Source organism: Anser anser (genome assembly GCF_964211835.1).
Source record: "Anser anser genome assembly, chromosome: 7".
Taxonomy (NCBI): Eukaryota; Metazoa; Chordata; class Aves; order Anseriformes; family Anatidae; genus Anser; species Anser anser.
The window spans coordinates 20,664,944-21,555,019 of NC_139727.1; the positions used below are offsets into that span (position 1 = coordinate 20,664,944).

The 890,076-nt window shown below is 47.1% G+C and overlaps 20 protein-coding genes and 5 long non-coding RNA genes across 81 annotated transcripts in view; 14 read left to right on the plus strand and 11 right to left on the minus strand.

Moving 5' to 3' along the window:
• Positions 1–907: 907 nt before the first annotated feature.
• PDLIM1 (PDZ and LIM domain 1) lies at positions 908–41,050 on the plus strand. Of its 2 annotated transcripts, XM_083844955.1 has the most exons (8): positions 912–1,108; positions 11,002–11,153; positions 19,873–19,957; positions 30,160–30,221; positions 31,654–31,956; positions 35,648–35,802; positions 38,834–38,951; positions 40,513–41,050. In XM_083844955.1, the coding sequence occupies exons 1-8, from the start codon at positions 1,013–1,015 to the stop codon at positions 40,697–40,699; spliced, it is 1,158 nt and encodes a 385-aa protein (XP_083701081.1). In that variant the 5' UTR covers positions 912–1,012; the 3' UTR covers positions 40,700–41,050. The 2 variants fall into 2 exon arrangements, with proteins under 2 accessions (XP_083701082.1, XP_083701081.1); XM_083844956.1 differs by lacking the exons at positions 30,160–30,221; positions 31,654–31,956 and adding an exon at positions 29,772–29,962 and having other exon boundaries at positions 908–1,108.
• A 4,428-nt stretch (positions 41,051–45,478) lies between these two features.
• On the minus strand, positions 45,479–69,385 carry HELLS (helicase, lymphoid specific). Its single transcript, XM_083844934.1, has 22 exons — positions 69,230–69,385; positions 69,026–69,138; positions 66,239–66,361; positions 64,916–64,975; positions 63,862–63,898; positions 63,705–63,769; positions 63,198–63,239; positions 62,212–62,436; positions 60,627–60,809; positions 60,207–60,350; positions 59,361–59,557; positions 58,553–58,649; positions 57,469–57,630; positions 56,828–56,970; positions 55,622–55,760; positions 54,320–54,403; positions 54,121–54,240; positions 51,465–51,581; positions 50,680–50,839; positions 47,519–47,615; positions 47,234–47,310; positions 45,479–46,012 (listed from the first exon to the last, which is right to left on the minus strand). Exons 1-22 carry the CDS (start codon positions 69,258–69,260, stop codon positions 45,918–45,920), a joined length of 2,511 nt encoding a protein of 836 aa, XP_083701060.1. The 5' UTR covers positions 69,261–69,385; the 3' UTR covers positions 45,479–45,917.
• A 3,958-nt stretch (positions 69,386–73,343) lies between these two features.
• LOC310902831 (uncharacterized protein) lies at positions 73,344–115,727 on the minus strand. 2 transcript variants are annotated; one of them, XM_083844960.1, is made up of 10 exons: positions 114,389–115,727; positions 113,707–113,794; positions 109,226–109,542; positions 106,581–106,810; positions 105,889–106,041; positions 102,358–102,480; positions 91,130–91,351; positions 83,985–84,108; positions 82,396–82,614; positions 73,344–75,076 (listed from the first exon to the last, which is right to left on the minus strand). In XM_083844960.1, exons 7-10 carry the CDS (start codon positions 91,134–91,136, stop codon positions 75,058–75,060), a joined length of 369 nt encoding a protein of 122 aa, XP_083701086.1. In that variant the 5' UTR covers positions 91,137–91,351; positions 102,358–102,480; positions 105,889–106,041; positions 106,581–106,810; positions 109,226–109,542; positions 113,707–113,794; positions 114,389–115,727; the 3' UTR covers positions 73,344–75,057. The 2 variants fall into 2 exon arrangements, 1 of the variants encoding a protein (XP_083701086.1); XR_014587028.1 differs by lacking the exons at positions 102,358–102,480; positions 105,889–106,041; positions 106,581–106,810; ... (1 more) ...; positions 113,707–113,794; positions 114,389–115,727 and adding an exon at positions 81,100–81,425 and having other exon boundaries at positions 91,130–98,997.
• Positions 88,236–120,389, plus strand: LOC310902827 (uncharacterized protein). 5 transcript variants are annotated; one of them, XM_083844949.1, is made up of 9 exons: positions 88,245–89,060; positions 99,004–99,857; positions 106,311–106,472; positions 109,278–109,464; positions 110,433–110,587; positions 111,817–111,843; positions 113,486–113,604; positions 117,773–117,902; positions 118,367–120,389. In XM_083844949.1, the coding sequence occupies exons 1-8, from the start codon at positions 89,012–89,014 to the stop codon at positions 117,867–117,869; spliced, it is 1,650 nt and encodes a 549-aa protein (XP_083701075.1). In that variant the 5' UTR covers positions 88,245–89,011; the 3' UTR covers positions 117,870–117,902; positions 118,367–120,389. The 5 variants fall into 5 exon arrangements, with proteins under 5 accessions (XP_083701079.1, XP_083701075.1, XP_083701076.1 ...); XM_083844950.1 differs by having other exon boundaries at positions 117,773–117,892; XM_083844951.1 differs by lacking the exon at positions 88,245–89,060 and adding an exon at positions 89,072–89,225.
• Positions 120,390–121,858: 1,469 nt separating this feature from the next.
• On the minus strand, positions 121,859–126,432 carry ZP4 (zona pellucida glycoprotein 4). Its single transcript, XM_083844948.1, has 12 exons — positions 126,201–126,432; positions 125,734–125,855; positions 125,553–125,655; positions 125,070–125,225; positions 124,516–124,703; positions 124,252–124,349; positions 123,796–123,926; positions 123,412–123,601; positions 123,191–123,338; positions 122,523–122,601; positions 122,100–122,216; positions 121,859–122,010 (listed from the first exon to the last, which is right to left on the minus strand). The coding sequence occupies exons 1-12, from the start codon at positions 126,397–126,399 to the stop codon at positions 121,880–121,882; spliced, it is 1,662 nt and encodes a 553-aa protein (XP_083701074.1). The 5' UTR covers positions 126,400–126,432; the 3' UTR covers positions 121,859–121,879.
• Positions 126,433–131,473: 5,041 nt separating this feature from the next.
• On the plus strand, positions 131,474–137,745 carry LOC310902828 (cytochrome P450 2C16-like). The gene is made up of 9 exons (XM_083844954.1): positions 131,474–131,697; positions 132,008–132,170; positions 132,657–132,806; positions 133,258–133,418; positions 133,663–133,839; positions 134,367–134,508; positions 134,943–135,130; positions 136,335–136,476; positions 137,118–137,745. Exons 1-9 carry the CDS (start codon positions 131,518–131,520, stop codon positions 137,297–137,299), a joined length of 1,485 nt encoding a protein of 494 aa, XP_083701080.1. The 5' UTR covers positions 131,474–131,517; the 3' UTR covers positions 137,300–137,745.
• An 830-nt stretch (positions 137,746–138,575) lies between these two features.
• Positions 138,576–231,816, minus strand: TLL2 (tolloid like 2). Of its 18 annotated transcripts, XM_083844923.1 has the most exons (28): positions 231,569–231,816; positions 202,810–202,920; positions 185,762–185,836; positions 183,081–183,251; positions 181,302–181,419; positions 180,769–180,947; positions 180,373–180,478; positions 175,031–175,155; positions 169,460–169,575; positions 167,854–167,956; positions 164,313–164,429; positions 160,085–160,230; positions 158,936–159,131; positions 156,594–156,719; positions 154,923–155,083; positions 154,001–154,181; positions 152,460–152,585; positions 151,739–151,866; positions 151,439–151,652; positions 150,416–150,666; positions 149,110–149,240; positions 144,585–144,700; positions 141,786–141,821; positions 140,944–141,078; positions 140,781–140,831; positions 140,408–140,524; positions 139,476–139,541; positions 138,576–139,057 (listed from the first exon to the last, which is right to left on the minus strand). In XM_083844923.1, the coding sequence occupies exons 1-25, from the start codon at positions 231,717–231,719 to the stop codon at positions 140,824–140,826; spliced, it is 3,327 nt and encodes a 1,108-aa protein (XP_083701049.1). In that variant the 5' UTR covers positions 231,720–231,816; the 3' UTR covers positions 138,576–139,057; positions 139,476–139,541; positions 140,408–140,524; positions 140,781–140,823. The 18 variants fall into 18 exon arrangements, with proteins under 18 accessions (XP_083701049.1, XP_083701037.1, XP_083701038.1 ...); XM_083844911.1 differs by having other exon boundaries at positions 140,781–141,078; XM_083844912.1 differs by lacking the exon at positions 140,944–141,078 and having other exon boundaries at positions 231,569–231,815.
• A 10,042-nt stretch (positions 231,817–241,858) lies between these two features.
• On the minus strand, positions 241,859–286,070 carry LOC310902822 (transmembrane 9 superfamily member 3-like). Its single transcript, XM_083844935.1, is given in 16 exon segments — positions 241,859–243,202; positions 247,205–247,281; positions 247,391–247,474; positions 247,900–248,046; positions 248,136–248,204; positions 249,672–249,811; positions 257,505–257,635; positions 259,554–259,648; positions 262,244–262,410; positions 262,931–263,062; positions 264,987–265,064; positions 267,345–267,505; positions 270,772–270,894; positions 277,370–277,565; positions 285,839–286,013; positions 286,015–286,070. Coding segments are annotated over 16 exon segments (1,884 nt in total). The 5' UTR covers positions 286,056–286,070; the 3' UTR covers positions 241,859–243,134.
• A 63-nt stretch (positions 286,071–286,133) lies between these two features.
• On the plus strand, positions 286,134–289,730 carry LOC310902833. Of its 2 annotated transcripts, none has more exons than XR_014587030.1 (2): positions 286,134–286,258; positions 286,957–289,730. It is a non-coding gene; the product is annotated as an uncharacterized lncRNA (long non-coding RNA). The 2 variants fall into 2 exon arrangements; XR_014587031.1 differs by having other exon boundaries at positions 286,208–286,446.
• On the minus strand, positions 289,296–340,449 carry PIK3AP1 (phosphoinositide-3-kinase adaptor protein 1). Of its 4 annotated transcripts, none has more exons than XM_083844930.1 (18): positions 340,266–340,449; positions 336,478–336,798; positions 330,557–330,973; positions 315,300–315,448; positions 312,170–312,314; positions 310,559–310,701; positions 309,283–309,415; positions 308,363–308,559; positions 306,035–306,224; positions 299,172–299,267; positions 297,557–297,736; positions 296,662–296,724; positions 295,502–295,707; positions 293,853–293,925; positions 293,376–293,531; positions 291,653–291,723; positions 291,011–291,126; positions 289,296–289,916 (listed from the first exon to the last, which is right to left on the minus strand). In XM_083844930.1, exons 1-18 carry the CDS (start codon positions 340,306–340,308, stop codon positions 289,862–289,864), a joined length of 2,754 nt encoding a protein of 917 aa, XP_083701056.1. In that variant the 5' UTR covers positions 340,309–340,449; the 3' UTR covers positions 289,296–289,861. The 4 variants fall into 4 exon arrangements, with proteins under 4 accessions (XP_083701056.1, XP_083701057.1, XP_083701059.1 ...); XM_083844931.1 differs by lacking the exon at positions 340,266–340,449 and adding an exon at positions 337,114–337,144; XM_083844933.1 differs by lacking the exon at positions 336,478–336,798 and having other exon boundaries at positions 340,266–340,441.
• A 349-nt stretch (positions 340,450–340,798) lies between these two features.
• NOLC1 (nucleolar and coiled-body phosphoprotein 1) lies at positions 340,799–351,482 on the plus strand. 2 transcript variants are annotated; one of them, XM_083844936.1, is made up of 14 exons: positions 340,799–341,019; positions 341,127–341,182; positions 341,303–341,424; positions 342,045–342,160; positions 342,765–342,951; positions 343,487–343,596; positions 344,000–344,153; positions 345,033–345,173; positions 345,580–345,669; positions 346,911–347,054; positions 347,262–347,819; positions 348,474–348,586; positions 348,980–349,060; positions 349,339–351,482. In XM_083844936.1, the coding sequence occupies exons 1-14, from the start codon at positions 340,909–340,911 to the stop codon at positions 349,495–349,497; spliced, it is 2,142 nt and encodes a 713-aa protein (XP_083701062.1). In that variant the 5' UTR covers positions 340,799–340,908; the 3' UTR covers positions 349,498–351,482. The 2 variants fall into 2 exon arrangements, with proteins under 2 accessions (XP_083701062.1, XP_083701063.1); XM_083844937.1 differs by lacking the exon at positions 348,474–348,586.
• LOC310902835 lies at positions 350,828–352,650 on the minus strand. The gene is made up of 2 exons (XR_014587033.1): positions 352,436–352,650; positions 350,828–351,857 (listed from the first exon to the last, which is right to left on the minus strand). It is a non-coding gene; the product is annotated as an uncharacterized lncRNA (long non-coding RNA).
• A 41-nt stretch (positions 352,651–352,691) lies between these two features.
• LOC310902825 (2-hydroxyacylsphingosine 1-beta-galactosyltransferase-like) lies at positions 352,692–363,765 on the plus strand. Of its 5 annotated transcripts, none has more exons than XM_083844945.1 (6): positions 352,692–352,825; positions 357,439–358,283; positions 360,870–361,009; positions 361,172–361,248; positions 361,639–361,858; positions 362,821–363,765. In XM_083844945.1, the coding sequence occupies exons 2-6, from the start codon at positions 357,441–357,443 to the stop codon at positions 363,134–363,136; spliced, it is 1,596 nt and encodes a 531-aa protein (XP_083701071.1). In that variant the 5' UTR covers positions 352,692–352,825; positions 357,439–357,440; the 3' UTR covers positions 363,137–363,765. The 5 variants fall into 5 exon arrangements, with proteins under 5 accessions (XP_083701071.1, XP_083701072.1, XP_083701070.1 ...); XM_083844946.1 differs by lacking the exon at positions 352,692–352,825 and adding an exon at positions 352,832–352,994; XM_083844944.1 differs by lacking the exon at positions 352,692–352,825 and adding an exon at positions 353,457–353,502.
• A 3,766-nt stretch (positions 363,766–367,531) lies between these two features.
• On the plus strand, positions 367,532–378,224 carry ELOVL3 (ELOVL fatty acid elongase 3). Of its 3 annotated transcripts, none has more exons than XM_083844959.1 (4): positions 367,532–367,673; positions 375,157–375,288; positions 376,298–376,449; positions 377,077–378,224. In XM_083844959.1, the coding sequence occupies exons 2-4, from the start codon at positions 375,191–375,193 to the stop codon at positions 377,496–377,498; spliced, it is 672 nt and encodes a 223-aa protein (XP_083701085.1). In that variant the 5' UTR covers positions 367,532–367,673; positions 375,157–375,190; the 3' UTR covers positions 377,499–378,224. The 3 variants fall into 3 exon arrangements, with proteins under 3 accessions (XP_083701085.1, XP_083701084.1, XP_083701083.1); XM_083844958.1 differs by lacking the exon at positions 367,532–367,673 and adding an exon at positions 372,226–372,422; XM_083844957.1 differs by lacking the exon at positions 367,532–367,673 and adding an exon at positions 374,601–374,905.
• Positions 378,225–379,793: 1,569 nt separating this feature from the next.
• On the plus strand, positions 379,794–397,732 carry LOC310902847. The gene is made up of 2 exons (XR_014587036.1): positions 379,794–381,898; positions 388,376–397,732. It is a non-coding gene; the product is annotated as an uncharacterized lncRNA (long non-coding RNA).
• PITX3 (paired like homeodomain 3) lies at positions 382,826–402,800 on the minus strand. The gene is made up of 4 exons (XM_083844991.1): positions 402,532–402,800; positions 389,962–390,102; positions 385,570–385,775; positions 382,826–384,341 (listed from the first exon to the last, which is right to left on the minus strand). Exons 2-4 carry the CDS (start codon positions 390,068–390,070, stop codon positions 383,778–383,780), a joined length of 879 nt encoding a protein of 292 aa, XP_083701117.1. The 5' UTR covers positions 390,071–390,102; positions 402,532–402,800; the 3' UTR covers positions 382,826–383,777.
• A 4,863-nt stretch (positions 402,801–407,663) lies between these two features.
• Positions 407,664–510,173, plus strand: GBF1 (golgi brefeldin A resistant guanine nucleotide exchange factor 1). 4 transcript variants are annotated; one of them, XM_083844965.1, is made up of 41 exons: positions 407,664–407,899; positions 412,436–412,541; positions 413,825–413,891; positions 467,641–467,772; positions 472,616–472,734; positions 473,358–473,466; positions 473,829–473,889; positions 475,113–475,167; positions 476,285–476,383; positions 481,092–481,227; positions 483,577–483,806; positions 484,404–484,572; positions 484,755–484,966; positions 485,627–485,725; positions 486,143–486,337; positions 486,758–486,944; positions 487,975–488,115; positions 488,656–488,744; positions 491,383–491,585; positions 492,043–492,166; positions 492,448–492,573; positions 493,171–493,253; positions 494,857–495,093; positions 496,045–496,138; positions 497,778–497,954; positions 498,458–498,522; positions 498,644–498,767; positions 499,377–499,448; positions 500,851–500,945; positions 501,400–501,553; positions 501,776–501,998; positions 503,601–503,764; positions 504,064–504,310; positions 504,712–504,911; positions 505,367–505,517; positions 505,872–506,002; positions 506,739–506,840; positions 507,386–507,499; positions 507,714–507,891; positions 508,085–508,222; positions 508,517–510,173. In XM_083844965.1, the coding sequence occupies exons 1-41, from the start codon at positions 407,892–407,894 to the stop codon at positions 508,801–508,803; spliced, it is 5,703 nt and encodes a 1,900-aa protein (XP_083701091.1). In that variant the 5' UTR covers positions 407,664–407,891; the 3' UTR covers positions 508,804–510,173. The 4 variants fall into 4 exon arrangements, with proteins under 4 accessions (XP_083701091.1, XP_083701088.1, XP_083701089.1 ...); XM_083844962.1 differs by lacking the exon at positions 476,285–476,383 and having other exon boundaries at positions 407,665–407,899; XM_083844963.1 differs by lacking the exon at positions 476,285–476,383 and having other exon boundaries at positions 407,665–407,899; positions 504,712–504,899.
• Positions 510,174–513,679: 3,506 nt separating this feature from the next.
• TMEM150A (transmembrane protein 150A) lies at positions 513,680–518,351 on the plus strand. The gene is made up of 7 exons (XM_083844978.1): positions 513,680–513,921; positions 514,274–514,321; positions 516,240–516,311; positions 516,514–516,581; positions 516,759–516,886; positions 517,222–517,399; positions 517,704–518,351. The coding sequence occupies exons 1-7, from the start codon at positions 513,842–513,844 to the stop codon at positions 517,943–517,945; spliced, it is 816 nt and encodes a 271-aa protein (XP_083701104.1). The 5' UTR covers positions 513,680–513,841; the 3' UTR covers positions 517,946–518,351.
• A 335-nt stretch (positions 518,352–518,686) lies between these two features.
• On the plus strand, positions 518,687–528,781 carry NFKB2 (nuclear factor kappa B subunit 2). 7 transcript variants are annotated; one of them, XM_083844973.1, is made up of 24 exons: positions 518,687–518,772; positions 521,225–521,417; positions 522,055–522,099; positions 522,334–522,412; positions 522,816–522,856; positions 522,943–523,041; positions 523,186–523,337; positions 524,160–524,266; positions 524,390–524,548; positions 524,829–524,933; positions 525,091–525,176; positions 525,300–525,438; positions 525,521–525,640; positions 525,712–525,894; positions 526,005–526,146; positions 526,310–526,424; positions 526,614–526,821; positions 526,908–527,077; positions 527,195–527,297; positions 527,383–527,615; positions 527,854–527,923; positions 528,016–528,188; positions 528,267–528,378; positions 528,460–528,781. In XM_083844973.1, exons 2-24 carry the CDS (start codon positions 521,373–521,375, stop codon positions 528,585–528,587), a joined length of 2,814 nt encoding a protein of 937 aa, XP_083701099.1. In that variant the 5' UTR covers positions 518,687–518,772; positions 521,225–521,372; the 3' UTR covers positions 528,588–528,781. The 7 variants fall into 7 exon arrangements, with proteins under 7 accessions (XP_083701099.1, XP_083701100.1, XP_083701101.1 ...); XM_083844974.1 differs by having other exon boundaries at positions 522,819–522,856; XM_083844975.1 differs by lacking the exon at positions 522,055–522,099.
• Positions 528,782–528,966: 185 nt separating this feature from the next.
• Positions 528,967–565,982, minus strand: PSD (pleckstrin and Sec7 domain containing). Of its 5 annotated transcripts, none has more exons than XM_083844968.1 (17): positions 563,690–563,856; positions 560,233–561,043; positions 560,055–560,157; positions 559,491–559,890; positions 554,905–555,348; positions 546,747–546,947; positions 546,180–546,260; positions 545,554–545,666; positions 544,709–544,767; positions 544,070–544,159; positions 534,551–534,594; positions 533,370–533,548; positions 532,595–532,665; positions 532,150–532,307; positions 531,743–531,887; positions 531,142–531,285; positions 528,967–530,801 (listed from the first exon to the last, which is right to left on the minus strand). In XM_083844968.1, exons 2-17 carry the CDS (start codon positions 560,974–560,976, stop codon positions 530,562–530,564), a joined length of 3,216 nt encoding a protein of 1,071 aa, XP_083701094.1. In that variant the 5' UTR covers positions 560,977–561,043; positions 563,690–563,856; the 3' UTR covers positions 528,967–530,561. The 5 variants fall into 5 exon arrangements, with proteins under 5 accessions (XP_083701094.1, XP_083701093.1, XP_083701092.1 ...); XM_083844967.1 differs by having other exon boundaries at positions 546,753–546,947; positions 559,491–559,947; XM_083844966.1 differs by having other exon boundaries at positions 559,491–559,947.
• Positions 565,983–568,239: 2,257 nt separating this feature from the next.
• FBXL15 (F-box and leucine rich repeat protein 15) lies at positions 568,240–572,936 on the plus strand. Its single transcript, XM_083844987.1, has 3 exons — positions 568,240–568,544; positions 569,183–569,685; positions 570,047–572,936. Exons 1-3 carry the CDS (start codon positions 568,365–568,367, stop codon positions 570,234–570,236), a joined length of 873 nt encoding a protein of 290 aa, XP_083701113.1. The 5' UTR covers positions 568,240–568,364; the 3' UTR covers positions 570,237–572,936.
• CUEDC2 (CUE domain containing 2) lies at positions 571,209–583,844 on the minus strand. Of its 3 annotated transcripts, XM_083844990.1 has the most exons (11): positions 583,702–583,844; positions 583,014–583,138; positions 578,040–578,133; positions 577,094–577,237; positions 576,707–576,768; positions 575,378–575,511; positions 574,175–574,345; positions 573,926–574,003; positions 573,767–573,828; positions 572,143–572,203; positions 571,209–571,734 (listed from the first exon to the last, which is right to left on the minus strand). In XM_083844990.1, exons 3-11 carry the CDS (start codon positions 578,111–578,113, stop codon positions 571,588–571,590), a joined length of 933 nt encoding a protein of 310 aa, XP_083701116.1. In that variant the 5' UTR covers positions 578,114–578,133; positions 583,014–583,138; positions 583,702–583,844; the 3' UTR covers positions 571,209–571,587. The 3 variants fall into 3 exon arrangements, with proteins under 3 accessions (XP_083701116.1, XP_083701114.1, XP_083701115.1); XM_083844988.1 differs by lacking the exon at positions 573,926–574,003 and having other exon boundaries at positions 583,702–583,840; XM_083844989.1 differs by lacking the exons at positions 573,926–574,003; positions 583,702–583,844 and adding an exon at positions 583,290–583,542.
• Positions 583,845–584,010: 166 nt separating this feature from the next.
• On the plus strand, positions 584,011–683,612 carry LOC310902848. 2 transcript variants are annotated; one of them, XR_014587037.1, is made up of 5 exons: positions 584,011–584,325; positions 587,449–587,546; positions 587,930–587,983; positions 673,906–674,065; positions 682,313–683,612. It is a non-coding gene; the product is annotated as an uncharacterized lncRNA (long non-coding RNA). The 2 variants fall into 2 exon arrangements; XR_014587038.1 differs by lacking the exons at positions 673,906–674,065; positions 682,313–683,612 and adding an exon at positions 597,247–598,733.
• Positions 683,613–685,290: 1,678 nt separating this feature from the next.
• On the minus strand, positions 685,291–781,676 carry PAX2 (paired box 2). Of its 7 annotated transcripts, XM_083844981.1 has the most exons (12): positions 781,408–781,676; positions 781,036–781,183; positions 765,605–765,773; positions 764,368–764,565; positions 737,511–737,596; positions 735,348–735,467; positions 713,617–713,792; positions 711,683–711,809; positions 699,706–699,915; positions 695,944–696,045; positions 690,297–690,383; positions 685,291–688,918 (listed from the first exon to the last, which is right to left on the minus strand). In XM_083844981.1, the coding sequence occupies exons 2-12, from the start codon at positions 781,058–781,060 to the stop codon at positions 688,797–688,799; spliced, it is 1,422 nt and encodes a 473-aa protein (XP_083701107.1). In that variant the 5' UTR covers positions 781,061–781,183; positions 781,408–781,676; the 3' UTR covers positions 685,291–688,796. The 7 variants fall into 7 exon arrangements, with proteins under 7 accessions (XP_083701107.1, XP_083701109.1, XP_083701106.1 ...); XM_083844983.1 differs by having other exon boundaries at positions 685,291–688,937; positions 781,036–781,676; XM_083844980.1 differs by lacking the exons at positions 781,036–781,183; positions 781,408–781,676 and adding an exon at positions 769,529–770,347 and having other exon boundaries at positions 765,605–765,770.
• A 19,679-nt stretch (positions 781,677–801,355) lies between these two features.
• Positions 801,356–890,076, plus strand: part of LOC310902846 — a 100,912-nt gene continuing 12,191 nt past the window's right edge. The window contains exons 1-6 of the long non-coding RNA XR_014587035.1: positions 801,356–801,695; positions 808,491–808,598; positions 857,170–857,346; positions 878,866–878,946; positions 883,700–883,794; positions 889,101–889,178. This is a non-coding gene — a long non-coding RNA (uncharacterized lncRNA). The remainder of the gene's footprint in view (positions 801,696–808,490; positions 808,599–857,169; positions 857,347–878,865; positions 878,947–883,699; positions 883,795–889,100; positions 889,179–890,076) is intronic.

The window sequence follows — 890,076 nt, forward strand, 5'->3', positions numbered from 1 at the left end:
TTGTACCTGAGCAGTCCTGTCAGACCCTGCTCCTCGGTGTCAGCAGCACTGCAGGCAGGGGCTTGGGGCAGCAAGCCTTGGGCAGCAGGCCCACTCGGCTGGCTACTCTTCTGTGCCTGAGCCTTACCCCCTGCACTCATAGTAGCTCCAGCTAGATCAGCCCATTAATTATGCGTACAGCTCATAGGAAATCTTTTTAATTTAATTCAAGTGCTGGAGGTTGTGGCTTCACTGCTGAATGAACTGAGTCATTAAATGAACGATGAATTGAATCACTCACACTGTGCTGGATCCCTGCTGGAGGTGGTGCACGTACATACATTTGTACGTGATGTTGCACGTGATGTGGTGGGCGGCAGTAAGCTGAGGGCAATAACTGACGTGTGAGGGGGGGAATGCTCGTGATCACTCTCTCCTGGATATTAATCCTAGCAAGTGCCTCAGCCTCACTTACTGACCTGTATGAAGAATTCCTCCTTTTGTTGGTGATGCCACCCGTAAGGGTACCGGGAAAAAAATAAAAGCAACATTCTGCCTGAAGCAGAGACTAATCAGAGCTAAACGAGTGAAAATGCAATCCTCTTGCTAGGCTCCACTCGCACTCACCAGCTCCTAGAGGCTTGTCCCTCCGTTTGGGAAACCACGAAACTCATGCCCCCCGCCACCATTAGGTTTCAGAGTTAACACCGCAGCTCCCCGAGGAGGAACAAGCCCCGTTTGCCCCAGAGGTGCCGCACCGGGGCACTCTTGCCTGCGGCTGGGTCGTGCCGCGGGGTTTAGCTCCGGCACCAGCAGCTCCGCACCGCGGCAGCCCCAGGGGCTCCGGCAGCGGCCGTCGCTCCGCCTCCGGGGCCGGCCACGGCTCAGCCCTTCTCCTCCTGCCCGGGGCCGCGGGGCCGGGAGCCCGGGGCGGGCCGGGGCGGGCCGGGGGCGGGCCGTGCCGAGCCGTGCCGAGCCGATCCGGGCCGTGCCGTGCCGTGCCGGTGGTGCCGGGCTGTGCGGCGAGGTGCACATGGGGACGCTCCGCATCGTGCTGCAGGGCCCCGGGCCCTGGGGTTTCCGCCTGGTGGGCGGCCGGGACTTCGAGCAGCCCCTCACCATCTCTCGGGTAGGGCTCGGCGGGGCCGGGGCGGGCGGGCGGGGGGCAGGGGCTGCCCGGGACCCCTGGCAGCTGGCACGGCTCGGCTCGGCACGGCACGGAGCGGCAGCGGGTCCGGGGGAGACGAGCCGGGGCTGACAGGTGGCTGCCGGTGCCGAGATGGGGATCGTCACACAGCCATGTGTGTATGGGGGTCTTTTCCTTTTCTCCCGCATTCTTCTATATATATATTTTTGGACGTTTTGGGAGAAACCCACGGCAGCCGGTGCCCGTGCCGGTGAGCTGCCCCGCTGCGGGACCGGCTGCTTTGACTTGCCTTGTATAGCTACAGGAGGATCCTTTGTTTACAGGAGCCGCATTAACCTCTGTAAGTGCCTCTCCCTGCTTCTGTTGCAAGTCCTTCTTACCCCCACTTAAGGAAAAATTAGGAAACGACGGTTAAAGTTTCACATCCAAACGGTTTTAGAGGTGTAACTTAACTTGCCCATCTGCTCCAGCCAGCAAAACTTCAGGGCTCCTTGTGGCTGCCCCGCTCCCACCTGCACCCCAATGTCACCGCCTGCGGGTGCTCGTGTCCTGTGGTGCTCCTGGCAAAGAGCTGGGCCCTGCCCCAAGCTGCTTGCCACACACCCATGAAAAGTGGGGCCGAGTGTGCCCGTCTTTTCTTGTGAGGGGACAACGCACCCCAAGCCCCCCATCACTTCACATGGGGTGTGCTGCTCAGCATCCCGTCGGGGCTGCCCACAGGTTTCCCTCCAATGTCATGGAAATGTCAAGTACATCCCACTTCCCATGGCCCTTCCTTACCTGGGGCCTTTGGGATTTGAAGGCAGTGCAGAACTGGGACCAGGCCACTGCAGTCTGTGAATCCGTCTGAGGGAAATGGGGTGTTAAAACTTGTGATTTTTCTAAATGCCTCCTTCCTTGGGGTCTCCTGCTGCTGGTCCTGCTGCCGGGCTGCGGGATGGCAGAGCTGGCGAGCGCTGTAAGACCCACAGCAGGGGGGCCGTTATTAGTTTTCCCTCTGTTCTCCTTCAATTGCAGTCATAACGCCACATTCTTGTAAAGCATTTGTTTTGGACATGAAAGTAGCTTTAGCGTAGGGGAAGTGATATTTAGTACATTGTTATGGTAATTGCTGCCATTTCCTTCCAGTGAGAGACTCTCAGGCAGCACTATGTCTGAAGTCCCACCTCACTGCTCCTACCTCTTCTCCATGGCTGTCTTTGCCAGCGCTCATGGTCGCATACCAAGGGATGTAGATCAGCAAAGCGGCAAAAATAACTGCCTCGTGAGAAATTGGTTGTGACCCTGGAGACTGAAATGTAATAAAATAGCCTTTCTGGTTTTGGTGACGAAAACGCTGACAATTGGCAGCTCCTCTGACATTGTTAATTCACCCTCCAAGCCTTCAAACCATTAATCTTTCCTGTGGTTCACTCTGAAGGCTGCCGGGTTTCTCCCCTTGGCTTAGTGACAAAGCTCTCAGCGAGCTCCCCTCTTCACCACATAAAAAAGGGTGGTGACGGCCTCGGTCCCACCAAGGTGCGAGGTGGGGGGGCAAGCCGAGGTGAACAGGAGGGAGGGGAGCGTGATGAGAGCATCGCCCCGGAGCAGAGAGGGTGCGGCCATCCCTCCCCAGCAGTGCTATGTTTGCTCTGTGCTGCAGCATGTAAGTGGTGGGGGCTGTGGCGCAGGCATGCCCAGAGGGACATGTCCATCCAGCCGCGGGCTTGAGCTGGGTGTCTCACACCTCTCTTTGAAGCAAGGTGCCTACATTCAGCCTGTGTTGCCTGTCAGGCGCTCAGATTTGGCCTCTGAAGACCCTCAGGGTGAGCTGTTCAGCTGGTCTTGGTATTTATGGCCCTCACCACCATTGGACCTCAGCGCCTTACCGCTGGCTTTTATCTTTGCAACCTGTGACTGCCACAAGTGGGGCTTATCTGGGTCCTGCTGGTGGGAGGCAGCACTGTTTGAGATGTAAATGTGAATTGTTGGAGCCTGGAGCCTCAACCTCAGGGCCAAGTGGGGTGAAGAGCAGCAGTACCATGAGCTTGGGAGCCGACAGAGCAGCCAGGCCGAGCTCCCAGCTGGCAGTGGCTGTACGGCACCTATGTCCTGTTGTGTTTTACAAGAGTGGCAGATAAAAGATTTTGGTATTTCCAGAGCTGCTCTTGTCTTTAATTGCTTCCCTACCTCCCTTTCCACTTGAACTGCGTGTTTGGCACTGCCTCAGGCTCAAATACTTCAGGAGCATCTTCTGGTGCAAATACTCCTGGTTCCTAGGTCACGTTGGACCAGTCTGCCCAGTGAGAGCCAAGCGTGGGGATTTCCCAAGCGCTCCATGTATGACTTTCTTGTGGATCTCCCATTTCTTTCAGAGGGATGCTTCACAGGTGTTCCTGGCTTACGTTTCTTTTAAAAAACTGTAGGGTTATGGTGGACATTTTATTTCAGTCTTTGCTCAGAACAAGCATTGTGTTGGTCAGTGTAATGAACCCGAGACCAAAGCCTGCAGGATTCCCTTGCGGGAGTAGGAAAGACCATTGTCTTTATCACCCTTCGGGTGATACCGGCAGTGAGCCCACGGGGCAGAGCTTTTCCCAGGTCCTGCCTGTGCTGTGGACTGACGTGTTACAGGATGGTGGTGATGGTGGGGCTGCCCTGTGCACGGGGTAGTTCCCAGTTAAATTCCTGTGAGACCAGAGGGGCTGGCGGAGGAAGCAAGCAGCTGCATAGGGAGACAGCTGATAAAGCTGCACAGATAACAGACCCCATCCCCCTCTGTCCTTCAGGTAATACGAGCTCTTTCCTGTTAGTTTGCATTTCATGTTGATAAATACTGGATTTCTGTTTGCACTTAAATATACACATGGAACTGTCCCATAAGCCCTGCTTTTGAGCTGAATTTATGTTTTGTGCTAGTGGTGTGTTGATCTTTTATGGCTGACGCAAAATACAGGTAAAAGGGAGTTTTGATTTACACTTTATCAGGCCAAGAATCCCCAGCCCCACTGAGGAGTGATGTCTGCCGTAATCTGTGGCGCTGGCCAAAGACAGAGCACCTCAGTATCCCCATTTTGGTATGAAACTGAGCATTTTCCCATTGAAAGAGTAGTTTAAAGACAACCCAGTTCTGCAGATATATTAAAGACCTGAATGCCCAATATTATGCCTGTTGCTGATTTCAACCACAGTGACAGGAATTCATCCATGTTTGGTCTGATATTTCATCTACTCATGGTGTTTGAACAGCTCTGGATTTATAGCATGTATAGAATTGGAAGATAATCAGATGTTGGTTCCTTACACCCAGAGACGTGACTCAGTGCTAAAACCAGGCCCAATGGCCTGAAGTCAGACGCCGAAATAAGTGCCCAGGGTGCGAAGCCGTCGGGTTTGGTTTGGCACTGTCACACACACACAAGAGGAGCGGCGCCAGCCCAAAACCTGCGTGAGGGGGCGTGACGGCTTACCTCATGGTATTGTGTGTGTGTGTGTGTGACAGGCAGTGACTCGCGAGATACCCGGGGCTTCTAGGCTGCCAGGCAGGAGGAGGCATGGCTGGCTGGGTGCGGTTTTCAGGGGTGTGGGAAGGGATGTGAAGCAGAACCACAGCAAAATGCGGACTGGCATGGTACTTGGGGGTGATCTGCCCAGCGCATGCCTGAGAATTTGCTGTGCATGCCAGGGGAGAGCTGTCCCCCTGTGCCCTTCTCAGGCCGCATCATGTCTGACAGACCTGCCCCGGGCGGAGGTGGCCCTGGTGGCTTTGGCGCGGGTACTGCAGATGCAGCTTTCGGTCACCCCCCTGCTCACCACTCACCTGGCAACCTGGGCAGGAGCAGCCATGCCATGCTCGGCCCCACGGCACTGCCTGCGCAGCTCACAGTGCTGGGAACACCCCTGTCTCCTGTGCAGCATCCAGCGCTCTCAAGGGCAGCCAGGCGCCAAGTCACTACCTGCCAAACCGAGCACCAAAACTTCCCTGCTCACCTCCCTGCAGCTGCTGGGAGCTGATGGCTGCCAGCTCCCCCAGCCGTTTCCATTTTCATTCACACTTAGCATGGAAATGGATATCTGTCTGTTCCCAACCTGTTCTCCTTCCCCACGGGACTGCTGAGTGCCCCACACCATGGCAGGGATGCTCGCCCCCTTGGGCCCTGGGGCACCCCTGGGCAGGGATTGTAAAATGCTTTGGGTTTTAAGGGTGCTACGTCAAAATAACTCTAGCAAATGGATTTTTATTTTATTTTCAGTATAAACAGGGAAGGATTTTTTTTTTTTCAGTGTAAACACGGAAATTGAGAGAGGCCTAAACTGCATAAACAATTGATGCAGTTCTGGACCATGACACAGTATCTTAGATGGTTGCTGATTATACCACATGTTGTTTTATTTAGAGGATGAAATAAACCATCAGGAAAGGCTCAACTGATGAGCAGCTTTCTGTAATGTTTTGAGCCCTTGTAAGAAAACTTTATACTTCTGTGGGTTTTTTTTTTGTTTTTTTTTTTTTTCAATGTGGAGCACATTACAAAATGAGCTGTGGGAATACACAGCCTCCAGCATTACTCCTGTGCAATGCAGTGAGTCTGACCCACGTTTTGCATTGCCTTCCTGAGGTCAGCCCTCTCCATGCCGTGTCTGATGCCTTCCCTTTTCTGTGTTAAGAATCCCCTGGGTGAGCCCTGGGCTGGGCAGTGTCTGACCGCAGCAGTGCACGGGGTGATGGCAGCCTGGAAGGAGAATCTCCTGGAGCTGCTTTAAGGAACCAGCCCATGCCCCCCCTCCCCTAAAGAGCAGGGGTGGGGAACGTGCTTGCCTGCATTTTCTCATAGCCTCTGATCTCTGCTGACCCAGCTGCATGCTTTTGCTGAGAGAAGCTGTGGCTGCTTAGCATAATGCTCCGGTGCTGAGTACATTATTCATGGTAAAACAGCGATGTGCGCGGGTGGGGAGGATTAAACAATGTCAGGGATGTCTCGTCACTGGTGGCCTTATAAGTATGTTGCCGCACGTCTGTTTTGTCCAGCAGGGACGCAGCTGGATTTTCCTCTCCAGCACAGATAGGTGCTGTTAATCCAGAGCTCTTCCCTCGCTGTTGTTCTTAATTTTCTTGTTTTCTTATCTCTTCATCGCTTCTTGAGATGTGTGTCTAGGTGTGGAGTGATGGGTGGTGCCGGAGGCTGTGGGGTCTGTGAGAAACTGCAGAGGTTTGATGGAGTAAGCAAGCAGCATGTCTGAATGGATAGGGAGAAGGGCAGAAAGGGCACTGAATTTCAGACCTGTCCATATGTCTTGACTCACTCTGAGCTGCTTTATGCAGCATTTTGTTCATACTTCCCACCCTTCCTCTCTCTCATTTGCTGTGGGCAACAGCTTTCCCATATTAATCCCACTGCTGCCTCTCGGATCCTCACCTGCAGAAGCAAAGGAGATGCCGTGTATCTCTGCAAAGGGCTTACAAAGCTCACTAGAGAGCATGTATAGAATTAATTGCAGCAAATGTAAAGTGCGGTTGTATTTGGCTAGTTCTGGGACAGACAGAGGTTTTATAAAGAGGGCCTTGGAGCTGGGTAAGCAGCCAAATACGTCTCATTCCCTCTGCTAAATCAAAGCATTTTCTCTCCTAGTGTAAATGCTCTTTCCCAAAGACACTAGCTGAGGGATTAACATGTCCTAGCCCAGACCTTTGTTGGCTGCCTTGCCTCCAGTGCGAGGGAGTGACAGCAGGAAAACCACCTGGGAGCCTGAAACCTGGACTTTGCAAAGTCCCCATAGTGTTGGCAAGGTGGAGCCCAAAGCATGTGCACTGGGAAGGCAGAGTGGGACCAGGTGGTGCCCACGGACACAGAACGTCACTTTATAGTATGACAAAATAAGGTAGGTTTTTCTCCCAGCCATACCAACCCTAAATCTCAGGGACCACTTTAAAAAGAGGGGTCCAAGCATACATTCATTACTTCAGCGTAAATGTCATAATCAAGCCCATGGATAATGGGGCTTCTTCTGTACTCTGGCAAATGAGTCTGAGCTGGTTCTTAGTTTTACGGAGCTGGTATCAGGGGCCTGGTTGGATGGTAGAGTTGTAAGTGACTGGATTATTGCGGTGGTAGCCCAGGTTATGTGGGACAGGAAGATCTGGCCTGTCAGATCTCCAGCCGCACACCCTCCCCTCCTCCAGAGGTGGCTCTGTGGAGGTTGGAGTTTCTCCTGGCCCAGTTGCTGGAGGACTGCCCCTGCAAGCTGGGCCTGTTCCCACGTCACAACTGGCATTTCTTGTGGCAACTGCTTGACATCAGACAGCTTTGCTTGCATGGATGGACCCAGGCCCGATACCTACCCCAGCCAGACAGCATCATTGATGTTTCTATGGGCAATACCTAAAAAACAGTTGAGCTCTGGGGCCTATTTCAGGTACAATATCAAGCAGTACTGCCAACGTGTCTCAGCATTGTCTGCTCAACAGTGAAATGACCTAATGGCAAAGTCTTACACAATTGCACTGGAGCAAGCACCGGGAGGTAGGGCATGGCTTGTTTCCAAAGGAAGCCTCAGGACATGATGTTACAGGATGTGCAGAGCTTTATTCATCTGACCATAGTGTCCTGAGGGCCTGTGGTGCCGCACGTCCCTTCTGCCAGAGGCTGCCGGACCCAGTGCGGAAGCCAGCTGGGAGCGGTTTTTAAGGAGGCAGGAGGCTCAGCCTTTGCACAAGACTTAACTTGTGCAAAATCATGCTTGCAGGTTTTGCTCCTCGCAGCATCTTTCAGCCCTCCTCGCCCCCCCACGCAGAGGTGTAGCTGCATCCTGTCGTGTGCGAGATGGCTGTGCCACCATCCCCTCCGTTCCCCCAGGCCACTGCTCTGGTGTCCCTCGAGAAGGGAGAAGGGGGAGAGGCTGGTGCAGAGCTTTAGGTGGTCTGAAAGGTGCAAAGCAGGTTTGGGCAGTGCAACATCGATGGGATGCTTGGGAGCCTGTAAGCTGTTTGTTTTTGGAGTCCTTGTCGGGTTGTGCAAGCTGGCCAGTAGCTGCCAGTGCTCTGAGCACCCTGCCTGCAGCCATGCTGCCACGGACCGGGGAGGGACACCACACAAATAAAGGCAGAAAAAGGTCCTTGTTTAATAACAGAAGTGCTTTCTGCTATCTTGACTCTAACTGGCAGGTGAGCAACTCTCAAAAGCAGCACGGAGATGAGCCCAGACCATGCTGCAAGGGGGGAGGGAGCATTATTAGTAGTTATTAATCATGCTAAAAGGCTGGGGGATGGGTTCCCTGCAGTGCTGGGCTCTTGTGCAGGCACGTTTGCTATGAGCAGTCCTGGCAGAGAGCATGAGCTGGATGTTGCAGGGAAATGGTTTGTGGAAGGTTACATTTCAGGGCAAGTTATTTCAAGAACTGAAGGAGCTGGGTGTTTAAGCAAGTTTCCTTTTGGCAAGTTTGCTTATCTTCTTCATTACTGTGCATCCTTGTGGCTTCCCCTTAGGGGAGAGGTTTGCAGGGTGCCTAATGAGTGTAATCGCCAGCTCTTATCAGATGGAGAAGAGCACTCAAATTTCAAATTCCTCTGAAGTGGACACAGAAGAGGAACCGCAAGCCCAGGCAAAGCACTGAGATGTTTCTGCGGGTGCCGCTCTCTCATCCTGGTGGTTTTTGGGGTTTCTCCAGGAGGCTTCAGTATCAGTGTCCGGCTCAGCTGCTCCTTGTGGTACAGGATCGTTTCTAGCAGCCTGCCAAATGTTGCATAGGCTGTCAGTCTTTAAATACAAGCTATACAGCTGAGCCTCCAGCAGCGTGCCAGTGGTGGTGTTAATCCAACGTTATTCTTGACCACTTAGCAGTCTTGTCTGATTGAAAATGAAACACGGTAATTGTGTGCTGAGCTCAGCGCTCTTCACGGGGTTGAGTAATGTGCCCCTCTCCTGTCTTGGGCAGTGGAGGAAATAAAGGCACTGAGAAGGGACTAGGTAAAGGCCCAGCGACCAGGGCAGGACCGACAATGTGTCTCCTGCAAGCTCCTTCCGCTGTAATGGTGTCTTCAGGGATCTGTCTCACGGCTTCTCAAGCAGCAGCTCCCAAATCCCGTGGGACTGGCAGCCACAGATTTTCTATATCCACCTGGTGCCTTGTCTGGGCTTTTCATTAGCACTTCCTCTGTTCACAGTCTGCTTACAGCATTAAAATTAGTGAGCAGGTAGACATGCACTGTTGTGTTGACCCCTCGGAAAGTCCTCGGGTTAATGTTGAGCACCTTAGCCAAGTTGGGCATCTGTGATATGCATCTGTGTCCTTCCCTTTTCCATAAATTAATGACTTAGCAGAGAGGTGAAAAAAATAAAAGCATCTTGTCATCTTCCTTCTGGTTAGGGAAAATATCCCACTGCAGCTGTGAGGGGATGTGCTGAATAGCCTCGTTTTTTGGCCCAGGGAAAGATGCGATTGCAGCTAATGTGTGACACCTCTAGGAAGAGAACATTTCCCTAGGGGGAATGGTTTGCCATCCTGTCCCACATTAGGAGCACTCTAAATCTTCTGAACAGTGTTTATTTATGCCTGACAGTCCTGCTGGGTTTGCTCAGCTGCTTTCCAGCATGCTAAAACCTAGCATGAATGTGTAGAACGAATACCAGTTGCAACGGACTCATAAATGAGGTGTGTCCCAGCTGCAAGGCATGTTTTAGTTGGAGAAGGGTGGAAGCAGTCCACCCTTCTCATTTCCTCTGCCTGTCAAATAATTGATGAAAGCCCACATTAATCATGATGCTCCTCCCACAAAATCATTAACACTGCACAAAATCTTACATAGCAATTGCAAAGCCACCAGCAAATGTGACATTCTTCACCTTCAACCCTGGCAATAATTTTGCCCCAAAGAGGTCTTGGTTGTTAAGAGGACACCTCTTTAGTAGAAATAGAGAAAAGTGAATGAGCTGTTCAGTTGACTAGCTTGAAAATGCCAAGTTTTAGCTGGGATCTTTTTTTCACAAGCAGTACCATACCTGTGGCATTGCTGCATCATGTCTTCTGTCTGGGATCTCAGCGGATTACCCTGAGCTCCTTCCCATCCCTCATTTCTCAGGCAGAGCACAGCAGCTCTTTAGCAGTGCCGTAGTATCTCTGGGAAGCAAAGCATGCATGAAGAGGAAAGGGAGGTGTAATATGGCAGAACGTATCAAGGTGAGGTCAGACTGGGAGGCTGGGGATCATGCTGCCAATTTTTCAGATAGTACTGTCATATTGTGTTTTAAAGATGGGGTTTGTGATGCCTTTCTGCCTCCCCATCTGCTTGTTAGATCAAACACTGCTTTGGAATTGGTCACACTGTAGTCAGTGAGTCTGCTCCACCTGTCCCTGGGCTGAACCAGCTTATTAAAGATGCAATCCAAAATCTTGTGCCCAAACCTTTTTCCCAAGGAAGGAAGCAAATGAGATTGTGATGCAGATGAAGGTGTTTGTGATTAGCATTGACTCAAATTCTCTCTCTCTTTTCTGGCATCTCTTTTCTTAGAGGCTTGGGCTACCTTGCTTTTCTCAGCACCCACTGCTCTGGAGAGCACTTCTCTGTCCAGCAAAGAACAGAGTTGCTTCCTCTGTTGTTACTCTCTATTACAAAGCCAGTTGCCTCAAATGAAAATACAATGTTTGTCATTTACCTGTCTCCTCCCCGTTAAATCCATCTGTGGGTGCCAAAACAGAATCCCAATCCTAACTTCAATAGAGTTAGTTATCTAAGAGACCTGTAGCCATATATATTTCTGCTGAGATTTGATTTCATTAGTTTTCACCTCCTCGTTTCCAGGTACCATCAAGAGAAGCCCTGAGTGCTGCAGCTGCTTTTCAGATGTCTCTTGGAAAGCGGCTCCCTGGACAGTCCATTCACTCATTTTGTCTTCTTGTAGGTGACTCCAGGTAGCAAAGCTGCAACAGCCAACTTGTGTATAGGCGACCAGATCATAGCCATTGATGGAGTGAACACAGATAACATGACGCACCTCGAGGCGCAGAACAAAATCAAGGGCTGCGCAGACGAGCTAACCCTGACAGTCAGCAGGTAGGTCACCTGGCGAGACTGGGGACGGGGACGAGGAGGGAGGTGGAGTGGACAGTAGCTGTGTTTTGGTTTGACCTCTCTGGCTGGTTTGTTTAATTTGACCTCTTAGTGCTTTGTCTGGCCAGGCACTGAATTGCAAGAGGGAACTGCATTTCAGCCTTTAATCCTAGTGCTGCTTGCATTTGCTGCACTTTGACCTTATGAAAATAATTTTCCCTGTGAGAAATTGGCTGATAATTTGTGGCAGAGTCTGTCAGACTGTTCTGTGGCTCCTGACGGCAAGAAATCCAAGATAGGTCTCACAAAAACCTCACTCATAGCAGAGGAGGTGTGACCAGAGATGACCTTTCTTCCTATTGCATGAATTTAGCAGATAAAATACATGGCTGTGTGCTGTTCAAACTATTCATTATCTAGGTTTTGCCACTCACAGATTCAGAAATATTGTGCATTTTTGGAGTCTCTTGATCAAGCTTCTTAAAAGTGCTGGAGCCTGGCTTTTCCGGGGTGCAGGGGATTTACCTGATTTGGAGCCACAGATACCAGCTTCAAGGCAGGGAAAGCACAAAAGCATGCCCTAAGTGACGCAGTAGCTCAGTTGTTTGCGGCTCTCCTGTGATAAAGGGAACTCTTTCTGTAGCTTGCACAAGGGCAGCAGTTCAGCAGGCATTTCCCAGTTCAGGAAGAAGTGATGGGCCGTGGCCAAAACAAGCCTGACAATTCATTGATGGAGTTCACAGAGGGAAGACCCGAGCAGAGGGAAGGCAGCGTAAATGAGTGGTGAGCATTACAGCAGCGTGTTAGCCCCAGCATTTCTCAAGACCACCCCTAACTTGGCAGTCTGTAGTCTTCCTGTGAGGGAGTGCTTCTTGTCTGCCCCCAAATATCCGGCTTCTTGATCTTAGCAAGCCAGTGCTGCGTGGTTCTGGCTAGGAGAGAGGAGAGGAGAGGAGGCCAGGCCTCTTTCAGCCTGTGGGCAAGCTCACTCTTACAGGTCATGAGTCTGGAAAATGTGTTTGCAAATGTTCATTATCAAGTCGTTAGCTTTATAGACACTCAATGCACATTTTATCATCCTTGGATGTGGAAGCTGCCCAGAGGGAGATTTCTGTGCAGCTGTGTAAAGCCATGCAGGAGCTTTGAGTTAAAACTCAAACCGTCTTTAAGTGTGGAAGCACGAGGAGTGTGGTGGACCCTGTTGCTGTACTGACCGACAGGTACCACTAACAAAATGGCCAAGGACAGTAAAAACTGCAAGGATGTGAAAAAAGCAGTGATCTAACTACTCATCCACCCCAAGGTTTGATTTACTGCCCATTGTTCTCTATGAAATCTATTTTATATAGCTCCAGGGAACTTTAAGTCTTTGGTCCTCCTCCTTCTTTGGGATTAAACTTCTGCTTAGGGAATTGCTTACTTGTTTGGAGATTTGATAGCTGCTAGAGATGTGTTTCTATCAGCAATATGATACTGCATTATGTTTTCTCAGAGGAGAAAGCTCTGCTTTAACACCAAAAGGCAGCCATGTGCATCATGCTGTCTTTCCTGGTTGCTGTCTGTTGAGGATATTTTATTCCAAGCTCTGAGCTGTCTCCTTCTGGGCCTCTGTAACTGCATCTCTTTGTCCCTGTGGCTTTGTAGGTAGTTGCCTATGAAAACAAAAGGATATCACTTGTGCTTCAACACTGCCAGCTCCTGGGTCAGGTCTCCATGCTCCGCAGTCACAGCTTGTTAGCTGGCCCTTGTGCAAAGCAGCCGTGCAGGCCAGGGCTCCAGGTCTGACGGCAGCAGCTCCATGGGCTGGGCGTCACTGCAGCTGGTGCTGCCGATGTGCCCAGCTGTGCCGGGTTTCTGGAGAGAGAAATTTTCCAGTCCTTCTTGTTACTCATCATCATAAAGATGTCATGTGAAAGCATAAACCTGTATTGATTTTTAATTTGATATCTGATTAATTTTAAATGATTTCTCTGAGAGCCAAGTGTGCAAAATGCTGTCAGATCTGCATTTGGGGTGGCAGCAGAGACGGGCCAAGAGGAATTTTACAGACATGGATTGGAGCTTACATCAGGAATTTTATTTCCACAAAGGGACACCACCGTTGTGACAGTGAGGACATACCTTATGAATGCTGAAAATGCACATCTTCAAGAGGAGACGGGATGAATTCATGCAAATAAAATGCGTAAAGTCTAGTATACACCACAGTAGTATCTCTGCTGCAGAAAGCCCCAAAGCTGCAAAGAGCTGAAGGCTGGGAGTGTTTTGGGGAAGTACGGTGCTATGCTTGTCTTGTTCTTGTCCCTCTTCCCCAGGCCTAAACAAACCTTATGTGTGCTCAGCATCTATGCAACCCTCTTCTCTTTTAATGGTAGCTGTGTGGTTAAAATGTCCTTATCTTTGGCTGCACTAATGATTATTTAAGAGAAATGTAAATGTAGAGAACCAAAAGGGCTTAAACACTTCTGGTAAAGGAAATGCTGTTTGCACTGTGTACTTGATTGCAAATATCAACAGCATTCCAATGTTTCCTGTTTCGGTATTTTCCTTAACGATGGTAGCAGTCCAAAAATATTTCAGATCAGATTGTAGGCAGGAAATCTAGTCTAACACATGTCACTGTTAAAAATGGATTGAATTTCTAGCAGAAGAAAACATGCCTGGTCTGCTTATTTCACCCAAAGGGGCAAATTTATCGGTGAAAAATCTGTTTATTTCCTGGGATTTAAAACCAGCCACAAATTGTTTTCTCTGAGTGTGCCTCTCTAAGTGGCACTGCCAGGTGCTTTGCTGCCTGACGTGAACAGAACTGGAAAGGTCTGCTTTCTGCCTCGGAAGCAGTTGTTTTACAATGTTGGCACACACACCAAATTCCTGATGGACTTTGCATCTCCAGCAGATCGCTGCTCTCTTCTCAGCCTGTTTGTTTGTTCATTTTGCTTTTTGTTTCAGGCTAGAGAGCCCTCTTAGAGTCATAGTTCACAAAAAATGAAGGCAAAATTTCCATTATTGTCTTCATCAGTGTACGGGCAAGCTCTGCAGCGTGGTTTTCTTTGGTACACATAGAAAGACCAACCTACAGCAGACTGCACTTCAGTTAATTCAGAAGTACCTAGTTGCTAAAGCAAGAAATTTCACAGGCAGAGTTGTGAGCCTCTTGGATTTGTAGGATAAATGAAGTTTTGGATCTTGAGTCTTTGGAAAGACCTCTTCTTTTTTTCAGTGAAGGTCTGCCCCCCTCCCAAGTGCACCATTGATTTTCCTTTGACGGAGGTAAGCAGTGACATGTCCAGCAGTCTGGGGAATGCTGTCAGCTTGCTTTGGAAACTTAGTGCATTTTGGGAAATAAACTCACTTTGATGGGAGAGTACTCAAGACAGGAAGGCTTGAGAAACAAAACTCGCCTGATATCCAAAAGGTCCAGGCATCGCCGATGTCACTGGTAATGCTCACAAGGAATTTGGCACACAGCTCTGTGTGGCTGTAGCTACAGATGGACAAGAGCAGACAAATGCTCTTTCCAGTTGCAGTACAGGTGAAAGTTCTCTCTAAAAGAAATGGCTTTTTGCCCACGGCTGTAGTCACCAAGTGAACAAAAAAGAAATATTCCTACAGCGAGCCTGCCCCTCCTTTGTGTCTGGAGGCAGGTTGGGGTGGTAACAGGAGAGGAATATTTGTGAAAAAGGATTGCAAACGTAATCTCTTTTTCTGCTCCTACTGTCCTTTTCTTCAAATATCAAGCTGCTCTTTTGCACCACTGCTGCCAGCATATGATATATTAATACACCTTTTTTTTGTTTGCAAAACAGTCTGTTACTCTGCTAAGAGTGATGCCAAGGAATGAAGCTATGCATTTTTTCTTTGAAAACTGCTCAGATCAGTGAAGTCAGATGTCCTACCAGCAGATGTTAAGTGCATTGTCAAAAAGGATCATGTGTAGATGCTTATGGAGAAGGAGGAAGGGCAGGGGAGAGAGAGAAAATGCCATCTGGGTTTTACTCGGTAGGCTCAGCTGCACCCTCGCTGCGGGAAGCTCCCCATCCTCACTCTGCTTGTCCCCGGTGTTTGGCTGTGGCTGCACAAAGCCACAATAGGCTCGAGGTTGCATTCTGGGAAGTCTGCAGAGTTTGTTGACTCATTTAGGCTTGCTTTTTGCTTCCCTGCCAGCAAGAGTTTTCCAGCTCTGTCATCTTGCTAATAATGCTCATGGCCCTGGGAAGGGCCGGTGCTGTGCAGCAGCTATATAAGGCCATGCACACCGGCCGCCCTCCCCGGCAGCTCGCCCTGCTGCTCCCCAGCCCTCGCAGGTGCCCGCCAGCAGCTTTTACCAGTGATGGGAGCATTCAAAGTCATTTTGGCAAGTCAAGCCTGGCTTTTGATGTGTTGTTACAGCCTCTTTGGGAAGGCAGAAGCCGTCAACACTGCAGCTGGCTAGTGGAGGAACTGTGAGCAGCCAGGTGTGCCTTGTCCTCCGCCACACTGCAGTGAAAGGGCTCGTGGTGCTCCTCTGGTGCTGCTGATGAAGCCAGAGTTGCCCTTTTGCTTTTAGTGGCTGTATGAAATGGAAGAAATTAATTAGGGGCCTCTAGTCTCAAGGAAGTTGTGACTAGCATTGCAGTTCGAGAAGGTTTTGCTTGCCAAAGTGAATTTGTCCATTAATGGATGGCTTGCTAAAAGAGTCTGCTGGTGTTTAAATCCAAGGGCATGTACTTTACAGCTGTCGTAGCTAACAGGCTGAGTAAACAGGTACCTTCCCGGTAGCCTGAAAGCTCTTGTAGTTAGTCACTAAAGCTGTTAAAATGCCTGTCTAAAACCCTGGGGGCTGTTGAAAGAGGAATTGCCTAAGCCTTTTTTCATTTTTCAGCCGTCAAACCTTCTGCTATGCAAGAAACTTTTCATTATTTAGGGGTTTAGTTGCTACTTGGGTAAATTAGTTGTGCCCATCCCCGTGTTTGAAACGGGAATGTAAATGTGCCTCTGCCCTACAGAAGTTACTTACGCAGTTCCTGGCTACAGAATTAGACCCTCATTTTCCAGCAATGAAATTTCCCTTGAAGCTATAGCCCAGCCCTGCACGCAAACCCCATTGATAGCAAAATCTAGCCTCTTGTGATGTTTATATTATACCATGTTCGAGCCAAGCTTCTTGAAAAATGTTGTGTTTCACAAATACCTCTCCACATTCTTGCCTTGACTTGCATGCAGTTTCCTTCCTCTCCTTCCTACCAGTACCTTCCCATCCAAGCTAACCTCAGACAAATTTTCTAATCTTGGGTCTTGTTTTCTGCCTGGATGGAACAGCAAACGCATGGCTCACTCCCTGGCCCTGCCTTGGTTGCTCTCTCTCCTGTGGTGAGGAAACAGCATAGAAGTGTAAACTGCAAACACGATGAAATTTGTATATTTGCATGCCTTCTATTAATTTGTCTGGCAGTTGTTCCTGGGCTTGTTTGACTGTCATGTTTTTGTCTTCTCTTTCTGCAATGTTTGAGTGTCGCTCTCTGTCAGAGTCCCCTTTGCTGGAATATAGAGGAGAAACCATGTTATAAAACAAATTTGGATTTGAGCTAGCCACTCCAACACCTGTTCACTGCTTCATATAAACGATATGAGCACATGCAGATATGACAGAGACACGATGTCTAACCAATCCACCCAACTCAAGCCTTGTACCTGTACTTCCCAGCCTTACAGAAGCGAAGTTCTGGGCCAGCAGTGGGACGTAGGTGAGCTTTAGGGTGCTTTTTCTCTTTTTCCTGCCATGCTTCAGTACAAGTGCAGACACTGATCGTGGGAGCAGAGGCAGGAGACCTTTGCCAAGAGCTGGGATCACAGCTCCACGGGTGGTGTGGTGGGACAGGACACGCACCGTGCTGGCCCCTCCAGGCAGTGCATCCACAGCAAAGCTGCCTCCTCTTTGCTGGGGCCATAAATGGGTGTTGTGAGAGCAAGTGAGGGGCTCTGTGACAGCTGTTGTAAAGACAAAGGGAAGCTTTGTCCTCCTTGCCTTAGAGGGACAACCGCATGGGCTATTTAACCTTTCTGCTTGGATAACTTTTAAGCTGAATTGAAAGTAAAGCCTGGAGTGACCTTGCTGCTTCCATTTATATCCAGTGACAGATTGGAATGGCAGCAGGCTGGGAATCAAACTGGGGTTTTTTGCCTTGCTATTAAAAAAGGGAGAAAAATCTGGTCAGAAACCCAAATTTGGTTGTGGTAACTAGCCCAAGGTGCCTCCCAAAAGGTGGAGACCAACACGCTGTGCCACCTCCAATGCTCCGAGCCAGGGCAGTGGGATGAAAGCAAGCACCCAGGGTCCTGAGGGGAGGTTTCTGCTCTGTGCTTGTACACTGGCCTGCTCCGAGCTTAAATCTGCAGTCTGAAAAAGGCCTTTCGGTGCTTCTGAAATTTGGTAACACTAAGCTGCTGCAAAAGAAAGTACTGCGTGGAAAATACTTAGGTCAGGGCTAGTGAGAACTGGCACCAGGGATGCCTCATGCTAGAAATCAGCTGAAGTGTTTAATGCTTTCTGAACTGCTTTTTCATCTCCAGCCAGCGTCCACTTGCTTGCAGCCTGGCTGGCAGGGTGTTTGATTTCCATGTGCTTTGCTGTGCCCCCTGTATTTCCAGAAGAGGTGAAAACTCAGTCACATGTGATCTCCAAGGATTTCCACAGAGTAAGGCTTTGCTCTGGTCAATGGGCTGCTTCCCTCTGTGCAAATACAGTCTTCAAGTGCAAAAGCCAACCATCCGAGAGGTGTCTGTGACTTTGTTACGCTTGATAGCTGTGATCTTGGTAAAGCTGCTGGTTCCTCTGGCCCCTTAAAGCACCGGTGGTCAGAAGCAAGGTGGGAATGATTGTTTTATACTCACCTTGGGTATGTTGTGCATCCAGCAACAGCAGCTGTTGGGACAAGATAATGATCAGATTGTCATAGAGTTGACCCCATGCAGCTCTTACATCCATAGTTGTCAGCCCGTGTGTGCTCCAGAGCATCAGATGCCAGGATTTGGGTGAGGTAGGCTGTGGGCTATTGGCACTGCAGCTGTGCCAACAGGATGCAATAGCCCAGAGCCAAAGGTTTGCTCTGCCTGACTCATGGTGTGTAAAGGATGCTATCAGGTGTGACCTGTGTCTGTAAATTTTGCTGAGAAAGGAGGTACAGCAGGTACAGTACAGCAGGTTTCCATCAGGGTTTCTTCTGGGTAAAGTCCAGAGTGCAATAGCCGCTGTAGCAGGTAAATAAATGTCCTATAAAAATTCTCCTCTTCCTTGAGTAAGAGTGTTGGCTCCCATCTCCTCCCACTGAGCTACCCTCTGGATGTTAAGCATTAAAATACTATTTATGCAGCAAGTGTCTGGAGTATACACATGTACCACAGTTAGGCTTTTTTGCTTGTTTTTATTTTAAAATGTACTGACATTGGAGGGCTTTTAGAGAAATGGGGTAGACGAGATTGAATTTATTGTGGGAAGCTCTACGCCCTGTTTCTCTACCCCTGTCAGTTTTATAAGCCTTTTCTGTTTAAAGTATCTTTCCAGTTGTCCAGTTAATTCTCAGTGGAAACATTCCTGTTTTGCTAACTAAGAACTTAAACTGTAGCTGGCCCTGGCCCCACAGATACCTGGGAAGAACATCTATCTGCAGTTGCAGAGTCACAAAGTTGCAGGATCTCCTGTCAAAACAGGACATGGCTTTCAAAATTCATCCTAAGAGTTTATCAGCTATCTAGTTGCTGCATTGTGCAATGTGTAACATCCAACAATGGGTTTCATTCAGCAATTCTACAGCAACTTGTTCCCTACTATTAAAAAGTTTGCAAAAGTGGCGCTATTTGGTCCCTCCTTGATGCTAGCTGCTCTCTGTATGTCCGAGAAACTTAGGTAGCATGTGTTTCCCATAAAATATCTCAAGCAAATCTAAGCCTAATTCTTAATTCTCCCTCACTGCTTGCTTGTCTGCTGTTCTTTGGGGCATAGCAAAACTCCAGAATGATGATGGTAGAAGTGATTGGTTTTGGTCACAGATCTTGATTTGTGTTTCAGGCCGCTGTGAGTAATTGGGTCAGACCGCAGAGCAGCAAAGGTTAGGCAGACTTTCCCTTGGACACATTATGTCGTCTCAGTTCTTAGTCCCATCGCAGACTTTGACCCATTTTTTCATAACTCCCGAACGTTTCTGTTTGCTCTGCATGGATACCACTGTATAAATAAGGAAATTCTGGAGACCCGAACCAAGAAATATTTCCGGCAGCTCAACTTCAAGAACAAAATGTTCTCTGTATATTCAATACAGACAAGAATCGTTCCGTTTCCCTGCTACCCATAAAAGCTGAAACACACAGTAATTTGAATTGTCCCACTTAGTTAAAGGATATGCATCCCAGGGGTATTTCCAGCTTCTGCTGTTGGGTGACTCCCAGCTCTACTGCCTGGGCTGGAGCCCATGCTTGTTGTGTCGCCAGTGGAGTCCCAAAGGACGAGCCAGGGCAGTCTCTGCTGAGATCCTGTATTGATCCAAGGACCTCTTACAGCATTACTCAGTCATCCAAATTATGTACCTGGAATGAGGCTCTAGTATGGATTCCCTCCAGTATGGATAGCGCTGTATGCAAAAGTCTGGGGGAGATGTTTTTAGCTAATGAACTTCAAATCCTTTAATAACAATAATGTTGCTCTGTGATGGAAGTAGGTTAACTATTGAAAATTCATGTGTTGCAGAACGGAATCAAAAGTCTGGTCACCGCTTGTGAACGAAGAGGGGAAGACGCATCCTTATAAGATGAATCTGGCCTCCCAGCCCCAGGTAAGTAACAGTATCTGCATGTTCCTGTTCCCACTTACTCCTGGCTGGCTTTGGAGCAGTTTCTGGCCTGATCCTCCAAGGAGTCAAGCATGTGTCACTCCACTGGTCACACTGGGGATAGCGTGTGCCCCATACCTCCTTTGGAAACCTGCAGAGACAGACAGACAGACATGGTCAGAGCTAGTCAGATACCTCGCCGCAGGTAAGCTGCTTGGGCCGGAGGTGGTGTCTCCTGCCATGTGCATGCTCACACCTGTCCCAGGGCACACTGACGGCACTGTGGAGGTGTGGCTCAATAAATCATCACTACCGTTGCGAAGCCTGTTGATTTTCATAGATAAGAAAGGTCTCGAGAGGAGAGTAAAGTGATTTGCAATGTTTTCTGGTTTTGCTTCTCTTTTTTTTCCTCTTACTAGTAGACTCTTATCAGCAGTCTAGCCCTGGAAAAAGCAGAAGAGAAATATATCAGCCTTTTATATTTTTATCTGTGTGGCAGATCTTGCAACTCCTTTCTAGGAGATTGGTTCTGTAAACTGTTGGTAGCCTTGCTTCATCGGTCTGCTGCCTCTGTCAAGTAAACGTAGTAATAACAGAGATCTGTGCAAGGGCATTGCCTGGGCTAGGCTCAGAAGATTACACTGCAGAAATCTACAGCTGTGCTAAAATCAAAGGCATTGCTCTGGATTTCACTGGGGTAGTGACTTGGATTCTGGCCCTAGAACATTTCCCCTGTGAGTCTTTCTAGCAAAATGAGTAAAGAGAAAAATAGTTTGACTCTGCAATTAATTAAGTGCTAATATGTCTGTTTGGGATGGAAAGGACCCGAACCTAAAGTAGCATGTGTGCAGCAATGCCCGGCCCAGACCTTGGCTTGGGATCGATCCATGCTCCTTTTCACGCCAAGCTGCTGTGTGTTGCTTGGCTTGAGAGCGTGGTGCTGCATTCTGCAGGTATTTCATGACTTAGCCAAGCCACAGTGCGAGACTGAGCTGTTTGGACTTAGGTTGGGCTGGGGCCATGCAGTGACACCTGCCTATCACACTGTTGAGCTGGGATCTGCTCTGTGTCTTCTGCTCTGAAGATGCTCTGCTGCAAACCTCAAGACTGTGGGGCCAACTCTTGCCAAAAGTGTGGCAGAGGCTCCCCTGCAAGGCTGCAGAGGGCTGTTGTTTAAACAGCATGTTCTGGGAAAGGTGGATAACCCACAGCCTTTGAAAATAACCTCATCTAGTGCTCTCATAAAAGGCAAAGATAACTCGGTGCCTTGCTGGCAGTTCATCTTGGAACACAACAGAGTTTGTCTTGGTGCTTTGTAAAACCCAGTGTTGGCTGGTGAATCTGACCATACAACTGCTTTATGGCATGATTTCACTGCTCACTAAATCTCCCTGAAGCACTCTATTTTGAATAGAACCAGCAGTGAGTTTCTTCAGAGCTCAGTGTTGAAAGGCTCCAAACTCCAACACACAGAGAAAATTCATGCTTCTGAAGTGCAACTCAAGCAACACTACAGGGCAAAGGAAGAGGTGGTCCTGCCGCAGTGTCTGTGCCTGTTGTCAGCTGGAGCAGAAACTTCACCGTGACCTGTAGAAATCAAAGTGAGAGCCTTCAATGGCTTTGAGTATGTATATGCACTGCAGCCCTGCTTCTCCTGGGTGATCCTTGTATTGATGTTGGCAGAAATCAGGAGGAACTAGATGTAGAAATCACCTGATGCCTGGGTCTGAACAAAGATAAGGGTTGTAGCCCAAAACCTAAATCTATGCAACCAACCTGATAAGCCCTGTGTTCATTTCAATGTGCTCAGCAGAGCTGAGTAAGAAAAAGCCCTGTAAAAGCATCCTCTCCTACAGCCTTGTGCAGGTCGTGACTGCAGCACGGGGCTGGATGGGATCCTGCATACTGGGGGAGGCAGTGGAAGTCCCTGCTTAAACCCCCCCAGCCTGGGGGAAGCTTCCTAGCAGGAGAGGATTCAGCAGGAGACCTCACCCTGGTGACAAGACCTTAACCCGGGCATTAACCAGAATTTAGCTCAATGTTCACCCTTTCTCCCACCCTGGAATTAAACATGGGGCACTACTCATGCCAGGAGGAACTTAACTTGGCTCACGAAGCTGAGTTATCTGCAGCAAGGCACCTGCTGCTGCAGCCCCCCTGCCACCAGCCACCACACCACCACCCCTTTTCCCCCAGTCCAGCCTAGGTCACTGGACAGATATCCGCCACTGGTCAAACATTACGCATAGGCTATTTTAATCCCCTGACATCACCTCTTAGTTTAAATCATTTGCTCTGGCATTTTTAGCCCTAATCAATAGTTCTTCTTTAGTCAGATGTCCTCAGGGGCACTTCAGAGTGCTGTTTGCATACGAGTCAGCCCTTGACTGTCTGGGGGAGCCTGCTGCAACTCTGGAAGAAACAAGGGTGTAAGGAACTAATCTTAACTCGTCTTTGACTTACAAGTCATGCTGTGCTTCCTAAAGTCCGAGTAAAGGGCATCACAAAGATCAGACTGTGCAGGATTCATCAATAGCCCTGGCTGCAGAGTGCATTCCCGCTAAACCTTAGCCTTAGCCCTACCCCTGCCTCTGGCTCTGGCTGCTATGTATGTACCCTGATGCTGCCAGCGTGCAAGAGTGGCACAGCTGGGTCTGTGATACTCACCCTTAACTGTCTTCAGCGGAGAATTTGGAGAGAAACTGACTGTGGCAAGATTCCTGTTACACATCTTGTATCTAAGCAGTGACCCCTGTTTTAATCTGGCACTAGGAGCCACCTGTTGCCAGAAAATTAGGCTCTGAGCCTTCGTTATGGCTGATACTAGGAGAGCTTTATTTCCTGGTGTAAAAGCAACAGTCAAGCTCCCACAGAACTCTTGCCTTTCTTCTTCCCTTTATTTTGAAAACAAAGCCAATTAAGTCATTTGTGGTGGCCTATGTGAGTGGTTCTTGTTGGTGTGTGGAGCATGGGGCTTTCCTTCACGTGGCCGTGGGCTGGAGCAGAGGAATATAGCAGTGTGAGCCGTATGGCTCCAAACCACAAGCTGCCATTTACCCTTCCTGCTCCACAGTGCCCGAACATCCTAGTCCGCTGTGCCAAGGGAAAGTGGCATGAACACCATCAAGTGTTAAGGTGTGCTTTTTTTTTTTTTTAAATGTACACCCATTTCCTTTTTCAGTAGCTGACTGCAGCGGGGAAGGTTTAGTGGCGAGGGCTGTCTGTTCGCAGCATGATGTCAGCGCAGCGTGCTGACTTCTGCCAGATCCGTGGTGAGCCCTTGGCCGCGTTTCTCTGGGGCTGCATCTTTGCAGTGTGCCCAGAGCCCTCAGCCAGGCTTGCTGCAAAGCAGCAGCAGCGTGCAGAAGGTGCTGTGCCTATATACCAGTGTGGCAAACTGGTAGGAATTTCCCCACAAAGGTGCCGATCTCATTTCCCGATAGAACTGGTAGAAGTTGTGAGTGGAGCTGACTCTTCGAAGGCAGTGCTGTCTGAGCTGTTTAGGTTTTTTTCTGGCTGCCTCGCCAGTGAAAACAACCCATGTGCTTTCCTTGGCAGCTGCCTTATACAGAACACTTATTAATTCACTTACCAAAGAAAATAAGACATACTGAGTCCAAGTAGTTCATTTATGGCCTGATCCAGGGTCCTCTGAAGATGTTTCTCGTAGTTTTCGTGCACATGCAGGAACACCATCGTATATGTAAATAGAGTTACTGCAGACTCAAAAAAAAAAAAAAAAGGCAAAAAAACTTTAAAGCCTTTGCTGAAGAGATTGGGCTGCAATTATTCAAATAAGTTCCCCCCTTTCTTAAAATGAGGTTCTGTTTGATGTTGCTCCCAAAATTCACCATCTGAACTGAAACTTCTCACAGCACATGTCCACCTTCTTTTCCTGTTCCCGTTTTATTTGGGCAGTTAAATAACTTAAGTGTTTGCAAATGATCTTACAAAAGAAATTATTTTTTTTGTCACGAACTCTATGACTAAATAGACATTAAGATCTCTGCTTCCACACTTTTTACTATTTGAAACAGGCTTTTTGTTTACTCCTGTAGTCCTATTAGAGGCTGATACTTGGTGAAATACTGCGTCTGTCTGTGGAAGTATTTTCCCTTACTTGGAATGCAACTTCAAGATACTTTTAAGTGTCTTTGGAAAAAAAAAAAAAAGACATTCCACAACCTCCCATGCATTCCCCAAAGTCCTGAATCCTAAGACTGACTTCATTGTCTGTGCTGATCTTTGCAAATGAAAGAGCTACAGCCTTATTATTGTTTCATTACCATTATCTTTATCCTTCTAAATTAATTCAAACCGAGGCAAGAGTGATGACAAAATCACATTTCATCGAAAGGTGCAGCAGCCTGTCAGCAGTGATGGCTCAGGGGCTGAACAAGCTTTGTTTTGGATGTGGCTATGGCAACATCAGGGGAAGGAAATGACGGAGACTTCTTCGTATATTTACTCAATTATTTCACTTGCACTTCTCACCCACATCATGAGGGCGATCACTCAGTGTCATTTTCCCATCAAGAGCTTTTCCTCACCATGGTGGGAAAGATTAAAATAATGTCTGCTTGTCCTTTCTGCTTAACTTTTTTTTGATAAAAGTCGTTGAAGTGAGGGAGAGCAACTTATTCTGGTGACCAAAGTGATTTCAGTTCTTGTGGCACTGACCAGAGATGAGGATAACTTGGAACTGCCACACTCTGGTAATCTGGCCTGGGCATTAAGCTCCAGAGCCACGGGCTGCTGTGCGTGGCTGTGTTGCCCATTGGTAAAACGAACCATAAAACTTGTTATTCCTCAGGCTGTGCCAGATTCGGGCTCTCTAGGAGAAGATTTGTCTTTTTCCTGTGTTTGTATGACACTGAGGTCAATGGTGCTGAGGTCTCTGTTTGCTCTGGGTGAGCTCATGTAGGAAGTGAGCCGAGAGAAACCAGTTTTGAGGGTGGTCAACACCAGGACTGTTTCCAAAAAAGCTGAAAGCTCTCAGTTTGACACCACCTCTTTTTAACCACAAAAGATACAGGCTTTTAAACTCAAGAATGCTCTTAAAAAAAAAAAAAAAGAGAGAGAGAGAAAAAGAGAGAGAGAGAGAGAGAGAAATAACATCCAGACATGTAGCCAGGGGAGTTCTGGAGGTGAATCAGGGTACTTGTGGGATGGCAGGAACAGACAGCTGCTTCTGTCCTCCCGAGGCTTCTTGAGAGAGTGCCTGCCCCGTCCCAGTCCCCGTCCCCATCCCCGTCCTTGCCAAGTGATGTCATTGTTTCCGCCTTGTGTGTTTTATCTCCTTGGATACTGAGAAGGCTGGGGCTATAGAAACTGGGTGTGTGGCTGGCCTGGCCTTTGATAAGGCCTTGCATGCGTGGGCAATGTATGAAGCAATAGGTATATAAAGTAACAAAGTATGGTGACCCGCTGTTTTCGGTTAAAAGGCGTTACCGCATGGATCTGGAATGCTTTGGGGACTCGGAGGGAGAGGATGTGGGAAGCCAGCTTTGTTGTTTTACCCCCCTACAATAACAGAGCCCCAGACCCTTCCTAATTTCTAATCAGATTTCAAAGCATTGCAGAAGATTTTTTCCATAGCTGAAAAAAACCCAAACAATAACAGAGGGAGAGGTGAAAATGAAGGCATTTCTCCTTGCAGCTGCAGCTGGTGGGATGCAGCATCAGCTGGAGCTTGCCGTGAAGATGTCCTCTGCAGAGGTGTTGCTGCATTTGGCTGATGCGCTCCCTGGGCACGAGGCTGTCTTCATTCCCAGCGCAGCCTCGCGAGGGCAAGGACGGGGCTGGGCACTCTGGCTGCCGGTCTCTGCTCTCCCTCCCCACCCAGAGCATGACTGCAGCACTCTCCTTTGCTGAGGTTTGGTCAGGGGCCCATTTTCTTCGAGCTGAGTAAACAGTTGGACTGAGAAACGTTTAATCGTGTTTCCTCTTGGCGTGGCTCTCGAGGAGCACGCGCTGGCATCGTTTGCCCTGAACCTCCATTTCTGCAGCCCGGTGAGGCCGCAGGCTTGGCGCTGGTTTGGGGCCTACAAGGCTGCTGCTGGTGAACTTGCAGGGTGCTGTTTTTTTTAATTTGTAGCATAAAATAAGAGCGAGTCCCTTGTGCTAACCTGACTCCATGACCTGGAGCTTCAGGCAGTGCCTCAAGTGGCCTTCAGTTGTGATTCAGCATCTGAAATGAGTGGCAGGGGAAGCAGCCGGCCACCAGGGCAGGCACAGTCGAGGGGATTTCACAGGCTCGGGCATCCCCGAGCGTGGCCTGGCGCGAGCAGGAGGAAGGGGCCATTGTTCTCCCAGATAATTCCCCGTGACGCCGGCGCGGTAGGAAATGCTGAGCCGCTTCCTGCCCCGGCACACGGACGTTTTCCCCGTCCCCGCAGCTGGCACCGAAGTGGCTGGTGGCTCCCTGCCCGGAAAAGGCTGCCCCAAAAACCCATCCGGCAGGAGATCTGTGGATGTGAACTGGAACTGGGGTCCTACAAACCTCGTTATGTGGCTTCTTTTCTCCTTGAAAGGCCACATCATTTTGAAAAGGAAGCAAAATGAGACCACTCTGAATTCAGAAGCGTGCTGGCAGAGATGTCTGTGCAGTTGCTGGTATGTTTTACCCTAGTCTCTGCCACCCTCCAGCCACCATGAAGACACAGTTCAGGAAAGTATTGGCCACACTCCTCTGTGCTATGGAGAAAGAAAGAGCGGGTCAAGCCCGGCATTTCCATGTGTCTGACTGCTGGCTCTCCCTCCACGAGCAGAGCATTGCTTGCTGTGTTCTTGCAGGCCATGCTCCCACTGGGGATGCTGCACATGATGCCTCTTGCCCCCTCTTGGGTTGGTCCTGGAAGATACGCAGCTGCAGAGATGCTGCAGACCCCAAGAATTTCAACTGCCTAAATCTGGCACTGCCCCCACGCAAGTACACACGGCATCCTGGTGGTTTTGTGTTAATGTTTTTTGCTTGCCTGCTGGTGGTCAGGTGCTTGGGAGTGCCACATTTCTGATTTTTTTTTCCAGTGTTAAATCAGAGATTCTCACATAAACAAATGATCTCAGGAGCTGGGGCTTTCACAAAACTAATGCCCAACACAGGGCCTGGTTGGCAAGTCTGGCAAATCACTATGTAAATATATTTGACAGTGAGAAGAAGTTATCTTTTCATCTTGGTTTTGGTACATGAAAGCACTTGTTCTTTGCAAATTCCTTCCACAGCTCAAGCAGAAAAAGCAGCACGGCATGACAGGAAGCGCTGGAGAATTTGGATTATCCAAACACCCTTTATAATGTTATTGCTCTTGCAATATTGTCTGTAGACTCTCAGGTTACAGACCTACATTCTTCCTGAGATGGGATTTTTCTAACCTAAGCTTCAGACACCACCTTCAGCACAGCTATCTCTATCTAAGCTATTTTAAACTCCCTTATATTCTCCTGTGGACCTTAGCCACATGAGTGCTGCTACAGATGTCCTGACACTTCTGGAAGCTTCTTTTATGGACTTGGATGCCATTATACAATGGTGGGCCACAAGTGGGCCAAAATCCCCATTGTGGCTTCTGTGCCCAAGCACAACTTGCAGTTCTTGGAGTCAAGGCACTAACGTGATTTCGGTCTCTTTTCTCCGTCTGGCTGCCTATTCTCTCAATATTTGTAGGATCTTAACCATCCTTGAGGCCTATGTCACTCTGTCACAGTGATATGGGCTTGGCTGACAGATTCAGAAGTCCTTGGTGGGGTGGAAACATGCCTGCATGCATACAAAGCATGTAATCGAGATGCCTTACTTCCTTAGGAAACCAGATCTTTAAAAAAAAAAATACCCTAAATTACTTCCCTTTCTGTAATTCTTGGTTAGTAGTTAAATGTTTCCATAATACAGATTGTGACATGATTTAAACTTTGAGCCGATGTGACCTAAAAGTATAACCCCTTTGTCCTAAAACTCCTGCCTCTGTCTTTCATTAAACCAACTGCTCATACGCACAGCATATCCCCTCTCTGGCTTGCAGCCTCTGAATAGAGTTCTAACATGTGCACTTAATGCTGATAAAAGATCACTGATACTTTTCCCCATGGTGTGATTTACATGCTGAAGTAATGATTATTTTTTGCTAATACCCACAGTTTCTGCCATGGGAAAGACTATTTTTATGAGCCCTGTTATGTGCTTTGAATGAGATTGTAACAAAGAGAGATTAGCTAATTACTCCAGGGTCTTTCTTCCTTTGGTGTGTGGGAAAATTTCGTGGCTGACTTCCATTTGTGTTGGCCAGAAAGTCGTGGGAGAGCAGTCCTGCCACCCCACACCTGAACTTCTCAAGCTGCCCCACTGATTTCAAACGACTTGTGACTCATGAGCGAGTTTGGACCTACGCTCCTCTTCTGTAAAGGGTCCTGTGCTGTGCCTGATGTGTGCCATGGAGCAAGATGACTCCCAGCTGTAAGTTTGGGAAGGCTAGCCAGCTGCATAAGGAAATCTGGGGGCATATAAGTGATTTAAAGGAAAATTTGTAGGGGAATTTAGTCATACTTGTTTCTAATGAGTGTTTATTCTGTAACTATAGCTCTATCAAACAAGTGCCGTGAGACATTCAAAGGGCAGTGAAGGCTCACTTCATAGCTGTCGAAGTCAGCGTGTGTATGGAGTGGGAGGGAAACCGGTTGTGGTAATTAGGGCTGGGAGCTGGGAGCCCAGCGTGCTGAGAAGGGCCCTGTTTCATCCTGTGCCATTGGGCGTTAGCCCTGTAACGAAGCCATTCCCAGCCTCTGGCTGGAACATTTCAAAATGCACGTTTTGGTGCCATCTTTTTGCCCTGGCTATTTCAGCTTCCTCTGTGAACTTTCTTCCTCCTCTCTTGTGGCCCAATTGTGCTCACCTTGCTTTGGTCAAGGAGGAACAAGCCCCTTCTGTCGTTAGCTCTGCCCCAGGGCTGCAATTCCCAGACTGCTGAACTGGAGCTGGGGTTACAAAATTCCCCCTTTTTGTTAGCGCAGCCTGCAATTTGGAAGACTGTCATGTCACGTCTAATTTAACTTGGATTTGGCCACTAAAGTATCCACTAATGCCTTTGGAAGCCTCTGGTTTGCTGTAAACCCAGAACATCTGGGTGATTTCTGGTACTAAAGAAGTCTCTGGTCTTGTCAAGGCGTTTAGCTGTCTCTGCCTCTGGACAATGCTTTGTTTAACAAGGATCATCTTCCCACCTTTACTGTGGCAATTTCTTGTCCAGAGAGACCAAAGTTGTTCATGAAAGACAGCTGTGAACCCCCGTCTTCACTGAAGGAGCAGACATACTCCAGAGCATTTGTAGTCATGACAAAACCCTTCTTTTCGGGGTGCCCTTATCTCTTGCCAGTCTTTCAGCTGCCACTGAAGAGTGCTGCTCTTTCTGGCCCTCATCTCCACTTTCCCATAGAATTCCTGCTTTCAGGGATTTCAAAGAATGCTTACAATCTGTAGTCTCATGTGAGAAGGTGGGGCCTGTGGCTTGCAGAGCTCCCAGGCATGTGGCAGCTGGAGCTAATTGCTCTGGCCATATTTCTGAGCTCTTGCATTCCCGGTACATCACCTCCAAAACCTTCTAAGTGCCAGCCCGAGGAGGGGTGTGTTGGCCAACGGGGATGGGAACGGGGGTCCTGCTGATGTCTGGAGGACCCTTGCCAGCTTTGGCGGTCAGGTCTGGGGTGGCGTGCTCCTCAGGTGACACCACGTGCCAGCGTGACCCTTGCAGCAGCCGCTCGCCCGCCACGTCCCACCCGCACGCCTGAGCACCTCTGATTTGTGCCTTTGCTCCTTTGCATGCAGGAAATAAGGCACATAGGAAGCGCACACAACCGGAGCGCGGTCCCCTTCACTGCTGCCACGGCTTCTGCCCCCAAAGTGATCACTGCTCAGTACAACAGCCCGGCGGGCCTCTACTCCTCAGAAAACATCCAGACCTTCAACAGTGCCGTGGAGTCAAAGACATCACTCGGGGCCCCCGAGCCTAGCAAGCCGTAAGTATTGCCCTCGCCTCTCCCTCCCTGCCCGGCCTGGGGGAGGCTCGCTGGCAGGGTCCCGGTTTAACCCAAAAAGCTCTCTTTCAGGACAGGGGAAGGAGCAGACGTGGCACCCAGGGGCAGGGCTCAGAGGAGTGGGGAGCATTTCATGCGGTGCAGGAATGAAATTAACGCTCTTGTGTTTCTTTGTTTAGCAGAGACCGACGCAGTTTCCGCGTGCGTTCAGCATGACATACCAGCCCTCTGGTCTGAACAGGTGCCTGACAGCTTGTTACGAGCGCTTTGTACAGTCGACGTCTTGTTTTGGCTGCGCGGGCAGTGCTGGGCAGGAAGGGTACGGTTAGCGCAGGAAGCACATCCGTCCGTCCCAGCTCCCGGCTGGCCTGGCGTTCACAGACAGGCTTGGATCTTTCTATTTTTGTTATCAAACTCAGTTTGTCACATGAGTTTTAAAAAGTAGCTGAAGCTTTTATACCTGTGTGAGTGATTTTATGTATGGGACTGAAAATTGTCCCAACCCTAAAATGTTTGTGATTGCACCTGAGCTTTGCCAAGACCAGGGCTTTTTCCCAGAAGTCCAAGGTTCCTGTTTTTTTTTCTTTAATAGAAGCTATAAACCAGGAGCCAGGAGCTTTCTGAAATCTTTCTGGCTGTGCTGCTGAACTGCCCCAAGTCTCTGTATAACAGTACCTAGCTGCCTGGAAGACTTTGGCTACTTCTAAAACAAAAGCTGCAAGATCCATGCTTTTGGAGATATTTGGAGATATTTGACTAAATTTCTGATTTGTGACTAAGGAGACAAAAGTAACTTGAGACACTGCTTTTGCAGAGTACAAAGACCTGAGAGTGTGGTTTAATACAAGCATGGAAACTTTTCCTGGCTGAAACCAGCTTCTTACCCAGCTAGCAGTATGGGCTCTTCTGGGCAGAGAAATGGTGCTGCAGCTGGTGGACAGGTTATTCACTCCTCATTTGCTTCTGGTAGACCTCAGTGGCCTCATTCAAGATCTGAGTCAAGGCAGAGCAGGGACAAGGGAAATCTGGCTTTGTGTTAACCTGCTGGGACCACTTGGCAGTCAAATTCCACCTCTAGTCTAGCCTAGAGTCCCCTCCAGTTGAGAGCACTCCCTGGAAGCCAAGGCTATTTGACAATTAATTTGTCAATGAGGCTAATAAGTTAAATTGTAGCGTTTGGGCTCAGAGCAGATGGGGAGGGCAGGACGAAGCCATACCACTGAGCATGGCCGTTTTGGTATTGGACTTGATATTGCTGTTCAGTGGGATGCCCAGGCCAGCTTTGGGTAGGGCGGCAGTGAAGGTGTCATGCCTAGATAGTAGGACCATGGATTCGTGCTCACCCCTGCTGCCATGTCTTCATTGCTTTTGTAAGTGGAGTGGCTGCATTTCGCTTTGTGTGTGGACACACCTGGAGTGTGAGACTGGTGTCCCAGCATCAGCTAGAAGCTTTTGATGTAAAGTGGTGTATTCAGTGGTGTGTCCCTCTGGCACAAGCAACAGATGGTGTTCTGTTTATGTCACTTGGTGTATTCGGTTTAGCTCTTCATTAACTTCTTCCTTCTTTCCCTTTCTTCCTCCTCTGCATCTTTTGCTCAATTCCACCACGTAAAAACCAAACACCCCAAACACAACTCATACTGTCCATCCCATGTGGGCACCCATGCCTGCAGCCGCCCATCGCCGACGAGCGCACAGCAGGCTCCCTTCGCCTCCGTCTATAACCCTCTGCAGTCGCCCGGCATGGAGCCGCAGCGCAGGCACAGCCCCTCCAGCGTCCCCAGCCAGGTCCGCGTGGGGCCAGAGCAGCTGAAGCATGCGGCCCAGGTCTGCCCCAAAAGCCCCGTGGAGGTGGAGGTGCCGGGACTGAAGGTGCTGCACGTGCAGTTCAATTCTCCCCTGCAGCTCTATTCGCAGAGCAACATCCTGGATTCCCTGCAGGGGCAGATCTCCTCCGTCAGCCCCGATTTCCCCAGGTAACCTGCCTGCTGCCTCTGCAGCCAGTGCGGCGCATCCGCTCGTCCACACCTTGGTGTCCACGAGTACCTCGTTGCTGTCTGTGGCTCACAGCATTGGTGGTCACAAGAAACCAGTGGTTACATTTTGCCTTCCCAAGGGCAGTGCATGACTCCACGGGAGCTTTCTCTGCATTGTGTCTGTGTCCAGCGCCGTGACGAGCACCAAAACATCATTTCAGCCTGCCCACGTGTCTGTTACTCCATGCAGCAGGGAGCTCGGTGGTTTTCCTGGAGGGGTTGCTTGCAGCAGACAGATTTGGGGGTGCAGGGCGTCTTATCTTGAAACCTGGTCGTTCTCCTGGACCAAAAGGGCTGCTTCACATGTCTGTGCACAGTGAGCTGTGGCTTTCATTTTGCTGGCTGTGCCACAGGTGTGCACTGGGCTATGAGGAGTGTTTCATTTCTGGGTGATACAGGTCTCCACAGGTCTCCCTCTTTGGCTGATAATGCTCATGACTTTAGCACAGCCCAGTAGGGACCAGGTGTGTGGAGGACCCGGGCTGTGTTGCCATCCCTCCCCTGCTCACTTGCCTGCACAAGTGGCTGCTCTTGGGGCTCTTTTTGCCCATGGGAGGATGCCTGATGTGTGCTGAGGGCTGCAGGACCTGGGGAGAGCCTCAGCACCACAAGGCCTTGGTGCTCTTTGGTGGTTGCTCTTTGTGGCGGTTTGGGACCGTGCCTCTAAGTGACAGCCCACGGGGTTTTACAGCGAGGACTTCGGTATCAAGACATGAAGCACAAGGCACACTCAGCCATCTTGCAGGAGGGCTCCAGCCAAGGCTGAACTGTTCAGAGGAGGTGAACCTTCAGCAGTTCCCCAGCTACATTACCAAGTGTCTTGCTGCTGTGTGGCCAGGGAGCTGCTTGTCTTTGTCCCATGCATTAGACTTATAGCTCCTTGGCTGCTCCCAGTCCCCTCCTGGCCCCTGGGCACCCACAGCCAGGCTTTGCCGTATGACAGCAGCCAAGTGATAATGGGGGGGCTGTGGTTTTGCTCCCACATTGTTTCTCAGTCTAGTTATTTGCAGCAAGTCGCTGCTCAGGCCTGTGGTCAGTGCTGAGCTCTCCAGGAGCTGGCACGCTGCTGGCTGTCTTTGCTGCGCCAGAGAGCTGATGTCCACTGACAAAGGAGCCCCAGGCATCAGCATTTGTTTTGTGGCACAAGCAAGTACGAAACCTTCCTGAAGCCTGGCTTTAAGACCCTTGTAAACTTTACAAAATGTGCTAACATAAAATAGCAAATTCACATTAGTAATGAATATGCTCTGCTTTCCTGAAGATGCTGTGCAAGGCTGTCTTTGTGGCTTTTATTGTTCCTGCCAATTTTCAAAGCTCAGTAATCCAGCATTATTCCATCAGTGCTGCAAGTTGCCTGTGGTAGAAGCAGTGAAATCCAGCAACAGTTGCTGGAGTTTGAAGTCCAGTAAAGGTAGCTGAAGCTGTCCCCTGCAAAAATGCTGTGTCAGGGTACTGCTGTGCTTGAGCAAGGACGCCAGCTTGTGGTGTTTGCTGCAGGTGAAGTGCCTGGGTGACAGCAGGTACCATGCGTCTGCTGACATAGGGATACTTGTTATCCTGCATGCTCTACATACATTTGTCTGTGCCCATTCAAAAGGTGTATGTGCTTTGTTTAGATTTTCTTTAAGTAGTGTAGCCCTCTGCCCTGACAAGTGGAGGTGTTTCTAGGGTTTGAGTTTTTTTAATGTAGTTTTTCTGAATCCTTTATATGCAAATGTATCTATCTGGGAGAGCTGATCTGTATGTTTTGCACACTACCACAATGCATGGTTGAAATGCGACGGCTCTGTTTGACTCTTGTGCGCGTTAAGATGATTTAGCCTTTGCTTTTCGAATGCATGGTTATGAAACGTTCTCGGTATGCACGCTGTAAGGACAGGCTTCTTGTCCAATGTTTCTGTAGGTATACAGAGTAGAAGCAGTATATCAGTTTATGTAAGAGGAATGTAATACGGAGCATGTATTCATTTGGGATAACTTGGGCCATTTTCTGTGTAATTGAAATATTATTTTATATCGGGTGAGACGCTTCAGTAAACGAGATTCAGGCTTCAAGGGTTCATCTGCTTGCAAGTCTAATGTACTTCCTGCTCCAGTGAGAATTACTGAAGATGGAAACATTTTATGAACTAATTGTTTTTGGAAATAGCATTTTATAGCATGTGCAATGATTATACCTCTGATGCTTGGAGAGTTCATTCTGCAGAGTACCTCCCAGATGACTCAATTGCACACTGGCATGGAAATCTGCAGTCGCCTCCTCATGAAAAAGATTTCCCTCTGCAATTCAGTCTGAACTTCAGGATGTTTATGTACATGTCAGGCAATCACAGGGTGCAGGAATAGTGAAACCCAATAGCACATTTACTTTTATATGGCTGTGTTATGTAATTGAGCCATCAGAGAAGACTTGTCAGTTTTTACCTCGTTTTTCCAGAGACTTTTTATTCCATCCGCAGAACATTTGGATGGGAGGAACCTCCCATGCCACGTAGTCCAACCCCTACCCCAGCATTTCATCAGTTTAAGCCACTGATTTAAACTAGTAGACAGTAGATATTTGTCCAGACTTTTGTTAAATTCTTCAGTGCAGAGCTTGCTCACCTGTCCACAGCAATCCATGGCATTTTGGTGTCTTGTCTGCTGGAAAGCTTTTCCCAAGGGATACTCTGAATATCCTCCTGCAGCTCAATCCCATGGTTTGTCCTGTACCTACTGGACATGGAGAACATCCAAGCTATTGCCTCTGGCATCTTTATTATTTTTTTTTAACTCTAAAGACCCTGCCAGTGGCACAGTGACCACTGTGTCAGCTCCAGTGTGGAGCTACTGCTGTGCAGTAGCACTGCAAGCTCTAGGCTGAGAATGCAAGTTGCTTGTGACATGAGTGGCGGCCACAGTGCCTCAGGAAGCAGCTGAAATTTGGGCTTAGTTTTAGCAGGCAGAAATCTCTCCTTGCTCTTGACATGTTCATTAATCCTAGTTAAGTGCTGTAAATGGGCTGTGACTCTGGGTTTCCACCTAAAAAACGGAAATAATAATGCCCACTTGAAAACCAAAGAGAATTCTTCCCAATCAGAGGATCCTTTTAGCTGCATCCTACAGCTGTTACTGTGTGAAGGTGGCCTTCAGGACCAATTCATAGTATACTTGCAAAGATTTTTTTTTTTTGATGGAATAAAGAGTACTGAATTTGAAAGTCACAGCAGCTTAAGTTAGCAGTCTGAGGTAGTTTATGCATGTGGGGACCATGCAGTAATTACACAGCTACCACGTGGGATTACCGTCTCAGCACATTCGTTCTTTATTTTCCTGATTCCTGGACAGGAAGGTTTAGTTTCTGGAACACACAGCAGTTGTGAAGCAGGGGTAACACATAGGGGCTGGCCAGGGTCAGTGGGTGAGGACCTACTGACAGTGGGGCGTACGGGTGGTCCTGCGCCTCAATCCCACCAGGGCTGCAGCTGTCATGTGAGAGCACGTCCAGCACCTCTGTGTCTCATGGCGTCCTGTTCTGCCTTCATTTTGCACGTTCATTTCTCAGTCATATGATGCATCGTGATGGTTTTGCTGGAGGAAGTGCCTTTAGTTTTTAGCCATTTAACAAGAATGTGCTCTGTTCCATCCTCAGCTTAGATCAGCACAACCAGCCCCCGGGCAGCATTGTCATAGACAGAGAATCTGAGGTTTACAAGATGCTCCAAGAGAACCAAGAGTCGCATGAGCCACCCAGGCAATCAGCTTCCTTCCTGGTGCTGCAAGAGATTTTGGAGTCAGAAGAGAAAGGTAAGCCCTTGCTGCACACCTAACCTGGGTGTGCTCTTCCCTTTTGCCATTTCTTCGGCTGTTTATGGTGTCTCAGAGTAACACCTGAAAATTCGTTCTCCTTTCTTAGCTGTTGCTTCTTCAAGGTAACATGTGTAGATGGTTTCCAAAAAAAAAACCTACAGACTCTTTCACTAACTTTACTCTTAAATTTCTTTTCCTTGGTTATTTTCAGCATCTGTGGTCCTATTATTGTTGCTCATTCATTGACCAAGTGCTACAGAAATAAACACGTGCAATGTTTAGTTCTCAAGAAGGAATTCTAAAAGTTGCAAAAACCCTTCTACACTTTCTAAAGTTTTGCCCCTCTAGGATAATATTCACTGATTAAGGACCATCTTAGATTCAAGACTTCGAAAGGTACCATGAGATAGAGCTCTTTAGTGAGTCCTAAAGCTTCTGGTCTCCATCCCTCTACACAAGAAAAAGAGATCCACTTCTGCAGCTGAATGTAAAAATTTGGAAACTGAGTTACAGCAATCAGTTCACAGCTTTGAACCTCTGAAACCTCACGCTACTTGGCACTCTTGATCTGACATCTGGACTAGTATAGTTCAAGGCTATAGACTTATAGATAAAAACTCTGATTAACTTAGGTGGGAGCCAAATCATACTCCCTTCTCCCCTTAAATAGAATAAAATAAACAAATAATTAGGAAAAGAATTCGAAGAATGACTTTTTTCCCCCCTTAGACCAGTTGAGACTTTGTCTGTTGTGTTATTAGCTTGGCAGAGGAACATTCAATTTCATCCAACAAAAGCCTGGTGCCGAGATACTCACCAGAAGGGGAAACAGCTCAGCCAAGTGCTCTTAGGTCTGAGTGATCTGAAAGGGAACAGCAAAATGAAGGAAGTAAGGAAATTATAGGAAGAAAGAAACCAGGATTTTGGAGTCTTTAATCTGATGTTAAAATACCTACCTGAAAGCATCTTTTAAATTGTGAGTGTTTGCAGCTCGCCCCTCAGGGTTCAGCTCCTGCAAGGAAGGGACTGGAGGAGCCAGGACTTCTCACGCCTCCGAGGTCCTCCCCCGTGCTTAGTAGTGCTGAAGAAGATAAGAAGCAAAAGCCTCTCTATTTTATCAGTCTTTGAAGATTTACAGCATTACTGGGATTCTCTGGCACGAGGTTTGCCTGCCTGATCAGAGGCTGGGATAGGCTTGGGCATTGCTCCATAGTGAGCTGTAATCACCCATGGGTTACACAGCCCGAGAGGAGACAGTGCCCCAGCTACACCGCTCGCCCCGACTCAAACACCACTGCTGCTGACTGATAACATCCATGGTGATAGCACCCTTGTGGGATCCTTCTCCAAGCCTGTCTTCAGGCAATGGCTTGCGTGCAGCAGCAGGGAGCTGTCATCTCCCCGGCTGGGGCTGGTCCCCGGGGTGTGGGCTGCGCTGAGCCACACCAGCTGGGAGGACCTGGGGTCTGTGTGTGGGCCCTGGTGCGTGGAGGCACGGCGGCTGCTCGCTGTTTAGACTTGAGCCTGCACGCTGAAGCTTAGGGTGTTTGGCAGGGTGGAACAGGTTATGTTTCCTGTGGGTATTTTATTAAGCTGATTCCCCTAGAGAGATTTAAAAATGTGCTGTCAGTGTTATTGGTGTGAACAAAGTGCTGTTCGAAGCAGAGGGAACAAGCAGGGGTGATAGGGTAGACCCTGAAAATGTGGCTGCTGCTGCTCCCTTCCCAGCAAGGGTCACCTGCAGTGACAGTGAAGGGGGCTTGGTGCTTGCTGGCATGGTTGAAGGGTCCATGGACTCCTGTCCCCATTAGGGCATTGCACTTCTGGAGCAGCATCTCAGCACTGAGCTCCTTCAAGTCCCTGGGCTAAATGCTGAGGCTGTAAGCTCAGCCTGGAGTGTGCTGTGTGGGTCTGCATGAGGCAATGCAGGGGTACTTGGGCTTGATGACAGGAATGTGGGGTGGGTAGTGCCCCAAATTGTCCCCTCAGTTCATCTGTCGGAGGCCCTGCCCTGGGCTGCATCATGTCCCAGACCTTGCTGGTCACCAGGGTGAGCTTCTGCGGGGTTCTTCTTCCCTTTCCACCACTAACAACTGGTGCAGTTTGATGTTGGCTTGGTGCTACTCTGAAGGGTTTTGTCAGCCTTCCTCTGTGAGGTGGCACATGCCTGCCCAACAGCCTCCTCTGTTCCTGGTGAAACGTCGTGGGAGCCTCTGCAGCCCTCCTTCCCTTCCTGCCTGGTATTGAACCTCTTGCAAAAGTCATATAGATAAGGCTAGTTGTACCGATCGTGTCATTTTGTAAGAGGCTGCTTTTACACTGCAGATGTTTGAAGGCTTGCCTCCTATCCTGCATCTAGGATCCACTGCCTGTAGGCATCCAGGTCAGCAGATGTCTCTTGTGAAGGTCCAGCAGAACATCCCTGCCTCAGAGAGGTTGCACTAGGGAGGTGTCATCCCTGGAGCATGCCACACACCCTGTGTCCCTGCAACAACAAGGGGTTTGTTAAACAAATCCTCCAGGAGTTGTGGGGGAGTCAGTTCCATCCTACAGCAGACAGCAGAGTGGAAAAAGGCTTTGACAGGCCTCCTTGTCTGCCAGAACACCCACCTCCACTTTCTGAACCCAAATCTGGCCATCAGCTTGACCCTGAGTGGGTGCTCAGGACATGGCAGGCAGACTCTGGTGCTGCTGAGGCTGGAGCTGAGGCTTTGCTTTGCTTTGTGTCTCTGTGCATGCAAGATACATTAGCTGATGTCCAAAGGGCTTTGAAGATGAGATGGGGCAGAAGCTCATCTTACTGCCCACAACCTCAGGCCCTCGGTTTTCCGGGGCCAGGCTCAGCTGTGTCCCTTCTCGCCTTCCTTCTCACACACCCTAAATCCCTTGCCTCCTTCCCATGCATGAATCCCTGCCTCAGAGCTGGTGTTGAAGGACCTCACCCCTCCTTAGCAGAGCATCTGCTTAGGAGGAGAGCCTACAGCCACGCATCTCACATGCTCTGAAGCACTCTCCTTCCACCCCCCAGGAGACCCCACCAAACCATCTGGATTTAGGAGCGTCAAGGCCCCCACCACAAAGGTGGCCTCATCGATTGGGAATGCCCAGAAGCTGCCCATGTGCGACAAGTGTGGATCTGGCATTGTGTAAGTAAGCCTGTCCCTGTCCCAGGCACCCCGTGTGTCTGCGCACACCTCAGCTCTCACCTCCAGCGCACCCCCAGGAGCCGGCCCAGGCACGTTGGTTCTCACCAGCTTTGGTAGCGCTCACCCTGCAAACCCCTGCAGCAAGGCAGAGTTGGGTTTCCCTCTACAGATCCGTATCGAAGCAAGTCCCTGTGAGACAACCCCCAGTGCAGTTGTGGCTGCAGTGTTTTGCTTCCTACCTGAAACCTGTTTATAGCACCCAGAAACAAACTGACCTTTCCCTTCAGGGACAGTATTTAATGTTTTTCATGTCTTGGTGTTCCCAGCAATGCAGCAGTGCTGTGCCCTGGCAGTCAGAGGCAGTGTGGACTGGGAGAGCTGCCTTCTGCTCCCTGCTCTGCTGCAGGACGGCACATCTCTGCTGTGCCGAGGCAAAATTAATTTTTGTTGTCCTTGTAAGGGTACGTCTGACCTGTAGCACAGCAAGGACGATACAGAGCTGCTGTACCGGGTGACAGCACAAGGGAACCAGCCCATGTCTTTTATTCACCCTCAACCACAAGTTCTTCTTCACTCATTCTCTCCTTCAGTTCCCTGCAACCCCTTTAGCTTAACAGCGGGCTCCAGCGGCCAAGTGCTGGGAGCCCCCTGCACCACCATGGAATAACTCAGATTTCTCCAGTGTGATCAGACCGTCACACTGCTTCCTGAGACCCAGGACCCTGTAACTGCGTGGTCCTGGCATGCCTCCATCGCCAAGGACTGGCAGAGTCATTACAGAGGCAATCTATAGGCTGTAAATGTGAATCTGACACAAACGCTGCAATTACTCTGTCAGCTAGGGAGATCGGGAGGGAAAGTACAGGACAGGCCTATGAATAGCTGTAAAAACTAATGAATTACGGAAAATATAGGTGGCTGCTGGAACGAAATCATACTCCTGGCAACTTGTGCTGCTGCTGGTGGTAGTTAACAAGTTGCTATGTAGTTTCCCTCATCAAGTGTTGGGTCAAGCTGTGAAGGTTTCCAGTCAGACTGGCCCATGCTGAGTGGGACCGCTGCTCCCGAGTGGCAGCGTCTGAGGCCGGGGCCAGGATCTGGTCACCCTGTGCTCCTGCTCCAGGCATCACAGTCGCTAGCAGAGCGTCCCCCCTCTGTTGGTGCTGGCAATTGTTTCTGGGTTTGTTCTGGAAACAAGTTGTTGTCGACCCACATGGATTCTGTTCCACACACAATGGCCAAGCTGCTCCCCTCATTTCATCCCAGGCCTCTGAAGGCCGGTGGGCTGCCTTCTGAATCACCACAGTGATTCATGCTGCTACAGGTGGTAGGACTGGCCTGTGGAATTCAGGGAGGCCCTTGCTAGGACATGATTTCAAGAGCAGGGCTCCCCTGCTGGGTATAAGTGCTCTGTCAGCACCTGCCCGAGCAGAGGGAGGGCGTGCGCTTAGGGAAGATGGTCTCCTGTAGGCCTTGGAGGGGGTCGGGCCTGTGCGAGGTGGCTAGGGTGGGGACGGCATTGGTGTGCGCCCAGTGCTGAGGGTGCTGGTTCCTTCCCCAGAGGCGTGTTTGTGAAGATCCGGGACAAGCAGCGTCACCCCGAGTGCTACGTGTGCAGCGACTGTGGCACCAACCTCAAGCAGAAAGGACACTTCTTCGTGGAAGACCAAATCTACTGCGAGAAGCATGCGCGGGAGCGGGTGGTCCCCCCGGAGGGATACGAGGTGGTCACTGTCTTCCCAAAGTAACTGCGCTGCTGCGGGGCCGGCGTGGATGGTTTCTCCTCTGCTGCTCTTCCTTGGAAAGTGTCGCCCTTGCCCTCTTGCCGAATCTTGTTTGCAATAAGGAATGCTAGGCATGGCTTTGAATTTCCTTGCCACATTAATCCTCCCGTCTGTTCACGCGAGGTGTCACTAATCATTCAACATTCTTTTCATCTTCTCTTTCACATTTTTTTTTAATACACAGATTATTTTTTTTTTTCCTCCTCCTTTGTGCTGCCAATTGCACAGGAAAATCGGAGGCCAAAGTCAGATCACAGCCCCACCATGTCCCAGTTATTTGCCTTCTGTTTGCATTCAATAAACGGGGTGACTCCACCAGGCGGCTGTCTCCACTTTCTCCTGGACTGGGCTTCCTGGGTGCCTGATGGAGGTGCCCAGCACGTGGCTGTGCCTGCTCTGGGGAGCAGCGGGAGGGAATTGCTGAATTGGGGCACAATGGCCTCATGTGTCGCCCAGCTGCTGCCAGACCCCCAGACATTCAGGATGCTGCCTTTCCAAAAATTAGTAAACAAACCACCACAACATCACAAGCCTCTTCATAGGTAAGGCTGACCTGCCACTAAGACTCTGCTTCCAACTGTCCAGATCAACTGTGCAGCTTTTTTGGCGGGCTGGGGATGGGAATAATTCACAAACCCAACTAAATTTAGCTCCTTTCCTCAGGCTCCTTCTATGGGCAGTGGTGAGCGAGCAATGATGGAATAGCTCAGCCGGCATCCACAGCTGGCTCATCCCTGGGGATAGGCTAGCTCGTCTGTGCTGCTGGTGCGTACACATGCATACACACACAGCTCCTGATACTAACACAGGTAGCTTTATTTTCAGGGTGAGGGTGTGATTTATTTATTTATTTATTTATGGTCTGCCTGGGTGGCATCTCCCCTCAGTGCTGTTACAGAGTTAATACCCTCCCCTCCACTGCACGTTTTTCCCAGGGAAATGATGTCTCTCTGCTGCTGTGCTGGCCAGTGCAGGCAGGCAGGGCAGGAGCCTGGTCAGTCACAGCATCACCTTCCTGAGTGCCATCTGCCAGGCTTGAGCAGGACACAGTCCACATATTCACTACAAAGTACTGCTCACAGATATAGGAATGTCCCGGGTATTCAGTTCAGGTCCCACAGGCACATTAAACTGAAGGTTATGGCACCTTCATGCTCAGGCCCAGCCCTGGCAAGTAACTGTGGCTTCCCCAGCCGGGCGAACTCCTCGTTGCCCACTTTCTCAGCAGGCTGCTGGCCACACACCACGTGTGGCTGCATGCTTGCCTCATGGGGCGAAAATGCTGGCCACGGGCTCCCTCTGTTGTACTGCACACTGACACCAGCACTCTGCCTGTGCCTTGCAGGCTGTGCAAAGTTCCTAAATCTTTCCACACTGTATAACGCCCATCAGCAAAAAGCGGCTGGCTCCAGGTAACCTCGCAAGCTGGCTCTTGCACCAGCGGGTGAGGATGGAAGAGCCTGAACCATGCCCGGTGTTTCCCCAGCCCCAGCCCCTCGCTGTAAACAGACAACAAGCACTGCTTTGTCCCAGGCCGCATGCTTTATCGCCCGGCCGAGCTCCTGTGGCGAAGGCTGGCAGTGCTGCTGGGAAAACACTGATTGTGCGGGGCCTGACGCACGAGCCGGGAACTACAAAAGGTTTGTGGGCCAGCTCTGGAAGTGGAGGTTTCTAATGCAGATACCAGTGTTGATCCAATTTATTACTATGGGAACAGGCTGGCCAAGGCAATCCACACTCATTGCTCAGGGAGGACTTTGCTCACTCTGCTGTAGCTCATTGGAAAAAGGAATGCGTTCATTTTTTATGATGCAGCCCAAAATATTTGGCAACTGCAGCATTCACTGTAGTCTGACTTTCCAAATTCCTCTTGAGTTTAGCAGTTGGCATCTGGAGTTTGTCAACAATAAAAAAATAGGCAAAGTGGGGTCAAGCCTGCAACACTGAGCCGCCTACTCAAAAAGTATAAAAATAAAGCAAGAAATATGTAAAAGATTCCTATTTGAAGTGTTGGGCAGTTTGAAACTGAGCTAGCATCCTCCCAGAGAGGGACTGGTTCCCGTGGGTGTGCAGCCCAGCCAGTCTGTCATTTTAACAGACTACTTGGGTTTTTGGTTGTGGCCTCTCCCTGCCGCTGCCACATCGCCCTTTCTCCTCACGCCCTGCTGCTCCCTGCTGGCTTGCAGGGCCCTCCTGGGCACAGCACCTTGAGCTGGAAACCTGCAGGTAGAAAAGGGCTGCAAAAGTCCTAAGAGCATAATCAAGGCCAACAGCATAATGAAGACAGACCTCTAATTGTCGTTCCCCCCCAAGTCAACGTGCAAGCTGGAGCAGCATGGCCAGTTGCTCCAGCTTGCACTTTTAAATTTCATTTGCTAATGGCATTCTGATAAGCACAGAGATTCTCCTCATGGTGAGGGCTTGGCAGCTCAAGCAATATGTTTGCTAGGCAGGTAAGTAAAAATACCTAAGTGGTGGTATTTGCTAATGCATTCAACTGCTGGTGAAATGCCATTAGGGAGAATCTAATGCACGAGATAAATTCACCACATGCATTTTCTTATATTATCACCTGGAAAAAACCACCAGCAGTTTCTCTCTCTGCCTGGCCTCCAGATAAGAATATGAGCGGCTCATCAGCTAAAAATAAAAAAAAATCTGTATGTAGACACACAGTAGCAACAGGCAAGCGGAGATGCCAGCTTTCCAGCCCCTGCATTTGGTCTCAAACAACACAGACATCTCCCACACACTCCCAACAGTAGGAACAATAGTTGAATATATTTGAGTGCAGCATGTGACAAGGAGCACTGCTTCCAAGTCACCAGGACACGCCTATGCTTCAAGAATTTGTCTTTATCAGCTATTTTTAGAGTATTTTTTCCCTCCAATGGCCAATCAAGAGGACATTACTTCATCCAAAACATTTTAAAGGTGTTAGCCTCAGTCATCCCCTCCACTGTCCAAGCACCCTTACGTTACCATTACCACATTTACTCGCATATCTTCTCCACCTCTGGAAAAGAAGGCTGCTTTCTGAAACACCAGAAAAAGTGTGGCCCTGACTGTGCTTATAGACATTAAGGGCATAAATGGTTGACTGCTTTGAGCAGCTGGGGGGTACCTTCACAGTTCAGGTGAGTAGCAAGCGTGAAAACTGTTCTTGACTGCTGGCATAAGAAAGGCAAGGTCATGCCAAGAAGATACTGCGTTTGCTTTCATCAACTACATTCTCAGTACTTTGGGAGCCAAAAGAAAGGGAGAATTGGGCTCTTCTACAGTGGCAAGTGCAAAACTTGGCATTGGTTTCACCTCCTGGAAGTGGGCTAAAAAAGCAGCCACACTTCTGCAGAGCAAGTCTCTAAATAACACATCATGCTCTAAATCACTAAACAGTGTCCACATTTCACTAATGCTACCCTTAGTATTAATACTAGTTTATGCATCTTTAGGAAGGAAGCAATTATTACTAAATCCTAGCTGTGCTAGTGTATGGGTTAGAAATACTTGTTCATTTTTGTTTCCTATCATACAGTCCTGCCGTGACAGTCACATAGCTGTGCTGGTTGAGCACAGTAAATTAGTCTTCTAAAATTAGGTAAGCCTGCATGGAAGCAGTTATGTCAGTTTTAATAAAAACTGTTGCAATGATTCCATTTAGATACTATTGTAGGCCTATCATTTAATCTCAATTACTGTGGTAGGTCTTCGGTAGCATAAAACAAGGGATGAGACTAGGATGGCAGTTCAGCAAATATACGTAACACATGGAGACAACACAAGTTGGACTTTGTGTTAGTCAGGATAAGTAACTGAACGAAAACTTGAAAACTTCTGTCTTCGGTAACTGGACACAAGACATGGCTTTCAACAGGGAAAGGTCAAAGCCAGCATACCCGTTAACAGAGTTATTTGTTTATCCTTACTTCTGTAAGGCACCATGTATTTTGTACAAGTATAAAATAATTCTAAATCAGCTAACATATTACTGCCAATGGAGAACAAGTATTTCCTACTTGTGAGGTGGCACTCACCTGGTGTTTATATGGAAGGTCTCATCTACAAATGATCATAAAGTGACAAGAAACTAGTTTCCAACAGTTTGATAAATTAAGTAGTTTATTCTGAAACATTACCCATGCCTTAGTATAACTAGTCTAACTGCAATTGTGACAGCTCCAGCTGCAATGCCATAACTGCCATCTCTCATTAAGCCTAAAAGACATTTCACAAAGCATAATAGAGTTTAAAAGCTGATGCCCACGTCAAAAACCATTGCTTGCAGCTGTCTGTTAGAGGATACATATGCAATTAAAGTTATATACTTCACCTGCTTTATTATCTACTTCCCCTCCTGTCACTCCTGGAATAAAACCATGCTTCCTGCTGATTTGGAATTTGAATTCTTGTTTTTTCTTCCCCAGTGTTGTCTCAGACTGACCCTTGCCCAGAGGTAGTCCTTGGTCTTCCACATATCCACACATTCTCCTCTTTCCAGTACTCAGCTCCCTCTAAATGCTTTAGAGGCCAGTCAATAGATTATTGCTGTCTGCAGCAGGAAAGGTTACAGTTTTGTTCGGGTACTCTTAGCTCCCTCATTTTGGAGGTTTATTGTAGTTGGGCATTTGTTTTATTTTGATGTGTGAAATGGGCTAAAGGGTTGCATAAGTAGAGAAAGAGTGAATAATAGATTTTTAAATAAGCAAAGCCTATGTGCTGTCTGTGTCAAAAAACCTACAACACTTCGGACAAACCAGACATTTATTTATTTATCAAAATAATTTGCAGAAGTTAAAAAAACAAAACAGAAGCTGTTACAAAGGCATATGCTCTTTCCCTTCCAAATAAGATCATAACACCGTATTAAAAAAAAAAAAGTGTTTTAGGACTTCCACAGGAAGATTTTACACAAGTTTGCCAGTTTTTACCACTGATCACAAAAGCTAGCTGAAAATATGAAACATGCTCATTTTCTTAATCCTTTATCAGAGGCTAACAAAGCTACAAACATGAAACTATAATAAACATCACACTTTAGGACATGTCAAAATTCACTGAAAGAACTGAGGGATCTGAAAAAGGCCATAAAGAGTCAGCATAAAGGATCAGTATGTATAATGACATCTCTGAAAGAGCTGATGTCAGTCATATTTGTCATGTAAGACAACAGGCCATTTGCACATTAAAAGACACATTCTGCGTTGGAATCCGATGATTCCTCCAGAACCTTGAAGACACCCGTTTTTTTCTTCTTAATTGCTTCAGTTTTCATTTGATCTAGAATTAAAAAAAAAATAGGTGAATTGTCTGCAACCTTTCTTTTCAAGTACAGCAATGCAGAGTGAAAAGTCGTATGTACTCTTATTTCATCTGAATTTGGAAATCAAGTTGATAAAGATCAGTTTGCTCCTTCATAACCACTCAGCAACTAACAGTTCGTGCTTGAAAATATTTTACAGTTGTGTATGAAATTCTGCTTATGGTAGATAAGAAAAAAGAAGCAACCACTATAAAATATGATGCCTGCTAATAACACAACAAAAATAAATGACACCTTTTCCAACCTGAAAGGACAAATCTGATTATTTCATAGCCTGAATTTGTAAAGATAAAGACGGATCATATTGTGTCAGCGCAGCAAGAATCATTTCTATATCAACAGTAAATTGAAATAAGCAGTTTTTTTTTTTTAAAAAAAAACATTCTTTAGATAAACCAGGAGAAATTTCAAAGTGTAGTAACTGTTCTCTTCTCCTCAGGCAGTTATTTCACTCAAAATTCACATATCATATGTATTTAAGACTAGCTATGAATTATTTATAAATTCTATGACGACTGTTTTTTCTTCTGTATCTATGTTTTGAGTCTCATCTCTCCTAAAATGCTTTATTTCCTTCAGCATCTTATATGTAATGTTTAGAGAAACTAAAAGTTCCTCTAAACAATTTCTCAGAAGAATTAAGGTTTTTATAATATCTTTGCCTGGTCAATTTACAAAAGCAGACAACCGAAATTTTTTTTTCCCCCCCCCAAAAAATTTGATCCACTGAGAAGGCATGGTAACCCTCAAAGTTTAGGTTTCTCTCCTTGAAGTTTTACTAGGCTATATTTTGAATTATGAAAGTATCAAAATGGGTTTTCAAATAGGTTTGCTGAAATAAGGTTTTTTTTTTTTTCTCCTGAGAATGACTTCTACTTTGACCAACTACAGCAACTTGCAGTGAAAATTTCTTTGCAAAACATCTGCTTTTCCTTTACCGTGTGTAAGCCTGGGGCACACTATGCATGAATGAGGTTTCCTGGAATACTTCTGTCAAAGTCATCCTCTTCAGCAGATCCTATTGGAAACATCAGCTTTGGGGCTAAAGTGTCTCTCTTCACATGTAAAACAGTTGCGGGGAAGTGAAACTATGACTGTTTTCTACATATAAAGAATCTTAAAAAAAAAAAATGTATTTCTGTCCAACACAAGAGATGGATGAGAATTCTGACACTTACCAATAAGATCGCTTCTATCCAAGAGTAACTCAAGGTCTTTATCACTGATTACTTTTTCTTTAGATCCTTTAACCTCTCTGTTGAAAAAGAAACACACTCTCAATACAGATAAAAGCATGTAAGAGTTAATAAAGCACAGAAGTCAGTCTTCCGTATAGCAGAATCCCTAGGACATTCTTTTCACTCTGAAGATCCGCTTTGTAAAACACGAGAACTATTGACAGCTGCTTGCAAGCTGCAAGTTACAGACTTAATGGTCAACAAAAAAAGTAAAATTCTACATACCTCTCATAGTCTCTGGATTTCAGTAATTCTAGTAATTCCTGAGGGTCCAGACAGCTCTTTGATTGTGCTAGGCCAGATTTGCCACCTTTAAACTGATCTGTAGAAAGGAGAAATTTTAAGTAGAGACGGAAACAAATTCCATAAACTGTTACATCAATACTAGGCACAGATGGAACAAATCTACTTTTGCATATCGAGGCTAATGCTGTCTTTCATTGTTTCAGCCCTGAACTAAACACACCTTAAGCTAACAGGCTAACTGGTCAAAAAATCAGAGGTGCACGAGAAGTTTACATGCAAGCCTTTCACCTTCTAGCTATAGTATGCAGAAGAACCGATTGAAACACCAATTCACCATGCACACACGCACACACAGAGCAGAAAAGCCATTAGTTCTACTTACAGTAAAAAGATTGCAAATAAAGTTAGATGGTAGGTGCTGAAGTTTGTTCGCTTTGTAATGTAAGCTGGTTGAAACAAAGTAAGCAGCATTAACCACAAGACAGGAAATATATGAAGGATAACGTTGTTCCACTGTAGAAACTCCCTCAATTTAATAAGTTTACAGAAATGACAAAATATATCTTATAGCATAATCTCTTCAAGAAACCAACCTAACAGTTATCTACACACAAATCACGATGTCAGCACCAACATCCAAAAAGTTATACAAGATTATTTATTACCTTGCTAAATCTAAGCATGGATGAAGCCAAGCTCGGTCTGTGCACTGCTAGGCCTACTGTCCCATGCTAAGCTTCCCCAGTTTTTATTAACACATGTAGCCATTTCATAGCAAGTCTTCCTCATACCCTTTCAGCAGCCTCACTGTTGTTGTTTCCTGTATCTCAGTCTCAGAACACCTCCCCACATATTTCCCCATCTTCCTCCAAGGACTAGCTGTTTCTCAGCAAACTGCAAATCAAATGAAAGTTCCAGAGGGGTTAGGGCTATAAGATTTCTCTCCTGCTGTGACACACAGGACGCAGGTCACATCCCACATTCTTAGCGATGCAATTTCTCCCTTTACTCATTTGGATAAGTTTTCAGAGTTTCACAAACTATATGGCATTGAATTAGTGCTGTACAGATCTTGGGCTGTAGTAGTAACAGAGAGAAAGCTACAGGAAATGCACGTTAAGATAAAAAAGAGTTCATGTGCATCACTTCATCTCAGTCTGACATCTACTAAGTTATCTAAAATTGTACTGGTTCTCATGCAGTTTCCTAGGCATCTTTCTATAATAAAGCAGAAACAAAGACAGAAGGCACGACACGATACTGAGCTCAGTAAGAACACCGCTTTGCACTATATTTCAATCCTTAAGGTTTGGTACTTGTACTGTACACACCCTACATAGTTGACACCACAGAAAGGCCTGACTTAGACATATAAGCTTTATGACATTCCTTCCTCATTCGTTTCTCAAAATTTCTGATACTTTCTAAATATTCAGAATTATAGGATACATTACATCACCTTTACAACTACAGAATGAGCCTCAAGGACTCCTGCAGGGAACATTCCTACAGGCAGGCTTCACCAAAAGTTAGCAAGATAAACATTCAACTTGCTGCAAAACCAAAGACACGACCCTTGCCGCTCAGTTTCCTTCCTGTACACTGCCTCATCCTAGTTCCCACTGCTACTTTAGCATATGGCAGTCATCTAAATATTTGAGTCCATCCTGCCTTGTGGGCTGATGTCATTAGCTCCTCTAGAGCAAAGTCGGATGGCAGTTCTAACAGTCACATGAAGACAGCAGTTACAAAAAGGCTAGGTCAAAGGAAGTGTTGAACCATTAGCCAACATCATCCAAAGAATCCACAGCAATCCACAGCTTGACACAGGCATGACAAATGGCACACTGCAGTAGACAGTTACAGGTGTGGCCTTTCTGCCCGCCTTCTGCCCTCCCAAAAACATGGTGTTTTTTTTTCTCCTTTATATACTACAAGACGTTTTTAAATTCTACAAGTTTAATACACAGCTAATTATTGTCAGAGGTTGCAAGAATTTTTTTTCCTTCCCCAGCTGAGCTTACTGTTTGGAAAATACTATAGCAAGCTAGCATCCAAATACAACACACACAGAGTAAGGTACAGAAGCAGAGCAGGATTCCTACAGCACCTAAACAAAACAAATTTACTCCAAAAGAGAAGCTTTATCCCAACCATTTTTTAAAGACCCTTGAGTATGTATGACCAGCTAGATGATCTAGAACACAACAAGCATCACCATTGTTCTGCAAACACACACGCACAAAAAAAAAGGACTATTGTGCCATTCAGCACTGGTTAATTGCCCCAGAAGAGAACTTATTCTACTGTGGTTATAACAGACTATTCTTAAATTTAAAAAGACAAATGCAGAAAGGATTCTGAAATTTTCTACAGTGATTTTACAGGTCTAAGACTTGCAGTCGCAACCACATTCAGCAGGAACTCCCAGAAACCAGCTTTCTATAGTACCTGCTTACTTTACCAATTTTAATGGAACGCTCCCTATTCAAGCAGCTGCCAGTACAGCTAGAAAACCTATCGGTAAACTTTATATCATTAAACACAGCTCTAAATATCATTAGGTAAGCCTACTGCTTCAAATGAAGAATTGTTATAAGCTAAACTGCAAGCAATATCGCAATTTTTGTCTGCTTTTCCATTTATATTCTGGTTCATTTAATTTGGTTATAAGAAAAAAAGACAGTCAACTCAGACTTGTTACTTACTCCCAGCCTTGACATTTTCCATCCTAGAAGTCTAAAACATTTGGGTTGAACAAACTATCATCTTGCTGACAAGCTGCTAACAAGCCCCAAAGCTGTACTCCCTCATTGCCCGTTTTTACTTTTATTTATTCCAGGCAGGCTCACCATCCCATCACTTTTTTTTTTTTCCTAAATTACCTACCAGTAAAGAAGTATTCATAACACGGTACGGCCTGAAATGATACAAGTGCTTTCCTTTAATTTGCTGTAGAAGTTATCTGTAATACGTCTAAGAATGCATTTTGAGGAGCAGTGTTATATAGCCATTTTTGGAAGGATGAAGCTATTTGTGTTTAAGAAAAAATACTTAAGAGTTTCAAAACAGAGTAGAGGTCTCCAAGATTTAAAGAAGCAACACATGCATAAAGGAAGGCATAAGAGAAGGATACTAACTTTTGTGGATAATCAGCTTCTCCAACTTCCTCTTGGCAGCAGCTCTCTCCACAATCTTCTGATCGATTGTATTTGCTGTCACAAGACGATAGACAACCACTGGTTTTGTCTGGCCAATTCTATGACACCTGTCTTGGGCCTGCAAGTCTGACTGGGGGTTCTGAGGGGATAAGAAAACCAAGTTAGCTGCACTGTTAACTTTTCTCTTTTTAAATGCTACCACAGGCAGCATTTTCAGTCAGTGAGCTGAGTCACAGCTGAAGCAAACAGCAGGGCAGCTATTGTATAATAAAACTGTACATCTCTTCGCTCTTAAAACATGCCCGTGCCAAGCTCTGCTGTTGTAGCTGCACAGCCAGAGCAACCCAGCTAGCTTGACTGCTTCTCCATTATATGCTGCAGTTTCCAACAGATAAACATTTTTTGTATCAAAAATTTAGCCGAGGTTGTTGCTACGTTCAAATTACAAATAATAAATTGGAAAAAAGGAAACACATCTAAAATAGTAACAGAAACAAAAAAGCTCCTACTTTTGGTATAACCCAGGGGACAAACATGCTGGTTTTGCAAACCAGCTCTAACATTGTTTGAGAAGCTATTTTCAAATCAGGCTGTATATTTAACATATAACATGGTAGCATACACGGCTTATATTGTCATTATGTAACACGTCATTAAATAACAGAAGTGGCCCATACCATAATGGCTTACTAAACAATGATTGAAAGCAGCAGTAAAGAAAGCATTTTACAACACATCACTGGGTAAACAGTCTGTCAACATACCCAGTCACTATCGTATATGATAACTGTATCTGCCGCAGTTAGGTTAATGCCCAAGCCTCCAGCTCTCGTGCTCACTAAGAACAGGAAGACTTCAGGGTCATTATTAAACTGATGCATCTGGAAGAGAATAAGACTATTACAAAACAGCAGGTTGATCAAACAAAACATATCCAACGTTTTATTTTTAAAAAGACCTATGTTTGGAATTTTAAAATATAAACAGGTAGAATATAACATACGCTGCCAGAGGTAAACTGAAGTTTTAAGAGACATTATGTGCATCTGGGACAGGGCAAGAACAAGAAGTGAAACAACTGTATTTTCTTATCTGCCAATTTTAGTGAGTGTTAGTCAATGAGCTGTCCAACACAGAGTGGAGATAACTACAGTGACATAATCCCAGTCACATTTACCCCCCACGTAATCTACCATTCAGTGATACTTTTTTTCCCAAGTTGAGCATAGTCCAAGTTGGCAGAGCCTAAAAACATATCTACTTTCTGACACATGGAGCAATCTAAAATTCTGATGTCATCTTGACTGTAACTTCCAGCCTCCTTGTATACCTCCTCTTCTTATTTCAAAACTAAGAATAACTTTCTCAACTCCTACTCAGCATCTAACCTACTTTCATGGCAAGATCCTTCCAAGCGTCAGCACAGCTCCTACCAGATCTACGAGCAGTTAAATCTGTTCTCTTGTTCTGCACCTACACCACTCTGCGGTAGGCACTGAAGCCAAGAACAGAGAGGAAAAGAAGCAAATTGGACCAGCGCCTTTAAAACTTGCTGCACTTATCCCTTGTTCCCATGGTTTTCTTGAGCCACTCGTTGCTGTTTATGCAGCTGAAACACAGTGGGAACCTAATGCCAAAACATTTTAACTGTATGCTAAAAAACATAACAGACAAAAAAAAGTCATGCTTAACATGGATACTTCAACGAAGTGAAAAAAATATAGAAGTCACCGGAGACAAAAGATGGATGTAACTACATGTCTTCTCATAAGAGGAAGTACCATATGCAATTCTTAACCCAAGAATGAAACAGGACATCTCGACTTCAAAAGACAGACACATTAGCAGGCAAGTGCTGGTTACATTTTCTATGTCAGACGTGTGCTCGGATGCACGCACTATTTTGAACTTCTCTTGTACCTCTTGGGCCTGCATTGGGCCTATCTGCACTCAGGTTTCCTTTTACACCAAGATTCACTCTAGCTTTCAAATTACTTTGTAGAATATAGAAGCTGACCTCCAAGTGACTCTTCCTCCAAAGCATGCTTTGCTGGATACATATTACTAAATGAAGTAATGTTCCAACTCACCTCTTGTTACCCTGAGACACTGTTCATTCTCAACTGAGCTATGCATACCCTGCTGGGAGTTTTTCACTGGAACAAGGTTCTCCTTGCTCAAGCATGTAAACACCTGATTTCTTCAGATTTTTACAGCTGTACACTTCTACATTGATTTTTTTAGTATTCTTTTAACTCCCCTACAACAATCAAACTTCCAGAAGCAAGGCACAGAGTGCCTAGTTTCAACCACATCATAGGATGAAAACTTGTGAGGAGGTGAGAAGCAGCAATATGGAGTAAAAGCTTGCCTGTCAGATCACAAAACAGTATGGAACAGTATGGAATTCATACCCTCCAAAAGCCATTCCATTGGCCATTCCATTCACATTCCATTTGCTGACAATTTGCAACCACATAACAACTGCGTAATCAACTCCCAAAAACACCTAGAAACCAGCAGCACAAAATTTTACCTGCTTAATACAAGTCACATTGCTAGTTAGCCTTTGGCTTTTAGGATCATTTTTAACAATAGCAACTTAAATGTTGAGGGGTGTGGCTTTCCTCAGCCACATTGTGGCAGAGAAAAAACAGTGCAAACAAAAGCAGTTTCTGAGCTAGATGATCAGCAAGTCACTGTTTTTCCTTATCTGCGTAAATACTGGTACATACTTGCGAGATCATATTGCAACTGCAGCACATCGCCTAGACACATTCGGTGTACTTCTTCCATACCGTGTATGTATTGCTTTTTTACATCCCTGCAAATCCTCAAAGCTTTTCCAAAACCACTCTACATGGCTGCTCTTCATGACAAATACATGCCTCAATAGTAAGGCATTCTGTGATCTTTTCGTTATAAGCATGCAAGAACAAAGGATTACACTGTAATGAATCCATGTTTACTTTCAGGCTGAAGTTACAAGTGTATAACTAGGTACACAACACCACTTCCTGGAAATCTATTCTTATCTACTCTAACACCTATTTGGTGTTAGACTTGCAGCACACTCCCACAGACACTGGTATAACATCCTGGATGCTAGGAAACAATAGGGCTGGGGTAACACTGGGATTAGCACCTGTCGCAATCTGCATAAATTGCATACTTCACATCTGGGCAACAAGAATATGTGAGCATTCATCATTCTAGGCATACCAAGATGTTGCTTAGTAACATATTTCACTACTTCAGTGTTTCTCAACTGCAGTTTTTAAAGCAGCAGCAAGAACATCAGGTTTCAACATAGATGTCTGTTGCCTATTGAAGACTAAATGCTGTGCAAAGTCTCATCCCAATGTCACATTAACAGGCACAATTTGGTAACAGGCTCAAAGGACATGAACATGTACTTACATTTTCTTCTCTGTCTGAGTAAGACATAGACCCATCCAATCGACTAAATTTGAAGTCTCTCAAATAGCAGTAATCCATCAAGATGTCAAGCATCATAGTCATTTGTGAGAACAACAAGACCTAAAAAAACAGGAAGATTCCTTAGTACCATTTTTGATCATCAAGAGACAACTGTGCCAAAAAGAAAAATTGGGTTTACCTTATGTCCTCTCTTTTTCAATTCTGGAAGCATCCGGTCCAAGAGAAGGAACTTGCCTGAATTCTTTACTAAATCTTCATCAACCTTAGAAGGAGGGGAAAAAGGGGAGAAGCAGTTGCATATTAGAAGGAAGGATGCCGATGGTTTTCATCATTCAGAAGCACCAACAAATGCTTACTGAAATAAACTTGTACCATCCTTTTAACTAAAAGCCATAACATTGAAATCAACAAATTGCAAAGTAAGCTGAATCAGTTAAATCACGATGAAATTAAAACAAACCCCACTGTTTTTTTACATGCCCAAATATATATATATTTTTAAATGAATTAACTTTCATCCCATTTCTGGAAGGAATAAAAGTCATGAAGGTTTCTCTCTTCACATGGAAAAGCAGTTTCTTTCCCGGCTTCTATCAGTGGTAATTAATGCACAAGGCTTCCATCTGCTGGAGACAAGGAAGCACTAGCTGAACAAGCTACAGGTACTAGCTCCTGCAAGTGTGAAACAACCTGTTTTCTACACACTAGCATGGTGTTACCTTCTTTTATGCACTGACCTTGCATTGATAAACTTTGACAGTTTTCTCCACAGTGCAGCCAAATCTGTTAACCACACACCAAGCAGGAAACATGATTACAAGAGGCCACAAACTGCATTTAGAGTGTACAAACAAAGCAACTTCAAGTTGATGGAGATTTCCTTCAACTCAAAGTACTTTCTACTTTCCTATATTACCAATTGCCTTGTCTAGATTAAACTGCCAACTGGCCTTTATGAGGTACTTCCATTGGACTTTCTCCCTTTCAAGGCATAGATCAGATTCTGTAATCCTCTGAGTAGATGATCCTGTTGTACTTGTCTGCCCTGGAACACCTCTCCTAAAAACTGCCATCATACCTTCTGCAGTGTTTACAGTCTACGTCATGAACAGTTCACAAACATCAGCGTTTTTAGTTTGGAAAATAAACCTTTTTGAGGACAGCTTAAGGCAGATCCTAAAACAGCTTGGCTAAGCAGAAGCCAGCTATTGTTTCAGTTCAATAACTTGCTTCCAGCAGATGAGTGCCTTCATAATGGAGAACACTACAGTATCACTACTGCAGAGGCTAAAGGGACACAGAGGCTTGAACTGGTTGTTGCAACTGCTGCTTCAAATAATGATTCAGTCACACGCTGGAATTCAGTAGGGAGGCATATGTAAATACATTGTAAAGGTCATTCCTAACTGCTGTCAGCTCATGATCTATTGCTTCTAAATGCCTAGAATAATTCTTCTTCTAATCCTTTTAATATACATACCTTGAATTGTTGTGTAGCAGGGTCCAATGGGTATTCGATAAGATAGGGATGATTACAGCATTTCCTCAGTAACATCATAACATTCTGTAGTTTAAGGTTCACCTCCGAATCCATGGGCATGCTCACTTCTACCACCGGCCTTGAAAGACATGCCGTCTTATTAGTAAAGAAAGCATCACCTTGTGTTACAGAAAAAAATAACACCCCCCCCCAATAATAAATAAAATAAAAAGCAACAGATTCACATGCTGTGTCAAACTTCCTTTAAACCCCTCACAGTTAATAAAGCTATTACCAGACAAGACTTCCTTTAGTGTCACACTTGGCACTGAAGGCACTAGAGTTTGCCACTATTGGTTTAAAACACAAAAGGATGGTAAAGTCGTAATCAGAAGCGTAAAAGTGGAACAGAAAAGGGAAGTCTGAAACTTTGTCATATCTCCCACTGAACAATATATGAACTACTCCAAAATCAGCTCTTGGCCTATCCCAGTTCAGCCACATACACATTGCAGGATTCTACTACAGCTATTTTGCTCTTCCAAACCTAAGAGCTATATCCAGCATAAGGGAACCAAGCATGTCATAAAACTAACACAGGCAAATATTTAATACCCGTTCTTTCAGAGTACACTGGACTAAAATAAAATCTAGCAAAACAAATACAGTTCAGTCCTGTAACTTAAGCCCAATCCTGGCTTTTCTTTTGCCCAAAGGAGTTCCAACCAATTTAGAGCCACCAATGGATCTTGTCAAACTCAAGATTACTTAGCACCCTCAGTCTTGGTCCTCCATTCTGATCATAATCACCAACCAGTAAGTGACCTGTAAGTGTCACAAACACAGCAGTAACCATGCTGGCTATTTGGGTTCCAGCTCTCAGTTTAAACCTATATATTTTATAAAATTTAGCAAGGAAACTAATTATCCCTTTTCTCCAGTCCTGAGCCCAAACTTTGCTTCAAGTACTCCTGAGGAACTCTGTAAAAATCTGAGAGTTAACTGTAATTAACACACAAATATTATCCCATGTCCTATCATTGAGCCAATGAAAGACAGAAACATAACTGAACAACGTAGACGAAAGTTTTACCTGAACAAAGCATGCAAAATTTAGCAATAAAAACCACACAAGCAAAGCTCTGAAGGAATATTAAGAGGACAATACTCAGTATAACAAAAAAGATAATCTTTTAAAGCAGGTACCTCTCTTTTTCCACTTCCTCTTGCATCCTGCTGATCAATTTTTCCAAGTCATCAGGTGAACCATTATGTTCTTCACAATAATCAACCAGTTTTCGACTACGGCGTTTTGGTCGGCCTGTTGGACTCAACTCAATTACTTCTTCCTGTGGGAAACAGCATTGTCATCAACAGCAGACAGCTCCAAATTCAGAGGCCTGTGCTGACCCAAGAATTCTCAATCCTGAAGAGAGGTCTCAGCAATACGCTCTATCCAATACTTAGTTTCTGCAGCTGCAAATTTTGCTAAGCAGAAAGAGTGGCCCAAACTCTAAAGGCCTTTAACTGTAGATCTTGAAAGCTTCTGCTCAATTTTTAAAAGCTGCATTAGTACCTTACTGATTTTACAGCAGAAACTGTCAGTTCAATGAAAACTGTCTTTTTCCACTAAGCTACAAGCAACCAAAAGCATACTAACACTCACATATTATCAGTTCTATGACCACAGAGGCCAGTCACATCAACAGTCACTGAAGTGACGAAAGGGTCAGACTCAAAATGTAAGCAAACGTTTTGGTCACACTAGTAATGAAGCAATGTCAGCGTGGTTTTGCTTATAAATGTGCTTGCTATTAATGGTTTATAACACCCATATCAGTAGATACCTCATTATTTCCAAGCAGTTTCCTAATGGTACGATTTACAATGGCAGTATAGAATGTTTCTTGCTTCTTTGCCAGGGGCGCATATACCACAACTTCTCGTTTGGGAGGAACCTCAAGAGCAACGTCAGATTTCAGTCTTCTCAGTAAGAAGGGTGTCAGAATCTGAAACGTTGAGCAGTTGTGTTATAATTACTCAAAGCTCTCAACAAGGCTAGTTAAAAGAAAAAGACACACAAAAAGTTTACTGATAAAACATTATTATTACAATTTAAACTAAGGGATTTAATCTGCAGAGCTCCATACTTCATTTTTAAACAGAGATGCCTACTCCAAAACTTTTACACACATACTGATCACATGTGTTAAAAGAAAAACAAAACCCCACATCTATGGACATCTTAAAAACTGTCTTTAATAAGGGTTGCAGACCTTTCAAATAATTTTCTTAATTGAAAGTAATCTTATTACAAATTAGCTCATTTTGCTTGTTATATTTCTTCAACTTATTCCAGGATAGCCATAAGCCTTTAAAAGCAATATATAAGTTGTCATCAACAATTATATCTAAAAAATATAAATTGTATCTCACACCATCAGCTTACAATGGGAAGATGTGTTTTGAAAGCAGTTACTTTCCCCTCCACCGCCCCTTAAAAAACATTTTGAATGTTAGTTTTGTTTTGCCTTTGAAGACAGGCAAATTATAAAACTAGTTTGTTAAAAGGTTTTCTGTTCAACACCTCAGAGCGGCATAAATTCTCTCAAAGTTATATTTCCACAAGCTCAATATACAAATCAAATCTTTTGGCAGACTGAAGTAAGCAACAGCAATTAAGTTTAACTGAACTCAATTCAGTTCCAAGAACAAAAAAGAGTCTTTATCAAAGAAGTACATTGTTCCTTTCAGCACTTATAAACACCTTAAATATTGGAGGAAAAAAGTAGATACCTAAGTGTAGAAGTGCCACAATAAAAGCCTTGGGGGTCAGAAGTCAGCCCCACAAACAAGATTTTGGTACACTTTGTAATAATGGTCAATGTCAGAAATAAACCATGAAAAAATAACAAAAAAATAAGTGAAAACCTGATGTAGCATATGCAAGATGTTCTGCTCCCTTTCTTTAGCAATGATGTCTTCGGCAGTTTCTGTAATGCTGGTAATGTCAAACCATGATTCAAAACTATAAAAAACAAAACAAAAGAAGGAATAGCTTACTTCATAGCTATGATTCTTCTTCCTTATATAACTATGCTATTTTTCCTCTCATCCTGTGATTTAAGAAAACAAAGCACTGGTATCTATCACATAGAGAGGGTAAACAGGAGACACTTCTGAAATACACCTGTCAATTCAGATGCTTGAGATTTTAAAAGCCATCAATAAAAATACCTGTATAAGTTGTAATATTTACTATGATCAATTATATTCAATATAGTCTGTAGCTTTTTCCAAATTTAGACTAAATTCAAGACTGGTTTTGGCAACATTCCTGATCTCCCCATACTGCTTCATAAAAGCATCAGTCTCCCGTGGGTCCCATGCTTGACAGCCTCACACAACTGTCTGTAACACCTTACAAAATCTCAAGCAACTCCAGACACTTATGATCAGACAACCATCTCCCGTCTCACCCCAGCGCCTATGTCTTAGTTCAGAATTGAGTTTCCACTATCCACTGAGCTGATAATTACATCCTTCCTTTCTGAAACTATTAGCGTGAAGACAATACACATTTCAAAGTCTTTACAACCAGATAATTATACCAAATTACAGCCATATCATAAAAGAACTCTTTAAACACTGACAGAAGTTTAATTATTAAAGAGCAAGAATAATGCCCAAACAGAACAAAGGGGAATCTTTTTTTTTTTTAAACCAGACTGCAACCCACCTTTTCAAATCATCAAACACATCTGGCAACAGGAAGTTAAGCAACGACCAAAGTTCTGCCAAGTTGTTTTGCAGGGGGGTACCAGTCAACAGCAGTTTATTGTCTGCATTAAAACGTTTCAATTCTCTGATAAGACGGCAGTTCATATTTTTAATCCTGTGACCTTCATCTACTATCAGGTATTTCCAAAAGCAATTCTACAAACAAGAAACGGTATTTCAGTAAATCTTAGATTACTCCATCAAAACGTGCCCAATGAGCAGCAGTAGTAAGACTGCCTGATCCTGACCGTTAGAAAGATTCTATTTGCTCTTGTTTCTCACTTTGTCAGACTGGAACAGCAGAGTCCAAACAGTTAATGCTTCACAGTGACTGCATTTAGTTCTGATGATTACAGTGAAAACTTCTACAAGAAGCTCTTTTCACTGAAGCAACCACTCTAATATTAACTATGTTACTTATATAAAAAGGACAACTTTTCTCCACATCTCTCTCCTCTACCTATGGAGATAATGGGCAAAAAGCTGTAATTATGTAGATTACAGCTGTAAGTGTTGTAAAAAAGTGAAGCAAGCAATTAATTAAGATAGTATTCTATTTGAAGAATTTCTCAAGCACAAAAAGATAATCCAGAGCCATTTCTACCAAGGATATATATCACAGCAGAACTGAATACCGACATAGCTGCTGCAGTATGACACTCATTGAACAAGCAGCATGCTGGGTTTTGTGTGTTTTTTGATTTTTTTTCTTTTTTTTATTTTATAAAAAAATGCTTTTTAAAAGCATTGCCATTAGTGATGAGACATTCCACCTGTCACAGGATTTTCAGGAGAACGTAGATACCTGCAGGGCATTTCTGTCTCGCATTGCGATTTCAAAGGAAGTAATGACCACAGGATAGATTTGCAGTGATCCTTGTCGCCCATGAATTTTTCGAACCAGTTTACGACGTTCCTGCTGAGCTCCATGATACAGCATTATTGGAATCTGAAAGAAATAAGACTTAGAAGTCAGTTGAATTAAGCTCACTTAAAGCTGTAAATCTCACAGGTAGTAAAGATAATTATTAGCTTGGTTACAAGAAGACTGTAAATACATAGTAAGACATAGCATAGTGTGTAGTAACAACAAAGAACTACAGTTAACCTGATGTTCTATATAGAGAATGTTTCGATGCAAATAATTAAAACTAAGAATTGAGGTAGGAATTTTTAGAAAATAGTTCTTTTAGACCCAAGGAAGAAAAACCTTTGTTTCTCTTACCTCTGGAGTAAATCTTTTGAATTCAGACATCCAATTTGGAAGAGTAGACAAAGGTCCACATACTAAGAAAGGACCAGGGACTCCTCGCTCCACCATCAGCGCTATTGTTGCGATGCACTGGATTGTCTTCCCCAACCCCATTTCATCAGCTAAAATGCCATTGATACCATTTTCCCAAAGCATCTGCACACACAAAGAAAAATACATAAGCATAGAATAACTATCACACCTTAGGAACAAACATCCATAGGAATGTATCATCTGTAGAAACTCTCTACTAGTCACATTCTATATTAGAGATGAATAAGATTTCTCCATGATGAAAATAAAACACCAGCATCTTGTAAGCCCCGGACTGTCACATGTAGGGTAATGTGCTTTGAGCAAATTAAGTGCCTGACTAGGAGGAGGAAAAAAAAGAGAACAGTATCAAAGGAAAGGATGTGAACTACTGTTATATCAAAAAACGCTTCAACAGCAAGTATACCTCACAATACTCTGACTTTTACTCATCCTGATTCCAAATTATTCCCGTAGCTTCCATTTCCAAAAGACCGAGTTACTGTGTTTCAGTTTTATCTTTTCAAGTAGCTTTTATAGCCACTGCTACTTCGGCATAGGAAAAAGGTGCAATACCTGACCAACACTGCCTGCTGTTCTGGCAAAAATTATTCGTGCAGACACTGCCTATTTCAACAAGTGACAGAGCAACTTCTCACAACAGAACAGAAAGGAAGTACCCTTTGACTATTCTATCTACTGTTCTTAAAGGTTATGAGTGATGGTCCAACAATGGAAGCTGTTTATTCCCCCAGAACAGGCCAACCTTCCTTAGGCACTTCCCAGAGACAGAACAGAATGAGTGAGTTTAGTGGCACTCACTTGTGAGATGAGTTGAAGCCTGTTAAAACAGGATATACAGGCTTGTGGGAGCAAGAAAAAAAAAAAAAGGGAAATAGGAGATCAGCAGCAGAAGAAAAGTTAGTTCTGCCTGAACTAACAGGGAAAGAACAGGGAAAAAATATAAAAGAAATGCCCACGTACATAAGTTTCATTGGCTTTTGAAATCAAATGTTAAAGACAAAACAATTTAAAGACATTATGCTAATACCACTAGTTAAGAGTCCATAATGCAGAGAATTGAAAGCTTATTCGTGTTAGATGTTTAAAGACTCAACTTGCAGGCTTATGGGGCTAGGCATTCAAGTCCTTGAAAGAGGAAAAACAGAAAGACTGTCCCTCAAATTCAGTATGCATAGACCTACTGCTTTCACAAAGCACTTATGAGGAGAGACTGAAAGGAGTTGAACATGAAAACAGATGGAGAAAGGAGAGATGAAGAACACCAACCAAGAAGCTTACAGAAGCCTTTACAAACCCAAATATCCTCCCCACCCTGTAACTTTCTATCTGCAGATGGGCAACTTTTTTCATGATACAAGAATCTGGTGTTACAAAATCATGAAGTCCTTTCCTTCTTCACTTTGCCTTCACCAACTATAACCACAGATTTCTAGTGTCTCTTCCTCTTTGTTTCCATCTCCAATCAGCAACACATTCAATTTTGTAACCAATTGCTCCTTACCCTTAGCCACTCCATGCCTTCCACCTGGTACCACCTCATTACACCTCCAGTAAAAATCTTTGGCTGTTGAAAAGGCACTGGCTGTCCATTATATTTCCGTACTGGATCAAGGAATTGCTTGGCACTGTGTCGTACAGCTTGACACAATCTATCCTTGATGACACTATTTGAGTCTCCATTTTTCTGCAGGTCTTCTGGACACAAGTTATCAGAAGAGCTTTCATCCTATAGAGGGAAGTTCAAGGAACATGTGACAAGTGGCATGCTTTAACAAAACCCAGCTAAGACATGCTTATGCCAGGTGCTGAAACTTCTGGTAAATTTCTGCCAGTCTGTTATTATGTGGCAGGGGCTGGCTTGTTTTGCTACAAAGACTTCGAGTAACTGTCAATGAAAGAGTGAAATTTATTTTTAGGATTAGTATCACCACAAAAGCAGAGGTAACCATGCAAAATTTCAATACCTTACTGGCATCCTTTATTCCTTTGGAATTGAAGAACAATTAGGCCATTCTACCCATGAAAGCAGGAAACCTAAAACCTTGCCGAAAGGCTGACATTTAATGCAGTGATTTCTTTTCTGTAAGTGGATTCTAGATAATACTACAAAGTAGTACATAGTACTGCACTTGTAGTTCCTAAGCCACAGTAGAAGCAAGAAAAGACCACAACTATTAATCTCCAAATTTAAATGCTTTAAAATGGCTGCATCTTAAGGTCTTATATACTAGCACAAACATTTCTTTACTAAATTATTTCCTTCATTTTTGAAAACTACAGTAAAAATCAGAAGTTTTCACCCGTTATACAATAAAAGGCGTTTAAGTGCATTTACTTGCAGCATGTTTTAAAGCTTTTAACTCAGAACTACAATACATAGCTAAGAGATATTTATTTACAATAAAAGTTTAAAGACATGCTAGAAAGTATAAAATGTCCTCCCTCCCTTTGGGCTTAACACATACCCAATAACATGTGAAAACATACCTGATTTTCCACTTTACTTTTTTTTGCCACTGATAAGATTTCCTGGAAAAAAAAAAAAGAAAAAAAATACTCTTATGTGCTTTTCAACTCTAAAGGCTACTCCAATTTGTATTTCAAGAAATCTTTTAATTGAAGAGCCTTTACATGCTTGAAGCAAATTTCCATACAACATCATCCATCATACGTGACTGTAACAAGGTAACACATCAGCAAATGCATTTCAGTCACAAAAGATAATTGAACACATCTTCACAGCTTGCCTCCCCAAAAAATTTAAGAAAACCATTTGGATTCTACAGGTCCGACAACACTGCTTGTTATATAGAATTTTGCTGGGAAGAAGTCATACCTTATAGGTAGACTACTGTTGGCTGTCAGTCAATAATTTCTGACGATAATGTATAAGAATGCATTGCTCCAAAATACAGATGTCACACAGTGATAGTCTCACCAGTTAAAATTTGAGCCACAAAAACCCAAACAAGTCCATTTATAAATACAGCCTACCTCTTTAGACATAATTTCTGAGATGTTGTATGTTCCGTCTTCTCTCCCTCTCTTCTTTTTTGCAGCTATAAAATAACATTTGAGTTTATGCAACACATCAAATGTTAAAGAAACTGAAAACACCAGTACTGACTAAAGGCAGAACCTAATACGTTACCTGATTTCTCATCTTTGCCATCAGCTGGACTTTGACCCTAGAAAATAAATATAGGAAGAGGTTCATCATCTTATGCATGTCTAACTATCGTGGCACAGATGAGAGAAATATGCAATCCAACTTAAAGCATTGTCTTTGAAATCTTTTTGAAAGACTTAGTATTATGTAGTTTATAAAAAATATAGCAAAAGTAGTTACTGTTTATCTTTTTCAACCTTGCTTTAGTACACCAGCACTTAGCCTACTGAATAAGATAAGCAATCATTGCTAAAAAAAAAAAACAGAACTAAAAGTCAACCCCCACAAGACAAATCCAAACCACGTCCTTGAATAAAAATTACAGAATCATAATGGTTTGGGTTAGAAGGGACCTTAAAGATCATCTAATTCCAACCCCCCTGCCATGGGAAGGGACACCTCCCACTAGACGAGGTTGCTGAATGCCACATCCAACCCAGCCTTAAAAAGTTCCAGGGATGGGGCATCCACAGCTTCTATGGGGAACTTGTGCCAGTGACTCACCACCATCGTAGAAAGGAATTTCTCCCTTATATCTAATCTAAACCCACACTCTTTTTAGTTTAAAGCCATTACTCCTTGTCAGGGAGTGTAGTGATCAGACAAGGAGTCCTTCACCAGCTGTCTTGTAGGCCCCCTTTAGGTACTGGAAGATCACTCCGTATCTCCCTGGAGCTTTCCCTTCTTCAGGCTCAACCACCACAATTGTCTCAGCCTGTCTTCATAGGAGAGGTGCTCCAGCCCTCTGATCACCTGTATGGGACTCCTCTGGACATGCTCTAATGTAATAGGTCCTTATTATATTGGGGACCCAACTAGTCAGAAAAGTCTCCTTAGTAAGGCTGTCATGCTACGTGATTTTTAAGTAGATTTAAAGTCTTACTATGGTTAAAAATACTGTACAATAGATCTTTCTGCAAGTCAAATCCTGGGTAAGTCTAACTTTAGCTACCTTGACCAGATGATCAGAATTGACATGGCAATTTGACAGACTTATAGCAAAGAGAAGTTGCATAAAACCTCTAGTTAATCTTACCTTTGCAGATTTTAACATCATCTCTCTCTTTTTTTCTAACTTCTCTTTCCTTCTCTGTTCCTAAAAAACAAACAAAAAGACATTTATTGTATTTAAATGAAACTCACAAAACTATCCATTATAAAAATAACAAATGCAGTTTACATTGGTAATGTAGAGTGCCATGTACTCTACAAACTTGAGTGTTTTAGCAGTTTCAGTAAAAGCCTCTATTCTGACATTGTTAAAAATCATAAAACAAAACTTGGGCATGTAAGTGCAACTGCTTTGAATTGCTTGTCAGTGACTACTTTAAACATTGTCAAATACAGTAATTTAAGAAGACTCCAACAAAAATATACCCAACTGCAAACTCCTGAAGAGATCACATTTACTACAGCAAGTTTTCCACGTGTGTTAGCTCCCCTTTAACTTCTACGAGTTACCACTTGTGTCCATTGTCAAACAGAATGCAATGTAAGTAGCCTACAATGCCTTTAAGGAAGAAATGCTTTCATATCTTTAAAAATCTAAGATTTTTTGTTCCATTTACTATTTTTACTTGCTGAAAGCAAAAGGACCCTGGGGAAAAAAAAAGATACGGAACCTTTATAATTATCAGATGGAGCAATAAGACTTAATATTGAAATAGTCATTCTATCAATAAAGTAATCATGAATTTGAGCTGACAATAGACACTAGAGAAGTACTTTAGAAAGGACGTTTCTGCAGCCTGTCAAGTATCACTTATCTGAGCACATGATTATCCTGACTCTTTTCTTGAGATTCTTCCTCTCTCAAGCTCAAATTCTCACAAGTTTGTACATACAAGGACAATTACAAAAGTAAAGACACAGCCAGATGTGAACCCGTAGATTTAAAAAGCAGAAAACAAATTCATTTCATGGAAGCTCTTGTTTGGGAAAAGCATGGTCTGAGATTACTGTAATTTAGAAGTTTGTCCTACATTTAGCATCCTGAAGACAAGCCTCACCCTCAGCCTTCAGCAATCAACAAAACCAGGCTGCACAACTTCTACACGTCAGTTCTTTGCATCCTTCTATCCTCCTTCCAGGTTTTCCAGCTTCCTTAAATTTCGTCTTCCTATCTCTCAGGCCAATAGAAAAATTGTAAAGACATCACCGCTACCTTTATACTGTGATCATAATTCATGCTCTTTCCAGACTGATTTATCTATAAATTTATAGGACAAACTTTGAATATTACGTAAAGCACCACCTCATTCCTGGGCGGTACCTTCCATAGATATTCAGCAGAACTGAAGCAAAAAAACAGATGACAGTTCATCTTAAGAATCCCCACCACAGAGAAGAATACACTTACCTCCAGTTGCTGCTGTTCCATTTTGGTTAGCAAGAACTTCGAATAAATGTTGCTTTTTTCAAGCAAATGCTGAAGCCTCTTATACCGCATTTCACTTGATTCCCTGTCCCAAGAAGTGCGAGCCTGGCCAACACAAAAAAAGGTCAAGTATTTAAAGATATAATTTAATTCAAATTTAATGCCTTACACACACGAAAGGGCTCTTTTAGAGGATAATCACAATTGCTTCACACCTGCACAAGCATTTCTCTTTGAGTCATTAAATATTTATGATTCATGGGTGTATTCACCCATATGTATCTCTCTATGAAGCGCTCGCTGCAAAATCAGCATAACTGAGGGATGGATTCACTTGCACACATAAACAGCTCTGCAGCATACCTGCTTCCAGTGCAACAGCACAAGGTATTCAAGGGCTTAAAGATACCTAAACTCTGATTTGTAGATTTAGAGTTAAAAGGAAGTCTAAGCTTATTCATAGCCTGCAAAATCTGGGAGAAAAAAAAAATCACATTTCAAAATTCAGCAGTTTCCTAAGTATTAACTGGGACACTTCCATATAACATTTCTACAAAGGTAGTTTTTCATTAGCAAGATATTCAGATGGCTACAAAGTCATTAGTGCCTAATTTACAGTGGCCAAGTGAATTCCCAGTGTGAAAACAGCAACTTCTCCTTGCTTTGCTTACAAAATCCAAGTGCTTGAGTTGCCACTATTTTTTAAAAAAATGTTACCCATTGAATTAGTCAACACAGTGTAATTCACCAAGACTTCTCCAAAAAGTAAAAAAGCATACACCCTGCAGCAGTCAGGTAAAATTGCCTGTTAGATGGAGACTTCAAGCAAGTGAAAAGGTATAAATTAGCATCTCCAAGAGAAACTCAGGAAAGGCAAGATGCAGAGCTTTACAAGATGCTTATCTATGCCATTGCCTTCAGAAGGAACACTGGGGGAAGGGCACACCAAGACAGAAAAGAAAGAATTTTCTGGAACTAAACAGATTAATAGGTAGGGAAAAGATGTTAGCTGACTGAGAGGAGAAACTACAAAAAAGCAGGGTTTCTTCCTCCGAGAAATCATACCTTTGTTTTCCACAAATGGTATGCCAAGTCATTCTTACTAAGTAGCTATCACTCTATGCATTTGTGAGCAGAAGATCTATCTCCAGGTGTTTCTTGGGGGCTACGTGGCCTTCTTGCAAATTCTCCATAAAGTTTTTGTTTGCTACTGCTCTCCTCATTTCAGGTTTTTTCCTTCAGACAGAACGTACCTGAGTCCAGGAAAACCAACCCTTGATGGCAAAGCCAAGAAACAATATAAGTGAAGCTGAAGTACTTCATTCATTGAGTTGGTATTGCTCAATTTGTGTTGGAGTGGAACCCAGCTTCTTTCCATTAATTACTTCATCTGAAGGACTTCATCCTTTGACTGAACCTCCAAGCCTCAACAAGGTGGTTTTCATACCTGTTATATTGACTATGGAAAAAATCTGCCACTCATTTTTTCATCATTCTACATTCTCATATATTTGCATTGTGGTATTTTGCTCTTAGACCACAAAAAGAATAAGTGACTCATTTGTTGAACTGCTCAAGTCACCTGGCAAGGGGATTGCAGAAGTGAAGCACAAAAAAACATAACAGGATCTTCAAGAAGATCAACTGTCCCCAAGATGTCAGTAAGCCTGAGTTCAGTGACATGAGTAATCTCCCTTGGTCTGACAGACCCCTGAGCACAGGGTGAAAGCATGGTAGAAGCACACAGGAGAGGGGAATAACTCTTGTTAGAGGTAAGCTCTGCAGATCCTTAAGAAATTGAAAGAATAATGAGGGGGAAAAAAATCAACCACCTCCACCACAACAACATAAAAAGGAAACGAACAGTAGTATCACATTACAGCTGTGACACCTAAGTGGCTGGTTGTGAAAGAAAGTAAGTTTTATGTCCTTTTCTCAATACTTCCTGCGCAATGAGACATATTTACTCTACACGAATTTCCTCCAAATGATTGCCATCAAATTTTTAGTTCAAGGAATACATGAAGAAAAGTTCACCTAGGCTCTATCATGAGTTACTGCCTGTAAGAAAGAAGACTATGAGACTTCTAGGAGAATGAAGTAATAAATAAAGAATAAAGTAATACTTTTCGACCACAGAATCATAATGTTGCAGCTTAAAAACGTACCTTTTAAATGAAAATCTTTTCTCAGTAAAGACAGAAAGAGGGGATAAAATTAGTTCCAGGCCTTAGAAACTGTATTTCTCATATCCCTAAAGTAATGTTTCAACTTTCAGCTACCATTCTTCTGTGGACTGTTCAATACAAAGACAGATGGTTAAGCAAAAGAAATAATGAGAATACTCTGAAAGATGGAGGGAAAAAAAATAAAGATTTCTCAAGTGTTTTGAGTAACAGCGTTAGTTTCTTAGCGAAAAATCCCAGGAGAGCACTTAAGATGCATGTTCTTCCACACTTATGTTTTCTTACGCCTGAAATAGAGCACCTTTTATTTCTGGCACGCTGATACCTTGATAATTTGTATCAGCAGCGCTGAAGCACCCTGTTTTCAGGTTGGCTCTCCAAAACAGACTCTTAATACCAACAGTCACAAACGCTCAGAGCAGGACAAAAACGAAACACAGCCATGATCATGTCATGCGTGCTAGGAAGGCATCATCTCCAGGAGGCTGTTCCAAAAACAGGCAGGCAGGCACACGGCCGGACAGCAGGCACCAGCCCCGAGGGGTTCCGGGGGGCTCCGGGGAGCCCCCCCCCAGCCGCTCACCTTCTCCAGCATCTGCCGCTCCTTTTCCAGCCCCGCCGCCTCCAGCTGCTCCTCCTCCGCCAGCATGGCCGGCGTGATCACCGCCTGCTCGCCCATCTCGGCTCCCGGCGGCTCTGCAACGACGGCACGGTTACCCCGGGGCCCTGCCCGAGCCGTCCCCGCCCTCCCGCCCGCCCCGGGTCCCGTCCCCGTCCCGGCGCTCACCGCCGCTGCCGCCCGCGCTCCGTGCCGGCATGGCGCCCCCTGCACCGGCTCCGCCGCGCGCCGCCCGCCTCGCGAGAACAAAAACCGCGCGCTGAGCGGGCCGCGCGAGACGCGGCCGAGATCTCGCGAGGCGACCCCGGCCCGCCTCCGGGCGGGCCCCCAGGGAAGCCATCTTGGGGGGGGGTGGCGGGCGTCGCCTCATGACGTTGTGAGGGCTTGTAGAAGCACGTCGCATTCATTGCATGTTGGCCCTGGGCGTTTCGGTGGGTTCCTGTCCCTGTGGACACGTGTATTTCATAGAATCATTAGGGTTGGAAAGCCCTCCAAGATCACCTGGTCCAGCCATCACGCTACCACCAATGGCACCCACTACACCATGTCCCCAAGCACCACCTTTCCTTGAACACCCCCAGGGAAGGTGACTCCACCATTTCCTTGAACGCTTCTCGTCTGTGCCACGAGAGGGCAGGGGAACGCTTAAAACCGAGCGAGAGCTGCACCACCACCACCACCACTGATGGAAAACCTTTCCCGCTGTGTAGATTGCATTCAAGTAAATATTTCGGGTGTTGAGAAAACAAACACTTCAGCTTGACCCGAAAAACACCAGCTGTCAAAATAACTCTGGGCTTATCACCTCCGATCCATTAAAAAAAAAAAAAAAAATTTACTGTGCTAGCAATTTCTCGCACCTGACTGTCCAAGGGGTCACTAGTTTAAACTCCACGCGCATGGGGAGCAGAGCTCCCGGCTCTAAAAGAGACCTGGGAAGGGAGAAAAGGGGCAGAAAGAAGCAGCAGCAGAACAAACAACTCCAGTAACAACTGAGGTGGATGGCATTCTTCTCATTCCCAAGCCTTCGAGGCTGATTCTGGATGTTGTAATGTGGTTTATGGAAAAGTGATTCTGTTTTGCAAGACATAGTTTGGAGGCTAGCACAAGATGGTTCTGCATTGATGTGAGGAAATGTTAACAGGGAAGAATGTTATTAACCCCTAATAAAGTATTTTATTGGCATTGTGACAATTGAATGCAGCCTTTTTCAAGATTCTAGTTCACTTTCCACTATTCTCAAGACATCACAATAAATAAACAAAACTTTTATTTTTTAAAGTATCTTCCATTCAGTGAGACTTTAAAATACTTACTAAACTATATCATTAGAGTAGAATAATCACCTAGACAACCGCAGAAATGCAGCCAAGCTGGAACATTGTGGTGGCTTAAGTGACTCCCAGCACCAGTTCCAGGCAGGAAGCAGGGATGAAGGTGCCACTAGAGCTTCTGGAGCACTTGGGAAAATGAAATTGTGAAGATTTTGGCTGGGATGTAAATGTTAACACCTCTGCTTCTTCAAACAAACAAAAAAAAATAATAATAAGATCTGCACAATTTAATTTACATACCTTAGCAAAAGAAAATAAGTCTCTCAATAAAATATGTAACAATACAAATGTTCCATCTCACTCCTGTATGCATACGTTACTTTGTAATATCACTAAAACTATGATATATCATAAAACTATGTAATATCATTAAAACATTAAAAATTGTAAGAGAGAGCTGCCTTACATCAGATTATCACTTTAATCACTTTAATTAAATTATCGCTTTAATTAATCACTTTAACACAGACAATTTTGTTTCATCTGTTTCCTGCTCTGCCTGACACTGTGCCTGTAAGCTTTTTGGGGCAAGGGAATGTGCTGGTAGGTAGTGGGACTGTGGCTCAAGTTGGCCCCCTCCTCTTGCACTGCTCAACATCACGATTGCCATCCCTTTCACAGGGAGAGACATTCAGATATCTTATACCCACAAAACTTGATGCAGTGAAAGACTCCTTGTAAAGCGTGCCTTTCAAAAACTATCTTAGGCAAATGCTGTGAGATGTTAAATGGGCAGAGCTGGTAGGCCCTTCCAGAAGTGCATCAGGATCCATAAAATGGTGTCTCTGCATGGCATAGATCTCCATTCACCATAAAGCCCAGGCAAAGGGCTTGTAACGTGTAACCTCTATCCCGAAGAAATGTCTTTTATCTCAGTAGTCCTTGACTTGTTACTGAGGTGTAGAAAGTTGCAGGTCCATCACCTTTTGTTTTGGAAGATGAACGTCCCTTGTAACACACCTGGACATTGATACAGTATAAGGCAAAGCACAGAGAAAGATGAACCTAGAGGCACAGAGGGGGCTGGGGGAAATTACAGTGCAAGAGAGGAGATAAGAGTTAGAAAACTTCAGATTGTAAACAAAGACGGTTCTGTTCTCTGGTTAGCCAAGTGGCTGCCGCTAAGACACAGTAACCCTGGACTGTCACCTTTGAAATTTACTTGTCGCTCTGGTATGCAACACAAGAATGCGTGCTGTTTCATCATGCTCCGTGCCTACACAGGTTTCCTTATAAGTTTATTCCTAACTGTAAAAGCAGTGCCTTGCACTAATTGCCCTGACTGCTGAAGGACCGAAGAGGAAGCTGAGACTTTGAAATAAGCTGTTTTTCTCTAGATGAGAAAAGTGAGAAATATAGATTCAGGATATTTGTTCTACTCATTCACAATATATGTACAAAGCTTTCCTACTCCTGAACACATAAGAAAGTCTCCAAAGCAATGCGGAACCTGTATACTGGCAGATAGCAGTGGCATTCCTTAGGTTTGCTCACTGATCTTCAAATTTAAATTCCTTTCCTTTCCTTTCCATTCTTTTCCCTTTCCCAGGAATCAATGCTGCTAACATGCAGCAGCTCTTCCTGATAGTAGCAACCCATACCTGCTACAGCTAGAAGAAATACTGTAGTAGCAGCCTCTTCTCCATCCACAAGCACAATTTTCAGGTGGTCAAAAATATCAAAGGTCACTAAGATTAGTGGATTAGCAAGTTTAACTAAATTTCCTTTGCCTTAGAGTTAAACATTCAGCTGGGAGACGTGTCGGAGAAAAGCACTGAAGTGACCTGCGGGCTGACGTTAACCAGCCTGCTATATATATAGTAACGCTAGATGGCTGCACAGCCCCCGAGAAGGGGCTCTTGCCTTCAAGTTCAATTATGTAGCTTGTGGGCCCGAAACATACAAGGTGAGATGTGTTGACCAGTGAGGCAGGAGCGTGTTTGTGTGCCAACCCCTCTGTAGTAGTAGTAAACTAGTTCTCCTCTGAGCTGGCAGCCAGGGCTGCAGGGTACTGGGAATGGTGTTTGCTGATGGCTGGACTGAAACTCCTCACCAAATGACAAAAATACCGTGCTGCAGTGAAGCAGCCTTCCTTCAGATTTGCTCCATCTCCACCAGCAGGAGCTGAACCATAGGTAAAGTAGTATCTGAGATACCCATTTCCAACCCGGCCTTTCAAGTACCCTGTAATCCTCATAGCTGCAGAGAAAAGGGTGGGTGTGCAGAGAGTGGCAGAAACCTCCATGGGCAGCCAGCTTTAATCAGGTGTATTTGTTTGTTTACAAAGACATCTAAATAACACCACCCACCATTCTGCACATCGACATCCCAAGACTTTTCTGCATACATCTCTCAGTTTTCTAGCTCCTGCTGCAGCATGCAGCCCAGGCAAACCAGAGCAGGATTAAGGTTGTCAGGGATAAGAATTGATAGTGTAATTCAGCAGGTAAGCAGTTCTCTTGGAGGGCAGGACCCTCCCTCAAAAAACCTGCTGCAAAATTGGGAAAAAAAAAAATCACCACATTCATCTGACCATTACAGTCAGCTCTTAGCCTGGTGCTTGAATACGGACCTTTTATTTGTGCATTGCTTAAAAGATTGCTTGTGTTTGTTCACTATGATTAAATCTGGGTGTTACAGCACTTTCACTTTTAACTGAGAATATGACATCTGTTAAGAAATGACAGTTTTATCCAGCTCATCACCTGGTCCAAATCTTTCAAGTGTAAGCTCTGCCAGCAATGCATTTCCCGACTTCAGGTAACTGTAACAAAATCCTCTCCTAGTTTCTCTGCCCATAAGTGCCTACCTCTGCAATGATTTGTGGCTGTGCTTTCAGACAGGCACCAACTTCGTACACGATGGTAGGAGAAGCAAAACACATCCCGATAACCTTCTGCTCCAAAACTCCAGGCTGTTCTTACTTGATGCAAACACATACTAAGATCAGAGCTTATAGCTTTATTTCCAGTCATCCCAGGAGTGCGAGGTGGCTCCAAACCCCAGAAAGCATCTGATTTAGTTGGTCCCTAAACCACTTCATTGCTTTTGGCTGCCAGAAATGAAAACCTTACAGCTGAGGCAGAGGGGGAGAGCACAGCCTATGATCTGTGGGGAGTTTGCAGGCTGTTTCTTAGGGATCTAGAAAAATGATCACAGGGTGCAACTTTGCAATTGCTGCGCTGCAACCCATAGAGGTACAGGTCCAGAGAGCCCTCTCCTGCATTCAAACACGCCAGCCCCCTGCTTTTCCTCATGGTCTGAGTCAACTCTGGCCAGGAAAGATTACATTTTTGAGCTGTCACATGAGACAATGACCTCTAAGTCATGGTAAAGAAAAACTCTTGTGAAATGTTTGCTGGCGGGGAAAGGGGGAATACAAACATCGGTAGACCAAATGTACCAAACATGCAAGTTGAGAGCTTGGTACAGGCTGAGAGCACAGAGAGAGGAGGCATGCACGTGCAGGCATACACTAGCATGGACAGCATGCGAGTGTATTCGAAGCACCATCCATCTGTGGGCAGCACACCAGTTCCTTCTGTTGTGGCTTTTGATCACCGATTCAGTCCCATTGCATGACAGCTGGTTTGCCTGAGATGATCAGTCTTGTTCTTTTGTAACTCCTTCAGAAGTGGGCTAGCATACAAGCTTTATCAGCAAGAAAATGTTCTCTACCCATTCATTTGTCATAACAAACACCAGGAAATGCTGCATTATTAGCAAGACCATGGTTTAACCCTGCAGTAAAGAGGACCAGAATCCCATTTACATCACCCCATGAACCACACCACAGCCATGGTGGAAAGAGACTTTTCAGTGCCATTGAGAACCTTTTTCTAGGGCACAGACAACACCTTTACCAAGCTCAGACTGTCTTCAGGGGAATCTACATTATACATGCTTTGCCTGCAACTGTACTTATAAATGTAATTTACTTAAGCTTTGTACCATAGACAGGGCACAAAATTCACTTGGTTCACAGCATGCAGACAGCAAATGGAAGTTACTCTCTCATTTGAAATCCCATTCCTTCAGATTCCTCCCTACCCAGTTTTTCAATGAGTCAGAAGGGGCTTACACCTGGCAAGACAACATTGACCTCCCGCAGCAGGCAGCGAAGTACCCAGAGCCACTCTCCAGCCCGTTAAGTCCACCAAGTGCCAGAGATGAGGGATCAGGGAACCAAAAATGTCTCCCTGCAACCTGGGTGGGGTGGAGAGCTCAGCCCGTAATGTATGCTTTTAGCATATCGTCAGAGAAGTGAAACTCCCTTCCCTCACGCTCACTGCAGCACAAAGGCATTTTGAATCCTACAAAAGGCATGCCAGAAAGCGAATTTCTTGCCAGCAATAAAGAAAATGTGGAATGTAATGTAGCTGGTCTGTTGGGCTCAAAGGGGGAGATGATTAATCATCAGTGAGGGAGTATGACTGTAGAGGGCAAGTCAGCGTCTCTGGGTATTTTGTTTTTCCTCCCCTCATCTCTTTCTCCTTTTAAAATGAATTTTAAGGTATTGTTTACAGTGGAGTCCTCTCTGCATGCTTTGGCATCTTGTCTGAAGTCAGCAAGTCCCATCATCTCTGCCAGCATTCAGAAAACACCAGTCGACAAGATAGAGCCTTCCTTGAAGACAAACATGGGAACTTCTTTCAGAAGATTTTATGCTGTGGTCTTCATCCTGAAAAGACAGAAATGCTAACAAAGACAGTGGTTTTCATTGGAAAGAAGGTAGTTTTCATAAGTAGCTTTGATAAAAAGTGTATGTACAGCTGCCTCTCTTGTACAAACCCCCTCTTTAACCTCCGTGCTCGCTACATAAGCAAAGCTCCCACAAGGGCCTATAGACGCATCTAACTACTATGGACCTCACAGAATAGAGTGATGCTAGGTAAGAGATGATGCACTACAGACCAAATGAGCTCACCCTCTGAGGGGCAAGTCTGTAGCATCCTAGGGTGCTATGCAATGTAACACCGGTCCTTGGGGGCTAGCACTGACCTTTATCTTTTCCTGAAGTACCAAATATTGGCACTAGGACCTAAGCAGGAATCACCAGAAGCTGTGAAGTTGGAGACACTACTGTGCAAGTCATACAAGCGCAGATCATCAGTCGTTACAGTACTCTGCTAATGTGGAAACAACGCAGGATCAATACATCTGGCTTGCAGCAAAAAGCCTAAGAAATCTGAGCATTGTGGACTTACATAAATAGGTGCCAGACAGGAGGGCTTAGGACATATTGTACAGACTATTTGTAAAGACACGTTTCTGGTGTTCTGAGTCCATAAATAATGTTTGCTAAAAGGTATTAGGTGCCTTCCCCAAGGGCTGCCAGAAAAAAGAAAGAAGCAGACCAGAAGGAGCTTAGGCACATTCCAGTTTGGGGAGGAGAAAGAGGCTGCAAAGACATCTCTAGCAGACTTATTACGGTACCTTTATGATATGTTTGTCTTTTCTTACCCAGAGGGCAGGGGTGGGGGAAATACGATTCCTCACTCTGACTACGGTGGGGTTTGAATGCCGTATGGGTACAGACAGCACTCTCTTCTGTTTGAGCCACTCCTGCAAAGGTGTCTTGAGCTGGACTGACAGCAGCCAGAGGGGGTTCTGGCAGCTGCTCATATCCCAGGGAAGTGACAGGTATGTGAACCCGTCACATCAAACCCCAGAGAAAAGCAGGAGGAGCAAGGAGAGTGTTTGGATCTACGCAAACAAATCTTTTCTCACTCCAGCCCTATTTACAAAGTTGATCCAGGGTAAAGCATCACCCCTTCAACCCAAACAAAGAAGCATGATGCAGAGAGTACCACATATCTGACGATGTCCCCGCTGTGATCCTGCATGGGCCTCGAAGCGCTCACAGTGAAAGAAATGGATCATGACAATAAAGGAGAATTATCTTTGCCTTATCATCATATGCTCAGAAACTCCCATGAAAACTCTGCAGACTCCCAGTGCTGCTTCCCCAAACGCCTGTGCCTCAGGCCCAGGCTCGGTTACCCCTTTAATCCTGTGCAGGAGATCCAAGATCAAAGTTGGTGGGACTTGGTTTTGTTGCAGCTGTTCCCAGCACCGTGCCTGGAATTTGGACAGCCGCTGGTTTGCATTCCTCAGCCATGGGGTAGCCAGATCTGACACTTCAGTGTTAACCCCCGGGTTTGGCACGGATTATGGACTGGAGTCTGCCTCCTGAAAACTCCCCTGCTCGGTGGAAGACGGCCTTCACTGCAGTACCTTGGGCAGCTACATGGTTAAATGCAGTTTGGCCCATGGGCAGCAACATCTGAGTGCCAAAGGAAGCGATCCCTACACAATCAGGGATCTTGTGGGATGGAAGGTGATCTATAACTGTCTGTTATGTTATCCCCGGGAGAGGGGGAAGAGAACTGAAAACATCAAACATTTACTGGAAAAAACAAGACCAGCCCTGTATTTAATCAAAACATTTTGTTTTGTTCCATTTGTAATCATTTCCATCCAATGAGCAAATATTTTAGTAACGAAAATGACAGTTTTCTTCCACAGGCAAACAAAATAAGAATTCGTGTCAGCTCGCCTACAATGCCACAGCGAAGGTGACATTTTTAATGCTGTGTTGAAATTTTCTTTACTTGTATTCCAGTAATACTAAAGGCATCAATTTAGGTTTAACAATCCATTGTGTTCAGTGCTGGAGGCTCTTGTTCGGGTGGTGGTGGGAAAACCAACCATTTGTGGGAAAGAAGCTGAAGTGACACTTCGTCTTCCCCTGAAGTCCGTGAGAACATGACTGAATATGCCCACAGGACTCTGAGCGAGGTAGCGCTTGCTAGCAGACGAATACCAACCTGAGAGCCCAGGGGAGTTATTTCTATTGCCAGTTATGCTGGTACCCTGCATTCTTTATTGGAAACATTACTTACTGCTGGTAAAAGGGAAACAGGAAAAAAAATCCCTATTCCTGTACAGGACTGGATCTTATACTCAAAGGACAATCACAAAATAGAGGCAATGAATTGCAGGTAGCTCTGTTTTAGTTTATGGAGACTTCATGGCAGCCAAAGGCTCTCCATATGTTTTCTTTAATTATCATGAGTCCCTAAAGTGTTAGGAACAGTTAATGCAGATTTCCTACACCTGACTCCCCTCCCCTTCCTGTGCATCATGTACCTGAACTCTGTATTCCCCCTGAAAACAAACAAACAAATAAATAAATAAAAATGGAAATAACCATAGAGACTTTCTCTGCAAAACACGTTGAGATCTACTGGTGAAAAAAGGCTCCCTGTTTTCATATACTGGGATATTCCTCCTCTCTCCACCCCCACCCCCCCAGCTGTCTCAGGCAGTGATCAGCAATCACAGTTGCATTTCCCTGGCCAGAAGAGCCCAAACAATTTCTCTCTGCTACTGGTTGACTTCAGTGTCCACGTGAAAAGGGAGATGTAATTCATGGGCATCTCTTCTTGCTTTGACGCGGTTCTTTACCCAAGCCCACCACGCGGGTTTCTGCACCGTCTTGGTGTAAGCCCTGCTTCCCGGTGCTGTCTCTGCACCTCACCCATCCACCCAAACACGATTTTTGTGCCCTCGAGCAACTCTGTGAAGGAGTCAGCATCTGCCAACTGTGGTTTAATACTAATTAATGCAGGCTCCTCGCCATATTCTGCTTCAGCTCACAACAACAGCACACTGATCACACACATCTTTTTCACTGGCACATCTTATTACCCCGAGATCGAAATACCTCACTGAAATCCAGCTGCAGCACAGAGTTCAGCTGCTTTTCCCGGAGTGGTGTGGCAGTGTTGGCACCTCCTGCAAAAGCAGGAGTTTCTGCGGAAGACAGCAAGACATTGCTAGTATGCATGGTGATGGGAAAGCAGCAGCTGGTTTGGGGAAAAGGAGGAGGGCTTTGAAGAGCCATAGGCTCTTCAGACCACCTGGGAACGCTGCCTGGGGAGCAACCCTGAAAAGCTCAGGAGGCCTGTTTGCTGGCTGGTTGGATGGAGCAAGAACAGGGGTGCAATGCCTTCCCTTGCCGGCACCCAGATGGCAAGGGAGGGGAGGTTACTCCTTTTTTTGTGAGGGGAAACCGGGGTGGCCGCAGCCCACTTGGCAGACCAGATCTTCACCCAAATACCAGGATGAAATCACAACTTTTGTCTGAGACATTCAGACCTGCTGGTACCAAACATCCCATTACTCATCAAGAGCTCCACCTTGTCCTCCCTTTGGGTACTGCTGACATTGTGAAATCTTTCCTCACCACAGCTCTTTCCACACAGTATTTTCTGTGCCAGCAACAAAGTCTGGTCTGGGAGGCCAGGAAATCTACAGCGCACCCTCCTTCTAATACTTTCAGCTAAATGTATGATGGCCTGCAAGAAACCGAGAATTAAAACTGATCAGTTGGCTGCAAAAATTTAGGATCTATGCCAAAGAATCCTCTGTAAGCTCTAGGTGAAGCAGAGTCGGGTGCTAACTACAATCTCTAGCCTGCCTAGCTTTGTCTGTTGTATGTTTTACTGACTTACTCCACTCACAGCTTTAAAGTTTGCCTCTGTTTCTCCTAGAGCTTTCTCAAAGTGTTTCTGAGCTACTAAATTCCAGTTTGATTTAAATCTCTGTAAAAGTCCAGTTGTTCGGATACAGGGCTTTGGTTATTTTCATGTTTCAAAACCACCTGGTCGTGAGCTCACATGCGTGGGGATAAGATGATGCAGACTCACTTGTACATTTGCATCATGACGGATTTTCTCTAATAGTATTTTTTTTACAATTCTAAAGGTTGTGAGACATTGCAAGCATGAATTTACATGTCCATAAAGGTTAAGGCCAGGAGGTATATCAGTCAACAGAGTACACCGACCACCAAGAGAGGATAGCAGATGAAGACAGAGGCCAGGGAGGTTCAGAGTTAAGGAATATTTCTATTCCAAGTGGACAAACACGTAATGCTACCTGCGAGGCTTGTTGATAAGGATGTGCAGACGCTTGGGTTAGTGCTGGAGCCAGAAACGTTACACCAGATCTGACAGGGCTGTGGCTCCAGCAGCGCGGCAGTGCTCAGCACAGCTCAGCCCGCTCCCCTGCTGCAAGGCAACCACTCGCCATGCCCCGAGCTTTCCTGTGCCGGGGAATTACACTGCTCCACCTGCGTGACTCAGGCACGATCATTTTAGGAGGTATCAGCCCTCCCCTTAAAACACCCACCACCAACAGAAGCACAATGACAGCATCTCTAACTCATTACTGCAGATACTAACTGTTAAAGCAGCCAGTGAGAGCAAGATAAAAAGCAAGTGGCTCTGAAGACCTTTTCAAAGAGCAAGAGCTCTCTCTTAAAAAAAAAAAAAAAAGTCTCTAAGGTACAATCACACAAACCTGTGCTGCCTGCACAGAAACTTCCACAACTTATGCATCTCCACCAGCTTTCATCTTTGCTTGGGCCAAGCCATCCACAAACACAAGGACAGCAGCAGCAGAGGCTTGTTATTTCTGAAGGCGCTGGTGCCCAGGGCAAGTGGCTGCTGGCAGCACACTGCCCTCCGTGCCGGCTGTTGGGGATGGCTGGAGGGACACTGGCCAGGTATCCACTGCTGAAATGGGACACCCCTCCATAGAGCGGTTCCCTGGTATCTCAGCTGAGGGACCCAAACCTCCCTCACCCCCTCTTCTCCCTGGGTTGCTCCTTCCCCTTCCCTCCACGAGTCCTCCCCTGGCCTTATCACATTCCCTCCATTCCTCTCATCGCCCTCCTCTCCACTTGCCTCTGAGGTCCCTCTGGCCCTGCCATGGGGCTTCCAGGTCCCCTGCTCGGACCTCTTGCGTTGGGTTCGTGACTGCCGCAGTGACAGGGTGGGGAAACCCAACCCTCCCACAGCTCTGAAGACCACATACACTCTCTATCCACCTTTACTGTGCAAAGCACCACATAAACCCCCTGATTCTTGATGCTATCTCTTTGCCATAACTCAGTTTCCATAAACTCTCCTCCATTTATCCCTCACTGAAGCACGCTTATCTTATCTTGCAAGCCCGACTTGACACCAGGCAGTTTGGTGTTTATATGAAAAAAGGGTTCGGCTTTCACAACAGTTCAGCAGCCACAAGCAGAGCTAGATCTTCAGAACAGCTTAGCCTGCATTTTTGGGCACTAAAAGTTGCAGCCAGCTTTTCCCAGAGGGCTCGCTGTAATGGCGTGCTTTGAAAACACAGCTTTAAACATCCCCAAAACAGTTAGATGTGGGGCCTTTGTTGTAAAATCAGACTCCAGCCAGGTGCCTCCCTGCAGCCAAGCATAACTGATGTCTGCTCTGCAGCCCTTGCAACCCTTCCCTTGTTCCGCTGCCTTCTGAGCTTATATGAACATGGGCTACCAGGGCAAATACAAGCCTGGCCCCCACCTACTTCTGATTTTGACAGACGGGAACTTGACTGATGCAGTTTACAAACTTGGGACAATATTTTGTTGTGTCTTTGCCTGTTCCTTCGTATTAAAAGTAACTCAGGAGCAAGCAAATTGTGCTGTGGGACTGCAAATCACTGACATTCAAAGCTGGGTCGCCTGGAGGTCAGTATTCACTCTTGCTCTCTCTCTCTCTCTCTCTTTTTTTTTTTTTTTCTGTTAAGAGCACTGCCAGCAACTCTTTGAAAGGCACCAAAGAAAGCAGGCTGTCCTTGTACAAATACAGAAATACATATGCCCATTATTTTTACCTGGCATGGAAGGCTGCATGTCTTTCCTCGTCAGTTCAGTTCTCTGGGCTTTAAGTGAAGGATTGTTGCACAGTGACTGTTTTGTTGTACAACAGTTTGGTGACATCAGTCCTCCACACTATAAGTTGCAGAGAGCTGTGGGGTCATGAAGTGATGTATCACAAACCTTCTGTTATTTCAGGATACGGAAATCTCTCTCAGGCACTGCATACGGACTACGGATTCATCATGAGCCAACCTGGAAACTTCAGTCTGAATGGCAGTCTTAAATTAGAAGCACAGGGAAGTGTGCAGAGGAATAGCAGACTGTCTCCATTCACCCCACACTAAACAGGAATACAAAGAGAAGCAGAGATTTATAGATAAAAGCACAGGTACCACTGTTAAGATAGAAGTTACAGAAGTCCTGGTCCCAAACCCCTGGAAGTCCTCGGTAGTATTTAATCTCCTTTAGAGGACGTAGCTCAGGTCTGGACAGAGAAGGTATCACCAGCATTCCCCATCTGGACCTAGAAGAGCTCTGCTCTGGGGTTAGTGTGAAGAGGGAAAAAATGTCTCTTTATGATGAACTTTCTGCTGTTACTCTGGACAGCAGCAGTCACTCATTGCTCATAGAAACACCCAGTTCAGTACAGACTCACAGCTTTAATGCCCAGGCACCTTTAGAAAGGAGACTCATTTCACCTCCTTTTCATGGGCAGAAAGATGAAAAGCAGAATAATGGACCACCGTGCTCAGGAGGCAGGTGCTCAATGCTTGTGCTAAATTTGAGCTCCAGTGCCCTTTCCACTGCGTGAAAGAGGTGCTAGATGTGGGGCCATGAAACAGCACACACCTGCTGCTTGCACGCAGTCATGTACACAGACCATGGTGTAAGGTCCAGAGTCACGTTACCGACTTGATTTCACAAACAGTGGAGCCAGAGATATCCTCCGGGATGTCCAGAGGAAATACACACCCAAGAACTGGATATCAGGGCTGTACACAAATGAAAGAGCACTGATTTGGCTTCAGCAAGAGAGTTTTTAAATAACAGGTTTGCAGAAACAGATGCTATTTGTAAAGTATGTCCTGGGGTTATCCAGACAAGTCTCTGGCTACTGAATACCATCCTCCCCTCAAGGACAGTTTTTTCAACCTTTTTCAGTCTGGGAAGCCCTGTAAATTTTTCTGGTGGACATGAGGTCTCGTGAAGCATATTTAAACCCACTCACAATCTGCCTGATTTCCACAGTTACTTCTGAATACCAGAGTCACCAAGTCCATGGGAGCTGGCGACCACTGCTCCTGGCTTACCTTTCATTATCTTTTTTAGTGGAAGAGTCCATGGAGCAGCTCGGTGTGCTCATGGACAAGGATCTCCATTGCTTCCCTGAGCAGTGCCGATCACCTCGCTCCTGACCCAGGTTCATGTACTGCATGCAGATCGGCAGCCCTTGGTTCTCGGTTTTCTTCTGGAGGAGCACAACAATGTATGCCCCCTCCAAGTGGGAAACAGTCAATTCTGTAATCGAGCTGTGAAAGCATAGTTATGAGCACAATTAAGGTGAAATATAGCTCTATTGAAGTCAGTGGGAGTTTTATTATTAACCAAAATTTCACCTCTGTGTTTCGGGTGGATAACTATCCTGTTCGAGGAAAGAGGTGATTATTTAATCAAAACAACATTTATAATGCAATGCCTCTGTCATATTCAAGCCTTCAGGACATGTTTACTTTAATCAGTTCTAATTAAATCGCTACACAAGAAAAATATTTAGTTCTCCTAATGTGTGTACATATATTCAGGGGAAAGCAGACCTCATGAATTGCTGTTTGTACTGCTTTAAACTCAGGTGATGTGCTTAGCAAGTCACACACCTAACACTTCTCTTGCACTCCACTGAAACAGATTGCTTTAAAATGAGAGTGAGTGTTTCCAAATTAAAGCAATTGCAGCATTTACAACAATGCAGCATTTACAATGAGGCAAAGGATTGCCAAACTCTCAGCCCTGTTAATTGCAAGGTTTAAGCAGCACTTTCACAGTCGACAGGATTTTCAAGGGATAAAAAGCAAGCAAACAACAACCAGGCTGAGAGATGCTTGGGATACTAGCACTCGCCAGTGCCGGCCATGCTGTTGGCAAACACCACAGAGAGGGGAAAGGAGGTCAAAAGCACCCCTTCTGAGCCCTGGGAGCCCCTCCCTGTCAGTTCTTCCTTGATTTCATGGTGGGAAACTCCCTGACCCTGCCCTAATGCTCTCTGATCTCCTCTGTCAAGGTCCCCTGGGTTCCCATCTAGCTTTACCAGTCTCCTCTCGACAAAGCTGAGCACGAAGCTCTGCAGCAGGTGCAGAGTGCTCGGCTAGGGCTTTGCAAAGACGAAGGCTGCCCGTTGCCACGCACCCAGCCCCACCAAGCTATGTTGGCATGCCCCAACCCTTGCCTCACCCTCACCCCCTGTGTATTTTGGGGCAAACCTGAATGTGAGATCAGGCATGATGCCACACGCTCCGGTGGGATGGTCTCAGTAACACGGCCCACAGGAGCAGGAGCAAAGCTGGGCCCAGCTTTGGGACACGCTGACAGTCCCTGTGACACACAGCTGTGGCAGTTTTCCTCCTAGGAAAACCCCGGGGGTAGGCACCCCTCTTGCCAAGGGGTGCTGCCAGGTGCTTGGCATGAGCAGGCTCTGGTCCCCCATGGAGTAGGGCAATGGCTCACAGCCCACTCAGGACACGCAGGTCCCAGCAGAAAAACAAGGTGCTTTTCCCTCCAACCTGCCCTTCTCTCCCTCCCAAGGGGCTGCCCCTACTCCTCAGGCACCCCTGCTGTTCTTCCCCTCTGTAGCCAGCTCCCCAGCGTCACCCTCCTCTCCCAGCACCCACATACTCAAACATACCTGCTCCAGGATCCCAGCTTTGGAGCCTTCTCCGCTCGTGGTGGACACAGCAGTGAGCAGCAGGGGCAAACAGGGCTAATCTGGGTGGCAGCTTTCTTCCTCCTCTGTGGTTCAGTAGCAGTGCCTGTGCGAGGGGCAGAGAAAGTGCAGAGGGGCTTTGCTTGTACAGGCAGGCTTTGCTCCTTCTGAGTTTTGCTGCATTTATCAGATTCCTCGATCAGAGAACAAATATTGCAGTGTATCTAGACTGAGCAGGTCCCAGGACTCACAGGGGTTAACGCGTTGCTGCTGAGGGAGCTGAGGGCCACTTGCTATCCCAGCAGGCTATTTTTTGCAGCGTAAGGACATTGCAGTAAAACAACTTCCTCTTTTCTGACCCCAAACCTTCACCTGGGCAGGCTGTACACGTGCAGGCCACTACCAAGTTAGCTGGAGAACCGTTTCACAGGAAACTGGGGTCTTTTGGAAACTTCTCCCTACAGGAACACAAATATCATGCGTTTCCTCCTCGAACACCCCCTCTCTTTTTGATCTTTCGGCCATGCCCTCAACCCAGCTCTTGTGTGAGGGGCTGCTGGCTGAGGCAGTGTGGGCTGCAACAATCCGTGCAGGGCAAAGATAGGCAAAACCCAAGGCAAAGAGCAGCCCCTGATGGTCTCCTGGTGGGACAGGCCCAAGCCAACCCTGAAGGCTGCTGCACAAACCATCCCCTCCCTGCTCTTCCTCTGCTGGTGGGGAGCCCCCAGCAGCATGACATTACGTCCCCCCTTCTCTCCCACTTGTCACGCAGATCCAGTCCCAAAACTTTGCTTGCACCAGGATGAAGGACAATGCATTCCAGCTGGGGAGCTGATAGCATTGCACAGGGTCCTTCTGTGCCACGCTGCAGGTGCACAAACCCAACCAGGAGGCAGTCGAGCAACCTGTCCAGATCTGGCCTTTAAATAAGGGTCAGGGAACAGGATGGAAAATAAGGTCTGATATATGCATATGATGAAAGGTTGACAATTATTTCATTGTGTGCTTCAGTGTGAAAACCACAGCAACAACGATACTGGAATGTGTTTTTCTTTACCATGAATAACTCGCACCAGGTGGAGGGGTCCCTTGCATGCACGAAAATTTCTGTGATTTGGGGGCTGTGTACCTTGAAGAAGATGGGTCCTGAAACTACCTACAAAAATCCTGTTCTGCCAGACAAGCTGCAGCAGCGGGAGATGAAGTTATTTGCACAGGGGACTTGCCTAAAGCAAAACAGCAAAGGAACACCTGTCCCACCCATGTAAAGCTGCACACACTCAGGGCTCTGCCCTGCCACTGCTTAATTTGGCTTTTGGGGAGTTTTTCAAAGAAAAGATCACATTTGACAGTCATCCACCTTTGCAACTGCAGAGTCTCTCAGCAGATGCTGTAAGTCACTTACTGTGGAAGATCTGGGGGGGATTTCAACCCCTGTAGCACAAGTTGGTTTCAAAAGTCACCCCTAAATACAGATGTCTTGCTTTCCATGTGCCTAACTTGGGAATCACACGACAAAGATCACACTACAGGCAGACTTTGCCCAGCATTTTACAGTCTGAACAGCCTGAGGAGCTCAGCAAAGGGTGAGCAGCCCTGGGAAGCTCATGCCCGGCTTTTCTGCTGTAGGGAAGTGCCCTCTGCTCTCAAGTTGCTTCCTACCAGCCCCAAGTCTCACAAAGTGGACAAGAGAGATAGGATGCAGCTGTACGCCCGGGGGATCCAGAGACACAACAGCTTTCCACACTAGGGGACTTCTCTGGGTGGAGAGTTTTCTTATGGGTAAGGAAACCGATGCGTCCATCAGAAACCAAGCTGATGCTGACTAAGAGGTTTTTCCTCTTCCTCTTACATCCTCTGCAGCTCGAGAGGGAATTTCCTGCCCAGTTGCAATTTGGAGAACCCATCCCACACACTCAGCACATGGATGGACAGGAAGGAGCCGTGGCACAGGGTCCAGGCCTGTGCTGGCAGCTCACAGCATCCCCTCGAGGCGCCTGGCAGCAGCTGGGCAGCCTGCTTGCCTCCCCGGCTGGTTCCATTTTAATGCTAATATGCAAATAACCTGTGCTGAAAAAAAAAAAAAAAAACCAACCTTAAAACACACATCTTATTAAAAAAAAAAAAAAAGTCATGCTACTAAAATTTGTCAAGTGCCGACAAAAATAACCATGCACAACAGCTAACAATAGCTTTATGGGGCCCGCTAGACTCTGAACACCGTCACAGGTTGTGTCAACAAAGGGCACTTCCAGTGTTAATTGTCAGTTGCATACACGCACACACACCCTCTCGTAAGAGCACCTAGAGCGTTAAAATCTTGCACTCATTTCCAACCATTTTCACTCCAAGTTTTGCCCTAGCCCAGGGCTGGAGTGCTTGGCCTGTGTGCACTCCAGAGGATGTTCTATTCCTGTTCAAAACCTGACTGTCACCGGATTCTTTCATTTATTACATTTCTGTTGGCCCCAAGCATTTGCCGAACACAAGAAGGTAAACTGAGCTTAGAAACGGCCAGCTTGAGACTTTCTCTTTAGCAGCCTGATTTTCTGAAAGCATCGAACTTGTTGCTCACTGCATGTTAGAAACATTTCTCTGACAAATAAGACCCCAGAACTGCAGCACCCAAATCACAAGACACGTCTGAAAATGCTGGTTGTAATCCTCAGTAACTCTCAGGTTTGGTCTGAGCTGAAAGCAACTTAAAGCAATGTCTCCTGGAGAACAGCTGGGTAGGAGAAGCCTTGCAAAGATGAAAAAGTGCTCCATATACCTATTAAAAAGGGAAAGTCCCGTGCAATAATTATTTTATGCATTTAGTCCTTCCCAGAGCACTTTGAATTGCAACTGCATAAAGACATCAGCACAGTAGGGTTTTTTGCTTTTTTCTTTTTCATCTCCAAACTACTTAAAAAAAAAAAAAAAAGATTCTGGGTAGTATGGAAGTATGTTCAGCAGTGTATAGAACAGTGGAGGTCTATGGCAGGAAGAAAACAGTGTGCAAACTGAGTCAGGGAAGGTATATGATATGCCCTCAGAGGTGAGAAGGCAATGCTTTGTCCCCCACATCCCTCTGGCTGCTACTGAGTTCAGCCTAAGGCACCTGTAAATCCTCCTTCCACTCTAATAATTCAATGCTCTGACACCACCCCTTCATCCTGGAAAATGTTATGCGAGTGGGTGCCCAACACCTACCACCATCTGAAAGCTGGCACCATTTGCAACATGAGGCCAAATAATGGGAAACTCATTCTAAATACTGTAAAGCAGCAGGCACTTTATCAGCTATTGTAGCTATTAAGGCTATCTTAAGCTGGAGTTCAGATCCATCTGCCTCCTCCAAAGCAATAACTTGTACTTGTTTGTTCCTATAAAACAGTCTCTAACCGAAGAATACCTCATGGTAAGATGAAGAGGAGGCCACCACAAACAGTCCCAGCTCCATCTCTCCTGAAAGCCACCAGGGCCACAGCCTCCCCAACTGTTTCACCCAAACACTCCACATCTGCATGTAGCGGGGGGGTTCAGAGAGGAAAACCCCTGCACCAGGCATGTTATACATGGACCTCCTTCCCCAAGTGACCTTATGGCCTCTCCTTCTCACCAGCCCTGGATGTGACCCTCTTTTGCTTTACCAGAAAACCAGGAGCAGGTGCTGGATGCTCACTGAGAGCCTTGAGTGCCGTAAGGACAGGATAAAGGTGTTAGGTGCAGGCTGTAAGCACACCATGCCACCGCAGCAGGAGAGCAAGGGGCAGCACAACGGATCTCCCAGCCTGGGGAGGAGGCATGCTCTTCTGCTGGGTGATGGGATTTGGGAGCCATAAAATAATAATACAATACAATACAATCAGCAAGCCTCACTACAACAAAAAGTTCATTCACTTCAGCTGGTATCTGGCCATTTGTTTCAGAGGCACAGCTTGAGGAGTGCTTTGGGAGTAGAGAGGGGTGGCTGGACTGGATCTCCCCTGACAGCTCCCCTCCCGCGGCCTTCCTCATGGCACTTGTAGCAGGGTTGGTTCACTTTAGGGCTGTTCCCAGACCAATCCAGCCCTAGGTAGCACCGCCGTCTCTGCTGTCTGCATGGGGGCCGCTGATCCTGTCCACTGAACTGGGCTGGTTTAACCGGCGGAGCAGCACGTTTCCTCCTGACAGTGCTGGAGTCAGCACAAGTCTGGATGGGAGAAGTAATGCAGGGATGGGCACTCTTAGCAGACAGACCCCATATAGGTTATGGGGCTGTTGCTTGTAGGGAGCTTGTAGTGCTCAAATCTAGCTCAGAAGTAATTTCTTGTGTGTGCTAACAGAGCATGAGCAAGGCTGGCTCCTGGCACAGCACTATGGTGCATGTAGCCGTGCCCAGGGTGAAACAGAGCCCTTCGTGTTTAAAGCTCACTGCACTGGCGTGGCACCATGAACTTGCCCATGGAAGCTCGTGTTTGGGGCCGTCCTGCCACGTCCCTCACCCCTCTTTCCCATAGCCTGCAGCCCTAGGTACAATCAAGGCAGAGTTTTGCATTACGAATGCACAAAATTTGGAATTTAAATGGGAGAAGAGAGAAATGGGAGAGGGGGAGAAGAGGAGCCCACTCCACTCTCGCTCCTCCCCACCCAAAGCATTCCAGCCTTTCCTTTCCTGCCACTTGAGAGGGGGGTTGTTTATTGACATTATGCAAGTGCTGAAATATTCTCCCTTTTGCTTCTCTCCCGTCTTTTCTTCCTCCTCCCCCCTCCCTCCTCTGGGGGTTGCAAAGGTAGTTCAAACCCCTCCAGTCATCTCGGCTTATCAGCCGAGGGAGACGCATTCCTCAGGGCTGCTCCCTTTATAAGCCGCTGCTGGCCGCCCGCCCGCCGCTCCGCAGCCCTCGCCGGGAACCCAGCTCCGCTCCCGGCCATGCCCTAGCCCGGACCCCCGACCCCTGGCCCCGGGGGGGGGACGCTCTGCACCCCGGCGACGATGCCGCCAGCCCCGGCCCCGGCCCCGGCCCGGCGCTGAGGCCGGCGGCATGTTCAGCTGGCACCGGAGCTTCGCGCTGGCAGCGCCCTGGAGGCGAGGTGAGCCCGGCCGCCCCCCGCGGCACACCCCCGGCCCCGCTCCTCCCCCCCGGCCGGGGCCGCCCGGGCGGTGCCCGGCCCGCTGCGGGCAGCACGGCCCTGCCCGCCCCGCCGCCGGCCCGATGCTGCGCTCGCTGCTCTCCGGCTGCCTCTGTCCCCACGCAGGTAAGGCGGCCCCGGCGGCTGCTGCGCCCCCCTACCCCCGGGACAAGCCCCGCTGCCCCCGGCCCCGCAGGGAAGGAGCGCGCCGCGGGAAGGACTTGGCTCTCCCTTTGGGAGAGGCTGCTTTGGCATCTGGGAGTGCGGAGGGGCTCCCGAGAGGCAGGGGCGTCCCGGCTCCGAGCGGGTGAGGGAGGGCAAACTGCTTCGGGAGAGGGGAAGGAAGACGGGGTCAGCACCCGCAGGGGCTGCGCGCACCCCATCTCCTCGGGCATCGCAGGTCTGCCCTCAGCGCTGCACGCCTGCCGCCGCTCCGGGCATCAGCTGGAGCATCCCCATCCGACAGGGACTGCCACCAGGCTGAGCCGTTTTATTCGCTCCCTCCTCTCCCATGGAATTGTGGTGACCCAGGCAGAAAAGGCAGCTTTGGTCCCACAGTGAATGAGTTGTAACTTTGTAAGCTGATGTGATCTCAGCCTGCCTTTTTCAGGCACGATGCGTCAAAGAACATTTTATCTCTTAGCCAGTTCTGTAGGCTTTGAGACCGCAAGCCTGGGTAGCAGAATCCCCTTGGCATTCCTGCGTGCCCATCAGCTTGACTTGTACCAGCTGGAAGCAGAGCCTGTGGTTTGTCCCCACTGACATGGCTGCACTGCATTGGTTTGCTTGGCATGGAGGTGGCTGCAGTTTGCCAGGGTCTCAGCAGATTTTGCTGCGCAACAGCAGGACAGTAAAGATGTTGCAAGGCACCGTGTTGGAGTGATTTTGCTGCCTGGCGTCCTGACTTCCCATCTGCAGGCTGAGCTGGGACTGCTGCAGGGCAGGGAGCTCCTGCAGAGCCACCACAGCTGCTGTACCAGTGGGCATCCCCCTGGCATGAAGGACTGGCTTGAACAGAAAGCTGCTCTAGAGCAGTGCTGCTCTGAAACCGCTCCAACATTGCCACAAGATGCAGAGAGTGTTTGAAGAGATGCCTTTTACAGAATGGTGGAAACTGCTCTTTTTTTTCCCCCTAGGTGTTATTTGGCCATGAACTTGTTTCTCAGTGGTATAGCACAAACCTCCCAGGAGGGCTGGGAGCGGAAAGGAAGCTTGTTCTTCCACATGGAAGTGTCCCTCATCACCCAGACAGCCCTATTGTCCTGGGGATGGTGGAGGACTTGGTGAGGGGAACAGACTAATCACACAGGGCACAGAGGAATCAAAAGAGAGATTCAGCTAGAATCTAAGAAAGAAACAGGGAGGGCACTTCCTAATCACCTCATCTGGAAAGGGACATCAAATATTATTTGCATCTCAGTTTGGGCCCCATCTCTATACGGAAAGAGCCAAGAATTTGCTGTTTCTTGCAAGTTTTGTGGCAGGAACTTTAAAGTTGCAGATAGAAATGCAGCTTAGGAGACAGAATACAAACCAAACAATGTTTTTAGAGCGGCAGCTCAGTGCCAGAGGTATAGGCTGGATCTGGCTCTCATTGTTGCAAAAGCTGCTGGAGCGGAGGGTATCAGGCTGTCAGGACCTCTCCTAACAGCAAGTTTGGTCTAACACAGCTGCAGGGTGCTGCATCGCCTGCCTCTCCTTGTCATCTGGCCCCAGTGAGAGCAACAAAATCAGGAATCCTCACTACTGTCATTGCCACCATAAGATTTGGGACATCCTCTTTGGTACAGTTATACCTGCCTACTGCTACCTTGTTTGAGCTGAAGAAGCTCTCCAGGGTTTTAGCTAGGGACAGCAATGACTGCTCATGAAGAATGGGTTAATAGCTCCAGCGACCTTTCTGACACCATTCGTGAGTTCCTTTGACTTCAGCAGAAGCATTGGGGTCTTAATGACTTTAGTCTGTAGGGCTATTGAACAATTGTTTATCCAAGCTTATTATAGGCAATAAAACCTGAATTACTACATACCTGTCATCCCTGGGGGGCAAGTTCCATCCCTGCAGAGGGCCTCCTGTCTCCCAGCACGTTCCTGGCCAAATACACCTTTATGATATGAGGTGGCTTGAAAAATCAGACAGGCAAGGAAAGGTCTTCTAAATTAAGCAGTTTTGCCAAGGCGTTTTCATTTTCTACTCAGATGTGTTATCAAGCTGCATACTAGATAACTAGTTACGTTGCTGTTATACTTGCCTGTTTGTGAAATACAGAGGTAGAAATTACTACAGTAATAGTATACAATTTGTATAGTTATAGTTTAATAATTATAATTGTATACTATTAATATGTTAAATATACTAATAATTTTAATGCATTAAATATATTAACAATATAAATATCCTAACAACAAGCATATACTATTACTACTACAACACTATTATAATAGTATACAAATTGTATACTATTACTACTATGTGTTACTATACTGTAAAGATAGTGTCCTGTTTCCATCACATTCCCACATGAAGGGACGCAGGACATACCAGCAGTTGTCACAGCTCTGATGAGGTAAAGGTTAGTTTCTGCAGTGTCCCCAGTCAAGGAGGCCAGAGCATTTAAGCAAGACTATTTCTGATATTTCATCCTAGAGACAGCTATCTGAATATGAAGAAGTTCACCAGGAAGGCCTTGTACCTACGAGACTTCCCAGTGTGTTTAGCCCTGTGCAGTAGGTTGGGGATCTTTCCTCCGTGCTAGCCTCCAGTACCTGCAATTAGCCTAGTATCTACTCATAGCAGATCCAGGGGCAAAATAAAAAAATAAAATTAAAACCTGTTTTGAACCTCCCTCGTGAAGGAGGGCACAGGAGTGTCCGTGGAGAACAATTCTCAGGTCTTTAGCAAGAGCTGTGATCCTCCCTGATGGAGCCTCCCCAAAAAGCCCCATAGGTGCCTGCTGGAGCTGAGCCACCCCCTCCCCAGGAGCAGTTACGAGGCAGCGCAGGGAGGATTTAGGCATGGATCCTGTGCACTGGAATTCCCCTTGGCCCGATTTCCCTTCTGGGCTGTGTATTGAGAGAAACGAATTGCAAGGGAAATGCAGTAACGAGTGGGTGATGCTCTTTAGCTGGTGCTATGCACAAGGTCAGGTGTCAGCCTAAAAATGGTGGCTGCCAGCCTGCACAAGTACCTGATAAACCAGGTGGCCTGTGGGGACCTGCTGGGCCTCAGGACTCTGCCAGAGGTCACTAATTTATCAGACCTGTTGCCCTGTTTCAAAAACTTAACAGGTCACTTGGAATCAATAGGAGCAAGCAGTAAAAATGTCAAGTGGCCTCACTACTTGGAAAACGATTTCCTCTTTAGTTCCCCCAACTATATCCATCAGTAAACAATCCATCTCCAGCTCATTGCTCCTCAAATGCCTGAAAACAGCTATCATTATCTCCTCTTCCAAAACATAACATATTAAAGCAATGAATGCCTCTTCAGAGTCCTTGAACCCTGTTATCTTTCTCACAGCATTTATTTTATATGGAATTATCATTACCTGCTGCAGCTCTAGGGTTATCTATAATGTTTCTGGTCATATTATATTACCAAACTGTCATCCAGAGGAACTTCACACACTTTAATAATTGTGAGACTGGAGAGCACCTCAGAACCAAACTATCCAAGATCTTTCTGTTCAAGGAAGGACTGTCCAAGATCTCAGCTTGGTCTTAACCTTTCCTTTACATCTGACATTTCTAACAAATCAAACCGTATTTATATTCCCCCAAAAAAATCAGAGGCATTTTGGTTCCCCAGCTGAATATAAATACAAATTCTGAGGACCAGGTCTATCACACAAATATTCAGCTACCACATGGGAATACATTCCTCTGCAAATATGTGTTTGTCAGTCACCCCCCCCCCCAAAAAAAAAAAAAAAAAGGCTTTCAAGCCTTCACAGATTTCCACCCCTGCAGATGGAGGCTGTAACTGGTGAGCTGAGGCAACAACACCTTCCCATAAGCTCCCCTAGAACTTACAAGGCTCCAGATCATCCTAATTGCTTAGGAAAAGCCCTTGCTCAGATAGGGCAGCCCAAGACACAGTGCTGTGCTCGTAGACTAGCTTTGCTTGAAAGACTTGGTAATGCAGAAACTTTGTGCCCAGTAGCATCCCCGGCATCACCAAGACTAGGATCTGGTCTTCAACAGACATCAGGAGGTGGGGAAATCCTCACCCCATGGGAGTTGATGGAAAAACTTCATAGAGCTAGATTTCCTTCTCAGAAGGTCAATCAGGGAGTGGCTGCTGCTTGTTTTTCCCAGCAGCCTAGGAGCGATCCAACTTTTCTAAGTACAGGACTCCCATCCATGCAACAACACAGGACTGTGTGAGAGAAGCCATTGCCCAGCTGCAGAAGTAGCAGCTCCCGTGCACCCTGCGTCAGGGCCAGCTGGTGGGCCAGCGCTAAGAAGGAGGTGACAACCCAGCCCCACCTCCCGGCACATATGGTGGAAGAGTCAGCAGCAAAAAATGCCTATTGTTTCAGAAAGGAAGTGACCCTTTTCTCTTAAATGCTGGGAAATTGAAACCTCATCACTGGTGAGGAAAAAAAAAAATCCCCTCTTTGCAGCAAAAGGGAAATGCCACCTGAGCTGTGCTGCCAGCAGTGTTAGAGAACATAGCAGGCAACAGAGCTAGAGGGAGGCTGTAAAGGAAGGAAAATGAGGGAATGCAAGGACGGAGTGGGAGAGGCAGCCTTTCATTTCCAGGTCATGAGCGTGACTCCACTTGCTAGTCAGTGCTGCCTTGTAATTCTTCACAAGCTGGTACAGAGCGATTCTCTCTTAGCGTGTTACCTGGAGACCCCAGCACTATCACTGAGCCTGCCCTGCATGGGACAGGACTGAACCCTTGGCACAGCTGGAGACAGATGGGTTACTACACAGGCTGTGTAGGCCCTCTGTGCAGTGCCAAAAAAAAAAAAAAGCCCTTTATGGGGTTTTGGAGGTGTGTCTTACTCCTGTGCTCAGAGGTGAGCAGACTGGTGGGTCTGACTTTGGTCTTCCTTTGCAGGGCAGCTGTGCACAATTCCTGCTGCCCCAACAACTCAAGCCATTCGTGATGCTCTTTGTTCCTGCGGCACACTACAGCTGGGGAGTACCAGCCTTCCAGGCTTGGATCTAGAGAGAGTTGTGTGTCTTGTGGTAGGCAGGAGCAGAAGAGGCTCCCTGAGCTACGCAGGACTGCTCACCTCACTCCTCTGCCTGGGACTGCCAGCCTCAATAACCCTGCCAGCACAGCCTGCTGTAGAGGGGTTTGTTCTGTACGTGAACCTTGCAGTAGCTCTAGGGACAAGCAGAGGGCTTTGATGGCTCCAGTGCTGCCATCGCTTGTAACACAAGTGCAAGAGAGAGAGAGAAACAAAGCATGGCTCCATCTGTGTCAGTACACAAGTCAGGGTGAACATTTTGAGAAGACAGATGGACACAGATCAGAAGGGAGGAAAGCAGCACCATATGGTTTGCAGCGTGGTATGATCAGAAGCATTTGCACAATGCCAGCTCCTCCAGAAGCTTTGTACTGCCACTAGCAACAGTCACCCCACTAACACCCTGGCCTCTTCCATCACCAGTCCTTCCACTAGCCCAATAATGCTACGATATGACACTTGAGTCAGTACATCAGAGGCAAAGGCAAAAAAGAAAAGACTAGACTTTGACTTCAAATATTTTGGAGTATGGGGATTTAAACACAGGCTGTTGTTTACTAGAAGGTTTGGAGCTTTCGCAGGAGTTGGGTCTGGGCAGGACTGGGAATGCCTAGGAGTTTTGTCTAGACAGTTGTCTGTGTGTTTTTCTTACACGTAGCTTACTTGGGATAAAGAAATTTCTTGAAAGCATTTTCATGCTTAGAAACCCATCCTCCTTCCTCAGGTCAGAGATCTCTGTATTAATGTACTAGGCTGTGCCCTGGCAGCTGCTGGTTATTGTGAAACAGGAAAAATGCACTTGGACTTAAACCTCCAAGGAAAGGAAAGCGCTGGGACTTAAACCCCCAAGGAAAGGAAAGCGGATGTGAGAGTAATCACCTCTGAAGGATTTAAGCCTCTCTGCCAGGCTTTGCTAACTGCCAACAGAGAAGTATCCTAGAAAGCAGTTTGGAAGTGAAGCAAAGCAAAGTTCTAGAGATTTAGCTGGGATACATCAGTTCCCTTCACTCCCGACCAGTTACCTCCAGATATTAGCTGCTGCACTGTTACTGCCTCCCTGTTAGGGGGAAGCAGCCTTATCCTCCAGCTCTGCAAGTGCAGGAAGCCCAGCAACTTGCCCAAGGTTATACATCATCAATCACTGTCATTTATAGATGTATTACAACCCAGAGAATCCTGTTTATCTCTAGGGCAATTAAAGAGCCATATAACCCCACGAGAGGGCTACTAAGCAAGTAGCACAAGTTAACCCAAGACAACACTTGGTCTGGGCATGCATTGCCAGAGATGCTGCAGGAAACTGTATTGATTCCTAAACATGCACACACAGCTCCATCCCCCCCAGCACTGCCTCACCAGCATCCCAGCCAGCTGTCTGAATGCTGGATCTTATAGTACCTTACCCCCACCCCAGCAGGGGTGTGGAAAACCAGCCCAACGAAGAGAAGCAAAACAAAACTAAACGTCTTGGCTGGTTTCCCAGGGAGCAGCAGTGTCAAACCTGGCTGGCCTCCAGCACAAGTAAATACATCTTACCAGCTTTAATGCCACCCTTCAGCTCTCTGAAGTGCTTCACACCTTCTTTCAGAAGCCGCTGTACAGCCCTGTAATGCTACCCCCACAGCATGCTCCATCTAGCGCCAAGCAGGAGGCCACCTGCCCAGCTTTGCTCTGGCCCCTTGGGTGTTGTTGGACAAAACACTTGCAGACTAAAATCTCACCTCACAGTAACTATCACAACGTTGTTAGGACCCCACCTAAAGAGCTAATTTATAGCAGCTGATGGTCAGGCCAACTTTTTTTTTTGTAAGCTGCACAGGTGAACTTTAATTGCACCATTCTAGGGTTTGTTGGCACCACGTTTCAAAGAGCTGAGCATTGTTGTTTGCATTGTTGTTTGCCTCTTTCAAGATCTGTAGCAGAAACAGTCTGCATCATGGAAGGCCCATGGTTTAGAGGCCATAACCCAGTTAATGAAGAGGAATAAGAGACTATTACTTATGTGAGGTGAAGCAAGAACTCCAGTTTCAGGTTGCTGCCTTTATCACAGTTGATATCTCTGCAGTAGCATGGATGACCTTGCTGATCATGGGAAAGTATCATTGAATGAATGAGGATCAGGTGCCTGAACGTGTTGCAAAATCCTGCTGTCTTTTGCATCCATTCTAAACTTGTGATGGAAGATGATAACATTTTGCATCATCACAAGGGGCTGGGAGGATAAATCAGAAATAAATCAAGCACTGTGGTTACAGGGCCTGTCAGTGACAAGATCAACGGTTTGCAGCCTACAACAGATAAACAATAAATTGTTTTGAAACCATTTGATATTGCTTGTGGTCACGGGATGGGGACAACTTTCTCAGCTCTGGAGCTGGTGGAATTGAGGGGACCTTCTCATGAGGGTCAGGGGGTTAATCTCTTTTTTATTTTTTTCTATCTCCACCAAACTTTGCAGTTCACATTGCAGCTTCAGTATTCATAAGAGATATGAATTAAAGCATCTGACATCTCCTTCTGTAAGCAGCAAGACCTCATGTTATTACACTGCTTCCTGATTTCAGACAAAGAAATATTTGTGTAGGCCAGGGTAAAACCGGTTAAGCAAGAAAAAAAGGGGCAGGTTGAAAGACAGTGAGAGAATCTCCAATCAAACGAGAGCATGGGATGATTAATAAGTGAAGGCAATCAGATCCTGTGGGAATAGACTACCACTGCGTTCAGTCATTCCTGGTAGGAATGACAGCTGCATGATTTGCTCTTAAAAAGAAAATGCTGCACAACTGTTTTCCTTCTGACTCTTGGTGGTTTTGTTGTGCCATCAGGGGTGGTGATGCCATCCAAAGATCCTGCTAGCCTTTTATTTTTCAAGCAGGTACAGCGTTTTGCCTCCAGCTGCCAAGAGGAGCTGGCAGCTGAGCTGTGAGATGCTTTTCACTCCCGATCAGTAACGACTCAGCTCCACCACCTCCCTCCAGGACCTTGCACCAAGGCCCCTCTTACTGTCAGTGTTTTGCTGTGCATGAATCTGTGAAGCAGGCTCCCTCTTCCTTGTCCTCAGTTCAAGGTCCACCATGCTCACCCCAAGAGGAAGTGCCCTGTTTCACAGACAGCTCCCGATGATGCTTTCCTGTAGCTTTTCCATGGGCAATGTCTTTCTCTTGTCACCCATCCCAGCAATGCACTGGTGTTGCATTGCTGACAGTCCGGCACTGACTCAAATGTGGCTCTTTGCAGTGGAGAAATGCCTGTGAATGCTGTCAAAGGAGGTGCGTGTAGGTCTGTACTGGATAAACAAGATCTTTTATAAGGGGCTAAAAGCACTACACGCTCATAGAAAGCCCCAAAGAATTCCCATCAGATAGGATTCTTTATCACTCTCAGCCTTTTTGAAAATCCAGTGTGAAATATTAAATCTGTGCCTGCCGATGAGCAGTGAAGGGCATGTTTCAGTGGTGTTCCAAGAAATTCTTAAGATCAAATAGAAGGCATATTTAAGTAAAGTAGAAAATGACTCATATAATAGCGAGCTTGGACTTGATGAGTAAAATTCTCTCGTCTGCTGACATTGCGGAAAGCAAGCTGGAGGAGGGAAGGCTGAATGGGTTGTTTCAGAAACAGGATTTTTTCTGGGTTCCTGTGAAGGAGGGCTGCACAGAGCAGAGCTCCCTTCCAGCTGGGCTCCAGACTTCTCTACCTGCGCAGGGACAGTTACGCTGCCAGGAGTGAGTTTCTGAAGCAGCTGCAGGTTTGATGCTAGGCAAAAAGGAAGGAAAGTAGGAGAGGGGATTGAAAGGAAATGAAGTAGGAAGTAAGATATCCTGAAGTGTGTGTGCATTGTAGCCCTCCGAGGTACCCTGGGTCAGATGGTAATAAGGGCTCAGAATTCTGCTCTGTGAAATGCTAGATCCAGAAAAACAGTGAGGAAACCTGGGCCAGATATTCAGCTCATGTAGGTCAGCCTTTCATCCAGAAGCTGTTCAACACTTCATCCACATCACTGCATGAAATATCTGTGATGTGGAAATGCGTCATCTTTGCCCACGTGCAAAAACTCATGAACAAAGCTGCTCCCATACCCTTTCTCTTTACAAGGAAGGTAAGAGTTCATTTAAAGAAATGACTTCATAGATAAAGCCATGCAGGGACTGAAAAAGATCTACAATGCCTCATTTACTTTTCCTATCAGTACTTGCTTTTCATCACCTGTATGTGTGCAGAGCACTACTGACCAAACAGTTTGCAAATTACTTGTTGCAGCCCGAAATTCACTCAAATCTCCAGAAATACACATTTAGTTTTGCACTTTTTTTTTCCTGCTTCTGCTTCAGAATACAATTAATCAGAAGAAGTAGTTTAGCCTTAAATTAATATCTTATCTTGTGCTTCTTTGTGTCTGCATGCAGGTAATGACTAAAATTCATGTGACTCCCTATACTGTTTCCTACCTACCTACTAAATCAGCACTCTGCATTTATGGCCCCCCTGAAGGACACAGTGTCTGTGAAACAAAACACTTCTGTTACAGCAAAGTCTACAAGAAAGTCTCATATAGCTTAAGAAAAACAAACCAGGGCTGCCCCCTTCTACTGCATTACTATATAGACAGCTTTCCATCTCACATCCCTCAGGCAACGCAGTATAGATTAGACTGAGCTTTGCAGCCCCTTGTGACTTTCTACTTGTTTTCCTTTATGCAGGTAAGAAGAGCCCACCTGCTGAGGACAAAGTAGTGCTAACACACATGAAGATACTGAGCAACGAAGGAATTCAGAACCCAGCACTAACACCAGAGGCTCCCACTGATGCAGCCTGCACCGAAGAGCCCCATCTCCCCGGTGCCAGCCTCCCCCAGGACTGCCAGGGAAGCCCCAATGTTGCGGCCCCGCCAGCAGACCCAGACTGTGCAGATGCCCCGGCAGGCACAGACTATGTAGCCACACTGCCTGACCTCAGCACCTTCGAGTCCAAGTGCCAATTTCACAGATTATCCAAATTTGAATCTGAGGACTCAGGGGTGGAATTGCCAAGCGGGGCTAATTCTCCATCAACGCCAACAGGTTCAGAGAAGAGCTTTGTGCTTCACAACAGAGACTCATTTTGCGACTCGGGCGTGCTTAGCACCTCTTCTTCTCCAGAAATTGACCATCTGATAATGAGAACATGTAAAGAACGTGCCAGAAAAGTCAGCCACCAAGGTCCAGAGAGTGAAAAGCAAGCAGAGTACTACAGCCAGGAGTCTGATGCTGTGCAGGTTCCTACAGCTCCCCTTGACAACTTCAGTGTCTCTCAGGAAGGAGAAGATCCTGATGAACATTTTGACCAGAGCGAAAGGCAATCTCTGGAAAAGGAACCTGCACCAGAGATGGACCTACCCAGGGAAAGCACTCTTCCCACCCCAGATCCTGTAGAAGAGCCAAAGACAATTGCTGACAATTACCCAGAGACCTTTGGCAGCATGCAAGACCTTCAGATCCCTGGGCATCCGCTGAAGAAGTACCCCACAAGTGACAGTCTGGATGAATACATGGATGAATGCTGTAGGCTGAGTGAGGTAAGGAAGGCACCTAAACTGCATCTTGTAGCTAGGCCTGTCCAAATACCTCAGTCAAGGTTCTGTTGTCTGCCTCAGGTCAGGACACGTCTGAGTTAGAAAATCTCCCCTGAAACTGTTGTGAGCAGCAAATCATGGCAGTTGATGTTTAAGGTTTCTTTTCATAGCAGTGAAATTCTGAAGTGATTCCCGTGTAGTCTGTAGGTAAGGATGACTAACAGTTTGTGAGGTTCCAGTGTTTCAGAAAGCTTTAGATTAAAGCACGTGCTTGCGTTTGTGCATACAGTGAAAACTGTAAGGTAAGCCACACCACCTCTGATACATGGGGTGGGAGCAGAACACGGTTTCAAGGTCAGGTTATTCCTGTTCCTGGGAAAAGCTGAATGGTCGCTGGGGCTCTGAAGTTTGGAAATAACTCGTCTAAAGGGTAGTTCATTTCTGTCCAGGCCTGAAGCTGGCTCAAGAGCCAGCTCTTGAATATTGAGTCGACAGGGAATTAATGTATAAATTCAAATCTTTGCTGGGGTAGAGCTGGAGCTCACGCTTTACTTTGCTAGAACAGCTGTGATGGAAACTCCTGTGTTCAGAGACTGACCTAACTGCAAAGACGTAATATCTTCAGCAGCTTGTCCTACTCCAAACTTGCTCTTTCCCCATTAACCGGGTACACTGTGCAACACACAGGAGAATAAAATGCCCTCTGTGCCCCCTCTCCCACACTGAATGCTGGCAAGCACTCAGACCAGAGCCGTACCCGGAGCCCCACACGGACGCGCTGACAGATCGCAGGCCTGCTGCTGCAGGGGCTTCCAGAAGCCGATGACAGAAAGATCTCATTGGGGGGTTAATGCCTGTCTGAGAGCCAGACCAAAGTCCCCATGGGCAGAGGGAAAGGAGAGGGCAGGCTAGGTACAGAGGGACACACCAAACAGTGCATAATGGCGATTTTTCAGACAGATACAGCACGCTGCTTTTCTCTCTGCTGCTCATTTTCCTTCTGCATCAGAGCAGCAGGGCCTGCCACTCGCGTTTTCTTTTTCACTTTGAGAGGGAAGAAAGAAGCCGGAAAGATGTGATGTATTGAAGTCTTGGGTCCTATGTTTAAGCATCCTAGCTGCCTCCTATTTTAGAAGGCTTTAGGTACTTGGATGCCTTAAAAAAATCCATTCTGCCAACATTTCCCGTGTTTTGAGGAACTGTGGTTTCTGACGGCTCAACCTGAAAGATGACATGGGGAGCAGTTACCAGAAAGTGCCACCCCAAGACCCCCGAGAGGCAGGATGTGCCAGAGGCACTGCGGAGGGAGCCGCTCCTTGTCTCAGATCAGGCCTGGGGATGCAGCCTGCAGGATCAGAATTTGGGGCTGCGTTACCATGGCATGCCCAGCCATTGCTTCCCATCCAGGGTAACAGTGATGGACTGGAAGGCAGAGAGAGCCAAGTGAGAGGTGCTGCTGTGCACATAATGAATGCATTTCACCACAATCTCTCTGCCCAGGCCCTGAACCATCAGGCAATGGCCGTCCCCTCCAGCAGGCTAAACCCTCCCAAGCAGTGAGGAAGGTCAGAGATGGCTCTGTAGGCCAGGCCTGTCTCCATTAACATTGCATGTCTGGGTGGCACAAGCATGCACAGTCATACTGAGCACCCTCCTCTTCCCCAGAGCTCTCACTTTTGGGAGGGAGGTGGGGGGAGAGACTTTGCATGGTTCCCAGACAGCAACCTGGCCTTCTGACAGAGGGTTCAGAAAGAACCGGAGCAGGAGACTTTGAACACAAGGAGACTTTTTATGAAGTTACCCAAATTCTCTGTTGCTCTCTGGAGGGTTTGCAACTAACTTGATCTCATCCGACAGCTCTGGCTGTCCATGAAATTCCTTTAAATCCCTTGCGAAATAGAGCCTCAGTTTCCCAAAGCAGAGCATTTAAATAAACAATAGAATAAATTAGAAAGAGGCTGAAGAGGAAATGAAGACTTGGTGGCTTATCTCCCCTCCTTTTTAATATCCTCACTGGCTGAGCGCTAAAGCTCTGTGCCCCAGAGCACTTTTCTGTGTTTGTTTTCCAAGCTGTATAAATACAGCTGTGACCTGGACACCAGGGAAGCTTGCCCCTCTTCACAGAGCCCCTCCAAGCTGCTGTACCTCAGGAGAAGCACTCTGCTAACTGCTAGGATGACAGACAATGAATGCCCAGGCTGGCTAGGGCAACAGCTGCCCAGGACTGCTGCTGTGGTTTGTGCCTCAGAGCACAGGGACAGCAACAACAGAGCTTTGTGCCCTCTCTAAACCTGCGCAAGGTTGTCCTGTCCTTGCTGTCATGCAATTGTTCTGTCCATCCTGCAACAGAGGCAGGGCAGGGTGAGACCCAGATGGCCATCTGTCTATACAGCTTATGGATGCATCTTGGTTTGCTCCAGCTGAGGCTCTGCTCCAGGCTGACACCGTGTTTTTCACATGTTCCTATCACCTGTCAATGCAATGACAACGGCACTGAGCTTACCGGCATGCTGCCACCCAGCAAGGAGGCAGTGCTGGATGAGGATAGCCCCTGACATCCTCCAGCCTCCCTTGCTGCTGAGGCTGCTTCTGAGAGAAGGGGACAGAAAATGCTGAAAAGGAGAGGCTGGAAAAGACCAAACATTTTGGTGGTTTAGATTCGTTTGGTGAATGGCTTTGGCTTAAAATATACATCACACCATTTCAGTCTGGCACTTCTTAAACAAATCTTTCTGATCTTTTATTTTGAACTGTCATTATTTTGAAATGTGTCTACATTTAAAAAGATGAAAGAGAGTGGAAGCTGTTAAACAACAAATGAAAGAGCTTTGAAGCCTAAATAAAAGCATTTCCTTTTAAGCCAAATGAAATGTTTTGGGTCAGTTTGAAGACGCATAGCTTTTGATGCTTTTGCTTTGCAAACACTTCCTCGCGCTTCATGAAGTTTACATTTAAAGTCAGCCCAGACCCCTAGAAGAAGAGACAGGGTGAGAGCACTGTCGTCATTAAATGAAAAAAAAAAAAAAAAAAAAGCTATTAATCACATAGCATTAATTATCCTTGTCCAAAGAAGTCAAAATACTTCTCTGGAGAGCGGCATGGTTCAGGGGAAGGATACAGCAAGCTGTGACGCTCTGCCCTGTGCGTGCCATACGGAGGAAACCAGAAGCTATCAGCCAGCATGACCACTCCTGGACATTAGGGTGGAGCAGTTAGAAATATACAGCACGATCCCTCTCTTTCCTGTTATTCACAAGCCTCGTGGTGCTGTCAGCTCCCACTGACAAATGTTTCCCGCTCAGCCTATGGCGTCACCGATCAGTCACCCCGAGCCCACGATGTGCAATGTGATTACATTCCTCGGCTGTTGGTACATTCACTGCACTGCATCCTTGCTGGCCATGCCAACGTGGCGGGGGAGAACAGGCAGGGATTTCTGGGAGTATGAAGCACTGAGGGAAAGCAACAAACACCACAGGAAATGCAGAAACCTAAATCACTGCAAGGAACGCTGGCGAGCTCTCATCTGAATGAAGAGCTTTGCCTCCAAGCTAGTTCCACCACCAGCTCCAGCTCTTGCTGCCAGGTCCAGCACAGAGCTGTTTTCCATCGAGCCCAACTGAAGAAAAGCATCAAAGCAACAGATCAGGACTGAGATCTGGCAGGACAAAGTGCTAAGTAGATGATCAGTACCAAAGATTTTTATTATATCTCAGTTGGGCTTGGGACTGGTAAACATCTGTCTTTCCTGCAGCTCCCACTGAACTTCATACCTCTGTAGTGCTCACATACAGCAGCAAGACAGAGCGATGCTCGTGACTTCAGAAGAAAAGTGTGATTTTACACCAGTCAAAATATTGGCTTTAGATAAGAGCTAAAGTTGCCAGTGCACATGTTGACTCTGTATTTTTAGGTTTCCTAAGACATATGTGGACTAGCAGAGCTGTGAGGATTTACTGCTGAGCAGGGCTCTATGTGCTAAAAACCTGTCCCCAGAACTTAGTCAGGTGAGCACTCACAAGGGCAGAGATCTCTTTTCAGTTCCTTTAACTCCATAGGGTGAAATCCTTAGTGGGAGCAGCTCAGCACAGTATGGCTGAGGGCCTTAGCATCCTCTTCTTCCAGCTGAGGTCTGGTTCCCTCTGATGTAACCGAAAGCAAAAGCTGATTATACATTACGTTGTTGCTTTCCTATTGCAGCTTTAACCATCGGATTTTTAACTTGTGCCTACCTCATCCTCTGCATCTTCACCTTCAAAAAAGTAGGTGAGATGTTTTTCTTTCCTGATAGGTTTCATGTACCCCAACATGGGTACGTGGCTTTTGTTCCAATACTGCTTGGCAATCTCCATATGGAGAATGGGAAAAATGTCAGCCCCATTAGGTGAATGTTTTGGGAGGACAGAGACAGAAAGGGACTCCTCCTGGAAAATGTTTGCAGTTTTCCTGTGGTAGCTCCCCCTCAACTTCAAGCGTAAAACTCTGATAGTTGCTGAGAGGAAAATATTCAGACCAGTAAGTGACAGAGCAGGTTCTGTGCTGCACGTGGTATGACCAGAAGATAGGGAGGGATGCGTAGGTGTTTCCTACAAAAGGGTCCAGGAAGGGTCCCTGGAGAGGGCTTCTCTGAGCAACCATTTTGGGGGCAACCTGCCAAATGACACAAATTTTCTGTGTTGAATGCCTGCCATGTCTGAGCAATCCCGATGCTAATGGGCACTGTGGCAGGGCAAGCAAGGTGAAGCATCCCTTTAAAAGCTTTTACCCTTGCATGCTGACCACAGAGATGGCTGGCCCTACAGGGATCGTCAAGCACTGCAGGCTCTGCCTGGTTGGCCTTCTGCTCATTTGCACTTGTTGGGATCACTACAACAAAAAGCAAATTAATTCCCTTTTCAATAGCCCAGACTGCCTGTCCTGAGCATCCTTTGAAGGAGGACTGTGAAACAGGGTCCTGTGGCATATGGGGTCCAACTTCCAGTCTGTTTTAGGTCTCCCACTGGGGTAAATCTCCTTTCCTCAAGGCCTGAAGCAACTACTCTACACCTTTTCTCTCTCTCTCTCCCGTTTTTTTTTTTTCCCTGCATTTATTCTTAGGAGTTGGAAGTTCTCTAACTTTTGCTAAAAGCCAGATTTCTAAGTGGCTGCCCAAAACATACCTTTGCTTTCAAGAGCCTTCAACCCTACGCACAGAGCACTGGGAATCGGGGCTACCTTCTGTTCACCTCCCCCTGCCCTACGTGCCCTGCAATACAGACATGCAGGACATCAGTCACTGCAGCAGCAGCCTAGCAGAAAGGGAACAGTTAAATGTGCAGAAAGAGGGTACAGTGTCAGAAAGCCTACATTTTCAAGGGGAATGAGGAACTTCTGACTAAGCATTTTGGGGCAGCTTAGAAAAGCCAAGTTTTCAGAAGCTGACACGTACTTTCCAAAAATCCTGCTCCTGAAGCTGTGCACCCCAGAACCACTGGCTGCTTTCAGATACTTGGGTTACAGCACGTTGGAGTCCAGCTCTTCCCAGGGGGCACCAGCTGGGCTCTGTTCCCCCTGCAAGCCCTAGGACGGAGCCTTTCCTGCAGTATTGGTACACCAAGGGCTCAGTTCTGTGGCTGTGACCTCTGTCCTGCCGCCGCTCCTACAGGCGCTGCCCGAGGAGCACTGAAGTCATGAATGTGAGGGGCTGACCGGCTCGGAGTCACTGTAGCTTTTCATATGATTTCATGTGACCTCTGTCCCAGCTTCAGACACAAAAGCATCTGGACATAATAACGCCTATTTATAAACAACATTGTATCATCATTTGTTTAAAGAGAAGTAAATCCTAATGTTGATTATTTTTGAACGCACCATGAGCTTTCTGACATAATGAAAAGACAGGAAGAGTCCCAAGGCTGGCATTTCCCCAAAAATGTAGATTGTTGTGGGAAAGGAGACAGAGTAGGCTTCCTGCTTTTGTAGAGGGAACTTATTTTTTGAAGTAAGATAAACTTAGAGTACTGCTTTTGTAAAGACTGAGGTTTATTTTACTTACCAATATCACACGCACGCCAGCAAGCAGCGCCAAGGTGGAAGCGAGATGCTGTCTGTATTTGCTAGCAGCAAATAGCTGTCCATATTTGCCCTGGCTGTGCACGGGCCCATCCATACATACCATGCAGTAGGGTTTCACCTGTTTGTAGGGGTGCTGTCACCAGGAAAAAATAAAAATTAACCTGTGAGGCTCTCACAAGGTTTCCCTCAGCGTCAGCCTGTGATCAGTCCCTCTGATGGAGCTTCTTGCAGGCTAATTCAGAGAAGAGCTGTGAGCCAGCAATGTACAGCTTGGTACAGTCACAAACAAAGCTCCTTGCAGGTGGAAGCCTGAGAGTCTTTACCCCAGCCCACACAACCACGAGGAGCTGGTAAGGATTGCCCTGTCTCTGCACCCTAGCCCAAGCTGCGTTGTCATTGCAGGTGAACCAAGGGAACAGCAAAGCCCTGGGATCAGGCCTGGGATACCTGGAACACATCTGCCAACTGATAGAGAAGATTGGGCAGCTGCAGGAGCACAACCTGCGGCTCCAGAAACAGGTCTGCAGCTTGCAGAAAGAGCAGAAGATGAGCCAGCTAAAAGAGGTAAGCAGACACCAGAGAATCGTTCATTAAATGATATACTCAAGGCCCACATGCAAAGTTTCATGTCCATCTAAGAGATGATGCTAATTTATTTGACCCCACACCCACCTAGGCTGGGTGTTCTGGTCTTTAGGGAACCTTTGCCCACCATGGTGGGCTCAGCTTCCCTTAGGTTGGCCTTCTTGTTCATTTTTGCTCTCAGATGTCCTAGTTGCCATTTGCTTGCTTCTGGTGAGTTAAAGAGAGTCCCTTCACCTCAGGTGACGGCCAGCTCAGTTGGCAGCTTTTGCTTCTCTGCAGTTGAAAACTTCCCAAGAAGGCACCTCCTTCTGTCAGTGCTATCAAAACAAAACATTTCCATCGACCTCCCTAGCAATTGTGTTTTGAATTAAAAGCTCTTTCTTTTCCTTCTGATTTCAAGCTGTCAAAACCCCAGAATTTTCCACAAAATGGACACAATAAGAAAGAGAAGTGGTAGTACCACTACCCAACCCTGATGCTCCCTTTCCCTTCCTGCTCTTCTGAGCTACTAAATGAAACTCTCTGACATGAAACATCTCCGTGTTCCCATTTGTCTTTTTTTTTTTTTAATCTTTTTTGAGACAGCCAGAGCTAGCTGTGGAATTCGACTTAAATTTTCAAATCATTTTGTCTTCCTCCTAAACAGCATTTTTTTTTAGTCCCTGCACACTCTGTTCAACTCTGACCCACCTTTTCTTTGGCCACCACACCAGGTTTCCAGCTTTTTGCCACTCCCCACTTTTTCTCTTTGTATTTATTGTATCCCCAATGGAACAGAAGGGGTTTGTCACACTCGGCTCTCTCTTCCCCACCATGCTGTGGTGACTCTTTCATTCTGCTGACAGCATCATTCCTCCCCTAGTGCTGCTCTCCCACCTGCTGGGGCTGGATCTGCAGTAGGTTTCCTACTCCTTCTCAGAGCCAAAGCCAAGTCATGAGTCAGGTTGCAGAACAGCGTAGCCTGTCATTTCCATGTACCCATCTCTGATTCTCAGAGGAATGCAGCCTCCTACACAGAGCCTGTTTAGCACATTTCCTGAAGCTCTACAACTGAGTCATTGCTCAAAGTAACTCTTCCAAGCTGAAAATTCAGGGTCAAATCCTCATCTGGTGTAAAGGCCTCCTCCTCCCAGCTCCCACTGAAATGAAAGGCACTGTTCTTTCATGTAAATATTTTAAACAGGTCTTTTCAGTATTTTCCAAGGTCTCTCACCACAGCCTTCTCAACTGCCTATGTCCCATAATGTTCAGCAGGGAATTGGACCCCTAACTTTAACACTCAGCATTTTCTCTACAAAACGGTGCCCTCTCTCAGGTATCCTTGTGGTGCCTGTGACTCCTATATCCAAGTAGCTCTTAACCATTTTCTTCTTCAGTCCCATAGCACCTCTGTGTAGAAGAGGACCACTGCTACCCCCATTTGCCATGGGACATGGTGGTTGCTGTCCACATCACAGTCTGGGAGGCATCCTCAGGGTACTTTCCAAACCACATTCACTCTCCATGCAGAGTGAGAGCATGGAAAGGTTTCCATGCCCAGGAAAGACACAAATCCCAGCACAGAAATGGGTTAGTGGGGTATTAAGAGCTGGTTCTGGGGATAGTATGCTCCCAATGATGTTCCTCAGAGCTGTACAGACAACTTGACAGAAAGCGATGATATTTCCAGAAGCACTCAGACAATGCAGGTTCCTAAAGTTGACAGAGCTATACTGATTTATTCTATAAAGCACCAGGCATTTTATAACACAGAAAGCTGATGGCAGTCCATAACTCACAGGACTAGCCTTCGTCAGGTAGGATGACTGAAAACTTCAAACATTTGAGAAACCTTTTGTCATAACTCTCCTAAGCATGTCTTGCCCAGAGAAGTAGTTAATATTTTGCAAAATTCTGTGCAGAACACAGCTTTTACCAAAGGAACCATGGATTTAAAAAAAAAATTAATAGTGTTGATCCTGGGATGCACAGGGAACACAATTACTCCACGTCCTTTGCTTTAAAAGGAAGTCCTCAATGCCCTAGGCCAAAAGCAAGATATTTCATCAGATTTTCAAAGCACCCGCCAAAGGCATAGTTACTGCAAAGTGCCATGCTGCTGTGGCAACTTACCCAAATGACATATTACATTAAAACTGTCAATCACTTGTGGGTCTAAACTGGTGTTGGCTTGTCCGAGTTCCAACACAAACAGTTTGATTCTCTTTCCACTTTGACTGTATAAAGCTGTCCTTGCTTCCTGCCCTCCTAAACTCTTGTACAACATGATCGTGCAAGGCTGAAAATCTCCCCTTTCTACCACATCAGCTACAGAAGTATACAAGCTAAAGTACCACATACAGTGAATGTTTGATAACACATAAGCGAACTATGGCCTCCCTTCAATAAAAATACAAGATACTGTTGTCTGTGCATGTTCCAAATCAAATAACATTATCATAAAATGTGAGTCACTGTTATAATGGATCTGTTTGTTTACACAATTGCCTCAGCTGAGCAGCTATGTGTTTAGAAACTTGTCTTCAGCTCTTTCTGGGAAACAAACCCAAAAGATGCCGAGTACCAGGCAATTCAAGTTAAACACCAACGAACCCATGAAAACTCTGCATTACCACCTCCAGGCTGCTCAGTTTTTCAGGGAGTTAAATCGTTTGTCTGTGTCTTGGGACAAGGCTGAGCATCCCAGGGCTGGAATGCTTGCAATTCACCTGAGCCATTGCATTGCCCGTTACCTCGAGCTGCTGCAGCCTGAGAGTCTGCATGCTTTCTTCTTGTCTGGTGTAGGAGTACCTCATGCAGCATTGCTCCTGCGGAGCTGCCAGTGTGTTCCTCAACTCGTACCAAGACGTGAAGACATTTTTCGCAGGGAGGAGCAGACCTCATAGCCTCTTGGTTCAGACGGGAAACCCTTCTGATCTTTCCATCATCCCAGAAATAGGAGCCAACACCGAAAAGCTGAGCGGCTGCAGCGGTGAGTTCGACTGCCTCTAACCTGCCCTCCTGCTTGTCACCAGCTGGTGAGATAAGCTGACCAGCAGCTTCCTTTTCCCTAGGACAGACAGATGGGAATAGAGCAAAATGTCAGCTTCCCAGCTAAGGCTTAGTTCCACTAAGAGATGCTTTTTAAAATACTTTGTCTACATCTAGGATTGCTCCTTCACATGTGTGAAGCAGGACTTCTTGCCCACTGTAGCTGTGGCTACAGAGATCGGGACACACACATTATCAAATGTCTCTCTTTTGGAAACTTGGCATACCTGCATGAGTCCATTAGTGCAAGTCCTCCACATGGCTTTAAAATCCTCCCAGCTAAGGCATGATTTTATCCAAGGTGGAAAGCTTTACACCTGCTATTAGTCTCCTACCCTCTCAAGCAGGTGCAGAACACGTTCCTGGAGGATGACTTATTCTATAGACCAAGTGGAAATAAGCCCCAGCTGCAAGGCGTGGATCCAGAGACCAACTTTTCCAGAAAGCTGAGAAAGACTAGGCTAAGACTACTGACAATAAAATCAGCTGAAAAGTCTGGATCCAACATTAGATGTGAATCAGATGTGATTAATTCATTTCAAACCCTGGACTTAAGCCTGCCTTCATACCTGGTGAAACACCACATCAACACCTCCTAGCAGGACTGAGTCACTGTAAATGGCCTCTGGGATCTCTAGTGCTGAGGCTCAGAAACTTTTCCCTGACAGTTTCAGAGCAGGCCCAGAAGGAAAATAAGACCTTGAGGAAGCCATTAGAAAGTTTGCCCTGGCCAGACACTTGCTTGAATCATTTTCCTTCTTTGCACTAAAGCGTGTCATGAAAACACAAAAGGTTTCATCCCATCAGGAAGTCCTAAGGGGTCTCATCCAGTTTTGCCAGCACTGTCCAGAGGCCGTCCTAGCGGGACACTGCTGAGAAACGTGAGCAAGTCCTTATGTTTCATTGCAGGAAGTGAGAGACATGCGGAATCAGGAAACAGCCAGCCAATGTCGGGGCTCAGGAAGCTGTCAAACAATAGGAACAACAAGGAGAATGAGTTCACAGAAACTGGTAGCATGGCAGAGGGGCAGGCTTTTCCGTCAAAGGATCCTGCAGCAAGAAAGGTGAGTGATAAGCTTGGAGCCAGGCTCTGAGTGGGGTTGGCGGGGGAAGCAGGGAGAAGTTCTGCTCATACAAGTGCAGAGCAGGGTACCAGGAGAACAAGCCAACATCGCCTGCTCCTGACCAGAGCTGGGGTTGCGTGGGCCAGGGTGCTCTGTATGTATCTGATCCCAGGCTTAAATGATGATGATGGATATGCTGATGGGGCAAGAAAGGCACAGAACAGGTACATGGCGCAGGGGAAAGGAGCACTGCAGGCAGCAATATGGGCTTTAGCCCTCACTAACTCCAGGTAGTTTGATGCATGAAGGCAGTTGTAAGAGCCTTCACTACTGCTGCTAACAAAGATAAACCAAGCACACATTCATTACCATATATAAAATTCTGTGTGTGAGTCCATAGCTGGCAACACTTACTGCCAGACTGGCTGCATATCAGTGTAATTAACAGCAGTCCCCAAAGCTTGTTTCAGGGAAACCCTATCGCTGAATTCCAAGGAAGCCAGGACGAATGTTTTTCCTCTCCCTCTCTTTCCCATTGTTTGTGGCTGCTTCAGCACTTTGCTGTTCCAGTGGGGATCAGAAGTGCTGAAATGCCAGGGCAGAGGCCCTAATCAGAGTATTCCCAGCTCTACAGGAAAAAGGAAGGAGTGGGTCTCTCACGGGAAAGACTTTCTCATGAAGTTTCAACCCAAAGTTGCAAATGGGTTGTGAACATTTGGATGAATTTCAGGAACCCAGTCAAAGATGAATCTTGAAAGGTGCTCAGTGCTTGTGTCCAGCAAAGCTCTGGGTTTGAGCATTATTTCAGGAATCACAGTCCCATGATGGCTTCACAGGACTGCAGAAACAAGATCCACACTCCTTAAGCTGAATCTTAGCACTGTCTTGTTACGCCACACCTTGGTATTGTTGCTCCTGCATTTTGTACTCTAAGCACGAAGTGCCCCCTTTCATTCTACAGCTGCAGTACTGTGTGGGGATCCTTCCACACCAGTTGAGGTGCTATATACACGAACTGACAGTCTAAATACAAAAGAGAGACAAAAGGAAAAGGAAAGAAGAGATTATCATGCACATGTGAGGGACAGAACCACAAAGAGATACAGGACTTGAACAAGGCCATGGGTGAAGCCTAGGGCAGAGCTGAGAACAGAGCCCAGCCTATTCCCAGCACTGTGAGGTGGTCTCACTGCCATGTTATTTACCAATTTATTTCCCTTTGTTTTTAGGGTCTGGACACCAGCAAGAACTGCTCGGTATGTATTGCCTTTCTGGAATGAATTTCACTTGTATCTGCTTTGTCATGGGCCAAGCCTCTGAAGCACACAACATTTCACAAAAACAAAAGAGCTTCACTGACCCCCAAAGTTTACTATCAAAGTAACAGACCGCATGTGTACTTATTATGACTTACTGCACTCGGTCTGTTGTTCTCACACTCCCACTGTAGGCACCAGCCAGCTAGCCTTCAGGAACAGGCAACTGCTCAGGCTTCCTGTGATGTTAGCAGTGCTGGCTCATCTGGGACACCAGCACAGCAAGTGAACCGCTGAAGCCTTCAAAGCTCACATTAATCCTAGTAATAAACACAAAGATTTGATATTTCCATGAGTAAACAGTCCCACTTACTGGCAATTAACTCAATAGCACAAAAAACAGTGGTGCAGTTTTCAGCTGAGCCCCTGACCTCATCTGAAGCTTTGAACTGAAAACTTAGCAGAGCCTCAAGAATTACTGCAACAGCTGCCAAGCTGTGCTCCTGAGGTGGCCACAACTCATGGAGCAATGGCTCTGCTGATGGCACAGTAGGAAGGCACCTTGAGACAGGGCAAGACAATGCCCCAAACGTGACAATGGCACTGAGAACTTCACTGAAATGGGCACTGACATCATTTCTGCTCATCGCGTTAGCCCTAGGACATGATCTTTTTCACTCTTTTCCCAGGGTTTCCAGCCATTATTTTAGGAAATTTAAAACAATATAGAAAAAAGAAATTGAAAAATTTTAATAGATGATTCCTTCAGAGTTCATGAGTCTAAACGAGTTCAGTCCTAAGAGAGCAAACATTAGGGAGAGCCTCATGAGAATCCCTGACCTCCTGATAATCACTATTAGCATTTCAAATGTAAGCGCCCTATAGCTGTGGCTTGCAGACGTGACACAGAAACAAAGGCTTGATCTCTTCTAATTCATGGTCCACAAAAAGTTGACACCTTGAAAAGGGCTGATACCAAGGCACCTGGCCTAACAGAAAGAAGAAGAGAGTCAAGCTGCTTTTTTTGTGTTGTTTGCTATGTAAAGCTACTGCCCCCCCACCTCCACCTCCTGGGGTGCATATAAGTAGGTAGAAAACCAAACAACTTTTCTTTTCCTTTAGTACAGTATAACAATAAGGTAAAATGTGCCTTTAGGCAGCTACTCAACACTCTCCAGTGAAGTGCTCTCACTCTCTGCAACGTGAAGTCAGAAGGAACAGCAGGGCCCGAGACACAGAAATGATACGGGACAAATACAAGAAGGACGTTACTACTGATGGTTGACCCATCCTGTTCCACTTGGCCCCGTGCAGGTACAGGCTGGCTACCAGGCACCGCTGCAGGGTGTTAAAATCTCCTTTGTGAGACCTGACCCCAGATAACCTAGGCTGAACTAAAAACAAGGTTCTTTCCATCTCTCCAGAGTAAAGTAGCTCAAAGCAAGGCACCATATGCACTGGTGAGCTGCAAAACTGTGGGGGAGTCCCAGCCCTGCACCAGCTCTGTCAGGACTGAAGCTCTTGCTAGGGACATATTCTGAGTGGGAAGCCCTTCCCATCACCCTGGAGTACCCGAAGTATTGTAAGGTGGCCAGCAACCAGCCTCTGGTCCTTCAAGTTACGGTTTCTTTTTCCTCCCTAGGGTGAGAGCCATGCCTGGGGGAGAATGAGAGATCTCATGAGGAAGACACGGCTGAGAAACCAGAGTAAGCTGGGGCTGTCCTCCGCCGCTCTGAAGAGGTCATGCCCACAGTTGTACAGGTAAGGCATGGCTGCAGGAGGATTTCACTTGGTGTTGGGAGGAGCTAGTGAGAGATTTACCTCTGGTTGCTGCATTTTTCAGAGCAGAAGACCCCTCCTTACCTTCTCTCTGTCACATATGGGGGTCCTGGCCAGCACATTTTCTTCCTTAGTGCCCAGGTGCTCTAAGATCCCACCCGGATGATGTTACCTGTGTGAGAACAATGGAGACATTAGGGTACCCAAAATAAGGTGCTCATCCCCATTCACCACCAGCCAGAGCCATTCCATTGCCTAACTACTGTTTCCGTAAGGAGATCCGTGCTGGTCCCTCAGGGAATTTTGTCTGCCGGGCTGGTCATATCCTGGCACCTGAGCTGTACAGCACCGTGTCTGTCAACGATGACAACAGCACCGCCAGCCACCCATTGCACAGATACTCCGTGTGCTCGCCAAGTCCTCCCAGCTGGCCTGCTGGATTTGTGGTGTTTGTGTACATAGCGGGTAACAGGAAGAGCTTGGGTATCTTATTCACCAAAGCAGGAGCATTACATAGAGAACTGGGCACCTCCCTGTGTTTTTTCAGCTGAGGTTTCAGTAACCTTGAGGGGAACAGCTCGGATGTGCTTAAGCCCTCCTCGGGTTTTAGAGGGGGCGATCATGGGGAAACGGCAGTTGTTTAAGCACTCAGGAATGTCCCATTGTTCCCCCTTGGATAGCCTGTTCCTACCTTACAAGACTCATAAGGGAATTGGGAATCTTGTAATTACAGCTGGGGGGAAAAAAAAAAAAAAGAAAAAAACACCTCTGCAGTTCATGGAGTGATTTTTCCAGCTGGGAAAAGCTTAGTTGGGGCCCAAACACACGTAACAGGCAAGCTTCCTCCCATTGTTTGGGAATCTGAAAGAAACACAAAGCAGAAAGAGATCAAACAGTTCCATCTAAAATAGATGGTGAACCAGCTGGGGAAAACATTCAAACTCTTGTGAACCTTCCCTCTCAATATGAAAAACTGAGACTTTATTTGGGCTTCAGAAAAGTCCTGTCACTGTAACCTCCTGCGTGGCCTTTTCTCTGGATGGCTGAGGATGCTGCCAGGGCTCCCTGCCTGACAATTACAGGCTAGATAAATCAATGCTCTCACATAGAAAGGCCACCCCAGTAGCTCCTAAATCTCTTTTGTCATTTTTTGCATGCATATTGAACGACTAGAACTGTCATGGGAAGGCTGGAGAATGAGACACCAAAGAGAAATTTCTTTACCTGGTGGGAACTGACCTTCAAGACCCAAAGACCTTGCACATTGAATTTTCCAGACTGCTTCCTTTAGCTGATAAATGGCTTTCTCTGACACATCTGCATACGCTCCTTGCCCATGCCCCTTAAATCCCTCTATTCCCTCTTCTCCTAGCTCTGTTCTGTATTTGCTCTTGCCCTTCTGATCTGGTGGGAGGTGTCCCTGCCCACGGCAGGGAGTTGGAATTAGGTGAGCTTTAAGGCCCCTTCCAACCCAAACCATTCTGTGATTCTAGCCCACGTCCTGCAGTAGCAATGCATTGACATTGGGCTTTTCGCTGGTGCCTGGAAGAGCTGGGCACCTTGCTCCAATAGCGTTTTGGGTACCTAGCTACACCAACTCATTTAAAATAAAAGGTTAAGCCTTTGTGGATCAGTGACAGCCCTGCAGATGCTGCTGGATAGAAAGCCAGGCGCTTCCTACAGTAGTACCTGTCTACAGCTCTTGGCAAAGCAAGCACTGAAGCTCTGATAATCTCAGCATTTAAAGCCACTGTCTTTGTTATAATTTATGAAACATGTTTGTCCTGGCTCGTGGTCCTGTTTGTACATGCAGGCATACAGAATTGGCTGGCTTTTGCTTACCCAGGCTTCCTCAGGCTCAGAGACATCACATGAGGTCTCGAACTGGAGCAGGCTGGAGCCCGGTGTCCTGTATTAGCATATAGTTCTGAAGGAAGCAGAGATTTGTTGCTTTTGACGCTCAGTCCCACTTGAGTTATTCAGGCAATTAGAGAAAGTCTCTTTGTTTTTGTTTTTGTAACTAGGTCAAAGCAAATCCCCTTTCATGCTCCCACTCTGTTTATGATGAATGATCTGCTCCAGGGTGGTGGTTTTTTTTTTCTTTTAAAAACATCCACAAAAGAATTCTCATAGTAGAGAGAGAAGTTGGTTCTTCCAGAGGGAGAGACGGGGGCCTGCCAAGGTAAACACACTGGCACAAGGCTCAGTGGTTTCTCATACATTGTTCCAAACATGCTCAGGTTTTCATTTCATTTTCTTTTTCCTGCTAGCATTTTTACTACCTCAAAGCAAAGTCTGTTTTGTACAGAGGGCCAGAACAAGCTGATGAATTTCTTGATTGTGGTGTTATGAACTTAACAGCACACAGACCTGGATCTGACACACAGCAGATAAGTAGATTTCTTCCTCAAGTCATTGCAGAATGACCCCTCCACAAAGAGCAAGGAGCTTACTTCCAGCTCAAATGATGCCCAAGAAAATAACTTTTCACCTTCCACTGTGACTGGCTTTCGTGACAGAAGACTGTTCTCAAAGGGTAGTTGAGCATCAGAAGGTCAAATATTCACCCTCATTAAACAATTGCACAGTCTGATGCTGTTTTTGAACAGAACAGAGAGAATCCAGCCTAGTCTGTGAAAGCTGGGCTGCAGGTTATGCTGGAGCCCACCTTGACGAATTTATCGCTCATTTACTGGCAGTCCATCTAACATCATTAAATACGTATGGAATTGTCTCTGGCTAGATCGCTGTTGCTACCAGTCCTCAGAAATCCGGGGTCAAGCTGAAGCACATAAACACCTTTAAGTCATTTTTCCTTATTTTTCCCAGCTCCCTTTGAGGACAGAGGAGACTTTCAGTCCCCTGCTGCTCATTCTGACTGCAGCTGGGAAGCAGCCTGGCCCAGCAGTTGCTCTCATCCCGGCCATCTCAATAAAAGCAACGGAGCTCAGGAGCTTTACTGACTCTATCCCACAGTCCCTTGCTAGGGTAGGGTCTAATCTGGGAAGCTTTGGACAATCCCAGCCTGGCATTCCTGTTCAGACACATCCACCTATTTATCTATGGGAGTTGCAGCTCTAAGGTAGCTGCGTGGGTAAGGTAGCTGCGTGGGCTTGAGCTCTTTCGCAGTAAGGATGTTAGTTTCACCCTGACAGCCACGGAAAGCTTAGAGCTCTGTGACAACTATTTGATGGTTAGGGCAAAGTGAGTGAGGAAGAGCAGCACAATTCCAACATGACAAAACCCTGTTCACAACTACCCAGCATGAAGGCTGAAAAAACCCTTAGAGCTTGCAGATGCAGGTTTGAACACTGCTTTTCAGAGGGAAGGTTACTACCAAGGGGGATCTCAGCGTTCAGAGACAGCCAAAGGATTAAAGAAAAGCATCAAGGTATAACTTTGGCCATTTCACTGCAAAAGACTTGAGAAGTCAATGAAACAAAAATACTACAACATTTAGATTAGAAAGAAAATAAATTAGTAGCTAGGAAATAAAAGTCTGCACTACATCAGTCATAGCTTTGACTTGAACAATTTTTCAAATTGAAGATAGCTATTAGTTATTTGTTATCTATCCATAGTTTTGAATAGATTTGAAATAGTGCATTTAAAAAAAAAGCTCACAGCTCCTCTTTCTTAAACAGCAGTTATTTTTATACAGGTTAAAGAAAATCTTTTCCAATAGGTTTCTCTTTCCTAAGCCCTGGAGGCCTAAACTCAAACCAAACAGGATGTCTTGCACTTGGAAGCAATAAATAATGAACAAAAGAATTAAGATGGGGACAGTACGCAGCAGCTAGCTTAGTCCTGTTCTTTAAAATTCTTTATTTCCTATTTATTCCTTCAGGCCAGAATTTTTATTTATCCCTGTGACATTCGCCCACCAGTCTCTTCCCTGACCTCTAGCTAGGCAGAAAACACAGTTCCGTTTGTTTTTGTTGTTGTTGTTTGTTTTGTGTTTTTTTCCCCCTCCTTCTGGATGCTGCCACAAGTACTTGGACAGCATCTGTTTTGCAATTTCTGACTGGTGAGGGGGAAGCTGCTCTGGGTGCTGCTTGGATGTTGGGTACATATGTATGGCCTATTAACACTAAAAGCACCACCGTGTGTTCTGACTGTCAACTTTAATTGTATTTTTCTATTTGTTAAGGCCAGATATTACAACTTCAGAGCTGAGGAAAACTGAGAGGAACTCCATGATTGTTCTGGGGCAGAACACGAAGAATGAAAACATATGGCCTTTCTGATAACCTGAATCAAATGGAACAAGGTAAAAATAGGTAAAGCAGCAGCTCTTACTTTTTTTTAATTCTTTTCTTTTTTGCCTCCACACAGCACAGAAATAATGCAATTCTGTTTCTTCATCCAAACATCCTCCAACATGCAAAGACAGGAACAGGACAGATTCTTGAAGTTCAAGTTGACTGGCCCATATACCTTTGTATTAACAGAAGACATCTCACCTTCCCCCCTCCCCTTTTTTAACACAGTCAATTTAAGGCAACCATAGTCATTTAGTCTGTATCACAGAGGTGCTTTGCATTGCACTAAAGAAGTGCATCAGGAAATTCAGTTATCTGCATTCAGTCAGAAGAGCCCCAAATAATAAGCCAACCACATGTCTGTTTTGATAATGAGTAGTTTCCCAAGACTCATCCTCATCTTCCATCTCAACTCAGCCCACTGGGTAAATGCAGAGAACACCTTTCTAATCTCTCACGTTCACAATGTGTTTCTATTTCAGGAAGGAGAAGTGAGAGCAGCAATGGACACAAAATTGAAAAGCCCAGGATTGCTTTGTGCACCATGCATCCTCCAGCTGTTGACAGAGCAACTCTGATTTGAGCGCTGAAAGGGAAAGAAGGAAGGGGGAGGTGAAGAAAGGTCCGAGGACAGACACGTGCTCAGCTACATATGGCTTCACTCCTGAAACTGAAGTATACACACAGAATCAAGCTGCAGACAAAAACTGCAGCCCACATCTTGGCAATATAACCAGCAGAGACTTTTAAATGAGATTTGGTAACTGTTCCTCCTATCTGGGTTCAGAACAGAACTACCCAAAACGCTGAAGCTTTTAAGTTGTCATTCCTTTGTGGGGACTATCTCCAGCTGAAATAAACTTAAGCCTCACAGGAAACAGCAGCATCCCGAGGGGTGTCAGGGGCTCCTTGCTGGGTGCTGCTGGGATGGGCAACTACATTCCTATGGGGGTTTGACTTGCTGTCTGCTTGTCCCCAGCAGAGCTCCTTCCTTCAGAGCAGCATCCTGCCAGCTCTGCAGTTTTACTCCAATCCAACAGGAAAAAAAAAGTGTAAGTTTTTTTTCAGGTCCATTCCCAAATCCACCACCAACTTCTACTTCCATGGGGCTGCACCTTCTGTAGATTCCCCTTGACTTCAGTGGCAGCCTATGCAGAAGTCAATATAGTGAGGGGCTCTGCAGGAACAGGCCTTTTGAGATATGGGAAGGCACACCAAGGGCAGCACCTCACCCACCAGGCAGCCCAGATCCCTGTCAGGCTGAGATACTCATCTTCTGAAAAAGCAGAGCTGCAAGGATGAGTAATTCAAATATATACATCCTTTATAATCTGTGTCTTTTTCCCCAGGGCTGTTCTTTTGGGTCTGCTAACTTCTGTGTAACACTGTGGCCCTGCTTGGTGGCTGCGTTATTGCTGTGTGTCCACTGATCTCAGACTCAGGGGACAGACAGCACCTGCTTCTGAAGGTCCCACAGGTGCAGTGATCTCTGCTCACCAGCTCTTACTGGTAGTAGCACAAGATTTCATGCACATGGAGTAAAGATTTAAGCAAATAAACCAACTTTGCCTCTTATTATAGGAATATTCTACTGCCCTAAAATTACAATGTAATTGCAAGTCAGACAATTGCTGTTTAAAATCCCTTAAAATCCATTCTTGCCTGTGAACGGAGATTTGAGACACTGGCAGGAATGGATCAGTTTCACCAAGCTCAGTCTTTCAGTAGCAGGTGCTTCCCTTTGCTCACCCAAATCAACTGGAGCCTTTGAAGTCCTCAAAGCCAAAGCAGGATCTCCCCTGAGATGCAGAGTACCCCAGCCCTAGAAGGCTGGCTGGTCTGATCCCAGTTGTAGTAGCAGGCAGTAACACAAGGCAAAGAGCTGCTGTTCACTGGAAAAACAGGTCACCCTTGCTCAGCACAGCTGCAGTTCACAGGTGAAGTTCAGTGAAGTTCACTGTGATCATTGTTACTTATCTCAAAAACAAATATATGAACAGGTCCATGCTGACTCAAAGTTAGCACCCTAAAAAAGGTGCTGCATTTAATATTTCAGTTGTCATTAGTTGTAGCTGCTGTTGTGAGACTTGGTTATTCACTGTATATCTTGCTAGCTTTATCCAAAGCTAGAAAGATTTATAACTTGATTATTCTGTGAATAGTCTGTATAACTCCATAAACACAGGGGGCTAAAAATCCTGCCTTAACTTACACCCTCCTTTATCCCTCCAGCTTTACAGAGGCCATGAGGAATGTGAATCAGTGCAGAACTGGACTTAAAATTTTTTTAAGACAGTCGTGGACTGGTATTTCCCCATTCCCCCACCCCATTCATTTTTTTAAATAAGATGAACTAGCACTCTTATTACAGCATTATAAGAAATATATTCATGTATTTTCAGAAATATTTATAACATGTAACATACTGTATAGTTCACCACTCCAAGATATGCTTGTATTACAATGTAAGAAGTTTAATAATAAAAAGCACCACTTACAAAATAACCAGTTTCAGATGTTTTATTGGTGAACACCAATAAATAAAAGCATAAATAAAAGCATGATCTTAGCCTCACCACAGCCTAGATGATGGAGGGAATTTGGCAGCACTGACCCTATGCTCCGTACCACATGGTTGTACAGCTAAACTGAAGGTGTTCTGGGTCACTGTAGACATTGTTTTAGACTTCTTCAGGTGAAGGAAAGATGTTCTGTTCAGGAGGGTGACACAGCCTGTGACTGAGACACAGGCTGAGAAGCAGCAGCCCTGAGGCCAGCCACTGCATGTTGTTATCTCCATTCACAGTATAAGCTAGAGAAGGTGCTGACAAGAAATCACAGGCGCTTAAAGAAAGCAAGTCAAGGAGAATAAGTGAGAGCCAGCAAAGGACAGGAAGGACCTGGAGAGGAAAAGAAGAAACAAAGCCCGAACTCCCCACCGCTCTGGGTCAGTTCAGCAACCCATGGAGGGCAGCAGAGAGGCAGGGGCTGCCCTCTCCTCACCCCACCACCCTGCACCCTATAACCTTTCTGCACAGATACTGCATGCCTTACTAAGGCATGGGAAGACTCCAGTAGGAGCCCAGAACATGCTTGTAGATATCAGCTAGCACACGCAATTAAGAGCGGTGCAAGAGGACCCTGCCTGGTGTACTGAAGAGGTGTGGCAAGCACTACTCCTTTAATTGCCCAGTTAATTAACATTACAGACTGCTAAAGACTGGTCATGAGGCACATTATGAGTTTATGCACTGCTTTGCCAGATAAAGCTCCACCTGTACCAAAGCCATTTAACTGCAAGAGGCACTCCCTAAAGGAAGAAGGTATTGGACCTATCCCCAGCTGATGATTTCTCCAGCCTGTGATATCACCTACTCACTCCTACAAAACAACTTGGAGAATATCATCTGCTCTTGTCCTGACTAGTTTAAAAGAAAACAAGACTAAGAGCATTTACTATCCTGTCCTCAAGATGTCAGGAGAGAGCAGTTCTGCAAAAAAATAATGACTTCTTTAACTTAAGAATGATGGCCTTCCTTATAGCCATGTAGCTGCTCTACATGCACCCCCCCCCCCCAGAAAGCAGAGCACATGCAAAATCTAATTTGCATTAATTTCATAGCAGTCATGCTCAGTCTTTGAGAGGAACCAAGATAAGTACTTTGGTAAGTACTTTTAAAGGCTAGCTTAGCCACTGACAAACACAGACCCCACCCAGCATCACTCCTGGTTCAGCCTGCAGCTTCCCAGGGCATGACAGGGGCTCCTTCTTGACAAGAAGCGAGTTAACACTAATCCCAGAGCAGAACAGCCAGAAAGTGAGATGCATTTAGATAAAGAGCATTTGGAAAGCTTACTCTCACAGCCATAAGAATCATTTTTGTCTTGCAAAAAAAAAAAGCTATGGCCAGGTCTTACCCCTGTTCCATTCCTCATGCTCCAGACCAGGCAGAAGGAGTCCCACAGACACAGACTGAGTGTGTTTGGAAGCCACTTTATTGCAGTGCATTGACTTCATGTGTTATAGGCACCTTCCTCCACCTCAGCACAGCAGCCACTAACACCACCACAGTTGCCACAGCAGCAAAGCCAAGAGCCCAGGGGGCTGCAGCAAGCACCGCTGCTCCTGTAGGGGAAACAAAGCCCTTGTTAAGAGAGAAAACAGCCTCAAGAGAAAACAGCCTCTTACCCAGCCTGGCTGGGCTGCACACTTACTGAGGCTATCCACAGCAGCTTCTTGTCTCAGCTTGTTCTGGAGGAAAATAACAGGGCCTCTGCTAGAGACATGGGAGGCACCATCCTGAAAGTTGTGCTCAGCACTCCTTTTACCCCCTGTGGAATAGCAAGAAAGTTTTAGGTGACAAGATGTCTAAGCCCTGAAGGTCAGCACACTTTGTCCAGCTCGCCTTCTCACCACATGGCCAAGCCTGCCACGAGTCAGAACAGAGTTAGGAGACTGAAGACCCCCTACCTTTTTGGCATGAGGGCTAGAGCCTTTTCTCAGTGGAAAGGCACAGGAAGGGCTTGTCAAGCTGTACCATGGATCCAGCCCATAGCACGTGTGCCCTACCCACCAGCTGGGAGCCCAGACCCCTGCTGCCCCTCTGGATGGGGATGCACCAAGGCTAGGACACTTACTGGCTCCAGCAGGGCAAGTGGTGGTGCAGGACTCCTGCACAGACCGGTGGCACACTGAGGCACTGCAGTGCAGGTACACCTAGAAAGGGGACATGGCCTTGAGTCACCCAGTATCTGTGGACAGATATCTCAGTGTGGTAAATTGATCTGACCAGCAGCTAAGCACCCACATACCACTCGCTCACCCAGCAGGACAGGGAGAGAAGTAGAAGAGCAGAACCAAGAAAGCTTGTGGCTTAAGAGGAAAAAGTTTAATAAGTGAAGGAAGTGGGAGCAGAGAAAACAAAACTAAATGACAGGTGATACAAAGGCAATTCCTCACACACCCCTTCCCACAGCAGGAGGGAAGTCCAGCCAGTGTCTGAGCAGTAGTGTAATTAGAAAAACCCCTCCAGTTTTCATTCCTGAGTACATTGCCATGTAGTATTGAATATCCCTTTGGCTGATTTGGGTCAGCTGCATGAGCTCACCTCCCTGCTTCTAGGCTACTCCATACCTGCTCAATTGGATTTGGTGAACATCACCTAAGTACTACGGATTGAATGACATACAATCCAGATACCTCCCGGGTACCAAAAGGACAAGAAGAGTCTCAGACATGAAGGGGTTTTTATTGTTCACATATTACTTGCTCAGGAAGAAGCTAGGCAACCAATACACTATCTTACCAGCCCAGAGAGCATCTCTTGGGAAGTGGAGTCCACAAAGGTGAATGTGTAGAGGGTGAAACGCTGGTAGTGAGATGGGAACTGTAGTCCTGAGGCAATACTCAGAGGCACCAGCTGTGTTTGATAGTTGTCCCCTGCATAAGGGCACCTAAGAAAGGGGCCAGAAATTTAAGAGTGCATATCATTCCTCTGATGCCCAAAGCTATTTACAATCCACTTACCCATCCACCAAGACAGGCCACTGCATCTGTTGGTGGGGATTGATACTTGGAGTGGCCCAGCAGTGGTGCAGGACCAGAACCAGGTCAGGGTCTGTTCTCTGAAGGATTCTAACTTCAACATAAATGGGGTCTCTCAGAGCCTTCACAAGAGGATAGTCACTGTCCATGTAGTAGGAACTATAGCTTTTATCTGGGAGAGAAGAAACAAGAGTCATTTTAGAGCAGGAATAATCAGACAGAGCATCCTTCATAGTTATATCATTAAGTCCCCAGTGGGGCAGGGGAAGAGCTGTATCATGATTCACCCATTAAGAATCCCTTATTACCCAATGAAGACCAGAGTCCCACCCCAAGAAGCTAGAGCAAGTACTGTGGACATCATACCTGAAGCAACACGCAGCTCCAAGGACAGAGGACCTGGCTGGGACACGGCAGGGAGTGGTGGCAGCGTGAAGACCTGAACGCTCAGGGGGATGAAGCTCCCAGTGACTGAGTAACTACAGCGGACATGTAGCCTGGTGGGACAGGAACACCCCAAGTCAAGCAAGTTAACTCTGACACTGCCTACCTGCCTTTCTCCAAGGCTGCAACCTAATTATCTACTTAAGTTAATTACATCCCCAGTCTCCCCTCCAACACTTCCTTTTATCTACTAAAAGTTCTCTGGAGTTCAGACTGGAATCTGTAGTGTCACTGATCAGCACCAGCTTTACTACCTCTAATCAGGGACACGCCAGTCCCTACCCTACTCCAGTGTCCCTGTTGTGAGCTCAGAACTTGTGACAAGCAAGAACTGCAGGAAGACTGCACATAGCAGCAGTCCCAGCTCCAGAGCATTACCTGAAAGTGCTGTCCCTAGTGACAGAACCAAGGCTCCCAGTCTTCACATCCCTGGATGCCACCAACTCATTCTCATACACAACGTGGTCTCCAGTGACCTGCAATGACAGACCAGACACTGTGGCTGCAGTAAAGCCAGGCTGGAGAACAGTGTTTGGCCTCCAGAAGCCTGTAGGGTGCCCACTAAATAGCCCAAGCCACATCAAGTTTCTCCAGGTCTATCTGGAGTTTGCAGTCCTGCCTGGTGACAGCTGCAGCTCTTACCTGAAAAGTAGTGCCACAGGCAGAAAGTGGGAACTGGTACACAACAAAGGCACTGTTTTTCACTACAGGGGTGCAGCCAGCACTTGGCCCACTGGCCAGATGCACAGAGTCCAGGATAACAGGTGGCAGGGTGACATCCCGAGAGACAGCAATGGAAAACTGTCCATCTGGTGTGCAGTGAGCTGTCACTGGAGGAAAACAGTTTTCAGTTGACGAAGAAGCAGCCTTGAACATTACAGCAGAGACAAGAGCAGCAAGTACTGCAGGTTCTCCTGCCTGTAATCCCCAGAGCACACACTGAGCACAACAAGGTGCAAGCGCAGCCAGCTCTATACGCTCGTGTCCAACAGTTAACACTGACCCTGGCCCTAAACCCAGCTCTGTTGCAATAATTGAAGTGACTGGACACTTCCATGAGGCACTGTCCTTAACAGCCAAAAACACAACCCTAAGCCACCTGTGGGCCTGGTATGCACCAACCCTGCTCTGCCAGGGAAGGGAGGCTTCCCAGCCGGCAGCTCCTCCCGGAGGGGAGGACAGTGGCCTACACTTACCTGTGTTACCATAGTAGCAAGTCTTCACCCTGTCCCTGGGGTTGTAGCAACAGCCCCGTGCTTCACAGTCTCCCCTGCTGACAGGGGAGGAGGCACAGGGCAGCCGGTCCTGGCTACGGATGGCAGAGCAGACACTGCTGCTTGGGGCATCCAGGGCTGGAAGAAGTAGCACAAGTTTTCAGCAAGAGCACAGGAACAGGACAGGGAAGAAAAAAAACAGAGGACACTGGTGTAAGTTGTCCTGGTGACTCTGCATATAAGTCAAGGGAAGTTTCATGGACTCAGGTGAGAGTCAAACACATGGCCCAGAGCTGGTGTGGAAGCCTGCTGAGGCAAAAGTCCCCAGCAAGCTGGGCTCCTGCATCCACATCCTTCCCCAGGGAATCTCCTGGGCAGCAATGAATTCCCCTTCCCAGCCCCAGGCTGACTAGGAGCAGCCACAAGGCACAGGCAGGGTTTCCTAAGGAGTTGTCAGAGCCTTACCAGGAAGGTCCACAGGGCACCTGAGCAGCTTCTCTTCCAGAAGAACCCTTTGCCCAGCTGCATCTGTGCCTTCGAGCCCCACAATCATGAGGTAATTGCCATCCTGGGGGAGAACCACACCAGTCAGGGCAGCCAGAACAGCAGTAACCGCAGCCCCAGCAGGGTTCCTGGGTTCACTCACCCATTCGAAGACATAGCAGCTGGTGTAGGAGACTGACACTTTCTTAGAGCCATCTGGAGCCACCGAAACCCAGAGCCCACAGCCAGAGTCGTTGTGCAGGGCATGTGCCTTCCCCTCAGTGTCTAGGGGAAAAGGAGACAACAGTGGGGGCTTCAGCATGCCACACCAAAGACAGGGGCATGCTGTAACCCCAACTTTCTGTAGGAGAGAGGGTTCCAGCCTGCATTAGGGTCCAGCAGAAGAACATGAGGGAACCCAGCAGCCAGGGCCACCTAGACCCTCGCACATAGCTCCACCTCAATCCATGACTTCTGGGTCTTATAATCAGCTCCTAACTCACACACAAAGCACTGAAGCTGTTAGCACTTCACATTAAAGCCAGCCCTTTTCTTCTCATTCCAGCCATACCTCTGCACTGTGTAAAGATAGCAGCAGCTAGAAGGCCCCTTGACATCACTCTCACTTACCCCAAGCAGTCAGCACAAAGGAAACATTCCCTTCCCAGCCCGGGGATAAGGTGAGCTGCAAGCTATCTTGACCACAAGCCAGCATGCTAGGGTCAGCAAAAAAGCTGCCCTGAACCCCCACAACCAAAGTAAAGGGACCAAGCAACCCCCAAAAGAGTAGAGCTCCAGACACAGGCCTAGCCTGCCCTACAACATCCATCCTGCTCTCCTGCTGAGGACCATAAAGTACCTGCTCCTAGTCTGGCCTTTTAAGTTGTGGAGCCAGCTGGGACCACCAATTCCTGGCATGTCCAGGTGGACCCAGCCCAGTAGTTTAACACCTTCTATTGCTCTCACCTGGCTCTGAATTTGTCACAGTCTGTTTGCATCCCTTCCAGCAAACCATGGCATAGGAGCTGAGCTTATGTCAAGAGATGTTTTTGTGTTCATATCACAGAGCTGAGAGTGGCTCATCCGTGCATTTACTCTGGAGCCTCAGAAGGGCCTTCAGACTCCTTTTCTCACCCCGAGTTCTTCCCATCACTGGAAGAATCCAGGAGATGTGCCCATCCAGAACATGTGCCTTCTTTTCCCCATGTACGTACTGCTGCTTTGATTACTTACTACACCACATAAGTGCAAAAAGCTGAGTGTCAATGCTCTTTTTCTCTTTTAAAGGTGCCACTGCTTCAAATGCTAGACACAGGGTGCTGACATGTAAGCACAGAACAGCACTCCATATGAAACCTCTGGAAAACTAGGAAGCTCAGGGAGCTTTGCACAAGGAAAAAGAGGTGATTGCCCCTGAACACTCCCAGCACTGGACTGCAGCCCTGTTTGCAGTGCAGCTTGTGTGGGAAATAGCTGCAGGACTGTTCCAGGGCAGGCTGTTGGGTGACAGGACCATACACTCTGTGGGACATTCACCCTCAGAAGCTGACTGGTTTCCTTTGGGAAGCCTAAGATGGGCCAGAAACACAGATAAGGGTGAACCACCATGATCCCAGGAAATGTTTTGCCTGCTAGTACCCACTGCCTGCCCATAACTGCAATGCATCTCACACCCTCACGCATACAGTTGTCCCCTTGCAATATGTCAGCCCTACTGCGCTCAGACTAAAAGTACTGCTCCACAAAGCACAAGACCTTCTCAGCAGCTTTGTACAGCTGGGATTGAGGGAATGGATCCTGACAGGCTGCCTGCTTTTGAGCAGTGCTCATGAACCCCTTGTGCTCTTCCCAGCACCTCCTAGGCACTGGGCAGCCATGGTGGAGAGGCACTGGGGAAAACATTTGGACTTTGGCAGGGAGGGAAGCTTCATCCTCACCTAGCACCCTTTTCCACAAAAGGCTGGTCCAGATGATCTTTCAAAGTCCCTTCTAATGCGGACTGTTCTATAAGCCTGTGATCTCTGTAGAAAATGATGTCATACGGAGAGGTATGCCAAGAAACCTTGCCCAAGTCTCACAGCCACTGTGAACACCTGAATGCTCTACTTGACTGGATTACTTGCTGATAATTAGGATAAAGAAACCAAATAAATAAAGTACTTTGGAGTTAGAGAGACAATTTTCATTAAATTTTAACTCGCCAATAGTTTGTTTATGTCGATAGGAAAAATATTTACAGGTACTTGAAGAACAACTCTATTTGAAAAAACACCTGGAGTGCTGTAAACTCACCACAGCAATACCTGTGCGGAGAACAGTTCCAGTTAAGTTCCCTTCCCCAATTTCTACGCACACATACACACACTTGACAGCCATGTTGGATGATAAACGTTGGACTAGGTGATCTTAGAGGCTTTTTCCAACTTGAATGATTCTACAACGTGGAGATGGGAGGCAAGTGAAACAAGTGAAATCTGAGGAAGTGAAATATTGTTTGGAAGAAGTTGTTATAGGAAGTGGAAAGCAGTCTGGCTGAGAGGAAACATACATATCTCTCTTCCTCCCAAACTGCTTCCTGGTCTATTTGCTAGTTATCACACCTTACAACAATGACCCAGCTCTAACTATACATTTAGCTACCCCCAAGACTGCCACAAACCGCACGTACACAGGGTGAAGGTAGGTGAGGCACACATCTCTGCAGGCTACTCAGACCCCAGCAAACTAAAATCTTTCTGGGATATCTGTTGGCAAATCACCTCCTCCTAACATTTTTTTTTTCATCAAAGCAGTGAAAAGGGCTGAGAGAATACTACCACGGTGTTCACCACATGTGGCTCTATCAAAGCGAGCCTTTGGACCTTTGGGACTCTGGTGCCAGCTGAAGGAGGGGTGCACAGCACTGCCATATCCCCTCAGCTTGAGATGCCAAACCCCAGAGATGATCTCCTCACCTTCACACTAAATAAAAGACTGTCCACCCAACCTCTTTGAAGATGAGAGCCAAGGCTACAGCCTGCAGCATTGTGCAGAACAGCTGTGCACAGGTGTGTACCACAGTTGACACACTGCCCCGAGAAGCCAAAAGGCATCTGCAGACAGCAGGGATATCCACACGGAGCATTCTGTGGAAGAGGGGTGCTGGCTGCACAGTGGGCAGGGGTGGCACTGGCAGTGCCACCTTCTGAACCAAGGTCCAAGAAGAAAAGGAGCAAACAGCAAGCCTGCAAGAGATTCTGCACAGTGATGACATTTTATTCAAGCTTGAGCTTTATTTTAGAAAGAAGAGGCAAAGCTACGACACTGTTAGCCTTTTATTTGAAAAATCCCAAACACCTGCCTCCAAAGGATTTAAGACAAAGTTCCTGGAGAAGATGGAGAGAGGGGCTTTGAGCTTGGCTTTCCTGGACTTTCACATGGATGGAGAGGAACAACCAGCCCTGCATACTCATGGCTTCTGCAAATAGAAGCAAGCACCCAGAAAATAGTGTCACTTGGACACTATTGCAACATGAAAAGGCCCATGGCCTCCCTCGGGGAAAGGTCGGCGTGACTAGTCTTCTGAGTTTTCCTGCCTTGTAAATCCTCAGTGTGTTTGCCAGGGGGGGCAGGGGGAGTAGTGATATTTGGAATACACTGATTTCATCCTGATAAAAAAAAGAGAGAGAGAGAGAGAGAGAAACCTTGAAAGTATTCCTATTGGGGAATATTTTGCCTAAAGTATATAAACTGTGAGGCAGAGCTGAGAAGTGAACCCTTCCCCCCAGGAACAAGAACTTTACAGAAAAGGTGACGGAGTCATGAACTAGCAGTAGCGAGGCCACATGCAGGAGCGCGAACTCCCGTGAACTCCACTGTCACTGGCTAGACGTCCTTAGGCACACATAAACTTCCATGAACTGCCCTGGCAAGGCATGAGCTGATGCAGCAGATGAGATCAGAAGATCAATAACTAGCTTGAACTTGTTGGCAATAATCAGATACCGATCTATAAGAAGTGAAATGAGTTTAAAAAAGAAAAACAAGTAAAGATAAAAAATATAAAAATATTTGATAAAGATAAGAAAATTATTGCACCTATGTTAGAGAGCAAGGATGACTTAAAAACTCATAGGTAAGCTATTGAAATTTTTGCAAGGGGTGGAGACCTTCACTAGCATCTCTGAGTGAAGGCAAAACTCACATGAATGTGCTGCTGCACCGCAAACCCAGCACACTCCGACCAAGCATCCAGTTCACCCAGGCCCTCAGCTAATTCCCACCAAGTCACACATCCCCTAACCTTGCTGGAGGAGATCTGTCAGCTTGCAAGAGTCACAGATTTTCTGGGCAGCCTGTACCACTATCCAACCACCTTCATCATGAGGAATTTCTTCCTTATATCTACTCTAAATCTTTTAGTTTAAAACCATTACCCCTTGTACTATCGCTGCACACCCTGGTAAAGAGTTTCTCTCCATCTTGCTTGTGAACCCCCTTTAAGTACTGGAAGGTCACTGTAAGGCGTCCCTGGAACCTTCTCTACTCTAGGCTAAGTAACCCCAAATCTTCTAGGAGAGGTGCTCCAGCCCTCTGATCATCCCCGTGGCCCTCCTCTGGTCCCACTCCAACAGGTCCATGTCTCCCTTGCGCTGGAGCCCACAGGGCTAGACACAGTACTCCATGTGGGGTCTCACGAGTGCAGAACAGAGAGGGAGAATCGCCTCCCTTGACCTATTGGCCACATTTCCTGAGACAGCCCAGGAGATGACTGGATTTCTGTGCTGCAAGTGCACATTGCCAGCTCATGTCAAGATTTGCATACACTGGTACCTCCAACTTATTCTCCAAAGGGCTGCTCTCAACCTGTTCACCACCTACTCTGCTCTGGTGTTTGGAAATGCCCTGGCCCAGGCGCAGGACCTGGCACTTGGTCGTGTTGAACTTCCCAAGATTCACATGGTCCCACCTCTCAAAGTCAGTGTCCCTCTGGATGGCATCCCTTCCCTCTAGAGTGTCCACTGCACCACTCAGCTGGCATCACCCGCAGACTTGCCGAGGGTGCACCCATCAGACATTAACAAAATAAGGACTTGTTCTGTTGATGCCACGTTCCAGAAGTAGGTTGGGTGCACTAACCTATACACAATCTCTCACAAGTTCAGATCTTTCTCAGCTTGGGAACCCATTCCCTAGAAGCCCTCTCAAATTCTTGATTTCTCTCTTCTCTACCTCCTCATCTTCCTCTTTCTCTCCTTTACAAAAGCTTGAAGAGGTCAGAGTCCCAAGGTCTCTCTTCTAGCAGGCCCTTTGTTGTCTATCACTATGCCCGGAGACCTTTCTGCCTGTGCTAGGTGGGTATTTTATACTTTCCTCTCTTGTGAGGCCATACGCCCCCTAGGGAGAGAAACTCAGGCAGTTGCTTTGCTCACAAGACAACACACCGGTGTGTCCAGCATGCTGCCTGCAGTGCGACCTCCCCAGCTAGCACCAGGAAGCCTTCAGGAACAAGCAGGGATGGCTGTCCCCACTGAGAACTAACGCAAACAATGCTGAAGGATGGGAAACCCACATGGCACCGAGGTACGCGGAAGGTGCTCTCACAACAGCAAATTTCAGGGAGCACCTCAAGTGGAACACCCAGCCCATACTATTATCTCCGTAACAATGAAGTTTAAGTGAAACAAATCAAGTCTTATGAGCACATTTTTAACTTAATCTCTGTTGGCCTCTGCAGTTGCTTGAGACAAGGTGTGTCGTTAATGACCAATTAACTTTGGAGAAGTTCAGTCCTGGTTTCGCAACACGGCAGTCTCAAATGATTGACTAGTAACATTGGATAACTCAGCCACGTGATCGAAAACGTGATGTTGATCTAACAGAGCAGAGCACTTCAGTATATAAGCTCAGGCTTGGGCAGTCCAACTCAATTACTCCTGAGCCTCACAAACTCTCCTCCACCTGGAAAATGGAGCTCCTGGGGGCAGCGTCTGCTGTCCTGCTGGTTTGTGTTATTTGCCTGCTCAACTTCGCCAGATGGAAAATCCGGTCTGGAAAGGGGAAGATGCCTCCAGGACCAGCTCCTCTTCCCATCCTAGGGAATCTGCTGCAGGTGCAACCAAAGGACTTAGCCAAAACCCTTGAGAAGGTACGGACTCCCTTTTTCCCCTCGGTTTCTTCTCTGGGTGAGAAGTGTGTGTGTTCTGTGCATGGGGAAAACGTCTGGCTATAGCCTGATGACTGCCAACCCCAGAGGAGCAGAAAAGCCATGGGGATCTCAGCTGTCTCCCCCCCACTGCTCTCACCCTTGTTTAGGATCTGATGGCTGACATTTGCCATGAGAGGACCAGATCTTAACCCTGCTGGTCTGCGAGGCTGCACTACCTGCAGAAGAATGGTGTGGTCACTTTTCAACTCCTCCTCTCTACATGGCCGTGTTCTCTCTTGCATTTTGACAGCTCAGCGAAGAGTATGGGCCAGTTTTCACAGTGCACCTGGGCTCTGATCCAGTGGTGGTGCTGTGTGGACATGACGTGGTAAAAGAAGCTTTGATTGATCGTGGGGATGAGTTTGCTGCCAGAGGAAGGATGCCAGTGGGAGACCGGGGTAACAAAGGATTAGGTATGTTCACTGACTGAGCTCCTCCTGAGGCTAAGGGTAGGGCTGAGGACAAGTATGGCAGGGGGTGCATGGGGCACACCATGCACGAGGGCAGACTGAGTGATGTGGGGGGGGTCCCACCTGGAGAACGGCAGGCAGGGCAGCCTGCAACTGCTGGCTTCCACCACCCAAAGAGGATTTCTGAGAAATGGGGCTTGACTTATCTCACTGATGCACAGTGGAAAGGCAAGCAGCAACAGCTCCAGGCTGCAGCACAGGAAATTCTGTGTGGATGTGAGGGATGAATTGTTCGCAAGGAGGTTGGGGATGTGCTGGAGAAGGCAGCTGGACTACGGGACCTCCAGAGGTTGTCTCCAGACCACAGTGCTCTATGATGCTATGTCAGTGCTATCTACAGGGCTAGGATTCACTGTCATCATGAGTCTCCATTCATCTTACATCCAGCGCACCAAAGTCAGGTCTTCGTTCTTTCTTCTTCCTCTGCAGGCATTATTTTCAGCAACAATGAGGGGTGGCTACATGTCCGTCGGTTTGCTCTCACCACTCTGCGCAACTTCGGGATGGGGAAGAGGAGCATTGAAGAGAGGATCCAGGAGGAAGCTGAGCACTTGCTTGAAGAGCTCAGAAAAACAAAGCGTATAGTCTATTTTTAATATAGCTTATATTTGGAAAAAAAAAAAAAGAAAAAAAAAAGAAAAAAAAAAGACTGCATTTAGGGAGCCCACATTCTTAAGCATAAATTGTGGAGTCTCCATCCTTAGAGGTATTCAGAAGTTGTCTGGACATGGTCCTGGCCAAGTGGTTCTAGCAGGGGGTTGGACAACCATCAACAAATGGTTTGTCAACCATTTTGTGATTCTGTGAATAGATGTTCCCATGCATTTGGTCCTTGCAGTAGCTGTCCCTCGTTACAAAGTCATTAACAATTCCATGATCATGTACTGTACTTTTTGAAGAACCCGTGTCAAAAGGGACTGTGATTTTCCACTAACCACCAGAGGTCAGGTTAGCCATGGTAGCTGTAGGTTTTGCCTTTTTTATTTATTTTTTTATTTTTTAATGGCTTGTAACTTTTCTGAACTCACAGAAATGCCCTTCGACCCAACATTTATGCTGAGCTGCACTGTCTCCAATGTCATATGCTCTGTCATCTTTGGGAAACGATATGACTATAAAGACAAGAAGTTCCTGTCCCTGATAAACAACATGAACAACATCTTTGAGATGATCAGCTCCCTCTGGGGACAGGTACCTTCAGCGACCATTTCACAGTGGTAACATTCTCCCAGGGGAGCAGGAGGCTTCCCTCCCAATGAAGTCTCACTTCAGCCTTCAAACTAGGACCCATCAATGTTCTGCTGCTCAAGAGCAAGAAACACCCTTGCAAATGCAGCTGGTTTTGCCAGCCAAGTGCAGCTTCTCCCTAGTCCTAACCACTCTTTTTCTCCACCTCTGAGATTCCTACTAAGACCTCCTGTTTCTTTCCTTCCAGCTATACCAGATGTTCCCAGAGATCCTGGATTACTTGCCTGGCCCACACAACAATGTGTTCAAAGAAATTGATGCTGTAAAAGCTTTTGTAGCAGAGGAAGTGAAGACGCACGAAGCCTACCTGGATCCCAGCTCTCCTCAGGATTTCATTGACTGCTTTCTCAGCAAAATGCAGGAGGTAAGGAGAGAGCATACAGCCTCAGCTCATCCCCAAACACCCCCTCCTTCTCCTGACTAATAGAGATATTGGGATAGCCCCTTGTCAGTGCTGAAGCCAGGCAACTAGTCTGTGCAAGTGGAAAGACACTGACAATACCCCTGATGTTGCCTGTGCTAGAGCGTATAGCTGGTGGTCTGCACACTCTGCAGTCACTACCCTCAGCTGCTTGGACACCAAGACCTACACCTGCTTGCACCAAAACACAGGGGTATTTGCAGGCTGGTCTTGCAGTTCTTGCACTGGAAAGCGGTTGGCCCAGCAAGGGCAAGCAGACAGTTATATACCTAAGATAGAGTGTACAGCTTCAAAGAAGGCTGCTCTGGAGTCTTGCTTACTGCACAAAGATAGCATTGAAATGTCCCACATGGCTGCCACACCGTATCAGAAAAATGCAACAGCTCTGGGTGGAAAGTAGGGCCCAGGATGACACAAGAAAGGGCCCTTTTCTCAGTTCAACTGGAGAAATAACCCAGCCTTTTCTCTAGGAAAAAGACCAACCCAATTCCAGCTTCCACTTGAAGAACCTGATAACCACAGCCTTTGACTTGTTCATTGGTGGAACTGAGACAACTAGCACCACCTTAAGATATGGGTTTCTGCTTCTTCTCAAATACCCAGAGATACAAGGTACCAGTCTATGATCTCTTCTCCTCTAGCCATTCCCCTGGGCTGGACACAGATCTAATGCTACTGCCTTTTCAACTTTTCTTCTCTCATATTCTATATAAATGGGCAAAGTCCTTGTATGCTCATACCCCTGGGGGGCCATTACACATCCCTCAGCTTCACTGGCCATCAACAGCAAATGCACCCCCTCCCCAGCCAGGGACTCGACTGTGTCCACATCTTTCTCTCTTGGTACTCCTATTTAGCCCAGTTAGCTATAAGGGCATTCTTTGCACAGGCTGCAGTGGAGCTGCTTTCCAGACAACACCAAAATCAATATAAATGCTCCCATCATTTGCTAGCAAATCCATGAGGTTTGTGGACAGCTTAGGACAACCTGTTTGGGTGGGTTTGGCTTTATTCACCCATCTTATGGTTTGTGCTTCTCTTGACAGAGAAAGTTCAAGAAGAGATTGACCGGGTCGTAGGACGATCACGAAGACCTTGTGTGGCTGACCGGACCCAAATGCCCTACACAGATGCAGTGGCCCATGAAATCCAGCGCTTCATCACCCTCATCCCCTTGAGCGTCCCCCATGCTGTAACCAAAGACGTCTACTTCAGAGGGTATTTCATTCCCAAGGTTAGTGGGCAAGCTCCCTCAAGTTCAGCAACAAGGTGGCAGCATGCTTGTTCTTAGGCTGTCGGCTACAAGCCAGAAGCTAGAAATGCTGTGACCTGACCATGTCATCACCTGGGCCTTCATAAAGGTTTTTTCCTCAGATCCCCAGGCCGCTGTAGCATGTCTGCAATTCCTTGTTGCTGCCCCCTGGGCTGAGACCAGAACACTAGGTCTGCCCAACAACTCTGCTCACTTGCTCTGCAGGTTGACCTATCAGTAGAAACACGCTGAGCTCACAAAAAAAAAACAGAGCAGAGTCTCCTCACAAAGGCAGCAAAGCTGTGGAACTGCTCACTGCCATCCCGGGGAGCCTGGACATCTCCTTGGAGGCAAAGTCAGTCTGTGGTTATTGAGACCAAAGAGACCCTGAGGCAAAACGTGATGGAAACTGTATTTACATTCAGATGAATGAGTAAAACCTGTTTGCCCTGTTCTTACACACTTATTGAGGCAATCATTGTTGGCCACTGCCAGAGGCAGGCTGATAGGTTAGGGCAGCCCATGGCCTGGCCTGGCCTGGCCTGGCCTGTACCACTGCAGTGATGCTCATGTTATTTCCTACCTTCTGAGGGACCATGAACACTGGGGAAACAGCAGCATGTGGGCTGTTGGCATTATGATTTTCATCTGTCAGTGTAAAATCAAAAGGCAGGGCCCAGGGAACTGTTCAGCTTCTAGCAGAGTGCTCTTTTGTCATCACTTCTGGATTATTTATCCTGTTACCCAGTCAGTGGCTGCTCAGAAAGTGAGAAGAAGGAGGATGGTGCCAGGAGAAAATTGTCAGAAGAGAAGAGAGCTACAATCTTGTGTGCTTTTGCTTTTCAGGGCTCACAGAAACAAAGGAACATTGTACATCTACAAGTTCATTATAGTGAAACGCCAAGAAAGAAGAATTAGGTGGGGTGTCCCCAAACAACCAGAGAAAGGAGAGGATAAATGGGCTGAAACAGAAAGGGAACACAAGAGGGGCAGCCAGAACAACTGTCTATGCTGTGACATCTAGCAGGGCCTTCCTAAATCTGCCTCTCCAAAGGGAGAGTCCCCAAATGGCAGCTGAAGGCTCTGAGAGGATTGCACTAGTCAGCTCGGCCTTAACTTGGCAGACAGTTGGAGTAAGTGACCTAACTCGCCTCCCTTCACTTCTGCTCTTCTTGTCTTACTGCAGGGCACCACAATCTTCCCCGTCCTCAGTTCTGTGCTGTATAACAGCAAGGAGTTCCCAAACCCAAATGAGTTTAATCCTGGACATTTCTTGAACGAGAACGGCACCTTTAGGAAGAGTGAGCTCTTCATGCCCTTCTCAGCAGGTAACGCACGGGCTTCCTCTCCCAGGAGCTGCTGTCCTTCCCTGGGGGAACCACCCTTCTTTTCCGCAAAACACCCGCTCCCCGCGTGGTCCTGCCAGTACTTCCCTGGGGCTCGCTGCTCTCTGTGTACCTCCTCCCTGCTGCTCCCTTCCCCACCCACATCAGCCCTCTCTTCTGGGGCCTCGTGGCTTTTCGGAACTCCCACTGGGAGCTGCTGATGTAATGCCATGAACGGGTGCCACTCGCTTCCCAAAGCACCTGTCACTTTCATACACAACCACTGAAGCCATTCTTAACCTACCTGTCTTTCTGTGGCAGCTCCACTTTTTCTGGGCACCTTTAAGTAGGCTACACACAACCACTCACCTACCAACAGCCCCGACCTTCCACTTTCTCACTCACTCTGTGTCACCTCACTCTCTCGTCCTCTCCACGTGATGCCTCCTCCACACTCAAGGCTTCTCCTGTTCTTCTTTCACACACCCAGCCAAGCTCCCAGTCAGTCACGTCCCTGCTGCTATTTACTAGCTTTATTTACTAGCTGTACCTAGTAAATAAAGCTGCATAGCACGTAGGCCTAGCACAAACTCCAACCCACACAACAGCACCTGCTCAGCACTATTTGTTGTGTTTACTTCCAGGGAAGCGAATATGCCCTGGAGAGGGCCTGGCACGCATGGAGATATTCTTGCTCCTGACCACAGTCTTGCAGAACTTCACTTTGAAGGCTGTCCTCAGGCCTGAGGAGCTCAGCATAACCCCTACACTGAGTGGAACAGGAAATGTTCCTCCCTCCTACCAGCTCTGTGTTATTCCCCGCTGATGGGCACGAAACCTCTCTGCGGTGTTCCCTAGCCTGTCTAGTCCTCTATATCTCTCTCCCCTACTAAATCTAATGACAGGAGCGTTGGCTCACCTACCCAACACCTCCATGAAGACAGCTCCCAAAGTCCCAGGCTCTTCAAACACGGATGCATACACAGAGCAGATGATTTCAAAGCCTCCTAGAATTGCTCTGCCATGTCACAGGGAATTTGTGTGTGTGTGTGTGTGTGTGTGACTCTGCAGCCCCTTGCACTGACACTGTGTGTGTGTGCTCACTGAGCACAGAAGTCTCACTGAACAGCCACGTTTCTGACAAACGTGGCTCCTGTGGCTGCCCATGACCTGCTTCTCCTGCAGCACATCCCACTAAGGGCAGCATGCTCTGGTGCTGCACAGTATGGTATGTGTACATTAACAGCCCAATAAAGAAAAATCTATTTATGAGGCCTTGAGCTGCTGCTTTCTTTGGGCTGGGGCAGTCCCCACAGCCAATGCTCCACTGCAGAGCAGGTCACAGCGCTTGCGGCCACAGCGCTGCCAGAAGAGCTGTCCTTCCCAGGGCGAGGGCCCTGCCTGCTTCACCACCGGATTCCTGCTGCTGCCTGCAAGGAACCCTGCCAGCCCTGCAGCCTGCAGCCGGCTGAAGGACGGTGACAGCATACCTCCTGGAGGACAGCACTCCTCCATTCACAGGCTGAAGCTCTGGCTACTTTCAATGCTGTGCCCCTTTGGTGGGACCTCTGCCTCCTCCTGGGTGCCCTTCTCATTCCTAGGGTACTCCATGGCCCAGCCTTTCCACAGGCTGGGAGCATCTTCCCTATGGCTCCTCTTTCTTCCCAAAGCATTTGCCAACACAACCCTGCCTGTCACTGCGGCCACCCAGCATCCTCACATGAATCAAGATGGGGCTGCAGAGGAGATCATTTCTCTGGATGGTGTCTCTTACTGAAATCATTGGAGAATAAACATTCCCACTTCACCTCCCAGCTGAAATACCTTTTGTAGGGGCACAGAGAAAATAGTATGAGTGAGACACCACTGTGGGTAAGGATTAGCTGAGAACTAAGGGAAATTGTCATCCCTGGGGCTAAAGTCAGCAGCTGGAACTTCACTCCCTCCAGTTTTCTTGGGCTTATCACTTCACCTCATTTACAGTCTAGTCTCCTTCTGCAAAATGAAAACAAGGGTGCATTCATGTTTTCCCAGGCAGTTGTGAGGAGCTCAAGAACCTGTACGATAGGGATTCCAGCAAACACTCTAGTTGTTCACTCTACTATCATTACAAGGATTTAGATGTTCTTTATTAAAATAAATTAAATTCAGGAGGACAGCAAAACCACCTCTCCCCACAGCACTTTGTTACTCCCCAAATGAGGGGAATCTCATTTTGCTTCCAGATCTCAGAGGCATAATTCCAAACAGGTTCTTTCCCCATGCAGTCTCTTTGTCCTGTTCTCTAGAATTTCCTGTATGCATAAAGAGAAAACTGTTGTTCATGAAATGCAGCTGTGTAGCCCCTAGTGTCCAGGAAAAGGATTGTGTCTGTTATTTCTGGTTCCAGCCACTCTTTGGTGCTTTTCTCTCAGTGAAAGGGAGGATGATTTTCATAAATGTATTCCATCCCAGGTGGCTCTCTTCTAGGCTTGTTCATCCTTGGAGGCTTTGCCTGTGCTTGGATGTCTCGTCTGAAGTGTTTTTCTTGATCTTCGTTTACGTAGACATTTTTTGTCTCCTCCATTATGGTCAGATAAAAGTCCTAGAAGCAAAATATTATTTCTGTGATGGCTGTAACAAAGTACTCAGGCTACAGAGAATACAGTGCATGAGAATTCCTGCCTTTCTTTGGAAATGTTTGGCAGTATTTTGAAGAAAATGTATTTGCTCACATTTCAGGTTCATTCCTCCCTCCATTTTTGCCCATGCAGGATGCAGCTGTAATACCTGTGTACTCTAAAACAATGGCAATCTATTGCTGGACCCTCATCTGAGATTGCATCAGATAGACGTACAGCTAGAAACAGCAGTAGTGTAGGAGCCACAGGCAAGCATGGGGAGAGAGCTTTCCATGAGGTCTCTATTATTAGTCTAGGGCTACCCTTAAAGTCAGTCCTTTGTTTAGTAACTCACTCGGAAGCCTGTGTGCTACAGTAAGAATCAGTTAACAGATGACTTACGTCTGGAGGTCTGGGAGGGGATCGTTCATATTCATGTTCTTCCTGTATCTCAGGACACCCACTTGTCTGAAGAGATGAACAGAAAGAGTGACAAACACCACCTATCTACAATTCACCAGCAGTGCAAGAAGTACAGAACAGGGAAAAAATGTTCTGTTATCAAACTGCTCAGAACTCTTGGGGCATAAATAACCACATGGAATAATATCTAACATAATCTAAGCTGGACATCAAAATGATTTTTCATCTGGGACAATCACGCAGGCCACTTGATGCCAGCCCATGGGAATTACCTTGTAGATGTGAACCCTTGATGCCCAAGAATCGCCTTCACTACAACATCCTAAATCCACCTGCTCCCCTTTAATACAGGGGAAAACACTCACTTGCACGGCTGCCACAATGCTTCCTGACTTTCCTCTTCTGTGGACACATGAATGCTTTTTCACCCCAGAGGAACAAGGCAAGGTACTACACAACCCCCTCACTCTACCCCGCCAATGGGGAGGTAGGCATTTAAACCCACCCCATGGGCTGGAACAGAGGAAAAAGTTGACCAAACTACATAGTATGAAACAATTCGGCAGTGTTTTGGGAACTAAATAACACTATTTTGTAGTCAGAGGATTCCTAAATGAATGATTTCCTGTAGCAAATAACAAGAGAAATTCACTGAAGAACAATGATGATAGATTTTTTGTTTACTTCCTGCTAGTTAACAGACCACTTGGTGGTGCCTCTCCTGTATTTTCACCTAAATTTCTCTTTTATCTTTATGATCCTGTAACTCCTAAGCAGAGCAGTGACAGTTTGAGTGCCTAGGGGTGTGGTCTTGAACATCCTAAGAGCTGCAGAAGGTACTGAATCAGAACTCTGATGTAGAGCACTAGGCTAGGAAGTGGCAAGGCATCCAGGAGATGGAAGGTATTTACCTGCTTCCAGCTGAAGTTTGACCACTGGAGAACACAGACCACTGCCAAGATGATTGCAAGGACCAAGGCCAGGAAGCTGGGTATCCCTGCGGCTACTCCAATCACCCAGGGCTGGTACTAACTCACAAAGAAAGAGAGTCAGGTCAAATCCATGCAGTGTGATCCTTTAATTCTGTGCTCAGTAGCAGAGTGTGGGGCTAGCATGCAACAAGGATAGCCAATGTGAGAGACAAAACTGCAGCCCTGGGCCACAATGGTGGCATCTAGCTCAGCTGCACTGCACGTGGGAACGGACAAAAGAAGCAAAGATTTGATTTTAGAGGGAAAATGCTCCATGTAAACAAACACATTAAATAATGAAGCAAACTCTTACCCCATAACAATCTGCTTGGACAGTTGTGTTTCCTGTTGCTGTTTCAGAAGTCTAGAAATAAGATGGTTAAAGAACATTGCAAAAACATATTTCATACAAAGCAAACATGGATATAGGCTAAGCAAGCAGTTGCAAGACTTAACAACAGCACATGGTAGGTTACACATGGAGAACTCAGCTGCACCCTGAGGTTGTGGCCTGTGCTTGCCAGTCATAAGCAAGAACCCGGACTTTGGCCCTTCCAACAATAGCTCTGACTGGAAGGAATACATGTTCTTCCTCAGAAAGGGGATTAAGGCTGGAAAAAAAGCGTACACAGGAAATAAGCACAAATATATACCAGAGAAAGCTGGATTCAGAAGAGAAAGCAGCAAAAAGGGGAGCAGGAAGCCCCAAGAAATGATGTGATTTTGCAACAGGCTGCTCTCTGTCCTTGCCACATCATCTGCCTGCTTGGCCTTCCCTTGAGCATCAATCAGTGGAGGGTGCTGCACACCCTGCCTGGGCTCACAGAAGCAATGCGTGTAGTGCAGGACCCTGAAAACTGGGCATACCCCGAAACAAAACCCTCTGGATTTTTCTAGCCATTGAAAAATGTCCCACCCAGCTCCAAAGGCACCTGAGGCCCCACAACAAGAAAGCCTATCACGTAGTGATGGTGGCAAGTGCATCGCTTGTTATTCTCTTGCCCAGACTGACCCACCACCTACAGCTGACAGCTCACGCAGTAAAATGCTGCAAACTCACTGCACGCTGGATTTGTTCATTTCTAAATAAATGAGAAAACAAGCACAAATACAGGAATCTGGGTTCTGTAAGCATCTCACCTGTCCTTATTGCTACAATATAATGTCAGCAGCGTTAGGACAGTATGTCAGAGAAGATCCCGAGCAGCCGCCAACCCATAAGAGTACCTCCTTCTCTTCCAGAACTGTATCCCCCAGCTCCTATATATACCACCATGCTGAGTAGGAAGTAGATCTTCATCCTATGCAGCGTACTTACTGTTGTGCCGTAAAAGGGTTTGGAAAATGTTGTTGTCTGCAGAGAAATGAAAAAAAAAGAAAAAAAAGAAAAGAGAAAACCAGAATTGAGTATCAGGTGTCCTGACCATCTGTGGGAGTGGGCAGGGATATTTCTGAAGTGACTGGAGGTGCTGGCATGAGAATATACCAACGTGACCTGAATATTAAGGTATGATAGTTATTCCAGAGAAAACAAAGAGCATGTCATACTATTTAAGAAAGCAATACAAAGAAACTTGAACCAGTTTGCTTAAATTGTTTACACCATGCAGAGTCTCTGAGTAGTCAGGGATTATCACGCAATGAGCTCACCCTGGCAGCTAGCTCCCCAGTGAGGGAGGACAAGGCTGTTTGTCCCCACAGTGGCTGGGGAGCTACAGGAAAGTGGCAACTTGTAAGACAGCAAGCACCTCCACCTGCAGCCTTTGAGCCCCAGACCAACTGCACATTCCTGCTCTTGTTGATTCAACAGACAGCTGAAAAAAAGACTTTAACTCCTTCCTGACTAAATTGTTTCCACAGACAGAAGAATAGCTGTTTACTCTGGTGCTGTTTTGCTGCCTGGGGCAGTTGGGATACAAACACTACCATTCTAGGAGGAATACAGAAAGAGGCTTGGAGAAAATCAAAAGCTGCTCTCAATCTCTCTTGCTGGTGTAACTATACCATTGGAAGCAGTATAGAGTCCATTATATGGTGAGCTCTGTGGGCAGCTGAGGCCGCCTGTAGGGACTGGTGCTACTGACAGTGCCGGGAAGGGAAGCTTAGCTTTGGAGGCAGGCAATGAGGACAAGCAGTGCAGAAGCTTTTCCCCCCTCTCCTTTAATCCAGGGGCATCCACAGGAAGCAGCTCTGTTAAGACACTTAGGTTCAGTGTTATTACTGAACCTTGCTCAGCACCAGAAACATGTAGGAATTAAATAAAATGGAGCGAAAGAGCAAAAGCTGCTGAGATCTCCCTTGGAACTGATGTGGAAGGTGACAGAGAAGACTGAAAGGGAGCTTCACTTTGCATCCACCAAAAGCCAGTAGGGAGGGAGCTGGCAGAAAGCTGCCCTTTTTCTGTCTGCAGGAAGTTCTGCTGCCATGCACTGAGTAGGGCATGGTTATTTCAGATCAGGGAGGTCAAAGCACACTGAGAGAGATGTGACTCTTCAGTTTCAGCCCAGTCTAAGTCCTGTGGTCTGGGAGCTGGACACACCACTGGGCGTGAAGGATCATAAAGCTCATTGAAAGGTCCAGAATTTATCCTCCCACTACAGACTACAGCTGGAGACATGTTCGGAACCGTGGCCTTTACAGGCAGGCCGTGGACACTGAATTGGAAGTATAACCTTTCAATGGCTTAGCTTAGGGACTGCAGATGTTGGGAAATGCATCCGAGCAGACACAGTTAACAACCAGTCACCAAGTGAAAAGGATTGATTTCTTCCTAACTCCCCAGAGGCACAGGTATTGCTGCACCCAGGCTGCCAGCCGGGAATGAAATACAGCAGAGATGTTCTCACCTGAATTTTCTGTTGTGCATTCTTTGAACTTCCTCACTGAAACATACCTTTCTGAACGGCTGACCTGTTAATGTTTGAGCTTGGATATTTATCTCTCTCTCTCTGCTCTGAAGCTGTAAATTTATTTTATTTCCTTCTTCTCGGTTAAAGACGTAATGGACTTCATGATTATTTCCAGGACTGTGCATATGCAGGTTAAATGAAAGCCTGAAGAGAAGGAGCCACATAAAATGTGTTGTTTAACTCTGTTCACCTCTCTGTGCTCAAGGTATTTGTGAAACTATATCTGTGTGTACAACTGATTTTTGACAAAATTAAGTTGCCAGATAGCAACAGGTCTATTTGTTACTTGCAATAACCTGATTGGTAGCCCTTGATTTGAGTAGAAATGCTTTTCCTAGTTTATTTAATCATAGTTTCAGACCAGGGGTAAAGACTTAGTTCCTTAACAGTAGAGAACAAAAAGTATAAAGTAAGCCCTTATTTAAAGGACAAGCCTGGTTCTGCACTGGAGCAAGACACAGAACTAGCCTGTTTCTCTCAAGTGTACAGTAGCTTAAAGCAATTGTCTCAAGTCATTTGCAAAAATTGAAAAATATGGAAATTTGTATGCTAGCCACATTGTGAGAGCCAAGGATTTTTACATGTAAATTACTATTGACTTCCAATGTATTCACTTCTAGCCATCCCAGCTGAAAATCCTGATCAGCCTGCTCTGAAATTTCAAAACTTAAAGTGAGCATAATTCAACATAGTGGTTGCAGACTGCAGTGCTCCTACTTTTGTTCACATGTTGCCTGGATTACTCTAGCGTGATGTTTAGAGGGCTCTGAGCATCAGTGACCTGATGTGAGTTGGGTAGATTTCCCTGCAGCACTAACTACAGTAGCTACTGTCTGCCGAGGGCACATCCTGAGCAAGAGAAAGCTTTATAACTGCAGTTTAGCTTAAAAAAGAAAACAATGCAACCATGCTTCCACTTTGCTCCAACTGCCCTACAACCAGGTGATACCTCCAGGACAGAAAAGCTGGGATAGACACTAAAACCCAGTCAGGTGTCAGAAAGCATTGGTTGCACAACAGGAAAATGCAGAGATAGCAGAAAGGTCAGCTTGACTGACTTGGTTGGGACAGAGAACAGGAGGGCTGAATGCTCCCAGGGAGCGCTTCATCAAACACCTGAGTGCTCCCATGGCCTCACCTCTCTTGCCCTCTGACCTCTCCCCTGAGTTCATCCACCAACCAAGAGAGACAGCACGGCTCCCACTCACCATTTCGCTCTCCTCCCCGAGAAATCCCTGCACGCGGTAACAGCTGACCATCCGACTCCAGGTTAGCACTCCTTTTAAGATAAGTTTCTCTTCCTGTTAAAAAACAAACTGCAGACCTGTAAAGAGGAAGAGACAATGGCATTTCTGTCAGGGTGAGTCAAGTAACCTGGTTGGATCCCAGCACACCTGGTAAAGCAGCTCCTCTGCCAGGGGCAGAGTCTGGCCAGCACAGGGAAAGCTGAGCTTCAGGGCACTGAGGACTCCACCTCTTTTTTATCTGCCTCATGGCAAGCAAAATTGCTCCTGGCTCAGATGATGTGTTTAATATGTACCAGAGCCCAGCCTGAGGGGAATCCTACTTTTATTTTCTAAGGCTAACACCTTGTCTGACAGAGCACGTTTACTGGGAATGCCAGGACAAAGTGGAGGATTTCTGACAGCTTGTTTCATGCCTGATGCTGAGACCAACGGGCCTGTCTGCTGTAGACATCCTCCTCTGTCTCGACTGTGGTGTACCACTGAATTCATGTTTTTAAAGGATGAAGAATCTCCTGGCAGACAACAGATATTCCCTTCAGCATCTCACACATGGTGACTGGACGGTCCTTGGGCACTTTCTGGAAAATTAAGTCCTGTCTCTCGAAATGAGGCTTGGCCATTTCCCATGGCACTGGTGGCCGGCAATCAAAGTGGAAAGAGAAATTAAAGGAAAATACTATTTGGACCACAGGGAATATATATACGCCCGTGAAAGATCTCTACACGTACAACAGATAGATCATGCACACAGTGAGAACATATCTTGCTGCAACTGCAGATATCAGTGTTTCTGTGACATCGGTTCATATTCCATCTGCTATTTTACCTCCTATTTCCCCCTGGCTTCCCTTGGTCTGCATCGTTTCCAATGTTTCAACATCACTTTAGTCCATAACTCTCTATGTGTCTGGAGGCTTCCTAGCCCTCATTTTGGAAATCATGTCTGGAAATCAAGTGATTTGACTGTCAGCATCCAGTCTCATTCCAGAGTCATACTGTGCAACAACACTCTGGTGCAGGAGGCTGCACAGGGATGCTTGTTCCTTACTGCATTTCTGTTGCTGCTCTGCCTTTGGGAGCATCTGGGAGGAAATTCAGTCACTATGAAGTTTTGAGTGGCCGTGACGCACACCACAGGAAGCATACTGGGTGGTGGGACATGCATGAACTGGGCATGTGTTGGGGGAATAACACACACATGATCCTTAAGGAAGCATGATACGCATCAAGCAGAGGACAAAAAGAGGAAAAAAAGCATTTTAGGTGCTGCTTGGCTACTGAACATTTTGCTGCTACAGTAGGAGTGCAGACTACAAGGCTGCAGTAAGGAACATCTGCCTTGTGTTCACCCTGCTGTCCTTTACACAGGAGTTTCATGTCCCAGAGACTTTGGGACCTGCTGCTGAAGGCTCTACCCTGTACAGCACTATATGAGCTTTCTCTTTTGAAGTCTACTTATGGAATAATTTCCAGATCCATGTTTATAACTGTAGATCTACATCCCAGATCACTAAAGGATCAGCACAGAACACAAGACAATGATGTAGCTTTTGGCTGACCAAGTGTCACTGCCTAAGTGTCCTTCTGATTCCAAAAACCAAGACAAAGCTAAGGCTCAGGTGAAAGTTACTTTCTGCAGACAGTAAATCCCACCCGCTATTAGCAGCAGACACAAACAACAGTCAGCAGAAACAGAAATGTATTAAGAAATTTCCTCCCCTTGACGAAGTGGTAAATGCATGCATACAACATAACATGCAACTGAATCCAGTCTTTAATGAATGCAGAGACTCATTCTGCACATGTACATTTTGATTGCCCTCCACACCCTCCCTCTCCTTCCCCTCTAAAAAAAAATATTTTAGTTAGTGAAACGTAAAATCACACAAAGACCAGAATATGTATATACACCTTTAGAGGATCTCACATTTTTTTTTCTTAAGAAACTTTCACACATTTAGGATTATTGACTGTTAAGCCCAGTCAGTACAGCAGAAATATTCCACGCAGATCATTGGTTGAAACGTACAGTACAACAGTTGTGAGTATACTGTCACAAGAGACACCTGCTTGAATGGTAACAAGTGCAGTAGATCCATCGAACCATATTGCAAGCATCTGCAATGAACCAGAGCACTGAATACAGTCTGAGAAAGATAAAAAAAAATATTGGAACAGAGAACACAGATGTTAAAGTACAGAGGAAGCTCTTACAGTAACTTCTCTCCAGAGTCATTACTCCCATTAGAGAGCCAGGAAATCTGAACTGCTGCTTGCCACTTGAAACTTTCCTTCTGCTTCACAGGGACTGGCGTCAGGCATTTATTTCCAGACCTGAGTCACTGCACTTTTGCTTGAATGGGGGCAAGGAAGAGACCCCAGCTAGCAGACCTCACTTTCCCAGACCTGTATGGACAAACAGCTTGAGACAAAAGGCCTTGCCTGTAAAAAGGCCACAAAAACGGAAAACAGAAACAAAATAGAGCTAGAAAAACAAACAGAAATAACATGGTTTTATGCAGCCTGCAGTAAAGCTATAGTCAATTGTTCAGTATTGTTCACATGACAATTAAGGCTTTGACTACTGGTCTTCTACATGCACATTTTATATACATATAATTGTGTGTGTGTATAAATTATTTTATTTTTCTTGTTCTAAGCAAGAAAATATTTTCATGCATTTGCTTCCCATAGTATTCACAATACTTGGACCATATTCTGTTCAAGGACTTCTGGAGAGGGCTGGGTCAATTTTATTATCCATCTGGAAATGGCCTCATCTCCAGAAATATCATTTGTGCCTGACAGTGGCGCTGGCCCCCCACTTCACAGTCATACACCCAAGCAGAAGGTGTCACCCCAGAGCCTGACAGTACATTGGTTATGTAAACATAGTAATCCTTGGATTATAAATACTTTCATTAAAGCTAACATACCTCAGCTTTTAGCTCATAATTGCCCATGAGTGCCTTAATGAAATATTCAGAATAAAATCTTTTTTTTTCCTCCCATAACAGTTCAATTACGGTGCTTCCCCACAAAGCGCATTTTTCCCTACTTTTTCCCAAAGAAGTGCCAAGCTATCTGTTAATTATGCAAGTCCATGGTGCAGTAACTTCCACGTATATAATTAACTGCAACACAGAGCACATCTCAGACTTATAGCTCAAAGTGCTTAATTCATCATCCCGCACGCATGCCCGGGCTATAGGACTGCTGTGAAACTAATAGACCGGGTCATGGGCTAGCAAAGAATGGAGAAGCAGCAGAAATCAGCAGAGCTCTTCCATTCCTCATCCTGTGCCTGCAGCATGCACATATTTGACAGGTTCCCAGAGTTCACCAGAACTGACCTGCAGCACGGCCTGTGTTCCTCTGCCTCAGGAACAACCAGTGACGCTACGCTAAGATATTCTGTCCAATTCTGACGCAGCGTGTCCTTCTGTGAGATGCTCTGGCTACCTGATGTCGCAGAGCACCCCTAGGTAGCTGTGGGGAGCTCTGGGGAGAGCAGCTCAGACAGCTATGAAAAGGAAGGGCTCACAAAAAAGGGGTACTAAGGAACAACAGGAGCGTGGAATGGAAGCAGCATAAAGAAGACTGAGAAAGCAAACACGGGTGGAGTGAGGAGAGACTTCTTATTTAAGATAAGGCCTGGACTGCTGCCACAGCCCTCTGACCTGTCTTGCCTGGCAGTGTAACGGGAGCAGGCTGCCAGCATTCCAGTTTCTAAGCTTTGCCAACATCACATGCCCTGCCTCCTACCGAAGCACTTCCCTGTCAGCCGCAGCCTTTCCTTTGGTCACTGCACTGAAGTACTTCCATTCAACACATACTGTGACAATTACTGCAGATCAGGCACCGGGCACTTCTTGTTTATTGTGGTCTAAGTAGCTAGCAGCCCTAAAGAGACCCTCCCTGTACCCTTTCCTACCTCTCAAGCCACGATAACCAAGACAATAAATAGATGGGATAGAAGGAGCCATGGAATTTGGAGTCCTGGCCATCTGGTTGTTCACTTATTGCACAGAGTATTTTGTAGGGGAGAGGGGGCGATCCCCAAGGTCCTTTGAGAAAATCCTACCGGGTGGCTGTCCACACCATCTGCTCCAGAAAATGCATTCAGACAGCTCATGTACAGGATGCTTAGGAAATGTCACCTAGAGTCAGGATATTCAAGAGACCAAGACTTCTCTCAACTCAAGCTCAGTCTTCACTCAACCCCACGGGAAGCTGTGCAAAACACAATGATTATGCCCTGACAGGTATGGTTAGAAGACAATTTTTGGTCCTGGGTATGTTAACATGAGAGGGTCAAGCTAATGATTTCAGAGGCAAACCTTTGTGACTGGATTTAGTTTTAGTTACAGAAAATGCTGTACACTGCTTTAGGCCAGGTGCACAGAAGCTTAAAAAAAAGACAAAGATCACAGTTAAATGTCTCAGTCTTCAGATGGGGAATGTCTGTAAGCAGCAGTCAAATTACTTTCTCATATGCAGTGCATCCTGAAATTTGGTACTTATGTATCGGGCGTGAAAGCCTTTCTTGTTAATGGTGTCATCTGTGTGAAACCGAATCATGATGGAATCCCCTGCAGAGTAGATTTCTTCCAGAGGCTGCAGAAAAGGAAAAAAGAAAAGAGAAAAAAAAAGAACACAGATTGGTCAAGTTTGCACGCTAAATAACTGTCTGCATTACGATGCCAGATTTCAAGCTCACAGTGAAGACAGACTGGACAGGAAACACAAATACTGAGTGCTCAGTACCTCCTGTCCTGCCCTGCTTTCCTGAGCATATTCCCTTGCTCTTTGCACGCTTGCCTTTTACCATTTGAAGACTGATGCCAGTCCCTTGACATTTTTGGTCCAGTCTTCTGAGTATGCTCTAATTTGTCCTAATGTTTTCAGGAAATGACACAATGCAAAGTGGACCCTGTTGGCAGCTGAGGCCCTTCCAGGGTCGATTAGCAGCAAAATAACTTAGCCATATATCTTACCAGCAAAACTGGTGATTTCCCTCGCTGCTGTGACCTGCTATAAGCTCCCTGTGCTTCTCTGCAGTACTGATACTTTCCCCACCACTCTGTTTGACAGTATGCAGGTAGGTGATTACTGCCCCACTGTCCTGAACTTCTTTGCACCAATCTGCTATGCCTTTGTTTGTTTTCCAGACCATTTCCCAGGTTTGCATAGACTATTGTGACACACGGGCTGCCTGATCATTTCTCTTTAAATTCAATAAGCACATTCTCTGTTTCATTGCTGAAGTCCTGGAGAAACCAAACATGGAACCTCTGGTTTTAAATACCACACACTGTCACTCAAAATAACGGAGTCACTTCTGTTAAAGCGGGACACAGATAACAATTTGGGAGACAGCACACCATCCTGTAGTCAAACAGCTCCACCTTTCACTCTCTCCAGAGCACGACTGCAATGTAACTTGCTTTCAGGCAGGAAGTAACTGAGGATTAAACCAGCCTTTGGAAGTGGTTTCTTACATTCACACAATGCTTTTGGTGCAAGGCTAGGGCACAGCAGTGCAGCAGTCCCATGCTGATTGCACGGCCCTGGGTTAACAAGGGAAAGCCAGTTGGAAAGGATTTCAGACCAACTCTGTATATCAGATAAAATGACTGTAATCTTTAGCAAGAGGGGAAGAAGCAAAACACAGACATACAAGGCATTCTCATCATCAATTTGTGACTGCTGACCCTCTCCGAAAGAGGATATGAATTCCCTTCTTTCCCACCTCCAGCCACCACTGTGAATTCCCCATCACTATGGCTTACCCCTGAACCACAGAAGCGTCCCAGGCGGGGTGCAGTGCTGTCGTAACCATCATAGATCTCCATGTAGTCGTACCCACAGTCAGCTTCTTCCTCGATCTCAAATGTCTGGAATATCAGCTCCACCCCATAACCATCTTCAGCTACAATCACCCAGTCACAGTTGGCTTGACCTGGATAGTTGTTGTCCCCAAACTGAGCATGGGAATACAGCTCCTTAGTTTGTACTTCAGCCTTTAAGAGCCCACCACACACTGAAGGAAGAAAGGGCACAAAACAGTCTCCTCAAAGGCCCTACCTCACAACAAAGACTTGCCATCCCACTTTTGGGCCATCTGTGGGAAAAGAAAACCTCCAGCATATGTACAACAGGGAAGGTAACTAACCACTGCACCTAACTAAGACAAAACAGTGAATTCTTCAGTTATCCATGAATCCAATGACACACACAGTGTAGAGAAGCCTGATCCTTTTGGTTTCTCTGCCGCCAATGAGGAAGATGCCTTCTCTCACATGCACTGCTGCCCAGTCTACTTCGTTCATTTAGTGGCAAAGGTTGCAGAAAAGTGAATCTTGATACAACACGCCCACCTCTGGGCTGCCACAAATAGAAGATTAAGCTTTCTGTGTCTGTTCACAGCACATCTCTGCTTCCATCATAGCCAATCTAGTATAAGTTCATTCTGTGTGTGGGTCAATATACCTGAGAGGCATCTCTTGCTAAGCTAAGCTGTGTCACCTCATTTTCTGAGGATTGATGAGGAACAGATGTGGCAGCTGCTCAACCATCTTCAATTTAAACAAGTGAAGATGAGTAGGAACACCTGATGTCAGTAGAACTCTCAGCTAGTATCTATGGTATGATGTCAACAATGGTCTGAGAGCTGGTTAGCACAATTTACAACCAAATAAAACTCAGGCTAAGCTCCTTTTGCAGAAAAGTGTGTCTGATCTTGCCCGGTAAACAAAACAGTGAGATCTGATGACATCTCATCACACTGGGATATTGGCAGGGAATCAGCTTACCTGTGCTGTGTTTTGCCTGGAAACCTTTTCTTTGCACAGAAGCATCAGAGTAAAACCTAAGGAACATCTTGTTAGTAGAAGCTACCACAGGGTCTGGTTTCTTGCTGCCACAGAAGCGACCAAGGATAGGTGACTTGCTGTTGGGCCCATCATACATTTCCAAGTGGTCATAGGCGCATTCTTGGTGCTGTTCGATCTCAAACTCATTGAAGGTCTACAGTAAGAATAAGGAAAATGGAAAAGACACTTACAAATCTGAGAATGTTTCTCCCCTTGCACTCCCATTCACTGATCACTCACTACTTTCACTCGGTGGCCAGATGTTGCAGAGATATTCCAGGTGCACTCCTTCCGGCTTGGGTACTTGTCAGGCCAGTTTGGACTGCTCATCATTCCCTCTGCACTGCTCAGCTTATGCTCACAACCAGCTTGAGAAGGAGAGAGATCATAAGACAGAGGCATCAAGGTAGGTCTCATACAGGCACTGCATTACTGAAACATCCTACATGTTCCTTTCTGTCCACCAAGACCCTAAGCATGGCAGAACTAGGGAAGGCTTCAGTCACTGGAAAAAGTCTTTCAGAATTACTGCATAATTCTGGTGGGTTTGTCCCCAGAAAGGCCTGTATGTTTGGCATCCCCTGCTGCAGCCAGACTAGCTGGCTGAGATAACTGATCAGCTGGTGAAAGAGACCATCTTATTCCCCTGAGCCCCATTAACCTCACCTGTACCCTCACTCCCAAATGTATTCTCCTGCTCCTCCGTCTCATCTACCCTGCTCCCAGTGACAAGGTCTCCAACCCTGCCACTGTGTTGACTGAGAAATGGATCCTGCTGAAAACAAGCCCTGACTTTCCTTTCCCTAACTAGTTTTTCAGCTAGAAGGGGCTTTTTCAGTGCCCCAGACTGGTACGGCACTTGGCTGCACAAACTAGCTTCCAATATAGGGCAGGAAGCATTCTGGTTCAGATAGTGTTTGTGGTAGCTCACCTTTCCTGAATGCAGAGAGCAGGGACTTACCTTCTTTACAATCGTGGCCATTTTCATGCAGCATAAAGCCATTTCTGCACTGGCATACATAGCTTCCAAAAGTGTTGATACATTCATGCTGGCAACCACCATTGTCTTTGGAGCATTCATCCTTGTCTGGGCAAGATCAAACCAACAAATACAGAGTTACCAGCGAGAAACAGATGACCACTGTCACCAGTTGTGAATCCCATATCCAGACTGGTGAATACAAACACAAACCTCCAACCTCTGTTGATGGATTTGTCCAGTCATCTTATTAGCCCAGACACAGTTTTCTTCAACCATTTTTCATTCCATAAGATGTACCACAAAAATGTTTTATTATATAATGCAGGTTTTGAATGATTAAAAATTCCTTATCTAAAAGAAACCTATAGCAATGCCTCTTTCTTTTAGAATAGGGACCAGGAAAATAATCATGCAAACTCACTAGCGTATGCAAAAATCTGCTGGTCAATCTCTATATTTTCAAGTTTCTAAATGCTCTGATGAGCCTCCATCTTTAAGCTGCTCTGTTCAAGAGCACAAGCAGATAGAGAAGAGGATCTAAGGTACGAGCTGCTATCTGAAGCTGAAATACGCCCCAGATGTTCATTGCTGTATATTCAGTTCTATGCTGAGGCCACAGAGAGACTGTTTCTCACCCTGACGGGACAGCAGCCCATGCATAGTTCAGAGAAAAGGGAAAATAAAGATACTTCTGTCCCACCTTTCTCATAAACAAATCCAAGGGGGTTGGCTCTGAAAAAATCAGAGTTACAGTAAAGGCGATGAAAGGATCCAGAAAGCATAGTGAAAGACACTTGTTTTTAGTGCCCTCCCACTATAGAGTTCCCTTGACAAGCTGATTCCCTGGATCCTGGACCTCATTAACCTCATCTGACTCCTCATTAACAAACACATTTCTAGATAAAACACACTCCACTTCACCTTTCCTTCTTCTTGTTAGATTTAATAAGCAAAGCCCCTTGCCCTGATTCTACTGTGCCACTGTCTTAGCTCAAGCTCATTTTACTTGATCATCCTCCTCAAAAATATTAACACTCTTCAGCCTCTGCTGAAAAGACAGCATGGAACTGAACGTCAATTTTCATACAATGCACAGTTAACCATGAGAGCTCCCTGCCAACAAGGTGCATCACTGAAACCAAGAGGTATGGAGGAGTCAGAACTTCCACTAGTATGCACAGCACCGATGGAAAGGATTGCTGCATAGAAGGTGTCTAGAAATTTTCTAACTCCCCTAGTTTCAGAGAAAAAGAGCTATTCTTAATGACACCAGGGGCAGAGAGAATTTCTAGGATCAGGTTCCCCATTCTTTCCACTGTGGAGGGACAAGAGGCATTGATGAAATTCATGCACCTTGCTGACATCACATTGTGAAATTGGACCATACACTGCACGGAGAAACCAAGATGAAGGATGACACAGCACAACGCAACTATACTTTTTAGATGCAACTATGTCAGGAGGTTTAAGATAATTTACGAAAAAATGAGAGGTTCAGTCAGAGGAGACAAGACACATACCAGAGAAGAAGTGGACTTTGAATCCTTTCTTGGATACTGTGTTGTCTGATTTGAATTCCAGTCTCACGTTGTTGCTATGTGATGTGATTACTTCGGGCTTCTCTGAGCCACAGAATCTGCCATGCAGCTTGGAGTCAGAAGCCAACCCACTACGAACCTCGACATAGTCATATTTACACACCTGCCAAGACAGAAGGCAGTCGACTCAGAATAGAGCATTTCAGAGAGGGGACAGAGGCTTGACTGACAGGGAAAGAAAATAGCCATATACTCATACACACTCCTAATTTCCCCAAAATCTCTTTTGTCAGTGTTCTTACCCCATTCCCTTGTTGCCCCAGTCTTACAGCTGGGGTCTGTTTATTAGAATAGTAGGGTTTCCATTTAATTTAGCTAAAATAATTAATCCCACCTTATTCAAGAGCCTAGTGGCATTGAATGAACTTCAGCAGCCTCCTGAATTAAAGAAGAACCATTTACAGTGGAGGAAATGAAACCTGAAAGTTTTGTTCTGAATCCATTCTTTCCTTGGCAGGGCAGAGAACAGATTCTATGGTTATTTTCTTTACCCTTGAGGAACGCTACTTCTTTGTTCATTTCCAATTATTTTCCTACAAAGGCAGCCTAAGGAAGGGTGGGATGGGACACCTATTAAGGATGGAGAACACCTACGATTTTGCAAAACTGGCTGAGAAAAGAAGCCCATCTATAACAGAACAACTTTAATTCTCCACTCCCTAGAGAAAGAAGATTCAGACTTCAAGGAGAACAATCACTGTTACTGGCTTATTATAGCAAGGGTCGGGAAACAACCAGAAGCTCCACCAGCAAGTCAGACTCCTCTTGCTTGTACCCAAAGGATTTACCCAGTTCCAAGTTAGCCAATAGTCACAGTTCTGAGATGCAGGGATTGGTTACGTACGTCATTCCCTTCCAGATCAAACACTTCAAACTGCAGAGAGATCCGGTATTGAGCTGGAGCTACCACCTGCCAGACGCAGTTTTTGTTAGTAGGATATTCCTTGGGCCATCCAGGGCTAGTAATGGTCCCGTTGAGCTTGGTGATGAAGCCCCCACAGGCAGCTGGAGAGGCAATAAATGAACACAAGGTTTGCTTAGTTCTATTCAGACACAGAGTGGGCCATACTGTTAGCTGGGAAATGAGTCAGACCCTGACTGGTGGCACATTTCAAATCCCAGCCTGCAGAACAGGTTGAAAAACGTTAGGAGTTGCAGAGAAGGCAGAAACATTACCTGCTACAAACCACCAGTGAAACACACACAGCCAGGCAGCGGCCCTATGAGTCACCTAAAACTGTGTAAGATTGAACTAAATTTTACTCTACAGCCTTGGGCTTACTATGGATCAGTTGATTTAACATGCACAATACAGTTGTAATGGTCAGCTTGGTAAATTCACCCACACTCAGTCTGACAAACCTTATTAAGTTTAACAGTAAGGATTAATTAGAGGGCAATGGAATCTCCTCGGGAAGACACTCCTGTCAAGACACACCAAGAAGCCTGTTGGTGGCTTATTTCAAGTAGGCTGCATTTTCACCAGGGAAAATTGAAGGTAAAATCAGAGACTTAGCTTTACTCTCTCATTTCCTTTAAAAATTCAGGACATCTCAGTTTCACCCTCTTGAGAGAGGGAATGGTTTTTACCTTTAAGAAATTGACCTCGGTTTGCTCTTTTAATGCAAAATTCTACTTGCAACAAAGCATTTTTTCCATGCTGTTTCTTTGGAGTAATGAGATATGGCTAGATCTTCAAAATCCACAAGGTTAAAACCTTCTGTGCCTTGTTCCTGGCATAATTTTGCATTAAGAGAACTAACACAAGGGAGCAGCTTCAATGCAAAAAAGTGCAGCAATTGTTTTATGGACTTGATAGAGCAAAGAGTAATATAAAATCAAGTGTTGTAGAACCTAACAAAACAAAAATTGCACAAAGCATTTGGATTTTCACCAAAACTTTCCAGCTCATTTGCTTATTACTCTTAGCACCTCACTAGTTTTAGCAGAGGTAGAACAACCACTTCATCTGGGGGACAGTGAGGTTGCATTTACATTCCCCTCCATCAGAGTCAGCAATGCTAGGCTATCTGCCCACACAGACCATCTGTGTTCTGCACGAGAGCAGGTAGCAGTGACAGAAAGGGGAGTCCCACCGTCCTTTCCACAGATCTGCACGTGCTGCTGTCCACTCCGTAACAAAGACATGCTCTGTGCTGAGGAGGCAGGATAATATTAGGCATCCAGCCTAAGGAAGCCAAACCAGGAGCTTTAGCTGTCAGCTTCCAATGTTCCCCCTATCCTATATGGTATATCATGGGAGATCTGCTCTGACCAAGAAGGACAACAGTTTTTAGAGGGATTTAGCAGTAGACAATCACTCTATTTTCAGTTTTTCACCCTAAACTTGATGTTAACAAAATAATTTTGGGGGGAGTTGATTGGGGGGGGGGGGAGATAAACAGAACCAGAGAAGATGAAGGGAAAAGGAGAATCATCTCCAAGCTTGTTCAATTCCTTTGTTAGCTGTAGTACCCACCCTACGGAGAGATGCCTCTATCTCTACATCACCCACCTTCACAGCTCTTTTTATCAGCTGTCAACTCATAGCCAGGCTCGCAGGTGCATTTGTAGCTGCCCAGTGTGTTCTCACAGTGCTGCTCACACCCGCCGTTATCCGGCAGAGAACATTCATCCATCTCTGTCAGGAGGAAACCAGAACAAGTCATACTTTTCCCTCACATTCCTCAGGTAACACTTTTGGACAGAAGGATAGTACACAGAGATTTCATTTTCTGGTTTCTGTTTGTGGATTCACTATGAAGAAAGTAGAGCATTCCTTTGTTGCTCCACGCTTGGACACAGTATAATAGCTTCTAATCTGGCTGTTAAATTACGCGCTTGAGAGGAAAGAGAGGTGTTCTCTCCTACAATCATAAAAACAAACAAACAAAAAAACTGTAAATAGTCTTCACAATGGGAGGGACATGAATTCTCACGTCCTGGCCGTGGGCAGCTACATTTCACTAAGTATTGTCTTTCCACTAATATTTGCCATCAGGTAGAAAGGCACAACGTGAGCATAAGTCAAACACATCACAACTAATACTTTAACCATGTACAGAATATGTATGCTTCAGTCATATAAACAACTTGTTACCAAAATGAAGATAAGTAATGAAGCACAACCTTAGAGCTTTCCCTTGAGATATACATGAAGGGTTGGACAAGAAGTAATTGCTCTTCATATCTTCTTGACGTTCTCTCTTGGACATGATCAATGACTTACCCTCTCTGAGCTGCTTGCAGGTTTATTTTCTCTGAGAAGTTAGAAGTTACCACTGCAACTTGTCACAAGGCATAAATTTCAAATCAATTTTTGTTTTGTTTTAAGCTGAGTTATTTTCTTTCAGTGTTGTATGACATATGATTTATGCTCTATTTCTTTCATAGTATGTTAGGGCAAAGCTGACCCATTGGCTCAATCAGGTATGGGTGGTAGTCTGCTGAGTGCCTGCAGAGACATGCAATTTGTTCGTTTATTTTGTTCAAGAACTGGCTGGTACTCACTCAACATCCCTCTGGATATGGAGGTAGTCTGCAGACTTCAGATCCCAGCTTGGAATTCCACACAGACTATGGGTATGTCTGCCCAGCTTTTGCAAACCATCATCAGCTCTGCCCACAGTGCAAGTTGGCTAGAAAAGGTGTAACTGTGGCTACTGTGGTGCTTGGCCCAAGCAAAGACACTTATGTTCCTCAGCTGGACTGACAAACAGGGACTCAGCAACACCCTTAACATCCACAAGCTGCATTGTTCTTGTTCACACATGCAAGTTTGAGCGGACTTTGCAAATTCTAGTCTGCCAGCAAAAATTGCACAGACAATACCCATGTCTGCAACTGTGCTAACAATTCACTCTAAGCAGTTTTATACCCCTGCCACAATCACCCTGCACTACCAGCTCCTGAAAGAACCCAACATGTCTTGAGGAAGAAATACTATCTGTATCTCTATGGAACCTGAGAAATTTAAACAAGTAAATCCAGGCGCTCTGAGAATTGTCCAGGGGCTGGAATGAAACATCACAGTATTTGTCAGTGATCTTGTAAGCACCCTTAATATAAAGGCACAAGTTGAATTAGAAATAAATAAAGGACTTATGCAATCCAAATATTGGCATTGCAGCTATTAGGTACTACCTCACAGCAACCGCATCAGGTATTTTCCCAAGTAGTTATATATTTGGTTTCTGCCTCTGTCAAGCCACCAGGGTGCTGGTAAAGAACCATGGCTTGGATCCAGCTCTTAAGAAAAATCTTTGTCTTCATTCGCATCTTCCTGAAAAGGATCTCAGATTAGGAACGTGTTTGTTTCCAAAAGCATTCTAATTTTTTCCCTGGGATTCTACTTATATTTCAATTTACCTTCTCTCCAGAAGATACTTTTGGAATAGAACTAAAGCAGAGGGTTATTTTTAACACTCTTTATACAGTACTAATGCCTTCTTTGAAAATATCAGTATCCACTGGCACAGAAAAATGGGGGTCACATTCAATCTAGTGGAGTAGCGTGTGATAATTTTCTGAAAGACTATGTAACAAGTGAAAATAAGATCACAGGCTAATACCTGTGTTACTCCACACAAGGTGCTAGTGCCTGCGCTGGTGATGACCCATGAAAGAAAGGCTGCCCTTTTTCGAGCGTGATCATCAGTAAGGTGATGTTCATGCCTCATCATCAAACCTTTCTATAATCTCAAAGCAATTTGTGTATAGACTTGATTTTGGCAGTTGTACAGGTAAGTCGAAAAGCTTTGAACTAAAAGCAGATAAAATGCTAACTTCATTTTGGCAGTAGATTAGGGGATGAGTGGTCCCCAAGTTCAACCTTGAGAGGTACCAGAGATCACATACCTTTGAAGAAATTTGCTGCAAAGCCTGCTTTATTGATGGTTGCATCAGATGTAAACTTCATCCATACTTTATTTGAGCTGGACTTGATATCTCCTGGCTTCTCGTAGCCACAGAATCGACCGATCAATGGGCTGTATTCAGTGAGGCCATCTCGGATCTCCAGGTAGTCATAGGAACATGTGTCATGCCATTCAATCTGCAAATAGAAAAGGGTGGGCCTGTAGCTCACTAGCATGAGAGCTGAGTCAGGATCGCTACCCAGTTAGACACTGGCCAGAGATCAGCTTTGAAAGCAGCATCCCAAACTGGTCTCAACTAGCTGCATGTCTCATGGCTGCTGTTACTACTGCAGCTGAAATCACATTCAAATACGAATACATCTCAGGTCAACAACTATTTCATGGCTACCCTCCAGTGAAACTCAGTCCTTGACTTTTTCCATGACAAGCTACTTTTCCATGAGAAGCTGTAAGTAATAGAGAAGAGCAACTACAAACAAATGTGCTCAAGGAATGGCCTTGGGGTTATAGTCAGGGAGTAGCGGTGTCAGCTCTTTCTCGGACAATCACAGTAAGTGTGCACAAGCCACAGCAACCAATTAGCTAGATGGGATTTATGGACAAACCCAGGTCCTGTCCACTCCCGACTGTGACTAACACATTAGTAGTCAGAAATAGATCATCGAGCACCTAACTAAGAGTGTAAGACATCCTATAATAGCAGAAAACCTTTTTGAGCTTTTCAAGGACTGTCTGCCATCTGGAAGTGTGATGTTTCTTTGGACAGTCACAAACACCCTGAAATCTGCCAAGTCCCTGTAACGCCAATGGGAGGTTTTTTGCTTGGAATGTGAACATTCAGTTTCATTTGACCAGAGTAAAGTATTAAGGACTCCTGAATCCCTTACTTAACATAATCAGCAATTTTGTGCCCATTCTTATTCTTCCTATCTGGACTAACAGTTTTTGAAAACTCATCATATTTTAAACTTGGCTTCAAAATTTCTGAGCAAACTTCTGGTGAGGATAAATAATGTTCTGAACTTTTTTTTTTTAAAGTATTATTATTTACATTACTTCCCTTTTAATTTTAAAGGATCTAGAGAGCTTAAACAATAAGTATTCAAGAGCTTACAATGGCATTTCTCACCTCAAAGGCTTGGAACATGATTCCTATGTGAAAGCCCTCAGGAACTGTGATCTTCCAGATGCACTCTTTGGAAGGTCTGTAGTCATCTGGGTAATTAGGAGATTGGATCTGGCCAGCATCTTTGTGAATTTCTCCACCACAAATAGCTTCATAAGAAACAAGCAGCAAAAACATGACATTGCAGGGGTAAAGCCTGCTCCATAGCTAGCATTCTTCCTCATTCAAATCTGTATCGGTAACACTTCTTGCACAAAGGCAACACAAATGTCATGGCAGGTTTTAAAAATCTAACATTAAGTCTTTAATAGCATCTCCTGTCTTGCTGTACCAACCTCTCTAGAAGGTGAACTCACTGAGACAAAGAATTTTATGGATTTGTGTGTTTCACACTCTAGGTCAACTCCATAACTGCTTAACACCTGCAATCAGCAATAAGGACCAGGAAAAGATGGAAGGGAAAAAAAAAAAAAAAGAACAGCTGCAAATCTAATCCAACCACAAGATGGCAGTATTAACAAGCGTGAGTTGAGCTGTTCACCAGGAGACCTTCAGGCTGACTACTGCGCATGAAAAATTTAAGTTTGTGCTAGATGAAAAAATGAATAAATTTAAAGACCAAGAACAGATAACTTAATACAAAATCTGGTTTCATACAAAAATAGCAGAGACCTCAAAGACAACAGCAATTCAGCATAGTGGCAAGCAGGAGAGGTGCCTGAAAACTGAACGAAAGCATCACCCCAGTCTTCAAAAAGGGCGAGAAAGAGGACCCAGGGAACTACAGGCCAGTCAGCCTCTCCTCAGTCCCTGGAGAGGTGATGGAAAAACTCATCCTAGAGGAATCACTAAGCATGTGGAAGACAAGAAGGTGATCAGGAATAGTCAGCACAGGTTCACCAGAGGGAAATCATGCTTAACCAACCTAGTTGCCTTCTGTGATAGGACAACTGGCTGGACAGATGACAGAAGAGTGGATATTGTCTGCCTGGACTTCAGCAAGGCTTTTGGCACTGTCTCCCATGACATCCTCATAGGCAAGCTCAGTCAGTGTGGGCTGGATGAGTGGATGGTGAGTTGGACTGAGAACTGGCTGAATGGCAGGTCTCAGAGGGATGTCATGAGTGGCACAGTCTAGTTAGAGACCTATAGCTAGTGGTGTCCACCAGGGGTCAATACTGGGTCTGGTATTGTTTAACTGAGTAATAAATTAAATCAGTGACTTGGATGAAGGAATAGAGTGCCTCCTCAGCAGGTTTGCTGAATATACAAAACAGGAAGAAGTAGCTGATACTCCAGAGTGCTGTGCTGCTGTTCGGAAGGATCTCAACAGGCTGGAGAGATGGGCAGACAGGAACCTCTTGAAATTTAACAAAGGCAAGTGCAAGGTCCTGCATCTGGAGGGAGTTAGCTGTGCAGATATGAGCCTCCTTATGTCCTAAAAATTGCTCATAGCAGGTAACATTGTCTTGGTTTTGTCTTGTGAGTTGCTGATATTTAACTGTAATCTATTTAAAAGAAGTGCTTCACTAGTGCAGTGCTAACTTCTTAGAGAATCAGAGCTCAGGCACAACCAAATAGTTGCACCTGAAATTCAGCTGCAGAGCACAATTTAGATCGCAGTCCAAGTTCACATATTCAGAGCTACAAGTGGTGCTAGAACCTCTGAGGCACCCTTTAGTGAACTGGTTCCCCACCTAACAGAAAGAGGACTATGAGAGCAAAAAAACGACAATGTCTTTTACTTTTTCATTTTTAACAGCCATAAAATTGTCAGCCTGCAAACAGTAGTTTCTCTATCCATGGCAGTAGTTCACACTAATATTCAGTTGAGTGGTTAACTGTACTAGAAGAGTTTTACTGCTAAATGGAAAAAACATCTGTTGACAGAGTCTGAGAAGGCAATAACAATGATAAATTTGAGGCTGCCAGCAGTGCTATAGGACAAAACCACCAGCATCTTCTCCATTTTGAATATAACAAAAGAAAAGGAACAATATGACTGAAAAAATGAGGACACTTTCACTAAACTGACTTCCTGTCTTTTACTATACAATAATTCTACCATTACACAGCTATGTGCTTCTACCTCCTTTCTCCCTTCTACTTAAAACCTTAGAGACAAGAACTGGAGGAATCTAATCCAAAAATCAGTCCTCACCCACAGAGCTCCCAGCAAAGTTTGAATGCACAGAAGTTTAGATGCATTCCTAGAAAAGGACAGAGAAGCAGTGGTAAGACCCACCTTGACTTTTCAATATGTGAGGGAGAAGAGTTCGAAAGAAAAAGAGTAACTAAAAGCAATGCAGAAAACTTTATGACAAAAATTAACAGAAAATTAAAGACTTCAGAGCAGTCTCTCTTGGAAATAAAAATTACCCTTATTGCCTAGACGCAGAAGTCACAAAGCATCAGAGCAAACTACCTGACAATGAAGGAAAGAAACAAGCTATTACCTATCTGCTGTTGAATCAGAGGGAAATTGGGATTACGGAAGATTTTTGGAAACTCTCCCACTTCTGCACATAAAATATCCAGAGAGATGCAGACAATCTCATTACCTGCTCCTCTAATAGGATGAGGCTGAGTTAAGAAAAGAAATAAGAAGTGGGCCATCACTGCTACAAACCGGCTTCCACCAGTCATAACCTGTACTTGCTCTCAGAATCAGCAATAGATTTCCCACCTTTCCAAAGGGAAGTTGCTTACAGGAAAGGATTACGTAGAAAGCTGAAACCCCGAAGAAGCAGGAAAATATGAACAGTCAGAGGGACGCAAAGTCTGACCCACTAGATACACATACCACTTTCATTTGCTCTCCTCAGAAATTAAGTGAAGCAATTATTGCTCATCTTTAATGAACCTATAGGGGTCACTTATTCATCAACATGATATAAGGATATACGGACAGTTATCCAAAGAAAATAAAGTTTTGCAAACTGACTTTGGGTTGTAGCAAATATATATATATAAAAGAATACTTCAATATCATTTATCAATATAAACCATGATGCCATATGAACACACATCATGAAGAACAGAGAAGATGCTTCCCAAGAACATTCCTTACGTTTCTTTTTTCTTTCAAAGTTAGAGCAGATACAGTGGGTTATCCTCCAGTGCTAAGAACTAAGCTGACTGGCCCACAAAAGCAATAAACCTAAATAAAACAGTCTATTAGAGACCCACTAGTTTGATCACTTCTAATTCAAGCAAAGTACCATAAAAGGGGTGTTACAAACCACGTGGTCCAGGCAATAGCTGCTTCTCAGGAGAAACATAAAAATCAGGCAAGCTACCTCTGCCTCTGGACAACGATTCCTGCAGAAACCAGACATTTCTCCTATGTAAAGGATGTGCCAACCCCACACTGTTGTGAAATCCTCATATGCTTTATTTGCACCTCCCCAACAGTCCTGCATTTTCTTTGCTTTCCTCTGTTATTATCATTATTCATGAATATTCTGGACACTCAGCACTGAGTTTCCAATGTCATGCTTGTTCCTGCAGCTGCAGAAAGATGATGTATCGTTGGTACCATTCCACTCAAACTCACTACTGCTGAGGACACTGGTACTTCTAAGAAAATGCCTGATGCTCAGAGAACAATGAAGGCTTTTAATACAACTTAGCATTGTTATTGTCAAAAATAAGCATACATGGAAAGGGGATGTTACTAATGACTTTGCTTCTCCTCTGAAGCTGTCTCAGCATCCCAGTGCCATGCAAACTTTGAAAGTACCTGATCTGCAGAAAATCCACCATGCTAATTTCTAATCTTCTTTAAGTAAATAGAAGGGAGAAACCAAAGAACAGCCTTTGCATTTGAGTTAAGCAAAAAAACACCAACAAAATAAGCTGCATTAAGTGATGTAAAGTATATGACCTAAACCAGAACTTTGTTAAATTACTAAAAGCAACCCTTGCTACACATAGTAAGCCTGCTTGCAGAGGCAGGTTAGGGCAAACAGCACCCTGGGCTATGAATGGAAGCCACTGCCCTGTGCTGCTATCCTATCCTATTCTCCAGAAGAAATGTGATGATCTAGTTGGAAGATCCATACCTTGGTCTGCTGAAACAGCTCACAAATTCTGCCAATTCCCATAAAAGCAAGAGCGGGTGCTGTGTCTAACTACATGGTGAAGCTGAACTCCTACTGACCCCATAAATCCTTGCATCCTGTTCTGACTGCTCCATGCAACGTGACACACTTCTAGCTAAAGGCTGTACCTTCATAGACCACAAAGAAGCCTTTGCCCAGGATGTTACTGCTGCTCCGGAACTCGATCCACAGCCTGCTGTCCGTGGAGATTACTGGTTCAGGGATCTTGTCGCCACAAAATCTACCTAGAAGGCAGGAAAGAGATGATCAAGATCTCCTGGCTGACTGGCAGCACACCTACTGGTGGCAGGCACCTGTGGTTCTAGGAAGCAAAGACAATCTGTGGTTAAAGGAGCAGTGGTTGTGTAAAACACCCTTTCACTCCCACCACGCCTACTTTTGGAAGACTCTCTCTTTTTTCCCCATTAATTCTAATCCTCTTCAATTATTAAATACAGATTTCCTTCAGCTGGCAGGAGAATCCCGTAATCATAGACGCAGCTTTTGTTACCCTGGTAAGTTCAAAGGGGTTCTTGTTTTAATTACATGATTGGGCAAATGAACTGACAAAGGTGGAGAACCATTCCCTGTCCTGGAGATAGGACATTGGGAATGTCCTTTCCACCTGTTAAATGTTGGAAACTCCTTCAGTTATTTGCACCCAAGACCAAATTGTCCAAGTCAATCTGAGGGCAGGATGTGGCTAAGATGATTATGCGGAATCCCTAAAGAACCATCTAACACAGCTTATCCTGTTACTGGTGCTAAAAGTCCCTTATCTCATCCTCTGGTCTTATTCCTCTAGTAAACCTACCTCTTTGGGGTTAAACCTTCATAGTCATTCAATCTCTTTCCCATTCAGTATCTTTGTGACCAAGAACCTTTTTAGTCCATCATGCACTCTGCCATGAGCTCTCTGGTATGCATCAGCACTGGTATATACCTGAAACCCTCAGCAATGGACAATCCTAAAACAGACCAGCTGCAGAAGGCACCTGCCAGAACAGCCCAAACCACCTCAACAACCCTCACTCAGTTCTGGTGTTCCTCTGCCTGTCCCACCCAGAAGCTCCTCATGGAAACAGAGCAAACACTAAGTATGCACAAAGAGCACATGCTGCAAACACAGTTCTTCACTTCAGCTGACACCAGCAGGGCTATGTGCTGAAGGCCTTGGCACCTTGTCCGACTGAATTCCCTGTAGGAGTTTGACAGGGGCAGAGAGCAGTTACTTGGGTTAAAATTCAGTCAGGACAGTAGTGATAAGGATCCTGATCCTGGCCTTGTGAAACCAGACAATCTTTCTTCTTTGAAAACCCTCCATTGGGTGGAAACCTGGTTTATGCTTTAGTGGCAAGACAACACCTTAGTTCCCACTAGCAGGCTGTATTAGTGGTTCCCTACACTGGATAAAGAGACGGATTGTTCTAGTTCTATTGACTGACAGGCAGAGAAGACTGCGACATTCCTGCGTATGCAGGGAGAGTGGTTGGCATGAATCTTGTGCATTAGAAACCGAGAGACCCCCTGTGTAGTTGTCTGCACACAATCAGCTGTTGCCACTTTTGTCTCTGCCCACCTCATCATCACCATTTGGCAGCCTCGGGAAGCTGATAACCTTCAGGGATGCAAGAGTTCTGCCCCCGTGACAGGCCAGTCAGGGCAAACGAGAACGCACAGAAAGGGAGTTGCGAACTTTGCTTCTCTCCAACAGCAGTTTCACCGCCAACTTTTTCCCCTTGTGGAGTCCCTCACTCAAACATTAGTCCACACCTGAGCTATACTCAGCTGTTCTGTTCTGAGCCTCTGCGCCCCAAAGCTGCCCAGCGCTGCTGGGGAAGCGTGACACAGGCCTACAGCATAACAACACCATCTCCCATCTTCACTCCCCAAAAGGATACTAACAAACAGCATCAGTGCTGCAAAGCTCCTTCCTCTAGGGTCACTGAGCAACTGCCTCCTGGATTTATACTTGCAGTTTAACAAGGGTGTCAAGGAGAGGAAACGCAGATGAAGAACTAGAATGAGCAAGCTCCTCAGAGCATGATAAAGGGCCCATTCATAAAAAGTTATATACCATTTAAAGGCTGGGTTTTCACACACTTCCCTGGGAAAATATGCAGCGCACATGTACTTTTTTTTCTCTGCAAGAAGTCCATGCTTTCACAATTCACACTAATCCCCCTCCCCGCCCCCTGCTGAATTGCCGTCTGTCTGCCTCTTCCGAGCTAATTTCATGGGCTCAGCTCCTTGCGGGAGCTGTGGCCACTCAAGCAGTGTCTCATTCCAGATGGAAACACTCACGAGTACACCTGCATGAAGGTGACAGGGAGGTGGCTTGGCTTCTGAAATACCTTCAAATTACTTGGCAGAAAAAAAATAAATAATGGGGACCTAAGTTAAAGCCACAGGAGCAATGTTACCTGATGTATGTGCAGCAGAAAACAATAGCTGCTACCAACCCCAAAACAGACAGGAAGCAATAAAAACAGCTGCCAACTCCGTGCTGAAACACAGACCCATGGAAACCTCTAGAGAGCAGTCCAGCTCCAACCTAAGAACTTCATTCTGTATTACAGCTGGAATTTCCCATGGGGCTAAGGTGAGCATGGCACCTAAATTTCCATCACCCCACTGACCTCACACTAGCACAGATATGTGCTGCAGCACTGGGTACAGCACCTCTAACGCAGCTGGTGATGCTACACAAGCTGATTGCTTCTTTCCTTTTGGGTGGAAATAACTGTTTGCATGTAAGGACACAGAAGTGAGAAGGTCAGGATAGAGCCAGTGGCAAAGCTGGGAAAAGTAAGAGGGAACTTTGACTGCCCACTCAGGGTGGGAGAAAACTTGCAATTATGATAGCAGGAGGCAGAGGAATGAATAGGGAGGACACTGAGGAGGACCTGCACTTTCTTGAGAACTTTGGGAGCAGAGGTAGAAGAGAGCCCTTGCACAGTTTGATATCCTAGGCACGGTGAGTAATCCTCGGGCCCAGAGGCAATTTCGCTGCTAAAAGTACAGAGGCTCAAAGTACAAACGGCCGTGAATGGAACAGGCTGCCCAGAAAAACTGTGGATGCCCCATCCCCAGAAGTGTTCAAAGCCAGGCTGGATGGGCCTTTGAGCAACCTGGTCTAGTGGGAGGTGTCACTGCCCATGGCAGGGGGATTGGATTTAGGTGGTCTTTAAGGTCCCTTCCAATTCAAACTATTCTGTGATTCCATGATTTGTATTCTTAAGGAGAAAATTGCAGGAGCTTGGGCCAGGAGCTATATGACTGCTTCGTTCTTATCATCTCATGGTTCTACTCAGATCTTACCAAAAAAAAATAATTGTAAAGCTCCAGAGACCACATTTCTAATCCCAGCCATACCCTTCACTCACTTCCCTCTCTGCCTCACTTCTCGAGCTAGAAAAGGAATAAAGTCTTTGCTACCAAAAGACTTGGAGCATTGATCATTTGGTGTGAATACAGCACACTGACATCTCTGGACGGAGACATTAATACATGGCCAGTGCACTGCCTGGACACAGGCTCCTTCCAGGTAAACCAGCTCCTTCCAGGCTGGTTTATGGTGTTTTGTTTGTTTGCTCTGTTGTTTTTTTCCCCCACAATAAGCTTCAAGTAGAACACACAAAATGCAATTAATACGAAACAGCTACTCACCCAGTAACGGAGCCTTCCTCCAGTAGCCATCACGCACCTCCACATAATCATACCAGCAAAGGCGACTTTTAAATAAATCCATTGATGTGAAATTCAACATAATCTGAAAGAACAGATTTGTCTTTGGAATATGAACTACTTTAAAATGAATACCCTATAGATTACATACTTCATCTTTGCTACAGCGTGTGAGTATGCAGGAAAAGATAGTTGGACAACTGGTTGGAGTTTTAAACCAGCTTTCCTTGAAAAAAGAAGGCTTCTCAACGAATTTTAATTATACTATACAGTACATTACAGAAGACAGCATTTTACCATCCATTCTATAGTTCACACAGTCACTGCTCCCCAGTTACTAAAATGCTACTAAAAAGACTTTTTTTCTCTAAATTAAAAATGAAATCCTTGGTTTTGATTAATGTGAATATTATGGAGACACACATTTCCCCAAAATACATATGTTTGGGGTTTATTCCCTCATATAAATGTTTCCACTAATAAACAGCTGATTTTGCTGACAAGCTTCCACATTCTGACACTTATATTAACATAATCACTGTGATGCAATTATGTTCAGTGGCTTTACAGAACAGAGTTCAGCAAGAAAATGTTGTCCCGTTTGTCTCCTTCCTCTGTAACAAGGATTACTGGCCTTGCTCTGGGCCTAAGGAAGTCACTGGATGGGATGTATTTGTGGCATTTTTGTCTTTGCACAATTTGACCCTCATATTAATTTATATATATTGTCTGCCACAGAAATTGTTTCAAAACCTGGCCTGCTCTTGGTACCTTTTCCTCCCTGCAAAGCTCTCCCTGAAGCCAATGACGAAGACTCACAACAAGTAAGCTCTGCTATCCTTTGTTCATTCGAGTCTCAGTCCTAAGCATGTCTTAAGGGTGGTCCTCAGCAAAGCTGCTCTGCCACAAAGCTCCCAAGCCAGGCCATGAATTATTGCAGCCTGGTACGACATGAAAGGCTGAGGGGCTGGCATTAGTGGATTAAAGAAAGGTTTCATTTTCACAGGAAGATCAATATCACAAAAGGAACTGTAAAGTGGACAGAGCAGCTAACCAATGTAGAGCAGGCCTCAGCATTTCAAGGCTGGGAGCAGGGGTCCCCTGACAGGGGCGCTATGCCCGTATGACAGGGGCAGACCCCTGCTGTCACTCATAACTCCTCAGCTCCCTGCAGGGCCCCATCTCGCTGATCCATTTTATGTAACTCATCTGACCAGCATTTGGTTTGAAAGGTGACTTTCTCAGCTCTCAATTCAATCGGATATACCAGGTGGCATGCTGAGTAGCTGAGGAAACTGTCCAGGCAGGGTCTAGCTGTGATTTGAGAGAAAGGATCAGAGATCAACTCACAGCCCAGACCTGCAAGGGGGCTCTATTCCAGAATTACCTCTTCTAAGGACCACATATTCCTGGTCCCATCTCTGGGAGGACAACAGCAGTGCTCAGGAGCCTTTCCAGGCTTCATCCCTGCATATCAGGCATGCAGAAATGTGCAGCACAATCTTTTGGTAGCTACTAACAATGTCATCACAGGCAGAAACACACGTGCAGAAGTGCAGAGTACACGTTGTCCTTGCGTGGCACCTACCTTCTCCCCCGGGGTCACCGAGATTCTCCAGACACAGTGGGAATAGGAGGGGTAGCCATTTGGAAAGCCAGGGGCTGAGAAATTCCCTGTTGTATCCTGCAACGTCTCTCCACAAGCTGCAAGAGATGGGAAAAATAACAAAACAGCAAAAGGAGTGACTCTCTGAAGGATATTGGGGTCTAACGCAATGTTTGCAGATGGCTGCTATGTACAGGTTGGTGGCTTGTAGTCTAAGGATTTTCATTCATGGTATTGGCACAAGGTCAGCTACCACCTGAGACCTCACCAAAGGATATGATGTGAAATTTGTCAGGGTTCCTGGGGTAGAAGATAATCAGTAAAAGGACACAGGAGAAACAGCTTTTAAAAAGGCATACTTCTTCTTTCATCTTTACACACAACAGCACTTTCAAGGTTTCAGCCCCACTGAGGAATATCTCATCCACTGATAGAACAAAAAATAATAGCCCACTCCACCTTGCAACCCCAAGATTGCTGCCAGTGAATCTGTTTTCCCTTATTACCTGCTTCTCTGTGAAGTTCACCCTAGTTTACCACTGTTAAGTGTCTTTTAGGTTAAAACATTGTAAAAAAAAGCATGACAAACCCCAGTGACTCCAGACTTCGGCTGTCCAGCATCTACCCTGATGTCACACAGCACAGGATAAAATACGAACACCACAGCTCACTCTGCTCCCCACCTTCCTGTTTTTGTGTCCTGCTGCAGCTGATGAAATGTGGATCCCAGAGTGACTTTCGGGAAGCAAACAGTTTGCATATGTTCCTTTTGGGAACTGCAGCTTCCAATGTGTGGGAAAGCAACAACTATTGTAGTTCCTGTTCTCTGCGCCTGGAGAACTTCACTGGAGCAAGGAATGACCGTGTATATGCCCAGAGCAGCTGACTGCCTAGGTTGCAGAATCACACGTACCAAAGTTCCTATCCCCTTCCTTGAGAATATTCACTAGGCACATGCAAACACCCATTCCAAGGAGCGGGGACCTTAGCTTGCCTACTTTCAGGTTGTTCTTTTAATGTCATAACCCACTGATGTTATAAAGCTCCCCTTGAGCTGCAGCTTGGTTTCCTCAGCGATGGTAAGGAAGTTTCCAAAAATCCCGTGTTAAGAAGCAGTGCTTTAAAAGATCTGACAAGACCGAACATCTGGCTCCCTTTCTCATGGAAATGTCAGGGGATGTTCCTCGGCCTCATGCTATCACACACTTGCTAATTTTTCAGCCATGATCACTATTAGATGGGCGGGTCGGAAGCTGGAGGTGAAAAGAGACCCATCCCATTCAAAAAGTTTAATATCTTCAAAAAGGAGAGAGGGAGTCACGCAGGCCAGAATTTCTTAATTTCCCTGAAGTACTTTGACCCACATTTTGACATGTCAGACTAGATGAACAAAGGGCAGGGACACAAAAGGTTTTTTTTTGTTCAACCAAGCAGCTCCTAGGGTTGCTCTGGAAGGTAAGTCACTACTAGGAACAAGTTGCACATATTTCAAGGCACAGGTCAGTACAGGCTTTGGCAAAGTGATTTCTGTCAGGAAAGCCAAAGGTATTTAAAACTACTAGAAAGAAGCACCACTGAGGAAAACAGGCAGGAAAATACACGCATCTGCCCTATAGTAAGAAGCAAATAAATGAGAGTTCAAAACCTACACCATGCTCCCTCCTCAAGTTTGAGCCCTGAGAACTTCCCTTACCATTATGCAACTACAAAGGAGCATTGCACAGGAAGTTTTAGTTTCAAAGTACCCTGCAGAAATAGCTTATCTCTCCTCAGACTCTCCCAGCATGGTAATGTCATCTCTAATCTTCAGGTGGGCAGAGGTGGGCTGGTGGTAAAAGGTGATGGCCTGCATGCACTGGAGAAGAAATCTGGACAATTATTTTCAGAACAAGCACACTTGTTTCCTTTCCACCTCTTGAAAAGATGCAGCGCCTTGCTGTCTGTGGCATAATCTGTTAGGATATATTTCCAGCTTCCAGGATGCTCCTGGGACTCTTAAGCAGGAAAAACATGATGGCCCAACAGATAAACATCTCAATACTTGGTCTGGAGTGGCCACCAGCTTAGGATTGTTTTAAGAATGCCAACATCTGACAAGGTGTCTTAGTAAACAGGGGATTCCAAGTCCACAACTGACCAAGGTATACACATGCTCATTTTCTCTGCTCAAAAATCTATCTAAACAAAGCTATCCCCATGAAATTATAAAGAAACTAGGAACACACACTATATTATCATAATGATGCAGGATAAAGAAGACTGCTATGCTCAGCTGAGCCACAGTGAAGATTTCTGACAGCCCAGACCTAGTTCTCCTAAGTGTAATTACACAGTAACTGGAAAAAATATGTAATTATGGAGCAGGTACTAACACATCTACTACCAAACGCTATTCTGCTAGAGTCATGACCTAGCTAACTATCTACATGTTGCAGAGGAGGCTCTCCAGACATGCTGGGAGAGGCTGGCCCTTCAGTGCAGAGGAGGGTGATTGCCTGCATGTGCTGGGGGAAGCAGGATACTAACAAGCAACACATATGTAGGTGTGGAGCACAGTCTCTTGCAGAGGACACCAATAAGCATTACAAATGTACTCTGCTTAGTATCAAAGAAGTCAAGAGGTCCAATAAGATTAGTGCTTGGTGCTTCTAGGATCCAAGAAACTGAGCCAAGGTGGTTTTTGCATGTGGTTAAGAGGCTATTGCACACCCAAGCTGCTAGAAAGGAACAGAGGTGAAAACCAAAGCAGAGGAAGTGAATACTTCAAAACTCATTTGTAAATGAAGTAGTTGAGAAGCAGGCACTTACTGTTCACCAGTACATCTTTTTGAAAATTCACAGGGAATTGGATGGGATAACAATGCAGGACCATTCTCAATGTAACGTATAACCATTATATAGATAGCAGAGCCATACAGGCCTGTTTCCTTTAGCACTGGACAAGACAGCAGGACAGGCTGAACAGTGACTATATTCATCAAAGCCTCTACTATGCAGCCATATCAAAACCGGCGTTTACTGCAGTAGAATTCATCTTGCCTTCCAGAAATTCCTTCAGCAAATTTCATCTGGTTCCACCTGGCTTGGCACTAACTTTAACCCAGCAGGTGTAAGCTTCAGGGAATTAAAAGCAATTTAAAACAGCAAAGTTTTAGATGGAAAAGTTAAGACAGCCCAAAATGTAGCAGCCAAAAGTCTAATGAGTTGGAAAGCCATGTCTCTTATAATAGACAACAGTCGTTCTGGCTCATACCAGTGCACGCTTGTAACTCTCCTTCCATCATTCTAGATTTTTTTGGCAGTGGGGATTCAGACAGATACTCTCTTACTAAACAGGAAACCACCTGTCGTTCAACTCCTGGATCACGTGGTTGTGTTTCACCTAGAAGTCCTCAGCTTGACTACTGAACAAAGTTGTGCTTAACCAAAAATCTCAGTCAGATCCTGCTTGAACATACAACCAAGCCCCTTGGTTTTCAACTCCTGAGCTTTGCATTTTGCAGAAGAACATTTTCCAAGCTACAGATTCAAATTGCAGCTGCAGATGTCTGTTTCATTAAAAATACTGCACCCCTTCCCTTCAAATGCAACCTGTGTATAAATTTTGATGTGAAACAAAACAAACAAAACAATAGATATTTGAAGTAAGTTGGTTTAGGAAGCTTAAAGCTCTGATCATTCTGCTGCCAGGTATTTTCTGAACAGAAATAACTCCTCTGCTAAGTTTTGTGGAAAAAACAAGTTTTTACTTTGCAAGTAGAAAACTTGAGACTCAGAAGGGTCCTCTGTTTTAAAAAAGTTGCTTTGCAGCTTTTAGTTTGACTTTAACCTCAGGCCAAAAGCAGATTTTCAGTTTGCCTCAAGAAATCTGAACCTGTAGTCAATGCTTCCAGCTAAGAGACTGAAAACTCTAACTTGATTAAGTCTGACTCAATCAAAAACATGGTGCAAGGCACCCCTATTTATTTAGTTAGTTAGTTAGTTAGTTAGTTAGTTAGTTAGTTAGTTAGTTATTGAGTATTCTAACAACCCAATCCCTGAAGTAAATTGAGGTAATTTTCCTAGAACTTCATCTTCTTCAGCCAAAAGGGGATTTACTTGAAAAAAATATGAATTGTAAAAAGAAAAAAAAAATTGTTAATTAAGATTAGCACACCTAGGAAAGTTACATCCCTCACTATAAACTAAGCAGTGATCCCCAAACATCATGGACCCTGAAGTACTGCTGATCCTCAGAATTTATTCTAGACCCTTATGAACCCATATTCTCTGACCTATACCTAGATACAGAGAAGAGGATTTGCACACCAACTACAGACCATTTTCTGTGGCTTTTCAGCACAGATCAGCGCTAGCCATCACTTAAGATGTGACTCTGTATACCAGTAAAACTACTCTCTCCTTCCCACTTTCTCCCCTCTCCTTGTGATATGCTTATCCTAGGCAGATTAACCTTTTGTTCTGTTTAGCACACACTGATCTGGGGAAAGTTTATGATCAGCTGAAGCCATTCTAAATCAGATCAATATGCTGGCCAGACTCACCCACTCCAATAAACTTCCCAACCATGTTTGCAAAGTCCCTTTTTCCCTCCCTGCATTATTACAAATGTTAGAGTCATTCTGCAAAACTAGGGCAACTCTCTCATTATCTAGTGTCTTCTCATGGATGTTTTGCTACCAGCAGATACTCGGAGCTAGTTAAATTTTCTCCCTCCAAGCATAACACTTTCCATGCTACCTCTGTTCTCAGTTGCTGCAGCCCATGACACAGGTGCCAGACAGAGTGCCATCTTTCCTTGAAGCATCTCTTTACATCCTGAAATTCTACTTGTTCTTAAGTCTGCCAGGATTCTTCTCTGAAATCTGTTTTTCTGTATTAATCTATTCATCTAAAACTGTTGCATAAACTTCTACTAACATCTCCAATTTAAAAGGATTTTTATTCTGTTGGATAAATTTAGTCTCCAAATCATAGCTGTGACACCAATGCTCTTTTTGCCAATCTTTGCAGACTTCAGATAAAGCAGGACTCAGACTATCTGTCTTTAGTAGTCACATACATTTAGATAGGTTCTCTACCAAAGCTCTTCCCAGTCTATCACATCTTCTGCAGCAGAAAGAAGGATGCAACCCTCCCCTCAGCAGTCCAAAGCACCAGCATCCAGTACCTGGCTGTTTCAAAAATCTCTGAGCTGTCTTCCATGTTATTCCCAAAACCTTAGTGCAACACACACCATAACCACTTAGGATTTCACTAAAGCTCTCCCGTGGGACAACACCTATATAAAAAATCAACAGAAGTTCGACAGCAGGTATGCAGAGACTCCAACCTACCAGATACCAAAGCCCTAAAACAGAAATACTGGCAAAGTACTAATAGGAGACACATGTTAGACAAGTTCAGTTCTCCCACAGCTTCAGCTTGAAGCATTTGATGGCCTACATTTCCTGAGTCCTTTCATCAAAGAGATTGTTAACGTGCTCTTGAACTCCCATGCTTTTCAACTTCGTCTACGATAAAGCAGGAGCTCTTCCCACAAGCCATATTTACCTGGGCACTTGTACAACTTCCTCGCCTGAGCAATGTCTCCCTGACTCAGGCGAATACGCTGACCAATAGTTGGCCGGACCCCATTATCATCACGACGGGGAAGGATGGTGTCGAGGAAAACCCCTCTAAAGGGAAGAACAGAGAGACAAAGAGTAGTGAAGTAAGAAAAGTGACATGATGCACAGAAAACCATCCTGGCAGGCCTCCCACTCCATTTCCTTGAGCAAGTATCCCATGCTAACAAGAAAGAGTAATACATATTTTAACAACTGCATGTCTTGAGGTGGCCATCTCCCTATAGCAGATAGCTTCCAAACGTACAGGCAAGTCTGCCAAGCCAGTAAATTCTTTTGATATATCAGAATTGCCACTGTTTGGTGTTTCAGCATAGACACATCCGTTGCCATAAATCAGAAAAGGCAATGAAATGTTCTTGCAGAAGGTTCACGGCACATCTGGCTTAGCAGGAGCACAGATTGGACACTTATGAGCAGAGGGAAGGGCTGTTTGTTCGGTAGCAGATGGGGTTGGACCAGCAGTGGCTGTGGTTGCCACAGACAAGAAACAGATCAAGTGCTCTACCTTTGTTCTGCATGAGTTTCCAGGCTAATAACTCCATTTGTCTCTGCCTTTTTTCCCTTGCTACTATTTCTTCCACATTGTACTTCATACTTGGGAGCTCTCTACTGCACTTCTGATCTCAGTCCAGCAAAGGATTTAAGCTCAAGCCTCACTTCCATCCAAATGCAAAGTCAGTGCATACATACAAGAGCCTGCACACAAGAGAGCATTAGGACTGCACAGCTAATGTGGGAGGGAGGAATCAGAAAATGGAATGCCAGGTTGGTAAAAATTGAAGCTCTAGTAGTCAGGTTGTCCAATTCACAGGAGCCATTTCACCGCATCCCTGAATGTCTGACAGGCCTGACAGTGCCAATGCTAACAGTGAGTTTGAAGCTTCGGCATCAGCTCCGTGACGCAGACTTCTCTTTCTAAAGGAACGGATACTAGTTCATAGAGTCAAATGGAAAAGTCAGGGCAGAAGCAGTAATTTTAGTGCTGCAAGTCCTGATAAAAGAATCTTCAGGTATGGGTTAAGCTTATTCATTGGGCTGCTCAGCTGAGTAAGGACCTCAAGAAGAAATTTCAGATAGTTTTTGCTTTGGCTTAGTTTTAAATAAATACCGCAAGCAGAGCATGCAGATCACAGCTGTCCAAAGCCGTAGTTAGCATTCCTGAACAGAAAATATCATTCGATTAAACATATTTTGTGGGAAAAAATCTTTTGTAAATATTCAATTTGACAGAAGAAATAGAGGGGAAGGAATTTAATCTGCTTAAGAAACTAGAATCAACTCTTGCAAGGAAGAGTGGTGGTTTTTTTTGTTTTGTTTTGTTTTTCCCCAGTGGTAGGAAAATTCCTGATCAGCAATAAAATCAGTGCTTACAAGCTCTGAAGTAAGCCCATCAAATGTTGATTGACAAATTCAGGCTGGCGTTCTACATGCCAGCTGCATGCTTCAGTCTGAATTTATTTATGCATCAAAAATACTCCAATTCCAGAAACAACATGAACACAGAGACAGATCAGTTTGCTCATGGTAGTTTTGCAAGCCTTCTCAGGAGTTCATAAAAGAACTTGGCAATTGGCAGGGACATAGTTCTGTGGCAGTGAAATGCTTTCTGCTGGTTCCCAGGCTCAACCAGTGAAGACTAACAAAGTTTAACAGAGTAACCACCACTTGTGCATGTAAACCTTTGATTCTTTTGGCCATTCCAGCCCACACAACTGCATACACATAGCCTCCAGCCTCCTCCACATAGCATACATCTAGGGTATTGCTCACACAAAGCAAACAACATACAACTTCAAATTACCTTGTGATCCCTTATTACTTGCCAAACACACTTTCTTCCAGACGGATGTACCCTAGGCTGGGGCAGGAAGATTTAAGGTTTCACTTTTTTCCACCAACTGAATTTTGTACTCCCCTCACAAGCATTGCTGAACGTGGCTCCAAACAAGGAGGCAATATTCCTATCATTTCACACTCAAAGAAACTGAGAACAAGAGGGAGCCTTTCTGGCCTAAACCTCATAGGTTCCAGCAGTTCCGTGCTGCCCAACCAACCCCCATTTGGTTAGCAATACTGATGATGTTAAGATGCATGTTTGGTGAGTGTCTCTAAGAGCACTAATACTTTGCTTCACAAATTAATAAACACCAAGCAGATACCATTAAACAGGGCAGTTCAGGCAGTATAACACCAGAACCATTCTTAAATAAGATACCTAACCTCTTCTTCCAGACTGAGGAAGAGAACCAGAATACCATATGCCCCTTTCTCCTGATGTGCAGGCATAGGCAGAGTATGCACTAGTTGCCCAATGCATTGATTAAGTCAAGCACAACCCACCACCACTATCAGCTGAGAATGACAGAGTTTGAGTAGAGATGCTCTCAAGAGTCATTAGGATTCACATAGCACCACAAATGTGTTATGCAAATATCATGATGAAGTTATCAACTAATCTTGAGAAATGCTGATCATTCACTCTCCCATCTGAGGGCAATAGAGACAGGTGTTTTAAACACCACTCGAGGAAGCAGATATTTAACGCAGGTTAAGCACCCAACTTCAGACAGCTACATTTTGTCCCTACTCTGTAGTTACAACCCCATCTGCAGAAGAGAGACAGCATAACCCTACTTCACACAGTAAAAACTGTTGAGGATATAAGTGTGATGTGCACATATCTTACATAGGATTAGGATGGCGTGTTGCAAATACATGAAGAAGATGCCCCTTGCCTTGCAAACAGTGTTACCTGCACCCTGACTCCAACAGAAGCTTCGCAGAAAAGCAGAGCCATGTGCTGTAACTCCAGGACGTGCCACCAGGCCTACTAACAAGAGGCTTACTGAACTAAGGTAATCCACTGTTTGCTTAGGAGTCTGAAGGTTTAAACTTTCTTATTGTTAAACTGCTATTTGTAGAGATCTTGAAAGCAATTATAGAAATTGTTTTATGAGGCAGCAAAATTCAACATAATTTGCTTCCATGTTTGTAAAGAATGCACCAGGAAATAAAAGCTGGGGCCATATTAAGCCACAAGCAACTTTCTGACATAGAACAGACATTGCCAGGGTAAAAACTTGTTACTGCTGTCTTTACAGCCTCTTATGCCATACTCCTATTCTTGCCAGCCACAGATGCAAGTGAGAAGTACGTTTCTCTGAATTGAAAACTAGAAGCAATTCCTGCAGCATTTTTCAAAAGCACCAATGGAAGCCATTTCCACTGCTAGGGTTCATCGTGTCTCAGAGAAACTGTACATTTCTGTCCTAGGCACAAAGTTTAGAATAAAAATGGCCTAGGAATTGCAGCAGTATTTGAACGTGTTAAACACCACATGATTTGTTATCACCAGGAGTTATAAGCAACGAAGTTGTGCTGACTGCTGTGTAAGAGCTGCTTCAAGACAATGAGTCGCAGGTAAAGCTTTAGAGACTCTTGTGCCAGATTATTCGTAATCTTTCATATTCTCCTCATTCACATGTTGTTCTCCATTGGTATGGTGCTCATACTATCTTTTTTCTACATGGACTTTCTATAGTCTGCTGATGTATTAACCTGCTACGGTCCTTCCTTTTGTAAGGTTATGCAGGGCCTCTCATATATAGCTACTAGTCATAATGAACCTTGCTAGAATTTAGTATCTTCATGGGCTCTATGCCTTTGTTAGTTGCAGTTGTCTAATACCTGCAAAATTCAGTAAGGTGGGAAGGGGACATGCACACACTCACAAATCTGTATCCGTGCTCATTGGTCAAAGCAAGCGTCATTCCCCCAGGTCAGCAGATCTCAAGACAGGCTTTGGTAAAGTAAAAGCCTGTTCCCAGCACTGCCTATTTACCCTGAAAGCACAATCAGCCCACAGATCCACTTAGTGCTCAGTTCAATTACTGCACAAAGATTGGTACTGGGGTGAGGGTGGGTCACAGAGACAAAAGACTTAAAGAAAACAGACTTAAAAATCCTATTAAGCACCAATTTAAATTTAGAAGGACTCTTGCCATTTTTATCCCTTTTTGGCCCAGCAGTGTTCTGAAGGACCCTGGTTTTCAAGAGAGACAGACTCAAAGGTATCCACAATATAAATGGCAGTAATAACTTAATCCTGCTTTTGTGCAAGACAATTCCAACCATTTAGAGTCCAGCGAATGCTGGAAGGAGCTAGCAGATGCCTCAAGGGAAGAAAAATTGTTTGCTTTGGGTATCTGATCCAAAGAAACCTCTAAAGGCTGCAAAGCACCCTTGCTCAGCCACCATCTCCTCCTGCCAGAACAAGCAACACTTTAGCAAGTTTGATAATTTTCCCCTGCTTGATACAAAGTTTCAGAAACAAAAGCACAAAACAATAGACTCAGTACTCCCATACAGCTGGCAAATAAAATAAAAAAGCCCCAAAGACATATTTAATTTCAGCAATAAAAAAGCTCTTGAGAGTGTGAATATTTGGGCTCTACCTCTCATCCCCTTTACTTGGGGTATATCGTGAAGGAAAGCTCCTATTGTATTTATGGAAAAACCTTCAAAATGTAGCAAAATGGAGCTGGTCATCCAGTAGCTCTCATTCCAAATCCAGGACATTAATAAGTATACTAATTTCACCTCACCACACCTTCCTAGTAGAGCTCTCTGCTCAGAAAATGGGCTGCATCTGGAGGGACAAGATGGGAGTTAAGGGCAAGTAACACCCCACAGAGAAATCGGCCAATTAGCTGGGTCAGGAACGGGACTGGAAAGTACTCCATGAGGAACCCAATCACACAGAATTACAAAGTTGCAAGGCTATGATCTAGAACACATACACAAATGGTTAAAAAATACCCCAGCAGTTAAAAATCATGACCTACAGTTTCAAGTCTTTGGCAAAGTTGCTGGGGTCTCAGAAGGCAATACTGTAACTCAAAAGCAAGAGCTGCACAACCATGAGATTCAAAGTTGATTTTAGCATTATCTCCTTGCAGGTGGACAGATACACACACATACATGCTGGCTGGGAAGGCTGCAAAACATGCTAACACAGCTTTGGAAAGTCTCTCGGATTACTACTACCAGGTGAATACAGTAGGCAGGGAAAAAAAAGTAGTCCACAATAACTCTCTTCACATACCTTGCTTTTTCAAATGTTTTCCAAGCTTTGTAGTGCATCAGAGCTCACAGCCACATATCTCTGCAATAAACCACTGGTCTCCTTCTAGGCTCCAGGTATTCCACACAGCCAATGATGACTGCTAAAAATAGTACTAAGGACAGGTCGTCTATGATTCTCACCTGGAGAACGTGTTCCTAGCATAGTGCATGATGCTGTCAAAGTCGTAAGTCTCTCCCAGCGAGTTCACTTCCCCAGCTTCCATCTTTAAAAAGTTGTACTCCTGACCTGTGTTGTCATACAAAGTGAAAAAAAAAATCACTTAAAAAGTTAAAAAAAATCCTTCCCGGTCTGAGAGTCTAGAATTAAAGAAATATCCTCCTACATTCCAACAATTCCAGCTGGACATCCAAAACTTCTATTTGTTCAACTATTTTGGCCCTTATTCTAGACAAGGACTAGCAATATTTTTTCTTCATCCCAGCTCACAGACCACTAGGGTTTTGCATAAGCCCAGCAAGGAAGAAGATTTCCACCCACCCGAAAGCAAAGCAGAATAACCAGAAGTGCCATTTTACCTTGCTGTATGTTCTCCCTGATGATTGTGACATGCTGGTCTCTGTCAGGCCGTGTGTGCTCATGCCAGAAACCTACCACATGACCCAGCTCATGAGCCACAATCCCAAATTTGTCACAGTTCTTTCCAATGGATATGGCCTGAGGGCCCCCCCCTCGGCGGCCCACATATGAGCAGCATCTGGAAAAGAAAACCCACAAATCCATGCAGGTCATCATTGAATTGGGAAAGTCTGAGACAGGGACAGGCCAGCAGTTTCATACACTAAATGTACTTCAGTGTGCAAGTGTGTATATATATATATACACATATATATATGTATGCATGAACACAGTTGTATATGTATGTGTATCTAGAAAGAAATAACTGCATGTCTGTAAAAATGCATACATACACCTTAAATGTTATCCTAGGAAAAGAATCCAGAAAGGACAGATTCCCCCCGTATTTATTCTGACCAGAGATAGACTTACAAAGCCATATAATGAAAGGCACGTTTGCAGCATAGCTTCAGGAAATGTACGTATCGCTTACCCACATGTTCTGTATGTGAACACAATGAAACTCTCTTCATCTGTTCTCTCCACAAATGTCACACAAGTGTGCTTCTCCCAGTGTCTCATAGCTTGCTTAAAGATAGCTCTTTGGGTTCCTGAAAAAGAAATCCAAGAGTAGCAAACAGTCAAGGCCTGGCTTTCAAGAAAATTTCTAATGGACATTATAGGAATAGGGGTACAGTCAACCTTTCCAATAGTCAATCCTATACCTGTAGACACCTACAGGAATCTGGAACCCTATTCCTACTTCTGCACTTACTGTATCATACTTTTCTCTCTTCCTGAGCTTGATGAATTAATGGCTCTAATTAAACGGGCCACAAACTTGATTAAATACATCGATGTTTCTGCATAAAAGAAATGTCACCTCATTGGTAAAGGTCACTCTGGCACAGCTGCTGAGTATTCTGCCTGTGCACCAGCTACTCAGTGGCATGCTGCAACATAAAATCACCACGCACAACTTTCAAGGCCCAGGAATCTCACATCACTGCTACACATGCTCCACAAAACTGAGGCAAAACTACTGCCAGAAAATTTATCTTTAAAATCAGAAGCAAAAGCTGTATCGTAGCTAGAGGCAGAGTGGTCTGAGGGCTGTGTAAGAAGGCACAGAGATACACTGCTGGTCTGTGCTTGAACTCAGGGACAAATCAGGAGTTGAACAGGAAAACACCTGCAAGAAGGGTATTATGCCTGGCTCACACTAGCAAGAAGACAGGCGACAGCACTTTGCATCCCAGGGAGCAGGATACCTGCAGTAGTCACTCAGCTGCATCCAGAACAGTCACACAGCCAGAAAGTGACGCCCCAGAGCAGTACGTGGCTCCAGGAGGCCTCACTACAGTACTGCCTTTCCAGCATAGCCTCTGGGATACACAGGGCTACAGAGTAAGCTGCCACTCTCAAGAAAGACTAAAAAGTGGAAAAAGGCCAGAAGTACATAAAAAAGCACAAGGAATGCAGAGACGAGTTCCAGAGGGGACACTTATCTGAGACAAAACACCAAGCTGAATGTAAGAGAGGATTGCACTATTGTGAGAGCTGCTTCTTACACAGTCACCCAAATGGAAGGATGGTGTCACATCCTCTGGATGGTTAGGGCAGTGGGACACACGCAAAATAGAGAAGACTCTCTTGTCAGACTCTGAAGGATGTGGACGTGTGTTCTCTGACAAATTTGTAGGACACCCGTAGCTAGTAAGCTACTCAATATCCTGCTAGGTTGCACGAGCCCCTCCTCTTGCATGAGGTGAACAGACCCTTCCATTAGGGCTTCACAGACTCCTGGCAGCAGCTTGGGTGCCAGCATGAGGCACGGTCTTTGTGAATTTGTTAAGGAGGTCTTGAGGATTACCCCTAATTGGCAAGGGGAGCAGCACTGGGGAGGTAATCCCACACTGTACAGGAGTGGTTCCCAAACTGCCCTGCTCTTCCAACTGCAGAGAGGGTCCCTTTCTGGAAACACAGGGTGTAACTGCAGTTCACAGATGCTGGTCCCTGAAGCAATCGAGAAAAGTAACCCAGTCACCCAATTATTTCTTGGACTCCAAGAGAAGAACCATCTCTCCGCACACTTCCATCTCAGGCTTCCACAGCGCACAGTTCCTTGTGCAACCACATGCTTACCACCCTGCCTTAGGAAAAATGTTCCCCAAAATCCGAGCCATTTGTGGGAAAACTGCTCCCAAGATCTCCCACACATTTTGTAACTCTCACCCCTGAGCAAACAGGGAGCAATATTTTCACTACTGACCTGTGAAATTTCCTCCGATCACGTAGGGGATGACTCCCCCTGGCCAAATCCTCTCAGCCCTGGATGTGGTTGCCCTGCGCACTCTGGGAGAGGGTTGTGTATCCATCCCTGACTCATCTTTATATTCTTTCTTCTTCGGTCTCCTCGCAAGTGTTGTGTTCTGCCTGCCGTCTGCAAGACAGAGTGGCAACACCATTTAAATCCTCTTTAGTTCCACGTGCAGCCCTCAGGTAATACCCTGGAGCTTCAGAAAAAGAAAAACAGAAAAGGCAAGATGTTAAACCAAACCAGAAGCCATAGGCAGATTTGCCAGTGATTTATTTGGGACTTGGAGACAGTTAATCCATGGAAACCTGGCCCTTCTTGTCATGGACCCCCACTATGCATTATAACAAACCTATTCTCCCAGAAAGGGGTAAAGGGACAACCCTGCTGTCTCTAGCTACCCACTCTGTCAAACAGCAGCACTCTCTCAATATAGGAAACATATACAGATCAGACAGACAATCACTGCTGGAGGAGGGATGTTCAAGGTGGAAAAGTTGATGCATTCTATACTTAGTACAAATCTCCTTGCTGAACCTCTTCGTTTTAATGAAAAGGAGCAATAATGTGAGAAGAAAAACTGAACGGGTATCTCATTTCTTGCTCTCAAGCGGCAACTCTGCTGACAGTGGCTCCTTGGTGCTGGCAGGCCTTTTTAAAGCTCCAAGAGGAGAGATCTAAGCTCCAGCTGTGGTCTTGTGATTCGTATGGAAATCATCAAGACTGGCTACAGCTTTGCTTCTCCAGTCAGGGCCATGGGCTGCTGGGTTGTGAAAAAACACCAGCCCCGCTGAGCCCTTCCGCCTGGGATTAGAGCGGCTGCTGAGAGTGTCTTCTCCTATTCATCCCTCCAGCGGAAACACGGAAACATGGGTAAAGCAAACCACTATTGTCAAGGCTGAAGGGATCAAAACAATTGGAAGGAAATTAAGGCAGCGCAGAGGAATGGAAGGAATGAACTTCAAACTCTTCCTCCTGCTTCATCAGGCCCTGCCCTTCCTGACAGAGGCCTTGCTCTCAGCTGTAGGACAAAGCTGGAAATTTGCCTTTTGTTCCGTTTAACTCTGGAGCACCTCCGCAGCATGCTGGCTGCACCAGCCACTTCAGAAGTTGTCCCATCCTCAAACCAGCTGCTGGACCCTGCAAGGCAGATGCTCCACTGTTGCAGGGTTCCCACAATGAAATAAGAACTGCCCTCCCCTTGTTTGCATACATCTATCCCACAAAGGTACTGCTGGGGCATTAGAAGGGCACAGCTGCCCTGTGAAACTCACTCAGGGCTCTCTCAGACTCTTGGCTAGCAGAGGCAGCTCAGGTTCATTCTGACAGCAGCACCAGCCAACCTCTAAGGCGAAACAGCGAGGTAGAAGCAACCAACACAGCTTTGCAAGCAGAAGCATCTTCCTCAAGTGCTCTTGCCCACTGCTTCACTACCTTAGGCCTGCCAGCAGTTTAGGAGACGTGAGCAGCCCTGACATGGGAATATAGTACTGGGCTATGAACATAGCACTCATGAATGGGACATGCCCTCCACAGACTGACCTGCTGTGTGGTCTCTCTGCTTCAGTGCTTCTGTCTACAAGGGGGAAACACCAGTCCCTCCTGCACACAGTGGTCACAAACATCTTGTACAGAGCACGGCAACCCTGTGGGAATACCTGTAATATTGCAGGTTTGGACTGATCCTGTAAGCAATACCTTCCCTACAAGAGTAGGGAAAAAACAGCTGCTAAACTTTGCCTGAGTGATCTCCCAGCTTCAGGGGAACACAAGCTTAAATGAGTTTAGTTGAAACATCCCAAAAGCAAGAAGCAGCCAGCCAGCATTACACACTCTGCTTTGGAGTCAAATTGTTTTGCTGCCCAGTAACACTTGTGGCCACCTATATGCATTGGGTATGGCTGGGATGGAGTTAACTTTCTTAATAGCAGCCCATATGGTGCTGCTATGGATTTGTGGCTATAACGGTGCTGATAACACAACAATGTCCTGGCTATTGCTGAACAGTGCTTGCACTGTGTCAAGGATTTCTTCTTCTCACTCCGCTGAGCCCTCTCCACCCAAGTGAGCAGGCAAGGTGTAGGGAAGAAGCTGGGAGAAGATGCAGCTGGGACAGCTGACTCAAATTAGTCTAAAGAATATTCCATACCATCTGACACCATGCTCAGCAATAAAACTGCAGGGTTTTGTATTCCAAGGTAGCCATTGCTCAGAAACTGGCTGGGCATTACTCTGCTTGTGGGAGGGGGTGCGGAGTGCTTTTACATCACTTGTTTGTTTGTTGTTGTTTTGTGTTTTTTTCCCACCCCTTTCCTTCGCTTCTTAAACTGTCTCAATCTTAACCAATGAGTTTTCTTGCTTTTGCTCTTCCTGTTCTCTCCCCCATACAACTGGGGGAGAGGGAATTGAGTGAGCTCAAGTGTGGATGCCTGGGTCAACCCACCACACCATGAAAGGCAAACCTGCCCTTGCAGAGAGTCCACCAACACCAACAAATGCAACAATGCAGATGCCTTGGAAGGGCTGGTCTCCCAGGCATCGAGTCACACACCTATACACAGGACAAAGCTTTGTTTTACAGAGGATAAAATAGTAAACAAAAGATACCCAAAGGTCTGGGTGGGGTACCACATTACCCTTTTTAACTGCTTTGTTACTATCGGTTGAAGTGGCATTCTCGCTTGGCGCAACAGACTGTTCTCCAAGGCCTCCTGAAAAAGAAAAAGAGCAGAGACATCTGGTGAGTACACTGTCAGAACTCTGACATAGGAATGACAACCGCTGTCAGTGAGGCCATTTGTATGTCTGCCGGCCACAGAAAATGGCTGCTTCACCTGTACAGGGAGCAGGAACTAAAGGCCTGAAAATGCTGGGCTCTTTTCCTGGATTTCTTCCCAGGCTACAATGGTACCTTTCAACTCATAATCACCCTGTGCCTCAGTTTCCCCATATACTGAAAAGGCAAAAAGTCTCTTCTAGGGAAGTCTTTCCGTTCTGCAACAAGTCCAACTTGGGAACACCACAGAAGCCAAAGAGCAGCTATATGCAGCACAGAAGCCTGGGCAGCAAGCCACTGAAGTCACAGAAACAACATGGAAAATCAACCCAGCATCTCTTTGGCAGGAAAGCTCTCCACGTTACTGTAGTAGGAAAAAAAACTCAAAAATCGTACCTATGGTCAAAGAGCACAACACATGAGACAACAAGATCTATAACACAAATAAAATGTGCTTTGGGACTACGTCCACTGCCTTAAGCAGTGCCTCTAACACCATCACTGTTGTCTCCCTCCCTCCTTCCCCATCCTGGTATCATGGGTCCCTTGTGAGGAGAAGGGATGCTGACTGGGCTGATCTCTGCAGAAATATCAGCAAGAGCAAGCTTCTGTAGTCTTGGTGGCAAGGTGAAGCAGGAAGACCATGATCAACCATCAGATGCAGCAAGGGAGATACTGTTACTCATACAGCACTGCGGCATGCAGTGTAGATGCTTCAAGAGAGATGTCCCACTTTCAAGAGAGCTGGAAATGTTCCAGCCCATGAAACAATCTAGCTTTGCCAGCTGGAAGACACTCCTTTTGCTCTGGAGCTGGCTTCTTGCAAAACCTCCTCCAGCCCCTCCAAGTAGGCAAGGACACAGGGAAAGGTACATCCCTGACACCTGGGAAGAAGGCTGAGAGGATGGTATCAGATTCTACCCCCTCCAATATTATATTATAAGAACTAATTAGCATACCAGGAAAGGCATGATTGGAAGAGAGTAATAAAATGAACCAGAGGAAAATAAAATACCCAGACTCTCAGCTGACTATAGGTTAAAGCTTCCTGGTCCAAGAGACGCACTAAATCAGGGAATTGTCTCCCAAAGGAAGTGCCATAATTTAACAGAGCTTGACTGGACAAAAGCCACTAGATGTGTGAACAGGAACAAGCCTGATTCAGCAAGATGGATTGCTCTGAACTCTATCACTCTTTTCCAGCCCCAATGTCCCATCCTAAGATTTCCCTTTGTTTTCTTTCATACGCAGTCCTTGTCACTTCCTTCAGCCCAAGCTCAACAAAAGTTCCTCTTCTTAGTTAAATTTTACATCCCCAGGACTTTTCACCCTCCCAAAGTACGCTATTCTTCACACAATGTCCCACTGCATTTAAAGGAAACCCCAGCCAGCCATTTACCACCAGAATTATTAACGTATGTGGGTTTTGCTGAAGCAAAGGATAATTTCGTATTTCTAAACAAATGCAGCTTGCAGTCACAAACAGATTGCTTCTTAATTGAAATTGGGAGGTGAATTATATGGTGAATTAGGAAAAAAGAACAACTCTGCATTGAGTGAATTGTTCCCCTAAAAGGGAACTGCATGGGATTGAATTGCAAATGATGGCACCAAACCCTGCAGCCGGGCCCCTTCTCCTGCACCCGGGCTGCTGACCTCTGCCGTGCAGCAGTGTCATTTGCGCAGACTGCTTTTCCAAGCTGTGAGCACATTCTTTCCCAGAGATCAGTGCAAGCCTTGGTTTCTTATGCAAAGGAGATGTTTGAATAAACGAGTGTGACTAATGAAATCTAAAACATCTTTGCATATTTTGTCTCATTGTAGCCCATGAAAGGGGAAAGCGCTATACAAAAGCCAGATATGGGTGTGCAGATACACCAGATACTTTCAAACGTTACTAATCTCACTAGGACAGACAGGGAGCACCCACACCCTTCTCTCCCCCAGGGGTATTTTGGAATCATATTTGAGAATTTTGGAAGACATTGTTCTGATTGATTGGGCTTTTAAACACTTCCTATCCTTATGATACCTAAACACAGACATTTAATCGTTAAATAAGAAGTGATTCTTCGCAAGAGAAGGATAGTGCATGATCCTGGAAAGACAAAGATAAATCACTGGCATGTTATCAATAAAGTCAAGAAATGTACCTTGTATCTGGAAGCAACTGCACATAGACTGCAGGCAATGTGTGGGTCTTGTTGCTCCCTCAACAAGTCCCTTAAGTTGTTGTACCTTTCTGTCAGACTATTCTGTCACATCAGAGAGCAGAGTGGATTCCAGCCATCACTGCTCCAGAGCATGAGCTGCCCATGTATGCATTTAAGCCTATTATCACTAGAAACGTTGACAGGGAGAATGCAGATTTTCAGTTTGATGCAACAGCCTGTATAGTAATAAAAAGGCAGGCCTGATCTACTACTTACAGTAACCTTTAATAACATAAGCAAAACAGGGCTGACTTTTTTTGTTTTTTAATGTATATCCAGCAGTTATCAAGCCCTCCAAAATCACTTTCATGCTCAGTACTTCATACTTGTTGCTGTGCCAGACCAGCTATCACGCTTCCCATCCTGACTTTTTAAGATTTGTCTGCTTCTCCCACAACCAGGGATGATACAGATTTTGTTTGATCATGCCTCTGTGTAGGGAGCTGTACTAAATCCTCAAAGTTCTTTTAGCTCCCACACTTTTATGATTCTCTCCTTCCTAACGATTTGTAGGAATTAACAGCTCCAGCTGAGCATTGCTGGACTCCCTTGCTAGATAACTTAGCTCCTGTGCACAGCCTGACAAAGACACAAAAGATTCTCCTCCCAGGCTGGAATATTTCACCTTCAGCCTAGAGTGCACTTGTATGACAATTCATTTTTCTATTCCCCACAGACCAGCACTGCCAAGGGAGCTTGCTTCCAGTAGCTTAAATGCACTGTAAGTCTGAGTTAATTCACCACGCTCACAATCATGGCTGAAGAACAGGTGCCTAAATTGTTTGCAGAAACTACAGAGGCAGCTTGAGGTGATATGTAAGGGTCCAGTGAAGCAGAAAGCAGCAGGCTGTGGCATTGTTGGGAAGAAAGCAGCTTCTCCCCCTCTTCCAGAAGAGGAAAATGAAAACCCAATTTTGTTTAAAGGAGTCCAAGTTATTCAGCTGGGACCAAAATAAAAGGCAGCAGATTAAGAGAGAAAGAGAGAGCACAAAGTATGCCAAGAGTTGGATAAAACTGTACTATTTGCAGTTTCCTTCTGCCACTAGCACAGGCAAAAAGACATGTAATCCAAAGAAAGAGCAGGAAGCAGACTCCATACAGTATCCATAATGCCCACAGGAGAGGCTGGGACAAGGAGGATACCTTAGTAATTTGTTTGAACTGTAAATTTGTCTTCTACCAGATGCAAGTTAGGCTTGAGAATATTTATTGTTGCATGCATTCTGCTTTTTTGTTTGTTTTAAAATGCAAGTAGACTGAACTACAGAAGACAGAGTGATGAGATCCCTTACAAAATAAAAATTCCATGCTTCCTTACACTTGATCAAAAACCATGAAGGCCTTCTTGTTTAACAAAGGAGAGGAAAGGCAGGCAAAGCAGCAAAGCAGTCTGCTAATTAGGACACAAGCTGTGGGCCCGAAAATACACACCACCGTCCTATTGAGCGTACACACTGTATAACACCCCATAACACTGCAAAACTGCTTGAGAGACTGCTGACTTCTAAAACATGGTAACAATGTCTTCAAGTTTTTATCTGAAAACACTAGTTCAGAGACAGCTGAGTCACTTGAAAGCAAAAGAGAAACATCAATCCATCCTGAAATACTAGAAGCTTAATTTTCAGACTATGCTTATCTAGAATTTTAGTTTAAAACCCAATGATAGTCAAGAGGAATTGTAGGTGTCTGAAAATTTGCATATTGAGAACACAAAATGTTCCTACATGGGAAGCTGGATGAGATGAAGCTGCAACATCTCCCTTTTTTCCAAGGTGAAAGAACAGATAATGTCCAAATGAAACCCTCTCACCTTCAATGCAGTTCCAAGCCAGGATAATTTTTTCTCTCCAGGCCCACAAAGACTCTCTCGACCATGTGCACTGGATATTCTCTTCTTTCGTTGGCTGCTTTTCATACAGGGGAAGGGCTACTTAGCTGAACTTGGGCAATAGCTTCAACCACTATGTTTGTCACCTCCATTGAGGACAAAGGAGTCTCCAGTGAGCCCTGGGGACTTTGCCAGTTTCTCCTGCTTTTCTAATTCAGCAGAGAACAACTTGACTGTACAGATAATTATCTGGTCCTCACGTGAACTGAACCTCAGCAAGACTTCTTCTATTACATCTTATGGTGGTGAAAAAGCCATTTCAGAGCTTGGACACAATCAAGGAAAAATGTGTCCTAAATTCAAAAAAAGACAATTTAATCTCCCCTCCTCATACCTTAAAATTCTTCACTTTCATAGTTTCATTCAATACATATGTTAGTCACATGCCATAGCTTAGAGTTTGGATTTCAAACAGAGGCTACAATGAAGCATCAATATAAAATGAGAATTACAGGTAACATTAAGCACTCATCTCTTTTCAGAGTTTTAGTTCTGGTAAACTCTGTCATATTATGACCATCAGGGAAACTTCTGAAAGTATAGGGTAAGACAAATGATGTTACATGCTGCTTTTTGATTTTCTCATTAACCAGTGGTCAACAACTTTTTAGGGCACACAAAACCCTTTATTGCACTGGATTTTCTAACCACAGAGAAAGTGATGATTTTATTAAAACAAGCTCTGTTGGGAGATGTATTGGAAAATGCATTCAGAATGCAGAACAGATGTTTCCCAGAGCTGGTAGAGAGTCTATAGCAAAACCTTTTCATAAACCCCAGGGCCCTGGAGATCTGAGCAAATGATTTGAGATAGATCCTTTACCATTTCCTGTCAGTGGAATAGCTGACGTTCCCCTCAATTTACTTAAGGAAAAATAAATTAAAGAGGAAAAGATTTCCGAACTCCAAACTCCCTTCAGGAATCTGTTTTTCTTATTCAGAGTAAGCTGACTAGCTGCAGTAACTCAGGAGAGTCCCAGGGTTCAGAGGTTTGACAAGCAGATGTGTCATGTCCACATCAGCTCTGCAAATGCTCGTGCAGGAACAAGACACCAGCCTCCCAGAAAAGTTCACAAGAAGGGAAAGGTGATCACAGCTAAGCAAATGCAGCACTGCCAAAAACATGAGCTGTAAAGCACTTAACGTGTCCTTCTGCTGGCCATCCTCTGCAGGCAGAGCAGAAGCATCAGCAGCACCCTGTGTTTTCCCTGGGCACTCAAGGGTTTTCTGGAAGTGGCTGCATCACTTTTACACTGTGATGCATCTTCTTTTCAAAGAAGGTGTTGCAAGGAGTGGAAGAACCTGAACGGACCTCTTCACCAGCCCTTCAACCAAGAGTCAATACTCTCTGGAGACTGGGAAGGACTGAGAAGAATGGAAGAGGGCCTTTTCCTACAGGCGATTAGCAACCACCTCTTTCCCTTGGGGTAAAAAAGGGACAGACAGATAGGAGCGAAAAGAAAGCAAGCAAGCTACAGACTGTTTCTTTCAGTGAGAGTCCTGCAAGGCTCTCACTTTTACTCAGTCAAGTGAAAATGAAAGGCCAAAGTGAGTACACAACTACTTCCACCACATGCATGTCTCTGCTGCACAACCAGGTTTGCAAGCCCAGCGTGCAACTTCTCCCCTCCAGCACATCAAAGCAGCAATATGTAGCACCAACTATGCTCTGTTGCATTAGATTTCCTGTGAATCCAAATGATCAAGATCTATTTCTAACACGTGTCTGCCTCTCCAAGACAACCTTCTTGATTCACAATAATCCTCCTCTACCTGTCTCTCCTTTGAAAGTAAAGGAAAACAGAAGTGAACCTCCAGGTGTTAAGGAAATGGTAAGAGCTGTCTGGTGTTCATCCAATGCTGTTCTGGTGGGCAGTACAAACCCTCCTGGCCCCCTCCTGTTAACATCCTTTTCCCTCTGACCTGCACAATCTAATTGCTTCAGCCTTTCTGTGCTCTCTTGCAGCATCCCTCTGCTCCCTTCCAGCTGTGGGCTCCCAGGCACAGCCAGCCAGCTCTCCTCCCACTGAGCCTTTCTAATCCTTTTGTTTTCTCCTTACCTTGTTTATACTGGATAAAAATTAACTATAAATGAAAACATTACACTGGAAGCTGAATTATGTTTAAAAGCAATTAAAACTCCTTTCACGGAGAACATGTGGTGCAAGCACAGAGTGCTTTCTTCCAGACTGCTTTCTGCCTGGATATTCAAACACTCCCAGTCCTGTAGCTTCTTGGAGAGTTTTTGATGTCTTCTGCCCCCTCTAGAGGTCTGTGCCATATCTAACAGATGGATGAGGACCCTAAGTAGATACAGCAGTAGGGACACCCCATTTGCTTGGTTACCTACCAGCTCAAGCACAACTCATTTAAAGGACACCCCAACTGACTGGGAATTTCCCAGTGGCTGGGAAACTGAGGAATGAGCCAGCACTGAGGCCATAGGGCAAGTGGGGCCTGGCTTGGGACTCAAAAGGCTTTGGGAGCACAGATGTGGCTGCCATTGGGTAGCCTCAGGTCAACTCCAGCCCCATACCCAGCAGACCCCTGCCTCCACCCCAGCTGTGAGCAGCAGCACCAGGACCTGCTCAGCCAGGGCATCAGCCTCCCCAGTGAGCACCCAGGGAGGCTCTGCAGGCCAAGGGGAGCAAGACCATTACAGGCAGCAAGCGGAGCAGGAGCAACACTGGAGCCAGCAACACCACACCATTTCTCAGCATGCTGGAGGGAGACAGTTCAAGCTTCACTTATCGCTATTCAGAGCCTTTCCCTCCAGGCTCCCAAGGGGATTGGCAGCAGCGTTTAACTGCATGTCACCACTCCAGGTGGCATGCAGATAAAGGAGCCCAAAGAAGGCCTAAACCTGAGCAAGAGCTTCTCTGAGCACAGGGCTAACCATGGGGCACGGATTTCTGTTGCTGCAGCAGCAACGCCAGGAGCTGGTACCTCAGCAGGTTGCAGTCCAAAAGCAGCACTGCCTCAGGAGCACAAGACCTATGTTTTCACAATGGACCTATGCACGATGCCACTCCACTCCAGGTGCCATCTCTCAGCTCCTTGGTGAAACAGATGCCTGAATCATTCGCAGTCATTAAAAAAACAGTGGGGGAGTTGGGGTGTAAGTGGCAAAGTGAGCTTTCTTCACCACAGCAAACTGCCACACTGAGAGCTGGCAGAGAAGTTACCCAACCTGGCCCAGGGACAGCTGCACTTCACTGGAAGAATCAAATTGGTAGAAAAGCAACTCTCAGACCTCTGCATCTCTGCCACAATCCGACTCTAGGATTCAGCAACTCCATCAGTTTCAAGAACAGCAGTGAATACCCCCAAGAGACAAAGCTTTCTAAATTTCACACAATCTTCTCTGTAGAACAGCTCTAGGAAGTGAAACAGCAGGATAATATGAATATTTCCTTTTGCCTGTGATCTTTGCCCCAGAGAAACTTGTTACCCATTCCCCAGGGCTGTTCAAGTCACCATCTGGCCTCAGAACTGCAGCGGCAAACACAGCACAGCATTTCAGCCTAAAACTAATTTGCTTTCTTTCCCCACTTGACAGCTGAATAAATACTTTGTCCTTGCCATTTGAAAAGGGGAGCTGCAGTGAAGTTTTTTTTTTGTCCACTGTAGCTACAAACGCCAGCCTTCTTTCCAAATTAGGCCTGAACAACCAGCTTGAGGCAAACACATTTATTCCACAAACCTAACTCCTTTCTGTTCACAATCAACCATGAGCAGTTTACAACTTTTTCTAATTTATTTGTTATTTGCTATTATTCGTCAAGTCATTTTGGCTGCTGATTTTTTCTTGGACCTGCCAGCTATTTCACGGAATGGGGTAAGCAACATTTATTTTGTGGGCACAGCAACATCCCTGCTTTAAAGGAAAGAGCCTGAAGTTCAAAGCATCCAAGCTAGCCTCCCAGAGTTACCATCCTGCAATGGCTCCTCTCATAGCTTCTTAGATTTTAGTCTTTCACTGACCATTTCTATCTCCAAATTCATTTGCTAGGACACTCATAGAAATGACAAAGAAGCATACACAGTTGAGGCAAATTCAATTTTTCATTTGAGCAAGTATTCAAGGAAATTAGGCACTTGCCCAGCTCTGAAACAAATGCATAAGTTAGGCAATTCCACAGTTATTGGCTAAGCACTGTCGAATTTTACAATTAGGGTAATGGATTTAACTTCCAACATAATTTCCATACGGATGAACCAATCTCCTCAAGTACATTTGCCCATGTGTTCCCTGCATCACAGTTAATTAATATAAATCTATTTAATAACCTCCACTTAAACACAAAAGACTATTCAGACTCTTCTGGCACCAGTAAAAGGAACAGTCTCCCAGTGTGTTACACCAGCTGTAGACAAGACCTAAAGAAAATTTAATTAAGAACGATCAAGAGCAAGACAGTTGCAAACAGCAATCAGATGTTATAAATGCTCTACATGGTGACTACCCCAGCTCCTTAAAGGATTAATAATGCCATCTTGTACCAACTCCCAGGTACCTGAGACCTGCCCAAAAGAGAACCTGGGGGATGGACAAAGCTGTGGGGCTGGGAGCCAAAGACAGGCAAAGCCAAGCAGGTAGCAACAGGGATTCTGCACTGAGCACTGACAGTGTGCTGCAACTACTGCTCTGATCTGCAGCTATGCCCAAATCGGATGATGGCACCACACCGAACAGGAAGAAGCTGTAGAAATGGGCTGCTTGGAAGCAGCTTAGACTACAGCATCAACGTATACAATTTTTGCAGTTGTCTTTGGGTGTTTAAAGTAAGTTAACTGCTCACTAACAAAATGTAACCTGATTAATTCCTGATGTGCAGCATTTGACAAGAGTGATACTGAGTTGTCATCTTCCTGGTTTATTTCTGAAACAAGCATATGAATTAGATTCATAGGATAAACACTGCCAAAGTTACCACTAAGATTGGATAAGTAATATATCTGGGAAAAGAAATAGCTGGGAAATTTTGTTACGATGCCATTTGTTAACAGCATTTTAATTTGAGCAAAATTTCAGAGCTCAAAATCATTTAAAAAAAAAGAAAGAAAAAACTATGAAAAGCTGAATGTTGACTGCAAAACAAAAATGAAACTAATTATTTTGACAAGTGGGAGGCCACCATTCAGAAAACTTGATTTCAGGGTACAGTGCATTTCCAGAACAAACTTTGTCATGTATGTGACCAGTTGCCATCAGGAACCTAGACAAGAGGGAAAAGAAAAACAACATCTTACTCCAAGGGGGACACAGAGCAAGTAGCAGGGCTGTGTTGTTCAGGTTGTGCACTGGCAAGGGCCAAACGGTATAATCACTTACTGCTTGGGACCTTCTTTAGCCTGCCCTGCAGGACATCTATCACATTTATCACAAGCAAAGAGGGAAGAGGAGATAGACTTTTATTTCTCTTGTGGTGAGTGAAGCATTTCTCCATTTGTCATAAACTGAGTTTGGAATACCACAGCCCACTGCATGAAGGAACACCGCAAGGCCTGTCCTAAGTGGTTCTGAAGTAAAGTGTCATCCTGGAGAGTCCCTAATCCAAAGAAAATCAGATCCTGCATACCTTTTTGTGCAACAGGTGGAGTATCTGTTGTTACCACATACACACATCACAAGCAGCACCTCACTGCCTAAGAAGTCAGTGGCAGTCTTCCATTAACATCTGATGTTGACTCATGTTATTTAGTACTCAAGTACCACTCTCTCACCCCATCATACTTCAAAGACACATAGGGACTGTACAAACCACAGCCTAAAAATCGTATGAAAGTAGGAAAGAGAAACCACCACCAACAAAAAAAACCACACTCGTGAAGCAGGGATAAGGGAACAGTAAGACAGCACTTATCAGCATGTGAAAGCTCTCCACAGGTATCCCATAAGGAGAGCTTCTGAGCAGACAACTAAGGAGAAGAATTAATTCCCTTTGGTAAATACAAGAAAGAAGAACCTGTATTAACCTGTAATGGAAGACCAAATGCACAGAACCCTGTCTGGGCAGGGGGCAAAGTGAAACTGCCCCAAGAGGAAGGAGAATACTGTACTCCGGGCAAGGGGCTACAGAGGACTGACGCAAGACAGGGAGTCTCTAAAGCAGAACTGAATATGCAACACACAGGAGCTTATGGAGGAAGGGAGTCAGAAGAATCACTCAAACATACAAAGGCAAAGCAAAGCAATGAGCTGCTGCTCTGCACCTCTCTTGTGCTCCCACATTAAACTACCCATGGAATTCTTCCTTACTGGAAGCAAGCAGTGCGGAAAGGATAAAACAGCACAGCCAAAAGCACAAAGCTGGCCTGTGGTGTGCTTTTGGAAGTATCAGCTGCAAGGCCTTCCAGAGCAGAATCTGTGCCTGTGAACTGAGCTGCAGCTCACTGGATGGCCAAGCACGTATCACCAGCACTCTAGACCCGAAGCTTGTGGGATCACCCCACAGACACTGCCTGCCTGACAGACAAATCCCGCAGCAGTGGCAGGATGTGCAGCTGGCAGCAGAGAACAGGCAGATGTGGCCTTACACACGGGGAATTAGAAGGTTCATCAGCTATAGCCAAGGGTCATGAGCCTTCTAGGCTATTACCTTTATGCTGGAGAAAATCTGGTAGGTTTGAGAAAGTTGCAACAGGATTGCAAGATTCTGAACTGGCAGAAAAAAAACAGCATCTGTTTTTCTGCAAAGAGAAGGTGACTGGCTTAGTGCACAGAAACGAGCACTCTCAGCCCTAGAGGATTTACCCAATTCTTCCGAAGTAGAACTCTTGCCCTGCCTTTGTAAACGACAGAACTATGGGAAATTCATTTCATGGTTGCCTTCTCTGGTAAAACCCCTGACTGAACGGACTCAAAAAGGTGAACACAGGGGCTAGTCATGGAAAAATCATTTGACACAGCTAAATAGACTTTATCATCAGGCAAAGTGTCAGGCATTTGCCACCTACTTTTCCACAGAATGGGCCGAGACTCCTCTTCCTTTTTAGAGACTGCACGGACTGCAAAGAGAAATCCCTAGTGTGCACATCACATGTTGTGGAAAACAGAAAGGAGGTATGCACACAGATGAACTGAGCCCTCAGACACCTCTCCCAGAATAAAGATGTTCCTCTACCCATATAAGAGGAAGCAGCCTTCACAATGATTTCCCAGTGGAAGCGCTCTCAGATATGAGTTATACCACATACATAGCTATTTGCATTGCTCCTGGCCAGTTATCATAAACACAGCTCAGATTACGATAGCACAACCCATAGATCCGCTCCAAACTGAAATGAATTCAAGCTTGGGCCCCAGGCAGCCCTTAACACAGCAATGCTGAAGTCTACCCCATCTACCCTGAACCAAGCACCACTATAGCCGAGCACCAAACAAGAGCTACAAAGGAAAAACAGCTCTGAGCTTAGCATGTATATGCAAAATCAGCTGAATTTAACCATCTCTCTTTCAAATCTGTAAATCAGATCTTCCCTGGGATATCAGTCAATCACATCCCACAATCCATTCAGCTCCTAAACTAAGCAATCTCTCCCAACGTGAAGCAGTAGAAGTCCTGCTTGTGACTGCTTTGAACACCTCAAGCATGCCACTGGTGAAGAAGTCTTATTCTCCAGTCTGAGGCTAAACAACATAGCTCTTAGAAGGAGAGCTGCACTGTAGTAAAAGGTCCTGCAAACAATCCAGACTTATGTGGGAATTAATGCCTTGTCTCAGTAATGTAACCAGAGAGAAGAGAAATATGTTTCAGTGGCTGCCAGCCCACCACACTTTGAATGGAAAGCTGCTATGCAACTAGAAAAGCACTGCAGTCATCCCCCCTGCAGCATGCAGACCTTCCAAGTATGCACTCACACAGCACTGCACATTCTTCTGTTCCCTTCCAGATCTCTTCAGAGTTTGCCTCCATACCCCAAAGCAGTTTATGCACAGTACTTGCCATGAGCAAGTCCTGAAACAGGAAAAGTCCTGTGAAACAGGGTGAAACAAGATCACCACAGGCATCCCAAAACACAAAAAAGAAAAGCAGCCTGCTGTAGATGTGCGCCTTGTGCAGAGCTGGTAAAAGTAGCTACTTTGCTGTTTTCATAACATGCTCAAGAACAGAAGAGCTGTGCAAAAAAATGTGCCAACAAACCAGCTCCCTGCTATTATTAAAAGAAGGTTTAATTCAGAACTCCTCTTTGCTTAATTCACCAGAGAATAACTTGCTTGCACTAGGCTCATGAATTTGATACCAGTGCCTCCAGCCATTCGCGGCAGCCTCTGTCACAACACAAGTTATTAAATACCTTACATGGTTCAAAGGCAGTTCCCACTGTTATTTCAGTAAAATCCCTGAGATCATACATACCCCCGTTCTGACCACACTGTTATTTGAAGTATTACCTATTCTATCCCATAAAGATGCTCTATAAATCCTTCCTGAAACTGATCTGTGCAAGTGTGAAAGCTTCATCAAGGCCTTCAAGCCATGAGCCTGAAAATCTCTCAGTATCAGAGGCCAAGAAAACCTAGTTTGAGTGTTCTTGAAAAGCATTCTTGGCTGCAGTGGGATGTAGTCACTGCCTCAGCAGCAAGTCTAACACAGCGTGGTAGCACTGAGGGCAGCCAGACTCCCATGTCTTTTGATTTGCCAAAGCAGAACAAACAGAAGACAGACTTGCCCTTCTCACCCACAGGGGTGCCTTTCAGGACTTGAAGCTGCCTCAAAGTGATACAGAAATCAGGATAAGAGATAATATACCAGTAAATTCCTCTTAATCCCTAAACTGCCTGAAAAGACTTAAATTAGGCCGTTAAGATTAAATAGGCACACCACTCCCAAGGCACGGCAAGAAAAGAAAAGGCCTTCTTCCTCTGTGACTAATGCTTCAGCAAATAAAGCAATACAGCAAAGACGATCACTTTGCACCTGAGGACTGGATCTGAGCTACTGTGCAGTTTCACAGCCTACCAGTGGACTTTCTTGTTTCCCCACGTTTCAAAGCCATCAGTGAGTTTTCAGCAGCACAGGAATCCTCAAAGCTTAGACTCAAATTTCTTCTGAACTACTGATATAGTAAAGAAAGCATTTTCAATAAATTTAAAAAAATCTATAAGACTTTTCAAAACCATAAGCTGTTGGACAATTTTTCATCAAAATTATGAGTTGGTGAAGGACATGCTGAGAATAGCACCCACTGGCAGATCTCCAGGCACCTTATTTGTTTCATTATGCTTTGAACCATTACTGTATCTCTGCTGGGCCAAATCCAAAGGGTATCCACTTCAACACTATCCCATGAGAACAACTGATTTTCATAGCAAACATGACATGCAGACTTCATCCCACAGAGGCAGGGAGGCAGCTATCAAACACTCTAAATGCAAAGTAACACTTTCCCTTTACCAACATCCCTTATTGTTTTTCACCCCTTTAGCTGCAAACCATTTTAGGGAGAAGGGAGAAATTTTCTGTTTGGCATATTTTTATATGGCATTACATGTTGTAATAACAGGAGGGTACGGAGGACACAATTTGGCCTACAGAATCTCTACTAGTATAAAAAGCAACAAACAAAAAGAACACATGCAATTCTACGACCTTAGGACCTAGGTTCAAAGGAGAGTAGCTAATGGAGGGAGGAAAGAAACAACACTGGATGTTTAGAATTGGGTCGGCAGAAAACACTTTGGAATAAATCTTCAGGAAAATCCTGAAAGGGTCTAGATGAGAAATGAACTAGTTGGTAGTTATGAGCTCTCTTGTAAGAGCATGTCTCGTGGCATTCACTCAGAGTTCATCTGCACTGTTTGCAAAAACTCTCTATTAACTCACAGCTCAGTTTTAACTGAGTGGACAGAGATCAGCACACATACTCCACAAAACCTGCTTGGATTAAATGGGCTACACTTATCTATAGACTGTCATCGTGTCTGCCTTCCCCTCTACAGAGTCTAAAGAAAACCCCACTGCTACAAAAGCATCTGAGAATGATGCTTTGCACACAAGATGCTATTGATACTGCCTTCTGCAGTATTCAGCTGCCCAACCTGTGCTCTCCCTAACAAATGCTTGAAAAGGAAGCTCCTTTGGAACAAATATGGTTTAGTGGAGGACTTGTTAGTGTTAGGTCAGAGGTTAGACTTGATGATCTTGGAGGTCTCTTCCAACCTAGATGATTCTGTGAAAGGAGACTGCCCATGTGAATAAGGACTTTCATGTCAGTTTTGACATGTACTTTAAATACATAAAACAAGAGGTGCAATTTCCTGTGTAATGCCAATTCCCTGCGTGACCACACAAAAGAATCCAGGCACACTGGACAGAGACATCCAGATGTCTAGACAGGAGACTAGAAGAAGGCAAAGGGGAGTTGGAATGGGAAACCTTTCCACACCTGGAAGTCTCAGCCCTCATCAGACAATACACAGCCTTTACAAAAATAGATCATCTGCAGGTAGATCTAGGTTTACTGGAGAACACTGTCCCTCATCACCCATAGGGGCATGCAAATTGCATTCTTCCTCTGGAGCCTGCAACAAGCTCGTAGAGTGTATGCCTACAAACAGCCCAAGAGTGTCAAGTAGCACTTTTTTCACCCCTCCTCCCACTCCTCTCAGCTAAACAACATTTTCTGGGGACAAGGAAACAACACAGGGAAAGAAGAATGCCTGGCCTAATAGCTTGTTCAGAACTGCAGCTCCCAGATACGAAGAGCCTGTGTGTCTGTATATACGTATTAAGTACTTCCTCCACTATACAACTAATCCGATTAGCAGCTTTAGGAAATTCTGAAATGTTATAATTCAAGGGGTCCCACTCATAAAAGGTCTTAGACTGTTTCTGTACAGAGGTTGCATTCTTCCCACTGGAAATAAAAGAGCAGAGAGCAAGACTTTCTCCCAGGGAAGAATGGGTCCCAATCCCCACCATGCTGATGTAGACCACCCTCTTACAATTCACAAGAGTGTCAAGTAAGTCCCACAGGAGAAGAATCAACCCTTCCTGCCCCTGTAGAGAGCCCCCTTGCAGGGCAGGTGAATACAGAAAACCCTCTATGTGTACTCTGCAGAAAGCTAAACTCACTGTGACAGTCACAGGGGCTGGCCATTTGTCAGCTTGCACTTCCAAGGGTTGAAAGCCAGGGGGATGAATGAAACCTGCTGGAGATGAGGACAGGGCCAAATGAGCACGACAGCACAATTCCCTTATGCAGTGCATCGCATGATGCACCAACTTTGCCTCAGTCAATAAAGGGTGCCAGGAATACACTAGCCTAACTACACAACAGGAGACATCGTTGTAAGAGACCAGTGGGTTATAAAATTCAGTTAATTTGCTAGTTTGTCCAGCATAAGTGCTGAGCACAAAAAATGTGTATGATTTGACAACAAAAAAAAACATCACAGCAAACTGATACGTTCAAACAGCATTTGGATTTGCTTCCCCAGCAGTTTCATCTAACTTCAGGAGCTGACAAAGGGACATGGAAGAGATTAATCCTGTCCCACCTACTTAATCCTCATTTTCTGACTTACCTTCTGCTCTGAAGGCAACCAGCTTCTAATCACTTATCACCTGAGAATACACCGCAGCTCAAAACATGACATGAATAGGCTAAGTGACACGACTATGCACGATAATGGCACTTCCAGGGAACAATCAGCAATATAAAAAAACATGCAGACCTCCTTTGCCCAGAATTTCAGCATCAGCATGAGTTTAAATTAGATACGTTGACATCAAAACCATACATCTGTGTTGGGAGATGGATGTGCCATCTTTCACACTTGTTCCAACAGGAAGCTAGAGCACTGACCCCCAGAACAGGACCTATACAGGGCTTTGACACTCTGAAACCAAAGGTAGGTAGTCACAAAGATGCAGAACCAGCTACCAGTCCTTATGAATGATAAAATATGAGCTGAGATGCACATGGGTCAGGTGAACAAAGCACTCACTTGAGTCTCAACTTTTCACACTACTGCTAACCTAAGAGTGTAACAGCAGAGAAAGGAAAAGGTTATCCCGACCTGCCCTGTCTCCAGTCCCACTGGTGTCTCTCACAGCTCAGATTTCCAACCATTTCTCTCTTGCCATCATAAAGTGGAGCAGAAGTAACAATACTGAGGGAAGTCCTTCACACCCTTCAAACCATTTGCAGTGTTTCAGAGACTGTTAGAGATGGATTCAAAGCAGAGCTTCTGACTCAAGAAACAACTCTGGTCTGGCACAAAACTGAGCATACATAAGAGTTGTGTAGGGGCAGAGGGCAACATAAGCATATGTTACCCCATCTACTGGCTTTATAAAAAATCACGATTGTTAACCGATGTCAATTGCATCATCACTTCAAGGGTAGCCTGTATGCTAGGCTTCAATAGGTTTTACTTAGGTAAAAAGCTAAAAAAATACATTATTCCATTAAGATCATACATTAAAAAGGAGGGGAGGGGAGGACAGTAAGAGTCAAATTGAGTGCCAAACTGAGTGTTCCTACTTCAAACACATTTCCTTCCAAATTTGTAGAGGTAGATCCTCACAGGAAGAGACCAGTGCTGTAAATTTAAAACTCTTCTCCCTCAGGCCAGATAGAAAGGCTGCATCACTGCCCTATAATGCAAATCATGATTCTGTTTTTATTTAACAACGTTCAGAGTTGGATCCCACCCTCAGTCACATAACTAAGCTCCCTCTACATGCACTTCCCTGCCTGTGAGAACAAGCATCGTAAGTGACAGGGATCTCCTTTCTACCTAACAACAAAACCAGGGGAAAGAAGGCATCGCCACCTCTGGGCTGCCCTTACCTGAAGTGTGTCTTGCGTTGCCATCTGAGTGCTTTGTTAAGTCAACAGTTCTGTCTATTTGAAACAGCTTCAAATCATCTTCATCTAAAGCGATATCTCCCCAAAAGGCAGCTGGAGAGAAACAAACTGCAATTAGTTTAGTTTTATTTTGGAAGGAAAGTATAATTCCTATGAGGCCCGTACCACACCTCAAATGCAATTACTCCATGGACCAGAAAAAGGTAATAATATATAGTAGCAGATTTAAAAGTACAGAGAAAGTAGACATGGTGGAGGCCAAGTGACAGTATTTAAAATGAGCCACTGTGCAGATGCACAGAGAGGAGCTGATTAGCAGAGATGCCTCCTGTTGGTCTTGTTACAGGCCTGGCTCTACTAGGCCGTAAGGTGGTACTGGTCACTGCACATTAAAGCCTACGTGGGGGGCAATTACTGATATTTCCCTAGTTAGCGTGAAGGAGTGAACTAAATTGCAGCTCAGATTCTGACTGAGATATTGCATCCTCACCATCCCCAGGCTAACAGTTAAGACAGGAAGAAAAACACACAGCACTCAAGCTCATCAGTGCAAATCTAAAGGCTACAGCATCAGCCTGTAGGACCTACTACACATGGTTAGCACTCAGACACACTGTGCTGGTCTAAAGCCAAGCGGAGAGCCAGCCCACCATTTCCACTTGGCTGGAGAAACACCGGTTATTTGTCCCCTTGAGGTTAGTTAACCTGATTTAAGTTTGCAGAGTTTTTAATTTTGTAAAAATCCTTGGGTTTCACCAGAAGCCATGAAAATAAACAAACTGATACCTCAACTCTCACAGCTCAAAGGAATAGACTGGAAACCTTTTGAGTAGAAAAACTGATAATGCTGGAATACAGATGACTCTGCACAGTGTACAGTTACCGTTTGTGGAATTTCAACAAAGGAAACAGAGATGATGAAGCAGTTCACTAAACGGAACAGATCCTTCAGAGATAACAATCATGTTATGAACAGTTAAAACTCATAGCCTGTGTAAGCTGATGAAAAAGAAAAAAGAGCAAATTAATCTCTGGTACAGTTCAAGAGAACTCAGGACGTCAGGCAAGCAGCAATGATGAGTTGTCTCAACAGTGACTGAATGGGATGGAATCACCTTTTCTTTTCTTGTCAAACAACGCAACTTTTACATTCCTGGGGAAAAAATCATCCCATTGCTATGCTAGCAGCAGCGAAGTACGTTAGGTCTGAGAAACCAATGGGCTTTACTCGTCATTTCACTTTTACTGCCAGGACCAAATGAAATATGGACGTTTGTCTGTATATCAGAAATCTGCAATTGGATCTCTGGCAATTGAATTTTAAAGAGTTAACTCAGAGAGGGCAAGAAGTCTTTGCCTGCTACCAGACACATCCCAGCAGCCACACACTGCCCCACCAAATTGCTGCTACGAGCAGCAGAGCCCTGGCATGAGCAGAGAGGGCCTCAGGTGTTTCCCCTTCTGTGGGTCAAGGCTCTGCCTGCCTGTGGTTATCTGGCCACAGCAGAGAAATGGGCAACACGACTCCTAGCCCTGCAGGAGACCGGCTATAGCTTTTTGGCTGGTTCTCTGTGACAGTGCTACCAAAATGCAGAGTACAGAAATACAGCAAAAGCTCCAGAAGAGGCCATGGTCAGCGCAGGCAAACCTACACGCTAACTGACATCAGTTATAGCGAGGATGGAGCCTACACAAACACAGCTCAGGCTCTCCCCAATGCCTTGGCAACCCAAGTCCTCCCACAGAACAGAGAAGAACCTAAAATACTGTCAGCTCACCACCAGCTAACCAAGAGGTGGCCAGTGTGGCCATGAGGCAGGCTGATTGGCAACGACCAGTGAAAGAAACAGGGACATAATGTTCCTGTGACTGCAATTTGAAGACAGGACATTTTATCCATACAGAGAAATGACTTGCTCAGGACAATGTAGAGTCAAGGGGCAGAGAGGCAAACAGCATCCCATGTCATCCAGGTTCCTTCCCCAGCCACATTTATACTGGCCAACTAGATCCCTATTATACTGGCCAACTAGATATCATTCCCTACCCTAATACAAACCAATAGTACCATTTCATCCCCAGCCTAATTTCCACCACCTTGGGCTCTCAGGGGCTCTTCCACATTAGTACTGCATAGATTGTTTTTCATGATCAGGTAGTTCACGTCAAAACATGGCTTTCAAGGCAAAGCTGCAGCAAGGATTTACACAAACAGAATTGTTACATTTTCCTTCCCAACAGAAGGCAGTAGTTTTCTCCCAACCCCAGCAAAGGATTCTCTTTCTGTTACAAAGCCATACATCATCCTGAAAGATAGCCCACAACAAAAGCCGAATTTCCCTAGCATTTATTTCCAGCTCTCTGTCGTCCCAGCATGCTCAAGGGGAACCATGATTTATCACAGTCTCAAGCCAGCTGAACAACTTTCCTTATTGGAAGTCCTGGCTGGGAATGCTGCACTGCAACTTCTCCTGTGCTGCCAAAAGCTCCTTCCTAAAGGCAAGCAAGCCTGAAAGATGCTTGCTTCCACCCCGAGGGAGCTGTCCCACAGGAAAGCCCAAGTATTTTATTTTAAAGGGTGACAAGTTCAGAGACTGCTGGCAAATGAAACCTCTCAAAACATCCCTTCTGATTTCCTTTATCAATGTCTCCTTTTTAATTTAATGTGGGAGGATTTCCAAAAGAGAAAACAAAAACAAACAAAAAATTAAAATCTCCAAACAGCAGGATAACAAACTTGGAAACCAGTATTTCTCTTGGCAGGAATCTCTGCAGTGTACAGCCAGGTGCAAACTCTTAATGCTCAGTGCAATAGCGTGCCAGCTTTTGTTTAAGATGAGGCATTAATTGCTCTGGATAGTAAGAACAGAGCAGCTCTTACTGACGCTGATGCAGCCAATATGACAGTTTGCTTCCATGCTGGACTAGTAGTCACCACCAACTACCCAGAATGTTTAACCTTCGAGCACATGCAATAGGAGAGCACATGTCCGTTGGGGCAAAGGGGAAGTATGACTGTGTTTAACAAATAAATTCACCATCTAAACAAACAAGCCGTCTTGCAACTTGTCATCATTTTCAGTTTATTTTCCCCCAGGAGGACATACTGAATGTCCATGCATTGGCATTTGCATTGTGGAGGCACCGTGGCACCTGGAAGGCACAGCAGACTGCACAGGGAAGGAAAACACCTCCTCCTGGTCAGAAGAAAGGCTGAACAGCTTCTCCTTGTGCTTCACACACAGGCACAGAGTCGGAACCCACGAATGGCTTCGCAGCCCATTTCCCACAATAACATGTCTGGAGGACTCCTGGCATTTTCTGACTTCAGAGCAATGTGACTGTACAAAGCATCTTCCTTCTAAAATCTTTAACTCTCTTCTCTGCAAACCACCCCCCTGACCTATTTCTTCCCCACAATGCCCCCAAGCAATTCCTTTCTCCTACTTCCTTGCACTTTCTCCTTTCCCTGGTTTTGAGTCAGAATTGGAATTCAGGGAAAAAATAATAATTTTGATGTCTCTTATGAGAATTCAGTACAAAAATGTTCACAACAGTTTAAAATATTCCTTTTCCATGAAACTGTGTTTCATCCAGGCCTTTTAGCGAAATTCCTTTCCTTTCTATTTTTCTTTTTTCCAAAGGAAACAAGTAGAAACAAATTACAAAAGCTTCTGGTATTCAGCCATAAACTTAAAAAACATTGTTCCTAAAAATAAACATCAAAACAAAATGCAATGTTATGATTTGTTAAAAGCAGGCTGATCTCTAAGACTTCGAGAAAAATACCTAGGGACAGCTATCCTTAGCCCCAACCACCATCAGCTCCAAGTTTACACAAGTATATGAAAGCCACTTGAGTTGATGGAAGAATTTAACTCCATGCTTGAGAAACATCACCTGATGTCTCTGTTTGAACTGATCTCCAGCCACCAAGCATGACTAGGAGAAAAACTTTCACCCATTTGACTGCAGTGACCCCTTGTACGAAGACGCCATTCCAGCACCAAGGGATCAGCATAGCCCACAGATTTACCCTGATGACAGGGATCTACAAAGCAGTTGGCCTCTGGACACCATGGGAGACCACAAGAATTTTCCCTGAAGCACCTATCAAGAACAGCTGTGACATTCACAGAGAACCAGGCCTTGGAAACAGGCATACTCTGCCTGCCAGGAAAACTCCCCCCATGCCAATGCATCTCAGATACAGACTCACTGACAGAAGCTGTATTAAGAAATGGCAAGTTTTAGATGCTGAATGGGATCTGAACCTCAACTGAGGACTATGCCCTATGAGTTGTGTCAAAGGAATCTTCTTTCTGTGGGGACAGAGGCATGCTAAGCTCGCGTATGTCATCAGCCCAAGGGCCTAGTCTGAACTTGCAGCCATCTGGCACAGCTCGTGCTGACAGACTTCATCTCAGTTCTTCCAGTGCAGCTTTAACATATTTTTGCTGGAAGGACTTTACTCTTGCCCGGCAGATTTCCTACAGTGCAGCAATGCAATGAGCACAGAAAACAAATAGCTATGTGAAGCCAAACAGATGCCTCACGCTTGTTTCAGCAAAGCTCATGACTCAAACTCAGTTTCTGCTAGTGTCCACAAACACTGTGTGTAAATGAAAGCTGGATTCGCAAAAAGGAATGTTTCACGACTACTTGAGCATGTGTGTCATTGCAAAACATCCAAAGAAGATGTGTTTGCACAATTAATCTGGCATTTCTGATTTTGTGGCCATCAACAGATGCAACTGTCAGGCAGCCCATGCAGAAGACTCAACTGTGTCACCCAAGTCACAAGCTACTTGTGCTTGTGGCTCACACTGCAACCAAAGGATGTGCTCTTAACACACCCCCGAGATCAATCCCACATGTATTTTGAAGGTGCAATGTTTGTCCCCACCCAGATCTCTGTTTCCCTCCTGTTGTTCCAGAGGTGACTGCACCTTACCAGAATAGTACGAGGGAAAGCCAGTGTCCCACCTTGGCAATAAGAGCTACAGGCAAGGAGTGCTGGGTACATGCACACACAGGCAGGTAATAATGAGTGTTATCTCCTGGCACACTATGACTATTCATGCACTGGCAAAAACATGCAAGTTACTTATAAGCATTTGCTGACTTCTAGCCTGACAGGTCTGAGTGCTGGGAGATTAAATTTTCAGGGCTGGCCATGCTGTCATTAGGCTAACACTCTGCAGTCTAGCAATAAGTAAGTAAATCAACAGATCAAGGTGAGTTTCCAGCACATCCATATTTCTTTCTTCTTGCACACTGACGTGCAGGAAGATCAGTCTGCTGCTGCTGCACTACGTGCTGACCCAGGAACCAGTAGGAAAGTATTCTGACGTATGCTGAGAAAGATTCATACCTTAAAAAAGAAAAAACCTCAACACATTCCTTTGGGCAACATAACAACTGTGTTAGAGAGAAGAGCAATGCCTCAAAATAAGGCAGAAACCAGTGAAAGAAAAAAGATCCTAAACACACTTTGGAAATAAGGCCAGACCCTGAGCCAAAGGATGAGAAACAAGCAACAGCAATGAGTAATAGAAAAGCATGAAGACCACCACATTCAGCTGTCATGCTTTTATCTGCATCAGTTTGTTTCTCCTCAGTAGGAATAATCAGAAATGTCCCACTGGCCAGCTTTAGGGATAAACTGACCCTAAGGCTCTGGATGTAAACTTGTCCACACAACAAGAGTATCTAGAGCCAGAGCTGCTGTCTGGCACGAGCATGGTCCCTCAGCAACAGAGACTCAACAATTCACTTTCTGGTAAGGAGAAGTTCCCCTGATCCCTGATCCGGGATCACATTTCATTTCAGAGACACAGTTTGTGAAGGAATGATTAAGAACATGGTCCACTTCTAAATTACAAGAAATACTTCAAGAACATCAAAACATCCTGGGAATCAGAGTCTGAAGCCCTGTTCAGACTTCCGCAGAAATTTGAACTGCCTGAATTATCACGTGCAGCGTTTCCAGAGCACCCTCGCTTGGGAAGTTATCTGCAGGAGATAGAACTAGTCCAGAAATTCCAGTTCAGGGATTTCCTTTCCTGGAAGGTAATGATGCTATAATGATCAAATACTTTTGGCTTGAATTTGTCCAAAGCTGAAAGCATATATGTGATCCTACATGAAGACATGCTTTAAGGAACAATACATACTCTCTCTTGGCTAAATGATACATTATTTTAACATAGAACTGAAAACTTCAGTGGCATGAATTATACTGCTTGCCAAAACTAGGTTAGGAGAAAGATCTTTTCCTTGTAATATTCGTAACTCTCCTGCTGCTGGCTGCTTCCTCTCTCGAGATCTATATATTTTGCACATCTACATGGTACTCACTTCTGCCCAGAGATCTCCAAAACCATTATTGGTACAGTGAGCAACGCAGGAGACCATAAGTGAACACACACAGCAGAAAATCCATGCCACAAACAGCAAAGCAGCTCCCTCTATGGGTTCTTAAATGGTTAAACACCCACCTCTTTATAAAAGTACTGCAGGAGGGTGTTAGTTGCCTAATACTTCAGAGCTCTTACAGGTTTCAGGATGCTACTTCCCTGTAATGCAGTATGCAAACCCCAAGGGTCTGGCTTAACCCCTCACGTTTCCATGCAAAGGAAATTGAGCTATGTGACCTTAATAACATTCTTGCACTCTGTTTTCTCCTCTAGTTGACTGTGCAGAGGAAAAAGGGGAGACAGGGGGATGGAAGGGGGGAAAAATCCCCCATGATTTGTCAACTTCATGTAATTTAACCAACTCAGCCATTGTTTCTTCCGTCCTAGCTGGTATAAGAAATGCCAGACCCAATATTTACACTAAGCTGCAATCATTTTTTCATCTTCTTTGTGTAGTCAACTACATTTGGTTTTAGGAACATCTTGTGCTGGCCTTGCACCAAGAGACTGTTAAACATGAACATATTTTTTAAACAAAAAAAGTTATTTGCTGCAATATCTCACAGCTAGGCGCTATCAGCCATCGCCACAGCCATAATGCACAACAAACAGAACTTGGGCATGGTCATGGCGCTCAAGTTGCCAATATGGGCTAGAGCTGCTGCACCCAATTAATCTAAAGCTTTAGCCTGCACGACATCTCTCAGCCCTGCACTAGTGAGCATATTCAGTAATTTATGACAGAAATCAACAGAGGAAACACGCTTCCAGGATTGCCAGACCTTGGACCACTGGGCGGATAGCAGAGCCTTCCCCTTATAACAGCTCAGTATGTAGAAACTCCCTCTTACACCACAAAGTGTTTAGACACCCCTAGAGAGGACTGGCACAGCTACTTTTCAGGACGAGAATGGGAAGCTTCATAACCAGCCCATTTCAAGGCAAGTGTTGGCATCAAACCAAATTAAGATCTCAACGGGAAAATTCAGGAGAAAATGTTATAGTTACTGATAGGTAGGAGCTGGCAGCTTGGGCTGCATTTCAGTTTACAGGAGTTGGCTCCTTCTGAAACTCCATGAATGCAAAACCCTGGTGTTTCCAAAGCCTACCCCAGAAACGAAGAGAGAAAGTAACATGCAGTAGTCCCAATAAGCAGCCAGTGCAAGAGCAGGAAAAACCTCTCAAGGAGTTAGCACTGATCAAGTGCAGTGTTTCATTAAAATAAAGAAGGGACACACACAGCAACTGGATCATGCTAGCAGTGAAAGGGAAGCCACACACTCTTCTCTCTCTATTTCGGAGAGCAGTTCTCTTACAGCTTTGTCACACCCTGCTCAAAAATTATTCTAACTAACTAAAGTCAGCAGACAGAGACAAGAGATGTAGGCTCCAGCTGTCACCATCCCCTGCCAAAACCTACACCTTGTGGTGCACACAGCTCTCAACCACAGCGGAAGTGGGAGCCAGGAACCAAAACCACCAGCAGAAAAAAGCATTTTGTGGTCAGATCCTAAATGATAGGCCCGATAAACAGCACGGTGGCACTTGACAAAGATACTACTTGATAGAGGCATCACCTTTTCCCTCCATCTCTACTTCACTTTCCCCAAGTGCATATGAAATGTTCCTCATTAGCTCACCCGGCAAGGCAGCAAGGCTGGCTTGGAAATACAGCATCACTTCAGCTGCCCTTTAAGAGCTGGAGATGGCAAGGTTCTGGGTAATGAAATCCAAGCGTGCCTTTATCAATTAGCTATGGAGAAAGCCGTACCACACAAGCCCCATCTCACACCCTCCATCATTTTTGCTGCTCAATATAACTTTAATTAATCCTTCCTTTGGCAATTTGAAGGAAGGGTGAGCACGCTGCAAACACCCACTGAGTATTAAATTGATTTCCTGTTTTATAGTCTTCTTTCCTTCCCTATAGGCCCAGATATGATTTGTGGCCCTTCACTTGGAGGTTTTTTTTCCATGCTAATATAATCCAAAGCCCTAAGCAACAATCACATCCAGAAACGTAACTCTTTGCAGTCGGGTGCTTCTGCCCAGCCTCTGCCAGCCCAGAGCAGATTCTCTCTTGCCCCTTTCCTCCCTGTGCTGCAAAGATTCAAATCAACCACCTTAACTCCATATCTCCTGCATCTTTACTTCCCAAACCTGCAAAAATGTTCTTCTAAGTAACTAAGCAATCTTCCTCCCCGTACTTTTCCACCTGCCATCCGTAGCAGCACATCTTAATTACCTAAGTGCTATGGCAAAGCCCATTCCACTTGCAAACATGACCTCCTGCCTGAGGTACCAGGCCGGTCTTGTTCTCCAGATACCAACATAAAACTGGAAGGTAGGAACACCAAGTTCAGCTGAGCTCCCCACTAGCTCCACCTACCCTTAAAAAGAGACACCACCCCAAATTGGGCTTGTAGGACTGAAAGCAGGACCCTTAGCGGCAAGCACGCCCTAGTCCACAAGCCAAGTTTGGGTTAGACAGGAAAAGGACAGTCCAGTGCAGTCCAGCAGTCAACAGAATCAGCTCTTTTCAACAGGCCCTTCCCTCCACCTTGTGAGGTCTGGCTAGTGTGGGATGCCTCAAAGGATGCCCTTGAGCACCCTGGAGGAGGCAGGAACAAGGCAAATAGTTAAGCCTTGTGGACTCGTCTCCACCGTCACCTCAAAGGCAGGCATAGGGACTGGGTGCCAGCAGTTTCAGACTCAGGTGTGACAATGACAGCTGCAGGAAACAAGCCAGTCCTCATTTCAAAGACAAATTGCTGTCTTGAGGTTCAGGTCCTTGCTACAATACTTCCTCAGTATCGTGGATCAGGAGACCTTGACCTAAAACACTGCATGCCCCTCACCAGGTGTCACACAAAAGAGACTTTCTGAACCTTCCGGCCACCAAGCTTCAGTCTTCTGAGAGGAATCAATCTAGGTCAGCCCCTCTCCTCAGGTAACTCTCACATCATGGGAATTGTCCTGGATATATTCCTTGAAATTAAGTTGAGGAATAACAACCTTCGAGATGCAGAAGAAAAATGAAATTAAAACTGCTGCAACCCCAAGTTTCACTTGGACAGGTTCAGCAGCTAAGCACTTTCCCCCATTAAAGACATTTCACCAGTAATGACCACAAAGCAAACAACCATTACAGCTTATTTAACTGCAACATTTGGGGAGGGATGTTCTTCCTTCAAGCGGCAGGTTTCTTTCCAAAAACTGCTGCTTTTCCCTGACACACTAGGTATCCAAACCTCAGTGTTTCCACCTGCTTGGAGCCCCAAGCAATGCAGCAGGGGAATAGGTGATCCTAAGCAGACACGCAGGAAATATACTACCAAATGCCCCCACACAGAAGAAATTAGCTCATTGCAGAAATGAACAGGAACAGATCCATTAGCTAAGTAACATCCTGAGAAAAAGGAAGGTAACTGCTTAAGCCTGCTTGGAGCAAACCTCAGGGCAGGCTAACAATTTAAAATCACAGTGCTGGATGAAAGGGGATAGTCCATGATGGATCACATCTATTCAAGGGCCAGACAAGGAAAGCAAACACAACCTCATTTTTACTCATTGTTCCTTATCTACCAACACCAGGAGAGGAGTGTTGCAGCACTGTTGGAAGAACGCAAAGAAACGGACAGCAGGCAAGGAAGAAATGGGAACCATTTATGGAGGAAAGCTAATTTGAGCTGTTTACAGACTTCCCCTCTGAGCTCGGGGATGGAAGGGTGGCAGGAGGGTGGTTTCAGCCATTAAAAATACAACATGAGAATCCATTAATTTTCCATAGAAACAATGTCGTCATAGAAGCGAGACAAATCTGATCAGTCATGCAAATGTGCTGATGTTAAATTCTCAGGCCTGGGTGAGGAATTTTGATTGCCAAAAACACAACAATGAAGAGATCAGAACGAGATTAGCAGCCAGAATGGCTGCAGCACTGAATGGCATCGTGGGGGCAAGGGATGTACCCCAAAACAACCCCAGACTATACCGAGGTTTGTGCCCTAAGCCAGGCGTAGGTGTCCCAGCAGAACAGATGAAAACGAAAAAAAAATCTATAAGCGTCCTTGTATAAGATCTCAGGAAACAGGCAAATGTCACATTCCTGCTCGACAAACCAGAAAGAACCTTCAGAGACCACTGAGCTCACTCCAGGCAATAAAAGTCTCAGCAACCCCACAGCACTGGGACTCTTGCAAGCTGTGAAATCACAGTGCCAAGGAAAACCAAGAGGTTTTCACAACAGGGGAAACAGGTGACTGTGTGTTGTAGCTTAACCCAGCAAAACACCAAGCACCACAAGTTAGGAGAGAAACCAAGGAAGCAGGTTGGTCACAAAAGACACAAGCACTGTCCCAGGCACACGCTGAGCTGAGATGCAGTATGAAACATGGCATTTACACTGCACTGTTAAGGGGCAAAATACAAAAAAAAATCCTCTACCATCAACAATAAAAAATCCACAAAAGGAGTGCAGCAGATCTTACCTCCTTTCCTCCCTCTTCCCTCTAAAATCCAACTGTACAAACACTCCCCAGAGGGCAATACTATGCATGGAAAATTATAGCAGCACCCCAAGCAGGAAGAGTGGAAATCACTCACCCCGGCAGCAGAGCACAGCCCTTCCTTGTGAAGAATCGAGCCACCGTCCTGGACTGGCTTCAACACAAGTATTTAGGGGTTAAAAATAACCTTGAAAATGAAGCGCTCCACCCCCTGCAGTATGCAAAACATTACTAGAGTAATGCATGTGACAAGGATGCTTCCGGATAAGCCTCACCACTGGCAAAAGCAATTCAAAGAAACATGAACAAAAACAAAAAAGGAGAGGTCAAAACACAAGAGATGTTTCACTCAGGTTTACCCACAAGCCAAAATATCAGCATTTGTCACAGAGAAGATGTCAAACAGATGTTTGGTTCACCTGTTAAATTTAAAAACACGTTGTTTCTACATTTGGACAAGTTTACCACCTGTGCTGCAGTGAATTCTAGGCACCTTTCTACAGAACCTCTGTTCTGGTCCCAAGCTGAGCTCACAGAGGAGAGGACAACACATGGAAGTTTCCTTTGTGCTCCACACCACCAATTCATCTAGAAACAGGCATTTGCCAAATAACTCACCTTGACCATAGAAACCTGGCCTTCACCACCACGTAATCCAAACGTGTTTTTCACAGAGGGAACAACCCTACAGGATAGAGTGATGCTCCAGACTTGAACCATGCTGCTAGCTCAGTGTGGCAGAGCCCGGAGTACTGGCTGCTGCAAGGGACTCTAGGTTCAGGGAGACAACTAGAGCCCCCTAAAACACCTCAGACCTCTGGTAATTCCCTGCATGTTTTAAACTCCTATAGTAAATTAAGGAAAAAATGGTGATTGTCTTTTAATATTTAATAGAGCAAACGGATCTCTTACTTCCCCTTTTGCCACTCATAAGCCTTGTCAGCAGCCTGTTCAAACACCTCTCTGGATTTGTACCTTTAGACATACATGTAGGAAAGGATCTAAGTCACCCTGCCCAGCTCAGCCCTCATCAAGTCTACTTTGTGATGGCAAGCATTACAGGACTGTCAGCAGCACACCCATGAATTAATGTTTTACTGTACAAACATCCCTGCATGGCACACAAAATCAGTGTTGCCATTGTAAGAGTGATTCACATCCTGCCATGGCCTTCCTTTGGCCAGGATGGTTCCTGCTGATGTCCCAAAACCTACTTCCTTTTCAGTCAGCCCTAACAACACTCATCCCAGAGCTCTTTTACTGTTTCCTTGCCCATCGGTGAATCCCATGCCATAAACTCTCCCATTCTTGTCTTCCAGTGTTACTGACCTACAGTTAAACTCAGCCATGCAAACATCCACAAAAACCATCACTGCAGTCTCAGCAGCTCCCACCTTAGTCTATTTTATAACAGTTGGCACATGTTAAGTCAACGCTCTTACTATTCAAAGCCACTTTTATTATTCCAGCCATACATACCACAGCGAGTACATAGGGCTGTGCAGCAACACAATCCTCCCTGCGTACAGAGCTCCATGAGTTCAGTGGCTGTCACAGGTCCAGTTACAGAGGGATCAGTTCTGGGTGCAGTTTCTCCCCCCACAAAATTTCTCTTAGGATGCACATTCAAAAGCCACAGCAGTCACAATGCTCTGCTTTTTTCAACAATGTCTTGTATCCCTCTAATTACTAAGATGGCTCAAAAAGGCAGAGAATTATGCTCTGATGAAACCTCCAAGCTGTAAACTATTCTGTTGATAAGCTAGCATACAGGTGGAAGACACGAGCAGGACAGCCATGGACCATAAACCTTCCATTCACACAACTGATCCTGTGCCAGCAGTGAGCAATCAGGAAAGTAGTGAAGGATCATGTGCCGTTACATCCATTCATCTTATTTACGCAGTAGGTCCCTGTGAGAAGTTGGTCGTTATCAACGTCTGGTTCTCTGTTTCACTCCCAGCACTTAACTACACGCGGGTGAGGACATGCTCGCCACTCCACAAGCAAGCCAGCTGCACCCTTCACTCGCTCAGACATAAATGACAAAAGCCTGCTCAAGAATATGCATCTGTTTCACGTATGGCTCATACGGCTAATTTAAACAGTTTCCATATGTTGCCAAAAAACTGTGACCGAATGCCACTTACAAATAAATGGGTAGATTGTCTGGCTTCCACAGAGAAAGGTTTTATCACGCAGCTCTGAGCAACAGCTCCTTTGTTCCCCGGTGTGCCTGGGCTTCTCCAGCGCCTATCGCAGCAGAATGCTGCTGACTGCTCTAAATGCTGCTGACTGCTCTAAATGCTGCCTCCTGCCGGGATCCACCACTGCAGCAACACGCTTTTTCAGACTTGCAGCCAGCAGACTTTGGAAAAGACCTGTGATGAACACCCAAGCAGGTGAAGAAGGTCTGTCAATTCGCACAGTGCAACCACCCCCTGCTCCTGGTTCCAGAGTAGTTACTCATGGGACAGGCGTGTTTTCTGCCCAGCCCTCATCCAGGCATTACCACTGGGTGCTAGGCTGTAGCTGTTAGAGTTCCCTGAAGCATAAATGAGGCTCTGAGACTCCATGTAAACTAGAATTTTATGTTTCAACATCTTGCTGTACATCTGAAAATAGGATCTCACTTTTATTGCACCCACTGTGGCTTCCTGCTCAGATCCATCCTGGCAACAGGTCATTTGTCACGTTCCAGCTAGACCACGTCCAAACTAACAGTCTGTAGTTGGGTGGATGGAAAGACTGAGCAGAGAGGTAAGGACTTCACTCAGGGTCACTGCTCTCCTAAAAGTAGATCTGGTCAGGGAACTAAACAATAAATATCTGTTTGGAAATGCAGGGGAAGCTACTAAAATGATTTAACAATTCAAAGAGGAAAGGTAAATAGATGCCAGTATTTTGCCTGTCAGTAATGGCATGTACTTGTACCCTAAGAAAGTGCATTGCACAATCTGCGTCCACTGGACTAATTGCTGCACAGTAAAGTCTGCCTCATTTCTTTAGACAAAGCTTGCTGAAGCAGGCATCAAACAGTTGTCCCAAAGAGTCATCCAAAGACATGTTTCTCAGGATGTCCTGAAGAAGCAAATCAGTTTTTTTCACAGAATCCAAAGCAGAGATGGATGTCACAGCTCCTCAGGCCAGTGCTTCATACACAAGACAGATCATCTGCTGTTGGGTGGCACTCAGGTACTAGAGTTACCCTCCCTCCTGAGGCTAAAGGATTTCATGTCCTTGTCACTTCACGAGTGAGTCGTGCTACAGAAGGGCAGGCAGACCAAGCAACCACAGTTCACATGCACACTGGGCTGTTTCCCATTGTCCAAGGCAAGGAGATTCACATTCACCAAAGCTGTCCTACTCCTACACCTAGTGGCCATCCTGAAGCATCTCCTCCCTTTTTGGGGAAGCTGTCAGGGACGAGACACGGTTAACAAAGTCCCCCTCGAATCTGACATAGAGTGCAGCACATAAAAAATTACTCATGCGACTGATTCACATGGTTTCAGTATTCATAAATTCCTTTGCATAAAGGCGAGGCATCAGATTTGCACATAACTGATCCAGACAGCTGCAGATTTCCATAGGCACTAAGTGCCTGGAGGCAGAAGCCACTCCTCATGTAATCCCGTTAAACAGATGGAATGAATGAAAACGCTGTGCAATTCCGCATGCCAGTGGCAGCCACCGCAGCTTTCTCCACTAGTAGTACAGGGTCTTCAGTTCAGGGTCTTTCCTTGGGTCCAAGTTACAGGAGATACTCCATGCCCTGAACTCTGCAGGAAGCCTGAAGCACATGAAGTTATGAAGCTATAGCAATGGAAGGCTGCCCTCAGACAGTGCTGGGAACATACCCAGGTTGTCCATTACAGTCTGTCTCATCACAGTAAGATGTAGCTTTTGGGAATACTACTGCAGAAAACACAAGACTTCTCAGGAATGGAAATCAGTACACTGGAGATTCTGTATAGAAGGAAAATCAGCTCATGGCCACCTGAAAAGCCAAGGTGGAATTCATACTCAATATCGTTGTTCATCAACCCAGATCCAGACTGGGATCAAGGGCTCTGAAGTCAGAAGGATCTCAGGTGGAAGCTGTTGGCCATTTAAAGGCCCTTCATGACAAACCACATTGTATCACATCACAACAGATATCAAGAGTCAGGATAACTACTTATTACAATAAGTAATTTGAAGGATGCATTGTTATTCACAAGGTTACATTAAATATACAACCCCAAATGGGCACCATAACCACTTGTGCTGGCCAACCCTCTCCGAAAGGCTCAGGCTGAGTCCTCTTTATTAGCCTAGTCCTTTCCATGTCAGAGCTCAGCTACCTCCCTTGTGGTAGCAAGCACTTCAGCAAATAATCCATATGCTCCCATGTCAAACACCCAGAAAAGCAAAAAGGTGATAAGAATCTTTGAAAAGACTGGTGCCACAGCTCACTTAAGAGCGTGTAGGAACACTGATGCAGAGCATCAGCATGCACTGCCATGGTACCACTCAGCTGTCTAAAAGACAGAGCCTTTTTCATCCTTGCTCACTGTGCACATCCCCGGCTCTGCAGGAGAAGAGAAAGGATCCCTGTCATCATCAGTCTGCTTCACCCCAGAGCTGGATCAATTCCAGAGGCAGTGTAATGCAATCATATAATTAGTGACCATAAACAGGGCTGGATTGCATGTGCAAAAGCAACTTCAATTTTGACATTACCCAGCCTTAATAAAATGTCTTTACAATGAAGACAACTTCTTCCCCTGACAAGATGCTTGTGCCCTCTGGATAGCAAACAGTCTTGTGTCAGGAGTGTGCCTGGCTTTGAAGTGGGAGGTTGCAGTTTGACAAAAGCAGAGGGCAAAGGGGAGAGAGACCAGGGCTGCCACAAGACAGCTGCCAGAATTTAACACTGCCAGCAAGGTCTCTCTGCATTAGCCTTGTTCCGAGGCAGTGAAGCCATTTTTTGGTTCAGGCTCTAAAAACAATTCTCATTCCCAAGCAGACCAATGTCAGGAAAAAAATCCAGCCCGAAGAACTGCAAACTAAAAACTGGTTCCAGTTTCCCACAGCTGTAAGCGAGACCTAAGTGAGACCTTGTCAGGGGCACTCCTGTATATCTGCAGAAGACAGAGTCACCATCCCCACTGGAAAACCTCATGTTATCATCTACTAAGGTAGCTGAAAGGATGAGCAGAGATAGGTACCCAGCCCCAACCACCTCCCCCTCCATGGATCCATCTCCTCAAGACATGGATCTCCATCTCCTGTGGAAACGCACACGCTGCTCCCAGCCTACCACCTCGGGGAGCAGGATCCCAGAGCCAGTTCCACATCAGCAGAAAACAGACAGCAAGCAGTTTCCAGAAAGACAACCCCCATCAAAAAAAAGCTTTCCAGCTATTGACTATTCTAACAACCCAGCAGCAAGTATCAGCAGATCTTCTCCCACCCCGCTCCTGACAGTTATTCCTCTGCAGCTCCATCAACAACACAACTTTTAATCTATCAAATGCCAGTGCTTCCCTGCATGGTACACACCCGCACTTTTATATTAACCGTAGCTGAGACTAGGTGAAGAACCACTTGTTTATCACCCAGGCGGCTTCACACCACATCACCCATAAGCACTTCCCACCTCTGCTCCTTAAGAGGTACTGGGAGTCCCCCAACAAGGGCAGAGTTTGGCCATGATGCAAACTAATCGTTCTCTCAGGAGTCCAGTAGCAAAGGCAGGATGTCGTTCCCTGAAACCCTCGCCATCACAAACTGAAGGTACTTTTTGAAACCACTCCTTAAGCTACAAAACTCACTAAACAAAAAAAATCTAACAAAGTAACAAAAGTTTCAAACTCCCAGTACAAGAAGATGCCCAGATACTACAGTGGTGAGCGAGTGAGTACATGCCCCCTGGATTCCTACACTGTCCTTCCTTCCATCACCACCTGCCACAATTTGTTAGACACTTCCCTGGAGAGCACAGGCAATGGGGGAGAAATGACTCCAGGCATCCCCTCTCCGTTGTATGTGAGACAATGAGCACATTCAAAACTACCCCTCAAACAATTTCTGAATGGTCCAATACTCACCTGGAAAATCTGCTGCAGGGATGTACTAAACAATTTCCATGGGGTGTGGAGCATGGCTACTACTCCCCTGAACATATCCTCTCTTTTTCGCTAGCCACTGTGAGTGTGGAGTCCTTAAAGAAAAGATTTTCTTGCAATAGCAAACGATGAGTATTTTATGCTATTAAAAACAGCTGGGCTGGGAATTTTTATCGAGCACCTTTTATAAAAAGATATGATGTAGTCATCTCTCTCTTGGAACATCCCACAGTAGAACATATGATATGTTGGGCACTAAATGGCAGGGCAAGGTATGCAAGCAAAGAAGGAATAATGTGGTTATTCTACAGTTTCCAGCCAGGAAACTACCGAACATACAGAACCACAGATCAGTCTTCATGTCTGGAAAGCTTCTCCAATTCCTCCCCACTTTTATTCTGACCAAGCTCATAGAGTGACAATAACAGGCTGGATTGTTCTTGCCAAACCCCATAGCAGCACAAATGGTTTCAGAAATGAAGGAGGTGTTCAGAAGATTTTGCTTTGCAAGGCCCAACTTCCAGGCAGTGACAGGGCAAGAGAGAAAATGCGAGGCTGAAATAACCCCCAGACACATTCAGCTCGTTCAAAGCTTCCAGCAGGGGGATTTAGCCAAAGCTTAAAGCAGTTCTCTGTGACTCTTTGTCACAGGAGTGTAGGTACAAACAAACAGGAGCTGGGACAAAGGGAGTCAACACACATTTTATTAGTAAAAAGTTAATCGGCTTAAAGTGTGCAACTAAATAAGCAAAGCTTACATTAAAGTGACCCGCCACGAAAAGATGCCATGGAAATAAAGTTATAGGAAATACAATATAGTCTCTATGTTCTTTTGTAATCCAATGTAATAAATATTCATGATTCTGGGTTAATGGGGTACCCAGCTCGCAGCCACCACAATAGTTTTTTGTTTATTCTCAAGACCATGAACTTTGGAACCATGAACCTAAATTTCAGGACTTTGCATTCATGCATGTTAGCAAAATGCAGGGTAAGGCAGGGGGATGGAGACAAAGCCAGGACCTTGGCTTGTGTCAGTGTAAAGGAGGTTGCTGGCAGGTTTTTGACAATGAGTAACAAGAACCCCAGAAGACACCAGACTTCTGGTTTATCTGTCACCCTCCCTGCCTCAGCAGCAGCAGAAGAATGAGAGAAGAACCACCTGCAACACAACCCCATCCTTCACCTCCAGTCCCTCCAGGACATGGCTGATTCCAAAGTTTCTCTCTCCAGGGGGAACAGCACCCTCAGGCCAGCCCTCGAGGAAGTAGCGGTTGCCTGCATCACACAGCCGCATCACACAGCAGAGGTCCACTCCTCATGCAGGACAGACCTGAACACCCCTAATCACGATCCCTTGCGCCTCCATAGTGATTGAAAGGGCTTTCTGGAAACAGTCCTGCACGGACTGGTCACCCAGCTCCAGTCCAGCACTCACGAGGGATAGCAAGTATCCTTCCCAAGCATATTTTAGAGTCCCAAACCTCCCTAGCCATCAGTTGCTCCTTTGACGGTGCCTTCTGCTGACAGCAACATTGCCAACTTTCCTGTTTTGCTACGAGACCTCCCAACTCCACATACCACTTTCTCCTCCAAAGACAGCCCTTTTCCACACACGCACGTACAAAATATCCATGGGCACCTTGCATCTTGTCAGACTCTTACATAAAATTCAAAAACATCGGTCACACAGCAGTTTGGGGAATTTTAGTCAAAAATGCTCCTGTGAATCAAATCCTGCATCACATCATTTTACACCGAAGAAATCTTCTCCTTTGTTGACAGATGTCTTTAGCCATTACCACGTGCAAGGCCAATCTCCAATAAAATGTTTTCTTGTACTACAGAGAAATGTCCTCCAATATAGCCAGTATTAGCCTATTTTTAATTGCCTATTTTAAGGAAAGTACAGACTAAGATTTGGATATTAATAGGAACTGTTCTTCACGTATCTTCCTTTAGCACAACCTAAGTGACAAGCCTTGCTGTAGTGAGTTTTATTTCCCTCTTTGGACAGAGGTCCTAATTCTGATCAGCTGAACCTGAGCAGCAGTAGGACAGGCAGCATAAAGGCCAACCATTTCTTCACAATACAGCTTCTCGTAATAAAACAAACGTCTAAAGTAAACAACAGCGTTCCCCTAGATTTGAAGTTTTTGACACTTCAGTTGCAATACTTCTATACGGGGCTACTATAAATTATTCAGACATAAAAAAGAGTAATTTAGCAAGAACTGTTAAAGTTAATAAATTAATATGAAAAGTGAAAGTGTATTTTTGGAAGGGAAACTATTTCTCCAACTAGTTACTTATTGGAATATCTGTGAGTCTGCCTCGATCCACAGAAAGGCTCTGTCTAAAAACCTAATACATTAGTAAATAGCAATAGCCTTCTCAAAGCTGAGGTAACCTGCCCAGAGAGCATATATTTAGCATTTACCTCTGTAATACTTTATATTTGAAACAGCTGCATTAGTCGTACACAGGAAGAGTGGAACTTGTTGGGAAGAAAACATTTTCCACAATCCTTTTGTGAAATTCTGCACAGAATGTCCTGTTGTTCCTGGGACACAGCACATCCCCATGTCCTCTTCCAGCCTGCAGGTGAGACAAGAGATTGCAAGCGCACGGCCAAGCACAGCACTGCGTGCCACTTGTGCTCACGACCTTTTGGGTCCAGCCCTGCTCTTCAAATCTTCACGGATTCAGCTCTGAAAGCAGAGGCGTAGCTGTGAAGTACCCAGGCACAGCCTCAGGACCCAGCGGTCTGCACTGCCTAGGAAGACAGAAAGAGCAGGCGCAGTACGTTTGAGGGTCCCTATTTCACACATAGCTGCAAACCCCATAGCAAACACGTTATACCTTTGCCAGGAGATTAGTAATTATACAGTGTATGAAGAGGGCAAAAGGATATAAAGTGCTCTTTGCTGTCAAGAAAAAAGACAGCAGCCAGGAGGTTTTAATCCTAGTGTCAACATCCCATTAGTAAACAGCAGTTTACCTTAACAGAAAAGCTTTCCAAGAAAAGGCAGAAACTTGGGAACTTCAGCAATGGCCTTAGGAGATCCCAGCTCTCTGCCCAGGAAACAAAAACACAACACAGAATATCACATATCACCTCCTAACTGAAGCATGACAAAGAAGAGAATATATGGCAGAAGAGGCCAAAGAGGGGAAAAACAGAAATCAATAGGATCTAACAGAGCGTGACAGAAAATCACTTCCCCCATAAAAAGAGGTTACTTGCCAGGTTAATGAATCTTTTTTGTTCTGTACTTAGACACCCAGGAAATGGAAAGGGTCATAGGAGCAGTGTGGGTGGGAATGCAATCCCTAGAACATGCTTTCAAGAACAATCAAAGGTTAGAGATTAAATCCAGGCAGCGTTCAACTGCACAGCACATCAGCATCTTAATACAAGGGCCAGCTGCAGCTCAGAGTGTCACTGAGCAAAATACACTTCCAACATCAACAGTATAGCAAATAACAGGCTTCTCTTCCACTGCAAAAGCAGCCCAACAGGCCACCCCAGCTCCCCCCCCGAGAGTGACCCCCAAGAACTGGAGCATCTCTGCTTTTCCAGGTCAGCAGGGACAAAACAAACTGGATTATAGGCCTCTCATCAGAGTAACTGCAATGGAACTACACACACATACACAAAAAAAAAAAGCCCACACGAGAACTCACACTGTGCAAATAACTCAGAAAGCTCTTGGCCCAGCAGCCAAAACTTCTCAAAATTCACTTGTAGTGAAAGAGCTTCGCCTTTCTCTTGTCAGGAATACACAGGCAGCAGATAAACCAACACAGAAGTGTGTGGACAACAGCAGCGTACAAGATCTGGTGGCAACAGAAGCCTAAATTAGACCTCTGGAGTATCAAATGCATTGATACTCCACAGCCAGGTGCATTTAACTTAAAGCTGCAATTTCTACTGCCTGGAGCCCTACTAACACGCTCCATAACGGAACTGCAGATCCTTGCTGTCTTACCACTCCTCTGCCTACATCTAGCTTGAGCTACTTACAGTGGGCCACCTGAGGAACAGTCCCACTTAAGCCCAAGATACTCAGTAAGGGAAATGCAGGTGCATGATTTCCATCCTTTCCAAGGTCCCCTAACTTGTAGATCACTATATTAGGTTTCCCCACTGTCTGCCAGCTCCTTGGCCTGGCAGGATCATTTACCAACTGCTGCTTCTCAGTCTGGGGTCCAGCAGCACAGCTCAAATTCCTTTGTCATGCAGCTACCCAAGGTTATCTGCAGCAGTTACCTCATTTTCTATGCACTACCCATCTTCTGCAACAGAGACATGGGCAATGCAGCCAAAAGTCCCCTTTGTTACCCATGTTTGGTGCAGTCTCGGAATAGGCACAGAGTTCCAGAGTTGCACATCATTTAAGTCTCCCTTCATGCCCAAGGAGCTACATTACAAGCTCCAAAGTAGACTTAATTCTGGCATTTCTGCAGAGGGAGCTTTGACTTTACTAGGCTAGTGCATCTAACTGTTTTGAAGCCTGGAGAATTTTAAAGCAAAACCAAAGCCTTAAGGAACAAATATCTTCATCACACAGCATCCTGCCAACACACACACCAGTGCAGACAGTCCTGGCCTTCCACAGCAGCCATCTCCCACTGGGATAGCCCCTTCTGTTACGTACAGCCAGTGCTCGTGGAAGGCAGGGCACAGTCTGTAAATAAATCTCTCCTCCAAAGTCTGTTCTCTGCAAGGAACAAACAACCCCCAGCAGGTCTGACCTGAAATTCATTGTGAAAAATACTAACCAAACCATATACTTTTGGCGAAGTTCTAAGCAAATTAAAACACTGTTGATTAGACAACGCTGTTTTTGCAGGCAATACTATCTAAATGCAACATTGTGCTGATGAGGCATGGGAAACTGGTAACACCCACAGCTATGACATAAGAAGTGGAGAAAGGTAATTCTCAGTAATGTCCAGGACTGTATCAATCAGTTTATGATATGGAGCCAAAGGGACTCAACAGTACTCCAACACTAATTCCAAAAAGAAAGAGATTGAAACCCAGTGGTCTTGAACTTCTGCTTTATAACACTGGTATGATTTTCTCTGGAAATAGTTTGGAATTTGTGGATGGGGAGGTGAAACAGATGCTATGTTGTTTGGGTGCTGACATTTGCGTGAATGACTTGAGAGGGCATGAATTTCTGTTTGGGTCTAAAGCTGAGTTGATTCACGAACCAACAGCAGCTGCTGGTCTTTAACGATTTGCATTAGTCAAACCAGAGGGTGATTTACCAGTGGCTGGGGTTTAGGGTGGGCTTCCTTCATAACTCACAGTTAAACATTTTTCTCCATTCCAAGCTGGGCTGACACAAACTGGCTGAGAAAGAGCAATCAATCATTGACAGTTGTTTAATCAAAGGCCTCTTTGCACATTTAAGCAGTTTCTATTGACAGAGAACCTTCCTGTTCAGGAAGCGCTAGAGTGGGGATCTGAACATCAAAGTATACCCACCAGTTGAGATCAGCATTTTCAGGGAGCACAGCTACAACAAAGGGAATAAAAAGCAGAAAACCTGAGTAGCTGAATCAAAACAACAACCAGTTTCTACTCAATCATCCATCCTCTCTGAGCTGTGAAAGCACATTTCATCACCAGGTGAAAGCAGTTTTGTTGCAGGTTCATACCTGCAATACTTGCGATCCAGGACAACAAGGTCATTCACTGTCAGAGGTGCCTCCTTCCTTCTAAGTTTGCCCGTCTCCAAAAAGAGCATACAGACCCCCCATCAGGTCAGTTTTCTTCCCAGTCCCAGCACCATCATTTTGGTACAGACAGGTCTGGACAGGAGCCAGGCCTATCGTTTCCCTCTGGGCTCTGTGGGAAACGGGAGACTGGCAAAGCAGCTCACTTACTACAGCAAATGGCTTTTTCCACAGAACAAGTTCATTAAGTGCATCACAACAGGTAAAAGCACACCATAGCACAGGGCTGCTGTGAAGGTGAGCAAAGATGTAAGAACCTACAGATAACAGGAAAAATGGCTTAAGTTGCTGCTGGGACAGGAGAGGAGAGGGTACCCCACAAACACAGACTGAGGCAGAAAACATCTCACAACACCTGAGATGGAAAGGAGAGAAGGACTTGAGCAACTGCTTCTGGCAGGGACTTGAGAGCTTTGCGGACTTCTGAAGCCTGGAAGATATGCAGCATAGTTTTTAAATTCCTTTGGCTGGGGCTTTATGACTACTCATTTTATGGAACACCTGAGGAATGAGCTGTCCTCACTGATCAACTTGCACAGGTTACAGTCAAGGGCATACACCTGTGAACTGCACTAAGACTGCAATGTTCAATAAAAGCTCTACAAGTTCTTTGTAGAAAAGTACCCATGACAACTCCAAACATTTCTTCCCCGCTCTACCAGCCTTCCTTCTGGAAATAAAAGCCCTACATGCTATGCTTGTCCATCGCTAAATCTTGAGGTGTAGGTATAGCACTAAGTGTTAAATCTCATGCAGAACAAGCAGATCCAACATAACCCCACCCCAAGAAGTATCAAAGATCAAGCATGATTTTTTTCAGACACCGACGAGACAGCTAAATGGTGGGAAGACTCCAAACCCAGATTTCAAGTGTTTTTTTGCCCATAAGGTTTTGCTCTCAAATTCCCCACACCAATGGATTCTCTACCTGGGAACTTCAAGCTGCAAGAAAATGGTTAGTGGTTATTTTTACTTTAAGCCTCCGCCATCGGCTTGTGCTTGGCCATGATTATAATAAAAGCCACCATAAAACTTCCCTTTGAGGAGGAAGTGTCTGCCACAGCTCTATCCCACTGCAAAAATCTCACTGAATGCATATAAATAGAGACCGTCCACAGTAGTCTTCACCCACCTGTTTTCCCATTCTTTAACTGCTGTCACCTCCCCAAAGCAGGTAAATTAAAGACTGAATAGTCTGTTCTCTCATTCTTTCCCAGACCACCCAAAAAGACTCACTCAACTTCCTCCTTGGGGTTTTAACCCTTCCTGTGACCTGCTGAAGACAGAAACAGAAGGGAGAATGATTGCTTGTGAGAGCTTGCTCCTTCCTCAGTAAATTTCTGCATCAGCATCGAGGAATCCACAGGCTGGGTTCTATTCTCTCTCTTACCTCAAAGCACACATGTAAGTATGGATGTCAAAAAAAGGAAGAAGGATAGAAACTATTTTTTGGAAGCCCATATGGTTTCAAATGTCAGCTGCCATCACTGCCACCTTGACTTATGACTGCCCTTGGGTAAGTCATTGACTCCCACCACCATCTTCTAAGATTCAGAGCCAGAGACACCGGTACCTGCACCGCAGCACTAGGCTTTCCACCCCAGCTCAGAGGCTTCAAAGCTTTATGAGAAAATCAGGAAGATGCAAATGAGATTGCTCCACAGGAATCTGGGATTCCCAAGCAAACAGTGGGTTAGCAAATGCTCCTGCCAGTGCTCACATCACTGCCAAAAACAAAAAGGGACATCTTGCAAGAATGCGGGAAAGCCCTGCCTGAGAGTCAGGCTTATGCTCTTATCTGTCAGTCGAGGACCTGCAGAGTCCCAGGGGGAGTGGGCTGGATCCACTGGGTAGCCTGCAAAGAGCTTTCAAGCTTCCCTGTTAATGTGATGGATCCATGCTCCAACAGAGAAAACAACATCTGCATTGCACTCAAAACCCAAGCAATATTCATGAAGTCTGGACTTCACAGATTCCCCCCTCCCCTTTCCCATTTGATTAGCCCCCAGGACTTTCAGTTCCTAACAGCGAATTCCTCAGCTTCCCACAGAAATGTCTGCATGTGACTTCAGATACCACAACTCAAATGAAATTCACTGCCTCCAGAACAAAAGGCACTGTGCCTTTACAGAGAAGAGCTAGGAGGAACAGCATGAAAGCAAAGTACAATTTACATCTCCCTCTGAGAAATTCACTTTGAGCAGCACTCAGTCAAGGCTTAGGACCTCTGATGTGGGACTTTCAGAATCCAGTGGATCAAATCAGCAGGTGGATTAGGAAGAGGCACCTATAGTGGTATCCTATGACCAGGCAAACTAGCATCCACTCTTGAGGGGGCAACGGTTTAGTAGGAAAAGCTGCTCTATCACTGACAAGTTTGCAATTGCTTTTCTAACAACTTTTCAACTGATAAAGAAACAGAGCAGATAGGACTACTGCCAAGTTCTCCAGAGACCCTTCGCACTTATTGCCTCTGTTCCTTCCTTCTGAGCTCACGTCCCTAACACTCTGCAAAAGCCCTAGGGACAAACTCACTTTTCTGGTGCCATCTTCTTGTTTTGCAGCCTCCCTATGCCAGGCTCTACCTGCTCAAGAGCATGGCAAGCAGTGACTCCATGATCCATGAGCTGAACCCTCTGAGCAGCCTATCTATCCTAAGTGCACAATAGGCTTATGACATTTTTCCATCTACAGAAGGGATCTGGGCAGGAACCTTTGTACCCTTCCCTTCGAAAAGCCCCATTGACATGACACAACACTCAGCAAAAACCACAAAGCGGAGTAAGCACTGTCATCTCCCCTGGCAACCCCAACCAACTGTACAGCCCTACCTCAATTCCCCCTTTACTATGCATTCAGACACTTTGCGCTCTCCTCCTACCCTATGAAAAAGGCAGGAAAGCAGACACAGATTATGAAAAAGAAAACTTGGGTGGCTGGAGTTCGAGACTGAGCAGCAGTGGAGTTATGACACATCAAATGAGTCCTGGTAACTGGACATGTTTGTATTAGCAGCTCAGTAGCCGTAGTGATTTCAGAGGTTAGCACACTGTGCAATCTGTCCTGCCTTGCTGTTGGAGATTATTACATCCTTAGCTAGTGCAAGAGAGGGAGCGTGTGCCAGGCTTTTCACTCACAGTCTAGTTGATGAACCATCGACAGTCTGCACTCAACCTCAGGGCATGAGCTGCAGGGGTGAGGAACTGGCAAGATTTCACTTCTTAACCTGCCAGATCTAAATCCATCACAGCCTCTGGGTCACAGCCACTAGCCTGCAGCAAAAGAGAAGTAAAGCACTATAGTTTTAACAGCTCTGGAAAACATGTAAGTGGAGTAGCAGCTTGTCTTTGCAATGGGCTGAGTCTGCATACAATCTGCAGCCACAGGACTGTACCCAGGAGGCTGTGACTAGTGACTAAGGAAATATCACTGCAAGTCTCACAGTGCCAGCTCTGTATCCGAAGACCATCAAAAACTTGCCTTCACAAAGTATCTGGCATCTGAGCTGTTCACAGCAGGGTCTGCAATCACTGTCCTCTTGCAAGTCATTCTTCTAGACAAATATTGACATTGTCTTACTGGTGGAGAAACTCAGGCCCCAGGAAGTTAAGGAGACTGGTCACTGCTATGGCATATCAGGAATGGAGCTCAAAGACTTCCCGTGTAATCATTTGACAACTGCACCTACACAGCCCATCTTGGAGGGCTGACTCCATTAGAGGCATCTTCACCTCACCTCATTTACAGAAGTGCATCTCTTCTCTCATTAACTAGCTGGACTAACCCTTTGGGATGATGTTTTCAGCACGGAACCCATGCTTAGGTCTGTTAATGGTCTAAAACTGGAAGATGGAGAAGAATATGAATGCAAGGCAGGGGGAGGAGGAGAGGCAGTGTCTAACAAGTCCATGTGCTAAAAGTCCTGCTTGCTTTGATTTTGAGCTGGCTTCAAAAACCGGAGCCATTCAGTGCATAGAGACAGGTACATGTCAGGAAGGTCTTGCAGCCTAAGTGCTGTGCACTTCAGTTTAGGCAAAGACAGCTCACATGGAGAGAAACTGGATTAGAGAGCCAGAACACACAGCCTGTTAGGACAGACTGAAAGAGCCAGTCACACAGTCTACAGAAAAGACAACTGAGACACGAGAAACACAGGAACAAACAGTGCTCACAGGTGAAAAGGGCTGCAGCAAAGCAGAAGGCACAGTACTATCAATTACACCCATATAGATTGGGTGAGAAAGGCAGACTTAAAATGCAGTATTGGAGCCTCAGGTTAGACAATAGGAAAGTCAAAATGATGCTGGACTAGGCTGCCTGGGAGCATCCACAGATGTTTGCCAGCACTGCTGCAAATACCAGCCTGGTCCTGGGCTCAAGAAAAGGACTGTGACCTCCAGAGGTCTTGTTCACTCCTTCCTTTCTGTTGGAAAGACATTGGAAAAGTATTAGAGACAAACGCCAATAAGTCAGAATATAAAGCTAATTTTTGCAGTTCATCCTGACTGAATTGAATTGACAGGAATAATACACAAAATGTTTATTTGCCAGCCACGAGAGGAAGTGAGGATGTACAATGAAGGGAGGCTGCTGTTGGTGGTCCAGGCTCTCCTCTGTGTACGTGCAGCGGTGACAGGTAGAGAGCCTGGAAGATGGGGGAACTGCAGGAGAAAGAAAGGGTCTCACAGCAATGGCAGGTTGGATTTTTTTTCTGTTTCTGCTACAGGTTCACTGTATGATGCAGGTAAGTTAATTAAAGTAAATGTTCTCTATGTGGTCCTTAAGGGAGCATTCCCCATCCTCTGCATACCTGACCTAACACACCTTGAGGCAAGCTGGCAGTGATATTGAGCAGTCCCAAGAGCAAATGAGGTAGACTGCAAATGATGCCACACTTTCGAGGAGAAGACAAGACTTTTTCAGATGGGAAGACCAAAGACATGCACCTTCAGCTCTCCAGGTCTGCATCACAGCCATATTGCTAACACCTAGCTTCACTGGAAAGGAGGAGAGATTAATTCATTACCACTTAAGAAGTAGACACAAAGATGGTAAAAGCATGTTTGGGTGGGCTGGGTCTCAAACTGAATAAAAATATACACGCATCAAATGACAAATAATTTGCTGGTCAAGGAACGTTTTGTGCTAACAGCACTGGAGAGAAGAGGGCTGAGATGAATTTTGGAATAAAATGTACCACTTGTAACATGGACCAGTCAAACAACTTGCAATACAAGGCAGAGGGGCTCTGATAGATGCTGTCCTGACAGAGCTCGTCTATGTGATCAGGTCCAGCTACAAATACCCTGAAAACAGCTGGGAGATGGCTGATAACGAGGGAAGCGATCATCAGGTAACATGAAGGAAAAGCTAGGAGACCATCCGGGGGGCAAAGTCCCAGCTCTGCAGAGAGACCAGGAACACCACACACACAGAAACTCTTTCCTACAGTATGAAAAAAAAAAAAAAAAGCAGGATTTTGCACAAAGTTATCTGCAAATAGAACATGACTAACGAGATATCGATTACCAATTTCCTAGCAGAGAAGCAGCAATCCACAGAACCGAAACGCCAGCTGATGGCTGGGAGCAGCAGTGACAGTCACGTTAAAAGTGCGAGCCAGAAGTACGAGGAGAGAAAACCCGAGTAATTCCCTTCCAACTAAGGTACAAGCGGTGATGGGAGCTCTCGGAGGCATCAAAACGGTTAGAAAGTGTTAGCAGGAGCTCGGAAAGAACCGAGCGCTATGTAACGGCGGTCCCGGGGCAGGACGAGCGAGAGGGACGGAGGCGAAGCCGCACCGTGCTCAGAGCCCCCGGGCACCCGCACACGGGGCCGCCCCCGGTGCCCGCGCGGCTCCAGGTGAGCCCAGCGGCGGAGCCACCTGCCGGCCCCGGCCCCGGCCCGGCCCCGGCCCCGTCCCGCCGCCCAACTTGCCGCGGAGCCCTACCGGCTTTGCAGGGGTCGCGGTACTCCGCCGGCTCCTCCGCCGGCTCCAGCTCCCGGGCGGACAGCGCGGCCCCCCGGCCGCCCGGCCCCGGGGCGGGCAGGAGGAGAAGCGACAGCAGCAGGCGGCGGAGCGGGGCTGCCCCGCGGCCCATGGCGGTGGCACGGCGCGGCGCGGCTGCCCGGGCTGCGGGCACTGCACGGCGCCAGCAGCCCCGCGCCCGCCCCTGCCGGCCGGCCCGCCGCCGCCGGCCGCTCCTGCCGCGGGCGGGCAAGGAGGGGAGGGGGCACCGCCCGGCCCCGTCCCGGCTGGCCCCCGCCGCCGTCACTCAGGCGCCGCCGGCCAATCCCGCCCGCGCCCGGCGCTGACGCCCCGCCCACCCATACGCCCCCCGCGGCGGGAGGGTGCCCGGGGGCTCCCCTCAGGCAGCCCGCGCGGCACCGCGCCCCCCAACGGTCGCCCCTCGCGCCCCAACGGTCGCTCCTCAGAGCGCCGGGGCAGCAAGGGCTGCGTGGGGTAAAGGCGTCTGCCTTCGGACTGAGGAGAAGTGCCTTGCCCCGGGTGGTAGCGCCCGAAGGAAGGGTTACGCAGAGTTTCACTGCACGGTTTTAAAGGTGAGGTGTTTCCTCTGAGGAAGAGGTAGTGGAGCTGAGAAGGCTTGAGGGGAAGGCAGGACAAAGCAGCGGGAGATGCATCCAGTCCCCTCTCCTTCCTCCAGTGAAACGGCAGCAGCTTTCAGGTGCAACGGGGCCACTCTACAGCTTCTGCGAACTTGGGCGTGGGGGTGATCCATGTACAGCAAGGCCTGGGAAAAGAACATGGCACGTGTGAGGCGTATAAAAGCCTTTGGGCAGCCTCTGCTCGGAGCAGAGGTCACGGTCACCGGCTGCAGCAGGAGGTACCTGTCACAGCATGCTCTGGCCCTCCCCTGTCCTGCCGCCACACAGCAGGTGCAGTGTCAGCACCGGTGCTGCGCCAGTGAGCAGGGAGCACTGACACGTCTACAAGCTCCATGCAGGGTTCTCGAGGTGAACTGCCGTCTCTTATGATGTAACTCTGCTTTGTCAGCAGCCTACTTCCAAGCTCCCAGGGCAGCATCCACGAGTACCATTTCCCGCTGCAGCATCAGCTCCCAACCTGCCCTGCAGGCTGCACACACGAGTTTTCTGCACCTGGTGAAAAGCCTGCCAGGTAAAGGCTAACAGCCAGCTGGGAGCACCATAAAGGAGGCTGTCACAAATTACCTGCTTTCCACTCGAAGCATCACATTCTTCACCTACCTTCTGTATCAGGCAGCCCTAAGACAAGGTATCCCACCTCCACACGCACAGCTACTCAGGGAAAGGTCAAGAAAGATAAAAAAAAAAAGTCACATATACAACTACCAGCAAGGGCTTAGAGGTTCCAACAAAAGCACTCTAAAAATCTTTACAGCATGAGTCACTTCTGCACACCTGATGAACGTGATCCTTCCCGCTGCACAAGAAATGCCCTGAAGAAAACTTCTAACACATGTTTTTCTGTCTAATCTGCATTTTCTACGGGCTGTTATCAAGGCAATGGCAGTCAGGTGTTCACCAACACCTCAGAATCTTTCTCATTGTCTTTTGAAAGGTGATGGGAGGTGGAGCAAGCTGGCCATTTATTCTGTGGTCCTGATAAACACAGCAACTGGGCAACAGCCCACAGCAACAGCCAGAACCTGCATGCAGATTAACATGAAAGGTTCCAGCAATAGCTGGGCAACTCAGCAGAAAACACACCAATTTTCCTCCACTTTGTGCTTCTGAGCCAGTCCCAGAGAATGAGAGGAGAAACCTGAAGGACAGGGACCAACAGGTGGGGGAGTCTGGGTCACTCCACAGGGAAAGCCCAGGCTACTCTGGGGCCCCAGTTGCTCACAGCGTAGACAGAGAAAACACACATGGGAAAGGTCTCGTTTGCACTGGAAGAATGAAACATCCCTTCACTGTACTGATCTTGGCAAGATGAGGCAAAAACAGATATAAGAGAAACAAACTTCAATGGACTGGGACTTACTGGTAGCTGGATAACAACAGCTGGATAATAACAGGATGCTCAGTCCCAGCTCACAGCCCTTTGCTCCTCACTGATAATCACCAGAATAGGGCTGTAATACCAAATCCACCTGTTGAGATCAAGCCTGGAGAATAACGTCACTTTGGAGAGGAGCCCTAAATGAATGCATGCCCTCAAACTCATGAGGATTTGATGACCTGTTTGGCGATGAGTGTCCTGAACAGAAGCAATGAAAAAAAAGAGGCTAATTTTTGGAAACTATTCCAGCACTGGAGACCCGCAGGGAGGACAGAGGGGAACACAGTAGCCAGCTTCAAACATGTAAAGGAAGAAGAAGCAGCATCAGCTGCATCAAGGAAGATTTAGGTTTCAGGCAAGCTTTCTAGCAGTAAAATGGGGAAGCCCTGGAACAGAGTGCCATGAAGAACAAAGGTAGGCTGTAGTTTTGTTTGTTTGTTTTAAGAGGAATGTAGTCAAAAACCCGTGAGAATAAGCTTTGTAAGATAACTAGATCCCCATCTCCCAAGTTTTGTACTGTTCATACACTAACAACTTTTATTGCATTATCTTGCTATTTTCTACAACATTTTCAGACAAAGAGCAGAGTATTAATATCTTTTAAAGAAAGGCTGATCCCCATGCTTTAGAGGGGCTCCCAGTTCCTATGAGATGAGAACACTAGGCTAGCTGCTCCTTTCTCTCTTCTCTGTAGAGGAGGTCCCCGCAGCATTACTTTCTGAGTACTGTGGGAAGTTGGAAAATAAAATCTTGGACACTTGCAAGGGTTGATCGACAAGTTCTCTGATCAGCATCATGAATCAGCAGAGCAAGCTCTGCACTTGTCAGCAGTGGGGAGATTTGGACTGTCACCCACTGAAAAGAACAAAACCTTTTCAATGCATGGAAATTGCTGACCTCTTCCAGCATGACAACCTATGTAGGGGAGCCTGAGCTCTTCTGCATATAGAAGTTCTGTTATATACGTAGATGGGGTATACAAGAGGACATCTTAAAGCTTTGAAGGAGGAAGAAGGAGGGAACAAAATAAATTTTCTTTTTAATCGTGCAATTGGAATGAGCTCATGAGAGAGTTCAAAAAAGGAGCCTGTTACTATTATCCCCACATAAATGAAATTCCCCCGCTACAGCAGACTCTTTCTGGAAAGCCATTCCCTAACACGAGAGCAGCACAACCTTTTTAGAAATGGCTCTCAGTAACAATCACTGCATTTTGCAACTGGCAGCCAAAGCAGTACACACAGGATAACAACTGCTTCTAAGCGTTCAGAGGATTGGTTTATGTCATCTTGGTTGGAGGTGCCTCATCAGTGCAAATAAGGAACAAAATCCCTGTGAAAGTATTTTTTTTAATCTGAGCTGCTAAAACAGTTGGCAAAGTTACACACAGGCAGTGCAACTCGTGACAGCAATAGTTAATTATCTAAAAACAACATAATCTATATCCATCACTGTCAAAGACAGTCTTTCCCTTCGCGCTCAGAATCCCCCCCTGCCCAATGCGTGCAAACAAAATCCACCGTCTTTTCAAGCCTCGCTGAACAAGAATGCACACAGCTTGTTTTGAACAGCATCCATGGGCAAAGCTATGTGGGAGCCACTTAGCATTGATGGACTATCTCTGCACACAACATGTCCTGAGGCCAAAACACACAAGTTTGTTAGTTTTTCCACAAGACCTGCTTCTTGCCGCTTGCCAACACTTGGGTCCTTCAAATCTAACAAAGTGATTAAGGCACTTTCCAGCCTGTCTCACTGTTAGTTCCTCTACTTCCTCCAGGTTTACAAGCAGATTTCCTTTCCTGGTCTCAGCTCCCCAAACACACAAAGATTTTCTTCTTCCATTTATATCACCACTACAAGGGCACAGAGCCCTGGAGAGATGGAGCTCATTTCTCTGAACCCACAGAATTCTCATATCTCTTCCCTCTGCATTTCAAGTACCCCCTCCCTTCTGTTTAGATACTTATTTGCCTCCTTTTTGGTAGGAAACAACCACTGCTGCAGCTTGAACCTGATGCGCATCGCTTCCTACAGGCACTGCTGAGCACTCTGCAGATGCACCACTATCCCTCTGCTTCATGACACTGTATCACAGGCCCATTTAGCCTGTTAATATCACCACAGGCTTCCCACCCGATGAAGCCTGTCCTCCTTCATCCTATTTCCTCTTGCCCATTTCCTCCATCTGGTTTTATCTACCAATCTATTGCTTTAGACCCCCATTATCACTCCAAGAGCTGACCCCTCCTAGGACACCCTTTCTTCATTAGTTTGGCCAGTGTCATTGACAAATCCAGATGATAAAATGGAAGTATCACAAAGGTCACTATTGATCCCTGCTATCTCTTCCTTCCTTCCACCCCTCATTTAGTCATTCCTGCTATAGGATGGGGGTGGGCTGTTCTTTTTTCAAGTTTACTGCATTACCACCCAGCAAATACCTCACTTAAGCTTAAATGATTCATTGCCCAAAAGGAATCTTTAAAGGTGCTGACACATGTCTGCTTAAATATGTTCCAGGGGTTCTGAAATCTGCCATACAAGACAGCTCCCTGCACACAGAGCTGTTAGCAATTCAACATAAATGTATCGACGTAGCCCAGTGTAGACACAAGCACTGACATTTCTTCAGGAAGATAGGAGTAAGTAACTAATGTTTGGAAAAAACATTTTTGTTCACCAAAATAGCAGGAGACAGCAGTTTAAGTTATCCCATCTAAAAAAAAAAAAACACACCACCAAACATTTTCCCATTGTGACTGCAGTCCTTAAACTCCGTGGGGAAAAGCAAGTTACCAACTGAGGCATTTTTGAGATGTACTGAGACAAGCTGTGGGAGTCAGGGGGAGAAATCTGTCTTATCTGAAGTATGAATTTTGGCTTGACCACTGTTTCCCGAATTGAGGTATGTGAAATGATGTTCCATTAATTCACTTAACATCTATTTCCAGGGTTCACACAGGAGTCAGTTGTGTTTGGAAAGCTCTGAGCAGTTAGTGCTTTTGGTGGTGTCTGCTGCAAGGTTAAACAGCAGTGCATGGGAACACCTTTGGAAAAGCATCTGCTGAGTTCAAAACTCTGGAAGGTGAAGCCATTGGTCTTTCCAAAGAACAGCCTGTATTTTGCTATAGAAAATCTTCTGTCAAATATTTTTTTCCTCTCTTTCCTAAAGGATGGGATAGCTGCATTTGTCTGCTCACCCACAGGCATCTCTTAGTGTTTGATAGCATGTGCTACCTGAGTTTAGAGTGACTGAATTTGCCAAAAAAAGCTTTGGTAATGCTTCATGAAGAATTGCCATAAAGAAGTCTCCCAATCACAGTTTCTGCATGTGGATTTATCTGTAGTAGCATCTGCAACCGAATCACACACCTGGCTATAGTACAGACCATGCACACATTTCATCTAATTAGGCAAACAATACTTTAGGTTCATCTTACATGTTGCGCTTTACACTGCTCAAATCAGAAATAGCCATTTCCTTTTCCATTATTTATTTAGCTATACATATCATTAAAAAGAAGTGTTACATTTCAGATTCAGACAATGGTAGATGTTTGCATTCATTCACTTCCTGATAGTGAGATAAACAGGAAAAAAAACCTCAAAATCAACTTTCAGATAAGCAACTCAGATTACTAAAAGTGATTTTGCGGAGTCCGAACGCAGAACTTAAGTAACCTAATTGCACCTCTTCAACATTTTATTGTAAAAATCACTTGCAAAAGCATCATCTCTGATTCTTGCAGGTAAATGTGTGTCTGTAAAACTGCCAGACCTCTTTTTAATATAAACTGGTTCATCATAATGCTCGCTGTTTTGCGCCAGACATTAGGTGGGAAATGAGAAAACGTCCTCCCCATTTTTGCAACTACACCTCTTTAGCAAAGCAAGGAAAAGCCTCAGGCTAAGCTAATACCGAAATGCAACGGATAGGATATACCATATTCTCAGCCCAGTAAAGTGATATGGCTAAACCAAGACTGTAGCGATTCAGAATCAAATAACTTCGTAACATGAACTCCAAGGGAGCATTACATCTCTAGTAGCCCAGAAAACAACCATGCCTTGTCTAATGCTTTGGTATATCACACAGTTCCAAAACATTTGACACAAACCTTTGGGAAATGAGCCACAAACAAAAGCTTCCTTGAGTTCAGTATTGCATGATGTTCTAAGCCACGTTTAGAAGCTTCACAAAAAGTTCCCAAAACTCTCAAAATTTTTCATAAATCAAGTAAAGCTTGCCACTCAGTGTCTTCAGGAAAAAAAAATCATAGCATGCTAATTACAGCATTTTTTTCCTAGTTTGCTCAGCTTTTTAGATAGAAGTACTGGAGACTGAACTTTTTGGCTCAGACCCAGCATAGTATTTCAAGTTTACAGTGCTTAAGTCTTATCAAGATAACTATTGCATTGCATGGGTAAGTATGCCTCACGATATTGGAAAAGTTTATTTCTAAGTAAAGGCTATTTCTTAACAGAAAAAAAAGTTTGGTATTTTGTTTATTGCACATGAGCTCCCAATGCTAAAAATGCACGTATTTTCTGGAAGGCAGTCACGCAAAGCTAGCTGAAGGATAAAAGTGAACTTGAATAGTCGATATGCTTTGGAATGCTCCAAAGCCCAAGGTCTTGAAGGAAATCTTCGGTCTAGAATGTAGGGAAAGTTCCTACAGGTTTTCTTTTCATAAGTAGTAAAGCCTTGGGGTTTTCTTTTCATAAGTAGTAAAGCCTTGGCACAACAGAGCCTCTAGACATGTGTGACATATTTCAGAATTGTATTAGTAGGAAAATTAACTCTCCCATAAGCCACAAACATTTGTAACAACTAACACCCCCGCCAACCCCCCGGCTTCATTCGCACTACACATTGCAAATGAAAGCCCTGCACCACGGTGAACACACTGATGAAAATAAAAAGGCAGCAATTGATATGGGACTGGGGCACATGATACTGGAACTAAAAATTTGTCTCCAGAGGCTTGTCTTTGAAAGAGGATAGTCCACTCAATAAAGCAACTCTTTCTTATCCTTTTCCCAGCTGGGTTTCTGCCCTTTAAAAGCAATTCTGTCCAATAACTGCTCAAATGTATTGAAACTGCAGAAAGCCTTCCAAGATTCATGGATTCTCACAGCATTTTTTTTCCCCCATGACCCCCCCACCCCAAAAAAAAAAAACACAAACAAAAAAAACCATCATAACAACGTAACTAGCCATGAAAGTAAATGCAGTAACAACCCCTCCCCATAACTGAAAAGAAACCTTCTGGATAAAACTGCAAGATGTGAACAATACTAGTGCTACTTGTAAAACTTGCATGCTGATGCATCTCCTCACAAAACTGGGAGAATTTTCTCACTGAAATTATTTAGAAAAAAAAAAGTGGTCCTTTCCAGGATCCATTTCTACATTTCTGCCTTTCAAAAATGGCACCAAAACTTTTTTTTTTTTGCACAAAGATGCTACCAAAGAACACAAGCTGTAAATGCGCTGCTTCAAAATTTTGAAGAGGGGCTTTATTGCAACAAAATTTTAACAATAGCAGTGGCTTTTATAACTTCAGCGTTAACCCTGTTAAGAGATACTTGGTTTAGACTGCTGGTTCAGGAGAACTGCCAACAGCCATTGCAGGACTGCCACTACCACAGTGCATTCAGCTAGGAAAGACTGAAGGGATCCAGAGGATGGAATCCTTGTCCAATCCACAGTTCCAACTGACTTTTAATTAAAGCACATACTTAAGAACTAATTAATTAAACTACAAGCTTAAGAATTAATTCAATATAAGGGGACCCTTCAATTAACTCTAGCTCCAACTACTCAATTTACTTGCCCACAGACTGCAGAAGTGGCTTTTTTTTTTCCTGAGCTCATACGTTTCTGACACATTTCAGGAGTAATTGCTGATGCAGTCACACTTATGCAACTCTGCTGTCTTCAGTAAAGCTGCCTACATATCCTTCATCAGGCAAACTGGCTGGATGCTACTGATGCTGAAGCCAGAGCAAAACATAACTCTCATTTGAGTTACCTGTGCAGTGATGATGGTGATAAGAAATGCAAATCTTCACAAAAGCTAGCAGATGCCCCTTGATAAAAATATTTTAAAACATGTTACCAATTTTACCCAGTTTTATAACACCAAAAGCATAATATTAATGGTATATATATATATATTTAATATCTGAAACTTGTGAAAAGTACTCCTACACTATTGTACAGAAAGTAATGTGTGCCCTTTACACACTTTGGAATGTAAATCTGGAGAGGAATTAATAGGTAACTTGTTTCAAAATGTTCAGACATCAGAAAGGAGCATAATGTAATACTTATTTGCAGTCTCCATTACACCCAATCCAGTGTTTATGCACTTCTCATACAGAAAGTACCAGAGGTGCTTTCTGTATGTACTCTGCCACAATATATAAGATTTTAAATTGTATATATCTAAAGCATTTGATCAATATTGGCTATCACTACACAACTATTTGCTCAATTCTCTGGCCCCAGAAATTGGAGAAGCACTGAATGGCCAGCTGTGGAGTCATCAAAAGCTTCAATTCAAGAACCAGAAAATCCTAAGAAACAACCATGGAAAGAGGAGCGTTGTCTGTAGCATCTTTATTTCTTCCATAAAAGAGGAAGGACTACATCATCTAAGCAGAGAACTTCCAAATTCTATTAAGCAAGATGGTTCACACCATATCCACATTTTTTTGGGGGTGCACAAATAAATGGCCCTACCCCAAACAGCAACCATAGAGACAAGCTGTTCAAAACTGGTCACATTTTGCACTCCTTCAGAAACCAAAAGAAAGGGGGAAAGCAAAGTAAAATCCCAACTTACTCATGTGCTACGGTGGAAGTACAAAAATGTCAATTATTTAAGCACAGTACTTCTCCAGAGGAACGTGCTTGCAGAAAGAAAAGCAATGCCTGTGCAGTATCTTTTCAATGTCACTTTAAAAGCTATACAATCCTATCTGGATATGCAAAAGCTAATAATGCCAGAGGATAGAGAAAGCAAGTAGGCAGCCCACTGTTCTGTGGCATTAAAAAGTGATTAAATGAAATTCACAAACCATTTAGTGACATTTCTGATAGACTAATCACATAGCAGTGCTCTAAATAGAGAAACAGACCCATTATCAAAATATTCCCTTTAAAAAACTTGTATCTCAGAGGAGTACTTAATGTATTTATTGTGTGGAGATAATAGCTTCTCACTTTAGGTTTACAAGAACATGGATGAACAGAGGGCTTCTCCCATCCATATGCACAAGCAAGAACGAGTACAAACCCCATTTTTTGCTTTTAGTCTCCATGTTTTGGAACAAAGGAAAACTAACTGTTGATACAGTTTATGAGCCCATCTCAAAATCAGCCTGTACTTTAATAAAAAAAGAATTATCTTCTGTTAAATGGCAGAGTGTTCAGCTACAGACACCAACCATTCACTTGAAGCAAAACTTAATTATTTTCTGAGAGATTGGTTAAAATTGGCCAAGAAAATCAGAGCTGAAAGCTCAAATACGTTACCGAAGCTATATACAGCAGGATGCATCGCTTCTCAGTATTAACTGTAAGTTCAGTTCCCCCTCTCCCCAACCCACCCCTGCAGAAGCACGGTTGTTTCTCATTGTGGCTACTGCATTATCAATACTTTTTATGGAGACAATACAGTACTAATCAATACAACCACTTTGCTCATTTTTTAAATTCAGGAAGTTGCCTTCTCCGTGGCTGGTGCTGTATTTCAGACAGCCACAGTGATAAAAACATCCTGATACGGCAGATGCCCCCTCCCGCCACCCCCCCAAAAGAAACAAAACACAAATCCATCAAGCCAAGCGGCTCTTAAATCTGTCACAAACACACTCAGGATTTTTCTAGCTAATACAGTGCATATTTAACAGTCATCTTAGAAAGACTTAACTTTATTTGCCCATTTATTTCAGTCTGTGCTTACCCCCTTTTTTCTCAGTACACTAGCTGGATCACAAAACATATTTCTCCACAAAGAATTCAGCCAAGAAGAATCTTTTTGGGCTGGTCATCCACTTTGGAGCTGTATTGTACAATACAGTTGCAAGCAAATTCTGAATTCAAAGTGTGGGACTTGGATATTTGAAAACCATAATAATATCATATGCAGAAATTGGCATTCAGCGGTATTGCCTTTTCAAACACTTTCAACTGCAAACTCATCTGTTTCCACAATCAAAATATTTTTGTCTGAAAAGTTTATTTTAGTTTTCTGAACACTCTAAAGCATCTGTGCTTTTGATGTTACAAGTGTCCAGATAGGATTAACAAAAATTAAAATGTTCTAAATTACAAATTTAAGTCCTGTAAGAGCTTCAGAAAGGAAAAGGAACAGAAAAGCATGACATACACACGTTGTGAAGAAACCCCAACTTTTCATGCAATGGCAGGCAAGATGTAAAAAGCCACCCAAATTCACACATTTTTTACACCGAATCATCAGAAAAGTACTCTGTAGTAAATCTGTACATCCAAATACATTTGGGATCTACACCTAAGTTACATTATTTAATGTTATATACACTTATTACCCCTTGTATGTCTAAAGGAAAATTCTCATTCAAACCCAAACCAAAAAAAAATATGCAAGACTAACTTGGAAAGAAAAGGAGAATCACTTTAGACATTCAGTTAAAATGTTGGTTTTGTTTTAATCTAGACCTCAGAGTGTTTATTAAAAAACAAACAATCCTCTTCATTTAACATTTTGCTTTCTAACTGTACAGTAAATTGCATTGCAGAGAACATACCCCGTCTTCAAACTGTATTTTCTTTGGATGGATTTAAGATGTTGCTGGATATTACTTTAAAGATAAATAAAGGGAAGTTGGTCCAACTAGAACAATAGCTGATATATTACATGCAGGTGGGTTTTTTATATATTTTTAAATTATTTTTTAAACAAATGTGTAGGGTATAGTTGATACTGCAAATAACCCAAAAGCACCTGGATTCAAAATATAAAACATACCTCCTATCCTGGCAATGGCAGTAAAAATCAGAAAAGTAATCTTTCTGGAACAGCATTTTTACATAATTTAGAAATGTTAAGTACCAGGAAGACTACTAATCAAGTAGTTTTAGCAGCCAAGTTTCCCTCTTTTTATTGAATGGAACAAATGCTTTAAATAAACTGTTTGTCCTCTTCACTGAAGAGAGCTAGTCTATTCATCTTTAACGAGCTAGGTTTTTTTTCCTTATTTTTTTTTTTTGGGAAGATTAGCCACATACTGTAGTAATGCCTACTGCATATAATCCAAGCATTTGCTGTGAACAGTTGGAGAAAGCAGTCAGTAAGAACCTAGGATCAATGAAATAGATGTTACTTTAAGCCATCCACAAAATGGAGACCCATATAGTGCCCAGTGTTAAAACCCAAATCTCTTCTCGCGCTTTTTGTTGTGCAAGTTCATCCCCCTGAAAACAGGAACTGATCCATAGTTCAATTTTCTTATTTCCTTAGTCAATTTTCACATTAGTGTAGATTTTACGAACAAAGGCACTTGTTCCCATGTAACCAATAGCTCCTGCAAAATAAACAGAAGATGTTGAATACATTAGAGCTGATCAAAATAAATCAGAAATAACACACACACACTTCAACAGTCACATAAAACCATGCACTCTGCACACAGAAAATTATTTACTTGCAATATTTTTCTCAAATTCCAATTATCCATGCTCCCAGTGAACGTCTGGCAAGAACTCCCCTAGCCTAGCAAACTAAATCTATTAAGCCATCTTACCAAGAGGCCATGCTCACTTGGCCTTGATAAATATAGCGGCTCCCCCACTGCTGCCAATAAGCAGGTCCCTTTTTCTGAACAGAGGGTAAAAAACATACAATCACCCACTCTGCAGGGAAGGTGGATGGGAGGGCGGGTTTTTATTAGAAGTTGCATGCCTTCTGGATGAGTGTTTTATTGGCAGATGGCTTTTTCCTTCCCACAAGGCACAAACAATAATAGATCCCCATCCCAGGAGTCTTAAACTCCAAGGAGGTCTGTACAAAGAGATTAAACTAGTAGCAGTTAGTAGTTAAAGGAAATTGCAACCTGTGGTTTTCAAATTAGTAAGAGTCATGAGCAGATTATGCATTGTCACAGACGTAGTAAAAGAACAGGTCACTGCGTTTTTGATAGGGGCAACAGTTTATGCTAAATCCAAAATACTGCAGGAGTAAGGATACCTGGAAAATTTAAAAAAAAAGTGCACAGGACCAGGACCTCTTCTCAGAAAGAGATTCAGCAGCCTACTGGTGAAACCCAGAACCTGTTTTGCCAGGCTGATTAAGCATCATTGTCATACAATATCTGCAGTGAACTGTCCAGTGCTTTTCTTTCAGCTACCTTTGCTGACCACAGATTTATTTAGAATTGGGACAATTCTTTAAATCCTGGGGACTGCTCAAGTAGTTCATGAGTCCAGCCATTAAACCTGCACAGAATTCTGGTTTTCAGACCCCCAAAGCCCAACATTCATATGAAATCAGGAGATCTGCACAAAGCAAACCTGATGAATGATTCCAGTGCCACTGGAATAATAAAGAGCCTGTAGAGTCAGTCTGTGTTGTTGCATGGCATTTCAAGCAGTGTAAAATATCATGACAATCATTCCACTAGTCAGCAAATGAAGTACTTGTATTACAAACTTGGACAAAGTAGAGTCCAATTAAAATTAATACAGTGCATACAAGATCAGGTTGCTGCTCACAAGCAAGCGTGCTGAGGATGCAGCAGAGAGGAAGCCTGGCAATGACGTGCAGAGGTGACATAAGCTTGGAGTCAAACAGAAGCACACAGACTGTTCTGTAGACTGTGGAGGAACTCATCTTCTGTTGCAGGCAGCAAACGGACAAAATAAGGGCGCTGGACCCCTGTTTTAAGACATCACTTTTTGCCTATTAAAGCAGCTACTGTGAATGGATCCAAGGTTCATTTCAGATCCTAAACTCAGGTGCATCACAGAACTTGTTCTTTGAGGGTTTCTCTAGTAATGTGATGCCAGATACTACAGACATTTAGGAGAGCAAAGCACTAATTGTGGTTCATTTGGGATCTGTAGAATGTGTGCATGAGATGGAAGTGAGGGGGAAGAGTAGAGAGCAGCAGTCACAGGAGACCACAACTCTAAATTCCATAAACAAGTCACAACCCATCCCGAACCACAGCAGCCTTATCCATGAAGTACTAGTCATGGTCACGTCCAAGCCAGCAAATTAATCCTCAAGGCTACTTCACAGGAGTTGAATAAAAGCAGGGGGAGGGTGAGGAACACCAGACAATGATGACAAACAATTAAGGAATGCCCTCCTGAGACAAATGCAGGCTTGTTTAAATAAAAAAGCAATCGCATTGATTCTTTTTTAATCACCTGATAAGGTGTTTAATTTGGTTCTAGCCTACATAGGTTTAGCAGAAATAGACTGTAAGCGTATTTCAGCAGAACAAGCCTTTTAAATGAACAGAACCCAAAATAAGCCAAATAGCAAGGAAGAGCAGCTGCAAAGAAATCATAGATTATTTCCCATCTATTACTTCAAGCCAATTAGCACTTACTACAGCTGTGTCTTTGTAAGCACGTAAGCTTTTCAAACATCCTTCAATCACACTTACAGTATTATCTGGATGCCAAAGCGTGGTATTGCAAAAGACCATTCTATACTACTTAATTCCTAAGCCATACACTGAGTTCATGAATCAATTTTGTTCTCTGGCACTAAGAGGCAAGTATGAGGAGCTCAAAAGATTTGGAAGTTCTCATGGCTCCCTACTGTCCAGTCCCTGGGCTTAGATGCTCTGTAGAGGGCAAAAAACTTTGGATCAAAGCATCCTACTACATGTGGGATTTGAGTTCAGTAAACATAATCAGAAGCGCTGAAAACAAGAGTTGGAAGATACTAGCTTACTGCCTTGGTCCAAACTAGTTTGTTTTATATCCGGCTGTGTGATGCTGAACATGCTAATTTACATGAGCATCCAAAGCACAGCTCTACACGCTTTCACCAGAGATGTAGTCACTATGGCATTGTGCAGCTTGTGTGCTGACATGTTGTTAGATCTCAATGACAGCAAGTTCCCTGGACAAATGCTTTTGATAGGGATTTTTTTTTCTTCCCCCAGCATGCTGAAAATAGGAGTTCTCAGTAAAAAGGAATCTCACAGCTTCTCTTCCAACAAAGTTAAAAATTAAAAAGGAAAAAAAATCTCAATACGGTTGTGGAAATAAGAAAATACTTGTGTATGAAATCTGATTCTGAATAGATTTAGAATTTGTTCCAATATTCTATCGGGTAGCGTCCTACCATGACAGGAAAGCATTTTACAATCTTCCTTTTCCATGTTAAAAAGGACACAAAACATTTTAATTACTGGAACTAGTGGGCAAGCTTGGCTTCTGCATCATAGACATTTTAATCAATACCAGCCTGAGCACTTTATAAAGAAAAGATTAGAGCTGAAAAGTATAAGCCTATTAAAGAAAAAAAATGGCTGCAAGACTACCAGAACAGCAGGGAAGTCTTGTAATGTGCCAAGAACCCAATGAGGCAAGATTAGATTTCACAAGAGAAATGGGTAACAGGTACTCGGCAGCTAAGAGCTGATTCCTTCCCTCCCCCCTTCAAAAAGCATAGTAAAATTACCCTTTGGGAATGGGCCTCAAATATCTAACTGAGAGAAAGCCTTCCACTAGAGGCTATAGGACTATTCACTGGTAGGAAGGAAAGAATTAAATAAGGATCATACTTGAAAAGCAGGTAATGTAAAGTGCAAAAGAACAAAGTAGCACTTTCTGAAAGTCATAAAGCAAAGAGTAAAAATAAAGCTAACAGTTAAATAAGCATACATGGCTTCATCAGATGACTTCCATGCCAAGAGATGTTTTCCTCTAAACACCTCTCAAAACAGTATCTTAAAAAGCAATGAAACCCAGCTGCACACAGGAGCACTTTGCATTCTCTTCACCTGTGAATATTCCAATACTCATTTTTCAAATGCTGTCTTGAGGTTTCATTCCTTTCTGGACTGTCACCCTCACATAAACACGTCACAGGATGCAGAAGGTAGTGCCATCAGCATTGCACCACCGATAGCTCAATGTGTGTACCTAGCTCCTTGTCCCAGAGCAACAGTAAAAACTCAAAACCAAAAAAATTAACATGGATTCAACTTAAATTGGAACTTACTTTGAAGAATTTAGACTGCATTAAAAATGTAACCTATTACTGTATTCTTGCCCAATACGGAGTCTTTCAACCTTGCATGGAGGCTGAAATTCTCTGCACAATACATAAATGCTCTTCCTTAAAATTTAAAACAAATTATCAGAAGACACAATCTATGGGAACCTCCTATATTATGTAGGAACAAAGTATAAAAAGAGAACTGTAAGATTAATTTTAAGGATTGTACACTTTTTTGAGCAGATCTTGCACCACATACATACTCCACCAAAACACAAAGCTAAAACCAGAAACATGACAGTCTGAAAAATTCTGATAGTAAATTTTCAATATATTTGAAACTTACCACACATTATTCCCAAAGCTGTGCTAAATACTGCCATATAACCAAAGTAAAATGATGTTTGAAACAAGCCATACATCCTGAAAAAGAGAGAAGAAATTATGCTAGTTATTTTTCCTCATCTTTCTCAACACATTTTTCTTTGACAATATGGCAATCTGATATTCAAGAAAGAGAACTACCACTTACTTTGTCTTGAAAAAGTAGTAGTAAAAGGAGTACATGTAAACATATATCGCAGTTGATGCAGCAGAAAGAAAGCTTGTCCATTGCCTGAAAGTAAACATGGATGCCCATCATACATCTAAACCAAAAATCTTCCCAAGAAAACGCACAATGCACTAAAAACTTGCCCTAAAAATGAAGCATCTTTGTTCTACAGATTTAACAAAATCTACATGTTGTCTGCTACAAGTGCTAAAAGCTTCCATTGCAACATCTGTCACTAATACCAGCGATGACCCTTCTTTATATTCCTTCATGCTTCAGCATATTTTTTGTGCATATATACATGCATGGACAGATGTGCACTCACTGAGAAAGCTCCTGGATAGAAAGGGTCCGAGAACTGCTTTTATTCCCTACAGCTAAAATCTGTTTGTGGGATACTTTGAAAAGACCTGTCTACACTGATGAGACATAGCTTTTCCATAAAACTTCCACAGTCTGTTCAACTAAGCAAGTAACAGAATACTTACCACCTATAATCCTCTGCATTTAGCAGGAAATAGGTACAAACGATAGTCACACAAACTGTCACAATGCAGAGGATAACCAGAACCAACATCATAAAGCCATAAACATAATAGATCTTGTAAGCCCAGAATGAAGTAAAAATGAAATACCTGTAGAGAGCAAACAAAATATGCAGATGATATTGTAATTGTACTTAGATTATTTTTAAATCAAATGGAGAAATCTCTGACAAACTCACATTTCAATAAAAATTGATCCAAAAGGGAGAATTCCACCTAGGCAAACAATAACAGCCGGTTCCATGAACCTGAAAGACATTAAAACTAGTTTAGGGACAACTTTAATCTTTCATTTATAAACATATATTAAGACGTATAACCAGGAAAATAATACGGATTAATTAATAGGATGTCATGTATGGGTAGGAGGAGTCCTTCTTGGGGGAAGTAAGAAACAAACATAAGGCTCACACTTATCCACAGGCCTACGGTCAGGAATCTAACCAGTCTTACCAACTACAGAAAGGATCTCTTTTGCCTGAAAAGGGCCTAAACAATCAAACCCCATAACATCCACTAGCCTTCAATGAAGACAGTAAAAACTCAGTGCTGTCGATGACCGCAAATACTGCAATGAAAATTTCAGAGTAATGCTTATATAATTAAGAACCAGTGTTCGTTTTAATGCTATACTGAGTCATAAGCACATGGCTAAAAATTGATACTCAGCTACCCACAGATGGTCCTGTCACTTACTAAAGGTGATCTCTGCCCAGTACTTGCAATGATGCTGAATCTAGCCAGCAATCTGTGACTTCATTTGCAGCTTCCTTTATCATTTACTTGAAGACTTGTCTAAATTGATGGTGTGCACTTTCATCGTCTTCATGGAAAGCATCTTAGTTCTTTTAATCTGTCATCCTAATCCTGCAAAATCCATCAGATTCCCAAGATACATGCCACAATATAAATCAAATATAAACCAAATCCTAGCATGTGAGCTGCACAACCTGCCACTAACAAGAGACTAAGTGTGCTGCACTTCCTGGTTACTGTGGGTGTACACATTTCAGTGCCCCCTTAACACCGTTCCATTCCTCTTAACAGGAAAAGCAAGAAAAATATATTAAAAAAATCCTCTGAGGATACTTTCATTTCCATAGCTTGCTGCTTCCATCACCGAAATAAATTAGTAGGAAAAAATGACTGCATTCAAATTTGCCAAAAAATGAAGACTACTTTTTGAGAACCGGCACTCCTTTACACAGACTTCAAAAAATAATTAATTCACAATTCAAACTGTATAGTTCAAGTATTTTAGGCTCTGTGCCATCAACAAAAGTGCAGAAGAGCATTGCAAGCTTCTCCCTACCTTCACCCTGCAAATATGTCTCAGCTTGAACATAGAAACCATTAAACAGAACAGGTCTGCCTCTAAGGCACATTCAATCCTAAATCTGTAAGAGGCATTAATGAAAGAGGTGAGGTTTAGTTTCAAGATACCCATATCAGAACTGGCTTGGAATCATCACTTTTGGCCAAATGTAAACCAGTGATCCAGAACTGCTACAACTATTAACCATTACCCGCTCATGGTGCTTTTATCCAACAGAAGAAAAAATACTAAGAAAATCTCAGTACGGGTGTTCTTCTAGATACAGCTCAAAGCAAATAAAAAAAGTTACTTTAGAAAGGCTTTTAATGATCACACCTGAAAAGACATTTTAAATGTACCGAAGTGAATACATCTAGTTACGATGCACAGTTGTCTTTACCATTTTTTCTCTGGTATGGGACGAGGCACTGCATTGACACGACATGGAAAATTAGGCTGTCCCGACAGATTTCTGCCAAGAATCGTACCAACGAGGTTCAGTGGAAGAATGACAAAGAAACAAATGCAGCATACTGCCACCTGTAAATGAAAAATAAAATAATAATTAAAAAAAAGGTATAAAAAGATGAAAGAAGATAACCAACATATCCTGTATATATTAGTCCTTAGTAGTTATTGCTGTAGAATCATACTCCTGGTTATGAAGAATTAGTCAATATACATCTACTTAAAGTATTTATTTCCTAAGAAACTTTGTAGTAGATGTTATTAAAAAGTTTTAAGGATATTTCTTACATCAATTCAGAGAACATAACTATTATAGATTTTTTTTTTAACTGTTTTTCCTCTAATCATTATATACAATACATCACAAAGCATCACAAAGGAATGCAACTGAAATTTTCATGGTGCTTTGTCAGTTGGAGCTTTGTCAGCTTCTCTTAACTTTTTGCAGATTTATCCCTCGGACTTAACATCTAGCAGTTAGGCAGTCACATACATAATTAAGACAAATATGGGTATGAGATTTTTAATCCAAACCAAAAAAAGGAACCCAAACAAGAATAGTGAAGCCATGTCAGAATGCTATCAATCAAAATTTTGGGTTTGATTTTTTTCAACCAACCAGGTAAATAAGAGCTGCCAAAAACACAAATGACCTCTGGTATGCAAAAATACTCAGTTCAGAAGCACAATGGCCCTACTTACATACAAAGATTAGGTTTACACACAACGCAGCAAAGTCAAGCCAATGATCCTGTGCTATGCAATGGAACATCCTCCTTAGAAGTTTATCATGAGTCTTTTTTTTTTTCCCCCTCAACATAAGTATGTAGTTCTGCTATTCCTGGAAGGCAATATATTTTTATCTTCCAAAACAGGATAATTTTAAATTTTTAGCAAGATATAAAACACTCTCAAATCTTTAGCACAAAATGAATTAGCATCAAATATTTTGTTAACTTTTTGAGATGAGGAGTTGTACTACATTAGCTCAACACAAACTCAACATTAAGTCAATCACATGAGTTTAAGGTAACATCTGACAAAATAGAGTGAGTTATCCCTCTGTTACTGATTTGCATACTGTCACTAGCCTGGGCCAGATGTGAATGGAAAACATTGCCTGTGGTCGGATGGAGCGAGATTTTATGCTTCTCAGAAGGGGTACACTAAACAGGTGGTCAACGAGCAGAAACGCTCTCCAGACTGCTTTGTACTTCGAGATGTTACTAAAGCATTATATCATCAGCCACTAAAACCTGAAGCCTCAGCAGTAAATAAGGAGAAACTAAGTAGCATTTATACTTGGCAATAATAAAGTAGATTTTATACATTTAATACACATTTAATATCTCCCATTTATCATCTTCCATTACTGGAAAAACACAAGCAAAACAAGCACAATTTATTAGGTAGGACACTGAGGTCACCTAAGAATGAATTACAGAAGCATATAAATCACTTAATGGATGCAGACCCTGCACTTGAAAGCTACTCAATCTAAAAGAATGAGTAGATGAGAATTTTCAGAGAAAAACACCAAAAAAACTACGAAATAAAGAACAACATATTGAGTGCCACATTTACTAAAATCCTTTAAAAGCCCTTCAACATAACAGGAGAAGAGAAGCACTACCACAAAAATAAATAACATTCTGATATCACTACTAAATAAACTTGAACGGATCTTGACTAAAAAATCTCAGCTTGTCTGAGCCGTAGGGGGAAGACAAACATTCAAGAATTAAGGCATGGTCAGGATCCAAAGGATTTTCGAGCTGACCATATTGAAACCATTTCCATTGCAAGAAGAGGTTGCTCTGCGTCCTGCGTGCACAGGGCATGGTGGGCTGGCTCTGTCCATGGTGCTCCCCACATGTGCTGGGGCATAGGCTTCAGGCCTGGCTCAAACACAAAGCTCGGCAGAAGCGGGGCTGGGCATCCATATTACTCATCCAGTTGGATCCGTCTTTTACAGTGCCGTTATCAAGGTGTTCGTAGCTTCATTTCTTGATCTTAGAAATAACCTTTGGCTGGGGATAGTGGTAGAGACCAAATCCACTACTTTAGTGTAGAAAGAAACTATCCAGCAACAGCCTTGAATTCCAAGCTCACCTGGAACAAAACCTACAAGCCTGTAATTGCTTGTCTTGCAAAACTCATCGACCACAGACAATCTGCATGGAAATAATATAACCTCAGGGAAGGAATCATCCAGGTTTAAATGCTTATTTGGCAAACTCTGAGAGGAGGAAAAGCAGTCAGTAGCATCTCACTCCATTGACACTAACTACAGAGCTGATTGCAATCAAATCAGGTGGGCAAGGAGTAGGCCCAACTTCCTCCTGCTGGGCATGGTGGTTGTGTTGTCTGGGAGACTGACTCACCAGCAGCACTGAAACCTAAAAATGTTTACCTACATAGAACAAGCCAAGACAGACCAATGTTCCTTGAATAACGGCTTCAGTAAGTACTGCCAACCTGTCCCCAGTACATCTGCAGTTGGCATACATCAGAAAAATTGAGTGCTTGTGGTTTCACTATCAGATCAGCCAAGCCATGACTGATAATGTTGTACTATCTTCCATTCTACTTGGTTGAAAAATGAACAGATTTCAGATAGAACAGCTAGAACCTTTGGTGAAATCTAGTAAGAACTAAGATAAACCAGTGCTTTGTTAAACAATGCACCGTCTGTCTTAATGCAATGTTACGTTCTGTTGGATTTGGAATGCATTTTTTACCTAGAGTGACTAAGGAGTTTAGAAATCATCTGAGATGATTTTGCAGTGCAAAGGAAGGCAAACTAAATGAGCAAGGGGAGACCATAGCGTAGGCTCAGCAATGTCTCCCACTTCTACCTGCATCTGACAACCTGTCCAAGCTGATATTCTGTCTTCTGAAATAACCCTGCCCTGGTGAAAGCAACCTGCTAATCTTAGAAGACTGGCCAAAGTAACCGGTGTTGTTTAGTCAACACACGCTGCTGATGTGTGCCTTCTTTCTTGCTTTCAACTCACCGTCTGACCCCCAAGGTAGCCTACCTTCTCTGACTGACACTTGCTGAAAATTACTTTCTTCATTCTTGGCAGTAACAGTCTTCTCTGGATGTGAGAGATGACTGGAGAAAGCCAGCTTTTTTTGCTTCTGCCATTTCAGCCATATTCCTTTAAATTTCAGATCTGAGGTGAACACACTACTCCCTCCTAAATTAAACAAGTATTGCCTGTTGCCACAGATTGCTAGGGCAGTGTGGATGCAGACTGGCAATGCCTAAGCCTAGAGAGTTTAAAGCCAATCTGAAGCAAACACAGGGTAGTGGGGTAAATAAGTATCTGATCTGAAAGAAAAAAAAAAAAAAGAAAAGAGAGAGAAAGCTGAAAAAGAGCGATTTCTGCCTCACAGCTTTCAAAGAATGAGATTACAATGGCAAGAGCAGCTCAACTGGCCTCTGGTTCACCATCACAAATGGTGAGAGGAAATGAAGGAAGGATCAACACAGAAGCATGCTCTGCCTTCCCACAGAAACACCTCCCAGCAGAGGGAGGCTAAAGTTTCTTTTTTTTTTTTTTTAATTTTCGAAAAGAATCAATAATAGCAGGCAGAGGTGTGAGAATTAGGTCTTAATGAGCCTTTTAAGAGAAGTATTATTGTAACATCATCCAAGAGAAATTCAGAGAATGCTGTTAACTACCACTTCAGAAAACACAAATTATGTGAATAGACAGATCTACTACATCTGAAATCCCAGTTTTTCAGTGAAAAAGCAAGCACACATTCTCCATAATCCATGCAAATGAAGGCAAATTACATGAGTTTTTCTACCAAGTCTGTACATTAAAACGTACTTATTTCATCCACTGCTTTTTTTGTTATATAAAATATCTTATTCATAGATCAGTACGTGACTTAGGTTGCAGATTTTAGTTGTCATAGGAGAGATCATCAACCTCACCAAGCTTACATTCTTTCTAGTCCCTTTCCCTTTTTTTTTATTTTGAGGGGGAAGAATATTTACTGCCCTTGACTGAATGTGTAGAATTCAGTTTTCCTTATATGAAAGGAAACATTGTTGAGAAGAATATAATTTATGTTTGAGTGCCATGTGTTTCATATTTTCTGACAACTGTAGATTAAACTTCATTCAAAGGTGATAATTAAAATTTTTATGAGCATATCTAATATTAAACAGCTACTGGCAGGCTGCGGTGCCTTGACTGCTTAATGCACAAAGGAGAAAAGCAATAAAAATTAACTGTCAAAGCAGCAGCTTGATCTTTCCTGTCACCTACCAAAAATGCACCCTCAGACAGCATGAAACTCTCCTGCAGTACAGAGGTACAAAATCTGTACACTGAAACAGTTTTCTACACAGAATCTGCCAAGACAAACGCACAAGAAAAGACTAGAAGGCTTCAAAACAGTGTTATTAATTTTATTACAACTATATTGCTAATCTAGGGTGCTACTTTGAGTAAAGAACAGAACTGTAAAAAATGTAGCCAGAAGCATTAAGCTGTATCTATTTCAGCATAAGTGAGGTTTTTGACAAAGATTCCACAGTCATTTTCAAGCAATCTGAAGAATCAGTCCACTAAATGTATATTTTTTTTCTTTTTTTTTCCTTCTATTTTTAGCCAGGAGTATTTCAGCCAGATCATTTTCTGATCTGGCTCAATGCACAAAAATCTGTGGTGATATCAGGTCGACCATTTTCAGTGGCAGCCAACACTAAACTTAAAGCTGTCAGAGATGGCTGCAGCCTGGATTAAGCTGTCAGAGGAAACCTTTCTAGTTTAGACGAGGTATAAATGATGCATACACTAGGGTACTGATCCCAAGAGAAATTCCATGTGAATAACCTTATTTAATTAAATCATTAAGAATGCATACCGGAAATGGTAGCCATACAGGAACCTACTGCTCAAACAAAACAAAAATGGTACAATCTAAATAGTTTAACATAAGCTGTTCAGATTCTGCAGTCAGAATATTAGTCATACTAGCCATAATGAGAATCTTGAAATTATGTGTTACACAGAACAACGTACCTAGACACAACTTGTGAAATGCCAGCATTAAGGTGGCCTCTTTAAATTCTATCGTGGTGTACTCTACAGAAATTCTGCATTACTTAATAAGTAATTTTGAATGAATTTTTACTCAATGAATAATTTTGCCCAGGGAGGTGGTGGAGTCACCATCACTGGGGGTCTTTAAGAAGAGGCTGGACGTGGTACTGAGGGACATGGTTTAGTGGGCAATATTAGATGGTTGGACCAGACGATCTTGGAAGTCTTTCCCAGCCTTAATGATTCCATGATTCTTTCCTAAGTATTTTCATGTAGGACTACCATCACATTCCTTGTAAAAGTAAAGAGAGCTCACTTCACTTGCCACTATTTAAAATTATTTCAATTGTCCCGTAATCCATTTTCTGTTTACAATTCAAACACAACAAAATAGAAAAATGATCATTACACTGAAAACACTCGCAAAGAATCAACAGAAGGTAAGCCAAGGTGTACAACACCTTCAGAAGTACCCGATGTTCAGCAGTAATGTGATATTTTAAACAAAAAACAATTCCAAAATAACAAATTTGGGCTCCAAAGAATTGAACTGCACTCACTCTATCTATAAGGATGAAGAGATGAAAGCAAACACAGGCTTTTAATATCAACTTCATATGCTTAGGGATTTAGAAGCGTTAAACCATTAGGTTTTAAAAAGTTCTCATATTTGAATAAAATCTGTCACATTGTTTACTGTATTTTGAAGAAAAAGGCAACAAAGATATCCCAGGGAAGAAATTAAAGCCTTTGTTCCTGCTCACAGTATATTTCCCAGCATAATGTTTGTAACAGTGCAGCTTGCACGAATATCCAAAGGGGCTACATGCAGAGACAAGACTGACAAATGACTGCACAAACAAACTGTGGATCTTCCCAGTACCTACTACATCTTTCAGTAGATTCCAGACATCAGGACTAAGATACTCCAGGTGGACAAAGCTCTGATGTACAAAACAGACTGAAATGACAGTGACGTGTATGAAGGTCCTGAAAGGCCCAATCAATTTGAGCATTTAAATACAAAATGCAGAAGAGCATATACCAGGCAGATCGAAGACGTAGCCACTGCATATTAGCTTGGATACCTTGGTTTGACAGCAGTATCAGCTGCTCTTGCCTACCTTCAACAGAAAAATCTGTCTCGAGGGAGGGATTAAGTCACAGAGAAGAGACTGGTCCTAGAGGTTCACTGGCAAATACCAATACGAAACGGGCAAAGCACAGGATGCCATATTTAAGCATAGACTTTTAGCAACCTTTTAGCTCAGTGATTCTTTTCAAACTCAGTATCTGCTTTTTCCAGTTTCACAGTACCAAAGAAAAAATGGTTAATTCTTGCCAGCAACTAAATCAAGAAGGGTGGCTTCAAGACATCCCAGGGCAAATGAAGTCATTTCTGAGTTTAGTATATTTAGCTGACAGAGATTTTACTTCCCGAAAACAAGAAATCAGCAGCAAGTTTACAGTAGAGAATTGTGGAAGATTCACTACATTAAAAACAAAAGCAGAAAGATACAAAGGTATCTTATCCACGTAGCTAGAAAGCCTCCCGGGGACTTCAGACTGAAGCATAACATGGTAATTTCATACAATTTTCATTGCCTTCTACAAACCAGCTTCATTAGTTAATTCAAAATTATTAGAGCATTATTTATTCTGATGAAGTTTCCAATCCATAACCCACTCCTACTAAAAGTTTGCTAACTCCACTGAAGTTTTATGACCAGTTATAATGATTCAAACGTTCATAAAACCTCAAGATCATTAAAATCACTACGTATAAAGAGTCCTAACATCCCGATTAAGTGACCCTTGAAGATTTATATTCCCATTTGCTTTTACACATACATGTTTCCATGATCTTAAAATACAAGTCAGTTGAACAGATTTACAAGACAAATTTCAACCCAGGTGGAATTCCCTTCCCTCAGCATTTCTGAGCTCCAAATGGGAATACAAGTGAGAAATCTGATATCACAAATGCTTGCTCAGCAGTAAAACAGAGCCTCTTTACACATGTCAGAGATCACTGTTGTAAACCTTTCTGACAGTACTGTACATGGCTGCAAGCTTAGGAAAGATAAACCAATACAATATTCCTTTGGGGCACAGACCGATTAATAAAAACAGACAAAGATAAAATTTTAACTTAACTCCTTGAAGAAAAAAAACACACAAAAAAACAAACAGTTTATACACATTTAACTTGATTTTGTACTTAATAGTTTTATAACAACTAATTCGATAAATGTATAAATTTTGTATTTAGGCAGGCATTAAAAATACTATTTATAAGGAAGTAACTATAACCAGCACAAACATGAAAAGTAATGACTACTCCATTAAAAAAAAAAGTTATTTTGTATTTTTTGTATTGCATTTTAGCTTATAGCCAGTTTGCATTGGTCATCCAGAAGAAAAAAAAATCAAACTACTAACTTTACATGCTGTACTTAAGATTGTTACAGAATGAAGATGGAACAGAAAGCAGAAGTGCCATTTTATGCAGAGGACTGTTGTTGGCACCCAATAGCTGTAGTGATTAAAAGAAATTATACTTGAAGAACTTAAAACCCTCTCAGAATAAATTTCTAACTAGAAAGCTAAAGCTATGACTCACAATTGTATTTTGATTAAAAGGTAGTTTTCTTGTGTCTACAGTGGTGTTTAAATTCTCCATTAAAATGACTCACCATGGTTCCAAATGGTATAGCTCTTGAAGCATGATAATAGATGGCAATGAAGTTAATGAAGAAGGCAGTTCCACACACCATTGCCGGAATAAGGAAAGCTCCAATGAACATCTGTTTTATCCATCGCCTTCCTGTAAGAAGGAACATTCCAATGGAATTGATAACTTCTTCAACAAAATACCAGCAAGCTCTCCAAAATTTAGGTGTTTAGTTCCTTTCCCCCAAAAGATAAATAAGTAACAACATACTACAAGGATACAAGAGCCAAGTCTCAGCTAACAGTTTTATTTGGCTCTTGGAAACTTGCAAGATGCAGCACATTAATCAATTTACTAAGCCAGGTGAAAAGACGAGAGAAAGAGATACAGTGTGATCACTTTCTGGCTGGCAGCATATGCTGACTAAGCTGGCCAAAGAAACTAGGGTATGAAACATAAGAGTGTATTCAGGCTACAGATTAGCAGTGACAGAGACAGCAGAGCTGGCCCTGTTGCAGAGCCTGTTCACACCCCAGTATTACAGCAGCACTGAAGGAGAGCTCTGCACTGCTCTGGGGACAGCTCACTAGTACAGCTGCTTTCAGGTAACACCTGCTCCAGGTTGACTTGACCCAACTATGCTGACTCCATGCATTCAGGATGCATTAAAGAACTGCCTATCCTTGGTATAAAGCAAAATGCCACAGCGCTTAACATACAGCAAAACTGAACTGTGGCATCTTCAATAGTAGAAAAGTTAGAAGGAAAATTATTTCTAAGCCCCAAACATAAAGGAAACAGCAACACTTGTCAGTAGTTATTACCATATCTAGAGCTCCCCGAGGAGCTCAAAACCAAAGCACCTCTTGGGCAATACCTTAAGAATTTTCACTATCTGTATTCCCTTCACCTTCTAAGCTCTTAAATACCATATATATATTTTAATTATGAAGAACATAGATGCACTGAAAACAGCCAGAAAAAACAGCACGCACTTTTCAAGACCATCATATACATTTTCACCACGAGCCAACATAATAGCGTTTCACAGCTTATTACATTTGATCTGGAGACAAAATGCAAATCTGGCTCAACTGTAGAGCAGAGTACAACATTTTAGATCAGTAACTGATTTACTTACAAATCATTAGGTTGATACATACAACACATGAATATAGACATCTAACCTCCAAACTCAGAATAGATTTCAGTACAGTTGACACTGAATACTAACACGACATTTATTAAGGAGGTAAACATCTTTTGCAAACTGACCAGAATTATTTTCCCTAAAGCACCGTAGAAGATAATAGATATTGATTAGTCTCTCATTGCTGCATAGGGAATGGATGAAGCTAGTGGAACTACAAGGATGCCATTAGTCATAATTCAGAGAGGTATGGTAGGAAGCACTTGAATACACACTGTCCAAATCTGTTATGTCAGCTTTGTTGGGTTTCTGTTCTCTACTGATACTCATTTTCAATTTGCTATGTACAAAGCAGAGCACATACTGAAAAGGAGAAGAATCTCCTTCAGAAAGTTGCTATAAACACTTTTCCCTGCCCATAATTCATGTCCTAGTAGGTACTGTACACTCATCCTTTCAGTGTTAGAAAACAAACCCAACAGTACCCACTGAGGAGGGCTATGTAGGAGTCATCTGGAGATGACGTGAGCTGCTTAACAGCATACGTTACAGAAGAGGGAAAGACTGCACTACTCTCTGGATGTCATGACGCAAGCAGTTATGCTTGAGTCTGAAAAGTTGAGTATGAAAGAGTATAACAAGCAATTCATAAAAGATACAACTGCTAATAGCTCTTATTATCTTTAATATTTCTTATTACCTTTAAATTAACCAAATAGTTCAGCTATCTTTAGTTAGAATACACAGCCAATATGGAATAGAAAGTAACATGAAAGTTATGTATTCAAAATATTTTCTATCTTAATGGATTCCATCTGAATGGCCTAACTCCATGAAGATACTTCTATACCAGTGTAAGTCAGAAAATAACATTTCCATTTAGCAATGTACCAAAAATGCTGAAACATGAAAACAATTTACCTCCTTGTCTAGCATAAAGACTTCCTCCAAAATATCCATTCACTGGGGATGTTGCAGCATAAACAAATATAGCTGTACTAAGCATTGATCCTCTCCTGCAAGAAGTGATTTAATAAATGAAACAGAAAAGCAAACAGTACTAGAGCAAAATGTAAAGTGTGCAAGTTTAGTTTATTACAAGTTAATAAACAAAAAACTAATAGTTTCATGTAATATGAAAATTAAAAGCAAGCGTGTAAGTTGTAGAACCTACATAAAAAATGAGAACTGTTTGTATTCAAAGCTTCTGGACAAATCTAATTCAATCTGGAAAACAGTAGTGCAACATACAACATTCTTTCCTAATCTTCATTTAATTTTCAGTGGAATTAAGTACAAAATCTCAACTCAGACCAAAATACACTTGCATTTTGATTTGTATTAAGAACTATTTAATATTAAGCGTAAGATTCAACTACTGCAGATAGAAGTTACTCTTTGCTTAATATCAAGGCCAATGCTAACAAAAATAGACTGGTTCTGAATGATGTTTCTGCCATCCCTCAGAAATTAACTTGTAAGATTGGAAGTGTTCATCTTACAGAAAATTAGAAAACCTGATTTAGAAACTATAATGAAGCCACAAATCAGCATGGAGTAGTCAAATCAGAAGAGTTTAGATATTTTGAAATTATCACCTCATTAAATGTTGAAGCACTCATTTTGGCATATCTTCTGAAACTTTACAGGCAAAAGCTAATAATTTTAAATTATAAAAACCATCCCAAAACACATTTTTAAAATGACATCTAAGAATAGCTAGACATGTTATTCATGAATAGAGCTACTTCCCCACGTCCCTCTGCTATCCTTTGGTAGCAAAAAGCAGCAAAAGAATTTCAATTTGCTGTATTATCTCCCCATTAGTTGCTCTGAGAGATTCCAGACTATTGGTATCTCGGCTTCTGATGAAAAGTTACTGGATGCCTGCCTTACTCAAAGAAGCAATCTTTAGTCAGCTTTCATGACTAGAATAAGCAAACTAAGTAAATATACTGCTGGTCACACACTCTAAAGGGACAGTACAGTAATATTCGTTTGTTAAAAAAAATAAACAATATTTTCATTTAAGAAAAGTGATATTTTTTTGTATTGAAAATGTTTTTTCTGTTTTAAAAAGTTAGACAGAGACCAGCTTTAACAGCTCTCCTGATTTAAGCCACTTTGGAAACATACAGAAAAACCCAGAAGATCAAGCACAGTCTGAAGTGACATGCGGAAACACAGACTACCTGTAATGTGACCAGCAGATGCTCATCTAAAATTATCTCAAAATTTCTTATTCTCAAAGGTTACTCACTTATGTTTTAAATATTCTAATGGCAAAGTTGCTGAAAACACAATCCAGTATTAATAAATTAGTAGCTGACATGATCAAGTTCCATTGAGAAGCTTTTAGCTGGTATCAGGTGCCTGACTTCTAAGAGTTTTAACAGACCCAAAGAACATCGATAGGCAATCATTCTGTAGTTCTGGTTTACAGCATTTTCCAACTTGCACTGCTGTTTTCCTCAACATACAAATTCTTTGTACGAGGTTTGGTCAACTGCTCAGTTATACACACAGAATTAAATTCACTAGGAAAATAATAAAAAGACCTATTGCAATAAAAGATTACGTACACATAATTTTTAAAATTGTTGTTCTGATGCCTTTTACAATTGCTATTGCTAACGTACAGCTTCACTACAGTGCACAAACATTCTAAAATGGTTTCAATCCCTCTCTTAAAGGGCCAATATGCTGTACAATTAAAAGTGTGTATATAAGCCTATCCAGAATATGACAAATGGGACCAAAAAAGGGAGTAACACCCTATGAAAAATGAAAATATGCCAAGATACTGACTACAGAGTAGATCTGTAAACATGCTATTAAAAGGCAGGTAAATTCAGAAACAAGAGTTCTCTCTAGTGGTATATCAGAAGTATTGCAACTTGTTAAACCAACGGTTACAGGTGATATGCAAGGGAAAGGGAAAAAGAACACATACACAAAAAAAACACACAACTTTTCTCCAGTTTCCAAAATCAAAAGCAAGGTAGAGACTGAGGCGAACCACAATTGGTGTGTTAAATGGAAACTGGAGTACAGCTTGTTTTAAGAAAGTTGTCTCCAGTCAGGAACAAAGACCACCTGTTGCTGGAGGCTTTGCATGCAACACTGGTTGAGAAGCATCTGATTCAAAAAATGTAAGAGATTAAATCTCCCGTCCTGAGAGCTGTGAATAAAATTGACTTAATGCATTGTCACAGCATGGTAAGCTCATACAACAATCTTTACAGAACAGGAAAAAAAAAAAGGTTAAGACAGGAAAATGCTGTCACTCCAGATGAAAACTGGAGTGAAACCATGTACCTTCTAACACTTATTTCCCAAATAATCTACCAGCAATGCTGCAGAGAAATAAACTACAGTTTAATAATGTCATTTCAAAAAGCTTAATGAAGTTAAAGGAGATCAAGTCATGTGACAACAGTACAACAAAATGTCACTAAAAGTTAAAAGAACTCTCCTAAATAATACTACTGATAATTTGCTACAAACTCTTGAACACTTTTTTTTTTGAGACCAATTAAGACATTAATTTTTGTAATTATTTTGTCCATTTAATCATTTATATGTGGGAGGCACAGCATAATTACACTTACTCTGTGTATAAATCCTCTATCATTGCAACAACAATGACTATAAGAGACACAGCAAAAATCTGACAACCAGAACCAATAAGCGATGAAAATATTAGAGGATGACTGGATGGTCTAAAAACGTCTCCGTGGACCTGCTTCCACCCATACTCATCACCTAGATCTCTGTCCTAGGAACAACAACAAGAAAAAATTAAGTCTGTCATTGATTATGATGACTAAACACACAAGCTAATTATATATTACAGGTTTGATTTAGTAAAGCAACTTCAAGTGTAAGTATGACTTTTCTCCTAGATTCGATACATTCAAGCGAGATGTTTACTCTTCAGATGCTTATTAAGATGTTAAAAATTACCATCTAAATGCAGGATGCAATAAATTCTATCAGATTCCCTCCCTGCCTCCAAAATTCCCTGAAGCACTTAGAAGAAAAAGCAGGCTTCTGTTACACACTCAGAATGGACCTCATTTAATCTAAGTTTGAGTATGAACATTAACAGAGTGACTACAGACAGAATTCTGGGTTGCAACCGAGGAGTGTGTTACAAAGAAAACCATTAACACTTCCAAGACACACATCGGGAGTTTTCTGTCTACCCGAAGAAAGCCATTCAATCGCAGCTAACACAACGAACATATGAAGAGAAATCAGTAAGCCTGAAATAAAAATATTAATGCAGATCTTACCATATCATCCATTTCTTCTTCCTTACTGTATCTTGCATAATCTTTTCTCAAAGTTCTCATTAATATCATAGACACTAGGCCAACCAGAAAGATCACCATCATGAAAGAATTGAAAATTGAAAACCAGTGAATCTACAAAAAGAAAACACATCCTGAAGGTTCAGATTCATAAATGTGTTTCAAATTTGTTCCAATACAGATATACCATTGATAACAGAACAGCTTATCAGTACTAGCTAAGTAAGCAACACTAATGTAAGCAACACTAGATTTGCACAGTCTGCTAACGCCCCACTAAAACTGGCCTGTGAAACACCACACAAAGCTTTTCAACAGCCAAACTTCCTCATGACCAAGGTACCACAGTTTAGTTAAGCACCAGCAAAGTCTGAACAACTCCATGCATGCTCCCTTGGGCAAAGTAAAGGCAACACAATGTACTGCTGCCTTCCTAAAGAGGTTTCCGATAGTAAGAGGTATGTTCACGATCAGAAAACCAACAGAACATTTCCTTTGCAGAGGACCAAAGTATGGCCTCTGACAAGTATGCTTTCTATTTTTTTACCAGGCTCCAAACAGAATGTAAAACTTCTAATTTTAGAAAGTGTAGCTCAGTATACAACCCTTAAGAAGATTGTAATAACAGGTTTAAACCATCACAACTGTTAACACCAATTGGTTTACGCTAATCCTTTTTGCTTTGCATTTACTTCAATCAGAATTGTACATACTGTAGTTATTCAACTGACAAGCAGTGGAGTTGTACAGTTGTATCCCTGAAGTTCCACCACTTCTGAGCGTGTGACTGTATCTACTTGAATTGCCTAGTATCTGCTGCACACCTGAAGTTTGCATGCAGACATTTACTGAAGAAGCACTAAAGAAAACTGGAGCCACCCTATTTAAGCAACAGAACTACCACTTAAAACATACAGTCTTAGACCTGCCTGTCTTGTTGTCCCAAAACACCTTACCATTAATACAGCAGTCCAGTAGGCTCCAGTCTGCATCAATATATCAGACTAACAAGAATTAAATTTCTCAACATCAAGTAAATAGAGGAAAATTTCTTTGCCAGCTGCTAAATGGGATGAAAACCTCAAATTTACAGGCCAGAAAGACATAAGGAACAATAAAGAGGGGAAATAACTAACCTGAAGATTTTTTATTTTATTTTATTAAATAACCCTCTATTGCCTAGTAGCTCTATGCCATATCAACTGAGGTTCTTCAGGTCTGTCCAAAAAAGTTGTTGTTGCAGTCCTAGATTCTACATAGAAAGCTTCTACACTGCTTACTGTACTTCAGTTGAAGTACCGGAGTGCTACTTCAATTAAGTTAATTTTGTAATTCTCAAGCAGTTTACAACACAGCAATATTGAGTTTAAGGAGCCTAGCACAATTAAGCTTTTTGTATAACAGAAAAGCACATTGGATGGCCAATGTTTCAATCAAAGAATTACATTCAAAATGTTTGTGAAAGATTATATTCAGAGAGAGTTCCAACATTCACTTTATGATTAGGTGTGATTGTTTGAACTTATGTTTTTATATAAAAAAGTAGTTTCCCACCTCTGTGCCACCCAAACGCCATTTCACAAATTTGCAAAGGGAAAAGGAGGCAGAAGCCAGCTTGCCAGAGCATACAACAGGCAAGCAATTTAAAGAAAAAGTAACCCCAAGCCCAAAAATGCTCCTTTCTAAAAATTGCAATCCACCTTTTGGCCTGAAATTCACAACAGCAACGGGATGGGTGATTTCAGTAAGTTTAACAATACAGTGCATGATGATACCTATCTGCTTCAGTGCAGAAGACAATTCACAAACATAAAATAAGAATAAAAACAAAAAAAAAAAACACAACCAAGACACTGAGGGAATAAATGTAAGGTCCAGAAATAAATTCATCACTGGTTGCTTCAAACTGGTCACCCTGACTCATTTTCTCCTTAGAAGAACAGTAATGGGAACAGACAAAAAAATCCATGACATCTTCCGAACTAACACACCCATTTTAGAGCGTTATTTTAGAAGGTTGTCTTAGAACAGTACATACTCTGTGCTGAAAGAAAGATGGGTCAAGGTACTTGTCAAATCTGTCTTCAAATTTCACATCTGACTTCTTCCATTTCACCTACAAAGAGAAAAATTTACACTTGAGAAGCTTGTTATAACATTCAGTTATACCCACATGCAGAAACCCAAAACAAAATTTTTAAATCATCCACTTTAGATGCTTTTCTGAAGATTGCTTTCTGACTGCAGGCTTCCTTTCTCAACATTTCCATGTACTGACTCGTACAGAAAGAGGCTTGTGGAGAACGTTACCAGTGTTGCAATGAGTGATGAAAACTTCCTCTACTTCTGCTCCCCTCATAGCAGCTGAAATCCGTCTTGCTGCCATGCATTGAAACTGGTATTCAATGACATCAGCATCTTGTACTCAAATTCTCTGAGTACAGTGCCAAAGGAAAAAAGAAGCAGTCCAGCAGAAGTGAGGGAGATGAGAAAATATAAGAGATTTAAAACATGCCAAGAAGAAATAAAACGGCATAAACTGAGACACAAGGAGCCTGGAAGGAAACTGGATAAAAGGGTTCAAGGTAGACCTAAAAAGACAGGCACTAAAATTTTGAAAGCTACAAGCAAAAAGCTGCCACCTAAAATCTTTAAGGCCACATCATTCTGCAACGTGAACACTTCAATCAGCAATAAACAAGGCTGAAAACAATTGGAAAAGTATACATTTATGGCCATACTGTCACAGAGTAGCAGCATGTATTACTGCTGTCAACTCCCTAAGCTCTACAGAGCACTGCTTTGGATTTGGAAGTGTTAACTGTACTGATGAAGTTGCTAATATGGTACAAAAAGTATTTGTCAGAATCCTTCACAATATTGTTTTTATTCAAAATTTTAAATGCAATTCCAGAAATTAAATACAAATCTATGCTAATATTTTTTCAAAAGCATGCTGAGATTAAGAAACATCATGATTTTTATTGTTCATGAAACTAATGCAACTCTGTTTTGCATGTTTTAAAATACAAGACAAGCATCTATCTTTTCCAGAAGATGCTTTCTTACTCACTATAGAAGAAAGCTTACAAACATAACTGAATACCCCTATCACTCACCACAGTCCTGTGACATACTAAAACTGAAAGACTTAAAGTTTACACTCACTCTTAGGTACGATACTAATGTTATCACTTCAAATTACAGCATGGTTCAAGATGAACAGCTCAGAACTTTGAACACTGTTCAGCACTGCTTTAAGCAGATACATTTCTCATTACAGCACCTGCAATTAAGAACCGTTGTTTAGAGTAAGTCCACCTGATACAATTCAGGAATTAAACACCACAAGCCTGCCAGCCCAGCAACTGTCCAGTGGTGCCAAAAGACATGGGAAGATAAGCCTTTAGCTCTGTACACCAAAAGTATTTAAAAGAAACATCTAATGTTACTTTAATTACTGACAGCTACTCAGCACTGTCCAGCTCCAAATTAAGAGAGCACATGGACTTCATAATGCTGGTGGTATTTGAAATAGAAAATTGCAAAAATTCTACTGTCAATTTTGTATCAGGAACTTAACTGGAGAAAGCACAGATAAAAACAATTACCTGCGCTTCAAACAGTACAGCTTATTCAAAATAAGGCAAATATAATAGCGGCAAGAATATTCTCTGAAATAAAATCTTATGCTGACACCTACTGCTATCATTCTGTAGAAAAATGATGCATTAAGAACTAGTTTCTGTATCTGTGTGGTGAACATGAGAGAAGTGATCCATTAGAGATTTAAGTAATGTCAAATAATCAAGGAAGGGAAAACAACAAAAAAAATCATTATCACAGATCAGCAAACACAATTGATTCATTACCTTTTATCATAACAATTCAATACAAAAGCAGAAGGCTTCAAAGAAAACTTTATAAATAAGGCTATGAATTTCTACTGCAACTGCAAAAACAAAGTAAGCATTAATACTAACTGCCAGCAAAATACAAAGGTTTATAGTGGGTTTTGCTCCTAACTCAGAATCCAGCTCAAATTTATGTTGCAGATGTTCCATACATTAAGGAATTGTGTCGCTTCTTTAGGGTCCTCTACAGTTCTAGACTCCATATCTTTTTGGACATCTTCCTTTCCTACCAAAGCACTTTTCTGCAGATTATAGAAGCTTTGGTAGATTTGAAGTATTTCAAAAATACTCATTTTACATTTACTCTTAAATAAACCTACCGAGATTCTTCAGTAATGAAAAAAAAATTTGAAATAGTGAAGATGCATCTTCCTCTAATATAACTTTACATCCATACATAGCTGTAGGTACACAAGTAACTATTTTAAAGCTCTTTTATCATGTAGAGTTTCTTATTACACAAGCATCACCAGATTACTTACTGAATACGACATCTGGATTTTTGTGTTTGGCACCAGTTTCACCTTTCCTTCACTGGTCAGATTGACATCCACAATTCTATTGCCATTGTAACCAATTTCAAGTTTTTTGTAAGTCCAAAGGTAATAATCTTCCCCATTTTCATCTGCTTCTCCAACAATACCTGTACAGGAAACAAGTTTAAGCATCTATTACAGGTATGCTTTTCAAAAATTATGTAATTATGCTTAGAAATATAGATTACAAAAGTTTTGGCAGCTATAAAATAATATTACTGCAGTAAAAAGAGAACACAGAGACCTTATGTTCCTTCTATGAACTGTGATTGAAGGTGTGGTCCATGTATTAAAGTCACCTGCAAGAAGCATTTTGCAGTGGCATTAAAACACCAAAACATTCAGCTACAAACACTGCACAAGCAACAAAAGAATTAGCAACAATTCCTCTAATTTTATAGACTTCTTTATGGACTTCTCACCTGATGAAGAACTAACTGAACACAGATCTAAATTCTGTGAATATAAGTTAGCCCCAGACTTCTATATTTTCTCATCTCCTTGTTCAGCCTATCCCTTCACTCACTCCCCTTCCTTTTCAGAACTCTGCTTTCATTCTCTGCTCCTTAGTTGATCTCCCACAACACACTTTTTGCTCTCATTTGCACACAAGTTTCTGCTAGTTCCCCAAAAAACACAGTTCCTGACTACTCTGTTACTTTCACTTAAAAAATTTTAAAAATCATTTACTTGAAGATTTTTGGTCACCTCCAATGTTGACCACTGCTCAGAAGCTCCTGAAGCAGAGCTCGCTCATTGTTAGCTGTGATTAAGTTATTTTTCAATAATCTACTGCAAAATGAATAATCTACTATAGAAAAATTCCAGAGAATGAAGTACACTGAAAGAAAACAAGCAGTCATTATCTTTAAATGTCAAGATCATCATAGAGAAGATGACATACAAGACGGAAACCCACAATAAAAGCACCCAAGACATACAAAGACCAGGAGGGAGGGAGAGAGTAAGTAGGTGAAGGACATGAAACAGGTTACAACAAAGAAGCAAGTGTGAAGGAATGGCACTTACATGTTACATGTGCTTTTAATTTTCAAGGAGGTATTTTCTGTTGTATTTTTTACTTATGCTCATCTGATCTGTCAGAATTGCCTCGTATATGCCACATACGTGAAGCAGTTTGCGCCTTTGCCATACAGCCTAACACCTGGCACACCATCTGTTCCCATGGCATTATCCAAAACAGTGACAATACAGATCTCTAAACCACTTGAAGGACATTCTGATCAATTGCTGCACCTGAAGGAATGAACTAATACTCTGCTCCATATACTTCGGGAGATGTCCTGAAACAGGCAAGCCTAGCTACTCCACTGGGGGATAGCAGCACAGGAGGAAATAGAAAATTGAACAGTTTTATCTGAATGCACTTAAAAAGAGTTAGTTGCCCTTTTCAGGTCAAAACATAAAGTGCAATCCTTCCAAAGCCTTCAAACAGCAGTTTGAAGTCATTACTTTCAGTCTCCAACAGTTAAGAAAGGTATTTCACACCTGGACTTTATTGAAAGCAGAGTACTCCTTACTGGATGTTCTGAGGACTTTCTAAGGATAATGTCAAACGTTAATGGTTGTGCATATGTCACACTGACTTTGACATTCGTAAGCCTTACTAAGGTGGAAGACAATGAAGAACACACAAAATGAATTTAACTCAAGTTTTCAGGAGACAGAAGAGCACTACAAAACTACCTGAATGAGCCCAGAAAAGATGATACCCAGAGCCCACATGTTTGTAAGCTGTAGCATTAGGAATGACTTCTAGTGCATAGGGAGCACGCTACTGAAGAACATTAAAAACACCAGATTCACGTTAAAATGGATTTTTCAGTTCAGAACATAAAATTGTCAGTGTATAGAAAGTTTTGTAAGTATCTTTGTTCTTCAGTATTTGAGCTGACAAAAAAAATCCAAAGACAAAACAAGAAATATTAGTCAAAAAAAGTTTTTGAGACTAGCCACACATGGTTCCGGCCTAGCATCTATCACCCTTGGGCAGTCTAAAGCTGCCACCAATCTAGGCAAATCTGTTGCCTTTTTTTTCCCCCCTCCCTCTTCTGAAAGGTGAAAACCAAAAAAAAAAAATATTGTAGCAACGACTGTGATTCATGCATACTTTTTAAAAAGCCTCCCGGAAGCTGTACAAGAAGCACAGTAAAGGCTACCAATTAATTAGGACCTACTCCAAGCCTTATCACAGAGCTGTTACACACCCTAGGCAAACCAGCTGAAAAGAACTAAGATGGTATTAGTCCTTCTGTCAGACACTCTAATGTATCTCTTAAAAAGAGATAAAAATAAAAGAGGAAGAGACTTCCTGACTAACAGATAAATAAAGCTCTAGCATATCTGGCTGGGACTCAAGAGTCAGTCACTTTCTAAAAACAACTAAAATTGTAAGTAAGAGCTAAAAAAAGAAAACCAGCTTCTGTCAGAATGGAGAAATGACGGGTAGCATCATTCAGCATACTACCGATCGAAGGACTTCTACCATTAGGTTTAAATTGTATTTTTGTAGGTGTTGTGGGGTTTTGTATCTTTCTCATAACACAGGCAACAAAAACCTTAATGTAACAGTGTTTTGTGGTGCTTTTCCTTTCCCTTCTGTTTACATCAACAACAGAGAGGTTAGAGTTTGGGATGTTTGGTTGATCATTATTACTGTAAAGTACGAAGTGTAATGTGCAGAGCTTTCTTTACTAGGATTGTGACTAGGTACAGGGGAGTGACAAAAACAGAGAGTTTATGAGACAACAGCAGTGACGCCACATAAAATTGATGTAACACACAAGCACTTCTAGACCAGAAGCACTGGTCTTAATAGCACTCAGCAAGAACAATTTTAAGAACTGTACAGGAACATATGAAATAAAACTATTCCATATAACCACAGACTGCACATGCAAAGCTGTTACAAGCCACAAAATTACCATAAAAGTAAATCAAACAGACCTTGTGTTATTAACACACTGAGGAACTACCAAAATAACACTGAGACAATGTTTTACGGAAGTTGCGATTCCTGAACACACTAACATGGACCTTATCTTTGACCTATCTAATTACCACTTACTTGAACTTTTAGAAGAATTTAACCCTAAGAATTTAGTATTATTAAATCAGTAGCTGAGAAACAAACCTGGCTTTCACTGCTTGTGCACTTCGTTAGTACTAGTCACCTATTTCTTCCTTCAAAGCAATAACCCTTTAACTCATTTGTATTACTTGATTACATAAATTATACATACTTGAGAGTTTCTTGTAATGAAGCTTATTCATTGATGACTTCACAAAACCCACTAGCACAGTGGGTTGTAATCCTGTAGCTGCAATCAAGTTGTTAGTGCACATCACTCACCCCATATCGGCAAGTCATCAATATACATCTGGTACCAATAGTGATTTTTGATAGCATACACAAAGGCATCTCTTCTTCCTTTGTCCAAGTCAATTTCACAGTAAGTAGTCTGCATTACATCCTCTGAAAAAAAAATAAATAAAGCACTGTTAATGATTTATTAATGAGCTGGCTCAAAACAAACACAAACCAAGCAGATGGAAGAATGGGCACTGCTGGAGTCTTTTACTCCTCTTGGCTATGTTCAAGTAGGTAACAGAAAAGGACATTTAGAACAGAACCATTAAAGCAATTACATGACTGTTCTTGTAATTCTACCTTTCCATATGAAGAAGCTTCCCACTGACTGGATAAGGAAAGGTTTCAGAGTATCCTTGTGCTATTTTACCTGCACAGGATGAAGATCCATTTGCTGATGGTAGCTTTACCTGGACATATAGATCGTGAGAGCACTTTTACTTCAACAAAAGCTATGAAATTATTAACAAATAGATAAAACTATAGACAATATTCACTCTCCATTTTAGTATTTCCAGGCTCATTGACTGTCCCCATGGGGGCTAGGAATACTGTTCATTATAAAGTGAAAGTATTTTAAAGTTCTGAGCTATTTCAAGAAGATAGCATACAGGAAGAAACAAAGCAATCAGGGTAAAGATAGAAGAAAAAAAAATACAGAAAACAGAAGTAGGAACAATGCAAAGAATGCACAAGAGGCTGCATTTGGAAATAAAAAAACCCACCCCTTCAAGCCAGAAAGTTATTTTTCAGCATCTACAAATCAGAAGTAGCACAGTTAACAGCCACGTTTTCACACCTCAATTTCCTTTTCAAGAGAAACACAACAAAAGGGCTCATATTTACAAGAACTCAGGCAGCGATGGATTTAGAGATTAAAAAATAACAGCTGTTTCTATGTGAATGTTTTCTCTCTCTAAATAGTAAAAAAATAAAGTGAATGTAAACAAATCCCAGCTTCCTGCTCCCTCCTTTGTTATCACTGAGAACTGGGACCCACTTCTAGTAAACAGTATTAATTTGAGCCCTAAATAAAGCTCTATTTTGTATCAAAATTCAGCTTACTCAAGCTCTCCTACACACTACTACTACAAAGTTTAACAAGAAAACAATCACCTATACAGAAGAAAAAACACTGATAAGCAGAATATTTCCAACGCAAAATACTATCTCTGATAACAATAATTTGTGAAAACAAAAGTACGGACAGTAACTCTGGTCAAGCAAATCTGATATAGAGCTTGGAGAAGCAAGACAGTAAGAAATTAACCAACAGCAGTCCCGCACAGTCGGAGTAATTTCCTGTAGCCCTGGAGAAAATAGTGCCACTGGCACTGGAGTGGATGCAACTCCTTCTCCTATTTCCTATGGAAACATTAACATTTTCCATTTTTAGTTCTTCCAAGATGTAAGGAGTACATTCTAAGCCTCATATGTACACTGAAGAAAAAATCGTTTTTCCAAATTGACATATTAGACAAACATTTTACTGCTCCGAAGTCATTTAGAAGGCTGGGAACAAAGAGAAAAACAAAATCATTCAAGCCAGCATTCTGAAGCATCTGTGGGTTATGCCTTCAAGATCCATACAGGTACGTTCAGGAGAGAAAAGCCACTAAAGCTGGCACTACAATGGGAAAAGACTTAGAAATCCAGGCCTCAATTTGCATTTATGCCTCTGTTGAGCTGCATCCTATACTTTTTGGACGACGTTAACAAAAAAAAACCACAACACACAACCAAGCCTGTCTTTGGCATTTTTTCACTTTAACAGGTTTTTGAGTCACCTTGACATTAGTTAAAGAACAAAAAAGGATAATGCCTACTTTCTGGATCTGTTGCTAAGTAGGGATTAATTCTTTCCATAATAGTTGGCATTTTATTTTCCCTCTCTAGCAGTTTCATGCAATATCAAGTAACACATAGCCCCTTTCTAATGTTAGATTTTAATTCTCATAGGATTCTTCAACACAGAGAGGTTCAACACACACGAATTAAAATAGGGGTGAAGTTACTTCAAAAAGATCAACTGGTAGAGCCTGTTAAATGAAGCACTGCAGAGCGCCAGAGCCTGATCTGGGGGAAGTGGTATGGGCCAGGTTATTTTTAAGCAGCTCTCTCTCCTGCCTGTATGTTCACCAAAAAGCCACACAAACAGCTGAACCAGCACACAGGAATGGGAGCAAGTGCTACTACTAAAATAAAATCATATGAACTACACATACATACTCTGTTGAGAGACCTTTCCCATTTTAGCCTGAATACAGCAGCCTTTGTTTGCAGTTATTAACTAAAACAAATCTGGCAGTAGATTATAAGACAATGCCAAGTTCCTCCATGGGCTTTCAGACCCTAGGAATTTGCTTTTTTTGCTAACTGAAATAAGCCATTCGGTGTCTAATCCTGGGGGATGTAAATACTGGCTTTTGCTGCTGTAAAAAAAAGACTTTGAAATATCATTTGAAGGGAAATGATGGCACTGATGCCCGACTTAGGCTGCAGATAGCAGCATGTCACGAAAAAGCTGCCTTCCTCCATTTTTGTGGATTTTTCCTTCCAGCATCCAGAACACCAAGAAGCCCTCACAGTGATAAAACAATCAGCTGTAGATCAACCATGTTACAAGTTAATCCAGTGCACACATGAAAAGCCAGCAGAATTATTCAAAACAACCTCATTTAATTCTTGCAAAAGACATGCATGATTTTAGCAGCAGACATTTCACTCTCAGCCACACTATGCAGTCCAGTTCCTCCCACCTCCCCCTAAAACAACTCCTCCAGGAAGGCCAGGCAAAGGGAGTGAAGACAACCGCTCCAGCCAGCAGGAACACTGAGCTGTGATTTACAGGATCGCAGAATCACTTCAGTTGGAAAAGATGTCCATGATCATCAAGTCCAACCGTTCACACCTAGCACTGCCTGGTCTACCACTAAACCATGTCCCTAAGCACCACAGACACACCTTCTGAATACCTCCAGGGACAGTGACTAAACTATTTCCCTGCATTTGCCTGCTCCAATGCCTCACAACCCTTTCAATGAAGACATTTTTCCTAATATCCAACCTAAACTTCCCCTGGCACAACTTAAGGGTGTTTCCTTTTATCCCATCAGTTGTTGCTCGGGAGAAACCTTTTTATTTTTAATTACAGGACAGAATTAGACAGCTACACTTAAGGCCACGATTAAATAAAAGTAGCTTAGAAGGGCATTCAGTGGCTGTGGAAGCTGGAGACTACTTCATTACAGCTTTACCAGATCTAAAGTTTTGCCTTTGTTAGATACTTTTTAATCTAAGTTATGGTTGTAAGAGGAATGTGAAGTTTGAGACAGGTATTGCATAGTGCCTACCTCATGGATGCCAAAGAGGTAACATTTGCAGGTTCACTAACATCAGTAGCACAATAACAAAGTTTTACAAGAGAATGAAAGCAAAATGTGTTACAAAAGGAGGTACACTTATGCCAGATCTCAAATTTCCCATAAAATCTGATCAATTAGGTTTCATTCAGACCTATGAACTACAGACATATAAACCACATAAAGCCTTCTATGCGACCGTCTCTTAGTACACTGAACATCACCCTGCACACCTGTCACATTCTCTAGAGGTGATATAGAAGAGAAGCTTTGGGAAAGCAGTTCTTATTCAGAAGTACAGTAATTTAATAACATTTCTAAGTAAGTGCAAAATTTCAGTATGTTAAAAAAATCCTTTCCCCTTTAAATTCATCTTCTCTAATTGGGAATGTACTAATGGCAATGTCAAAAATTAATTTTCTAATTGAAGCTGCTATGAAGGCAATGTTCAGTATGTTTAATAATTCACTAGGTCTCAGGTGTAATGTGTAGAACATGTCAATTGAAATGCTTGAATAAAGAACTTGACATATTACATAAAAAACATCATTACTCTAGATTTAGCTTGACAAGAGAATTAAGCCGACTAAAACCCTAAAGGTTTATTACAAGGTAAGCGTATGTTAATGATTGACTTTCTTCACAAAAATATTTATACAGATTTGACTTAAAAAGACCAACATTGTCCATATTTGTAACAAAAGGGAAATCCAGCTATCCTATATGGCCACAGGTGTCCTTTCACATGACATTTGTAAATGCAACAAGGAACACTACTTCATGGATGCCTGGTTACCCTGTAGATCTGTCCCACCAGTCACCACTGTGAGCATCCAAGTGCAAACCTCCCTTTCTGGCAGGATATACTTCTGCAGAGCCTTGATTTTGCAGCTTCCTATTCTATTTCAGAAATATTGACAAGCTCCACTGATTCAACTGACAGTTTTATTTATCCAGTGTGTAGTACTTCACTTACTGACAGCTGCATCCTAAATAATTCTTTGAATATGATGAACAAGATGCAGTTTCACATTTACCTGTTACTGCAGTCAAGTCAAACTCTGATGACAAGAAAGGAACTCATTTTTATTTGTTTTTAATTTAAAGTTCAGTCACCTTAGTTCAACTTATTTTTGTGTAAGAAAACAGGGGTTATGTACCTTTCTTCCAAGTGTTAAATGAAAACTACTGAAACAAGCATGTTAATTTCTTAATTAATTTTTTTACAGAAGTATTTGAGAGTTATTCACAGAAGAATGGACTTGCCTAATGCTTTCCTTCTGCATATTTCCCTCAGAAATGGCAGAAAACATTCTGGAAAGATAAACTCCATAAAATTTCAGGTTATAAGGTGGTTACAAGAAGAAGCAAAAGATAAACTGAAAATTTCATCTATTGCATCTCTTCTCTCAGGAAGAGCAAGAAGATTGTGCTTTGCAAGCCTAACCCAGCCTCACTGCTGCACGTACTCGTGATACAGCAGAGGCTCTACCTTTTTTGCACCTCTGGAGAAGAAACTTCTCCAAGCATTTCAGCCAGCTCCTGCTGTTGAACCAGTCCTTCCCTCAATATCATCTCAGCACTTCCACTATAAAAACAGACTACTAATTACTACTTCCAGATCCATAAGGAAAGAGGCAGGCCCAGGACAGACTTGCCAAGCAGTGAGGAGCAGCACAATCTGCTGCAGTACTCCTCCCAGCCTTGCCCTGGCAAAAAGATAATAATGACAGGGGAATAAATTAGTCGTGGGTAATGATCAGAAAATAAATTGGGGGATAAAACGGTGAAATAAACCTTACTTTGCTTTAGGAATAGGATGGAGAAAGTGCCACCACTCCTAACAGTATTTGTCTTTTCAGTGTGGTGCTGAATCTAGAAAGTACACTTGTCCCTGAAATAACAACCTCTTAGCAGAGATGTAGCAATTAGAGGCAGCAAAAAATTAGACATAACCAGCTGTAAAAATAAATATTTATCGTATTCTGTCAACAGAAGTTTTGCTTAATTTTCACAGACATGTTGAACTGCTGCCAGTTGCCCTCTCTGTTCTTTCCAATTTGTTTCTGAACGTAATCTATGAGCTCTGACATGAAAGCTCTTTCCCTCACATTGATTAAAGTTTTCAGCAGGCTACAAATCTTGCAGATCAGCAACAGGAATATTTTTTGTTGTTTGTGCAGGCACAGTTCAATTCTTAAAGGAAAGATTCAACTCTGAATTCCTTTAATACAGAGATGCAATCACTTATATAACTTAAAACTTTTTGAAGTGTTCATGATTTTAACCAACTTTTACTTTTTTATTTAATTTATCCACCTAATAACACAAGTATAATCAAGTCTCTTATTTTGGAGATGCCAAGTTTTGGATAAAACTTTTGCAACCTACAAAAATTAAGTCCCATCTGACAACAAATGGTCAGACTTGAGACATTATGCTTACATTCCCCATCCAGTTAAGCACTGTTGATGCAATGAAGCATAGCCTTCAAGGTTGAAAAAAAAAAAATATCTAACATGCATAGGCTCCCAAATTGGATTAAATATATAAATGTTACATTCAATATAAGCAAAGCGAATCTATTGTTACTTATAGCACTACAACTGCCAGTTACAGTATTTGGAAAGACTTTGAGTACCAAAGAACACAGTCCAGAGAAATTCTGCAGTAGAAGTCTCATTCCATAACACCAACAAATATATCTGCAAGAAGTTGGAGCCAATGTGATACCACAGAAGTATTTGCCAAAGGTATTTTAAACAAGACAGTAAACAGACGGACATAATAATTAACTTATTAGAGAAGAACTTTGAATTCTTGAGTACTTGCTCCTCCTTTCCAATTGCGGAGGGTTTAGAAGTATTCAACATAACAGAAAAAAAATGCGTTGTCAGAACTGATAATTACAGAATATTAATTCCAGTAAATATGCTTTTAATTGTTCATATGCAGAAAGCTTAATTTTACTCTATAAAATATAATCAGTTATTTCAGAAGCATGCGTCTGCTCTAAGCACCTTCCTTAAGGGGTGTTGTAAACTTTGTAAATTGAAAAGCAAACAGGAGCAGGCAACCTTGCAGGGCATTAGAAGCAACAATGAGAAAGCCACTCAGTTGCTGGCGACAGCAGACTTTCAGTTCTTCTAACTCAAAAATCAAGTTTTACAGGCTCATGTTTTTTTTAAAAGCAACTAAACGTGCTTTCAATTGCTTACCTTTAAATTTGATGTCAAGACCACTAAATTCCAATTCAACTCCTTGAAGTGCTTCTCCTAGGGTTTCATGGTAATGGCTGATGCTTTTTTTTGATCCCACACAGAAAGGAAGAGAGAAGTACTTGTATGTTTCTTGGCGATTGTGGTAGGGTCCTACTGTATTCATCCATAGAACAACTTCCTCTTTATCTTGATACTGAAAAATAAAGTTATTGAGTTAGATGAGAAGCCCAGCAGCATAAAGATATTCTAGAATCTCTCTCATTCATATAAGTATCAAGGCAGGACACTTGATCACAAGCAATGGTTTCATTTAAAGACAGCTTGGTGTTTTTATCTTTTGGGTGACAGCAGTTATAGAACAAGATTTTCAGCCTGCTTTCCTTTAGAAGATTTAGCTGAGAGACTATCCCTTAAGTATCAGAAGAGGGGAATTCGTCACACAAATTTGAAAGAGAAGCAGAAGAGTCAGAGAGATGAAGTGGAGAAAAGCAGAAGTCTCAAACATAAATAAACTTTTTACAAGTTTTGGGGCAACATTTATCAGTTAAATGCAAAACTCTACGCATTTCCAATGAGACAAAGGAAGTATCAAATGATTTGTTAAACAAAATATTAGCAAGCAGATCAGGCAGTCTACCCACGGTGACAAGTATACTTTATTTTCCTAAAATGCAACTCCTTTTCGTTTCTGTACTGGTAGGAATTACATTCAAAACTCCCAGAAGCGCGCGACGCCTTACAGGAAGCTCTAAAACTCAACGGTGGCATACCTACAGGAGCCAAGAGACAAAACGGTCAGACAGAGGGACTGTATCTGGATACATTTCCAGCACACTCACAGTGAAAAACCAGACCAGCAAGGCATCTGGTGGTTGCCATGAAATTCTTTGTGGGAACAACCACCCTTAACTTTCCACAGCTTCTGTCAGCCAGTAAAACATTCCTTGGCTAGGAGCCAGTTTTGTTTTTTTTTTTCCAATTTAAGACCTTGAAAAAAATCCTTAAATCCATTCATCTATCAGTATTCCAATACTGCCTGTATCCAAGAGAACGAAGTGATTTGCAATCGTTCCTTGCAGTACATCTGACTGCATATGAACGAGGTGCCAGGTTTGCCAAATATTACAAAGCCTCTCAGCCAACACAACTCCTTCACCTACTGTAAATTCAACAGATGAGGAGGCAGTGACCTAACTCCTCAGGCAGAAAGGAAATACTTGTAGCTGTACACACCTCCAAACACATTCACCATACAGATCCCGATTTTTTTTTTTAAAGTACAGAAGAATAAAGTACTATTTTAAGACCAATTCACAAATGCCAAACACACTGGAAAAGAAAAGAAAGTCAACTGTTAACTAGCCTTAACTATTTCATAGATCACAACTGAAACACTCAAGGCAGCTCTCCATTTCCTTCCAACAAATGAGCGAGGGTTCTTCAACTCCACTTATTCAGAATAACCACTGTCATACCAATAGGTTAACCCAGAAATAATTAGCTTGCAATAAATTCTTCAGATGAAGTGTTGAAAGCTACAGTCAAAGATTTATACAAGCATATTTTGTGGAATAATTTTATTCTTTTAAACAGATGTCTCCTCAATTACAAGCCTCATCTTTCTTCACAAAGATGCACTGTCTTATGTGAGTGATCAAGAAGAAATTTTCAAGACCTTCCTAATTTCATTCTGAACAGCAGCCGAGGTAAAGCACTCATCAAACCCAGCCGTGAAAGGCACGCACACGCTGTGGAACAATTCTGAAGGGTAAAGAACGTCAGTAAGGAAGAAGAGAAAAAGTAAAGAGCACAGCAAGACAAAGTAGACATTCCTCCTCTTTGCCAGCAACCAGAAGGGTTATACTAGTGCAGCGCATTTGTCCAACTTCCAACAGAGGTTGGGAGAGAAGAAAAAAGGAAATTTAGTTCCAGCCCCTCAGCAGCAGATAGTGGAATTGACACCACGGTACTGCCTTCAGCTCTTGCCAGTGCAGCAAGGGACAAGTTGGCCCATACCTCTTTCCTGTTGTTCTGCCTAGACATCTTTTGCTTCTCCCTCTGACAGCTGCAGAACATATTTACAGCCCTTTCTCAAAATAGTCCTAGCTTGTCAAGCTTGCTTGACAATTGTCCTAGCTTGCTTCAGAGTGAGTTGGGAACCCTCCATCCCAGCACGGCTCAAGAGAAAGTCGTGCAGGATGGCTACACCGAAGAACAAGGCATGCCAGCCTTCCCAGGCTGTACCTCACCGACATCAGCTACAGCAATTTGCAGTCCCTCACGTGCCCCAGCGCCCTTCCAAACTAAAAGGGTTCCAGTAAGAAAAACAAGCTTAAGTGACTTCAGTCTGAATTTGGGGGATGGTGGCTAGCAGAAAAATCAAATGCATTTTCTTTTCTCTGTATTTGCTGGATTATGCTCAATTATAAGAATGAGCTTTCAGGTTTAAATGCACCTTCCTGTTAGCCATCTGTGACCTCATTTAAACAAAATATGCAAAGGACAGCTAGCAGTGTCTAGTACGGCACGCCTTCCACGCCGGCAGCTGAAGCGCCCAGTTGTAGGCAGTGAACTTCCCTCTGAAGAAAAATATAGAGGTGATCAGAGAGACATGAAAGGAAACATCTCTACCATTTTAAGGAAGTCCACAACATCCCACCTTAAAATGCCTAATTAAGCCTAACTTCATCCTGGAGCCCAAAGAACAGAGAAAATAATGACAGACTGCTGAACTATCTTCTGGAGCTCGGTTGCTTTCCCACATCAGGGAGTTGTCCATCCATTTTTCTCTGCAATGTATATTGCCAACCTTCCTCAACCAAGTTCTTCTTTTACTTTATGACTTCCTTTTGTATAACACATCTTCCCTTGGCCGCAGAAGCCCTGGCAGTTAAGACACAGGCAGTCACAAAGTCCCAGTGAAGCCTATTATCACTTTCTCACTCTTTAAACATCAGAAGATGCAAGAGGATGTATCCGTGACTAGTTCTACAAAGCTTTTTTTTTTTTTTTTTAATGTGGTAATGTAATTTGCTGGCAAGAAACTCAGGCCTCCCAGAGTTCAAGTATTTTTTTTTTGCGTGTTGCCTTTACAATGTCAAAGTATCTACAACAAGTAATAGTGGCAAAGCACTCACAAGAAAGCAAGTCTTATTTGGATGAGACAAAGAACTAGAGAATCTTCTAGGACTGTTCTGTCACCTCTATATGAGGACTCCTCGGTTTGGAGAAGTACCATCTTTCATCTTGGCAGAAAATACATACTGAAATAACTATTCTCGTTTCACCAGAAACCTACCAGCCAGACACACTAGACAAAATGATCAAACAGAACCCTGAATTTTTCCTTTTTCTATTCTGATATTGACCAATAAACAACTGTTCAGCTGTTCCCTCTGAGCTTTGAGCACACCAGAGCAAATCAAAATCCTATAACCTTTTGTTAACCTTAACAGGCAAGTCAGCAATAGCACATAGTCCATACTAATATAGAGTAAGATAGGATGAAGAGTCTAATGATATTTTCTTAACAATTGTTACACAGCAATATAAAACTTGTGTAACCAACCGCAAGTGTGATAGATGCCTTCTCTTCTACTACACAAGGAAATACTTCGATTCACTGAGATTCCTCCAGACTCCATAAGGCAAGAAAGCAGCATCAAGAACTCCCTATCAAGACAGGCACAGAACGAACAAAAGAGTAAGTCAACCACAATGTGCGAGAACATCCACATCAAGCATCCACCAAGTTAAATTCACCAAGACTAGACGTCTTCTTAGGAGACTTAAATGAAAACTTCTTGCCCCCGTTACACATACAGTAAGTGCTTTTGAGTCACCGCTTGACCCGTCATTGCTACAGGCCTTTTAGAAAAGAAGCAAACATTTTAACAGCCAGGTGGTGGAGGACCAACCTGCGCCTCAAGCACAACCGTGTACCAGCTATAACCATCATCACAGCTGGGGACACCTCTTCCAGGGCAGCATGGGATGGTTATACTGCCTGCGCAGAGATCTTGTACCTGTGCAAGCCAGAAGTGCCCTGAGCCCATCCCACCTGCAACAAGGCAGCACATTCCGGTCCCCTGCTGAATAGTCAACAGGCGTGAAGCTGGCACGCTTTGCACTGCCCGAGCACTGACTTCCATTAGTTGAGAGTACAACTACTGAACGCTCAGGTCTGCGTGCCACCTCGAAGCTTACTGCAAAGACAATTTCCATACAACTGTACGGTTTCACAACCATTCAAACATGGCAATGCTGAGACCACCTTCAGCACAGGACACATTTCTTTCTCGTTACCCAGCAGGGCACTCGCGATCTGGAACACAATTTAATGTTCTCTTTGCACAACTGTAGAAATGAGCAGAGAAACTCTAGAAATAAACAATTTAGCCCATAAAACAATTAAGGCTAGATTAAGTCAGTAAATGAAAGGCTGCAGAAAACAGTGTAAGACTGGTAGGTTATAGATGTTTTTAAACCATTAGAAACACCTTATAAAAAATGCTGGAGGCACAGAGAGGATTACAATTACCAAAACTTACGTGATGATTCAGCAAAATGATTCCAAATCAAGACAGTTCCCTTCAGACAGACTACAATTTTACCCCTTTTCTCAGATTGAAGTTTGCAGTGAGGCTTCCCAGAAAGCAGTGCCTGAAATACTAGCACTTATTTCAGGGAAAAAAGGACCAACGTTATCTGTTACTGGCAGAGCAAAACTGCGGAGCAAAAAGCAGGGCACGAAATAATAGAGGCAGCAAGTAAGACTCAATCAGCGACTAATATCCTGGGCTTCTAGCGCCCGGTACCTTGGATATTCTGTCAGGCATTGTCATAATGTGCAACTGCAGCTCATATCCACAGTCAATTAAGCTGTACATTTCAGCCTCGTGCTCTCCTTCAGATGGAACAGTTTATTTCTAGCAACATCTTCATGTTTCTCTCTGAATTTTAGGGCTCACCAAAGCATGGCTACAACGGTAGAGCAGCACAGTCCGAGCTACTGTACAAGCAGTCTTTTCACTGCTACCCTTCCTAGACACACGGGGCTGCTCAGGCACACCTCGTCCTGCTTCTGTGACACTCCTTCCACCTCTTCAAAATGGAACCACAAGAGCTTCAAAAAGGAACCAGGCTGCCTTGCCCGTCTGCATGCAGCTTTGTTTGCAAAGATGTATTTTACCTGCATGGAAGTGTTTCCTACAGTGTTTCTCCAACGGACGGTTTACAGATACTATACAAATTTCGTAACTTTGTGTGTTAATTTTAAGCAAGATTTACAGTCTCAGGGTTTTAATGTAACTCCATCAGGTTGAAAGTTCAAGAGAAATACTTTTCTCAGTTATTACAAATCAACTCTTTTGCTATTAAGCATAGGCTACATTGTGTTTATTTTTCACTATTTGTCATTTATTTCCATGCTTACAAAGCATTAGAAACTAAACTGAAGCAATATTAAAATGCTACCTACTCCTTAGACCCTTCCACCAAAAGCCTTAAGGTATTTCAGAGTATTCTTATAGTTTATCATCAGCTCCGCCAGGTCTGGTAACAGAAGCCGTGAAAGCAAAGAGCAAGCAGAAGCCAACAATCCTAAACCAACAACCCTGCTCCTGCAGGATCAGATGGCATTGTGATAAGGCCACTGATAGCTCATCTATACTCTTGCTTCCACAAGTACACGCACAACAGTCAACAAATGGAACAATTATCAGGATACAGGCAAAAAGCAGGAACATAGGCAAAAAGCAGTTCTCCTCAATGTCTTCAAAAATGACTTGGATGTAGGCCTAGAAGGTGTTTTGTTTGCAGATGATACTAAATTGCGAGGAGCTGTTGACTCCCCTGAGGGCAGAGAGGCCTTGCAGAGAAATCCTGACAGACCAGAGGGCTGGGATATCACCAGCTGTATGAAGCTCAACAAGAGCAAGTGCTGGATTCTGCACCTGGGACGGACGAGACAACCCTGGCTGTACGTACAGCCTGGGGGACGAGAGGCTGGAGAGCAGCCCCACAGAGAGGGATCTGGGGGTTCTCACCGACAGCAAGTTGAACAGGAGTCACCAGCGTGCCCCGGCAGCCGAAAGGGCCAGCTCTACCCTGGGGTGCTTTAGGCGCAGCGTGGCTAGCCAGCCGCGGGGAGGGATTGTCCTGCTCTGCTTTGAGCTGGTGCAGCCTCACCTCAAGTACAGCATACAGTTTTGAGCACCACAACGTAAGGACATAAAACTATTAGAAAGCGTCCAAAGGAGGGCTACAAAGATGGTGAAGGGTCCAGAGGGCAAGATGTACGAGGAGCAGCTGAGGTCACTTGGTCTGCTCAGCCCAGAGCAGAGGAGATGAGGGGAGGCCTCATGGCGGCCTGCAGCTCCCTCACGGGGAGCAGAGGGGCAGGCGCTGAGCTCTGCTCTCTGGGGACAGCGACAGGACCCGAGGGAACGGCATGGAGCTGGGACGGGGAGGGTCAGGCCGGTGTTAGGGAAAGGTTCTGCACCCAGAGGTGGTCGGGCACTGGGACAGGCTCCTCAAGGAAGTGGTTATGGCACCGAGCCAAGCAGTGTTTGGACAACGCTCTCAGATAGTTTGGTTTTGGGGTGGTGCTGTGTGGAGACAGGAGTTGGACTCTGTGATCCTTGTGGGTCCCTCCCAGCTCAGGATATTCTCTGACATGACACGCTCCGAAGCATGAATACAAGTTGAAGAATCAGCAGCCAAGTTTTCAGTTTCTGATAAATTGTTCTGTGATGGTCTGAAGTTAAGCTGATGTCTTTTGATAACCAAGATTTTAAATGCTGTGTTAAATTCCGATTTCCTCTTTACTTACTATGGATTTTAAGCAGTTAAGTCTGTATCATATAATTGTATTTACACCATTCTTTCTCTAAAGAAATGCATACATCACTTTTAAAGACAGATATATAAGATAAAGCATGCTTTTTCATAGTTTTAGTTATTGATCTAATATAGCTGTGCGCACCCCGTATCTCCAGAAACATCACTACTTATTTGTAAGCAGTAGTAGGACACTAAGTCCTAGAGCTTAATGTGGGGTCCTCTATTGCACAACCACCTTTTATAATATTTACTTCTACAGTCCTACAGTTATAAAATAAAGGACGCAGATAAAATATTAATAGCCAATTTGAGTATTATATACAGAAACACATTATAGCTGATATATTATTATAGGAGCAGTAAAAAAAACTAAAAATTAACCTGCTAACACGGAGCATCAAACACTTAAGGTAGTACTTCCAATTAAGCATGCTGCAGATAGGTAAGACACTGCACATCTGCAGGGAAAATTAAAAACTGTGTCAAGATACAATGAGACCTCGTGACCCCAACACAGCCAGGTGCTCGGGAGCGCAGAGCCGCACACTGCAGGATTAACAAGGAAGCAGCAGCCTGTAACACTGCGCACTGCGGGCAGGTGGACTGGATCTTTAAGTCAGTGAAAGTTACTCTTTCAAGTTACTAAGTCTGAATCAGCGCGCTACTATTTCCCCTCCACTTCCCAAAGAGCAAGCAGAGCCTCCAAAACATAACCAAGCACTTCAATTACACAAAGACACATCTTCCAAGCACAGTCATTTTCAAACCTGAAAATTCACGGACGTGCAGTATTCAAAGAACGCTTCCTTTAGTTTCTTAATCTAAAAACGCATGTGCTAATAAAACACCACTCTGTGCTTCGTTTATGCTATTTATACTTCCACCCCAATCTCCCGTAGAGTATTAAAGTTTCAAAATGACTACCCAACAAGACAGACTTCCAAAAAAAGATAACTGTCCTCTTCCATCAACTATTTCTGACCTCTCATGTGACGTTACTAAACTGGACATCATGCAAACAAGAACACTAAACTGAGAGACAGAGTTATAGTCTTGGAGATTTAAGTAATTTAGATGAAAAATTGACCGATTTTAAAAGGGAATTTGTAACGTCCATTATTAAATCGTTTAGGTAGTTATTCAGAGAGATAAAACTGTTAAAAGAATTCACTTTTGAAAAGACAGCTCTAAAAATTAAAAAAAAAAAGATGAATCTAATGATGGTTTTGTGAAGCACTTTTCTCCCTGTAAGACTACCAGTATTAAACGAGTTACGAGGAAATTCCCGAACTGAACAGCCTTTAAGATAAACGCAGTGCCCTGCCGAGAACTACCCGAGCAAACCCTGCCCCCAGAAGCCAGGTTCAGCCAGAACAGCCGCAGGGCCCTCAGCCCGCTTCAGGCACACCTGCTCCTTGGAAGCACCCAACGCTGCCTTAACTTTCACGTCGCTTAACGCGGCGCCAGCAAACCCCAACAACTTTCCTAAGACAGAGCCAACCCCGAACAATCCTCCGGCGGCAGAGCGGCACGGACCGGCGTCGCGCTGCCCCGCTCCGGGGAGGAGGCCGCACGGCCCCTGCCCTGCCCTGCCCTGCCCTGCCGCCCCCGCCCGCCCCTCACCGTGTGCTCGTGCTCGTCGGCGCGTGCGCGCGGCGGGCAGAGCAGCAGCAGCAGCGCGGCGGCCGCGCGGAGCAGCAGCAGCGGGCGCGGGAGCGGGCGCGGCCCGGCCGCCGCCATCTCGGGCCTCGGCGTCCCCGCCAGGAAGCAAGGCCCCGCCGCCCGGCCGGCCCCAGCGCCCCGCCGCCAACGCCACTTCCGCTCCGCCCGGCCACGTCATCCGGGCCGCTCGGCGGAAGGAGCGCGGCGCCGACGGGGGGCGGCGGGGGCCAAGCGAGGCGCGGAGGGGCGGGGCGGGGGGGGGGCGGGGCCGCCCTGCGCTGTCATGGCGGAGCTGCGCCCCGCGCGGCGCCCGGCGTGCCAAGCGCGCCTGACGGGGGCTGCGCCGTCTCGGCGCACTGATGGACAAGCGCTGCACCTCGCGTAAACACACGGGCGGCGCGGGGGGCGCTCCCCGGGCTTCGCGGGGTGACCCCAAAGCAATTCCCCTCTCATCCCTACCTCCGTAACCAGAGTGAAGCCTTCCCCCTGTGGTCCTGCACATCCAGCCTGTAGCTCAGCACGCTAAACTCACAGGCGCATTTGCAGTCCTGTGTTTCGCTAGAAGCAAGGTCCTCTTAGAAGAAATATTCCTCAAACCCTATTGAAAACCCTTGTTTACATTAAAAAATAAATAAATAGGAGAACCTAGGCTGCTTTGCTAACGCCATATGTTTCTCTCCAGTCATTGCATCTCAGCCCAAAACTGAGTAGGCCCCCCTTGGGAGGCAGAGAGGAGGCTTCAGCATCTCTGTTTATTCGCCACTTAAGCCTCTCGGTCAACAGCGGGGCCAGCCAGAGCCATCTGCTGCGAGGGACGCTGTGAAGAGCAAACACTCGTCCTGGGCCAGCCAGCTGCCACCTGAGCTCCGTCAATTGCTCGGTGCCCAGACAGGCGGAAAGGCCATATACTTTTTACCAGCAATTTTATTATCTGCTGGGTCCTTGAGCTCCAATCCTAGATGAAACACTCTTTGTTTCCTCTCCCCAAGCATATTCATGCATAATCAACGATTTGGTCACATGCAGTTTTCTTCTCCGGTCTCTTCTGAGCTTTAATTTCAGTGCATTTCTCACCCTAGGTGGTGGCGATACACGCCACACGCTCCTCCAGCACAACTAGAGTCTACAGCTACAAGGACTCTACACACAGAGCCGTAAGAGGGGAAAGCAATTAAATGAAATGAAACCAACTTGGAGACACATTTGGGCAGCTTAGAAGGTGCGTCTTTGCTGATCTGCGAAAGTCATGCCTATATCCCAATCACTTAAGTGCATTTTACAGTGAAGCCATTTGATTGCTGTTCCTTTTCTCCTTGACAGGGTGACAGTTCTGCTGTGACTGCCGGGCAGCGGTTTGCCTAACTAATCCAGGCAGACTTACAGACAGACAGTGAGAAAGGAATGCTCGAGACTACAGCTACATCTCGGATCTTTCCCCTTCCACAGTGCAAAAGGGATGTGAACAGAGCACTGTTTTAAGACTTCTCGGCCTCACTGATCCCAGCTCACCTCTCCTCCAAGCCAGAGCTTGCATTTGTTTTTGTAGCATTTGTTTTTGTATAATAGCCCAGGTCAGACTGAGGAAGGATCTAAGCTGCAACTGGGAGACGGACCAAAAGACTACTTATGAGACACATTTCAGCTATTTGGATGTAAGCTGTCTTGCTGCAGTACTAGAAATACAAATCCAGTTCACGGCCAAGTTAGCAGCATTATGCAAAGGCAAATGCTCAGATACAGTTCAGATAAATCCTTCTCAGAGAAGACATTCGTCTATCGCATGCAGGGGGTGCAGAATTAAAAGTCAGGCAGGGGAAGACAGCCCTGGACTGCTTCCGTCCAACAGCTCTGAAAGGAAATCTGTATGACATTCGTATTTTGCTCTTCACCTCCTGCCTTCTTGCAGTTTTCCCCGCATGCTACATTTCTGTCTTAAGTTGTGCCTGGCAAACGTGGAAGCAAAGTCCTGTCACATCGCAGTTCCCATCTCTGGAGCACAGCTGCAGCCAGAACTACTAAGATGGGGGACCTTTGAACAAAACCAGGGAGCTATGTGCAAACCAAGTACACACGACAGCTGAAGAAAATCAAACTGTTAACTTTCCTCCTTTAATTTATTTCTTATATCCCTGCTTCTTTCACTTATCTGTGGTACCATCTTCCTCATTTCAGCACCAAAACCTCCTTCCCTGCATCCAATTTGACTGAATAGTGCTAGGAATTGTGTTCTGTTTCTAGAAGGGCACAGGAAGGCAGCTCCCACCTCACCGTTCCCCTGGCTACGGTGACCAAAGAGCAAACTGTCAGTAAGAGCTTGAACTGTCAGTGAAGAAGGCACTGAGGTCCTGAAGAAAAAAAAAACAAATAAATCCTCTTCATCAACAGGCCTGCAGTACCCAGCCTGCATCCTCACAAAAGGAGAGGCTATGTGAACTGTACTTGGAACACAGCCTGTGGGTTTTAACATGTGGATGACATTTAGCTTACACTTATGCCCATGGGAGCTTCCACCTTCCCTCAGTGGTGCCTGAGTCATGGCTGGCCTCTGTCACTCTCCTGCAGCTCCCCGTGCTGGCTTCACCCCACTGCAAGAGAGCTATGGACCGCATGGAGCTACAACTTTCGTGCCTGCTCTGCTACAGAGCAAGAGAAGCTTACATGACCAGATGGAAACTATGCGTCTCTCAGGGGAAACTGCTTGAAAACCAAGTAGGCAACGTGGCTTAATGCTCTACCCTGAATGCTGTCTTGCAGAATTCCCATTTATGTCACTCATGGACAACCAGAGCCCCAGACTTGTCCCCCAAGGGTCAGGATATGCACAGAAGATTGCAAAGCCTTAAAAAAGCCTACTTTAATGATCCCAGTCTCTTTGGATGAGGAATCAAAATTAATTTCTGCTTTATGTGCTTTCTACACTTGGCACACAGAGCCCAACCAGGAAACTCTCCTTAAGTGTCCAAGTCCTCAGGCAGAAGAGACTGGACACAGCTGTTGCTGATTCACATTGCCAGAGCAGAGCAAGCAAAGCCCAGCCCCAGGCAGGATGCCTGCTTCCACACGAGTATTTGTGAGGTGTGCACATCTATAACTGGAGAGCAGCTATACTATTCCAGGACATGAAGTGAAAGGTCTTCATAATGCTACAATGAACGTGTGCAAGAGATACAGAACAAAGCAGTGCTGCCTCTTCCTTCCCCCTAATTTGAGAGGTCAGTCAGATGATTTCAAGGAACAATAACCCCCACCATGGTCTAAGTACAGCTGTTTTGACACAGCAAATCCCTTACCACCTGCCTTGGGAATTTTCATGGCAAATGTGTCACACGCTGCACCTTGTTAATGTCTGTCCTCTTCAGGGAGGGATAGGGAAAGACATTTTCAAGAGTGTATGAAAAACACATTCTTAAATAAAGATACTTCTCATCCTCCTATGGTTTAATGAATACTGGAAGGAGATTCTAAATTTTCTGGAATTTCACTGTGTCTCCACCCAAAACGTTACACCAAACAGCAATGCATTCATCTGTTCCTGCTGTAACGAGTGTTCTTCAAACAAAGTCTTTAAAATGATTGTCTTTACTTTTTGAAGCATGTTTTCCAGTAAAGCCCTTGCACGTTGTATCGAAGGCTTTGTTGACAATGCTTATCAGGATTTAGTTTCTAAAAGGACAAGCTCTTTCTTGATCAAAAGGAAACTCCATGTTGCTGCAGGGCTGCCAAGACACATAGCAGTGTTCTCTTTTCCAACCGTGACTTTTCCTTGAAGTCTCAAAGCATGAAAATTCTTCTAAATAAAAAGTTGTAGAAGGCCAAAAAGTCTCAATGAAAATCATGGGTAAAGTCACCAGAGCTTTAGAGCGGAAGAAAGGGAAGAAAACATTTGGCTCCCACTTATAAATAATTTAAGACAACCCCAAAAATATCTGTACAAATACACACATACAAACAGAAAAATCTCATATTCCACAGATGTTGAGAGATTCAGCGACCTCTTGGGGGCACAGGTGGAGGATAAAGGCCTTCAGAGCTTATAGGCCTATAAAAAGACAGAATACAGATACATTAAAAAAGTAACAAAGAACAGGGTTCTGGAACAAACTGCATGCAAGAACATCGTATCTAATAATGCTGTACAAACAAGAATCATACAAGAAGAAAAGCAGGCTATCAGTGACTCAGCAATAGAACTGATGCCAAGGTGCTAGAGCCCTGTTCCTGACCAAGTTACTTCTGCTCCTACTTTGCAATAATTCTACCATTACTTGGAGGAGATGGCATAATGCTTGTTTGGAATAAAACTTCGATATTATAGTAGCTTTTTTTCCCCTGAAGACTAGACAAAGAGCAATAGGAAAAGAGCAAAAGGTTCAAAATAAAAATATGTTTACTCAAACTAAATATAAATTCCAGCTGTATTCTTGAGAAAAACCAAGCCGAAACACAGAACTTACTGTTTCCACACATCATTAATCACTATTTTAACAGTTGAAGCATTTTATTAACATCTACTCTTATATAATCTTCTTGCTTCTGGACTTCATAGACTTGCAGTGGTTGGGCTAAAGGAATGTTTTCAAGTTACTTAAATTTGCGGTGGCCTGACCAAATCAATGCAACACTCCCACCCCTTCCCCAACACTTCTATCAAACCGGTGCGGTTCTTTGAGGCCAATCGTACAGTATGCTTTGGAGAGCTCTGAAATTTAGAAAAATAACAAACCTCCTAAGGAATGGCAAAAGGGAATTCCCCCTGGACCACGTTTAGTATATTGTGAGAGGATCTTCTCAAGAGGATCAGGGACTCAACCTCTGGCACACACAGGATACTACTTGAGATGGGTCAGCCTTACTATGGCACGCGTTGTGTGTGCCTCAGCAGTGTTGCCCACTACTGCGGGTGTGAGAGCCACAGCAGTCGCGCTGCAATAGGCAGGTTACCAACAGGAAACCAATTTCACCAGGTATTACACACAAGAAGGAAGGACCTTACTATTACTTAGCACTGTTTGCTTACACTTAATAGTCTGTCAGACCTTGTTGAGGAGACATTTGCTTCCTGCCTTAATTTCTACCCAGTGCTTCCATACTGATCCTCTGAAAGCTTATGTTTGAGCTGCATTTTAGCTTTACCTGCTTGCACCTCGAGGAGGCACTCTAGGAGGCCTTTCAGGCAGTGGGAGAGGCAGCCGCTCTGCTTGGTGGGCAACAGGGCTGCGGCTTCTACTTGCTTCTGTGACTTCATTGTCCTAAAAAAAATAAATAATAAAAATTTTAAAAAGTACAACAGGATCCAAGTGATTCTGAAACACACTTCTTTGACCATAAAGCACACATTTTCCTCAGTGTCCAAGTTGGCACGTAGCTTCTGGACTGGATTATTTAGTATATGCAGATATGGGAACAATGCAATGGAGAATAAAGACACGTTATTAGTAACATGTCTGTGTGCTGTACTTTGTGAAGTAAGATAAACTAGGCCTGGCTACAGCTTGTGAGTCACCTTTGGTAGCAAAATTTCGAAGTGCTTGGCACTAATGACATAGAGTGCAGTTCAGAAACATCTGAACTATGAGGACAGAAGCAGCAGAAGAGGACTTTTAGAATAGGTTATAGACCACCAGCAGAATTTGGTTTTTGTTAGCCTCACAACAGAAGTGGCTACATTTAGCCATTTCTCCAAATGCACTGGCATTCCTGAGCTTTTTCTTCTGTATAAAGACAAAACCATGTACTTAAGATCAGCAGGTGTATATAGCTGAGGTGAAAGCTTACCTCACTGTCCCCTTCCATCCCACTGCTGACACTCAGTATGCTCCGAGTGCTGGAGCGGTTACTTGCACTACCTAGGGTTAGTAAGTGAGAGAAAAAAAGTTTATTAAATCCTGGTGATCTTACTGCAAATCACTAACTCAACTCTTTATAACCTCATGCATATCTCTTGCACACATTATTTAATGCTCGTTTAGATTAAACAGTTTCCACTGATATTTTTCACATGTTCAGGATCCAAATAACTGCATTTCATACAACACAGCTTTGCTTTCTTTCTAGCAGATTTCTCCCCTGCTTAAGTCCAGGCTTCTGGTAAATACTCAACCATAATCTAACTGAAAGGGTCCAGTGCCAATATCAGGTTGCAAGTCAGGTAAATATTTTCACAAGTGTTACACACTCAACTCATATATATTTAAATTATCAGTCCCCATGTCCCTTAACTTCATGGAGGTGGATGGCTAAGGGCACTGTCACACATGGATTTCTGGAATAACTGACTTCTTTGAGAGGCTCTTTCCCAATAGCTGTTCACCACCTCCTCTCTAAGGATGTCTACTTACCACAGGAATATTTGTTAGTCTATTTCAGAGCTAAAACTGACAAGTTTGATCAAACTACCTTCAGCAAGCATTTATGCCAACCCATTTAACTTGCATAGACTCAAAGCAGGGAATATTTTTGCAGTCAGTCATGCTACCTCTGAAGGGGACAGCAACTCGCAAATATATCTAACACTGCTATGGCTGGTTTCAGTCATAAATACGTAATGTTCTATAGGGTTTTACAATACTGAGACATCAATGTTCAGAAACCTACTCATTAAAATCAAGGCTAGAGAGGGTTTCTCATAATATACAGTCCTTCCTCATCCTTGCTGAGGTAACTGTCATTATCAGCTGGTCCAAACAGCATTTAGTGCACTAAATACTGTGTTAGAGTCTGTTCTCACAATCATACCACGGAAAACAGAGCCAAGCTGCACACTGAACTCTGCAGGGTCTTTAACAATTCTCACACAACCGCTTTTATGCGAGGCTCAGCTGCCTCTGGCACCTACTTCAGATGTGTGCCAGCTATATCTTGCCAAGAGCCATAAAGGTGAGTAACCTCACTGGGACTCAGTGTTCCGTTCAGAGGACCAAAATGATCTTAATGATTTCTGTGAAAATTGCTCAGTCTGAAGACACAATGAGAATGCAAGGATTTAATTTGCACAGATTAAACTTAATAAAAAACAAATAATAAAAACGTCCAGAGCATCCAACTCACTCAAGAGTTCAGGTCCCAAAGCAACCAATGAAAAATGCAGTCCTTTATCTACAACAATTGAGGAAATGACACGTAGAGACACGCAGGTTCCCAGCCTGCAATATGGCTACGCCCTTCAGGCCAGAATAGCACACTGCCTGCTGGGAGTCACAGCAAGGGATCATACTTTTTTTCTATGAAAGCAGCTGCCATCTACTTTTAATAACAGGAGATGGGGGATACACTTTCCTTGGGAAGACTCAAGGGAACCTTTTGCCCAGCTTTCACGTTTTCCTCCCGTAGAAATGCAGACAAGTGTCTGCATCCAAACATCCAAACCCCTTGATGAAACTGGAGCTGCTTTTACAGCTTTGAGAATAGTTGGCGTGCAGGGTTCAGGGTGGCGGCGTCAGCACTGGGATTCAGCAACAAAAGTCCTGACCCTGAGGGGTGACAATCAAGGTTTGCTTACTTGTTGTGCTGGATGTGCTTTCTGTTTTCCAGTCTCCTCGCTTTATCTCCTTTTTTGGTGGGAAAACATTTTTCCTAGGGGTGTATTCGTATATACCACATTCTGGTTTCCCCAGAGTGTTATGAGAATGTCGAATGGGTACTGTAATTTCCAAATCTGGAAGGGAAAATGAGAATGAACAGCTCAAAATGATCTACGTGAGTCTAACCTCTGTGAGACAGCTTCACATCCCAAAACACACTCAGTTGTATAAGGATGATCATAACTGTACATATACAAATCCAGATTCACTCCACAGATGTGGACTCAGTCTGGGAAACCGAATAAAGCAGCTTCTTAATGTTTTACTCAACAGGCACACAAATGTGAGTATTAACATATCACATAATTACAATACAGAGACATTTCTGCCTTAAGAACCTATTAATATTGGTCGCTGCTTCACTACCAGAGAATGTCAGAATCAGAGGCTGTTACCTGTACTTTTGCCTGATTTTTGCTTCTCCATTTGCCTCCTGGTTATGCTGTCTCGTAGCCGTTTCAGATTTTCCTAAAAATATCACAAGACATTCTTTTCAGACTTTGGATAAAGGAGGATGAACAGCTTTCTGACAATACCAGTAACATATATCAGCTAACTTTGCAACCAAGCTGCAACAAAGGCTGCTAGACCAGGCTGAAGTCCAAACCATGTGAAACCATCTATTCCCTTCAGAAATCCGTATGTGCCTTTCACAAGGCAAGTTTTTTCAGATGTTTATTGTGTATGTTCAGGTCAAGTTCACAGAATCACTGGTAGTTGCAGATAAGCAGCATATTTGGTTTAGAACTCCCTCTATTTTCTGTCTCCACTGTTACACTGGCACAGAAACAGGACACATGTTCAAGTAACTGCAGTCCTTTCTGTACTAATGAACAGGTAATAATGACTGTGGGACAGAGGAGGCTGCTGCACATCAGAGCATGACAGACAATGAGAGAACTGAGGATGCTCCCATTGAAGCAACAGCGGACTCCTGAAAATGTAACTGGAAACAAAGTGTGGTAGCATACTGCATCTTACAGTAAGGAAAGGTGGGGAGGTGGAGGGGAAGGGAGACAGCTTGTAAAACGTAAAAATGAAGAAGTCCTTGAATAGGTGGAGAAGCAGAAGGTACAATAGCTGTACCACAAGGCAGGATCTGTAGCAGACCTTGAAAGCTGCTCATGGGATAGGGCTCGGAGCATACAACTTCCTCTCTGCTACAGAGATGTACCAGAGCCTTCCTTATTGAAGAAGGGATTTCCCATGACTGTTTCTGTTTAGAGAGGACCCTTCCAGGTGAAAAGGATTAAAGTCTTGGCTTTGTCCTGACAGCTATGAGAACAGTATCACACACTGGAGACCAGCACCTCGAGCGCTGGGGCAGACTTTGCCACAGCATGAACAAAAGGCTCCAAAAGAAGCAGGCAGTGTTTTTGAAGAGGGAGCTCCAAACTAATGTGAGAATGGAAACTTTAAAATGTGACTGATAGTTCCCAGTCATTATGCTGCTGCTGCCAACGCAATGATGTCCTCATTCAGCTGAGCACCCAAACAGTGCACTTTCACCAATGACTTTTACTTTGCCCAGCTGCAAAGAACAGGCAGTCCTGGAAGGTTTAGGAATGAAAGCAATCAAACATTCTGCCTTTTAAAGAACCTGAAGAAGCATCAGACTATTTACAAGACAGGAGTTTAATAGCAATACATCATCTGGGGCACACAGTCTTCACTGAACTGAAATAGATGCAAAATGACAACCCGGATGTTCATTCACAGAAGTCCCTGCCACCAGGTAGGTGCCAGGTGAAAAGAAAGGTAATTTAGCCAACTTGATTTGGGCCTAATTGCTAGTATACAGATCTGCATGTTAGAAAGACTAAAAATATTACTGCAAGATAAACAGACCTGTAAAACAGCTATCTGCTTGCTGCTGCATAGGAACAGAGCTTCCTATGTCAGGAGAGAATTCTACTGGCCGCGGGACTGTGTTAGGATTTTTCCTGCTCCAACCAGAAAAGAAAGCTGCTCCCACCAAACTGAACTGCTTCGGATACATACGTAAGGAGTGTTGTATTTCTTAAACAGTGGAATAAGTCTGTACCTGTTGGAATCGAAATGATTCTGATCTCTTCTTCTGGTTCAGTTGCCACTCCTTAAAGTGAAGTACAGCTTCATCAACATTGAGTATGCCCATTTTCACTTGTTCCTGTAACGTAATCAGCTGCCGTTGACCTGGGGTTTTCATTCCAGCAAATGGATCGTATATACTTGACTGAGACAGGTCCCTTACAGGCCTGACTATTGTCTCTGAAAAGAGAACAGCAAAAATATCACTGAACTTGTGGCATCTGCCCTTTTCACTGAATACAAAGCAATTCAAGCAGCCTTGATATAGCAGAGATGCCAAAATGTTAATATTAGAGACTGAATGTTTCCCTAATTAGAAGAGTATTTTGTCCATATGCCATCCTGCTGTTTGTCAGGACTAAGAAATCTGAGAGGTAGCATTGTGTGCAAATACATCCTAGCGATAATCTCTGTTCTTAAAAACATAATTTAAGTGAACGGTACCAAAGGTCCTCCTCAAAGTACTCTGCTTCCTCACCTCAAAAGTCTCTCTTCTGCACCCTCTGCAATCCATAAAACAGTACTTCACCTTTGCAATTAGAAAGCCAGACTTCCTAGATAGCATGTAGCATAATTCCAGAAACAGTTGAAAACTCATCCTACTGATGCTGGCTCTTTGCAACTTATTTACAACATAAGGAGTACCCAACTCAGGAGATAAAAGCACAGGTGCGATTCCTAGCACTCTGATAATGCACAGGGTAAGAAACTAAAAGATAAGGCCACAGTTTTGAAAGTGCAGAGATCCATGGGAAGCAGTTCAATACAGGTTAAATCTCAGGAAATAATGATCAACAGGCAGTGACTCTATTCAGAAGAGGAACATCAACTTCACGAGGCAGTGTGGATCAAAACATAAAAAAGGGACTTCAATGATCATTAAAATCCTGACTGAGGATAAACTCTGAGACAGCAGATATGTATCGTATGAGATAAAAGAGTACCCATCACACTCTGCAGATATAAAAAGTTTCCAATGTCACATAAGGTCAGGTCATTCATATGCGACTATTATCCCCAGAGTCTTACAAAACAGCCTATTCTGTCACATACACATCTCACATAAAGCTACCTCAGATTTGGATTATTTGAAAGATTTTCAGGATAAATTTTCAGGATAAACCTCCAACTTACCTTTCTTCACCTTTCCTCTAGAGACATAGAGATTCTCAGGTCTTTGAGCTTTCTGTGCAAAAACTGGAAAACAAACACTCTTTAGACACTGAGCACATCTCAGGAAGACAAATAGCGTGAATGAATATGGGGAACATATTATCATATTCAATTCTGCACCACATTACAGCTTCTGTTAAGACCTATTGGACCCCATTAAGTCCATAGGAGAACAGGATAATGAGCTGAACAGTAAAACTCCCTTTCTGTTGTCCTCAAAGAATATAGCTCAGCCATCTCTAAGAGAAATCTGGAAATACTTTCCCATAGTAAAGTAATTGGAGGAAGGGGGAGTCACTGAAATTACTTTCCCATACTTGACTGGAGTTCTTGTTAGCGAGATTGTGAAATATGACCAAATTTTCACAAAGTGCCTAGGAAACTAAGAGGCAGTTCTCTTTAAATCCAATTAAACCCTATCTCAGAATGAGGTATTGTCCTACACAAATGCTCCAAATCAGTAATATCGTTACAGAGCAGCAATTTCTCAATTTATTAGCTTGATCATGTCCTTACAATATCAGAATCTTTCCTATTTAGTCAGATTTGTTTATAGTGGCTGGGGGCAATCTGTTATCTTATTGCTTTCATTATGAACTATCACAGGCCAAGACCTAAGGATAAAAAATACAGCATAAACATTTTCAGCATAAACAGAAAATGAAAAGCAGACCTGAAACTAGATCACAAAGGTAACCCAGCTTTTATGGGCTCAGAAAGACTCCAGAGCCAAATAATCAAAGGGTCATGGAAGCCACAAGTAGACTTTCTTGGTGTTTATTTGGCAACTGAAGCCTACTTCAGGGCCATTCTACAGTTGACTGTTCTACAGTTCAGGTCATGGTACCCAACTCACTTTTGGAGATGTACAGCTCATTATCTGGCTGTGGAGAGCTGGATTCTGGTCTTGGAACAGGAACTGGAGGTCTGCTGGCCATTTCCTGAGGAAAAGTATCTTGTTCCACTGAATAATAAAGGTCTTCACCACACCGCTGGTAAACTCCTTCCTCTGAATCTGGCACATCCATGCTACCACCTAAAACAGAATGGACTTTGTAAGCAAAACACCTGGCCACTTCACTGAACACCAGATCCCTCCAGATGTACCATGTACCACATTCTTACCAAGCTGACCATTTCTTAGGCAAACATACCCAGTTTTGCAGTGAGTTAACATGCCAAAGGTCTTCAAAACAGGACTTGATAAAGTCATTAATATCTCGTAGCATTTAACTGTTTGATACTAAGCCACTTTACTACTAAGCCAGTTTAAATAAAAAAAAAAGGCAAAAAAACAGTAGAAAGTCTCGTAAGTGTTTTTAAGCACTAACACCAGTAGCTTTCTAAGCTCCAGTTAACTAACATGTCACAGTAGTTAACAAATCAAATAGAGCACTGGCTTCCAAAAGCTACCTGGGTCATCTACAGAGTACAACAGGGACTTCTTTTGTTTGAAACAAGCAATTACTATCAGCTGACAGTATATTTGATCTCAGAACAATGTCTCAGAAGGAGCTGGATGCATGTATTTGCACTTAACAAGTCCCAGCTACCATTATACCACCTCATCATCTCCATTCTATTCTCACTTCTAAATTCACTGCAAATTCATCAAGTGCTGCCATACCCAATTTAACTGTTAGTTTTCCCTCTATTTGTATGTTGGCAAATTACTGACTCAAGATCATAGAAAGAACTAAGAGCCCCTGGACTAACTGCCTCCTCTGTTATCAAGTCAGAAGTAAATAACCTAGCCATTGGACTTAGTGTCCTTCAGTAGTTGATGCTGGTACACCTAACTGAGTCAATGCAAAGGAACTGACAGAGCACCAGTGTTGGCACAGGAAACAGAACAAAATGTTAAAGGACAGACTTAATCTTGCTCTGAGTCCAGCTGGGTCACCCATGAGAAGTGAGTCTGGATCCTATGGAACCTGGTGAGTCAGGAAAAGGCTTGGATGACCCAATCATGCACAGTGGGAGTAGCCCAAAGCAGGTCTGGGAGCCAGAAGTTCTTTTCCTCTTTCCAGGCTGCTGTATTCAAGTAGATGGACTTGTGAATAAAGCATCTGCATTAAAATTCATCTCTAGCTTGTGCTGCTCTACTTTATACTTTGCCCTTGTTTATGAGGGGAACCTGCACCAGCATCAGGACACCAGAACTAATTCCCTTCACAAAGATAGGTACCAAAGACAGCCATTCCTGAATAGATATCAACCATGTTTGCACCCATAGGTAAGCAGACACTGGAACAAGAAGTCACTCTTATTTCTTGTTAAGAAATTCACCGCATTTCTGAAGTCACCTCACAAGCTTCACAGGCTGCTTTTACTGTTGTGTCTCATTTGTACCCACTAAAGCAAGGCTGTCCGTATCATATGGTGACGATTAGCTCCTATGCTTTTAACAGATCAAGGAGAAACCTCAAGTTCAACTGTGCTATTCCCCTCCCTTTCCAAATAGGTCTCACCTTCTAAAAACTTGCGGAGCATCGAGTCTTTTGTATTTAGAGAAATTTCATCTCTGGCAGTTGCAGTGTCTGGCTTGGACTGAAGCATCTCTACATCTGAAAAAAAATCAGAAAGGTGAACTTATTGATTATGCCCTTAAACATGTGGAACAATATCATATAACATATTTCTGACTGCATTTTCATTTTATGGTGAAAATCAAAGACTAAACCAGACAACTGAAAAGACAGTTGCCTCAAAAAAGGCTGATAAATTGCTATGTTCAGTTCACCCTGCACAAATCTTTGCCAGCTGCCTGACACTTATGCTTGAGGAAGACAGATGTGACTAACATTACTTGGTGAGAACTTCTGACAAGGCTCCAAGCAGACACTCCTGGGAGGCCAAAATTGATGCAAACTTCATGACTTTCCAAAACCAGACATTATAGACCATCTGTCCATAACACACAAGATACCTTTTGTTTGGTTACTCAGTAAATTAAGTCAAAACAGCTGATGAGTTAACCAGCTGGACTGGAAGGTGTTTCGAGGGTCAAGTGATAACTTAGTACTGAGAAAGTAGTGACAGCAAACAAGATACTTTGTGAGGTCCTCATTTTGCAATGAAGGATTCTGATTTATTTATTTCAAAAAAAAATGATCAACCTAACTGCAACTCTAAACCTAATCCTGAAACCCCATGATGATAAAAAGTTAGGTACACATGCTCCTAATGATATTAAAAACAAGACTGATATAAAAGAATTGTTGAGGCATATTGCAAAATATCTATTACCATATAAATTGGACGGTTTGGATTAACTGAGAATAGAAAATAGCATTTTGGATTACATGATAATTCCTGTAAAGCTGAGGAGATCTAAGTAAATGCTAACAATACACTACCAAGATTTTGCTTTGCTAGTATGTTTTGGTTTTCATTTTTTTGTTTGGTTGTGGGTTTCTTGTTTTTGCTTGGTTGTGGTTTTTTTGATTGTTTGGTTTTCCGACTAAAGAACCATTGTCGAAAGACCCTGTTGTGGCTGCATGAACGCGCCCAACCTAGCTTTAACCTCTCAGGTATACCTTCTGTACAGTCACAGCAATACTGCATGCTGTGTGGATTAACCACATCAGCAGTTTCTCAGAGCTCTTCAGTTCATGCCAAATTTCATGCTGCTGAAGTTAATCTGCTCACCACCAACCTAATTTAAAGTTCACTTAATATCGCTACACTACACAAGCCCAGATTTGGCCTTTGAACATGGTAAAGAATCAGCATTACAAACCTGTATTTTTCCTGTAATTTTTCTACCTTGCAGCCAAACATGATTGTTATTTTTAACATAGCTTTTAGAAACAAACCTGGAGCAAATATAGGCCCTGAACAAAGCCAATACTTGATGGATTTGGGGGCAGAACAGAATCTGACAGATGTGCAAAGTTCCTTTGATTCTCTATGGAATGAGCAGTATCCTCCCAGTTTTGGCTGTGCTCAACATAATTACTAAACCAACAGAGCAACAGGATACTGCAGGTTTTGTTTTCTGTTACTGTATTGAACACAGTTAAATTTATGAACCAGTTAGTTTCACTTAATAGATATGATTGCCACCTTTATACTCTCTGGCACATGGGGCTGTCTTGCATACAGATAAGCTCTAACATCTCACTTGTGTACCAAAAATGAAAAGAAATTCTGAACTTCTCCAATGACACCTTCTGTTCCACTTGCTGCAAAACCAGGACAGTGGGACAGAAGCGATAAGAAAGCACGCACAAAACCTGGGTATCACAGCCAGGAAAGATCCCCAGATCTTCCTGAGGCTATTGGGTAACGCTGTTCTGAAGGGCTAGTGGGAAGAGAGGAAAGTTGAGAGTTCCTAGATGTCAGTCTTCAGAATTTAGTAACTAAAATATATTTTTTCAAAGAGACTTTTAGTTTCCCTTTGCTGGGTTTAAGACTTCAGAAGGGATCTCAACCAATGTGCAGCAAGACATACAGAAGACATGTTATGGCCTACTGACCCTTCACTAGAGCTAAAATAGGTGTATATGGGCACCCTTTAGAAAGCAATCATATCCTTTCCCCTTTTAAACGTTTGTAAGCAATAGAAATTAAGTATTCCGGCACATGAAGAAAATTTACTCTTTACAGAGACCAGTCCTTTATTAACTAAGACAAAGAATTCAATGTGTTGGTATAAATCACACCCCAGATGTTTTTAAGAAGTTATATTTTGCTGTACAATTCCCACAGTTTGTTCAAGGAAAATGAGGCTGCTGTTTCTTGCATTAAGTGAGGAAAAAATGAAAGTCAATGAGGACAGTGTTAAAAACCTGGCCTCAAGAGAATAAAAATATTCGTGTTAGCGTTGGGGAAAACCAAATGGATGTTTTAATGTTTCTTAGGTGATGGGTCATAAAATATAGATAAGCGTTATCAAATGTATTTACATTATCAAATTTATCTATGTATACTGAGATATTTGTTATAGGGAGTATACCGAACAGTCAAACGAATCCTTGAAAGGGACCCCTGAGAGAGAACAGGTACAACCTGACCTTTGATAAGAACCTGAAAATGCTGAAGCAAGTTGAACCAGAACCAAGGAGGGGAGAGAGCATGCGTCGAGTGGAAAAGGTGAAAAGTTTAACAGAGAGGAAGGCTCCTTACTTCATCTGGACGACCACCTGGACGGCACCACGCATGTGCAAATGAGAGGAGAGCTAATTAGAATGGAATGCGAGGCTGATGTTGCAACCTGTAATGAATATGTATACCTTACGTAATGTTGAATGTATAAATAACAATCGGGATGTAACGGGACTTGAAGCCAGATTTAGGCACCTGCCCCGCCTTCCAGCGCTGAATAAAGCACCTTCATATAATCACTTGGTGGTTATGTGGTTGCTACGCTAACACTGGGGGAAGGAGTAGAATAAGGGCATCACAACTACTATGTACTATTTAGGTTTTGAAGATCTGCAAATTATGGGACAATAGGTTTTATTCAGCTGAAACTCTCAAGGATAAAGGATGAAAATCACACTCTCTAGATCTGAATGTCCACACAGTTCATAGCTATGGAAACAGCGCTAGGAGTCAGGACTTGTTTCCACCAGCCCTTTGCCACTGCCAGCGACTGACCTTGGATAGAGGAAATACAACCTGTTTCCCCAGATAAAATGTCAAAACAAACTTCAGCCTTACAGTTGGAAAGTCAGCTTGGAAGGTAAGGCAGTACATGAGAGATACTAGAGAAGGTTATAAGGGGCGGTAACACTCCATACTCTAGAGGATTCCTTTTGTTCAAACTAATCAGGTACTTCAAGCACTTCTGAACACACACAGAAATCTGGCAGTTTAATTTTCACATAAATCAAACAGGTTTTCAGCATTTTCAAGAGTCCTTGCTCCCAGAGCCTTGCCCCTATGCTGAGCTCTAGCATACTCAAAAATACTGTTTTGTAAAATTCAGCAGGTGCTGGTGAGGGGAAAGCAGAAAAAGCGAAGCTCTTCATCTGATGCTGTAGTTCTACCAGATCAATACGATGGAGATAACTTCCCATTCTTGCTATTCAACTGCTGTTTGTTACAGTGTGTGAGTGACCCACCTAAATATTTACTTGCAACCCGCACCAACCTAGAACAAATTCCACTCGTACTCAAGAAAATCATGTTTGACATTACAGGTATTTGAAAAGGTAATAAAAGGGAAGTGCTCTTCTGAAGCAGGAATGATTACAGTTGATAATAAGAAATTAAATAAGACAATTCAATCTCACTTAAAAAAAAAGCAAACAAGGTAATAGCAAAACTAGTAAGTTTCCAGTGATTTAGTTAGGAGTACTTTATGATCTGCACTGCTCAGGGCATTAAGACCTATCTGGTAAAGAATACTCCTCTCCAGCAGAAGGGAAGGCAGTATATTACTATAGATGAAGAAAATCTTTTCCATTTTTTTTAAACCCATTATTTATCTCAAAGCTAACAGGGACAATTAGCAACTCAAAACAGCTGCGTGCAACCCTCATACAGCACCACTTTAAGCAAAGTTAGTCCTTGTACAGCTTCTTCACTCTGTGTTTCCCCAGGATCAAAAGCAGATAGGAAAATAAATGCATTAAACAAAGTGGGATGAAGAATACAAGAACTGGCAGAACATTCCAGCATCTAAATATTTGCTACTACTTTTAACTCATTACAATGGCTCCAGTCCTGCACTACCTTGTTTTCAAATCAGTTTCTGCTAGGCTAAATGACTCAGTGGTACCAACCTTCCTTTGATCAGTCTCCAAAAAACTGGTGGAAGCACATTCTGATCACAATAAATGGGCATGCTGCCACAGTATGTCTACATTTAAAAAAAGCCCAGGTATTGTCCTCTAGACCACAACTGTAAGCACTTACACAAGGGCTATTCTGACCTGCAGAAAGTACCTCAGTAAGAGTTGTTTACTATTTCCTAGGAAGCTTTTGTCCTCAGAAAACAGTACAAAAGATTGAAGTTTTTATTTGTGATGTCAGTCCTAAGCCAGCCAGCCCTCCCACTAATTTCAGTGGGAGTTTATTTACAATACCAGCACAGAGGTAATGTTGAAACTCCTTCAGTTTGAGAGAACAAGACCAACTGTGGAACATGGCGCCAGTTTAACCTTTACCTATTATGACACAGGCACCTGTTATGGCATTTTAAGCACCGTTCAGACAAGCTGTAAATATTCATCAGGCAAAGACTAAGAGACTACATAAGAAATACAGATATTTTCTGTAAAAGAGTCCTGAGTGGAAGGTGACAAAGTGTGCACAGGAGCAATAAATTGGGAGATCTTCAGAAAAAGCAGGGAACACTCATTGCCCTTGCTAAGGTGTTACAAATAAGCCATATAGCACATCTATCCAACATTTTAAAACAGACTTATCCAGCCATGCTTTCTAGTACAGAAATCATAAATATCTATCTTCAGAGTCAAGCCTGGGTTTTTACCTCTCCAGTCCTACTAGCCCTGCAGAGCCCGCAGCACGTGCATACACCAGAAAAAGTTTCTGGTGTTGACCCTAAAGACCTCTACCACACTACTGATATAGCTTCAGCTGCAGAAGGGTCCCCAAAAGGGCAGTGGCCTGCTGGGCTTTCACTGCTAAGGAAGCCTAAGAAGAGCAGCCTGACTTAGGCTTTGAATGCACAACTTTCCCATCCCTAGGCAGCCAATTCATTAGCTCTCCATTTCCATGCCTGTGAGATAGCAGGCTGTTTTCTGTATTCCATCAGCAGCCAAGTTCCTTCCGAAGATCTGCCAGAGTAAGTCGGAGCAGGAAAACGTGTATAGTTAAACCATTAAACTTAGTGTAGTTTGACAGAAACAGGCAAGAATGCACATACATAAGCAATTCAGGTGGCACACAGGTGGTGATCTTCAGCTGGGAAGAAGCAAGTGTCATAAAACAATTAGCTCTCCCACCAACAGTCTACAGAATTAGCAAATAGTTTTCTTAACAGCAAGCAATTCTGATCTAAATCTGAACCAATATGAGGATATTTCAGAGAGGCGTTTCAGAGTCCAGTTGAAAAAGTGGTAAAGTACAGACAGTTTGACTTGCATTCATGGAAGAGAGGAATATCCCCCTTCATAGAGTCTGGGATTTCTAAATGTTTGAGGAGTGGAAGACAACAGGTTGGTCTCAGTGGTTTTAAACATGTTTTTCCCCCTCTCCAGAATTAGTCTATCAACCCCATTCAGAGATGCACTGACTGCAGGCAGAGCTTCTGAATACCTAGAAACTCGCAACCCCCTTACTGTGGACAACAGCGGCTTTGTTCCATAGGAGTACAACTGCCCTTACTGCTTATTCCCCACCTGAAGGCACAATAATCCTGGTTTTGACAGCAACACAACTAACCCCACAGTAGCCGAACAAAATTTAGCAGAGAAGTATATATGATTTCAGGCAGAGAACTGAGACTTTTCTGGACTCCACAACCAATAAAAGTGTGTTTTATAGCATTGTTTAATCTAAAAGAGAAGAAAAACAACCCAGGACAGATATAGTCTATAAACAAAAGTGTTTCAGCAGGAAAAGCTTTTCTCCCAAGGCAATATACTTAAAGCTGCAGAAACATTGGAAGTCCTTATGTGGGTACTTAAACTATAATAAGCTACACTTTCTGCTTATCATGGGAACCATAAAATGTACCAGCAGGATGAAGCAAGACTAAGAAGGAAGATAAGAACAGCAAATTTACAATTGCTTAACGTAAGTACTTAACTTTATATTTGCAATCAGTCTCACTGAACGTTAAAAAAAAAGTGAAAAAGTTAAACAGCTGCATATTTACCAGAATTAGCTCTACGTTTTCATCAGTAAACAAGGTGGATTAGAATCATGACTTTTCAATTTCTATCGTTTTGGAACACATTTCTAGATGTTCACTTTCTTTTGTTCCTAAGCTGCTGAGGTAGAAACTCAACTCATGTTTGAAATCTTTCAGTGTTTCACAGTTGTAAGTAAAATTACATCTTGCACTTTGTGGTCTTCCACTAAGTCAGTGTCTCTACATCCCTGGATCTCAGGAGGGAGAAATGGGAAACAAAAGAAACTTTCTCTTCCAAATGCTACATCAGTTGCTCAGGATTCAGAGAATCCTCAAAACACTGAGGAAATGGCTCTTGACCATGTACCCTGGCAATCACAGAAATCCTTAGGGCAATTTTATCAGCCAGCCAATGTCAAAACCAGAGCATGGCTTCCTTATGGTGACATCAGAAAAGCTGTAACCAGCCCTCACTCTGAAACTCAACCAGGGCATTATTATTGTATAAGAGAGACAGAGCAGCTGAGGCTTCTAAGCCCAGAAAATCGCAGTGATTATACATACAAAGGTCTTCTGGGGCACCCGGGACAAATCCAGCCATGGATTCATAAAGCTCTTCATCGGAGCCAGGATTCAAGGAACATTTCATTAACAGGTCAGTGGAAAGGTGAGCCATGGACTCATAAACAGACTCATCCTCTTCGCCTTGCATCAGCTCTTCCTTAATGTGACTCTTCAGCATATCTGCTGTTTCCTGGAGAGAAAGGAGTCCAAGAAGAACAAAAAAATAAGCTCATTTAAATAAAGAATCTGGAGAATCAATGCAAAGCAAAACATCTTTCTCCCACCACTGATGGAAAGAAACCTTCCAAGAGTAGCCCATTCCCAAAGACTAAGGCTTCTCAAAGGAATTTAATCTCCATTACAGCTTTTTGGGGCCAGCCTTCATGAGCTATGCTGTAACACTAGGTAAAAAAGCTGAAGCAAGGAGATGCTGAAACATTCAGAATAGCCAGTATTGTCTTTCTATCCCTCAATTTCATTTTCTACCTGATGTCTTCAAGTTCCTGGAACATGAGCAAAGTTCATTCTAAAATTACAACAGTTTGTCAAAGGCTATTTTGGTGTAAGCGTAGCTTACATGACCATAAGGGGGAAAACTTGCCGCATGTGGAGCACTTTCAAGAAAGCAAAGTTTTAGCTTCACTGTAGATTCAGTTTCAATTTCTTGGCACTAGCAGCAGCACGTAACACACAGAATGGGAGTCCACAGACCACCTTTTTTGGTGAGACTAACAGGAAACCTCACAGCAGGCAGCTGCTCATGCAATATGGGCAACTTTCGATTCACAGGACAGCAGAACTCTCTCATACATTTGCCACATGAGGGGAGAAAAGAGATGGTGTGGAGGGCAGTGCTGACCTTTACCAAACACCACAAGAGAGCAAAATTAAAATCTTCATCCCAGCTTCCTCACCAAGCTCCTACTAAGTCACAAGCTCAGACATCTTAACTGGTTGCAATACAAGACATTCTTCTATCCACAACCGTCACCTCATTGGCCTTCATCCACAGGACATGTGTCAACACTGTCTACACATGCTTCTGTTCGCAGCCAAAATGGGTCAGTAGCTCACGTAATGCTTTAGGGAGGCGAAGAGGAACTTTTGCCAGACATAAAATGAGGTGAGTAAAGGGGGTTACTAGGATTTTCAGATATCCGTATTAGTACTCCTCCTAAACCCACAGTGCTCCTAGTCACTACCCTGCTGTGGACACACTGGTGCAGATTATTTCTGTGCTTTGGTGCTAAATTGCACAGTTTGGTGGCTACTAAGCAGGATCTACTCTTAACATAGCTCTGTCACTGTGCTGGTAAAGAAAACATGGGAGGAACACAGTACAGCAATAAAGTTGAAAGGACTTCCTGAGCATCTCTCTTACCCCAATGCAAAGATTTTAATCATAGTTAACAGTTTCTGCAGCCTTCCTGATCTCAGGACAGGATATGACCTTTATTTAGCTCTGATATATAACCCTAAATTTATCCTCTTATCACGAAGCAAGTCCCTAGTCTAAGAACTACCCATGCCACCAAAATAGGGCTTAAGTACTGCCATAATAGACTGGCATACTTATCTCCCACTATTCAGGCAACTGCTAGGGACAACTACACACACCATTTCAACAAAAAGCAAAGGCAGATAAAATCTGCTCAATAATTTGGGGTTCTGGACAACCTGATCTAGTGGGTGGCATCCCTGCCTATGGTGGGGAGGAGAGGGGGTGTCCACATCATAATCTGGAAGAAGTCAGGGTGCCGTTTTCTGGGGGTTGCTCAAAGGAGAACTGAATTGTGAATCGGGCTCCCACAGCAAGAAAAGTGGAGAATGGACAGATATCCCAACAAAAGAAAAAATGCATTTCACGTAGAATAAAGATCAGCTGTGAATGAGCTAATAATCAGACTGTACTATAACTAACCAGAGTATCTCAGACTGTATCTTCCCAAACATATTCAGTTCCCATACTATCCCCTAAAGTAAGTAAGTGGGATGAAGGGGCTGTAGTTTTTCCAAGATCAGAGATTAGAATAATACATCAGACATCATGTGGCTGCAGAAACATCATTAGATGGTTGAACAATAAGGAAACCCAGCGTGGCAGGCTCTGCTTCCATCTTATTTGTTCTGTTGAAAAGCCTTAAGAACTTTCCTGGCTCCAGAGATGAAATCAACCCCCCCACATGGAAGCTTTCATGGTGGCTGGACATCTACTCCCTACCACCACTTTGTACCTCAGCACTCCTGGTCCCACAACACTTTCAATGCCGAGTTTGGTGCCACTGCCCAAACCTGCTGAAAGGACAAAGGACTGCTGCTCCCTCTTACCACATATTCATCAATGAATTGTCGGAGGTCCTTAAAGCCATGCTTTTCTGCGATTGTGTTTGGATAGTGGCCATATTTGTTGGCCACACTATATGCCTGCAGTGCTCCAGGGCATGTCAGCAGCAAAGCGGTGAGGTTTTTCAGCCCGTATCTTGCAGAAAAGTGAAGCAGCGTTGGCAACTCCTCATCCCTCTGATCTGTGAGAAGAGAAGTCTGTTAGAATCTAAACTTCTTTTCTATCAGCAACAGAGACAGCAGATGAGAAAGACTTCCTAGCAAACACACCAACCAAAGCAGGTTTGAAAACCCTGAAAAGTACATACACCATTTCAAAATGGAGCTAGTTCTGCACAAGTGAACCACCTGAGGTATCTAGCCCATCTCCACATTTGATTCCTGTAGTCTTTAATGGGGAATCTGGCACTGTACTAGCCACATGTATGTAGGATCACAGGTTCAGAAGGACCTCTTAAATCATCGTTGCAGTAAGTTCCAGCTGCTGTAAGGAACCCAATCATGGTACCACAACAATCCAACTGCCAAGTGCCCACTGTGCACCTTAGAACAGACTCATGGGGTAGGTGGGGAAACGACTGCACTGGGGAAAAATACCACACAGGACTGGGAGAAAATAAGGCAAACATTTCTGGGGGCATCATCTTTTCAGTTTGTGGTTGAAGCTGTCTACATAGCTGTATCTGCCACACTACAGTAAAGTGAGACAGACGTACTAAAAAGGGTCACACAACCAAACTACGATCCCCCTTCTATAGACATCATCTGAAATTTAGCTTCCTGGCTGAGATTCAAAACTTGAGACGGCCTGTGCAGGTACCACACACTGCAGTGTTAAGGTGCTCCAAGGAAAAACTACTGATACAGATGAAGTTTCAAAATAAAACGAAAATATTTCAACTTGCTTGTCATCATATCGTTTTCCTCCAGCTGGTTGATTCCAAATAGGTGTAAGCCACTGGCAGGAATGTTCTTCTTCAGTGACTCTGTCAACAATTTGTCCAATGCTTCTATGCTGTATGGCACAATTTTAAAGGCCTAGAGATAGATGGAAAGTGATTTTGCTTGGTTAAGTCTAGACAGTTATTTAAGATGAGACTTAGAGGATGATGTAGTAAGTTTTATTTATTTAGAATATATCAGGAAAAAGTATGCATAGACACTGATGGTGGCAATGTTTAGATCAAACAAGGAATATGAAGAACTTCTTGGTCCAGAAACAAATAATGATTAATCTAAACAGGTAAGAACTACAAACTCCACAACAAGACAGAGTGCAAGGTGAAAGTCACTCATGTAACTAGAAGCACGGAAGACTTACTTCCTACTTCCTTGACGGGTATAATCTCACTTTTGAAGCTGCTCCAGTGAAGTGTCACTCATGCTCTAGGTATGAATAGGTCAATTTTGAATTGCCCTGGTGTACACCCTGGCTTTTGGACTGGTGCTTAGCCAAAGACCGTGAAGCATGCCTATACCCCAAGAAGGAGCACAGCCCAGTACCAGCTGCTCCTTAATTTGAATTAAAAAGGAAGTGAAAGACAGTCTCCTCTGCCCCAGGCATGCTGGTGATTAACACTGCTCTCTGTAGGCTTCTGCTACACAGCTAATCAGGGATATGGAGGCAGGAAGCACAGACAACAGATCTGGATAACTTGCTTGTGCATGCTTTACCTCTGTAACAGGGTTCAGGTACCCTAACTGGGCAAAATATGATACGAGAACTGAGGACTGGCTTTAAAGAAATAAATGTATTTGTTTATTCTTAGCACCTATTTTACCCTTCTTCAGTCAGATAGTTTGAATCTGTTACATTTTCACATCTTTTCCAAAAACCCTTTGGTACAAATTTCCAAACATTTTATGTGGTACTTTCTACTGTATCAAGTTCTGTCACCCTAATCTTTTCAAATCAAGGTCTAAACATGGGTGTTGACTGATAGTATTTTCTTTGTTAGTTGGATAGCCTGAATTGCCTTAGCTAACTATTTGCTCCAGATACGGAAAAAGTACCTGTGCTTTTGCTCTAAGGGGATTTTTAGGGACCTTCTCATAGCCCTAACAACTTTGCATTCTGCATTTCAGAAAAGCAAGACCGCTTGCCACAAGATAGCTCATGTCCACCTATCTACTCTTTGAGAAGAGCTGGTTTCCAAAGCAGCTGTTTGCTAGAGTTGTTACCTGGCACATGAACTGTACTGGGTTGGCTGCATTTGCCAGCAGACTGCTGATTTCCTCCATGTCGGTATGATAGGTGACGCTCGTTTCTCCCACCATCAAGTCCCCTGAGTATATCTTCAGAGGCACTGTCCCAGAGGTTAAATCTTTGAAAGAAAAGAGAATAAATCACCTTTAAGAACAAACAATGGGAACAAGTCTTCATCAAATGTTCCGAGAATAGGAGGAATTTTGAGATACTGTCAGCTGGATACCAAAATAGTTTCTGTTGTATAGAGTTCATGAAAAGTCACAAAAAAGAAAAGTGATGATACTGGTCTGAATACCAGATAGGAAAGTACTTTGGAACTGCCTCCTTCATAGGCATGTCAAAGCATATCACCTGTGACCTTCTAGGTCATCTGCTAACCCTAGTCTGGACCACTAATGATAACGGTACTCCACCTCAAATTACAGAACCTCACTCCTCTCCACATCTGGCTCGGGGTTTTCGCATCCCCTCTCAGTCTCACTACTCTCTGAATGAAATCAGCTTAGAAGAATTTCAGCTTTGCAAGTTTACACAGGCACAGGATTTCTCTCTTATATGCAACTTGGGAGCTTCCTAATATTTTACCCAGTGTGTACTCACAGGTCTGAGCTCTGAAGCACACGTATTTTGAATCCCACTGAAATTAATCTTTCCCTGTCTATATGCCTGGCTGTAACAACTAAACAAACAATGAAATGGTTACTGTCACACCTGAAAGGAACTCAAAATGTATTTGTTAGAAACTGCAGAGCTAAAATATATGTACACTATATTAATGCGAAAGTCAGGCTTATAATCCAAAGTGCATGTTAGTTTCCAGGTTAGTGTTTAAATCAGAAGCCTTGATTTAGGACAGAATAAACTGAACATTTGTATGTGGTTGAGGTAGTCCTCCTTAAACCCATCCACTTGATTGACTTCTTCAGAGTTGCTATAATGGCTGTTAGCATCTATTCCTAGACCTAATACATTGACTCTTCAAGAACACAGACCACAGTAGGTTAAATAAAATAATCCTGGGAAACTACTATCACTAAAAAGATCAGAAATCTTGCCCCTAAAGTTTACTGAACGAAAAGTTTAGACAACTTAAGCTTTTTTAAGTGTAAATATCTAGAATGACAGAACACATCTGAATTAAAAGACAAGCTAGGATAAACAGCTTCAACTCTAATCACACAGAGATCATCACCCATTAAACATGTACTGTTATAATCATGCAGTTATTTTACCAGCACTTATCTTCTCTTCATGCCTGCCAATACTAACATACTGGTAATACTAACATATAATTAAGTTCAAAGTGCTTTACAAGCTGTAATCTTTCCTCAGAACTAAGTTTTTTCCACTTTGCAACCCCACCACCGCTGCAGGGAAAAGAGATCCTGAGCAGCAGTCTCCTCTTTTCTACACCACCAAAGTATCACAGATGAGAATGCAAATTCAAGATTTCCTGGTCTCAGTGTTTCCCACATTGCACCCTTCACCCTTACACCCTGACACTTTTCAGGACAGGTAGGGTGGGATAGAAAGGAAACAATGAGAGGTGGGGAGGTGGGAATTCAAATCTCAGCCCAGCTTACTTGGAGCTTCCACGGAGATTGTGTACTCATTCTCCATCTCAGCCAGCACACACACAGACGATGCATTCTCTGGAGAGAATTCCACTTCAGTTTTCACTTTGCCATCTAGTCTACACTTCATGATAATATAAACAGTGGTCTGCACCTAAGAGAGAAAGGCATTAGAATATATTGTGAAACTACATAAGAACACTTATTTTAAGCCCCTTTTCCAGGGATTTTGTTGTTACTGCGACTAACAAGTTAACATCTGTCATTTCCACAGTCTTGAATGATTTTCAGTAACATCTTCCAGTCACTAAGTTACTAGGTAGGTGGCTTCTGTTACAGCTTGCACCAGCACAAATACAGACATTAAGCTGATAAAAACTCTGTGATGTTATATTTATAATCTGATTTAGTTTCAACCACAGCAGCCTCTTCCCTCAAGTAGCACAGCCCCATTTTGAACAGACACAAAGGAAGAAACTTAAAAGTAACATACTCTGGAGATCCAACAACCTTATCCAATTATTTTTTATTTTATCTACCTGTGTAGCATGGGTCTTTAGCCAGAGCTTTGCTTAAAAGGCAAGAATTTCAGGTCTGCAAAATTTTCACCGGCCCTGCGTTTAACAGTTTAGTTATTACATTACATGTAATAAAATGTATGAGATAGCTGAAGTCTTTCATTTGGCCTAAGACTTGTCTAGCATCTACTTTTGTGAATTATGAAAGTGAATTTCTGGACCAGATTCTCAGTTCTGAAAACTAGGAGATCTCCTGGGTCATACTTTGTGGCAGCCCTTCATACTGCAAATGTCGTACTGCTCAGCTGTCATCCAGTCAGGTTTTCAAAGACCACCAAAGGCCTGACTTGGGGCCACTTACATGGCTATGCTAGATGCTACAATAACTAACCTGAGAGAAACCTGAAGAGACTTTCTTGTCCACAAACTTATGCTGAACATAACGATCCCTACCTGGGCCAATGCAAGCAGCCCAGCAGCAACAGAAAACTTAAATGATTCAAGATGGAGTAAAGTCACCTTCCGCAACTCTCATATAATAAGTTCTTGACTTCGTTCCTAGCTGCTCCTTACCATGATGCAGTTAAGGTATTTATCTTCAACTCAAAACACAGACAAGCCACAGCAAAGGAGTTTTACCTACCTCAACATCATTGCAAAGTAGATTTTATTAATATCATAGAATAATTCGTGTTGGAAAGATCATCTTAAAGATCATCTAGTTCCACACACACACACGCAGACCCCTGCCATGGGCAGGGACACCTCCCACTAGATCAAGTTGCCCAAAGCCCCATCCAACCCAGCCTTGAACAATTCCAGGGATGGGGCATGTCTGTTGCTACCACTGCCACCAGTCACCCGCACTAGAGAAATTCACAGAATCACAAAATCATCTAGGTTGGAAGAGACCTCCAAGATCCCCTAGTCCAACCTCTGACCTAACACTAACAAGTCCTCCACTAAATTCCTCCATCAAGGAAGCAAAAATATTCAGCCAAGTCTTGGAAGTCAAGTCACAGCAGCCAAGTCACATGCAGTGAATTCACTAATAGATGCCCAGTAAATACAAGGGGACTGCACTATTCCCGTGAACAAGCAAGTAAAGCTGATACCAAAAATTCCAGATACAGTTTTCTCTGTGTTAAGTCAACAACTGTGTAAAAGTTTAAAGCATTCCAACAGCCTGCTGACTTCCCAAACCACCCTTGCTGTGAACAAGTCACAAGCCACACACACCACAGAGGGAACAAACTGTTTCACTAAGGATACTTCCTAAAATGACCATTCCTTCCTTTCAGCCTTCCCTCTCCCCCAAGAGAATGCTATTCCAGGTCAAGAGCAGATTATGCCTAAAGTCCGAGGCACATATTCATAGACTACTGAATAATCCAGCACTGAACATCCACGACTCTCGCTGCAGGCTCAGATGTACCTCAAACGCAGCACACTGCAAGGTACACACACTACAAAATCAATCCATCTACCTGAGTACAGGACGTGCTGTTTCACTTTCACACACTGAGCTCCTGCCGAGGCAGAAATGAGGTTCTAATAGCCATTTGCAAACTTGTTACTCCCCCTCCTCTTTCCCTGCCTGTTTACTTCTGCTCTCACTTCAAGGTGTGGTCAACAGCATTTGAGTTCCTTTCCAAACACAGGAGACAGACTGTTTCTACCAAATTTGAGCTATTATGTTTAATTTTTTCATGTTTCTCTGTACAGCACGAAGGTCAGGTTCTAAGTAAAAGCAGAGGATCCCCAAATTACATTGCCTTAACTGGTGCTTTTAGAAAAAGCACAAAGCTCCCAAGAGTTGGCAAAACTGATATGGACAAAAGAAAAAAATAAAACAGTGCTTCATTTCAGTGCACTGAAGCATGAGTCCGCCCCTGGTAGGGGGGCAGAGGAGGAAATAATGTAAAGCAGCAGTCACGCTGCAGCAAAGTTTTTCTAAACTGTTAGATGAAGTTTCCTCTGACAACCAGACCCTCCTACACTAGTGCCTCACATCTCAAAACTATGCAATGAAAGCCCAGCCACACTGACTGAAAAGTACATTGCAGAGGAGGTAGAGACAGTGGTGCCATACACTTCTCTCCTGGTGCATGGTATTAGTTTTTTTCCACCTGACAGAACGCTAGGCTAAGAAATGCAATTTTTCAGACAGGAAGCCATGATCCCAGTGCTTTGGAGTCACTTGCAAGACGTGCACCAGAACTGCCATACTAGATTGCATCTGGGCTCTGAAGTTGTCTCATTACCATCACCTTACTCCACTTGGCACCCCTAAATCTCACCAGAATGGAAAATGGGGAGTCAAGAGTGTGAACTTGCCTCATAACACACAAGACAAGCAGCTATATTAGTGAGACTATCCATCAGTAAGGGACATTGCAGCCTAGATGATAGCAGACACTGCGTATTACCAACCTATTTCTGGGCCTAGGGAACTGAGCTCTTAAAACTGAGACACTGAGGACAGGAGCCTGGGCAGGAAGGGGACAGAAAAAAAATTATGGACTACTTTCCAGGCCTGTAAAGCCGCCCATTACAGAGTAGCGTAATGTGTTGCACGAGCACACAACAAGAACACAGCCCACAGAGTGGCCATACAGTACCCCACAGCGTATGCGGTCAGGCTGCACCACCAGATGGTCCGCAGTGCTCTTGGATGATCCATGCTCTTCATTCATGGCAAGTCTGCAGGAGTAAACTGGGTTCTTCTCGTCTTCTGTTTCTGTGTCAGTCACAGAGTCACAACCCGAGTCTAAAATAAAGCATATGGAGTCCTATTACATCGTTTCCATTTGCTGAACATGCATGGACATGGATACATCAATCCTATGAAAGAACCAAAGAGGTCGGTGGAACTTGCTACACTTCTCAAATTAATGTTTAGAAATGGGGATCTAGTTGAAGAAAGGGGAAACTACAGAGTTTCCTCATTTATTCCCTTAAGGGGACTGCTGGGGAACATTCAGAAAGACACAAAAGTGCTGGAGTAGCACTAAACATGCTTACAAAACAAACAACAAAGCCACTCTCTGCTGAGATGGGTACTCCCTTTCTCACATTAGATAGGAAAATAAGTATCTTAATGTCTGGTGTAAATGGACTCATCTGATTCCAGCTGCACTGAGTGCACTGCAGAATGGGCAACAACCTTTAAAGTCCTCCTCTCCTAAAGTAAATGAAGATCTACTTTTCTTCTATTTCAGCAGTATCTTTAGTTTTCTGGACTCTGCTTGCGCTGCTTACTCCGGCTCTTAAGTTTACTATTACGTTGATAAAATACAACACGAGGCAATAGTCTGAAGGGATCCTACTACGCAAGCAAGAAGTGTCAGCTCCTGTAACTATACAAAAGTCGACTTGAAACATACCAGAGCCTTTGTGTGAAAGAATCACAGTATTCTACCCAAACAGGCCCAAGAGAAGTAAACACATGTAACCCTACAATCTGCACGTACAAAACAATGCTCTCCTTCCTGATTCACAGTAACGCCATAAATGTTTTATTGATGGAAGAGCAAACACTTGCACACAAAAAGGATAGCAAAAAGTAACATAGATGAGAGTTATCCTACCCTGCCAGGAAATACTTTCCCCAGCTGCAGAAAGGAAATAGACACATTTGCATTTAGTTAGTAGAAAGTTTTTTTTTAATCTGGTTTCTACCTCAATTCACACCTTTTCTTCCTCATTTTCCAAAACATGGGGTGAAAGTCACTGACTTACTTCTGTCAGAAGACTAGCATGAATTCTTAAGACTATCTCCAACAGACAAAAATTTCCATTCAAATTTTGGAAAACTGAGGAGCAATGAAATATTTAAGACAGTATTTTGGAAGTTTTTATTTTATTTACTACTTACCATAAAAAACATCTGTAAAGAGCAATACAAATTATTTACTAGACAACTTCTCAGATTTAGACTGGCCGTTTTTACGTTATTAAGACATTTCTATTTAAAATGCTCAGTCCTGATGAGAAACACTTGAGAGCATCTGCAATGTCTATCCTGTGGCATCTCACAGAAGTTGCCAGCAGTCCAGGTTTTACCCCACTCCCACCCTCCCCGCCCCCAAACCTCCAAGCACATATTTTCCAAAAATGAAGACCGACAAAAATTTATTAAAGCAGGCTTCTGTTAGGATGTCAGGTCCTGCTAGTCTCAAACAGTGAACAAGAGTCAGTCAGAAATTTAAGTCTAGACTTCTTCCTTATTATAATAACTAAAGATTGAAACTTAGGATATTTGAAATCGTCACACTTTTTTTTAGTTTTTATTTTAAAGTATTTTCTATATGTTTGAACAAGATTTTATGAATTACACAGATGTGACTGTGCTTTCAATTGACTAGTTTCAAGTCACAAAAGTTTAGCAAATTATTCAGCTGAAGGTTTGGTCACGGAGTCACACACACACTTAACTTTAAGCTTGTGAATCATTCTACATAGCAAGTATAACCACAATGCTGCTTTAATATTTGCTGTAGAAAGAGCAGAGCCAAAAATCTGCAGCTCTAAAGTTCAAGTAAGGCATCACTACCAATATCAGTATTTCTTAAACCTAGAACGGTATATGTCAATAAGGCACGTAGGTTTTAAAACAGCACCAACGCAAGTTTGCAGATTTGACCAAGAAGAAACTACTTCGACAAACTGCTATGTACTGAAGGTCTTATGGAATTTCGGGCTGTATCAATAAGTATTACAGAAAATGGTCTGAGGTTTTAAATTCCTTAACTTGATATATTAATTGACACCGTCCAAAGTTACCAGCTGCAAAAGCCAGACTTCAGTTTTCGGAACCCTTGTCCTGGGAAAAGGTAGGCTGCTCCCATCTGGGAGAGCCAGGCTGCCCAGTTGCACAGGAGGAAATTAAAGCAGTAGTCCCACATCCTTCCCTTGTATGACTGCGATCACTCAAGCTGTTTGGCATATGCAGAGCAAGGCAGCATATTCCTTTAGGAGGAGAAGAGGCAACCATTACTAGAATTGAGTCTCTAATCTCTTGGTTATTTCCAATATGACTAAATCAGAAAGACTAAGCTCATCACAGATAACAGAACCAGCAGTGACCAGACTATAAGAACATGTTAATATTTCTGAACCATAAGCACAAGCTGACACTTGCCAGGATCCTTACCCTACGCGCATCATCCCCCACTCCTTAATATGGAGCCATCGGTTCCTTGCTTGCCCAACATATGGTCCGTTTCAGAGGAAAGAAAACCTACAGGTGTGGATCTCAGCTGCAACATCTAAAGTAAGCATGCATAAGAGAGAGCAAGCCTCCAGGTCTCTGCTTTACTGACATTATTTAACACTGGTAAATAATTAGCAGGACAACTACAGGAGTCTGCACTTCAGCTGTTAAAGAAGTTCCGGCATTGCTAGATCCCATCTTGCACTTCTGCTTTCCTGTAACAGAGTCGAGTGCCTAGAGGTCATACGTAATAACAGAGCTATTAGGTAATATGGGAAAAAGCACTGTTAATCAGTAATTGGATTAACAGCTGACGGAAGAGGCTCCGGGGTTTCGGGTATGAATTATTCATCTGTTTTCTTCATTCAGAAAATTCTGAAATTGTAAGTCACCAACTTCCCCAATAAGCAGTGAAGTGATTCTATGGTCATCTTGCAAGTTCCATTCACACCCCATCTTATGAACATGCAAGAAAACTGTCCCATTACATTCAGTAATACCTGTGCTCTGAAGTGACATGCTGTTAGATCAGGCCTCCTACTCACTAAGATATTTGGCTAATGACAATCCATTTGCATATAAAGATTCAGCAATTATACCACTGTAACTGCAGCCAGGTTAGACAGGCCATCACTGAGATCAGACACATTAGAAAGTTATGAGAATACCTGAATTGAGCTTCTCCATGAGCAGCTGCTGTAGGTCAACAGCTCGTGGTTATAAAAGGCTCTGCCTTCACTGGAAGCCCTTTCTATTCCCCTTTAAAAGAAGGCTACCTCAGGCCACGCCTGACAGTCTCTGTAATACTCATGAGAATAGCAGCTAGAGGAGGAAATGCGGTCCAAGAAACCCAACCACATTTCCCTTCGAAGAGTGTGCTCCCCACCAGGAAACATCAGTAGCTCAGCTGCAGAGCGCAGCCCACGCAGCCCCTTCTGTCCATCCTGCCCGGCTCCTCAAAGAGCTTCCCTGCTGGAACTCACCCCTGGGAAACACAGACATGGCCACATGCTTCACGAGCCTTTTAGCAGCTCCAGAAACCAGTATGAAGCAGCCAGTTATTTTGATATCTTGCTGTACAGAGCACGGAGCTTGCTCTGCCATCCACTTCCTCCTGGCCAAACTGCGCCTGCCTGCGTGGAGCTGACAGCTGTGGTTTCTCAGAAGTCAGCCCTGACACCACAGGACATGTGAGCGCTTGGATGCAGTCAGCAGTCTGCCCTAGCCGCTTTGCCATCCAGATACGAAGGCAAATGGCATGACCGAGCAACTACTTGCCCTTACAGGTTCTGCATGTGTAGACTACCCCCTCGCCAGCACCTGCCCGTCAACCAGCTCTCCAGCAGAGGAGACTAGTTTTCACAAGACCTCAGACTTTCACCTTGGTATACCTAGAGCAAGATGGAGGACCTTCAGAGAGCTTCTGCTGTCATCCAAGACTTACAGCTGGTCAGCTTCCTCTTCCAAACATGAAGAAGGACATTAAGACTCCAAGTAACGCCAGCTGCATTTGCAAGAAGCAGGCAAAGTCCTGATAAACAAGTTGAAGGAGCAGGGAAAGTTATCTTGCATCATGCTATCCTCAAGGTCCCTGCTTTCCTCAAAAGAAACACATTCAGGCAATATTTTGTGATAATCCCCCACACTGGGTTATACTGTAGCAACATTTCCCTTCTCAACAGAGTGAAGGGAAGCATGTGGAAAAGCAGCAGGCAAGGACAAAAAATCAACACAGGAAATAAGACTTTGTAAAACTGCCTCTACATAATAAATTACGTATGGAACATCTCCCCCTTTTCTCCAAACACCACCCCAAGCAGCTTGTTGTTTAAATCTACAAGCACAGCAACTAAAACCAGATTCTCAGTTCTACAAAGGAAGCGGTCACATTTTATTTGGGATTATAGTTCCAACCCCCCCCATCAAGGAAACAAAGCGTATTTTACTATGCCAAGATTTGCTTAAGCAACTGTGCATACCCACACATGCCCATCTCTTAGGAAAGTTGGTTTCGTACTAAGAACATGACCAGGTTTATCAGAGCCCTGCTGACAGGACCGGTGCTTTAGCAAACTGAGAAGCCAGTAAGTACAGTTGTGTTTACTCTTGTAACCTCCTAAGACAATATACACCCTTAACACTTGAGAACACACATTACTCCACAGTTCCTCTATGAATCACATCTCATTCTAACTTCAAGGAGCACTTTTCCTTTATTATATTTTAAAACTACAAAACATGAAACTGAAAGAGCAAATCTCTTTGCAACAGAGTGCAAGAGCCTTTCATGACCTTCATTAATGTTTAACCCAAGTGAATTAATCTGTTCACTTTTCCTGTCTCGGTCTTCCCAAATGCTGCTCCCAGGTTACTTTTAAAAATTTCTTCTTTGAAATGAACAAGTATTTGGAGAAAGTTGAGTCACCAAAAGAATGCCAAGGGCAATTCCATGTCACTCCAGTAAATGCTGGAAGGTAGGGATGAGAAAGCGACCAGTAAATGCCATACCACGGTTGCATTGTTCTGAGAACAGTAAGGTTAAGAATGGAAAGTCTGAAAAGCCAGGTAAGTGGAAAGGACACAGAAAAGAGAGCAAGAGAAAAAATACCAGACTAGAAAAGAGTAATAAAATAAAAACCTCAAGCACACTGAGAATCAGCAGAGAACAGGAAGATAACCCACGGGATCAAAGGCATCTTCTGTGGGATTATTCCAGTTTAGGGACAAATGTCAGCAGTAACTTCCAGTTGGCTGTTTGGAGTAGGTTCAGTTTTTAATTATTCACCAACATACAACACTAATTAGAAAATTGTGTGTTTACATTATGGTCCTGACTTTGATCCCATTGTACTGCAGACACAAAGCCCATTGCTTCTCCTTTCCAAACACTACAATCAAATCCCAAGTCCAGATGGACAAGGGCATGAGTATGTCAGACACTGGGACTGACGAAGCACTGTCAGCAACAAAGCAACCGTGACCAGACACGTACATAACCACTGCACCTCACTTGGCATTCCCTGACCTGCAGAGGCACAGACCAGAACCCCTGGTGGGAAGTCCTTCCTGCACTAGTGAAAGATGGAAATGGGAACCGTATTAACAAGCTGCTGGAATTCTTGTCTTGGATCCAGTGTCTCAGAAGCAACAGCTGGAAAACTGCTTACCACACGTCATCTGCTCCAGCAATGCTCCTCTGCTCGTTCACTGGATGGACCTGAGGTAACAATGGCTCCTACACTGTAACATGCAAGGCCTCAGGGAATGCAGAGCCTGAATCCAGCAAGGGTCTCCCTCCAACCCCACTAACAGAAAAACACTGCCCCAGCATAGACCCCTCAAAATATTGTTTGGAGACAGTGTGCAAAATTCTGCTCTTAGAAACATCAGGTGACCTTTCAGAGTCATGGAGAGGAACTGTCATCTTCTATTGCCTAATAAAGCATGAGCAAAAACACTGCCCCTGTAGCGCTGTTACTTGACCAGAAAAGATTGTTTTGGCTCAAATGTATACCTCACTTCAGAGAGTGATCAGTAAACTTGGCTGAGAAAATTTGCCAAACTGCAAAAATAAACTGTGCACTTGTCTGGAGGACAGATGTTCACAACAGAAAAAGCTATAGCAGCTTAAAATACAATTGCACCCATCATGGCCCTCCTCCCCACTCCTGCTTCCCCTTCTTGTCTTTACTTTCACCAGAGGCTGGGGCCCACGCAGCGGAGCCAGTGGAAAAGAACGTGTTTGGCTGCGTCACTGAAACGCAAGACCAGGATCTTTGCTTGAGCAGCTGACAACTGGGGGGTTAAGCGAAGTTGCCAGCCCCTGAACTTCAAGACGAGGAGGAACTTTTATACATTTCATTCATACCTCCTGCAAAGATAGTAACCTGCCAGCTCATGGTGAAATGCACATTCATTATTACAACACACAAGATATATCTGCTATAGCTTATCTGACCACGTCTGCCTTGAGCTAAAAGTGTGCCTGGCTATGACAGTTCAGAAATTGCAAGCCAACTCATTGTAATTCTTTGAGCTCTTAGTTAGCCTGAGGGTCTCATAAGCCTAGCGTTCAATTTGTTACAGGATTAAGTACATAAACCTAAAGACCTAACTGGGGTGCAGGGGAACAGGACAGAGACATCTGAAGAAGATGCAGAGTTCTGACCACCCAGACAACAGGCTCTATGTACCTGACAAAATCTCAAGAAAGAAGGGCTGGGATAGTTCGCTTCAAACACCTGTGCCAGGAGGAGGCCACATGTACTGAAGAAATGTACACATGGAGGAGAATTTTTGAGGACACTGAAATCACATTACATCAGTCACAGACTCAAGTCAGTGTTCCTGAGCTACCACATGTGAGAAACATGAAAATCCAACTTGCTGATTAATTATCCTTGCTTCAGTTTAAACACAATGCATAACACACAACAGAAAAGACTGTCTACGTAAAAGTCCAACAAGGTGACATTCCACCTAAGAGCTGGGTAGCTGCTTTGGAAACATCCCACCAAGAGAACATCGCTTGGCTGGGTTTAGATCTACTGAAGCCACTTGGAGAACCACTCCATCAGACTACTACTGACAGAGCAGTCCTGCCCCCTCTCTTTTCTACATACAGTCTCTTGGAATACCACCCGCGCAGCCCACACCAGATCACCCAGCTAGTTAGCCAGATCAAAGGTGGGGAATGGGGCAGACCATGCTGTGGTCATCCTGTAACACTGATGAAACCTCCCCATGAGAAACTCAAGACCCACTGGTATTCTCAAGTCACTTTTGAAAAATGTGTCCAAAGTTTTCTGTGGTAATGATGAATCCATCAAAATCCTACCAAATGCAAACCTAGGAACAAGACAAATGTTCAAGTGCGCAACAAAGGTCTCTGAAACAACCCGAAGTCTGCTCCACACATCTCTTCAGACCTGCTCTGTAAAGCAGGTTTGTTTTGACCACAAACTTCTGCAAAGATTTTGCAGAAATAACTTCAGCTGTTTCAAACTTGGAAGAAGCCATTAGCAATGGTCACCGAGCTCTTATTTTAAGCACATTTTAAAGCCACACAGCTCAAGTTGGCGGATTTTTAAAATTAGCCTTAGTTACCACCTTGAAGCAACCTGTGGGGAGATCATTAAAAATACAGGCTACAGAGAAATAAGGTTTGGCACATTTGTGGTGTGTATGAAGTTTATTACATCCTGATGCTTCCTAACCGTGCCATTTTCTGTACCTGACAAGTTCTGGGCTATTATTTCTTCGCTTCCATCTAGAAAGCCAGTATGCACCTACACTAGCACTGTTTGAACCTCATTCTGTCATGGAAGGCAGGACATGAAGTATTGCTTTTAATGTGCATAAACTGAGAGTTTATGAAGCACCTTGATGACAAACAACACATCCATCCTGTAACTCGGAAGGCTCTTTCAACTGCCTGATCCTGTTTTGTACAGATGGATAAGAACATCTATGCATTTCTCTCAGTATCTCCTGGGGGCTTAGTTGAGGTTTCTGTTTGCTTTAACCAGCTCTCTGATGTGTGTTTCCAGCATCAGTCATTTATAGCTACACTAGCATCTGCAAGGAAGGGTACAAAAACAGTATGCTCTCTCAACCTTAACTCCTGTGCAAGTGTCACAGTTTCCCCTCCCTGACAGGCGCTGAGAACCAGCCAGGCTGCAGAGCTCCCATATAATGAAGCAGACTCTCATTATGCTCAGTGGGCTGACTAATACATCACCTGTTCCTCTTCAATGAGCAGGGTTAGAGAAGCGTATCTTCTTTTTCAACACAATATAACAGAGGAAAATACAGTTTTAAGTATTCTCTTAATTTTGCCCCTTCGAAGGGAAAAAAAAAATTCAAGGGAGGGAGTGAGGGCCGCAGTACAACAATTGTGTTACCTTCTGTCTCCAAGGCCACTCTTACAGGCTGACAGAAATAAATATTGGATGCAATCCTCTGTGTGAGGACTACTCAGAACATGTTCCTCCACAGAGCACCTACAGCCAGAAGTGAACAGCAAGCGGTCCCCAGCTTCACTTCTCTGTCCCTTTAGTGTACGTACATTGACTGCTGGCCCTTCCTCACTCCAGCTTGTTTCCTTTAGAGCACTTCAGACATCCAAACAGCCTCTGAAGATGCAAGCAGAGATCACAAAATTGGCACGCACATCCATGTCCAATCTGCAGTTGCTAGAACTTCCCAAGTGCCAAAATGGATCTTGCATAGAACAGCTACTGCATTCTTTGGACTGGAAATTCCTCAGGCACCCTGTGAGGACGTGGGAATCAGCTGCTGAAGACTATACAATGCTAGGATCTTGTACAGACAAGCAATGAGCCTCCAGCAGAGTTTTAAAAGAACACTGCAGTTAAATCTGCAGAAACCAGGGTCTGCTCACAAGTTGGAGCCTCAGAGATAGAGTATTAGATCAAGGGTGTCAAATTAACTCACAGCTCTCTTTTTGGCTGCTTTATATCTAGGATTTGTCCTTTAAGGCGGTCACAAAACTTCTTCATGAAGTACTTGACCTTACCATGCCTCCTCCTACCAGGATTCCCCTCTGCAGTCAGCATTCCTAGGCACGAGGCTCAATGGCCATGTCTTACGAAACACATCAAGCAGCACAGGAAAGAGTTGCTACACAAACTAGGTCTTGCACTGCCTCCACATAAAGCAAGCTACATAAGCAGAGGAAATCACAGGACACAACTTCTTGTAGAAGTATGTTTCCATACAATGGGAACGGGCCTATGAAGAGGGAGTGAGGTTGTATTTCCTAGTTTACAGCATCCCCTTGCCTACTGCCCTACTTGCAAGTCTCAGTGTGAGGCTGACAGAGGGGTCCTGAGTGAAGCACCACTGGCCAGAAGCAGACATGGCACAACAGGCACAATAGTTGCTATGGTCAGAGAAATAATTTACCGACTCCACTGTACAAGAGAGAACACCCACAATTCAGTGAACTGTTGTAATAGGCACCTGAGAGGAGATCAACGGTGCCCAATGCTAAAGCATGCAGCTCTGTTACTGGCTAGTGGCATTTGTGGTTTCTAGTGAAGAGCTGCCCTTAAAAGTATTCGATGTGAGGTAATATTCTGAAGGGATACACCTTATATAAAAGAGGAGGGAGAAAAAAGGGAAAGGGTGTTCAAATTTACCCACAAAAGCCACAGACTGTTCCTCTAGGTTACGGTATCTGCTTTGTCATTCCTCAGGACATCTGAAGTATAGGGGTAACATATCAGCTAACACTGGATTTCACTGTGCTTGCCATGAAATAAATACAAGGCAAAGCAGGCCACAAGTGCATCCAGGCCTAACATGAAGCTGTCAGAGCAATCAAAGGAATGAGCCCTGACACTCTTCCACAGAGAGACTACTGGTCAACGAGCTACTCCAGAAAAAGCTGCCTTTGGACAGAAATCAAGACAGGTAACGAGTAGGAATATGTGTCACCACTAGACAGATCACTTGGCGTGACCACCAGAAGTAGTGGGAAGGCAGAACAGTTCCTGCCATGACTCAAAAATTTATTGTGAACGTAAGGCTCTAGCCCTAAACGGTAGCAATGAGCAAAAGCTAACAATCCAGCAATCACAGAAGTGTCGGGCTGAAAGCAGTCTCCCCTGCACAACTACTTCAACTCCGTGGGTGGGGAGGCACTTGACAATATTTAATGCATCTGCCCAACCAGACCTCAAACCCTGAGTATCCTACTCCAAGGTTACTTTATAGCTTGTGTCCAGCACAGGACTACAAAGATGATTAGCGGGCTGGAGCATCTTTCACACATGAAGAAGCTATAAGAACTAGGACTCCCCAGACTGAAGAAAAGGGTTGGAGGGATCTTATCAGTGAACGGGACGGAATGAAAAAGAAGGAGACAGACTCTGAGGGACTAAACCACATGAAATACTACCTGAACACATGAAAACACTTTCCCCACACACACACTGTAAAGGTGGTCAAACATCAGAACAGGTTGCCCAGAGAGATTGTAGTCTCCCGCAGCAGCAACATTCAAAACCTGACTGACTGCACACGGTCCTGGGCAACTGCTCTGACTATGCTTGAACATGGAGGTTGGACTAGAAGATCTCAAGAGGTCCCTTCCAACCTCAACAATTCTGTTATATGATCTTAAGTTTCATTCATGGTTTCACCAGTGCAAGAAAAGAAAGCCAGGAAGTTAATTCAATTCCTTGTCATGTACAGGACTGAGAGTGATAACAGCTTGTGTGGTTTCTGTTATGCCATTTCCCTCCCAACAGATAAATTAGGCCATTTATAGCATCTCCTTCTCTTCCCTGCAATGCCAAGCCACACGCCCTTTGGCAGGCAAATAGTTTCTCTGAATTAGGCTTTTCATAGCCCTAATGAAGGGGCAACAAGCCCTCATCGGAAAAAGCTCCTGTTACATGACCACAGGTTGAAAGTATCACAAGCTCCTTCACCCCACTTTTCTGACTGACACAGATGGGGTTCCAGCCCTGAGACTCTCTTCTTTGCATCTCCTTCCAGCTGTATCACGCATTCCTTGTGGTGTTACCAAAGCCTACTGCCTTGGTCCCTGGCATCTCCCAATGAGCCTCTTACTAGGTGGAGCAACATTCCAGCTCTTCTGGATCTAAGGGGCCTCAACAAAAGTTTTCACCTTCCTTCTAGCCTCCCACTGTCCTTCACATTCACCACACACTTCCTAACGGCCACTTCTGATCCTCCTGTTTTGCAATGAGTTTGCTAGTACTGATCTCTCCTTCTCATCCATCTCATTGCACCAGAATTCAGCTCTGCCAAGGCTGTACCTGTCCATTAACAGCATGGTTCACAACTGCTGTTAACACCCAGATATCACCTTAATATTCTCAGGCAGCTGTTAACTTCCCTAGGGTTTTACCTGCAAGAGTTTGCTTAGGCATAGAAAGTTCAAAGCCACTGATTAATTAGTAAACATTTTGGAAACATGGACTTAGAAAGCAGGACATTTCAAAAATTTTAAGACAAAGGCAGGGGCTGAAATAAACTAGATAAATCTAAATGCATGTAATAAAAAACAGATGTCAGTTGAGTTATCTGAACACACAGGAGGAAGAGAAAGACTCCAACTATGAGGCACAGATTCCCATCTGGTGCTCAATGCACGTGCATTGTACAGCATGGTGTGGTATCACAAGCCAGACAAAACGTTTAAGTAGCAGGTGGGTCACTGCACCTTGGCTGGTGATTACACCCTGCCAGAATGAAGCTAGCTTGTGCAGTGCCATCCTGAGCATTTTCACGTCCTTAGCACAGTTAGTGTAGTGCACAGCCTGAAAAACTTCCCCACAAACAATAGGACTTGCAAACAGAAACCTTAGGGCCTCTGTAGTTTGCCACAACTGAGAAACTGAAGTAACAACTGCTCTGTCTACAAGGCAGCAAGAATCAGCATCAGCACACGGTTTGTTCTCAACACGGCTAGATGAATGCTTCCTCATTTCTGACTTTGTACTGAACTAATAAAAATTAAAACAGCTTTCAGCGTGTGATGTCTGCGGGTGGCATGTTCCCATGATGCACTAAATAAGCCACAGCCTCACAGCTGTGCTAGAGGCAATAGCATAGCCTGAACAGGGCCAACGCAGAGGCTATGGAGAAGTATTTGTCCCCGCTGTGTCCTGTGTCATACAGTCCACTTACTCAGGACTGAGCTATCAGGAAGCTGAACTCAGTCCTTTTTGCATTAGTCTTGGTTTTTCACTGTGTGCTGACATTGCCGTTAGAAGCACTGGTGAATGCCTGTGGAAAGAATCACTTTGAGAGGAAGACACAGAGACACATTATTTCAAACATGGTCATAAACTTTCTTTGCTAAATGCTGTAGGAAGGAAGAGATGTCTTTCTTGGGAAACGTTCAGCCTGCTGTAGAGAATGGACTTAACTGACCTCCTATAAAGCCTTCATCTAAAATCTCAACAGTGAAGCACTGAGAGCAGAGCACAGGCCGTGTTTCTCTATGGGAGAGGGCAGCTACCACAAACACCCGTACTTCATGTCTCTCATGCTGGAGTTGGCTACAGCCAAACTATAATGCAGATACTAATTTTATTGTACCAGTCAAGAAGAAAGTTTTCACAGTTTCACCCAAAAAGGGATCTATGTACACCTGGGGTTGTCTTCTCTGCAGAGGAAGCATCAGAGCATTTGCATTTGAGGCCATTCACAAAACTTGGTCTGCAGGATCACAGGAGGGGGGAGGTCACCCAGTTCCTTTTTCCTCACAATGGCAGAACTGCATAAATTTATCCAAATGCTTTTGCCATAAAACCAGCCTATCTTAAGTAGGTTTTCCCTTTACAAGAGTCAGTGAGAGGGAACTGCTTGCCTTGGCAATTGCTCTGACGTGCATGATGAAACTGCTTGACATTGCCCAACTTGCGTGCAGCTGACAGCTCGTATCACAGAGACCTTCTGTAACAGTATGAGAAGTCCAGAAATTCTGACTCTGTGTATACATCTTCCAGATATACTAAAGCCAGTGTAAGATCTTTGTATGTTCCTTCCTTTCTGCACATACAGAAAATAAGCTGAATTATTTGTTATGTAGAAACAACAACAAAAATCCAAATCTCCCTTTAAAAACACTATTTACATGTAGCTAAAGCACTTTTTTTCAGCACATGCTAACTTTCAACAGAGATCACCTCCGCAGAAGGACTCTTCAAACTGAAAAGTCAGACTTTAGTGCTTTACCCCAAAGAAGTTGTACCACAGATGTATGGCAGCCAGACCCACAACACAGTCCTTCCTTGGCTGCTCAGACAGGGCAGTGCTGCCAGCAGGACCCACCTCCGCTCCCCTTCCAGGGTAGTCTCTTTAGTGCTGGGAGCACCAGCACCCAGGTCCCTTGGGTGCAGCTCCCCCATGCCAAGGGGCAGCCAGCTATACAGAGCAAGAGCTAGCTTACCTGTAGAGAGCCACATGTTAAAGTGGAGGAAGACAGCAGGTCAGCTTAATACAATTCATTGACTGCATCAGACGTCAAAAAGAGTGGAGGCTGCTCTCTAGTTGACAAGGCTCTGCATTCAGTGTACCACCACAGACAAATATACGTTCTGGGCACAGAAGTCAGATCATGCACGCTTCCCTTCGACAAACACAGCTTCTCCGTATAGAGTGGTTGCTGATCCAGAGCAGTTTATAGATGATCCATTCCAATGCCTGTCCCCTTCCTTCCACCTCAAGTTCTTTTTGAATTTTAACGCATCCCAAACTAGCAAGAAGGGTGAAAACCTCTCACTAACAGGGATCCAGCTGGCTATGTGAGATCTCCCACTCCAGCCAATCTATCTAATGAAGGACACAGACACTCGTGCTTCCCAGTCCACCTACATCCCAGGAAGCAGGAGGCTGTCTTCGGCCCCCATGCTGTGCTTTGTGCACTCAGAATGCCATAACCCAGGCACTATTTTCTGTCTTCTTTCAGTCCAAAAGGAAGAGAGACAGCCTGCTTGAGGCCTAGGTTATCCATCAGGAAACAAAGGCAGTTGAGAGTTATTTGAAAAGGGGACGCAGACCTTAGTTTACGCAGGTTGTTAAATGGTACTAGGAAACATCTGTTGTGGCCTGGTCACCTTATAGTGTCATCTCCCGCACAAACCCTAAGTCGTGTTTTTTCAGGGGGACTGTTTTGGCCAAGATCATGACTTTCAAAATTTATTTTTATTGTGATAATTTTGTCATCACTATCATTCCTCTCATTATCCCAGCATAAAGCCCTTTTGTATGCACAACACCAGATGTACCAAAAGACTGCACTATTTCATTTATGCCACTAACTGCAGATAAATCCTAATCCAAGATGCAGTCACAGGACTTCAATCTTGCTAAGACTGACACGGAACACTGTAACCCTAAACATGGCAGTATCAGAAAAACATCTTAACCAGCATTAGACTCCCTGGAGCTGTCTGCCTTCATTTCTACACAAGCTATGAGAAAGGAGCAACACACACCCCTCTGGAGTTTAGAAAATTTCAGACTCAATTAAAATTCAGTGCATTGGCATCTCTAGTCTCGACTTGTTAATATTTCTGCGCTAGTAACTCCTCCGTGCATATTATGAGGTGATCAGTTTCAGACTGGTTGGGTTATTTTTAAAGCCATCAGTGCAATGCTTCAACTTATCTCTGGCATTTCATCATAGGTAACAAACTCAGCTTTTGCCACAATGGTGCTGTCTCTGACTTCAAACTGAGTGCTAGAGAATACTTGTTGGATAACCTTATTTTGGTTCTGGTATGGCATTTAAGTTTGAAGGAAAAGCTAGTTTTCCCTTGATTGGAGTCAATAAACTCCCGGGCACAATATTTACAGTCAGAATTTCAAAGACACTCAGTTTAAAATTTTCCATTTACATTCAAAACAAAACAGTTATGATACACAAATTCAGAGGTTCTCTGAGAGTCACTGGTGATCTCTCCTGAATTAGGGACCAATTGGCCACGTACACAAAGAACAGATTGAAGAACTTTCTAGTTTACACTGGCTGTGCAATTTACTTTAGTTTTCTATTTCAGAAAAACACATTGCCAGATTTAAAATAAGGATGAATGGTATCGTATGTACCCCTCCTCCAACCCCAGATCACAAAGCCCCGCTCCACAGTTGCTACCTTACCTTCTGAAATAGCCTTCTTGACAGCTTCTAGGTAAGCATCAGGCTCATCGTCATATGTGAGTTCTTGCCACTGATACCAGTCCTCGAAAAGGGTCAAATAGTCATCGGAGTCTGTAACGCCGCAGAACAGCTTGACTACTTTGTACGGGGGCCATAAAGCTTCCTGAAGGCTTTGCAGGACAGGAGGGAAATAAAAACTCTGCACCAGCTCCACAGATAGCAACACGATGATGCTCCGACTTTTGGCGAACAGGTCCAGCTCCTGGTGGGAGATGGCAGAGTCGCCTTCCAGCTGGTAGCTCAGAATCCGATGCTTTCGGATGTGCCGAGTACAGAGGAAGAGGTCCTGAAGGTACTGACACCATTCGGTGGCGTCACTTGCATACACAATCAGCACATCATATCCTCCATGGGTTCCTGTACAGGTGCAGACCATCATGGAGAACAGGATTAAATACAAAGCACGAATCGACCCTCAGTTTTACAGCAAAAAGTCTGCAGTACTACCTTTGCAATTCGTGTAAGAAGCTCCAGAAGACTATTTTAGAGCGCAGTAGATGCATCCAAAGCGAGCAGGTGTTCACAGCCACAGAGCAACTCTAAGGGTGTCTGAACTCCTACACACACTTAGCCCACTAAATTTGAAGTAGTTTTTTCATTCTCAAAAACCTTTCTTGAAGAAGGGGATTTCCTGTGTAGTTTCAAGTGAAACAAACCACACGTGGAAATTTTCAGATGTAAAGCATATCAATAGGGAAAAGAATGAAGAGGAAAAAAATTAGCATGAAAAGGAGAGTTCACCTTTGGGTGAGAAGTGGAATCGTTTTAGGCAACTACAGATGCTCTGCAACACAACTGTAGACCATTACACGCTCAAGTGGAGCACACACTGAACGCAGTGCACCTAAAATAAGAAAGGCCTTCATTTAAATGAGGTCTCAATGCTCACAGGAAGTCACGATGGCTTCCATGGTGTTAGACATTTTTTTTCTCATTGCAGCAGAAAGCGAACCGACTGCAAGGTAGATGTGCAGCTGAAGGGTATGCCAGCCCCAGTGCTTGTAGCACAACAATCCTATCGTTCAGGCTTCAGACACTTCGCAAGCTTGAATTGAAACTCCAGAATTGCCAAACAAAAGTTTCCTGACCTGTTTGGCATAAAAAAAATTCTCCTTGGAGGGAAATAATACAATAGTGGTAGCTATAACAGCCTGAAATATTCTCAAAGTTGACTTATTCAATGCCTCTCTAGAGGTATCTGCTAACTACACCCTCCTGCATTTCTGTGCTCTGGATTAAAGGCACTTTTAAAACTTCTTCCCGTTTGCTGCAAAAATCACATGCAGATTGAACCAATATGACATGATGCAGTGCTATCCCCATAAATCCCAAGAAAATTCTGAAGTCTAAGTTTAATTTTTCCCTTCACCTGTGAAGAAGTTTACTCAGATTTGAGGATTATGGCTCTGGTCCCATGGCAAATTTCAATGCTGAGCATTTCAAATGTCATTAGCAAACTGCCTTCTAATTCCAGTTTGACTGAAAGTGCCAACATTTCCAGCCCATCTCCATCCAGAAGCAAGCAAACAAAGACAGATTTTGCTAATTAAAGTAGAAGGCGATGCCTAAAATTTGGCATGCCAAGAAGAGCATCTGCAAAGAGAGAATTTACCAAAATTGAAGATTACATTTTTGCAGTCACCTTATTAAAATTCAATCAAAATTGAACAGCCTCCAAAGACTCCCTTCTGCACCTTCCCCAGAACCTTCAATACAGTTGTAAGAAAGACTGAAATGATGTCTCGACTATGGCACCACAACTCCAAACCATACAGTTACAAACTTAAAACTGTGGTCAGGCAGAAGTGACGCAGTTGAAAAGTACAGCACAGAGATGGGATCTGTGCTCAGAATACAGTGTTATGGGTACCTGGACAAGGGCAAGGCTTTAGAGTGAAAGACTGATGGCTTAGCTATCGAGAACATACGCACTGCAGTTCAGCAGTATTCAGTGGGATTGCTGCATGTTTCTGAATGAATACAGCTCTCAAACCCCAGATGGAATCTTGTAGGAGAAAGCATTCCCAGTGAAGTGGGTCCAGCAAACTCGTAAAACAGACAAACATACCCAAAGTCTGGGAACCTTTAGGTTAAGAAAACAGAACCACTGAAAATAAATAAAAAAATAAATAAAATAAATAATAAAAAAAAAAGATGGCTTTCATGCCAGCAAGAACACCACTATCATCAAAATATTGCTTTTGGCTAAACAATGCCTCACAAGGACAACAGAAACAGCAAAAAAAAATAGAATTCAGAGATCGATTGTTTTATTCTAAAAAAGGAGAACCACCAGAGACTTCTGCTTCTACAGCCCTGTGCTGATTACCTGTGGTAGTCGGATGGGGAGACCAGCTCTGCTCCTGGGAGCAGGGAGGGGGAGAAGTGAGGTGCTGAGGCATGGGGTGGGGGAACATTGAACAACCCCCAGTACCAGCACCACACTTTTGGGAGATGCACAGCCGCTCTCTGAGGTGTGCCCAGGCCTCCTAAAGTCCCACCCTCAAGCTCTCTGGAAGGCACCTACCTCCAGGCTCTGGGTGAAGCAGCAGCAGCAGCCTCTGGGGCATTTTAACAGTTTGTAAAATAGAACACCTAATCCTACCCTGCATGTTTAAAAAGAGCACAGCTTTAGCAATTACACTTGTTAGCAAACAGCCCCCTCAGCAGTCTTTCAACAAAAGGAAGCAGCCATGCTGAGGGTGGGTGTGCTCGGGAAGCCAGTCATTTTACACCCTGATTGCACTGCCAGGCACTGCAAGAAGCCTCCCTTCTCCAGCAGGTATGCAGACGATGCAGATCTGACAGACTCCCTGCAAGCTCCCTGCCAGCATTTATATCCCAAGATAACATCACCCAGAGCATGCAGCCTCTACACCCAGGAGCAACAAACTTCACCCAGTGTGTAGGAAAGGTAGCGATCCCCTGGGTAGCGCTGCTCTGGGCACACCGTTCCCTGCAGAGCTGTGCCAGATCTCCTCAAGCTCTCTTGCCTGAAGTCCTACAGCCTTTTGCTCACGCCTCAGATAAACTGAGGAACAACGGTCTTTAAAAGGGGAACTGCGAAACAAAATTACTGACTCCGCTAGTAGAGCCAAGGAAATTATCTTGGTTCATAAGCAAAAACACGGGGTCGTGAAGAGCCAAGTAAGCTTAAGTCAGCAGATGGGACCATTTCAAAGAAAACAAAAATGTTGACTTACTTTCAATTGCAACATACCCCTTAAAAAAAAAAAAATAAAAAAAATTACGTGAGACTCACTTTTCTGGATCATGCTATTTTTTGTCTAATCAAATATCTCCCTTTGCAGCACCAACTAGTGTCTAGTCCTCAGGGAATAGTGTAACAAATGGAGAATGCAGAATGTCTGGGGGAGTCCCCCCAGCTCTTGACACTTCAGTTACAGTAAGAACTTGCAGAGCACACTTCAAAGCATGAAAAATAAAGCACAAATAAACTCTGCCAATTGTACACACAAGGAAATCCCTATGTGAACACCAAGCATATCCTTAACCCTGAACTCAGGTGCTTTGATGATGCACTCAGCAGGCTGATTTTGGAAAAACAAGCACGAGGAAGCCTTCCATTCAAGAACAGCATATGAATTAGCACGACAAAGAAAGATCTGTGCCAGCCAACTGTTTCAAAAATCTTTCACACACAAGTGTTATCTTGTTTGAATATTAGCAATACCTTGTTTCTGCATTCCCAAGCTTAGGGTATGAAAGTGATTTTTGCTTCTGCTTACAAAACGTCAGCAATATTAACAATATTGCAGGGCATGTTTAACTATTTATTTCATAGAAAATCATCTAGGTGTGGTTCTGTTGCAGTTTGCAATGATAAAAACAATCTTTGGACTCCTTTCCAGCTGTAACTCCCTTGTTAGTGCTTAGTTGCACACTCAGTTACACAGCACTGGCATAAGACTGATGTGATTATGAACTAGCACTGCAGAAATGCCTAAGATCTCTAACTGAGGCTGACAGACTAAATAGCATGGAGAAAGAGCAAGATACACAGCTTCCCCTACTTTATGAACTGCTACTGAAGTAGAAAGGAATAAATCACTTCAGTCAAAATCTCTGGAGGCTGATGGCAAGAGAAGAAAAGTATCCTAAAGTGACTGACCGTATCACAGCCTCATAGTCCCTCTGAGAAAGAAATTAATCTTTAGACTGTGGTTAGGAGTAGTGAGGTGACAATCTCTGAGCTTAGGATAAGCATGGGATAGCAGTTTATGGCAATATTGAAAGATTCTGATTACCATGTGGAAGATCCTAAATACTGCTGAAAGAGCGAGAGAACACCGCAGGAAGCTGGTGGATCAGCTCTGGGTAAGACTACATCTTGCCCACTTTACACTTCCCAAGTTTGAATCTGATCCCTCCAGTTGTTACCACCCACTACTTCATTGTGCAAGCCAAAATGTTTCAGCTTTTACAGTGTACAGATCATAAGTAGTTTTCCATTGTATTTCTGTGTCTGATAAAGGAAATTCAAGGCCTCTAACATCACACAGCTTTTCTATGTCACTCTGCTCATCCCCTTCCTACACAGACCATGACTTCTCGTGGTCCAACGACCAACCATGGGTAAAAAAAAATGGCAGATAAATCCTTTAATCCAACTCAGAAGATCTTATCTAGTGCCATGTTAGTCAATTTTCATCTGCTAAATCAAATCTGCCTCAAATTTTGACTAAATGAAGATGTGCTACACAGCCCGTTATCTACATCATCATCAATTTGCTTTGGCACGCATGTGCATGGAAGGTATAAGAATATACAGAGTCCAAACCCTTGACAGAGGGAGATGCACTTCTTACCAAAACCAATTTCTTATGGTATAAATTAAACTCAACCCAAGGTGTCTTAAAAATCAAATTCTTAAATGAGAGAGACCTTCCCAAGAGGTACCAGGATCCGCTGGTAGGCCACTCAAAGAAGCCTGCTGTACCTTTCCGATAGCGGTGTCTGAAGTGAGTGTATTTAAGTGATGTAGGAGGAAATGAACGCATTCTTCGCCTAGCTGGAATGCATAACAAAGTCACAATGATCACAGGCAGTAATTATTAACATGCAACCGACTGGAATGGAAAACCTTCACTTCAGACTGCTGCACACAAGAGGAAATAGAAAAACCAGATAAGTTTGGTGAAGACAACTTCTGTGATAGGAACGTGAGATTTGCATTACGATACACGAACGTGAAGTCGTTCTACTTTTGAGCCTCTCTGAAATCACCTTCTGTTTTTAGGGAGAAAAGTAGTTTTGCCCACAAGTCTCCCGAGGTCTCCGTTTAGCTTATTTTACATCACCAGGAGACACGCGTCAGTGAAACCCCACCGTTACTTCACACCCTGCGAATGGCACGCTTTTCCTTTTTTAGATAAAACGCACACGCTTCCCCGCAAAGAGGGGAACTTGCAGAGTGGGCACCAGCGAGATTACACAACAAGGGTCAAACCCCTCTCCCTCCGGAGTTTGCTCTTGTCTTTTAACCCCGCGTGTGCAGGTGAAACCCCTTCCCTGACACCAACCCAGCGCAGTCTGCTTGCCGCCCCGTGCCACAGAGCAGCAAGCCGTACCCCAAAGAGGGAGCACGCAACGGGAGGGCACGAAGCACTATCTGGGAAGAAACGCGAGCTGAGAAACCTCTCTGCGGAGGCTCCCAGCCGGGGCAGGGCCCTGGGGCTTGGCCGAGCCCTGCGGCACCTGCCCAGCTGCAGCCGAGCGGAGCGCGGCGAGGCGGAGCGCAGCCCGGGCACAGCCGCCAGCCCCCTTCCCCTTCCCCTTCCCGTCCCGGCCGCGCCAGGCGGGACCCCCCGGCCCCGCCACCCCCCCGCCGCGACACCTACCGGGGGCCGTCATGGTGCGGGCCGCCGGGGAAGGGGCCGCTCCCGGTGCCCCGGCGCCGCTCCCGGTGCCCTGGCTCCGCCGGCGGGCGGCAGCGCTCGGGGCCGTCCCTGCCGCGGCCGCTTCCTCGGCCCGGCCGGCGGCTGCCTCCTGCCCGCCCCGCCCCGCCGGCGCCGCCCCGGCCCCGGCCCCGGCCAGGGCTTTCAGGGCCAGGTGCCGCCGGGCCCCGGTTTGCAGAGTCCTGCGTGTCTTCTCCGGGATGCGCTCGGAGCGAGCGCTGCTTGCCGCTCCTCTGGCTCTGCGGGGACAGCGCTGCCGGAGGGCTGGGAGGGGAGAGAGAGTGGAAAGAGCAGGTGAAAGGGGAGCGGTACCGGCAAGGGGACGGTCAGGGAGAGTGGAAAACACGAGGAGAAAGCACAGAAGACAAGCGGTGAGCACAGCTTGGTGCCCGAACTCAGATTTACTCCATTCCACGTGGCTACGCTCATGTCTCAGCACAGAGAAAATCAGCTGCAGAAAGGCTCTGCTGGAGTTCAGAGCACAGGGCTCAGTGCAGTTTGTGCCCCATGACAAACCAACAGGGTCTGCCCCAATGATTACTTCAGACTACTCCCTTGCAAACTCAGAAAAAAAGCCACCTGCACAGCTTGGCATCCAGAAACACTTCTTTGCTGAGAACCGGTGAAGTCTCTCATCATTGCACGTTAGTGAGCAAAACCAGGTTCCCTTGCGATCTGGTTTCCCAGGGAAGAAAGTCACATCCAGGCAGGGCACGCGCTGCGTGTAGCTGAATGTCACGAACACTAACGCTACAGCACACCAGTCAGCTACCTGCACAGGGTAAGGACCCAAGCCTCTTTCCTACTAATCAACTCAATATTTAAAGTTAGATTAAACTCTCCTGCTACCTCCAAATCCTTCTTCAACCAAAGCCTAATATAAGCTTACACATAACTACATGCCACAGCCTGTCTTCCAAAAACTGGCAGTTTGCTCCTACAGTAAGTACAAGGATAAAATCCCTGATGATACAGCCTTATGAGAAACTTAGGCACACAGAAAAAAAACCACAGGACTTTCCCAAACAAATCTCAAAAATGTACAACAGAATAAAGAACAGCTGGGTGCTGTACAAATGTGCAACTACAGAATCTACTTCAGATTTACGTAAAGGACAAAAACTTATCAGTTGGAAACTAGATTCTCTATCCGAATTCTTTGAATATTATGGAATAATACTCTATACTAGAAAAGAGGTAAAAGTAAAATAGATGGATAAGCATGTATACCCATAATGATTGTTCCATGCTATTTCCCTTGTAAAGCTGTGCATCTTTAAACTCCCACTATAAAACATTAAAAGATTATCTCAAAATCATCTCTCTGATATTAGATTAGGATTTCAATATACTCTTTGGAATCAACTTTTAAATTCTTTCTCCCTTTGCTAGCCCTTCGTACGACACTGCCAGGCTTTAGAATCAGCTTCTTGCTCAATGAGAACCCATGGGACTTCTCCATATGTACCAGTGTCGCTTGGGGTGCTGAGTATTTTATTTAATCCATGCAAAGCTCACAGGAAACCTCTTTAGCCACTAAAGTAAAATTAATATGCCTCCCCAAAGGACTTTAGGTGAAGTAACTGTCAGTGCATTGTTTCAGCAACCTTTACAACAGCATCCACCTGAAAAAAAATCTGATGACAAATAGATGCTTTATACATTAAGAATCAAAAAATGCAGGTCTCACTTCAAGGTATGGAAGAATTTGTGGGTTGGGAAAAAGCAACAGAAATGCCTTATTGCTCTACTGGTGAAGAGCCTGGTCATCTCTCTGCATTCTCTGGGTCTCAGCCCTCATGCACAGTAGCATGCTATATCAAATTTCTCCTCCTCTATAAAGGAAAACAAATCTCAACTTTAATTCAGAGAAAACCTGAGCCCCGCTGAACTACTTTTTTTAGTTAGGAACCTGCATGATCTGCTTCTCCCACGCTGGAACAGCACTACCTCTTAACCCACCCTGCAACGTAAGAGCTGAGATGTCACCCTGGACTTACAGAGCACATCCGACAATTCACCACAGGATGTATGTTATTACCTCCAGTTCCCCTGTGGGTGACAAACCCCTGATCTCGATGCTTCTAATTCTGTGATTTCTGTCTTACCTACCACCACATTTCCACTACAGCACCGACTAAAGCTAGACTTGACAGGAAGACATATATCACTTGCTTTGTCTTTCCTAAAAGTCTGTCCCACAAAATCCACCATATGGAGGTCAAATCTTGTAGTTGATTGAATTGCTGGAGCTGTTGCTCAAACCCACAGTGCACTGATGTTAGAGGCAATTTCATTTGTGTGCTTGGTAGGGAAACAGGACAGGCTCAGCTGATGATTCTCATGGCAGACAGGTACACATCACTCCCTAACACCTGTAAAAAGGGAAAGCTCTTCTCTTGCCTCCCTTGTGTACTGGGAGATCTGATCTAATCCATCTGCTCTGAGATCCCATAAAGGCAATAGAAAGAAATTTTTGTCTATAAAAAGTTACACCTAATCTTTCAGTACTGTCCAAATTCTTAGTTTTTCAGCCTCACTTTACCATATTAATGACTTCATGCAAAGTAGAATTCAAACTCATGGACATCCTGGAGACTTGACCAATAAGAGGCAAAAGCTGCTTCACACTCTAGTATATTAGGCTGGCCTAAGTGAAAAACTTACACAGCTTGTAATTTATTAAGAAGTAAGGAAAGAGAGGTAGCCTCTCATGTTCCCTTGCCCATAGTTGACTGTACAAATCGTAACTTTTTTTCCTTCAGTTTTGAGCAGCATTTGAACACAGTTACATTTGCAGCATTTTTCTCAGCAGCCCTGTGCAAAGAAGAGGACTAGATTGCTCTTTTCAGAGTCATTACTTCTGCAAACCTACACAAATAGCACAGCAACTTTACTATATACTTTTTAAAAATAAGGAGGAAAGTATTCACTAAGTGTTTGAAGACCCATGCCATCTCTCTTCACTGTTTCTTTGCCACAAAAAAAAAATGGGAATAGCAGACAACTCTCACAGGAACGTTCTCTTCTGAGTTGATGGAACGCTCTCTCTGCAATCTAATGAAAGATACACCAGCCAACAGGAAGGTCTGACAAAAGCTATGAGAAATAGGAGAGGGAAACCAAGGAATTTGCATGCAGTTACATAAATCAGTTGAATTTGTTTGCTTTTAAGATCCCAGAACCTCTCACTACTATCTTGGGGAATACAGAACAAGATAGAAGCTTTCCTTGCAGGGCAGTGCCATACCAGGTTACGTGGAAAGTTGCAGGTACCACACAGGGGAACACCTCCAAAGAAAAGAAAAAAAAGCAGTCACAGCACACCTGTGAACAGACCTAACTGTCAAAGGTCTGGCAGGACAGGGTGATGCTTACTAACCACATGAGAAGCAATGGAAATACACCAATGAAACAAGCATATAGTAAACACAGCCAGGACTTTCCCTGACTCCTCACAGCAAAATTGCTGAAGATAACAAAACTTAAACTAAGGACACTTTACTAGCAATGGCTGTGCCTCTTCATTTCTAACACAAACAAGCACAAAACTTGTGCTGAGTTTCACAGGTGAAGCTTCTGGCTGCATCTTACAGTCCCAAATAAGCAGGAACTGCAAAAACTGAGAGGAAAAAGTGGATCCTGGAAAGTTTCCTTTCTGCAACATAAACCTGAGCAACCCATAGAAGGGCATACCATAATGGGAGTGACTGAAAACAAAGTGCACTTACTGAATAAGCCCTCAGCTGAATAGCATTCCTCTATACTATGCATAATAGCACCTTAACAGGATGGGAGAGGCTTATAGCACAGCCCACCACTACATAAGGTGTTTTTTCCTCCCTAACACTACAAGAATAGCGACTTCCAGAGCCACTAATTTAAAGCCACAGCACTATACAGCAGCTGAATTAAATTTCTTCTTTATCAGGGCCCCAAACACGCAAGCGGGCCACCGTTGTCCTGACCAGCCTCACCTGTGACATCCACCCCGCCCCTTTCCCATAAGCCCAGGAGCTCCACTTAAGCTCTCCCCTGGCCCTTTGGTACTTGCTGAGGCTGTTTCTGTGGGTGTATCTGCTGTGAGCTTTATCCCCAACTTTATCTCTTGGTTATCGCTCAAACCTCTGCTGCAGGTTTCCCTAGCGTTACAGTCCTCTTAGACACACGGCGTTACTTTTACTCTCCTGCCTGGGGGCTGCCCCCTGCCGGCGGGCGAGCGTGCGAGGCCGGCCCCCTTTCCCCCCCCCTCCCCACACGCACACACAAGATGGCGGCGGGGCTCCTTCCCGCCCCCCTCCCCGCCCGCCGCCCTCCTTCCTGCCGCTACGCGGTGACGGCGCTGCGCGCGCAGGCGGCACGTGGCGGCGCAGCATGGCGGCGCGGCGCGCGGTGCCCAGCGACCTCTTCCCGCTGGTGCTCGGCTTCCTGCGCGAGCACCGCTTCGAGGCGGCCGCGCGCGCCTTCGCCAGGGAGGTGGAGGCGGTGAGTGGGGGGCGGGGGGCGGGGGGGGGGGGGAGGATGAAAAGGGGGGGGGGCTGGCGGCCCCGTGAGCGGGGCTGAGCCCTCTCCGTGTGTGTGTGTCCCCGCAGAAGGAGCAGGACCCCAACCACGCCTCGCTACTGGACATCTTCAGCTACTGGCTGCAGTGAGTGGGGCGCGGTGAGGGGTGGGGGGGCGCCGCCCGGTCCTGTGAGGGATGGGGGCTGCTGGGCGGGGGGGGGGGGGCTCGGGGCCGCTGGGAGCGCTGCCTTTCGCCTTCCCGCAGGTCCCCCGCGGCCAAGAAAAGGAAACTCGTCCCCAACGGAGCCCAGGCGAAGGGGAGGCCTTCCTCCAGCAGCGAGGAGAGCTCCAGCGAGGAGGATGAGGCGCCCCCGGCCAAGAAGCCAGGTGAGGTTTGTGGAAGGCGCTGGGGCCGGCCGTGGGTCTGTCTGAAACCTGCTCTTGGCCTGCACGTACCCCTCAGTTCTGTGCCTCACGAAGTCGTTCAGGGTCCTTACCAAGGACTGGGTTTGCATCCTGATCTCGTTTCTGGCAAATTTCTTGCATGTGTTTCCCACTTACATTTGTGGTATATGTTCATCCTAGGTAAGTGTGAGCTCCTTATCCACGTGTAAGTCAATTAGAACCTTAATATGCCATCACACTGGTTCTTTTTGTTTGTCTGTGCTTCTTATATGTATATATATGCAGAAATTGTACAGGGCCAATTAATGTTCTCCCAGTTTGTGGGGATCCTTTTTACATGGGGTGTTCTTTTTCTGATAGATGTTTGCATTTAAAGGTGTGACTAAGACTGAATGAATCTAGCACTGCTTTTATTTTCTTGCCTACCTGTTTTGGAGTCTCTTGCTGTACGCTGCTTGACAAACAAAAATTGAAGATCAGTGTTACGGAGTTCAGGCATCATCTACTGAACTCAGTATATTCTTTTGACCTGATGTGCAGGATGTGTGTGTGTGAAAGTTGTGAATTAGCTTACCAATTGGTGTGCTGTCCTTTATTTTCAGCTAATGCAACAGCTGTAACCAAGGCAAAAGCAGTTCCTCCAGCCAAGAAGGCAGAAAGCAGCAGCGAGGACTCCAGTGATGATTCAGACTCAGAGGAGGAGGAGAAGCCAGCAAAGGTCAGCTTCTAGCTGCTTTAATGTGTACTTGATAATGATCAATAATAGAAAACTTGACCAGCAAAATTTTCTCTGAAATGGAGCTCACTTTTCCTGTTCTGTGAAGGGCCTAGACTGCTGCAGATGCAACATAGTAAGATGTTTTTATTTTTCCAGAGGAAGGTTTTTAAAATCGTGAGAACGAGTTAGGCTTCTTTGTGTACATTTATAAAAAGAGAATCTTCCTTTTTCTTGCTGCAGTTATGGTTTTGAGAAGTGGGGGCAGGAAAAACGGTGTCATACTTCAGGAGACAAAACAGGGTTACTTAGTCAGTGTTTTCAGTCTTCAAACTAATCATATCCCCAGAGGGGAAGAACACAGCGCTAACCTCAGATCTCCCTCATTTTGAGGAGGCAGAACTAGAGACTGGAGAGCAAAGGAAGCCTCCCATGGACTTCTGGGAGGCTTCCCAGAGCAAAGCCATTATCCAGAGATTTTTTTCAAACACTAACCATTAGGCAGTGAGATTTCCAGCTGTTTGAACTTCCTATACATGTCCCATTTATTAGCCGGTTATTCTTTGCTCTGCTACAAAGGTTAATCAGTTTTCTTCCTTTTCTTTAGAAAGGTGCAAAACCTGCAGCAAAACCTGCAGCAAAACCTGCAGCAAAACCAACTGTAACCAAAACCCAGCCTCAGAAGAAAGCAGAGAGCTCCAGCTCTGACTCGAGCAGCTCAGAAGAAGAAGCAGCAGCACCAAAAAAAGAGCCACTAAAAAAAGAGCCACCAAAACCAGCAACACCTAAAGCAGGTACCTCCTTAGTTACATATAGTGAGTCTGAGCGCACAAAAAAAGCACGGGAAGGAGTGATGGAGGTTATACCTACATGCTAAGACATGTGTTAACATAGTCTGAAAATCTATTGTCCTAGCCGTTTGCACTCCAGCACAGTCTGCTTCCAACGTGGGTCAGGTGTAGAGGTGATTGCAAATAAAACATCAGGTCACAAATGCTGTATTTTTTGCCATAAGTAGCTGCAATCAGCAACCGTAACTGCTAATGCTGTGCTTTTATCTCAGTGTCTTCACATAAAGAGCAGAGCTGAAGAAAGTTTAAAGCAGTATTTAGTCTGTGTTCCTGGAACTTCTAATCGTCTAAAATGGATGTCTTTCTGTAAACTATCTCTAAGCTTACAGAAGGGTAAAGCAAAAGCTTCACAGTACAGCCTTAATTGTTCCTTATTGACTTTTCTTGTGTTTTTCTATCTACGATGCTTTATACTGAATGCAATTACTCCTCATCTCCCAGAACTTTTTCTAGTATCCCTTTTTATTTTTCTCAAAAGGAAGTAAAGCTGCTCAGGCAACCACCAAGGTGGTCAATGGAAAAGCACCAAGCAGCAGCAGTAGCAGCAGTAGTGAAGATTCTGATGAGGAAAAAGCTGCACCGAAGAAGGTAAATTAAACTGTCAAAGACTTAATGAAGACTGTAGAAATGTAGTAATACTGGGTATATCTTTGTTTTTCTGGAACTGAAATGAATAGAGTAGGGCAGAGAGTGCATAGATGCTGAGTGCAGCATTTATGGCTCTTACACAGCTTTTTTTTCTTTCTGCAGTGGAATTGTGTTCTCTCTATGCCCTGGCTTTCCTCTGCTACTTTCTACAGGAAGACATCTCCTTATATCTTATCCATATCGTAGTCTCCATTATATGTTCACTTTTGCATGAATCCTTTGTGCTTAGCTACCTGTAACTTCGGGTTTTCTACTAGAGAATGTTCTAAAATATTTTCTGCAACTCTATGTCCAAGATTTTCTGTAATACGATTTTTTAATGTATATTTCTTCCTGTGATAAGGCTGTTCCCAAGAAACCTCAGCCCAAACCTGTAGCCACTCAGGCATGTCCAGGAAAAACCAAACCTGCCCCTGCCAAGGAAAGTTCCAGTAGTGAAGACTCTTCTGACAGCTCAGATGGTGAAAAGCCACCTGCAAAAAAAAAGCCAAAGTCTGGTAAGCGCTTAACACCATTACTGCTGCGTGGGAGGATACTTCCCGCAGGACAGCAGGACTACCAGCTGCCAGCCACAGGCAAATCTTGCTGCCCACAAGCCTCTAAGCAGTGGTAGTATCATAAAGCAGAAAGAGTAGGTTTTTCATGCGTGCTGTTTAAAACTCAGACCCATCCTCTGTAAGGGACAGGGAATGGGAGAGATTCTGATGCTTCTTGCTTTACTGCATATTTTCGGTCTGGATAGTCTTGGACCACCTTGCAGGTTTCCTATCTGCAAGGATTTGGGTGGTGATTTGTCTGTGGTTTGGTTATTCTGTAACAGCAGCACTTGAAGCCATTTTTATTTTTCCCTGAAGTATCCAGGGCTGTTAGGTTGTAGTCCAGCTGATGGCCTAAATGGGCTTATGTCCAATCTAATACAGCCCTTTTAGGATTTCAGTAGAGAGCTGATTGGAGTGAAGGGTCAAGCACCGAAACTCAAGTCTGGTGCTCTAACCAGAGGACTTGAGAAAGTAGTAAATGAAAACTAGCAACAATTGAAATCTGTATTTTTTCTGAAAGGTTGGTAATGCAAGCTCTCTTTCTTCCAGAAGAGAAGAAAACTTCCTCAGAGAAAGTAGGGTCAGCTGCAACCCTAAGAGGGGAATTAACAGTACTTTTAATGTACTAACAGTACATTAACACTTCTACTTCACAGTAGAAGTGGTGTGCAGCATTGGAGAGGGTGTAACCTTTCAAATTATAAGCTAATATCTATAATCAAAGATCTGGAAGAGGAGTAGATGGAACCAAATAGCAGAAGTGCTTTATTCTAACTATAACAACTGAACGTGCTGCTTGTATTACCGTACAGGCATCTGAATGCTGTCTCTCTCTAGGTCAGTACAGTGCTGTACCACCTCCTCAAGCTGCGCAGACAAAGAAAGGCCTTGCCAAGGCTCCAGTGAAGAAGGCTGACAGCAGTGACTCCTCAGACAGTAGCGATGAGGCAGAGCAGGTGCCCCCAAAGGGAGGAACAGGTATGCTGTGAGGAGCGGAGACTGCAAAGGGAAGTATTGCGTGATGCAGTCAGTGCTCTTTCAGTCTCTTGGCTTCCTTGAAAAAGCCATATGATGGATCTATGTTGCTATTTGTTTCTCTGAAAGATTGGGTAATTTGAAGCTGTCCCACACACAACTGTGTGAGCTCTGGATATGAGCTGTGCGGATTGGGTTATTTACACACGTTGGTTTGAAAAGTCATTGGGGTCTGGTTTAGCCAGAATGAGCCAGGTCCATTACTGCAGCTGGCCAGGTCCTTGCTTGGCTTCTGATATGCTATCTGAATGACTGGTGTACTGAATAGGGAGCTTTCTGGAAAGGTTTGGACTTTGGGTCAAAGGTTTGGTGTGGATGTGGCCTATTAATATTAGACTTGCTCTTGCAGGCAAAGCAGCAGTGGCTAAAACAACCCCTGGCCCCCAAAACAAAGCTGTGACTACCAAGAAGGAGGAATCCAGTTCAGACAGTGATTCAGGTAATTCAACAAATAGTTTTGCTTTCTGCTAATGTTTGCATTGGCCAAGTTGGTGTGCAGTGGTGTATCTGGAAAGATCTGTAGCATGTGAGCTTGAACGCTTTGCAGTCCCCATAGATAACAAGGTCTGAAATTGAAAAACAGCCTGCATCACAGAGTGGAGCTTGACTGTGAGGCACCAGCTAAGACCACCTTGTTAGCTTGAGAAGGTGGGAACATGGTGTTTAATAAGTTTATCCAGAAAGGTTTGTGGTTACTTTTTGAGGATCCATATCTTAAGCTTTTTCACTTTGTTATCCCATTATGGACTTTGGGGGAAGTTTTGGAAGTTAAAAAATACTATCACAATACCAACTTCAAAACAGACTCAAAAGATTCCTTCTAGTGTTGCCCTAGAAATAAGGGACAGCATGCTTTGTGTTTTCTGTTGATCAGGTTTAGGGTTTGCAACACTGTATTTCACACATGGGCTCCCTATGCAATACACTTTTCCCCCCATGTTTAGGGGTCTCCTGATTCTTGTATCTCAAAATCTGTAATGCCACAGCAGGGGCTGTGGTTGATAGCAGCCTGTCTATCTGCTGGCAGTAGACTGTATGGCCTTTTAACAAGTAGCAGGAATTCTGTGTGTTCTCTGGTTTTGTTGTCTAGTTTTTTCAGAAGTTAACAGTGATTTGTTTACTGTTGTGAAGAAGGTGTTCAGAAATGTTGGAATAGATCAGGTGTAGTGTTCCAGATTGCTGTGAAAAAAGTATTTGTATGCAGAAATTTCCAGTCCCTTGGAATACTAAGCACATCTGACATAGGAGATAGAAAGCTGAGAAGAGATACTGATCTGTTGCCTCCTCACTGTATCCTCCCTTTTGACAATTGTATCTTCAGATTTCTTGCCTGTTCTCTGATCTTTAGCACTTTTCTCTGTTTCTTCTCCCTGAGCTGGTTTTTGGTGATACCTGTACTTTTCCAGTTCCTAATTCCATACCTGTTCTCTTATGTTATTCTCCAAATATTTGCTGCTTACTGCATGCATTAATGAAGAACTTAAACTTCTCCTTATTTCCACTTCTCCCAACAAAGAAAGGCAAATGCTGTTCCCAGCCCATTCATCAAATACTGCTTATTGCCAGTTATCTAGTGGCTACAACCAGTTTTGCTTTTTATTTTCCCATGAGTTATGCACATCATTGCTCAAATAACTTGCACCATAAGATTATTAACTGCAGGAATGTCCTTTTGTTTAGATTCTAGCTCTGAAGATGAGAAGAAGGTAGTAAGTAAGCCCCCAGCTAAACAACCTCTGGTAAAGAATGCTTCCAAACCAGCAAAAGCAGCTGTCAAGCCTGGACAGGCAAAGAAGGACTCCAGCTCCTCCTCAGAGAGCTCAGGTATTGGGATAGGAGGAAAAGAATTACTGCCTGCATGTTGTACTTTCCTAAATCTCTGTTTCTATCCTGTATATGAGGCTGCAGTTGGACAGGGAATACCCATTGCAGTGTTGTTTTGAGCAGCTAGAGAAGAGCAGTGTATCGGCATTGAATTTGTTACCTTCATGTTGAATAGGGCTGAGTCTTGAATTTTGATTCCCGTTCTAGATTCCGATAGCTCTCACAAGAAGACCCCTGTGAAGCCCGCAACTAAAGCAGCAACGCCTGCAGCAAAGAAGCCACAACCTACTGCAAAGAAAGCGCAAAGTAGCTCTGATTCAGATAGCAGCTCCAGCAGCTCTGAGGATGAGAAAAAGAAGAAAGCCCCTCCAGCTAAATCTGCTGTCAAAGCGAGTAAGCCAGTGTCCAAACCTACCCCAGCACCCAAAGCAAGCAGTTCTGACTCTGAGAGCTCAAGCAGTGAGGAGGAAAAGAAGACAGCAGTGAAACCAGCCAGCAAATCTCCAGGGGCAGCAAAAGCAACTGTAGGAAAGAAGACGGCTGCTTCTAGCAGTAGTAGCAGCTCATCTGATAGTTCCAGTGAAGAGGATGAGAAACCCAAAAAGGCAGGGAAAGGGGCACCGAACAGTTCTCAGACCACTGCCTCCACAGAAAAAGCAAAAGGATCCACATCAACAGCAAACAACGCGAAGTCTAAGCCAGCAGATGACAGCAGTAGCAGCAGTGAAAGCAGCTCTGAAGAGGAGAAAGGAAAAGCAAATGGAGGTATTATAGTCTGGGAACTGGGTCTGTTGGTCAGTGTGTTACTGAGCTAAACATCAATGGGAGCCAATCTTAAACAGTGTTGTCTGCTTTGTGTATCCTATTATAACTGCTAGTGCAGTACAGAGGGGGAAGGACCAGTTTTTATGTTGTTCCTTGTCTGTATCTCATATCTGCTGGCAATGGAACTTGTGCTAACATGGAGCACGCTTCTGGACAGTTGTTGCTGGTTGCCATCTGTGCATGCAGAGGATTGTTAGTGACAGCAAGGCAGACTACTGGAGGGCCCTTGTCTGTGCTGTGAATGGGGCACCACACGTGTCCCAGTGCACAATCTTTATCCATTCAGGAGGGAAACCACTTTGAATGCAGTAGAGGTGTGCTTGAGTATATATATGACGACTCCAAGAACTGGCAAATTTTAACTGACAACTTTCTTGAGTTCACTAAGTCATTAATATAAAGGTAATTATTCATTAGGATAAGATGGCAAAATCCTTGCTGCCCCAGGATAGCTGTTGGTGTTTGTTTTCTTGGTGGGATACTGCAGGGACTGACTCACATGTCTCAGCACTGCATTTTGGGGGGGTGATGCTATTACCTTTCCCAACGCTGCAGTTACTCCCTTTTGAAGTTTTACTGCTCTACATCTAACAGGCATGATCAGGAAGAAACAGAAGAGGGAAGATGTTCAGGAGTCAGAGACACCAGACAGTAAAAAGGCAAAGATCAAAACCAAAACACCACACACAGTTCCTAAGGTGAAACGGGTGAGTGAGGGCAGACTGCTGACTGGTAGGAGAGGCGTCTTTGCCTACTGAACCAATAGTGTGTTTTTTTTTTGTGGGATTTTTTCTTTTGGGTGGAGCCCACAGAAATTATTTATATTTTTGTCCCTTCCTCAAGCACTTGAATCTTGTCTGGAGAAGCCTAGGTTAATGCACATATGTGCATAATGTTATTCTGGCAAAGGTTGATTGGATGTGCTTGTCCCTGTGCTGCTTGATCTGAAGAACAGAAAGGATTATGAACCTGAGAAATGGTTAAGGATTGAGGTGACCTGTACAGGGCTCCATATTTGCAGGGCAAGGAGGGAAGGAGGCTGTCACCAAGGGAATAGCACATGCACTTATGCACTTACTGTATCTCATTTTCTTTAACAGCCAGCTTCTCCTTTTCGACGTGTAAGAGAAGAAGAAATTGAGGTGGATGTCCGCGTTGCTGATAACTCATTTGATGCAAAGGTATGGCCGGGTAGTTCTCAGAGTGCTAACACTTGACCTCTGCAAATATAGGTCACCAGAGTAGCCTTGGTGTGCTTGTGGGCAGTCCTCTGGTGGGAACTTTTTCCACCAGGAGGTGCTGTTAGGAAGTGCATGAGCACTGTCAGGAGGTGCATAGGAGTGGTGTCAGCTCTAGTGATCCTGTACTGGCACTTTCTGGGCAGGATGACATGCAAAGCATTGCCTTTACTGTCATGAGTATTGACACGAATTTCTTCTTCTCCCCCTTCATCTCACAGAAAGGAGCAGCTGGTGACTGGGGAGAAAAGGCTAACAATATCCTGAAATTCACTAAGGGCAAATCTTTTCGTCATGAGAAGACTAAGAAAAAACGAGGCAGCTACTGTGGAGGCACTATATCGACCCAAGTCAATTCAGTCAAGTTTGAAAGTGACTGAGAACGTTTGGGTATTTGTAAACCGTTGGCTCACCAGAATCACTTGGATGGGCATGTGGATATTATGGACATCAACGAGCCGTCCTGGAATGCCACCTTCCACAGCCCCTTGCGGAGCAGGAAGTTCCAGTATGGGGATATGGGAGAGTGGTCGGACGTTTCCCCCCTTTATTTCTAATTCTGTTTTAGGCCCCTAATATGGAACCATCATTGAGCTGGTGTTATTGGATGCCACTAGGGTGACTTCCAAGTTTTAATTTTTTTATAGTCTAATTTTATAAGGCTGACAGTGATTTTTTTTCCTTCCAATTTCCTGTCCATCTAAGTAAAGAAAGAATTTATTTCCCTGTAACTTAACCTGTTTCTTTTTTGGGTAGTTTTAATCAGATGTGAAATTGCAAGCACTGGAAAACTTGTTACAGTAAGAATAACTCATTTGAACACTCTGGCTGTAATCCCCATTCCCATCTGACATTTCAAATTTATAGATGCAGTGTGGCAGGATTTCGCTTCTGTTTCCTTCTCCTACAGTTTCACACTGCAACAAATTCTTACCTTCCTCTTCCCTCCATTCCTATTGAGGCTACTAACTAGAGCAGTTAAAGGAGCAGAGTATAGACACACCTGAGTAGCTGAGGAATCACATGGCTTGGAGTTACAAGTTGGGTGCTATTGTCAAAAAGGCCAAGGTCTTTAGTACTGCCTTTGGTACTGCTTATGCTGGGAATGTAGCTGGGGGTTGAAGACAGCAAAAGGTAGGTTATATTTGAAGAAGTCTTTTGGTTTAGTGGGAGTTCTTAAGGAGACAGAAGAAACAAGGTCCTTCTTTTTTTAAACCCAGCTCTGCTTATTGCTGTGAGTTTCTTTTCTCTTGGAAGCTTTGACTGCGGTGTGGCACTACTCCGTGTTCTCTCTGAGCATATAATGTGCCAGCTTATGGTTACTCAGCAATGTGCTATACAGCTTGTTAGTGGATGAGATGAATGTAACTGATGCCTTAAATTTCTTTACTGGGTTGGATCACTTACTCTCTGAACTGTTTTTACCTGTTAAGTCCCTTTGAGGAATTAAAATGTCAGTTTCCTATAGCACTGTGGCAAATAAAGTTTATTGTCTTGAAGTGTTAGCTTCAAGCACTAATTCTGTATGGCAAATGAGATCTCAAGTTCAGTAACTTGCAGCCTAAACTGAGATTTCATGTGCAACTGTGATAATTTAAAGGCTTGCTGCTATTGAGAGGTCTTGCTTTCCCTCCAGTTTTATGACTGCCCTCTTTACTATTTCTAGTAAACTCACAGTTGGTTAAAAAAGTATATATATCCCCCAACTACGTTATTTTCGTAAAGTGAGTTAATTTAATTTTAGCTTATGGAGCAGTATGCTGAGCGCATAGCCAGGATAAATTGAACAGTGGTAAAGCATGTTTGGGAAAAGGGGTAGTGGGATGTGAGATCTCACCCCCATCTTGTGAAATTGCCAGCCACTAAGAGGTTATGTTGGGCCTTATTTCCGTGTTTCCATTCACTCCCAGAAGGGTGCCAGTAAGAAGAGCCCTGTTGTTAGAGGAAGACACATTTGTGTGCAAAGCAGTGGCTCATAATTGAGGGTTGGCTGAGAGTGATGAGACAACCCCATATGCAAACACCGCAACATGTTTCGATGAGCATTTTTCAGGACTTCCCCTCAAGCTTGCACAATCAGTCGGGTTGTTGGATTCTGGGCAGCAATGCAGAGGGACCCAGGAGACCCCGGTTATTACAGAGAGCTCAAAGTTAGAGGCCAAAGGAAGGTGGGAAGAGTACTCTTCTGCCTGTGCTGGGGTTTTGAACAAAATACAGTTTGTAATTTGTCATTTGTCCTCTTTTCTTTTCCAATCTTTTCCTTTGACAGTTACAAAGTTAACTTTTAAACAAAACTTATGTTTTGGGGGTATTTTATGTGTGAGCACAGAAGTGTCTCAAAAAATAAATATTGCTGCCTTTGTAATCTTGTGTGGATCTGACAGTTAAAGGTGTGGAATAGTGGGTGGGAAGAGGGGAGGGATGAATGCTGAGCTGCGTAGCTATGCTCTGTCTCAAAGCTGAATTGGTAAGTCTGACTACATCTGTCTACAACCAATTCTTGTCTCCTAAGTTTTACACTCACATGGATGTAACAAAAATGAAAGATGGCCTGTGCAAGTAGCTGTCACGTTGCTGCAAGAAATTTAGAGAAAACAGGAGTAGAAGGATATTTACTTATACCAAGACAAGCTCAGGCTTCTTGAGTCACTTCACACCAGCATAACTAGTCAGCTCTTCTGCAATATTGCTGCCAAAGTAGCGTTATGGTATCTGGCAATACAACATGGGTAGCAACAACCTGTGGGAGTAAGAAACAATAGGCACAACTCAAACTCTATATGTACCTGGTTAAAGATGCAATGTTCCCTTTGATCCTTTCCTGCTCTGTGACTATGTGTGCAGGGTAAGGAAACAACCCTAATAAGACCAGTGGAGGTCTTGAGCACTACAATGCTTGTTTTTCCATTGTGCTATACCTCTAGGGAAAAGCTGGGATGGACAGAAGTGCCAGGTTGATAGGGTGTCAGTCCATAATTAATGGCATCCATCAGTTAATCCCTCTGCCTTAGTGGAGCCGCAGCTCGCCACCTCGCCTGTGCTGTAGGAGAAGGCGTAACGCTGCTGCCCGAGGTCTCAGCAGCACATGCAGAAAGTGTCACCGGTCATGCTGAAAATAAGCACCAGCCTGACCGGGTGCTGGGAGGGGAAATGTGTTGTGAGACGTTCAAAGCTACGTGGTCTGTGACATGTCTGACGTTCCTAAGGAAGGACCGTGCCCTTCACAAGCTTTTCGCAGCTGCTAGGCAGGCTTAACCTACATCTCCCGTGAAGGAAATGCCTCTCGGGGTGCTTAGGGCCAGTTTCCGTGTGCCTCACCGGTGCAGTTTCAGCTTGGGCCGAGCTGCGGTTACTGCTGGAACTGGCCGACCAGGACGGCCCCTTCTGGTCGGCGCGGGTGCCCCGGCGCCCTGCCCTCGGCCCCCTCGTTCCTCGGCCCCTCCTGCCGCCCTGGCGGGGGGCTGCTGCTGCGGCCGCCTCGCCCCTCGTCCACCCGCAGGCCCGGGGGCAGCCTCCGCCGGGCGGGCCCGGCCCTGCTCCGCCCCGCTGGGCCTCGCGGGCCTGGCCGGGGCGGGGCGGCCCCGGGGCCGGGGCTGGGGCCGGGGCCGGGTTTGGGGCCGCCCCGCCCGCGCCCGCCGCCGGCCGGCGTGAAAGGGGAAGGGCTCTGCGGCGCCGCTCGGGCCGCGCTGCCGCCGGCTCTCGGTGCAGGTGGGTGCCGGGCCGGGGCCGGGCCGGTATCGCTCCGGCTGTGCCCGATCGGGGCTGGCGAGGGGCGCGGGTCTGGGGCCTGCTGGGCTGGGCGGGATCAGCCCTTGGTGCCCGAGCGGAGGTTTTGGGTGCTTCTGCGTTAACTTGCTTCTAGGAGGTTGCGTCCCAGGTGAGCCTTCCCTCCCCTCCTGCCTCCTCTTCCTCTGCATCCCTCCTCGGTTGTGCTCGTGGCAGCTCAGCCGGGTTTCGTTCCTGCTGCCCGCTCGGAGCCCAGCAGGCTCGTGTACGTGAGGGCGTCAGTTCTTGTACAGAAGATGAGCCTTATCTCCTGCTTCTCTGCTCCTGTAACGCTGTTAAATGTGATCAGACTTGTCTGGCAGGGCTTTATCAATCCCTAGTGCTTCCTACACAGGTTTCACAACCTTCTGCGGTGTTTAATGCCATCTTTCTTTTAATGTGGTGCTTCCCTGCAGAAAGAAGCTGAGATGACAGGGCAGTAAGTGGAAGGCTCTCTCCCCCACCCCTCTCGACCGCTTCTCTAAAGTTTGTTTGCTGCTCTTGTATCTCTCTGGTTTTCTCTGCAGTCTAGAGAACTTGTTAAACTTGACTGTCGTATGGACGTAACCCGCTCTTAAGACCGAAATGCATGCTGAGCTGTTGTGTGCGCTCACTTCAAGGTCTGTGGCCCTCATGAATGTTTGGAAATGGCCTCTGGCTTGTCTGTCTCTAGCACCCAGGGATTACAAATAATGCTCATGAATGCTTCCACGCTGCAGACCTGAGACAGCTTGCGAAGAGCACAGCTGCACATCAGCTGCTTCTGTGTCTTGCAACCGTGTTGCAAGCAGGAGGAAAGCCTTCCGGAAGAGCCCGGTGGTGTTGCAAACCATCTCTGACCTTTCCTCGAGACAATCGGGAAGCCTGGGGGTGTGGAGCGGGGGGAATCTGTCTTACCACCCAGCCAGACTCAGTGCACAATGAAAGGTCAGGTGGGGAAGCAGGTATGTGATGTTAGACACCACCCGCCAGCTCGAGTTCTTGAAGGTGCTTGTAGTTTCAAATGCCTGACGAGCGGACATACAGATTTTATTTTCTCAGTTGTTATGGATCAGCTGTTTTCTTTAGTACTATGGCTCCCTGGTTGTGACCAATGGACTGCCAACCTGCTGCTGGCCCACGTATTCCCACCTTGCCTGCAGAGCTTCCTCTATAAAGTTCTGATCATCCAGAAAGGATGTTGAAGGTTGCCCAAGGTCCTACAAATTTCACACTGACTCAGGACTACGTAACTCTCTGTCCGGAATGGACAAGGATAAGCAGAGCACTGCTGATGTGTGGAAGCGGTAGGACTGAGTGTGGTGCAAACACTTCATTTTTTATTTTTTTTTTTTCTGGCATTGACCTGATTGCTCGAGTGGTTGCCTCTTCTGGTCTTTTTGGGACCTGGGCTTTGTTCATTCTTCTTGTTTCTTGTGGGCTGCCACGAAGGTATCAAATGAAAAATGCTAGAAAGGAATGTCGTTTTGAGCAGACAAGATGTGCACTGTTCACTATATATATATATGTATATGAGTGGTAATTTAAAAAAAATCAGGGCTATAAGCTCTGTGGGAAAGCTTATACTTGAAGGGATTTTTTCTCCTTGCTTACTGTTTTAATACTAAAACACTAGTATTAGTATTTCAGTGTTATTTACCCTGCTGACCATGGTGAAGTAGAAGGTTGTGATAACCCCAAAACAAAGCTCAGAGCCCACCAAGCACTGGGTTGTGTTAGACGGTTTGACTTCCCTGCTTCAACATACATTTTTATTGAGTTTTCTTTACACAGCACTGTATCTTCTAGGTTTGTACTAGAGATCCCCCTGAGCAGCTCCTGCTGGTAGTGCGACATCGTCCTGCAGTGGCAGCGTTACTCTCAGAGCTGCATACCTGCCTGCCTGCACAAAGTTTTCATTTCCATAAATTAGCCACAACTGGGTTGGCTGTCATCAACTTGATGGTAGCAGATGGTGCTGTTTTCTCTGGATCACACCCAGCAGAGGAGGCAAACTTTGGTTTCTTGTTCCAGGAAGAGTATTGAGCGTCCTGGTGAAGATGTCTTTTCCTTTTGGCTTGAAATGAATTGTGCTGCTTTGTTAGCTCTTGAGAAGCTTACAGGGAAAACAATTCTTCTTACTGTGTGCAAAAGCTAGATGGAGACTACAAGGCAGGTAAGGAAATAATTTGGCCCCGTGAATATGGGTTTCCAAGTAGTAGGCAGGAACTCGGCAATACAAAATGCTGGAGGAGGAGAGATGTAAAAGGCAGTTTCCTTGCTATGGGGTCTCAGTTTACTGCTTTTTCTTCATTGGCATCTCTGACTAGAATGCTTGTTGTCAGAGATTTTAGTACTTCATCCTAAAAAAAGGCACCTGAGTTCAAGAAACTTAAATCTTTAGAACTGTGGACGTTCAGTTACTTCACTTTAGTTAAACTGATATAATCATCCATTAATATCAGACACCTTCCTTGTCAAACATGTTAAACAGGGCAAAGCCAAGGGGCAAATTTCTGCCCAGTTAAAAGTTTCTTGGACGGGTCCAGAGGGTTTTCTTCTCTCTTCTCACTAATGCTCCCTTTCCACTGCCTCCCATCTCAGCTTCAGTTCTTTCCGATGGCTTTGAATGCAAGCTCCCAGCAGCTGCTGGGGGCCGTATGTGCTGTGCAGGCAGGGCACTGCTGCTTGCCGTGGCAGTCATGAGAGGGCTTTCTCCCGCAGCAGTCCTGGCTCTTACCGAGATGCTGCCCTGAGCTGCCTGCTGCACCTGGAAACCTAAAGCATCTGTGGCACAGCCACCTTATCAGTGTTCTTGAACCACCTGTGCACAGCCCAAAATGTGTGTAGGCAGCTGTGCCCCCAGCTGGAGGGCTGGGCTGCAGCCAGTACTGCCCTGGCTACGGTACCTGCCGGTGCCTTTCTGGGCACAGGCAGTGCGGGGAGGTGCTCTGGTGGCTTTGAGCTGGGACAGGAAAAAAGGTCCCTTCCCACAGCCTGACATCCTCCCACCACTTGGGAAGACTTACAGCCTTCTTGTTGTCTGGGCTGGGAGAAGGGATTCCCAGCACCTCTAGGGATTGCTCTGGGCAGGTCCTCACTTTTCTCGTGGAGCTTCTGTTCCCTTCTCTCCAGGCTCTCACCTGTGCCTCCATCCTCCTGGAGCTCTTGCTCTGTTGGTCCGTATACACCCTTAGCATCTGCTTGCATTTTTGGTGTTTCTCTTCACTCCTGCAGGCACAGCTGCCCAGCTGGCCCTGGATAGTTGTCCAAGCACTGGCAGTAGCTGTCTTTGGGACACAGTAGGGTCCCAGTTAGCAGCTGCTCTGTGTTTCTTTGATGTGGGACTGGAAAGCAGTGAGATATCCAGCTGCTGAAGGGAGTCTGGAGGTAGAATTTTGCAGGATCTTATTTGTGACTTTCTTTCTTGCCTCTTAATTGATCAAGCTATAGTGGAGAAGCTGGCAGAAAATCTTGGTCCACATTCCCGCAGCCCTTTTGGGGCTTAGCATGTGAGGCCATCCAAAATCCACTTATAATTGTTCCCATTATAACTTCTTCCCCGCACCCTTCCCAGCAAGTCTGAACTGGGTCCTCAGGACACAGCTCTGCTTCTGACTGTTCCCAAATAATTATCAAGTAATTCTTCTCCCAAAATAATGTGAGGTGTGGGTGAGGCGAGTTCGCTTCCAGTGATGTAGCAACAGCCCTTACACAACAGAAATGCTGGGTGTTTCACCAAGCTGGGATGGGGTGACAGCTGTAGGAGTGTGACTAAGGGGCGTCGCTGTGCTGCTGGTGTTGCACATTGTCTCCGGGGCTGCTTTCTGGGTTTGCTCTCTTCCACCCCATCAGTCCTGGCACCTTTTCCATCCCTTTCCGCTGATCCTCCCTGCCCTCCCACGGCTGATGTGTCAGCGGTGCAGTGACTGTGGTGGGGCAGCTCTCCATCCAGACCCTTCCTGCGCTCTCTGGGGCTGAGGTTTCTCTCTGAGAGCCCTGCTGTGGTACGGGCTTTCTCCTGCCCTGTCTGCACTGAGCAAAGTGGCTCTCAAGGGCTAAAAGCAGAGGGTGCCTCTCTGCATCCCCTCTGGGCTCTGCAGGCCTCCTGGGGAGCTTGCACAGACAGCAGGGGCTGGGAGGCAGTCAGTCAGCTGTTCTGGGGATGCAGAAACAGTGATTAAAATCCAGCTGTGCTGGTTCTGTAGTGGTACGTGGGGATGGAGCACAGGGGTCCCAGCTGGTGCTCTGACCCAGCAGGGCTCCGCCAGTTGCTCTTCCTCTCTGATTCTCTGCAAGTCAGTCTGCCTGTTTTTGAGCCTTAGAAGTGGATTGACACAGAGAATTGGCTTTGAATTTATGGAAAATGCACCTGACACGCTCTGGTATCTGCGTTTTGTGTGTGTGTGTGGCTTCTTTCTTTTCTTTTTTTCTTTTCTCCCTATGGTGAACTCCATACTGCTCTCCTCTCCCACCTCATAAGCGTCTAGCTTGCTGCTACATTCCCAGTTGCTAGTTGCCCAAGTACGTGACTGAGCCTTTTATATTATATTAATGACATGTTTCTCTCCTTGCAGTGATGAAGATGAAGGTGCTACCGTGCCCTGCTGCTCTTCTCTTTGTGGTGGCTGCCTTGGGTCTGGAGCCATGTCACTGTGCCAAGGTGCTGATCATGCCCACCATAGTCTTCGACAGCCACTTGCGAGTCTTCATGCGGGTGGCAGAGGCACTGGCTGACCGGGGCCACGACCCCGTGCTGCTCCTCCACGAGGGTCGGGACGTGGAAACCTACCTGCCCGCCTTCCGCATCCAGAGGTACTGGGGCATCTTCAGCACGGAGAGCGCAGACGCATGGGTGCAGGAGAAGATAAAGCGTGTCTTCCAAGGGAAGATGACCTCTCTGGAGATGTTCTCCTTTTTGGAAAAGTACCTGGAAAACTGTGACCTGGTGCTGGGAAACAATACCCTCCTGCAGAAACTCCAGCATGAGCACTTTGACCTCCTGTTGGTGGACCCCAATGAGATGTGTGGCTTTATCCTGGCTCACATCCTCCATGTCAAATATGCTGTGATCTCCACTGGTTTCTGGTTCCCAGCGGAGATTGGTGCCACGTCTCCCATTGCCTATGTTCCTGAGTTCAACTCCCTGATGACTGACAGGATGGGCTTCTTCGGCAGGACTTGGAACCTCCTGGTCTACGTGATCACTCGCGTGGCCACAAAGCTGGTCATCCTGCCCAAGTTTGAACGTCTCATGGAAAAGCACAGGGTGGAGCCCAAGACATCCATGCTGGACCTTGTCCATGGAACTAGCCTCTTCTTCCTCTGCAATGATGTGGTGCTGGACTTTCCCCGGCCAACGCTCCCCCATGTCATTTTCACAGGGGGGATCCTTGCTGAGCCTGCAAAGCCTCTTCCAGTGGTAAGTGCAGGAAAGCTTTGAGCCATGATCGCATATTAACCTGGGGAGATACTTGGCGCAAATCTTCTTTTGAAGAGCCTTATAAATGCCATGTGAAGCTGCGTTTTGGTGCCTGTGTGTAGCGAGGAGATGGGGAGCACTGAGGACTTGGGGGGGTTGCAGGGAGAATGTAGTTAATTTGTCCACCCTGAAGTAGGAGTCAGCTGCACTGTCTGTGTAAAATGGTGTGGGAAGTCCTGTGATGGCAGTGTTGCCCCTGGGACTTGAACGTGAGTAGATTGTTTGTTTCTACATTTGAAGAGGAAATAGGAAGAACAATTAGTCTTTATTTCTTCATCACTGGTTTAAGTCAATCCAGAATTTCTTCCTTAGTTCAATTTCTTGCAGGGTATTTCTGCCCTCAAGCTTGTAGTCTTAAGGACCCATAGAGGAGAGCTGTGTTTCTTCTCATTGAATTCAGCGTGGAGTGCCAAAGTGTACAAAACTGAAGTGTATTGTCCTCTCTTCCTTAAGTGGCAGCCCTGAGGAAAGCTCTCCAGGCATCCAAGAGGCTTTCTCTGGTCTGTATCTCACTATCCTCAGTAAAGATGAAGAAGGATGAGCCCTTAAAGCCTCCAAATGAAGACAGTGTTGGAATGGAGCAGGACGTGTCTACTATTCCTCTCATTGCTTTAGCACTTTTACAAACGCTGTGGGAAAATAGACTTGGATAATAACCCTGAGGCAGTTGGGTAGTCCTGATGCCCCAACTAAAGGGCTGAAATAGAGATAAGATCCAAGTTTCAAATGATATGGGATCTGTCTAGATCTCCGATGGCAGCTTTAGTCAAGACTGTGGATGCCATTTTTTTGCAGTTAAAAGGAAGAAGGGAGTTTAGGTGCTTTGGAGCAGAAGTTCTCCAGATGCGTATGGCTGCACATTATCCTTTCCCGTGTGGCACAGCATGCAGGTAATGTAACGCATGTAGGGTGCTCCAAAAGCTGTGTCAGAGAGTGTCTGCCTCACAGGTCTTGCAAAACACCAGCTTGGTCCAACCTGGCTGCATACACGCCTGCCTTATAAAGAAGGGAGTTGCTTGCTGTGGCATTACTCATGTGCTTCATGGCTTCAAGGACAGAGCCGAAGGCGCCTAGGGGAAGAACGATGGAGATAAGTCCAGAGCCCTGCAGTAGGCGGTGGCTGTTGTACTAGCAGGCAGGCATGCCTGTGCCCAGGGTACAGGATGCTGACAGAAGAGAGGGCCTTGGTAGGTCTAGGTGTAGCGTAAGGCATCTCCCATCTCCACAGAAGCTGGGTTATATAATTAAGGTATTTATTTCCTCATATTTGAAACGTCGTGGCTGAGAGTTCGTTTAATTAGGGCATGGTGGAATATAGATATGTATTTGAGAGGTGGTGAGAATCTCTGGTGGTCAACCACGCTTCCCTTAGCAACTCTGAAGTTGTTTCTGAAAGCCTGATTATAGTGGATAATGTAATCATCTGCTATATGAGTCATTACAGCTTTATCAAGCAAAGCCAGATGAGTACTTTCTCTTCTTTTTTAAGTTCTAGCAGTTGTATTGCTCGAAAGAAAATCAGAGATTCAAGAGCATGGGGAAACCAAAACCCCTTAGATGAAATCATCTTGATCGTTTTGTTGTTGTGTTGATTTTTGGGCTTCTTAAGCTCTTCTGCAAAGAAAGGCTTGAGTCCCTGAAGCATCTAACAGAGGACAAACATAAAGCACATTTTATTTTCACTCTCTGGGGATACCTCCTCTGTACTGATACTCAACGTTGTAGACGACTACTAATAAAATATTCTAGATTAATCATCTTATTTTTGTCCTTTAAAAACAGAATTAATTTGTTGGTTTTGTTTGGGGATTTTTTTGCCCTTCAAAATCTTCTACAGTGTTCATATTCAAAGACATTTTAAGAAACTTCCCTAAAATGCTACTGACTGTGAGCTGATGCATGGGAAGCTTGAAGCAGGACAGAATGCATGGCAAGAGAGGCTCAGCCCAGCCTGGCATAGAAGGGAATACTCTGTGCTTTCTCCTCAGCAGGTGTGCTGGCTGATTTCTTCTCCTCCAGCCTCCTCGCTTCCTGCCAGTCAAAAAGAGTGAGGACTTCCTCCTAGATACCCACCTGCTTATGTAGCATCTCAGGAAGCCTCTAGCCTACACTTGGAGATCCTGGCAGGCCTTCTGCCTTAGCATGCTGATGGAAAACAGCCTTAATATTTTCACTCCAGCTCCCTTAGCTGCTCTGGCTGCACCTATGTGGGCCCTGTGTTTTCAGAGGCCTCCTTACCAAGGAGTAACTGTGTCACCTCCAAAGCTGTATTATGAAATGCAACTTCTAGACACCTCTGTGTGGAGGTCAAGCCAAGCTCATCTTGAGTGCTCGAGTAACTCCTGCCTGTCTGGCTGCAGAAATCACATCAGTTTTAGCATCTCCCTGGTCAGAAATGCTTAGCTTTGTGCTCTGTATAGATTTGGCTTCATCCTCTTCGTAGACAGCTTTCTGCTGGCAGAGGCTACGGGGGAAGGGCCTTTCTCCAGCAAGACTTCAAGGCATCTGTGTGTGTTTTGCCCGCAGGGTCTGCGTCTCTGGGTGGAAGCAGCAGATGCAGGTGTTGTTGTTGTCTCCTTTGGCATTGGGATCCGAGCTCTTCCAAACGACCTGGTGGAGAAGATGGCTGGCGCATTTGCCCGCCTCCCGCAGAGGGTGGTGTGGAGGTGAGGAGGGAATGGGATTCCTCTTAACTCCAGTTGGATGAAAATCAGACAGTTTGCTTTCCATCTCTTCATCTGATTGAATTTATAATTGTTATAAATTGTTATAATTACGTTGTATGTGTTTTTCTTTTCCTGTTTTTTTATCTTTATCTCCTCCCACAGATACTTCGGACAGAAGCCAAGAAACCTGGGCGAGAATACACTGATGATGGGGTGGCTGCCCCAGAACGACCTGCTAGGTAAGGCAGGGCTGTGTGTGTGTGTGTGTGTGTGTACCACTAGCAACATCTCTGGAGTTCAGTCCAAACCACAGCAGGATCATACAAGGAAAACAGCACCTGTGTGGGTCTAAGTCTCTTGCTTGTTGTGAGTCTGATCTGTAAATAGTATGGTCCTCACCTAAGGCCTGTTTGAAGTTGTATCTTGGCCCTTACCTCCCTTGTTCTCCAGGTTCTGCCCAGTGAGTTTTGGGCTGCTGTGTTCCTGAAGGATAACGTGAATGTTCATCCTCTGTGTTCAGCATGTTTGGTTTTCCCTAAGCATGCATCCACACTGTGTCTTGAAGAAGCCACCAGTAGCCCTGTTTCAGCATGGAAAGCACTGACCTGCTGCTGTTTCTTTGCCTGCAGGCCATCCCAACGTGAAAGCCTTCGTCAGCCACTGCGGGATGAATGGCATATTTGAGGCAATTTATCACGGTGTGCCAGTGGTGGGATTCCCTTTCTATGGGGACCAGTTTGACATCATGACCAGAGTGCAGGCGAAGGGCATGGGTATCCTCATGGACTGGAGCAGTGTGAGAGAAGAGGATCTTTACCAGGCTGTCGTCACAGTTATCTCTGACCCCAGGTAAGCCATGCAGGTGCATCAAGCAATTCCTTGGTACAGGTTGCACCTAGAGACTGATGCCTTTGTGTCATCCCCTACACAGCCTCTGGACCAAGCAGAGTTGCAAGTATTGCTCAGCTGGACAGACATGTTAGTGCCTTGTAATCCTGAGATGTTTGCAGGAAGATATACTCCAGCATTTGCTGCGAGAGAGCATGATCTAGCCCTGTTTGGCTCTGACTGTAATTTTCTTAGAAAGCTTTCTGAGATGCAGAGGCAAAAACCTCTTTCATTTTAATGTCAGCCTTTTATCAGGTAAAATGAGATTGTATCCTTACCTTGTGATTTCCTTGGTCTTTTCCAAAAAGCTTTCTGTAGAAACAGTTAGTGCAGACCATGGGCTGCAGATAATGCTCCATCCATTGCTTCTCAAAACAAGGCTTTTCTCCTTTCCTAGATTTGCTGCAGCACAGTAACACAGGGCTCCCACTGTCTAATACAACACATGCAACTGTTAGTGTAGTCCAAGAGCTTGATTTTTTTTATTTTTATTTTTAATCAACTGTTAGGAACATTCATCTGTTGACCTCAGAGTAAGTTGTTGAGGTGTTCCACTCAGTAGCAAAGTATTTGGCTAGTTACCAAACAAGTGACTGCTGCTTGATGCTGGGTGAGACCTTCTGGTGCAAACTCCCCTCAAAAAGCCTTTATCCGTCAGAAGCCACTGAGCAGTCATCTTACCAAGGAACTTGGGAACTGAACTGCCAGCCTTGTTAACAAAACAGTAAAATGCACTCTGGCTTGTGCTGCCATGGCTAATAATTGCCATCAGAGTGGCTTTTAGAGGCAGATGTGAAATGAATCTTGGAGTAAATGTGCCACACTCCTAAGGTATCACCTGGTACTTGAAGGCACTGCGGAATCAGGCCACTTCTTAGCTATGAGGCCCCTGTCAGATTGACAATTTCTTGTCTTCTTTGCAGTTACAGAAAAGCAGCTAAGCTCATCTCGGCTCTGCACCTGGACAAACCGATGCATGCTCTCAACAGGACAGTGTACTGGCTGGAGTACATCCTCCGTCACGACGGGGCACCGTACCTTCGCCCTGCTGTCTACGACCTCTCCTTGTATGAGTACTTCTGCTTGGATATCTTGGCTCTTCTCTTGCTCTGCCTGGCCAGCATTGGATTTGTACTCTACAAGTCTGTGGTGTGGTACAGAAGGAAGAGGGCCAGCCCTGTCTATCAGAATGGCAATTGCATGAAAGGCCACTTCACAGAAGAGAAGAAGTTGCAGTAGTGGCTCAGCATGTTCCAGGGCACATCCCTTCACTGTGAAACGAACTGCTGCCGTGCCAAGAAATGTACGGCACGCAGGCACAGAGAGAGGCGAAAGATCAGCAGGTCTGGATGAGAAGAGCGGGGGGGAGGGAGGTGTATTGCAAAGGCCTGTGTGCACACCTCTGTGTACAGCACCTGTGGGCGGGGACGCGAATTCAGGCATGGGTGGAAGTACTTGGCCAGGACGCTGGGAATGGGGCATGGGTAGGTAGACTTCCAGGGAGGAGTGCGAGTTGTTCCCTTTTTATTGCACGTTGGTTTAGATGCTGGTGTTGCTCTTCTGGCTTTTGGATCTCTGGGGAGGCTCTGGAGGTAGGAATAGCGTTTCGTGCGTGGCAGACATTGTTTCTCCTCTGGCTTGTCACCAAGACCCCCGAGAGTCAGGATTCCTTTATGTGCAGGTGAGGACTGGAGGTAGAGCTGTGGACAGGGAAGGTTAATGAAAGTATTGATTGAAAGAAAATGGTCTGTTTAAAGTTCTGTGGGTAAATGTTGTTCTTCCTGCTTCCATCGACCCTCTGCAATCTTGTTTGTGTTTGAGCTAAATTATTATTTTTTTTTAAATAAAGTTATATTCTTTTCCCTGGGTGGCAGTGCTCTAGTCTCAGTTTAATGTTAACCTCTGGTCCTTGTAACAGGAGGTCGTTCAAGCAGACTCAAGTGGTTTTCCCTTCACGTCACTGCTGCTACAGTCTCCACGTACCTCTAGACCCCTACAAACCTCTGTCAGCAACTCCTCTTGGCCTTCTCCCAGGGTTTCATGCAGTGCCATCCCTCCTCTGCCCGTACATAACACATCCATGCCCATGGAGTCTCCAAACCTGTGATAAAAGAAGAATTTGAAACAGATGTAAGTGCTAGGACCACAGGAATAGCAGCCAGCAGCTTGGAGAGCTGGTCACAGGCAATGGGCCATACAGCCTGTTTATAGAAGCAACAAGCTCTGCTCTTCTGAAGAAAACATTCCCCGTTTCAACATGTGCGGGCATGCTCTTGTCCCCCTCAGGGTCATGGTGTGGAGTGATACCCACATGTTTTTACTCACCCTGGGCTCTAAGACAAACCCACGCCTGGGTGCAGTTGCACAACCTACCTGCAGCACTGGCTGATGGTCTGACTGGTGATGCCCCATGCTGAGGGTTGATGGCTGTGCTCTTGGCTGTGGCTCATTTCCAGGCTCTGCTCCTGCTTTTGCATGTGCTTCTCATTCCAAAGGAGGTGCAGTGCTGTGTATAACCTCTCAAACAGCAGTTTGGCTGGGCTCCTGGGATGCCCTGGGTTGGGACAGTGCCCAGCCCTGACTCAGTGGCTTCTCTGATGCCTGGCAATGCAACCTTCCCTCCCCAGCCCTCAGCTTGCAGTGGTGCTGTAGCAAATAAAACGTTTTGGACAAGATTTTGCTGTCTAGGATGGATGAGAACAGCCCGTAGACCTAAGCTGCTGCTGTTTTTCCTAGAATTTCTTGCTGCTTCCTGGGATACCCATGCCTGGCTGTAGTCAGCGGTGAGCTTGGTGACCTGTTGCTCTAGCTTTGTAGCAGCCCTAGGTGGCTTCATGCCTCAGAGCTGAGGGCATGGACACTGGTTGCTTCCAGTGTGGGAGGTCAGAGCCAAGTGAGCAGCAAACAAACATGGAAGAGGGGAAAGCAGGGGTTGTAAGTATGTGGCAGAAACAGGGGCTACATGGCACCTTTCTGCCTTTGAGTTAAAATTTAAAGGTTCATAGTTTTTTGGAGAAAAATATGTATCGGTGCAAGTTCTGCAGCATGGCTGCCAGTTGCCCTGTGGTGGCTTTGTTGTCATCTACTAGCAGGTAAGTGTGGAGAAGGGGTAGGGCGTTTTGCTCAGTTCCTTCTTTCTGGGGAGGAAAAGGGAGACTTACTTCAGCCTACATGAGAGTCTGGCTATTTGGATCAGTCTGAATATAGCAAATGATTTGGGAAGTTTGTGGCTTGGTGAGCTTAAAGAGAAAAAACAAGGGCACCATGGCCCGATGGGGCCAGAGACCTATACCTTGTTTTGCTTTCAAGTGAAAGAGCAGGGAGATGTTTGTGGCCCAAGGAGCCTGTGCAGGGTTACAAAAACCTGAGTCTGTTTTCTAGCTTACTGGGAATGCTGCTGCCTTGCTGTTTACAAATTCACAAAGAAGTTCATGCCAGCAAAAAGGAAAATATAGCACCATTAACATGTTGCCTCCTACCAGCTATATCCTTAAGTCCTTAAGCTTTTCATGACTATGCTCATTTCCAAACATACAGCAGAGTTAGGAGGCATGTCTAGCCAGGGAGTTAAAATATATATGCTTATTAAAAGATGGTTCAAAAACTTGCTGAGGAAGCTACTTTTAGTGAAGTAAAGCAAAAACCCATACAAGGATCTCATGACTAGGAAGTGGTCATTCAAAAGGCACCCCAAAAGGAAGAGTCTTCTCCAGGGAGAGTTGCGTTTGGGTTTTGAAATGGCTAGGAGATGTTCTTAGAGTTATAGGGTGGTTCTCTGGAAGTATTTGTATACATCTATACAGTTTTTTCAGATTTGTTTTATTCCTATCCTCCTTAACTCTTCTGTGTTCCTGCTAAAAGCACAGCTTCCTCTCTCTGGTTTTCTCCATGTTATTCTTTCAGTGTTGAATACAGAAGGAAAGTATAACACAGCCTTGAGCTGATTATTAAGTTCAATTATTAATAATGAGCAGCCTGTCACACACACGTGTGGTCAAAACCCATGTCGGGGGGGAGAAGGATGGGGGTGCTCTCTGCCCCTCGGCAGCCCTGGTACCTCTCTCTGGGCAATATGTGCAACCCCAGGTTACATGTGTGCCACGTCTGGTAATTTAGCATTAAAACCATGGTTTGTGAGGCACCAAGCAGGCAATGAGCCTCTCCTCCCCCACTTTTTTCATCCTCAAGGAGAAGTAGGATATGACTCAACACTTTCCCCAAGGCTGCTGAGGCCTCACCCAGGAGCTGCAACCCCAGCTGAGCCCCGTACAGCACAAAGCTGTCTTCTGCCTCTGCTTCTGTCTCTTGGCAAGGCATGAGGAGCCCGAGCACCAGCAGCCTCCCTATGCCCACAAAACCCCCACAAGGGCCCTGTGTGGCTGTGCGGGCAGGGAGGCACGGGGAGCGAGCCAGCCGGCTTTTCAGGTTGGCCCGGCCCTGTGGGCTGGTGGGGAACATGGCGGCCTTGCGAGCAGAGCTGTCCCAGCGCCGGAGACACCCTGGGGATGCAGACGGGCATGTTTTCCAGGGATCAGCAGCTGGCTGGTGTGAGGGAAGGCCTCAGCTGCTGATCTCCTGCAGGACTCTGTGAGCAGCTGATGAGGTGCCGCTGCTTTAGCCCCAGCGTGTTCGTGTGCGGGAGGGTCCCTGTGTGCCCTCCGTCAGCATCCCTGCAGGACAGCCTGTCCCCGGGCCTGCAGCCGGCCTCAGCTCCACGGCTGGTTTTTCCAGCCTGGGAAGGTGGAGGCTCCAAAGTAGGTCAACAAAATTTAGCTAATCAAGGGGAGCCGTCTCCCTCTGCAGGTGAGTGTGAAGTCACCCTGGCCGTGGGAGGAACACGTCAAGGACAGCTCCTTGAAGGCTCCGGGATTTTGACTCATTCCATCATTAAATGGCAGTGAGCAAAGAGCATCGGGTGAAGGAGCTTCCTTGCACCTCTGTGCCAGCAGATCTTTCTGGCTGGTGCAGGAGCCTGAGCATGGCTCAGCCCCAGCCATTTGCCCACTATGGGCTGGCTCTGCCCATGGACCTCTCCCCAGTGGTCCCCATACCCTTCTTTGATCCTCCTGAGGGTGTGGGCCATGCCTTCCTTGGATGCTTCTCCTTGTTCTTTCCAACTTCATCCTTTCTAACCCTTCATCCATTCCCACTCATCTTCCTCTCAATAGCCTCTTCAAACCAATTGCTGGGTTTGGCTGGGCTAAACTAAATTTCTGGAAAGCCTCTTATTATGTATGGCTGCTCAGTCACAGGCACAAGCATTACTAAGGCTGTGGTTTTAACTCTTTAGCTATCTGGGTATTTAGTCTCAGAGTAATAAAGGAAAGCAATTATACACTTTATTGCTCCTAGGCCATTAGCAAAAACTTGTTCTCATGCTCCCCACCTTCCAGCTGAGCCTGCTTACCCCCAGCAAGGCCCCTCTACCTGCTGTTACTAAAGACCATGTGGGATGCATTTGGGGCTGATTCCTTCTGGGCTTCTTGCAGGTAGCCTTGGTGCTAGCACTAGCAGTTAGGCCTGTATGGTGATCCTCCTAAGGAGAACTTTTGAGTTATTATTTAACAGGAGGGCTTTGTATCAGTGTTATGATAGTGCTGCTATTGGCTAACCTAATCCCTGTCTTAATTGATAGGTGCTCCTGTAAGGCAAGGTCTTCTGAAATGGGTTCTCATGTAAAACTTGTTGATTTCAGTATGAAGCTTTGCAGCAAAGAGATTTCATCTCTTATTGGTAATTCTGGAAGACTAGAATGAGCCTGCTTTATTGTAAAGAGGTAAGCATGTTCAAAGTGATACATAGAACCAGTTAACAACAGTTTAAAGGAAGCAATGATTTTTTGTATATATCAAATCTGAGAGAATGAAGAAGCTTGGAGGACATAGAGGAACCAGAATGTTAATGGGTACGGGCAGCCCTGTATATCTAATGTCTGTTGTTAGAAAAGTGAATCAAGAATTGAAAAACAATAGCTAAGCTGTTCTTGGAAGCACCATAGGTTAACCTGCATATCTTGAAAAAAATATATATTATTATAATTCAAATGACATGAGTTCAACAGAGGCTTCAGCTGGAGTTAAGCTTCAGTGCCCTTTGTGCTAAGCCTTGGGTGAGGTGGTCTCTCAGTAATGCTGGATTTGGGACTCTAGACAGGGAAACTTCTTAATGACTATGCACTGAACCCACCAATCACATGTGGGGTTTTCTTTTAAGGCCAGTCTTTTTAAAATCTAAACTAATAGCAAAGAAATGTTGAGTAGTCAATTTTCATTAAAAACAAAGTGGCAAGAAGCTGAGTGTCTCAGTGAAAATAGAAGATGGGCCGGCCAAAGTTATTGCTAAAAATAAATTGCTTTGCTTTTTTCTTTCTTGCTTTTGCCCCCTGGATTGGCAGAGTGAGGAGTGGTACTGAAGATGTGTGTGTTGGCAGGAGATGCATTAACAAAGCTGAGTAACAACAGATAGTAAAACAATTAGCAGAGTCAGGATCAGGGCTAGGGTAACACTTCTTTCTCATTCAGCCTTAATTCCTCTGATTTAAATTGGTAGCATTTTAGTCCCATTTCTGTTGCCAGCAGTTTGCTTTCTAGAACTTGCTGAACCTTCATTTTGTGCTCTTTGCTCTGTCTGGGACTCTATAGTCTTGATGGACTTCAGTTGGAGAAAAGAAGTCATTTTGTCTGTGTCTGGTGTCAGTGTAACTTCTGCTAACTGTGAGCCCAGACCCCTTACATGAGCAGAAGAACAGTGAAGTGAAGAAAGGCTGACAGAGCCATCAGCAAGGTCTGGCTGTGTGAATACCAGGGGATACTCTGGCTCTGCAAAACAGGAGGTTTTGTATTTAGGGTCCGAGAATGCAAGGTGAAAAGCTTTTATGTACCATAACCAATGTAGATGACCGCTCATGATGGCAATTTGGTTAATGAGCCTCTTGTTACTGTGCTGTGGTTTGTTTTACTCTCTTTCAAAGCACTGAGTGTGTTCTGGCTGAAAAAATCTGAATGTCGTGTACAAAGTCTCTCTCTAATGAGTAGTTCAGAAAATACAAATAGGTGCATATATGAATCCCTGTAGATGTTCTTAACTCATCCTGGGTTTTGAGATTTCTCTGATGAAGATGTAGATGATCAGGTTGTTTAAAGGACACCTTCAATCTTGATAAGAAGTCCTTCAATAGGATTTTTGGTTCAAGAAGCTGGCCCATTTGTTAGGTAGTCAGATGTGCCTGGTCTCCTTCAGCCTCTGTTAATTTCCAGCTCTGAAAACAGTGGTGAATTAAACTGACAAACTGGTTGGGTTCACCAGACTCTGAAAATGCATTCAACCGCTGTTTTCAGACCGGAGTTTGAAAACATAGCAACTCTATGCAAAACCTCAGCCACTCGCTCTATTCACTCACCTTAATCACTGTTTACAAATACCACTGAGCTTACAAACAGGCTTCAAAGAACAGGAGGCTGTGTAAATGGCACACTACTACACCGCCACTGAGAGCTCCTTAGAGGTGATTTTTGTCATCAGTGTTTCACATGGGATTTGCAACTCTTGATTTAGAGTAAAGAAGCTGCTGTGATAGTATTCATCCCAAGAGCAATCACTGATTGTGACATCTTTAGGTTAATAGCTCCTGATGTCACCATCACTTTTGTGTAACCCCTAGGACATTTGCTATCCCTTATATTATCTCTTTGGAGTGTTTTGCAGTGGTAAGAGCAACTAGGTCAAAATTAAACTGGAGCACTAGTAAGGACTCCAGACTGTGCCTTCTGAGAAGCCTCCTCCTTCCATTCAGTCGATCTGCTTTGGTTTTGTCCTGTTTGGGAAACAGTCCTGAATGGCAGTGTGTTCACCAGAAGCAGTCTTTTGGAGTACATATGCATCAAAGAGGAAATACTTTGGCTGGCTTTCTGTAAAACTGTTCTCAGATCTCCAACTTTCTTGATTATCATACACAACCTTCAGAACGTCTGTACAAAACGCTCTGCAGGGAGGCTCTGATACAGATATGGGGGCTTCTTGTTGTGGCTGTGTCTTGCCAGGGCAAAGAGACCTTGTGGCTGAGCTGCGTCTTTTACTGACTGCCAGCCAACACCATCCGGGGAGCTGCAAGGCAGGACTATTTAGTACTGGGCAAAAGTTGTATAAACTTTAAACTGTATCAGCCTGAGACTAGGGACAAGCAGAAGGGAGAGAGGGATGGCCTGCTTGCAAGGAGCAGGAGATCCTCTCTCCTCCTTGGGCCTGAACCCCCTGTTTCTCCCAGAGGAAAAGGGCTCAGGGAGGAGCGCAGTCGGTCTCCTGTCTGCCTTTGTTTCCGAGCAGTGAAGAGCTCCGCGCACTGGGCGATGCCTCCCTGCACATCCACGGGCTTCTGCTCCCCTCTAATGGCCAAGGAGGCGAGAGGCCCTTGCTGGAGACCGTGCTCTCAGGGCTCTGGTGCCAGAGGGTGCCCATGTGTCACCCAGCTCTGCTGGGCATCTCTGAATCCTCCGAGTCAGCGATTCCTCCTGCGTACACCAGTGGATGAAGCCCTCTGACTCTGATATTTACTGGGTAGCTCTTCCCTCGGGTTGGAACAAGTCATGTCCAGCGCCTGCATTTCACCCAAACAGCTGTAAGAAGTCTCCTGCAGACTGGTGCTTACGAGGCCTCCATGTACCTGATAATGTGTGTTTGCATGCTCAGAGCTTTGGTGTTAAGAGAGCTCCTCTGTTTATTGTGTTGTATGATCTGCTGTTGCCTTTTTTGTATTAAAAAAAAAAAAACTGTTCATTGCTGCCTACATTCTGTTTTGAATATCATTTTGAAGTGCTGAAAATGTAAGTAATATCTCATTTTACATCAGCATCTAAGGATTATGTGGGCATAAGCTTTGCATTAGCTGAATGCTAGCATAATACTCAGGGTAATTCCTCTAGCATCTTCTGTCAAGCTCTTTGCTGCAACGTGTTTTAAATGCATTTTTTAAAAAGGTTCCTTTTCAAAGTTAGGGAGTCCGCCAGGAGTAGCCATTTGTTTCCTTATCCTCACCATTCCACCCCTTAAATCTAATTAAACTGTATAGGTGTAACAAAGTCATGGTTTGCCTGCCATGCTCTCTCTCTTGGGGTAAAAAGGCATTTTGACCATTTTTGATCATGAAGGTTGTTCTTTGCTTTCATCGTGTGGTGGAGAAGCTGCCCTGGGATGGCTCACAGTGGTACAAGGCAGTTAGCTCACTTCGGTCAAGACTGTGGCCATCTAATGATCAATAATACCTTGCCACTCTTATGCAAGTAATTTTATCTGTGATTTTAATAATAATAGAAGTCCCTGGCAGAAAGCAGGTGAGATGATTGTCTGGAGATCTGTATTTCTTAACTGAAATAGTGCTACTCTGTAGTAAGTTAATAAACACCCCAAGACTTCACATCCAGACCATTATAGAAAAGATTCAACAGGACTGGATCTGGGGGTGTTCCCTCTTTGGCTCAGAGGTGAGCTGCTATAGAAACATGCCACTGTGTCACCCACACACCCATTAGGGACAACTCAGGTCACTGCTGCCCGAGGGAAAGGACGGCAGTACCTGCCCACGGGCACCTTCTTGGAGGGGCTGACGTGGAGTGGAGGAGTCTAACAGGAGGAGTGGCTCGGACATAGGCAGCATTTTCTCCACATCCTTCCATGCCACATGCAAGCAAAAGCTTTTCCTATGGAAAGTGTAGCATCGTCCTCGTCAACAAACAAACAAAAATTAGTCGCGGTTGGACATGGCAGCTGAAGAGTGGAGTGCAGGAAAACTCAGCAGAGTATTATTACATAATTCTTGTAAAGAGGGAGATAAATAAGTATAAGGGCTATGTTCCTGGAAAGATGATGCTCCAATTGCAAGTTTAGGTACAACTGGCTGAGTTCAGCAAGCCCTCTCATCACATGGATGCAGCCCAATTTTATACGTACTGAGCAAAGGAGCAGTCTTGGCAAGGTTTCAAAAGATGTTTCAGTTTTCAGGCTATGGACTAGGAAACCACTAGGGTTTCAAGCGCCCAGCACAGAGATAACTGGGCTTGGGTTGCCCTCAGGCTGCGTGTCCGTGTGTGATTTGGGTGCCAATGCCACCAGAGGAGCCTGCACCACGGCAAGGGGTTACGTACCCGGTGGCTGCACCGGTGCCTTGGTTTTGGTTGCGGTGACATTTGCGGGGCGGCCAAACCTCCCCAGCTCTGGGGGCCGTGTAGGGATTTCCTGGGGGGCACGTGTGAAATGGTGGGAGCTGCGGGACCGGCGGGTGCCCGAGGGGGCCGGCTGCAGCTCCGCCTCGGTCCCCGAGGGCACCCGGCCGGGCGGAGCCGGGGCCGCCCCGGGGCGGTGCCGGTGCCCGGGGGGACGCGGGGCTCGGCACGGCTCGGCACGGCTCGGCACGGCTGGGGACAGGCGGCATGGCGCTGGGCTTCAACCTGTCGGCGCTGCCGCCGCTGCGGGAGTACGAGCTGGAGCGGAGCTTCGACGAGCGGGAGGCGCTGGGCTGGATGCGGGACAACTGGTGGGTGAGCGCCCGCACCGGGGCTGCTCGGCGGCCGCAACGGCGCGGCTTGTCCTGCGGGACAGCCGCTCGGCTCCCCGCCTGCCCTCAATGTGCGATTGTTCCCTCCGCCTCAAAGGAGACGGCGGAGAGCGGCCTCCTCGCCGTCACCGCTGGGCTCTCGTTTGAGCTATTTCTTCGCTGGTTTCTTTGGAGATTTCTTGCTTTACCCCTTCGTGCGCGGCCGTACGGAAGCGAGCTGAGGATGAAAGAAATGCACCAGGTTTAGCTATGTCTCCTCCTTAAGCTTTCTCCGCCTTTCGAAGTGCCGGGGACACCTCTCATTCGCTTTTCTTGTTGCTCACCGTAAGTTTTCTTTCCCTCGTAACACCTTTAACAAACACACCTCCGCAGCCTGTCCCTTTCCTTGCAGGGGAACCCGCAGCAAGCCACCTCGCTTCTCACAATGCCTTGCTTGTTTTCTGGGCTTGCTTCATAGCCCGTCCACGTGACGCTCTTGACTTGCTGCTGTTTTTCTGTTCCTAGAGCTCAGGGTTAATTCTCTTACCCTAAGTAAATTTATCTGCGGGGAGAAGAGGGCTTTCCGTTTAGGCAAGACGTTCTCAGCACTTGCATTTACTCACAGCTATATTGATCGCTGTCCTGCTTCCAGCAGTGTTTGGTACCTGCGCAGTTCTGTATTTTGGGGTGCACAGCCTGTTTGGTGCTTGAGCACCAGGAGAAAGGGCAGTTTTCCCTTTCTTGGCCTTCCCTTCAGCTGGAGGAAGCCTGTCTGTCTGCATTTTTTCCCTTTTACATGTGATATTTATGATTGTGTTAGGCAGAAAAACTCTGTGAACGAAATCTGAAAGGAATAGAGCCCAGCCCCGGCTGAAACATCGTTATACCCTGGGCTTCAGTGGCGAGAAGCAAAATTTGGGTGCAGGAGTGGCGATCGTAACGGGACAGAGGGACATGGTGGCTCAGAGGTGGGGCTGCAGTGGAAGAGTCTGGGATCTGCAGCTTTAACAGCCCGTGGGGTGGAGGATGGAGGACGGGTCAGAGGGCTGCTCAGGCAGAGCTTTGTGCCTCTGCGCGGGGCTCACAGCTGCTGGCGCAGCAGAGAGGCCTGGAGGAGGGCAGGCTCTCCCCGAAGGGATCTCGCTGGTGGCCAGCCTGGGCTTCCAGAGGGCAGCAGCCCCGCTCCCTGTGCAGCTTCACCCCACTGGTGTGCAGCCCACGAGCAGGGGAGGGGAAGGGGCAAGGTACAAAGGTGGGAGTGCAGTGCCCAGTCTGCCACTAGCTGCTTATTTTGGAGCTGCCTAACTGCTGGAGAGCAGGGTTAAAAAAACATCTCTCACCTGACCTAGAGTGTCCTTCATGTCACTGCGCTGAGTGCCCCTTACGGCCAGCATATGTCATGGGATGAGGGCAGCTGGAGCGCTTCAAGAGCCCGCTTGGATGTTTGCACAGCGCTCCTGTGGCTCTTGAACATGGGGTACCTGGTGCAGCTGTGGGTTGGGCAGGAGACCCGGATGGTGCTGGGAACCCCGTCCTTCCCTCCTTGCAACCTGTTACGATGGCACGTGTCCCTGGGGAAAGCCACACAGAGTGCTGGAGAAGATAGGCTGGTGCGTTGTGAACACAGGCTGTAAGGGGCCAAACCCAGGCACTTACCAGCCACGAGCTGTTGTGAGGAGGGCTGGGGATCTCACAGCAGATTGCTGGCCTGATTTCCCACACTGTCGTGTGGAGGATGGCACACTGAGGGGTTTGCTGGTTGGAGCTGGGCTCCTGAGTCCATGGGGTGGGGTTTCTTAGGATAAATATCCATCAGAGCGGGTGCCTTCCTCCAAGGAGGAAAGGACTGGAAGTGCAGGGCAGGTCTCTGGAGACCCTTTACCAGAACCCCACAGTAGTGAACTGTGGTTGCCAGTGCTGACTTGAGGTTGCTCTGTAGCTTACTCAAGCTGTGGCTCATGCTCCAGGAATGTCTGAGCCTAAACCAGCTGGTGCTTTCCTCCTTTCCCTAATGTACCAACAGGAAGATTAGCTCCTGCAGCCATGCCTCGCTTCTTTGGGCAAGTTTTGTAGGAGGCTCGACCACTTTCCTGGAGTACGTGGAAACTTCCTTGCCCTTTTGCTTTTCCCAGTGGCAGTGGCTGGGGGGGGGCAGAGCTTGCTGCAGTGCTCGGGGTCACCCGCTCGTTGAACATGTGCCGCTCTGTCAGACACACTGCGATCAACTCTTGTCACTGGGCCCCGGGCTGCCAAAGCTGTGCAGCCAAGGTCTCATCTGTGTACCTGCTCCTCTGGGACTCTGCTGCTTGCCCCGTGTACAATAGTCGGGCTGTCAGGGCCAGGCTGCAGCTCTGGGTCCACGTCTCTGCTTCCTTCTCTTCCCACTCGTTTCCCCCCACCGCACAATGCAGCAATGCCGCAGCTGGGGGGGACAGCCTGCAGCTCAGCCCGTGCCCCGCAACGGGCCCTTGGCACCACCCAAGGTGTGTAAAGGGACAAAACGCACCCACGCGTCTGCTCGGGGTCCTGCCCACAGTTTGCCATATCCTCGTTCTGCCGGGTCCTGCGGGGGCCTCCCGGGTGCAACAGCTCCCTTTCTCCTCTGCCATCCCCAGGGATTTCCTCGCTCGCTGGCAGGACATGTTTCATTTCTTGGGGAGAGCTCTGCCGGGGCTGTCGAAGTCCTGCTGCAAACAGGCGCTTTCCCTGACTGCTCCCTCTGCTTTCCTTGCAGGCAGAAGTCCTTCTTCTTCGCTGCGGCTTATGTGATGCTGATCTTCGGAACCCGGCACTTCATGAAGGAGCGGAGGGGCTACAAGCTGCGCGCACCGCTGACCCTGTGGTCCCTCGGGCTGGCCTTGTTCAGGTAAGAGCCTGGCACTACCTGCCAAGTTCTAGCTCTCATTTCTTTAAAAAAGTAAAAATAATTTAAAAAATCCCCCATGCAAGAGAGGAACACCGGTCTAAAATAGACTTTTGGTGCTGCCTCCCTCCCTGCAGTGACGGTGAGAACGCTGCAGCCCACATTGTGGAATTAAGCAGGCGGACTCCACGTCTCCACACCTCTTCAGGCTGGGGGGAGAGAACAAAACAAGACGAGTACCTTGCTGCACGCTAACTCCAGAGCAGGCTCTCTGCCCACGTGCACAAGTTGGCTGTAGTCAAGTCTAAAGGTCACTGGTTGCCCTCGTGGCAGTGGTCTGTAAAATCACAACTCGTGTGGAGAGAGGGGTCAGGGAATGACTGACCACTCGTGGCCTATTTCGAGATGATCTTACGCAAACGAAATGTTTGCTGATAGCAAAGAAAAGGTGTTTCTTTTTTTATTATAATTTTTTCCCTTGTAATCTGCTAAATTGTAGGAACTCCCCACCACAGGAGGTTGTAAATGGTACAAGCATACTTGGATTCAAAAGAGAAGTAAATGAGTACCTCTTGATAGACTTTTTTTTCTTGTGAAACATGAAAGCTCCATCTGAGGTCTGGGGACCACGAACCACAGATTGGTGGAAACTGTGAGAGGAAATGGGGACACAAAGGACGTGTTTGCCCCGTTTGTGTTCTCCCTGGGCATGCACCGTTGGCCTCTGTTAGGAGATGGAGTACCAGAACAGCTGCCCCCCTCTTAGATCAAACGCAGCAGTTGTTACCCTTGCATGCCTTCTCAAGCAGTTGTAGCAGAGGGTGTATGAGAGGGAGTGTTCTTTGCTGCTCAGCCCTCCGGCTGCTGTTGTGGGATGCAACAGTTTGTTTAGACATCCCTGAGGCTGCCCTGAGCTTCAGGATGGAGTTAGCCAAATGTTCCTGGGTGCAGTGCTGCCCGAGGGTCCTGTGGTGGGTTGGGCACAGCCTTCAGATCTCTGGTTTTCTTGCAGTGCCATAGGGACCCATCGGTCCTGGAAGTACATGGCCTCCATCACGTCTTCCATGGGATTCAAGCAGTCGGTGTGTGATCAGTCCTTCTACGTCCACCACATTTCCAAGCTTTGGGCCTACTTATTTGCCCTGAGCAAAGTCCTGGAACTAGGTGAGTCTGAAACCTCTCCCTGTGCAATGTGTTCAGAACTCCTTTGCTTTTATAAGTAGTTTTTTTTTTTTTTCACAGGTGTCTGTCCAAATGTTACTCAGAGAACGGGGCTGTCTGACCTTGCACGCGTTGCTCGTTTCCTTGCTTCCCATTGCTCAACCCTATACATCTTCATGTCCTCTCTCTGCAGGGATGCAGCCTGAGGTTATTGCTCTGGTTTCATCCCCACAGGCCAACAGGCAATTCTGAAGTGGGAAGCCTGAGGCCAGGGGCAGCCCCTAGGGATTTCTCACATCGACCCTGCAAGAGCTGGCTTTGCTGGAGCAGGAATTGCTGGAAAGTCTGTGGCAATGTTCTGGTTGGCAGGTGCCAAGTCTGTTAGACGGAAAAGCGCTTGCAGCAATGCACAGAGGGTTGAATGTGTCAGTGGGAAGTTTCTTCCCTACAAACCACAGGTGCCTATGTAGGCTTTATTGGTACAGACAAATCCAACGTGAAGCTAGGTTTTGGTGGGCTCAAGCCAGGTGATGGCTTTAGCATTGCAGCTCACTCATTCTGCCTTGCCTGAAAATGTGCACGACTGCTGCAATTTGCCTGACTAACAATGCACCTCTCCCCCGTCCCAAGGTGACACTGTGTTCATCGTTCTCCGGAAGCAGAAGCTCATCTTCCTCCACTGGTACCACCACATCGCCACTCTCATCTACGCCTGGTACGCCTACAAGGAGATGGTGCCTGGCGGCGGCTGGTTCGCCGTCATGAACTTCAGCGTCCACACGTTCATGTACTCCTACTACTCCGTGCGAGCTGCGGGCTTTTGGGTGCCCCGCTACATCGCCATGGCCATCACCTTTTCACAGATCCTGCAGATGCTGATAGCCATAATAGTGAACGTCTTGCTGATCTTTTGGATGGAGGATAAGGTCTGCCCTGTCACCTGGTCAAACGTTTCTTTTTCATCCCTAATGTACCTCAGTTACTTGGTGCTCTTCTGCAACTTCTTCTTCAAGGCTTACCTGACGAGCACCCAGAAATCAAAGGGGGAATAAAACTGGGGAGGGAGGAATTGGCTGGGGGGGAGGGAGGGAGAGGGAAGGAGGAACTTTTAATTCCTGGCTGGAGCTCAAGAACCTGACGGGGCTGGAGTGATGAGGGTCACTGCGGATGAGAGCCTTCAGATTAACTTGAGCAGTGGCCTCTGGCCTGTCCTTGCAGCAGTGACTCCCCAGAGGGGGGCTTGGGTTGTCGCAGGCTGGCAGTGCCAGGAGAGGGGTGCAGTCAGGGGCTGGAGACCCCTTTGCCCATGGCTCACCATGCCCTGGGCAGGCAGCAGAGCCTGAGTGGCTGCTCTTCACCCCAGCTGCTCACAGAGTACAGAATTTGTCACTGAAAAGCAACACCAACCTCTGAGCTGAGCCCTGGTAATGCCTGAGTTAATGCCTTATGTGATCAGCTGTAAATGCTAAATGCACCGACACAGGTTGAAACACCACCTCCTGTATGGCTGCACCCAAAAGCACACAAATGTTAGCGGCTGTCACCCCAAGGGTCACCCTTGCACAGCACCAAGCGGTGTGACCTGGCTGGCTGCTGCCTGGGAGCTGAGCAGAGCCAGCCCTGGCTGGCCTGCGGAGTGAGGCACTGCCCGTGGTCCCACTGAGGGAAAACCCCCGGGCTGGGAGGCAGAAGGGTCCAAAAACTCCTCTCAGGGTGCATCAAGAACTGTTGCTGTAATATGTAAAAATGACTAATAAATGCTGTTGCGTATGAGTTTATTATTTGATACCTTTTTTGTGCCTAACCCTTGTTCTGGGCTGTGGGAGAAGCATTGCTTTCCCCATCTGCATCCTGCTGGTTTGGCCACAGCAAGGTATGGACAGGCTCTGTCCCTTCGTGCTCCCCCTTCAGCAGTCACCGACAGCCTGACCTGCCTCGGTCCCTTTGCTCATCACGTGCAACTGAGAACGAGAGGGAAATAATGACAAAAACAAAAATTAGGCTTCTGTGTTACCAGCAGACCCGACCATGTGGCTGTTTGAGGGTGCCGTGCTGTGTCAGGTGAGCCTTGAAGCCTGAGCCCGTCCAGGAGCAGCCCCAGATGATGGCACGTCCCAATCTGAGGCATTTCTGTGCCTGGTGCGGTCCCTGCTGGGCCGTGCCGGCTCTCTCCTCCCCGAGCCTCTGGCTGCCCCAGCAGTGCTCAGCCCAGCCGGGCATCCCCGTGGGCACATGGACGTCTTTGTGGAGATGACTCCTCCCGGCACTCCGTGAAGAAAAGCCCAGCTTGCGTAGTGCTGGCGAGCTGCAAGAGCAAGCAGCCCTGTTGGAGGGGATGCACTTGATATAGATTTTTTTGTCTTTGATGGCAGCAATTGATGGCAGCTCCTGTGGGGTAGACGAGCAGCTGAGGCCACCTGGGGGGCCCCGTGCAGTTGCGAGGAAGACTACCGTGTCCCCCAGCTTCATCCCCTGCTCAGCCCGGGTGGCAGCAGGACGCCCTGTGGGGCCAGCCCCCCCCGGCTGTCCTGGGTGCCAGCAGCCGCTAGGTGACACCACCTCACCTGCTTTTAGAGGGGGCCTCCGGAGAGGTGGGGCTGTGCTGCGGTGGCCCGGGTGGGGACAGCCCGGCAGTGGCATTTGCCGCTGGAGGGCCCCTCTGGCAGCGACAGCTCGCCTTAGCTGGCCCCGGGCAGCACCACGCTGCTGCTGACCCCAGGTAGCCAGCAAAGGCTTTGGGCTGCAAGGAATCCTCTTCAGTTTTAATGTTATTTAGGTGCCCGTGCAGAAATTTGGACTTTGGCTGGGGTGTTGCTGGCCAGAGGTGGTAAGGGAACGTACCCAGCCCAAGCCTTTTCCCATGCCTGGATGCAGCCAGGTGCCCCAAGGCAATTATCGGCAGGAATTGTCGACAGGAATTGGCTCCATCTCTCGCAGGTAGCTTGCTACCTGAGCCCAGTATTGAACAACTCCAGCAGGAGCTTGGACGTTCACACCCAGCCTGCAGTTCGGAGCTCTGATACCAGACCACGGTAAAAGCTGGCATGCACCAAGCAAGATGTCAGAAAACAATTCCCCACTGCACTAACAGTAAGAGAATAACCAAGGATGGTGTTGCGTGGCTTTTCGGCAGGGAGGGAAAGCGCTGCTGGCAGCCACTGAGAAGACCCAACTGTTCTGCACACTTTACATTAGCCTTTGGAAAAGAACAGCTATGAGGAAGTGGGCAGCACAAGCCATGCCAGTGGTGGGGGCTACAAGCCTGGCCTTGAATAGGGAAAGCCCAAGAAAGGGAGCATTTAGATTAACAGGAATTTTTCAGACCATGTGGGCGTGATGAACTTCCTGCTAAGCAAGCCCAGAAACGTTTGCTGTTATCTATGAGAACTGCTGAGGGACAGTGAGGCATAAAGAGACTGGAAAATGCAAGCTTTTTACCCTTTCAGAAGGGACTGGGGCCAAAAGCCGGGACCTGCTGACAGCTAAATCCCCTCACCCACCAAAAACCGCTGGAACAGATAATCTCACTGCTTGTAAGCAGTGGAGATGAGCAGGAGCCATGGGGACTTGCCAAGGACAGAACCTGGTCAAAGCAATCTGATTTGCTCCTGTGACAGGTAAGGGCATGGTGAAGAAGAGCCCTGGCTGCCATTTCGGTGGATTTTTAAGGCTTCTGACCCGTGTCATGCTCTAGGCTCTTAAGCAACCTTTAAAACATGATGTGGATGGGATGTTGGGTAGGGACAAAACCCATTGGATAATTATACCCAGAGAGTTATCTAGGGTTCACTGTTGAAAAAGAAGAGTTACGCTGAGTGAAGTTCAGGGACATCTGTTCCGGGTCTGGTTTTGTTCAACATTTTCATTAATGATCTGGATGATGGAGGAGAATGTGTGCTTGCTATATTTGCAGATTGGGAAGTATCCAGTGACAAAGCTTCTTGCCTAACCGGCCTTTAGAATAAGCAGGAGCCTGCTAAACCCCACCTAACTGGGCTGCAGCATCAGGGAGACACAGCTAGGGATGTCCTGGGGACCTGGGGGGAGAGAGAGGTCCTGGGGAAGGTCTGCAGGGTACCTGATGTATTTGTGCTGGACCAGTGAGCATCTCATCCACGTCCTGGGACTCTGGGGAAGGAGCTGAGTGCGGGAGGCTGCGCTGGCTCAGCTGCATCGGGAGGGCAGGTGGCATTTGGAAAGCAGGAGACCTCTCCCAGGGCTCTCTGCTGCCAATTTGCTCGCACCGTTATTTGCTTTTGGCCATCTCTGGTGTCTGCAGATTTTAAGGTTTTTCCCCAAGTTCTGTCAGTCATTTGGTGCCATTGTACAAAGTGCTCTCAGCTCAGAGCTGGTGTGTGGTTGCCGCCTGGTCTGGATGCTGCATGGTGCAGTACCTCTGACTGCAGAGACAGACCCTGCCGTCTTCTCCATACAGGACTGGGGAGGAGAATCTTGTTCCCAGTAGCCCACCTGCAGAGCCACTGGCCGTGCACTTGCACGCAGCAGTGGCCTGGTGCAGGTACTGACTGAGTCTGTCCTGCTCAGAAATCAGACTGGTCTGGCCTAAAGGTAATCAAAATGACTGTGTGGAAAATCTCAGTCTGAAAAATCAGTAACTGAACTGGGTTTTGGCTTTCCCCCAAAGGCTTTTCTCCAAAAGGAGATCAGGAGAGCCATGTGCTGGGGTTGGCCTCTCACTCCATGCATGTGGGCTGCCTGTCGTAGGCTGAATCCTGCAACGCTCAGCAGCTGCTGGCCCCATCCGATCAGTGTGTCCCCCCTGCTCCCTGCTCCACCTGTCCTGGTCTCCCCTGCTGCACCCCATCCCACCCCATCTCACCCCAACTCCATCCTCGCTGCGGGACGAGAGCTGGATCACCACAAGTTCATCTCAACATGGAGCTGCTGAAGGCAACACGCAGCTACCAGAGCAGGTTGAAAGGAAGAAGGAGCTCGTGTTGCTCTCAGCTCCAGTTGGGCTTTCCCTCTTTAGACACATCACCCAAGGGAAGGGGAAGCTGGGCCTCCCTTTGATTTCTTCTCCAGGCAAAGCTGCGATTTCATGAGAGATGTTTCTTCTGGCTTTGCCGTGTTCCCACCTGCACTCGAGGTCAGCGTGGGGTGGAGGGCAGGGTGCGTGGAGATGCTGGGGGAGCAGCAGCTGCCTGAAGGGCTCAGCAGCTTGTTGTAGGGGCAGGAGAGGGCTGTGGCACCAGCTGGCTCAGGGGATCAGGCAGAGGATGGGACCCAGCTGTGGGAGAGCCAGAGGGGGAGAGGAAATGAGAGGTGCTGGGGCCTTGCTCCTTCCCCTGGGGAGGAGAGCTGGGGCAGACAGGGAGTCAGTGGGAGGGCACCGAGGTGAGGCCTTGGTGGGGAGACCCCAGAGCGGAGGATCTAGAGCAGAGCCACCGTCACTGAAGCCACCACAGCAGCACTGGTACCCAGCAACAAGGTAAGATCTGGGTCTTGTCTTGGATGTGTGTTTTCAGTGTTTGTGCTTGAGCTCTGCATGTGCATTGCAGATGGAGCAGTAGCTGTTCCAGCACAGGGGTACTTGGCTCCCTCATCTTGGTCAGAGCAAAGCATAGTTTTGCTACAGTGTGTTTGGCCTGACATCTGTGACTGCTCTGTGTCTGCTCACCAATACCTTCAGCAGCAGCTGCTGTCTGTGGAACAGGCGATGGCAAAGACTGAGTGATTTGCACGCTTTGCATGTGGGGGACCTCACTGTGTCTCCTAGCGAGAATCCCTTCTCAGCAGTTTGCTTCCTCTGTGCATGCTAGCAGTGTTGCAGAAATCTTTGCACCAGCTTTGCCTGCCCCACTCACTCAAGCAGGTTGGTTTGTCTCGGTAATATGTTTTACTTTTTTCTCTAAGAGAAAAGTAAAATATCAGGGTTGTGCTTGCCCCTGAGGTACGTGCCCCATGGAGGAAAAGGAGTCTGCACTGAGTGAGGACTGACTGAGTGATGTCCCGCAACTCCATGGTCTGTGTAGCTTCCTTGTGCCCTTGGAGAAACCCACCGTGTCCCTCTGCATCGGCTGAAGCAGCAGGTCCTGCTGGTGCGAGTACATCTCAGGAGATCCAGCTCTGTTTTACACCATTCTCAAAAGACATAGCATGGGGACAGGCTAGCTGGTCAGGTTCCTGCAGCTGACCTCTCCAGGAGGTGCTGTTTGGAGCCAGGAGGGCTGCGAGGAGCCTAGAGGCACTGGTCCCATCCAGTGAGCTGGGGAAACCTCAGCAAGGAGAGGTTTCCTCCTGCTCCCACCCACGCTGCCCTGCCTGAGGATGCTTGCTCTCACCCAGGCTACTCATGCTCCGTTTCTGAATCTTTAGGTGCAAGGTTGTGCTCTCAATAACCAGACAGGCGGAAGCCTTAGAGGGATTGTGCCAACTTTTATTTTACTTCCTTTTTTGAAATGGGATTTGAGGAAGGGAAGGAGATGTGCAAGGGGGAGTTGATTGTTGCAAAAGGGATGCTTTGGATGTACACTGGCAAAGGTATTCCTGTCTGACTGGAAATGACTGAAGCAGTAAAGCAAGACAGGCAGAACACCGCCTCGGTGGACATGCTTGCTTTATGCAGGTTTTTGGTTTTAAGGTCTACTTCATGGGTTATTTCATGTACAAAACAAAAAGGCATATTTTAATATATATGTCTACATATGTATTTGTATATATACATGATATATATATACATACACATATTTTATATCTGTCCAACTCCCAGTTCCTAAAGGTTTCAAGTCTGAAGGGCCATGCCTATAAATGCACTACAAAGAGATGCCAATCAACTGAAATGCTTTCTCACCATCTGCCAGATAAATTGGCGGGCAAGATGTCTTCCACCAAAATCTCACAGGCGTGCAGGGAGAAGGGGTCGGCCAAGCACTGAAGAGCAGCCCCACGTCGCCTCGTCCCTGTTTCCCATTACTGGCTGTCCCGGGAAAGGGAGGGTTTGGGGTCAGACTGAAACACACTGAGCTTGGCTGCCCACGGGCCAGGCGCCCTGCCCGCCGGGGCTCCTGCTTCCCCATGAGGCTTCCAGTAGACTGTTTTGGTTTCCTTACCAAGAGGGAGGGTAAGGGGGTTGGTGGGCAGGGAGGGAAGGGGTTTGGGAGGGGAAAGACAGTCAAAATTCACCATACGATAGTTAGACAAATCTTCATAGAGGTCCGTCTGCCCGCTCGCTGCGCACTCTCTCTCTCGCACTCTCTTGCTCTCTCTTGCTTTCACTCTCACTCTCTGCAGGACGTACGCTGTTGTAGGGCTAAAGGTCTCCTTTTGTCAGGCTAAGGTCAAGTCCCCGGGTGGTGGCGGGCAGCCCTTCATACAGGCCTGTCCACGGCATATTGGCAAGGGCTCAGGTTGGAAGCAGCCGTCTGCACAGCCGGGTAGGTGAAGTTGGCGTGCTGCTTGGCCTTCAGCCTCAGGCTGGCCAGGCTGGAGTTGCACGTGTCCCTGTACATGTAGGGGCTGGCTGTGGAGGCATACGGACAGGCACTGGATGAGACAGCGGAGTTGAGGCTCGGGCTGTTCAGGTTGTTGATGTTTCCCAGGTTGTTGAGGCTGGAGGCCGGGACCCCAGTCACCGCGGAAGGGACCATGGAAGAAGGCATGGTCATCGAGGCGATGGAGCTGGGCGGGGAGAACATGGGCTGGGAGGAGAGGGGACTGACGTTCATGGAGTTGAAGAACGGGAAGCTCTTGGCCGAGAGCGGGCTGGTGGCGAGCCCCTTGGTGGCCCAGTTGTTGTAGGAGTAGCTGGAATACATGTCGTCGTAAGGCTGCATCAGTCCGTTGAACTGGGCTCCGAAGCTGTTCTTGCAGAGCTCGGCCTGCTGGTTCCTCTCCCGTTTCCTCCACTTGGCCCGGCGGTTTTTGAACCAGACCTGCAAGAGGGAGAGAAGGGAGAGGATGGAGTCACTCTGGGCTGTCCCCTGCAGGGGACCTTGCCCCAGCCTCTTTCTCCAGTGAGACATGAGTGGGTGAAGGGCTGGGGTTGTTCCCAGGGAGCTGGAGGCCGAGCACCAGGGAGGGGTGCTGTCCTACAGTCAGTAGTCCTACACCAGTCCCACCCAGTCCTACATCGCTGTGTGGATGCTGATGCCAGACAGTGGTGCTGGTCCTACACAGGTGGCACATCCACAAACCACCTCTGGAAGTCTTTCAGGTCTCTAATGTAGCTTTGACTCGTGGGCCCTGGATGCTGCAGTGAGTTTGTTTGGCATAAACTAGTGGAGGAGATCAAGGAGTGACTAAGGATGTGGCCCATGCTTGGTTCTTGTTGGCTTTAAAGGGCAGGCCTGCATCTGTGTCCTGGCATGGGCTAACAGAGAGAGCCCCCGCTGCCCGCCTTCTGTGTGCTGCCTCACCCACCACACTGAACAAACAAATGCCCTTTGCATGGAGAAAAGGGAGGAAAACAGCTTCTGTGTTACCGAGTGTGCACAGCCTGGGAGAAGGGGTTGGGGTTGTGTGACTTGGGAGCAAAGCATTTGGGGGATGCAGCTGGAGAGCTGCTCAGCTGAGGAAATAACCTTTCTTGCTTTGCCTTCACCTCAGCATCAGCTGGGCGGGCGCTAGAAGTCTGTCTTCTAACAGGAAAATCTGTTAGCGTTGGAGGGACTCAAACAATATAACTTCCTGGAGCGTGGAAGCTGCTGGAAGGCTATTCATGGTGCTGCTAACTCATATTTCTAGTAGCGGAGAGAAGACCTCGTTCCAGCTGGAGCCCTGCCACGCCGTGCCTGTGACTGCACAGCGGTTTGGGAACTCCAAAGGGAGCCCTCCAGCGAGGCTGGGGATGACGGTACAACAAGGAAGGGGTTTGCTGGGTCAGGGAGCTGGCTGGTGGGGCAGAGCTTGGCCACTGGACTTCCCTGTGCTACTGCTGTAAGCTTGTGCTGGGTGAGGAAGGCATGGCCAGCACGGGCTGTGTGTGAGGCTGGATGTACCGGATCTCGGGTGGAGACCGTCGTGAGGTGCTCTCTAGAGGGGGAATTGTTCTAGCATTCCTCATTCCTTCCTGGGTTCGGGGACAGCTTGGTGGCTTGCATCACAGGCGTTTTCCTGCCCCACAAGCTTGTGCATGGGAGGGTGAGAGGGCTGCAGTCCTACCCGCACTCGTGCCTCCGTCAGGTTGGTCCAGACTGCGATCTCCTCCCTGGTGCTCATGTCCGGATAGCGGTTCCTCTGGAAGGTGGCCTCCAGCTCCTGCAGCTGCTGGCTGGTGAAGTGAGTCCTCTGCCTCCGCTGCTTCTTCTTCAGCGAGCCGTCCTCAGGGTTGGAGTCGTCCGTCTGGTTTTGTTGGGACTTTTCAGTGTCTGCGGGGGAAACAGAGAGGAGAGTTAGTTTGGGGGCTTGGATGTGTTGGGGAGCCTCTCCTTGGGGTGTTGGATGCATGCCCCTCTGCTGTGGTCACCAGCAGTTCCAGCAGCACCCACCAGAGGAGCAGTCCCACCTCCCTCCCTCGCCCTGCTGACCAAGTGTCTGCCTCGCACCGCACCCACGGCTCCCTTTATAAAAACCAAAAGGAAATTGTCATTTATGGCAGAGCAAAAGATCAAATGGTGTTTTTGCAGAGAAGTGAGTGGGGAAAGGCAGGCTGCTAGTGATGGCAAGTTGAGGCTCTTAAATTAACTAAGCCAAAGAAACACAAACTTTTATCCTTCCAGTGCTTTCATGGTTAGGTGCGCATATTTTCATTTTAAAAAAGTAGGAAAGAGCCTCTCTTAGACCTTACCACGGATTATTTGAGCATCTCCCTGTCCTTCTCATTCAGAGCTCCCTCTCTGAGAGTCTGTGTCTTTTGTTTCATCACCCCCTTCGATGAACATCCTGAAACTCTGGTGGCTGCACCAATATCTAACCACAGAGTGCTGCTCAGCCTGCTGCCAGTCGCTAAATCCAGACCTTAGCGTGCCTGCCTGCTCTGAGCTCGGGCTGGAGGTGGGCAGCTCGGCCAAGCCAGGTGCCTCCCTCTGCCACAACCCTCGCCCTGCGAGTAAAGATTTCTTCTTCTTCAGTAGAGGACATCGAAGCTGAGTCACTCAGTGAGTGGACAACAGTGAGAGGGGAGAGAAAATGCAGCTTTTTTTTTTTTTTGAAAAAAAGAAAGGGGGGAATTCCCTGCCAGGAAACAAGACAAGTCACCATGGAGTAAAATTACTCCAGATAAAATGAATCACTGCTGATGTTCACCACCACCTTCTGCTGCTCTAGGAGCTTCTGATACACTTCCAACCGAAAATCGGGATTTCAGCAGGAAGGGGAGGTGTTCTTTTCCAGTGTTAAATACTCCACAAAACCAAGTAGAAATGGTTGCAAACAATGGCCAAGCTGTTGCATTCAGGAGAAGAATCTTTTTTTTAAAAAAAGCCTGGCATCATTCCACTGAGTTTCAGATGAAAAGGGTTTTTTGTTTGGTTGTGGTTTTTTAAGTGGAAGCTAGCTTAAAAGGCTTCAAAGTCCAGAAAAATATCCTAACATGGAAGCTGTCCTGGGCAGCCCATTAAGGCACAAGGAAGCAGGGGACCCTGGAATACAGCTGGGTGAGGAGAGAAGGTTCTTCAAGGCCAATGGACGTGCCCTTCAAAAAGTAAGACCCACGAAATCCAAATGGCAGAGAGAGGCCCTAAGAGAGACTGAAAAGCACCCAGACACCCGGACGGTCAATTCTTAAACCCCTCCCTGCCATTCCCAGGAAAACCCTGCTTTCCCCAGCACCTGTCTTCCCCTGAGGGGAGCAATGCTGGGGTCCTGGGGAGTGTTTGCAGGGGAGGTGACCACCCTTCACGGAGGACAGCCTGAGCACGAGCCAGAAGAATTTTTTCTATGGATATATGATGCAAGGACTGCAGCAGTGCAGAGTTCCTGTATGCTCCCCACTATCCACCTCCTGTTCTGTGGCATGTTTAATGCTGCTGTTGGATATAAGGGAGACCGAAGTCATTGTAATGCAAGTAAAACTTAAGGTGGGACGGGCAGAAATTTTGTTAACTATGCTCATGGCAAGAGAGCATCCACACAGCATCTTCTCTGCTCCCGCGGTCTCTGCTAAGTGATTACAGAGACCTCACCTCCATACTGTTTCCAAAAAGGAGAGGTGAGGAAAAAGCTGTTCTGGTGTTAACAAGGCCAGGTGCCCACCCTAGGACTCATCAAGTAGCTTGCTTGTAGTCTGCAGAGGTGGCACACCCAGCCTCAGCAGTGAGGGCTGGAAACCATCACAAGCTGCTGGCTTTTGGTTGAAAGGAATGGTAGTGCAAACTTCTTAGCCAGACCTCTGAAACCTTCAATATTAATAACTTTACCACTTCTTTATGTACCAACAGACGGCAGAGAAACTAATGCAAGGAGAGTGAGCTGGCTGTGTAGAGCAGCCCTGAGACCGCTGGAGAAAGCTCTGGCACGTGTTGGTTCCCACCAGCAGGGCACAAGCTGGTCGTGCTGGGCAGGAAGGCACCATCTCCTGCTCCCAGAGCCAGCATAAGGCAGTGTTTCCAGACAGGCTGGACCAGCAAGAGAACTTTCAAAGTGCACTCTTGAAATGGAAGAAGCCATAAGACCTGAAAATAGGACCTGTAGGAGCTCTCCTTGCTGCCACGAGTATCCTCATGCAGGGATCCCAACAGAACTGTTGGAAGCATGTTCTTGATTATTTATTTATTTTTTCAGTAGCAGTTATTGCCAAGGGGATAAATCTGATTTCTCTAGCTGAGTGCTCTGAGCCAGTGTTGGAAGAGGGAGATTCCTGCATCACCCATCTCTAAAACAGATTAAAAAGGGAGTGATGGCACCACGTCTGAGCTAGTTATTAGGAATGGCTCAGTACAGATGAAGGGACAACATTTGGTTTGTTTGCTCATCTGCTAAGTCTGGGTTAATTAAGAGCCTGATGCATACATGGGATATGTTCCCACAGGAGCCCCTGACACGTGGATTTCAAAAGGGGCTGCTGCCAAACAGGAGGCTGTGCCCAAACCAGGAGTTCCCGCTGACAGCTGCCGTTCTTCACGCAGGAAGAAATTACAGCAAAAGGGTATGACAACGGAGCAAAACCCACTGGCTAATGGGCTGCATCTTGGTGGAAGAGCTAACCAAGTATTTTGCTTTGGTATTCACCTTCTGCATGCCCTCTGGGGTAGGACTTTCCCTAAATCTTGTGAAGTCGAAGTGGATGTGGGAATCCTGTCTCTGAGTCTGGAAAAACCTGCAGCTGTACCTTCCTCTTAGTGTCCTCTCTGTTTCCACACCTGCTGCCTTTGGCTCTTCCTGAACCATTGCTTACAGGGAACATCGTCTTCATTTCTGCTTCTTCTCCAGACAGGGGAATGTGCTCTCTGTAAAGGCACTGTGGTGGGGACCAGAAGTGTGGCAGTCTGGGGGAACCCAGGAAAAGGAAGAGCCCCTTGGGCTGCCCTGAATCCACACTGAGGAGCTGGCTGTAGAAAATATCCTCCTCTCCCTTGCTCTCCTCCTGCCTGATGAGAGCTAACAGAATGGGGTGTTGCAAATGCTCAGCACCATCGGAGGGTGCTGAGGATCTCAGAAAGCCCGGACAGAGGAGGTTTCTGCTCTGTTCCCTACCATCTCTTGCTCTGCAGATGGAGCAAAGGAAAAGTGGGGCTGTGTTTTTTGGGGGGAAGGCAGGAATCTCCAGAAGTGACGTACCATGGTGCTGTGCCATGCCCTTCCCTGCCTGTGCTGGGGACACGTGCCTGGTGCAGCTGCCGTCAGCCTCCCTGGTGTGAGCGCAGGAGCTGGCAGCCCCCGTGCGCAGGTAACGCTGGCACACGGCCGCCTCACAGAGTGACTTTATTTCTAGACTATGTAAGACAGCGGGGAGTGACGTCGCCAGGCACCAAGCATTTATTATCGCCCTAAAATAGGCTGTGGGATGCATCCCATGCACGTTCGCCCACTCAATGAAACTCCTGCAGTCATAGCTGGAATTAGCTGCTCACGCCTAATGGAAAAAAAGAGAAGTCCGCTCCTAAATTGGCAGTTCTGTGCAGGGACTGGGGGGCTCCATCGGGAAGGCCACTTGGATAGAGACACACGCCGTGCATCCCCAGCAGCTGACGAGGAGCCACTGAGCTTGGGGATGTGCCCAACTAAGGTACGCACGCAGCAAGGAATTCGGCGGGTGGATTCTCTGACCATAGCTACGATGCTCCCCCTGTGATGCTTGCTCCAGAGAATTTTAATCTGCATCATTATGCTGATTAGCTTCTGCAGGTGGGTGAGCCCGGAGGCTTTACACAGGGAGCAGCAGGCTGTCCCCAGCCCTCACCTCCCCTTGCGCAGGTGCTCTTAGGGGGAGCTTTGCATCATCTCTTCCTTTGAACCCAGGAAGTTGAGCCCAAGGCCAACCTAACCCATAGCAAGGAAAGCTTCAACTCGAGCACTTAGGCACAGGCAATGCTCGCCCCACGCCTCCCCCAGCTCGCTTTCTGCCCACCAGGTCCCACTCCCCCACTAGGGAGGATCGCGGGGCCTCGCACTCACCGCTGTGGTCCTGCCCCTTGCAGCTGTGCTCGTGCTGGGGGGTGCCGGAGTCCGAGAGCGACAGGGCTGGGCTGCGAGCCTCCGCGTCCGCCAGCAGGTTGAAATCCATGGGGCAGGAATGGGCAGCAGAGGAGGAGGAATCTGAAAAAGCAGGCACGGGGTGGTTAGGGAGACGGACCTGTGTTCCTGACCTCTCCCCACCCGCTCGGGGAGGGACCTGCCAACCCTTGAGGGGAGGCCTAGGGAGAGCAAAGGATCCTTGTGTGATCCTCGGACCCCCTCCGAGTTTCCTGGCTGGAAAATGGAGATGCCAGGCTTTCTGCTGAGCTCCCCTATAAATCAAAGATCATCTAGCGGCACTTCTATTTGCAGCCTTCAGAGAAAGAGCCTCCAATTTATAGGTGACATTCAGACTGAAATAGCAACGCCGGAGCATGCTGTGTAACGGAGATCTGAGGAAGTGGTTCTGGGCCAGCCAAGGGCTGTTAGCACCTTCCCCAGACATCCCGCCTCTCCCCGGCCTCCTGCCACAGTTTCCCTGCGCTCTCCTTCGCTTCCCAGCAAGCTGGCCGGGCACAAGCAATGCTCGGAGACCGTGAACGTGGACAAACACATGTGCACACCCAGCAGAAAGCCGCCCCTGCGTGTGGCACTAGGATGAAGGCACATTGGCCTTCTCAGAGGCTGCCACGAGCTGGGTCAGTGCAAGTGGACTCCTGTTGGTTACAAGAGGACCTCTGCAGCCTGAATTAACATGGGAATCGCATTACATGCCCTTGGGTGCTGGGGGGATGAGTAAGCCTGGCTGGAGCAGCAGCTTGCTTCCAGCTTTGGGTCATCTTGACCAAAGGCTCCCCAGCTCCTCTTCTGCGGCTGTGGGCTACCTCCCTCACTGAAAGCATCCCAGCTGGGGAGCTGCTCCCCACAGTGTGGCCAGGACCAGGACTCCCCAACCTTCCTTTTCCATGCTTTTCTGTCCCAGGGTCAATTATTCCAGTCCCACTCCTCTGGGCCTCCATGCCCTCCACCTGTGACTACGTTGCCTGGAAGGGTTTGGTTGAGAGCTGCTCTATCCAGGACTCCGTTGGAGTCTCACGAAGAGGCAGGAGTGAAGCAGTAGGTGTTACCAGCCCAGCCACGTCACCTCAGCAAGGTGAGCAGGCCCCATGTTAGGCCCTAAGTCCAAGTTTCAGCTCACAATGCTGCCGCACACAGTATGATGTGTGGTTGCCAGCGCGCACTGGTTTAATGGTTTCTGAAGGCTTCAAGGAGAGCGGCTGGGCCCAGCAGTTTCTAAAGCTCCTGTCACCCCAGCCAGGCAGCCTGTCACTCAGTGGCTGTAAACACGTGCCAGGACCAGGGACCTCCAGGTACAGGGCTGTGGGACCAGGTGTTTGGGATTTCCGAGCTACAGGTTGTGGTCAGTTGGGAAGGTTGGTGGAGGATTGCACGACCCCTCTAATCCACGCGTGTTGGGGCAGGGCTGACTGGAGGCAGCATTTCATCTGGTCTGCGCTAGCCTTTAAACATGTAAACAAGAGATTAATAACATAGCTTTTGCACCTCCTTTGGAGGTGGATGACAGTGACTAAGAATGTATTTTCAGAGCTGTCTAAAGCCTCCTGTCAATTTGAGCAGGGCTGCTGCTGGGGCCCTTGGCAAAGGCAGCCCCTGTACCTGCAGAATGCCTCCAAGGCCGCGGCGAGAGAAGCCATTCCTAGCGCCTGTCCTGCTGGTTTCTGCGGCAGGCCATGGTCACGACTCCCCCAGAAGTTCTCCTCCCTGGTGCCCCTCCATCCCCAGCCCCTGCTGAGCCTCAGTGCTGGCCCCAGCCCCGTTCTGAGAGCAGCATCCCTTGCTGGTTTCCCAGACCTTTGCCTCCTCCGGGCTTTTTGTCTCCTGTCGGACAGAAGTGGCTCCGTGTTTGCCGTGGGACTGGTTTCCATTTCCCCCCCATGGCTGTCTGACCTTTGGTGTCTGCAGGCCACGTGAGCTCCCGGCGGCAGCGGGGCACAGCCCTGTTGCTTTCTGCCATGTGTACGCACACAACGCAGTGTGACGGGGGCTGTGTTTTCTTTAATACCTTTGCATGGAGTAAGGAGAGTCCATCTGCTGCTGATATTGCCATGGCTTTTAGCATGGCTCTTGGAATTATGCAGAAACGCGCAGTGAATTAATTCGCTGGATTAAGTCTTGATTAAGATGTGTGTCACTTTGCTGTCTCAGAATTTATTAAGAGCCCTTCTTGAGGCGGCGGCAGATGGAATTTCTGCCCAATGTTTGTAGATGATAATTTCCCCTCTTCTACAGCCATTTGCATATGATTGCATCTGTCAAGCACAATTTCCTCTCTTTGAGGGCTTGACTCCGCACTGGACCAGATTTAAGGAGGAATTCAGACTCCTGCCTCATTGTAACTGCAGGACAGCATCCTCCTGTGCATGGACCTGTTTGCCTCAAGACTCTTGCTCGTCTTGCATCGGTTTCATTTGTGCAAACTGGGGTGGAGATACAGAAACCGTGAGGGGAGCAGTTTTACAGCCGCCTTTATAGGTGTAAATGACAACATAAGGCATAAGGCTTGGGGGAAGCCAGCCCCAGTATTTAGGACTCACATCCCATCCCGCACTGCACCCATGCAGTGGCTGTGTGCTTGATATGAGCTGCTGGGCACTGTAGTCCGCTTGGCCTGCCTCAGGGATGTGCCAGGGACCTGGGCTGAAACTGGTTGTAAAGCGTGGCCCATGTCCAAGTTGAAACCAGGACTTCTGACTCAGGAGCAAGTTTGATTTTTTGAACCAAATGTAACACTATGAGGATTTCAGAGAGGAAATTTTGTGTGTGTGTGATTATGTACCTACTACAAGTGCCCTATGCAGTGGCATCAAGCAAGGCCCTTTCAGCTTGCCATGGGCAGAACAAACAAAAGCGAGAGGAGACCTGCTCCGCACAGCCGTGGAGGGCTGCTGGGGCGAGCGTCCGAGCTCTGCACTGGTGTACGTAGCTGGGGACACCCCCTGCTGCCGACACAAAGGGCTGTAGGTATTACTCTAGATTATACAGCCCTTTCGGATTTAATTAAAGGAGCTTTCCTCCACACTGGCTAGATCTCGCTGTAGGCAGAGACATTAAGAAAGTCGATGATAAACCTTTGTGGTGTTCTTACCAAGTCGTTTGTTCTCAGGGAGTTACTGGAATTGGCACCTCAGAAGTGTCTTTAGATAGCATCAGATTTATTGTTGCCATCTGAGCCTTCATCTCATTTTCTCTTAATGTAAAAGGACCATTTCTTTCAGGGCAGCTTCTGTACTTGTAACGTGGAGCCAGACTCGCTCAGTTTTCAGTTTTGTAAAATCACCCCTGGCCCCCAGCCTGCTCTGGCGCGTGTAGCTCCTTCCATCTACGTACTTCACTGTGCCCGTGATAAAAGGTTCCCAAATCCGTAACAAACAGATCTTTTCTTCAGGCCACCACCCATGCACATCCTTTCTGCTGGCAGGGAGCAGCAACTGCTGCTGCCTGGGTGCTGTGAAAGGCAGTGGGCATGAGGTGCAGCATCTCCAGCCACCCAGGGGGGACACCTCGCTTACCCAAAAAGAGCAAGCGAGGGTCCCCGTGACCTTCCTCCTGGATCTCGGTAACATGCTGCTCCATCGCCTGGGAGCAGAGATTCCTCCGCTTGTTTTTTTTGGAGGGGTGGGAAGGAAACATAAAGGCTGACTGCAAGCCAAGCAGGGCTAATTATAGCAGTGGCTTTGGTGCTGTGGGTGCTGCCCACGGCGAGCTACCCCGAGACTGACAAGCGCGCCTTGCCGAGCTCCCTGTGCTGCCACTGGGGAGTGGGCCACAAGCGTGTGCCCGCTGAGCTGAGGCACCAGCAGGTCTGTTTGGGGGGAGAGGCCGTCCGTCCGGTCGTTTGATGCTGTTTGCCTTCCCCAAGAGGATATGCAGGGAGCTGGCATTTGGGATCCCGAGGGCTGCCCGTATCCCCTTCTGCCCTTCGAGTTTATCTAACCATGTATACAGGAAGAGGATCTGTCCACATGTACTTTGGTCCTCATGGGGGTTGAGCTAAGGTGGAGCTGCCCCTGCCTCTGTCCCACATCAGAGGGGAGTGGGCTGGGGCTGCCCTGTCCCATCCTGCAAGAGATTTTTGCTTTCCCGATCCATGTGTTTGTGCAGGACGGTGCCACGCGAGTGTCCACGGGCTGGGGTCTCCAGTGGCACAGCACATGTGGCACACGAATTGCGCACCAAGCTAAGGGCTGACACACGTGCTGCCTGTGAGGGCTCCTTCCCTGCAGCAAGAGAGCAAGAAGGGTGGGATATGAGACAATAATCTTCTCTTCCTCAAGACTACAGAAATACAGCCACAGGGAGACCAGGGTCATCCGCTGCTAAACTTCTCGGCGTAACTTTAAGTCTCTAATCTTAATGGAATTGCAGCAGGAACCAAGCAAGACCATTAATCACTGGAAGATAAACAGCAGCAGCAAACCGGTTACCCAGAGCGCAGCCCCGTTGCGGGCAGGAGAGCTGCCTGCCTGCCTCCAAAACCCCGGGGCTGTGTGCAGCCCCCGGCTGGCCGAGCGGCGCTTCCAGGCGTGTGCTCACCAGAGGATCACGAACCGCCAGCGAGGGCTGAGTCACAGTTTATTATAAACTTTATTTCTCGATTTAGTCCTTGCAGTGCGTTGCTAACCCCTGAGCTCTGGCACGGGGTGTCTTTGTAGCAGTGTGTGCTGCTTTAAAGCCTGGAACATTTTTTTCTGCTCTCCCATCGGTAGGAATTGCCAAAGCTCCCCGGGGTGCTTGGTATCTGATTGCTGTTGGAGCAAGCTGTTTTGAGCTGCAAGAGCATCGCAGGCAGCGTGGTGCCACGCTGCAGGGCTTCCCGCTTGGGCTGGCTGCAAGGGGCAGCCTCTCTGTTTCTATCTGCTCTCTTCATTATCGGAGAAGCTCCTGATAATGTGGGCTAGGGTGGGGAGAGGATGGGGAGATAAGCACTGTCGCTGACTTGGCTTGTGATGTAGGTAAAATCACTTGGCTGCTCTGAGACTCCATTCCTCATCTCAGAAATGATGTTAATGAGCCCCTTTGAGCTGTGAGAGGCAATGAAGCAAAATTCCTTTAAGTGCTTCCAGATCCTCAGATAAGAGGTGGTAGGGAAATGCACAGCATCGCTGGACCCTGCCGAACACATTCTCCAGGGGCTGGGGGCAGCCCACAAAGTGCGAGCGAGCCGCTGGCTTCCCGGGCCTCCACTCAAGCCTCTGGCTGTGGAGGAGGGTGACGGCCAAAATGCCTGCTCTGGGCAGGCATTAAAGCATTGGTATCACGCAGGATTATCACAGTGGATATGTCCCAAGGATTGACAGGTCTGTACCTATGTCCGCAGGGAAAAAGGTCTGTATCACAGCCCTGCCGCAGGGAAGAGCTGTGGCATACTATGACCCACACGTTGCAGATCGCCCTCCCCAACACTTCCACCCAGAGGGGGTCCTCTGCAGCCCCCAGACTGTGGCAGCCCCCACTGAGCTCAGCTGCAGGGGACAGAGAGATCCGTGGAGCCAGGGCAGCGCTCCTTCACTCGGCTTATGCCAAAGCAAGCTTGGGACCCCACCGGAGCTGCCGTTAGCCTACCTGGATAGCTTCTGAAATGGTGCCCGAAGCTTGGAAATGAAGAGCTAATCATAATACAGAAGGGAAGCCCCGCCACACTTTCTGCAAAGTTGTTTTTTTTTTTTTTTTTTTTTTTCCTAAATGAAATGTTCATGCTGTGTTCATCCTTGTAGGAATTGCAGCGTGGGTCTGGCTGTGTCCAGCTGCCTTCCCTGCGTGCCTTGCACGCTGCGCCTCGCCGGGGCGCGCAGCACCTTGGCTCCATCAGCCGGGGCTGCGATTTTCTTTCTGACAGACTATGCAGCTACATTAATAAAGCTGCACTTTGTTATGGCTTATTTTGTTTGTTAGGCATCTGGAACAAAATAAATCAGCAAAGGCTTAGTTTTGCCAGAACGAATCGCAGTTGCACAAAGTTGCTGGCAGTGTCAGGCTCTGTAGCACAGGAGTGCTGGGAGCGACGTGTGCTTTGCGGGCGCAGGGAAGTCCTTCAGAGAAACTGATCGCTTTGGTCAGGGAGAAAAGAGGCTGATTTGGGGGACAAATTCTGCCTGAGAGCATCGCACGACCGAAATAAAGCAGAGAGAGGGGGCTCAGCTCTGCCGATCCCTGTGCGCCCTGGCAGGCTGCGCTCGCAGCACATCTGCCTGCATCTGTATGGCAGCGAGCAGCACAGCTGCGGCGGCTGAGGGACTCCTGTTTCCCCTTGCACGCACAAAGCACTCGTGTTTGCACGTCCAGAAGCTGGGCAGAAGCGGAGATGGGAGCGAGGCAGCGGTGGAGCAGCGTCGCTGGTGGAAGCACGCGCCAGGATCTGCTGCTTGCGCAAAGGGCAGCGGGCCTGGCATGGGCGCACCGGTACGCCGTGCTGCGTTTGTTTGGGTGGCTGTATGAGTTTGAGCGATTATTCCAGCAGTAAAAGGGAACTGGCCCAATGCCCGCGGCGGATGCGTTCACGGCAGAGCTTCGGCGTCCTTTTGGTATCTCTGTGGCTGCAAAGTTGACCCGTTTGAGGGAGGCTGGGGCTGAGAGGCGGCGCTGGAGCTATGCGGCTCCAGCTGCCACGGGAGCTTTGTATGCAGATGGAGGGCAGCAGATGACTCAGATGCTACCAGGGATGTAAATGATTCTCACAATTAGTAAACAAGCTCAAGAAAGCCCCTAATCAGGCGGGTGATGCATAGGGCTGAAGGTCGGGAAGGCTCCGCCGTGCAGCCGGCACGTCACACCCTTTATGCGTCTCCGACCTTGGCGCGCTGCGAAGCCGCCCGCGTTCGCCGTCAGTCAGCGTTTCTGCAATAAATCCTCGCCGCAGAAGTTTGACTCGGTCATAAACATTTGCTCCGTGACAAAACTTGGCAAAAAATGGTGGCTGGAAAGAATCATTTTTTAGGGGGAAGTGCCGCCGGGTTGCTGTTTTAAAACCCGGCAGGGCTGTGAAGGGAAGAGGAGTTTGGCTGGGGGTGCCGCGGTGGCCGAGGGGCAGCGCTGCTGGGGACGCCAACCAGAGCCCCGACGTGGCCAGCCGGCTGCCAGGGCTGCGTCATCCCAACATGCAGAGCCGGCGGAGCCGATGTCTGGGCTGTAAGGTTTCCCTGATAATTACTTTTTTTCTCCTAAGCAATTTATATTTAATATATTTTTTTAAGTGCTCTGGCAGGAACGCCCTTGCAGGACGCGGGCTGCCATGAATAAAGCAAGCAATGAGCTCAGACCGCAGCATCCCGAGCAGGAGAGGAGAGGACGTGCGGCAGCTGCCAGCACCCCTCTGGGGGGGGTCGCTGGGGCAGATGCTGGAGCTCGCCACACACATACACACACCCCCCACCTTTATGGACCTTGCAACATGCCCTGAAGGTCAGCCTGTTTACCCAGACATTGTGCAGAGGGGGATGAGGAGGGGATCGGCCCTCCCCACTGCAAACACGGCTGGATCCAGCCCTGCACCCTTGTGCAAGTGGCCCACGCTTGCAGGATTGGGCCCAGGGTGCCGAGGGAACCTCTCGCCCCGCAGCAAACCGTGCCATAAATGTGGGGGCACGAAGATGTGGGAAGCAGTGGAACCCGGCTTTGAATGTCAGGGTCCTGAAATGCACTGCACTGCTTAAGGACTGTGTGCAAAGTCTGGGCTTTTTAAATTTTTTTTTTTGTTTAATCCTTAGTTTTTTCCATCTGTTCCACGCTGCATCCCATACAGAGCCCTGGGAGGTAGGCATTTTGGGTGGGTAATGAAGAAAGCTGCAGATCCATAATTACTCATTCAGCCTGGCCCTCGGGCAATCCCATCAAAGTGGTTCAGAGAAAAAAGGGCCGGGGCAGAGGGAAGCGAGCGCTCTGGAAGCAGCTCGGGTCGCAGCCCCTCGGCCCGACCGCTGTGGGGACACGGAGAGACGGCTCGGCAGCCCCAGCCCCAAACCCGACCGAGGACAGCCCAGCACCGGCCGCGGTGTGCCAAACGCCCTGGCAGCCCCTCTCCCCCAGCTGCAGACAAGCTCCCGCACTGGCTTCTCTGCACCCATATTAAAATTGTGCTGAAAACCCCTTCTGAGCAGGACGTACAAGTACGCACCGCTCAACGCTTTGCCCGTGAAATTTCTCCCTGGTCAAGTACAGCGCGACTTTTATGGCTCAACATATATCTCTTACATCCAAGATTTTTATTTATCTATTTTTTTAAAATCATCACCCTCCATCCAACTCTCTAAACAATTTTCCTCTTTTTTTTTTTTGGTGGAAAAAAATCCATGAATTTACTTAAAAAAATAACCCTGCAATAAATGCGCATCTCAAAAAAAAAAAAAAAAGCTTGTAGAACTGGAAGTTTTGGATATTGTGGCACCAAAAATAAAACTGATGGAACAAAAAGGGAATTTCATGTGGTTTTCATTGTCAAGTCTAAGCTCAGAAACAAACAGGAAATAAAAATGGCTAAAACAAAAGAGATTTCTTTTAAAGTATGTTCAAATCTAAGTGGGGAGCTGGTTTATTTGGGAGGCATTCTCTGTTTATTTGTTTTTCAGAAAGACGAGTAAATAAAAACGTCCACACGCAGACAGGTCAACTTGATTCATGGTTAAACTCTCATGCTTCTCTCTGGTCAGTTATTATAAGCACTTCTTAAAAATTAGCCTTGCAGAAACGGCACCCTGAGAAGGGGCAGGAAGGGAGACGAGGCTGGGGCTGCTGCTGCTGGACGGGAGCTGGGAGGCAGGACGGAGGGGGAGGCAGGCAGGCAGGCCAGAGTCACCGCGCACTCGCCGACGATGCCTTTCGCTTCATCTGCGCGCCCTTTGCATTTCTGCAGGCAGCCCTGCTGGGGCTGAGCCTCCCGGCCCACGCCGTCCCCCCGAAGCCCTGCTAGCAGCAGATAAAGGCGTTGATTTAATAAAAGTGGTCTGTGGGACCGGGGCTGGGAGAAACAGCCAAGCATGTGCCGCATCCCAGAGACACAAGTGTTTCTTGGGCTCGCAGGTTTTGGGACGGTGGAAGTTGTTTGCTGGGGAAATCGGGGTCTGCAGACAGGTGTCTCATTCACGGGAGCTCTGACTGTAATTTAGGAGTTTAATTGGATGAATGCAGGACCCCAGGTCTGCTTCAGCTGAGATCACGAGTAGCTACAGAACCGTCAATGCATTCCTGAATGCTTTGAATCGTTGAAAAATCAGATGTGCGAAATGAATAGCAGCTTCGGCACTTCTAGCTCTGGTTTCCCTACTCTTGTGCGTGGAGAAAAAGGGTGTAAATGTTTACTTTCTGGTGGAGCCGTGCTTTGGGAGACAGAGAGCATCGCATCAAGGGTCAGGGGACAGAGGCAGCATTTCTGGCTCTGTGCTGGGCTGCTTCCCCTCTGCGAGATGGGTAACGTTCCCTCCTGCTAAATCATTCAGCAACCCGCCTACGGGAAGGCTCACGAGGAGAGATCAGAAGGTGCAGTTTGTCAAAAACGGGCACTCCGAGCTTGAACTTGTTCCCATCAGATCAGCAGGAGATTTCCTGTTCAGCATGCGGGGGACCAGCCTCTTCCCAGATCTGCTGGGCAATACCCTGAAACTGGTGGGGACAGCAGAGGAGGGGGCTTCCCTCCCCAGCTCCGTATCTCTATTTAGAGCCTAATAATAACGGAAACGCTTCTCAGCCGCCATCCAGCTAGATCTCCTGGTTCCTTCCCCAGAAGGACTCAGGATTTAGTTGTTGCCCATGCTGAAAGCCAGCAGGGCTGTCTCCAGCAACCCCACAGCAGCACTAGTCCTGAGCCGGGGGGGCCGAGCAAAGCCCTGCCGGCAGAAGCGACCCGCTCTGCGTTCCGTCCCGCTGCGCCTCCAGCAGCAGCCTGCGGGCTGCCTTAAATGCCCCACGGAAGCCAAGAGCTAATAACCAGCTTCATTCAATTCCCAGTCACATTATTATCCAATCTGCCAGAGGCATTAATATTCAGAGGTGAGCCAGGCGGGAGGGCAGGGGTGCGGGCGCGGGGAGCGGCACACAAAGGGGAGGCGCAGCGAGGCTGGCCTCACAAATCCTCTTTCTCTGGCCGCCTGAAGCCCCCGGCCCCGATTCAGCCCCGTGCTGGCCAGAGAGGGTTTTTCCCCCAGCCTCGAGGCTAACTGTGATGCTGGTCAGTGGAGGCAGAGGGCAAGCTGGGGGTAGCCCAGCGCTGTGCCCCCTGTGCCCCAGCCAAAAGCCAGGTCCCAGCTCTGGCTCAGCTCGATGTCCTCGGACCCCAGCATCCCGTGACAAGTGGGGACCACCCCCCTGCAGCCAGGCCCTGAGCAAATAGCAAGGTCCTGTGTTCAAATGGCCGGATAACCACCGAGCCCGCGCAGAGATGCCGCAGCCTCCTGCTCCCGACCCCACAGCCTCATCCCGCTGCCTTCCCGAAGCAGGGCGCGTGGTGTGAGGCCACCAGTGATCCCCACGGGGGACTTCGTTCCCAGCCCAGGACCTCCCCTGTCCCCAGAGCCAGGGCACATGTGCCAGGTCACGAGACAGAACTCATGTCCCCGGCTCATCTCATCTTCCTTTTGGAGCTGTCTCCTAGATCAGGTTTCTGGCTTTTTCTTTTTGGCAGTCTCCAAAGTCAGCCTCACCTCTCAATCTCAAGGTTTTGGGTAGCATCTGACGATAGAAAAGATGCCGCTCTTTTTGCCGACTCCCCACAGGGTACGCAAACCAATACTTGGCAATTCAAAGTTTTCAGCTCTGTTAACTGCCCGAATTAAGCCCTTTTAGAAATGCAACAGATACCACACTTTTAAACCAGTGCCTTGTACAGGAGAGCCCGGTTACTGGGACATAGGTGGGTTTCACGGGGAGAGCCCAGCCTGCAGGTCTTGTGCAATCCCGGTAACATCAGGAAAAACACTGCCCTTGCCCAGAGCCCCCTCCGGGTCGCCAGGGACAGCCATCTCCTGCGAGGGCTCCCGGTAGGGAGTACCGGGCATGCTGCGGCCATTTGCTAACGAAAACCAAACCCTGCCCCGTTTCTGCAAACATTTGTGGAGCCTGAGCGCAGCTCCCGTGCCCTGCTGGTCCCTCTGGAGCCAGCAGGCAGCTCTTTGTCCCTCACAGCAAGGCACGACCGAAGCCTGTGCAAACACCCATCCCTCCGGCTCACCGGCACGCCACGGGAGCGGGGGGCTCACGGAGACCCTGGCCCCATCGCCAAAAACGCCGTCCTTTTCCTTCCTTTGGAAGCTGGGACAGGAACACGGGGGACGCTCCTGAGAGCCCCCTTCCAAAACTTGCTTTCAGCATCTCTCCAACTCGCGGAGGGCACGAAGCCACCCCACACGGACACCCCGCAGGGCACACAGCGGGCTGGGACCCCCCGAGCCCTGCTGGGGAACACCGAGGTGGGAGCATCCCCGGGGCGCTGCGGCCGGGGGCTCGCTCCCGCACCCCCCGCAGCCTCCCCCGCAGAGCCCAGCCGGCTGGGAGCGGTGTGCGGAGCCCGGGGGGGGGGCTGCCCGTCCCAGCCCGTCCCGCTCAGCTGTCCGGCGGCGGCGGGGGCTCCGGGCGAGGGGCTGACAGGTGTGCCCCCCTCGGCGGCACCGGGCCGGGGCCCCGCCGCCCCCCCGAGCCGGCTCCAACAGCTGCAGCGCAGCCCCCGGGGCTCTCCCCCCGCCCCGGGCTCCCCGCCGCCCGCGGCCACCGGCACCCCCGCCGCGAGGAAGAGGACTTCGGGGCGCCGCTCTGCCGCCTGCCCCCGGGCCGGGCTCGCCGCCGGAGCCCGACAGCCGGCTCTGCCCGGAGCCTCCCCCCGGGGGCCGGCCGGGGCTGACGCTCCCGGTCGGGGCCCCGGCGACGACGGCCCCCGGGAGCCCCCCAGCAGCCCGGGGCAGGTTCGCCCCGTCGGCGGGGGCCGGGCTCGCCCTCTCCCCGGAGCTGCAGGGAGGTCGGCCGCGCTGTAAACAGGCGGCAGCCCGTTACATAAATATCATTTATCCAGCTGTCCAGAAGCCGTCGGGCTGCCTTCCTTTTCCCAGGCGATGTCTCCCCGCCTCTGCTCCCCGCTCCCCCGGACCCTGCAGACAGCCGATCCGGCAGCCCGTTATTTACAGCGAGCCCCGGCTAATTTAAACAGCCCCTGCCCCGCTCGCCCGAGTGGAAAATGCCTAAGTTTAGCAACCGCCAGGCGCTCCGGGAGGGGCCCGCGGCGGCCCCGAGGGGGCGGCCGGGGCTGCGGCGCTCCGGCGGCGGGCGGCCCGGGGTAGCAGCCGGGGAGCGCACGGCCCCCGGGGCCGCTGCTGGAGCGCGGGGCAGCTCCCGGTGCGCCCGCTGTCCCCCTGCCCCGGGGGTACCGGGACGGGGGTGCCGGGACGGCGGAGCCGGGCGGAGCGCCCCGAGCCGCCCCGCCGGGGATGCTCTCGCCCCGCCGCCGGTTTCGGCGAGGCTGCGGCGGGGAGGGTGGGGTGGGGGGATAGAAGCGGGGCCCGGAGGGGCACTTACGGCGGCTCCAGGCGCGGGCTCGGCTGCTGGGCGGCCTCAGTCCTGCGAGCGGCGCGAAGCTGCTGCCCCCCGCCCCGCCGCCCGGGCTGCTCCGCCGCCGTCGGCGAGTAAATCCCGGGGCTCGGCGGGCACTCGGCGCCTCGCTGCCGGCCCGCGGCTCACGGGGAGGGCGCCGGCCGACTGCCTCCCATTCACCCCGGCCATTCACTTTATGGCGGCCGGCCGGCGCCCCCCGCCAGCTGCACCGGGCGCCCCGCTCCCGCCCGCCCCATTCCAGCTGCGCGCCCGCCGCCGCCCGCCCCGTCCAGCGCCGCCCGCCCCGCCCCCGCCCCGAGCCCCGCCCCTCGGCCCGGCGCGACCAATCGCAACGCGGCTCATTTGCATCCCGGCGCGCCCCGGCACGCGGATTGGCTGAGGCGCGCGGCGGGCCTCGCCCGTACCGCCTCGGCCACGCCCCGTCCCGGCAGCGCGGGTGCTGCCGCCGCCGGCGCCGCGCCAGGGCTGGGGGAGCGGCGGGGCCGTCGGGGGCAGCGGCACCGGTACGGGCACGGGCACGGCCCCGGCACGGCACCCGCCCCGGGCACTGCTCCTGGCCATGCCCCGCCTGCTCCGCTTCACAGCTTGCCGGCCCCGTGCCTCCCGTCCGCCCCACCGGCGTGCACCGACGGCTCCGGCCCCCGGCGCGGCGAGCCCCGGGGTGCCCGCCCCGGGGTGCCCGCCCCGAGGTGCCCGCCCCGCCGTCGGGGCTCGGGCTCGGTGCAGGCGGCTCCCCTCTGTGCCGAGCCCTGGGGAGCTGCAGGAGCGGGCTCGGCCCCGCTGTCGGGCCCCGGGTCGCCGCGGGCGGGTTTCCTCGGGGTCATTTCCACGGCACCGTGCCGCCCGTTTATGGTGCCAAAGGTCCCCCCCGCGAGCTCTTCCCCCGACGTGTTTTGGAGATTAGGGGATAACGCCGTGAGAGCGGGAGTGAATGTTAGCCCCGGTGATTTACGAGCCCTGCGATCGGGGAGCCTGCCTGGTGCGCACCGCGGCGTACAGATGTGATGTATGGAGGGCAAATGCGGGCGAAGCAGCACAGGGTGCAAGGAGGGGTTAAGCAGACACGGGCGTTACGGATTACGGTTCAAAACCATGCACAAACACATTAATTCAGTAGAAGCGTGGAGAGTTTGAGAGGAGTTGGCAATGCTGACACGCTCGTGAGAAATTTCCGTGGTTTCATAAGGGTGGCACTCTGAGGTTCGTGTCTGCCCCGCTGCTTTTGGCCTGCCAGAAATGACAGCAAACAGGACCACAGCTTCTCCCATCCCTGACTTTAACCTGTCCCGGCACAGGCTCTTCTCCGTCAGGAGAAGCAGGCGCAGCACGGCAGCATTAGCGCTTTCCCGGGACAGTCCATCCCTATCACCGCGTGCCTCAGGGAAGCTGAAAACCCAGCTCCGGGGCTGCAGCAACGGAGGGTGGTGCTTTGAATTGCCTGCCTCCAGACCTTTCCCCGTGCATAGCCTGCAGCAAATACAATTAGTGCTTATGCTTTAAAGTAGTAATGAAGCAAAGGTATTTTTAGCTATTTCCTTCAGGCAACTGGAAATAAGAACCGGCACCACGTCACAAGCTTGCTCCCTGTGAAGTGCAGCACGAAGACTGCTGGATTAGAGGATCTGGGGAGCTGAAGTGGGAGGCTTTTGCTAGGACAACCTCCTTGCAACCGCCCTGTTGCATGAATGGTCTCTTTGGGAGGGAGGGCTCTAGCATTTGCTGTTGAAATGTAGTAGCAGCTCTTGTGCTTGGTGCCAAGACTTAGCGGTAGTTCATCTTGTCTTGCCAGCTGGAGGATTCGCTGCTGGAGAAGAGACCAAGAACTTCACCTGGGTTCGGGAGACAGATGTTACTACTTTGCATTAATTAGAAAATAGAAGGAAGAAGAAAAAAAGCAAAAGCAAACAAAACCCAGAGCAAACCTGACTCACATCTTGGCGGAGAGATGGGACATGCAAAAGGAGGGAATTACTCAGCACGTTAGACATACTTTACTTTTTACCAGCCGGGAGGAGTTTGTTCTCCGAGAAAGTCCTGTCTCTGCCACAGCCAAATTCGGCCGTTCTGCTGCTCCTGGAGGGTGGTGGAGTTGTTGATTGTTGATCGTGGTTTCCACCTTTGTGTCTTAACTAATCTTTTAGCCACGCTGGTTCCATGCCCTCAGATGCCTTGAATATCAGGAGCAAGGCTTGCATGTGGCTTGGCCTCCCGGGATAGGTGGCACGGGGAGCAGAGGGTGGGTTTGATGTGTTTGCAGTGGCCAGGGCTCCCACTGCTGCATGCTCTTCTAGCTGCTATTTGCCAGTGTTGTGGGCTTTGTGCCCAGGTGTATCACGTAGCCGTAGCCCAGCCAAGAGGTGACGAAGATAGGACTGACTGAGGTCAGGCTGCTCCTGCCAAAAAGGCATGGCTTCTCGTGGCCAAGTAGAGACAATGGGAAACATTGCATCGGGATGTTTGTCTGGAGAGTTTCACGTCACGGGGAAATGCAGGAGAGTTCCTGAGACATGGGTTAGGTAGAACAGCCAGGAGGCTGTTTCAGCCCAATGGGACTGCTCTGCAATTTCAGTGTTGTGCTCTGTAGAGTTTCCAGAGAAGGATTTTAGTATTTTTGAGTGTCTCAGTTTAGCTCTGTTGCTTCAGTTGTAGGTCCTGGCCTGAGTGCAGATTGCACCAGATGCAGAACATCAGTTTCCATTTGGAGAGCCTTCAGCTGGCTGTGGGCTAGCCTCTACCTGAGCTTGCTCGGGAAAGGAGCAGCTGCTGAGAACAACTGCGTTCAGTGTTTAATGGCTTTTTTTTTTTTTCTTTTGGATTCTCAGCTCTGGGGAGAATGACTGCAAGTAGTTCCTAGCCACGGCAACTGCTTCTACCTTCTGAGCCAAATCCCTCTCTTTGCCTTTTTTCTGGAGACCTCACTAGGCCTTAGAGAAATAGCAAAAGCCTCCACGAGAAGGGGGTGGAAGTTCAACCTCTCCCAGACTATTTAACCTGGTGGAAAATTTCCGTGTTGCATGTGCCTGCGTGTCTGAAATCTGGCCTCTGTGGATGACCGCAAACTGGCAGGAGCTGAGCAAGAGTAATGGACCGTGCAAAGCTGGTCCCGTCCATCAGTGCAGATTGCAGAGGCTGAGGTGGTTGGCAGCAAGGATTTGTTATATTCTCATCAAAGCTTGTGGGGAGCAGGCTATTGCGCTGGCAATCTGGTTCCAAACGAAGGCTGCCACAAGCAATTGCTGTGACCCATGGAAACTGCTCTGCACAACCAGCTGGCTGCTCGTGTGCCTCTTGTGGAAGGAGGTGAACTGGAGAAGCAGCTGGGCAAGGGCTGTGTGGAGGATTGTCACTGTTTGCAGCCCCTCTGTATGCTCCCTGTGGGCTGAGGAGAAACATTCAAGACAAAAACTCAGCTGAAAGCCTGCATCTTTGCAGCGAGAGTAAAGCCCAGCTTTCCTGATCACACAGCGCGAACCTGGGGGATTTGCCCAGATTGTGCTGTTCTGATCCTGGGTTTCGCTGTCCCATGCTGTGTGTAAGAACTGGTGCGTTATCATGGGAATAAAGCAGCAAGGGACTTCTCCATCTTGGTCCTGCACCAGCATCCTTTGGTGCCCACAGAAGGCTCCAATTTGCTCATGTGGTCTGTCCACAGCTGTGCACGCCTGTGCTGCCGGATCAGGCAATCCAGGACCCCGAAGTTCCCTGATGCTGCTGGGCTGGGGCTGTCGGTGCTGCACTATCGCATCTGCAGGATTTTCTGTCAGGCCAGGGTGGTGCTGGGGTGCCTGAAGGCTGAATAATGCAGTGCACAGTGCGTGCGGGTGAACTTGCTTCTCCCCAGACAGCACGGGGCCGTGCTGTATTGTTTTCCTCTCCAGACAATGCAGTGCTGGATGGTAAGTAAAAATGCAAAGCACATTGCAATGTTTGCTCTTTATTAATGCACTAAGATGCATTCGGGTGAAGCAGAAGGCTCCTGGCTGGCTCGGTTTCAAGCTCCGTGACAGGCTTCCATAAATAACACCTCAGCAGCTCTCCCGATCGGGCCGCGTGTGAGCCTGAGCTGCGCAGCTGGCACAGGCAGGGGCAAGAAGGCACAGCGGGTCTGCGGCCCCTTCCCTGGGAGGGGAGGCAAGCTCCGCTGACCGGCACCGTGTCAGGGGGTCGAGCCCACGCCACAGAAAGCCCCTTCCATTATAAGGGAGCGGGTGGACAGAGAGCAAACAACCAGCTCCAGGGAGGAAGTGCCACGGGGGCTGTAGGTGCTGCTGCAGCAGGGCAGAAGGGAAGGAGGAAGCACCAGCCAGGAGCCTTCTTGTTCTGCCAGCCTTCGCCTGCTGCTTAGGCGGCTTTTGCAGCCTCTCTGCGCTAGGTGGGTATTTGAGCACCTGTTCTGTAGCTGAGGGCTCAAGCTAAAATCTGCCAGTGGTACCGCTGAAGGAGAGACTGGGGCGAGATATTTTGGCTTCTGAGCCGCTGGCGAGGCCACCAGCACACGCTGCTTCGCTTTTGGGGAATTCTTGTGGCTGCTTTCCGCAACTGCAGCTCAAACTTCCAGCCCCGAGCCCTCGCGCTGGGGTTGGGCTGCCCAGGGGCGGCTGCGCGCTGCCTTGCCCTGTGCCTAACGCAACGTGTGTTTCAGCCCAGCTGCGGCAGGGGAAGCTGTGATGAGGGCAGCGAACACTTTTATGTTTTAGGGCAGTGACCAGTTTTAGGGCAGTGACCGGTTCCATGCTGTAGGGCAGCGGCCGGCCCCAGCTCGCTCTGCCCCCTCACACCCCGAGGGCCGCTGCCCTTTGCCCCCCCCCGCCTCCCGCCCCACAATGCTTTGCGCGGGCGGCCCTGCCTCCCGGCTTCCCCTCAACCGCCCTTGCTGCCCCCCATCGGCGTAGCCCCGCCCCCCGGCGGCACGACTCCCCCCTGCGATTGGCCAGACGCCCCGCAAGTTCTACCCTCTCCCCTCTCACTGGCTCCCTCCGGCCTGTCACCGCAGGGCCCGCCCCCTCCGCTCGCAGCCCGTGCTCCCATTGGGCGGCTCCGCCGGCCGGCCGCCGCACCGCGCGCGGGTTGGCTGCGCGGGCTGCCCGTCAGCGCAGTAACCAGGCAGCGGGTTAGGGTGCGCCCGTTTCCACGTCAGAGCGGAGCGGAGCGGGGCCGGTTTCGCTGCCGGTGCCTGGAGGACCCCGCTCGGGGCCGCGTCGCCCGCCGCCGGCAGGAGGGAGGGGGCAGGGCCGGGCAGGGGGCGGGCAGCCGCGGGGCCGGGCCCCCCCGTCGCGACCGATGTGCGGAGCGGCCGCCGCGGGGAGCAGGCGCCGCCATCTTGGATGCGGGGGTCAGTGCCGGGCGGCCGGCGCCTGTCGCGATAGTGTCGCGACGCGAGGGCCGGGGCGGGAGGGAGGGCGCGGCGGGGGAGGGGGGGCGGGGCCGAGGCAGCCCCGGGCCGGCGGGGGGGGGGAGGCGGAGGTGAGAAGGGACACGGTGACTGCCACCCCCCGGCCCCAGCGGTGTCGCGACAGGCGCGACTCGCCCGCGACAGGGGCCGCAGGTACCCGCCGTGCCCACCAACCCCTGCTTTTTGGCTCTTCTCTTGCAGGCGTTAGCAGCCGGCCTTCGGGGGAGCGACTCCAGGCCCCCGGCCTGGCCTCGTCGGGGTCCCCTTAAAAGTGAAATATCGCGACAGGGCCCCGCGGGCCCCGCATGGGTGCCCTAAAGAGAGGAGGAGGCTTGTAGGTTGTCAGGTGGCTTTGTGTTGGGCAGGAGTTGTCGTGGGGTTTGTGGAGCAAAGAGGGCTGCGCGTTGTGCTTTGGTGGCCGCACGTCGGTACGTTACGTTACACGCCGTGTCGTGTGAGGGCTGGAGCGGCCAGGTCCAGGTCAGGCACTGCGTATCTGGGCGCTGCCATAAGCAGCGCAAATTCCGGTCAGCAGAAACTTGCTTTCAGGTGCCACCTTTCCTTCATATGTAGTGAGCATGTCATTGCTCACTGCTGCCCTTTGCTACAGCAGTTTCAGTACATTTGGGTCCTTTAGCATGGCTGAAGGGTAAAGTTAGCGATGGGAAGAAATGACTTGATGGAAGCCGGCCAGACTTTCACTTCTGATGCTAACTCTTGCCTGTTTTCCAGAAGAGTTGCAGATGTTGCCCTGCAGGGAAAGGAGCGTTTCCTAAACATGTACCTGTGGCTTTCTGTGGTAACACCCACAAAAAAAAATTGGGTTCCTGTGCGCTGGGACAGTGTGTTTCAGGGTTGAGCAGTGGAGTGTTCAGCGCACGTGTGAGAGAACGTTTGCAGATGTAGATGTTGTCATTGTTTTTACATGAAAGTTTTGCATCTAATGCTATTTCAAGTCTCAGAAGAGCGATCGTTCCTGTCCGCAGAGCATTGGTGAAGGTTTTGACAAGCGTGAGTGTTAGCCTTTGTTGTTTTATGAAATGCTCAGGTGTTTATCTTTTTCCACTCTTCTAACCTTGTTAGCAGTGAGGCCATGAATGATGACAGCTTCCCTGTTTCTCGAGGTGGGCTGGGCAGCTGTGTTGGTTTGGAGCTGCCTGTTGAAGCTCTGAGCGGGAGCAAAATCTGAGGACTGGTCTGTAGGCTTCAGCAGATGCATAAACCCATCATGAGAGAGAAATAAGATTTTGTGCAGGATTAACTGCGGAAGTAGGAAAATAAAATGCTTCTGAAATGTAGTAGGTACTTTTCCTGATTTTTCTGTGTAACTAAGACCACAGAAGTTCATCCATTTGTTCCTATGCTAAGTCCGCTGTCTTGTGTGTGGTTAAAAATTCCTTTTGAGAAAGGTATCCCATCTTGATCTGAAGGCATCAGGAGCTGGAGGAACCATGGCTTTACTTGGGAGTTTGTTTCAACGTTTATTGATCTTAGCAGTTCCGGCAACTTGTCCGACAGTTATAGGATACCCCACTCTTTAGAGCATACTCTTGTAACACGAAGCCTGTTTAGCATTTTTTTGTAGTTGAGCATTTAATGGTTTTGTTTAACTACCCCTAGGCTCTCCTAAACCCAGTGCATCATTCAGTGCTGGTCTAGTAAATCTTAACTTTCTCGGTGCAGCTTCAGAGCACTGCTTTCAATCTTAAAACTTTTTTTCAATATAGAACATCTACACTAAGCTCTGAAGTGAGAGCAGTTGTTGCTCGAATGCTGAAATTGTCTTGACAGTTTAAAAAGGGTAAGCTTCAGGAAGTACAGAGTTTGGAGAAGCTATTTCCATTCCTTGAAATAAACTTTTAAACTGTTTTACAGGGTGGACGATGCTTTTGCTGAGTCCAACATGCAAGGTGAATCTCTCTGAAAATAGTTCTCTGGCCTTTTTCGCCCCCCTGTAATTATTTTCTGTTTCCTTCTCCAGCACACAGCTGCAAAGATCTCTTCCATGAACAAAGATAGTTGGCTGTGGTTTGCTTTGGAATGTGTTAGTACAGTTTCTTGGTTGGCTGCAAGCTTAAATGTGGAGCAAGAGTTTCTCTCATCTTTACCCTGTGTTTGTGGTAGATTGGGCTGAATTTTGTTCTTGATTTTTTTTTAGCTTAAAGGCAGAAGAAATAGGAGTACCATGGGCAAATTCTACAGCGTGCAGAGTAGTATTTAAGCTTTGGTGTTGTTTTCAATGGAACTATATCTGTTGAGTATCAGTGTGTGTGCAGGGCATGTGATACATGTGTTTGCTATTTCTTTACGTGCTTTTCCAAATCAGGTTAGGGGAGCTTTTGCTTCTAGAAGTCAGTTTGCTGAATGCATCGAATGGCACTGCGAGGTTTACGTGCTCAGTGTTAGCTTGTAACAGTGAAGGCAGTGAAACTTGGGTTTTGACAAATTTGAATGTGCAACATTTCCTTAAAAGTGCCTTTGTGGAGCGGTGTTCTGTTCTCTGAGATTTTCCATGTAGAGGTATGGAAAATACTGGAATTGCTGAAAGAAGAGATAAGGGAGGGATTTTACAAGGGAGATAAAATCTCCCATAAACGTGTTGTACTGAAACAAAGATGATGTGCTGAGGTAGGAAAAAAAAAAAGCATAAAATTATGGATCGTATTTTAAAGCAGTCATATAACTAATACATGAAATAAGTTACTGTTGAGGAAGGGGACATCTCTCAAGCGTTGGACAGATGAGTAGGAAAATACCTGGGGTTCTGTTACCTACAAATGTGGAGGGAGGTTGTAAACTGTTGTTCTTCAGGGCACAAGCACACTGCTTGGCACAACTGTTAGTTTATTTTTCTGAATCATCTAGCAGTGAATGTGAAACTATTGATCTGGTCTCTTACACCAGTTCCTGTATTATAAAGTATTTTTGTCTTTGCCCCTAATTTGTTGTGTAACTCTCAGGAATACCGTTATTTCTAACTAACTGAATGAAGTAAGAAGCAGTGTTGCTGTAAGATTGTTCATCCTGTTGCAAACGTACAAAATCGAAACAACAAATCGGATGCTCTCCCCTGATAAGGCATCCTTTTATATTTTTCTTTCTTGTTTACAGAGTCCTGAAGCAAATTAATCTCTTTTGCTCAGAGGATATTTGTATATTTGAAGTGTTGTTGATAATTCAAACATGTTAATTACAGCGAAGCCTGGCAGATCCAGGATGTCTGTTCTGAGATTTGTGTGGCGGTGTTTCCGAAGCTTGGGGTGATGGACCAAAATTGCATCCTCCCAGCTTTGCTTTTGCTACACGGGCAAAAATCCTTATATTTTCTCTTCTCCTCCACCCCAATGGAGTCCTTTAAATGTGCCTCTCTGACTTGAAGTGCTGTGATTGGCGTTTCATCTGTTTTCAGTCCTTTGCTTTCTTATGGATGTCCTGATGGGATTTAAAACTGGATTCCTCATGTTCCTTTCATATCTTCTGAAAAAGTCTCATTATCATCTACCATTTCACTAAATACTTCTTGCTTGCAGACATGGTGTCGTCTGACTCTGGACTCTTTATAAGTCCTGTTTATTCTCTATAAACAGTGATGTCTGCTCATTCCTCTCCATCGTTACTTGTTTATGCTCCACTATATCTGGGCTATAGCTAGTGGAGAGAGAACAATCCTGTAGTAGACTACTCTTGGTTTCTTTTTCTCAGGCTGTTGAAAATATTTCTCTTCTTGCACAATTCTTCTCTTCTGGCTTTCTCTTTAGGTACATTAGATTTAAGCTTTTCCTTCAGGCTCTGTGAGTGTAAATGTCTGCTTTTTGTTTTCACACTTTCTCCCCATGTTCCATCTGGTTTTGCCCATTTTGTGGGATCTTGCTCTTTCCTTTCTGTACGTGTCCTCTTTCTTAAGAAGTCTTCTTCATGAAGCAGGTGTGAAATCAACGCGTTTTGTAAATGATGTTATTTTGTCGAAGTTTCAAGTCCCAAAGAGTTCTGTTCTAGGCAGCTTATTCAAGCCTCTGATGCTTATTTAACGGAGTACAAGATTAGCTTTGTGTTCTGTTTAGAGCTGCAGGACTTTGCATAAGTGCAGGAGATGAGTGTGTTGTGGCATTGTCATGGGGGTGCCTGCTGGTACCCTGACACTGTATCTTTCTCTGAACTTACTTATGCTGGAAAAAAGAGGAATGCGCCTTGATGAAGTTGTCTTGCTTTGCAGATGTCCCGTTCTAACTAACGGTCTATTCTCATGTTCTTGAAAACCTGCTTTGTGGAAAAGTACCTTCCTTTTGTCTTCTTTTTCAGGGGGAAAAAAAAAAGTGTTTGCCTGCATGCGCAAAACAAAGATCTAGAAGTGGTGTTTTTGTTTTTTGTTTTTATCTCTATAGACCTCCTGCTTGACTAGGGCCAACTCAATACTTTGTCTGAGGAAGGGAATGATTCTGAGGGGCTGAAAATTAATTGAATTATCTTTATTTTCAGGGTCGTCAGGATGGTGGATAAAAACATCTACATTGTACAAGGTGAAATCAACGCGGTGGTGGGAGCCATAAAGCGTAATGCCCGATGGAGCACTCACACACATCTGGTAAGTTACCTTAGGTTGTTGCTACCTGTTCGTGCTATGGCAGAAACTGTCTGGTTTTAGAAAACTTCCTCCATCTTTTTGGCGCTCTGAAGAGTACTTTCGAGCTAGAGTTGGAATGTTTTTCTGCATTGTTTCACGCTAAGCTGTTTGGGCTTCTTGAGTGTCAGTGACTGTCAGAGGTACGAAGCTGGAAATCTCCTACCTGTGTACCCTGAAAACAAATAAAAAAAACCCTGATTGTATTCCACATGAGAATCATCTCATTTAGACTTTTTATCTTCTATCATATCAGGAATTTTAAAGGTATTGTTTTTATTTATTTATTTATTTATTTATTTATTTAGGGGAATGTCTGTATATATGTTTTGTACCCCATTACAGATGAAGGTCCTGATCATGAGGCCTTGAAATAACAATTGGGGAAGTCATTATATATGGGGGTAGTTTTACATTTTTCACGTGGCAAAGTATATTTGTTTTAGCTCTGTTTTGTGAGTGCTAGTTGCACTCTTGAATGGAACCCATTAATAGTTTCATACCTGTGCTATTAAAAGCACACCATTTCTAAGTAATGGTGCCTTGGTCAGTTTATGGTTTCCACAACGTAGATGTGTGCCTGTGGTGCACTTCAGAATGCCATGTGAATAGCAGGTGGCTGTCACCCAGCCCAAGTGCTTTCGGTTTGTCAGAGGGCAGGGTTCCTTCTAACGGGCATTTCTTCATTAGTGCTCACTGCCACCCCGTAGGAGGTGTGGCTGCAGATGTACATAGCTTGGAGAAACTGCTGTTCCTCCTTATTTTAATATCCTAAAGATAAACTAAGGCTAAAGGATGCAGCTTTTCATATAAATTTCATACCGTGATTCTTTCTTCAAGTTATTTTAATGGCACCAAATGTCATTGTATTTCTGTTCCCATTACGATCTGCATAGATTAACATTATAGCAAATCCAGATGAGCCATTTCAATATGGTGTGAGGTAGATCTGCTCTGAAATTTGTTGAACAGTGGAAGGCTAATCAGAAATACTTCTAAGGACAGTAAAACCAAAGTAGAATGCTCCGTCTTGAACTTACTCTTTGACATTTAAGCTGTACAGCATTGGGTAGCACGAGAAGGAAAATAAAAATGCTGCTCTTGATTGTGATGGAGTAAACAGGCTGACAGTGATAAACTCAACCCACAGTACTGCTTTGAATATGAAGGTGAGATCTTTACATACCCATCATTAAGATTTGTCTTCTTGCTTTATTAATGACTTCCTTCCTATATATAACCTATAGGATGAAGAAAGGGATCCCCTGCTGCATAGCTTTAGCGTCTTAAAAGAAGTGCTGAATAATATAACAGGTAAGCTTATGCAGAAATCAGCAGGTACGTGTACCTTCTAGGGTACATGCAAATAAATGTTATATTGTGTTCTGTGTGCAGGTGTACTTTTTTATTCTATTTACTACCTAGAGATCATATACTGAATAATGAGAAAAGAGTTAATAAGTATATGCTTTTCCAGATGAATAATACGAGTACTAAACTAGCATACAAATACTACTGTTGCCACTATCTGGACATATCTATCCCTCCGTGTGTGTGTGTGTATTGTGTGTGTATGTATATATTTGTGTGTTTACGTATGTGTGTTTTTTTCATTATACTGAAGCTTGTAGTAATCTGGGAAATCTGCTATATTATTATGTATAATCTTTTTGTGCTTTGTTTATGCTTTCTGATCTGTGAGTGACTAGAAAAATCTGCTTGGAAAGGTGGCTCCCATTATTGGGTTTCTCTTCAAATTCTTTGGTTTGTTGGGTTTCATCATTTGTTATCAGTAAGAAGTGAAGATGAGACTTCACTTTCCATTTGCACCTCTTGAATCTTGAGGTGAATGACTCAAGGTCTGAGTGTTTTACTTTGTGACCAGTTGCACCGAAAGGAGCTGGGATTCTGTATTAATTACAGAAGTAGAGCATATGGCTGTGATGTGGATTATAACTAGGTTTTTGCTCCCAGACAGTTTTTCCCCTGTTTCCACCCACGTTTTCTCTGTTTATAGTTTCAGGAGTAGCTATTTCACCCCAGTATATATTGAGAGTCTGGAAGTGAGGCTCATGCTGAGCTGCATGTGGCATTCTGCTGGCTCTTCCCAAAATTTCTTATTGATTGCAATATTCTAAAGAAAGCCTTATTTCTGATCCCCTTATCACAGTGAGCGTTCAGAACTACAGCTGAAGTTTGAGATGGTCTTTTCGCGTTTCTGATTGCAGAGTGTGCCTGTTCTCGTGTCAGTGCTGAGCCTGGAATCCCTTCAAAACTATGTTCACTAGAACTACAGTAGTGCCCCTTCCAGGTGCTGAGGACCTGTGCCAGCTCTAAGCCCTTATTCCTTCCTTGTTTGTGGCTGCCTGCAAGTGTAGTGCTTTATTTTTCTTTGCCTGGTGAACATTCCCTGACTGTGAGCAGGACTCTTCTGTGAGGTCGTGACATCACAGGCAACTCCTGCAGTTTGTATTTTTGGATAATATCTTTGTTGTGGGTGTTACACTTTTCCCCAGAGTAAATGAGTGGATTTGTGTATTTCTGTAAGCTCACTCATCTTCTGTAAGATATGCATACAGTCATCAAAATTGTTTCAGGAGGACGATTTCCTGGCACTAATCTGTCCTTCTATGAGATAAAATTTTGAAGATGAGACTCCTGAAGTTCTTTGCCATTATTGCAAATGGCACTTCTTATCAACAAGGTGGGGAGATGTCAGGATGCTTGAACAAATGCAATACGAGTAAATGTCAGGGGCTGGCCATTTATCTGTAGTTCCTGGATGCAATATGCTGTTGACTTGTTGGGAAAAAATGCAAGCCGAGTATCTGCTCACGTTAGAGAAAGCCAAATTCCGCGTACTGAGAGACTCTCTGTGAGTATTAGTCATCATGTAAGTAGGTTTACGCTGAGCTAGTAATTGCTTATATATGATGATGATAGCATATTGGTTTGATTACATGGGGTTCTTTTGAGCAGGTAATTTCAGCTTCAATGACTGTTATTTATAGACTAGTGTCTTGAGATAGGACATCGTTGCTATGTTCTTTTTTTTCATTTTAGACAGACTGGTTTTCAAGCAGTACTTTGATACAGAGTCTACTGCCTCATCTTCCAGGCAATGAAAAGTCCAAGCTTATTATTATTATTTTTAATTAGTATTATTTGGGGGTGGGGGCAGAGTTTTTTTAATTTTTTTGCCTAGACCTTCCTTTCATGTCTCTTTCATTAGCTCATGGAAACACATTGCTTTTATATTTAAATTTATTCAAGCTGTAATCTTTGACATTTGAGTTAGCTTTTAGTACAATTTTGCATTTATAGTAATATATATTATGTATTTTCTCAATCCCCCAAGAACCCATTTTAATCTGTTCCGGATGCAAATTTCAGGCTGCCTTGTCCCATCTCCCCTCTTGCTCTCGCCCCCCCTTCCCCTCCCCCATGGAGCATGTTTGATCAGGTGTGGCAGGAATATCCACTGTCAAGCTGCGCCCTTTATATTAGTCAATATTATCCTTCCTTCCCTCCCACTCCCTTCATTCTCCTCTGGGCTTTACCAGTTGATTTATAATTTTGGAATTCTCATCGGAGTCTGTAATACAGTTTGTTCATTATTTAACCAAAACCTGTTTAATGAGCAAAGAGAGGCAATGTAAATGTTAGGCATGTTGCAGTGGAGTACCTTTTGTTCTCCTCTGAGCTAGTGGGTATTAACTCTGTCGTGACTGTGATGCTGAAATACCCTGGTCAAGGGTATAAAGATGCACTGTATACCTCCCGCAGCTAAAGATCCCCATTTCAAAGCGTTGCTCCTCAAGAGTATGTAAACTACATAATGTTTTTTATTTGATTACCAAAAATAGTAAATCCTTGCCTGCAACTATCTAGTGGTATCCCATCCCATTGTAATGTCTAAGTGGGCTCCTGAAGGAAACATCTAGAGAAGATGCTGTTGCTCAGCACAAACAAACCCATGCCTATGGTAAGAGTAGCTTCATTTCTGCAATTCAGCATACCTAGCGAAAGGCCTTGGACCTGATTTACAGGGAATGATGTTACTCTCTAAAATTCTAGCAGTGAAATTTAATTTTATGTAGATTTATAGGAGCTGATTAATAATTTGAAAATGAACAGCGTGTCTTCTCTGATCCCCTCTCACTGGTTCTATTTTATGCCATTTTTACACTTTCGCATGCTGGATATGTTTTAATGTTGATAGTTGCTGCGTGAAAAACAGAAAAATAGATGTTGTCTCGTCTTGGGTGGTGCGTATGTTACTCCAAGATAAACTTAATAGTTGAATCTTGAACTAAGATGAGCAGCGTAAGCCTGTCTGATATGATGTCTCATGTTTCCAATGCTCAGAAAAAAAATACAAATTACTGTCCTGAGTTATGACCGCATGCAAACAACGACTATCAAGCTTTGTCTAGGCTTGCAAAATTGAAATTGAGGTCTTCAAAGGTTATTTTAAAACTGATGGAAGCCTCAGTACTGGTACAGATTCCCATCTAGGGTAATTGCACCACAACTTTCATTTGACTGCTTTTTAAAGTACATTGAGTATCTAGAAAACATCTGGATGTTTAAGTCTGTTCACTTTGTCAGTTTTGTTATGGATTTAGGTCAACAAAAGGAAACTTCTTTTTGACATCCAGTGGTAACGGAGCATCTTTTCTTTCCTGAGTGTTTCTAAGTTAGGATGCTCTTGAGCTCAGCTGGGAGAGGTTTTGTAACCAAAAATGACTGTAAATACAAACTCATTATAAGCTGCTTTTTCCAAGATCTGGTGAGGATTGGGTTTTCTTAAATCTTGCTGTTGGAGTCTTTAGACGATTCCAGCTTGATGCGTAGGTGAAAGCAGGTACTTCTGTAGTCCTTCTCCTCAAGGCAGAATTTGTGCTTTGCTCTGACTGGGAGGATGAGTCAGTAACCAGGATTTTTGTGACTGAATTCCTGGTTACTGGTGTGTAGGATGGTTTTAGGACAGAAAATAACTGAATGCAACTGCCTTGTACAAGTCAGCAGTGCAGTGGGAGAAGCAGGTGTTTGTGGAAAGTGTGTGCATCAAGAGTCTATTTAAATAAGGTTTAAACTAGGTAAACACACCTGTGAAGAGGTGCTTGTGTATATTTTAGGGCCATGAGTGCCAGACTGGAAGGTTTGAGTCCTTTTATCCTCTTGTGGTTCAGAGTCAGTGCATTTAAACAGAAGCTGCAAAGTAAGCTGTTAGAAGCACTCAGATTTCATGCACATTCATGACATTTTAAATGAATGCTTGTACAGTGGGTTCAGAAGAATCTTTTCATGGCTTATTTCAGACAAGAAGCTGCTGCAAATCTCCATCTTTAGAGGGTTGGCTGGGGCATTAAGAGCTGGCTAAAGGTCAAATGACTGTAACCATAGGAGAACCTTTGCCCAGTGTACCGATTTAATATACTTGTTACTGTAGCCATCAGTTTTCTGGTATGTAGATTTGATTGCGCACTCATTTTCTCATGTCTGATCTCTGGAAACTCAGTTTTTAAGGCAAATCTGACATTCAGATGAAACAATACAGAACTTTTATCCTGATTTGGGATTAATGCCTGAACTTTTCCTCTAAGATCTCATTTTAAGAAGTGGTAAATGAGTAGTAAAAATAAATGTAGGGCCTTTTCTCAGACCAAGCAACTCTGGCTAACATGTAGCTTTTGTCGTGTTCTCTCTCTATTTTTTTTAAGAAGAGCGGAAAGGGTGTAAGAATGCTTAAAAATTGAGAAAGTAAGGTTTCTTCCATAACTTTAATTCAGCCTTGCTAATTAGCAGGTGGCAATGCAATTTTAATCCATGTCAGATGATCTAACACAGTGTACAGAAGTGGTAATTCATTTCTTTTAATATTTTTTATCATCTTTTTACTATAAGAAATAGGAAGATTATGGTGACAACCTTAATCTGGTGCTTTGCTTGCAGGCTGAATCCAGACTACTTGATTCGTGTGTAGTGTATTCAGACTTTGCAGTAAATTTGTCATTTGTAAAGCAAGTTCCTAGGCTTCAAAAGGGCATACATCCTTCCAAGTGCAGAGAGAATGTAAATTAAGACACTATTTTTGCTTTAAAGCTGCAGGTAGTTCTAGATACTGTCTTTGAGAGAGGTGCATCTTTGTTCTAATTTCATTGTAGCATCAAATGAAGCAAAGGGCTGTTTTATGGCTAAGGTCTTTGACTTTCCCTCTGATAACAGGTTTCTTTTGACGTTTTTGGCGTAGATTTTCTTGGTGTTACTGGAGAAATCGTAAGCCAGACTCTTTCCAGGTGGTTGCTAGTATTTTTCCTTTACTTTCTAAGTGAGTTTCCTGGAGTGACGCTATTGTGTCCTGTGAACGATGACTGCACTGGGAGATTTCTGGGATGTAAACTTCTCAAGCCTGAAACTAACATGAAAATTGTGTTAGTTCAATATAAAGCAAGAAAGAAGAGGAATGTGCTTGATGAATAACTTACTATTTTTGAAGCTTAGACATGCACTAAGGCAAGCATTGTAACCTTTTTGCAAGGCTTTTCTATTGTTGTCTGTGGGGCAGCATTTCTGCAAAGTGTGAGGAGTCAGGTGCAGGGTCACTGGTCTCACTGGTCGCTGAGTTGTTCAGTGAGGCTTTGAACACAGGGCACTGGGTGGAATGGGACTCCTGGGAAGGGGAAGCTTGTAACAGAGAATGTGTAATCGAGACTGAACAGGCAGAAAGGGCTAGAGTGAGGCTGTGTAGCAACCTTAGTTTGAGAACATTTTAGCTTTTATGTTTGAATTCTGTATTGTGTTTCTGAGTTTTAAGAAACTTGCTGAATAAATTTAAAAGAAATGGAGTGACTATGGGAATGTCTAGAGAAAAAAATCCACAACCAAAACCATTAAGATGGTCTTCACACAAGGTATTTCTGCATTTCTCTTCAAGCCAGAGCATCTGAACTGTCCCTTCTGCTGCCCACCATCCTTGCAATGCCACTTTAGGATCCTTTTAATGCGGTTCTTTGTGTGTAGTGTAAGACAAGAGCTCAGAGCTGGTCTCCTGACTGTGCATGGCTAATGACTGGCAGGTACAGGCAGGAGGTGGTGCTGTTGGAAGGAATTGTTTCCTGACCCATAATCCTTAAGGACCCTAGGATTTAGATGGACAAGCGCTCCTGGCTGTTGCTTGGCAGAGTTCCTGCAGTGTACTTGTTCTCTAACACCAGCCTTCTGTTACCACTGCAGGGCTGGGCTCTGAAGAGCTGCCACATGTGCACGGTGCGCAACTGACTCTCTCTTGTTCCACGCTTGTTGAGCAATTACTTTCCCACTTGTTGGGCACTCCATTATTTCCTTCAGTTACTGCTTCTGTGTGAAGTGGAGCCATAAAGGAAATGGCCTAATGTACATACATTAGAGGGCTATAAATTGCAGTTTGATTTGGTAGAAGGGCAATGCCAGATGCTCCGCTGAAATTAAGGTTCCTCTTAAGTTATCCATGGAGGTTTTGTTCCAGGTGTTTTTGACCCTGCTGTCTTTGTGGTTGTTTGAGACCAGTTAAGAGTGATTGTGGCCAATTAAGAGACAGTAAGGCTATTTGCATGGTAGTAAAAACCTTCTGGAAGGAGAAGTGTATGTGAAAGTGTTGAATTCTAGTAGGAGTTCATTAAATATGTAGCCCTTCTTCTGTTCTCGCAGCTTTCCTTCTCTTTGCTGTCCTCTTCACTAAATCACTGCCATCTAACTAGTTAAAAACAACGGCTCACAGGTGGTCAACTTCAAGGAAGCAATACCTGTGTCAGAAAGTGCAGGTGCATATTTATATAGTTATGTAATAGAAATGCCACGTCTTGGTCACATATACGCAGCGTGCATACAGAAACATTCCTCATCTCAAAAAATTTGTAGCTTTAGAGTAGAGAGGTCATTAAGTATATAAAGTTGTTAAACACTTGAAGGTTTTTCTTAATGATTACTTCCATTTGTCCTTCAAACAGGCCATTGTTGGCTGATCCCTAATAAGGTTTATAGCAAGATGTGAGTTTGAAGAAGACGTTTGAAAGAGGATTCAATGAGGCAAAATGTCCTGTTCTCAGGGGTAGTGCAGGGATGTGTGATAAAGTGCAGCTTCTCACAATAATTGTTGCAGAAGACAAAAGCCAGCAAGAAGACAAGTAGAATGGGAGGTATGCAAGGTAAGTACAGAAGTAGCAGAACGATGGATAAAATTGTTATTAAAATACCAAATTGATTGGTATGGGGACATTAATAGTGAGTGATGTACACTTGTGAGGCTTGCTTGTTTGTTGCTGAACTTGCATGAGTTTTTTTTCTCTAAGGTAACTGTACCTAGCTTGTCTGCTGAGTGTTGTACAGTATATATTTCCTGAAGTTTTTGTGTGTTTTTTTTTTTTTTAATTTACAGTCAGGAAAAAACCATTTTCTTCGCACTTGTTTTGGACCTCCTTATTGTAAGCTTTTTTAAAAAAAAGACAGGTCAAGATAATGCTTTTGAAATTTGTCTTTAGAAAATGATACACGAAAGCCACTTTGTCCTGGAAGTAGATATTAAAATTTCCAGCTGCACCAGTCCTTTAATAACTCCTGTCATCTTTTAGATAGCACGACTTGAACTTGTTTTATGGCACCTCTACACACAACAAAGAATGGAAAATTTGTTATATGTTGTCTGTAATATAGTGGATTAAAGGTTGGGTCTTGGGTCTTGTGATATGATAGATACTGAGGTGAAAGAGATAGAAATGATATGTCATGGATGAGTTTGAAGAGCGTTCAATCAAGTGTTTGTGTTGCCAACAGATACTTTTTGGGAAAAAAAGTTTGAGAGTGAAATGAAATCTATAAATTTATTAATACAGTGAGGAAGGATAAACTGTGATTGATTTACTGTATACAAGTAAATTTTCTAGGGACGGTGAGTGAGTACAGGTCATCACAAAATTGTAGAAAATAAATGTTCCTTTTCAAGATGTTTTATCAAATAGTCTCAGTTATTGTGGGAAGTTGATGATAAATCAGCGTTTGTATTGCATCATATACCGTATCCATGTGACCTGGAAATGCCATTTTAAGTGTTAAAACAACCTGCTCTTCCTTTAAACTCCTGATTATATTGGGACGTTCCTCAGTTAGTTTAGGGGGTGTGGATAGACGCACTCTTCATCAGTTGAACTTCTGAACTGAATGTGCGTGTGCTCTTCGCATGGTGCAATCATGAAGTTAAAACTTGTCAGTTCAAGCTACTATTATTTGCCAGCGCATTGTGGAAGAAAGGTGTGCAGTTACATGACAGTTGAGGAACAGGGCACGACATTATGACAACAAAATAAAAACCCAACATGTCAGATGAGAGCTTGCACATACATGCAAAGCAACTGAAGTTCAAAGTGATGTTGGCTTTAGCTATCCTGTTAAAATCCATGTTTTAGTTTAAGATAGTTTAACTTAGGTAATTTGTTTCTGTGATAGTTTACACGGATGTATTTTGCACTGTAATCACAGTTACACAATTGTCATGCTCAAGGGGCGCACTTGATTAATGCCTGTTAGCTGAATATGATAAATTGTTTGGTGATGGTGGTGGTACTTTGATTGTCTGTATGTATATAAGCACTTCAGAAGTTCTGATTTCCAGTCTCGTCCTTGGTCTACTAATTTACTGTTTAAACGTGGCTAGGAATAAGTGAAAAACAGAGGCAGTCTTTTTCTGAACATGTATGCCTTCTTTCCTTGGTGCAGGAGTGTGAATTTCTTGCAGGACTGTTAGTAGTTCTTGACGTATGTGTGCGCTATCCTGTTACTTAAGTGAGATGAGAGATTTCAGAACAATGCTGCTTGCTTTTGGTTGAGTTTAACTTAATTCTAGGGGGAAGCTTATTATTAAAATGTGTCTTTGTGCCCCTGTTACTTTTCAATAAATTGTCCTTTTTCTTGATACAGTGAAGAAGTCTCCCAAGTGGCTGTCAAATTAGATTCCATTTACCTCTTGATTAACTACTTAAATAATTTAGGTGGCAAATTATAAATGTGAGGTATTGTTGATGTAAATCAAGATGAGGTTGTCATCTTGATCATTGTGTACTGAAGGAGAATAGTCTATGAGGTCTAGGGGAGGGGCTTTATAGAAATAAAACGTGGCGATGGTAGAATATGGTTGCTTATGTAAGCATCTTTACTAACTGCACTTAGGAACTTGGACGTTCTTCAAAGCTGGATTAGACAGTTTATAGTGGCCTGTAATAGTTCTGTAATAACTAAGATGGCTGTCACAGCAGCATGGGAGGAGAGAGACGTCATTAGCTGGTTTTCACATCAGTCTGAGGTTTACCCATTTGTTGTTCAGAAATGCTTTGTTTTGCTTTGTGTGCATGGCTCTTTGTTAAAACATTTGGGTTTTCAGAATCTGAAATGCAAATACATTCAGTCAGCCTGAAGATCTAACAAGCACCATAAAATGTTGTCTGTGCTTCTCCTTTCTTAAGTACATCGTGCCTCAGTGTGAAATCACCTCAGACGTGAAGCAATCACACTGATACAGGGCGTGGGGAGAATACAGTCCTGGGAATATTTACCTAAGTGGTGGTGCTCATGGTGAACACAAAGGTGTAGGAAGTATGTTTGCCCAATATGTTTGCCAAATATTTACTGGTCTGTTAAAATATGTTACGGTCAACAGGAAAAGGCTATTTCAGTTGAAACAGGAGTGCTGTGATATTGTGGGAAAATTAGCTTTTGGTTTGGTGGAGAGGTACAGCAATGGTTTAATGAAGGTAAAATAAAGCTGAATTGTGGACCGTTTTTCCAGAGTTGAGTGTGTTTCTGTTGACCTAATCAACACTCGCTGTATGAATGGAAGGAACTTACACATCTAACCTTTTGTGTTGGCACTGCTAGCAGTCCTGAACAACAATCTTTTATATAGCATGTAACTTCTTTGCTTGATGCAGGAGTATGAACACTTGCATCATGGAGGCTTCTGTTTCCTTAAGAACATAAGGGAAGGAATGTCCATGTTTTGTACATTTGGGAAAAAACCAAAGTCATGTTTTATTAGGGTAATGGTTTTCTCTTTTTCAGAGTGTTGGATGCAGGAGGGGAATAAAAAGATTCAGACATTTTAAAAAACAACAGAACAACTGACAGCTATTGTTTTCTTTAAAGAAAAATAAATTGCTGAAGAGATGTAGAAAGAAGTAATGGGGGGAGACCACAGTAGGCATCCCGGAATGCTTGCTTTAATGGCTGTTTGCTAACTGACTACTAAAGCTTGTGTCAGAGGCAACAACTTAAACTTTGCGAGCTGTTTTATGCCTTTCTCTTTTACTAACAATGCATTAAAAACCTCAAGGTGAAGTTCATTTTCATTCAGCCACCTTTAAACTGTACGGTGTCGTTTTGGATGGCGGTTCTTAATGCTATTGGGTTTCGCAACCCATACTGGTACTTGTTCACTTGCACCGGGCTCGTGTGCTGCAGCGGAAGGTCACACACTCGCTTTCACTCTGCAGGAACAGCAGGTGATGGTACCAGCTGTTCACATCCCCGTATTAGATGCCTGAATTTGAGCAGCTGTACGAGGCTGCTAATATACTCTAAAATGTAATGCAGTTCATATTTTGCCCACATTTCACTTCATCCTACTCAGCACTGGCCATTAATTTTTAACATCTTTCAATACCACCCATAAGATGCTTATTTTCTTTCTTGTCATGCTGGTCTCCACTCCTCTTGTATGGTGTGCCAGTTAGATCCTTGACAAGTATTCCAGTGTTACAGATTTGAAAAACAAAGTGTACAAAAGCATGGTGGTGTGTGGGATTTAAGGAAAAAAGAACGGTGTCTCAACTAAAAACATTTTACAATTTTCAGGTTTTAATGTAGCGAGAATAATTTAAACTGTTCTAAAGGATGTACTTGTCTTTAAACAATACTAGCTCTTTTTTCACTTGTTTGTTTTAGAAGAATGGGTCAAAACTGCTTTTTTTTCTGAGGAACCTCTGCTTGTGTTCGACTAGCTGAAGAGGTTTTACGTGAATCTGCTGTTAAAAGAGGGCTGCAAATATTTTTAATTCCACTTTGAGCAATAAAATTGGCTTGGCCATCAGTTTTGATATATCCACAGTTGATTTCAACTTGTGCTTTTTATTTAAAAAGCTTATTTGTGACCTGTTAGGACCCTCTGTTAAGCCAGTTAAATAAACCCTGGAAAGGTTGAAACTGCCTGTCTGTGCTTTCCAGAAGAGGGGAGGAGGGAGCCAAAGGAAGGATATTTACAGTTTAAAACCTTTTCAGCTCCTCTGTTCACCTCTTCTTGCTGCATCACGGATTTAGCTTCCATCCTCTTCTCTGGAATGCTCATAGTACCTACAGCTGAGAAGTATCTTGGCCCCACTGACTGACCAGCAATGTTAACAACAAAGTTTTCCTGCTAGTAAGATCCTTAAGGGTGACTTTTTTTTTTTTTTTACTCCATTGCCATAGTCTCAAAAAATGCACTTTGGAGCTGAAGTCATATTGAGGGAGGCAGGAGCTGTGAAGAGGATTTTTTAAAAACACAGAGGTGGAGAAAAGTTTGCTTGGTCCTTTGTTCAAAAGAAACGTGGGGAACTTAATTCAGCAATTCAGAGAGAGACAAGATTGCATAAGAAGTAGACTATAAAACAGAAAATGTAAGAAGCTAGCGGTACAGTTAGGGTTGGAAGGAGATGGGATGAGATCAGAAGTGTATCATAGAATATAGGAAGAATATAGCTGTTAAAATAGTGAAGGGGCTTAGCTCAGAAGAAACAAAGCTAGCTTTTAAGTTGAACCTAGTTTTATTACTTCACAAGTCAGCTTATTTAGATGGTCAGCATTTTTAAATTGAACTGTCTTGAGGTCTAGAACTGATCTTCCTTGCTTGATCTGTGTTGCTTCCCTCCAACAAAGATTGCAATTTTTTTTCCCCTGGATGATGAGCCAGTTCTCCCATGGCAGGTTAGAGCCGTAAGCTCCTTGTTTAGAATCTAGCCTTTTCTCAGACAGCCTTACAATGCTTTCTAGACAACCGGTATTAATTGGTTGAAAAAGCCAGTTATTTTTAACTGCATGCTTCAGATTTTTTTGCTTTTTTTCTACTGTTCAGGTGTCTCTGTCAGCCATAAAGAAAGCAGTTGAAGTAAATAGCTGTATCAAATGAAGTACCTCTTGTCCCCACAACTGCTTCCAAAATAAACCGAGAATAATGCTTTACACATTTTGTCTCCTTTAACTCTAAAGGCGAGCAGCAGAGGAAGCATGGATTAACATGTAGTGATTTCTAGGAGCTGCTCTCCGCTCAGATTCCACTGTGCTTGGGCTGACTGACAGCGACATGTGGCTCAAGTGCATCTGGAAATATATCGCTGGCAAAATCTGCTTGGGTAAATATAGCAGGAACGGGTTGTCAGGGCAGGAGACAGATTGTTCTGGGAAAGGAAGTGTTGTCTGCCTTTCGTCTGAATAACAATTTCCTATATTTCTTAGACCTATCTCTTTCAGTTTAGCAAAGGTACAAGCAGGATCTGACACATTTGCTGGGTTCTGTTGTTCTATGTTCATATGGTGGGAATATTCCCCGAAATGGTATGATCGATACAAGTAGCTATAGAGAATTGATGCCAATATATCCTGAGGTGTTTAAATAGCAGTGGCACATGCTTTGTTCAGGTTTAAGCTCTTATTGAAAATAGGGCAGAGGAGAACTCACTGCATGGACATCAAATGTGGGGAAAAAAAATCTAAAAAAAATTCAGGACATGATCATACAGAAGAATTCTGACTTTTGCTTAGAAGCACAATTGGTTTTAGCCCACCTGGTTCCAGGAAAAAAAAAAAAAGAAAGCCCATTTTAAAATTTCTTTCTTTTGTTGGCAGTTGCTATTTAGAAAACAAGCAGGGGTAGAAAATGCCAATTACAAGGCTTTCCTCTAGCAAAAGCTGACTGGCAAAGGGATAAAGGCTCTCGAACCACCGTGGTACTGACCTAAGTCTCAAGGCAAATTGAATTGTTTGTGAAGAAACTTGAGAAAAACAACAGTGTTTAAAACCAGCAACAAAACCCACCCTACAGAGACATCAGCAGTAGCTGATACTGCTTTTTCCCTCTCCATAAAGCATGGAATAACTTCGTGTGTACCGCTTGAAGGGTATTTTTTTATACAGTGGGCAGTTTTTTCCATCTGCTTGCTCAAGAAGGTGTGAAAGCCAGACCCCCTGCCCAGTTTGTGCGCCGTAGCTGCCCGAGGTCCGCCGCTTGCTCTGCTGCCTGTGCCGAGAGGTTGCGTGCTGCTCCCGGTCTGCTGCCCCGTGATGCAGCTCTGCCTGGGGTGGGGTTAGCAGCCGACAGGTGCACAGCATACCACGCAAATGTGGAGGCAGAGAATTCGCGTCCAAGGGCACTGGGGGTAAATAACTGCACTTACAAAAAGTGTTAGATGAATGCCAGCATTTTCCCTGAGCAGATGAGTCTGTTCTAAATTCTGTCCCACAAACCTCCATGTAATAAGCTTAGTGTTTTTTTTCCTCAGAAGTGCTAAACCGATGGCGGAATCTTCTTTGGCATATAGGAAAAAATTATTAATTTGCTGGAGGATGCAATTGAATTAGCCTAGAGGCTATCCAAAACTTTCTCTAGTTAAAAGCAGTAGGGTAGAATATGAAATTATTTGCTTTAAACTTTTTGGATAAACCCTGTGTGCCTAAATAAACTGTTCTGTCCATGTATGGAGTTCTTCAAAAATATTTGCAAGCCATCAGGATTGTTTTATTATTTCTCCTGATTGTACCAGGCACAAACATTGTGCTCTTTGCCATGAATTCAGCAGGGATGAAAATCTCACCATTTCTCAGTCACAGAGGAGACCTGGGACTTACTTCATTTACTAGCTGTGTTACATAGCACGCCTGACTTGGGTGTAGGCCATTTGCAGTGTAAACCTCAGCAGAAGGAATAGTGTATCTGAATGGTGCATTTAAAAAGAAAAGAAGTCTGCGCTGACCTTCCCCCCCCACCTTGCCTGGCTCACCCTGGAATAAAACTGAAAGGGCTGAACTTGATGTGGTTGCAAGGGGAAATTTTATGTCAAAAGAGACCTGTGTTGACTGCTTATCTGGTACTAGTAAACAGTCGTTTGCTTTTCTGTGCATCAGCTGTTAGTATGTCCTACAATTAACTACTTTTTAATCATGCATCTAGTACAACAGAAATTAAACATCATATAGTCAAAAGATTATATTTGCTCATGTGTTCACTAGCATTTAGTAAAAGGATGTTCCTTTCCCCAGCATTTGTATTTTATTTTAAAATGGTGAGTTCTGTGAACTAAAGGCAAAAAGCTGAGATTGTCTGCAGCATGTTAAATGAATCGCACACAGTGATACTAAAAAGAATTGCAGTTACCAAGATATTAAAGAAATCTAGAAGGATGAAAGCAAAAGATTATTTGTTAATGGCTTTGAAATTGTGAAGTATTACATGTAATGAAATGTGGAGTAGTATTGGGAGGCATATGGGAATGATGCTAAGTTGAATAAGCGTGAGGAATGGGATATCTTATTTTAAACTTCTCATAAACTATGTTTCTGAGTGTGAAGAGGTGTGAAAGAAAAGCCTAACTCTTTGTAGCGTGGGAAAGGTAGTCCGTTTTCTTTATCTTGTTAATGAGCAAGCTGACTGGAAGTCTTCAAAGCAGTAGAAAATGTGCAAATATTCTCTTGCTTATTTTTAATCATTACGTATCTCTTGCGTGGAGTGCTCTGCAACATTAAGTGAACCAGATGTGGGTTAGAAATTGAAGCTGAAAGAACAACAGTAGAGAATTTGTAGTAGATGAAATTGAAAGGAAAGGATAGATATATATTCAGTAAAAAGATAAAAACAGGGAAAAAAATTCTCAGTCGACAATTCTGGAACAATTACAGAAGTCTTTGAACCTGCTGCTGTGAGGAAAGAAAATGACTTGGAATAGTTATAACTGTTCTGGAGGAACTATTTTTCCTGCAGGGATTTCTTCCAGGACCACTGTTCCACAGTAAAAATGGCTTTGCTCTGGATGTGTCCACATGATGATTTATTCAGGCTGGCTGTAGAAGTACATGTAACTCTGATCTAGCTGTGTTGATGGGTGTTGTCACGTAAATAGGAAGCATTTAATCTCTGTAAGTATAACTATTTTGCATTCTTCAACAGTCAGTTGCAACTGTCTAGGTAATACTGAAAGCTTATATGGTATTTGAACCTCATTTACTGTCAGTAAATGCTGAATTATTGACCTGTTCTGATAATAGCAGTTGTTTAATTTTATGAAAGACAGAGATTTCATTTTAAATCTTTAGAATGCTTTGCTGTTTTAGTTGCTAATTCTGGGACAAGAATGCAGGTAAGCTTATGAATGGAGCAAACAGGGATATGTAGGTAAATAGAATCTAAGTGGGATCATAGATACTTTTTTTTTTTTTAACCTTTTCCTTCCTCCTGAACACCTTCTGGGTGCTGAGCTGCAGGTGAATAGGGGTGATGCTTGCCTTTGTGAGATACTTCAGTGTCTGTTATTTTCTGAGCTGATACTCCGCTTCATGAAAATCACCCGAAGCATTAATTTATCTTAGTTTTTGTGCCCACAAATTCAAATTACACATGCTGTTATTGGCTATGACAATGTATTGTAAAATATTTATGCTGCAGCTTTATTCTTGGTTTTGAGAGAAGAATTGCTTTTGCTAAGCGATAGAAAAAGTGGTGAAAGCAAGGCACGGACATAGACATCTGGAGCATACCCAGTGCGTGCATAGCTTAAGTTCTATACTGCAAAAGCTGCCTGAGTTTCTTGTAGTCTACAAACAGTACTTAGGGGCAAATGCCCTAAATGCCACAGAAACTTCTTGCAAAAGAGCATACTTTTTTGAAGAAAAAAAAAAAAAGCTTTGTTTTCCATGACTTGTGTTCCTTTTTTCTCTCTTGCCGTTACTTTCTGTAATGCATTTTTGTCTGTTCCCATGTAAGCCCATTAAGACCATAACGTTTCTGTGTCAAATTTACAAGTAGTATAACTTCAATAGGAAAACCCCTGTGTTTTTGTCTGACAGTTCTTCTCACTTCTTGTTCTTTATGTTCCTTTGCACAGTCAGCACCGAGTTTTGTTGGGCTTAATATAAAGGGGCTTAGAAAGGCAGGTGCTTCTGGATTTGAATTTATGACTTCCAGACATGGAGTGTCATGTGTGCCTTTTTTTCCCTCTGTCCTCTTCTGTAATGCTCTCTAGTCTGTAATAGGTTGAGTTGTAACATTCATTTAACCATTCCTCACATTCCCTGCTTTGAAAGCTTATCAGGACTGCTTTTGATTTAGTTATCTGGAACAAAAAAAGCCGTTTATGAAGGTTGGAATGGAGCTCTGGAGCAATAATATATTGGAGATCAGATTCAGGTCCCAGTTGTATTATTCCTAGGGATTTATTTGCCTGTGTACACACAGGAGCAGAGTGGTGTATGGAAGGCTTGCAGGAATGCAAATTGGACACATTTTGTTGGGACCTGTAGGGGATTTTCACTGCTTCATAATTTTTCAAAGGTTTGTTATACATCAGGCAGCCACTGCCTCTTCTTTAAACCTTTAAATCCCCCCTCTTTTTCCTGTTATAAAGGTCAGATTTTTTGACAACTGTGTGCAGGAACAAGATTTGTTAAATCCCTTCATTTTTATTCATACAAATATCGGCGTTTAGTGAGCAAGAGTCACCCCAGGATTCAGAGGCAGATAAAGCTCGGTATAGTCTTCTGAACCTAAATTCAATTCAGCAATGCATCTCTTCAGGACTAAACCTGCCATCTGAATATTAACCCCTGACTGTATTGGCTGGGGACAGCACTGCCCAGCGCTGCACACCAAATGCACGCATGGTTGAACTTTTATCTTTGTGTCATTGATCAGGCTGCCTGCACAGGGCAGCTGCGGAGCTGCCTTCTCTGTCTTGCCTGGCTGCTTCCTGGGTGTGAGGCTCGAGCTGTGATGTATCTGGACATACGAGATACTCATCTAGCACTAGTCCGTAATGGTGAGGCAGCAAAATACTTCATTTTGAGCCTCTCCTGTTCTGATCAAGTCATTGAAGTAAAGGAGTCCCCATTGTTAAATCTTCATGAAGCTCTTTTTAGTTTGCTTTTATATGGTTTTATGCAGCTCAGCTTTGAAAAATCTATGTGATGTGCTGCTGATCTTTGGGATGCGAATAAAGACTTGACTGAAACGGGTAGCCCCTTTTTTCAGGGCTGACTGGCAGTGATTTGGTCTCCTGACAACCAAGACTTAGTCCCAGGCATCATTCAGTTCAGAGCTACCTGTGAAGTCCCCATCCTTGCCTGCCTTTCAGTGTGGGTGAAGGAAGAAGGTTGATGAGAGGGAAGTTCCTTTCTTTGCTCAGGATACCTTCTGTTAAGTACGGAAGTTGAGAGATGAGATCTGGCAAGTCGTGCTGTGGTCTTTAATACTGTAAGCCGTTTTGTTGAGCTGTGCTGGCAGGGTGAAGTTTTTGTTGTGTAACTATCCATAGCAAAATTGTGTGTCTGCACAGGGGTAGTGGTCGAGGTCGTGCCTTTTTATAAGCTGCTGGACTTCGTGATGAGGTGGCTATGGAGTGGCTGTACGTATCCTACGTTTAAGTCTGCTGTAGGGGTTGATAATTTTAGAGGGAGATGGAGTAGGCAGCTGCAGGGGCTGGGCCAAGCAGAAACTGAGTGCTTGTTTTATCACAGCAGGTTTCTCCAAAGGTAGACTGTTGGCTACTCAAGCTTACCTCTACTGCTATGTCTATACATAACCATGCTAGTTACGAAGAAGAACTGTGTTCCCTAACAATTGTCACTGCATTTATATAGACCTATGATACAGATTGTTAGATGTATTGAAGTCATTCTACTTGAGTAGCATATTTTGAGTAGTTCTATGTACAGAACAGTTTTGTTAACTTCTAGCATGCTAGGTTTTGCCAGTACAATCTACATGCTCAGAGTGCAGATACGCAGTACGTTCAGAACCTTGGAAAGAATTACAAGTTCCCTTCCATCACAGCTGGCAGTACAGTGTGGATGTACATCAGCTGGGTAGGTACAGGCTTAGCTAGTTGCCTCCTGCAGAGTTCCTAGCCGCACGGTGAGAGTGGCAGACAGTTGTTTTGGAGCCCCAGGGTCTGATGTCTGAGGCTGTGCTTGCTTGCTTCTGCTTAGAAAATGTCTTGATTTGGACTGGCCTTAAAGCCAGAATACAATTTAATTCTTGAGTGTGGTGTTCTGAAACAGAAAGGTGATGTCCAAAGCTGAAGGTAGTTTTAGTATGCCGTCTGCTAGCCAAGTGATGTCCTCTCAAAGGCTGGCTAATGAAGAACTATTGTGGCAACCGCTTGCATTAAAGTGCTACTCATCTCCTCTCTGTGCAAACAGCTTTTTGCTACGAAGTGCAAAAAGTGGTGGGCAAGGATGTATTAAGCTTAACAGCAGCAAAAGGAAGTTTGTCACCATGTTTAGTAACTGTGCTGCAGTGTTTATACTCCTCATTCTTGGGGTGGGGAAAGCCTGGGATGGGTTCCATACCCTCCACGATGAGGAGGGGTGGGTATGGGAGCTGAAGAAAAGGACATAGTCTGCTTTCTCAAAATAACAAGACAGCTAACACCACCTTGGAAAAAGACCTGCACTGTGGAGGAAGCGTGTTCAAACAGCATTGCTAGAATAGCTGAATGGGCTGTAATGGAATCTGTTGAAGATTAACCTTGGTGCTTTATAGGCGAGCCAGGCCTTCTGAAGGGTTTGACCCGAGTAGCAATTTTAAGCGTAAGGTCGTGGTTAATCAGTCAGAACGAGTGGGAAGGGAAGTCAAATGTATAAAGTTGGTCCTTCTTGGTGGTTACATTAAAAGACTTTGGTATCTCAGAGCCTTTCCTTTTGTCTTTTCCACGATAAATGTAAATGTGTTCCACCCAACTTTCTGGAGCCTTAGGAAACTGGTGAGGAAACTGGCATTAAGGTAACAGCTACCTAAAAAGGCATGGATAAAATTAAACTAAAATGAGAAGTAATTGCTTTTTGTGTAGATAACCTGGCCTGCAGAGTCTTGATTGTGCTGATAATAAAGGCCAGATGTGACTGGAGATAAGCCATGTAAGAGAAAAAAACTTTACATGGTTAATGAGCTGTCTGGAAGCATAAAGGATTAATTTGTTAGAAAGTGGGATGCAGTTTATTTTGATGAGATGCATACATTTATCTCTTTTGAGTAACTTTTGTCTCTTGTCTTTCTTGGAAAACACTTGGAATGATGCCCCCACCCATAGCCCCTTGAAACGGTGGGGGACCACTTCCTTGGTGCTTGAGTAGGAGTGGAGGCCGATGGCACCTGCTTGACCTGAGTCATCTCCAGCTTCATCCTGGTCGCTTCTCTTACCTTTTTGGAGAGGGCATAGCAAAGGACATGCTGTCATTTTCTCTTCCCTTTTGAGATTTCAATCAAATTGGTACATCCCTTCTATTGTTAATACTACATGTCTATAAAGTAGGATGTATCGTGCAGTCAGTGTGTAAATTGCTGCTCAAAGGATGATGTTCCAGAATTCACAGACTGGTAAGTGACCAGATGTAGAAGGGATAATAGTGAATTTTCTTTTAAGCCACCCATGTAATGCTGAAGGCCATGTTTTTAAAGTGTTTTTTTTTTTTTCTTTCCTTTCTTTCAGTTTGGGCTCTTTAATGTCTGAAAATTTTATTTCTAGACATAAATCAAGTGGTTGGAATGATACTAGAATTCCTGCTGCTGCTCATGTTACCAGAAACAGCGACAAATGTACAATTCTCCTGCCTGTGTGAGCTTTGAAACAGCTTGTGGATGAGAGCAGAGAGGTAGTCTTTGGGGATGAGATGTTGTTATCTGTGTAACCCAGAATAGAAGGAGCAAGAGTCTGCAAGTTTCCATGTGACTTGAGGTAAATTGTAGTGATTAATAGAAGTCCTTACAATGAGCTGCCTTGGAGTAGCTGGTTAGGAGCTGTAAATCTGGCCAGTTAATGGCACTTTAAACAGGGAATGACAGGTTTGGCTTACGCCTGGTGTGAAGGAGGGTGCAACTGTTGTCCTGCTTCAACAGCTTTCAACAATATGCTGGGTGCATGGAGGGTCCCAGACAAATGTCATTAATCAGGTTGGGGTCTCCGAAGTGCTGACAGAAGCATTGTGTAGGATACAAAACCAGCTTTTGAGCTGCAGCCGCCGTATTGCTGGATTAACTTTGACCAGTAGGGTTTGCAAGCAGCGAACTGGCAGTTGCTTGACAATTGGTCTGCCTATGTGTTTTTGGTGGTCACATAAATCAGAATGGTGGTAATCCTTATTGTTGTTGATGAGACACTGGTGGAACAGGGTCTGTCTTCTTCTGGAGCACGTTAGCTTTAGCATGCATATTGTTGGCTACTCCTCTGTAATAGGAAGGAGATGTGTGCTGTGTTGTGTTAGCAGGGCAGTGCAACCCCAGTGCTGGACGGCACTTGCATTTCATCCGCTGTTATTTATAGCGAACAGGAATTGCGGCGTTTGGGGAGGCTAATGATTTATAGGGTAACCAAATCTGACTTCATCTTTTTGTCTTTGCTCACGTTGAGGGCCTTCTCTCACAACTTTTAGTTTAGTCCTTTAGTCCTAGCATGGTTGGTGGTATGGCTGAGCAGTCGGTATTGTGAATAGTCAGCATGGAGTCTATTGGGCAGATTATTTGGTGACAGGATTGTTTTTTTGCCTTGATATGATGGAGTTAGACTTGGTGGTAAGGAGAAGCACTGAACACGCTACCTGGAGAATTGCTATTTTTACAGAAGAGGAACAGCTTACTCTTTAAAATCCGGCATTTAAACTTTGGAAGTTTATATGTGAGCCACCTTAGGGGGGGCAAGGGAGGGACTTGCTTTTCTTTACAGGAAAATCTAGTTTAGATCTTGAAGTGCGAGAGCAGTTTGTGACAGAAAAGTGCGTATTTTATATTTTTTCCATTGCAAATAAAAATTGTCTGATCTACCAGTGCTGTCTTCTCCTTCAACCAGAAATAATTACAGCATTTCAGCTTTATCTGGGCAAATACTAGCTCTGGTTCCCTACTTAAGAATAGGTTTTTAAAAACAAGGGTTTAGGATTTAGTTTCTTGTGTGACAAGAAATTCAGTATGTCCTCTGTGAATGTGTAAGATACTGAGTATGGGATGGATTTCTGAGAATTTCTCAGTAAGCTTTTTTACACTGAAATAAATTAAAAATGGAGATGTAGGGGTCTTGTCTTGAGCTGAGTGTGTTTTAATAGAAGATGACTTTTTTTTTTCCAAACTTGGGTGCAGGGAATCTAGGTAGCCTAGGAAAAAATGGCAAAAATAAGTTCTAATAAAGAAGTTGTCCTGTATAAGTGACCAGAAGCTTCTGCAGCCCAGCGTGAACACTGTTAGAACAGCGGAGGTAATCTTTGCTCTTTCAGTGCAGCTAGCATCTGTGCAGAAATTTCAGGTTGCTCTAAAGGACCTTGGATATATCCACTAACAAGATATTTAGGTGAATTGACCTAACTGTCCTTACTAGCTCTTGTTTGTTTATATTTCCATTGCAGAATACTTCTTCATGCATCAGCGTTAGAAGAGAATGCAGTAGAACTGTTCTCCCCTCTGTTCCTGTTAATGGTCAAATCGGCTCAGTGCACAAGTTTATACTGTTGTGATGTGATTGCTATATGTGACGCTGATGTATTGGATTAGGTGTCATGTCAAGTCGTGTCCTAAGCATTTACGTAATAGAAAAGTTAAGTCATGCTTTTTTGATCTTTCTGGATTTTTTGTTTGTTTTTGAAGTACACTGATGGCTTTGGTGTTCCATGTGCTATCCAGTAATTCCATACCTTAATCACGACTATGTTAGCGTTTGTGCATTTAGATTTAAAGAAAATCCTGAAAAAAAAAAAAACAAAACACTGTAATGTTTTTCTGCAATGCTGAAGACAGAATTATAGAAATCTTTAGGATATACTTTTTGCCCTTCTGTTTATGGTACTTGCTTTCAGCTACAAATTAGGCTTACAATGTCTCAGCATATTATTAATATTTGAGAAAGTGGTTAAAGAAGCACAATCAACGCCTTCCATTTTATTTAATGAAAGGTTTTATTAAGGTTTTTGGTAACCAAACAGAACAGTCTCTCGCACGTTGAAATAAATGCTCACACTGGAGCCTACCCTGCTTTAACTAAAGATATATCTTTTTTTTTTTTTAAACTCAGCTTTCACAAAGATGAACTATAAGTGATCTTTTATTGTGTCTTAGATTTCACATGTGAAAAACGTAGGCAAAAGACACCAAAGTTTGTAATGCATTGACAGATACAGGGTTGAAAAATACAAAAACGTGTAACTGGTTGAAGCTCATAGTTCTTAGATTTCCGTTCACAGAAATCTAAAAAATTTTGTAACGTTGCAGTATAGCAGATTGCTCTGCTATTAGCTCTGTCTCTAATTAACCTTTTCTAACCCGGGAAACTATAGTTTAATCGACTTTGTATACTCTTAGCCTTCAGGAACAGCCAATAGCTCAGTCATGTGATGTGGTGAATGGAATGTGGCAAATAGCTGATGGGTCGCTCCGAGGGGCATTGGGTATGGGCCCCGTGCCTCTGAAAATTAGACAGCCCTATTAAAACAGTCATGCGTTAAATAACACATCACCAGGTCCCTTTGTGTTTCTTTATTCTCATCAGGTGTCGGAAACCATTAGGATCAAAGTTTTCCTTTTCAGTTAGATAATAGGCATTATGAAGTGGAGGAGAGGGAGGAGAGGCTGAGGCCAGCAGTCCTGCTGCTGATTAAGGGTGCCTTCCTAATTTCATTTTTTGCTAGGCAGGACCTGGTGATTTGCTGATGTGCAGCCTGCAGACACTAGTATTAAGTTTTCATTCTAGACTCGCAAATGTCAATGAGTTGTTTTCTAGCGCTGGACATGTCTTGGTAGGCAGACTAAGTAACTGAAGGGTAAAGTGTGAGTTGAAGGACAGTGTGTAAGAGTAAAGATGAGTAGGTACTTTTGTTCCCAAATTAGAATTCTACAGGTGTTGTTTTTTCCATTCTTCCTTGAGTTTTTAAAGATTATTGGTAAATTAGGTGTTCAAATGCAAGTCATGCAGAGGGTACTACAATAATGTGTTTGTTTATGCATGAAAATACCTAATTTTCTGTTATCTTTGCACTATTGTTGTATTGTGGGCAAGTAATTCCCCCCACTCCAAACCCCTTCTGTAAGCAATCACTTCACTCCCAGCTAAAAATTTGTCTATACTTTAAATGGTAATTTGTTTTAAGGGAGGAGGTGAATTTAAAGCACAGCAGCTTTTCTGCATAATACCACGTATAGATTACCTTTCTCCTGTTTATCATAGTCCATTTTGAAAGTTAGTATTGAATAATAATGTGTAAACAAACCTCTAATGAACATCTCATTCTTATTCATTAGGCTGTATCCCTTCTTCTTTCCCTTAGAGGAGAGATGATGGAGGAGGTATTGGGGGGGTAGTCAAGTTTCTACGTTAATGCTTTCTTTTGATGTCCATTTTGTTTGTGAGGAGGGCTGAATGTCTCCTTCCTGAATACACGGAGGAATTTAACCAGCATTAGGAAATGGATATTCTTATATTTCTTTTCTATACATATAAGCAGTTCTGTTTCTGAATCCTTACGTATTATTGTTCAGACATTTAGGCATAGCTGTTGCTCGTACTATGGTTCATCATTGCAGATTTTCCTAGCCTGATGGAGCAGAGTAATTGGGGAGCAGTTTGACTGTTTTCTGTTATTTGGGGATATATGTGGATTAAAGTAATGCACGTGGACCGGGTGGGGGAATTACCCCCGAGTTGTCACTGAATATGTCCAACAGTGATTGCAATGAAAAGAGTTTGCGGGAATCTGGTGACTAATTAAGCCTGACTGATTAAATTAAAGGCTGATCTACTGAGTTAATGTATTTATTTTATAATACTATTAGTACTTTGGTAGTTCTCAGAGACTCCAACTATGACTAGGCCAGTTGCCTTTAAGTGCAGAGCATGCATAAATGTTTCGGTTAAAATAAAAGTGCTATACAGCAAGATAAAGGAAGTACCACTGCCACTTTACAGATGGGGAATAGACTTACATGTATAACCTTCTCCCGGCTCCTTAGGAAGTCTTGTACACACTCCAAGGAATCTTACCCGTGTTTCTTATGGATCTAATTCAGTGTCAAACTGCAATGGTAACTTTTCGTGTGTAGCATGTTGAAGTAAACTGATATGAAAAGGGATTTCTGTACTGACAGTTTTTGTTTTTCTATTCCATTATACGTTTTCACTTTGCCAGCAAGAGCTAAGAATAAGTGATGAAAACAAAATTCAGATGGAGGTCCTTCTCCACTCTGTCTTTTTACTGAGATTGGGATTTATTTATTTATTTAGAGAAAGAAACTGGAAGACAGTTGTGGGCCGGGGACTTTAGTGACTTTTTTTTTTAATATTGGCTAGAAAGCATTTAATAGTCTTCTTCCTCCCAGTGGCATCAAGTCTTTATGGCAGCATGGATTTGCAGTCAGTCACTTCTGTCCCAAAACTTTTCTGCCATAAAGAACAATAGTTATTCTGTGTTATACTGTGATGGACTGTGCTGTACTGATTTTTTGTGAGCCTTTTGGACTGTTGAACACGATTTGTTGGTACAACTCTGTGAATGTGTGTGCTACAGAAGTAAGCGTCAAAGGAGTTGAACTCTCAGCAGGTGGATAGGGAAGTAATGGTTCTGTCATAGACTTTCTCTGTCTTTTGAAGTGGAGATGTGAATGGTGGAAATTTGTTTGTTACTAGCAGGTTTGCGGCATCATCCCTTTTTAGTGGTTAGTTTAGTGCACGTTGATCAAAGAAAGAAATGAAGTAGTTCTCAGGGCTGGAAGATGCAGACTGGACTCTGCAACAGCTGTGGCTTCTGGAGTCATTTCCTGCTGCCAGGCTCATGCTCTGGATTAGAAGATGACAGCAGTGGGCAAACTTGACTCATGAGCTAAAAAAAATCTAAGGTCATCCTGGCATAGGCTTTTTGCACTTGTGGTGGGAAGAAAAGTTTTGTGGAGCTTTGACATTATTACTGATAAACTTAATACTGGCTGGACCCGTTTTATTGAGGCCACGTTGCTTGTTTTGAAGTGATTGGTGCGAGCTGGAAATAGCACGGTGTAGTACTTTCTGGTCTCAGTGCTGCCTTGGGGCTAGGGACTCGCTAAGGGGACAGTGTCTTGACAAGATGTCTGTGTCTTCCTCCTGCTAGCTGGGCGTGCTAGGTGGCTTGGGTGGAGCCCTACCTGACACAGACACAAGATGCTGGCAGCATTAGAATTCTAAATGTAAATTCTAAATGACATTTCATTCATTCATATGCGGGTCAGGGAAGAGGTCGCTTAAAAAAATGTTGCATGTGGAAGATTAAAGTTTCAGGACTGGCCTCTGAACCTCTAAAAATGCAGGCATGAATGAAAACTCTCAGCTGCTCAGTAGCCTCCATAAGGTGAATGATACCATTTTGTTTCTGCTAACATTTTTCTGTTGGTATGTTGCACTTTTAGTAAAAAATAAAGTACATTTGGAGAGAGACTAGTTTAGCTCCAAGAATGACTACTTTCTTCATCGTTGTATTGAGGCTTCGTAGTGGGAATTCAGGCTCAAGATGCTCATTATGTCTCCTTATGTTTCTTTACTTCCTCCCTGATTACACAGAGGTCTTCTCATCCTCAGACTTGTTGTTAAACATTTTCAGCATTAAATCACTTGCGCACAGAAAAGGAGGAGGAGTTTATTGCAGCTACTGCTGTTCTCACTGGCCTGTTTTTCCCAAGTGTTTGCAAAGACGATAGCAGCTTTGTCATAAACAGCAAAGCTGCCTTCTGCTAACGTGGGCACGCATTTGTTAGGCTTCGGAGGCTGATGCATAGCTTGGACTCTAATCAAGTCTGGTTGTGAAGAGAAGGCTCTATCTGATTTCTGCGCCTGATCAGTCACTGACTGATATGACAGTCCATGTGCCCAAAGTGTTGAGCAGCAGGTAAGTGCTGACACTTTGATTGGACAGGCCACGGTTTGGGGATTGACAGCAATGTCTGCAATGACGTTGGAAGAGCAGCCAAGAATTTACTTTCAGTGGACAAATGGGATTAGTTGCTATGTTTAGCTGACATTAAGCTATAAATTATCTGAAAGGTGGAAAGAGATTCCGCTCAGAGTTCATGTTGAATTTCCATTTACCAATCTAGTTGTGCTGGATCTGAATGTTTACAAGGGTCCTCCTGTACCACGTTGTGTGTATTTTGGTGGATGTTCTTGCTTTGTTATTCCATCCAATGAACCCAGCTCATAATGAGGCCTGGTCATCCCAGGTCCTGGGTAAAGTCACAGACTCAAGCACTGAAAAACTTGCTTTCAGAATAAGGGTTATGCAATGTAGTCAGGTATTTGCTTAAAACTAGGCTGAGTATTTGTGGCAGTGGGATTTTCTTTTAATGATACTTTTTATGTGTACGGTTTGTTACGTTTAATTCTTCTGTCATTGGGGTACTTGCATCCACACACTTGTTCCGGTAATTCTTAAATTCTTTTCAGAAGGGGAAAACGGTCTGCCCTGTTCAACCGTCTGGTGAGATCAGTGGGCATGGGCACTGTGTAGGCCTCTCTGTTGTTACATACCTGCTTGTAAGAAACTCTCAGTACTGAGCCACTCTTCGTCTGTTAGTCCAACTACCAACCTCGGTGCTGCTCGGCTTGAGCTTTAAATTTTTTTGTATCTAATGTTCAGCCTCCTTCATTAGCGAAAATAAGTAGTTATCTACTTTTTTAAGATAATGAAAGCAAGCATAACAGAGCTAACATCTTGTACTTGTCAGAGTTGATCTTCAGGGAGATGTTTATTTGTTTAATTTTGTGTGTGTACATTTTGAAGGATGCCCCCTTGGTTTGAATGAGGATCCTTGAGGATCCTCGTGGAGCAACTGAATAGGAGGGAAAGGAGAAGAGGCTGTTCGTACTTACAGTACACAGGTGGCACTACCTTGCCGTATGCTTTTTAATGGATGTGTATTCACGGTGCTGATGAAAGTATGTCAAAGGGAAATTTATTTCAGAAAGGATCCATTAATAAACACATTTAAAATTGGTATGTTATAATTCTGGGGTTGGCATACCAAACTTTGTAGAGGTTTTGATATGTTTGGCTAATGTGGTATTCTAGTGATTCCGTCTTACTGAGAAAAACTGGAATTTTTCATTCAATCCTTTTCAGTTATTGGCTTCTTAAACTACCCTTAGTTATCCAGAGAGGCTCGAAGTTAGAAATGACTGTCATGTGAAGTTAGAAATGACTGTCTAAAATGAAGAAAAATCTTAATTTTCTTAAGCTCTAGCACTCGAACGTTACTGCATAAGAATAATCGTTTACGCAAATGCAGTTATTTCGTGCACGACTATTCAAAAGGACTCTGAAATTTAGACAATTGCAGGTGTAAGAGGCATGTGGTTTCACTGAGGCAGATTTTCTCTGCAAATGGTTTTCACTTAGACTGAAGGTCTAGTGGATATCAGCTTGAGGCAGTATATGAGACAGTGTAAGCGATAAATTAATGTTCCCTTTTGTCCCTGTCCTTAGGGATCACTTGATTTAAAAAAAAAAAAAAAAAAGTGGATGAAGGCTTCCCCTGCACTTCCAGCTTTACCCACTACCTTGCACAGGCAGTAAATAGCTTGCAAAAATGTCATTCGCTGGGGGTTTGTTTTTCTGTTTATTGGAGGTGACATGAGCAGTGGGGCAGCGGCAAAGAGGCCGTGTTGCCATTGCTAAATATACATCCCTGACAGTCTGATAATAGGTTCCAGGAAGTTCAGTGGAAAATTAAAACAAAGCAACATTTATAGCTGATTGAACTTGAAAAGCAGTTTTCATGTTGAATGGCAAATATGTGGACTTCAGCATTCCAGGAGACTGATGCAGCTCCACTGGATGGGCCTGACCTTGTGTGCAGAATGGACTGTGGACACAGCAGCAGGCAGAACGGTTTCATCTATAGAGGACTTCATGGGGAGGAAAAATTTGCTATCGTGCACAGAAATAGTTTTCACATACGCCTATATTTATACAGTGTCCACAGGTCTGAATAGCATCTTTCGTATGAGGGTTTTGCAGCCTGTTAGCACTACAAGAATGTCTGGTACTGGGACTGTCTTTGTCCTTGCCAAAGTGCTAAAAATACCCTGCCATCTACCCCTCCTGTGAGGCTGTAAGCAGTTTGCTTTTATTGGTTTTGTAAAATCAGGTGAAAGTTGTAAGTTGTTTTTCTCAGCAGCCTTAAGGGGGGTTCAAGTGTAGAAGGCTCTAATTTACACGTCTGCTTTTCCTCATTTAAAAGAATAGCTCCCCCCCTTGAACTCCACAAAACTAACAACTTAGAAGGTATTTGATATGTAAAAGCATTCTATTATTTTTGTTTTTAAAGACCAAACACTTCTAGAAATGAAACTTAGTGCTTAGAAGAAAGCTAATTTCTTACTCATACTTTTTTGTCAGCCATGTTACAGGATCTGCAGCTTTCACTGCTCAAAAAGCTAGTTACAAGGCTGGATGGCTATCTTTCATTGAAACCTGTTTTTTAAAAGTACACTTGACAAAGACTGCTCCGTTTAAGAGAACACATTCACTTTTTTTTAAGTGAGGTAGTACAGTTTTCTGAGTATTTCAAATTGGGCAAGAGTAAATGAGGAAAGAAGATTAATGACTAATGGTTCCCATTTGATCACAAGAATATAGGGTATACTACTTCATTTCTTTTGGCCAGTACTCTGCCTGAGTGTGTATCACAATATTAGGGTGTACATAGGTGAAAACATGTAAATGGGCTTCACATAGCACTAGAAGTTTGGGGGATGTTTCTTTGGTGTTGGACTAAACTTAATGGTGCTTGAGAATAGCTTAATATGAGCTTAAAACCTTCAAACATTGGCACAGGTATTTTCTCTTATATTTCTCAGAGTTTTTGTTTTATAATCATTTTGAATCATGAGAGATTCTAGATTTGTAGGGTTTTGAATATCAAACTCAGTGTGTGTCAGTTTTTAAGTTAACTATTCTGGTGTTAAAAACTGTTAGCCAATACATCTGTGTGTTTATCTGGTTGCCTATCCTGAAAAATACATTCAAGAGCCTGCCTATATGTCAGAGTGCCTTTGGGATGTATGTTCCATTCATTTCTAAATAGCATGGCCCGCTAAACAAAATCCTTCCTCAAGCATCTGAAATAGTTTGAGCTGCACAGCCCTTAGCACACCTTTTAAAAGATGCACTGGGACTTGAGTTCTCTGATTCCTCGGAGCTGGTGGAGTATAAAAATTGTGTGCATTGCATCTAGTTGGAATCTGGATTTTCCTCCTTTGTGCTTTTTGGTTTTTTTTTTAAAAAAAAAAAGGTCTGAGATTGTGAGCTATGCCCTTCCTTGCTGCCAGATATTTCTTACATGAAAGAACAGCAGATTGTTTACAAATAGAGAAAATGTCAACTCCATCTCTGCTCCGTTCTGCCCCGGAACAGCCAGGCAGTGCACTGAGCGGATCCCTTCTCATCCGCATGTGATGCAATCCCACTTGAAGTCTGTTTGCTGGCATTTAGTTCATAAACCTGAACAGATAGGCACCAGCCCCTTATATCCCTTACATTTTGGTGTAACAAAAATTGAAGACTTTTTTTTCTGTCATGTTTAATGCAGTGACACTTTCATGTTACCTTAGTTGTGAGCCCTTGCTTCCAAGCAGAGGTACCGTGTTCAGCTCTGCACTGTATCCACGCTCAGGTTTTGAGGCCGCTGTTGTGCGTGGAGGACCTGCTGAGGTGGTAATAGCTTGGGACAGGCCTAGGCTCCAGTTCAACCTGATCTCTGAATATTTTTTGAGGGTCTAGAGTGTTTCAGTTAAGGCAGGGAATATTGCCAACTCAACTCCTCCTTTTCCCTCTTAATTTTTTTCCCATCTAGTCTCCAGGATGCAGCTGCTGGTCTTGTGCAGCTTATATGGTGGGTTGAATTAACAGTAAGCTATAAAAGGTTTTTCCTTTTCATCACTCAGCTACGTCTAAATCTGCAGTAGACCGAGATTTACTTCTGGAATTTTTGTGCTAGTGGTTATGGCTGATAATATCAATGAAAGTGAGGTGGCATGATGAAATGCAGCACTCTGTCAGAGAATCGGATTGTTTAGTTGTATCCAGTCCATTCTTATGCATTAATTTAATGCAAACACTATAGAAGGGGCTTTCTCTCAGTTCTTAAGAACTTCTTTGGTTTAGTAATGGTCATTCTTGCCAGGAATAAAGCAGGTCAAATCTGTTGAAACCGCGTCTGACATCCGTTTTAACCTCAGTGCAGCGAGTTACCCTCTCATTCCCCTCCTGCTATTCTCCTGCTCTCTGAACACAGGCAGCTCGTTTCAGCTTTTCGTTCCACAAACTCATTTAAAATGAGTAATTTATTATGAGTAATGAGGTGCGTGCTTTTATGTGAAAGAAAACAAATCAGCTGCTGTGCAAGCCTTTCAAATTCCTGAGTGTGCTTGGAGGTGTGGGTTACAGGAGAGGCAGATAGTGAGTGAAAACAAGTCTACGCTGGGCTCAGCTGCTCCAAGTATTTGTGGTGGTGTGTGTTTATTTATGAGCCTGTCTTTGCTGGGGATTCACTGCACTGTGTCCTGGTAGAGAAGACTCACAGGCAGAATGAGGAAGCCCTCATTAATCTTCGTGCTCTTGTTTAGAATTTCTTGTGTTGCCTGCTGCGGCTTCTGTTGGAGCAGGGACTGGCCTCTCACAGTGAATTGAAATGGCTAAGATTAATATTAATCCCTTTAATACTGCAGCTCATGATATAGTCATTAGGTGACTTGGAACTAATCCTGCCCACCTAACTAGTGTGATTTATTAAATACACATGGAGGATTTAGTGTGAATACAGCTTGGTGGACTAGGCATCAAATAAATACCGCTGTGTATCTGTGTTAATGCTGGCAGATTGGGACACAATTGCAGGACAGGCCAGGAAGAAACAGGAGTGCAAGGGGTGCTTACCATACAGTTCAGTGCCATTTCCCTATTTTGGATCAGGAGTAATGATTTTCCTAGCTGGACACAGCATGTGCTAAGAGGTGACCTCAACCTAAATGAGGCTTAAAAAATAAAATTAGAGATCGGGTGAGGCATAGATACATTTATGCGCTGCACTAAACAGCAGAAATCGCTCAGGTTCCTTGCTGTACCGTGAGGAGATAGCAGATCCTTTCACTTCTCTGCTCTGATCCTCCCGGTGCGGTGTGCCAATTAACATCTCTTCTGCAAACATTCAAGCTACAGAGTAGGAAGACAGCTAATTAGTACTAAGCTGATGAGCATTAACCTGCTATTTCAGAATAACCAAGGCCTCAGTTCCAAAGCTTTGGAAATATAGCTCTCTTCTTTTCTCCCCTTATGTGCATTATGGATGTCTCTGGAATTGTTTTTGATGTGTTATTTATTGGTTTATATTAAGGAAGAATAGGTTAAAGAAACAGAGCAGAAAACAATGGTGTGGGCAAGGAGTGCCTGCTATAAAGCTCTGAAGAGATGACTTTCCCACCTAATCTCTGACATGCCCATTTCAACGTGGTTGGGAAGAGATCAAAGGTAAAACTCACCAACTGCTAGCTGGTGGACCTGGACAATGGTGGGAGTTCAGGGAATGACCTCTCTGATCAGTGTCTGTTAAAGCTGACAGGCTGCAAATACTGCATTGTGAGCAGTGCAGGCTGCTTCTCTCATCCCAGAAGACCCCTTAGTACGAACTGAAGAGGCCGTGCAAAAGCTGGCAAGTAAAGGTTAAGATCTGTATGTAAAGATTTTAAGCTCTTTATGCCTATCATTTGCTTTTTGCACTTTCAGTCTGAAATGTAAAGCTTAGTGAGATTGAAAGCAACTTGAAAGGAGCAGTAACTTACTCCCCATGTGTCAGAGAGGATGAGAATAGGGATCCAACAAGGCTGGGCCACCAGTGTTTAACGTGGTGGGAAGTAAACTGGGTTGTGGCTCAATTAATCCTTCCCTGAATGTGGTGCAAAGGCTCAGACTTACTAAACCAGACCTGTGGGCTGGAAAAGCAGAGCCAGTGTGAGGGACAGAGTGTGCTGAGCTGTATTCAACATAAAGTCAGAAGCAATTTCTCAGTAGTCTTTATTTTTCACTTAAATTTTCAGAAGTAAGTCCTATATCTAAGGAGTACTTGCACTGAATAGGGATTATCTTTGTGGAAGGCAGACTTGCAGTTTGCCCTGCTGACTTTGTTAATATTCATACAAATGGCAAGTTACAGTACAAGTTGAAATGCTTACCTAGGCAGAGATTTGGGAGATGTCTGTTTAGTGCCATGTTGGTGTTTAACAGGGTAGTCTTTCTGTAAAATGGGGAAAAATAATAATATTGACCACTTGCTAACTCTGTGCCAGCCTGTTACTCAGAATATCAGTCTGCTGGTTATGTTAACCGTAAATCCTTCCAACAAGATATTTTCCTTCCTTGTGCTCCTGAGCTTTCTTAAAATACTTTTTCTAACCAGCTGTTCTGCTTCCACAACACTTTAATCTTTTTTTTAAATTTATTTTTAGATTTTAGTTTTTGGACCTGACTTTTTTTTCTTTCCAAATTCAAAGACTTCTGGTTTTGGAGTGAATCTTCTTTGAGATGTCACCCAATTCTGACCATACTAAGATCTGTGGTGCCAGGATGTCAGCCTTTAAAAAGGGATGTAAAAGCCCTCACCATATTGTTCTTACCTCTTGTCACTTGGATCGGAGTCTGAAGTTGTCTGGCACTTCGTTTTTTTTGTTTTCTTTTGTTTTGAACTGTGTCATAGAAACCCAGAAGTGTTTAATTATGATGGCAGCAAATCGTTTTTCAGCGAGATGAGTTAAAATGTCTGGCCTGTTTTGAAGAGGGGATGGGACTCTGCTTGCCTGTTCACTTGTCTTTATCAGTCAATGTCGGAATACAGCTGTGACTTCTCATAAGAGATGCAAGGTCATGCACTAGTTCTTCAGAGACCATATACAATTTCTGATAGAATAAATCTGGTTGTAAAGAAAATTCAAAGTATGCTAAATATGAAGCTTGCTGAAATGTATGTTTTGGTCTTAAATGTTTGGTCTTTTTTGTCCTATATTGACATTTTTTCTGAAAAAGGATTGCACTATACAGAATTCTAAGGTTGTTGAATTAATTACTGTCCATTTAGTGTTTTATCAAATTATTTTAATGATTTGTTTTATCTAGATTTTCAGTTTCAACATGTAGTAGTAATAGACCACTCACATTATTGCATTTTCTACTCTTGACTTTTGAGGTACCTTCTCCCCAGCCTCACCCAGTGATGCTACATCTCTTCAGTGGCTAATGGGATAGTGCATAATATTTGTTTGGAAGACACTGAATTTCCAGTTTGTATAGGAGGATTCTTGTATCTTCTGTATTGTGGCTTGCTGAGTTGATTGTTATTTTGACAATGTACTAGAAAGCACAAGAACTGACAGGACTTATTCCAGAAGATTAAAATTTTCAAGTACAGCAGAACAAGATACTTAGTCCTGGCTAGTAGAAAACTTCCGTGCCTCCTCATTGTTAGGCTTTTTTGTTCATACATTAGTTGAATAATTTCTGAGACAGTTGCTTAACTCAGAAGAATGTATTTTTAATAGGCGGCAGTTGTGATTTCTGTTAGTCTTTGAAAAGTGCTTTATTTTGTCCTAGGTTCGTGTGTACAAATAACGCACTTTTGCATATGCTGAGGTTTGTTCAGTGGTTGCAGGAATTATTTAGTATACAGTTAAGCAAAAAAAAAAAAAATTTTTTAAGATGCAGCATTAACTATGCAGCAGATAGCAGCATAGCTTATTGACCAATGATCACCCGTTAGTACAGTGAGGGCTGATGCAAGTCCCAGCTGAATTCTATCAGAATGTCATATACTAATTTGTGTATTACCAAGTAAAATAAGGATCTGATATTTCTTAAACGCTCCCTACCAAAGACTTCCTAAAGTAAATAAATGCCTATAAGTTCAGTTACTAAACAATTTATAGCATTTTGAACAAAATGGATGTAGAATTGAGTGAAGTTTAAAAACATTTTTTTTGGTTTTGTTTTGCTTTAATACAGTCTGAACAACTTGGCTTCTCTCTAGGCAAGGCAGCTGCTTACGGTTTCAAGGAGAACTGGAAAATGTAAGGGACTGCTTCCCATGAGATAATGGTTATTGAAAGAGAAAAACGTGAAGGGGGTACAAGAGCGAGTTTCAAAGTTACGATGACTTCCCTCTTCTCCTTTCTAAGAGTTGCCTTTAGTGCCCGAAATACTGGAAATTAAAAACAAACAAACAAACCAAAAAGCCACACACCCCAAATCAAACATATTTGTGGAACTTTCCTGGATGACATAATAAATATTGATGTGTCGAATTATAGATTAGTTTCTAATCTCTTCTCAGATTTGTTTTGCCAGGCAGCCACACTCATCTGATCATCATGCATGCATATAAGTGCCAGAGTAAGGACTGCAGTGATATGTTATGAAGTAATTTACCTCCTCCCCTTGTGAATCATAGCATGAGATACCTAAAAAGAACAGCTGAATAAGCTGGTGTTTCTATACATTGATGAGATCCCCCCGACCTTTCTTTTCTCTAGGCTGAGCAGTCCCATCCCTCTCAGCCTCTCCTCACAGGAAAGATGCTCCAGTCCCTTGATCGTCTTTGTGGTCTTTCATTGGACTCTCTCCAGTAGCTTTGCATCGCTTTTGTACTGGGGAGCCCAGAACTGGACCGAGCACTCCAGATGTGGCTTCAGTGCTGAATGAGGGGAAGGAACACCTCCCTTGACCTGCTGACAGCACTTTGCCTAATGCAGCCGAAGATACTGTTAGCCTTCTTTGTGGCAGGGGTGCATTGCTGGGTCATGTTCAACTTGGTGTGTTTGTTTTTGTTTGTTTTTTTTAAAAAAAAGAAAAGATTTGTGTTTCCATTAATGAAAAAAATTTAGAGTGTGAAAGTAGGTATTTAATGTCAGCAGGAATGTCTTTTATGTAACCTTGGTGAGAGCAAGTGATTAGTATGTTGCTTTGAGTGTTCTTTGAAACCTTTAAAGTTAGTTTATGTGAGGAAATACATAGTGAAGACTGGAGCAGTGATCGACTCTAATCTGACCACCCTGCGTATACTAGCTCCTGTCAAAGAGACATGGCTAGAAAACGATCCGGAAAATGAGCAGAATTTTGTGGGCATTCAGAAAATAGGGGCAACAAAATAATGAATGGTGTAGTAGAAATTTTCTGTCCATTCCTGGCAATGTTGGGCAACCTGGAGATGAAAGTAATCATTTGTATATGTCTATTTTAGATATTTCGTCTGTCACCTTTCTGCTTTTCCCTGTGTAGTAGGTAAAAAACGTTTTGATGAGACGAATGTGTTACTGTATATTTAATCTGTACTTATTTACTAATAGATAATTATTTACTGTTAAAGATAACAGTAAAAGCTAGCCTCTCTATGCCTGTCTTCTGGCATTGATAGCTCCTCTTGAGATCTCCCCTGTCAGTAAAGATGCTTCAGTGTTTTTCTACCTTTTCCTTTTTAAACCCTTTCCTGCTTCTCTGTAGCATAAGTCTTTTATTAGAATAAAAATCTACATTACAAACGTTGTTGGTTTAATCTGTACAGTCTCCTAGACTTTCTCTAGACATGGAAGTATTCACTAAAGCACTGATCTGGCTCTCCAATAGAAAAGTTCTCAAATTCCTGTAGTCTCCATACTAATGTGGAAGAAAACCATGTGCCGTTGTGCCCCTACCATCTTTCTTTGTGAAGAGACTGAACAGATAGTAACCTATCAGTTCTGATCCTTACGAAGCAGTCTTCTGCAGCATGCTTAACCAGTTAAAACTTCTGAGGGAATCATCCACACCATGAAATACCATGTTCCTTTCAGTATTGACTCCAGAGGATCACAGTTTGCTTTGCTTGTTCCTGTTGCAGTACACTGCTTTCAAACTCTTTTTTTTTTCTTTTTCTTTTTTTGCACAGACCCATAGCTATAGTCTTAATATGAATGTTTCTTTAGTCTGGAAAAGGCTGAGAGGGCCCTAATTGCAGTCTTCACTACCCAAAGGAGGATCACTGAAAAGACACAACTACGTTCTTCTCAGAGGGGCTGAGAGATCCACAGTGATAAATTTTTAACAAGAAAAATTCTAGTTGGGCATAAGGGTAAATTCTTCCTACAGCGACTTAAATATTTAGAGCATGGGAAGAGAGACACCGTGGAATCTCCACCCATGGGGACTTGGTGTGTGACTGAACAAGGCCTTGAGCAATGTGATAAAACTCCAGAGCCGTCCTTTTTCCATGGGCAGGAGGCTGGCATAGGGGACCTCCAGAGATCTCTTCCACCCTGAACCTTTCTGTGATTCAGTGCTGGTCGATCTCGGTAATTCTTAATCCCCATAATGCGGTTATCTCTGACCATCTAAGTGCTACATGTTGATTTAAAACTTGTGGTTGATCTTTAAAATCCACACACACACACACACACACACAGATGTGTGCACACACACTTGCCTAGTCGCTTCGTGTAATTTCTCTTTTTATGTACTTGGGGAGAATGGATGTGTCTTAAATCTCAGCTGAGGTGACTTCTGTGTTGACATGCCTAGTCTTAAACAGTGGAATCAGCTCTTTGAGACCCTAGACATGACTTTCTAGTATGTTCAAAAAATGTGGGAGCAAGGAAGGGAAGGACTGCTTCCTTCAGTTTAATATATTCCCCAGCCTGGCCTCAGCTCTGCTTGAAATGTGAAGTGAATCTGAAGGATTCTGCTGTTCCCCAGAGCATGTCATTATCCATTTGAAGGAACCTAGCAGGTGAAGCTAATATATAAGGAACATTTCTTTTTCTCTGACTCTCTCAAATGCACACAGTTGTGGATGTTTGTACTCAACAGAACCAGTGTGAAATTTAGTCACAGCCACAGCATGTGTTCCAATTTTCCAGGGAAACTTTCCCCCAGCTGTGGATTAACCCCTTTATCCACTCTGCTTTCTGGCTCCAACATTTTGTGAAATTACAGTGAGCAATTTCTGTAGCCGAGGAAGCCTTGAGAGCTGCAAGAATTAGATCTCACTGGTCGTACAGGGGAAGGTGATAAAATAAATAAGGCTGGGTATTGATGAGTTGTGTGTAGGACTGGTGTGTTTTGTTTTTTTTTAGTTTCCTTAAAACAGTTGAGACACTTGCATTTCTGCATGCTTGCTAAAATTCCAGTACCTCTCCATTTTGCTCAGTGCTAGTGGCAAATATAAGCTGAAGTTCAACTGCTCACAGTAGCCTGCAAGTGAAGCCTGCTTGCTGTGAGCACTGCCATACTTCTGCAAAAGTTCATAACCCAGTAAAGCTGCAATTCATGTTGGGAGTTTTGGCATTATAACTCTCAAGCTTTAATCATACTCTTAAGGGAGGTGGTAGAGATGCTCTGCATTGACCAGGGCTAAAGATAAAGCTTTGTTTTTTTGGGGTGGTGGGGAATCTGGAAGCAGAAAGTTGTGCTAAGCGTGTGGGTTTCTTTCCTGTTTGGAAGGAATCTACCCGTAGGTATATTCTTGTTTCAGTTTTGCAATCCCTTGTTAGAATATCCCTTATAATGAGGAATGTGTCTGACTTCTTTGTTTCTCTGGATGAGGAAAGCATGCCTTGAATTATATTTGTGCGTTACCAGTGTGTCCTTATGTATACCAAAAAAAAAAAAAAAAAAAGAAAAGCTTCCCATTAGTGTGCTGATACAACACGAATGTGCTGTCTCTGTTGACTGATTTCTCTCTTAAAAGGGAATGTATCTTATACTTCCAGATTTTAAATTCTCGCATTACTGAAGTAAACAACCCTAGTCTGTAATGTCCTAGTAATGAGGTGATTCCAGAGCACACGACGACGTGGGGTTATGGGTTAGACCATTCTTTGAAAGAGTGGTGTCACAAATGTGAAAAGATTCGGCACTGCCCATAGCAGTCAGCTTTAGGCAGAGGGTGAATTAGATGCTCAGTTGTAGAGGAGACTTAGTACTTTGCAGCACGCTGTCTTCAGCCGCTTTTTCTCTTGGGCCATGTTAAATTAAGCAGTGCCATCCTTTGTCCGCTGCTGCTTCTCCATTTGGACTCTTTTAGCACTGCGATTCAGCCCTCACAGAGCAGGAAAATGACATCTTCAGCCTGCCTGCTGCCAGATCACAGCGCTTTCAGTTGGACACTTAAATGCTGAAGCAGGTGCTGGAAACTCTATTCTCCCTTTGGTCTGATTCATGGAGTGCCAGCCTTCAGCAGAGGAATGGGGAGGGGAGGAGAGCTGGGTTTTGTGACTGAAATCACGGGCTGATTAATATTTGCAGTGCTTCAAACACGAGTGTAAAGGCTCCCTGAATTAACCCTGAGCTTAGTGGAGCTGGAAGTGGTTGCAGTGTGTCGAGGGGAAATCTTCTAGACCCGAAGTTGTGACTGTGGACCAAGGTGCTTTGTGCTTGATCTTAACACTTGCAGCAACCACCATGTATTTTTAAGAGAAGGGAGGAGTGATGTGATCCATTTCTGATCATTTTCTGGAAGCCCCCACATTTGGTAAACTGTGTGGGGTTTTTTGTTTTGTTTTGTTTGTTTTCCAGTTCAGTCCCAGCCTGAGTCTGCAGCTTCTATTTAGAAGACTGGGTTAGAAAATCATGAATGTTTTCTATGGATAGCTCTGGAATGAGCTCCTGTTCTGGATTTCCTTATTGCCAATACTGACCAGTAGGAGGTCTGGGAAGGGAACCTCTTCATTCGGTGAATGTTAGAATGGCTACAGTTGTAGTGTAAAATATCAGAAAACTTTTTTGTTGTGTTTATTTTGGAGTAAGCACAAGTCAGAACTGGAATAATACAAGTAAGAGGAGACCTCTGGAGGTCATCGGCTCCAAACCCCTGTTGAGGGCAGGACCAGTCTAGAAGTCAGATTGTTTTCAGGGATACAGCCAGCTGGACTCTGAGTATCTCTAGGGATGGAGCTCCCACAATCTCTCTGGGCAAACTCTTCAGGTGTTTGACCACAGTTCTGTAGAAAATGTTTTTCATAATATCTAGTTAGCATTTCCCTTTTTGCAGCTTGTGTCTCCTGCATCTCAGACTTATCTGTATTTTCCATTGCTTTGTTGTTATTAAGAGAGACTTTTCCTAAAAGCAAAAGGTAATATGAGAATGAAAAGGCATTCTGCCATGTTTGGATTGGATTAGAAACTTTTTCATATGCTAATTTTGAGAAAAGCACCATGAGGACTTCTGCTGTGGTGGGCTTTTGCCAGGGCTTTCAAAGGCTGGTGTTGATTCCAGTGTGTTCCTGTGAGCTATGGGGCTTCTTGTCCTGCAGCATGTAACAGCAGTAACAGTCGGGTAATACCAAGCACTGAGTCTTGAACAAGGTAACCAGTTGAATTTGGGGGTTTGCTTGCCAACGTTAATGTAGAAATTGCAGTAGTCTTTGAGTGCAGGGCATTTACTTCCCTGGCTTATCACTCACCGTTGACAGGTGGGAGCAGTGCTAGGAGGATTAATAGCTGATTAAGGGTTGTCTGAGGAATGATTTTGGTAATGCTGGTAAGAAGGCATGAGAGAAAAGGATTTTGAAAGGTTTATCTTTAGACAGTGCATGGTTAATAGCCGTACCTTTGTGGAAACCTAAGTGAGACATTACAGACCAAACCCTTCTTGTAGAAGCCTTATATACGCACGCCTCAGTGGTCTAGCCCAGGACTCTCATGGTGGTGTTTTCAGAGCAAATACTGGCTCGTGCATCTTTTCCACGTGCTGCTGGAGAGCAGTGAAAGAGTTAAGTGAAACATCACTTGGATTTTTTTTTTCCTTAGCAGGAATAACTTTTGCTTCTGCTCATCACCGATCCTCTTGTCTGATGCTTTCTGTTGTTGTTGTTAAAAACATTCTTTTTAATTCAGTGTGATAAAACATCCGTTATTTGTAAGTTGACTGAGCATAAAGTATTTCATTATAAAATGGTCATCCATCACCGAAGGCTGGGGGCTGCAAAAAACATTAACTGTGCACTCTTGGCTGGAATGCAGCTTCTCCAGAATAATACAGCTTCTGTGTAAAGTATGCAGCATAAAAAAATTGACCATTCAGGAAAACAGGTGCTCGCCTTGCTCTCCCAGAGCTTTGGGATTTCATCCCAAGTTTTTGGAAGGGCCCTCGAAGTCCTTCTGTACCTAGGGTCACTTTCTGGCTTTAAGCACTGGCCTCAGAGCTGAACAAGATACTGCTCTGTATCAAGTGGTTTCGTTCTGACAAGACTAGCTGTTTAACTGCTGGTTTTGAAAAAGGGATCTACATTTCCTCCCGTAAAAGTTAGGGGTTTTTAGTAGAGTTCCTTAACATAGGCACCCCAAAAGTGAGTGACCAGATAATGCCAAGTTGTTTCTAGACACGACACCAGCACGTCCCTGTTAATTTCCCTGGTACTTCACAGACTGAACTCTGAGCTACTGGTTCTCTGTGTGATGAATCATAAAAGTTATTTTCAACTTGCGTTATACAGTGCTTGCTGAATTTCCCTAACCTACATGTGGACTTGAAAAATAGTTTCCTTCACCAAGAGTCATAGCTAACTTTTGGTTTGAGGGGGAAAAGTGGGATGATAGGACTGGGAGGACTTGAGAACTCCACATATCTTCCCTTTCATATGAGGAACTGTAGCAGAGGTGAAGTGACTTGCCCAAAGGTGGGAAGAGGAGGTGAGCAGCAGAGTCTGAGAGCAGAACTGCTTTACCTACCTGCGATCAAGAACCTTGCTACCATCTAATGCTGGTTATTTCTATATGTGCTTATGTCCTTTCAGAGCAAATTCTATCAGGTTTAGGCTTAAAAATCTACAGGAAATTATTCTGTCTCTGCCTTTTAACCAGCTCTTGGGAACAGACGCTGTTGAAGTATAATGACTCTGTCCCGAAGGTCATGGCAGCAGAAGCGCTAGGGGTGGCAGGTGAAAGCAGAGTAGTGTCCGCTGACCCGTTCTGTGTGTGCTGTGTTCCACTTGGAGAGCTGGGCTGCTTTGTGCCCAAAGGGGAGGAGAGAAGGATTGAAGAAACCTATGTAAGTGTGTGAACTGGAGGTGGCTTGCCCAAAGTCATATTTATCTGTGTGAATTAAAGTTCTGTGGTGTGCCATCATTTTTAGATCACATGCTGGACAACATGCAGTCAGTGACGGTCTTTAGAAAGTTAGGACAGGATCACTCAGCTGAGCTTCTGAGGCACTCTAGTGCTTTCTTCTGTCATGGGTATATAGTATATCAGAAATACTGGGAGTAGTCTGGAATAGATCTATTCGGCAATTTTGTAGAGATGGGAACCAGTGTTGTCTTTCTAAGGTAGAGCTAGTGGCCTGTATACCACAGTTACTCAAGTTCCTTAAAGGAGTCTGCTGCTCAGTATACTGGTTATTTGTTATCTGTTAACTTAATACCACAAAGAAGCTGTTGCACTAAGGAGCAGGATGACGAGGTTGTTTATGTCAGGCCATGTACCTGAGTCTTTATTTGGTGTTTGGAACTTTACCAGGAGAGAAATGAGTTGTCAGTATATGCACGGACGCTCTCTGTCCTGAGAAACTCTCAGGCTAAACTGGGAATGCGAACAGAAAAAAATTGTCCTAGATTGCAACTGATCGTTGGCGAAGGTGTTGCAGTGGGAACTTTGACTCAGTCTGATGTTTCAGAGTAGTCTGGTGTTGCCTCATGGAAATAGTTGCATTCGTAGGCTACCCGTATTCGTGTGCATTCTGAAACAGTAGCTTAAGTAGGATTTTAGTGTTGGTAAGGCCTCCTGGTGGAAATCACATCAAAATGTTGGGTAAGCTTGTTCTTTCGTCAGTAATAGCAGAACAAAATCAACTGTATTTAACTTTACAGGTTAAAATGTTAAACCGGTTGTGGCCCTTACCAACAAAGATCATCTCTTGCCTGGAGAAGAGCTGGGTCAGGCTGAACCCTGAAAAACACCATAGTCCTGCTGCTTGGAAGGGGTACATTTGGAACTGTCTGTGCCTTTTTTCTGCTGAAGGCATATAGCTTCTGTTCAACAAAGTATATAGATCCTCAGAGTCTAGAGGAACAGACAGAATAGGAATCTAAAAATACGTTTCCACCTCTTACTGTTAGGAAACTTTGCCTTTTGGGATGGTGTGGTGACCCTAGCAATTAATATGTTTTGTTAATGCAGGCGAAGTTACTGTCTTCAGGTAAGGGAAAATAAAATGCTTAGGCTCCAGCTGGTATAGAGTGTGACTGCTTGTGTATTCCTCTGTCCAAGCTGCAACAAGGGCATCGTACCTTTTATGAATGTGTGGAATCCCTTCGTTTCTTCACAAAGGTTTTGAGGTCATTTTTGTTCCTTGCAGACTTTTTTTGAATTGTTTTACAGCTGTCTTCTGATGCTTCATTACAGTATGTGGGAAAAATCCTATTAGATGGGGTTGGGGACAGATTGTGTCTATAATTAAGATACATCCTAGCTGGTGGTGACTGTTACTGAATTGTATTCATGGATCTCTTCAGTTTCAAAAACTAAATAAAAAAAGCAAAAGGCCAAGATTTGACACTCATGTTTTGTACATCAGCACCTTGTATTAGTAGATCAGTCCAGCATTCAGCAATATGGATAAATTCATTTATCCGCAGTCCATTCTCAAGGATGTAATGCTCACCTGTTTTCATCGTTACAGGAATTGAGCTGTTTCAGTAGTGGCAGTACAGATTTTTACTTTTGTGTGCATACCCTCACTGCTTGCTTCAGCGTTGCTGCAGGAAAAAAACAATAAAAAAGTTGCTTAATGTTTTTATTGTTAAGATGTCTTAAGGCAACAGCAGGATTGACCGCCACCAGCCCATTTTTTCTCCCTTTTGCTTCTGTTCTATAGTGTCTCTTTTCTATCTCTGTAGGATTGCAACTAATACTTCCAAGATGTCTGGCAGCCTGCTCCCCTGAGGCTTCTATTTTGCTTCTGTGGTAACTCAGGGTATTGGTACTTGAGCTCTGGGCAACTGTGTTTTACCATTAGCACTTGTAAATTTTACTTTCTGGCAATATTGGGTTGTAGCACAATGACTCTGAGATTGGTTGAGGTCAAACAGAAGAATTTGTGTAAATCATAACAGCAGGGTGTACTAAACCTTGGAGAGGTTTTTCTTATTAAAAGATTCTCTTTCCTCTTGGGCCATCAGACCTTTCTTCATTTCGCTCCTTTGGATGTTGTCTGTCTCACTGATCCTTTTTAGGTTCTCTGGCAACACAAGAAATGTCTTAGCTTTTTCGGGATTTGTTCTTTGATTTCCTTTTAATTTTTCCCCTTGGCACTCATTGGCTTCCCTCGAGAAAGAGGTAAACAGAACAGGGTAACGTCCAGACAGCTAATTGATGATAACACTGTAATTCTTTTTGCCAGCCTTCCAGAAATAGTGAAGCTTTCCTTTGCACAACAGGGTGAATTTGCAATGAGAAAGCTATTCATTGCTTGGTAGACACACAAGGCTGTGGAGAATTACTGTGCTTTAAAATACCAGGGAAGAAAGTTTTAATTTCTCCTGGGCTTTTAAATTGCCTGCTTAGTTTGGGCCTGGTACCGTGCAAGACGTGTAAAATAATATGGCGGAGCAAGTACAGCGCCTGAGCAGGGTTCTGCAGAGTGCCACAACCTAATTGCTCTTCCTTCGACATGTGCCAATTTCTTTTAGAGAGGAAAAAGAGTGCTTAAACTTGACACACATCAAACTTGTGCTGTCAGGAAGATGGACGGATCAGTCCATCCTCTGGACTTGGTTGTGTGCGATGCAATTCCCCGTAGGTTTCATTTAGCCTAGTCGGCCTTGTTAGAGTGGCCGTGCTGCCTGTCTCGTATTAGGAGGGAACCTTGGGAAACCTGGCCCTAATTCACAATGGCAGCAAGATCAATAACTATCAGTGTTTGGTCAAGGGCAGATGAGTTTGTCATGGGATGACTGCTTTTTGCTTTGGGTTAGTTTGATTTAGTAATTTCATTTAGCCGAGTGTCTCTGCATTTGAGGACTGCCCGTGGGTTCTGAAGCTCAGAGCCCGTGCAGGTTCATCACGAGAACTGGTTTGTGTCATGTGTGTGTTGATTTTTTGTAAGAAATCTTTTTAAGCAATTTGAGCCGATTCTAAACAGAGATTAAAGGTGAAGATCACCTGCATTTTGTTGATGTACCTTTGTCAGGATATGCAGATGTTTCATTACAGATTTTTTTAAAGTTCAGTTTATAAAACAGTACTTTTTCTCCCAGTGCAGTAATGGGAGCTGCGTACTTACTGCTGAATACTAACTGTTCTTCGGAAGGAGTAGGAAGTTCTTTGTCTGGGATTTACATAAGCAGCTGCTGGGAAGCTACTGTGGGCTAGGTGCGGTAACTTTGATCCTAGAGCAGTACTAAAGATGGTTGTTTCCTATGCTGGAAGACAGTGTATCTTATGCAGTGCAGTGAACTTTTATGAATCCTTGACTGCTATTTATCAATAGAAAAACAGTTTGCTTATTTTCATGCTTTAAAAAAAAAAAAAGATAAACAGTGGTGGAGTCTTAAGAAAACAAACCTTAAATTTGGTATTTCACGGTGTATTTCATTGTAAAATATTTGAGCTAAGTGCAAGTCCAGAAACACGGTTGCTTTCCATGTTAGCGATGTGGAAGGACACCAGGTATCAGCAACGATTTAAATGAATGATAAATAAGTGGGCAGTGCTGATTTTCTACATCTTTGCTGATCCTACCAAATTGTGGAGGAATGCTTTTCTTGCATCCGCACTTGTATTGTCTTGTTCCTTTTAGCTGCAGTGTAATCTGCTTGTAAAAATAGCTTCCCTTCAAACCTGCTGCCAGGACACCAAAGTGCACAGACCCAGAGGTGAAGCTGGAAGAGTGTGTAGGTGTTGGTGATTTCCAGCTGTGGTGCTGTTCTTCCACAGGGGAAGCTTTTCCTTCAGGGGAAGAACTTGGCATGCAACTGACACTGCCTTCAGTTACCAGCTGAAGAGCTTTGCTGTGTACCAGCAACCAGAGCTATGCTGAGCCTAGTAAAAGAAATGAGGAACTTTGTGTAGGGATTAGTATATTTTTCAGATCGCAAAAGCTGCTGTAAGCACCGTGGTGTTCCTTCAAAGAGATCTGGCAAGTTGTTCATGCTGCAGTACTGTCTTCTACCAAAAATATTACACTGAAAACTGCTGCAATGAGTGTAAGTCCTTTTAAAAAAATACTGGTTTTGTTGCTTCTTGGCCTTCTCATTCCATTGCTATGAGAGTTTTCTTTTGTTTAAAAAGAAAAGAAAAAGTTAAACTTCCAGCCACCTGTGAAATTAATTGAGATTTAGCTTACTGAAGGACTTTTTCCTTAGAGGTTTATGTGAAAGTTGATTTTTCTTCTCTGGAAGTTGTTCAGGGCTTTGTATTGAATAACTTCCACCTATGGGAGAAAACCCTTCAGAAACTTGTAGGATCTCAAATCAGTTTTTGTAGAGCTATTGAGCCATTCAGTTTTCTGGAGTAGGATTAAATGCCTTTACAATTGGCCCTATGAATTTAGAGCTTGCATCTGTCTTTGAAAAAAAGACAAAAGTCATGGCGTATTCCTTTATACCTGTGGTGTATTCCTGTGTACCTTTCAGAGGGTCAACTCAGCTGTGTCCACTCATCTCCTTTCCCAGAGAGCAATCAGTCTCTCTGCAACTGAGATCAAAGTTTAAGTACTTCTGAATTTGTATATGTGGCTTTACAAACCATGTGTCTAATCTTTCTTTGGAATGTGCTCATGTAATCAGGTGTTGCTCTAGCACTTATCTTCTGCCATGATGTAGGAGGAAGAGTTTCTGAAAAACAAGTGTGGATGAGCATTGAAATCCCACTAAGGTACGAGGGCTCTAAACACCCTTAGGAAGACCAATATGGAAACAATAGGCTTGTACTATATAGTACAGTATAATTGATTTGTTTGCTTTCATCAGAATAATCATTGTTCTTCCAGAGGTATTCAGGTCAGAGAGTGAGAGGAAGCATTCTAAGATTCATAGCAAGGCCTTCTCCCAGTGACCTTCAACCTCACTACGCCAAATTACCCCTCAGTTCATGCCTCTAATATGTGTCAACTACAGCTCAGAAAAAAGTTTGTCAAGTACAATTATTCTAATCTCTGCGCTCTCTTCAGTGGTAGGAAATCAGATGAGAATTAAACAAATTCTTCCAACTTTAACTTTTGAAATAAACTTCTTCTCCAACAACTTAATTTCTGCGCTCAGCAATCTGATGACTGCTGATAAAAACTCAGGAAATCTGAACAGTTGTGTTGGGCTCAGAATTCATCCCGAATCTTTTTTTCTTCTGTACTTTAAGTCTATCTGGATAGAAATCACAAAAGCTTGTGCTTTGTGATGCTTCCTGTTGATGGCATTTGTTTTCCTTGTGAATGAAGTGAGCATCTTCTACTTCTCGTAATATCACTGAAGCATATCTCCCTCTGGAGTAGAACACAATGGCTGGGTGAAAAGCACTTGAAATAACAGCAGAGACACAGCTGGAATTTTCAGTGTAATTTTGGCTGAGGATACTAGAGCAAGTACCTGCTTATGAAAAAAAATGTCCAGGGATTTTTAATGGGCAGTCAGAACAGCTGAATTTGAAGCGTGGCATTGGATGAAAACCCTGATAACTAATGGCTAACGCTGGTGGGACTGTCAGGGTTCCTGCTTTGCTGGTAGATGTAAATAATTCCTATAGGAGACAACATTTCAGTTGAATTTATGCCACCCTGACCAGAGGATATCAAGACTGCCAAATGCTCAGTATGCATTCTGTCATCCTTCCCCCAAATAAAATCTCAATTCTGAGGGGCTCTTGAGATCTTGGCACTATGGAACAATCATTTGTTAAAGTCATGTTTAATGAAAGGGAGATAAACACATGAAGCTGGAGTGTGACAAATGAAAGCATTTGTGCCATTGTAATGAAATTAGGCAAACAGAACAGACTTGACAGCTCTGGGTTCCCCCTGTCAAACTGCATTTGTAATCCTAGTCTTGCATTCATGTGTGCCTGTGAATGGCACCGTTTCCCTCTTGGTATGGTGGGCCTGGGCTCCCGAGTGGCCATTTTAATTCACAGAGAATTAGGTTTGAAGAGTGTATTTTACAGACACACTGAAAAGGACTGGAATTTATTCTCACTACTGTTTCATTGGCTTGAATATCCTTAATTTTGGATCTATATTTACGTCTATCATAAATACAATTTTTGGTAGCGCTTACTGTGGTGAAGAATTGATTCCAGAGATGCACAAAGCTTGCTTCCACACATCTCCATGGTGAGCTTGTATGCTGCGGTGGACAATCCCCGCAGTCTTTTAAAATAGACTAGTATTTATGTGGTCTGGAAATGGGGATGTAAGCTCCCAGCCCCTCAGCTTCTCCTCAGCTGTCAGCCTGGGCAGGTGTAGAATGCAGTTATCTCCTGTGTTCAGGGCTTAGACTGGGATGTTACAGTGAGGTTTGGGGGGACCTGTGGGAAATGTCAGGTGTCTGGTCTTTTTGATGACCCCCTTCTGATGCATTGAGTGAAGTAGATATTGTCATTGTTATATTCAGAAAGTGGGGTTATATATTTCTATGATTATATTAGCTGCTAGGTCAGATTGTATAAGTAGCGATCCATTCTTCTCTCACATGAGAAATTATTCTGAGAAGTGCTTCATCCTAATTTACACACCGTGTTGCAATGGCTGGTCTAGACCTTGCAAGAAAAAAAAGACCAAAAGAACAACAGCAGCCCCCCTGCCCTTGTTGGAAGACAGGACAGAGGTGTCTTTCCACTGAAACCCTGACTATATACCAGGCCTATGAAGAGGGAAACGTAAGTCCAGGCACCAATTAACGTGGATCATCTAGTTTAGCTTTTTTTACACGTGCTAACTATCTGCCAATTAATGAAGGGTAACTGGAGTTAAATGTTGGACTAAACTTCCTAGCTGGTAGAAGTCAGGCATGTCTTTCATTGCAGGTGCAGAATGGCATGTGTGACCAGTCAGTGGGCAGAATTTGTTTTCAGAGTGGTGAAACGTGTGCCTCCTCCATTCATCAGCTGTGGAGCTGATGAAATTGTAGTTTTGCCAAGGGACCTAGAACCAATATGCATATATCGTTCTGGGGCTGCTGCCTCATTTATTCTGTGTGGAACAAATTCAAGCAATGCAGATTTTTAGAGAGAGAAAAGTTACTATAGTTCTGTTTGCTAGATTTGTTAATCTCTAAATTAACTAATTGTCCTTGCCATGTGGTCCTGCATTTGGATCTGAGTGAGAATGAGCTGCTACTTATTCCAGCAGTCAGACTTTGGAAATGTTTTTTTTTTTTAATCTGAAAAGTATGGCTGCTGAATGCTTTCAGATGGTTTTAAAGGGCAAGTCCAATTCTGTCCTTTTTCCTTGTAACTTTACTTCCCTCTCCAACTTAGAGACTGCAGGAATTTCTCATCTTTGGGTGAAAAGGCAAAAAGGTTTGGTGTTTCTTGTGGGTGAATCAAGAATAAGGCTCATGTAGTGTTGCATAGACCAGAAGGGCAATGTTTGCAGGAAGTGTTTTTGATGGTGAGCCAGGAAGTGCTTGCTGCTGCCTCTGTTTTCCGTGGCATAATTTATAGAGCTCGTAGGCAGGAGTCCTAAAGAGCTGGACTTCTTTGTTATGGTGGTTTTTTTTGTCTTTTTCTCATCTTAAGAAGAGAGTGCCTGTTTTTTGTACAATTCAGTGCATAAGCAGGGAAGGTAATAGCACATACTCAAGCATCATTCTTGTCTGAGCTCGCCTGCTTTGGAGGGTGCGTGGGATAAAATTCAAACAGCCTTTCTGAAGGCTGAGCGTCAAAGGCCAACAGCTGCTGCATAAGAGGAGTCCAGGTCATGTGGTTTGGGTTGCAGTTGCCTGTCCTGGGGACAAATGATGTTGAAATAACTTGTCATAAACAATTTTTTCTCGTTCATTTACTCTGATTCGGAACGCATAGCCGATCCTGATAAGAGTCATTCAGGAGTGAAGAGTTGAACTGCCAGAGAAAGCAGCTTATGTGAGCGTTTTACATCAGGAATGTGCCAACAGTGTGCTAACAATAAGAAACCGCTTCTGAGAGGGACCTGCTCCTGTACTTCAGGAGAGAGGGGACACCAGGGGTCTGCTAACGCTTGTTTGCTGAAGTGCCAGAACGGCTGGATGGGATTGCTGAAATGGGAGCTAGGTGCTTAAACATGAATTAGTTGTTTAAATATCTTTATAGACATGTGTGTCTAAGCGCAAATAATCCATAGGATGAGTGAAGGAGAGCTCTGTGGTCTCAGCAGAATTCCGTTCTCATATTAAAATCGCCAGCCCTGGAGTTGGCTTTCTGCTACTTAAGATATTCTTTCCCTACTTTTCAATCTCCGTGTACTGCTTTGGGCTAGCTGAACTTTTTTGGGAGCACTTTTCTTGTTGGTCTCTGGCTTCCCTTCAATTTAATTGAAGGGGCCCATGGATCATGGGTGAAAAGAATGGGAAGGGCTTTCCTGCCAGTCCCTAACGCAGCTGAGGCTCTTCATGTAAGACTAGATCTTGTTTTAATGTATTTTTTCATAAATTGAATAGATTTTAAAGGAAGGCTGCATGTAGGAATCCCTACTGAAGTTTTGATCTCCTTGTGGACCCTTTTTCCTTTTTTTCTCTTGTAATATCTTAGGCTGAGATCAAGCTTAGAGGTTTTATTTTCAAGTTGCAAGTAGCCTAAGCTGAGAAACGTCCCACGTCTTGTAATTCAGATACTGAGAAATGTCTCTTGCTGGGAAGAAACAGCTCCAGCAGCAGTTCCCAAATTTCGCACTGGTTATGGTTTCCTCACTTGTAATGCCTGAATCTGAATCTGGCAGAGCAAGATCCAAAGAAATGAAAAATCAGAGCTGCTTTTTTGGAAAAACTTTTGCAAGGCTTCAAGTATGCACTTCCAAGCATTCAATATTTACTTTATATCGGCTTTGCTTTGGGAAAGGAATTGTTAAAATTGTAATTGATTTTACTGCCATTTCTGAGGTTCTCTACATTTTTTTATTATTCTTTCAGGAGAGCATGGCATTGCTTTCAGTTAGGTAGCCAAGAAAGATCCAGACTTTATGTAACCTAACAGATTGTTTTTAGGTGCCTTTAAGTATCTCTTGTATGAAGTCTTAACTTATGGGCAGAACAATTTATTTTTAAGAACATGGTTCTACGTTACCAAAGTGTTATGAAAAGAGTCTTATTCATTCCTTCTGCTCTGTGCTCCAGATTAAACTTGAGCCCCAGTAGGAAAAGCTAGGAGCACCCCGTGCAGTTGCAGTAATTGACCTGAAGGTGGTGGCAGGTTGGTTCTGGATGCTGCCATGTTCAGCATCAGGCTATAAAAGCCTTTCAGGGAGATTTTCAGTGATCTTCTTTGGCTTACTGACTTGTTTGCGACATTTTTATTTGGTTAAAAACTTTGGTTTTTAATAATTTTCGGTTATTTGGTTAAAACCAAGTAACTTTACTGCCACTTTCAGATGCTGAATTTGGTATTTTAGGCAGTGAGAGTAATCTGCTTAAAGACAGCGTACAGCAAGAATAGCCACAGCATGATTTTTCAGTCCTCTTATTGAAGCAAGCACTGCTCCTGAGGTTGAGTTCTCTTTTTGAAAGGAGAGCCCGTGATCCCCTTAAGTCCTAGATGTCTGCAAATGCTGGTAAGAAGGGCTCGTTGTAGTAATCAAGTGAGTAATCCTCAGACGTGAAAAAACTTAGCAGCGTGGTTGGTATTTCACTGACATTTAGATCTCTCTCAGAAAGTAGTTGTTCAGTGGGTAAATCTTGCACTAAAAATATTCCCTTCTTCCTTAGTGTTTTTTTTTTTTTTGATGACACAGCAACAACTAACCGGTCTGAAACAGTTTTACAGCATACACAATGAGTTTCAGAGAGCTTAATGTAAAATGCTGTGTTACCATAAAAGCTGGCGTCTCTGAATATCAGGGAAGCTGGCCAGAGCTGCTGTGTAATCAGCAGCATGTGCCTAAGTTAAACCCTAATTATTGCAAGCCGTTTTGTGATCTTCATGTGAGCGGGGACGTTCAGTTAAATTGCAGGGGAATCGAATCTTCAGCCAGTTTACATGAAGTTTTGTGTCTGCCTTGTTTTCAGTAGGACTGAAAAGAAAAAAACAACCGATCCTCTCCAGCTTGTGAAGTTAAGGTCTGTTTATTGACCAGAAATGGGATTAATGGAGAGTAAGATATCCTGTGCGTCCTTTGGTAGCAAATTTGGCTGCTTCCTCTCATTCCACCTGTGCAGCTATGTGCATACGTAATGCCATGAGACAAGCTGTGGTGCATTCAGAATGCTACCTGGCGTGCTTTCCCTTTTGCCTTGGTGCACTTGTGTTACACTTAACAGCTTAAGAGAAGTACTGTTAAGACATTTGTGGATTAGGGGAAGAAACATCAGGGGCTCATGCAAGGTCTCTTCATGGGCAGGATGCGTACGGTTATTGTTCATCTCCTTGGGTGGGGTTTAATGTTAGCTTCCAAGTCCTAGATCCTGAGGATGTGGTGGCTGTGCTTTCTTTGCTTACCACAGTGTCAGTGAAACAGGAACCGAATGATCATCTTCTGGTGTGAAGGGAAAACGGTTCAGTTCTGTTGGCTTGCTCTGCGTGGAATACCTGGAGTTGGGAATGTTAATCCAGGTGTCTCTGAAATTCCATTTTCTTACTGGCCAAGGTGCAGCCTTTCCATCCTGGGGCTCTTTGAGTTGAAGGAGGCTGAAGGAATTGACAGCATTGTGATGGATTGATTAGGTGGTGACTGTTCAATGGAAAGGATCAGCTTTGGGGAAGATGAGCTTGAGTGTTGATCCCTAGTAGTCTTATTATATTTAATGTTGTCCAGATGCTTGTAACCACAGACAAGTGCTCTATAAAGCACACTTAAATAAACATTGATGAAAGCATGTCTTATGATCCTCTGCATTTCCATGAGCTATTGAGAGGTGACACAATTGTAATGCCACACCAGAATATTATCTGACGAGTTGGGGGAGTTGTTCTTAAGCCAAAAAGATTGAATCATCACGTTCCTTTTAACCTCTCACAAGTTAATGGTGTTGGCCTGATTTGAACTGGTAGTTGGAAGGTAGCTGAGGCTGCAGAATGATTCCCAAGGTTCCTTTTTTCACTTACAGTTTTTCTTTAGTTAACCACAAAACTATTGCAGTTGGATACTGTTCCCCATGGTCTTAATGTAAAACAAACAAACAAAAAGCAACCAAAACCTATTATTCTTCCTCTTTTGCTGCCTGACAATGTCATGTCATCTCACAATGGTTTTTCACAAGTATATGTTAAGATGCTTTGTTTGCTTTCTGCTTTACTTGGAATTTCACTTGTCTTAGTATAGGAGGTTTTATATTATTTTATTTTTATCTTACTTTTTAAGTAAAATAATTGTGTTGGCAGGTACAAAACCAGTAGCTTATTTCAGGATCCAGGAATCGCAGGCTTTTTCTCCCCTATGCCAAAGAAGCTCATATGACAGCTAAGTGAAATATTGTGTCATCAGGAATGTAAATGCCAGCGTTCCTGTGACACTATTAGCCGTTAGACTTGTTAACTTTGATTAGGAATAAAATGTAGGTTTCAGCAAGTTGAGCCAACTGTTTCTACTTAAAGAGACCTGTATTGCAGAATTTCTTTTCTCAGGATTGCCCAGGTTACTTCTAACACACTTATTTGCCTCTGTACTGGCCGTATTGTGGCTGACTTCATCTCCTGCTTACTGCTTTTTCTCCTAAATCCTCAAGACTCCTCCTGTCTAGATCCCTTGTGTTGTTGTTGTTATTGTTTTTTCCACTTTGCCTAGTTCTGAGCAATCCTTTCTGTATTTCTTTTTCATTCTTGAAGTTTCTGTTGATCATCTTAAAAAGCTTAGGAAGCTCGTTGGTTGTTGTTTCCCCAGCTCAACAGCTCAGTGCATCAGCTTTTCTATTGCAGCTTTAGAGAGGATACTTGCTGTCCAAAGCAGCAAGTAGAAAGAGTGCCCTTCTTTCTTCTTTGGTTCAGAGGCTTATATAGCTGTTCTGAGAACAAGATTAGAATTGTTTTCAAGTTTGTTTCATCTTTTTTTTTTTGTCTTTTGCAAGAAAACATGTAGTGTTACAGAAATTCGATTTGTATTCAGGCAAATTGCTGCGAGAGATCCATCTAACATCATACATTTTGCATGTGATTATTATGGGGCTATATGTGTAGTAGGATGTTTAAAAAAAAGGCAGAAGGTGGGGCAGATTTTTCATACTTCATGTGATCACAATTCTAGAGATACTAGGAAAATGCAGCCATATCTGCTAATTAACTAAAGCATGAATTTAGGTAGTGCTGGGTCTGTCATATTTAGTATTCTTACAATAGGATTTGTTCTGTAAGTCTCCAGAAGGCTGTTTTGAAGATGATTATATTTGCATAAGAAATAGCAAGCCCTACAAACCATTGCTTTTAAAAATATATACACATTCCTATATATATAAATGTAATGTAAGTATATATGTATATATGTAAAAGCAACCCTGACCTTCCTACCAGTCCTCTGAAACGAAGCTTTTGCAGGCTTCTTTCCTAGATTAATTAATAATTTCCTAGATTAATTAATTAATAGATTAATTTTGCTGTAGATTCTTAAAAATAAAGCAAAATTAAACCTAATGAATTAAGTCTAACTTCATGTCTGTCTTTTTTTCTTTTTTTTTAACAGAGCTATCTGAAATAGAACCCAATGTCTTTCTTCGACCTTTCCTGGAAGTAATCCGTTCTGAAGACACTACAGGCCCCATAACTGGATTGGCCCTCACCTCTGTGAATAAGTTCCTCTCATATGCACTAATAGGTATGTAACATGTCTTCCTGGGATTTACCAAAATGCCAGCCAAATACATCTCCTTGCAACATGTCTTTGGCCAGGAGACATGTTTGCAGTCTTAATGAGGAGATTGGAGAAAGAGGAAAATTATCATTAATGCTGAGGAAATAGGCATCTGCAGTTTCTCAGCATTATTCCTGCTGGTCTTTCATGGCACTCAAGTAATAATGGCTGGAAATGGAGCCACAGCTTCTGGTTTGCCCAGACTGCTGTGTGTGCTTATGGCCCACTGATGAACTTTGGTATTCACCAAATGCAGTTCAGACTTTTCAATATAATCTGAGTAAAAGGTTCAGGGAAGGGAAAACACCAGTAGGGATTATAGTGTTCTAATATACGTAAATACAGTAGTTTAGTTTTGTGGACTAACATTTCTGTTCTAGAGTGAGGATGTTTTTTACCCAGTTCTGGCACACACTGGACAGGGTCCTGTAGTCCTAACTTGCCAGAATTGCCGTGAAACAGTTTTGCCCTTGCCCTCAGCCAGACTTAATTGCATTAGTTGAATCCTTCTAGTTTTCTTAGGCATGCTCTTCATCCTGATGTGAGGTAAAATAGTTGCTTGATATTTCAATGGACTTTGAAATATATGGATCTTCCTTGATGTTTGTAAAAGGCTAATAATGTGCGTGTGGTCAGTTGCTGTGGCTCAGCTGGCTCATAGTAATTCATTAGCTTGCTTTCTGTCTGCCTTTAGTGTGTCATCCTGCTACTACTGCTGCTTGAGTTTTCTCTGTAAATTCTGTTAATACTTTCTGATCATACCTGTATGAATTACAGAATTTATAATCTTCGGTATTTGTTGATGCGTAGTCTCATTTAGAGGAACCTCTTTTATCACTGTCCCCTCACCTCCAAAGTCCAGTTTTCCTAGTTCTTTTCCTCCATTATACTAAAAGAACACTTGATTTTATTTTTTTTCTCTGCTCTTTTAAAGATTTTGTCCTCTGGAGTAAGCGTGAGTTAAGTTAGAGAAAGAAAGAGGAATTTATTATATATATATAATGGCATCAAAACATCAGTGGGGAGTATTGGGTATAATTAAGTGGCAAGAAATAACTAAAATGATGAGATATTAATATCACTTGATAGGACAATAAAGGAATCTTAATAAATAAGCCTGTGAAATGTCCCTCTGAAGGACTAGGCAACAACGCAAGTATGTTAGTTTCAAAGTGGAATGGGAGATGGGTTCTCCTGTGCTTTTGTGTTCTGATCCCACCCAGACCATCAGACTGATACCACGTGTTGAGGCAAATGTCTGCATGGGCAACTGGCTACAAATACTTGATCTGAGGCAGAAACAAGAAAATGATTAAAAATTCGTAGCCTTTCTTTAGGTACTTGTTATTTAGAACGTTTGTTAGGTCGCTCCAGCAAGGATGCCACCCTGTAGCTGTGCGCGAGTGTGTCTGTAGTACACAGCAGAAAAGCCCCTCTACCTGGCTTTTGTTGTCGAGCTGAGCCTGTAGAGGAGGAGAGCTCAGTCCCTGCTGGAGGTGACATTCACAGCGGCCTTGTCCTTTGTGCTGCTCCAGATAGCGGCGAAGCTGGGATTAGTGGTTGCTGACTGAACATCTGGCTAGGGTGGTGTTGTTAAATTAAAGCTTTTTGGTCTTGTGTTTCTCTTTGTAATACAAGACTAAAGGTAGTCGAAGTTTGTTTGCCTAAAGAAAGGAAAAGCTTAAAGTTGTCCTTAACATACAAACCTGTTTCAAACTGTACAGAACAAGGAAGGAACGACTCGAGCAAACCACAATGAGTGAAAATTCAATGTGGCTGATATTTATGGCGCATTTTGATGCTGCATAAATTGATGGGTGATACCAGAACACTTTCCATGAGCATCATTAGCTGTGTCTGTTTTGTGAGCGGATGGCTTTTGCTCTACCCACAGGGTCTAAAACCAGTGGCCAGTGAAAAGGCCAAACTCCTTTGATAGGTTATATTTTGTTTAAAGCTTCTTTCTTTTCCTATCCTTGTGCTGTTTCACTGTTCGTATTCTGTCATATGCCACTAGATGGTTATCTGTTGTCTTTTCAGACCAGCGTTGCTGTCGGGGTATATTTTAGAACTAGTTTAAAAGGCTACTAAAAATTATTCTTTTTTGACTTTGGATCCCTTGTAGTCTGAAGTGCAAAGATCTGTTCTGAATTTGTTGGGTGCAGCAGTTCACTGATGGTATAGCGTGCAATCAGCAGCTCAGTTAGACAAAATGACTTTGTATCCACTATGCATGTATTTTGATAGGAATAGTTATAATTAAAGAGATTATCCTCTAGTCTGAAATAAGTTCTGCTGTTTCAAGAATTATGTTCAATAAATGGCACAGTAACTTTTAAAGCACAAGAAAACTTTGCAACAATACTAAACTCTATTGATTTTATCCCTCGGATTAGTTATTTCCTTACTCAGCAGTTCTCTACAGCTAGCTGGCAGCCTTTTTGATGAGCTCAAACCTGACCTATAGGAAGACTAGTGGCTGAATTTCTGAATTGTATTTGTTTTATTTTCCTCAGAAAAGGTATGTGCTCATGTTGTTATCACAGTGTGTCCAGAGCAGCTTCAGGCTCCACTTCTAAAGTTAACTTTTCCTGGCATACCTGAGAACTACGTATCTGTGAGTGAGCAGCTGTTGCTCAGCTTCCAGCAATAGGACTTGTGTGGGGAGTTTAAAGCTTGTTCTCCCCTCTATCTTCTGTGTCTCCTTGGTGATTTATTTTAGTTGCATTAAAGGTCTTACTGAGCAGGCTGCTGGAATTCCCTCATGGTTAAGAGCCTGGATTTTCTGCTTTTTGTTTTGCTTGTTGTGGGAGTACACCCCATATGAAATGTGTAAGTCTAGATGGGGTCTCCAGATCCTTGTATTGTAGGTGGCAGTTTTTGAACTGGTGTTTTACTTCACACAAACATCTTTTATTAGTGATTCTGAGCAGGCATTGACACATCTTTTCATACTGTTTTTCACCAGGGAACAAAGAAGCATGTTGAGCTTTTCTCTATCTTGTTTCTGCAAAGTAGAAGTATCTGTGCTTTTAATTGAACTCAAGAGGCTTTATAAATTGACCTGAATTTGTAGAGCTGTTCCAGGGAACCAGGACTGAAGTAGTCAAGCGTGATACGTGTTGGGAGAGAGGTGTGTTTATTAGTGTTAAAGGTAGGGGCTAGAACTGCCAAGTGGTAGTCATAGATCTGTTAAAGAAGCATATGTACCACTTGATTACATTAACTTTTCACACAGATTATTTATCCATAACTATGATAAAATATATCACTAAGCCTAGAGGAACTCAGACCTACTGGAAGAGCTGATAGTGACGGGAATCTGCATGTTCTGCATATGGAAGCCTTTCCTGCTGCAGATGTTTTTTGTTTTTGTTTTTCCTCTTAATGCCCACTTACCTTCTTTCCACTGTAGTGCTGAGGTTTGGTTAATAGTAATGCTACTACTATAGGTGCTGGCATTGAAACGCCACTGGTCTCTGCCTGATTTAATTGATGAAGCAGGTAAAAATGACCAATTGGTCTTAGAACAGAATACCTGTTGGTTCATTGATGCTTGACTTGCGAACCAGGAGAAAACTCACTCTGAACTATGCAAAATTTGTGCGTGTCTCACAAATATTTCAAAAGTAGGCAAGCTCTGCTCTCAGTCAGGGGTGTGTAAGAGAGGGGATAGAAGTGGTGTTGCCGTGCAGGCAGATGAAATTCTCAGGAGCACAGACAAGATTTCAGTTTTCTGTGACAAGAAGTTGTTTATCCTGCAGCCCTTCAGAATCTGCTCATCATAGTGGAGGCTGCTCTCTTTGGACCACAGTAAGAGCAGTTTTCTGTAACACCTAAGGTTTAGCCCCTAGGTATGAACACATCTGGAGTCAGAGTGAGTCTGCAAAACTTGTCTACAAAGCATGCAAGATCTTGCCTGGTTCCTCTGTCAGCTTCGTTCTTGCTGGAGCTCAAGAGGCCCCATTGCCAATTAATGAGGTATTAACTAGTGTTTAGGTTGTCGACTTTCTATCCTAATGACTGTTTAGGTAGGAAGGTAACAAGATTCTTGCCCAGTGCCGTATTGTTTAAGCAAGAATGAAATCAAAGCCGGAGGCTGCTTTTCTGAAGCCCCTGTAATGTGGCACAAGATACGGTTACTAGCAACAATCTTGTCCTAAACATTCTCGCAACTGCCCCATTGTTTGTAGCTACAAAAGACTGAAATAGAGAGAAGGAGCCTTGATGAATGATTGAAGTGGGAGGCCTGCAACTCTGATATCTAAACTGTGATCATGTCTGTCTGCTGTTTTCTCTGGGGAGAACCACTGGCCCATTCCTTCCTCAGCTCCTGTTCCTTGGGAGGGATGTAGAACAAGAGACAATTTTTCCTTCTCAATCTAGTGGAACCTCTTTGGCATTTTCTCCTCGTGGGAGTAAACTTGAGGTTCCATGTGTTTAAAATCTGTTTTCTGTTAATTCCCAAGGAGGAACTGAATGTATTTAACAGCTGATTGTTCTGTATTGTAGGGAATAGGACATAATCTAAACAGTTAGCATCTAAAAAAATGAATTGTAATACTTTATTAGGTTGTATCTTTTTGCAAATGTAAATAGACTCCTGATAAAGTCTTGCTGAAAGCTCCCATTAAAAAGTCTTTCTCTTACTAGGGGATGAGTTTTTTCTTGTATGGGCAACTCACTCTGAGCCACACAAATTAAAGAACCAGATGAAAGCAAAGTATCTCTGTGTAGATGTCTCCCCACAGAGGTGGTAGGCTGTAGGTGGCCGTTTCCTGTCATGTATTTTTATTCTGTTACTCAGATCCCAGCCATGAGGGCACAGCTGAGGGAATGGAGAACATGGCAGATGCTGTCACTCACGCCCGATTTGTGGGAACAGATCATGCAAGCGATGAGGTTGTCTTGATGAAAATCCTACAGGTAAGTGGAGAGAAATGGTAATTACCATAATGGTTGCTGCCCATTGCGGAGCATATCCTGTTACATGGAGATGAAGAGAAGACAGCAATGTTTTGACTCTGTAGGAGCTTAGGAACAGACTTTATTTTTAAACAGATGGCTCATATACCTGTGGTAAAAGCTTTTTCAAATGAAAATAATTAAAAGCTTAAATGATTTTAAAATCAAGTGCTTGATAATGTACTAGTGTTGATAATCCTACCTTGTGCACGGCCTCTGTTAGTGAGGGATAAATTAAACATATGGAGCTCTGAAACGTAGGTTTGAGAACAATTATTTGTAGAGACGAACCTATGAACCATACAGCTTTTTGATCTATTTACTTGTGAGCGGATAGCTAGTTACTGAGTTTAAACTTCAGGTTACATGCAGCGTATCTTTTAGATTTGGGTTGGGAGATCAGTTTTGTTTCCTAATCTGTCCGTTTTGAGGACAGCATTCAGTTGGAAATGACTCCTGGGAAACCCTTAGGTTTTCTGCTCATGGCAGAAATTCCAGCGAGTCCTTGAGGAAGCCAACCTTCTCTTGGAAATGCATGCAAGTGTCGTTGGTACCATCTGACATGCACGTGCTGTTCTTTGCAGGTTTTGAGAACCTTGCTGCTGACTCCCGTGGGAGCCCACCTCACCAATGAATCTGTGTGTGAGATCATGCAGTCCTGCTTCCGCATATGCTTTGAAATGAGACTCAGCGGTAGGTTTATTTGTATTTCCACTGTGGTTACTCCTAAGAAATGATCTGGTTTCTTCAGCTAGTTCTATTACAGAACATGCAGACATGGAAAGCTGTCGAGCTTTATATTAGTGTGTCTTCTACAACTTCATGGAAAATTTGCTAGGAGTTGACTGTACAACTTTTGACTCCTTTTTTTCCCAGCTTTGTGGCGCCACCTTGTGATTATATTCCCATTTGCAGTAATGCAGTGTTGGAGCTGGTTTTAATAAATTTGCCGTAATCTCTGTAAACAAGACTTGGAGGGGAGTCTGCTTGAAGAAGCCTCTTGATAATATCACACTGAGTAATGACACCTGTGTTATTTGTTTTTGTCTTCGCAGAGTTATTGAGAAAATCTGCAGAGCACACTCTGGTCGACATGGTGCAGCTGCTCTTCACAAGGTAAACCTGCTTGTGTTTGCCTCAGCATTGCCGAGATGGCCCTCTAAGGACAGAAAGATTCCACGCTTCCACTTAAGAGCCCTCAGAAAAATCATCCAGAATGGTCATTATTTAGAGGTGGAAGGGGATGAAAGATTTGGCACTTTTCTCTTGGGCTGACCCTTTCAGACTGCAGGGAGAGTGAGGTGGAGAAGGTTGCATGGTTTAAGGTATTCTTTGAGGAGAGATGGACAGCTCAGTAATGAAGAGCTTTAGGATATGGAACCAGTTCTTTGAAGACAGAGAATGCAAACCTCACTTAAAAAAAAAAAAGTACTCTTAAAAATACAGTTCTCTTCAGGAGAGAGAGTAGTCATCAGGAGAGAGAATAGAAATGGTATTGAATAGTCCACATGTTGAATTCAAGCTGAGAGCTTTGATCTGATGTATCAAATAATTATAAATTCTTGAGGTCATATGTCTTCTGGACAAATGTTCTGCCTTTTTCAGCACCCTTCAGGTAATTATTAAGGTTACTTTTAAACTTGAGAAAGTTATTTAACCTCAAAACTGTTTTTCTGTCTAGTGAAGCAAACAGACTTTCTCTGAGTATCCTAAAAAGAAAACGTGCAGGTACAGAAATAGGAAAGGATTATAGTCAAACTGCTCCTGAGACACTCTTACAATCAGTTGTTTCCATTGCCACACAGTTTCATTGAATTCTCAGGTTTTGTTTCCTTTTTGCACTCTGTGTCATGCAAAGCAAGGGATGCATGTGGGGCAGAATCAAGTATTGTCAAAGAGGAGAGACCACATCACTTTTTCTCCAAATGTCTCTGTGATTTTCATGTAGTGCGTATTCCTTACTTGTTGTGTATCATCTCCTCTGTCCTTCGTGATAAGGCATCACCACCACCTGTGCCTATGGATATCAGGGTATAGAAGCAAGACAAAGGCACCAACTGCAGGGGTGGCTTGGATCCCAGTTTACTTTTTGCATATTGCCATCTTCTTTTCCAGAAAGAGAAACAGCCAAATAACATGTAAAGCAACCTCTCAACTAGCCCTGTTTTGTTTTTTTTTTCCATCAGCAGTTTTTTTGGCAGGACAAGAGAGTCTCTCATTGAGGAGAAAACCTGATTTTGGTTTTCTAGTAATCTGCAGCATGACCAGAAAGACTACTGTCTTTCCTTCTTTTTAATCCTAGAAAGCTTACGTATTTTGACTTGTTTTTTGTCTTTCAGGTTGCCTCAGTTTAAAGAAGAGCCTAAAAGCTACATGGGAGCTAATATGAAGAAGGTAAGACTCACCACTGTGCTGGCTGTTCCACTCTTGTCTCAGACTTGTGTTCATCTCTATATTGTTTGTTTTCACACGTGTGTTTCTTCATTCTCGCAAGTCCCTAGTTCACTGAAAGAGCATGTTTAACTTCATAAATGGACATAACTTCATTTAATTCTGTGGGATTGTGCACCCACTGTTCAGTAGTGAATCTTAACTATGCTGCTGCCTAGGTAAGTCAGTCTGAATTCTGGGAACAGCCATCAGCTGCTGTGGGTTAGAAAAAAAAAAAGCTGCTGTGGGTTTGTTCATCAATACTATCTCCATCTATGCAGTGTGTTTTTAGCATCTGGATTCAGTACGGTAGATACCATAAATGTGACCTCACATACTTATAAGTGTAATAGTTTCTCAGGTGGAGGGCGGTCCAATTGAGGAACTCCACATATACTAGTATACACATATATGCTTTATGTTCCATATATAGAATGTCAATACAGGTACAGGATTGTACTGTTAAGAGTAACAGGGTGGGGAAGAAGAGTGGTAGAGAAGAAATAGCCATCACCTTTGAGCTTAGCTTTATGTACTATTTATAGCATTGTAACTTTCACTTCTTTTTTTACGACTTACAAAAAGTGGCAGTGTTTTGTGACTGTACATTTCAGAGCAATTATGGCAGTATTTTGAGAGAGACTGAATGTTTACTTTTAGGAATCTGAAACTAGCTTGGAGCTCTAGTTCCTGTGTAGTAACCTAATGACATGATTGTTTGTTTCCCTTGCTGTGGGAGAAAAGTGACAAGATCTGTGCTGATGGTAGATTGGCCTAAGGAACGCTGACAGAGATCAGGTTAATGTACTGTGGGTATCAGAATTTGTCACAGTCTGTGTACAGAAGGTGTGTAATGTGAATTTATATTTAGAAAGGCTTCCCTTGTCAAGTGATGGCTGCTCCCAGCTCAGTAAAGTGATGTTCTTCCTTGTCTGGTCTGTGCAGTTACCTTGTACTGTCTACTTGCTGTGCATGCCAGGGGTCTTCCCAGCAGCCTAGCACTCTGCCAGGTTATTCGTCTCTTTTGAGTTTTTATTTTATTTTGTTTTGTTTAAACCATGCATTTGCCTATCTTTCACAGATCTCTTCATGTCTCCTCAACAAACTGGAACTAAGTAGTGGGGAACAGCCCAAAGCCCTGAACCAATTAGAGAGGGTATTGCTCTTTAAGAACCTGAAGGTCTCTCTCTCCCTTCTCCCTTCTTACCTTATTCCCTTCTTCCTTCTCTTGTAAACACCACGTGAGAGATAGTTATGTTGTGTGTAGCAAATCCCTCCACTCATTTGACACAGCATGGCTTTTGGGGAGAATGCATGCAGTGGTTGCTTTGCAGTGTTGTGGCTGCAGCTGGGGCAGGCTTGGGAGGGAGAGACCCTTGTTTTCTGCAGCACTCGATGTCTTGGTGAGTGCCATCTAAAACACTGCCATGGCTTCTTCTGAAGGAAGAGAGTGGGATGGGGTGGGCAAGATTTGAGACAGTGAAAACCTGAAGAAAAGAAACATACTAAACTGCAGATTGCTCTCTGAAGACGCAAATGTTGTGTGTCCTAGCTGTTGATCTTGATCATAGACGTAAGGGCGTACCTGAAGAGTCTCTTGGCTCAGAATGCTTTAGACAGCTTTACTCGAGGTGAATCTCTGAGCGTTGTTACTTGACACAGGGCCACAAGCTTCAATGCTCTCTAAAGTTTTTTGGTTTGGTTTGTTTTTGAGGAAACTGCTATAAATTTTCCATGTCTTCTGGCCATGTTTTTACTGACTTTAGAGCGATTCTCAGCAGAGTGTTTGCTAATGGGGGATGAGTGGGGCCAGACTGAACTATGATATGCAGTAGACTCTGTCAGCTCCCCTATAAAACTCTTCTAAAGAAATACTGTAGGCCTGCAGATGTTTTTAGACTGATCACAGAAGCCCCAGGAAACTAGCTTAGATGGGACGTTTCTCAGTTTTCCACATAAACCTAATGTAGCTTTAGTTCTTGTCTGCCCTAAATGCTATTCAATTCATAAGGAACCAAGCTGAATATTTAGAGGTATCTTTGCTACTTATTTGTCCTGTGTCTATACTCCAAGATAGTTTGTAAAGACAGTGTCTAGAGACTTGCAGATTTATGCAGTTACACAGAAGAAAAGACTAAGAAATGTTTCCCTTTGTAGTAGGCAGTATTGTAGCTAAACACTGTATTTTGAGGAACAGATCTTTGGGAGCAGATTGTGTTCAAGTTACCTGGTATAACATTAGTTGGTGCAGTACAGGCAGGTAGGTAAGTGAGATGACGAGTGCATCAGTGTGTCCAGGACTTGGATCATGGACTGCGTTCTCTCTGCATGCTTTTGTGTCTTGAACGCTACTTGATGTGCTGACCAGTTCCATGCTGCATCTAGAATGAGCTCATGTTTTAGTATAACCACTTTAGTTACTAATCATTGGCCCCTGCCCTTTTCTCTTGAGGCTTACAGTATCTTATGGAAAAACAAACGAGTGCAGGTAAGGTGGCTTGCAGAAAAATGGGATCTCATGGACCCTTTAAAAAAGAACCTTGTAGAGTTACATTTTTCACCTTCCTAGCTTTGAGATGGAGCTTTATTGTTAAAACCTCATCTACTAAAGGAAGCATTAGGAGTCTTGTAGCTTTTTTTTTTCTTCTTCTACCATTTTGTGTACACGTTTCTTTATGCAAAGGTAACTGAGATAAATGTAGTGGAATATATACTGAGTTTCAAGATGAACGAGCAATAGCTCTGAGCTCACTCTACTTTGATTTCTAAGGAATGCATTTTAAATACAAACTTCAATTATATATACTGTGAAGTACAAGCTTAATCTAATCTGAAGGACTCTGATAATTGTAAAATTAATGCAACTAAGATATGACTGAGCGTTAGAGAGGGAAGGACATTTTTAGATTATATTTAAAATTCATTTTACTAATGATCTAGTAAATTCTTTTAGTTGCAACCTTTAGTCAAGAACAAAATCTAAGGTTTAAAATCTCAGCCTGTTAACATGCAACTAAGCTTTCTAGCAAAATCAGGAAATGCCTTGGTATTGAAGGTAAAACAAGCATTAGAAATAATTCCTTTGGTCAAGGAGAAAGTGTAGAAGTTTTTTCACATGTTTATACTAACATAAAAAGCAAGAAATGGTGGCATTGTTATATTTTAATTTTAATACAAAGTATAGAATGAAAGATAGTACTTTTGTTGTCCTTTGATACGTGTATTGTTTTAGAATTCCCAAACGTGGAGTTGGTTAAAGAAACAGCCAATTGAAACTGGTATAACATTTCTATGAAGCTGTGCTTCTGAAAATTGTTCTAAGCTATGCAGCTGTCATTGTAGTTTGCTATCTCTTACTGACGGGAAATAGCAAAGGAAAAAAAAAAAGAGGGGGCTGAAGATATGGGAGGTAGCCCTAGGTAATCATAATAAAACAATACCAATTTGTGTAGGACGTGAAATACTTGATAGTTCAAGATGGAAAAAACCTACTTGGTAATCTCACCTGTCTATTAATTTGTCAATAAATAAATAATTTTACATACTTGTCTGAATGTTTTATAATTTGTTTAAATGTTTGGGATGGGGAAGAAAAAGTCTTTTTGCTTCCCTGAGTAAATAGTTTCCTGTCCATTTGAGGCTGTTGCGACTCCATCTCTAAAAAATAGCACAGCTTCATCAAAATGATGGCAGATGGGCGTATGGCCTTTATAACAAATCTCAAGAGGAAAAATCTTGGAGTTAGTACAAAGCATAGGACAGTCACTGAAAATGAGTATTGTGCCTGAGGACAAGCACTTTGTCAAGAAGGCTAATGTTGATCTGAGATTGTAGTTGGTGTTGTGTGAAAGGGGAGATCAGAAATGGGGGTCGGATTGTCAGACTGGACTTTCCAGTAGTGTGGTTCAAAAGTTATTTGTTTCTCAGGAGCAATGTCTGAGGGTAAAGGGAGTGGTACCGAGATGGTTAGCTCTGAGCAGTATCTTAGCTCTACTTTGATTCAAGTTTTTTTTTTTTTCTTCCCCCCCATTTTTATTAGCAAGTTGCTTTCTAGCTGGCAAATCATGACAACAGGATATAGTAGCTGCAAGCAAAGTCTGTTTTGAAATCATGTGGAACAGGCTTGGGTTTAACGTATAATGCTTCTAGGTTTCCTACATACTGGAAGCAGTTTGGTCCAATAAACTATGAACGTCTTCAGATTCCCTTTTATACTAAGAAGGGAGAAAATTAAATATGGCTATTTTTAGCATAGTTAGTAAGTAAAATAAAACTACCTTGTCTAATTAATAGCCTTTAATGAATAAAGATGTTGATAATATTTAAGGCTCGGAAAGATTTTAAAATGGAAAGTGAAACTAAGATGAAATATTGGGAATTGGAAGAATAAAAGACAGCAAGTATTTTACATAGCTCTATGAGCTAGTGGATAGGAAAGATAAGATAACAGACAATATTTCCGTGAAAGGATTGTGATCTATAAACCTTTTAAAGCATTTAAAATCTACAGAACTTCAGTTTTGACTGTGTGCTTGTCATGTAAGTGTTTGTTAGAAGCTGTCATTTAGAAGGAGATTCTTGCTGCAAAATTTGGAAGAAAGGCAAAGTGGTTCTGAATCTATTGTTAATTAACAAGCTCAAAGAAACTGTAACATTGCTAAAACTTAGGGATTAGTTGTCAAGCAAATAGAATTTGTGGTGCAAAGAAGTTACACAAACGGTTTACTGTACTGGGACATAACATTTTCAAAAGCCTTGTTTAAATGAGAAAAATGATAGGCCTTGTGCAGAGAGAGAATTCTAGATGGAAGAAGGAAAGAAACAGAAAAACATGAGCAGAATCTAGAAGGCTTATTGCTATTTAAGAGTAGTAGTAGCTGGAAGGAGTGAGGTTGCAGATAAAGGAGGAGGAGACTAAAGAATGCAGCTGTCTTCTAGAGAATAATAACCCAATACTAGGGATATAAGAAATAGATAAATTGTATTTTAGGTTATAATATTCTTAGAGATGATTTTACAAAGAAGAATACCAAGTAGAGACCAGTACTGAGACTTAGGAATGGATTCCATTGTATGCAAGGAACCTCCTCAGTGTTTAAATTTTTCACCCCCAAATTGAAGAGATCTGATAGCATCAGAAAAGTTGACTGCAGCTACTAAACCCAGGAGTAAGAAGCAGGCATTCCTGCGCTTAGAGCAGATTATTTTAGAAGGAAGCTGTTTTCAAACCCGCAGTTGCCATTGTCGATGTGACTAAATATTGTAATGGTGTTAGGAAGTTCTGGAAAGTCTGTACGTGCCTGCAATAACAGTGCACTGCAACAAGTGCCATACAGTCTGTGTTGCTCTTACTGTGGTTCTCATTTGCTCAGTTGAAGGTCTGCATAAGAACTAGTGGCAGTGTTCTGGTCAACAGGGAAGCTGAGGGTTAAGATAGACTTAGAACTGAAGAGGACAGATGACAAGAGATGAAAGCAGAACATGGTTTGTTTCTAAGCCGTTAAGATTGTATTTGCAATGTGTCATGCACCAGGAGTGAGTGAAATGCTGGCGAAACACTTCTTAATAGTGACAGAGATTACTGGAGGAAAGGAAACATGGCATTACTGTAAAGATGAAGAGTAAATTGAGACAAGTGACAGAGGTAGTATAGTAGCTACAGTAAATTTTCCATTGATTCAGACATGGAGTGTTGGCTAATATGTGGGTAGTAGGAAGTCAGGGGCTGGTTTGCATGATTTCGAGGTGCTGATAAATTTGTGCGATACATTTGAGTGCTGTTGCCTGACTTTGAGAGTTTTGAGACAGCCTTTGTGGGTTGGCTTGTGTACTCCATTGTGCTATGTGGTTTTGCTATACTGATATTCTTAATGGTTTATGGTTTTCAGTTGAAAATGAGAGCTGGAGGAATGAGCGAATCATCAAAATGGAAAAAGCAGAAGAGATCACCAAGACCTCCTCGACATGTAGCTAAGGTCTCACCTGCGACAGAACAACCAGCAGCCAATGCTAGTGCCATCGCAGGTAGGCTGAAATCTGTTTTCAGAGACAAGACAGCACCTGTTCCAGGGCTGTTTTGGAAATGTCTTTATTTAATTTCTCTTAACAAGTTGTTCTGCATTTGATTTTTTTAATTTTTTTTTTATTATTATTTTAGTTCTCAGTGACTGTCGCAATAAATATGTCTTAGCTTTTCGGGTCAAGGAGAAAAAGTTTGAAGGAGATGGATTACATATTGATGGAAGAAGGCACAGTCATGTGGCTAACATGACAGCATTTCTCTGCCTTCATTGTGCCTTACAGGAGTATTTTATAGGGAGGGGGAACGGGAACCTAGAGAGGTAGCCGAGGTTATGTGCAGGAGGAGGTTGTGTGGAGGAGATGGAGGGTGGAGAAGGTATGTGGAAGAGGCTGAGAACAAGAACACTGGAAAGAGGAGAGCTAAGAGAGTTGGAGCTGGGAAGAAAGTAGTGGCAAAAGTATTGTATAATAATGCAGTTGCCTGCAGTAGGAGATAGTTGATCTAAGTGACATATTCTTTCATGTATTCCTAAAGGGGGTGAGGGTGGAGGTGATGAAGGATGAGCAAAGTGTGACAGGGGAAGAGATACATGTGGAACTGTGGGATGTGCAGAGATCTAGGTATCAAGAATGGGTGAGTGATCAGATCTCTCGCTACAGGTGTAAGGATTGAAAGTATGCGCCCATAGTCCATGAAATTTGAATAAAAAGCATGGGACTATGCACATTAAGGGACAGAGAAATATGCGGTATACTTACAACTATTATGAGAAGAACAGAGGTTGTGATATGGTAAGAAGAAACTGAGAGTTACGTAGAAAAAAGTAGAGAGAGCAGCAGAAGTACCTGAAAAAGGTTTGTTTGCAGGAAACTGATGGGCATACACACAAGTCCTTTTGCATGTGCTTCCATTCAGCCTGCAGAAGTGGTGCAGTATATGACTAGTGCTGTGAGCTTGAGAATATAATGTTGGGGGACTTCCATATCCTATTGTTGTATAGAAGTAGACTAAATAGTTACAACCATTTTTAACCTCTCCTCTGGATAAATGAGTCCCTCTGACTGCAAAGTACTCTGTCTCTTATGCACTCTACGTTTTGATGGATCAGACATAAACATTAACGGTGAAAGGAAGCAGACGGGAAGCTTGAAACAATAGTTGTGTAAAATACGTATTTCTGACTCTTATTCCAACGTAGAACACTATTCAATATATTGTGAATGATTCCAAGTGCATTTCTACACAACAGCATGATTGCTGAAAACTAAGGAAGTAATGAGATAAAATTGCATCCAACTTAGACATCCAAATGAGAGCTTATCCCTACATAAATCATTATATATATGCTTTCACATAGGTGTTAAATTCCATTATAACTCCTATAACATTTTGGAGAGAAAGGTGAATAATGTTATAGGGCACATAATTAATGCTGATCTTGTAGAGCTAGGTAATGTATTAATTGTGCTTTTTATGTCAGAATTCTGTCTTAGCACGTGAAGAAGAGAAGATTACAAAATTGATTATGTATGCCATTTCATTTCTCAAAAATCAAGTAACATTCTGCTATTTAAGATATTTCCAAAAATCAAGTCATGAATAAAACATCCGACTGTGCAAAACTACACATTTTACGTGTAAATTTATAACATACCTCTGGTTTGTGCATTTACTTTGTTACCATGCCCTTCGTTATATCATCACCTTTTGAACATTTGGTTTATGTTTTAAGTTTTCCTGAAAACCAGAAGAGATGCAAATACGTGGGTTTTCCTCAAAAGAAAACTTATATTCTGGAAGAATTGTCTCACATGTAGAAATAATAAAAATACTCAGTGCATTGTTTTGGACTTGTTCGAATTCTATTGCAATTTCATTTCTTTAATGTGAATTAAAGAGATAGGTCTTGCCTTCCAATCGAAGTGTAAAAAATAGTTTAAAAAAATCACTGAAGGATTGACTGATGCTTGATGCAAATATTAAAGTGCTTGTGCCGTTGCATCAAAGTATAAAGTACACCTTTGGGGCTATTTTCTGATTTCTTCTCAGTTAGAGAAACCCTCTGCACCATTTGTTTAACTACATGAATTATCTTATTCTCTGAATCCGTTGGATTCCAAGTGATATGTTTTAATTTGGAGAACTGATAGTATCTCACCTATTCATCTATTTGATGCTTTAATCCCTAGCCAGAAAGGGCTTTGTCTAATTTCTTTATGTTAATACCTTATTATCTGAGATCATTTGTAGCACGTTGCTGTGATCAAAGTAAACCTTAGTTGTATTCAGTGTATGAACTGGGGGCTGAGGGAGAAAATTCTGCTGATCTTTTTGCTTCTGTTTCTCATCAGCAAGCGGAGTTACTTTCATAGATGCTCCTTCTCCCAGCTCCTCTGGAAGCTCAGAAAATGTTTCATCTGCAGTCAGCCCTTCTACAGACAGTGGTTTGGAAACATCCTCACAGACCACCTCCAAAGAAGACCTGACAGACTTGGATCAGGTCACTGCTTTGGGACTTCATGCAGGAATGCCTCCAAATGAGGCCAAAGTCACTGATAATCAAAACCAGCCAGAACTCCAGGTATGTGGTTGCTTATAAGAAGAGTTCCAACTCCCCACATAGTTAGTTGTGGGTTTAGTACAGTTACTCTATCAGAATAAACATCCTTTTGTATAAGTGATTTGTAACTTCACAAACATTCATATTTTTTTTCTTGAGACAATCCCCACTGACACAGAAATGATAACTGTGCAGCCCAGCAATGCACCTATGTATCTATGTATCTAATGCAACTAGTCGTATTTTTGCCAATATCATCAACCTTAATTAAGGAGAAAGTATTAGAGGGAAATATAGATGAAATCTTCAGGAGAATTCTTTTAGTTATCTTTGATGAAAAAAATTTCTTGTGTTTGTGGAAATTTAGTCTCATAACACAGAATTAAGTAAAATAGTTAAGAGCAAGATGGAAATAAAAGTTTTGGAAAGAGGGTGCTGCAGATTATCTAGATGTGCTCTTTTAAATTTTGCTTTCCTGCTTCTCTTCCACGAGTGACCTGTATAGTTTTAATAGCTCTGAATGAGCAGTGAGCAAATAAGCCTTTCTTTTAGCATACCTAGTGCCTTGTCTTGTTTTGCTTTTTTTCTTTCCTTCTCAAATGACTGATACCAATGAAGAATGAAAGTCTGAGGGAGGAGAAGATCCAGTCAGCCTCTGTCGAGTCTATTCCTGAGGTTCTAGAGGAGTGCACGTCTGTAGCAGAACATTCTGACTCTGCCTCAGTTCATGACATGGACTATGTAAATCCCCGAGGAGTACGTTTTACTCAGTCTTCCCAAAAAGAAGGTGAGAGGTGGGCAACGTTGCTGAAGTCCTTTCTCCTTTCCACTATTCTGTGTCACTTTCTGCCATGAGGGTGATAAATTCTTGTTCCTTAGTTGGTCTGTAATGATGTAATCTGTAACACTTGTTAGACATCAGCAAAAGCCGAGTTGTTAAGAGTACCAATGTGTCTCGCTTTCCTTTAGGAGCCGCGCTGGTCCCCTATGGACTGCCATGTATTAGAGAACTGTTCCGCTTTCTCATCTCGCTCACCAACCCTCTTGATCGCCACAACTCTGAGGTGATGATCCACATGGGGCTGCAGCTGCTAACTGTTGCCCTGGAGTCAGCTCCCATTGCAAACTGCCAGTCCCTCCTGGGGCTTGTGAAGGAAGAGTTATGCCGACACCTATTTCAAGTAAGTCTGGCTTGTGCTAACATGGGATATGGCACAGGGGAATTAGACACTAATTTGGATCAAGCAGTCTATTGGAATTCACTATTCAGAGGTTTGACAGATCTCAGTCTTCAAAGCTCTCTGCTGTATTGCCATGAGAGTTCTGAATTGCACCAGGGAAATGGTGATGTTGCAAAAATAAAGATGTTGTCACATGCCATTTTCTTTAGGCCAGGGCTGAGGAGGATGAAGCTGGTTGGAATGAACTGTAACTGGGGGATAACATCGTGTTTTGATGTAATTGATTTTGAGGTAATTATGGGTGCAAGTTGCTAGCTTAGTAAGTAGGCAGAACTTTTCTAGCTATTAATTGCACAAGAGCTGTCTTGGAGGCGGTTCTTCTCCCAGGTTACTTCTCCACAAAGAGAATCTGTGGAGTTAGCAAAAGAACAAAATCACAGTAGGAAAACAACGTTACCACAAGCAGAAAGGAATCAAGTATAACCATCCGCACTTACAAGGGGTGAGACCAGGAGGCTGAATAAGGGATTGATTTTGTTTTTTTGCAACACCTTTGCTATGGGAAACAACGTGTGGAAGTCAAGACAGTCATGGGTACTGTTAATCATGACACATAATGATTAGCCTTTGTAATTCATAAGAATTTTTTTGTTTCTTTAGCTACTGAGCGTTGAACGGCTCAATCTGTATGCAGCCTCCCTCAGGGTGTGCTTTCTTCTCTTTGAGAGCATGAGAGAGCATCTGAAATTCCAGCTGGAGGTGAGTTTTGAGTATCACTGGGTGCATAGTAATAGTGCCTTGGGCTCATTAACTGCGTATAGCTAGGCAGTCAGATGCAGTCTGAATATCAATTTACCTTTATATAAATGACTCAGTGGGTTATGGGTAGGCTATTTAGGACTTTTTTTGTTGTATAATAATGTCTTTGAGACTGGTACACTGCAGTCGCCCACCTTCATACCAGTTTTTCAGAATGGTAGATCCAGGTGCATTAAATGATAAAAATGTTTGAAACCTTTTTACAGACACCTTCAGAATGAGTCACCATTAAATATGGGATATGTCAGATCATGTGCGAAGACGAAGTTTGCATCTGTTTCTGTAGTCCTCAAAGCTATTCACTGTCCTGCTTTCCTTTTTCTTTCCTTAAACTGAGCTGCCCTGTGTTTCTGCCAGATGTACATCAAGAAACTGATGGAAATAATCACAGTGGAAAACCCAAAGATGCCGTATGAAATGAAGGAGATGGCTTTGGAATCCATTGTTCAGCTGTGGAGGATTCCCAGTTTCGTGACTGAGCTCTACATCAACTACGACTGTGACTACTACTGCGCCAACCTCTTCGAGGAGCTCACCAAGCTGCTCTCCAAGGTGCTGAACCCGCAGGGCTTGTCCTGCCGCCTCGCTGGGGCTGCTGGCCTCTGCATGGGCTGGGGGGACCTGGAGGGGACAGAGCAGGGGTAGGCAGAAGGGGAAGTCTGTAAGTCAGAGCATGTGAAGCGCAGAAGCAGAACTTGAGAATGGGAGTGGTTTAAAGATTTGGGGTGAGTGGTTTGTAGAGATGAAGAATGCTATTTAACATCTGGAAGCAGAGCAACAAAGAATAACCACTAGACTAATAATAACACAGCAAATAAGCCATTAAGTATATGCTAGAAAGCTTTGTGTGGAAATTTTAGGGTGTTTTGTTATATGCTTTAGGGTTCATGAAGCTGAAAGGGGAACATCTTCCCCCCATTATGGGGAGAGAGGCATGAAAGTTGTCTGATGCTTACATGTTTTGTTTCCCAGAATGCCTTTCCGGTTTCTGGACAGCTGTATACAGTCCATCTGCTGTCTATGGAAGCATTGCTGACGGTGATAGATAGCACAGAGGCACATTGCCAGGCCAAAGTGCTGAGTAACATACATCAACAAGAGAAGGAAGTTGCCAAACCCAGCCCAGAAACCATGAACAGCACCAAAGAAACAAACAATAGTAAGATTCCATTTCTTGATATTTTGATACTAAGCTTAATCTTGTGCAAAACCTGTGGATCTCATTTTGGTAATTCATGTATTAAGCTCCATAAATGTGTTGTCAGTCTTCCTGTTGCATGTTTTATAACTGCATACTGGTGTTTATAACCTTGCTATCAGAACAGGGCCTCGGATCTCATTTCTGTTCTGAATATCAAGGAGAGAGAGTCCTGTTCAAGAATGACATTACGCTTCTTCCCTTTCCAGAGCTTACCTGTTAGAGGATTTAGAAACCTCTTAACAATGGAACTCTTAACAATCTTAAGAAAAAAAAATCCCTTTTTTTGTTAATTTCAGAAAACAAAACATGTAATTTAAATCTTGTGTTGGTTATTGTCCAAAACAGCACGTGCTTTATCTTTCCTCTGAGGCAACGAAATTGCTAAGCTTGTCTTTGCTTCATATGTACTTGTGAATAAGAATAGTGTTTTTTTCTTTGGCCAGCAGCTTCTGTGACCTAGATTTATTTGTATCTATTTGAGCATTAGTGAGCAGAGCAGCTCTTGTAATTACTTTGTTCTTACTGTGGAGATGAGATGGATGTCTGCCATATTTGCTACTTCGCTGTTTATAACAATAGTGATAGTGATGAAACTAATTTGTCTTTCATCTATTGAGTGGAGAAGTGAAGTATCAAGTTCCTGAGTTAGCACCTACAATCCCCATCCCCCGGCACCTGTTCCATGTCTGTTTGTTTGAGTGAACAATGTGGCAGAAATAAAATTCAGAGAGATTAAAATGTGCACCTCATGGAGCTTTATATAAAGGCCGTGTCAAGACTGGCAGTCACAGCAGAAGGAGGGCATGCTGTGGAATTAATATAGACAAAATATTGAGGATACTGAGGAATCACAGTTACTGCAGGGAACTCCCTTGAATAAACACATATTCAATTTAGACTGGTCAGTTTCTTATTTCTTCCTTGGAAGATTTTTCTTTGGCTTATGTATTTGTGTGGCTTTTTGTGTTTTTTTTTTTAACTTCTACAGATAATGAGAGAGTGCTCAGTGAGGGAAAATCCTCCAGTGCGGTCTCAGAGCCAGGTGGGGCATGTCCTCCCACCAGTGGGTGCCTTATGGCTGACCAGATGAAGCAAGGCTGCATGGAACTGGAAGGAGGAAGCGAGACAGGTAATAGTCTCTGGGGGACCTTGATTCTCTGAGTGTATGTATTGAGAACAGTCCTGACATTTGCCTACTGGTTCTGCTATACCATAGACTGCTGTAGCTATTATGTGTTCGTAATTAGAAAGAAGTATGTGGTGAATATTTGCTTTATATTTGTGCTTTATAGGCCTACTAACAGTTTTCTTCTGGGAGGGGGTTAGATCTGTTGGGTCACTTTGGGGCAAAGTGTGTGAAATTCATCGCAGTACTGATACTTTAAGGTAGTCAAGGGCTCTTTCTGAGTAATGTAAGTAACCACAACATCCAGAAAATTAAATCTTGTGGATGTATGAAATTGTCCAGAACAAGAAGCTGCTGTGCAATTATGCTGCAGAAAATGTGGGTGGGAGATGCGTAGTGGCTGAATAGCAGGAGTGTGATTGTCATTTGTAGGGCAGCATATTTCAACAAGACTCCATGACTGAAACTTGTGATGGGACACAATAGTGGGCTGAGTGGTACTCTGGGGATAGGCTTGACTGTAATGACAATTTGTCCTTCTAGCTGAGAAGAGTGTCCCCAAGAAGCCTACTCGATTTTCTTGCATCCTTCCAAGCCCTCAGGAACTTATGCAGATTAAGAACAAAAAGAAGGTATGATTGAGAACATACTGCAAATGGATCGAGTGTTCTCCTTGTTTTCCATCTCATGGGGGCTTTGCATGACTGGTCATATCTCAGAAATCTTGAGTTCCAGTCTCTGCCGATAAGAATTAAACAGTCAATTACTGAAAATCCTGCTATACTTCAGGGACAGCATTGATTATTATCTGTTCTGGTTACTGAGATGCAAGAAGTGTTGGGGAGATTTTATGGCACAATTTGTAAGCTATGTGCATCTGACTTCAGGGTGGGAAAGTTGCTGGGTCTAGTTTTAATTTATGGGGATAATCAGCAAATTACATCAAAAAGGTCAGGTGGCCTACTCTTATCAAACCTGTCAATGGGGACCATATCAAGAGGCCAGTAATAGAAGTGACATTCTAGCTTGCTGATTCGTTTACTCCTGCGTTTGCTTTGTCGTGAGAATGACTGAAAAGATTGTCTTGATTAGACAAAGAATGATTTTGCCACAATGTTTGTTTGAGCCTTATTATTCCAAGCTACACTCTTAACTCTGTACATCTCTGACCAGAGATGGTCATGTTTTCTTAACTTATTTAAACAAAAATACTGAAGGAAGCACAACAGATCCCCTGCTGCTGGCATACTAGTTTGCTTTGTGATCCACTCTGACAGCCTCTGGATCTGAATGTAATTTAAGGCATCAATTTCTCTCTAGGAAGTTTACTGCAGTACTGAGGAGCTAGGTTCTTTACCTACAGGGCAGTGCTGCTGTCGGGTAATGCTGAGCCACAAGGCGCGTTAGGGGAAGTGCTTGTCAGCACAGTCTTCAGAGGAACTACTGAGTTTTGGCGTTAGCCAATTTCGAAGAAATTAATATTGATTCAGTTACTATTTCGTTTGTAACCCTTTGTTTTGCATTACATCTAGCTTTCAATGCAGCCTAGCTGTTGGATTTTGTGTGAAAGCCTATTGTTGAGGAAGGAGCTTGTGTAGTGCTTTCATTGTTCTAACCAAAAGCCTCTCTTAAGACTCCAGCTTTATTATATTGGAAAACAAGGTTAGAAGAAATCAAGAACATTGCCAGCGGCTGGTCCCAGCAGTAGCTGGGAGTTCTTTAAAGAAAGTTCCAGGTGCTTCTAGAAAAAAGACAGTGCCTTACGCTACAGCAGAGGGCAGAAGGACACTCGTAAATCTGTTAGTTTGCCCAGATGCTAAATCCTTTCCTGATGCTAAATCTGGTAATGATTTCATCCTGAGCATGTCAACAGAGCACACTAAACATTCAACTTCAGAAATGTTGATGCTGACATGGCACCAGCTTGTTCTGCTTCCTTTAACCTGTGAAGTACTGGAGGAAAAAAAAATCTGCTAAATAAAAGCAGAGAACAAATTATACATTGAATGGAAAGGTTTCTTGTATGTTTCCAAAAGCAATGACCAGAAGCTCAGAAGCATAGGACTGACATGATTATAAATGCAGTGTAAACTGCCAGCAGTCTAATTTCCTTTCAGACGGTCTTAAGAAATAAAACATGTTCTGTTGTTATGTGCTATGTAACAATAGAATACCCTCGGGGTTGTGTTACAGGATTTATTGCTGTACAAAAATGCTCCTAGTGTCATACAGTCCCCTCAGGCCTGTCATACTGGGGCAGCACATGGGTATTATTTTGTTACGCCCTCACAGGGTCCCTGTGCTCTCTGTGCTGTTTCAGGATCTGTGTGTTTCACTGCAATTTGAGGATGTTCACGCAGGTATGTTTGCAGGGAAGCAGAAAACAGAAGACTGGTTGCTTCTGAGTTACTGAGAACCCAGGGGAGCTAGTAGTCATGATGGTCACGAATTTAGTTCACTAGGTCATCACTAGCAGTTTGATCGTGATAGGAGCTAATGGGGAACTGACATTTATTCTGGCGCTTAGTAAAGTTCATACAGTTGTTTGTGCTTTTGGTTTTTTTGAACACCAACAGAATCTTCGGTTAACCTTTTCTCAGCCAGGTTTTTTATTACACAGACTGTGGTACTATCTAGTGTCTTAAAATAAGAATCAGGCAGGTAAGAGTAGTTGACTTCCCTTCAAAACCAAAAATGCACCCCTTCTTCTCTGCCCACATTTCATCTTCTCTGCCTAGCCATGCTGGAGCACCAGATGTTCTCAGGAGCATGTCTCACTTGCAGGGTGTTGTCTAGTTCTTAGGCTTTTGCAGCACTTCTTTCAGCAGCTGCATAAAAGCTGAGGAATCTTGCTGCATGTCACACAGTGAGGTAGAATACAAGAGCCTGGAGCCAAAGGAGACAGACAAGGACACGGAGTAGTAATGCCATTGTAGCTGGGTAGAGCTGATCTTTTCAACATGCTTGGGGCTCATCAAAGACCTTTCCTCTGCTCTGTTGAGGCATTTGGAGTAGCAGAGCTAATTGCTCAGTGAAACTTAAAGCTTTTCAAAGATGGCAGCTCATGCGTGCTCCATTCAGTATGACTTGATACTGAATTCTTGTGATGAATACAGGTTTTCTGGCCTTGGTTAGCCTTTACTACTCACATGGTACAGTAAACTTTATCATGCTAAGGTTAATCTGTTTGCTTTTGATTCAAATGTAAGAACATTTTAAAATAAGAAATAATGCACTTCCAGTTTGTAATTATGAGAATGTTGTCTTCAGCTCCTGATAACTGGCACAGAGCAGTTCAACCAAAAGCCAAAGAAAGGAATACAGTTTCTGCAAGAGAAGAACCTTCTTGCCACCCCCATTGACAACAATGAGGTGGCCAGGTGGCTACGGGAAAACCCTCGCCTGGACAAGAAGATGATTGGGGAATTTGTGAGTGACCGTAAGAACATAGACTTGCTGGAAAGCTTTGTTGGGTGAGTGTCTTTCCATATCCCTCTAATCACAAAGGGGTGAAAGCTGAGAGTTCAGTGATAAATTAAAATGCAGTGCAACAGTAGTTGGGATCTGTATCACTTGGCTCTCTGTGCATCAGTATGCCTTAATTATAGAATGATTCTATGCATCTCTTGCAAATGGATAGCACCTTAGATGAATATGATAGCGTGATACCCAAACTTCTTTCAGTAGGGGCCAGTCTCTGTGAAGACTGCAGAGATAATTATGTAATTAATAACTTGTATAATTATCAGTGGTTCTTTGTTGTTTTGCATATTCATGGTCTTTTTCTTTGTTCCTCACCCTTCCCTCTTTACTGTTTGTTCTCTGTGACATCTGGCATTCCAATGCTGAACCAAACAGGACTGTAGTCAGTAAGCTTATCCTACCTTTTCCATTGCGTTTATTTCTCATTGCAATTCATTCTTCTTGCAGGACTTTCAGCTTCCAGGGTTTAAGGCTGGATGAAGCTTTACGACTTTATCTAGAGGCCTTCAGGTTACCAGGAGAGGCACCCGTAATCCAGAGACTGTTGGAAGCATTCACAGAACATTGGAGGGTGTGTACTTGGTGGGCAGAAAGCTCAAACACCGTGTTGGACATGACAGATCAAACTGCCTGTAGAAGCTTACTGTGTCCTGCAGGCAGCAGCTGTTGTTTTGTAGGAGATAGCAGTGGCATGTAGATTTCCAGGGTGCTTTTTGGAAGCTAGAGCCAGAGCCTCGGGTTTTTTGTTTGGTCCGGAGATGATTCAGTACTGTGGGTGGGAAGACGGTTCTCTTGGTCACTGATACATCCTTGTTAATGTAGGACTGATTTGTGTATATATTTGCCTTTCAGAAATCGAATGGGTCCCCATTTGCTAATAGTGATGCCTGCTTTGCCCTGGCCTATGCAGTTATTATGCTGAACACTGACCAGCACAACCATAATGTTCGCAAGCAGAACGTCCCAATGACTCTGGAGGTGGGTATTGGCAGTGTAGGCACCTGACTTCTCTTGTTTTGATAGCTATGCAGTATCTGTTTTATCTCAATGGCATTCTCTTTTTTTTTTTTTTCCTGGCATTCATGACTCATATGCAATAAGCTGGTGTGCAGCACTGAGGTTGAGTACAGTTGGAGAGGAAGGCTGGGGGTGAAGGACAGTCTGAAGAAATGCTAAGCTTAGCAGACAACATGCCAATTTAGTCAAGGTGCCTCTTTATTTTAACATACTGTATCCTAAGACATAGGTAAGAATGAGAAGATTGTTGAACTGCTGGGGGCTTTGAGAGAGGTCAAGTCCTTTGAGTGTCAGTGCACTGGTACAGACCTGTCATTCTGATGTCCAGCCTCAGCTAAGCATGTGTTCTGTTTGCTCACACTGAAAGAATAGAGATAGGACGGGCTGGTGCATACTTCAGTGCCACTAAGAATAGCATTTTGTCTTTGAACTTTGAGGCTGCATGTTGAAGAGCTGCTACTGATCCCATGGAAAGCAAGTGGAGAACTGAATGCAGCCAAGCAGTTCAAGGTGGAGATACTAGGAGAGTTATATTGGTGTTACTTTTTTTCACCACAGGAGTTTCGGAAGAACCTGAAAGGTGTGAATGGAGGCAAAGACTTTGAACAGGACATATTGGAAGACATGTACCATGCCATCAAGTAAGAATCAACCTGTCATCTCCTTGTATGCAGAGAGCAAACTAGAGTTGTTTGGTCTGTGAGAACTCCAGAGAGCTCTGAAAGGAGGCTCACTGATGATGTTTGCTTCAAACCACCTTCCAGCTCCATATGGGGCTGGAGTAACAAGCCTGTCATAGTAATTGCAGTGGATTTGTATCTTTGGATTCCTGCCATGGTATTTTAATCCACAGAGCTTTAGCTAATGTTAAAAAAATACATCTTATACCAATATGGAAAAGAATGTCTGAGCACAAGTGAAATGCTTTATCTAAGAAGCCTCTGTCCTCCCGGCCAGGCCTTTAGGATTCTTCAGAACTTCTTATGCAGTGCCAGAGCTAGCAATTCATCCCAAGGACAGTATTGTTGCTATGACATAACATATTCAGGTCTCAGTTTAATATTTCATTTCAAAAGCTTTTGAGGTTTTCATATGAAGTTGCTGTGTGCACCCAATCTCTTCTGCCACCCCAGAAGTTTTTGGCACTCTCCCAGTAATTGGGGAGAACTTTTGGTGGCCGAGGCCCTTTTGGGCGTGGACTAGCTGTGGGTGGGGAGTTTCAGCAGTAGCTCAGAAATCTGCCTTATCAGTAAATCCAGACACTGCCGACTTGAAGCTGAGAGGATTACATTTCTGAGGAGACAAGATGTGACTCTGAATCTCAGCTGGTTTCAGTCTGCAGTTGCAGGCAGTGGCTCATGCTGGAAGCAGGGCAGTGTGCTTGACTTCCCTTTTGAGCCCACTTCAGGAAGGTGGGAATGCTGCCTGTACTGAATATCTAGAAATTCTTCGAGACATGACTCAAGCTTTCAAACAGAGCTCTAGTTTTGATTAGTGTCTCCCCGAGGGTGTTCTTAATGTCTTTTTAGTAGTACCCTGAGAATTTTCTTCTTATCTTTCAGTGATGTAGTGCCTCTCTTCCAGTCTATTCCTATCTATCCTCCCTTCACCGGATACTTTAACTTTTTCAGTATGTTTGATGGCTAAAACAATTGATACCTCATTTCAGAATTGCTCCATCTCAAAGAGATTGCCACAGTGTCATAGTTGAGACTGGGGGACAGTTTGTTTTCTTGTATTTATTATCAGGGGGCGGGGAACAGGCTGTAATCTGTACATAATAATACATTTGAATATTTGCATTATTCTTATACATAGATACTCATGCTTATTCTTGACTGCAATGGTATAACAGTTTTTTATCTGATAATAATGAGATGTGCTGAGTGCTCTAAGGGGGTGGGGGTGAAGCTGTGCTAGTGTGCTGTCCAAAGTTTTCCATCATTTAACTCTAGTATATATTGTATTTTCCACCTGTAGTATTAGGTAGCTGCTGGTTCAGTAGTGTCCTTACACAGTAGTTACTAAGTGCTCCTGGGAGACACTGCACTTTATATCAAAGGTATTGGAGAGAGGGGCAAGGGAAGCAGGCAGGCCTCAGAAAATAGAATGTTTCAGGAGCTGGCAAAATCACTCCAGAGTAGGTATCACTTAGCTTTGGGACCATGTAGCAAAAGGCACTGTGTAAATGTTAGGTTTGGCTCAGAATTAAAAATTCAACCTTTCTGCCTGCCTTCCTTGTAGAAATGATGAGATAGTGATGCCAGAAGAACAGACGGGCCTGGTGAAGGAAAACTATATCTGGAATGTCCTGCTACATCGTGGTGCCACTGATGAGGGAATATTTCTCCATGTGCCTCCTGGAAGCTATGATCATGATCTCTTTACCATGACATGGGGGCCAACCATTGCAGCACTTTCTTATGTTTTTGACAAGAGCTTAGAAGAAACAATCATCCAGAAGGCTATCTCTGGTTTCAGGTAACTCTTGCATTCATGAAACCCAGAACAGTTAGTGCGACCATTGTCTCACATCTGCCTGCTAGGCAGGTCACAGTGAATACCATCTGTTACGAGCAATTGAAGAGCTTTTTATTGTGACCTACACTCTTAGTTTTCTAGCATTTGTATTGATTCATCCCATCTCTGCCTTTCTTGGTGCCACTCACTGTTTGGTTTGACTGCTGTGTTACAATAAATGAAAGTGCTTTGGGGTATGTATTTTTAAATTCCAGTGTAATTACATTTGAAAGACTTGCTGATATAGCTGTAGTGCTTAGAAGTGAGCAGAAAATATCACTCCTACTTTGCACCGTGATGCTGACAAAATCCTTGTATATTGGTAAAACCTGCGTATGAGGCCATAGCCATGGCTGGATAAGATGGGGAACCTTTTTTTTTTTCCTCTTTTCTTCTTTTGTATCTTTTTAATTTCCCAGATGATCAGTATTTTAAAATCTTGCTATCTGTGAGAAACTGTTTTGTAATGATCTCTGATGGTGCTTGCATTCAGACCAAACCATGCCTTAAGTGCAGCTTTAAAGCTCTGTTAACATGCTACTGTAGCCATGATCTCTTGGAAACTAAACCTTCAACACTACTGCAAATGTCAGCAACTTTTTATGTCAAGACATGAAATTAGGTGTATTGGCTCAGCTGCAGCTGGTACGTCTGTTTGGACTTTCTTCTTGAAAGTGATCCTTGCATGATCACAGACAAATATCAGGATTCCAGGATCTGAGGATGATTGTGATTATCTGATGGTTAAGAGTAGATTTTATACGTGAGTAGACTTTATACATTTATATTGTGAGTATGTGGAGAGGAGGGTCTAAAACATCGACAAAGAGGCTATCTGATTTGCTGTCCTGTAGAGAGACTTCTCTCTGCCAAGCTATTACATTCTCTTCTGTTTTCTTCTTCTTCCTCCAGGAAATGTGCAATGATTTCTGCTCACTATGGCCTTAGTGATGTTTTTGACAATCTCATAATTTCTCTCTGCAAGTTTACAGCCCTCAGCAGCGAGGTAAGTTGCAAGGAGGGGAAAGAAGTATGGCTTTTAGTATATTGGAGCTCTCTTCCTCAACAGGCTTCAGACTGTTTTTTGATAGATAGTGTGTGGGAACCATGCTTTGTGCTAAGAAGATGACAGCAATTCTTTTCTAAGGTCAGAACTTGCAAAGAAACCCACAGCATTGTTCTGAGAACCTGTGCAAGATCCACAGTGAGCAGAATAGAACTGCAAAATCACCACCACCACCACCACACACACCACAAAAAAAATAAAAATAAAGGCAGGGTCTGGAAGAAGATCGCTCAAGACAAAAAGCATGGGTCTAAAATGACCAAGACAAGTGATCTTTGAAATCCCTTAAAGGGATATCTGAAAAAGAACAGTCCTACAGATTAGTTCAGTTAATGGAATTAGGCTGTTCTAAAATCATACATTCTTTTTATTGGGAAATTGTGTTGTCTGGCCTGGCTGTTTTATATCCCTTGCATCTTGGCGTTGGTAGCAGTGAAAGAGTACTAGACTGACGATTAGAAGACAAAAAAAAAAAAAGCCTGAGCAGTGGGGTTGCTTTAGATCCCCCCTTCCTCTGCAGCTCACAACAGTAGAGATGCAATACTTAATCCTCTCCAAGCATACCAAACCTTGAGACTACCAACAGATAACACAAGCAGAGGAATGTCTGCCATTAAACAACTGTTTGACGCAGATTCGTACAGTAGAAGCAACTACACCAAGCCTTCAGAGGCACCAGCTATTGCCAGCTGCATCCCATCTAGTTGGGAGACTGGAATCTAGAGCAGTCCTGGGTCTGTGTAAATTAAGAAAGTATGTCTTTTGGTGATGTTGTAGAATCAGGGAATTCTGGATTTGAAGAGAGCTGGGAGTTCTTATCTTTGGCTAGATTCCAACTACACCAATTACTTTCTGCTGCCCTAAATTCCTGTAGGGCTTGGAGACAGTAGTGGAATATGACAACTGAACAAATATTTGAGAGAGAGTCTGGTGGAAGGGGAAAAGGAGGGGCCGTCTTCAGGGGTTGAGGAGACAAAACAAAAAGCAACCATTAGAAAGCAAGAGAAGAACAGCAAAGTGTCACTTAGCTGCTAGTCCTTCCTGGGACAGATCGCCCTGGTGATCAGGTATCCTCTCTGAGCACCGCAATTACTATGCATGTTTGGTTGAAAGAAGAGGAATAGAAAGGAATATGGAGGGGATTAACTTGGCAGTAACTAGTGGTAAGAGTAACTTTGTAAGTCAGTAGCAGTTTTGGCCATAGTTTGCACCTCTAATGATAACGATTGCCTCCAGGGGAGTGATGATAATTTTTGTAGAAGGCTTTGATCCTGGAATGAGTTCCTATAGCCCAATAAATTAAAGTTAGTGAGTTTTCAGCAAGCGCTTTCAAAATGCTCAGTATCATTGCTGTTCTTGAAGAGCTTGTGTCTGAGTGCCCCTGTGATTCAGCTTGTGTCAGGTAAGCCACCTTGTCTTTGTTTTTGTGCAAAGCAAATGTAAGCTGAGGAGTTAGTTATCCACAGCCCTGTACAAAGAATTGTTGTCTTTTCTGTAGCCAAATCTGAACAGTCTGCCCTAATTTCTGTTGAAAAAGAAACATCTCTTGCCGACTACCACCCCCTCTTCTTTCCTGCAGTCTATTGAGAACCTGCCGACTGTTTTTGGAAGTAATCCCAAGGCCCATATTGCAGCAAAGACTGTGTTTCATTTGGCCCATCGCCACGGTGACATTCTGCGGGAGGGCTGGAAAAACATCATGGAGGCCATGCTTCAGCTTTTCCGAGCAGAACTGCTGCCCAAGGCCATGGTGGAGGTAATAATAGCCAGCTCGTGGGTAATTGAAGACCCAGGGAGTGGGAAGCTGGCTTTTCATAGAACCAGTTCAGAGAGGAGGAAATCTCTCTTGCAAAGGCCTGGGTTTGGTAAAGCGTGTGCTGAGCCTTCAAATCGTGTAATGTTCAAGTTACATGCAGGCTCCAGCTTGTTTCACAGTGTTTCATTTTTTCTAATTTTATCTTTTGTGGTATTTGAGAAATTCCAGTATTTGTTTTACTTGACCAAATTTTGAATGTTGTATGGAAGAGGGGACGCACTGTAGGCATGAAGTATTCAAGTACAGCATTTGCGTTGCCAGATGGGGGAGACAAGTCATTGTACAGGTAGGGGTTGAAGAGCTGAGGCTGTTTGAGTGTGGTGAGTTGGCTGAGGATGGTGAGTGTGGTGTTACGTCATCAAGTGGAACATTACAGGGGTAACAAAAACAGGCTACAAAGAAGTAGACGACTGAATGTATACATCTTTTGGCCTGTCTTCCAGGTCGAAGATTTTGTGGATCCCAATGGCAAAATCTATCTGCAACGTGAGGAGACACCATCTAACCGGTGAGTGGTGCAGGTAGCTCAGGCAGTCATCTTTTTGTTTTCTCCCTCAATGCTGGAGGAATAATACTGCATGATTTTTTGTTTTGTTTTCTCACTGATGCTGGTGTCTTCCAATTTGCAGTGGTGAATCTACAGTGCTGAGTTTTGTTAGTTGGCTCACCCTTAGTGGGACGGAGCAATCTGGTATGAGAGGGCCATCAACGGAGACACAGGAGGCAAAACGAGCAGCTCTTGAATGCATAAAGGTAATGTACAGGCTATAAAAGAACGAGCTTTTGTTTGTGGTGACAATGCAGTGTGGATAACAGGCAACAGAAGCATTAAATATGCATGCTTCTGGGCAATATGGCAGGTTCCAGAGGACTTGGAAATTACAAGAAACTACAGAGGAGTGTAATTGTATTGCCAGCTAAAGGGTCTTATGTGCTGTGCTGTACAAACGTGCTAACATGAAAATAGGAACAGTTTCACACAAGGAACTGGGATCTGCCCTTGGCGTCTTAATCTGATAATTAAGTACAAATGTATAAACTCTCATATAACTAATCTTTTCCAAGACAGTCTGAAAGCATATGTTGCCAACAAAATCTGAGTTGGGGGGTTGATCAATCTGTAGGCAGAGGCTTCTTTTTAAGAGGCAAAGAGTTATGTGTTAAAATATGTCTAGCACAGATCAGGTCTGTTAGGGTAATTGCTGTTCAAGTAGTGAGCTAGCTGGCAGCAGTTTTCCTTCAGGTAATTGTGTTGAAGTCACTCTCAATACCTATTGTGGGAGCAAGTTGTGGTTTTGGAGGATCTGTTTGTATGTCTTCCACGTTGTCTAGACTTACCATCCTCTTTTCTATCTTTTGCAGCAATGTGATCCTGAGAAGTTGATCACAGAAAGCAAATTCCTCCAACTTGAATCCCTCCAGGAGCTGATGAAGGTGAGAAAGATACTGGGCAAAGGACTGGACTGGTGGTGGAGCAAGTATGCTGTGAGCGATCATGGATGTGTGCTCTGTACTCACGTAGCTCCTCTGTCCTCAGAGGATGTCTTGAGCCTATTTTGGATATGAAACCAGCCATTAGTTTGGTTTTTACGTGTAACTTCTGTGCAGGCAGACACAATTTCTTTAGCAGCAGAGGGAGACATTAAATTGTGGAATGCATTTTGAAAGCCTTTAGAAGATTACGGGAAGTGTTTGAAAGTATTTGTAGCTCTGTGTAGGAACTGAAACTGTAGACTGTGCTTTTTCACACCTTTTCTGGTGTGCCGTGTGCTTAATGAGAACATTGTAAAATGCCAGTTTAGAGACAAGAGTTGATCAGAAATACTTGACTGTGTGCCCTTAGGTAGAGTGAAACCTGGCTGTGGTGGGAGATGTAACAAGGCTGGGCTCCCTAGCCTTTGGGCTGGACAAGCTCATCTCCCTGGGCGAGGATGGTAGTAACTGGTAGTAACTCCTCAGGTTGTTGTGGAGTTTGAGACCACTCCAGGGTGTGGAACAAATGTGCCAGCTGCTCACTGGAAGCCTTTTGATGTGTAGCAGAGAAACCACTTCCAACAGCAAATAGCACAGTGCAAGCCCTGCAGCGGTGCTGTGTAGGCTAGCAGTGTGTGCTCCCTGATTCTATGGCTCCTTAATGTGCAAGTGTCTTCTGCAGGCTGCTGTGATGGCAGTTCACTAGCTTCATCAATAGGATCCATGACACTACTGGGACTGGTCCTAAAACAGAGGAAAGATTTATTTATCAAGGCTTTCTTCAGAGGTTCAGAGAATAGGTATTGAGTTTCAAAATAAAAATGACAAACAAGTAAAACCCAAAGAACGGTACTTAAAACAGCTTAAGTGGAACTTCTTGCTTGGATTGCACAAAGACCAGTATGTTGCTGGCCCACGTGGGGAAGTAGTGGCTGAGTTTTCATGTGCCATCTCAGAACATTTTGTTCTTACTGTTATTATGTCAGGAATTCTCCCTTTGTAGGCAAGTTGGTGGCTTGAGAGGAACACCTCCAGTATTTGTAGTCATTCCTGCATATGTCTACCTTTTCTGTGCTTCACATACACTTAGCAAGAAGCTGCTGGCTTTCAGAATTCTTCCCCATCTGGGAGACTTTGTCAGAATTTAACATTCTTTAAATTCGTATTACATCTTGCCTAATAAAATAGGATTTCCCATATACTTAGCTTGACCCCTGACCTCCAATGCATTTTTGATGGGCTGTGCATGACCTCCCCAGATACTGGAGTGCTGTTTTGTCCAGACTTGAAGCATTCTGTTAGTCCTCACTGGTCCTCCTGTTTTGAGGAGCTGCGAGTCACAAATGTTTCTTGGCTTTTCTAGGCTCTAATCTCTGTGACTCCTGATGAGGAGACATATGACGAAGAGGATGCTGCCTTCTGCTTGGAGATGCTTCTGAGAATTGTGCTAGAGAATAGGTATGACCTTGAAATACATTCAGATTCACTGTAAATGTCCCTGCTTTACTGCAGCTGCTGCCTGGGTCTAGGGAATGAGTTCCTTATGTGCTTGATTTGCCAACTGAAGCAGCATGTGGCTGTAATTTCAGGGCTTAGCAATTCTATCCTAGCATATGCAAACGTAGGTACTATTCACCCATGAATTACTGCTTGATATCCTGAGATATGGAGAACATAAACTGAACTCTGGAGGGAGAATTCTCCCACCTGATTGCTTTGAGAGTAATGAAGTAAATAAGAAACTTCACAGCTTTGTTGTTTCTCTGTGCTTGTTCTTATAGCTCTCTGCTGGAGCTTTTCATTAAAGTGATGAAGTAGCAGGTTGTGAGGAGTTCTGGGGGAAGAAATAGCTGGATCCTGCTTGTCTCATCTCCTTTCACCCTACCCTTTTCCTCTTCCTTGTTGTGGCTAGGGACCGTGTGACATGTGTCTGGCAAACTGTCCGAGACCACCTCTATCATCTCTGTGTCCATGCGATGGAGTTCTGCTTCTTGGTGGAGAGGGCAGTGGTGGGGCTGCTGAGGCTGGCAATTCGGCTCCTTCGTCGGGAAGAAATCAGTGCACAGGTAAGGGATTTTTTGAAGGTCAGTTGCTGTTTTTTTTTTTGTGGCTACACCTGGCAAAACAGGAAACCAGTCACTGTTGGATGGACACATATTTAGGCTGTCCGTGCTGCAGGTAACAACAAACAGCACTTGCAAGTAGCCCTAAATAAGTGAGGTGGACTTAGCTGGAGAAGGGAGTGTAAACAATAGGGTCTGTTGTTCTTTGTCTCCTTCTGTGGCTAGGTTCTCCTCTCATTACGTATCCTGCTCATGATGAAGCCAAATGTGTTGTGCAGAGTTAGCCATGAGGTTGCCTACGGCCTCCATGAACTGCTGAAAACCAACGCTGCCAACATTCACTCTGGGGATGACTGGTACACGCTCTTCACCCTCCTGGAGTGTATTGGGTCTGGGGTGAAGCCACCTGCAGCCCTGCAGGTTACAGCAAGGGCAGATAACGACACAGGTAAGACAGGCCAGCTTTTGCTAGGAAATCTGATGCCTGCCTGCCAGATAAGCAGCTGCTTCCTCAGGCTTTTCAATTAGCAAAGGGGACTGCAAGAAAACAAAGCTGATATTAAACTACATTAGGAAGATTAAAGACCAGCACCTGCTGTTCACTCCTACCCATGGTCTGTCCCTGTCTATACTCTGCCATCTCTTCATGCTCAGAGCAGCAGTCCAGGTGCTAGTCCCTGGGGGAGCAGTGGGAGGAAAACTGATAGTGGTTGTAGCAGCCCTAGAAGGTCTTTGCTCTGCCCCAAGGAACGTTTGCTGGTGCTTGTGGTCTGGTGCCATGGCTAATACAGACTTAATCTCTCATCTGGGTGTGTAATGTATACCCAGCTGTTGTTCCTGTTTTGTGGGACTGATTCCATTCTGTCCCTTCTTTTAAGGATCTCGTAAACGGAATTGTTATTTAAACTTCTATTTCCAAATCCATTTGTGTTCATAGTGCCTGAGTCATGCCCGCAAGACCAACCCAATGTTCCCCTCTTCTCTCGACTGTGCTAGAAGACTGTCTTTTCAGCAAACTGTTCCCGTTCCACTTCAGCCAGCTGGCAGTGTATTTCAGGCTGACAGCTTCAGACTTTTAAAGCAAACATCAAAAAAAGGACTTTCCTAGAAGACTTTGTTTTCCTCACTGCTTTTTCTAGAACTTCATTGCTAAGTCCTGATGCATTATGCTAAATCGCTTGGGAAAAACTGATCTTACAAAATCCCTGTGGCCTTTGCCTTCTGGGGCTAATACTAGGTTGTTTTCTCCCACCTCTTTTTTACTGCTTCTGTCTTTGCTGCTTGAGCAAACTACTTGACTGTGACACCTTGCAAATCAAAGCATTTACCTCCTGAAAGTGTCTGGTATGTTGTGTTCACAGCAAGTCTTTCTCTGTGCTGGTAGGTTTCTAGATAATGTTGAATGATCAAGAACATATTTTTTTTTCTTAAAATAACGTTTATGTCAATGCCTTAAATTTGGCCCTTGCAAGGATTTCTGTGCTTTGGACACGTGAAATTTAAAGTTATCCTGAAGTTCAGAGCAGTTATATCTGACAGGTGTGGAACATGCTTAAGAGGATTGTTGTCTGTAAGAAATACTTCACCCATATTAGCGTGGAGCTGTCTGACTGACCTCAGAGGCCCCATGTGAGTCGTGTCATTCTGCGTTGCACTTTTGGAGTTGCTTTGGCTGAACCTAGCACCTCCAGTAGTTCTTAAAACGTGTGGCACATCTGATTCTCCTCCCAGGCCCAAAGCATCAGACTCTGCCCTTTTAAATCCAGGGTCAAGTTGATAAGCAACTTAGTGGAGGATGGGGAGTCCCCTTCCTCTGAAGGGGAAAGCCAGGTGTACCTGCAGGGAGGAAACATTGCCCAAGATCTGTTTCCTGTTGTCTCCTGTGCATGTTCCTGTCACAGTTGTTCTTTCCCAGGAGAAGAGCCCTGGCCCAGATTCTTCCAGGGCCCACGGGTGGTTGTAGGCTGATGGTGATCTGGATTGCTTCTCCCTTACCCGCAGCTGCTCTTCCAAGTTCATTCTCTTAAAACCCATACCTTTTGTCTTCAAGGTGCACAGTCGGACAGTGAGGTCTCCTCCTCCTATCATCCAAACGACATGAGCCTGGATCGTGGCTACACTTCTGACTCAGAGGTGTACACAGACCATGGGAAGCCAGGGAAGATGCATCGCTCAGTGACAGATGTGGATATGATGAACAGTGGCTGGCTAGTGGTGAGTAACCAAGGGGCTTCTGGTGCCTTAAGAAGACTGATTTTGGCGTGGTTTTGAGAAGAGCGTGTGGCAGAGAGAGAAGGAGTAAGACAGTAGAAAGTACAAATAAGGGGAGTGGAGTGTAAAGGGAGGATGGGGAGGAGATGCAGCCACAGCAGAAAGCTAGCAGGCAAATGTGGATGAAAGGGAAAAGGGTGCTACAGAAATGACATTACCTGTTCATTTCAGAAGAAAGGCCCTTTTGGCAAGTGTGCTTATTACACTAACCTTTCCTACTACCCTCTTGCTGTACCCTGCAGGTGGGGAAAGATGACATTGACACCTCCAAACCCAGTGCTGGGCTCAACAGGCTGGGGCCATCTCCTCTTGTCAACCAGTACAGCCTGACTGTGGGGCTGGATCTGGGCCCGCATGACACAAAATCTCTCATGAAGTGCGTGGAGTCTCTGTCTTTCATCGTGCGAGATGCTGCCCATGTGACACCCGAGAACTTCGAGCTCTGTGTCAAAACCATCCGCATCTTTGTGGAGGCGAGCTTGAATGGGGGTAAGGTGGCCTTTGATTTGATTTGAGGTGGCCAGGCAGCGTGAAGGGAAGTGTGAAGTACTTTTGGGGAGTGAGTCCTCAGCCCCCAGAATATGTTCCGCTGTGAGAAAAGTTTCCTGGCTCCTGCTGACAGCAGGGAGCATATTCTTATCCGTCACTGGGGTATAGGGGAGACCTGCGGCTAATGTGAAGGTAGCAGTATCAGCAGGAGTCGTGACTTCCTGTTGTTGCGTAATGCTGTTCCTGAAGGGCACTGGGAACCTCTTGAAGTGGGTAGCTGTCATTTCACAGGACAGAACCCTCCACTGGGGATATCAAAAGGTGGCTGCTGCATGCACGGAACAGCAGAACCTTTTGTGGTGGAGTGTGTATATGGTATGTTGCCACCTTTCACTTTTTAGGCTACAAGTCCCAGGAGAAGAGGGGAAAGAGCCACAGGCACGATAGTAAATCCAGTCGGTTAAAAAAAAAGCCAAAGGAGAGCTCCACACGACGATCACGGGCCTTGAGCCAGCACCAGGCCCACACACACAGTGATGAGGACGAGGATGAGAGCATCCCTGCCAGCTACCACACTGTGTCTTTACAGGTTAGTCAGGACGTAAGTATAGCAAGGATTTCCTCCTCTCCTTTCCCATACTCAGGGCCTTGTTAAGGAGTCACTGGGATGCTTCAGGAGGGGAAGGGAGGATGCATCCTGGGTTAGTGGACACTGAATAGCAAAAGGTAGGTCTGGTGGCAGTGTGTAGTTCTGCAGTGAGAGGGGAAGACTGCAGTTTGGACAGGCAAAAGCAGAAGAGCAATGGAAAGCCAGGAGGGTGGGTGCCTGGAACTGAGTCACTGTAGAAGGTACGATAAATGTGGATCAAGGGCATTTGGAGACGTGAGGTTTATGTGGGAGATAGTGTGGAGTCTGACAGGGCACGTGAGCTTGTGGAGAGAGGAGAGCCCACGAAAAGGAGATCCTCTTAGCATTGATTCAGGGAAGAGTAGAGACCAGGTTTGATTGAAGAATTTAAGTACCGTGTGTTATTTAATGTGATGCTTGACTTGCAGCTCCTGGACCTCATGCACACCTTGCACACGCGAGCGGCTACCATCTACAGCTCCTGGGCAGAGGAGCAACGCCATCTAGAGACTGCAGGGAGGAAAATCGAAGCAGATTCCCGAACACTGTGGTCCAACTGCTGGTGTCCTTTGCTACAGGGTAAAGTCATCCCCTTGTGATGAGAGTGAGCAAAGAGACTTCCAATATAAGGCAGCACTCAGGACATTTGAGGAGCCAGGAGTTAACTGCAGAAAGCAGGCAGAGGCTGTTTTTAGGGTCTGCTGTAATTGGATTAAGAACTTGGGTCAGATTCAGGAAGGTATCTTTAGCATGAGTTAGCTGCCAGCTTACTTCTAGACCTGACAGTAGATTCCAAGTCTGTGACCTGGAACAAGTATAATCCCTCCCCCTGCCCCAGAGTGTTTGGTCTTCATTAACCTTTTCACCTTAGGCTGGGGGAGTGGGAATGAGATACTTTCTCTGTGGGCTCTACACTGGATCCTTCTCTCGCAGGTATTGCCTGGCTGTGCTGTGATGCCCGACGTCAGGTACGGATGCAGGCACTCACTTATTTGCAGCGGGCCCTCCTGGTACATGACCTGCAGGCCTTGGATGCCCTGGAGTGGGAGTCCTGCTTCAACAAGGTAACCTCCTGGCTGGGTTGGGCATGCAGGCAGGACAGTGTTGTCATGAAGAGCAGAGCTCTGTAGGATTGGCAGAATGGTGTCGTACTTCATCACCGTCTTGTTGAGCAGTCTGTTCACTGTAATAGACAAGTCTTTCCCTACTTTGCTCCTGTGAAAAGTTCCTACTGGCTTAGGCTTCTGATAGAGCCTCTTGGAAATCAGTCCACACACTTCATAGAATCACAGAATTATAGAATAGTTGGGGTTGGAAGGGATCCTAAAGATCATCTAATTGCACCCCCTCTGCCATGGATGGGGACACCTTCCACTAGATCGTGTTGCTCAAAGCCCTGTTCAACCTGACCGTGAACACCTCCAGGGATGGGGCATCCACAGCTTCTTTGGGCAACCTGTTCCAGTTCCTCACCATCTTCATAGTAAAGAATTTCTTCCTTATATCAAATCTAAATCTACCCTCTTTTAGTTTAAAGCCATTATTCGTCCTATCACTACAGTCCCTGATAAAGAGCCCCCCCCCTCCAGATTTCCTGTGGGCCCCCTTTAGGCATTAGAAAGATGTTATAAGGTCTCCCTGGAGCCTTCTCTTCTCCAGGCTGAAGTTTCCATCTCTCACTGCTTCTCCCACGCTCTTTGTCTATAAACCAGTCCCAAAAGTCAGCTCCTTCTTTGAGGTTGCTTGTGAAAATCTCATCAGTCGTTTTTCAACTAAAAAATGTCAGTATCTGTCCAACAGGTGCTGTTTCCTCTGCTAACCAAGCTCCTCGAGAACATCAGCCCGGCTGATGTTGGTGGGATGGAAGAGACTAGGATGAGAGCCTCAACGCTGCTCTCCAAGGTGAGCTTGCTTCTACTGTCTGAAAGGTCAGGGGAGACCATGTGCATCAAGAGGACCAAATTGTTTGCTTCTCAGCATCTCTGACCTGGATGGGTGGTGTTTTGCTAGTCTGACAGTCTTTAGTGCTGAGTTTCTCCACCACCTTCTCCTGTTGGGACTTGCCCTCTTTCCAGAACAGTCTCCATGACTCTGGAAAAGCTGTCAGGAAGGAGTTTGTGACTTTATGAACAATGAAGTATTTCAGCTCAACATTAGTTGAAGGCAGTCTGTTCCAGTGGTGGAATGATGCATGTCAAAAGTGTAAGCCAGAAGGGCTGGAAGAGGTGGTGATTTAGACTTGAGCAGTGGTCTCAGGCATCACAGTCAAGACCTACTCCTCTGCTTATGCAGCTCAGAAAGGAGGCCCCTGGTATCCATGGGCTTGGCCTGTGCGTGCTCCTGGCCTACGACAAGGAGAGGGAGTTCTGAATTTGCACAATAAGCTTGTCAAGCCCTGAGCAGCAGCCCTGATACTGCTTGGTGATAGTAGTTGTGTTCTTTTCTAGGTGTTCCTACAGCATCTTTCCCCGTTGCTCTCACTGACCACTTTTGCTGCCCTGTGGCTGACAATCCTGGACTTCATGGACAAATACATGCATGCTGGCTCCAGCGACTTACTGGTAAGGTGCTGAAAGTGATGCTGCAGTGCTTTGAGCAACCATTCATGGTCTTTAACCTTTTAAGGCTTTTTCAGCCTTTTAACCCTTCCAAAACCATTTTGGTCCATGGTGTTTCCCTTTGGCCTGTTTCCAGTGTGGCCCATCAGCTGTTTTGGGCCTCTGTTCATTGCTGTATGTCCCATCTCTGTGTCCTGACGAGTGTCTCTGATTACAGCTGGAGGCCATCCCAGAATCTCTGAAGAATATGCTGCTTGTAATGGATACGGCTGGGATATTCCACAGTGCTGACTCACGGACGGGATACTCGGATCTCTGGGAGATCACCTGGGAGAGGATTGACTGCTTCTTACCGAGGCTTCGAGATGAGCTCTTCAAACAGACCGTCATCCAAGGTACAAGGGGATGAGAAACGTTAAAAGACAGGTCTTGGGCCCAGCGCTTGCACCTCGTTGAACCTAGCTGCCCTAGTGCCTGGATGGTGCTGAGATGATAGGGGCAGAGCTTGGCATGAGGAGGGCAAACGGAGGGTAGGCAAAAGGAAGGAGCAGACTGGCGTGTGGTCTCACTCTGTGTTTGTTTTCCTAGATCCTGTCCCCAGCATGCCAATGGAGCAACACCCTCAGAAATCAATAGCATCTGCCCTGCCCCCTTCTCCTGTGGGGGATGTGAGGTCAGCCACCCATGCAGGACCTTTGGAGAAGCCCTGTGAAATGGGTGCCACTGGTGAGTCCATGCATTTGTTTTTCCTTGCTTTGGCGTGAACTAGAGTAGCCAGTTGTCTTGTGCTGCTGATCCTGCTTCTAAATGGATTGGTTGCGGCCTTCTTGCTGAGGTTACTGGGGGCAGAGGCTGGGGCAGAATGCCTGTGATTGGCACCTGCTTCTCAAGGGCCCTTTATGAAGGCACGTGGATGGGGAAAGTCCGAAAAGGTCCTTGAGCTGACCCTTAGCCTGGCTTGGCTTTGCTTTGTCAAGGCCCCCTGTGTAAGGCTATGTTTTTGTCTCTTCCTTTTTTCAGAGTCTGAGAGAGCCACTGCACCTGCATCACCCACCATCAGCACCTCTGCCTCTCCTTCTTTCACAGCATCAGCTCCAGCCAAGGCAAGCCCCGTTGCAGACGTACCTCCTACAACAGCACAGCCACCACTCATCCTGCAGCCCCTTGCCTCCCCCCTGCAGGTTGGGGTGCCACCTATGACTCTGCCAATCATTCTCAATCCAGCCCTAATAGAAGCCACCTCTCCTGTTCCTCTCTTAGCTACTCCACGGCCCACTGACCCCATGACAACCTCTGAAGTCAATTAGCTTGAGGGTGTGCAAGAACTGTCCGCTGAGGAAGCTCTGGGTAGAGGATGCTGGCCAAACGTTCTCTGGTAGCGAGCATGTTTGTTTTAGAAGATGATGCTAACCTGAGCAGAAGGGCAGCTGCTGCAGTCCCCGGAGCACATCACATTTGTTCCCTTCTTGTGGCAACTGCCCCAAAACCCCTGACTGCAGCCTTCTTGGTGTCCAGTTCCACTGACCAGTTCCTTCCTGCCTTCACAATCTCAGGGACCAGGCAACACCCCCACCCAGCAGCCTGGGACCAAGCTGCCACCACGTCATCTGGCGAAGAGGGAAAAATCCTTGATGTAACACCAGAGAGGGGCAGCGCTATGAGACCGCCTCTCAGATGGTTCAGTCCAGTCCCTGGACAGTTCCCCAGCTGTTCCCTACCTTTCCTGCCCACGCTTCTGGTCGCACTGCTTTATTTGGGCTCTGGGCATGCCTGGGCTCAGCAGGTTGAGAATTTTGCCTAGATGATTGCTTGCAGCGTAGTTCCCAGCTTGCGATGTAGGGCTTCTTGTCTGCTGTAGCCACATGCTTTCCTTCTGCAGCGTGGATCACAGCAATCCCCTAACCAGGTAGGGAGCAGGGCAGCCTGGTAGGCACAGCACTGTCTTCCCCACCTCGTCCTGCAAACATAATCAGGCTTTCTGGATGGAGGGAGCAAATTCAGAGGGCCCTGCCTAGTTAAGCAGATGAGAGGGAAAGGCAGAGCCCTGTGAGCTGAGAGCAGAGCACTGTGGCCATCTCTCAAACAGCGTTTGGGGAGCTTCTCCCCTTGGGGTGCACAGCAGTGCTGTGTTTTCTACCACTTGCTGCGTTGGCCTCTTAGTGTCCAGCCCCAGGGCTGTCCCCTCCTCTTCAGCTGGAGAAGGCGCTGGGATCTGTGGCACCTGCTGGTAGAGGAGCAGCTTTCTCTTGGAAGCTCCTGCCAAGATTGTACCCTTCTGCATCTTCTGGTTGTCAGGTGCCCGCCTCCTTCTCCACCTAGGGTGTTCCTGCAACTGAAGTCAGCACACAGTCCCTGGTAGTCATTCCCGTGCTTCTGCCATGCCGCAGGGGTGTCCTGCTCTTCCGTCGCCTCGTGCCCAATGCAGAGCTGGCTGCTTGGCAAGCACTGCATCTCAGTTCTTCCTCCTCTAAATTGGTTGGCTAAATTCTCAGTAATACCAGCTTCAGAAATCCCACTGGTGACTGGGAGGGGCGTGGGCGCTGACTCCAACCCAGCGTGTGCTGTACTGAGAGGAACCTAAGGTTGGGGTGGCAGTACAGCCAGTGTACATATGGAGTAAATGGCTTACGAATCCAATGGACTTTTTACAGTGTAATAAATACATCCTGTAAATGAACGTTCCAGTGTTGCGCTCCTTTCCTGTTGCGGTTCTGTGGCCCAGAGCTCTGGGAAGAGTGGAGAGTTTAATTTTTACGGTGCTGTGCCCTTCTGCCCTGGCTCAATGCACCAATGCTTCCAGCAGCGTGCTCCGTCCATGGGACTTGCTCTGACCGCTGGGCGGCTCAGCCGGGAGGCTGCGGTGGAGGCTGGGGCCGCCCAGAGTGGGGCAGGAATGGTTCCACCAAGGTCAAGGCAGAGCTGTAACAACTAAGGCTGCTCTTGCTTTCGTGGCAGCACACTGGTGTCAGCTGTAAGATCTCCGGTGTAATGGTGCGTGCTCATGCACAGCCAGGACTGAGGACAGAAATGAGGGCTGAAGAGCAGATGCCCTGCGGCATCTCGGCACGCAGCCAGAACACAGACCTCGGTGGCAGTGTGGCTCACTTCAAGGAAAGAAGCCTTTTCCCTCTGATGAGGAAGAAATCCTTATTTCCACTGACATGACTCTGACTTGGTGAGGGCATGAGATTCTGGAGCCTTCCAGCGCTATTCCTTGTCATGGATGTGGGCAGCCACAGGTACTTCCATCCTGATGTTTTCTGCTCTGTTGTGGCAAGATCCACACAGCGTCTTTAGAGCTGTGCGAGGCACTGATGCCTTCCCTATCGGAAGGATTCCAGAGGATTCCTGTGGGCTTAATAAGGAGTTTAAAAACTTCTGAGTTTGTTTGAATTTCGTGGTCAAAGGTCTAAATATTGCGTAATGGAAATGCGATACGCATGCTAGGAAAGCCCCGTTAATAAATCCTGGTTATCTTTCCCTGTTTCTACCATTCCTTGAATACTTTTATTCCTGTAACCTTCTCTTCCTCGCGCTCCAGTACCAAAGCCATGGTGTCCCTGCTGCTCTTAGACACTTCCCTTCATGCTTTTGAGCCCTTGCCCTGCCTGCCCATGGTGCTTCTACGTCCAGCCCACCTCTCTGTCCTGTATTTTCAAGGCTTGACTTCTATTTACAGCTCTGTTTTTCTAAGCTGTCTCCAAACCGCTTGCTGAAGCCTTTAGATGATTAACTCTTCATAAGCCATTGCTCAACTCTAAAGCGCTTTTATGTCAGCACTGCTGCCCTCTGATCCCTGGACAGTCTTTTGACTTCTTGGACTGCTGTCATTTACCGGCAAAGCCCAGTTTTTCCTGTTGCCTTAAGATAGTTGTTTTGAGGATGCTGCATTTTAAACTGTTTGCAAACCCAATTTGTACCTAGATCCCTGTATCTTAACTCAGACAATCGTGGTGCAAAGCAAAAACTACCAGAGGAAACTGCAGGAAATGGGACTGGAATGTAAAGAATGTAGGATGGAAAGACAAAATTGCACTTTAAACGGTTTTCACTAAAGTGCAAATAGGAATGGGCTGAAAAATAGATAAATTTATTTCAGCATTGTTTGGATTTTGCAATAAAGAGGCTTCAAGTGTTATGGAAAAAAAAAAACAAATTGTTTTAGTGTGAGCTCAGAGGAGATCAAGGATCAGCTGACAGGTAGCACTTGCTGTGTGATAAATACAGTTTTATTGATCAAGTCTCTTGACTTTCCCTTGTAACTTGAATTACACAACAGCCGTGCTGCCAGCGGCTCTTGGTGAGCAGGGGTGGTCACAGCCCTAGCGTTCAAGCCTGTCCCAGCATCCACTTCTGCTAGACTTGGACTCCTTTCTCATTTTTACGGGTCTGACTCACTGTTGTTCCAGAGGATGCTGGACAGACATCACAGTAGTTTGGGTTTGCTTGCCTCTTGCTGTTCCAATGTACATCAAGAACAGCTTCCGCAGCTGAAAGAGAGCAGGAATAAATGTCAGTAATCAGCATATGTCAATAGAAGGGCTTACTGTGGAGCTGGTGTTGTCCTCAGTATGAAGCCTTCTAACACAAGAAAGCCCTATTTAAAAGATAAGCTCTGGCTGAAAAATGTAAATTTGACGCTGAAACTTGTAAGTGCAGAATCTGAAGCAATGCTGCTTTTACTCAGATTCAGTATTAACAGGAAAAAAGGCCGTGTGCTAAAGCGTACTCAGCAGACCCAGTGATTTCAGAGAGGCGCCATCCAAAAGTGACCTGGCTTTTCCCTAACTACCAAGCTCCTTCCTGGAAACGCCACCTGTTGAGCTCCATCGGGAAACCTGCTCGTGTTAGAGCCTGAAGCATCCTGAAAACGCATCCCCCTCTGCTCCGCACCACCTGCGCATGCAAAGCAGCCTGCTTGGGTTTGCACTGCCCGTCCCATTGTCCAGGAACAATCCCAGCCCCACAAAGGCTGCTGGAGGCGGCAGCAGCTGCAGCACTGGCCCGGCGCCCGCCACACTGGGCAGCATTGTTCCTGCCGCCGCCGTGCGACCGTGGGGCCGCCGGGAGCGAGGGTCGTGCCCGCTGTCCTCCGGCCGGCGGCAAGGCAAAGGCAGGTGGGGGAGCACGGAACGAAGTTGTGGGGCACAGCGTCCTGCAGCGAGAGGTGGGGCAATGCCATGCTACAGAGCAGGGAAAGACGCTGGGCCTTCGAGGAGCCAGCTTGGCTTCAGTTTTTCAGGAAGATCTCCAGGGACTACAAGTCCCAGCGTGCAATACTGTGCCCGGGGTTGTATAACCTGAGCTGGGGGCAGCAGGGGGCCAACGGCATGGCCTGTGAGCGTTGCCCTTCCTCTTCCCAGGGCCCAGGCAGGCGTGATGGTCCCTGCCGGCTGCAGGAGGAGTGCAGGCAGCCGCAGGGCCCGAGGGCCATCTGCACCCTTGGGCTGTGCTGGGAGTGTTGGGACCTGCAGCCACATGCCCCTGGCTGCCACAGGGCAGGAGGGTGTGTTAGTGCCGGGCTGCGGGCAGGAAAACGCCGTTGATGGTCCCTCGCCGCTGCCAGGGGAAGTCACGCTTCCTCTTCTAACTTTTCCATTTAAGACAAATAGAAAGCTCCCGGGGCAGCGGGGCTGGTGGGCGGCAGCTGGACTGGATGCCCGGCTGGGCAGTGCCTGGCGAAGGAGAGGTCGCCCTGACGGCGTCAGGACCGTGTGCGCGGGCAGGTGCCCATTACGCAGCCCGCTGGCAATGGGGCAAGATCCGTCCGTGCTGTGGCACGAACTGCACCACGGCCTCGGGACCCGTCCGAGCCGCCCTAACCCCGATCCCTCACGCGCCGCAGCAGGGAGGGAAGGGAGTGGGGTGCTCCTCGCGGGCCGTGCCCGCCGCACCGGGCGGCCGGGGCTGGGCTCCAGCTACCCGGGGCTGGGCTCCTGCTACCCGGGGCTGGGCTCCTGCTACCCGGGGCGCAGCTTGAGGCACGCGGGGTGTCCGGCCGGGGGCCCCCAGCCGCTGCCCGTCCCGGTGCCCCGCAGGGCCGCCGCCACGTGGCGCCCGGGGCCGGGCCGTGCCGGGCCAGCCGCGCTCCCCGCCGGGCGGGGCGGGCCCTGCGCCGAGCGGGACCCCGCGCCTGCCCCGGGGCGGAGCCGTCCCGTCCCGTCCCGTCCCTCCCGTCCCGTCCCGTCCCGGTCCCGACCCGGCCCCGGCCCCGGCCCCGGCCCCGGCCCCGGCCCCGCGGCGGGCGCTGCCCATGGGGAGCGCGGCCCGGCGGCGGCCCGGCAGCAGGAGGCAGCGGGGAGGCTCCCCCGGCGGCCCCGCCGCCCGCCGCTAGCCCGGCGGGGCATGCCCGGCCCCGCCATGCCCGCCTGGGGGATCCTGCCCGTCACGCTGCCCGCCTTCACCATCACCGGCATGTGGATCGTGTGAGTAGCGCCGGGGGGGGCTCCGCGCCCGGGACCCCCTGCCCGGCCGGCCGGCTGGGTGCCGGGGGCTCGGAGCATCGCTGTGCCCGAGGGCAGCCCGGGCAGCACGCGGAGCGGCCCCCAGAGCCCCCAGCTCCCGGTGCTGGGGGGAGGCAGGGCAGGCCCTGCCGGTGGGCTGCTGGTGTGGGAGGTGGGTGCAGGTGGGGGACACGTCCCAGCGGGGACAGCCGGCCCTGCGCCTTACTTTCGGCTCCCGGTGAGCTCCTCTGCAGAGGTGATGCGATGTGGGCAGCCCGGGATGTGCCCCCCATCCCGCAGGGCACCGCGTAACCCCCGCTGTCATCTCCCCCAGGTACGCCATGGCGCTCTCCAACAACCACATCTGCCCCGTCCACAACTGGTAAGGTCCTGGGGGTGGGCAGGGTGGTGGGGCCCCCTGGTTAAACACCCTGCTGACGGCAGGTCCTGCTCCGTTCCTCACCTGCTCTGACCCGCGGGTGGTTTTGGGGGAGCAAAGCCGTGTAGGGGCTAGCTGCCAGCAGGATTGGGCCCCGTGTTTGCAGAGCCTTGGGGATGGTGGAGCTGAGCAGAGCTACATCCAGCCCTCCCCCCCGCCCCGGCACACTTGTGTGCGGTCACGGCCGCTCCGGTGAGCAGTCCGGCCCTGCGCACGGCACCCGGGGAGAAGGAGGCCATTGAGTAAACGCTAAGCACGGAAAAAGCCTGAAAATAAGTGGTCAGGGAATTACAGAGGGCCGTGTGTCTCCATGGAGAAGGCCGGGACTCACTAGCTGGAGACTTGGACCCTGGGCCCTGGCAGTGCCAGCGGGGCTGTGCTGCGGCACCCATCTGTGCCCCAGGCTGGGAGGGAAGAGCTGTCCACGCTCTCAGGAATTTCTTCTGCATGACTCTTGGCTTGTTGCGTCTCCTAAAAAATCTGCCCAGAAAATCCATGTTAGCTCAATTCTTGCTGGAGTGTTTGAAGGAGGGTAAAAAAAAAAAAACAACCCGCTGCCATTTCCTGTCTGATGGATTATTCTGTCCTGGGAAGAATGTGTTTGTCGGCGTTGTCTCTGTGGCATAAACAGACGTTAATGATGAATAATGCTTCCAAACTTTGGGCTGATTGCTTTAAAAAAAATAGAAAAATCCCAAACCAAACAACACCACAAGAGCAGCCCTTGAGGAGGCCGTGGGGCTCCACGCCTTGCTCGGGTTTCGCGGTTGGAAAACAAAGCCACCAGTAAACGAGGAGACTGAAAAAACAGCAGAGACCAGCCCAGCCCTTTCCGAAAAGTCCTGCTTAACTGTGCGATTGCTGAGCCGCTTCAGCTGGAGGCGGCCGGCAGCTCGGCTCCGACGGGCACCTTTGGCTCTGTGGCTGCAGGGTGGAGGCCCCCTGGGCTGTGCCAGCTAGGAGTGCCCGGGCGATGCTGCAGTAACAGGTGATGGGCTCTTGCAGGACACCCAAAAACCCTTCTGTGATCAGGTGCCAGCTCCTGGGAGAGCCCAGGCAGCTTCCCTGGGTGTCACGGCTCTGACCGTCCTGTCACCTTCCTCCCACCATGTCCTCGGCCTTGCCCCTGCTGTGCCCCACCATCAGGTGTTGGGGACAACAGTACCACTCCCTCGTGATGGTCCCGCAGGCTGATGCTGTGTGGTGGTGCCCCAGAGGCAGTCACTCTGCTGCCAGGGCCACCCAGGTGCCCCAGGCCACTTGGGAGGGCTGGGGGACGCCGGCCAGCAGCTGCGCTGGGAGAAGCTGCAGCCAGACCGCGGGAGAGGGGATTTCCTCCCTTCCTTCCCGCTTGTGCTCAGGGCAGCCCTGCCTCCCCTGGGATGGCCATGGGCAGCGGAGCCCCCTTTCCAATACAGGGGGTGTCGCTGTGTGGCCAGGCCCCCCTATCCCCCAAAAGAGGAGCCATCCCTCCCCATGCCAGCAGCCTGCTCTAGGGCTTTGCCCACAGCCTGGTAGTGGCATGGAGGGGACAAGAGGCATGTACCCCTGAGGGGGCAGCTCGGTCAAAAAGCTGCTGAAGAGGCCCCGGGGCCAGCCGGGGTGGGCACTGCGGGGTGCCCGTGCCCCTGGGATCCGTTTCCCGCCCGGGCGCCACGTTCCCTGCAAGCCCGGAGCTGCCGGTGGCTGCACGCCCGGCTCCACCCGCGCTGCCAGCCCGGGGCTGTGTGTGCCAGGGCTGGGAGCTGCGTGTTCCTGCTCCTGCCCCGGGGCTCCCAGTGGGCATCCAGGGCGTGATGCCCCCCGGGGGTGGTGCTCCCTGGCTGCAGGCCCCCCCAGCCCGTCCCTTTGCTCCCCGCAGGAATTACAACCAGTCGTGCGGCGTGGATGGCCCCGGCTCCTGCTGCACGCTGGATCACATCCCCCTTGTGAGGTGAGGAGCTGGTGGGTGGGCGGGGGCCGGGCCGAACCCAGCCCCTCTCCTCCCTGGGGGCACGGAGCGGCAGAGGGAAGCCCCTGGGAGAGATGGGGACGAGCAGCGGGTGCTCGGGGCGCCCAGGAGCGGGCCCTGGGGAGGGTCCTGCACCCTGGTGCCCCCTGCTGAGGGCTGCCCGTGCCGTGCCTTGTCCCCACAGCAAGTGTGGCACCCTGCCTCCCGAGAGCTGCTTCTTCAGCCTCATCTGCAGCCTGGGCTCCTTCATGGGTAAGTGCGCGGTGCTGAGGGAGCGGGACGCTCGGCCTAGTGCCGGGCTGGGAGCGGGGCGCTGCGTAGAGCCGGCCCTGGGGTGCTAGCCAGCAGAATGGTGGGCCCGGGATGGGCCCGGGATTGGGGGGTCTCCAGCCAGCCGTGTGTGATGGGCGCTGTGTCTCCGTCCCGCAGTCATCCTGGTGGGGCTGCTGAGGTACGCCCACGTCCTGGAGCGCGTCGGGCCGTCACTCCTCAACACCCTGGGGCTGGCCACCGGCTGGCTCTGCGCCGCCGGCCTCACCATGGTCGGCAACTTCCAGGTAAGGCTTCTCCCTGGGGGCTGGGGCTGGTGCGGGGCAATGTGGGGCTGATGTGAAGGTTGGAGGAGTGCGGGTGGTGGCAGGATTTGGGGGTGTTCTGTTGTTTCGTGCACACCTCCACCCCCCAGGCACCGCACTTCCCCAGCACGTTTTATTTGCACGCTCATCATTTCGGGCCCGGATTACGCAGCCGGTTTGGGTTTAGCACTTATCTCGGAAAGCAAACATTTCAGCACCTGCCTGCTGCTTTCCGCAGTGCAGGGCAGGGCCGGGGCGGCGCTGGCTGTCCCCTTCGTGGCCCCTCGGAGCCGCGAGCTGACGGCCTGTGCCCGCAGGTGGATCACGCCAAGGTGCTGCACTACATCGGAGCGGGGGTGGCCTTCCCCACCAGCATGCTGTTCGTCTTCCTGCAGTCCGTCCTCACCTACCGCATGGCCAAAACCCGCGGGCATTACTGGACCGGCCACCTGCGTAGCATCCTCACCGCCGTGGCCTTCATCACCCTCGTCTTCAGTATCCTTTTCCTGGCCCTGCCGTCTGTGGGGAGGTCGCTGGGGTGGGCAGGTGACGGCGGCCCCGGCCTGGCTGCCATCACCCTTGGGGTGTTGGGGTGGGCTGCGGGAGCATGATGGCCCTTCATGGCCTCAGCCCACACCTGGCAGAGCAGAAGGGCCACCTTATTTTGTTTAATGGGTATTTTGAGCCCTCGGCAATGCAAAACCTGTCTGATTTACCTATAGCCTATGACACATAACCTATGGTCCTCCTTGGGGTGGCTGGGGGCTGGCCGTGCTTTCCTTGACCGGGATGTCCTCAGGCGGTGTGTTCTTCATCCAGGAGAGCTTCGTGCTGCAGCACGTGGCCGCGCTGTGTGAGTGGATGTTCATCATCGACGTCCTGGTCTTCTACGGCACCTTCACCTTCGAGTTCGGGGCCATCTCCACGGACACCTTCCTGGTGCTGCTGAAAGCCAGCCGGGCCCCCAAAAGTTACAAAGGCGAGAGCAGCCTGCCCGGCACGGCCTGCATCCACGGCACGGAGGGGCTGGCCATGGTGTGACCCCGATGGGAGGCAGGCTGACGGTGGGGACCAGCAAGTGGGGCTCTGCCAGCGGCTCCCCACCTCGAATGTCTCCCAGACCCCGCGTGCCTCGGGGTGCACGTGTGTGTGCGTGCACACGTGGTGCTTGGTACGTGCCCCCCGACCAGGAGCTGCAGCCGGGCTCCTCCAGCAGCTGAGGCCCTGCAGCCCCCGGGGAGCAGGAGCTGCCCCCCAAGGGCTGCTAGGGGACGGGGGTCAGGGTTGTCCCCTCTGTGTCCTTGGCTGTCGGAGACAATCATGCGGGGGGAGCACCCCACTGGTGTGAGCCTGTCCTGGAGGCTGGTGGGAGCGGGGAGGGCGATGAATGAGTGTGTGCGTGTGTACATAGAGCTACGTATATATACAGATCGATGTATATACACATCTATATAGTTTTTCCCTTGTCCCTCGTGAGGGGCATTGCTGCTGCTGTGCGCGTGGGCCAGGTTGCGCCCCCCGAGTTGCCCACCTGTACGAACCTGGCCGACGCCTCCCCCGGTGCGTGTAGTTGGAAGAGGAGCGTTCTGACTTTTATATATAATATATGTTAAAAAAAACCCACGAAACCAGCAGCCACGCCACGAGCAGGGCGCGGGGACTTCACAGCCACAGACGGGCCGCTGCGGGGCCGCCCCCGGCCGCCCCCTCCCCGCGGCCCGGCCCGGCCCCGCCGCCCCCCGGTGCCCCCGGTGTGCGGGGCCGGGCGGGGCGGGGCGGCGGCCGGGAAGCCCCGGGAGGCGGGGCCGGGCCGGGACTTTCCCGGGGCAGCGGCGGGAGCGCGGCGCCGAGCGGGGCTGGGGCCGGAGGTGAGCGGCGGGGGGCGTCGGGGGTAGGGGTAGGGAAGGGGGAGGCGGGCCGGGAGGCCCCCCGGGGAGCGGGCAGGGTTAGGGTTAGGGGTGGGTTAGGGTTAGGGGTGGGTTAGGGTTAGGGGGAGGAGGGAGAGGTTGGAGGTGCCGGGGAGGGTGAGCGAGATGCTGGGGAGCTGCAGGCTGGGGAGGGGACAGCCAGGGCTGGTTTTCCTCTTTCCGTGCCCCTGTGGCCCCAATCCCTGCCTGCAGTGCCAGGAGGGTGCTGGTGCGTGGGGCTGCCCCATGCCTCTGCCCCACAGCCGGAGCACCAGCGGTGCCATGGGCAGCGTGGGAGCACAGGGACAGGGGCAGCACAGGCCCCGCCGGCACCCAGAGGGGGTTTTGGAGGATGTGCAGGCACACGAGTGGAGCAGATGGTTCATAACACAACAAAGCAGCTGATTTATGGGCCCCTAGAGGAGAAACACAGAAGATCAGTGGGTGGCTGGGGTTTGCCAGAACGAACTTGATAGCCGTGATGGGAGGAAAGGCATTTCGTGCACAGAGATACGAGTGGTTTGGTGTGCCAGGGCAGGCTGCTGGAAGGCTGGGAGAGGGGATTTGTCCCCGCTACTTCTATGGGTCAGGGGATGGATTTCCAGGACAGGTCTCTGAACCAGGTCCCTGCAGGAAAGACCTTGCAGCCTTGTCAGCCACACAGTTGCTAACAAGTAGCTGCGATGGAGCAGGGCCCAGGAATTGAGCAGAAACCAGGCTTGGGAATTTAAGGCCGTAATTTGCAGGCATTAGCAGGCTCCTGGAGAAACAAAATGCGCAGGGAATAGCTTTAAAGAGGAGCAGCCGGGTGGGTGGCTGGGGCTGTTTGTACACAGGGGTAGGTCAGAGTTGTGCCACGCTCCTGCTGCCTCCCATGTTTCTGGAGGGCCCTTTCCCGTGGCTGCTAAACAGTCCTGGTGCAGCCGGATGGACGGACGTTTCCCTGGTGCCTGCAGGGCACCAGCTCTGCAAGTCAGCTGGCTGTCATGGGAGAAAAGAAAACAGCACCAGCATTGCTGGATCACGTTCGGGGAGCTGCAGGCATGAAGCAGGGCTGTAACCCGCTGCGCTTGCCAGCGGCTGGCCCTTTGTGGAGGCAGCCTGGCACCGGGAGCCGGCTCGGCAGCGGGCTGCACCATCCGTCCGGCAAGGGGCCGGTGCTGCTTGGGGCAGCGATGCCTGCAAAATCCGTCCTGAGTCATAGGAACGTGAAGACATGGGGGAATCAGCCCAGCAAGGGGAGCCTGCAGCGTGTGGGTGAGGGTGGATGCGATCCTGGTGTCCAGAGGTGCACCGGGGGGGCAGGACGGGGAGGTGGGTTATCTTGTGGGAGTATCTTGGGGGACAGAAACGCAGTGTGCTGTGCCTCCAGGTGTAAAGCAGCCTCTCCCTGCTGGTCCTGGGGGCCTGAAGGCGCCCTGCCAGGCACGGGAGGCAGCGCTTATCTCAGAGCAGCGCTGCGTTGCCGTGGGCTCTTCCAGGAACAAGGAAGCTGGCGGTGACCCTCCAGCTCTGCTCAGCGAGCAAGGTGTGCTTCCTCCGACACGCCAGCATGCAGGCACAGGGACAGACAGCTGCCGAGCGAGACCCAGCCACGCAGGCTGGGGACAGGGCAGGCATGGCCCCGTGACGTTCCTGAGTCATGCCGTTTGCTGCAACAAGTGGAAGTGTGCAGGGCAGAGATGAGCGAGCTGCAAAAACCCCTCGAGGGATGGGGCTGAGGGCGCAGGAGAAAGGGGAGCTGCTGTGCGCAGGGGGCACGGTGTGTTCTTCTCGAGGGTTTGCCTTGGGGCTCCCCCAAACGGGCTCAGTGGTTAGGGTTAGAGGGGGTCCTCCTGGCTCACCGGTGAAGGACATTTGTCCCCTCTTTCACTTCTTTGTGACATCTGCAGCAACAGATTTGGCAGTGGGCTGAGGGTGCCCGCGTGGGATCCAGGCAGCAGGCAGCACGTGATGCTTCCCGCTGGCATGCACCGGGTCACGTCTGTGCTCCCAGGCCTTGGGAACGGCCCGAGGAAGGTCCCCCCTCGCTTTGCACTGAGGTCTTGGCCCCCCTTGGTCCCCGCACCCCGGGCTGAGCCGCTGCCTCGGCCGCATCCCGTGGGCAGGAGCTGCTGGAGCTCAGCTGTGCTCCTGCAGCCCTGGGGAAAATCTCAGGCCCAGAGCCTCAGGGCAGCCCCTTTGGAGGGCTTGAGCGGCTGGAAAATCTCCTTGAAAAAGCTCTTTTCGGCTTCTGAAGAATATGAGTCACTCACGAGCTGAACAATCCCCTTCCTTCCCCTCTTCTCCCACACACCCAAAATCCCCTGAGCGGGACCTGCGGCAACCACTGCTTCAGAAATTCATGGTACGAGGGCACAGGGGAGTCAGATACGTGTTTTTTTTTTTTTTTTTTTAATTTTCCACTGCTTAGTGAGGAAAAGGAATGCGGAGAACGAGAGCGTGCCCTGCTCCGCTCTGATCCTGCCCCTTTGCTAGAAGCCTCCGGTGCTTTCCCGCTGCCGGGCAGACCCTGACCCCGGCGGGACCCGTGTCTGCGGCTGCTGGCAGTCCCCGCGGCGATGCTGGGGCTGGACGGGCTGCTGAGGCCTGCCTCTTCCTCCGCGGTGAGTGGGAGGCTTGAGGGCTGCGGGCGCTGCTTTACGGGGAGACGCTCCCTCGGGGGGCTGCGGGGCGGCCGCTCCAGCTCCCCGGCGGGAAGGTGGGGATGGGGACGAGGCCGGCGAACGCCCCGCAGCCTCGACGGGAGCGACGCGGGGGCTGCCGTGTGAGTGGGGACGGGGCACGGGGCGCCGGCAGAGCTCACCCTCCTGCCTGCCCCTGTCCCCCGGGCCGGGGGGGACCCCTCGGGGCAGCGCTTTGGGAACAGCTCCCGCTCGGGGCCGGGGACTCGCGGGGCGCCCCGTCGAGGCGGGACGGGACGGGGCCGGGCCCGGGCCCCCGGGGGCGTTACGGGACGGGGCCGGCTCACGGCCGCCCCGCCGGGATTTCCAGCCCGGCCGCGGGGCAGGGCCCCAGCCCCCGGCTGCCTCGGGAGGGCGCGGAGCGGCCGCGGCCGCCCCTCGGGGTCCGGGAGCCGCGGGTCGCTCCGGGCCGGGCCGGGCCGATCCGGGCCGGTGCCGCTGGGCGGGGCGGTGACGCGCGGGGCCGTCATTTCCCGGCTCGGCGGGGTTTCTGGGGACTTTCCGGAGCGGCGGGGCCTTCCTGCCGCCCGGCCCCGCTCAGCGCCCGCTCTGCCCGCAGGCCGGCGCCCGGCCCCGCGCCGACATGGACGAGCACTTCCAGCCCGTGAGTGAGCGCTGCCGGGGGGGGGGGGGGGGAGGGCCGCGGGGTGCTGTCCCTCTGTCTGTCCGTCCCTCTGTCTGTCTGTCTGCCCTGGGGTCAGAGCGGGACACGGGGGGCGCTGGGGACAGGGGTTTGGGCACCCACACGCCCTGCTCGGTGGGGAGGGTATCGGGGTCTGTGCCCGCCCGGGGGCTGCAGCCCCGTCGTCTCACGCTCCCCTTCCCTCCCCTCGCCCAGTGCCTGGATGGGATCGACTACGACGACTTCAGTTTCGGCACCCACATGATGGAGCAGAAGGAGCCCCTGATGCAGACGGGTAAGGGACGTGTCCCCCCGGGGTCCCCGGCCGCGGCAGCGGGGTTTCCCGGCGGGCTGACTCACGCCGGGTGGTTCCCAGCAGCGCCGCGGGCCGTGCACCCCATGTCCCCGACGTGGGCTGGGTGGGAATCCCTGCCCCGTGCCACCGGGATGGGGCTGGTCAGCCCGGCCGTGCTGCCCCATCCGCCAGGGAGCTGAGCTGGGGCTGTGCTGGGGGTCCCCGAGTGCCAGAGCATCCTGACGGCTGCTCCCAGCCAGGGGTTGGGGCCCTGAGGACCCCCATGGGACAGACAGGGGTCACCTCGCTGTCAGCACCGTCCCCATACCTCCAGCATCAGCACTGGGAGCACACACTGGTTGCCCTGTGCTTCTCACCGGTGCCTCTCCTCTCTGCCCTCCAGTAGAAGGCCCCTACCTGATCATCATCGAGCAGCCGAAGCAGGTAAGGACCTCACCCGGGCAGGGGCAGGCAGAGCGCCGGGGGCACGCTCCGGTGCCGTCGGTCTGACCCCCTCCATGCTTCCACAGCGGGGTTTCCGATTTCGGTATGGCTGCGAGGGCCCTTCACACGGGGGGCTGCCGGGAGCATCCAGCGAGAAGGGGCGCAAGACGTACCCCACCGTCAAGGTGAGCATGGTGCTGGGGGGGGGAACGGGCTTTGGGGATGCGTGTAGGGACTGGGAGGGGAGCCTGGAAGGGAGGACATTAATGGATATTGCGAAGCCCTGGCACTGACTATTGTACCTTGCTTCATCTCCCGTCTCCCCGCAGATCTGCAACTACATAGGGATGGCCCGGATCGAGGTGGACCTGGTGACACACAGCGACCCTCCCCGCGTCCACGCCCACAGCCTGGTGGGCAAGCAGTGCAACGAGGCCGGCAACTGCGTGGCCATCGTGGGACCCAAGGACATGACCGCGCAGTACGTGCGAAGGGGACCTGGCGGGCTGGGGCAGCCTCCTGCCCACACAGGGTGCCTGGAGGCCCTGCAGCTTTGCACATTTGGGGGCTGGGGAGAAGAGGGGGGCTGATGCCCCCAGGAGCTGGTTTTGCTCAACGGGGCCAGGAGCGCGTTTGGACAAGGTCATCAGCACAGCTCTGTCCCCGAGTGTTTGGCCAGCTCTGGGTCCAGCACATGCAGCTGCTTGCATGCCTGTTTTGGGCTTCTGTCCTCGGGGTTGCAGCTCCTGCTGCAGCCAGGGCAGGCTCTCCTCCAGCTCTGCAGATAACTTTGTCAGGCAGCCGGGCTCTGCGTCTTGCTCCATAGACCTGTCGGGGGGCTCCTGCCCAGCCGGTGGCCGAGGCTGAAGCAGGCAGGCTCCTGCCTGGCTCTGCTGCCGTGTGCCTCAACACTGCTGTAGCCTGAGCAGCCCAATCTGGGGAAGAAAGGGTGTTTTCCTCAGATCTTCTGCTGGAGTGGGACAGGAGGGGCAGGAGCTGTGTGCGCTCTGTTGCTGCACACGAAGTCCCTTGTAGGTCCCGTAAATCCAACCCCTGCTGCTGGCTCAGCCTTGTCCCATTTGCATCCCTCTGCCCTCCAGCCCTCCCGGTTCCCCGCTTTGGGCTGGTCGCCTGCAGAGCCCTCCATTCTGGGCTCCTCTCCTCCCCGCTGTGACGGCTCCTCTTTGCCCGGCACACGTTGACCTGCTGCTGCCCTGCTGCCTTGTGCTTGGCTCTGCTGGCCCTCGGTGGCCCGTGTGCCCCGGGGCTGGCTCTGCAATGACAGCGGGCTCTTCTCCGCCAGGTTCAGCAACCTGGGTGTGCTGCACGTCACCAAGAAGAACATGATGGAGATCATGAAGGAAAAGCTGAAGCAGCAGAAGATTCGCAACACGAATAGCCTGCTGACAGGTGGGGGCAGCCTGGGGCTGCGTGGGGCTGCGGGGAGCTGGGACCTGCTGTGGGGTGGCAGCTGCAGGGCTGGGCTGGGCACGGGGCCGGTGTGTCTGACAGCATCTCCCTGCGGCCCGGCAGAAGCCGAGCTGCGAGAGATCGAGCTGGAGGCGAAGGAGCTGAAGAAGGTGATGGACCTCAGCATCGTGCGGTTGCGCTTCACCGCCTACCTTCGTGACAGCAGCGGGAACTTCACGCTGGCCCTGCAGCCCGTCATCTCGGACCCCATCCACGACAGCAGTGAGTGCAGGGCCAGCTCCTGCTGGCAGGGGCAGGCTGGGCGCGGAAGGGGTGGGCTGTTTGGGTGCCGTGTTGGGCTGATGGATGCAGCTCTGCCGTCTGTCCCTGGGTGGTTTGGTGCTGCTCATCCTGGCAGAGTGATAAGGGGTGAACGGCTCCGTTTTGGCCAGCCTGGCCCCTGGGCTCCCCCGTGCAGCGGGCAGGGGACAGGGCAGGACGGGTGAGGAGGTCGTGGCTGCTCTGCCACCACGGGGGCTGCCAACGCCTCTTTGCTCTGCAGAGTCCCCTGGAGCTTCCAACCTGAAGATCTCGCGGATGGATAAGACGGCAGGCTCGGTGCGGGGCGGGGATGAGGTCTACTTGCTGTGCGACAAGGTCCAGAAAGGTAAAAGGCGTTCCCTCCGGCTGCGACCCTCTGCAGGGGCTGAGGCGGAACTGGTCCAAGCCCCAGGGCCCCGAGGTGGCCAGGTTCCATGGCCGTGTACCTGGAGCCCGGCCAGGCAGTGAGACAGGCGGTGCCAACCCCCCCTTTCCCCCCCCAGATGACATTGAGGTGCGCTTCTACGAGGATGATGAGAACGGCTGGCAGGCCTTCGGGGACTTCTCCCCCACGGACGTGCACAAGCAGGTACGGGGAGATGGGGGGGGCTCCTGTCGTGCCCCCGGGTGGGTGGGTGCCCCGTGAGGTGAAGTGGCCTCATCACTGACTCCAGGCAGGAGTGGTGCCAACACCCATCTTTGCTGCCCGCAGTACGCCATCGTCTTCCGCACGCCCCCCTACCACAAGCCCAAGATCGACCGTCCCGTCACCGTCTTCCTGCAGCTGAAGCGGAAGCGAGGGGGGGACGTGAGCGACTCGAAGCAGTTCACCTACTACCCCGTGGTGGAAGGTGAGCGCCGAGGGATGGGTGCTCTCAGCACCGGGCTGGGCGTTCTCCCCCACCCCTGAACCTCCCCGGTCTCTCCCTGCAGATAAGGAGGAGGTGGAGAGGAAGCGCAAGAAAGTCCTGCCCCAGTTTCCCCAGCACTTCGGTGGGGGCTCGCACATGGGGGGAGCCGGCGGCGGTGCCGGGGGCTTCGGATCGGGAGGAGGTGAGTCAGGAATCCCTGCTCCGTGCTCTGCCAGCCTAACCCTAACCCTAACCCGCCCCCTTGCCCCGCAGGTGGGAACCTCAGCTTCCCCTACTCGCCTGGGCTGGCGTACAACAGCATCTACTCGACCGGCCCGCACCCCGTGGGGGGGTACCAGGGCGGCGTGCAGATGAAGGCCCCCAGCGTGGACGGGGATGAGGGCGACAGGCAGGTGCCTACGGACAGCGTATACTGCAAGGAGCTGCAGAAGCACGGTAGGAGGAGAGAGGGGGCCTGGAGACCTGCCTTGGGGTGGAGGACGTGCCTGGAGAGGCAGCTGGCGGGGGCGCTGGTTTTGGTGCTGATGTCCCGCTTCATCCTGCAGCCCAGATCTGTCACCTGTGGATGCTGGCCCTGGCGCGCCGCAACGCTCACGCCCTGCTCGACTACTCGGTCACTGCAGACCCCCGCATGCTGCTGGCTGTCCAGAGGCACCTGGCCGCCTCGCAGGACGAGAACGGGGACACGTGAGTGTGCGGGGCGAGGGGCGCACGGGGTGGGACAGCACAAACTTTGCTGGCACTCAGAGACCAGCCTCAGGGGGTGGCATTATAGGGCCAGGGAGCAGCAGCTGGTGGGGAGGCCCTGGGGACAGGGAGCTGGGACAAAGGCTGTCCTCTCTCCCCGCAGGCCTTTGCACCTTGCTATTATCCACGAGCAGACGGCTGTGATCAAGCAGCTGATCGACGTGGTCGTTAGCATCCCCAGCCCTCAGATCATCAACATCACCAACAACCTGCAGCAGGTACGGGGCTCCCAGGACGGCTGTTTTTCATGGGGAAGGGCTGAGGGGAGGGTCTCCCCTATCTGGGGCTTGCACCTGCACCCAGGTGCTGGGGGCTGCTGCTGCCCCCTGCTCAGGCTGTGTGTGAGGAGTGCTGGGGGCCGTGCCGGGATGGGACCAGCGCTGGTGACGGGTGCCTCTGTCCCGCAGACGCCGCTGCACTTGGCGGTCATCACCAAGCAGCCCCAGGTGGTGCAGCTCCTGCTGCAAGCCCGCGCAGACCCCACCTTGCTGGACCGCTACGGCAATTCCCTGCTGCACCTGGCGCTCCACACGGGCGACGAAGAGATGGTGAGGACGCTGCTGACCCACCTGGGTGCGGCTGCCCCGTACCTGCTGCGCCTGCCCAACTTCTACGGTGAGCGGGGCTGGGAGACAAAGGGCCCGGGTGGGGAAGGGGCCCGGCGTGGCTGGGGGGGTGCTGAGCCTCTCCCCCTGCCCCAGGCCTCCTGCCCGTGCACCTGGCCGTGAAGGCGAAGAGCCCGGCCTGCCTGGACCTGCTGGTCAGGAAGGGGGCGGACGTGAACGCCACGGAGATGCAGGGCGGGAGGACCCCGCTGCACCTGGCCGTGGAGATGGAGAACCTCAACATGGCCACCCACTTGGTGAAGAAGGTAGGGGGCTGGCTCCTCGCTGCGGGGCCGGGGTGGGCGCAGGGAGAGGGAGGCAGGGCCCCGCAGGAGGGGCGGCACCAGGGGCCCGTCCTCATGGCCTCGCGCCTTTCTCCATAGCTGGGAGCAGATGTCAACAGCCAGACCTTCGCTGGGAACACCCCCCTGCACCTGGCCGCCGGCCTGGGCTCCCCCACGCTCACCAAGCTGCTCCTCAAAGCAGGTACCCTGCCGCCCCCTCCCCTCCTTCCCATGGGCAGTGGGAGCAGGCCCTTCCCCGCGGGGTCTCAGCCACCCCTCGCCCACAGGGGCAGATGTGCTGAACGAGAACGACGAGCCGATCAGCCCCTCCTCATCGGAGGCGAGCAGCGACACGGACGCCGACCCCGAGGAGCAGGAGGTGAGCATGGAGCTGGGGGAGCCGTCCCCAGCCACGCCGCGTGGCCCCAGCCCCCATCCCGACCCTGAGGAGGAGCAGGAGGAGACAGGGCCCCGACCGCGCCGCTGCCACACGCCGTTGGACCTGACCCGCAGCCAGAAGGTGTGCGGGGGGCACAGGGTGGGATGGGAGCGTTTCCATGGGGTACACAGCGTGGGGTGGGGGCCGTAGCACTGGGAGCCTCTCTGGAGAGGATGCCCTGGGGCAGAGCTGTGCCAGGAGCACAGCCACGGTGCCGGCACCAGCCAGGCCCGGCCTTGTGCCCCTCCACATCCCAGGGAGCTGGGATGTGTTGGTCAGTGCTTGGGGTGATGCTCATGTCCGTGTGTCTGTCCCGCAGGTGCGGGACATCCTGCTGCAAGCCTCCCAGCCAGGCCCCAAGGCGGAGCTGACCGCTGCCCCCCGTGCAGGTGAGCAGCCCCTCTGCCCGGGCAGGGCAGGACCAAGGCCCTCCCGGCCGCGGGGACGGGCAGCGCGTGACAGAGCCGCGTGTCCCCCACAGGGAACGTCCTGTCCCTGGACAACGACGCGCTGCAGGGCTTGGAGCAGCTGCTGAACCAGGACAGCAGCGGGTCTGACTGGATGGAGCTGGCCAAGCGGCTGGGGCTCTGCAGCCTGGTGGAGACCTACAAGGACACCCCCTCGCCCAGTGTCAGCCTGCTGCGCAGCTACGAGGTCAGCGCGTGGCCGGGGCGCCCTGTCCTCCTCCTGTCCCCACCGTGTCCCTCCCTGCTCACTGTTCTCTCCCCGCAGCTGGCCGGGGGCAGCCTGGGAGGGCTGCTGGAGGCGCTGGACTCCATGGGGCTGCGCAAGGCCGTCAGGATGCTGCGCAAAACCGAGGCGCAGGAGAAGCTGCAGAGCACAGGTATGGGGAGTGCAGGAACGGGGTGAGGGCCCTGCTGCCCCCCGGCCTCTCCCCCCTGACCGCCCCGGGCTTGCCTTGCAGAGATCAAGGAGGACAGCGCCTACGGGAGCGAGTCGGTGGAGGAGGAGCAGGTGCCTGCCCTGGCCCTGAAGCCAGGGCCGGTGCCAGCAGGCGAGCTGCCCCACAGCCAGCAGCAGCAGGTGCACTGAGGGGCCGGGGGGGCCGTGCTGCCCCCCGCCCTGCCCATCCCATCCCACACAAGTGCCTTCTGGACTGGGAGCCCACGCCGCAGCCCCGGCTGCCTGGACGCTCGGGGGCGGGATGCAGCCTGCCCCGGCCCCTCTCTGCTCTTATTTAACGGTCCCTCCCTCTCCTGGTGAATAAAGGGACACGGTTTCCATTAGCCTCAGCCAGCTGTGTCTCTGCCGCAAGGCGGCGAGGCAGGGCGCTCACCCCCAGCACCGATCCCTGCCTGTGGCCCTGGGGAGGGCAGCCTGGCTGCGGGCCCTTCAGCAGCCCCATGTGCCTCAGCTATCCCCAGCGTCACCTCTGGGCGAGCCTGGGGGAAAAAACCACAGCACACGCAAGAACTGAAGAGCAAGTTTTACTTCAGTAACCGACAGAAGAAGCTGTACAAAGGTTTTTCTCCCCCTCCCCGAGCCGCCTGGGGCAGGGGTGGATTTTTCTTCTTTTTTTTTTTTTTTCCTTTTCTTTTTTTTTTTTTTGCAATAGACTCAAAAGAGCAGAATAAAAAGTTTGACACATTCACAAAGTCAGTGCTGAAAACAGCCGGGTCCCGTGCGGCCAGGAACAGCGTGTGTTTGCAGCCCCTACCCTCAGCCCTTCTGCTGGCCCCGGCGCTGGACCCCTCTGCTTGCACCCTCAGCGCTCCTGCAGCCACGCATGAGCACCAGCACCCGCTGCTGACCAGCGCCCGCCAGCCTCGCTCACCCTGCCGGCGAGCCTGCCGCCCGCCGGGGGAAGGACAGACCCTGCGGCTGAAGGATGGGCTCCAGCCACCGCTCCTCCTCCTCTAGCTCAGGACCTCACAGCTCCACCCGCACGTCGGACCAGCACTCAGTTCTGCATCCTCCAAGGCCCCCGCGATGCTTTGGAGCAGTGGCACTGGAAGGAAAGCCCCCGTCCCTGTTGCCACCATCACGTGCACGCTGCTGCCCAATGCACCCCCTCACACCCAAGCACAGCCAAGGGGCACGGTCAGACTGGGGGGGCTGTGCCCGTGTTTGCCAAGCACACAGCGAGCGGTGCTCGGTGGCAGTGCCTGCGGGGCTGGCTCTCTCCAGGAAGGCTGCTGGTGCAGGACGGGTGAGGACAAGCTGGCCTGGCACAGGCTGCATGGCTCGCAGTAGCACACACAGGCGCGACGCTGGGCTCGCTGCCCAGGGAGGCTCTGTGTCCCCCCCCCAAGGCCATGTAAAAACCTCTCTCCCCCTGCCAAGAGCGCAGTGTCTACAGGAAATGGCTGGGTTTGGTTTTTTTTTTGTTGTTTTTTTTTAAACAGTTCCCAAAAAAGCATCAAAATTAGCCCCCAAAAAACTCCCTGTTGGTCAGCTCGATCTGGTACTAAAAAGTGCAAAACTGTATCACAAAAACCGTTCAAAAGTTGTAAGAAAGCAGGAGGCGTGGGAGCAGCTGGGGCAGCAGGAACGGAGCCCTGTCCCCCCCCCACCCCAGCCACCAGCCCTCGGGGATGGGGCTAGGGCCAGGGCCAGGGCCGGCACGCGGGGCGCTTGGATGGCTCCTCTCTGCCCAGTCCCATCTTTCCCACACGGCACAACGGCGCTGGAGGAAAGCAGCTGCTGGCTGTGCTGCGTTCGGTTCTCACACCAAGGAATGTAGCCCAGTCGGCAGGGTTCAGTCCCGTCCCCTCCGTGAGGCAGGGGGGCTGGAGGGGAGTCTGCAGCCAAGCGCAGAACAAGGAGGGGCAGGAATGAGTCTGAAGGGGCAGCTCCCACCGGCAGCGCCTGGGGCCGGTCCTGTCCTGCACCGGTCACCAGCCAAGGGGCCACCGGGCTGGTGCTGGCGGCTGGGGAAGGCTGTCCCCACCCCAACGCGTGCCCCAAGAGGATGGACTCATGGAGGGTCCCAGCGGGCACGTGGCGCCCACCCCAGTGCCAGGGGGCAGGATGGGAGCTGCAGCGTGGGCGGCTGATGCCCCTGGCTTACGATTTCTGGGGGTGGCCGGGGGGCTGGCGGCTGGCGCGCTCCGAGACGTTGCGCTTCACCTTGGTGCCCGTGCTGGAGGGCTCAGCGTTGAGCGAGGGGCTGGAGCGGGATTTTTTCAGGCCGTCATCCTCGCCGCCTGCTGCATCGAAGAGCGTGGACTCGAACGCCGCCAGGTCCTCAGAGCCGGCCTTCAGCTTGGCCCGCAGCAGCATGGCGTAGGTGCCGTAGCGGGATTTCTGGGGACAAAGAGAGCAGTGGGGGTAGCAGGGCAGTACCCTTCCAGCCAGCATCCTGCTCATGGCCCCTCCACCCCATCCCGGAGGTTTAACGCTCTCTCTTCCCTGGTGCTTCCCACCAGGGGCCCACAGCGAGCTGAAAGCCCTGTGGCATGCCCCGTCCAGCCCCCCGCCCTGGGAGCCCCTTACCCACGGTGGGGAGCTGAGGGGGGCAGAGCATGGCAGCAGTACCAGGAGAAGCCAATACAGTTCAGCTACGCAGGCAGGAGAGTCCCCAGCAGTTGGTGGGGGCCCAGAGCCTGCGGTGGTGGCACAGGGGCTGTGGGTTCTCCCAGCTCACCTCAAACTCCAGGTACTCCTCCTTCTGCTTCAGCTCCTCGTACTCCTTGCCCTTCACCTTCTTCTCTGGCAGTGAGGAGCGGTGCTCCAGCAGCTCCGCTGACATCGCCTTGAACTTGGTCTCATGGCTCTTTACCTGCTCGTCCTGGGGACAGGTGACACCACATCAGCACCCCGTTCCCCTCACCTCTTGGCTGCAGGCAGCTGGGGCCAGGGCTGGCGTGATTTTCCCCTTCCAAGTCCGGCCAGGGTCTCAGCTGCTGCCCCTGGCTTTCCAAACATGGCAGACCAAAGCACAGGCCCTTTGGGGAAATTTCCTCCTGCCTCATGGTGGGCTGGCTGCAGTCTTAGAGCAGAATTTAATCTCCTCTAAAACTAGGCTGTTTTTTTTTTAATCCTTTCTGCTCTATGAATAACTGCAGTGGCACGAGTGAGAGCCAGCTAATCCCCCTGCCCGGTGTCCTGTCAAGGTCCTGGCCGTGCCACGGGCCCCTCTCAGGGCAGGCAGGTGGACCATGCTCGTCTCCACAGCCTAACGCCATCGCCTGCCTCTTGTCCCCACGTCGAGGGACGAGCCCCCCTCACCCCCTGCCCCGGCCCACCTGGGACAGCCGGGTGCAGGAGCTGGGCAGCAGCGGGCGGCTGAACTTCTTCTGGGAGCCGATGGCGGCGGGGAAGGGGGGCGCGGAGAACATGGCGGCCACCACGTTGATGCGCGTGATCCACGAGTGCATCTGCTCGGGGTTCCTGGGGACAAAGGCCAGCACAGGCGAGCTTGGCTCCGCTCTCCCTGCCAGCCCCAGAGCACCAAGGCCAGAGGGACCTGCCCCAGAGAGGAGCCTGGTGGTCCCTGCTGGCCCCTGGCTCTACTCTCCCTTCTAGAAAGGGCCAGGACGCGGCCCTAAGCCCCGTCCCACCAGCACCACAGGTGAGCCAGCTGCTGGGGCCTCCACAGCACAGCCCGCCCCGCTGAGCCCCTGCTGCCCTGCGTGGGTCCTGGGGCACTCACTGTGCTTGGAAGAGGAAGACCCTCCAGTCGGCTGTCCTGAGGTAGAAGACATTGGGTCTCTTGCTGTAGTCAGACGCCCGCGTGGCGAGCGAGTGGTGGATGCTAATGGCATTCTTCAGCTCCTCTTCTGCCAGCGCCTTCCCCGGCTTATACTCCTCCTGCAAGTCACGGGGCGCGTCAGAGCCAGCCGGAGGCAGCGCCCACCGCAACCTGGTGCTACGAGGTAGCGAGGCTTGGAGGTCAGCCTCCACCAGGCTGCTGCAGGGCTCTGCCTCCAGCTCGTGCTGCACCCATGGGATGAGCTGCGCCACTCGGGCCCCTGGGCTTGGGGACAGGAGCACCGCGGCTTTCCCCCTTTCCCAGCAGCTGGGCAGCATGTCAGCAGCCTCCCCAGTGCCCCCAGCCCCAGGTGGCCCCGAACGCGGGCGGTCCCGCCGCTCCCTACCTTCTGCAGGTAGAGGATCATCCCCTTCAGGATGGCGTGGAAGGGTTTCCAGCCGCGCTTCCCTCGGGGGGCTGCGGGAGAAGAGAGCAGCCCAGGCCTCAGTCCCGGCGCTGGGCAGGGCGATGCCAGCTCCCCCTCCCTCCAGCGAGCCCTGCCATGCCGCACGCCAGCCCACCCCGGGGACGGGCGGCACGCCAGCACCGTCCCCACGCACCTGAGCCCGTGCCGGGCACGTGGCTGGCAGATGGAGCTGCCGGGGGGCAGGGGGGGCTGCTGCCGCCCCCCAGGGCTGGCACCTCGCTGCCTGCACAGCCAGGGATGGGGGCAACGTGGTGCTGCCCACCAGGTAATGCTGGCTCGGGAGGGCAGCAGCGCCTGATCGGATCAAGGTGGCATTAGAAGGCCAGGGCTTAGGGAGGATTTTGCAGTGGGAATGGGGAACGTGCCTGGCAGCGCAGAACCTGAGGCATGACCCTTCTGCAGCACCACAGGACACCCTTCCCTGTCTCTCAGCACCCCACAGTGGGGCTTTGTCCTCCAGGGAGCCCAACGCACCCCCTGCCCTCCCAGCTCTGTGGGAAGAGGGAAGCCTTCAGCCCCCCGAGCCTGTGGGGTGAGTTACACCCCTCACAGCCCGATCCACGTGGTGCCGGGGCTGATGCTGGAGGCTGGTTTGATGCTACTTGGAGATTTCATGGGGTGACCCTTGCCCCGCTCCCACTGTCAGGATTTCTGGAGCTCCCTGGTGCCCCAAGCCCCCCTCACAGACACCTACTTTTCTTGCAGTCAGGATCAGCGTGGATCTTGCGCACTAACAGTCCGTGCTTGTAGGTGGCGATGCTGGAGTCCTGGGAGAAGTCCAGGAAGGGGTTACTGCAGCTGCTGATGCGCTTGATGGACTTGGGTTTGGGGTCAGCCAGCTCCGAAAGGGACTTCCTCAGCTCCTCCTCATCTCTGCCAGGTACAGATTTGTTGGGGAAGGTGTTTGTTACCTTGCTGGGGACAGCAAACACCAAGCCTCCCACTCGCAGCAGACCAGGCTGAGCAGTTTTTCCACACCACTGGAGAGCATCCCGTAGCCTGGCCAAGCCTCTGTGCCCCCACTAGGCTGGCATCCGCAGTGCTGCTGGGATGAGGCACGGGGGTGTCTGCTGCTGCTGGCTCGGGGGGGGGTCCCTGCCCGCCCTCGGCAGTGAGGAGCCTTTGCGGACAGGTGGACTGATGCCGGCCAGCCTGATGAGCCCCAGGCCAGGGAGGAGCAGTGCCCTGGGGCTCGGCACCTCCGCAGCCCACCTTGCTGGGGGACCAGACCCTGCTCACAGCCTCCCTCCAGATGATGCCCCCTCGCCCTTCGGGCAGGCTGCATCGCTGCTGCTCCCCCCGCCCCGGCACGGAGATGTGGGAGCCCAGAGCTGCGGCCTCCCCCCTCCCTCGTACCCGCTCACTGCTAATTAAACCCCTCAGCATCTGCCGGCGTCTCCATGGCAGCAGCCCGAGCGCATTGGCTCAGCGCTGGCGGTACCGCCGGGCTGATTAATCCCCGCAGCGCGGGCGCTGCCGCTCCTGCTGCTGGAGATGGCAGCTGTGGGCGAGGGCGCGGGCGCCGGGCACGGCCACGGGCTGCCCGCTCCGACCCCGGGCACCGCTGCCGAGGTGCAGGGCAACACCCGGCACAGCCACAGCCACGGGGAGCCGGCCTCGGGCAGCCCTCCCCCAGCTGCGGGGTCCCCATCGAGGTGCCGTGCTGGGAGCAGAGGGCTGAGCACCCACTGCTGCTCTCCGGGCACCCCCATCCCCGTCCCGTGCTCCCGCTCCCCTCCTACAGCCCCACAGGAGCAACCACCCCGCCGATGTGGCCCCTGGGCTGCGGGATGCTCTGGGGGGGTGGCGAGGAAGCCCCCCGCCGGCAGGGTGACCCCACGCCTGCCCAGCCGGTGTCCCCTGTGGGATGCTCACATGGCCCACTGCAGCTTCTCGTTCTTGATGGAGCCGTACAGCGCCTGCGGAGAGAAAAGCGGGGTCAGTCGGCCAGCGGGGCCTGACTCAGGGGAGCTGCACGGAGCAGAGGGAGCACTGAAGGTTTTGGCAACCCCAGGCCAATCTGTCTTAGGTGCAGCCCTTCTTTCTTGGCATCAGCGTTGCCGACAGCCTGGCCCGTCTGTACACACCAGCTGGCTGGCATCGTTTCAGGGCTTACAGCTACCTTCTCCCGGGCACCTGCAGCCCCAGGCACGACTGGGGCACCGTGCAGGGTCACGGCACAGGCTGCCTCCCCTCCCGCCTGACAGCGGCACAGAGCTGCGTGAGTTTTACCCGACAGCTCCAAGCCCTCAGGAGAGCTGGTTCTCCCCGCGCCAAGGTGAACCAGGCTGGCCAAAGGGACAGCTTTCAGGAGACGTGGGCCACAGGCGAGCCGGCCTTTGGGCTGGGACTGCAACGCTGCACGTCTGTCCCCAGCTCCGTGAGACGTCAGCCTGCAGCAGGGCCCCCAGAGCACTCCTGCAGCCGACAGCTCGCAGCCCGCTCCTGGGCTGCCCCTCAGGACGGCTGCAGCCCGTCCTCCCTCCCCGCTCTCCAGTGCCTCCCAAACACCCTCAGCTTCCCCGCTGGCCCCAACCCTCGCAGGGTTCGGCAAGGCAGGGCCCGGCGCCGCGTTTCAGCACGGAAAAAGGCAAAGTCCATCTGCAGAGGGACAGCCTGGGGCCCCGTTCCCAAGCGTTTGTCCGGTCCGAGCTGGGCGCAAGCCACAGGCACTCAGCCCGGCTCTGCAGCACGGGAGGCTCTGGGGAGGCTTTCCAGCAGCGCTCACGCAGCACTCCAGATCAAGGAGCAGGACGGGTCTGGAAGGCTTCATCCTCGGAGGAAAATAATCGAGTTTCGCACAGACTGTTCAGGCAGCTGTCAACATCCATCTCCTGGCCCGAGACTGCCGGGGAGAGATCTTGCTGGTGGCTGATAAAGTACAACTGCAGGCTTGCAGGGACTCGCGAAACCCAGCCAGCAGGCAGGCCCAGGCAGTGTCTGGGGAGGACAAATCCATCATCCCCCAAGAGATGCAGTGGCCAGAACGGAAGAGGGACAAGGCTCGTTTCGTACGTCCTGCTCCAGGAAACGCTGGCTCAACACCAGCTTGTTTTTCAGAGGAGGAAAGGGAGCCCCCCTGTCCGCAGATGAAAAACAGGGGTCAGCCGTCTCCTGGGAAGACAGGAGCCTCCCGGGGAGGGCATGGCCTCATTCCCACCTTGGCAGGTTATACCCGCACCCCATTTACACCACCCTGGGACCAGAAGAGCAGGAGGTGGGAAGGAGGAACTGGCTGGTGGCTCGGCCAGAGGAGCGCAGGCTGCAAAGAGGTCCTCCTCCTCTTTGTGGGGAAAGGAACCCAAGTCCTGCAAAACGTAAACTGCTGTGAGGAAAGGGCAGGGGGGAGAAGCAGACTCCTGAGGCACAGCGGAGGTGATAAGGAATTGCCGGAGGAAACAGGAGGGAAGGGATCTCACTGACAGGGATGCAGCCGAGAGGTGCTGAGAAGAGAAACAAAAAGTGTGGAAAAACGGCACGGAGAAGTTGAGACTGGAAACCAGGAGCTGCAGAAAAGCTCCTGAGAAAACGCTGCGAGGAGTCAGACGGGCACCAGGCCTCGGCTGCCGGCAGAACGGGGAGGTCGGCCCTGCCCTGCCAGGGACGGGGACGTCAGGCAGCCACGCTGGGGTGCTGCAGGCAGGGTGGGACCGCAGAACCCGCTCTGTGCCGGGGGGCTGCGAGGCCCCAAAACCGAGCTCTGCTACAGCACCGAGAGCTGCCGGCAGAAGCTGCTCGCGGCGTAATTCTGAATGAAAACGACGCCTGCACAGTGCCGGAGAGCAGCCTGGCAGAGCGCAGCACTAAAAAACCTGGGCTCCGGGGCTGTCTGTGAACGCTTCAAAGGACGAACTGACTTGTGGCTTCAGGCGGCTCCAACACCCCGGTACAAGCACCCAGAGCATCGCACGAGCCTGCTGCGGGCAGGAGCTGCCATGCAGCCTCACCTCAGGCACGGGGCCAGGGGCTGGCTCCTGCACCGGGAGCAGGAGGAGAGAAGCGGGAGGCTGGGGGGATGGAGAGGGCGATGCAAAGCCTCGCATCTACGCTTAGATCCTGCCAAGGCTCTGCCTGGCTACCCGCCATCCCCAGCTGACACCGGTTTCATGCCCTGTTGGAAACAAATCCGGTGGACTCAGCCCAGCTCCGAGCTGAGAAGATGCCCTGCAGCCACAAAGCCCGTTCCTGCTCTCCTGCTCCTGTGGCAGAACCGCTGCCTGTCCCAACACCAGTGGTGCGAGGACCACTTCTGGTGGGGCACAGCAGGCTCCTGAAGCCTAGCTCACGTCGGCTGCGTCGGCAGAGACCACAGACTCACAGCTCGGCTCTGCAGGTCCCCCTCTCCAGGCTGTCTCTCCTCCATGGGTTTATTCCCGAAGGGGCACAAGGATGGCACCTCTCAGCATCTCTGAATTTGCAAGCACTGCCCAAGAGAAAGCAGGGTGCTGCCAGCAGAGGACTGACCCAAAACATAGGTGGCTTTTTTGTGTGTTTTTCTTTTTTTTTCCCCCACCATCACAGGGTTATGAGCTCACTGCTGCAGCACGCACGGCAAGCCAGCCAGCCCTGCCCTAGACATGCGCAACACCAAGGAGACCTGGGGATACACTGTCCCAGCGGGGTTTCTAACTGAATCGACATTTTAATTCGGTGCCCCCTCTGACAGGGGGCTGACAGGATGTCCCCAAGTCCTGCTCTAGCAGATGTCTCCAGAGGGGTGGACAGGCTCTTGCCCAGCCTCAGCAGCACCCTGCAGGCAGGGCAAGGAGACGCTGCATGGTCGACATCTCCCTTCACCCCTCTGTTCTCCCTTCATCCCTCTGCCTCAGGGGGAGCCCAGAGGAGGGCAGGTTCAGTGCTGGTTTGGGAGAAAGGCTGCAAGCAGCCCTGGACACAGCACTGGCACAGACGGGACTGCGCTGAGGGCTGCAGCCCAGCATGTCCGTAACAGAGGAGTGTTAAGGCAGAAATTTTGGCAACAAGCGGAGGGTTAACCCTTTCTGGGGTGCTTCCGTTAGGGATCGTAACTGTTTCGGACATATTACAGTGACAGCCACAGCGTGCTTGTTGCTGTGCAGCGCAATGCTCGGCAGTCAGAGCTGCGAGATGCCCTGTGCAGGTCAAGATTTCTCCTCCTGCTGCCAGCCCTGTGAAAAGGCACGGCTCTGTGACATTTTGCACGACAGACTTCACAGCTACAAAGTGCCCTCCCTGCAGACATCCTCCCTCTCGCCGTGGCTGGCAGCATTTCAACATGAGAGCTCAATCGCTGGCTTTCCCCAACTTTTCCTTAGCAAAACATCTTTCTCTACACCCAGGCACAAAGCTTTGGCAGGCCCCCCGGGCAAGCAGACCCCTCAGCTGTGAGAACACGAACGGCACGGTCAGACCAGGGCTGTATGGCAGAGGGGACAGCCCTCGGCTGTACCCTTATTCACCTCCACAGACACCCCGCCGCCTGTGCAGCACACACAAGCCATGCTCAAGAACACCCGGTCACCCCGTGCCCCCCTGCTCCCCTCACACAGGTGTCTCAGGAGGACAAAGCGCTGCCCCCAGACCTCCTCCTCTGCAGGGGGGCTCAGAGCAAAGACAGATGAGAGTGACTTGGGGACAGTGTCTTGTGCGTCACCTTCTGCCTCGCCGCAGGCGGGGGGGAGCAGCCACCCATCCTGCCACCCCAGGCTCCAAAAACCCTCCTTGCCCAGCCAGCTATGACCCCAGCTGGCAGCCCCCGTGCTCCCCACGTCCCTCAGCCCCACAGCGCGGGAAGCAAGGGCTGAGCATCTCCCTCCCAGCTGCTTGCTTCCTTCCATCCGAGTGCGTCACAACTTAATGCTGCCCCCAGACCGTACTGCGCTATGACAGCATCGCTGCTTCTCACGGCCGCGATGTCCCCACGGCTGCTGCTGGCCAGGGGGCAGCCCGGCCAGCAGCGGGGCACCCTGCCCGCCTCGCCCCAGCCCTGCTGCAGCACGGGGCTGGTGAGGACTCACTCTTGCCCCTGCTGTGCTGGACGCAGGCAGGACTGGGGCAGGACGTGCCCAGAGCAGCCTTTTTGCTTCTCCCCACCTAGAGCTGATGCGCACCAGCGTTAACTCCTCCAAGACCGATGCCAACCGACAGCGAGCAGGCTCCCGGCAGTAAAAATCCCCCCCTTTTTTTCTTTTTTTTGTCCTGAGAGCCGCTCCTCGCTCCCCAGCCCGGCTGCCCCAGCCGGGTGCCCGTGTCCCCCGGCCGGCCGCCCGCAGAGCCTGCCGCTGCTGCCGGGCCGGGGGCAGGTCCCAGCGGCACGGCTCTGCCCCGGCTCTCCCCGCCGGGAGGTTTCCGAGCGAGCCCCGCCGCCAGCCCCCGACGCAGGGGGGTCCCGGGGGGCTGCGGGGACCGGGCACATCGCAGCGCGGCCGCCGGGGACACGGCGAGAGGCTCCGCTCCGCTCCGCCGGGCCGCCACCCCCCGGGGCGGGCGGGGAGCCGGGGCAGGGAGCCGTCTGTCCGCCCCTCCGCCCCTCCGTCCGCCCGCTGCGCACCCCCGGCGCCCCCCGCCCGCCCCGGCGCTTACCGGCTTCTTCTTGCGGCGGCTCTGCAGGCGGCTGACCACCAGGTCGGTGTACAGCACCGGCTTGAGGGTGCGGGAGCGCTGCGGCCAGCCGTAGCAGAAGGTCTCCACGCCGCGGTAGTTGCGCCCGTAGCGCACGGAGCACATGGAGCGGGACCGCATGCGCCCGGCGCTGCTGTTGATGCTGTTGACGCCGATCATCCTGCCGGCGGCGGCGGGGGCGGCCCGGCCCGGCCCGGCCCTGCCCTGCCCTGCCCTGCCCTGCCCTGCCCTGCCCTGCCCGGCCCGGCCCGGCCCGGCCCCGCCGCTCCCGCTCCCCGCTCCCCGCCGCCGCCTGTTGAAGCCGGGCCGGGCCGGGCAGGGCTCGGCGGCTGCTGCCCGAGGGAGGCGGCGCCCCCCGCCTCAGCAGCCAATGGCGGCGGCAGCGGGGCCCGGCCGGGCCGAGCCGAGCCGAGCCGAGCGGGCTCGGGGCTCCGCCGGGGGGCGGGACGCGGCGCAGGGCTGCCCGCCCCAAAATGGAGGCGGCCCCCGGGGACCGCTCCGCTCCGCTCCGCTGGGGCGGCCCCGGGCTGCCCGCGGCTCTGCGGCCCCGAGGGGCCCGGCCCCGCCGGCGGGAGGCTGGTGGCCGGCCTCGGGCGGCCTGCCCGGCCCCTGCCCGCCCTTGGCAGCGGGGCGGTGGTGGCACCTCAGGGGCTTCAGGGCAGGCGCCTGCCTGCCGGGCTTGCCACGGGCAGACCAAGCGCCCCCCTGCTGCTCCCTCCCATCCTCAAATGGCCGTCCTGCGCTTAGCCCCCTGCCCGTTCCTCCAGGGCCAGCCCAGGAAAATCCGTCTGGAGCTGCATGGTGGGCTCAGGGCAGGACGGAGCTGCTCCAGGCAGCCGCTGCTGTGAGGAGCCGCAGGGCTGGGCGCTCCTGGAGCAGCGATGAGGATCGATGCGTAATCTGGTTAGGCTTGACTGAGTAGATGTGGCCGGCGGAGAAGGGGAAATTTTCCACTGTGCCGTAATTGCTTGGCGTGGTGACTGCCCTGCAAAACGTGTGAGGGAGCAGACCTGGTGCCTCCATGGGTCAGGTGTGCTGGGGGAGGGGGAGCAGGCCACCCCGGGGCCAGGGGGACACCAAGGGCATGGCAGCGAATTTACCCCAAGAAGGGTAAAGTCTGAAGAACGCAGGCAAAAAAATCCCCTGGGGGAGCAAACTGAGCAAACGCTCCCGTGATTTGAGCTCAGAGGTGGGAGCCGGGGCTTGCTTCCCACATCTGCTCATCGCTCACCCAGCGCGCTGAGCGTCTGATTGCTGTGCCTCCAAGCTGGGAAGTGGGGGCCCATCCTACCTTCCTCCCCCAGGGGACCTGCCTGCACTGAGATTTAATTCATTAACAGCTGTGAAATGCTCCAGGCTCCCAAGCTGGAAAGTAGCACAAATTTTGCTTGCTCCTGCATTTGCTAAGCAGCACGGGGGAGGGATGGGGTCTGGTTTGTCCGTGTTGTGTGGGTGAAGCCCCACCGGCAAAGCACAAGGTTAAGCTAAAGAATGAAGAAGATGTGGAAGATCTAAGTGATCTGCAAAGTGATCGGTCAGGTAAAGGTCGAATCCATATCTGAATGCAACATACAACCAACAACAGTGGAGAAAACCCCAGGGGGCCTGGGCTAAAATCACACTTACAAGAGAACAGCACAGTCTCAGGGCTGAGCTAACCACGGTATCACCAGCTCTAGTATGTCCTGTTTGCATCCTTCCTCGCCGATCAGGCACTTGTATTTGTTTGGCCACAGGAGTGAAGGCCAAACCTGCAGATGCGGGCATCCTTGGGCACAGGGGCCCCTATTACACGGGCTCTTACATCCCCAGCACGGTCCCCTACCTACCCTGGAGATGAGGACACCCAAGCCCGCGCGCTGGGCAGCCCTGCCTGCAGAGCACAGCTCTTCAGGGATGCTTCGGAGCAAGGGGAGACGGTTTCCAGCAGCAGGATTTGCCTGCAGGTACAGCATCACTGCCTTAGCTCCGGCAGCAGGGGCACAGCGAGGCACTGCCAGTGAGGGGGACGTGGTGCTCAGCTGTAAAAGCACAAGCTTTCAAGTGTTTTGGTTTCTTCTGCTGAAAACTGTGAGTGTTTACGTGCATTACATCGTAGCAGATAAAGTTCTTGTCTGACTCAAGCTGCCACCCGCTCTCAGGCATCGTGCTGTTTGTCTTGGGGCTTCCTGCAGTCAGAGATGAGGGGAGGGCCCCATGGGTCTCCCTTCCAGATGCTGTCCCCAGAGTCATGGGGAATGGTGGCCTTGTGTCCCCTGCAGCCACCTAGGTCCTGTCCTGATGTCCCCATCTGTCTGCTTTCCAGTCCCCCAGCTGTGGGTGGGGGTCACCTCAAGCTCCCTGGCTCTGAAGTCTGTGGGTTAGCAACCTGTGCGATTCCCCCAGGCAGGCTTGGGAAGCCTCTGGGACCTTTCTTCGGCACTGCTGGAGCTGCCCACGAGCCACCTCTGAGCTTTGGGAAGCTCCTCTGAAGCCTGCCAGCCCTTCCCCTCCCCTGCTGCCCTTAGGAAACGCGTGCGCTCCTGCAGAGCTAAAATTAGCTAGCCAGCTGTGTGGCACGCTTGCACAGGAGCTTCAGTCCCCAGGCAGGGGATCCAGGTCTGCCAAGGAGGCAACATCCTATATAGGTCAACGGGGCCAGCACAGGCTACTGCAGGGAGGAGGGAGGCTTTCCCCATTTCTCTGCTGCCCAAGCCTTCAACAGGACCAAAGCTCCAAGGAGCCGAAAGCATGCAGTTGGCAGAAGGGAGAGGGCGTCTCCTCCAGATAAGCCTGGCAAAGGCTACCCAGGAGTGGCACTGCCCCGCTGCCCCCCTGCCCCTTCACACACCTCTACTTGCCAGCCCCCTCCCCAGCACTTTCCCGAAGCTCTGCTCTCCCTTGCATGGACAGGAGCTCCCCAAGGGGATCAGTGCCAGGGAGCGATGGAGGAGCTGCAGCCTGCCCCTTGCGCAGCGCCTCGGCGGTGCCTTTTGCTCCCACTCCCCAGCACGGTGCTGATACAGAGGCGTCTGAAAAGCGGCTGTGGGAAGCACCGCAGCTGCAGAGGGAACAGGCCATTTTTAGCAGCTCAGCCCCCCCACTGCAGGGTTGCAGGCAGAGCTGCGCGGGGACGTGCTCCCGCCTCAGCTGGCGCAGCGCTGCAGCCCCCGGCCCCAGCAGCGCTGGTTCTGCCAGGCACAAAGCTTGGCCCTGCCAACACAAAGCCTGTAGACTGCAGCGGCTGCTCGCTGCCCTGTCTCACACTGGTTGAGACCTGACAAGATAATGCGATGGCGCGTGCTTGAGTACTTTCTGGGTGGAAGTTTAGCACAGGTGCTGCAGCACCCGCACTGCAGGTACCCCGCTGCGGGGTGCCGGGGGCTTCAGGAGCGGCGTGCTGAGGGGCCCGCAGAGTTTGGATGCTCCTGGACAACACAGCACAGGGGGACAGATGCTCAAGGTCCTGATTTTGGACATTTCTATTCCATTTTGGGTGCTTAAAGTCTTTTCTGGAGCTGGGTTTAAAATTAGGGAAGAATTTTTTCTGAGTGACTCCTTTTAGTGGAGAAGCGTGGGCTGGGAGGGAGGACAGCCCTATTGAGAGCTGCTGGTAACCCCTTAATGATGGGGCGAGCGGCACAGCCAGGAATAGACCCACAAAGGCTGAAAACAGAGCTCAGCTTTTCACCCCACGTTGCCTTTTTTTGTAAGCCACCTCCCACAGGAGTGGCTCCGGCACCCTGTGGGAACCCATTTCCCACATCCCGAGTGTTTTCCGGCTGCAGCGCTTCACAGACACTGAAGGTTTCTGCCCTGCGGGTCCCACGGGGCCCAGCGCTATTCCCAGGGCCCATGACGGAGCCGCCAGCTCAGCCTCAGCGAGCACCGGGCCCCCGGTGAGCCCTCACTCACACCCCGGAGCCGGTGCCGAAGCCATTTCCCCGGCTCACGCATCAGCCTCAAGGTCAGGCCGTCCCCGCCGGCAGCGGAGCCGCGCTGCAGCCAGCAGGCGACTCCTCCCTTACGCACGCAGCAGCTGAGCTGCGCCGCTCCTGCCTTGGCCGGGAGGCTCGAGAAATGGCCACGAGGGATGAGAAACCATCGGTGTGGGGGCACAAGGTGCCGCTGCGTGGCCGTGCCCCCACAGCCACATCCTGATGACCCGCAGTGCCGGCATGGACTGGGGTGGCCAGAGGAGCTGGCTCGAGGTGGAGACTCCCAGCGCTCCTGGGAGGAGGAGGCCAGCCTCCTTCCCTGCCTCACTCACCCAGGAAGGAGCCAGCACAGGCTGTTATCCCCAGACCCCATCTGTGGCCGGGCACGGTCACCCCCCAACGCACTGCCCCCTCCCCACCTCCGACCAGCACCCCAGGGTGCTCCAGGACCATGGAGGCCAGTGCCACCCCTTCCCTCGCCCATCCAGAGGCACCTCACAGCTCCTGTAGCTTTGGCCAGACCTGTCCCTGTAAATGGGAACCGGGTCCCGCAGGGAGGTGACAGGGCTGCCCCAGCCACACAAGTGCAGGGTACTCCCAGCTCCAGGGTTTCAGCCACCGGCCCACCCTCGCCACTGCTGCGCCTTGCCCACGTCACCAGCAGTGGGGTAGATGGCTCCGCTCCCTGACCTCAGCAACGCAGGAGGAAAGCTGTGGGCCAAGGGAACACCACTGATCCTGCCTACCCCGACAGCCTGACACAAGCATGAGGAAGGAGACATTCATTGCATCCCATGGGGCCATCTGTATGATCCTACCCGAAGCTCTTGCCCTTGTTCTCGTGGCTTAGTTGGCTAGAGAGAGCAACCAAATTTACCTTGAGCAGCTCCTTGGGGAAGTCAGTGCCTCCGTTGAGCCCCTCCAAGTTGCCAATGAAGTCGGAGCAGGACATTCTCTTCCCGATGTTCTGGGGGAGCCAGGGGAAGAGAAACGTGGGGTTTACCTCTGGGCTGGGGGGCTGGAGCTGGCTGGAGAAGGCTCCCACAGCCCAGGAACAGACCCCGGTCTGCTGCAGAGCGAGGGACCGGACAGGCCTCAGGGAGGTGTGGAAAGCTGCCTGTTGTGCTTAGACTCCTGGAGTTTTAGAAAGCTTCTTTTCTCTAAGCTTGGTGCCACCTGCTCCCAATATCAGCTGGTTTTGGAGTCTCACTCCCACCCTCTCTCCCCGTCCACTTTCCTCTTCTCTCCTTCCTCCCCCTCCATATCCTCCAGCTCAGCCTGTCTCCCCCAAGGCCCCGTTATCCACCTCCTCATTCAGGCCTTCTCCTCTCTCCTCACAGCCACCTTGGGGGTGCTCAGCCCCTGCAGGTGCAGGGAGCAGTGCACAGCCCCTGCACGTCCTGCGCACGTGGCTCTGCCCTTGGGAAGTCCTTGCTCTTCCCTGGCCACCTACGGTTGGGGCAGCGGGGGCGGAAAGGGCAGGGGACAGATGGGGCTAATGGCAGAGGGAACTTACGTGTCCGTGCAGATCTGTGTTTAGCAGCATCAGGGCACAGGTCAGGGTGTGGGCTCCGTCTGCAGCACAAGCACAGGACAGGAATTAGAGCCCTCGGGAACAGACCGAGCCCGAGGCAGCCCTGAGCCCGCTCCTCCCAGCCCGGGCACGTGGGGCACACAGCATCAGCACGGTGCTGGCAGCACGCAGGCGAGTAGGTAGGAGGCCACTGGATTAAAGCTAGTCCGAAACCTGCGCGTACAGGCTCCCCTCCAGCCCTGCAGCCCCGACAGCCAGGCAGTGACGCTGCAGCTAACATTGTCCAGCTCCTAGCAGGGGCAAGGTGGGAACGGCACAGCCCTCTTCCAGCCAGCCAGCCAGAATCTCACCTGCCCACAGAGCAAAACCAGAGCAGATTCAGCACGTGAACACACACAGGGGGAGCGTACAGATGTGAAACAGTGAGGTGAAACAGTACAGACTTGGTGCTCCTCTGTGCCGCCCGGGGTTGTCTCACCTGGCTGTTCCCTGAGGTCTGAGAGCTGGGCTCTGTGTGGTGGGGAGGGCCTCCTCTCGCCTCCCGTGCTAATCTGCTCAAGGGCAGAATTAAGGATGCGTTGAGCCCTAATTATGCATCTTCCATCTAGAGCAGTATTTTTTTTTTTAAGTCTAAAGTGCCTGTCACTTGAGGGAAATGACAACATCTCCATAACAGGGGCTGACTCCTAAGGCGTCAGTTCACGCTCTCAGACTGCTTTCTAGTTTCAGTTGGAGCACCTTCACTGAGTTGACGAACACATGTGCTCTCCTGAGCGAACACATGCACACCCACACGCACACTCATACACACACAGACAGTCTCTTACCCTCAGAGGAGATGGCATTGGGATTGCACTCGTAATAGCGCTGGGAAAAATGAGCCAGCACTCGCTCCCGCTCTTGTGTCTCTCCCATCAAGGCCAGCTCCTTCAGAAAGGACCTGAAGAAGCAGCAGCAGCGTTGGCCACACATGAAGCCTACCAGCAGCTCCTCGAACCCACCCTTTGCTTTCTGCCCCCTCCTGGAGACCCGGCGTGTGCCAGATGAAGCCCTGCCCTCACACAGCCTTCCCAGCCAGCTGCAGGACCCCTCTTAAGCCCACAACATCCCACCCTGCTGGCACATCGCAGAGACCTACACTGGGCCCTAGAAACTACCCTGGGGGAGATCAGGTCAACACCACGAGGATCTGGGCTCAGGGCCTGGAAACCCTGTCCTAGCTGTTCCTGACTGGTAAGTTAAGACCAGGGACGGTCTTTCAGTGTGGCTGAGAGACCACTTTGGGGATCGACACTCCCTCATTAAGAGGTAAGAGGATCTCTGTCTGGCAGCCGTGGGGTCTGCCTGCTCCTGCAGGTCTCTGCATGGGTGAAGAGCTGCAGAGGGCACAGTCTGCTGGGACCCACTCAGGTGGCCACGACACATGCACACGTCCACACGCAGTCTGCCTGACCTGAGAGCCTGGTCCAGACTCATCCCCGTGAACACGAAGAACTTCAGGTATTCCCCTGCTACCATCTTGCTGAACTCGTTGCTGAAATACAAAGGGGGGAGCGAGAGTGGGATCGACCAGACTGGGGGCATGGCAAAATGCAGAGGGTGGGGTGGATTCCAGCACGCTGGGAACTTCCCTGGAGACATGAAGGCAGGGCTGTGGGAAGCGTGCTGGGGACAGAGTCCCCATGTCCCAGAGTCCCATGAAACTCACAGGGGCTACCCACAGATCCAGTGGGAATGCTCAGCATGGGGAAGCTAGAGCTGGTAGGGCCCCCAAGAGGTGTCCCCTACACCTTACTGAAGGTGCCTGAGATGCAGTTGTGGTAGGAAGGTACAAAACCCGGATGTATCATAGGTGTTGAGACCTTTAGAGGGAACACCTGGTATGGACAAGCTGTCACTGGGGGGCTTTGGGGCCCTGCCAGCCCAGTGCCCCACGAGGGCAGCAGCTGTGGGAGCACCAGAGGTGCAGGTGGGAGGAATGATGCCTTTGCAGAACGGGCCGTTCCTTGAGAATACCCACACGTACTTCTTCCCCAGGTGGCGGGCCACATCTGCTTTTTTAAAGCCATCCAGGTTGTAGAGCCTCTTGGCCAGGCGCTTGGCAGCCTCCAGGTCAGCCTTGTGCCCGTTGGAGAGGGTGTCTGTGCTGCCCAGGGCCAGCTGCTCCATGCTGTCCATTTCCGAGTCTGAGTCAGAAACCAGCTGGCTCAGGGGATGGTCGCTGCAATGGAAAGGGACACACCACGTTAGTCTGCCACGGGTCCCCTGCTTGTTCAGCTTCTCAGGAAACACACGTCCTCACCCTGCTTTGGAGGTCAGCTACTCTGCTGGGCTGCGTTACGAACACTACTGGTTAGAAATGCTCACAGGTCGGGGCTGGGTGCTAAGGGAAGGCTTGGAGATGTGGCTGGAAGAGAGATGAGGTGACAGGATGCTTCTGGTGACTGATGATGGGACCAAGTCACTCAAAACCACGTCCAAAGTGGATGCGGGGAGACAGGACAACTGTTCCAAAGTCCCCACCCTGAGCCTGCGAGACTTCGTGTGTGGGCTCGGGCTCTGCCAAGCCCAGCTGCAGCTGAGACTTGGAGCAGAAACATGTGCACATTACATGCTGTACTCTATATATACGCTCATTTTTTAACCTGGACAAACTCCTCATGCTGCTCTCGAGTGCAGTTTCGACCCAAGACAAGAAGACCGTAATTCTTTCACTTGGCTTTTCTCCTCTGGTAACTTCAGAGCACGGCAAAAAAAACGAGGAACAGAGAGCGAGGATGAAGGCAAACACCGCGGCCCCCGGCTCACGGCATGGTGTGCTGTCTTCTCCGGGCTGCCCCTCAGCTCTCACCCCATCAGGCCTTACATGGCTGTGCTACGAGCACTCTCTTGGCTTCGCCTCCAGAGCCGTCTGACTCAGCGGCACACAAGCTATCCCAGCAAAAAGTAAGTTGAAGCTAATCAACAACGAATGTTAAGCAACTCTGACCTCGCCCAAATTTTCTGGCAGGCCTCGCAATGTTCCAGTCTGATTTATTTTTAAAAGTCTCTAATTGACTTTTAAGAAGGCCTCCTCTCCTGAGCCAATTACCCAGGCCAGTCTCCCTGAGGCTCCACTTCTTCTACTAAGGACAAAGCTGCTCTTTGCTGCTCGGTGCTGGCCGACCGTGCTGCCTTTTGGATGGAGCTCGTCCTGCCTGGGGGAGCCCCGCACAGCAGGGACGGGCTGCCCTGTGCCTCGGGGGGCTCTCGGCATCCCCTGTGCAACTGGGAAGCTCGAAAGCACACAACCATGGGCCAGACAGGTCTGTGGCAGAAGCAGCTCTGGAGCCCTGCAAGTCCCGGGGGAGATGCACTTGACTGGGACCGCCGTGGAGCCTGGCAGCACTGGGCGGTGACTGCGGTACGGCCCAGGTGGGTGGCCTGTAAGTGGCTGCAAGGTCCCTGGTCGCGAGGAGGTCACCAGCCCCGGGGCATGTTTCACCGGGCAGGAGGCTTCTGTACCCACAGCACACCCGACAGCAGAACGGGCAGGATGCTGCTGGGCCAGCGCTGGGCTGTGGCCCTGCTTCGTCTCCTTCTGAGGTGTAACCGCTGTGTCCTCAGCCACAACAGGGCTACCTGCTTCCCTGGAGCAGAGGGGATGAATCCAGCTGGCACCCACAGACCACAGGTGGTGGGGACTCTGTTTTCTTAAAACTCCTCCCTGAGAGGCTGTCCTCCCTCTTACTGCTGGTTCGTGGTGCCTCCTGCGGCAAACCTAGAGCTCCAAGTTTCCTCCATGACCTCTCTTCCGAAGCTGTGCTCCTCAGCTTCCCTGTCTGGTGCTGAGCATCCAGCCACGGGGCCATCTACAAACCTTTGTCCTTCAACAACTATCTCACGGCAGGCTCCCAACCCATGGCTGTGACTCTTGCCTCGCATCTTGAAACAGGCACGCAGGGATCACAGCCCATTTGTTACAGCAGCTCTACCAGCGGGGTCTGCCGTCCCCTCCCTCACCAGGCCCCAGTTCTGACTTTGGGCTTTATATCAGCAGAGCATAACCATACAGTCAGGACGAGGCACTATGCTGTACAAGAGACCCCACTCTCCAGGCCACGCCAAGAAATGGGTTTTCTCCCAACACTCCTCTTAAGGAGAGAAGAGCAAGAGCCCGATCCTCAAGCAAACGGCGAACAGAGCAAAGAGCGTATGTCCATGTCTGAGGCAACTGAGGTGATGCTAATTTTCTTGCCAATGACCTAATGTCTCAGGGGATTTTTTTAGTGTACTTTCTAAAGTGACATTTCAGTTTGGCTTGAAGAAACACTGAGATAATATTTTTACATTAGATATATTTCCAACCCAAGAACTGGCCTGCACTTAAGGAACAAAGATCAAATTTGGTATTGTACGAGCATCTCTGGCGTGCCTGAAATGAGTCATCCCGGAGCGGGCGCGGAGCTGGCTCATCCCTGCCATGCTGCCCGCGGTGGCTCGGCCACTGCCACCCCCACGGCGCCGCTCCCGACGGCGGGCGCCAGCTCGGGGGCCCAGCCGGATGGCAAAGACCCCACGTCTGCCACGCTCGGAGGTGTTCGCCAGGGGGCCCAGACGCCCAGGGCCTCAGGGCAGCAGCAAGGTGCTTCTGCAGACACTCTCAGATGACTAGGATCCTTCTCCAAGGCCAGGCAGTTCTCCTGTGGGGTCCACACACTCCATTTCGTGGCCCCAAATACTCCTTCCCTTGGCTAAAGCATTTTTTCTCTGACCCCCAAATGTTCCAGCTCCAGACCCCAATCACTCTTTTTCTAGTCACACTTTTTCTGGGCCCAAACCCTCCTTTACCTTGGCGCCAGGCACGCTTCTCTGAGCCCAAATCCTCCTTCCCAGGGCCACATCCTGCTCCCCTGGCTTCAGGTTCTCCTCCTCTGGGCCCAACACTTGCTTCTCAAGGCCGAATGCCCACCCCCTGGACCCAGATGCTCTCTGTCTCGCCCTGACATTCGTTTTCTTGGTGACAGCCCGGAGGCCAGCAGGAGACCAGCACCTTCCTGCGCTGCAATGCAGCGTGCCACTGCAGGAGCCCCGACGCCCTCTCCACGAGGCGCGCTCACCCAGCACCGTGCTCTCCCCACAGCCTTCAGGAGCTTCTCTCCTCGACGTGGGGCAGCACCAGGCCGTTAGCTCAGTACAGCCTGCCCCGGGGGCTGCCCTCCAGCTCCTCGCTGCCAGCAGGGATGTACCTGTATGGTGGGACCCCCCCTCACCCATGCCTGCTCCCCAGGACCGGAGAGATGTCTCTGAGGACAGGCTCAGACGGATGGCCATTGGTTTCAGCCTGGGGTGCTCTGCTGAGCTCCCGGGCTATCCAGGTCCTTCCTGCAGCGTTTCCACGTGAGACACCTGCTGCAGGAAATTCAGAAATGCCTACTGCAAGCCGCTTGTTCCCCAGAACAGGCCACGGGGGGCTCGGTTTGCTTTCTGCACCAGGAAGGGACAGGGCAGGGAGCCCGGTCTGAGTCGGTGAGGGACACGTGCGTGGGGCGGGCCAGCACCCTGCCCTCAATTCCCACTGCCCCACACGCATGGCTAGGAGCCCGACGCCTCTGCCAAGCAATCCCAGTCTGCCTAATATCGCTGCTAAGAATGTACCAGACCGGATCCTTGGCTGAGCTAAATAAATGCAGCTCCCTCCATCGGTCTCAGCGGAGTGACTTTGATTTATGATAGCCGAGATCTGGGCTGGTTCATTCCTCGCAGAATTGGAGTTAGGGCTGGGAGGACACTTGAAGGTCAGCCAGGCCAGCCTCCAACCACAGGCGGGGCCGGTCCCGCTGTCCCCAGCCCCGCAGCTCTGTCCAGCCTGCTCCTCAAATCACCCGCAGCGGCCCCCGCCAGCATCACTGCCACGAGAGCCAGGTAAGAGCTAACTTGGGCAGCCGTGCCCCTGCTCGGCGCCGTTTCCCCGGAGAGCAAACAGCAGAGCTGCTCTGCCAGAGCCTCCCCTGCAGCACGGCCCTCCTCCGAGATGCCTGCCCGTCCTCTCCCTGTCCCCGTGCCACCCGCAGCCCTCGCAGGGGCTCAGTCCTCCCTCCAAACACTTTCTGGAGCGAGCAGGCTCCCGGGGCCTTAAAATCCGGTTACTCACCAGCCGGGCGGGGGGGCGGCTTCTCCTCCACGGCCCCAGATGCCATGGTGCTAACCCAGGGAAGCCGGGACCTCTCGGACCTTTGGGCAAAGTCCAGCCAACGGGGCGTGAGCGAGCGGGGCCGCGGCGGCACCACCACCAGCACCACCACCAGCAGCAGCACCAGCAGCAGGAGCAGCAGCAGGAGCAGCAGCACCACCACCACCACCAGCACCACTACCAGCAGCAGCGGCTGCAGCAGCAGCGATCACGGCCCGGCGCGGGGGTCTGCGTCCCCCCGGCCCCTCTCCCCCCTCCGGCCGCCCCCGGGGCCGCCGTCCCGGCCCGGTCCCCGCCTGCCGCCGCCGCCCATGGCCCCCCGGCAGCCCCCGGAGCTGCCCCCGGCCGCGCCGCGCCGCCCCAGCCCGCAGCCGCCCGGCCCGCAGCGCCGCCCCGGGGCCGCGGGCACCGAGCCGCCGCCGGCCCCTTCTCGCCCCGCCGCTCCCTGCCCTTCCCCTCCCTTTTTCCCTTCCCTTTTTCCCTTCCCCTCCACCGCCGGCCATGCCGCGCCGCGCCGCCGCCCGTCCCCGCCCCGCCCGCCGAGCCTCACCGCGCCCCGCCCGCCTCCGCCGGGACCCCGCTGCGGGTCCCCGGGCCGCTGCCACCGCCGCTGCTGCACGCACGTGTGCGGCATGTGCCCGCCCGGCGCGACGGACACCGCCGGGATCGTGCCCCGGGCGGTGACACCCCAACTGTGCCACCCCAACTGTGCCACCCTAAATGCGCCACCCCAAGTGTGCTACCCCAGTTGTTCCACCCTAAATGTGCCACCCCAAATGTGCCACCTGGCATTACCATCCGAACTGTGCCACCCCAATTGTGCTACCCCAACTGTGCCACCCCAAATGCTGTCCCCGCCTAGGAATGCCTGGTGGGACCCGAGCCACACGAAGCCACCTGGACACTGGTGAGCGTGGGTACTGGTGAGCATTTTTGGGGGGAAAAATCCCCCCCACACCTCTGTGCACCCTCTCCCGCAGTGCCAGGCTCGAGACCACGCTGGCAGAGAGGCCCCAGGCTCCAGCCCCGCTGTGCTCTCGCCCCCGCCCTTCCCCACACCGTTCCCCCTCCCTTCCCCTTCTCTCCGTCCTCCCCTCACCCTGCAGCACAGCCCACATCAGCCCCACTGGGCAGGGCACTCGGGCACTCCCTCACCAGTTTGCCCAGTGACAACTGGGAGCCCTGCTGCTGCTCGGGTCACTCGAGAGCAGCTGGCAGACCTGGGCTGGCCTCTGCAAGAGGGAAGGGGGGCACCAGCTCACCGATGGCTGCAGCAACAAAAGGCACCTTATAAAGAAACACAGCAGCGCTTATTGGCACGGCCCCGCTGCTCCCGCACACGCCAGCAGCTGGGATCTGGCACGGAGCAGGCTTCGGGCCGGCACAGCCTCCGCTGGGGAGGCTGCCAGCCCCACGGCTCCGGTCCTCCCACACGGCCACGTCCCCAGGGCTGGGCTCTCCCTCGAGCGGGGCTCCCCGGGGGCACGCTGCCCGTCCCGGCGGTGTCTGCCCCGCGCACCGGGGAGGCTGCAGGCTCCTCCTGCCTGCCCTGCTTTCTGTCCCACCCCAGGCCATGTCCCCGATTCGGGTCCCCACGGAGCCTGCCTCTCGCGGGGTGTCACGGGCAGCAATTAACATCCTCCCTCCCCACCTCTTGGCGATAAACGCTCCTCGGGGTGGTCCAGGGTGGGGAGATGAGCAGATGCACCCCCAGGGGACACCGTTTGCCCGTGAACGTCTCTCTGGGGTGATGCTCTGCAATCTGCAGTGCCTGCCCCAGGGCTGCCCTGGGACTCGGATCTGTAATTGCAAAATTCTGGCTGCTGCCGCAGGAGCAACCTTCCCGCTGTCCGAGCTCCCACCTCGCCCTCTTGCCAGCACCACCAGCCCCGGAGGGACCCCGTGTCCCTGCCACGGCACAGCACCCTTCCTGCTGCTCCTGGCCACACGCACGCTCTGGGTCACTGCCCCGGGGACAGCAGCCCCCTGCCCAGTGACAGCTGGGGGCCTGCATACCTCCTCCTCCTGCACAAGGGGTGCAATGACCTGCGGCACGGCTCCAGAGCGAGGGCCGGGCACTCGCGGAGTCTCTGCCCCACACTGGAGGTGACAGTGGGGGGTATCCCCCTGTGCAGCAGCTGGGGAGGTCCCATGTCGGGTGGCCAGGGTGTCCCTGTCTGGGGCATGGCTCTGCGGGGGGGCTGGAGCATCCCACTGTGGGGTTTCCTGCTGTGGGTCAAACCCACAGCAGAGCATTTCCCATTGCAAAGTGCCACCTAACGGGGAAGGGGCTCCCAGGAGCCGAGCACAGGACGGCCTGTGAGGGACATGCCGGGCTCCCCTGGGAGCCAGGCTCTCCCTGAGCTCAGGGACACGTGCCCACCTCTGCTCCTCACCCGGCTTCCAGCTGGAGGTCTCGCTCTCCTGCCTGCCTCCAGCCAAGGTCACCAGAGGAGGCAGAGGCATCCCAGTGCTCGGGGAGGGCGTGCTGTGTTTTCACTTGGGCAAATTTCCTACTCGCAAGGTCAAGATAAAAGCGTGGACTGAGAATATCATGTGCTGAGGGGCGCCAGAGCCTTGTTCTGAGCCTCGAGGCTGCGGGAGCCAAGGCTGTCTGGCCGGGGCAGGGAGCTCCGTAGCTCTGCGGGGCGCAGGGGCACCTACGGCCTGGCCACTTGTGCCCTCAGGAGAGACGGGAAGTCCCGGGCTGCAGAGCCATTCCCCCAGCCCAGAGCCCGATCCGACACCGACCACTGCAACCAACGATGCCAAAGGTCTGGGGGGACACACGGGGACAGCCGCAGCACACACGGGCCTGGGCCTGCTTGTGTTCTCCATTAGTAACGTGCATGCAAAGCCGCGAATCCCCTGCTCCAACCCCACCAGCACGGGTGGTGCTGTGTCACGGCACCTACAGAGGTTCCCGAAATCCTTTCCCCAGCTCTTTCCAGTAAAGGCCCCTTCACGGGAGCCTCCCAAGGGCACTCCCAGCTTGAGCTGGTCCTGCTTCCCGTCCCTGCACCTCACTGCCATTCCTGGTGCTGTCTGTGTCCTTGCACCCTCGCACCACCTCCTGTGCCCGTGTGGTGATGCTGCGGTTGGACCCCGGGGTCTGTGGATGGTAAGCGAGGCACCGTCCTTGCAGTATCCCTGGGGCACTCCACTTTGGTCCTGTGCCTTGGCAGAGCAATAGGAAGCAGATTCCTCCTCCAGAAAGCAGTGATCCACGGCTGGATACTGCCACCCTCTGCTGCTCGGTGCCTCTCGGACATCGCCAGTTTCACTGCACAAATCTTGCCAGGCCTCTGTGCTACCACGTCCCTGCCCTCAGTGTCCCAAAGGGAGGGAAGGACCAGCCCAGCACCTCTAGCCCCCAAAACGTCCTCGGGGTGATCCAGGGACCACAAAGCAGACGCGATATCCCACCCTCCTCTCTCGACTGCAGGCACCAGGGGCGACACAAAGCTCGGATCCCCACGGGGCCACCCCAAGCGGAGCCAGAAGTGGAGGCGAAATCAGGCCAGGGCAGTAGGTACAGGACAAGAAACAGGAGGCTGCTGCACATGGGGAGGGAAGCGGCAGTGTCAGGGAGCCTTGGCTTCCACAAGGACAGACTGTGGAATTTCTACCAGTGCCCAGCTTCTGACAGGCCTCTCCCTGCAGCTGCCACAGCCGCGGGGCTGCCCTGCCATGGGAACCACCACGGGACTGAGGTGCTGGGACTCCCTGCTTGCTTGGTGGGAGGAAAGCCCAGACCTATAGCTTCCAACAAGGCTGGGGAAGATGAAACACGGGATGTGCTCTCACCTACATGCCTGCCACAACAGGACGATGACTACTGGCCTGACCTGCCACCTCACAGGACACCAGCACAGCCCAGTCCTGACCCTTCCCCTTTTCCCCAGCAGCAGAGGTTAGGCTCAGGCTACAAACATGCAGCACGGGGCTAGACTCCACACCGAGCCTTGGTGGCCCAGGTGGGCAGCAAGCAACTTTGGTCACTCACCTCATGTTGGAGGCCAAGGGAGTACCAAAGCTGTCCTCTGAGCAGCAAGGGCTGCGCCGAACGCCTTTCCTTTGCCTCCCTCGCTCCTCCTCCCTCTCAGTCCAGGGGGCATCTGTGGCCGAACTGGTCCCAGAGTCCGGCTCCAAGTGAGCCAGAGGAGCAAAGTTCTCCTCGATCAGCTTGGCGCTGTCTCGGATCTGTCCCTGTACTTCTGGGGTGAGGGTTGGGAGGTCAAAAGTGAAAAAGGTCCCATGGGTGCGGGCTGGGGAGGAGAGGATGTCAATGGAGTCCAGGCTGGTGTAAGATGTGCCTTTGGCTCGATGGGACTCCATGATGCTCTCAAAATGCTTGCTGAAAGAGTCCATGCCATCCTTGGAGAGGCTGTGCCCTAGCAGGAAAGGCACTGGAGACTTGAGCATACCCTGTGTGTCTCGATCCATGATCCTAGAGGGAAAGAAAGTGAGAAGAACTGGTCACTGAGGAGCAAGGGGTCGAAGCCCTGAAACAAAAGCCCATGCACTGCTCCAGAAGGAAACTGGGGAGGGCAGAAGTCTCCTCTGAACAGCTGCAGGACGCCAGACCTCCGAGGAGAAGCCTTGCCTGCCCAAGACATGATGGGAAGAGGGACTGCCTGGCCTCCCTCCAGACATATGCTTCTCCTTTAATGAGCTACAGACTTTTGTTCCTTTAGTGGCTCATCCTCCTAAGAAGCTTATGAGAGGGCTACTGCTCCCAGTCACTCGCCTTGAGCTTAGATCCAATAAACGGCTCAAGCACCAAACCAGGATGTGCTTCAGCTCCACTTCCAACCAAATCTGCAAGTGCTTGAATTTTCCACGAGCCTTCAGAGCTCCACAGCACTCCTGAAGCCACCGAGGGCAGCGCGACCCCTTCGTCCATGTACGCGACACCGCGGGCACTGAGCAAAGCCTGCCTGCAGGGTCTGCACAGACAGTGCCTGCTGAGTGCAGCCCAGCTTACTTTCTGGGGTACCGCTCTAGCCACTTGGCTGTATCTCTCCTACAAAGACGATCCACTGTGAAAATAAGACAAGGGATGACTCCAGAGAGAATAGGATATCCTGTCCTGACAGCACGGGCGAAACCCCAGGTGCTGCTTCCTGCCAAGGCACCAAACCGTGCTCTCCTGGCCCTGGCTAATCATCTGGTCACGTATCAGCCCTGCAGGAAGGCTCAGCTCAGCTCCAGCACGGGTCTGAGTCCAGCCCAGCACAGGAGCTTCTAAGTCTCCAAGCCCTGAGACTTTTCTTCTGTCAGTGAGGTAAGTTGCAACCTGCCCATCGGTCCGAGCACGTGGCAGTAGGGATATTTCCAACACCGAGAACAGCAGTGCTTCAGTCATATAAGCACAAACACAGCCCTAAAAGCCTGTTTTGCTCAGAAGCTGCTATCGCTTTATTAAAGTACCAGAAAAGCACTTGTTATGCCACTCTCTTTCCTGATTAAAAGCAAAGAACTGATCCAGCTTGTCATAACATTTGTTATGAACAAACAGCTTCATACAGAAGGCTCAGAAAATGCATTGCTGTTTGAAGCACCAAGTGGCTTTCTCATTCATTAGCTTTCATACGCTGCTCAAAAATCTCACCCTGATTATTCACCAGGCCACAAGCTGCCAGCTTCACTGCACCAGATGCAGGTGGCCTCAAAGGGAGCTCAGCTAAGTGAGCAGTGGGTAGGAAAGGCAGGATGAAGGCTGCTCTTGTCGACCCACGAGCGTTTCCCCAGCTGCGTAGCACTGCACTGCATCCTTACCAGTCCAGCACGAGCCCCGGGAGCCACCTCAGAGGGGACTTTCTGATGAGGACACCGGAGAAGAGACCTCTCAGCATTTGCAACCGCGAATGTGCATTCACTGCCCTTACCATTTTGCAATGTGCTGCTGAACTGAGCTAATGCTGCTGACTTCATTTTGCGTCTTGCATCCATAAGGAGGGCCATGGGCTGTACCCGAAAGGACAACAGCCGCAGCCAGAAAGGACCTTGTTTCCAGGAGAGGGTAAGGGAATCGGGCTTATTTTTGCCATCAAGCATATTGCCGCCGAAACACAGAAAAAACATAGCTGGTTCTGTCCGCGCCATCTGAGCTCCAGGAACAACCTCTCCACCCCAAAATAGCAAGCCAGCTGTAAGCAAAGCCTTTCAGATCCAGCAGTACCTCGTCACAGCAGCACAGGCACAGGGTCTGCTTGCCCCAGAAGGGTCGGCAGCCTGCCCCGCGCTGCCCAGTCCTGCCCGGCTCCGCTTGTGGCTGCTCCCAGGCAGGGGCGGTGCGGGAGGCACAGCCCCACGGCCAGGCAATGCAGCCGGGGCAGCGCAAGGGGAGGAGATGCTGAGGGTGCAGTCAAGCACCTGCACAGCAGCGGCAGGCAGCGCAAAAACAGGTCTCTGGCTTCAGGCTGGTGGGGCACACACGGCGATCCTCTCTTGGAGGTGGGCCAGGTGGGTGAGCAGGGGACACGCGTCCCCTGTGGGAAGGCTCCCCTGGCAGCAGGCCCAAGGGCTGTCCTGGGCAAGGCTGCTCTGCTTCCAGGGAGAAAAGGTGCCTCCGTCCAGCCCTGCACACTCCAGGGACTGGGGCACCGTGCTGCAAAGCCTCCTCTGGCTCCTCAGCCGAGGCACGGGTGCTGCTGGCCACGCTGGGCCCTGCCACCACCTTAGTGACCCTCGGGGGATGCTCGGGGAGGGGGCAGATGAGCCCGCTCTTGCTGACAGGTCTCAGCTCCCTGCCACTAATGGGAATAAAGACAGTAAAGGCTTAGGCTGGTCATTAGTTGTAGATCTGCCTCTAAATATACTCAGGGAGAGGATTTGCTGGAAGAAGACGCTGTTTCTTCTGTCACTTTCCATGTCTTATTTGGTTCTGTGTTGGATTTTTCAGCCTGATGTCCTGCCAGCTGTTAGCACGTCTCTTATTTTGGGAGGGCAGATCACACAGAAGGTGCCCTTTGGCCAGAATATGAAGGGCAACAAGACAGTGCCCAGCCAATCCCCCCTTGCAGAGGGTGCTAAACCCCTAAGGCTAGGTTTCCAAAGGGATTTATATCTGCAAATCAGCGTCTGATGGTGCTTCAGTCATTCTGCAGGGCTGGTCCTTCCCGGCTACCAACAAAGTGCTCTGCAGAGAAACTGCCAGGGCAGAAGCTGCTGGTTTGCAACAGCTCTTGCAGGGCAGGGTGGTGCAGGCTCCTCGGATACAGGGGGGTAAGGGGGATTTTTAATTGCCCCAGCATCATCCCTCCTGCAAGCAGGCAAAGCAAAAAGCTTGGAGTAGCAAACATCAATACCAGTGCCCGGTAAACAGGAGGGAGGACTGCAGCTGCAGAGCTCGGAAGCAGCGTGTAAGCAAAAACCCGGGGCTGTAATGCAGGTACCGAACGAGCTTGCGGTTTTAGGCGAGCGATTTTCGGCATGCTGTCCGCAGGCTCTGCACCTAGCTGGGGAGTAGGCAGGGGTCTGCACATCAAAAAAAGCCAAAAGCCACGGGTCTACAGAGCAGCTGCATAAAATGGGCACACCACCACTATATGCTTATACCGGGAGCACCATGTTTTGGGGCAGCAATGCATTTCAGTATACATCCGACCTCTCCAGCACTGCCTGGCGAGCTGCAGTAAGGTGTCTCAGAGGACAAAAAACAGGTCTAGGCTTACAGCCCACAGGAATTGTAATGGCCTAGTACAGGTTTGGAAATAGATTATCACCACATAAGATAATGGTTACAGCAACTTGAAGAACTTGCTTGGAGAGATAATAATATAACTTTACAGCTTTTCAAATCTTCTATGACAGTTCATTTGGAAAAAAAATGCATTTCCTTCTTGGAAAACACAGCAGGAGCCCAGCTCCCCTCTGCAACGTGCACCTTCCCTTCCACTTCAGCCCAGCGCCTCACGCTTCTCCCCCCCCAGAGCAGGGACACCACTGCGAGTTATTTTTTCTATCATCTCTTCCCACCAACAACACCAAAGCCTCCCTCTTCCTTTTCTTCCACCCCCGTGCATCCTGCCCACCTTTGGCACAGCGTGGCTGTGCACACTGCCAGGCACCCCTCTGTCCTGGCACGCGGGGACCGCCTGGCCCTGCTTCCCCAGCGAGACCTTGCCCTCTGCGTGTGGAGCGCTTGCTGATGAAGCTGAGCCCCCTCATCCCGCCCAAGGGTCCATCACCGTCCTGGTACATGATATTTTGCCACACAAGTGAGAAACAACGCACAGTGCAGTGGTGTGAAAAGGTTTTCTCCAGCCCAAAGAGCTTCCCTGACACTGTCACCCAAGTGCCCTGGCTCGGATGGGTGACCTGAGCTCAGGACTTGTCTCCACGGGAGCGGGTCCCGCGGTCAGTGCCCTGCACTGGACACCAGCACTGCCCCGCTCCTTCCATGGGGCAGCGAGGGACCCCCAGCCCTGAGGGGTGCTCCAGGACCCCCCTGACCCCATGCACAGCTCAAGCACAGCTGCCAAGAGTTTTGGCTTGGGCACTCGTTTGGCAGAGCCCATTCTGTCATGCATTTGGGATACCGAGAAGGGCGAGGGGAGCTTTCTGCCCTCACATGCTGAGCCTCACCTTTCCCTGTTCTCCTTCCTCATGGCCTCAAACACCTCATCGTCCTCCTCCACGTCTCTGCCACGCAGCCCGTCCTTCGTGCGCTTGGCGCCGTGCTCAGGGAGCTCCTCAGGCGTGCTGTTCCTCCGGCCTGGGGTCCCCGCAAAGCTGGGGTTGCTCTCGCTGTCCTTTTGGCTCTCGATAGCCGAATCCACCTCATCCTTCTCGGCCAGGATATCGTCAATGTTGGTTTCACGATAGCACCGCAGTGGCACTGTGTCCAGGTCTGTCTCGGAGTACTTCACCGTCCTCCTTATAATGCCCGTCTCGCAGGAGCCGTGCTCCTTGCCGCCTGTTGGGGACACCTCGATCTCCACCTCCACGTGGCTCAGGCCATGCTCGGGCACTGACTTCTGAGGCTCTGCGGGCAGCAGGCAGCCGGGATTTGGGGAGCGCTCAGCGAGGGGGGCCGAGGAGCCTGGAAGAGAGCCCAGAGCCCCCGTTCGACCCCACATCCCAGTGGATCAGGGCTCTGCGTCCTCCCCAGACCAGCTGGTAGCCACAGGTCCCTGCCCGACACCTTACCTGCCTTCGGGGCCTCCAGCGAGCCGTAGAAGAACTCCCACTTGGCCCTGGCGATGCGCTGGGCATGGGCTGAGCTCTGCCGGGGGCACGGCCAGGCGCTGCCCTGCGGGGGGACACGGCGGTCAGTGGGCAGCGGGGCTGGGCCAGCTCAGCCCAGTGTGGGGTCACAGGCACCTACCTGGGGCCGGGGGCCGGCGGGGACGTCCCCCGGTGGGGCCTGGAGCCCGTTGGTGAGGGAGCTGAAGAGGCAGCTGGCTGCGAGGGTGCAGGCGTCCCTCCCGCCCCCGCGGGGACGCGTCTCCCCCGGGGACCTGCTGCCGGCCAGCAGCGGGTCGGACACGGAGGCCTCCAGCTTCAGCTTGCGCAGCAGCCGCTCCTGGGGCTGGGGCTGGCCAGGGGGCACGCACCAGCCCTCGCTGGGCTCCACGCCACAGGGCCCGTTCTCCCGGGGGGCCGGGGGGCCGCCAAGGGGCCGCACGCTGGCCTTCTCGATGAAGCGGAAGGTGACGACGGAGCTGCGTCCCTCGGGGGCCACCAGCGGGCTGCGGCTGCCGGGCGAGGCGAGCCCCGCGACGTGCTGGCCCCTCCGCGGGGTGCAGGGGGCCGTCAGGCGCCCCCCGCCCGGGCAGCCGCCGTTGCCGAAGGGCCCCGTCTCCGTCGGCTTGCGGGCCAGGGAGCCCGTGCTGTTGTAGAGGCCGAGGGAGCAGTGGCGGGCGTCGGGGGCCAGGCCCTTGCGCAGGAGGTGGAGGCGGCCGGCGTTGAGGTTGGGGGTGAGGCAGCGCGGGGGGCTGCGGCGGCCCGGCTCGGGGCTGGCGGCAGCTGGAGGCCAGGGCCGGTGGTCCCCGGGGTGGGAGAAGGGTGGGGGAGAGGCGGCGCAGCCCTCAGCGGTGGGGAGGTGGACGAGGCCTCCCGCCTGCGCCATGCTGACGGAGAGGGGAACGCAGGTGTCAGGTCCGGAGCTGGGCAGGGCGAGGCATCCTCAGGCAGCCCTAAAGGGCAAGGAGAGGTGGTTAGAGGAGGGGGCACGAGGTGGGGAGATGCAGACAGGGGGATGCTGCTCAGAGATGGGTGTAGGGTGCAGGTTGGCCCAAGCATCTGCAGACAGGTGGCCTGAGAAGAGAAGCCCCAACTGCCCCATACCCAGACTGATGCGAGGGCACGGCTGAAGGCACCGGGGTGGCTCTGAAGCCCCCAGAGGGGCTTCACCGAGTGGGGGCCGGGAGTGCCAGGAGGAGCACCAGATCATCAAGAACAGGAGGCTGGCATGGGGATGAGTGGATCTGTGGTGCGATCAGCCTCCACACGGCCATACAGGGCCAGGACAATGGGGAGAACATGCAAAGCGTGCCCTGTCTTCATGACAGCTCAGCTCAGAAAAAGCTCCGGGTGAGACAACCCTGTCCGAGCTCCCTCCTGCAGCAGGAAGCATGAGATGTTCACGGGCAGACAGTGCCCATCACACCAGCCCCACAGCGGCGACACCAGCAGCTCCTCACCTAGGCTCTGGGCACACCAGGGGGTTGCTTCCTTCCCTGGGTCCCCTGGATGCTCAGGTGCTGCCCCTATAGACCAGCACCACCCAGATGTGGTGGGAGAGCATGCTGTGTGCTTTGAAATGGGTTTCATTTATCCTGGCTTAGGCTGAATACTTTTACTACCTGTAGCCACCTAAAATCATCTCAATAAGGGGGAAAACACTGGATCACTGAGACGTCCCCAGATCACACTCACTGAAGGAGTTTGACACCATCAGCACGAGCAAGAAGCCTGTCTCTTTGGAGGTCAACTTGTGTTTTAAAGTATGCCACCCTGTCACATGCTACAGCCACGATCCGTGGCGCAGACAGAGCTGTCAACACCAGCAGATCCAAAAAGCAGTGGTTGAGACAGTCCTGCCCCGGGGGGACCGAGCGCGCCTGTGCCAGCAACACGACCCCGGCTCGCCCGCCCCTGCCTCGGGACTGTTCTGCCAGGGATCCCTGTCACCCCAGCGTGGCGAGGCACTGCATGGGAAGGTAGGTGCCAACACCCTCAGCACTGGTCCTTCTCACGGGGCAGCTAACACTTGGACATGGCTTTCCCCAAGTTCTTGCACTCCTGGTGCACGGCAAAGGTTCTGCCTTGGCGGCTTGTAGCTTCCCCAGATGCAGAGGTACTCGTTCCTGCACTTGGATCTCACCGCTTGAAAGCAAGAAACCAAACGCTAGTTGCAAATGGAGGAAAGCATGATTTCTTCTCCCCGTTTCTTGGTGCAAACCAGATAGGATTAAACCGAAGGGCATAGGACTGGCTTTTTCAGTGGTGTTTAGGCTCGAGGGATGCAGAGACATAACTCTTAATAAAACAGCCCAAATCACCCACGTGGGGCGGGCGCCTCTCTATCTGCACTACTACACTTCTGAAAAATTTGGCTCCTACTGAGCAGCAGCAATCTGCAATTCACTCGCTGCAGAAAATATTCTCTGTTTAAGATGTCAGTTACTGTTTTTACAATCTTTTCCCCTGTTATGGTTATATTCACGTTCAAGGTTGCTTAACTGATAAATAACAAAAACGCTGGGTTTATATATTTCAGATGAAATCCCACTTTTTATCTAAATGTGGACTGACACACATGCCAAGGAAAAAAGTTATCACTAGAAAATAGCCGGCATTCACTGTAACATAACAAATCTATAAAAAACAGCCTATCTCAATGTACACGAGTTATTGCTAAAATAAATGGGATGAGCACAGCGTGTCCTCCTGGTTATCGAGGGAGAATCATCAGACTCGTAGCAAAGGCCATGCCGTCTGCAAGGCTCCGGAGCCAGCCTGTTACTCCATCCAGCGGAGTGAGCCTTTCTTTAATAATGAAAGGTAAAAAGCACAAACGCAACCGTGATGAGAAATCAATGATGTAGCTGAGGCTTCCTGCCTGCCGATTTAAATCGTGAATCAAAACGATGCTCTTTAAATCACCGTGATGAATGGGGCTGGGCTGAAAGGCACCTGGGGGGGCCTTGCTGGCCCCGCTGCCCAGGGCAGGAGAAGCCGTGCGAAGGGAAGGAAGCCACGAGCAGCGGGGGCACGCGTCCGGGGAGAAAAACTCGGGAGCCGCAGCGTGGCAGCGGGGGGCTTCACACCGGTGTGGGGGGGGTTCATTTCCCGGCGGAACCTCTCAGGCGCACAAGAAACTTGCTCTCAGCTTCTCAGCAGCCCGGGGGGTGGCCGGGGGCTCCTGCTGGCCCCTGCGCCGCGCCGGTGCCGAGCGGGGTGGTGAGGGGGAAGCAGCAGGCGCCGGGCGCTGCTGTGCTGCGGGGGAAGCGCACACCCACGCGAGACGCGTGGGGGATGCGAGGGAACAACCATCGTTTATTTTTAAGGGGCAAAGAACGGGGTAGAGACGGGAGGGAAGGGAAGGGACCTGTGCTCCCCCCTGCGCCCCCCGCCCGCCCTCCCTCGCCCCGCACCTCCCGCCTGGCCGGGATCAGTGGATGTGACACGCAGCCGGGCGAGGAGGCAGCCCCCGGCCGGGCGCTCCCCGCTGTCCCCGCGGCCCCGCCGCTCCCCGCCGACGCGGCTGCGACCCGCAAGTGCTGCACCTGGCCCCGCCGCGGCCACCCGGCCCCATTCCCGCCGCCCCCCGCCGTTACCGGCACCGCCGCCGCCGCCGCCGCATCCTCCGCTGCTCCGCGATGCTGCCGCCCGGCTCGGCTCGGCTCGGCTCGGCTCGGCTCGGCTCGGCTCGGCTCGGCTCGGCGCCACCGGCACGGCTCGGTGCGGTGCCACCGTCCCCAGCCCGCCGCTCCCCGCCGCGCTAACCCCGGCGCGGGGCCGTCACTCCGCCCCGCTGACAGCCCCGGCAGCCAATGGCAGCCCCGCGGGGAGCCGCGTCCCGCCCCCCCCCCGGTGGCACCGGGACCGGCGGCGGCCCCGGGGAGCACCCCCGGGGTGCGCGTCCCGGGGGTGGCGCCGTGACCCCGGCCCCACGCGCGGCGCCGTCCCGCGGCGTGTCCCTGTGCCACCCGCTGTGGGCACCCGCACGGCACCGCTGCCCGGGGAGCGCAGGGACAGAAACCCCAACGGTGCCACAGGTCCCAGGCCACCTGGGCTGCCCACGGGTGGGAAACGCCACCCCAACTGCAAGAAACCCCAAGGACGGGAACAGAGACCCAGCCGCCACCCCAAGCATCCCGCCTGCATCCCACGCGGGGCCAGCGGTGCGGCGGTGGGGACCCGGCCACGGCCTGCACGCGGCGGCAGCTGGCAGCCAGCGCTCGCTGCCCGATCGATTCGCGATTAAAGAGCGCTTTATTAGCCAGCCCGGCGATCGTTACCAGGCGTGCGAGAGGGGAGAGGCCCGGGAGAGCCGGTGCCTTGCACGCCCGCAGCGTGCTCAGGAGGAATTTGGGGGAGCTGCCCCCTCGTGCTGCTCTCCTGGCCAAGGGTGAGCCCAGCTCCGTGCCCACCTGCCCTCGCCGCCACCCAGAAGCGAGTCCCCATCTCCCTGCCCGGGCACGGGGACACCGGGAGGAAGCTGCACGCTCCCCTCATCTTTAATGCATGGAAGCACTGCCATTTTCTCCCCTCCTCCTGCAGGCTCCTGCCTGTGCAGCCTGTCTCCCCCACGCCGGGGACCGCGGGTCCCCGAGCTGCCTCGCACGCTCTCCCGGCCGACTCGAGCAAAGCCGGGCTAATTAGGGGCCTCGCTGCCGCGGGATCAGCGACCTGATTCCTTCAGCAGCTTCTTGATGGCAGGAGGGCGGCGGGAGGGGGGGGAGGCTTTTCTCTAAGCCGCCGCCGGAGCGACAAATTTAACCAAGTGGAAGAGCTCAGAGCTCTCCTGGCGTGCCCACACCGGGGCCAGGCACACACCTGCGCCCTACCGGCTCCATCGCTCCCCGTACCTCTGTCTGCCCCTGGCCACAGCCCTTTGCCTTCCCGCAACCCGCAGCCCTATGCCTCCAGAGCAGAAGCCCCTGTGCTCGCTGTCACCTGGCACCAAATCCTGCACGAGCCTGTCCGGCCCCACGCCGTCCCTTCCACCTCCTGGTCTCTGCCGGCTCCTCGAGCCCACCCACAGCTCGGTGTAGCTACTGCCGGCTTTGTCCTTGCTCACCTCCACAGCCCTGCAGTGCTCCTGTCCCCGCCGAGCCCAGAAGGGTCTGGGTGTCACCGGAGCAGCACAGCGAGCAACTTCTTCCTTGGAAGAGGCTAACTGGAGCCGTCGGATTGTCCCAGCAGCTGGACAGAGCCAGATGGCAGGAGGGAGCCACACGCCGCTGACCCCCGGCACGTCCCTCTGCTGTCGAAGGCAGTGGGGCTGTGCTTTGGCCTCAGCGCGCGGCGCGGCCCTGCCAGCGCGGGCATGGCTGTGAGGCAGGTGGGTGCTCCTCACCCAGCTGCGGGGAGCACCATGGAAATGGTGAACCTGGCCCCGCAGGCGTCCCGGGGGAGGCGAGGAAGCCGAGCTCCCTTTGTCTCCACACCGAGGGCTCCAGGGCAACCCGTGAGGTCATGTGCATTCCCTCGGGGCCCAGGCTTAACTACACGGCTCTAATTAATCCCTTCTGTGCCAACACCCAACCACATCCTCGCTAGATATTAAAAACCCACTGCAGCATAAGCCGAGTCTGCAATGGGTTGCTGCACTTATCTGTTACTCCGCCGGGCTGGTGGCTGAGGATAAATGGTGCAAACACCCTTCCTTGATGCTCAGCACACAACTGCTGCTCTAGCGCTCACCCAGGCAAGGAGGTGGTAACAGAGATCAGCAGCAGGGCCCTCCTGCTGTCCTGGGATCCCAACAGGGCCTTCTGCTCCCAGCTCGGGGGGGTGGCACTCACCTGCTAAGGGTGGGTGAGGACACGGCCCTGGGGTGTCTGCCAGCACCAGCATCGCTCCATCGGGACGAAGGCAAGAACGCCAGCGTGGTAAAACCTGTCCTGGGGATGTGGGAGGTGCGGCCCCAGCGCAGTTTGAGCCATAAATAATCTCCCTACACAGCAGTTAAGGGAACAATTGTGTGGGAGTATCTCTTGGTAAAAAGATGCTCAGGGAAAAGATGGTCTTGAAGGAAAGCAGTCAGCGGGTTCTGGCTGGTGGGGTGTGTTCTCCCGTGGGGAGGGAGCAACCTGGGTGCCAGCAGGCTGCTCAGGCCCCCAGAAGTCACTGCACTGGATAGATGAATTTAGCCTGAAACAACCCAAATCTGCAGTTCTTTGGTGTAGCCTCCCAGGACACAGCTTGTGCTGCAGCACAGATCTTTGGAGCTGCTCTCTAACTCGCTCTGCAGCAAATCCCTTCCCTCCACCTTCAGATTCACAGGGAGAAAGGTGAAAGGGTGCAGGGAGGAATGAGCAGGGAATGCAGGGAGTGCCGTCTGCAGGAAAGGGGCAGCAAGCCTAACACAGCAGGGAGGCAATGTGGTCACATACCTAATTGTAAAATAGTGTGCAAACCCTAAAATGTCAGTCAAGGAGGAGTGATTACAAGTGTGGTGAGGGAACGGAACATCTAGCCCAGACACTGGGCAAAGGCTCCCAGTGTGGAAATGTGGACACGTGCTAGGGATGCAACGAAAGCCTGGAGAACATCAAGCAGAGGGTGCATGAGGGGGATGCTGCCACAACAGCCCCGCACTGGTGTGTAGCAAGGAGCTCCTCAGGCACCTTCGCCTTCCAGCCCTGACTTGCACAGCTTGGCTTGGCTTTACTTCTATTTTATTTTATTTTTTAGCTCTCACTGTATATTTTTTTAGCCCTCCCTGTATCCTCAGATTCTCTGGTAGGCAACTGTAAATACCCCAAAGCCTCTGCAAGGCTAAAGGCATTCAGTCAGGGCAGGTGCTGATCCCGGGACAGCAGCTGTGGCCTGGCACTGCACCAACCTCGTAACAACAGCGTGCCCTCTGCAGCCTGGCCCCTGCGGACACCAGCAGGCCTGCGGACACCCTGCCAGCCTCTTAGGATGCCTCTGAGGTGGAAAGAGCTGCATTATCAGCACGAGGGAAAGTCAGGGGTGGCAGGGGGAAAGACTTGCCCAAGCTCAGCCACGAGCCAGAAGCCCCTCTGGGAACCAAGGCCTGGACTCCTGACTTGAGGGCAGCTCCTCTAAGTGTGAGGCCCCGGTGCCCTAAATCTCACCCCATCGAGAGCAGGCTGCTCCCCTAGGCTCCTCAAACACAGCTAGACACCAGCAGAGCTGGCTGAAGTCTCTGCTCACTTCAGTGGGACACTGACAGGGATGAAGGTGCGTGCAGGGTCAGATCCGAGGCCAGGCGCTCAAGAGCAGCCAGCACCGTGCCTCTCGGAGGAAGACGCAGGAAAGCTGCTGCAGCAGTTGGAGCTAATCCGCTTCCTCCCCTGGGGCTCAGCCTGCTCTCGTCACCGGGGATCAGCTCAGGGCCTGACGCAGGAGGCCTCCGCTCCCCCTCGGGGCGTCGGGGCTCACCGGGATAACGGAGAGCCACGGGACGGAGTGGTGCCGCCAGCCCACCGCAGGGCTCGGCGCGTGGCTTTGTCCAGATGTGCCCTGTCCGAAATGGGGCCCTCCAAGGGGCACAAAGGGCAGGTGCCTGGTGAGTCACAAGAGGCGATTCTCCCTTGAAAAGGAAGCGCCTCCCGGCTCACCGCGCTGATCTCCTGAAGGGCACCCTCTAATCCAGGGCCTGGGGCTTTCTGCGTGACGCCGGGCACACGCTGTGCCAAGGAGACAGCAGGACACGCAGCCCTTTATATCCTTTTAGAAAATTAACAACGTGTTTTGTTTCACGGGAGCAGTTGTGACGGTCCTTCCCACGCGCTGTTTGAGGTCCGGGAAGCCAGCAGGTATCCCTGCAGGGCAGCAGGCAGGTTTTAGCCCAGGCTCTGCCCTCACCCTACTGCCTGACCCCCGGGGTGGACTCCCCTGGTCCCGAAGGGCCCGCCTGACGCCAGGGCCAGTGCAGGAGCCGCAGTATTTGGGATCAGCTGGGGGCACGCGTCCAGGTGAAACTTGAAAAGGCAACTTGAAGGCCCAAAAAAAGACGCGCAGGCCTACCCTGGGCGAAGGGCACTCTGACGGAAGGACAGATCTACCCCCCCGCGCCCCGGGCCGCCCGGTGCTGAACGGACAGCGCCGCGCGCCGCGCATGCGCGGGGCCGCCCGCCTCCTGGCGGCCTGCACCTCCCCGCGGCGGGCGGGGCAACGGCGCGGGCCACGCCCCCGCCGTGACGTCACTGCGGCGCCGGCAGCAGAGGCGGAGGTGCCGGGCGGGTCCCGGTCCCGGTCCCGGCAGGTCCCGGCGTTGCCGAGCGCTCCCCGCTGCGTCCCGGCCGCCCGCCCGCCATGAGCGCCGGCCGTGCCGAGGGGGGGCTGCTGGCCCTGCCCTGGGAGGACGTCCTGGTGCCGCACGTCCTCCGCCACCTGCCGCTGCGGCAGCTGCTGAGCCTGCGGAGGGTGAGCAGGGCCTTCCGCGAGCTCGTCCGCCTCTACCTGGCCAACATGCGCCGCTTCGACTCCGCGCAGGTACCGGCGGGGCGCGGGGAGGGGACGGACCCCTGGCCGGGGCTGGTGGCCCCGTGTCTGGCTGGCCATACGGGCTCGGGGAGGAGAGGCGGTGATTCAGGGCCCAGAAATGCCGCCCTCCTTAGCAGGAGGCTCCCGGGAGCAGGGAACCTGCGAGCTCCACCTCGCCATTACGGGGCAGCGGCTCGCGGAAGCAAGCTGGCGTTGGCGAGGGTGGCACGGCCTGGTGGTGGTCCTCGCCGGGGGTTGTGCAGTGGGTGGGTCTGGTGGGATGGGGAGAGGGTGTGCGGGTCCTGGGGTGGGCTGCCTGGGGACTGGAAAGGCAGCGGTGTCTTTAAACGCCCAGGGTGGCCTGGCACAGAGTTGTTGGAGAGCAGGGACGTGGAGCTCATTGCAAGTATATAAATGCAGGGGTGAGGAAAGGAGTGGAGAGCATCTTGTGGCAGTAGTCCTGGTGCTGCGTGGAGGGGAGCTGGGACAGCAGGGCTTGCCCTGGGACTGGAAAGGGGGCTCTGGTCACCTCTGTGCCACCGTGGAAAAGAGGAAGGGAGTGGGTCTCTGGGAGCTCAGCATCAGGCTGAGTAAGGCCGCTTTGGGCACCTGGGGGATGCCTCATTATTCCTGCGTTCCCCCTGCAGATCGGACCTGCCGTCCCCAGAGCCGCTTTCCTTACCCTGCTGAAGGACAACAAGGTGCTGCAGCAGCTGGCGCTCCAGAGCTGCTCCGACTGGCTGACGGACAGGGAGCTGCTGCCGGTCATCAGGCAGAACCACCACCTGCACCACATCCAGCTGAAGGGCTGCGCCCAGCTCAGCTGCCACGCGCTGATAGCCATCTCGCTGAGCTGCCCCAACCTGCGGCGGCTCTCCCTGGCTCACTGCGAGTGGGTGGACAGCCTGTCCCTGCGCAGCCTGGCCGACCACTGCAAGGCGCTGGAGGCCGTGGACCTGACGGCCTGCCGGCAGCTGAAGGACGAGGCCATCTGCTACCTGGTGCAGAAGTGCAGCAGGCTCAAGTCTCTGTCGCTGGCTGTCAATGCCAACGTGGGCGACGTGGCTGTGGAGGAGACCGCCAAGTGCTGCCCCGAGCTGGAGCACCTGGACCTCACCGGGTGTCTGCGAGTCAAGAATGACTCCATCAGGTATTGAGCAACGGGGGGAGCTGGGTGGGGAAGGCAGGTGGCTGGGGCGGGGGGAAGAGACCTGGGAAGCCAGATTGCTTCACGCCGAGAGCAATTAGAGTGCAATTTGGGGGAGAAGCCACTAGCAAGCCAGTCAGGAGTGGTGATATGTGCTGCTAAAAGCAAATTCCCTGGCATGTCATGGAGAGTAGCTCGGGGATCTGACCGTGTCGCCTGAGTTTCTCTTAGACTACCGTGACTACTGTGGTGCTGTTCCTAAAGGACGGCGCACGTGTGGCACTGGGAGCAGAGGAGAGGGTGAGTTAGGAATTGTGCTTTCGGGAGTCCTGGCCCGCAACCTGCATGTGCTCTTTCTTGGCAGGGTCCTGGCTGAGTACTGTCCCAAGCTGCGCTCGCTGAAGGTGAAGCACTGCCACAACGTGGCTGAGTCCAGCCTGAGCGTCCTCCGAAGCCGTGGAGTAGAGCTGGATGTGGAGCCTCTGCCGCAGACGGCTCTCGTTCTCCTGCAGGACATGGCTGGCTTTGCCCCTTTCATTAACCTCCAGATCTAGGACTGCTGGGGAGGGGGGACCAACACCTCGCTGGGATCCCCGGAGGATGCCAGAGCCGGGTGCTGCTGAGACGTGCAGAGGGAGAGGTTGGTCCTGTTGGTGCGGCTGGCCCAAGAGGGGCTCACTCTTGTCTCTGGGGCTGTTTAACAGCCACTGCGTGTTTGTGAGGGAGCTCTGTTGGTGCCTCCTGGAAAAGTAACTCCCTCTGCAGCGGTGTGGAGAGGGCAAGGGACTTGTGGGAACACCATGGTGCTGAACAGGCCTTGGCTAGACCAGCTAATAGTCAGGATTTATTTTTTTGTTGTATTTTAAATCTCCAAGTGGCAGCTGTCCAGAGAGCAGGGGAGTTTGGGGACTGTGGACTGCTGTCCCCTGGGGCGGGTGTGCAGGGCATGCCAGCAGAGCTGTTGAGACCAAATCAGGCCAGCTGGAGCAGAATGGAGAAAAGCTGCCAGTTCTCCTCTTGGGAGAGGGTGGGCCCCTCCGAGCTCTGGGAGGAGGACAGTGCGAGCCCAGCTCCAGCCTGTAGCCCCAGCTAGCCTGGCACCAAAGGCCTGGTGTGGCGCAGCATGGCAACGTGTGTGTGCAGACCTAGCTCCTTGCCACAGGGCACTGGATTAGGCGAGCGCAAGGCAGTTGTTTCCCAGGGGAACACACTCCTAAACGCGATTTCACTAGAGGAAGAGCACCAAACCTAGCTGTGCTCTCACTGACAGCGGTTGGTCATCACCGTTTGTTTCTTCCAGATTCTGAATTATGTTTCAGTAGTGCCCCAGCCTGCTTCTACATCCTGCTCCATGTTGCGTGGCTGTAGTTTTGATATTCAACAGTGGAGAGAAATGGAAGGGGCCCTGGCCATACTGTCAGCTGGAGTTTGAGTGCTGCAGGTTGTCTTGGCAGGGAGAGCCCAGTTCCGGTCTTTTGCCCCAGAAGGGATTAGAGGCACTGTCTGCAAAGCACGTGCAGCTGAACTACACACCAATTCACATCATCTTTATTGACACTTGCACTCAAAGCAACAGTGCACACAGACTTCTAAAAAGCTTGCTGCAAAACCACAAGCCACATCTTAGATCTAAGAACGTCCCATGCAAGGAATAGCAGAGAATGGCCAGGCCCCCGCTAGCTGCTGTGGTGTGCCCCTGGGGGCAGAAGGACAGCTGCCCACAGAGAGGCTTGTCCTTGTCAGCTGGGTTAGTTCAGGAAGCTGAAAGCAGTGTCCTGGCTCCCAGGTTAGTTCCAGTTAGTGGTGGGTGGGGTGAAGGAGTCCCCTCTCATCCCTAGTGCCACGTGTCCTTCCTCCCACGCCTGGCCAGCGAGGTGGAGGCTGAAGAGCAGGAGGACCTGGCTGTCAGTGGAACTTGTACTTCCGGGCTGGTTTGAGGCTGATGTAAGTTTTCTTCATCTCCTCGCTCTCTGGCTTCTTGATGTCTTTGTACCTCTCTCCCTTTGTACTCACCACCTGGTTATCGATATAGCGGATCAGCTTCTTGGGAGCCTGGAGAGGAAAGACAAACACCAAGTGGAGGCTGCTGGGGAAAGGGAAGGGACAAGCATAAGGAGAGCTGTGTTTGGGGGTGGAGGAACAGCAAGACTAGGTTGGGATGAGTTACCTGTCCCTTTTGTTGGGAATCTTGGCTAAAAAGGCAAACAGAGCTGTTGGACAGGGGGGAGGGAGGGGTGGCAGAGCAGGAACCATGCTAGTCAGTGGTAGGTACTGACAGACCCTGCTGCGGCTAAACTAACCTTCTCTTTTGTAAACTAACCTTCCCTTTTGCTCTCTAGTGGCTCTGTGAGTGTTCCTGCCTTGGGACTGCCTCTGCTCTTTGGACTTGCGGCCTGCTTTTTTAACCTAGTAGCCAAAGGCATTCAAACTCTTGGTGAGCTGGAACTGCTCTTTTCTCACCTCTTTTGGTGGAGCTGGCCGATGTGTTTTCTGATCTTCTGCACTATCAACCATCATGTATCTGAAACACAAGAAGCATTTGGTGAATGCTGCAATGTGCATTGCGCCTAGGGCTATTCACAACCTACATCTCTTCTTCCCTGGCTGGTCTGTGGCTGTGCAGTGTGTCCTACTTGCCTAGATTGCAGCTAGGAGTGCTTAAGGTTCCCCTTTGGATGAAATGGGCAAGAAGCGTGTCATCGTTCTGGTGGGAATCCAGCAGGATTCTCCTGGAGTAGCATCCTTGGCCCTAAGTGAATGGTATCAAAAGCTCAGGCTGTTGAGAATGCAGATAATCCCTGTAAAACGGAGAGGTGCTGAGGTCTGGCATGCTCTGCCATTGGGGTAGCTTTGCTCCTTTTCAGTCTGAGTGATGGCAGCCAAAGGAGATGAGGTAAAATCAGAGGGCCAAACTGGCTGCTTCTGCCCTGAAGAGATGGTATGCCTTTCACGCTATGTAGTACTTGACTAGGAAACTAATTTGAGCTGGAAGCAACTTTGTAAAAGCATCACCTCTTTCCCTATTTAATTGGAACACCAGGGCCCAAGCGTTCACTTGCTGTACTGCTGAGGTACTGGAGCTGGTGTCACAGGTGGGCAGCACAGCTGACCATGCCTTCTCCCTCAGGAGTTAGCACAGTTGTTCCCATGTATCTTCAGCTATGGTGATCTGCTCTCTGTACCTGTGCTTGAACGATGTTTAAAGTACAGGATGTTGCCAAAACGTCATTAAAGTGAAGTTCCTAGAAATGTAACTATCAGCTGGTGTTTTGTTTGTTTTTTTCTGTTCCCTTGCATTTGACTCTGAAGCAAGCCTGCACAGGAGACCGGCAAGGACAGGGACTGTTACTTCTGCCTGGATGCTATTCTTCCTTGCTTTATCTTCCCTAGACCATCAGTTGTTTGTTCCCTCACTGATAAGGATGTAAAGTGGTGGAAAAGATTGATGGATAGGCTGGCTGGATAGATACGTGGAAACTGCATGCCCACAGAAGGATACTCATGAAAGCCAAGATCTTTAAGTGGATCGATTAAACCATACTGTGGGTTCTCTATTGAGAATAAAATGCTTTTGGAAATGAATAAAGGTAAACCAATCTAAAGCCACTTTCATTCCCCAGAAGTCTTTAGGGAGCCTTTGGAGTGGTTTCTTTAAATGCATTGAATTCACACCTTCAGCAACTGAGATTTGATCTTCCCAGTGTTGCTGTACAGTCTCTTAAAGATATCTTTAGACTTGTTTGGACTGTCTCCAAGGATGGAGGCATGAATGAGCTGCTGTAGTTCTACAAGGCACCATGCGTTACCTGAGCTGCGGCCTGATGTTTGTGCCTTGAACCTTTACCTGGGGCCTCAGCTGACAATGCTGTGATTTACAGTATACCTGTAGGAGGTTGAAACCTCACACACAGCCAGTGCTGTGACCCAGCCGATGGAGGTAACCTGTTTGTGTGCCAGGGCTCTAAAAGAAACCCCAACCTCTTTTCCCAGCCAAAGGTTATACTTGTGCTTAGATCTTTCAGCTACATGTGAATCAGCTATCTCCTCTATTGTGAGCAGAATACGGGGTTCTTTGCGTACTTACTTCTGTAAGATAACCTGCTTCAGTTCCTCATGATTGGGTGCTCTGCGGGGCCGTGCCAGTTCCTGGGAGGAGACAAAGCAGGTGTGTAAGTAGCAGAACACACAGGGTGCACAGCTGCCCTGCTAGCTCAGCCGAGTCCAGCTGCTGATGCAGTACTCCCAGCCCGTGGGGGAAGCGGGGTGCCTCACGTAGCTCCGTGGTGCTGGCTGGGTGTGGGCACAGCCTGGACTTGGAGAGCTGAGGGAGGGAGCGAGGGGTGTTTTGGGTGATTTTCCCAGTTCATTGCTGGGAGCGTGGAAAATTCCTGCAGTCAAGGTTTCCATTCGTGGTAGGCAGCTGGGATACCTGTCTGTATCTGAGCTCTGCACAGCTCTCTGGCTCAGTGCTGCCCAGCTCGGAGTACGTTACCTTCACACTTGCACCTGCTGTGCCAATTTCCACCTTCTCTTCCACAATTAACTGCACTGCCTCCTCCAAGTTCCCCAGGGCCATGGCTAGTGCCTTCTCTGCCTGGCTCACGGTACAGGCAGGGAACATCTCCAGTAGCAGCTCCGTGCCATCCTTCAAGTCATCGCCTTCCTAGTTGGAGCAAGAGAGACAAAGAGCTCTGATTTGCATTAAGTCAGAACATTCTATTTGCCTTTAGCTGAAGGCTCTCTCTCACTACAAGGGTGACTGTAAATCCCATTCCTGAAGCTAAAAGGGAATTGTATCTGCAAGGACAAAGCATCCCTTAATCTCTTCCCTACTTCAGCCTTTAAAATAGGATTTCTGTCCCCTCACCTGTGTAGCCCTGCTATTTATCCCCTTAGGAGTGAACTTCCTGGGCACTGTGGTTCAAATGCTTGAATTCCTCCCCTTCTGAGGTTATGTGCCCTTTGATCGGAAAGGGACAACACTCGTAAGCATGGGGACCTGCGGCTACACCAGAAGGAAGCACAGCAGCAGCATTTCCTAGAAGGCTGTGGACACAGAAGGACTGAACTGCCGAGCAGTAAGACATCAGTACTGGAGAAACAGCAAGCAGAGCTTTGGGGTAAGGAGGTAGGGGGGTCTACTAGGCACTGCAATGCTTGCGGCATGGGGCACACTGACTGGAGCTGCTCGTTCAAGACTGCCGTGCCAATGACTCTGTGGTTCAGCTCAGCATGTACACAGCACGGGTCACTGAGGGTGGGACCGGTGTCTTCAGGACTGACACACAGGTGTGACCACTGGATACTGCATCACAGCCCGGGAGTGATCAGGCTCAAACTGTCAACTGAGGTGAGTGGAATGGGGTGAAGTGGGGTGGAGCCTGGCTAGTGCTGTAGAGGCATCCTTACTGCACTGTTGTAGGATCTTGGAGAGCCCTGGGACAAGCTCTCTCTTGCCCTGCTACCTCAGGACGGGGAAGCATGAGCCAGAGTGATGGCTCATGCTCTTCTGGCAGCACATAATTTTCTTGTTTCGCTTACTGACGCAGTCTTGCCCAGGCCATACAATGGGGGAGATCACAGGCATCAACGACGCTGTGTCACAGCCTATGCTGTGCTTCCTGTCGGAGCCAGAAAATGACTTAGGTGGTGCTAGGTGACGCTGTCACCCTGCTCCTCTGTGGCATGGACATACCTGGGCCTCGGCTCCATCTGTTGGAGTGCACAGCCTTTCCCCATTGCAGGCTCCGGCTCCAGGCTCCTGGCCCTTGGTCAGGTCTTCAGAGGGTGCTTCACTCCTGGCTTCTGCAGCCTTTTGGCCAGGCTTTTCTTAAAGACACAGCGGTATCTACTGAGCAACAGCCCCACAGAGGCCAGAGCTCTGTGCTTTCTGTTAGCATTAGATTGCTAGTACATCATCTGCCAAAGTAAACCCCTTCTTAAGTGACAAGACTAGAAACCACTACTGTTCCTCCTGCCTTCACTGAACGAAGGTGTCACTGTGATTTTAAATTTAGGAATACACAATGGTGGTTCCAGCCTGTGTGTGACCCAGTGCATCCTGTGGTCAGCTTACTCTGATGCATCTCTCTTTACAGGTTCATTCTGTGTCTCTGAAAGGAGAATCATTTCACCTCTGTTCTATCCTGTCTAAAGCTGGGATGGTGCTCTCCTTCCACACGCAGGCTATATCAGGATCCTCAAAGGGCAGGATGCAGGGCACCAGAGCAGAGCAGTAGATTTTGTCAAGTTCAAGAAAGCAGCAAGCAAGATAAAAGGATTGTCTGTTCTACACAGTGTAGCCTTCTGGCTCCCGGTAAGACAGCAGTGATGTTGTTAGATAGGCAAAACCCAACCTGTTATGTATGGTTTAATATCCAGGCACTTCACCCGTCTGCTCTCTTATGGGAGCTACCTTTGGGGCTGGTTAATATAGCTATCCAGCTGATCTGTGAACACGGAGATTAGAAAGCGCTTACTGTGATAGTCTTCTGCAGTCCTGCATAACAGAGGCCAGAGAGCACATCGCAGCTGAATCTGTGCCAGGGGTCATGGGTGAATGGGAAGTGAGCTCTGAGTGTGCTCAAAGTCTATACTCCATTTCATGATGCACCTGACATGGGCTGCCCAGCAGTACTATCCGTTAGTCGGATGGCTATCAGAGGAGGCAGAAATCCCACTTCCAGAATTAACCTACAGCAGAATTTCAGCAAACAGCCCTGTATCTGCTAGGACTTTCTTTTTACTCTGGATTTTATCTCAACAGAGGTGTTTAGAGATCTGGTCAAGTGTTTTTCACCCCAGCCTCTTGGACAGTACTCTGTATGACTCAAGCCTCCCATGTGTTTATATCAAAAACCTGGCTGAACATTACAAAAAAAAATTGTCAACCAATTCAGGCTAGCCTAAGAGATGCTAAATTTTGGACACAAGATTATTTTATGCTCTGACATTGCTCAACTCCAAAGACTAAGACTGAAAATGTGCAGAATATACTTGCTTGTGCTGAAACTGTGTAACTCACCTTTGTTGCGTGCTTCACCAAGCCTTTCTGAGAGAGAGAACATCATTTCACAGACATCCCCACTGCAAGAGACAGAAGCTGCATAAGTAGTGTGAGGAATAAAAGTACTAGCCAATCCTTCTTGACTACCTCTTTATAGAAAGACAAGGTTTGATGGGAAGCCCAATAGACAAAACTGGCGTTTAAGACAGTCAAGGACCTAGCTTGCAAACTATACTGGGATTAGCATTTATGTATTCAGGCAATGCCTGTCTTAATCATTGTGGCACAGGTCTGCTACTAACACCTCCCCATCTGGGTACAACAAAAGAATTCATGTCATTGAGCTGGTTGGGTCCAGACACCCATTGCGTGGCATGCACATACAAAGCAGTAGCACTCACGTACCTGGGGATCTCTGCAAAGCCAGGAATGTAAGCCTCCATCATTTCTATGAAGGTGTCCATGTCAAAGGTCTCCTCAGAGGACTCTGGTGAGCCCAGCTCTTCCAGGACACCCGTGATGTAAGAAAAGAAAACATCATCCATCCCACTGGAGACAGAACATAGGACATGGAAGCGGGGTCAACAGGGCTATTTTTTCTCTCTTTCTTTCCATGCTGTCTAACCTTGTGTCTTTCTAATACAGCAGTAGGAGTACCTATGTGGAGTGTATCTTATTGTATGGGCAACGCCAAGCAGCTGCTCGGTAGTTGAGTGGGAAGCAGTTACGGATAAATACAGAAAATACTGTGTGCTGTCCTTTTTCCTAGGCAGTGCTGAATGAAAGCCACAGCACCTGTCTAGAACTACCCAAAACATTCCAAGTGCTCAAACTCTGGCTTTTCTGTGTTGACTGCTGTTCTAGGTGATCTCATTATATTTTGTCAAGTTGGGATTTCTGTGGGATGCAGCATTCTCTGCTTGCTGCCCCACACTTATGTTACTGCTGCCACTGGCTGCAAAACCAGCTGCTATGCTCTAGCCTCAAGGTGGCTGTATCTCTGCGTGCAGGCAGAGTTCAGAACAGGGAGAGCCCTGACATAGTGGTGCGCTGCGCAGAAAGCCCCGTGGGATCACTGTGGATGAACGGAATTCCATATTCTTATGTATATTATTGAACAAAAATTAATCCTCTTGGTCATCAAAGAAATGGCATTACTAGATTTCAGTGCTGAAAGATGGTTGTTTAAGGATTTATACCAAAGCCTGTGCAAATTACCTGCATCCTGGATTTGACTTAAGGAAAAGCAATACGGCAAAGCTCTAATATTCCACTTGGAGTTCAGCATAATGTGCAGAAAGACAATTAATACAGAGTTCAAGCTAAACAATGATATTGGACCTCACCATACCTGAGGTCTGCAGCAGGGATGTGGGACTGGATGAAACGTGTCAGTGTGTCTCGAATGATTCTTTCAAGCTCCATGTCTCTGTAAACCCTTTTCTCTGAAAAAGAGGAAGAAAAAGAAAACTCCATGTAACTTCAAAGGCATGTAGTAGATCAAAATATCACCAAGATCAAAAGATAAGCATGGTGTAGTCAAGTGTGCTCTTCCCATCAGGACAACTCATGAACTCCTCCAACACGGCTTGATATCCCTGGGTAACAGCAAAGACATCAGCAAAACCCAGCATTATGAGGATCCACTGGAAATACCAGCCCTAAGTAGCCCAATCTCTTGGGCATCTCTTGCTCACGCTGATGCTGACAATATGCAGCTGTACCGTACATTTAAAAAGTTCCTTGCAGGAAGGAAAGCTGGAACTGCAGATGTGCCCAGCTGCAGGACCTCAGAGACACCGCCTGAGCAGGAACGCCATGCGCTCCAGCGGGGAAGTGGTGGCTTGCGGGTGTGTGCTCACTGCAGGAAGGGGTGGACCCTTCATCGGCTGCGAGTATTCTCACTGATGCTTGGACTCAAAAATGAGTGGGAGTGGGAGGAAGGGTTACGTCTCTTGGAGAAAGGAAAACCTTGACTGGATTTCACAGGGAAATACCAAGCAGGGCACAGACAACTAGTCTGCCAGCCAAAATATCAAAGGTCTCCAGGTCAGGCACGGACTGCCAGTGGAATCCTGCCCAAACAGCAGCCTCTTGTGCTCAGTAAATGAGCCTTTCTGCAGACAATGCAGCTGCAACAAGGGGCACTTGATAACCCAGAGCTCTCAGGGGAGTTCTAAGAATCACAGAGCTCCCACAGAAGTAACAGCAGAGGGGGGCTGCCTGTAGCCCTGCTTCAGCTATCAGTGGTGGGCCTGGACTCAGTCTGGTGGAGAAAAGCCATCCCTCAACCATTCCTTCCCACTTGGGTCTACAAAGCTGTGGGGTGGGCAAACTCCTGGTGTAAGCACAGAGTTCTTCCTGAAGAAGAAAACTAGACCATCGTATACAGAAACTGCCATGGTCATCGGCAAAAAAGCTTCCAGGCTGTGGAGGTCATCACGCTCCCCTCATTTCATGTAGAGCAGGACCTGACCGGGACCGTTTCACACAGACTTAGCAGAGCAGTCTTGTGGGTTGCTGTTCCCGTGGAATCAAAGTTTTAGCACTTCCTGAGATGAGACTTCCAGAGCTAGCAGGATAGAAACAAACCCACCCCATCATCCTCAGCACTGCTGATACGGGACCTATAAAGAACCAAAGCACAACGGCATTTTGACAGATCTACCTGCAGTCTCGGGGCCCATTTGAGGTCTGCACTGCACTTGGCCACCACTGCAGGTCACCAGAGTACACATACGCTCTTCTGTTCGTGGCTGGACAGAGCACACCCAACCAGCTAGGCCTGCCTCTGGCTGTCACACTGAGGCTCTAGTGATTTGATATCGAGGGACAAAGCTGTGACACTGTCTTATGCAAAGATGCTCTGTTGGGTACGTGGCATCCCACTTTGCATCTCCCTGCCTCTCTCCTCACAGCAGCTGGACAAAGTGAGACACATTGACAGAACTCCCAGTTTTCGCTGTGTTCAGACCTAAACACAGAAGCCATCTAATTACCTAAACTTTCCTGCAGCTAGTGGTGTCAGTACCAACCTTCCCACTGATACAGTTCCAGTAACTAAAAAAGAAAGCAAGCCCTTCTTTACATTTACCTCTCACTTGGGGCCATAACTATGAGTTACCAGTGCTGTACCACTGTACGACCAACACACAGGTATTAAAGCACAGCACGTGCAGGAACAGCTGGGGAAGGCATCATCGGAAAAGATTAGGTTTGCTGTTTCAGTTTTAAGCTGAACAGTTACTTTACCTCCTGTAATTTCAGATAGAAAACTCCCATTTTACAGCATCAGAGAAAAACAGCCCAAACATTTTCAGGTAGGAGCTCTTCATGCAAAGAGCCCAAGCGAGCTCCTGTGCTGCTTTTTCCTTCAGTCTCATGAGAATCCTTTGCTTGCTTTTATCAGTTTTGCAGGTGTCGTAGCCTGCAAGTGTGGAAGCTGGCTGTAAAAACCACCCTGTGTAAAAACACCTTCCTGCTGCCCATTTGTTGGTTGTGTGTGGTTTTTTTTAATGTTCTCCAGTGGTGCGACAGAAACAAGTTTGTCTTTGCAACACACCAAGAAAAAAAGGTGAGCTTTGTTCTGTCCTTCTCAGACACCAAAGCCAACAGTAAGATTTTGAATCTCACTCACGGCAAGAATACTGTCCTAAGCAGTGTGTTTTTTCCCACTTTTCAAGCTGAATCTGCAAACACTGGCAAGCACCAAGCCCCCTAAACTTATACTTGAACAAGTACAAGAAAAGTAATTTTCTTTTTACAGAAATCAGAGAAGGAAAATCAACATTTAGCAGTCAAAACATTCTTCCTACTGCCACTTCTATCAAGAATAATGCTTACTTCCTTCTTATTCAGTTTTCACGACTTCTTGGGAGCTGAAGTCTAAAAGATTTTGTCCATTTCCATGAAACAGGCCCATATTCTATAAGAGATACTGCATAGTAACCAATAACATTTCCTGACAACCCAATTACCTGAACAACAGAGCACAATTCACCATGTCAAAGGCACTTTTGTGAGGTCCATAAATTAGCTGCTGGTAATTTATTCTGATCAATAGAACAGGCAAAGTCACTCATCTCCTTAATCAAAGGCAAGTGTCAGACTGGGACAAGAGAAACAGGAAAAAATAATTCAGAAGTGGTATTGTAGAGGTGGCCAGTTACCAACTGGTCTCGAATCCATTCCCCAGCCTCTGACAACCATGAGAAATACTGGTTTGAAAGGCTTGAAAATATACTTTCCTCCAGAGTTACTATGTTGTATCTGAATAAAAGCCATTTCCTCGTGTCTATGAGAAGAAGGCACCGGGTTCTAACTACTGTGTATAAATTCTCTCTGGCATCTCACACAAATCCATCCACCAGCACACTCAAGATTTAAGGTTTACATCCAGGGAAGCCACGCTGTCACCTTTAGCCTGCCTTTGAAGAAAGGAAACCCCTTAATGACAAAAGCAGCCTTACAATGAAGGACAGAAAGAGGCAAAGTGAGCAACTATTTTTTTCATGGTTCAGTCACCGTCCTTTACCTGGGGAACCCACCTCCGCTCTGATAAAACCACAGGCACCAACCTTCTGAGAGACAAGCACACTTGCATTTGATCATTTATGGCTAGGAGGAGAGATTTTATTCTCTGGTAAATAAACTGTCCTTGCAAAACTTAACTTCTTGGGGATCTGTAACGCACAATGGTCTTGGCCAAATGAGGCTCGTGGAAAGACAAATCCTCAGTGTCCTCTGGCCTTTCAGATTGGGTGGGTATTTAAAGAGGGAGCTGATTAAAAACCTGTGCACAAACATTTTTAAATGGATTCTTCAGGGAAGAAACTGATGTTGCTGCATGCTCCTCTCCACACGTATCCAAGTTTAGAATTACATAACTCTGGACCCTAAAGCACCTTATGTAATATACCTTCAAATGCCACTTTTTTTTTTCCAGTGGTGCAATAGTTAAGGGAGAGATTTACTAGAAAACCTTATCCTTTGCGCACAGTTTTGTGGAGGAGTGATTTACAACGCACTGCATGATCTAAAACCCAAAGGCAAGAGAAATTGCTTTCCCAAGAGTACAATTGTACTGAAAAGGTGCTATCATCATTTTAAACTTCCAGCCATAATTGCAGTGTGGATTTTAAGATCACTTCGGAAGTTGTCACCTGACTCAAATACGTCTATGAAAGTCCTGCTGCATTTCTTGTCGTTATAATGTGGGCATGGATTATCATACTGCACAGGATCTAACTTGTTTTTTCTAGTTACACTATATTCAAGAAAAGTTGGCTTCTTTTTGTACAATGCACATGAATCTGCCTTTCTTCAGAAAAAGGAGAAAAATCTGAAATGTTTGCATACGGCTAGATCATTTCTGAAGGCTCTTTCAGCTCAAATTTCCGTAATCATTCTTAAATGGTCAGTGGGATGTGATGGGAATGATTTATAGTGCCTTAGATTTTATATTAACAAGATAGACTTTAGGAGAACAATTTAGGAAAAGGTTTCTGAGCTGAGAGGAACTGCCATTTGGATGTATATCAACTTTTATGAGATCATAAATTTGCCTACCAAAGAGTTGAGGTTGCTGCAAGTGGAAGGAGATGCATGTTGTAGGCCTTGATTGTATGCCTTCAGAGCAGGCTAGAGAAAATTTAGGTAAAAATGATCAGGCTTTCTGGCTGAGGGATTGACTAAAACACCTTTACAAGGTTCTTTTAGCTCAAGTTCCAGTAATTACTCAAAAGCGAGTAAGTAATGGAACAGGGATGGTTCACTGTGCTCTCTCTGAACACTCGCTATGAGAAGGTACAAGGCACTTCTCATGCAGCTGTGTGTGTGCACGTGCTTGGGAAAGGATAGACCCCTGGGATACAAGGAGCTCTCGGTACAGCCTGTGAAATACAAACTCAGAGGAAATCTCTGGTACATCGAAGCAAACGTCAGACCTCCAGGAAAGACGGAGAGCTGTGGCTACATTCCACTGAACTGCTTTGCCTCCTGAAACTTTGCTGACTTAAAATAAAACTTCCCAGGCTGAATATCACCTTACAGTTTCAGTGTGCCCGTTTTTTGTTTTTCCTGCAAGTCCCTCAAAGAACTTCCATGGCATGGCTGCTATGGGAAAGCAGGCTGAGGCCTTTGAAAATATCAGCACAATTAACTGCTTTATGATATAACGCTAAAATAAGGCTTTTGTTAATAACTTAGTCCCTTCCACTATATTACAGCAATAGAAGATAGGAAAGCCGACGGCCGGAATTCTCCCTCCCCCGAGAGCCGTGTGGGGTGGCTGCACGCCGGTGACACGCCGGCAGCGGGCCCTTACCTGAGCAGAAGCGGTGCCTGCGCGAGGCCCTCAGCCCACGGCCAGCGCTCACAAATCGCTCCGGTGCCTGCAGCGCCGACAGCCCATCCTACGGCTGCTTGGCCCAGGCCAGGAACCGGGGAGTCCTTCATGGGAAAGGAAAGCTCAATTAGCTTGGCAGCCAAGAAAATATGTTTGTTCTTTGCGTGTGGGTGTCTTTATGGTATCGTTCATGTCACTTGTGACTGCTTTCCCAAATGCAAAGGGAAGAGTTTTATCCTTCAGAATAAAACGTACTGTATGCGGTTAACTTAAATGCAACATTATGCTTGTCGGCCCTGAAATTCGCTGCCACCCTGGATTTTTTTCAACGTTTGTGATTCCTGCGGTAAGGCTTGCGACGGCCTCCGACCACCGCCGGGGTATCACAGGACCGTGTGTGGCGGCAGGAGGGCCGCGCGGCGTGTTCGTGGCTGCTCCGACGCGGCACGGGACAGCCAGCGCCGCGCGTCCCCGCTGCTACCCCCGGCTGCCGCCGCCCCCGCCGCCCGCAGCCCCCTCACGGCCCGGCCCCCCCACGGAGGCCGCAGGGTCCCCGCGGGCCGGCCCCGGCCCCTCGCACCCCCCCCCCCCTCGGCCCCGCCGCTCCCCCCCCGCGCTGAGGGAGCGGCCGTTGGCGGGCGCGCGGCGCGGCCGTTGGCCGGGTCACCTGATCGCCCCGCGCGCCCCCGCCGCGGCCTCGCTCTCCCCCGCCGCAGGTCCCGCGCGGCGCGCTTGAACGCGTCACGTGGCCGCGGAGGGCGCCGCCGGCCATAGAGGCGGGCGGGCGTCAGGGTAGAGCGGCGGAGTGCTGGCACCGCTCCCCGCGCCGCCATCTTGGTTGAGGGCAGGAGCTGCGAAGGCGGCGGTGCGGCCATTGGGTTGGGGCGGGTCTGCTGCCCGCCGAGCTTTGGGCTGAAAACAAGACATTTTGAGGTGAAAACAACATTTTGGAGTGAAAAGAAGGCATTTCGTGGTGAAAACAAGATATTTTGAAGCAAAAACAAGACATTTCGGGGTGAAATCAAGACATTTTGAGGTGAAAACAACATTTTGAGGTGAAAACAAGGCATTTTGAGAGAAAAGACATTTTGAGGTGAAAACAAGAAATTTTCGGTGAAAAGATGTTTTTTGATAAAAACAAGAAGTTTTGAGGTGAAAACAAAGCGTTTTGATGTGAAAACAAGATATTTTGAGGTGAAAACGATGTTTTGGGGTGAAAGCGACATTGTGAGGTGAAAACGACATTGTGAGGTGAAAGCAAGACATTTTGAGCTGAAAATGACATTTTGAGGTGAGAACAAGGCATTTTGAGATAAAAACAAGACATTTTGAGGTGAAAACAAATTTTCGGTGAAAAGATGTTTTGTGATAAAAACAAGAAGTTTTGAGGTAAAAACAAAGCGTTTTGATGTGAAAACAAGATATTTTGAGGTGAAAACAAGGCATTTTGGGGTGAAAGCGACATTGTGAGGTGAAAAGACATTTTGAGGTGAAAGCAAAACATTTTGAGGTGAAAACAAGGCATTTTGGGTTAAAAACAACGTATTTTGTGGTGAAAACAAGAAATCTTCGGTGAAAAGACATTTTGTGGTAAAAACAAGACATTTTGGGGTGAAAACGAGATATTTTGAGGTGAAAACAAGACATTTTGGGGTGAAAAGGCATTCTGAGGTGAAAACAAGGCATTCTGAGGTGAAAACAAGGCATTCTGAGGTGAAAACAAGGCATTTTGGGGTGAAAACAAGATATTTTGGGTGAAAACAAGACGTTTTGGGGTGAAAATGACATTTTGTAGTGAAAACAAGGCGTTTTGAGCTGAAAGCGACATTGTGAGGTGAAAACAAGACATTTTGGGTTAAAAACAACGCATTTTGTGGTGAAAACAAGAAATTTTCGGTGAAAAGACATTTTGTGAAAACGAGATATTTTGGGGTGAAAACAAGGCATTTTGGGGTGAAAACAAGGCATTTTGGGGTGAAAACAAGGCATTTTAGGTGAAAACAAGACGTTTTGGGGTGAAAAAAAAGACATTTTGTGTTGAAAAGAAGGCATTTTGAGGTGAAAACAAGATATTTTGAAGAGAAAACAAGGCGTTTTGAGGTGTTAGAGCCCTCCTGGCTCCTGGGGTGCTTCTTAGCTGTGGTTCCTGTCGTGTGGCAGCACCGCAGGGGGCATATTCCCCAAGCTCCTGACCCTGGAGGAGTTGGTAGCCACGTCCAGCACCCCTCGCCACCGTTGGCTTCCAGAGAGTCCCCTGCTCCGTCCCACAGCTGCCAGGCTGCCTCTCAGCCTTGTGTTCGGAGGGCTTAGAAGACCGCTCTGTGTATGTTCAGGAGGCCTCATGCTGCTCCCGAGAAGGAGAGCAGGGCAGTGCGGCTGGACAGGAGCTCTGCTGCCTTCACCCTGCTCCTGCAGTCCCTCCCTGCTCCCAGCGAGGTGAGCCATGCTTCCATGTGCTTGTGGTGCTTGCTGGTGCCCAAGTCTCAGAGGAGTAATTCCCTGATCCCAGGTGCTGCTCTGTCATAAAAATCCCGGAGCAGCAAGGCATGGTTGTTCTCTGACTCACGCTTCTCTGTATTACGTTGTTAAATACCAAACACATGAGCCCGGTTCTGCCTTTGGCTGTACCAGGAAAAATCCAGAGTAATGCCACTTGGGTGAGGGACATTATTCCACACCCACTCCAGCGTCATTAGGAGCAGAATCTGTTCCCATTATTTATTTCTCTTTAAATACATACACAGGTCTCCCTTGATGTTGTACCAGTATGAATTTTCACTGTCTTTGAATTCTGCTTTTGGCTATGCTTATCACACATTAACTGAAGCTCATCAACTATACTGCGCTGCCATTCCCATGTTCTGTGATTTTTATCTCATTTTGGGAATTGATTTGAAAATAACAAACCTCAGATTTGTAGGATCAGTTTTAACTTGTGTGACCTGATTGTGTAAAGGACATGCCGAAAACGTAGCTGCCTCTAGGGCAGGTACGCGGTGGAAACTGCATTACAGCACACTGAAGTGGAAGGGGGATTTCTGAAGACAATGAAGTAGCGCACGTAAAGCCCCTACAGATTAACAGCCTTTAAAGCTAAGATAAACAGTTGCAGTTATCTTGCCTGACCTAACTTCCTGGAGTTAATTCTTGGCTGAATTAGAACAGGACTTCCTGAACTAATTTATGGTTACGGTGGCATAGGAGGTTCTAACAGCTTTTTCACAGGTGATCTGTGGCACCCTATTCATCAGCAGAATTTAAGGATTCATTTGCTTTGGGTCACTCTGCTTTGTAGTTTTCTTGTCTTGTTTGGAATTGTAGTAGTGGTACTGCGGACACTGGAACAAATTTAGCTTCTAATAGCTCCCTAATTTAAAGCTAAATTCAGGGATTTTTTGACCTAGAACTCAATAAAGACTCCACAGGGATTCCCTATACAAACACAGAAAACACAGCCTTTGTAGAGGGTCCAGGCGGAAGGGAGCAGCAGTGCAGGATATTGTTCTCAAAGAGCCCTTCTGCTCGTCAGTCACAGGCTACTGCAAACCAGGCAGGTTAACATACCGCCTAATTATTTGATGGGATTCATATTCTTTCACAAATGCGATGAATAATGCACGTGCGTTGAATCAGGCCAGAGGAAAACTATTCCTTCTCCAGCTTATTATTAACTCCTTGTTGTATAACGTACTTGAAATCGGTTGGTTCTGTGGTATTTTAATGTGTGGGTGGGTGGTATATACATGTGAATAATTTTAACTGTAACACATGACTCTCTTTGATATTTGACTTGAAACTAGAGAACATAAATGTATTCTATCCACCTGGTTTTGCCCCTGCTTAATATTGACATGTCCCCTGCAGTGGGTATTCTGCATTTTTTGTGTACTGTAGGTTTGAAACGCACCACTGATGGGGCTTAATCTGAAGAAAGGAGCTCATTCTTGGGGGGGATGTGTTTTTTGATATTGTGGCTTTATTTCTCTCCCTCTCTCTCTCTCTTTTTTTTTTTTTTTTTTTTTTTTAGTTAATCCCATCACATGTTTGTATGTGTCCTTGGTCCCTGAGACCGCTGAAAATATTTTTTCTTCCCTTTGGTAGGCCTACAATATCGGTGCATAGCTTTATGTTTTGTCCACTGCTTTTATTCTTACTAAAACAAAATGCATTTTAATTGTGATCTATCTTCAGTCTTCTACAGGGGCCCCTATATGTAGAATGAGTGTATTTTGACAACAAAAAGTCTTTTTTTTTTTAATGTATTCAGCAAACAGTGTTCATTCTTACAGCGTTACAGAAATTTAAACTATCTGAAGTGTGGAAAACTTATGCCCACCCCTTTGAAAACGCACACCTTGCCCCAATTTCTGCTGCAACCAAAGGAGACTCCAACTCTCCAATTCCAATTTTGCAGGCACTTCGCAGAATTGCTTTTTTTTCCACGATAATGAGCAAGAATGGGGTCCTGGAGCCCTCTGGTGGATGTCCTGCAGAAGACAGGTAGCTGAAAGCGTAAGTAAATGAACTTTGAAAATGCTGTTGCCATTTTCTCATCCTTATTTCTCAGCTGATTATAAATGTGCTTAATTTGAAATCCAAAAGGTGATTATTTCTGTCACTCCTGAGAAAACTCATGTCACAATTTCAGAGTCTCACAGGTGAATTAACCTCCATCTCAAGGCTACAATCTGATTTAATCAAGACTTTTTGTCTTTACTCTTCCTTGGTAATAAGAAGTTCTATGCGAATATTTCCTTTATTTTTATTTTTATTTTTGTCCCTGTTTGCCTTCTCTTGCTTACTGCTACATGTACATTTATCACAATTACAGTGATCTTGTAGTCAAATAACAGACGATTCTGAGTTTGTGACAAATTAATCTGTTTCATTCACAGGTACAAAAACTTTTATGACAGAATCGGGTGATTTATCTAAAAATAAATAGAAAAGTAAGTGAATAATAAGTAAATGAATAATCCGTCTGTCATCTTTCTGTCGGGGAGCTCATTGTGCTTTACATTTGTGTCTTATTTTATATACAGTAGGCTGGAACACAGAAAGATGACATGTATTTCCAAAAATTTCAGTATGTGTCTGTGACAGATCTGGAAAGCAGAATTAGGAATTTAGGTTCCCTGACTCATCCTGCGCTAACAAGTTTGTTCCTTAGGAGCATTTCTGAGGATGTGAAAAAACAAAGCAACTGGGGGACAAAGTCTTTTTTCAGTCTCTGGTTGTAACACGTTCAGCAAAGCTGGTCTATAAAGGGACTGGGGTGTGTGCCTTTTGCTGCTCCATTGATTTGGTCAGCTTTAAAGGAGCAGTAAGAAGATGATACTGAAAAGCCCTGAAGAGATGGAGGCATTTGTTCTGCAGAAGGCCCTTGGTGCTGTTATATTGGATACTGATGTACTTAAACCAGTAAAAAAAGTAGTTCTAAAGTTGTTGGTGGCTAGAGCAAAAGTCAAACAAGAAATGCTCAGGTGAAAATGTCAGATGATTCCACAGTTTGGAAGATCTTTTAGACTGCTAAATATTTGGATGTGGTGACCTGTGTGCTGATGCTGTAAGTGGTGTGTGCTCTACATCAGGCAGCTTTTTTGAGTTTCTCGTAGGTGTAGCTAGTCAGAGTTCAGTAATGGGCTGATTCTTAGTCATTGCATATGACTCTCGCCGTGCAGAGAATTGGCAAGAAAATTGTAATGTAATGCTCTGTAATACAGGGCTTTCTTGGTAATGTTGTTGTCTGGGACAACACTGTTACTGTTGTGTTGTTCTGAAGCAACTGACTTTGCAGCATCGAGACTGCTGTGACTCCTTGAATTTTACCGGTGAATGCAGGCCCTACTGCCACGCAGGACTTTCTGTCTCTAGGATGTTTCTTCTCAGCCATGTGCCAAGGTAGATAGTGGACACTTTGCCAGGCCAGGGACAAACTGGTTTAAATATCATTTATTGAAAGCTTGTTGGTTTGCCATGTGTATTTTATATAAAATATTGACAGGACCTGTTCTGCTGCTGCTTTTATATGTGAAAGTAATTTTTGTGTTCTACTTTTTTGTAGCAGCTAACTCAGCCAGAACCAAAATATGAAAGCTTTCCCTAATTTAGAGGAATTTTAAGAACTGGAAAATTTTAATACTTATCTAGCTGTATTTGAATGTGTCTCTGAATCTGCATAATAAATGCCTGATCTTTGCTGTTGGCAGAACTAAAATACAGAGAGGATCAGAATATGATTTAAGCACTCCGTCTTTCTCTAACTTCTTTTGTTCAGATGTCATGGGAAAAAAAAATCTATTTCTGTACTGGAAAGAGCTTAGGACCCTTAGGTTCTGATCCTCACCTTCCTCTGTCTTCGAGCATTATCTTCATTTTATAGATGGACAAGGTGAGGCTAGCAACACTTTACATTTTGTTAAAACATTTTGAGGTCTGCTACTGAAAAGTGAATTCAAAAGCTTCAGACTTCCTGTATAATTATGTAGCTTTTCTTTTACTTATCCAACCGTTTCGTCTCAGGCAGGCTGAAAAGAGAAAACACGCTCAGCTGGGATAATGTACCTGCCTGCAGAGCATTCTGATTAAATTATACACTATAAAATTATACTTGAGTAAAAAAAAAAAATAGAAAAAAAAGGGTGCTGCCTTCAGGAGTTCCCTCAAGAGTTCCAGGCAGTTTGTGTCTTTTGGTTTCGATGGCTGGTATTTTTGGCTGAAATATTGCCAGCACGTAGGGAAAGGGCACAAGGTGCATCTGGTTCCTTGTCTTCTTTTGACGCCCTGCTCTTGGAGGGTTCTGCATTTTAGATTTGATTGACACTTGAAAAACGAGTTTGAAAAAGTAGTTTTAGGAGACAAAGTCACCCTAAGCAGCAGTGAGAAAAGCTGCAGTATCTGAGAACAGATATAACCATTGAAGAAATACTTAAACATTTTTTTCTGGTTCCGGTAGGTGTGTATTAGTAAAAACACTACAACAGGTGTACGGTGGAGGATGAATGTTGTTACACAGAAGTTGCCATCTTCTAATGTGGACTGTGTAGGAATTATCCTCTTCATACAGCACACCCTGGTGAACCAGAAGGATGAGTTTACTCCCTTTAAAATTTTACTGTACTCCTAACTACTCCCCGTGCAATCAGTTAATCCTGCAGTTGCTGAGGAAAGCGCACTAACTTCTTGAGGTAGCCCAGTTATTTTGCTTGCTGTCCGAAGCAGTCCTCGACCCTGGTTATTGGGCAGCAGGTGGGCAATTTGCGTGAGAACTGCTAGAGCTGAGGACAGCTGACGGCTGTTGAAGAGCAGTGCAGCAGCTGAGCACTAGATGCCACTCTGAGGCCACAGTAGGAGCTTTGCAAGCCTGCTGCAAGAGCCATCCAGGTGGAGAAGGCCAGGACACTAGGTCCCAGAAAGCCCCGTGCGGGAGGGGAGGGAGACAGGCCATGCTCCTTGCATACCCCGCCAGTGAGGCTAACAAACCAAACAGTGAGAAGGTGAATGAGGGGCCACCGGCTGGGGGCTCAGCCCCCATGGGAGTCAGGGCCCGCAGCAGCAGGTGCTTCAGATGGGAATTAAACTTCCAGAGTTAACCAATAATTTCCCAGCTTTTATGGCTTTGTGCACAGGTGTCCTCGCTTTCACCTGTTAGCCAGATGGGCTCAGAAGGAAGGAGGAAGATCAAGGTGAAAGGGCATTTATAGTGCCCTGGGAGGAATTTTGTGAGAGCTTAAGTATGGTCTGAAGAGCTGTGGCTCTTATGCTGTTTCTACTGGTACGGTCCCTCTGCAGGCAGGTCTGTAAAAGTATGTGATCAGTAGAACCATGGCTAACCTCCTCCTACACCAATTCCTATGTGTCCTAAACATTGCAGTATTGTGCTGGGAACCAGACATCAAAACTGTCTATAATCTGACTTAGCTAATGGGCATGAGTCACAAACCTCAGCGTGAGACTTGTGTGGCTCACAAAATGCAGGAGTATCTGAACAAAGGTTTGGCTTGCTGTCAAGATAACGGCTAGTTGTGGAGTTTGGATTCAGATCAAGACTGAAATGTGAACTGAAGTTTTGATGGGACAGCATTTTTTCTGGGAATTGAGTTTGTTTTACTGAACAGTTTGAAAGTGAATACTTCCTGTGAATGCCCCATACTATACATCTTTTAAAACAATATTCTCTGTTCATACAACATAAGGTTAGCAGCATGAATGTGTTGCTTACAAGTACTGAAGAAGCTTCCCGAATTAGGGGTAGTGACAGCAGGCAAAGACTTTCTTGTAATTAACTGGGAGGTAAGTCTGAGTAGGCCCTTCACCTTCAGAACTGCTGAGCTCATGATGTTTCCGCCTAGACGCCCAATGCTTTGTATGCGTGTGCGTATATGTATATATATATGCTTTTATATAGAAGGATTTACCAATGCAACGTCAGAGTTTTGAGTTAACTGTGTAGCTTGTAGTCCTCAGCCTTGAAGAGGAGTACATGCTGATCAGGAGGAAACAGGAAGGGATAAATCTCAGTAAAAATCCTACTCATTGATGCGTATTATTTCTCTTTCAATTACTTGGTATTCCTACACTAGGAAAAGTGTGCAGTGCATTGCTGAGTGAGTTATGCTGGTCTCAAATAGCATGCTTACAGAGAAAATAAGATCTTTGCTGCTACTAGGTAGAGGAATATTTTAAGGAAGGGTAGAGGCACATATCTCAGAGCTGAATGTTTTGGGGTGCTGACTTCTGGGGGCACTAGCACTGCATTGCTGGTCAGTGGTCCTGCTCAGCCCTCCCATCTGTGCTGTGACTGGATTCAGCCTTGTTACAGGAGATGTCTGTGTGGGGAATTTGACTTTAACAGAACTAAGTACTCAAAAAGAAATGCTCTTGGCAAAGTGCAAGTATAATGCCTTGTCTGACTGTTTTGTTCTCTGTATAAAGAATAAATACCTTTTACAGTTACTTGCAAAAGGAATTTCTGATTTAGCTCAAATGGTAGAGGATTGTCTTTTTGGTGCTGAATTTTTTGTATTTGCTCCCTGCTGACCAGTTTAAACGTTTGTTATGTGGGGGCCATAAACCTTACTAGTGAAACAGGCAGCATGGGCTAGAAATTCTGCAGCACTTCAGTAGCCTGGCAAAATGATTCTAGTAAAAAGCACCAGAAAGAAATATTCTGTCTCTCCTGCCAACACCTACCTTCTGGAAAAGCTACGTACCAGCAGAGTGATTGTTCAGCAATGTATGGAGGGCTCGTATGTGTTTTTTCCATGTATCCATATGTGAATGTATATTGTCCTGCAGTTGTCTAACCCACCTGGGGTCCCCTAGGTCTGTGAACTAAAGCCTGTGTAGTTATCTAACACAGGATGTTGGGTCAGTTTCTGTTTTCCCTAACCTGAATTTAAATGCAGAATGGACTACTTTGAAGTAGAGCATTCTTGGGTATTAAGGAAGGAGCTTGGTCTTTCGTATGTAAATTACCCTGCCATTGCACACACAATCTTTTATCCATGAAGCCACCCAAGTCCTAACCTGGAATTTCAAGGTTTTCTGTCGGCAACATCCATCTTCTGTGGCCCTCCTCATATTAGCATTGATCTACAGTGGAAATAGAGAACACGGCTGTGTTATTATATACCCAGCTGCAATTTCTGTTCCAGTGATTGAGTGTACATACAGAATTTTTGAAACATGGCCATTCTAACTTATTTTGTCTTCCTGTCAATAACATGGCACTTGTCCAAATTATGGATCAATATCAGCTGATCTTTTTATGTTAAACTGTAATGAAGTTGCCTCTCTTATTGGAGATGTGATCTTGCTTCAGGCAATGCTTTTAACTGAGAACTTTGGAATGGAAATGGGGGAGAGGGGAAACAGAAGTGGGGGAAGGACATGGGGAGGAATGAGCAAAAGCTGGGAGGAGAATAGCAGCGGTGAAAGAGCTAGGAATGGAGGAAGAAGAAAATAGTAGGGACAGGGTTATGGAGAGAGCTGGCTTGTTAGGAGTTGTGGTACAGTGAGTAAGAGCTCTGCTCTTCTGTACTGTCAGAAGCCAGTGGTAGACACTGGGAGTGAAAACCTCTCTTGAAATCTCAGGCAACGCGTCCTTTAACTTTGTGGGTGCCTCACTTTGTTTCAAATAGTTGGTGAAATCCAATAATTTAAAGAACAGAGGAAAAAGGGATGAGGCAAGGAGTGGAGAATGAGAGATGTAAAAAGATCAGCCTGTCTTTCCCTTGCAAGGAAGCAGTACAGGATCAGCTCTGCAGTGGCTTTTCCAGGCTGGTATCTAGCTCTGAAGAGTTTCGGGGTATCTGTGCTGTGCACTAGCTGTAGCGCTGAGCAGGTGGGTGCCTCTCATTTCCTACTGCTGCACCTGCTTTTACTTCAACTCTGTTTTACTTTGTTAGAAAAAGCGTTAAGGGGAATTTCTGTAATCCTGTTTCTAGGGTAAAGGGTTTATGGAAGAAAGATGGTGTGTCAGGCTTTCAGAAGAAGAGTCTGAGAGGGACTATTACATTGCTTTGTAGGGAAAAAACAGTAAAAAGGGGAACTTTTTAGGAAAAAATAGAATCAAAACAAATACATAGAGGGACGTCACCTTTTATCTGCAAGGGCCTTCTCTAATACTTTTTCATTATCTCACCCTCTTTCCTTAGAAGGTTATTTCACTGCTGCTTTGTCCTGGCATTTTCACAAATTGTTTAGTGAACTCTATGAAAGTACTATTAGAAGAAAAAAATCTGAATCATCTTAACCCCACAGTGCATAGGCACGAACAAGGTTGGGGTAGAGAGAGGGGGAATCAGTGTGAAAGTCATTCTCAAACTAGAGTTATCTGAGAGCTCTGTTTATGAGGGGTATTTTGTAGGATGCCTAAGCTTTTTTGCTCATATGAGACTCGTGTTCAGCCTGCTCTTTATTCTCTTCCTCATTTTTCATCTTATGCTTTACCATAGTTTCTGCTTTCTCTTGCCGTATTTTTTCCTCCACTGGACTACACCAGTTTTATAGCTCTTTCTGGATAAGGAATTTGTGTGTGTATATCTTTCTAAATGTTTTTGTTACTCCATGGAAGCATCTAGACCAAAACAAACACAGTGCTGAATTTGAGAAACAATCCTTCGTAAGACTTGACAATGGGGCAGATAGAAAACCTGAGATAAGTAAGGGGAATGTAGGAACTAAAGCGACCGGGTTGTTTACTGTTAGAGAACTGTAGCTGAGTTTGGAATTGAATTTGGATTGCACAGTCTTGTATGGACATCTTTAATCCCAAGGATATTTCCTTTTTGGAGCCTTAAGTAAAGAATACCTAAGCAAGACCTCTCAATTTCAAGCCCGTGCTAGAGGGAACAAAAAAAGTTAAGGCTGTGTGGCTACATTAGTCAAGATGCTTTCAAAGTTTTAGTCTCTGGGATTCAGTTTATTTTTAGTTTGTTACAGTATCAGGTCCCTAGGGTTTAAGGAATGAATTTGTACATTGTTTTAAAAATCCTTAAATTATAAAGATTGGGTGAGCTGTAACTTTGAGGGCAACTTCGTAGTGGTTAGGTGCCTCCAAGCTTATAATATCTAAATATCTCAAGAGACTTTCCCTGTTTTTAGGGCTTTGGTAGGTTAGGGCAGTGTTGTTATTCCACTTTTGCAGGTGAAGAACTGAGGCACAAAGACAGTAATGATATTGGGGTTCTTAAAGTGTCAAATGAAAATGAAGCCCTTTTTAAAAGTTTGGGAATAATTATGAAATATTCCAGCTTTCATATTCAAACAAATTTTAAAAATATTTTTCTTCAATTTTTTAATTAGTGTAGTTTGTCAAAAATAATTGCTCTCGGGAGGGGGGGGAGTTATGCTGAATCTACATTTTCAGCTTAAAAAACATACCAAAAAAATCCAAGTAGCTATAGTTACCCTGGCAGAGCAGGTATGGTTAAGCTGCATCTTTTGCTGCTAGGCCTTTTGCAGTCCACGTTACTACTTTAATCACTTCAGTAAGGTAGAGGAAAAAACCTTAAGACCAGTACCTAGCTTTTCAAGCAGTTTGATAATCTGTTGGTGTGAATCATCACAGCTGTGCTGGGGTCAGCAGGGTCCAGCTGACAGTCTGCTCGTAACTGTGCCACCAAGCTTCACTTTCTTTTTCTAAACCAAGAAAAGCACAGAGAATTGTGTAAGTCGGAAAACTGTGCTGACAGTATTTTCTTCAGACATGGGAGGGAATGTGGAAGGGGCAAGAAGCAAACCTGGGAGATGTGCAAAACAACAAGAACAAACCCAACCAAGAAATAACACACCCTCACCACTAAAGTCTTGTTGTAGGAGACCCAGCATTAGTTACAAAGCAGATGCTGGTAATGCTTCTGCTCAGCAGGGGACTACAAACATATGTCCCAAGTCCCACACTTCATGCGACTATTTACACAAGTGTAAAGTAAAGGGAAGGGGCTATCCCTGTTAACTGGTGCTCAGCAGTACATGGGTTCCACTTGTGCATCGGTGTCAGGGGAAGCGGGGTAGCAGGGAGTGAAGCTTAGAGAATTCAGCCCGAGCAAAGCCAGATGGGTTATTGAAGGTTATAACAGGATATTTCCATCAACTGATTTGTTAGTTTGCAGCACCAAAGAAGTGAGGATATGGAGCAAAATGAGGGGAAATTCTTTTAGTTTTGAATGAACATTTTTTTCTTTGGATTGAAATGCTTGATTTTAGTGTAATAAAAAAAAACTAAATAAATTTCAAGAAAGCAATGCAGAACAGCTTAAAGATCTGAATATCTCATATTCAGAATATCAGGTTGAATTATTTGGACTTCCAGAAAATTAATTATTCTAGGATGAACATAAATAATTTTAAAAGATGTGCAGTCAACACAGATCTGTATTTTAAGTTCTTAATCAGCTTTACCGTTACATATGAACTATCCAATAAGGGCAGTAAATTGTCAAAGGGAAGGGAGTAAATTAGTCATAGTCTAACTTTACTGAAGGTGAGAGAGGTATACCAGCTACGAATTTGCCCCACTTCAGAAATGAGAAGTCAGACTTATGGCTGCGTATCCTATTTTTACGCCTGCTGTTGGCTGTGGGAGCATTGTATTGGGAGCGTTGTTTGCATTACAAGAGAACTGCGATGACTGAATTGTAGTTCAGGGTTTTCTTTGCCTTCTGTTAGCAGATAGATTACCATAACTGGTTTAAAACCATTCCTGGCAGAATTAAATTGATTCCAGTGGATTTACACTACAAATGAATTTATTCTGCGATTTTCATGGTTTTCAAGCCCAGAAGGACTGCTGGCTTTGGATGATACTGTAGAATTTCAACCAGTTATTTAGGACCAATTCTAGAAATGTATGCTTTAAAAAAAAGGAATCTTTCTAGGCTGAAAATTTGCAGGAAATGCTGCTGGAAGCTTGGTACAGTGATCCTTCATTCTTTTGTTGAACAGGGCTGAGACTTCGGTTCTGTTCTTCATGATATCACTAGTTGTGGCAATCACACTTCTCGGTGCCTTCATTTCCCTACCCATGACATGGATATAGGATATTTAATCTCCTCTGGAAAAATATTTGAAATCCATGGTAGAAGACTGATAAATGTGAGCAAAATATCGCTCTGTGATTATAGTTTTGTTCTTCTGTGTTTTCCATTTTGCTTTTCTCATCTGTATCTCTGATATTTTTACTGAATACAGTAAATGATGTGCTGACCTACTGTCTTTCAGTTGTATCTAATAAAACTTTATACACATTTTCTTAAAATACAAATTAAAACATTTTTAGAGAAAATTGCATACATTTGTAAATAGAAAATACCAGGTTTGCCTTCGATTTGTCTGTAATACAGCACTTCAGGAACGTGTTGTTGCTGTTCTGTAGCTTTGTAATGAGACAGAAGGATCAGAAAGTTTTTTGTTCCATGTTACGTTTCAGCTTTCTTTTGGTAATTACAGTACCAAAGGATCTCATCGCTCTGTCACTTTGACTTTAGGGATACACATGGCAATGCTGAAGATGGAATTCAGAACACTGGGTTTCAAGTGCCAAGAGACAGTGGTATATAGGGCTTGTGATGTGTTTGCTACATAGGAGAGGAGAGAATGTGGCCTGCAGTCTGGGTCTTGGTTCTGTGTTGTCTCCTGTTTCAAGTCAGATGTCTGTAGCCTTCAGAGCCAGTATAAAAGAGCTAATCAGTGACTTCCCTATTGGCAGGCTTTGGGGACAGGACTGACAGCTGGAAGGTCTGTGAAGAAGGGGCCCTCAACCAAATGGACCCATTGGATATAGGCGCTTCCACAGAGTTCAGTTACAGTGACCAGTTCCTTAGAAGTGAGACCTGAAGAGTCCATTACACTGCAAGTGGAGGCCCCAGCTCCTGAGTGTGATTTGCTGTCAGTGATGGTGCTGTGGGCATGAGTGTCCTGAGCATTGTGTGTATCACTGAAAGGGAAGGCTCAGGGAGGGGGTGCAACCTCTCTGCTGCTTGGCTTGGCATTTTATTAGATGCTAGCATAGACTTAGTCCCAGTTGTCTCCAGGAATTACAGGAGGCTCTTGCCTGCAGACCTTTATAGATCTCAAGGTGCAGGCTTCGCTAAGGGTTGACCCTCTCAAGCCCAGGCAGGGAACTATGCTTGCCCTTGCTCCCCTGTTATTCGCCAGCTGAGATGCCACACCATCACTGTCCTCATTGCCTCTGTAGGTCTTGGACACTGGTGGAAGTCATTACCTTCCCTGTACCTCCTTGGTGCTCCTCCTGTTCCCTCTCTGCTTCTGCTGGCGGTTGGCAGGCTTGGTCCCAGGGGCTTGTGCATCCCGCCTCTCCAGCACTCGCCTTGCTGGTGCTGCCCTGTTGCAGCAGTCAAGCGACACCTTAATAAAAAGCTTTCCTCCCTTATCTCCTCTCTGCTGCTGTGTCACTGGGCTGAGGATCGGGTTCCCATCTCTTTCACACGCACACCTGGTCATAAAACACTGGGTTTGTTTTTAACCTCAAACCAGGGAGCTTTAATTAAAGAGACAGTGACCTCTTTTATGAGTTTGCTCGCATAGGGTTTCAGGGCTATTGTCACATACAGCTCACATAACAGAGCACCATTGCACAAAGCTCCATTTACACATCCCTCCCTGGCTTTTTTCCTCTCTTTTTGTTTCCAAACGCAGAAGGAGGTTGTTTTCTTGTTTACCCCTAGGCGAAGTTGTCTCTCCTGTTAGTAGCCTATGGCTAACAGTCTCTTTGAAGAGAACCTACCTTTCTTACTAACAACACATGTCATTAGGCTTGGAGAAATGTTATTCTTTAATCTCTGCAGCAAATCATCTTCCTGTCCCTAAATTTGCAGGATATGAATAGCTAGTTAAAATAGATCTCGCCTTATGTTCTCCTTAGCTAGTTCTCATGCCTGTAAAGTGGGATCTGTGTGTTTGTGACAAATACTTCTCAGTGTTCACTGTTGTATTTACCTGTACTCATTAATTTTCAGGTACAATAACTAGTCAACAGCAATACATATATATATTTTTTTGATACACATAAGGATGATACACACTGGGATAGGCAGCAAAACTCAGTGTTATGCAGAATAGTTCACATAAACTTACAGAAGTTATAGAACTTACAGAAAGAGGTTGATAAATACAGGTATGTGTATTCAGATGCACATATATTTGAAGATGCACAAAGCTACACGTATGTGCAGACCAGGGGTTGTTTGGGGTGTGCAGACTTCTGCGCATCAGGACCTCTTTCAGCTGAGACATAGCTGGGACACAGACAAGCAAACAAATAATCAGTAGAATGCAGAAGCACCTGTGGAGGATATGCACACTGAAGGAAAAAATATACGTGTAAGAGTGTAGATACCCCCAAGGAATGCCTTGTATATAGACCTTCAGAAGCAGGTACAAGGATAAGTCTGCCAGAAAATGTATATGTGGAAACTTGCATGCACATACACACTCATGCTCGCACGCTTCCAAGACCAGCATTAGTGGGCATGCACGTTTGGTCACTTAGATGCTAGTGTGTATGCATAAAATCTGGGTGTATATGTGCATGGTTGCAGATAAATGCTCCTGCACAATCCCATGCAGGTAAACCGGCTTATTCCCTCTAACTCTAAATCACATATAAGTTACTGTGGGCACATACAACATGTTCAGGTGCTGGAACTTCTACTGAATGATGCAACGCCTTTGCTTTCAATGGCGTTTACTTCCAGTGAAAGCTCACTAACGTGAGAGAAATGACATGGCTTAGCTGCAGGGATCGTAGGAGAACGTGCCATTTCGCAGTTCTAGATATCTATTGATACAAATACAGATTTTTTTACCTAATACATTAATACAGATGCGCACAGACACAAATATACCACACACACAGACCCTTAGACACACACAGATATACCCACGTCTATGTTCATTGAGAGAGACTCACTCAATATCTGTGTATGTGTGTGTTGGGAGAGGGTCATAACCTCCTCCATTCTTCTCCTGAAGGGGTTTGGATAATGAAGGGAAAAGAAATGAGGCCTGGGGCTAATTTGTAGTGGCATTTCCTGGCCTCTCTTCTGCCAATGAAGCTCCGTTTCATCTTTAGCCTTATCAATTCTGCAGTCATGTGGCTTTCCGCTTGGACGCCTCTGTCTCTTCACCCTCCTCCCCAATCTCCGATGCTAATGGAAACTTCGTTAATGCCATTAATCTGCTGACCGGGACAAGTCAAAAACATATCCACACAATCCGAGCCAGGGCTGCAAGTGTCCTGGGGCTGCCAAACAGAGGCACCCCCTGTGTTCATTGCATTCCTGAAAGAACTTCATATTGATTTATTTCTTTTTTTCTTTCTCTGCTTTCTTCCTGGACAACACTGCATCCGTCAGAGCAGGCACCAAGTAGATGGCCTTTTCTTCGTGATCACTCATAATGTTTTTGCAAGAGTTCTCTCCTTACCCTTCCCCTGGTTGTAGTGCTAATGCTTTCTTTCAGTGGCCCATCATTGCAGCCTTTTTTTTTTCCCTTATGCTGCTTTTGATGAGCGACTTGTTACTCGTGTTTTTTTTTTCCTCTTGCCTAGTAGAATTTCATAATTAACCAGATGTTGTGAGAATCTGCCTGAAGTGGGCTAAAATAAACAGCATTCCACTCTACCTTGATATTAGCTGACAGGATCCAAGAGGCTGTTTCTCTCTACAGCCACTATTGCTTATTGATTGTGCAGTTGCCACTGGTTCTGTCCTTCCAGGGCTGTGTTCTTGGGCTGCCTTGCCCTCTGAAATGTTGAGCTCCCCAAAATCAATTCTGGGGAGTGACCATGTATCATTGCTTCGCATTTTGCTGGTATACTGGGTTTTGTAATGCTACACCATTACCTTCTATCACAATTGAACATAATTTTCGGCCATGTACCATTCTTTTAGATATGACTTCAACTTTCCTGCCCAGTGCAGCACACCTGCAGAAGCTCACGGCTCTGAGCGATGACTCACTGTCTCCTTATGCCTCAGGATCCTCCAGTGGCTGAACGCGTGCAAGAGCTGTGTGTCAGGGTTACACTGGCTGAGGACTTTCTGAGGAGAGAAATAGACTCTGTTTGTCGGATACTCGTTTTAGAAGAAGTTTTCTGTGATAACCAGAGTTTGTAGTCATCTCTTGAGAATGTCAGGATGTTGAGTGATCTGTATTTGATCTAGGAATCTTTGTATACGTAAATGAAATAGTGACAATGGAGAAGGAAAAGACAGCTAGGAAAGGCATGCCGTCAGTGTTGTGACATATGGATATGTTTAAAAAATAGCATCAAATTGATGAAAACAAGAAGAGAAGCTGGCAGTTCAGCATGAGCTTTGATGATGTCAGGCTAAATCCGGAATGAGATGGGCTGTGACAGGAGGCTGAGCCTTAGTTGCCACCTTCACACAGACATCACAGTACAAGGGGATTGTTTTACATGGAGGGAAGACAAAGAAGTTTCAAGTTCTTCAACCCTGGCAGCAGTTGAAGTCAAAAGTTCATCCTCATACATGAGGGTGTTTTGGGTACAAAGAATGTGTGTCACTTCCCGCCAGCCAGGAGATGCTCCAGTGAACAGAGCATCTTCTTCCTCCAGCCAGTTTTGGGATGCGGCATGCTTTTTCATCTTCAGGGAAGATGAATGTATCACACTGGCTGATATAGAAGGGTCCATGCTGATAGGTACCATGCTTGCTTTTGGGGCCTTCCTGAATGAAGGGTGAGGAGAAAAAAGGGAGACGGACTGTTACCTTTTGGCATAAAAGTAAAAACGCAGCTGGGACACCCAGTGCCATCACACCCCTGGTGAGATGAATGGGAGAGTATCTGTAAACCCTCGTACGGTCCCAATGGGGGCACTTTCAGAACCCCAGCAAAAGGGAACTGAAACGAAATACTCGTTATAGCCTTAGGAGTGCCAGAGCAGTTAAGAGCTCATACAAGAAGGCTCAGTTTGGTTCAGCTGTTAAGTTTGCCTTCCTTTCTTCATATCCTGTGACTGGGGATTCGAAATGGAAAAATGCTTGGGGAAGAACTTAAGTGCTCATAGTGAAGAGAAGTCTAGTGCCCTGGGAGATGCTGGTAGGAGATTTGTAGTCTTTGTGCTGAGTGTGCCTTAGGGAAACTAGCAGTGCCTAAGTGAATTTATTTTCTGGCATAGCATGGTGACAATACCAGGCCTGTGATGCTGCAGTGGTTATCATGCTCTGACCCTGCAGTCTGTGCCATGTGCATGAAGGAGGTGACTGTGCCACTCTGTCCTGTAGTAGATCTGTTTCTAGGACAAAGATCTTCAAGGAAGTGGGTTGTTCATGTGCATCAAGCTGCTGAGTTCCAGGGAGCATCTTAGTGCAGAAGCACCAGGCAACTAAGCCCTATGCTAGACACATCGTTGTCCTGTCCAGTGACCTTGGCAAGTCAATTCATCTCCATCTGCTAGGCTTTTTCTGTGCAGTTCACACATTACAAACTTTTGAGTAAGAAGTCTTTCTTCCTATGTGTGCATCCAGCAAGGGGGATGGTTCTCATCTTGGCTAGTCTCTGAATACTGCAGCAGTATAACAACGTATGCCTCCGTATGGCAGGAACTGTGCATTAGACTGAGAAGTAAAAGGTCCTTTGGACTTCTGTTTGGTGCCAAGAAATAAATCAATTCAGCAAAGCCTGCATTAGCTACCGTGGGTACTGGGAGCATCCCAACTGTGGCAGCATAGAGCCTATCGAGGTTAAATTTGGATTGTGTCATGATGCAGCCTTCACACTGGGAAAGAAGTTTAAAATGTCAGTGCTGTATGTCTTCTGAGCATTCCTATTTGAATGCTACTGCTCAGCACAAAACTTCTGCTGCCCGCTGGTTGGTATGCTCTGAACCATCTTCTGCTCCTGCTTTTCTAACTGCTAGCCTGATAGGAGCTGTCACACTGCTCTACAAGTTCTTCCCTGCCTCCATTCTGCCACAGAAAATGTTCCAAATGATGGCGAATGCCGCTTTTCAGTGAAACAGTATTTTGTTGAGGTCGTGAGGGTAGATAAAGTTTGTAGATTGAAATAACATCAATATATCTACTGGTCTGAAAAACATTTTTTTTTCGACTTTGTCCTGCTTTCTTTATTGCAGGATTATTTTATTTATCTTACAATTAAATCTGTGGGGTGGTAGTCAGGAGGTGCAGTTTTTGTTTCTGCTACAAATGTGCACGTTGATTGGGAGGAAGGCATAGTCTGTCGTCACGTTACCCGAATGCAGAGCGAGGAAGACAACAACTGTCTGACACTTCTGCCTTGCTGGACTCGGGCTGACTCAGGGCAGTGCCCCTTCCTACTCAGTGAGCCCCAGCCTGGGCTGATGAGCGGTTCTTGGCTTGGTTGGGTGGTGGTGTGCTTTTGGGTTTTGTGCAGGCTGCATGGGCTTCTAGATTTAGACCCAAAGGCTGGAAACTCAGCCATATTCAAACATGTTTCACCTTATCTTTTAACTGTGTACGTGTAGTGCTTGGTGCATTGTGGGGTTGGTATGCTTCTGTATTACCGAGGGACAAAACAAAAAAAAAGTAGCTTGGCTGTGCTCGCTCTCTCTTCTGCCTACCTTTGATACTGTTATCTTTGCTATTCCCTCATTATAAATTTGGTTTCATTCTACTCGCAAATGTCCTGTGAGTAATCTGTAAGATTTCCCGAGGGCTGTGGGGGGTGGAGAGACAGGATTTTGATGACTACAGCTGTTCCTAGTGGTAACTGCAGCAAATTTCTGAAGCTCTGTTGCTCTAAAGTCGATGATGATGGAACAAAGTCTGGAGAGTGGTCTTGCCTGGAAACATTTACGCATACCAGTTCATGGTAAGCCAAAAGTGATACGACTTGTCACAAAATGTAGTAGTTTTTGATGCAGAGGGCAGAGAAATAAGAATCCCCACAAACACAAATGAAGCTGTTTTAAAACCCTTGCAGTCAACAAGGGAAGGAACTTCTTTGCTTTAATGAAAGCACAATAAAAAGTAATACTTGCAGAGTTTATTTAATTCAAAGATGCCAGACTTGTTAGATAACTGATGACATAAAGAATGTTATTCTGCTCTGATTAGTACATAAGAATCATGTTTGCTACTTCTGAAACACAGATGCTTCTAGGGACTTGAAAGGGAGCAGGTTTTGCCCTGTTTTTGCAGTGAGTGCGGGGGGGTGGTGGTCCTTGTTTCTGAGAACTCATGGTAGCTTTTAATTTCATGTAAGAAAGCTGACCAGATTGACTGCTGTGTACTTAACACTGCAGTAGAAATCTTTGCCCTGAAAAGCCTGTAGTCCAAATTGTAGGTTTTGAAACTGATTGATGAAGCTGTATTAGGCTACCTGCACCTCCTCCCTGGTGTCCTCTAAATCTGTAACTTGCCATCTCATCGGCTGTGTGTGTCTGTGCTGGAATGCAAGGCTGGAGTTTGAGGGCTCAGTCTACTAGCCCAAATGCTTGGGAACTCCTAATGTAAACAGGCAAAGGAGGTACTGTTAAATGTGTTTTACAGAGTGTATGAATGTCCCAGATAGATCACAATTCACGGCTGATTTTTTTTCTGCACCCCAGTGCCTCGAACATGAACTCATGTACTCACTAAAACATAAAGTGATGTGCTCTTCAGAGGCACGTCTCCTTTGTGAATGGGCCTGAAGACAGTTTATGGAAAGAAATCTTTCTTTACAGTACTGAAAGAAAAGCAGTGAGAAGCTGGAGGTGGGCACTGTAGCAATTGCTCTAGGTGGCTGTTTGGGCTTTGCTTTGCTGCCAGCAAACACTTTTTTCTGTTGCTCCTTGCACCGCAGCTGGGGGGTTGGCACCCTTCTTCTCGGTTCTGCTGAACTCCATCTAGCTCAAGTTGCAGGAGGCTGCTGTGGCTTGCAGTTTGGTTACCTATATGAAATAAGTGTGCTGTTCTCAGCCTGCTTCCTCAGGCAGCCCTATAGCTGGCAATAATGGTAATTTAATTGTTTATTTCAGGTTCTTCTGAAGTGGGGTTGTGAAGGAAGGTTTGTCCTACTGCTACTTTTGGTTTACGGTCTTTTTTAAGGACAGAGGAGGATCAGGACTTGGGATAAAGGCCTAAGACTGACCTCAGCATCCAGAGCTCCAACCTGACCTTAAATCCACATGGAGGATGGTTGCCAGACACTTTCTGGTGCGAGTCTGGACTCCGCTTTCCATCTGACAGAGCAGCGGTTTAGGAATCAGCCCTTTGTTTGCCCTACTTACCCCGGTGCTACCTTCTAACACAGGAAAGCTGTTGGCACAGGCACCAGACTGTCACTTTTGTGCCTGAGGGAGGAGAGAGAGGAGTCCTCACCCCATCTTCCTTTTCAGACAGTCTCCAGGAGTTTTGGAAGGAGCTTTTTACAAGCCCTCTTCTATTGTTGGCCAGGAGACAAAGGACGGAGGAGCTGGATTTAAGCATAATGACGTGAGCTCCTCCATGCAGAAAAACCCAGCTGAGAGACCCCCCCTGCTCCCCACACACACAAAAAAAGGAAGAAAGGGGGAGAAAATCTTTGAAAATAACTAATTAAAGTTGTTTTAGCCTCTCTCTCTCCCCTCCAAGGGCGCCTAATCTCACAGGGGGCAAAGGGGGAAGAGAGGCAGGAGGAACAATGAGAACCATCCCCCCCCTCTCTACAGCCCACCTCCCGGTCTCTGAGGTTTTAAAACAAGAGGCCACTTTAAGTTAATGAGCTATCAGCTGACTGGGAGAAGTCTCTAATGAAGCCTGATGTTCACACATTCCCTGGCTTGCTGAATAGGCCTCTGCCAACCCCATAACTGTCAGAAAGTTTCATTCATAAAATCCACATGCCGGGGGGGTGCTGGTGAGGGGGGCAGGGAGGGAGCTGGGTGGGGATGGGGTGGAGGTCTCCATACAGAGCAGTCAGCCCCAGAGGCTGGACAAACACATGCACGGACGGGGCTGGTGGCCTGGAGGATCCCAGGGACCCGACTCCGCTCCCCATTGTCTGGCTAGTAATTAGGAAGATCCTCCAAATGCTTCTAGAGGACACTGAAGTCTCTGGGGATAATTAGTGAACATTTGGAGGCTGTTCCAGCTGTTGTGTCACCAGCTTTGCTAGGGCCAAAGGGGCAGGTGATGGTGAGGAGCAGTGGGATGAAGCCTAGGAGTCCTTCTGGGGCGTTGCTGTGCGGGTAGTGCTTTGCTGAGCCTTGTGTCTTCGGGCAGGGCTCTAGGAGCTGCGTGTGCACGTTAGTAGAGGGCTCTTGGGGAAGAGGAGCGGGAGAGCAGGGAAAGTTCTGGAGGGAAAGGTATAATGTGTGGGCAGGAAGGAAAAACTATATTTCCTTTAACATAGAAGAAAACATGATGATGCTTGCCAGAGCTAATTCTCCTTGGGTGGCGCAGGTGTTTTTGGCAAGAGCAAAGAGAAAATATGCAGATACAAGATGTACTGGGAAATAATAGGTTGTCTGTTAGCTCTGATGAGCTCTGAAACAATCTACCTGTGATGTTCTGCCTCCTGTTACGTGGGGTGCCTGAATCCAGGGCTCTGAAGCCAAATCCTATCCAGGACAAAACTACAAGGTCAATTCTGTTCGTGCATTTCTTCTACGTACTGTAAAAAGAAAGGGATGGGATTTTTCAAACTATATTGAGAAATTGGGGGTGAACATTCACAACGCACAGAACAGGGTGTGCAGGGGGCATAGGGTGGCACTGAAAGCACTGGTTCTGGGGAAGATGACTGTGTTAGGGACGTGGCTGCTTCTAGAGGTTTGTGAGGAATGGAATACTAAAATGAGTCATGAGTCAATGCCATAATACTTTGTTAAATAAAAAATCTGACTTTCCATCTATTTTGTGCTCTCATTGAAATTTTGCTACAGTAGCGTGGAGAATGGTGTGGTTCTTTGCGTTTGGAGGCAGTGCTGGTGAGGATATAACTAGTATTTGACAACAAACCATAGTGGTGGTGGTATGGTTGTAGAACTGAGAAGTATCTTTCTTTTGACTGTTTTTATAGAGATTTTGATTTTCCTTTCCTCAAACTTGGTGGTTTGGTTACTGAGTTACCTTGCATTATAACAGTACCTGAACTTCATTGTCTTGATTTCCTGATATTGCAATTTTGGAGATGAGGAAACAAAAAAAACTTGGGAGCGGAATCCACCAAAGAACTTAGACCTCGCACTGCTTAGTTTTCAGGTAACATGTCTGTATTTCCGTGCAAACATCTGAATTGGATACGGTGTCATTACAGGTGTAAGGAGGCAGTGCATGGAGTGGGGAGCTGCGTGAGCTGGAGGCTGAGAAGTGTGGAGGAGCAGGGTGGGATGCATGGTCTGGCAGCTGGGCGCTCGCCTTGCCCAGAGAGACACCCCTCGTGATGCGAGGTCACAGCTGTGAACATCTCCTCCTCTAGCTCTGCTCTCCCTGGCAATGAATACAGGACTCAAAACTGGGCTGTAACTGCTAGGTTGTTGGGTTTTCCATGGTGAAACTTCCGAAGTCGCTTCTATTGAATATATATATATATATATATGTTTAACAAGTATCAAATAGTGTGTTGCCTGGATTTATCTATTTATTTAGCTCTCTGTTGCTACCTCTTGTCGTCAACATTTCTTTACTGGCTGGGTGGCAGGTTGCTGGCAGAGAAGACACAAACTCGATACTACTGGATCTCTGCTCGAGCCAACCGTTGTCCCTTCGGCAGTGGCTTGCCTCTTGGTAGTAGCATTGCTCTTCACTGACATTCTCTTGCCCTTTGTTAGGTTGTCTCTTCCACCCTCAGCACTACTCTGCTTTTGCCGATATTTTTGCTGGCAAATCCCATAGCAATGAGTGTGTTTGGAGGGCTGTTTTTCTGCCACTAATATTTGCTTAGCAGCTGGAGGATGGCTGGGCTCTCTGGGGGTGAAGGGCCCTCCTGCATGCTTTAGACTCACGTGGACGCTCTCAGCCTGATCGAAGGGCTCTCCAGCAAGGAGCCACCAATGTGCCTCTCAGGAAGTTAAGGAAACATCTGCTGAAGGGTTTATGCCGGCCAGGTCGGAGATTTGCTCACATACTGGTAAAGGAGGCGGGGGCACAAGCAGACAGCAAACAGGTTCAGATACAGGATAAACTCTGCACCTTGTGCTGCATCATGGCTTGTGTTTCCTAGGTGCACGAGCCAAGAGGGACCACTTGCTTTAGCAGCCTCTCATGTGAGCACTCAACCGACACAAGAGGCTCTGCTCCTTTCCCCTTGGGGGGATGCTGGAGGCAAGAGCTCTCAAGGGCTAAAGAAAACAAAACAATGTTTGCTTAGCTGGAGAGCAGAGCGTGCCTTGCGTAAATTGTACTGGGGCCTAAAAGTCCTTCAGAAGTGAAGTGCCTCTGAAATTGGCCCCACAAGATAAATGCTTACATTTACGCAGGACGACGCCGTTTCCCCAGATGGTGGGGTGTCCCGTTGACTTTGTTAATGGTCTGGTTCTGGCTGCTCTGGGCCTCAGTTCCAGAAAAAAATGACACGAAGGACAAAGTTTTCCCAAGGAAGAAATGTTCCTCCCCTGGTTCTGCCAGTCCCGCACCTTGCGGACAACCAACGAATGTTACCCTTTGGGTCCCACTCACAGGACAAGGGCTCTGTTTGTGGGAAGGAGAAAAAGGGTGCTCTGGGGACTCTGTCAGCATGGTACAGCAGCCCAAGGACAGAGCGATCAGGGAGGGAATTACAGACATTCTTTGCTCCCTGCGGCCAGATTCAAAGGTAAAAGGTACTTGTCAAATCCTATGATGTATTTCAGGTGGGACAGAGAACAGTCCATGTTGCTGTGGCCCCTGGGTGTGTTACATTTTTTTATCTCTGGACTTGACTTGTGAAAAATACAGGTCCTATTTCTGATTCCAATTTCTTGATATCCTTTGTTCAGTCACAGGTGTGCAGGCCAAGCTGGCGTATGTCCAGTGTAGTTAGTGAAGATGTAGTGCCTGGCCTTGCACGCATTCGGTGCTCTGCAGAAACCAAATTGATCGAGAATACAATGTTCCTAGTACAGTAGGATCAAAAGACTGCTTGCCACGCACAGACCTCCTGTAGCTTTTGTTTCTGTGGCTGGGTGATTGACACCGTTTGTTATCTGTGTACGTAGAAATGCCTCTCTGTACACAAGTGGGTTTCACTTTCAGCACATGGCTCACTGCAGCACTCAGTTCCCAGGCCTCTTTCCACCCTATAACATCTTGCAGATGCTCTCAATTTCCAGGAGAGCCTTATTTCTCAATGCACAGGGGTTTTCAGGTGAACCTGAAATGTACCCGTGCTGGCTGTTGATTATTGGCACCTGACAAGAGTAGTGATCCTTACAGAAATAGGAATATCAGACTCAGGGTTTCTCTGTTCATGGTCTCTTTCCTCCACGACAGTAGGCCTGATACTATAGAAGAAGCTCATTTCTACTTGTAAGAAAGCATGTTAATTGCACCAAAGTGTTGAATCAATTTCCTGATGTTTCCCTCCATTCAATTTACTGGGCAGGGGATGTCATAAAAATGATTAGACTGGAAGAAAAACAAACCTCTTTTCAGGCCAAATCTCTTTTCTTTTGTGTATTTTTTGCAGCCTGGAATGGGTTTTCTGGACTTAGGAGATGTGTTCTTGTAATGTGGTGCGTTAGAGCCCTCGTGAAAAACAGAACATGCACTGTGGGATGTCTCTAGTAAAGAGTGGCTCAGGAAAAGGAAAACAAAACCCTTCAGCCTGACGAAAGAACAGCCTGTGTGAAAGTAGCTCGCTATTTAGTTAGAAATTGCAGTCTGTCCACAGATGAACAGCCTTGCTGGCATCTGCAGGTGGGTGTTTTGCTTATGTTTTATATTCTCCTTCCTGCTCGTGCTTGTGAATGTGTTCTGCCTGTCACCTCAGAGATGCGGAGATGGCTGCGATTTGTGGCTGTTCTTATTCCAGAAGTATCAGCAGATCCCGATACTGCGTAAGCGTTGTAAAAGCGTGTTAGTAAGAAACAGTCCGTGCAAAAATAGGGTACAGTCCAGATGGGCCTGACAGACCTCATTATAGAGATGGGGAGAGTCTTTAGAGGTCATTAGACATTAAGTGATGTGACCAAGATCTTGCAGGGACTTTGGCATTCTAAATTACATCTGGAGCTTGCACCTCACAGGTTCAGAGCTCGTGAGGGCATTTTAATAGTTAGATAATTTTTAGGAGACTCGCTGACATACATTCATCCAAGGTAAACGTGATCTGCCATCTTGGGCCCAACCCCAGATTTGCTTTCATCAAGTTTAATTATGGTAATGGTTCATTTAACCTCTCTGCCTCCCCCTAACTTCCGCTTTAAAGCAGAGGCACTGGCTGAGAAACCTTGGACTGCACAGTTCCAATTTTAGCTCTGTCTGACTCATTTAATAATTTGGTCAGGTTAGTTTGTCCTTGACTCAGTTTCCCCACTGTCAAAATGGGACTAATAACACTGTCCTGCTTTTTGAGGAAGGGTTATGAAGATAAATTAGTTTTGGCTGGAGAAGAGTCCTGCAGGGCTAGCAGAATTAGAAGGAGACGAGCACTCTCTCTGTTGCAAGTATTATCTATCACTTAGGCTTCTCACAGCCCTCCTTGACTTGTACTGACTGTATTCTTTCTCCTCTTGCAAATTACCAGCATGTATATTGATCAGCAGTATCCCTTGCACAGACTACGGGGCCATCTCTCCATCAGCTTCTTTGCCCTCTCAGAAGCACATGGGTTTGCAGTCGAGAGCAAAATCCCGGCCTCACTAGCACCAGCAAAGCCAGGATCTCAGCCCTGGTTTACCACCACATGAGCGCTTCCAATCCTGCACAAAGGCTGGCTGTGGGGTGGCTCCTTCAGCCTTTTTCTAGGGCTCCCTTAAGGGGAGCCCTCCAAAAATGCCAGCGTGGCTTCGGAGGAGGACAAACCGATGAGGAGTGGAGTGATGTTTGGAGAGGAAAAAGCCAGCCCCACAACAATCTGACTTCTTCTAGAGAGGGTTAAGTACTAAATGCCTCTTACTGGGTCACTTAATGATGGATGGTAGCTAGTGGGGGTGGGGTAAAGCTGACTTCCAGCCCTGCATCACTAAACCGTTCATTAGGAAAAACACACACAATGGAAAATGGCAGAGGGGCTCAAGTGTCCAATTTCTCTCTTGAACTCTCTGAACAGGAGGCTCCAGTCAGGGGAATCCCTGCCACCCTTTCTCCCCCTCCTTTCCTGGCAGTTTCTTTATTAATTAACGGAGTTGGCTGGGGACGGAAACGGAGGACAATAATCAACATAGATGGGTCTGCAGACCTATTTTTAATAATGTGCTTTGCATCTGTCCTAATTGGTATGGAAACAGTGACCTGATTGGAACGGCCGGGAGCCTCTTGGGGCCTTTCTTTCTTCCTTTCTCTCCCTCTGTTTTCTTTTTTGTTTAGTTGAAGTTTGACTTGGTGGGAGTGGAGGGGCCAGTGGGTAAGAAATATAAAACCTAACCTTAGGGGCTGTTCACAGGCCGGGGAGCAGAGCGGGGTGGCGTACTGGGGAGAGCATGGGGTGTGGGGGAAGGGAGCCCCGGGGTCCTTGATTAGGAAGTCGGTGTGAAAGCCTCCAGGGCATGGTCTGGCTGCCCGAGGAGCTGGGGCCAGCATGGGAAGGAAAGGCAGCACTCTGCTGGTGCTCAGCTGTGATGGGAAGCGGGATGGCTTTGCTGGGTGAGCCAAAAGTGGTAGTGCTTCAGGGAAAGGAGAAGTGCCCCAGGAGACGGCTGGTGGCAGGCCCTTACCTTGTTGTGCAACAAACGTGCCCACAGTGAGAAACAGCCTGTCTGCAAGAGGTTTTAACCTGAAGTAGGTGGTGGTGGTGGCACTGTGTCCACTGCATTCCTGGTGTGGATGCGCTGTCTGGTGGCTGCCCAGGGCAGTAGCTGGGCAGCTTTCTTCTTTCTCCCACTTGTTAAATAGCTAGTGGTATGCTTCTGCAGGCCCTGCTGTGCCTGTCCATGCTGGCTTCCACCACTGCATCTTTATGTTTTTGGGGAGTCACTCATGAGACTTGAGCATCTGGCAGAACACCTTTCTCCATACGGCTGTGGCTTCCTGCAGAGCAACACAGCACGGACAGTAAATCCATCATTACGGGGAGCACTGAGCTCGTGGGCCCGAGCTGAGGAGCTTCTCACCCAGCGAGGGACCACATCGGGCGTTTATGTGTCACAGCCTAAGTGCCTAACTGCTGCCTTGCTGCTTCGCTGTCTGTCACAGCTCACACGTACACACAGCCGAGCAGCTAGGTGAAAAAAGCCCGTGAACTCAAAGTATGATGAAATGAGTGGTTTTCATTATAGGCTAGGAAAGAAATTGAATGTTATTTAAAAGAAAGCAAAACGCTTGGGTGGATGGATGGACGGAAGGATTGGCTCACGTGGCTCTTATTTGTATCTACCCCAGAAATGGCTCAATGTCTTCAATTCTGAGCATTTTGACTTCCACAGCAGTTGTTTTTTCCCTTTAATCCTTAGCTTCTGGAAGGAACCTTTGTGTTAGGATCTTCCCTTTCTTTTGTGGAAACTTGCTGTAAGCTTGCTGTTCTTGTGCTTGCTGTGTAAAACTTCAAGAAATGATTCCATTGCCCTCAAAAGGATCAGAAAGATGGAAAGATCTCCCAAGTGGTTACTATTATTATTAAACGTAACGCACATCTGGAGACCAACTCCAGTCTCATTTTTGGGGCTTTGCTCATTAATTCGGGCTACTTCAGCACTCATAAGGGCATTGCTGAATTCAGGGTCTGTTAGTGTGTTGCAAGCCTGGGCATCTGTTGTACCTGTAACTGCTTAGAGAGAGGAAGGAAATAAAGAAAGAATGGAAATGTAGAGGGAGCGGGCAGTGAGCTCTCGCCACTGTGGTGTGTGAGAAGTTGGCCAGGCCCCATGTAAATCAAGGACAAAGTTGACTAATTTCCTGGGTCGGTCATGGTGAAAATATCACATTTCATGGTTTGTTGCCGATTCATAGAAAAATCCTATTAAAACCCGGCAGATTACTTATACAATTTAAACAAATGATGATCAAAGATTATAACATGTTCTGTGAAGAATGAAGAGGAATAGCAATGAATGCGCATCTGGTGAAATAGGGCCAGGTGGGTTTTTGCATGCAAACTTGCTATTTTAGCACTCCGGGAAGCAGGAGGAGGGAGGGAGGAGGATGCGCACAGCCCCGGGCTCCGCTCCCTCCTCGGCCAGGGGGCGCCGGGGGCGGCAGGGGGCGCCGCAGGCTGCCTTTTGCGGCGGGCACCGGGGGCTGGGGGCCGCTGGGCTGTATGGGGTGCCCGCTGGGCTGTATGGGGCCGCTGGGCTGTATGGGGTGCCCGCTGGGCTGTATGGGGCCGCTGGGCTGTATGGGGTGCCCGCTGGGCTCGGCCCCAAGCCCAGAGCGGGTGGCGATCCCCTGGTACAGAGCGCGCCGCTTCCAAGTCGCCGAGGAGGGAATGCCTCTCCCCAAACCGAGCTTAGGAGGTGAGATAAGAATGAGATACGCGGCTCAACAAGAGACAAGGGCAGAGCTACCGGTGAGGCAGGCTGTATTGATCCCCGCGTAGGTCTGTCCTCGTCACAGTGAAAGGGGTGAAACCTTCACAAGACCTTCACAAAGTGTGAAGGACAGCAGCTACACACCAAAGAGGACAATGCAGAGGTGCACGAGTGTTTTTCCATCCTAGGCTGTTTTTATGATTCCTGAGACACAGATGAAATGAGTAAACAGAAATGTATCTCCAAAGAAAACGATAGAAATTTTGGCAAATACAAAATGATTGGCCAGAGTGCCATATTTACTCTGGGGACAGCAGAACACAGTTGTTTATTTTTTTTTTTTCTTTGGGGGCAGTTTTCCATATCCTTCTGTGAAATCGTCATGAGGCAGAATTTAGCAATTCCCCATGTGCTGCTGAGCACCCTATCCCAAACAGTAATCCTCATGCACCCTACCGTAGTGTTGTTGATAGCATGCTAGGCCTGGAAGTTAAGCTTAGATGTTCAAATGTGGTGGTATCACTACTCAGTTTTACTTCTTCAGGCCGAACGTGCTGGAGCAGTATGCCACTGGGGCTCCTGTTGCGAGGCTTGTTTTGCAAACTTTAGTCTGAAGTCCTGCACTTCCCAAGCAGGTGTCTGGCAGATGAGGCAGCAGGGGCTGCCTGACCATTCAGCAGAGCCCGCTTGGATCTGCTGCTGATGGCTCTCATCTAATCTTTATGTGGCTGGCAGAATTCCCTGCTAAGCCTCCCTCCCCTAACCCATCCCTAACACCAACCCATGCTTAGCATCAGTCACAGTGCGAGAATCCAGTTGTGTCTGAAATTCAGGGATGCGGTGCATGAATTTACTGATGATAGCTCCTCACTTATGTGACGAATCTAGGAGCATGTACCATAAACCTGACTATGCATGGCATCCAAACCCTAATGCCATTTCTAACCCTAGGGTTGTTCAAAGCCCCGGTACCCAGGGCATCCTAGTAACTGAACTCAGTGCCTTTAAACCTTCTGCCTTCAGTTTTCCTCCAATGACCAGGCAAAAATAAGCAGAAAGCCCTCCCAACCTGAGGCCAAGCCGAGCTATAACCTTACTGATCATTTTAACACAGGAATGCAGGGCTGCCCAGAAATTAAATGCAGTGTGTGACTTTGTCAGCCTTCTCTCTGATCCCTGAGGGTCTGGGAAAGTTCTGCAGTGGAGGTGAGACAAGGCAGAGCCTCCTGTCCCAAGCCCCTGATGAGAGCTACTCACAGTATCGTTTATGGCTAAAGAACCTGTTATTGCTGAACATTAACTCTGATAAGTTTGAATCCACTGAGGCAGGCTGCAATCCTACTGCGGGCTGGACAGAAATCATCAGGAAGCATGGCTGTGCAGAACCGGATGCTAAATCTTAGTTTTAGTCTTAACTTTATTCCTGGCATGGCTGGTGGCCTAGGAATTTAGTTATGTCCAAAAGTTAATCAGAAGATGTTTAAATATGCTGATACTGATTTTACCACTTATCTTACCTCAAGCAATGATGCCATTCCGGCTCCAGTGTTGATCATGGCTCAGTAACCCCATTCTGTCTGACAATTAAAAATGATACATTTTAATCTACTTATCCCTGAGCAGGTTTGGCAGAATCGAGCAACAAAAATTGTTTAGCAGAGCCTCATTTCTGGAATGCTAAGCTGGAGCCTAATTGTAATCCTAACCCTGCCTTGACCTCTGCCCAGACACTTACCATCAGTGGAAAATTAAGAATAAATATTTGACTGTAGTGACACCAACTTTCATCCAATTTTGTGAGTCTTGAAGATCTGGACAATTAATTTTCCCCTCTAATCTCTCTTGTTCCAGACTCCGTCCTTTACCCTAATCCTACTTTTAACCGTAGGTTAGAAACCCAGAATTTGGCATTCTCATCTACTCGTATCAGAGCTTGGCTTTCCTCTACAGGTCTGACAGAGGGCAGTAATAAATCTGGCTCTTCAGATCCTAATTTTAACTCAAATCCCAAACGCACCATCATTATACACTATATTCTCATTGCTACCAGACAGTGTGAGTCTACTTGTACTAACTGTATCTTATCTTGCAGAATTCAGCAAATATCCAGTGCTCTGTCCACATCTTTTTTAATCCTGTTCCTAACCAAAATCCCAGCCTTCACTGCAGACCGAACATTTTCTCTTGCTTCAAAGTTAAGAAGCAAAATTAAGAAGACATTTGAGTCTACTGACACCAAATGCTGTGTTTGCATTGTCAAGGGAGAGCCCTGCACCTGAGATAAGATTGTGCTTAGCCCGAGCTGTCTGAGTGTCTCTGGCATGGATAATCTGTATGTTTGGTGATTTGGCTACAGAGACCTGAAAAATCAGTGTTCCAAATATAACTGATCTCAGCCCTTGAGCGGTGTATAAACAATGTAATTTCTTTGAATTCAAGGGGAGCTATGCTGTTTTGTACCAGCTGATGGGGTATGGTCTGGTATATGAAGACCTTTATGGTAGAAAGAGCCTAATGCTGCTTTTCTACAGGGGCTAAGGGATCCTTCTGATTTATTTTTTTTATTATACCTGAGTGCACATAGAGCCTTGCAGAGTAACACATATAGGCTGTTGCCTATATCTCTGCGCTTTCTCTAGGCTGGTGTGTGCTTTATGCTGGCCAGAGAGCACAAGTTAGCACGTGGGAATAACATCTGGAGAACATGGTGGGAATCATGGTGCTGGAGATATTGAAGGAATGATTGCAAGTGTTTGATTTTTTATTTTTTTTGATTTAATATCAAATGTGCTGGCATTGGCATGTCTGATCATGAACTGTCCCAGTGCTGCTAATTACCTCTGTAACATGAACTGCTGTAGCAAGAAACTTGAGCTGCTAGAGTTAAGATAGAGCAGTAGATTTGCAGAGGTCTCCTACTGTGTGATTAAATGTTGTCTGTCTTGACAAAATGGCACCCGATGCACGTGATACTTGTAATCATCTGGTTTGGACCAAAATGCTGGACAAGGAAACTGAGCCGGACATTAATTTGCTTGTACACGTCTTGGGAGTGAAAAGCCCTCAACTTTGTTTTCAAGCAGGCACGGGTGAGTGTTTTCGAGCAGGGCTTGAGTGAGGAGCTGTTGGTCACCAGTGCGTTCTGGATAGGGCCGGCCTGTGAGGGCTGGTGTTACTGCAAGGTGAAATTCGTGAACATGCACATTAAGTTGGAGAGAAAGTGAAAGCTGCAGATAACTCTTTTCCAGCCTGACTATGAATAAGCATCTTCCACTGATTAAATCCAGCAACACCTTACTGTAACAAAGCAGTCTTCAAGGACTTGTGTTTATGCAGTGCTTAGAGAACGTGATGAGGACCACTTGCTTGGCGTAGCCAACTCACCACCATGGCTGTTTTCTTCTAATGTTTTGTAGTCTTAGCATCGTGTTCATTTCACGTTAATGGTGAGTAAAGCTGATTAGCTGCTGTTTTAACCACAGGTAACTTGTCGTTATTGGCAGGAAACATGTTTCATCTGCATAACAGTTTCATGTGAGCAGTGGGGAACATTTTCCATTAGCGTTTGTTGATGTGAAACGTGTTTCTTGGTGGGGTTGTTTGGAACTGGAAGAGAACTTGAGGTGTTTTTTTTTTTATCATCAACTCCAGCTAGAAAAACTGAATCATGAGAACCCTACCAATGGTGTTCTCAGTGTTACTTCAGATGTATCCAAGATCAGGTCTGTCCTGCTATTTGTTATATGCATATAGCTACAGAAGCTGGAATCAAATATATAAATGCCAAATGCATACACAAGCTGGGAGAAAGGGAAGGCGAGGACTAGTTCCAGAGGAACCATGTTTCTGGTCTCTCCAGGTACTGAAGCCTTGTACAGGGCTGCGTGCTTTGTAAGAAACCACATTTGGGTCATTGTCTTTCTGAAATGCTATCTGTCATATAACAATAATCATTACCATTGTAGTGTGCGTCACGTCTGAAGGATCTCAAAGCACACAGTGGTCCTCAGTTATGAGGACAAATGCAGTTGTATGGCTGCCGTCAGTAAATACTGATAAACTATCCTCAAGAAAGGTAGCTTGTGCTGACCAACAAGGTGGAATTTGCTTAAGGGTTCGCATCAGCAGTGTGTGACAGTTTTAGTGAGTAAGCAGAGAACTCCGTATTTGGTATAAATCGGAAAGGCATCTTAGGAGGACTGTATGCACGTTTGCATCGCAGCTTAGTCATTCTAATGAGAAAAATCTTTGCTTGCCCTAAGCTATAAACATCCTAGAAGGACATGGCTTTGCTACTTACTTGCCAGAGGTGGCCTCTTGGTTCTTGGCAACCCAGAAGCTGACTGGCTTGCAAGTATTCATTTATATTGGAGGAGCTCCTTGCGCATAAGGGCCTTGCAGTCACAGAGAGCCAGATAGCCTTGAGTCCACGTGTGACCTGGGGACAGATAGCCCACTTCCGAATTTGCTGACATAATCAGGAAACACCCCCACCATGTTTGGTGCTGCGCAAGCCTCGCTATCTAGCATTTGTTGTTGGTACTGTTGGAGTGCCAAGGATCCGTATTAGCTGTGAAGACATCACTGTGCTAGGAAACATATGAATGCAGAACAAACAAAAGATGATTTCTTGCTTCAAAGCTCTAGCAATCTAAGACAAAAGATTGTGACCTGATCAGGTGATTATAACTGACACCAGGGAAACCAGTGCTTTTGCTTCTGATTGAACTTGGTAAAAAAAAAAATAAAAAATCAGACCTAAGCACTGCTCCATTTGACTTCTTTTGAGAGAGGAAAGTGTTGAAGAACAAAAGCATGTGGGAAAACCTAAATCCTCTTGTCTTCAAGTGCAAAAGGAGCGGCAAAACAATGCAAAGAGAATCTGAAGCTTGGAGTGCCTTGTTTTTCAGTCAGTTTTCCAAGATGTGTTGGAGACTCTTATGCATTAGCACAGTGCTTGGGAATGAATATTTGTTCAGTGAGATATGACTCTCCCATGGCAGAGCAGTGAAATATAGGATATTTTGCTTGTTGGCAGCAGATTTCTGGCTGTCTAAGTTTTTATTAGCGCAGGTTTTTCTGTATGAGTATAGCTATTTATCTAGCAAGCATGGCCAGCAAACAGAAAGTTGAAGGGAGAGCCAGCACAGTCCTAAGCTATGTCAGTAGATAAAACCCCTTAAGGCGAAATATCTCCGGGACTGGGCCATGTGCCTGAATTAGCAGAAATGCTGTTGCATTTTCCCAGGCACTCCAATACCCTGCAGCTCTGTGCTCTACCACAACCCCTGTTTAATACAGCTGACACAATGCCTTACCGAGGGTGCGTTGTCAGGTGCCAGGGTTCAGCTGTGGATCTTCTAACTTGTGAGCTGGAGGAGGGAGCTTTTCAGTCGCAGGCTGGTGGCTGTTCACGTGTTGTCCAGCTACCTCCAGAGATGGTCAGACAGTTAGTTACCCCAGGGGGCTGTGGGTTACATCAACATCTGGATTTTGCTGCTCTGGTCTGCTTGCATGATGATAGCGGAGATATAAGAAATCAAATAGCCAGCATGAATCTCTGGAATAATAATTTGGGTGTGATTCTGGGGAACAGGCCACACACTGGAGTGTTCTCTGACACTGGGAATTTTGCTTGAGTCTAAACTGCATCAGACCTGTGGGACCTGATCTTTAATATGTAATAAATACTTAGCACGTGTGGCTAACGCTCTTGGAGGTAAGCAAATCCTCTTGTAGAGAGGGAAGCAAAGACAAAGGTTACCAAGTGAAACAGCATTCAGGAACCAACTGCAGGGCCCTCATTTCCAAGTTCATGCTGTAAACTCTCAACGTTACTTGAATAGCTGCTGAAAACAGAGAAGCAGGGCACGGCAAGGTTTCCAGGCCAGGCAGGAGATGGCTATAAAGATTAGTAGCTGTGTGGACTGCTTAGTTGTCTGTCTTGGATTGTCTAAAGGCCCTGCCTTTAGACTCTGTTTTTAGCTGCCCTTATAACTTGCTATGACCTGAATATGATCTGTACAGTAAAGAGGTTGAAACCGCAGCCAGACTACTACTAAAGTCAACTAAGCTGGGTCAAAGTGATATTAAAAAGCTCTTACACAGAAGTTTGTGATCAAACTATTCACAGAGGAAGGAAAAAAACATAGTAGTAAGCAAATAAACATCCAGCATCCAAAGGTGTTTTAATATACCAATTTTCAAACACATCTTCAGGATGCTCAGATTATAATTTCCAGAGAGGCTGTGGAGTGTAGGGGAGATGAGATGTTTGTTATGGCCAGCTCAGGGAGGCACTGGTTTCTTACCAAGTCCTCTGGGGTTTGCCATCACACAAAGCAGTAGCAGAAAAATAATGATTTGCAAAGCAGTTTGGGATTCTCCTACAGAAGCTGTGCAATAGTACAATTGTATGTCTATATTGTTTTAGTCGATAGTCTCCACCTACCACCAGCCTTGATCTCATTTTTAAAACATTACCGAGCTTTCTTCTTACACTGCCACAAATACAGAGCTGGCCCTGCCAGTTCAGACCCACTTCCCTTCAGCATGCCCTGTGACTATAAGTAAGGTTATTCTGAAGCATATACAATTCCAGAAAGAAACAAGCATCAACCTTTTTATTGTCAGAATGAGATCAAATAAATGCACATATATGTATTGGTGCAGCTTGATGATTTAATGTATCCTTGTTTTTTATATTAGTGCTATCTGTGTGCTTCGCTCAATCTGATATTAGATAGCAAATAAATGGGCTTCTAGGACTCGAAAGTGGCTTTTCTTGTCTTTTGATACAGTTCTGTTTTCTTTATATTTTTTAAGGTTTATTTTTAGAACAAGATTTGTTGTGTTTAGAAATCATCTTAAATGCTTTAAGAAATTGAACTTTTCTGAAACATCAGGTCCCTGGTATTGGCTCTAGTTCTACAGAGATTTTTTCATATGTTTAGCATGATTTCAAAGTACTTGCTTAGATGCATGAAATGTGGGAATAAATCTGTGCCAGAAGCCTTACATCTAACTGTTCTTTTTCTTGTTTTCTTCATTTCTATTTGTGAAGTTGTAAATATAGGGTATTTGGGGTTGAAACATCCTATGTGAATCCTGCAGTAAAAGGATTTATTTTACGAGATTAAAGTTGCAGCAATAATGGTAATTACAGTATCAGTGGACAACTTCAAAATGACAGCTTTCTTTGACATCTAAAGCACTTCTGTCATCTCCGATCATTGACATTCACCTTTCTGTGGGTAGAATGTAAACAGGTATATATCAGTGCGCACCAACGCGGAAACAACAGAAATTTAACAGGAGGCAATAAAAAATACCAAAGCTAGTGAATCAGTCAGAGCTACTTAAGTGGCTGGCTAACACAGCTTGTGCTGGAGTGTGAAGAATCCAGTGCTCCAGCATCACAGTCCTAGTGTGGTGTCCAAGGTCTGTAAAGCCCCCAGATGGCCAGGTTTGCTACTGCGGATCAGAGCCCCCAAATTTTGTCATGGTTATGTGGAATCGAGACTTCTGTAGAATGGAGGCTGGTATGATGTTCAAGTCACTTGAACAGGCCTCAGAAGGACTGTTCCATGACCAGGACAAAAACGTATTTATCTTGTGGCCTTCACGTAATGTGGGAGTTACATGGGCTTGCATCACTGGGAGTTTATGCAGGAAATTGTGGACTTGATTCTCACTGAGGTCAGCTTGGTATTAATGGGAAATATGTGCATACACTCTCTTCTTGAACAGAAATTAAAATAAGTATAGGCTTATAGAACTTTTCTGACTTGGGACGCACAGTACGTGCATGTGTGTGGTTTTAATTGCTGTTGGTGAAGAGACTTTTGAACAAAACCAGCTTGTGTGACCATGTCCAGTGCAATACAGAAGTCAGGGGAAGGACTCCCATTGCCATCCCCATGTGTCTCAGCCAGTCTTCCTCTTGTTTTTGAGCGTTTGCATTCTCCTTGAGCTCTTGTGAATTCTGTTGGTTTTTTTCTTCTTTTTTTTTTTTTTTTAGGCAACATCTTTACATCTTTTCCTGACTGCTGCTGCTTCTGTCTGTTTTCTCCATTCTTATTCAAGCAGCTTTTATTACTCTATATAACCTGTTTCCTGGCTTCTCCTGTGGATGTCTGATGCAGGAGGCCTTGGCGCACTGCAACGTGGCTGGTCGCAGGTCTATGGCTCTCCATGTTAAGGTAGAGAGAGGTCCCTTTGGTGAAGGGGAGGAAACGTGGCAATGAAGGGGAGGGAATTTCATCTCCAGAGGTGAGGGTTCTGCTCTCAGCAGCCTGACTGTCTGGTGATGTCAGAGGTGTTGCTCTTCAAGGAGAACTCAGAGCCTGAGCCTTTTACACTAAGATTTGCTTAGGAAGCAGTCTTTAACTTCAGCTAAGTGTCTGAAGTGGGAATTTTGTTCTAACGTAGCAATCACAAGTGAAGGAATGTGAGTGCCTTTTGGGAATACTCCTCTGTGCGTACCAGTAACTGTGCAGGTCCATTAATGCCTGCTGAGTGTGAAAATGTGTGTGTTGGCATGGTGCTACAGGCTGCGAGCTGCGTGTAGCCGTGTGTGAGAGTGCGGTGGGCAGAGCCTGAGCACCCGCTGGTGTGGCTGAGTATGGGGGGCTGTTGGTGCCAGCACGCAGGCGTAGGCGGCGTGTAAGAGGCAAGTATGTGTAAGTGGGTGTATGTAGCCGTGGGTGAGAACACAGCAGTGAGCACACGTGTGGGTATGAGTGTGTGTGTCGGCGAGTCCGTAAGTGCAGAACATGGGAGGAGACAAGTGTGAATGAATGCATGCACTACCAGGTGGTCTTAGTGGTAAGGTCCTGTTCCAGCAATGGCCCGCACGCTGTCCTGTCCGTGTCTGGCCGTGTGTTAACTCTAGAGATGGGAAGCGCCCCAGCCTGTCCTTAGTCTGGGCATCACCCCTGAGTGCACAGTTGCTATGCCAGCTCAGTGTGTTTGTGTGCTCTTGTGAGAGAGTTGGTAATTGTGAGCGCTCCCTAAGAGAATCTCTGGGGCCAGGGGATACAATAGGCAAGGGTCTAGGGTCTGAAACTGTAGACTTTAATAAAGCCACTGACAGCAAATAAGAGCCTGACATGTGAGTCACATTACTGACAACAAGGGCTGCTTTGTAGTCCCATCTGCACCCCGATCGGGTCCCGTACAGTAACTGAAAGGACAGAACAAACTGCTGCTGCCTTCAATAAATACAACAGTGCCACAAAGGCAGCCGAACAGACCAACTTTGTGTGGCTTTGCTGCAGCTGAGCTACCCTCCTCGTTCCCTTCTGTGCCTCCCCCACTGGTGGAAATGACTGACGTTATCCTCCGAGGGTTGCTTGAGAGCCCAGGGTTGGGCGCTTGGCCCCACAGCAGTCATTACAGGTAGCCCCGGAGCATCTCCCTTCCCTGCCACCACCGGTACTCCGGTCCTTAGCAGCACTCCCCCTTCTCTGCCCCTGGGGGCTGGGAGAGCCACAGAGCCTCTGCCCCATGAGCTGTGTTCTTGGGCTCCTGTCCTCACCTTGACTAGCCAGCACCGAAAGCTTAGCACAGCCCTGCATCAGGCTGTGAGCACAGGTGCTTGAAATGTGTGAGTGGGCTCCACCTGGAGTGGAGTCCTTTCAGATCCTTAGTGGTCACTCACCTCTCTAGCCCAGGAAGCATCAGGACATAAGCATTTGCTATTTATCCAGATGTCACCTAGCAGAGTCAGAAGCATCTTACCCTGGCTGTCCTAGGGGCCTCTTGCTCTTTCCTCCCTTTGGGCCTCTCCTCTTTGGCTTGGAGACTTTCCCAGTGAAGTGCTTTCACATGGGAAAAAAGCATTGTAGATCGATCCCCCTTCAATGGGAGTTAGTGCCACTGTCGCGTCTTTCTCAGTGCTTTTGTGACCACTTTAGTTTGTCCCAATAGCCCTAGAGAAAGGGTCCTTGCTGGACCTTGCAGCATGTGCTAATCTCCGTATTGAAAGAGTGGTATAAGCCCTGGGAAAGATCACTGGGTTATAAATCACAATGTGAGCTTGTGATTGCCAAAGGGACCGTGTTAGGTAAGTATCAGGATAATATTGTCTATGACAGTGCACGTGTGCCTGCCTTGTCTGTGCTGGCACACAGCATTTCAGCCCACCCAGCAAAAATCTGAGTTCTGGAAATGTGGCATGTACCTAACAAAAACGAGTATTGGATCCAGCAGTTTATGCCCAGCAGAAAATCTGCTTTCTTCTGTGCCAGGTAGCATGCAGAGATGAGTTCCCTGGAGGTTAGGAGATATCCAGCGTTGGGTTTGTGCCATTTTCCCTGTGCTTCTGCTGTTTGTGATCAAGCCTGTACCCTGTCCTGTTGGTGTACATGTGCACAATCTGACTGATGCTGTCTTCAAACAAGAAGATTTCAACCACAGTGGTTTGTTCCTATGAATTATGCCTTAGATACCTTAAAGGCTGGATGAAAATCTGGCAATTACTGCCTTGCATCTTAGAAGGACAGAATGTGCTAGAGGTGAGATGCAGCAGATCTTTCCTTGGAAAGGAGATCGGACGACGGAGAGCAGATGTACCTGATTTCTGAGCATCTTCAGGAAATCCAATAAGACAGTCTTCTGTGGGGAAAAATATCCTCCCTGTGACATCATATCCCCTTCTCTTCAAGTAACCGCTCCAGATAACATTAAGCAAAGGAAAGTACAAACCAACATAAAACAACAAATGGTAAGAAGCAATACATCATGCAGAGGTGTACCCAGAAAAGGGAGGATGATTTGACTCTAGTCACATAGAATATGCCCAGATGCTGTAGCTGTAGGAGTTGAGAGGTAATAGCTATAGGAGCAACTCGTGATGATGTTTCGCATAACTCTGGTTAGTTTAGTGTGTAGACTTTCTGCTAGAAATTCCCGTTCTCTCTGTATTGATAGTATTTAAAGGAAAGTATTTAAATACTATTTTAAAATGCCCCACACAGCTGAGAAGTAGCACCAGAAATCTTAAGTGCTGTGGCAAATATACTTTATACTTTTCAGGGAAATGTCTGGGACTTTTGAAAACAATTTAGAGCATCTTACTTTGCTAAAACTGAGGGCAGATTCTCCAATTCCTAGTCCAGTGCTTTGATTGCATAACTAGCTTCCCTTTTGCTTTGGTGTCTAGGCTGTAACCCGGACATGGCAAGGACAATGCCTATTTGATGCATTGTGTGATAATGGATGTCAGTCCCTTCAGTCCTCATCTGTGCTGGCCATTTCTAGAGGCTTCAGTGGAGGTGGCACACCTGGGTAAAGTGAGGAATGACTCGCTAGCATGGTGTCTAGGGCAGCAGCTTTCCTCTGATGCTCCTTCCATCTCCTGAATGGGCAGGACATCTGGGATCTCATTTCTAGTAGCTTGAGACCTCAAGAGAAGAAGTGTCTCCTGGAAGGAGATGGAAGGATTTGTCATCTGGTAGAGGCTGAGGAAGCTCTGTGGAAGGGATGCACAACTTTAATTCATTTTCTTATGTTTTGTTATATATGCATTGTTTCCGTTTAAAAAAAAAAAAAAAAGATGCTGTCTTAATGTTGGGGAAATTATGTGGTTACAACATTGTGTATGAATCTGGACAAATCAATTGTACCTGAATACCTCTTGTGGAAGTGGATACCCTAGCTTACAGGCCTGAGATGCCAAAGCTTTATATTTTAGGAAAGAGGCTATTTTAAGTCTTTATCAGTCAGTATAGACAATTCGTAGAGCATATGTTGTGGTGTGCCTGTAAGAGGGTGGCTGTTACACAAATTCGGAACTACCAAGTGAGAGTAACTGGTGGGAAGAGCAGTGGCTGGGCAGAAAATGCCTGGTGGGGCTCTGGCTAACAGGGCTGGCTAGGGAGGGAGGAATGGGGGGAGCCATGGGCTGTGGTGGCCATATGGCAATGTGCCCTGGAAGTGCCCTGGTGCCACTTTGCTATCTGGCAGGGCAGAGGACGGAGTCCTGGGGCCTGGCGCGGACACGCTAGGTTGTGCCTTACAACTCGCTGCCCTGGCTGTTCCTGCACCAGGAGATCGTACAGGAGAGCTTCACATTCTTCTTACAGCTCTTTGGGAAAGATGCAGTTGTAATTACTTAATCTCATGTTTTTCTTCCTGTTTCTCTTGTTCTTCTCCCCTCATTGAAGAACTGGTTGGTTAGGTCATTTGAGTCATCATTTGTGGAGAAGCATAGCTCATTGAGTGCCCAAGCAGTTTAGTTTAATTTTCCCAGGTTTCTGAGTGGGTTCTGAAAATGGTCTTTATTAATGACCCCTAAAAATTGATCCTGGTTCTGTATGTTGTTAAGCAAAGCCTGGCAGAAGGGCTATATTAAAATGCAGTGGAAAGGCCAAGTGCAGATGTAAGGGAAAAAATCTTAAGGTCAACAAAACTTTTGAAAAGAAAAGGCTATGAAGGCATTGGGCGTGACTTTTGCACTCTCCCCTGATAAATCTGGAGCCTTATTCAGTTTTCAGAAATGGGATATCTTGAATGCAGAAAAGAACTAGGAACTGCATTGGTAGCCCTTATATAAATGTGTGACATCTTAGCATGTACAGCCTCATCTAACACACCAGGAAGTAGAGGAAGAGACAGGATGGTCAGATTCAGGCTACCAAATTAAAAATGAGCATGCCAGTCTCACCACCCTCCTTTTTTTCCACCCACAAGAAAATGCCAATTTGCACAGCTGAAGACTTTTCATGAATAACGGGTGCCATGGGTACCTGAGGCTGAAAGTAGCCCGAGTGGAATTTGACATCCAGCCGAAGGTAGGGCCCACCTCCTGCAGGCCTGCTCGGGGGCCGCAGCCTAGCTCCTCACACCAAAGCTCCACAGCAAGCATTAAATCAGGAACGTCTTGTTAGTGCTTGTCAGATCCTTTGTTGTTCTTGCCTTGTGATCTTAGTTTTTGCAGGTCTTGGCCAAATCTTGGAGGTTTGAGAAGGAAAAGAAACTGGGTTCCAGAAAATCCCAGCTTCTTAGCAGTTCTGACCAAGGAAACTTGTTCTTTGTGCTTAAGGTGCAGTCCTCTCCTAGGTGGCTTAGTTAGGTCTAAGTGGCTTTGGAAATGAAGAGAAGAGGGAAGCTTCTGGGAAAAAGGGGCTTTGGTCCTAAACTGTCAGCCATTACAATACAGGAGGCTTTTGCCAGCTGAACAGGAGAAGCTACCTGCAATAAAGCCAATCAAAAGCAATTTCCCTGCTGAAAGGTGGCCTACCTGAGACAGGGCAGCCCGCAGCAGCTGCACGCCACTGCTGTCAGCCTTGGCCGGGTCTGTCAATTAAGGGAACACAGAGCAATCTGTGAGCGCTGAAAGGGATCCCTTCAGAGCTCCCTGCGGCCCAGAGACAGGCCCATTGTCTGCATGCATGTCTCACATAGTTTCAGGGCCCTGATAAGCAGGCACACCATGAAAACCTGCATTATGTGGTGAGCTCAGAAATGCTTTGGGGGTAGCTGAAATGGGGGGTGGGAGGAGAGGTAACACTGCACCTTGGCATTGCGGGAGGTGGGGCAATGAAAGACGTCGCGTTTGGTGGTCCCCCAGTATAACCTTCTTTCTCACAAACTCTTGTTGAATGATGAAGTCATCGTTTCCTCTGCTTCCCCTCCTCCCCTCGATCCTTGTCCTTTCTTCTGGAGTTCAGAAATCAGCTGGGAAATTACTGCAGCTCTGAGAAGATAAACAGCTTAACCACCTTCAAGTGCTGCCTCGCCACATGTTGAAAATCCTCTTCCTGGGAATCTGGGACCACCGCGTCTGTGCTTAGGGAGGAGGGAAGGTTTCAGATTTACATGCATGTTACAGACACCATAGAACAGGAGGGCAGACACAGCACCTAGGAGAAGGAATGAGTGGGATTCTTTCACCAGCTGCACACCAGTGTTTGCCTTCATCTTCCCCACATCATAGCTTGGTGTCAGGATCTCTCGGTGAATGTACTTGCACATTACAGGCACAGGAGGGACTGTGCTCACAGATGGGCATGTTCTAGTCTAGAGCAGGATGCCCTTAGGGTTTCATTGCTACTAGCTTTTGCTTTGGGAGTATGTTAAATACGTTAGTATGTGCTAAGATGTCAGCATTACAAAGCAATGACCTTCCCTAACACTTTTCCTTTCTCCTTCTCATTGGCTACCTTATTTTCTTACTGCAAACCTATAATCTTCATGTTTAATATTGGTAAAAGACGCTCTAGATGATCTCCATTCAGGGTTTGAACCAAAGGTTGCTGTTTGTAGACCATACCTGTTTCTGAGTCAGGTGTGTCGGACCAAAGCCATTTCTGAGAAGTCTGAGTTCTGTGGAGTTACCTGGGGATGAGCCTAGCCCATACACTTCATCTTTCACATCTGTTTTTCTGCCGTGCACTGGGCTGCCAAGGAGAGGATTGGATTTCTGATCACTTAGTCCTTCATCTTCAGCAGATATGCCTCTGTCAGGCTTTAGTGATTGCCTGCAGCTAACCCAGTGTACAGTGATGCTCCAGGAGATGGCAGCTCATAGTTTTTTCCCAGCTGGGGGGATGTCTTGGCTCAGCACATTTGATAGGGAAAATTAATGAATTTGTTCTTGGGTGGAAGCTCCTCTCTCGTCTCTGACTTGCTGAGGCTCATGGAAACCCATCTTTCTTTTCACCTTAAATAAAGCTCCCATCGTGATGCCAAATTCTACTGTCTGTTCTCACACTCTTCACTGCACATCCACAACCTACTCGCCAGTCCTAGGTAAAGTGGTAGTGCTGCAGTAATATTTGACTTATTCTCAAAGGCTTATTCTTCTTGTGTCTGTTCTTGAAGCTCCTTCTGTTGGGAGGTGCATACTTAGAGCTGGTCTCTGGTCAATTTGCTTTGTTCAGTTCCTCACTTCTCCAGCCCAGAAACCTCTTAAACCTCTTTAGCGTTCATATTACTCTCCTGAAACTGCGTGCTCCCCCTGCATCCTCTTCCTCATACTGCCCTTATGCAGTCAAGGCCCTTGCCATGCATACTGAGGCTCTTTGTGAATCCTCTGGACAGTTACGCAAATGCCTTGATATATCTAGAGATTAAAATAGAACCCCAAAATAAGGAACCGTACCCCACGATTTCCCAAACACAAGTTAGCCAGCAACCCCTCCTAAACATACCTCTAGTACGTGAATTCCAAGCACTTAACATCTAGAAGGCTGCAAGGTCTAAAGACTCCACAGCCAGCCAAACCACAGGCAAAAGCTCCAGAAATATAACAAACTGCCCCTAACCCTGGAAAAGACTACACCTTACCTGCCTACTGCTGCTCTTTTCAGATACATGCTTGTAATTTGTGACCTTTCTCACCCCCAAATACAGACAGGCCTTTCCCTGAAGCACAGCAGAAGGCCACAGCATCCACCCGGTCACAGTCTGCATCTTGAAGAGGGCATCTTGAAGAACCTTGATAGTTTTCTTGTCCTGATGCCTTGTCCCTGTTAGTTACCTGTCCCGATGCCTCTCTGGGCCTGTTGAATCAGAGTCATTCTTGATGAGGGAAAGATAAGTTGAGGCATCCCCCAAAACTGCCAGCTCTCTTTTCAGCAAAACAAACTGTCTCATTGAGTAGCTTATATAAACATCATCCTAGCACAATCTTCAGATCACATTCTTACTTGCTTCAAGGAACGGTGAACTAATTATGTGAAGATATTTAGCAGTTTGTCATCTGGAGGCAAGTGACTGACTCAGGGAGACGAATGAGGCAGTCTGCACTTCTCAGAACTGCTGGTTCGAGATCTTGTCAGACTCAAGCAGATGCTGAAGGCTTCAGGAAGGGTACGCACTCAACTCTTTCAGTAGAGATGATCTGCTTCATTGTAAAATGGAAGCTGAAGGGCAGAAGGCGTGGTGTTGATATGATTCCTCGTGTATCCTGCTATGATTTGGGTCTGGCTTCTCAGGGCATGGAAGCAAGCTTGTCATCCTTTCTCTGCTGTTTTTACTCCATTTACAAGCTATGGCTCCATGTTGTGACTGTGTTTTGCTAGCTCTGTCCAACAGTCCTTGCCTGCTCTCCTCAGCTTCTCCTGCGCATCCCTACAGGAGGCTGTAAGTGACTGGACAGCATTGCATGTTTCAGATACACACCTAGGTTATCTTAAGGGCAACGCTTCCCCCTTTACTATGTACAGTAGTACTGTACAGTCCTGTATGTGTGTCTAGCAGAATGTGAACTGCTAGACATCTGCTTCTTCAGGCCCCTGGGACCTCTCTGTGGTTTGGAAAGGGGAGGCCTTTGATCTGTGGTTTGTGTGGGAGAAGTAGATGATACTGTGGTTTACAAACAGCTGATGGCTCTTTTTCCTTCAAAGAAAAATAATAGTGTTGATCTGTGATGATTCAAGGCATCACATAAACGGCTGGGAGTGAGCAGGATGATGCGGTTTGCTCTGCAAGTTGCAGTTCACTTGTGTGGTGGTATATGTTTAAGGAAAGTGACAGCCTTAGCTGTGTCTTTAAGCCACAGGCCCGCTTTAGGGGCAGCAGGGAATGGCCAAAAACCAGCAATAAAACCCCAGGAGCTGAAAAAACTTCCTTCGCTGTTCCTCCAGGATATGTAGCAGTTGCTCACCCCAGGCAAAAGTGTTCCCCCCTCTTTTATATCAACTTGTCTGCAGAGGGGACGTTTGTCTGCAGGCATCTACCCCATCAGGGGTCCTGTGGCACTGCCTAGTGCAATTTTAGGTTTCAAAGGAGCGTGACTGCCATTATGCCTCCTGACCCTGGAGGTTATGCTCATCCATTTGGGTGAGGACTGCTGAGAAAATGTTGATCTTGAGCAGAAACTGCTGTGTGAATGCTTGCCTCCATTAGGGGAGGGTGGCATTCAGAGTAATCAGCTCTGAATGAAGAGTGGGGCTGTGGCTGCCCAAATGTGGGAAAGCTCCAGTGCGCGAGTCTGGCACTCAGAGTATGAAATCTGGTGCACTGCATCGAGCCAGAGATCCATTTTCCTGGGATCCTGTCTCCCTGCAAAGTGAATATTTAAGGAAGGGAATAAGAAGAGGATGGGTATATAGTGATCGCTCTGATATACAGCGTCTAGCAATCAACTGAAAGGCTTCCTGAAATGGAGAATATAGTGGGCTCATGACTGGTAGTCACCAAAGGATTAATACCAGTCCCTCAAGCTTCTGTGGCATAATTGCCTTGGGCAGGGGTCTGGCAGCATTTAAGGGGCTAGGAAGGAGAAGCTGTGCGGTGGCAGAGGAGGGACTGGTGCTAAACCCTGTGTCAGTGAGAGCTGCCAGGCACAGCAGCTGGGGAGAGCTCCAGCTGGAAGGGGTAAGGAGAAGTGGAAGCATGTAAAGCAGCTACACTTGAGGCACGTCAGCACAGGGCAATGCTGCATGGCTCTGGGTCTGGAAGTGGGTGACTTATTGGGTATGGAGCAGGTGTTCCTTGCAGGTGCTGTTCTCACTTTCGGCCAGGAGCTTAAGAACAAGATCAGGTTGCCTGTGACATCTCGGGTCCTGTGAGCTGCAGGGGTGCCCTCGCTCCTGGCAGCTTCGAGTGCCTCTGGGTGGTGGTCTGCCACGGCTCAGTAGGAGGCTGTGGAATAATGCTGCTCCTGCCCTTGGGAGCCTGCTCCCAGCCAGCTTCAGCATTGGGGACATACCTGCTATGGTCATCTGCAGGTACACAGCACACACGCCAGGAGCCAGGCACTGTAACAGCCTGCTAGAGCTGGGTGCTGCGGCTCACCTTTGGCTTTGGTGGGAGAGACTGCTCTAGTGGGTTTTAGTGCCTAAATTTGGTCCCTGCTAGAGACATTGCCACAGCTTGAAGAACAGGGTTCTTAAAAAGAACTCGGTACTGCTTTAATTCTTCTTCTGAAATCAATGGTATGCTGTAAAATCCCACCCTTGGGGCTTATGCATGTTAGAGGGAGTGGAGCCCTAAAATTTTTGAATGTGTTTTGTGAAATCCTTAATAGCTAGGCGACTCCTACTTATCATTGCTTCTTCAGAGCAGCTGACATTTCCGAGGAACACTAGCAGGTCAGAAAGTCAGCTTGGAGAAGCTGAGCTGCTGCTTTACCACATTATGCTCACCTAGCCTGGTGCTTTATAACTCTGTCTTTAATGATTTTCTCAGCTATTCTTCCTGGTACTGGCGTAAGGCTCACTGAGGTCTATAATTCCCATGATTGCCCTTAGCACCTCTTTTAAAAGAAGCGCAGTGTTGGCTCCCCTCCAGCCTGGTGGGAGAGTGGCTATTTTTGATGATGAATTGAATTTTTTTGTTAGTAACTTCTTTATACTTTGATTTCTTTAGAGTGTTTGCATAAATGTCATCTGGTCCTGGAGGTTTCTTACCATTTCAATTTTTAGGTTAGGCCATTATGTCTTTTTTATTGCTTTTGAGTTTTTATCTGTCTTTTAATATATCTGGCTTTGTTCTCTACTACTATTATTGCTACTTGTCATGTGCTTGTACAGTTAGCATAATGTCGTCGGGGTTCCCGGATCTCAGGCTAGAGACCCCTTATGCTGAGTATCTTAACACCTATCCACAACAGAAACAGTCCTTACACCAGGGAGCTTGTGGCCAGGCTTTCTGAGATGATCCAAGCCCTTACCTAATTCCCTAATACCTAATACCTTGTTCCCATTGGGGTTAAATGAGAAAACTTTTCTTGGGTCTGCTGGACCAAGAATAACCTCACTTCAAATGTGTCTGCCCGAGGTCAAGAACGTTGCCGATGGATGGCAGTCAAGAGCGAGGACAGATGCTTCTGTTAATTTGTTGGTCTTGGGAGATCAATAACCTTTTAAGGACAGAGAAACTGAGGCACAAACATGACCAGAGGGGAAGCTGGGAATTACATCCATGTATCTTATATTCTAGTCCTATGTTTTAGTTGCCACGTCACATTTCCCAGACTCATCATGATTTCTGTACAATTTGAAAATTGGTATTCTTAGCGAATCATCCTAGAACATCCCTGTAAAGGCATTCCCCCTTCATGGCCCAGTATTTCTGACTGCCTGGGCAACAACCAGGTATCCAGAACTTCATCAGCCAATTCACATTGCTTAACAACCCGTTGTCATTACTTGGGATGAGCTCTGCAGTCTTTCCCCTTGCGTAGCTCTTGCCTCCTCACCTCCTGCCTGCTGTCAGCATCTTTCTGAATGGAGTTTGCTAAAAGGGAACGAGCCCTACCCCTTTCCCCTCCCTTCCCCGCTCCCAGCAGGCAGGCAATATGGCACAGCGCGGTCTCCAATGTCCCTTTAGTCACTTCTCCACTGTCGGTGTCATAGGGCTAGTGTTTAAGCATTTTCACGCTGGATTTGAAATGAGATTATAGACTGGTCCACTCAATTGACTTAATGGATTTTAAGAGACTAGATCCTATTAATGCAGTCAGTGCCCCAGGGTGCCTCTCCTACTGCAGACAAGATAATCTGCCATGCAAATTAAATCCTGCCTCAAGATGCAGGGCCTGCTTAATGTGATCCATTACACAGTTTACTTGTTTATATCTAATATTGTAACAGGAATAGGCTTACGAGCAGCAGGACTCAACTGAATAGAAGAGTAAATTACCAGGAAAATGAGGTTTTAGAGCCTCTCTCTCTTCCTTTCTCTCAATCTCTCCTATTTTTTTCTCTCTCTCACAAGCACACGCACACGCTTGTGAAAACACATTCTTCTCCTTATCTTGTGTAGGGAACAACCAAGGAAAATAATACGGCTGGGGGTGATGGATTCTGGTTTTGTTCAGAGGTGTAAATTGGGAACTTATCCTGGAGAAGGAGCTCAAGAGGTTCAACAAAACCCACAAAACCTTTATGGAAATGTGAGCCTTTCTTCAGCTGTGGTTGTCCAGTCTGCATGAGGTTTTGCGGTGAGATGTTCTGAGTACTGCCTTTTACTCCAGAAGCACTCATGCATGAGATTTCTTCTCTCCAATACAGTTATAAGGACAGGCATAGGTGGCAATGGTGGATAGAAATGTAGATAACGGCTAATTGGAGGGCCAGGTTTGAATTTACGGAAGAAAAATCAAGGATATCCAGTTTGGACAGTATAGAGGGAAATTGCTCGGAGTCCAAGGACAGTTGGTTCAGCAAGGTCACAGGTTTCCCGCAGGAGTGATTTGGGTCTGTGCAGGAACATGTGTCAAGGAAGGTGCTTGTACAAGTGCTCCTTTCAAGGGCAGGAGGGTGGATTATCTGATCTCTCACTTGTCTCTACCAGACCTGTCTTTTATCATGCTGAGCACTACTAGCAGGACGTTGCAAAAGAGAACCTTTTCTAATGTGACAGTCAGTGGCTTGTCCTGGAGTTCCTGAAATGAGGGTCTATCCCAGGGATTGAAGTGACGGGGCAGGACGCACAGCATGAACAGCAGAGAGGAAGTGCCAGGGCTGCTTGGCTGTTTGAGGTGGTAGGGGGCTGGTATGAGGAGTAGAGGAGGGCCTGGTTCCCTGGGGGTTTTGACCAGGTGTGAGGCCTCAACTCATCTCTGACTACAACAATTTCCTAGTAGGGGAATGGAGACGCAAGACACCAGCAGCCTGCTCCGAGCATACACACACCTGTGTGTCTTGGTGCAGTGCCCTTAGAGGACTGTGCATGTGCTGTGCCACTTCAGCTGCACTGCGGGCTGTAGGCCCAGCGGTGTGCTGGCCCTTCTCAGCCCTGAGTGACATGTCCAGGCACCCTACCTTTGGTGGCCACCAGCACTGTGTGTTACTGCACTTAGCAGCTGGGGCCTGCACCTGGGGGTCGCTGGCAGTGGCCCTGTTGCCCCTGGTGGCCCAAAGAGGTGGGGGAGCCCCCGTGGCGGTAGCTGGCATTGGCTGGGCCCTTGTAACTGGTGCCGACTTCAGGAAAGGTTTCGGTGCCAGGGAGCAACGCTACCTTGAGCCAACGCTTTCACCATCACTGCTGATGGTACCTCATGCAGGAAGAGAAGCAGGGGAGGAGGGAAGAGAACTGTTTTTTTAACTTAATTTAAAGCTTTTTATGAGATTTTCACAGCTGTGATCTTATCAGGGTTTGGCTATAGAAATTAAAGCTGCAATTATATTTTCCCCTTCCTGGAATGTAAAATAAAGTCTAGTGCAAAATGCATTAAAAACTGGAATGTAAAAGTGTAATTAATGTGGAGCAAAAAGCACATTGCGTCATTAACTTTTTTATTAATATTCTCACGCAGTGCAATTTCAAAGCTCGGTGCCACTCCATTTCCCCCAGTGAAATATCTCCCACTCCTTCATTGCTGCTACCTTTAACCTCATCTTTAATGGGATGACAGCAGCTTTTCCTCTGGAATTACATCTCTGCTCATCCATCTATCCCACTAGATCTCTTTTCCTTCTGCTTAGGGTCCCTACCATGCTAGGATACAATTCAGTTCCCACTGAAAACAGGGAGGGACAAACACATGAAGCATTTATTTGGCATCTGTAGGGCCATGGTGGAGATGCTTCCTTACCTGGAGGAAGGCAAAGGGTCAGGATTCTTTCTTCAGCTGAGCTGGAGAAGCCAGGCTTCCTCTTTGGCAGGTGTTGCAGGATGCCTTGCTCGCACTTCAATCTGTAGAGTTTGTTTGTCTTTGTAAGCAACACTCATTCTAGATCTGTTTACTCTTGCTGTGTTAAGGCCTAATCCTGTAAGTGGGAGTTGCTAGGCACCATATGGGTACTGGCTTCATTTCCCTTATTTTGTCGTCTCTGCACGCAGCAAGTATTTTGCAGTTGCTGCTGTGTAAACAAAGGACCCCTGCTTTCCATGAGACGTCAACCCAGACTCAATGTGCTACCCGCATGGCGTTGATGGGAGGGCTAATATATAGTCCTTTCCAGCGTGCTTCCTTTTCCCAGTGACAGCCAGTGCATCGGAAGGGAGAGTAGGGCTGGGATCAGTTCTTGCTGAAATAGTTGGTGCCCTGAGTGACGCATCTGTAGGCCAGTAGGCAGAAAGCAGGCTAATAGGTACACTGCAGTGAGATCAAACACTCAGCAGCATTGGTGTGGCTCGTGCCTTGCGTCTTTTTACCGGAGAGGATGAAAGACTAAGAGAATCTATATTCACTTCTCAATTCTTTCTCATTTCCAAGACAGTCAGATTTTGTGGACTCTGTTCAGCTCAGGCATGGACAAAGACCACACAAACTTGTTTTACGAAGGCCCCTAGCAGCTTGTCCCTCACATAGTGAGGTGGTGCTGTGGCAGGTAGATTCTTTCCTGGTCCCTAAGCTTAGCACCTAGCTCCCTCCCATTTCATTCTTGTTTGATGCCAGGTTGCAACTCAGGATTGGAGTTTTAGTCCCTATGATTGTTACTGGTCTTGAAGTAGAAGTGTGACTTGGAGAGCTACCAGCTGTTTGCTTAGTTTGGGAATGGCTATCGGAGTTTAGCCCAGGATTTCTGTCCACTGCATGTGCCAGGTGTGTATATGTGCAGGTGGCCGTGGTGTCAGATCCAAAGGGCATGATGCCTGAGTTATCTGGTAAAGGTGAGACGTAAGCAAAACCTCAGCAGTGTTGACAAGGATGGGACATTTACTATATCTGATGGTTTTATGCAGGTGTTCACAACGTGATTGTGGCACTCTGGCAGTTAGGTTGTGACCAGTGGAAGTGGAGATGTATTAGTAGTCTCACGTCAGGAAGGGGAGGAGGAATTTTAGAGAGGAAATTGGTACTCCGCAAATCAGTGGGAGCTATGTGGACACAGTGTAGAGGAGGGGGAGCTTTGGTTGGACTTCAAATGTGTTCTCACCTACACTGTCATACAGGGCTGTGTTGTAGTCTTGGTCATGGATTCCCTAGTGCCAGTACTACATGGAAACAAAATAAAAAGTACTGTGTGGAAACAAAATAAAAGATAACCTTGTCCCAGGGAGCTTGTCCCCAGGTGCTCTGTATGGGGAAAATTCCCTTAAAGTATGTGATCAGTTCTTTTATCTGCCCTGTCTCCAAAGATATCAAGTAGCTGAGCTCTGTACATAAGAGAAGTCATTCTTGTCTGCTTAGGGTAAAACCCTAAAACCCACTGGGTATGAGCTGGTATTTGTTGTCATCTGCTGTTTGTCTGAGGAAGACATCTGGCAGTGTCAATGAAAGTTCTCATTTATTGATTTTTTTTCCCCAGCTGCTTTCTTAACAAAACCAATGCATTTCACAATGCTTTGGCAATACTGTCAGCGTTTTTGTGGGAGCTGTTGTTCACATTTTGACTGAAATTATTATTGAAATTGCTTTGAAATTATAAAAAATTTCATTTAATGAAAACCATCTCCCTGGAAATCATAGTGGGTTTCAGATTAATTATATATGTATTTCACACATCTGTGATTCTGAAGTCCTGTAGTTATCAATTTCATCATTCATTTTCTTAAGGCTTTCTTCTGCATAAAATGTCAGAAGGTGAAATGCCATGTTTACTAGTGCTGTCCGGTAACAAAGCAAAGTTAAATGCAGGCTGGTGTCCGGCTCTTTGCTCTCTTTTCAGGAGGTATGTGATTAGGTTGACGGTGTTTTCCACCAGCCTGGGACTGGACTTGGGGGGTGAGGACGATGCATTGTGTAACGTGCCTGGCACTGTACTGCAAAGTGCTTGAATTGTTGTAATCCCTCTCAGCAAGTGCCAGCTAATTGTCAGATGTTACTATAGCAGGTACACCAGGATCAGAGAAATTACTTATGGCATCTGTGTTTAGCTTTACAACGTTCTCGTAAAGCTAGACTGGGGAAGTGGTGATGTGCTTCAAATGCACAACATTTTTTCAAGATGGTCAAATTCCTCCATGTTATATGCATGAGCTCTTCTTTTTTTCTTTTTTTTGTCACAGCTTTTTGTCTGGAAGTTCTGCTCACCTGTGGCTGATACAAAATAATACTGAGCCTTCTTAAAGATTTTTGATTTCTAGATGACCAATACAATCCTTACATTGTGAAGAGAGCATAGCATCTTGGGAATAATCATTTTTAGAGAATCTCCGCTAGTGCTGGAAGTGCTCCACCTTAAACTGCTGGTGGTTGGAAGCATGCTTTCCCAAACTCTGTATTAATCATCTCTGTCAAAATGCAGCCTTAGTAGCAGTCCTGGAAATAATCGTCCGGAATTCATTTGAGATGACATTATTAATTTTAAAATAAGACTGATATGCGCACAATTAAGCTGTGGATGTGCCTTTCCTGGACTCTTGTTCAATGCCCTGGAGAACAGGTCTGCAATCAGCAGAACTCTCCACTGCTTTCATTTGAAAGCGGCCTTTATTTTTAAAGGCTTGTCTGGGCAATGACAATATGGAGTTACTGGTTATTTCAAAGAATGCACAGTTACATTAAAAAACAAACAAACAAACAAAAACAACCCCATGAGTGTAGCCTGTCCCAATTTCTCCTTGTGCAGCCTACCTAGTTTTTGGTAGTGCCAGGGGTATGTGCTGCTCCTTCCTAGTTTGAATGTTACGGTGTAAAATGACGATGTCACTGCCCTCTTTGAAATGTCCACTGGCAGATTAGTTCTGTGCTTACTGTCCTGGTGCCTAGAGGGACATATTCTTTAGCTCAATTTCTCATAGTTTTTATTGATATTTGCATCCCACATTTATTGGACAATTCTGCAGGGTGGTGCTGTAGGGTTGCTGGTTTAGACAGCTGGTTGGGCATGCATTCCTTGCACAACTTAACCCTACGAGGTATGTTGGTACCCCTTCTTTGTATGTTGACGGGTGGATATTGATGGCGATTTCAAAGTTATTGCCATCTACCTGTGTGCTTTCTGCATTAGCTTTTGCTGGAGGGTATGTTCTGTCTCTTAAATGGGATTTACATATTTCATGCCCATTCAGCCCAGCAGCTTTTGCTCTCTTCACAATCGCCTTGAGCCTTTGATCATTTTCTTCTGCTGTTCTAGCCCAGTTTAAAATGCCATCTGTATCCATACCATCAACAGTTTGTCGTTCTAGTAACAACCCAAATGGCAGTCTGCAGAAACAGCATTTCTCTAAAGGAGTGTGCAGTCTGCACAAATGAGAGCACTGTTTTTTTGAATCCTGCTGATGTATCCACTGTAGAAGAAGATCTGGCAATCTTTCTCCAATATTTTTCTTCTTAAAGACAATAAAATGTGTTGCTTTTTACATTGCCAGTTACCTTTTAGCTCTGTATGTTAGTAAGACTTCATCCTTCTCCTACAGTAGCCAAGGAGTTCCCTCACTCTGAGGATTCTTCTGTTTACATTATGATTCCCAGTTTATTTTAGCTTTTGATTTAGCAGCCATGAACTCTGAGACAGCTTGGCTTTTTTGCTTGTGTTTCTTACTGTGTTTTTTCTGACTCCTTGTAATACATCTTCAACTCTTTGGTAGTTTTGGCCTCCTGACTCTCCAATGAATACATTTTCTTAATGAGACCCAGGATATAACATACTTTTCCTCAAATATCAGGAATATCCTCTCTTCCCTTATATCATTGCAATTATTATTGCAAATTGTATCCCGTCTAATTTGTGATTTTTCTTTATGACTCTAACTTCACTTTCTCCCCCTCTCTTACTTACGGCTTTTAGAAGGAATTATTTATGGTTGTTTTTGACAACATATTGGCTTAAGCCCCGATATCCAGCTGAAGATGACTGAATGTCTCAGTTATTCTCAGGCTGGTAATGCATTCATCTTGAATGTCCATACCACGTCAGGGGAATTTGTTGCACTGATAGTGCTCTCTTCTCCATGGCTGTGCTGATGGCTGCTTGCCCTCCTGCGAGGACTGATGCAGAGCCACACAACAGGTCTATAATTCTGGAGGTAGCCCGAAATCTAACCAGCTGTCCCGCGTACTTGTGGCTCTGGTAGGAGGCTGGGTGTCATTTGCAGGAAAACAGGGCTGACAGAGCTCGTCATAACAGCAGTATCTGACCGCACAGGCCTAACCCAGCATGGGATGTGGTGGTGACCAGCTACTCTACCATTCACCCTTCTCTCTCCTTCTAGCCCTCATTGGAAATCACTTGTTTGGGCAAAGGACTGTCCAAAGAGCTGTGTAACCGCCTGCATTAGCTGACCAATACACACCCACCGACAGCAGTACCTGGCAGATGTAAAAGCTGTAAGATGGGGGCAGTAACTGGGGTTGTGCAGGCAGAGCGGTGCCCTCTTACACCAGTAACCACATGCTTATTCAGTTAAAATAGCCACCTTCAGATGCACTTGGGAGCAGAAGGGAGGCTGGTGCGGTACCGAAGCACAGGTGTGCTGAAGTTGTGCCAGCCTGCTCTTCGAAGCAGGTGAACTGCTGTCTCTGGGCTGGCTGGGGCTGCGGGGGTCTCTGAGGTGTGCTTCCTCTCCTAGCAGGAAGGGAACAGCCACGCGTGTGCAGCACAAAGCTGCGTTAGCAGCAAGGCAGGCAGCTGCCTGTGTTCAGCCTGGAGCTGGCCCGAGCGTATTGGTGCACTGCTTCCAGCCCAGCAGCTGGGCGTTGCAGGCTTGATGCTGCCAAGTGCTGATCTCCTCCTTGCTTGTGCTGTGGGTCCGCACTGCCTCAGCTGGGAGGGGAAGGAAAGAGACCCACTTTAATAGCACGGGCTAGCTGTGTATTTATGAAATGCCAGCATTTAAGGCCGTATCCAAAACCCACGAGGACTGTAGGAATCTCTTGAGCATTTTAAAGTCTGGTTTTAGTCTTCCTGCTGCAGGTGAAGTTTCCGTGGGGAGAAGCAGCCATGGCTTTCCGTGTTCCCGTGTGTGGGCAGTGTAGTGGCTGCAGAGCCGACTCCTGCTGTACGCTAGGGTAGCTCCAACACAGTGCTCAGATGGCCCGGAGGTGTTAAATAGAGCACCATCAGTGGTGAATGCAACCCAGATAAAGTGATACCTCGTGGCCAAATCACTTGTAGCTAAACGTACCCTCTGCCTAGGAAATGCATAAACTTCTGAAGCCAAGTGCTGGCTTCTGAGCAAAACCTGTGCTCCAGACATTTGAAAAATGCCTGGCACCTTGTTTTTCATTAGTAATTGAGGCATATTCCCTTCCCATTTACACCATGCTGAGAGACATATGCTCAGTTCAGTAGCCTTGTGAATGAGGGTAGGAGATTCAGAGGGCGATGAGATTTGTATTTTCTTCTTCTAATGCTTCTCCCTCAAAGAACCCTCAAACTGCTCCAGATTGTGTGAGGGAGATGGAGGGATTCACAGAGAAGGAGCTGGCTCTCTCATAGACTTCATCTCTGTGTAAAAAGTGGGGTTTGTTTGGGCAGGAGGGGAGGTAAATGACTTGATTGCCAGTACCTTGCTCTTATTTAAACTCACCAGGTAGCCTTGATGTATTACTCTGTTCCTGAATCAGGCCAAGTTACTGTTCTGTCCTCTCAGTGGTCACCGTGAAGGTCCAGTGCATCATCCGCATGACCAGTTGTGTGGATGAGAGAAACTTGGGTGCACAAAGTGGTGCAAATGAGGGAATTCTCTTTCCAAGGACTTGAAATAAACTGTTGTGCTGGATCTTCTGTCTGCTCTGGCTGAATCAGTAGAGCCAGTAGCTTCCGCCCTTTTGAAGGAAGGGTTTAAACTTTGCGTACGTATCATCTCCTTGATGTTTGTCTCTAGTTGCATCATAACAACCTCAAAACTGAGCAAATAAATTCAGTCCACAGGATGTAGAGCTGCTTACGGTTTCCACCTGCGCTATGCTAGAGAAGTGAGTAGGAACTTGAAGCGGTGCCTTCCCGTTCCTACAGAGAGCAGGATGGCTAAGGGGTCCTCAGGTCAGCCTGCAATTAGGCACAGCCACCACGTCTACCTAATCTTGAAATAGCTTGCGGTCCATGTGGAGACACAAAGTAAAATGAAGGAGAGAAAGCTTGGCCAAGCAAAGAACTAGCGCAGCCTGCCCTTTTCTTGCCCCCCGCCGCCCCCGTCCCAGCTCAGTGCCAGCAGTAATATCCCTTCGCTGACCACCCGTTCGCTTGCCTCATTCTGTGCTTCCCCCATTCCAATATTTTCTTCAGATACAGAAATGAACTTTGATGCTCTGAAGGCAAAGGAATGCACCTCATTCTCTACAGCAGCCTCCTTGATTATTGTGTGTGTTTTTTGTTTTTCCCCCTTTAAATCTCTGCTGGAGTAGAGTGGAAGGCCTGCCTGTGCCAGACTCCAAGACCAAGTCCCCGGTGAAGGCAGGCAGACAGACAGAGGCTGGAAGGACAGAATAAGAGGCAGAGGAAAAGGGAGGCACTGTGACCCCTGTGCTGAAGCCTTGTGAGCATGGCAGAGACTTCTGTGTGTTTGTGTGGAACGGGGGCTGTTTAGATAAACAGATGGCAACAAATGGCATAAAATTATATACCCATAATGTCAGTTCATAACATTTTGTTCGACATACTTGATTTAATCGCTTAGCTGACGATTTTGCTTTTGGGCCCATATGGTGGCAAATGGCAAATGAACCCTCTTTACACAGCAACTCCAATCTGGCACTTTTATCGCCGAGACTTAGGGAAGAATCCGGGAGGGGAGAGATGCAGATGGAAAATGAATGAGCATGCAGGGTGGGGTGCATGTGTGAGAAGAGGAGGATTTGAAGGTGCGGCCAGGGGAGTGTTCTTGGGAGACAGAACTGGGGGGTGAGTGGGTTGCAATGGGCAAGGAAGGGCTGGGGCAAGAAGAATTGGGATCTGCTGTTTTTGTGAACATCTAAGATGGAAGAGGGAATTTCTTAGCAGCAAGAATTTGAGAGAAAATAAATACAGGGAATGGTGCTAAGGGGAAGGGAGAGAAGGCAGGCCATCAATAGGAAAGGTGGAGATGGTAACACGTTTCAGGAAATGCATTCAAGGCTGATCTACAAACACAGGGAAAAAAGTATGAAACCCAGAGAACAGATTGACTGGATTCTTCAAAGGGATTAGGAACAAAGGCATGGGACGTGCTGAATGAAGGCTGGGTTATCCTGTACTGGTACCGGTGTGGTGGTCCTCTGAGAAGTCGGTATGTTGAGGAATGCAGTGTTAAGATGATGACCAGGTTCCCATGGCAGATGGCTTTATTGTCACCAAAATTATGGTATCATCTGGCAGGACATTCCAGCTGTGAAACTGCTTCCTACAACCTAGCTTTTCCTAAAGCTGGGAGGAGGCTGGACCTTCAATTTTTATTTTTTATTTTTTTTCAGCTAGAACATGATCTTGCAAGATGTTGCAAAAAGTTTCCCTGGCAGTCAGTGAGCAGGGCGGTTCCCCCAGGCACACACAGTGCAGCTCCAAGGATCTGTGGTGAAGATCATCCTTTGCATGGGCCAAAGAGAGCACAGAAGAGGCAGCTGCCAGGGAAGGCTGCTGCAGTGCCTCGGACATGGTCCTCAGCAGGATGGAGGTGGTGCAGTATGGCAGTGCCATATCGTGGCTGGGGCCTGGCAAGGCTGACAAGTTCTTAGGGGAAGTTAGGAGTGGAAAAAGTGCCTTTTGGCACTTTTTTTTTTATTATTATTCTTTTCCCTGCCCTGCTCAATAGAAGAATGCCAGGCCAGTTCCTGTGATCTCAGTGTGTTGGTCGATCCAAGGGGTGATGGGAACCTGATCTGTACCACACTGATGGGTGAAGGCTGCCATGGCAGAGTGCTAGCTGCTGGGTGCTTCATAGCTCCTCTGTGGGAAGGATGGATCCTTCCAGCCCACTGCTGTGTATCTCTAACTACGGGAAGATCCAGCTGCAGAAACTGAGCTAGGTTTGCATTTACTCCAGCATGTCCTATGCGTGTACATGGGCAGAGGCTGTCTGTCTCCTGACTGTTATTGGACGCAGCTCTGGCTGGGACTTCCACCACGCAGCAGCTGCTAAGGTTGTGATGGGCATGGCTTAGGTCTGCCACACGGGCTGGGTGTCTCCAGTGTTTGTGGTACCTACAGACAAACATGCTGCCCCTTCCCAACCGACCCTTCTCAGCTTTCTTCTCCCGAACGATTGGAGCCACCTCCCAGGCACCGCAGCCCAGCAGGCAGCCAGCTGGTAGCAGCTGGCTGTGGTCTGCACTGCTGCTGCCTTGCGCGCACACGCGGGTGGTGAGGGGTGCTACGTAGGCTTGAAGGTTGCTGCCAGAATCCACACTGGAGGCTGCTGGGTGTCCAGGATAAACCTCAGGGGTTATTTTTTCCCCCTTACATACTCCCTCCCTGGCCATAGCTTTCAGGAGTTCAATTTCAAGCCCCTGTTTCATGAAACTGGTTTAAGACAGCTCCCTCCTCCTCCCTCTCGCACCCCCCAGGCTCTTTACAACTAAACAGTTTGTCCTTTTCTCGACGTTTGGGAGAATCTGGGAACGTAAGTGCTCCAATAACTCATGTCTGAGCTCTCATTTACCCCCTGCCGGCATGGGGATGCTGCACACCAGCCTCTCGGAATGCCAAATGAGTCGTGGCTGCCGCCTTGTCCCTGCGCCCCCCGAGGCCAGCGAGCGGGACCCTCGGCGGGGCCGGCTGGGCGTCCTGCCCCGCTCCCGGCAGCACAGCTCTGGCCAGTCGCTGGCACTGGCATGCAATGCAGGTGGTGCCCGGCTTGCTTTTTCGGTATGGTGAGGGGAGAGAGAAGGTCCCACAGCTTAAGAAGTTTGTAGCTTGGATCATGAGGGAAATCTGCCTTTTAGCTGTGGCTGCCGCAGCTGTGTCACCTTGTCTTGGCTCAGTCACTTGGCTTCTGCCTGTCTCAGCAGCCTCCCGCTGTCCCCAGGCAACCCTAAGGTTCACGCTGGGGAATGGTGCAAATGTTTGGAGATGTTTGGTTCGAGTGGAGCAGATTGTGCTGAAAGCCAGCATGGGGAAAACTGATCATCAATTCCTGCCTTTGGAAAGGTGGGGATTCTTCTTGAGCTCTGGGCTTTGCAGTTACTGGGCTGGATATCCCCTAGCTATCTCCAAGAATAGTTGGGGTGATTTAGGGTTCAACTCCAGCCATGGCCAGGCCTATTCCTAAGCTGCAGGAGAAGTCTGTGAAGTTGGTGTGGGTTTTCCTGGACCTCTGGCTCCGTGACTTCATCTGTGCCTCTTGATTTGCATGGCTTCAGCCTCTGCCCAATGTCCTTACCGCGGCTCCCTTCCTGCAGCTGGCTGCCTGTGCCCCAACAGCACCTGCCCCGGGGCTGCTGGCCCACTGGGAGCACGGCCCCAGATAAAGCCCCCCACCAGAGGGCCGAGCATTTTGCTCAAGCACCTGCCAGGGCATTTGCCCGTTCCCTCTTGCTTTTCCGATAAAGGCTGCTCTGCACCCTTCCTGCAGCCTGCCCTGGCTCTCGCTTTCTGGCACCTCTCTCCTTAGCAGCTCCTCGCAATGAGGCCTGTTCTGGCCCAGAAGTGTGCCCCCTGGGACCTGCTGAGGGATGAGGCGAAAGGGAGGGGATCAGGGGAGGTATGCAGAGGGAGAACAGGTCCCAGCCCGGGCTGCACCCAGGCTGCTGCAGCGAAAGCTCAGGGTGCATGCGCAAAGGTAGCCGTGAAGGTGCCCGGCTCAGCCCATGCTCCTGCCCCGGGTCGGTCAGCTGGAGCACCTTGGGGCTGCTCTGACCACAGTCTGGCTTCCTCTGCCTACAGCTAGCCAGATTTTGATTAAACGTTGTTTCCTTGAAATAAGCTGAAGTGGAAATACTTGCAGTGATGGACTGTTTGCAGTCCTGTTTTCACCCCAGCGCTGATTTAGATTGAGTCCTGGGCTCCCTCTAACTAAGGAAAAGATTGCCTAAATGAAAATGACTTTTTCTTCCTCCAATGACAATTGGATGTTTCCATTTGGAAGGAAAAAAAAAAAAGTAACACTTAAAAGGTTTGTTTTCATTCCTGGGCTGAAGCAACATGCATTTTGAGATCTTGAAAGCAGTCAGGAAAGCGTTCTATGGGTAGTTTGCCTTATGTCCCCGGGTGGTACTTTGCCAGGTCGTGGCGGCTGGCACTCAGCAGTTCATGTGTTTCCCAGCCTGGCAAGGCTCCCTGTGCCCCTCAGTAGGAACAGGTGACCCCCAGGAGCTGCAGTAGTGCTCCTGTACCGCTCAGGGGGGTTTGTGTTTGCCGTGGCATCAAGCCGTCCCCATCGTTGTGCTCTCCAGGCCTGGACGAAGCATTCCTTGATCACACAGTGGATGGGATGGGATGTAGGGCCTCTTACAACTGGTACTGCCTCAGCAGGGTGTGTAGGAGAAATGGCAGTATTAGGAGCCTTGAGATGCAGACGCAGTAACATCTCTGCAAAGAGACTAAGCAGTAAATTTTTATTTCCATCGTACTCTGTTTTCCTTTTGTCCTTCCTTTCTCGTTATGCTCCTTTTTCCCAGTGCACGTATCAGAGAGAAACCAACTGCCCTGGAGTGACAGGCCACTGGCCTCTGAGGATTTCTGATCCATGCACAGACTCTCTTTTAATAGACTTACACCTCATTTGGCCTCTAAAGCCTATTGAAGAGGCCCCAAGGGCTGGCCAGCCGGGTACATCCCAGAGCAGTGCTGTCTGCTGCTCCCTCCTCTAAGCAGATTTAAAGAGGCAGATGCAGATACGTATGTGCAGATCCCCCCCTGGACCTCAGCTGCAGCTCTCCACTGGATCTCTAGATTTTGCAGTCACAATAATAATAATAAGGATGGTGGGAAAAAATTTTACTGCTGTACACTGCAACCTCCTGAAAGTTCTTGGAAATATCTGGAGGTGGGTTCAAAATACTGATTTTACTGAATGTGGTTGTTCTTGCTCTATCTGGAGGGATTTACTGAAAGAACTTTACAAGCAGAATTTGATCTGTGTTTCTGCATTTCCCAGCAGACTGGACTCGGCATCCGCAGTGGGCTCAAGAACCAGGCTGCTGCTGCTGTGTGGCCATCCTAGAGCACAGAGTGGGACAGTGCTATTACAGAGCCTGGCCCTGCTGCAGTTCCTGGCTGCTGCTCAGGATGGGTTCCAGAAACGAACCTCGACAAGCTTGCATTAAATTAGGGAAGCAGGTTTCTGCAGGCATGTGGCAGGCTGCACAGCCAGGATTCTGGCATCCTAAGTGGGTTCTGGAGCCAGCAGTCTTGGAGCTTGTGGCAGCTCCTGGCTAGTGTTTGGGAAGGGGTCCAGGATGAGGACTTAGCGGCATCCTGTTTCTTCAGCCTTGATCAACAAGTTCAGAAGGTCTGTTCCCACATCTGAATTCTGCTGTCTCTGAGAGACCCTTTGTGTTTTCAGCACGGGTAGCGATAGCTGTGTCTGCAGGGAATCAGATGTGCAGTCCTGCCTGTTGTCTGATCTCCTGCTTCCCAACTGCAGAGCTGTGAATCCCCTGCCAGTCTGGAAACTTCTGTGTTCATTGTCGTTAGTAGCATCTCTGGTCCTCGGGCTTGGTTTTCTGGTATGTTGATGCCAGTTCTGCATCTGAGAGTAAACATTCCTTTGGAGATTTGTAACTTTTTTTTTTTTTGATGGTATTTGCTGCACTGTTGACCTAACAGAGGCATTGTTTAACAAGCAGCTCGTGACTAGCAGGCTTCTGGGAGTCCTGTCAGTTTCTTCTGATGGCTTTCATCTTGTACTGTTTGTAGATTAAAATTCATTTGAGATGGCTAAGCAGGGGCTGTAGTTGCTCTGAAATGGTGTGATTTACTTGTTTGCCTCCCTTGGCATCAAGAATGAAGAAGGCTGGGTATCCGGAGTTTGGCTGTGACTGCTCGCTGCACCCACAAGGTGTGGCGGTGGGGAGGAGAGGTGGACATGTTCAGCAACACCTGAGGACAGGCTTGGGTCTCCCAGCCCCGTGGTGTGGTTGAGGGGGGCACCACTGAGCATTGGGCAGGTTGGTCTGAATAATGACATCCAGAAAGGTGGAACCAGAATGCAGAGTCTGGAGCTGTCCAGCTCCTGGCACCTCCCGCTGTGTGCTGGGGCCAGAGGCAGGTTAGCTGTGGTCAGGATGCTATCTTCGGGTAAAGAGAAAAAGTTCTCTGCTCAAGCACAGACCTCCTAGGTGACTCAGAGAAAGTCACTTTAGGCAAGGTTTGTCTCACCTTGCTGTAGGTGTCTGGGAGTCATCCCATTCTAAAATACCTGCATATTACATGCAGCAAGTTGCCATCTGCATGCATTTATTCTCTGCATTGTCTGTGGGGGGAGTGCCAATAGGGGGGGACACTATGGCTCATTTTTGTGTGGCAAAAAGCCAGTGAGATGAGTCCCTCCAAGCCTCGTGTGAGTTCTTCATATGGAAAATGGCAATGGCAATGCTGTGCAGTGAGATGATCACAGGGTTGCACAATGAAGGGCATAATGTGCCTGGGTTCTGCCTTGGTGAAAGAGGCAGGGAAGGAGCAGAGAGATGTCCATGGACTAGGTTACATCTGGCCTTACGTGAGAGAAAAGGTGTTTAGATCATTCCGATAAGCTTCACAAAATCTTTATTTTCTTCTAATGCCGAGTTTATGTCGATTAAGTTACGTTATCCCTAGCTACCTGATGGCTTTTCCTGGATGATGGACAGTATGTTGCAGGAATAAAGTACGTTGGAGGAAGAATAAAGCGTTTCTGTCATCACTGTGAGAATCAGTATTGCTGATAGCTCGGCTGCAGTTTTATTACAGATCCCTGGACTATTCTTTTGTTGTTTTTTTTACAAAAAAACTTCTTCTTCTCCTTCTACTTCTTCTCCTGAAGTTTTTTCAGTGCAGATGTAAGCATTCTAGGCTTCTGTCTTCTTCCCTTTTTACCTGTTCAGATGGGAGATGTAAAAATGCGAAATGAAACCAAGAATGAAAGCACTTCTAAGAGTCTCTTCCTCATTGCATTAAGAGGCCTAAGGTTACGCAAGGGGAGTTTACATCGAAGAGATTCTTTGCGTGCCCTTTGAAGCAAGCACTCTGCTTTTTATTACGGCTTTGAATTAAGATTGATTTTCCTGGGATTCTTGGTCTCTCCCTCGAGACCAACTCCAAAAACCCTGAGGCTCAAATGAAAATGGAAGGTGCTAATTAAAAGCACCATTTATCTCTCTTTGAAAATAGACCCCAAGAGTATGTGGGGATTGGCGGGGGTGCTCCTGGAAATAAGGTACTCCCCTGCTTGGCAGGTGTTCAGGGCCAGCAGCACTGTTATGTGGTCTGCTCTGAAGAGCTGCATCTCGCTGGGGGAGAGATGTAAAAAACTGGTTGTGAGCTCTGGTGCTGTTCTGGCTCAGCCAGAGTGTTGGGGCCTGAAGCTCTTAGGACCTTCAGCCTCTGTTGGGCAGGAGACGTGGGTACGGTCTGCATACATATCGGCTGAACTGGGTGCTTTTAGTCCTAAAGGTCTTGAGTTCACTTGCTAGGGTACTGGCCAAACGGGGCTGTCGCACTCCGACATCTCAGGACTGAGATGTGCTCTGGCTGGCTGCCTTGTTCTTCCTTTCTGTCTTCCACCCTAACGGGCCTCAGCATAGGTTGGGTTGACACACAGCGGGGTGAGGGGATGGAGCAGCCAGGGATGGGTGATGGGGAGGTTATCTGAAAACTGCTCCTTCACACGAACTGCATGCAACCACAACGGTCAGTTCACGTATTCCCCCCACAAGTAGGCCAGATCCAAAGCAGTGATTAGGACTAAGCTGCTATCACCGCACAACGAACGTAGCCCCAGGGCCGTATTAACTCCTCATTAGTAGCAGAAGTAGGAAGTTTGTTATTCACTGAAGATGCATGGGAAATTGATACAAATAGGAGCAAGAAGCCAATTTTACATTTGTTTTGCTTTCTCTAGTTCACGTTCTAGATACCTAATATTAAAAGGCAAGGAGTTAGTTAGAAAGTTGAAAACAATAAAGTCTATTTCTAGCCATTTAATGGGATTTTCAAAGTCAACTCTTAGATGAGAGAATCCCACAGGAGTCGAAAAGGGATCTGTATGCCTGCATGCCTTTGGTTTCTTGGATTTTCCCCTGGATATTCTCCACTTCCAAGAGACAGGCTATGCTTGTGGTGCTAAGTTTGTTCTTAGTGCAGCCTCTTGGCTATATGATGCCTAGAAAAGATTTGGATCGTTTTTTTGCACAGAGGACTTAAAGTAAAAATTCTGTTCTTGTGAGGTTCGCTGTGCAGTTAGAAGGGTTCAGAGAAAATGTTGTACATTAAAGGGGAAATCTCATCCCTGACCTTCTGTCATCTGCTTCTTACTGAGGGTGGTTAAATACCTCCTGGAACTGGTGATGGGATAGGGAATTTTCTGCTGCCTGTCACAGAAAGTTAATATCAGTGAACAAAAGTTCAATTTCTGCAGCCTAGTTGGTGAAATATGAGAAATAAAGAGTTGAGTTTAGTTTTTAATAGGTAAACACAACAAAACTAATGCTTTTACTAGCCACCAAAGACTAAGATGTGGATGAGCCAGTGAGCCCATGGGCCACTGTAGTTTTCCAGATCTGGGAGGAATCCTATTCTCTGTTCCTAAGCTGCAAGCTGTTGTGCCAGTGGCAATGCCACAGTGGCCGGCTGCTCTGTCCTTCCACGCATCTGCTGCTGGTGATGGCAAGTGGGTAGCAGCAGCTTGTTTTTCCTGGTGCCCCAACAGGTAGAAGGAAAAGGAATCCTTTTGCTGTTGCGAGGAAAAGCTTTGCTCTAGAAACTTGGCAAGGCGGTCAGAGGGGAAGGCATGTGAAGGCCCCACTATGTACCACAGGACTGAGGTCAGTAGTCACTCAGATACGAGTGGCACCGTGCGGGTGAAACTGAGATGCCATTTTGCCTACCGTTAATGGCTGAGCTACAGCCACCACTCTGGAATGATGCTGCCTGTGTTTTCCAGGTCTCTTTTTATTTTACTTGAGAAGCAGGGATAAAGTTATTGTTGCTCTCTTTGCAAAGCTGCTTCTTGTCCTACAGTGGAAGAGGCTTTCCAAAAGCCTCCCTCTGGGAGGGGCAGGCACTGGATGCAGGAAATGCACCGCGGAGTCACCGGCACCTCGGATGACAGGGGCAGCACCCAGGAGACTTCCCTGCCTTGTGCCAGGGTGGTACCTAGGTGAGGGTTTTGGAGCAGGGCAGGGGAGCGCTTGGCTTGGGTGCACGTGTCCAACTCCCCTGTGCAGCACCTTTGGCCGGTAGAAAACAGATCTGGGCAGCATCGAGCAGCCAGCTGGTAGGTGGCAAGGGCAGGGGTAGGTGGGTGCACGTGGAGTGCCCGTGGGGCTGCCAGGCACCTCTCATTAGAGTGCATTTGTTCCCCTGTATTACAGCCGGCTGGTTCATCCCTCAGTCTCTCTGCGAGGCTGTTGCTTACAGAAGGTAGAGGCAGGGACTTGGGCCGGGTCCAAACTCTGGTGCAGCTCTGCCTCTCCTCTCCTCGATCTCTCGCTGTGCGCAGAGCCGGGCCCCCTGCTGTGCCCTCGCCAGCTTTTACAGCCGCCCTGCCTGTCAGAACAAATGGTACGGCTCAGAAAATAAACTCATCTCATTTGTATGACAACACGGCCCCTCCGGTTAGAATGCTGCACCATTGCTTTTAACAAGGCTTTAAGCTGTTCAGTTCAGGGAGTGTTACAGCCCCTGGTTTATTGAAATACAAACCTTCTCCTGCTCAGTCATCCTAGGCGCCTTCCCTAATCTCCAACCTACACCGTGATGCCCCCTGTGCCCTGGTTAAGGCTGCCCAGGCTGAACGATGCCACTTCTCTTCCCCTTCCATAATCCTGGGTCCTGCATCCCGTGTACTGTTCCCTACAGTGGAGAAAGAAAGGATCAAAAAGGACCTTTACTCCTAGATAGCAGACCTGGCTGTGAATGTCTTGCTGTGCTACGTTGTGACTTGGTCAGTCGGCACGCTGGGCTGTAGCAGGATATTGCTCTGGCTGTGTGTGAGAGAATGCAGGTACTTCTGTTTCTGTCTCCCCTGCTCTGTGAGCATCTGTATGTATGCACGGGGTCTGAGCTTGGGTGTTCCTATTTGTGTGTGTGTGTGCATCGGTCTTCAGCTGTGTAGGGTTGTGTTTAGGTTCCGTGAGTTCATGCTGGATTTAAAGTACGTTTAGTGTCTGCCTGGCTTTATGCATCCGTTGGTTGTGTGTGCGTGTCCCAGGTGTGTGTGTGTATTTTGGTGAGCGTGTTGCCCTACATCTCTTGCTTACCAGTGCTGAAGGATGTGTGCATTGCCCCCTGGTGTGACACGCTCCTGAATTCACAGGCAGGTGCTTTCCTGTTCCCGTTTCTTTTATGCTGCCTGCAGCAGAGTGGCCCAGAAAGGAGCCCTGGAGTTTCAGGTGAATTTAAAGGGTGCCTTGTTAATATGGGAGGAAAAAATCACAAGGGGACAGAAAATGAGCATTCACTATCCACCTGGTGACATGCAACACTTTCCAAAGCACATCGTATGTTTATTCCAAACGATAAACAGAGGATCTGATCCTCCACTGTCAGTCAGTGGTAGCTTTTCCAGGGAAATGGGTGTAGAATCACGTATGTAGAACAAGAGTAGTTGTGCATGGGACAGAGATGCACCTGTGTGCCTGTGGGCAGATCTGTGATTCTCCCTGTTCAGCAGCCTCGCAGGAAAATACTTAAGGTTCTTCTGTGTCTTCTGTATGCTGTTTAACTGGTGCGGGACTAAATGTGCAACTGTTTCATCTTCTTATCAGAGCAAGTGCTTGGAATTGGGACTCGCTTTGCCACTAGTTTCCTGTGTGACCTTGAGCAAATTGTTACACGTCTGTCTCTACTCCCTTATTTGCACAAAAGGCAGATGGCACCTTTCAGAAGTGCCAAAGGGCTGGTTTGGCTAACGTACTCTAAGACCCCTGGATTAAAGTGGTATTGTGAATCTGGTAATCAAGAAATACTGATTCGTTAGCAATAGTAACATTACTGATAACTGAATTTGCCTTAACCGTGTGTTGGATTTCCCTTAAGTTATAGAGCATTTCTGGGGATGTTAAAGGAGAAATACGGGCTGTCATTAAAGTATGGGGTCTAACAGTAGGATCTGAGTGAAAAGGTCTGCTCTCTTGACTACGCGATAGGCAGCGGCTGCTGCTCTGCCTGATGGGTTGGGCTCTGTGAACCCAAGCCTCCGACCCTGTTTGTTTGGCTTCGGGTCGGAGGCTCCCTCTGCGTATCCTCCGATGCCCATGAGCAGGGATCTCCGCAGCGCAGAGCGAGCGCTAATGGAGTGCACAGCCTTTTGTTAGCTGAGGGCTTGGGGTTCGCAGGGCTGAGCACATTCCTGCTGACGAGTGCACAGACAGAGGAGTAAACAACGGCAGCCAGATTTACTGCTGCAGCAAAAATAAACCATTTGTCAAAGAGAGGATAACACAGGGATGCCAACAGCTTGAGGCCACACCACCTTGGGATGTGCTCTGGTTAGAACTCGCAAACCAAGCAGGACGGGATAGAAGTGCACCGGGATTTGGCTTGGAGTGTGCTCAGAAGAGCTGCGTGTAGGGCTGCAGGGGAAAGTGCTGGGGAGTCAACAGGGGTGCACAAAATATTTCCTTACACAGTGTTAACGGGTCCTGGCAAATACCAGGGTAGGTGAAAAACAGTACTGGTCTAAGCTCTATGCTCAAAAGCATTTATGTCCCATAAATCAGCTTCTCCCAATTACAACGCCAAAAGAAGACACTTGGTAGTATATGCAAGATGGTCTTGAGCCTTTGCTGGGCACTGTACGCTATTTTAAGAGTATTGTTCTTTGCATACAGTACAGTAGCATTGATCAGATCATTTGTGTTAATTAAAAACCCCCATGGCAAGTTTCATCAGGGAGAGGTGACAGGTCAGCTAATTATTTTTAGGAAGCAAAGTTCCGTCTTCAGTTCTGAACAGTTTTTATGTCTCATCCTCTACAGAAAGGGAAAAGGAACAGCAAAATTCTCTTTTCCCAGGGGTGAGATGGCATTGCTATTAATATTAATAGGATATACCTCCCTTTATATTCTGACACATTTCCATGAATAAGGATGTACATAATGTTTTAATTATGTGCTTATTTGGTAAAAGGTTAGCAAAAATTAATAAAAAGTTATATAACCTGGAAAACGGACTCTGAAACTACTGCAAAAGGGAAGAGAATTTAACCTGAAACACAGACTCTTAATAGCAGGAATGAGTGTGGGAAGTAGCAGCGTTGACAGAGGTGTGCCTGGTGGGAAGTTAGAAGGCAGTGAGTACTGAGATGTGTCCTGAACCGAGGAAGCCAAGGCCCCAGTTGTCCTCCCCTTACACGTCTGTAATATTTTACATAGAAAGTGGCCAATGCTACAGAAGATAAATTTGTCCCCTTAATTTTCACTGGAGTTGCTGACTCCCACACGGACAAATTAAAAAGGACCAGGCTGCACCTGGAGCATGAACGTGCTGCAGTACTGATGCAGCGGTTGCTCCTTGCGTGGGTCCTGGGGGACCTGACCTGTTTGTCAGACAACTGCATGGGTGGGAGGGGAGTGGGAGCAGCGCCCCTGGGACAATGTCCACGGGCTGTACATCTGCATTCGGGGTAAGCGGGTACAGATGGCCCTGACCGACCTGCAGTCTGGCCCCGTGAATGCCGCTGGAGGGGTAGCTTTTGCAAGCTCCCATGCAGTGACCTTTCAGGAGGGACACGGGGCATCGGAGAGCACGATCTGCTGGCCTCACGGAGACTTCAGACCTGGGCAGGTCAAACGTCAGAATTCCCCTCGGGGTGCTTGCTGCTGAACTGACGGGGTACGGTGCTTGCTGCTAATCCCCATGGCTCTGCGTGCCAGTTGGCTGCCGTGTCCAAGGAAGCCATGTTTATTGCTCTAGCATCCCCCTTCTTCTGTAGGCAACCTACCACCTTTACCAAAAACAAGAAGGAAAGAAAGCCTAAAAGGGTGAAGAAGGATTTTCATTATGAAGTTAATTAGCTTCTGAGCCAAGCTGCACCTTTTCAAGAGGAGGAATTAGAGGGATTTAATTGCTTTATCAGCCTTCTCTTTGATTTTCAGCAATCAGGCCGATTCCATTTAATTTAACTGCCACAGATGAGAAGAAAATTGATGCACTCACCTGCCTCGGAGCAGAAAGAGAGAGTGAGAAAGAAAAGTTGGAGAAATTGGCAAATATAGTGTCTGCAGATTAATGAAAACCAACAGCATTTGCTCACAATTGGAAATGATGTGCCTGCCCTGAGGTGTTTGGAGCTGTGCGTGTGCCGCTGTGCATGGTGATGTGAGACCCATCTTAATGGCAGAGCACAGGGAAAAGGGGGTGGACCTGCCCTGGGGAAAGAGGGAAATATATTCGTGAGATGATCAGGGATCAATTAAGGAATGGATATGCAGGGGGGCGAGAGAAGAAAGGGGGAGGGAAGCGGACAAAGCCTGGTGCTAGCGTATAAGCAGGCAGAGGTCAATGTGCTGTGTGGGTTGGTGTGGTATCTGCTGTCCTCTGCTAGGGGGTGTGTCCTGCACTTGCTAGGGATGAGGCTTGGTTTACATTATTGGTAACTGATAGTCTGTTTGTTTTGGCTAGGTAGTTCTGTCTAACCTCTCAGGGGAGAGGTTAGAAACTGCAGTGCAGGTGTTTGGTGTGTAGTGTGTCTTTGCTGAAATGCTCTCCCTTCTGTCAGAGTGCGCATTGCTGTTCCTACCTTCCATTTTCGTAAAGATATTTAACGAGAAGGAGAATGACACAAAAAAACAGCATGTTGAAGAGGAAGAAGGAAACTAGAAGTGGTGGGAATGGCTGAGGATGGTCCAGGAGGAGGTGATAAGTAGAAACTGGTGGGAGAAAATGCTGAGGCCCATGGAAGTGGGACCCAAGTGATAATGGATCCCTTAGTCCTCTAGTCCTCTAGGCTTTGCGAGTGGCCTCATGGTTTTCAGTCGGTTCAACAAAACATTCACCTGAAGCCGCCTGTAGCCACGTTGGCAATCTGGGGAAGTTGTCTGGTTCTCAGCCAGCACCTGAGTGCCCTCACCTCTTGGAAATAAGGACTTGTGAAGGTGTCTGGAGACAGCCCTTCAAAACATGCCTTTGGGAATGCGTGAGCAAATTTTGTCGCAGCTGCTGGCCCCCAGTTTAAGGAAGGCTCTTACCTCACTTACCCAAGACCTTTGGAAGACTCTGCTGTCTCATCCTGGGTCTTCAGGGCAACTCTTTGTTTGAATGAAGATGATGAGTGGTTGAAAAAAAAAAAAACGCAGTTGGGAAGGTGGTGTTTTTAGTCTACTGTCCCCTCAAAAAAGATAATCAGTGGAATTGATTTTTTTAATAGTGTTTTCCAACAGAAAAGATTGTTTAACTGAAAATGAACTTATTGCCAAAATGTCAGTTTCACGGAAATTTTGTTTCACAGGCTTTTGACAGAAGCCTCTTAGTAAGATCGACACCTTCCATTTCGTTACTTTGAGTGTGAAAGGTGGTTTTTAATTTCAAAATACCTCTTGTTCAAAAAATATTTAATAATATTTAAAATGGTATTTAAACAAGAATATTAAAATCACCTCATTTTATTGGAATAAAACATTTTGACCCAGATTCATTTCTGCCAGGAGACTCATTCTGTGACAGATTTCTTTTTGTGTGGCTTAAGTCCAGTCCTTAGTTAAGCAAATTTTAAAATTGAAAGTTTTCAGCAATTGGGAATTTTCCATTTCTCCACAGATGTCATAACTGGGATTCTGTTGTGCTCTGAGGCTCTGGGTCTGTTTTCTATTTCAAGTCTCCACATTTAGTTTTAACAACTCTCTTACCAAATGGCGTTTTCCCCATTATTTAATTTCATAACACCTTTGGCACTACCTATGAGAATGGCCTCTGCTCAATCCCAAAGGCATCTTGAAGGTTAGATCAGGTAGGCTGCATTTCTTGATATACTATTAAACATGCATAGTAAGAAGAGATTTTTCCTCCTGCAAAAGAGGAAAGACAGAAAGCAAGGAAAGGGAAGAAAAGGTACAGAAGTGACTCGGCCTGGGCTGAGAAGTGTAGAAGGACAGGCTCGGGAGCTCGGTGTGCACGTACTGATGTGCAAAGAAGTGCCAAAGCCGCTCGTCGGCAGCGCCTCTGTGCCGGGCGCCACAGCTCGCTACCAGGGACCAACCTGGAGTAGAAGCAGGAGCACCCAGAAGCTGTCATCTCAGTTACATGTCAGGCCATGAGACCTCTGAGATGGAGTTGGCTCTTGGCTAGCATCTAACACCTTTGGGTATAGACTTAAAAAGGAGCAGCTTTGTGGGCTGTAATTAAGACTCTGGAAGGGACTTTTTTCTGGTGATTCTCTCTGCTCGCCCACAGCAGGTTAGATGAAGGGGTTAATAAGGTATTATTTCCCCACAAAAGTCCTGACGGTGCATTTCCTCGCAGCTTGCCTGCCAGGCTTGGCCTAGCTCTGTGGATCAAAGGCTGGTTATCACTAATATTGAGCTGTTGTAACCTCTGTCCCCTTTGATTAAAGTGGCGCTGCTGTGAATTTCTCAGTTAATCACGCCTTGGCTCACGGGGTCAGCTTGCAACTTGGCAAGTTCAGAAAACTACAGCGGAGGAGAGAAAGGTAAAATGTATTATGCAAATGTGATTATGATTGAGTCCGACTCCGCCCGGCCCAGGCCTTGTGCTGCTGGAGAGGCTGGAGGCAGAGGAGGAAACAGCCCGTCCTACAACAAGAGGGACTGGGCAGTGGAAAAGCGGAGGCTCCTTTCTTCTCCCCTGAACTTTCCACACCACTGGTGAGTGCAATTTGGCGCCTTTGAAGCCCACTGGCAAGGTGCCGTGTGTTCAGAGGAGAACGTGACCTCCCAGACACATTTCCATCCCCAAGAGCTATGGTTTACAGTTTTTCCTTGGACCACATTGGGAGCTCTGCCAGTGGGTTCAGGACCACTAACTCGGCTTTCTACTCCACATCACTTCCTGGAACCTCATGATGAGAGAAATCAGCAAGCATCACGGCAACGTGGGTCTGATTTCAAAGCCCACCATAAGGTCGACAGGTGTGTGAATCACAGCGTGTATGTGCAGGGCTAAATATGAAGGCTTGAGCCCCCTGGAAGGCCATGGTGTAGGACTGAAAAGTGAACATAGCTGGCAGTGAATTATTAGTGAACTGTGTTAGTGAACACAGCAGCCTAACCCTATTTTGGTTGCTGAGGGTGCTGAGGAGTGGAACTGCTGAGTAGAAAAAGGAGGTCAGGAGGACTGAGTCTAATTACAGAAATCGCTCCTTTCTGTTCAGCGTTTTGGTCTCCCTACCTGCTCTGGGGTGTAGTGGCACTGTCCTGCCATATGGAGGTGCATTTGAGAGTTCTCAGCACTCAGGATATGTTTTTTGGAAGGTACCCTATTCTTACTAAAATTTCAGAAGGCCCTAAAATTGGCAGTCAAGGACTGGGCTATCTACAGGCATATGGTAAAGGCGTATGTACATGCAGAGATTTTAATGTTCTAGGAGTACCAGTAAAATTACCAGTGAAGCATTTTTACTGTGGTTGCAAAACTGAGCCATGTACTTGTCTGCTTAATCCAAGTGAAACAAGCTACAGCTATAACTCTGTTTTTGCCATTATTGCTATGCCTTCAGATGTGGTTTTATCAGCCATCTATTGAAGAAGGTTGAAGTCCTGTCAGAGTTGCTCCATGAGGGCCTAGGCAAGCAGAGAGATTGGGCGGATGGCTGGTGTGGCAGGGGAGCAGGGCCTGGTGAGGAATGGCTAAGCAGTGCAGCAGGGAGCAGAACCGTGTGCCTGCACGCCCAGTTCCCCTGTGCCGAGATGCCTGCTGCTGCTGGCTCTGGTTGGTTTTAGCAGTGGTGCTCAGACTGAGGATGCTGGATGAAGATGAAGGGAATTTGCTCTTTCCACTGGCCTGGCAGAATGTTTCCTTATCAGCTCATATTCTCTCTGGATCCCAAATTGACTTGCTAAGGCATCGCATTCATACCTTTGTCCTTACCCTGACTGGCAGGGGAAAAGGGCATGTTCCTGCCCTGCTGACACTGCTTGTGCTCGTTGGCCCTGCTGTCGAGGGGAGGGAGGGAGGAGGAGATGTGCCTACGGAGCCTGTGGTTGAGGAGAACTGGTGAGGGTGGCACGGGGGGGACACCTCGGCTCCAGCTGTGCTGCAGAGCAGACCTGAGCCAGTGAGCAGAGGTGCGGGAGGCGGCGGGCAGGGGCGCGCCTCTGCTGCTCACTGCGGGTTGGAGCCGGGAGCACAGCACAGAGGGGAGTGGGGAGTGCTGGAGGAAGAATGAGCACGGCGGGGCATTCTTGATCAGACCCGCTAATTAACTGCTTGCTCTTATTTTATTTACTCCAATCTTTCTATTTTTGCATCATTTGTTTCCTTGTTCAAGCGAAACAGCAAGAAACTTTTTAAAATTTAAATTCAGAAGTGCTGGAACTGGGCTCCTGCTGGGGAGAAAGTCCTGGAGCTCTGCTCCTGATGGCTTTTGGGAACGGATGGCAGTGTTTCACTGTCTCGCTCTCCTCCAAAGGCAGGTACCATTCTGCTCTGCTGGGGCACGTGGCTCTCATTATGTTATCAAACCTCACGAGCACGGGAATGGAACCGCAATGCCTGCTGCTATTTGAAAGACCCCTAAGCTTGAATTTTAGTAGGTAACGCATACAGACATCTTCCCATCATGGGCTTTTCCTCGCTTTACATCTGTCTTTCCCTTGTATGCTTCTTAGTCCCTTTGCACTGTTTTGTTCTTTTAGAATCATAACACATAATTATTCTATATTTTTTATAGATATGGTAAAGCTAATGTCCAGATCTCTTAAAGGACATGATCCTGGACAGCTATGAATGTAATCTCCTTTATTTTTAATTTAATTTAATTTATTTTAATTTATTTTAATTTTATTTTATTTTATTTTATTTTATTTTATTTTATTTTATTTTATTTTATTTTATTTTATTTTATTTTATTTTATTTTTTTAATTAAAAAAGTTTTTGTTTTTGTTTTTTAAATCAAAGTGTTTTGGGAAGATAAAGCAGCACTGCTGGATATCCATCCATTGCATGGATAAAATCATGGCTGGGAAGCAGTAGTCCACCCAAGGCCATAGGAGAAGTCAGTGCTAGAGTTAAGAGATGAACAAGTGTTCCTGGTAGTCTATTTTATCATGTGCCTTCTCCTTAGAGAAAGTGGCTTTCCTACAGCTTCTGTTTTCTGATCTCCCAAATCTCTGATTTCCCAAATCTCTGATCTCCCTCTGATTTCTTGGCCAAGCCTACAAGAGCAGAGACAGGCATTGCACTGTGAGCTGAGGGTTAACAGTTTCCTCCGGGAGAAGCTCCACTCTTGCAGTGTGAGCTGAGCATTGCTAGCTTCACTGCCCAGGAGACCGCTGCCAAACACCACACTTGGCGAGACCGCTCCTCTGTCAGGACCTGGTAGGGCTCTGCAGAACAGGAGCTGAACCTCGAACTTCCTCTCTAAACTGCGAGCTATTGTAACTGTGAAAGACGGGTATGATGGGCCAGTAGCAGAACTGTAAGTCACTTTATAAGGATCATACCCAATGCGTTATGTAGCCCCTTACAATAGTGAGGAGCTTCAGCCCAGGTGAACCTTCCAGCATCCTCTCTGTGGTTTCCATTGCAGATCTGGATCACTTGGTCTGTAAAGGAGCTAAACAACATTAGGCTCTCAGGTTCTTCTGAAATCCAATGGAAATCGGGCATCTCTCTCCCTTCAGTTAGTTTAAAAATCTCTAGCAGTGACATACAAAATGTGATAAGCAGGCTTCTTTAAAATACTTAAGGCCATATTTCCTAGTCATTAGTATCTGATCTGTGCACTGCTGGATACCCAGGTAGTGTTAATGCGATTGATTCGGCTGCAGCTACAGCTGGAGTTTTGTTCAGTATGCTGGAGCACTCGGTATGGTTTTTACGTGTGCGATGTTTTGATGCATTATAGGGCATGTGGGAGAGCTATGCCTGGGCAAAGAGGGGGTGTCATGGGGTGGGTCTGCAGCACGGGCAGTTGCAGACACCACAGAAAAGATGTTCCTATGGACAGTCCTTGCCACCAAGTACAGCACTTGTGAGGCTGCTCTGATTTACATTCCAGATATCCCCATGCAACAGCCCAGTATCCCAAAGTTACAAAGGTGGTCAATTTTAACCCCCTTAAACTTAGAGGTCCAATGTAAAACCTTAGTCCTTATTTATCACAGTTGATTGTTTCAGCAGTGACCGGCGCCCTAATGCCCTGCTTTCTCTCCCTGCATCTTCTTCCTTCTTTCTTCCCTTCCTCCTCCTTCCTCTTGCCCTTCTTTTCCCTCTTTGCTTTCCCTCAGCCCTCTACTTCCCTGCACGAGTTTGCTGCCTCTTGATTAAAATGTTGACTTTAACTTGGAATTAACCTGATTAATGTAATTGAAAGTAAAAGTCCGCTGCTCAGCACTTTGGGTGATGAGTGGAGATGGATTGAGAAAGAAAGCTTTCAGATTGAATACACTTCTCTCCTCTGGCTGTTAATTGCACCGTTTACTGGTACCTGACTCACTGACCGTCAGTGTTTAGTCCAGTTAATGATGATACACAGTCCATACTTTCCAGAGATAATTAAAAAACATTCCAGCAGACACTCTGCTGCAGAGAGCTTTCCTATCTGTCGCAGTCAGCAGGCCCCAGGGGTGAGGGGTTGCAGGATGGAGAGAGGGAAGGCTGCGCTCTGGGTGCACGGAGCGGAGCTGGCTTTGGCTGTGCGGGGGTTTAGAGGAGAAGAGGGAAGGTAACTTCTCGCCTGCTGGCGTCCCTCTGTCTGTCTCCTGGCCACACAATATTGGATGTGGGAGAGCATGAAGGCTCCCTGGAGTTGGGGCCTATTTTTGTGCTCCCAAGGCACTTTGACTAAGCCGTAGGATCTCTCCCTGCAAAGTCATTTGAGCTCTTATCTGTAAGAGTAACTCAGCACTGTGATCAGTGAGAAATAGGCATTTGAGGGCTTTCTGCATCTGGGCATTGGTCTCTTATGTCATACTTGCACATCTGCAAAATAGGAGTGCTCAGATTTCCGTATAGATGGGGGACTCCCAAATGACTGTGGACAGAGATTTAGAGAAAATGTCATGGCTGCCATGTCCCAGAGACTCCCATATGTTGCAGTGGTAGTAGAAAACCCTTCTTTTTTTTTTTTTTTTTTTTTGCCAAATATGAGAATCCATCTGGAAGCAGGCTGGAAAGGGTTGTGATGAGAACTCATATATTGCTGAAAGGAGTATTCAGGCAAAACAGACAATTTGCAGCAATGCTGATGTTGGTTAATGTATTTGCTAATGGCCTGAAAAAGGAATGAGAAGAGAGAAGAGGAACTTGTAGGTATGCTGATTGAGACCAGAAAAGATGACAAAGAACTTCTAAGGCCCTGACAAGAGTAAGTGAATTAAGTAACGGAAAGAATAGATTTACACACTGAAGGAATCCTGCAACCATCTACTCTGCCCTCCTAAGTGAGGCCCGTGTTGTCACAGAAGACATTAAGACAGTAAGAGCCTGTTATTTCTGTTGGCACTTTGTTCCGGTAGCTAATCGCTGTAAGTTAAAACTGTAGGCTGTATTTTTCATTTGAATTTGCCTGCATTTTCACTTCTGGTCACTGGGTCTTATTCTACTCTCTCTGCTAGACTGAAAAGACCTTTTACCTTATTTTTTCTCCCTGTTCAGATACTTCTGTTAAACTCAGTGCAAGATATTGCACACTGAAAGCAATGATTTGCATTTCTTGTATGCCTTGTGCTGTCAACTCAGAGAAAAAAGCTAGGTGTCACTGTGACCAGCTCAGCAAACGTAAGTACTCAGTATGTCCTCAACCACCCTCTCTTGTCCTGCTGCCATCTCCCTTTACACACGGGCTCTGTGCAGTGACCTGACTATGAGCAGTGTTGAAGCTCTGGGGAAGAGGCTGAGATTTTAATGAGAGGAGTGGGGTGAGTGTTTATATTACAGTAGCAATGAAAAGCTCTCATGAGATCAGAGCCCTTGTCATGATAGGTTTTGATTTTTTTTTATTTTTTTTAAGAAAAAAATGGAAGAAAAGGCAGATTATATCCCAGAGGATTTTTAATCCAAATGCTGTGGGATCTGGAAAGAGTCTGTCCTCTCACACGTGGGAAATCAAGATCTGGATGTTGAGCCCACAGACAGGAGCAGGATGAGGACTGGAGCCCTCATCTCTTGCCCCATAGTCCAGCACTGGTTTGTAGGAGCCTCCTGCACACCACGTAACACTATAAATTGGTGCTGTTGTGCAGAAAAAGACAGTGATTTTTTCATGCTTTATCACACTCCCAAGAGACTAGGAGTCTGCATGTAGCAGAGGCACATATATATATTAAAATAAAATCTGAATAGTGATATTAGTAAATGTCAGGGGCTAAAAGACTCCTCTCCTTTGAGCAGGTAACTCCTCCAAGGAATTTTCAAGCACTTAAATCTGGCACTTTCCAGACACATTATCTGTTCAGATGCTTGGTCAAGATGCCTAGGCTGACCATCCAGAAGTACTACGTCCTGGAGAATTTTTTGTTCTACTTCTCTGTCTAAAGGGATGATCTAAAGATCTAAAGGGATGAGTTTTTTAAGCTTTAAGCAGAAGCTTTGAAGTCTCTGGTAAAACCTAGCTGGAAAAAACAAAACAACAACAACAACAAAAACTGAAATATGGATGGAGAGCTGTGTGCCCTCATTATGTCCCTTCCCCTTTCGTTTTCAGTTGTCATTCCTATATCTGCTTTAACCACTGCTTCATGCTCTTTTCCATGGTTATCCCATCTCTGAGCCTTCCCTCTGCTCTGTATCACACCTACTCTTACCCTTCTCACCAGCTGCTAGGTCCTTTATCATTGTCCATTGCCCCCATTGTCTTTACCACAGTTAGCCTCATAGCCGTGGAGCACCGGGATGCTTTCATTCTGTTTGACAGCAAAAAAACAAGACTCAGAAGGGCAGAGGAACCTGGTCAGGGTCACCTAGCAAGTCTTTGGCACAGCTAGGTTTGACCAGCTCAGAAGACCAGGAGTACTTAGGCACCTAAGAGCTGGGTAACCTTCTTCTTGATTATCAATTTTATTTTTTTAATTGAAAAGGTTTTCCCTCACACTAACAACATTAAGACGAGGAGAGAGAGCATTTCCTTGCAGTGGGCTGCATCCTGCCCTCGGCTAACTTGTGCCTCTTCAGGTGGGAGATGGATGCACCTGGGGGCATAACTGGAGTCCTTGAGCCCTGGCCTGCACGGTGCTGAGCAAGTTCTCATGGAACACAGGTGGCACAGAGGAGCATGGCCCTGCTGTGGGTTTGCCTTGGGGCTGGCCTTGGTGGCAGAGCTCGATCGTGGTAGGCGTGTGGGCCCAACAGGGGCAGAGCACAGCGGGAGGATGCTGCGTGGGACCCGCTACACTGGCACCTGTGAGGAGTCCGGGCTGGCTCTTGTTTGCTATTCCCTGCACACACGCAGGGAGCCTCGTGCACTAAGTGACATCAAGGCTCATTATTTTCATCAGATGCCACATTTGTAACCTGTTACCGAGTAAATTGTGATAAAATAGACTGGAGCAGCCCAGGGTCTGACTCTGCTGAGATGGCTGCTGTGAGCACAGCAGGCAGGCACGGAGCCCTCGGGCTGCTTGCTCCTGCACCTTAAAGGAGCAGGGAGCCCTCTCGGGTGGCTCAGGGGCCTGGAGCAGAAGGCGCCTCTGGTGCATCTTTTTGGCATGCTTTGTGTCTTGGGATGAAGGTGAGCGGAGTCTCTTCCGATGGTCCCAGGAGGCAGCTCAGGGGATTTGCCTCCCTCCGTCTCCTCCCGGCCATTGGGTAAACTGAGATAAAGGGGGAGCAAAGTGACTTGCCCCATGTCACACAGTAAATCACAACTTCATCTCCTAGTTCTTCACCCTGCTTGAATGGGTCCCTCACAAGTTGCGGTCCAGGTGGCAGTGGGGCCAGCAGTAGAACAGCAGTTCTCACATTCCCTCCGTGTTGGAGTCCAGATGATCTGTGGGACTCACTGTGGCAGCTGGGAGAGCATGGAAAAAGAAACAGCTCATTGCCGGGGTTTAGTTGTTTCTGAAGATTCTCAAGGCTGCCTTGGACATTCAGGTTTTTGGAGAGCAATGGCATTTGTTTCCGTGCCAGGAGGTACCAATTCTACTGTAGTTGCCTTGTGCTTCCCTCTCAAGCCTTTTTGGTGCTGTGCACATACATGGCTGCACCCCATAGCATGTATTATCGTAGGTTCCCAAATACATGTTTTTGCAGGATTAATAAAGGCTGAATAGCAAATAGCAAGATGCTTCAAACATGAATAATACATGTTGCTGGTGGTGCCGCAGTTGAATGTGCTGGAGATGCTTATAAATGATGGCTTAAATATAGGGTTTCTTAGGAATTTTAATACATCAAAAAGTGTGTTGTGATCCAGAACAAGAATAGTTTGAGTTTTGTCTTAACTAGTGAAGCCATTTGAGAGCACTGCAAATATTTCACATTGGCAAAATCAAGATGGTGTGATTTGAGAGCCTTTCTGCATTCTGATCTTTTACAAATTTTTACAAATAAAAGAAAACTAAGTGATGTTTTCAGTAAAAATAAAGACATTTATCAGGGAAAAAAATGAAAATATTTTCCATATTTTTTACAGCTAAAAATGCCTCTGACATGGTGAAATTATGAAATACTTCACTGATATCAAAGGTGTTTGTTTTTATTTTTTTTATGGAAGAGGGAAATGTGCATGAACTTTCTTTTTTTCTAACTTCATCTGTATGCATCCACCTCTGGACTTTGGTTACAAGCTGACCAGCTTTTTACTGCAGCACTTCTTTAATGCTTACTGGTCCCTTATAATAGAAAGCGTTCTCTACTCTCTGCCCCAAAGGTCTTACAATTTAAATTGGCAGTTCAGAAAAATCATCTCCCTGTTTCAGGAACTGAAGCATGGCAAGATCAGTGATTTGCTCAAGGTGACATGGAAAGTGTAAAAATGGGCACCAGCTCGTTCCCCTGTCTGGATGAGGTCTATCCTCCAAGTTGCCCCTCATTTTGGGAGCCCTCAGTGATTTTGGAGCTGGCCCGAGCAGCGTGAGGTGGGGAGGTGGCCAGTGGTTGGGGACAGCGGTGGCTGGCCATCTCTGCTGCAGCTGTCACTGCTCTTTGCTGACAGTTGCTGTAATCCATGCTGCCTGCTTTTATGGTGCTAATTAATCTCTTTTAATTAATGAAATCCTTCTACTTCACATTCCTCCCCTTTCTTTCCTCTTTGCCTCTCTTCACCTTCCACAGCTGAAACCTACAGCCCTCCTCGAGCAGGGTTTGACAAAACCTCCAGCCTTTGAACATCTCCGCATATTTGTCTGGCAGCACTGGTGCCTCCATCTGCTTTTCTCTGCTGGTACAGTTGCAGTTTAATCTTCATGGCTGTTATCTTTGAAGCACACTTGATTTCTCAAAAGAAAAACAGCTAAGCATTTTAGTACCCACTGCTTTCCTTCTTAGGAAATCTACACAGCGTTGCTGTTTAATCATGGCCTGAGTTTGCGAACATTGTGTGGGATGATTCTCCTTTAGATAGACTTACAGGCTTGATTGGGGCAGTGCATTCAAATCACATTGTTTGCCTGCATCTCTGCACTCCAGGACTGGGTTTCTCTTCTATAATTCTGTCCCTTAACTCCTACTTAAAATCTTTTCTTTCTCCTCTTGGAGCACAGTCTAATGCTCCTACTCATGCTATGAAACTTGTCATTCTCTGGTAGGTAACTTGAGCAGAAAAAAGGCTTGGGCATTGCCTGACTGGAGGTACCCAACCTGTCTGCTCCTACTCCATTATCACTTCTGGTATTCCTGAAAAAGCAAGGACCAGGGCCCTGCTGCACAAGCAGTGCACAATGCGTCAGAAATACAGCCCAGGTCCTGAAGGACGTGCAGTCCAGCCCCACTCTGCACTCAGACACGTGTCACTGCTTGGCTGACCGATGACAGAGGTTCGGGGAGCCGAGCTTTGAGGGTGACAAAGGGAGGTTTCCATACCTCTGCCTATTCAGCTGCTAATCACAACGTATTTTTCCCTGCGCAAGCCGTGCCAGCTATGTTGCTCTCTTGTTAGACTGTTTTCAGCAGTTTCTTTCCCTCCCTCAATATCTGAGTTTACAGTGCCTTTCCTCCAGCTGTAGGGGCTGATTTACATACAAAAGGGTGATCAGCTGTGGGAAGAACAGCCTAGCGGATCAAATACTAAGTGACATTAAGTGGCATCCAAGTGACATTACTTCGATTCTCTGCTGAGCTATGAGTTGCTGTGTGACGGTGCACGCAGTAATTAATTCCTATGCCTCAGCTCCCCAGCTGTAAAATGGGCATGGCTCTGCGTCCCTCTCCAGTCCGGCGTTACTCAGAGGCCAAACGGAGCAGTGCCTGCGCACAGCCTGGGAACTGCTGCCGAGGCCCATCCGAACATGTCCTTAGAAAGCTGCCACAGAGGCAGTTACTGTGCGTGGGAGGACTGAGGCTGTGTCTTGGTTGTAAGACACAGAGCCATTTTTTATGTGGCATCAGAGCTGCGTGGGGACCCTTTGGTTACGTTCACTTTGGCATCGTTCTCCTCATCGCCATCGCTGTGAGTGAGAAAGTGCACGCAGGCCCGTGGAAGGTAGAGCTGCAGACTGGCTCCTTAGCAAGTAATGGTCTGGGCATACAAATCAATTTAGGGAGATATATTGACATCTGAAAAACTTTCATGGCTCATATTGTATTTTATTGGTTAGTCAGAGAGAGAGAAAAGTACACCTTACGGAGTGGTAATAGGAAAGTTTACAAAATAGGTGTTTCACTGAGTGCATGTGCTCACACTCACTGGGACTCCCTGCTTGTGATGAGGTAAATCAAGAAGTATTCTGTTAAACTCAACATGAATAAATGAATTTCTGACGTGTTCTCTGCATACTCAGGCAGAATTGAGGCACATGTGTAGTGTCAAGTCGCTGTTATGCCCCAAGTTGTAAATGCTTTATGAAAGGTACATGCCTTGTAGCTTTAAAGGGCCAGATTCTGCTCCTGGTTGTGCTGATGTAAATCATAGATAATGCCCTTCAGGTCAGGATAGAGCTTGACAGGCTGAACAAAACCTGATTCAAGATGTAGAATTACGTGAAAAAGGACGGGAGCAACAGGGGGACCACAGAGGCCTAGTGAAAGGTCGTTGTCATCTTCTTTCATGGCTGCGTACAGAAGGCCTCCCCCAGCTTTAGCTCTGTCCTCAGAGCAGTAGGAGGAGGCCCCAAGCATTCCTTGCAGAGACCTTTGCCTCTGGTTTGGAGAGGAGATCAGCCGAGCTGTGATGTGGACATACAGAGCTTTTCTCCCCAGAGCATGCACACTTCCAGCCATGACAGGAGGGCTGTGGAGCAGCACATGCTGTTGTACCCCACCATGCTTCTCAGGAGGTAAATGAGTTACACAGGCTGGGAGAGGCTGTGGGGTCTCCGCTAACACCAAACACGTCACTGAGCTGCCCATACAATGAGGGCTCGGCCTGCCGCTGGCCTGGAATAAGGTGTTGAGAAGTGGCAGGAGGTGAGAAGTGCCAGCACACTGCTTCCCAGCTGGCTCTGGAAACCGTTTGTGCCTGTGTCCATCTGCACTCAGATCAAAGCCTCCCTGAATTATTCAGGTGCTCTTTGAAAGCTCTCAACATGCAGAAAGTGAAGGCAGCTTGGCTTTACCTGCTGGAAAACAGGTACTCATTATAAGCTCCAGGGCCAAACTAAGGTTTTCTGCTGCACACAATGGCAGCACCTCCTGCCACCTTTGTGGTAGGGGTTCTCTCTTTCTGTTACATCAGGTTCTCACGTACAGGCCTAGGCTGTGTGGGCCTTCAATCCTTACAGGCTTCAGGAGGTACTTAGCATCTCGTTGGGCCCATCCTTGCAGACCAGCGCCATGATACTGCATTCCCAAGTGTTCTGGGCATGTGGAAGCAGGTGCCCTGAAAAACATCAACTGGCAAACTCCTCTCGACAGTGCTGAGTGGTTCCAGCTATGTTGATGGGAAGAACATTCAGTTCATGCTATCTTATTTGATTCTTTAGGACTAAACTTGAGATTTCCAGGAGGATAAGGGCATTGTGTGCTCTTTTGTGCCGTGATGCTGCAACCTCTCTATTGGAGTGATGTGGCCCCAGCAGTGACCCCTATGCTGTGGGAGCAGCCATGCATAGCATGCAGTGCCACACAGCAGCTAAAAAGAGAAAAAAGGTCTGTGAAGGGTAAGCGAGGCACGGTCAGATCTCTCTGCTGTCCTTTGAGGTCCTATGCTGTCTGCGTGGGCAGATGCAGCCCTCTTACAAGGAGAGACCATGCATGGTCTTCATGCCACTTTCTGCATGTTGAGCCTTCTGCACGTCCAAAGCTGCAATTATTCAGTCCAGCGTTATCAACTGTGATGTCCTGGTATTATTTTGTTTGCATGGTGGTTTTGTTTTTTTAATGTCAGTACCAGGAGACAAATGATTGCATTCAAGTGTAGCTTCTATTTTTCAGAAAGGCCATTTTCTAGCCACGTGTCTGAAAAGGGGATAGGATTGAAGAGGAGAAGGAAATCTTCAAGCGTGCCCTAACATTTTTTTGCTTCTTAGATTTTAAGGCTGTCTCCTGAGTTGCTGAGCGCTTGCAGCTAGCCCATTACTAGAAAGTTCATCAGCCAAATTCTACATTTCAGCCTCTGCTGTTGATCAAGTAACCTGCCCACAGATTTACAGAATCAGGCAGTTCTTGCACAAAAAGGTACCAGCAATAGTAGTACTTTTGCTAGTCCACACAGATTTCCTAGAATCACATTACATTTTTTTCCTGCTTGTTGGAAGTACTTATATTGCAAGGCCTGCATCCGTGATGTGCAGCTGTGGATGATGGTGGTCTGTGCCCACTGAACCCCCACAGATCCCTCCCCTGTGAATCATTATCAGCTGCAAAATAACTCCCTGATAGACACTGAAGTGGTTTGATTGTTTCACACTGAGAACTGGGAACTGTTGATTTGTGGTGGTCTAGCTTAGAGAGAGAAGTAGCCGTCTATCCCAAGACAAAAGTAAATTTTCTGACCTCGTTGGTCTTAGGTTCTCCATATCAAAACTGTTTCATATCTGATTTCTCTGTGTCTTCTCTGTGAAGGTCTAGATTATTTCTGGCCTCAGGTAGGAATAGTTTAAGATGTTTACATGTTATTATGGTTATTACTTGTAGAATCACTGCAGTGTTTGAGTGGAGGGACAGACGTGCTTACAGAGAGACATCTGCAAAAGAAACGTGCTAATGCTCTGTGTTTGAACACTCACAAAGGCTGGGAAAATCCGGTCCAGGAATCCAAAACTGTGACATACAGCTCCGTGTCACATGCACCTATGTTATCTACTCATGCTGGAGTAGATAATGCGTGGACTGGAAGTGTTCAGCCACTGCAGCTCTTCACTGGGTACTGGTAATCACGTGTGGAGAAAGAGAGTTTCTTCCTCTCTAGGCCACTTGTATCGGCAGCACAGTGCACTATAACCACACTCAGGATACCTTTGCATTCTTGAGCTTTTATATGGAGGAATAAGTTTGGGTTCTGCTGACCCAACTGGAAAATACACATTACGTTGAATTAAACCAGAAGGCATCTGACTGTTTTCTAACCAGCAAGAGAATGTGAAAAGCAGCACATGCATCATCTGTACATCTCTGCCATATGGTAGGGACATACTTCTGTCTCTTGCTCAAAGGTGGAGATATATCTCAGGGCCTGGCTTCATTTTTTTTTTCTCTGGGGGAAGTGAATGTTTTCAAGTCTTAAAGCCACAGCAGGGTGGAGAGGGGCACGGGGAAGAGCAGAGGAATACTGGGGTGGGTTGCTTAGGGAGGTTGTGTAACCTTCAGTATTGTTTTTAAAAACAGGCCAGACAAAAAGGTTTAGAAATGGTTTAACTGTGGTTGATCCTGCCTTACAGGGGCATGGTCTTGAGGATCTCCTGTGGTCCATTCCAGCCTTATTTTCTGTGATTCTGCAAAGGGATAGAATTAGTATTTCTGTTGCTACAGAGTACTTCAAGGAGTGCTTCTGAGAGCTCAGGACTGGGCGTTGCCTGGTGTTGTACTATCAAGGAGCAGAAAGATGTCCTACCCTCAGAGAGCTTGCAACTGCGAGTCGAGAAACAACGGATGGTATGGACAGCTGAGGGAATACGGTGTGGAGCCATGAGCTGCTATTGATCAGCAGGATGGGCAGTGCTCATAATACATCAGCAGCCTAACTGCTGTCAGATCTTTGCAGGCATCATGGCTAAGGAGAATTTGAAGGAGGATAATGAGGAAGCTTTGCAAATGAAATCTCCAGGCTCCCACCACCCCTGCTCCAGAGCTGGGCGGTGGCAGGATGACGGTTTGCCTCCCCTTCTGCCTGCTCTCCTTTCCTCGCCTGCCCCGGCCCGCTCTCCCCGAGGGCGTGGGTGTCACTCCTGAAAACTTGCTTCTGGCCTGGCTGGTGGGGGGGGGCAGGACACAGGACCGGGATGCAGCCCGGCCCTCCGGCCCACATGCTGTGGGATCTCCGCCAGTGACAAGAAGTAAAGTTGATGAGTCTGTATCGAGACAGTGAAGTGACCCCCGTGCTGCTCCACATAATTAATAAATAAAGCACTGGGGGAGTTTTTGCCATGCCGGCTGCTATGACAGGGCTGTCTACGGTGCACTTAAGCATTAAATGACCAATTTCTGTCAGACTAACTTCCCAAGCCTCTCTCTCTCTCTCTCTCTCACTCACAAAGCTAGCTTCCTCGCTCCCTGCACTTGGAGTTTTTCAGCAACTGATGGCTCCTGGTTCATTTCTGTGGAATTAATTGGTCCCTGAATGAATTCTGTTGACAGGGCAATTTATCATGTGTTTGGGTTGACAGTGTTGGATACCGGTAAAGGGGGGGGAGTGGTGTGTGAGTGGGATGAGGGGAGATGGACAGGGTGGGGGTGGGTGGGAGGATGAAGAAGAGGAGGAGTAGAAGAAAGAGGAGGTGGAGGAGGAGGTTGTTTAAAAAATAAAACAAGAGAGAGAGAAGTTAAATCCCATTCCTCCTTGGCTCCTTCCAGTCCAGCTCAGTGCATTGGTAATGCACAAGAGGGATGGGGAGAAGAAGGGGGGGAGGCAGGGAATGCTCCTTCTCTTGTGACAGGAGTCAGGATGCTGCTTTTCTGCAGTTTGCACTATGGCTTGGGAAAAAACAACAGCAAAAGCAAGTAGTTGTGTGGTGTCTCGGGCTCAGCCACGAGCCTCCCTATGTATTGCCCTACTTCTCTCTTACAACTGAGTGGGTGGGAAGCTAGGGAAAATCCTGTTAACACTCCAAATGCTGACGGATGCGCCAGGTGCTGTGTGGTGTCCAGCATCTCACAAGGTGTCGGTGGCTGCTAGTCAGGGCCGCCCAAGGAGGAGTCACGTCTTACAAAGCAGCACCAGTGGTTTGGGTCAGCGTGGCTCAGAGAGGGGTGCCCCATCCCACGTGTGGCTTTGACAGTCTCATGTCTTCAAAGATAGGGACAATGAAGGACTTACTGGTATCATTAGAATTGTATTGTAATTACATTGTCATTAAAATGCCGTGACTCTGGCTTATGTTTTCGGATTCTAGCCAGCATGATCTAGGTGCTAACTAGCTCTAGTGCGGAGCTGGAACAGGCAGAGAGAGATGTAGGATGCAGGAAGGTGGCACAGGCAAGCTGCAGAGGATTTAAGAAAAGGACTTTTTATAGGGCCCCTGAGTTTCCTGCAATTTAGAAAGCCTGTTAAAGTTACTGTACTAAGAGCAAATATAGAGGAAAAGAGCGATGCAAACACATTGTGGGTAAAGGGAAGACTTATTTTCAAACACTTCAATTTTCCTTCTCTTGATGTGATCATTCCACGGAAATGGTGCAGGCAGCTCTTTCTGAAGGTTTTTACAATACGTTTCCATTGCAGTTACTCAGGTAAATAAAGCTGAGAGTCATCTGTGGTGCAAGGGATCAAATCCAGAAATACTCCTGTTGGAGTCGAGAGGATCCAGAATGACAGTCGTGACTTGAGATAGCTGGTTTAAGGAGGAAATGCATGAATGTAGCTATATTTGATGTAGGATTCTCAAGCATAAATTATTTGGGGTGAGGACCAGCCTTTTGTTGTAGCTTGATAAGACAGCAAACAAAAACGTATACAGGAACTGACACATACAAACTGGCAATGGTAGCAATAATACCCAAGCAGAGATTTTTCTGCCTAGAAGTCAGGCAAGCAGACAAAACTTAATCAAGAAAACCTGTGAGGTTGGTTAAAATCCCGAAGAACAGAAGTATTCCTGGTTGCCGATGAGAAGGTGCTTGTGTAAGAGTTGAGTGCCTTTTTATAAAGAGGCCCACCCTGAGATATGAAGTCTAAATACACATTTTTTGTAAAGAGTGTTTTTTCTCAATAGAAAGAAAATTAGCAATATTACAGTTTATAAATGCCAAGATGAAGAATGTAAGGTTTGGTAGTGAAGGCTCGGCAGCCCAGTGTACACAGATCTGAAACTCCAGCAGCTCTAAGTTGATAGTAGGTATATTCAACCAGAAATAATGTGCATGTTTTCAACAGTGCAGGTAATCACCTGTCAAAATATTTTAGCTAGGGTTCAGTGTATTTTCCAGCACTAGAGCCTTTATACTTGGTAGCGAGTGTTTCTCTGCAACAGATTCTCCTAGCTCAGCCCCAGCTCCAGACCTGCAGCAGGAATTAATTCAGAGCAGCCCTATGGGTATCCCATATCAGAGGCCAGACGATGATCACAGTGTGCTGGGAGTCTCCTCTGGGGTAGCTGCTGCAATGGACTTGAAAACAGCTATCTTAAAAGTCAGTGCTTGATTCCAGTTTCACTTACACATTGTTTACACGAGTGTAACTCTTTTGACTTCAAATTTCGGATTGACAGTGTTGGATGCAGAAGGCAAATCAAGCTCTGAGAAAAATGATTATGACCAGGCTGTCCTGAGCCAGTCAGGTGAACATGACACAGGGCACATCAGTGGAGTAAATGGGCATATTTCACTTACATCACTGAACCTCTGGGACATAAACACAAACATTTTTACAGGAAAAACTGTCCTTAAATATTGAAAAGGGAAAGCAGAACCTGAAGCAACACAAATCCTTTTGTACAGTGAATTGGAGATAAAAAACTCTTGTGGTTGAAAGGCAATGGTTTAAAAATGAAGTCTGCATAAAATAAGGGAGACAAAATGGACCAAAGTTAGCTACAGGAAAGTTGCATATCAAACTAACTGAGTGCATATAGAACTAAGTACACAACAGGTAGTTAGACATGGCAAGATAGACAACGTACAAATTATTCTCTATATGATCTCTGGTAGCAATGGCTACAATTAGAATTATAGGCCACAGATACAGGCTCAGTTTTCTCACTTTTAATGCTAAGTCCACGGATTTAGGAACATTGGGCTTCTAAGAGTGGGCAGGCTTATGGTTTCTCTGGTCTACAATCCCTAGTAGTAGTCTCAACAGATTCTTAAGAGGAAGGCAGAGGAACTGTGCAATAGGAAGATGTAGGAAGAATCTGCAGTTTATTGGGAGCCCAAGCAGCCTACAGTTGGCTTAATCCCAGAAATGTTAATACCTGTCCAGAGTGCTTGTTGAATGCTAATTACTCTGGATATTTTTCCTATCTGTAAGACCGTCCAGTCTTTTCTGGAGTCATGGTGACTTCCTGTGGTTACAAATTCAGTTGGTCAAAATAAAAGCTGTTGGGGAAAAATTTTAATCAGCTTTGAATTTGCTGCTTTGTAATCTAATCAAGTGTCTTCTTTTTCTTGTGTTCTTGTGACCTGCAGGGTCTGGTTCTGCTAAGGAAGCCTCTGGCATGGCTTCAGGGGAATGTTCAGGAACCATTTTGATGAATTCCAATTAAGAGTCTTCCTGACACCCAGGGACATAGAGGTCAAAGAATGCCCTGTGCAGCACAGCAACAGACCACAGGGCGCACAGCTCAAGGTAAGAAAGTGGCATAACGGTAAAACAGAACAGAAAATTCCTGAAGACATGAAAGGGCTCTGAATGTGGAAGAATCTTCAAGTGAATTGTTCAGCTAAGATTTCTGCCTAAAACCCAAAAGAACTTGATTCTTGTATCCTCATGGAGAAAATAATGGAATGACAATAATGCTTTGCATTATTACATAGTGATTAATCTGGAATGTAAGGTTTGCGGAGTCGGTCTCTCTGTTTAGCAGGGCACAAGTAACTTGTCATACCAATACTGTAGCATTAACTGAGCTAAACTGGAGCTCTCCAGTGAGTCTGAGGGACTTAACCTCAATGTAAATAACTATCCATCTGGCTGTACAGTTGAGAAAAGATGGTGACCTTGGACAGAAAGGTAAAATGTACTTGCTAGAGCTGAGAGCCATGGATGCTTACATAAACAAGTTGGTAGGTATCAGTATTGTGCATTATCAAATACTGGGGGTGCACTGGAATTCACAGCAGAGACCACTGTGAGTAGTAGGTTACTACTCTGGGAGCTCAGAGAGCAGCATGAAGGGGCTGTTTCTCACCATCTTTATTCCAGGAACATAAACTTATCCATGGAGGAGGTATGGATCATGGTCACAAAACAGTGATGAGTAATGCTTTTGTTTTCAGACTGTTTCCATCCCTCCTTCTAATGACTGTGTTATTCTCTCTTTGACCTCTTCAGTCTGGGCTGTATTTTAGGTGACTTGTTCACCATGATTCCCAAATGCTCTGGTGTCTCTGTCTCTTCTGAGGAAACAGTTGATATCTGTTCCCAGTCTGACTTTGTGAAGGCAAACAGATCTCAGAGAAAATAAAAATATTAATGATTTTTTGCTTTCATCGTATTGGCCAAGCAAAATACATGTGAGGAGGTAAAATCCATTAATAAACAAACAATAATGGGTCAAAACAGGCAATCCATACTCAAAGATAAAAATAGAAAGACATACAGGGCAATATTGGAGGTATTAATAAAGACTGTGCCGGGTTTCCATAATCAAAGGCTGTTCCAAGTTTCCTTTAGTTTTGTTTCCACCCTGTCTTCCCTCCTTTTGGTGGTAATTTACTGTGTGGAATCTTGACCCAGAGCAGGATTTTCTTGAAAGTTAGTAATAGCAGAGGAGTTGCCTTCAAGGAAAAGAAATGTTTGACAACTCCAGGTTGTTCCCCAGGAATGGTACTTTGGGGCCTTTCCCAAGGAAAGATTTTGCTGTTTGCAGTTTATTTTGTGGTAGCTCCTGGGGACCCGTGGTTGCGGGCCAGGAGTCCACTGTGTTCCCTACTCTACAAACACAAAACAGTAAGAGAACTGCTGCTACAGGCTGTAATAACCTTAATGTAATAAAAGTGATCACCCGATAAAGACAGAAGGGGGAGCACAATGAAGTAGTTGGAATAGACGGTATAATTGAAATCCCTTTCTGATTTATAGTAAAACATTAAAAAGATGTTGGGTGGTGAACGTGTATCCTAACTGGTAGAAGAACAAGGGAAGATTTTCCAAATTAACTTAGAGAAAAGAATTTTCAAAGAACGGTAAGTTAAAAATAAGTTAATCAAAGCTTGGTTCTGATTAGACAGACAAAGATGATAGGCAGATTTTCAGGGATCCGTACCACTTTTGTTAAAAAAAAAAATCTAAAAATTTCACTGTTTAATATGTAGCTGAGAATCTCAAATACTCCTTAAAGTATTTTAGTAAGAATACTAAGCTGTATATATTTATGTGTCTAGCTTGTATTTGGACCCCTTGGTCACAAATGTAGAAACGGAGCCTTAGAAATATTCTGACAAAGGTGAAACCGAATAACAAAATATTACACTGTTCAGAACGCTGGCCGGTTTCTTAATGGTTACTGGCCAATGAATCCTCCAAGTAGAATGCTGAACTGGGAATAAATCATGGAAGGAAATCTCACTCCACTCCTGAGTGCATCTGCAACAAGAACAAATAGCTCATGAACTGGGAAAGTACTAGGCTGTCAGTGATTTTGGAAAGTTGTGGTATTTGTTTAGATCGCTGAATACAGATTACATTTTAGAGAGCTGCTTCTGGGAATCTTGGCCAAGCCTCTCCCTGTATTAATAGCTTTATGACCTTTCTTTGGGCTATCAGCGTGCTTCTGTGAGCTGTCTGTCAGCACTTTCTTTCCACTATGTAACAGCCTATAGTTTCTTGTATATTTTGTCACAGCGTTTCAAAGGGATTTGCTTAGATTTTCTCTACATTTTGTGTATGTATTCTCCTGACAGAAAAGGATGCAGCAAGTAGAAAACCTGTTTGGAATAATCATTATCTTTTCTTTCATTTACTTTCTCAAGAATCTGGCAGACCTTTCAAAGCATATCAGTGAGGTGGGTATGGGCAGCCACCTCTGGGCACTTCCAAGAACACGATTGCTTCCCAGGACCCTTCTGCTAGGGCTAGTTGCAGGTGGCCTCCTTTGCTTTTCTGCATGTCTGCATAGAGGAGGATCCAGAGTGCTGGGATGGCTGGCGAGATTTGTGTGTTGTTCCCTTTCTGTCAATGATCAGATGAGCAGCATTGAATGAGTCGCTTCCCCTTGCTATTTTGTCTAATTATAAGTAGGTTGGTCAGGACGGGAATGATGTCTTAGTTTATACAGTGCACAACACACAGACTCTTCTTGGTATGTCTAGGTGATTGTGTAATATGGTTCATAAACATGATGCGTAAGGCCTGTGATGTTTCTTTCCGTGACTGCAGCCTGTGGCTGTGCCACTTTGTGTGCTCATTCAGTACCCCTGAAGCTGTGGGCTATCAGCAGTATTGCAGCAGTCTTTTCAAGATCCTAACCAATGATGCACAGGTTGTATTCTGACCTTATACGCTTAGCCCAGCAAACGTGGATGTGAATGCTAACTAGCATAATCTGGTCAATGTTTTACCAGATTCATCTCTCACATGAAAATCAGTACTTCATATGCCCAGTTTGGCAAGTCTCAAACACTCAGTAAGCAAGAATTGCTTTCGTCCACCTGCAAGAATAATGCAACGAGCTTAAATGTCATTAGGAGCTTTTTGGCTGTTTGTTTTTTAGCTCTTTGTCTCATATTTTTCAGCCTGTAATTGAAACTGGTTCGTGGAACCACATGGACTCAAAACTGTTTTAGGGGGGCTGGGATTTTCATCTTATCATATATGCTGTTGTTGGAGCACAAAACTTTCATGAATGAGACTTGGGCAACTGTAAGACTTAGTAATGTACCAGAATCTGTTTTTGAGGGAATCGGCTGGCTACTGCACTGCCAAGACAATTACACCGATACCTCCAAGCAATCTAAGTGACATGTGATGGCAGGACTGTTCTTAGCAAAACAAAGCAGGATGAGAAAATATAGGTGCATGAGATGAGGCTTGTGATGAGATTTGTGGTGGGGCTTAAGAGACAGCATAAATCCGTCACCAAACAGCAGCTCTGGGGAAGAACAGGTTTATTGAATGGTTCAGGGGCAACCTGATGCCAATATGCAAATGATTGCACTTCAAAAAATTAGGTTAAATTCTCTTTTTGAATTCAAAAGAAATGATAAGTAAAATTTTGGCATCCTTCTTTGATGCAGACAGCAGAGTTCAGAATTTTCCAGTGAAAAGTGGGCAAGTAGAGATGTCCCCTGAAGTCCGACCTTTCTGGGGATCATTCCCACAGGTATCAGCAGCGCCTGAGATCTGCTCTTCTGAGGGCTCTGGTGTGAGCTATTGGTAATTGCTGACATTTTTCTTCCTCTCTCATGCCTTTACAAACATGCTTCCCTTGACATGCAAGGCCTCGTTCTGCCCATCTGCCCAGTCTGTGATCCCCTCCTCGCCCAGCAGAGCAGTACAGATGCCCTCTCTGCGGCTCCTCAGCAGTGCGTGGCTAGATGGGCAGGGTGCGCACGGCAGCTTTGGAAATGGGGTTGGAATATGTCCCTCCTCCTCTGCGGTGTTGTGGCTCAGTCCCCAGAGCCCCAGAGAGGTAGAATGCCACGTTTAACACTCCTGCTTTAACCTTTTAACCACTAGAAAACCTGCAGAGTTGAAGAATACAAAGCTTTCATTTAATACGTGGGGAAAAAAAAAGGCCAGAACAAAAGGTGATGCCAGTTCCTCGCCTCTCACCAGAGCCACGAGGAAAGAGCCAAGCTGCAGATTTATTGCAACCAAAGAGGATGAGCTCCCCCTTCCTTCTTTCCCCATCCCAGCCCCAACCCAGCCCCCAGGAAGGACTCAGTGCTCCATGGAGTCCCTCTGAGCACGGTGCGGAGCCGGAGGAGTGACAGGTGCCTCCTGATATGCCTAAATGAGAAGAGCCAATCGGAGGAGCCTGCCCGGCTTTTGTTGTCATCTGGCTTTGCTCACGAAAGATGAGTTTGACTGACAGATGCATCAAGGTTCACAGTTTATTGGTTTTTGCAAAAGAGCCAGATCTGCCAATTTAGACAGGGGAGTGACACAAAACTTTCCATCTAAATGGACTAATTTTACCACAGGGAATTCCCAGGCAGAGCGCGCCAAGGCAGGCGCAGTCCTGTTTTATTTTTTAACAAGGACTGAATGACAAATATAAACGACAGTTCTAGGCTGACGGAACATCAGCATTTGACACTTCACAGGGGAGCGGTGAAATAAACAATAGGCAGAGAAATTGAATTAGAATCAGATGAGAGTCAGCTAGAGAGGGAGAGGAGGGCCTGATTCTCTACCAGATCATTTATAAAAGAGCAAACTGAATACTAAGTAGGTATAACACGCTCACATCCTGGTTTATTAGCAGATTTAACCTACTAGTGTGTTACACTTACGTGATGTAAATGAATCACTGGACAAAGGTGGGTGGTAGGGGAGAGCAGGTGGGAGTGTATGAGGGGTTTCTGTTTGTGGTATCGCAAACTTCTGGTGCTAATCTTATCCTGTGTTACTTATAGACTCTTCAGAGTTACAGAGCAAGAAGTATGACAAGTTCATTTTAATTTCTCTCCTGTTCTCACTGGCCCATTGCCTGCAGAGTTGTGTCCGGTCTTCCCGTGTTCTGGCACTTCTGAACTTTTAGATACCCAGCTTTGCAACCTCAGCTGAATTCTTTTACTACTATTTTTTTTTCTATAGGACTTTTTAATTTAAAACAGGCAAACCCTGACATTTAAGAGTGATAATTCTGTACACAGTCTGGGACTTCTGAGTGTGGACCGTTTCTGCTTGAGATAAAAGGTTGTCTCAGCTGATAGCACTGGCAAGCTATTATCCTATTTCTACTCAGCTTTAGCAGGGGGATAGGATATATAAACTTTCCCGATGGGTTAGACAGCTAACTGTTAGCTAGGCATTGCTTGGTAGAAATTCGGATTCCTGGATTTTATGTCATGCTCTGAGATTTGAAGCGTATCTGGAGAAGTGATTTTCGGTCTTCTTCAATTAGCAAACAGTAAGAACAAAAACCAATCAGTAGAAGAATAGCTGCCAGGATGGGGAATCTCGGTCCATAAGCTCACTTTTCTCAGCTACATTACAAGCAGTTTCCTCAAAAATAAAATAGAGATTTTTAAAGCAATTCTAAAAGTACTGGTCTTGATGTTAGAGAAAGGGGCTTGAAAAGAAGGAGCTTTGGGTTGATTTGCTTGTTAATGATGATTTGACTTTCATGTATGAGACTGCAAAGTGCCTACGTGGAAGCTGCCGTATGAGCCAGGCGCTGTCACTGCGTGCTGCTGGCAGGGCGAGGAGGTGCCTGTGCAGGGCTGCAGGTAAAGCTGCCTTCTGGTGGAGCCTTCTGTGGAGGAAAAATGCTTCCTTCTTCTGTACACAGCAGTGCTAGATCTGTGTGAAATTTCACACCGCTCAGCCTTATACCCTTTGGGTTTTCTGTGCAGGTTTTGTTTGTCTTCCTTTCGTAAGTGTTCAACAGGGTGTGTTTGAAATTGGTCTCAGGCTGAAAGTCATTATGTTTGTAATATTTCATCGTCAGTGTGTCTCTTTAAAAAAGAATGATTCATTTCCTTCTGAACGGGCAGAGAGGTAAAACCAGAGTGGTTCTGATGTAAAGAATATGTTTTGGAAAAAGACAATTTAGAAGTGAAGCCATTTTTGATGCATTTCTCTTGACTGAGGGCTTATCCTTCAGCAAAGTCTGGTGTGTGGCTCTCGGCGAAACCACGGCCGTGTCTTGCCCTGGGTTAAGACAATCCATTAAGGGTTTTCTCACCAGGACTGAAGTCACGGGTGGTTTCAGTGTAAGTTGCTCAGCATTTGCTTATAAGCTGCAGGAATGGAAAATTAGGCTGCCTGTGGTGAAGAGGGATGTTGGCTCTGCACCGAAACCTGGCTGCTGTCAGAGCAGTAAGGGGGACTGCAGAGAGCAACAGAAAATAATATGGCTAAGACCAGAAGGATTGAGAAGGTCCCATGAATGTTTGCAGGAGAGGTGTGCGTGGAGTAGCTGGTGGTGCCTGAGCAGTGGGTATGCCAAGGAGACTGGGAGGGCTCCTTCCTGAAGGGGTCGGAGGCAGAGAAGGAGAAGGGGATTATAGAGAATCCAGGTTTTCCATGGGAGTTGCGATGCGGGGAGAGGGAGCATGCCTGTGGCAGGAGACCGGGCAAGGCAGTGTTTGAAGGGAGGGATGGAAAAGGTGTCAAGGAGGCAGGAGCTGCAGGACATGGCCAGGTCTGGCAACGGGCTTTCTCCTGCTAAGGAACAGTGGCAAAAGGTCCTCCCCGAGCAGCTGGTGTGGCATGAATTTGCACCTTGTAGGGAGATTATTGAACCCACAGTGATCAAACGTGCTTTGGATGGGCAGCTTCCACCAAAACAGTACACAGCAGAAGGCAGGAAAAAAGAAAAAAGTCTTTGCTGGGAAGCTCCAGTATCAAACCAGCTCCTGTCAGCCTTGTCGGGAGCTGCAGGGCCATCACCAGCTCTTGTGACATTTGAGCTGCCTCCTAAAGCACTAAACTGTAGGGCCCTTGTGGTGAGGTGAGATGCTCACTTTTTACTAAAATAAGGAAATTTCTGGCTCTTGCAGTGGAAGAGGTACAATTAGTGATGTAACTGTAAGGTCTTGAGTGTGGTAAAATCAGAAGTCAAAAGTGGTGTTTTTTTTTAATGTTATATACATGCACATACATATATACAAAATAATATCTGGTGTGCTGTGCAAATCACATGATTTCCAGTCATTCTTGTGATTTTGTGTGTACTCGGTTCATGATTTCCAAGTACTAGGGGCTTGCAGTATGTGCTCCAACAAACTTCCTTTGCAGACAGCTCCTGAATCTCCTAACTGTCCTGAGAATGTTACTATCTTTATTTTTTCTAAAACAGATAAGACGTAACAGACTGTTACTATGCATATCTTCGCTAATGGGTACTTGTTCAGTGACCTGATCTTCCCTTAATATTTTAAAGTATTTTACTTTGGATACAAGTATCAGTGTGTAGATTTGCTAGATGGCAATTTTCAGGGTCATTTTTTTCCCTTAAAACATTGGTGCCGTGTTTGCTATTCTTTCCTTTACCATATCACCAGGTCCTTACAGTGTTTCAGTAATTGTGTAATTCAGTAAAATTCAGTAAACAGTGATTGTGTGTGGTCCAATAAATCCATCCGCTAGCTCACTTAACGCCTTCAGATGTGCGTTATCTAGGTAGGTTGTCTGGCACTGTGACTGCTCAGCTGTTCCAGCCGTTGCCTTGCCTACACCTTATTAAAGAATTCATTTATTTTTAAACAAGGTTGTCGTCATCTCAGAATGTTCAAACTTTTCTTTATTTTTCCTGTCAGAGTTATTTATGAATAGGATTTCTTTTCATAGAGTTGTGTGATTTCTTACAGTATCGTTATCCTCATTTGCAGACAGACTGTGGTATTCTTTTTGGTTTTATCATACAACATTTTCACACTAAGATCACCCATTGCTTATGAGAGATTATTAAAAGTACATAATATTAGTTTAATGGTAGAAATTGTTCTTTCATGCAATTGTTTCTTTTTGCAAGATCCATAAATTCTTGGAAGTTACAAAAGTTTTGCTACAGTTCAACTCTCAGTTAAGGAGCCCTCAAGGTGCAGTTTTCTGGGTTGTATTAACAGGGATTTCAAATGAGATGATCATGCTGACTTCTCAATCTTTCTCATAGTATTATTTTACCAGGATGAATTTTGAAAAGTCTTTTTGCTTTCTTCTGGTGTGTCCGTGTGTTGGGTCTTTGCCTTTCACCTTCACCAGTGAGCATAGTGATTTCCTTTGACTCCAGCCAGTTTAACATCCAGATCTCATGGCAGACCACCGTTTGACTGTTCTCACCTAAACTTCAATAGAGAAGGGTAATTCTGGCACGTGGAAGATTTCAGAATTTGGAAATCTGGTTTTGTTCTGATTTGGAGCACGCTCCGGGCCTGTCTGCCCAGCGGCGAGCCCTGCAAGGCAGGCTCCCTGGCTTCTCGAGAGCCGCCAGGCAGCTTTACTGCAGTGTTGTGGAAATTGAATTGCTTTTACGGACTGTTTGGATTTCAACAAATTGACTTTCACTTATGGAAAATGCCATGTTGGAGGATTTTCAGCCTATTCTATTAATATTGCAAGGGAAAATATAAACCGAAACAAAAGGAAACATTTTAACTGTCTGACGAGAGAAAGCTTCATGCGAGCATTTGATTTCCTGACAGCATTTCTGCACAGACTTTCCTTGAAATACACACACACGAGCAGAAAATCTGGCCAACTGACTTTCATGGGCTGTTGTGAAAATATTAAATGACTCAAAATTGGAGAAGCAAAACTGATTTAGCCTAGCCTGACTCCTTGCTACATTTTTACTCCGCCTCTGTGACCTTAAACTGTGTTCGACTTCCTGGAGAATTAATGCTTGACTGAGGAAAAATTGAGCGAATACCTCAGTACTTGGTATGTTTACAGCATACCTTAATATAATGTCTAGCTCTTTGTTAGGCGAACGATGAATTGTTTGGAGAACGGGTTATTAATAACTCTGCATTTGGCTTTGCCCTGCTGTTGACCAAGACAGAGATTCAGCGAGAGCAGGCTATAACAAAATATCAGGCTGGCACGGTTCCACTAATGAAGCTACAAGTGGGGCAGCAGAGGGGTGGGGGTAAGACCTGAAGGGTCTGATGCTCTGATGGAGAACCAGGGCTGATCCTGGAGGATGGAAGCCCTCTCAGAGGCACGTGGAGCAGGCGTTGCTCATCCCCAGGTGGGTTATGAGGAAAGAGGTGCAGAGTGGAAGAGGCCTCTGGGTTGCCCCATGTCCTCAAGTGGTGGCTAGCCAGTAGCACTCTGATTTTCTGAGCTACCTGGGGACAGCAGCTGTGTTATGGGTCATTGGGAGTCAGCTGAGTGAGATCAATAGGAGAGGGAGTCCTGCTGGCAGTCAACGGAGTGCTGGATGGGGGGCTCAGAGGCTGGATTGTGCTGTAAGGGGTTGCAAGCATGTGCAGTGGTTTCCATCTCATGGTGTGGTGGTTGTTAGCAATCGTAGTGTTGTTTGCATGGTGCCTGAAGGGTGCTAGGTACAACAAGTGTAATGTCCTGGAGACCTCAAGGGGAATCTGCTGGTGACAGAGAAGTGCTGAGGGAGGGAGAGAGGGAAAGAGAAACAAGCCAGAAGCCACAAAAATGACATATGAAAAAAAATTGTTTTTATTTCTCATGTGCACAAAAAGAGAAAAGAAAAGAGTCAAACAGAACTGAAGCAATGAGGAAAAGCCAAGAGTGGCGGCAGCAGCCTAGAATGGAAATGACCCTGCACCTGGCAATGGCCCCCTCCCCTCCACGGGCTTGCATCTAGCTCAACCTAGAGAGCATCAACAGAGCTGCTTATGGTTGGATTTACTTTCATTTCAGTAACTGGTGTTGTTTGGTCCCTCCTTCCTGCTTTGCAAGTTTGCCACCATTCTGGACCCAGCCAAGGAGCACACTATGGTATTTGCGGGGTCCCCTAGAAGCCCTTGTGCTCAAACCCCCCGGGGCAGCTATCATTCTCACTTCTTTTCCCAGAAGACTGCTTTTCTTTAGGAAGAAAGGGTTATTTTTTCCAACAGTTCCGCAAACCAAAATTTCCTTTAGGAAAATGTTTTTGTGCATGTATAATATTATACTCAAGAGGAGAAATAGGCGCAGGGTTTTTTGTTTTCCTTTTGTTGTTTGACCTCCTCACATTCACATTGTGATTACTTCTGAAGTGTTGTTCTGAATGTGATTTGTCACTATGGACGGGTCAGAAAGCATGCAGACGGGGCCCTGTTCCCACACGGCAGGGCTGGTTGCCACTTACCCCCTGCCCCCAGGCCTCAAAAAAGTGTCTGCTTTAATGGATCTGCCCTGCACAGCCCTTCCCGCTTCTTGTCCCAAATCTCGTTGGGCCCAAAGGACATGGGAGCTTCAGGGAACGGGACTCAGAAGTGCTGCCCAGTTTTAAATACTGTGGTCCCTGTTCCTCCCAGCAAAGCATGGCATTTGAGAACTCACAAGATTCCTCCCCTTCAAAAAAAACTGTGACAGGAGAAGATGCAGTCACACAACATTTCTGGTTGGTCCATTAGATAAAGCAAACATAACAGAAGAGCCAAGAATGGGACGAAAAGAAAGAAGTGAAAGGAGAGCTAAGGAAGAAGAATAAAGAAATGAAGAATTATTTGTGAGAAAAAGGAAAAGAGAGAAATGTAATAGAAATGTTCATTATTATTCAGAATAATACTTAACACTTTGATAGAATTTTCTTTCCAGGATCTCAAAGCACTGAGCCGGTGCTAATTAATTCAACTGCACAATACCCCTGTGGACTAGGAACTATTGTTATCCCCATTTTACAGAAGATTGGAATCGAGGCATAGGGGAGAAATTGGACTTGACAAAGGTTCTCTAGAGCCAGGTGGAGAACTGGGGAGTTTGAGCTCGCAGATACCTGCTCTCATACCGGTAATACTGCTCCCTCTCTGGATAGAAAAGTGCACTGGGAATTAAGAAGAATAAAAGAGAAGGATAGAAGTGGATTGGAAAGAAGGTATGAGAAAGAGATGGAAGAAAGGGAAGAGATAGCAGAATGGGGGAGAGAGATGTGAGTCATAGACTTCACTGGATTTTGCATAGCAATTTTTTCCCTCCAATTCTTTTTCTTCTCATTTTTTTTCCTGTAAAACTTTTTAAAGAACAATGAAAAAAATCCATTTATAATGAAGCAACTGTTGGCCAGTTGGGGAAGGGGTCCTTCCAAGATTTGGCTGTTCCCTCAGGTTCTGGATTTGTGCTGTGCTTTATTGAACACATTGTTTTGTTTTCAGTGAGCACAACGAGACTTGCACAGTACAGACAGCGTGTTCCTTATCTACAGGATGAGACGAGGCTGTTTTAATAACTACCATGATGAAGATGGAGATGAACTTATATACAAGAGGAATTGCCTTCACATTACACACATTATCTTCCTACAAAGCAGCAATTGTTTTTGCAAATAACATAATATTAAATAATTGGTAGAATTTTTGCGTTTCCTGCATAGTCCAGTCTAATGGAATCTATATGAATATTGATGGTTTTCTTCTGCATAATATCACCACATAAATCCCTGTGTCAGCTACTAGACTTTAGCTATAATACTGCTTTACAATGCATCCACCGACTGTAAATCAAAACAACCAACACAAGAAACTCTTTGGCAAATGTAATTCAGTACATTCGCATGGGGGTCTACAGATGGTGGTGGAAGAGGATTAGACTGCCCAGTCCTTTGCATAATTCTGCTTTTCTTTTAATTTTCCTGATCAAACTACTTGTTGTACTTATGGTCTTTCCAGACCAACCCAATGCCTGGTGGAAGTCCCCTTTTATCAGTGGAGTTACACCAACAATGGATTTGTCCCTCCGAGGGTCAAATCAAGCCAGCCGTGAGTGAGCCAACCAAATCCAGCTTTTGTATCCTATTTCGTGTCTCAAGTTTAGCGAAACACCTTTATGAAAATGAGCGTTTCTGAGCTGCTAGCTTCTCTCAAGGTGGCCCCTGGGCTGCAGGTTGCCAAGCGTGACGTGTCACAATCTCCTTTTCTCGAGCCTCTTCAGAAGGTTCTAGTTGCCAGTACTAGGATTTACTGCCTCTGGCCCTGAGTGAGACTGGTGCACAAGTGAAGCAAAGGCTGTACTGAGAGACTAAAGGGGAGACTTTGCTAACAGGGTCCAGCATCTGTCTGGTGTCTATGGAGGAAAACAGGAGTGGTAAAGGTAAATTGTTAGACATTATTCAGAATTTGCTTCTCATGTAGAATAAAATGAGATAATGGGCCAAATTCTGGTCTCAGTGACAGTGAAACAACTCTGCTATTTGCAGCAGGTTACTCAGAGGTAAGACGTGCAAAGTAACACTTTAAATAGTCAGGAGTAACCTCTTTGACTTTATTCCATACAGGAACAGATTTTAGCTCTATATCTTCTATGTAAACATCCCCCCACCCCCAATACCCTTTTCATTTGGGCATCCCATTAAAGAAGACACAGACCTATAATCAGCTAGAGCCATGCAAGGGCTAAAAGTGTTAGGTGAAAGGGGCCTTTGGGATCAACACAGCTGTTTACTGATGATGGATTTCATACATACAAGTTAAACTTGGAGACAGAATACTGAGTCCACAACCACATCTCCTCAGCGGCTGGGATTTTATGGATTTTATGGATTTTATACATAATGTTGGCTGTACAGACTGTTCACTTTTATGCCCTTTGGGGGTTTGATTCTCAATCCTGTCTTTGTCCATGGACAGTAGCCCACTAGTTTTATCTGAAACCTCTCTAAAACAACAAGGATCTGCTTTGGCAGACTTGATGCCCTGGGGACAGGCTATAGCTGCCTTCATGTTTTCTTTGAGTATTTTTTAGGAAGTGTCAGTGCAAGGTACAGTTTATGAGTTTGCTGACAATACAGGAGTAATAAGCATTTCTATTGACAGTTAGCCTTTTGCAGAACAGTGTTTGCCAGTCACTTGGGAACCATAACGAGCAGAGAATCCCTAGAGAATCATCAGGTGAGCATTTGGGATAAGGGGTAAATATTAGGGTGCACAATATAGGGCTGAATATGAAAAGATGAGGCTGCATGTTGGGACTGGCTGGAAGGGTGTGGGCATATGGACTTGGATGTAGGCCTATAAATTATCAAGTGTATGAGCATATGGACTGGAAATTGACAAGGGCCCATATAGCAAGGCAGTTAGGAAATTAGGTGTTGGGCACAGATAACGAGGCAGTTGTCACCAGGCTATAGGGATCTGGAGAATGGATGTTGGGCATGTGTAGAACTGCGAAAGTTGGGATGTGGGTGAGCTGAAGTAGTCATGGGTACAGGGATTAAGGTAAAAGGAGAGGAGCCTAAGGGCTAGGGAACCAAGCAATAATCCCAGCCAATCCTGAATTTGTCCATCTCAGTCTCAGCTGTCCAGAGGGCAATCAGATGGGCCCACGTGAAGCCCCACACTTTCCTTTCCACCACAAAGCGCAGTTAGAGCGCAGCTGGGCTTGTTTTCTTTGTTTGCCAACCAGTGACATGGAAAACGTTTGTTGACTCAGAGTGCTTTTTTGTCGACTGATGTGTTTGGTAACTTTGTCAGATGTGACTTGTCCACACTGCTCCCCAGAGACAGGATTTGGGGAAGGGGGAGGAGGAGGAGGCGACGGGGGTGGAGCTGGCATCCAATCCTCTCCAATACCACCATCCCATTGTAGTGCAAAACAGAAAGGAAACAAAACCCGAGAGTGAAAGAGGAGCGTCAAGCGTCAGAGGAACTGGTCTGCCATTCAGGTGGTGGGGAGGGATGGGACTTGTAGTTTTATTTTTGTAGGGTTTTTTAATTATTATTTTGTGTTTTTTTTTTTCTTGGTTTTGTTTGCTTGGGTTTTTTAGAAAATTGGGGATTTGTTCCTTTTTTTTTTTTTTCCTTTTTACAGACCTTCATGACAAAGCATAAAAACACAGTTATATTTATATATCTATTTATATATTTCTTCATTTCATCGGTTGGTTTGTAAATGTTGCTCCATCCTCCTGTCTGAGCTGATTGTGTGTCACAGAAATTGTGGGCGTATGTGGGAGGCTCGCCCCCGGCCTGGCCTGCAAAGTCACCGTGTGGGCTGTGGCCGGTGGCGGTGAAGCCGTGCTGAAGAGTGGGGATGAAGTGCACAGAGAACCCCTCGCGGGGGGCAGATAGTTACTTGGTCCTTTCCTCGGTTTCCAGATGGGCCAGGTCTCTGCACTGCCATCTCTGCTCTAGCCAGGCCGTTCCCTCCGTCCTGGGAAGTGGGGCGGTCGTCACAGGTTATGCGTTTCGAAGAGTCCACCACAGAAGAGCGTATCTTTGGGGAACAGTGTTTCGTCAGTGGCTGTGTCCCCTGCTTCCCCCTGCCCTTACCGCTCCCAGGAGGTGGGGGTCCCGTGAGGCGATGGTTGCCAGCTGCATCACTGCCCAGTTCCCCTCGAGTCTTGGGAGCTCTGGAGAAGACCGCGCGTGGCCCGGCCTCGCCGGGGGCTCCTGCAGGAGGCGGCGGGGCCTGTGGCTCCAGCCGGCATGGCGGGGCACAGGGGGACGCAGGGGAGGACAGGGTTCTCAGTCAGGTGTCAGGGCGCTCGGCGCGGCGGCGGAGAGGGAGGGCGCGGGCTGCGGGAGGCACGGAGAGTTCCTCTTCGCCTTCCCAGGGGCGGAGGGGTGGGTCAGACAGGTACAATATGGAGGCCTAAGCTGTCGCCCTGCAGTTTCATGTGGTTTCCATGGTAACTAGTGGCGGTCATAGGCAGCGGCAGCAGTGGGAGGTGCGGAGCCCCGGGATGTGGCACTATAATAATAAGGGGAACCTGAAAGTTAACACAGGAGAAGAATGGACTGGTTGAAAGGACAAACAGTGAAAAAAAAATAAAATAAAAATAAAAAGCAAAACAATCAAACGAAGAAAAAGAAACGAAGGAGAACTAAAAAAAGAAGAAAGGAAAAAGAAAAGGAAACAAAGAAAAGGAAGGGAAGCAAAAGAAGGAACCTGGGGACTCAACTGTTGCTGGGCTTATTGAGAGGCGGTCGGTGCAGGCCAGCCAAGGGCCACATCTCGGAGAAGAGAGATTACCGTGGCCTCTGGGTCTGAAGCCCCTCTGTGGGGAGGTCCTCTTGCTCCTTCAGACCACCAGTGAGGAGCTGAGAGGGAAGCACGTGAGCACTGAGCGGAAATATCGCACACCTGATCACGGAAATATCCCACACCCGATCGAGGCCACCAGGGAGTTGCCAGGGCTGCATGTTCTGAGCATATCTGATAAAGTACAGTGGGTTGCTCTTAAAACAGGAGGGGAAGAAGGAAACAGAATTACATAGTTTATTGCTTGGGATTTTGGTCACATTTGGAATGAAAGCTCTCTAGATGGTTATTGAATGTGTGTTAAATAGTGATTGATTATTAAGATCACATTTACTGAGGTTTAACAACGCTGGAATAAAATGTGCATCTATTACCTAGTTGTTAAACCTCAGTAAATACCTAGTTAATAATCACAGCTGATTTATTTTACTTATAATAAATATCTTCTTGTTCTCTTGCAAAGAGGTGTTGTGTTACAAGATAGAGTCTTATGGGAAGTTTTTTCCCCTCGGAAAAAAAACCCTCACTTTTTCTGGGCGTATTAGAGTCACTGGAGATGGATATATTCCTATGAGGAAACTCTACTGGCAATTTCAAACATAGTGCTGCAGGCTGTCTCCCATTCCCAACATTGCTCCAACTGGTCCTATAAGAAGAACTTCCATTGGATTTCCAGGTCCCCAGGAATTGACTTTGGGGTTAGCTTGGGAGAGGAGTAAAACCTCATGTGGTGTTTTGAACAGATCTTGAATGGATGCTGATTGCAGACGGTGAGAGTAGCAGAACTTGAAACTAGCTTCTGTTTTGATTTGGAATAAACTGTGGATGCAGCCCATGGAGAAGACAGAAGTGAGCTGGAATTCTGAACCATCTCTTGAAAGAGGAATTGGCTTCAGGACAGTCACATAATACATGACAGCTATATATACCCATCTAGATACTGGACTGGAGAGTGAGGAAGACGGCCCTTCATCTGGCCAGATACTTGAAAGCCCTCTTCAGAAACAAACAAACAGAGAAAAGAAAACAAAGAGACAAACAGAAGGAGCGCGAAGCTGGGGGTGTGTGGTGGGAAAGAGGTACTCACTTAGTAATGCAGGGTTGCTGAATCGCCAGGCCTCGTTGTAGGTTGTGTACTGAGGGTGACTGTAGGGGTTCCCTGAGAACTCGCTCCCTGAAAGAAATCAAAGAAGTCATGAAATACGGTTAACGATGAAGATTTATGCCTGCTGTTCCATCGAGCCTGTGTTTGTGTTGAGTCCATATGCCATCAGCAAAACTAGGGTATGTAGCTCCCTTGCCCACCTGGTACTGTGCCTTTCAGGACGCTGTAGTGTTTGTGCACTGAATGTGCAATGTGCTTATCCATACAATCAACAATTATGAGATTGGCCTCCTCATTTATGAGACCACATTTATGATCAGTCAGTGAGTTACAGAGAAAACTTGCTGTATTCCAGTTCCAGAAGAGAATTTTCTGATGGCCAACACTTCAGGTGCTATCTTGAATCTAGAAGACAAGCTGGGCTATGGATCCCTTCTCGACATTTGGCAATATTGGCCCAAACCAAAGTACTTGGGAACTTTGTAATCTAATAAGACTCTGAACCAAAATTTGAATGTGGTAGAGCCTTCTTAAATATTCAGTTTTATTGTGCAGAAGGAGTTGGGTCTTGTTTTATAGATGTCTGTGAAGGCCTAAGGGAATTACATTCAGGAACTGAGGAGGTATGGTGTTGCATTCAAAATAAATAAATCTCCCCAAACTTAAACAAACAAACAAACAAACATGATTTTGTTAACTGAAAACATGCCATTATCTGATCATAACCTCAGTGTAATCTAGTACTAACAGGCTGGGGGCATTGGGTCCCATCTGAAAGGCGTTATGCACTCAAAAGGCAGTGAGTGAACAGCGTGACTTAGCTTCTGGTCTGCTCTGAGGAGGGGGTGGAGACCACAGAAGTGCATGTGGGGTTCCTACTAGATGCTGTGGAACAGGAAAAGAAGGCAGTGCAAGATGCGCTGGATGCCTGTGATACAATTACCGAAGAAATGTCAATTAATTATACTGTAATCTCTGCAAATCTTCCCTCACAGGAGAGTTAAAACCCAAAATAGGTTCTCAGATGGTGGAAGTGAAGTCTGTTAAAGTCAGTGGATTTGCACTGATTTAAGCTCAGGAGGATCTGTCCAGCTGGGTCCTTTAAAGACACTCAGAATAATAACCAAAGTAGTCAGTACGGAAATGTGTATGTATCAAAACAATTACCATCCAAAGCTCTTTTAGTCACAGTAGTTTTTAGTTTCAGCATAAAAACTCTTACTGTGCGATGGACGTTGCTCAACACTGATTTAATGATAATAACTCAGCATGTTTCCATACCTAGAAACATCCTGTACTGAAAATCCCGACAACTAGTGGGGAAGGAATAGGTGAAGCCTACTAAGGTGACCAAGATCTGTGGGATTATGGTAGAAAGGCAGAAAGCAGTGCACAGCCCAGGTTTACGTCTATTGAAGCTACTTATCTGTGGGGTATACTGGGATGAATTTGGCCCCTGAAGAAGGAAAAGACAACCCAGATGAGAATTACTGCTCTTAAATGCCTCATATGGAGATCACTTCTCTGCATCGAGAGAAGAAGATCTGATGTTTCAAGGCTTCTCTCTCACCCTCCTCTGAGTTTGTCACCCTAAACTGTTTATAGCGTTCCTAAAGCACGGGTTAAGTAGAGGAGAAAGAGCCCCAGCTATGGAGAGCTGGGGAGGAGGGAGGGCAGCCACTGGAAACAGTGTTTATTGACGAGGAGTGAAAGCATGCATGCAGCAGGATAATGAGCTTTTGAGCTCAACTGTGACCAAGAGGAACTGAGCTATCGCCTTCCCCGATCACTAATGAAACAAGTGTAATTTCCTCATCAACATTGGATTCTGTTTAACGACTCCCTGCCGTTGCCATCACCAGCCCTCTGCAGGCTCTACGCTGCTCTGTGTAAACTGCAGTTCGTTTCAGAGGATGCTCACTTCACCAAAACAGTTTGCAGAAACTTGATGGCCTTTCTGGGAACGTCGAAGAAGCGAGCCAGGGATCAAAGGTGCTCTGTTACCTTCGCAGGAAGCATTTCACAAATGCACAGATTAAGCATAGCGCAATTCCTGACTCATCCTTGACTAACCCCTGCTTTTTTAGGTTTGCATGCAGGGACTGCTGGCTTTCATCCATGTCCACAGCCGGTGATCTGGAGTTACGGGCAAATGCGAATGCAGGACGTGTATCTTAGCACATCATCCACATAAACCTCAGAGATATTTGCATGCATGACTGAGCATGTTGCATGGATGTACTGCTACTGGAGACAAGCTCTTCTCTAGGCTATACAATGAGAAGTCCAGTGAAAGGTTGTCACGGACAGAACAGAGAAACTTTGGTTAGCGCTGGTCAAATGATCTTCTCAGAAACAGCTTTCCTCTGGAAAATGCTGTCTCATCAAAATGGAAATGTTTTGCATTAGCTTGTCAGCTTCAGCGGAGTTTTGGAAGGAAAAGTTCCAAAATGATTGCAAATTGAAACAAAGTATTATGTTTCAACTTTCTTGTTTTGTTTCATTTTGCCTTTCTCATCTCATTTAATTTCCTTTCAACTCTTTTATTATTTTAATATGTCTTGACATCTAGAACATGTTGACATTATTGAAATGTTTCATCCTGATGTTTGCAAATTGAACAGTTTCAAGATTCTGACTCCTCATCCCAATGAAAGATAAAAACAAATGTCAGAAAGCCAGAATTTTGCATGGGTTGGAAATTCTGCTTTCCAACAAGCTCTGTTTTTATCTCTGAATCTTTTTTTAGGGAGGATAGAGCCTCTCTCTCGTATTCTTTCACATCTGGACGGTGCTGTTTGTTTCCCTGTCAATATGTTTCTTACAGATGCTCCCTGAGTGGACACCTTGCTCGCTTTGTGTTTCTAATACACCTAAAGCACTGGCTCCTGGTCTTTTTGGCCCAGGGGCAGTGACAAACCACTGGTGATGTGCTGCTTTGTTTTTCCTTTTCAACCTGGACTCTTAGCAGAGGTTGCCAGCAAGCACAGAGGATCAATCTCATGAGGCCTATATTCTGTGCAATCTGTGCTCTGGGAACCTTTACTAACAGTATTTGTTGGTATCTGTATTTAAGTCTTGGCATGTTTAGTCTTCTAATACAGAAACTATGAGGCATGAAGTGAGCCTAGCAGGTGGCAGGTCCAGGACCAGTAAGGGAGGTTGTTTTCACGCGATACATAGTTAAGGTACCTTCTTGCCATAGGTTGCTGAAGACATTAAAGACTTGTATGGGTTCAAGAGACACTGCTTAAGTGTGTGGAGGGGAATTCTATTGCGGGTGCTTAATATTAAACATCTCTGCCTTAAAAAGTCTCTGAGCTGCAACTTGTTGGAGGCATGGAGATCTTTTAAGGAAGTGCTGATACCTGCTTTACTCTTACACCTTTCCCAGGCAATCTCTTTTGGCCCCTGACAGAGAGCAGTGGCTGGAGAGACTTGCAGTGTGACCCATTAAAGCCAGTCTTATGTTCCTTCCCAGGAAGCCTCTCTATCTCCAGCTTGTTGGCATCGGTCACATAAGAACAGAAGGGCTGCCAGGCTGGGTCTGACCAGTGGGGTCTGACTGACACAGCCAGTACTCGATGCGATGTAGAAAGATGCAATAACTACTGCAGGGTGCCTGAGTAGCCCACAGGAAAAGCTTTCTGTAACTGAATGTTGACATCAGATCTAATGTAAAGATGTCTCTTCGACTTGAATAATGTCTTTGGAGTACAACTCGACTTTATTCTTCATCATCCTGTATCCTCCCCCCTTTTTTGTTTCAGTATCTGTGTGTTTTGGGGGACACTGCTGTCTTATGGAAAAGTAGCCCCTGCATCAAATCTCCTATTCTTGGATAAGTGATCCCTGTGATTAATGGTCTTAAAATCTTTGTCTCAGTTTAAGTGTCAGTGTCATCCTTGCAATGAGGATGTTAAACTTACACAGCAGTCACTGAACACTTCTTAGACCAGATCCTGTGTGGCAGAAGTTGGGAAGAGCCTGTGGTTTAGTAGCATGCATTCAACAAGCCGGCTATTTTAGTGCTATCAGTAGTTTCTGTATGCCATGACCCTCTGTAAGTTTTGAACTATAACTGACATATACATTGACAACTGAATCTGCCTACTGTTAATGACTTACGTTTTTTTAATTGATTTATATTGTCTTAGTGCTCCTCTGATTCTGGAGCCAAGTGGAGTTTAAACCATCCCCTTGAAAAATGTAGTGTAGAAGGCAATGCCTGAAGTTTTGCGAAGTCTGCAGCACCCCAGGAGTTCAGCAGGCTGGCTGTAGCAAGGGACTGAAGCGGCGCTTGGGGAGGGTACCGATCCACTATCTTTTCCTGATCTGGAGGTCAATCACATCATCTTCACAACATAGCCCAGGAATTTTTGTGTGTCTTAGGATGATAAGCAGGCAGTCTGTTAGCTCTAGAATGTGCCCATAGGCATTAGCCAGTAGTGGTGGTATATAGGCAGTGATTTGTCATTTAAAGGTGTTAAGACTCAGACCTGCAAACATTCGCTGTCACTGATATTTTCACTGATTAACTGTCCTCTGCAGTGTATGCTTGTTTAGCCAGCTGTTCCAAGATTTGGATGAGGGCTAAGTTAGGCTTTTCACTCACAAACCCTGGGAAATTGTATTGCAGTAATTTACAAGATTTCTGTCCTCAGCTTTCTGCTGCTTCACTTCACAATTGCTGTCTGAGTCATTCTTCCAGCAGCAGAGGTTGCAGAACAGCCTGTACCTGCTCGTTAGCCATCACAGCTCCCAGCCCAGGGCGTTAACATAAGCAGAAATCAGTGGCAGATGAAGTCTTGAGTCCTGAGCTACTGGGGATGAGAAATGAAAATCCTGCCTCTTCATTTATCTAGTGGGACTAGCTGTCATCTGAGAAGTGGGGAGCAGAGCCTGTGGAAATAACCTCTTTTGTTGCCCCCAGGTAAATGGTCCTCTGTGCTCCCTACACCCTGGGCAGTATTACCTAAGCTGTTTGCCAAGAGAACGTATTTCTCCAAAGGCATTGGGTGGCAAAGGAACAGTTTGCCTTTGAATGTAGGATTTGTCCCTTCTTGGACTGGGGCACTATCTTACAAACAGGAGGTGGGTAAGTAGTTGGTTGTTGAAAGTGAATGGTTAGTTTCTCCTGAAATGCTGTTAATCATTGCTGAGTTCTTGGCCAGTTCAGGCTGTGGACAGCAGCTCTCCAAGAGCTGCAGGTATTAAATTACCATTGATGATTTGCAGTTTGATGCCCTGGCTTTAGACAGACGTAAGTTGTTACCCTAAGTTAGTGGATAGTTGAATATCCTGAGCCACGAGCAGTACATAATAATCTGCACGGGTCATTGGAAAATAATTACATCTGTTAATGAATACTAAGGTTAATTAATTACCAATTAATTGCCACAGGTTATAGATAGCTAGTTGCCCATAGCAGCAGTGAATCAGTTACCAGGGGGAGGGAGATACATTACAGAGAGGGTTGTGAGCTACTTTGGTTATAGGCACCTGATGTTTTTTATATGAAAGAAAACCTCGATGGCAGCAAAGCAATAGCAAAGCCAACTGTGAAAGCTCTCCCACTGCAAGTATACTGTTCAAACACGTGGGCACCGTTATTGAATTCTGGACTTACCAGGAACCATTCCTGCCAGAGTTGAGGTTGGGTAGCTGCCTTGTCCAGTTGGGGGAACATGGGGTGGGTAGCCAGGCAAGGTAGTGCTTGCCATATCACGACCTGGAAAGGGAAAGAATCAGGACAGGGCATCAGTAGGGATAAGGTCCTTCAGTACTGATTCGATATCACCTTTTGTCCCACCATCATGTCACTAGCAGCTTGATGGGCAAATGCTGTGCGTCCTGCCCTTACATGTGTGCTGACCTTCTACTGAACATTTTGGGGGAAGATTGTGGCACTCTGATCTCAGGCTATAGGGATGGATCTTAAAACTTAGTGCTGTGAGGCTCAAAAGAATTTGCTTTCACTGTAGATTTTTGAGCCTGTTAGAAATTTTGGATCTATTTTCACTAAATAAAAATCGCCCTAAGCTGCACAGAGAATGGCAGCACATTCATTGCCAGAGTAGCTGAGGTCCTTTCTATAAGCAGTCGATGCAGTTCCAAAACTGTGGTGATGTTGCTTTAGGGCATGACCAATGGGTAAGGCACTGGAAAGTGATCCAGGAGTTTTCTCTGCCTGTCTCTGGTCCCACCTCTGCCGTTTACCTGCTGATGCTAAAACCATCAGCAAATCACTTCACCTCTCTGTGCTTCTTCTTATGCTGCAAACTCTTTGGTGCAAGGGCACGCTCCCAGTACATTTTCACAGTGCTTAGCATTAGATCAGTACTTGCTGGGCTCCTTCCAGGTGATGGTGTAATATATAATAATTGGATCATGTGAATTAATTTGAGTCCCACTTCATTTTTATCACAGATACAAGTTTTTGTTAGTAATACTCCAACTCTTGGTATTTTTTATCCACCAAAGAAGTAGAGAGCGGTGTAGATCGGGTGGATGATTGTAGTTGATTTTTCATCTCTTAGGAAGTGCAGCTGGAGGCTTCTTGGTTGGTGCCAGAGGCATTTCCTCATTTGGACTGGTTAGCCTGAAAATGGGCCAGCCAGAAGGGCATTTTGCTGTTAGTGCTTATTGCATTTAAATGAACTGAAATCATCTCAGAAGCTGCTGGGAGTTTCAAGCCAAAACCAAAAAAAAAAAAGAAAAGGCTAAATAAATTAAGATAATCTTTCCCCCACAGCTGCTGGGAGATTTACAGCTCAACCTCCAACGTTGCCTACTGAGATCTCTGCTCTTTCAAGCCTTTCACATTTCCTAGGTGAGGTGTAGCTCACCAAGAAGTTTGTGCCATTGTCGTTCCTTTCTTAAATTTTGCCTAACGTGTCTGTTCTGGGAGGACTGCAGTCTGATTCACCTTTAGAAGTGACAGTTTATGGATGGCCCATTGACGCCACTGGAACTGGGCTGGGATATGGGAATGAAAGAACAAGAACTGCCTTAGCTCTACTTGTGGCAGAACAGTAACTGATAAAGCAGGCCCTGAAACAAACATGGACCTTGGCAGGGGAGTCAGAAATAAATAACAATTGAACAGCAGAGTAAAAACTAAATCAACATGGAGAATTACCCCTAGGGGAGGAAGTTTCTTCAGAATGAGGTGGGCTAAACCAAGGTTGTTGCTTTTGTAGATCTTGACTAAAGATTACTGAGGTGATTTGCTCAAGAAAAAAGAAATGTAAGTTCTTTCCCTCTCCCTGAAGAGGTTCCTGAGCCATGGCTGACATTCCTAGCTCACCTTGTCTTAGATAACAGGCACAGAACTAGAGCGACCAAGCCATTTTCCAGCCACTCCCCAGTATTGATAAAAATAAATATATAATGCCTCAGGGATTTATGTTCTATACTCTTCTACTCTTTTATCACCACCATTGCTTTAGTGATTTGTAGTTGCACATTAAGCAGTGTGACTAACACCTACTAAATGTAGTGTGTTTTTGTTTTGTTTTGTTTTTTTTCTCACATTCTTTTAAGGGAAAAAAGTTTTGTGCTTCAAATTCATGTATTTTTGGTTTCCTGTATTTACTAGTCTGAGATGTAACAGCAGGTGATGAATGGGAAAACAGTGTCACTGAAAAGTTAGAGAGAACATTATGTAGTAGCAGGCAAAATTAATTCATTTTGACACTTCCATTCAAGTGGGAACACATACACACTCACTCTGCTACCCGATCTATGCACATATACCCCTGTGTTTTTATTTAGATGTGAGCACGCAGAGGCTGATACTCAAAACTCAGTGTGGAAAATGTGTTGGGAAGTGATCATCTGTCAAAATCCCAATCTTGAAAAAGAAGATAACAAATATAGTATCACTAACATGAATAGGAGTCCTGTAGGGAGACTCTTAAAATGCTGCTACGTAGAAGCAGCCCCCTTCCATTACCTCCTCTCATTACCACCAGGTGAACAGGGTTATTAAATTCTTGTACTCCAGGGCTATGTCAAAGCGAGTGTCTGACCTGCTTATAACATGCTTCCAGTACCAGCTATCCTCCTTTCTCCCAAAACCTTCTGAGTGAGAACCGCACCTTCATCACTGCAACTTTCTTTGAGCTTTTGAACACTTTCTCCCAAGTCTACTTTTCCATAAATGTCCTAAAGCAAGTGCATCTCCTGAAACAGTGCCTTCTAGCTTAGGGGGTGGCCATGTAAGTCTGCATCGCCACTGAAGTATATTGTTGGAGAGAGTCTGTCAGGATAAGCCTTGGCTTAGGAAATGCCCAGAGCTCCTACTGGCTGCAGTAAGACTTGGACAGTGTTATGAACACAAAAGTCTTCTCTGCAGTTGCTTGCTGCTTTCCTACAGGGAGGTTTAGAAATGCAAATGTCACCAAGACAAAGGGAGGACGTCAGGTCAAAGAGAAAAATAATATAGGAATATGAAGGAGGCAGAAGATACGTTTCTTGAGCATTAGGAACCATGTTCTGCACTGTGAAGAACTTGCCTATTGAAAAAGCCCAAATTGCATTCTTTGGCAGTGGAGTGACACCTAAAAAGATTGACACTATTCACCCAAGCCATCCCTGAGCTTCTGCAGCAGTGATGCCTCAGTCCTCTTGCATGGGGGTTTTACCTCATACCTACCTTAAACTCCACTTCCCTCCCCCGCCTCACTCCAGCCTGCTGCTCCTAAGTGCTGCCATCTTCTGTGACCTGCTTCTGTCCTTCCCTTGAAGGCTACTACCACAGATCTGATTTCACGTGGCTATAAGACTTCATAGCCTCTGACCCTGTTTCCTGACTACCTGGTCTGCCACATGAAGGTGCCAGCTCACGCTGACACTTCCCAACGAGCTGACTCGAGTCCTGCTTGCTGTGTGGCTGTGGCACTGCTCACCCACTGACTGTGTACAGGTCTGACTTGTAGTTTTTGCAACCCATGCTGACAACCCTGCTGACAGTCCTAGAGCTGGCAGACACATTCAAGCTGCAGTCATCAACCTAGGCTAGCACGCAGTACCCTCGCTGGGCCCCCCGTGCACAGGGGCCTCGTGGTTAGTGAGGCAACACAGGATTTTGCTGTACAAGTGTTTCCCTACTAAGCCCCAAACCCGTCCAGCTGGGACACCAGTCACTTCTGTGTAGTTACAGCTTCTTTTCCCATTTTATTCTGCAAAAATGAAGGACAGGCATGAAATCTTTAAGTGACTCTCCGTGGAGCTGCGAACACATGCTGCATACACAGAACTGGAACATCGTTGCTCTGGTTCCCGCTTGCACTCAAAGAGCTTGCAGCATTTACTGGTCTCCCCGTCAGACGAAACTGAACCCCTTGCCTGCAGCATCCCCGCTGAGTTTGTGGCCAAGGCCGGTTACCTGCTATCAGAGGCTGGCTGCTGGACTGCCCAAAGTGGGCACCATGATGAAGGAAGGCACTGTAGCAAGGCGTGGACGCATCGTCTGAAAGGGTCATGTGGAAGGGCTGAAGATCAGCCTGCCCAGAGCCGACCGGCGTGGTGGGGGTGAAAGGGGTGAGAGAGGCTCCATGAGGCTCTTGCTTTATACTGAGGGGAGAGGAGAGGTTTTCTGTGGTAGGGTAAGGGATGGACACAGACAGACAAAGGGAACAGGGGGAGGAAGAGGAGGGTGGGAAAGGGAGGAGAGGAAGAACAAAATGGGTAAATGAAAATGGAGTGGTTAAAATCTACAGGGAAATTAATTTAAAAACAAAAATAAAAATAAAAAGGTTAGGAGTAGATCAGAGGAGCCAGTGCTGATACAACAGCAGTAAATGCACCCGGGGGCTAGGCTCTGACTGCAGTGATGCCTCTGCAGGGCAGCAGGATACGAGAAAATGGAGTGCGGTGGCGGATGGGAGGGATGGGATGCGGGACAAGGAGAAGTGTGGGAGGGGACATGCAGGAGAGGGAGGACAGGAAGAAGCATAGGGTTGGGAAGGAGAAGAATGCTCTGAAGCTTCGGTGCTCCCTTTCCTGCTGCGTTCTCTTGCTGTCTGAGGGCGTACAAAGATGCTACACTCACGCATTTTGGCCCAGGGAATTACACCCCTTTGTCTCTCAGACCCAAGGTAACTTCCCCAGGAGAGCAGCATGGTTATGAACATCTGTTAAACGGGATGCTCAGTGTAAAGGCCAAAGGTTGTCAAACCAAGCTCTGTAAAAGCTTTGACAAAAAAGATGCAGCTGAACTTTGAGGTGGTTAAAATGAAAAATGGGACTGTGCCATTAATAGGTGAATAGATAGATCAATCAGTTGATCTTTTTTATAGTGGCATACTTTGTGGCTTTGACTGTAAAAGCACTGAGTACTGACTCCGGTAGTTCCCAAAGTACAGCAGTGCCAGACAGATACCTTGACGGAGAGATACAGTGGAAGAGAGAAAATGTTGGAGACTTATAATAGATTTCATTTGCACTGCTATTTGCATTGGACCACTGTTTCTGAAGTGCAGATTTGCACAGGCACAAGAAACACAGCTTTGAAGCTGCTCCTAACTGGGCTCCCAGGTAGGAGCTCTGGGAATAGTAGAACTCTGTGACCTAAAGCATGGGTGTTCCAGTACACCCAGACTTGGTGGGTTAGCAGTAATAGGGTCCTGTATTTGAACACCTGAAAGAGAAGTATGGATGATGTGATCAGATCCTATCCAAATCATCTCGCAAACCAGCCACCCTCAGGTAAACAAATTAGAGCCAACAAATGAAAGCCATCTCTCTGCCGCAATGGCAAGTGTTGCCAATGTCATATGAGATAAGTTAGTTGTGGTGGGTTTGATTTATACAGAGATATATAAATGTGACGTATAATTGGGTCATAAATCTGGCTTCATTAATGTAGAACTGGCTTTAATTAACTCTAGGCACCTTATTGTGAGGCTGCAATGCTCACCTAGACTATAAAGGGCTGGGCAGTTTCTGTCTGCGAATGCTGTTTATCCTGAGGCATTTGTTTCCTAAAGGTTTGTTACCTGGCAAAAATGATAGTTTGCCATCTGTGTTCTCCTCCAAGTACCTCTAACCTGGATGGCCAGCAAGGGTCTCTGAGCACCGAGACTCCTTTGCAGCAAAGACATATGTTCGTGGGCCAACTGATTGGGAAAGATCCCTTCTGGCCAAAAGGTGTGCAGTTCCTCTTCATTCAGGTTGTGTATGGGAAGCCTCTGGTATGCTCAGTGAGGACTGGCATTTCTTCGCCCTTTTTGCTATAGGAAGCTCTGCTGGGCAAGGACTTTTCTGGGGGTGTGGTAAATAGGATCTGGAGTGTGTGGTGACTGTTGTGCAGCTAATCAGAGTCACTGGAGTAAACAGCACCTCTGAACTGTGCAGGAGAGGGCAGGTGTGGGGAGCCGCTGGGGCAGGAGGGGCTGAGGAGAAGATGGACACGGAGATGTGGGTGGGCAGAAGCCAGAGGTGCTGTGGGCAGAGGTTAATCCTGTTTGCACAGCCCCCGGGCACGATGGGTTTCCTAGTCCCTCCCCTGCTTTATTTCTCTTTTAAAGCATGGAATTTTCAGCTATAATCCTTCCTAAACCACAGCATTTTTCAGGTGCTCTGTGTAAGTGAAACCATAATCTCTGGTAAAACAGGCCGCTTAAGCTGCTGTAGCATTAGGCCAATCTGATCCAGCCCCTGGATTTCCGCTCTGCCCAGCCACCACAGAGAGGATTTCAGCCTGAAAGACTGCCTAAAGCCCTTGCAATGGGAACAACAGTGCCAGGCCTTGCCTTGCAAAGCTGCACAGGGTTAAGGGACCAGAAGCTATTTGTCCCGGTGTTCTGAGGCTGTTAAAGCCCCTGTCAGACTCGCAGCAGAGATGAGCCCAGCCCTCTCTTGAACACATCAAAGCTTATGAAGAAAAATTCCTCACACCTTGCAGAGGCAGCACCACTTACTCAGCGCAGGGGGATAAAGAAGTCAGGAGTAAGATGGCAAAGAGACTGGGACACAATGCCACTAAGCACGGCTCTCTCTAAGAACAGCGGAGGAGAGGAGAGGATAAGGTCAGACAGCAAATGATTGCTCAAACAAAACTCAGACCTCAACGTGTCTGTTTACCTGTCCTTCAGTCTCCGCTCAGCAGCTGCACAGCCACAGCTGGTATCCCATGCGTCCTTACTGGCGGGTGGCAGTTACAAATTTTTACCCTCTTCTTGTCCAGCTCTCCACTGACTGAAAGCACCTGAATTCTGTCTCCAGTATAACTCCCGCCACTGCCATGCTGGAATAATTGCCCCAGCAGTGAATTATAGCTCTGAAGTGTGTCAGTATAGATGAGATCAATTGATTGATCTATCTATCCACCTGTGAGTGGCACAGTCCCATTTTTCATTTTAACCACCTCAAACTTCAGCTGCACCTCCTTTGTTTTCACTTCTGATTTCCTCCAGTCTCTGATTCTTTTGTATTTGGGATGGAGAACAGGAAAAGGAGTGCCATGCTCAGCCCTTCTTGCCCCAAGTCCTGCCAGTGCCAGCGAGCTGTGCTCTGCTGGCTTCTCTGAGTCTCATGGGGGTTCCTCGGTGAGGTGGCACCAGGGAGCCCCGAGGTATCTGTCAATGTCTTACTGGTATGGAAATCGACCCATAATTGAGTGGGGGGTGGAATGAGTTTGCAGCCCCTCTCCAAAGAAGCAGAAAGCTGTTCCTCTCCCAGGCTCCTTTCTGCTAAATGGCACGCACTATCCTTGTTTATGAGCAACAAAAAAATACCAGCCAATGTCACGGTGGGGGAAATCTGAAAGGGTGAGCAGGGTGGGGATACAGCTGGGAACGTAGCAGAGGACTACATATTTTCTGCATCTCCAGCTCCTTTCTTTCTGGGTGTACTTGCTGAGTTATGGCTGTTTTTCTTCCTTTCTAACCCTCTCCTCTGTTATTCTGGCGGAGAGCTAGAACTGGTGATCTCTGGCCTAAATTCCCCCTGCGAATGAAGGGATTTTGGCCAGACAGGGTGAGAGGAAGATTCACAGCTTTGGGTTCCTACAGAGACTCATCTCAGCTTTTATCGTGCTCTCTGCTGCTGAAGGGAAAGAAGCAGGGGGGTTCGCAGGACTAGATAAGCGGCTTGTTTTTCATCACCGGTTTCCTGGAGGATAAGCTAGCTGCCTCCAGTGCTCCTTTTCTTTTCAGTAAGGGAAGAATATCAAGATGGCACATCCCTGCATAAGGGATGGCTTGTGCGCACCCACTTGACAACACCGCTCACAGTCTTGACAGTGTTTAGTATCCTTCACCTTTTCCTGGTGTCTCTATAAAATATTTATATGATCCCAAAGCCTCAGACTCCTTAGAGCACGTATCCTCACAGCATCCCCTAGGGATCACTGTTCTACCTGTGAGGAGCTGAGCACAGAGAAAATGTACCCAAGCTCATGCAGGAAGCCTGTGTCAAAGCTGAATCTTATCTCAGGTGTTTTTGCATCCTATGCTTGTACCCACTATTGAAACATCTTTTCCATATTTACATTCCTCCTGTACTAATAACATCATTCCTTACAAAGGTTTCATTGTGGCAAGCAGAATGGGGTGGGGTCCTCAGCATTCATAAGCTGGTGAATTTACGCCACAGCCTGTGGACTCCCATCACTTCATCCCATGTGAGAATCTCGCCTTAGAACTTCTCAAAGTCATGCAGAAGACCAGACCGGACTGACACAGCCTATCTTTGACTTTTGCCTTCTGCCATGTCAGAACCACTTTTTCTTTGCCTTTTCTTAGTTTCCTAGCTCTTCTTTTGCAAGAGCATCACGCAAGTGGCACTGAAGATAAAAATCATCCTATTTTTTTTTCCTTCTCTGTGTTAGTAACAGACCTTTGCTAGGACAACAGAAAAGTGTGTAAAACCTAATTTACTTCTCATTGTACCTTTCTTGCATTCTCTTTGTATTCCTGCTGACTGGGGAATGAGCCTTGCATGTTCCGGTTTATTTTCTGTTTCTGCACAGATCCATCCGTGTTTCTAGCCCAACACTTAACTTGTGTGTTATTGAAATACACGTTGAAAGAGAAAAAAAAAAACAAAAACTTGCTCTCCAAGAGAGTCAAAACTGTTGACATCATTGATGTCAAGTTTTTAAATCCATTTGCCCCATTTTTTATGAAACTCACTTTTACAAACCTAGATTTTATATCTGTTCTAATTAATTGCTGCTTTCCAAGTAATCTGAGCTACTCACTCTGTATTTTACTTGGGAAACTGAGGTTTCATAGTCTTCATACCCAGTTAAACATGGAGCATCCAGCAGATCTGTGATCTGGATCTTTGAAGCTAGCTGCATACTGTTAGTCACTTGGGAACTCCACTAGGGTCAACTGCATTTGGCTCTAAGTAGATTTGTTTGCAGGTGGAGGTGAGGAAAATAGGCTTCAAAGTCTGTGGGAAATAAAGTTGTGCCTCTACATTTGGTAAACAGATAGGCTCAGCGGATTTATGCTGTGTCCCCTTTCTTGTATCCCAGCCCACCAGGGTATTGCAGTTACAGATTGCTCCCTGCCTTAAAGTCAAGCACACTCGTATATTCCTTGGTGGGCTGGGACTTGAATGTCATGTGTTAAACAAAATGCTTTTGAAATATATGCTGGGAAAAGTAATTAGAACAGAGCATGTTATTTTTGCACACAGTCTACACAATAGGTGTCTCCAAGGCTTTCATCACATGATGGAAAATGATCATGAGACAGGACAGATCTTCCTGGGTAGTCCACAGCAGTCCTGCACCTACTGAGAAGGGCCAAAGATCGCCCTAAGCTCTCCATTTCTTTGAAAGACTGCAGTGGGCAATTTCAATTGTGCGAGCAGCTGGCCTGGTTAAATCCAATAGAGTTGATGGAGATCAAAAGTTATTAACATCTGCTGACAGCTGTTGCTTAACTCAGATACAAAGCACAGTCTTTGCTGTCAGTGGGCAAATATCTACATCACGAAAATTTTCATGATAGCTATACTTATTGGCTCCTTCATTCAGCCTCAAAAGAAAAGCCAAAACCTGAGACTATATAACTCTCTTCTCTAAAAAAAAAAAAAGTCCCTTTTTGTCCAGCCTGTAATGCCAGTCCTTGCTGAAGAAAATGGATGGGGAATGCAAATTCACTGCTCTTGCCATTACACTTAAATGCTAATTTAAGGAAGGCATGGTTTCTTTCAGGTCCACCCATTTCTGGGTTCCTCGCTTCAATATGCTTTTAAGTCCATGAGCTGTCTTCTTCAGCATCATAAAGTTATTGTCAGTGAAACTTCCATTGGAAGTGGAGAAATAGTTTATGTTTTCCCCCTGCCATTTCTGTCTCTTCCAGGGATCATTCATCTGACCATCAATCACCCTCAGCCATTTGGTCTCGGGGAAGAGTAGTAACGCCTTTTGCCTTTCCAAATTCCTTGGCAAGATAAAGAGATACTATCTCTTCTTAGGTATGGGAAGCAGTTGATGAGATTTGGAGGCGCTGTGGACATCTACTTTTGTTGATTCCTCATCTTAAATAGAGAAGAGGCTTGCAGCCTCTCTGCAGAAATGAGCCCTTATTTCAGAAGTGCAGAATATGGAACTCAGTGCCGTTCCTCATCCTCCCTGTCCCTCATCTGCAGCAGCTCCATGTGCTCAATTTGGCATACTTCCATACTGCAGACTGCCCTCACAGAAAATATCTCCTTCGTTTTGATGAGGCGGGATCATAACAATCATGTAGCAGCCACGTGGGTGATTATCATAGTCCATTTTCAGGGCATTGGGGCATCCAGAGATGTGCCCAACAGGCTCCTTGGCTGCTGACAGCTGTGATGCTGTGCAGCAGACTGCTGGTCTGCATCTTGAGGATTTGCCATCACCAAAGCCAATCTGTGGCCCCTAGCAGATTGTGAGAGAGGTATTCTTGAGTCAACTCAGTCAAGCCTTGACCAGGGCTGTTGTTTACTGGTGTCAGAGGCTAATGTAGATTGGAACAAGAGGGGGATTTTCACCGCTATGAACAAGGAAAGTCAGAACGAAACGCTCCCCCTCTCAGTGTAACAATATAAGTGCAAGCAAATTTAATGGTCGGTTTTAATCATTATGTAAAATAGCAAGATGGATCAACTAGTTTTACATTTGCACCATGTGGCTGTTTCCTAAAAGGTTGAATTCTAGGGTGGTAACAAATATTTTGACAAATACAAAATTTACACTAAGCATGGTTATTCAATTTTTGCTAAATAGATGAACTGCATCTGGGCACATTTATTTAAGCAATTATGTTGTTTAACATAATTTGTCTTTACATATTATTGTATGGGAAAATAATGAATGAGTCCATATTATTATTTTATTAGATTATTAACTTTTTACTTGTGATTTGTGTCAAGTTATATTTAGGTGGAATTAGAATTCAATTAAAAACAGTATTTGTAATTTATTCATGCTAATTATATAAAATGACCACAAGTTCCCTGACTTCCTAAATATATTGGAACAAAAAAGACAGGCTTTTCTAAGCAGGTTTTGCATTAAAAATGTCTTATTAAGTGAAGGAAAAGATATATATATAAAAGGAGGAAATTGAACCGATTTTAGAACCCGATTTTAGAACTAATAGATCTCATCCTTTCACACCAAGCATAATTCACTCACTGACAGAGGAAAACAAATGATCCTGCTTTTTCAAATCCTAGTTTGTTTCTTAGTTTTGAACGACCTGGTTATTGAACTGAACAAAATTCTCTTCAGTTCACTCACTAAGCTGAAACAAAGGAAATATTATCTTTTCACCTTGCAGGAGGCTGAAGTTCTCAAAAGATTGTTGATCATTTCAAAAAACTTTGGATCCAGGTGTCTAGCCAGTGATTTCTCCGTGCTTAGCATCACAACTTTCTAGAAAACTTTCATAGAAATCAGATTCTGTTTAACTACTATTTGTGCATGACTTTCAGACATATCGAATATGCTTAGTTTCATTAATTATTTTTGTGTACATTTATGTTGAAAATATTAACTGAATTGTAAAAATGGACTTAAAGTGGAAAAAAAATCTGACCCCATGCCAGAGGTGAAGGGCTGGAGGAAAGCGAGATCTATGGGATCTGTGCTTTTTTGGTGCCTCTGTTTGACACATCATGAGTGGCTGTCATGAGAATTTTTCACCTTGGATGATACTTGTTCCTTTTGGGAAAAAATTATTTCCCAAAGAGAAGGAACCATTTTCTGTACAGAACCTGGTAGCTTGCTTGGTGGGTGATGGCTTTTTTTTTTTGTCTTTTTTTCTTTGGCTTCTCTTTTGCCTTCTGTTTGTGGGTCTCACTGGTTGTAGTAGACTGGTAAGTGAAGTCTATTTAGTTAAAACTGACAGGATTCAATTAAGGGAAGTTGTTCTTTACCTTTCCTGTAATCTTACAATCTATCTAGTAGGTAAATCCTCCCCTTTAGTGGTATGTTAATATGCAAGTTTGCAAGCCATCCATCAGAAGTCCATTGTGTTTGATTTCCCATAGTGCTGCCTTTCTTTTGGATAGCCTCTGGGCTAGCTGACTGAGTTGGAAAGGACTCCATTCCCAAACTATTAATCTAAGTCCCCTGCACTCACAATCTGGTTTGAAGACACCTCCCTTCAGGCATGTGTATTCCAAAAGATGTGACTTCCGATGGTGTTTAAAGAGGGATCTTAACCTTTTATTCTCAAAGGATTCAAGGCCTCAGTAAACATCTTGTGATTTAAAGTACTCCTGTCACTGCTGCCAAAAATGTGAGATTCTCCTCTGCTCACCCCTGTTGTGTTAGCTGCTGAGTACTTTCCAAAAATCAAAGACCTGTGGAAACTACTGAAAAAAAAAGAAAACTACTGAGGTTTTCTGTGTTTTCCTAGCCCCATACAAATTTATACTAATCTGCCTGATCTGTTTGCCTTCAATAGATCCAATTGAAGTAGAATGTCTCTTATCAACAGACGTCTTGTCTTGGTGTTCAACTGCATGTACTTGTCTTATCTTGGTATGTTGAAGTCTGGGTCTTTGCTTCTAGGAGTCCTGATTGGTACCCACAGATATTGCCCAAGACACTGTCAGGGATCTATGCCAGTCCCTCAGATATACAACATTAAGGCAAGATGGAGCTGGCCCATTGACTTGTGTGTGGAGGAAGAGATGAGGCAGTGTTCTCAGGCAGCTTTTAAGAGCTTTCTCTCTGGTACTTCACAAGAAAGCTGTGTATATATGCATTGACTCTTCTATACAAAGGACAGTGGGAGCATGTTTCCCAGCCTAGTGTCTTTGAATAGATGGCCAGAAGTTGATGACTAGGACTTTGGGGAAGGCTTTCTTGCATGTTGGGGAGGTGGCTGCCTGTTTTGCAGCATTTCTAGCTCTTCAATTTTATGAAGCTCACAGACAGGTAAGGGGATTTTAGCATCATCTGTACTTAATATTTCAGTTAGTTACTTTCTATTGAGGTTTTGATGGTTTTTGGAGGGGTGTATTCTCAGACCTGTGTGAGCTGAGAGAGCTTGCTGAGGCAAGCTAGTCACGAGCCAGAGAAGGGAGAACTTTCTCTAGGGTCTTCTAAAAGGGGAAAAATACGGTGTCAGACAGCTCTGGTTGGAAAGGACTATTGATACCTTTCCTGCCTGGGAAGACTGAGCTAGGGAAACATTCTTGTAGACTGAAGCTAAATCTTACATCCTGAAATAACTGCACACAGAACTCGTACCCTCCATGGGTGGACTTGTTTCAGATATCAATGGGCTTCACAGACTGCCCTGGGACAAGAGGAAAGAGGCATTTCAGAAGTGACACTATAGCAGCAGAACAGGTAGGCAGCAATTCCATACTCACTATTACTCCAATATCCCTTTCTGGGAGAGGGAGCTGAGGTCCCAGCCTCTTTCTTAACTCCTAGCCAGGGGTAGATCAGGAGGCAGCCTTGAGTTCCTCACCTTTCTGGTCCTTCCTGAGAGCACTGCCCAGCCCCACAGCAAACACATCATGAATCATTCATCTTTAATAGATTATGCAAATCAGGGACATCAGATCAATGAAGATCAATAACTGCAACCATTTAATTGCCAACAAAAACATTTTAAGAATGAGCATTATCTGAAGTCCTTTCTTGGGTAATGGCACCATTAATCCAAACATTGGATCCTGGCCTAAGTGTAGAGGAAAAATTCTCTGCCCTTCTTTCCCCACTGCCTTTCAGGGTGTTAAGGGTTTTTTTTTTCCCTTCTCATTTCCAGTTTCTGAGTTTCCCCATCATTACCACCATTGAACATCTCCCAGCGCTAATAGTTCTGCTTTTGTTACTCTGCGCTGATTGAAATGTTGCATACAGATTGAGATGTTAGTGCTAAGTTGCCACCTGGGAATGTCAAGCTGGGTCTGAAATGAACTTTTCTCACTCTTGGATCCAGATGGATCAGATGGGGATGTTCTCAAGCCGAACTGGGAGTGTTGCAGGGAGCAGGGTGCGGATGGCACGGGGTGGGGGGACAAAGAGAAGATTTTCTGCTTCAGCCCACAGCCTCTTCTGTAAGGCCAAATCTGTTTCCTCCTGTCCCCTTGTGAGAGCCATGTACAAAGCTCAAAGCTCATGCAGTGTCCTCAGCATTCAGGAATTCAGCCGTCATGTTACTAGGCTGGAATGCACCAGTTTCCCTTAGGCAGAAGGACTGAAAAGAATTATTTTAATGGCCCCTTTGAATATTAAACTCTGTGATTTTAGGCACCTCACCTTTAGATCATGCTATGGGGGGTCTGCTTTCCACAAAGGGAGGACAGTACTGCTCTCCTGCTGGCTTTGGCCCTCCTTTGGGAGGGAAGTATTTCCTGTAAGAGCTGTAGATCTGCTAAATGATAGGTGGATGACTGTCAGCTGAGTTTTGTCTTGCACATGCGAATACAAAGAGAGGTGTAACAGTTTTGCCACAGCTGAGCCATTTTTCTGGTTGGCTAAGAAACAGTATGGCTGCAAGGATCCTGGGTCAAGCCTGGTAGCAGTAAAAGCCCTGAAAAGTCTGGGGGCATCACACTTTCTAGGCACTCCCTAAATATGCAGTTCACCTCCCCATGGTGCTCCATTTCGCAGACCTCACACTGGATTCCCTTTGTATTTAGGGTAACAGCTACTAATCCCCCTGGTCTCAAACTTCCTGGCAGCTGGATGGTGCATGCAGCAATATCCCTTTGCTCGGTGTTTGCCGAGCAGCCAACAGCCGCCTGCCTCAGCGACCAGCGGCTGTGGCCTCAGGGGCTGTACCCGTGGCTTCTGCAAGACAGAATTAAGCCACAAACTCTGCTGCTCTTGATTCTGTGCCACCAGAAGCCTGCTTTTTGGCCAAGAGGCTACAGCTCCTTCTCTTGCTAACAGGATCGTACCTCTGCCACGACTTACTTCTCAGCTCTGCTGTGGGATTTCTGAAGGGGTCACAGCCATTGCATTGCAAGGGGAAGGTACCAAAGAGGGGCGAATCTCTTGGGCCTCGCCCCTGCTTTAGTGACCTAGCAGGAGGTAGGTAGGTGTGTGAGAGGAAGCAGCAGTGACTGATGCTCTGCAAGAAGGGGCTGTGACAGCAGAATATCTATCTCCTTATTGCTCCGGTGGGGCCAGGACAAGCCACCTACCACCAGCAGCAGGCTGGCGTGCCCTGCGGCCCCAGGGACAGCCTGCGCCACCCAGGCCTGCCGGTACAACCAGCAAAGAGGAAGCTTCTGTGGAGCAGTGGCTGCCGAAACTGCCTCCTGCTGCTGTGCATCCCAGTTCCTCTGCTGTACTGCACTTGCTCTCATTTATTTCCTTCTCCAGCTTCCCAGTCACACCCCAGTGTAATGTGCCCACAGGTAAGGGAGGGAGGGAGGCTGTGAACAAACTTCATTTGCCAGCTGCTGATGGCGACTCCTGGGCTTGCGGAAGAGGGAGCTTAGCAGTCAGTTCAGCAGCCCTGTGCTTAGCTTGCAAATGCCCCTTCCCAGTGCCAGGGCTGAGTAAAACTTAAATCAGTATTTCCCCAAGAAAACCAAGCACAGATTATGGAAGAGCCACGAACCTCTCGTTCTCAGACACAAAGGAAGAAACCACCATGCATGTCTGGACACACCTGGCCTCCCAGCACCCGTCCCTAAGCCCAGGGGCACACGAGCTCCTCAGCCGCACCCGGGGTTACCTGTCCTCGAGTCACACCTGGGCACCTCTAGGTGCACCTGAAACTGCCACCACGCTGACCTGCCAGCCTCTCCTGGCCCCTTACTTCCTCCCCAGCCTTTCTGTCTCTTTCCATGCTCGCCACAGAGGGGTATCTTGCGTTAGCAGAAAAAGCAGAAGCTAATGGTGATGAGGGAAATAAATAAAAAGCTTGGTTCTGCTGTTCGGTCAGGCAGCTTACCGGTCACCACAGGGTACGTCTGGGGTCCTGACACATTTGTCCCCAGGTCTGGGTTAGCAGAGGTGGATAGACTTGATTTGACTTCATCGAGACCAGGGGTCAGAGCTGGGAGGGAGTACTCATTACCCTGGGGAAGAGAGGAGAAAGACAGCTCGCTATTGATGCGCTGAGAGAAAGGGAACAGTGTACAGATGGGGGGGAGGAAGAGGAGAGAGGCAAACCCCTGCACAGATGGAAGAGGAGGAGGAGGAGGAAATGGAGAAGATGAAGTGACAAGAGGGCTGCGGGGGGGGACCTGGGATGAGCTATTCCACCCTGCTGCGCCTTGCTGGGAAGGGGAAGAGGGGTCGGGCCAAGCACGGGATCTGGCCCTGTACCCATGGTGTGGCCGAGCCTCCGTTCGGTGCCGTGAGGAGAGGGGCTGTCTGCCTGTCCAAGCTCAGGCCGGGAGAAAGGGGAAATCCACGTCCTCTGCTCTCGGCTGAGCGGGGGCGGGGGGTGTTTGCCCTGGTGGCAGGGACACTTGGGGCAGAGCACGGCAGCGACTGGGGTGCCTGGGCTGCGGGAGGCAGCCGGTGTCGGCCCCTTGCAACCCGGCTCTGTGCTGGGTCGTCTCCCTCCCCTCCGCCACTACCCCTGTCCTAGCTCTTTAAAAACAAACAAAGAAGCCTCATCCCCTGCCTCTGTCACTCTGTGCACTGGGGTATGAAATTGGGGAGGGGGGAGCCACATGGCTAACAGAAGGGTGGGAGGGGGAGAGCCATTGAATCTGAAAGGGTGTCCTGTCCGAAAGGCTCTGGTAATTGCCTTTTTATTGTGGCAGCCTCCGGACCAGACACGGGAGCTGGAGAGACCGGGAAGGCTACAGAACAGCAGGAAAAGTTGCTCTGATTAATATTAGGTTAAATTAAAACTGATTTTCTGCTCTTTCTGCGGCGTTTTTTTCCATGCGCTTCCCCAGCCCCCTCCCCACATCTCCCCCTCCTGCAGCGGGCTCCCCACACGCTGCCCCCTCCCCGCCCCGTCCCTGCCTGCCTAGGACTGCCTCGTCATTTCCAATTCCTTCTCGTATTGATCTTCCTGTAGAAATCAGTTTTGTAATTAGCTGCAAATTAGGCCTTCTACTGGGGGTGAGCCTGCCCCCTGATTTATCACCAGAGTAATTCGCTGTGATCGGAGAGAAATTAAAATGAACTCAATTAGGCTTCGGATTTGCTTTATGGGCCCTGCTCAGAGTTTCAGGGGGAAAAATGACTGTGCTGGTGCTTAATAGTCTAATGAAAGTAAATAAAGGTTATTCATTGTAATAAACCCAGGGACTCTGGGATGAAGGGAGTCCACAGCCAGCCTCTCCTTCTCTTCCTTTGTTGGTTTATGGCTTGGGGCGGTTTAAAAAGACTTTTGATTTTCATTTTATTAAGACAAACAGCTTTTGGGATAAAAGGCCGGGAGAGCGGGGGAGTAAGGGAGAGGGGGACAGCGCCGCAGAAGTGCAGAAAACTGGGTAGGAGACAGGAGTCAAGTCTCAGCTTTGGGCCATGAGGGAAAATGGTCCGGGCCTGTGAAACCCTGTGACTCGCCGGTGTGACCTGAGAGTGCCGCGATGTGATGGTGTTCGTGGGTGCGCGTTCACAGGGAGAGCACACACGTGTGCTGCGGGCACCTCTGCAGGGGGAAGTGGCCGTGGGGTTGCAGGGATAATGTGGTGTGCATGGCACGTTCATGAGGGGAGACAGCTTGTGTACAGGCGTACATCGGTGCAGCGATACATGTACAACTAGAAAGTGCTGTAAAACGTGAACGCGATGTATGTGCAGCAATGGGTCAGCAAGAGAACAAGGGGTGAGGAGAGGGAGAGTGGCTTCGGTGAGGGAATCTCCCTGCCATCACCCTACGGGTGCCTGCGGGTCCGCATTGCCAGGCCGGGCCCTCACCTGCTCAGATTTGATGTGCTCTGATGTTTGAAAGACGTCAGGGTAAGAAGGACGCTCAAAAACTCGATCTAAAGCTTCCAGCTGCTGCTGGGTGAAAGTGTCGCCACGAAGGTGCTTCCGCAAACTGTCCACGCTGCTCTGGGAGTCTCCGTTGGGAACTGAGCCCTCGGACACATCTGCAGGGCACACACAGAGAAAACAGGGAGTTAGCACCACCCTGCCTCGGGGCGGCAGCGGCTGCGGGCGAGAGCAGAGCACAGGGAGAGGGGTCCTCTGCTCCCGGGGGGGGCAGCCGGGGGGCATGGGGAGGCCCCTTCCCTCCACGCTGGCCTGCCGGGGGGGCTCCCGCTGCGAGCCAGGCTGTGGAGAATGGCGCACAGCTCAGAGATGAGCGGCAGTTCCACTGATTTTCAGTGTTAAAAATCGCCAAATCTCCATCGCTGAGCAGAAAATGGGAGCAAAGCGCAGCGATTAGCATCGCTCGGAGGCTACTAGGGAGGCAGCTCACAGGAAAACTGGGGTGCTGAGGGTGGGCTTGCACTGCACGGGGCTGGGGAAGCCTGAAATGGAGGAAGTCCTCTTACAGCATGGAAGGGAGTCAGTCTGTTGTAGCCACCAGTCCCAATAGAAGTTATGTCTCCAGTGTAATTTCCTTCTCATCTGATCATGTCCTCTCATACCCCAGATGAGTCTTTCATCCCTTGGATAACATGAATGATCCTGCTTCTGACTCCATGTTTCACCAGAGACAAGCCTCTTTCTCGGTGCGCTCTGTCCCATCCAACATACGTTGGTTTCTGTTACGACCTCTGTCCCACTCTGCTACATATTAGCTCATAATTTAACACAGCCCATATCTGTGTTATAAAATTCCTTCCTAAAAGAGGTGAATCTTTGTCTGTGACTGCCCCCCTTCCTACCCAAAATGAATTATTGTATTACAAACGTAGGCCTGCTCTGTGAGAATCAGTGTTCCTTGTAATCCTTTGTTCTTATCAGGAAAAAAGCCTTTTTCTGGTAGAGGCATCATCAGAAGTGCATCTCAGTCCCTGCAACAGCCCTCTGAAACAATCCAATCTCACTGCAGTGTGTCCTGTCACGTTGCAGGTATCTCAGTCTCTGCTGTGCCATCCCGTGTCTCTTAGAGCCCACTCATCCCCTCTGAGGTGAGTCCATTATAAATGTCCTGCCCCATCCAAAGAGAATCTTTCCCTGTGATAAACCATCTTATCACCCATCTGTTTTTTTTCCCTCTTATCCCCCAACTCAAATGAGGTGCATTTATCTCTGTTATAACCCCTTTTTATCTGAAGTGAGAGAGTCTCCTGCTATTAGCATCTGTCACATCCAAGGTGAGTCTGTCTGTTAGAATTTCCTGTCCCAGCTGAAGTGAATCTTCCTTTGTCATAATCCCTCATCTCATCTGAGGCAAGTCTGCTCATTATAATCTTCTCCAACTGTGCTGAGTATCTTTCTGCTGTCACGCCTTGGTCTAACTTTGGTGAGACTGGTTATAATCCTCTGTCTCATCCATGCTGATATATCTCCATACCCTCCATGCTGAATCTCTGCCTACCGTTTCATCAGACACAAGCCTGACTGCCTGATAACCCTCTCTGACCTAAGATCAGGTTCTCCCTCTTACACTACAATTACCTTCCTGCGTTTTCACTATTGTTCCGCATGTGTCAGCCTCTCTCAGTGGCTTCCAGTTAATGAATATCTGAAACCCGCTGTCTGACAAGGAAGTGGTTGAGGGATCTGTATAGACCATTTCCCTCCTCCGTGTGACTGGGGGTGTGCTCATGGCCAGGCGATGCTCCCGCGAGCCTGGAGCGGCACTCTCTGTGCAGTGCCCAGAGCCATGCCACTCTGCTGCTTCATCTTTTAGCTGACGGACTGTGCCAAGATGGGTATTGTCCTGGCACAGTTAATGCCCAACTGGTGGCCCTGAGTAATAACTGAGCCTGCTGCCTTCTGGCTATGAGATATATCCGTTTATAGGTGATTATACGATATGATATAATCAATAGTACATTATATACAGTAACGTAGTACAGTACCACTCACAAGACCATAGAAAATATTACATATTGATTTGTCCCAGCCAGCAGCCTTCCCTCGAGCAGCCCCTTCTCTCTTTCTCTTTCTTTTCCACCCATAGGCAGAGCAGAGCTGTTTACTGGCTCTGCTCCCTGGCATTTTCTTCTCTCCTCAGGCTTATTTGCACAAGGGAAAATTCTTAACTTCCCGAAAGCTGGAGTTCATGACATAGTTGACTAAGAGAAAACAAAGCAAGGACTTGGCTTTCTGGGTTGCACACTGTTAGTGCAGTGCTAGCGGGCTGTTACTCAGCCCGGGCTGTCACTGCAGGGGCAGCTGTCGGCAGGACGAGGTATCTACAGGCTCGGGCTCCTGACTCTGATGGGCACTCCTCTCTGCAGAAGGCTGGCACAGAACTCCTGGGTCCAGGGTCAGAAAAAAAATGGGTGTTTCTGTATCAACGCTTGTCTCAACCTCTCTGCAGCTTGTGAAGCTGTTTGCCTTTGAGGATTTTTCCACGTGTCAGTGTGCATGGCTGTGCACACCATTATGTTAATACACATGGGTATTTTTGCAGTAGATCATGATTCTGGTACACTTGAGATTCTGCATCGCCGTACATGCCTGAGCAACCATTTGTCTGTGGAGGTTGTTTTAGGTTCATTTGGTTTTCCAGGATGGCAGCCCTACAACATGCATGGGGTTTGGTGTGAGCAGACGGGTGTTTACATAAGCAGTAGAAGTCACACTGATTGTCACTAAACCAGGTTTTACCCCGAGTGGGTTGCCCTGTGTTTGCCTGGCTTCGCGTACGCATGCGCTTGTATTTGCAGTCCCTGTCTGGCAGCTGAACCCTGTGCACACATGTCCCCATGTGTGCATGGGCCATGCCTTTGTGTGAAGAAGCTGAAACCACAGCTTCCCCAAGTCGCTGTAGGAGTCTCTTTTCCTTCATTTATTCAGGGGCCCTTCAGATCTTGACAAATCTGTCACTCTAAATTTGCGAGAGATTATGGTGCTCTCTCCCTAGCACGGAGAGAGGTGATATATGATATCTGCTGCCCCTATTGATTGCCTGATCTGGTGGCAGAGGGCTGGCGAAATGAACTTGAAATGAACATCATGCCTCAACTCATTGTGCGTATAATACACTACTTAATCCCACATTTTTCAGCCGCTATGGAATTCAATTGATCAATCATGTCCCTCTGATAGTACTGTTTTAGGGGTTATTGCTGCTCTGCTCACTGACCTTTTTATTTATTTATTTATTTGTGTCAGCGTGCGTGTGTGTGTGTGCGTGCACGTATGTGCATTTGGCACACCGAGGACCAGCTGATAAGAAAGCGCCTGTGTAGTCAGTGGGAAATGAAGGAAAAGGATGAAGGGAGGAGAAAGGGAAGGCATGGGGTTAGATAAGGAAGCAGAATGATCAAAGCAAGAGAGTAGATAAGGAGAGTGAAAAAGTTGTAAGGAGAAAGGCAATGCTTTAGTTTTGAGAGGAGCTTTGGAGATGGGGGGGGACACTCTGTTGTGGCCCAGGCAGACCGCTGTGCCCTCCAGCTTTAAAATCTACAAAAGGAAAGAAACTTTTAACAGAGGACTGTAGGCTACCTAGAGGAGGACCTTTTCTAAGCAGCTTGCAGAATTGTTGGTCTTAATAGTGGTATGGCACACAAATCCCAAACATCACAGAGCCATAATATCAGCTGTGCATATAGGATTCTAGTTAGGAAGCAGAGAAAGTTTCACAAAGATAATCCTGCAAGGCAGATTTATAGGTCTTGTGTTGCTAACACTGAGACTTTCACAGTCACGGATCATTATATTTTCTTCAAAACCAAAGGATTGTAAATCCCCTGTATTTGTTTTCCAGTGTCAAAACCTATAGAGGTTGTGTTTTCATTTTTCACCTGAAGCTGCCAGGGCAGAAACTTATCTCTGTTTTTAGATCAAAGCTGCTATTCCCGTCTAAGCACATGACCCTGTGAGCTGGAGCTTCAGAGAAGAAGCCTCAGATATCGCAATACCCAACCTGTGGGAGCTGATGGTTGTGAGGGTGTGAGCAAAGGTGGCAATATGGGACAGAGAGGACTTGGGGGAAGAGATGGGCTCTGTCAAAGGCTGGTGGGTGCAAGTGGAGGGAAGGCTCATGGGGGAAATGTGTTGGAAAAGACTAGTAAATGCCATGAGGAATGGCACTGTGGTGATCAGCAGCAGCTTCAGCTGATGAACACTGTTAGGGGTAAAAGCTTAAGGGATGAGGATTAGCAAAGAAGAAAGCTCTCAGGAGGAGTGTTGTGGTGAAGCTGCAGGATGAGCCTGGGGACAGGTAACCGCACTGGCTTTGCCACTGGGCAGTGGCATCACTTTTCCCAGTTCCCTTCCTACTGGCCCAGGAACCTCAGCGGTAGTGTGACACGGGGCACCTCGCTGTTAAATCAGGAGGATCCGAACAAACAGCTTGAGAGGTGAACCATGGCCTCGGTCACTGTGTTCCTCACAAGAGCACACGGTTGCTGTCAGTGTGATCAGCGCTGGCCTTGCACGTGTGACAGGCAACATCTCTCCTCCCGAGGGGCTGCCGAGGGAAGGTACAGAGCCAACACTCAGCATAAACCTTCGGCACAAGACACAGGAATGCTCCACAGGTGTCACAGAAGTGTCCTGACAGATAACAAGGAAACACTCTGCCAGAGGACACAGGAACAACCTTAACTACATCTGACATGAGGACTGTGCCCATTAAGTAGCTCCCAAACAAAGAGACGTTCTCAGGCCCGGAAGCCACAAAGCCACCATCATGGACAAGTAGCACAAAGCAGTGCAGTACGGGTACACCCTAGCTCTGGGTGACGCAGAGAGCAGCCTTGCTCAGGGTGGGTCAGGGCCACCCCCACAAGTGATTTAGAAGTGCTCTTAGTATTGCTGGCACAGGAACACCTCTGAGGCACAGAAATGCTGCAGAAGGTCATGACAACCTATACAGCCGGCCCTCGAGCAGGGCGATACCATCCTCTTTTGGGGGCAGGGGCTATTACTGCCCTAGAGACATGTCTGCCTGGTGCCCTGTGCAGCCCCAGACTCAGCTGGGGTAAATAGCAGCCATAGCAGAAGCGATGTGACTGGCATGAGAGCTGCCAGCCAGGTGACGCAGCAGAACCCATCTGATTGCCCATGCCTCCAAGGGAAATGCATCTGTCTAACGCGGCAGTGCTGAGTCGGCTGCCGAAACGCCATCCCTCCGCTCCAGCGAGGTGACCCTGTCATCTCCTGCAGGCTGGCTTTGTCACTGTCCCCTCTGCGGCGCTAGCACGGAGCAACCCTCTGGTAGACACCGCATCGCTACCAGCACTGCCCCTTCCCAAGCTGTCCTTTGTGTTAAGACTGCTCTGTCCCTTTATCCCGTTTCCCTTCTCTTTTTTCCCCTCTGATGTGCTTGTGTCCCAGCGCAGCCCGGGCCTGTCAGGCATCTTTCCTGGCCATCCCCCGGGGGCCCTTCACAGCACTGCCAGTTGTTGCAGTTTCAAACTCAATTGTTCTCCTCGGTACTGAGGCAAATGGAGTCATTAATTACCTTCTATCGGCTGGGCCGAGTTCAGAACGCGATCAATAGCCAGCGCTTGTCATTCATGGCAGCCAGCCCCGCGCAGCCCTTCATGCCGCGTGCTGCGCGGGGCCGGCAGGAGCCCCGCCACATTGCGCCCGGGCTTCAAACCTGGTGTCGGGCTCCTGCTGGGAGCCCCTGGCCTGCGGCACCCCTGGCTGAGCTGGGCCCCAGGGGAGATCAGGGACAAAGACCTGGTCTGGGGGAGCAGGTCACACATTTCCACATGGTCAGTGTCTGGGCCTGGTGACTGGGCTATGCAAAGTGGTCCAGTCTGGCTACTGAGAAGTACCTAGACGCTCCGTTTTCATCCTCAGTGACTATTAAACCAGTACTCTGCTCCCCACAGTAGAGACAAGGGAGTGGCAGCCCCACTCTGCTCATTGTTTCACTGGGTAAATTTCATGCCCTGCTCAGTGAGGTTTGGAAAAGGAAAGCTCTAAAATTCATTCCACATTTCCTTCCAGAAGAATTTCTGCAGTCTTTTGGGCAGGATGAAAGAAGGCACCTTCTCAAGACAGGTCAGTTTGGTGTCTCAGCACTTTGTAGTGCTGCAAGAGTTGTCACTTACGGCTTCAGTTGCTATAGTTGAACTGGTGGGGAGAAAGGTGAACCTCAAATTCAGGTGGAAAAGATCCCAAGTGAGTGCTGGACAGAGACAACAGGGCATGGAAGGGGCTGGCAAGATCCAGTACGGAAAAAGAATATTGTTGGAGATCTATGCTGTGACAGTGAAAGAAGATAAGAGTTCAGGTTATGGCCAGTATCCTGCAGAAACAGGGATGGTGGGAGGTGTGCTGGAGGACTGTCACCTCAGGGCAGTGGATCAGCTCTGCATGTGTTTAGATTCCTGTGTCCATTTACCTCAAAGGAATCCACAAGCCTGAATCCGAGTACGCAAATTGATGATACTGTGCTGGTCCATGCATCTCTGTGTAATTTAGGTGTGGTAGCCACACATAAGCTGTGCACATTTGTTACTTGCATGCTCAGGCTCAGAGAAGAAAGGCTTAGAAACAAAGGGATTTTATGTTTTGAAATGAGGGTGTAGCTCAGGTGAGCAAGGAGGGCTGCTCATGCATGGAAGTGAGCGTGCCTAGCGAGGGAGGAGCGAGGTGTGTGCCAGGGCCTGCCAGCTGGGCGCTTCTAGCACGGGGGCTGTGCGTGATGCGGTGCATCAGGAGCAGAGCTGGGCAGTGCGGCGATAAGGCAGGGACTACATGAACAAAATGGCAATGCTCAATGAGAATGTAAATGAAATGAATTGTGTGTGCAAATGTGTAATGAAGTGTGTACTCAGATCTGTCTTGGATTATCATGGGAGCATGCAAATGTGCATTTAAGGAAGTGAGTGTGTGTATGCGTATGAAAATCGTATGGATTTACTACAGCATCTAAGTGTATGATTGCAAATTTGGCCCTGGGAAACCAGGTCTCTGCAGACCTAGTACAGTCATACCATCCAGCTGCACTAAGAACTTCAGTAAAGGCTTTTCCAGGTGTTAGTTAAGCAAATGGCCACCTCAGACACGTGTACAACACGCACGACAGTGTGTGTGGGTGTGCAGATGAAGCGTTTTAGCCCAGGTAGCCAAAGCTGGTGGTTTCTGTGCAAGCCATTGCTACAGCTTTGTGACCTTTGGGTATGCTGGAGGTGAGGGGACATATTCTGCTCTCAGGCTGTTGTAAATCTGCAACGATTCCCTCACCTCAGAGGAGTCACTGGGGATTTATACCATTGTAATGAAGGGCAGAGTGTGGGACCAATATCTCTCACTAGCACTGCTAGGCTTGACTGGTAGCCAGATAGAAATGCAGCTGCCTCCAGGAGCCACTACATCTGCTTTGTTTATGTTGGCGGAGTAGCAAGCAACACTATCACACAGCGGGCCGGATCCCCAAGTTAGTGTAAATCTTTGAGTCTCTTGCACTCGGTGGTTATACTGATTTACACATCCCGAAAGTTATCAGAAGGGTTATCCTGATTTATGAAGCTGTGGTGTCCACCACATCGCCTGTAGTGCAGAGGCTCAGGGAGAGCTGCTGCCGCGGGAAAGCAGAGCGCTGGGAGCTCTGCTCTTCCCTCTGCCAGGGCTGAGAGGTTCGTAGCATCGCTGGCGTGCGCCGACTGCCTTAGCTCCCTCCTCTCACCTTCCTAAGCCCGTTTGTTGGGGAGCTGCTTCTTGGCAGGATCCCCCTTGGTGAGCACATAAAAACGGGTGCCTTTTGTTAGCTCCAAAGGACAGAAGCAATGCAAAAAAATTACATCGCATGCAGCCCTAACTATGCTTGTTTAGAGAAACTGCTTGCATTTATGAAGTCTTTGGTGCGGAAAGCAGGGTTGCAAATGACTGCATCAGAGCGACAGTAAAGGCCATTAATTTCCTGTTATGTTTTCCTGTGTTGGGGGCTTTATTAATTTAATTTTACACTGTCGAACAACAGCGAGCGCTGACACCGCCACACTCAGAGGTTTTTTTTCCCAAGCAGTGCTTTGCCTGACATGCAAATCAACACTGCTATCAGAACCGCTAGAGACAAGGGAGGGAGCACAGGGCTGGGCTGTTCCCAGCCAGCCCCATCGCCCAGTTTCTTGGAAATCCCTGAGAATCCAGCAGAGCACACTGGCACCTGAGAGGCCACCAGCACTAGGTCTCAGCAGATCTGGATCAGGCCATGGATGCCTCTAAGGCACAGTCTAGAAAACCCAAATTCCTCTTCAGCCTGCTTGGTTCTGTTGGCTTGGTCCCCCACCAATATGCCTCTGAATCCCTCATCTCCTTCTGTTTCCCATGTTCTAGACTCTCCCTTCCTTTCCCTCCACCTTATTTTCCCCTCACACACGCTTTTACCTTAATCTCACAAGTCAGAGAAGGCCGTGCCTGCCCCTGAGCCAGATGCTAGTGAATCATGTTATTGGAAGCTCTTCTGAGTCAGCACTAAACCAGTGCTCAAGCAGAGTGTTTTTAGAGCTGCCATTTTTGACGTGCCATAAAACAAAGGCTCCAATCACTCAGAGTCATTAAAATTCCCATGGCATTTTTTGCAAGAGTGCAGACATTAACCTGGCTGTCCTGAACAAAATCCAGCCTGAGTGATTACCCACAGCATATCTTAATTCTCCTGTGGTTTCATTTGGACATGGCACAGCAAAATTTCAATGTTGATGCTCTGTATTGTTCAACATCTGCCATGGTCCACCCCAGAGTCAGCCACATTTCAGTAGCAAATGAGATACGTGGAATGAGCAGGTTAATAAACAATGTATTACATAGGATGGGTAATTGTAAAATGCCGTGCAATGAAGGAGCTACAGGCCTGCAATATGCTGCAGTCAGCTTGGACTGGCACCATGCAAACTCTTTTTCTGAATGCTCATTCCTGTAATAACTGTAAATCCTTAGTAATTTGGAATCTCTTTGCAAGAACTCATATAAAGTCCCTTAGTGATATATGAAAGATCCTATATTGATATGACCCTATAAAAGAAATATGTTAGATACGTTCCAAACTGGAAGAGGTGGTCTGCAAATAAGAGGGGACCCAGTCATCAGCAGCACACAGTCAATCAGTTTCACAAACAACAGAGGCAGTGCAGAGAAGAGCCGTAAGTATCTTTGAGGCTTAGCCAGCGGTATATTTGATATTTAGTTCACTGGGGTTTAGTGAAGTTCTCCCAAAATCTAGGATATATCTGATCTGCTTGCAAGGTCAACTCTTGTGTACAAGGCCTACCTCATCAGGCACCAGACACCAAAAGCCAAAGTGAAAAACAACAGCTCCTTTGGGAAACCAGTTGTGGAAATGTGCCTGTCCTTTATAACAGCCTTTTCTAACACATGTAGGAGAGGGCTTGAAGGCCCTCAAGAATTCATGGATGTTTCATACGCAATAACCAGCTCAATAAGGTTTAAACAGATGCCTTCTAAGCCTGTCCCAGTGCAGGCCCCTAGCTTAAAAGCAGGATAACACCTCTAAGCTCTCAGCAGAGGCAGAACCAGTGGGAGAAAGAAATCCCATCTTACATCCAAATGGAAACTGTGATATCTATGACCAGGCTTCTGGTCAGGCACTGTGCTCCTGTGCACTTCCCTGTGGTTGTTGGCTTGTGTGGGAAGAGGACTTCGTACCTTGAGCCTGGTGGGATGTAACTGTTAGGGTGACTGGATGGATGAAGAAAAAACAAAGGAGAAATAGGCACTTAGAAATAGGCATTATTTTTAGTCCCCTTGACAAAACTCAGACATTTTAAAGGGCCTTACATAGGCATGAAATGCATTTAGTACCTATTGATGCGTGGGAAAATCACCTTCAAGAACTGCGGATGGAGACAGAAGAGTGTCTCCCATGTCTGGAGAGAGAGGTATCTAGAGCTGCTTCTGCCAGGCCATCTACTGCTGTCAGGGCTGGCCTCCATGTGCAAGGTCTCCAGGCTTACCCAACACAAAACGCTGTTTGTGTCAGGCCTAGCTTGGCAGCCACAGAGGTATCTGGATTTCCTCATCCAGTATTCTCTGAAAGGTTCCTAACATGTTCACAAACTGAATTTTTCTTTAATTCAAGTTTTTGTGGCAAAATCAATCACACTTTTTTCTACCTCTCTACCCTGCACTTGTCACGTCCTTGCCCTCCTCTGTCCAGCCAGGATTCTCATGGGCTAATCACTCAGTGAGATCTTGTTGCTTCCCCCTGGGATCCAGTGAAACAAGGTTGGAGGATCTGATGCTATCACTTAGGGAAGCAAAGAGCTCCAGCTTTCTTTTCAAACAGCACCAGTCCCTGCTTGGGGAGGAGGAGGAGAAGGGGTTTCTCTCTGGCCCTGACCGAGAACAAGGTGCTTAGTGTTTCCTTTAGCACAAGAAGACACCCCTCTCTAGGAATGATTTCTGCCTGTGAATGACAAGTGATGCTTAATACTACATTGATGTAGACTTGGGAGCGCAGAGATAGCCAAATTAAGAGCTAACTGGTGCACTGGGGATTGCCTGTTGGGCCCCCTTGGCTGCCAGGATAAGATCGGGGAGAGAAAGAGAGAGAGAGACCGGGAGGGAGCACGAGCTGTCCTCTGCCGACGCCTCTGCAAAGGTTGGGATTCCTGAGGCCGCTGCTGTCTCGTGCTGTCAAGGTCAGCAGGTTCGGGTTCACTGAACGGTCAGGATGGTTTGAATTACTGGCACTGCCTGCCGATGCCTCCGCTGATTGCGATCCGTCTTCCAGCGCCCGCCGCGGGATGCTGCTCCCCAGCCATGTGCTGTGCGCCGTGAGGGGCGCGGGGAGTGTCGGAGAGGCAGATGCTGTCGTTAAGAGGCTGAGTTTTTAGGAAGATTTAAGGAGCCACCACAATGCAAAGGAAAGGCACATGCTCTGTGTACTGAGCACAGGGGTACCAGGCTCCCCAAAGAGCAGTTCTGGCCCATTTACCTTTCACCCGAAGAACTGCCCCCCTGCCGCTTTCTGCCTTTCACAGAAGTTAGCAGAGTGGTGTGAACAGGGCCTGTCAAACCCTTATGGGGTGAAAAACCTGTTGTGAAGATTTCTATCCAGTTTTATATAGGTGGAATGCTTCAGAGCAAAGACTGACCAGCAAGCCTTTATGCAAACCATGCTGCTAGGACGCATCCTGTTGTGTGAGCGGGCGGACAAAGGGCAGGGGCGGCTGCCAGCAGGGAGCACCTGCAGGTGCCTGGGGAGCCGACGGCCTGCGCACACCCTGTTGGCATGCCTGGGGCTGCTGGGAGGAACCTCACCGGAGCAGGAGGGGAGAAGTCGGGTTTGAGCCTGCCCCGCAGGCTGCTGGCATCATGCACACGTGCTGGGGGGGCGTCAGCGTGCGGCCGAGTGCCTGCGTGTGGCCGTGCCTGCGCTGCGCACATGTGCTGATGAAGTGTTCACAGCAGAAGCAAGCATGTGAGAAAGAGTACAGGATGAAGTCAGAGGAGGACCAGATTGTGGGGGAGTAGTCCTCAATGGTTGTCTCTGCCAAGACCGTCTCCCCAGGCATCACAGAGTAGATTTCAATGGGGTTGCGCTACAGAAAAATCTGCCCTCTCTGTTCAGAAACCGCAGTGCTCACTTTGCCTTCTTATTCTGAGGTCTGCCGTGTGCCTCTGTGAGTCACTTAGCTCCTGGGTGCAGTTGGCTACATTTGCACCTATGTACCTGTAGCTTTCTTGGTCACACCTCCACAACTGTCTACCACGCACATTTTTGCACAAGTACACCTGGAGGAAAGGCAGGACAGTCCTGAGAATGGAGCTGCACGGGGCTGCCCACACCTGGTGCCAATCCACCAGGCCTCTTGTGTGGCAGCCCAGTGCTCCTCAAGACCCAGAAGAGGTCAGGGTTGACTCCATATACACTCCTCTGCAGAAGGGAAGCCCCCATCTCCTCCAGGTTCAGCTGTTCCAGGGGTTTCTCTGTGCGGCCCGATCCCTGTGCGTTAGGAAGTACATTGCGCCTGACTTCGCCTCTGCTCTCAACTACTCTCCCAGCTCCCTCTTCCAGGGCAGAGCAATGGGCTCTGGCAAGAAGGGTCAGGGACAGTGCCCAGTATCGTGCTGGTTTACATTAATGAGATACACACAGTGTAATCCGCCAATGGAGTCAGCTCTACAAAAGGAGGTAATAGCAGGCTGCCATGAACAGAGCAGCTCAGGTAATTGGTTTATCTATCTAGAAGCAGTAGTAGCAATCTCTGCACAGACAGAGTAGCAGTAAAGTCTCTTCCTTAAGGCTATTTCCTTTGTCTTTTCAATTGCTTGCACATCCATGTGAGATAGAGAGAGAGAGAGAGAGAAAGAGAGAGCTAGAGAGAGAGAGGGAGAAATGTTAATTTGTGAATTAATGGCTTTTCTCAGCGGAATTGTAAATTCAAATGTCACCTCACAGGGTGACACTACACTGGGCTGCTGAAGAAGCAATGATAAGATCCCCCCCATCCCCATGCCGACATATACCCATGCCCCTCCCCTCCCTGAGAGATAGCTGCGGAGTGGAACATGCTACTTTTAATTTGCAATAACACCACGGCAGAGGGATGTGAGGGGGAGCGCTTTCCGACCCTCCCTTCCACAACAACCCGGGCCACATCTTTCCCGTTCCACCGCTACCTTCTTCCACCCCCTCTTCAATCCCTCCCATTTTAAACGGAGTCCAAGACAACACATTATCTCAACTCCCCCCACCCCAAACTAATCAAAGGATGAGCTAAGGGAGGGCTCTTTAGAACGGATGCCTCTGCAACCCTCTCCTCTCCTGCAATAATCAGGTGAATTAATGACCCTGAAGTTAAAGTGAGCGCTGATACTCAGGCGTTGTGCAGCGTAGGGGAGAAAGCCTTCATTGTTTTCGAGCAGGAGGCGGGCAGCAGCAAGGGAGATTCATGGATGGAGATTGAATATGCAATTTTCTTTCACCTTGCCAAGAGCTGCCCCTGGGCTGTGCCTGGCCTAAATTTTTTTTTCCTCTTGCCATCTCTGCCTTATCCGGCCCTCCCACCTCCCTTCCATTCTTTCCAGAAAATTACCTTCAAAATTGATTTCCACTTTTACAAACAAATATAATGGGAACATGAGGGGGAAAAAAAAATCTTGGGCTGTGATGAATTAGGGCTGTCAGGTGCTTCCAAGTCTCCTTTGTTTTTGTTTTACTGCCCGTTAGGTTCTTTGTTTTTCCAGCAGCTGGGAATAGTGCCCCTGCCCACACACTCCCTGTGGTCCATGGCTGCCATCACGGGGTGACGTCCATCACCTGATGTCATCACTGCATTATCCCTGCTCTCCATCACTGCGATGCAACAACTGTGAACAGACTGCCCCAGCCCTTGGTACCAGGATGCAACTGATTCTGTGCAGATAGAGCATGTCCCGCACCGCTGGCTACCTGGCTTCTGCAGCCACCCTACATGTCCATTGAGTTTCCTCAGGTCTTCTCCACTCTGCTCCTCCTGTTCTCCTTTGCCTCATTACACCAATTCTTGGTGGAGGTTTTGCAGCCCTCACCGTTCTGATAGATCAGCTTGTGTCACTGGTGTGTCACCTTGATCCCTGCTGTGCCTCAGTGCCATGTCACCTTGATTCCATAGCAGTATTGCCCTTATGTCTCATTGCCATGTCGCTTGACCCCCGTAACAGTGTCATCACTATCTCCCGCTGCCATGGCACCCTGATGCACTGTTATACCTGTTCTGTGTCCCATTGCCACGTTGCCAAAATCCTCTAAAACCCATTTGCCTGCACATTGCCAGCTATTCCTATCCCTTTTGCGTTTTATTTTGTCATCCACCATGCCTTAACCTGTGATCCTTGTGGATCCAGGCACCGTGCTCCCTCTGACTCCCACAGTCCTTATGTCCATGAGAAGATGGGACAGTCACCCCCCTGAATGCAGGCAGACGCAGGGTACAGCTCCTCTAGAGCGAACAAGAAGATCCCAGGAGAGACAGGACCAGCACAGCTAGGGAGCAGCCTCTGTGCAGGTGGGCACAGGAGCAGGCAGAAATGCTGGGAGGAGTTGTTGCTGCCTGACTCCTGCTGACACATTGGCTGCAACAACCTCTCCCAGAATGAGTCAAAAAAACAGAAGGAGAAGATCCAACCACAGACTAAGTACCTAGAAATAAGCAGTCAGACAAGCACACATCCGTGGCAGTCACACAAATAAACTTAAAGAGAAGCTCTGTGCATAAGTAAAGACTCATAAAATGTAGCCAATAACATTTAAAAACACAAGAATGCAATCTGGGACACAAGGAAATACTAATGCAGGTGCATGTCAATTAGGTGTAATTTCTGAATAAACAAATAACTTACAAAAATGTACATATGCTTCCTAAGTGAAAACCTGGAACTCAGTGGAATTTCCTTAAATTCACATATACAAACTTGTATCATGTAAACAAATACAAACTATTTACATAAATGAACAACCTTCACACAGGCAAGGACAGCCGATATATGTATATGGAACATACACACAAATATATAACCCCAATGCAAATGCACATCTGTATGAACTATATACAGAGGTGCACAGCACTAACAGGATACGTATGGATATCTAGCAACCACAGAGATACAGTGACACCCCAAGTATGTAACAACACATACACACAGAATGTACATACAAATATACAGCACTCACATGTGTCTTAAAACGTGAATGTAAGTACCTGGCATTCAGAGAAATACATAGCACTGATTCTGAGCCATACGTGCCCAGACATCCGTATGCATCCTCCTACGAGGCAGTATTGTACACAGCTTAACGTACACATTTTCCAGGTCTCTGTGGGCATGCACAAAAATACGGGTCCAACCTGCCACTCACCCCAGTACATAGACATAGATAAGAGGAGATCCTAACCCAGTAATCCTACCACAGGAACAAAAAAACAAATCGGCGTGCATTCGTAGATACAGAAATACACGGGCAGACACACACAGATACAGCTGAAGCCAGACCAGCTAGTCCTCGGATAGTACCAAACCATGCCAAACTGAGCAGCAGTGTAAGCTTTAGAAGCAGCAGTCTGTCCAAACTGCTGCCTGTGATGTAAGCTGTTAACTCTGCCTTACCTGCAGCTCCCCTGAGCCACGCTCTCCCCGAGCTCCCAGGGTGCCTGTGCACACGCACAGACAGACAGACAGACAGACTGCTGTCCCTCTCATGGACAGACCTCCAGATCCGTGGTGCAGCAGCCTGTATTTCTGGCAGTGCTGTGCTGCTTATGCATTGTCAGCTCTTTAATCCGGTCTCCCCCAGCTCTCCCTTTCCACTCATCCTCTCCCTTTGCTGACCGTCCTTCCGCAGTTTGTTTAGCAAGGCACAGGGTGAGTGGCAGGCGCCTGCGCCTCATGTCCTCCTGGGGGTCTCGCCAGCAAAAGACCCTCAGGTGGGTGGCTGCTGAGAATAAACTGCCTCTTCGATTTACATCTTCATCTAGGAAGGAGGGGAGTGTTACCTACTCCTGTGTGTGTAGGCGCAGTGAACCTGGAAGCTCCCCGTGACCACTGCTGTTTGTAGTGGTGCAGTCACCACAAGCTGGTGGCCACTGGGAACTCAGCTGCACTGCGTGAAGCAGCGCAGTCCCAGGGACGGTAGGAGGGAGATGTATCAGAGTGAGAAACACTCCAGAAACTGCTTTCAGCCCATGTGCACAGCCATAAGCTGCAGGGTGCACACCCCGCAGCTGTGTTTGGTGGTTGGAACATGGGGCTGGCACCTGAGGCAATGTAACTGCATGTGTCTGCGGTGTCATTAAGTCTATTGCTGACCTGCAATAAAGCAATCATATAGAATAATGCAAACGCATCAGCTCTGGTGGCAGGAAATCACAGCTTGAAACAATGCAGCCACACCACAGTAATGCTGTTGTGTCACCTGCAGGGGTCCAAACACACTCTGTTGTCTTCAGCAGCAGTATTGGCAGAGCAGAAGTACACCTATTGCGCCCTGAGATGAACGTACACCAGATGTCATGATACAGTCAGGTGGAGTGGCTTGTAAACGTGTACAAGTAGCTTACAAAAGCAAATGCCTTTCCATACAGGCTAGTTAAGAGCTAGACCTCTTTGCACTAGTACAACTACACCACGAGTAACGCATAATCATATTGCAGAGGACAACGTAAGCATGCTGCATGTCCTGACACAACCCCGGTGTGTTGTGGAACAACAGGATCGTACTTCATGAGAACACATGATGCTCAGCTCAGCACTGCAGTGACATAGCCCTATTGACTTTGCTGTCGTGACCAGATGACAGTCTGTTGTCAGTCAGCAAATTACATCAGCTGCAGGAACAACTGCATGAATTGCAATGACAGTACAATTCAGCAACCAGCAGTTACCTCGCTGAAACAACATTGCTGCGTGCGGTGACACAGATATACCGCCTTCCCAGCCACCTCTTTGAAGAGCCTAATGGCCTCGAGTGTAGTGGGGCAGCGTAGCAAGCAGCGATACACCTAATCTCATCATTAGTGTCACAAACCCACAACACGATAACCACAGTCACACCGTCTGCAAAGACACACCAATGGCACTGACAATGACACGGAGGCATCTGAAATGTCACAACCACCGCTCCTAAATGGTATAATCATTGCTGCTCTGAACAACACAAATGGGATAATACTTGCACTGGCACACTCAGCTGCTGTATATCTGCTTAAAAACTGAGACCGCTGTGAACACATTAGAAACCTCTCCTCTCTGCACTACTTTTCATTGGAATAATTAAGTTCAAATTTTTCTTTAAGACATTGTGTCCTGGGGCAATATCTAAAACCCACCTTTCTGGACCGGGACTGCTGCGGCTCTCCCTGCTTCACCCTCCACCTGAAGGAGGCATTTCTGCCTTCCCAGTAGGAACATAGACATCATGGCCAGGTAGGAAAATCCCCACACTGATTGCTGTCAAAACCCTGCCCTGCAGTCAGAGCCCTATCATTTGGACTGAGAGAAGAGAAAGCCACTTGTAACAAAAGTAATGCTCCTCAGCAGAGGATGCCGTGATAATAAGAGTCAGGAAATGATGTGTGCAGCACCAAGGTGAAGCATAGCACCGCAGTGACGCTGCCTATTCTGCAGCTACAGGACCTACAGTGCAAGTGCTCCTCGTGCTGGATGCAGTACCTTGCTCTGAACAGCTCAGTGCCGTGGCCTGCAGCCCTATTCTGAGGAGCAGGTGAATCACCTGCATCGATACACCCCAACTCTTTGGAAAACACCACACGACCTGCTGAAATGGTGGTGACCCTCCACTGTCCCCTGCACTGACGCAGCCCTGCCTCACTTACTTCAGCGTAAATCACTCTGATCATCAAAGTGACAGGTAAAGAGAGGAAAGGAGGAACTTCTGCCTTCCAAGGTTCGCTCCCCCATCTCCGCTGGGGATTCCTTTACTGCAAACAGCCTGAGTATTATTGCCATTTACAGTAGCAATCACTCCATCCCCTCCTCTCCCACAAACCTACTGTCGATATTAGCACTGATCATACTAACAAGCCTGTGGGTTTTATTACTGCTGATACTAATAATACTGGACACATTACGTCTGCTCCCACCAATAACAGGCTGCAGATATGATCCCTGCTAATGCCGATAATACTGGGGGATATTATCTCTGCCATTGTCAGCACTGCAGATATTATTGCCAGTAATGCTGTCAAATACTACAGATATTGTCAGGGACCAAGATTAATAATGCTGAGATTGTTACAGCACTAGCCTCACTGGAACACGAATCCCAAATGAGAATTTGGGTCTATGGAGGAAGTATGTTTGTGGCCTGCTATTGAAGAGGAAGAGCTATCTTTAATCATAGTGGTTTTGTAAAGATCCCTAAAGTTTGATCCAGCTGGAGATGCTATAGTATGCAGGGAACAGTTGGAAACATTGTTCTCATATTATCTAACTGGCTATCTATCTATCCATGTATCTGTCCTCTCCCTTTTTCTCTATATATAGTGCTCAAGATTACAGTATTGGACTGCTACTGACTTTTTGTTAGTGCCGCTGCCACCCCAATTCTCATCCTTTTAGCTATCAATCAGGGAGTTACGGAGCAACAGAAATATTTGCATATTATTTTCCCCCTTTATCCTCCTGGACTTCTCTTTGCTGCTCCCGAGTCTGACAACGACCCTGCTCGGCTTGTCCTGCCCATACTGTGTAGTGCAATATTAGGGTCATGAGGAGCCAGGGATTCCAGTTTCCAGCCACAGCTTGGTGCTAAAGCTCTCAGTGGTCTTGGGAAAGGCATAACATGCTGCCAGGCCACTTCTGCCTCTGCAAGACGGTGGATGGAATTGGTGGGGAAGGTCAGAGGGGAATTACAGAAATGCTGGCTGGGCCTGCAGCCTGCAAGGAATGGCACACAGCTAGACAAGTGGTGGTTAACTTGTTTAGCCAAATCATTTGAAAAATCAGAGGAGGCCAGTTCTCTGCTTTGTCTAATCTGGCACTGAGGTCAGGAAACAAAAGGAATACGGGTTCTTAACAGGGCAAGTCCTGGCCATGCTTCCTAGGCACTCACCTGAGGAAGACAAATGAGTTTTGGGGAAAGACGTGACCTGGCAGTTCTTTGTTTGGACCAGGACACACTCAGATCTACATTCCCACTAGCTCGCTCTCAATGCCATTGTCTTCCTAGGCCACCCGTTCGGTAGCAGCCAGCACATTTGGTATACTGGGACTTCTCCTCTTCCCTGTAACTCCCTGTGAGGGACACACCTGGCTGTCAGCGTCCATCGCTGAGCCCACCTCATGCATCCGTCTGGTTCCTTCTGTCCAACTCGGGAGTTCTGCTACATCATCTTGACACATAATTATCTCTCCTCTTCTTAATCATCTGCGCTACCGTCTAATGTAGGCACCAGCTGCAGCAAGGAGGACCTGGGGGAGGGGGCGTGCTCAGATTGGAGCTCCTCTGTCTTTCTCCCACCCTGTTTCCCCAGCCATCGCAGAGGTTGCTAACAAGGTGTTCAGAGCTGGGGATTCAGGAGCACCTTGGTACTTCCCCTGTTTCTGCTGAACTGCATTCCTCACAAAGCGTCATCCTTGCAGAAGAGCTGGCCCAAGGGAGCAGAAAGAAAGAGAGCGCAGTGCTGCTGCTTCTGCCTTCTTCAGGGAAGGGCCACCTCCAAAAGGCTGGGAAAGTAAATGTGCATTGAGAGCCTGTAAGGAAGAGCTTTTCAACGCGAGAATGAATCCTACAGTTAAGAAACTGCAACAAGACAGAGCTTAGAAGCTTTGGGAAATACCGAGAAGGTATATATATCCAGCACGAGCATGAAGGAAATACCTGCACTGGCTTCTGGACTTGTTTTCTTAACTCCTGTCTCAGCTAGGAGCACTCGCAGCCCTCAGAGCTACAGGGGAGGATGCCCAGGAAGGAGTGCAGGTCACTGGCTGTGCAAAACCTCCCCTTGGACCTTCTAGCATTAGGGTCCAGCGCTGCAAAGTGGTTGATGTCTTTCAATGTTTCTTAAAGCCAGTGTGAGCACAGGTTATCAGCTCTTGGACTGCGGTGTTTAGCAGCTGGCTGAGGTTTCTCTGGGGCAGGAGTGTGACATCTCCCTGAGGCAGATACCTGGGATGGCAGAACGAAGGCTCTTCTGCAAGGCATTTGTAGCTGTGTCATGTAACTGGCACCTAAAACTCTGAGATCCAACACCCCCATGACTGTCTGATACCTTTTTGATTTTTCTAGTAGGTTATGCGGGCTCCTGGCCAACAGCAGGGAGTTGCAGTGTTTCTTGCCCTTCATAAATCAAGTCCAGGATGAATTAAGGACAGAGACAGAGAGTTGTTCTTACTGTCAATATATCATTGTGAAGTGTCACAGGCTTAGATGTCTGTTTGATTGTTTCTGTGTTTAACCGTAATGCTCCAAAAAGCTCAGGTTTTGGGGCTGGCAATGATTGCGTGGCTGCATCTAAGTGGCATGATTGTTCCAGGTGTTTGGAAAGAATAGCTGCTAAAGCTAGATTGAACTGCTTCATTTCAGAATGAAATATGGACGCACCATGGTGAGAGCTTGTGATCACCAAGCTGGAATGCATGAGGACAGGGGTTCACAGAAACCCCAAATACTGCCAAGAGATTTGCACAACCATTAGAGAAACTTGTCACTCGATTTGAAATGTCACCGTTTCCTCTGTATGTAATGAAGAGAAATGCTGGAGAGGCTTGCAATGTTTGCAGTCTCTTACTTCTGACATTTTTTGACTTTGAGGCATTGACTCAGCCCTTCCATTGCTACACTTTTCTCTTAGCTGGGCCCTACTGCCATCTAGCTGGGAAATGGATCTTCCTCTGGGGCCTGATCCAATTTCCAATGGCATCAGCAAAAATCTTCCCATTTGCTTTGATAGGAACTGAACTGGGTCTTTGCTTCCAGCCTCTGGTTTTACTTTGTATGAGGGAGAAAGGGGTCACAATGTCTGCCTTTTTCTTGGGACTATTGTTTATTTGGATCCAGAAGTTAGAAACGTGAACCTCACCAGCACCAACGCTGAGAAAATGATTGGCATAACCCCAAAGTGCAGCATCTCTCTCAGGAGAACTCTCTCCTCTCACCATGCATCACAGAGACCCCTGGTATTATATCACCCCACACAGCCTGGGGGCTACAGCACGCACAGCACAGCGAGCCACCATTACTGCCAAGAGGTCCCCCATGCAACAGGCAGCAGTGGAAAACAACATCCTGAAGGCAGGGCTGAACCGAACAAACTGCTCAGGCACTACTCTTAGAAAGTTCACCTCCCGGTCCTCAGTTTTTGAATGCATCAAATTAAAAGAGCAAGACAAAATTTTACAAAGCCACCATCAATGCACCAAGACCTCACCCACCCATCCTGACTCTGTCTATTTGGACCCAAGGCTCCAGCTTTTGGCTCATTTTGGGATTCACTTTGCCCTGAGTCCTTCCCAGCAGGTAGGAAAAAGAAGGAGACAGCTTAATCCTAGTCGCTTAGAGCCCTACTGAAAGGCTTGGATAACAGCCTTAGGGCCACAGCACTCAGAAGAGCTCCTGCTCTGCTCTCCGATGGTTGTGAGCACGGCAGTTCTGCTGTGGTGGATGCTACCCATTGGAAACTGGGCCCTTATGATCACCACAGCTGGTGTAGCTCATGGCTCACCACCAGGACAGGAGCTTGTTTGCAAGAGGAATGAGAAATACTCCCAAATTGCTGGTGCTTCTCCGAGATGGCATTTTGTTTGAAAACGAGGGAGTCGGGGAAACCTTGTTTACCCGCAGCTCAATGTCTGGGCACCTGCTGGCACCAGGGGAGCTCAGTTCCAGCCGTTTCCAGCAGTGAATGAACTTGGGATCAGCTCCAGCAATGGAGACGGCTCTCTGCCTGCCGAGCAGATGTCCGGAGACACGGCCTGTCATGAAAAGGCCTCGGAAGAAGAGCAGTCCAAGCCAGCAGGGCAGTGGCGGGGAACTGGTCTCTGTTGCTAAAACTGATCTAGCCCCTGGAGCAGCTGCAAACCTTGGCCTGAAATTGGAGCCTGTACATGGGGACAAAGAACATAAAAGGGAGGGTGAGCTTCTGCCCTCCCCCTACCTTCATCACGTTTCCTCTTCTCGCCATTCGACCGAGGAATCCCCAGGATCCCGTTAATGGAGTAAGAGCCCACTGGATCATTGGAGGCACTGGAGACGGGAGGGGATGCTGTGCTGGGCACTGGACAAAAGGAAAAGGGAAAAAGGGCCATGAGGAGAGCAGCCAGCACTCAGGGATCCCCCAGCTGAAAGCTACACATGCCACCAGTCTCACAGGAACGCCTGGGCGCTAAGCCGACTCCCAGTCCCTCACACTGCAGGACTCGCACTAATACTGCCCTGCCAACGTTGCTGCATCCCAGCTTTGCCAGCCTGTACCATAGCTCCACAGCCTTCCAGTACAGGGCCCATAACAACAAGCAAGCGCACTCCAGCAAGAAGCTAAGCCTCGTTGTTACATCCACCTTCAGAGCAGGCTTTGCAGTGCCTGCCACGTAACTGCGCGCAGTGCTGCACAGGCCACATCCCCTGGTGACGTCCCAGGCTACCCATTTTCTGCCAGATGGTTTCCTCCCAGCATTTCTCCACCTTGCGTGCACGTACTCTGTCTTAGCCAGACCAGCCTCTTAGGTGTCCACACAAAACACTCAATGAAAAATCAACTTCTCTTAGTATAGGTTAGAAGCTTGTCAGCGTTGGGCCAATAAATCCAGTTCCCTACTAGAAGAAGCTATGAGTTGGTGATACATACTCCAATCCAGATTAATAAAAGCCTTGTGTCTTTCTTTTGCGCCGACCAATGTAAACTGGCAGACTCCTCCTGCCACTCAGGGCTGTCCAGGACTGCTCTTGACTTTCAGTGTATCAGAAATGACAAGTCACCCAGATTAGAAATGATCACTTCCTGATAATTAGGGCTTTAGAGTATAAACCAAATAGAGTCATGCATCGAATAAGGAAGCCCATTATGTCCCAACATGCCCCAGTAATTAGGAGAATACCCCAGTTCCCCTGTAGGCCACTACTCATCATTCAGCTCATAAAGCACTGAACTGAAGCAGTCAGCACATCCAACAGAAGCTTTCCAGGATGGAAAGAACCTGCCAACGCTATCCAATGTAGACCCATACTTCCCAGTATACCCCAGAGCAATGAGAGACTCCAGCAGCAGCACTCGCAGTCCCTATCCCGGCTCAGCCAGTGCATTCCCTAGACATTGCGCTACTTCTCCAAGAAGGAAGAGTATCTGCCAACTCCATCTGGTGTGGTCAGTGCTTCCCGGGCCAGTGAGCAAGTCCAGATTAAAAGGGCATCCAGAAATGCTCTTCCATCCTGGGCCATTAATTCCGTTGTGTTCCTGAACACAGTTCATGTACAGGAGTGTATCTGCCAGCTCTGTCCCGTATAGGCCAGCACTTTCCAGTAAATCCTTGTTTAGCAGCTGATTCTCAGTAACCGTTTCTCAGACAGTTTCTTAGGCCCTAGACAAGCCATAATATCCCAGAATACTGCATTTTTTCTCCTGCTCTGAATTGTTACTGGGTAATGCGATGCTAGCAACAGCAGACATATGCACCATGCAGCCCACAGAGACATCGGTGAAAAACAGCTCATCACACATCTAGCACAGGACCTTTAAACACAACAGACTAGTAGGCATTTGGTAGCTTTATTACAGCCTCCATCTTCTGCTCACCTCGATAAACCCATTTCCTCTAGCAGAAAATGCATTTTCTCAGTGAAATACACCCATGGGATACCTGACTGCAGAGCTAGAACAACGAAGGGCTCAGTTGTGAGGTGTCGGGAATATCGTACCCTGGTCTGTGTAGTGCTATCTAGGAAATGGACTGGTTCCAGCAAAGGGAGAGCAGAGAAACAGGGAGAGGGGAGAAAAGCAAGTCAGAGAAAGAAAGAGACAAAAAGTGAAGGCCGGTGCTTAGGTAGGGTAGCAGTAAATACTTCTCTCTAGGGAGGCGAAGGAGAGAGCGTGAAAGTGAAATGGATGTAGAGGCAGGATCGCTTTGGGCAAATTCCTTTGGGCAAACTCTTTGCAATGCAGCTAGGGCAGCAGAGAACAGGAACCTCTGATTTCTGTTGAGGTTTCTTTCACTCCACCTCCCTTCTACCTAGCATCTGCTCGTCAGCCTTTGTTCCCTCAGCTGAGCATATTCTCATCTCCACTTGTCCTGCCGCCACCCTCGCCTCGTGCCAGTCTCCTTACCGATAGTATGTCCTGGTGCAGTCACACCTGTCCCGCTCCCATCTGGTGTTGGGTGAAAAGGTTGCTGAACTTTGGTTCTGATAATCCTGGAAAAAGAGCAAAACATGTTCAGAACTCAACTCTTCATGCAATTTCTCAGTGCCTGCGATCCCAGCTGTCAGCGACTAAAGATCCCACCTGACAACTGGGTGCAGCAGAATGGCCTCTTATGTCTTTTTATGGTTGTGACTCTACTGCTTTAACAGTCTCATTCCCAGAGAATTGTCCTTGCCGTACTCTGCAGTCTTCTTCCCAAACCTGCATAGCCATGGTGCTCAGTGAGCAAGCTGGGATCCAGCCTCTCCTATGAGTTAGCAACTGCATTATCATTCATGATCTGATCTGCCAGTGTGGTCATAAGGCAGCCTTTGCAGTTAGTAGAGCCACTGCTGAATTAACAAACCGTGTAGATTTCATTTTGTTGTGTACTTCAAAAATACCTTTCTGGCATAGAACTGAGGGATTTGAACTGATGGAAAGCTTTCCCAAAGCCCTTGCCCTTTATAAAGGAGAGCAGAAGGCATCTGTGGGGAGTGGTGATGGGATATAGGTCACGAGGAAAAAGAAGCTCCAGACAGCACTGATGTTTATCAGGTAGTGCATGAACACAGCTTGGGAACCCAAAAAGATCTCTTGGTGAATGCCACAGAGCTCATAATGCAGCTCAGAATGAACACAAACTGAACTGCAGTTGTTGGTGCTCCATTTCTTGTTACATGAAATCTTTCACCTCTAGGTCACCGGTTTAAATCCAGCTGAGGTCCGTGGTGAAAGAAAATCACTAGCACCTAATACTTGGCTGAGGGGGCCCTGCCTGCTGGCAGATGCTGGGTGACTGTGACTCAAGAACAACTGTCTCACCAAGGTACTCAGCAAATAAGCCATGACCTGTGAAGGCCGTGGAGACCAAATTCCTTTCCCAGCTTAAAACGAGCCTCTCCAATTAGGATGAAGGCTGCAGATGCTCTTTAGGCTTAGTTTCTGGAACTGTCAGCCCTGCATTGTGTTAGCTTTAACCTCTCCCCAAAAATCTCTCCAAAAAGTGTAAGCAAATAATGTATTCTCCTTGCTCACTCAAGCACTTCTCTTAAAAATTCATTCTAAAGAAAGCGTTGGCAACACTTCAAAGAGCAAATGTACAGCTGGTGGGCAGTATGGCATGGAGAAAGGTAGGCAGAGACTTTGAGAGGATATTTTTGAAAAAGCTCCACAGAGTGAAGCCTTTGTAGGAAAAGAAAGGTATTTCAGAGCATAACATCTCAGCTTGTTAGGAAACTCAGATAGATGGTGAAACCTGGGCAGTTACTGGAGTGGCAGAGGATGCCTGGACTTAGCTGAGACAGGTAGTGTCAAGGTTCTGGCTGGGGATGGAGATCCATGCAGATCCTCACCCCATATAGCTAGCTCAGTGGTGCCTAGCCCATAGCTGCTGAGGACCCGGACAGAAGGGGTCTGAGGGCCTCTGGGCCAAGGGGGCAGATTCTGAGACCACGCTGGTTTGCACTAGGTGAGGAGCTGATCTGAGAAGTCTGTGCTAGGACAAATAACACAACTTTTTTCTTCTTTTCTACTTTTTCTTTTTTCTTTTCTTTCCTCTCACATTCCCCCTATAGCCCCCTGAAGTGCCACTCTGGTTGTGTGAGTTTATTGATTTCCCCCAGCCCAGAGAAACAGAAAGAGGGGATGGGGTGCAGGCAAAGGGATGGAAATAGAAAGCTATAAATTATTTGTGACAGGAAAGCAATAGTGCCAGAGTGCTGAGCACAAGTCCCGTGTCACTATTAGATTCCTTTTAGCCTGATGACACTGTAAAAGAGGTTAAGTGTCTGATGGAATCGTACACCTTGGGGGCAGGGGCAGTCCAGGAGCAGAACAAGCCACAGAGAGCGGGTATATCAATTCTCCAGGCCAATAATATTCCCCTCATTGATCGCAACACAAAGTTCAAAAATCTCATTATAGCCAGGCAGACCTGGAACTTTTTAAAAATCAATAGAGTGATATAATGTATGTATACTTTGTATAAATGTATCTATCCATCCATCCATCCATCCATCTCTCCCAAATCTGCCTGAGGGTCTCTAAGTTAACGTACACATCATACTATGTGATGTTCTATTGTAGTGCAGCATAGTGAATGGATTAGAAGATTTCCCCTGCAGCCTCAGCTGACATATTATAAAATGTCCTATTAGCACTGCGGTGACATCAGACAGGCCCATTCATACTGAGATATGACATCAGATTTGCCATTCATAATGGGAGGTAGCATCAGTCAGTTCAGCTTCTATGGAGGGATCCATAGGGTGAGCCTCATTGAGACGGGCAGTGAGGCTGTGCTGAATCATGCCACATGGGAACTACGAAGTTTCCGAAAGACATTTAGAGTAAAAACAGCCTGGGAAACCATGGTGGTATAAAATTCCTGTCCATAATGCTTCGAAAACCCAGGCAGGGATGAAGAGGAAGCTTCAGTTTCCTTTCCCATTCAGTTCTTGGGCTCTCAGCTGAGAATGCCAGTTAGTGCCCATTGAGGCTGCGTGTACTGAGATTTGTCCAGTAGGAGCTGGAGTGAGATTCACCAGCTCGTTTCACCAAGTAGCTGACAGCTGGTAATGATTTTCGGTCACTACCAACCAGGGCCAGCTCCAGCAAGTCACCCCGAGGTGAAAGGCTCTGCTGGAAACATTCCCCTCTTAAGAATAAAACTGGTTTTGTGTCAAAAGAAAGTGTCTGGGAGCAGTGAGCAAAGGGGGAGTGTTCCTGGTTTTGCAGCCTCCAATGGCTTGGTTCAACCCAGGCACTGAATGGCTGAACCTAATGAAGTCTGGGGTAGAAGATATTTCCTACGGCTAAAAGAAGAGGCAGGTCATGAAGAGGCTTTCCCCAGCAGCGCTCCTTTGCCACGCAGTCATGACCTAACTCTGGTATTGTAAGGAAAGAAGAGAATTTTCAGACCCTAACTTGAAGTACAGGATACGGCAGTGCATCACCCTGGGTCACTTCATTTAGGGACAGTGATAAACAGCAGTGTCCCCAGGAATTGCTGCTGTCACTTTGACAGGCTTTGAGTGGGTCTTGTACGTGAGACCACCTAATGAAGCAGCAGATGAAAGATGAACAAAGCTGACCTGATCCTGTAGCAACAGATGCAGCATAATAATGCGGTCTTTAAACTTCTGGATGGCTGAAAGCTCACCCTTACTGGAGGCTGAAACATGTAGTAAGCCAGCACTGCTGCTCCAAACCTAGGAATACTGCATTACTGCTCTGTAAGAGGGAGCAAAAGCTTCATCGCCTCTTGCTGCTTTTAATGCCGCATTCTTGCCTCTAGACACTGGAGAAAGACATGCCTTTTTTACTTATTTATTTATTTTTCAGAACACTTCCTCAGCTCAAATCTTGGCATACCAGCCAGCAGTGCTGATTTCTTGAAGTAAATGCCAATGTTTTCGAAGGTATTTCTTTTCTCCAAAAGAAATTGTCACTTTGGACTAATTTCATCCCTGCTCTAATTCCATCACAGTCAGTGACTCCAATAACAGCATTTGTGTTTAATTAGGGGCATAAACTGGTACTTATTGTAGATTCCCATTTTTCATTTTCCAGTGGGAGATTTTTGCACAAGTTGTCTATTTTGAGTTTCGGAGAATATACACAGCTTTAATGCAGAACCTTCTGAAGTTTCAGCAACAGGACATTTATAGATCTTTGATGGCAGTAAAGCAACCGAACTTCATTTCACAATCTGAATTTAATACGTGATATTATCTTAAGTAATGGCATATAATGTCATTACAGTACATAGTATCATACCGTGAATTATAAATCCATTCCTGGATTTCATGAGTTACTATGGTTGGCTGGTAGTAACTCTTTCTAGAGTTAATACTTCAGACAGCTCCATCTGAAACCAACTGCCTGTTTCCAAATGAGCTGACTTCCTTAAACGTTCTGTATTAGATTGGGAATCTCCAGTGTTTGATTTCTGTTTTCTTATTTGGGGCAGATTTATGCAATTCCTTTTGCCGATTCTGAATGCAGATGGACAGACGAAAGTCAACTCCTGTAATATGACAACTGTAACAAGCTAGAATCAAATTTGGTCAAGGATGTAGAAAAAAATATTAAAAGATAAAATTAGCTGAGATATAATCCTTTCTGAGAAGCCCAACTTTCTCTTCTTTTAAACAAGCAAGAGAAAAATCTCTCCTAAACCTGTCCAGGAATTATTTGCTAAAAGAATGACAGATCATAAGAAACATCCCTCGCTTCTCTGACATTTCTATCCAGGCTGTCTTGTAGACTGACATACTCTGTGGTTACTCTACTCTTACTATTGCTGGAAGAGTCTTTAGACAGCATCGCAAAGGCAAAACTCAAACTAGGGCAGATCAGAGGGAGTTGAGGTAGGTCTGAGCCATCTGGAGGTCCCGATCTACCAGTTCTTTTAATCCTGGAAGGACCAAGTGAAGTGCACTAAGGAAGAGCGCTTTGTCCTGCTGCGTGTCCTCGTGTCCTCTCTTTGATGACATTCCTCTGTCGTGGATTATTTCTCAGAGTGGAAGGGCACACTCAGTGGAGCACCGAACTCCTCGTAATTGTTCTGGAGTATCCATACTTTAAATGCTCCATATTAGAAGCACATTACAAGACCCCAGGGTGTGCATTACTGGGCAATTAAAGCAGCTCTTGGAAGGCTAACGCTGCTAAGCTTCAGCCTTGCTCTCTGCAGTGTGTCCAAGGGCAGCTGCGATGGCCAAGGAGCAGGCGCCCCGCGGTGCCTTGCTGCTTCATTAGCGCGGCCGGGCCTGCGGCGCAGAGCCATGGCAGACTGTGGGGCCTTGGTGCGGGGCTGGTGGCACAGCCGGGCCTCCTCTGCCTCACAGCCCTTCCAACAAAGGGCTAGGGAGCACCCCAGCGATGCTGGCATCAAAGTGTGCCTGGGGAAAAGATGGGAAGAGGTAGCACTGGGTTCCTTGGTGACAGTGTCCCGCCTGCGGGTGGGTGCTGTGCAGGCATAAAGAGCCCCGGGCATGGCTTTGGTTCAAACGGGAGATGGTCTTAATGTTTCTGTGCGTGGTCTAGGTGGGGCTGAATTCACAGCTGAGCCAAAAAAAAAAAAAGAGGGAGGAAAGTCCTGCTTGCATAGACAAAGTTCAAGCTTCATAGTATGGTGAGGAAAAGCAACCGAGGGATTTGGGGGGTGAAGGAAGGGAAATAAAGTCTGACAGTAGCGGCCTAATCTGACTTAAGGGAAGGGCTTCGGTTCCTTGCATTGTCATGGACCTCTCATCAGGACTTTGGACAAATGGTATTTCTCTCTGTGCTCTGTTTCCTGCCTGAAGTGTGAAGATAGGAGCGCTGCCTTGCCACCTGGGGCACGGTGAGGACAGCTGGAAGGAGGAGTGAAGGGCTCAGACTCAGTAATAACAGGGGCCAAGTAAGTGCTTCAGCGAGCTGTGGCATGGCGTTGGCTTCATTCCCCCGCTTGAAGCAGAAGTGACATGTACCCTGCTGACAGTGGCTGCATGTGAAGGGAAGGGAGGTAGGCAAAGGCAACAGGAGCTGTATTTCAGCTACGCTGATTTCAAACTCGCGTTTGAATTTGCAGCAGCAGCTGTAGTTGGGAAGATGAGAGCTGCAGTCGCCCCCCAAAAGCTGTAGCGTAATTTCCATTAGGGCTGGGGGGGACAGTAGCTTCTCCTACTGCTCTCAAAATCTACTGCAACACTTGCAGCCCTCAGAACGACAGCTGACATTGGCAGGAGCAGCAGACTCAGCTTCCTTGCTAGCTGGCCCGAGGCTCTGGCACTCTCTGCCAAGAGAGCAGAATGCCTTCAAACCTTGCCATATTCAGGGGCCACGAGCAATATTCACACATTCAAACTCTCTTCTGTCATGAAAATTGCAATTCCTTCTCTCTGCCTTTTGGAAGGGAAGAGAGAAGAGTGGTGATCATGTACTATATTGGGATATAAGCACAGGTATGATAGATCAATTAGATTGATTACACAGATAATCCTAAGAGGTGGCTGAATAGGGATAATCCATTTTCCTGAAGCTTCCAGATAGACAGAAGGGAGAAATGGAGATGCCTCACGTCTCTTGAAACACAATCCCTGCCCTCCTTGAGAAGATTTGGCTCCTTATCTGCTGTTAATCTGTGTAGCTCCATCATCTTCACTGGAGCTACCCTGGCATCATGCCTGAAGAGGAGGGGACATAAGTGCCACTTTGTTCCAGGTGAGCCTGCTCATACCAAAGCACAGGAGAAAACCCAATCCTGCCCTTTTCTCACACTGCAAAGACCATTTCTTGGCTGCACTCTGAGGAGAGACAGAATTCACAGCAGCAGTTTTACTATCTGAAGGGCTTAGAGAGGAGCTAGGATTTTTTTGTTGTTTTAAATCAGTGACCCATGATGACACCATACGGTTTTATTTCATTTAATTTGAGCAGAGCATTAACGTTCAGCTTCTAGCAGATCTCTGCCCATTCCAGTACTGCTGCGCTGCACTGTACAAGTCAAGGTGTAAGGAAGAGGGGTGGAAGGGAAGAAAGGTGAGGCCAAAGATGCCTCCTGGGGTCAGGGAGACCTACCACGCAGGGCACTAGCCTGCCTGTGGGCAGTGCCACCCAGCTTCGTGCCACTGGTACGGATGGGTTTGACAGCCCCACATCTGTAGGCTGCCTACCCCGACCTCCCAGAGTAAATTGCTGCATTAGGCTTTGAGAAACATTTTCCCAGTCACCCGAGAGGCTTTGTGTTAGCCCTTCGCACGGGGGTGCAGAGCCCAGCCGGGAGGCTGCCGGTGCGCTCGGGAGCTGCTGTGTGCAGAGCAGTGGCTGCACGGCCGTCGGGACCCAGGCTGGCTGGCTTACAGCTGGCTAAAGTCTATCTACATGAGCTGCAGTCAGGCGGTGACTGCAGCACAGAAATGTCCTCGGGCAGGTGTTTCTACTTTTATTACACTCAGTTCACGTTTGGAAGGCTTTCTTTGCAGTCAGGAAACCCAGAAATGCGTTACAATCCAAACATCTAGAAGATGTCATTCACTTTACAAAATATTGGAAACAAATTGGGTGTAGATATTTGACATCCCAGATTTAAGGCGAATTAAGAAAATCTTAAAGGACAAACACGGTTCTGCTGGTTTTGTCTGCAGAAACACAGGCCTGGGAGGAACCACCAGGCTCATCAAGTCCAAATTCTGGTGCCACAGGCAACCATGGAGCAGATGTTCAACTCAGAGCACGCACAAGAGTATCCATCCCAGCAGCTACAGAGCTATCAGTCCCCCACAACAAACTCACAGCCTCTGCAACAAATGACCAAAAGCTTCAAAAAAAAAGAAGCCACAGGAAGGGAGCGGGAGAAAAGCATTGTCAGTGGCCACATCCCCTTCACTAGCAGGAGATCTGTTCAGTGAAAAGATGCAAAAATCTTTCAGCTCTTAGTAACCGATCCTTTTCTAAGTGCACTATATCATCAGTGCACTACACTGCAGTGACTGCAGGTCTCCTGTCACCTACGGACCAGCCGGCTCGGATCCTGCTAGCAGCGTGGCCACACCAGCACGGCCCTGGCGAAGGGGACAGCCCCGCGAGCTGCCAGCACGCCGGTGACTGCCGCGCAGCATGCGCCGGAGCTGTCGCAACAGCGGCTGTGTCAGCAGGTGAGTTAAGGAGACCTACAGAAACACATGGGCTTGCCAAGGTTAAATATCTTAATCTGGAGCATGGGAAGTTTTAATTGAAAGCTTTGCTTTGAGCCCATTTCCAGTTATTAAAATTCAGGAGTCTGTGCCGAATTCCTTGCGGACGTTCATTTTGATTAACAGAAGACGTGTGTACTAGAAAAGAGGCTTGGACTGGGAGGCAGCAGATAGCTGTAGATAACATTCTCAACTCTCTTGCAAGTTATGCCATACGTAGTATTTTATATAAAATGTCAGATCTTGAAGATAAGCAACTACGTGCAAATTTCAGCCTTCATTTAAAACCAAGGTATTTCTGGCTTTCACGACTGCAGAGAACAGGTGGAATTGGGACCTGGCTGTCTCCCAAAGGACCAGAACCAGAGGCAAAGAAAAAAAACAAATGCATTCTTATTTACAGTCTTGCGAATTTTATGGCAATCTCTCAGTTTTTGAGGCTGTTCACTCAGGACTTTTTAACTCTGGGGCTCGGCAGTGTTTTATCTCTGTATTAGCAGTGTGTTATCTCTGCATCCTGCAGAACGCTCCCCTGCGGTTCGCTTGAGTGTTGGACAAGAAAGTGGTCCTGAGTGTGTGGGTGACATGGTGTGGGCCTTCCTTATGCTTATCAGAACTGGCAAAACTCTCACAGTGGAACCCTTACCAGTAAAAGGTGGTTTTTGACCAAAATTAAAACCAAAACTGTGCTGGAAATGTGTCGGTTTAGATCTAAGGCAATTTCTACATCAGGTTTTAAATAAATTAAAAAAAAAAATAGTGAGAACTTCAGCCTATGAGAATGGAGAAATTGTTTTTTTCCTTTAAAATGATTTTTTAAAGGTGAACGAGAAGCTATGCTAAAAAATAAGAAGTAGAATAATATATTTAGATTTTAATTGGAACAGCAGGTTCCAGCTACACTGCATGTAGGTGTAGGATTTTATTAAAGCCCTGATTCAAAATGAAAACCAGGTTGAAAATTTGGAAATTTCCACAGAGCTCCTGAATCTTCCTTCCTGTCCTAGCCCTTACTGCTCTCCTTATTCTTTACACCTCTCTTTCTCACGTTGCCCAAAGCAGCCAGCCCCAGGCAAGCGCTCCAGGGAGTGGCACAGGCCCCCAACATAAAGCTGGGACCCACCTCCAGAGATGGCAGGCTGCTTTTCCTAGCTTTCTGTAACGAAAGGACAGATCTGTAGCCAGTCTGCTTGGCTCATGTAAGTCACTAAGAAGTCTGAACTTCAGACAATATGAGCTCTGTGTTTGTTTCTGTATCTGTGTTGTTTGTGGCCTGAGAGCACTGGCATTTGTCTCTTAGTTTGTTGTAATTTATCATACAGTGGTGTGCGTACTTGTTTATCTTTGCCTACAGGTCTGTATTTATAACTGTGGCTATACATAGTTAAACATTTGGGTCACATATTGTAGTCAGACCCCATGAAGAATTAATAAACATTTATTCAACCATTACAGTTTTTAACAGAGCTTAATGGGCAGATAGGCTGCTCAGATCTGTGGTTGTAGCCATCACTAGCTAGCTATATTGATCTTGTTGTACAGCACCAAGTACAGTTATTGCAAACAGTAAGTCATAACCATCTAAACTCATCTGTAACAAGGCTATAATACCCATTACGTAATATCTTATATGTATCAACACATATATAATTCATGTTGCACCTTGCTACGTTATGAGGCCCATACCTATGTCTACATTTGCCTATCTGTCTAAGTTTGGGAGTACAGATTTGTTTTACTCCTAATTGCATACCTGGCATCCATCTGACCAAGCGCAGAGCTATGGATTTTGGTGGGCCCTGAGCAAGCTGTTACTCAGATCCCATTCCAAAACTATCGCGATGGCTGGCAGAGAATTCACTGCACTCCTGGGTCCCGTTTCCCTACCCCTGGTATAAATACAGTCTCTGTCCATAGGAGGTAGCAGTCTAAGGGTTTACCTACAAATGACTATGCAAAATAACTAATTAGAATTAACTGAAAGTGCGAAATTAAAATGGTCTAGTTAAACTGCATTACACCTCTGACTCCCTTGTTTAGAATTAAGGCAGCTTTAATTTAGTTTAGCTTAATTCACTTTGGAAATAAAGTAAACTAAATTCAATTTGGGACACTCAGATTTTGAATGAGCATCCAAACAATGTCTTAATGGTTTTAACCAATGCACTTTCTAAGTTAATTCAGATTCATTTTGTTGTTTGTCCATGTGTAAGCAGGCCTGTTGCCTATTCCCTGTCAATGAAACCATCTCAGCTGCGACGCCTTCAGCAATTCCAAATTGACAAACAGCCTCCCAAGAGCCACGCTGTTTAAGTGATCCTCCCACACATGCAAGTGCTTCCTCATCCCCACCTCCTTGTGCTGGCAGCTTTTCTCCCCATGTCTGAGCTCCGGCGGGCTGATGTCTGGGCTCTACAACTGACTTGCCCGGAGCTTGGTGCACTGAACCAAGTGCTAGCTGGTGTAAGCTTAGAAGAGGTTCACCAATTGTTCAGCCCTGTCTGAAGATGTGAATTGTAAATATTTAATTATTCAAATTTTACAAATTTTTGCAATGGAGTTTTGTATAGTTTCTAGCTCCGGCGAATTGCAAGATATTCTTTTGGGAAGTCATGATATTCTAGAGAGCTTCTAGTGATTTTAATCCAGTTATATTATTTTCAAGCATGATCCTCTTAAGCTGAACTAACTATCTGTTCATCTAGAATTTATTTCATGGTTTCATCCAGCTTTGCATAGGGACGAGATTGGATGCAATCAGGACTTACAGATAGAGGCATACAGAGGAGCACAGGCAATCGTATTTACAAAACTATACTACTTTTACATTTTTTCTTGAATATTTTGTGGTCAAAGAAGACCAGAGGTAGCATATGGTAGTCCAAAGATCTTATCTTGGCCTTTTTTGTAAAGAGCAGTTGCAACACCAACTGTGAACAAAGCAATCTGAGAATTAACACAGAAGCATCTTCTGTACAAAAATCTTAATCTTTGAAAGCATAATTATGGAGATTTCAAACTTCTCATTACCTCGCCTAAATTTCAACCACACTGTATATTTATATATGGTCAAAACACAGCTTAGGAGGAAAACACAGTCAAATGTTATTTTTGTCACAATGCAAAAAAGCACTTGAAAAACTGCATTTTGATAAAATCTCAACTCACATAAAGGACCTGACCTAAATCTTTGCTAAGAAGCCAACCAGAAAAACAAACAAACAAAGCAAGCAACAACAAACAAAAAAGCACCAGAACCAAAGAAGCCCACCTAAATACCCAAGCCATCAAGTACTTTTTGATTATGTGGTTATGCTAGGTTTTTGTCTGCTTGTTTCGCTATGGAGCTAGTGCTAACGAGTAGATGTTGGTTTGTGGATACTACAGGCTCAGAGATTTGGTATAAAATCAGCACAGTTTGATTGAAACAGTTACCAGTCTGATATAACGAGACAGTCCCATATATTAATTAATATACCTGTGCAGAATGTACCTGAGTGCATGTGGGCATCCATTTTGGTGCAACTAGCTAAAAAGAGGCCACTGTAAGTAAAAGCTAGATTTGTAGCAGACATCAGTTTGCATGACTTTTTTAGTGTGGACGTCCAGTTTGTGTGTGTATATATATATATATATATATATGCACAGAGGATGCACAAGGCTACCTTGCTGTACCGGAGCATGAGCATGTGTGCCTATGTGCCTGTCCGCACGTTCATTTGCATGTGTGTCAGTCTGCAGGTATGTTTCTACTTCTGTGTAATCTGGCTGCAGTGCTCTCTGAATAGCAATGAGCTCAGTAAAAGCATGTATACATTTGTGTCTGGCCGTGCATCTATCTGCATGTGGATGTGCTTGTGTGGTGTCTGTGGGCACATCTATTTTGTGGGGCTGTACCGAGGTGCTATGGGAGTCCCTCTGGTGAGATGGATGCCGCCTTGCGTTTGGTGCCTGTGACTGTGTGCTCTCGTTCCCTTACAAGATAGCATCCTTTGGCAGCAAAACAGCTGCCTGGGGGTTGGGAGACCTGGGTCGTAGCCCAGCCTGCAGTCAGTGGGCTCTGTGACTCAGCAGGTTCTTAATTTGCTCCGTGCCTCAGTTTCCTTTCCCCTCTTTTTTTTTTCTCCACCGACAAAGACTGTGGGCATGGACTGCCGCCTACTTTGGGGAAAATGCAGCCCATTTGGGATGGGGCCCTGGCCCTGGGGGGCTGTTGGGTACTGCAGCACTGCTGTGCGCTGGCAGGCTGGCTCCTGGTGGCTTTGTGAGAGTTTCTCCCCCGTGCATGTACAGAGCAGGGGGAGGTGGAAAGGAAGGAGTTATTAAATGCCAAGCGGATATGCAATAAATCCCATTGATTTTACGAACTCCAACTTGTCTTCAATCTCTTTCCATTCCTTATCCTGGGGGCATTGCAACAAAACCCTATTTTAAATACCTTTTCTTCCCCTTCCCCCACTTCCCCTCCTCCCACTCCCCAAAAAAGTGTCAATATTTTATTTGGATTTTTAACTTCGCTCCATAACAGTTGTTTGACCTCCTGACTCATGCGAGTCACATAAATTCTGGGACTTTATTCAGGAGCCATGTTCCTGCTATTGAATAAGCAATTTGGGAGGGTGAATTAATGACTTGTGCTGTTGCTGGAAAGTCCCTGAAGAAATATTAAAATTGCTTGCAGACTGAATCAATACTCACTGAACACCCAGCATGAGGACCTGGGCTTTTTAATGGCTACAAACAGCCACACTTGGTAGAGGAAGGGGAATTCCTGTGCACACACCACGCACGCGACTGCCAGCAGTCTTCCCCCGTCCCTGCTGTCACTTCCAATAGCAGCCCCTTGTTACACACACAGCCTGCTGGTAGCCGATGCCTGCCGTGCCAGGGAGGAGACACCAAAGAAGGGTGCCCTGTCTCCCTCACTGTAAGACCCCGTAGGGTTTGCAGGCGTGGCTGTTTGGGTCTCGTGCGAAGCGCTCAGCTTAGCACGCCCTGGTGGTCTGCAGGTCTCTGTTATTTGGGGCCCTGGAAGCGTTCTGTGTGCGTGTCTAGGTTCACTACCACGGCTTGGGGAGAGGATTTGGCTGTCTGCTGAGGCACCTGTGTGGGATGCTCCTACTGCTCTGGGTGCTGAGGGGTGTTTGCGTGTTCTCACAGTGTGGCTGAGTTGCATTAGGGCCACGCAGTAGGTTCTCCTTGGTTCCCTCACTTTGTATTACGGTGAGTCCTGAACACAGTGCACCCATGCCAGCGGTAAGAGTGGCCACGTTGTGCAGTAGGGCACTGGGCAGCCACCCACCAGCCTCCCAGTACATGCACACGCAGTGCGCATGTCCTTCGGGCTCTTACTGTCTGGTGCTCATTAGCCTGACAAGAGACAGGTTTGGGGAGCACCCCAAGTTTTGCTGCAAGCACCCTTCACCAGTGGTGGGGTTCATTGCCAGAGTTTCCAAGTCCCCTTGGAGCGCGGGCCACGTTTTGCCATTGTGTTTTTGAATGGCTGTTTTGTATTCGCTTGTTGGGGAGCTATTATTGTGTATTAACACTGGGGTGTGTGTGCTTTGTATGACCGCCTGTCTGTTTCATTGATTCCATCAGTATTATTTTGTAATCGTGTGTCTCTGTGATTGAGTTAGTGTGCATTTCAGGGCTCCTGTGTATTGAATAATGATGTCAGGGATTGGGTTGTTTGACTGGGTAATGGCCTCTTTTCAGCGTCGTAAGTGAATGTGTCCTCCTCCTGTTTCCCTGTCTCGGCCGGGGCAGGATCACTTACACTAGGTGATTCCTTAAGATGCTCACATGCAAGCAGAGAACATCCCCAGCTCTCCCTTCCAGGGCCGTGCGGCTGCCTGCCTCCAGGAGCAGCAGGGAGTGCCTGTGCGCACCGCTGGATTTCTAGGGCTATGCGAGAGGTCAGATGTGTGTGCACTGAATGGCACACTCAGGAGTTTAGGTAGGACTTGTCAGTTATGGGCTTGGGTAAGTGTCTGTGCCCTAAGTTTCTGGCTATTAACACAGAGAAGGGCACCTCTGTCTGCAAGTGCCTACGCTGGGTGCGACTGCCTGAGGTGCTCACGTCTGACTCGGCCGGGTCTCTCACATGGGGAATCACGGTCAGTAGGACATGTCAGCTGCATTTAGCCATACATACGTGCAAGTATCTTAGGCTGCAGTGAGTATCTGTGTTTGTGCAATGGCTGCTGGCGTGTGTATGCTGTATACTGCTGCCCTAAGCAGAGCCACACTTGGTCCCTTAGAAATGGGCAGGGGAGCTCAGTTATTTCTCTGCCAATGATTGTGTGTCACTGCTGCCCGGATTTATTTGCTCTGTGCAGGCAATGTGTCTGGCGCTGGGTCTGCTCTGTGCTTCCTCAGCCACCAGGATTTCGCTCAGCAGCAGTCACATCCAGACAAAGTACATGGGAAGGACTGTGAAAGATCCGGAAAACTTCCAGGGAAAGCTCTCGACGCTATCCTATCACCAAAATACCACCTATACAGCTAGGATTCGGTGAGCCAAGGAGTTTAGCTTATATTTTTCAGTGAGGTTGCTAACAGGTAACTCCCTTCTGCTCCTTGCACTAACTTGAGCCTTGCTGCTTCCCCTGCCTCCTTGTTTGTGCTCTCCCACTCTTTTTTTTTTTCCCTCCTTCCTCCTCCATTTTCCTGCCTGCCCTCGGCCTAGAACAGATGACCCCATCCATAGCCCTCCTGGTGCTTTACCAGCTCCTGCCCCGCACACAGGGGTCGCAGCATCTCAGGGGAGCAGGGAGGGGGAGAGAGGGAGGGAGCGAGGGAGAGAGACCTGCTTGAAAATAATTGGAGGCTGTTAAACAGAGGAGCCCAGCATATCACTCTAGTAATGGAAATAAATTCCATTGTATTTGCATTTTAATTTTCCACATAAACAAAGGCCCGGAGTGTGCTGGCTTCGCCAGAATCACCGGCCAGAATTTAATTAGAAATGAAAAGTTTATAGGGTCCTCTTTAATGCGATTAATGCACAGTTAACATTTATCACATACATATGCTGGAATCGCCTTTTTTAAGCAACCACCGGCCATGAAATGAATTTCTTTTCAACTTTTTTAGCGTGCGTGAGGAAGGCTGTCTCTGGTGAGGCGGTCCAGTGAGCACACTCCTGACAGCTTGGTAAACTGCAGCCCGCAGAGGCTTAGTAGCCCCCATCCTCACTGAGGAAAGTTCAAGGTGGCTTAGAGGGAAGCATGGTCTGCTGGTTAAAGCCTGAGGTTGGGAGTCAGGGGATCTGGGTTGTATTCCCAACTCTGCCACATGCTCACTGCATGACTGACTGTCTCTCAGCATCTGTTTCTCTGGGTGTTAAAAATAAAAAAGAAATCAGCTGGAAGAAGATATCTTAGCCGCAGACCCCTCTGACTCGCAATCTCTCCAGAAGCTGGCCCAGCCTTCTTGCATGGGATGCGGATCGCATCCTGCGCTGTGCCGACCTCTCGGCTTGTCCCCCAGCTCCCAAGCTCCTGTACGTGGGCCCCGCTGTGGTTGTGTGAGGTGGGGGCTCCTGGAGGGGCTGCTTTGTGCTGTGCCTGCACTGCCACCAGCAGCTCCTGGCTCTCGGCGGGTCCCCTATCGCCCTGTCCTTTTCTTCCCACGCAGCCCCGCCATCCCTGTTGTCCCTTCATTATGCCCCCTGCCCTGCTCTGCCGTGTGACAGATGGGGCCGGCAGCCACCCCCTGCTCCCCCACTTCCTTTTCTGGCTTGCAGACAAGCAGAGCAAATAAACCAGGCCCACGGACGCACAGCGTTAGCATGTTAGGGACACAGCAGGGGAAGGAGGAACATGAAACCTCTATTGATCCCTTGAGGAATGATGTCCCTTCCTTATCTTATCAGATTCTCTTCACTCTTCAATTATATAGTCTGTTGAAATTGGCCTCTTAACCCAAACAAGATAACCTGGGTAATAAGGAGAAGAGTGGGAGGGGAGGGGAGAGGAGGGCAGAGTCCAACGCATTAAACTATGGCTCTCGTTAGAAATACTGCCTTCAGTGCACCCCCTGCCCCAGTCTCCCCGGGTACCGCTTACTGCAGTGCTGGGTTGTGCCTCAGATGAGCTAGCACACATCCATGGCCTTCCAGACACATCCTGCCATGGGCACCCATATTCCCTCGAATGCGCTAGGGCCCCAAAGAGGTGCAGGTCCCTGCACTCGAACGCAGTGCTGCACGCATCCTGTGCTAGCACTGCCTGTGTCTGCAGTGCGGGCACTGCCTGCCTCATGGATGCTTCATCCCCAGCACAGCCATGGTGTGGCTAGCATTACCACCTTACCCCCAGCTCTGCCCAAAAGAACTACCGAAAAATGCACGGCGCACTGCTGGCCCCCTGCATCCATTCACAGGCACGGTTCATCAGCACACCCACGCCTTGCCAACAGCCAACCCGCTGCACCGCAGGCACGCAGAAACCTCTGCAGAGCCCCACAGAACTGCGCAGGCTTGCAGAGATGTGCAGTGCCATGCTCTGCTCTCTCCTGTACCCCCTAGCATGTAACTGCGGGGTTACAGCATTGTTTCCATGGATAAGACCGTTCTTAGCTCTTCCCCAGAGCAGGAACACGCACTTGCTATCAGCCTGTGCTCCCAGCTGGACATGTTGCCCTAGCGATACACCCACGCTCCTCCTCGTACACATGTCATGGGGTATAGGGCATGTCCAACCCAAATATCCATTACAGAGAAGATTGTCTGGAGGAACAATAGAGACCCAGCAGTCTATCTACACAAATGCATGCAGGTTTCCATGCTCAAATTACTTCACTGTGCAGAGAATGATCCAGTAGCACATTCAAATACTGCAGAAGGTGCTTTCAGCTGGGAAAGGTGGTGCTCTGGGCAGTACAAAGGCTTCGTTTACATGGCCAGCACCCTCCTCTTGCACTCTTCCAAAGACTGTATTCCCCAAGATCACTTTGTCCCCTGCCTTTCACTGTGCTGGGGCATTTCCCTGCCTACGTGTCCACCTGCGATGGGCCATGCTCCCTTCTGTTCCACGTCTCCCTGTGCCACCAGCCCTGCCAGTTCTGCCTGCTGGGCACCAGGAGCCCATCTGTCTCGGAGAGGCAGTCACCCTTAGTCATGTATTTTTCTTCAAACGTCCCCTCAGGTCACAAAAATCCATGTAATCCACAAAAGGGGGGTGGAATCATGAGAGCCACATACGGGAGTTGGGTATCAGTACTGGATGAGCCTCCGCATCTTGTTTGGCACAGCGGCCAAGACTGCCTTATGTAAAACCATGGCAGGTCTGCTTTTGACAACACCCAAGTCAAGTCCACTGTGGCCTTTCGCTCCATCATTATCTCGTGCCCTTTCCTCCCACCAGCCCCACCCAGCTGTGCTCTCCCCGCGCTCTGCAAGCCTCATGGTGTAGCTGTCTGTCTCTGTCAGAGGCAGCACCACAAACATCATCTCTATAAAATCCTAAATTTGCTGTTTTTTCGCTAGGGAGAGGGAATTTGCGGCATTATTCATTTTCCACTTTGCCCCTTCTTGCTCAGCCCTGGTCCATTTGTCTGTAGCACGTCCCAGCCATACGCTTCCCTATGCCTTCAGAGCGTGCAAATGTGAGTTCCTTTTCCTCAAAAATATTATTCCTTCCTCTCCTCTGCTCTTCTAGATATCCTCTCTTTCCTGTTCATTTTATAAATATTTTTTTTGTATGGATAATTTCTGTATAAATGAATATTTTTTCAAGTTCGAAAGCCTTAATTTAATCAACAAAGAAAGATTTTCTGGGCCTGAATCTAGGCAAATATTAACAGCAGGCACTGTTACATAGCTATGTTGTCAGCAGTCTTTCTTTTTAAAGGCAGGTGACCAAAACCTGTTTTTAAAAGACATTCTAGAGAAGCATGAGCATGTTGAAAGGCAGTAGTCCCTTTAAGTAGGGCCCCAATGTCAGTGTCCAAAGACTCTCTCACAATTTTAAAGTTAGTACCCAACCGTGGGCATTGGGTAGTGAGGTTGCCCTCACGTTTCCGACAGCTTGAAGAAAAAGAAGCCCTATTAAGGAAAATGGGGGCTGGTTCTGGGAGTCGAAGGGCTGGGATATCATTGCTGCCAGAATCATTTAAACTGCCCTGCGACGAGAGGTGGTGCAGAGCGTCCTGTCTGGCAGGTATTCATTTGTGACTTTGTCATCTTGTCGCAGTCTGTGCTTTTCCTTGTGTAAATGATGAACAGACATCAATCTGCCTTGCAAAATCTGGCTACCAGCCCTCTCCAGTGCAATACAGTGATGGGCAGTTTGGCCAGAGCTGATAGCTGGCCTTGATGCCATTTACCTCCCAGCCAGGGATGGGAGGTCAGCCCCGTGCCTGGCGCCCTGCGGAGAGGGAAGGGCGCTTACCTTGGGAGGAGAGGAACCGTTCAAAAGGGAACCAGAGGAAGGAAAACTAAACTGGCCCTCAGGAGAAAACATTTAGCAGAGGCAGACTCCACCATCTCTCTGTAAGCATGCGTGTGTGTGTGTGATGGGGGAGTTGCGAAAAGTCTGGGGAACGGTATGCTGTGCAAGTTTTAGAAACGCTGCTGGAATTGCGGAGCTAGAGGATGGCAGCAGCAAGGAATGTCCTATTTCTGTTTTTCGTACAGGCAGAGACAAGCCACCAGAATCTCCTCTCCCGATTTAACAGTGAGGTTTGGGTAAATGTTTCATACATAGCATTTTCTGGGAAGCGTATCTGTGAACTCACAGGCCGTTAGCTCAGGCTTTTGGCACATCACTCTTTCTCCTCTCTGTCAAAACTAGTACACACATAAATCCCAAGCCAGACAGAGGACAAAGGAATATCCTTCCCCGACCACATCAAACTCCTGCCTATGTTTCCTTTAGCCTACCGGTGCTTTGTGTCACCGTCTACGTGCCTGCCAAGAGATACACATTCCCTGCCATATACCAAAATACTCATATGTAATATCCAGCCAGCAGGCATATTTCCCTGAAGGTACAGATCTGCATTGCACTCACAGTCCCCATATAAATGTCCTATAAAAAATGCAATATAACTCTGTCCTTTTTTCTTCCCCATACCCACCCCTGAACGCATCAACCTTTCAGATTTGCCTACGATATATATAAATGTGCCCTCTGCCTTATTCCTATCCTGTCACTCCTCAGTATCTAGATGGACAGACATGCTCTGTCCGTATGTCTCAAACGCATCATGCATATATCCCGTCGTTCTTCACACCCCAACCACAGCTATTTCTCTCCTATGGCTCCAGGAATGAACTATTGTGTTGTCCATTTCCCAGCGACAAGAGGTCTAGTTACAGGGTTATTGATTGGTTTTCATGCAGACAGATGGATCTGCCTTTGGTCTCCCCACCAAAATCCACCTCTGTATGGGCTGATTGTCACTGCTCTGGGGATAAGATTTCACCAGGAGACCACCCTCCATGCAAACATCCTTCACCCAGGCCACGGATGGTAATAAATGGAGTCAGGCTGAGCCATAATAAAAGCAATTGAGTGGGTTACCTGTGCAGACGCGAGATTTATACCTCCTCATATTTGATGTGATTGTTTTATTGAGTTCTCAGTGCAGTTAGGATGCCGTTTATTTATTTATTTATATGCCTACTTATCGGGGAAGAGGGGGGAGGCTGTCGCAGTCTAGCCAGCATTCACCCTCAGTCTTGTCAGATAAGAGCCCAAAGAAGAGGGCTCTCCAGTTTTGCTCTGCCTTTTACCTAGACTTGGCTTTGGTGAGTGAGCCCTGACTGGGTAGCTCATTCCTTTTAGCAGACAAAGATGTTTGTTTAATCCCTGAAACCTCGAGGACTGTCTGAATGATGAGCCTCGTAGATGTTAAGGGGATGGTGTAAAGAAAGACACACATATATGGTGATTTTCTAAAAGAATCTCTCAAAAGAAATTCCTGTTTACGCTGTGCCTGTTTTGGACAATGGGCTGTGATCTACGCACAGAGCCTCTTTATGCTATTGCAATAGAAATAGGAAGCACCAGCATTGCTTCTGACTGTCATCACATGTGAGCATTCAGAAATATTAGCAGGTGCAAATTGATTGGAAATGAATATTTGTAAGTGCACTCTGAGGAGTTTGGAAACCAAGTGATTAGATTTGTGATTTTCAGCTGGGTAGATAGCCATATAAGTGCTACAAAATCAGCTCTCAGTTACTGGCACTAGAGAAAATTGGAGGCTAACGCTGAGTATCATACTGTCTAGTATTTCATCACAAGCCTAACGGTGTTTGTTGTTGGTTTTCCAGCTCCTCTAGTCAAGCGATAGCATGAGAATTTCAGTTCTCATTTAATAAAGGATGTTTCCAGGGCTTCTGGGGGCTTGAAAAGGGTCCTGTCGGCTCCCTGAAGACCCAAAGGACTGCATTGTTGAGGTGTTTTTAAAGTTGTTTAATGGGAGTCAGCTATCCAAATCCCTCTAAAATTTTGAAGTAAAAAAGAGAAAACGAGTAAAAGCAAACCCACATTGTATTACAGGCGCTCATGATTTGTATGCCAATTGCACAATTTAGTGCTCTGCCTTAGCATTTTTAATCAGCTGGGACTGGTAAATATGTCCATGCATGTATAGGCTGCACTAGATTAATTGCTATTACAGTGGAAAAATCCTCATTCCCATTAGCTCTCAGTTTATAGAACAATTGTTTGGGAGCGAAACTCAAACCTTTCTGACACTTTCAGGAGTAGTAATCATTATCAGAGCCACCTACACACAGACGGGATTTCCTAAAGTCCTAGTTAGCCGCACTGTTGTCAGGCCAGTGGCAAATGCTTTTGAAAGTCCCTGTCTGTCCATTTATAGAGACCTGTGACAAATTTGGATCCCTAAATATTTTGCTGATTGCAAGAAGCGAGCCTAAACTCCATTTGAATTTCAGCATGCCTTAATTAAAGACCATGGCAAGTTAATCAAAGTAAAACTCAGCCTTATTCAACTGTTTTGAAGTCTTATCTTTTCATTCAAGTAATATGGAAATCTTTTGTTTGAATAGGCTTCAGGATCAGAGACGGTTTTTCTGAGATACTTGATATATGGCTGAAAACATGACTTTGTTTTGTATGCATCGTGTCATCATATCATAAAGGGTCCAGCTGGCCTGCTAGAGCATTATCTATCTCTTTAGCCAACGCAAGATTATTTCTTATTGTATGTTTGCTTGTGTTATTAATGCCATCTAGTTATATATATTCCAAGAAATTAGGAATTCCTATGGGATGCAATTCCACAACTTAATGGACCTCCATATCAGGAGGTGCCTTCTGCTGCCATTTAAATGTTCCCTTTCTTATTTCCCTCCCTTCATTCCTGGCTACACTGCTTTGTTTAAACGTGAATAATTCTTTTCCTGTTGGATGTACTGTGCCCTTCAGATGACTATATTGTTCTCACCACCTCGTCGTTGCTTGGCCAAGCCACTTATATTTTCTCCTCTTTTCTCCCAAAGTCAAATGAGTTTTTTCACATAATAGTGATTCTGGTAAATGAGGTTTAGCTCCATAAGGCTCATTCACCCAGCACTGAAATGCAGCTACCTCTATGACAGAATGCAGCAATCATTCACTAGATGCATAAGCTTGAAAATGTTCAACTTCCAACAAAAATCAACCTTTCCGTACATGTATACAAAAAGAAAGAGTTGGAAATTTTAGATGATAAAGAGACTGTTGGGGTTCTGCAGTCCGAGGTTCACAGAACAGGGAGCTCAAAACTTCCCAGTCACGGCCACTTCTACTCACAAACAGCCTCTGTTGAGCTAATATCTGTGTAATATGAAAACCAGGAAAAATGCAGCTAGCTTATTGTAGTTACCACCATACAACCTTCCAGTGGCCAGATATGAGGAATAAGACAAAGAGAAATGCTGCGAGCATTCATTTACTCTTTCAGCTGCAGTAACATTGTCTGTAACCTCTGCTTTATGAGCCTGTCCTTTATTTGCAATGATGAAAAGAAGATAATACCAGGTTTGTGTCTGATGGAAAAGAATCTGAATTTAAAGGAGTATATTCCTTGTAATGAAGCCCTGTGCGACCCAATTGCGTTCATTGCTCAGCCAAAAGCAAGTGCCAGTAGCAGCCTTCTACCTTAAGAGCATGCCCTGATGCAGGAAATTGAATGGGGACCTTAGACTCAGTGTCAGCAAAACGAGAGGATCCCTGCTAGGATCCCAAGTTTCTTCTGCATGTACTAAGGAGTGCCAGGTTATGAGAGCTGGTAAATTATACTGGGTGCTGTCGGACAACGCTTCTTCACCCTTGCTTTGCCCCAGCCCGTTGCCAGTCAGAGGCTAAGCCAGTTTACAGGGCCAGTGTAATCCTTGGCCTCTCTGTTGGGTAAATGGACATGTGGCTACTAAGTACTGATGGTGGCAATAGGTTTGTGTGACACATGCACTTGCTGCTCATACACTATGCAATTTTCCCGGTTTTCACTGCAGACCATGCAGCTGTCACTGGTTTTGATCAGTATGAACAAGCTGCCATTAGAGATACTGTCCTCCAAGAGTGCCTCACTAGTTCGGTGGGAAGGACGGGGAGAGATTCCCGGTGACTTTGGCTGTGGTGTCCTTTGGGGAAATTCTCAAGCTAGGCTAGCGAGTGTGACTCAGAAAGCTCTGTTTGCATAACATTGATTTCTTCCGCATATGACACAGACCATGCCCTAATATGCCTGCCTTGTTCCAGACTCAATTGTTTGTCTCGAGACGTTACATTTACCTCAACCGAGATTCTGTTCAATTCTCGCTCCCTTGCGTGGGCAAAAGCCTCGGCTGATGTAAGACAACCCAGCTCCAGTTTTGAACCTTTCCTTCTTAATGTGTTGAACTGCATGGGATTTTTTAATGTAAGATCGCACTGTGTTTTACAAAGGTAGCTAAATCCTGTTATTTTCATTTTACAGGTGGTAAAGCAGCCTCATAAGGAGTCCATGTGACCCGACCGAGATCGGCCAGAAAGTTGACAGCAGAACTGGTAAGAGAAAGCTCATCTCCTAATACGCTGCGCTGTGCTCCGAGCTATGGGCCTGCCCGCAGCCACTGACATTGGCCACACGCTCAGTATTTCATTGCACAAGTGTATTTCGCTTGTTATTGTAACCTGGATCAATGTGTGTATCTTTCCATATGTGTTTTAAAAAAGCAATCATTATTGGAGGCTTTAACTGGGAATCACTAGCTGACTGTCAGATAATGTAACAGAAAATATCTCCCCAAACCAATCACATAACACTAAAAATTAACGTTTACTCAGTGCATAAGAGAAAACTGACAAAATATCTAACAGCTTGACCAAGATAGTGTATCCACTAAACTCTATTCTCTGCCGTGACTTAGTAGCTAGATGCAGATGGACCTAGGAACCTAGGGTCCAAAGCATATCCAGAAGGCTGACTGAACTTCATAATTCTTTGGCTTTTGTATTCCTTGAATAAAGACTAACAGAGAGTCCCTAGCCCTGAACCCAGCCTCAGGAGAGGAGAAATAGAGGGACAAATTGCATCTAGGTGTCAGGGATTCATGTCTTTAAGAGAGGCAGAAAATAATGCTTAAACTACAATGTCTGTTGCATTGCTTGCTGCACAACTCTGAATGTATGCCTGTGATGTGCCAGCCCTGTTCCTGCTAAGGTACATTGTCTAATTTAAAAGACTTTTCCGGGATGATTATTATCCCATGAAACCTGTGTTCTTAGGCTAACTGTATGTGCTGCAAAACAAAGCAAAAATTCTCATTAATGTCTGCAGCCAAGTTCGTAGTTAGGAGGCCCCCGCAAGGTTTACAGCGGGGCGTATATAAATCCAGCTGAAATACTCTAACCGGAGTGACCGAAGATAACTTGTTTGTAGTTATATGATAGATGGAAAAGTTCTTGTAGGAAGTAAGGTACTTGAGTGATTTGACGTAAGCATTAATTGCTTACCAAAGAATTACGAGCTTCTGTCACTTGCCAGCTTCTTAATTACATGCACCATTTGTATGTGCATGTTTACACAGATACATGTATATATATACGTGAGCATGTATACACAATAGGTTCATCGTGTAGAGGAGCTAATGTGTGAAAAGGGAACAGGAGAGCTCCCGGTGTAGAGATGACTGCTCTGTCTTGATCCTGTCAGTTCTGGTGTGGTTTGCTTATTAACTAGCTTACTGTCTAGATTTTTTGCCATAATTAAAGCAAAACTACCACACAGCAGAGGAATATTTTTTTTCTGAATCTTGAGGGGGTCGTTAATACATGTTTTTTTCTATAGTTCATATCTGGCCTTTTTCTGCATGAGTTTGGTATGAACAACTTTCTGATACGTCTCAATACTGAGTTACATGTCGTCCCAAATGCATCCTGATATCGGTAGTGCAACACTGACAGATCAGTGCAATGTAGGCACATATAATTTATCTATCACCAAAAAATAATTAATGGAAAATAATTTTCTTAAAATGATTTAGGGAGACTGTAAAAGTGGAATTGAAATAGCACTGTTTTGTAGTCTTTAATCTGAAAGGCTGTTAATGCCAGACTAGTACCCAGAAAGAAAGAAGATAAAATGTAATTAATGTATTTTCAGAAAATCTTGTAATAACCCGAAGTACTTGTTTTCTGTATACAAAGAGATCTCCATTCTGGAGTGCAGTATTCACAGTCTATCTAGGGACCTAGATAACCACCTTTTCCTGTAAAGACCCCCTTTGTAGTCTCAAGATATTAAATGGCTCATGGATATAGCTCTAACAGTTCTGGACACTGGGCCACTAACATTTTTGCTTTGGAAACCCCACATTTTGAGAAAAAACAAAGACACATACTTCAAACGGGTTGGTTTTAAAAATTGTCATCTATCCGAAGCGGCTCAGAGAGTCGGAGTGTTGGACGAACTCCGGGTTGTGATCGTACAGCAGGTAAGGGGGACGCAAAGGAACATGCTGTTACAAAGCATTTACCCATTTCTCTGCTTACTTTGGCAATGGAAGAGTAAAAAAAATGTGTATTTGAATTCTGAGCTTAGCCCTCTCCTCGTGTTTTGTGAGCTGGAGTCACAAAGCCACTGGAGTGACAAAGCTCGCGCTATCCTCTGCGGCAGCAGGATCGGGCCCTCAGATGCTCGCTGTTTCGTATTCTGCTGCAATTTTTTCCCAGTTCTCTGACCTGCTCTTGCCTAGCGCAGACCTGCAAGTTGTGCGACCTGTCTTGTTACGGGCTCACTTCTCACAGCTGTGGGCCTCGGGGAGCCCCATACAAAGGTGAACGGTGTGAAGTTGGGTCCGAATTTTTTAAATGAACGGGGAAAGCTTTGATCACACGAAGTCAAAATGTTCTTGCGCCTTGGTGCCTACACACTCAAATGCCATCACAGTATGAATCAAATATGGTGGGTCACAGCTGAGCCTCTCTAATACAATAACACTTAGCAGTTACAAAGCCCTTGTCCTTCTCAAAGCATTTTATAAACGCAATCCAGCTGACATCTGTTCCCACCTCCTGAGATGGTTCAATTTTCATTCTCAGGCTGGGGAAACTGAGGTGCAAACCCCACAAAGCCCGTATGCAAACTAATAGCAAAGCCAGGAGCAAAATCTGGCCCCGGCCTTCTCCCTGGGACACCGCGAGGCACCGTGAGGCACCAGCAGGCATGGGGCCGTGGCTTCGGCAATATGGGGATGCTGACATCCCCTGCACCAGCAGCAGCCTCCGTGCGCCTCTGGTCGGTGTCTGCCGTGCCTCCAAAGACCCCGGAGCCCTTCCTCTGGACTTGTGTACCACTAGCTTAATTCCTCCCAGGGAGAGCTGGCTGTCCTTCCGCAGCTGCCTTTGTAAGGTGTCTGAATGTCAAACTGTTATTATTTCAATACCTGACTGCGAGAGTAACAGAGACCTGGAGGTTTTTTAGGAGGGTGTATAATTAGCCGATCAGTATTATGTTACCCTGTTCATAACTTAATAACCATTTTAATACAGATGGCACACACAGGGATAATTTCCTAGGGTAGCCTAGCAGTATATTACAGAGACAGTGTGTCTGAGGGAATCTTCCTTAGCCAAGGTACATTCCACCAGCTAATTCTACCTGCTGTTTTCAAGATGATTTGGGATAATTCCATATCATTTGCAAAATATTAAAACCCATTTATATAGGATGCCAGATTTAGAAATACACAGCCTGAGTTATTAGACATATTTTGATAAATCTGCCATGTAAAGCGCAAGACAAAAAATACCACTGTGTTTTCCTTGCTGTTTATTTTTTCTGCTTCCCTTGCTATAAATACACCAGGTTTAAAAAAATCTGGCTAAACTTGCTGTATATCAAGAGGACCGATATACTGACTTGGGCGTTTTTGTCTATGCCGGCACTACAGAAGCCTGTGTGCATATTTACGCACACCCTGTGTACATTTATTTGGACGGGGAGCTCTGTATATTTGGGATTGCATGCAGAATTTCACGGATTCTTACTCTTACTCTGTCGGTGCCGTACTTTTGTATACACCCTTGGCAAATATTGCTGTGTTCCTAGGGACTGCGGGCGCAGGCGAGGTGCGTGCAGCCGCGTCGCACGGCGGCAGCGCGGTGACTCGGTGTGCGGGGCAGTGTCCTGCGTGTCACCAAGGTGTGAGGACCTGCAGCCTGGGGTGGATGAATGGCTGTGCGGGGCTTGTACAGCCCCGGGATGCGCGCTGGGCTAACGCTCCCCTCCACGCACCACCGGCCTTTCGCCCCCGATCTGCCACTGTTTGCCCGTCGTGCGGTTCCTTCCCACACCCCGAGGCCCTCCACGGACAGAAGCCGTTCCCCAGTGGCAGGAGGAGGAGGGAAGAAAGACCCCGCCAGCGCCCGGCCGCGGAGCGGGGAGCCCGGCCCGGGGGGAGCCTCCGGCGGCCGAGGCTGCGGGCAGGGGCCGGCTTCTGCTCGGAGCCTCGGCGCCTGGCGGGGCTGGCGGCGGCTCCCCCGGGGACACGGAGGTAAAACCGTCCGGACACCCCCGGGGCTTGCACACAGGCCGAGCCCCGCGCCCCGGCCGGCTCCCGGTCCCGGTCCCGGTGCCTGCAGGCTCGCCCTTACCTGTTTATGGAGGAGACGCTGGGGACCGTGTCGTTGTCGCAGATGCCCTCGGCCAGTAGCCTGTCCCGGATCTCCCAGGCGAACATGGTCGGGTTCTGTCTCTTGTACTCGGCGATTTTATCCACTACTTTGGGGGTCGCTACTTTGGGTTTGGAGCCGCCGATCACTCCGGGCTTGATGCTCCCCGTCTCGTAATACCTGCCGCGCCAGAGCACGACGGTCGGTCAGTGCCCGGCCGGGCCCCCCCGCCGCCCCCGCCGCCCCCTGCCCCGGCGCGACCGCGGCCCCGCGGCCCCCCCCGGCAACCGCCCCCCGCCTTTGGGCCGCCGGAGCGCGGCGGTGGGGGCACCAAGGGGCTGCACCGGTCTGTACTGGGCTATACTGGACTATACCGGGCTGCACCGGGCTGCGGGAGCCGCCGCTCCCTTGCAGGGCTCACTCCCCCCCCCCCCCAGTTTTCTCCTTTCCCTTTGGGTGCGTGTGTGCTGGTGTCTGGGGGAGCGCTGCGCTCTCGCTGCCCTCCCCGCGGGCGCTCCTTTCGGGCCCGGGCAGCGGCAAGCCTCGCCGCGCTGCGGCCCGCCGGGACGAAGCCCACCGACCCCGGGGCCGGGTCGGGCGGCCTCGGAGGGTCCGGGGGGCGCGGGCAGAGCCGGGCAGAGCCGTGCTCCCGGTTCCCCAGCGGGCTACCGGCCCCCCGGCGGCCCTGGCACGTCCTTCGCGAAGGGCACGGCGGCGGCAGGCAGCCCGCCCACCGGCACCGCCGGTACGGCCGCCGGGGATGCTTCGCACCGCATCTTTGTTTATGGAGATTTATCTGTTTGCCCCGCTGCTTGTTTATTTACCGTGCATTTGCTAGGGCCGCCTACGGATTGTTGTGAGATGGGCTTTTTGTTGTTGTTGCTGGCTTTTTTTTTTTTTTTGGGGGGGGGGGTGGTTGTTCTCCTTTCGTGTTTTTCTTCTCTTTTCTCCCCCTCCCCGGCCCTTCTCTCGCTAATCGCTCCCTCCCTTCCCGCACCGGCCGGCGGGGCAGCGCGTCCTGCCGCTGCAGCGAGCGCGGCGGGGGTGGGCAGAGGGCGATGGGCGATGGGCAGGGGGCGGTGAGCAGGGGGCGGTGGGCAGCAGGGAGCGGGCATCGCCGCGGTAAGGGCCGGGGGGGCACAGAGCGGCGCAGCGCGGCGCCCGGAGGCACTCTGCCGCCCCAGGGGAGGGGAAGGAGCGGCCGCGGTCCGTTCCTTACCTGCCCAGGATCTTGCTGACACAACCGTGGCTGACCCGCAGCTGCCTGGAAATGTCACAGGGTCGCACCCCCTGGTGAGCCAGCTCCACTATCCTTTGTCTCACCACGTCAGGTAGGGGCCTGCCGTTCACAAACACCCCCCCGAGCTGGTTCACACCCCCGTGCCCTGCTGGGGAAAGAGAAAGAAAAAAAACACAACAACCCACGCACACCAGAAACACACCGTTAGTCGTGGGTTCTTTGCCACTCGGACTACAAAATCTCCCGTCACTACGGATGGATGGGGGTGACGGGTGAGGGGCTGGGAGGGCGAGACGTGGGGGACAGACAGAAAAAGGGAAGGAGACGGGGAGGGAAAGAGGGAACAAGAGAGAGAAAGAGAACGAGAGAAAGAGAGAGAGAAAAGAGAGAAGGGGAAGAAAGAAAAAGAAAAAGAGAAAGAAAGGAAAGGAAAGGAAAGAAGGAAGGAAGGAAAGAAGAAAGGAAGAGAAAGAAAGAAAGAAAGAAAGAAAGAAAGAAAGAAAGAAAGAAAGAAAGAAAGAAAGAAAGAAAGAAAAGAAAGAAAGAAAGAAAGAAAAAGGAAGAAAGAAAGGAAGAAAGGAAGGAAGGAAGAAAGAAAGAAAAAAAAAGAAAGAAAAAGAAAAAGATAAACGGGATGAGAATAAGATGAAGAAATAAAGAATTAGAAAGGACCAAGGACGATGGAGATGGCACAGAGGGGGAAGAAGCGTGAATTTCCCCGAGCCAGCTGGGGACCCCCCGCGCCCCGCCTGCCCCCGGCCGCCCGCACCTCTGCCCGCAGCGGCGGCTGCCCGAGGCCATTGTCGCGGGGCGAGGACGGAGCCGGTGCCGGCTGCGGCTCCTCTCGGGGTTGGGAAGCGAAACGCTGCCCAGGTCCGGAGCCCAGCTGCTCGGCGGCCCCGGGCAGCCCCCGCTGCAGCCCCCTGCTTTCTACCCTGGCGCTTTTCCTCTCTCTTTGAATTCGCTTTCCGCGATTTTCTCGCACATTGTCAATTCCAGCTACTCGCGACCCCGCCCTCCCTCATCCCGCAGCAAGTCCCCTCCACAGCGCCTTGTCTCCGGTTATTTTGGGATGGGAGTTGAGAGGATTCGGACGGAAAAGGAGAGGGAGGAAGAAATGGAAGGGGAGAGGAGGAAAATATCGTGTGTCCCGTGCTCGGGCTTCGTTTACAGACAGACCCTCTCTCTGTCAGCTTTCGATATTTAAAAGAAAAATCCGCCAGTAGGAAAAAAAAAAAAAGGAAAAAAAAATCTTAACAGGCTCTCGCGGCTCCTTGTTTGTTTGTTTGTTTTTCTATTTTTTTTTTCATTCTTTCTTTCTTTCTTTTTTCCCCGCGCAAATCTAAATCAGGGCGAATTTAAATTGCTCCGCTTTCTCCTATTTTGCCCTTCCCAGGCAAAAAGCCCCGCTCTATCCCACCCGGGACTGCTTGGGCGCTTTTTTTCCGATTCGCCTTTCTCCCTTTCGAGAAACAACTTGGCGGGGAGGAGGAGGAACCGAGCGCGCACCTGCGGGGTGCGGGCAGGGGGAAAGCTCAGCGCTGCCCGGCGGAGCTGGGCGCCGCGCACCGGAGCCGCCGCCCGCTGCCGGTGCGGGAACCGCTGCGGGTGCGGCCCCGCTCGCTCGGTCCCCGCTCCCCGGCGGCTGGCAGACGGAGATAGAGCTGTGCAGAGCACGCCGCCTTCGAGCCGGCCTCTCGCACAGCCCCAGCCTCCTTCCCCGCGGAGAGATCTTAGTTCGTCGCGCGGTTTGCTGAAAAATGATCTGTTTGTATTTTCGCTGAGGGTTTTTTTTTTTTCTTTTTCTCTTTTTTTTTTTTCCTCCCCTGCTTTTGACACTGACTTATTGGCTCTGAACTTAGTGGAAACTCTCATTGCCCTGCGATCGATCCAAGTCCTTTCGCACAAATAGAGTTTTTTCCATCTTCCCCCCCCCCCCCCCCCGGTCAGGAACACCCCCACCTCCCTGCCAGCAGCCGGGGGCTCCCGTCCCTTCCCTTTGCCCGAGGAGCTGAGGTGTCGCTGCTCTCTTTTGTTGCTCTTTCGTAAAAGATATTTAGGGCTTCGGAGGGGAGTGGGGCACGCTTGTCTTCCTCCACCAAAACCTGCGGGTGCGTGTTGCTCTGTGTTTTCTTCGTTTGTGCAGAGCCCCCTCTGCACATGTTGCCTCTAAAGTTACAAGACAGCAATTTCTTCGGCAACTCCGCGATAAATAATTCAGAGCACCTTTTATAACTCACATTACAAAGTATTAAAAGGCAACAGATGCAGAAAAAGATTAAAAATTAATAATTCAAATTATCGCACCCCGGCTATTATTTTTTTTTTCACGAGACTTGGGTTTGCTCCGCACCGTGCTTTCCTAAGGTTATTTCCGTACGAGCAGGGGGATATTTTGGGGCATTTATCCGCGTGGCAGTGCCGGGCTGTGTGTGTGCATCTGCCCGAGCAGCCGAGCTGCTTTCGTGCCGATCGCGTTCGCTGCCTGTGCGCGCCTGCACCAGGAGCCCGCGCCCGAGCGTATTTTAATTGCTTGCCAATATCTAGGTCTGCCCAGCTAGAAATGCGTTTTCGGGAACAAATCAAACGCTGATTGGTATTAGCAGGATTATTCGGAAGCCGAAATTGTTCCCGAATCTCAGCGGAGTTTGCAGAAATGAGCGTCTCGGTGGTGAGATGCCTCTCTCGGCTGCCTGCATATTCCAGCGCGTACCGAAGGCAGAATTACTGCCATCACTTCCGAGGGAAGGTCGCGCCCGAGAGAACTAAAAATAATGCCTAACGCGGGGGCCGTTTTCTGTTAGAGGTCCTCGAAAATTAAATCCTAAATTTTAAGCGGTGTGTGCTGGAAAGCATTAATTTCCGAGCAGGAAGGCAGTTACCTACATCCACGTTTGGGGATCTGATGGTGGCTTTCTATCTCTGCGCCTTCCTTCTCCTGGCAAAATCGTCATTTTTTAAGCCGCAAGCATTTCGATTTTAGACCTTTTCGGTTTGTTTTTATGCAGCGGGCAGGGCGTGTCCTCAAAAGTTTCGGTGTCAAAAGTTACAAATTGCTCTTAATTATTCATTTCCTGACTCGAGATGGTCCCAAGCTCGGCTCTATATTCCTATTTGCTCTTTAATTTAAAGCTCGGAATTATTTTCCCTCCGTGTGGTGAAATAAAAATCCTTGAAAATTCCTCGCTACTCTGCCTGGCGAAGGAGCCTTCTCGCCTTCCTTCGTCCCCCTTTTTGGGAAGAAAGGTTCTCTAAAGTGAAAATACATCACGAATCCACTTCCCTGGGCGCCAGGAATGCATTTTAAACGCACGCCGAGGAGCTGCTAAGTAACCCGGGAGGGACCGTGACTTCTCGGGGAGCTCGGAAAACGCCCGATTCCCCGGCCCCGCCGCTGCCCTATTTTTCCCGCAGTCCAGCCTTGAAGCGGAGCCCGGAGCAGCCCGGACCGACCCCGCCGTTCATCCGAAAGTGCCGGCCCCCCTCTCCGCCGCCGAAACCCGCAACGAGAGCAAATCCCGGCCAGCGGCGGGGCAAATTGTCAGCTCGCACACACGTACGGTTGCGGGAAGCCCTCGCCCCGCGGGGCCGGGGAAATCGAAAGGGTCGGAGCCAGGAGCTGGCAGGAGCCGGGGCAAAGTCTCGTCCTCCGAGGGGCGGCTCGGGCAGTGCCCCTGCGGGCTCTGCTCGGGGCTCCCTCGCAGCCCGGGCCCGGCCCCGGCCCCGCGCCCTCCGCCGGGGTGCCGGTGCCCTGTGTCGCCCCCCGGGCGGTGCGGGACGGAGGCTGGCGGTGCGGGGATGGAGCCGCAGGAGGAGCGGGGGGGGGAGAGGAACGGCCGGGGAAGGAGGGATGGAGGGATGAGGAGGGCAGAGCGGCGGAAGGAGCCGGGCTCCAGTACTCACGGTGCATTGCTGAGAAGGGGTCTGCCTTGCAGTGCATATCCATGGGGAGGCAAAGGAAGGGGAAGAAATCGGCTGAAGCCGCCGTGTCGCCTCTAAAACTCAACTTCAAGACTTAGGGGAGAAAAAAAATAAGAGGGGAAGAAAAAAAAAAAAAACAACGAAACAAACCAAAACAAATTAAAAAAAAAAAAAAGAAGCAAACCAAAAAGGACACTGAGGGAGAGGAGAGAGGGGAGCGGCGGGGCGCGCTGCCCCCCTGCCCGGGGAGCGGGGAGCGAAGAACTTTCCGGGCCGGGAGGGCTGCGCCGGGGGCCGGGGCGGCCGAGTCAGCAGAGTCCGAGGGAGCGGGGGGCTGGCGGCGCCGGGGGGCAGGCGGCTGTCATGGCTGGGGGGGCCGGAGCATCCCCGGCGGCGGGGAGGGGTGCCGGGGCGAGGCGGCTGAAGGCGCGGGAGGACGCGGCTCTCCCTCCTCCTCCTCCTCCTCTTCCTCCTCCTCCTCTTCCTCCTCGGGTCCGGGGCTAGCCGATGGAAGTTCAAAGCGGAGTAGCAATCCCCGGGAAAGCCGCGAGCGGCGGCGGCCGGCGCGCCCCCCTCGTCTCGGCCGGGCGGAGGATCCGGGGCGCCCGGCGGACTTTTCGCCCGAGGTGGGAAGTGCTTGCGAGGAGCCGGGGCCGGAGACTGGAGCCTCCTCTCCCGGTGTGTGTCTCTCTAAAAGCCGCAGCGCCCTCAGCCCCCCGCCCGCCTCCCCGGAGATGGATGACTTGTCAGACAAAGGCAATAGATTCCGACACTCTCTGATTCGCCAGCGCGCCGAGCCGAGCGCGGCGAGGAGGGCCGGGCCGCCGCTCCGGCGCGGGGGGGCCGCCGCCGCCTCCGGGACGAGGGCGGCGGGGGCGGCCCGGCCGGCGCCGGAGGGCCCGGGAGGACGCGGAGCGGGCGGCGGGGCACGGCCGGCAGCAGGCAGCGGGATGCTCCCGGCCCGGCCGGGGAGGGTCCCGGCGCCTCCCGCCGCTCGGAGCTGCCGGCTGCCCGCTCCGCTCCGCTCCGCCGGGGACTTGGCTCGGGCTGAGGCGGAGCGGGGGGAGCGGGTGCGCATCGGGGCTGCCCTGGGGAGAGGCTTGGGCGGTGGGGAAAGAGGGAAGGGAAGGGAGAAGGGGAGAGGGAAGGAACGGAGGGAGAGGAGAAGAGGAGGAAGAGAGAAGGAAGGGGAGAAGGAGAGAAAGGAAGAAAGAAAGGAGGGAAAGGGAAAGACAGAAAGAAAGACAAAGAAAAGGAAGGAAGAAAGACAAGGAAAGAAGAAGGAAAGAAAAAAGAAGAAGGAAAGAAAAAGAAAGAGAACGGAAAGAGAGAAAGAAAAAACGAAAATGAGAAACAGAGAAAGGAAGAAAGGAAATAAAGGGAAGGAAGGAAGGAAGGAAGGAAGGAAGGAAGGAAGGAAGGAAGGAAGGAAGGAAGGAAGGAAGGAAGGAAAAAAGAAAGAAAGAAAGAAAGAAAGAAAGAAAGAAAGAAAGAAAGAAAGAAAGAAAGAAAGAAAGAAAGAAAGAAAAAGAAAGGAAGAAAGAAAAGAAGTAAACAAGGAAAAAGAAGGAAACAAGGAAAGGGAAAAGAAGGAAAGACCTTCTTGCATATATTTGAACCAATAGATTGGGCCCATTTCAGTTGTTGCCAAGTTTCCTCGTGTGCGTTTGGGAAAATAAAAGCAAATACAGCCTCCCAGCCTCCACATGTCTGATTTTTTTTCTTTTTTTTTCCTTTTTTTTTTTTTATGGTAGAGAATCTAAGAATTATTTCACTGGCCGGTCTACAGCGAAAAAAGACGTGCCTTTGACCCAGCAAGCAACAGAGAGCAAGGAGGAAACGCCTTCTTAGGCTGATAACCAGAGTTGAAAAGGGAAGGTAGCAATTGCTGTGGGCTGAATTCTGTTTTTCAGGCTGCGACTTTATCATCACCTGAAACACACTTTCTTCTTCTCTTTTCCTCCTTCCTCCTTCCCCATCCCTCCGCTCATCTGCCACGAAACAGTCCCTTTGTTTTCTAAACGGTTTAAGTAAGGAATCTCCGAGAGATCTTTATGAAATATTTTCCACTGTCTCATAAATCATTTTGGCACTTCAGCTGATGTTTTATCTTTCTCTCTCCCCCCACTCCCGTCTCTCTTTCCCTCGCGTGAAAAAAAAAAGAATGATTTTTGGGAAAAAAAAAATAAAATAAATGTTTGACAGTGGCTGCGGGTTACCCGTGCGGGAGGCAGCGGTCTCCTCCCTGCCCCGCGCTGCGCTGCGGGGGTACGCGGCGGGGCCGCACGGACCCAGGCGCGGGACCGAGACCGGGACCGAGCCGGCCGGGGCCGGGAGAGCCCCCCCGGGACGGGCACCGGCACCGGCACGGGTACGGGAAAGGGGCCTCCGACCCGAGGGCGGCGCAGCGGCGGTGAGGTGCCGGGCACCGGCTCGGGGAGCGGCCGCCGGGAGCCCCGCACGGCCCGGGGGTGCCGCTGCCCGCCCGGCCCGGCCCGGCCCGGCCCTGCCCGCCGCCTTTCCCCGCCGCCGGCCCGGGCCCTCCCCCCCCTTCCCTTCCCGTCCCTTCCCTTCCCCTCCCCTGCCGCCCCCCCCCGGCCCCGGTGGCGGAGGGCAGGGCCGGGCCGGGCCGGGCGCAGGTGCGGGGCAGCGCCGCTCGGCGCCGCCGCCTGCAGATGGCGCCCGCCGGTCGCTTGGCGGCCCCGGGGAAACTTCGGCGGCGGCGGCGCGGGGCCGGCCCCGAGCCCGCACCTGCCGGCCGGCCGCGGGCACGGCGGGGGCTGCCCGGCTCCCCGGCGGGGTGCCCCTTCCCTCCTCCCCCGCCCGCACCGGGTCGCTTCTGCTCGGCCGCCGGCTGCCCCCTGGGGGGCTTCCCGGTGCCCCCCGGGCGGTCACCGCCACCCTCGGGAGCTGGCCCCGGCCTCCCGGGGCCTCCCCGCCTTTCCCGGGGGGAACGGCCCTGTGATGGGACGGGGGGGCAGGCCGGCGGCTCGGGAACTTCTTCCCGAGAATGTTTTTTTTGCCGTCGCCTTATCGCTCCCTATCGCCGTCTCGGGGAGGATGAAAGCGGGAGTGAGAGGCTCGAGGAGAAACGCACAACGGGAGCGCTCGGCCGAGCGCGGCTGGGGTGCCACGGTGCGGGGAGAGCTGGGGTACGCGGGGCCGGCCCCGAGCTGGGCAAGTGAGGAGCGTTTCTCGTGGAGGGAAGGAAGAAGAGATGAAGAGACGAAGAGAAGAGAAGAGAAGAGAAGAGAAGAGAAGAGAAGAGAAGAGAAGAGAAGAGAAGAGAAGAGAAGAGAAGAGAAGAGAAGAGAAGAGAGAAGGCAAAGAAAGGAGAAAAAAAAAGACAAAAGAAAAGAGAAAAGAAAAGAAAAGAAAAGAAAAGAAAAGAAAAGAAAAGAAAAGAAAAGAAAAGAAAAGAAAAGAAAAGAAAAGAAAAGAAAAGAGAGAGAAAAGGAGAAAAGAGGAAAAAAAAGGAAATATAAGGGAAAATCCCCCCGCTTGCTGCCCTCTTCCCCCACCACAGGACCACCCGGTGCCCCTTCCCAGCCGGCAGCACCGCTCTGTCACCACCCGACCCCACCGGGCAGCCCCTGCCCGCCCCGGCCCTGCCGCCAGGCCCAGGCCCGCGCCTCGGCCCCGGGCAGCTCCTGGAGCCGGTCCCTTTCAGCAGCACTGCCTGCTTCCCTCCCGCCCCACTTTCAGGGAGCCTTTCTGCTTCTGCTTTTTCTTTTTTCTTTTTTCTTTTTTCCTTTTTCTCTTTTCTTTTTTCTTTTCTTTTCTTTTCTTTTCTTTTCTTTTCTTTTCTTTTCTTTTCTTTTCTTTTCTTTTCTTTTCTTTTCTTTTCTTTTCTTTTCTTTTCTTTTCTTTTCTTTTCTTTCTTCTTTCTTCTTTCTTCTTTTCTCTTCTCTTTTCTTCTTTTTTCTTCTTTTCTTTTCTCTTCTTCTCCTTTTTTATTTTCTCTTTTCCTTTTCTTCTGTTTTCCTCTTTCTCAAAGAGGATCTGAGGCTCTCCCCCTTCGCTAACCCAGCCCCCCCAAGCTACAAACATTTACACTTCAAAAGAGGCGCCCGCCTCTCTGCGGAAATTTCAAGAAAAATAAACTTTTGGGGGGAGTCTCGGCGATAGCTATCTTTCGGTCTGCTTCGTTAGCCGGCTCGCTCCCGCTGACGAAGCCCAAATCTTCCCCGTGCCTTCTCTCCCCCAGCCCGGCCTCCAGCTCACATCACCCGAGGCCTCCAGCCCTCCGAAGCGTTTTTAATCCTCCTTCCCTGCTCGGCCTCCACCCGGGGAAGGGAGCCCGGCATCACAAGACGGGGCGAGGAATTTAGGGGCGAAATTCGGGCCCGCAGAGAAACTGCTGGGGCTGCACCGGGCGCTGGGCACCCGCGGCCCCATGCCACCGGCCCGGCGTGTGGCGGCGAGCAGGGCCGGCAGCTCCCCGGTTCCTGCGGCTGTAAAACCCCGAGGTGCTGCTAACTAACTCCGCGGCTCAACAATTCGCCTTTCTCCCCCCCCCCCCCCCCCCCCCCCGCCAACTATGCGAGCCATTTCAGCCTAAACACTGCTACTTGGAGGCGGTTTAGCTCCGCCGTGGTACTCCCCGGCACTATATATAGGCGAGTTTAGAAGATAAATCTGCGCTCAGCATCCGTAGATATGGTTCTGACCCGTGACAACTAATTTAGCCTCGCGTGGGAAAATCGGAGGCTAAATCCCTGGCTGTGAAAGACAAAAACAAAACAAAACAAACAGGGACGTGAGTTTTTAAGGCCAGGGGGCTGCGAGGAGGGCGCTTTGCTGCACCCTTCCCGGCTGAGCCCCGGGGCCACCTCCCGGGGCCGCGGGCTGCGGGGCTCGGTGCCTGCGAGCACATCGCTGGGGGGGCCGGGAGGGGATGGGAGAAAAAGGGGGGGCCGGGCAGGGTCCTGCCGCCCCCCCCCGGCCACGCTCTGCAGGAGCCCCGAGGCTGCCCGCGGTGGCCCAGGTTAACAAATCAACGCCAAGTTGGGTTTTAAATGAACAATTAATAAGAAAGAGAGCGCGAAAAGAATAAAGGCCCCCCTCGCTTCCCCTCCCCCCGTGCCTGTGAGCCCCTCTCCCTCTCTCTCCCTCTAAGCACCTCTGGTCACGTTGGAGGATGAGTTTTTGGAGAGCTTCTGGTACAATATGGAGCACCACGGGCTGCAATTTCACACTCCACAGCACATTCCCCCTAAAGCTACTTTCTTTTTTTTTTTTCCCATCTAAGACCCCCTCATGTCTCCCCCTCTCTCTTTCTCTCGCTCTTTTGTGAGCCATGGGTGGGTTGCATGTCTGGGGGACGCCGGGGCCGAGGGGAGGCCAGCCGAGTGGCCGCGGCCAGCGGGGTGGGTGCGTGTGTGCGCCGGGGGGGCCGCGCTCCCCCCGCGCCGAGCCTGCTGCTGGCTTTTCCCTTCTCTGCATTTGTTTGCCCTGAATGGTAATAGCCCACGTGTGCTGCTCTTTATTCAGTCACCGACACTTTAACCTCTCCTCTTTACAAGAGAGCGTTTGCCACAAAAACGAGACAAGCCGGAGACCTTTTACAGCCTCATTGAGGGAAAAAAAAAAAAAAAAAAAGGAAAAAAAAGGAAAGAAAGAGGGGAAAAAAATAAAGGCCGACAATGTGAAGAGACACTTCCTGCAACAAAGCCGCCTCTTAGCGCACCGGGCCGGCCGGAGCCGGGGCGAGTCTCCGAGCCTCCCGGGCCGCGGCCATATGGGGCCGGGCCGGGCCGGGCTCCTTCCCGTCCCCCGCGGGCAGGTGCGGGCAGCGGGATCCCGGGACCGGGCCCTGCTCCCCGGCCCCGCTCCGGTCCTGCCCCGGGCTGGCGGCGGGGAGGCGGCCTCGGCGGAACCGGCGTCGCCCCCAGGCCCGGTCTCGCCACTCTCCTTTTGTCCGCCCCCCGGTACATCCCGGTACGTCCCGGTACGTCCCGGTACGTCCCGGTACGTCCCGGTACCGGGACCCCGCGGAGGAGCGGGCCCGGGAGTGCGGCGGAGGCGGCGGCCTCGGCGAGGCCCAGCTGCCTCTTCCCTTTGCCCTGGGCTGCCGCTGGGCGGGAGGCGCGGAGCCCCCCCCTCCTCTGCCGCCGCCTCCCCACGCCACAGACGTCGGGTTTTTGTCCTCCTCTAATTTCTCCATAAAACTCCCGATGAGTGAATTAGACGCTTATTAAAGTCTCCTTTTAATCAGCAGTAATGGGAGACCCTCCCTCCCTCCCTCTCTCTGCCGTCCAAGTTAGTTTGCCTCCGGGCCATTTGCAAATGTTAGGATTTACAGTTATCACACGCAAAAACATTTATATAACCCCTAACTATAATACACCCATAAAAACGGGGAGGGAGCGAAAACTGCTGCGGATCAGCGAAAAACCCTATGGCTTGCCCATTAAAGTCCCCGGAAAGGGTAATTCCAGCAGTCAGAGGGGCCGAAGAGTGGTAATGACTGCCTGGGAGCCGCTTTCCAAAACCGACCGCACAAAGAGACCTGCCGGCAGCGGGCGGCCGCTGCGGGGCTCCGCGGGGCCGCCGGGGGAAGTTGGGAGCAGAGTTCTCGCACATGCGTTACAGTGACAGATGCTCCGCCAGAGTTTTTCCTTCTTCTCTTTCTCTTTCCTTCTTTCCTTCTTTCTTTTTCCTTTTCTTTCTTTCTTTCTTTCTTTCTTTCTTTCTTTCTTTCTTTTTCTTTCTTTCTTTCTTTCTGTCTGTCTTTCCGTCTGTCTTTCTCTTTCCGTTTCTCACTTTCTATCTCTCTTTCACTTTCTTTCTCTTTTCCTTTCTTTCTCTCTTTTCCTTCCATCCTTCCTTCCTTCCTTCCTTCCTTCCTTCCTTCCTTCCTTCCTTCCTTCCTTCCTTCCTTCCTTCCTTCCTTCCTTCCTTCCTTCCTTCCTTCCTTCCTTCCTTCCTTCCTTCCTTCCTTCCTTCCCTTTTCCCCTTCCCTTCCCTTCCCTTCCTTCCCTTCCCTTCCCTTCCCTTCCCTTCCCTTCCCTTCCCTTCCCTTCCCTTCCCTTCCCTTCCCTTCCCTTCCCTTCCCTTCCTTCCCTTCCCTTCCCTTCCTTCCCTTCCCCTCCTCCCTTCCCTCCATCTCCCTTTCCCTCTCCCTTTCCCTCTCCCTTCCCTTCCCGTTCCCTCCGGCAGAGCCCCGCACAGTGCCCGCACACTCCGCACCGAGTTGCCCCGCTCGCGTTGCCGCTGCGCTCCCCCAGCCCCGGCCGGCTCCTGCCTCTGCCCCTGCCTCTGCCCCCCGCTTCCCTGCGCGCCGGGCGGCTCCCCCTGCCCGGGGCTGCGCCGGGAGCCGGTTTGGGGACGGCAGGCTCGTTGTCAGCACCAAACAAAGGCTGGAAACGCACCAACAAAGGGCTCGGGCGGCCCCCTCCCCCGCCGCGGTGCGGGAGCCGCAGGTGAGGGCCGGGGGCCGGGGGTTTCGGCTGCCGGGTGGGCGCGGGGCTGCGGGAGCCAGCCGGTGGGGAGCCTCCCCCCTCGCTCCCCGGGAACGGCAGCGGGGCATGCGGCAGCCGGGATTTGGGACCTCTCCCCGCCCGTCTCCGCTCCTTCCCTTCCCGTCACCGGGAGCCGCGGAAGCCCAAGTTCGGCGCCTAATGACAGGAGGGGCAGGAGGGGCGCCGCGCCGCTGCACCAGCCGCTGCCGGCCGCCGAGTCCGGCGGGATGAGCGGGGACCGGGCTGCGGGGACCGGGCTGCGGGGACCGGGGGCTGGAACGCGCCGAGGGAGAGAAGGGGAGATTGAGGGAAGGACGGGGGGGTCTGAACTTAGCGAGGGGAGCTGGGAGGTGGAGGGGGCGGGGAGGGAGCGAGCCGCGGGTAGCCCCCCGGCCCCCGGCTCCCCCGGCACCGGGCGGGCTGCGGCAGGGACGGGCCGGGAGCGGGGCCGCGGGGAGCGGAGCGGAGCGGAGCGAGAGGGGGCGAGGGGCTACCGGCGTGCGGGGGGCTGTGCCGAGCCGTGCCGCGCTCCTGCCTCGTCCTCTCCTCTCCTCTCCTCTCCTCTCCTCTCCTCTCCTCTCCTCTCCTCTCCTCTCCTCTCCTCTCCTCTCCTCTCCTCTCCTCTCCTCTCCTCTCCTCTCCTCTCCTCTCCTCTCCTCTCCTCTCCTCTCCTCTCCTCTCCTCTCCTCTCCTCTCCTCTCCTCTCCTCTCCTCTCCTCTCCCTCTCCCTCTCCCTCTCCCTCTCCCTCTCCCTCTCCCCCTCTCTCCCTCTCTCCCTCTCTCCCTCTCTCCCTCTCTCCCTCTCCCTCTCCCTCTCTCCCTCTCCCTTCCCTCCTTCCTCTCCCCCCGAGGTTTGCACACCCAACGGCACCAATCAATCCGACCCCGGCTCTGGGGTGCGTGTGCGTGTGCGTGAGTGTGTGCGTGTGCGTGCGCGCGTTTGTTGATCCCGACCTGCCGGACTTCAAAAATCTGCCGCCTCCGACTCCCTCCCAGCCTGTAAGTTCAGAATTACAACCTTCTACATCTATGCAAACTTTTGTTTAGCGGAGAATCCCTTTCTCTAGGAGAAAGAGAAATTGTCGCCATGTGACCAGCTAATTTCTGACACGCGGGGCTTTTCCCCTCCCCCGGCGTGGGGGAAAATATCTCCCGTGGATCTCTTTGCACTGTGCACAACCCATAACTTTGGCAGTGTATATCCAGGGTTATTTCGGCAAGGCAGTTTTCCAGGGTTAGGGGAGGTGGTTGCATTCCGCTAAATGGATCCTTTGTGGTGAGTGCAGATTTATGCCCAGTTTTGATTTATAATTAAATTAGCTTCTAATTTGCAATATGTGTGTCTGTGTTTAAAATGTACCTAATCTGTGCGAGCGAGGACGGGGGCACTTTAAATGAAAATCTACCTTTCGCCTCAAGGGTTGCTTTATGAAGGGCTAGCCGGGAGGGCAGCGTTCAGCAGGAAAGCGGGGCTGTGATTTCCATTAGCAGCCGTCAATCAAGCCTGCTTTTCAATACATCAATTAATAAATCCGAGTGGGGCCGCGGGCTGCCCCCCCAGGGCACTCTTTCCGGCTGGATGGGGCAGTGCGAGGGGAAGGAGGGCGAACTTCGGCCCGGCCCGGCTCGGCCCGGCCCCCTCCCGCGGCCCCGGCCGGGCAGCGGAGCCGGGGGGCGCCGGCCGCGGGCTCTCGGCGAGCCCCCCGCCCCCGGCCCGGAGCCCCCCGGCGCAGGGGGTGCGCACCGAGCAGGGCCCGGACCCCCGCGATCGCCGCTTCGTGGTTAGGCGTCACTTAGGGAAGGGACCCCCCCCCCTCCTTTCCGCACCCCCGCACCGTCCCACCCCGGGCGATAAACGGCGGCGGCTCGTTCGCTGAGCCCCGAACGGAACGGCGTTTTTCCCGATTAAAAGAGGGGCCAGGACGGTGGGGAGCCCCCCCGGCCCCGACAGCTCGGCCGCTCCCCGCCGCGGCTCAGTGGGCCAGGGGCGCACAGGGGCGCACAGGGGGCGCCGGGACCCCTCGGGGGGCAAATCGGGGACCCCGCGCCCGGCCCCCCGCTCTCGGCGGCCTCTCCTCTCCGGGGGGGGCCGCTCCTGCCGCCGGGCCCTTCCCTCGGGGAGGGGGAGAAGCCCGTAGGGAAAGCCGGGGCTGGGGGCTCGCCTCCCCCTGCAGCCCCTGCACGGCGCTGCACGGAGCCAGCGGCTGGGCTGCCTTTCCTGCCATCCCGACCGGTGTCAAATAAAAAAAAAAATAAATAAAAAAAAAAGAAGGGAGCGAGCAGCCGCACGCTGCTCCGTGGCCATCATCACCGTAATAAAGCCTGTCCGTTTGATTTAAAAACAGCACGGCGGAGAAGGCGCCTGTCACCGGAGGCTGCCTGCCCGCCGGCCCCTCCGGCCGGCCCCGGCACACGGCTCTGCCCGCAGGGGCTCAACTTCGGGAGGGGAAGAAGTGGAAAGGAGAGAGGGAGATGGAAGGGAGAGTCTCCCAGGCAGCTTGATCCCATTAGCTCCGTCCTTGGGTTGCATATTTATACGGTCTAGGAGGTGAACAGATGGACTATCAATTTAATTCCATCTTCAACACCATCAGAGATTGATTTTCTACTCGCTTTTAATTTTGCCATAATTAATTAGATCATTACAACTGTTTTCTATTGATCTCCCTATTTAAACCTCAGATGCAAAGGGACTTCGGCAGATCCTTTAAAAACACAGAAGGGAAAAGGAGCAGAGGGGGCTGCAAACTTTCTGAAGGTTTGTTTTTTTTTTCAGTTTCGGCTCAGAAGATTTTCGGTGCGGAACAGCGAAAAAAAAGCCGCTGTGGCCTTTTCCTCTACGAGGCCTTTTTTCGTTGCCTTTATATTTTTCCTGCACGTTTTGGTAAAACTGTGGTATTTCTCTGAGATACCCAACAAATGCAATATATTTAATTGGTTCGATTATGAAAATACACGCTCGCACATGTGTGTGTGTGTGTGTACGGCCACACACCCACGCACACGGCGCGTTGCCTGTTAACATTTACCGAGGTGCCGCGCAGACATTTGTCTGGGGGGCTTCTATCGATCGGGGAGAGATTTGGTTTCCTGAAGGGCGGCTGCTTTTATTCGCCTCCCGTCCGCCTCTGTCCGTTTGTGCACCCGCAGCACTCCCTGGTCGGGGACCGTCTCGCCCCGCAATGACAAAAGGCGGAGGAGCTGCGAGCCCCGGCTCCAGATGTACGCCGGAGCCTTTCTTCCCGAGCCTCCCCTCCAAGCGCACGGTTCGCGGGCAGGGCAGCGGCACGGCTCTGTGCTGACAGTCGGCGACGCTTGCATTTCCAGCCTTCATTTGCCTTTCCGTCCTTCCCCCCCCCCCCCCAAGAATCCCTAAATTAAAAGCTCCGTTTCCACACGCCATTCCGGAGAGCCAGACCGCCTGATTGTGCTTTTAGCGCGCCGGGAGCGCGGGGGACAGGCAGCCTTCCCCCCCCCCCCCCAACCCGGCGGGGCTTGTTTGAAGCTTTGTTTGCAAATCATAAAATCCAAGACGGGCGGGGGGCCGAGGACCCGTCTGTCGGTTTGGGGGGGCGCCAGGACCCCCGCCCCGCCTGGGGGCGATGCTGCCCCGGCCCCGCAGGGACCGGCGGAGCAGCTTCGGGACCCCGCCGAGCAAAGTTGCACGGAAAGAGGGAGGGGGGGGACATGGAGAGGGGGGGGGGGGGACAGTTGAGGCGATGGCCTCAACTTTTTGCAGTCGGGAGAAAAGTGCGGGGCCGGGAGCGCCGTGTGGGGGCTGGCCCGGTGCGGGGGGGGCAGCTCCCCCCCCCCCCCGGTAAAGAAGGTGGAAAAGCAGCAGCCCCCTGACGGGGGGGACCCCGCGGGGAAGGGGGCACTACGAAGTGAGACGGCAAGTGTAGGGGAACCTGGATGGGCAGGGAGCACGGGAGCAGAGGCTGCCTCCTGCCAAAGGAGGGAGTTGGGGGTGACGGTCTCATCCCTCCCTGCTGAATATTCAGCGCCCCCCCCCCCCCCGCCCCTTACCTGCTCTCCCTGAGCTCTGAGCCATGGCTCCCCTGCCTAATGGCCCGTCTCCCCGGGACGCTGCAAGCCAGGAGATCCGCCGCGGCCTTTTCTTCGCTTCTCTCCTCCCCGCTTGGGTGTCTTGCTTTCCCCCGCTGACTTTCGAGATCTAGGCGCAACCACCCAAAACTAAACGGTTTAGATAACAACACACACACACACACACGCGCACACCAGAGCACCACCACCACCACTACCAAAAAAAAAAAAATAGCCAGCCACAGAGAAAGACCCGCCGCTCTACTGAGCCGGGACAGGCTAAAAGGAGGGGAAAATAAATAACAATCAAAGCAAACGCAGCGCTGCTGCTTATAAAAGTGGCGGGGGACTCACCTGCTCCAGTGCGGCAGGGCTGTGCAGCCGGGGAGGAACGGGGACCGGGGGGTCCGCGCGGGGGGGCAGCGCCCGGCCCCTGGTTCCGATCCCCCGTGCCCCCCTCCCACAAAGCGGCTACCTGTGGGGGAGCCTTGTTGCGGCAGCACATTAATTTGTTGTCTTATTACCATAAAAATGTGCTCGGAGAGGGGCTGGCGGGGACAGGGGACAGGAGACGAGGCAGGACAGGGGAGGAACTTCCTGGGACTTGGGCAGGAGGCGGCGGGCTCGCCGCGGGGGCCGGGCGGCTCCGGGGGGGCCGGGAGGCTCCGGGGGGTCGGGCGGCTCCGGGGGGGGGCCCGGGCAGCTCCCCAAGGGGGGCCGGGGCCCCTCCGCTCGCTGGTGCTGCGGCGGGCGGCAATCGGGGGCTGCCCCGGCGAGCGCCCGGCGCGGGGCTCCGGGAGGGCGGCCGCCGTCCGTCCGTCCGTCCGTCCGTCCGTCCGTTCGCTCGGCCGCCCCGCGCTCCGCCGCCGCGTTTCGGTGCAGGCTTCTCGGTTGGGAAGAGAGAATAAAGGAAAGCGCACACGGCAGAGAAAATAAGAAAAATTCCCCGTGCTAAAGACATCACCGAGCGGATATTTTTCTTTCTCTCTTTCTCCCCCCCTCTTCCATCTCCCCATTGATTGAAAGTCTCGCTCAGCTCCAACAAGGAGTCCCAGGAAAAATGAACCATTCTGCTATCGATTCTTCATTAAAATTACATTTCTGCATTTGCTAAATTGGTTTTAAAAAGCTTCCCCTGTTATTATTGTCTTGTCAGAGCCGGCGGTGCTGGGCAAACAGTATTTAAAAGCTTGGGACCTCTCCAAGATGAGGCTGCTGGGGGGTTTGTGTGTGCGCGCGTGTGTTTCTTTTTCTAAAGTGCTTAGGAAAATGTGTACAACGCGGGCTGGCGAGGAGCACGCCACAGACAAGTGGATCAGTGTTAAAATAAAGAAGGTGCGGGGAGCGCTTTCCTTCATAACACTTAAACCCCATCGACTGTCGCTTCGAGCAAAGAAAAAAAAGTTCCATTTTCAATACTAAAACGGGGCGCCGAAAGCCGACGACGGCGGCAGCGGGTATTTTTCTGCCACGCCGTCCCCAGCCCGGCTGGGCAGCAGGCGCCGGGGCTGCCCTGAGCGCATCCTCGCCCCGCTGCTGCTGCTGCTCTGAGCCGTGCTGCTGCCGCCGGGAGAGCTTTAAATAAGTCCGGCTAACCCCCACGCACACCGGAGTGCTCGACCTGGCCCCAAGGAGCCCCACGGAATCCCCCCCCCCCCCCAAACTACTGTGGGAAAAACCCAGGAGGGACTCTGGGAGATTTACTCTGAATTCTGCAAATTCTCTCTCGAAAGAGCAGGGAAGCAGAAATGTCTTCCTGATGTGTTTATCCCCTAATCAGTTCATTAGTTATAAACAACATGACATTAGAAGTTAGGAGGCAGTTGATATTAATTTTTATTTAACTAGTTGATGTTTAATCCGTCACGCCAGGCTGCTTAGAGAGAGCTGCCTGACACAAACCAGTTAGAACTTCATACACGGCGATGATTGTCCGGGCACCGGGACAAACAGCCGGCGGGGGGGCGGCCGGGGGCAGGGGGGCGAGGGGGGGCGAGGGGGAGAGGGGCGAGCCCGGGAGGGAGAGGAAAGCGGGACAGGAGGCTGGGAGGTGCCCCTCCCGGGATGGGGAGAGGGGGAGAAAGACGTGAAAATGCAGAGAGAGGGGGAAAAAAAAATAAGGGGGGGGGGGGGCGGCAAAGTGCCTGCCGCAGGCTGAGCGGGGGGGCGGCGGTCGGGGCAGCCCGGGGGTCCCCGGCCGGCCGGGGGCGGCGTGGGGCCGCGCAGAGCCGAGCGAGCCCTCGGCTTAATTATAAGGCGCGCCGCTTAATTAGGGCGGGGGGCAACACCAGCCCGTGGTGGGACCGGGACAAAAGGGGATGGGGCTTCTCCCGGCTCCCCGGGCCAGGGGGGCAACCTGGGGCGTCAGGGGGCGACCCTCGGGCAGAGAGCAAAAGCGCTGCCGCTGGTGAAGGGAGCCGGCGACCACGGACGGGAGAGCCGTGGGGTCTTTCACAGCCGTGGGGATGATCACGGCCGTGGGGATGTTCACAGCCGTGGGGATGATCACGGCCGTGGGGATGCTCATGGCCGTGGGGCCGTTCACAGCTCCCCGCCTTGTGCCCAAGGCCGGGCCGGCACGCAGCCCCCAGCCCTCGGGGTGCCCCGTGTGGCCGTGCCCGCTCTGTGTCCACACGCGTGGATCCCCGCGCCTTGCCCACCGGCTCCGGGGGTGCAGCGAGGACGTGGGACCCCCCCACGCCGCCCGTCCCCTGCCTGTCCCCCCGAGGGGACCGCAGGCACCGTCCCGGGCCGCCCTCCCTCCTGCGCTCGCGTGGCCGGCCGGGCGCTCTTGGTGCGGGCGCCTTGCAGCGGCAGGTGGATTCCCGCGGGTTTCGCAATTAAAACATCTCTCGGCGCACCAGGCAAGCCCTCGGTACCAGCTCCGTGCCTTTCTTCCCCGGCCGCCCCTTCCTCCGTGCGGCCGTAGCCGAGCGGCTGTGACTCCGGGAGTGTTCCCGTCCGCCACCCATATTTTAATATCAATTTCCATATTAATCAATCACCCCATCTATCTGCTGGATGAAGGAAATAGTTCGCATTCCGAAGAAAATTGCCTGCTTTCCTGCAGTTAATAGTTAACTCCGGAATAGAAAGTTCCCAGGGAAATGCGGAGGCAGAGCGGGAGCGGCTCGCCCGGCTCCCAGCGAGCTTCGGCTCCGGCGTCCCCGCCTGCGGCCGTGCCGCGGGACCCCGAGACCCCAAAACCCCGAGATCCTAAGCCCCCCGAGACCCCCCAGACTCCCTAGATCCCCGATCCTGACTCAGCCCCGCTCCCCCCCACTTTAGGCAAAAAAACGGGGCTGAAGGGGGGTGCGGGCAGGAGGGGGGCAGGCTCCTTCCCCGCAGGTGGGGACAAAAGTTTCCGCAACAGGTTTGGGGGGCTGGTGGCGAGGGGAAGCGCGCCCTGCCTGGCTGCGTGGCTTGGGAGAATCGCCAGGAGATGGGGGCCGCTGCCTCTGTCCGGCGTCTCCTCTCCCTGGCTCGGAGGCAGGGTGCGCCCAGAGAGCCGGGGGGGGATCAGAGGGGGGACCGGACCCGGGCCGGGGGCGGGCAGCGGCTCCCGGTGGGGAGCCCGGGCACGGGTGGGCGCGGGTGGGCGCGACCCGCCGGAGGGGGCAGTGCAGGTCGGCCGGGGCCCGGAGCGGGGCTGCTGCTGCGGCCCGAGCTGCGGAGGGGGCCTCAGCCCCGGCACAGGCAGGGGAAGGGGATTTAGCCTCGCCCCGCCGCCGTGAGGCTCGGATTGAAGAGCGCTTCCCAAAACGTTCGCCCGTCCCGTCCCGTCCCCGCTCCCACCCTAACCGGGCGCAGTCCCTCGGGGGTCCGGGCTGCCGCAGCCCGCCGCCGGGGGGCCGGGGAGCGCTCTGCCGGGAGTCTGGGAGAGAGACGGCGGCGGGGGGGGGTTCGTCCCCTCCAGGTAGTTCAGGACAAGTTTGTAGCTCGAGGAAGGGGACCGCGAGTGCCTGTGCTTGGGGACAGCCCGGGCTGGCGGGGCTGGCGAGCTGCCCCCGGGGCCTGGGCAGTGGCTGTGCGGGGTAGGGGAGGACACCCGGGCTGGGGACACCCGGGAGCCTTCGCCAGAGGCGAAGAAAAGGAAGGGAAAACTGGCAGATCACATGAAAAACCCGAGAGGCTGAAGGCGCAGATAGCGCTGTGTTAACGGGTGAAGGAAGGGAAAATAAAAGAAGGATGGAACTAAGTGAGGGGATGGAAATCAGGATGGATGGATAGACAGAGAGACAGACATTGATTTTTACTTGTATTAGAGAAAAAAGGAGTCAATAAAAGAAGGGGACGTTTGATTTGAAGATGAAAGGAGGATGGATGGGTAAACAGAACAGCGATGTAATTTTAATGGGAAAAATGGAAAATATGAAGAGAGGGAAATAGAAAATGAAAATAAACTAGCGTTTGTGGACAGAAAGAAGGGAGTAAGGCAACAGGAAAAGAGAGGAAAAGAAAAAGGAAAAGAAAAGAAGGAAAATAAAAGGAAAAGAAAAAAGAGAAAAAGAAAAGGAAATAAAAGAGAAAAGGAAAGAAAAGGAAAGAAAAGGAAAGAAAAGGAAAGAAAAGAAAAAGAAAAAAGAAAAGAAAAGAAAAGAAAAGAAAAGAAAAGAAAAGAAAAGAAAAGAAAAGAAAAGAAAAGAAAAGAAAAGAAAAGAAAAGAAAAGAAAAGAAAAGAAAAGAAAGAAAAGAAAAGAAAAGAAAAGAAAAGAAAAGAAAAGAAAAGAAAAGAAAAGAAAAGAAAAGAAAAGAAAGAAAAGAAAAAAAGAAAGAGAAGAGGAGAAGAGAAGAGAAGAGAAGAGAAGAGAAGAGAAGAGAAGAGAAGAGAAGAGAAGAGAAGAGAAGAGAAGAGAAGAGAAGAGAAGAGAAGAGAAGAGAAGAGAAGAGAAGAGAAGAGAAGAGAAGAGAAGAGAAGAGAAAGAAGAGGTTTTTAAGAGCCGCCAAGCAGTTGGTGGGCACCAGAATTAGAAGGGAAAAGCAGACACGTTTATGGCAGCCCGCACCCAGGCGGTGGGGTCTCCCCACTGGCATTTTGAGGCGCCCCCCAGCCCCAGATGGTGAGAGGCGAGCAGCCTTGCCCCGCTCTTCCCCCTCCAGGTGCCTTTGGGTGCTGGTAGCAGGGTCCCCCCCGAGGGCCTCCCGCGGGCAGCGCCGGGGGGGCCCCGCCGCCGACTCCCGGCTTCCCCCCCCGGGCCGCCGGGCAGAAGCAACAGTTCTCGGCACGCCGGGTTGTTTTTTTGGGGTGGGAAGGAGGCACGTCCAGCCCGGCCCCGGAGCTCTGCCCGGCTCTTGGGGGGGTGGCACGGCCGCGAAATAAAGGCGCCGGGAGCTGTGCTGCCTCCGCGCCGCCGGGAAAGTCCAAACCTCAGCGGAAAACTCCGGTACCCCGGGCGGTGATAACGCCAAGGGGAAGAGCAGCGACAACAATGACGAGGCTTTTCCGTATATTAAAGGCTCACAAATAAATGTCCGCCCGCCCCCGCCGCCCCCCCCTCCCCCCGCGACCTTCCAGCCCCGGGGCTCCTGGTTGGGGCCGGGCCGGCTTCGGGAGGGGGCTCTGGGGGGGGGATAGTAAAAGCCGGGGAGATGTAACTCGTGTGCCTTCCGCCTCGTCCCGGGAGCACAGCCATTGTCCTTGTGACAAGAGTCTCTGCCATGGTCTGGGGGCTGCGGAGAAAAGGAAACTTTGCGGGGCCGTCTCCAACTCCGCTGCGGCCAGCGCCCGCAGCCCCCCCGCCAGCCCCGGCGCACAGAAGTGAGGGGTGCTGTGGGGGGGTGAGGCTGCGGGGGCCGGAGCAAGTTAATTTCCAGCCGATTTCTCATTACTCTTCTTAACGCCTATAAGGGAGAGAAAATTAGGCACACAGCACACGTTTTGGCCACTTCATAAAAAATGCAGATTTGAGAGATGATGTGAAATGTGCCCTCGAGTCAATGATTAAAGATAGCTGACTACATTTTTTTTTTCCCTATTTGGAGTTGAGATGAGAAATGCCCCTGAGCTCTGCAGGCCCAGGAAGGGCCCTTCGATAACTGATAAATTGGCCCGAGACCTGCACCCCCCGCCCCTCCCCACCACCGCTGCCTTCAGCCGGCGATGGGTAGGGAACGATCGGGGGTGTAGGGGGACATGGGGGGGTCCCGAGCTGTCCCCGTGTGCTTGGGCACGGCCGGCAGGCACCCGCCAGGGGCTGCAGCCCCCTGGGGTCCGCAGTCACTTCTGCTTGTCACCTCTCCGCCGGGCCAGGCAGGGGAGGGAGATCCCGCTTGGGCAGAATTCAAAACCGGCCTTAAAAACCCTTCGGGGAGGGGATCCCAGCCTGGAAACGGGCTCGGTCGTTTTCAGGTTGGGAGTGCAGCAAGTTGCGGAGGGCTGATAGCCAGGGGCACCTCTGGCAGCCGCGATCCTTCCCCGCATGCCAGGAGCTGCGCCTCTGGGCAGGTTCCTCGATAAAGTTTGGCCGTGGGCGGGTGGATCTCGGAGAGGGGACACCCCCGCCCCGCCGCCACCGCGCTAAGGAGACAAAGAAGCCCTCGCCGAGCCCTGCCAGGGAGAAGTTTAGAAGCACGGTGACAGAAAACCGACGTGAAGAGCCCAAGCCTGTGGCTTGTCCCTCCCTGGCATCCTCGGCTGCCGCCTCCGGGGCTGGGGGCATCAGTGAACCCCGCAGCCGGGAATGGCGAGGAGGGGCGAGGAAAAGCGGGCACCTCCGCCCCAGCGGGTCCATCTCTGGCTTTCCCAAACGCATCCTTCCCTTCGGCCCCCACCACAAACTTCGGAAGAAGGAAAAATAGAAAGGGAAGGAAAGATAAGAAGAGAGGGGGAAAAATAAAATCAAAGCTTTCCAGCCCGCTGGAAGAAGAAATGTGTATTTCTTTTCTCTAAACACTCCTAATTTTTCAACCCAATTGAAAATAATAAAATGTATAAAGAAAGCAGGGATGCAGTTTTCCAGAGCTCAGCTGCTGAATAACTCCTCATCAGCCGCACCGATTTCTTTGATTAATCCCGAGGTCTAAAGCAGAAGCAGTTCCAGTATGATACCTTACACGCCAAGCTGCCTCTGCTTCCCTACTTTGTTAGACTCGTTTATGCGCAATTTTTTTAACAACGATTCCAACTCCTTCCCCCCTTAATAACTCCGCTCTTATTTATTTATTTTTCGCAGCGGTACCCGCTCTCTAATTGCCCCCACTAAACTCCTTTTGCCCATCCTCGCCCCCCCCCCGACCGCCGGGGAGCAGGAGGCCCCGCTGCCCGCCGCAGGAGCCCGGAGCGCGGCTCCCCGCGGCCCCGCAGGGATTTCCGCGACCCTGCAGGGATTTTCCACGGCTCTCCGCGGCCCCGCAGGGCTGTCCCTCTTGGGGCAGGACGGCACGGACCGGCACGGCACGGACCGGCACGGCACGGCGCGGCGCGGCACGGCGCGGCACGGCACGGCTTCCCCGCGCAGCTGCGGCTCCAGGTGCTGCACCCGCGGCTGGAACGCGTTCGGCAGCGGCGAGGATTTGGGGGCAGCGTGCACGGGTGCGTGACCCACACCCGGAGCCCTGTACGGGGAGGACGAGGCTCTGATTCACGCGCGTGTCGCCGCCCATTGCCGTGCCTTCCCCAGGCGGCCGGGCACGTGTGATGCGTGGGGAGCCGCACCTGTGCGCGGATGGCACACGACGGAGGTCGTGTGCCCCTCTTCTGCAGGCACAAAACCTTAACGTGCCGCTTCAGGAAAGCCGGAAGCCCCGCACAGCCCTTCCATCACCCCTTTGCCAGCTGCTGCTGCTGTTCAGAGCACCGCACTCGTGCGGCAGGCAGCTCGCCCCCCCCCGCTAACTCCCCATCGGGGCGGCTTTCCAGCCCGCAGCACCGCGCTCCTGCCTTCCTCACGGCTGCACCGTGCCGCCTGCTCCTCGCGGGGCCACAGGAAGGCAGCCGGGGCAAACGAGAGCCGAGGCGGGGGCTCGCCGGGGGCTGCCCCGGGGGGCCGGTGGCCGCTGAGCCGCCCCACGCGTGGCCGCCTCCACGCGTGGCTCCCGTCGCTGGCTGCGCCCCGGCTCCCAGGGGGTGCCCGTGCCCGGTGCCCCGCGTGTGCGTGTGCTTGGTTGTGCTGGGCTGGCTTCGGGCTGCTTCGCGGGAGGCGCTAATTAGAGTGTAACTGCCAGGTCATTGATTTCATGTTACCAGAGTTGTTGTTTCTTTTTTTTTTTTCCTTTTCCTTTTTTTTTTTTTTTCCCTTCTTTTTTTTTCCCCGACATGAAATATCAGCCCGGATCGGAGGCACTCGGAGCCGGGTAGAGGTCGGTCTCCTGTGAGAGCCTCCAAACCCACGGAACCCAATTAACCTAACAGGCGCACGCTGCTGGCTTGGGAGTTTCAACCTGCGGACCCGGGGATCTGCCTGTTTTCCCTTTGTTGCTTTGTTGTAAGTCTCCTTCTGAAGCCGAGATCTGAATGCAGGGAGCATTATCAATGACTTTTAAATAATAACAAAGGGGGAAAATAAAAATAATTAGCCCCGCCTCTTCTAGTTTCAATTACTCTAATTAAAAACCCGAAAGGCAATTCCTAGGCAATATCTAATAATAGAATTAGCAATCGGATCCATCATTTCACACGGGGATTTACTTGCAGGGGTACTATGCGAGCTCTATTAATAATAATAAAAAATCCTGCTAACCCTCTTTTTAAAATTAATAACTCTGTAATTATAATAATTTTATGTGCCTTTTTATAAGAAGAGGTTAATGTTGCCACAGTCTGGGGATGGGAAGGATGAAGTGAAGCGAAATACTGCTGCTTAAACTGACACCTTCCTATTTTATTAGGAGACATTATTATTATCAGACATCTGCAGGTAGAGAATTAAAATTAAAATCGCTTTCAACAATTCAATACACTTTTTATCAGCCATCTATCTGAAAATCATGAACATTCATCATCGGAGGCATTCTCCCTGAAAACAAGAACCCATTCAAATTTTATACAAATTATCATATTTATCATAGTCTGAAACTCCGGAGTAACATCTCCACAAACTGCCTGCCTTCTCCCCGGGGAGCTGCGTCCCACTCCGCAGCCGCGGCTCCCCCCGCACCCGGCCCTCCCGCACCCTGCGGTGCGGGGCGAGCCCGGAGCGGCGCCAGGACGGCAGCCGGCAAAGCGAGGTGACATCCCCACCTACTGCAGCAGGGCCAAGTTTTGCCTGCTCCAGCAAGACTCGGAGCCGGCCGGCTCTCGGAGCCGATTTCGGAGGAATGGCATCGATTTCCCTCTGAGCCGATGTCTTTGCGCGAGAGTATTGCTTTTAGCAGTGGTGATGATAATAAGAATAAAAAGAATAATAAAAAGAATGAAAGAAGAATAATAAGAATAAGAAAAGAATAAGAACAGAATAAGAATAAGAAGACGAATAATAAGAAGAATAAGAAGAATAAGAACAGTAATATCTGATTCCCCTCCGTATTCCTTTTGCAAACGCTCGCAGTGTTTTGCCTTGCAGAATTCAATCGGAGCGTCGAAATATATTGGCTGTTATTTATGTGGGCACTTGGAGCTAGTGACAAATGAAACGAATCGACGCTTCCTGGTTGCGGGTTTGGCTCAGACAAATCGCTTCCCGCGCTTTGCTAATGACAAAAAGTTCATCAGCGTTGAAGCGGGGGCCTCAGCGGCTCCCCGTGGGGGTGGCCACGCAGCTCCACGCATGGCTGGGGGGGGGACCGGGCCCTGTCGCCTCCTGCCTGGCCCCGCCACCCCCAGCCCCGTGGAAAAAAAAAAATGGAAAAAAAAGTAGTTCCAATACAATGTTTGTTAACTAGGTTATCTAGGCTGTAGAAGATTTTAATGTTGAATTTTATAGCTTTACCACGCTCTACCGTCCTTGTGAATATTGTAATATTGCATTTTTTACAAGTTACTCTTCTGTTAATGTTCCAGCTAGTAACTTTTATAATCCTCCTCAATGAAATTTTTTTGTATTCTTCCGCACCGTTAACCTCAATGGCGGCACCTCAGCCCCTGGCAGGAGGCAAAGATGAAATGAATTCCTCTTTAATCAGAAATAATAATAATAAAAACACACACAAGGCTCCCTCTGCCTTTTATTTCGGCTTCCCTTTTCGGGGAGGGGGAGTCCCCAGCCCTCTGCCCTGGGCCATGCAGCCTGGGCCGGGGCTGGTGCTTGCCCAGCTGCGTTGGATGGACGGGGGGGGAGGCCGCGGGCCCTGTGCCCCCCCAGCCCTTGCTGCCACTCGCGCTGAATTGGGCTGAGCTGCAGGCGTGAGCTGGCGGCCTTCTCAGAGCTGCCCACCGGGAGGGAAAGCCGGGCACCGACTCTCCCCGTGGGCTGACTGAGCCGCCCCGCAGGGCAGCAGCCTCAGAGCAAGCCCTGGTGCCTCGCTCGGCCGAGCTCGGCACGCGCTCCCTGCTTTCTGTTGCCCTCAGCCTGGCTGGAGGTGCCCGAGCCCTGGCTGTGGGCACCTTCAGATGGAAATATGACTGGAAATCACCCCCCAAAACTCCCCCAACCTCTGGATGCCCTTACAAATGAATTAGACTTGCAAGCACAAATGATCAACACCCAGCAGCAAAAAAGAATCACGTCGCAGTAATGAACCGAGTGCCCTTTAGCCCAGGGAGCGCATTTTGAACATGGATTGGATGTTGTTATTCCCCTCGGTCGTTGTTAGCATTTAAGAACTTTGTTCCCAGGCTCGGCCTGGGTCTCGCGTGAGTGAAGCATCGGAGGGGTTGTGCGGTCGTCGCAGGGCTCGGCCGGGGCTGCCTCGTAGCCTGGCCTAGTGCCTACTGCAGGCACTTTTGTCCCCGCTCTCATCTTGACGTCTCTCAGGCCCGGCTCCTGGGGCTGAGTGATGGCTCGCAGCTCCCAGCTTTCGCGTGTTTGCAGAAGTGTATTTTTGGCCTAATAGAATCGCAAGGATTCTTCTTTGCTCACACCTCAGCAGAAGGGATGCAAAGTCTACTGTCAATCTGCTAGTATCTCGAGCCATAACTGGTTCGTGATTATTACAACGTGTGAGGGCTACAATGGTACTCCTGTGTATTTTATTAAACAAAACAGCTTGCTTCTTTGAAAACAGAAAACAAGCTTTCTGGTCATCTCACAGTATAAAGATTGTTTTCCTTTTAGCTTTCTACAACTGGGCAATCACATTAATTCATATGCTTCAGGGTTAAATCATAATCTGGAACCAAAAGGCACAAAGCAACTGATTTTCTTATTTTTCAGCTATACTATTTAGAACAAGAATTATAACTTTGTTAGTGTTACTTTTTTTTTTTTTTGAAAGTGAACAGGTCCAGCAGGTGCAAGTTTATCTAAGAAAAAAAAAGTGAAACTGTGCAGGGAGGACAGATTATTTTAACAGAAATGTTATTATTTAATTAGTTAATACTCTGGTGTCACCTTGTAAGGTGAAGACGTAACACAAGATAGTCTTTGCTGTAAAATCTTAGCTTAGGAAAGAATTATTCTTCTTCAAAGCACCTATCTGAGAACCTCGTGGGATGCTTTTCAGAAAATGCCTTTCAGCACTAGTACAGAGCAGATCAGCAGGCAGGGGGGATAATGGTATTTCCATGCTGCTGGTGAGGAGCAGAGGCAGAAGTGGCTGCAAAGACACAAAGGAAGGCAGCGATGGAGCTGGGAAACACCTTATTGCTAATTTACTGAGGGACTTTTTAACAAAATGTCTCAGCTGTACTCTGAAAAGGACCTTTTGCTGGTCACATCCTTTTTGGACAAACCTGCTTTCCCCTGAGGGAGTGGGTGTCCGTGGCCCCACCAGCCTTGCCTGGAGCCCTCCGGCCCCGCAGCCCCGAGCCACGCTCAGGGGCTCTGCTTCAGCCCAGGCCCGGGCCCCGCTTTGTCTCTGTGTGTGTGTGTTCCCCTGGGGCCTGGCTTCCTTGGGCAGTTCTGGTGGCTGATGAATGCCCTACATTAGCCATACATTGCAGTTGGCCTCCAGTCAGGTCTTTTAGCCACATTTTGCCCCCCTCTACACTCTGCCTGGCTCCTGACCAGACTCCTTGGCTGGGCCCAGGGCCGGGGGTTAAGATGGAGTCTGTCAGCCTGTGGCCTGCCCGTGGAGCTCAGGCACCACACGGCCCTCTGCTGAAGAAAACTCCTGTCAGAAAGGGTCTGAGAAGTGCCTGGCAGAAAGATCGGTGCCCATTAACTAGCGGCTTTGGGGAGAGAAAATGTTCTTCTGAGTAGGTGAAATTCAAATTCACGTCAGTGGTTGTATTGGTGGAGTAAATGTGTGGGAGACACGGTGCCATGTGCACCCACCTGGGCTGCCTGTGAACTACTTCGGGCACCTCTTGTAGCCCCCAGTCAGCAGGGAACCAGCGTCACACGTGTGTGCAGTGCACAACCAGACACTGCTCATCCAGGCAAAACAGACCCTACCCCTGCAACGTGCATGCGGCACGGGGCTCCGAGCAATTTGGATGCTGGCTGTAAACTCTTTAGAGTCAGGACCACCCTGCACAGCTCCTGCTCCATCGCCTGGCACCCGGTGCTGCTGCAGCACAAGCAGCAGCGGTGGCAATGCAGGTTAGGGCAGAGGGCTTTGCTCTCTAAAACTGGTTTGTGAGGAATCCTCTTAATGTTGAGCACGGCAGCAAAGATCTGCAGTGTAAAACCACTCCATGTTGCTGCCACGATAATGAACTGTGAAAAGACAAGGATTTGTTCTTAAATAAAGAACAATTCTTCCCTTTCTTACAAAATCGTCAGTAGCTCATTTCTCAGCGAGGTTGCTTCACACACATACATGAATGTGACTAAAAAGTATTTTCCTGTGGCCTTGCAGAAAAATAGTCTTTTGCAGGCAAGTCAAAGTAAGCATGTTGTATGCACATCTTATACGTGAATAAGCAAATATTTGCCTAGAGGGTATGGGATTTGCTAATGGTGTCTGTGCTGAGATGTGTGTGAGTGGCTGGGCAGTGAGCATCTGTAAGGAATATATCCCTTTAAGCGGGAGCATCTCCAAATGTGTGCACACCTTTTCACTGACGTGCTTGTGCCTGAGAGGGAGGTGAGACTGTTTCTGTGTGCCACAATATGGACCCACCTGGGTATCCCCCAGCCGCTGGTGGATGTCAGTATGCAGGCAGGCTGGGCACTCGTGCGTGTGAACACTTACACAGTGTCAGCTGTGAGTGTGAATGCGTGGGGACACGCGTGAATTCGTATGTCTGCAAGCGGCTGGCCGTGTCTGCGTGGGCGAGCTGTGCTTCTCCTCCTGCTGAGAGCTAGCGTAGGGCGGCAGGGCCGGCAGGACCTTGGCTGGCAGTCTGGCAGTATGAGACGTGCTTGCAGAAGATGAAGCAGAATAGACAACATGAAAGTTATTTTTGTCTATCAGCTGAAGCATTATAGAGACATCAACAAGCTCTTGTCTCATGCCAGCTTAATTCCTAGTTAATCAGCAGTCTGCTTGGGCAAAGGAAGGAACTCACATCAGGGGCTGATGATGAGCCAAACTTCCCAATACTGATTCGGGAGCCTGCAAGGAGCCCTAAGTATTGCTCTGCCTGTGCTTGGCCGCATTGCTGCCCACTGTGCAGAGCCCTGGGAGAGCCGGGCATGTCATCAGCTGTGTCCCGGTAGGAACCACTCCTGTCTGGGGAATGCGGGTTGGTCCTTTGGCAGTCCCCCAGACAGTCGCCAGTGGCTTATTCTTGACCATGTCTAATCAGATGCCTTATCCAGGCAATTTGAAGCAACATAAATAATTCCAAGGCTTCCGTCCCCTCTCTTGGGGCAACTCCACATGACCTGCAAATTGACTCTTACTTGCTTCACTCCCAGTACATCTAGTGAGACCTTCTTCTGTTTTCAGTGCCTTTTTTTCTTTCCCCTGTTCATGAACTACACCCCTCTTTGCTCATGGGACTTGTATATTGCACCTGAGGGCTAGCTCTCTGCCTTTTCTAACCCAGCTTTCCCATCTGCTTGCTGAAAAGCCACCTTCTTGTTCTTCTGGCTGGCTTCTCTGATGACACCAGAGTGGTGCGGGGGGTACCTGCCTACTCCGTGACCGGCATGTGTTTACCGCAGACCTACAGCCAAGCTAATTAAAGTGCTGATTGCACAGATACTGGCAACCAGCCTGAGTCACTTTCTGGGAGCGCCTGGTCCTGCTTGTACAAATGTCCGGCGTGAGTAACAGGAAGCGGCAAATTCTCATCAGTGGCTGCTCAGGGTTCAACCAAATGGGTTACCACAGAGTGAACTGGTTTTGGGAATGCCTTGAATATTGGCCATTTCAGGCAATTTCTGTGCGTGCCTTGTCCTGGAGCACTCTACGCCAAGGGCAAAGTCATCAAGGGCAAACTCTGCCCCCACCCTGCCCAAAAAGAAAAAAAAAAAAAGATTAGGACTAAGCTAGCATGAATTTCCTAGGTATTAGAAAGCACCTGTGGGCAGTTGTTATGGTATAGCTGGTGTTCATGCCCCATCTGCTTTCACATTGGGATTTTATCATGATTAAGTGTAGTGTGATTTAACCATCAACCACTCGTGTAACTCCCGGCACATGAGCTTGCCTTCAGCTTTGCTGGATGGATTGATGCCTTGCCCTCTTGGATGCTGAGCAGGCAGAAGTTTATTTTGTACTTGAAAGGGAAGTGATCAACGAATCATGGGTGCCATGGTCATAGCTGTGGTTGAAGACCTTGTGTATTAGACCATAGGCAAAAAATGAGTGGAGAGTCTTAGCTTGGCCCTGTCACTGCTGCTGAGCTGACAGATGAGAGGATTTGGTGTCATCCACTATTGTGCTCGATATGTGTTGCTCCATATCATTAATAAACCTGTGAATTGGCCTGACACCAAATTCAGCTATTCCCTCCCCTGTGCTGATCATTATCGTGTTACCTTACCTTTGTTTTACGGGCCATCGGCCAGGTTTCACTCCACGTGACAGTGCTCTGTGCAAGCCCATCTGGTGTTGCTTTCCTACAAGGAGTTTGCCAGGCCCTTTCTCAAGGCTACTACAGTACTGCTGGACGTTTATTTTCCTTCCCCTCAGTACTGATACAAGTTATTTTGTGTTCTAGACTTTTCACCATCTCCCCTGTGCGCTTTCTGCCAAGGGAATTTATCATTGGGATTGCTGTGAGCCCCGGCAGCCCAGCAGAGGCCAGCACAACTGTGTGCAAGGTGCTGCACAAATGCACACAGCACGTGCAGCCTGAAGGCAACGGGGGGAAAGGCTGAGAGGGGGAAAAAAGGCTGAGAAGGGAAGTGGCTTGTATTGTGTTCCCTAGCATGCTCTGATTAGGAGTTTCTCATCTCATGTGCCACGTTAAATACTTCCAACTGTTTTCCTATCCTGCTCTTTTCAACAAAGAGCTCCAGGAGCAAAGTCTCGTTGCTCCCTGAAGCTCTTAACCAACCTGTTGCTCTCTCTGGGGACTTACCATGTAACCCCAGCTACTTTGGCCTGGGAAAAATGGAAAGCAGATCCTGAGAATACTTTTGATGGGAAGTACCTGGTCAAAGCCTGACTAGAGGGGGACAGCTGAGGCTGCCAGGAGGAAGGGAAGAAGCAGCCTGGAGATGGGTTCCTATTCTCAGGAAGTACTGAGCAGGGGTAATCAGATCCATCTCCTAAAAACTCCTCTGATCCCCCCATTATTTCCACACTGGTGGATTCTTTATGGTCACTGCTGAACAAGTGCATATCCCATCCCTGTTCCGTCCTGCCCAGGTCTCTCCTAGCAGTGACACGCAGAGAGGAGCACTGCAGAGGAAAATGTGCTCCAACTTTGGCACGCAGCAGGTGGAAAATGCCCCAGGATATCTCCTTTGGTCCTGTCCATCTTCGTGTCGGATTGAAAGGAACCTGTGAACATACTTCAGCTTCTCTGATTGCATCTGAGTCACCCTGGGCTCTGCTCTGGGGCCTAGTTTGCTGTTTGGGAAGTGGCCTTTCCAGTTCTCACTCCCTCCTTGCTGCACCTGGATATGCTCCAAGACTCAGCTCCCCCCTGTCAGCCCTAACAGTGATTAATAAGGACGCACATTTCCTGGGTTTTGCACCCATTTTTCTTAAAGTCCTGCCTGCCAGTGGAGAGGAGGCTGAGATTATAAACCACTGCTGGCATGTGAAGGGCCCAGGGGCAGCAAGTCTTGGAGAGGCTGTGATGCAGTTCCAGGCATGGAGAGAGCACAGGGCTGCTTACAGAGACAAATTCTGCTGTCAGCTGTAGGCTTCCCGCAGCTGAAGTGAAACATTGGGATCTGTGGTTCATTGTTATTCACACTGATACCTTCTCAGAGGTAACAATCCCAACAGTAGCTGTTGTAGTGCTTCTGGCTTTTGCAAAGCATCATTGTTTCACTGTCTCAAAGATCAAGAAAAGACAACAAGTGGGCATCCTGGAAGATTTTCCATCCGACTTGAGACTTTCTTAAGGTTTCTGTGCGATGTAACCTGCCTGCTGTCAACCCAAGTTGTCAAGTTCCTTTGCTTTCCTTTCTCAAATGGATCACGGTCCAGGCAAGTCTCCCCTTGTAACCAGTGACAGTCTGACCTGAGTGCAAAGCTCAAGGCCAGCCTCAGTGTAAAAGTCACTGATAGGGGCAGGGATGTTTCTTGGATTCTTGCTGCTGCCTGCCTGGGCTAATGTCCTGTTGCCTGAGCTCTTTCCACCCAGCTCCACAGGAAAAGCAACGTCAGGAACACAGATTGTTTTGCAGCCGATCTTCCTTTATTAGTGGAGTGACTTTATCAGCCATAGCTGAAGCTAGAGTGCTGGAAAGGTTGGGTATAGATGGGTTAGGTATCCAGATGACTACAACCAAGTTTAGTTGGACACTATGATGCTCTCACAGCTGCGGTTGCTGTGAGTCTTAAGTTTCTCTCTGCTGTGAGGATGAGCTGTTCATTATAAGGGTGCTGCTCCAAAAGGATGGGATGAAGCGGAGCTCCGTGGTGTTGCCCCAGGTCCTGCAGGGACTTGGCTGAAAGGCAGCGTTTTCAGTGCTCAGCCCTCTGCTGGACTCAACTCCAGCTGCTGTGGGGTAAGCTCAGCCTGCAGTGCAGGGAGTCAGCCAGGGAAGGAGGGAAGGAGCAGCACTTCGGTGTCTGCAGGAGCCCATGTACGTGTCGGGGAGAGGTGGAGGAAAGAAGAGATGAAAGCAGAAAGTGGAGATGATACCAGTGAGTAACCTTTGGAAGTGGGGTTAACCGTGCTGCTTCCAGTATTGGCCGCATCCTGCTTAAAGCCAGGCTGTGTGAAGCTGGTGTGCTGGTGATAGCAGCCAGAATGCCCCAGCTCACAAACAAACAAGCAGAGAGAGGAATAAAGGCAGGCAGGAAGACAGGTGCCCCTTGGGCAAACACTTGTTAAATTGACAAACTTGTAGAAAATGATTAAGGCTCTTGCTGTTCCTGGTCCAGAGGGGCCCTGAGCTGCTGCCTCGAGCTAAGATACAAAGGTAGTTCCTTGGGAGCCTGCAGTGGACAGGGCACAGAGGGAGGTGAAACAATTACTGCCTGTCTCTGCGGTGCCGTCTCTTGTCAACTGTTATTTATGTTTCCCCAAATGTTGCATTCTTCTTACAGGGAAAGCAGGCCCCGCCAATCTACGGCAAAATAATTGCAGTCACCTTCCTCTCTCCCCCTCTTTCTCTCTCCCTCCCTCTCCATCTCCCTCCTCCTTGCCACATCTCACTCTCTCCATGTCAGGTTTGTCTGGGATTCCTTAGATGAAGGATTGCAGTGAACGGGGAGTTGGGCTCGCTCAGAGGCGGTGGCAGTGAGCGCTCCCTTGTGCTCCAGGCCTTGCTGTCACCCTGCTGGGAGCAACCCTAGGACAAGAGCTGTGCCACCACAGCAGCTCTTGCTGGGGTCACGTTGTGCTGTGCTTTGTCTGCTCTGCAAGCTTGTAATTGAGGCAGTATAGAAGTTTTTCCCTGTCCTTTGCAGCTGAAATATACTCCAAGGAACTAAGTAAGACGATGTACACACTAGGGCCCAGCTGTACTGACCTCCCTCGGGGGTTAAGCAGAAAGGACGGGAGGTTACAAGCCTCCTTGCCACCCCTCCTGAGGGGCTGCCTATGCTGCCACGTCTCACACATTACACCTGCACTCGATTCACCTGGGAGGCCTCCTTCCGAGCAGCAAAGAGTCAAACCGGGGACCTCAGAGTGGGACAGCTTGTGCCGGTAAGCAACCTGACACAGCCAGGGCTCAGTCCGTAGCTGCTTGGTACAAAGTGGGGTGCAGGGTTAGAGCTGCAGGAAGCCTTCCTGGAGGGTGTTTTCGTCAGGGGCCTGGTGTCTTCCAGCAGCCCCTGGGGCATCCTGCAGCAGGGCCTGGCTTCTTCTCCTCCAGTGGTGCCGTACACCCAGACAACAGGGTGAATGGAAACAAGCAGGCCTTTGCCATCTCTTTTGGCCTCTCCGAGAGCAAGGGTGCTTTGAAAGAGAGCCCTCAGCACTTGGACGCGGTGTCAAACTTCGGGCTTCTCCTCACCTCCCGTTCTGTCCACCATCCCCCTTCCCTTCATTCCAGACATGCACAGAGCCTGTCAGGAAAGGGTTAAGTGCTGCTTACCCCAGCCAGCTTTGCGTATTTAAAGTGAGTAAAGGTTTAATTACCAAATGATGACAGTGTCATATGGTTTTGGTGATGGCGCGTGGCATTCGATGAATGCAGAAGAGGGGAGGATGTGAGAAAGACACTGAGTGGCAGTGGGGAAGCGAGGAAGCTAAAAATGCCAAAGACAGTAAAACATCTGTAATTTGCAATTCGCTAGTGTTCGCTGATTGCTCATGGATTAAAGATTAAAATCTATTCTCTGGCAGATGGGGGAGAGAGAGAGAGGAAATTCTTACGAGCATGTTTTGCATCTGCATTTCATTCTGCTCCTCTTTACAATAATCACGGATGAGGAAATAAACCCAGATCTGGGCTGGCAGGAGGCGGGGAAAGCACACAATATAGGCAGGACTCAGCGTGCTTCTCCTGATCGGGAAATGCCAAGCAGAGAGGGGAAGGAGCTGACATCAGGAGTGCTCTTCTCGGTGCCTGGGACGCTGGTTTGGCTGCACTAGGATGAATGTTCCCGCGAGGCTTGGAAGTGCCAAGAGCCAGAGCAAAGTCTTTCTTCTGGTCACCCCAATTCTGCACTGGGGGGTTTCTTTGATGGGAAGGGGACGTTAGCCATCTGTCCCGTCTCAAGGGATGACTGAGTCTGGCTACAGTGTCCATGACGTGATGTTAACGCTCGCAGGCAAACAATACAAGTAGAAATAATGTTTGCAAGTATAAATCATTTTTATAACTTCAGCTAATCAGAATCTGTCCCTTTTATGGGCATGATGAGCTCTCTTTCTCCCTCGCTCTCTCTTTCTCCCTCTCTCTCATTCTGACTCTCACACAGGGTTTCTCAAGTGTGCAGGACATTAAAAGAAAAATGGATAATAAAACTGCAAATGCGGGGCTTGCTCCTGAGAGGTGCCGGGTACTCACAGCTCCGGTTGGCTTCACTGAAGCCAGCTTTTGTGCTGAAACCCACGATCTGAAAGGTACCGGGCAACCCTAGGAGGTGCACAAACCGGCAGCCTTGTGGAGGTTGGGGAGCGCTCCCCAGCTGAGGACTGGAGCCAGCGATCTCCTGCCTGCAAAGTGTTTGGGCTGTGGAAATTCTGTTCTCTGGAGGGAACAAGGATCACATCAAGTGATTCAGACGGTGGAAAGGGACTCAGAGCTCCTGGCCTTGGTCCAGTTCTTTAGGTGATGGTTTTGGTTGCCTGGAAAGGCAACTTCTCCGTGCTTCAGTATAACCCAGCACAAACGGGGAACCGTAACTCAGTTCTGCCCCAGCTGCCTCCCCCTTCACGCAGGGCTGGCTCAGCTCCACCCAAACTAGCAGTTTTTTCTGTGGCAGTAAGCTGCCACTGAATGTTTACAAAACGTCTTTGGAGATGTTGCACAAAGGTGAGGATGGTACAACCTCTGGATGTGAACAGTCATCCTACAAACAGCACGTGTTGCCATAGCATTTATTACACAAGTGTACAACCGGGACTGGGCCAGGCCCAGTTGGAATGGGTATTTGCAGTGAAACCGGGAAAGGGAAATGGCCTAAACATCCTTGGGGTCCCCCACATCACGTCCGTCTTCCATGTCCATGCCTTGATTGCACCCTAGGTCCAAGTCCCCCCAAGTGCTGTATTCCTGCCCCCGAGCAGCCCCGTGTGGAGCCACGGGAGGCAGCAGGCTGTAAGGGGTGAAGCCACACCGTGACAGCAGGGCCCTGTGGCATGCCCGTGCACCTGAGCGGCCTGATGGGCCTCACCTGGGCCTCCCATCCACATACCCTCTGCCCATTGGCCTGGGAGTTTTCATCACATCCCACACCTGGTCCTTTGCTTGGTGTGTTAGGGTCACTTCTCTTCAGCCCTGTCCTGTGGAAGGATCTTGGACTGAGGTGTAGGTTGGTTTTGAGTGCTCTTGGTAGCACCATCTCATGCTGCTCCTGGCTGGGCTCCCTGGAAGGACCCTGAACCTAATCCAACGCCCTGCCTTGTCCAGGAACACTGATGGGCCCTTCTCTGGTAACACTGTTTGGATGTCGGGGGACTGCTCTAGTTGGTGAGTGTTGCCTGTTCTGTAGCTGGCTTTGCTTCCTGGCTCGCTGCTGCTGTGGAGCAGCCCTGCTCTTCCTGCTCGTTGATGCTTTTCAGCCCACTGTAACTGGAGCACTGGACTGCTCTTTTATTCAGTTGTAGCTACAGTTCTTTTACTTAAATTGTCCTTTTCCTGGTTAGTCAGAGATGTCCCCTTGTCAGCAGGAACATTTCTCCTATCCCAGGTCCCCTAACAGTAACTGCTTTCTTTTTGCTATGCATTTTCAGCTCCACACCAACTGGTACGCTGTTCTTTTTCTTTCTCTTACCCCTAGTTTGGACCCAGAGCTCAACACTAGCCTTTCAGGTTCAAAGTGACCGGGTCTGTTGGTAAGCTTTCTGTCTGGGCATGGGTTACAGGGCTCTCTCTGCAGCTTTGCAGAAACTGTAGGGTTACAATTGGTTTCTGTTATCCTGTAGGGATGGGAGAAAGGTAAAATACAGAGCAGTATTACTGTGGGGCTCTAAACGCGTCACCAAATATAAGCTGGAGCTACCAAGGAAACTTAGCTGGGAAATGTATGTTGGCTGAGCAGTGTCTGCAGCTTGCCTATGGCTTCAGAGGAAACTTGGGGTTCTGCTTTGGGCTCAGCTTAGAGATGAGAAAATAAAACAGTTTAGAGATGTGGTGGGATGGGATTGGAAAGGTTCTGCCAAAGGAAAGTAGACAGGGCCAAGGTATATCTGATAAAAATCTTTTGTATGGGTAACAACTTGGGAAGTGCTGGGGCATTGTTTAAATCTTTACCAAAAAGTTAGTTTTACATTTAGCTTCATATTTGGGTTTGATAAATGGGAAGGAAATTGTCAGAGAGAGAAATGAATATGCACAGGAGGAGAAGAAACCAGTATGCATGGGCAAAAAAAAAGGAAATGGCATTTGATTAAGAAGAGGAAAGTGATCTCTTTGAATTGGGTCGCTGCTGTTGGACCACTGGGAAAGCAGTGTCTCTGTTTGCAAGTGATCTGTTTCACCAAGCGAAAAAGATGAGGCAGAGCAGAAGAAAAGCTGAAGAAAGATCAATGGGAGGAGGGGGACAGCATGGCAGATTTAATTAATTACTGCATATTAAAATGTTTGTTTACAGTAACAAACAGCTACAAGAGGTCTGATGTTAATTAATTTACAGCATTTTTCACCAGTCCCTTTGCCGTTGCTGGCAGTCAAGGAGGTAACACTGTGGCAGGTAAGATAATGTCTCTTTGGGTTTGCAGCAGCCTCTCGGAGGTGAGTTGGGAAGGTAGCGCAGCGCTGACTGGCTGCCTCGGCGTGGCACAGCGTGCAGGGAATCTTGTCCAGCTGGTGGAGGAGGCATCATTCCCCAGCCCGGGGCACAGCGCCTGGGCATAGCTTGGATGCTGATCTGTGTGATGGTGGGTGCTTGGATAAGGAGCCAGGCCTTGTGGGATGGGGGCTTGGTGTCCTCTTGGTTGTGCTGTAAGCGCAGGTGTGCTGGGAGGCTTCAGCCAATTTCACTGTTGCTGTGGGTCCTGCAGCTCCAAAGAGATCTGAGCAGCCTCTGTGGTATTCAGTGCTACAAAATAAGCCCTTTCTAGGGCTAGTGTGTAGGGAATCACGGTCTCCTCCATGTGTGGAAGTCTGGAGTGCAATGCGTCCTTCCCCAAAGGTGCATGTGGTCAGTCTGCATGGGCATATAGCAATTCTGTTCTCAGGGAGATTCTGTTCTAGGGGAGATTATACCTGGAACAGGGCTTTGTATATAAGTAGATAGGATCCCAGGCATTTTCCTTCTAACAAATCAACTTCAGGCTCTGGGGAAATCTCTGTGTGTGCAGGCCGCCCAGAATGGTTTCTCTGCCCGACTGCCTCATGTTCTGCCCTCCCTCCTCACCTAGTCTTAGAGGGCACAGGAGGGAAGGTATTTGTGTACCACTGGCCCAACTGTGCTACACCTGGGGCTAGATGCCTTCAAAGTGGATGGAGGGTGCTCTGTATGAGCTGACCAGGTGGCCCAGGCCCTAAGAGCAATGTGTGGGCTCTGCAAATGGAGGCAAAACCCAAGGGTTATCCATAAAGCTCTGTTTCACTGAAACATCTGGAGGCCTTGGCAGAGGTCTGAGAAGCCCTTTCATGCCCTGTGTAATGGATGGGCAGGTAATTAAGCATGGAGAGAGCAAGGCTGAGCTTGAAACCTGTGATCCTGGTTTCACTGGTGTTAACACTAGCAAAGTGGTGGTGGAGGACTGCATCTCACACCTGGCTGGTTCCTCAGAGCTGATGGAGCTGTGCTCTGTGCTTCTTTCCAGTGAGCCCTCTGTAAATACAGCCTGGTAGTTCATTATGACCATGAAACTGTTAACACTGGGGAGAAGGAAAGTCTCCTTACACCATTCCTACCAACACCAAAGGCCTCCAGGCTGAAACTCCAGCTGGAGTAAATCAGCCTTGTTTCCTGAGCTTCACTGAACCTCATTCGTGCCGGTGGAAGGACACTGTGCCTCTAACAGCTGCCTCTAGGGAAAAAGTCATCTTCCACTTCTGGAAGCTCCTTACCTGGGTTTCTTCGTGTGGCTGCAGGTGGGCTTTGTTCTCATCTACGTGCGGGCCTTTGCAGTAATCCCATAATTGATCTCTGCAGTGGCCCTGATATTGGCCCTGTCATTTTAATTGGCAGTTAACACTTGTAATTGGTCCTGACTGTATCCCTCTGGCAATTAGCTCTTGTCACGGCGGTTCAGTTCCAAGTCCTTTAGACCGGGCGTTAAGAGGTCCTAACGTGGGCCTGCCCAGGCTGCCCTTTGCTGCTTGTAATTTGACCGGCTGTGACTTGGGCTGCGAGCTGTGCTGCTCCGCCCTGATCGCAGCCATGCCCTGATCTCAACACTGACACTCAGTTGTTGCAGTTCTCCCTTTCACTGACCTCTGCAATCAAGCCCCGTAGCAGAGAACCATAACAGTAATTGCGTGGTAATCGGCAGGAGGCAGCGGGGAGGTGTGCTGGAGCACGGGACCCAGGAAGTCTGGGCTAACTTCTATTTGTGAAACACTCAGATTGACTTCTGTGAGTGCAGGCAGGTGGCTTTAACAGGTGGGAGCCTCTTTGCATCCGTGTCCTTCATGGCACTGCATAATGTCTGCATCCCAAAGAGCCAATACAGTCCGTTGGGTTACGAAATGACAAGGGGCTTCTAGGTACTAAGCGTGGCAGGGTGAGAGCAGGTTCTTCTGTAAGTACCATGTTGTTTCAGAGATAAGCCTGCAAGGCAGCAAAACCTTTGCTGACGAATGATTTCTCAAACTGTTAACGGGCTGAACATAGCTGAACATCTGGGAAGACACCGGAGCAGCTGTTGCTGCTCTTTAACTTTCTGCTTTTCCTTTAACCAGAAAAATGCTGGCAGGAGGTAAGTGGAAAAAGTAGGCCCCAAATGGAGGGGCCTGGTAGCCCCGTGAATGAGATCAGTGTGACAAGTGACTGGGTGCCAATCATTTTATAGGGTGCTCAAACACAGGAGGAGGTTGTCAGAGATGCTGTGGAGTCTCTATCCTTGGTGATACTCAGAACCTGACAGGATTCAGCCATGAGCAACCTCCTCCTGGCCCTCGTTTGAGCAGAGAGGCTGGACTAAACGGTCTCCTGGGTCCCTTCCCCCCTCATCTATTCTGTGATTTTGTGGGGTGAAAGAGTCACGGAGGTGGAAGGAGATCCTGGAGGGTCCTTCTGGCACAGGCACTGTAGGACATGGCCCTGAAGCTCTTCCGGAAACCTCCTGGAAGTCCTTGAGGTGGGGAGCTTTGCAGCTTACTTGGAGCTTACTCCCTTTAACTAAAATAGCACGGTTAAATAACATACGAGGGCAGTGAGGAGACACTGTCCCTCTCCAGGTCTCTGGTTGCCAGCTGTGTTGTAAAGCTCCCACACTGCTGTCTTGGAGCAGTAGTGCACTTATTTACTTTCCCAGTGTGCTGGTATTTCACTTCACTTTTTTCATGACAGAGATAAGTGACTTCTTTAGTTCTGAATAATAAGTAAGTAAAATAAATGTGCACGTCGAGTTGGTAATTCTGACTCCAACTTGAGGCACACTGAAATCTGTCTGAACAGAGTTTGTGTCAATTTTGGCTCACCAAGGTTGTAGTCGTGTTTTGTTGCACAGTCTTTCCTTCTGCTGTTTTGTTCTTCAGGCTTCTAGTTAGCTCTAGACTGATCTAGCACAAGTAGGATTGAGAGCTAACCCAGCCAGTGGCTGATAGGCCATGTGCTGGGGGTGCAGATGGAGGCCAGAAGTGGGCAGAAAGGCCAGCCTGAAGGTCTGGGTTGCGAGGCTTCTTTAGGGATGAGAAGCCTTTCTCTGGAAGATCTCAAACTCACTAGGTGGGAGCTGAGGCTTGAAGGAAAATAAGGGATTATATGGGCTCACAGTATGATTAGGAGATTTGGAAGTGTTTTTATCACCTGAGAGTGTATCCAGCATATACCTGGTTTCAGTCTCTTCACTGCAAATTTTTGAAGCAGGTGCAGTGTGTTGGCACTGCTCAGTGCAGGACGTAGTGGGGTGGGGACTTCAGGGGAGCTGCTGGGTGCTGAGGTCAGCCTTTGAGCGAACAACAGCATACGGGCACGGGCTGAGCCCAGACGGGCCTGATTGCCCATTTGTGCCTGTATTGTGGCTGTGAGGTTTCCGTACGAAGCCAGTGAGCTGCACTGATCTGTATTAGTGGAGTATCTGGTGCTCTGGCTCCAGGAAGGTTGCTCCTGATTTACACCGCTGGAAGGGTGACTGCAGACTGAGCAGGTACATCTGTATGTATTTGCTGTAGGCTGCTGCCTTCCCTCAGTGCTTTGGAGTAGCTTACCAGTGTGTGTATATATATATATATTTTAACCTGTAAAGCCTCTAATTTGTCTTTAAAGAGCAAAGTAAATGTTATTTCACAAGGGGAATACAATGCTCTCTTGATAGAGGCAGCTTGTATAGATCTGTAATAATAATACCAATAATAATAATTATTATTGGGTAATCTCCTGTTCAGGATTCTGGCTGCGCAGGCAGTTCCTCTGCATTTTGATAGCCTTGTGGCCAGTAAGAAAGCATTAAAAATGATGCAAGCATTTAGCGTTTGTGAACTTAACTCTATAAACTTGATGGAGTGAAAAGAATCTTTTTGTTCTGTGCTGAGCTGAGAAATGTTCTGGCACTCTGGACACCTGCCATCTTCCCCTACTGCCTCTTTTACGTCCTGCTGTGAATCTGCAGCATCTTCTGCAGTGGCAGCAGCTGGCAGGACTCAGGTGCCTTTATCTCCGTGGCAGCTCTCTGTACTTGTGCAGCACCTTGCACTATGCAGTCCGAATTCCTGCATGTGGGGCTGCTTAGTGCACCAGCAATGAACATGATAAATAATAAAATCTGTCAACAAAGAACAGCGTGACCCTGTAAATCATTGACAGCTAGAAAAAGTGTTTTCTCCGTGGGAAATGTCTGTATTACTCTTTCATCTCTTTATTGTCTTTCTGATGCTAACATCAGACAGTAGCCAAATTTGTGGGGTGCAGATGTCGGAGCAGATCCACAATCCGTGTGGAGATGCTGGGGTGTAGGTGGGACCACGCTGATCTCTGCTGTTGCAGTACAGCTCCCTCGGACAGCCTCCTGTAACACTACACTGGGTGTATAATTCTTGTAATCACTCAGTAGGCATGTTTCTGGGAGTGAGATCTGAGCCAAAGCAGAAATCTAATTCAGGATCTCAGGCGATCTTTCTTTCTCCTAACTGGTGGCCTTGGGCTCAGAGTGACTGACTCACACAAGGAAATGAGTGTGACCCGTACGTTGTTACTGCTATGTGTGCACGTAAGGGCAATTGAGTTGGTGGTTGATATCTGATGAAATCACTGATGACTTTTTGGTGACCTCTGATGGAAAGGCCACGTCTGAGACCGGGAGATTTTTCCTGCACAGTGGTCTGTCATAAACAACAGCACCTCGTTGCGATATGCTGGCTCTGCAGGAAACAGCAGCAGTCCAGCATTTCCAACTTGTCTGTATAAAACTTGGGGGCCTGAACCTTTAGTTAGCTTACATCAACGTAGCTCCCTGGGAAACAAAGGAGTTTTACTTATCTCCTCCAGCTGGTTCTTAAATCCAAGGGTAGGTGCTGAATATGTTGGGGTATCCGTGTTTTTATCCTTCCTCCTGAATGGGTCCCGAATAGCTGCTTATGCTAACTTTAGAGCAGCAGAACGTTTTCAGTAGTAGTAAATGTGTACTTAGGAACCAAACTTTTATCTTTAAGGCTTGAAAATGTTGGTCAGAGCAACTCACATGTCTGTTGCAGGTCTCTGGAGCCTGTATATATCTGATTTGTCTGCAATTCTTACTAGTTAGTAGCAAGTGAAGAGAGAATCGGGTCACACAGTCGCTGGTTCAGCCCCAAATACAACTGCTGATGATTAGGAAAAGTCAGGCAGTGTTAAGAGACGAATTAGGAGAAAACTGAAACCTGTCCCTTCTGGTTGCCCCAAAAGGGGACAGTGCACAAGCTTGGGGGCTATGGATCACACAGTACAGAACATAGGGAAGGGTTAGAAATGCCAACCTAATAAACAGCAGGATTGACAAGAAGCCAGAAAACCACATGGACCAGAATATATAACTTGCAGCCCACGGCCCACAACACTATCTTTCTTTACCAGTGAGCAGTCCTGCCCTGTGTCTGCTCTTCTCTGCTCTTTAGGTAGCTGAGCTGTCTTTCACTTGGAAACTTTGTAATGCTGACAGTATTTTTTTTCCCCAGGAGCTGCCCTAACAGCCTTGTTTCCCACTGGTCCCATTGGAGCCTAATCCCAGCTCTACTGCTGCTCTGCGGTCAGCCAGGACCCAGTTCTCCGGACGGCCGTGTATGGTACGTGATCATCAAGTTGGGGATGTTTGGCCTATCTCAGAGTTAGGCTGCTCTCCTGTTCGTGCCCAAGCTTTTCTCTGGGTGTGCTAGGATTAGGGAGGTGAGGAAGAGTGCTGACATGCTGATGCTAAGGGGGCTTGGGGTCAGCCTACAGTTAAGGATTAGGCTCAGTTGGTTTCACAGATGCTGTAGTCACTGGTGTCAGCAGAGGGTCTGGCTGACTTCGTTACACGTTTTGGGCTGCATCATCAGATCTTACAGGCCAACTGAAGTAGTGTATAAGGCTTTCCACCAGCTGGCCATCACCCTGTGCTGCTGCTTTGCACAGCACCACTGCCATTGTGTGTACTTTTGCCCGTCTGCACCTCCCCTGCTCTCTGCCTAGGACAGGTTGGCAGGAGTAGATGTGGCTCCCCTTCCTACCTGGACACTGTGTACAATGAGCAGTCGCAAAGCTCCAGTGGTAAAATGTGTTTTGAAAAGTCAGTGGATGGCTCTGAAAGGCCTCTTTCACATCCTGCACTAACAAATGAAACTCCTTGTTCCATCAAAATAAGATTGATAACTCCTCTGTCATTTCACATTTAATATTCTGAATATTGAGAGAGGTGTGGGTTTCCCTTGAGACACCAGCCTTTTTGCGCATCTCCTCCTTCATCTCCAGAGAGCCTGCTTGGAAGGCTGGGGGGGTTGCGGGGGGAGAAAAAGGAAAGAAAGACTTGAGGTGGAGAAAAGGAGAAAAATGACAGAGGAGCTCTTTCCTTTTTTTCATTTCATCAGCAACGAGTTTCTCATTTCAGAGCCTGGCAAATGGAATTGTGCTTGTTCAGCCACAATGAATGATCTTCCTTCCCTAGCCATCCCTGTTCCTGCCCCAGCCTCCCCCCACCTCGTTGAAAATGAGGTGGCCCCTTGGGGCCACTGAAATAGGTTTCAAAAATAAAAATGTTCCTGTTTTTATGGACGTTAGAAACTGTGATCTGTTTCAGTTAGAACTTTTGAGAAGCCAGAGTTGGGTGTGTGTGCGGGGGGAGACAGAAAAACCAAGGGAGCTCAAACCAACCCGAAGCAGATGTTTTTTCAATTTGCCATGAAGGGGCAATCCAGGTATCTGTCTAAACACTTAACCTGGGGTTGCTTAAAGAAGGAGGACAAGAAGAAAATAGTTTCCAATCTCATTTCTCCCCTCCCTGTTCTTTCTCACTCTCTGATGTTGTGAAAGGAAGCAGTAGTGACACCTGGAGCAATTGTGGATACCCAGAAATGTGATGCTGGACACATCCTTGCCAGTTGGAAACTGTCCTAGCTTAGTTCCTTCTGAAGGGGCTAGCCCTGCTCAGCTTTCTGCTGCAGCTGTGGAGAAGCTGAATGAAACGGCCCAGGTGCAGCTGTGTAGTACAGCTTCCTTCCTCTCCAGGTGCGGTAGGACAGCAGTTTCCTGCTGTAGGATGGTGATGTCTCAGCTGGTATTGCCACATGTGACATCTGTGTCCCACCAGACCCACCTCAGGACGGATCAAAAAGCCTTGAGTAGCACTGCTCTCCCGTCTGCCACCTCTACAGGAGAGGCCATGGCCTGCATTGCGGCTGGGCAAGCTGGGACAGGTGGGCAGGTGTTCCTGAAGGCCTGACATTTCCCACAGGAACACCAAGACTTAGAGTGGCTGCATCTGGCCTTGGTCTGGGTCTGCATCGTGCCCCTGGATGCACATTAATGGGACCCTGCAACATTGATGTCTCTGGGCTTGTCTCCCAGGTGCTGCCTGCCCTTGCTCTAACTCCCTGAGGACCCCAGGCAGGCAGATGCTATGTTGGCCACTCAGCTTTCTTGCTGAGAAGTTTCCTGTGCCACAATTCAAAAGCTTCATTGGTGCAGTCTCCCATACCCTTGAGTGGTTTTGTAGATGGGGCACAACTTGCTTCCTTGGCAGTGGGTTGGGGTGCCCTATTCCCCTTGCATAAAAGAAATGTGTTGCCCAGAGACGGGTTGCAGCCTCTTGCACAGGAAAAATCTTTCTGCGGGCTGTGGCTTGGGGCAGATATTCATTGCTTGGCTCACAGTAATTCACTGTATCTCACGGGACCCATTGAGCTTATTTAACAAAGGTCAGCTAAATTTTCTAGTGTCCTGCTGTGGAAGCAGTATCAGTAGAAATCTTATTTATCCTTGGTGTCCAGCTACTTGGCTGCTCATTTCAAATGGCCATGGTGGGATAAGTCCAAAACTGGTGTGGTCGTGTTGGGCAGTCTTAGAGCATCAGCTGCACAGTAACTGGTGAGAGGGTGCAGCTGTGCAGAGTCCGATCTGCTCCCTCGCTTTCCCTGCCTTGACTTTCCTGTGGCTGAGACTACCTAGGTTTTGACACTCGTGGTTTGCATCAGTTTGTAGGGTTATAGGCAATCTGGGCCAGTTGTGACCCTAAAGGGGGACTTGTTTTCAAAGGCTCTGAAAACTGTTGTGGCTCACTCAATGATTTCTGCTTGAAGGACACTCCATAAATCATCTGTTGTGAATGTTTTTGTCACTGCTCATCACAGGTTGGTGGCTCCTGTCTCAGCTTGAGGCCTAGGGTGCTGGGTGCTGTGCAAAGCATGGTAGGAGATAGCTGCTGCTCTGAAGACTACGCAGTCTAAGTGGACATGGCTGTCAGGTTTGCACGGATGGCGTTCTGGTTTTCGCAAGGTGGGCTCTGTTACAGCCTCTTTCTGCTCACTCCTGTGAGTTCTCTTAATCGACCTGACCCTTTCTATTTAATTGCGCTGATGAATTTGCATATCTCACTCCTGGGATCTCCCCAGTCCCACCAGCGAGCAGGATGTGCTTCTAGCTTGTGGCGTGCAAGATCCCTCCCCTGTCCTGGATGGATTTTGCAGTACGAGCAGCCTGCTAACAGGTGCTGATTTGTGGCTGTACTGCCAGTGGGAGTGTTTGTGTGCAGCACCTGGCCCGTCAGTGGGCTGACGGTAACTGCTCTCTGGCTAGCTGGGGATAAGTAAACACCAAATACCTGTGGACCTTTTGTGGCTCTCCTGGGACATGGTCAGGGTACTTGCAGCAGACCTAAATGCCAGATCTTCTGAGAGCAACAGCGGTGTCTCAAACACAAGCAATTATCTCTGGAGGAGGGAACAAGCAGCTGCCTTTGGCACAGCTCTGGATCAGCAGTCTCAGGGAGGGCAATTGCAACTTCACCTCTGGGGTTTCCTTTTGTTGATGTGCCACAATGCTGGGATCCAGTGAGGATGGACACCATGGAATCCTGATTGTGGCACTGCCAAGAGCTGGATGAGGAGAGAAACTCCTGCACTGATCACTTCCAAAGTTAGACTTCAGCCCGTTCTTCAATCCTGGGACCCTTTCCTGCTGTAAACACACTGGTGGTGTTTCCACCATGGAGGAAGGGAAACTTTCCTTTTGAGTTTGTCTGTGTCAAGGGAAGGGTGGTGGGGGGGAGGGAATCATGGTCTCCTCTAGCCATGAAATGCTATATAGTCTCTGAGCCAGATGTGATTTGCCTTTTGAAGGAAAAGGCTTCATGGTGGTTATCGCCCTTTTGTCATCCTGCTGCTATCTCATGTAGGTGGTGCCTGGGCTAAATGTAGAAACCTGACTCACTGTGATTCAGTAGCCAAGTACCTCCTGTGCATTTTTGCTGCTGTAAACCTTTCTATTTCTCCTCTGGTGCTCTTCCATCCTGCCTCTGTACAGGTGGCTTGTTTTCAAGCACTGACCCTTCCAAGGGTGCGAGTTATCTGAAGGTGCAGCTTGTATGGCAATGTGAAGGTCTGGTTTTGTTGTGATGAAAGCTAGGCTCTGTGTGATCAGTACAGCCTTCTGCACTGGCCTTCCTACCTGTTCCAGGTCTCCGTGTCAGTGCAGGCAACCCCAGGCCTGGACGGGGAACCAGAACACTGCAAGAGAAGGGACTTAGAAGTAAGACGGTTCATCCACCTTTTTGAGTGCAGTCTTTCCTCTATGATTAATTATTCTGTTTCATGACACAGTTTGGGATACCTCCTGCAGCCCATGGGCTGCCTTATCTATCCATCAGCAAAGGAAGGATGCTCCCAGAGTACCAGGAAAGAGGGAAAGCCAAAGAAAAAATGAATGAGTGACAGGAAGCAAGGAGAACAGGAGGCAGGAGAAATGCTTTTCCTTTTTTTTCCCTTCACTTTCCCTTTCTTAGCTTCCCTGTGCTCTGCCTGCTCCCATCAAAGCCGCTGGAAATTGTTACCGACAGATCGAGTGTCTTCCAGTTTCTGTGTCAGGGAGTTTTGCCGATTCTCTGAACCATGCAAAAGAGGGGTCAGGCAAGAGAAGGAGAGAGCAAGAGAATGACCAATTCAGCACAGCTCTGGGCTTTATCACTGATCTGGTCAGGTTCACTGGGTTTTAACTCTATGAGCCAGTCAGGCTTAGAAACTCACACCTTTGTTATCACCTTTCAAGAGGAGGGAGCGGGCAGTGTGAATTCTCTGGGGTCATCTCGAGAGGCAGGCCAGGGATCACTCCTGCAGCAGCCTGCCTTGCCCTCACCTTCCACAGCACGCCAGGCACTTGGATGCTCTCTGTCAAGATTGATCACTATTTATTACCCCACAGATCAGAGTGGGGACAGAGGCATGTTGGAGGAGATTTTGGGGTTGTGCTCGGCCCTACTGTCATGGCTTTGGGCAGGGAGGTGCACAAAGGGGTTGGAAGTTGCCAGCACCAAGCACCACTGCCATTTGGGTCTGGATCCGAACTGAGAGCTCTGAGGTGTTGGGACTGCCTTTGGTTCTGCCCTGTGTTCCCACGGTGGGTACAGAGGCTGTACCTGTATGGGTCTAAAAGCAGGGACCACTCCTGCCTGGCCCTGTAAAATTGCCCAAGTGAGACACTTGGGCAATTACTTCTCCTTATGGATCCTCCTTCTGGAAGTTGGAGCCTGGTAGCAGCAAGAGATGGAGTGTCGCATGGGGAGCACGATATTGCAGCTAACAGTCACGTTGCTGGAGGCTTAGGTCTGATGGGGCTTGAGTGGAGGCTTGGGGAGTCTTTACTTAGTTGGAACAAAGTCTCTGCAGGCCCAGATTAGTTCATTAAAGCCTGGTATCTTGCTTCTTCTCGCTGCTAAAGCTTTGCTCTGATGTGTTGCTGATAACACTGCTGAATGTGCATGTCCTGAAAAAAAACCATCTCTGCCTTTAGCAGATGCTCTTGTATCATCGCATCTCTCTGCAGCGTGGAGGTTTAGAGGCTGAAGTGGCATCGCTCAGTGGAGGAGAGGAGCTGTAAGCTGCTGGGACATCGGGATCCTGTTCCTTGTGTGTGTGTGGTGGGGACCATCAGGATCTTCGGGAGCCTCTGTTCTCCTCTCCAGAAAGTCTGCTGTGACCCCTGTGCCCTAGAGATGCTACGAGAGCCGTGCCTGGTAGGGGTGCCAGCTCAGGGAGAGCAGGCCCCGAGCACACATTGCTCACCTCAAACCCCCCATGCCGCAGTGCTCTGTGTGGCTGTTAGCTGGCAGGGCAGGAAGGAGGAGCGGCCGGCTGTGCCAGCTCTGGGGACAGCAAGGGAGGGAACAGCGTGCACATCCTGGGGGGGGCTTTGGCAAGGACAATGCTGAATGTGGAGGTTCAGAGTGACGTGTACAAATAGCAGCCGAAGGGAGCTGGCTTTCCTGCCGGCCTGCGCCACTCCCTCACCCTGCAGAGAGCAAGATGCTGGCTGGGCGTAAGTCAGTCAAAGAAATCGTCGCTTCAGCAAAAGGTTCCTGGAGTTCGGAAAGTGGAGGAAGATTGAGGGGAATGTCAACTGACCCTGCTGTCACCACCAGCAGGAGGCACGGAGGTGTCTGGCAGCTTTCTGTGTGGGTGTGTTGGGGCTGTGGTTGAAAGGCCTACATGCATGGTAGGTTTTTTTTTTTGAACAACCATGGCTGAGACAGGGTTGCTGACACAGGTGTCACCAGATGAGGAGGAGAAACAGGAGATTTTTCCCTCCCAAGCTCTGAATAGTTGGTTGCTAGAGCTAAGGTGCTAGAGATCCCCTTCTGCAAAGGAGGACGTCTGCAGGCCTCTCAGCTTCTTCCCGCTGGGCAGCTTGTCTGTGAAGGTTATGGGCATCATGGGAGGAGATGGAGCTTCTGAACGTTCATATGGATCTGCTCTGTGACACCGATGTTGCCCTAGTTTAATAGCAGGAGTTTCTGCTTTTGTTTAACTTTGCTTTAAGGCTTCTGGCATGGTGGTGACGTGGCAGGAATTTAGGCACTGGTAGGCAGCGGGGACCCTTGGGAATGTTGTTGCTGGGGCAGGGCAGAGCCCCAGCTCAGACTGCAGGTGCTCCGCAGCTGAACAGCAGCCAGGACCCCGCACTGCAGAGCTCTCACAGGTGGAGCAGTGGGGAAAGAGTGGGTGTGATTTGGTCTGGGTCAGCAACAGTTTGGAAGAGGTCCGAGACCAACTTCACCTGACTCTTCTGAAGCTCCTCATGTCTCTTTCAGGCTCATCTGCTTTCTCTGAAGGAATGATTGTGTGGTGTTTGGAAGAGGTCTTTGTCTTGTGTGAGGCATTGCTGGCCATTGACAAGAGGCGAAAAGAGGTAGGTTCAGTACTTGCAGTGGAAAGTGCACGTGTTTGAGATGGGGGCTGTTAGATCCTCTGAGGATTTGAGGGACAAGCTTGGAGCACTTACAAGCAGTTTGTTCCCCTTCATGCATGGATATCACCCTCGCTGTGAACTGTCTTGTGATGGCTTCTGTGGTGCACTGCTAATTCCCAGTGGTGCTACAAAGGTGTCTAGTGTCATAATTATGGAACATGTTGAAACTGAATAGACAGCTTTTGATTTTTGACTTGGTATAGGCAGAACCACGTGCAATTGAGTAAAGAGTCTCTTAGTTTTGACTTGTACTTCAGAACCTGCAGAATGTACTTGGGTTGTATTTTCCAACTTTCCGTTCACCGTGACAAAAGCACAAAGCTAAAGCTGGAATTCTCATTGACTTGTCTCCAAGAGCTAGGGCTTTAATAGTATTCACACTTAATGTTGTATGTGAGATCTGGTAACTGCAGGGAAAAAAGTGTCAGCAAACATCCCATACCAGGCAAGCCTCAAGACAGATGAGACGCTGTGCAAAGTGCATAGATATCAGTTCAGTTCCATTGTAATCAGCTTTGTATACCTCATGCTTGCTTATTCTGTGCTGATACTCTGTTCTCACAGAGTTGTCCAAAAATTTCAGTTGTACTTGGCTTTTGAAATGCAGGTTTGGTGTGTCAGAAGGGGTTGGTGAGCAGTACGGGGAAGGAGATGAGGAGCCTCTGGTTGGGAATCACCCATTTTTGGTACTGAAGGTGGCTGTCAAGGCTGATGCCTTCTGAGTGTGGGACCATGAGCAGCAGTCACATTGTCCCCGGATAAGGTCCATCCGGATGGCCTGGAGCCTCCTCCGCTAGAACAGCCCTAGCGGGGTTGGAAGGAGCGTGTACACAGCTGCTGTGAAGAGGAGACAGACCTGTGTTGTGGTACTCATAAGCCAGGGGAACTTTATTATACTGGCATTACAATTAGCAAAGGGTGTATTTGTGCTGAAAGTGTGTGTTTGGGGAGGGGGAGTCAGGGAGGGGAAAGAGCTGGCGGTGATGGGGAGGAAGGGAGGGTGCCCTGACCTCTCCTCGTAGCCCTGACTGTGTCCCCATCTGAAGGTCTGGCATATCCACTCTCACTACTTAATGATAGTGACATTACCCATCCGCCCAGCATCGCGGGGCTTTTGTCTTCATTCAGGCAGAAATGAAGTTCTCCTGGGCGCACTTATCAATCACTGCAAAGCTCCAGCTGTTCCGGAGCCTTTGGATCGACTTCAACAGCCGTGCTTACAAATTGTCTCTGAATAGCACCGAGCTGAGACCCCCTTTTTTGTCATTGTCTTCCGACAAATGTTTTTTTTCGGCAGCCTTTCGCAGACGTTGCCGGCTGCCTTCTGCCGCGGTGATTGAAAACAGGCCTGTTTTGCATTCTCCTGCCGGAGTCCTGGGTTCAGGGAGCTGTCCCTGAGTGCCACTCCAGCGAGTGCCGTGCCAAAGACAATTACATGCATAGTTTTGCTGATTGCATTAAAATCATTAGAATGAAAGATTCTGAAATCGTACATTAAGGGGGGAAATTAGAAAAAGCTTCAGAGACAGACAGCAGCGTCCCCAAAGTGAGGGCAATACAATTAGCTCAAATTGTGTTACATACACACAGACTAGGAGTAGCTCCTGTAACAAATGACCTTATTATTGTTGCTCCCTCTCTCCCTCCATTCCTTTTTCTCTCCTTCACTCCCTTCTCATTCTCATTCCTTCCTTTTTCCCTTCTCAGAAACTTATTCTTTGTCCAGGACTGCCATTCTCCTTGTTCACCCCTTCCTCTTGCTCTTCTCCCCTTCTTTTGTCTCAAGGACTGCCTGGGTAAGGTTGGTCGTGGGATCCCTGGAGTGCAATACTTTGCTTCCAGAGCTGCTTTGCAGGCCATTTAGGAAGAAGTGACTAAGTGCAACCCCAGAAGTTAATTTTCAGCTGTGCAAGAAACTTTGCTCTCTGGGGGAACAAGGAAGTACAAGACTCCAAAAGCTTTGTACGTGCACCAGCCATCAAGAAGATCGAAGCAGCTGTCTAGCTGTACTCCCTATCCAGTGCCAGGAAGGAGACTAGGAACTACGTTTCAGGTGGGAAATCTTCCTGCATGCCACAAACACTTGCACAGCAGGAGGTGAAGAAAGCTTAATTCTGGAAGGGAGAGTGAAGATTCTTCAACGTGAATTCCAGGTTGTCAAAAAAAAAAAATCCCATTGCATCAGGGTGTATGGGTTAACACCTGGACTAGACTCAGGGCTTTGCTTGGATGGTGATTTGAAGGAGAACATGTGGTCAGCCTGACAAAGGGGAAGGAAGAGGATTACTGTATATACTGCAGAAAGAGGGAACCAGGTGAAGAGGACTTCTGGGAAACAGCAAAGCTCATGTTGTACCTTAAGGAAGACTCCCAAGGATCTGGGGTCAGGGAAACACCTGAAAAAAGCCAAAGGGAGCAAAGAGACTGCCTTGTGGAAGAAGAGTGTGAACCACATGTGGATGCTGGAGACTGGACCTGCCCCAAAGGACATCTGTCATTCTGTCTGCACAATGCCAAGAAGCAAATGAAGGATTGTGGTCCTCCTTTGTGTGAGGATGGACTCCCAAGCATGTCATATGAATTGACCAAGGTCATCCATGGAACCTGTGTCAGTCAGGGACTGAAATGCATTTTCCTCAGCAGGCAGTAAATATCTTAATTGGAAAAATAGTTGCTCTGTGTCACTCTGTACTGTGACACTGTACAGCTTTACTGCTGGGGCTTGAGGTAGGTAGGGTATGAGCTGGGGTAGCTCTCTTGTTTCCAGTGTAACAGCTTGCAGCAACCTGTGTCAGCTGTGCCTGCCCATCAGCTTGTCCTGCTCTGCCTCTGGTGCTTCCAGTCACTGTGGCAGCACAGCGTTGGTGACTCAGGGATACCTGAACCTGAGGTGGTATCTTTGTGTTACTAGTGTGTTAATAACAATGGCTTGAAGCACTGTGCATTGACAGGGCACTGTCCAAACTTCATGTAAAATATGCTCACTTCCTTCATGAGATGAGTCTTAGATTAGACATGACACAGAGGGAAATAGGTCATTTACTTGCGGAGCGGGCTATGCAGAGGAAGAAGCAGTAAGTTGGTGAGATAATAAGGCAGGGACTTTAGCAAGTATAGAAGACAAGAAGGGGAAAACTAAGATAAAAATGGGAAAGAGGTAGGAGAGCAGAGGATATATCCACAGAGTGAAGTAGGTGGAAGATCAGTTTGCCTTCGTAAGGTGAATCACAAGGGTGGAATGTGTGAGACAAAGGAGTCCAGGAGGTGAGAGGTTGGGGGATGAAAAATAATGGATTTGATATGGGAGGGAAGCACAGGTTGGAGATGAGTGGGACAGAGGTGGAGAAAGCAGGCAGGAAAGGATTTCAAATTAGGGAGACCTGTTACAGACAAAGAAGAAAAGTGGAGATGGGTATGTGTTTTAGGTAAGTGGAACTTGGGTGTTGGAAAGACAAGCAGAGATGCAGGTTTGAGCAGTACGAAGAGAATAAAGTGAAGGGAGACAGATGAGGGTGAGGAGAAAAGAGTCCAGCTAGTGAGAAGGCCAAAAGGGATCTGGAGCTGCAGAGCACAGGAACTAAGTGACCTGTGGAGCCCAAAGATGGAGTTAAAAAAAAAAAAAAAAAACCCTTGAAGATAAGTGGGAAATGTACACTAGCAAAGTGTGCATTTTCAATGATATATCAGCAGCCGATAATCCTTTCAGCAGGAGAAGACCAGACCAGTGGCAGCTGGCCCTTATGGGGATTTCTGCTGCTTTTATTTCAGCTTAATTCACAGGAGGAACAACCAAGAGTTAGTGGTGTTTGTCTGAGTTGCCATTGCTCCTTTTGAAGGACCTTCCTCTTTACCTTCCCTTGTGGTAAGTTCTCTTCTTAGTAAACTGTTAGGCTGCAAGGATTTTTGTGAAATTTTGGCACTGCAAATGCCAACATCTCCCTTTCTTTATTGGAAGTAAAGATGAACCTTGGCTCTTTCAGAGAGCAGTGAGAGGCATTCACTTGCACCAGCCTGTCTCTGCAGGTCAGAGCGGTGTGTGCAGTGTACTTGTAGATACAGTACCTAAAAATGGGTAGGCTATGGGACTCAGTCTCCAAGGCACAGCAGCAGGAAGGTTAGACTGTGGATATAAGGTCATGTTGATAGTCAGATATTAACTTGCCAGCCACGTTAATATTCAGCAAATGATATATAGCAGTACTTAGAGCAGTGCCATCAGAAGAGGCTCTTTGACTCTTCTGTGCTCTCTGCCTGTGTCTTCTCTGTACCCTTATCACAATAGCTCTCCAAATACCGAGGTCTTGTCTTCCTCTCATCCAGTGCAGGTAGATCTCATCGGCTTTGCTGAGACTATACACACCTTTCTGGAAGGTACCTTCTTTCCACCAGCATGAGAGATCTGAAAAGATCAGATTCCCAGAACAAAGTTAGCCTGTCTGAATGCCAGTCTACTCTTCCAGAGATCCCACTGCTGTTTTTGATTAGGCTTATAAAGATGACCACCTTGTTTGCTCAGAAGTGAGGGGGAGGTGTGGAAGGGCGCTGTCTGGAGTGCGCTGGGGTCAGTGAGGGCCTGACTTGATCAACTTCAACAGGCTTTGGATCAGGCCTCTAATGACTGTTTGCATGTGGGCTGGTGTGAGTAGGCTGAGAAGGGATGTGGCCTATGGCAGGATCACTGCAGAGAAAGGATGGTGCTTTACTGGGGGTGGAAAATGGAATTGTCACCGTGGAATGAATGAATTGTACAGTTTCTCTTTTGTAACCCAGGGAATAATTAAGATAGATGGGTAGATGAATTAGCTGTCCTGCAAGGTCAAAAGTGGATTGCCTTATTACTCTATTATTTCACTGTTGTGGAACTATCACCACTAACGCCTTTTTCATGATATTTTGTACACCGCACCAAAAAAAAAAAAGGAAAAAAAGAAAAAGGGGGGGAGATACAAATTGATCGTTTGCTGGTGAAATCAGTCTTCGTCATCGCCAGCAGTGCTTGGATTAATGGGATTGAAGGCTGCTGGAGGTTCAGCCAGAGAGACGGGCGGAAAAACAAGAGAAATTGGTTTGTACCCCTGGGAATGGAATTGATGTGACTTGAACGGAGCTGCTGCAGCAGTGGTGGCTGCTATGCTGTGATGCTGGTTTAAAAAAAAAAAGGAGATGGGAGAACAAAATAAATCCCTAGCTGGAATTCTGTGTCATTACAAATGTGGATGGTAATCTTCTAGGGTATTTGGGAGGTCCAGAAGAGTACATTTGCTACAAGCCTTCAAGAAACAATAGAGCAGAGCCTTTGTGAAACACGGTTGCTTTCTGGTAGTCTTCCACTATTTCTGTGGGGTATTAAAAATGAGCAATAGAGGCAGGGTATTACTCCTGTTACTGGTGAATTTACTGGTGTATACTACCCAATCTATGTAGCTGGTCATGGAGACCTTCCAGATGGGTAAAGACCATCATGTGGAAGTGGAGGAGAGGAGACCAACAACATACATGGTTTGTAGAATGAGAAAAGTGGGGGCATATCACTATAGGTTACTGTGTCTTTGACCTGACAGTCACAGCAAGAAATATGCTGGAGAGGAAAACCCGTATTTATGGTTTTTCCATCTGCAGTGCCAAGAGGTGGCTCAGAAATGCTTGCTGTCTTCTGAATTCCTTGTTTGATTTCTAGTAAACAATGATTTGGAGAGGTCTAAACCCATGGAGGAAAGACACCTCATTCTACTTGACATGTCCTCCCTATGCTTGGCATCATGGTTATAGCAGATCTCATCTTCCCCAGGCACCATGAGCAGCAGCGGAGGGAATCCGTGTCTGTGTGCAGTTGGTGTCAAGGCATGTCCCTGCCTACATGCATTCTCTCCTGTGCTCACCCAGGGTCAGCTGGCGATGGCAGAGCAGTGCATGGTGGCTGCAGCACAAAATGCTGAAGTGAAGTTGCCTGTGCTTGGCTGCTTTTAGCAGTGGGATGTATAGTGTTCATCTGAACAGCTTAAAAGCAGGGCTATGAGGAATGGCTTTCCAAATGTGGGGCTGGATCTGAGGAAGATGTTCCTAACACCAGGTGAAGTCAACTTAAGTGCTGTGTGAAGGGGAGATCTGGCAGATCTCTTCCTCAGTCAGACATATTTGTGTTTTTTCCTGCTGCTCTTTGGTCAACCCTGATGCCAGCTCTGAGGAAAATCAACTGTGAGATTCTAGAGTGAAACCCGGTGAATTATTTCTGAAATGCTCTGTGTGTGGTTGGAGGCTCAAGACACCACAATGTACAGCTGTGTCCTGTCCATGGGGAGTCAGAGAGCAGAGGTGGCTTTCTGACTCTTGGCTGGCAAGGGAGCATTTTCTGTAAATGAGACTATTTGTGATAGAGTAGTGTGTGGGGCAAATTTCTTCTGATTTACTTTCCTTTCTTTCCTGGACTATACTCCTGATTATGAAAAGTGGTGGTGTAATGCTGGCTGTGAGCTCTAGGGCAGTTGTATGTCTTCTGTGCTTGGCGAGTCCTCCCATGGTGATGGTTAAATCACCTTCTGCCAGTCTGACAAATCCAGAATAGTATAAAAATAGTATAAAAGTAGGATTATGGCAACAAAAGCCTAATACAACTGGGTTGTCCCTGTTCATCTCATCCAGGGTCTAATGAAGGCAATTTTGATCCCAAACAACTATTGAAGTTTGGGGTTGTAGGCAGGGTCTTGGTGGAAAGCCTGAGCTTCCCCTTGGAGATATCTGGGGAACAACATGAGATTTTTCATTCTTCTATGTAACACCATTAGCCTCATAGAGCATCAGTGAGAAGGGGGCAAAAAATGGACGAAGGAAGCATTTAAAGTAAATCCAGATAGGGCAGTGTGCATCCCAAAACTCTTGGCATCTTGTACTCTGTTTTCTTCAGTGCTCAATATACAGATAGTCCGGGGATGGGAGGGCGGAGATCTGGGAAACTCCTTTTCCAGCACTGTGAACAGTACAGAAGCAAGACCTTGATGCAAAACATTACGGTGTTTGCATCAGGCAACTGGCTCTGCAGATAGTCAGGGTGAGCTGAGCCTATTTACTAGCAGGAAGAACAGCTGCCGCACAGGGCCACTGATGTTTTCTGCTCTCAGATCTGCACTGTGGATCTTGCCTTCTGCTTTCCTGATGAGAGATCCTCTCATGTCTGAGAGGGCAGGTCCTCCTCTCTGAACCATGCTCCATGCAGGCCTGAGGGAAGCATGCTCTCTGAACTGTGGGTTGCTCTGCTGGGGAAGGAAATGCTTTAACCCCTGTGTGCTTTAGGCTCACCTCTTATTGTTGTCTATCTGATTTGCATATTTGATTTTCCAGAATGACTATCACTCTTGTTTTTGACTCAAACTACCTTTTATTTCCCTGCAATGCAACAGATCAAGGCACAGTGCTAAAAGGATATCAGGTAGAGTTGTAGCTTGTGCTAGTAACTATAGTTTTTAGTTAACTAAAAATTGTGCTTCAGTCTGGGAGTTGCACAGCTGGGAGGCTGGAATGACTTGTTGGAGTGAGGAATTGTTCAAAACCATGTGTGCTGGGGCACATAGTGGAGCAGGAAATGGGAAGGTCCCCATCCAAGATGTGATTGATCCTGGAGCTACCCGGCATTTTCCCGTGCTTGTGCCTTTGGAGGAGACATCGAGACATGGGATGGTGTTCATCTCCAGATTCTCTCTCTCTGTTACTGATGTCTCTGTCTCTGATTAGTTTTGGGTGATGAAAGAAGACAGCTGGTTTGTGTTACAAATGAGGATATGGCATGCATTGACATCACATGGCTCTGTCTGCCTTTCAGCTGCAGTTACGAAAGCCAGAAGAACGGTTTTGAGACAGTTATGTGAGTGTTTTGCACATTCACGTGTAACAAAATAAAGGAATAATTCCCACTGCTGGTTCTGTAGCTCTGATGTATCATGCCTTCTTTTGCCCCTCATCCCTGACTTCTCTGAGACAGTCATCAGGCCAGGTGAATTGTTTTTGTTTTTGATGAAAACTGCATTCCTGACCAAAAGCAAAGATGCAAAAGCTCAGAATATTCTAATATTTAGATGCAAAGTAAGCTATTTTTTACTTGTTTTGAGACTGGTGTTACTTAAATGCAACTTTAAAGAGCTGTGGAGAGAAAATGCAACACCAAAGTACAAGGACAAGCTTAGAGTAAAGCAGAACAATTTTATTATACGACAACTCAAACAGTGCTCTGTTGCACTTTCATTTTTCCAAGGCAAAGTTACTGATCCTTATTCCTTCCCTCCCTCCCTTTTTTCTCCCTACCACACTAGGTGTTTTTTTTTTTGTGAAAGTGATTTTACAGGTAAAATTTAATTAGGGCAAGAGCAAGCAGGTAGCATTAAGGAGCAGAACTGAATGAAGCTAATGGGCTGCTGTTATGTTCCTGTTCTGTTAGCTGATAAAAGTTCAGTGTTGGGAATCCATAGCTTTTAAAACTATACCTGTGAAGAATTTTTTTTCTTTGAGACTTTCACTGTTTCAGCTTATTGTAATCAGCTATGCTCTATCCTTGGTGAAAATCAATGATTTACATACACCATGACTGACTTTTTTCTTTAAATTTTTCTTCAGAATAAGCCCTCATTTTCCATCATTCCAGTATCCTTCCTCCTACAACATTTGCATACTTTACTGCATGTCTGAATTTGACCTATCAGTAATGGTGATGGTAGTTGTTGTTGTTATGGTCCTGCTAAATCAATGGATATTAATTAAGTTAAACCAACATGAGCGGAATAAAATGAACAGAAAATGTGTTGAAAATGTAGTTGTGCTCACATCTGCACCTTTGAAAGCTGAAGCAGGCACTTTATCTACTAGGTTACAGTCTCTGGTTATCATCTATGGGAAATTAAAGGTATTATTTTTACCACCGGAGGGCTCCCATATTTTTCCATTAATGCAACAGAAACATATTGAAAATGACTAATACTCGGGTGATAAAAACCATGAAGTTCAGACAAAGTGTTACCTACTTCACAGCAAGATCCGTACGCACAGGACCTTCGAGAGAAATGAGAGTAACTGCTGTATTGCAGGTTTGAGGCGGGGGGGAGAAAAGCAGGATAGATCGTGTGATGAATGGACTCTTATTTGGTGGTGATATCAACCAAGCAGCGTTAAAAACATGGAGTTTTGCCACTGCTGGGAAGCTCCAGATCCTTGACTAGGGACAAGGGGGGTGGCAGCAGATCAACAGGACTCTGTGAGGATAATGTCGAAGTGCCAGCTTAGATGAGGGGAGGATGTAGCCCAGAGAGAGCAGTTGGTCCTGCACACTTTAACCTGTTTAAGTCCAATTTCTAGTGGAGCACATAGGTTGTGTTTGGATGAGCATTGCATTTCACCCTCTGAAAGAGGCAGTGAATATGATGACTGGTTCCATCATTCCTTCTCCCACTGGCATCTCATTATAGCCATCACTTGTGCTCCAGTGGCAGAACCTGAGTAAACTCTGTGCATGTTCTGTGCAGGTTACACAGTCCTGGGCTTTGTAGATTTGTGTGGGTTGTACCATCTACACACAATAAATTAGGTCGATGTAACAGGAACATGCAGGGCCAAGGGCAGCATCAAAGTAATACCAATGGATCCCATTAAATTCTTCCAGCAATATTTTTGGCCCTGTACGAGCAGCAGAAGCAGATTTTTTCAAGTTCAGCTGGGAGAGGGAACCCATTTCTTAAAGTACTAGGAAGATAAAAGGTGTAATGAATGTTTCTACCAGAATAAGGTAGGATACTGAGGTGCCCAGGCCTCCTCCACAGCATATATCTCTGCCCATGAATTTTGGGAGTTGTTGTCACAGGAAGGCAATGCAGGGACATGCTCTAAGCCAGTGCCAGAGACAAACCCCAAGTAATGCTTCCTGCTAACCAGCTGTGCCACAACCACAAAGACCCCAAGACCATTAGCTCCTTGTCTCTCCATATATCTGGTGATCACCAAATTCTTGATGTTGCTTTCTAGAAGACAACAACATAGATGCTCTTGGATTGATTCTGAAATTGGGATTCAGAACTGCTAAAAGAGGGGAGTCATTTGCCTAAAACATTGTTTTTCTTTCTGATGAAAAGGTAGATATGGAATGATTTGAAAAACATACGTGTTTGGTCGTGTTTTCTTTTGGGAAAGGTTCTGAACAAGTCTAAGCAGTGTATTTTCTCTTATTTTTTAATAAAATGTTTGTATTCCTTACTGGAAAGTACTGTTTCATAGAGAACTATAACTTTAATGCTTAACATAAAAAATAATAAAGCTCCAGAAAAAGAAATATTGAAGAGCAATATCTCTTTATGCAAATATAGACATGTATTATGGCCATTTTGGAAATACTTCAGGACAATAAGGAAGGGAAATCACAGTAAATTGCCCTTCTACTCCTTTGATTCTCAGATTTATTTTTTTTTGCATCTACTATTGAAGCAAGTATCAGTGATGTGCATCTCTGTTCTTTGTCATCTTAATCCTCTTGCTATTGGTCTTGCTCCTGATATTAATCAGCTTTAATCAGCTTCACCGTGGTTTAGTTTCTTTAATCTGAGTATGATTATCAGAAAAATTAAGCCTGGAAATAGCACCATGAGATAATCCAGTCCATCTCGCTACCTTAGGGGAAGGCCTGTTCTACCTTGGGTGGGTATTTTCTAACTTTCTAACTGATTTTCTATTCTTTAAAGCTTTCAGCAATCAAGACACCACAGCTGCCCTACACCAATCTGCTCCAGTGCCTCACTAGACTCTAGCACTAGTTTGTAGCACAGGAAACTTTGTCACTTCGTCCCTACACCTGATCTAGGTCTTATGGTAGTTTAAGCCCTGTTCTTTTACCTATTAGAAAGATGATTCTCTTTTGGCTTCTCATCTCTATAATGAATGCTTCCATCTCTTTCTAGCTTTCCAGGTCGCGCTTTCCAGATCTTGGACCAGTGTTGCTTTTCTTCACAAGTAGCTCTTACTTGCCAACATCCCTCTTGAATGTTGGGGTCCAGACCTAGATATAATAATTCCAGCTGAGGCCTCACCACTGCAGACAGAAATACAATGTGCCTGATCATCTGTGTTCCTCATTAAACCATTTATGAGATTGTTTTTTTTTCCAGAGTGACCTTACTCTGATAAATCCTGTTCAGCTTGAGTGCTTTTCTGCAGAATTTCTGCCTTGTAATGTTCTTGATTTCATATTTGTACCATTGATTGTTCTGCCAAAGTGAGGCAACTTGTTTGTGTCTGCACTCATTTGCATCCAAGGAAGTGATAAATAACTCCTTTGCATAGGAACTGAAGACAACTATGCCTTCTAGTTGGAATTTAAATAGGGAGGAACTGTCCCTGCAGGAACTCGGCAATGGCACTCTGGTAAATGTGGCTGGTCTTCCCAACAGGTGGCAAGCATTGACTGCAGAAAATCAAAGATTTGAGCTCAGAGCTCACCTGAGCAGCACTCACTAGAATTCCCCAGGGTTCAATCTCTAAGAATGGAGTCACTGCTTGAATACATTAATTCAATTTCTATCGATACTCCATGGTCTTTGCAGCTCTCCTATCCAAAAGTCAACCTAATATGAGCCTGCTCAGCTAATAAAAGCATAGAAGGTTACAAAACAAGGTGGTTTGTCTGTAGGCCAGGTAGCATGATTAACAGCAGGCATTTAATTGATTCTGATGTCCTCAGTGATCAGCATTGGAATAGATTATTGCCTCCCAGCCCAGATTTACTGTTGACGACGTACCATGTCATACCACTAAACTGTCTTGAAGGTGATTTCTGGCCAGCACGGTATCATGCAACTGCATTGCAATGACATTTTGTGACAAAAATAAAAAAATAAAAAAATCAATGGTGTGTTTTAGCTCACAAGCCACATAGCTGCAAGGTGTCCTGAAAGGTGGCCCTTTCCAACAGGGCGACCCTGAAACTGTTGCAGGGGGTCATTGTACCTATACCCCAACTGGGGGGAAATGAATCAGGTAGCTTTAATTTCATTTTGTGAGTCGTTTTTCATCTTAGTGAAGAAGGGGAATGTTGTGAAACATCCCTAACCTTTCACATAAAAAAGTCCCTTATTCTTCCTTGTGCATTGCTAGATGTTTCATTTTACCTTTACATTTTCATTCATTAAATAATAATAATTAAAAAAAAAAGTTTTAAAAATCTCTTCTTTCTCCTTCCTTCCTTCCTTCCTTCCTTCCTTCCTTCCTTCCTTCCTTCCTTCCTTCCTTCCTTCCTTCCTTCCTTCCTTCCTTCCTTCCTTCCTTCCTTCCTTCCTTCCTTCCTTCCTTCCTTCCTTCCTTCCTTCCTTCCTTCCTTCCTTCCTTCCTTCCTTCCTTCCTTCCTTCCTTCCTTCCTTCCTTCCTTCCTTCCTTCCTTCCTTCCTTCCTTCCTTCCTTCCTTCCTTCCTTCCTTCCTTCCTTCCTTCCTTCCTTCCTTCCTTCCTTCCTTCCTTCCTTCCTTCCTTCCTTCCTTCCTTCCTTCCTTCCTTCCTTCCTTCCTTCCTTCCTTCCTTCCTTCCTTCCTTCCTTCCTTCCTTCCTTCATTTTTTTTCCATGTGTATGTGTGAGAGAGGGCTGGTATCTACATGAAAAGGTTTTGTGTTTTTGTTTTGTTTTGGTAGAGTTGCTCCTTCTTTTTACAGGTGGAACAAAGTTGTAGTTTTGAGTATTGTATTATATGGTGGTTAGAACAATTCACCAGGATTGACAGCTTTTAGAAAAAGAAAAATAGCATAAATCAAAATTGGCATCCTGGATATGTTTGGATCAGCTGTAATGAACAAGACTGCTGGTAATTTCTGCTCCCAGGGTTGCCTGCTGCTGCATGCACACCAGATCCTTAGTACTCTGTATTTTGTCTTCTCTGCTGAGTGACTGATGCCGTAAGACTTCTTGTGCTAGCTTCTCCTGCTATCTGCATTTCACTGACTGTGAATGTGTTAAAGCCCTGTCAGAGGCTAACCTTTGCTGAATCCTTCGTCACTGTGGGTTTGCCAGTTTCTGTCGTGTCGTGCTGCTTGCCTTGGCCAGGCCCAGCCACACCAGTGTGGGTCTCTCTAGGAGCTTCTGCCTGCTGGGAGTGGGACAGTGCTGGGTGCCTGCATCAGTGCCAGGTCTGCAGGCACTCCCTGAGGAGCTGGGGTGGGGAGGGACAGATGTAGAGGCTGCTTTATGGTGGGGCTCAGACCCTTGGTTAGGAAGTCAGGTGACAGCAAAGGGTACTAAAAATGTTTCAGTAGGTTTGGTGGAATGAACAACAACAAAAAGTAATTTGGGGGCTATCTAAGTCTTTCTATTTAAGCAGAAAAGGTTATCTTTTATTTTAGCCGTGTTTAGCCCTTTTTCTGATGGTGGTCCATTTTTACACGAAGGAATTTGTTTTGACTCGCAGCCAAGAAGTAACAGTTGGAAGACACTGAGCTCAGGTCCTTCAGCATTTCCAGATCCGTTCTCCCAGTATTTTCCAGCTGAAATGGCCTGTCAAATTGCTTGGAGCATTTCTGGAATTTTCTCCTTAAATATCACCTAGTAAGAGGGTAGGAGAAAACACCTGCCTTGCATCCAGCAGGAGAGAAATCAAGGTGCTTTACAGCCCCCTGGCTCTCCAGTTCACTCTTCAGAGTAGCATACTGTGATGGCTCCCTGTCCTCCAGGTTTTGTAATGCAAGACTGGGCCGTGTTGGCTCTTCTGCTGTGTGTGTGTGGGGAGAGGGAACGTGAAGGTCCCGGGCTGAGCAATACTGGCATCCTCCCCTTGGCTTCCCGAGTTTCCCAGGCCAGTTTGCTCACCGGGAAGCCTGCTTGGATGGGGCTTACAAGCCCTTGACTGGCAGTGACTGACAGCTGAAGTGGCAGGTTGACTTCAATGCAAATCCAATTTCTCCTGCTTTATTAGTGCTTCTTGAGTACTATTTTGCAACGGTGAAGCCGGTGTGATTTACTGAGTGAATTTACACTTCAGTGATGTGGCAAGAGCCGCGGTAATGACTGAAAGCCAGCTTAGATGAGCGGCGGCGCTGCTCACCTGCGCGACCCCCTCCCGCCGGGCTCAAAGCGGCACGAAGGCCTCGGCCTTTGCGCGCCATGTGGCAGCGGGCCCCGAGCCCTGCTCACAGGGACTGTCACCTCACGGGGAGCCCTGTTTGGCCACCCGGGGTGGAGCTGGGGGGCTCCTGACTTTCCACGTGTGTCATTGCTGAGCTGGGGCCACCCCTTGCTCACAGAGGGCGAGAAGGAGCTTTTCCTCCCTGCTTCCTCTTTCTCCCACTGCTCTGGTCTGGCAACCAACCTGAGACCTGCTTGTTTTTTTTGACCCCCATTTTCTAGTGTTTATTAAAAAATACATTTTGAGTAAAACCCGCAGTTTTTTGAAGAATTACTGATGTTGTGCCTTCTTATTTTCTTTTTTAAAATACGTTGCTTTTTTATCTTAAGGGACTTGCTAAAACTCAGTTTGTCTTAACTGGTATATTTTTAAAACATGAATCTTTCATTCCATTCCTGTGTTTATTAGACAAAAATTGCCTTTACAGTCTGGGACTGATATCTGAAATGTGTTTTTTAAAAATGTGGTTTTAAATCAGGTCTTTTTCTGTTAAGGAAAAAAGAACAACCCAACCCTTTGCTTACTGCACATCTTTCTTTTGAGTGATTAAAAAAATTGCTATGATAGGTGTTGACTTTTTTCAGTCATTTATTATGCTACAAAGCAAGAAGTTAACCCTTGCCTTATAGTAGAGCTGCTTGGCGTGGGATAAATAAAAGCCACAAGAGACCTCAGCAGTAGGCCTTAGGGCCATAGAGTGTCAGTGGTGTTGGTTGAACCTCTGAACTCAGTGCTGTGCTGAGCAGCAGCTCATAGCAAAAATGTATTGTGTAGTGAGTATTCCCCCTTAGTCCTCCAGAAGAGTGTGAAGCAGGTAACTGGGAGTGGTGGACCATCTGAAATAATTTTAGTGACCTTTTTCCTCGAAACACAGCATGGTTTCATGGAAATCAAAATGTGTGGTGGGTGCATAGGGATGTTTGCATAAATACCATGGGGATTTTCTGAGCGGTTGTTAACCTGTTTGATCTAAGCCAGCAGGAGAGAAGGTGACCTGGTATTGTTAATAAACTTGTTCTCTGGGCACAAGCATCAAAGGGCAGAGCCAAGCTCGAGTCCTAGCAGAGTGATTCCAAAGGTGAACAAGGCCAGATGTGCTCCATCCCAGCCGGGCACTTTAAGCAATGAGATCCGTATCACTTCTGTTAGACCTGCTCCTGGCCATGTCAGTGACCAGGGGAGCTGGCCCAGGCCCAGGCTGGACCAACAGCCTTGTGCATGACCCTTGTTCCCCAGCCAGGCCGGTGGCCTCACTGGGAATGGGGTGAGAACCAGGCCTTCAGCATAGTACTGGCTGCTTATGTTCCTGGCTCTGAAATGCTTGGTTTTTATTCAGCCATGCAATGTTTCACAAATAGGGTAGCTTCTTTGGAAGAAGTTGGGGGGTTCAGTCTGCTGGGACCCCATGTTTTGTCCATTCATTTCTCCTGATTTTATCTTGGACATCTGTGGACATGACTTTCAAAGCAGTGCTGGGACCCATTCTTTGTCTCTTGACTCCCTGAACCTCTCAAACAGCTCTGGGACACTCAGCCCTTCTGTCTGATTGAATCTCATTTCCCTATTTACTTACTGTAGTCTTGCCTTTCTCCTTGTTTTGAATTTTCCCTTGATCTGTCCTTCTAGAGTAGCTTTCCCTGGAGCCTTTGAGATGGTACTCTCCAGGCCATTCAAATGTGAGCATGTGATGGAGCAGATAAGCAGCTCTTGCCCTCAGAAACATGTGAGCCTTGGCTTTGAAGAAAGAAGTGTTTTTTGTTTTTTTTTTTTTTCTTTTCACTTTATTGGTGCTGATTCCCAGCTGGACATATGTAAATGTTGATTGCAAAGCTCCCACTAAGTACAATGAATCTTACAGTCTAAGAGAAAATAGATGAGGAGCAAGAGAAAAACACAGATGTGATGTCTGTCCAAATACCTCTTTAAAAGTCCATGGATGCCTCTTTAGCCTAACTCCCAGTCTGCCCCTGTAAAAATGTTGTAGGTGGTTGCTGTGTCTTCTGCATGCACCTGTATGATGCTGCAGAACTCCCCTTGTTAAAGAAGTAGGGTTTCCTTGGGACATTTGTGCATCATAGGTGAGTTTTGAGCAGCCATCACACATCTAAAGAGACCCTGCACATGAACAAAGCTTTTTGCCTCATGCGCAAGCTTCTTTTAAGGCTTCGGCTGCCTTTTATGGGGCATTTACATGCAGGTTGGTCTGAACATCCTCAGTCAGCTCATGCTGGTAGATGGCTGAATCATGAGATGATGACTTTTTCTACCATTGTATTTGGATAGCACGACACAATATTTTCAGGGAAGTTCAGAGTAGTGACTCTGGCCTTGACTAAATAAGCATTGTGGTGATAACCCTAGGGGTCACCTGCCAAGAAAAATCTTCATGAACCTACAGGTCTCCAGCCTTTAAGTCTTCTTCTGAGACTTCAGTTTTGGTCTGCTGGCCATTCACTCCCTCCTCCTCAGTCTTCACAATGTCCTATTTCTCTCATCTAAATTTACCTTTTCCTTCTTTTGCCAGGTTATCCTTGGCTTATGCATAGAGAATTTCCATTGAGGGTGGCCCATATCCTGTCTTTTCTTCCATGCAGGTTCTTTTTCATGTCTAATTCCATGTATATCAACGTGTTCCTATATATTTTTCTTACAGGCACTGGTCCACACTCTCATGGGTTATGGAAAGCAAAGCAGGTCCTCCCCTGAGAGCTCACCAGCCAAGCAAGCTCCATGGCTGCAGTGGCAAGTAGAGCCCAGCTCTGCTGTCATCTGGACCAGTGCCTTACTCGATTGCTGTATGTTTCTCAGTGCTTCCTCTTCTGGGAAGCTTTTTTGTTACCCCGACTCGCTTCAGAACTGATCACGCTGTCCTATCTCTCCAGGGCCTCCTCAAGCCCTTTGTTTTTTATTCTAGGACACTTGTACTGCATTTTTCTGTTCTTTATTCCTTTATTACCTCTTGCTGCAAAGTCCTTGCCTCACCTAATTGCGTTATGGCTTTGATCCATCTGTACTCTTTCTCTGGGAACATTCCAGCATGCTTCTCTCCTCCCTTTCTTGGTCTGAGGCTTCATCTATTTTTTAGCCTTTCATGGGCTTTGCTGAGTGGACACAAGTCGGGTCTAAGCCCTTCCCAATCCTCACCTGACCGAAGGGTGCATTATGGGCTACCCAGCAGTCTGATACATCTACTACATGTGGTTGTTAAATTCTTTTGACTTCCTTTTGGTGTTATAACATAGTTATAGCAAATATTTTCTGACAAAGATGCATGGGTATTTGGGCCGCTAAATGTGGTGACTTAGACTAGGGGTTTTGTCTAGCTGGCTTCTTCCCTGTTGCTGTTTTATCTTCTTTACCCTACGAGTCCGCATGAGAAAGGGGCAGGTCGTTGTCTGGGGAGGTGACTGAGAAGTACTGATGCTTGGCCTCTGGGGTTGTGCTGGTGAAGGCCACTTGACCACTTCTCTCCACAAACACACGTGCCAGACGGTCCTGGCAGGTCCTCTTGTTTGGTTTCATTTGTTTCCCTTTTTTTTTTTTTTGTAAAAAGCCAGCAGTAGCAGCAGCAGCAGCTGTACAGCAATGGCACAGCCGCTCTATTCCTGGCCAAGAACCCTGTGAAATTAATCCACATCTCGCTGAAATCCTACCCCGCTTTCGGGTCACTGCCTCGTTCCGGCACCGCGGAAGGCAGGGATCCCGCGATGATTTATTACCAGCCCCAACGCACATATTATTATGAAATGAGTTTATTACACTCTAAATCTCCTGTTAATGTGCTACTGTTTTAATCCCTTTATCCAATTTTCAGTCTCTCAGGCTTGGCTGCTGTTCACTTGCACAAAACTCTCCATTCTGAAGGTTTTATTGTACAATATCCATATCCATTTATCCTGCTTTAAGGCTGCAGTGCTGAGGCTCTGGTGAGGAGGGGGAGCATGAGAAAGGGCTGCGAGAGGCAGGAGGGGATGGGCCAGGGGCTGCATGGGGGAGAGGGAGAGAAGAGGCTGGCTTCGCCTGTGCGGGCGTAGAAAGGAGTTGAAGTGGGGAGAGGAGGGCAGTGGGGAAGAGCGGAGCAGAGCTGGCTTTAAGGGGAGCGGTAAGGGGGAATAAGCTGGTTTTAGGGGAGCAGATACCAGGTCAAGGAACCGAGGGAGCAACGTGAAGGCACTTTGGTAAATGATAGAATGAGTGGGTAAGAGAGGAGGGGCCCTGAGCCTCTGCTCTAAGACTACCATGAATCAAAGAGCTTGAGAAGTAGAGGGCAGGAACAGAGTGAAGAGAGAAAGTGAAGGGAAAGGGCAAGAGGAAGAGTGTGGAGGGATGGCAGAGGAGGAGCATGAGGCTAAGTGGGAGGGCGTGAGGGAGGAGATCTGGGGGAATGGGCTGTTTAAAAGCCAGGTTGGAAAGAGCATGCTCTGGGATGCACAACAAAAAGCTTTGGGCGATGGGGCAGTAAGAGGAGATCACATCCCCAGCTCCCGGTCAGGGACAGGCCCTGGTGTGGACAGAAGGGAGATGCATCACAGGAGTCTCTGTGGGTCAGATCAGTGTGGCCATGGAGAGGTGCCCCACAATGACCAAGGATCAATTTCATGGACCATCTCTCCAGTACACCTATGTGCTCAGCCTTCCTCCTCTCCCTCCTGCACCCTCCAGGCTTGTGACTGTCCCAGCCAGCCACTTGGAGAAGGACTGGCAGTATGAGGTGATTCTCTGCATTTCAGACCATTGCCTGGAGGGACTTTGCTCTGCAGTGTTGCAGCAGGTGGTGTGGGTTGGGTGCTTGGTCTCAGCCCTCAGACCAGAGAGGGACATGGGAGCAGCAAGGTGGGTCTCCAGGAAAGCACCCCACACACACCACCACTCCCACCTCGCCGTGTGCAAGTGCTACAGCTGCTGCTTTCATTTATTCCCGCTAAGGATTAGATCTAGAGCCAGGTCCAGTACTCAGTGAAAATCAGCAGGCAGACCTGTGCTTACCTGCTGTCAGCTCAGGCTACATGTGCACCAGGGTGAAGAAGCTGCCCAAGCCACAGGGCAGCACTGCATCCCCCAGCTGGTGGTAGGAAATTCCCGAGGTGTTTCCTACCCAAACAAGGCAGGACGGTTGGGTCCCATGCCCAGCTCTGCTGGCGGTTTGATAAACCACTGAGGTAATTTCAATATCTCCACGTGTCCAGCCGTAGGATCAGCACAATGACCTAACCCACCTGATTTTTCTGTACGTAGAAAGAAATAGGCTGATGCATATGGGCTGGTGCTTTATGGCGGACAACTGCGGCCTGCAGGAACCTGTGAGGAGACTGCTATTGTGTGAGAATTTTTTGTATCTAACTCCCTCGGTTGCATTAAAAATCACAGCCATGGAGCATGATGTTAAGTGTCTGCACTGGAATGTTCCTCTGCTGTTTTATGCCCTTTTGTTGTACAGATATATAATATAACGTGTACTGTCCAGTAGACATTTGTGAAAAAGCCTGTGTAACATCTTGCACTGAATACGTAGCAGAGTGCAAGGTCGTTAATCTGCAGAAAAATCCCTTGTTTCTGAGGAAGTGCAAATCTTTATGACTCTCTCCCCCTCCCACTTTATAGTACTTGTAAAGCAAAATAAGAATAAAATGTATGCACAAAGTTTGAAAATCAAGATATATGAAGAAGGAATGCAGTTAAATAAAACTCCCTAAAACTTCTCTGGGAGGAGTGGAAAAATCCCCAAACTTTAAGCAAGAATAGAGAGGTGAAGAGATTTGCTTAAAATAGCACGAGCTCTTGTGATGGAACTGCTGAGTAGCTAATGTCCTTGGCTTTTTTAGCTAGCCAGTTATTTAAAATAGCTCCTGCCCATAGTGTTTGCTTTATGGTGTTCTTCTCCTTCCTTCCACCTATTCTCTTTCATTTTCTCCAGAGATATTTTATCAGATCTCGCCACGGAGGGTAGGAGAGACAAAGATTAAATGAGATGGTTAGGAGGCTGATGGGTCTGCTCCATGGGAGGGACCGAGAAGCTGAAGTTCTTGCGACGTTGTGGCTCAGTCCCTGACAGAGAGCCTGCCTTGGTGCACCGCGGGTGTGTGGGGAAGGGAGAGCAAAGTGAGTTGGGGCAGGAGGCCTCGGGAGGCCTGCCAGGCCGGCCTGGGCTCTGCTCCCAGCTCTGCCACCACTCCCATGACCCTGGGCACGTCAGTCCTGCTCTGCCTCGGTTTCCCTTCTGCGTTCCCTTATGAGTTGGTGGGGGTACTCGGTGGGTCGCTCTGAAACTCGTGAAGAGGAGGAGGTCTGCTGACAGCCAGTATTCATTTGGATCTTGTAACCAGTGGAGGCCCTCAGTCTTTAATATGTGGCAAAAGCCCCCCTCTGACCTTGATGAGGCTCTCTGTGGGGTCCTGCCCTGTGTTCCACGCGGGGCTGGTGAGCTGGGCAGGTGAAAAATTGGAGAGAGCCACTGGCAGGAAAGCGGCCACCAGCCTTGGCTTCCATCCAGCCCAGCCGAAGGCAGCACCCACGCTCGGGGATCCTGCCAGCTCGGGCTTTCACCAGGCCCCTGGCCCAGCTTATTTTGACATCCAGCCGGCTCGTGGTGGCCCTTCCCTAGCTCTGCCATTCGGCCTTTCCTTGACATCCTCCTCTGCCCTCCGCTCCCTCACCCCTCCAGCCCCTCGCCCTGCCTCGCGGTCTGCCCGGCTCCTCCGCCGCTCCTGCATTTTCCCTCTCCTCCCACGCCCCACTCCTCCTTTCTCCCCCTCTTCCTCTGACTCCATCCCTTACTTCCTTTTTGTCTCGCACGCTCCCCCTCTCCCCTCCCACATCCTTGTAGCCTCCCCCCCACACTCCCGCGCTCTCCCTCTCATGTCGAGGACTTGCCTCTACTCTCTGACACAGAAGCCTGTATCACTTCCAAGGCTCCTGCTGTCAGCTGGGGAATAGATAAAGATAAATGATATTATGTTAAATTCCACTTAATGACAAATTTTTAATTTTCTGAACATGGTCATTTTCTGGCTAGTGAATCAAGTGTAGGGAGCTAATTACATGAAGATCTGAACAAAAATAACTCCTAATTTTCAAGGATAATGGAAGAGAAATGTTGGAGATTAATGGCACTATTTATCTTTTTTAAATTTCTATCTTTCTCTGTGATAGCACTGCTCCCCAAGGAAAATATTCATAAAATGAAATTGAAGTCGTAACTTAATAGGTTATTAAAATTTTTGAGTGCATATCACTTTCCTTCCGCCGCACTGTAAATTTAAATTGAAGTTTGCGGCTCCTCGAGTCACCAGTGGAGTTTTTTTTATGATGGCACAATAGAGGGAAACATGCATCTTTGTCAGGAGGTATTTGCTATTCTAATTTTATGGCAGGCCGGATTATCAGAAAGGAATGTCAGAGCACGGGGAAGCTGACAACACTACAGCCTTCAGCCATGTGTTTCCATTAACGCCCAAAGCCGTCCAGGGGTTTCTCTGGACTGTTATTTTCCATTTCAGTCTTTTATCTTGATTTAAAGTGAGGGCGCCGAAAATTCAGCTCCTGTCATTTTTCTCACTCTCTCTCTTTTTCTCACTTTCTCCCTTCCCACTCCTTTTTTCTTTTTTTCTTCCTCTGCCTCTGCTCACTGCCTCTCTTCCATCTTTTTTTTTTTTTAATACCCCCCTCCCCTGGTCTGTGGCAGGAGACCCCCTCCCCGTGATACCCCCCCTCCATTCTCCTTTGGGTGTAGAGCTCCAGGGAGATGTCTGGTCACGGGGGGCATGGTTCCCTCCGCTCTCTAGGAAAGGGGATGATGCTTTAGGGCCCCTTCTAGGAGCATGGCACACAGGGCTTCCCAGTTGCTGCCTTGGACCATGGCTTTGTCAAGTCTGGATCTGATGTGTGGCTTTTTGGTGTTAGATGCTGGTGGCCGGTCAGCTTGGATAAGGTGCTTATGGTGGCAAATCCTGCCACCTCGGTGGGAGGAGGCTGGATCTCTGGACATGGGTTGCAAAGAAGGGAATGGGACTGATATTCATGAGCTCTCCCATGCCACTGCACAGCAGGCTCGACTGGCTCTTGCCCTGCCCCTTCTCTTTTTCCAGCAAGAGCATATTCACCTCTGAGGCTCTGAAGATTTTCAACCAGGGACGGCACAAAGCCAAGACTCCTCTTAAATGAAGGTTCAGCTCTCCCTTAATCACCAGCCCAGTACAGCTCCTCTTGGCTAGAGCAGATGAGCCTGGGCTCATGCAGCAGGGATCCATTTCACTCTGGGCTTCTTCAGAAAGGAAAAGGGGGTGAGGCGTTCCCCTGCTGCCCAGTCTGGGCACACAGGACCTCACGTGCTCTCCATGTGGGTGAAAGGGTTTTGTTCTGTGGGAGGTTTTGTTCAGCATTTCTGGGAACAGTGAGCTACAGAACAAAACAGAACCCCACCAGCTTCAGTGTGATGTTCTTTTTGCTTGTATTGCTTTCTGGAGTTGTTGAACCTGTTGAGTTTTCTCCCACTGAAGAACAGCTATCTCTCTGCCCTTCCACACCTGCCCCTCTGAATGCGTATCTCCTGAAATATCATGACTGCAGATGCTGAAGTCTGGAGAGAAGCAGCAAGTATCACAAGGCCCAGAGTAAAGCTAGGGAAGTGGACAAACAGCATTTTTGGCACCTGCAGCAAGCACCCTGGTTTTTGCCAAAGTCTAAAGAGACAATGACCGCAGTGTCATCTTCACAGATCTAGCTCAGGTCTCAGGGCTGTGTGTCCTCTGTTTGCCCAGGAGCCAGGGTATTGTGTCCAGTGCGGCAGAGCTGCCACGGTGTGAAAGGTGCCAGCACCTCTGGAGATGACCGCTAATGCAAACCGCAGGGTTCACAGCAGGCATTCCTCCTTGGATGTGGTCATACAGCCACAGCTCCCTCAGACCATTCCCTTGAAGGGAACTGGATGTGTTCCGGGCCATCCTGGAAAATCACAGTGGAAGCAGTATCAATTGGACAAATGTCACCATCATCCCTGGTGCCCAACCTGTGTGGGGATATCTGTCAGTTCCCTCACCCCTTCCATTCCTCCATGGCCAGCGGTGCTCACCCAGCCTGCACTTCCATGCCTTCCTTACCAGATCAAATGCCCACATCTCTCCTCTGTCCAGTCCGAAGTGACAGATTTGGTGGGAGTGAGAAAGAACCAATTCCTGCTGGCATCACTGCTCTCGGCCAGAAAATAGGTATGGTGTTTGGAGAGCCCCAGCGAGGAAGGTGCTGCAGAAGAGCAAGGGATGCTCTGGAGTCCAGTCGAGAGGCAGAAAGCTGCCCTGTGGTGTGATGTGATGGGTTTGTGCCTTCTGCCAGAGGCCTCCAGGGTGTCTTAGGGTTGAGTGGTGATTTGCATTGTGGAGATGGGATATTGCGTAGACCCTTCTGGACTGAATGTCTGTTCTGTGATGCCTGTGAATTGTTTGCACTTGATGAGTTTCCTCTCTTCTGTTCCCTTGTTCCTAGGCTGGTGGCAGGTGTCATGGATTACCAAGGAAGACAGGCAGCCTAGTGCTTAGGGGACCTGTTTCGCCTGTCTCTGGTTCTCAGGCGCATCTCTAAGAGATGTAAATGGCTGCCAGGCTTCTTCTCTGCCTCAGTTTCCCCAGTGTGGGATGAGGATAAAGGATGTTTTCCAGAGGGTTTTACCTCTTGATCTCTGTGTGACATTCAAAGTCCTGTGGACCATGCTGGAGACAAACTAAGCTGAAGTTAGACCTTCAGCATACGAGCGTGTCCTCCTTTCCCTCACCCCCACCTTCTTCACTGATGTAAGCAGCTTTGAAAAACATGGGTCCTTAAGGGATGAGGGCGAAATAAATGCTTTTACATTTTTTTCAGCCTCTCTTATTTTCTTTGCCCATAAGGATTCTCAGTAACAAATGAAACACGACTGCTATCTCTGTGACTGATCTATTTGTATAATTCCGTCTGTGGACATAGACCCCAGAAGACACATCCAAGGAGGGAGGGTGTAGGTGGGAGGGAAGCTATTTATCCCTGATATAAACTTTTGTGTTGGCGTTGATGACGGCTCTTTGCCAGTGTGCGGGGAAGGCCAGGACTTGACTGCTGGAGATGCAAAACCTCCTGGGGAACAGTGTGGCAGCAGAATGGAAATGGAGCACGTAGGAGAGAGTGGGTTTGGTCCCTGGGAAGCACCACTGGATCAGATGCCACGCTGGGCTGGCACGGGGAGATGCTGGTGGGCCAGGAGGGCCAGGATTTCCCTGCTGGTGTAAATCAAGATGGCTCCTTTGTGCCTGTGGTGTAAATCAGTAGTGCACCCTTTGTCATCAGAGGGTCAGCCAGCCTTGCCTAGGCAGGCACCGTCAGCTTTCGGAGCGGCCTTCTTGCAGCTTTTCCTCTCGCTGCCACCCTCCCCTCCCCTCTTGTACTTGATTTGATCCTATTAAATTGATACAGAGATGTGAGCCGGCTGGGCTGGTAAAGCAGCCCCGACCCCGGGAGGGAGAGGAGCATCCTGCCTCCCTTTGCCAGACAACGAGGCCACTCAGCCCCCGGTAATTGAGCTTTAATAGACTCGGGGAGGAGTGTTGCTCTCCAGGGAGCGGCCTCAGCTGGCAACCCGGGTTGGAACGGGGCACACAGAAAAAGGCTTTCCTGACAGGGGGAATGGTCCTTGCGCCATGCCGACAGAAGAAGAATTATCAACAGGAAACGTAGACTCTCATCCAGCACTCCTGCATAAGTGAGCTGGGAAACCCTCACGTGGAAATTTGGGGTCGGTGAGTGAGGAAATATGCTGGCATTGTTCTGTGCTTGGTTCCTGGGGCTCTGTCCCACTCTGGTCTGTTCATTGTGCGCTTTCCACGTGCTCTGATCACTTAGGCCTGCTTTGCTCTGTCCACCAGGACATTCTCATGTTAGGACATTGCTTTTCTGTCTACTGTAAGGGTATTCTTAGAGGCCTCCCATCTCAGAGAGAGAGTAAATCCTCCCCGGAGGCTGAAGTTCATGCCATGAGACTGTTTCCCCGATGGGTAGAAAAGAGATTCTTGTACCTGGAGACGTGGAGGAGGCTCAGCAGAAGGACAAGCTGGATTCCAGCACTGCCCACCTCTCCCAGTCAAACTCACTGTTCGACTAAGAGAAAAATGCACATGGTACTTCACTCGTGTCTTTGAAAGGAAGATAGACTGACAGTGTTTTAAATGAACGAAAGCCCCAAGCCAAATGCACCTGGCAGCTGCTCTTGTTTCCCGGTGGAACTGGAGGCAAAGTGCTGAAGCTGAGCTGGGGCTGGAACCCAGCAACCTGCCTCTGGGTCCTCTGCTCCCAGCGAAGGGTGACACCCTCATGTGAAGAGCATCCCGTCTCTTAGCAGGCTCTTTCATTAGAAGGATAAAGTTTCTGCATCTGAGTGTCAGAATGATCCAGACGAGCGATAGAGATTTACCTCCCCACTAAGATTGGCTGTCTCTCAAGTTTATGAATTCTTCTCAGATGAGTTAGCAGGTGATTTCCAGATGTGAATCCTCCTCATTAGACATGGCTGTTGTTATCAGATTTCACATGATGTTCTGTGCATTACGAGCAGCTTCTGCAGGGTGTTGTGAATTAGCACATGTACAATACATGTTGCATAAACAGCACCACCTGTACAAACCCACGTACTGCTGAGCTTCCGTGTCACTGTCATGTGAGCTCACCCTAGTTTGCAGGAGTGCTTCCTCCTGTCTTCACATCCATCTCCAAAAGTGTTTTTGTTGGCTTAGAGATCACATGTACTTTCCAGCTTATCTGGCTTGTGTCTTTCACCTGAAAGCCCATCCGCTCTGAGCGACTTCCAGAGCCATCACAAGCAAGTCTGGGTTCAGCTTGTAAAAGGGGAAGAAGTGCGAGTATTCAAACAGCAATGAGACGAAAGTGTGTAGCAGGTTTAGTTAGGCTGGATCATATGGGTAATGGGATGAAATAAGTACATAAATAATTTTTTTTTCTATGAGAATTTGTGAACTGCACTTACTTCTGCTCCAAAATGAGATAAGATGTCGAAATACATAATGCTTTTGCAAAAGAACAATGTAATTCTCATCCTGACTCTATCTCCCACTCCCTATACCCCAGCCCTCAAATTTTGGATCAGATCAAGTGAAATATTTTGTTCCCAGTGCAATTTTTTACCATTTCAAAGCCTCTTTTAAACCTAAATGGTCTAGAACTTAAAAATGAAAAGTAATTTTCAATCATAAAGCAAATGTTTTTGTTTAGAAAATGTCAGAGCTGGATGTTGCCAGGTTCCACAACTTTTTTTTGTGTTCTTTTTTTCTCCCCTCTCCAAAAATGCTTCAGGGGGAAAGAGCTGTTAAAAGTGACCCCTCTCTTTGGTTGTTATCAATACTTTGGGAAGTAAGAGGCTTTCATGGAAAATCTGCCCGTGGCTCTAGAGGAAAAACATTTATGTTACTTAGTATTGCCGGTTCTAGAAATTTTATTTATTTTTTGCACCATCCCAACATCATGTGGCGAGATGAGCTGTGAGCTTTAAGCTCAGGAAAAGAGAGAAACCTGTTTCTAGTCTTACAGCTGTGGATAAAAGCATGAAAACAGGAGCCCCATAGACTGGGTTCTCAGGACCTGCATGAGCCCTCCTCCATCTGGCCTGATCCTTCTTGAAGGTGTCATGATTTTTGAAACCAATGTCATGGATTCAGAATGGGGAGACGGTCTGATTCATCATTTTTAAGTGCTCAGTTTTAACAATGCTGCATTATTCCCAGATAGCAGATGGGAAAACGGAGAAATGTGGTGAATTGCCAGCAGCAGAGCCAGAAATAGAACCCAGATGTCCCGGTCTTGTGTCGAAACTCCCCGCTCTCTCCAGGAGGGCAATGAGCCGGCTGCGGTTCAAGGGGAACTTCCTCCCAGTAACGGCAGGACCCCGATGGGCACCGCGAATCCCCCAGCCCGCTGACGGGCCGCGATGCTCTGGAACCACATCCATTCACCGGTAGAGTCCAGCGCGGGGGCAAGGCAGTGGCAGAGCAGCCCAACGGGTCCCAGCCAGCGCTGTCCCCTGTGTCCCCGTGCTCTGCCACCCGGCTCTGCCATCTCGTCCTGCGGAGCAAGCGGGTCGGCTCCGTGCGCCGTTTCCACCTCGCTGCGCGTACCGCACAGGTCAGCTCGCGTGTGGCTTTGCGCGGCGGCGGGGAGCTGCCGGCGCCTGTGTGTCGCTGCCTGCAGGCCTAGCCGAGCCGAGGCAGTGTCTGGCTCCCCAGCCACAATCTCTCGTTAGAAAGAAATTAAAAGCCACTCAATTTTGGCTAATATCCCTCTGTAGGCCTTTAACTCCACCTGTGACTAACCCATTCATAATAGCTCTGTTTTAGTGGCTCGGGTTGATGTATCCGCGATTAATTTGGGAGGAGAGTGGCAGGGCCATATCTCTTTGTCTCCCCCCTCTCGCTCCCTGTCCTGCAGTCTGTCTGCTCCCACTATTTCATCTCCACTGTCATTTCTCCATTCATTCACTCTCACCTCTCATTCATTCACCCCTCTCACTTCTTGCGTTTTCTTCCCAAACTCCTCTTCGCCCGTCTTTCCCTTTGTTCTCCTCGTGTTCTTTAACCTTCCTCCTCCATCGCTTTCCTCCTCCTATTTTTTATTTTGGCTGTTATTGCTTCCTTTCCCTTTTTTTTTTTTTTTTTTTTCAGCTTTCCCTTCCCTTCTCGTCCCTCTTCTCCCTCATTTGAACCCCTCTTTGGTCCTCTCCCCCACCCCTCCTCTCCCCCAGCTCCCGCCTCTGCCTCCCTCCCCAGGTTTCCGACGCTCGCACGATTTCTCTCCCTCTTTGTTTCAGGCGCCCCCACCCCGCTCCCCACTCTCGATTATTATTAATGATAAAGGCTAAAACATCACATCAGTAATTTCTGAGTGAGTTTTGCAATGAAGCTGGGGCCTTATCAGCCCCTCCCGAGTGCCACAAATTTTACTTTTGCAATTTCACGCCTTTGGTTATTATCACGCTGCTTCGTCCCTGCTCTGCCTCACGCTTTCCCTCCCCCCCTCCTCTGGAGAGAGTACTTAAACTTGTTTTCATTCCCTTATTCTTTATTTTTTTAATGTCCACTCTCTCTGGAGCCAGTAATGTTCTTCCTCTTTTTTCCTCTCCCATTTTCTGTTAATTCTGTGCCATCTGCCTTAGCATCTGTTAAAAATAAAATTTCCCTCACAATGAGAAGCCCTCCCTGCCTTGCCTCCGTCCCCTCCCCCGCAGCCTCAGCCCCCCTATTTTCCTGCCAGGGCCGGGGGACGCCGCTGCTCCCCGTCTCGGGGTACCCCTTCCTCCTCCCCTGCTCCTCTCCCTGCCCAGGCCGGCCCAGCCTGGCCTGGGGTGGCTGCGGGAGGAGAAGGGATGAGGCCTGGGCTGGAAGAAGGAGCCTCGTGCGGCTGTGTTGGCCTCACCCCACGTGTGCACGCGTGTGTGTGCACGCTGGGCTGGTGCACGTGGGTGTTTCTGAGAGTCCGGGCGGGGCGACGTGGTGAATCAAAGTCTCTCCAGGACCACAAATGGGGGCGCCCTGGGACAGGAGAGGGTCCGGGTGCTGGGTGAGGCGCCAGCTCCCTGCCGGCCGTGCTCAGCGGGTGAAGGCTGTTTCGACCAGATCTGTGGTCAGATGTGGGTTTGGCCGCTGTGGAGCAAGGTGGTTGACATGAGAGCGAAGAAAATTTCCTGGTCCAGAAGAAAGGAGGCTTTGCTGAGTTCTTTCAGAGAGATTTTCTTCTACAGCCAAACTTACCATGAGAAGTGGCCAGGCTCCTGGGATTTCCCACTTCTGTGAAGGTCTTGGCTTTGGCTGGTACATCCCCTGGGCAAGGCTGTATGGAGTAAAAGTAGGTGGAGGCTCCAATACCCATGAAAAGTTTCTTTTGTGATTTTAAGTCTGATGGCTTGGTTCCTACAGCAGGAGACTGGATCGCACATGGAGCCTGTGGGACTAGTGCCGGGCTTTGGGGACCACCTCATGTCAATGTCCCCCATCCGAGTCAGGCCAGGGTTTGAGCTGGCACCCAGCTCCTACTGCTGCTCACCCTGGTTCTCTCAGCCCTGAAGACGTGTCCCAGTTTCAGCATCAGGCCCTTCGTCCATTCCGTTGGGGTCTTTGGAGGGTGTTTGGAGCAGCGTTTGGGGAAACTTAGTGCATAAGCAACAGCATTTACAAACATGCAACAGCATTTACAAAACTGCCAACTGTCCTGCTCCCAAGTCCTTTCCAGAGGCTCTCACTTCCCAGGGCATTCAGATTCTTCCATCCTCCAGCGCAGAAGAAGCTTTGAAAGCAACATGGCTTAGCATGCCTTCTGCTAGCTCTATCATGAGCTCATGGTCTGTGAGGCAGTGACTCAAGGCTTTCCCAAGGGAAATGCAGGGCCAAGGTGAGGGAAGTGGATGCGTGTCACTTGCGCAAGCCCAGCAAGGTGTGCTTCTGTGCTGCCGTGCACGGCTTCGTCCAGCTCTGTATGTTTATACGTGTGTTTGCAATAAGGGCTTGCACGCAGATGTTGGGGGGGACGCGTATGAGCCACCAGGTGTGTCTGTAAGTCCAGCTGTAGATGCCTTCAGCAATGAGACGTCTTTGCAGATCCGGATGTGTGCATGTTTCTCTCTGAGCCCACGGGTGGCCGGGAGGTGCACGTGGCAGGGCTGTTGCTCTACGTACGTCTGGCCGCGCCTATGGCAGGTGCGTCAGTGGGAGCGAGCAGGACGTGGCCTCCCGAGGCGGGTGTCTGGGTGCTGGTGGGTACGGGGCAGCGGGGCGCAGGGCCGCCTGCCTCCCCCTGCTCACACCCACCCTGAGCCGGAGGCTGCGAGCAGGCACAGTGCGGGCAGAGGGAGAGCCCGGCGAGCTGACGGGGAGCAAATCCCACCCTCTGTCTGCCCGCAGCGCCTCCATAACAGCCACACTGAAGGGGCTCAGAAGCAGCGTGATTCTGCTCCGGCACAATAACCTCTGCGGCTTTGATAACAACAAGCCCCCTTAAGCCCTCTTCCTCCCCCCAGCTCCCCTTTTCTCTGCCCTGCTCCCTTTGAGCCCTGCCGACAATAGGCAGGCCTGCTGCAGTGCTCCCCACAGCCCGGGCAGGCACACAAAGCCGCCGAGAGCTTACAGGAATTCTTTGGCAGGCTGCTGGTTGCTGCGGAGAAGAAGAAGGGCCCTTCATACTCGGAAGCTGTCTCATTGCCCCTGGCCCTATTCTCTTCCCGTGTTTGATAGACACTGAGCCACGGTAATCTCTCTCTGCCCCGAGGGGAACAACAGCTTTTGTGAAACAGATTTTTACAAACTGTTTTGACCCCACATCCCCAGCCCCCCCCCACCTCCCCCCTTCCCTCCCCTCAGTTCACTGGCTGTATCAGTGTCACATAATTAAATCAGCTTTCCTGTTTGCCTCTGCTTCCTGCTAATTGTTTGCTCACAGCTAGGATTAGCAAGTCAGGGTTATTTTTCACATATCCTCACACAGGTTTTTCTGCTGCAGGAGGCCACTTCATGCTTCTTGGCCTCCCTACGAGCCTGCTCCTCGTGCACTGTGGACAAGCGGCTCTGTGGGCCTTGGGGATGCAGGGTCTCTGCTGGGCTTCCCCTGAGACTGAAGAGGGGAGAGAATCCGTATCAATATTTTTTTCACCGTCTTCTGCAAGACAGGCTGAGGATTTTCCATAAGGAGAAGTGGTTTGAGAGTGGGGGTGACCCCGCTTGGCACTTGGTGAGCCTGACACCCATTCTGCAGATCAAGTTGCAGCTCAGGGGCCAGTCAGATGAGGAGATCCTCAAATGGAGGCTTGTGATAATCCCTTTGGGAACTGCTGAGCCACACCATTTTAATGGCATTAGCATGAGGGGTAAGCCTAAAGCAAATACTTGGTGTCACTGTTGCAAGTGCATCTCAGTGTAAGAAGTTATCTCCCTTTAGCTGAGCCCAAGTAGCCGCTCGGGAGCCCTACTTGCAGCTTGCCCCAGCTGGCAGGCAGCATGAACTAGTGCACCCCACCTTTACACCTCCACTCTGCAATGCGGAGGCTAAAAGTGGGTTGCAGAGCTCAGCTAACGGACTACAAGCAGTTAAGGCACAGTTGCATCATCTTTTAGGAGCCTCGACTTGCATCTTCAAGGCTGACCAAAATGCTTGAAGAAAATATTTTGTTTTGGAAGGAGGAAAATAATTGATTACGTTAATTTGTGCAGAAAGTATCTTTTTGTAACAAGCACTTGGAAAATGTCAATGATTTTAAGTATGAGGGAGATGAATATGTACAACATCATACTCTCTGCTCTGTCCTGAAAGGCTACTGCTGGTGTGGCCTTGGTTTTTCAGGAGATCAAGTGATTATTGTTTTTTTCCATACAGGGAATTTGTACTGAAATCCCTCAAATATTGAAGAAAGGTTTACATAAATATAAACATTTTTAATACACATTTTTTTTCCAGGTTTCAAAACTTCACTTTTCTTAGTGCTTCCTACAAGTTAATCTTTCACTCCTTGATTGCATGGGCTAGGTGCCTAAAGTAGCTTTAAATATAAATGTCACTATTTTTTTTCCCATTTATTCCATGCTAAACAAATTTTTAGTTAACCACACTAACCAAAAATCTTTGGTTGTATATTTGAGAGCTCTTGGCTAGCTAATCAAGTGGTCCTAAAGATATAACTATTTTTTTCCCTGTGAACCAACATATAATAATAATTGCAGTAGATAACAACAACAACAATAATAACAATAGTCTTTTGTCCTCCATAAAATATCTCTAAGTACTTCACTCTGAGAGCTTTACTTGCAAAGAAAACCTTTCCCATGTGTACAGACCTTTTGATTTTTCACCGCAGCTTCTCTCTGCCTCCGGAGTGCTTGGGTGAGTAATGCTGGGCCCTTCATGTTCCCCAGGCGCCCTGAATGGCAGTGCCCAGCCTTTTCTGCTTCACCCTGTTTTCTGCTGGGAGGTCCTGCTGGGAGGTTCCTGCTGTCGGTATTTATATGTCTCTGCTGGTTCAGTAGGGACCCTCTCTCTGCTAGTTTCCAGGTGGGAAAATGGATTTAATAGGAAGGGCTTGAACAGGAAGACAGCTCATACACCAAGCCCTGTGTGATAAAGACAGGTTCCTTTATTTACAAGCTCCCCACGCTGCCCTACACTGGAAGTGTACCACTCAGAAACAGTTTGCAGAAGCGCAGCTGAAACTTTGCTCCCTGTGCACAGAGGAGGCTATGCATTGCCCCCAGCCTCTGGAAAGTATGCTGGGACTCAGGTTCCAGGCTGGCTTTCCAGTCTTCCCCTTCTCTGGCCAGAGCAGAGGATCCTCTCCTGCTCCAGGACCTGGGAACGTGGGTCTGTGCGCATCAGCCACTGAGAAACTCGGCCGCAGTGCCAGGCACCAGAGCCGACCGCTCTTCTGACTTGTATGTTGGCCAGGGCCCGGCCCTGGGTAAAGCTCTGCTGTTCTGTTCTTTGTTTAGGTTCCCCCATCCAGCTTTCCTGCTAGTACAGTGTTAGATGGAGCCCTGAGTGAATGAATCTGCTTTGGGTGGTTGCTAATTAATTGCCTAATTATTAGGCTGACTGATGGTTTAGTTGATGATTTGGTGGTTGCTGGTAGCTTCATCTTATGGGTAAAAGCATCCTTCATGTGTTTCCCGGGGAGTGGGTTGAATACAGGGATGGGAATCAGGAGTTTCCTATAGCTCTTCCTTCGCTCTGACTGGGTTTTGTAGCCTGGGGTGAAGCTCCCTGCCTCAGTTTCCCTAGCTGCAGGATGGAAGTAAGCATTCATAGCTCTTTGGGGTGTTATGGGTGTTAATTAGTTCCTGCTTTTTAAGGGTGATTTGAACATGTGAAATGTAATCATCTGACCAAGTAACAAGCTGGTTTTTTGGTTGGCAGGATGGCCAGCTAACTGGTGAGCTACTTAACTAGCTTGGTTAATGACCTGGTGCCATTTACAATGGGATCAAAGTGACGTCAGGACATTCCCTCTCAGCAGCGTGGAGCTACATGTTTTCTTCCTGAGGTAGCAAGGTGTGATAAAGCTTAAACTGTGGCTTAGAGTTCTACTCATTGGATTTAAGTGCTTCCTCGGAAGAGATTTCAGCCGAGGTGAGTGAGGCAGGCCAGCCAAGATCCAGGCCCTGCTGGCAGCGGGCAGCCCGGGCTTCGCCTCCTGCCGAGGAGGATCCCGGGCCTGGAGGCCGAAGGCCTGAGGCGGCCGCTCTCCTTGGTGCTGAAGGAGCTTCTTGGAGCTCTTAGAGCGGGGCCGGAGGGGCCAGCCGTCCTCAGGGCCTGTTCCAGCTTCCCCTTGTCAACCCCTGTTTCCTGCTGCTTATTTTTTTGTCAAACACTGACCACGCGGCCTCAGAGCTTGCGTTTGCTTGCTTGATGCTGTGCATTTATTCAGTCATTTATATCACTGGGGGAAATGTCCTATTAAAGTATGTCGTGTTACTGGTTTCTCTGAGCAGAACAAGCATCCCCCGCACTCTGGATCACAGTGTTGTAAATTAATGAGAACTGGGCTTTATTCAGGAGAACTTTAGCCTGTACCTCTGCTCCCATGAAAAGCTCACTGTTTCCTAAGCAATTCAGACAGATGTTTGCCTAATCTGTTCTTAGAAACCTCCAGTGAAGTCATCCTCCTCTCTCCAGGCAAATCTATGGCAGTACTTACTCCTCTAGCATTCTTCCTAATGTCCAAAGTAAATCTTTAGTTGTTGTTGTTGTTGTTGTTGCGGTCTAAGCCCATGACTTCTTTCATGTATCTGTCAGTGACATGGAAAAAAACACACTCCTTCCCGCTCCCACCTATTAGCAAACTGCTGCCATCTCTCTCCTCAGTCTCTTCTTCAACTACACAATTCCAGTTCTTTTGGTCTCCCCTCCCATCTCATCTTCACAGATGTCTGATCATTTGTTTGCCACTCCTCAGGACTCAAAGGCCTAAGTGAATGTGCATGTTGCCTAAATTGCCCCATATGGAAAGCAGCCCACCAAAGAAGACCTTTCTAGGACAGATTACAGTGGAAAGAGTAATTCATGAGTTTTGCAAAGGACACTGCTATTCATAATCCTGGTGTCTTAGCTGCTTTTTTTCCTGAAAAGCTTGACACACTTGACTCATGGATGTGATTCATCATCACTCCAAGATACTGTTCTGCAAATCTGCTGCCTCCTAAATTGTGTTTGCACAGCCAATTATTCTTGACAGTGTGGTGCCTGGTCTTTTTTCTTTCAGTTTGGATTTTTTTTTGTGGGGGCAGTATGCAGTTTTCTTACATTTTGGAAGAAATTTTAGCAGGCTAAGAATGTCTTCTTTCTCATCATTCACAGAATACAGATAGTCACAACAGTATTAAGAGAGCATTTTTTTTTCACATTGCACTTTTTCACTGCTCAATCTGGATGTGCCTAGGAATGGAGCAGGGAGAAAGATGTTTGTCTGTAGGACCTCTGCCTCTTTACTTACAGAACCTGCAATGAGTCAGGGTCCTGCTGGAGAAGAAATGCTCATCTCATCATTATTCAAAGGGGAGTTCCAAAGAGATGTTGGAATTTACTTTGCCCCAGTAATAATTCACTAATTTTTAGGGTCATGTTTTCCCTTGCTTCATCCTAAGATGTGGCTCTGATTCAGAGAGGTCACTGCTGAATGTAATGGGAACAGTGGTGCTTGCACAGGCTGGGCTATGTATGCTGAAAATGTAAGGGGGTTCCAAAATGAAGGAGATGCCTTTGGACCTTCATTCCTGAGTGCCTGAGTTTCTTGTCTCTACAGTGGAAATAACGAGTCCCATTTTTGGAAGATAAATGGCTTCAACTGAGAAAAGCAGTTAGCCACTCCTGTGATGAACACCAGAAAAAAGCACAGGAGAAAAAAAGCTACAGTTCAGAATAAGGTCTCAGCAGTGAGCATAGTACATAGCACCTAACAGTGAACAAAGAGAAAATAAAATAAGGGCAGAGCCTCTTATTAAGGGAACACCATCCTAAGTCCTAGATTAAAGACCCATTTCCTTGGAAATATAGTTGCATAATTGAATCTTATACCATAATGCAATGTTTGTCTGGGGGCTTTAACACTACAAGGCAGTTTTAATTCTGGCTTTGCATCCTTTTGGTTCCTTGGCTTTGCACTTCAGGCAGGATCTGTTAATGCTGTAGGCAGTGATGTGTGTGTGTGTGTGTGTGTGTGTGCGCATGCGTGCATAGTGGAGGAGACACTGCATTTGGTTGCCAGAAAAACTAATTTGGACTCCACTGGAGCTGTGAAATGCTGCTTACACTCTCCTATTAGGGGACTATCTGGGGAATGGGGAAAAGAAGTCTCAGAAAGCCCTGCATGGTTTATTATTTTTCAAATTTTGATAGAAGAAAAGGTGAATTGAAATTTCACCTTTGAAGGACAAAAAAGGGAAAAATGTTTTAATGCTCTTTTCATCCATCTCCCCTTCTCTTCCAGTTCTGGAGCCCATTTAGAGCTGGTTGGATACATTCACATAGTGCAAATGACCCACCACCAGCGAAAAACTTCTAATTTTCCCTTTTTCCCAGAAATCAGCTCCGCTGTGGGGTCCTGCTGGTAGCTGTGATGATGCGTCACAAGCTTGGTGGAGTCTGTTTCTCACCCATGATAGGAAATGTCTTTGTCTAAATATAGGCTGAGGGAATACGTTTTTCTCATGAGCCCTTTGTTAGCTAAGGGCTAACATGAGTTAGCCCTGATGAGTTTGGACTGGTGGGATCCTCTGTGACACGGTGATGCCTGCTGAAGATATCAGCGTGGTATGGCTGATCTCAGCGCTGGGGGAGGTGGGAAGTGAGATGGGAACAAAGTGAAAGTGGGGAGGTGAGGAGAAAGGGGTCAGGGACAAGCTGAGAAAAGAAGATGAAGAATAAAGGGGGCAGAAACACAGCTGGTGCGACCCAGGTCGCTAATGACAGTTTTGGCTAGTCTGAATGCTCACCATTGGCAAAAGAACCTGCAATCAGGCTTCTCCCTGTTTTCAGCAGGAATGGACAACATGAGCCAAGAAGATCTCTGCACCTTCGGAGCGCCAGAGCAGGAGGGGGGTGGCATATATTGCTGTTCATGTTTCACAGATGCCCATGTGATCTCCCATAATGCCAAGAACAAGTTAAGTCTCCCTAATCTGCTTGCTGGAGTGAACACAAGCATACGTTTGATAGAGGCTGACAGGCGTGACCCTGGCTCTTCCCTGAGAACCAGCCATGTTTGAAAGGCCGGGCCATACCAGGCCAACACAGCCGAGGGAGCCAGAAGTGTGCAGAAATGTTCTTACTTCTTGAAAAGGGGAACTGGCATCCTCCCACAGCCAGATCTCACCAATATCCTAGCTGTATTTTCAACTGTGTGGTCCTTGCAGATGTGTGCACTGGAAGTGACAGTGCAACCACCTGCCTTCATCTTCCCCCAGGTTCTTTCCTCAGCTACATTCACCCAGAAACCATCTGTCCACTGTTTATTCCCTGTGTTAGTTTTATTTGCCTCTGTTTGGTTGGGTTTATAGTAAGTAAATAAGTTGCTTGCCTGTGCAAATAGACATTTAAAAATAGCCTTCATAATGCTCTGAAATGCATGTAGTGAATATTTTTCCTCTTTCACTGTGTATATTGCCTATGCAACACGTAGTAAGAAGTATTGATTCTGGTGATCTGCATGTATCCGTGATGAACAGAGATAGTTGAAAAACTTTAAAGAAAAGCATAAATGACATTGCCACCTTCATGGAAATATTCCCATTTTCCCAACAACTCTATTTGTGAAGTCTGGCCATGTATCATACCACACTGTTGGATGTGCAGGAGGAAGGTCTGTCATTGCTATAGGGTGGTTCCGTCTCCATGCATTTGTATGTTGCAAGAGCTTGTGGTCCCATGTTTTCTTCCCTCCGTTGCACTGAAAGAGTTGATCCTAATACATGAACGTGGTGAGATTTGTTCTTTGAAATGAATGTTTCCACTCTACTCATAGAATTTCTGGTGTTCTGTATTCAATCTCAAGGTTGCAGTCAGCATTCAGAATCTTTTGAAGGCCATGGAAATTTTTGTCCTGATCATGTCTGATGTGCTGAGATTAGGTTCTGTGTTTGAACAGGAAGGTCTTTGTTCCACAGTAAGTACCATTTATGACTTCTTCTAGGAAAAATGATACCCCCATGTGGTAATGGAAGCTGTTGGTGAAGATGGCCATTTGGCACCTACAATGTAGAAGTGAGGCTGGACTGTATTTTTTGTGCCTCAGAAAGCTCAGCGCTTTTGTTTTTTTATTTTTCAGTTGGCAGTCAAAGACGTGCTGAGAACATGATTGCCAGGACAAGCTGGAAAGAAAGCAAGCTTTTAAAAACCTCTCAGGGAGATGACTTCTTTTTGTGCCTACAAATATGGCCACTTCCAGTTTTCCATTTGGATCCTAGAGCTGCAAAATGTCATTTGTCCACCAGAGGGCATGTGGGCCATTTTCTCCTTCTGAGCACAAAAAGAGGGAAACAGAAAGGTTTCCAAAGCAAACGGCCTTCCAAAATGGGACCCTGCACTGGCTGCCTCGGCCTTTGCCATTGCATCTGGGATGGCCAAGCGAGATGGCAGCAGTAGGGTTGATGTGACTGCGCCACTATAGCAGAGCCATCTCAGTGTGATGTGGGGTTCTGCCTGCATGAAGAGCTAAATGTAAGTCTTTATGGTGCCATGACTTTATGGTTCCCTAGACTTGCATTTCAGACCCCTGTATGTGTGTACATGCGTATATGCATATGTGACGGAGAGAGGTACACACACGTGCACATGTACACACCCACATTTGCTCACACTGGTATCTGTAGCCACACAGGCCCACTCTATAGCTTGCAAAGTAAATTAGACTTAAATGACTCTTTGGAAACAAAATAAATCAAATAGCATAATAGTACCATCTTTTTATCTCATTTGTTCCCATACAATTAGTAGTTTTACTGCCATGTTGTGACAGGTGACTGTGTTTGACCTTTGCCGCTTGGGTGGTTGGCTGGTGCTCAAACTAATGAAGACCCTTAATGGATTGGCTTTTGTGAGGCTGTGAGCGGTGGGGTTAAAGAGAAAATGGTGCCTTAGACAGAGTCCAGAGAAGATCCTTCAATTAAACCTGAAGTCTATTAGCAAAGAAATATTGAGGAGGTTGAGAGTTAGCAATGATTTAACCAGCAAGTCTTCCTTGTGAGTCGTTAAAATTAAAAAAAAAATTCTCCCTGGTTATTTATTGTTGAGCATGTGCTTGGACTCCCGTCCTCTTGGGTGAGAAGTGGGAGCAGAGCCGTTGGCTTGGAGAGACCGGGGCTATAGGGCCATGGTCCCAAGTTTGTTAGCCCCATGGCTCACACACAGCTGCACTTGCCTTGGGCAAAAGAGTGAGAAAAAAAATGAAGCAAGAGCAGGAAGAAATGGAGAGTGATGCTAGGGAAGATAAACCAGATCTCTGGAATAAATAAGACTTTTTGGAACTTAATTGTTTTTCATGATGTAAATAAATTACAGTGAAAGAAAAGGAGAACCAAGTAGCTTCTGGGCAATGAGTCTGAGGGCAGTGCTGAGCTCTGGAGCATGAGTAATAAACAGGAGCGGAGGGAAGCCATGGGGAGGCTGGTGCAGGACAGGCGGGGACTGGGCAGAGCAGCACAAACGGATCTGACAAGGAGTGGTAGGTGTGGGGAGCCACGGGACAGCTGAGCCCTGAGAGCACTGGCAGATCCAGGCCTGATTACAGTAAGGGGCCCTGGGGCCATGCTGCTGGGTTGGACACTTCAACAAAAGTCCTGCACGTGGCACGTGCAACCTGCCTGCTGCTCCATGGGTTCTCCTCCTGCCCCCAGCAGCTAATGAGCTGGCTCTTGTCCCTCTTGGTCAGCTTCAATGTCAAAACCTGAGCATTTCCCATTCCTCCCTGGAAGTCTTTCCTTTTGTTTTTAAGACTTGTTTCACTTTCAGGCTGAGCAACATCTTGCAGCAAAGTCTTGAGCAGTGTGCCACTCACTGGTCCTTTGGGTGACACATTGTCCCACAGGTGATACAGGTGGGAAGCATCTGATGAGGGAAAGCATGAAGCTGATTGAGTTGGCTTGGGACCTGCCTTCCTACAAGTCTCTTGCCTCCACACACAGTGTAGTAAACCTCAAAGAATTCAGCATGTTAGCCAGGCAAACAAAGGTCAAGATGGGACAGGTGAGAATAAGGAAATGTGTCCTGGATCCTGACATGCCTCCTTCATGCTGGCCCATGCTGTGGGCTGATTCAGCATCTTGGTGTCTAGCTTTTCTCTTCCCTGCCCTACACCCTTGTAGAAAAACCAGGCAGGGAGAAAACAGCTCCCAGGAAATGTATTGGCTCTGTGCTTCTCCCCTCTGGTTCTGGGGATAGTTTTCTGAATGTGCAGTATTTTTTACAACCTCTTCCTGCCCCTGCTGCTGCTTCTTGGTGCAAATACCTTACCTGATAGAGCAAGTACTTGTATATGAGGTCAAAGCTGAGCTGTCATGCTTGGATGGGAACTGCGCCTGGCACCAGACTGAACTGGGCACACCCCATTACTGGGATGACGGTATGTCTTACAAGTACCTTTTGGAGGCAAAAAGTGGCAAAAAGTGAAAAGTAAAGAAGACAGCCAAGAAGCCTCAATGGGCAGAAAATTGGACTCTGTAGAGGCTTTGGCTGTGTCCCAGAGATGTCCGGGCAACAGAGTCATAAGGAACTAGGCCCAAACTACTAGATGTTTACACAGACGTAGCTGGATTTGCCTGGTCTGCGACTTTTTATGGCTTATAGGAAAAGGAGTGGCTTCATGCCACTTCAACTGAGTCATCACACAGCTTTGAAGTGTAGTGCCCGGCTGTTCCTCTTCCTGGGTTCTCCCATGTGAACACTTCAGACAAGACTCCAGAACTCAATGCCCTGCTCCAAAGATCCTGAAGTGCTATGGCAGGCCTTCAGAGCTATGCTCAAGGACTGCCCCAGTCTTCATTTGTCTTCCTTCCTTCCTTCCTTCCTTCCTTCCTTCCTTCCTTCCTTCCTTCCTTCCTTCCTTCCTTCCTTCCTTCCTTCCTTCCTTCCTTCCTTCCTTCCTTCCTTCCTTCCTTCCTTCCTTCCTTCCTTTCTCTCTTTCTCTCTTTCTCTCTTTCTCTCTTTCTCTCTCTTTCTCTCTTTCTCTCTTTCTCTCTTTCTTTCTCTCTTTCTCTCTTTTTCTCTCTTTTTCTTTCTTTCTTTTCCTTTCTTTCTTTCTCTTTTCCTTTCTTTCTTTCTTTCTCTTTTCCTTTCTTCCTTCCTGTCTGTCTGTCTGTCGGTCGATCTAATCTCTTATTGCTTCTCCATGGAGCAATTCCTTTCACTCAGTCCCTCTGTTTCCCTCTTTTTCTTTTTTCTCACTGTTAGACACGTGCCCCCCCTCTCACCTCCCCCTACTTTGGGGATAATTTAACATGTTACACACTAACTTTCCAGTAATGGCACTCCGGCTTTTTGAAATTCTGCTTCCCTGTTTTATGGCTGGGCCTCTAATGGTTATCTCGCAGCCCTGCCTCTGGCAATCATGTAAGGAATAAATAGAAGCTGACACAGTAATTTACTTAAATCTTCTCCACACTTTTGCAGCATTTTCCTCCAGAGGATACCCCCGAAACAACAATTATTTGAAATGTCACGCGTTCCTGCCCCTAGGCTACCGACAAATGAACATTAAATCTATTAACAACAAAAAAAATTAAATGTTTACTTTTCTGCGAAGGTAAAGGAGAAGCTGGAGAGAGGGAGGGATGTCTCCAATAAATTTCTTCTCAATAATAAAGAGGTGTAGTTAATGTTCTCTCTAAGCAGAGTCAGCTTGCAGCCCACATCTATGAGGACAGAGATGTGATGCCACGGTACTGCCACACAGCCTTGCCAGGGCAGCTCCGATAGTCTCATTTTTCCAGACCAGGGAGCTCATTTGGTATTTTTGCAGATTAAATAAGATGTTTAGTGGGCCAGGAGCTGCCACGAACAAGGTGGTCCCAGCTCTCACCCCACCTAGCTAGTGCATGTTATGGGGACTGGACAGGTGGGAGCAGAAGAGCTACCCCTCAGCAATGGGAGGTGTTTCACAGAAAGGAAAACTGAGTATTTTGGAGCCCTGCCCCAAAATCCTGCAGAAACTCTAAGCTGGAGGTAAGGCCCAGTTCCTCCACTTTTCTGCCCTATGCTCCCACCCGTTTGATGAACCTAGGTAAGCAATACGGAGGGTGGGACAATGAAGGTGGACTCAGCCTTGCACCTGGTTCTGGTGGATGACGGTGGGGACATGGAGAGTCACTAGCTATGGATAAAAGTTCCCATGGGATATGGGCAGAACAGGGTTAGGACCCAGGCCTAAAGCACCATTTTCTACTTCTGCAGATAGGGAATTTCAGGTCCAGAATGGGTCAGAGGCTCACCAAGATACAGTGACAGAAATGGAAAGAAGGGTCCCAGCTCTACAATGATCACCTCATACTGTCTTGAAAACACTGTCCCAGTGTTTGAACTTTACAACTATCTTCCCTGTCCATGGATTCACAGTAAGAGTCCCTTGGGATCCATTGTGTTTATAGAGCCAGGAATCCAGCCCTTTGACTTTGACATGTCACAAAACATGTCTTTAGTGAATGAACTTGTAAAGGAAAGTTTGTCAATGGATGTCGAATGCTGTTCCACAGATAACTAGAAAGGAGTAGAAAACTCTGCTCCTCTCGTCTTTTTTTTTCCCTTCTTTTCAGCAAAAGAAGCTTGGGTGTAAACCTAGACACCTTGAAGAGAGCATTACCTCTTACATGCCATATGAACCAATCATCAATATGGAGTGTGAACAGAGACCTGTTATCTACCTCTTGAAGCAGGACATACGGACATCTGACCAAGTCTCCCTCTCCTGTTGCTTTCTGCAAAATGACCAGGTACTTTAAACTTTGCTGTCACCATGATCACCATGATTCTCCTTATCACTGGGCAAGTATGCCCTGAATATGGTGGGTTTTTTTTATTTAATTTAATTTAGTTTTATTTATTGATTTTACCCCAATAGGCTGTGCCCCCCCTTTATGCACTGGTTGTGACCCTCAGAGGCAGACAGTGGAGGAGACATCCAGTAAACCTGCTGCATTCAAGTCCTAGCACAGCTTACTGTCCCAGTCCTAGTCCCCTTCACTGCTGTTCTGTGTAAATGATGCCAGTCTATCTGCTAAGGTGATTGGTGATACAGAGAGGCTCAGTCAGGCATCTGGAATGCCAGGCTACTTTTGAACTGATCTGTGGGAGATAGTGCTCCCAGGTAGTGACCCAGGACGGTGTCTGCTTGGGAGAAGGCTGTGCGAGGTAACTCCTGGAGTTGTGCTACACAGGCCTGTGCCTAGTTTATACCGCCAGAGCATTCAGAACTGAGACAGGGCTTCTGAGTCCCATGGTTCCCCTTGACTTTTTGTTGCTACCTGCTGTGATTCTTTAAAGAACACGGGGAAAGATCCAGGTGTGTGATATGTGTGTGTCTGGAAAGGGTAAACTTTTTTCTCTACCAACAATCCTGTTGACAACCAAGGGTGTTGTAGAAGAGGAAACTATCTCTTCCAAGGAATCAGACTTAGCTTTGGAGAAACAGCTGTTTGGGGCTGTTCTCTGGCCTGCTACAAATGCCTTGCCTGTTGTCTCGTACTGCTGTGACTCCACATGGAGAATTTGTCCTTTCTCATCTGGAGAGAGAGGCTTGTGGGGCTTTTCTGGATGTTTCCCATTTACTTTCCAAAACTGTCTATCCTTCTGATGGAAAGGGTTGTCTTCTTCCCACTTCAGTGTCTGAGGATTAAACAATGCATGAAGGACAAGGTAGATGTGTCACATCCATGATCAGACAGCTCCACAACATATATATTCCATATGGGAAACCGCAGAGCTAATGATGTACAGAGCACAGGCCTCTGACTTGGCCTTAACAAAGACTTCTTCAAGGTGTGTTATAGATTATGGAGAATATACTACAAATGAAATCCATCTCAGTATTGCAACAAATTTATTTAAATAGTTCCACTGCCAGCCAGAAGTCTAAGCATGTTTATGAGTTATCCTAACGCCTATAAACACAGTTATGTGGCCTAATATATTGGGATGGACTCTTGGCTAGTATATATATACCAATTTAGATTATTGTCTCCCGTCATAAATTGCAAGACTTCAAATGACCATTTTCCAATAGCTAAATAAAAAAAAAAAGTAAAAAAAAAAAAGTGGGAAATTGGGAAGAGGGTTCACCAAACTACTTTGCATTAAGCTTTATTAAACTTCTTCCTGTAATGTCTCCACTGTCTCCACTTTGATCTCTTCTCTGCCCAGATTCAGACCTCAGCTCCTGATTTCCACCAAGGAAGGCATGCAGGGTAGCTGGGTGCCTGCACTTAACTTTTTTTTTTCTTTTTTTTTTAAGCTTTGTATCACGTTCTTGTGCTCTCAATTCCGGATAATGCTGGATCCCTTTTATCCAGCCCCTCCTCTTGCCCTTTCAAGTGAAAAGAAGACTCCTGTGCCCCCCCATCAAAGTTAAAGGGAGGCTTTAGAGGGGAAGGCTCAGCACGCCGGGGCTCTTGAGCCTGTGTTTAATCTCGTTTCCCGTTCCTGTGTGCCTCTGTGGCTTCCCTGCCAGTTTCTTTGTTGCTGAGTTTCTCATTTCCTTTTATTTGTGTGTGCGGGAGGTTGCCAGGCTCGCTGGAATGCAGCTGAAGTCATCTTGGGGAGACGCTTTTCGGCCCCCGCCCCGGGTTCTACATGACCTGCCTCACCCTGCAGCAGGCTTGCCTGGCTGCACACAGAGGCGAGCCCGGGAGAGGCAGCAGGGAAGAGAAGTGCCCACCTGGCTGCTGCAGGTGGATTGTCCGGGGTGGCGTGTCCAACGCTGCGCAGGGTGCAGAGGACGGAGGTGAAGGGATCGAGGGAGAGCTCCTGTCCTGCCTGGGGCAGAGGGGTGTGCAGCCTTTGGCAGGGGATGGGGACCAGGTGTGTCTCAGCTCCTGCCTAACCTCAGCTGACCCCAGAGCAGTGCCCTGACTGCTGTCCATGGCTGGGTTCTGCTGAGTGATGCTGGGCTGAAGGTGTGGCCTTTGGCTGCATGCTGGGCTTTGCTCCTGGGGCCAATACAGGCTGTGTTAGGCTCCAGAGGGAGAGAGCTGGAGTCATACAGGGATGTTGAATATGGTGAGCAAGGTCCATCCCCAAGACCTTACATGACTGTGTCACAGGGATTATGTAACACAGTGGGAAAAACGAGTTCCTCACTACAGGAGAGTTCCTGATGGAAAGGAGAGTGATGCTGTGGGATGGTTTTGTTTAGGATGGGTCTGGAGTGTCTATAACTGGGATTTTGCCATGTAGTAGTGTGCAGCAGTACTGGTTGGAGCAGTCCCATTATGGAGAGCAGAGAATGGTTAGGTTTTGGTGTTATTTTCTGTTCATGGGCTCTGTGAGCAGCAGTGATATCAGAGCTGTGTTTTGACATGGTCTCCAACAAGAAGGATGTTTCTTTTTTGTTGTTTTGAAGGTCTGGATGAGGAACCAAAGCCTGCAGTGCTTCAGTATTTCCATGTTGTTCTCCTTTGGTCTGCATTCTCCTGGCTTCCTTTGTATCAAACAAGATCTGTGAGACAAAGGTGGTCTTACCAGGTGGTGTTCATGCCTGGTTCTCTAAGGATATGTTTTGTCATAGTACTTCAGGAGAGAAATCTGGAGAGGGATCTCAGACCAAACTAATCCATTGACTACATTGGGTCCATTGAATTGTTACTTGTTTTATGTGTTTTGTTTTTTTTGTGTGTGTGTGTGTGGCAACTCCTACCTTTTTATTCTGTACTAGAAGTCATCTAAAAATTCTCTGGCCTTTTTTGACCTTTTTCAAAAGGTAAAAGGGATGGTCTTGATGATTTCAGAAAATTGAAATTGAGCATAATTGCTTGAAGTTAATTTTCAAACCCCTGTAGATGGTTTACAACACAGGTAGGTCAAACAGGTACACAGAGACTCCCTGCTATATATCAGTACCTATATTTATTAGATCAACGTACATATTTTTAAATGTGCTTTCCCTGCCTTCTGATTTTTTTTTTTTGGCCTGGTAATAGCTTATTTTTAGCTCATCCTGCTTTGAAAAGATGTGTTATCTAGCTTCTCAAAGCCTCTATAAACCTGTCTTCTGTGGCTGTGAGGTGGTTACTGTTGTGCTGCGTGGATCAGAGCTGTTAGGCTCATGGACCCTCTGGCTACCAGCCAGCATGATATCTGCCAAATCTCCCTGCTGCTTTGTTCAAGGAGCATTTGTGCTGCCATTGTCTCTCTGTTCCCTCTGGACAGGCCTGTGGGGTTGTGCAACTATGAGTTTGTGTAGTCTCTACCTGGATGTAATTGTTTTGGCCTTGTACCTAAACAGTCTGTCAATCTGCAAGCCCGAAACTCCTGCAGGAGACCCAGAGATTGCATCACATGTCAAGGGGAAGACTGAGTGGTAAATATAATCCAGTGAGCAGGGAAGTGTCACTTGCTGTAAATACCCTTCTGCCCTTTCATCTCTTGTGGTGATGCTATTTCAACCCAGTGTTTTAAATATCTTCACGGAGGAGCTTTTATACTTGCTTTCCCCCGCCTCCCCTCTCTTCCCCCAGTCTCCTATGAGGTTGGGATACTTGCTTGCTGCACATCTAGCTGTTCCTGAATTACCTTTGTGGAGGATTCCTCCAAAATTTCCAGTGCTTATTAAAATGGAAAATTTGTTTTCTTCTTAACTAAGATCTTGTGAAGAAAGCCTCTGATAATCCCTGTGTCGTATTCTTATGTTAGAAAAATACTTGTATTCAAGCTTTTTTTATGAAAGCTTCAGCATTTCAAAATTTCACTTTCTATTTTTCTTATTTTAACAACCTCAAATCTTCCTATTCCCAATTTTCTTCACCAGGATGAAGTGCTATAGAATGGCAGAGCAGAAGGAAAACACATCTCCTAACCACTCTGATTATCCCCTGCTGCTGCTTGGCATCCTCACATACTGCAAGAGAAACGCCAGACCTGGAAGCAATCTGCTGAGAGTTTCAGATTCTCTCTGTTCCTCTCTTCCAGTCCATTAGGCCAGAAAGGGAATGGCAGTCAACAAGTTTTTCATCTGGAAGTGTAGTCCTGGGATTTCCCCAGATTTCTACCCCAGCTTGAGCTGAAGACCAGTTTCCAGTTATCAGTCATGCTCAGCTGAACCTCTGTTCTGATTTTTTAGAACTGATTTTTTTTTTTCCCCTCACATTGATATCTGCTTTGCACTCATTCAGGATGTGGTTGGATCAGGCTCCAGCACAGGTCTGATTCCTACTCATGCTAGTTACTGCTGTCTGGATATAACACGGTCCTTATCTGTGACATAATTAATCCTTGAAAAGGAACAGAGTTTTTTTGCAGAGGTTTGGCCTAGGTCTACTTCTGATCAATATTTCTGTTAATCATTTTGATAATGAAATGGAAACCAACCAGAGAAAGTCTCCAGGAGGCAGCAAGCTGGAAGAAGGCTGCAAATCTGTTGGAAGACAGGGTTGTAACTCAACATAGTTTGATATGCTAGAGAAACTAAAACTGTGCGAGTAATACTCAATACCTGCAAAGGCACAGTGTGACTAAGCAATGGAGTAACTGGTGCATTGCAGAGTGAGGGCAGTTTACAAACAGTGTAAATTACTAATGTTGCACTTTTACAGTAAGGACATGTTTGGGTCTGGTTTATATTAATGTCAGGGTCACTGCTAAGACACAAAGAGGTTCCTGCAGCCCTCTGGTGTCCTGCAGTGGGGTCTTGTCTAGTGCTGAATGCCACAGTTCCAGGGCTGTGTTGGTCTGTTGGAGGGTGTCAATAAAGAATAGCAAGGAGTGAACGTAGAGCTGGAAACCAGGTACTATGAGGAGAGGTTAAGGAACTGCTTTAAAGGAATGTAGGAGAGAAAACAATGGGTGTAAAATGCTCAGTTTCCCAGTGTGTAAATGAATGACATAAAGAAGTGTGTGAACGACCATTTTTTGTGCCCATTTGCTAATGAGCAGAAACAGGTATCTCTAGAAAGGAGGAGACTAGGTAGTAGAAAGCCCTTGCTAACTCACAGAGTATGGAAGCACTGGTAGAGGTTACCCATGTAACATCTGGGATCTTGGCTGGACATGTTCCAGAACATCAGCCAAGGATGATTTGCACGTATTGGTCTCGACAAGGCAACATGGGGGTTATTACATTGCTTTTTCCCAGCCTACATTTCTGTATTTCTCTCAGTCCTTGTCATCTACCTGGAAGCTGGCAGGGCAGTGGGAACGTCAGAGGAATTTGTACCTTCCTTTCCTTTATGGCATGGAGCAAGAGTTCTCTATAGTGGCGCTTTGGACTGGGTAGGTTGATGCTTGTTTGAAGGATCTCTATCAGAAAGCTTTTCATTTTAGAGCTAAACTGTGATGTTATCTTCATGGCAAGTTGAGCAAGTTGCCTGGCTTGGAACTGAGATCACGGCAGGGTGCTCTGCCACCACGCTGAGGAGAATTACATAGGTATAGCTTTTGGGCTCCAGCTGGAGTTTAGCTTGCTTTTTTGATACTTACTGTGATTCCTTCCCTCATGGTCACAGACTTCAAGTCATTTTGCAACACATGTTGGTGTCTTCTTTTTTCAGGGAAAACACAAAGTTGGGCACCCTTTTAGAGATGAAAACCTGTTCCCCCGGGTTTCCCTGCATGTTACTGATTGCTCGCTTTTTGTGACAGAATCTTAGCATATATGAATCTTTTGGATTCTCTTACTAACTCACAGGCATGTGCCTAGAGGCTTCTGTATGCTTCAGTTCCCCCATTCCCTGCAAGATTTCTCAAATTTGAAGGCTCTGTCCTCCTGTGACTTTTTTTTAAAACATAATTATTGCAGCACTGAGCGCAGGCAGGCTCTGTTTCTGCTTATACCTACTGCATCTTGATATAATATAGAGGACTGTTTGTTTTCCCCTACAGAAAAATTTCCAAGGAGGGGAGCAGTTTGAGATTTTCCTTTTTCACCAGTGGAAAACCTCCAGAATCAGTGAACGCACATAGCACGGACTATGGATTCCCCCAGCAGAAAGCAAAGCTGTTAAAGTTGTCCTACCTGATACAAAGTGCTTTGAAGCTTCCTGTTGGAAGGCGATCGATTATCAAATAACGACTACACGGTGCAGCAGATTACATCTCTTTGGTGCTGGAAATGCTAAGGATTAAACTGGCTTTATAGGAGAGGTATTCTTGGGACAGGTATCCCCTGCAGAGACGAGCAGTACAGTAAGCACATGTCTTTTTCACCACACCAGCTCCTCTGTTCCAGCCCATGCCACTGGCAGCCCAGTGCTCTCCCCCTCTCTCTGCAACCCTGGCATATGCATGGCTCGTTAGCAGCAGCCTGGCAATCAGGGGAGCCTGCTATGGCAGCAGCTGCTTTTCCGGAGCTGTCCCATGTGCAGTGCAGTGTGGGGGCTGTTTGCCAAGGTGAGGCGCTCCCTGCAGCTGGCTGGGATGGGGACCGTGCAAGAAGGGGTTGGTTTTCACCAAATAGGACCAGCTGGAGCAAACTTTGCTTCCTTGCAGTGCTTCCCATCTTGCCCTCCTCCCTGCCCAGCCAGTCACCCTGCTCCCTGATGTGTACGCAGCCGAGTACCGGGGAGCAGATGGAAGAAGAGCCATCTGGCTTCAACCAGGCTTGTTCCTAGGTTGGAGCTGGGGGAGCTGCTGGAACAAAGGATGGCATCGCCTGGGAGTGCCTGGGCTGTGGAGTTTGTGAGTAGTGCAGGAGTCTCAAGCTCTGCTTCTGCCAGGCTCCATGGCTTCCCAGCAGCAGGTTTCCCAAGCTGCAGCACTCACGTGCATGCCCTAATAGCAGAGCTGTGGGCTCCAGCCGCTCCCCCTGGTTAGGGGACTTCTGCAGGGCTTGTGTAAACCCACAACTCATTTCCCCCCTTCTCAGCCCACACTGCTGCCCTTGCGGCAGGACCATATGGGCCACGCTCGTGGTCGGGATGCCCTGGCTTGCTTTGGTATGCCTGTCACAGCCGGGCCCCGTGGTGCCAGCTGAGCTTCTCCTGGCTCAGGTTCTGCTTCATTCCATGCTATCTCCATGCAGCCCGGCTGCGCGGGGCTAGTCACCGGGGAACGGGGGCTGGCAGAGATGAATAGAGAATGCGAACAGGTCCCTTGGTGCCCTTTTCCCTCAGTCTTGTTTCCCTCTCAGCAGGGGGAAGCAGTCTCTGCGCGGTCCTCTGCCGATTGCATTGGGGAAAGTCATTAAAAAGAATTAAAAAGGAAACGGGGAGAGAGGGGAAACAAACAGCAGCTCAACAGCCCCAAACAGTTACAATCTTAGACAAAAGCATGACAGGTTGTTCCTGCTCAAACCCCGGGGCCACCCTTGCCTGGCAGCAAGGGACAGCAGCGCTCCAGTGGTTTACTGGGAGCGGGGGAGGAGGGCCCGGAAGTATCTCTGCTGGTGATATGGGTTGTGGGGGTCATTCAGACAGGCAGAAATATGTATATGGAATTAAATTAATTGTACAAAGATTGACTTGCCCATGTGCTGCATTAAGCAATGGCCCCATCTCCCGGCTTTTGGAGAAGGAGGCGAGTGCGAGTGTGAGATGCCCTTCCCCAGGGGCCGTGCTTCTCCTCCCCCTTGCTCTGAGGAGGTCACAGCCTCTGTCCGTAGTGAGCTGCTGCTCTAGCCAGAGCACAAAGTGGTGAAACAGAGGCCCTGGTTGTGCTGTCGCTGGGGAGGGGTTGAGCACCAAGGCTACGGGTGTCTGTCAGGGAAGATTTGGTTTATAATCCAAATTCACTGCCATAAAAGTTTTCCCAAAATAGTGGCCTACGCTTTGAGTCTGTCTTGAGAAGCAAAGGCTGGGCTCTTTCAGTTGCAAGCTGATCGTTTGGTATAAGTCATGACTGGACGTGAGCAGTCATCTTTAAAAGGTTTGATCCTTGAAGTCTGGATGAACGCTTGCAACTTTGAACCTATAAAGCACTCAGAGGGTTGTCCCAGGATCCTCTCCATCTTCCCTTTCCTCAACCTTTACTTCTCACACCACCTGGACATGTCTTTGAGGACGCTGGGACAAAGGCAGAAACTTTAAGACAGCAGAAGTAACTCTTACTGCAGTCAAGCAGTGTGCAGGCTGGTGACAGGTATGGAGATGGGAGAGCATGGCAGAGTATAGGCTCTAAAAATCAGCTGTACAGTGCCATTCTCAAGTCCTACAGGCCACGCATCTTGTTCTGACACAGCCCTTCATTCAAGTTCCTTCTCAAATCATTATAGAAACAGCAGCATTTCCACAGGGTTTATTTCTGCATGTTAGAGCTCAGCTTCAAATGGGTTGGGTGTTGTCACCCAAATATTGGTCCCAGAAAAGTTCTCAGACCATTTTCCTATTAGCCTTCCTCTCCAGAGTTCTGCTGGGGCAGTTTGCAGCTGCAGGTGTTCCTGTGTGTCGGTTAGGATTTTAGGCTGCAGCTGTTACTGTACTCCAGTCCTTCTGCATGGTGGCTCCCCATGAACCTCATGGATATGCTCGTTTATGTCTCACCTGGCATACCCCAAGCTGAGGCAGAACCTGAAGGGGTTCTCCTGATGCTGGGGAGCTTCGGATTGTAACCTGAAATAGCCTCAGCTGCTACGCAAAGCATTCTTGCGTTGGTGGTGCATTTAATAGCTTGCATTAGTTTATTTACATGTGTATTCTGGCTTCTACTGTATATTGATCTGTGTCTCTGCATTTTTATGCCTAACTGCACTCTTCAAGGTGTAACTGTGCTGGTGTTGCTACAACTTGAAGGTTTATCGTCATGCAGCTTACCGATGCTGGCGTGAAATCGTACCGCTTTGATGCACTCACAGCTGATTTCTAGATCAGTGGCTGATCCTGTGAAAATGTACGGTCCCCTGACATAGGTCAGGTAAGTATATTTGGTGGTGTGTTTCTGGGGCGGGTTGTAGTGAGGTGTTGCATTGTTAAGTTGTGCGCTGGATGCATCCCTCCCCAGGGGTGTTTCTGTGGGGTGCTCTGAGGCATTCACTCTAAGCGTCACCATGGGGACAAGCAGGGGGAAGGAACACAATTTGTATTTCTTTGAATGTTGCGTGATTGTACTCTCACAGTGTGACAGTGAAGGTGCATGAACAACTACATGCCTCTGACCTGTATGTTTCTGTATGACAATAATGCACACACATGCACTCACGCATACAGGCACACACCCTCCAGGCTCCAGTGCTTGTAGGAGAGTGCGTGTGTGTGTGTGTGTGTGTGTGAATGCTATTTAAATAAAAAAGAAAGGAAGTGAATCAGGGTCGTTTCCATTTTAATTGTAAAACAGATAAGCACTAAACACTTTGAAAAAGTAAATGACTTGAGAATAATTACTATCTATTACTCTGCGTCCCAGGGGGGCAGTTGGAGGAGCCCAGATGGCTACAAAAATGGGATTTAGCAGAAAATTGAAGACATTATTCACCGTAACACATTATCAATTACCTTCATATCAATTACAATAACCTTACATTAGAAGAAGGGCCAGGAGACTATCTTCAGCCCCCAGCCTGAATAGTAATTGCAGTACCCCTATGGATGTTGTGTGTGTTAAAGGGTGGGGGGCACCACCGGGTTGTGCAGGGGTTCTGGCAGCTCCCGCTGCTCATGGGGGAGATGATAATAATGGCTCAGGGTCCTTTTCCCTCCCCTCCCTACAGTCACCTCATGGAAGGTTTTTCTCTGTCCTGTTTGTGTGGTCTAATGGCTCGAAGGGCAGCTGATGTGGCTCCTTCCAAGAAATTCTGCTTGGCTTGTCATTTGGGAAGTTCAGAGTATCTGTGCAGAGACTGCTGTTTCGCACCAGTGTCTTCTACTTTCCCGTTCCCTCTCTCAGCCATTTCAGCCAAGCTGCTCATTTTATTAATGGGGGCTGGTATGCAATCTGAGGTCCTTTTCTGTAGGACCTGGGTTTCTTTGGAGTAGCAATCTGGCTCCCTCACGCCCCGTGCAGGAGGTGGGAGCTGCTCCCTCTGCCAGTCCCAGATGGGGCACCAGCTCGTGTTTACCATGAACACTCACAGAATGGTCACAAAAGGCCTTGGGTGGGATACAGAGATGAACCAACCAAAAACAATTAAAAGAAGTCTCTCATCCCTTTATCGAGGGGTCGTGGAGAGTGTCTTAGGGAGGAGCAGTACGAGGGCTGCTTCAGCAGGCTGGTAGCATGAAGGTAGCTCTAAGGACACCCTGTTGCTGTGGCTGTCGCTTGTTAGCCCTTGGAGCTGGTGGTAGGTCAGTGCTTCTGACTGGCTGGCTGATGCTTCTGGCCTGCCATGGTGTCATTCTGAAATTCCACCTCCTGTCTTTGGACTTGATCCAGTTCAGACAGGCCTTTACACGTGCAACATCCAGATGTAGCTGTTATGGCCTTATTTTCTGCTGTGATCCAAACAGAAATCACTGCCGGCATCCTGGCCTATGCACAGGCGTGTGTGTGGGAGACAAGCATTTGGACATATCAGGGCAATTATGAGTTAAACTCTTGGTGACACTCCCTCCAGCCTCCCCCCTTTCCCAAATATGCAGTGGAGTGTCCAGTGGGTTAGTGCATGGAGAGGACTAATTGCTATTAAAAGGCTTTAATCTGGGAGATTAGTGCTGGCTCCAGGCGCTGTTTGCACACGAAGGAGATGTTTCCAATGAGATGAACTAGAATTCGTCCCTGCTGTTTTGTTGATAGAAAATCATCTTCCCCTTGGTTTTTTCTCTTTATCTCTGTCTCTCTCTCTCTCTCCCCCCTCTCTCTGTCTCCCCCCGATCGTTTGCTTTTGCCTCTTCCTTGAAGTTGAGCTAAGAGCTTTATTGTTTTTAGAGTATCAGTCCTCTTTGACCTTTTGGGAATGGTTATCTTTGGACATGTGTGCATACTGACATGCATGTGTGTACATAGACATGCAGCCAGAATTCTGTGCTCTGAAGAGTCCTTTAGGAAATAGATCCTGATCAAGAGAAGTAATGATAAATATATTTTCCCCTTGCTGTTGAGTCTCCTGTGGGCGAATGAGGTGTCTGTAGGACTCTTCCTCTAATACAGGACAGGCCAGTTCCTTTCTCCTGGGCAAAGGCCTCATCCAGGAGGCATAAGAAAGAGATGTTGCAGATTTAATGTCTTAAAGCGCACTGCAGAGGTAATTAATGGGAGATAATTAAATGATTACATATGGGAAGGTATGGAGCATTACTGGACCTCCAGCACGACCCAGGAAATGTCACCATTGACTTTGATGAACATTGGATCAAGCTCAATGGAAATTAATTTGATAACATGCCAGATGTGTCCAGAGAGCCTGTCCATGAAGGAGACACGTTTGACCTGGGAGCACAGAAATCTTTGTGCTACACTTACTGGAGGATCCAAAACCAGAGAGGCTTATTCTGAGTTCACTGTTGTCAGAAATCCAAGTTCTGACTATCTATGCAGATAATCCTTGCTGCTTCTACTCTCCACCTGGAATTTTCACAGCATTCTAAAGCAGTTAAGGGCCAATTCCAAGAGTGCAAAAGAATAAATTGACATATTTATGTGTAGCATGAGTGGAAGGAACTGAAGACATTGTATCCCAAAGAGTAGAATGTGTGAAAACTTGAGAAAAGGAGGGCTTGCGCAGAACCATGAAGTTATATGGCCCTTCTGGTCTTGAGGGTGGTCGAAGAAAAGCTATCAATTAGAAATGTAAGTCGGAATGAGCATCCTCCAATCAACGAGGCTGAGAATCAAGGAGAGAGCTGAGCGGGGGCAGAGGTGGTTCAAGATCTGGATCTTCTGTTCAAAGATGTCAAGGCTTTCCAAAGGAAAGTGTTTTGTTTGCAAAGTGTCATGCACCCTTCTTCTGTGCGCTGTCAGAATACTGCGGGCTTCGCTGTTTTGCAGGATGCTGCCAGTAACTTCCATGAGATTGCACCCCTGATTATTTGCACCACAGGCAGGTATTTTTAGGAGGTAGAAATCAGGCACAGAGGAGAGAGGGGAAAATTAAGTCACCTCTGTAACCCTGGGCCACTGCAGTGGTTGTAGAGCCTGTTGCTTGGCAAAGTGATACCAAGATGTGAAGTGTCACAGAATGGGCCCACTTAGAGAGGCTTTATAGTGGACTGGACTTTTGGATAATGGTGTCTTGCTCTCTTTCAACCTGCTTCAAAATCCAAACTGTTACTGTTAGCCAGCAGGAGGCCAGACCTACTGCTTGTGTAAATTGCTCTAGTTCCATTGTTTGCCCTTGTTCCCTCAAGTTTGCAGATGATGCTGATGTAACCAATGTGAGGATCTGGCCTCTAGCATGTGTTTGTCCCATCTGCTGTCCAGCATGTTAATTTTCATGGAAGACACAAACTTGCACGGACTGTGATTTTAAGGAGGGGCCCTTTTCCTTTTTGAGAGCCAACTGTGAAGCCTCAGGGGCCAGATTCTGAAAGGCAGTCAATGCCAAGATCAGGAGGGGTTGGGAGCTTGGGTCCTGGCAATTTCTGACTTGTGGTCCACTACTGCCAAGGCCACAGGGCGGGAAGCATGTGTTAGACTTTTGCGTAAAAGCATAGATGATATTAAAGATTTTTCAGCAGCAGCATCCTTGGGTGGAAGGGCCAGGCTTGCGAAAAAAGGACTCAGCTGAAATGAGCCTTGAAAAAATCCTCGAGGGGGTTAGAAATAGTGGGGCAGGGAACATATTTCCACTGCAGGTGTCAACCAAAGTAAAAAAATACTGATTTCATTTTAAAAAAAAAGGCAAAAAAAAAAAAAGGCTGAACAATTTTAAGGAGGTAGACGTGTTTTACAAATAACTGCTGCTTTGTTAGAAATTAGCTTATTTTTGAAAACAAAATGTTTGCAAAAATGTTCTGGCTGACCTTGTCTGCATCCAGGAAATCTCCTCCTTTCCTTGGGCTACTCTAGACTGAAACTTTGAAATCAATGTCTCTTTTTCTATGTTGTTTTCTATACTGAGTCCTGCTGACAAAGACAGGTATAGTCTAAAACTATTTCCTGTGGAGTTGTCCTCTCCTGGGAGCAAGATAAAGTCACTTGCATACTTTATTCGGACATGATTATGTTTCTATGCTCTCTTCCTGGCCTTCTCCATTATAAACCCAACCCCACAATGCAACTGCCCTGCTGTGGCCAAACATCTGTCTACTGGACAGGATTTCAACTTCCTTGTAACAGCAAAAAATGCAACAGGTAGGAGTGAAGGTGTCTGGTTCTTTAGCTGATCTTAATTCCTTTTATTTCAATAGGAGCAGAAGCTTGTCAGTCTGTTGTTCAAGTGATTCTTCCAGCATTTGATGCTGCAGATATTTACAAGTATTAACTTGCCCAGTGATCTTGAAAGTCTTGTGTTTGGGGTGCAAGATCTGCAGCACCTGAGATTTTTTTTTGGAAATGTTCAGGCCTTATCTTAAAAAGAAAAAAAAAAAGAGAGAGAGAGAGGAAAAAAAAGCTATTCTGGAAATATTCTGCGAATCTAAATTCTATCCCAACCACTGTTTACTTTCCTTAATGTAACTAGGATACGTTTCTCGATTGTTGCTGACTTATGCAAATGGCTTATTGTGAGTTAGGGTGGCAGTAATATTAACTCTCATATTTTTATTGCAAGTTTCCTGAAAACTAATGAGTTTCTGAAAATCTCAGCTCTCAGTATCAGGTGAGCACATGAGTGTCAGCTGTCCTTTTAGTTTCTTTTCAATGTTTCTATGTCCATGGTGTGTAGTAAGACAGAATAAATATCCTGGGAACTTATTAGAAGCTTAGAATTCAGAAGGTACTTAGGATCTGTGATGATATCAAATATTTTAATGCCTCTAAATGAACCTTTTGATTTTAGCAGATGTGGCACACTGTTTTTGAATGCCTCATGCTGGAAATCCCACAGATAGGCTTCTGGTCTCTTCCAAGTACTCATGGAAACTGTTCTTTTATCTTGTTCACCTCCCTGCATGTTTGGAGCCCCAGGTGTCTGGACATAGGGCACTTGGATGGAGCTGGCCTGTCAGTGTTTGGAGAAGTATTTGGAGCTCTCTGTGTGCTGAACCATTTAATCCAGGAGAGCACGTCCAACTGTGTACATGGCTCGTGTAGAAGTACCCCTCTCAAAAACATGGAGAGCGTGTTTTTGGGAAGGGGACTGTGGTGATATTTAGAGAAAGCGGTAGAGATGATGAACAGTGCAGTACCAAACTGGGGACAAGACACTTAGAGGGGGCATGTGGGAGATGCTTGCAGGACTATTGTGGGAGGTAGATTCCAAAAACAGGAGGACTCTGACTCAGGCATTGGAATTGGAAAGCTCCGTGGACACAAGGCAGCAGGGAGCTCACTCAGAAACTAACTAATCCCTTTTTGCTGAGCTGGAGCTATCCAAGGATGGAGCTTGCCTCTTCTAGCCTGCCAGTGGCTTTAGAAATTTTAAGGAAACCTAAATTAAACCTGGCCCCTGATGGGTGTTCTGCCTTCCCAAATCCAATTAGCCAATCATGACTTTTCACTTAACCGCAGTGACTTTAATTGGATCAGAATAACAACAGGAAGGATAGAAAATTACAGGAATTTACTTAGCATGCAGGGTGGAGCCTTGCCTGCAAGCATCACCTGCAGCTTTTTTCTTTTTTTTTTTTTTTTTTAAAATCCAAGCCCTGGGCAGTTCAGCTACAACTGCCTCTAGCTGGCAAGTCTCAGCTCCTGCCAAAGCATATTTCAGGCCTTAAAGGGGGAGCAAATACCTGCCACCATAAGTCCATAGACTGTCAACACTGGAGAGGAGCCCAGTGTGCAGCTGTGGTCATCATTATCTCAAGCATAGGCTGTAGAATTCATAAGAGTTGTAAAACCTCCATAAACAGACCACAATATTAGGAATCGACTTTCTTCATCTTCATTTAAGCAACGGGCATCCACATGGAAAACTATAATAGGTGTGGCAGCCCGGCTTGCTGTTTCCTTGTGTTTGTATGACTGGCCAAACTCTGTATCAGGTGATAACCCGCAATTCAAACTTAGCTCTAAGCAAACTAAAAATGTACTGTACTCAGTACTCTAGCCTGCAAAATGTGACTGAGTGCAATGCTGCCTTTGCACTTAGTGGTGTGAAGTGGCTTTTAAATAGGTGCAAGGCCTGTGAGTGGTCTTCAGGTCTTCCAAGTTGAGCACCAGCTCAGAGCTAAGCAGAACTGAGGCCTTTGTGCAGCTGTTTTCTTGTGGGTTGCCACCTGAGATTGTAGGGGCTGTATCGAAGCACAGTAGCCCCGAAGTATGTGTTTCTGTCCTGGTAGCACCACCAGGTGAGCCTTAGAAGCAAAATCACAGCACATCAGGACAACAAGCACCACCTATTAGCACCGGCACAAGACTTGGCACTGACGGAGATGATCTAGCAATGTCATTAATAAGCTAAAATCTTATTTTTAAATGATGTCATCAGGTTGCTCACCAGTTTGTGGGAAGGAGTGGACATGGCTGGCATGTCCAGCGTTCCTCCAGCATAATTCAGAATGAGTTTCTGGAAATCAAGACATATGTGAAAAGTTTTCAGGTTAGTGATTTCTTTTTTTTTTTTTTCTTCTGCATTTTATTGGTCAGAGTTGGCAATGAGCAGCATGTGATGAATAAAAAACCAAGCAAAACTGGGTTGCCTTTCCCCTCCCTGTCTCTCTTTTCCTACTTTCTGTATAACTTAAAGGACCTCCCTTGTGCCAAAGCAGGTTTCCTCGTGCAGGCCACGCTCCATGCACGCTGATGCCAGTTCATATCCAAGGGATGCCTTGCAGCCTCACTGAATGTTGATCTGGATTTACACAACATAACAGGGATCAGATTTTTGCCCACTGGGAGCTGTCAATGAATGCGGAGTGTGACGTAGTGCTTATCTAGCACGCACACAGGGGACCCTGCTGCAAATCAGGAATGACTTCACTAAATCCAGTGGAGCTGAACAACCATAAATGAGCAGAATGAGGCCCACGCATTATCCCAGGCTAGTGCGATATCTTTAACAGGCCCTAATGAATTCAGCTGCAGCTTGTAGTCATTAATCCCAGTGGAAAGAGTACCATTACATGACCTGGGATTCAAGAGTTTGCTATTAATGCACCAGGCTGCTGTCCTGATGCACAGCCCTCTGTGGCTGCAGGCCTCGGGGAGCAAGCATCACCCTGCATTCTGGCAAAGGCTCTTCTGGCGCCTTCAGGTCCGGGTAAGCAGAAGGGCTGGTAAGGAGGAAAGGCCAGGGTAATATATGGCACACGGGGCACGGAAATTGTTTATGATGCAAATATGTTTAAAAGCACGGCATTGCCTCCTCTGGGAAAAGAAGCTTAAAATTGAAGTCTAATGATAACAAATGATTGTTAATGAGTTGTCTAAACATAATAGATGGAAAGAATTAAAAGCCTAGAATAAACAGGGTTTCATTAAAACACAATAAAGAAACAACACAAATTTCATATCTTGGAGTAAATGGGCCCTTGTGATCTTTCAGGGAGCAGGGGGCACTGAGCTGCAGTGCATGGGTCAGGGGCTGGGAGGGATGGTGGATGCTGGCTGGGCTCCTTGCTCTCCTTGCTGCAGGAGTATGGAGCAGCTCTGCTGCGGCTGCTTGAGGCTCCACTTCTCCACAGCTTATGCACAGGAGGAATTCACCCTTCCACCAGCACTCTTCTGGTGCTTACAGGCAGGTGCTTTCTCAAATGTCCCGCTTGAGCACCTCTGAGTGCTGTCAGTGCTCAGAGATGGAGATGTGTTTTGTTTGGAGGTGTTTAAAGCCAGGGACTGACTAACCCTGGCACTGGAAACCTCCATGGCTGCAGTTCAGGCAGCCCACACAGCCCTTACTGTAAAAGCCTTACAGCAGCAAATCTCAGTTTCAGGGTCCACAGGATCGCTGGGGACCTTAGGCTATTCCTAAGTAACTCTGTGAAAGTTACTAAGCAAGGCAAGCTCAAACCAGCTGTACAACAATCTACAGATTGTATTTTTTTAAGCCCTTCAGAGACTAATTTTTTTTTTAAGAGCCCACAGATACAGTGAAAATCACTGCCCTAGAAAAGCGTGCTACGGAGAATGTGAAATTCTGCAGAGATCTTACAAATGGTTCATCAGAGTGTTAGATGCCAAAAGCATGCAGCATATTTCATCTCAGTGTGTGTCAGATGGTGTATAGTGGATAGGTTTTAGACCAAGATTTTATTAAGGACGTGTGAAGAGGTGATCAATAATTCCTTGGTGGGTTTGTTTCCTAGACTGTCTGCATTTGACATAATAACATTATTTTTTCTATTTGTGTGTGGTAGGACACTTTGAAATTTCAAAGTTGTTTTCGGGCTCTAGAGCAGACCCACTGTTTCGGATTGCATTTAAAATCATCCTCTAGACATGAGCAATATTCTGCAAACCACTATTGTGGTCTGCGAGGGTTTAGTCTTTCTAATTTTTGTTGAAAGGAAATCTGGGGCAATAGAGGAAAAACTGAAAGATGTGGCAAAAAGCCTGTTGAGAATTCCTCAGAAAATATTACTTTTTTTTTTCTTCTTTTTTAAGGAGAGCCCTTTTTTTCTCAGGGGAAAAAAAAAAAATCTTACCAAAATATCTATTTTCTGTTTGTTGGCCTGGAGATCTTGTTTGCGTTTCAGGAAGGATTGCATGCTCAGCGGAGTGTGTGTGAGAGCAGGAGTTTTCGGTGTGGTGACGTGTCTGTGTTTCGGAGTGTGTCCGTGTCCCAGTATAATGTACTTGTCTTTATTGATGCGCCTTATGATGGATGGATTGCAGAGCTGGCGGGTTCTTCCTGAGTGTTTGTAAAGCTGCACAGGGCTCGGTGCTACAGGGTCCCAGTCCTGACAGAAGCCCAGAAACATCCCTGCCAGTCAGCCAGGGCCTGCTCCTGCCCCCTTTATTCCTGCCGATTTGTACTGTCTCTGTGACTGGTTTGCCTGAAGCTTCTGGGAATACTTGTGAACACAAGCACAGAACAAACAAGGCTTGAAAAATCCAGGCAAGAATCAGAGCTGTGTGGTGCTAGAGCTTGGCAGTGTTTCCCAACGGAAAATGGCTCTTTTAGTGACACAGGGTGACTTTTGCTTGGTGAGGGGAGTCCAGATTTTTTATCAAAGGACACAATTTGGGAGTTTCTGTTGAAGCTAGGAAAGGATCAACATTTCAATGTGGATTTAGGATTTTTTTTCAGAGATGACCTAGAAAAAATATCCCTTCTCCTCTCTACAAATCAATGAAAATCAAAGTTACAATTGAAATGAACTTTCCTATAGGAAAAAAAATGTTGCTTAACATCTTTACTAATAATTATCACTACTGTTGTTGTTGTTATTATTTTGTTAATACTATTAATACAGCTACCTACTTGTGTGCTTGGGCTTAACGTAGCACAGTCCGTCTTTCCGAGGACATGCGGTCGTATAGCTGGGGCACGTGAGTACTTGGGGTCCTGCTGTACATGTGATCTTGTCAGTGCTAAATACAGCTGTGCAGAGGCACTGAAAGAGGTAGTGCAAACCTTGAGCTGTGTTTGTTTGCACTGAGCTCTGTACATGATCGCATGGGGAAAAGGCACATCCTTGTGGGTACGTTGCTAGTCCATAGCAGAGAGGAGGCCTGGAAGGTGGCAGTTCTTTCTAGAAAAGCAAAAGAAGAGAGACGTCTTCCAAATGCTCCTTGCATTGCAGAATGGCATCAACACACTGGTTCATATCTGAGCTTCTTGGAACCACAATATTTTCAAGAAAAACTTGTTTCGTATGCATCCGGCTCCTCAAATAGATCTGGTAAAATTTTAGTTTGATTAAATTAAATAATATTCAAATATATATCACAAATGTCATCTCAAGGCCCAATTTAGGGAGCCCTATGCCTAGCATCGTGGACAGGCAAAGACCATGCCATGGTGACTGTGCAGGAGGGTGTGAACCCACCGGGATGACCGTGCTTATCGAGCTTGCAGCCACAGCAGTAAACCTTGCTGGCTGGGCAGCGCATGACACACCTGAGGTGTCCACGCTGGTGTGTGTTAGTCAGGCTGGGGGAGTTCGTCTCCCTGGGTGTGCCAACGTCACACTGAAGCAGCGTGGGGGCAAGCAGGGCTGCTGGTTTAGCAGTTGGCCTGCAGGCCTGGAAGAGGTATGCATGGCAGTCTGCCTGGCTGCAGTTGCAACCCCAAGGAAAGTTATAAGGTTCTGTTAGGCAGCGCTGGCCCTGTCAGTAAATCATTGCACAGTGCAGGCTTTTTTCCCCCCCCCCTGCATTGGACTCCATAGAGAGTCAGACAGACTGTGCTGAGCTGGTCCCATCTGCACCCAACCTGGACAGCAGCTTTATCTTGCCTTGTAAAACTGCAGAGCTCTGTGACAAAAGAGTTAATCTCTGCCTTTGTTTCTCTTCCTCTCTCTCTTCTCTCTTGCAGCGGGACTGAAAGGCAAGATGAGAGCAGATCCATCAGTGTCAGCTGCTTTCAGTACATCAGCACTTTTGGGGGGTTTGTTGGGGACTAGCCCATCAGCAGTGCTTCCAAACTGCAAGTGCCCTGCAGGCAGCCCCCTCCTCCTGCAAGCAGCCAGGCTGCCTGGGGGGGGCAGCGTCAGGCTCCCCCGTGCCACTGGCCAGGGGCTGGGTGATAAATGACCGCCTGAGCCATCGTGGTGGCTAGCGAAGTCCGGAGGGTTGGCCAGCGCAAAGCTCCTGGGGAGGCAGCAGTGGAACCGTATTAATTTCTGGGCGTGCATCCATGTGTGTCTGTGTGTCTGAAATAATACACTTGACACACACATGCTTCACTTTCAAAACAGAGTAACACAGAAGAGGGGTGGAAGAGAAAGGGAGGAGAAAAAAAACAAAACCAAAACCCAATCTGATTGGCAGGTTAATGAAGCAGTTCATAAGAGCGATGTGTATTATAACCATAGAAACCACTTGTAAGTGTTCAGTCGCTTTACACATATAAACACACTTCCATGCCTAGGTCTGTGTATATGCATTTACCTATAAATAAAATGTGTGTGCCTGTGTATGTGCATATCTGAAAGATGCAGGACCGCAACATCAATGCTTTTCAGTGAAACCAAGGAGCAAATGGGAAACAGAAAAAATTAAGCTCCGTTAGCCTAGCAGCATTGTATGTCCTCCGCCTTTTATTTTACTTCTGGGGTTGGAAGTCTTCCAAAGAAGTGGGGGGAGTTTGTAACACACATCTCACTGACTTGTATTCCTAAGGCTTTTTGGTATTCTTGAAAACTCCACCTGTGTTTCCTGACCCCAGGGTCTCAGGCAGAGCAGCCTCAGCCCATCCACACTAGGCTGGGAAGATGCAGTAGCGTGGAGAAAGTGGAGCTGGAGCCTGAACCCAGATCTAATCCAGTGTTTTGACTAATTCCTCATCACATTGGTATGTCACCCTTTGAAAAGATAGATGTATCTTTTACTAGGCAGATATTTGGACGTCTTTGTTTGCCTCTGTATTGTATATATCCGTGGGAATTTCCCCATGTACTCTGGACTGGGGCAATGACTTACACAACAATCCTTTCTTTTGTGGAACCTATTAGCAAATATAAATAGCGACATACTGAGCTCTTGTGGATGGGCAACAACCCCAGGAACTGAAAAAACAAGTTCAGCATGACTAAGGACCTTTAGCTTTTCATTTCATGACTCTGCTTTTACTTGTAAGCCTCAATGTTACAGTAAGGTATTTCCTCTGAGTGCTTTTCCTAGCTTGTCTTAGGGAAAAAGAGAAGATTAAGAGATTTCTCATATGCACAAAGGAGTGTTAAAGTTGCCAGCTCCTGGTAGATGCCATGTGGTATTTCCAAGTATCATCATTGTGGATGAAAAACCTCAGAGATCCAAGTGCGCTGGAAAGGATCAGGACCAGAAGCCTGATAGACAGTGCTCAGCCTACAGAATAGAATGATGGCTTTGATAATGAAGTTTGGTTCAGATTTAAACTTTTGAGAAAGTCACCAGCAAATTCCTCTCTGACAGTATACAAATAAGTTCCTGGCCTCAGGACTTCTGGAAAGAGTTGTGTCAGTTATTTTCTCCCCTGATGTGAACTCTGAGATGAAAGCAGTTAGGTGGGATGTGTGACATGTGGCACCAGGCAAGGAACATAGATACAAGTGTGTCACTTGGACAATTTGCAAATGACCATACATATCTAACCATACATGCTTACTCTTTTGCTACAGCACCAAGGGATCCATTATTAGAAGGCAACTAGTGTTGTCTTGGTCTTGGTCTAGGTCTTGACCAGAGTTCTTGATGAGCTTGTGATCAGAGGAGCTTACAGGCAAAATGGTCAAGTATTTCTGTTAATCTTACAGCTGCAGAGCAGAAATGCCATGTTCCTGATCATATGAAAAACTGAAGGCAGAGCTTGGAATGGGACTTGGATCTCCAGCATGGTAAGCCTGGTTTTTCTGTTTCTGTCTATACTCATCACGCTAACACTGGCTGCACATTGCCCATTTGCATTCTGGTGAGAACACCAGTTTTCTTTCAGTTTCTGTGCTCCTATTCCCATGTGTTTTTAGCAAAGTCATCTGAGTTTGTAGCTCTGTTGCAAGCAAGTTATTTGGCCTGTGTTGTGTGTTCCTGCCCCATCATGAGAAACAGCATTTTGTCCAAGGAGGCTCTTGTGGCCTTTTTTTGCATCCAGATAGTCAGTGCTCAGTGAACACTCACGAAAAAGCCTATTTTTTTAAAATGTGAAAAATTACTAACTATAGCTGCGTTTATCAAAATTATTTCTGGTAGTGTAAATAGGCACACTCAAAACTATTTACCCACGGATCTGATTTGCAGCTTGTTGAAACTGCTGGGAAAATGCATGTGGGCTTCCTACATTCCTAGAATGGGATCTTCCTAGCACACAGCTCTCCCTGGAGAGTCGTGCTAGCAGATGAGTCTGAGGAGCAAGCCACTTTGAAGGAAAGGATGGATGCAAATGGTTTTGACAGCATTGTCCAGCCCCCACAACACTACTTACTCCTGTCATTTCAGTATTAGAGACCATGTGGGTTCAGTGGCCAGACCTCATTAATGGGGAACAGAGGTTTGTGGAAATGAGCACCTCTGAGTTGTGGCTGGGAAGTCACAATGGGTTTCCTGTGTGCCTGTGCTAAGAACAAGGAAAAAAAATCACGTGTATATACTGAGATTGTCCAGGGTGGAATGTTATGCCATTAGAAGTTTGGATTTATTGTAGTCAGCCAAACTGTTTTTCCTCCCTCTGACCTCCCCCTGCTGGCTCTGGCTCTCAGCTTGCTGCTCGCTGTTTTCCAGTACCCCAGCTGGAGTCTGGGGAGTTGCCGGCTAAATTTCCCCCTGCCTTTTGTTTCTGTGAATGGTAGACTGAATTTGGGGAAAATGCCTTTTACACAGAAGTGAATAAATGTACATCTTAGTCTTTAGGGGGATCATAGCTCTGTAACTGGGAATCCTGTGGCTTTGGGTACAATTTGAACCACTGTGAACACTGTTCTGCCTAGCATCCCCTGTCCTTCTCTACACTCCCCTCGTCCTCTGTTCCCCAGGTTCCCCAGGGTGTGTAGTTGTCCTCCACAAGCATTTTAACTTCTCTTTGTAAGATGGAAGAGAACAAACTGACTTAAGCCAGGGTGGAAGGAGATTGGGCTGATGGAAGTTCAAGCTGTAGCCTAGGGAAGTGTCCTTGCAGCAAGGACTTGCCAGGTCTCAATTCTCCATCAGGAAGGACCGTCAGGTTTGATGCTGCTTGTGCAATTCTTTCTTCTGCCCCTGGGACTGGGGCAGTGGCAAGTGCTGGCGGGCAAATCATTTTATATGGGAGCAGTAGGTTGAGGGAAGGGAGCAAATGACGTCTCTGCCTTTGATGGTAAGGAGGAGAGGGCTGCATATAGCACCTCGGCTGCCTGCTGCCCAGGCCAGCCAGCCAGACCCGGGAGACATCCCGGTCAGTGCAGCAAGCTCAGCTTTGCTGCCGTCAGCATTGCTGAGAGCAGAAGCTGGGGATGGGTGAATCCAAATATCTGGATTGTGTGGATATTGGCTGGAAATGTTCCACCATATCCGGGTGGCTGCCTTCACATGATATCCATGTTCATCAGAAAATTAATTATTCCATCCACCCGGCTCCCTGAGCAGTGAGGATTACCTCTCAGTACCTGGAGCTCCTCCTGGGGGTGGTGTGGGTGCGTGAGCATGTCTGTCTGCATGCCTGCTTACTGAGGGTGTGTTGTGGACATAGATGTGCACAGACAGCAGGAGATTGTGTGTGACTGCAGACACAGAGAAGGAATTGCACAGGTGATGCAAAGATCAGGAAGACTCCTGGCTCTGTGTGTGTGAGAGAGAGGATGCCCTTGGGGATGCTGAGTGGCTTTGGCTGCATAAGAGAGAAGCATTTCCCTCCAGGTGAGGTGAGCTGTGTGCAGGGAGCAGAGGGTGCAGGGTAGGTGACAAGGCATTCCTTGTCTTTGCCTTTATGCGTATGAGGAGCATACAGATGGCCTAGACTGTGCGTCGCTGCTTTTTAGATCTGACTTCAGAATGGTTCATGTGGGATGCAAGCCGAATTTGCCTATGATTTCCTGTGTGCTTATGCTTAGAACAGGGAAAAGTTCATGTATGTACACAGAGTGTTGAAAAGCTGCGTGTGCGGTGGAGGATCTGGTGTCAGCTGGCATCATTATTATTTTGGATTCATTTGACACTGACTATGGCCCTCCTCAACACAGCTCCAATTCTTCTCTTACAAATTTTGCAGCTGACCAGCCCCGTGTACATCACTGTGTGACTTACACCAGCAAGTAAGCAGAATAAGGTCTCGTGATGTTTAAAATTAAAAACTTTGAGCCCCTGCCCGACAGCTTTCTTGAGGTTCTTTAAGTCACAAAAGGTCTTATCTCCCACAGGGCAGTATGGTCTGTGTATGCACTGGGGTTGGGGTTTTCCAGCTACAGCAGCAAGGAGTGATCTCTCCTGGAAAGCAAAACTACTTAATTGTGGGTTGACTCTGAGAGCAGCCTGATTGGCTCTGCTAGGCAGCGCAGCGCTGAGTTTCAGGCTCGGGGTATTCTTGGAAATTTGTATTATTAATTGAAACCTTATTAATGGCAAACACAGGATGACATTTTACATGGTTTAGTTATGTTCTGTGAGTCGTTGGTACAATGCAGCCTCAGCCACGAGGCAGGGAAGCTCCTGCTGTAACTGATAACAGAGAGGCAATAACAGCTCAGTTCCCACTAACTGGTCCTGTGGTGACAGGGACAGCCCCTGCAAATGTCTGATCATCATCTCTCTGGTGGCCACTCTAACTGTGGTTAAGGGAAGTCTCAGAGGAAAGCAGAATCGTGGGCTTCAGAACTTTGGCTTCTCCAAATGTCAGAATTGCCCTTAGAAATAAAAGGGTCTTGAGGTGAGGGAAGTGCTGACATCACACTGGAATTCGATAGCCCCAAGTTTGTGGCAGGAGATGTGATGTTGCTCTTCATACTAAAACTTTGGGTGCTGGGCAATGGCTGGGTTCCCTAGAGCAATGCTTGAGTCCCATTCTCCCATGTTTGAGACATGGGTCAAGTCCAGGTCTGGTATATATGGTAGTGGGAGAAGTATGTGTGTTTGGGAGAGAATTGACTGTTGCTCATAATAACCTGCAAAAGTCCTTCTTTTCCTTAGCCCATCTCCATAGATGGGCAGTGCCATATATCTAAAAATCGAAATGAGATTCCCGTTGAAACAAGAACAGACTTAGATCCTTGATATTTTTTAAACAAAGTGGCATTGTCTAGTTAGTGTATAGACACGGCTGCTGTGGTCCTACCTTGTCCATCTTCAGACAGATTTCAGAAGGCCACTGACCAACAGTTTTTCTTCTTTCTTATGGCTATAAGCATAGGCAAAGCGGGTATACTGCTTAGAAGAGGCACTCCTGTAAGCCACAGCTGTGAACCTGCAGCCTCTTTTGTCTGGGGAGAAACACAAGACAGTACAATAACCTGAAACATCCCCATTGATCCTCCTGGTCCCTTCTTCCCTGCAGCGGTGTGTGCACCCTCTCTTCTCTGCTAGAACTCCCTGGGTCTCCTCTCACACAAGGGAAAGTTCAGTTGTGGGTGCCAGCTGGGCTGTTCCTTGTCTGTGACAGCCGGGAGGGGCTTATGGAGCTAAATATCTTCACAGAGTGATGGGAACTTTTTTTGAGGACCTCCACAGATCTGCCTGTCTACAGATCTGTGGGGACACACATGGTCAGTTGCCCATATCCAGTGCTGCAGTCCCACTCTGCAACATCAGCTTCATCAATGGCTGGAGCTGGGTAGAAATAAGACTTCTTTGCAACAGCTGAGAGCTGTTCAGGGGTATGCAGGCAGCAGAGCTCCTCTGCACTCCCTTGTCCAGCAGCAGAATTATTCCCACAAAGGCACTGCAGGCACGGGGAGGAAATTGTAGGCCAAGCGCTTAAACTCTTCCACCCTGGTTTAGCCAGAGCCCCACAGCTGTGGGTTGTCTGATGCCAGCAAAATAAACCAGATGGATGACATGGATGGAGACAGGCCAAGCTGGGATGGAAAGCACAGAGTGCCCTCCTGACTTGACGGGCTTCTGTAAGATGGAGTAGCACAAGCTGAAAAGAGCCCTCAGCTGCAAAGCTCCCCCTGTTCAAGCAGCAGGAAATTGGATCTACTGCTTTTTGCATGGTTTCAGCTGTGGCTGGTGGGATCTCCTCTTATGCTGCAGGAAGAGGGATGGTGCCCTGGGTATCTGCAGGAAGATGGGATGTTTCCAGGCTCCGTGGGAGGGAAGAATCCAGATCCGCAGCTGTAAAGATCAGCGGGCTTGGGAAGAAAAATCTAACAGTCGTAGCGAGATGTGTCATAGACCGTACACATGCTAGAGAGTGTAACTGCAGTTGCCAGTTTTGGTTAGCAGGTTGCAGGAAGATGGAGCCCACCCAGCCTGCAAAGGACAGTAATGGGCCAGTGCTGCTGGGCAACATTTACTGCTTTTGCAAGAGGCTGGTCTTGGGTGTTCCTCCAGCACTTCCTGACCACAGTTTGTTACCTGGGTGATGACAGTGCCTAAAATGCAGATTAGACTCTCGCTGTGCTAGGTGCTATATATACAAACCTAAGGAAATTCATGTCTAAAAGAACTTTCTCCCATAATTAACAGGACACTGCTTTGTGGATGGGTTGTCCCAAAAGACTGAGGAAAAAGACTTCAGCCCACCTGCTGTCCAGGGTTCCCTGAATACTTCAGAGCCCCAGGTGAGGCAACCTTGTCTCTGCATCTCTACTAGCTTTTTATGTCACCCAAGCTTGGTGCTCTCTAATAACAAGTCTTCTAAATGTCTCATTGATCTCTTGAGCCGGGAGGCTACAAAGGCCGCAGGACTTTCTGTGGACAGAGGACTCACCTGCAGAGAGACATGGAGTCCATATTGGTGCTGAGAACAGAACTTCACTCTGTCCTAGACTTATGCCTTAGCTCCATGACTGGCTTGCTTTCCAAAAGACTATCTGGGATGTTTTGAAAGGTAGGGGCAGCGTGTCCAGCAGCATAATATGTCTACAGGATGCTTTGGGGTACTTTGAGTAGGGGTGTCCAGCTTTATTAGGTGATGGGTCTTTCCAGCATGAAACCAAGTTGCTAGAGCTCATCTCAAAATAAAGGCTTGAACGTCAGCTCAGTGCCTCTTCAAGTCAGGCCAAGCTGCTTGCAAGTCTGTTTTGGAAGGGTTTACTGGACACTCCCCTCAGCGTGCTGGAAAATCAGCCCTGCTGGTAACAGGTACTGTCCAGACCCATTACACTGTGTTTATGGGGTTCAGTGTGGAGGGGTGGATCCAGGATGTGCTTGCCAGGCTGTTTATGGCTGTGGGGGAGCGTGCCCTACCTAGGTGTGTTCCCCACCTCTGCCATTTGTCCTTTTTCTCTATCCTGCCATCCCCGAAGCAGCCCGGATTGGTTATAGCCCACATGTTATAGCGGCCAACCTGCAAAGAGAGAGCCAGAAAAAGTTAATGTGGAGTTCTGGTCTACTCCCAGGATGCATTTGGGCTGCAGCCCATAATGATATGTATAATTGCGAAGGCCTGCCAAAAAAAGCAGGCTGGATTTAATTGAGTCAACACACTGCTATTAATAATAAAATGGCAGAGACTTTGCTATTAATCACTTGTGCTGGCTTTATCACAGGCAGTCTCGGCTATCTGGCTACCAAACAAGACCTTTAAAAAAAATGGTGCAGTGGAAAACTTACTAGTGGGAATACACCTGCTAACAAAATAAACCTTGTAAACAAAATGTTCCTTGCAGAAGGAGGTACTTTCTGAAGGGACGGGCTCTTTGGAAGGCAAATGGGGAGTATGTCAAGGTATAGGAACAGGTATAGGAACAGATCAGGTGGAGGATGCACTTGGCAAATGGTGTATCTTTGGAAAAGATTATGCTTGATAAAGGACTTTGTTTGGGGTGGGAACTCAGGGAGAAATGAAATCTCCAAAGAGAGAAATGTAATTGCTGCAGGAATATAAAACAGCCCAGGGAGGAATGCATCTGTTACTAGGAAATGGCAAACACTGTATCCACTAAGGTACTGAACAAAACGGGAAATGCAAAATAAATAACATGCCTGACACCTAAATTGCAGACCTGCTTGTGGAGGGCTGGATAAACCATGGTGTGTTGTGGTGGCTGGCTGGATGTGGAGCTCTGCAGCCCAGAGTGCACACTGCCAGCACTGCACGCAGCAACGTTGGGGCAGGAGGGTCTGGTCTGCCATCGAGGCCCAGAAGTGCCCTCCTTCTGGGACTTGCCTTGGCCGTGCAGTGGGGAGGAGGAAGGAGTTGAATGGGCTCCAGCCCTTTCCATGAGTGCATCGCCTGCTCGTGTTCCCCGTGGCCCTTGACGGGCTGCACCCCAGTGCCTGGGAGCAAGCCACGGGCTGGCACCGCTTCCTCGCGGCTGTGCAGTAAGAGCACGCTGCAGTTTTAAAAGGCCTCCCCCAGCTGAGGTTTTTATTGTAGCAAACATGGCAATGGCATTCTTTGCTTTTGCTTCTGAGTAGAGCTGCTTGCCATGATTGTGTCTGGGAAGGGACCACGAAGCAAAAGGGTCAGAAACGCAGGAGGAAGGGAAGGGGCTTGAAAATGGTGCATCTGAGCAGGGATGTGATGTGTTTATAGGCAGAGCCGAGGAATGGAGAGCAGGTAGAAAACCAAACAAACCAGATGCCATTATATGGCTTTGAGTGGGGCTTAAAAAAATTAAGACAGGGAAAGATTTTGCTAGCAGGCGCTTGGAAGGGGAGGACTCCTGCCTTCCACATCTGAGAATGCCAAAGGAATGGATCTTCTCTTGCAAGTTTTCAAGCACAAAGGGATACATTTTCTGTGCACCAATGCAAAAAAATCTATGTGCATCTTGCACCAAACAGTCAAACAAAATAAATCATTTAACAGGCTTAAAGGCCTCTTTCTTTCTGCTATGAATTAAATAAGGTTTGTAAATGAGTGCAAGCATTATCCATCAAGAAGAAGGAGAAAAAAGAAAAGAGAGAAAGCAAGAACAAAATCCCAGAAAAAAAATTATCCACTTCCTGCTGTTTTCCTTTCCTCCCCATAAAGTGAGTGTCTTATCCTCAGAGAAATTCACTTCATTGTTAGAAATAGCCGAAATTGGCTTGCAACTAGTAAAGATGCCAAGAATTTGCACCTTGCTCTGTGACCTAAAGCAAAAATGACATGAACATTGACAAATTTGACAAGGAAATTTGTGCAAAAAACAACTTCTATTTGGCTAGCCAAGCAGCAAATATGTCGGATGATATGCTTTATTAAGCAATCCATTTTTCAGCAATAGCTGCACCATCTGCAAAGGTTAGTGTGCATCAGGCTTTCCACAGAATTTCATCTGCGTCTGCAGCTAGGTGCAACACACGACCACATTTTTCATGTACATACAATTTTGGATGCAAATAGAATACTTGATGAAAGAGGTGACCTTCCGGACTGACTTCCCCCATGCAGTAAAGTCACAGGCACAGAAGCAGCTGAGGGAAACATATCTCTGCCTGGAGGGAGGGGGGGAGCTGGGGAGAGGGAAGAGGAGGAAAGGGAGAAATAAAAAGAGGAGAAAACTTGAAGGAAGAGTGTTTCCCAAATAAATGCTTTGGCATATCACAAAGCAGAGACTCCACTTGTTCTAGTCAAAGGGGTACCAAGACTGTTCTGTTGGGTAGCTGCAGTTCCCTTCTGGATGGTGTCCATTTCTCAGCCTTCTAGTTTTTGTCATGTTATCTTGTGTAGTTCCTGCTGCTACGATATCTAAGCATCCTTGGCTTTTCTCCCTTTACTTTTGTTGGTCCCTCTGTCGTGTTTTGCATTCCAGACTTGTCATCTCATTTCCTCTCTTCCTATGATGGTCCCTGCCTAGGGCTGCTGGATCTCCTTCCAAACATCCTTGGCTCTACAGGCAAGGAGAGGAAGAACTGCGTTCAAATACTAGTTGGATGTATGCATTTTCTGCCTTTTTTTTTTTTTTTTTTTTAAGGCATGGTGGTCCTGCCTTTGTATTTTCCTGTATTGTTTTCTACTGGATACAGTCCTTTCGTGTCCTGCCTGCCCTACATTAGGTGGAATCAACTCTGCTCTAGTCCCCAGTCTTCTTCCCCAAGTGTATGCTGTACACATGGCTCCCTACGCCTCATTGATGGTTGCTGGTTATAAATTCATGTTCTCAATCCCTACTCCGCTTAGCTGAAGTTGGATGCCATCCCAGTGCCTTGCAACTGTCCCTGGTCCAGTGGAAAGTTTAATCTGCCAGTTCATGGCGTGTCGTCCTATGGGGAGAGTTCAGTTCAGTGCAGCTCCGCACTGCACAGAGAGAAGCTCATTAGCAGGACATGGTAGTGTCTGATGACACTGTGGTCCAAGAAGGCCTCATTAGGCACAAAATGTTTTCTGTGGCTCTCTGAGATTTCCTAGTAACTTAAGGAATTCAGACATAGTTACCACCGGGGCACAGATGAAATGGGGAGCAAAGATGCACTCTCCGAGGGCCATCCCCCATCTGTGCCTTTTGGAGGAGCAGATACTGGATGAAGCCTTTGACTCCTTTTAAGCAGCTTTGGATCTTCACTACAGAGACGCAGATGGGACTGGATAGGTCTGGCAGGCACACTGTCCCCTGGTTGGCTGCTAAGTGGTGTTAAGTGATGAATGTTAAACTTAACAAGGGGACTCTCAGATTTACGTAAGGGTTTTACTGCCTGCCAGGTATGAATGATGGAGCAGCTTTGATCTTTAGGGGGATCAGTACTGGAAGTGATTTAAACTAAAGTTAATAAAACTGCTTAAAACTGTACTCTGCAGTCCCACAGGCTGAAGAAGCCCTAGTGGTCACTTGACTGCTCTAAGTAAAAATTGTTCACATTTATGAGGGAGACCAAATCCCACTGGTGTTAACTGTGTTTCCAGCCGAATAATAAATGGCATCTTCCAAGAGTTCTACACGTCCTTCCTTACGTTCGCTGCAGATCCCATAGCCTGCTGGAGCCACCAAGCTTTTATCCACAGATGCAAAAAATGGCAGACTTGGTATTTCCACGGGGTTTTCTCATTCTCTGTCCACTTCATAATCCCTAAACCAGGTCTGTTCCCTTTGACATTTTGTAGCGTGACACAAGCTAATGCTGGTGCTTTTTTATTTTTCTACTATTGGGACTCTTGGTATGTTTTATGTTTGGAATTTGCTGGCCAGCACTGACAGGTAAATGTCATAAACATTAAAATTTCATTGGCTTCATGGTGGGCTTTGCCACCAATGACCTTTAGAAAGAGGACATCATTAAAGCATGTTTACAGTTTTTATGAGTGGTCCCGTAATGTCTTCCCCCATCCCCATACAACCTTACTGAGTTCCCCATAAAGGTGAAAATCCTCATTTGTAATGGAGAGTCTGTTTTCTGTCTCCCAGGAACCTCAGCTGTCCCATCCAATATAACCACAAGTATTTCCACTGGGCATTTCTGTAATGTCCCAAGATGAAACAGCGTGAGCTGCAGTGGGAAGGGTTCTCAGGTGCTGGTGTAAATGGCAGTTGTGTACCCTGTGCTGATTCAGGTGAAGAAGTGGCTTTTTTTGTAGCTACCAGAGAAGTTGCTGGGCTTTACCAACAACCCTGTATCAGCCCAGCTCATTAGGTTTACAAGCAAGATCAAGTTCCATCACTTAACAGTGTTCACAGCCATTGTACAAATACTTCTTCCAGAGTCCTGCGAGGTCATCCTACATGCCAGGGGTTCATACCATCAGCCTGAGTCACAGAACACATGAAAATGGAAGATACCCAGCTATTGCCACAGGATTTTCTAATTCTCCTGCTATTTCCTAGAAACCCTTAAACAACTACCAGAATACTTTCTGTCTGCTCGGTAACAAAACAAGTAGCTTTTTGTGGGCCTGTTTAGAAATCAATGATTGGCAGCCACTGAAATTGAATTAGCAGTAACTCACCACTGGCAGACGAACACTTTTATTTATTTATTTATTTATTTGTTTGTTTAATTTCAGCCCAGTGCACTGTTATTCGTGGAAGTCCTCAGCATGATGATTTGATGAGGCCGTGATCTTGGAGAGATACAAAATGAGGTGAGCTGTTTCAGATGAATTACACGGACATCCCAAATTGTAAAGGTACGGTCAAGTCTGGGATGGGTTTTGCTCTGCAGAGCAACCAGCTGAAAACTAGCAGTGTCTGGGAGGAAGTTGCACGAAAATCTTGTTACTTGTACCTTGTTATATAATTACCTCTTGCAGAGTTTGGGTGTTTTTCTGAATTACAGTCACTGTTGGAGGCAGGTTATGGGCTTAGACAGACCACTGGCTGGACAGCCTGGTATTTCCTGCATTCTTATTTCCATGGATCCTCTAACACCCGTGCCTTTGTCATGCTGTTGTGTGGCACTACAAGGATGTTGCATGTCTGAGGTTGTTGTGGCATTTCTACAGACAGCTCCGAGTGGTATTTTCAGAGCCCCCTGATATGCTCCTCGCACTCCCGCATTTTCTAAACCCCCTGGGGGCTGAGGGTCATCTCTCACTTTGCATGGCATAAATTGATAATGACACAATGAAATCAGTCATGATGAAATGGCTCCATTTTGATTACAATGGGAGGGGATTTGGGATCTGTGTTTCTGTTGTGGTGTCTGATGAGCCATCCTTAAACAACAGTCGTGGTTTAAATCTTTTGGCAAAGGTTTCCAACAACTCTCCTATCCCACCTGATAAGCTTGTGGGTAGGTTCAGCAAACTCTGCTTTCAGAGGTTTTTCTACATGTTTACTGAGAAATTCTTCATGTTGCATCTTGCAGAAGCCTGTCTGTTCCCTGTGGCTGGATTTCTGTGGGGCTGCAATTGTTGTCTTAGAGAATAACAGAATTGACTCACACACTAAAAGATCCTCCTCATCCACCACTCAGTGTGTCTGAAGCAGCATTTTGGGAAGCATCGCTAGATTTACGGCCATTTGGCTATGGCTTCTACT

Coding starts and splice junctions, on each gene's coding strand:
- NOLC1 (XM_083844936.1), top strand. CDS start 340,909: ATGGCGGCGCGGCGCGCGGTGCCCAGCGACCTCTTCCCGCTGGTGCTC. Junction 347,820..348,473: donor GAAAGGAAAAGCAAATGGAG/GTATTATAGTCT, acceptor TACATCTAACAG/GCATGATCAGGAAGAAACAG. Junction 349,061..349,338: donor ATAACTCATTTGATGCAAAG/GTATGGCCGGGT, acceptor TTCATCTCACAG/AAAGGAGCAGCTGGTGACTG.
- PDLIM1 (XM_083844955.1), top strand. CDS start 1,013: ATGGGGACGCTCCGCATCGTGCTGCAGGGCCCCGGGCCCTGGGGTTTC. Junction 1,109..11,001: donor AGCCCCTCACCATCTCTCGG/GTAGGGCTCGGC, acceptor GTCTTCTTGTAG/GTGACTCCAGGTAGCAAAGC. Junction 19,958..30,159: donor ATCTGGCCTCCCAGCCCCAG/GTAAGTAACAGT, acceptor TTCTTTGTTTAG/CAGAGACCGACGCAGTTTCC.
- PAX2 (XM_083844979.1), bottom strand. CDS start 769,571: ATGGATATGCACTGCAAGGCAGACCCCTTCTCAGCAATGCACC. Junction 711,810..713,616: donor AGCACATCAAATCTGAGCAG/GTGAGGGCCCGG, acceptor TCTCTTCCCCAG/GGTAATGAGTACTCCCTCCC. Junction 688,919..690,296: donor CAGCAACCCTGCATTACTAA/GTGAGTACCTCT, acceptor TTATTATTATAG/TGCCACATCCCGGGGCTCCG.
- LOC310902825 (XM_083844943.1), top strand. CDS start 354,060: ATGTTGAAGGTTGCCCAAGGTCCTACAAATTTCACACTGACTCAGGAC. Junction 358,284..360,869: donor CTGCAAAGCCTCTTCCAGTG/GTAAGTGCAGGA, acceptor TTTTGCCCGCAG/GGTCTGCGTCTCTGGGTGGA. Junction 361,249..361,638: donor GCCCCAGAACGACCTGCTAG/GTAAGGCAGGGC, acceptor CTTTGCCTGCAG/GCCATCCCAACGTGAAAGCC.
- PITX3 (XM_083844991.1), bottom strand. CDS start 390,070: ATGGATTTCAACCTGCTGGCGGACGCGGAGGCTCGCAGCCCAGCCCTG. Junction 385,776..389,961: donor CAAGGGGCAGGACCACAGCG/GTGAGTGCGAGG, acceptor TTTCCCCCGCAG/ACACTGAAAAGTCCCAACAA. Junction 384,342..385,569: donor TGACGGAGGCACGAGTGCGG/GTAGGACTGCAG, acceptor TCCCTCTTGCAG/GTCTGGTTCAAAAACCGCCG.
- LOC310902827 (XM_083844949.1), top strand. CDS start 89,012: ATGTTCAGCTGGCACCGGAGCTTCGCGCTGGCAGCGCCCTGGAGGCGA. Junction 106,473..109,277: donor AGATGAGCCAGCTAAAAGAG/GTAAGCAGACAC, acceptor TGTCTGGTGTAG/GAGTACCTCATGCAGCATTG. Junction 110,588..111,816: donor AGGATCCTGCAGCAAGAAAG/GTGAGTGATAAG, acceptor CTTTGTTTTTAG/GGTCTGGACACCAGCAAGAA.
- LOC310902831 (XM_083844960.1), bottom strand. Junction 82,615..83,984: donor AAGCTGGGATCCTGGAGCAG/GTATGTTTGAGT, acceptor ATGCTTTCACAG/CTCGATTACAGAATTGACTG.
- CUEDC2 (XM_083844990.1), bottom strand. CDS start 578,113: ATGGAGCTTGAAAGAATCATTCGAGACACACTGACACGTTTCATCCAG. Junction 577,238..578,039: donor ATCCCTGCTGCAGACCTCAG/GTATGGTGAGGT, acceptor TTCTGTCTCCAG/TGGGATGGATGATGTTTTCT. Junction 572,204..573,766: donor AAGCAGGTTATCTTACAGAA/GTAAGTACGCAA, acceptor CTTGTGTTTCAG/ATACATGATGGTTGATAGTG.
- ELOVL3 (XM_083844957.1), top strand. CDS start 374,616: ATGTGCCGCTCTGTCAGACACACTGCGATCAACTCTTGTCACTGGGCC. Junction 374,906..375,156: donor GGCCCTTGGCACCACCCAAG/GTGTGTAAAGGG, acceptor CTTTCCTTGCAG/GCAGAAGTCCTTCTTCTTCG. Junction 376,450..377,076: donor GAGCAAAGTCCTGGAACTAG/GTGAGTCTGAAA, acceptor CCCCGTCCCAAG/GTGACACTGTGTTCATCGTT.
- ZP4 (XM_083844948.1), bottom strand. CDS start 126,399: ATGGATGTTGTAGGGCAGGCTAGGCCTGTGTCTGGAGCTCTACTCTTT. Junction 125,856..126,200: donor CTTTGTGCTGACTGCTTGGG/GTAAGTGAGAGT, acceptor CTTTTCCCCTAG/ACACTGAGGGGAAGGCACAT. Junction 125,656..125,733: donor GCTGCTATGTCTTCGAATGG/GTGAGTGAACCC, acceptor GTTCTCCCCCAG/GATGGCAATTACCTCATGAT.
- FBXL15 (XM_083844987.1), top strand. CDS start 568,365: ATGAGCGCCGGCCGTGCCGAGGGGGGGCTGCTGGCCCTGCCCTGGGAG. Junction 568,545..569,182: donor GCCGCTTCGACTCCGCGCAG/GTACCGGCGGGG, acceptor TTCCCCCTGCAG/ATCGGACCTGCCGTCCCCAG. Junction 569,686..570,046: donor GTCAAGAATGACTCCATCAG/GTATTGAGCAAC, acceptor CTTTCTTGGCAG/GGTCCTGGCTGAGTACTGTC.
- TMEM150A (XM_083844978.1), top strand. CDS start 513,842: ATGCCCGGCCCCGCCATGCCCGCCTGGGGGATCCTGCCCGTCACGCTG. Junction 513,922..514,273: donor ATCACCGGCATGTGGATCGT/GTGAGTAGCGCC, acceptor CATCTCCCCCAG/GTACGCCATGGCGCTCTCCA. Junction 516,582..516,758: donor CAGCCTGGGCTCCTTCATGG/GTAAGTGCGCGG, acceptor TCCGTCCCGCAG/TCATCCTGGTGGGGCTGCTG.
- HELLS (XM_083844934.1), bottom strand. CDS start 69,260: ATGCCGGCACGGAGCGCGGGCGGCAGCGGCG. Junction 66,362..69,025: donor AGCGGCAGATGCTGGAGAAG/GTGAGCGGCTGG, acceptor TGTGTTGGCCAG/GCTCGCACTTCTTGGGACAG. Junction 62,437..63,197: donor AAAGTAAAGTGGAAAATCAG/GTATGTTTTCAC, acceptor TTCCCTCTATAG/GATGAAAGCTCTTCTGATAA.
- GBF1 (XM_083844965.1), top strand. Junction 475,168..476,284: donor TGGGAGCTAATATGAAGAAG/GTAAGACTCACC, acceptor TATCTTTCACAG/ATCTCTTCATGTCTCCTCAA. Junction 498,523..498,643: donor GAGGAGACACCATCTAACCG/GTGAGTGGTGCA, acceptor TCCAATTTGCAG/TGGTGAATCTACAGTGCTGA.
- NFKB2 (XM_083844971.1), top strand. CDS start 521,519: ATGGGGACGAGGCCGGCGAACGCCCCGCAGCCTCGACGGGAGCGACGC. Junction 521,579..522,054: donor AGCGACGCGGGGGCTGCCGT/GTGAGTGGGGAC, acceptor CTCTGCCCGCAG/GCCGGCGCCCGGCCCCGCGC. Junction 524,267..524,389: donor CACGAATAGCCTGCTGACAG/GTGGGGGCAGCC, acceptor GCGGCCCGGCAG/AAGCCGAGCTGCGAGAGATC.
- PIK3AP1 (XM_083844930.1), bottom strand. CDS start 340,308: ATGCATAGTATAGAGGAATGCTATTCAGCTGAGGGCTTATTCA. Junction 312,315..315,299: donor CTGACCGCATACGCTGTGGG/GTACTGTATGGC, acceptor TTTCTCTCTTAG/GTGCAGACCACTGTTTATAT. Junction 289,917..291,010: donor CCTCCTCGAGGTGCAAGCAG/GTAAAGCTAAAA, acceptor GTCTTTTTATAG/GCCTATAAGCTCTGAAGGCC.
- TLL2 (XM_083844911.1), bottom strand. CDS start 231,719: ATGGGCCGCGGGGCAGCCCCGCTCCGCCGCCTGCTGCTGTCGCTTCTC. Junction 169,576..175,030: donor GAAGTTGTACAAGTGCCCAG/GTAAATATGGCT, acceptor CATCTCTTGCAG/CTTGTGGAGAGACGTTGCAG. Junction 141,822..144,584: donor TCGGGGAGGAGAGCGAAATG/GTGAGTGGGAGC, acceptor ATTTCTCTGCAG/ACAACAACATTTTCCAAACC.
- LOC310902828 (XM_083844954.1), top strand. CDS start 131,518: ATGGAGCTCCTGGGGGCAGCGTCTGCTGTCCTGCTGGTTTGTGTTATT. Junction 131,698..132,007: donor TAGCCAAAACCCTTGAGAAG/GTACGGACTCCC, acceptor GCATTTTGACAG/CTCAGCGAAGAGTATGGGCC. Junction 135,131..136,334: donor GAGGGTATTTCATTCCCAAG/GTTAGTGGGCAA, acceptor GTCTTACTGCAG/GGCACCACAATCTTCCCCGT.
- PSD (XM_083844966.1), bottom strand. CDS start 560,976: ATGGCGCAGGCGGGAGGCCTCGTCCACCTCCCCACCGCTGAGGGCTGC. Junction 545,667..546,179: donor AGTCTGGACCAGGCTCTCAG/GTCAGGCAGACT, acceptor CTGCTTCTTCAG/GTCCTTTCTGAAGGAGCTGG. Junction 544,160..544,708: donor ACACAGATCTGCACGGACAC/GTAAGTTCCCTC, acceptor TGGCTCCCCCAG/AACATCGGGAAGAGAATGTC.